Source organism: Scyliorhinus torazame, chromosome 3 (genome assembly GCF_047496885.1).
Source record: "Scyliorhinus torazame isolate Kashiwa2021f chromosome 3, sScyTor2.1, whole genome shotgun sequence".
NCBI lineage: Eukaryota > Metazoa > Chordata > Chondrichthyes > Carcharhiniformes > Scyliorhinidae > Scyliorhinus > Scyliorhinus torazame.
In genome coordinates, this window is record NC_092709.1 from 279,011,802 (window position 1) to 280,165,234 (window position 1,153,433).

General features: G+C 48.5%; 3 protein-coding genes across 19 annotated transcripts; 1 reads left to right on the forward strand and 2 right to left on the reverse strand.

The window, feature by feature from the left end:
- Positions 1-276,541: 276,541 nt before the first annotated feature.
- On the forward strand, positions 276,542-451,413 carry LOC140409134 (interleukin-11 receptor subunit alpha-like). Of its 8 annotated transcripts, none has more exons than XM_072497294.1 (12): positions 276,542-276,715; positions 302,829-302,922; positions 310,826-310,886; positions 329,547-329,713; positions 334,148-334,262; positions 343,416-343,582; positions 359,864-360,021; positions 375,074-375,215; positions 376,336-376,446; positions 383,126-383,216; positions 386,480-386,553; positions 450,918-451,413. In XM_072497294.1, exons 2-11 carry the CDS (start codon positions 302,829-302,831, stop codon positions 386,547-386,549), a joined length of 1,176 nt encoding a protein of 391 aa, XP_072353395.1. In that variant the 5' UTR covers positions 276,542-276,715; the 3' UTR covers positions 386,550-386,553; positions 450,918-451,413. The 8 variants fall into 8 exon arrangements, with proteins under 8 accessions (XP_072353395.1, XP_072353393.1, XP_072353392.1 ...); XM_072497292.1 differs by lacking the exon at positions 450,918-451,413 and adding an exon at positions 394,717-396,890; XM_072497291.1 differs by lacking the exon at positions 450,918-451,413 and adding an exon at positions 387,685-394,062.
- Positions 430,611-463,120, reverse strand: tmem267 (transmembrane protein 267). 5 transcript variants are annotated; one of them, XM_072497301.1, is made up of 4 exons: positions 462,948-463,048; positions 453,650-453,739; positions 450,431-450,821; positions 430,611-431,511 (listed from the first exon to the last, which is right to left on the reverse strand). In XM_072497301.1, the coding sequence occupies exons 3-4, from the start codon at positions 450,770-450,772 to the stop codon at positions 431,176-431,178; spliced, it is 678 nt and encodes a 225-aa protein (XP_072353402.1). In that variant the 5' UTR covers positions 450,773-450,821; positions 453,650-453,739; positions 462,948-463,048; the 3' UTR covers positions 430,611-431,175. The 5 variants fall into 5 exon arrangements, with proteins under 5 accessions (XP_072353402.1, XP_072353401.1, XP_072353403.1 ...); XM_072497300.1 differs by lacking the exon at positions 453,650-453,739 and having other exon boundaries at positions 462,948-463,120; XM_072497302.1 differs by lacking the exons at positions 453,650-453,739; positions 462,948-463,048 and adding an exon at positions 462,802-462,926.
- A 26,212-nt stretch (positions 463,121-489,332) lies between these two features.
- Positions 489,333-869,180, reverse strand: rai14 (retinoic acid induced 14). Of its 6 annotated transcripts, none has more exons than XM_072497306.1 (19): positions 869,010-869,180; positions 868,126-868,203; positions 647,739-647,869; positions 606,986-607,074; positions 604,809-604,873; positions 602,085-602,142; positions 594,140-594,210; positions 579,062-579,168; positions 561,545-561,732; positions 542,355-542,383; positions 523,887-523,979; positions 523,573-523,665; positions 519,788-519,895; positions 512,280-512,346; positions 510,544-510,662; positions 504,528-506,123; positions 495,913-496,062; positions 491,380-491,445; positions 489,333-489,515 (listed from the first exon to the last, which is right to left on the reverse strand). In XM_072497306.1, the coding sequence occupies exons 2-19, from the start codon at positions 868,159-868,161 to the stop codon at positions 489,438-489,440; spliced, it is 3,144 nt and encodes a 1,047-aa protein (XP_072353407.1). In that variant the 5' UTR covers positions 868,162-868,203; positions 869,010-869,180; the 3' UTR covers positions 489,333-489,437. The 6 variants fall into 6 exon arrangements, with proteins under 6 accessions (XP_072353407.1, XP_072353408.1, XP_072353406.1 ...); XM_072497307.1 differs by lacking the exon at positions 869,010-869,180 and adding an exon at positions 868,580-869,003; XM_072497305.1 differs by lacking the exons at positions 868,126-868,203; positions 869,010-869,180 and adding an exon at positions 674,054-674,167.
- Between the last annotated feature and the right edge of the window lie 284,253 nt (positions 869,181-1,153,433).

Genomic DNA, 1,153,433 nt, shown 5'->3' on the forward strand with positions numbered 1-1,153,433 from the left:
CGAACTTCTCCTGCCATTTTTTGTGCAGCGCCTCGTGCACCTCCACTTTCACCGCCAGGCCCAGGATCTCATCCTCGTTATCAGAGGCTTTCTGCTGCACCTCCTTAATCGCCGTCCCCTGCGCCCTCTGGGTCTCCACCAGCTTCTCGATCGATGCCTTCATAGGGGCCAACATCTCTGCCTTCATCTCCGCAAAGCAGCTTTTCAGAAACTCCTGCTGCTCCCGAGACCACTGCTGCCTGGATTCCACCCGCCACCATCTTGCTTTTCCGCCCTCGCTCTCCTCTCTTTTCCAGTGCCGCTTTTTTGACCGCTCCGCTCCTGGTCCACTCCATACAGTGCTGGGGGAACCTCACTGCTGCCTTCCCACACCGGGAATCGTCGTCCAAGTGCCGCTGGGGCTCCTTAAAAGGGCCCAAAAGTCCATTCACGGCAGGAAATGCCAAACTTGCGACCTACCCAGTCATAGCTGCAACCGGAAGTCTCTAGCTAGCTTTCTGAAATCACGCCAGGTACCATATGTTATTCTCTAAGTCTGAATAAAGATTGTAGACTTCCAGTTAACACAAATACTTTATTCAGGAGGTTTGTTCTGTTTTCAGAGCTTAACTAGATATAATACAGTCAAGAGGTATGGCCAGTGAAGCTAAGGTAAACTGCCTATGCTGAGCTGTCTCTGTCTGCTGCTGCTCACTAGCCCTGTGCTTCTGAAAGAGGCGGATCCTACCTTGGGCTGGACCCTTTATACCCATCTCTGATGCCCTCTAGTGAAGCTGTGGCTGTTACATCTGTCTGCAGTCCCTGGTGTGTGTGCAGATGTATGTACAGATGTACAGATCACTACACAACTCACTATAAGGAGGCCCGCGGGCCACCCTAAACCTGGCAGACTCTGGCCCAATCACCGATGCGCAACAAATGCCATCAGTGCACCTTGGTTGTGCCAGGCTGGTACCCAGTTGGCACTGACAGGGTGCCAGGTTGGCACTGCCAGGGTGCCCAGGTGGCACCAGCAGTTAGATCTTGCAAGGTATGGTGAGCCGAGTAGATCCCAGAAGTAGGATCTCCCGGTATCTACTGGTCACGTTGCGTCACACCGCACTGCTTTGCGGGCAATGTGTAATCGGTAGACCCCGCCCGTTGTGTGCCGTTCTGGTTGCAACACCATCGGAAGAACGCGAGGGGGTGCAAAGGAGATTCACCAGGATGTTGCCTGAGATGGAAAGTTTCAGCTATGAGGAGAGACTGGATAGGCTGGGTTTGTTTTCACTGGAGCAGGCTGAGGGGGGTTCTGATCGAGGTACACAAAAGTATGAGAGGCATAGAGAGGGTGGATCTTAAGAAACTTTCCCTCAAAGCAGAGGTGCCTAAAGCCAGAGGGCATAGATTTAAGGTGAGGAGCAAGTGGTTTAGAGGGGATGAGAGATCATTTTTTCACCCAGAGGGTCATGAAAATAAAGGACGTGCTGTCTGAGAGGGTGGTGAAGGAAGGTACTCTCACAACATCTGGACGAGCACTCAAATCACCAAGGCATTGTAGGCTATGGACCAAGTGCTGGTAAATGGGATTAATTTAAATTGGTACTTGATGGTCTGCATAGACGTGGTGGGCCAGAGGGCCTGTTTCTGTGATGAAGGACTCTATGACTCTTGCATACTCTCTGGGCAGGATTCTCCCTTTCAGACACCTTGGGCGAAATTCTCCGCAATCGGCGCGATGTCCGCCGACCGGCGCCAAAAACAGCACAAATCAGTCGGTCATCGCACCGCCCAAAGGTGCGGAATCCTCCGCATCTTGGGGGGCCCAGCCCTAACCTTGAGGGGCTAGGCCCGCGTCGGACTGATTTCCGCCCCGCCAGCTGGCGGAAAAGGCCTTTGTGCCCCGCCAGCTGGCACGGAAATGACATTGCCGGGTGGCGCATGCGCGGGAGCGTCAGCGGCTGCTCACGGCATCCCCACGCATGCGCAGTGGAGGGGGTCTCTTCCGCCTCCGCCATGGTGGAGACCGTGGCGTAGGCGGAAGGAAAAGAGTGCCCCCACGGCACAGGCCCGCCCGCGGATCGGTGGGCCCCGATCGCGGGCCAGGCCACCGTGGGGGCACCCCCCGGGGCCAGATCGCCCCGCGCCCCCCCCAGGACCCTGGAGCCCGCCCGCGCCACCTTGTCCCGCCGGTAGGAGAGGTGGTTTAATCCACGCCGGCGGGACAGACATTCTAGCAGCGGGACTACAGCCCATCCGGGCCGGAGAATCGCGGGGGGGGGGCCCACCAACTGGCGCAGCGCGATTCCCGCCCCCGCCGAATCTCTGGTGCCAGAGAATTCAGCAACCAGCGGGGGCGGGATTCACGCCAGCCCCCGGCAATTCTCCGACCCGGCGGGGGGCCAGAGAATCCCGCTCCTCAGTGTTGACGCCGGGATTGAATCGGTGGGTGGCCCTCTATGGCAACTAAATTGGCGCTGGTCCCGGAGCTATTCATGATCCGTTAATGGGCTAGCACTGGCGCCACGTGGACCTTGATTGATTCCAATAAAAATGGTGTCCGATGCATCGGGGTCGGAATTGGCACTCGGGAGGCTGACAAGCTACAGCCGCACATTAGCACTCCACTACCCACACACACTCACTGACAAGCTGCAACCACACATCAGTACGTCACTCCCCACACACACTCAACCAAGCCAGCAAGATGGCAGCATGGGGAGCGGATCCCCAGTTCATGGACACTGAGCTCGAAACCCTGCTGGACGAACTACTCTGTACCCTGGGGTGGGAAGGAGGCTGTCGCCCACCATACACCGGGCCTGGGCCCCGGTGGCAGAAGTTGTGAGCGCCGTGAGCCACACCATCAGGATCTGACAGCTGTGCAGGAAGAAGCTGCACGACCTCCTCAGGGAGGCCAGGGTGAGGAGGCAGTACCATGCCTCTGGCACCAACCCCCGTCCCACACACCTGTAATCCCCCCCAACCCCGGACCCAGAGAGGAGCTGGACCCCTTCCTACACCACATGCCAGCACTCATACTGCCCGTCATGACCGGGTGCCCTGTCCACTAAGGCCGCAGCTGCCCATTCCCTGTGCTGCACGCGTCCGACTGCCTAACACTGTGTGCTTTCTGCCTCACCCACACACCCCCCCCCTCCTCATCCCCAGGAGAAGGCGGTGCATAACTGCAGAGAGAGAGAGAGGATTGGAGGGGGACCGCTGGACCGCTGGACCATGAGGGGCTGTCAACAACCATCCAGCGCCTGCAGGTGCAGTTGGAGGAGTCTAACCTCCTGCAGGCGAAGGAAGCGGTGGCGACCATGCACGCCACCCTGACCAACACTGCATTCGTGGCGTCTGCAATGAAGGCCTTTGGGCAAAGGATTCGGCCATGGGTCAGAATGTCCAAGGCCTAGTGCACTCTGTGCAGGTGGTGGCTGAGACACAGAACAGGGCTGCCTTGTCACAGGCAGCTATGTACCAGGGCCACCTTGACATGGCAAGGGCACTCTAGAGCTTGGCCCAGCAACAGCGGGTATGGCTGAGGGTGTTGAGCCATTGCCCAGGTGCTGGCTGACCTGAGCCAGTCCCAGAGGAAGGTGGCCCAGCCCCTGTGCTCCATGGCAACGAGCATGGAGACAAAAGCAGGCCTCCATGACTAGCAGCACCAAGTGGCGGGGGAGCCCCAGGAGTTTGTTCCAGTCACACACCCCTCCCAAAGGCTAGCCGGGGGGCCATCAGGCACCCCGAGGGAGGGGAAGGTGATGGGGCTCATGCAGGTGCTTTAACGCCACAGCGCCTCGGACCCCGCACCCCCACTGTCCCTTGTGCATCTGATGGGCAGCGGGCAGAACGGGGTGGCACACACCACCTGGGACACCCGAGCGACTGCCACCTGGGGATCTACCTAGATGTAGCATTAAGGCTTGTATGGCCGGAAAGGTGGACACCAGTTAAGTTGGCATGGGTGCAGGAGATAAGATAGTGTTTGGGGCTAGGGCAAAAAACATTACAGAGATGTTCCTGTTATGTTCAAAATAAATACCTGTGCTCAAAAGTTCTAAACTGCCTCGGTGCTCTTTCAGAAGGGTAAGAGGGGTGTGCTGAGCTGCAAAGGGGCACTGCAGGGTGGGGTTGCGGGTGAAGGGGGGGTAGAAGTGGGGGGAGATGGGCGGAAGTTGGAAGTGGTGGGCATGGGGCGGATACCACATATTGCCCTGGACCCTGCCAGCAAACCCCCCCCCGCATCCCGTTTGCACCTCACCTCCTCAGGGGTTCGGTGGGAACATGTGAAGGAATGGCCAGTTCGCGTGCAGGGATCACCTAGGTGGAAGGTAGAAAGTGCAATGGTCGGCACAACGTTGTCAAATGACTCAGAGCTCAACGCAGAGCAGTCGTTACCATCCTCCATCCCATGGACCAGGGGCAACCCATAGTGAGGCAAGTAGGAATCACAGAGGGGGTTGCCGAGGTAGAGAGTGGTGCAGGGAAGGTCATCATAGGGATGGTTGGTCGAGGTAGGGGGGAGTCTGGGGATGGGATGGGATTTTTGTGCCATCGGCCAGGCCCCCTTGTCGGTGAACCTGGAGGTGATATGAGCGTCCCGTGAACGTAGGCCCTGGCGCACATATTGCGCACCTTACTGTGCCTGCCTGGGCATTTTGCCCTGCCCATCATCTCTTTCCTCTGCATTCTCCTCGGCGGACGAGGCCTGGTATTCATTCCCCTCCTCCAGCACGTTGCCCCTCTGCTGCGCAATGTTGTGGGGGATGTAGCAGGCCATCATGATGTGGAAGCCCCTCCTTGCACTATACTGGAGGCCCCCTCCAAAGTGGTCCAGGCATCTGAACTGCATCTTCAGGATGCAGATGCACTGCTTGATCACACCTCTGGTCACGGTCTCCACATTGGTCTGTGGTTTCCGGATAGGCGTCATCTGCCACAACCACAGCGGATAACCCCTGTCCCCCAGTATCCAACCCCTCACCAGGGGATGCACCTCAAAAGGATCAGTAACCGTTGAGTGTGCCAGGATGAAGATGTTGTTGCACACTTCCCAGGTATCTGAGCAGACATGCATGCTGTGCAGCTCATGGTCACACCAGCTGCACATTCATCAGCTCTAATACCTTTACATTTGTGAAGATTGGCCCGTCATGGGCCGGTGCTCATAGGGAGTCATGCATTCTGTCCACCAGCCCCCTGGACCTGGAGCACCCCAGTGATGGCGATGAACCCTGCTGCCCAGGCAACCTGGTGGGCTAGGAATTTGATATATTTTGCCGACCAGGCATATAGACCCTCCATGATGGCTCAGATGTGCACCGAGCTCTGTGAGATTTCGAACAGTTCCCCACTCGGCGCCTGGAAGGACCCCTTGGCATGAAAGTTCAGGGCGACCATCACCTTGACGGCCACTGGGAACGGGTGTACTCACCCATACCGCCGTGGTGCCAGGTGCACCATGATCCAGTAGAGTTGTAGCACTGCCCTCTGCTCAGCCAGCGTCTTTGATGGATTGCCTGATCCAGCAGGTCCTGATGTGGCGCCTCCTTCCCACCTCCTCCACCATCCCCACCGGCTGGCTCCTTTTCCTCTGGGGCAGGCTCCGCTGCTGTAGGGTGTCCCCGAGCACCGCCTGCTCATACAGCACAGGGCTACAGTGGCTAGGATGAAGGCCACTATTCCTGGTTGGATTCTGAAATCCATTGTCTGCAGGGGGTTAAAGCAGACATGTTAGGATGGTGCAGATCCCGTGTCTAACCAGGTCCAATGGGCTACACTGTGGCCCCGGCCTGCACTGCAGCCCCTGCCCTGCATATCCCCCTTCTCCACCCCCTTCCATTTCCCACACCCACTCCTGGCCATTCCCCCTGGAACTCTGCCCTCAGCACCGCAGCCCTCGCCCTGGGGCCTGGCACAGAGGAGGTCTCTGGCCTCGACACACATCCCTGCTGGCAAGGGTACCAGTGACTGGCCCTATCCATGCCAGTGGTACGCTCTGCAGCCTCTGAGCTACTTTGGGCATCCCCTTGGGTGGGCCACGTGATGCCTCCCTGGCGGGTGACGCCTTGTTGTTGAGGGGTGGTGGTGGGAGGTGGGGTGGAGTGTGGGGTTGGTGGGGTGTGGGTGCCCGCATGGCTGGTATCACTCTGTGCACAACGGGCCATGGGATGCACAGCAAAACGGCTGCCTTGCAGGCTGCAGCAATGGCGGTATGTGCCTGTACACCCCGGTCCCTGGGTCATTACCCGACCCTATGGCCCATTCCCTGGTCGCCCCCCCGCTCCCTACCCCCTTGTCCAGTGGCAGGACCAGCAGCCCACGGTCATGCCTCTGGGAACATGATCTACCCCCTCTGTCTCCCTCAACAGCCACGGCACCTGTTTCCAGATTTTCAAAACCACAAAAGAACCTCACCTTTGGTAATTCCTCCTGGCCAAGGTGGACCATCGTGGAGGCCCCTGAGAATACCGGGTCGGACCCATTAATGATATGCCAATGCCGTTTACTGTACGTGCGGAGTAGAATGAATGCATTGACGTCGCTGTTGAGGCACTGGAGCATGGCATTCTGCCGGGCACCCGACACTGACCACAATTTTTGCCTCATGTGAGTCTCCGCCCAATCGCCTTTCGCAAGTGTGCCGACGCTGGAAAGAGAATCACGCCCTCTGTCTCTTAGTCCAATCACACCAATCACACCTTCACAAGCCTAGTTTACAATATAGGAGGAATATGGCCGTGTTATTACCAAAAGAAAAATACTATTATTCCTTGTTTTACCGACAACAGGAACAAAGGAAATAAGAGAACAAGTAAGCCATTCGCCCCCTCCAGCTAGCTCTGCCATTCAACTAGATGGATCTACAACTTCAATGCCACTTTCAAAGGTATTCTCACAACCTTTGATATCTTTAATATCTAGAAATCTATCAGTCTCTGTTTGAATATACTCAATAACTGAGCATTCACAGCACTCAGGGGCAAAGAATTCCAAAGATTTACCACCCTCTGAGTGAAGAATTCCCCCCCCTCCCCCCCCCCCTCCCCCCCCCCCCCCCCGCCTCCCCACCCCCACCCACCCGTCTCAGCCCTAAATGACCTACCTCCTATTTGGAGACTGTCTGCCCTGGTTCTGTACTCCCTAACCAGGGGAAACATCATTCCTGCATATAGCCTGCTAAGCCCTGTACGAATTGGGTATATTTCAAATGAGAACGCCTTTCATTCTTGCAAACTCCACAGATTATAGACTCAGGCCAGGATCGAGAATCCCAATCGGGCGGAGAATGGGCTGTCCCCTGAAAAACGGGTTCAGTGGCAGATGCTAGACCCGTTGCCATTCTTCGCTCCCTGTCATTGGCCGCAGCGCGCCACCCACCCTGCGCCCCGTGGCAAATTGCAAATTCAGGATAAGCATACATTTTTTTTCTCCCCCCCCCCCGCCCCTCATACGGGGGTCTCTCTCCCCCCCGCCCCTCACACAGGGGTCTCTCCCCCCCCAGCCCCTCACACGGGGGTCTCTCCCCCTCGCCCCTCACACGGGGGTCTCTTCCCCCGCCCCTCACACGGGGGTCTCTTCCCCCCCCGCCCCTCACACGGGGGTCTCACCCCCCCCCAGCCCCTCACACGGGGGTCTCTCCCCCCCGCCCCTCACACGGGGGTCTCTTCCCCCGCCCCTCACACGGGGGTCTCTTCCCCCGCCCCTCACACGGGGGTCTCTTCCTCCCCCCCCGCCCCTCACACGGGGGTCCAGGATAAGCATACATAAGCACGCAATTAATGGGCTGGAAGCCTCCCCCCTCCACCATGGTGCTCCAGCCCCACAGCAGCCAGAGGTTAATGAAGCAGAGCCCTGGCAGGGTGGAGCCCAAGGGGGTCTGGGTACTGATAATGTGCCCCTTTGTACAGAAGGGGTACCTCCATGGGTCCTGGATGCTGTGTGGCTGGATGGACTCAGGCTGTGAGTGATGGGTTGGCCCTGGGAACCCCCCTGGGAACCCCCCCCGCCCCCCCACCACCCCCCACCCCACCACCACCCCCAACATGTATGGTCTGGCCCTTGCAGTCCCGGGCAACCTGAAAATCACCTTAGGCATCGTGATCTCAGGCAGCCTGCTGCTGATCAGCATCCTCCTGATTTGGGTTTTTAAAACTTCCCAGCCTGAACTGCTCTGCCTGACATCTGAAGAGCAGACTAGGTAGTCCAGTGCAGAATTAATGCAGAAACACTTTCCCTTCCTTAACATCTGCTCCCTCAGACAAAAGCCTTTAAAACTGCAGCAGTTGCAGTGTTAGAGGCTTCCTCAAAAGTCCACAACACTTGAAGAGACTTCAAATCCCTTGTGGTGTTATGAAATGCAAAATGTCCATTGCATTTCACAAAGAAATACCTTTCATTACCCTGTGATTGACAGTTTAATGGTTGAGACACAGCTACTGGGTGGATTGTTTGTTTATCTTTCCCTTCACACTTGAATGCATCAATGCTTTGATGCTAATCACAATGTTTATGAATACTCTTGCTATGATTGACAGCTCCTCGCCATATCAAAGAGCTACGTGCTTTTTGCTGTGGTCTTCAGGTCCAGAGCTGTAAGGGACAGACTAGACATGGGACGCCTATTCCGGGGGAGGGGGGGATCCCAAGGTCAATCCCTCAGCCACACCCGGAGCCCACCCACTCCCTTGGGCGACCCCTGTCTGCAGTCCAGAAGTGGCAGAGGGGCACATAATTACTGCCCTGACCTCCTTGTCCCCTTCAGTGTCCACTGCGCCAGGCATCGGTTTCACTTCCAGGGTGTAGGTGCCATGGTTCCTGGGGGCAGTGCACCATTGAAAATGCCAGGGGACGGGTACTGAAGGGGGGTGGTTGATGGAGGTGACTGATGATGGGGCTTATAAGGGGGATGATGGGGGTGGTTCATGCGGGGGCTGATGGGGTGGCTAATGGGGTGGCTGTTGGAGGGCTGATGGGGGGCTGATGGGGGCTGAGGTTGGGCAGGGGTTTGTGTCACCCTCATACGATTCCTGTGGTGGGGGGAGGATGGCCCTCCTTGTCATCAAGAGGCACCAGGATTTGTGTTGTGGGGAGGAGGGTGCCTGCTGGCAGACTTTGTGATTTGGCCACCCACTCAAAATGGTGGCGTACTACCACAATTCCGTGGTTGAGAGGCCATGGGCGAGGAAGGCAACCTGCCTGTGGTTAAAACTTGGGCAGACCCTCTGATGGTCCTGGTCACTTGGTGTGGACCACTCCCTCTGTTGCGTAAATGCTGGTGGTGGTGAGATGAGGCCCTTCAAATGGGCATTCATTTCCCACAATTGTCCCACTGGCAGGTTGCCTGACCGACATCACCCCTGTCACTCATGCAATTGTGGTGGGGCAGAGGAGGGCAGGATCGGGGGCAGGCAGACAGGTCACTCGCTAGATTTAATGTGCTCTGCACCTTTAAACCTTTTTCCAGATAATGGGAAATCCAGCCCTGGGACTGCCGAGGTCCCTGCCAACATCACTGCCGAGACTTAGCAACAAAGACGAGCCATTTAATTAAGGTATCATAGCATTGGTGTGAGGGAAGGAAATCAGCCATCCTGCCCTTGTCTGGCCTGCATGCAACTCTAGCCCGACAGTAGTGTGACTGACTCGTAACTGCCCTCTGAAATGGCTGCTGGCAAGCCCCTCAGTTCAAGGGCAATTAGGGACAGGCAACAAAAATGTTCGCTTCACCAGCGACGCCCATATCCCAGGAAATAAAGAACAGCCCAGTATGAATCAATAGCTCCAGGCAAGGAAAAGAAGTTATTCAGTTATAAAATTATATAAAATGAATAATCATTAATTTCCAGTAGTATCACCAGTACGTCTCTGAAAATAAATTAAAAGTAAATGTCAGAATTAATGCTTGACAGTAACTGTGAGCTCAGGTTGTATTTCATGAGCAAAATGTATGGCTGAAAAGTTAGAGACAATAACCTACTCCATCTTAAGACAACACACCTCCTGCTGGCCACTATAAATAAGAGTTTCTGAAATGTGATAAAATGGTTCACTGATGTCCCTCAGGGAAGAAAGTATGCCATCCTTACCTGGTCTGGCCTACATGTGACTTCAGACCCACAGCAATGTGGTTGACTCTTAAGATGCCCCCTTGAGGGCAATTAGGAATGGGCAATAAATGCTGACCCGGCCAGTGACGCCCATGTCCCATTGACGGATAAAAACATCTGAAAAAGATAAAAGTGGAACATAGAACATAGAACATTACAGCGCAGTACAGGCCCTTCGGCCCTCGATGTTGTGCCAACCTGTGAAACCACTCTAAAGCCCATCTACACTATTCCCTTATCGTCCATATGTCTATCCAATGACCATTTGAATGCCCTTAGTGTTGGCGAGTCCACTACTGTTGCAGGCAGGGCATTCCACGCCCTTACTACTCTCTGAGTAAAGAACCCACCTCTGACATCTGTCCTACATCTATCTCCCCTCAATTTAAAGTTATGTCCCTCGTGCTAGACATCACCATCCGAGGAAAAAGGCTCTCACTGTCCTCCCTATCTAATCCTCTGATCATCTTGTGTGCCTCAATTAAGTCACCTCTTAACCTTCTTCTCTCTAATGAAAACAGCTTCAAGTCCCTCAGCCTTTCCTCAGAAGATCTTCCCTCCATACCAGGCAACATTCTGGTAAATCTCCTCTGCACCCTTTCCAATGCTTCCACATCCTTCCTATAGTGCGGCGACCAGAATTGCACGCAATACTCCAAATGCGGCAGCACCAGAGTTTTGTACAGCTGCAACATGACCTCATGGCTCCGAAACTCAATCCCTCTACCAATAAAAGCTAACACACCGTACGCCTTCTTAAGAACTCTCTCAACCTGGGTGGCAACTTTCAGGGATCTATGTACATGGACACCGAGATCTCTCTGCTCATCCACATTGCCAAGAATCTTACCATTAGCCCAGTACTCTGTCTTCCTGTTATTCCTTCCAAAATTAACCACCTCACACTTTTCTGCATTAAACTCCATTTGCCACCTCTCAGCCCAGCGCTGCAGCTTATCTATGTCCCTCTGTAACTTGTAACACCCTTCCGCACTGTCTACAACTCCACCGACTTTAGTGTTACCTGCAAATTTACTCACCCATCCTTCTACGTCCTCCTCCAGGTCATTTATAAAAATGACAAACAGCAGTGGCCCCAAAACAGATCCTTGTTTTGGAGTACTGTTACACTAGTAACTGGACTCCAGTCTGAACATTTCCCATCAACCACCACCCTTTGTCTTCTTCCAGCTAGCCAATTTCTGATTCAAACTGCTAAATCACCCTGAATCCCATGCCTCTGTATTTTCTGCAGTAACCTTCCGTGGGGAACCTCGTCAAATGCTTTACTGAAATCCATATACACCACATCAACTGCTTTACCCTCATCCACCTGTTTGGTCACCTTCTCAAAGAACTCAATAAGGTTTGTGAGGCACAACCTACCCTTCACAAAACCGTGTTGACTATCTCTAATCAAATTATTCCTTTCCAGATGATTATACATCCTATCTCTTATAAACGTTTCCAAGATTTTGCCCACAACAGAAGTAAGGCTCACTGGTCTATAGTTACTAGGGTTGTCTCTACTCCCCTTCTTGAACAAGGGGACAACATTTTCTATCCTCCAGTCTTCTGGCGCTATTCCTGTGGACAAAGATGACTTAAAGATCAAAGGCAAAGGCTCAGCAATCTCCTCCCTAGCTTCCCAGAGAATCCTAGGATAAATCCCATCTGGCCCAGGGGACTTATCTATTTTCACACTTTCCAGAATTGCTAACACCTCCTCCTTATGAACCTCAAGCCCTTCTAGTCTAGTAGCCTGAATCTCAGTATTCTCCTTGACAACATTGTCTTTTTCCTGTGTGAATACTGACGAAAAATATTCATTTAGCACCTCTCCTATCTCCTCGGACTCCACGCACAACTTCCCACTACTGTCCTTGACTGGCCCTACTCTTACCCTAGTCATTCTTTTATTTCTGACATATCTATAGAAAGCTTTAGTGTTATCCTTGATCCTACCTGCCAAAGACTTCTCATGTCCTCTTCTGGCTCTTCTTAGCTCTCTCTTTAGGTCCTTCTTAGCTAACTTGTAACTCTTGAGCGCCCTAACTGAACCTTCATGTCTCATCTTTACATAAGCCTCCTTCTTCCTCTTGACAAGTGTTTCGACTGCTTTAGTAAACCACAGTTCCCTCGCTCGACCACTTCCTCCCTGCCTGACAGGTGCATACTTGTCAAGGACACGCAGTAGCTGTTCCTTGAACAAGCTCCACATTTCCATTGTGCCCATCCCCTGCAGATTTCCTCTCTATCCGATGCATCCTAAGTCTTGCCTCATCGCATCATAATTGCCTTTCCCCCAGATATAACTCTTGCCCTGCGGTATATACCTATCCCTTTCCGTCACTAAAGTAAACATAATCGAATTGTGGTCACTATCACCAAAGTGCTCACCTACCTCCAAATCTAGCACCTGTCCTGGTTCATTACCCAGTACCAAATCCAATATAGCCTCGCCTCTCATTGGACTATCTACATACTGTGTCAGGAAACCCTCCTGCACTTTCTGGGTGCAGGGAGTGGATCACCTCCATCTGCGACAGTGCCACCACCTTCTGGGCCTGCACCATCTCCTTTCAGGACTGGGCCACCTCCCTGTGTCTGCGCCACATCAGCCAGCTCCAGGACAATGCCGCCGACGCTCTCAGCCATGGTCCGCTGTGACTGGGTTACACTCAGAAGCGCCGCTTGTTTGTCGAAGTTGCTCTGCGAGAGGGCAGCCCTGTCCTGGGCCTCTGCCATCACCTGCACAGATTGTCTCAGGCCTTGGACATGCTGATCCATGGCACCCCCAAGGCCTCTACCGTGGACGCCACACTTGCGCTGTTTGCCTGGGTGGGACACATGGTCGACGCCATCTCGTGCTCCTGCACACATGGAGGTTGGAGTCCTCCACCTGCCCCTGCAGTGCTGGATGCCGCCGACAATCCCTCATGTAGGACTGGCTCTGTGCCTGCATCTCCACGATCGACGGGACTGTCCGTTCCAGAATCCTGAATCCCATCTGGACAACAGCGAGTCCCTGGGGATGGCCTGCCCTCTGACCATCCGCCCCCTCAGGTGTTCCTATCTCCACCTGCTGTACGAGAGCATGTGTGTGGTGCAACCAGATAGTGTCCCAGGAGCCTCTTCAGTAAAGTGCCCTACCGAGGTGATGTAGGGTGTTGGAGACAGCTGTGAACGGATATCAGTGTCAACATCGGAGTCGAGCTCCAGGGTGTCCTGGGTCTCTAGTCTCTGGCTCCTGTCCGGGTCCCTGTCCGTGTCATCGCTGCTCGAAACCTGGGGCTCTGACTGTTACTGTGACCTGTGGCTGAGGTCAGGCCGGGGACACCAGGTGGGCTCGCCCCATCACCAACAGATCCTGCAAGACACAAGACAAGACTGGGGGGGGGGGGAGTGAGGGTGTGTTGGGGAGGGGAGTGGGGTGTGTTTTGGAAGGGGAAGGAAGGGTGATGGTGGTGGTGAAGCGGGGTGTGGGGTTGGTGTGAGGGTGGTGGTGGGGAGTTGATACACGTGCCATGGGGAACCGCAACCCAACGGGGTCTCACTTCCTCGCCCAATGCCGACCTCTACCACTGCCCTTTCCTCAGGCCTACCAACCATGTCCAGGGCCTGCTGTTCTACCGTGGTGAAGGTGCAGCAGGTCCGGCGGTCCCCCTCCAGTATTTTGGATTGGATTGGATTTGTTTATTGTCACATGTACCGAACGAAGTACAGTGAAAAGTATTTTTCTGCGAGCAGCTCAACAGATCATTAAGTACATGGGAAGAAAAGGGAATAAAAGAAAATACATAATAGGGCAACGCAAGGTATACAATGTAACTACATAAGTAGGGCAGCAAGGTGGCACAGTGGGTTAGCCCTGTTGCCTCACGGCACCGAGGTCCCAGGTTCGATCCAGGCCCTGGATCACTGTCCGTGTGGAGTTTGCACATTCTCCCCGTGTCTGTGTGGGTTTCGCCCTCGCAACCCAAAGATGTGCAGGCTAGGTGGATTGAACACTCTAAATTGCCCCTTAATTGGAAAAAAATGAATTGGGTACACTAAATTTATTTTAAAAAAGTAACTACATAAGCACCGGCATCGGATGAAGCATACAGGGGTGTAGTGTTAATGAGGTCAGTCCATAAGAGGGTCATTTAGGAGACTGGTGACAGTGGGGAAGAAGCTGTTTTTGAGTCTGTTCATCCGTGTTCTCAGACTTTTGTATCTCCTGCCCGATGGAAGAAGTTGGAAGAGTGAGTAAGCTGGGTGGGAGGGGTCTTTGATTATGCTCACTGCTTTCCCCAGGCAGCGGGAGGTGCAGATGGAGTCAATGGATGGGAGGCAGGTTCATGTGATAGGCTGGGCGGTGTTCACGACTCTGAAGTTTCTTGCAGTCCTGGGCCGAGCAGTTGCCATACCAGACTGTGATGCAGCCAGATAGGATGCTTTCCATGGTGCATCTGTAAAAGTTGGTAAGGGTTAATGTGGACATGCCGAATTTCCTCAGTTTCCTGAGGAAGTATAGGCGCTGTTGTGCTTTCTTGGTGGTAGCGTAGGCGTGCATGGACCAGGATAGATTTTTAGAGATGTGCACCGCTAGGAATTTGAAACTGCTTGCTAATCATCTCCACCTCGTCCCCATTGATGCTGACAGGGGTGTGTACAGTACTTTGCTTCCTGAAGTCAATGACCAGCTCTTTAGTTTTGCTGGCATTGAGGCAGAGATTGTTGTCGCTGCACCACTCCACTAGGTTCTCAATCTCCCTCCTGTATTCTGACTCGTTGTTATTCGAGATTCGGCCCACTATGGTCGTATCGTCAGCAAACGTGCAGATGGAGTTGGAACCAAATTTTGCCATGCAGTCGTGTGCATACAGGGAGTATAGTAGGGGGCTAAGTATGCAGCCTTGCGGGGCCCCGGTATTGAGGACTATTGTGGAGGATGTGTTATTGTTCATTCTGACTGATTGTGGTCTGTTGGTCAGAAAATCGAGGATCCAGTTGCAAATCGAGGATCCTGTTGCATTTTCCCGCTCCTGGCAGTTATGGCCGGTCTTCTCCTGGGGCGGGGGGTGGGGTATAGAAACAGAAGACACACAGTGTTAGACAGCGCGACTCATTCAGCGCACGGGGTGGGTAGCTGGTGGCTTCAGTGGCCAGGGCAAGGGCAGCAGATGCATGGGAACACCTAGGCTTGCAAGAGCTCCTCCAAGCCACACGCCATCCTGACTTGCAACTCAATTGCTGTTCCTTCACTGTTGCTGGATCTTGGAAGTCTCATCCGAACAGCAGTGTTCTGACATCACATGGTTCAAGAGGTCGGCTCACCAACGCCTTCTCAAGGGCTCATCAGGATGGGCAATAAATGCTGGTCTAGCCAGCAACGTGCACATCCCATAATGGATAAATAATAAAAATCAGGTGGCATGACCGAGTCCAGACGAGAATTTGGATTTATGCTGTACCTAATGGCCTTGTGGGCAAATCATCTACATAGGAATATATGACATTGAGGATTGTGTTGAAATAAATTGATCACAGAGACGTATGAAGTGAAACATTTTGGTAGAAAGAATAAACAGAGCCAATATAAAGACATTCTCGTAGCGTATTTCACCATTTGTTGCTTTTCAGTCAATAAAGTATTTTTGAAATTAAGTCACTCACTGTTGCAATGCAGGAAATATGGCAGGCAACTTTCACACAGCAAGCCTAATAAAGAGGAATATGATCATAGCCAGATAATTTCTGTCATGTTGATTAAAAGATAAATTTTGGTCAGGACAGTTTCTTGGAAATAGTGCCACATAATCTTTTACATTCATCTGAGAGGGCAGACAAAGCCTCAATTTACATTTCATCTGAAAAACAGCACCTCTGACAGTGCAGCACTCCTTCCATACTGCACTGCAATGTCAGCCTAGATCTTAGTGCTCAAGTCTCTGCAATGGGACTTGAACGCACAACCTTCTGACTCAACCACCATCTGAACCACAGCTGTCAGTTTCATCTAAATGGTATAATTTTAAAGGTGGCATAGGAAAAGGGAGGCCCAGGGGTCCACAAATCTTTGAAGGTGTTGGGGCAAATTGAACAGGCTGTTATGAAGCATACAGAACCTTTGGCTTTATAAACAGAATTACTGTGTGTTAAAGGAATGTAGTTGTTTTAATTCTTCAGAAAGCTAATCTGGAATGCAAGGACTGAAAGGGCGAAGGAAGCAAATTCATTAGTAAAGTTTGAAAAGCAATTGGATAAATACTGTGATTTTCAGATCCTCAGTTGCTCCTGTGATTTTACCCTGGCATTACTAATCTTACAAGATAGCAAAGAAAAAATTAGTTTAAAGAGCCAAAATCCAGCAGTTCTATCAAAACTAATTTTCCAGACTTAATGGAGTAATAAAATGATGTACTAATTGGTACATTAAGGTGATCCCAAGTAACTTATCTTTTCTAATGCCGATTGCTTTAAGCTTCCACCTTTGCCAATAATCAGACAGGAAAATATAAACAACTTAAATTGCTTTAGAAGCATGAAGGAAGGACGGCCACGGCACTTTTGTATCCTGTGCACAATAGTGTACTTAAGGACGTTCATAATTAATGTACATGTTTTATTCATTGTTGCTTTGATAACATTTTCCGGCTACAACAGCAAAGTATTCATCTTTGCTGCTTTGATTAGATATTAGAAAACAATTAACAGAAAATTATGGGTATACTAATGATCCAGACATAGGAACAGCTTCTACCCCTCAGCTACAAGACTCTTCAACGACTCTCCCTCAGACTGATCTGTTGCCTGAAGGAACACTATTCACAACACCCTATGCTGCTCTTGCTCATGTATTTGCCTTGTTTGGCCCCTTGTTCCGCACTGTAACCAATCACTGTTTGTCGATGTACCATTTGTCTATATGTATGCACTGTGTACGTTCCCTTGGATGCAGAAAAATACTTTTCACTGTACTTCGGTGCATGTGACAATAAAGCAAATCAACTAATCAAATCAAAGAAAATAAAATCTGGACTTGGGTTTGCAAGGCATCATTTCAAAGTTGACAGGTCACATGGAACACCAAAAGGTAGTAAATAATGAGGATCATAACAGACAATGAGGAGGACATAGGCAGACTGTTAAAACAAGCAGACACATTGCAGATTACATTTAACTCTGTGAAATGTGAAGTGATATGTTTATGTGGGAAGAATGAGAAGACATGATATTAACTAAACTGCTTTTAAAGATGGTCACGAACAGAGAGACCCTTGATTGCACACACATTATTCTTCAAAAGTTGTGGGACAAATTGTGAAGGCTGTTATAAAAGCATGTGGAATTTGATTTTGTTAATGGAGGAAAGAGCATTGTGGCAAGGTAGTTATACTAAACCTATATAAAATGCTGGTTGGGCCTTGGTGCAGCATGGTGTTCAATTTTGGGCAGCACAAATGAGGAATAATATTAAGGCCTTGGACAGGGTGCTTGACTACAACTCTTTACGCCCCATATCCTGTAAGGACTCCAACCCACTTTCCTAGTTCCTTCGCCTCCATCGCATCTGTTCCGATTATGCCCCTTTCCAAAATGATGCTGTTGACATATCTTCATTCTTCCTTAATCGTGGCTTCCCACCCATTGTCGTTGACAGGGCTATCAACCGTGTCCGACCCATCTCCTGCATCTCTGCCCTCACCCCCTCTCCTCCCACCCAGAACCAGGATAGAGTCCCCTTGTCCTCACTTTTCACCTCACCTGCCTCCGCATTCAAAGAATCATCCTTCACCAGTTCCTCCAACTCAAGCATGATTCCACCACCAGACACATCTTCACCTCACACCCAGTCAGCATTTCGCAGGGACCGTTCCCTCTGGTATACCTTGGTCCACTCCTCCATTACCCCCAAACACTTCACCTTCTTCCCAAATCACCTTCCCATGTAATCGCAGAAGGTGTAACACCTGCCCCTTTACGTCCTCCCTGCTCACCATCTCAGGCCCTAAACACTCTTTTCAAGTGAGGCAGCACATCACGGGCACCTCCTTCAATCTGGTCTATTGCGTTCGCTGCTCCAAGTGCACTCTACTCTCATTAAAGAGACTAAAAGCAGACTGGGTGACCATTTTGTAGAAAAACTGCGGTCCTTCCACAAGCAGGGCCCAGGTCTTCCTGTCACTTGCCATTTCAACTCACCGTCCTGCTCTCATGTCCACATGTCTGTCCTTGTCCTGTTGCAATGTTCCAGTGAAGCCCAGTGTAAACTGGAGGAACAGCACCTCATCTTCCGATTAAACATGTTACAACCGTCCGAACTTAAAATTGAGTTCAACAACTTCAGACTGTGAACTCTCTTCACCACCTTTACCCCATTTTCATTTCTATCAATTAATTTTTATTTTCATTTCTTCCATTGAATAATTTTTCCCTCAACATTTTTCCCCTCCCCTTTCCCCACCCAACTTTGGCCAACTGTTCCTAGTTGCCCTTTACACACTGCTCACCTTTATTCTGCCATTCATACATTTTAATCTCTTTATGTGCCACTGTCAATACCCTTCTTAGCCTTAATCACCCCATTTACATTCCTTTTATCTTCTGTCCTTGACATATTTGTCTATCTCCACCTATCGCTGCCCTCCTATCCAGCCCCACCACTCCAACCCCCCACTGCAGTATAAATCTGACCACATTTCCAGTTCTCTGTAGTTTTGACAAAGAGTCATCCAGAGTCGAAATATTAGCTCCCTTTTCTCTCCACAGATGCTGTCAGACCTGTTGAGATTGTCTAGAATTTTCTGTTTTTGCACAAAAGAACCAGTTGTACAGAGACTGAAGAAGCTTGGCTTGTCCCCATTGAAGTGGAGAAGACTCAGAGGAGATTTCATTGCTGCTATATATGAAGGTCGATATTGTTGTGCTGTTGCATGGTACCTTTAAGGGTTGAGTACAGTAAGAAGTCTTACAACACCAGGTTAAAGTCCAACAGGTTTGTTTCAAGCACTAGCTATCGGAGCACAGCTCCTTCCTCAGGTGAAGGAGCAGTGCTCCGAAAGCTAGTGTTTGAAACAAACCTGTTGGACTTTAACTTGGTGTTGTAAGACTTCTTACTGTGCTCACCCCAGTCCAACGCCGGCATCTCCACTTTAAGGGTTGAGTAATGTGATAGTCCGTGAGGGTCTTCACAGGAACAATTCTACCTCCTCTTATGCTAGGCTCAGCTTGATTCAGTTCAAGGTGGTGCACAGAGCACATCTGACTAAGATGAGGATGAGTGTTTTTTTCTCAGGGTTGGAGGATAGGTCCAAATGTCATTCTGGGGGGCTGGTGGATCATACCCATATGTTCTGTTCGTGTCATATACTTGTAAGCTTCTGGGTCTCCTTCTTTAACACCATGTCAGGGATTCTTTATACTGAGCTGGAGCCATGTCGCCTGGTGGCCAATTGCAGGGTTTTGGACTCGCCGGTGCAGGAGACAGGGGTGAAGGCGGATGTCCTCACCTTTGGCTCGTTGATAGCTCGGAGGTTGATAGCTGGGGTAGAGATCCCCTACTCTGCCTAGTGCCTCAGCCTGGTTGGACGATCTAATGGAGTTTCTATATCTGGAGAAGGTCAAGTACACCATTAGGGGATCGGTAGAAGGGGTTTACTAGAGATGGCCGCCATTCATTTCCTTTTTCAGAGAGTTATCACTGCCAGCTGTTAAGCGGGTCATGAGTCTTTTTAGTTAGATGTTGACGGGTTGCGTTTAGTGGGGTTGATAATTCTTGATTGTGTTATTCATGTATTGTACCTTTATGTATTTGTTCTTTAGTGTGGATTTATTTTGGAACAATGAAATATTTTTCAATAAAAATATATATTTTTAAAGTGTCTGCACCAGCTCTCCAGATGAGCAGTATGACTTAGTGCTGTCCTTCGGCCTTTTCCCTGTACCCCTGCACATTGTTTCTATTCAAATAATCACCTATTCTAATGCCCTCTTGAATACCTCGATTGATGCTGTCTCCAGCACACTTCCCAGCAGAGCATTCCAGAGTTCCATTAGAGCAAATAAGGACGAACCAGAAGCTACATCATGAGAAAGATTTTTACACAGAAAGTTGCTGTGATCAGAAATGTACTGCCAAGAAGAGTCAAAGAACAGATTTAATAGGGACATGCAAAGAAAATTGGAGAAATAGTCAAATTGGAAAACAGATACAATGCTCTGAGGAAAGAGCAGGGGAGTGGGATTAATTCTAACCAACGCAGGCCTCCTTTTGTTCTGCATCATTATTTTTCTCACTTACGGTGAGCAGCCATGTTCCTGCCAATTTCTTCTACATATTTCACGACTTTCAGCTTGAATGCTGCCGGATGGATTTGACATGACCTGGCTGGAGTCATTTTGGTTTGAGGCATGGGGTTTGATTGAATTTATTCATAAGATGTCGGCATCTAAAATCCACAGTAGGTAAGCCAAAGTAGCGTATAAGACAAGTCCTGGACTTCTGGAGAAAAAAGTCTCATCTTCTACACCGAAAAATACGGTACTATTCAATCATTGTAGTCTTTATAAATTATGTCAACCTTCAGTGTATAATTGATGTGGAAATAATGGGTGATTTGTGAATAATTTATTTTAATATCTCTATTCAATTATTATCATAGCATAGGTATTTAGAATAAACTGCAGTTTATCATGAGACTAGGATATTGAAATTAAACTGAGGTTGACATTTAAAGACATCATTGAGCTTGATTCAAAGAGAAAGTAAATTAAGAAGTAATGGCTAGGCAAGTAGGGGCCACAGCCTAAGAATAAGGGGTAAGCCATTCAGGACTGAGATGAGGAAGAACTTCTTCCCTCAGTGAGTTGCAAACTTGTGGAATTCTCTACAAATGAAAGCTGTTGGGACCAGTTTGTTGGATATATTCAAGAAAGAGCTGGGCGTGGCCCTTGCGGCTAAAGGAATCAAGGAGTATGGAGAGAAAGCAGGAGTGGGATACTGAATCAGCCATTTTCATATTGAATGGTGGTGCAGGCTCGAAGGGCTGTATCGCCTACTCCTGCACCTATTTTCTATGTTTCTAAGTTTCTATATTCTGTTCCCCTTTACTTCCTAGAGTCCTACAATTCATAGGGGCTGGTTTAGCACACTGGGCTAAATCGCTGGCTTTTAAAGCAGACCAAGCAGGCCAGCAGCACGATTCAATTTCCGTACCAGCCTCCCCGAACAGGCGCCGGAATGTGGCGACTAGGGGCTTTTCACAGTAACTTCACTGAAGCCTACTTGTGACAATAAGCGATTTTCATTTCATTTCATTTCATTTCATTTCATTTCATTGTATATTCCCTTGCCTTGTAAATCCTCCAAAAATTACCTCTCAATTTTCAGGTTAAATTTTATTTGCCACTGTTCTGCCCATTAACCAGCCCATCTATATCGCCCTGTAATCTAAGGCTTTCCTACTCACTATTTACCACACCACCAATTTTTGGGTCATCTGCGAACTTACTCATCATGGGCGGGATTCTCCGACACCCCGCTGGGTCGGAGAATTGCCGGAGGGGCGGCGTGAATCCCGCCCCTGCTGGCTGCCGAATTCTCCGGCGCCGGGGATTTGGCAGGGGCAGGAATCGCGCCACGCCGGTCAGCGGCCGCTGGCCGCCCGTTTTAGGCCGGACCCGCCGCCGTAAATTACAACAGGTCCTTACTGGCGGGACCTGGCTGCGCGGGCGGCCTCCGGGGTCCTCGGGGAGGCGCGGGGGGATCTGGCCCCGGGAGATGCCCCCACGGTGGCCTGGCCCACAATCGGAGCACTCTATTCCTCTGCGTCGGCTGCTGTGGACCTGCACGATGGCCGACGTGCAGATGAACCCCCCCTGCACATGCGCTGGGAGGACGCCAGCACACGCTGGCGCTCCCGCGCATGTGCCAACTCGCGCCGGCTGGTGGAGGCCCTTCGGTGCCGGTTGGTGTAGCGCCAAGCCCCTTCCGCGCCAGCCGGCGCATTACAAACCACTCCGGCGCCGGCCTAGCCCCTGAAGGTGCAGAGGATTCCGCACCTTCGGGGCGGCCCTAAGCCAGAGTGGTTCACGCCACACCTTCGCGCCAGAGTTGCCCGCCCCGCTGATTCCCGCAGAATCCCGTCCCATACCTCCTACATTCATGACCAGATCATTAACGTACATTACAAACAGCAAGGGACCCAATACCAATCCCTGTGGAACACCACTGGATGCAGGCTTCCAGTCACAAAAACAACCTTCAACCATCACCCTCAACCTCCTGCTCAGCCAATTTTGGATCCGATTTGCCAAATTCCCCTGGATCCCATGGGATTTTACCTGCTTTGCTAGTCCCCCATGCGGGACCTTGTCAATAGCCTTAGTGAAGTCTATTTAGACTACATCAACTTCACTAAGTCCCCTACACACCCAATCCCCTTCTCAAAATATTCAATCAAATTTGTAAGACAAATTTATAAGCTTCCCTCTTCACAACTTACTTTCCTACCTATTTTTGTGTCACTGCATTGCACCTTTCTCCTTGACTGAAGTTTAAATAGACTGACATCATCAAATCTAGTAACAGCATCCCTGTTAGATATTCTGGCTCAAGAGTCTTGTTTTTAACACTAAATTTATTGAAACATTTCAGGAAATGTATTCCAGGATCTGAGTTCAAACACAGTTAATTGTTCTGCTTCATGGTTTGAACTTTACAGCCACAAGCCAGTCAGGCGGCCCCAACCCCCCCCCCCCCCCCCCACTCCCCCCCCCCCCCCCCCCCTTTATTGGATTGGAATATTACACTGCCCATGGCATCTTTCACCAGTCACATGGGAGCAATATTGGGAACAAATCACACCAGGTATAAGGAGGGGTGGCTGAAAAGGCCTGCAAATGGTATAATGCCTGTATGTAGCAGGGTCTGCTGCTGAAGGTGACACATTATTCAGTGTTTCAAGGCTGAAATTACTAATATAGAGAGTGAGAGAAAAGGGGACCTGGAGATGGGGTTACCCTGGAGGGGGCGGAATCCAGCAAAGAAACTTGAGATTGCTGTCCCAATGGGAATTGCGCACTGTGGAAGAGGCTCCTCCAGTGAGGAAGAAATGAAGAGAAGGAGACAGAAAGGCCTGCTGTCCAGGATTAGGGATACCCTGTGGTCCAGGCAGGTGAGGGACCTGATGCAGTTCAAATGCCAGACCAAGAAAACAACAACAGTAATCAGTCGATGGTAGGGAAATATACTACCCTGCTCAGAGAATCAACAGATAAAGAATAAGTTACCTCCACTTTTCAGAGCATCAATGCCTTCACAAACTGTGTCCCTTCAGGGCCACAGTGACCTCCCTTTGTGACTATCTGGCTGGAGAAGCCAGGTCGAATTGCATTGTGGCCACCCAATTCCAGTCATTCTCCAGTTGACAGTGGTTTGAATCTTCATGTATTGGGGTTATTCTAGGAACCAGTTGAGCACCTTTGCAGCATACAAACCTCAGCTCTCCTTTATCACCAATGATGCTAGTCAGGCAGAGAGTGCCAGAGGCTCTGCATGTGTGTCTCGATTTAACTTTACCAAAGTTCAAGCTATCATAGATTGCACACATGTGGCCATCAAAGCTTCATTGGGCCAGCCAGGTGGATTTGTCAATTGTTTCAATCCATCATATCCAATGTGTGTGTAATGTTATGGGCCAGGGTTTAGAGAACCCCAAAGTGTATCATGGAGTTCACCTGACTCACAACTTTTAATAGAGGTGGTTATGGGGAGCACACGGGCCTACTTTACAGGTGTGGTGCAACAGAGAGCTAAAGTATTTTAAAATTAAAACAATGTTTATTTATGAAGCCAGTTAACACTTTATAAACCCACAGTAAACATCATAACAACTATCAACACCAATCATCCCCACAGATACAATATTCTATAAGTAACCCTTAATCTTTCCTTGCAACATCCATAAGACAAAAGACCCTTTTTAACACGGAGATCAGGTTCAAATTCACCACTGAGAGCAGTTAGAACTGTTAAATTAGCAAGTGATCTGAAGAAATTCCTTTCGTAGTCAGAGACAGAACAGAATTACACCTTGTCTCTCTGGATGCAGCTCCCAATCTGCAAAACTAAACTAAACACACCCTGTAGCTGCCTACTCAAAGCAAAAGTGAAAGACAGACAGCCCAGCTCCACCCACACTCTGACATCACTGCAGATATCTGACAAACACTCATTTCTTAAAAGTACTCTCACATGACAATGATTGTTATCAAAGGATCATGTAGGTGTCGGCTTGCTATCCTCGAAGTAATAGAGTAGTGGTTTTGTCGCTTGTCTAGTAATCCCGAGTCCCAGGATGGATGGATGGATTTAGATTTGTTGGATGGATTTGTTTTTTGTCACGTGTACCGAGGTACAGTAAAAAGTATTTTTCTGCGAGCAGCTCAACTGATCATTAAGTACATGAAAAGAAAAGGAAATAAAATACATAATAGGGCAACACAAGGTTCACAATGTAACTACATAACACCGGCATCGGGTGAAGCATACAGGGGTGTAGTGTGAATGAGGTCAGTCCATAAGAGGGTCGTTTAGGAGTCTGGTAACAGTGGGGAAGAAGCTGTTTTTGAGTCTGTTTGTGCGTGTTCGCAGACTTCTGTATCTCCTGCCCGATGTAAGAAGTTGGAAGAGTGAGTAAGCCGGGTGGGAGGGATCTTTGATTATACTGCCCGCTTTCCCCAGGCAGCGGCAGGTGTAGATGGAGTCAATGGATGGGAGGCAGGTTAGTGTGATGGACTGGGCTGTGTTCACAACTCTCTGAAGTTTCTTGCAGTCCTGGGCCGAGCAGTTGCCATACCAGGCTGTGATGCCGCCAGATAGGATGCTTTCTATGGTGCATCTGTAAAAGTTGGTAAGCGTTAATGTGGACACGTTGAATTTCCTTAATTTCCTGAGGATGTATAGGCGCTGTTGTGCTTCCTTGGTGGTAGCGTAGGCGTGGGTGCACCAGGACAGATTTTTGGAGATATGTACCCCTAGGAATTTGAAACTCCTAACCATCTCTACCTCGGCCCCGTTGATATTGACTGGGCTGTGTACAGTACTTTGCTTTCAGAAGTCAATGACCAGCTCTTTAGTTTTGCTGGCATTGAGGGAGAGATTGTTGTCACTGCACCACTCCACTAGGTCCTCTATCTCCCTCCTGTATTCTGACACGTCGTTATTCGAGATCCGGCCCACTATGGTCGTATCGTCAGCAAACTTGCAGATGGAATTGGAACCAAATTATGCCACACAGTCCTGTGTGTACAGGGAGTATAGTAGGGAGCTAAGCACACAGCCTTGCGGGGCCCCGGTGTTGAGGACTATTGTGGAGGGGGTGTTGTTGTTTATTCTTACTGATTGTGGTCTGTGGGTTAGAAAGTTGAGGATCCAGTTGTAGAGTGAGGAGCCAAGTCCTAGGTTTCGGAGCTTTGATATGAGCTTGGCTGGGATTATGGTGTTGAAGGCGGAGCTGTAGTCAATAAATAGGAGTCTGATGTAGGAGTCCTTGTTGTCGAGTTGCTCCAGGGATGAGTGTAGGGCCAGGGAGATGGCGTCTACTGTAGACCAGTTGTGGCGGTATGTGAATTGCAATGGATCAATGCCCGCTGGGTGTATGGAGGTGATGCACTTCATAACCAACCTTTCAAAGCACTTCATTACGACTGAAGTCAGGTCCACCGGGCGGTAGTCATTGAGACACGTTGCCTGGTTTTTTTGGGGCACCGGTATGATGGTGGTCTTCTTGAAGCAGGTGGGGACCTTGGAGCGGAGTAGGGACAGGTTAAAGATGTCCGCGAACACATCTGCCAGCTGGTCTGAGCAGGCTCTTAGTGCACGACCAGGGATCCCGTCCGGACCCCTCGCCTTCCGTGGGTTCACATGTGGGATAACATGCTGGGGACCTGTGTTCGAATCCCACAATGGCAGATGGTGAAATTTGAATTCAATAAAAGTCCGGAATTTTATTTTTAAAAGCCTAACGATGACAATGAAGCCATTGTCAATTGTTGTAAAAACCCATCTGGTTCACTAATGTCCTTTACGGAAGGAAATCTGCCGTCCTTATCTGGCCTGGCCTACATGTGACTCTAGATATACCGCAATGTGGTTGACTCTTAAATGCCCTTGGGGGTACATAATAAATGCTGGCCCCCCAGTGATGCCCACATCCCACAAACGAATAAAAATCATAGTCACGACTCTTACACACATATCCACTCCCAGGTGTCACAGATATTCTATCCACCAGTGCCATTCCGGGATTGGCTTCTTGGAGACAAAGATACGCAGTGAAGAGATGGCTCATGATCCTGTTGAGAAATCCATGTAGAGAGCTACATTACAATGAGAGCCACAGATCTACCAGGACCATTACTGAGCAGATCTTAAATTGAGGTTTCGGTGCCTGGATTGTGCAGCTGGCTCTCTCCAATATTTTCTGGCTCATGTCTCATTAATCACCCTGGTTTGCTGCATCATAGTCAGCTCCAGAGATTCAAGGTCCTGGCAGAGGTGATCAAATGGAGAGAACTGTACCTTCAGATAACCAGCCGTAGGATGAGTCTAAGGATGAGCAGGGAGTCACCGTTAAACGGCGGAGGAGTCTGTGGCCTGAGTCCCACCATTTGGCCTGGTTGCTGCATGAGGATTGGTGGTGAAGATTCGGAGCAAAAAGTGCTAGAAATAGTCAGGTGGTTTTTCAGTCTCTGTGGAGAGACAAACAAGTTAAAGTATAGAATATGACTCATTTTTTCTGCACTTCTTACTCAGAAAGGGAATGGGACAGGGGTGCGCAAATGTTAGTTCCTCCCTGGCCAGGGTCATGAATGTGATACTGCTGGAACAAAAGTCCCCAGAATGGAAAAACATGCTCTTGCACTGCTGCAGCTCTAATACTTCAGTGTCTACTATGGATCCCACCTTCTTCAAGGTGTGCTCTCACCAAACTTGGATTTTGCGTGAAGCTACCGTTAACCATGGTGCCAGCTAACCTTTAAATGGGTGGCTGTGACCAACTTCCGGTTCATGGTGTTCCACCTGACTACCAGTCCGACATGTCAGAACTGGCCTTTCCACTAGACGGTCACTGCTTGGCCAGTTGATGCATGATTTGCCGTGTCGGAAGAGTATAAGCAGGAGCGAGTTTCCTCCCCTCACGCTGCTGGAAACCATCAAATCCAGCACATGTTTCAGTGTGACAGCACTCATTTGTGAGGTTTCTGCAGGTATTTGGGCTGCACTTATTGCTAATGTTGGTGTAGGTACTACAATAAGTGAACTTTGATGTTCAAATGTGGAACTTTTTTAGTTACAAATTTATGGAGCGGCTTGGTGGCACAGTGGTTAGTATTGCTGCCTCACAATGTCGGGGACTAGGGCTCAATTCCAGCCTTAGGTGACTGTCTGTGTGGAGTTTGTACATTCTCCCCATGTCTATGTAAGTTTCCTCTGGGTGCTCCGGTTTCTGCCCACAGTGCAAAGACGTTCAAGTTAGGTGGATTGGCCATGATAAATTGTTCCTTCCTGTCCAAAGGTTAAGTGGGGTTATGGGGTTACAGTTATTGGGTGGGGGATTCGGATCAGGTGGGGTGTTCTTTTAGAAGGTTGGTGCAGATTTGATGGGCTGACTGGCCTCCTTCTGCATTGTAGAGATTCTATGATTCTATGACGTTTGTTCTGAATTCTTCCTCAGTGTACCATAACAGGCACCGGAGTGTGGCGACAAGGGGATTTTCACAGTAACTTCATTGCCGTGTTAATGTAAGCCTACTTGTGCCAATAATGAAGATTATTATTGTTATTGATGCAGTAATAGGGGGACATGGGCTGTATAGACAGGCTCTCCATGAACATCTCACCAGAATCCTGTTTCCATGAATAAATCCTTAGTTCCCCAATGCTCAACACTTCTCCATTTTACCATCCCTCTGTTGTTGGTATCTGTGTTCTCTTGCCATAATCCTCACATAAAAGATACTATAAAGCAACTATTCCATACCAAGTTTATCAAAACAAAACCTCCACTAATATATACAGTAGTTAACTAATCATCCTTATCAATTCCCTTACTGCCTGTCTTGCAAGTGCCTTTACCTAACAGAGTGCTACCACAGTGGCTGCAACATGTTTGGTGGAATGCTGAGGACTTTCAGTCGGGGCGTCTGCAGATGGCCTTGCAGGATTCCCTTGAGCAATTCTAGGCCGTAAGGGCTCAGCTTCCAAATGCGCCACCTCGCATGGACAGCAGCATTCTGGGCTGGCGGTGGCCCAATGAGTGTGACTTTGTATCAAGTGGACAGTGACACTTAGCCTGGTGGCCTGCAGCAAATCATTCATCCTCTCGCAGAAGCAGGGCAAGATTCTCCTGTGGGCTGCGCTGCTACCTCCATCCAGTCCGCCTTGGTCCGGTGGAGGTCCTCTTGTTGCCACCCAACAGAAAGGGGACATCCCTCCTTTTCCAGATGACCTGGAGGAGAACATGCAGTGAGTGTCATTAAAACGTGGGTCCACACACTGTACAGTGGCAGATGTGAGGGGCTTAGTGTAGTGGAATGGGGTTGCTCAACCTCCAAAGCTTATGCTCAGCAATGGAGAGTCATTCTTGGGGGCGGACTGCACACCCCGCAGAAACAATGTCGGCATGGAGCCAATATGCTCCACGCTGACTGGCCCTGCAGCCAATCAGATTGGCCAACAACTCCATCAATCCTGGCAGTGTGAGGAAGGTGTCAGTGGCCACTGCCAGAACTGCAGAAGAAGACCACGGCCCACAGATCCCGGAAGCAGGTAAATTCGGTCTTGAGTGGGGGAGTTTGGGTAGATTAGGAAAATGGATGGGTGGGGAGGAGTGAGACGGTGTATTGAAGGAAGAGAGAACAGAGGAAGGAGGTCGGGGTTCAACCTATGATAAAAGCAAATTGCTGAAGATGCTGTAATATGAAACAAAAACAGAAAATACTGGACAATCTCAGCAGGTCTGACAGCATCTGTGGAGAGCGAAGGAGCTACTGTTTCGAGTCTGCATTGCTCTTTGTCAAAGAGGTTCAACCTAAGGAAGGCCATGTCACGATTGGCAAAGGGCAGCCCCAAAGAGCAAACGGCCCTTCCTTACTGCCCTTTAAGAATTTGAGTGAAAAACTCAGGCTTTCCATTCCTACCTGGTTACTCACACACCAAATGGTTTTATTGCTTGGTAACCAACCTAATTGACCCTGTTTTATTCATTGAAACATGGTAGGCAGGCTGTCGACTTTGGCACCTGTCTGCCTCCCATTTTATGGATGTGAGCCCCTACACAGAAAGCACAGTCCATGGGGCAGATAAAATTCAGCCCTCCATCTCTCTCCACAGATGCTGTCTGACCTGTTATGTTTTTCCAGCACATTTTGAAAGTTTCATTTTGCCATCATCCTCAGTATTTTGTTCTTGCGTCACCAATCAGCCTCTCTCGTTGTGGTGGCTCCGCTTTGTTTTACATGGAGGTTAATTCAACCGTTCTACTTAATTCAATGTTATGTGTCTCAGATTTTACCCTACTGAAAAATTAGGAATCCTTTTGTCTGTGATTTATATACTTTTAACTTTATCCTCCTTGAAATGTCAGGTTAAAATTGTGCCACTTAGTTTGTATTGTGGCTCTTCCTGCCAAAACGTATCATTTTGTAATGTTCTACATTGAATTTCATCTATTCCACCAGCCTATCAATGCTCTCTTGAGGTCTCTTACTATCTTCCTTATTGTTTTCTCCACTTCCATGTTTCATGTCATTTGCAAATTTCAAAGTTGTTCCCTATACCCCTACCCACCCCTCCCCCCTCCCTTCCCAAGCCTAAGTTGTTAATGTAAAGCAATAATTATGAAGGAAGTCAAGTATAATCATCCACTTGGAACTTTTGGCTGACGACGCCAACTATTTTAATTTCTTGAACGTTCCCAGTTAATTTGTCAGATCAATACTGTTTTGATGTTCAGTCGCTATAAATCTCTGCATTACGAATGTGTTTCGTGAATTATATATGAAATTTCAACTTGACTTGTTCAATACAGTGAACAATAGCAGTTAAAAATGACCAAAGATTTTGGAAAGAAACAGCAAGCATTTCTTCTGCTTTGTGTGCATTAAATGCTTGCTCAAATAACCAAACGGATTTTTGCTTATTTGTAGTGGGAATCTTATATACATTATAGCTTTCCTGATTATCCACTTCAGAGTACTGTGTTCTCAACTTTCTGTGCCAGATGTTTGCATATGTTGGTCAAAATTCCAGATGGAGGATAGCTATTATTGGAGAAATATTTTCTAAGAATTTGAAGCCTAATGTCTAAACTGTCAATGTTAATGAATTAATCTGCTCAGTAAAATTTCCAATGAACCACTATTTTTTGGGAAGTTTTGTTTTACATTTTTACTCATTAAACTGAAGGAGTGAATTTTCATTGTCTTCTACCTGGTTATTAATCAGGTAGTAACAGTCGCGCTGAAAAATACTTTTCACTGTACCTTGGTACGCGTGACAATAAACAAATCCAATCCAATCCAATCCAAAATGGGGCCGTAGTCTTAATGCTCAATTCTAACAGCTGACTGCATTTTGAAAGGACCAGGAAGTTTCACCTGTTTCAGTTCATAAGCCAGTGTTAGAATAGAAATTCGACCTGAACGACCATTTTACACCAGAACAGGTCGGAGCATTGTTGTGCACCCAAGGTAAGTGTTATATTATTTGAAATAATCTAGACTGCTGCCATATCCTGGAAAGCCACCCCTCCCGGCCTTTGCAAAGGTACCGCACTTCCTGCCAGGAATTACTTTGTTCCCTGCCGTGCCTGCCCTGTTTGGAATCCCACAGCTGGCCAGACGAGTTGAAATGAGTCCGAAGGCTCAAAATCACAAAGACGCATGGTCACCAGATTGAGTCACCAACCTATGTGCTTCGTTGGTCAATCATTCCAATGTCAAAATCAACCATCAAGAAGTTTGACACACAAAGAGCTAAATAGTGCAGATGTTGTAAATCCAAAATACAGACAAAAATTCTGGAAAATTTCAGCAGGTGTGACAGCACCTGTGGAGAGAGAAAATATTTCCGACCAATCACCTTTACTCGGAGATGGAAAAAGTTATAGATATAACAGTTTTAAAGCAAATACTGAAGCAGGGAAAGACAATCGGGAGGATGGAAGAAAAGGGAAGGTCTGTAATAGAAAATGTATTACTGGTAAACTGAACACTTCTTTTATTTTAAGAAACTGGTGCAGATAGAGCATTGCAAATTAGGAACAAAACTTCATTCACTCTGATTAACAGTTAAACCTCAGATGAGCATTTCTTTGTGCACAAGTATATTTCGATAGTCTTTCTGAGTGAAAATTAATCACATTTTTTGTGCTGTGGATCATGCTGTACAGAAATGTGTGAAGACTTTCCATAATTAATTAATTTAGGATAAATGCAACATGAACATGTAACATGAAGAAACTTTCATCCCCCAATCTGGAATTAGATGCACACCTAAATTCAGGGTTGAAAGTGCTCAAACAATTTTGGTATGACAGTTGGACTTTCTAAGATGGTGATGTTTTAAACTATCTCCTTCAATTCAAGATAAAATGGAATTGTTTGGAGAGGGGGTAATGTGACCTCCTAAACTCCTAAAAATCTGCTCAGAGACAAGCCCATATGGCCTGGTTGTCATGGTGACATAGGTACAGGTCAAAATTTATTGAAAGTAATCTGCAAGTTCAACACCTGGACACAACGGAGGAAGCAACTGGTCTTGCTGTGTACAGACGTAAAGACTTTGAAAGTTAGTTCACAGAAAGATTTGGGCTATAAAGCTGAAAACGAACAGCCACTTGGTAGTACAGAATTGAAAAGAAAGTAATGTTGCTGAAGTTTTTCATCTTGCACTCATCAGGATAAACATAAGAATGCAAAATGTCAAAAACTCGCATTAATTTATAATACAAGAGAAAAGGTGTGCTGATTGGTTGGCAAGTCGAATCTGGTTTGTCAAAATGTTGCCATGGAGAAAGCAACAAGGAACTATAGGCTTCCCGTGTTTCCGGGTAATTCAGAAAAGATGTAAGGCTTGCAATTATTCTATTTGTGATTCCACAATTGGCGCCACTTAGTGAATAATCATGAGTGTACTATTAAGTACACTAACAACTAATTTAAGATAACTAGTCAAGTTTGCAATTTGACTCATTTATGCTGTATAGAAGAATTCATACATTCATATGCAGGGAATGATTCTCGACAAACAAAATGAACATGTTCAGCCCTGTACCTTTTTTTGAAAAAGTAGTCCATTCAGCCCCTCAAGCCATTCGATAAGATCATGACTGATGTGAGGCGTAATTCAGCGGACTTGAAACTAAGTCCTCTTTCAGGGGCGTCTAGTGGGATGTTTCTCAGTGGCTGCAGCGCCATGATTCACCTCACAATTCACCTGCACTTTGCCGTTTTTTTGGGCCTCAGGGTGTTTGAGCCCACCGAGGCCACACTTCAGCCGTTTTCCAGCACTGGTAAGCTAACATCGTCAACAGAACTGGCTCATGCAGATTGGGGCACTAGCCCCGCCCCTTTCAGGCCCAATCCATTTTTTGGACCTCTGCCCTCTTCACCCTTCCAACCTTCCAGTGACCCCTGGAAATCCCCCTCCCACACACTCAAATGTGCAAGGCCCCCCCCAGCCCAACACCTGGCAGTGCCAACCTGACACCCCGGCAGTGCCAGGGTAGCACTGCCAGGGTACTTGGCTGGCACTGCCAGGATGTGAGGCTGGAATCACCAAGGTGCCTGGGTGCCAGGGAGTGCCATGGTACCACCCTGCCCTGTCCACGACCACCCAGGAGTCTCTAAAATCCTGCAAACCCCCGACGTGCCATCGCGCTTGGTCAACGTTTATGGGAGCCTGTCAAGGTTTTGCAGGTATGGCTGTTACCCATGGCGGCACAGTGGCACAGTGGTTAGCACTGAGGCCTCACAGCAGCAAGGACCTGGGTTCAATTCCCGCCTTGGGTCACTGTCTGTGTGAGTTTGTACGTTCTCCCGGTGCCTGCGTGAGTTTCCTTCAGGTGCTCCGGTTTCCTCCAACAGTCAAAAGAAGTGCAGGTTAGGAGGATTGCCATAATAAATTGCCCCTCAGTGTTCAAAAGGTTAGGTGGGGTTACTGGGTTAGGGGATAGGGTGGAGCCTAGGGTGCTCTTTCCCAGGGCCGGTGCAGACATGATGGGCCGAATGGCCTTCTTCTGCACAAATGGATACATAACAAATGGAAACATTTACCACAGAAAGCAGTTGAGGCCAAAACAGTGTATGTTTTCAAGGAGTTAGATCCAGCTATTGGGCCAAAGGGATCAAAGGACATGGGGATACGGGGGAACAGGTTACTGAGTAGGATGATCAGCCATGATCCTGTTGAATGGTGGAGCAGCCTTTAAGGGTCGAATGGCCTCCTCCTGCTCCTATTTTCTATGTGTTTCTATGTATTAACATGGGACTTAGGAGTAGGGGTAGGCGATTCGGCCCTTTGAGCCTGCTCTGCCATTTGACAAGGTCATGTCTGATCTGATTGTTGTCTCTCCTTCACTTTTCCACATCGCTTCTTCCCATCGCCCTTGACTCCCTTGTCTATCAAAACTTTAACTTAGCCTTGAATAAAGTCTCCACTTCTTCCAACAAAAGATAATTCTACAGTCTAACGATACGCTGAGAGAAAAATAAATCTCACATTTTTAAAATTTAAAGTGCCCAATTCAATTTTTTTCCAATTAAGGGGCAGCTTAGCGTGACCAATCCACCTACCCTGCAAATCTTTGGGTTGTGGGGTGAGACCCATGCAGACACAGGGAGAATGTGCAAACTCCACACGCAGTGACTTGGGGCCGGGATCGAACCCGGCTCCTTGGTGCTGTGAGGCAACAGTGCTAACCACTGCACCACCGTGCTGCCCTCCTCAACTCCATCTTGAAAGGGAATGCTTTTTATTTTTAAACTGTTTCCCCAAGTTCAAGTCTGCCCCACAAAAGGAATCATCCTCCCAGCATCCACCATGTCAAGTCCCCTCAAGGCCTTGCATGTTTCAGTAAGATCACCTCTCATTCTTAGAAACTCCAATTTGTGTAGGCCCAACCTGTTTAACCTTTGTTCCTAAGATAAGCCCTACATTTCATGAATGACTTGAATGAACTTCTCTTGAAGGAGTCTTGACAGAGTGAATGTGAATGTGGAGGTGGGGGTGGGGGGGTCACAATTTAAAAATAAGTTATTGCCTATTTAAGACAAAAATTATGAGAATTCTTTCCTCACAGAGTATCATGGAGTCTTTGGAACTCTCTTCCTCAAAAGGTGGTGGCAGAAGAATCTTTGAATATTTTTGAGGTAAAAGGAGTAAAACGTTATTGGGGATAGGTCGAACTTGGGCGAAATCAGATCAGCCATGATCTTATTGTGTGGCGGAGCAGGCCCGAGGCTGGATTTCCTTCTCTTGCTCCTAATTTGCATGTTTCTGAACTTGTTTTAGATTATTTATTTATGGGTTGTGGGCATCTCTGGCCAGGCCAGTATTTACTGCCCATCCCTAATTGCCGTTGAGAAGGTGGTAATGAGCTGCCTTCTTGAACAGCTACGGTCCCTGTGGTGTAGACACACCCAGAGTGCTGTTAAGGAGGGAGCTCCAGCATTTTGACCCATCAACATTGAAGGAACGGCAATATATTTCCAAATCGAGATAGTGAGTGATTCGGAGGGCAACTTTCAGGTGAGGGTATTTCCATGTGTCTGCTGCTCTTGCCCAGGTGGTATCAGTCGTGGATTTGGAAAGTGTGATCTAAGGAGCTTTGATGAGAACCAGCACTTCTTCTAATGCAGTTATATCCTTTTTCAAATAAGGAGACAAAAACTGTACACATTTCGGCAATGCTCTGTACAGCTGCCATAAAACTTATATATTCCATTCCCATTGCACAACTAATTTATAACGAACAAGGTTAAGTTAATTTACAAAGGCACTTCATATGAACACATTTTAACATTTCTGTTACTGATGTTACTCAGTGTGATTAATTATAAACTAAGTTACTATTTGTTTAATTCAGTATTTTTTTTTATGGTTAAGAACCTCATTGAAGATGTATGTCCATTGTGAGAGAAACTATCAAGGTTAAAGATAGAAAATAAGTTAAATTAAGAAATTGTAACTAAGTGATGCCAAATTTGTGTTTAAAAAAACTCAAATATTGTAGAAAGAAAATAAGATTGAGGAAAGGAAGAGGTTCTGTGGTCCTGGCATCTTTGTTTTATTTCTTCATGAGATGTGAGCATTGCTAGTGAGGCCAGCATTTGTTGTCCATCCCTAGTTGTCCTTGAGATAGTGCTGGTGAGTCAACTTCTTGAATCGCTGCAGTCCATATGGTGTAGGTGCACCTACAGTGCTGTTAGGGAGGGAGTTCCAGGATTTGGGCCCATTTAAAAGAATGAATTAGATTAGAGAGTGTACTTTTTGATTTCAATAGCGAGAATGAAGTGAAAAGCTAGGAGGTGTACAATATTCAATTGTAAAATAGTAAACTAAAACAATGCATGTTCTCAGTGAATATGAATACAGATGTTTTTGAAAATTGTGTCACAATATTATAGTTCATTTCATTCATCCTGTTGATTTTGAAACGGACTTCTCAATAAGGTTGCCTAACAACTTTGAATTCCAGAAATGCTTGACAGTCATCATTGCTGAAGTACCAGTAACAGAGAATGTGTTGCATGCTGGATTTCCATTTAATTGCACTATGCAGCCTGCATTTGGCCAGAGTGAATTGGTCTCTGACAACACTTCCAAGTGGAAATCATAGAAGCAGGGTTGAGTGGCAAGGATTTGGATTTGGATTTGTTTATTGTCACGTGTACCGAGGTACAGTGAAAAATATTGTTCTGCGTGTAGCTCAGACAGATCATTCCGCAAATGAAAAAAACCCATAATGGGGGAAATATAAAATACACAATGTAAATACATAGACATTGGCGTCGGGTGAAGCATACAAGAGTGTAGCACTACTCAGTCGAGAAGATGTGTGAAGAGATCAGATCAGTCCATAAGAGGATCGTTTAGGAGTCTGGTAACAGCGGGGAGGAAACTGTTTATGAATCTCTTACTGCATGTTCTCAGACTTTTATATCTCCTGCCCAGTGGAAGAAGTTGGAAGAGTGAGTAAGTTGGGTCTTTGATTATGCTGCCCGCTTTCCCAAGGCAGCGGGAGGTGTAGACAGAGTCAATGGATGGGAGGTGGGTTTGAGTGATGTATTGGGCAGTGTTCACGACTCTCTGTAGTTTCTTCCGGTCTTGGGCTGAGCAGTTGTCATACCAGGCTGTGTTGCAGCCGGATAGAATTCTTTCTATGGTGCATCTGTAATAGAATCTATGTGGACATGCCAAATTTCCATAGTTTCCTGAGGAAGTATGTTGTGCTTTCTTGGTCGTAGCGTCAAGGTGGGTGGACCAGGACAGATTTTTGCTGATGTGCACCCCTAGGAATTTGAAGCTGTCAACCATCTCCACCTCGGCCCTATTGATGCAGACAGGGGTGTGTACGATAATTTGCTTCCTGAAGTCAATGACCACTCTTTAGTTTTGCTGACATTGAGGGAGTGATTGTTGTCATTACACCCCTCCACTAGGTTCTCTCTCTCCCTCCTGTATTCTGACTCATTGTTGTTCATGATCCGACCCACTGCAAGGTCTGATTTCGCCCAGTGGGCTAACCAGCTGGCTTGTAATGCAAAACAAGGCAGCAGCGCGGATTCAATTCCCGTACCGGCCTCCCCGAACAGACGCCGGAAGGTGGCGACTAGGGGCTTTTCACAGTAACGTCATTGAAGCCTACTTATGACAATAAGCGATTATTATTATTATTACAGTCATGTCGTCAGCAAGCTTGTAGAACGAGTTGGAGCTAAATTTTGACACGCAGTCATATGTGTACAGGGAGTATAGTAGGGGGCTAAGTATTCAGCCATGCGGGGCCTCGATATTGAGGACTATCATGGAGGAGATGTTGTTGTTTATCCTTACTGATTGTGGTCTATGGGTCAGATAGTCAAGGATTCAGTTGCAGAGTGAGGAGCCAAATCTTAGGTTTTGGAGCTTTGATATGAACTTGGCTGGAAGGCGGAGCTGTAGTCAATAAATAGGAGTCTATGTAAGAGTCCTTGTTGGCGAGATGCTCCAGGGATGAGTGTAGGGACAGGAAGATGGCGTTTGCTGTGGACCGGTTGCGGCGGTATGCAAATTGCAGTGGAATTAATATGTAGGGAGCAATAGAATTACTCTCTAACTGATTTTTTCTTTGTGCCTCGGCTAATTTAGCACAATAGAGCAGGAAATCTAGCCCTCACAACTCAAGTTGATAACTAACCCATTGGAAAGGCCGCTTTGAGAATGAGAATCATTTTAATGTTATTTAAAGTAATACCCTTTATTGCAAATCAGTTTTTTTTTCATGTGAGTACGATTTTATTGCATGCAATCAAGACTTGGAGTTAGTTCAAGATTCCAAATATTTTGATTAAAATAAAACAAAGCATAAATTTAGAAAATTTGGACCTTTGCCAGTTGTCATGTAAAGAAAATGTGATTTAAATTGAGAATGTATTGAGTGCAGAAACAAAAGGATATTTCCTTGTGGTATGTTTCTATTTTACCAGTTTATTAATTGCCCTTTTTGTTGTAAAATAAAGCCAAACGAGTAAAGTCCATCTTTATTAACTTTTTGTATTTCTATTTTATTGGTAAAAGTCATCCTCTTACATAGGACTGTGTCAAAATTACATGAAATAGGCCATTCAGCTTAACTACCCCATTTCGGTGTTTATCCTTCACACGATCAAAACTTTATCCACTGCGCTTGCCCTTGTTCCCACCTTCCTTCAACAGCTATCTTAAAAGTTGTTCTTGGAACTGTTCCTGGAAATGTTCCTGCTCTGCCAATATAAATCTAATAGAAGTGCAGCAGAAATTCACACTTCCAGCAAAGTTATGGTAGCGGAGCGAGACTCATTCGGAGGAACTACTCTGGCCATGGTGTCTGCTTCAGTCACTTCTCTGATATTGCAATCCATGGCCTCACAACACTGCAATGAAGGTTGTTCTTGCTCTCTCTCCTAAAACTCTGGCATTTAATCTTACATCACTGTTCCATTGTAACTAGTCTGTTTCTATCTATCCCATCCAATACCTTCATAATTTAAAAATTCATTAACACCTTCTGTTCTAATTTTCTTTTTTTTTTAATTCTTCCAAGGAATATGAGCTTCACAGACAATTTCAGCACTTGTTGGCAATCTTAACTGCCCTTAAAAAGGTGGTGATGAGCCAGCTTCCTGAACCGCTACAGTTCATCTAGTGTAGGAACACCCATAGTGGTGTTTATAAAGGGAATTCTAGGGTTGTGTCCCACTGACAGTGAAAGAACAGCGATATAGTTCCAGGTCAAGATGGTGTGTGGCTTGGAGGAAAACTTGCAGGTGATGGTGTTCCCTTGCTCCTGTATGATGTCCGGAGCTCCTGCAATGATGCCCGGAGCTCCTGCAGTGATGTCCAGAGCTCTTGCAGTGATGTCCGCAGCTCCTGCAATGATGCCCGAAGCTCCTGCATGATGTCTGGAGCTCTTGCAGTGATGTCCGGAGCTCCTGCAATGATGCCCGGAGCTCCTGCAGTGATGTCCGGAGCTCCTGTATGATGTCCGGAGCTATTGCAGTGATGTCCGGAGCTCCTGCATGATGTCCGGAGCTCTTGCAGTGATGTCCGGAGCTCCTGCAATGATGCCCGGAGCTCCTGCAGTGATGTCCGGAGCTCCTGTATGATGTCCGCAGCTATTGCAGTGATGTCCGGAGCTCCTGCATGATGTCTGGAGCTCTTGCAGTGATGTCCGGAGCTCCTGTAGTGATGTCCGGAGCTCCTGTATGATGCCCAGAGCTCCTGCAGTGATGTCCGGAGCTCCTGCAGTGATTCCGGAGCTCCTGTATGATGCCCAGAGCTCCTGCAATGATGCCCGGAGCTCCTGTATGATGTCTGGAGCTCTTGCAGTGATGTCCGGAGCTCCTGCAATGATGCTCGGAGCTCCTGCAGTGATGTCCGGAGCTCCTGTATGATGTCCGCAGCTCCTGCAGTGATGTCCGGAGCTCCTGCAATGATGCTCGGAGCTCCTGCAGTGATGTCCGGAGCTCCTGTATGATGTCTGGAGCTCTTGCAGTGATGTCCGGAGCTCCTGCAGTGATGTCCGCAGCTCCTGCAATGATGCCCGGAGCTCCTGCAGTGATGTCCGGAGCTCCTGTATGATGTCTGGAGCTCTTGCAGTGATGTCCGGAGCTCCTGCAGTGATGTCCGCAGCTCCTGCAGTGATGTCCGGAGCTCCTGCAGTGATGTCCGCAGCTCCTGTATGATGCCCGGAGCTCCTGCAGTGATGTCCGGAGCTCCTGTATGATGCCCAGAGCTCCTGCAGTGATGTCCGGAGCTCCTGCAGTGATGCCCAGAGCTCCTGCAGTGATGTCCGGAGCTCCTGCAGTGATGTCCGGAGCTTCTGCAGTGATGTCCGGAGCTCCTGCAGTGATGTCCGGAGCTCCTGTATGATGTCCGCAGCTCCTGCAATGATGCCCGGAGCTCCTGTATGATGTCCGCAGCTCCTGCAGTGATGTCCTGAGGCTGAAATGTTTGGTCTCCATAAACCACAACAATCTTTCGTTTTACTAGGTATGACTGCAGTGGAGAATCTCCCCCTTGATTTCCACTGACTACAATTTTGCTCGGGCTCCTTGATGCTGCACTTGGCTAAAAATAACATTAATCTTGAGAAGTCATCCTTATCTAACCTCCAGAGTTCAGCTCTTTTGTCCATGTTTTGGCAAAGGCTCTAATGAGGTCTGGAGCTGAGTGACCCTGGCGGAACCAAACTGAGCGTCAGTGAGTAGGGACAGGATTCTCCGTTTGGGAGACTATAGGGCAAAATTCTCGGTTTGGGAGACTAACTGCGGGATTCTCCGTCGACAGGATCCTCCGCTTTGCCAGCAGCGCACCCATGTCTATGGGTTTCCTGATGGCGTGGAGATGGCACAATGAAAAGCCCCATTGGCCTGCTGCGGGAACAGAGAATCCCGCCCTAAGTGTTAATGCCGGGAGTGAATTGTGTGCGATTCGCTTCTCATTGGGGTCGCAATTTCCAGAGCAATTCAAGACATGCTAAAGTGCCAGCACTCTGCCCATGTGAATCCAGAGCAATCCTCATTCCCGCCGGCATCAAGTTCACTGGGGCCAGAATTGGTGCTGGAGAGCTGGCTGAGCTGGAGCTGCTTATAAGCACGCCACTCCACCCTACACACTCATTCCAAACAAGAAGAAGGTTCCACGAAGAGCATCACCACGCTTCACGGACACGGAGCTGGAGAGACTGTTGGATCCGGTGGAGGAGAGACGGAACATTGTCTTCTCCAGGGTGGGCAGGAGGCTATCACATGCGGTCTTTAACTGGGCCTGGGCAGAGGTGGGTGAGGCGCTCAGTGCGGTGAGTCTCACCAAGTGGACTGGCACGCAGTTCCTCAAAGAAGATGAATGACCTCCTCATTTGAGTCACACCTCTATTCTCTGAGCACTCCTCTCCCTCACTACTCACATTATACTCCCACTCACATAGAGGCTAATCAAAACCCACCTGGTTGGATCTCCCTCAAATCCAACCCTGCACCAAACCTCAACACTGTATTGTCCTCTTTGGCCAGGTGCCTTGCACACACATGCCACCAGCTGCAGACCACAGATCCCCACCCCCCCCTCCCCCACCCCCCATCCCCCGAGGGTTATCAGGAACTGGAGTTCCCAACCTTCGAACTCCAGACTAAGGTAAGTTCAGGTTTCATCACAGGTTCAAGAGGAGAACACCTAAGCACTTTCAACACAATCCAATTCTGATTTACTGGCATCTGTTTTTTTAAATTTGCGATCATAGAATCATAGAATTTACAGTGCAAAAGGAGGCCATTTGGCCCATCGAGTCTGCACTGGCTCTTGGAAAGAGCACCCTACCCAAGCCCACACCTCCACCATATCCCCAGAATCCAGTAATCCCACCCAACACTAAGGGAAATTTTGGATACTAAGGGCAATTTATCATGGCCAATCCACCTACCCTGCACATCTTTGGGATGTGGGAGGAAACCGGAGCACCCGGAGGAAACCCACGCACACACGGGGAGGATGTGCAGACTCCACACAGACAGTGACCCAAGCCGGGAATCGAACCTGGGACCCTGGAGCTATGAAACAATTGTGCTAACCACTATGCTACCAAGTTTTCCTTAATGTAAGCGATGTCTGGGTGTAAAGTCAAAGTCCTTTGTGCATATTACCACCAAGTGTGAGAAGAGTAACTGAAGAATTTTAACTCATGGTAACCATTGGGAAAAACAGTCCCGATCTTTGAAACAGTGCCATGGATACTTTTATATCCTCCTGAGAGCCTCACTTTTAGCATGGCACCCAAACAGATACACTTGCAACAGTGCAGCAGGTCCACAGGACTGCACTGGAGCTTCAGCCGGTGCTCAAACTGCTGCCCTGGAATTGGCACACAGACTAGTATGGCACCAAGCCGCAGCCCATGCTCCGTCAACGATTTAAAGCTAAGAAGCACATCAGCAACCAATTCATTACATTCCTCATCTTTCTTTTCAAGACTCACAGCAGACGGTCGGAACGACAGCCGAGTCTGATGCTGTCCTTTGAAGTCACATCAGTGGACCCATAAATTGGCGACAACTCACTTTACACATCCCTCAGAGCACAGGCGCCTTCGAGCTACTCTGAGGAATGATCTTCTCGGGTTCAGATATTAATGAACTGGGAGCATTTCAGTTGAATGCCTGCTATTGATGTTTCTGGAATTGGTATCCTCACTCCCTCGCTGGCACTCTTGCACCCAGCTTCTGAAGCCTATAAGAAAAAGAAGAAATTTTATGAGTTGTTTGTTTATTCCTACTGGGCCCATTTAAGAGCATGAACCTAAAAAAAACACTCTTAGAACATTAGTATTTAATAGCACAAACAATATTTGGATTCAGATTTCTGTCCATTAAATGTTTTAAGTGCTTCCTCTGTCTCTCGTATCATATATTTTCAGGGTCTCCTGGCCAATTTTTGAGGAGGCAAGCTTGGCTACACCAAAATGTATAGACATCAGAATTTCAACAGGATAAGTGTTGGATTTATTAATTTGCCGGATGTTCGCTGTCATAGCAATATTGAACATGGAGGCTGACTCAGAATTTAAGGACCGAGACACAGAATATTTGAACTAAATTTCTTATAGACCAACTTCTATAATAATAATGACGATCATATTAATAATCATCTTTAGTGTCACAAGTAGGCTAACATTAACACTGCAATGAAGTTACTGTGAAAAGCCCCTGGTCGCCACATTCCGGCACCTGTTCGGGTACATGGAGGGAGAATTCAGAATATCCAAATTACCAACAGCATATCTTTGGGACTTGTGGGAGGAAACCGGAGCATCCGGAGGAAACCCACGCAGACATAGGGAAAACGTGCAGACTCCACACAGACAGTGGCCCAAGATGGGAATCGAACCTGGGAACCTGGCGCAGGGAAGCAACATTGCTAACCATAGTGCTACATAGATAAATACCCTTAACTTGCATTGTTTTTGTGAGAACAGCACATAGATACAGTGTTAACACCAGTAAAGGAAAAGCACATAGATACAGTGTTAACACCAGTAAAGGAAATATAGAGCATCAAGCAAACATTATGCGAAATATTGCAGTGTTTGACGCTGTTGGTTGTACATTTGCAAATAAAGACCAGTAGAGGGAGTACTGAGTCACATAAAGTTAGGCAAAGCCAATTTGCAGTGTTCATTGTATAGTCACAGTTTTTGTGGTGCAGGTGGAAGCTAAGAGGTTGCTGGAAACTATAGCAACAAAGTTATGCTCTTCTGATGTCATCCATTTGAATCCATTCATAAAGGATCCTCAATGCATCAGCATCAGAAGTTGCTGTTTGTTGACAAACAAATATCAAATGGAATCTTTTTTTAAAATTTGAACGGAAGCAGGCAGGAGATTGAGGGGGGAAAAAACTACAAATCAGTAGAAGAATCAATTGTGAAAGCAGAAGGAAATGGATTTCATCCCCGTGCTTTTCCAGGTATGGGAGATGGATTAAGAGAAAACAATAGTGGGCTGGATTCTCCACCGCCTGTGTCGGAGTTCCCGATGTGGCAGAGTATCCAGCATCGCCCAAAAAACGTTCTGATGTTCCACTCCCCCACTGGCTGCGGCATCAATGTTTACGTTCCACGCCAGCCCCAGGAAATGGATCAAATTGACCCATTTGCATCCTATTAAAAGGCTGGGCACTGGATTCTCCAAACCCGTGAGAATCTCCGGTCCTCGCGTCGGGATTCACATGGGTGAAATTTGGTGCAGGTATTCCCCAGCGTGACTCTAAAGCAGTAGACCTCGCGGTGGGCCAAAGGGGGTAACTCTTTAAGGGAAATGGCCCCAAAGTCCAGCAGAGGGCCCCTTCCCCCCCACAATGCAAATCCTTCCCACCCCACCCCCACCAGACCCACTGACCAGACCCCACCGCCAGAGAACCATAGAGAGCCCCCACCAGAGACCTCCCATAAGAGAGACCCCCCATCAGAAACCCCCGATTATAGAGACACCCACCAGAAACCACCCCATTACAGAGACCCCACACCAGAAACCCTCATTACAGAGACCCACAATAACAGACTCCCATCAGAGACCACCCACAAGGGAGACCCCCACCAGAGACCCCCCATAGGAAAGACCCCCACCAGAAATCCCCCGTTAAAAACTCTCACTGGAAACCCCCATTACAGAAAAACCCACCAATGATCCCCCATTACAGAGATTCCCCATAACAGAGACTCCCATCAGAGATCTTCCATAAGGGAGACACCCACCAGAGATGCCCCCCCTCCTCATAAGAGAGACCACTACCAGAAACACCCTCAACTAGAGGGACACCCACCAGAAAGCCCCCATTACTGAAACATCTCCAGAGATCCCCCCAGAAGAGAGATCCCACCAGTGACCCCCCCCCCCGATAACAGAGACCACCAGAGACCTCCCATTACAGAGAACCATGCCTGGAAGCTAGAGAGCAGTTCAGACAGTGAAAAAAATCTCTCACTTCCTCTTTTTCTTTGCAGAAAGCACTTAACTGCTTTTGGTGTGGTCCAAGAGCTGTCAGTCATAGCAAGATGTTTCTAAACATTGTGGTTAGTTTCACAGCAGGGTATTTTAGATTCATTCAAGCATGAAGGGAAATTATATTAAACAATCCAGACAGCTGCCAGTGTGCAAGCTGTCAATCACAGCCTAGCAAAACCAATTTCTCATTGATGTGAATGAAAGCCATGCAGATCAAAGATCTGAGGGGGTTTAAACTCAGCTGATGTGGTTTCCCTTTCTAGGAATTTACAACTACTACTTTGTCTGACTGAGCCAGCAGGTGTAGGGCACAGGTGAGTTTTAAAGCAGTGAATGTTTTCACTGTCTCTGTCTGGACTGCTCTCTAGCTTCCAGGCAGGGGTCTCTGTAATGGGGTGTCTCTGGTGGGGGTCTCCAAAATGGTGGCGTCTCTGCTTGCAGGCCTTCTTATGGGAGTCTCTCGTGGTGGCCTTCTGTATTGGGAGGGTCTTTGGTGGGAGGGCTCCCTTTTGGGGGAGTCTCTGTGGGGGCTCTCTTATGGGAGTCGGTGGGGAGTGTCAGGTCACCCTCTTACTGTGAGGGCAGGGTGACCCAGCAAATCCATGGTCGGGGAGAGGGGGAATTGCATTGTAGTGGTAGGGGGGCCAACCGCCAGACCTCACTATCAGGCCAAACATTCAAAATGGCGGTCCGATAGCAGGATTCACAATGGAATCACCAGTAATTCCCGGCACGCATACATTTTAATGGAAAAGGATAGTGAATTGCCTCTGGATTCCCGCTCCCAGCACGACTGCAAAACAGAAGCAATCCATCTCCGGAGGAAGAACATAGTGATGGATTCTCCATTTCTGAGACTAAGTGCCGGTGCGAACGGAGAATCCGTGGGAGGTTCACGTATGGAGATTCGGCGCAAACCCCTCACCGAATCCGGTGCCGGTAAGGGGCTAGCACTAGCGTCACGTGAAACTCCCGCGGATCACGCCGAAAATGGCCGGAGAATGGCTGGGTTCCAGGCTGTTCATAGGCAGGGCTGATGATCTGCACCGGTCACGCCACAAAAGATGGCTCCGGCCGTGCACTAACCCTAACCAGCCAACCGCAACCCCAGAGCCCACCCCTGGCCACCACCCACCAGTCCCCCAGCCCTAGCATAAGCCACTCCGGCAAGCGGCACGGATCCTGGCCTAGTGTTGCATCACTGGACACTGTCCGCAGCCGGCACAACAGGGTTCCTAACCGTTGGGACCACACGTGGTCCACACTGTCGGGAACTCGGCCCATCGGGGCGGATCACTGCATGTGGGCAGCATGGTAGCATAGTGGTTACCACTGTTGCTTCACAGCGCCAGGGTCCAAGGTTCGATTCCCACTTGGGTCACTGTCTGTGCGGAGTCTGCACGTTCTCCCCATGTCTGCGTGGGTTTCCTCCGGGTGCTCCGCTTTCCTCCCACAAGTCCCGAAAGACGTGCTGTTAGGTGAATTGGACATTCCGAATTCTCCCTTTGTGAACCCGAACAGGCGCCGGAATGTGGCGACTAAGGGCTTTTCACAATAACTTAATTTCATTATGTAAGCCTACTTGTGACAATAAAGATGATTATTATTATTATAAACGACGTGCAACATGCGTCATGATGATGCTGATGCTGGTTTGGACAGGGCGGAGCATGGCGGTCGGCACCAGCCCCAATTCTGGGGTCAGAATCCATTCTCCGCCCGATCACCAGTCATGATTTCCATCTCGGGCCAAGGAGAATCCAGCTCGTAGTCTCCCAAATGGAGGATCCTGCCCCAGATTTTAAGTCCTTAGGGGCAGCTTATATTAGAAGTCGGGGTGGGTGACCCCAATAGTACTGAGGAGGCTACTGGTGCGGAGGCATGCTAGGAAGAAGGCCTGCCTCGGGGCTCCATCACTGTGTCCAAAATTTAAAAAGCATAAAGCATGAAATACTCTCCAATCCTAACTCCTCACCCTTCCTCACCCTATCTCACAACCCATGCCCTCTGCCTCATTTATGTCATCCCATGCCACCTCATGCTCAATACCCATCCCCCATGACCCTTCATACCCTCCATGCCAACCTACATTTAATGCTCCCTTCAACCCTCCATGCCAATCTCATCCGTGTGCACAACCTTCCATTGCCTCCATTCCATCCATGCCAGTGCAATACTCCTATGGCCCTTTATAGCCCATATGCCAACTTAGTGCGAATTCATACCAACTCATACCCCACACACCACCCTTTGCCCTTACACCTCACATGCCAGCTCAAACAGGAAGCACCATGGGCAGACCTCATGACCCAGCATAATGAGATAAAATTAAGTTTGATATGTCTATTGCAGACTTCATCATATTGAAAACACTCATCATAAAAATAATTTACCATATTTACATTTCTTTGACCACATACTGCTGTCCAGCAACATTTGAACCCCAAGGTGAGCTGCTGATAACATATTCTTGGCATTACTAAGATCGCCTATTTCCACTTCCATAACTTCAGCTGACTCGGGACCTGTTTCAGCTCTTCCAGCACTGAAACTCTCGTCCATGACTTTGGTAGCTCAAGACACGATTATTCCATTGCATTCTTGGCCGGTCTCCTACATTCCAGCCTCAAAAAAGTTGAGGTCAGTTAAAACTCTACTGACTGTGTCTTGACTTGCTCCAATTATTGGTTTTACTGACCTACACTGGCTCCTGGTTAAGTACTGATTTTTGATGTGTTGGGTACTCTGCTACACAGACGAATCAACACGGTTGCGAATGGTACAACTCAGTTTGATTACTAACTTTTATTTACAGTGGTAAACTGGTTACTGAGGTTCGATCATAACCCTAGAATCTGTGGACCTATTCCTAATACTATCTTATTGTGGCACTCAGCATATGGTGGATGTCTGAGTGGCTTGCTATGAGCTCTGTGCCCTGAGCTGTCTCCTGCTGGCATCTTCAGGAAGTGTTGTGTTCCCTATTTTGTACTGTGTATGCTCTTGCCTGTGATTGGCTGTGGTGTTGTGTGTGTGTTGATTGGTCCGTTGATCTGTCCATCAGTATGTATGTATGTTTGTGCTATGATGTTTACCTAAATATCTTGACATCCCCCCTTTTTTACAAGAACATGTGCCTATGTGGTTATAAATAGAGATGTGTACTGAGTGCAGCTGAATGTGTGTGTGTGCAATATCTACAGCATGTACATGGGGCTAAACTATATACAAGGGGCGATGTCGGGTGCGACATAACAACGAGGTTGTACCATAAACAAAGAACGGGGAAATGTTGAACGACAAAAACGAACTCCTGTAACGACAAGGAAGAACAGAAACACATTAACACAGTGGTATTATGAGTTCAATGTACAAACAGGCTAATAAGTCCAGTCTAGTAGGCGGGCGACGAATTTGGGTTGACCGCCTCAACGGGAGGTCTGGATCCACTGGCTGAGGAATGGGCCTGGCCACGGGCGACGACGGAAGGGGCATGGTGGCAGGAAGCTCCACAAAGTCGATATCAGGGACAACAGGAGGGCGCGGTGTCGGTGTAAGGTCCCGTAGCGAGCGTGGAAGTAGGCGAAGAGCCCGGCGATTGCACCTACGAATTGAGCCATCAGGCACGCGACCCAGGAACGAGCGGGGAGCCACGCGTCGGAGAACTTCGGCAGGTGCTGACCAGCCACCTTCTGGTAGGTGGATGCGGACGTCGTCTCCAGGCGCCAGGGCGGGAAGATCAGTTGCCCGTGTGTCATATGCCATCTTCTGGCGAACACGCTGCTGTTGCATTCTGTGTAGTACCGGAGCATGGTTGATTGTGGGTACCAGAATGGATGGCACAGTGGTCCTGAGGGCGCGACCCATCAACAGCTGGGCTGGTGAGAGGCCAGTGGCTAGTGGGGGCGAGCGATAGGCCAGCAGGGCTAGGCAGAAATCCGATCCGGCAGCAGCAGCCTTGCAGAGGAGCCACTTGACGATGTGAACTTGACGATGCCCTTCTCCGCCTTTCCATTGGACTGGGGATGCAGAAGGCTGGACATCACGTGTGTGAAGCCATACGAAGCAGCAAAGGACGACCATTCCTGGCTGGCAAAACAGGGCCCATTGTCCGACATGACAGTCATCGGAATGCCGTGGCGAGCGAAGGTGTCTTTGCAGGCCCTTATGACAGCGGACGATGTCAAATCGTTCAGGCGTATGACCTCTGGATAGTTGGAAAAGTAATCAATGACGATTACATAGTCCCTGCCAAGCGCGTGAAAAAGGTCCACACCCACCTTCGCCCAGGGGGACGTCACCAGCTCATGGGGCTGAAGCGTCTCAGGAGGTTGCGCCGGTTGAAACCTTTGGCAGGTGTGGCAGTTGAGCACCATATTGGCAATGTCATCACTGATGCCCAGCCAGTATACCGCCTCTCGGGCCCTCCGTCTGCACTTCTCGACCCCTAGATGGCCTTCGTGTAGTTGGTCGAGGACCAGCTTGTGCATGCTGTGCGGAATCACAATCCGGTCCAGCTTTAGAAGGACAGCATCAATGACGGCCAAGTCGTCTCGGACATTGTAGAACTGCGGGTATTGTCCTTTGAGCCACCCACCCGTCATGTGGCGCATCACCCGTTGTAGAAGGGGGTCAGCCGTAGTTTCCCGGCGAATACGGGCCAGACTGGAGTCGTCCACTGGCAGATTTGCCGATGTGAAGGCCACCTGCGCTTCGACCTGACAGACGAACCCCTCCAAATCAGGCGGTGTGCTCACTGCTCTGGATAGGGCATCCGCAATGATAAGGTCCTTTTCCGGGGTGTAGACCAGTTGGAAGTCATACCTCCTGAGTTTAAGTAGGATGCGCTGGAGGCGAGGGGTCATCTCGTTCAGGTCCTTAATTATGATGCTGACCAGGGGGCGATGGTCAGTCTCAATGGTAAACTGGGGGAGACCATACACGTAGTCATAGAACTTGTCTATTCCAGTCAGCAAACACAGGCACTCCTTTTCGATGTGCGCGTAGCGCTGTTCTGTGGGGGTCATGGCCCGTGAGGCATAGGCGACCGGGGCCCATGACGCAGTGTCATCCCGCTGTAGGAGTACCGCCCCAATGCTGGACTGGCTGGCATCAGTCGAAATTTTAGTGTCACGAGATGTGCCGAAAAACGGCAATACCGGGGCTGTGGTAAGCTTAATTTTGAGCTCCTCCCATTCCTTCTGGTGTGTGGGCAGCCACTGGAACTCCGTGGACTTCTTGACGAGGCGGCGCAGAGCCGTCGTGTGGGAGGCAAGGTTGGTAATGAACTTCCCCAGGAAGTTGACCATGCCTAGGAAGCGAAGCACTGCTTTCTTGTCTGCCGGCTGCGGCATGGCTGTAATGGCGCTCACCTTGTCTGTATCCGGACGGACCCCTGACCGGAAAATGTGGTCCCCCAGTAACTTCAGCTTGGTTTGGCCGAAAGAACACTTGGCTCGGTTGAGGCGCAGGCCTTTTTCCCGTATGCGCGCAAAGACGCACTGGAGATGATTGATGTGCTCCTGTGGTGTGGTGGATCAGATGATGACGTCGTCCACGTAGACGCGCACCCCTTCGATGCCCTCCATCATCTGCTCCATGATCCTGTGAAAGACCTCGGATGCCGAGATGATGCCAAATGGCATTCTGTTATAGCAGAACCTGCCGAAAGGGGTGTTGAAGGTGCACAGCTTTCGGCTGGACTGATCCAGTTGGATCTGCCAAAAACCCTTCGAGGCATCCAGTTTTGTGAAGATTTTAGCCCGGGCCATTTCGCTCGTGATCTCTTCCCGTTTGGGTATGGGGTAGTGTTCCCTCATGATGTTGTTGAGGTCTTTTGGATCAATGCAGATCCGGAGCTCGCCGGAGGGCTTCTTAACACACACCATGGAGCTGACCCATGGTGTGGGCTCCGTGACCCGGGATAGCACCTCTTGGTCCTGGAGATCCTGCAACTGCTGCTTGAGGCGGTCTTTGAGTGGCGCTGGGACCCTGCGAGGTGCGTGAATGACCGGGATGGCGTCCGGTTTGACCCGAATTCTATAGGTGTAGGGCAGTGTTCCCATGCCCTTGAATGCGTCCTGGTTGTGGGCGAGGAGCGATTGGAGCTGTGCCCTGAATTCTGCATCCAGGAAGTCAGATGTGCCTTCTGGAGACAGAGCGTGGACTCGTTGCACGAGGTGGAGTATCTTGCATGCCTGTGCGGCTAGCAGGGAGTCCTTTGATGATCCGACTATCTCGAATGAGAGTGTGGCCGTGTGTGTGTTGTGTGTCGCCTGGAGCTGGCAGGATCCCATAGCCGGGATAACGTTCCCATTGTAGTCGACCAACTTGCAACAAGATAGCTGAATTGGTGGCCTGATCTTCATGGCGTAGAAGGCTGACCGTGCTATGAGGTTGGCGGAGGTGCCAGTGTCCAGATGGAATGTTATCAAAGAACAAACAAAGAACAAAGAAATGTACAGCACAGGAACAGGCCCTTCGGCCCTCCAAGCCCGTGCCGACCATGCTGCCCGACTAAACTACAATCTTCTACACTTCCTGGGTCCGTATCCCTCTATTCCCATCCTATTCATGTATTTGTCAAGATGCCCCTTAAATGTCACTATCGTCCCTGCTTCCACCACCTCCTCCGGTAGCGAGTTCCAGGCACCCTCTACCCTCTGCGTAAAAAACTTGCCTCGTACATCTACTCTAAACCTTGCCCCTCTCACCTTAAACCTATGCCCCCTAGTAATTGACCCCTCTACCCTGGGGAAAAGCCTCTGACTATCCACTCTGTCTATGCCCCTCATAATTTTGTATACTTCTATCAGGTCTCCCCTCAACCTCCTTCGTTCCAGTGAGAACAAACCGAGTTTATTCAACCGCTCCTCATAGCTAATGCCCTCCATACCAGGCAACATTCTGGTAAATCTCTTCTGCACCCTCTCTAAAGCCTCCACATCCTTCTGGTAGTGTGGCGACCAGAATTGAACACTATACTCCAAGTGTGGCCTAACTAAGGTTCTATACAGCTGCAACATGACTTGCCAATTCTTATACTCAATGCCCCGGCCAATGAAGGCAAGCTTGCCGTATGCCTTCTTGACTACCTTCTCCACCTGTGTTGTCCCTTTCAGTGACCTGTGGACCTGTACTCCTAGATCTCTTTGACTTTCAATACTCTTGAGGGTTCTACCATTCACCGTATATTCCCTACCTGCATTAGGCCTTCCAAAATGCATTACCTCACATTTGTCCGGATTAAACTCCATCTGCCATCTCTCCGCCCAAGTCTCCAAACAATCTAAATCCTGCTGTATCCTCCGACAGTCCTCCTCGCTATCCACAATTCCACCAACCTTTGTGTCATCTGCAAACTTACTAATCAGACCAGTTACATTTTCCTCCAAATCATTTATATATACTACAAAGAGCAAAGGCCCCAGCACTGATCCCTGTGGAACACCACTGGTCACAGCCCTCCAATTAGAAAAGCATCCTTCCATTGCTACTCTCTGCCTTCTATGGCCTAGCCAGTTCTGTATCCACCTTGCCAGCTCACCCCTGATCCCGTGTGACTTCACCTTTTGTAAAAGTCTACCATGAGGGACCTTGTCAAAGGCCTTACTGAAGTCCATATAGACAACATCCACTGCCCTACCTGCATCAATCATCTTAGTGACCTCCTCGAAAAACTCTATCAAGTTAGTGAGACACGACCTCCCCTTCACAAAACCGTGCTGCCTCTCACTAATACGTCCATTTGCTTCCAAATGGGAGTAGATCCTGTCTCGAAGAATTCTCTCCAGTAATTTCCCTACCACTGAAGTAAGGCTCACCGGCCTGTAGTTCCCTGGATTATCCTTGCTACCCTTCTTAAACAGAGGAACAACATTGGCTATTCTCCAGTCCTCCGGGACATCACCTGAAGAAAGTGAGGATCCAAAGATTTCTGTCAAGGCCTCAGCAATTTCCTCTCCAGCCTCCTTCAGTATTCTGGGGTAGATCCCATCAGGCCCTGGGGACTTATCTATCTTAATATTTTTTAAGACACCCAACGCCTCTTCTTTTTGGATCTCAATGTGACCCAGGCTATCTACACACCCTTCTCCAGACTCAACATCTACCAATTCCTTCTCTTTGGTGAATACTGATGCAAAGTATTCATTTAGTACCTCGCCCATTTCCTCTGGCTCCACACATAGGTTCCCTTCCCTATCCTTCAGTGGGCCAACCCTTTCCCTGGCTACCCTTTTGCTTTTTATGTACGTGTAAAAAGCCTTGGGATTTTCCTTAACCCTATTTGCCAATGACTTTTCGTGACCCCTTCTAGCCCTCCTGACTCCTTGCTTAAGTTCCTTCCTACTTTCCTTATATTCCACGCAGGCTTCGTCTGTTCCCAGCCTTTTAGCCCTGATAAATGCCTCCTTTTTCTTTTTGACGAGGCCTACAATATCTCTCGTCATCTAAGGTTCCCGAAAATTGCCGTATTTATCCTTCTTCCTCACAGGAACATGCCGGTCCTGAATTCCTTTCAACTGCCACTTGAAAGCCTCCCACATGTCAGATGTTGATTTGCCCTCAAACATCCGCCCCCAATCTATGTTCTTCAGTTCCCGCCTAATATTGTTATAATTAGCCTTCCCCCAATTTAGCACATTCATCCTAGGACCACTCTTATCCTTGTCCACCAGTACTTTTAAACTTACTGAATTGTGGTCACTGTTACCGAAATGCTCCCCTACTGAAACATCTACCACCTGGCCGGGCTCATTCCCCAATACCAGGTCCAGTACCGCCCCTTCCCTAGTTGGACTGTCTACATATTGTTTTAAGAAGCCCTCCTGGATGCTCCTTACAAACTCCGCCCCGTCTAAGCCCCTGGCACTAAGTGTGTCCCAGTCAATATTGGGGAAGTTGAAGTCTCCCATCACCACAACCCTGTTGTTTTTACTCTTTTCCAAAATCTGTCTACCTATCTGCGCCTCTATCTCCCGCTGGCTGTTGGGAGGCCTGTAGTAAACCCCCAACATTGTGACTGCACCCTTCTTATTCCTGATCTCTACCCATATAGCCTCACTGCCCTCTGAGGTGTTCTCTCGCAGTACAGCTGTGATATTCTCCCGAACCAGTAGCGCAACTCCGCCTCCCCTTTTACATCCCCCTCTATCCCGCCTGAAACATCTAAATCCTGGAACCTTTAGCTGCTAATCCTGCCCTTCCCTCAACCAGGTCTCTGTAATGGCAACAATATCATAGTTCCAAGTACTAATCCAAGCTCTAGGTTCATCTGCCTTACCCGTAATACTTCTTGCATTAAAACATACGCACTTCAGGCCACCAGACCCGCTGTGTTCAGCAACTTCTCCCTGTCTGCTCTGCCTCAGAGCCACACTGTCCCTATTCCCTAGTTCTCCCTCAATCCTCTCACCTTCTGACCTATTGCTCCCGTGCCCACCCCCCTGCCATACTAGTTTAAACCCTCCCGTGTGACACTAGCAAACTTCGCGGCCAGGATATCGGTGATTGGTTGACCGTTAGGGTGGCACACCATTCATCACCCGGATTGACAGTGTTCACTTGCAACGGCTGGTGGGTCCTGGCTGGAGACATCCGGTTCCCATCAATGACCGCAACACGGAAGGCTTCCCAGTCGTCTGTGTCATTGGTCTGGATATCGTCTGGGCACGACTCGTAGTAAGGAGGCTGAATGGTCTGCACTTCCCTGAGAGGTTGTTGGAATTGGGGAACATTGGCAGGTTGAGCTGCTCGAAAGCAGTCAGCGTAGTGGCCCATCTTGCCACAGCGGAGGCATTCTCGGTTTCTTGCGGGACATTGCTGCTTTAAATGTGCGGCTCCGCAGTTGCTGCACGTCGTGACGTCATGGCGTTCGTTGTGCCACCGCGCATGCGCAGTTCGGTCTTGCGTCGAGCGCGCCTGTGCATCACGCCCCTCTGTGTCGACGTCGTTTTTGGCGCGCACAAACGGGGGAGGCCTCGAAAAGCGCGCAAAATGGCTGCCCTCATCTGGGCCGCGGGCCGGGAGGAACTCGATCGCCTGGACCCGTTCAGCCTCGTAGGACGCCTGCCTCACCGATCTGGCCGCGTAGGACCCCTGCCGCGCCGATTCGGCCGCCTGAAATTGGGAGTCGCATCTAGTTGCGTTTTCATGCAGGACACAGGCTTCGATTTCGGAGGCTAGGGTGAGGCCTTATACTTTTAAGAGCTGCTGGTGTAGGGTGCCCGAGGTGACCCCAAAAACGATCTGGTCCCGAATCATGGAATCGGAGATGGTGTCGTAACCGCAGGACTGCGCGAGGATATGGAGATGCGTAAGGAAGGATTGAAAGGGCTCATCCTTACCCTGCAGGCGCTGCTGGAAGAGATACCTCTCGAAACTCCTGTTGACCTCGACGTTGAAGTGTTGCTCGAGTTTGAGAAGGACCGTCTTGTACTTGGTCTTGTCCTCACCTTCCGCAAACACCAGGGAGTTGTAGACATGGATGGCGTGTTGACCTGCCGTGGAGAGGAGGATAGCGATCTTTCTGGTGTCCGAAGCGCTCTCCTTTTCATTGGCTTCCAGGAAGAGCTGGAAGCGCTGTTTGAACAGCTTCCAATTAATGCCGAGGTTTCCAGCGACTTGTAGCAGCTGCGGTGTGCTGACGGTGTCCATGGCGCAGGATGGCAGATTCCGGAGGATTAGTAGGTAGGTCCCACAGTTACTCCAGGTACTATGATGTGTTGGGTACTCTACTACACAGACGAACCAACACGGTTGCGAATGGTACAACTCAGTTTTATTACTAACATTTATTTACAGTGGTGAACTGGTTACTGAGGTTCGATCATAACCCTAGAATCTGTGGACTTATTCCTAACACTATCTTGGAGTGGCACTCAGCACATGGTGGATGTCTGAGTGGCTTGCTGTGAGCTCTGTGCCCTGAGCTGTCTCCTGCTGGAATGCTCAGGAAGTGTTGTGTTCCCTGTTTTGTACTGTGTATGCTCTTGCCTGTGATTGGCTGTGGTGTTGTGTGTGTGTTGATTGGTCCGTTGATCTGTCCATCAGTATGTATGTATGTTTGTGCTATGATGTTTACCTAAATATCATGACAATTTTGATTTTACAATTTTCACTCTTGCTTCAAATACCTCCGTGACCTCACCCCTCTACGATCTCCTACATCCCACTAGCCTGGGAATTCTCTCCTTAGACCACTCTGCTGCTCGAGCTCTTTCCTCAGTAAAGTGATGGAAGTGGACATCAACAGCGTTATCAAGCAGAATTTATTCAATAATAACCTGCTCAGTGGCTCTCAGTTTGGGTTCTGCCAGGATCACACAGCTCCTGACCTCATTACAGCCTAGTTCCAAATATGGACCAAAGAGCTGAACTTGAGGAGAAGTGAGAGTGACTGCTAAATGCAATTGACTGAATATGCCATTAAGGAGCCTGAACAAAACTGAAGTCAATGGGGATAAAGGAGAAAGCTCTCTGCTGGTTGAAGTCATACCTGGCACAAAGGAAGGTGGTTCTGGTGGTTGGAAGTCAATCATCTCAGTTCCAAGACATCACTGCAGGAGTTCCTCAGGTTAGTGTGCGAGGCACAACCATCTTCAGCTGCTTCACCAATGACCTTTCTTCCACCAAAAGGTCAGAAGTGGGGATGTTCATTTCAAATTGCACAATATTCAGTACCATTCATGATTCCGCAGATGCTGAAGCAGTCCATGTCCATATGCATCAAGACTTGCACAATATCCAAGCCTGGGCTAACAAGTGGTAAGTAACCTACGCACAACACAAGTGCCAGGCATTAACTATCGACAACAAGAAAGAATCCATCCATCTTTCCTTGACAGTCAATAGCATTAGCATTGCCATACCCCCACTATCAACATCCTGGGGATCACTATTACCCAGAAATTGAACTGCACTAGTATTATAAATACTGTGGGTACAAGAATAGGTGAGAGGCTGGGAAGTGTACAGTGAGTAACTCACTTCCTGACTCCGCAAAGCCTGTGTACCACCTAAAAGACACAAGTATCATGGCATTAGGTCAAAAATGGGCAGGAAACCCCTGCTGAGTGCTCCCTCCCTTTTCAGCTGATCAATCAGTACTCCTTCATGTTAAATGCCACTTTGAGTAGCGTGCTAGGCCGTAAAACAATCGGACCACCTGGCATTAACTCCTCAGGTCGGTTGACCATGCAAAGTCCTCACCTGTTGATTAGTAAATTTGCAGACAACACAAATGTTGGCGAAATTGTGGATAGCGATGAGGACTGTCAGACGATACAGCAGGATTTAGATCGCTTGGAGACTTGGGCGGAGAAATGGCAGATGGAGTTTAATCCACACGAATGTGAGGTAATGCTTTTTGGAAGGTCTAATGCAGGTAGGGAATATACAGTGAATGGTAGAACCCTCAATGGTAGAACCTAGTCAGAGAGATCTAGGTGTACAGGTCCACAGGTCACTGAAAGGGGCAACACAAGTGGAGAAGGTAGTCAAGAAGGCATTCGGGACTTCCGGGTGCGGCGATGACCAGCTGAGTCGCACGTTTCGGCAGCTCCCTGTGAAACGGACTTTTGGGCTCTTGATAGGAGCCCCAACGGCAATTTTAACGGCTGAAAACACCGTGCGGTAAACCAGAAGGGTGTTCCCCCTGGACACGGATGGAAAAAGGAGAGGAAAGTGGCCGGATTGCAGCGGATCCTTTGGAACAACGGCAAGGAAGGCAAGCAGAAACCAAGATGGCGTCGGAAGGTGGCAGTTTCATATGGGGCCCTGAACAACAAGAGTTTTTGAAACGCTGCGTGGAGGAGATAAAAAAGGAAAAGAAGAAAGAGTTGTTGGCCCCGATATTACAGGCGATTGAAGGGCTGAAAGAGGAACAAAAGACCCAGGAGCAGGAGCTTCGGGTCGTGAAGGCGAAAGCAGCAGAGAATGAAAACGACATACAGGGCCTGGTGGTGAAGTCGGAGATACAGGAGGCACACCAGAAACGATCTGTGGAGAGGTTGGAGGCACTGGAAAATAACGCAAGGAGGAACAACTTGAGGATTCTTGGCCTTCCTGAAGGTGTGGAGGGGGCGGACGTCGGGGCATATGTGAGCACGATGCTGCACTCGTTAATGGGAGTGGAGGCCCCGACGGGTCCGTTGGAGGTGGAGGGAGCATACCGAGTTATGGTGCGAGGACCGAGAGCAGGAGAAGCTCCCAGAGCCATAGTGGTGAGATTTCTCCGTTTTAAGGATAGAGAAATGGTCCTTAGATGGGCGAAGAAAACTCGGTGTAGTAAATGGGAGAACGCGGTGATCCGCGTCTATCAAGATTGGAGTGCGGAGGTGGCGAGAAAGAGGGCGAGCTTTAATCGGGCCAAAGCGGTACTTCACAAAAAAAAGATAAAGTTTGGAATGCTGCAACCGGCAAGACTGTGGGTCACATATCAAGGGAGGCACCACTACTTTGAGACGGCGGATGAAGCGTGGACTTTTATTGTAGAAGAAAAATTGGAATGATTGGACTACGAAAATGAACGTTTGGACAAAGTGGTGGGACGAGTGGGGGGGGGGGGGGGGGGGGGGGGGGGGGCGAAGAGGGATTGTATGATTAATCCTGCGGTTTGGTAACTTTTCTTTCTCCCACAGGTGGTGATGGGGGAAGGTGGGGAGGGAGAGGAGATGGGGCGTTGGCCATGGGAGGCGGGGCCGAGGGAGAGGCGCGGGCTTGGTTCCCGCGCTATGATAATTATGGCGGGAATAGAGAAGCAGGAAGGAGGGGGCGCCGCACGGGGCGAGCCGTGATCACGGGGGGAAGCCGAGGTCATCCAGAGTTTGCTGACTTCTGGGAGCAACATGGGGGGAGTAATTACGCTAGCGGGGGGTCTAGCGGGGGGGGGGGGGGGGGAGGGGAGAATTACTGGGTTGCTGCTGCTGGGGAAAGGGGGGAGTGGGTGCGGGAAAGGATGGGCGGGGGGGCACCGTCTGGGAGAAATACAGCCGCGTGGGAACGGGGCGAGAAGCTGGAAAAAGATGATGGCTAACCGGCAAGGGGGGGGGTGGGAAGCCCCCCCCCCAACTCGGCTGATCACGTGGAACGTGAGGGGGCTTAACGGGCCGATAAAGAGGGCACGAGTACTCGCACACCTTAAGAAACTTAAAGCAGATGTGGTCATGTTACAGGAAACGCACCTGAAACTGATAGATCAGGTTAGGTTGCGCAAAGGATGGGTAGGGCAGGTGTTCCATTCGGGGCTGGATGCGATAAACAGGGGGGTGGCTATATTAGTGGGGAAGCGGGTAATGTTCGAGGCAAAGACTATAGTGGCGGATAACGGGGGCAGATACGTGATGGTGAGTGGCAAATTACAGGGAGAGATGGTGGTGTTGGTAAACGTGTATGCCCCGAATTGGGACGATGCCAATTTTATGAGGCGAATGCTAGGACGCATCCCGGACCTAGAGACCGGAAAGCTGATAATGGGGGGAGACTTTAACACGGTGTTGGAACCAAGGCTGGATAGGTCAAAGTCCAGGACTGGTAGGAGGCCGGCAGCAGCCAAGGTGCTTAAGGATTTTATGGAGCAGATGGGAGGGGTGGACCCGTGGAGATTCAGTAGACCTAGGAGTAAGGAGTTCTCGTTTTTCTCCTATGTCCATAAAGTCTATTCACGCATAGACTTTTTTGTGTTGGGTAGGGCATTGATCCCGAGGGTGAGGGGAACGGAATATACGGCTATAGCCATTTCGGATCATGCCCCACACTGGGTAGACTTGGAGATAGGGGAGGAAACAAGAGGGCGTCCACCCTGGAGAATGGATATGGGACTAATGGCGGATGAGGGGGTGTGCTTAAGGGTGAGGGGATGCATTGAAAAGTACTTGGAACTCAATGACAATGGGGAGGTTCAGGTGGGAGTGGTCTGGGAGGCGTTGAAGGCGGTGGTTAGGGGGGAGCTGATATCAATAAGGACACATAAAGGGAAGCAGGAGAGTAAGGAACGGGAGCGGTTGTTGCAAGAACTTTTGAGGGTGGACAGACAGTATGCGGAAGCACCGGAGGAGGGACTGTATAGGGAAAGGCAAAGGCTGCATGTGGAATTTGACTTGCTGACCACAGGCACTGCAGAGGCACAATGGAGGAAGGCGCAGGGTGTACAGTATGAATATGGAGAGAAGGCGAGCAGATTGCTGGCACACCAATTGAGGAAAAGGGGAGCAGCGAGGGAAATAGGGGGGGTGAGAGACGAAGATGGAGAGACGGAGCGGGGAGCGGAGAGAGTGAATGAAGTGTTTAAGACATTTTATAAAAAATTGTATGAAGCTCAACCCCCGGATGGGAGGGAGAGAATGATGGAGTTTTTGGATCGGCTGGAAATTCCCAAGGTGGAAGAGCAGGAAAGGATGGGATTGGGAGCACAGATCACGGTAGAAGAAGTGGTGAAAGGAATTAGGAACATGCAGACGGGAAAGGCCCCGGGACCGGACGGATTCCCAGTTGAATTTTACAGAAAATATTTGGACTTGCTCGCCCCGCTACTGACGAGGACCTTCAACGAGGCAAAGGAAAGGGGACAACTGCCCCCGACTATTTCAGAAGCAACGATATCGCTTCTTTTAAAGAAGGAAAAGGATCCGCTACAATGCGGGTCCTACAGACCAATCTCCCGCCTCAATGTAGATGCCAAGGTCTTGGCCAAGGTAATGGCAATGAGAATAGAGGAATGTGTCCCGGGGGTGGTTCATGAGGACCAAACTGGGTTTGTGAAGGGGAGACAGCTGAACACGAACATACGGAGGTTGTTAGGGGTAATGATGATGGCCCCACCAGAGGGTGAAACGGAGATAGTAGTGGCGATGGATGCCGAGAAAGCATTTGATAGAGTGGAGTGGGATTATCTGTGGGAGGTGTTGAGGAGATTTGGGTTCGGAGAGGGGTATGTTAGATGGGTGCAGCTGTTGTATAGGGCCCCAGTGGCGAGTGTGGTCACGAATGGACGGGGATCGGCATATTTTCGGCTCCATAGAGGGACAAGGCAGGGATGTCCTCTGTCCCCATTACTGTTTGCACTGGCGATTGAGCCCCTGGCGATAGCGCTGAGAGGTTCCAAGGGATGGAGGGGAATACTTAGGGGAGGAGAAGAACACCGGGTATCTTTATATGCGGATGATCTGCTACTATATGTGGCGGATCCAGCGGAGGGGATGCCAGAAATAATGCGGATACTTGGGGAGTTTGGGGATTTTTCAGGGTATAAATTGAACATGGGAAAGAGTGAGCTGTTTGTGGTGCATCCAGGGGAGCAGAGTAGAGAAATAGAAGACCTACCGTTGAGGAAGGTAACAAGAGACTTTCGTTACCTGGGGATCCAGATAGCTAAGAATTGGGGCACATTGCACAGGCTAAATTTGACGCGGTTGGTGGAACAGATGGAGGAAGATTTCAAGAGATGGGACATGGTAGCATTGTCAATGGCAGGGAGGGTGCAGGCAGTTAAGATGGTGGTCCTCCCGAGATTCCTTTTTGTGTTTCAGTGTCTCCCGGTGGTGATCACGAAGGCTTTTTTCAAAAGGATAGAAAAGAGTATTATGGGTTTTGTTTGGGCCGGGAAGACTCCGAGAGTGAGGAAGGGATTCTTACAGCGTAGTAGGGATAGGGGGGGGCTGGCACTACCGAGCCTAAGTGAGTATTATTGGGCCGCTAATATTTCAATGGTGAGTAAGTGGATGGGAGTGGAGGAAGGAGCGGCGTGGAAGAGATTAGAGAGGGCGTCCTGTAGGGGGACCAGCCTGCAGGCTATGGTGACAGCCCCATTGCCGTTCTCACCAAGGAACTATACCACGAGTCCGGTGGTGGTAGCTACACTGAAGATTTGGGGACAGTGGAGACGACATAGGGGAAAGACCGGAGCACTGGGGGGGTCCCCGATAAGAAACAACCATAGGTTTGCCCCGGGGGGAATGGATGGGGGATATGGAATGTGGCAAAGAGCAGGTATAACGCAATTGAAAGATCTATTTGTGGATGGGAAGTTTGCAAGTCTGGGAGCGCTGACCGAGAAATATGGGTTGCCCCAAGGGAATGCATTCAGGTACATGCAATTGAGGGCTTTTGCGAGGCAGCAGGTGAGGGAATTCCCGCAGCTCCCGACACAAGAGGTGCAGGACAGAGTCATCTCAAAGAAATGGGTGGGGGACGGTAAGGTGTCGGATATATATAGGGAAATGAGAGACGAAGGGGAGACTATGATGGACGAACTAAAAGGGAAATGGGAAGAAGAGCTAGGGGAGGAGATTGAGGAGGGGATGTGGGCAGATGCCCTAAACAGGGTAAACTCGTCGTCCTCGTGCGCCAGGCTAAGCCTGATTCAGTTTAAGGTATTACACAGGGCACATATGACTGGAACACGGCTCAGTAAATTTTTTGGGGTGGAGGATAGGTGTGCGAGGTGCTCGAGAAGCCCAGCGAATCATACCCATATGTTTTGGTCATGCCCGGCACTACAGGGGTTTTGGATGGGGGTGACAAAGGTGCTTTCGAAAGTAGTAGGAGTCCGGGTCGAACCAAGCTGGGGGTTGGCTATATTTGGGGTTGCACAAGAGCCGGGAGTGCAGGAGGCGAAAGAGGCCGATGTTTTGGCCTTTGCGTCCCTAGTAGCCCGGCGCAGAATATTGCTAATGTGGAAAGAAGCCAAGCCCCCGGGGGTGGAGACCTGGATAAATGATATGGCGGGGTTCATAAAGTTAGAGCGGATTAAGTTCGTCCTAAGGGGGTCGGCTCAAGGGTTTACTAGGCGGTGGCAACCGTTCGTCGAATATCTTGCGGAAAGATAGATAGGGGAGAACAAAGAAGGCAGCAGCAGCAGCCCAGGACTTGGGGGGTGGGGGGTGGGGGGGGGGGGGGTGGCCTGAGACAAGGCAGTTGCCAATTAGGGCTAGTTTTTATTTTTTGTTATTTAATATTTATTTATTTGTTGTTGTTTTCTTTTGTTCTTGTTTAAATAAAAAAGGTCATTATTATCTGTATTGTTATAATGTTGTGTAAAGGATGCACAATGTACTGTGTTGGTTGACCAAAATTTTTCAATAAAATATTATTTAAAAAAAAAAAAAAGAAGGCATTCGGCATGCTTGCCTTCATATGCCGGGGCATTGAGTATAAAAATTGGCAAGTCATGTTGCAGCTGTATAGAACCTTAGTTAGGCCACACTTGGAGTATAGTGTTCAATTCTGGTTGCCACACTACCAGAAGGATGTGGAGGCTTTAGAGAGGGTGCAGAAGAGATTTACCAGGTTGTTGCCTGGTATAGAGGGCATTAACTATGAGGAGAGGTTGAATAAACACGGTTTGTTCTCACTGGAATGAGGGACGACCTGATAGAGGTCTACAAAATTATGAGAGGCATAGACAGGGTGGATAGTCAGAGACTTTTCTCCGGGGTAGAGGGGTCAATTACTAGGGGGCATAGGTTTAAGGTGAGAGGGGCAAGGTTTAGAGTAGATGTACGAGGCAAGTTTTTTATGCAGAGGGTAGTGGGTGCCTGGAACTCGTTACCGGAGGAGGTGGTGGAAGCAGGGACGATAGTGACATTTAAGGGGCATCTTGACAAATATATGAATAGGATGGGAATAGAGGGATACGGACCCAGGAAGTGTAGAAGATTGTAGTTTAGTCGGGCAGCACGGTCGGCACGGCTTGGAGAGCCGAAGGGCCTGTTCCTGTGCTGTACATTTCTTTGTTCTTTGTTCTTGTTCACTGTTTCCTGCCCATTTGCCAATTCTCTATCCGTGCCAATATGCTACCTCCAACAACATGGGCTCTATCTTATGAGTTCACCTTTTGTGAGGTGCCATGTTGAACTTCTGGATGTCCAAGTACAACACATCTACTGGTTCCCCTCTATCCACTCTGGTTGAGAGTTTCACAAATAAATTAATCAGACACAATTTCCCTTTCATGAAGTCATGCTGATTCTGCTTGATTAGATTATGATTTTCTAAACGTGCTTCTATTACTTTCTTAATAGTTGCTTCCAACATTTTTTCAAACAATAGATGTTAGGCTACTTGCACTATCATTAGTTTTCTGTTTTTAGCCTCCCTCACCCTTTGAATAGGAGTGTCACATTGGCAGTTTTACGATCATCCAGTACTTCTCAGTACTTTGATGCAGCAGAGGGCAGTAGAGCGGAGCTGTTGGCTGTTGCAGGGAAAGTTTGCATCCGTGCATTGCAGTCACTGCATCCAGAAAGTGTACCTGAGCAAGACACCCTAGGTGTTCAAGTCAAAGCAGGCATCCAGCAGAGGACAGTAGTGCAGAGCTGCTGATTGGCTGTTGCGGGGGAAACTTGCATCCATGCATTGCGGTCACTGCATCCAGAAAATGTACCTGAGCAAGACCCCCTAGGTGTTCAAGTCAAGGCAAGCATCCAGCAGAGGACAGTAGTGCAGAGCTGCTGATTGGCTGTTGCGGGGGAAACTTGCATCCATGCATTGCGGTCACTGCATCCAGAAAATGTACCTGAGCAAGACCCCCTAGGTGTTCAAGTCAAGGCAAGCATCCAGCAGAGGACAGTAGTGCAGAGCTGCTGATTGGCTGTTGCGGGGAAAATTTGCATCCGTGCATTGCGGTCACTGCATCTAGAAAGCGTACCTGCGTAAGACACCCTAGGTGTTCAAGTCTAGGCAAGCATCCAGCAGAGGGCAGTGGAGTGGAGCTGCTGATTGGCTGTTGCGGGGAAATTTGCATCTGTGCATTGCGGTCACTGCATCCAGAAAGAGCACCATCCAAGATACCCTAGGTGTTCAAGTCAAGGCAAGCATCCAGCAGAGGGCAGTGGAGCTGCTGATTGGCTGTTGCAGGGAAAATCTGCACCAGTGCATTGCGGTCACTGCATCCAGAAAGTGTACCTGTGCAAGACACCCTAGGTGTTCAAGTCAAGGCAAGCATTCACAAGAGGGCAGTAGAGCAGAGCTGCTGATTGGCTGTTGTGGGGAAAATTTGCATCCGTGCATTGCGGTCCCTGCATCCAGAAAGTGTACCTGCGCAAGACACCCTAGGTGTTGAAGTCAAGGCAAGCATCCAGCAGAGGGCAGTAGTGCAGAGATGCTGATTGGCTGTTGCGGGGAAAATTTGCATCCATGCATTGCGGTCACTGCATCCAGAAAGTGTACCTGAGCAAGACCCGCTAGGTGTTCAAGTCAAGGCAAGCATCCAGCAGAGGGTAGTAGAGCAGAGCTGCAGATTGGCTGCTGCGGGGAATATTTGCATCCGTGCATTGCAGTCACTGCATCCAGAAAGTGTACCTGAGCAAGGCACCCTAGGTGTTCAGGTCAAGGCAAGCATCCAGCAGAGGGCAGTAGAGCAGAGCTGCTGATTAGCTGTTGCGTGGAAAATTTGCATCCGTGCATTGCGGTCACTGCATCCAGAAAGTGTACCTGAGCAAGACACCCTAGGTGTTCAAGTCAAGGCTAGCATCCAGCAGAGGGCAGTAGAGCGGAGCTGCTGATTAGCTGTTACCCATCGAGTCTGCACCGACCCACTTAAGCCCTCACTTCCATCCTATCTCCGTAACACAACAACCCCATCTAACCTTTTTGGACACTAAGGGCAATTTATCATGGCCAATCCACCTAACCTGCACGTCTTTGGACTGTGGGAGGAAACCGGAGCTCCCGGAGGAAACCCACGCAGACACGGGGAGAACGTGTAGACTCCGCACAGACAGTGACACAGTGGGGAATCAAACCTGGGACCCTGGCGCTGTGAAGCCACAGTGCTATCCACTTGTGCTAGTGTGCTGCTCCCAAGGAGCTGTTGTCAAGTGACAGTTAAACCCAAAACACTTCTTCAGTGTTTCCCTCTCTACCTCCTCCTCCAACAAAAAAAAGAAGCAATCACTGTAAGGATCCCAGCTGAGTAAAGATCAAAAGGAAGACTCGAGGGCAGGTCGAAGTAGAAAGAAGTTGAATCGTGACATCACAGCCTGCAGGTAAGTGATTGGCTGTGACTGGTAAGTAGTTTTCCTTTTCCCGGAGGTGTTATCATGCAGGGCACAGTGGTTGCTGAGTGAGTGTTTGCTGAGAAGGGGAGTAAATGTTTTTTTTAAAACATACTGTTGGGAGTGTAAAAATGGCAGGAGATTCCTGACCTGTGTTATGTTCCTGTTGCTCAATGTGGGAGTTCAGGGACGGAACCGATGCCCCTGACTTCTTCATGTGCGGGAAGTGTATCCAGCTGCAGCTCCTGTTAGACCGAATTACGGCTCTGGAGCTGCGGATGGACACATTTTGGAGCATCCGCCATGCTGAGGAGGTCGTGGATAGCACGTTCAGTGAGTTGGTCACACCGCATATCAGGATTGGTAAGGGAGACAGGGAATGGGTGACCAAAAGGCAGAGAAAAAGCAGGAAGGCAGTGCAGGTGTCCCCTACGGTCATCTCCCTCCAAAACAGGTATACAGTTTTGGATACTGTTGGGGGAGATGACTCACCAGGGGAAGGCAGTAGTAGCCAGGCTCATGGCATCGTGGCTGGCTCTGCTGCACAGAAGGGTGGGAAAAAGACTGGCAGGGCTATAGTCATAGGGGATTCAATTGTAAGAGGAGTAGACAGGCGTTTCTGTGGTCGAAAACGAGACTCCTGAATGGTATGTTGCCTCCCGGGTGCACGGGTCAGGGATGTCTCAGATCGGCTCCATGACATACTGAAGGGGGAGGGTGACCAGCCAGTTGTCATAGTGCATATAGGCACCAATGATATAGAAAAAGAACGGGATGAGGTCCTACAATCAGAATTTAGGGAGTTAGGAGATAAGTTAAAAAGTAGGACCTCAAAGGTAGTAATCTCAGGATTGCTACCAGTGCCACGAGACAGCCAGAGTAGAAATTTAAGAATAGTCAGAATGAATACGTGGCTTGAGAGATGGTGCAGGAGGGAGGGGTTCAGATTTTTGGGACATTGGAACCGGTTCTGGGGGCGGTTGGACCATTACAAATTGGATGGTCTACACCTGCGCAGGACTGGAACCAAGGTCCTCGGGGGTGCTTTTGCTAACACTGTTGGGGAGGTTTTAAACTAATGTGGCAGGGGGATGGGAACCAGATTAGGAAGTTAGAGGTCAGTAAAGAGGCAGCAACTAAAGCCAGTAAGGTACTAGATAATAAACTCAATGTCACCAAATGTAGCCACTTAAAATGGCCAACACCCGATTCAAAATGGCGAACGGCAAAGGCTGATGGGAAAGTCAGCCAACAAGACAAAAACTAGCAGCTGCAGGTTGGCTGTGTATTTACCTCTGGAAAGGCCAGACAAGATCGATACCAGCAACCATCAGCATAACAAAACAACAGCCATCTGCATACTAATGAGCAATCCCCGGGAACAGAAAGCAACATTTAGACACACAAAGCAAAACCAGACTCTTCGGCGCCAGCAGAAGCCTACACAAAAGGAGGTGAACGCGCACCTCAGGACCGCCCATCGATCAGGGAACCGCTCCAGCATTGGAGAAAATCGAACCAAGCGATTGGGACAAAGTCCAATCACTTGGGACCAGGTACAAGGTCCGGCCCGAAAGGCGGGAAGCCCCTGGGGACTATAAGAATTGAGCCCCAAGTTCAAATCGCTCTCTTCTCTTCCTCTCCCCCTCTTCGAGCTCTTCATTCTGCCCGGGTCACCCAGCAACAATGAACCAACATTGACCGTGACCGGAGCAGTGAAGGTGGAATCATAAGTTTAATTCAACGCTCGCTACGAGATAGGCGCTCCCAGCTACCAATCTGTACCAACTTCGAATCCCGCAGACTCAGAACCCGAACGAAAGGCCATTTGTTTCCCTGACCTGGTGGGCCAGTTCCAAGTTGAGTATAGGCCTGTTAGTTGTAGAAGTAGCTTAGACGTAGAATTTATGCATGAGTAGTGATTACTGTGTATAATAAATGTGCTTTGAGTTAAACCTTACTAATCGGTGTATTGGATTATTGATCATTACTCGGACTTGAACCACGTGGTGGTATCATAAAGATACCTGGCGACTCAAGAGCAAAGGTAATAAAACAGAGCAATTGAACTAAGGCAAAGTTAGCAACACTAAGGGGAAGAGTAGACAGGGAAGAGATGATGAACGCAAAGGGACAGGTGGTCTGAGGTGCATTTGTTTCAATGCGAGAAGTGTAGCAGGTAAGGCAGATGAACTTAGGGCTTGGATTAGTACCTGGGAATATGATGTTATTGGTATTGCTGAGACTTGGTTGAGGGAAGGACAAGACTGGCAACTAAATATCCCAGGGTATAGATGCTTCAGGAGGGATAGAGAGGGAGGTAAAGGGGTGGAGGAGTTGGATTACTGGTCAGAGATGATATCACAGCTGTGATTAAGGAGGGCACGATGGAGGATTCGAGCACTGAGGCAATATGGGTAGAGCTTAGAAATAGGAAGGGTGCAGTAACATTGTTGGGACTTTACTACAGGCCTCCCAAAAGCGAGCATGAAGCAGAGGTACAAATATGTAGACAGATTATAGAAAAATGTAGGAGCAATAGGGTGGTCGTGATGCGAGATTTTAACTTCCCCAACATTGAATGGGACTCATGTAGTGTTGGAGGCGTAGATGGAACAGAATTTGGAAGGAGCATCCAGGAGAGTTTTTTAGAGCAGTATGTAAATAGTCCAACTCGGGAAGGGGCCATACTGGACCTGGTATTGGGGAATGATCCCGGCCAGGTGGTTGAAGTTTCAGTCGGTGATTATTTTGGGAATAGTGATCACAATTCCGTAAGTTTTAGAATACTCATGGACAAAAAAGAGAGTGGTCCTAAAGAAAGAGTGCTAAATTGGGGAAAGGCCAAGTATAACAAAATTCGGCAGGAGCTAGGGAATGTGAATTGGGAACAGCTGTTTAAGGGTAAATCCACATTTGAAATGTAGGAGTCTTTTAAGGAAAGGCTGATCAGAGTGCAGGACAGACATGTCCCTGTGAAAATGAGGGATCGAAATGGCAAGATTAGGGAACCATGGATGACGGGTGGAATTGTGAGACTAGCTAAGATGAAAAAGGAAGTATACATAAGATCTAGGCGACTTAAAACTGATGAAGCTTTGGAGGAATATCAGGAAAGTAGGACAAATCTCAAACGCGCAATAAAGAGGGCTAAAAGGGGTCATGAAATATCTTTGGATAACAGGGTTAAGGAAAATCCCAAAGCCTTTTATTCGTATATAAGGAGTAAGAGGGTAACTAGAGAAAAGATTGGCCCACTCAAAGACAAAAGAGGGAATTTATGCGTGGAGTCAGAGGAAATGGGTGAGATTCTTAATGAGTACTTTGCATCGGTATTCACCAAGGATAGGGACATGACGGATGTTGAGGCTAGGGATGGATGTTTAAATACTCTAGGTCAAGTCTGCATAAGGAAGGGGGAAGTTTTGGGTATTCTAAAAGGCATTAAGGTGGACAAGTCCCCAGGTCCGAATGGGATCTATCCCAGGTTACTGAGGGAAGCGAGGGACGAAATAGCTGGGGCTTTAACAGATATCTTTGCAGCATCCTTGAGCACGGGTGAGGTACCGGAGGATTGGAGAATTGCTAATGTTGTCCCCTTGTTTAAGAAGGGTAGCAGGGTTAATCCAGGGAATTATAGACCTGTGAGCTTGACGTCAGTGGTAGGCTAACTGTTGGAGAAGATACTGAGGGATAGGATCTATTCACATTTGGAAGAAAATAGACTTATCAGTGATAGGCAGCATGGTTTTGTGCAGGGAAGGTCATGTCTTACAAACCTAATAGAATTCTTTGAGGAAGTGGCAAAGTTAATTGATGAGGGAAGGGCTGTAGATGTCATATACATGGACTTCAGTAAGGCGTTTGATAAAGTCTCCCATGGCAGGTTGATGGAAAAAGTGAAGTCGCATGGGGTTCAGGGTGTACTAGCTATATGGATAAAGAACTGGCTGGGCAACAGGAGACGGAGAGTAGTGGTGGAAGGGAGTGTCTCAAAATGGAGAAAGGTGACTAGTGGTGTTCCACAGGGATCCGTGCTCGGACCACTGTTGTTTGTGATATACATAAATGATCTGGACGAAGGTATAGGTGGTCTGATTAGCAAGTTTGCAGATGATGCTAAGATTGATGGTTTTGCAGATAGCGAGGAGGATTGTCAGAGAATACAGCAAAATATAGATAGATTGGAGAGTTGGGCAGAGAAATGGCAGATGGAGTTCAATCCAGGCAAATGCGAGGTGATGCATTTTGGAAGATCTAATTCAAGAGCAGACTATACGGTCAATGGAAGAGTCCTGGGGAAAATTAATGTACAGAGAGATCTGGGAGTTCAGGTCCATTGTACCCTGAAGGTGGCAACGCAGGTCGATAGAGTGGTCAAGAAGGCATACAGCATGCTTGCCTTCATCGGACGGGGTATTGAGTACAAGAGTTAGCAGGTCATGTTACAGTTGTATAGTACTTTGGTTAGGCTATATTTGGAATACTGCGTGCAGTTCTGGTTGTCACATTACCAGAAGAATGTGGATGCTTTAGAGAGGGTGCAGAGGAGGTTCACCAGGATGTTGCCTGGTATGGAGGGTGCTAGCTATGAAGAAAGGTTGAGTAGATTAGGATTGTTTTCGTTGGAAAGATGGAAGTTGAGGGAGGACCTGATTGAGGTCTACAAAATTATGAGAGGTATGGACAGGGTGGATAGCAACAAGCTTTTTCCAAGAGTGGGGGTGTCAATTACAAGGGGTCACGATTTCAAGGTGAGAGGGGGAAAGTTAAAGGGAGATGTGCATAGAAAGCTTTTTACGCAGAGGGTGGTGGGTGTCTGGAACGCTTTGCCAGCGGAGATGGTATAGACGGGCATGATAGCATCATTTAAGGTGCATCTAGACAGATATATGAACGGGCGGGGAATAGAGGGAAGTAGATCATTGGAAAATAGAAGACAGGTTTAGATAAAGGATCTGGATCGGCGCAGGCTGGGAGGGCCGAAGGGCCTGTTCCTGTGCTGTAATTTTCCTTGTTCTTTGTTCTCCAGAATCCAAGAATATTTGGAAAATTACAACCAATGCATCCACTATCTCTGTAGCGTCTTCTTTTAGGATATTAAGAGGCAACAAAAAGGATCAGATCTAAGCTCTACAGTCCTGCCACATCCAAGTGTGAATGACAGAGGACAGTTAAACAACTCACTGGAGGATAATGCTCCACAAATATCCCTATCCTCAATGATGAGGGAGCCCAGCACCTTTCTTGATTCTACATCTTGTCTGTCAATATTCGGATCCCAGCTTTGGTCTCTTTGCAACCATGTCTCAGTGATACAAAGAACAAAGAGCAAAGAATAATACAGCTCAGGAACAAGCCCTTTGGCCCTCCAAGCCTGTACTGGTCATGCTACCAACCTTTGCCAAAACTCTCAGCAGTACCTTCTGCCGTATCGCTTTATACCCATCCTATCCATATGTTTGTCAAGATGCCTTTTGAATGCCGTTAATGTATCTGCTTCCACAACCTCCCCTGGCAATGCGTTCCAGGCACTCACCATCCTCTGCGTAAAAAGCCTGCTTCGCACATCTCATTTAAACCTTTCCCCAGGGACCTTGGGCGGGATTCTCTGATCCTGAGGCTACGTGTTGGTGCCGTCGTAAACGCTGTTGCATTTCTCGACGGCATCAACATGGCCTCAGGAGCAGCAATTCTGACCCCTACAGGGGGCCAGCATGGCACTGGAGCAACCCATGCCGCTCCAGCAGCCGATCCCCGGCGTCAAACAGTGGGGCTGGCTCCCTTCTCTGCGCCGGCCCCAACGCAACATGGCGTAGAGCTACAGGGGCCGGCGTGGAACAAAAGAGGCCCCCAGCCTCTTCAAGGTGACTTAATAGAGGCATGCAAGATGATCAGAGTATTAGATAGGGTGGACAGTGAGAGCCTTTTTCCTTGGATGGTGGTGGCTAGCACGAGGGGTCATAGCTTTAAATTGAGGGGAGATAGATATAAGACAGATGTCAGAGGTAGGTTCTTTACTCAGAGAGTAGTAAGGGCGTGGAATGCCCTGCCTGCAACAGTAGTGGACTCGCCAACACTAAGGGCATTCAAATGGTCATTGGATAGACATATAGACAGGCCGAAGGGCCTGTACTGCGCTGTAATGTTCTATTGTTCAGCCAGAGAGGCCGGCCCGCCGATTGGTGGGCCCTGATCGCGGGCCAGGCCACAGCAGAGGCCCCACCCTGGAGTCGGGGACCCCCCCCCCCCCCGCCCCCCCACCAGGCCGCCCCCAGATGCATCCACGCTGAGGTCCCACCAGGTAAGAGCAGGTGTGGACACCGCCGGCGGGACTCGGCTTTTTTAGCATGGCCGCTCGGCCCATCCCAGGTCGAGAATCGCCGGTGGGGCCCCTTAGAGCAGCTCCCGACAGGCGCCACGCTGGCCGTGCCAGCGCCAATGGAGCCGATTCTCCGCTCTCCGGAGAATCGGCGGACCGGTGCCGGGGCGGCGTGGCCCGATTCCCAGCGATTCTTCGGCTGGCCCCCGGGGTGAGAGAATCCCGCCCACTAAACCTGTACTCCCTGGTGACTGACCCCTCACCCTGGAAAAGAGTGCCTGCCCATCCACTCTATCCATGCCTCTCATAATCTTGCAGACATTTTTCAGGTCACCCCTCAACCTCCGTCTTTCTAATGAAAACAGTATGAGTCTATTCAGTCTCTCCACGTAGCTAACACCCTCCAGACCAGGCAACAGCCTGATAAACCTCCTCTGAACCTTTTCCAAGCCTCCACATTCTTCTGGTAGTGTGGCGACCAGAATTGTGCGCAATATTCCAAGTGCGGCCTCACCAAGTTTCCATACAACTGTAGCATGACTTGCCAGTTTTTATACTCGATGCCCACATAATGAAGGCATGCATTCCGTATGCTTTCTTGACTACCTTGTCCACTTGTGTTGCCACCTTCACAGATCTGTAGACCTGCACGCTCAGATCTCTCTGACTTTCTATATTCCTAAGAGTTTTGCCATTTACCGTATATTTCCCTTCTATGTTAGACCTACCAAAATGCATGACCTCATATTTGTCTGGATTAAACTCCAGTTGCCATTTCTCTGCCCAAGTCTCCAACCTATCTATGTCCTGCTGTATCCTCTGACAATCCTCAACACTATCTGCCACTCCACCAACCTTGGTGTCATCCGCAAATTACTGAGCAGACCATTTTCCTCCAAATTGTTTATATTCACTATGAACAACAGAGGCCCCAGCACAGATGCCTGTGGAACACCACTAGTCACAACCTTCCATTCAGAAAAACACCATTCTACTGCTACCCTTTTTCTTCTGTGACCGAGCCAGTTCTGTATCCATCTTACCACTCACCTCTGATCCCATGTGACTTCACCTTTTGTACCAGTCTACCATGAGGCACCTGGTCAAAGGCTTTTCGGAAGTCCATGTAAACATCATCCACCGCCATCCCTTCATCAATCTCTTTGTCACCTCCTCAAAAAACCCGATCAAGTTAGTGAGACACATCCGCCCCTTCATAAAACCATACAGTCTATCGCTAATGAGTACCATTTGTTTCCAAGTGGTTATAAATCCTGTCCCTGAGAATTTCCTCCAATAATTTACCTACTACCAATGCGAGGCTCACCGGCCTATAGCTTCCAAGATTATCCCTGCTATCTTTCTTGAACAACAGTACCACATTAGTTATTCTCCAGTCCTCTGGGGTCTGAGGATATAAAGATGTCAGTCAAGGCCCCAGCAATTTCCTCCCTTGCTTCCCTCAGTACTCTGGGGTAAATTCCAGGAGACTTATCTACCTTAATATCTTTTAAAAGACCCAATACCTCCTCCTTTTCGATTTTAACATGATCCAGACTGCCCACACACCCTACCCATGAAGCATCCTCCACAAAGTCCCTTTCTTTGGTGAACACTGATGCAAAGTACTCATTTAGTACCTCACCCATTTCCTCTGGCTCAACACAGATTCCCCCCACTGTCCTGAAGTGGTCCAATCTTTTCCCAAGCTATTTTCTTGCTTTTTACATATTAATAAAAAGCTTTGGGATTCACCTTAATCCTACTTGCCCAGGACCTTTCATGACCCTCATAGCCCTCTAAAGTTCCCGCTTAAGTGCGTTCCTACTTTCTTTATACTCCTCAAGGGTTTTGACTGTCCCCACCCTTCTAGACCGTACAAAAGTCTCCTTTTTCTTTTTGATGAAGTTCACAATATCCCTCGTTATCCAAGGCGCCCTAAACATCCCATACTTAACCTTCGTTCTCTCAGGAACATGACTTTCCTGAATCCTAATCAACTGTCGCTTGAAAGACTCCCAAATGTCCAATGTTGATTTACCATCCAACAGCCGCACCCAATCCAAATTCTTCAATTCCTGTGTAATGTTATCATAATTTGCCTTTCCCCAGTTTAGCACCTTAATGCAAGGGTTACCCTCATCCCTAACCAAAAGTACCCTAAAACTTACAGAATTGTGGTCACTACTCCCAAAATGTTCCCCTACTGTCCAGGCTCATTCCCCAATACCAGGTCCAGTACTGCTCCTTCCCCAATTGGACTATCTACATATTGCATCAAGACACCTTCCTGGATACACCTTACAAACTCTGTCCCATCTAAACCACTGGTACTAAGTGAGTCCCAGTCAACATAGGGGGAATTAAAATCTCCTACCACAACAACCTTGTTAATTTTGCAGCTATCCAAAATCTCTCTACCTATCTGCTCCTCTATCTCTCGCTGGCAGTTGGGGGGCCTGTAATAAACCCCCAACATTGTGATTGCCCCCTTCCTGTTCCTGAGCTCTACCCAGGTTGCCTCATTGTATGAGCCCTCCAAGGTGTCCTCCGCAGTATGGCTATAATATTCTCCTTAACCAGTAATGTTGGAGTCTGATCCATTTGCAGGACAATTCCTTCTATCTGTCAGATCATGTGGTCATCAACAACTCTTGCACACCTTTCTCTCTGTCAGCTGTGTAATCTTGTGTTGCTGATTCACTGCGTCAATCTTGCTGCCTTTCTCTTGACTTAACAGAAAGCTAACTTTTTGGGTAGACAGCAAATTCATCTTTGTACTTAGGACTTTATGGCAGTGCCGACAGCCTATGGCATTTTGAGCTTGTCATAAGAACATAAAATCTCTACAGTGCATAAGGAGGCCATCTGGCTCCTTGAGTCCACACTATCTCTCCAAATGAGCACCCTACCTAGGCCCATCCCACAACCCTGTAACCTAACCTGCACATCCCTGGACACTAAGGGAAAATTTAGCATGGCCATTCCACCTAAACTGCACATTTTGGACAGTGGGAGGAAACTGGAGAACCCGGAGGAAATCCACCCAGATACGGGGAAAAAGTGCAAACTCCACAGTCACCCAAGGATTTTTCTTTCCAATAAGTTCTTTTCGTGCTTCAAAGTACACAGAACCCCCAAATGGATTGATCTCGTGGCCTTAAGTTTACCTTTTCTGACTGCAATTTTCAGCCTTGAAATTCTCAGCAGGCTCACCTGATTCCTACCTCAGGCCTTGAAATTCATATTGGTAGATCTGATAATTTGACTTTGGTACGTGCCAAATTTTTCAAAGGTTTTTCCGAGGTTCATGCTGTTACCCTCATTCAACTCCCAACTATTAAACAAATTTAACACTTTCCCTCCTGGACACAAAAGGAAGTTACTGTTCTTTTCCACTTCGCTAGTACCTTCTGGAAAACTACTGAATGTTGGTCCACACTTTTGTTTATATTACTTGAAATAGGTGTTACCGAGGAGGCTCCTTGTATAACAAAGAGGTTTATTGAAAAACAACAATGAGGTCTAACTACATACAGACACAGATGTATTTCATACAGGACTTTATGCCTTGCCACACAAGTCCACATTGCCTGGGCCGCTTCTCATAGGACCCATGTTTTTTCCCCATTTTGTTGGGGTTTGCGCAAGGTCTCGCTGGATAGGCCCCTAGCGGGTCATCGAGCATGCAAAAGATTACCCTTAAAGGAGCCGCACTCCCAACACTTCTCAAATGCGTCTACAACATTATCAGCTTCAAAATTCATCATGGGCTGGAGCTGTGCTTTAAGGCTGCAGCAGCTATTTAGTTTTCACACAATTCAATGTTTCTCCCTTTGGCACTAATTTGGGTTGATTTTTCAATTTAATGCAGCATTAAATTTATTTAACGTGTTTGGGTTTTCATCACAGACAACCTGCCATCGCCAAATTATGTCTTCTGGTTCCCAAAATTCAAAGTAATAACACATTAGACTCAAAATATTGAACCTTCATCAAGTGTATTTCTTTCAGTTCTCTGTGTGGCTGGTTGACTGATCGGCTGATATGCTGTTACTCGGCACATGACTGCAGTGCGATGGTAAATATGGCACTCCAGCATGTGTATTCATATAACAATTAGTTTCTATCTTTTGGATTCATATCACAACAAACCCAAAATGTCAGTAGCTCCTTGTTTAATCAATGTACAATTTAACACTGATGGTGTGAGTATATATACTTTTGTGATATGCTGATTTAAGAAATTGCTCACAATTTAGTGACTAAACAACAAATTAATAATAATCGCTTATTGTCACAAGTAGGCTTCAATGTAGTTACTGTGAAAGGCCCCTAGTTGCCACATTCTGGCGCCTGCTTGGGGAGGCCGGTCCGGGAATTGAACCTGCGCTGCTGCCTTGTTCTGCATTACAAGCCAACTATTTAGCCCACTGTGCTAAACCAGCCCCTAAAGCAACCTGTGGCAAATTAAATTGACTAGATTTTTGTGAATTAACTTCTTCCACTTTGTGAGCCAAAACACTAGCACATGACTATTGCCAGAGTTGAATGTCAATGTTCAGATTAGCTGTAAATAGCACATTAAACACTGATGGATTATGACTCCTTCACTTTCAGATTTGATCCCTTTTGAGGGTGCGATTCAGATGGTGGTACAGTGCTAGTGGCACAGGCATCCCTTCAGGACTTCAATAAAGTGACCATGTTTTCACGACCGAAGACAAACAATGTGTGTTGGAAAATACTGCATGATCTTCCTGAGACTGGCTTGGTTTCATATTGCATAGTGGTTCAGAGAAGCTTTTATGTCTACTTTTAGCTTAATTCCATTATCACAAATGTATTTTTTACAGTCAAATGAATTAGTCTAACCATCCATTCTATATTATTGAAACATCTGCCGGTCAAAAATGCAGATGTGATCTCTGCATTTCTAAACATACATTCTTCTAGTTTATAAACACCGAGCAGTCGTGGAGATCAAAATTCAGCTTTGTATTTATAAACATGCGCTAAACTCATTGTCCATCAATCCAAATGCAATCTTTGTATCTATAAACACACAGGATCCTTGTCTGCTTTGATAAATCATGAAGACAGCTGCTTCAGATTTTTGTTTCTGTATAATTATAGAATTCATATACAACTTATCACATCTCTCTGAAACATCCCAAAGCCATTACTACTGCTATGTAAATGATTGTGACAGCCATTTTATGCATAGAAATGTCCCACGAACAGCAGCAAGAAAAATAATCAGCCAACATGTTCCTTCTGCACCTCCTTCACTCTGGCCTATTGCATTTTTTGCTCCCAGTGGGATCGACTCTACGTTGGAGAGACTAAACGCAGACTGGGCGACCGCTTTGCAGAACACCTCCAGTCCGTCCACAAGCAGGACCCAGACCTTCCTGTCACTTGCCATTTTAATTACCCGCCCAGCTCTCACGTCCACATGTCCGTCCTTGGCCTGATGCAATGTTCCAATAAAGCCCATCGCAAACTGGAGGAACAGTAACTCATCTTCCGATTAGACACGTCACAGCCTTCTGGAATTAACATTGAGATCAACTTCAGACTGTGAACCATCTCCTCCGCCCATTTTTATTTCAATCAATTTATTTTCATTTCTTCAACAATATATTTTTCCCTCACCGCTGTCCCCCCCCCCCCCCCCCCCCGCCCCCCTACCCCACTAGGGTCATCTGTTCCCTGTTCCAGGTTGCCCTTTGACACACTGCTTCCCTCTGTTCTGCCATTAACACATTCTGATCTCTTAATGTTGTCCTATCAGCACCCTCCTTAGCTTTGATCACCACTATTTACATTCCCTTTGTCTTTTTGTCAATGACATTTTTGCAAATTTCCACCTCCATCTAGTCCCCCTGCTCTGTACCCCCTCAAAACAGTACAAACCTGATCGTATTTCCAGTTCTCTCTAGCTTTGACAGAAAGTCAACCAGAACTCAAAATGTTAGTCCCGTTATCTCCCCATAGATGCTATCAGACCTGCTGAGATTGTCCAGAATTTTCATTTTTTTTTTCTTGCAGCACTGGGTAAGTGAAGCTGAGGATGTTGTGAGATTTCCCTGTACATGTTAATGAAAACTCATTGTCTGAACTATGTTAAAACTTAGTTACCATGAAGCAGCATGGTACTGTGTCATTAACATTGTCATGTAGGAAACTGCTGATATTCTTTCATTTAACAAGCTGCATTGCAAAAAAATGAAGTCAAATGAAACACATGTGCAGAGCGCATACTTCAGCCATGCTGCGTTAGCTCAGCATTATCACAATAAGACATATTATGATCCCGCACCAGACCCCAACAATGCCTAGCATATTATACAGAAATATCTATATTTTATTTTAATTTTGTAAGACTGTGAGGAAAGGATACCTCGCTCCAGGATAAAATTCACACAAAATAGGGAAATCCTATATTGAAACAAACTTTATTACAAGCACGATATTAAAATATCTTTAATATCACACAACAAATTAGCTTACAATTACCCCTTAAACAATGCTGATCAATACAGTGACACAATAACCTTTAACTGCTATCTTTATTCCCAAGCAAACAACGAAACCATCTCAGATCCCAATCCACTTTTAAATACAGTTAGCACTCAGGAATACTTGCTTAAAGAGATGTTTTAAAACTCCACTTTGAGAAAGAGAGATCTTTGAGATTGCTGAAAGAAAAAGAACAAACACCCTGTCAGAATAATGTAAGATCGCTGGCTCTAATTCTTCAGAAACCTTCTCAGATCACCTTCCAGCCAAAAACCTCAACACCTGACTGCTTCCACCCCTGGCTCCTCCCTTTAACTACATCATCTCACTAAGCTGGACACAATGGACGGGATTCTCCAAAATCCCGGCCGAGTGTTGACGCCGATGAAACAACGGAGTGGTGTACTCTGGCATCAACAGGCCTCCTGGCCCAGTAATTCAGCGGTCTTCAGGAGGCCAACGCGCCCCTGCACGGCCGGCACGAGACCGCACATGCACGTGATGCCGTCTCTGCGCTGGTGCATGCACCTGGTTACCGTCTCCGCGCCGGCATCGTGCAACATGGCAGAGATCTACAACGGGCCCGCGCGGAAGGAGGTAGGCCCTCTTCAGATCGCGGGCGCCCACTGATCGGAAGCCTCCAATCATGGGCCTGGACCCTGTGGAGGAAGCCCCACGGAGTTAGATCCCCCCGCCCCCTCACCAGGACGTCCACTGCGGCTATGGGTCTGAGCTCCCGCCGGGTGGTACCAGGTTGGAACGACGCCAGCGGGACTCGGCGGAATTGGTGGGAGTTTGGCCGGTCGACTGCGGAGAATCACCCCGGGGGCCTCTTTCAGCAGCCACCGACCAGCGCCGCGGCGACCGCACAGGCACGTAGAATCGCGTCCGGCGGCGTGGTGGGAATTTTCCGTGTCCCCGGTGATTCTCCGATGCGGCGGGGGCTTGGAGAATCCCGGCCAATGTCTCTAATTATCTATTTCCGAGGTAACTCTCTTAATATAATTAAAACACCATTAGCCCAAACTTTTGCGGTGCTTTAATTGCACCTCTAGATCCAAAGAACTTAGTTGTCATTCAAACCAGGATTTTAAATCATGACTGCAACAGACACATACTACCCCAGGCGTTTACCCCTTACTGTAACAAATACATATAACACAACATAGCTCTGTGTGAGAGCAGAGTGTGTGTGAGAGCAGTGTGTGTGTGAGAGCAGAGTGTGTGTGAGAGCAGAGTGTGTGTGAGAGCAGTGTGTGTGTGAGAGCAGTGTGTGTGTGAGGGCAGAGTGTGTGAGAGCAGTGTGTGTGTGAGAGCAGAGTGTGTGTGAGAGCAGTGGGTGTGTGAGGGCAGTGTGTGTGTGAGGGCAGTGTGTGTGTGAGGGCAGTGTGTCTGTGAGGGCAGTGTGTGTGTGAGAGCAGTGTGTGTGTGAGAGCAGTGTGTGTGTGAGACCAGTGTGTGTGTGAGAGCAGTGTGTGTGTGAGAGCAGTGTGTCTGTGAGGGCAGTGTGTGTGTGAGAGCAGTGTGTGTGTGTGAGGGCAGTGTGTGTGTGAGGGTAGTGTGTGTGTGAGAGCAGTGTGTGTGTGAGACCAGTGTGTGTGTGAGGGCAGTGTGCCTGTGAGGGCAGTGTGTGTGTGAGAGCAGTGTGTGTGTGAGAGCAGTGTGTGTGTGAGGGCAGTGTGTGTGTGAGGGCAGTGTGTCTGTGAGGGCAGTGTGTGTGTGAGAGCAGTGTGTGTGTGAGAGCAGTGTGTGTGTGAGAGCAGTGCGTGTGTGAGAGCAGAGTGTGTGTGACAGCAGTGTGTGTGTGAGGGCAGTGTGTGTGTGAGAGCAGTGTGTGTGTGAGAGCAGTGCGTGTGTGAGAGCAGTGCGTGTGTGAGAGCAGAGTGTGTGTGAGAGCAGTGTGTGTGTGAGGGCAGTGTGTGTGTGAGGGCAGTGTGTGTGTGAGGGCAGTGTGTGTGAGAGCAGAGTGTGTGTGAGAGCAGTGTGTGTGTGAGGGCAGTGTGTGTGTGAGAGCACTGTGTGTGTGAGAGCAGTGTGTGTGTGACGGCAGAGTGTGTGTGAGAGCAGTGTGTGTGTGAGGGCAGTGTGTGTGTGAGGGCAGTGTGTGTGTGACGGCAGAGTGTGTGAGAGCAGTGTGTGTGTGAGAGCAGAGTGTGTGTGAGAGCAGAGTGTGTGTGAGGGCAGAGTGTGTGTGAAAGCAGTGTGTGTGTGAGAGCAGTGTGTGTGTGAGAGCAGAGTGTGTGTGAGAGCAGTGTGTGTGTGAGGGCAGTGTGTGCGTGAGAGCAGTGTGTGTGTGAGGGCAGTGTGTGTGTGAGAGCAGTGTGTGTGTGAGGGCAGTGTGTGTGAGAGCAGTGTGTGTGTGAGGGCAGTGTGTGTGTGAGGGCAGTGTGTGTGTGAGGGCAGAGTGTGTGTGAGAGCAGATTGTGCGTGAGGGCAGAGTGTGTGTGAGGGCAGAGTGTGTGAGGGCAGAGTGTGTGAGAGCAGTGAGTGTGTGAGAGCAGTGAGTGTGTGAGTGTGTGAGAGCAGTGTGTGTGTGAGAGCAGTGTGAGTGTGAGAGCAGTGTGTGTGTGAGAGCAGTGTGAGTGTGAGAGCAGTGTGTGTGTGAGAGCAGTGAGTGTGTGAGAGCAGTGAGTATGTGAGTGTGTGAGAGCAGTGTGTGTGTGAGAGCAGTGTGTGTGTGAGAGCAGTGTTTGTGTGAGAGCAGTGCTGCTCTTATTAGCCTTAGTTTTATTAGCTCTAATTATGTCACCTTTGCTCACGAGTCGCCAGGTATCTTTCGGATAATGTCACGTGGTTCAGGCTCGAGTTATGATTAATAAGGCAGCACACCCCTTAGTAAGATTGAAATCAACGGTCATTTATTATGTACAGCAATCAATACTTACACAATAATCCTACTATCTATATAGAAACCTACCACTACTGGCCAATACTTAACTTTTGGAGATGGCCCACCAGGTCAGTGAAACGAATGGCTTATCGAATTGGGTCTGGCCTGCGGGATTCAAAAGGCTGATACAGGTCGATGGCGAGGAGTCTTTATCGGGTAGCGATCGCTGGAGTTAAACTTACTGTTGCTGGTCGATGGTTCTTGCGAAGGTTGCGAGCAGGAGAAGAAGGGAGAGAAGGGTCGATCTGAACTTGGCCCCTATTTTTATAGGGCCCAGGGGCTTCCCGCCTCTCGGGCGGACCTTGACCCTGAGTCCCAAGTGATTGAACTTGTTCCCAATCACTGGGTTCGATATACTCCAATAATGGGGCGATTCCTCGATCGGGGGGTGGTCGTTCACCTGTCTTTGTTTCGGCCACTGCAGGCGCGAGAGGTCTGGCCCGGCATTCAATTGCTAATATGTTGCAATTATTCCCAGGGATAGCCGATTAAACTGCAGATGTCTGGGTTGATGTGCTGCTAATGGTCGCAGGTATCGGTCTGGGCCGACTTCCCCAGAGCCGAATACGCTATTCTGTCTGCAGCTGTCCGTTTGTGCCCTGTTGGCTGCTTTTCCCATCAGCCTTTTGGGTTAGCCATTTTATATCGGGTTTTGGTTAAATTAATCGGGAATCAGCCATTTTAGGTGGCTACTGCAGTGACTGTGTGAGAGCAGTGTTTGTGTAACACAAAGTGTGTGTGACAACAGAGTGTGTGTAACAGCAGAGTATGTGTGAGAGCAGTGTGTGTGTGAGAGTAGTGCATGTGTGAGAGCAGTGAGTGATAGAGCAGTGGGAGATAGATATAAGACAGATGTCAGAGGTAGGTTCTTTACTCAGAGAGTAGTAAGGGCGTGGAATGCCCTGCCTGCAACAGTAGTGGACTCGCCAACACGAAGGGCATTCAAATGGTCATTGGATAGACAAATGGACAATAAGGGAATAGTGTAGATGGGCTTTAGATTGGTTTCACAGGTCGGCGCAACATCGAGGGCCGAAGGGCCTGTACTGCGCTGTAATGTTCGATGTTCTATGTTCAGTGTTTGTGTGAGAGCAGTGAGTGTGAGAGCAGTGATTGTGTGTGAGAGCAGTGAGTGTGTGAGAGCACTGAGTGTGTGTGGTAGTATGCATTAGGGGTCATGTGGGACTGTGAAGCCGTGATGTCATTGGCTGACAGATCCCGGGTCCTGGTTGGCTGTTGACCTCTAGCTCCGCCCTGAAGGCGGAGTATAAGAACCTGGAGTTCTCCCCCACAGGCCAGTCAGCTACTGAACTGCGGGGAACAAGTCACGCTTAATAAAGCCTCATCGACTTCATCTCTATTCGTCTCTCGTGAGTCTTTGTGCGCTACAATTTATTAAGCGTGCTTAAAAGAACTATGGAGCTCAGGATCATCCCAGAATGCCTGAGGATCAGCCCCAACGCAGTGAACTCAGCAGCAGTTTTCAAACACTGGCAGACTTGTTTCGAGGCCTACCTCAGAACGGCCCCCGGCCGGGTCACAGAAGACCAGAAACTACAGGTCCTGCACTCGAGGGTAAGCCCGGAAATTTTCCCTCTCATCGAAGACGCAGAGGATTACCAGACGGCGTTCGCAGCACTAAAAAGCATCTATGTTCGCCCAGTGAACCAGATCTACGCACGCTACCAACTCGCAACGAGACGGCAAAGTCCCGGAGAATCGATAGATGATTTCTACGCCGCGCTACTAATTTTGGGACGGGCCTGCAGCTGCCCGCCGGTAAACGCGATGGAACACACGGACATGTTGATGCGTGATGCTTTTGTGGCTGGTATGAACTCTTCCCAAATCCGCCAAAGACTTTTAGAAAAATAGTCGCTAGGACTCTCAGAGGCACGGGCCCTTGCAGCCTCACTAGATGTGGCCGGGCGAAACGCCCGCGTCTACGGCCCCGACCGCGCGGCAGCACCTTGGGCTCCGTGGACCCCCGTCGCGACAAACCCCCCCCCCCCCTCCCCCCCACCCCACAGGCTTGCGCGGTTCAGACGCCAAGTCGTCCCGGGGGAGCCCGCTGCTATTTCTGCGGCCAGGCGAAACACCCCCGGCAGCGCTGCCCGGCCCGCGCAGCGACTTGTAAGAGTTGCGGGAAAAAGGGCCATTTCGCGGCTGTGTGCCGGTCCCGGGAGGTCGCCGCGGTCTCCGGCGAACAAGGATTCCTGCGCATTTCTAATGCTCCCCAACCCCCCCCCAGCGCCCCATGTGCGACCCGCAGGCACCGCCATTTTGGGTCCCGGCCACCACGAGGGGAGGAGGGGCGCCGCCATCTTGGGAACCCCCAGACCTGTCCGACGCATGGGAACGGCCATTTTGTCCACCCCAACCGCCATCTTGTGATCCCCCAGCCATGTGCGATGCATGGGGGCGGCCATTTTGTTCACCCCCGCCGCCATCTTGGACGGCAACAATGGACCCCAGTATCGACGGCTCCACGGGGTTCGAGGAAGAAGCTCAAACACTACGATCACGTCTGGCCTCAATGACGCTGGACCAAGCACAGCCCTGGACGCTCCAGACGACGACAACAACGGTGCTGATAAACGGGCACGAGACACCATGCCTGGTCGACTCCGGGAGCACGGAAAGCTTCATCCAGCCCGACACGGTAAGACACTGTTTTTTGACCATCCGTCCCAGTGCGCAAAAGATTTCCCTAGCTGCAGGATCCCACTCCGTACAGATTAAAGGCTTCTGCATAGTGACCCTAACGGTGCAAGGGAGGGAGTTTAAAAACTACAGGCTCTACGTCCTTCCCCAACTCTGCGTGCCCACATTACTGGGATTAGATTTCCAGTGCAACCTGCAGAGCCTAACGTTTCAATTTCGCGGCCCAATACCCCCACTCACTATCTGCGGCCTCGCAACCCTCAAGGTTGAGCCCCCATCCTTGTTTTCAAACCTCACCCCGGATTGCAAACCCGTCGCCACGAGGAGCAGACGGTACAGCGCCCAGGACCGGACATTCATTCGGTCCGAAGTCCAGCGGCTACTGAAGGAAGGCATAATCCAGGCCAGCAACAGTCCCTGGAGAGCACAGGTGGTAGTAGTCAAGACAGGGGAGAAGCAAAGGATGGTCATAGACTATAGCCAGACCATCAACAGGTACACACAACTAGATGCGTACCCTCTCCCCCGCATATCCGACATGGTCAATCGGATTGCCCAATATAAAGTCTTCTCCACCGTGGACCTCAAGTCCGCCTACCATCAGCTCCCCATCCACCCAAGTGACCGCAAGTACACAGCCTTCGAGGCAGACGGGCGATTATACCATTTCCTAAGGGTCCCATTTGGCGTCACAAACAGGGTCTCGGTCTTCCAACGAGAGATGGACCGAATGGTTGATCAACACGGGTTGCAGGCCACGTTCCCATACCTCGACAACGTGACCATCTGCGGCCACGATCAGCAGGACCACGACGCCAACCTCCAAAAACTCCTCCAGACCGCTAAAGCCTTGAACCTCACATACAACGAGGACAAGTGCGTGTTTAGCACAAACCGGCTAGCCATCTTGGGATATGTAGTGCGCAATGGGATAATAGGCCCCAACCCCGAACGCATGCGCCCCCTCATGGAATTTCCCCTCCCGCACTGCTCAAAAGCCCTAAAACGCTGCCTGGGGTTTTTTTCATATTACACCCAGTGGGTCCCCCAGTACGCAGATAAGGCCCGCCCCCTAATACAGACCACGACCTTCCCCCTGTCGACAGAGGCTTGCCAGGCCTTCAGCCGCATCAAAGCGGATATCGCAAAGGCCACGGTGCGCGCCATCGATGAGTCCCTCCCCTTCCAGGTCGAGAGCGACACCTCCGATGTAGCTCTAGCGGCCACCCTTAACCAAGCGGGCAGGCCCGTGGCCTTTTTCTCCCGAACCCTCCACGCTTCAGAAATCCGCCACTCCTCAGTGGAAAAGGAAGCCCAAGCCATAGTGGAAGCTGTGCGACATTGGAGGCATTACCTGGCCGGCAGGAGATTCACTCTCCTCACGGACCAACGGTCGGTAGCCTTCATGTTCGATAATGCACAGCGGGGCAAAATTAAGAACGACAAGATCTTAAGGTGGAGGATCGAGCTCTCCACCTTCAACTATGAGATCATGTATCGTCCCGGAAAGCTGAACGAGCCGTCCGACGCCCTATCCCGCGGCACATGTGCCAACGCACAAATTAACCGCCTCCAAACCCTCCACGAGGACCTCTGCCACCCGGGGGTCACTCGGTTCTACCACTTTATAAAGTCCCGCAATCTCCCATACTCTTTAGAGGAGGTCCGTACAGTCACAAGGGACTGCCACATCTGCACGGAATGCAAGCCGCAGTTTTTCAGGCCAGGTGGAGCGCACCTGATCGAGGCTTCCCGTCCCTTTGAACGCCTTGGTCTGGATTTCAAAGGGCCCCTCCCCTCCACCGACCGCAACATATACTTCCTGAACGTGGTGGACGAGTACTCCCGTTTCCCCTTCGTCAGCCCCTGCCCTGACATGACAGCGGCCACAGTCATTAAAGCCCTTAACACCATATTCACACTGTTCGGTTGCCCCGCATACGTCCACAGCGACAGGGGGTCCTCCTTTATGAGTGATGAGCTGCGCCAGTTCCTGCTCAGCAACGGTATAGCCTCGAGCAGGACGACCAGCTACAACCCCCGGGGGAACGGGCAAGTAGAGAGGGAGAACAGCACGGTCTGGAAGACCGTCCTACTGGCCCTACGGTCCAGGGACCTCCCAGTTTCACGGTGGCAGGAGGTCCTCCCGGACGCTCTCCACTCCATCCGGTCGCTACTGTGTACTAGCACTAACCAAACGCCTCATGAGCGCCTCCTTGTCTTCCCCAGGAAGTCCTCCTCTGGAACGTTGCTGCCGACCTGGCTGGCGGTCCCAGGACCCATCCTGCTCCGAAAAAATGTGCTGGCGCACAAGTCGGACCCATTGGTCGAGAGGGTTCGCCTCCTCCACGCTAACCCGCAGTACGCTTACGTGGAGTACCCCGACGGCCAACAGGACACGGTCTCCCTGCGAGATCTGGCGCCCGCCGGCAACACACACCCCCCCCCGACACCAATCACCCCCTCCCTGCCACCGGCGCACCCCGCGAGCGCCCCCTTCCCGGGGGGATTGGTCCTCCTCCCAGGTCCGACCAGAAGTGAAGCGGAAGCAGAAACCGTAAGGCTCCCGGAGACGACAACACAGGAACAAGCACCACCACCGGGGCCGAGGCGATCGACGAGGACGACCAGACCGCCCGACCGACTTGTGGCATCAATGTAACATTACTATATTGTGGACTGTAACGAGAACGTTTTCCTTTTCCCCCTTTTACTGTAAATAGTTCAAAACACAAAAAAAACCTCTGTACATGCAAAGGTTTTCCTCCCAGGACCAGCCTTGAAAACCCTTACCACCATACGAAGCACCACCCCGCCGGGTTCATTTTTAACAAGGGGTGAATATGGTAGTATGCATTAGGGGTCATGTGGGACTGTGAAGCCGTGATGTCATTGGCTGACAGATCCCGGGTCCTGGTTGGCTGTTGACCTCTAGCTCCGCCCTGAAGGCGGAGTATAAGAACCTGGAGTTCTCCCCCGCAGGCCAGTCAGCTACTGAACTGCGGGGAACAAGTCACACTTAATAAAGCCTCATCGACTTCATCTCTATTCGTCTCTCGTGAGTCTTTGTGCGCTACAGTGTGTGAGAGCAGTGTGTGTGTAACAGCAAAGTGTGTGTGGCGGCAGAGTGTGTGTGGGAGCACGGTGTATGTGAGAGAGCAGGGAGTGTTTGAGGGCAGTGTGTGTGTGAGAGCAGTGTGTGTGTGAGAGCAGTGAGAGTGAGAGCAGTGTGTGTGTGTGAGAGGGCAGTGAGTGTGTGAGGGCAGTCTGTGAGGGCAGTGTGTGTGTGGGAACAGTGAGTGTGTGAGGGCAGTGAGTGTGTGAGGGCAGTGAGTGTGTGAGGGCAGTGAGTGTGTGAGAGCAGTGAGTGTGGAAGAGCAGTGTGTCTGAGAGCAGTGTGTGTGAGGGCAGTGAGTGTGTGAGAGCAGTGAGTGTGGAAGAGCAGTGTGTGTGAGAGCAGTGTGTGTGAGGGCAGTGAGTGTGTGAGAGCAGTGTGTGTGAGAGCAGTGAGTGTGTGAGAGCAGTGTGTGTGTGAGGGCAGTGTGTGTGTGTGAGAGCAGTCAGTGTGAAAGAGGAGTGTGTGTGTGGATGTGGCAGGACTGCAGGGGGGTTTAAACTAATGCAGCAGGGGCATGGGAACCTGGATTGTAGTTTTAGGGTACGGGAGAATGAGAGTATAGAGGTCAGGAGCACAGATTTGACATTGCAGGAGGGGGCCAGTGTTCAGGTAGGTGGTTTGAAGTGTGTCTACTTCAATGCCAGGAGTATACGAAATAAGGTAGGGGAACTGGCAGCATGGGTTGGCACCTGGGACTTCGATGTTGTGGCCATTTTGGAGACATGGATAGAGCAGGGACAGGAATGGATGTTGCAGGTTCCAGGGTTTAGGTGTTTTAGTAAGCTCAGAGAAGGAGGCAAAAGAGTGGGAGGTGTGGCGCTGCTAGTCAAGAGCAGTATTACGGTGGCGGAGAGGATGCTAGATGGGGACTCTTCTTCCGAGGTAGTATGGGCTGAGGTTAGAAACAGGAAAGGAGAGGTCACCCTGTTGGGAGTTTTCTATAGGCCTCCAAATAGTTCTAGGGATGTAGAGGAAAGGATGGCGAAGATGATTCTGGATAAGAGCGAAAGTAACAGGGTCGTTATTATGGGAGACTTTAACTTTCCAAACATTGACTGGGAGATATAGTTTGAGTACAATAGATGGGTCGTTTTTTGTACAATGTGTGCAGGAGGGTTTCCTGACGCAATATGTTGACAGGCCAACAAGAGGCGAGGCCACTTTGGATTTGGTTTTGGGTAATGAACCAGGCCAGGTGTTGGATTTGGAGGTAGGAGAGCACTTTGGGGACAGTGACCACAATTCGGTGACGTTTACGTTAGTGATGGAAAGGGATAAGTATACACCGCAGGGCAAGAGTTATAGCTGGGGGAAGGGCAATTATGATGCCATTAGACATGACTTGGGGGGGATAGGTTGGAGAAGTACGCTGCAAGTATTGGGCACACTGGATAAGTGGAGCTTGTTCAAGGAACAGCTACTGCGTGTTCTTGATAAGTACGTACCAGTCAGGCAGGGAGGAAGGCGTCGAGCGAGGGAACCGTGGTTTACCAAAGAAGTGGAATCTCTTGTTAAGAGGAAGAAGGAGGCCTATTTGAAGATGAGGTGTGAAGTCTCAGTTGGGGCGAGGGATAGTTTCAAGGTAGCGAGGAAGGATCTAAAGAGAGAGCTAAGACGAGCAAGGAGGGGACATGAGAAGTATTTGGCAGGTAGGATCAAGGAAAACCCAAAAGCTTTCTATAGGTATGTCAGGAATAAAAGAATGACAAGGGTAAGAGTAGGGCCAGTCAAGGACAGGGATGGGAAGTTGTGTGTGGAGTCTGAAGAGATAGGCGAGATACTAAATTAATATTTTTCATCAGTATTCACTCAGGAAAAAGAGAATGTTGTGGAGGAGAATGCTGAGACCCAGACTATTAGAATAGATGGCATTGAGGTACGTAGGGAAGAGGTGTTGGCAATTCTGGACAGGCTGAAAATAGATAAGTCCCTGGTGCCTGATGGGATTTATCCTAGGATTCTCTGGGAAGCCAGGGAAGAGATTGCTGGGCCTTTGGCTTTGATTTTTATGTCATCATTGGCTACAGGGATAGTGCCAGAGGACTGGAGGATAGCAAATGTGGTCCCTTTGTTCAAAAGGGGGAGTAAAGACAACCCCGGCAACTATAGACCGGTGAGCCTCACGCCTGTTGTGGGTAAAGTCTTGGAGGGGATTATAAGAGACAAGATTTATAATCATCTAGATAGGAATAATATGATCAGGGATAGTCAGCATGGCTTTGTGAAGGGTAGGTCATGCCTCACAAACCTTATTGAGTTCTTTGAGAAGGTGACTGAACAGGTAGATGAGGGTAGAGCAGTTGATGTGGTGTATATGGATTTCAGTAAAACGTTTGATAAGGTTCCCCACGGTAGGCTACTGCAGAAAATACGGGGGCTGGGGATTGAGGGTGATTTAGAGATGTGGATCAGAAATTGGCTAGCTGAAAGAAGACAGAGGGTGGTGGTTGATGGGAAATGTTCAGAATGGAGTTCAGTTACAAGTGGCGTACCACAAGGATCTGTTCTGGGGCTGTTACTGTTTGTCATTTTTATCAATGACCTAGAGGAGGGCGCAGAAGGGTGGGTGAGTAAATTTGCAGACGACACTAAAGTCGGTGGTGTTGTCGACAGTGCGGAAGGATGTAGCAGGTTACAGAGGGACATAGATAAGCTGCAGAGCTGGGCTGAGAGGTGGCAAATGGAGTTTAATGTAGAGAAGTGTGAGGTGATTCACTTTGGAAGGAATAACAGGAATACGGAATATTTGGCTAATGGTAAAGTTCTTGGAAGTGTGGATGAGCAGAGGGATCTAGGTGTCCATGTACATAGATCCCTGAAAGTTGCCACCCAGGTTGATAGGGTTGTGAAGAAGGCCTATGGAGTGTTGGCCTTTATTGGTAGAGGGATTGAGCTCTGGAGTCAGGAGGTCATGTTGCAGCTGTACAAAACTCTGGTACGGCCGCATTTGGAGTATTGCGTACAGTTCTGGTCACCGCATTATAGGAAGGACGTGGAAGCTTTGGAGCGGGTGCAGAGGAGATTTACCAGGATGTTGCCTGGTATGGAGGGAAAATCTTATGAGGAAAGGCTGATGGACTTGAGGTTGTTTTGGTTAGAGAGAAGAAGGTTAAGAGGAGACTTAATAGAGGCATACAAAATGATCAGGGGGTTAGATAGGGTGGACAGTGAGAGCCTTCTCCCGCAGATGGAAATGGCTAGCACGAGGGGACATAGCTTTAAACTGAGGGGTAATAGATATAGGACAGAGGTCAGAGGTAGGTTCTTTACGCAAAGAGTGGTGAGGCCGTGGAATGCCCTACCAGCAACAGTAGTGAACTCGCCAACATTGAGGGCATTTAAAAGTTTATTGGATAAGCATATGGATGATAATGGCATAGTGTAGGTTAGATGGCTTTTGTTTCGGTGCAACATCGTGGGGCGAAGGGCCTGTACTGCGCTGTATCGTTCTATGTTCTATGTTCTATGCACAGTTTGGATCTTTGGGAGGCACACTGATTAGCACTGCTGCCTCACAAAGCTAGGGACCCAGGTTCAATTCCGGCCACTGTCTGTAGTTTGTACGTAGGTACAGATTAGGTTACGGGTTACGGGGATAAGTCAGGGTTGACGGCTGAGAGGGCATCGGCAGAGTGCTCGTTCGAAGAGTTGGTGCAGACCTGATGGGCCGAATGGCCTCCATCTGCACTGTAAGAATTCTATGATTCTAGATCAGTTCCATTGGTTTCAATGACACGATACAGAACCATAGAATCCCGACAGTGCAGAAGGAAACCATTCGGCCCATCAAGTCTGCACGAACCCTCTGAAAAGGCACCCTGCTCGGTCCACTCCCCCATCCTATCCTCGGAACCCAACCTAACCTACACATCCCTGGACACGAAGGAGCAATTTTATCACGGCCAATCCACCTTAGCTGCACAGCTTTGAATTGTGGGTGGAAACCGGAGCACCCTAAGAAAACCCACGCAGACACAGGGAGAACGTGCAAACTCCACCCAGTCACCCAAGGCAGGAATTCAACCTGGGCCCCTGGCGCTGTGAGGTAGCAGTGCCAACCACTGTGCCACCATGCCACCATACACTTTGACCGAACATTCTGTTGCTTAATCATATCAAGGGCAACATTTAATAGGCTGACATTACATTCTTCCTTTGTTCTCCAGCAGTCTTGTTCTGCTGACATGAAGCAAATTGGTCTTGGCACAGAAAGTGTACTTGTCAGCTGGCTTAAGATTTGGATAATGGGGCCCCCACTTCAGGCCTCTGCATAAATAACATAAGATGCCATTACAAGTAGATATTTTTCATTTCAGGACTGAAGGACATGAAAGTCTCTACAAAATGTTCATGTGTTTCACCACAGATTTACCTCATCTCCAAAATATATCCTGTCAAAAAACAAATTCAACAATGAATTTCAGCTGATAATAGTGCTGCGAATGATGAGTTATGGGTGAACATAGCAAGGATAAATTTCAGAACTTGTAGACCAATGGCTATGAAGATTAATGACAGAACACATCGAGCTGCTATTTTATCACAGTTCACTCTTGAGAACTGTGTCTGAATATGTCGCTCAGTCCCCAAAATTGACTTTTATATTCTTCATGATGAATATTTTAAATGGTAGGTGAGTTAGTGTTAATTACTGTTAACTCAATAAACTGAAACATGATTCCTTACAGAAGTCGTGTCTGTAGCTTGTCTGAATTATGAAAATGGGAAGTATAGGACTGGAAAATACTCTATGGGTCATCTGCCAGTTCCAAAACAATAACTTCTTTAAGTAAGACATTACAAGGTGATGCTCAACCTGCGTGGCCATATTGTAAATGCATCTTCCTTGGCCACCAAGTCCTGGAGTGGGATTTGAACCTGGAGCTTCTGGCTCAGAGGTAGGGAGGTACGACAATAGCTACTGTGCCATAATGCCTCCATAAAACTGCCATATTTTAATTGCCAATTTCTGCAAAGTGTATCTGTTATAACCCAATGGAGGTCCCGGGATCAGGACCATGTGACTTCCCGTGACCTCCCCGGACTATGGGGCTGGATTCTCCGTCCACGCTGGCGGGATGTTCCGTTATGCCAGCTGGTTAATGGGGTTTGTGGCTGGTTAATAGAAACCACCAAGCTGCCGGCAAATCGGAGCATGAAACAGAAATTTGGCACAGCGGGAAGAATCCATCCCATGAACTTCCCTTTTAGGGGAGGCAGGCCTTCCCCTTTAAGGTGGTGAGGTTTCCCTTTTACAAGAGTCCCAGCTGTGTGTGGTAGTATGTATTGGGGGTCATGTGGGACTGGAAGCCCTAATGTCATTGGCTGACAGATCCCGGGTCCTGGTTGGCCGTTGACCTCAAGCTCCGCCCTGAAGGCGGAGTATAAGAAGCCGGAGTCTTCCCCCGCAGGCCAGTTTACTATCGAGCTGCGGGGGAACAGACACGCTTAATAAAGCCTCATCGACTTCACTCTATTCGTCTCACGGAGTCTTTGTGCGCTACAATTTATTAAGCGTGCCTAAAAAAAAAAGGACTATGGAGCTCAGGATCATTCCGGAATGCCTGAGGATCAGCCCCCATGCAGTGAACGCGGCAGCAGCCTTCAAGCACTGGCAGACTTGCTTTGAGGCCTACCTCAGAACGACCACCGGCCGAGTCTCAGAAGACCAAAAACTGCAGGTCCTGCACTCGAGGGTGAGCACGGAGATTTTCTCCCTCATCGAAGACTCGGACGATTTCCAGACGGCGTTCGCAGCACTGAAAAGTCTATACGTTCGCCCAGTTAACCAAATCTACGCTCGCTACCAGCTCGCGACGAGACGGCAAGCTCCCGGAGAATCGATGGACGAGTTCTACGCCGCGCTGCTGATTTTGGGACGAGCATGCAGCTGCCCATCGGTGAACGCAAACGAACACACGGACATGTTAATGCGCGATGCTTTTGTGGCAGGTATGCAATCCTCCCAAATCCGCCAAAGACTTCAAGAAAAAGAGTCGCTAGGACTCTCAGAGGCACGGGCCCTAGCAGCCTCCCTAGCCGTGGCCGCGTGTAATACCTGCGCCTACGGCCCCGACAGCGCGGCAACCCATTGGGCCCCGTACGTACCCGTCGCGGCAAACCCCCTACCCCCCCCACCGGACACCCCACAGGCTTGCGCGGTCCAAATGCCGAGTCGCACTGGGGGCGCCCGCTGTTATTTCTGCGGCCAGGCGAAACACCCCCGACAGCGCTGTCCGGCCCGCGCAGCTATCTGCAAAAGCTGCGGGAAAAAGGGCCATTATGCGGTTGTGTGCCGGTCCCGCGAGGTCGCCGCTGTCCCGGGAGCACACGGAGCTCTGCAAGCAGTTTACGCGCCCCAACCCCCCCAGCACGCCATGTACGACCCGCAGGCGCAGCCGCTCTGGGTCCCGACCACCGCGGTCCCGGGAGAACTGGGAGCCCTGCACGCCGCCTACGCTCCCCAACCCCCCTCCCCGCAGCCCATGGATGACCCGCCGCCGGCGCTACCGCTTTGGGTCCCGGCCAACACTCTCCACGGAGAGGAGGGAGTTTTCCGCGTCCCTAACGCCATTTTAACCCCCACCCCGCGCCCCACGCCTGACCCGCCGGCGCCACCTACTTGGGCCCCGACCACCGCTGCCCCCGGTGAGGGAGCTCCGCGCGGTCCTAGCGCTCGCGGTCCTAGCGCTCGCGGTCCTAGCACTCCCCAGCCCCCCAGCACACCATGTGCGACCCGCAGGTGCCGCCATTTTGGGTCCCGGCCACCACGAGGAGAGGAGGGGCGCCGATGTGCGACCCGCAGACGCCGCCATTTTGGGTCCCGGCCACCACGAGGGGAGGAGGGGCGCCGCCATCTTGGACCGCCCCAGACCTGTACGACGCATGGGGGCGGCCATTTTGTCCACCCCCGCCGCCATCTTGTGACCCCCCAGCCACGTGCGATGTATGGGGGTGGCCATTTTGTTCATCCCCGACGCCATCTTGGACGGCAACAACGGACCCCACTCCACTACTACAACCACGGCTCGCTTTGATTACGCTGGATCAAGCTCGGCCCCAGACACTCTAGACGACGACGACAACGGTACTAATAAACGGCCACGAGACGCCATGCCTAATCGACTCCGGGAGCACGGAAAGCTTTATACACCCCGACACGGTAAGACGCTGTTCCTTGACCACCTATCCCAGCGCACAAAAGATTTGCCTAGCTGCAGGATCCCACTCCGTACAGATCCAGGGATTCTGCATAGTTACCCTAACGGTGCAGGGGAGGGAGTTCAAAAACTACAAACTAAACGTCCTTCCCCAACTCTGCGCCCCCCCTTGCTGGGATTTGATTTCCAATGCAATCTACAGAGCCTTACGTTCAAATTCGGCGGCCCCATACCCCCACTCACTATCTGCGGCCTCGCAACCCTCAAGGTGCAACCCCCATCCTTGTTTGCGAACCTCACCCTGGATTGCAAACCAATCGCCACTAGGAGCAGACGGTACAGCGCCCAGGACCGGACCTTCATTCGGTCCGAAGTCCAGCGGCTACTAAAGGAGGGCATAATCCAGGCCAGCAATAGTCCCTGGAGAGCGCAGGTGGTAGTACTGAAGACAGGGGAGAAACAAAGGATGGTCATTGACTATAGCCAGACCATCAACAGGTACACACAACTAGATGCGTACCCTCTCCCCCGCATATCCGACATGGTCAATCGGATTGCCCAATATAAAGTCTTCTCCACCGTGGACCTCAAGTCCGCCTACCATCAACTCCCCATCCGCCCAAGTGACCGCAAGTACACAGCCTTCGAGGCAGACGGGCGATTATACCATTTCCTACGGGTCCCTTTTGGCGTCACAAACGGGGTCTCGGTCTTCCAACGGGAGATGGACCGAATGGTTGATCAACATGGGTTGCGGGCCACGTTCCCGTATCTCGACAATGTAACCATCTGCGGCCACGATCAGCAGGACCACGACGCCAACCTCCAAAAATTCCTCCAGACCGCCAAAGCCTTGAACCTCACGTACAACGAGGACAAGTGCGTTTTTAGCACCGACCGGCTAGCCATTCTGGGCTACGTAGTGCGCAATGGGATAATAGGCCCCGACCCCGAACGTATGCGCGCACTCATGGAATTTCCCCTCCCGCACTGCCCAAAAGCCCTGAAACGCTGCTTGGGGTTCTTTTCATACTACGCCCAGTGGGTCCCCCAGTACGCAGACAAGGCCCGCCCCCTAATACAGACCACGACCTTCCCTCTGTCGACAGAGGCTTGCCAGGCCTTCAGCCGCATCAAAGCGGATATCGCAAAGGCCACGATGCGCGCCATCGACGAGTCCCTCCCCTTCCAGGTCGAGAGCGACGCCTCCGACGTAGCTCTAGCGGCCACCCTTAACCAAGCGGGCAGACCCGTGGCCTTTTTCTCCCGGACACTCCACGCCTCAGAAATCCGCCACTCTTCAGTAGAAAAGGAAGCCCAAGCCATAGTGGAAGCTGTGCGACATTGGAGGCATTACCTGGCCGGCAGGAGATTCACTCTCCTCACGGACCAACGGTCGGTAGCCTTCATGTTCGATAATGCACAGCGGGGCAAAATCAAAAACGACAAAATCTTAAGGTGGAGGATCGAGCTCTCCACCTTCAACTATGAGATTTTGTATCGTCCCGGAAAGCTGAACGAGCCGTCCGATGCCCTATCCCGCGGCACATGTGCCAACGCACAAATTAACCGCCTCCAAACCATCCACGAGGACCTCTGCCACCCGAGGGTCACTCGGTTTTACCACTTCATCAAGTCCCGCAATCTCCCATACTCTTTAGAGGAGGTCCGTACAGTCACAAGGGACTGCCACATCTGCGCGGAATGCAAGCCGCAGTTTTTCAGGCCAGATGGAGCGCACCTGATTAAGGCTTCCCGCCCCTTTGAACGCCTCAGTCTCGATTTCAAAGGGCCCCTCCCCTCCACCGACCGCAACACATATTTTCTTAATGTAGTGGACGAATACTCCCGCTTCCCTTTTGCCATTCCCTGTTCTGACATGACCGCGGCCACAGTCATTAAAGCCCTGAACAGCATCTTCACACTGTTCGGTTACCCCGCATACGTCCACAGCGACAGGGGGTCCTCTTTCATGAGTGACGAGCTGCGCCAGTTCCTGCTCAGCAAGGGCATAGCCTCAAGCAGGACGACCAGCTACAACCCCCGGGGGAACGGGCAAGTAGAAAGGGAGAACGGCACGGTCTGGAAGGCCGTCCTACTGGCCCTACGGTCCAGGGACCTCCCAGTTTCACGGTGGCAGGAGGTCCTCCCGGACGCTCTCCATTCCATCCGGTCGTTATTATGTACGAGCACTAATCAAACGCCTCATGAGCGTCTCCTTGTCTTCCCTAGGAGGTCCTCCTCTGGAACGTCGCTGCCGACCTGGCTGGCGGCCCCAGGACCCACCCTGCTCCGAAAGCATGTGCGGGCACATAAGGCGGACCCGTTGGTCGAAAGGGTTCACCTCCTCCACGCGAACCCCCAGTACGCCTACGTGGAGTACCCCGACGGCCGACAGGACACGGTCTCCCTGTGGGATCTGGCGCCCGCCTGCAACACGCACACCCCCACGACACCATCAACCCAACCCCCCCCCTTCCTGCCACCGCCGCACCCCGCCACCGCCCCCTTCCCAGGAGGATCGGTTCCACTCCCCTCAGCACCGACCAAGAATCAAGCCCAAGCTGAAACCGTACGGCTCCTGGAGGCGACAACACTGGTACAAGCACCACCACCACCGCCGGGGCCGAGGCGATCGACACAGACGACCAGACCGCCCGACCGACTCGTGGCGTCGATGTAAAACAAATATGGACTGTTCACAAGAACATTTTGCTTTTCTTCCTATACCCTCTGTAAATAGTTGCAACAGGACAAAATTGTCCAATACTGTATTGCCATGTGAATGTTTTATCCTCCCAGGACCAGCCCTGTAAACCCTTACCACCATACAAAGCATCACCCCGCCGGGTTCATTTTTGACAAGGGGTGAATGTGGTAGTATGTATTGGGGGTCATGTGGGACTGGAAGCCCTAATGTCATTGGCTGACAGATCCCGGGTCCTGGTTGGCCGTTGACCTCAAGCTCCGCCCTGAAGGCGGAGTATAAGAAGCCGGAGTCTTCCCCCGCAGGCCAGTTTACTATCGAGCTGCGGGGGAACAGACACTCTTAATAAAGCCTCATCGACTTCACTCTATTCGTCTCACGGAGTCTTTGTGCGCTACACTCTGGCTGCATGGTAGCACAGTGGTTAGCACTGTTGCTTCACAGTGCTAGGGTCCCAGGTTTGATTCCCGGCTTGGGTCACTGTCAGTGCAGAGTCTACACATTCTCCTCGTGTCTACATGGATTTCCTCCAGGTGCTCCGGTTTCCTCCCACTAGTCCCAAAAGGTGTGCTGCTAGGTGAATTGGACATTCTGAATTCTCCCTTTGTGTACCTGAACAGTGTGGCGACTAGAGGATTTTAATAGTAGCTTCATTGCAGTGTTAATGTAAGCCTACTTGCGACAATAAAGATTATTATTATTATTATAAAACCCTGGCCCAGTGCAGATGTTGCTATATTTATTTGGCTCTGAATATGGCGGTCAATATGGTCACCTTCCTTAATTCTAATTACGTTTGCTCTAGAGTTGCCAGGTATCTTTCAATACCGCCACAAGGTTCAAACCGAATACTGATCAAAGACTCGATACACCAGTTAGTTAGTTCAAAGTCAAATGCTTATTTATTTACACACACAGTTAAATATACTCGTGCACAAATACTACAGACTAAACTATCACTGCTGCTAAAGCCTATACTTAGCTTCGGGCGCCCACTCAGTCAGAGGAACAATGGTCGTTGTTTGGTTCTGAGGCTGCTGGGGTCGAAGTGGTGAAGGGGAACAGCTAAGGTCGTCTGTCTGGTAGTGTGCGTTGACCTTGGACTTTCTTGCTTCTGGTGCAGCTGGTGGACAGGTCTCTCCTCAGTGAGAGCCGGGTCCAAGAGAACGATTCTCTCTTGGGAGTTCCTTCTTATACCCAAAGGGGCTTCGCGCTCTTTTGGGCAGGCCTTGAACTTGGCCCCAATCAATTGGGCCGTTTCTTGATCATTCATATTGATCTCATCCAATAAAGGGGTGGGTGCCCTGATGGCTGGACGTGTCCTAGGTGGCCGTTGGCCTGCTTTGTTCTGGTCTCCTCTGGCGCCGGGGTGTCTGCCTTAGTATCGGTTACTCAAATGTTATTCTTTTGTTCCCGGAGATGGGCCATTAGTATGCTAATGGGCCTACAGTTTTGGTCTTGTCTGGGAGCTGCGGCTCCAATAAACAGACAACCCTGAACCTGCTTGTTTTCTCAGTATTGTCCATTTTCCATGCAATTTTTGCAAAGTGTCCATTTTGTAATCGGGAAGTGGCCATCCCAGATGGCTACACTGGGAGAAGGAGACCCTTAGAGGAGTGGAGGAGTAATTGTAATTGTATCAAAATAAACCTTGATCTGTAATTTCTACTTCTACTAGTGTTCTGCCGACTGTGGAGTCAACACTGGCGACAAGGATTCAGTTGAGCAGCCGTCGACACTGGTTGCTACACGCCTGGTCCACCTCATCTCTGCTTCGGCAGGCCCCACTACTAACCACCAAAATGCCACTCATAGGAAATCTGGAACGTTTGGACAATGGGGGCAATATGTTGAATGCATGGACTATTTTTGTTGGACAAATGATATTACTGGCATGCACGAAAAACTGTTATATTACTGATGGCATGCGGAGGGCTCTCCTACAGTGTGATAAAGAGCTTGACACACCTGGACGCCCCAGATTCCCGGTCGTTTGCCTCCCTGGTGATCCTGGTGGGGGAGCAGTTCGAGCAGAAAACCACATCTCATCGTATGCCGTTTCTGGATCCACATGTCTGCTCAGGCCCAAGACGGGACGGTGAGTGACTTCCGGGCCCGCCTCCGAATGTTAGCTGAGACTTGCGAACTCAGAGTGATGCTGAATGATATACCCAGGGACCGTTTGGTGTGGGCTCCGCAATGCAGCCATGCAATAGAAATTACTAGCTGGGGCCCACCTGTACCTGCAATGCACAGTGCGATAGCCATCTCCAGAGAAAGCGCCTAAAAAGGGGTCCAGGAACTCCAGTGACTGACAGTGCTCAGTCTGGGACACCATTAAAAGTACCTATCACACTCGACTAGACCTGAGGAGGCTAGACCCAACAACAGAACACCTATAGGAGGAACACAGACCGCTGTAATAGAGGACAGGGACGCTGCCGGACATTCTCCCCCAACCAGGAGGAACAGGAATATGAACAGCCAACGAGGGCTGCAACAGGCTGTAGAAACCAGAGAGACAGGAGGCCCCATGAGAATGTATCCATCTGCCGACCTGCTAGGCGCTTACTAGTAAGCCCTGTAACAGGGCTTACTATGTGGAAGATGATGATGACACCTACCAGCAGCTACACTTCATGGCTGCGTCAAGAGTGGCGCCCATCCGGATCTCCCTGCGGATTAATGGACACTCAATCTGCATGGAACATGACGCTGGGATAGTAGTGTCAGTGGTCAGTCACTGTACTTTCGACTGCATCCGGTCTGGCTTTCTGTCACTGACCCTGCTGGACATCGAACCGAGGCTGGCCACTTATACAGGGGAACCACTGATAAGTGAGCACTTTGACGGTTCTGGTCAAATACGGTCAACAGTTTGCAAACCTTCCTCTGGTGGTGGTCCATGGGAGTGGTCCGAGCTTGTTGGAGCAATGCTGTCTACTCCACATTGGCAGCGGGTGTGCTGCATGCACTCACATGGTTCTGAGGGAGTTCTGGCAAGATTTCCATCGATATTCCAGGATGGTTTGGGCACCATAAAAGGAGCTGTGGCCCGAATAAGTGTGGACCCCATTGCTTGATGCACTACTTCCGTGTCCAGCCTGTCCCATATGCCTTACGACCCAAGGTGGAAGCTGAGTTGGACCGATTGGAAAATTGGGCACCACCCGCCTGGTACAGTTCTCCGACTGGGAGGCACTGGCTGTCCAGGTCATGAAACTGGAGGGCACAGTATGTTTGTATGGCGACTAGAAAATGACAGTCAACAGTGTGTCTCGACTGGACTGTTACCCAGGTTGAGGACCTTTAAGTGAAGCTCAGGAGGACGAACGTTTACGAAACTCGACATGAGTCATGCTTACCTTCGGTTGGTTCTGGCCCCCCAAGTCCAGACGCTTCATAACCGTGAACACACACACAGGGGCTGATATGAATAAACCTTCCTACCCTTTGGGGTTTCCTTCACGTGCGCGATATTCCAGTGATTAATAGAGAACATCCTGTGAGACCTGCTCCGCGTGGTGGTCTATCTCGACGAGGCTCTGATCACAAGCTTGTCCGACCAGGAGCACCCACAAAAGGATGCCGCTGTCCGGCTCCAGCGTTAGAAACGTGTATTCAACGTCGCTGAAGTAACATACCTCGGCTACTGTGTATCATAGATATCCTCGGATGATAGAATCATAGACTTTACAGTGCAGAAGGAGGCCATTTGGCCCATCAAGTCTGAACCGGCACTTTGTGCACCCTACTTAAACCCACCCTGTCCCCGTAACCCAGTAACCCCACCTTACCTTTTTTTTTTAACACTAAGGGCAATTTAGCGTGGCCAATCCACCTAAACTGCAGGTCTTTGGACTGTGGGAAGAAACCGGAGCACCCGGAGGAAACCCACGCAGACACGGGGAGAACGTGCAGACTCCGTACATGCAGACAGTGACCAAAGCTGGGAATTGAACCTGGAACCCTGGAGCTGTGAAGCAACTGTGCTAACCACTGTACTACCGAGCCACCCTGGCTTGCACCTGATGGAAGAGAAGGTACAAACAATTTGGTAGGCTCCTTTACCAGGTGGCCCATCGGAACTTCATTCTATCCTGGACATGGTGAACTACGATGGCAAGTTCCTCCCAAACCTGGCCACCACTTTAGCCCCCCTCCACTGTCTGTTGAAGAAGGGACAACACTGGGAGTGGGGCCAAAAGCATCAAGCGACTTTCCTCGTCAAGACTGCTAACCCACCTAGACTCAATCCTCTTGACCTTTTTTTGTGATTGGGCCTTATTTTAATATTGAGATAACTGCTGTGCTTATTGTATTCCCTATAGCAGATTACCAATTGCGAGATAGACAGAATACCTGATGGGCCATTCATTACACTTGGCAACCTGCACCTCTTGAAAAAATGCTCAAGAAAATAATTATAAAGTGCGTGAAAATAGTATTTTTCATTTGACTCAAAATACAACATTCTTTCCTTCCAATACTTAATGTATTTGAATTTCCTCCCCTTGTAAGTCTTGCCACATTATATGCCCATGATCCAGCACGGAAATGGAGCATAGAACTGTTCCCAAACTTACATAACTCATAACAAACTACCATAATATAACACAAGGGCAGTCCTCTACTCATCAGACTTAGATTCCGCACCCTGCTTTAAGTCAATTAACGGTTTGTATTGATATTGTTTGTTGGAACTCTTATCCAAATATTTATTGGTCTGGAACATAGAAACATTACCATATAAAAATCTAATTTTACTTTTAGAAAAATAAAATTCCTTTGGAAATTATTTTTATTGGAATCTCACATACTCATTAAGCACAGAAGGAGACCATTCAACCCATCTTTTCTGTGCCAACTCTTTGAAAGAGCTATCCAATTAGTCTTACTCCCTTGATCTTGCCCTGTAGCTGTTCAATTTTCATTCCTTTTCAACCATCTAGATCCCTTTTGAAAGTTATTGATGAAGTAGCTTTCACCGTTCTTTCAGGCACATAGGGTGGGATTCTCCCATCTCCAATCCATGGCGGGAGTCAAAGCGAGCAAAATGGGAAAATCTAGAATTCCAGCCAAAACTCCACTGGCCCCTGTAAAATCCCAGCTGCGATCGAGGACGGAATATTTTGGCCATGGTGTTACATTTATGTTTACTTTGTACACAGTTCTAATAAAAATATTTTCCCCTTTTTTTCAGGCTTCTCTATATCATGCACTGTTCCTTGAAAGGTTGAACTGGTGATATGAACGTAGCTTCCTGCAGCAGTTCATTTTGAGATGACTGACTGAAATGCAAAGGTACGGACTTCCTTATCTTTTTTGCCAGTGTTCAATTGGTCTGACTTCACTGGTGAGTTATAGTCCCAAGTGAATGACCTTTTGCCAAATACAAACCTGGGTAAATGGAAAGGGGGTGTGGATTGATTTGCTATTCAATGAAAATCTTGGTAACCTGACTAAATTATGTTCTCATATTTAAGGGCAAAGAAATAAATGGAAAAAATTGGCATTTTTATTTATTGGGCTTTGAGATCTGGCCGTAATCTAATAATTTCACTGACAAGCTGGACTGTACAAACCAAAGGGCAGAATTTTCCTTGTTTTGCTCAGAGCGCTGAGGCGAGAGACCCAGCATGCTGCTTGTGCCACATTGTGCAGTGCTCTGTGCAAAAAAATGGAGGTGTGACCCATACCATCAGGCTGGTGTGTCGGGACTGGATGAAGTCGGCAATGACCGAAATCCCAAAGATGCCCTTTTAATGGATCACCGATAAAAGAAAAGCAGAAATCTCCCCCATTCACACAGAGACCAATGCCCCCACATACAAGGGCAACCAACTCACCCCATGGACACTGGGAAGCCAACTCTAACGGATAAGGGGAACCACCACAAATGGGGCTCCCCAGAGAGGCCACTCGACACTGCCGCTTGTCACTGCAGTGTCGGGGGCCAATGCTGGGGGCAAAGCCAAGGTATTGTCCGACCATAACCTCCTCACCCTTAACACCTCCAGTTGGTACCCTCCACGGGGTTCCTGTTTTTAAAACCTTGTTGTAAACCTCGACGACGTGTAATCACGTCAGTGAAGGTGAGGAGATCCCAACATGGGAGGAACATATGGCAGGGAAGCCCTTTAATAGCATAATTTATTTAAATTAGGTTCCCTTTTGGGGGTTGGAGTTCGGGGGATGTGGGATTGTGGGAGTCAGAGGTAAGGTGGGGAGGGGTTTGGGGCTTGGAGCCCTGGGAATGGAGGGGCGGTTAGTATGTTAGAGATAGGGGTGTCAGAAATCGAGGACTGGGAATTGGGTTGGGACAGCTCATGCCGGGTCCACGGACGCGATCAGAGCTTGGTTCAGGGGAGTTTTGGGTGCTGGCAAGAACCTTGGAGAGGAGGGGTGCGGTCAGAGGTACTGGGGGGAGGGGATTCTGTGGGGGTGGGGTTCGAAGGTACAGGGGAAGTCACCATGGGCATCGGTCTGGGTTCTTCCTATAGTTATCTAAAAGTTAGAAGAGGTTTTGAATCATCCAAAATTTGTAATTTAATTCTCATTTTCAGGTGGTTGGCAGTGCACAGCAATTGCCCAATTTGCACTTCTGGGCATTTGCCATGCAAACCTTTACCTGGACCACACTAAATGCCCCTTAATTGGAAAAAAAGGAATTGGGTACTTTAAAAATTAAAACAAGAGATGAAAGATGGTGCAGAAAGGCCTATCACCTGTGCCTCGAGGACTCTGATGGACGCTGAACAAGCTTATCCTCAAATCAAAAAAGAGACACCAGCCGTAATCTTCCGAGTGAAGAAATTACAACAAAAGGTTTATGGACAGCATTTCATAGCAGTTACTGACCTCAAACCCCTGGTAGGCATATTTAGGGAGGATAAGGCCGTCCCTCAAATAGCTTCAGCTAAGGGTCCAAAGCTGAACTCCATTGTTAGCAGCCTATGAGTGTATCTTTCAGCATAGGCCAAATATCAAATGTAAACGCTTTAAGCCATCTTCCCCTACCCGAGACTATACCACTTCCACCAATACCACAGGATATTGTTCTTGCTCTAAACTTTATCAGTAGATTGCCTCTGTCGGCGTAACAGTTCAAGTGTTGGACCTAGAAGGGCACCCATCTTATCTCGCATATTGTCTTCCACAGCTGGAATTATGATAACAGATCTGAGCAATTATGACCCTTTCAGATAAGAAAAGACAAGTTACATCGTAAACACCACAGGGGCGATTCTCCAAGCCCCGCGCCGGGCCAGAGAATCACCGCAACCGTGCCACGAGGTGCGGAGAATCGGTGCCATTTGCGGTGGCGCGTTTGGCACCCCGCCGGCCACAGGCCGCTGGAATCGGCAGGGCCGCCAATTCTCAGGCCCGGATGGGCTGAGCGGCCGCGCAGATACGACAGAGTCCCGCCGGCGCCGTTCACCCCTGGTCGCTGCCGGCGGGAACTCTGCGCGAACGGTCGGGGTGCGACTTGTGGGGGGGGGGAGGGGTGCTCCTTCACTGGGGGGGGGCCTCCGATGGGGTCTGGCCCGCGATCGGGGCCCACCGATCGGCGGGCCGGCGTCTCCCCCCTGGGCCTACTTCCTTGCGCGGCCGACCCCTGAACACCGACGCCATGTTGAGTCAGGGCCGGCGCGCTAAAGAAGTCCCCCCGTGCATGCACAGGTTGGTGCGGCCCAACTGCGCATGCGCGGGTTGGCGCGGTGCCCATTTGGCGCCGGGAAAGGAGGCTGCGGCGGCGTGAACCGCTCCAGCGCCGTGCTGGCCCACTGTGGGGGACAGAATATGTCGTACCTGGGCCCGGTTCGCGCCGCCGTGAAATGCGGCGGCGTTCACAATCGTGCGAACACTTGGGTTCCATTTGGGAGAATCGCTTCAACAACTTGTCTGAGTGAGCCACCCAAACATCCAAAGCCGACATGGGGAAACAGCCAACAGCCCCTCTACAAACCAAACTGGCCTGTTTTCTGATAGCCTGTAGAACAACATCTCATATCACCACAGGTGTTACAACTGCTGATGTATTAACAGGCAGGCGTATTAGAACAAGGTTGGATCTGTTTTTTCTGAATTTGGTGAGGAGGGAGGAGGCAAAACAGATTCACAGAATGGGCATCATGACTCGGCAAAAACTGAGTGAACATTTGAGGTGGACGACTTGGAAAATGTAAAGAATTTTGGTGTTGGTCCAAATTGGATCCCTGGAGTCATCATGGCCAGAACAGATCCAGTGTTGGATGAAATATATGTCCAAGGTAAAAGGGTAAAGAAACACCTGGACAATTTGAGAAGAAGAGAACTTATCACAGAGCCAGTGGGGCTGTCCATATGGCTGTCAGTAATATTGGTATGGATGAAAGTAATGCTGCAGCAAGCTACCCTGAGGAAGAGACAAGTGTTGTTTCAATGGGAACTGGAGAAATTATCCGCGGTGACACACCTTTGCAAGTCAAGAGTCGACCCATTGAGGTTCAAACCAAAGTTACCTCTATTGTTGGAGCAACTGCCAGTGAACTATGACATCCCAAAGGATCAGGAAGTCCCCGGACTAACTTACTGTGCTGAATGGTTACTGTACCCTTAACACCATATAGGTGATGCCCCTTTAAGACCGGGTTTGGAACCCTGGGGGACTCCGCCTCTGGCTCCGCCCACCAGGGAGCTGTGTATAAGGTGACGCCCTGTAGCTGGCTAGTTCTCTGCTTATTAAAGCCTTCATTTACCATTCCACACTCTCGTGGTGTTATTGAGGGTACTACACTTACCTTATAAGGGACTGTATTGAGAACCATTTGTTATATAATAATATAAATTGTTCCATTTTTATTGAAATGTGTTAATCAGGAACTTAAAGGGGGACGGATGTGGTAGTGTTCCCCTTTAAGGAGTGATCTCTCGGAGAGTCATGTGATCTGTTACATCAATTGGGCCAGAGCTTGTGAATCCTGGGGCTAAGCACGGGTTTTCCTTGCCAGTTTGGAGTCTGGACTCATGTAATACGGAAGCCTTTATCGCACTCTCTGTAAATAGTTACTTACCTCAATAAACCGTTTATGCGTGGATATAATTGGTGGTTGCCAGCCTTTTAAAATACGACAATCATGAACTCTGATGATTTCACCACCATAACTACCAGAAAATCCAGGCCACCAAGTACTAAACAGATTCTAACTTAGCATAAAGGGGCCAATTTCACCCTCAGTATTAGGTGCTGCAGTTACAGAGTTTAATTTTCACTGAGGCAATTTCAAGATGGCAAACACAATCTTCTGGTGAGAGATGGGGCAGAGGCTGCGATCTGAATTAATTGAAGCGCTGAAACCAGAAAACTGTGAAATTGTTGAAAGAGGAAGTACTATTCCTTGAGCTTACATGGAGTTTCATTGAACCAGTGTTAGAGACTGAGGACAGAGAGATCAGAGTGGGGTGTGGGAAGGAGAACTGAAATGATAGACTAAAGGTCTGTTAGCTATTGAAGACCCAATGGCATCGCTTGAGAAACAGGAGGCAAAACCTTTCTGCTTTTTGGTGATTCTTAGCCCTCAACCAGCATCACTAAAGTAAATTTTTTGGTCTTTTGGACTGCATTAAACTCGGGTGATGGTGGTGAACTGGGGGAGGGGAGGGGGGGGGGAGCAGGGGAGTGGGGGGTTGTGGACAGCTCACTCCTCCCCCTCATCCCTGAAGGAAAGTCGGAGGGAAACCAACAGCACCGCGGTAGTCTGTCCCGCAGCGATAACACGCTGAGCAGCGGCTGAATTGTTTAACAGTGGAATTTCCATCCTTCAGTAGGAGGTAGGTCTGCCCTCAGGAGCTGCCGGCCCAATCTGATTGGATGGCAACTTCATCAGCCCCGGCAAGGCTGGAAGATGTCTGGAGAGAATAATGGCTGCCCAGTATCACTAAGTCTCGGTGTTTTAGGGCTGCAAACGTCCTAGAGGTGGCGGGGGGGTGGGGGTGGGGGTGGGGGGAGGGCAGAGAGAGATTGAGAGGTTGACGGGCTGGGTTCTATAGGCTAGACGGTGTGGAAGCAAGGGAGTTGTCACCTTGGGTGGAGGGTGTGTGACCCTGAAGTGCACAAGGGCCTGGCCCCTCCTGCTTGACTGCCCAATCCAACCATATTTTGGCATGGACAGCGTATTATTTTTACTTGCTAACAAGTCTAATCATTCATTTAAGTATCCATATAAATTTGGCAGTCTGCCCACCTAGCATATTATGGGGACCAGGTCGGGGGTGGGCAGGAAGGTGGTGTGCTAGACAACCCCACTTCAAATTTCCCCCTACCCTACAGGGAACATACCAGGGGCATGTAAAACCCAGCCCGTTATCGCATTAATGTTCGCAGGACTATTGCTGTGTATAGTTGATGGCATAATTTCCTTACATTGTAACCATGACTACATTTCAAAATGTACCTCAAAGGTTCTGAAGTGCTTGGAAATATTTTGCGATATATTTTGCGATATCCGGAGATTGAGAAAGGCAAGTCTATTTTTTCCTATCTCAGAACGGTAGGTGCCTTGGATGTTGTGGTGCGTGTTCCAGCTGTTTCTACACAATGCATGAATCGCATGCTTAAGATGAAATGATACTCTGACAAATTCATAGCAACCAATCAATGTCATAACAGTAAAATTTAAACCAATAAATAAAACGGGCCTACCAAGTCTTTGTTTGACAACAACTAATTATCCAAGGAAAATGATATCAGTCTAGCCTGCACCATATGTGCTAATGTAAGTATGAATTGTGCATGAATCTGCTGATAAGCCTGCCATTAATTATACTGCTGCTTTATCAAATACCTTCCTGATGATGAATGCTCCATATCTCTGTAACCCCCTTCAGCCCAACAGCTCTCCAAGAACTGTTTTTCTCCCCAACTCCGACATTTTGTGCCTCCTCTACTCCCTGCAGCCTACCATTAGTTGCGTCTTCAGCCATTTTGGCCATACCTTTGCAAGTCTGTCCCTAAATCCCTCTGCCCTCATTCCTCCTTTAAGTGCCCCCACTAATATTCTTTCACCAAGCTTTTTGTCACCAGTCCTCATGTACCTTCTTTGGCCGATATCAATTCCTGTCTGATTATGTTCTTGGGATATTTTCCTCTGGTGAAGGTGCTATATAAAAGCAAGTTGTTCGACTTGCTTTCACTTTCATTTCTTGGGCTCACTTTTTTGTTTGTCAAGGTAAAGGATGACAGTGCTAGGAATGAGACGGTTCTCACCTTTGGTACTCACTACTAGCATGAAGTACTCCAAAGAGCTGTTTCAGATATCAAGGACAACTCTCCAATGCCCCAACAAAATGCCTTCACCCAATCACAGAAGAGCATTTATTATGCACCAGTGTAAAATTTCCTTTTCCCGAGCCAGACATCAATCACCTGCCTCAGTGTTACTGTACTAATAAGGCAAACAATGGGTGCAATTCAGCAAGCTTCAAACTAAGTCCGCTGTCAGCACGTTTAGCGGGATGCTTCTTGGCGTCTGCAGTGCCAAGAAACACCCCGCTATTCAATGGCACTTTGACATTTTTTCGGCCTTGGGAGTTTCTCCCCACCAAGACCGCACTTCGAAGTGACACCCCCACAATTTCAGGCCCCCCCACCCCTGCTTTATTGACCCACCCTCACCTCTCCCAACCTTGGGGGGGGGCCCTGGGAATCATCCCTCACTCCCCCTCCAATTGGCATAGCCCCCCCCCCTCCCCACCTGTGGTCCTGACCCCTGGCAGGGAGAACATGCAACCTGGGCACCCTGGCACTGCCAGCCTGGCACCCTTGAGGTTTCCCTGGACCTTGGCGGTGCCCACGTGCCAGAAGAGTGCCAGAGTACCACCAAACCCTGTTCCGACCACCTGGGGGTCTCCAATGGCCTGAGAGACACCCCCAGGTGCCGTTTCGACTGGTCCACGTTTGTTTGGACCAGTACTAAACACCACTCCGGCGAGGTCTTGCAGGCGAGGCCGGTGAGTCCTGGGCACTGGGTGAATCCGGCGTCCGGATATTTAAATGGTCCAGAACTCACTGGGCGGTACGAGTCGGGTGACTTGCAATCGGCCCGACGGGATGCCTGATTTGGGTCTCCTGCACAATCCACCCATTGCACCCGGCACAGAGCTGGGTGCAGCGGGGCTGCAGAATCGTGTCCGATATTTGCTTTTGTCAAATTCCCAACAGAAATATGATTGATACAGCAAATTAATTTCATTCAATGCACTTGTAGTTGGTAGAGAGCAGACACTCACGTTTCAATTTGGACAGGTTTTCGATCTGATTGATGAGGGCCTAATTCTCCGTTCCAATATTCTTTAATCCTTTATTCAATCTGTCATCAAAGTGATCAACCTAAATTTTTATGATTTAGGGAACACATCATGCAACAACTCCAACAGCCCGGCTGCTATTTTACACTCTATCGGGGAGGCGGTGGCAGAGTCATATTATCACTGGATTAGTAATCCAGAGACCCAGAGTAATGCTCTGGGGTCGCAGGTTCAAATCCCACCACAGCAGAAAGTGAAATTTGAATTCAATAAAAATATGGAATTAAAAGTCTAATCATGACCGTGAAACCATTGTCGATTGTTGTAAAAACCCATCTGCTTCACTAATGTCCTTCAGGGAAGGAAATCTGCCATCCTTATCTGGTCTGGCCTACGTGTGACTCCAGACTGACAATAATGAGGTTGAATCTTAACTGCCCCCTCAGGGCAATTAGAGATGGGCAATAAATGCTGGCACAGCCGGTGGCACCCACATCCCATGAACGACTAAAAAAAAAAAGCATTGATTGGCATAAGGCGGGACCTTAAGGCAGACCTGATGTGGAGATGCCGGCGATGGACTGGGGTGAGCACAGTAAGAAGTCTTACAACACCAGGTTGAAGTCCAACAGATTTGTTTCGAATCAATAGCTTTCGGAGCACTGCTCCTTCCTCAGGTGAATGAAGAGGTGGGTTCCAGAAACATATATATAGACAAAGTCAAAGATGCAAGACAATGCTTAGAATGCGAGTTTTTGCAGGTAATTAAGTCTACAGGTCTAGATGGAGCACCTGGAGAGAGGGATAATCACAGGTTAAAGAGAATTGTCTCGAGCCAGGACAGTTGGCAGGATTTCGCAAGCCCAGGCCAGATGGTGGGAGTGAATGTAATGCGACATCAATCCAGGGTCTTGGTTGAGGCCGTACTCATGTGTGCGGAACTTTCCTGCAGCGTATGAAGTAGACAACGTTGGCCAACGGATGTCCCGAAGCGTGGTACATTGGCGAGGCCATGCAGACGCTGCGACAACGGATGAACGGACATCGTGCGACAATCACCAGGTAGGAATGTTCCCTTCCAGTCAGGGAACACTTCAGCAGTCAAGGGCATTCAGCCTCTGATCTTCGGGTAAGCGTTCTCCAAGGTAGCCTTCAGGATGCGCGACACCGCAGAATCGCCGAGCAGAAACTTATAGCCAAGTTCCGCACACACGAGTACGGCCTCAACCGGGACCTTGGATACAGGTCACATTACATTCACCCCTCACCACCTGGCTTGGGCTTGCGAAAACCTACCAACTGTCCTGGCTCGAGACAATTCACACCTCTTTAACCTGTGATTATCCTTCTCTCCAGTTGCTCCGTCTGGACCTGTAGCTGTAGACTTAATTACCTGCAAAGACTTACATTCAAAGTGTCATATTGCATCTTTGACTTTATATGTTTCTGGAACCCACCTCTTCATTCACCTCAGGAATGAGCAGTGCTCCGAAAGCTATTGATTTGAAACAAACTTGTTGGACTTTAAGCTGGTCTTGTAAGACTTCTTAAAAGACAGACCCACCATGGAGAACTTCCGGCCAATCTCATGGCTGGTAACTCTCTTGGCACTGCATGAGTCTTCCCTAGTCTAAGTATCGGGAACAGGAGAAAAGGTATGTGTCAGCGGTCTGGGCAGGGGGGTGCAGAGAGGAAGAAATTGAGGTCTCAGGTGATAGACTGTGGGGGGATGGAGGGAGGTCAGGGTGGCACTAGGCCTTAAGAGGAGGGCTTCTCTTGGAGTCACCCCCACATACTCCATCCCACGCCTGAGACGTGAGGCTCACCGGCCTATAGTTTCCAGGATTATCCCTGCTACTTTTCTTAAACAGCGGTACCACATTAGCTATTCTCCAGTCCTCTGGGATCTCACCTGTAGCCAATGAGGATACAAAGATGTCAGTCAAGGCCCCAGCAATTTCCTCCCTTGCTGCCCTCAATATTCTGGGGTAAATCCCATACAGCCCAGGAGATTTATCTACCTTAATGTATTTTAAAAGACCCAATACCTCCTCCTTTTCAATGTTAACATGTTTCAGACTGTCCACACACCCTACCCAAGAAGCTTCTTCCACAAGGTCCCTTTCTTTGGTGAACACTGATGTAACATACTCATTTAGTACCTCACCCATTTCCTCTGGCTCAACGCATAGATTCCCCCCACTGTCCTTAAGTGGTCCAATCCTTTCCCTGGCCACCCTCTTGTTTTTTACATGTGAATAAAAAGAATTGGGATTCACCTTAATCCTACTTGCCAATGACTTTTCATGACCCCTCCTAGCCCTCCTAATTTCCCGCATAAGTACCTTCCTACTTTCTTTATACTCCTCAAGAGTTTTGACTGTCCCCAACATTCTAGACCGTACAAAAGTCTAATTTTTGTTTTTGATGAGGTTCACAATATCCTTCGTTATCCAAGGCTCCTTAAACTTCCAATACTTTCCTTTGTTTTCCCAGGAACATGACTTCCCTGAATCCTAATCAACTGTCGCTTGATACAGAGAATCAGTCATGATCATATTGAATGGTGGAGCAGGCTTGAAAGTCTGGATAACCTACTGTTGCTCCTATTTTCTATGTTTCTACAAATTCTGAAATGCATAGGGATCTAGGTGTTTTCATGCATGAGTCACACAAAGTTAATATGCGGCTACAACAAGTAATTAAGAAGGCTAATGAAATGTTAACATTTATGGTGAGAGGGATTGAACATCAGAACAAGGATGTTAAGCAGGTATTGATGCAACCACGTCTACAATACTGTGTGCAGTTTTGGTCTCCTTAATTAAGGAAAGATGTAAATGCGTTGGAGGCGGTTCAAAGGAGGATTACTAGATTGATGCCAAGAATGAGCATGATGTCTTATGAGGAAAGTTTAGACAAATTGGGCTTGTTTCTGCTAATGTTTAGAAGTGTGAGGAGTGACTTGATTTAAGCACATAAGATCCTGAACAGTCTTGACAAGGTGGGCGTGGAAAGGATGTCTCCACTTGTGGGTGAGTCCAGAACTAGGGGGCCTGTTTTAAATTAGTGGTTGCCCTTTCAGGACAGGGATGACAAGACTTTCTTTCTCTCAGAAGTTTATGCGACCTTTGAACCCTCTGCCTCAGAATGCAGTGGAGGTGGCAGTCACTGAATGTTTCTAAGGCAGAGGTAGATAGATTCCTTTTAGTCAAGGGGATCAAAGGTTATCAGGGGTAGATGGGAATGTGAAATTCAAAACACAAACAAATCAGCCATGATCAAATTGAATGAAAGAGGAGGCTCAAGGGGCTGAATGACCAGCCTCTGTTCCTATTTTGTATGTTCGTATATATGTTCATTGAGTCTATTAACCATTTTTATAAAAAGAATAAATTCTAAATCTGAGTTATTTACTATAAAAATGAGGACACAAGATTCCACGGTTTAAAACAGAATTTATTTTACTATTCAAGAGTCAAAAATGCTCACGTCAAGGTTGGGATTGTTGACTCTTACCTGCCTCTTAAACTAACCCAGCATTGCCAGAGTCTACATCTGGTGATCTTGTAATATGCAACACTTAATAAATTAACGATTCATTGAATCGGCCAAATTCCATATTTTGCTTAATTGTATGCCTGTGGTTTTGTAATATATTAATAACTTTCTCTAACTCTTTAAACTTTTTAAAAATGCATTCGGACCTTGGTACAAGGCCTCACTATGAACCCGCTTCTGGTTGTGTCAGAAGCTTTATTCCACCTCAGGAGCTGATACAATTCAGAACAGTTTGGAGAAGTTGTGCTGAAATCACTGTTTGAAAATAAACAGATAAACATATGTTACTTTTCAAATCCCCATTTTTTAATTTTTAAGGGAGAAGGCTCAGCTTTGGAGGTGAGGCAAATGTCAACATTTAAAAACAGGACAGATCATTTGGATTTTGTTTGACGTTTCCCAGAGATTAACATGCTTCACCAGTTAGTTTGTCGATGCAAGTCTCTAAATGAATTATAGCTGACAGTGACGAGGCTTTGAGAATTTCTTGTACTGCAATTTTTGATGCCTGCCTCATGAAATAAGATAGTCATCCCTTTTTTGTCAGCAAGTATTTTCAAAAGAATCAAGTTATTCATGACCCACTGGCTCTAAAGCTTACAGAAGAAAACTCTTAAGCTTAAATCGACTTTTATTTAAATAATTGTTATTATTTCCTAAAAATATGGCATGTCACACTTTAATATTTTTGTCACAGCAAAAAGGAAATACATTTATGCTTTTCTCCCAGGTTAACCCTTAAAGCAGAATTGGACCACTTGAAGCAATTGTGTGGGCCTCCATCATCTGCTAATGGAACAATCATAAGATAGAATTCCTACAGTGCAGAAGGAGGCCATTCAGCCCATCGAGTCTGCAGCAACCCTCTGAAAGGGCAACCTACCTAGGTCCACTCCCACACCTATCCCCACAACCCCACCTTAACCTACAGATCCTTGGACACTAAGGAGCAATTTAGCAAGTCCAATCCACCGAATCTGCACATCTTTGGACTGTGGGAAGAAACCAGAGCACCCAGAGAAAGCCCACGGAGACACTGGGAGAAAATGCAAGCTCCACACAGTCACCCAAGGCCAGAATTGAACCTGTGTCCCTGGTGCTATGAGGCAACAGTGCTAACAAGTGTGCCACCGTGCTACTGTAGCAATAGTGGCAATTTAGGGTCAACAGGTTCATGCCTCTGCGAAAATAATGGACAAGGATTATCAAATGAATGTGCTAACTTTGAAGCCCTATTAGAACTTAATTTCAAGACACCTGTTTAATCAGAAATTATGATAGATGCAGAAACTAAAATCCTGCCTTTCTTCAAAACAGGTGGCTTATGCGCCCTCTGTTTGGACATTGCAAAATAAAATGTCTTAAAATAATTATAAAGCAGAAGCCAATATTTTACAGTGCAGAAATCTGCACTTAGCTTTTTGCAGCGGAGTTGGTACAGTTTACAAGATCATCTGTGAATCAAAGACCCGAATGCTGATCTGCTGATTGGCTTTCGGATGGCAAAGCAACATTTGCAAGAGACAGTGAAAGTGAACGCGGAGAGCATGAGGGCAGACTGGTGAACTGTCTGTGCATCAGGAGCCATCACTCCTGAAACAATTACCTTGTCAAAAAGCAATGCCTCATGAGGATGGAGTATCACACCAGTGCATCTTCCTCCTGCAAGTTACACACTGTCAGATATCAATGCCAATGCATTATTAATCAATTAGTTCCATATGACAGCAACAAAACTCAGTCAACATGCAAGAGGCAGCTGATGTCCAGAATGCCAATGTGGAATGACTTATTAACTTCAGTAATGACCAGCAAAAGCAGGTGAAGATTTATAGAATGATGTTTTACCCTGCAGAGTTGGCACAACTCATGTACAGCCCTGAAGACCGGTGGCCCTGGCATACTCACATTGATGCAACAGTCAAGAAAGCCCAACAACATCTCTACTTCCTACGGAAGCTAACGAATTTCGGCATGTCTGCATCGAGTCACACAAACCTCTACAGGTGTGCCATAGAGAGCATTCTATCCGGCTGCGTCCCAGTTTGGTATGGCAACTGCTCAGCCCAAGATCGCAAGAAACTGCAGAATGCGGTGAACTCAGCCCAACACATCACACTAGATTACCATCCTCCCATTGATATTGTCAACCCCCCCCTGCCTCAGGAAGCCAGACAGCTTTGTCAGAGACCCTTCACACCCAGGCGTTGCCCTCTTTCAGACACTTCCATCAGGCAGAAGATACAGAAGTCTGAAGACCTGCACATCCAGACATATGAACAGCTTCTTCCCCATAGCTACAAGACTCCTCAACGACTCTCCCTCGGACTGATCTGTTTCCTGTAAGAACACTATCCACAACGCCCTATGCTGCTCCTGCTCATGTATTGACAAAGGATCGCCTGGACTCGAAACGTTAGCTCTTTACTCTCCCTACAGATGCTGCCAGACATGCTGAAATTTTCCAACATTTTCTCTTTGGGTTGAAATCCTGGATGTGGATCCTTGATGAAGATAGCTGAGATCCTTGTGTGGGAGAATATTCCAAAGAGTGCCTTTCGAGAGTGATGATTGGAATCCCTTGTGTAGAAGCCAGAATTCCAGTGAGTCCAATTGCTCACAATGTGACAAGCATCTGGGACGATTTGATGAGAAATCCACAGAAACCTGTTTCAGGTGGCATCTCTCACTTAGTTTCAGAGTGTGGGGTATCTGACCACATTTTGCCTATCGGTTTAATGGCCTGCGCACTAACTGAGAACATGAGAGTATAAGACAAATTGTAACTTGTGTTATCCATACAAATATGTGTATATGAAGGTATAGTTCATCTTTTCTTGTTTAATAATTGTGGTATTCTTTTGCTAAAAGTTAAATCGGCAGTCCTGTGACTCTGTACACCCATATCTCTAAATAAAAAATAAAAATTAGGATCTATGAAGCTGTGATCCACTCTGGGGTCTGACTTGTCTAGTAGCAACATCAGCTGACAAGATGCACTGCAACAACTCAATGAGGCTTCTCCCATAACACCTTCCAAACCCACAAGCTCTACCACCTAGAAGCACAAGGGCAGCAGACGCAAGAGAAAACCACCACCAGGTTCCCCTCCAAACCACTAACCAACTTGACTTGGAAATATATCGCCGTTCCTTCACTGTTGCTGGATCAAAATCCTGGAACTCCCTTCCTATTAGCACTATAGGTGCACCGACACCACATGGACTGCAGCAGTTTATGTAGGCAGCTCACCAGCACCTCTTCAAGGACAATGACGGATGGGCAAGAAATGCTGCCCTGGACAGAGAAGGCCACATCCCATTGTGGTAAACCACTGTGCTCTTATATTAAGGGTTGTACGGTAGAACCTGCACTACAGGTTCACCTGGGCCCCTGCATGCTAGCTCCGCCCAGGAGCCGGGTTATAAATATGCGTGGCCTTCAGCTCGCAGCCATTTCATCAGCTGCTGTAGGAGGCCACGCATCAGAAACTAATAAAGCCTCAGTTTGAATTCAACATCGTCTCCAGCCAAATTGATCGTGCCTCAATTTATTAGTATCTGATTCAGAAGACGGACCTCCGGATTAAACCAGATCAAATGCAGCTGGATCCACACGTAAGCGACGCCAGAAAGGATTTCCAGCACTGGCTAGCTTGTTTTGAAGCGTATATCAACGCGGCGCCGACCCCTGTTCCAGAGGCTCAGAAGATTCAAATCTTGTACTCCAGACTCAGCTCTAAAATCATCCCGCTGATCCAGGATGCGCCCAATTACGCTGATGCTATGACTCGACTCAAAGAAAATTATGAGCAGAAGACGAACACGCTCTTCGCCAGACATGCGCTCGCAACTAATACTCAACTACCTGGTGAGACAATCGAGGACTTCTGGAGAGCCCTGATCCCACTAGTTTGGGACTGTGACTGCCAGGACGTTACAGCCAAGGAGCACTCAGGTCTCCTTATGAGGGACGCTTTTGTAACTGGGATTGGGTCCGATGTTATCAGGCAGAGGCTCCTAGAAGGGGCCACGCGCGACCTCGCAGAGACTAAAACACTAGCGCTTTCCATGATGGTCGCCCTGCGCAATGTACAGTCCTACTCCCCCAACCGCGTGGCCCACTCCTCCTACGCTTCATGGGCCCCACAAGCAGCCACCCCAGTGGGGGCGCTACTCCCCCAATATGCCTGCGCTATGCGCCAGCCAGTGCTCTCCGGGGGGCCCCAATGCTATTTTTGCGGCCAACAAAGACACCCCCGCCAACGCTGCCCGGCCCGCGCTGCCCTTTGTAAGGCCTGCGGGAAGAAGGGTCACTACGCAGCGGTGTGCCAGGCCCGCTCAGCGGCAGCGGTCGCCGCCCCACCCCCCCTCCCCCCAGGTCACGGACAATGGGCGCCGCTATCCTCCCCTCCTCCCCAGGTCATGTGCGAGCAATGGGCGCCGCCATCTTCTCCCCCGCACAACACATGTGTTTCATGGGTGCCGCCATCTTGCTCCACCCCTGCAATGTGCGTTCCATGGGCACCGCCATTTTGTGACACCCAGGACCTCCAGGCACCACCATCTTGTCCACCCCGCAGCACATGGAGACCAACGGCGTTTCAGGACCCCGACTCAGCAGCTGCCTCACTACCCGACAATCAACCACGACTCGCATCCATGGCAATCGACCAGTCCCGACCACACACTCTGACCAACGCATCCACCAGCGTGAAAGTCAACGGCCACGTGACCTCCTGCCTACTGGATTCTGGGAGCACCGAGAGCTTTGTACATTCCAAATACGGTAAGGCGCTGCTCCCTTAAAATACACCCTACCAATCAAAGTATCTCCCTGGCCTCCAGATCCCATCGCGTAGCGATCCGGGGGTTCTGCACAGTCACGCTCACAGTCCAAGGCATAGAGTTCCACGGTTTTCGCCTCTACGTCCTCCCTAACCTCTGCGCTGCACTTATCCTTGGCTTGCATTTTCAGTGCAGCCTCCAGAGCCTGACCCTTAAATTCGGCGGACCCTTACCAGCCTTCACTGTGTGCGGCCTCGCGACCCTAAAGGTCGATCCTCCTTCCCTCTTTGCCAATCTAACTCCAGATTTCAAACCCGTCGCCACCAGGAGCAGACGGTACAGCACCCAGGATAAGGCCTTCATCAGGTCCGAGGTCCAGCGGTTGCTTCAGAGGGAGTCATCGAGGCCAGCAACAACCCCTGGAGAGCTTAAGTGGTAGAGGTTAAATCTGGGGAGAAAAACCAAATGATCGTGGACTACAGCCAGACCATCAACAGGTACATGCAGCTTGACGCGTACGCCCTCCCACGTATATCTGACATGGTTAACCAGATTGCACAGTACCGGGTCTTCTCAACGGTGGACCTGAAATCCGCTTACCACCAGCTCCCCATCCGTAAATCGGACTGGCCGTACACCGCATTCGAGGCAGGCGGCCGGCTGTATCACTTCCTTAGGGTCCCCTTCGGCGTCACCAATGGGGTTTTGGTCTTTAAAAGGGAGATGAACCGAATGGTCGACCGGTACGGCTTGCGGACCACGTTTCCGTACCTAGACAATGTGACCATCTGCGGCCATGATCAGCAGGACCACGATGCCAACTTCGCTAAATTTCTCCGCACCGCCACTCTCCTCAACCTCACATATAACAAGGAGAAGTGCGTGTTCCATACAAACCGCTTAGCCATCCTCGGCTATGTGGTCCAGAACTGAGTCCTGGGGCCCGATCCCGACCGCATGCGCCCCCTCATGGAGCTTCCTCTCCCCCACTGCCCCAAGGCCCTCAAACGCTGCCTGGGGTTCTTCTCGTATTATGCTCAGTGGGTCCCAAATTATGCGGACAAGGCCCGCCCACTCATAGAGTCCACTCATTTCCCCGTGACGGCCAAGGCCCAACAGGCCTTCGCCCGAATCAGAGCTGATATTGCCAAAGCTGGGATGCACGCTGTAGACGAAACACTTTCTTTCCAAGTAGAAAGCGACACATCAGAAGTCGCCCTTGCCGCCAACCTCAACCAAGTAGGCAGGCCCGTGGCATTCTTTTCCCGCACCCTCCATGCCTCCGAAATTCGACACTCATCCGCCGAAAAGGAGGCCCAGCCTATCGTGAGGGCAGCACGGTAGCATTGTGGATAGCACAATTGCTTCACAGCTCCAGGGTCCCAAGTTCGATTCCGGCTTGGGTCACTGTCTGTGCGGAGTCTGCACATCCTCCCCGTGTGTGCGTGGGTTTCCTCTGGGTGCTCCGGTTTCCTCCCACAGTCCAAAGATGTGCAGGTTAGGTGGATTAGCTATGATGAATTATTCGTAGTGTCCAAAATTGCCCTTAGTGTTGGGTGGGGTTACTGGGTTATGGGGATCGGGTGGAGGTGTTAACCTTGGGTAGAGTGCTCTTTCCAAGAGCCGGTGCAGTCTCGATGGGCCGAAAGGCCTCCTTCTGCACTTTAAATTCTATATTAATCTATTAATCGTTGAGGCTGTACGACATTGGAGGCATTACCTGGCCGGCAGGAGATACACTCTCAGGAGATACACTGACCAACAGTCGGTTGCCTTCATGTTCAACAACACATAGCGGGGCAAGATCAAAAATGACAAAATCTTGCGGTGGAGAATCGAGCTCTCCACCTATAACTATGAGATTAAGTATCGCCCTGGCAAACTCAACGAGCCCCCAGACGCCCTATCCCGAGGTACATGTGCTAGCGCACAGGTAGACTGACTGCGGGCCCTGCACGACAGCCTTTGTCACCCAGGAGTCACAGGGTTGTATCACTTCATTAAGGCATGAAATTTGCCCTACTCCATCGAGGAAGTCAGGACAGTCACCAAGGACTGCCAGGTCTGTGCGGAGTGCAAACCGCAGTTCTACCGGCCGGACCACGCGCACCTGGTGAAGGCCTCCCTTTGAACGCCTCAGCCTGGATTTCAAAGGCCCCCTACCCTCCTCCGACCGACCCATGTATTTCCTCAGTGTGATTGATGAATACTACCGTTTTCCCTTCGCCATCCCATCCCCCAACATGATGTCTGCCACCGTCATTAAAGCCCTTAATTCTATCTACACTCTGTTCGGCTTCCCCGCCTACATCCACAGTGACAGGGGATCCTCATTCATGAGTGATGAGCTACGTCAGTTCCTGCTCAGCAGGAGTATCGCCTCCAGCAGAACGACGAGCTACAACCCCCGGGGAAACGGACAGGTAGAAAGGGAGAATGGGACGGTATGGAGGGCCGTCCAGTTGGCCCTACGGTGCAGAAATCTCCCGGCCTCCTGCTGGCACGAGGTCCTCACCCATAAAATAATTTTCTTAAGTAGAACCAGAGAACCATAGAACTCCCACACTGCAGAAGGTGGCCATTTGGTCCATCGAGTCTGCACCGAACCTCTGAAGAGCACCCTATCTTGGATCGCGCCCTGCCCTATCCCTGTGACCCAGATACCCCAGCAAACCTTTTGGATGCTGAGGGACAATTTAGCATGGCCAATCCACCTAACCTGCACATCTTTGGACTGTGGGAGGAAACCGGAGAACCCGGAGGAAACACACGCAATCACCGGGAGAATGTGCAGACACCGCACAGACATTTACCCAAGGCTGGAATTGAACCTGGGTCCCTGGCACTGTGAGGCAGCAGTGCTAACCGCTATGCTACCATGCCAATGGTTCCAATGCTAACTTTTGTAAAATTATTGGGCAGGATTCTCCATGGGCCGACGTCGAAATAGGGAAAGGTGATTGGGCAGAGAATCGGTTGTGAAGCCAAAATCATGGAGGCGCAGGGACGCACACCAATCTTCAATTTTTCGATGCCTTGACACAGCATCAATGCGTTCTTCTCTGCACATACAGTAAACGCCGTTTGCGTATCATTAGCGGGACTGACCTGGTATTTTCCGGAGCCTCCACACTGTTCGGCCACCACCGGGAGAATTCCTGATGGTGAGTGTCACTTGTGCTTTTAAAAATTGGGAAACAGGTGCAGTGGCTTGTGAAGGTGTGAGCGGACGTAACGCATGCATAAGAACATAAGAACTAGGAGCAGGAGTAGGCCATCTGGCCCCTCGAGCCTGCTCCACCATTCAATGAGATCATGGCTGATCTTTTGTGGACTCAGCTCCACTTTCCGGCCTGAACACCATAACCCTTAATCCCTTTATTCTTCAAAAAACTATCTATCTTTATCTTAAAAAAATTTAATGAAGGAGCCTCTACTGCTTCACTGGGCAAGGAATTCCATAGATTCACAACCCTTTGGGTGAAGAAGTTCCTCCTAAACTCAGTCCTAAATCTACTTCCCCTTATTTTGAGGCTATGCCCCCAAGTTCTGCTTTCACCCGCCAGTGGAAACAACCTGCCCGCATCTATCCTATCTATTCCCTTCATAATCTTATATGTTTCTATAAGATCCCCCCTCATCCTTCTAAATTCCAACAAGTACAGTCCCAGTCTACTCAACCTCTCCTCATAATCCAACCCCTTCAGCTCTGGGATTAACCTAGTGAATCTCCTCTGCACACCCTCCAGTGCCAGTACGTCCTTTCTCAAGTAAGGAGACCAAAACTGAACACAATACTCCAGGTGTGGCCTCACTAACACCTTCTACAATTGCAGCAGAACCTCCCTAGTCTTAAACTCCATCCCTCTAGCAATGAAGGACAAAATTCCATTTGCCTTCTTAATCACCTGTTGCACCTGAAAACCAACTTTTTGCGGCTCATGCACTAGCACACCCAGGTCTCTCTGCACAGCAGCATGTTTTAATATTTTATCATTTAAATAATAATCCCTTTTGCTGTTATTCCTACCAAAATGGATAACCTCACATTTGTCAACATTGTATTCCATCTGCCAGACCCTAGCCCATTCACTTAGCCTATCCAAACCCCTCTGCAGTCTTCCAGTATCCTCTGCACTTTTTGCTTTACCACTTATCTTAGTGTCGTCTGCAAACTTGGACTTATTGCCCTTGGTCCCCAACTCCAAATCATCTATGTAAATTGTGAACAGTTGTGGGCCCAACACTGATCCCTGAGGGACACCACTAGCTACTGATTGCCAACCAGAGAAACACTCTTTGCTTTCTATTAATTAACCAATCCTCTATCCATGCTACTACTTTCCCCTTAATGCCATGCATCTTTATCTTATGCAACAACCTTTTGTGTGGCACCTTGTCAAAGGCTTTCTGGAAATCCAGATATACCACATCCATTGGCTCCCTGTTATCTACCGCACTGTTAATGTCCTCAAAAAATTCCACTAAATTAGTTAGGCACGACCTGCACTTTATGAACCCATGCTGCGTCTGTCCAATGGGACAATTTCCATCCAGATGCCTCGCTATTTCTTCCTTGATGATAGATTCCAGCATCTTCCCTACTACCGAAGTTAAGCTCACTGGCCTATAATTACCCGCTTTCTGCCTACCTCCTTTTTTAAACAGTGGTGTCACGTTTGCTAATTTCCAATCCGCCGGGACCACCCCAGAGTCTAGTGAATTTTGGTAAATTATCACTAGTGCATTTGCAATTTCCCTAGCCATCTCTTTTAGCACTCTGGGATGCATTCCATCAGGTCCAGGAAACGTGTCTACCTTTAGCCCCATTAGCTTGCCCATCACTACCTCCTTGGTGATAACAATCCTCTCAAGGTCCTCACCTGTCATAGCCTCATTTCCATCAGTCACTGGCATGTTATTTGTGTCTTCCACTGTGAAGACCGACCCAAAAAACCTGTTCAGTTCCTCAGCCATTTCCTCATCTCCCATTATTAAATCTCCCTTCTCATCCTCTAAAGGACCAATATTTACCTTAGCCACTCTTTTTTGTTTTATGTATTTGTAGAAACTTTTACTATCTGTTTTTATATTCTGAGCAAGTTTACTCTCATAATCTATCTTACTCTTCTTTATAGCTTTTTTAGTAGCTTTCTGTTGCCCCCTATAGATTTCCCAGTCCTCTAGCCTCCCACTAATCTTTGCTACTTTGTATGTTTTTTCCTTCAATTTGATACTCTCCCTTATTTCCTTAGATATCCACGGTCGATTTTCCCTCTTTTTACCGACCTTCCTTTTTGTTGGTATAAACCTTTGCTGAGCACTGATGCAGAGGCTGTCCATCCTGCCACTGGCAGAGCTGGCGGTCCGCCATTGCAGCGGCTTGCAAGGCAGCCATCTTGCTGCGCACCCCACTGAGCACTCACCGTGACACCGGCAATATGGGTCTCCCCCATGCCACCACCCCCTGCACCCCAGCCACAACCAACCCCCATCCAAAAGGCCGCTACCTGCAGGCAGGGCAGCATGCGGCCCATCCAAGGGCAGCGCCCACAGTAGCCCCTGCAGGAGGGCACCTGACGGGGGCCATGGAGCGTACTGCTGTCATAGGTAGCGCCAGCCAATGGTACTCCGGGCAGCAGGGACAGGCACCAGGGCCAGTGGTGCGGTGGGCAGAGTGCCAAGGGGAACGGCCGGGGGTAGGTGTGGGGTTGGGGGAGGGATGGAGGGAGGGGGGCATGCCGGTGCAGGTGCTGCCGTGCAGACCGGGGCCACTGTGTAGGCTGCTGGACCTGGTGGGGCGCGGGGGGACGCACCATGCTAACATGTCTGCATTTCATCCCCTGCGCACAATGTAGCGGTTGTCTTCATTAGAATCATCGCCGCCCTGGGGGATAAACTGAGATTGTATGAGCTGGAGCTGTTTGAGGAAGATGCTGCAGCAGTGGAGCCTGCCCCATAGGAACATAGGGCAGGCGGTCAGGATGGAGAGCCAGCCGAGAAGGCCACATGTGTAGGGCAGCACCTGTCATTCAAGGACCTGGGGGACTGCGGCTGAGCAGGGGGACAGTGCAACATATCTGCCATATCATGGCACACGTGGTACCATGAGGGAATGGGTGAGGATACCTGCTCCTGGTGGCCCTGAACCTTTACGCAACAGGGTTCGGATGAGTGGGGAACTGTCCGGAATCTCACAGAGCTCGGTGCACAGGGCTTTTGCTGCAACGTCCAGGTGGTCCTGGCACATGGCTGCCTGTTAGAGGGCAGCCCTGTCCTGGGCCTTGGGCACCGCCTGCACAGATTGCCCCAGGCCTTGGACATCTTGACCCATGGCCGACACCTTCGCCCCAGGGCATCCACCGCGGATGGCAACCATGCGGTGGCTTATCCTTTCTAAAGAATAACCTTATCCTTTCTCAAGAATAAAGGGATTCGGGGATATGGTGTACGGGCCGGAGAGTGGAGCTGAGTCCACAAAGATCAGCCATGATCTCATTAAATGGTGGAGTAGGCTCGAGGGGCCAGATGGCCTACTCCTGCTCCTAGTTCTTATGTTCTTATGTTCTTATGTTGGCCTGGGTGGCCACACATGGTCGGCACTATCTCCTGCTTCTGCAAATGGACCTCCAACTCGACCTGCAGGTACTGGATGCTCACCGACTTCCCCTCATGTAGTCCCTGGCTCTGGAGACTGAACTTCGCAATAGATGGGACCGACCTTTCCAGAAGCCCAACACCGTCCGTCCAGCAGCTAGTCCCTGGGGTCGGGCTGCCATCCAACCATCCGACACCTCGGGAACATAGTGGGTGTGGGGGTGGTGGCACACGTGCCTACCTCCACTTGCTGTACCATGACATATGTGTGGTGCACCTCAGAGAGTGCCCCAGGAGCCTCTACGCTAACATGCCCAATTGAGGGGAGTGTTTCTGGGATGGTAGGGAGTGCTGGAGACAGTTGTAACGGAAAGTCATGTTGTCCCCAGACTAGTGCTCCATGGTGCCCCTGCTGCTGGTCGAGGGCTCCCATCCTCGTGTCCATGTCCTCCTCCTCCTCCTCACTGCTCGCCCCCTGGGGTTGGGGCTCTGGTTCAGGTCTGAGGCGGGTGCCCATGTGATCGCCAGAAGGGCCCGTGTCATCGCCGGATGATCCCGCAAGACACAAGACATGACACATGACTGGGCCGCAGGTTAGGGTGGCGGGTGGTGGTGGACGGGGCAGTGGAGAGTGGGGGGGTGGAGGGGGGCAGTGTGGGAGGGATGTGGGGTGATGGGAGTAGATCGGCCAGTGTGGGCAGGGGTGTTGGGGTGGTGATACACATTCCATGCTCCGGGTCTGGGCAACTCAGCGGCGTTTCACTTGCTCACCCGATGCCGACCGCTGCCTGTCGATTAAGTCCACTGCATTGATGGGCCGCAGGTCTGGTGGTCCCCCTCTGGTCTTCTCCCGCTCCCAACGCTTGTGCTTTGCCTTCTCCTGGTGAGGGGCGGGGTGGGAATGAGGCAAAAATACACGGGGTTAGACAGTCCGACGCATGCAGCATAGGGGATGGGTAGCTGGTGGCCTTTGTGGCCAGGGCACCCGGCCATGGCAGCTGGTATAGCGCTGGCAGGTGGTGCAGTGTAGGCGTTCAGTCGCCTTCCAGAGGTCAGGTGAGGGTTACGGGTGTGTGGGAGAGGGGGGTAGTGCAAGGGCCACAGTGCTGCCTACTCACCCTGGCTACCCTGAGGAGGTCGTGCAGGTTCTTCCTGCACTGCTGGCCGGTCCTAATCGTTTTGCCCATGGGGCTCACGACCTCTCCCACCTGCGCCCAAGCCTAGTGCATGGTGGCGGGTGGCAACCGCCTCTCCACCCTGGGGTACAGGGTCGCCCCCTCTCCTCTGATGTGTTGGGTAGGCTGGGTCGATGTGGACTGCACTTGATGCAGTGTAGCGAGAGACAGACCTCCAACACTTGATAAGATGCAACACGATTTTATTTAACATCTAAACTATTATACATGTTCAACTGTGGATTGACACTATGCTGACTTGACTGGAGACCTGATACTAGCCTAACCAGACTTACTAGCTACCACATGGTGTTTGCGCTGGCCCGCTCACTAACTCTGACTGTCTCAGAGGCTGGGTCCCAAGAAAGCAGGAAAGCTGGTGCCCTCTGGCTTTATAGTGGTCGTGTCCTGTCTGGTGATTGGCTGCTCTGTTCTGTGTGCTTACTGGTCATCCTATGTGTCAGTCACTGCCTGTCTGCACTCCATTGTATACATAGATGTATATTATGACATCTCCCCCCCCCCTTTTTTTTTTGCTCTGTATTGTGTGTGTTGAGATAATAAATATTAAGGTGCATGTGGATGTGTATATGTGCGTGACTATATACAGAATGTGCTAAAATGACCTTATATACACAGGAAGGTGTCGCTAGTGCAGATATAGGGCAGATGAAACGGTAACAACGATATTTACAGAGGTTAAAACGATAAGGTAACACAGTTGTGCAAAAGTTCAGTCTATAAGTTTAGTCTCTGCGGCGAGCGACAAATTCTGGGAACTGCCTCAAGGGTGGATCGGGATAGCCTGCACTTGGATAGGCAGGACCGCCGCCAATGCGGTGGTCGCAGAGGTCGGCAGGATTGCTGGTAGATCGGTGGCCTCGTGGTTGGGCATGTCCGGAGGAAGCATTGTGTGAGGTGGGACATCATGGTTAGGTGGCGGGCGTGGAACTCCGCGCAGCGCCAGTCTGTTACGTCGTAGGAAGGAGCCATCAGCCATGCGGACGAGGAACGATCTCGGGGCCACTTGCTTGACCATCACAGCTGTGGTGAACCAGCCGCCATCAGGCAACTGCACACAAACACGATCAGTTGGGACCAGCTCAGGTAGATCCCGTGGCATGAGCTCGTATGCTGATTTCTGTTGGGCCCGAGACTGCTACATCTTTTGTATGACCGTGAGGTGGTCAAGGTCTGGAACATGGATGGTTGGAACCGTGGTTTGAAGTGTGCGATTCATGAGCATCTGCGCGGGAGACAACCCAGTAGACAGCGGGGATGCTCTGTATGCCAGAAGCGCCAGGTTGAAGTCGGAGCCTGAGTCTGCAGCCTTGCATAGTAATCTCTTGACGATATGGATCCCTTTTTCGGCCTTCCTGTTTGACTGTGGGGAATGGGGGCTGGAGGTTACGTGATGAAAGTTGTATAGGCGGGCAAAATCAGACCATTCCTGGCTGTAAAAACAGGGACCATTGTCACTCACCACCGTGAGCGGTATATCTCATACCTGGCAAACGTTTCTTTGCATGCTTTAATCACCGCCTTCAATGTGAGGTCAGACAGTTTCACCACTTCAGGGTAATTGGAGAAGTCGTCGACCAGGAGGACATAGTCATGCCCCTTGGCGTGGAAACCATGGGGAGGTCACTATCTGATGTTGCTGCAGAGTTTCTTTGGGTTGAGCTGGCTGAAATTTCTGACATGTGGGGCAGTTGAGGACCGTGTTGGCAACGTCCTGGCTGATGCCTGGCCAATAGACTGCCTCTCGAGCTCTGTGTCAACATTTCTCGACCCCCAGGTGACCCTCATGGAGTTGGCCGAGCACCATAGCTCGCATGCTCTGCGGAATCAAAATCCTATCGAGCTTCATGAGGATGCTGTCCACCACCGTCAGGTTGTCCTTGACATTGTAAAACTCGGGACACTGTCCCTTCTGCCAACCATTCGTGAGGTGCTGCATCACACGCTGTAGCAGAGGATCCTCGGCCGTTTCCTCACGAATTTGGATGACCCTCTCATCAGTGACCAGAAGGTTGGAGGAACACAATTGCACCTGCGCATCGATTTGGCAGACAAAATCAGTTTGTTCACACTGTATGGTGATAGACCTGGAAAAGGCATCTGCAACAATGAGTTCTTTGCCTGGCGTGTAGACAAGTTCAAAGTCATAGCGGCGTAGCTTGAGAAGGATTTGTTATAACCGAGGCGTCATGTCATTCAAATCCTTCTGGATTTTGTGGACTAGTGGCCTGTGATCCGTCTCAACTGTGAATTTTGGGAGGCCATACACATAGCCGTGAAACTTGTTGATTCCCGTTAGGAGGCCCAGGCATTCCTTCTCAATCTGAGCGTACTGTTGCTCAGTGGGCGTCATGGCTCTGGAGGCATAGGCAACTAGGGCCCATGAGGAGGAGTCATCCCATTGGAGGAGCACCGCCCCAATACTGTCCTGGCTCGCGTCAGTGGATATTTTGGCCTCTTTGGTAGGGTCGAAGAACGCCAGGACCGGGGCTGTGGTGAGTTTTGCCCTCAGCTCACGCCATTCGTTCCCATGAGCGGGCAGCCACTGGAATTCAGTCGACTTTTTGACGAGATGGCGGAGGGCTGTGCGTGTGCCGTCATGTTGGGAATGAACTTCCCGAGGAATTTGACCATCCCTAGAAAGCGGAGGACCCCCTTCCTGTCCTCTGGGGTCTTCATGGCGTTGATCGCCAAGCCCTTGTCAGCAGCTGGCCGCACGCCTTGCTGTGAGATGTGGTCACCAAGGAATTTGATTTCTGATTGACCAAACGAGCACTTGGCTCTGTTGAGTCGGAGGCCATGCTCATGGATTCTGTGGCTGTTGTACCCTCAATAACGACGCTTAGAGAGTAAGACGGTAAAGAAGGCTTTAATAAGCTAAGAACTAGCCTGGTGCCAAGACGGTGCTAACTGGGTGCCGCACACAAGGCGACCCCTTATATTTGGCTCTCAGGTGGGCGGAGCCAGAGGCCCCCAGAGTTCCAAACCCAGTCTTAAAGGGGACATCACCTTCCATGACGACAAGGGTACAGTAGTACAGTAACCGTTCATCACATTCACCCCCTGTTTTTAAACAAAGTCCGGCGGGGGTGAAGTGCCATCATAAGTCCATTTGTCTCGGTGGCCTGATCGCCCTTATCGACCTCCTCAGCTCAGGCAGTGGTGCAAACAATCAGTTGTGAGGGGTCTAATTCGTGGCCGTGCAGAGGAGCGACCTGATGGAGTGTAGGGCGTCGGGCAGGACCTCCTGCCAGCGGGTGGTTGGGAGACTTCTCGACCGTAGGGCCAGAAGGACAGTCTTCCACACTGTCGCGTTCTCCCTCTCCACCTGCCCATTTCCCCGCGGGTTATAACTGGTCGTTCTGCTCGAGGCGATGCCTTTGCTGAGCAGATACTGACGCAGTTCATCGCGCATGAACGATGTACCCCGGTCTCTGTGGATATAAGCGGGGAAACCGAACAGGGTGAAGATGCCGTGCAGTGCCTTTATCACGGTGGCAGAGAATGGCGAATGGGAAGCGGGAGAACTCATCGATAACGGTGAGGAAATTGGCATTGCGGTTGGTGGACGGGAGGGGCCCCTTGAAATCCACGCTTAGTCGCTCAAAGGGCCCCGAGGCCTTCACGAGCCGAGCCTTGTCTGGCTGGTCGAAGTGCGGTTTGGACTCTGCACAGATCTGGCAGGCCCTGGTCATGGCCTTGACCTCCTTGGTTGAGTAAGGTAGGTTGCGGGACTTGATAAAGTGGATGAGCCGGGTGACAGAGGTCATTGTGGATGGCTTGCAGGTGGTCCTCTGCGTGTTGGCGCATGTGCCGCGGGACAGGGCATCTGGGGGCTCGTTGAGCTCCCCTGGACGATACTTGATATCGTACGTGTAGGTGGAGAGTTCGATCCTCCACCTCCAAATTTTATTGTTTTTTATTTTGCCCCGTTGCGCGTTATCGAACATATAGGCGACCGACCGTTGGTCGATGACGAGGGTGAACCTCCTACCGGCGAGGTAGTGCCTCCAGTGCCGTACAGCCTCCACAATGGCTTGTGCCTACTTCTCGACTGCAGAGTGTTGAATCTCGGAGGCGGTGAGGGCCCGGGAGAAGAACGCTACTGGTCTGCCTGCCTGGTTGAGGGTAGCAGCCAGGGCGATGTCTGATGGATCACTCTCTACCTGGAAGGGGATAGTTTCGTCCACCGTGCGCACAGCGGCCTTGGTGATATCGGTCTTGATGCGGTTGAAGGCCAATCGAGCCTCAGACGTGGGGGGAAATATGGTGGTCTTTATGAGTGGGCGGACTTTGTCCGCATATTTGGGGACCCACTGGGTAATAGGAGAAGAGCCCCAAGCACCATTTGAGGGACTTGAGGCTGCGGGGAAGGGGGAGTCCCTTTCGGGGGCGCATGCGGTCGGGGTCGGGACCCAGGACCCCGTTTTCCACAACATAGCCGAGGAGTACAGGTCCACAGGTCATTGAAAGGGGCAACACAGGTGGAGAAGGTAGTCAAGAAGGCATACGGCATGCTTGCCTTCATTGGCCGGGGCATTGAGTATAAGAATTGGCAAGTCATGTTGCAGCTGTATAGAACCTTAGTTAGGCCACACTTGGAGTATAGTGTTCAATTCTGGTCGCCACACTACCAGAAGGATGTGGAGGCTTTAGAGAGGGTGCAGAAGAGATTTACCAGAACGTTGCCTGGTATGGAGGGCATTAGCTATGAGGAGCGGTTGAATAAACTCGGTTTGTTCTCACTGGAACGAAGGAGGTTGAGGGGAGACCTGATAGAGGTATACAAAATTATGAGGGGTATAGACAGAGTGGATAGTCAGAGGCTTTTCCCCAGGGTAGAGGGGTCAATTACTAGGGGGCATAGGTTTAAGGTGAGAGTGGCAAGGTTTAGAGTAGATGTACGAGGCAAGTTTTTTACGCAGAGGGTAGTGGGTGCCTGGAACTCGCTACCGGAGGAGGTAGTGGAAGCAGGGATGATAGGGACATTTAAGGGGCATCTTGACAAATATATGAATAGGATGGGAATAGAAGGATACGGACCCAGGAAGTGTCGAAGATTGTAGTTTAGTCGGGCAGCATGGTCGGCACGGGCTTGGAGGGCCGAAGGGCCTGTCCCTGTGCTGTACTTTTCTTTGTTCTTTGTTCTTTGTTGATGGCTAGCCAGGTTGTGTGGAAAATGCATTTTTCCTCGTTATAGGTCAGGTTAAGGGCTCGGGCGGTCTGGAGGAACTTTTCGAGGTTTGTGTCATGGTCCTGCTGGTCATGGCCGCAGATGGTGACATTGTCCAAGTACGGGTATGTAGCCCGCAAACCGTACTGGTCCACCATTTGGTCCATCGCCCTTTGAAAGAAGAAGACCCCATTTGTGACGCTGAAGGGGACCCTGAGGAAGTGGAAGAGCCGGCCGGCTGCTTCGAAGGCAGTATAGGGGCGATCTTTTGGTCGGATGGGGAGCTGGTGGTAGGCGGATTTGAGGTCGACTGTGGAAAATACTCGGTACTGGGCGATCTGATTTACTATTTCTGCTATGCGAGGAAGGGGGTACGCACCAAGCTGCATGAAACGGTTTATGGTCTGGCTATAATCCACGACCATCCGTTTCTTATCCATGGACCGGACGACCACCACTTGTGCTCTCCAGGGGCTGTTGCTAGCCTCGATGACCTCCTCTCCCAGTAAACGCTGGACCTCTGACTTGATAAAAGTCATGTCTTGGGCACTGTACCACCGGCTCCTGGTGGCGACGGGCTTACAGTCGGGAGTGAGGTTCGCGAATAGCAAGGGGGGTGTGACTTTCAGTGTCACAAGGCTGCATACCGTGAGGGGGGCTAGGGTGCGCCGAACTTCAGTGTCAGGATTCGGTGGCTGCACTGGAAATCCAGTATGAGCAGCAGGGGGGCGCAGAGGTGGGGGAGGATATAAAGTTTGAAACGGGTGTATTTGGTGCCCTGGATCGAGAGATCCGCGAAACAGTACCCCTTGATTTGTACCGAGTGGGACCCGGCTGCGAGGGCTATGGTTTGGGACGCGGGATGGGTGCGCAAGCAGCAGCGCCTTACCGTTTCTGGATGAATAAAGATCTCCATGCTCCCGAAGAGGCATGAAGTGTCGCGCCCGTTGACTTGGACCTTCATCGTCGAGTTCTGCAAATGTTTTGGCTGGGTTTGGTTCAGGGTGATCGCTCCCACTCACGGGTAGTCCGAGTCCTCAGCCGAGTCGGACTCGTAAAATAGCCGCCGCCGTCAGTTGCACGTGTCAGGTCGAGAAGATGGCCGCCAACAAGATGGCTGCTCCCATGATTCGCACGAGGTGGATGACACATCAAAAGGGGGCGTGTCGGGTCGGTGCGCAGCCGCATTGCGAGGCCTGCGGTCCTGAGAGCCTGATTTTCGGGCCGGCTATTCTTTGGTTTTCTGGCCCCTGGGCCTGGCCAGGCAGACCCTTGCAAAATGCCCCTTCTTCCCGCAGTCACTGCAGATCGTGGAGCGGGTTGTGCAGCGTGGGCGTGGATGCTGGCCCTGCCCGAAGAAGTAGCCCGGTGTGCCCCCAGGATGAGCGGGTCGCCGCGCGGCGCAGACCTGTAACGTGGCTAAGTCTGAGGAAGTCCGAGCGGGGCTCGCAGAGTCCGTGGGGTACGTACCCAAATTATGTCGGGCCATCTCCAGTGAGGAGGCGAGCCTTAGCGTATCCTGGATGTCTTTTGCCCCGTTTTCGAGTAGCCGCTGCCGGATGTAGGTCGAGCGGATGCCGGACACGAACGCGTCTCTGATGTGACGGTTCATATGGGTTTCCCCTCTCACATCCTGATGGTCACAGTGCCTGGCAAGCGCGGTGAGTTTTTCAACGAATTCGTCTAGCGATTCCCCTGAGCGCTGCCGGCAGGTGGAGAGCAGATGCCTGGCGTGTACTTCGTTGATGGGTTTGACGAACCACTTGCAGAGTAACTCGACTGCCTCTTCATAAGTAGTCGCCTTTTTGAGCGTGGCGGAGATTCTGTGACTCACCCGGGCGTGGAGTAGGCGCAGCTTGCGTGGCCCCAGGATGGGAGTCTCTGAGGAGTCCAGATAGGCCTCAAAACATCGGAGCTAGTATTTAAATATTTATTTTGCCTCCGGTGTCCGTGCTTCCAGGTTGAGCTTCTCTGGTTTTAGGCCTGCGTCCATCCTGATATAGTTTAGCTTATTATATTGTTGTACCCTCAATAACGACACTTAGAGTGTAAACAGTAAAGAAGGCTTTAATAAACTAAGAACTAGACTGGTGCCGAGATGGGTGCCCACAAGGCGGCCCCTTTCATTCTTGAGGAGCTGTGGACCAGATTATGACATCGTCAACATACACGCGCACCCTCTCGATACCCTCCATCATCTGTTCCATGATGCGGTGAAATATCTCTGAGGCAGAGAAGATGCCAAAAGGCATCCAGTTGTAGCAGTAGCGACCAAATGGGGTATTGAATGTGCACAGCTTGCGACTGGATGCATCCAGCTGTATTTGCCAGAACCTCTTGGAGGCGTCCAGCTTCGTAAAGAGTTTTGCATGAGCCATCTCGCTGGTCAACTCCTCTCGTGTTGGTATCGGGTAATGTTCCCTCATGATGTTGTGGTTTAAATCCTTGGGGTCGATGCAGATTCGAAGCTCCCCTGACGGCTTCTTGACGCAGACCATGGAGCAGACCCAGTCTGTGGGTTCTGTGACCTTTAATATGATGCCCTGGTCCTGGAGGTCCTGTAACTGCTGCTTGAGGCGGACCTTGAGGGGTGCCAGCACGCCGACGTTGTGCGTAGATCACAGGGGTGGCGTTTAGTTTGAGCAGGATTTTGTATCGGTATGGGAGTGAGCCCATTCCGTCGAACACGCTGTGGTACTGCGTGATGATGTCATCAATTTCAGCCTGGAAGTTCTCATCAGGTGAGGCCGTCGCCTGTGAGGATGACATGGTGTGGACCTGCTGAACAAAGTTCAGGCCCGAGCACCGAGCAGGGATTCTCTGTCAGGTCCCACAATCTCAAATCGCAGTGTCGCTTTAAATGACTTATTGGAAACTCCGAGTTGGCATGAGCCACTGGCAGCTATGGCATTGCCATTGTAGTCAAGGAGCTGGCAGGCCGGTGGAAAAATGCTTGGTCTGACGCGGATGGTGTTGAGATCGGATTTGGAGATGAGGTTCGCCGATGCGCCGGTGTCCAGTTTGAACCGGATGCAAGCCTTGTTGACTGTGAGGACAGCACACCACTCGTCATCGGGATCCATGCTGAGGATCGGGAGGTGCTTCGCTGTCTTGGATGAAGGCAGTGCATGCTTCGTAATGATGCCCACCCAGTATGGAGATCTGAGGCACGCAGCATCAGGATCTGTTGGGCTGTTGGGGTCAATACATGGCCTGCTGTATTGAATGGACGCTTCTGCATCGCGGCTGGGATCGTTGGATTCTGGGCAGTGGAGCAGATCTGCAAAGGGCTGCGTAGTGGCCAAGCTTGCCACACTGTAGACACCGTCGTGATTTTGCCGGACATTACCGCTTTAAATGGGCGGGTGTCATGACACTAATGTCAGCACGTTGCTTGCACCATCGCGCATGCGCAGTGCAGTCAAACGACGTATGCACCTGCGCAGTCTGGTCGTCGGTCTCACTGTCCCCTCGGTCGTGGCGCGCATGCGCAGGAGCCCGGGAAAAGCGCGCTGAATGGCCACTCTGGTCGATACTTAGGCCCTGCATTTGTGCGATGGCCTGTACCCGTTCCGCCTCGTGGGAGGTTAGCATTGCATTTTCTGTCGCCCTGATGTGGGAGTACCAATTGTTAGCATGTTCGTGGAGAACGCACATTTCGATGGCGCTGGTGAGGGTGAGCTGCTTGACTTTCAGGAGCTGCTGGCGAAGGGGATCGGAGTGGACCCCGAAAACGATCTGATCCCCGGGTAGGACGGCTACCAATGCCGTGTCTTTCCTACCCGAGCATAGTTGACCAGAGGGGGGGGTTCCCAGGCAGGGCGGGTCCCAAGCCGGTTCTCTACTGCCTGAGCAACCGACAAGAACGGGCAAGAAATGTAGTCATCGTGGTGGGGCTGCCGTAGTGGTTCTATCTTCGAACCAGAAGGGCAGTTACGTACGGGCGTCTGGTACCTTAACTTGTCTCTGCAGACAAGTCCTCAGAGGTTTCTGCTGAAAAGGCGTGCGGACAAATTCTCAGAGGTTTCAGCCGAATAGGCGTGGGGCAGTGTAAAAAAGAATTCCTGTCTGACAAACAACATGTAACAAACTTACAAACAACATAAAACATTCTGCAGGTTCCATCAGAAAGGACACCACTTCTCCCAAGCAGTTCCTTTTAAAACATCATCTGGACACCTCAGTTCTCGGTTGCGAACAGGGTCGCAAAGGGGTTCTCGGTTTGGGAGTCAGACCCAAGGTCGTCATCTTCTCCCGGGTGCCAAACTCTTGAGTGTATCAGGGCTGAAAGGGCTGCATGGTGTGAGGTGGGGTTGCCCTCGTCGTTGCGGACGAGTCGGAACGAGTTATCTCGGTGCCCATAGTTGGTGTCTAGTTGTGTGGGGACGGAATCGGGGTCGTCATGGTAGTTCGGTGGTCGGTGGTGGGGTTTGTTTAGGAAAGTGATCATGAAGGGATCACTTGGATCATAGTCGGAATCGCTGGGTGTGGGTCCTGTTGCATGGGATAGTAGGGAGGCATGCTGTGGCTATCGCCTGAGTCACAGTCGCTGTCTCTGCTGCTGCAGTCTGTGGGCATTTCGGGGCGGGGTGGAGTCAAGGTCGAGTCCGTGGCTGGGCTGGACGTGTTGGGGGATGGTAGGGTTACGTTGGCTGTGGGCGGGGTGTGGTGTGCTGCGTCGAGCATGACGGGGTGTGCGTGGTTTGATTGTGTCCCATATGCCTTCAGCTGGTTGATATGGAACCACGCAGTCTCACCGTTGGGGTACTTTATTTTATACACGGAAGGGCTTACTTTGTCCGCAATTGAATACGGACCCGAGTATTTTGGTGACAGGAATGTGCTGGGGTTATATACAGAGAGCATAACTTGCTGTCCTATACTGTACTCAGTCGCATGCAATGTCTTGTTGAAACAAGCCTTGCTCTGTTTCTTTCTGGTGCCCAATTTTACTGCGGCTGCTAGCTGAGCCGTTTTAACATCTTCAACTAATTGCTCCACTGCTTTCTCGTGTGTGAGGGCCGTCACTTCGAGGCTGGTCAAGTCCAAACCTAATAAATATTCTGTGCCTTTCATGGGGCGTCCGGTCATGAGAGTGTGTGGGGTGTAACCTGTAGAAGTAGAAATTGTGTTACGTATAAACATCAGCGCAAAAGGGAGAACTGAGTCCCAAGTGGTGTTGTTCTGCTGGACCATTTTTCTGAGGGTGGATTTTAGGGTCCGATTCATGCGCTCCATGATACCACTCAACTGTGGGTGGTATGCTATGTGGAATTTGTGGGTGATGCCAAATATTGTGAGGACGTTCTTCATGACACGTCCCGTAAAATGGGAGCCTTGATCTGATTCAATGCTGCGGGGGAGTCCCCCTCTTGTAAAGATGTGGTGGGTCAAAATCTTGGCTGTGGTTTTTGCCGTGTTTGTGCGGGCTGGGAATGCTTCCACCCATTTCGTAAATGTGTCAATTACCACAAGTACATATTTATAGCCATTCCTGCAAGGGGGCAATGGTCCTCTCAAATCGATCTGGAGGTTTATGAATATAGATCAGAACTGCTTGAACACTTGTGGTTTTCTGTTTCCAATTGGATCTCTAATTCAAATCCTGGGTTCTCCCGTAGTGGTTTTCCACTTCTAGATCGGGTCCCGTCAGGATATCGCTAAATAATGTTGCTAATTTTCTCCTTGGTTCAATTGCTCTGTTTTATCACCTTTGCTCTTGAGTCGCCAGGTATCTTTATGATACTGCCACGTGGTTCAAGTCCGAGTAATGATCAATAATCCAATACACCGATTAGTAAGATTTAAATCAAAGCACATATATTAAACACAGTAATCACTACTCATGCATAAATTCTACATCTAAGCTACTTCTTACAACTAACAGGCCTATACTTAACTTGGAAATGGCCCACCAGGTCAGGGAAACGAATGGCCTTTCGTTCGGGTTCTGAGCCTGCAGGATTCGAAGTTGGTACAGATTGATAGCTAGGAGCGCCTATCTCATAGCGAGCATTGAAGTAAGACTTCCAGTTCTGACCAGCTGCTGAAGAGTGAAGAGCTGGAGAAGCGGTGGAAAAGAGAGCGACTTGAACTTGGGGCTTAATTCTTATAGTCCCCAGGGCCTTCCCACCTTTCGGGGCGAACCCTGTACCTGGTCCCCAGTACTTTGTCCCAATCGCTTGGTTTGATTTTCTCCAATGCTGGAGCGGTTCCTTGATCGATGGGTGGTCTTGGGGTGGTCGTTCACCTCCTTTTGTGTAGGCTTCTGCTGGCGCCGAAGAGTCTGGTTTTGCTTTGTGTGTCTAAATGTTGCTTATTGTTCCCGGGGATTGCTCATTAGTATGCAGATGGCTGGTGTTTTGTTATGCTGATGGTTGCTGGTATCGATCTTGTCTGGCCTTTCCGGAGGTAAGTACACAGCCAACCTGCAGCTTCTCGTTTTTGTCCTGTTGGCTGACTTTCCCATCTGCCTTTGCTGTTCGCCATTTTGAATCGGGAGTTGGTCATTTTAAGTGGCTACAGTTGACACTATGCTGACTTGACTGGAGACCTGATACTAGCCTAACCAGACTTACTAGCTACCACATGGTGTTTGCACTGGCCAGCTCACTAACTCTGACTGTCTCAGTGGCTGGGTCCCGAGTGAGCGGAAAAACTGGTGCCCTCTGGCGTAATAGTGGTCGTGTCCTGTCTGGTGATTGGCTGCTCTGTTCTGTGTGCTTACTGTTCATCCTGGTCATCCATTGGGCAGCACGGTAGCATAGTGGTTAGCACAATTGTTTCACAGCTCCAGGGTCCCAGGTTCGATTCCCGGCTTGGGTCACTCTCTGTGCGGAGTCTGCACGTTCTCCCTGTGTGTGCGTGCGTTTCCTCCAGGTGCTCCGGTTTCCTCCCACAGTCCAAAGATGTGCAGGTTAGGTGGATTGGCCATGCTAAATTGCCCTTAGTGTCCAGAAATTGCCCTTAGTGTTGGGTGGGGTTACTGGGTTATGGGGATAGGGTGGAGGTGTGGGCTTGGGTGGGGTGCTCTTTCCAAGAGCTGGTGCAGACTCGATGGGCCAAATGGCCTCCTTCTGCACTGTAATTTCTATGAAATCCTGTGTGTCAGTCACTGCCTGTCTGCACTCCATTGTATACATCGATGTATATTATGACATCCTCCACAGCGTCTCCAGTCAGTGAATCTTGGTGCCATCTTGTTGGCTGGGATGGTGTGTGTGGGGAGTGCAGTGCTTATCTGCGGCAGCAGCTTGTCAGCCTCTCGAGTGCCGATCCCGAATCCGGCAAACCAGACACCATTTTACATTGGAATTGGTCGTGTTCCACATGGCGCTGGTGCTCGCCCTTTAACGGCCGGTGAGTTGATCTGAGAACAGCGCAAATGTTGCTGTCATTGAACACCACCGATTCAGTCCCGGCATCAACGCTTAGTTTGTGGCGCGGAGAATTACGCCGATTGTTTCTCGGTGCAAGAGTTTTAAAATTCCCCTTGTGTTAGTTTTCTCAATGATTGTGCCCCAATTAGATGAATTCTCCATCAGGAAAACCCTTTTGGAGAAGTTCTGTTTTTTTTGTGGGCACTGGCTCACTCTGGTGGTTAAATAGAATACATGCACCAATTAAGGCAGAATTTACTCTCTGCTTATCTTACCCAAAATTTACAGAAACAAGTCGGATCTATGTTTCACATGTGCCGTTCCACAACCATACTTAATTGCACCTCATCAACATGTCTTTCTGCTCCTTTTTCCCTGTACAAACCGGATGTGTTGCACCCAGGCAGAGCTGGGACTAATGTCCCTGTGGGGGCTTTCGCTAATTCTGTTGGGGAATATTTAAACTAGTGTGGCAGGGGGGTGGGATCCCAGGAGTAGGATCATATAGGGCAAATTCAGATCAGGAAAATGGAGGTAGAACATTAGCTAGTGATGGGGAAGATGTAGTGATAGACTTGGAATTACAAGATAAGCAAAGTTTAAAAAGAGCCCAGCAGGGGAAATTGACAGGGTTGAACTGTTTATGATTCAAAGCAAGGAGTATGACAAATAAGGTAGATAAGTTAAGAGCACAGGTAGACCCATGGCAGCAGGGTGCCATTGCTGTAACGGAAACCTGGCTAAAGGAGGGGCAAAATTGACAGTTCAATATCCCTTGTTATAGAGTCTTCAGACACGATAGAGTGGAAGGTAAAAGAAAGAGGGGGAGTAGCACTAATGGTTAAAGATTCAAATCTAGTTGTGAGAAGGGATGATATTCTGAATGGGTCAACAAACAAGGCTTTATACGTTGAGCTTAGAAATAAAAAAGGGGCAATCACACTACTGGGAGTATACTACAGACCCTTAAATAATGAATGGTGGTGCTTTGTTATGCTCTTGACGTAGCATAAGCTGCTTCCTTGATGTGCACTCTGACAAAGGAAGGTTCAGACTTGGAGATAGCTTTAACACATTTATTAAACTGTTAACGATTCTCCTACTTGGATTCGACGCTACTGTTAATCCTGCTATAGCTACTCAGACTGACGAACCAGTCTGCTACAATCCACGTGGTGGGTGTGATGTTCAATCAACCCTGTGTCTGTACTCACTGAGTGTCTCCACTGGAAAGAGGCTGAGTATGTGTGCTGTGTCCTTTTGTATGGGTTGGTGTAATGCCCCCCTGTGGTAGTGTCACCTCAGTGTGTGTCGTGAATGCCCATTGGTCGTGTCCTATCTTGCTGGCCTATTGGTTGACTGTCTGTGTGTCATGTCTCTGGTGCTCCCTCTAGTGTCTAGCTAGATGTAGTGTATGTACATTAACCCTTTGTGATGCATAATCACCACATCCCCCCTTTTTTCATGTTGCATATTTTCTGTACAGTGTTGAAGAAAATTGAACGAACTAAGTAGATAAGTGATGCTATGTACAAGTTATGATAACTGTGATGATTATCCAATCTGATACAAGACCAAATCATAGTTGCGATGACTTTGAGGATAAGACAATACAAAATCAAAGTTATGAGTCCAAAGTTCATGAATTTATGTGGTCTGGTATAGAAGTGTCAATGGTGACGTTGTCATTCCCTTGCGAACGCCATCAGTGTCCTGGTGTTTGGTCATCAGGAGGTGTTCAAGTGTTCAAATCACTTCATTGACTGATTTGGAGTTTGTGTCTTTAGTTTTTCGATGCTTATGGTAGCAATTCTTGATGGCATCTGTCCTGAAAGCCATGTTGCCTGTTGGTAGTGTAGCAAACGTGAATTGGTAAGATGCATCGTCCTGCCATGGTTGTCATTGTACTGAGCTGAGCAGTAACAGTGTCCCTCATGGGCAGAGTTGTACCATGTCGTACCAGTCGTCCTTCCATTGGTGTTGTTTTTGTTGTGCTTGTCGACGTTGTTGCCTTTGGTACGCTTCTTGCTATTGTATTTGATGTTGTTGTTGTGGTAGTTGGTTTTGTTGCCGTGTTTGCTGCGCTCAAGGACCTCACTCTGTGGATAATACGAGTACTTCACACAGTTACTCGTGTCAACGTCCTTCGTGGCATCTTCTGTTTCCTTGAGCGTGCCATCACTGAGTTTGCGGCGTTCCCCGTCTGGAGTCTTGTCCGGCTTACTTGAATCAGCTTTGGCTTGTCGATGCTCCCCGTCTGGAGTCTGGTCTGTTTCACCTGAGTCAGTTTTGGCTTGTCGATGCTCCCCATCTGGAGTCTGGTCTGTTTCACCGGAATCAGCTTTGGTGTCTTGACGCTCCCTGTCTTGAGTCATTTCAGGTTCACTTGAGTCTTCTGAAGTTTCGTGATGCTCCCCGTCCGGAGTCAAAACATTCAGGAATGCAGTTGCTTGTGGAGAGGCTCGAGCGAATGAGATTTGAAGTAATGTGGTGTCACCGGAGTCACCAGTAGTCTCACTGTGATTGTCTTCTTTAACCTGTTTTAGGAGCTGCTCCCTCTCCTCCTGTGGCGATCCCATACTCTTATCCTGTGCAACTATCTGACTGCGGTGCATTTCCTGCTCATGCAGCTTTTCATACAGCACCACAGCTTCTTGCTTCACCTGGGAATGTGCTATCTCAGCCCCCAGGATTTCCTTCTTCGTGTTTAGTATATCCAACTCTTGCTGTCGAGCATCCAACTCCTGCAACACCCATTCATTAATTGCTTCCATTTTCATATACCTGGCTTGTCTGTCTTCTGCCAGGTTTTTGATGATGGTATCTGCCGCTTGCTTTTCTCATTCACTTGAGCAGGGTAGACTCTCAGAGTCTTCTTCTGGTGGCTCAAATAATGTGGGTGGACTGTCATGGTTGCTTTGTTGTTCATGTGAGTGTGGTAGACTGTCATAGTCTTCTTGCTGTTTACTGGAGCATGGTAGACTGTCATAATCTGCTTGCTGTACACTTGAGCGTGGCAGACTTGCATCGTCTGCTGCTGGTTGCTCAGAGGAGGTTGCTAGACCCTCATGGTCTTGTTCATGCAAGGATTGTGCTCTGGAGTCTTGCGTTCCTTCCATTATGGAGTCTGTCCACGAGCTCACTGTGGAGGCGTGTGTCACTCCCTCTGTGGAGTCTTGCAGCGTTCCCTGTGTGGAATTGTGCATTGGTCTCTCTGTGGAAACTGTCATCACTTCTTATTCATGCAGGGACTGCGCTCTGGAGTCTTGCGTTGCTTCTATTGTGGAGTCTGTCCACGAGCTCGCTGTGGAGGCTTGTATCACTTTCTGTGTAGAGGCTGGGACCATTTGTGGTGCGTTGACCACTCTCTGTTTGGAGTCGGGGACCCTTTGCGGTGCGTGGACCACTCTCTGTGTGGCAGCAGGCCGTTCTCTGTGGGCTTGTACCGCTCTCTGTCTCTTGGTGTCAGGCCGCAGCATCATCCTTCACTCACGAGTCAGGATGTCGTATATGCTGGGCTGAAGATTCCCCAATCAGAAGAACTCGTCGTCAGGGTCGTCAATGTGCAACACGTTTAGTTGCAGTTCGGATTTGGTACTGGGGTAGCCACCTCCCAAGGTGAAATCTTCGTCCTTGAGTCGTTGTCTTCCAAGACCATATCATCACGTTTTGTGTCGGAGCTGGTATTGGGCTCACGATGTCCAAAGAAGAATTTAAGGTCTGAGTCATAGTCTTCAAGGACTGTATCATCTCTTTGGGCGGTGCTAACCGCTTGTTGCAGGGTTCTGCGGAGGTTACTTTCAGCTACTGGTCGAATTTCAGGCATTGTGCTGTCGTTCCAGGTGAAAGAATCTGGTTTTGAGGCTTAAAATTTTTTTTTCATGTTTTGGGCCATTTCCCCTTTAAGTGGCCGTGGTCCGGGGGCCTCTGCCGTCACGAAGCGTGTGGCGTAGTGCGTAAGAAGCGATTGCGCATGCGCTGTTCCTTTACTGGGGGCTTTTTTCGCAACATCATCTTGGCTGGCTGCTGTTGCTGGTTGTCACTGTTTGCTGAGTTGTAACTATATGGATTTAACAGTCACTCCTGGGTACCATGTTTTGTTATGCTCGTGACGTAGCATAAGCTGCTTCCTTGATGTCTAGAGGAATAACAGGGGAAGATTAAACAGGAAAATAAAGCATACAATAGGCACAAAGAACAAAGCACTGCAGATAGCCGAGACAAGTACAGGAAATGCAGGGATGAAGTAAAAAAGGAAATAAGAAAAGCAAAGAGAGGCCATTTGAAAAAAGATTAGCAAGTAGAGTTGAAGAAAACCCAAAGATGTTTTACCAATATATTAATGGTAAAAGGTTGGTTAAGGAAAACGTGGGACCTATCAGAGATGTAAAATGGTGCCGGAATGTGGCGACTAGGGGCTTCACTTGTGACAATAAGTGATTTGCATTCATTTCACAAGTCCTTTTTTTAAAACATGGAAGCCCTTTTCACCATGTTGCTATATTTATTTGGTTATAAATATGGCAGTCAATATGGTCGCCTTTCTTAATCCTAACTATGAGTGTATTTTCAGAGTCACCAGGTATCTCTCGATACCGCCACAAGGTTCAAACCCGAATACCGATCAAAGAGCCAATACACCAGTTAGTTAGTTCAAAGTCAATACTATTTATTTACACACAGTAAGATCTACTCATGCACGATAATACTACAAACTAAACTATCTCTAACACTAACACCTATACTTAACTTCGGGTGCCCACTTAGTCAGAGGAACAATGGCCGTTGTTCGGATCTGAGGCTGTTGGGTTCAAAGAGGTAACAGGAGTACAACTAAGGTCATCCGTCTGGTAGCGAGTGTTGACCTTGAACTTACTTGCTGGTGATGCTGGTGGATGGGTCTCTCCGCTTGAGAGCCAAAACCAAGAGACTGAATCTCAGTCGGGGGTTCCTTCTTATACTTGGAGGGACTTCGCGCACTTTTAGGCGGGCCTTAAACTTGGTCCCAATTAATTGGGCAGCTTCTTGATCATTGTCATCGATCTAAACCAATAAAGGGGTGGGTGCCCTGATGGCTGGGCGTGTCTTAGGTGGCCACTGGACTTGCTTTGTTTGTGTCTTTCGGTTGGGGTACTGGCAGCGGATGTCTGCGACAGTACCTGCTACCTGAGTATTAGTCCTTTGTTCCTCGGAGATAGGCCATCAATATGTTAATCGACCCTGAGTTTCGATTCTGTCTGCTGACTGCTTTCCAAATATACATTCAGGCTCTGTGCCTGCTTGTTGCTTAGTATTGTCCACATTTCCCTATATTCTCTGCGAGTGTCCATTTTGTATTCTGAAAGTGGCCATCCCAGATGGCTACAACCATAACTACACAAGTTCTTAAGATTTCCAAATGCCTGCAAATACATGAAAAGACTGTCAGACAGTAATAATAAGAATCTAATAATAAGAATCTTTATTAGTGTTGCAAGTAGGCTTACATTAACAGTGCAATGAAGTTATTGTGAAAAGTCCCAGTTGCCACACTATGGCGCCTGTTCGGGTACACTGAGGGAGAATTCAGAATGTCCAATTCACCTAACAGCACGTCTTTCGGGACTTGTGGGAGGAAACCGGAGCACCCGGAGGAAACCCACGCAGACGCAGGGAGAACGTGCAGACTCCGCACAGACAGTGACCCAAGCCGGGAATCGAACCCAGGACAGTGGCACTGTAAAGCAACAGTGCTAACCACTGTGCTATCATGCTGCCCCAAGTTAATCATTAAATGCAATCTATGCATTTTATGCAATACTGTAACCACTAAAATATAAAACACATATCTTCAACCGAGACATCCAAGGAGACAGGAGACACTTCTGGTTGCGGCGATGACCAGCTAAGCCGCACATTTCGGCAGCTCCAGCTTAAACGGATCTTCGGGCTCTTTTAAGAGCCCCAACGGGAAAAAGAATTTCAACAAAACCCGGTGTGGGGTGAGGCAACAGGGAGTCCCCCACAGTGGGAACGAAAAATATCGGCGGCGGCGGCCAGATCTCGGAGAATCCTCGAGGGCAGCGGCAGAAGAAAGAAAGGAGCAAGATGGCGTCGGAGGGAGCCCAGCCGACATGGAGACTGGACCGGGAGGAATTTTTAAGACGGTGTGTGGAGCTGCTAAAAAAGGAGGTGCTGGCCCCGATGCTACAGGCAATCGAGGAGATTAAAGAGACACAAAAGGCCCAGGAGATAGAACTCCGTGTGGTGGAGCAGAAGGTAACGGACAACGAGGACGTGATCCTGGGCCTAGCGGTCAAAATGCAGACACACGAGGCGCTCCATAAGAAGTGCATCGAAAGGATTGAAGTCCTGGAAAATAGATCAAGGAGAAAGAACCTCCGGATCCTGGGTCTCCCCGAGGGAGTGGAAGGAGCTGACGGCGGGGCTTACGCGAGCACGATGCTACGCTCGCTAATGGGAGCTGAGGCCCCCTCGGGCCCCTTGGAAGTGGAAGGGGCCCACCGGGTCCCTGCGAGGAGACCAAAGGCTGGAGAACCACCTAGGGCGATGATCGTGCGATTTCACCGCTTCAATGATAGAGAGGTGGTTCTGAGATGGGCCAAGAAGGTACGAAGTAGCAGATGGGAGAATGCGGTGATACGAGTGTATCAGGATTGGAGTGCGGAGGTGGCGAGGAGGAGGGCGAGTTTCAATCGTGCCAAGGAGGTGCTGCATAAGAAGAAAGTGAAGTTCGGGATGTTGCAGCCGGCGCGATTGTGGGTCACGCACCAGGACAGACATTACTATTTTGAAACGTCGGAAGAAGCATGGACCTTCATCCAAAAAGAGAAACTGGACCAGAACTGAGGGACTGATGTTGGAGGGGAAACGAAAATGCTGATGTATAGAGGTGTAAATTGGGGAGGGGGGGACACTGAGAAATGTGGGCGCCGGTGGGGGGGAAGAAGAGACACAGGCGAGGGATGGGGAATGGGAACGGGGCGGTAGGGGAGCTGCGCCATGGGGGGCGGGATGGTTCTAGAAAGCGCGGGGTTTCTTTTTCTTTTCCCGTGCCAGAGAGATGATGGCGGGAAGATAGGTGCAAGGAGGATGGGAGTTCGTCACACGGGGGGGGGGGGGGGGTCAAGGAGAGAGCGGGAGAAGCCAGGGTCAGTTGAAGTCAGCTGACTTTCGGAAGCAATATGGTGGGAGTAACCATGCTAGATGGGGATCTAGCGAGGGGGGGGGTGGGGGAGAGGGGGAGGGGGGGCACAACTGGGTTGCTGCTGCGGCGATCGAAAGGGAGCTTGTAAGAGAAAAGGTGGTCGAGGCGGGAATGCGCCGCCTGGGGGACGGGTGGGTGCGCGGAACCGGGACATGGGACTGGCCCAGAGAGGGTGATGGCTAGTCGACAGGGGAGGGGGGCGGGCAGCCCCCCAGTCCGGCTGATCATGTGGAACGTGAGAGGTCTAAATGGACCGATTAAGAGGGCCCGATTGTTCGCGCACTTAAAGGGACTGAAGGCAGACGTGGCCATGCTTCAAGAGACGCATCTGAAGGTGGCGGACCAGGTTAGGTTAAGGAAAGGATGGGTGCGACAGGTGTTCCACTCAGGGCTGGATGCAAAGAATAGAGGGGTGGCCATATTGGTGGGGAAACGGGTGTCGTTCGAGGCTAGGAACATTGTAGCGGACAGCGGGGGCAGATATGTGATGGTGAGTGGCAGACTGCAGGGAATGGAGGTCATGGTTGTTGCCCGTGCCACGTGATAGTGAGATGAGGAATAGGGAGAGAGAGCAATTAAACACGTGGCTACAGGGATGGTGCAGGCGGGAGGGATTCAGATTTCTGGATAACTGGGGCTCTTTCTGGGGAAGGTGGGACCTCTACAGACAGGATGGTCTACATCTGAACCTGCGGGGCACAAATATCCTGGGGGGGAGATTTGTTAGTGCTCGTTGGGGGGGTTTAAACTAATGCAGCAGGGGCATGGGAACCTGGATTGTAGTTTTAGGGTAAGGGAGAATGAGAGTATAGAGGTCAGGAGCTCAGATTTGACGTCGCAGGAGGGGGCCAGTGTTCAGGTAGGTGGTTTGAAGTGTGTCTACTTCAATGCCAGGAGTATACGAAATAAGGTAGGGGAACTGGCAGCATGGGTTGGTACCTGGGACTTCGATGTTGTGGCCATTTCGGAGACATGGATAGAGCAGGGACAGGAATGGATGTTGCAGGTTCCGGGGTTTAGGTGTTTTAGTAAGCTCAGAGAAGGAGGCAAAAGAGGGGGAGGTGTGGCGCTGCTAGTCAAGAGCAGTATTACAGTGGTGGAGAGGATGCTAGATGGGGACTCATCTTCCGAGGTAGTATGGGCTGAGGTTAGAAACATGAAAGGAAAGGTCACACTGTTGGGAGTCTTCTATAGGCCTCCAAATAGTTCTAGGGATGTAGAGGAAAGGATGGCGAGGATGATCCTGGATAAGAGCGAAAGTACCAGGGTAGTTATTATGGGAGACTTTAACATTCCAAATATTGACTGGAAAAGATATAGTTCGAGTACATTAGATGGGTCGTTTTTTGTACAGTGTGTGCAGGAGGGTTTCCTGACACAATATGTTGACAGGCCAACAAGAGGCGAGGCCACATTGGATTTGGTTTTGGGTAATGAACCAGGCCAGGTGTTGGATTTGGAGGTAGGTGAGCACTTTGGGGACAGTGACCACAATTCGGTGACGTTTACGTTAAGGATGGAAAGGGATAAGTATACACCGCAGGGCAAGAGTTATAGCTGGGGGAAGGGCAATTATGATGCCATTAGACGTGACTTGGGGGGGATAAGGTGGAGAAGTAGGCTGCAAGTGTTGGACACACTGGATAAGTGGAGCTTGTTCAAGGATCAGCTACTGCGTGTTCTTGATAAGTATGTACCGGTCAGGCAGGGAGGAAGGTGCCGAGCGAGGGAACCGTGGTTTACCAAAGAAGTGGAATCTCTTGTTAAGAGGAAGAAGGAGGCCTATGTGAAGATGAGGTGTGAAGTTTCAGTTGGGGCGATGGATAGTTACAAGGTAGCGAGGAAGGATCTAAAGAGAGAGCTAAGACGAGCAAGGAGGGGACATGAGAAGTATTTGGCAGGAAGGATCAAGGAAAACCCAAAAGCTTTCTATAGGTATGTCAGGAATAAGCGAATGACTAGGGAAAGAGTAGGACCAGTCAAGGACAGGGATGGGAAGTTGTGTGTAGAGTCTGAAGAGATAGGCGAGATACTAAATGAATATTTTTCGTCAGTATTCACTCAGGAAAAAGATAATGTTGTGGAGGAGAATGCTGAGCTCCAGGTAAATAGATTAGATGGCATGGAGGGACGTAGGGAAGAGGTGTTCTATGGTGGTCAACGGGACCTGATGGGATTCATCCTAGGATTCTCTGGGAGGCCAGGGAAGAGATTGCTGGACCATTGGCTTTGATTTTTATGTCATCATTGGCTACAGGAATAGTGCCAGAGGACTGGAGGATAGCAAATGTGGTCCCTTTGTTCAAAAAGGGGAGCAGAGACAACCCCGGCAACTATAGACCGGTGAGCCTCATGTCTGTAGTGGGTAAAGTCTTGGAGGGGATTATAAGAGACAAGATTTATAATCATCTAGCTAGGAATAATATGATCAGGGATAGTCAGCATGGCTTTGTGAAGGGTAGGTCATGCCTCACAAACCTTATCGAGTTCTTTGAGAAGGTGACTGAACAGGTAGACGAGGGTAGAGCAGTTGATGTGGTGTATATGGATTTCAGCAATGCGTTTGATAAGGTTCCCCATGGTAGGCTATTGCAGAAAATACGGAGGCTGGGGATTGAGGGTGATTTAGAGATGTGGATCAGAAATTGGCTAGCTGAAAGAAGACAGAGGGTGGTGGTTGATGGGAAATGTTCAGAATGGAGTTCTGTCACAAGTGGAGTACCACAAGGATCTGTTCTGGGGCCGTTGCTGTTTGTCATTTTTATCAATGACCTAGAGGAAGGCGCCGAAGGGTGGGTGAGTAAATTTGCAGACGATACTAAAGTCGGTGGTGTTGTCGATAGTGTGGAAGGAAGTAGCAGGTTACAGAGGGATATAGATAAGCTGCAGTGCTGGGCTGAGAGGTGGCAAATGGAGTTTAATGTAGAGAAGTGTGAGGTGATTCACTTTGGAAGGAATAACAGGAATGTGGAATATTTGGTTAATGGAAAAGTTCTTGTAAGTGTGGATGAGCAGAGGGATCTAGGTGTCCATGTACATAGATCCCTGAAAGTTGCCACCCAGGTTGATAGGGTGGTGAAGAAGGCCTATGGAGTGTTGGCCTTTATTGGTAGAGGGATTGAGTTCCGGAGTCAGGAGGTCATGTTGCAGCTGTACAGAACTCTGGTACGGCCGCATTTGGAGTATTGCGTACAGTTCTGGTCACCGCATTATAGGAAGGACGTGGAGGCTTTGGAGCGGGTGCAGAGGAGATTTACCAGGATGTTGCCTGGTATGGAGGGAAAATCTTATGAGGAAAGGCTGATGGACTTGAGGTTGTTTTGGTTGGAGAGAAGAAGGTTAAGAGGAGACTTAATAGAGGCATACAAAATGATCAGAGGGTTAGATAGGGTGGACAGTGAGAGCCTTCTCCCGCGGATGGAAATGGCTAGCACGAGGGGACATAGCCTTAAACTGAGGGGTAATAGATATAGGACAGAGGTCAGAGGTAGGTTCCTTACGCAAAGAGTAGTGAGGCCGTGGAATGCCCTACATGCTACAGTAGTGAACTCGCCAACATTGAGGGCATTTAAAAGTTTATTGGATAAACATATGGATGATAATGGTATAGTGTAGGTTAGATGGCTTTTGTTTCGGTGCAACATTGTGGGCCGAAGGGCCTGTACTGCGCGGTATTGTTCTATGTTCTATGTTCTATGGTGGTCAACGTATATGCCCCGAACTGGGATGATGCGGGATTTATGAAGCGGATGCTGGGACGCATCCCGGACCTGGAGGTAGGAAACCTGGTAATGGGGAGGGGGACTTCAACACCGTGCTAGACCCAGGGTTAGATAGATCTAGATCCAGGACCGGAAGAAGGCCAGCAGCGGCCAAGGTGCTTAGGGGGTTTATGGACCAAATGGGGGGAGGGGATCCGTGGAGATTTGCTAGGCCGCTGGCCAAAGAGTTCTCCTTTTTCTCCCATGTCCATAAGGTATACTCCCGGATAGATTTCTTCGTTTTGGGAAGGTCACTGATTTTAAGGGTGGAAGGAACGGAGTACTCGGCCATAGTTTTTTCAGCCCATGCCCCACATTGGGTGGATCTGGAACTAGGAGAGGAGAGGGAGCAGCGTCCACTCTGGCGACTGGATGTGGGATTATTGGCGGATGAGGGAGTCTGCGGAAGAGTGCGGGGATGTATCGAAAGTTACCTGGAGGCCAACGATGATGGGGAGGTCCGAGTGGGGGTAGTATGGGAAGCGCTGAAGGCGGTGGTCAGGGGAGAGTTGATCTCCATCAGGGCTCACAAGGGGAAAACAGAGGCCAAAGAAAGGGAAAGATTACTGGGGGAGATTTTGAGTGTGGATAAAAAATATGCGGAGGCCCCAGACGAAGGACTATACAGGGAGAGGCGACGACTCCAGACGGAGTTCGACCTGCTGACCACAGGGAGGGCAGAGGCACATTGGAGGAAGGCACAGGGGATGAGATATAAATATGGGGAAAAGGCGAGTCGCCTGTTGGCCCACCAGCTTCGAAAGAGGACAGTGGCGAGGGAAATAGGGGGAGTTAGGGATGAAATGGGAACCACGGTGCGGAGAGCAGGGAAGGTAAATGAGGTGTTCAAGACCTTTTATGAGAGGTTATATAGGTCCCAACCCCCGGAGGGAAAAGAGGGGATGCAGCAGTTTCTGGACCAACTTAGGTTCCCGAGGGTGGAGGAGCAGGAGGTGGCAGGCCTGGGGGCGCCAATTGGGGTGGACGAGGTGACCAAAGGGTTGGGGAACATGCAGGCAGGGAAGGCCCCGGGACCTGACGGGTTCCTGGTGGAATTTTATAGGAAATATTTTGACTTGTTGGCCCCGCTGCTGGTAAGAACCTTTAACGAGGCCAGAGAAGGGACCCTACCCCCGACAATGTCGGAGGCGACGATATCACTAATCCTGAAGCGAGATAAAGACCCACTGCAATGCGGGTCTTATAGGTCTATCTCACTCTTAAATGTGGACGCCAAGTTGCTGGCAAAAGTGCTGACAATGAGGATAGAGGATTGTGTCCCGGGGTGGTGCACGAAGATCAGACAGGGTTCGTAAAGGGGAGACAATTGAATGTCAACGTGCGACGGCTATTGGGGGTGATAATGATGCCCCCAGCAGAGGGGGAGGCAGAGATAGTGGCGGCAATGGATGCAGAGAAGGCATTTGATAGGGTAGAGTGGGAGTATCTATGGGAGGAGCTGAGGAGGTTCGGGCTCGGGGAGGGGTTTGTCAGCTGGGTTAAACTCCTCTATGGGGCCCCAATGGCAAGTGTAGTCACAAATCAGCAAAGGTCGGAGTATTTTCGACTACATAGGGGAACAAGACAGGGATGGCCGCTGTCCCCATTACTGTTCGCGCTGGCAATTGAACCATTGGCCATAGTGCTGAGAGACTCCAGGAAATGGAGAGGGGTGATTAGAGGGGGAGAGGAACACCGAGTGTCACTCGACGCAGATGACCTACTGCTATATGTGGCGGATCCAGTGGGGGGGATGATAGAGGTTATGCAGATAATGAGGGAGTTTGGAGATTTCTCGGAATATAGGCTTAACATGGGGAAGAGTGAGCTTTTCGTAATACACCCTGGGGACCAGAGTAGAGGGATAGATGGCCTGCCGCTAAGGAGAGTGGAAAGAAACTTCCGATACCTGGGGATTCAGATAGCCAGGAGCTGGGCAACCTTACACAGACTGAATCTGACTCGGCTGGTGGAGCAAATGGAAGAGGATTTCAAAAGGTGGGATATGCAGCCGCTGTCACTGGCGGGCAGAGTGCAGGCGATTAAGATGATGGTCCTCCCGAGGTTCCTATTTGTGTTTCAATGTCTCCCTATATTGATCACTAAGGCCTTTTTCAAAAAAATAGATAGGAGCATCACGAGCTTCGTGTGGGCAGGAAAGGCCCCGAGGGTAAGGAGGGGGTTCCTGCAACGTAGCAGGGACAGAGGGGGACTGGCGTTGCCGAATTTGGGCGACTATTACTGGGCCGCCAACGTGGCAATGATCCGTAAGTGGATGATAGAGGGAGAGGGGGCGGCGTGGAAAAGGCTGGAGATGGCGTCCTGTAAAGGAACAAGCTTAAAAGCGCTGGTGACGGCGCCACTACCGCTCTCCCCAAAAGAGTTTACCACAAATCCAGTGGTGGCGGCAACATTAAGTATCTGGGGGCAATGGAGGCGACAGAGGGGTGTGTTGGGAGCCTCGGTGTGATCCCCGATCAGGAACAACCATAGGTTTGCCCCAGGGAGGTTGGACGGAGGGTTCCAGAGCTGGCACCGGGCAGGAATTAGGAGAGTGGGAGACTTATTTATAGATGGAACGTTTGCGAGCTTAGGAGCGCTAAAGGAAAAGTATGAGCTGCCCCCGGGGAATATCTTTAGGTATATGCAGGTGAAGGCGTTCACGAGACAACAGGTGAGGGAATTTCCGCTGCTCCCGACACAAGGGATCCAGGATAGAGTGCTTTCGGGGGGGTGGGTCAGGGAGGACAAAGTGTCCGAAATATACTGGGAGATGAGGGAAGAGGGGGAGGAGCTGGTAGAAGAACTGAATGGAAAATGGGAAGAAGAGCTCGGGGAGGAGATTGAGGAGGGTTTGTGGGCTGATGCCCTAAGTAGGGTAAATTCCTCTTCCTCGTGTGCCAGGCTTAGCCTGGTCCAATTTAAGGTGCTACATAGAGCACACATAACGGGAGCGAGGTTGAGCAGGTACTTCGGAGTGGAGGACAAGTGCGGGAGGTGCGGGGGAAGCCCGGCGAACCACACACATATGTTTTGGTCGTGTCCGGCACTGGAGGGGTATTGGAGGGGAGTGGCGGGAGTGATCTCGAAGGTGGTGAAGGTCCGGGTCAAGCCAAGCTGGGGGTTAGCTTTATTTGGGGTAGCGGATGAGCCGGGAGTGCAGGAGGCGAAAGAGGCCGATATTGTGGCCTTTGCGTCCCTAGTAGCCCGGCGTAGGATTTTACTCATGTGGAAGGAAGTGAAACCCCCCAGCGTGGAGGCCTGGATAAACGATATGGCAGGGTTCATAAAACTGGAGCGGATGAAGTTTGCGCTGAGAGGATTGGCTCAGGGGTTCACCAGGCGTTGGCAACCGTTCCTCGACTATCTAGCGGAACGTTAGGGGGAAAATACATAGCCAGCAGCAGCAGCCCGGGGGGAGGGGGGGGGGGGTAAATTGTTTGTGTTCTAGATGGGGTGAGGGGGCGGGGGGCGGAGCACTATTTCGTGTTATTTTGTTAGTTCACTATTTTATTTAAACAATCTTATCTACCAGTTATCATGTTACCGTTTTTGTTGATTTGTAAGGGGGAAAAATTGTGTTTGAAAACTTTAATAAAATATTTTTTTTTTTTAAAAAGGAGACAGGAGATGATTATTTGAATGGAAACAATGTGCAGGAAAAAGCAGAAGAATGTCACTAAATCATAGTACTGATTCAGAGAGCCATTGCAGACATGAAGGATTAAATGACCTCCTTCTGCACCGTAACAATTCTGTGATTCTGTGCCTATCTGCCGACTCGCGCGCCTAATTCATATGTTTGTATGTTCAGATCACATAAGTAAACAATTTACACAGGAAACATGACTAGCAAAACATTTCACGCATCAGTAAATAAACAGAACATCATTGAGAAAAGGGCCACCAACAGTGAATTCAGTATTAATCATAGTCCCTGGTTAGGTATCTCTTACTCCAAAGCTCACATCCAAGAAAGCCCTAGATGGGACAACACTTCATGTCATGCATCACCTCTGCTATCTCATCGGGGGAAGTGAGCACAATCAGTTTCCTTAAAAACACTGAAGAGATAACAGTTACTGAAATGAAGGAGATTCCCAGTTCTGGTTTATTTTAGGATTTGTTTTGCTCATTTCCTGATTTTATTTGGGGATTGGATGGTCCAAAATAACTCCTTCATCAAAGCAAAGGCACTGTGTATTTTTCTAAAGTTATATTTCTGCATGGTTTTGCCACGCCTGTGGTGCACGCACCTCGCAGGGTCCCAGCACCAAGGAGTGATCTCCAGAGTCACGGAAGAAAACCGACTGGGTCAGTTCCATGGTATGTGTAAAAAAGCCTTCCGGCGAGCTGAGAATTTGCATTGATCCCAAGGATCTGAATCGCAATATCATGAGGGAGCATTATCCAATTCCCAAGCGCGAAGAGATCACATGCGAGATGGCTCGCGCCAAGCTCTTCACCAAACTCGACGCCTCGAAAGCATTCTGGCAAATCCAGCTCGACAAATCCAGCAGGAAACTGTGTACATTCAATACCCCCTTTGGCAGATATTGTTACAACAGGATGCCGTTTGGGACCATATCTGCTTCAGAAGTGTTCCATAGGATCAGGGAACAAATGATGGAAGGCGTTGAAGATGTTCGCATCTATGTCAACGACATAATCATTTGGTCCACCACCCCGCATGTCAGTCACCTCCAGCACGTGTTCAAACGCATACGTGAGCAGGGCCTATGCCTCAACAGGGCCAAATGCTCTTTTGGTCAGACGGAACTCACGTTCCTCGGGGACCACATCTCCCAGTTGGGTGTGTGGCCGGATGTGGAATAGGTGGCTGCTATCACAGCTATGAAAACGCCAGAGGACAAGAAGACGGTCCTCCGATTTATGGGCATGGTCAACTTTTTAGGGAAGTTCACCCTAACCATGCCTCTCATACCACGGCTCTCAGGAACCTGGTCAGGAAGACGACAGACTTCCAATGGCTCCCTGCCCACGAGCGCAAATGGAGAGAACTCAAGACGAAACACACCACGGCCCCGGGCTTAGCTTTCTTTGATCCAGCAAAAGAGACCAAAATTTCGACCGATGCCAGCCAATCCGGCATTGGGGCAGTGCTCCTACAACGTGATGAGGCCTCATCATTGGCCCCCGTTGCATATGCGTCACGCGCCATGACCCCCACGGAACAGCGCTACACGCAGATAGAAAAGGAGTGCCTGGGCCTTCTGACCGGTGTGGTTAAGTTTCACGATTGTGTGTACGGACTTCCTCAATTCAAAGTCGAGACCAACCATCCGCCCGCTGGTCATAATTATACAGAAAGACTTGAACGACATGACGCCTCACCTCCAGCATATTCTGCTCAAGCTCCGGCGATACGACTTCCAGCTGGTATACACCCCAGGCAAAGACCTCATCATTGCCGACGCTCTCTCCAGGGCAGTCAACATTCCGTGTGACCCAGCGGGATTCGTCTGCCAGGTTGACGCCCATGTGGCCTTCGTGGCCTCCAATCTACCTGCCACGGATGAACGCCTCGTGCAAATTCGCCACGAGTCGGCGGCTGACCCTTTGCTACAGCGTGTCATGCGCCACCTAACAGACGGGTGGCTCAAGGGCCAATACCCTCAGTTCTATAACGTCAGAGATGATCTGTTGGTAGTACACAGGGTTCTTCTGAAACTGGACCGCATTGTCATCCCGCATAGCATGCGCCAGCTCATCCTGGAACAGCTACATGAGGGCCATCTTGGCATGGAAAAGTGCCGCCAATGGGCCCAAGAGGCAGTGTATTGGCCCAGCATTAATGAGGACATAGCCAACACAGTGCTCAACTGCTCCACTTGTCAGCGCTTCCAGCCGGCCCAGCCACGTGAGACCCTGCAGCCCCATGAGTTGGTCACGTCACCTTGGCCCAAGGTTGGCATCCACCTGTTCCACGCGCTGGGCAGAGACTATGTTCTGATTGTGGACTACTTTTCAAATTACCCGGAGGTGATACGGTTGCACGACATCACATCGTCTGCAGTCATCCGTGCCTGTAAGGACACCTTTGCTCGACACGGCATCCCACTCAGGGTGATGTCGGATAATGGACCCTGCTTCGCAAGCCAGGAATGGAGCAACTTTGCCAGGCGGTACAATTTTGCACATGAGACATCCAGTCCCCTGTACCCCCAATCCAACGGCAAAGCGGAGAAGGGCGTCCACATAGTCAAACGGCTCCTCTGCAAGGCTGCCGATGCTGGGTCCGATTTCTACCTTGCCTTGCTGGCCTATCGCTCCGCCCCACTGTCCACTGGCCTGTTGCCAGCCCAGCTGCTCATGGGTCGCACCCTGAGGAGGATGGTGCAGTCCATTCATGTCCCAGACCTTGACCACGTTTCGATCCTTCGCCGGATGCAGCTGTCTCGTGCACAGCACAAGGCGGCTCATGACTCCCGTGCAGCTGATCTCCCTGCTCTGGCTCCAGATGACAACATCCGCATCCATCTTCCGGATGGTGGCTGGTCTCCAACCGCTGTGGTCCTTCGGCAGGTGGTCCCCGCTCGTCCCTGGTTCGTCTACCGGATGGCTCCATTCTGCGTCGCAATCGACGTGCCCTTCGTCTCGTTCCGCGCTCGCTACGTGATCCTCCACTGTTGCCTCGCCCTCCTGCTGACCCTGCCATGGACTATGCAGAGATCCCGGTCACTCTGCATCCTCCTCACTCTGACGCAGTCCAGCCCGCTCCTCAGCCGGCGGCTCCTGACCCACCCTTGAGGCGGTGAACCAGAATTCGTCGCCCATCTCAGAGACTTAATTTGTGAACTTTGTAGACTTATGGACTTTCTGATTTGTTCTGTTCTTCCGTTTAATCATTTACATGGTTTGTATATAGTGTTCATCTCGTTATTCTTGTGACACACTTTTTCTGCACCAGGCACCTTCCCATGTAAATAGCTTAGTTCTCATGTACATAGTCCTGTAAATATTTTGCACACACGTAGTCAGGGACATTCACCATACACTATTTATTGCCACGCAGGTACATTTTTTATAAAAGGGGGTATGTCGTAATATACACCAGTATATCATGGTGCAGACACACACTGATGGACACACAGTGGACTAATCAACACACACAACACCACAGCCAATCACCAGTTAGAGCACACTCACTATAAAGACATGGGGCATCAGAGTTCCCACTCATTCGAGATGCAGCTAGCTTGGAGGACAGAGCTCACAGCCTGTAACACAGACATCCACCATGTGCTGAGTGCATCGACTGGTTAGGACAAGGCTTTAGTTAAAGCTAGTATCGTGTTAACCCACAGTCAGAGTATGTTAAACAGTTAATGATTCAATAAAATAGTGTTGCACTATTTAAAGTGTTGGTGACCTGTATGTGTTCCACGGATCCAGAACACCCAACACATCAAGAGGTGCAAGTGAAACGCTGCTTAACCTGGAATGAATGTTTTGGGCCTGAGATGTTAAGCATGGAAGAGGAAAAGGGGCAGGTATTATATCTTCTGCGATTGCATGGGAAGGTGCCAGGGGTGATGGGAGAGGAGTTGGGTATGGTGGAGGAGTGGACGAGATTATCCCGGAGGGAACGGTCTCTGCGGAATACTGACAGAGGAAGTGAAGGGAAGATGTGTTTGGTGATGGCATCACGCTGGAGTTTGTGCAAATCTCGTAATCTATTTTACTCTTTGTAGCTTTTTTAGTAGCTTTCTGTTGCCCCCTAAAGATTTCCCAGTCCTCTAATCTCCCACTAATCTTTGCTACTTTGTATGCTTTTTCCTTCAATTTGATACTCAATTTGATATAAATTAGCACCTGGTTTCCCTGGGTTTCTGTGGCTATGACTCATCTCTTATTCTCACTCCACAGTATACATATTTCCCACTTTCTCTGTCTTATAGCTTTGACAAAGGACTTGAAATGTTAGCTCTTTTCTCTCCCTACAGATGCTGCCAGACCTGCTGAGATTTTCCAGCATTTTCTCTTTGGTTTCAGATTCCAGCATCCGCAGTAAATTGCTTTTATCTACCTAACCTGCACATATTTGGACTGTGAGATGAAACCGGAGCACCCAGAGGAAACCCACGCAGACAGAGGAAAATGGGTAGACTCCACACAGACGGTCACCCGGGTCACTGGCGCTGTGTGGCAACAGTGGTAACCATTGTGCCATCATACTACGCTCAGATGAGTAGGAGAATCTTCTTCCTCTACAGCTTGAAGTGAATCAGATGAACGTCAAACTCTCAGGGCATAAGGTTGAGTTATGGTTGGTCTAACAAGAAAAATTCAAATCCCTGACCCTGAAAATTCACTCTGCGATATGAAAGGCAGAAATTGGTATGTAACACGTGCATTTTTCTGGTGCTGAACCGATCAGTTTAGCAGTGGATTAGCCCACTACCATTATGTGTGTATATTCTCCAGAGTTTACAGTGGCTGCCAACTGGAGCAAGTTTTTTTTCAATAACATTTTGAAAGAAAGTTAACCTTCCTGTGGAGCCAGAAGCATGAGAAACAATACCCCTAACTCCACAATGATCAGCATCATCTTCCCCAAACTCCTCAATAGAACGCCCCAACCATTTCACTGGACCTAGCTTCAGGCTGCTGTCAGCAAGGTAAGTGGCTTGACATGCATAATCTTCAATGCACAAGCTGCCTGAAAAGGTGCAGAAAATATTAATGAGGCCGAGATCCATTGAGGCACTGAAACCTTTTGCCTTAAGTGTACAAATATTTAACTTTTAATATTTTTATTCAAGGCACTTTCATATACACAAACAGAATCAGAAGAACAACCCAACAGCTCAATAAACAACCAACACCCGCTTTATCCCCCGCTCCCCTGACACTAACCCCTCCTCACATCCCACCCTCTCCATTTTAACTGCCTTATCCCCTCCCACCGCACCCCCCGCCCCCTGTTGGTCTCTCAAACCTCCTTAAATAAATCAATAAACGGCTTCCACCTCCGCCCATCCGCCAACCCCCTCAAGGCGAACTTAACCTTCTCCAGCCTCAAGAATTCCGCCAGGTCGCTCCCCCCCCCCCCCCCGCCCTGTGGCGGCTCCAAGTCCCGCCACCTGAGCAAGATCCGTGTCTGGGCTATCAGGGAGGCAAAGGCCAAAACATCGGCCTCTCTCACCCTCTGGGCTCCCGGGTCTTCCGACACCCCGAACATCGCCACCTCTGGACTCGGGGCCACCTCCACCCCCAGAACCTTGTACATCACGTCCGAGAACCCCTGCCAGTACTCCCACAATCTTAGAACAATATAGATAGAACATAGAACATACAGTGCAGAAGGAGGCCATTTGGCCCATCGAGTCTGCATCGACCCACTTAAACCCTCACTTCCACCCTATCCCCGTAACCCAATAACCCCTCCTCACCTTTTTGCTCACGAAGGGCAATTTATCATGGCCAATCCACCTAGCCTGCAGGTCTTTGGGCACATATGATGGTGGCGAGGATGAGTAGGTTCTTTGAGTGAGTGGAGGATAGGTGTGAGTGGTGCACAAGGGGTCCCTCGAATCATGTCCACATGTCCTGGCCATTCCCAAGATTGAGGGGGTCTGCCAGGGATTCTCGGTTCTCGGACGTGATGTCCAAGATGAGGTTTAGCCTCGCAAATGACGAGAATCCGTTCACTCACCGCAAGGCCTCTGCCTACTTCTCGGCCCCCACCTCCCCACCCAGTTCCTCCTCCCACTTACTTTTAATGTCCCCCAGCAGGGCTCCCTTCCACTTCATCAAGTTCTTATAGACATCTGACACCCTCCCCTCCCTATTTCGTCCTTTGACAGTACCTTGTCCTGCCATCCCAGGGATGGCAGACCAGGAAAGGACGGCACCTCTCTCTTTATAAAGTCCCAAACTTGCAGGTATCTGAAACCATTCCACCTGGGCAACACATACACTTCTTCCAGGTCCTCCAACTTCACAAATTTGCCCCCGATAAACAGATAACCAAAGCGCTCTAGCCACCCCCGAAACCTTGCGTCCAACCGACCGGCGCAAACCTATGGTTATTGCAGATCAGTGCCCACACTGAGGCACTCTCCCACCCAGCCAGCATTGTTGCCCCACCTAAGGCCTCCAACCATCCTTCCTCCTTCCAGTTCCCCTCCCTCCAACCAACCCAACACTCCTCCCAGTTCATTGTCCCTCATAAATTCCATCGCCTCCGATGGTGTGTCAAAATAAAACTCTTGCTTCTGAAAGTCACCCACAGACAGGGTGAGTACTGCACCCCAAACCTCACCCTCTTTTTGAAGACGGCAGCCTTAATACAGTTAAACCCGGCCCTCCTCTTCGCCAGCTCCGCACCCAAGTCCTGGTCCACCTGCAGCTTATTCACTTCCCAGGTTCATTTCTTGGTCTGCCGTCCCCATTGAAGGATCGTCTCTTTGTCCAGAATCCGGTACAATTGCACCACCATCGCCCTCGGTGGCTCGACAGCCTGCGGCCTCCTCCTCAGTGCCCTGTGCGCCCGGTCCACCTCCAGGGGCTAATCAAATGCCCCCACCAATTTCTCCAGTATCATTGCCACATACACGGCGGCCTCCGCACCTTCAATGCCTTCAGGCATCCCAGAAATCCTTAGGTTTTGCCTTCCAGAGCGAATCTCCAAATCTTCCACCTTCTCCCTCAGCTTTTGCTGGCTCTCCTGCATCACTCCCATCTCAGCCACCAATGAGGCCAACAGCTCCTCGTGCCACCCCATTGCCTCCTCTACTTTCTAAATCGCCAGGCACTGGGACTCCAGCTTCTGCTCAATTTGCTGGATCCCAGATCTCAGCGGTTCCAACACCTTGGCTCTTTCCTCTGCTGCCGAATCGTTCAAGAACTCCACCAGCTGCTCCATTAACCACTGGGTGGGCAGCGCAGCCCCCTAGCCTTCTGCCATCTTTCCCTATGGCGCACCATGAAAACTCTCCTGCTCCAACTGCACTTTCTTTCTCGTGGCGCTCCTCACCTGCTGATCCATGCACCAGCCACACGAGAGGGTTATTACCTTCCCCAGACTCTCCTATACCTTTCGGTCTCAAATACTTCATCCCTCGGATGGGACTGCCTCCAAACTCCCAACCTCCTCCAACAGTGGTGGCCTGCCTGCGGGAAGCATTTTTCATTTGAAGATTGAAATAAAGCTGGTAAGACCACACAGCCATGTAGAAGCACCCTCTCTGTAACTTACCTGCAACCATAGTCTGCTGCTCCTCTCAAGCTGGCTGGTCTCTGATTGACCCTTCAGCTTTGGTAGCCCATCCTCTACCGTAAATTGGACAGAGACCATGTTTCCATGTCAGTTAAGGGGTGCCGCTGTAAAAATTCCAAAGAGTGACTGTTTGTCCCCAGGTGGGAGAAGGGGTGGATCAGTCCCAACTCCTGTTCCTTGTACCTGGAGGAAAAATCCAGCCTTTGGTCTCTCAGGGAATCAAGGGTTACGGGGGAGCAGACAGAGAAGTAGAGATGAAGCAGAAAATTAGCCGTGATCATAGTGAGAGATGGAGCGGGCTCAAGGCCACTTGTCTCAACTCCTGCTCCTACTCTTTATGCTCTTTCTTGCTTTTTAATAACTTGCTTCCTGATTTATGACCTCCCCATCCTTTTCAACCTTGACGGTGCAATAGATTATGACCTTGGGCCTATCATCTTGATTTCTCCTTCTGTCATTTGCTCAGCTGCTTGTAGCTACCTCTACCAGTAGATCTGGTGTTATGGTATGTTTCACGACTAACTATGGGGCTTATGCTCTGTGAGGTACTAGACTCTTCACAGGTGGCTGATGACTTGCCTTCTAAAGAGACATGACAGTGCACTGGATGCGTCACACACCTTACTGGTCTCCGCCTTCTGAGCCATTGTCCTAATAACTTGATGCATCCGTTGTTCCCACTCATCTCCCATCCAAGGGTGCATCTCCCGCCCAAGGCCTTGCCCGCCCAAGTGGGAAATTATGTCTGGATTTGAACGGGTGCGCTCCTGGGGAGAATCCTGTCATTCCGTTTTAACGCCCCCCCCCCCACCCCACCCCCCACCCCCCTCCCAACATCAGAACCTGCCTTGGGGGAGCATAAAATTCTGTCCTTAGTTTTGTATGATTGCCAAGTTGAGTTCCCAGAGTATGACCCTGGTGTGCACAACCAGCTATTTGGAGTCATAAGTGAAAGTTGAGAGTTGTGTGACATTGGTTTCCCAAGGCTTTCCCTTGGTTTCTACATTTTGCAAACATGAGTCACCACATTCAGTGAAGAAGTGAGACAACTCTAACAACACATATCTTAAATTTTTAAAGAGGTGGATTTGTGATGATTTGTACTGCTAAGCTCAGTAATCAAAGAAAATAATTGATGTCATTCCATCTCTGCGAGTCAAGATGGACAAGGAACATAAGCTGATACCAAAAACATAAACCATGAGTAACAAAATATTATCATGGCCTGCTTTGTCTTCCCTTCGTAAAAGTTGAGTTAAGAAGTGAGAAGTCTATTACCCCAGAGTTACTTTTCACAACAACAGGGACTCAGTAAATGGTATGGACGGTACAGTATTACGGTGGTTAGCACTGTGGCTGCACAGCGCCAGGGTCCCAAGTTCAATTCCCGGCTTGGGTCACTGTCTGTGCGGAGTCTGCACGTTCTCCCCGTGTCTGTGTGGGTTTCCTCCAGTTGCTCCGGTTTCCTCCCACAAGTCCCGGAAGACATGCTGTTAGGTAATTTGGACATTCTGAATTCTCCCTGTGTGTATCCGAACAGGCGCCGGAATGTGGCGATTTGGGGCTTTTCACAGTAACTTCATTGCAGTGTTAATGTAAGCCTACTTGTGACAATAAAGATTATTATTTTTATTATTATTAACTCCAACTGATTTTCCAAAACAACATCCGTAATAAAAATACTCATTCACATTCATTTTTGTTTCAGGTGAATACAAGTAGTGAGGTGATATGTTCGATAACTCCATATGGTGGTCTCTGAATATCTGCAGAGGCTGTGATTGGGAGGAGGTGATGGGGGGCTTCCTAAGATCCTTCTGTAATTTCTCCAGGGATTCTTTCAGGCTCCCAGTGAAGAATTTGGCAAGAGATCATAACATAAGAATGAACTTAGGAACAGCAGTAGGCCACTTAGCCCCTCAAGCCCATTCTGCCATTTAACGAGATCATAGCTGACCGTCGACCGAGATTCTTATGCCCCTCTTTGCCCATGCCCCTTCATACTATTGATTAATAACAATCTACCAATCTGAGGCTTAAAATTAACCGTTGGTTTACCAACAATTGTTGTGTGTTGAAGAGGGTTTCAAACTTTAAATACCCTTCATGTGTAGAAGTGTTTCCTAATTTCTGAAAGGTCTGGTTCTCATTTTTAGACTGTGCCCCCTTGTTTACTTTTCACTCTTTCATGGGATGTGAACATCGTTGACCAGGCCAGCATTTGTCGCTCATCCCTAATGATCCTTGAGAAGGTGATGGTGATGGTGTTCTTGAAATGCTAGAGTTCACCTTGTGTAAGGAGTTATGTGGATTTGACCTAATGGCAATGAAGGATTGACAATATAGTTATAAGTCAGGATGGAGTGTTGCTTTCAGGAAAGCCTGTAGGTGGTTGGTTAGCCAAGTCCTTCTAGGTTGTAGAAGACGTAGGTTCTGTCAAAGGTACCTGGGTGGGTTGTTACAGTGCACCTTGTAGATGGTACTCACTGCTGCTACTGTGCATCAGTGGTGGAGGGTGTGTGTGTTTACAATGGTAGATGGAGGGCCGATCATGCGGGCTGATTTGTCCTGGATAATGTTAAACTTCTTGAGTGCATCCAGGCAAGTGACGAGTACTCCATCAGACACTTGCATTGTAGATTACCAACAGTCTTTGGGAAGTCAGGAGGTAGTTACTCAGCAGAAAATGCCAGCCTCTGTCCTTCTCTTATAGCTAAAGTATTTATATGACTGGTCCAGTTAAGTTTCTGGTCACTGGTAACTCTCAGGATGTTGATGTTGGGGGATTCAGCAATGGTAATGCAGTTGAATGTCAAGGAGAGATGGTAGATTCTCTCTTCTGGTCGATGGTCATTGCCTGGCACTTGCATGGCACAAATGTTACTTGGCATTTATCAAACCAAGCCTGAATGTTATCCAGGTCTTGTTGCATATGGACATAGATTGTTTCAGTATTTGAGGAGTTGCGAATGGTGCTGAACACTTTTTAAAATTTATTCATGGGATGTGGGCGTCGCTGGTTCGGCCAGCATTTATTACCCATCCCTAGTTGCCCTCCAGATGGTGGTGATGAGTTACCTTCTTGAACCATTGCACTCCTTAAGGTGTAGGTATACCACTGTGCTGTTAGGGAGGAAGTTCCAGGGTTTTGCCCCAGCAACAGTGAAGGTATCGCAAATATTTCCAAGTCAGGGTGCTGAGTGACTTGGAGGGGAACCTCCAGATGGTGGGGTTCATGTTTCTTGTGCACAGGACACACCTGGCAATTTTCCACATTGCCAGGCAGATGCCAGTGTTATAGCTGTACTGGAACAGCTTGGCTAGGGGTGTGGCAAGTTCTGGAGCACAAGTCTCCAGTACTATTGCCAGAATATTGTCAGGGCCCATTGCCTTTGCAATATCCAGTGCCTTCAGCCATTTCTTGATATCATATGCAGTCAATTGTATTAGCTGAAGACTGACATCTGTGATGCTGGGTACCTCTGGAGGAAACCAAGATGAATCATCCACTTGGCACTTCTGGCTGAAGATTGTTGCGAATGCCTCAGCCTTGTCTTTTGCACAGATGTGCTGGGCTCCTCTATCATTGAAGATGGGAATATTGGTGGAGCCTCCTTCCCCAGAGAGTTGTTTAATTGTCCACCACCAATGCCTGTTGGATGTGGCAGGACTGCTTAGATCATTTTTTTAATAGACTGCTTAGATCTGATGCGCTTGTTGTGGAATTGCTTAGCTCTGTCTATTAATTGCTGCTTATGCTGTTTTGTATGCAAGTAATTCTGCTGTTGATCTGGGCATGCTCTCCTGCACCAGGGTTGATTTCCTGGCTTGGTGGTAATGATAGAGTGGGGAATATGCCGGGCCATGAGGTTGCAGATTATGGTTTAGCACTGCGGTAGCACCACACACACGATGGAGGGTATCCTAAATGTGAAGACGAGACTTTGTGTCCTTAAGGTCTGTGCGGTGGTCACTTCCACCGATACTGTCATGAACAGATACATCTGCAGCAGGCAGTTTAGTGAGGATGAGGTCAAATATGGTTTTCCCTCTTGTTCATTCCCTCACCACCTGCTGCAGTCCCAGTCTAGCAGCTATATCCTTTAGGACCCAGTCAGCTCGGTCTGTGGTGGTACTAACGAGCCACTCTTGGTGATGGACATTGAAGTTCCCACCCAGGACATATTCTGCACCCTTGCCACCCTCAGTGCTTCTTCTAAGTGGTGTTCAACATGGAGGGATTCATTAGCTGATGGTGGCTGGCACATGGTAATCAGCAGGAGGTTTCCTTGCCCATTTTTAACCTGAAGCCATGCGACTTCATGGAATCCAGAGTCAATTTTTAGGACTCCCAGGGCAACTCCCTCCCGACTATGTACCACTGTGCTGCCACCTCTGCTGGTCTGTCCTGCCGATGAGACAGGACAAACTCAGGAATGGTGCTCGGGCTGGCGTGGACATTGTCTGTAAGATATCATAGAATCATAGAATTTACAGTGCAGAAGGAGGCTATTCGGCCCATTGAGTCTGCACCGGCTCTTGGAAAGAGCGCCCTACCCAAGATCCACATCTCCACCCTATCCCCATAACCCAGTAACCCCACCCAACACTAAGGGCAATTTTGGACACTATGGGTAATTTATCATGGCCAATCCACCTAACCTGCACATCTTTGGACTGTGGGAAGAAACCGGAGCACCAGGAGGAAACCCACGCACACATGGGGAGAATGTGCAGACTCCGCACAGACAGTGACCCAAGCCAGGAATCGAACCTGGGACCCTGGAGCTGTGAAGCAATTGTGCTAACCACAATTCTACCTTGCTGCCCTATGATTCTGTCACTATGACTATGTCAAGCTGTTGCTTAACACATCTGTGAGGCAGTTCTCCCAACTTTTGCCAAGCTCCCTGATGTTAGTAAGGAGGATTTTGCAGCGCCGGCAGGGCTGGATTTGCCGTTGTCATTTCCGGTGCCTGGTTCAGTGCCGGGTGGTCCATCCGGTTTCATTCCTTTTTTGTGTTTGTGTAGCGGTTGAATACAACTGAGCAGCTTGCTAGCCATTTCAGAGGACATTTGAGAGTCAATCTCATTGCTGTGGGTCTGTAGTCACATGTAGGCCAGACCAGGTAAGGTTGGCAGATTTCCTTCCCCAAAGTGCATTAGTGAACCAGATGTTGTTTTTTTTTGCGACAATCGACAATGGTTTCATTGTCATTGTCAGACTTTTAATTACAAATATTTTATTGAGTTTAAATTCCACTACCGAATTCAAACCCAGGTCTCTGGATTACTAGTCCAGTGACAATACCACTATGCCACCGTCTCCCCTGTGCAATCATCAGCAAACATCCCCACTTCTGACCTTATTTTCAAAGGACAATTTCTTAAAATATCTCTGAAGCAGCTGAAGATGCCTGGATCTGGATGCTAGTCTGCAACAATGCCCTGAGATGATTGACTTCAACAATCATTTTCCTTTATGTTAAGTATAACTCCAAGCAGTGGAGAAACTTTGTTTGATTCCTGTTGATTTGGATTTTTCCAGGGCTGCTTGCTGCCACATTTGGTCAAATGCTGCTTTGATTTGTTCAAGACGGGCATCATTGATAGTGGGGGCCTCAGGAGGAGGTCGAGATGACACATAGATACATAGAAGATAGGAGCAGGAGGAGGCTGATCATCCAACTCAATAGCCTAATCCAGCTTTCTACCCGTAGCCTTTGATCCCTTTTTCCCCAAGGGCTTATCTAGCCGACTCTTGAATATATTCACAGTTTTAGCATCAACTATTTCCTGTGGTAATGAATTCCACAGGCTCACCACTCACCGCTTTGTGTGAAGAAAGGTCTCCTTATATCTGTCCGAAATGGTTTACCCAGAATCCTCAGACTGTGACCCCTGGTTCTGGACACACCAATCATTGGTGACATCTTCCCTGCATCTTCCCTGTCTAGTCCCGTAAAATTTTATAAGTCTGTTTGAGATCCCCCCTGCATCCTCGTCACAATTCACCCTCCCAACTAACTTGATATCATCTGCAAACTTTGAGATGTTACATTTTGTTCCCTCATCCAAATCATTAATATATATTGTGAATAGCTGGGGTCCCAGCACCGATCCCTGTGGTACCCCACTAGTTACTGCCTGCCAATTGGAAAAGGACCCATTAATCCCTACTCTTTGTGTCCTCTCTGCCAACCAGTTTTCTTTCCACCTATATTTCCCCCAATACCATGCGCTTTAATTTTGCACAATTATCTCTCATGCGGGACTTTGTCAAACGCCTTCTGAAAGTCCAAATATACATCGACTGGCTCCCCCTTGTCAACTGTACTGGTTACATCTTCAAAGAATTCCAACAGATTTGTCAGGCATGATTTTCCCTTCATAAATCCATGCTGACTCTGACTGATCCTGCCACTGCTTTCTAAATGTTGCGCTATAAAGTCCTTGATAATGGACTCAAGCATTTTCCCCACTACCGATGTTAGGCTTACTGGTTTATAATTCCCTGCTTTCTCTCTACCTCCCTTTTTAAATATCGGAGTGACGTGAGCTACCCTCCAATCTGCAGGGACAGTTCCAGAGTCTATAGAATCCCGGAAGATGACCACCATGCGTCCACTATTTCCAGAACCACCTCCTTAAGCATTCTGGAATGCAGATTCTCAGGCCCTGGGGATTTATCCGCCTTCAATCCCATCAATTTCCCAGCACCATTTCTTTACTAATGTTGATCTCCCTCAGTTCTTCCCTCTCACTAAACCTTTCATTCTCCAGCATTTCTGGGATCTGACTTGTGTCCTCTTTTGTGAAGACAGAACCAAAGTATGTATTCAATTGCTCAGCCATTTCTTTGTCCCTCATTATGCATTCCCCTGTTTTTATCTGTAGGGGGCCTACATTTCCCTTTGCCAATCTCTTTCTCGTCACATATCTGTAGAAACTCTTAGTGTCAGTCTTTATGTTCCCTGCAAGCTCCCTTTTGTACTGTACTTTCCCCTTCTTTTTTTTAATAAACATGTTATTGAGGTATTTTTTGGTATTATAACAACAACACAATAAACAATGTACATGAAACTATAAACATAGTGCAAAAGCCACCTCCCTCCCTTACAGGTCCCACCTGTAACTCCCTACTCTAATCTAAACTAACCACCCCCCCCCCCCCCCACCTTCTGCTGATGATTAATTTTCCGCGAAGAAGTCGACGAACGGTTGCCACCTCCGGGCGAACCCTAACAGTGACTCTCTCAAGACGAACTTGATTTTCTCCAAACAGAGAAAGCTAGCCATGTCCGATAGCCAGGTCTCTGACTTCGGGGGCTTTGAGTCCCTCCAAGCTAATAGTATCCGTCTCCGGGCTACCAAGGAAGCAAAGGCCAGAACGTCTGCCTCTTTCTCCTCCTGGATTCCCGGGTCTTCCGACACCCCGAAAATCGCCACCTCTGGAGTCAGCGCCACCCTTGTTTTTAACACCGTGGACATGACATCTGCAAACCCCTGCCAAAATCCCCTAAGCTTTGGACATGTCCAGAACATGTGGACATGGTTCGCTGGTCCTCCCGCACATTTTGCACACCTGTCTTCCACCCCAAAGAATCTGCTCATCCGGGCCACTGTCATGTGAGCCCCATGAATAACCTTAAATTGTATCAGGCTGAGCCTGGCACATGTTGCGGATGCGTTGACTCTACTCAACGCGTCCATCCATAGACAATCCTCTATCTCTCCTCCCAGCTCCTCCTCCCACTTGTGCTTCAGCTCCTCGGTCTGCATTTCCTCTGACCCCATAAGTTCCTTGTAAATGTCCGAGATGCTCCCTTCTCCTACCCACACTCTGGAAACTACCCTATCCTGAATCCCCTTAGCGGTAGGAGCGGGAAGTTGACACCTGTTTACGTAGGAAGCCCCGCACCTGTAGATACCTGAATTTGTTTCCCCTCGCCAACCCAAACGTCTCCTCCAGCGCCCTCATACTCAGAAAGCTCCCCTCTATAAACATATCCCCCATCCTCTCAATCCCTGCCCTCCGCCATATCCTGAAGCCCCCATCCATACTTCCCGGGGCAAACCGGTGATTATTACAGATTGGGGACCAGACCGATGCTCCCTCTGCTCCCACATGTCTCCTCCATTGCCCCCAGACTCTCAGGGCCGCCACCACCACGGGGCTCATGGAGTACCGTGCCGGCGAGAACAGCAGAGGCGCAGTTGCCAACGCCCCCAAACTGGTGCCCTTGCATGAAACCGCCTCCATACGCTCCCATGCCAACCCCTCCTTCACCACCCCTTCCTGATCATGGCTATATTCACCACCCAGCAATAGTTACTAAAATTTGGCAGCGCCAGCCTGGCCTCTGCCCGACTCCGCTCAAGCATTACCTTCCTTACTGCGGGGTCTTGCCTGCCCAAACAAAGCCAGAGATCACTTTGTTGACCCGTTTAATACGGAATAAAGATGGGGAGACATTGAAACAAGAACAGGAATCTCGGGAGGACTGTCATCTTCACCGTCTACACCCTCCCAGCTAATGACAACGGGAGCACGTCCCATCTCCGTACTTTCCCCTTCTTAATCAATCCCTTTGTCCTTCTTTGATGAATTCTAAACTTGTCCCAATCCTCAGACCTATTTTTTTTTTTGGCCAATCTGTATGCTTCTTCCTTGGATCGGATACAATTTCTAATTTCCTTTGTAAGCCATGGATTGACCCTCTTACCCCCTTTGCTTTTCTGCCAGACAGGAATGAACAGTTGCTGTAGTTCCCCCATGCGTTGCTTGAATGTTTGCCATTGTCTATCCACTGTCACCCCTTTAAGTAACTCTCCGCAATCTATCAAGGCCAACTCATGCCTCATATTGTCCGAGTTCCCTTTATTAAGATTCCGCACCCTAGTCTCCGAATGAACTACTTCACTCTCCATCTTGCTAAAAAATTCGAGCATGTTATGGTCGCTCATTCCCAAGGGGTCTCGTACAGCCAGATTGACAATGATTCCCTTCTCATTACACAGTACCCAGTCTAAGATGGCCTGCTCTCTAGTCAGTCAAGAAAACCATCCATATACACTCCAGGAATTCCTCCGCTACGGCATTGTGGCTAATTTGATTTGCCCAATCTATGTGAAAATTAAAATCACCCATGATCTCCGATATTTCCTTATTACACGCATCTCTAATTTTGTATTTAATGCCATCCCTAACCTTACCAGTGCAGTTTGATTGTCTATATATGACACCCACTAATGTTTTTTGCCCCTTGGTATTTCTCATCTCTACCCATATTGATTCCACATTGTCAGAGCTAATATCCTTTCTCACTACTGTGTTAATTTCCTCTTTAACCAGCAGTGCCCCTCCAGCACCTTTTCTTTCATGTCTGTCCTTCCTAAATACTGAAAACCCTGGGACATTTGTCAAATCCCAAATTTCTTTACCCGTCAGTCTGGCCTCAATAAAAGTCGAGATGGATTTGCAGGTACAGCATTAGTTATTTTATTTAGCTTGCAAGCTTGATTCATTTCACAGAGGCATAAGACACATCCAGTCTCCTACACCCCGGAAAGCGAATGAACAAAGAGACAAAGGGATCTCTGCAAATCAATTCAAATGGAATCAAGTTTTGCATACACGATTCCCATAGGTCATCCTATACCCCTCCTGACCTAGTCAGACATCCTGATTGGCTCACTTCCAATCCCTTCCTCTGGCCCCTATTACCCAGCATCCTTTTCTCCTCCTTTGGTGGACACACTTCCTCCTTGCTTTGCCATGCGGTCTGAAATCCTTTGTCTGTGAACTCACCAGAATGAGACTGGCCTATCTCTACATTACAGTAACTAATATCTCTAAAGCAACTATTTTATATCACATTCGTCATTCCCTCCTTTTATCATTCCATGATAACCGAACTATCCAATCCATAGCTACGGTCCCTCATCTAAAAAGATCTGTCACTGCATTTCCAATTCCTGGCGTAGCCCCCCTTCATCTGCTGCACCCTCATGGATTTTGACAGCTAAGATTTTAGGGGCGTTGATCTGTTCCAGTGTAACCCGCATTCTACCCACCACACATTTAAGGATGGCTGGGCCCACAAAGATGCAGCCGATAGCCACCACTAAATACATGACCATATTTATCAACCAGTCCTTCCAACCTCCAAATCCCCAGTTACCCCAAGCGCCAGGATCCTGCATTCCGTCCAAGTGATCCCGTATGTGATCCATAAATTTAGTGATGTTAGCGGTCAAGTCCTGAACTCCCATGATACACTTGCCCTGCACTATGGCGCATACCCCACCCTCACAGGCCAGAAGATAGTCAAGAGCATACCGGTTCTGCATTGCAAACAACCGTAGCTGAGACAATTCCTTGGTTATTGCCCCGAGGGCTCCCATGGTTTCATTTCCCAAGATGGTAAGGCCACAAATAAAATAATTCCTATTGCTGACAGCCAAGGAACCCCCCAGTAGCCCAGTTTATCTCGCTTCGAAACGCCCATTCGGGCCGCCTAGCAATGCGGAAAGCCCTCGTCCCAACAGTGATATGAGAGACATTCCCCCAGCCACAAAGGAGCTGGAGGCCGGCGTTCAATGGAACGCAAGTGGTGTTGTAACAAACGCATTGGCCAGACGCCTGGGTGATATGGCACCTCCGGTCCGTACAGGTGGGGAACAGACATGTTATATTCGTTTCCACCTCTACCAGCAAACAGCCGTATCCTTCACTGCTGAATCAATTCTCGTACGACCGGGAATCCCTATTGGGAGTGAAGTGGCTAGGTATATATGCCCTCCACCGTTGCAGCCTATCATACTGTGAGTGGGAATCATCCCGAGGAAGGGGAAGGCAAATAGCCGGTGGTACTGAACCCGGATCGTAAGGAAGAGTGACTTGCTCGGGCGGTGGCTCGGAACGCTGACAATGAACCACCGTTTGGGGAGTGCCCCAAAGCGGTGAAACAGAAAATAACCTAGACACCGCTGCGGGGTTCGGGTAGCAGACAACCCATCCGTGGCCATACAAGCGGTGGTAAATCTGGTAGAAGTGATTCATACTACCCAGGTTTTCCTCAGTTTGGCCTTTAACTAAATTAAGTGTATCTCCCGATAACCTACGTTCTAGCTGTACTTCCCTTCTCACACGCCCCGTCCTTTCTCTCGTCCCTCTCTTTCTCTCACAATCTCTTCCTACGCTCTCCTGGCGGTCTGATGTTACCTTTATCGCACCAATCTTAACACTTCCAAAATCAAATTTACATGTACTCCAAAAACAAGGCAATGTCCATATAATGTTCCCTTCCCATCGCCGGGACCGGTGCAATTGCTTCATGACTCCTGCATTCTCCTTAACTTTGACGACCTTCCATGAGTCGATACCATGTCTTCGTATATGGGGGCAGCGAAGAACATCACCTTTGCATAACTGAACTGTCCTTGTAGCTTGGTTGGGGTTACAAATGTAGATAATATTCCCCTTTTCTATGTCCGTCGCCAATAACACTCCAAGCGAGGTGAGGCCAAATATCACACAGACGGTGCGTAGCCACCCCATCATGCTCCACACCTGTAAAATAGCACTGGAGAAGGGAGGCAGGTTAATCTGTCCAAGAAAATGAGGCCCGTTATCAGAACTCAACTGAGCTGGTCTACTGTACCGGGGAATGATTTCCCGCATCAGAACTTTAACCACAGTAGCAGCTTTATTATCGGTAGTCGGATACGCCTCAACCCATCTGCTGAACCCATCCACAATGACCAAAACATATTTATAACATTGACACCTTTCCAACTCAATGTAATCCATTTGGAGCGTCTCAAAGGGACCACTGGGCAAGGGGGTTTGCCCCATCCCACAAGGGATACCTTTGCCGGTGTTATATTGCTGACAAATCAAACACCGATTACTGATACTCTGGGCCAACCCAGCAACAAATCACTAGTCCCCCGAGCCCCACAATGAGTTGCAAAGTGTACACATGCGATGACCCATAAAGGCAGTACATCAGACATACAAGTCTGATGTGCTGGCGTGGTCCATAAAGAGGAAACAGAATCATATGTACAACCTAACCATTTCCACATTTGTTTATCACTCTCAGGAGCGTCCTCCTGTAACCTTATGACGTCTTGGATGGTTGGCATTGACTTGTCAGAAGCAGACATATTTATAGTAGATCGTTTAGTCTGACTTAACATTTTAGGCACTATCACTTGCTGAATTTGCGCGGCTGTCCGCGCTGCACAATCTGCTTGTTCATTACCAATGTCAACTGGGGTCTTACCATTTGTGTGGGCAGTGCATTTAATAACGGAAATCTGCGCGGGCAAAAGAAGGGCCTGCAGTAAGTCATTAACTAAACCCCGGTGGGATATTTGACCACACATAATCATGTCAGGTTGTTCTGACGAAATGTCACTCAAATCGTCCCTTATTGTGGTAGTTTCCTGAATCAAGGCTAAACAGTCGTGGCCAGGTGTGTCTTCATGGACAGGGGGACCACTAAGAAAACAGGCTGGATTGATAGTGGTACAGTGTTTAAATGTCAGACGTGGATTGTTCAAAAGGTATACCTCATACCTATTCTGACGAGCTGCGGTAAGATGCTGAGTCTGCAGTTGCCTCAGTAGTGCGATGACCGAGTGGGAGCTATACACCGTAATATCCTGTTGGAGGGTGAGAGCATGTAACGGCTATGCGATGGCATTGATTGAACGTAAATCCTGTACTAATCGGTACTGGTCTGGTTTGGCTGGTTTAGGCACAGCAAGTATGGGGGTGTTACATTCTGATTGGCAAGGGACCAAAATACCCTGTTGCAACAGCTCTTGAATTAATTTGTCTATAGACAGAGCAGCTTGGGATTTCAGGGGGTATTGCCGAATGGAAGGTAGCTTTACATGATCCTTAATCGTTACCTTTATAGGTGTAACATTTGTCTTTCCCACTTGTGATGGGTATTTCGCCCAGACCTGTGGATTGACATATTCCAAAACATCATGTCCCCAGTGATGCTGCAGTCGAGTGTTAATTGTTTCAGGGACCTCAAAATATTTTATGGCAGTGCCGTCCGGCATGACTTGAAGTGCGTACTCTGTTGGATCCGAATGATCCACTGCCCTCCTTACCATTTGCCCCAGATCCCTGGCATGGTACTGGTCGTGGACCTGACGTGTAATATGAGGGCTTACCGAAGCTGACTGTGGCCATAAATGTGGTGGTATTGTAACAAAATCGGCTGTAACTTCTTTTCCCGTGACTGTGGCTGTACCTTTGACTGGCCATTCGGTCCCAATTAATGGCCGGTATTTGTCCTCCAACTCCCTGTTTTGTCCGGTTCTGCCATAGGCCAGGGTAACGTGATGCAGTGAATGTTCAATGTCTAACGTCCACCACTGGGGGTGATAGAAATATAGCACTGTTGTCTCATCCTCCATGATTGGACCGTTACCCCTTCGTCTCCGTACTCTAGCTGTAGCTGGAAGATACACAGTAAATCTTGGGCCAACAAATTACAGTCCAATCCAGTAGTCACTACAAACTGATGATCTGCAGACTTATTCTCGTAAGTGACTGTCACAGGTTCAGAAATAGGATACTCACACACCTGTCCTTGGAACCCTGACAATTGCTGGGTGTGGTCGGATAATGGTAGTCGAAGTTCTGATTGCACAGAAGACATGGCTGCTCCAGTGTCGTTTACAAATGAGTGATGTTAATCTCCTATCTGCAGAGAGATAATAGGTTCCCTGTCCGATTGGAGAGTCCTTATGACTAAATTAGCTAGTCAATCCTGTGTTGGGAAAGGGTTTGCCTGGGAGAAGTCAGTGTACCTCGTCTGTCCTCCCCTTGGTGGGTACCCCCTCCTTTGGGTCGGATAATCTCCTTCTGCTGCCTGTCTTTTAAAGGGGCATTCCTGTTGCCAGTGATCTGCACGGCCGCAATTAAAACATGCATTGCTCCCTCTACATCTGCCCCGTCCTCTTCTCCCAGTAGACCAATGGCCCCTCAGAGGGGGCGGCAGTTGTAAAGCTGTTGGTGCATACGGTGGACCATAAAAAGGAGCTGAGGGTCCCTTTGGGTGGGTTTGATATCCTCCCCCTCGTTGATCCACCCACCCAAAGTCACTATATTGGGGCTCCTGCTGGTAAACTACCATTTCTGCCGCTTGTTGGGGTCGCAGATCATCCTTTTTCATTACATACTCAGTCTTAACCTTTGTAACTGAGCCTCCTTCCTGGCCTACACCCTCTTTCCAATAAAATCTGACTGCCCTTGCCATCTGGGAAGGGTCTTTCTCTGTCCAATTCATGTTATTACATTTCACAGCAGTAGCCACAGAAGGTGGTAGGCAATGCATTAACATAGCACAATATTGAGGGGAATTCTGACCATTTTGATATGGCAAGTCGCCTGACTGCCCACGGTAGATTTCATTAAAATGCTCCAGAAATTCATCTGGCTCTTCAGTCTTCTTAGGTTTTAGGTCTAAGATAGCAGAAATATTTATGGGCTTTTGAAATGTGCTATTCAACGCATTCAGGATCTGTGTCCGTCTATCGTCGTCTAACGCATGGGCTTGCTGAAGTGCGGCGTGGCTAGCATAATTCAAGTGATTGGTATCTTCCTAATCGGCAACAGTCTCCGAGTCTCACCAGGGGGCACTCTAGCTATTTCCTCTGGTTCTTCCAAGACTTCGACGTCCCTCCCTGTCACTAGAGGGAGTTCTTTCTCTTCAAAATCATCTGTTGCAGCTCCCTTTGTTCTGAAATTTGCGGTTTCCCCTTGGTTTGGAGGGAATTAGGTGGTATGCTTAATTGTTTCTGGTTAGGATCAAGCCCTTCTCTTGCTGTCCGAGATCTGGCCGTAGAGCTAACTGGGCTTGCGGAACAGAGCTCCTCTTTCTCTACTGATCGTGAAGATGGTAAATCGGAACCCGCACTATCAACCAAAAAGGGCTGGAGTTACTGGCATGATTGGAATCTGGGGAGCAGTGACTGGATATAAATTATTATACTCTGGTGGTTCTGGAATTAGTGCAGACAATGCTACAGGTGCAGTCAAAACTTTTACTGACATTTTTAAATTATTGAATTAATCATTTTCTGTCAATTGAACTACGTAGCTCATCTTTTGTTTGACCCGAGACTTTCCTGTCTCTACTTGCGCGTTTTGGTTTTTTTTTTCTTGGCCAAACGATTGAAAAGGTTCTAACAGTGTTCTTTTAAAACTTAAAAATGTTTGAAAATTCAAATTGAATTACTTCAACTTGCAAGCTTAGCTCTGATCTCAACTCAGAACTAAATTTACGATTTGCTTAACACAACTTGGGGCAGCACGGTAGCACAAGTGGATAGCACTGTGGCTTCACAGCGCCAGGGTCCCAGGTTCGATTCCCCGCTGGGTCACTGTCTGTGCGGAGTCTGCACGTTCTCCCCGTGTCTGCGTGGGTTTCCTCCGGGTGCTCCGGTTTCCTCCCACAGTCCAAAGACGTGCAGGTTAGGTGGATTGGCCATGCTAAAAAAATTGCCCGTAGTGTCCATAAGGGTTGGGAGGGGTTATTGGGTTGCGGGGATAGGGTGGAAGTGAGGGATTAATGTGGGTCGGTGCAGACTCGATGGGCCGAATGGCCTCCTTCTGCACTGTATGTTCTATGTAATCTATGAAACATTTACAACTTAATTAATTCTTTATCTTAACAATTTTTCTTTTAACAAGTTTTTCTTACATTCACAAAAATGTTGGCAAAGTCAACTATCATCTCCAGATTTACACTTTTTAAAATGGTGTCAGTGATCTTCTTTAAGTTTCTATTAATTCACAAATAAAATGAGATAAACATTATTTCAAGTAAGTAAAACTTAAGATTCTGGCAATTTCAATCAATTGCTTTCGAAAATAATAACTTTTATCAAAGAGGTGGAGAAACCCACTGGTTTCCTTTAATTAATTCAAAACGTAACTTTGCTGGAGTTCACTGACTCAAAGGAAAGGTATCCGATTACACTACAGGCTGCTGCTGTTATCTCAAGGCCTGAGTGAGAAGCACTGTCTGTCGTCTTTAACTTTGGCTGCTGCTGTTAACCCTTTGAGAGACTTCTGCTTCAACCAATATGCAGCATCCAGCTGTATGGATGTTCTTGTCTTGAAATTTATCCAAGCAATTTCCCACAATCTCAACTAGTCCTCAGAACTGCGTTTTTCGCCACTACAGTCCAAGGGTACAATTTTTTTTAGCTTAATCAACTATAGATTTAAAACACTCACACATGGAATTGAATCATCTTCAGATTTAAAAACACTCATTGAACTGAACCTCCATCTACTGAAGTCACATCAGCCATAAAAACACTTATACTTGGAATTGAATCATCTTTTAGATGTCCCATCAACCCAAAACCTAGCCCAAGCCGAATCAACAATATGAAATCCCATCAATTAAATTTCTAATCCCCAGACTGACCTTTGATTTCGTCGAGACGATCTTTCCGTACCAACCGCGAGTGACCAGACTAATCAGACGATAAGAAGAGGGGAAAAATCAATGCGCGGTCATTTTCCAGCTGTACATTGTGGGCCCTTTTTCCCCATCCTCCTGTTCATAATCAGTCTAATTCTGATTTCGCAGTTGGTCAGAACCGTCTTGAGAAATCCCGGGTTTTCGGTACCAATTGTCAAATCCCAAATTTCTTTACCCGTCAGTCTGGCCTCAATAAAAGTTGAGATGGATTTGCAGGTACAGCATTAGTTATTTTATTTAGCTTGCAAGCTTGATTCATTTCACAGAGGCATAAGACACATCCAGTCTCCTACACCCCGGAAAGCGAATGAACAAAGAGACAAAGGGATCTCTGCAAATCAATTCAAATGGTATCAAGTTTCACATACACGATTCCCATAGGTCATCCTATACCCCTCCTGACCTAGTCAGACATTCTGATTGGCTCACTTCCAATCCCTTCCTCTGGCCCCTATTACCCAGAATCCTTTTCTCCTCCTTTGGTGGACACACCTCCTCCTTGCTTTGCCATGCGGTCTGAAATCCTTTGTCTGTGAACTCACCAGAATGAGGCTGGCCTATCTCTACATTACAGTAACTAATATCTCTAAAGTAACTATTTTATATCACATTCGTCACATTCAGTTCCCATCCCTGGTCACCCTGCAGCCATGTCTCTGTAATCCCAATCATATCATTCCCATTTATTTCTACATGCGTGATTAGTTCATCCACTTGATCATAACATAGTTGCAAATGCTTTGGTGTTGTCTTTTGTGCGGGGGTGCTGGACTCCCTTCTCATTGAGAATAAGAATGTTTGTGAAGTCACATACTCCAGTTAATTTAATTGTCCACCACCATTTACAACTGGATTTGGTAGGACTGCAGAGCTTTCATCTGATCCATTGGCTGTGAGATCATGTTGATTGCATAGTGCTTCCACTGTTTAAGATGCATGCACTCCTATGTTGTAGCTTTACCAGGTAGGCACCGTATTTTTAGATTGCCTAGTGCTGTGTCTGACATGCGCTCCTGCACTTCTCATTGAACCAGGGTTGATCCTCTGGCTTGATGGTAATAGTAGAGCGAGGAATATGCCAGGCCATGAGGTTTCAGAGAGTGGTTGAATACATTTTCTGCTGCTCTTGATGTACCTTACAGCACCTTATGGGTGAAGGATTAATACGGATGATAGCAGGGACACCAGTGTATGCATGTCGGAAGAGGGTGAACAGATTAACATAGATTAACATAGAAGTAACAGTGCAGAAGGAGGCCATTCGGCCCATCGAGACTGCACTGGCTCTTGGAAAGAGCACCCTACCCAAGGTCAACACCTCCACCTGATCCCCATAACCCAGTAACCCCACCCAACACTAAAGGCAATTTTGGGCACTAAGGGCAATTTATCATGGCCAATCCACCTAACCTGCACATCTTTGGATTGTGAGAGGAAACCGGAGCACCTGGAGGAAACCCACGCACACACGGGGAGGATGTGCCGACTCCGCACAGACAGTGACCCAAGCCGGAATCGAACCTGGGACCCTGGAGCTGTGAAGCAATTGTGCTATCCACAATGCTAGCATGCTGCCCAGACTGGGTCTATTTTCTCTTGAAAGGGTTGAGGGGTGATGTAATAATGGACAGTTTTGAAGGATTAGACTCATGGTGAATATTTCCACCTGTAGGAAAGAGCAAAATTAGGGGCCAAAAAATAATCACAACAATATCAAGTGGAAAATTCAGAAGGAAGTTCTCTCCACAGAGAGTGGTGAGAATTTGGGACTCGCTAATTCCAGTAGTCAAAATGAATAGTGTATATGCATTTAATGGGAGCTTGAATAAACAGATGAAGGTGAAGGGAGTTATGCTCATTGAGTTGGATGAGGAAAGAGTGGAGGAGGCCGTAGTGAAGCATAAACAACAACATGGACTGATTAGGCTGAATGGCCTTTTTCTGTGCTGCAGGTCTTGTGAAATCTTATACATTCTTCAAATTCTGAAGCCAATATTTATACTTTTTTGATAGTTAATTTGTCAATCATCTTTTGTTTGGTTCTTTTGAAATTGTGTATTGAAATAATACATCAAACTGTGCTCTATTCAGACCTTGATAACTTTGGTATGAGTCAAGAGTCCTTGTAACTGAGTTAGTTTATGTAGAATGACTCAAGAGCTAGATTAGGTATCACACATCAACCCTAAGTACAAACTCGCTGATCCAAATGACTATCCATTATTTATACACAAGCATGAGTCACTGCTTTAGGAGAGATGGAGAGGAAATTGTTTTTTATGTTATTGAAGAAGTTGTTTGGTTTATACATTGTCTCCACCTATTTGGGCAAACTGATCTTTACAGACAATGTTAATGTATGAGCTATCTCCACTGAGAAAACACAAATTGGGAATGTGATCCACGGTAATTATTATCACATTAAGCATTGCTAATGATGCAATTTAAATCAGATTATTGCTATGCTCATGTCATTGTAGAACTGTGACAAACAAGTAAATGCTGTGCCAAAGCTAGTCATGTGATGAGATAACATAGAAAGTGTTGACATTGACAAGATAACTTTTTGCAAAGCAATAGCATCAGTGAAGCATCAAGGCTACACTGTAGGACACCAGCAAGGTTGAAAAGAATAATAATAATGATCTTTATTGTCACAGATAGGGCTACATTAACACTAAAATGAAGTCACTGTGAAAAGCCCCGAGTCACCACATTCTGGTCTCACAGGCCGTCCAGTAAAGCGGTCCTCCTTCCTGGGGATGGGAGCAGGAAATCCAGACAACTAACTTCATGAACTTGAGAAGAGGTCATCAGGGAGGTCAGCACTCGAAGCACTCAAAAAAAGACTGCCCTGCAGGGTAGGAAAAGGATGAATGATCTGGTGCACTCTGTCAGGGTAAACCTTCTCCTTACTCTAAAATCACACTCCCATAAGGCATCAGGCAGTCTAAGGGTTAAACCGTGGGGGGCACAGGACCACAGTGGTTAGCACAGTTGTTTCACAGCTCCAGGTTCCAAGGTTCGCTTCCAGCTTGGGTCACTTTCTGTGTGGAGTTTGCACGTTCTCCCCGTGTCTGTGTGGGTTTCCTCCGGGTGCTCCAGTTTCCTCCCACAGTCCAAAGATGTGCAGGTTAGGTGGATCGGCTATGCTAAATTACCCTTAGTGTCCAAAAAAGGTTAGGTGGGGTCACTGGGTTACAGGGATAGGGTGGAGGTGTGGGCTTAGGTAGGGTGTTCTTTCCAAGCACCGGTGCAGACTCAATAGGCTGAATCGCCTCCTTCTGCACTGTAAATTCTATGATTCTATGAACAAGCCTGCGAGACTGCAGTATACCTCAACAACATGTGGATGATGACAGTGAATAATCTATAGTGTAGGTTCCGTTCTAGTCAATCACTTTTCTCTGTAATCTAGCTACCAGCAAGAAAAGGCAGAGTAAAGGTAGAGCAAAGCACATTCACCCCAGCCCCCAGACTACCTTCAACGAGGAGGCAGAGGATCCAACCGATGAAGAACCATCACTGTATTCACCGGCCACCTACACCAGTGCAGATACACAAACCTTGGTGGGTCCTAGTTCTAGTATAATCCCAGGGTCACCCTGTGGTGATCACCTCACTATCAGGTGTCCACAGCAGGAGGGGGCAGTGACAGCCGAGGTCTCTGACACTCAGGATTACTGGAGACCAGGCCCTCACTGAGTCTCAATCTGATGATGAGCCTCTGCATTCAGACCTGAGAGAAATGTTGGAAATTCAGAGACAGGCAAGAAACATCAGGTGGGGTTTTCAGAGACCATCACCGGACTAGAATGAAGCGTGGAGGTGTCCATCCATGTTCCCTCTGATATTGTGGCTCTGGCATGAAAGCACAGTAAAGTCTCGATGGGAACTGTTAGGGCTGCCTTAGAGACCCAAGTCCAGCAGAATTCACAGTTTCTGCTCAATTTGTCCTCGGACCTGCAATCCCTCACCCAGCAGTGGCTATGGGGTTACAGAGAGGAAGGGAGTTAATTTAAACCGCATTAATTTCTCCACTCACTACCCATCTGTAAACAGAAAGTTGTTTTGATTTACTTCCCCCTATATAAGCAGTGATATATTTCCCAATACCTTGCTTTTGGTGTGGCCCAATTTCGATTTGTAACCCCCTAGCAAACTCGTGATAGGAAGAACTCCACCATGGGTCCGGTTATTTGCACACACTCAGAAGCAGGAGGAGGGTCGTAACGTTGCCTCCTTTGCACTCACACAATAAGAGGAATGGAAAAAAAAAAGATTTACAGTGCAGAGACCACGGAGGAAAGAAATAGTGGGTGGAATTTCCCTCCAAAATGACTAACTGTCACTTTGGATGCAAAAGTCAGTGCGGTCACGGTCTTCCCACACTTGGTCATTTCTTTGGAGCTTGGGGTGATTTGCGTCGTGAAAGAAATGTACAGGATCCAAAGATGCCGGCAAGGTCGATCTTCGGAGATTGGGGTGCCCTGTAAAAAGGAGGTATAATCAGTATAACGCCACAGACCACCCCCCTCTCTGCCGGCAAAGACACCCCACTTCTCACCAGAAAGGAGCCCCCCTCCTCGCCAGCAACAGCTCCCCCCCCCCCCCCCCACAATCACCTGTACCAGCACAACCCCCCCCAATTCCGGTACCAGTGCCCCCATCACAGGTGAGCGACACCCCATTATGGTGGTGCCTAAGACCCTGCCCCCTTCAAGCCCCACCACTTCATGCCTTGCCCTTAAAAATGCCCCGGTACTACCCCAGCACTGCCCCCTGGCACCCTGGCAGTGCCAGGTTGACACTTCCAGGGTGCCAAGGGGCAGTGTCAGGGTACTGTATGACCATATCCCTGACCACCAAGGTGGTCTCCAAAAGCCTCCAAGCTCCCCTTGCCTGGACATCTTCTCTGGTCTCCGTCTTTGGAGACCAATAGTGATTCCCACCGGCTTCACGTTGCGCCGTCGAGTGGGAGAATTCCAGGGACTGGGAGAGTTCGGCTTAAAGCCAATTGTGCATATTTAAATTAGAATTTTAAAATGAGGGCATGAACTGGAGTACATCTGCTGAGTGATGCATGATCAATTGCACAAAGACTAAAGTTGGGTACAACTGTTACTTTATTACAGTCAGATGTGTGGCCTCCTACTGCAGCTGGCGAAATGGCAGGGGACTGGAGGTCATACATATTTATACAGTTCCCCATAGGCGGAGCCAGCCGGCAGGAGCTACCGCCGAACCTGTAGTGCAGGCCCTACCTTTCATCTCCTATTACAGTGGTTCACCACATTCACCCCCTGTTAAAAATGAGTCCGGCGGGGGTGACGTGAAACTATATACAATTAGTGCAATTATGTACAGTGGTAGGGAAAGAAAAGTCCATGTTGATGGTCCGGAGTCCATCAAAGGTTCAGCCGGTCCGGTGCTTTGGTGCTTCGTTGGGAGCGGCGTAACGGTAGCAGCGAAGTCGGTGCTGGCGGTGGTGGAGGTGGCATTGATAGCGGTGGTGGCGGTGCTGATGCTGGCCAGTCATCGGGGAACTCCGGGAGCGTGCCAAAGTCCTCTTCGTCCTCTTGTGCGGAAAAGGGGAGGGGGGGTGGTCTGGTGGATTCAATATTGGCGGCGCGGTGGGAGGTGGGGGGCGGCGCATTTTTGGGGGGTGCGTTGGGGTGGAACCTGATGGTGCCAGGTCCCTGAGTGACACAGTATCTTGGCGGCCATCGGGGAAATCAACGTAGGCATATTGAGGGTTGGCGTGGAGCAGGTGAACCCTGTCCACCAAGGGGTCCGCCTTGTGGAGTCGGACGTGCCTACGGAGAAGGACCGGTCCTGGAGCAGCGAGCCAAGTCGGGAGCAACACCACGGATGTGGACTTCCTGTGGAAGGTAAAAACACGTTCATGGGGTGTGTTATTAGTGGCGGTGCACAATAGTGACCGGATGGAGTGTAGAGCATCAGGGAGGACCTCCTGCCAGCGAGAGGCTGGGAGGTTCCTGGACCGTAGGGCCAGCTGGACGGCCCTCCAAACCGTCCCATTCTCCCGTTCTACTTGCCCGTTCCCCCAACGGTTGTAGCTGGTCATCCTACTGGAGGCTATACCCCTGCTGAGCAGGAACTGACACAGCTCATCGCTCATGAATGAGGATCCCCTGTCACTGTGGATGTAGGCGGTGAAACCGAACAGAGCGAAAATGGTGCTGAGGGCCTTGATGACGGTGGCAGACGTCATATCGGGGCATGGGATGGCGAAGGGGAATCATCAACCACACTGAGAATGTACGTGTTACGGTCGGTGGAGGGGAGGGGCACTTTGAAATCCACGCTGAGGCGTTCAAAGGGACAGGAAGCCTTCACCAGGCACGCACGGTCTGGCCGGTAGAAGTGCGGCTTTCACTCCGCACAGACCTGGCAGTCCCTGGTGACTGTCCTTACTTCCTCGACGGAGTAGGGCAGATTGCGAGCTTTGACCAGATGGTACAATCGAGTGACCCCGGGTGACAAAGGCTGTCGTGTAGGGCCCGGAGTTGGTCCACTTGCGCGATGGCACATGTACCTCGGGAGAGGGCGTCTGGGGGCTCATTGAGTTTACCGGGGCGATACAAGATCTCGTAATTATAGGTGGAGAGCTCTATTCTCCACCGCAAGATTTTATCATTTTTGATCTTGCCCCCCTGTGTGTTATTGAACATGGAGGCTACCGACCGTTGGTCCATAAGGAGAGTGAATCTCTTACCGGCCAGGTAATGCCGCCAATGCCGCACAGCTTCAACGATAGCTTGGGCCTCCTTTTCGACGGATGAGTGTTGAATTTCAGAGGCATGAAGGGTGCGGGAAAAGAATGCCATGGGTCAGCCTGCCTGGTTTAGAGTGGCGGCAAGGGCGACGTCTGAAGCATCACTTTCTTCTTGGAAAGCAGTGACTTGTCCACTGCGCACATCCAGGCCTTGGCGATGTCTGCTCTGATGCGGATGAAAGCGTGTTGTGCCTCGGCCGCGAGGGGGAATTGGGTGGACTGAATGAGTGGGCGGGCCTTGTCCGCATAGTTTGGGACCCACTGAGCATAGTAGGAAAAGAACCCCAGGCAGCGTTTCAGGGCCTTGGGGAAGTGGGGGAGGGGAAGTTCCATGAGGGGGGCGCATGCGGTCGGGGTCGGGCCCAAGAAGTACGTTTTGGACTATATAGCCGAGAATGGCTAACCGGGTCGTGCTGAACACACACTTCTCTTTGTTGTAGGTCAGGTTGAGAAGAGTGGCAGTGTGGAGGAATTTATCGAGGTTGGCATCGTGGTCCTGCTGGTCATGGCTGCAGATGGTGACATTATCTAAGTACTGAAAGGTGGCCCGCAAACCGTACTGGTCGACCATTTGGGCCATCTCTCTTTGGAAGACCGAGACCCCATTTGTGACACCGAAAGGGACCCTAAGGAAGTGGTAGAGGTGACCATCCACCTCGAAGGCAGTTTATGGCCTGTCCGACTTCCGGGTGGGGAGCTGGTGGTAGGCGGATTTCAGGTCAATTGTTGAGAAGACCCGGTACTGCGCAATCTGATTGACCATATCAGATATGCGTGGGAGGGGGTACGCGTCGAGCTGCGTGTACCGATTGATGGTCTGGCTGCAGTCCACCACCATCCTGTGTTTCTCCCCAATTTTAACCACGACCACTTGGGCTCTCCAGGGGCTGTTGCTGGCCTTGATAATACCCTCCTTAAACAGCCGCTGGACTTAGGACCTGATGAAGGTCTTGTCCTGGGTGCTGTACCGTCTGCTCCTAGTCGCAACGGGCTTGCAATCCGCAGTTAGATTGGCAAAAAGGGAGGGGGGACGACCTTGAGAGTTGCGAGGCCGCAAACGGTAAGGGGGGGTAAGGGCCCGCCAAATTTGAGGGTGAGGCTCTGGAGGTTGCACTGGAAGTCCAGGCCCAATAGGAGTGCAGCGCAGAGATTAGGAAGGACATAGAGGCGGAAGTTACTAAATTCTACGCCCTGGACCATGAGGGTGACTACAAAAGCCTAGGATCGGGATGGAGTGGGATCCAGTAGCGAGGGAGATCCTTTGATTGGCAGGGTGGACCGCGAGGGAGCAGCGCCTTACCATATCTGGGTGAACGAAGCTTTCGGTGTCCCCGGAGTCCAGCAGGCACGAGGTCGCGTGGCCGTTGATTTTAACCATCGTCGATGCGGTGGCCAGGTTGCGCAGGCGAGATTGGTCCAGCGTCATCGAAGCGAGCTGCGGGTAGCCATCGGATGCTTCGGGTGGCGAGCGTGTGCGGTTCCGATGTCGGGTTGTCCAGCGACCCTGTGGGGGACAAGATGGTGGCGCCCATGGTGCGCACATTGCAGGGTCGGGACAAGATGGCGGCGCCCATGGTGCGCACATTGCGGGGTCGGGACAAGATAGCGGCGCCCATGGGGCGCACGTGGCCGAAGGGGGACAAGATGGCGGCTCCCAATGAGCATCTGGCTTGAGGGAGGGGGCAATAGCGGGCACAATCGCATCGACTGCGCGGGCCTGGTACACAGCTGCGAAGTGGCCCTTTTTACTGCAGGCTTTACAAACTGCAGTGCGGGCCAGGCAGTGTTGGCGGGGGTGCTTCTGCTGACCGCAGAAGTAGCAGCGGGGACACCCGGGGTGCGCGGATCGGCGTGTGGCGCAGGCGTATTGGGAAGGCAGGGATCCGGCTGAGGAGGTCGTCGGCGGGGTCCAGGAGGGGTAGGAAGGTGGGCAGCGCAGCGGGAGGGGTACGATTGTACGTTATGAGAAGCGACCGTCATGGAGAGCGCCAAGCTTTTCGTCTCCGCCAGTTCGAGCGTGGCCCCTTCCAGTAATCGTTCTCGGATGCGGTCCGAGGCAATCCCCATCACGAAGGCATCGCGCATGAGGAGATTCGCGTGTTCGGCGGCCGTAATGGCCTGACAGTCACAGTCCCGGACGAGTGGAATTAGGTCCCGCCAGAAGTCTTCGATGGACTCACCAGGTAGTTGTGAGCGGGTGGCGAGTACATGCCTGGTGAAGAGCGTGTTCGCCTTCTGCGCGAAGTGTTCCTTAAGGAGTTCCTTTGCTTTTGTGTAATTCGTGGCATTTTGGATCAACGGGAACACGCTGGAGCTCAGTCTGGAGTACAGGATGTTTATCTTCTGAGCCTGCATTGGCGGGGGGTCCGCCCGCCGCATTGATGTAAGCCTCGAAACATGCTAGCCAGTGAGCAAAGTCTTTCCTGGCGTCGGGCGAGTGCGGATCCAGCTGTCGGCGATCGGGCTTAATTCGGATATCCATTCTGTGGAAAATCTGACTGTAATAAATTGATGCACGATCAATTGCACAAAGACTAAAGTTGGGTACAACTGTGGCTTTATTACAGTCAGATGCGTGGCCTTCTGCTGCAGCTGGCGAAATTGCAGGGCACTGGAGGTAATGCATATTTATACAGTTCTCTGTGGGCGGAGCCAGCTGGCAGGAGCTACCGGCGAACCTGTAGTGCAGGTCCTACCTTACATCTCCTATTACAGTGGATCACCACACTGAGATCATCGCTAACTATTTGTCAGCTGGCATAAATCGTGTTTCAGGGCTCTCTCAGTATTTTCCCGACAGAGGGTTTTACGACAGTCAGAAAATTGCCCCCAGTGTTTCGCGTGGGTTCCAGAGTTTTAAATCAAAGTCTAATGAGGTTTTCCTTCACAGAGGTCAGTGGGCTAAAATCCTCTGCAGTATAATTCACTTTTCTAGTGGTCTTGACTTGACATGCTGAGCCTGAAATCGGCATGCAGAAATGAATCAGTCTTTTCGGCGATGGTACAGATGTTCCAGCAGATGGGGCCGTGTATTCAGTCTGCGCAGAGGCCCTTTTCTGTGAGGATGCTTGTAGGATGATAAAATGGTAGACAGAGATCTGCAGTATCTGTTCCTGGTTACATAAGCCAGGCAATGTTCCTGGTTACATAAGCTGAGGTCCATGTCACATGACTCCACCATTCCACATTGTCTTTGACAAGGAATTTTTAACCCCCACCTGCGTTCCCAAGGTGGTTAAATGCCCCAGCCATTAAAAACTGAAAGGAAGGTCTGGCCTTGCGTATGAAATTGAGAAGGCTTTTGTATAGTTCTTGAATTTGGTCTCTGCAGCCTACAGGTTTGATTTCTCTTCAGAGATAACAAAGTGCAGGTTTCTGCAATACTACCAGATAGTTCCCTTTGTTTGAAGCACACAGACCTCCATATCTACAGTCATTTTAAAAGTTTATGTTCAGTTTTTAAAATTTTAGAAATAGCCATGAATATACAGGTGAGGTCTTAGCCCCTCACAGCAGGCAAGACGTGTGTAGGGCACTTTGACATCCCTCCCATTGCGTCCTCCCCTCCATGAGACTGCGATAGGTCATCAGGTGCCCAAACAGAGGAGGGTCACCAGCCTGGCACCCTGGTGGCATCCACCCAGGACATTCCAGTGATGCCCTGCCACTCCAAATCCCCTCTTCACCCATCAACTCCAGCAGGTCAAGCGAGGAAGGTACACCCGTTCCACAACAGGAGACACTGAGCAGGCCAGGGCTCCCAATGCCTCAGGGTTCCAGACGACGCCCATCAAAGTCATCTCAGTTAACATAGTGGGAGGCAGACTACCTCCATCTCTGCGGCAGTTGTCAGGACTGCACCTAGTAAAATTAGGAAAATTAAGGACTTTTGAATGCATAATGGTGGCACAGGTGTTCATTCACTGCATATGGTTGGCAGTATTCTCCGGGATCCTCCGACCCCCTGCCGGGTCGGAGAATCTCCGGGGGGGTGGCGTGAATCCCGCCCCGCCGCTCCGACGCCGGCTGCCGAATTCTGAGGCAACGGTTTTTGGGCGGGGGCGGGGATCGTGCCACGCCGGTCGGGGGCCGTTGGCAGCGCCCCCCGGCAATTCTCCGGGCCCGGATGGGCCGGGCGGCCGCCTGTTTTCGGCCAGTCCCGCCGGCGTGGATTAGACAAGGTCCGTACCGGCAGGGCCTGGCTTGGAGGGCGGCCTACGGAGTCCTCGGGGGGGTGCGGGGGGATCCGGCCCCGGGGTGGCCCCCACGGTGGCCTGGCCCGCGATCGGGGCCCACCGATCTGCGGGCGGGCCTGTGCCATGGGGGCACTCTTTCCCTCCGCGCCGGTCTCTGAAAGGCTCTGGTATGGCTGGCACGGAGAAGAAACCCCCTCCGCATGCGCAGGAAACACAGCCGCGGTTCTGCGCATGCACCAGAACATGCTGGCGCTCCTGCGCATGCGGCAACTCGGCCGGCCGGCAGAGGCCCTTTGGCGCCGGTTGGCACAGCGCCAACTCCAGTGCCGGCCTAGTTCCCGGAATTGCGGAGGATTCCGCACCTTCCGGGCGGCCTGATGCCGGAGTGGTTCACCCCACTCTTTGGCGCCGGTACGGCCCGCCCCGCCGATTGCGGGATAATCCAGGCCATATTTTGTTTTATCATAGATCATAGAATTTACAGTGCAGAAGGAGGCCATTCGGCCCATCGAGTCTGCACCGGCTCTTGGAAAGAGCACCCTACCCAAGGTCAACACCTCCACCCTATCCCCATAACCCAGTAACCCCACCCAACACTAAGGGCAATTTTGGACACTCAGGGCAATTTATCATGGCCAATCCACCTAACCTGCACATCTTTGGACTGTGGGAGGAAACCGGAGCACCCGGAGGAAACCCACGCACACACGAGGAGGATGTGCAGACTCCGCACAGACAGTGACCCAAGCCGGAATCGAACCTGGGACCCTGGAGCTGTGAAGCAATTATGCTATCCACAATGCGACCGTGCTGCCCTAATCCCTCTCCTTTTAATCCCTCTCCAAGTCTCATATATTGATGGCTATTCAATGTGTTGCAATGTCCCACATCAATTCAAGGGTATAAAAGCCCCACTGCCAAATTATCTCCCATCGTGTCCCTCAGTTTTATTAAGTCTCACTCAATCTCATTACAGTGAACTGCCATTATTTTCACATCAGCAGCATGAGCAAAAGCAGTTCCTATACAACAACAATGGCTGCAAAATGCACATGTAACCCCTGTATCTGCGGCACACATTATGTCACCTCATGAGAATTGTTCATCAAGGGTAGTGATTATCTTAATGCAGCTGCACTGAAGTTTGTAGTATGTGGATGTCATAAGTATTTGTCGCAACCAACATTGGCATCTTTTCACTAAAGCCCACCTCGCAGTGGCCTTTGTTTTATGACTATGAGATGAGGTCTTGATAAAAGTATTATTCATCGTCGAGCACCAAAACCTTTCAAGCCGCCCTGCACCGTTATTTTGTCTCCATTTTTAAGGCTGAATATTAATTAGTTTACACTCACTTAATTAGTTTACACTCACCCTGTGCATCATGTTGAGCAATGGAAGTTAATTCCACTAGGACCCAGGTTCGATTCCGACCTTGGGCGACTGTGTGTGGAGTTTGCATGTTCTCCCCGTGTCTGCTTGGGTTTCCTCCAGGTGCTCTGGTTTCCTCCCACTGTCCAAAGATGTGCATGTTAGGTTGATTGGCCATGCTAAATTGTCCCTTAGTGACCAACGATTAGGTAGAGTTATGGGGTTATGGGGAAGGACGGAGGAGTGAGCCTGGGTGGAATTCTCTTTTGGAGGATCGGTGCAGACCCGATGGGCTGAATGGCCTCCTTCTGCACTGTAGGGATTCTATGATCCTGATGAAAATGCCTCTTTACTTGTGAGAATGCTACTTTGCTCCTGAACAGATGCCTAGCATTGTTTCACAGAATCCCTGTGTGAAATAACAGAATGCCAATCAATATGGAATTCATTGCAAGGCTGTGCACTCATTGACTCAGGGTTTACAAAAAAGACTGACCTTTGTGAGATGGGCAATGTCAAGGACTGTAATGTTTTGAAAGTAATGCTTTGGCACATCTCCTGAGTGCTGATCAGTATCTATGATGGGAGCAAGTTATCACTGACTGCTGTGTCAAAACTGATTGGGCCATGTCTCTCCCTCATGCCAAGACAATGCAGCATGTAACGCTGGCGGGCCTCCAACAAAATAAGAGTAATGAGTGTTTGTCAATAATCACACAATGGTTAGTCCTGCTGAACCACTCTCTGTGAGGGCCATACTAACATAATTCACAGTCTTGCATTCATGCATCATTTCACAGCATCCAGGTGTCCAATGGCATCTTGGGGCTTAGTATCAAGACTTCCACTACTCCACTTTGTTCCTTAACCTGATCTAGTCCTGCCACCTGTCTTCCCCTCCCTCCTGTTGCCCTCCCTCCATCCTCCTCCTCCCTGCATGTCTTGCCTCCCGTGCCCAGCCTTGGCGCAGCTTCTGATACAGGCATGCAAATTCTCACAGGTAAGCAACAGCAGCTTCAACGTACCTCATTGTTTATGAAATGAAGCCTGCCTGGTGCACGTTACCAATACAGTTGGGAAGCAGAACCTTCTAATTATCCACTGACGGGGCACTTAATTTGGAGGGAGAATGTCATTCCAGCAAGTTGGCCTTTTAATGAGCGGTCGTGAGATGCAAATGAAAGCAAATGTGGTTCCCGACAAAGATCATCGGGAAACTCAACCTTCTTTTGACCTGGCATCAAAGTCGTCAGAACAAAACTCCAAACTAATTCCCCGCCAGCGGGAAATAGACCTTTTCCACCTCGTCAAATTTAGTGGCCACACCCACCACGATTCCAGCAGTAGTGACAGGAGCAAACGATTCCACCCTCTTTGAACCGTAGGAGGAAATTGGACCACTCCGCGTAGAACGTGCAAATTCCACACAGTCACCCAAGGCCGAAATTGAAGCTGGGTCCCTGCCGCTGTGAAGCAGCAGTCCTAACCACTGTGTCACTGTGCCACCCTTGAGATGCCATTTATATGTGCTTCTAAAAATGTGTTAATATATTTGTCTAATTTATTGCAGTCCTTCTATGTAGGGGTCAGGAGCACAATGGTAATGTGTGGCCTGGACTAATGCTCCAGAGTTTGAATCCCACTATGACAATGAAATAAAATGTTGGTTTCAGTAATAATGAGCATGAACGTACCAGATACTTATTGAAAGAACGTCTGGTTTAGTCATGCCCTTCAGGAACGGAAGGAATGATGTAGTTGAACAATCCTTCCAACATTTCTATTTCTCAAAGGGAAAAATGTGTCTGAAGATAACAAACCAACAAATAAATGCCCTTCAGAAGAAAGAATCTGCAATCGTTACCTGGACATATAATTCTAAATCCACAGCAATGTGGCTGACACTTAAATGTCCTCTGAAATGGAATAGCAAGTCACTCAGTTGTATCAAGCGCCACAGAAAAACACTCGGCATGTATCCCTACCCAATGCTACTCAATGTTCAGTATATGGAGTGAAATACTGATATGCTGAAATATTGAAATATTTGGAGTGAAACTCCCTTAATTAATGCAATGCACATTTTAATCCCCATTGATGTACATTTTGCTCATGACGGTGATTGGGATGCCATGCCTTGAGAACGTCTCCTTACAGGCTTTGATGACGGTCCGAGAGGTAAGGCCCGGGAGCTTCAGCACCTCAGGGTAATTCGAGAAATAGTCGATGATCAATACGTAGTCGCGGCCATTCGCATGAAAGAGGTCGATGCCAACCTTGGACCACGGAGAGGTCACTATGTCATGCTGTTGGAGCATCTCCTTGCTCTGCGCTGGCTGGAACCGCTGACAGGTAGCACAGTTCAGGACCATGTTCGTGATGTCCTGGCTGATGCCGGGCCAGTGGACAGCTTGCCAGGCTCTGCGTCTGCACTTCACGACGACTAGGTATTGTTGTGCTTTCTTTTTCCTGTCTTTTTCAGTGGCTCTGTTCCAATTATGGCAGTCAGTGATTTTGTCCTCCTTTCTTTTGATATCTATGTTCTAATGCTCAGAGTCGGCAGGTATCAAATAATACCACCACAAGTTTCAACCGGCTATCGATCAAAGAGCCAAACACCAGTTTATTAGTTCAAGGTCAAGGATACTTTATTTGCACACAATTAGTCATGCAACATAAACACTACTAATTAACTATACCTATCGACTAAGACAACCTGTACTTAACTTCGGGTACCCGGCTTAGGTCAGAGAAACAGTGGCCGCTGTTCGATTCTGGATCTATCGAGTCTGGAGAAGTAACTGCTGCTCAGCTAGGCTCATCCGTCTGGTAGCGAGCGTTGAACTTGGACTTGCTTCTGGTGGTGCTGCGATTGGAGATGGACATTGCCGGGTCGCCAGGACCAAAAGAGGACGAACATATGGTGGACTCTCTTCTTATACTTGGGGGTTTTCGCGCTCTTTCGGGTGGTCCTTCAGTTTGGGCCCCCCTAATTGGGTGATCCCTGATCACTCTGTTCGATTCTTAACCAATAAGTGGGCGGGGATCTGGATGGCTGGGCGTGTCTCAAGCGCTCACTGACCCCGTTGTTTACACTTCCCCTGAACAGGGAGTGGCGCCGAAATGTCTGGGACTGTCCCGGTCGCTCGAGTACCAGTCCTTTGTCTTGGTGAAGATGGGCCATCAAATGCTAATCGGCCCATCAAAATGCTAATTGGTTGGAGTTTCGATACCGTCTGGACTCCTTGCTTGCAAATATACATTTCTGGCTCAGCCTGTCTGAGTCTTGCTTTGTCCATTTTACCCACTAGGCTTTGCGAGTTTCTCTGTCCCTAGTTGTAGGTGGCCATCCCAGATGGCTACACTATGTCCTCTTGATCCTCAACGTGAAGCGTGAAGGATCACAATACTGGGTCATGTCCTGTTCTCTGAAATGCCGGGTACCCTCAATCAAGGACAGATTCTACTCTACTCTGTCCTATGGGTCAAAAACATTTACGTAATTTCCCCAATACAACACATATCTAAAAATTACTAAGGGAGTATTTAGCATTCAATTCTATATTCCATTTTCCTTATAAATAATAAAAAAGGGGGACCTCTAACTGTCTCTAAATAGACTACACTCATGCTGCTATTTAACAATCAAAGAACGTATCTTAGAATACAAAAATCCAATTGCAGCATCACATTTCTTCTTATCACTAACATTCATATACAGAAAAATAAGCTTTATTAACGAAACAACAACCGCGGAATTGATTAAAGAGAAAGGTTCAGAAAGAGTGTGGGGTTTGCTGGAGTCCGAGAAAAGGGGCTCTAAAGGTGTATACTGGAGGGCGGGAGGCTCTCCTTCTCCATTTCCACAATCTGATTGTCTGGATGACACTGCACAATATGGCTATCACTAGTAAGGCTTCCACTGTGTAGGACAGGGAGTACCATTTAATAAGATTCTCACACCATAGAATCATAGAATTTACAGTGCAGAAGGAGGCCATTCGGCCCATCGAGTCTGCACCGGCTCTTGGAAAGAGCACCCTATCCAAGCCCACACCTCCACCCTATCCTCATAACCCAGTAACCCCACCCCCCAGTAACCCCACCCAACACTAAGGGCAATTTTGGACACTAAGGGCAATTTAGCATGGCCAATCCACCTAACCTGCACATCTTTGGACTGTGGGAGGAAACCGGAGCACCCGGAGGAAACCCACGCACACACGGGGAGAACGTGCAGACTCCGCACAGACAGTGACCCAAGCCGGCAATGCTACCGTGCTGCCCTTGTGGGGGTATCAGTGGCTGGGTCTATGTGTGGTGTAGTGTCCGGGCTGGGGGTGTTGTGTTGGGTAGTCGTGTTCGGGGCCTGTGTGGTGAGGGAGGTAGAGGTAGGTAATGGGCACAACTGTACTGTTCCAGCGACGATCATGATGTAGATCATCAGGTCTGTCTTCATTTTGTTCGGGCTTTTCTCCGTCTGTAAGTATCTTTGTATCTTCCTCGGGGAACAAGCATAATATCTGTTATTATCTTGTTGCTTAATATCTCGTCTGTCTGTCTGTTTCTCCTTATCGTCAAGTTCCCATTCAGAATGGTCACCATATGTGACTCCCTCATTTCTTTAAAAAAACCAACCATTTGGCAGACAAGACATCTGAAAAGGTTCTGTGTCACAGTGCGAGCACTCTCGCAGCCTGTGTTTGATGGGCTGAGTGGGCAGACAATTTCTCCGTCCTCTGCAAACTCGTTTTTCCAACCAAGTGATTCTGACATGTAAATAGCAGGTGGGGGGAATAGCAACCGAAGGGTCACCGGAAAGTGGCAAAATGCATTCTTTAAACTACAGGAATGAAAAAGAACAGCAAAAGAGTTTCAAAACCAATTCTCCGAATGGGGAGCGTATGATCCGTGGCAGGGCAAGAATGGGTGGAATCCCCGGGTAGGGCGGTGACCAGTGCCGTTTCTCCATTACCCGAGCTTGGCTGACCAAATGTATAGGGTGTCTTCAGGCAGGGCGGGGATAAGTGCCGTTACTCCACTGCCTGAGTGACCTTCCAAGAGCGGTAAGAATTTGGAAATATATGGGCTCCAACAAACTTGTTTCTTTAACTGCCATGTGGCGTCAGAAGAGTAATTATGACTGTATCAAGAAAGTGTCTGTGAGGCCGACACACAAATCGTACAAGAGAGAACGTACAACATTTAAAAACAAACTGAACAAGAAAAGCGGGCAGGTTCCATCAGAGCATAGGCCACCGTAAATCTCAGTCGGTTCCTGACTCTCATCATCTGGACACCTCAAGGTTCCATTGCGAAAAGGGTCTTAAAGGAGTTACCATGGTGGGAGTCAGACTCGGCGTCATCACCATCTCCCGGGTGCCAAACTCGCGTGTGGCGTTTTCATGCAACGCGGCGTGTGCCGATGTGTGGTCCATTTCGTCATTCCGTGTCAGACGACAGGAATTATCACGGTGCCAGTGTTTCATGTTCCGTAGGGCTGTCTGGGCAAGGGGGGGTGTCGCTATCATCGGGTGGTGGGTCAGGTTCTGGTGTGGGCAAACAAATTGTCTCAATGGGGCTGAACATATCCTGGTCGGTGTCTTTGAGGCTGTAGTGAGTGGGACCTGGTCTGTGTGTCCATTGTTCAGGTTTCTCAGGGACTTCAGTTGTGCTGTCGCTGTCGCTGGCAGCTGAATCAAGCGTCAGTGTGAAATTTGATCCTGGGGGCGGGGTAAAGGTCGTGTCTGTGGACGTGCTGCTGCGGGAGGGGAGGAATTGGGTTGTCAGTGGGCGGGTCCTCGTTGTCTGCCATTGCCAATGAGAGGTGATGCGAGTGACTGCACTGCGTTCCATAAACCTTAAGCTGGTTTACATGGAACCATCCAGATTTTCCGTTCGGATATGTGATTTTATAAACTGAGGGGCTTACTTTGTCCGAGATTGAATAGGGTCCTGCAAATTTAGGGGAGAGGAATGAGCTGGGGTTGTATATGGTGATCATCACTTGCTGTCCGACTGTATATTCTGCTTATCAAAGCAGAGCCTTACTCTGCTTTTGTTTAGCGCCGAGTCGAACAGCTGCAGCGAGCTGTGCTGCATTAATATTTTCTACCATGTGCTGGACTGCTTTCTCATGGGTCAGGGCGGTGACTGCGGGACTGGCCAAATCAAGTCCAAATAAATACTCGGTACCCTTCATGGGTTGTCCGGTCATGAGGATATGAGGGGTATATCCTGTTGAACTCGACACCGTGTTTCTAATAAACATCAGTGCGAATGGGAGCACTGTGATCCATGTCGTGTTGTGCTGCTGCACCATTTTTCTAAGTGTGGCCTTCAGTGTCCGGTTCATGCGTTCCACAATGCCGCTGGACTGCGGGTGATAGGCAATGTGGAACTTTTGCTTAATACCAAAAATTGTCATGACATTCTTCATAACCCTGCCTGTAAAGTGTGAACCTTGGTCCGACTCAATACTATGGGGGAGTCCCCATCAAGTAAAAATTTGCTCGGTTAAGATCTTTGCCGTGGCCTTGGCTGTATTTGTTCTCGACGGGAAAGCTTCGACCCATTTCGTAAATGTGTCGATTACCACCAACACATATTTGTATCCATTTCTGCAGGTGGGGGGAGGGGAACAATATAGTCTCACTGAAGGTTTTTCGTCGGGGGCTGGGAAGTTTCCTTTCAAAATTTCCTTCAATGTCTCGTCTTCCTTCTCTGCCTGGGCTAAGTCTTGAATGTTGGTCTGTGAGACCTGAACTGCGTGTACTGGGGCATTCTTGGGGGGTTGCCAAAAGTGGCCATGTCATCAGCCTGCCTTCGCTAGGGTGTCAGCTTTCACGTTACCGGGTGGGGAGGAACGATGGTGACTTCTTACTTTAACTATGCCATATTTCCTGCCTTTCGCTGTCTGAAGGATATGTCTGAGCAATGGGGCTGAGGGTAGAGGTTTTCCGTCGACGGAAATAAATCCTCTAGATTCCCACAGTGGTCGGAATTCTGTTAGGCTGTTGCAGACGTACAAACTGTCTGAATATATGTGTGCTGGGGTCAGGAACGAATCGGGGTGCTGGACAATGTAAGTGATAGCTGCTAACTCGGCTACCTGTGAACCTAAGTGTCCAGGCAACTTTAAAGCAAATTCTTCTAAAGCATGTCCCTGCGCGTCCTCTACATAAATACCACATCCTGTGATCCTTTTTCCATCAAGGACTGTGGAGGAGATATCAACATAGATTCTCAATGCTTTGTCTGTGGGCTGGGTCGTCTGTGGTCAGATGCCTATCTTTTTTGGTACTGACTTGGGAACGAAGGGGCCTGTACTGTGCTTGGGGGCTATGATCTCGCACTCATGTGGGGTTCCTGCATAGTGCAAATTGTCGGCCAGAAACGTATGCGTTTTGGTCTGTTTTACGGTAATGTCGCGTCCTTGGAGCAGGGTCCATCGCGCTGCTTGTATTTAGCTTACTGTGCCGTCTTTTAGTCTGCCGTTCAATTAAAGATGGGTCGGAGTGTGCTCGGTCAAAATGGTTACTGGGTTGAGTCCGGTTATGTACGAGATGTACTGTACCGCCCAGAAAACTGCTCGCAGGTGCCTTTCGCAGGCTGAAAATCCCTGTTCTACTGGATCTAAGACTCGTGAGGCATAGGCTATGGGTCCTCAATGATCAGGCCTTTCCTGCAAGAGTACGGCCGATAGGGTTCGGTCGGTGGTCGCTACCTCTATCGCGTATGGAGAGTGTGGATCTGGGGCTTGCAAAGCGGGGGCTGTGCTCAGAGCGCGTTTCAATGCATCCACGGCATCCGTGTGCTGTGGAAGCCATTTCCATGGGGCCTGTTTCTTTAGGAGCTCAGAACATGGGGCTGCTTTTGTGGCGAAACCGTCTATGTGGTTCCTACACTAACCAACCAATCCTAAAAATAATCAGAGTGCTGCAACGTTTTGGGGCAAAGGCAATTTTACAATGGAATCTATGCGTTTATGTTCTATTTCACGCTTACCATGCATGATGACCGTACCCAAATATGTGACCTTTTCCTGGAGAATTTGGGCTTTCTTGGGGTTAATTTTGCATCCAATTGTTGTGAGTAGTCCTAATAATTCTGAAAGAAACGAGATGTGCTCTTCCTTGGTGTCCGTCTGTAGGAGCAAGTTGTCCACATACTGAACAAGGCATTCAGGGCGGGAAAATTTAGATAAGCCGTTCGACAATTGTCTGTGGAAAATGGAGGGGGAGTTGTGGAAGCCTTATGGAAGGCACTTCCACGTGTACTGCTGTCCCTGGAAAGTGAACGCAAATTTATACTGGCATGCTTTGTCCAATGGTATGGACCAAAAGCCATTGCTGATGTCCAACACTGTGAAAAATTTCGAATCGAGTCCCTGTTTTAACATGGTCTCGGGACACGTGGCAACGGTGGGGGCTGCTAGGGGTGTCACTTTGTTCAATTCCCTGTAGTCGATGGTCAGTCACCATGAACCATCTGGTTTCCTTACTGGCCAAATAGGGGCATTGTTCGTCGATGCTACGGGTCGAATCACTCCTTGGTTTAATAAACTTTGAATTACCTTGGCTATCTCTCCCTCGGCTTGCTGGGGGAAGCCGTACTGTTCCTGGGGCTTAGGATCGGGACCTGTAATGTTAACCACTCCTGAGATTTTGCCGCAGTCTTGCTTGTGCTGGGCAAATGCTGCTTTATGTTTTTTCAAGACCTCTCTAATCGCTTTGTGGTAATGGTTTGTGGATCAAACCAGTACTCTCCTACTGAGCTGATTCTGTGGGCATAGTTTCCCACTGTGAGCGTGGCGGGGGCTCGAGCTGCTCTCGCCATTTTCCATATACATCTATTAACTGGGTTGAATGAAAGGTTGTGTGCACTCATGAAATCTATGCCCAGGATGTGTTCTGCTGCCTGGGATATAAACACCCTTCTCATCTGTCACTGGGAGAGTGCTATCACACAGCTGCACTTGCGATTCAATGTGCTAGATGATCTCCAGCGGTTCACTGGGCGAGGTGATGGAGCGGGACAATGAATCAGCGATAGTGAGCTCCTTGCCAGGTGTGTACACCAAGTTGAAGTCATACCTCCTAAGTTTAAGCAGGATTCTCTGCAACCGATGCGTGATGTCGTTCAGGTCCTTGTGGATGATGTGGACCAGAGGCCTATGATCCGTCTCGACAGTGAATGTCTGCAGGCCGTAGACATAATCATGAAATTTGAGGATGCCGGTGAGAAGACGCAAGCACTCCTTCTCAATCTGAGCATATCTGGTTTCAGTGGGCGTCATCGCCCTTAATGCATAGGCTACTGTGCCCAGGGTGATGTGTCATCTCGTTGAAGCAACACCGCACCGATGCCATCCTGACTCGCATCTGTGGATATCTTTGTCTCCCGGTCCGGGTTGAAGAATGCCAGGACTGGTGCAGCGGTGAGCCTGGCTTTCAGCTCCAGCCACTCTGTCTGGTGTGCCGCCTTCCACTCAAAAGCAGTAGACTTTTCCCCAGGTTGTGTAGGGCCATGGTGTCTGTGGCCATGTTTGGAATGAACTTGCTCAGAAACGTCACCATACCCAAGAAGCGCAGCACCGCCTTTTTGTCCTCAGGGACCTTCATCGCCTCGATGGCCTTGATTTTGTCTGTGTCCGGGCGCACACCATGCTGTGAGATCTGGTCGCCTAGGGACTTGAGCGTCGATGTGCCAAAACAACATTTGGACCTGTTTAACTTTAGGCCGTTGGCATATACACAGCAGAATACCTTCTGGAGAGAGGACACATGTTCTTCAGGGGTCATGGACCATATGATGATGTCGTCCACGTACACACAAACCCCTTCAATGCCTTCCATCATCTGCTCCATGATGCAATTGAATATCTCCGATGCCGAGATGATGCCAAATGGCATGCGATTGTAGCAGTATCTGCCAAAAGGTGTGTTGAAGGTGCAGAGCGTTCTGCTGGACTCTTCCAGCTGGATTTGCCAAAATCTCTGTGATGCATCCAATTTGGTGAAGAAGCGCGCATGTGCCACCTCACTCGTGAGTTCCTCCCACTTCGGGATGGGGTGGTGTTCCCACATGATTTTCTTATTGAGATCTTTTGGATCAATGCAGGTGCACAGGTCCCCCAAAGGCTTCTTTACGCACACCATCGAGCTGTCCCAGTCAGTCGGTTCGGTGACCTTGGATATATGATGCCTTTTTGCTGAAGATCCTTGAGCTGTGCCTTCAGGCGCTCTCTCACTGGAGCAGGGACTCGGAGTGGTGCGTGGACCACTGGCTTGACATCAGGTCGTAGCAGAATCTTGTATCGCTACGGCAGCGTGCCCACCCCGTTGAACACATCTGGATACTGGGCGAGGATGTCGTCGATGCCGGCTTGAAGATGCACATGGGAGGATATCATGGTGTAAACCCTTTGAATGAGATTCAGCTGCTTGCAGGCGTACGCACCTACTAGGGATGTCCTGTCCGGCTTAACAATTTCAAAGCGTAACTGTGCTTGTGTGTGTCGGCTGGATCGTGCAGATGGCAGGATCCCAGTGCCGTGATGGCATTCCCGTATGTGGTGAACCACTGTAATAGGAGATATAAGGTATGACCTGCACTACAAGTTCGCCGGTAGCTCCTGCCGGCTGGCTCCGCCCACGGAGAACTGTATAAATATGCATGACCTCCAGTGCCCTGCCATTTCTCCAGCTGCAGCAGGAGGCCACGCATCTGACTGTAATAAAGCCACAGTTGTACCCAACTTTAGTCTTTGTGCAATTGATCGTGCATCAATTTATTACAGTCAGATTTTCCACAGAATGGATATCTGAATTAAGCTCGATCGCCTGTAGCTGGATCCGCACTCGCCCGACGCCAGGAAAGACTTTGCTCACTGGCTAGCATGTTTTGAGGCCTACATCCACGCGGCAGACCCCGCGCCAACGGAGGCTCAGAAGACAAACGTCCTGTACTCCAGACTGAGCTCCAGCGAGTTCCCGTTGATCCAAGACGCCACGAATTACACAAAAGCAATGGAACTCCTAAAGGAACACTATGCGCAGAAGGCGAACACGCTCTTCGCCAGGCATGTACTCGCCACCCACTCACAACTACCTGGTGAGTCCATCGAAGACTTCTGGTGGGCCCTAATTCCACTCGTCTGGGACTGTGACTGTCAGGCCGTTACGGCCGGCGAACACGCAAATCTCCTCATGCATGATGCCTTCGTGATGGGGATTGCGTCGGACCGCATCCGAGAACGATTACTGGAAGGGGCCATGCTCGAACTGGCGGAGATAAAAACCTTGGCGCTCTCCATGACGGTCGCATCCCGTAACGTACAATCGTACCCCTCCCGCCGCACTGCCCACCCTTCTACTCATTCTTACCCCTCCTGAACCCCGCCGAAGACCTCCTCAGCCGGGGCCCTGCCTTCCCAATACGCCTGCGCCACACGCCGATCCGCGCACCCCAGGGGTCCCTGCTGCTACTTCTGCAGTCAGCAGAAGCACCCCCGCCAACACTCCCGGCCCGCACTGCAGTTTGTAAAGCCTGCAGTAAAAAGGGCCACTTCACGGCTGTGTGCCAGGCCCACGCAGTCGCTGCGATCGTGCCCGCTATTGCCCCCTCCCCCACGCCAGACACACAATGGGAGCTGCCATCTTGTCCCCCTTCGGCCACGCATGCCCCATGGGCGCTGCCATCTTGTCCCGACCCCGCAATGTGCGCACCATGGGCGTCGCCATCTTGTCCCCCACAGGGTCTCCGGACATCCCGACATTAAACCCGCACACGTTCGCCACCCGAAGCATCAGATGTCTACCCGCAGCTCGCTTCGATGACGCTGGACCAATCTCGCCCGCACAACCTGGCCACCGCGTCAACGACGGTTAAAATCAATGGCCACGCGACCTCGTGCCTGCTGGACTCTGGGAGCACCAAAAGCTTTGTTCACCCAGATACGAGAAGGCGCTGCTCCCTCGCGGTCCACCCTGCCAATCAAAGGATCTCCCTAGCCTCCGGATCCCACTCCGTCCAGATCCAAGGCTTTTGTACAGTCTCCCTCACGGTCCAGGGCGTAGAATTTGGTAACATCTTCCTGTATGTCCTTCCTAATCGCTGCGCTGCACTCCTGTTGGGCCTGGACTTCCAGTGCAACCTCCAGAGCCTCACCCTCAAATTCAGCGGGCCCTTACCCCCCTTACCGTTTGCGGCCTCGCGACCCTCAAGGTCGATCCCCCCTCCCTTTTTACCTATTTAACTGCGGATTGCAAGCCCGTTGCCACTAGGAGCAGACGGTACAGCACCCGGGACAGGACCTTCATCAGGTCCGAAGTCCAGCGGCTGTTTAAGGAGGGTATTATCGAGGCTAGCAACAGCCCCTGGAGAGCCCAAGTGGTAGTGGTTAAAACTGGGGAGAAACACAGGATGGTTGTGGACTACAGCCAGACCATCAATCAGTACACGCAGCTCGACACGTACCCCCTCCCACGCATATCTGATATGGTCAATCAGATTGCGCAGTACCGGGTCTTCTCAACAATTGACCTGAAATTCGCCTACCACCAGCTCCCCATCCGGAAGTCGGACCGGCCATACACTGCCTTCGAGGCGGACAGTCGCCTCTACCACTTCCGTAGGGTCCCTTTTGGTGTCACAAATGGGGTCTCGGTCTTCCAAAGAGAGATGGACCGAATGGTCGACCAGTACGGTTTGCGGGCCACCTTTCCGTACTTAGATAATGTCACCATCTGCGGCCATGACCAGCAGGACCACGATGCCAACCTCGATAAATTCCTCCACACTGCCACTCATCTCAACCTGACCTACAACAAAGAGAAGTGTGTGTTCAGCACGACCCGGTTAGCCATTCTCGACTATATAGTCCAAAACGGACTTCTCGGGCCTGACCCCGACCGCATGCGCCCCCTCATGGAACTTCCCCTCCCCCACAGTCCCATGGCCCTCAAACGCTGCCTGGGGTTCTTTTCCTACTACGCTCAGTGGGTCCCAAACTATGCGGACAAGGCCCGCCCACTCATTCAGTCCACCCAATTCCCCCTCTCGGCCGAGGCACAACACGCTTTGCCCGCATCAGAGCAGACATCTGCGGGATGCGCGCAGTGGACGAGTCACTCCCTTTCCAAGGAGAAAGTGATGCTTCAGACTTCGCCCTTGCCGCCACTCTATACCAGGCAGGCAGACCCGTGGCATTCTTTTCCCGCACCCTTCATGCCTCTGAAATTCGACACTCATCCGTCGAAAAGGAGGCCCAAGCTATCGTTGAAGCTGTGCGGCATTGGAGGCATTACCTGGCCGGTAAGAGATTCACTCGCCTTACGGACCAACGGTCGGTAGCCTTCATGTTCAATAACACACAGCGGGGCAAGATCAAAAATGATAAAATCTTGCGGTGGAGAATCGAGCTCTCCACCTATAATTATGAGATTTTGTATCGCTCCGGTAAACTCAACGAGCCCCCAGACGCCCTATCCAGAGGTACATGTACCAGCGCACAAGTGGACCAACTCCGGGCCCTACACGACAGCCTTTGTCACCCGGGAGTCACTCGATTGTACCATCTGGTCAAAGCTCGCAATCTGCCCTACTCCGTCGAGGAACTAAGGACAGTCACCAGGGACTGCCAGGTCTGTGCGGAGTGCAAGCCGCACTTCTACCAGCCAGACCGTGCATGCCTGGTGAAGGCTTCCCGTCCCTTTGAATGCCTCAGCGTGGATTTCAAAGGGCCCCTCCCCTTCACCGACCGTAACACGTACATTCTCAGTGTGGTCGATGAGTAGTCCAGATTCCCCTTCGCCATCCCATACCCCGATATGACGTCTGCCACCGTCATCAAGGCCCTCAGCACCATCTTCCCTCTGTTCGGTTTCCTCGCCTACATCCACAGTGACAGGGGATCCTCATTCATGAGCGATGAGCTGCGTCAGTTCCTGCTCAGCAGGGGTATAGCCTCCAGCAGGACGACCAGCTACAACCCCTGGGGAAACGGGCAAGTAGAATGGGAGAATGGGACAGTTTGGAGGGCCGTCCAGCTGGCCCTACGGTCCAGGAACCTCCCAGCCTCTCGCTGGCAGGAAGTCCTCCCTGACGCTCGACACTCCATCCGGTCACTATTATGCACCGCCACTTATAACACACCCCATGAATGTATTTTTACCTTCCCTCGGGAGTCCACATCCGGGGTGTCGCTCCCGACTTGGCTCGCTGCTCCAGGACCGGTCCTTCTCCGTAGGCACGTCCGACTCCACAAGGCGGACCCCTTGGTGGACAGGGTTCACCTGCTCCATGCCAACCCTCAATGTGCCTACGTTGAGTTCCCCGACGGCTGCCAAGATACTGTGTCACTCAGGGACCTGGCACCGTCAGGTTCCACCCCAACACCCCCCCCCCAACAATACGCCCCCCCCCCCACATCCCACCGCGCCGCCAATATTGACCCCACCAGACTACCCCACCGTCCCCTTTTCCTCACAAGAGGACGAAGAGGACTTTGGCATGCTCCCGGAGTTCCCCGATGACTGGCCAGCATGAGCACCGCCACCACCGCCGTCGGTGCCGCCTCCACCACCGCCAGCACCGACTTCGCCGCCACCGTTACGCCGCTCCCAACGAAGCACCAAAGCACCGGACCGGCTGAACCTTTGACGGACTCCGGACCGTCAACGTGGACTTTTCTTTCCCTACCACTGTACATAATTGCACTAATTGTATATAGTTTCACGTCACCCCTGCCGGACTCAGTTTTAACAGGGGGTGTATGTGGTGAACCACTGTACTAGGAGATGTAAGGTAGGACCTGCACTACAGGTTCGCCGGTAGCTCCTGCCGGCTGGACCGCCCACGGAGAACTGTATAAATATGCATGACCTCCAGTGCCCTGCTATTTAGCCAGCTGCAGCAGGAGGCCACGCATCTGACTGTAATAAAGTCACAGTTGTACCCAACTTTAGCCTTTGTGCAATTGATCGTGCATCACCATTGTAATCCAGGAGTTTGCAGGCAGCTGGAAGGACCGTGGGGGGCTTCTTAATGCGTCTGAAGTCTGCCTGTGAGAGGAGGTTGCCAGAGGCACCTGTGTCCAGCTTGAACTGGATGGGTCAGTGGTTGACTTTCATCACTGCTCGCCATTCGTCCTCGGAATCCACAGCTAGGATCGATTGGACTTGCGATGAGTCTGGTGTGGCATATTCACACGTTGTAATAGTGCCCACAATGTAGGCGTTGTCCAGGCATTCACCATCTGGATCCGTTGCACTGCTGGGATCAGAATCCTGTAGGCGTTGTTGCACACACCGGATGCGCCGTCGTCGGAATTGGGAGCGCTGGCTCCTGACTGGTGGTGCAGATCTGTACAGGGCTGCATCGTGGCCTGGCTTCCTGCAGTTTAAACAGCGTCTTCCTCTTGCAGGGCAGTGTTTCTTTAAATGGGCGGTGCCACAGTTCGAACACATCATGACGTCGACGTCCTGACGCCCCATGCGTCGTTGCACATGCGCAGTGCGGTTCTCAGGCATCTGCACCTGCGCAGTGCGGGTTTCGGCCGTTTTGTTATCCCATTCACATCGCGCATGCGTCGGGCCCTGGGATGAGCACGCAAAATGGCCGCTTTCGTCAATGTTCAGGCGCTGCATCCGGGAGATGGCCTTCACACTCTCCGCCTCGTGGGAGGCTAGTTTATAATTTTCTGCCGTTTTATACTGGGAATAGTGATTTTCAGCATGCTCGTGCACTGTGCATGTTTCAATTGCGACTGGCAGGGTCATATGCTTGATTTTCAGTAACTGCTCTCTCAGAGGGCCAGAGTGAACTCAAAAACAATTTGGGCTCTGATCATGGAGTCAGTGATATCCCGAAGTTGCAGGATTGCGCTAGCAGTCTAAGGTTAGTTAAATATGAATTGAAGGATTCGTCTTTACCTTGCAATCGCTGCTTGAATATGTAGCGCTCGAAGATTTCTTTGGTTTCCACCTCACAGTGGCTGTCAAATTTGTTCAGGATGGTCTGAAACTTTGTCTTGTCCTGATCTTCGGCGAAGTGAAAGGAGTTGAATATTTCCAAGGTGTGATCGCCCGCGGAGGTGAGGAAAAGAGCTATTTTCCAGTGCATCAGATGCACCATTGAGGTCTGATGCTTCGACATAAAGCTGAAATTTCTGCTTGAATGTCAGCCAGTTGGCACTGAGATTGCCGGAGGTCCTGAGCTGGTGAGGAGCCGGAATCTTTTCCATTGAGCCGGTATACATTCGCTGGTCGTCATGGTCTTGCTGAGTTGAACTAACTAGATTGAACAGACTCCTGGTATCATGTTGTGTTATGTAATTTGGAATAACACAAGCTGCCACTTGATGCAGTTTTGAGTAAACAATGCTCCAGACTTTGAAGTGAGTTCAATGTGTTTTATTGAACTATGAGCACAGTTATCAATGAGTTCGATTCTCTGCTAATCTAAATGTTGTAACTCAGACTAACTGAACCAGCCTTGCTCTAAGCCATGTGCTGGGGTGTGATGCTGACGATACACCCTGTCTCACTCTGTAGATGTTGATCTGTGAAAAGAGGCGGGCTGCGAGTGCCTCATCCCTTTTATAGTGAGATACCACCCCTGAGTGTCCTGACTACTCATTAGTTGTGTCCTATTCTACGTGTTCATTAGCTGCATGTTTGCATATCATGACACCCCATTACTTCATTGGAGGGGGCGGGGACAATCGAGCTGGGAAATCTCACCGCCCTGAAAGCCATTTTGGTACTCCCCCTCAATTTTCTACCTCTGCCACCATTCCCACCCTCTGAAAATGGGGAGGGAAGATCCCCCCAAAGTGTGGCGGCAGGCAGCTCTGGCCAGAATAGTGGGTTCCGAAGCCAGATTCAACCTAAAACCATCAGATTTGGAGGAGAGTTCGGCCATTTGGCAGATCGAATCTGCTCTGCCATTCGATCATGGCTAATATCTTGGAACCTCATTCATTATGCACCGGTGAGTTCCCCACAGAATCCCCTGGTTGGCCAGCCAGTCAGGGAACACATCAGCAGTCAAGGACATTCAGCCTCTAATCTTCAGGTAAGCGTTCCCCAAGGTGGCCTTCAGGACGCGCGACAATGCAGAATCACCGAGCAGATACTGATAGCCAAATTGCACACACATGAGTACGGCCTCAACCTGGACCTTGGATTCATGTCTCATGACATTCACCCCCCACCACCTGGCCTGAGCTTGCGAAATCCTACCAACTGTCCTGGCTTGAGACAATTCACACCTCTTTAACCTGTGATTATCTCTCTCTCCAGTCGCACCAATCAGAGAGTCGTGAACACCGCCCAGTCCATCACACGAACCTGCCTCCCATCCATTGACTCCATCTACACCTCCCGCTGCCTGGGGAAAGCGGGCAGCATAATCAAAGACCCCTCCCACCCGGCTTACTCACTCTTCCAACTTCTTCCATCGGGCAGGAGATACAGAAGTCTGAGAACACGCACGAACAGACTCAAAAACAGCTTCTTCCCCACTGTCACCAGACTCGTAAATGACCCTCTTATGGACTGACCTCATTAACACTACACCCTGTATGCTTCATCCGATGCCAGTGCTTATGTACAGTACGAAGTCTTACAACACCAGGTTAAAGTCCAACAGGTTTGTTTCGATGTCACTAGCTTTCAGAGCGCTGCTCCTTCCTCAGGTGCTTATGTAGTTACATTATATATGTTGTGTTGCCCTATTATGTATTTTCTTTTATTCCCTTTTCTTCTCATGTACTTAATGATCTGTGGAGCTGCTCGCAGAAAAATACTTTTCACTGTACCTCGGTACACGTGACAATAAACAAATCCAATCCAATCCATCTGGACCTGTAAAGACTTAATTACCTGCAAAAATTCACATTCAAAGTATTGTCTTGCAAAATTGACTTTGTCTATATATGTGCTTATGGAACGCACCTCTTCACTCACTTGATGAAGGAGCTGTGCTCCGAAAGCTAGTGATTCCAAATAAAGCTGTTGGACTTTAACCTGGTGTTATAAGACTCTTTACTGTGCCCACCCCAGTCCAATGCTGGCATCGCCACATCATTGATAATGTCGGCACACACTTACAAATTCCAATATCGCAAGTCAGAGCAGCATGCAAATTCTGATGTTGCAAATCAACTATGACCCTGAAGAACATTTTGTTCATATTTTGTATTCCGCACTCATGGATAGTGTACCTGTGACTTCATCTCAAGTTCAAAGATATGCAAGAACTCATCCAGTGATGGGGAAGGTCATGGATTTAGTCCAAAAGGAACTCTGTGAGTGTTCACAGGAATAATCCAGTACTCAAGCCCTAATCACATGAAGACTCGGGCTGGCAGTGCAGAATGGAGTTCCAATAGGGGGAATCTGTGTGATTATTCCTCCGTGCTTGCATAGTAGAGTCCTTGACCAACTGCATGCAGGACATCCTGGTGTGGTAAGGATGAAGGAATTGACACAGTTATTTGTGGTGGCCAGGATTAGATGCTCAAATTGAAGAGAAAGTTGGGCAATGTCAATCTTGTGAAAATCTAAGGAACACTCCACCATTGCAACCATTACATCCGTGAGAATGGCCGATGCAGCCATGGCAGAGAATATACATTGATAATGCTGGACCACTGGAGGGTCACATATTCTTCGCAATTGTGGACACGGACTTGAAATGGCCAGAAGTCATGGTAATTAAGTCAATGCCAACTCAGCAGACAGTTGAGAAACTAGATAAAATATTTGCAAGATTTGGAACATTGGAGCAGATTGTCAGTGATGGTATGCAGTTTACTTCAATGAAGTTTAGAATCGTAGAATTTTACAGCACAGAAGGAGGCTATTCGTCCCATCATGTCTGCACTGGCTCCCAAAAGTGCAACCCAGCTAGTTCTATTCCCCAGTCCTATCTCTGCAGCCCTCTAAATTCATCACTTTCCAATATATACCCAGCTCTCTTTTGAAACCTCCCACGGAATCCGCCTTCATCACTCTTCCAGGAGCGCAGTCCAAATCCCAACAACTCTCTGAGAGAAGAAGTTTCTCCTCATCTCACTCCTAGCTCTCTTGCTGACCATCTTGAAATTGTGACCCCCTCGTCACAGACATACCAACAAGTGAATACAGAATATCCTTCAATACCCAATCAAAATTGTTCAGAATTTGGAACATTAATTAACATCTCAATAAGGTCACCTTTTAATTTTCTCTGCTCTAGGGAGAACAAGCCAAATTTCTCTAATCTTTCCTTGAATCTAAAATTCCCCATTCCTGGTATAATTCGAGTAAATCTCCTTTGCATTCCCTCCAGAGCTTTAACATCCTTCCTTGCCTTGCCATTATACTCTATGCCTCTATTTATAAACCCAGGGATCATATAAGCCTTCTTAACAACTGTTTCAACTTGCCTGGCCACCTCAGAGAATTATGCACTTGAACTCATACGTCCCTCTACTCCTGTACTCCCCTCAAAGTTGTACCATTGAGCCTGAATTGTCTCCCCTTGCATCTTCTCCCAAAATGCATTACTTCACATATTTCTGCATTGAAATTCATCTGCCAGGTGTCTGCCCATTTGGCCAACTTGCCAATGCCCCTCTAAAGTAGCGCAGCATCACCCTCACAATGCACTATTCTCCCTATCTTAGTAACATCGACAAATTTAGAGATATTGCCCTCAACACCCGCCTCTAAATTGTTTATACATATCAGAAAAAGCAAAGGTTCCAACACTGAGCCCTGGGGAACACCACTTTCAACTAGTCTCCAGTCTGAGAAATGCCCATCTATACACACCCTCTGTTTCCTGTCTCTTAGCTAACTTCTAACCCATGCTGCCAAGGATCCATCAATCCCAAACATTTCTACTTGCTGTCCAACCTGTCATTGGACAGGTTGTGGCACCGTATCAAATGATTTCTGAAATTCCAAGATACAACATCCAGAGCACTAGCCTTATCTACTGCCTGTGTCACCTCATCAAAGAACTCAATTAAATTCATCAGACTTGACCTGTCCTTGACAAAGCCAAGTTGACTGTCCAATATTAATTTTTTTTCTCTAAGTTTATATTTATTCTATCCTGTGTTATGGCCTCCATCAGTTTTCCCACTTTTGGTGTCAAGCTGGCAGGTCTGTAGTTTTTGTCCTTTTCTTGGACAACGATATCACATTTGCAATCATCCAGTTCCCCGGGACTACTCCTTTGTTCAGAGAGACCTGGAAAACTTTTATCAACAACTCCACAATTTGGCCCGTTATCTCTCTCAGCAATCTAGGATGCATCTATTCAGGCCTAGCGACTTCTCTACCTAGAGTGCTGCCTGCCTTTTTAGCACTTATTTGAAAGGACTACTTGAAAGGGAATGGATTAGGCCTATCACATCAGTTCATATAGAACCACGGAATCCCTATGGTGCGGAAGGAGGCCATTCAGTCTACACTGACCCTCTGAAAGAACACCCTACCAAGGCCGACTTCCCCACCCCATCCCCGCAATCCCACCTAACCTGCATATTCCTGGACACGAAGGGACAATTTAGAAAGACCAACCCATCTAACTTGCACTTCTTTCGACTGTGAGAGGAAACCGGAGCACCCGGAGGAAACCCACACAGTCACCCAAGGCCGGAATTGAACCTGGGTCCTGGTGCTCTGCCACCATGCCACCCTTTTGACTTGGATTAACTGCATCCTGATAAAGAAGTTTCTTCTCACATGCGTCCCTCTGATCAGCCTCATTTGCTACCTCTACATTGGTGCCTGCACAGGAAACCCTGCTGTTGATGCATGGGAAATGCCAGGAAAAGGTGAATACGGCCAAAATGTTTTAGTTGATTAATTTGTTCAATTTGTTTAATTTGGAGAAATCTTCGCATCATCCAGCAACGAATGAACTGGCCGAATGTTTTGTGCAATCAGTAAAGCATTCGATCAAAGCATCGAAGGACGTGGGGGCATTGGCAAGAAGAATAAACAAATTCCTGATGTCTTACCAGAACATTGTACATGCCATCTCGCAAAGTTCACCAGCTATGCTTTTGTTCAGGAGGAAACTATGAACAGAGTTTGATTTGTTAGCTCCACTTGATACTTCAGAGATTGTCAAATGATAACAACAAACACAAATTACTGGGAGGGAGAAAAACTCTAAAAAGTGAACATTCAACCAGGAAGAGAAAATGTTAGCTACAAACTACACCACCAACGAGAAATAGGTATCGGCTATGATCCTAGAAAATAAATCCAATATCATATACCGTACAGATGGACGTGAAAGAGTTTTGTGATGTCATGCTGATCAGGTACTTGCTGCACAAAATGAGTTTGCAGAAACTTCTCAAGAGGTTCTTCCCTTGGAAAATCTGGAGAGTAATACATACATAGAGACAGTCATTGGAAAAAATACCTAAGAAGTACCATCTACAGAAAGGAATGAGGACACCTTGGAGTACTCAGATAGTCAAGTTCAAAAACTTAAATACTACCAAAAAGGAATAGACGCCCACCGCAGAGACTGTCTTATTGAATTGTTTATATGTATAGCAATAATGCATAGTGGATCTGTTATATAAATATTAATTATTGTTGTTGCACTAATAAAGTAATGGGGGGTGTGGTGGAGATGGGAAGATGGAGGGAGGGAGGGAACAAAGAGACACAGAACCCAACCATACCCCACACAGGGGTGGGGGGAGCACCCCCCCTCCAGACCAAATGCTGATGAACAGAAACAACTGAATGTGAGCAACTTAACACAAAACAACATATGTAGCACTACGCTACCCCCAGTAGGTTCAGGTTTGATGAACCAACAAACAAAGAAGACACACCAGAAAGCAAGAAGGGGGTGGGGGACTTGGGAGTGAGGGTTGTTATGTTCTAGTGCTTGGCCGGTCGGAATAAATGCACTCGAGAACATCTAGTTCATGACTAGTTTAGTGTTTATTGCTAAACAGTAACGTGGGTTAGATAATCATAACAAAATTATCAAAAGATACTAACTATTATAAATTATCTAAGAGCTACTACAAATGTGACTATCCACTACGATGACTATCTCCAGACTCCCTGATGTAACAGTGTCACGTGGTTGTTCTCTACTGCCACCTGCTGGTTAGAGGTCATATCTAATACTATTTACATGATTGCTTATGCATATCATCACATCCCCTTTCCTTTGGAAATGAGTAATATTTACATACAGTATTTGCCAAATCAAAGCTGGGCACTTGCAAAAAATTTGAATTCTAACCGATGTATATAGTTTCTGTGAATGTCCATTTACACCTTTGTTTTGTATAAAAGTAAAAACCCTAATAAAAACATTTTTTTTTAAATTAAGTAATGGGCTGGGGTGTAATGTGTTTGGGAATACATGCTGGTTCTACGTCATATCATGTGTAGTGACGTCAGCAGAGTGTTTGCGTGGGCTTTGGGAAAATCATCATTTTTGATTACATGAGCTTATTATATCATCTTTTACAAGAATCCAGAGTCTGGGCATCTCTAGACCTTTTTTCTTTAGGGCAACAACAAAATATAATACAGGGGAATTCAGCAGCCAAACGGGCTTGGTCACAGTACCTTAAAGAGGCTGAATGACTGCTCATGATATGTTAGGGTAAGTGTGCAACCATTTTCAAGTTGGACCTATCTATGCAATGGTGTGGTGGTGTGATGCCAAGTCAAGGATTTCTTAGTGTCTTGGCCAAGCAGTTCATCTGAGGAAAGCAGGGAGGGCCAAATAGACTTCACTGCAGCAGAGGTGCATCTGCTTGGCACCTCTTAAAATCCTTCTGATGGGGCTAGCCTCACTTCTGCCCCTCTGCCACGGACACAAATGCCTCAGAGGACCAAACAACAGTTGAGCCATCTGTCCCTGTGCATGAGACTCCCACCATGCTGGGACCCTCATGGTTTCAGGCAACCAGGGGATACCCACCAAAGTCATCCCAGGCAAAGGGCCATAAGAATCAGCAGCCTGTTTCCAGCACAACTGGTGGTGAGGCAGAAGCAACGCATCATCACATCCATAAACTATTGAATCAAACACCACATTAGGCACATACAGGTTCTCAAGGACAATTAGTTATTTTTAAGAGTTGTAAAGAATTTTTTCAATTAAGAGGCAATTCAGTAATGTGGAGGGACTCGAAGCCCCCAAAATTAGAGACCTGGGTTAGTGACATGGCTGGGTTTCTCAGTCTCGAGAAAATAAAGTTCGCCCTCAGAGGGTCAATGTTAGGGTTCGTCCGGAGGTGGCAGCCATTCGTCAACTTTCTCGGAGAAAATTAAAATGTCAGCAGAGCCAAAAATCTAGAGGGGTGGGTGGGTTAGGCTATTGTTTCATTGTTGGGGGTGCAAAGAACGTGATAGGGATGGAAATGTATGTACCATGTTTATGTTGCTGTTATTGTTATTATTATAAAAACTACAAATACCCTAATAAAATGTTTTTTTTAAAAAAAGAGGCAATTTAGCGTGGCCAATCCACCTACCCTGCACATCTTTGGGTTGTGGGGGTGAGACCCATGCGGACACGGGGAGAATGTGCAAACTCCACATGGACTGTGACCCGGGGTTGGGATCAAACCCGGGTCCTTGGCGCCGTGAAACAGCAGTGCTAACCATTGTGCCACCATGCCACCCCCGAGTTGTAAAGTTTTTTGATTAATTTTACTATCACATAATTGTTCTTCTCACTTGATGCTCCGGTTGCATTATTGTTTCATGTGTGTTATGTGATAGTTTGGATTTGGGTTAACTGCAAGCTGATAAAGGAGTTTGTCCTCACGTACATCCCTTATTTGCTACCTCTACGGGTGGCACAATGGCACAGTGGTTAGCAGTACTGCCTCACAGCGCAAGAGACCCAGGTTCAATTCTGATTTTGGTTGACTGTCTGTGTGGCGTTTGCACTTTTCTTCCCATGTCTGCATGGGTTTCCTCCGGGTGCTCTAGTTTCCTCCCACAGTCCAAATATGTGCAGATTAGGTGGATTGACCATGCTAAATTCCCCTAGGTGTGGTTATGGGGAGAGGGTGGGGGATTGGGCCAAGGTAGGGTGCTCTTTCAGAGGGTTGGGGCAGACTCAATAGGCCAAATGGCCTCCTTCTGCACTGTAAAGATTCTATGATTGGCGCATGGACAGGCAACCCTGCTGTTGATGAATGGGGAAATATCAGGAAAAGGTGAATATGGCCAGGATGATTTAGTTGATCAAAGACCTATTGCCAGTGAAATCTTTGCATTATCAGAGAACCTCATGTTTCTCTGACATCCTTCTGCTAATTGTGTCCGTTATCTCCATCCAGTCCTGCTTATTATGAAGGGAAGAACACCTCCTGCCAATCTCTGAGTTGAAGACCTCCCTTGTCCACTCTACAACCTCAATGAGGACCTTGTTTGGGTTTTGGAAATGCAGTCTTACTAATTGCACTGACAGGGAACTACCTGGCTTGCCATCATTATGTGACTCTGCCATGAGGCTGCGATTTCTGATCAGCTCAATAAAGCCCCTCACCTGTCCACCATCTACAAGGCACAAGTCAGGAATGTAATGGAATACTCTCCACTTGCCTGGAAGGATGCAGCCCCATCATCATTCAAAAAGCTCAACACCAGGGTGGCACGGTGGCACAGTGGTTAACACTGCTGCCTCACAGCACCGAGGACCTGGGTTCGATCCTGGCCCCGGCTTACTGTCCATTTGGAATTTGCACATTCTCCTCGTGTCTGCATGGGTTTCACCCCACAACCCAAAGGGCCATGCTAAATTGGCCCTTTATTGGAAAAATAACAACATTTTTGAAAACGCTCAACACCATCCAGGACAAGACAGCCCGCTTGATTGCTGTCCCTGCCATAAACATTCAATCCCTCCACCACTGACGATCAATGGCAGCCATGTGTATCATCCACACTACAGGAACTCACCAAGGTTTCTTAGTCAGCACCTTCCAAACCCACGACCACTACTATCTAGAAGGACAAGAGCAGCAGGTATCTGGGAACCCACCACCTGGCGGTTCCCCTCCAAGTCACTCACCATCCTGACTTAGAAATGTATCGTCTTTCCTTCACTGTCACTGGGTCAAAATCCTGGAACTCCCTCCCTAATAGAACAGTGGGTGTACCTACACCACTGGGGCTGCAGCGGTTCAAGAAGGCAGCTCACCACCATCTTCTGAAGGGCAACTAAGGTTGGGCAATAAATGCTGGCCTAACTAGCGACGTCCGCATCCCATAAATGAATTTTTTAAAAACACACTGAAGACTTGCTGTTCTTATATATGAGACAGATCTCCAGATCCACATCAGTGAATTGAGGTCCACACTGTAATTGAAGTTAATTTTGAGTTTTGCAAGCATGGGCTGAATGAATACAGTCAATACTCTGTCTATTATAAACACCAAAGGGACGTGCTGTTTTATTCGACCAGCTATTCGTTGAGATGTACCTTGTATCACACTGGCTCTGAAATTCATACATGTTTCTGAAATGAGAGTTTGCACGCTAGACAGTGATCTTATCAGGATAGTCATTGTCCTTCAGTGAACCTCAGAATAACATGGAACATAGAACATATAGTGCAGAAGGAGGCCATTCAGCCCATCAAATCGGCACCGACCCACTTAAGCCCTCACTTCCACCCTATCCCCGTAACCCAATAACCCCATCTAACCTTTTTGGACACTAAGGGCAATTTAGCATGGCCAATCCACCAGACCTGCACGTCTTTGGACAGTGGGACGAAACCGAAGCACCCGGAGGAAACCCACGCAGACACGGGGAGAACATGCAGACTCTGCACAGACAGTGACCCAGCAGGGAATCGAACATGGGACCGTGGCGCTGTGAAGCCACAGTGCTGGTCACTTGTGCTACCGTGCTGCATTTGGACCAACGTCCACTACATTTGGGTCTGAAATGTACCTGGTCTACCTCAAATTACCCTGGAAAGGTAAGCTATCTCAAAATTTGAGCGACAGATTAAGCAAGTCATTTCATGTTGCTACTATGCAGTGGCTATGTGAGTGGTATTTTACCCTAACAGGATGCTGCCATTAGTCCAAAATGATGTTCTGCCTAAACCATAATTGAGCAATTTTGTGTCTGAATTTCATTGCTAGGTATGCAGACCGTACATCCCAGCTACATTAACAATCAATTCAAGATAATCAGTCAATCTTGTAATATAGCTCATCTTTGCTTGTTAGAAGCGACCCACATTCGTGCAGAGGGAGCCACATTCTGCAAATAAAAGGAATATGGTCAAGCCTTAGATATTTTTGCATTAACCAGGAGCTTGGGGAAACCTTTTAATTCCCCACTGCTTTCTCTATGGCAGCACCTCAGACAATCAGAGTTGGCATGTCATCCAATCAGCACCTTATCTCCAGTCATATGAACTTGTGATCCTTTGAATTTGGCCTACTTGAGCGTAATGTGTTTATTCAGACGAGTGCAAGGTGAAACGCTTCAGCAACATGCGTCTCATTTTAGCAATGATCAAATTCTGTATTACCAAGTGACTGTTTAAATTGAAAGAATTATTTTATTGCTGTACAGACAATGCGACATAAAACCAAGCGCTCATAAACTAATATTTGGCCCAATTCTTTCATCTAACCCTCAAGAAAGATCTGTATTTGTCGGCCAAGAAACTGTTTCCTGACAAAGTTCAAGACTGCCTCAAATCAATCAAATACAAATCCATCCATTCCTGTAATGGGTGAATGATCTACTTCACCAAATGGTCATCGACATAACAAGGAAAAATACTTCCCCTATCAGGAACACTGTAATCCAGAAAGCACTTGAAACTTCTTGCATTCTGCTGATAAGGCTTAGAAAACTGAAGGCACCAGAAACAGTTTGAACATCTTGCAAGATTTAGAAGATGGTTCCTGCAGTCGTTGTACAAAAATGATGGCAAAGAGGGAAAAAATGAATAATTATTTCATTTTTTTAAATGCCAGTGTGACAGGTCAGGGAATTAGGAATAGATTTAGTTTAGCTTCAAACCCTCCTCAGCTTGATTGGCATGTGAGAAATACTGGCCAGACACGACTAGAGATACAACTCATCATTGAAAAATGAAACTATATTTAGCAATGTTCATTTTATCCAAAAGAGTAGGATCTGTTTTTAATTTAAACTCTCACAGCTAGTAAGTAATGCAGAATCCTAACTAAACCCTATAACTTTAAAAACAATAAACAAAGGATTAATACATTTTAAAATAAAATTTTCCAAATTGCAGCTTAGCATTTAACTATTACAATTATGTTGAAATATAGAAATATATATGACAGAAACCAGAGAATGCGTTTTCTCACTGGATCCTCCTCCATCTGTAGTTAATCACAAGCTCATTTACATTTCAGTCCACTGTTAGCCCAAAGTCTGTAATTTTCCAGAGATGGTCTGTTCCAGAGATTGTACAATTTATGAAGTATTTAGTTTAATCCTTGAGAAAATTATAATTGTGCTTCTCCTCTCCATGTAAACAATTAAAACTCACTAGCTAACCATTCTTTAATGATGATGTCAACAGGAGCATTCATGTCTAGGCATCCAGATTGCAGGGGTCCAACCTATCTTCCACCAAATTACACAAGAGGCAGAGAAAATAACAGAGAATTTGTGCTGGATGATAGTTCCATGAGTTTCCAACATGAGCTGTAAGGAAATGTCACTGAAGAATAACGGCATCATGGGAAGGAAATCTTTTGGGATGAATGAAGAGGATCATGTGACCTGCTCTGAATTCTGTCCAATGGGTGACATGGTTGTTAAAGGTTTAAGAGGGGCTCATGTTGTCTTACTGGGAAGGAGCTGTGAGATATTCACACCTGTAGACAATGGCAAAGACAGTCATATTGATTGTGGATAGACTAGACTATTAGGGTGTGATTCAGTGAACACATTGCACCCGACGCAACAGGACCAGGCATGATGGCAACACCGGGAGAGAGGGATGTCTGAAAAGCCATCAAACCTTCCGGGTAGTCAGGGACAGGGCAGAGCCCCAGGCACCTTGGCAGTGCTAACTTGACATGCTGGCAGTGCCAAACTGGCACTGCCAGGATGCCCGGTTGGCACTGCCATGCTGTCAGGGGCACTTCCCAGGTACCAGGTTCGCAGTTCCAAGTTTCCCACTGCCTGATTGGCACTGCCAAGGATCAGGGCCTGTATGGGAGATGCCCATGATGGGGGGGGGGGGGGGGGGGGTATAAAGGATGGATGGATGAAGGGAGATATGAAGTGGCCTCATAAATGTTGAGGGAGTGTAGGGAGGGTGATGAAATGGGGGAGACAAAATAAAGGGGTTGTGATGAAGGGGGCCCTCAGTGGCACCATAGCAGAGTGTCGTCACTTGGGGGGTAATGCCCATGTTTCCAGAGGGTGGCATTGTCCATGAGTGACGATGTGAGGACCCTCAAGCTCACTCAGAGATTGGAGCATCCTTTCAAATGGTGCCCTGATTTCTGAGGATCGGGTCTCCGCTGGTGAGTTCAGCTCTCCACTGCAGAAAACTCGCCAAGCCCCCCAACGTCTGGAACTGATCCAAAAAGCCGACAGGAAACACCCTACCAAATCTATCCACCGGAAATTCCCGCCTGAGGTCAATGGACCTTTACATGGTCCGCGCCCCATCCATGGCGATCTTGCAGCAGGTGGGGCGGAAGAATCCAGCCCTTAGAAATCTTTCGGTTGAATCGTACCCTTAGGGCACGATTCCCTGGAAAGATTTCTGATTGTGACAGCGAGCGGGAGCTGCCGTGAGCTTCCTGGCGCTCGGCCTGGCGAGGCTGGCAATGTTACTGACCATTAATTGGTCCACTTAATGTGGCTTCATGGGCTTCACGCTACAAATGGATGCTCGCCAGCCGATTCGCTGGCACCGCGTTTGACAGCCCCCCCGCTAACAAGACTAGGCAGCACTTGCACAACCAACCACGTTCAGCTTACAGTCCTGGTGCTGAGACGGCCAGGCCCAAGGTTTGGAGACGTGGACTTGGGGAGCTTCCTAGATGTCCTCAAGGCCAGGAGGGATGTCATGTAACCTCAAGTATCCTGGAGGGTGAGTCACAGGGCTGCCAGTGCCACCTGGGATGAAGTGGCAGTGGACGTAAGGTCAGCCAGCGTGACCAGGAGGACTGGCCTCTAGTCACGCAAGACGGTCAACGATCTACACCAGGCAACACGGGTGAATTGACACGACCCACTCCCCGCCAAAACCTTCCCAGCCCCCAATGCGACAGTCCCACCCAAACCTCCATCTGCCCCCCAACCCACTCTTCACCCTGGCTCCCTTCACCCAACCCTCCCATCAGCCCAACCCTCCCTTCACTACCTCACCTCCCCCCCCTCCACCACTGTGGACTAAGCATGTGGCTAATGATCTAATGATGTTATATCTGTGTCTCCGCAAGAGAATCTCTCCCACATTCACCGTGAGAGGGCCCAGTCTAGCGGAGGGGTGCCAGACATAAGAATACTCACGACCTTTGAGAAACAGGCCTGGAGGTCACAGGGGTGGTCGAGGACTGAGGGGTCACCAATGCGGAGGTTGGCGCACGCCGTAGAGATGAGGATCCACCGGGCCCCACCCGGATGGACTGTCATACGCGAGTTGTTAATGCTATACAGACTGAGCGATCCCTCCCACTGACCACGTGTTCATTTTCCCGCAGGTGCTCCAGCCGACGACGCCGGCCCATCCAGGGTGGCCCCCTCCCCTGCCTCCCATGAGACACCGTCGGAGGAAGCTCTGAGGATGCCAAAGCCGACGATTCACCGCTGTCATCCCCACCCTCCACCATCGCTGGCACAGTCGCAGGTGGGCATTGCCGCGTCACTGCTGAGCATGGCCCAATCACTGCTGATCATCGCCGAGGGTGTCGACATCATGGTTCAGACATTGGGGAACCGCCAGCACTGGCAGAGTCAGATGACGCATGGGCAGCCGAGGCTCGAACCAGCTGCCCCTCTGTCCTGAGGTGAACCTCAGGGCCCTATCAGCACCGAGTGGGAGGAAGGGGTGCTGAGTGCCAACCCGGACCCGTCCCATGGAATGGGGATGGTGGCCATAGCTCTCCTAAGTTTCACCCCACTGATGAGGCTGTGTCTCGTAGTCATCCCCTGGAACAGGGCGGCACGACTGTGCATGTGCCCCCTCCGCCGAAAGGTGCGTCGGAGCTCTCCGACCTCAGAGCCACCAGAGGACGCCAACCAAGGGCATCAAAGGCCACGAGACGTGGTAAGCAGCTGGCTGTCTCCACTTTTAATGTTCATCCTGGGGATACACATAGATGTGGCAGTAGAGCAAGGAAGGCCAAGCACATTGAGGATCACAAAGCGCACTGGGGGGGGCAAGGGTGGGTGGGGGGGGGGGGGTAAGGAGTGGAGTGTGCGTTGGGAGAAGGAGAGGGGGAATTGTGGGTGGCGCTGTGTTGGTTGTTCTGGATCACAAATAGGTCACCAACACTGGAAGTGGTGCAACTCTATTTTATTATAAGGTTAACTATATTAGCATACTTGAACTGTGGGTAAATGCAATACCAGCTTTTACTGTAGACCCTTGCTTAGTCCTAACCAGGTGATGCACTCAGCACATGGTGAATGTCTGTGTTGCAGGCTGTGAGCTCTGTGCTCTGAGCTGGCTGCTACTAGAATGAGCGGGAACTCTCCTGTCCCCTGTCTTTATAGTACGTGTGGTCTCACTGGTGATTGGCTGCGGTGTTGTGTATGCTGATTGGTCCCACTGCATGTCCATCAGTGTGTGTGTGTGTGTGTGCCTGCACCATAATATACTGGTGTATATTATGATATCCCCCCTTTTATATAATGAATATAAGAGTAGTTTCACAGGTCGGCGCAACATCGAGGGCCGAAGGACCTGTACTGCGCTGTAATGTTCTATGTTCTATGTGCCTGCGTGACAATAAATATCTTGTAGTGAATGTACCTGACTATGTGAGTGTGTGTTATTTACATGACTATGTATATGAGGCTAATCTATTTACACAGGAAGGTGCCTGGTGCCGAGAAATAAGGTGTCACACCAACAACAAAATGAACATTATATACAAACTACTGGAACGATGAAACAGGATAACAGAACAGATCAAAGAGTCCAACATCGTAAAACCCATAAGTCAAGTCTCTGAGGTGGGCGACAAATTCTGGTTGATCGTCAGGGTGGCATACCACTCGTTGTCTGGATCAATGCAGTGCACCAACAGCGGCTGGTGATTTTGATTTGGGGACAGCCTGTTCTTTGTTATAACAGCGACTCGAAGAAGCTCCCTCGGGTCCTCGGTGTCACTGGTCTGAGGGAAGTCGGAATCGGACTCGGTTTGGGGGTAGGTAACTGCTTGTTGCAGGGTTCTTCGGAGGTTCATTTCATTTCCTGGTTCATTTTGAGGCATTGTGCTGTCATTCCAGGTGAAGGAAGGTTGTTTTACAGCTTTAAAAGATTTCTTCTTTGATTTGGGACATTTCCCCTTTAAAGGGGTGTGGTCCGGGGCCTCTGATGTCATGACGTGCGTGACGCACGGATTTCGGCCTCGAAGTGAGTACTGGCGCTTCTCTTACCTTCCCTTGCTGGTTGGAGTGAGTTTTCCTCACAGTATTTGCCGCATTTGTCCAGGACTGCCTGGAAGTCGCTCCTGTTTTGCCCCTTGGAGAACTTGAATTTTTAAAAGATTTCTTCTGCTCTGGCACCGGCGATGGTGAGGAGAAGATCTGTTTTTTCAGGAACGGTCAGGTCTTCTAGTTCGGCTGCCAGCAGGAAGATTTCAAACTTTTGCCGGAATGCCCGCCAGTTTTCGCGGAGATCGCCATGGCACTGGAGCTGCTGCGGAACCCGGATCTTGAACATCTTGCCTGGGTATCGTTGCTGGTTGTCACTGTACGCTGAGGTGCCGGCGATGCGGAGCGGCGGCGGGTTGATGTTCTCCATACTTCAGGATGCCGGAATGCTGATTAGTTGCAGGTGGGTCTCAGAAGTGCGAGTATGCAACCACTCCTTGTACCATGATGTGTTGGGTGTTCTGGATCACAAACAGGTCAGCAATACTGGAAGTGGTGCAACTCTATTTTATTATAAGGTTAACTATATTAACATACTTGAACTGGGGGTGAATGTAATACTTGCTTTAACTGTAGACCCTTGCCTAGTCCTAACCAGGTGACGCACTCAGCACATGGTGAATGTCTGTGTTGCAGGCTGTGAGCTCTGTGCTCCGAGCTGGCTGCTACTAGAATGAGCGGGAACTCTCCTGTCCCCTGTCTTTATAGTGCATGTGCTCTCACTGGTGATTGGCTGCGGTGTTGTGTATGCTGATTGGTCCCATTGCATGTCCATCAGTGTGTGTGTGTGTGCCTGCACAATGATATACTGGTGTATATTCAGACAGGTAGTTTGAGGGGGATGGAGCGGGGATAGTGGAGCAGAACCATTGGGATAATGGGGCAGTGGTGTACACTTGAATGCGGAACTTTAAAATACCCTGAACACACAACCAGTATGACGTCTCTAGCTCTTTGTTCTGCGATGTGGGACGACCATCATTCCCCAGACATGCACACCTTCCCCCACCCGACACGTCTTTCCCATGTACACCCAGCCGTGGACATGTGCCTGGGCTGGGACCCAACTCCTGGGTGATTGAACGTTGGCCGGTGTGTCTGTGGTGCTGCCTCCCGAAGTGTTCAAGCACAGTTTTCATGAGAATGTTGCTTTGAGAAATGTTTGGCTGCTCATATTACTGCAGTGATGTCAGAGAGTGGGTGGAGCTGGGCTGTCCTGTCAGCTTTTTACTTTTGTTTTTGAGCAGGCTGCAGGGTGTGTTTTAGTTTCGTTTTCAGAGCTGGATAGCTGCAGTCACAGCCAGAAGGTGCATGAATCTCTCTGTAATCTAAAGACTGTAAATCGATCCTTTGGTGATTTAAAACTAATAACTGCTCGCAGTAGTGACTTTCACCTGATGTGCTTCTGTTCAAAGGTTTTTTTAAAAGTCTTCTGGATGTTAAAAAGGAAAGCTTAAAGGTTTACTTAGTGTTGTAGTCTTTGGGGGTTGTATTTGAATTAATGGTTGCTAAGATGTTCACTGTTTGTTTTAGAAAAGTTAACTTGAGTTCATAGAATAAACATTGTTTTGCCTTAAAATATACTTTTCCATTTCTGTTGTACCACAGCTGTAGAGTGTGCCGTGTGCTCCCCATACCACAATCTATTAAAAGTTGTCCATGATACACTTTGGGGTTCTCTAAACCCTGGTCCATAACACATTGGGGGCTCGAGGGGGATAAAAGTCTACCTATTGGATTGGTTTTGTGAACTTAAAGACAGTGAGGGGTGAGCATATTGTGGTTGCTTTTCAGGTGTGGTATTCTAGTCAGTAGGGAGTGTGTTGTGGACAATGGCTCTTTCAGAGGCTCTGAAGTTTTTGGGGGTGGAGACGGTGACATGCAGCACCTTACGGACAGAGACTAAAAGCAGACTGTTAGATTTGGCAAAAACATTGCAGTTAACATTACCTGACAAAATGCGAAAAGATGAGATAATTATGGCGGTGGCTAAGCATTTAAAGTTGCCTGAGATACAGTCTGACTCATTAGAAATGGCAAAGATCCAGTTGCAGATTAAGCAACTTGAACATGAAAAAGAATTAAAGCAGCTTGAATATGCAATGAGAGAAAAAGAAAGAGAGAGGGAGATACAGATCGGGGAAAAAGAAAAGGAGAGAGAAGAAAGAAACAAAGAAAGAATAGCCCTAGCAGAACAAAAATAAAGAGATTGAGAGGAAAGGGAAAAAGAGAGAGAGTTTGAACTTCAGAAAATGGCTATGAAACAGACAGTCAGTTAAAATTGGCAGACGTAAAGGGAAACATATAGTTGCATGATAGTAATGAGGATAGTGAGAAAGAGCGTCAAAGTCGAAGGCTTGGTGGGGATCTATTTAAATATGTCCAAGCATTGTTAAGGTTTGACGAGAAGGAAGTGGAAGCCTTTTTCAGAAGAAGGTAGCTGAACAAATGAAATGGCCACAGGACATATGGGTATTACTGATTCAAACAAAGCTGATAGGTGGGGTTAGTGAAGTGTTTTCATCACTACCGGACGAGGTATCTGGACATATGAGGAGGTGAAAAAATCCATCTTGGGTGCATATGAACTAGTGCCTGAAGCCTACAGACAAAGGTTTAGAAATTTAAGGAAAGAATGTGGTCAAACATACATGGAATTTGAAAGGATCAAACAGAGTAATTTTGATAGGTGGGTAAGGGCTTTGAAAATAGACCAAACGTATGAAGCTCTCAGAGAAATTATGCTTTTGGAGGAGTTTAAAAATTCAATTCCTAATGTAGTGAGAACTCATGTGGAAGAACAGAGGGTTAAAACTGCGAGATTAGCAGCAGAAATGGCTGATGATTATGAATTAGTTCATAAAAGTAAAGGTGGTCTGATGGCAGATAATAAGGAGATCAGGGGCGGAATTCTCCGCAATCGGCATGATGTCCGCCAACCGGCGCCAAAACCAGCGCAAATCAGTCCGGCATCGCGCCGCCCCAAAGGTGCGGTATCTTCTGCATCTTGAGCGGCCGAGCCCTAACCTTGAGGGGCTAGGCCCGCGCCGGACTGATTTCCACCCCGCCAGCTGGCAGGAAAGGCCTTTGGTGCCCCGCCAGCTGGTGCGAAACCGACCGGGCGGCGCATGCGCGGGAGCGTCAGCGGCCGCTCACGGCATCCCCGCGCATGCGCAGTGGAGGGAGTCTCTTCTGCCTCTGCCATGGTGGAGACCATGGCGAAGGCGGAAGGAAAAGAGTGCCCCCACGGCACAGGCCCGTCCACGGATCGGTGGGCCCCGATCGCGGGCCAGGCCATCGTGGGGGCACCCCCCGGGGCCAGATCGCCCCGCGCCCCCCCCAGGACCCCGGAGCCCGCCCGCGCCGCCGTCTCCCGCCGGTAAGAGAGGTGGTTTAATCCACGCTGGCGGAACAGGCATTCCACTAGCGGGACTTCGGCCCATCCGGTTCCCGCCCCCGCCGAATGTCCGGTGCCGGAGAATTCGGCAAGCGGCGGGGGCGGGATTCACGCCAGCCCCCGGCGATTCTCCGACCCGGCGGGAGGTCAGAGAATCTCGCCCAAGGTGTCTGCAAGCTTGGGCAGGAGGTGGGACTTTATCCTCTGATATTGCCAGCAGCAGGTCTCCCAACATGTCCGGCAGGCTCTCACAAACACAAGAACGCAAGAAATAATGTGGCCTGTCATTCAATACAATCAAGTCTGATCTTGGGCTTCAACTCAATTTTCTCGCTCGATTCCCATATCCCTGAGAAACCGAAAATCTGGCCAATCCACCCTTTTATAAAAATATTTTTTTATTCTCATCCTTTTTCACATTGTCTCCCAAATTTACACCCAACAATAAACAATAATCAGTAATGAATGTAATGTCAATCCCCATATCAATAACAACGATCCCATTCTCCCACCAAACCCCAGACATTGGCCCGCGTGTTAACATAAACAAATGACAAAAGGAATCAGGAATCACCCATAGTCACCATTAACACATACAGTCCCCCTTCCCCCAACCCTCCCAGCCCCCAACCCCCCTAATGTTCGATGTGATCCAATTCTTGAAAGTGCATAATGAATAACACCCATGAATTGTAGAACCCCTCCATTCTTCCCCTCAGTTCAAATTTGACCTTTTCAAGCGTTAAGAATTCCAGCAGGTCCCCCCGCCACGCCAGGGCACAGGGTGGAGAGGTTGATCTCCACCCTAACAGGATCCGCCTTCAGGCGATCAACGAGGCGAAGGCTACAATATCTGCCTCCGCGCCCGTTTCCAATCCCAGCTCGTCCGATACCCCGAATATGGCATCCCAAGGGCCCGGGTCCAGTTTCACGTGCACCACTTTAGAGATTACCCTAACACCTCCTTCCAGTAATCCGCCAGCTTTGGACAGGACCAAAACATATGAACGTGGTTTGCGGGCCTCCCCTGCAACGTTCACACACATCTTCTACCCCCTCAAATAGCCGGCTCATCCTCGCCCTTGTAAGGTGCGCTCTATATACCACCTTCAGCTGTATCAGCCCCAACCTCGCACACGAGGTGGAGCCGTTCACCCTCTGGAGCACCTCACACCAGAACCCCTCCTCCATACTCTCTCCCAACTCTTCATCCCACTTTGCCTTGATCCCTTCTAATGGCGCCTTCTCCTCCTCCAAAATAGCCCCGTAAACCTCCGATACTACCCCCTTCTCCAGTCCTCCTGTCAGCAGCACCTCCTCCAGCAATGTGGAAGCCGGCTCTACTGGGAAGCTCTGTATCTCCTTTCTGGCAAAGTCTCAAACCTGTCTGTACCTAAATATTTCCCCTGCTCCCACCCATACTTCGCTCCCAGCTCCTTCAATTGCGCAAAACGACCCCCCAAAAATAAATCTTTTAGTGTTCTAATTCCTTTCTCCTCACATTTCCGAAAATTTCCATCCCACTTCCCTGACTCAAATCTATGGTTCCCCCAAATTGGCATTTCCCTTGACCCTGCTCCCAACCCGAAGTGCTGTCAAAACTGCCTCCAAATTATCAACAAAGCTATTACTACCGGACTCCCTGAGTATCTCCCCGGGGCTGTTGGGAGTGGCGCTGTTGCTGGCGCCTTCAACCCCGACCCCCTACCCAAACTCTCCTCCAATCTGACCCATTGGGAGTCAACCCCTCTGACCCAGCTCCGCACCTTCTCCACATTCGCCGCCCAGTACTCCACATTCGCCGCCCAGTATGGCCAATCCAGCCTTAAATATATTTAGTGATGGGGCATCCACCATATCTGAGGTAGAAAATTCCAAAGACCCTTTGAGTGAAGTAATTTCTCCTAAATAAAAGCAAAATACTGCAGATGCTGGAGATCTGAAATAAGCTTTTGGTATCAATGTTTATGTTTACTGTTAGTTTCCTGTCGTAATTCACCTTAGCTCTTTTGATTTTATTTTCAGTAGCCTTTTGCTGAATCGTAAAGTTCCCCCAGTCCTTCATCTTACCACCAGCTTTTAGCAGTATGAGATTCCATAGCTTTTGCCTTGATGTCTTCCTTGACTTCCTTGTTTAGTCATGGAACATTTTTATCCCTTTTACATTTCCTCTTCTTCTCAGGAATTGAATATCCGCCATTGTTCCTCAACTGTCCAACCCTCAATTATCTGTGCCTTGTCTACTTGGGACAATGTTTTCCTTAGACCTGTCTAATCCCAATGCTAAAACTCTCGTCTGGCACTCTGTCTTCTCTCGCTCAATCTGAATTTGAAATTCTAGCATGCTGAGATCACTCCTTCCAAGAGGATCCTTTTTTTTTATTAAATATTTTATTGAAAATTTTTGGTCAACCAACACAGTACATTGTGCATCCTTTACACAATATTATAACAACACAAATAACAATGACCTATTTTATAAACAAAAAATGAATAAATAATAAATAACAAAAATAAAAACTAGCCCTAATTGGCAACTGCCTTGTCACAAGTAACACTCTCCAAAAATATAATTTAACAGTCCAATATATAATTATCTGTAGCAACGACCTATACATACTATACAGTATATATTAACAACCCTGAGAGTCCTTCTGGTTCCTCCTCCACCCCCCCCCCCCGATCCTGGGCTGCTGCTGCTGCCTTCTTTTTCCCATTCCGTCTATCTTTCTGCGAGGTATTCGACGAACGGTTGCCACCGCCTGGTGAACCCTTGAGCCGACCCCCTTAGGACGAACTTAATCCGCTCTAGCTTTATAAACCCCGCCATGTCATTTATCCAGGTCTCCACCCCCGGGGGCTTGGCTTCCTTCCACATTAGCAATATCCTGCGCCGGGCTACTAGGGACGCAAAGGCCAAAACATCGGCCTCTCTCGCCTCCTGCACTCCCGGCTCTTGTGCAACCCCAAATATAGCCAACCCCCAGCTTGGTTCGACCCGGACTCCTACTACTTTCGAAAGCACCTTTGTCACCCCCATCCAAAACCCCTGTAGTGCCGGGCATGACCAAAACATATGGGTATGATTCGCTGGGCTTCTCGAGCACCTCGCACACCTATCCTCCACCCCAAAAAATTTACTGAGCCGTGCTCCAGTCATATGTGCCCTGTGTAATACCTTAAACTGAATCAGGCTTAGTCTGGCACACGAGGACGACGAGTTTACCCTGCTTAGGGCATCTGCCCACAGCCCCTCCTCGATCTCCTCCCCCAGCTCTTCTTCCCATTTCCCTTTTAGTTCATCTACCATAGTCTCCCCTTCGTCCCTCATTTCCCTATATATATCTGACACCTTACCATCCCCCACCCATGTCTTTGAGATCACTCTGTCCTGCACCTCTTGTGTCGGGAGCTGCGGGAATTCCCTCACCTGTTGCCTCGCAAAAGCCCTTAGTTGCATATACCTGAATGCATTCCCTTGAGGCAACCCATATTTCTCGGTCAGCGCTCCCAGACTCGCGAACTTCCCATCCACAAACAGATCTTTCAGTTGCGTTATTCCTGCTCTTTGCCACATTCCATATCCCCCATCCATTCCCCCCGGGGCAAACCTATGGTTGTTTCTTATCGGGGACCCCCCCAAGGCTCCAGTCTTTCCCCTATGCCGTCTCCACTGTCCCCAAATCTTCAGTGTAGCCACCACCACCGGGCTTGTGGTGTAGTTCCTCGGTGAGAACGGCAATGGGGCTGTCACCATAGCCTGTAGGCTAGTCCCCCTACAGGACGCCCTCTCTAATCTCTTCCACGCCGCTCCCGCCTCCTCTCCCATCCACTTACTCACCATTGAAATATTAGCGGCCCAATAATACTCACTTAGGCTCGGTAGTGCCAGCGCCCCCCTATCCCTGCTACGCTGTAAGAATCCCTTCCTCACTCTCGGGGTCTTCCCGGCCCACACAAAACCCATGATGCTCTTTTCAATCCTTTTTAAAAAAGCCTTCGTAATCACCACCGGGAGGCACTGAAACACAAAGAGGAATCTCGGGAGGACCACCATCTTAACCGCCTGCACCCTCCCTGCCATTGACAGGGATACCATATCCCATCTCTTGAAATCCTCCTCCATCTGTTCCACCAACCGGGTTAAATTTAACCTATGCAATGTACCCCAATTCTTAGCTATCTGGATCCCCAGGTAACGAAAGTCCCTTGTTACATTCCTCAACGGTAGGTCCTCTATTTCTCTACTCTGCTCCCCTGGATGCACCACAAACAACTCACTTTTCCCCATGTTCAATTTATACCCTGAAAAATCCCCAAACTCCCCAAGTATCCGCATTATTTCTGGCATCCCCTCCGCCGGGTCCGCCACGTATAGTAGCAAATCGTCCGCATACAAAGATACCCGGTGCTCTTCTCCTCCCCTAAGTACTCCCCTCCACTTCTTGGAACCCCTCAACGCTATCGCCAGGGGCTCAATCGCCAGTGCAAACAATAATGGGGACAGAGGGCATCCCTGCCTTGTCCCTCTATGGAGCCGAAAATATGCAGATCCCCGTCCATTCGTGACCACGCTCGCCACTGGGGCCCTATACAACAGCTGCACCCATCTAACATACCCCTCTCCAAAACCAAATCTCCTCAACACCTCCCACAAATAATCCCACTCCACTCTATCAAATGCTTTCTCGGCATCCATCGCCACTACTATCTCCGTTTCTCCCTCTGGTGGGGCCATCATCATTACCCCTAACAACCTCCGTATATTCGTGTTCAGCTGTCTCCCCTTCACAAACCCAGTTTGGTCCTCGTGGACCACCCCCGGGACACATTCCTCTATTATCATAGAATTTACAGTGCAGAAGGAGGCCATTCGGCCCATCGAGTCTGCACCGGCTCTTGGAAAGAGCACCCTACCCAAGGTCAACACCTCCACCTTATCCCCATAACCCAGTAACCCCACCCAACACTAAGGGCAATTTTGGACACTGAGGGCAATTTATCATGGCCAATCCACCTAACCTGCACATCTTTGGACTGTGGGAGGAAACCGGAGCACCCGGAGGAAACCCACGCACACACGGGGAGGATGTGCAGACTCCACACAGACAGTGACCCAAGCCGGAATCGAACCTGGGACCCTGGAGCTGTGAAGCGATTGTGCTATCCACAATGCTACCATGCTGCCCCTTGCCATTTAATACGGTGTTGGAACCAGGGCTGGATAGGTCGAAGTCCAGGACTGGCCCAATTCTGATTGCCATTACCTTGGCCAGGATCTTGGCATCTACATTTAGGAGGGAAATAGGTCTATAGGACCCGCATTGTAGCGGGTCCTTTTCCTTCTTTAAGAGAAGTGATATCGTTGCTTCAGACATAGTCGGGGGCAGTTGTCCGCTTTCCTTTGCCTCATTAAAGGTCCTCGTCAGTACCGGGGCGAGCAAGTCCACATATTTTCTATAGAATTCGACTGGGAATCCATCCGGTCCTGGGGCTTTTCCCGCCTGCATGCTCCTAATTCCTTTCACCACTTCTTCTACCTCGATCTGTGCTCCCAGTCCCACCCTTTCCTGCTCTTCCACCTTGGGAAATTCCAGCTGATCCAAGAAGCCCATCATTCTCTCCCTCCCATCCGGGGGTTGAGCTTCATATAACTTTTTATAAAATGTCTTGAACACTCCATTCACTCTCTCCGCTCCCCTCTCCATCTATCCTTCCTCATCCCTCACTCCCCCTATTTCCCTCGCTGCTCCCCTTTTCCTCAATTGGTGTGCCAGCAACCTGCTCGCCTTCTCCCCATATTCGTACTGTACACCCTGTGCCTTCCTCCATTGTGCCTCTGCAGTGCCTGTAGTCAGCAAGTCAAATTCTACATGTAGCCTTTGCCTTTCCCTGTACAGTCCCTCCTCCGGTGCTTCCGCATATTGTCTGTCCACCCTCAAAAGTTCTTGCAGCAACCGCTCCCGTTCCTTACTCTCCTGCTTCCCTTTATGTGCCCTTATTGATATCAGCTCCCCTCTAACCACCGCCTTCAACGCCTCCCAGACCACTCCCACCTGGACCTCCCCATTATCATTGAGTTCCAAGTACTTTTCAATGCACCCCCTCACCCTTAGACACACACCCTCATCTGCCATTAGTCCCATGTCCATTCTCCAGGGTGGGCGCCCTCCTGTTTCCTCCCCTATCTCCAAGTCCACCCAGTGTGGAGCGTGATCCGAAATGGCTATAGCCGTATACTCCGTTCCCCTCACCTTCGGGATCAATGCCCTACCCAGCACAAAAAAGTCTATTCGCGAGTAGACTTTATGGACATAGGAGAAAAACGAGAACTCCTTACTTCTAGGTCTGCTAAATCTCCACGGGTCTACACCTCCCATCTGCTCCAGCACGTGGGCAGCACGGTAGCATTGTGGATAGCACAAATGCTTCACAGCTCCAGGGTCCCAGGTTTGATTCCGGCTTGGGTCACTGTCTGTGCGGAGTCTGCACATCCTCCCCGTGTGTGCGTGGGTTTCCTCCGGGTGCTCCGGTTTCCTCCCACAGTCCAAAGATGTGCGGGTTAGGTGGATTGGCCATGCTAAATTGCCCATAGTGTCCAAAATTGCCCTTAGTCTTGGGTGGGGTTACTGGGTTGTGGGGATAGGGTGGAGGTGTGGACCTTGGGTGGGGTGCTCTTTCCAAGAGCCGGTGCAGACTCGATGGGCCGAATGGCCTCCTTCTGCACTGTAAATTCTATGATAAAATCTTTAAGTACCCTGGCTGCTGCCGGCCTCCTTCCAGTCCTGGACTTCGACCTATCCAGCCCTGGTTCCAACACCGTATTAAAATCTCCCCCCATTATCAGCTTTCCCATCTCTAGGTCCGGAATGCGTCCTAGCATCCGCCTCATAAAATTGGCATCATCCCAGTTCGGGGCATATACGTTTACCAAAACCACCGTCTCCCCCTGTAGTTTGCCACTCACCATCACGTATCTGCCCCCGTTATCCGCCACTATAGTCTTTGCCTCGAACATTACCCGCTTCCCCACTAATATAGCCACCCCCCTGTTTTTCGCATCTAGCCCCGAATGGAACACCTGCCCCACCCATCCTTTGCGTAGCCTAACCTGGTCTATCAGTTTCAGGTGCGTTTCCTGTAACATAACCACATCTGCCTTAAGTTTCTTAAGGTGTGCGAGTACCCGTGCCCTCTTTATCGGCCCGTTCAGCCCTCTCACGTTCCACGTGATCAGCCGAGTTGGGGGGCTTCCTACCCCCCCCCTTGTCGATTAGCTATCACCTTTTTCCAGCTCCTCACCCGGTTCCCACGCAGCTGTATCTCCCCCAGGCGGTGCCCCCCCGCCCATCCTCTCCCATACTAGCTCCCCCCTCTCCCCAGCAGCAGCAACCCAGTAATTCCCCCCTCCCAACCACCCCCCCCGCTAGATCCCCCGCTAGCGTAATTACTCCCCCCATGTTGCTCCCAGAAGTCAGCAAATTCTGGCTGACCTCGGCTTCCCCCCGTGACCTCGGCTCGCACCGTGCGACGCCCCCTCCTTCCTGCTTCTCTATTCCCGCCATAATTATCATAGCGCGGGAACCAAGCCCGCGCTTCTCCCTTGGCCCCGCCCCCAATGGCCAACGCCCCATCTCCTCCACCTCCCCCCATCACCACCTGTGGGAGAGAGAAAAGTTACCACATCGCAGGATTAGTACATAAAACCCCTCTTTGCCCCCCACATTCGCCCCACCACTTTGTTCGAACGTTCTTTTTAATAACCCGCTCATTCCAGTTTTCCTTCCACAATAAAAGTCCACGCTTCATCCGCCGTCTCAAAGTAGTGGTGCCTCCCTCGATATGTGACCCACAGTCTTGCCGGTTGCAGCATTCCAAATTTTATCTTCTTTTTATGAAGCACCGCCTTGGCCCGATTAAAGCTCGCCCTCCTTCTCGCCACCTCCGCACTCCAGTCTTGATAAACGCGGATCACCGCGTTCTCCCATTTACTGCTCCGAGTTTTCTTCGCCCATCTAAGGACCATTTCTCTATCCTTAAAACGGAGGAATCTCACCACTATGGCTCTGGGAATTTCTCCTGCTCTCGGTCCTCGCGCCATCACTCGGTATGCTCCCTCCACCTCCAACGGACCCGCCGGGGCCTCCGCTCCCATTAACGAGTGCAGCATCGTGCTCACATATGCCCCGACGTCCGCTCCCTCCACACCTTCAGGAAGACCAAGAATCCTCAGGTTGTTCCTCCTTGCGTTGTTTTCCAGTGCCTCCAACCTTTCCACACATCGTTTCTGATGTGCCTCATGCGTCTCCGTCTTCACCACCAGGCCCTGTATATCGTCCTCATTCTCGGCTGCCTTTGCCTTCACGACCCGAAGCTCCCGCTCCTGGGTCTTTTGTTCCTCCTTTAGCCCTTCGATCGCCTGTAGTATCGGGGCCAACAGCTCTTTCTTCATTTCCTTTTTGATCTCTTCCACACAGCATTTCAAGAACTCTTGTTGTTCAGGGCCCCATGTTAAACTGCCACCTTCCGACGCCGTCTTGGTTTTTGCTTGCCTTCCTTGCCGCTGTTCTAAAGGATCCACTGCAATCTGGCCACTCTCTCCTCCTTTTTCCATCCGTATCCAGGGGGGATTCCCTTCTGGTTTACCGCACAGTGTTTTTAGCCGTCAAAATTGCCGTTGGGGCTCCTATCAAGAGCCCAAAAGTCCGTTTCACAGGGAGCTGCCGAAACGTGCGACTCAGCTGGTCATCGCCGCACCCGGAAGTCCTTCCAAGAGGATCCTTAACAATAAGACTATTTATCAACCCTTCTTTGTTACATAATACTAAATCTAAAATAGCCTGCTCCCTGCTCCATAACATATTTCACTAAGAAACAATTCCTCATACACCCGATGAAATCTCCCTCGAGGATACCCTTGCCAATTCGATTAGTCCAGTCAATACACATATTAAAATCACCCATGATTACCATTGTGCCCTTCTCACAAGCCCTCATTACTTCTTGGTTTAAACTATGCCCCACTTTGGAAGTATTGTCGGGGGCCTGTAAATTACTCCTACCAAGGTGTTTTTTTCGTAATTAAACAGCAACTGCACTGCGCAGATCACCCGCAGGCAGCAGGAATTGTTTAATTACGAGTGCTTCGTACAATTCAGTATTGATCCGAGCTACAAAATGTGGTCCATTGTCTGAGCTCACCATTTTGGTGGTGAGGAATGACTTCCGTTAACAACAACTTCACCACTGTATGTGCCGTACAATTAGTGGTGGGGAAGGCTTCAATCCATTTACTAAACACATTGATTATCACTAAACAATATTTATAGCACAGTGCTTTTGGCAATTCGATAAAATCAAGCTGTACACAGGCAAAAGGGCCATCTGGCAAGGGAGTGGTTCCTGGAGGGCATTTAATGCCTTTACCCTTATTATGTTTCATGCAAATGACGCATCGATTCAGCCGCGTTTGCGCTGCTGTATTCAAATCTGGATGCCACCAAGTTTTTAGGAGTAGCTGTACCATTCCCTCCTTGCCAAGATGGGTACAAGAATGCAAATAATCAATAAGTACTGGCAATAAAGAATTCGGAATACAAACTTGCCCAACGGGAGTAGGCCAGAGGTCTCATTTCAAGGAGTGTGAACACCCAATTGACTTCAATAGTGTGCGCTCGGAATCAGTGGCGTCCCTCTGTAAATTTTGAACTTCAGTTATCTCTGGCATGCCCTTCGTTCCTAATGCAGGTACCTGGTTTAGAGCCTGATTAGCCCCACTGGGAACAATCAGAGAGGCTGATATAGCCGCAGCCTTAGCAGCCGAAACAGCACGGGCATTTCCTAATTGAACAGGAGTGTCCCCCTTTGTGTGCGCAGCACATTTAATAATTGCCAATTGATGGGGAAGCTGAATAGCATTGAGGAGATTTTTATCCCAAAGAGCATTTTGAATGGGAAGACTGGTCAAAATGTTTGATACAATGTAAGAAAGGCTGGAACTACTCATTCCAGCTCACCAGGCCCATGTAAAGAATGCTCACAGTTCACCAGACCCCTATAAGAAATGCTGCCCTAACCATTTCAGACTGTAAGACTGATAGGGCCAACTCTGCATAACTTGAAGTCTGAAAAGATCAGCGAAGGACGAGCCATTCCAAAACACCGGACCTCGGCAACTCCTAATAAAACTAACTCGTCATAACCCAGGGCCGTAGGAATTAAACAAGATAAGTTCAGGCCTCCAAGGACAAGATAATGGTATGAGTGATGTGACCAAAAATGGTCTGTTCTATGCTTCCGTTTGTATTTCCGATCAAATTCCTGACTATACTGTTGTCACACAATCTTGATAATGATAATGTATAAATATTGAGCTACTTCTCTGCGAAAGCGCGGTCCTTGCGAAAGACTCAGCAGTTTTGTTGACTGCTCTCTGACTTCAAGTTTCAGCCAGAACTGCATGCAGTCGTTTTTAAAATAAAGCTGGTTATTTTGTCTTAATGAGCGTGTTGAATCTTTCTACTACAGAAGCGGAAAATATTGACTTTAGCATTTGGCGCAAGCGAGCAGTTACCAATATCCTGAGTGAATTCCGTGGGGGACTGAAGAAGTGATCGAGCCAGACCCGGAGGAAAAAGACGGACGCCGGCACAAGGTAAGATTAACCTTGGTCTCTCTCTCTCTCGGATTGGTGGTTCGACCCCTCATCCCTGACGGAAGTAACTAAACAGGTGACGGTGCTCAAATCTAAATTACTGCTGCTGTCTGGCAGTTTTAACCCTTTGCTCTTCTATCGGAGTTCTCACTTCTAAAGCAAGTGAATCTTTAAATTCCTCCAAAATAATAATTTCCCCAAGAGCATCATGTGTTAGGTCTATTTTTAATGCTCTTATCCACCTATCAAAATTATTTTGCTTAATTCTTTCAAATTCTATCTGATTTGGTTCTTTCCTCAGATTTCTAAACTTCTGTCTGTAGGCACTTCAAAGGTTTGCAACACACTAAAGGGAAGACTTTTACCTTCATTTGACAGATCATTGTCATTGACATGCTGGGAGAGAGTTTAACGGTTTTACGGCTACAGGGAGAAAACTTTCACCTTCTTCTGGCAGAGAATTGATGTTGACATGCTGGGAGAGACATCAAAGGGTACTGACACATCAGAGTGAAGACTTTTAACTGCAACATGCTGAAAGACAGTTTGATGATTTTCAAAGCGACAGAGGGAAGACCAGCCAAATAACCCCCATCCTGGGAAAGACCCCAGACCTGAATCCTAAAGCTAACCCAAACCTACCCCCCACCCTTCCGGCCGCATCTGAAGGACCCCTTGGCACCCTCGAAGCAAGTGTAGAGAGGGTACTCACTCCCTTGATCCAAACCCTTGAAGTGCAAGGTGCAAGGTCCATACATGTCAGAACTTGTCAGCACCAATTCATGCCAGCATGACTCCGGCTGGTTGGGGTTTGGGGGGGGTGGGGTGGCTGGAAAATCCCAGGAGGCGAGGGAATTGGGATTCCTGACCGACAATGATAATGAAATGAAGCCAAATTAGGAGTTTGCCAGCTCTGGGTGAGTACCTCACCACCCCCCCCCCCTCCCCCTCTCCCCCCTCCCCATAATCTGGCCATTATCTTATTGCTGTTTGTGGAACTTTACTCTGTGTAAATTGACTGCTTTTGATACCTTTTCTATTAAATGCCTGGGCAGACATCCTACTAATGTGTCAGAATTGACCACACTGCTGAAATTGAGTGGGGGAGTCACCTTTGACAATTTTCAAGACATACAAATGGTTTAAGTTCATAAATTGGCACCATTTTCTTGGCGTTTAATATATTTTTATTTGTGCTTTGCCTGGTTCTTTTCTTTAATATGACTGCAGCCATAAAACAAGTTGTTTAAAAAACTGCTCTGAATCTTTACACAATGCTCCATGAATACATTTTGTGCACTTTCCCTTCATGACAAGGGAGTTATGAAACCTACTTCACAAAAACTGTTTACTGAAGTCATATTGAATAGGTCTGGCTGCTATCCAACCATCATCCATGAAATAGAACAAAAAGTCCCTTTGGTGTTTGTCCACCAGACTAGGGTTATTTATTTTTGCCAGTTTCTTTTCTGATTGTCTGATTAAATTCAACAATGTATGTAAACACTCCAGAATCCCACGCTGCACATGTTCAAAGAAGTAGACATGTAGCTTTTCGCTACTAGCACAAAGCAAATCAGTCAAACTGTGAGGACAAAAGACCAATATTTACCTTACCTCTGCCAGGCCGTGGGCAGCAAATAGTCTTCAGCTCATTGGTTTCAAGTCAACATAATATTGGGCAGCATAGAGGTCTATCCAACGGGCTTCAAATAGGTGATGTGTGGGGGGGGGTGTCACAAAATGGGAAACAGGAACCCCGGTGAGGCAGCAGCCCAGATTAATTTGGTGGGTTCCGCGCGAACACACCTTCTCCTCCCAGCCCCTAACCATAAATATAAACTGACTATTTTGGTCACCTTACAGCTGGGATTGACATGGCAAACTTTGCAGAGTAATGCAAAGCCAACACTGCTCCAAAGTGTTGCCAACGCTGAGCATCGGTTGAATGTGCCACTTTCCCGACGGATTCCTGCACTGCTTGCCTCTTCCTGCCCTTTTGGGAAGCCAGCCACATACTGTTCTGAACTCAACTGACTGTGGGACCTACTGCATCCTGCGATCCAGGAAACACTCAGCCACTTGGTACATCCTGCAGTGAAAACAGCTACTCCTCAAGGTTGGAACCTGTCTGAGTTCGAGCAGCTGGGGCCACTTCCTGACAACACAGGCACCAGGAATACCCGACGTTTCCCCAAGGTGCATGAATTAGGACAGGATTAGGCCATTCTGCCCCTCAAGCCCGTTCTGCAATTCAATAAGAAAATGGTTGATCATGATTATGGCCTCAAATGCACACTCCCACCTATCCCCTGATTTCCCTTGCCTCCCTTGTTAATTCAGTCTACCTGCCTCAGCCTTAAAGATATTCAATGACATTGTCCCTGCCATTTTCTGGGGAAGAACATTCCAAAGACAATGATGCTTTTCAGTGAAAAATATTTCTCCTCAGCTCTGTTTTAAATGGGAGACCCCTTATTTTTAAACTGTGTCCCCTAGTTCTAGTTTCTCCCACAAGAGGAAATATCTTTTCAGCATCCACCTTCGCCAGTCCTGTCAGGACCTTTTATGTTTTAATAATATCATCTCTCATTCTTCTAAACTATAATGGCTACAGGCCCAACCTGTTCATCCATTCCTCATAAGATAGTCCTGCCATCCCTGAACTGTTTCTGACAATATGTGCAATATCTTTCAGTGTCGTGGCTGTGATGGTTGAATAGATAGCAATGTGTGCAAACTGTGAGCTGCGGTTGTGAAGCTTTGAATACTGCTAAACAGTGAGAGTGAGATGAAGTATATGAACATTACGGTTGAGTCCTGATTGATAGAAATGATTGGTAAGAGGGCAATGGGTGTAATTAATTGAGCAGCGGATTCGGCAGCACGGTAGTTGGCACTGCTGCCTTCCAGCACCTGGGACCTGAGTTCGATTCCTGCCTTGGGTGACTGTGTAGAATTTGCACTTTCTCCCCATGTCTGCATGGGTTTCCTCCGGGTGCTCCGGTTTCCACCCATTGTCCAAAGATGTGCAGATTAGGTGGATTGGCCTTAGTAAAATTGCCCCTTAGTGTCCAAAGATGTGGAGGTTAGGTGGATTGGCCGAGATCAATGCGCAGGGTTACGGGGATAGGGCGGGGAAGTGGGGCTAGGTAAAACATTCTTTCAAATCGTAGACTCAATGGGCCAAATAGTCTCCTTCTGTACTGTAGGGATTCTATGGATATGGATGAGGCAAGGCATGCAGTTGGTCAGATGGGCCTTTTGAAGACAAACATGTTCAATTTGACAACTTGAGTGAACTCATTAAACTTCATCCTGCTCTTGATCTAGGTTCCAGATGATGAAAGGTCATCGACTTGAGTGCTTCCAGAATCTTCTGATTTTTCTCTGAAAGCAACATTCCTGGCATTAACCTCCAGCACTATTTGTCCTCACTGCTTCCTAAACATGTGTCTGGAGGGCCTCCTGTTCCCTGTGAATACAGCTCAGATATATTAAATGAAGGATGCCAAGTACTTCTTCCTGCTGCAATGCACCTTCCATGGAAGAGGTATATGCCTTTAATTGGTGATACTGACTAATATTTGGCTGACATTTGAACCAGTGGACAGCACGGATGGTACTTGGATAGATGGCAACCTTTTTAAAAAAATGTATTTTATTACAAACTTGTATCAAAACAGGTTACAGCAAATAAACACCCTGGGAAACATACTTCCCAGCAATCAACTATATAGTCTGTACAGATTTTTTCCCTTTTCTCAGTGTTTCTAAAAGCTCACAAATTTTATGTTGGATTATGGACATTTGCCAAATGCTGAGGTAGTTGAACATCTAAATGAGGGGCAGGGGGGAGGGGGGTAGATTAGCAAAGAGTAGGTAGGTCTCAGGAGACAGACGAGTGAGAGAGACTGCGATGAATGTGATTCGAAAGTTGCAGTGATAGGGGGGTCTGAGAGTGGGTTTGGGATTGGGCACCAGGGTATGATCGACAGACTGAGGCCACCATTGGTGTTACTGTGGGTGGCACGGTAGCACAGTGGTTAGCACTGTTGCTTCGCAGCTCCAGGGTTCCAGATTCGATTCCCAACCTGGGGGTCACTGTCTGTGCGGAGTCTGCATGTTCTCCCCGTATCTGTGGGGATTTCCTCCCACAGTCCAAAGATGTGCAGTTTAGGTGGATTGGATGTTTTGAATTGCCCTTTGTGTCCATCAAAAAAAAATTAGTTGGGGTTACTGGGTTACGGGGATAGGATTGAGATGTGGGCTTAAGTCCTCTTTCTAAGGACCGGTGCAGACTCGATGGGCCGAACTTCTTCACTTTCTATGATTCTGTGACTATCTGATCCTTTACCACCATTGGTGTTACTATCCTTTAAAAGAATGTTTTAAGCCTCCTTGCACAACATATTTGACATCAAAATGAAAGATATGAGATGGTGCGGGGGAATGAGAAACAGCCAGAGGAAGTAGTTAGTCATTGGCAGAGAAGCACTTTTCTTTTCCAGAAGGTGGAAAATATGGATTTAGGTGGCATGAGGAGGATTTAGCTATAGAAAGGCATATATGATACTGCTTGAGATGGCCAAACTAAACTTAGTAGTAGAAACAAGACCGCTCCTGGATCAAATTTAATGTCATCAAGGTCAATGTTGCATTCATATCGTGCATTCACTTGGACAGGAAGAGATTCCTGTAACAATCTTGGCTAATTATACTGTAGAACCTGCCCGATTAAATTCTGGAGCAATAATAAGAAAGCAATACTATTATTTAAAAGTTGGCCATTTTATCTCTGGATGCTGGACAATCCCCAAATTTGGGATTTTAGGTCAATGCAGGGCAATGAGTGTGGGCAATGTGCTCAGCCAACTTGTGTTCAGACAAAAAGTCATGATTGCTGGTGCCAGCAGTTGCATTCATTTGAAGTGTTGCTCTGCAATAATTCCTCCGGGGGTGGGGGTGGGGGGGGTCTGTTAAAAGCAAGTTTTTTGGGTAGGCCTAGACTTTTCCAGCAGCATGGTGTGACGCAATTGGCCTATGGGGCCAGAGATCGGGAACACTGGGAGCGGAGCTCGGATTCCCAGTCAGTTCCGAGTTTGGAGTCTTGGTACATGGTAGCTTTTATCTCACTCTCTGTACATAGTTTCTTACTTAATAAAACGTTAATTTCTTAATCCATCTGGTAGCCGCCTGTCTGTCAGGATTCTACAATAATGTATGCAGCCCGTGCTAACCATACTTTTGATTGACTGCACTAATTTAACATTGTACCTTCCTGGCATCACTTAAAGATAGACTGCAATGCTGAAAAATAACCTGTACCTCTTAAACAAGAGGTGCGCTGTGGCTGGAGCTGGAGCTGGCACTGGTAGTCATGCAGAAAGCAACAGAGAACTGGTAACCAGTGAAGAATGGCACACTATGGGAGAGAATGGATTGCAAGGTTTTCAGATGCTGCACTGGAGACTTTGGTGGAGGAGGGAGAAAGTAGGAGAGATGTCCCATATCCATAGGAGACCAGGAGGCCCACCAGGCATAGCATCAAAAGGCAATGGGAAAAGATTGCTATGTAGGTCAATACAAGGGACCGATCCCAAAGGACGTGAAACCAATGTCATAAGAACGTCAATTACCTCACACAAGTGATCAATGACAGTGAGTGTGTCTTAGAATGCATTATTGCAACAATTCCACAACCGGAGGAAGCAGATGTTAACTGGAGGGGGGGCAACAAGCATAAAGCTCATCACAGAGTGTTTGTTACAGAGTGTAGACTTGAAAATTGGGTGAAGGAGGGAACCATAGAATTCACAGTGCAGAAGGAGGCCACTTGGCCCATCGAGTCTGCACCAGCTCATGGAAAGAGCACCCCACCTAAGCCCACACTTCCACCCTATCCCCGTAATCCCAGTAACCAATCTTTTTGGGCACTAAGGGCAATTTACCATGGCCAATCCTAACCTGACCTGTACATCTTTGGACTGTGGGAGGAAACCGGAGCACCCGGAGGAAACTGACGCAGACACGGGGAGAAAGTGCAGACTTTGCGTAGACAGTGACCCAAGCCGGGAATCAAACCTGGACCCTGGAGCTGTGAAGCAACTGTGCCAACCACTGTGCTACCGTGCTGCCCTGTGCAGTGGGGAAGGAGGGAAGCAGATAAATGGTTGGTTTATAAGTATTTTGCTCATTTATCTTTCAAAAGTTTGTAATTTATTGGCAGCTGTAAGGTTTCATTAGTATTTTCAAATATTGCTAGCAGTAGTAAAGCTCATTGGGAATAGTAGAGTTTACAAATTATAAATTAAGTAAAATAGTAATAATAAAATAATTAACACGTAATAAAGATGGCATGGCAGTTGAGGTGTTGCGACTGCAGAATGTGGGAGTGTCTGGAGATCAGTGTGATTCAGAGGAAAGACCTTTTTAATAAGTGTAAGTGGCTTGAGGAGCGTTGGCTCAGATTCATCGAGCTGGAGGCCGAACTGCTGACACTACGATGCCTCAAGGAAAGGGAAAGTTACCTGGATCATTTGTTCCAGGAGCTAGTCACACCACTTAGGTTAGTGTCTTCTGATTTGGCCAGTGTTCAGGGACAGGAGAGCATTATTCCAAGTGAGGCAGATAAGAGCATCAAGAAGAGGATCAGCCCTTGCAATTTTCCAATACTTCCAAGGTTTTTACAGCATCTGGGGAGAAAAGTGGGGACCACAGGGTGGATGAGCAAACCAACCATGGTACAGGAAGCCATGGAGGGCGGGGGAGTTAATAAGAATGTTGGGGGCAGTATGGTCAGGGGGAATTGACACAGTTCACTGGGCTGAGAGAGTCCAAGTGTTTATTGCCCAGTGCCAGGGTTCAGGACAACTGCTCTGGGCTGGAGAGGAATTTGAAATGGAAGAGGAAGGATATAGTTGTCATAGTTCATGTTGGTACCAATAACACTGGTAGGACTGGGAAAGAGCTTCTGTTTAGGGATCATAAGTAGCTAGGGGCTAAATTAAAAAGCAGAACCTCAAAGGTTATAATCTCTGGATTATTACCTGAGCCACAAGCAAATTGGTATAAAGTAAATAAGATTAGAGAGATGAATGCATAGCTCAAAGTCTGGTGGTGGCGGTTTTGTATGGCATCAGTACTGGGATAAGTGGGAGCTTGACCATTGGGATGGACTTCAGTTGAATCTTGCTGGGACTAGTGTTCTGATGAGTCTTAAACTAGGGTAGAATGAGCTTTAAACTAAATAGTGGGGTGGGGGGAAAAGGGATCTTGTGACAGGAGAAATAGTGAATCAAGGGGTAACCACAAAGTGCTAGAACAGGGTAGCGGTTTGGATAATGATTACCAGAATGTGGCAGGAAGAGACAGAGGGTACATATTTAAGAGTGCACCAGCAGATAGGGCTGGAGATAGCAAAAGTGGTAAAGCACTAGAATTAAAGACTCTGGGCGGGATTCTCTCAGCCCGGGGCCAGGCCGGAGAATCGCCACGACCGGGCGAATCGTGCCACGCCGCCCCAACGCGATTCTCTGCAGAGTGGAGAATTGGCACCGGCGCGACCAGCGCGGCGCCGGCCGGAGTGGCCCCCTTGGCGATTCTCCACCCGGGATGGGCCGAACAGCCGTACCAAAAGCCCGAGTCCCGCCGGCGCCAATGTTCTTACCCAGAGGGACCTCGGTGTGGAAGGATCCGGCAAGACTGTGGGGGGAGGGGGGGGGGGCAACCCCGGGGGAGGCTTCTGCTGTGGCCTGGCCCGCAATCGGGGCCCACCGATTGGCGGGCCATACTCTCGGGCTGGGGGCCACCTTTTTTCCGCACCGGCCCCTGTAGCCCTATGCCATGTTGCGTCGGTGCCGGCGCGGAGAAGGGAGACACCATGCATGCGCGGAAATCGCACCGGTCCCACCACGCATGCGCGGACCGGCGGCGCCCATCTGAGGTCGGGATCGGCAGCTCGAGTAGCGTGGGTCACTAGAATTAGGGCCAGAATTGCTGATCCTGAGGCCATGTTGGTGCCATCGGGAAATGCCAACGGCGTCAACACTTACCCTCAAGATCAGAGAATCCCGCCCCCTGTATCTGCACTGTGTGTGTGTGTGTGTGTGCAGGAGGGCGGGCTTCCGATTGACTTTGGGGGTATGCCAAATATTCATGAACCCCTTGCCCCACCATGGGGTTCATCCGGTCAAGGCCATGCTTGAAAATATCTGCACTAATTCTCACCCACGTGAATCCCAGCTCAGAGCCCTAGAGCATCACGGGGATCTGGAGGATTGAAATGAAATGAAATGAAAATCGCTTATTGTCACAAGTAGGCTTCAAATGAAGTTACTGTGAAAAGCCCCTAGCCGCCACATTCCGGCGCCTGTTCGGGGAGGCTGTTGCAGGAATTGAACCGTGCTGCTGGCCTGCCTTGGTGTGCTTTAAAAGCCAGTGAGCTGAACCAGAATTGGGCTTCCAGCCTGTTAATCGAATGCAAATGAGTACAAATGACCCACTTGCATCTTCCCGCCAGCACATGGTGTGTAGCTTGTTGCTGCCATCAGCGGGGGACCTAAGCATTGGATTCCATTTTTAGACCATCGCACGATTCCCCGCTGTTTCAGGAAACTCGCATCAGGGGGCTGATAGCGGAGAATCCACCCCATGATTGCAGGGTGACTAAGGTTAGAACCACATTCGCTTATCTTTAATGTAAAAGGGGAGTCTGCTTGGTCCTCACGCTCAAAAGAGCAAGCTATAAAATCAGTTTGGGTAGAGATATGAAATAGGAAAGGTAAGAGTCACTTGTGGGAGTAGTGTAGAGGTACCTGAATGGCAGTTATACTGCAGGACAGAGCATATAGGAAGAGTTAAATAGGGCAGTGTTTTGCAAACTTTTTTTTCCCAGGTACCACTTTTCCCAAATGGCTGACCTTCAGGACCCTCACCGGCCAACCTTCGTTTACTCACGCTAGCCAACCTTCGCGATACAAGCCATGCTCGCTTATCTTTAATGTAAAATGGGAGTCTGCTTGGTCCTCACGATCTCACATGAATCGGGTTCACAGGAGGAAAGTGTGATATTCTTTGATTTCTAATGAGAGTGGCTTCAAAATGTAGTGTTTCACAAAGAACATCAAGCTATGTTTAAAACAAAGAAATGTATTTACACCACACATGACTGGATTTGTCTTGCTTGCTAAGATATAAAAGATGACAGATTGACTATAACTATGATACTAACTACAGAACTCTTGACTCGCCTAACAAGTCTCTCCCAGAATCAAGAATATCACGTGGTCCACGTGTATGCGCTTGATCGCCTTCTAGTGAGTGGATGTAGTTACAAGTAAATTGTTAACCCTTCATTATTCTTACAATACACATATTGTCACAGAAAGGGCAATGCGCACATCAGGTGCAGACTTCAGCCAGTTTCCTTGTGCAGTCTTCATCTATATGAAAATGGAAAATCCAACCTTGCACATGCAGGTTGCTGTAAAGAGCAATGGCAAGAAAATGCTTGTTTTACTCAGTTTACTCCCGTAGCAGCCTCCCCGAACAGGCACCGGAATGTGGCGACTAGGGGCTTTTCACAGTAACTTCATTTGAAGCCTACTTGTGACAATAAGCGATTTTCATTTCAGCTTCATTTCATTTTTCACTGGATACTACTGCGAGATGCTACTCCAGAATGCTGATAGCCTCATGGACTTTTGGCATATTTTTAATGTGGTATGACAAATCAATTATAGCAGCATATACTTTTAATTTGGAGTCAGTTGTACGGAAGCACAGTGGTTAGCACTGTTGCTTCACAGCGCCAGGGACCATGATTCTCATGAATAAGCTGAACGCCAGTACATTTCCAGCAAAATGGTACATGGACTGGGAGTAAGAAAGACTGAAGGCTTGCCAATGGAGGTGGTTCTTCACTGACACCAAGACCCGAGTGAGAGCTAAGCGAAATGAACTTCCTTAAAAAGCGTGTAATCAACTTTAGCAGCAGTTTGTAAAAGTGGTGGAAAAAAGTCTCAGAATTTTACGGTACAGTTTTGAGATAGGAGCAATAGTACTTATCTTGGAGCAGGAAGAAAGTATTAAACACGTATTTTTTTTCAATATGTATCATAATTCTACAGATGTTCTGCATACCTGATTACCCTGGCAAGAATAGAAGTCACCATTTTAAGTTTATTTTTTGAGTCCAGTTAGAATTCAGCACTGTTAAGAAATTGCAATAGAAGTTTCTGTTCTGGTAACTGTAAATGACCAAGCTGGATGATTCAAAATGCCAAGATAAATTTTTACTCGGCTGTTATGGTATCACTTTCTCATCTGGAACTTGAGCTTATTTTAATTGGAAGTCTCAAATTGTTACACAGCGTGCTGTGACAAAGAAATGTATCCTGTATCAACATTTCCCAACTTGAGGCTAAATTCTGTTGAATAACGAAAGTCTGTCGTTCTTTTTACAAAAATATACTTTGTTCGTAAAATATCTGAAAGAACATTGCAAACATTTGAAAGTGGCCATCACACAAAATGCAATAATATTCAGGTTCTCTACATACACCATGTTGCACTCTGAGGTGTTTCAATACAGTCAAAGAAACATAACACACATTTCAAAATGATCATTACATAAGGTGCAATTGTATTTACGTTGTCTGTATAGATCATGTTACACTCTGGGATGCTCCACACAATTGTGATATTTGTAATATTCACTATGTGCATTCAATGTGAGTCATTCAGCCCCAGGAGGTTCTATACTATTCTCCTCCACTCCGTTCTCTATGGCTGAAAGCTCTTAGGCAGCAACCTTCCCCTATTTCGCCTCTGCAGCAGCTTCCCCAATCTTTCGTGCATCTTTCAGCATGTAGTCCTGAGCTTTGTAATGTTCCAGACTGCAACATTGTCGGGGACAGCCCGTAGAGCACAGAGTCCTGAGTCACGGAGCTGCTCGAAATGTACCTCGACAGAAACCACCTCACCTCTCTTCAAACCTCCTTTGCAAAGTCTCTTGCCCACCTCAGTCACCTCAAGGGCAGCGTACAGATGGGGTGAGACTCTCAATGTGTAGGAAGGATCTGATGGGGAGAGCCTTTCTTACCACCAGCCAAGCTAGACCTTGGTGCTTGTTTGAAAGTTCTGGTGATGAGAAATTCCGCCAAATGACCTTGACAGTCTGCTCAGAGAACCATCTGACAGGATCCACCATCTCCTTTATCCGAAGGGCCTCGAGGATGTTCTGTGCAATACATTGCCTGATGGACTTGTGGTCAAAGATGTTTCTCTGCATTAGGTGGGTGGATCAGGTTAAGTGGATTGACCTTGCTAAAATTGCCCCTTAGTGTTCAAAATTGTGCAGGTTAGGTGGATTGTCCATGATCAATGCACGGGGTTATGGGGTTAGGGCAGGACAGTGGGCCTAGATAAAGAGTTTATTCGCAGGGTCAGTGCAGACCTGTTGGGCCGAATGGCCTCCCTCTGCATAGGGATTCTATGGATTCTGTGGAAAAACATAACATAAATATTTCCACAAGGAATAGGTTGTACGGCACGATCCAACTACTTGGAGCGTTCCATGGCAGTGTGGTCTGTCCCATCCTTCACAACACTGGGGACAGGTAGAACCTCAGCAAGTAGTGATACTTGATGTTTGTGTACCAAGGATCCAAGCATAGCTTGATGCCACCACATACAAAGATGGCCATCAGGATATTGGCAGTTTTGGGCATGCTTTTTCACCCTTTATCTCAAGGTAAGTACATCACGTCTTCGAATGCGGTCTTTGAATCCCAGAAAAAATGAAAAATGGCTCAGATAATTGCCACAGCGCAGGAGTGAAGAGTGGGCCAGACCTGCTTCATGTACAGCAACACCGAGAGTGCCACGCACCTGATGACCAAGTTCTTACCTGCAATGGAGAGGTAGCGTCACTCACACATACCCAGGTTTTGGTTCATTATACCTACTTTCTCCTTCCAGTTTCTAACGCAAGCCCTGCTCCCTCCGAAACATAACCCCAGCACCTTCAGGCTGATCCCAAAGAACATGTCATCATCCTTGCCATGATTTACCTTGGCAGCCAAGGCTAGTTCAAACTGGTCGCAGATGTTGATCAGTCTGTGCACCGGCAGTGACTCCAAGCAGCAGCGTGATGCCATCCATATACAGCGAGGCTTTGACTTGACTGGCTCCACTGCCAAGGATCATCTTATGTCCGATCCTTTCCTGATGGACTCAGCAAAGGGGTCCACACAACACAAATACAGGACGGGAGAGAGAGGACACCCCTGCCTGACTTCAGATTTAATTGGAAAGCTTTCCAATTCCCACCAGTTGACTGTAACTGCATTACTGATGTTTGAGTAGAACAGTTGGATCCAATTGTGGATTTCCTCCCCAGACCCTAATTTTGGAGAGCACATCCATCACCTTGGTGTGTGGTTCTGTCAAAGGCCTTCTCTTGGTCCAGGCTGATGAAGCAGCTAGCGACGCCACTGTCCTGCACATAGGCAATCGTTTCCCTGAGCCGCACGAGACTATCAGAAATCTTCCTGTCAGGTACAGAGCAAGTCTGGTTAGAGTGGATCACTGACTCCAGAGCAGACCTGAGCCGATTGACAATGACCTCGGACAGAATTTTATAATCCATATTGATCAGTGAAACAGGCTGCCAATTTCTAATTTATTCCCTTTCCCTCTTCTGCTTGTAGATGAGGTTGATGGTACCTTTCCTCATGGACTCTGACATGCTCCCAGCCAAAAGCATACTCTTGCATATCTCCAGCACGCCAGGGTCGATCCAGTCCCACAGAGCCAACGCTTTCAGGAGTTTTACTCTTCTCAAAGGACTTGTGGGCCTTATTCAACTATCCAGAGTTAGCGATATAACCAGGCCCTCCTGCTCACTATCCTCTAAGACCTCCATGATAGAGGACAGGAAGGATTGCGAGGCCGGGCTGTCTGTGGGCTTCATGTCATATAGTCCAGCATAAAAGGATTTGCCGATCCTCAAAATATCAGAGTGCAATGACTTTACGGAGCCACCTTCTTCCTTGAGGCTGCCGATCACAGAGCTCTCCTTGTGTACCTTTTGAAAGAAGAAACACGAGCAAGTCTCATCCTGCTCCATGGAGCGGATTCTGGACCGGAAGATGATCTTGAAAGCATCCATGGAGAAAAGCGAGGCTTGCTGGCCCTTCACCTCCTGGAGGTCATTCTTGGCATCAACCCCCATTATCTGGAGCCAGATCAGATTCTGCATGCTTTTCTGGAATTGAGACATTTCCCCGTATCTCTTTCGCCTTCTGAACACTTTTGAGGATGAAAAACCTCTTGACGTTCCCTTTTGTTGCCTCCCAGCTGTGTGTCAGGGACTCAAAGAGGGATTTCACAGATCTCCCTTTTGAGTTCCTCAATGTTCTCTGGGGTCAACAGTTTCACATTGAGCTTCCATGATCCCCTGCCAAACCTCTGGTCCTCCTGAAGGTGACAGTTGAAATGAAAAAGTTAGCCAGTAGGAGGCAGTGGTCTTGACGTCGTTGGATCTGATCTTGAAAGCTTAGGACACAAACAGTAAGTCGATCCTGGAGAAGGCAGACCCATCTGGCCATGACCAGAACTAGGGGGCTAGCCTCAAAATTAAGGGAAGTAGATTTAGGACTGAGCTTAGGAGAAACTTCTTCACCCAAATCGGTGTGAATCAATGGAATTCCCTGCCCAGTGAAGCAGTGGAGGCTCCTTCATTAAATGTTTTCAAGATAAAGATAGATAGTTTTTTGAAGAATAAAGGAATAAAGGGTTATGGTGTTCGGGCTGAAAAATGGAGCTGAGTCCACAAAAGATCAGCCATGATCTCATTGAATGGCAGAACAGGCTCGAAGGGCCAGATGGCCTACTCCTACTCCTAGTTCCTATGTTCTTACATCTCTGCTGCACTCCATCTGCAAGGTTGTTGAAGATGTCATGCAGCTTGGCATCTTAAACTATTCCCATCAGGAGTCTGGATGTGGCATCCAGTTTGCAGTCACTGCTGCCGGATTGCCCAGACACTACAAAGATGCAGTTGAAATCACCGCCCAGAATGACCGGCCTAGAAGTGGAAACTGCTGAACAGCAGCCAGCTGCTCACTGTTTTGAGACGGTGCATACACGTTAACTAACGCGAATGGAACATTCTTTTACAGTACGTCTGAAACTAAGGAGGTGGTGCCCGTCCACCACCTCCTTAGCTTCACATTTGGGAAAGTTGCCCCATGAGAAGCAGCATACCCAGGTCGGAGGAATGTGAGTCATTTCCTCTTGAACAGATTGATGGCCCCTGGGGGCAGCCTTGCCTATAAGAGCTGAGGTGCAGTATGACACACTCATGCAGGAACAGCAGGTAAGCTTTGACCTTGGCAAGGTAATTCAAAGTGGCGATACATCCCCCTTCTTTCTGTTCCTACTAGCCAGCTGCCAAACCCCTGCCGATATGCCCTCTGATGGTTTCTCCTCCATTGTTTCATAGAATCATACAATCATAGAATTTACAGGGCAGAAGGAGGCCATTCGGCCCACCAAGTCTGCACCGGCTCTTGGAAAGAGCTCCCTACTTAAGCCCACACCTCCACCCTATCCCCGTAACCCAGCAACCCCATCTAACCTGAGGGGAATTTAGCATGGCCAATCCAGACTAGCAGTGACCCAAGCCGGGCATCAAACCTGCTAACCACTATGCTACCGCGCTGCCCTACTATGCGTTTTTTTTAAATATATTTATTAAAGTTTTTTAACACAATTTTTCTCCCTTACAAACAATAACCACCACCCCCCCCCCCCATAACAAAAAAAAAAGAGAAATCGCGCAGAGCAAGATATATACATGGCAAAATGATATATTTACACAGTTTTGTACACTGGCCCTCACCCGTACGTGCCAGTTTCCCCAACCCTTCATGTTATCTCTTGCTCATCCACCTTCCCAGGCAGTCCCCCCTCTCCCCTCCCCCCCCCCCCTGCCCCCCTCCCCCCCGCCCCAAGCTTGCTGCTGCTGCTGACCGACCTTCCTCTAACGCTCCGCGAGATAGTCTAGGAACGGTTGCCACCGCCTGTAAAACCCCTGCGCAGACCCTCTCAAGGCGAACTTAATCCTCTCCAACTTTATGAACCCAGCCATATCATTTATCCAGGCCTACAGGCTGGGGGGCTTCGCCTCCTTCCACATTAGCAAGATCCTTCGCCGGGCTACTAGGGACGCAAAAGCCAGAATGCCGGCCTCTTTCGCCTCCTGCACTCCCGGTTCGTCCACTACTCCAAATATTGCTAGCCCCCAGCTTGGCTTGACCCGGACTTTCACCACCTGAGATATTGCTCCCGCCACTCCTCTCCAGAACCCCTCCAGTGTCGGGCATGACCAAAACAGATGGACATGGTTCGCCGGGCTCCCTGAGCACCTTCCACATCTGTCCTCTACCCCAAAGAACCTACTCAACCTTGCCCTCATCAAGTGAACTCTGTGGACCACCTTAAATTGTATCAGGCTGAGCCTGGCACACGAGGAGGAGGAATTAACCCTGCCTCGGGCATCAGCCCACAGACCTTCCTCGATCTCCTCCCCCAGCTCCTCCTCCCATTTACCCTTCAACTCTTCTACCAGCGCTTCCCCCTCTTCTTTCAACTCCTGGTGTATTTCCGACACCTTGCCCTCCCCGACCTATACACCCGAGATCACCCTATCTTGAACCTCTTGTGCCGGGAGCAACGGGAATTCCCTCACCTGTCGCCTCACAAAAGCCCTCACCTGCATATATCTAAAGGCATTTCCCGAGGGTAACTCGAACTTCTCCAGTGCCCCTAGGCTCGCAAACGTCCCGTCGATGAACAGGTCCCCTATTCTTCCAATCCCCGCCCGATGCCAGCTCTGGAACCCCCTGTCCATCTTCCCCGGTACAAACCAGTGGTTACCACTGATCGGGGACCACACCGATGCTCCCATTGCACCCCGGTGCGGTCTCCACTGGCCCCAGATCCTTAGCGTTGCGGCCACCACCGGGCTCGTGGTATACTTTGTCGGCGAGAGCGGCAGTGGTGCCGTCACCAACGCCCCCAGGCTCGTTCCTTTACAGGACGCCATCTCCATCCTCTTCCATGCCGCCCCCTCTCCCTCCATAACCCACTTGCGGATCATTGCCACATTTGCTGCCCAGTAGTAGCTCCCCAGGTTTGGCAGTGCCAACCCTCCTCGGTCCCTACTGCGTTCCAGGAACCCTCTCCTTACTCTCGGGGTCTTATTCACCCACACAAACCCCATAATACTCCTGCCTACTCTCTTAAAAAAGGCCTTAGTAATCACGATGGGAAGGCACTGAAACACAAACAGAAACCTCGGAAGGACCACCATTTTGACCGACTGCACTCTACCCGCCAGCGAGAGCGGTAACATGTCCCACCTTTTGAAATCCTCCTCCATTTACTCCACCAATCTCGTCAGATTCAGTTTATGTAGGGTCCCCCAACTCCTGGCTATCTGGATCCCCAGATACCGAAAGCTCCCCTCCGCCCTCCTCAGCGGTAGGTCCCCTATCCCTCTTTCTTGGTCCCCCGCCTGTAATACAAAGAGCTCACTCTTCCCTACATTGAGCTTATAGCCCAAAAACTCCCCAAACTCCCTTAGAGTCTGCATGACCTCCACCATCCCCTCCATTGGATCCGCCACGTACAGCAACAGGTCATCCGCATATAGCGACACCCGATGCTCTTCTCCCCCTCGGACCACCCCCTTCCATTTATTAGACTCCCTCAATGACATGGCCAATGGTTCGATCGCCAATGCGAACAACAGGGGGGACAGGGGGCACCCCTGCCTCGTCCCTCGGTACAGTCGAAAGTACTCCGACCTCCGCCGGTTTGTCACTACACTTGCCATCGGGGCTCTGTAAAGGAGCTTAACCCAATTGATAAACCCTACACCCCGAACCCAAACCTGCGCAGCACCTCCCAGAGGTACTCCCACTCTACTCGGTCAAAGGCCTTCTCCGCGTCCATAGCTGCCTCTCCCTCCTCCGATGGCATCATTATCACGTTTAAGAGCCGCCGCACATTGGTGTTTAGTTGCCTGCCCTTTACAAATCCCGTCTGGTCCTCGTGGATTACCCCCGGGACACAGTCCTCGATCCTCGTGGCCAGCACTTTTGCCAGCAACTTTGCATCCACATTGAGGAGCGAGATCGGCCTGTACGATCCACATTGCAGTGGGTCCTTGTCCCGCTTTAGGATCAAAGAAATTGTCGCTTCCGACATTTTCGGGGGCAGGGTCCCCTCCTCTCTTGCCTCATTAAAGGTCCTCGCCAGTAGCGGGGCCAACAGGTCTGCGTACTTCCTGTAGAACTCCACCGGGAATCCATCCGGTCCCGGGGCCTTCCCCGCCTGAATGCTCCCCAAACCCTTGCTCAGCTCCTCCAACCCAATTGGTGCCCCCAAATCAGCCACCTCTTGCTCCTCCACCCTCGGGAATCTCAGCTGATCTAGGAATCGTCTCATCCCTTCTTCCCCCCGCTGGGGGATGGGATCTGTACAGCTCTTCATAAAAGGCCTTGAATACCTCGTTTATTTTCGTCGCACTCCGAACCGTGGCTCCCCTTCCATCTTTGACTCCCCCTATTTCCCTCGCTGCCATCCTCTTACGGAGCTGGTGTTCCAGCATCCGACTAGTCTTTTCCCCATACTCGTAGGTCGCCCCCTGCGCTTTCCTCCACTGTGCCTCCGCCTTCCCTGTGGTCAACAGGTCAAACTCCGTCTGGAGCCGTCGTCTTTCCCCAAGTAATCTTTCCTCCGGGGCCTCTGCGTATCTCCTGTCCACTCTCAAAATCTCCCCCACTAACCTCTCCCTTTCCATACCCTCTGTCTTCTCCCTATGAGCCCTAATGGAAATTAGCTCTCCCCTGATCACCGCCTTCAACGCCTCCCATACCACCCCCACTCGCACCTCCCCGTTGTCGTTGGCCTCCAAGTACCTTTCGATACACCCCCTCACCTTCCCACACACCACCTCGTCCTCCAGCAGTCCCACATCCAGCCACCACAAATGGCGTTGATCCCTCTCCTCTCCCAGCTCCAGTTCCACCCAGTGTGGGGCATGGTCCGAAAAGGCTATAGCCGAATACTCCGTCACCTCCACCCTCGGGATGAGCGGCCTACCCAGAACAAAGAAATCCATCCGGGAGTAGGCTTTGTGTACATGGGAGAGGAAAGAAAATTCCCTGGCCTGCGGCCTTGCAAACCGCCATGGGTCCACTCCCCCCATCTGATCCATAAACCCCCTAAGTACCTTGGCCGCCGCCGGCCTCTTTCCAGTCCTTGATTTGGAGCTGTCTAGTGCTGGATCCAACACTGTATTGAAGTCCCCTCCCATTATCAGGCCTCCTATCTCCAGGTCCGGAATGCGGCCCAACATGCGCTTCATGAATCCTCCATCATCCCAGTTCGGGGCGTATACATTTACCAACACCACCCACGTCCCTTGCAGCCTACCGCTCACCATTACATATCGTCCTCCATTGTCCGCTACAATAGTCTTGGCCTCAAATGACACCCGCTTTCCCACCAATATTGCCACCCCTCTATTCTTCGCGTCCAGTCCCGAGTGGAATACCTGTCCTACCCATCCCTTTCTTCGCCTGACCTGGTCCGCCAACTTCAGGTGTGTCTCTTGGAGCATGGCCACGTCCGCCTTCAGTCCCTTTAAGTGCGCGAACACTCGAGCGCTCTTCACCGGCCCATTCAGGCCCCTCACATTCCACGTTATCAGCCGGATTGGAGGGGCTCTCCCCCCCCCCCCCCCCCCCCCCCCCCCCAACGCCCCGCCGACTAGCCATCTCCTTTTCTGGGCCAGTCCCGTGTCCACGCCTCCCTCACCCTCCAGTCCCCCAGAGGGGGGATCCCCGTCCCGACCACCTCTTCTGTGTCCCATTCCCTTTCGGCCAGTGCAGCAGCAACCCTTTCCCCCCCCCCCTTCCCCCCCTCCCCTCCCCCCCGCTAGACCCCTGTCTAGCTTTTTTGCTCCCCCCATGTCACTCCCGTCAGTCAGCTGACGCATGCTGACCCCGGCTTCCCCCGCTGTCCCATTGACCTGCCCGCGTGGGAGTCTCCCAATCCATATGCATTGCTTCGTTCCCCTTCCCACCTTTCTTCCCGCGCGCGGGAAAACACCCCGCGCTTTCCAAAGCCCGCTCCGCCCCCTCTGGCGCAGCTCCTGTCGCGGCCTTGTCTCTCTCCCCCAGCCCATGTAACATTTCCTGCACGTGATTGACCCCCTATATGCAACAACCATCACACATCAAACCTTAAACATCCCCCCTACCCTCACAAACCCTCAGTTAGAGTCCAACTCTTTGGCTTGTACAAAGATCCACGTCTCTTCATGCGTTTCGAAGTAATAGTGTTGGCCCTTGTATGTGACCCACAGTCGCGCTGGCTGCAGCATTCCGAATTTCACTTCTTTCCGGCACAACGCCGCTTTGGCCCGGTTGAAACCCGCTCTCCGCTTTGCAACCTCCGTGCTCCAGTCCGGGTATATTCGGATCTCTGCATTGTCCCACTTACTGCTCCGCTCCTTCTTGGCCCATCTCAGGACCCACTCTCTGTCCGTGAACCGGTGGAACCTCACCACCATCGCCTTGCCTGGGGCTTCTGCGCCAGCACCCGATGTGCCCTGTCCAACTCCAGCGGCCTCGAAGGGGCCTTCGTGCTCATCATCGCCTCGAGCATCGTGCTCGCGTATGCCCCGGCATCAGCCCCCTCCACTCCCTCAGGGAGACCCAGGATTCGCAGATTCTTTCTCCTCGACCTGTCCTCCAGGTCTTCGAGTCTTCCCGCCCACCTCTTGTGTAGCGCCTCGTTCTGCTCCACTCTCACCGCCAGGCCCACGAGCTATTCCTCGTTCTGACTGACTCTTTTCTGTACCTCCTGGATCTTAGCTTCGTGGACCTTCTGGGTGATCCCGAGTCCTTCAATTGCCGAAAGCATAGGCGCCAACATCTCCTTGCGCATCTCCTCGCGCTGCTCCTCGAAGCAGCGCTTGATGAACTCCTGCAGCTCCCCTTTGGCCCTGGCCGCCGCCATTTTGTTTTCTTTCCCTCGCTTCTCCCGTTGCTCCAGTGCCGCTCCTTTGGCCGTTACACTTCTGGTCCGTTTAAAAAGTCTATGGAAACTCCTGAAAAAGGTCTGAGAGTCAGTTCCAGACGGGAGCTGCCGAATGCGCGACCTACTCCTCCATGGCCGCCACCGGAAGCCTCGTCCCTGCTTCTTCAATGGCCTTGGTAGATCTTTTCACAGTTGTTCCCTCTGCTGCTAGAATTCACCTTTGATAGAGTCAAGTCAGATTGCAGCTTTAAGCTTGCCCTTCCCCCGCCTGCATGCTGGAAGAGGCTTTTGTCTAAACCTGCAGCCAAAGCCAAATCTTTTACTGTTTCTGCCGAGTCTGGTAGCCAAAAGACATAACATTCCTGGGGGACACTGTCAGGGGAATGCTGCAGTTTTCTTGCCACACTGGGAAATGTCAAACAAATGCCGTGGGGGCCCTGCAAAAGAGCCCAAAAGTCCGTTCCAAGCGGGAGCTACCGAATATGCGACCTAGCTCTGCATAGCCGCACCCGGAAGTCACTGCCCTACTATGCTACCGTGCTGCCCTAGTTTTGGTCCACTGAGAGGTGGAGGTTGTGGGGAGCGTTGATGTTGTTTGGCCACCCGCTGCCTCTGTCTTTCCTTTCCCCTTGTCTTCCACTTTATCCTCCTTTGTCCCATTCTGCTGTCCGGGGACTTTGCATACTGGAGGTTTGCATGTCTCCTTGGCGGTAGTTAGGCTGGCCATTCCATCTGCCTGGCCATCCTTGGCATTCACCACCTGTGTGTAAGTAAGGCTGGGTTTGGGGCAAATCTTGCAAAGATGGCCAGCTTCGCCACATAGGTTGCAACACTTAGTCTGCTTACACCTTTGTCTGTGTCCTTCCTGCTTGCAATTCTTGTTGATGAGAGCACTGCAGTTGGCTGCCAAATGGCCGGATTCTCCACAGTAGAGACAAACTTTGGGCTGCTCGGCATAGATGAGATAGCCACGGCTTCCCCTGATCACAAAGCTGGAGGGAGGGTGGGGGATACTCTCTTAACAATGGTCTTGAGTGTCAGATTGACCTGACGTTTGCTGGTCCAAAAGCATCCTTGACCTCTGAGCAGTTGCCAATCTTGTCAACATACCTGACAAGGAAGGTGAGCAGATGTATAACCAGCACCTGGGGGTTGTAGAGGTGCACAGTGGCCACATGTTCCCGATGAGACGGCAGAGTAAAGAGGGGCTCAGCTTTGAGAATTCTCGGGTGTGCCAGGTCTCTCTTCTCCTCTAACACTTTCAGGAAATTGATGCAGGCAGCAGCATTCTTGAAGGCTGTGTCAAAGTATCCAATGCTGGGAAGCCCTGCAGATAGTAGATGTCAGCAGCTTTGAATCCACAGGAATCAAGAAGGATTACGTTAATGAAGAAGGCTCGGTCAATGGGTGTACCTCCATTGCTGTCTCACCACGACCCTAACAGTGTTATGTACCCCCTGGTTTAGGGCTCGATTGGTTGAACCTCTCATTATACTGACTAAACCACAAGGCTGTCTGACACATAGAGTACTATACGTTACTGCCAGATTCATAAACATTCCTGCCAATTACACATTCTTGTTAACCGTCCAATTTTCAACTGAGGATATCAGATTTTTAAATCAATTCTTGAGTGGTTAATTTGCAAAGCTTTAACAGCATTAGGCAAAATTAAAATGAAATACTGATGAAACACCCCCAAAAAAGAACAAAGACGGCAGGTTATGGAATCCACAGTACAGAAGTAGACCATTCGGCCCATCAAGTCTGCACTGACTCTGAAGGAGCCCCCTAGGCGCTCACCAACCCCACCTAACTTGCACATTTTGGGACACTAATTGGCAACATAGCATGGCCAATCCACCTAACCTGCGCATCTTTGGACTGCGGCAAGAAACCGGAGCACCCGGAGGAAGCCCACACAGACTCCACAAAGACAGTCACCCAAGGCCAGAATTGAACCTGGGTCCCTGGTGCTGTATGGCAGCAGTGTTAACCACTGTGCCACCATGCCCCCCTAAGGTCATGAGGTTGTTATGAATAAGGAAAGTAATTTGAACAGTCTAAACTAATCCATCCAGAAAGAACCTTTGGATATCTTTCATAGTATCCAATTGTTTCTTAAATTGTTTCAGGTTTTATTGCTTGCAGATTGTCAAAATTGCTTATTCAGATAAAAACAACTTACATGGGCAAACTGTGAACTGAAGTTCAACCTAAAGCAAAAATATTTGCAATAGAATTGTCACAGGGCAAGGAAATGTTTAACAATAGCTGACCCTGATTTCTGGTGGCTGCCACGGTGTGAGAGATCCCGCTTGAGGTGAAATTTGCGGATCTTTCCTCTGGGTAACGGGTGGATTTGCTGATTTAAAAAGGTGCGGGAGGGGTGGTAGGAGAGATTGTCCCACCGGTGGATGGATTTGTGGACCAGAAGTGGTCTAAAAAGAAAGGAACAATTGGTGATAGCTGGAGTTGTGCCTGCGACACAGGAGAAGATGGCGGACGGCCAGGGATCGGCCCTGCCCTCCCAATGGCCGATGGAGCAGCTGGTGGGCTTCCTTAAAGAGAAGTTCACCCAGCAGAGGAAGGAGTATTTGGAGGACGACTGGCGGGGATTGAGGTTGGAGGCCCAGAGCCAGGCGATCCAGAAGATGGAATAGACGGTGGAGGAGCACGAGGAGCACCTTGCCTCGATGGCAGTGGAGATGGGGATGATGCAGGATCAACAGAGGCGGCTGCAGGAGAAAGCGGAGGACCTGGAGAATCGGTCTTGCAGGCAAAACTTGAGGATTGTGGAACTGCCGGAGGACAGCGAGGAGCTGATGTGGCTTGGATGCTTGAGAAGCTGCTGGGTGAGGGGTCCATTGAACGAACCTTGGAAGTGGACCGGGCGCACAGGGCGCTGATGAGGAAGCCGCAGGGGAATGAGCTGCTGAGGGCGATGGTGGTGCGCCTCCACCGGTTCCTGGACAAGGAGCGGATCCTGAGGTGGGCAGGGCAGAAGAGGAGTTGTACCTGGGAGGGTAATGAGCTGCGTGCGTACTAGGACCTGGGTGGGAGTTGGCCAAGAGGAGAGCGAGCTTCAACAAAGTGAAGGCGACCTCTTTATGAAGGGAGTGAAATTTGGCATGCTGTACCTGGCGCGTCTGTGGGTGACCTATAAGGGTCGTGAGCTGTACTTCGGGACGCCTGAGGAGGCGATGGAATTTGTCAGGGGCAATAAACTGGCAGGAGAAGGAGGACACTGAACTTTGGAAGAGATGTTCTCTTTCTGTTCCTTTGGGTTTGTTTGGGTTATTTTTGTATTGAGTTTGGGGCCATTGCTCTGTGTTTGTTCTAGGTGGGGGATGGTGGGTTGCTTGTTTTTTTGTGCTGGGTGTGTGTTGTTAAGGTTGCACGTATAGTGTTTCAGCGGGGGGGGGGGGGTTGAGGTGGTCAATGGGGGGTAGAATGCTAGGCGCCATGGGCTGGGGCTACCAGGCTAGCTGGGTGGGCTAGTTCATGGAGGGGGAGTGGTGAGCAGGTGGTTAGTGTGCTGATGGGAGTTGGGGTTGTTAATTTGTGGTGGGGGAATGTCTGACAGGAGAGAGGTTTCTAAAATGTGGGATGGGGAGGGACAATAACGGTGGGCGTCCGAGGGCAGGCCTGAGAAGGTGCGGGCCAAGGGCTGGAGGCTGGGTCAGGAGGGGCCATTGTTGATCAGCAGGGAAGTAGGGCGAGGTGCCTCCCAACCAGGCTGATCACATGGAACGTGCAAGGGTTGAATGGGCCGGTCAAGAGGGCCTGTGCATTCGCACATTTAAAGAGTCCAAAAGCGGATGTAGCTCTGTTACAGGAGACACATCTGAAGGTGGTGGATCAGATTAGGTTGAGGAAAGGATGGGTTGGGCAGGTATTCCATTCGGGATTAGATTCTAAAATGAGGGGGATGGCAATTTTGATTAATAAACGGGTGGCATTCGAAGTGGGGAGTATAGTGGCTGACTCTGGGGGGGAAATGTGGTGATGGTGAGTGGGAAATTGGAGGGGATGCCGGTGGTGCTGGTGAATATTTATGCACCGAACTGGGTGATTTGAAGTTTATGAGGTGGATGTTGGAAAAGATCCTTTATCTGGACTCGCATCATTTGATAATGGGGGGGGATTTTAATACGGTTTTAGACCCAAGGTTGGATCGGTCGAGTTCAAGGTAGGGCAGGGTGTCGGGGGTAGCGAAGGAGCTCAGGGGGTTTATGGAGCACATAGAGGTTTGGGAGGCCGAGAGCGAAGGAATTTTCGTTCTTCTCGCATGTGCACAGGGTGTACTCTCGAAATGATTTTTTTGTGGTCGACGTGGAGTATTCAGCGTTCAGCGATAGTGATCATAGAATTTACAGTGCAGAAGGAGGCCATTCGGCCCATCGAATCTGTACCGGCCCTTGGAAAGAGCACCCTACTGAAGCACTGGCCTCCACCCTATCCCCGTAACCCAGTCACCCCACTTAACCTTTTTGGACATGAAGGGAAATTTAGCATGGCCAATCCACCTAACCCGCACATCTTTGGACTGTGGGAGGAAACCGGAGCACCCGGAGGAAACCCACGCAGACACAGAGAGAACGTGCAGACTCCACACAGACAGTGACCCAAGCTGGGAATCGAACCTGGGACGCTGGAGCTGTGAAGCAACTGTGCTGACCACTGTGGTACCATGCTGCCCGTGCTGCTGTCGAACCATGCTCCACATTGGGTGAACTTGCGGGTGAATAAGGGAGAGGGCAGTGCACGCAATGGAGGTTAGATGTGGGGGTTTTGTCAGACAAGGAGGCCTGTGAACGGGTGAGGGAGGCCATTCAGGGGTATGTGGAGCTAAACAACACAGAGGAGGTCTCGGTTTTGGACCCGGTGGGGGTGAATGAGGTGTTGAGGGATTTCTACAGTAGGCTGTATGAGTCGGAACCCCCGGCCGGAGTGGAGGGGATGAGCCGATTTTTGGAGAGGTTGTAGTTCCCGAGGGTGGGAGAGGAACTGGTGGAGGGGCTGGGTGCCCCCATTAGGCTGGTAGAACTGGTGGAGGGGCTGGAGGCAATGCAGTCGACAAGGCCCCAGGTCCGAATGAATACCCAGTGGAGTTCTATAAAAGGTTCCAGGGGTCCTGGGGCCCTTGTTGCTGAGGGCATTTAATGAGGTGTGGGAGCAGGGTTGCACGCCCCGACGCTGTCGCAGGCCTCAATCTCCTTGATTTTGAAGCGGGATAAGGATCTAGAGCAGTGTGGGTCGTATAGGTCGACCTCATTGTTAAATGTGGATGCCAAGTTATTGGCCAAGATCTTGGCCTCAAGAATTGAGGACTGCATGCCAGGGGTGATAGAGGAGGACCAGACGGGGTTTGTGAAGGGAAGGCACCTGACAGCTAATATTAGGAGGTTGCTAATGTGATAATGATGGCCCCCGAAGACGAAAGGTGGAGGTGGTGGTCACCATGGACGCGGAGAAGGCCTTCGATCAGGTGGATTGGGACTATTTGCAGGAGGTTTCGTGGCGGTTTGGGCAGGGTTTTGTGGATTGGGTCCAGCTGCTGTATCAGGCACCGGTGGCGAGTGTGCGGACGACCCAGGTGAGCTCGGACTATTTTAGGCTGCACCGGGGGTCGAGGCAGGGATGTCCACTCTCCCCACTGCTCTTATTGGTGATCGACTGGCAGGGGATAGAACATAGAACATACAGTGCAGAAGGAGGCCACTCGGCCCATCGAGTCTGCACTGACCCACTTAAGCCCTCACTTCCACAATATCCCCGTAACCCAATGAAAATGAAAATTGCTTATTGTCACAAGTAGGCTTCAATGAAGTTACTGTGAAAAGCCCCTAGTCGCCAAATTCCGGCGCCTGTTCGGGGAGGCTGGTACGGGAATAACCCCTCCCAACCTTTTTTGGTCACTAAGGGCAATTTATCATGGCCATTCCACCTAACCTGCACATCTTTGGACTGTGGGAGGAAACCGGAGCACCCGGAGGAAACCGACGCAGACACGAAGAGAACGTGCAGACTCCGCACAGACAGTGACCCAAGCCGGGAATCGAACCTGGGACCCTGGCGCTGTGAAGCAACAGTGCTACCCACTATTCTACCGTGCCGCATAGTACAGGAGGGGTGGAGCACAGGGTCTTGCTATATGCGTATGATTTGTTACTGCATATTTCAGGCCCGTTGGGTGGTAGTGGGGGGATTATGGTGATCTTGGAGGAAGTAAGCCGGATTTTGGGGTATAAATTGAAAATGGGGAAGAGTGGGGTCTTTCCGATCGAGGCAAGGTGGCAGGAGAAGAGACTGGAGAAGATGCCGCTCAAAGTGGTGGGGGGAGGGAGGGCTTCAATATTTGGGATTCAGGTGGCAAGGGGGTGGGAGCAGCTGCAAAAGTTGAATCTGGCTCGGTTAGTGGAGCAGATAAGGGGGGACTTTAGAAGGTGGGATGCACTCCTGTTGGCATTGGTGGAGATGGTACAAACGGTGAAGATGACGGTCCTCCTGAGGTCCATGTTTGTATTTTAGAGCCTCCCAATTTTCATTCCCAAGGCATTTTTTGCAGGAACGTGAATGCGGTGATCTCAGGGTTTGTGTGGGTGAAACCCCACGGGTGAAGAAGTTATTGCTAGTGCGGGGTCAGGGGCAGGAGCGGGGCGGGGGGGAAGCAGCTGGCTTTCCTGAACTTTACAAATTGTTATTGGGCGACGAATATAGCGATGGTCAGGAAATGGGTAGCGGGGGAGGGGTCAGTGTGGGAGCGGATGGAGGCAGCCTCATGTAAGGACACGTGTTTAGGGGCACTGTTAACGACGCCTCTGCTGTTCTCACCAGCCAGGTACCTCACAAGCCCGGCAGTGGTGGCAGCCCTGAGGGTGTGGGGGTAGTGACGGCAGCACATGGGGCTGGAAGGGACATCGGTATGGGCACCAATATGTGGCAACTACCGATTTGCAGGGCGGCATGTGGCGCAGTGGATAGCACTGGGACTGCGGCGCTGAGGACCCGGGTTCGAATCTCGCCCCTGGGTCACTGTCCGTGTGGAGTTTGCACATTCTCCCCATGCCTGCGTGGGTTTCAACCCCATAACCCAAAGATGTGCAGGTTAGGTGGATTGGCCATGCTAAATTGCCCCTTAATTGGAAAAAAAATAATTGGGTATTCTAAATTTATTTTTAAAAACCTACCGATTTGCTCCGGGGTGCTAGATCGGGGGGTTTGGGGGTGGCAGCGGGCGGGGATCGAGCAGTTTGGGGATTTGTTTACAGATGGAGGCTTTGCGTGCCTGGAAGAGTTGGAGGAGAAGTTTGAGTTTCCTGGTGGGAATGGGTTCCGCTACTTGCAGGTGACGGACTTTGTAAGGAGGCAGGTATTGACCTTCCCGCAACTACCGCCCCAGGGGCTACAGGATAAGGTAGTGTCGAAAGCGGGAGCGGGGGAGGGGAAGGTATCGGTAATCTATAAAGTGTTTATGGATTGGGAGGGAGCCCCGATAGGGGAAGTGAAGCGGAAGTGGGAGGAAGAGTTGGGTTGGGATTTGGAGTAGGGTTATGGGAAGAAGCCCTGAGGTGAGTCAATGCATCCTCGTCATGTGTCTTATACAATTTAAGGTGGTCCACAGGGCACATATGATTGTGGCCCAGATGAGCAGGTTCTTTGAAGGGGTGGAGGATAGGTATGGGTGGTGTGCGTGTGGGCCTGCGAATCATGTCCATATGTTATGGGTGTGTCCAAAGCTTGGGGGATTCTGGCAGGGGTTTGCCAACGTCATGCCGGAGGTAATAAAGGTAAGGGTGGTTCCGAGTCTAGAGGTGGTCATTTTTGGCGTGTCAGAGGACCCGGGAGTCCAGGGTGCGAGAGAGGCGGATGTTTTGGCCTTTGTCTCCCTGGTAGCTGGAGACAGATCTTGTTAGCATGGAGGGACTCCGAACCCCCAAAGTCGGGGGTATGGGTTAGTGACATGGCTGCGTTTCTCAGGCTTGAGAAGATCAAGTTCGCCCTGAGGGGATCGATGCTAGGGTTTGCCCGGTGGTGGCAGCTTCTTTGAGAAAAATTAAGCTGTCAGCGGGGGAGGTGGGGGAGTGGGGGGGGGGGGGGGGGGGGGCTGTATGGTTGCTTATTCTGTTAAAATTTATAATATAAATGCCTCGATAAAATAATTTTTTAAAAATGAATAGCTGTCCCTCCATATAACTCAACTTATTCCAAATCAATGGAAAACAGTCAGTGATAAAAAAATGAGCTTAGACTATGTACAAGGATATGTATTCAGTAGTAAGGCTATATAGAATCAAGCATAATCACAGTATGTTTAAAAGTTAGCCCAGCATTCTCATTTTTATATCCAAATAAAAATTAAAAATCACTTGAGTTTTTTAATATAATCATTTCGCTTGTCTACTTTGTGGAATTGCATGAAATAAGCTAAAGGACTGCAAAGCTTGCCAAATGTAATTCAACCAATTTGAATGCATCCTGTAGCACAGTCCTTCAATCCTTCAACTGTCTCAAGTATTGTGTGTTACATACCACACAACTCAAGAACCTGAAAGTGATCTGGAAGATATACCTAATTGCAAGGAATATTCCTTACACTCTGATACTGGAGACCTTGGGATTAATTTTAAATCCCAGTGGATTTCCAGTGGGACACTCCAAGAGTCAATTCGTTTCTGACCTGTCCTGAGGCAGTATGATAATTTTAACCAGCAGTCCCATGCACAAGCCCAACCCCAGCCCAAAAGAGTGGGTAATAAATTACTGTGGCTGCAGAAAATATTTATATGCTTAACAATGGCTCCATCCCCCTCTCTGACCACAGACTCAGACTTCACTAACTGTTTTACAAATTTGATGTCCTGTTCTAATCTATGTTGAGTCACTGAACTCTTAACCTCTCTATCACAAAATGTCTCTCTGTCATAATTGATCATCTGACCTATTTTCCCCTCTTCAAGGTTACCTGCCTCTGCCTTGGCTCTCAGTTGCCAAAATCCTTATTCATCCCTTTGTCACTTCAAGGGTCAATTAGCTCAATGTTCTTTTAGCAAGTCTCCCATCTTGCATCCTCCATAAATAATAATAATAAACTTTATTAGTGTCACAAGTAGGTTTACATTAACACTGCAATGAAGTTACTGTGAAAATTCCCTATTTCGCCACACTCCGGCGCCTGTTTGGGTACACAGAGGGAGTGAGGCACGATCAATTTGGCTGGAGACGAAGTTGAATTCAAACTGAGGCTTTATTAGTCTCTGAAGTGTGGCCTCCTACAGCAGCTGACGAAATGGCTGCGAGCTGAAGGCCACGCATATTTACAACCCGGCTCCTGGGCGGAACTAGCATGCAGGGGCCCAGGTGAACCTGTAGTGCAGGTTCTACCGTACAACCCTTAATATAAGAACACAGTGGTTTACCACATTCACCCCCTGTTAAAATTGAGTCCGGCGGGGATGGTGGATAACTATGTACAATTCGCAATCTTTAATATTTACAGAACAGTAAAAAAATGTCTCTGGTCATCCGGAGGGCTGGTCAGAGGTTCAGCCGGTCCAGCGCCTTGATCGTCCTCTGGGATCGACGAAGTGGAGCCAGCAATGTTGGTGCTGTTGTGGTCGAAGTTGACTCTGGGAGCATGCCGAAATATTCTTCATCAAAGGGGATGGGCAGGGGAAGGACGGACAGTCCTGGGGGGTTGATGGGGGCAGCGGGGGAGGGGAGGGTGGCGCAGGGGGCGACGGGGGTGGTGCGGGGGTGGAACCTGCTGGTGCCAGGTCCCTGAGGGAGACGGTATCCTGGCGGCCGTCGGGGAATGCCACGTAGGCGTACTGTGGGTTTGCGTGGAGCAGTTGCACCCTTTCCACCAACGGATCCGCCTTGTGGAGCCGCACATGTTTACCAAGAAGCACGGTTCCCAGAAATGTGAGCCAAGTTGGGAGTGATACCCCGGATGTGGACTTCCTGGGGAAGGCAAAAAGACGTTCATGCGGTGTACTGTTAGTAGCAGTGCAAAGTAATGAGCGAATGGAATGTAGTATATCAGGGAGGACCTCTTGCTAGCGGGAGGCCGGGAGATATCTGGACCGTAGGGCGAGCTGGACGGCCCTCCATACCGTCCCATTCTCCCTTTCTACCTGTCCGTTTCCCCGGGGGTTGTAGCTCCTCGTTCTGCTCGAGGCGATACCCCTGCTGAGCAGGAACTGACGAGGACTACTGCAAAGAAGTATACCGACAACCGAACAACCAAGAACACTACAGACAGTTACCCGCAGATCCGACCAAGGAACACATCCGCCAACTTAACAGACTGATCAAGACCTTGGATCCAGATCTTCAGAGCACCCTACGTGCTCTCATCCCACGCACTCCCCGCATCGGAGATCTCTACTGCCTCCCGAAAATACATAAGGCCAACACACCAGGCCGCCCTATCGTTTCAGGCAATGGGACCTTGTGTGAGAACCTCTCTGGCTACATTGAGGGCATCTTGAAACCCATCGTACAAGGTACGCCCAGCTTCTGTCGCGACACTACGGACTTCCTGCAGAAACTCAGCACCCATGGACCAGTTGAACCAGGAACATTCCTCGTCACAATGGACGTCTCGGCACTCTACACCAGCATCCCCCATGACGACGGCATTGCTGCAACAGCCTCAGTACTCAACACCGACAACTGCCAATCTCCAGACGCAATTCTGCAACTCATCCGCTTCATTCTGGATCACAACGTCTTCACCTTCGACAACAAGTTCTTCATCCAGACGCACGGAACAGCCATGGGGACCAAATTCGCACCCCAATACGCCAACATCTTCATGCACAAGTTTGAACAGGACCTACTCACTGCACAGGACCTTCAACCGACGTTATACACCAGATACATCGATGACATTTTTTTCCTTTGGACCCACGGCGAAGAATCACTGAAACGACTCCACGATGACATTAATAAGTTCCATCCCACCATCAGACTCACCATGAACTACTCTCCAAAATCAGTTGCATTCTTGGACACACTCGTCTCCATCAAGGACGGTCACCTCAGCACTTCGCTTTACCGCAAACCCACGGATAACCTCACGATGCTCCACTTCTCCAGCTTCCACCCTAAACACATTAAAGAAGCCCTCCCCTATGGACAAGCGCTCCGTATACACAGGATCTGCTCAGACGAGGAGGAGCGTAACAGACATCTACAGATGTTGAAAGATGCCCTTGTACGAACGGGATATGACACTCGACTCATCGATCGACAGTTCCAACGCGCCACAGCGAAAAACCGCACCGACCTCCTCAGGAGACAAACATGGGACACAACCGACAGAATACCCTTCGTCGTCCAGTACTTCCCCGGAGCGGAGAAACTACGTCATCTTCTTCACAGCCTTCAACACGTCATTGATGACGATGAACATCTTGCCAAGGTCATCCCCACACCCCCACTACTTGCCTTCAAACAACCGCGCAACCTCAAACAAACCATTGTTTGCAGCAAACTACCCAGTCTTCAGAACAGTGACCACGACACCACACAACCCTGCCATGGCAATCTCTGCAAGACGTGCCAGATCATCGACATAGATACCACTATTACACGTGAGAACACCACCCACCAGGTACGCGGTACATACTCGTGCGACTCGGCCAACGTTGTCTACCTCATACGCTGCAGGAAAGGATGTCCCGAAGCGTGGTACATTGGCGAGACCATGCAGACGCTGCGACAACGAATGAACGGACATTGCGCAACAATCACCAGGCAGGAGTGTTCCCTTCCAGTCGGGGAACACTTCAGCAGTCAAGGGCATTCAGCCTCTGATCTCCGGGTAAGCGTTCTCCAAGGCGGCCTTCAGGACGCGCGACAACGCAGAATCGCCGAGCAGAAACTTATAGCCAAGTTCCGCACACATGAGTGCGGCCTCAACCGGGACCTGGGATTCATGTCGCATTACATTCATCCCCCACCATCTGGCCTGCAAAATCCTACCAACTGTCCTGCCTTGACACAATTCACACCTCTTTAACCTGGGGTTACCCCATCTCTGGATCTGTAAAGATTTAATCACCTGCTAATGGTCGCATTCCAAGCATTGTTTGGCATCTTTGAATCTGGCTATATATGTGTTTCTGGAACAGACCTCTTCATTCACCTGAGGAAGGAGCAGCGCTCCGCAAGCTAGTGACATCGAAACAAACCTGTTGGACTTTAACCTGGTGTTGTAAGACTTCGTACCATAATTACATAGTCATTGAAAAAACGTATTATTTATCAGATAGCAAGATCAGGGGAATATATCCAAGAATGCAGAGGGAAACAAACGAAACAGAAGTAGGGGGAGTTGCATCTGAAATGTATTACTGATTATGCAGTTGTTCAAGAAACCTGAAAATTAACTGAAGTCATTCCAAAATTTCGACAAAGATCAGAGGCAAATTCTTAACAATGTACAGCCAGTTAGTTTAAAATCTATAACAGGAAAAACAATGGAGTCTATTAAGGAAATTTCTCATGTACATTAAACAAAATTACAGGCTATAATTCCAGCCTAAGGTGAGTATCATCATCGACTGCCCCGCAATTAAGGATGATGAGTTTCTATCATGGGTCTTCATGTGCACAGAACAGGTAATCCTTGATCCGTAGATCTTTGGGTACATGGGACAGGATGTGCCAAGAGGTAGTGGCATCCTCAGTGCAGGATTTGTTCCCTTAATTTCATTCTCTGCCACTGTCCTGCCTCATTATTAAGGTGTTGTGACTCAAAACGTGATGCAACTTGATGGGCGAATTGTAGCCGTTCTGAATGATTGGTAGCAAGTTCCTCAGTCATTAATGTCATCGCTGCTGTGTTTAAGGAGACCTCAGAGTGGCTTTGAAGTATTTTCTTTGTCCACTCCTGGAACATTGACCAATTCAGGGCAGCTCAGTGGCACAGTGGTTAGCACTGCTGCCTCACAGCGCCAGAGATCCGGGTTTGATTCCGACCTCGGGCAACTGTCTGTGTTGAGTTTGCACATACTTCCTTTGTGTGCATGGGTTTCCATCGTGTGCTCCGGTTTCCTTCCACAGTCCAAAGATGTGAAAGTTAGATAGATTGGCTCTGCTAAATTGTCCCTAGGTGGGATTACGGCGATAGGGCGGGGAGCGGACCTAGGTATGGTGCTCTTTCAGAGGGTCAGTGCAGACTGGATGGGCCGAATATAAATGTCAAATTTGAACTGAGGGGAAGGATGGAAAGGTTCTACAATTCATGGGCGTTATTCATTATGCACTTTCGAGAATTGGATCACATCGAACATTAGGGGGGAATTCCAGCAGGTCCCCCTGCTACGCCAGGGCACAGGGTGGAGAGGTTGATCGTACCCTATGAGTTTATGACTTGTGGTTTAAGGAAATAGGTCCTGGTGGGGGAGACAGTTATCCGCCATTGGGACAGTGTCCAGACCATTTGCAGGAGGCTTGTTTGAATGCTTGTGGAGCTGGCTTCAAAAGGACTGTGATATTTGTTCAATGGTCCTCCTATTGAATCCACAGGATTCGGCAGAGACACTACTGATGGAATTTGTCTCGTCCTCCTTTGTCTGATTGATACACAGTCTAAATCTCACTGTAAAAACAGTGTGGTGATGACAACTGCTCCATGCACAAGGGGCACGATCCTCTGGCTTTGTCACGCTCTCGCTCAAGCGAACCGAGTAGCAGGAGAGAGCAAAAACAAGATCAGCACCAGGCACCAAACAGTTTGCGATGCAACCAGCCTGCTCCTGTAAGCGAAATCAGGATCATGCCGCAGCGTGGCAAGAAACCAAATATCACCACTTAAGCCCCATTCCATAAAATTAACGAGAGCTACCCATTATCCAAAGGCCTCCCATCGTTCAGCGGCCTCCCCAGCAAAGTGATCATGCTGGCACCAATTAGTACTCCTTTTGAAACATGTGAACCTGCAGAAGGGCTTCTGTCGGGAGCTGAGGAGGTGAGTAGTCATCCTTGCTCACAGGCAAAGAGCTTGGGATGCTGGGCTTCCTGCCCCTGTGCTCGGCGGGGGGATGGGGAGCCCTAGACTGAGGATGGGGGCACCTTCCGCAGGTGTGTGCCACCATGGGAGGGTATGGGGGGGCACTGGGGGGGCAACCGCTTGCAGCACCACTTTGCCAACCCCTCGATTGTGTATACCCATACCTGGGGCAACTCTTGTCCCTTTCCATCTGCCCCACCAACCACCCATAATCTCTACTATGACCCCTGGACCTGGGGCATCCCGGCGATGGCGGAAAAGCCTGCTGCCTGAGCATCTTGCTGGGCTTGGTCCATGTCATATAGGATGTAATCTTCTGCCCAGGTGTACAGGGGCATATATTATTGTTATTATTACTGACTGCCGAGATCTCTGGCTGTGTGGCTGAAGGCTATCCCTAATAGGGAATTGGCAATCGTGGTTAATGAGCACTTCACACAGCCCAAGTGAATCCCCGAGGGCCATGTAGCCATATGGGAGTCGTTGCTTGGCATCCCTATCACACCTTGATGCTTGGACACTGTGCCAGAACACTGTGGGAGGCAGGACCACGGATGCAACAGCCAACATCCGAACACCCAGGGGATGAGACACAGCTCCAGGGGACATTTCCACAGCCGGAGGGTGGATGAGTGCCATGGGGAGGGCACCAGCGGCAGGTCCAGTTGATGTTGTGAGCGGGGTATAGGGTCTGGGGCCCAGTGAGGAGGGCCCGCTGCAGCCGGGTGTGTGTGGGCAGGGTATTCTGGGTAGGGGCAAGAGGGGGTCAGTGGGAGTTTAGAGGGTCACAGGGTGGGAGCCACTGGTATTTGTCAGTCTAACACCCTCTCTCAATACTTTACAGATATTGAACGCTGTGGCAGGGATATTGGCCACAGAGATTGCCCTAGTGGTGCTGGTGCTACGCGATACAGCCAGGCGCTGGAGAAGGCAGCAGCAGCACCTGCAGATACTCGAGGTGCAGTCCATGTACCGTACCTCGCCGCACATCCTGAGGGCCCAGCCATTCTTCAGGCTAGGGAGGGACCCAGAAGGGGAGTCCCCCGACGGCCCAAGGTGTACAGATGCCGCTGGTCCTTTGAACAAATGACGGACAGAGCGTGCCGCATGAGGCTCCACCTCAAGAAGGAGATGGTGCGGCACCTGTGCCATATCCTCATGGACCTGGCACCATGTGGAGGAGGAGGACCCCTGCTCCCGGTGGCCGTCAACGTCACAATAGCCCTGAATTGGGATCATTCCAAGGCTCGAGCAGGGACCTGTGTGGCATCTCGCAAGCCACGAATGCCCTGTACGCCCGGGCAGAAGATTACATTGTATTTGACATGGACAAAGCCCAGTAAGATGCCCAGGCAGCAGGCTTCTCCGCCATCGCCGGGATGCCCCAGCTCCAGGGGGTCATAGATGCCACGCATGTTGCCCTGAGCTCAACGGGCCATCTGGGGGTTCCCTATATTGGCCAAAAGAGGTTCCACTCCCTCAACATTCAACTCATCTGCCACCACCAGATGAAGATAATGCAAGTGTGTGCCCACTTCCTGGGGAGCGTCCACGATAGTTACATCCTGGGACAATAGGTCATCCCCGATCTCTTCAAGGAGCACCCCAGGATGGGCGGCTGGCTCCTGGGGGATAAGGGAAATCCGCTGATGCCCTGGCTCATGACACCAGTACAGAGGCCAGAGCCTGAAGTGGAGACCCGGTACAACGAGGGCCATGTGGCTACTCGGGCTGTCATTGAGCAGTGCATCGGACTCCTCAAGGTGCGGGTTCCTATGCCTTGACCGCTCCGGAGGTACACCGCCAGAAAGGTCACCCACTTAGTTGTGGTCTGCTGTGTTCTCCACAACCGCGCACAGCAGCAGGGCGACGAGCTGAAATTTGGTGACGAAGAACATGTGGCAACCTCCGAGGAGGAGGATGAGGAAAAGGAGGAGGATGAGGAGGAGGGGGATGAGGATGATGATGAGGCGCTGGACCAGCAGGGGCAGAAGGACGTGGCCGGGGAGGAACCTGAGGCCCAGCCGGAGGATGCAGGAGAGGCGGCGGCGGTGAGGGCTCGGCAAGAGCGGAGGGCCAGGGAGACCCTCATACTGACGCGATTCACCTAGGACGTGGCCTGGTCCATCGTCGCATCCTTACCCACCCACCACCCCCATTTCCCACCCTCCCGGGGTTTGTGTCACATCATTCCAGGGTTCTGAGACTGTGTCGGCACTGTCAGCGGAGCGGGTCACTGTCAAGGGCAGGGGGGTGATGATAACCCACAGAGAGCTGGGCGCTGGCGCTCCTCAATCTATGCCATAGTCTGACCCCTGCCTGCCTGCTGAGTGCTCGCTCACACCCATCACCTACACGCGGTAATGCTTTGCGGAAGAAAGTGACAGAGGCTTCCTACTGGTTGTGCACAAGGGTGTTTATTATTCAATACAGGTCCCCACTCTCCCGATGGTGCAGCCCCCTGCCCCCCACCCCCGTAACCCTTACCTACCCTGCCCCCCCTTCCCAGTCCATCAGTGATCCTCGATATGCTTGGTCCTCCTGGCTCTACCACTACATCTAGGTGTCTCCCCAGGATGCACATTTGAGGTGGAGGCAGCCAGCTGCTTACATTGTCCCATGGCCTTCGATGCCCCTGGCGGCCGGTCTCTGGGGCCGGAGGGCCCCGGCTCACTTGTTGACGGCACTGTCCCGTGTGCTGACCCCGAAATGTGGCCTTATCATAGAATTTACAGTGCAGAAGGAGGCCATTCGGCCCATCGAGTCTGCACCGTCTCTTGGAAAGGGCACCCTACCCAAGGCCCACACCTCCACCCTATCCCCATAACCCAGTAACCCAACCCAACACTAAGGGCAATTTTGGACACTATGGGCAATTTAGCATGACCAATCTACCTAACCCGCACATCTTTGGACTGTGGGAGGAAACCGGAGCACCCGGAGGAAACGCACGCACACACGGGGAGGATGTGCAGACTCCGCACAGACAGTGACCCAAGCTGGAATCGAACCTGGGACCCTGGAGCTGTGAAGCATTTGTGCTATCCACAATGCTACCGTGCTGCCCAAAGGGGTGGAATCAGAGGGGTGGAACTCAGGTCCTGGTTGGCACTTAGCCCCCCTCCTTCTGGTCGGTGCCCATAGGACCCTGTGGGCTGCCTTGGGATGGAGGGGCAGCTGGTTCGAGCCCCGGCTATCCCTGCATCATCTAGCTCTGCCAGCCCTGGCTGCTCCCCAATGCTTGCACCATCGTGTTGACGCCCTCGGGGATGCTCCTCAGTGACTGGGACATATCTCCCAGTGACTGGGCCATGTTCTGCAGTGTCTCGGACATGCTCTGCAGTGTCTCGGAAATGCCCACCTCCGACTGAGACAAGCTCCGCAGCGTTTGGTCATTCCCTTCTGAGAGCGGAACATATCCCGCAGAGCCTCATCAAGGTTGGCCTGGTACTGGGTGGCATTTCCCAGCGAGTCGGACATTCTGCCGAGACCCTCAGCCATGGCCGTCACTGACTGCGAGATGCCTTGGACACCTTCACAAATGGTGCTGATGTTGTGCACCAGACTCTCCACTGCGGTCGTCACCCTAGCATCCTAGTTCGTCTCGGTACCACTCATTGCCGGCACCATCTCCTGATCTCCTGCACCCATAGCCTCTTGGACTCCTCCAAACTGCTATGGATCTGCTAGAGTGACACTGACATGTCCCTCTGAATGTCCCGGCCGCTCCCTAACGTCGCCATCAGCTCCAGGTAATCCTGTTCCAAAGGCTCAGCATCTGGCTGGGACCCAACTGGCTCCAGGGATCCAGCAGACCTCCAACTGTGTCTTGCCTGGTGGTTCTTGCCTCCATCAGATGTGCATCATCAACAGTGTAGTGCTCACCAGATTATACCCCAGAAGCCTGACCACCAACTTGTCCCACCGAGGTGTGAGTATCTGCGCGGGTGGAGGGTGGGGATGACAGCTGTGCTGCGACTATAACAGTTGCATCCTCGGAGCTCTCCTCTGAGGTGTTCTCCTCAGAGTCAGGAGAGGGTGCTGCCCGGGATGGGCCAGTGCCATTGGCTGGAGGACCTGCGGGAGAATGAACATGTGGTCAATGGGCGGGATGGGTCAGTCAGTAAGGCAATCAGTACTCACGTTTGACAGGTCCTCTAGGTGAAGCCTGGTGGTTCCTCACCTCTGCGGCATCCGCCAGCCTCCACATGGGTGACCGTCCTGTCCTTGGCCACACCAGTCACCTCCAGGGCCCGCTCCTCGAAGGAGGTGAGGGTTCTCAAATCCGGCACCCCACCGCCAGTCTCGGCCCTCTCCTGCCGATTATGGGAGAACTTTTCCTGAGGAGATACAGAGGGCATCATTAGCCACATGGGTGGTTCACAGTTGGGTGGGGGGGGGGGGGGGGGGGGGGGGGGGGGGGGGGTCGGTGGAGGGAGGGTTGAAGTGGTGGGTGGAGGAAAGGATGAAGGGGAGGGGGATGGAGGGAGGGTTGGGGTCACCTGGGGTGATTTCCCATTGGGGGTGTGGGACATTGGTGCCTACTCACTCATACTGCCCGGTGTAGATCGTAGACCTTCTTCCAACACTGGAGGCCAGTCCTCCTGGTCACACTCCCGGGCTCACTGCCGCCACCACCTCATCCCAGGCAGCACTGGCTGCCTTGTGGCTCACCCTCCGGGACCCTCAGGGGAACAGGTCTACAGACCTACACCGAGTCCAGCAGCCTCCCCAGGTCAGCATCCCCAAATCTTGGGGCTGGTCTCCTCGGTGTCATTGTTGTGAGCTGGATGGAGTTGACTGAGCAAGTGCAGCTTAAGTGCTGCTCGAGATTGTTACCTGGGGGCTTGCAAGTGCGGTACCGGCGAATCAACTGGCGGGCCGACATTCGGGGCGAGAAGCCCGTGAGGCCTCGTTAAGTGGATGAATTAACGTTGAATAGCATTGCCAGTCTCACTGGGCTGAGTGCCGGGATACTCACGGCAATTCTCGCTCGCTACAGCACTTAGAAATTTTTCCGGAGAATCACGCCCTAGGACTTTAAAGTAAACTTTTCCAATTCATAAGTCTAGATTGTCGATTCAAAGATCCTGATGCTGTTATGAATTTTCTTCTGCTAGTCTCTTGCTCTATCCCAAACAGGGGGGAAATTTCAAGGAACAGATACATCAATACTCTCAGGATTCTGAAATAACAAACGATTTTCAGAAATCTATTAAGCACTCAAGAACATAGCAAATCCATCAGTTTAATCCATTTAATCATTATATTTATTTATATTAATCCAAATAGGGGAGGCGGGGGTGTAGTGGTATTGTCACTAGATAGTAAACCAGAAACCTAGGGCAATGTTCTGGTTTCCTTAGGGAAGGAAATCTGCTGTCCCTACCTGGTCTGGTCTATATGTGACTCCAGACCCTCAGAAATGAGATTGACTCTTAACTGCCCCCTGAAAGGCAATTAGGGATGGGCAATAAATACTGGCCCAACCTGCGACGCCCATATTCCATGAACGAATAAACAAAACCTCCAACAATTCTTCAGAAAATAGGATTGGCAATCAACATGATCAAAGGAACAATATCAAGATAGATTATCCTTGCATTTTTCCACAATTAGATCAAAATATCATGAAGGACACTGGAAACAATTCAAATTAGAATAAAAGAGAAAGAGAGAGAAAAGTGATTGCATTTGTGGCATAAAATTAAGAATACTTATAAACAAAACTAGTAAATCACCACAATCTCAGATGACCATAAGCTGCTTTACCTTTGAGGAGGAGAGCTGGCTGGTGATGATTTGACCTGAGAATCACCACACCTCAGATGAGGGGCAAGGTTGAGAAGGCAGGGCCTTCATCAATAACCTCAGCTAGTACAGGAATTGAACCTGCGCTGGTTGCCTTATCCTGCATCACGAACCAGCTGTCTAGCCAACTGAGCTAAACCAGCACAGAATGCTCCCAGAAACAGCAATGTGACAAAGACCAGATAATTTGTTTTCCTGTGTTGATTGAGGGATAAATGTTGGCCAATACAGTAGAAGATTAAATCATGGCATTCAAAATAGAATTGGGTCATTATCTGGAGAGGAAAAGTGTGCAGAGCTATGGGGGAAAGGTGGTGGAGTGGCACCAGGTGAATTGCAGTGAGCCATGGCACACAGTGGGCCTAATGGCCTCCTTCTGTGCTTTTCCCTTGCTTATGTCCCATTATATGATTCTATGATAAGACACTGAGGATAACTCTGCTGTTCATCTTCGCAACAGTGCCATGGAATTTGTTACAAACACTTGAGAAAATTGACGGGGCGTCTAAATTGAAATAAGTCCACATGTTCGCTTATGACACCTAACTCCACCTCAGTGTCACCTTTCTCAACGCCTCCTCTGTTGATAGACTGCATGCCCAATATCCAGTCCTGGAAGAGCCAAAATTTTTCATTTAAATATTAGGATGCCCAAAGCCAGTCAGCTCCATCACAAACTTTGTTTCAGAACTACTTCTTCCATGGAGCTCCTTCGCCACTTTCTCAGCCTGAACCAGCCTGTCCTAACTTTGGCATCCTACTGGAGCAAGTAGAGCCTTTGACCCCATGTTTTTTCTGTTACAAAGATCGCATACGTCCATCTCTGCAACATGGCTCCTCTTGAACCCCTGCCTATCTGCTGTTCAAACCTTTATCCACATTTCTTTTTATCTCCCAAGTCCTCTTTTCCAGTGTTATCCTCGTTGGCCGACAGCTCTCATCTTCCGTAAACTTGAACCCATCCACAATTCTGCTACCTGTATCCTAACTCGCACAAAGTTGCACTCATCCATCACCTCTATGCTCACCGATTTATTGGCACCTTGTCCACCAATGCCTTGATTTTAAAATTCTAATTACCATGTTCAAATCCCTCCATAGCTTGCTTCTCCCTTTTTGTGTAACCTCCTACAACCCTCTGCGACATTGCGTTCCTGCTTCGTCTGCATACCCCACTCGCTTTACTATCATTGGAAACGGTGCCTTAAGCTGTCTAGATCCTAAACTCGCGAATGACCTCCCTAAATCGCTCTGCTACTCCCACCTCAAAACTGTCTCGTTTGACCAAGCTTTTGATTACACCTCTGATCTCCTTTGGATTGGTGTCTGATTACTCTACTGTGAACTGCCTTAGGAGACCTTACTGAACTAAAAGTCCGATATAAATGCCAGATGTTTTTATTACATAAGACATTCTTATCCAAATGCTCAAGGACAATATAAACTTCAGAAAGTTGGTAATGCATTTTACTCATTTTTAATACACATCTGTTTGCTAATACCTCCAGATGTGTGTGACAATGGTGAACGCCTTGTATGTCCTGCCACCTATGGATCAGCTTGCCTCTGAGTCACAAGGTGCTGGTTTCAAGTCAAGTCTAACAGCTAATGCGGGGAATGAGGGCGTGTTGGAGATGCTGCCTTTTGGATGAGAGGTTAAACCAAGACAATCCATCTATTTGCTCCGATGGATGTAAAAGATCCCATATGGCAACCATCCCCAGCAACAGAGCTACCCTTTGTGCCCTGGCAAATATTTATCCTTCAGTCGACAACAGAAAAACAGATTGGTTGATCATCCTGCTGCGAGTGGGAATTTACTGTGAGCAAAATTGCCTGCTCTGTTCCTGCAGTACTTGACAAAAAGGCGAGTGCTTCGTTGTCGCCAAGGGGCTGTGAGTTGCCTGTCGGGCCGGGTAAGAAGCGACTACATGTGTCTCCCCCCCAGTGTCTGCGATGCTGCTGACGAGACGGGCATCAGGGATGGACAGCAGCTCCGGCCAATGGGGCAGAGGAGGAGGCGGGGGCGGGCTATCCGGTGTTTGTTGAGCTCTGGCTCCACGGAGCTGGAGAATGAGGGGCAGTGGGATTGATTGACAGGAGAGCCTGTGCTCGAGCGTGCTGTCTGATTTGGTTCCCACAGCCAGAGGGAGAGCAGCGGGATGAGGGAGCGAGGGAGGCATGGATAACCCAGCAGGGTGAACCCACCGACAAGGCACAAGGTAACCAGGGCAATACGTGTATTGGGTGTGTGATGAACTTTTGTTGTGTGTATTGGGGTTCCACCAAACAAAAGTTTGTGGGCACACTTTCCTTCCATCATGGGGCGAGGGTGTTGAGCAGGTCTTGTTTGGCTCAGCTCGGCTGTGCCCTCTGTGTGGACTGCTCCTCAGAGCTCACAACACGGGGCGTTTCTTTCCGAAACTTAGGACTTTAGTTTCCGCGCGACCCTCCAGGGTGTTAAAAGTCCAACCGCAACACTGCTTAACTTTCGATTTACCACATCGGTAAAACCTCGCCCGGTATTTCAGTGACCCTCGCAGCAGTAACACCCATGAAGTAAAAGTGCTTGTTTCTTCGCAGTTGTACCATTCAATCAATCACTAGTATTGTGCTGTGATTTCCCCGCCCCCAACAAGACGATAAGGTCTCTTCAGTGGTGTTTATTTTTTTTTGCGGGACTGTAGCTTTCGTCGGTTTTTGCACGATTTTTCTTTAGAAGTTCCGCCAGAAAGCGGTCAAAGCCTATTATTTTGTCTATTAGTCGTTTGGATTCTTTAGCGTTCAGTCCGTTTGTCTGTCGTTTACCACCGTTTTCTTCTGCATAATTTCAATTAATTATAACTTTCTGTTAACAGCAAAAGTTCAAAGAGTTTTTATTTCCTCTCGAGCCAGATACTGCACTGCAATTATTGTTTGCGTTAACTTTCGCCATGAGTGTTTTATAAGATTGGAAGACTTCAAAAACATTTATGTCTTTCCTTCCTTTTAACTCACTGGTGGCAGTGTACTCCCACCCACGTTTTGGGGAAAAAGAAAAGCAAAGTTCTATTTCTTACAATCTCTTCACCTATTTTTGCAGCTCAAGATGTCCTGGACCTAGGACAGTGTTGTCTGATTTGGTTCCCTTTTCATTGTGCCTTTTTCATTTTTTGTTTTAAGATATGTTCTTCCTGGTGTTGCTTGTAGCAAGCTGATTTTGCAGTAGAGTAGGACAGTGGTTAGCACAGTTGCTTAATTGCTCTAGGGTCCAGGGTTTGATTCCCGGCTTGGGTCAGTGTCTGTGCGGAGCCTGCACGTCCTCCCCGTGTCTGCGTGGGTTTCCTCCGGGTGCTCAGTTTTCCTCGCACAGTCCAAAGATGTGCAGGTTAGGTGGATTGGTCATGCTAAATTGCCCATGCTAAATTTCCCTTAGTATCCAAAAAGGTTGGGTGGGGTTGCTGGGTTGCGGGGATAGGGTGAAGGCGGGGGTTGGGCTTGGTTAGGGTGCTCTTTTTCCAAGGGCTGGTGGAGACTTGATGGGCCGAATGGCCTAATTCTGCACTGTAAATTCTATGATTCTGTGATATGCGTTGTGGCGATATTATTGTTTCAAGTTCTTGAATCGCAGAAGTACTAGTTCATGCACAGGTTGCTTGTTCTTGAAACCACCTTGAAAGCTTGATTGTGTGAATACACAACAACAATTTGCATTTATATACTGCCCTTCGTGTAGCAAATGTCGGGTCATTTGAGTGTTAGCCATGGCCGAGTTGGTGCCACAGAAATAATCAATGATCTTCCAATGCATTACTGATGGAGTCACCTTTTGCATGAGATGCTCTGCCTACTTGGGTGGCACAGTGGTTAGCACTGCTGGCTCACAGCTCCAGGAACCCGGGTTCAATTCGGCCCTCGGGTGACTGTAGAGTTTACAATTTCTCCCCGTGTCTGCATGGGCTTGCTCCGGTTTCCTCCCACAGTCCAAAGATGTTCAGGTTAGGTGTATTGGCCATTCTAAATTGCCCCTAAATGTCCAAAATGTTAGGTCTGGTTACTGGGTTCTGGGGATGGGGTGGAGGTGTGGGCTTAAGTGGGGTGCTGTTTCCAAGGGCCGGTGCAGACTCAATAGGCTGAATGGCCTCCTTCTGCATTGTAAGTTCTATGATGGGTGAATAGATGTAAAAGATGACACTATTTCGGAGAAGAGCAGAATAGTTATCCTTGGTGACCTGACCAATATTTATCCCTCAATCAGCATCGCAAGATACAATGATCTAGTTGCAGTGTGATGTGATTTTGCTGCGTGCGAATTGGCTACTGTGTTTCCTACATTACAATACTATATTCCTACACTTCAAGTACTTCATTTGTTGTAAAGCACTAGGTAAATATAAGTCTTTAAAGGCACTAAGCCACATAAGCCGTTTAGCATGGGTGACCAAAAGCTTGGTCAAAGGGGTAAGTTGAAGGGGGAAAGAGAGGTAAAGAAACGGACAGGAATTCCAGAGCTTTGACCTCCACAGCTGATGCACAGTCACCAAAGGTTAAGCACAGAAAATCAGGGATGTGCAAGGTGACAAAATTGGAGGAATGCAAAGATTTGAAGGGTTGTGGCACCACAGGAGGTTATGGGAAGGAAGCCCTGGCAGCTGCCACTTTATTGGCCACTGCTGGGAACATGCCACCCTGGGTCCTGCAGCTAGTTCAGACGGAGTTGCTTATGGGCCTGGTGGAGCATCCCCAGTCTTTGTGATTAAAATTCAACCTAAGATTTTAATATCATGGAGTTGCTGGACTGTGAGCTGATGCATGTCCGCAAGCTATGGGATAATGATTAACATGGACTTGGTTGGTGCAAGTTAGCACACTGGCAGCAGTGTTTAGGGTGCGCTCAAGTTTACTTGGGGTCAAACAGGACATTCCGGTTGTGAATGATCTGCTTTGGTCTCAGACGCTGGCAAGGGAGACAAATGGCGTTGATTGCGGGAGATTGGAGTTTGTGATATGAACTGAAGACAATGGCTTTACTCTTTCCAATATTTTGTTAGGGATATAGTGCTGGGGAGTATGTTTTTTAAAAATTGATTGGCTTCATTAGTCCTTTTGTTTTGCTGGATTACTGCAGTCCCAGTACTCTGGAAATTGTTTCAAAATTGTATATAAAATATTTAGAGAAAGTTATTTTATCCAATTCTAATCTTGCTAATGTAAAATTTCATGCAAACAATATTGATTCAATTTGTGAGTCTTTTCTTCATATCTTGTCAAGTTTCTTTAACAAGAAGCAGCAGAAGGGGGAATCTTGGTCCAACAACCCAAACCTCTGAATATAGCCCAACCCTATGTTTCCTATTAGTGCTAGCTCCGTTTCCACTTCATCATTTGTCTTGTGGGTCTGGTAAATTATTTATTTTGTATTTCATTCTTTGAGTTAATTTCACTTTGGACATAAGGCAACTGTCACCCAGGTTCCTCTTAAATCTTCAACCCCAAACCTTGCAAAGCTTTAGGTGAATTGAATAGGAAATGAAGGGCCAGCAACACATTTTATTTTTGTGCGTTTTGTTTGAGGGAGGAACTATGCAACTCTTCCAAGGCAATTGACCATATTGGGACAATCACTTTTAAATCTCTTCATCTCTTTCTATAAGGGACAACAGTTTACATACAAAACAGATTTGAGTTCTGAAGAATGCCCATCAGGGTAATATATCATTGGGGTGGGAGAGGTGGCGGAGATGTCCTCCACACAAATATTTTTCATCACCGTTCTTTGTGTTGTAACTTGCATATGTTGGAGTCAAGAAATATTTTGTCATTTGAAGTTTGAAACCAACTGGTCAGTTGGGTGAAATAACAACAAAGATGCTGGAAATACCCAACAGGTAGGGTGACAATGGTGGAAAGAGAAGAAAAGTTAACTTAGAACATAAGAACTAGGAGCAGGAGAAGGCCATCTGGCCTCTCGAGCCTGCTCCGCCATTCAATGAGATCATGGCTGATCTTTTGTGGTTCAGCTCCACTTTCCGGCCCGAACACCATAACCCTTAATCCCTTTATTCTTCAAAAAACTATCTATCTTTATCTTAAAAACCTTTAATGAAGGAGCCTCAATTGCTTCACTGGGCAAGGAATTCCATAGATTCACAACCCTTTGGGTGAAGAAGTTCCTCCTAAACTCAGTCCTAAATCTACTTCCCCTTATTTTGAGGCTATGCTCCCTAGTTCTGCTTTCACCCGCCAGTGGAAATAACCTGCCCGCATCTATCCTATCTATTCCCTTCATAATTTTATATGTTTCTATAAGATCCCCCCCCCCCTCCGCATCCTTCTAAATTCCAACGGGTACAGTCCCAGTCTACTCAACCTCTCCTCGTAATCCAACCCCTTCAGCTCTGGGATTAACCTAGTGAACCTCCTCTGCACACCCTCCAGCGCCAGTATGTCCTTTCTCAGGTAAGGAGACCAAAACTGAACACACTAATCTAGGTGTGGCCTCACTAACACCTTCTAAAATTGCAGAATAACCTCCCTAGTTTTAAACTCCATCCCTCTAGCAATGAAGGACAAAACTCCATTTGACTTCTTAATCACCTGTTGCACCTGTAAACCAACATTGTGCGACTCATGCACTAGCACACCCAGGTCTCTCTGCACAGCTGCATGTTTTAATATTTTATCATTTAAATAATAATCCCTTTTGCTGTTATTCCTACCAAAACGGATAACCTCACATTTGTCAACATTGTATTCCATCTGCCAGACCCTAGTCCGTTCACGTAACCTATCCAAACCCCTCTGCAGTCTTCCAGTATCCTCTGCACTTTTTGCTTTACCACTCATTTTAGTGTCGTCTGCAAACTTGGACACATTAGACTTCCTGAAAAAAGGTTGAGAAAGAGCAACATGGGATATTACCACCTTCTCTCCTCAGATTTCCAGCATTTTCTGATTTTATTTCAAATTTCCAGCATTTGCGTAACTTAATCCTGTCACAGTTCTTCATCGACACGGCCATTTTGTTGGCTCTGTTACAGAAAACCAGTGTACGTGCTTTTGTGACAGCAGTTATTGAGATAGTTTTTGTGTTAGTTGGGCAATTGGCATCAGGAGGATAAAATTCGAACAAATGCCTTCAAGAATGTTTTTCATATGATAGGGTATAATTACTCAACAGTTTCATTGCTGTTATTTTTGTGCATGATGGATCAATTAAGTTATAATAAATGCAAGTTAAGTTGTCATTCATGCTGCATCATATTTTGGCATTAACCATGAATGAAAACAATGCCTTCACACAATTTTGAAAGTTCTTTTTACACCACATCGGTTTAATTTTGTTTCTGATTTTAGATGAGATTATCAAAAGCTTTCATTGCTTTTCACTGTGATATAAAATTTATTTAGGATAAAATATTAAACACGTTTAACCAGAGCCAACATTTCACATCCAGTTGTTGCATTCAGTGTCTTTGTTAGATGTTTGTAATTTCAACATCTTTTTCTTGCTAGTTTTATTTGCAGAGGTGAACTGTTCTCTATCCAGCTGATGTAGCGAAGAGCTCCTGAGGATGTAGCCTCAGGTTGGTAACCTCGAGTGAGAAGGTGACCTTGTGCACTTCGGCTTTCTATGTGGTTTGGTAGAAGTGTGACCCATGTGAGATAAACATTAACGCACTCCCAGGTGACCTGTCGATTCACCTGGAATTATTTTTAAAATTTAATGATTAAGCTATCTAGTATAGCAAAGAACAAACTTTCTCAACAACAATTTCTCCTCCGTCTTTACTCAACGTTTTTAAAAATCCGTTGAAGAATTTGTGTCAGTGTTGTTTATAAGAATGCACTTTTTAATTGATCATAGAGCCAGGAAGACAGTGGCATTGTGGTATTGTCACTGGACCCATAATCCAGAGGCCTTGGTTAATGCTCTAGTGACGTGGGTTCAAGTCTGTCCATGGCAACTGAAACATCACGATTTTTGTAAAAACACATCTGGTTAATGAATATCCTTTAAGTAAGGAAATCCTTATCTGTTCTGGCCTGCTTTGTATTACAGAAATAATACAGCATAGAGGAGCCATTTGGTCTGTCGAACCCATGCTGACTTGCAGCATGAGCATTCCAGCGAATCCCACACCTTACCTTTTCCATATTGCCCTGCAAATCTCATAGTAAATGTATTTGCAAATGTCCAAGTGGAAGCAGGTATTGAAGGAAGAGCAATCTCAATGCGTCTTGTCTCTGTGTTCAGGTGCTTATTGGATTTTTATTTGAAAGCCATGATTGAATCTGCCTCCCAACACACCCTCCGGCAATACATTCCAGATCCTAATCACACTTGAGGAAAGACATTTTTCCTCATCGCTATTGTTTGTTTTGCCAATTACCTTAAATCTGTTCCATCTAGGTTCTTGATCCTTCAACCAATGGTTTACCCCTGTCTACTGTGTCCAGACCCTGTGTAATCTGGAATTCCTCTATCAAATCTTCTCAACTTCCAAGTGACTCCAGATCCTCAGTCATGAGGATGATTCTTAACTGTCCTCTGAAATGGCGCAGAGAGGCACTCAGTTCAGTGTCAGTTAGAGATGAGCAACAACTGCTGGCCTTGCCAATGACGCCCACATCCCATTAAAGAAAAAAAAGTAGTCTGGATCCCTTTGCAGGCCAAGATCCCGGACCAGTGTCTCCAGAATAATCATCCCAATAAAAAAAGGCTTTATGTCAAATCTTTTGTTAGGTTTTTCTGCATACTCTCTTTTACAAGCTGTTTTAATGTGCTTTGAACATTTATGTGAGTTACAGGACTGTCCTGCGAGAGGGACACCTGTCTTATTTAAGAACATGGGTGCAGAAGTCTGCCATTCAGCCCATTGAGCCTGCTCCGCCATTCAATACGATCGTGGCTGATCAGACACTTCAATACCTTTTACACCCAATAACTCTTTACATTATTGTTAATCATAAATCTATCAATCTCTACCGTAAACATACACAATGACTGAGCTTCCGCAGCTCCCTAGGGTAGAGAGTTCCAAAGATTCACAACCCACTATGTCCTCTGCCCTCAGTGGCTTCCCCCTTATTTTGAAATTGTTCCCCCTGTTCTAGATTCCCCAACCAAGGGAAACATCTTACCTGTATCTACCCATTTATTCCTTTAAGTATTGTAGGTTTCAGTGAGATCATCTCTTTCTTTGATGCTCTAGAGGATACCGGCCCAGTTTGCAAAATCGCTCTTTATCAGAGAGTGCCGCCATCCCCGGAATACGTTTGGTGAAACTTTGTTGCACTCCTTTGATGGCAATAACATCCTTTCTGAGGTAAGGGGATCAAAACACATAGTACTCCGGGCGCGGCCTAACCAAGCTTCTCTACATACAGAAGCAATACATCACTATTGTACTCAAATCCTCTAGCTATTAAGGTTAACATTCTATGAGGTCAATCTGTCTGGAGTCTGCTGTAAATCTTCTTGCATTCCTTTCTTGCTCCCCATGACGAACGCTTGAACCTTTGTATTGATTGCCTTAAGTACACGTTTTGTAATATTTCCAGAAAAGTCTTTGTTTTCTTTTGCAAATATGGAATATAATGCACCTGAGATCAGGAATTAGGGGAATCTACAGCCAAAAATAGTTATCCAAAGCTGCTTTTTCTTGTTTTTAAGAATTTTTCCAATTAGGGGGCAATTTAACATGGCCAATCCACCTACCCTGCATATCTTTGGGTCATGGGAGTGAGACTGACGCAGACATGGGGAGAATGTGCAAACTCCACACGGAGAGTGACCGGGGCCAGGATCGAACCTGGGTCCTCGGCGTTGTAAGGCAGCAGTGCTAACTGCTGTGCTGCCCTCTGCAGCTGCTTTTAATCTGGATTTAAAGGTGTTCTCAGTGTGGTTGGTTTGTGGTGCATGGATCTTGGGAGCTCCAATATAAACTGACTGACTGAAAGAGCTGACTGTCAATTGGTCTTTTTTAATGTAGAAAGTTTACATTGAAGTTGCCATCATGAGTATGAAATCCATGCATCAGGGGCAACAGATAAAGCATTTCTCTGAGGCCAATGTAAAAGCATCTAGTGACACAAATTATCCCGTTTATATCACTGTTGATAATGCCAGTACATTACTTGTTTTTGGCAATATTAAGATAATTGGTGCAGTTTTCAAATAAAATTATTTAGGAATACCTGTAATGCTTCAAAATTATTTCAACTGTTAAACTGGATTTTCAAAACAAACATCAGTTTTTAGTTCTGAGGGTTAAAAGTATTACCGTTTGTAAATCAAATATTTTTAAAATAAAGCTTTAAAGCAAATTGATTATTGCATGAATTTATTTTCTTCCTTCCTACTTCACACCCATAATAAGTAAAGAAAAACCTTCTTCAGGCTCATAGTTATGCCTTGTACTTCTATTTTCAGTTTCAAAAATATTAGTACTCCAATTTTGTTGAGGGAGAGAAATGATCAGAAATGAAAAGCTGAATTGCAGTTCCTTGGGGTCTGATTGAAGGATTACTGTGCTCCTTTACCGGCCTACTCCTGTACCTAATTCGTCTGTAAATGTTGCTCTTGGGTTGTGCGTGATGTCGGCAAACCACATTTATTGCCTTCAGAAGCTTAGTACATTACAATAACAGTTCCGTCATAATAACTAGCAGGAGTAGGCCATTTGGCTCATTGAGCCTGCCCTGCAGGTTTGTGACTGTGGCCTTAACTTCACTTTCCTGCACCCCTCACCCCCCACCCTAAAATAACCCTGGACTCACTTTTAGATTTAAAAAATTGTCCAGTTTAGCCTTGAATATATTCAATGACCAAACCTCCACTCCGGTCTGTGGAAGGTCCAAAAAACGATAATCCTGTAGGGAAGAAATTCCTCCTCATCTGCACATTAAATCAGAGACCCCTTATTTCTAAATAGTGCTGCCTAGTTCTCTTTTCCCCCTGAGGGAAAAGATCTCGCTCAGAATCCGATATGCCCTGATTCTTCAACAAGTGAACAAAAGATAATTCTGTGCATTCACAACGTGGAGGACAAGCTTCGCATTCATTTCTTTATTTATTTTGTGACTAGCCAGTTGAATTGCAATGACATAAGATTTTGAGCACGCTGGCTTAATCTCAGACAGTTGCAGTGGAGAAGGAGGGAAACCATAGTTTGCAGTGGGGACCACAGAAACAGTAGTTTTGGTTTTAACAATGTTACATTGGAGGAAATTTGTGTTTCTTCAGTACTGGATGACAGATGAAGCATCTGATATTTTAGCAACAGTGGAGGAGTTGAGAGAGGTGGTGCTGAGGTAGAGCTGGGTGTCATCAGTGTAGAAGTGAAAACATGCCATGATTTCAGACGTCACCGAGGGAAAGCATATAGATGAGAAATGGGAGGGGGGATTGATCCTTGGAGGGGGGGGGGGGGGGTGACCCTAAAGGAGGTAGGAGCAGGAAGATAAGCCAAGGTTGTAGTTACACAGACCTGGCACTCCTCTGGTCTACAGAGTTGAAAGCACATTTTGTTTCTAACCTACTAAGTTATTGGGTGTGATTTATCTCCTGGAGTTTGAGAGAACACAAAACGGTGCTCTTTGGTGTTTCTTTTTTAAACTTATCAATCATGTCCCCCCCCCTCAGTGTCCTCTGTTCTCAGGAAAACAACCCAAGTCTATCCAATCTTTCTTCATAGCTAAAACTCTCCAGCCCCGCCAGCATCCTGATAATCTCCTCTGCACCCTTTCCAGTGCTATCACATCCCCCCTATAATGTGGATTCCAGAATTGCACACAATACTCGAGCTATGGCCTAACCATAACAGTTTATACAGTTCCAGCATTATCTCCCTGCTCTTAAATTCTATGCCTCGGTTAATAAAGGCAAGTATACCAAATACCTTCTCAATCACTGTATCCACTTGCTCTGCTACCTTAAGGGACCAGTGTGCATGCACACCAAGGTTCCTCTGATCCTCGGTGCTTCCCAGAATCCTGCCGTTTATCACCTGCCCTTTATCATGCCCTGGTGTTGTTTGTCCTACCTAAGTGCATCACCTCGCACTTATCAAGATGGAATTTACCACTGATCCGGCCATCTGACCAGCCCTTCTATATCCGCCTCAGTATTTAGCACTCCACTAATTTTCGTATCATCCGCGAACATACTGATCAAATGGCAGGTAAAATAGTAACAGTGAATTTTGTTTTTAAGGTGAAAATTATTTTAATCTTCACTTGTCTGTATTTAATAACGTACTCAAATAACTAGTTCAAATAATGCATGTTTGTTGTTCCCGTAAAAGTACTTGGAAAATAACTTGTACTTTGGTACCTTCACGTGAAATTGCAACATGAAACCTGATCTCATTGGACTACTGGTATAATACAAACAGTATCGGCAATGAGTTAGACAGCAACCTGTAGATTTGATGCTCATCCAATTAATTGTGTTGCTGAAGTAGTTTTGTTGTTTCCTTTTAATAACAGAAAGATGTTGCTGAATTGCTGATACAATCTGCAGATATTTCTGCAATTTAAGTCTTTTAATGTTGTATTTATTGAAGGCAAGGACTTTTGAGTTTGGTATATTTTCAGCATTAAGTACTTGCCTTGAAATGCTTTATCCGTAACAATTTGTTGATGACCATAAGATGCAGGAGCAGAAGTAGGCCATTCGGCCCATTGAATCTTCCCCACCTGTCAATGAGATCATAGATTCTATGATTCTATGACTGATCTAATAATCCTCAACTCCACTTTCCTGCCTTATCTCCATAACCCTTGATTCACTTATTCATTAAAAATATGTCTATCTCAGCCATGAACATACTCAATGACCCAGCCTCTACAAACATCTGAATTCCGTAGATTCACTACCATCTGAAAGAAGAAATTCCTCCTCATCTTTGTCTTAAATGGGCGTCCGATTACTCTGACACCATGCCCTTACGTCCTGGACTGTCTCACAAGGGGAAATAATCTTTCAGGATCTACCCTGTCGAGTCCCCTGAGAATCCTGTATGTCTCAATAAGGTCACTTCTGATTCTTCTTAGCTCCAATGAATACAGGCCCAACTTACTCAACCTCTCGTTGTAAGAAAATCCTTCCATAGCTGAGATCAACCTAGTGAACCTTCTCTGGACTGCTTCCAATGCCAGTATATCTTTTCTTAAATAAGGGGACCAAAACTGTTCACAGTATTTCAGGTGTGGTCTAACTAGTGCCTTGTATAGTTTGAGCAAGACTTCTCAGAGAGAAAAAAATTCCAGTAATTTTGCGATAAAGTATACATGTAGGATTTGTTTTTAAACAGACAGGAGACTTGCAATCGGCAAGTCGCTTCAGTCAATATACACCATGGATTTGTGTAATATGTTTTCCACATTTACTGCCATCTGTTGCTCTATATTGATCTGGTGTTCTAATAAAACACTTTCCTGTGATGAGAAAAACACTTTTCTTGTTGTTTGCTTGGTCGCACTGCTTTGATGAAGCTGTACTGAATGTGTCCAGCATTGTGACGTCAATGAAAAAAGATGAATGGTCACCTTGATCTCCTTCAATGCAAGTGCGTACAAGTTTTCCAGAGAAGATCGGGTTTATTCCTGTGTACACATTATAAGGTCATCGGTTCATCTATCTCAGCAGAATGCAGGAAGCATACCTTGGATAGGATTGATTGCATGCTGGTAGCAGAACCTGCCTGATTTTTTTTTTCCTCTTTTTTTTTTTTTGAAAGGAGGGAACATTGTGCATGACCGAGGGAGTGTGATTCTCCCCACCTGATTTACACTGGATGATATAGACAAAAATCTACCTTATAACTTGCTCACCTCCAAAAGAAATGCTTTAGAGTCACCATGCTTCCTGTAGCCTCCTTGTACCACTTCTCTGATCTGTGCAGGACACAGACCCCATTCTCCAGCTCCTGTGCAATAATACTCATTGACAATACATGTTGGTAATACAGCTCATATGTCACTGTCACTATTGTTTTATCTTAATGGACCAGAGTATACCACGTGCGTCATTACACACTGACATTTTATCTGATTTGGTATTAAACTTACAACTAAGGCTTTATCACCGAAAATATATATTTTATAGACTATAAAAGTGGGGTGAAGCACATAGTAGACCTGAGGATCAATTTTACAATACTTGGTGGAGTGAATGTGGGTATGGAGCAGTGATGTCCACCATCATCTCAGTATAATTTATGGAGTGCTTGCTTTAGTTTACAAATCTTGGGTGGGATTCTCCGACCCCCCGCCGGGTCGGAGAATCGCTGGGGGCTGGCGTGAATCCCGCCCCCGCCGGTTGCCGAATTCTCCGGCACCGGATATTCGGCGGGGGCGGGAATCGCGCCGCGCCGGTTGGCGGCCCCCCCCCGCCCCCCCCCCCCCCCCCCCCCCCCGGGGCGATTCTCCGGCCCTGATGGGCCGAAGTCACGCTGCTGGAATGCCTGTCCCGCCGGCGTGGATTAAACCACCTCTCTTACTGGTGGGACAAGGCGGCGCGGGCGGGCTCTGGAGTCCTGGGGGGGGCACGGGGCGATCTAGCCCCAGGGGGTGCCCCCACGGTGGCCTGGCCCGCGATCGGGGCCCACCAATCCGCGGGCCAGCCTGTGCCGTGGGGGCACTCTTTTCCTTCCGCCTTCGCCATGGTCACCATGGCGGAGGCGGAAGAGACCCCCTCCACTGCGCATGCGCGGGGATGCCGTGAGCGGCCGCTGACGCTCCCGCGCATGCGCCGCCCGGCAATGTCAGTTTCGCGCCAGCTGGCGGGGCACAAAGGCCTTTCCTGCCAGCTGGCGGGGCGGAAATCAGTCCGGCGCGGGCCTAGCCCCTCAAGGTTAGGGCTCGGCCGCTCAAGATGCGGAGGATTTCGCACCTTTGGGGCGGCGCGATGCCGGACTGATTCGCGCCGTTTTTGGCGCCGGTCGGCGGATATCGCGCCGATTGCGGAGAATTCCGCCCCTTATTTCCAACATTAGTTATTGGAGAATAAGCTAATAACCTTTTTAACCTTGTGTTTAGGCATTCTAACATTATTCCATAATCCTAAAAAATTCCTTGATCCAAGCATTCTGGACTGGAGAGGTTACAATTTATTTAAAATAACCCTGTTTTAGAGGTGTCCCTCCTTCATACTCAGCAGTATGACTGCCACATGCTGAATTTTTGTTACTAAATAGGCACAAAAAACAGTTCTTGGGTCTGCAGATTGATTTTAGCGTTTCTGTTGGAGTGTTTTATTTCATTGATGGATACATGATGTGCATGCTCTATGTGGCAAATAGCGAAATCTGAGCTGGTGTTGGTTGTTGTCCTTCCTCATTGCAAGTGGCTTGGATGTGTATCAAAAATGTTGCCGGTTCCAGTTGAGTAATCAGTGCTTTGGTCAATGAGGGCATTATTGTTATGCAAAGATATGTGGAATTGTACAATGAGGGTTAAATTGAACACATTTTAGCTATATTGGACCAGAATGTACTTCGGTCATTACACACTTACATTTCTTTCCAGAATCGTAGAATAGTTACAGAAGAAGAACATTCAGCCCATCATATCAGTTCTGGCCCTCCGAATGAGCAAGCCACCTATTGCACTTCCTTGTAGCCCTTTTGAAAGCCTCCTTTTTAAAAATTCATTCAAGGGATGTGGGCATTGCTGGTTAGGCCAGTATTCATTGCTCATCCCTAATTGCCCTCGAGAAGGTGGTGGTGTGCTGCTGCCTTGAAAACACTGCAGTCATGTGGTAGGTACACCTACAGTGCTGTTAGAGGAGGAGTTCCAAGATTTTAACCGAGCAATAGTGAAGGAATGGTGATATCGTTCCAATTCATGATAGTGGGTGACTTGGACAGGAGCTTCCAGATTATGGTGTTCCCATATACCTCCTGCCATTGTCCTTCAAGGTGGTAGTGGTCATGTATTTGGAAGGTGTTGCCTCAAGAGCCTTGGTGAGTTCCCGCAGGGGATCTTGTAAATGATACACACCATTGCCACTATTCGCCGGTGGTAGAGGGAGTGAATGTTTGTGGACGGGGTGCTAACCAAGCGGGCTGCTTTGTCTGGATGGTGCTGAGCTGCTTCAGTGTTGTTGGAGCTGCACAAGCAAGCAAGTGAGCGTTTTCCATCACATTATTGACTTGTGCCTTGCTGATTGTGGACAGGCTTTTTGGAGTCAGGAGGTGAGCTACTCGCCACAGGGTTCCTAGCCTCTGACTTGCTTTTGTAGACGTGGTATTTATATGGCTAGTCCAGTTCAGTTTATGGTTAATGGTAACCCCCAGGATGAATTAACCTTGACTCCAATATACTCTCGTGCATTCCAGATTCGAATCATTCACTGTGTAAAAAAATTTTTCCTCTTGTCACCATTGCTGCTTTTGCCAAGTATCTTCTATCTGGTTTTCCACTCTTCCACCAATGGGAGCAGTTTCTCCCTATCTTTTCTGTCCAGACCACTCATGATTTTGAGCACCTCTATCAAACCTCTTCTCCAAGGAGAACAGTCTCAACTCCTCCAATATTTCTATGTTACTGAAATTCCTCATCATTGGAACCATTGTTGTGAATCATTCCTGCACTCTCCAATGCCTTCACATTCCAGAACTGGACCCTATTCTCTGGTTGAGGCTGAACTATTATTTTATACAAGTTCACCATAACTCCCTTGCTTTCATACTCTGTGTCCCAGCACCCTGGCCCAATGCACGGTCAGTTCCAGACCACCTGACTCGGGGTCCCAATACAAGTGAAATTAAAGTTACTTAAATATCAAATGTTTACGATTTGACCCGGATTACAGCCACCAGGTTTGTAAAATTTAACACACATAGCTTTTTTATTATTTAATAGTAATTAGTATTAAATAGGCAGCAATATAACTGGTTAACTACTATTTAATTCCCAAACACCCCTTTCAAACTTACCCTACTCTAATAATATATATAATACACAAGCAGACAACATGGAGGGAGAAGGTGGTGGAGAGGGAAGAAAATAATGATAAAAAATAAAAGATAGCAATCTTTAACTTTATATGGATATCTTCCAGTTAGTTTTTTTCTCCAGCTAATGCCTTTAGCTTCTAATGGTCTTCATTGTAGTCTCACCGAGACAGCAGGCAGCCAGTAGCTGAGAGAGAGAGAGAGAGAGGGAGAAAACACAGCTTTTTAGTTCTTCTGCTGGCTTCTCTCTGAAAAACCTCACCTAGCAAGAACCAATCAATGCCTGTTGCCAGACAGAACACTAACCCTGGCCACCCCATTGGCCGCCAGTCAATCAAACTGAATCTCTTCAGTCTGGCGGGTGCCAGCATGTCTGGGATTTCCTTTCCCAAATACATAACTTGAGGACATGGCATTCCGGTTGTCAAGCTATTTGAAATTATGACTTCTTTACTTCCTCCGCTCGAAAGGTATATTTCAATTTATGATCCCGGACCAAAAGAAAAGGGATAACATAAAAGAAATCGGAATGAAGAGAAATCAAAAGGAAGGCCTGTAACATATTGATAAAACTAAGAATACCATATACTTTTCTCAACCACTCTTTCAACCTGTCCTGCCACCTTCAAGGATTCATATATGTATGTACATCCAGGTCACTCTGCTCCTGAATGCCTTGAGAATTGCACCCTTCCCTTGCGCCCTTGGGTGGCACAGTGGTTAGCACTGCAGCCTCACCCAGGTTCAATTCCAGTCTTGGGTCACTGTGACTGCGTGGGTTTCCTCCGGGTGTTCTGGTTTCCTCCACAGTCCAAAGGTATGCAGGTTAGGTGGATTGGCCATGCTAAGTTTTCCCCTTAATGTCAAAAAAACATGTAGGTTAGGTTAAGGGGTTATTGGGATAGGGGCGGGAGACCAAGCTTGACTGGAGTTCTCATTCAGAGAGTCGGTGCAGACTCGATGGGCCAAATTGCTTCCTTCTGCACTGTAGGGATTCTCTGATTCTATGATTCCTTTCATATTGACTCTTATTCTAACTAAAATGCAATACTTCACACTTCTCTGGAATAATTTTTTTTGGGGGGGAAATCTTTTTCTTGAACTTGTAACATTTTATATCCAAAAATTTACACAACAAAACTAGCACATGTATAAACATTGGAGTAAACAAACAGCCAACAACTGTAACAATCTTTCCCCCCACCCTTAACGGAAATATAACCCAAACAACACTCCCACTAACATCGACCAGTTCCTTAAAATGCAATATGAACAAATGCCATTTACCCGTCAATCAACACCCTCATAGTGAACTTCACCTTCTCGAGGTACAGAAACTCTCATCAAGTCACCTAGCCAAGCTGAGGCACTAGGTTGCATCCCCTGCCTCCAACTAAGCAAAATCCGCTGCCGAGCAATCAATAAGGCAAATGCCAGAGCATCCACCCTCGAGGCTGTCCTTAACTCTGGCTGGTACGACACCCCAAATATAGCTACTGATGAACAGGGCTCTAAATAAACATGCAGGATTCCCGATATGGTGCAGAAAAACGACTCCCAAAACTCCACCAATTTTGGACAGGACTAGAGCATGTATGTGTGTTTTGCGGGCTTCCTCGAATACCGCTCACACCTATCCTTAACCAATGCAAAAAAAAAAAATCAACTCGCCCTGGCCTTGGTGCGGTGTCCCTAAACACTACCTTGAGCTGTACCAAGCTCAACCTCACGCAGGATGATGTAGCATTCACCCTGCACAGGGGCTCACTCCACACCTCCTCGTCTAAGATAGGTCCCAGATCCTCCTCACACGTGGCCTTCACCTCTTCCACCGAAACCTGCTCTTTACCTACATCTGTCCATATATCCTGGATGTGCTGCCCTCTTCGACCCAGCACAGGTGAGTATTCTCTCTAATAAAGTGGACGGTGGCGCTGTCGGAAAAGTCCGCTCAACATAGTCCCATATTTGAACATAAATGCCCACTTCCCCATCTCCTCCCCCCCCCCCCCCCCCCCCCACCTCAAGTCCTGCTTTCTCCTTCAACGCACCGCTCTAGAAACAAATCCTTCACCTCTCTAGAGTCTTACCTTTCCACCCTCCAAATGCGGTATCCAATTTCACCGGCTCAAACAAATGATTCCTATAGATAGGGGCCCAACTTGACATTGTCCTCAACGTAAAGTGCTGATGGAGATGCTGCCATATTTTCAAAGTGGAGACGACCACCAGATTCAAAGAATATTTTATTGGAGCAAACGTCAGAGATGCCGTCACCAGCACCTCCAAGCTAGACCCTTTGCGCGACCCCTACTCCATCTGCAACTAAGTAACATCTAGTCCCCACCACCTAACACCTTATCCGCATTTGCTGCCCAATAATAAACAACAATACCCAACGCCAAACCCCCTGCCTGCCTATTCCTTTGTAGGACCCTCCTCTGACTCAGTGGAGTTCACCCTGCCCATAGGAAGCCCGTTATGAGCCGCTCCATCCCCGAAAAAACAACTTGGGTAAAAAAAACTGGTAGGCATTGAAATAAGAACGTAAATTCCGGCAAAATATTCCATCTTAATGGATTGAACCTGGCCCACCAATGACAACGGAAGGCTATTCCACCTCTTGTAGATCCGCCCTGACCCTGCTCGCCAGGCTAGGGTAATTCAATTTGCGAAGCCTAATCCTGATTCACCTGGACCCCCAGATACCAGAAATTAGTCCCAGCCAAACAAAATGGCAGCGCCCTCTCCCAATCCAGCTCCTCCCCTGAAAGAGCGAACCACAAAATACTTGCTCTTCCCAATGTTTGGTTTGTACCCCAAAAATGAGTCAGACCTCTTCAATATATCCATGATATCCTCAATAACTGGGCCCGAACTCCTTATGTACAGCAAAAAGTCATCCGCATACAGAGACTTCCTGAGTTCTACTCCATCCCTCACAATTCCTCTTCACTTATCCGAGTCCCTCAAAGTGTTAGCTAATGGCTCGATCGCCAACACAAACAAAAGAGGAGACATAGGATACCCCTTACCTCATCCCCCTATGCAGCCGAAAAGACCCCGAGCTCTTGGTGTTAGTACGCACACTATCAGCCGGAGCTTCATGTAGCGGCCACATCCATTACACAGACCCAGCACAAACGTCTCCAGGACCAGGACCACTCCACCATATCAAAACGTTTTCCTGCATCCAAAGACGCAATTATCTCTGGCCCAACCGTCAAGTTGAGTAACTGCCTCAGTTGTACAACAGTTTTTTATCCTTCACAAAGTCTGTCTGATCCTTTCCCACTACCTCTGGGAGACGGAACTCCAACCTCAACGCTGAGACCTTAGCCAAAATCTTTGCATCCACATTGAGCAACGAACGTGGGCAGTACAACTCGCACTCTGTGGGGTTCTTATCCTTCTTCAGGGGGTGGGAGATGGACACGTGCCCCAATGTCTCTGGGAGAGAACCCTGCACCAGTGAATCGTTAAACATCCCCACTGATCCGTGAACTTCTTTTTAAAATTCTACTGGGATCCTGTCTGGCTCCAATGCCTTCCCCGTCTGCATCTTTCCTAAAGCTGTGCAAACCTCCTCCGACTCCAACTCCTCCTGAAATTCCTCCCCCACCTGGGGAAACCCTCGCTGTCTGACAGCTCGGATTTATAAAGCCCCTCATAGAAGATCCAAAATGCCGTGTTCGCCTCCTCTGGGTCAGAGCCAATCCACCTTTGGCTTCCGCACCTGCACAATCTCCCTAGCTGCTTCCTGTCGCCGTAATTGATGAACAAGAAGATGGCTAGCCCTTTCCCCACTTCATATTCCACCCCCTTTAAGGGTCGCAGTTGATGCCCCATGCGATCCATGGATAACAGGTCAAATTGCATTTGCTGCTGCTTTCTGCACTCCCATAACGCCAGTAATGGGCCATTCACATACTCCCGATTTACACACTGAATCTTGTTCACCAGCTCCTGATGCTCCTTCCTGGTCCCCCTATCTATGAATGCTTTGTACAAGATGATCACCCTCCAATCACACTCTTTAATGCCTCCCATAAAGTAGAAGACGAGACCATCCCGTTCTAATTGAAGTGAACACATTCTTTATGGCCCTCAATCTTCCCCCAAAACCCAGTATCAGATAACAGTCCTACATCCAGCCTCCATCCCGTGCACTGCGCCCCACCCACCTCCAACTTCAAGCGCACTAAGTGCGGCGAGTGGTCAGAAATAACCACCGCTGAATACTCTGCGTTTTCCAGCCACGGCGACAGGGTCCTACTCATGACAAAGAAGTCAATCCTCCAGTACATCTGAGGTGGGATTCTCTGCGATCGGCACGATGGCCCGAAGCCGGCGTCAAAAACAATGCGAACCTCTCCGGCGTCGGGCCGACCGGAAGTATCGGAATTCTCCTCACTTCCGGGGGCTAGGCCGGCGGTGGAGGGGTTGGCGCCGCACCAGCCGGCGCCGAAGGGACTGCACGAGTAAGCGCATGCGCAGAACTGCCGCTGTGGTTCCACACACGCACAGACCAACCGGCGTATTCTGGCGCATGCGCAGGGGAGTGTCTTCTCCGCGCCAGCCATGGCAGAACCCTACAGGGACTGGCGTGGAAGAAAGGAGTGCCCCCACAGCACAGGCCCGCCCGCAGATCCCTGGGCCCCGATCGTGGGCCAAACCACCGTGGGGGCTCCCCTGGGATCAGATGCCCCCGTGCCCCTCTCTGAAGACCGCACCAGCCAGCTTAGCTGCCAGGTCCCGCCGTGTTAGACCATTCCAATCCACGCCGGTGGGACTGGCCAAAAACGGGCGGCCGCTCAGCCCATCGGGGCCCGGAGAATTGTCGGGAGACCCGCTGCCAACAGCCCCTGACCGGTGTGGCGTGGAGTGATCCCTGTCCCCACCCGAAAACCGTCGTCGGAGAATCCCGCCCCTTGTGTACCGGGGGATAAAAAGCAAAAACTCTTCATCCCCCGTCTCCTCCATGAACCTAGCTAACACTTTCGCTATCCCCGAAGGGGCCAGTAATCACGGTCTCGAGTGTTCCAACACACGATTAAAATCCCACACGCCCCCCCCCAAAAAAATCGATTGTGTGTATCTAATTCCAGAATTGCAGCCAATAATCATCCCAATTCAGGGCATACAGGTTCACCAACACCACGGACATCCCCGCCAACCTAACCCTAACCCTAATCCTAATAACCATCATGTAACGACTCATTGATTGGCCAAAACCGTCTCCGGCTGAAAACCATCCTCTAGCTGGACCCCCCCCCCCCCCACCACTCCCATGCCGGTGAGTTTCTTGCAGGAACACCAGATCAGCCCCCAAACCCCTTAAATGGGGTTTGTTGCCCTCTCATCAGGCCCCGCTCAGGTGACTAACCTTGTCAGGGGTACCCCCCTCCTCAAGTCGACCATCCCCACCACGATAAAGTACCCCTACACAGATTCCTCGGTCCCAGATCTGCCTAAGAAGGCATCCAGCTCCACCCCTAGGGTGAGACTACCCCCCCCTCTCGACACCCCTCCGCCTATTGCCAAAATCTTCCCCATATCACCCCCGCCAAACAAACAACTAGATCCATGGTGCCCCTCACAACCTGGTCCAACCCCCCACCATCCCTACTCCACTCCCATTCGCTCGCCATCTCCCCTCCTTGCTGCTGGCAAAGTGGCTCCCATCCAAGGTCCCCCTCCATTACCCCATCCCACTCCCCCACCAATGTGCCCAAATCGCAACAACTTTAACAAGCTTCTCTCCCCTCTAAGGAACATTGCAATTCCCCCTTTTTACTGTCCCACCGAAAGATAAATATAACAAAGAGGCATAAGGACACTGCAAGAGTTCCAAACAGTCCTCAGACCGACCCAAGTTTCTTCTTTCTGATGAAGGCATCTGCACCTCCGGTGTGTTGAAAAAGTAATCTTTTGAGTCCATTGTGACCTGCAATTGTGCTAGGTGCGCCATACCAAATTGCACATCCTTGCTGTAAACCACTACCTTCGCCTTGTTGAAGGCCACACGCCTCTTGCCAGCTCAGTGCCAATGTCCTGATAGAGCCACAACATGCGCCCGTCCCTGTCAATATTCCAGACTTTTTCGCCAACTCCGAGACCCCCTCCTTCCTTTGATAACTGTGAAAGCCTCGGCCTTGGCTTCTGCTTGAGCGCCCAATGGGTTCTAGCCAACTACGGAGGGAAGAACACTTCATCCCCTCTCACCAGCCGAATAAACATCACTGAAAATTACTCGATCGATTACAAGCCCTCCACTTCCTCTGCAGCCCCACCAACCTGAGGTGCAACCGCCTTGACCTGTTCTCCAGATCCTCCACTTTTGTAAAAACTTGTGTAACTAGTTAAATGCACACATAGCTATAATAAACCTGTATTAATTCAACTGGCAGTGAGTATTCAGTTTTGCCAGCAGAGGCACCAACGTCATTTTTTTTTACACCATCTCTGGAGCCCTGGATTTGTTTTCCCTACTTTTTCTTTGTTAGAGGGAGCCATTATATTTCTTCCATAAATATTTTGTTGCTGGGTTGGGGGGAGGAATTTGAAGGTTGGGAGTTTAAGCTCTCGCCTGATCCTTTCCTGCCAATCTGAAAGGTTTATAATCAAAGCCAAAGTCTGTTGGGGTGAACATTATTCCTGGAAAGTAGTGCAAAATGGATGACTATGAAGAAGATCAGGTGTGATGTAAAATAGGTTGCTAATTTGCAATTTATAAGATTTTCTAAAATTCTCATACATGGGCAGTATTTTGATTATGCGGTGCAGGTGTGCTGGAGGCAGACCAACTGGCAATTACTCGCTACTCGCTAGCTGCTGGAGTGCCAGTCTGTCAGCAAATTCCAGTTTACTTTAAGGGAGTAGGTTTCTGGTTGTTGGCTACTCTCCCACCATGGTTGGGAGCCAGTTAGGCCACCTAAAGTATCGCTTTGATTTTAACAAATTCCAGTGTAGCTGGAATATGTAGATTTAATGGAGCTGATCTTCCAGTGGCTGGGGGAGGGGAGGGGAGTGGGGGCAGGGGTGCAGAAATGCAAAAAGTCCAGTATAGATCTACTGGCTGCGAGGGCCGCAGCTGCCGATCATCCCATGGAAGAGGTCTTCTGTGCAATGATGACCCGGTAGTTGTGGTCACATTATATCTTGTATTATTAACATATTTTTAGAGGGCACCTCCATCTTGAGGTACTCTTGCAATTTCCCAACTACAGGAGCAGCACCCTACCCCTCCCGATGGAGCTGCAGATTGCCCAGAGACACAGGCGCTCCTATCAACCCTCAAATTCTCTTTCCTAATTGGGTGTGGTTCCCTGTTGCGGCATCTTAATTGAGTGTCCTGAAACCTTCTCCACTGTCCCTTCTGGGTCTGTACTTCAACTGGCATCCGGATCAGATCCTAGAATTAAAAATGCAGTCTGGTGTGGCTGGTATTTAAAATTTTTTGCATTTAACTCTTTATTTAGAATACTGCCCACAATGGACGTGACGAAGCCTCGCACCCCTAAGTAGGTTTCAAACTCCCTTGGACGTGCTCACCTGGGATCTACCGGACTCCCAGAATCTAATGGCCTCCCCAGGGTGTCCCCAGCTGGGCTCCATTCAGTATTGCCCCACACAAACTTGGAGCAGGCAGAACAGTACACAAAGGAGCCTCCCAAGCCATCGGAGGCTCCTGGGTGGTCAGGGTTAGGGCAGGGTGGCCCCCTGGCCCTTCCTCTGGAACGTGAGTGGCACTGCAAAGCCGTGAGGAGTGGTGCCAGTGTGGCAGTGCCAGGATGCCTGGATGCCAGGGTGGCACTGCCAAAGGTTAGGGCCTGGGGGAGCCATGCCCATGAAAGGAAGGTGGAGGAGGAGGGGTATGAAGGATGAGGGGTGGGTGGGCAGTGCAGTTATAAAGGGGCCTCTGGAAGGTTGGAAGGGGTGAAGGGCAGGGGTCCAGGGAGGGGGGGAAGGGGCTATGTGAATGCCTGAAAAGGCTCAGCAACCCAAAAGCAGGGTGTCATCACTTGGGGGGGGGGGGGGGGGGGGGTGGAATCATGCCAATGTGTTGGGGTTGACATTGCCCATGCGTGGGGGGGGGGGCATGGAATCATGCCAATGTGTTGGGGTTGACATTGCCCATGCGTTGGGGGGGGGAGGTGTGGAATCATGCCAATGTGTTGGGGTTGACATTGCCCATGCGTTGGGGGGGGAGGTGTGGAATCATGCCAATGTGTTGGGGTTGACATTGCCCATGCGTGGGGGGGGGGGGGGCGTGGAATCATGCCAATGTGTTGGGGTTGACATTGCCCATGCGTGGGGGGGTGGGTGGGGGGGGGGGGGGGGGAACCCACAAAACCTCTTCAGATCTGGACACCCTTTCAAAATGGTAGCCTGATCTTTCGGGAGACAGTCTGGCCAGTGTGGGTTTGACCAGGGAGAAACTCCCCAGGGCCTGAAAAAAGTGACTAAGTGTAGTTAGAGTGTGGTGGGAAACTCGCCCATAGAGATAGCGGGAAACTCCTGGCAAAATCCGCCGCAAGTGATACTTAGATCCTTTTCCATTAGATCGTGCCCTGAGATTGGAGGATAGGAACAAGAGAATGTGTGAGGCTGAAGCCAGAGTAAAGTAGCATTCCATGTTCGTTGTTAAAGAGCGTATCTTGTGCTTGTTTATTGATACATTCGAGGTTTGGACCTTTTTGTTGCTATGTTTTAAAAACATTTATTTTTTAAAAATTGTAATAAAACAGGAAATGCTTGAAACACTGGTAAATGAGCATCTGAAGAGAGAGGAACAGGGTCAGAACTGGAATTGCTAATAATGAACCACTTAAAATTGTGATTATTGACTACATTTTTTTAATCCATTCATGGGATGTGGATGTCGCTGGCTGGACCAGCATTTATTGCCCATTTTTGAAGGCATTTAAGAGTCAACTTAATTGCTGTGGATCTGGAGTCACATGTCGGCCAGAGCAGGTAAGGATGACAAGGGCAACACGGTAGCACACGTAGCTAGCACTGTGACTTCACAGCGCCAGGGTCCCAGGTTCGATTCCCCGCTGGGTAACTGTCTGTGCGGAGTCTGCACGTTCTCCCCGTGTCTGCGTGGATTTCCTCGGGTGCTCCGGTTTCCTCCCACAGTCCAAAGACGTGCAGATTAGGTGGATTGGCCATGTTAAATTGCCCTTCGTGTCCAAAAAAGGTTAGGAGGGGTTATGGGGATAGGGTGGAAGTGAGGGCTTAAGTGGGTCAGTGCAGACTCGATATGCCGAATGGCCTCCTTCTGCACTGTATGTTCTATGTATGTAGCTATGTAGATTTCCTTCCGTAAAGGACATTAGTGAACTAGATTGCTTTTTTTTACGACAATCGACAATGGTTTCATGGTAGATCGTTTTTTTTCTCTTTTTCTTTCCCATTAAAAAAAAAGAGCGATGGTATTATGTGAGCAAAGAAGGATGCCATTACATGGAACTATCAAAAGTTTGTGGCGCAGGTGTTACTGTCGGACACAGAGTCTAGTGAACTATAAATAGCCTTGCACTAATCCAATTTGGTAAAATTGGCCTGTGTGGTGTTATGATCCCAATTGGTGTTACTACTGGACAGGAAGAATTCAAATGGATGCTGGCTCAGAAAACATAACGCTTTACTTTTTAAAGAAAACATGGTGGAAGTGAGTCACAGAACCGCTAATATTTTTTTCTTGTTAAAAACTAATTAAACATGAAAAGTTTGATTATAATACAATACTCTTTTACTCCCCTCTTAGCTTTACAAATGATAACACGCCACTATGAAACCAGTTGGCCGATGCCACTGAACCAATCTTCTATGGATTTCTTCTCACAATCCCCCAAGTCACATGACTGTTTCCAAACTCCACTCCCAAAAAGCCATGCTTTAATATTATCTTTCAAACACTGCTTTCCATCAGTTGTTTTCGTTAAGAAGTCACTCCAGGTTTTACAATGATCCTTTTAAAACAACATTTTTGCTCCACTTTTAACAAGGAACCAGCACCAGGGTTTCCACCTCCCGTCAGTTTTCCTTTGTCTTCAATGCTTTTATTCCAACTCCGAGATCCAGCTGCTGATTTTCACAATTATTTAAAATAATGTCTCACGAACTGTGGTAAAATCTCACAAACTGTAGAACAACTTTAGATATCTTTCTGGTCTCTCATGAACCAGCTCCCTTCCAACTTTATCTGTGTCTTTACTGAACAGTACTCTCTTTCCAGTCCCTCTTTGTTCTTTTAACTTCAGATTTCTTGGAAACTTAAAAAAATTTCTCTTGTTTTCTTAACTAGCTGTTCTTTATGTTTCATGCACGTGTTTTATTAACCATTACTCCATGGTATGCCTTTTCTTCTTGCAAAGCTGAGAGAGATGGTCCCTCTCTAGCCTTCTATAAGCAACTGCTTTGGATACAGCTAAATGCTACACTCAAAAAAAACCCCCAAATCTCCCTACCCTAAAGGTGCCTCTGGTTGCTAAGCAACAGTGTTTACTTTCTCCAGCTTTTCTTTTCACGCCGTAACCCTCTCAAAGAACAATGGAACAGCAATTTGAACTTAACCAATCCCCACAAACACCTTTGTCGAGCATGAATCTAATTATAGGTTTATCATTCCTTGCACAGAAACAGTAAATTAAATCCACTTAAATGTGTATCTTATTTCTAATGTTTAACAATACAAACATGGATCACTTAAAACTACATCTCTTCTTACAGTAAGTTTCCATTACACAGTGAGAGTGTCTGAGCATGGACCATGGACCCTTTTCTGTTTTTGTATAAGGGCACATGATCTTTCTTATTGCAGTTCTTTAGTCTAATCCCAAATGGAACTTCAGTGTATGCGAATATCTTGATCATTACATGCTGTTTTATGCTTTAATGTAAGTAATGGTGTGATGTGGTCATTTTAACCACTATTCTCTTGATGGAATTGCTTCCTGTATTGTTTAGTATTAAGGTGCATCATTTCTAAAGGTATAAATAAGAAAGAAAATCCTACTCTTGAGGAGACTAATGTAGTGTAGTTCAAAAATATCTGGGAAATTAGTCATTCAATACTTTTTCCATATCTCTCTGTTTGACAACTAAAGCCTTAACATGCTCTTGCCTGATATAGTTTTACGAGCACTGGTGTTCCTCTATTATTTTATGATAAAAGAGAAAAGGTCAATACTTTAGCAGCTAGATGCCAGGATATTCTGTGGTGTGGTGATTTCCTGTACACATGTAATTTCAGACGGTCAGATTATTTTTTTCCAAAGTCCCTTTTAAACTGGGCAGGTATTAGCTGTATCTGTGAGTTGAATGAATTCTGTTGTGTTTTTCGATAATCCATTTCACTTCAATTATTTTGTTCCCATTTCAGATGATGGGTTTTACCTCCCGCCTATGCCTTGTAATCATTACAGCCGCAATTTATGTTTTGATTCCAGCTGGAGCAGAAACTTTCAGAGGGAAAGGTAAGGATGCTGGATTTTGGAAGCACTGAAATTTGCTTTTGAACAACTGAAAATATCAAGCAACTCAAGTCCTGTGTCTTTGAGGCTGGGGTGTCGCACTATGGAATAATAGTTTAGATATTCAGTCTACCATTCCATTAATAACTTTTATTACAGCTGTATTGTTGTGGGAAGAGGGTGAGACTAAAAAGGTGAAAACCTTATCGTAGACATTTGCAAATGACCTCCGAAGGGGCCGAGGGAATGTGGAAAGAATGCACTTACTTGAAAAGACGCATCTTAAAAAAGAATGTATACAATTCCAAAAATATGATCTTGGATTGTCCCAACCCCAACTGTTCAGGCTTTTAATCTTTAATTGGAATGGGGTAAGAGTTTTGGCCAACTGAACTTAGTTAATTTTATTGCATTTCTCCATCACTTTAAAATTAATTCCCGTGAAATCTGATGCATCTCCACACACTGTTTAAAAAGTGATTGGACTTCCGGATGCGGCGATGACCAGCTGAGTCGCACGTTTCGGCAGCTCCCGGTGAAACGGACTTTTGGGCTCTTGATAGGAGCCCCAACGGCAAGTTTGACGGCTAAAAACACTGTGCGGTAAACCAGAAGGGAATCCCCCCTGGATACGGATGAAAAAAGGAGGAGAAAGTGGCCGGATTGCAGTGGATCCTTTAGAACAGCGGCAAGGAAGGCAAGCAAAAACCAAGATGGCGTCGGAAGGTGGCAGTTTAACATGGGGCCCTGAACAACAAGAGTTCTTGAAATGCTGTGTGGAAGAGATCAAAAAGGAAATGAAGAAAGAGCTGTTGGCCCTGATACTACAGGCGATTGAAGGGCTAAAGGAGGAACAAAAGACCCAGGAGCAGGAGCTTCGGGTCGTGAAGGCAAAGGCAGCCGAGAATGAGGATGACATACAGGGCCTGGTGGTGAAGACGGAGACGCATGAGGCACATCAGAAACGATGTGTGGAAAGGTTGGAGGCACTGGAGAACAACGCCAGGAGGAACAACCTGAGGATTCTTGGTCTTCCTGAAGGTGTGGAGGGAGCGGACGTCGGGGCATATGTGAGCACGATGCTGCACTCGTTAATGGGAGCGGAGGCCCCGGCGCGTCCGTTGGAGGTGGAGGGAGCATACCGAGTGATGGCGCGAGGGCCGAGAGCAGGAGAAATTCCCAGAGCCATAGTGGTGAGATTCCTCCGTTTTAAGGATAGAGAAATGGTCCTTAGATGGGCAAAGAAAACTCGGAGCAGTAAATGGGAGAACGCGGTGATCCGCGTTTATCAAGACTGGAGTGCGGAGGTGGCGAGAAGGAGGGCGAGCTTTAATCGGGCCAAGGCGGTGCTTCATAAAAAGAAAAAATTTGGAATGCTGCAACCGGCAAGACTGTGGCTCACATATTGAGGGAGGCACCACTACTTTGAGACGGCGGATGAAGCGTGGACTTTTATTGTGGAAGAAAAACTGGAATGAGCGGGTTATTAAAAAGAACGTTTGAACAAAGTGGTGGGGCGAATGTGGGGGGCAAAGAGGGGGGTTGAAAAGGGGGGAAAGAGGAGTTTTATGTACTTTGGGGGCGGGGCCAAGGGAGAAGCGCGGGCTTGGTTCCCGCGCTATGATAATCATGGCGGGAATAGAGAAGCAGGAAGGAGGGGGCGTCGCACGGTGCGAGCCGAGGTCACGGGGGGAAGCCGAGGTCGGCCAGAGTTTGCTGACTTCTGGGAGCAACATGGGGGGAGTAATTACGCTAGCGGGGGATCTAGCGGGGGGGGTGGGAGGGGGGAATTACTGGGTTGCTGCTGCTGGGGAGAGGGGGGAGCTGGTATGGGAGAGGATGGCCGGGGGGGGCACCGCCTGGGGGAGATACAGCTGCGTGGGAACCGGGTGAGGAGCTGGAAAAAGGTGATGGCTAATCGACAAGGGGGGGAGGTAGGAAGCCCCCCAACCCGGCTGATCACGTGGAACGTGAGAGGGCTGAACGGGCCGATAAAGAGGGCACGGGTACTCGCACACCTTAAGAAACTTAAGGCAGATGTGGTTATGTTACAGGAAACGCACCTGAAACTGATAGACCAGGTTAGGCTACGCAAAGGATGGGTGGGGCAGGTGTTCCATTCGGGGCTAGATGCGAAAAACAGGGGGGTGGCTATATTAGTGGGGAAGCGGGTAATGTTCGAGGCAAAGACTATAGTGGCGGATAACGGGGGCAGATACGTGATGGTGAGTGGCAAACTACAGGGGGAGACGGTGGTTTTGGTAAACGTATATGCCCCGAACTGGGATGATGCCAATTTTATGAGGCGTATGCTAGGACGCATTCCGGACCTAGAGATGGGAAAGCTGATAATGGGGGGAGATTTTAATACGGTGTTGGAACCAGGGCTGGATAGGTCGAAGTCCAGGACTGGAAGGAGGCCGGCAGCAGTCAAGGTACTTAAAGATTTTATGGAGCAGATGGGAGGTGTAGACCCGTGGAGATTTAGCAGACCTAGGAGTAAGGAGTTCTCGTTTTTCTCCTATGTCTATAAAGTCTACTCGCGAATAGACTTTTTTGTGCTGAGAAGGGCATTGATCCCGAAGGTGAGGGGAACGGAGTATACGGCTATAGCCATTTCGGATCACGCTCCACACTGGGTAGACTTGGAGATAGGGGAGGAAACAGGAGGGCGCCCACCCTGGAGAATGGACATGGGACTAATGGCAGATGAGGGGGTGTGTCTAAGGGTGAGGGGGTGCATTGAAAAGTACTTGGAACTCAATGATAATGGGGAGGTCCAGGTGGGAGTGGTCTGGGAGGCGTTGAAGGCGGTGGTTAGAGGGGAGCTGATATCAATAAGGGCACATAAAGGGAAGCAGGAGAGTAAGGAACGGGAGCGGTTGCTGCAAGAACTTTTGAGGGTGGACAGACAATATGCGGAAGCACCGGAGGAGGGACTGTACAGGGAAAGGCAAAGGCTACATGTAGAATTTGACTTGCTGACTACGGGCACTGCAGAGGCACAATGGAGGAAGGCACAGGGTGTACAGTACGAATATGGGGAGAAGGCGAGCAGGTTGCTGGCACACCAATTGAGGAAAAGGGGAGCAGCGAGGGAAATAGGGGGAGTGAGGGATGAGGAAGGAGAGATGGAGCGGGGAGCGGAGAGAGTGAATGGAGTGTTCAAGACATTTTATAAAAAATTATATGAAGCTCAACCCCCGGATGGGAGGGAGAGAATGATGGGCTTCTTGGATCGGCTGGAATTTCCCAAGGTGGAAGAGCAGGAAAGGGTGGGACTGGGAGCACAGATCGAGGTAGAAGAAGTGGTGAAAGGAATTAGGAGCATGCAGGCGGGAAAGGCCCCGGGACCGGATGGATTCCTAGTCGAATTCTATAGAAAATATGTGGACTTGCTCGCCCCGGTACTGACGAGGACCTTTTAATGAGGCAAAGGAAAGGGGACAACTGCCCCCGACTATGTCTGAAGCAACGATATCGCTTCTCTTAAAGAAGGAAAAGGACCCGCATTATTTCCCTCCTAAATGTAGATGCCAAGATCCTGGCCAAGGTAATGGCAATGAGAATAGAGGAATGTGTCCCGGGGGTGGTCCACGAGGACCAAACTGGGTTTGTGAAGGGGAGACAGCTGAACACGAATATACGGAGGTTGTTAGGGGTAATGATGATGGCCCCACCAGAGGGGGAAACGGAGATAGTAGTGGCGATGGATGCCGAGAAAGCATTTGATAGAGTGGAGTGGGATTATTTGTGGGAGGTGTTGAGGAGATTTGGTTTTGGAGAGGGGTATGTTAGATGGGTGCAGCTGTTGTATAGGGCCCCAATGGCGAGCGTGGTCACGAATGGACGGGGATCTGCATATTTTCGGCTCCATAGAGGGACAAGGCAGGGATGCCCTCTGTCCCCAGTATTGTTTGCACTGGCGATTGAGCCCCTGGCGATAGCGTTGAGGGGTTCCAAGAAGTGGAGGGGAGTACTTAGAGGAGGAGAAGAACACCGGGTATCTTTGTATGCGGACGATTTGCTACTATACGTGGCAGACCCGGCGGAGGGGATGCCAGAAATAATGCGGATACTTGGGGAGTTTGGGGATTTTTCAGGGTATAAATTGAACATGGGGAAAAGTGAGTTGTTTGTGGTGCATCAAGGGGAGCAGAGTAGAGAAATAGAGGACCTACCGTTGAGGAAGGTAACAAGGGACTTTCGTTACCTGGGGATCCAGATAGCCAAGAATTGGGGCACATTGCATAGGTTAAATTTAACGCGGTTGGTGGAACAAATGGAGGAGGATTTCAAGAGATGGGATATGGTATCCCTGTCACTGGCAGGGAGGGTGCAGGCGGTTAAGATGGTGGTCCTCCCGAGATTCCTCTTTGTGTTTCAGTGCCTCCCGGTGGTGATCACGAAGGCTTTTTTTAAAAGGATTGAAAAGAGCATCATGGGTTTTGTGTGGGCCGGGAAGACCCCGAGAGTGAGGAAGGGATTCTTACAGCGTAGCAGGGATAGGGGGGGGCTGGCACTACCGAGCCTAAGTGAGTATTATTGGGCCGCTAATATTTCAATGGTGAGTAAGTGGATGGGAGAGGAGGAGGGAGCGGCGTGGAAGAGATTAGAGAGGGCATCCTGTAGGGGGACTAGCCTACAGGCTATGGTGACAGCCCCATTGCCGTTCTCACCGAGGAACTACACCACAAGCCCGGTGGTGGTGGCTACACTGAAGATTTGGGGACAGTGGAGACGGCATAGGGGAAAGACTGGAGCCTTGGGGGGGTCCCCGATAAGAAACAACCATAGGTTTGCCCCGGGGGGAATGGATGGGGGATATGGAATAACGCAACTGAAAGATCTGTTTGTGGATGGGAAGTTCGCGAGTCTGGGAGCGCTGACCGAGAAATATGGGTTGCCCCAAGGGAATGCATTCAGGTATATGCAACTGAGGGCTTTTGCGAGGCAACAGGTGAGGGAATTCCCGCAGCTCCCGACACAAGAGGTGCAGGACAGAGTGATCTCAAAGACATGGGTGGGGGATGGTAAGGTGTCAGATATATATAGGGAAATGAGGGACGAAGGGGAGACTATGGTCGATGAACTAAAGGGAAATGGGAAGAGCTGGGGGAGGAGATCGAGGAGGGGCTGTGGGCAGATGCCCTAAGCAGGGTAAACTCGTCGTCCTCGTGTGCCAGGCTAAGCCTGATTCAGTTTAAGGTATTACACAGGGCGCATATGACTGGAGCACGGCTCAGTAAATTTTTTGGGGTGGAGGATAGGTGTGCGAGGTGCTCGAGAAGCCCAGCGAATCATGCCCATATGTTTTGGTCATGCCCGGCACTACAGGGGTTTTGGATGGGGGTGACAAAGGTGCTTTCAAAAGTAGTAGGGGTCCGGGTCGAACCAAGCTGGGGGTTGGCTATATTTGGGGTTGCACAAGAGCCGGGAGTGCAGGAGGCGAGAGAGGCCGATGTTTTGGCCTTTGCGTCCCTAGTAGCCCGGCGCAGGATATTGCTAATGTGGAAAGAAGCCAAGCCCCCGGGGGTGGAGACCTGGATAAATGACATGGCGGGGTTTATAAAGCTAGAGCGGATTAAGTTCGTCCTAAGGGGGTCGGCTCAAGGGTTCACCAGGCGGTGGCAACCGTTCGTCGAATACCTCGCAGAAAGATAGACGGAATGGAAAAAAGAAGGCAGCAGCAGCAGCCCAGGATCGGCGGGGGGGGGGGGGGGGGGGGGAGGAGGAACCAGAAGGACTCTCAGGGTTGTTAATATATACTGTATAATATGTATAGGTCGTTGCTACAGATAATTATATATTGGACTGTTAAATTATATTTTTGGAGAGTGTTACTTGTGACAAGGCAGTTGCCAATTAGGGCTAGTTTTCATTTTTTTTATTTATTATTTATTCATTTTTTGTTTATAAAATAGGTCATTGTTATTTGTGTTGTTATAATATTGTGTAAAGGATGCACAATGTACTGTGTTGGTTGACCAAAAATTTTCAATAAAATATTTATTTAAAAAAAAGTGAAAGTATTATATAAATATTGGCTTTTTTTATAAAAGAAGGGCTAGTTGGCTTTAGAGTTCTATTGATCTTAATTATTCTGAAAGGGAGCATGAGAATAAGTGAGGTAAATAGTCTGTTCATTAGGACATTATCTGTGACATAATATTCAGTTATTTTCATGGCAGTGTGATGCAAACCTTTTAAAAATCTTCATTAAAAAATGAGTTTCTGTTTATATCAAATGTTCATAGCTTGGCTTTTGGTCTGTTCAATGTAATGTCCTGATATGCTCTGGTAAAGGTACTGATAACATTTATTCAGTGTGTGATCATAAGCAAAGATTTGTCAAATTTCCTGCAATAATGTTTTGAGCAGAATGCAAGATGGGAAAACAAATGTCAAAGCATAAAATATGTTGCTGCTATGATTAATGTTGCTTTAAAAGCTTTTTGTGTTTAATAATCTTTATTAATGTCACAAGTAGGCTTACATTAACACTGCAATGAAGGTACTGTGAATGTAACCTTAAGATACAAAACATAACTTGTGTTTATGTAGTGTCTTGGACATAAGAAGACCAAGATGCTTCACGGTCATTATCGAACAAGCTAAATAAGGAAAGGACAGTCAATGGGGTAAATTTTAAAGAAGGAAAGCAAGGGTGGACAGGTGGAGAGATGTGGGAGGGATCTCAAGACCCCAGGGTCCTGAAAGGTGAAGGCACAGCATTCAGTAGTTGAGCAGTTAAATTTGTGGATTCGCAAGAAGCCGGAATTGCAGAAGCTCAGATATTACAGTGGTTTGTGAGGTTTGAGGACATTACAGGTATGGGGAGGAGTGAGGCTTTGAAAAGATTTGAAAACCAGGATGAGAATTTTAAAATTAAGGTGTTGCTTAATCAGGACCGAGTATTGAACAGCGAACATGTGGCGGCACAGTGGAACAGTGATTAGCACTGTAACCTCACAACGCCAGGGACCCTGGTTCAATTCTCGCCTTGTTTATGTGGAGTTTGCATGTTCTCCCCGTGTCCATGTGGATTTCCTCTGGGTGGTCCGGTTTCTTCCCACAGTCCAAAGATGTGCAGGTTAGGTGGATTGGCCATGCTAAATTGCCCCTTAGTATCCAGGTATATGTACGTTAGGTTACAGGGATAGGGTGGGGTGGGCGGAGGAGTGGACCTAGGTAGAGTGCTCTTTCGGAGGGTCGGTGCAGACTCAATGGGCTGAATTACCACCTTTTGCATAGTAGGGGATTCAATGATTGAATAGGCAAATAGAATTTGGTTTGTATTAATGCATCGGCAACAGATTTTTGGATGACCTCCCGGTTACTTGGAAGGGCTAGTTTAGCTCAGTGGGCTAGATAGCTGGTTTGTGATGCAGAACAAGGCCAGCAGCGCGTGTTCAATTTCCGTACCAGCTTACCCGAACAGGTGCCGGAATGTGGCGACAAGGGGCTTTTCACAGTAACTTCGTACTTGTGACAATAAAAGGTTATTATTATGAGAAACACTGCCATCCATAAACTCCGGACCCTACTTAACCCCACCGAACCCGCACGTCTTTGGACTGTGGGCGGAAACCGGAGCACCCGTAGGAAACCCACGCAGACACAGGGAGAATGTGCAACCTACACACAGCCACCCAGGGCTGGAATTAAACCTGGGTCTCTGGTGCTGCGAGGCAGCAGTGCCAACCAGTATGTTTAAGAGTAGTTTTCAGAGCTGAAAGCAGGATCCCATAGTACTCTGATGAATGGTTAAAGCATATCCAGTCAAGTCTGCACCCCTTAAAGAATGAATATGCCATAGCCAATGCAGTTTTGATGCTAGTGCTACAGAACGGGGGCTAGGAGATAAATCTCTGAAGTCATTATAATATATTTTGTTCTGTCCTAGATGTTCTATATGGAAGAATAGGAACAGATATTACTTTGACGTGCAAAGCAGCTAATGACAGGTATTCTCTGTTAAGTTCTGGTTAATCATGAATTCATGTGTAATGTGCCTTTCTTGCTTTTTGTGCTTTTATACTGTTATCCCAGCTCTTTCCTGTGTGGTACTGTGCAGTAACTGACTTGACCTAGCAAGTGATGTTGACCGATCTTGATGCTTTGGCTCAGACCAGAAAATCTCTGCACGTCTTCTGTCCATACAGAATCATTCATATTTAGAAACAAACTGATGGCATGTGAAAAATGGGCACTGAGCATGAATTGAGAAGGCTGATAAACACCTTGATAAAAGAATTAGGGTTTGAGGAGATTTTTAAAGGAAGAATCAGCGAACATGGGTCTGAATTTTAGGCTGGCTGGAGCAGGTGATGGTAGAGTGGGTGCTTCAATTTGAGCTGGGGGGCCCTCCCCTCTGGGAACCTGGAGCTCTTGGACCCCCTCCCCTGGCCTACCCCTTATCCCCTGACATTGCAAGCGCTGACCTCCCAGGATATTCCCTACTCTCCGACTTCCCTTTCCAATGGTCCCGGGACTCAGTTCCAGGTGGACCACTGCAGTACCGCCTCTGGCCACTGCAGCGCTGTGCCTGGCTGGGTTGGAGAGCTGTCAGCCAATCCGATTGGCTGGCAGCTCTCACAGGTGCAACTTCCTTCTAATGGCAGTCAGAAGTCCCACCAACTGCAAATCAACGGTCAAGTGAGTGTGAAATGGCAGTGGGTTTTCAAGAGTGGCAGGAGCGTGTTAAGTGTCAACTCTCGGGATGGTAACCTCCGATCGTACGCCATCCTAAAATCCTACCCATAGAAGCAGAAAATTATTGCACAGAAAAAGGCTATTCAGTCCTATGCCAGCAGAAAAATATCTATTTGCCAAGTCTCACTTTCCAGCTCTAGGTCTGCAGCCTGTAGCTTTTGTAGTGTGATGCACTATCAATTACTACGAGACGAGAGTAGAGAATAATCGAGGCTTTACTAAGCAGAGATGTGTGACCTCCTGCAGCTGCTAACAGAACGGAAGCAGCTCGGGTGTGCACACACATTTATACTCCGCCTACTGGGTGGAGCCAACAGGCCGGGATTTACCCCCGTACCTTTAGTACAGGAGCCTTACCGTATTACCTCTAATAATCATCATTACAACTACTATACAATCAGTGGTGACTACCACATTCACAACCCTGTTTAAAAAAAAAAAAAAAGAGTCCAGCGGGGGTGGTGAAAGAATTTACAGTTTGGTTGAAAAATTTACAGTTCAGGCGACATTTTCAAGTTCAGCCGGTTGGGTGCCTTGATCCTCCGCTGTGATCGACTCGGTCCTGGTGGTGATGCGGGCGCTGCCTTGGTCGCCTATGACTCCGGGAGCGTGTTGTCCTCTTCTTCATCCCCGGGTGGAACCAGTGGGAGGACAGATCGTTCTGGGGCGGGGGCTGCAGTGAGGTGCGCTGGGGGGAGGGTGAGTGGCACCGGGGCAATCGGAGGGGGCTGGTTTCGGGTGGTGTGCCATGAGTGGGGATCCTGCTGGTGCCAGGTCCCGGAGGGAGACTGTGTCCTGGCGCCCGTCGGCGCACGACACGTAGGCGAACTGCGGGTTCGCGTGCAGTAGTTGTACCCTTTCGACCAAAGGTTTCGCCTTGTGGACCCGCATGTGTTTGCGGAGGAGGGCGGATCCAGGAGCTGCCAGCCATGTTGGGAGCAAAACCCTGGAAGTAGACTTCCTGGGGAAGGCAAGGAGACGGTTCATGGGGGGTTTCGTTAGTTGCAGTGCAGAGTAGTGATCGGATGGAGTGGAGCATGTCGGGGAGGACCTCCTGCCAGCGGGAGACTGGGAGATATTTAGACCGCAGGGCCAGCAGGACGGCCCTCCAGACTGTCCCATTCTCCCTCTCCACCTGTCCGCTTCCCCGGGGGTTGTAGCTGGATGTCCTGTTCGAGGCAGTACCCTTGCTGAGCAGGAACTGACGCAGCTCATCGCTCATAAAGGAGGATCCCTGGTCGCTGTGGACGTAAGCAGGGAAACCGCACAGGGCACTGTTGAGTGCTTTAATGACCGTGGCAGACGTCATACAGGGGCATGAGATGGCGAAGGGGAATCGGGAGTATTCATCGACCACGTTCAGGAAGTACACGCTATGGTCGGTGGAGGGGAGGGGCCCTTTGAAGTCCATGCTGAGGCGTTCAAAGGGGCTGGAGGCCTTCACCAGGTGCACTCGGTCTGGCCGGTAGAAATGCGGTTTGCACTCCGCGCAGACCTGGCAGTCTCTGGTGACAGCCCTGACCTCCGCAATGGAGTAGGGCAGATTGCGGGCCTTTATGAAGTGAAAGAACCGGGTGACCCCCGGGTGACAGAGACCATCGCGTAGGGCCCGGAGTCGGTCCACTTGTGCGCTGGCCACATGTACCTCGGGATAGGGCATCGGGGGGCTCGTTGAGCTTCCCGGGGCGATACAAAATCTCGTAATTGTAGGTGGAGAGCTCGATCCTCCACCTTAAGATTTTATCATTTTTGATCTTGCCCCGCTGCGTAATGTTAAACATGAAGGCAACCGACCTTTGGTCAGTGAGGAGAGCGAATCTCCTGCCGGCCAGGTAATGCCTCCAATGGCGCACAGCTTCCACGATGCTTGGGCCTCTTTTTCGACAGAGTGAGTGCCAAATTTCGGAGGCGTGGAGGGTGCGGGAAAGGAATGCCACGGGTCTGCCTGCCTGTTTGAGAGTGGCGGCCAGAGCGACGTCCGATGCATCGCTCTCGACCTGAAAAGGGAGGGACTCGTCGACTGCGTGTATCGTGGCCTTGGCGATGTCTGCTTTGATGCGGTTGAAGGCCTGGCGGGCCTCAGCCGTCAGAGGGAAAACTGGAGTGGATGAGTGGGCGGGCCTTGTCCGCATAGTTAGGGACCCACTGGACATAATAGGAGAAAAACCCCAGGCATCATTTCAGGGCCTTGGTGCAGTGGGTGATGGGGGGGTTACATGAGGGGGCGCATGCGGTCGGGGTCGGGCCCTAGAACTCCGTTTTCCACAACATAGCCAAGGATGGCTAAGCGGTTGGTGCGGAACACTCACTTCTCCTTATTGTACGTGAGGTTAAGGAGTTTGGCGGTGTGGAGAAATTTGTGAAGGTTAGCGTCGTGGTCCTGCTGATCGTGGCTGCAGATGGTGACGTTATCTAGGTACGGGAAGGTGGCCCGCAGTCCGTACCGGTCAACCATTCGGTCCATCTAACGTTGAAAGACCAAGACATCGTTAGTGACACCGAAAGGAACCCTAAGAAAATGGTAAAAGCGGCCATCTGCTTCGAACGCAGTGTACTGGCGGTCCGCCTTGCGGATGGGGAGCTGGTGGTAGGTAGATTTCAGGTCCACTGTAGAAAAGACCCGGTACTGAGCAATCTGATTGACCATATCAGATATGCGTGGAAGCGGGTACGCGTCGAGCTGCGTGTACCGATTGATGGTCTGACTGTAGTCCATGACGATCCTGTGTTTCTCCCCAGTCTTAACTACTACCACTTGGGCTCTCCAGGGGCTATGGCTGGCCTCAATGATGCCTTCCCACAGTAGCCGCTGAACCTCCGACCCGATGAAGGTCCTGTCCTGGGCACTGTACCGTCTGCTCCTGGTGGCGACGGGTTTGCAATCCGGGGTGAGGTTTGCAAACAGGGAAGGTGGGTCGACCTTAAGTGTCGTGAGGCTGCATAAGGTGAGGGTGGTAGGGGTCCGCCGAATTTTAGAGTTATGCTTTGGAGGTTGCACTGGATGTCCAGGCAGAGTAACAGGGCAGCGCAGAGGTTGGGGAGGATGTAGAGTCGGAAGTGTCATGATATTCAGATAAACATCATGGTGCGTAAACACATACACACTGATGGACAGATCAACGGACCAATCAATACACACGCAACATCACAGCCAATCACAAGCAAGAGCAGACACACTATAAAACGGGGAACATGACACTTCGATTTATTCCAGAAGGAGACAGCTCAGGGCACAGAGCTCACAGCAAGCCACTCAGACATTCACCATGTGCTGAATGGCTCTCCAAGATAGTGTTAGGGCTGGGTCCACAGGTTAGAGGGTAATGAATGAACCACAATAACCAGTTTACAAATGTTAATATTGTTAGTAATAAAACTGAGTTGCACCTTCCGCAACCGTGTTGGTTCGTCTGTGTAGCAGAGCACCCAACACGACAGGAAGTTGCTGAACTCTACGCCTTGGACGGTGTGGGTGGCGATGCAGTACCCCCGAATTTCCACGGAATGGGATCTGGAGGCCAGGGGGATTCTCTGGGTAACGGATGTGTACCGCGAGGGAGCAGCACCTTACTGTAGAGGGGTGGATGAAACTTTCCGTGCTCCCGGAGTCAAGAAGGCAGGAAGTCTTGTGCCCATCGACTTTCACCATCGTCGTCGCGGTTATGACGCCGGGACTGGTCGAGCGTGATGGAGGCGAGCTGCGGCTGGTGCTGGTAGGCCCTGGGCTGGTCGTCGTTGGTGGCAGGCGATGAACGGCCAGATGAAGTTCCCGACGGGCAGGGGTCCAGGGGTGCTGTCCAAAATGGCGCCGAAGATGGCGGCGCACATGGCAGGCGGCGTTAAAGATGGCGGTGCCCATGGGCCGCACACGGTCTGCTGGGAGGAAGATGGCAGCGCCCACGGACCGCACGTGGTATGTGAAGGCGGAAATGGCGGCGCCCACAGATTGCACATGGGGTGGGTGTAGGAACGCTGGGCCTAGAAACTGCAGCGACCGATCGGGCCTGGCACACCGCAGCAAAATGTCCTTTCTTTCTGCAGGCCTTGCAGGTTGCACTCCGCGCTGGGCAGCGCTGCCGGGGGTGTTTGGTCTGCCCGCAGAAGTAGCATTTGGGCCCCCCGGAGCTGGCTGGCTTCTGCGCGGTGCAGGCTTAGGGTGGGCTGAGGGCGGTAGTTGGTGGGGCCCACGATGTCCATGAGGGTGCCGTGCGGTCGGGGGCATACGACTGTACGGGAGGCTACTGTTAGCGAGTTCGCGAGCTGCCTGGTTGCCGCGAGGTTGAGCGTACTCCCTTCTAATAGGCGCTGGCGGATGTACGCCGACCCCATGCCCATAACAAAAGCGTCCCTGATTAAAAGTTCCGTATGTTCGACTGCCGAAACTGCCTGGCAGTCACAGTTCCTCGCCAGGATGTACAGGGCACGCTAGAAATTGTCTAATGACTCACCGGGGAGTTGCTGTCTCGTGGTCAGGAGGCGCCTGGCGTTGAGTTTATTGATCGGCCGAATATAATGTCCTTTCAGAAGCTCCATTGCTTCAGTGTAAGTGGGCGCATCCCGGATAAGGGGAAAAATATCGGAGCTCACCTGTGAGTACAGGACCTGGAGCTTCTGTGCGTCCGAGGGTTGTTCAGTCGATGATCTGACGTAGCTTTCGATGCAAGCTAGCCAGTGGCGTTGGCTGCTTGAGGGTGCAGCTGTAGGCGATCAGGCTTGATACGAAGTTCCATCGCTGTAATATCTCTGCTTGATAAATTGATGCACTATCAATTACTATGAGACGAGAGTAGAGAATAATCAAGGCGTTATTAAACAGATGTGTGGCCTTCTGCAGCTGCTACCAGAATGGAAGCAGCTCGGGTGTGCACACACATTTATACTCCGCCTACTGGGCGGAGCCAGCAAGCAGGGATTTACCCCCGTACCTATAGTACAGGAGCCTTACCGTATTACCTCTAATAATCATCATTACAACTACTATACAATCAGTGGTGACTACCACATAGTGTAAGTGCGTTCAGCATCATAAGGGTTAAAGAGGGACTGGTGAACAGTATTGCCCACAGTCTGATATAGAGAGACACAAGACAGTGGATAGATGACAGAGTGGCGCAGAGAGTGTCTGTGAGAAGTAGGTGTGATGACCGCACGTAGATAGCGTGATAACTTGGGAGATATGTATACAGTTATGGGTTACCAGTAAACAATTTATGTTCAATCATACAAGCTTCCAGACCTCTTAGTGAGACATCAAACAAATATATAACTGGTTTCAGCACCTCAAATGCATATTCAAGTACGATTGAAATGCAAAGATCTTTTCTGCCTCTGTCACTCAGGCAGTGAGACCAAGGGGTCGAGCACACTTTGGGTGAAAACATTTATCCTCAACTCTCCCTTGATCTTTCTTCCAATTACATTAAATCCAAGAGTAGAGGTATTAACCCCGCTGCTAAAGGAAATTGTCCTTCCTATCCACGCTGTCTGAGATATACATCTTTGCCCCCGACGATGTCCCGGGCACTGATCTCCTTGATCCTGAAGCGGGACAAGGATCCCCTGCAGTGTGGGTCTTACAGGCCGATTTCGCTGCTAAACGTAGATGCCAAGGTGCTGGCGAAGGTCTTAGCCACGAGGATTGAGGATTGTGTGCCGCAGATCATCCACGAAGACCAGACGGGGTTCGTGAAGGAGAGGCAGTTGAACGCGAATGTGCGGAGGCTGCTGAACATTAGCATAATGCCGGTGAGGGAGGGGGAGGCGGAGATAGTGGTGGCGATGGACGCTGAGAAAGCCTTCGATAGGGTAGAGTAGGGGTACCTGTGGGAGGTGCTGAAGAGGTTTGGGGAAGGGTTTGTCAGGTGGATCAGGCTGTTATATGAGGTCTCGATGGCGAGTGTGGCCACGAACAGGAGGAGGTCTGAGTATTTTCGGTTGCACCGAGGGACGAGGCAGTGGTGTCCCCTGTCCCCCCTGTTCTTCACACTGGCGATTGAACCCCTGGCAATGGCACTGAGGGAGTTGAGGAACTGGAGGGGGTTGGTGCGGGGTGGGGAGGAGCATAGAGTGTCGCTCTATGTGGACGACTTGCTGCTATATGTGGCGGACCCGGTGGGGGGGAATGCCGGAGGTAATGAGGATCCTCCGGGAATTTGGGGATTTCTCGGGGTATAGGCTCAACATGGGGAAGAGCGAGCTGTTCGTGGTTCACCCAGGGGACCAGGAGAGGGGGATTGGCGAGCTCCCACTAAAAAAGGTGGAGAGGAGCTTCAGGTATTTGGGGATCCATCTGGCCAAGAGCTGGGGGACTCTGCATAGGCTTAATTTCACAAGGCTGGTGGAGCAAATGGAGGAGGAGTTCAAGAGGTGGGACGCGTTTAGCACCTCTCCTATCTCCTCGGACTCCAAGCACAACTTCCCACTACTGTCCTTGATTGGCCCTTCTTTTACCCTAGTCATTCTTTTATTCCTGACATATCTATAGAATATGGGGCTATTTTCTTGCTGTTCATATATTTGCAAAGCATCTTTGGTTATTTTTTATTTTACTCGCTAATATTTTTTCTTGCCATCTCTTTGCTTTCTTATTTTTTTTAATTTCACTCTTGCCCTTTCAAGTCTCTTCAAAACTTTCTGTTGTAATTAGCTTTCACTTTCTGAACTGTACTTCTCTTTTGTTTGCCTTATCCCACCATGTGTGCCCCTGCACATCCAGAGGGCTCAACGTTTGGTAACCCTACCCATTTACTTAGTAGGAGCAATTTCTGATTGGAACCGTCTCTGATTTCCTCAAATGACTATTTCCCACTCATTTGTCTTCAAGTAGCTGTTTTCAATTCACTTTTTCAAAATTACATCTCCGCTCAGTAGAATTGGCCTTTCCCTAACTGGGACCTTTATTCCTGGTTGTTTTTTGTCTTTTTCCCTAAACCTAACTGAATTATGATTACTAAAATATTTGCCCTTTAGTTCCCTCAAATTAAGTGCAGATCTGCTCCATTTGTTTGTTGGACTTATCATGTGCTGGTTAAACAGGTTCTCCTGAGTGCATTTAAGAATGCTGTTGGAAAGGGAATGCTAGAGGTTGGATTCTCCGATAATGGGGCTAAGTGTAGAGTTTTACAAGAGTGTCAATGGGCCCCCCAAGCCCACCGATTCAATAGCCCGCAAGGGGCCAGCACGGGCACGCGGGAAGTGCCTGAGGGAGCGTCCACCGATACGCGGCGCGCTGCGGTGCCTTAAAGCCAGATCCGCCTCAAACACTTCCGTTGCATGGAAGATGGCCGCCCGCCATGCAGCGCTGAGATTTCGGGAGGGAGAACTGGACACCCTGCTCGACGCTGTGGAGCAGAGGAGGGGGGTCCTGTACCCCGCACCCTGAAACAGGGTAGCAGCTGCCGCCATCCGGCATTCGTGGGTAGAGATGGGCGATGCCGTCAGCGCCGTCGGGACGGCTGTCAGGACAGGCGAGCAGTGCCGCAAGAAGATGCACGACTTACTCAGGGCAGCCAGGGTGAGCACCTTTCACTATGACCGTGGCACCAACCCCTCTAGCCGACACGTGCACCCCCCCCCCCCCCAAAAGTGGGACAGTTCCACCCCTGCCGTGACCCACATGGCTGCACCCACCCATGGCAGCCGCAGTTACCTTGTGCTCTTGGCACCAATGCCATCACGGACCCAACATCTGGGCAGCATGCGTCGGACCGTCTAATACTGTTGATGTTTGCCCCCCCAAGTGTGCCCCCCCCCCCCAAGGATAAGAACGCCCATAACCACAAGGAGCGGGAGAAGACTGGGGTGGGGGGGGAGCCCCTGAACTGCGTACCCTCGCTGTGTCCAAGCAAAGGGCACTTGACCTCGCTGGCGGACCCGAAGATCAGGAGGTTGCCGATGCCGAGGTCGGAGGCATGCCCTCAAATGGGACGCGCCTCTACCTAGCCGTGGCCCCTCACAACACATTTGTGCCAAACCCCACCCACCCCTTACCCCCGCCCATCTGTCTAACCATACATGCTGTCTTGTGTCTTACAGGACCAGCCAGCGATGATCCGGGCTCATCCGGCAACCCCGGCCAGTGCCAGGGCCGCAAGCACCGACAGGGAGGCCAAGCACCTCAACAGCCCTGCGCCCAACACAGCTACACGGGACGGAAACAGTGGGCACAGAAACAGAGGGGACAAACACCCAATACACAACCACACAGGGGATGGCAATACAGCACACACCGACACAAGGGATGCCGGACATCGGGTCCGATTAGGACATTACGTTAGACTCTCTGGCACTGCTATCGCCCACATCCTCCACCATCGCAGAGACTATCACCTCGGTTGGGATCATTAGTGAGGAGGCTTCTGGGACACTCACTGGTGCGTACCACACAGCCGCTCCGGTTCAGCAGGTTGAGGTAGGAGCAGGCGAGGGGCTGGACGGTCGGAGGGCAGCCCAGCCCCAGCAACCAGCTGCCACCCAGACGGGTCCCGGTTTCCTGGAATCTCTACTCCCACCCATAGATGCGATGCAGTCAGCAACCCAGGGACCAGAGAAGGTGATGACGGCTGGCTAGCAGCACCTGCAGACGCAAGTGGAGTAGTCCAATTATAAGCAGGAGCAGGGAGTGGTGCCGGTCATGCGTGCCACCCAGGCCGAAACCGCACGGGTAGCGTCCACGGTGGAGGAAATGGGGGCGACGGTGTTGGACATGGGTCACGTTATGCAAGGCGTGGGGCTTTCTGTGCGGGTGGGGACCGTGGCCCAGGGCATGGCTGCCCACTCACAGGCAGCCATGTGCCAGAGCCATGTGCAGATTGCAGCGCGCTCCTTACTGTGGCCCAGTCTCAGCAGGCCATGGCCCAGTCCCAGCAGGCTATGGCTGAAAGCATCCACACCATTGCCCAGTTGCTGGCCAGCATCGTACAGACCCAGAGGGAGATGGCGCAGTCCCAGAGGGAGGTGGCACAGTCCCAGTGGGAGGTGTCACGTTCCCAGTCAGGGATGGCCCACTCCTTGGGCCCCATAGCCGATAACGTCCAGACCTCTGTCGATGCCACGGCGGGACTCCAGGACTGACAGCGCCAAATGTCGGGAGTGCCGCTCCTCCTTCTCCTCCTCTTCCTCCCCCCATGTCCCGCCTCTTCCCCCCTCCTCCTCATCTGGTAGATCCTCCTCTACCTCCAGCACATCGCCCCTCTGCTGGGCTATATTGTGTAGGACGCAGCAGATCACAACAATGCGGCCGACCCTCCTTGAGTCGTACTGGAGTGCCTCTCCAAAACGGTCCAGGCACCTGAAGCGCATCTTCAGGACCCCAAAGCACCTCTTGACAACACCCCTGGACGCACATTGGGTCTCATTGTGGTGGGTCTGCACGTCGATCTGTGGCCTCCGTATAGGCATCATCAACCAATACCGCAACCGGTAATCCCAGTCGCCCAGCAACCAGCCCCGCAGCTGGTGGGGGGTGTCCCTCGAACATGTCGGGAATCACATTGTGCCATCACGAAGCAGTCATGCACACTGCCCGGGTACCGGGCGCAGACGTGCAGTATCTTCATCTGGTGGTCACAGACCACCTGCACATTCATGGAGTAGTAGCCCATCCTGTTCATGAACACTGGCCTGTTATCCGCGGGTGGCCGCAGGGCAACGTGCACCCCATTGTTGACCCCTGGCCCATGGGTATCCTGCCGACGGCAGCGAACCCCGCTGCCTAGGCAACCTGGTGGGCGCAGTCCACAGGGAACTGGATGTATCAATACGCAATGGCACACAGGGTGTCAGTCACGGCACGGATACACCTGTGCACCGATGCCTGTGAGATGCCGTACAGGTCCACACTCGGCGACTGGAACGACCCCGTCGCAAAGAGGTTTAGGGTGACCGTAACTTGATGGCCACCAGGAGGGGGTGTCCTCCCTCAGTCCCACACGGTGTCAGGTGTTCCATCATGTGGCATATGTGGGCAACGGTTTCCTGGCTCATCCTCAGTCTCCTCCTGTATGCCCTGTACGTGAGGTCCTGGAATGGCATGCGGCGCCGGTGTACACGGGGCCTCATCACGCGCCTCCGTGACACCACCTCCTCCTCCTCCTCATCGTCATACTGCGGCTCCCTATCTTCTGGTTCCTCCTCCTCCTCCTCCTCGGCCTGTCAGGCAGGCGGACCTGCAACCTGAGCGGCTGGCACATGCCCCTCTGTGGCCTGCTCCTCTGCTGCAGGATCGTTAGGGGCGCCGCATTGTTAGGGGTCCGGAGAAACAGTCATCGGGCCAACTTCAGCAATTCTCTGGGCCGTGCGGCGCACGCCGCGATCCCGCGGTTTTTTTTGGGTGCGGAGCATCGGGAAATGACGTTGGAGCGGCGACGTGGGCCGTTTTGGCGTAAACGCCTATTCTTCGGCCGAGCGCGGGCTTGGAGAATCCAGCCCCAGGTTTTTGACCTGGCAACAGTAAAGGACCAGCAGTATAGTTTTATATTCTGGATGATGTGTGGCTTGGAGGAGAACGTACAAGCGATGTTATTCCCATATGTCTGATGCCCTTGACTTTCTAGGTGGTAGAAGTCTGGTTTGGATGATACTCTAGAAGGAGCCATGGTGATTTTTTTACAGTGCAACCTGCAGATGATAGACACTAGTATTGCCGCAATGTGCCCATGTTGGATAGAGTGAATGTTTAATCTGGTGTATTGGGTGCTGATCAAGTGGGCTGCTTTGTTCTGGGTAGTGTTGAGCTTCCTGAGTCTTGGTAGGGCAGCAGTCATCCAGGCAAGTGGAGAGTAGTCCATCACACGTCTTCCTTGTGCCTTATAGATGATAGTCAAGCTTAGGGAGGCAATAGGTAGGTTACTTCCTGAAGAATATGAAGCCTCTGACATCCTCTTGTAGTATTTTTATGGCATGTTTACTTCAGTTTCTATACAATGGTAATCACAAAGATGTTGATGGAGGGGGAAATCAACGAGAGTAGTGCCATGGAATGTAAAGTGAAGATGATTATATTCCCTCTTGTTGGAGATGGTCATAGTGGCACGTGTGGAGCAAAGTTTTTTGGCGCACATGTGGATGTCACCCCAGAATACTCAGCAGTTAGATAAGGAACAGGAAGGAGCCAACGATAAATTGTTGGAAGGGGCCTCCCAACAGTGGTGGTGAGTGGGTTGGAAGAGAAGTTGTGCTATGGCTATGTTCATGTAGATAGGTGTGGAACCGTGTGAGGAAGGTTGCATGGAAGACCGACATTGGAGAAGTTAGTTGTGATCTGTCACATCAAGCAGTAAGTTGAGGACAAGGAGTACAACAGCATAATAGTCATGTCCACAGGCAGGGGTGACACAATTTGTAACCTAGGTTAGGGCCATTATGCTGCTGTGAGACAGGCAGAAGGCACAAAGGAAAGATTCAAATAGGGAGTTAAAGGCAAGTAAGGATTTTGTTGGAAAATGATGTTTTCAATAATTTTGGAGAAGGGGCTGTAATTGAGGACAGAAGGATTGATTTATGTTTTTATGAGAGAGATGGCAACGGGAATGAAGTGAAAGATAGAAGTGAGCAGTTAATATTTTAACCACATTCTAAGGCTGATCTATTTTTCTTGAGATTTCTGCTGTGTAAATGTTTGCTTTTTAAAGGTAGTCATAGTAATGCAAGACTCAGCAAAGTGCTGGCACCGAAGCCTCTTTGAATATGTTTTCCCTGCAACAAGTTGAAATGTGAAGTGGTGGGAGAGGGAATTTTACATCAATTTTGCGTTTCTTGCCACTTTGTTACTCTTGTGGTTGAGACAAATGGTTTACAAACTCAGCAGGTTTATAGAACACAATTTCTATGGGAGGGTGCAATCAATTAGGATGACACTATAAATGTGGTCACTGTAATGCAGTAATTGGGCAGTTCAAATGCAGATTGCAGTAGAATCTGTGGTAGAAAAGAAGGAGGAAAAACAGAATCAGCAAACTTTTCTAGAAGCTATTCACAAAAGATTCTTTATTTGCACACCAGCTGACTCTCAAATTAATACTTTGTAACTGGAAAGTTACACAGCTATCTGTTAAGTGCAACGTTCACGTTTATTTTGGGGTATGTCTGAAAGGTAAGAAAATTTATCTTTTCAATCAGATTTGCATTTTAAAACTGCTAACATGATATTGCACAAGTGATCACATTTCAAATGATTTCCACCAACTAAATATAGGGAAATTCAAAACTATTGTCTTCAGTCCTTGCCACATACTCCATTCACTTGCCACCGCCTGATTCCTACTCCCAGTCATTTGTGTCAGCCTGAATCGAAATCTGCACAGCCTTCTGTCTGGATTTGCAAGCCTGGCACTGGGTAATTCTGGGGGTTGGTAACCATGGAAACCTGCTCACTGAGTCAGCGTGCTGGTTTCTCGATACAAGGCTGGTATGATGCATTTTCATTTGAGGCGAGGTGGTGGGGGTAGAATAGGGAACCGGCTTGATGTGTTAAACTTCTTTAAGGTCCTTATACAAAACTTGTTGGCAGATCACTGCAGAGGCAGAATACAATCTTCAACTTGCCATTGGGTGGGCAGGAGGTGGGATTGAGGCACCGTCCACTGTCAGCAACACATCAGTAGTCGGAGGCGTTGTCGGTGTAAGGGCCATTCACTGCTGTTGGGTCAGAAGCAAATGGTAGCCACCAGCCTGAAAGAATGTGAAATGCCCATGATGGTGCCAGCATCAGATTGCAGAGAAGCATTGGAGAGAGTGTAGTAGTGCTGACCAAGACAAGGGCAGAGAAGTTCTGGTCCAATACTGACAGATCTGTAAGAGTAGTCAAAGAGAAAGGGCAGGCTGGCACTTCCAAGTATAGACTCTGCTTATAGCCACCCTCCCTTATCAGTCCTTCCCTGACTTAGGGTTCACTTACCAAATGGCAAATGAGAAGGATGACTCCCATTACTAAAGGAATTGTAAAATTGGCCTCAGTTTTTGAGACATGCACATTCTTCCAAAGGTACAATCTCTCACCTTGCCAGCCCTCGCTTATCATTCTCCAGTTTATCAGCAGCATCAAATGAAAGAACACCATTCTACCATACTTCAAAATAGGTACAATCCTTTATTCTCCCACCATCACCAGATCGAAGAGCAGGAGTAGGTCATTCGGCCTCCCAAACGTGCTCTGCCACAATGGCTGATCTGATTGTGACCTCAACTCCTTTCCTATCTGTCCCTGGGTCCTTTGACTTCCTTGTTGAACAACAACCTATCAAACTCAACCTTGAATAAATTACTCTGCTTCCACTGTACTCTGGGGTAAAGCATTCCAAAGATTAACAGCCTTCAGGGAAGAAATTCCTCAGCATGAATTTTGCACCCATTGGGCGTACGCACTCGGCAGGCCCAGAAGGCGTCAGGAAACATGCATCTGGCTGTGATTGGCTTTGGACACTATTCCATACTGCCAATTAACGGGCAGCCAGCTTAAAGCATGTGCTGGGAAAGACTCAGTGCTGCTGGGGAGGGCAGGCCCTGAGAAATGGGAGGATGCGAGCTGACACTTCTAATGGGCGCCCACAAGAAGACAGCTGCTGTGGAGTGTTTTCAGAGCGACAGACGTATGCAAAATAAATCCTGAAGGAAAATTACTGCAAACATGTGTCTAGACAGCACATTCAAACATAAACCTCAATCGCTAGACACTTTCAGCCCTGACAGTTCATTTCGCCCTGGATTGAGGTTACAGCTAAAATGTAATGGCTGCCTGGCCAATTGGCCCACCTGCCACCGGTAAAATGAGATGAACCATGTAAAATTGCTTTCAGCTGGCCCCTTAATGGGCTAAATTGCCTGTTCGATTGTTGGTGGGCACACTTCTAAAAGTAAACAACCAATGAAATAATGTCTTGCTCATCCTGGGTCCTTGAGGATGTGAATGTTCGCCTTGTGCTACTGATAAACGGCCTTATGCAGTGTAAGGTTCACCAGGGTATAAGCATGTGATTTTACTCCCAAGTCAGAAGTTACTAAATCTATTCCCAAACAATAAGGTCATAAGTGTGGATGTTTGCTGATGATTGCACAATGTTCAACGCCATTTACGACTGCTCAGATACTGAAGCTGTCCATGCAGAGGAAGACTTGTGATGAAATACACAGCGTTGCAGCTGTAGTGGACTGTAGTGGTTCAAGAAGGCAACTCACTAGCTTTAAGGGTCCTCCTGCTGATTCCCTTTATTTATTTTGTGCTGTTATCATTTTTGATCCGTGGATGCTTAATGGACATTAATCTTTAAGTCAAACAGCAAAGAAATGGAGGAAATCAAGAAGTTGCAGCATAGTATATGGTGCTGCTAGCTTCAGACAACCAGTCCCAGACTTCTCGCCACCCGAGAAGTGTGATGGGACTCTGTCCTATTGATTGGCCGGTGGCCAATAAATTAGGCAAAAGGCTGTATTCTGCCCGGTACGAGGTGGTGATTGGGTCCTACTCAAATGGAATGATTTTCAGAGACCCAAGGCACTAAGTTTGAATCCTGGACACTCAGGGGAAAGGGCCTGCTCTTCTCTCTACCCCCTTGTTACCTCCAGAAATGCTGTGAGTTGCTGCATTTCTGAAACTGCAGAGATCTGAATTAATTTACAGCAAAACCATTCCAGGCTGCAAACAGACCTGGATTTGAAAGCTTACTTTGAAGGAGCATCTGCTTAAAGACAACCATCTGAAACAAAGATTCTTTTCCTTTTACTTATTATGTTCACCCCTCTCATCCCCTCTGTGTTTGTCTGTCGTGTGTGTGTGTGTGTGTTTGTGTGTTCATGCAGGATGGGGGAGAAAGTTAAAGTGAGGGATTAGGAATGAGCTGATAGTTTTTGCTGCATATTTCGTTATAGTTCTGATGATAAATAAAAAGGAATGGTATTTAAATTTAGAAACCAGGTGACTAATTATTGGGCAGCCAAGGGCCGAAGACTTAGGATTTTTTTTCTCTCAGAATTATTGGTTAATTCAATTGTGTTGTGACTCCAGGTCAAATGGAGATGGAATTAACCACGTAGTAGTCCAGGGTATTGTAACACCCACCACCTTCTCGAGGGCAATAAATGCTGGCCTAGCCAAGGTTGTCCACACCCCATGAATGGATTAAAAAAACAATTTATTCAAGGCCGAGGCTGAAAGAATTTGAATCGAATTGGGTGTGGGGAGGGGGAGAGGGGAGAGAACAAACGGGAAAGTGGAGTTTATGCCACAATCGGATCCATGATCTTATCGAATAGCAAAGCTGGCTTGAGGAGCCGATTTGCAGACCCCCCGAATGTTTATATTGAGCGGCATCACTATTAAAACCAATCTTTCCTTGTTAGATGCAAATTTGAATCCTGTCTGTGCTTGCTGGCAGGATAAAGATTCCATTACCTTGCTATCTGTAAGGTACCCTACATGAAAGCACGGACTTATAAATAGTAGGGTGCAAAATCATGGACTTATAAAGAGCAGGGGGCACTTAACTAATTGACCCAAATTTATTTCAGTTTTTCAGTAAAACTGAATGTGGAGAATATATGTGTTTTGATTTTTCAGCAGGTAATAAAGTGCGCGACCTGAGACTTATTTTGAGATTGAAGGCATGTGGGCCGGGATTCTCCCCTCTGTGGAGTCCCCACGCCGGCTGGAAAACCGGCGTCAACGGTCCCCCAAGGTGAGGAATTCTCACCTGTCTAGGGGCTAGGTGGACGCCGGAGGGGTTGTCGCCACTCTAACAGGCGCCGAAGGGACGGTGCAAGTTCGCACATGCGTGGAACTGCCGGCGTGATCTTGCGCATGCGCGGAACCGCCGGTGTGATTATGCGCATGCGCAGACCGGCCGGCATAGTTTGGCGCATGCCAAAGTTCTCTTCTCCGCGCCGGCCATGGCGGAGCCCTACAGGGGCCCAGCGCGAAGGAAGAAGTGCCCCCACGGAACAAGTCCGCCCGCAGATAGGTGGGCTCCGATCGCGGGCCAGGCCACCGTGGGGGCCCCTCCCGGGGTCTGATCCCCCCCCCCCCCCCCTCGTGCAATCCCAAGGACCGCCCACGCCGACTTACCTGCCAGGTCCCGTCGTGTGGGACCATACATAATCCATGCTGGCGGGACTGGTCAGAAATGGACAGCCACTCAGCCCATCGGGGCCCGGAGAATATGGCAGCCGGCGTCGGGGCAGCAGGGCGGCATTCGTGCCCCCCCTGTGGGGATTCTCCGACCCAGCGGAAAAACTGATGCAGACACTGGGAGAAAGTGCAAAAGTGCTGTAAAGCAGCAGTGCTAACCACTGTGCCACCCTAACGCCCACGCTGTGATGCAATAAGGGATGGAAATATTTCAATTATTTTAGTGCATTACAGAGAAATAATAAACATTTTTAACACTAAGAAAGGTTTGCAAGAGTAAACTACGTTTATTTCCAATAGTTTTTAAATTAGTACCATGTGGATATGTACACTGGATTTTTGTTAGAATGAGGGGCAACTAGAAAAGTTGTTATTTCCTACATTGGATTATTAATATAACCACTGCAGGCCTCTGCAGTGATTTATAATAAATAGCTAATAAGGCTGGAGCTAACATCAATTTCTCTCTTCAGAGGTAAGTATTTGAAAATGAATATAGAAGGATGTACTAAAACTGAATTGAAAGTGGATATCCTCAGTAGATTAACTGTCTTAGACAAGGTGGAGCAAATAACACAAGTTGCTATGATTCCAATGATCTAAGAACAATAGGATACGAGGATAATATAATCTTGGAATATTGTACAAATTTAAATGACTGTATTCAATACTTGACACTTTGTTGTTACACTGGAAGAACTCTATAAATACCTTACTTTAATGGTGAATAGAGGACTAAGGGGATGTTGAGTGCTGTAAATCTGTTTTATATTCAGGACATGCCAATGGGCCAGCACTCCCCTCTGGAGGTAGATCCTTTAGGGCCGGGATTCATGTTAAACAGCTTGACAATCTGGAGTTGCTTATAAACGCTCCACTCACCACACACTCTCACTCCAGCTAAGAGGATGGCTCAGAGAAGACCTGCCTCACGATTTTGTGAGTCTGAAGTGGACCCATTGCTCGATGCCGCGGAGGAGCATTCTTTTCCCCAGGTTAGGTCGCAGGCTCAAACCCGCCTTCCTGAACAGAGCCTGGGAGGATGTGGCAGAAGCAGTCAGTGCTGCCATCCTCACCAGGGGGAGACTGTTCATGATCTGAGCTAAAAGTTGGGGTCACTGGTGAGGCCTCTGCCCTGCGAGGGGCTGTGAGCCAGGGAGGGTTCCAAAGGCCACTGTGCAGGTGTCAGTGAGCTCTGCTAAATCCCTGCTTCCTCTGTAGTGAGGTTGCGCTCTGAAGAGTGCCAATACCTGGTGGGCCGGTGATTGAGCATGGCCATGCCCTTGATGATACTAATGGGGCATGAGGGTTTCCAAAGGGGCAGCCTGGGTGGGCTCCCATATCACCAGAGGCGCTATGAAAATTTCCAGGACACATTGAGCAGTCAGCAGTGTGAAAGCCAGATGCCTGTAAGTAGTACCAGAGAGGTGCGTTTAAAACACGTAATGCAGCAAAGGTGGGCTGAGCCAGGCCACCCCAATTCCGAGCCATGGACCAGGCAGCCCCCCCCCCCCCCCCCCCCAGCAAGCCCAACGTATTTTGATAGTTTCTGAGGCAAATTTTCTGAGAAGTGCCAGAAGAGCAAAGTTGACTGTTTCAGTACAAGTTAGTATGTGATAACTGTTCTGGACATTTATGAATTGGGAGTGTATTTGCAGTATTCTTACCAAAAGGTGTAAAGATGAAATAAGTTAGAGTGAACTTTCAGGATCCCTAAATCCTGATATGTGAAGATTTATTCATTGTTTTCTCACATGCACTAAATTATTGTTACAGCATGTAACTTTATCAACAGGATTATTCAGTGGAAGGTTAATGGGACCCTTGTGGCCTTAACTAACGATACAAAAATACAACATGGAAATCTTGTGTTGTTGATGGCAGACTTGTCCATGGAAGGAAATTATAGTTGTCACGGCAATACTGGAAGATTGTTGCACTGGATCAAACTAAAACTTGGATGTAAGTCAAATTTATGATATGGTTGATGTCTGTCACAACTGATAACACCTTTAAAAGAATACTGCCATGGATGTTGCAATTCAGTTTGGGCAAACCTAGGCATTTTTAAACTCCAGACATCAACCTTTTTGGGCCTTTCTTGGGAATTATGGTTAAAGCTATTTCAACCAGAATTGAGGTGTTGCATTAAAACTTGTGTATGAGAGTGTTGAATTTAATTTGGCAAATTGATTTCTGCGTAAAGCATCTGAAACTTGGAAAGCTCAGTCTAGTTACCTGTAATGTGTTTCTTTTTAGTGAGATGTACTGAGTTTTACATTGCGTGACGTAAATTGGGAGATGTATCTCAGGATTTCGCCTGAGTCCTGATGCAGACACATGCGCTGTAATTTCCAGGAAGTTTCCAACTCCATCTACAAGTTTGCTGACGATACGACCATAGTGGGCCGGATCTCGAATAATGACGAGTCCAAATACAGGAGGGAGATAGAGAACCTAGTGGAGTGGTGTAGCGACAACAACCTCTCCCTCAATGCCAGCAAAACTAAAGAGCTGGTCATTGACTTCAGGAAGCAAAGTACTGTACACACCCCTGTCAACATCAACGGGGCCGAGGTGGAGATGGTTAGCAGTTTCAAATTCCTAGGGGTGCACATCTCCAAAAATCTGTCCTGGTCCATCCACGTTGACGCTACCATCAAGAAAGCACAACAGCGCCGATACTTCCTCAGGAAACTAAGGAAATTCGGCATGTCCACATTAACCCTTACCAACTTCTACAGATGCACCATAGAAAGCATCCTATCGGGCTGCATCACAGCCTGGTATGGCAACTGCTCGGCCCAGGACTGCAAGAAACTTCAGAGAGTCGTGAACACCGTCCAGTCCATCACACAAACCTGCCTCCCATCCATTGACTCCATCTACACCTCCCACTGCCTGGGGAAAGCGGGCAGCATAATCAAAGATCCCTCCCACCCGGCTTACTCACTCTTCCAACTTCTTCCATCGGGCATGAGATACAGAAGTCTGAGAACACGCACGAACAGACTCTAAAACAGCTTCTTCCCCACTGTCACCAGACTCCTAAATGACCCTCTTATGGATTGACCTCATTCACACTACACCCTGTGTATGCTTCATCCGATGCCAGTGCTTATGTAGTTGCATTGTATATGTTGTGTTGCCCTATTATGTATTTTCTTTTATTCCCTTTTCTTCTCATGTATTTAATGATCTGTTGAGCTGCTCGCAGAAAAATACCTTTCACTGTACCTCGGTACACATGGCAATAAACAAATCCAATCCAATCCAATCCGATTATGCTGGAATCATTTTGTTGTTTCCCTTTATTGGGACAAAGAAGAATTTTCAGACAGAATTCAGCTTATCTGGCTTGCACCATCTAAGACTAATTATTTTAAACGGCCTAAGTTCACTGTTTGATGCAATTCTAAACCAAGTATAGTAGAATAAACCAGCTTGACACTGTGTTCCTTCAATATTGAATTTTTACAATAAATCATAGTCACTGCTTTCCTTTCATAGCACTCAGGTTTCAAATGTGATCCCCCAGTGACCAGGTTTTCTGTTTGGAAGCATTCTCTAAAACTCATTATTCCTTTCCCGTTGTAAAGGGGCTTTGATCTTTTCAATTAGAATTTCAAAGCTGATGGTAGTTTAGGATTCTCCTGGGAAATACTTCCAACATTTTGAGTAAAGTTGGGGGTGGAAGCTGTGCTTATTACAGGAATATGTTTCCAGATGGAGACTTAGTTTCCACCTTAAAAATGCGCATATCTCTGTGTTTCTACCTGTTACTTAGTGTCATTCCATCACCAGTACATTAGAGTCATAGAGAGTCATACAGTTTTTACAGCAGGGAAAGAGGCCATTTGGTTCATGGTGTCCACGCTGGCCATCAAGCTCTTGTCCTATTTTCCAGCACTTGTCCTGTGGTCTTGTATGCTATGGCATTTCAAGTGCTTATCTGAATATCTCTTAAATATTGTGAGGATTCCTGCCTCTACCAATCTTTTAGGGAATGAATTCCAGATTCCCACCACCCTCCTGGATGAAAAGATTTTTCCTCACATCTCCTGTAAACCTCCTGCCCATTAACTATTTATGCCCCTTGGGTTATTGGCCCCTTCACAATGCCCCTCATAATTTTATACACAGATCTGAGACCTGGCTGTTCAATTTCTTGCATCCAGCACATCAAATATAGATATTCCACTGCTAACATAGATGGGAGGGATTGAATGAGGTATTTAAGGAATGACGATAAATTGTCAGAAGTGAATGGTAGTTATAGCTGGAGCTACTTGGTGGCATTAATGAGTATCTGACCTATAGTGGTATTATAGATGTTACATTGCATGTAAATAGTTCAATAGCCAAAGAAATGGGTAGTACGGTAGCATAGTGATTAGCACAGTTGCTTCACAGCTCCAGGGTCCCAGGTTAGATTCCCGGCTTGGGTCACTGTCTGTGCAGAGTCTGCACATTCTCCCTGTGTGTGCGTGGGTTTCCTCCAGGTGCTCCGGTTTCCTCCCACAGTCCAAAGATGTGCGGGTTTGGTAAATTGCCCTTAGTGTCCAAAAAAGGTTAAGTGGGGTTACTGAGTTACAGGGATGGAGTGGAAGTGGGAGCTTGGCTAGGGTGTTCTTTCCAAGGGCCGGTGCAGACTCGATGGGCCGAATAGCCTCCTTCATCACTGTAAATTATATGAAAAATGAATGTACCTTGACTTTGATAAGATACAGATGAGGGAAAAGATGAGTAATTAGTCCAAATATGGAAGGATATATTGACTTGAGGAATTGAAACGTTGCAGATCTTTAATAGATGAAGATTCTGCATAACCTTGAACACTGTCATGTGAGTGTCCCTTTAAGAAAGGTTTAGTCTCATCATGTGACTTGTAGCACATTGGCTGTGGCTGTCAGGAAAGAGGGTTTTTTGTAAGGTTACAGTTTCAGTTTGACTGCTTTGGACTGTAGAAGGAGAAAGAAGTGTTTACTCTGTTTTCATTTTAAAAGCTGTTTCAGTAAAATGTCCATTGGTTGTGGCTAAATCTCTTGGTAACTTTAAAGATATAGTTGTTTCCCGGAAGGAGTTTGAATCTGCTGACTGGATATAGTATGTATATGTGTATATAATGTATATATTAACTACATTCTTAGAATAAACCTTGTTTTGATTAAAGTGTCGAGGAAGTCTGATGAATCACACCTACAGTGAAGGCTCTTGCGCTCATCCTAGACAAATTCAACATAAAGGTTGTAGGTCAAGTGAACTTCATAATACACTTTGGAGTTTCTAAGCCCTGGCCCATAACAACACCAACAAGGCTGCCTACAGATATTTGTCATCTTTGTGGTTCTCCTGTAAACGTCAACATTTTGCAAGTTCTGTCTAATGCTAGGTTCCATTATTTTGTCATAATTCCAAGGGCTCATTTAACAAGGTAATTTTAAGGCATCTACTTTCAGTTCAGGTATTGGAATTAAGGAAATGTGGGTCTGAAACACTCTGCTGCCTAATCTCTACCAATCTCTTGTACCATAAAGAAGTATACAAAGGAGCATCAATGGTTGCAAGTATTCATGTATCAATCTAAGTCATATGTTTGCTCCCAGAGGAGCATATTCATGCTTTGTCATGTGCTCTGTTAGAGGGTATTAGGATCATACAAAGACTCCTCACATGGTGGACTATTTAGCTGTCTAATCAGTATTGTGAAGAACTGGTACTTTTTCCACATTCCAGTCATTGGTGGCCATCTTTGCAATCCTTCATGTGACTGATTACAAAACAGCAGGAACAGAGTCTTGACTCCAGGTCATCTAATAAGAATGTAAAAAATGGGAGCAAGAGTACACCATTTGGCCCGTCGTGCCAGCTCCACCATTCCGTTTGACCATGGCTGATCTTTGACCTCAACTGCACTTTCCATCCCATATCCCATAATCCCCTGAGAGACCAAAAATCTGTTTACCTCCATCTTAAATGCATTCAATGATGGAGCATCCACAACCTCCTGGGATAAAAAAAATTCTAAAAGACTCGCAACCCTTCACATGAAAAGATTTTTCCTTCTCTCCCACCTACTTGACCAATCCCTTATTGTGAAACTGTGCCCTGTGTTCCAGATCCTCAGCCAGGTGAAACACCCTCTCAATGTCAAGAACGGTCAGGACTCTTAGGGTAGAAATTATCAAGATGCTACATTCTGTTAAGTATTTCAAACCTGTTGTACATGGGATTTATACATGCACTCAACAGGTATTTTGTTTTATGTAATTTTGGCAGATCTGTACTGATTAAATTTTAGACAACTACATGTTGAATTCTTAGAAAACAGGAGTTGAACTATTTTCCCAGAATTTTCCAACAGTTACAACAGTTTTATTTCTGTTTCATTAATAGATCCTCCAAGTAAGCCATTGGTACATTGCCAGGCTTCAAATTTTTATAGAATTTCCTGCTCGTGGAAGAAGAATCAAGAGGCAGCTTTTCCCACCAGTTACAGTGCAACATTTCGGTAGGATGTCTTCAGGCATGTAGTATAATTGTGAAATGGTTGCATTCTATGTACCCATTTAAATCACTGCTGGGTAACATTTATGGAATCCCTACCCATCATGTGAGTTCAAGGCGAAGACCCATCGCCATTTTTGGGGGGCAAGTTAGGAAAGCAATAAAATTAAGGTTGGGTTGTGTCATCACTTACGAAGAAGAAGGAAAAAAACTGAGGGAGAAATTGTTCTTTGTCATAACCAGATTTCTGGGAGAAAAAAGTTATTTAGGGAATCGATTCCTGGACACGATCGTCTCCAGATATGTGCAGGTGCTAAGTTGCCCCTTAAAATTTATCTGCAAGCTAGCTCCACATCACGGTACTGGACTGATGAGTTGTATCATGATTCACATAGATGAGGCAGAAGGTCTACTTTCCAGTAAGCCTTTGGCCTCATTTGTGCTTCATGTCGACATCCAGCTTGAGACCAATTTCCCAACTAGTGTGTGTTTGAAATTTGTACTAACATGGAGATTATATAAAAGGTTGGTTTTCTATTATTGGAACTAGGGTTGTATTGTGGATGATTAACCAAGTGTTCCCGGTTTATATAATTCCTCTTATTGTTTGTGGGATTTATTACTAAGACACTGGTGTACATTTTGTGATACTACATAACTATGTATTTGCAGAGGATTAATTTTTTTTTTTTTTAAATGTTAAAATTTTTCCAATAAATTTTTTAATAACATTCCAGAAAGGAAAGAAAATATACAAAAGAGAAATAAAAAGGGCATTACGCCAACACACAAAGCAACTTAATCCTCTAACCATTAAACTATCTAACAAACTAAGAACAAAAATGGGGCAAATGCCCCTTACATAAACAAAAACAAGAACCCCCCCCCCGCCCAGGTTGCTGCTGCTATTGACCTCCACCTAATGTTCCGCGAGGAAGTCTGGGAACGGTTGCCACCGCCTGGAGAACCCCTGCACAGACCCTCGCCAGGCAAACTTCGTCTTCTACAACCTGAGAAACCCCGCCATGTCATTGATCCAAGCCTCCACACTCGGCGGCTTCGGGTCCCTCCACATTAGTAAGATCCTTCTCCGGGCTACCAAAGAGGCAAATGCCAGAACTCCGGCCTCTTTCGGCTCCTGCACTTCCGGCTCATCTGACACCCTAAATATCGCTATCCCCCAACTCGGTTTTACCCGAGTATCCAAGACTCTGGACATAGCCCTTGCGAAGCCCCTCCAAAACCACTCAAGCGCCGGACACGCCCAGAACACATGGGCGTGATTTGCTGGGCTCCCCGAACACCTCACACACCTGTCCTCTACCCCAAAAAACTTACACATCCTCGCCCCTGTCATATGCGCCCTGTGCACCTCTTTAAACTGGATCAGGCTGAGCCTGGCACAAGATGAGGACGAATTAACCCTGCCCAGGGCGTCAGCCCACAGGTCCTCACCCAGTTCCTCCTCCCACTTGCCCTTCAGCTCCTCCACCGAGGCTTCCTCCGCCTCCTGCAGCTCCTGGTAAATCGCCAAGACCTTACCCTGTCCGGCCCACACACCCGAAATCACCCTGTCCTGTATCCTCCGGACAGGCAGCAGAGGAAATTCCCCTACCTGCCTCCTCACAAATGCCCTGACCTGCATATACTTGAAGGCATTTCCCGGGGTAGCCCAAATTTCTCCTCCAGCACCCTCAGACTGGCAAAAGTCCCGTCAATGAATAGGTCCCCCATCCTTTTAATTCCTGCCTGATGCCAACCTAGAAATCCGCCATCCATCCTGCCGCAAACCTATGGTTGTTCCGTTTCGGGGACCAAACCGAGGCCCCCACCTCCCCCCTGTGCCGTCTCCACTGCCCCCAGATCCTCAGTGTCGCCGCCACTGGGCTTGTGGTGTATCGCGTCAGCGGTAGCAGCAACGGTGCTGTCACCAGTGCCCCCAGGCTATACCCACACATGATGCCGCCTGCAGTCTTTTCCACGCCACCCCCTCTCCCTCCATTACCCATTTCCGAATCATTGCCACATTAGCTGCCCAGTAGTAGCTACACAGATTCGGCAGGGCCAGCCCCCTCACCCCCCGACTGCGCTCCAAGAACAGTCTCTTAACCCTCGGGGTCTTACTTGCCCATACCCCATAATGCTCTTGCTCACTCGCTTGAAAAAGGCCTTAGGGATGAGAATAGGCAGGCATTGGAACACGAACAAGAACCTAGGGAGGACCGTCATCTTAACGGACTGCACTCTATCCGCCAGGGAGAGTGGCAACACGTCCCATCTCCTAAAGTCCGGTCTGGTCTACCAACCGCGCCAAGTTGAGCTTGTGCAGGATCCCCCAATTCCTGGCCACCTGGATACCCAAATACTGGAAACTCCTCTCCACCCTCTTGAGCGGCAGCTCCTCCAGCCTCCTCTCCTGACCCCTCGCATGCACCGCAAAGAGCTCGCTTTTCCCAACATTGAGCTTGTATCCTGAGAAATCTCCAAATTCCCTAATGGTCTGCATGACCTCTGCCATCCCCTCCACTGGATCTGCAATATACAAAAGCAGGTCATCTGCATATAACGAGACCCGATGCTCCTCCCATCCCCGGACCAACCCCCTCCAGTTTCTAGACTCCCTTAGTGCCATGGCCAGCTGCTCAATTGCCAGGGCAAACAGCAGGGGGGGGACAGGGGGCACCCCTGTCTCATCCCACAGTACAACCTGAAGTACTCTGACCTCAGCCGATTGGTCGATACACTCGCTACCGGGGCCTAGTATAACAATTTGACCCATCCTATGAACCCCTCCCCGAACCTGCCTAGCACTTCCCACAGGTACTCCCACTCCACCCGATCAAAGGCCTTCTCCGCGTCCATTGCCGCCACCACTTCTGTCCCCCCCCCCCCCCTCTGAGGGCATCATGATCACATTCAGGAGCCTCTGCATGTTTGCATTCAACTGCCTGCCCTTCACAAACCCCGTCTGATCCTCATGTATCACTCCCGGGACACAATCCTCAATCCTAGTAGCCAGGACCTCAGACTGGCAAAAGTCCCGTCAATGAATAGGTCCCCCATCCTTTTAATTCCTGCCCGATGCCAACCTAGAAATCCGCCATCCATCCTGCCCGGTAACAACTTGGCATCCACATTAAGGAGCGGAATCGGCCTATACGAGCCACCCTGCAGTGGGTCCCTGTCCCGCTTGAGGATAAGCGAGATCAGCGCCCGAGACATCGTCGGGGGGAACAATCCCTTCCTCCTTCGCCTCGTTGAAGGTTCTCACCAACAACGTACCCAACAATTCCACAAACTTCCTATAGAATTCGACCGGGAACCCATCCGGCCCCGGGGCCTTGCCGGCCTGCATACTCCCCAACCCCTTAACAAGCTCCTCCATCCCAATCGGGGCCCCCAAACCTTCAACCTGTCCCTCCTCCACCCTCGGAAACCTCAATTGGTCCAGGAACCGCTGCATCCCCCCCCCCTCTCCGGGGGTTCTGACTTGTACAGGTTCCCGTAGAAATCCCTGAAGACCTCATTTATTTTGGCCGGACACCCCCCTCTAGCCCTGATTCCTCCAATTTCCCTCGCCGCCTCCCTCCTATGTAGCTGATGCGCCAACATCCGGCTCGCCTTCTCCCCATACTCGTACGCTGTCCCCTGCACCTTCCTCCACTGGGCCTCGGCTTTCCCCTTAGTCAGCAAATCAAACTCCATTTGGAGGCTCCGGTGCTCCTTCCGCAGCCCCTCTTCAGGGGAATCCGCGTATCTCCTATCCGCCATCAGTGTCTCCCCGACCAATCTCTCCCTTTCCATCCTCTCCCTCTTCTCCCTGTGAGCCCTGATTGAGATTAGTTCTCCCATGACCACCGCCTTCAGCGCTTCCCAAACCGCACTAACCGGTACCTCCCCATTATCATTGGCCTCTATGTATCTTTGAATGCACCCCCGGACCCACCCACAGACCTCCTCATCCGCCAGCAGTCCCATATCCATGCGCCACAGTGGGCGCTGACCCCTCTCCTCCCCCAACTCCAGCTCCACCCAGTGTGGGGCGTGATCCGAAATCGTTATGGCCGAGTACTCCGTCCCCTCCACTCTTGGGATCAACGCCTTACTCACCACGAAGAAATCTATCCGTGAATAGGCCTTGTGCACATGGGAAAAGAAGGAGAACCCTCGCCGCTGGCCTGGCAAACCTCCACGGATCCACTCCCCCCATCTGACCCATAAACCCCCTCAGAACCTTGGCCACAGCTGGCCTCTTGCCCGACCTTGACCTAGATGGATCCAGTGCCGGGTCCAGTACCGTATTGAAGTCCCCCGTGTGTCTCCGCCCCCGCCCCCCCCCCCCCGTGTCCCTGTCCTCCCCCCCCCCCCCCCCCCCCCCGCCCATTATCAGATTCCCCACCTCTAGATCCAGGATCCGGCTCAGCATGCGCTTCATGAACCCTGCATCATCCCAGTTCGGGGCATACACATTCACCAGCACCACCCGGGTCCCCTGCAGTCTAGCACTCACCATCACATATCTGCCCCCATTATCCGCCACAATACTCATCGCCTCGAACGTCACCTGCCTGCTCACCAGTATTGCAACCCCCCTATTCTTTGCATCCAGCCCAGAGTGAAAGACCTGCCCCACCCATCCCTTTTCAGCCTGATCTGATCCGCCACCTTCAGGTGCGTCTCCTGCAACATATCGACGTCTGCCTTCAGTCCTTTTAAGTGCGCGAACACCCGGCCCGGGCGTTCTCTTGACCGGCCCATTCAGGCCTCTCACGTTCCACGTGATCAGCCGGATCGGGGACCACCTGCTCCCCCACCCCCCGTAGCCATCTCCTTTCATAGGCCAGCCACGTGCCCACGCCTCCTGCACTCTCCAACCCTCCAGGCAGGTGCTCGCCACCCCGACTGTTCAGCTCTACTACTCCCAGGTCAGATGTGCAACCTATAGCACTCTTAACTTGGAGTCAATTAATTTTAATTGCTCAACAGTTCGATTTTTTTTTGCCCCCCCCCCCCCATCAATTCTTCAGAATTTTCGGTCATAGGTGAAATTTGTCTGCCTATGATCAGTGTGTTTTGTAGACAAGGGGATGTGTGTATCCTTAATCTGGGAGTGTCAGTATCCTAATTAAATAATTCAACCAATCAGCTTTTGTGAGTTTAAAAATAACCGATTATTTAGTCTCTCACACTTGCCCCAAATTAAACACAACAATGTGCATGTATACATTGTTCTCGCTGGAGTTCAGAAGAATGAGGGGGGATCTCATTCTAACAGGACTAGACAGGGTAGATGCAGGGAAGATGTTCCCAATGGTGGATGTGTCCAGAACCAGGCGTCACAGTCTGAGGATTCAGGGTAAACCATTTCGGACAGAGATGAGAAGACATTTCTTCACACCAAAGAGTGGTGAGCCTGTGGAATTCATTACCACAGGAAGTAGTTGATGCTAATACGTTGGATATATTCAAGAGGCGGCTAGATACAGCACTTGGGGCGAATGGGATCAAAGGCTATGGGGAGAAGGATCAGGCTATTGAGTTGGATGATCAGCCATGATTGTGATAAATGGTGGAGCATGCTCAAAGGGTCAAAAGGCCTCCTCCTGCTCCTATTTTCTATTTATCCATGTACATACACACACATACACAAAGGTTAGATACAGATGAATGTTACAGAATATATTTATCTCAGTTTCTGATTTATGCTCCCACAAGGCAGGCCTATAATTTCATAGATGATTTGATGCATCGATGTTGAAGCGAGGGATTTGCAAATTGAAGGATTCTTGGCAGATTGTAAGATTTCCTATAGTTGAATTTCTAGGAGGTTGGTTCTTTCACGAACTTTGACTGGAACAGTTGACCCTAGATAAAGTCCAGTTTTGTCTGGAGGATCCGTGTCCTTTCACAATTGGATGATATTAGCAAAAGTCATTTACCACTGTGAGCACTGATGCTGTCATCCCATTAATCTGGGATGGATGGATTTGAACCTAGGTCTGAGAAGTTAAAGACCTCTAGCTAACATACTAAACCATTCTTTGTTTGGATCAATAATTTCAAATTCTGCTGTTAGTATTAAAACCACTGAATCCCTACAGTGCAGGAGGAGACTATTTGGCCCATCGAGTCTGCACCGACTCTCTGAACGAGCACCCTACCTGACTCTCCTGCTCTATCTTCGTAACATCATAACCCCACCTAACCTACACATCCCTGGATACTAGGAGGCAATTCTATCATTGCCAATCCACCTAGCCTGCACATCTTTGGACTGTGGGACGAAACCGGAGTACCCGGAGAAAACTCACACAGACAATGGGAGAATGTGCAAATTCCACAGTTACCTAAGGCCGGAATTGAATCCTGGTCCCTGGTGCTGTGAGGCAGCAGTGTTAACCACTGTGCCACCAAGCGGCCCTGATCTTCTGGTCTCTGGATTTTTCGCAGCCCGATTTACAACCCAAGATGTGTGTCAGACTTCTGCACAAACATGAATTATCTCCTCAACCAACAAGTGTAATATGCTCAATCCATAAAGGGCGAAGGTGGGCTTAACTTTGACTTTTCCCTTATCTCAATGAGAATCCCCCAACTTGGTCAAAGGTGACTATCGAAGCTCATGCACACGAACTCTGACTTCAAGCGAAGCTACATGAGAAGGGAAGACACCAAGAAATGTTGAAAAGAGAAAAATTAGTAAAATACCAGCTCATCCGTTCATCCATTTTTGTTTTATACAGTCATTGTGTAACCGTCTGAGCACGATGCCTGTGGGAAGGATCCTAGCATTTTAATTAGGTTTTATAGGAGGTTCTTTAATGTGGGATATAACTTGGGAAGAAATGTTGACATTTTAACGCCAGACATAAAACCAGTACTTTATTTAGAAGTTCAGCACCTCCAGAAACAGTTATATGTAAATTTGCTACATCCTGCTGCACATTTTGAGGACTTGGAAATTAGAATAGTGATTGCTGAAGGGCAGAAGTTATAACAAATCTTTTTTTTAAAAGGAGCACCAAGTTGCCTCTCAGAGTTGCAGTTCAGTAGGTCTGCTGTAGTAGGGAAAACATTGGAGAAAATATTTGAGAAAGCCAGAGAAATTTGGGGCTGGATTCTTGGATTTGACGTCTAACTGCTGATGCCGGCATGGGAACAGTGGTGTTTTACGCCAGACAAAATGGCGCAAAAGCTGCACCGATCCTCCGTCTGGTGGGGGGGCGACCAGGCATGCAGCGTAAATACCCGGCGAAAAGGTCGGAGAATTGCCGGGTCTGTGGCCGCGCATGCGCACGGCGGCGCAATTGCCACACCATGCAACATGGCGCCGGCCTGCAGCGGCCGCTCCGTACAACATGGCGGTGGCCTGCAGTGGCTGCACCGTGCAGCATGGCGCCAGTCGCGTGCGGACCCGGCCTGGCACATTACTGTCCCCTAGTAACCCCCCTCACCACCCTGGACCACCCCCCACAAGTGCCCCGAGGCCCTGCCAAAGCCCCCCCTGCCCGCTGAATGGCTTCACCCCGACTGTGAAATGAAATGAAAATCACTTATTGTCACAAGTAGGCTTCAAATGAAGTTACTGGGGAAAGCCCCTAGTCGCCACATTCCGGCGCCTGTTCGGGGAGGCTGGTACGGGAATTGAACCGTGCTGCTGGCCTGCGTTGGTCTGCTTCCAAAGCCAGCGATTTAGCCCTGTGCTAAAGCGCGCTGGACTCCGTCCGCAAGTTGAAAGAATAGCTGAAAATATACCATACGTGACCCACGCCATCGGGAACTTGGCCCATCGGGGGCGGAGCACCTGGGGAGGGCCTCAGGTGGCGTCCTGAGACCGTCCATGCGGCATGCGGTGCACTCTTCGAGTATGCCGTTTTCGACGGGGCGGAGCATCGCAAAAGCGGCGCCGCCCCCAATTTCGGCACAAACGGGGATTCTCCGATTTTGGCATCGGCGACCGGAGAATCCTGCCCCGTAGTCTAATAAGAGGGAATGAGTGTGGCTGTTTGGGAGACCGATCATGTGTGTTAAATCTGTTGCATTCTGGCAAGGTAACAGGCCTGGTGAATATTTGGAGCTCAGTGAACATTGTGGCATTGAAATTTGGGTACACTGTGCCTGCTTTTCAGATGCTAAATTGCCTAGAGTTTATAATGTAGCTGGCGAGAAGTGCGCACACATTGGGAGTGCATCGCTCACCACTTTTTAATATATTGGCATCTTTCAGTTCAGTATTTATTTGTGTGGGTCTTAAGCCAGGAGAAAATGGTTGTTGAAATTTTTGGAATCCAATTCCAGAGAGAAGTCGTGTAAGGAATTCCTTAAAAGGTGCAGTCCTTATTACTGTACTGTGTAAAGCCCTTTTTGTGAAAGTTATAGGCTACAGGCAGCTTTAATTCTGGTAGCAGATCATAACTGGACACCATCAGATTTGAGTGAATATAGCTCTCTGCTTCATCGGGTGACATCTTGCTTTTTTTTTTTTTTGGAGTAAATTCTTCACACTCCAAAGTTTAGTGCCTCTGCCCTAAGAACAAGCTTGGAGTGTGAACACTATACATGAGCTCATATATACCTGATTATACACTATGGTTCTAGTTCTTAATGAGAGCCGTCGGACTTGGGAATCCGATTTTGTAATTCATTCAAACATAGCTTTATTCTGTTGCAGGTTTTATTTAATTGCAAGAGATGTTGTACGAATTTTATGCACCTATAAAGTTGTAAATGCCAAGGTTCCTTAGACAATACCTTCCAAACCCAGAACCACTACCATCTAGAAGGACAAGGGCAACAGATACCTGGGAAAACCACCACCTGGAAGTTCCCCTCCAAGTCACTCAGCACCCCGACTTGGAAATGTATTGCCGTTCCTTCACTGTCGCTGGGGTAACACCCTGGAACTCCGGCCCTAACAGCACAATGAGTATACCTACACCTGAAGGATTGCAGCAGTTCAAGAAGGCAACTCATCACCACCTTCTGAAGGGCAACTAGGGATGGGCAATAAATGCTGGCCTAACCAGTGACACCCACATCCTGTAAATGAATTAAAAAAAAAAATGATTTGTTGTACGCCTGAGATGCATATATTACGCTGTTAAAATCAAAGCCTGCAGCCTCCACTAGAAAAGAATCAAATTTTCCTTTGTTTCAGCAATCCAAGCAGAAAAGTTTCCAACTGTACCACGGATTTGCTCAGCAATATTTGCCAAATAGACAATCCTGAAATGTTTGCATCCCTGCCATATATTATAAACATCACTGCAATCAACCCTGTTGGCCGCAGAACTACATTGTTAGAAATTGTGACAATGGAGATTGGTAAGTAATGCTTGTCGCCACTCTTACTTTGTTGGCATTTTGGTTGGAATATAAAATGGTTCTTTAAATAGTTTTTAAAAACTGTTAACTGTCCAAAGATTTGCAACATCATTCAATAGTAGTATAATAAGGGGCTGGATTCTTCACCGGCGGGATGCTCCGTTTTGCCGGCAGCCCAGGTGTTTCCCGCGTCGTGGGGTTGCCCCACAATGATCGCCCGGCGTAACGGAGCAACCCGCCAGCGGGATGGCGCGGCGGGGCGGAGAATCCAGTCCAAGAACTTTGTTAGGATTTCAATTGTTTGGTATTAAACTAGCAGCAATGATATAGAGGTAGGGCAGCACGGTAGCATGGTGGTTAGCACAATTGCTTCACAGCTCCAGGGTCCCAGGTTCGATTCCCGGCTTGGGTCACTGTCTGTGCGGAGTCTGCACGTTCTCCCCGTGTGTGCGTGGGTTTCCTCCGGGTGCTCCGGTTTCCTCCCACAGTCCAAAGATGTGCAGGTTAGGTGGATTGGCCATGATAAATTGCCCTTAGTGTCCAAAATTGCCCTTCGTGTTGGGTGGGGTTACTGGGTTATGGGGATAGGGTGGAGGTGTGGACCTTGGGTAGGGTGCTCTTTCCAGGAGCCGGTGCAGACTCGATGGGCCGAATGGCCTCCTTCTGCACTGTAAGTTCTATGTATGTCTATGTAAATAAATTTATCACAACAAAATTTGACTCACTTAAAGCATTTGTAATTAGCGGTACAATCAAAACTGTAATAAAGAATAATTCAATGGGGAAGATGTTCTTGGCTCAAGTGGGCAGAAACAGGGTGGTAGCGTCCATTAAAACCACAGGTTTAAAAACTTACTGCATTGTTCCTTCTTCCAATACGGCAGACAGGTGCTTACTACTGGGTGACCATTTCTGTTAGGAAAGGTGTTCCAGTATTTTGGCATAGAGAAGGAAGGGAAATATTAGGGCGCGATCAAACAGCCTTGACTCAGTGATGTGACAAGGCGGACTTCCGGGTGCGGCTATGCATAGCTAGGTCGCATATTCGGCAGCTCCTGCTTGGAACGGACTTTTGGGCTCTTTTACAGGGCCCCCACGGCATTTGTTTGACATTTCCCGGTGTGGGAAGAAGGCGGCAATATTCCCCCGACAGTGTCCCCCAGGAAGGGTATGTCTCTTGGTTGCCAGACACACGCAGAAACAGTGAAAGATTTGGCTGCAACTACAGGATAAACAGGGCCTCTTCCAGCATGCAGGCGGGGGAAGGGCAAGCTTAAAGCTGCAAGCTGACCTGAGGGCCTGTATCAAAGGTGAATTCTAGCAGCAGAGGGAACAACTGTGAAAAGACCTCATCAAGGCCACTGAAGGGACTTCCGGTTGCGGTGATGCCTAGCTAGCCGCACGCTTCGGCGGCTCCAGCTCCGACGGACCTTCGGGCTCTTTTAAGAGCCCCAACGGGGAATTTTTCGACGACGCAACCCGGTGTGGGGTGTGTGAGAAGGGAGTCCCCCCCCCAACGAAGGAGGAAAAAACCGGCGGCGGCGGCTGCAGCGCGAGGAATCGTCGACCAAAGGGTCAGAAAGAGAGAAGTGCAAGATGGCGGCGGAGAAAGCGCAGGCGACATGGGGGCCTGAGCAGGATGAGATCGCGAGACGGTGCGTGGAGCTGCTGAAGAGGGAGGTGCTGACCCCGTTGCTACAGGCAATTGAGGGGCTCAAGGAGACATTAAAGACCCAGGAGACAGAGCTCCGTGTGGTGGAGCAGAAGGTGACAGATATTGAGGACGAGATCCTGGGCCTGGCGGTTAAGACACAGACGCACGAGGCACTTCATAAAAAGTGTACTGAAAGGATCGAAGCCCTAGAAAATGGAGCGCGAAGGAAGAACCTTCGGATACTGGGTCTCCCTGAGGGTGTGGAAGGAGTGGACTGTGGAGCGTACGCAAGTACGATGCTGAGCTCACTGATGGGTGCTGAGGCCCCTACGGGCCCCTTGGAGGTGGAGTGGGCAAATCGGATTCCGGCGAGAAGACCAAAAGCGGGAGAACCACCCAGGGCGATAATCGTGCGATTTTACCGCCTTAAGGATAGAGAAGAGGTCCTGAGATGGGCTAAAAAGGTGCGGAGTAGCAGATGGGAGAATGCAGTGGTACGGGTATACCAGGATTGGAGTGCGGAGGTGGCGAGAAGGAGGGCGAGCTTCAACCGAGCCAAAGAGGTGTTGCATAAAAGGAAGGTGAAGTTCGGGATGCTGCAGCCGGCAAGACTATGGGTCACGTATCAGGAGAGACACCATTATTTCGAGACGGCGGAGGAAGCATGGACCTTCATCAAAGAAGAGAAATTGGAGCGGAACTGAGGGACTGATGCTGCAGGAAATGTTATTGTTAATGTTACGGTGGAAGTTAATTGAGAAGTAAACAGGGAAGGGGGGAGACATTGGGGAAATGTGGGCGCCGGTGAGGGGGGAAAGACGGGACATAGTTGGAGAATGGGGAAGGGGAGGGGGAGGGGAAAGGGAGCTGCGCCATAAGAGGCGGGTCAGGTAAAGGGATGTTCCCGCACCAGAAAGAATAAGGCGGGAAGACAGGCGCAAGGCGGATGGGAGTTCCCCACATGGGGGGGGTCGAGGAGTGAGCAGGAGTAGCCGGGGTCAGTTGAAGTCAGCTGACTTACGGAAGTAATATGGGGGGAGCAATCAAGCTAGAAAGAGATCTAGCGGGGAGGGGAGGAGGGAGGGAGAAGGGGGGGGGGGGACAACTGGGTTGCTGCTGCGGAAATCCAAAAGGAAATGGCTAAAGAGTGGGTGGGCGGGGATGGTGTGCGACGCTGGAGGAGCGAGCGGGAGCGCGGAGGCGGGATATGGGACTGGCCTAGAGAAGGTAATGGCTAGTCGACACGGGAGGGGGGCAGGTAGCCCCCTAGTGAGGCTGATCACGTGGAACGTGAGAGGCCTGAACGGACCGATAAAAAGGGCCCGAGTGCTCGCGCATTTGAAAGGACTAAGGGCAGACGTGGTTATGCTCCAAGAGACGCACCTAAAGGTGGCGGACCAAGTTAGGCTAAGGAAAGGATGGGTGGGACAGGTGTTCCACTCAGGACTGGACGCAAAGAATAGAGGGGTGGCCATTTTGGTGGGGAAACAGGTCGCATTTGAAGCAAAGAACATCGTAGCAGATAGCGGAGGTAGATATGTAATGGTGAGTGGCAGGCTGGAGGGAATGGAGGTCGTGTTGGTTAACGTGTATGCCCCAAACTGGGACGATGCGGGATTTATGAGACGGATGCTGGGGCGTATACCGGACCTGGAGGTAGGAAACTTGATTTTAGGAGGGGACTTTAATACGGTGCTGGACCCGGGGCTAGATAGATCCAGCTCAAGGACCGGAAGAAGGCCGGCAGCGGCCAAGGTACTTAAGGGGTTTATGGACCAAATGGGGGGAGTGGATCCATGGCGATTTCTTAGACCTAGGGCTAGGGAGTATTCCTTCTTCTCCCATGTCCATAAAGTGTACTCCCGGATAGATTTTTTTGTTTTGGGAAGGTCGTTGATCTCTAGGGTGGAAGAAGCTGAGTACTCAGCCATAGCGGTTTCGGATCATGCCCCACATTGGGTGGACCTGGAATTAGGAGAGGAAAGGGAGCAGAGAACACTCTGGCGATTAGATGTGGGACTGATGGCGGATGAGGGAGTGTGTGCAAGAGTGCGGGGGTGTATTGAGAGATACCTGGAGGTCAATGACGACGGCGAGGTCCCTGTGGGAGTGGTATGGGAAGCACTAAAAGCGGTGGTCAGAGGAGAGCTGATCTCCATTGGGGCCCACAAAAGGAAAACAGAGGCCAAGGAAAGGGAAAGATTACTGGGGGAGATTTTAAGGGTGGATAGGGAATTTGCAGAGACCCCGGAGGAGGAATTGTACAGGGAGAGGAGACGACTCCAGACGGAATTTGACCTTCTGACCACCAGAAAGGCGGAGGTACTGTGGAGGAAGGCACAGGGGAGGAGGTATGAATATGGGGAAAAGGCGAGTCGCCTGTTGGCTCATCAATTGCGAAAGAGGGCAGCAGCGAGGGAAATAGGAGGAATTAGAGACGAAAGGGGAGACACGGTGCGAAGGGCAGGAAAGATAAATGAGGTGTTCAAGACCTTCTATGAGGAACTGTATAGGTCTCAACCCCCAGAGGGAGGGGAGGGGATGCGGCAGTTCCTGGACCAATTGAGGTTCCCGAAAGTGGAGGAGCGGGGGGTGGTAGGCCTGGGGGCACCGATTGGGGTGGACGAGGTTATTAAGGGACTGGGAAGCATGCAAGCAGGGAAGGCCCCAGGACCAGACGGGTTCCCGGTGGAGTATTACAGAAAATATGTGGACTTGTTGGCCCCGTTGATGGTGAGGACGTTCAATGAGGCCAGGAAAGGGGGGTACTCTACCCCCGACGATGTCGGAGGCGACGATATCGTTAATTTTGAAGAGGGATAAAGATCCGTTGCAGTGCGGGTCCTATAGACCCATTTCATTGTTGAACGTGGACGCCAAATTGTTGGCAAAGGTACTGGCATCGAGGATAGAGGACTGTGTCCCGGGGGTGGTGCACGAAGACCAGACAGGGTTCGTAAAAGGGAGACAACTGAATGTTAACGTGCGACGACTATTAGGGGTGATAATGATGCCCCCAGTGGAGGGGGAGGCAGAGATAGTGGCGGCAATGGACGCAGAGAAGGCATTTGATAGGGTGGAGTGGGAGTATTTATGGGAAGTGTTAAGGAGGTTTGGGTTTGGGAACGGGTTTATTAGCTGGGTTAGACTTCTTTATGGGGCTCCAACGGCAAGCGTAGTTACAGGTCGACATAGATCGGAGTATTTCCGACTATATAGGGGAACAAGACAGGGATGCCCGCTGTCTCCATTGTTGTTCGCGTTGGCAATTGAACCTCTGGCCATGGCGTTGAGAGACTCCAGGAAATGGAGAGGGGTGATTAGAGGGGGAGAAGAACACCGAGTCTCGTTATATGCGGATGACCTATTGTTATACGTGTCGGACCCAGCGGGGGGAATGATAGAGGTTATGCGAATTTTGAGGGGGTTCGGGGATTTCTCGGGGTATAGGCTAAACATGGGGAAGAGTGAATTATTTGTGATACATCCAGGGGACCAGAGTAGAGAGATAGAAGGCTTGCCTCTAAGGAAAGTGGAAAGAAACTTCCGATACCTGGGGATTCAGATCGCTAGGAGCTGGGGAACCTTGCACAGACTTAATCTGACACGGTTGGTAGAACAAATGGAGGAGGACTTCAAGAGGTGGGACATGCAGCCTCTGTCGCTGGCGGGCAGGGTGCAAGCAATTAAGATGATGGTCCTCCCGAGGTTCTTATTTGTATTTCAATGTCTCCCTATACTAATCACTAAGACCTTTTTTAATAAAATAGACAGGAGCATCACGAGCTTCGTGTGGGCAGGGAAAGTTCCGAGAGTAAGGAGGGGGTTCCTTCAGCGTAGTAGGGACAGAGGAGGATTGGCACTACCGAACTTGGGCGATTACTATTGGGCCGCCAATGTGGCAATGATACGTAAATGGATGATGGAGGGTGAGGGAGCGGCGTGGGAAAGACTGGAGAGAAAGTCCTGTAAAGGGACGAGTTTAGAGGCGCTGGTGACGGCGCCGCTACCGATCTCACCTAAAAAGTTTACCACGAACCCGGTGGTGGCGGCAACATTGAATATCTGGGGACAGTGGAGGCGACAGAGAGGGGTGCGGGGAGCCCTGGTGGGGTCCCCAATCAGGAACAACCATAGGTTCGCCCCAGGAAGAATGGATGGAGGATTTCAGAGCTGGTTCCAGTTGGGAATTAGGAGGGTGGGAGATTTATTTATAGATGGGACTTTTGCGAGCTTGGGAGCATTGGAGGAAAAGTATAAGTTGCCCCGGGGAAATTTCTTGAGATATATGCAGGTGAGGGCATTTACTAGACAACAGGTGAGGGAATTTCCATTGCTCCCGACACAGGGGATACAGGACAGGGTGCTTTCAGGGGTGTGGGTCGGAGAGGGCAAGGTGTCAGAGATTTACCGAGAGATGAGGGAAGAGGGGGAGGAGTCGGTGGGCGAACTAAAAGGAAAGTGGGAAGAAGAACTAGGGGAGGAGATAGAGGAGGGTATGTGGGCTGATGCCCTAAGCAGGGTAAATTCCTCTTCCTCATGCGCCAGGCTTAGCCTGATTCAATTTAAGGTGCTACATAGAGCACACATAACGGGAGCAAGATTGAGCAGGTTCTTTGGAGTGGAGGACAAATGTGGGAGGTGTGGCGGGAGCCCGGCAAACCACGCACATATGTTTTGGGCATGCCCGGCACTGGAAGGGTATTGGAAGGGAGTGACGGGAGTGATTTCGCGGGTGGTGAAGGCCCGGGTCAAACCAGGCTGGGGGTTAGCTCTATTTGGAGTTGCGGAAGAGCCGGGAGTGCAGGAGGCGAAAGAGGCCGACGTTGTGGCCTTTGCGTCCCTAGTAGCCCGGCGCAGGATCCTACTCATGTGGAAGGAGGCGAAACCCCCCGGACTGGAGGCCTGGGTAAATGATATGGCGGGGTTCATTAAACTGGAGCAGATAAAGTTTGCCCTGAGGGGATCGGCTCAAGGGTTCACCAGGCGGTGGCAGCCATTTCTCGACTACCTAGGGGAACGTTAGAGGGAAGACAGATGACCAGCAGCAGCAACCCAGGGGGAGGGGGGGGGGGGGGGGGAGGGGGGGGGGGGGTTTAGTTTAGGTCAAAGATAAAGGGGTTTTGTTACTTGTGTATTGTTTAAAATTTCTGTATTGTTATTGTTGCGTTTGCTTTGTAAGAGGGGAAAAATTGTTGTTTGGGAAAAAATTTTCAATAAAACATTTATAAAAAAAGTGATGTGACAAGGCAGTTAAATCTTGCGAGAAGCCTCTCGTGAGATTTGTGATGCGAAGAATGCCTCGCGAGATCGGGCAAGATCCAGATTAACATATTTAAGCGAGCCATTAGGCTACTTTAAATATGTCGGGCCCGATTCGCTTGAGGCCCGGGAACCCGAGACCTTGCCATGGTGCCGTTTAGCACTGCTCCACACAAACTGGAATCAGATGAAATGGGGAGGGGGGGGGGGGGGGGGGGGGGGGCAGAGAAAGAGAGGGTGTGTGAGGGATCCCAGCAGGTCATCAGAGGCCCCCAGTGGTTGGGCTCTGGGCAGGGTGGTACCAGCCTGGAACCCTGGCGCTGCCACCCAGGCACCCAGAAAGTGAGGTAAGTTCGGCCTCAGCGGGTCGTTCCTGACTGAGGTCAGAGAAAACAATCATCCTCTGCGCTGCAGGTGCCGAGAAAGAGCTGTACGCACCCAAAACGGGACTCTTTTTTTTGTGTGTTAAATCATGCCCATAGTTTCAATTTAGCGTGTGGCTTTGTTTCCATGCATCTGTTGGCCTTCTTCTAGATGCTAAAGGTCGCAGGTTTGGAAGGTGCTGGCGAAGGAGCTGTGATGAGTTGCTGCAGTGCCTCTTTTTATTTTCCTTTTTAAAAAAAAATAAGTATTAGAGTACCCAATTCTTATTTCCCAATTAAGGGGCAATTTAACGTGGCCAATCTACCTAGCCTTCACATCTTTTTGAGTTGTGGGGGTGAGACCCACGCAGACACAGAGAGAATGTGCAAACTCCACGCTGACAGTGACCCAGGGCCAGGATCAAACCTGGGACCTCGGTGCTCTGAGGCAGCAGTGCTAACCACTGTGCCACCCTGCTGCAGTGCATCTTGTAGATGGTACACCCTGCTGTCACCGTGAGTTGGTGGTGGAGGGGGCAAATGTTTAAGGTGGAGGATGGGGTGCCAGTCAAGTGGCTGCTTTGTCCTTGATTTTTTTTAAAAATTCAATCATGGGATGTGATTGTTGGCTTGGCCAGCATTTATTGCCCATCCTTAATTGCCCTCGAGATGGTTGATAACTAATCCAGTTTCTTGTATTCAAAATTCATTATCCAAATTAATTTGTATTAGGTTTCTGCTACGAAGATTTGATGCCCAGAACTCAACGTGGATGTAGTCCAACCAGAACTTTGTATAGCTGTAGCATGATTTCTAACCTTAATCCTCTCATTAAAAAAACCAGCATTCTATTTCCCTTTTCACTATTTTGTAGCTATCCATGACATTTTAGTGATGTATATACATCTTTTTGGATCTCCACTGCTTCAAGCTTCACCATTTAGAAAGTATTCTGTTCTATTTTTTTTAGGTCCAAGATGGATGACCTCCTACTTGCTGATATTGAAATTAATTTGCCACTATTATGGCGATTAACTTAATCACATAATACCCATATAATTTTATTCTGTCTAACCTCTGTCTATGATGTTTACAAAGCTGCCAATCATTCTGTCACCTGCACACTTAGATATTTGGCTCACTATCATGTCAGCAACTACAGAGAATAGTTGAAGTCCAACACCGATCTCTACATGATATCACCAAATGCATCCTGCCAATTAGAGTGCCTGCCCATTTTCTCCTACCACTCAGTTGGATATATTCAAGAGGGAGCTGGATGTGACCATTGCAGCTAATGGGATCAAGGGGTATGGAGAGTAAGCTGGAGTGCGATTCTGAATTTGCATTATCATATTGAATGGTAGTGCAGGCTCGATGTGTCTGTGTCTCCAAATGAGGTCAATAATTTGTGTCAATTCATAAGCTTCAATTTCAGCTAATCGTCTCCTAGCAGACTTCAAAAAATATCTACTGGAAGTCCATTCACGCAACATCTATATACATTCATTCCCTGTACATTACTTTAGCAATGATGTTTGTCAGGCACTCTCCGCCTGATTAGTTGAATATTTTGAAAGGTTTCAGTCACTAACTGGTTTCCTTTCCTCCCTCACCTGTCTCAAGTAGGGAAGTAATTGCAATTTCCCAATCTAAAGGAACACTTCTTGAAATTAGATAACTTTGGACGATCCTAGTTGGGGTATTTGCAATTTAACACTTAGTTTTCGTTGCAGGATTTCAAATAATCTGGTCCTGGGGATTGCCACTTTTAGTGCTATTATTTTATTTACTACTGCTACTCATGCAGGAGTAATGTACAGGCAGTGAGTTTGTGGGATTCGCTCCTGCTCGCTCCCTGATGGGGAGAGTGCAGATGATCAAGATAAAAGTGCTTCCCAGGTTAATTTTCCTGTTCAGATCCCTCCGAGCTTCATCCCCAAGGTCTTCTCTACCAAAATTGACAAATTAGTCATTTAAAAAAAAAAATTAGTGTACCCAATTATATTTTTTTCCAATTAAGGGGCAATTTAGTGTGTATAATCCAGCTAACCAGCACATCTTTGGGTTGTGGGGGTGAAACCCACGCAGACGCAAACTCCACACGGACAGTGACCCAGGGCCGGGATTCGAACCTGGGTCCTCAGCTAACCACTGCGCCACCATGCTGCCTTGACAAATTAATCATGACGTTTGTGAGTGTGGGGCTGGGAGTGGAAGAACCCGTGGATCATGAAAGATTCTGCAAAGAAGGAGGAACATGGAGGCCTGGCCATCCCGAACCTTCAATTCTACCACTGGGAGGTACCGCAGAAAGGGTCAAGTAGCCGGGGAAGGAATAGTCCGAGTGGAGAAGAGTTCCTGCTCAGGAACATCCCTCGGTGCGCTGGCCATGGCTGTACTCCTATCCCTCACCTGTTAGATATTCAAAAAGCCCAATGATAGTGGCCACATAGTGAACGTGGAACCAACTGTGACACCACTTCGGTCTGACCGAGATGTCTACCATGGCCCTAATTTACAACAACCACAAGTTCACCCTGCGTCAATGGGCGGCTCCTTTAAAAGGTGGAGACAGGACGAAGGGACACTGACGGTGGGGGCATGCATGTCAAAGGCAGAGTAGAGACCCTGGGGGAACACATGGGACAAATTTCAACTCACAAAAGGGAATGAGCTACGGTACATTCAGATCAGTAATGTCCTCCGAAAGGAGACTATGACATTTCCCCGGATACCAGGACACTCACTACTGGACAAATTTCTCACCGTGGGCAACCTAGTAGACTAGAACTGTTCTGATATGTACAGTCACCCTGGACGAGACATAGGAGAAAAGGGAAGACGAACTGGCTGGGGAGATTGACACTGGATCGACACATTGCACAAGGCAAACTTAATCTCCACATGCGCAGGGATGAACATAGAACATTACAGCGCAGTACTGGCCCTTCGGCCCTTGATGTTGCGCCGACCTGTGAAACCACTCTATAAAGCCCATCTACACTATTCCCTTATCGTCCATATGTCTATCCAATGACCATTTGAATGCCCTTCGTGTTGGCGAGTGCACTACTGTTGCAGGCAGGGCATTCCACGTCCTTACTACTCTCTGAGTAAAGAACCTACCTCTGACATCTGTCTTATATCTATCTCTCCTCAATTTAAAACTATGTCCCCTCGTGCTAGACATCACCATCTGAGGAAAAACGCTCTCACTGTCCACCCTATCCAATCCTCTGATCATCTTGTATGCCTCAATTAAGTCACCTCTTAACCTTCTCTCCAACGAAAACAGCTTCAAGTCCCTCAGCCTTTGCTCATAAGATCTTCCCTCCATACCAGGCAACATTCTGGTAAATCTCCTCTGCACCCTTTCCAATGCTTCCACATCCTTCCTATAATGCGGCGACCAGAATCGCACGTAATACTCCAAATGCGGCCACACCAGAGTTTTGTACAGCTGCAACATGACCTCATGGCTCTGAAACTCAATCCTTCTACCAATAAAAGCTAACACACCGTATGCCTTTTTAACAACCCTCTCAACCTGGGTGGCAACTTTCAGGGATCTATGTACATGGACACCGAGATCTCTCTGCTCATCCACACCGCCAAGAATCTTACCATTAGCCCAGTACTCTGTCTTCCTGTTATTCCTTCCAAAATGAATCACCTCACACTTTTCTGCATTAAACTCCATTTGCCGCCTCTCAGCCCAGCGCTGCAGCTTATCTATGTCCCTCTGTAACTTGTAACATCCTTCCGCACTGTCCACAACTCCACCGACTTTAGTGTCATCTCCAAATTTACTCACACATCCTTCTATGCCCTCCTCCAGGTCATTTATAAAAATGACAAACAGCAGTGGCCCCAAAACAGATCCTTGTGGTACACCACTAGCAACTGGACTCCAGTCTGAACATTTCCCATCAACCACCACCCTTTGTCTTCTTCCAGCTAGCCAATTTCTGATCCAAACTGCTAAACAACATTTGCTATCCTCCGGTCTTCTGGCACTATTCCTGTAGACAAATATGACTTAAAGATCAAAGCCAAATGCTCAGCAATCTCCTCCCTAGCTTCCCAGAGAATCCTAGGATAAATCCTATCCGGCCCAGGGGACTTATCTACTTTCACATTTTCCAGAATTGCTAACACCTCCTCCTTATGAACCTCAAGCCCTTCTAGTCTAGTAGCCTGAATCTCAGTATTCTCCTCAACAACATTGTCTTTTTCCTGTGTGAATACTGATGAAAAATATTTATTTAGCACCTCTCCTATCTCCTCGGACTCCAAGCACAACTTCCCACTACTGTCCTTGACTGGCCTTACTCGTACCCTAGTCATTTGTTTATTCCTGACATATCTATAGAAAGCTTTGGGGTTATCCTTGATCCTACCTGCCAAAGACTTCTCATGTCCCCTCCTGGCTCTTCTTAGCTCTCTCTTTAGGTCCTTCCTAGCTAACTTGTAACTTTTGAGCACCCTAACTGAACCTTCATGTTTCACCTTTACATAAGCCTCCTCCTTCCTCTTGACAAGCGTTTCGACTGCTTTAGTAAACCATGGTTCCCTTGCTCGACCACTTCCTCCCTGCTTGACAGGTACATACTTATCATGAACAAGCAGTAGCTGTTCCTTGAACAATCTCCACATTTCCATTGTGCCCATCCCCTGCAGTTTTCCTCTCCATCCAATGCATCCTAAGTCTTGCCTCATCGCATCATAATTGCCTTTCCCCCAGATATAACTCTTGCCCTGCGGTATATACCTATCCCTTTCCATCACTAAAGTAAACTTAATCGAATTGTGGTCACTATCACCAAAGTGCTCGCCTACCTCCAAATCTAACACCTGTCCTGGTTCATTACCCAGTACCAAATCCAATATGGCCTCTCCTCTTGTTGGCTTATATACATACTGTGTCAGGAAACCCTCCTGCACACATTGAACAAAAACGGACCCATCTAAAGTACTCGAATTATAGCATTTCCAGTCAATATTTAGGAAGTTAAAATCCCCCATAACAACTACCCTTTTGCTTTCGCTCCTATCAAGAATCATCTTTGCAATCCTTTCCTCTACATCTCTGGAACTTTTCGGAGGCCTATAGAAAATCCCTAACAGGGTGACCTCTCATTTTCTGTTTCTAACCTCAGCCCGAGTTTCTAACTCAGTAGACGAGTCCTCATCAAACGTCCTTTCTGCCACCGTAATACTGTCCTTGACTAACAATGCCACCCCTCCCCCTCTTTTACCACCTTCCCTGAGCTTACTGAAATATCTAAACCCTGGCACCTGCAACAACAATTCCTGTCCCTGAGCTTTCTTTGAGGCCATATCAGGGTTGTGGTGATGAGTATGGAGTCATGCCCGGTAGTAGTGGTCGTTGGGGTGTCGGAACAACCAGAACTATTTATGGGAAGAGGGGCAGGTGCCCTAGTCTTTGCCTCCCTGATGGCCCGCCGGAGACACCAGCTGGGCTGGCAATTGGCTGCGCCACCCAAGGCCATGGACTGGCTGTCCAACTTGGCAGAATTTCTCAAACGGGAGAAAATAAAATACAATGGGCGAGATTTACATCGCAACATTTCGTGAGATCACGTTGGATCTCTTGAGGCATTGCGAGCTGGGTAGCTCCCGGAGCAGGGTCTCCCAGCTTTTATCGTCCATGCTGTGCTGCAGCGAGCTGTTTTACCGGTGCAGCGTGGCCATTGGATCCTGTCCAGTGACTCATGAACCAGGACACCGAAGTCTCTTTGAAGTTCAACACTTCCTAACATTTCACCATTTAAGGTATACTCTGGGCTGGATTCTCCGTTTCTGCGACAAAGAGAATCCGTGGACTTCTACGACAGGAAAATTGGTGGCGCACCTGCACCCATTCCGCTACCAGTGAGGGGCTAGCACCGGCGCCACATGGAACACCATCGAATTCCATGAAAAATGGTGCGGGATTCGGCGGGTTCGTGAAGGACACTCGCAGGGCTGACGAGCTGCAGCTGCGCATAAACATACACCTCCCCACACACCGACTTATTGAAGCCAAAAAGATGGGACAGGTTGTGCTGGAGAGCCCATACAGCTGACGGGTCGAATGTGGCCAGATGGCACTGAGGGGGCAGGGGAGGGGTACCTATACGACCCAGGACACCAGGTTTAAAGCGGGCTCGCAGCTGCATGGCTGCCTTGCCAGCTGCGGTAAAGGTGTTGCATACCCAGCCGACTGGACCCCACAGTGCAACTCCTGGTCACCTCCAACTACTCTTTGCCCCCCCCCCCCTGCCCTGGCCAAAGTCCCCTGGCCAGCCACACAACTGTCGGCGAAGTATGGCGGTGTTGGACACTGGCTATCTCTCAGCTGTCACCACCCCAGGTTCACGATTTCTGAGAGCATACGTGGACTGCACTGTTGGGAACTCGGCCTATCGGAGGTGAAGAATAGTGGGTGGGCCCACCAATGATATGCAAACGGTGTTTAAAGTACGCACGCTGTGCATTGCATTGACGCCATTTGAGGTAACAGAGCATCGCGATTAAACGTCAAACCGACGCCTACCGCTATTTAGGCGTCAGAAGCTATTCTCTGCCTGATTGCACTCCCCGACAGGGATCAGTGCATGTCTGCATCTCATTATATACATGAGTGGATATTATGACACTCCCCACCCTTGTGCTGTGCGTGCCCCTTCAGCCAGAGGTCTCCATCCACATCTCCCCCCCCCCCAACCATTAGACGTTGCGGCGCGGCCTCCCCTCTTCACTTACTCCACTTACCTCCCTGTACCCGTGTGATTCTCCCTCCCCACCCCACACACCTCTCCTTTCCCATTTTCCTGCCCCTTTGCACCCTCCCGAGGACATGTGTTTATCATGACCCGTTATCCATGCCCACCTCCCCGGCCCGGCATGGTGAGACAGTGTTCCCTGTTCTGGAAGGTCACCCACAGTTTGGCCAGATAGAGCATCCCGAACCATCCTTGCTCCCTTAAATAGAGCCATTTTAGATCCGTTGAATTCGGCCCGGTCCTTGGCCAGGTCAGCCCCAATGTCTTGGTAAAAGCGGATCGTGTGCTCTTCTCATTTCAGGATCTGCTCCTTTTCTTGGAACCGGTGAAGCTTGGCGATGATGGCCTGTGCTAGATCTCCTGCCTTGGTCCTCTGCCATAGTGGCCTGTGGACCCTGTTCATTTCTGGGGCTTGGGGAAACTTTCGCCCCCGACCAGCTTACCCAGCATTTGCACCACATACTCCGTGGGGTTTTTGCCCTCGGTTCCCTCCGGCAGTTCTGAAGTTCTGACGGCGAGGCCTTTTCTCTTGGTCCTCCACCTTCCCCCGATCACTCCCTGGGCTGCCACTAACCCAGCCACTTATGCTTCCAACAAGGCGATCCGGTCACCTTGGTCAGTGGCTGCCTTTTCGAGCTCCCCCACTGTCACCTCCTGCGCCTTCAGTCGTCGCTCTTTTTTTTTTTTTGCCTCCTTGAAGGGGGCCAAGGCGCCTGCGATTGCCGACTTCAACGTGGGCATCATCTCCTTCTTCGTGGTATCTCTGATTTAGGAGCTCCCGTGTTAGGAGCTCCATCCATTGTCCTATTGGCTGGAGTCCAGCCTTTGTATCGCCGATCTGTCATATCCTGTTTGCCTCGCTCCACATGACTGCAACCTCGACCTTTCTCTCCTGGCTCTTGCTGTGCTTTCGACCCCTTTGTTGTTTCGAGGGTAACTCTTCGAGTATATGGTGGCCTCGGGGAGGGTGAGAGGGGTTCCTTTCAGATGGGGTAGTAGCCAACTTTCAGGCTAAAAGTACTTAATCAAGTTTCCGACAGGAGAGCCACCTTCCCTGCGTCTGCTCAGCACATCCCTGCCACCGGAAGTTGTATATGTGGAATTATTATCATTCTGTACTGTACTAAATGCTGGGGTTTTGTGAGAAATAATCATGTCATATGTACCTCCCTCGTGTGGACCAGTAGTGAATGACGCCCGGCGGTTGATCCCGGGAGCCAGTAGATCGCAGGTGAGTGCGCGCGACGTGATCCCTCACATTGTTTGGGTGGAATTCTGGACTTGGGTAGATCCCGCAAGGCATCGTGGCTGCCTGTGGGAGGTCTGTCCCAGCATCTTCTGGCCACGTTGCGTTCCCGGTCGACAGCGACGTGGCTGATGGATTGCACCCTTGGTTTAAATCAAACATGACCTGAGCATGTGTTGATTTTAGGACATATTGTTGCAGTAAAATGTCCTGAACATTCTGAAGGACTTTGCTCCCTTTTTGACATGAACTCACCTGCTTACACCAAGCTATGAAATACCCCATTAAAATTGCTCTGTCTGTATTAATATGTTCTGCTACTTCACAGCTGCTATCAAGGGGCCTATACACAACTCCCAGTACAGTATCAAATTTTTGAATTATACCCATAAAAGTCTCTGCTGCTTGCTTACTTCTCATTGCAAAATCTTTTAGAATATAATACATTTTATCCTTAATCACTAATGCTACTCAAACCCCTCTACTAGATTGCCTATACTTCTTGTATAGATGTACAATTTCAAAAAAGCTCTAAGGGAATGAGAGAAGAACCCTGGAAATAAATTTGACTTAGATGTTTACCACAGTGAGACCAAATGTAAAAAACTTTTTAAAAAATGTTTCGATTGCATCGAGCATAAATTAAGTAAGTCAGAAAGGGGCAGGGGGATGAGAAAAACAGGAGGCTTGCAGCCTCATGAAACAATTTAAATGAATGACCTGGTAGTGGGTTTGCCAGCCACCCACCTATGTTCCCGCCCTTTAAATGCTACCATGGGTGGGTTTTGATGCATAGTCATTCAGGTTTGAGGTATTTGCTACATGTTTAGTCCTACCTAACCCTGACCCAAACATTATTAGGTTTTAAAATTCCTTCGCTACAGTTCTGTTACAGCAAAAGCCCTTTGTCGTAGATGTAGCATTCTGACTAGTCTGACAAAGGCATTCTCTTCTTTTTTGTTTCAGTTCAACCCAATCCGCCTGCAAATGTTACAGCTGAGCCTGTTTTTGGGTCTCCTAGAAGGATAAAAGTGCAGTGGGATTATCCACCGTTGTGGAGTGAACGTTTCGAATTAAAATTTATCTTGGAATACAAACTCCAGCAAAGTCATTTTTGGTCAGGGGTGAGTTCACCAGCGGTTTGAGGTTACGACATGTGGGTTGTGTTGACTTGTCTGCTGCTGAATTTGGAGATCTGTTAATAGTTTTCTTTCAGTAACTTTATTACTTAAAGTGCCAGTATTTCTTGTGGTGTTTTAAAGAAATGCCCTTGTACTGGTGTGAAGTCTACTACTTTGCCCTTGGCATGGGTACAGCTGACACCATTGCAATTCAGTTTACTGTGGTAGGTATCTAAATTTTAGGACTATACTCTGTACTGAAACAAAACATACAACTTAAAAAAAAATTCTTGTGCCAGTCTAAAAGAGGAGATAAATTTACTTTTGGTGTGTGGGCAACTATTTTTAATTACAGTAGGCTGCTTACATAGATTTAATCTTTTGACTATATATTTTATACAAAGGTAGATTATGTATTTATAAGGAGTGGAAAGATGTTCAACAGGTACCTTGTTTATTTTTACATAACTTCTTATTGCTAAAGTAAGAGTTGAAGGATTGTTCCTTCACGTTGTTCTAATCTATCTTGTACAATGCAAAACCAGCTTGTTGTGATCAAATCCCAAGGTCGCCCATACATATTTCTGATTTTTTTTTTTGCCTACTTTAAGCATGGAATCTACCTTTCAGAAAGGGAGCAGAAATAAATGGTGAGAATATTACATCCACCAACTCATTCATGAAGGTCTTTTTTGCTAGTTTTTCTGGTGACAATTGGCAGTGTGCAAGTTAGGTTTTAATGTAAGAGTATAAGAAATCAAAGTAGAAATAATAGACCATATGGCCCCTCAAGCCTACTCTGCTAATCAGCCTGACTATGGCTGATCTTCAGCTACAACTCCCGTTTCACACTTCTTTTCCCCATATATTTCAGTCCCCTGAGGAAAAAATCTATCACAGTCTTAAATATTTTCAACAATCGAGCATCCAAAACTATCTGCGGTAGAGAATTTAGAAGTTTCGCAACGCTCTGTGTGAAGAAATTTCTCCTCATCTTCGTCCTAAGTGATCATTATTCTGAAACTGTGTGCCCACCGCCCCACACGCACACACATACACATAACTTGCCTGTGTCTTATTCAAGGCGGAGATAGACAGAATTTTTGTAGGGAGTCTAGGGTTATGGGGAGCTAGATGGCAAAGTGGAGTTGGGATCACAATCAGATCAGCCATAATCTTACTGAATGGTTTTTCATAGAATTTACAGTACAGAAGGAGGCAATTCGGCCCATCGTGTCTGCACCGGCCCTTGGAAAGAGCACCCTACTCAAGCACACACCTCCACTCTATCCCCATAACCCAGTAACCCCATCCAACACTAAGGGCAATTTTTTGGACACTAAGGGCAATTTATCATGGCAATTCCACCTAACCTGCACATCTTTGGACTGTGGGAGGAAACCGGAGCACCCGAAGGAAACCCACGCACACACGGAGAGGATGTGCAGACTCCGCACAGACAGTGACCCAAGCCGGAATCGAACCTGGGACCCTGGAGCTGTAAAGCAATTGTGCTAACCATAATGATACCGTGCACAAAGGGCTGAATGGCCTACGTTTGCTCCTAAATTCCATGTTCTATATTCCCTAGCTAAGTGAAACTATTGGTCTTCTTGGGCACTCCCTCGTGATCGAGGATGACTTACTTCCACTTGCTTGGTTTGATGGGTACTGATATAGTTAATCTGCAGACTACGTCACATGTGGGGCAGATTCTGCTGGAAGGGTCAGTTAGACGAGTTGTTTGGAGGTTTGTAAGCTCTCCCGGACACTGCACCTTCGCCTCTGCATGTTCATGTTCAAAATCTTCCCAAATTAAATGTCTTAATTTTGGTCGGTTACAAGCCAGGGATTCAAGTGAGTTGGCAGGAATACTTGGATGGTTGATCTCTTCTGAGATGCTTTGAGGGCACCCCTAAAGTTTTTATATTTTCCTCCTCTGAGTTTCTTGCTGCGACCAAATTCTGAGTAAAGCAGTATGGGAAGCTAGTGTCAGGAATCAGAATGACATATCCTGCCCCATAGAACATAGAACGATACAGCGCAGTACAGGCCCTTCGGCCCACGATGTTGCACCGACATGGGAAGTCAAAAAACAAAAGCCATCTAACCTACACTATGCCATTATTATCCATATGCTTATCCAATAAACTTTTAAATGCCCTCAATGTTGGCGAGTTCACTACTGTTGCAGGTAGGGCATTCCACGGCCTCCCCACTCTTTGCGTAAAGAACCTACCTCTGACCTCTGTCCTATATCTATTACCCCTCAGTTTAAAGTTATGTCCCCTCGTGCTAGCCATTTCCATCCGCGGGAGAAGGCTCTCACTGTCCACCCTATCTAACCCTCTGATCATTTTGTATGCCTCTATTAAGTCTCCTCTTCACCCTCTCTCTAACGAAAACAACCTCAAGTCCATCAGCCTTTCCTCATAAGATTTTCCCTCCATACCAGGCAACTTCCTGGTAAATCTCCTCTGCACCCGTTCCAAAGCTTCCACGTCCTTCCTATAATGAGGTGGCCAGAACTGTACGCAATACTCCAAATGCGGCCGTACCAGAGTTTTGTACAGCTGCAACATGACCTCCTGACTCCGGAACTCAATCCCTCTACCAATAAAGGCCAACACACCGTAGGCCTTCTTCACAACCCTATCAACCTGGGTGGCAACTTTCAGGGATCTATGTACATGGACACCGAGATCCCTCTGCTCATCCACACTTCCAAGAATTTTACCATTAGCCAAATATTCCGCATTCCTGTTATTCCTTCCAAAGTGAATCACCTCACACTTCTCTACATTAAACTCCATTTGCCACCTCTCAGCCCAGCTCTGCAGCTTATCTATGTCCCTCTGTAACCTGCAACATCCTTCCGCACTGTCGACAACACCACCGACTTTAGTGTCGTCTGCAAATTTACTCCCCCACCCTTTATAAAAATGACAAGCAGCAACGGCCCCAGAACAGATCCTTGTGGTACGCCACTTGTAACTGAACTCCATTCTGAACATTTCCCATCAACCACCACCCTCTGTCTTCTTTCAGCTAGCCAATTTCTGATCCACATCTCTAAATCACCCTCAATCCCCAGCCTCCGTATTTTCTGCAATAGCCTACCGTGGGGAACCTTATCAAACGCTTTACTGAAATCAATATACACTACATCAACTGCTCTACCCTCGTCTACCTGTTCAGTCACCTTCTCAAAGAACTCGATAAGGTTTGTGAGGCATGACCTACCCTTCACAAAGCCATGCTGACTATCCCTAATCATATTATTCCTAGCTAGATGATTATAAATCTTGTCTCTTATAATCCCCTCCAAGACTTTACCCACAACAGACGTGAGGCTCACCGGTCTATAGTTGCCAGTGTTGTCTCTACTCCCCTTCTTGAACAAAGGGACCACATTTGCTATCCTCCAGTCCTCTGGCTCTATTCCTGAAGCCAATGATGACATAAAAACCAAAGCCAAAGGCTCAGCAATCTCTTCCCTGGCTTCCCAGAGAATCCTAGGATAAATCCCATCAGGCCCCGGGGACTTAACTATTTTCAGCCTGTCCAGAATTGCCAACACCTCTTCCCTACGTACCTCAATGCCATCTATTCTAATAGCCTGGGTCTCAGCATTCTCCTCCACAACATTCTCTTTTTCCTGAGTGAATACTGACGAAAAATATTCATTTAGTATCTCGCCTATCTCTTCAGACTCCACACACAACTTCCCATCCCTGTCCTTGACTGGCCCTACTCTTACCCTAGTCATTCTTTTATTCCTGACATACCTATTGAAAGCATTTGGGTTTTCCTTGATCCTACCTGCCAAATACTTCTCATGTCCCCTCCTTGCTCGTCTTAGCTCTCTCTTTAGATCCTTCCTCGCTACCTTGTAACTATCAAGCGCCCCAACTGAAACTTCACACCTCAGCTTCACATAGGCCTCCTTCTTCCTCTTAACAAGAGATTCCACTTCTTTGGTAAACCACGGTTCCCTCGCTCGACGCCTTCCTCCCTGCCTGACCGGTACGTACTTATCAAGAACACGCAGTAACTGTTCCTTGAACAAGCTCCACATATCCAGTGTGCCCAACACTTGCAGCCTACTTCTCCAACCTACCCCTCCCAAGTCATGTCTAATGGCATCATAATTGCCCTTCCCCCAGCTATAACTCTTGCCCTGCGGGGTATATTTATCCCTTTCCATCACTAACGTAAACGTCACCGAATTGTGGTCACTGTCCCCAAAGTGCTCACCTACCTCCAAATCTAACACCTAGCCTGGTTCATTACCCAAAACCAAATCCAATGTGGCCTCTCCTCTTGTTGGCCTGTCAACATATTGTGTCAGGAAACCCTCCTGCACACATTGTACAAAAAACGACCCATCTAATGTACTCGAACTATATCTTTTCCAGTCAATATTTGGAAAGTTAAAGTCTCCCATAATCACTACCCTGTTACTTTCGCTCTTATCCAGAATCATCTTCGCCATCCTTTCCTCTCCATCCCTCGAACTATTAGGAGGCCTTTAGAAAACTCCCAACAGGGTGACCTCTCCTTTCCTGTTTCTAACCTCAGCCCATACTACCTCGGAAGAAGAGTCCCCATCTAGCATCCTCTCCGCCACCGTAATACTGCTCTTGACTAGCAGCGCCACACCTCCCCCTCTTTTGCCTCCTTCTCTGAGCTTACTAAAACACCTAAACCCCGGAACCTGCAACAACCACTCCTGTCCCTGCTCTATCCATGTCTCCGAAATGGCCACAACATCGAAGTCCCAGGTACCAACCCATGCTGCCAGTTCCCCTACCTTATTTCGTATACTTCTGGCATTGAAGTAGACACACTTCAAACCACCTACCTGAACACTGGCCCCCTCCTGCGAAGCCAAATCTGTGCTCCTGACCTCTATACTCTCAATCTCCCGTACCCTAAAACTACAATCCAGGTTCCCATGCCCCTAGAGCTGGTTTTGTGTGATTAGCACCTTGGTGCTGGGCTTGTTGGCTTGGGAGAGTATGTTCGGTTGGACTGCCTTTTTTGACTGCTGTAGGTTAAGTCTCCAGAGAATATAGGAGCACAAGGGCCACTCCTGCCTGGTAAACTATGTCCTTGCAGCTTTGAGTTCCTACTCCTCAAATACTCTTCCTCAGTCAGCCAAAGATTGAACTGACCTGTTGGATGTGATTAACAATTTTGCCAGTCCATGTCTGCCTTCATCAAGAACATAAGAACTAGGAGCAGGGGTAGGCCATCTGGCCCCTCGAGCCTGCTCCGCCATTCAATGAGATCATGGCTGATCTTTTGTGGACTCAGCTCCACTTTCCGGCCCGAATACCATAACCCTTAATCCCTTTATTCTTCAAAAAACTATCTATCTTTATCTTAAAAACATTTAATGAAGGAGCCTCTACTGCTTCACTGGACAAGGAATTCCATAGATTCACAACCCTTTGGGTGAAGAAGTTCCTCCTAAACTCAGTCCTAAATCTACTTCCCCTTATTTTGAGGCTATGTCCCCTAACTCTGCTTTCACCCGCCAGTGGAAAACAACTTGCCCGCATCTATCCGATCTATTCCCTTCATAATGTTATATGTTTCTATAAGATCCCCCCTCATCCTTCTAAATTCCAACGAGTACAGTCCCAGTCTACTCAACCTCTCCTCGTAATCCAACCCCTTCAGCTCTGGGATTAACCTAGTGAATTAACCTTGGGCAGCACGGTAGCATAGTGGTTAGCGCAATTACTTCACAGCTCCACGGTCCCAGGTTCGATTCCCGGCTGGGTCACTGTCTGTGCGGAGTCTGCACGTTCTCGCTGTGTGTGCGTGGGTTTCCTCCGTGTGCTCCGGTTTCCTCCCACAGTCAAAAGATGTGCAGGTTAGGTGGATTGGCCATGCTAAATTGCCCTTTGCTCTAAGTGTTGGTTGAGTGCGGTTCCTGGGTTATGGGGATAGGGTGGTGTGGGCTTGTGTAGGGTGCTCTTTCCAAGAGCCGGTGCAGACTCGATGGGCTAAATGGCCTCCTTCTGAACTGTAAATTCTATGTAAAACAAATTCTGTGAATCTCCTCTGCACACCCTCCAGTGCCGGTATGTCCTTTCTCAAGTAAGGAGACCAAAACTGAACCCAATAGTCCAGGTGTGGCCTCACTAACACCTTATACAATTGCAGCATAACCTCCCTAGTCTTAAACTCCATCCCTCTAGCAATGAAGGACAAAATTCCATTCGCCTTCTTAATCACCTGTTGCACCTGTAAACCAACTTTTTGCGACTCATGCACTAGCACACCCAGGTCTCTCTGCACAGCAGCATGTTTTAATATTTTATCATTTAAATACTAATCCCGTTTTCTGTTATTCCTACCAAAATGGATAACCTCACATTTGTCAACATTGTATTCCATCTGCCAGACCCTTGCCCATTCACTTAGCCTATCCAAATCCCTCTGCAGACTTCCAGTATCCTCTGCACTTTTTGCTTTACCACTCATCTTAGTGTCGTCTGCAACTTGGACACATTGCCATTGGTACCCAACTCCAAATCATCCATGTAAATTGTGAACAATTGTGGGCCCAACACTGATCCCTGAGGGACACCACTAGCTACTGATTGCCAACCAGAGAAACACCCATTAATCCCCACTCTTTGCTTTCTATTAATTAACCAATCCTCCATCCATGCTACTACTTTCCCCTTAATACCATGCATCTTTATCTTATGCAGCAACCTTTTGTGTGGCACCTTGTCAAAGGCTTTCTGGAAATCCAGATATACCACATCCATTGGCTCCCCGTTATCTACCGCACTGGTAATGTCCTCAAAAAATTCCACTAAATTAGTTAGGCACGACCTGCCCTTTATGAACCCATGCTGCGTCTGTCCAATGGGACAATTTCCATCCAGATGCCTCGCTATTTCTTCCTTGATGATAGATTCCAGCATCTTCCCTACTACCGAAGTTAAGCTCACTGGCCTATAATTACCCGCTTTCTGCCTACCTCCTTTTTTAAACAGTGGTGTCACGTTTGCTAATTTCCAATCTGCCGGGACCACCCCAGAGTCTAGTGAATTTTGGTAAATTATCACTAGTGCATTTGCAATTTCCCGAGCCATCTCTTTTAGCACTCTGGGATACATTCCATCAAGGCCAGGAGACTTGTCTACCTTTAGCCCCATTTGCTTGCCCATCACTACCTCCTTGGTGATAACAATCCTCTCAAGGTCCTCACCTGTCATAGCCTCATTTCTATCAGTCACTGGCATGTTATATGTGTCTTCCACTGTGAAGACCGGCCCAAAAAACCTGTTCAGTTCCTCAGCCATTTCCTCATCTCCCTTTATTAAATCTCCCTTCTCATCCTCTAAAGGACCAATAGTTACCTTAGCCACTCTTTTTTGTTTTATATATTTGTAGAAACTTTTATTATCTGTTTTTATATTCTGAGCAAGTTTACTCTCATAATCTATCTTACTACACTTTATAGCTTTTTTAGTAGCTTTCTGTTACCCCCTAAATATTTACCAGTCCTCTAGTCTCCCACTAATCTTTGCCACTTTGTATGCTTTTTCCTTCAATTTAATACTCTCCCTTATTTCCTTAGATATCCACGGTCGATTTTCCCTCTTTCTACCGTCCTTCCTTTTTGTTGGTATAAACCTTTGCTGAGCACTGTGAAAAATCACTTGGAAGGTTCTCCACTGTTTCTCAACTGTTTCACCGTAAAGTCTTTGCTCTCAGTCTACCTTAGCTAGTTCTTCTCTCATCCCATTGTAATCTCCTTTGTTTAAACACAAAACACTGGTGTTTGATTGTACCTTCTCACCCTCCATCTGTATTTTAAATTCCACCATATTGTGATCGCTCCTTCCGAGAGGATCCCTAACTATGAGATCATGAGTCAATCCTGTCTCATTACACAGGACCAGATCTAGGACTGCTTGTTCCCTCGTAGGTTCCATTACATGTTCTCGGAAACTACCGCGGATACATTCTGTAAACTCCTCCTCAAGGCTGACTTGACCGACCTGTTTAAACCAGTCGACATGCAGATTAAAATCCCCCATGATAACTGCTGTACCATTTCTACATGCATCCGTTATTTCTTTGTTTATTGCCTGCCCCACCGTAATGTTACTGTTTGGTGGCCTATAGACTACTCCTATCAGTGACTTTTTCACCTTACTATTCCTAATTTCCACCCAAATGGATTCAACCTTATCCTCCATAGCACCGATGTCATCCCTTACTATTGTCCGGATGTCATCCTTAAATAATAGAGCTACACCACCTCCCTTACCATCCACTCTGTCCTTCCGAATACTTTAATGCCCTCGGATATTTAACTCCCAGTCGTGACCATCCTTTAACCATGTTTCAGTAATGGCCACTTAATCATAATCATTCACGATGATTTGCGCCATCAACTCATTTACCTTATTCCGAATACTACGAGCATTCAGGTAAAGTACGCTTATGTTGGCTTTTTTACCTCTGTTTTGAATCTTAACACCTCGATCAGTAACCTCTCCTAAGTTATATTTCCTCTCAACTTTTCTCCTAATTTTCCTTGTCGTTGAACCCATGTGATCATGTAACAACCTGCCCGTCACTTACCATTAATGATTTTACTTCCCGTTTTATTCCTTTTAGTATTACTGGTCCTATTCACTGAGCTCCCCTCAGCCACTGTACCTTGTACTGTCGCTCTTTTTGATTTTTGACTGTGGCTTCTCTACCTTACACTTTCCCCCTTACTGCCTTTTGTTTCTGTCCCTGTTTTACTACCTTCCAAATTCCTGCATCGGTTCCCATCACCCTGCCACATTAGTTTAAACACTCCCCAACAGCTCTAGCAAACACCCCATCTAGGACATCGGTTCCAGGCCTGCCCAGGTGCAGACTGTCCAGTTTGTTCTGGTCCCACCTCCCCCAGAACCGGTTCCAATGCCCCAGGAATTTGAATCCCTCCCTCTTGCACCATCTCTCGAGCCACGCATTCATCCTATCTATCCTGATATTCCTACTCTGACTAGCCCGTGGCACTGGTAGCAATCCTGAGATTACTACCTTTGAGATCCTACATTTTAGTTTAACTCCTAACTCCCTGAATTCAGCTTGTAGGACCTCATCCCATTTTTTACCTATATCGTTGGTGCCTATGTGCACCACGACAGCTGGCTGTTCACTCTCTCTCCCCCTCTCTTTCCCTCCCCCCCCCCCCCCTCCAGAATGTCCTGCAGCCGCTCCGAGACATCCTTGACCCTTGCACCAGGGAGGCAACATACCATCCTGGAGTCTCGATTGCGTCCGCAGAACCGCCTGTCTATTCCCCTTAAGATTGAGTCCCCTATCACTATAGCCCTGCCATTCTTCTTCCTGCCCAGCTGCGTAGCAGAGCCAGCCATGGTGCCATGAACCTGGCTGCTACTGCCTTCCCCTGGTGAGCCATCTCCCTCAACAGTATCCAAAGCGGTATATCTGTTATGCAGGAAGATGACCGCAGGGGACACCTGCACTGCCTTCCTACTCTTGCTCTGTCTTTTGGTCACCCATTTTCTATCTCCCTCAGTACCTTTCACCTGCGGTGTGACCAACTCGCTAAACGTGCTAGCCACGACGTCCTCAGCATCGCGGATGCTCCAAAGTGAGTCCATCCGCAGCTCCAGAGCTGCCAAGCAGTCTAAAGGAGGGGGATCTTAAGATATGGGAAATGGTCCACATTCTCCAGGATTTCAATCTCTATGTCTACCATGTCATGGCCCTTCAGTTTTGTATGTTTTAATGAGATCATCTCTCATTCTTCTAAACTTCAGAGTCTATCGACCCAATTTACATTGGATCACCCTCTCATATCCCAGGAACCAGTCTAGTGAACCTTCACTGTGCTGCTTCAAAAGCAAGTACATCCATCCTTGAATATGGAGAGCAAAACTGCGCACACTACTCCAGATGTGGTCCCATCAAAGCCGTGTACAATTGTCACCGACTTTTTTATTTGTGTTCATAAGTTCAATGAACATAGATTCAGACAAGGGCAGTGCATTTAGATAGTAATAATGCAGTGACATGATGTAAATGTCCTTGATACCTTGGTGAATAGGCTAATAATGTTGAGTATTGATTTGGTAAAGGTGAGGTAATCTTTCACTGTGTATGCAGAAAACTCGCTCAGAACTGGCTACAGCACCTTTCCCAACCATTTGACCAATTCATGTTGTGCAGAACTAGTCATAGATCAGACAGTGTAAAGGGACGTTTTTTTGGTGGTATCTTGGCTAGCCCATAAATATGCGGATGCAGTGAATGGTGAGGATATTTACCACCCGGCAGCCCATTACTCTTGTACAAGTCCAACAAGAATATTTATAACTTGCTTTCATTCAGAGCTGGCTGGCCATGGTTAGTGGCATATCTAATGGGTATAAATTTGAACAGAATGTTCCTTTGGCTGTTCAGAACAGGCAAAACACTGACTGTACACAACCAGCCTGTGCTTGTAAAACTCAAAACATTGTGTCCAACATTAGATGTGACTTTACTAAATAATCCTGATTGTGCTAGAACTACACTGATTATCGGTCAGGATCGTAGTGTGGCTCACTTAAGAAAGTTAGAAGCTGCATATATTCACACACACGGTCCTGTTCTTTGCAGGCAGAAGGGGTATGTCCACAGGATATGCCTTTTTCAACTAAAGAAACGCTTGGGACAACCATTCCCTAGTTCATTTCCCATGGCAATGCATTAACCAATCAGGGTTGATCTACCTGGTTTGAATTGAAACAAAAGTTTGGCAGTTAACTGTTCCCTAGTGCATTTTCCATGGCAACACGTCTACCAATCAGTCTACTTGCCAATGAAAGATAAGAATTTTGAAGTCCGTGGAAAGGGAGAAGGAGCGGGAAGGAGCAGGAAGAACAAAAGGGAAGGTCTGTGAAAGGGTGGAGGGCAGGAGAGATTAGCAAAGAATTTACACTTGTATATCACATTTAACACTAATTAAAAATCTTAAGGTGCTTCACTTTAAGGGTTCAGGATGAGTTCACAAATTAGCTGAACCCTGTTACTGTGTTAAAGCACAAAACACAACTAAATACAGTATTGCCATTTCAAGTCAACCTCCTGTAAGCACATGCAATGTTTTAAAAATATTTTCCATGGGGGATTGCATGTCTGATTTGGTGTTTATCTTCTTGATTCACACCAGTTGGAATAACCATCAATACATAAAGAACTTGGGTATAAAATATCAAAGCATGTCCTTTATTTATTTCGTATCTCCAGAAATATTGTCAATGGGCAGCCAGTGGCTGCAGCGGCAGATTGGAGCCTTGAATTAGTGGGAGAACACTCTAGATCTGAGTCAGAGGGTTGTGGGCTGAAGCTCACTCAGGAGCTTAGACACCTAAGGGATGAATATCACAGATGGCGGGTCTCATTCTACTCTTCCATTTTAGCCTTGGTGGACCCTCTTTTCCAAGATTTCCAAAGGGACAGATCAGGAGTTCCAAATGAGATGTAAACGGTCCTGTATGCCCCCTCAAGTGGAAGTAAAAGATCCCATGGCACTATTTGAATTAAAGTACAGCACTTCTCTTAATGTCCCGGTCAATATTAATGCCTCAATTAGCATTTATCTGGAAATTTACCTAATTCTTGTTTGTGGGGCCTTGTGTGCAAATTTGCAAGATTTTCTCCCCAGATTTCAGCAACAATGAAACTTCACCAGTGCTGCCAGCCTGTAACTTGTTCTTCTGTTTTGCTTTGAGGGAGCACTGATCCTTGTCCTGTTATTAACACATTCCTTAGTTTTTAACACTCCCTTTGTCTTGTGTCTGTGACATCTTTGTCAAATCTCTCCTGAGATCCCTCTTGAACGGCTATTTTGCTCCACTTCTTCACAGAATTCCCATAATGTAGAAGGAGGCCATTCGGCCCATCGATTCTGCACCAAAAGAGCACTCCAACCTGAGCACACTCCCCGTCCTATCGCCGCAGGCACCCCCTAACCTTTGGACACTAAAGGACAATTTAGAATGGCTAATCCACTTAACCTGCACATCTTGGACTGTGGGAAGAAACCGGAGCACCCGGAAGAAACCCACGCAGATAGTGGGTGAAAGTGCAAACTCCACACATTCATCCAAGGTCGGCATCAATCCTGGGTCTCTGGCGCTGTGAAGCAGCAGTGCTAACCACTGTGCCACCGTGCTGCCTGCAATCTTCCAAAGTATCCATCACATTTCTACTCTCTCAAGCCATGATGTTTGACCACAAGACATGGGAGTAGAATTAGGCCATTCGGCCCATTGAGTCTGCTCCGCCATTCAATCATGATTGATATGTTTCTCACCTCCAGTCTGCTGCCTTCTCCAAATAACCCTTGATCCCATTATTAATCAAGAACCTATATCTCTATTATAGACACTCAGTGATTTGGCCTCTACAGCCTTCTGCAGCAGAGTTCCACAGATTTACCACTCTCCTCATCATAGTTTTAAAGGATTAGCCCTTTGGTCTGAGGCTGTATTCTTGGGTTCCAGTTTTTCCGACTAGTGGAAACATCCTCTCCACGTCCACTCTATCTAGGTCCCTCAGTAACCTGTAAGTTTCAATAAGATTCCCCCCTCATCCTTCTAAACTCCAATGAGTACAGACCTAGAGTCCTCAACCGTTCCTCGTATGACAAACTCTTCATTCCAGGGATCATTCTTGTGAACCTCCACTGGACTCGTTCCAAGGCCAGGACATCCTTCCTTAGATATGGGGCCCAAAACTGCTCACAATACTCCAAATGGGGTCTGACTAGAGCTTTATGCAGCATCAGAAGTACATCCCTGGTCTTGGTATTCTAGTCCTCTCGACGTGAATGCTAACAGTGCATTTGTCTTCCTAGCCACCGACTGAACCTGCATATTAACCTTAAGAGAATCTTGAAGTAGAGTCACACTTGAAACATTAAATCTGTTTATCTCTCCACAGATGCTGCCAGACCTGCTGAGTTAGTCCAGTGTTTTCTGTTTTATTTTGCCAATGCTTCCTTCACTGGCTGTGAAATGCTTAGTTTATTTTGAGGCAATAGAATATGCTACATTGAGGCTTCTGTGTTTCTGTACAAAACCAAAATGCTGCAAGTTGCCTGACCTGAGTATTTCCAGCATTGTATTTTTAATTTATGAGTCTGTGTTGGCTGATATTTGAGATTTCGACAAGGGTCTAAAGAATAAAGCACTTTAAGAATGATGGAGCCATCATTGTCCTTTTTGTATGTTTTTCTTTTCTGGAGAGCTCTACTGGAATCATCTAACCATAAAACAATTACAGCAGAGAAGAAGACCCTTCAGCATGGTGAATCTGTGCCAGCTCTCTGCAGCAGCAAGTTAGTTAGTCCTAATGCCCGTTAGTGCTACAGATGTTTTCTGTTCAGATGCTTATTGACTTTCCCCTTGAAAGCCACGATTGAATCTGTCTCCACCACCCTTTCAGGCAGTGCATCCCAGTTCCTAACCATGTGGTGCGTTTATTTAAAAGAAAAGTTTTTCATGTCTCCTTTGGTTCTTTTGCTATAAATCAACGTTGTCTGGTTTCCTACCAGAATATACCACTTTACACTTGTCTGCTAAGAAGATGGAATTATGCCATTGGTCGAAAATGGCATCTAAAATTCACCTCCTGTCACTTGGCTGGATTTGTGATTGTACTGAGAAATCTATGCAGATTGCCAAAAGCTAAATATAGCAGTGTGGGTGATCTGAGAGGTGAAGTAATGCAAGGGTGTTGATGCGGATGCTATTTAAAGTTTAAGAATCCAGAGTAGAGTACCTCAAATCCAGCAATCCTGGGATTGGGTCCCTGCCGGAAATCAGAACTTGCCCCTTTTCGGGGGAAATAAATTGGAACGACTCAATTCAAATTGGAACACCTTAATTCAATGAATAGGGGACACAGGAAAATCAACTGATTTGATTGCAAAGGACTTGGTCATGTTGCAACTGATATTAATTCAATTATCAGACATTGGATTTAATAACTCTTTCATGTCTCCCCCACCTCCCTGCTCATAGTGTGCCCTGCTTAAAAGGAGAAAGATCAATCAAACTGAAATGATCGTTGTAACCAAAAACTCTTCTGTTCATGCAAGATTGTATCGTACTCTTCAGTAACTCTCTTTGAACTGACTTGGCCAGCTGCAAGAAAGTAACCAGTAGCCACAGAACTTGGGGAATCAAGTGCAATGTTTTAATTTAAGCCTGTGGGCTTAATGACATGAAAGCTCAGTACAGGTATCTTGTACTATAGCAGGAATAGGCATATGGCCTGATCCCAATTACAATACATAACTAAATATTCTACTTCATTGGATTCTGCAGAAGTATTTTGTTCTTCCTGGGTGGGTTTAACCGTCTTTGCCACATCTGTATTGGGTCAGATGTGGTCACTGTTTGCCAAAGTGCAGGAAATGTTTTTTTAACAAATTTGTTCATGTGGTATGGGTGTTGCTGGCAAGGTTAGTATTTGTTAGCCTGCCCCAATTCCCCTCGAGAAGCTGCCTTCTTGGACTACTGCAGTCCATGGCCAGGATTTTCAACCCCCGCTCCCATCGGGCAGTTTGGCAGCAGGAGCAGAAAATATTACTGAAGTCAAAGTTGCGTTTTATGTTGGAGTAAAAGCGAACCATGATAATTCTCCCACACCGTCTCCTTCCATGCCCCCCCCCCCCCCCCCCACGTCAGTGGTGCGCCATGTTTCTTGCCTGATTTCCATTGACTTCAGTGTTACTGAAATCAATGGGTGTTTGAAGCAGTGCTTGGCAACTCGGGAAACTTTTCTGAGCTACATCCAGTGGAGTCGAGGTTCATTGGCACATAGGGAAAAACACGACTAGTTCTTGGATACTGCTGGATTTGAGGTGCTCTACTATCAAAATAGAGCTTTTGCTTGAAAAGAACATTGATGTTAGAACGTTGCTTTGACTCGATGCACTCGAGCACTGATGATCTCAACATTCAGCATTCTCTTAGATTTTTATTTTCCGCTTCACTTTCAGTTGGAGACTAAAATGAAAGCTGAAAACATCACCGATGCCATTGCTGGTCAGTTGTATGTGATTCGTGTCAAAGCAAAAGATTCTTTTGACAATGGGAAGTGGAGTGATTGGAGTTCGGAAGTACCTGTCATTGCATGGAGTGGTGAGCATAATCTATGCACAGAGTTACAAAAGAACTTTGAACATTTAAACATTGCAGAAAAAACAAGTAGAAATGGTTTTAGTTTTATAATATGCTTGGGCTGTTGGTTTAGCTGAACCTGCTCCAATTTACAAGCAGGATGCATTTCATAGTACAAGCAGTAACCAAAGATGTTATACATGCACCGTTGTTTGAGAGTTGCAAATCCTGACTTTCTGTTTTGGCCATGTATGTCTGAGAATGGTCGAGAAAGGGTAAAGAATTGAGGAAAGTGGTATGCCATTGAAAGGCAATTGGAAATACTAGCAATAACTCTCATTAAGAAACCAAGTCATTCCTAGGTGATGCATTCGACCTTCAAACACCGGAAACTCCCAAACATTTGGGATCCAATCAGTTTTCAAGTTTTCTGCAATTCAATTGTTTTCTGAAAGATTATTCCAAAAGAAAGTCAACCATTTTGCAAATAGCAAGGGATAAATATTGGCCAAGATATTGGAAAGATTCTGCACATATTCGGGCCAGATTGCTTCCTCAGTTGAATGGTTAGCAAACTGAAAGGAATTCCATTTTTCCTCTCTTTCTGCACTTCAGTAGCCAGTGATCTTAAGAAATTGAACAGCCCGTTTGCCTGACCTCGAGCTACAGGACATTCCTTAACATGGTAATGTAATGAAAGTGGAAGTTGATTTTTGCTGGTAAACGATGTGCAAAGAGTAGTCCAGTGGTTGTTAATGGCATTGCAGCAGTACCTGTGTCAGATCTGTAATTGTGATCACACTGTGTAACATGAAATTTCAATTGATTACATGCTATTCCTTGGGGCACTGATTTGCTTATTCTATCCAGCTATACAAAATGCTAGTTAACATTGTTGATTATTAATTTGGACACTTAGAAGTTGAATTTCTGTAGCTCACGCATATCAGAAAATCCACACCCTTTGTGGAAAGGGAATGGACGTAATGTTGCATAATGTTGAGACCATTTTCTCCCCTAGCTAAATATGAACAGTTGCTACATAAGATGCCTCTCATGCAGGCCTTGGGACATAAAACCTCTTGTGTAATTTGTTTTGACTTTGGAAATCTATTAATAAATTAACATTTGTACATTCCAGAAACTACTACAGAAAATGTCCAAACTACTGTCACCGCATTGATGACGGACTTTGCACACACACACATTCAATCAACAGAGCCAACCTTTTCTCCAACTTCGATCCTTTCAAGTAAGATCTGAGGCTAATGTTACTTTTGGTACTGTGTCAAGGATTAATGTTTAATACCAAATGGAGTCAGGAGTGGAAAATGTTGCTTATGTGAATATGTGCACAAATCATGAGGTAAAGAAATTTGGCATAACCTTTGTTTGTATTATTAAGCCAGTTTGAACACCGTCCAATGAATTCTCCTGTAGGTGTATATATGTACATGTGCACATTCTGTTCAATCGATACAGACAGCTCTTATGTCAAGTTTTTTTTTCTTTTGGAATGCCCATTTTAAATGTTAAATCAAATAAAGGGAAAGTACCTTTCACTGGATCCGAGTATACCAAAAGTACTCAATGCTTGAATTTTTGGGGTGATTTAACAACAAAGTCTACGGACATGAGTCTTTGTGCATTATATACATGTTTTTATTCAAGGTCTTTCAATCATTTTTACAAAACACTCCGAAAAGGAAATTAATACAAAGAAAACAGGGCAATATGCCAACAAAACAAAGCAACTTAACCCTCGAAACGATTAACAATTTAACACCCATCTCAAAGCAAAATGGGGCATGCGCCCCTTACAAAAAGAAATCAGCCCGCGCCCCTACCTGCTTTCTCACGAACGCCTGAACCTGCATATACCTAAAGCCATTTCCTGGAGGTAACCCAAATTTCTCCTCCAGTGCCCGCAGACTGGCAAAAGTCCCATCCATGAATAAATCCCCCATCCTTTTAATTCCCACCCGGTGCCAGCTTAGGAACCCACCATCTATTCTACCTGGAACGAACCTATGGTTGTCCCGTATCGGAGTCCAGACTGAGGCCTTTACCTCCCCCTGTGCCGTCTCCACTGCCCCCAAATCCTCAATGTCGCCGCCACCACCGGGCTTGTGGTATTCCGCGTCGGTGGAAGTGGCAACGGTGCCATCACCAGTGCCCCCAGGTTAGTACCTAAACAGGACGCTGCCGCTAACCTTTTCCACACCGTCCCCTCTCCCTCCATTACCCACTTCCGAATCACATTTGTTGTCCAGTAATAGCTGCACAGGTTCGGCAGCGCCAACACCCCCCCCCCCCCCCCACCCCCCCCCCCCCCCCCCCCCGACTGCGCTCCAAGTACAGCCTCTTAACCCTCGGGGTCTTATTTGCCCACACAAATCCCATAATGCTCCTGTTTACCCGCTTAAAGAAGGCCTTAGGGATGAGAATGGGCAGGCACTGAAAGACGAACAGGAACCTAGGGAGGACTGTCATCTTAACGGACTGCACCCTACCCGCCAGGGAGAGTGGCAACATGTCCCACCTCCTGAAGTCCTCCTCCATCTGGTCCACCAGCCGTGCCAGATTGAGCTTATGCAAGACCCCCCCCCAACTCTTAGTCACCTGGATACCCAAATACCGAAAACTCCTCTCCACCATCTTGAGTGGTGGCTCCTCCAACCTCTTTTCCTGGCCCCTTGCATGCACCACAAACAGCTCGCTCTTCCCCATGTGGAGCTTGTATCCCGAGAGGTCTCCAAACTCCCTAAGGGTCTGCATGACCTCCCCCATCCCCTCCACCGGATCCGCAATATACAGCAGCAGGTCATCTGCATATTGTGAGACACGGTGCTCCTCCCCCCTCCAGTTTCTGGACTCCCTCAACGCCATGGCCAGCGGATCAATCGCCAGGGCAAAGAGCAGGGGGGACAAAGGGCACCCCTGCCTCGTTCCACGGTACAACTTAAAATACCCTGACCGCAGCCGGTTCGTCGACACACTCGCTACCGGGGCCTGGTGCACCAATTTAACCCACCCTATGAACTCCTCCCCGAACCCAGATCTGCCTAACACCTCCCACAGGTACTCCCACTCCACCCGGTCAAAGGCCTTCTCCGCGTCCATTGACGCTACCACTTCCGCATCCCCCCCCCTCCGAGGGCATTATAATCACATTCAGGAGTCTTCGCACATTCGTGTTCAGCTGCCTGCCCTTCACAAACCCCACCTGGTCCTCATGTATCACTTCCGGGACACAATCCTCAATCCTGATGGCCAAGATCTTTGCCAAAAGCTTGGCATCCACATTGAGGAGCAAAATCGGCCTATAAGAGCCACACTGCAGCGGGTCCTTATCCCGCTTGAGGATAAGCGAGATCAAAGCCTGCGACATCGTCGGGGGAAGGATTCCCTTTTCCTTCGCCTCATTAAAGGTCCTCAGCAACAATGGGCCCAACAGCTCCGAGAACTTCCCATAGAACTCAACCGGGAACCCATCCGGCCCCGGGGCCTTGCCCGCCTGCATACTCCCCAACCCCTTAACTAGCTCCTCCATCTCGATCGGGACCCCCAAACCATCTATCTGCCCCTCCTCCACCCTTGGGAACCTCAGTTGGTCCAGGAACTGCCGCATCCTCTCTTTTCCCCCCCGCCCCCCCCTTCCGGGGGTTCTGACTTGTACAACTTGCCATAAAAGTCCCTAAAGACCTCATTTATTTTAGCTGGACTCCGCACCGTGTTCCCCCCTCTATCTCTGACTCCCCCAATCTCCTTAGCTGCCTCCCTCCTCCGCAGCTGATGCGCCAACATCCGACTTGCCTTTCTCCCCATACTCATACACTGCTCCCTGTACCCTCCTCCACTGGGCCTCAGCTTTCCCCGTGGTCAGCAGGTCAAACTCCGTTTGGAGGCTCCGGCGCTCCCTCAGCAGCCCCTCTTCGGGGGATTCCGCGTTTCTCCTATCCACTCTCAGTATCTCCCCCACCAATCTCTCCCTCTCCATCCTCTCCCTCTTCTTCCTGTGAGCCCTGATTGAAATTAGCTCCCCCCTGACCACTGCCTTCAGCACCTCCCTGACCACACTCACCGACACCTCCCCATTATCATTGGCCTCCACATATCTTTGGATGCACCCCCGAACCCGCCCACAAACCTCCTCGTCCACCAGCAGTCCCACATCCATTCGCCACAATGGGCGCAGGCCCCTCTCCTCCCCCAACTCCAGCTCCACCCAGTGCGGGGCGTGATCCAAAATCGCAATGGCCGAATACTCCGCCCCTCCACTCTCGGGATCAGCGCCCTGCTTACCACAAAAAAGTCTATTCGCGAGAGGGCCTTGTGCACATGGGAGAAAAAGAACTCCCTCGCCCTTGGCCTGGCAAACCTCCACGGATCCACTCCCCCCATCTGATCCATAAACCCCCTCAGGACCTTGCCGCTGCCGGCCTCTTACCCGACCTCGGCCTAGACCGATCTAGTGCCGGGTCCAGTACCGTGTTGAAGTGCCCCCCCATTATCAGATTACCTGCCTCCAGATCCGGGATCTGACTCAACATCCGCTTCATGAACCCTGCATCGTCCCAGTTTGGGGCATACACATTCACCAGCATCACCCGGGCCCCCTGCAGCCTGCCACTCACCATCACCTATTGACCCCCTTTATCCGCCACAATACCCATTGCCTCAAATGCCACCTGCTTACTCACCAGGGTTACGACCCCCCTGTTTTTAACGTCCAGCCCAGAGTGAAAAACCTGCCCCCCCCCCCCAATCCCTTCCTCAGCCTGGTCTGATCGGCGATCTTCAGGTGCGTCTCCTGTACCATGGCTACGTCTGCCTTTAGCCCCTTTTAGTGCGCAAACACCCAGGCCCTCTTGACTGGCCCATTCAAGCCTCTCGCGTTCCACGTGATCAGCCGGGTCGCGGGACTAGCCCCCCCCCCCCCCCACCGACCGACTCGCCATCTCCTTTTTTAGGCCAGCCACGTGCCCACGCCTCCCGCACACTCCAACCCCCCAGGCGGAGGCTTCCCTCCCCGACCCTCTTACCTTCAACTCCCCCTCAGTCAGCACAGCAGCAACCCAGTCTCTTCCCCCCCCCCTCCCCCCAGCCAAGCAACTGCTTAACCCCCCTGCTCCCCCATTGCACTCCCGTAAGTCAGCTGACTCCTGCTGACCCCCCTGCCTCAGGCCCCCCCCCCCCCCGTTTCACGGGAAAAGCCCGCGCTCCCTGCCTGGGCCGCCTCCGTCCCCTGTGGCGCAGCTCCTTCCACCTGCAGCCTCACCCCAATCCCCGAAGGCCCAGGGCCACAGGCCCACACAATCCCAAGAAAACGTGGGGGACAACCCCCCCCTCCCCCAAACAAGCCCACCTCGTCCCCTTCCACTCCCCAGCATCCCCCATAATATGCTATAAACCATTAATTTGGGACCAATTTCTAATTTTTGATAAAGGTCCACGCCTCATCTGGCGTATCAAAATAGTGGTGACGGTCCTGATACGTAACCCACAGCCGCGCTGGCTGTAGCAGCCCGAACTTCACCCCCTTTCCGTGGAGAACCCCCTTGGCCCTGTTGAACCATGCCCGCTTCTTGGCCAGCTCTACACTCCAGTCCTGATAGATGCGGATTTCGGCATTCTTCCACCTACTGCTCGGCTCCTTCTTCGCCCATCGCAGGACACACTCCCTGTCGGTGAAGCGGTGGAACCTCACCACCATGGCCCTCGGTGGCTCACTCGCCCTCGGCCTCCTCGGCAGGACCCTGTGCGCCACATCCAGTTCCAGGGGCCTCGGGAAGGCTCCTGCGCCCATCAGCGTACTCAGCATTGTAGCCACATACGCCCCAGCATCCGACCCCTCCATGCCCTCGGGGAGACCCAGAATCCGCAGGTTCTTCCTCAACCTCTTCTCCAGATCCTCGAACTTCTGCCATTTTTTATGCAGTGCCTCGTGCGCTTCCACTTTGACAGCCAGGCCCAGGATCTCATTGTCATTATCAGAGGCCTTCTGCTGCCCCTCCTTTATCGCCGTCCCCTGCATCTTCTGGGTCTCCACCAGTCTTTCAATCAACGCCTTCATAGGGGCCAACATCTCCGCCTTCAATTCCGCAAAACAGCTTCTCAAAAACTCCTGCTGCTCCCGAGACCATTGAGCCCACGCTGTCTGGTCCCCGTCCGCCGCCATCTTGCTTTTTCGCGCCCGTTCTCCTCTCTTTTTTAGTGCCACTTTTCTGACCGCTCCGCTCCTGGTCCACTCCATACAGTGCTGGGGGAACCTCACTGCTTTCTTCCCAAACCGGGAATCGTCCTCCAAGTGCCGCTGGAGCTCTTAAAAGGGCCCAAAAGTCCGTTCTCGGCGTGAGTTGCTGACCGTGCGACCTACCCAGGCATAGCCGCAACCGAGGCAAACTGTGCATTATATACATGTTGTTATCCAACATACTTAAATATTTTTTAGTGTAACCAACAGAATAACTTGCATTTATATAGCAGTCCTAACATAGAAAAAGGTTCCATGGCTTTTCATAAAATCATAATCAGTCAAAAAATGACTGAGAGCCAAAGAAGCCAGTTGTAGGAGAGGTGACTTAATAGTTCGACCAAAGGTACGGGTTTTGAAAAGATTATTAAGGAGACGAGGGAATTAATACAGAGAGACGTAGGGAGACAATTTCAGAAAGAAAGCAAGAAGATTTTTAAATTGACATTGCTAGTTCAATAGGCATTTGGGTTGGATAACATGGGGTGGAATTTAATTCCCTCTCCCATAGCGAGTTTGTTGGCAGAGGGGCCTATTGTCAGGCTGATTTGTTGACTTCCTGCCTCTGTTCCAATTAAATCCGTGGTGGGAAGGCACATCGAGTATTCCCACCCTAACGTTAGTTGAGGCTTTTAAGTGGGTTAAGGCCCTTCTCCGAAGGTGTTTGGTATTCACCCATTGACCTGAAAAGGAGGGGGGGGGGGGGGGCGGGGGGAAGAATCATCCCTGCTTTGCTGCAAAATTCTGCTCTTCCACGACCCCCACCGAGCGAGCACCCTCCCACCATCACTCACCTGTGCCTGACCCTTCAGCAATCCCGGGCCTCGGCTAGGTGTACTACTGACAGCAGTCACCATTGTCGAGCAATGAAGTGCTGTTCGACTCTGGATGGCAGCTCTCGACGGGTGCGAGTTCTGCCCCCCGATCCAGGGCAAGTCCTGTCACGGCCTAGATAAATGCTGAATTCGTACTTCATGCAGCACGCCTTCCTGAAAAGAGGCAACACGGGGATCTTACCAGCTCTGCAGTTGATGGGTGGGACTCCCATCTCCTCCATTAAATACTGCCATTATCACAGGTGTTTCAGAGGCTCCCATCTGCAGAATTCCTTTGTATTTTTGTTGTTCTATTTTAATTTTGATTTGGGAGCTTCTGTTGAAGGAAAACCACCTCAAAGCACTTCATGATAAGGGCTCAATGGGCAGCACAAAGATCCAGAGAGCAGACTTGATGGATCAATGGGTATTTTAGGTTTTTTTTTCAAATGCTTCATATGCAAGTCTTAAACGCTGAGGAATCTGGTAGGGAGAGCAGGTTGTGGTTGGTTACTTATTTAGCCATGATGTGATCGCCTGTTTGTTCTCTTGTTAACCTTGGTTGTGGTTGTGTTTGATGTTTATTTATTGCCTTAATAAAAATTTATCAAAAAAATCTTTTACACCGAGAGCTGGAGTGCATGATGAGCCAATGGCTTCATTTTGTGCTGCAACACTCCTCACAAATTGAAATGAAACTAATTTGATAAAGGAAAAAGGATGAGGTCCATTTTTACTAAAATAACAAATAGAATTAATAACCATTAATAAAAGCAAAATTTTGAGACTTCTTTTGGCATTTTTTTAACTTATGGTTCCATGTCCTATAAGCTGATCTGTTTCTGTTGCTTCAATAACAGGTTCTGATGTGCTGGATAAGAATATTGTCGTATTAATCTCCATTGCCAGCTCAGTTGGAATATCCATAGCAGTCGCTACATTTTTGTTTTGGTATGAAAACAGTAGTTGAATTATTTTTTTATTTCCTGTTTTTGTGATTTTTACTTGTGCTTAAGAATGAATGTTATTTTCTAATCATTAAATATAAAAACTATTTTAACAATATTTCAATACAAACATTTGAATTAGGAATATGAGTAAAATATTCGGCCCTCGAGTCTGCTCTGCCGTTCAATGACAACATGGCCCCAACTCCATTTCCTGTCTGCCCTCGATATACTTCGAGTCCCTTGAATCTATCTAAATTTGTCTTAAAAATATTCAATGATACTGCCTGCATTGCTCAGCAGGAGTTGAATGTTCTACAGTCTTATGACCCTCTAAGAGAAAAAACACTAATGTTCCTGTCAAACAGAAGGCCTTGGGCGCAATTCACCCATCGGGAGACTAAGTCCCGACGGCGGAGTGAAAACCGAAGTGTTTCACTCAGGCGTCGCAGCGCGCTCCCAGCCCCCTAATCTCTGCCCCCCCCCCCACCCCGGGGGGCTAGGACCGGCACCACGTAATTTACGCGCGCCAGGCCTTGGTGCTGCGTAAATGATATCACCCGCTTGCGCGGTTGCCGTCCTCCTCGCGGCCGCCCTGCAAGAAGATGTCGGATGGATCTTGCGGGGCGACGGAGGAAAGGAGGTCCTCCTTCAGAGAAGCCGGCCCGCCGATCGGTGGCACTGATCGCGGGCCAGACCCCTTTTGAACCCCCTCCCCCGGTGCAGGAACCCCCCTCTTTCTCACCCCCCCCCCCCCCCCAGCGTTCCCACGCTTTTCCTGCCGGCAGCGACCAGGTGTGGACGGTGTCGGTGGGAACCTGCTGTGTTGGGCAGGCCGCTCGGCCCATGCGGGCCGGAGAATCGCCACTCGCCCGCCCCTTGGGCGGGTTCCCCTCCCTCCCCCATGTCGGCAGCAGGATTCTCCGTTCCCGCAGCCGGCCAATTGGGTTTCCGTCGGGAAACGTGCAGGATCCCACCAATGGAGAATCCCGCAACTTTTGTTGTTGAACTATATCTCCTAGTTCTCAGCTGGGGTCTCAGCTCGCCCCGCCACCGCTGCCAGTGAGAACAGAGAATTTGGCATTCAGCCAAAACTCCATTCTTTGAGGTGGGTCGGCAGTACCCCGTCAGCGTGAATCAATACGGGGAAGTATCTATCCTGTCAAGTGTTCTCAGGGTCTTGTATGTTTCAATAAGAGTGCCTTTCATTTTTCTAAATCATAGAATTGACCGTGCATAAGGAGGCCATTCGGCCCATCAAGTCTGCAACCTAGCCCCATAACCCCGCAATCCCATCCAACCTTTTGGACACCAAAGGGCAGTTTAGTATGGACCTCATCCACCTAACCTGCATATCTTTGGACTGTGGGAGAAAACTGGAGCACCCGGTGGAAACCCCACAGGCACGGGGAGAAAGTGCAAACTCGACACAGAAAGGCACCCAAGGCCGGAACTGAACCCGGGTCGTTGGAGCTGTGAGGCAGCAGTGCTAACCATGTTGAGCCCCATCCTTTCCTCATGAGATAACACTCCATCTCAGGAATCATTTGAATGAACCTTCTCTAGAATGCTTATAATGCAAGTACGTCACACATAAGGAGACCAAAACTGTGCCATATTTTCGACGTGGTCTCATAGATGTGTTGTACCATGGCAGCAAAACATCCGTACTTTTATATTCCATTTCATTTCCAATCAACACCAACATTCTATTTGCAGCCTTTATGGTTTCCTGTACCTGCTTTTAATAATTCGTACCGGGACACCCAAATCCGACTACCTCAAGAGTTCTACAATCTATCTCCATTTAAATAATATGTTGCTTTTCTGTTCTTCCTGCCAAGTGGACAAGTTCATATTTTCCCACATTATGCTCTGCCAAATATTTGTCCTCTTTTTCTGACTCTCTTTGTCATCTCCACAAGTCACTTTCCTGCCTATTTTTGTATCATCAGCAAATTTAAGTCATACTTTTGATCCTGTCATTGATTTAAATTGTAAATAGTGAGCACTCATCTCTGTGGCGCTTCACTTGTTACATCGTGCCAATCTGAAAATGACCCATTTGTCCCAACTCTCTGCTTGTTAGCTAACTAATCCTTTATGTTTTTGTGATACTCCTTACACTATGCACTCTTATTTTGTGTAGTAACCTTTGATGTGGGACCTGTAAGGGAGATTGTGGCGTAGTAGTAATGATGTCACTGGACTGGTAATTAGGGGCCCTGGGGACATGCCTTGAAATCCTACCATGCAGTTGATGGAATTTTAATTCAATTGATAAAAAAACATAGAATTGAAAGCTAATCTCCATAATGGTGATCATGAAACTTGCATTGTCAGTAAAAATCCATCTGGTTCACTAATATCCTTCAGGGAAGGAAATCTGCTGTCCTTACCTGGTCTGGCCTATTGTGTCTCTAGATCCACAGCAATGTGGTTGACTCTTAACTGCCCTCTGAAATGGCCTAGCAAGCCACTCCTCTGACATTGCCGGTGACACCCACATCCCATGAAAGAATAAAACAAAAACCTTGTCAAATGACTTCTCGAAATCGAAGTACAGCACATCCACAGGTTCCCCTTTATCTGAGTTGCTTGCTACTTCCTCAAACAAATCCGATAAATCAGTCAAACATGATTTATTTTCACAAAATCATGTTGACTCAGCCTGATTGCATTAAGATTCGCTCTAAGTGCCCTGCTAAATCCTCCTTAATAACAGACAACAGCATTTTCCCTCATGCAGATGTTAGGCTAATTGGCTTATGGTTTTCTATTTTCTTTTTTGCCTCTCTCATTTCCTGAATTGAGGTGTTTGTTATATTCACTATTTTACAATCTGATGGCACCTTTCTAGAATCTTGTGAATTTTGGAAAATTACAACCAATACATGCACTATATTAGCCACTTCTTTCGAGACCCTAGGATACACCCTATGCTTCCCACAAGTTGCCAAAAATTGCTTACATTTTCTAAAGCTGTTGGAATCAAAACATAAAGTTGTGTTGAATAAAACAAATGCATGTTAAAGACTTACCTGTGATGCTGATCATAACGTGAGAATAGCGAGTAGGGTATTCGGTCATTCTGCTTACGGATTATCAGTTGTGTGCCATGATTCTTCATAAAATATCCTCCATACATAAAAGAAATCTTCGGTAAATTGGCACAGGGAACACATTAATTAGTTGCCTACATATGAAGGAAATTATGCCATAACTATTAAGATAGATAATAATCTACGATATGTATTTTCTTCCCAGGATCAGAAGTAAAAGACCAGCATCTGATAAGAATGACATTCTGACCAAGAAGGCACTGCCCCTTTGTTAGTGTGGTATGTATCCAGCTGGTACAACTGGGCAGCACGGTAGCACAAGTGGATAGCACTGTGGTTTCACAGCGCCAGGGTCCCAGGTTCGATTCCCCGCTGGGTCACTGTCCGTGCGGAGTCTGCACGTTCTCCCTGTGTCTATGGGTTTCCTCCGGGTGATCCGGTTTCCTCCCACAGTCCAAAGACGTGCAGGTTAGGTGGATTAGCCATGTTAAATTGCCCTTAGTGACCAAAAAGGTTAGGAGTTAATGGGTTACGGGGATAGGGTGGAAGTGAGGGCTTAAGTGGGTCGGTGCAGACTCGATGGGCCGAAAGGCCTCCTTCTGCACTGTATGTTCTATGTAACTCCAAACCTTTACCTTTTTATGATCATTTTTGAAAATCAGAGCAATCTGGAATAAGGGTAAGGTTTGTAAATGGGACAATTTTTAATTAATTATTCAGGAAACAGCATATATATGCTGGTTAAAAAGTAAAGCATGCATGTTATTGTAGAATGAGTAGTGGGTTAGAGCTTATAGCTTCATTATCTGCATACTGTTGTTTAGCATATACTGTGTTGTTACAACACTGTAGGTTAAACATATTCGTCCACAGTGAGACAGCAAACATCAAAACATTATTGGCTCTTGCATTGTTTCAACTTCGATTTGTTGGCCTTGGAGCAAGTCACCACGTGGCCCTATCCTCTTCCATCAACCCAAACCTCAGCTGCAAATGGTATGTGACCTGTGGAAGATGAGAAGGGTGGCACAGAAAAGACCTTGGAGGATGGAATTTGGGTTATCATCCAGCCCCAGGTCTCTTGCAGTTTGCTTGATTGCCAATGGGGACCAGAGTGGAATTTTCTAGGCTTTCTTTTTTTTTCTTAATTTACCTTAATCTATTTTCTTTTGCCTTTTCAAAGAGATTGCATAATAATGTGGGAGAAAGGGTACAGAAGTGGATGTTATTCCAGGACAGAACAGGCTAAATGGACCAGTTTGTCTTTTCTTGTAATTATTCTTGAATTGTATTACAAATCTTAAAAGAAAATCCACAGCAGTGTGTCTGTAGACTACATAACAAACTAAATTTCCAGGTTCATCATAACCGTTGGACATTCCTTTCACTAAAGGTGCTTTCTGTTTACAGAGCAGCATACATAATGAGGAATTCCAGCTACTATCTCAAATGAAGAACCTATTTACTCTTGTACATTCTTCAACTAACTGAAAAACATTATGAAGGAAATGGCCACTGACCTTTAAACTGAAGGAAACGTCCAGCAGTTGCCTAATTACTAGTTTGAACTGGTTAGGTTTTCCATCTACCAGTGCAATGTCCTTTTTCATTACAAAAGTGTTTAAGTGGAATAGAAGCCAACTTTTTGTTTAAGTGAAGTTGCATTTCCTGAATCGCCTTTCTTTCATTGTCTTTTGTTAATTTTTCAGTCACTCTTAGCCACATTTTGGAAGAGCACCAATGTTGTCAAAGATTTGTGAGGCAAGTCTTTTGATGCAGTTTTGTTTCAGCTATGAGGTTTGGATAGTGAGTAGCCAAGATAAAACATGGAGAATCCATGTATTGCAGTTTATAACGTCCCAGTTTTGTGGGTCACACCAATAGAAATATTATTGTCCTCGGAAGGTGATACAAAGGACAGCTGCTGGAAGAAAATATGGTCTGCATTGTATGAGGGTTGCAGAATAACTACAGTCTACAGAAAATATGACCACTTTGAATTATGATTGCTCCAGTAATCTCAACAACATGATACCATACAAAATTGAAGAAACAGTGGTTATTTTGTGTAGACATCTGAGCCTGTTTTGGTTTTTGGTGCTTATTTTAAAGCACTTGACCATTGAGAAAGGGATTGCACCTGCATTTTATTTGTTGTGTGACAGTAGGACTTTCTTTATAAGCTATAATTTCTATCTTATAACCTGTAATCTTAAACCATTTGGTGTTAGTTGTAGATAACTGAAAAGAAATGCAAAAGGTGCTAATTCTGAATACTACTCATGAATATATTTCACCTTTATTGATCTCTATAGCAATAAGCAAAACAACAAAATGCCCCCTTTAAAGAGCAGATGGGAATGTTTTTCTAATGCTTGAGCACAAATTGTCAAGTCAAATAAATAATTGTTTGGTAATACAGAGCACGAGTATTGCTGAAATCATACAGGTGCACTCTCCATGGCAATGCCTCTACCAATCAGGGGCCACTTGCCAACCAATCAGCACACTCTTCTCGTGCAATGAAAATTGTTGTTCCCTTTACATTTGGAATTCTTGTGAATTATCATGATGAGTGCAAGACGAAAAGCTTTGACAGGTTCTTTTTTCAGCAATACTTAAATAAATGTTAGCTAAAAAGCACAAAAGGGATGATGAGACAGCTTTTTGATTCCAATTGATATGTGTTTTCTTCCTGTTTTTGAAATGTCAGTTATGTTTGCAAAACATTGAATAGACCATGGGCAATTTGATTACTGCTACTTGTGGAAGGTGGCAGTAGTGGGGGAGGTGTGTGTGGAGGAAAAGGGCAAATCATATTTTGAACGTCAGTGCATTCTGAAGTACTGAATTGCTCTATTATTGAATGGTCATTTATAGTTTAACAGAGGTTCAATAAGTACAGAAATAGTTACAAATGTAGTGTGTAACATAATCCTATTCCTGCAAAACGTGTTTTAGAAATTGTCGCTCAGTGTAAAGTTGGACGTATGTCGCTTGCTAAGTTTGGGCTAACTTCAGAGGCTTGTGTGTGTTTTTTTAAATGTGATGAATAGACAATGTGTTCTGTTTGTGAAGCCATTTGTTGTGAGGGGTGAATAACCTAAAAAGTACATGGAGAAAGCACAGTAATTTAGCATTAGCTTTTGATGTGAAGGCAGCATTTTTGAATTGATTTAGATTACTTTTATTTAGTGGGCATTATTGTGAAAAGCGTTAGCCAAACACTTTTAAACACCAAAACGTTTCAGCACAAAAGGAAGCCATTTGGCCGTTTAATCTTTGCCAGCTCTCTAGGATAAATTTACTGAATGCCATTCCCCCTCCCTATGGCACTTCCTTTTCAGGCTTTTCTTTTCCTTTTGAATGCCATGATTGAACCTGCCTCCACCGCACTCTGTCAGTGTATTCCAGATCCCAACCACTTGCTGTGTGAAAGCTTTATGGATTACCATAAATCTATAAATCAAATTTGAATTCCACCAGCTGCAATGGCGGGGGATTTGAACCCATATCCCACTGCACTAACGTGGCCTCTAGATTACTAGTCAGTGATACTACAGTTACATCACCGTCTCCCCAGGTTGAAGGGATAGGTCTACTAGATATTTATAATCACAGTATATAGTTTATCTAAATTGCAGCATTTAATGTTTGTTTCTCCTCTTACCCAACTAAAAAAAAACTTTCCCAAACTATGATAACGATTGTCTTTTTGAGATGTTATGTAGATATACTGCATGAATGCCAACATTTTCTATGTTGGTCCAGATTCTATACAAATTGATTCTTCCATCCCCACCCCTTAAAATGCATATTTTAAATTATAAGAAGTTTGAACAAGACAAATAAAACACAAACAAAAAACATAAAATTTACTTTTTATACTGTTGATGACCTTTTAATTTCAGGTACATCATCCCAGTTGAAATGTTGAATAGAAGATGTACATTTAAAATCTGGGTATTGCTGACTTAACTGGAGGGCACTAACCATACACAACCAACACTTAGTGAAACTCTGCAGGTAACCAGCCAGCGTGCTTCATCCAGAGAGAACTAAGCAAGCCTCAGGAACAGAGCATAAGTACCAAGGACTAACATCTCCAACTCAAACTGTCAATATTCTTATGCCAGAAAGAGGAAATAAATGCCATGCACTTGGATCCTTAAATTTTACATCATAGCGGGTGGCCATTTGTCCTTGTACTTCAGTGATTCATAATGCTTTTATAGACTTAGATTGATTCGAACATATTGTATGCAGGAGATGATGGTGTGGGTAGTCACTTCAGTACGTGGTTTAACCTTTTAACATTATGGTGTAGCTATGGCACTTCTTGGGATATGTCTAGAATTGTTGAGGGGGGGTTACACTCACTGACCTTGAAGGCAATATTATCTTGCAACGTCCTGTTGCTGCCTTTGGTCACTGGTACAGTTGATGAGGTTGCTGGAATTGCTGAATGTAATGCATTTGCTACATCCTTGATGTGTGAGTAATCAATAGACTGCAGACATTCCTTGCAGTAGCTTGGAACAAATTAGTGATGCAAAATTGCTTGTCTAAAAGACCTGAAGTTGTGACTGTCTCCCAACCTAGCCTTTGCTTCAGAAGCAGTGTCTCTCAGTTAATGGCAGGTGTTTATGCCAGGAACTACAATTGTAAATGGGTAGCATGGAAGTAGTGAGAGACGGTCGGCTTCTGATGCTCTGACATCTCTGACAGACCTTCTTTGTTCATCCTTGTTTCACAAGAAAATACAGCTGATATAATGTCACATGTTCTGAATCACGTGAAATGCATAATACATCATGTGGCATGTTAATTTTTTAATATGTCTGTTGAGAATCAAGTAACTTGAAATGTCTGCAGTCTGATTGATAATTTGCAGCACAAATTAATGACAATGTTTTTACAATATACCTCTCCTATCTGAGCCACAAATGTAGTACCTGAGCCACATGTATCCAGTACTTCAACACGCACCAATTGCCTTAATTTCTGATGCACAAGAACGTTATTACCTCCAATGTCCACTTCATATGGAGTGAGATCTGTCAGAACATCCTTAGCTGCTAATAAATTAGGTTTGCAATGCCAATCATTACCATAAAAACTAAGTGAGAAAATTGGCACCCATCTATTTTTTAAAAAAAAAGATAATTTGGCACTAACCTTAAATGTGTAGCTTAGGACTTGTTGCTCCCAGGGACCCCTATGTAAAGCTGACTGTGCTTTCCAGGCTAAGAATTGTAGCCAGTGGATGCTAAACCATCGTTGGCTAGAGCTAGTAAAGGAAAATGAACCACTGTTCTTGCTATCCAGTAATTTGTATTGTAAAGTGAAAAGATATGAATGGCTTAATTGCGATGTTTCTTGGAAGTATTATTCAAGGCTTGCTTTTGCTCTTGAGCAAATTTTTTTAAAATCCTCTCTGTTATGCTATGATACAATTTGGCCAAAGTAGATGGAACCAGTGCAAATTACACATAGCACAAATCAAGTTTCTGCAATCTTTAATGCTAGTCTTTTTTTAAAAAAAACAACCCAGCTATGCTAGAAGGAGGCCCAGGCCGGAAGACTGGCTAATATTCCCAGGATAAATGAATCATTACTGGGAATTTCCACCAAGTGCACTTATTTACAGCCTTTCAAAGAGGCTGTAAAATTAAACTGGCTGTTCTGGAGTCCAATTTTAATCATTTAAATTCAGGTGGTGGTTTGTCACTGTGATTTCAAAATTCTTTTTTTGTGATAACCCTATTTTTGACTATTGATCAAACTGCACTCTTAAATATATGGAGGAATTTTGAAAGAAATAATCCTTTGTTGAAATTGAATTTTAAAAATGCTGCCCAAATGCTGGTTTGTGGTGGGTTTTGCATTTGGTGGCACATGACTTGGGGCAGAAACATGAGGTGTGGAAAAACTTTCCCAAAGCGTCCAGATCACCAATGGCTACAAAGCCGAAACTCCAGTGTTTAAAGTGCAGTTGTGGTAGGTCAGAAGTTAGAAAACAAGTTGTACAAGCTTCAGTAAGCCAATAAGCTATTTCCACATCTTTAACTGTTTTATGAAGAACCAACTTCAACAGAAGGGAGAAAACAGTGAAATTTCCAGCTGATGTCACATTGTGGAGTTAGCCTGTTTGGTGTTGTGTGTTGATGGGAGTTTGACAAGTTGATCTCTTTGTGTGGTAAGTGAAGAGTTATTTTGACATTGTCTGTTATGTAATGCGGGAAAAAAATCTTGGTGTGTGGAGCTTTTCTCCAAGCTCTGAATAATTTCATTTGAGTTGGTTTTCGATGAAGGGAAGGTAGAGATGATTGGTAATTTCTGCTTCCTACCTGGGCTGAATGTTGACAAATTGTCATTTGCTAAAATAATTGTCAAGGATCACTGTCATGCGCTGCCAACTCATGTGGGTTTAGTGGGTAATAGGGAATAAACCCACTTTAGACCTGACAGATGGGTTACATTTTTTACAAGGTTTGCAGTACCATTTCACTTCAGCAGAGTGTAGCTTTCTCTGCAATGTTTTTAAAGTATTGACATCTGACAGGATAAGTTGTTCCATTTCATTTGTGTGAGTGTGAAATTTATTGCAGACAGTACAGTACTTTTGCTTGGATCAGCACTTGTTTGTGACAGTTTGGGAGATTGCCCTGCTATCATGGCTTATGTCAGTGAAAGTGTAGTTGTTTGAGCTAAGGGGAAAAATATTCCAGTATTGGAAATCTGAACTGAGAGAAATTAGAGAATTAGAATTTAAGAGGGAAGGTATAGTATAAATGCTGAATTTAGATTTTACAGTACTTTATTGTAGGCAGCAGAGTGGTTAGCACTGCTCCTCACAGTGTCAGGGACCTGGGTTCAATTCCAGCCTCGGATGACTGTCTGGACTTTGCACTTTCTCCCTGTGTCTGCGCGGGTTTCCCTGGGTGCCCAGGTTTCCTCCTACAGTCCAAAATGTGCAGGTTAGGTGGATTGGCCATGTTTAATTGCCCCTTAGTGCCCAAAGGTGTGAAGGTTAGGGGGATAGGGTGCGCTTTCAAAGTGCCGGTGCAGGCTTGATGGGCTGAATGGCCTCCTGCACTGCAGAAATTCCATTCTATAAATGAAGGGAAGGAAATATTTCATTTTAAAATCAAATAATGTGATGTTACAATTTCATTTTATTCAGAGAAACTATCAATCTAACCTGCATTTGCGAAAGTCTAAATTTGGTATGTACCCTGTACATCTGGCACAGAAGTGAATGTTCACTGAGAAGGTGACATATTGAATGTGGTCATGTGATTACTCCAGCAGTTAGGCCTGCGTCTGTGAAAGGGAGATTGCCAATGCTGGAAATAAAGTGTATTACAATTTTAATGTTTCCAAATAAATACTATTACCAAGTATTCTTAAATATAACTTATGACAATTCAGCGCATTTAGGCTTCTGCACCAGCTATATTCAATACTTTGTTTGGTGTATCAACATGTTTAATAAGCTATAATCTGTTGATTTAGAAAACTGCCTCCTGTACATAAAATGTGATTTATTTTTAAATGAAAGGAACTATTGTTACGATTTATTTTCTAACATCTCTATTTTGAGGAAAAGCTTGTCACAATTTTTTCATTACAGGAACTATGACTGATTTAATTGCATTTGCTTTTCATTAAAATGCGAGAAAATATCTTGTTTGTTCATTGAAAACTCTTTTTTAATCATACTGTAATGAATATCCTTGTATCCGTCTGTTTTTTTTAAAAAAAATAAACCACTAAAATATCTGACATTAATTATTTTTCATATTGAAATTACACTGCCTACACACTCTTCATTGCCACATCTTGGCACAACATCTTGGCACATGCAACTTCCATTCTGGTATTTTTTATATTTTGTTCTGTGCTTTTGAATCACGTATTGTAATATCTCATTCTCCTATGTATGACTTATTAACCATTCCTTCTTTTCTAGAATTGTGGGTGAGATCTTTCAAATGAGTTTTGGTGTGTGCCATTGACATTTGATAAATAATACAGCTCAATTATCCTTTACCTAAAACCCTTGGGGTCAATTGCATTTTGATGTTCTAATATTTTCAGTTTTCAGATCTACCGTATATACTTGCATTACAATAGCCTGAGCTAGCTATAGTCAACAAATACCGTTGTTTCTCCATTTGCCAGCTCTCTCACACCCTAGTACTTAGCTGTTGACAAACTAATATATTACATTGCTTTATTAACGTATAAATTAATTACATAGCCATTCAAAAAAAATAGGTTTTTGGATGTATTTGGTTTTTGGATGCACAGGTAAAGGATATTTGACCGATACATAAAGCTAACTAGGCATTTTGACCAGCAGAAAAATCTAGTTTTCGCATCCCAGTGTTTTGCAACATTAATGAAACCATTGAGAGTCAAATGTTTCATTTGCAGGAGAATTTGATGTTTGATTTACACATGGTGCCGTGGGTGGACAGAGCGAGCAAGCAAGATCGTTGATGGCCAATAGCATTCAACTGGATCTGTGAAAACTCTGTAACTGATCAAATGAATCATCAGTAGAATGAATAGAGAATTACAATTACATATCTAAACCAGTGAATGGCTATCCCCTCCCCAAGCTTTTTGTTTAATTGATAAAGGCCTGGCAATACCTTGACCTATCAGAGCTGACCTGCCTGGACTGAATTTAAGCAAAGGCTTCGCAGGAATGGTGCATTCTCCAGTGCAGCACCTCTACCAATCAGTACACTCTTCTCGTGCAGTATAAATTGTTGCTCGCTTTAAGATTTGATATCCTTGTAATTCTGTTCTGATCAATTCAAGATGAAAAGCTTCGACAGCATGTCCTTTTTTCAGAAATATTGAAGTTCTGCAGTGAGAGTGAGGGTAACTACCCTTGACATCAAAGTCACATTTAATCAAGCGTGATATCCAGGAGCCTTGTAAAACTGGAATCACTGGGAATCAGGAAGAACCCTCACTTGATGGGAGTATGGCTGAACGCAAAAGATGGTTGTGGCTATTGGACCACACTCCCCTGAAAAACTCCTTCAGTGATGTTCTACAGCTTAGTGTCATCGGCTCAACCATCTTCAGCTGCTTCATCAATGGCCTTCCTTCATAAGCCAGAAGTGGGGACGTTCACTGATGATTGGGCAATGCTCAGTACCATTCACAACTCCTCAGATAGTGAAATAGGCTACAACTCGTCAGATACTGAAATAGACCAAGTCCAAATGCAGAAAGACCTGGACAATATCCTGGCTTGAGTTGTTAAGTGGCAAGTAACATTTGTGCCACACAAGTGCCAGCAATGACTATCTCCAACAAGATAGAATCTAACCATTGACCCTTGACATTCAATGGCATTACCTTCACTGAACTCCCTACTATCAACATATTGGGGGTTACCATTGACCAAAACTAAACTGGATGAACCATATAAAGGCTGACAGGTTAGAGGCTAGGAATCCTGCGGTGAGTAACTCCCCTCCTGACTCTCCCAATCCTGCCCTCCATCTACAAGGCACAAGTCAGGAGTGTGATGGAATATTCTCCATTTGCCTGGATGAGTGCAACACTCGGAAGCTCAACACCATCCAAGACAAAGTAGCCCACTTGATTGGCACCCCTTCTATAAATATTCATTCCCACCATCACTGACGCACAGTAGCAGCGTGTGTTCCATCTAGAAGTTGCACTTCAGGAGCTCATGAAAGCTCTTTAAACATCATCTTCCAAACCCACAAGCACTACCATCTAGATGGACAAGGGCAGCAGATATATGGGATCACCACCACCTGAAAGTTCCCCTCCAAACCACTCCCCATCCTGACTTGGATATATATCACCGTTTCTTCACTTGCTGAGTCAAAATCCTGGAATTCCATCCCTACCTGTATTGTGGGTGTACCGACACCACATGGACTGTAACAGTTACAGAAGGCAGCTCACCACCACCTTCTCGACAACAATTGGGGATGGGCAATAAATGCTGGCCTAGCCAGTGAAGCTCGCATAACAAAATGAATGAAATAAAAACTACTCGGTGATTAATTACATATATAATTACATAAGATGCTACAAAGGGGATATAAATCTGACCTTCGCATACTTCCACCCAATAACCTAGCATCAACATTGGTCCACTGCTTAGATTGATTGTTATTTGAACCACAGTGATACCTGTAAAACACTACATCAATAACTTAAATTTAAATGGGGCCTTTAATGTAATGAAATATCCCAAGGCACTTTGATGGAGCATTATGAAGCAAAATTTGTCACTAAGCCATATATTTTGTGAAAAAACCTAGAAGAACAAGGGTAGCAGCTGGAACAAGTTACACACCATCTTCGCTTGGAATTATTGCCATTCGTTCACTGCCACTGTCAAAGTCCTGGAACTCTATTCCTTGTAACATTGTGCGTACAACTGCACCTAGATCGGCTGCAGCTGTTCAAAGTGATACTTCATCATAACCTCCAGAGTAATTAGGGATGAGCAATAGTTGCCAGTGATGCTCACATGCCATGAACAATTAATAAAATATATTAGTGCAGCTGGGCAAAAGCTTGATCGGAGATAGGTTTTAAGAAAAATAAAGCTTGTCAATCAAATAATGTTTTCCCTTGTGCTCACCTGTTTAACCAAACTAATGAAAGCCTGGCTCTTAGCCCAGTGGGCAGGGATGCATGGGTTGGCATAAGGGATATGAGGGGCCATTGGTGGTGGATGAAGGGCATGATTTGGCATAGGGCGCATTGGCAAGACTTTTGAAATTATCTTTCAAAAGGTTCCTGCGACCAGACTATGATCCACAGCTCCTCTGAGGGACCGTGAACCATGAGAAGTTGGTTTGACTCATGAAAATTGTAGGGTCTAGGGGACACTTCCCTGCAATGGAATCGGCCAGGTCGGGACTGCAGCCCGCAACCGTCTCCTGTTATTGTGAAAATTGGGGGTACCAGGAATGGGGGGTGGTAATCATGGAATTGGGCCCCTCCGCCATTTTTAAAGGTCCGCGAAGTCTGCCTGATTCAGTGAAAATGCAGCCCGTAAATGTGAATCCAATTTGGTAAAGCTCCTCTAGTTACAAATGGAAGGTTCTCGGTTTTTCTTTCGCATCTATTGGGGTTGGGAAGTAGGCCTTGGCCTATTTCTCACCTAATTGCTTCTCCCCACACATTTCTCAACTATCTGAATTGTTTGATCTAGAATGCTGTCAAACATGTCATGGCAATGCCTTACTAAGGACACAATTTACAGTAAAATATTTAAATCAGTACCTGAAATAATTTCCTGGCTAAACAATATTTTATAGTTTTGCATTCTGTCAACTGTCATTCTGTTAAGCGTTGTGAAACTTTCCCCATGTTCTGTCTTTCCTCAGGACCTGTCCTCTGCTTTTGCAGAAAGGGTGGGCTGAAGTACGGCCAATGGCCTATTTCCAAGTTATAAATTGCATGTAATTACCATAAAAATCAAACAAAAAAATGGAATGTCTGACAAAGAACAGCCTCCAGCAGTCCCCTTAAGGACCACCAGTTAGACATTCAGTTACACTGGTTAGTGCATATGTTCTCAATTCTCTGTCCAATGGGAAACTAAAATTGCATTAGGGTCCTAAGCACCGTCCAGGGCTACGATTTCAATACATCCATGAGATTCCTGCCTGCTCTCGGTGACATTGCTGGTCATTTATTTTAAATATTCACCTGATGAAGGAGCTGCGCTCCGAAAGCTAGTGATTCAAAACAAACCTGTTGGACTTTAACCTGGTGTTGTAAGCCTTCTATCTATTTTAAAGCCCCTCATAAATTGTACCGTGAGCCAAGGCAGGTGTACGTTCTCACCTTGCTACTGCTCTGCAGCATTTTCAACCCAAAACAATTGAGAAATATGGTATCTGCGAGTCAACTATGTTACAGTAAGTAACTTCCTTTTCAGGATCAATTCATTTTGAGGAAGAGTGCAATTGTGAAAGAAATGTTACGTTATTCCCAAATAGATTTGATAGAATAGTTCAGATAGGACTGACTTTTGTTTGTTGCAAATAACAAACATATGGCATCCTCTAGTGGCTCAGGAGTGCCACACATCAGTTTCCAATAAATTTATTTTCAGCTAAGCCATGGATTATTGTCTCCGTGCCATTGGAGTCATATATTCTAAAATTACAGTTATGATTAATAGTTTGGATCGAGTTCTTAGAATAGAGCTGGTTTTGCTACATTGCCCTTCAGGGGGTCTGCTTTATTAGCATACACAGAAAGGGCTTTAAGTTTTTCTATGTAAAATGTTCTTTGTTACTGAATATTCCATTTCCCTTACTGGCCTCCCCGAACAGGCGCCAGAATGTGGCGACTAGGTGCTTTTCACAGTAACTTCATTGACGCCTACTTGTGACAATAAACAATTATTATTATTACTATTTATGATTTTCACCACTTTTCTGATGCATTAATCTTAGGGCAACGACATAAAAGGTAAAGTTATTTTTCAGCTCATTGCAGTTAGAAGTAGAGAAATGGTTTGCCCTTTACTCAGTAAAAGTCACTGCACTAGTAATCCAGCAACCCAGGCTAATGCTCTGGAGATATGGGTTCAAATCCCACCACGGCAGCTTGTGGAATTTAAATTCAATTAATAAATCTGGAATATAAAGCCAGTCTCAGTCATGGTGACTATGATAGCTATCGTTGTTTCTTGTAGAAGTCCACCTTAATGCCCTTTAGGGAAGGAAATCTGCCTTCCTTTCTTGCTCTGCCGACACGTGACTCAAAATCTACAGTGATGTGGTTGATTCGTAATTGCTCTCTGAAATGACCAAGCAAGGGCAATTAGGAATGGGCAACAAAGGCAGACCTTGCTGGTAATTAGTAACACTTCAGTTGGACCTAGACTGGTGAAATGGGAATGATAATAATATTTATTGTCACAAGTAGGCAGATGAAATTCAGTAAAGTGTCAAGATATCTATTTTCATCGGCAGCTGGTAGCTCATCGGTGCTGGTTTAGTACAGTGGGCTAAACAGCTGGCTTATACATAAGAACTAGGAACAGGAGTAGGCCATCTGGCCCCTCGAGCCTGCTCCGCCATTTAATGAGATCATGGCTGATCTTTGTGGACTCAGCTCCACTCTCCGGCCCGTACACCATATCCCCAAATCTCTTTATTCTTTAGAAAGGCATCTATCTTTTTCTTAAAAACATTTAAAGAAGGAGCCTCAACTGCTTCACTGGGCAAGGAATTCCAGAGATTCACAACCCTTTGGGTGAAGAAGTTCCTCCTACACTCCGTCCTAAATCTACCTCCCCTTATTTTGAGGCTATGCCCCCTAGTTCTGCTTTTCCCGACCAGTGGAAACAACCTGCCCGCATCTATCCTATCTATTCCCTTCATAATTTTATATGTCTCAATAAGATTCCCCCCGCATCCTTCTAAACTTCAATGAGTACAGTCCCAGTCTACTCAACCTCTCGTCATAATCTAATCCCCTCAACTCCGGGATCAACCTAGTGAATCTCCTCTGCACTCCCTCCAGTGCCAATATGTCCTTTCTCAGGTAAGGAGACCAAAACTGAACACAATACTCCAGGTGTGGCCTCACTAACACCTTATACAATTGCAGCATAACCTCACTAGTCTTGAACTCCATCCCTCTAGCAATGAAAGACAAAACTCGATTAGCCTTCTTAATCACCTGTTGCACCTGCACACCAACTTTTTGCGACTCGTGCACCAGCACACCCAGGTCCCTCTGCACAGCAGCATGTTTTAACATCTTACCGTTTAAATAATAATCCATTCTGCTGTTATTCCTCCCAAAATGGATAGCCTCGCACTTGGCAACATTGAATTCCATCTGCCAGACCCTAGCCCATTCACCTAACCTATCTAAATCCTTCTGCAGACTTCCGGTATCCTCTGCCCTTTTTGCTTTACCACTCATCTTAGTGTCGCCTGCAAACTTTGACACATTGCACTTGGTCCCAACTCCAAATCGTCTATGTAAATTGTGAACAACTGCGGGCCCAACACTGATCCTTGAGGGACCCCACTAGTTACAGGTTGCCAACCAGAGACACACCCATTTATCCCCACTCTCTGCTTTCTGTTAGTTAACCAATCCTGTACCCATGCTACCACTTTACCCTCAATGCCATGCATCTTTAGTTTATGCAGCAACCTTTTGTGTGGCACCTTGTCAAAGGCTTTCTGGAAATCCAGATATACCACATCCAATGGCTCCCCGTTATCTACTGCACTGGTAACGTCCTCAAAAATTCTACCAAATTAGTCAGACACGACCTACCCTTTGTGAACCCATGCTGTGTCTGTCCAATGGGACAATTTCCCTCCAGGTGCCCCGCTATTTCCTCCTTAATGATAGATTCCAGCATTTTCCCTACAACCGAAGTTAAGCTTACCGGCCTATAATTACCCGCTTTCTGCCGACCTCCTTTTTTAAACAGTGGTGTCACGTTTGCTACTTTCCAATCCTCTGGGACCACCCCAGAGTCTAGTGAATTTTGATAAATTATCACTAGTGCATTTACAATTTCCCTAGCCATCTCTTTTAACACTCTGGGATGCATCCCATCAGGGCCAGGAGACTTGTCTACCTTTAGCCCCATTAGCTTGCCCAATACTGCCTCCTTAGTGATTAGTCATCTCAAGGTCCTCACCTATCATATCCTTATTTCCATCAGTCACTGGCATGTTATTTGTGTCCTCCATAAGACATAGGAGCGGAAGTAAGGCAATTCGGCCCATCGAGTCCACTCCACCATTCAATCATGGCTGATTTCAACTCCATTTACCCGTTCTCTCTCCATAGCCCTTAATTCCTCGAGAAATCAAGAATTTATCAACTTCTGTCTTAAAGACACTCAACGTCCCGGCCTCCACCGCCCTCTGTGGCAATGAATTCCACAGACCCACCACTCTCTGGCTGAAGAAATTTCTCCTCATCTCTGTTCTAAAGTGGCTCCCTTTTATTCTAAGGCTGTGCCCCCGGGTCCTAGTCTCCCCTGCTAATGGAAACAACTTCCCTACATCCACCCTATCTAAGCCATTCATTATCTTGTAAGTTTCTATTAGATCTCCCCTCAACCTCCTAAACTCCAATGAATATAATCCCAGGATCCTCAGATGTTCATCGTATGTTAGGCCTACCATTCCTGGGATCATCCGTGTGAATCTCCGCTGGACCCGCTCCAGTGCCAGTATGTCCTTCCTGAGGTGTGGGGCCCAAAATTGTTCACAGTATTCTAAATGGGGCCTAACTAATGCTTTATAAAGCTTCAGAAGTACATCCCTGCTTTTATATTCCAAGCCTCTTGAGATGAATGACAACATTGCATTTGCTTTCTTAATTACGGACTCAACCTGCAAGTTTACCTTTAGAGAATCCTGGACTAGGACTCCCAAGTCCCTTTGCACTTCAGCATTATGAATTTTGTCACTGTTTAGAAAATAGTCCATGCCTCTATTCTTTTTTCCAAAGTGCAAGACCTCGCACTTGCCCACGTTGAATTTCATCAGCCATTTCTTGGACCACTCTCCTAAACTGTCTAAATCTTTCTGCAGCCTCCCCACCTCCTCCATACTACCTGCCCCTCCACCTATCTTTGTATCATCGGCAAACTTAGCCAGAATGCCCCCAGTCCCGTCATCTAGATCGTTAATATATAAAGAGAACAGCTGTGGCCCCAACACTGAACCCTGCGGGACACCACTCGTCACCAGTTGCCATTCCGAAAAAGAACCTTTTATCCCAACTCTCTGCCTTCTGCCTCACAGCCAATCATCAATCCATGTTAGTACCTTGCCTCGAATACCATGGGCCCTTATTTTACTCAGCAGTCTCCTGTGAGGCACCTTATCAAAGGCCTTTTGGAAGTCAAGATAGATAACATCCATTGGCTCTCCTTGGTCTAACCTATTTGTTATCTCTTCAAAGAACTCTAACAGGTTTGTCAGGCACGACTTCCCCTTACTAAATCCATGCTGACTTGTCCTAATCCGACCCTGCACTTCCAAGAATTTAGAAATCTCATCCTTAACAATGGATTCTAGAATCTTGCCAACAACCGAGGTTAGGCTAATTGGCCTATAATTTTCCATCTTTTTCCTTGTTCCCTTCTTGAACAGGGGGGTTACTACAGCGATTTTCCAATCCTCTGGGACTTTCCCTGACTCCAGTGACTTTTGAAAGATCAGAACTAACGCCTCCACTATTTCTTCAGCTATCTCCTTTAGAGCTCTAGGATGTAGTCCATCTAGGCCCGGAGATTTATCAATTTTTAGACCTCTTAGTTTCTCTAGCACTTTCTCCTTTGTGATGGCTACCATATTCAACTCTGCCCCCTGACTCTCCGGAATTGTTGGGATATTACTCATGTCTTCTACTGTGAAGACTGACGCAAAGTACTTATTTAGTTCCTCAGCTATTTCCTTGTCTCCCATCACAAAATTACCAGCGTCATTTTGGAGCGGCCCAATGTCAACTTTTGCGCCTCGTTTGTTTTTAATGCATTTAAAGAAACTTTTACTATCATTCCTAATGTTACTGGCTAGCCTACCTTCATATTTGATCCTCTCTTTCCTTATTTCTCTCTTTGTTATCCTCTGTTTGTTTTTGTAGCCTTCCCAATCTTCTGACTTCCCACTACTCTTTGCCACATTATAGGCTTTCTCTTTTGCTTTGATGCATTCCCTAACTTCCTTTGTCAGCCATGGCTGCCTAATCCCCCCTCTGATAACCTTTCTTTTCTTTGGGATGAACCTCTGTACTGTGTCCTCAATTACTCCCAGAAACTCCTGCCATTGCTGTTCTACTGTCTTTCCCACAAGGCTCTGCTCCCAGTCGATTTTCGTCAGTTCCTCCCTCATGCCCATGTAGTTACCTTTATTTAAGTGTAACACCTTTACATCTGATTCTACCTTCTTTCTTTCAAATTGGAGATTGAATTCTACCATATTATGATCACTGCCTCCTAAGTGCTCCCTTACTTTAAGATCTTTAATCAAGTCTGGCTCATTACATAACACTAAGTCCAGAATGGCCTGTTCCCTCGTGGGCTCCATCACAAGCTGTTCCAAAAAGCCCTCCTGTAAACATTCAATGAATTCCCTTTCCTTGGGTCCACTGGCAGCATTATTTACCCAGTCCACCTGCATATTGAAGTCCCCCATGATCACTGTGACCTTGCCTTTCTGACATGCACTTTCTATTTCGTGGTGCATTTTGTGCCCCCGGTCCTGGCCACTGTTAGGAGGCCTGTACATAACTCCCATTATGGTTTTTTTGCCTTTGTGGTTCCTCAACTCTACCCACACAGACTCCACATCATCTGACCCTATGTCATTTAGTGCTATTGATTTAATTTCATTCCTAATTAACAAGGCAACCCCGCCCCCTCTGCCCACCTCCCTTTCTTTTAGATAGGTTGTGAATCCCTGGATGTTTAAATGCCAGTCCTGAACCCCCTGCAACCATGTCTCTGTGATGCCTACCACATCATACCTGCCAGTCACAATCTGGGCCACAAGCTCATCTACCTTGTTCCGTACACTGCGCGCATTTAAATATAGCACCTTTAATTCTCTATTGACCGTCCCTTTTTGTTTTCTTAGTGTGGTGGACCTTGGTTTACTGAGCCTTTCCATACACTGTGTCATATTTTGTGGGATGGGGACTATCGTAACCTCTCCTGAGTTTTGTCTTTTCGTGCTTTTTTGTATACCTAAGCAGCTACGCTTCCCACTGATTACTTCACCTCTTGGTTCCCCTACTTTCCCTTCCCCCCCAATCTTTAGTTTAAAGTCCTATTGACCACCCTATTTATTCTTTTCGCCAGAACACTGGTCCCAGCTCGGTTCAGGTGGAGACCATCCCAACAGTATAGGTACCCCCTGTCCCAAAACTGATGCCAGTGTCCCATGAAAAGGAACCCCTCTTTCCCACACCACTCTTTCAGCCACGTGTTAACTTCCCTGATTCTTGCCTCCCTGTGCCAATTTGCACGTGGCTCGGGCAGTAATCCGGAGATTATGACCCTTGAGGACCTGTTTTTTAATTTGAATCCTAGCTCTTTATAATCTCTAAACAGGTCCTCTTTCCTAGACTTGCCTATGTTGTTGGTACCGACATGGACCACAACAACTGGATCCTCCCCCTCCCTCTCCAGTATCCTTTCAAGCCGGTCAGAGATGTCCCGCACCCTAGCACCGGGCAGGCAACATACCATGCGGGACTCTTTATCCTGCTCACAAAGGATACGATCTATCCCCCTGATAATAGAATCCCCTACAACTACAACTTGCCTATTTACTCCCTCCCCTTGAATGGCCTGCTGAACCACGGTGCCTTGGTCAGCTGACTCATCCTTCCTGCAGCCCTGTTCGCCATCCACACAGGGAGCAAGTGCCTCATACCTGTTGGACATAGTCAAGGGCTGAGGCTCCTGAGTTCCTGACTGCTGGTTCCCTTTACCTTCCTGACTTGCAGTCACACCCTGCTGTCCCTGGCCACTGGCAGGATTTAAACTACTTTGACAGGTGTGACTGCCTCCTGAAACACAGTGTCCAGGTAAGTCTCCCCCTCCCAGGTGTGCCTCAGTGTTTGAAGCTCAGACTCCAGCTCATCAATTCTGAGCCAGAGCTCTTCGAGCAGCCAACACTTACTGCAGATGTGGTCGCTGCAGCTCGCAATGGGATCTGCCAGCTCCCACATCAAGCAGCTCAAGCACATCACCTGACCAGCCATCACTAATTAATTAATTAGTTTAATTTAAGTTTGAGTTTAGCTGTGTTTTTTTAATTTGGGGCAGATTTGCTATCAACCACTCAGATCACAGCTTCCCTCTGACGTCACTTTTGGAAAAAAAAACAAGTGGAAAACAGGAAGTTACCGTTAGGTTTTTATACTCACAGAGACTGCTCCTCCTCCTCCGAATGGCTCCCGAAATTAGGCCCGAAGAAAGAGAGAGAACAAAACAGTAGGGAAAAAGCACCTTCTCCCACTCTTCACTGAATTACCTCACTGCACCAAATTACCAAATTCTCACTCGGCCTGTATCTCTCTCACTCAGGCTGTGACTCCTTGACCTGCGCAATGCTTACTAATGTGCGCTTTCAGTCTGTCTTTTATACAGACTTTAGGATGACTCACACTAAAACTTCAAAGAGAAGAAAACAATGTGTACCTTTGTGCCCCTTAACAGGCCTCAGGTGACTGCCAGATAACTGCCTCTCAGCAATTAGGGTGGGGGCAGCTTCAGCCAATCAGTCACTAATCTACACTGCACTTTTAACTGAAAAACAGCAAAATTAGGTTAACCACTTACCTTTCCTGGTTACCTCACTGCACCAAATTACCAAATTCTCACTCGGCCTGTATCTCTCTCACTCAGGCTGTGACTCCTTGACCTGCGCAATGCTCCACTGTGAAGACTGACCCAAAAAACCTGTTCAGCTCCTCAGCCATTTCCCAGTCTCCTATTATTAAATCTCCCTTCTCATCTTCCAAAGGACCAATATTAGCCACTCTTTTTTGTCTTCTATATTTGTAGAAGCTTTTACTATCTGCTTTTATGTTCTGAGCCAGTGTACTTTCATAGTCTACCTTACTCTTCATTATGGCTTTTTTAGTAGCTGTCTGTTGTCCCCTAAAGACTTCCCAGTCCTCTAGTCTCCCACTAATTTTTGCCACTTTGTTTGTTTTTTCCTTCAATTTGATACACTCCCTCACCTCCTTAGATATCCACGGTCGATTTTTCCCCTTTCTACCGTCTTTCTTTTTTGTCGGTATGAACCTTTTCTGAACACTGTGAAAGATCGCTGTGAAAGATTGTAATGCAGAACAAGGCCAGCAGCGCGGGTTCAATTCCCCTACCGGCCTCCCTGAACAGGCGCCGGAATGTGGCGACTAGGGGCTTTTCACAGTAACTTCATTGAAGCCTACTTGTGACAATAAGCAATTATTATTATTATTAAGAATGAAGAAAGGCAATATTTACTAAATGGTACAATTTTAAAAGGGGCACAGGAACAGATGAGGTATTTTTTGTTCAATGGATATGAGAGCCCTATAAGGCTCTGTCTATCCATTGTTCATCCAGAATTGCCTTTGAAAAGGTGGTGGCTGGGGTTCTGTGATAAGATTTAAATTCTCCACAACTATTACATTGTCTGTTTTACAAGCTCCAATAATTCCTTCTTTAATGTTATGACTATTGTTAGGGGGCCTATTAACTATTCTCACCAGCATTTTCTGACCCTTGTTATTCCCATTTTCCTTCCATATTGATTCCACCTCCCGATTTTCTGAGCTAAAATCTTTTCTCACTAATGTCGTTATGCCATCCTTTATTACTAGGGCCACTCCTCCTCCTCCTCCAGTCCGCTTTGCTTTCTGAAATCTAACGGTAAAGATGCCATAGTTCCAGATGACCATAGGCTGCTTTCCCCTTTTAAAAAAAAATTTAGAATTTAGATTACCCAATTCATTTTTTCCAATTAAGGGGCAATTTAGCGTGGCCAATCCACCTACCCTGCACATTTTTGAGTTGTGGGGACGACTGGAAGAATGTGCAAACTCCACACGAACAGTGACCCAGAGCCGGGATCGAACCTGTGACCTCGGCGCCGTGAGGCAGCAATGCTAACCACTGTGCCACCGTGCTGCCCTTGGCTACTTTCCACTGTGAGGTGGAGAGCGGACTAGTGGTTATTTAATCTGAGGACCACCACATCTCAGGTGAACGGCAAAGTTGAGAAGGTGGGACCTTCATGAATAACCTCACCGTACCCTGGAACACTTATTTCCCAGTCTTGGTCACCTTGTAACCATTAGTTTGAAACAATTTCTCTAATTGTGCCACTAGTTCATTTATCTTATTGTGGCTGTTCCTTGCTTTCAGATAAACAACTTCAATTTATTTTTTTTACTATTCCCTGCTTTGATCTTCTTCTCTGATGTACTATTACCAGTGAACACGACTGTTACTTCCTGTCCAATTGGGCATGTCTTTTTACTTTGATCATTGATATACCTCAACTATTACTTCAACGTTTACTGTAAGACCTTACCTTGTGTGCAGCACGGTGGCATAGTGGTTAGCACAATGGCTTCACAGTGCCAAGGTCCCAGGTTCGATTCCCGGCTTGGGTCACTGTCTGTGCGGAGTCTGCATGTTCTCCCTGTGTCTGCATGGGTCTTTTCCAGGTGCTCCGGTTTCCTCCCACAAGTCTCGAAAGACGTGCTATCAGGTATTTTGGACATTCTAAATTCTCCCTCTGTGTAACTGAACAGGCGCCAGAATGTGGCGAATTGGGGCTTTTCACAGTAATTTCATTGCAGTGTTAATGTAAGCCTACTTGTGACAATAACTATTATTATTAGTATTTCTAAATCTCCTTTCACTTGAACCCTCCTCCCCCATTATTCCCTACTTTGACCATATTTGCTAGTGCACTCTCTATTCCTGTCACACTTTGGTTATTAATTCCCATACCCTGCATTATTGCTTTGCCTTTTTAATTTAACTTTCCAAGCTCACACCACAATTTAGTTTAAAGTCCTTTCTTCAATGTGGGCATTCTAACTTTAAGAAAAATATAGTAAATCCAAATCTACTCTTGTATTTATTGATATATACACCGCATAACATGCACCAAGTGAAACATTTAAAGTCATATCTAATTTTCAAACAAATACAGAATGAGTAAATTCAGTAATCTGCAACTCTACGAGTAGTTGAACATGAATTATTTTTTTCTTTAAATAAAATTGATTTTCTATATTTCCACTGCAAGAGAAATTATATACTTATAAAGCAGTTATTATTTCATTGTGCATGAGATTTTAAATATACTAATTTCTGTTCTATGTGAAGCACAAATGCCCCTTGAGACAGACACAGATGGGTGGATGGAATCTTACCAAAAAACTGCAAAGTGTCAGTTCCGGCAAGAAAAATGGAGTGAAACCCACCGAGGGAGACGACGGGATTTTGCACAGAATCTTACAGCTCTTGAAGAGATGTTTATCTCCCCACGAGATTCACACTGTGCTCCTAGTGCCCTCCCGCTGATTCGCTCACCCTGTGGAAACCTAATCAGTGCAATCACTGGGAAGCTCAATATAAAACACTTCTCCAGCACTACCCAGCATTTATTAAAATTCCAGTCGTGGGGATTGCAGCACGGAAACCAGCTCTGGGTTTCACGAAGAGAGCCCTGACCAAACACCTGTATGTTGTGCGGCAGAGGCGGAATATCCTGTACCCGCAATCCGGGAGGCAGCCCACCAGCAGGGTTTCCACCGCCGCCTGGGAGTAAATAGCTGCCTTGGTGAGTGACAACAGTGCAGGTCATTGCGGGGTTCGGTTAGGTCTGCCACCTCCAGTCTCTCACTGCACCCCCTCACACTTCCAAAGTGATCTCTCATCCATTGACTTCATAGGTTGACCACTTGTCACGAGGCCTTCTGGCCAGGGAGGAGTCTGACCATGCGAGTGATGATGGCAAAGTGGGGAAGCGAGGAAAAGTGAGAACCCTCAAGACATACTAATGCCATTTCCCGGCCCTTCCTGTGAGTGTTGCACTCTTTGCCCCGTCCACCAAGGATGGCAGCACTGCAATACCAGTGCTGCTCAAAGGTACGCCTGGACTCCAGAATTGGCAATGTTTGGGGTGTTGGAGGATACAAGGGCAAAGTGTGGGGGGGGGGGGGGGGGGAAGAAGCAGGCCGATATCCTGGCCTTCTCCTCCCTGGTGGCCCAGAGACAGATCTTGCTGAGATGGAGGGACTCAGAGCCCCAAAGTCAGGAGTGTGGGTCAGCGATATGGTAGGGTTTCACAGTCTGGAGTGTCATGCGAGAGTACCTTTAAGAAATGGGTGTGTATATAAATACCTTTAAGAAATGGGTGTTTACTACAGCAGTGATGTCAGAGTGTGGGTGGACCTGGGGCTATCTGTCAGCTTTTTACTTTCGTTTTAGGCTGTTTGCTGCAGGGTGTGTTTTAGTTTCGTGTTGGAGCTGAAGCCAGACCAAGCAGGTGTACTGCTGTTCTCTCTGCCATCAAACGACTATCTCTTGATCATTTGGTGAATTCTGAATTATAAATGTTCTCAGTAGTGAATGTAAATCTAATGTGCTTCTGTTGAAAAGTGTTTCTACTGGATGTTGTTTGGGAAGTTGTTAACGATTACTTAGTGTTGTATTCTTTGGGGTTGTATTTGAATTGATGGTTGCTAAGATGTTCACTGTATGTTTTAAAAAGGTTAACTTGAGTTCATAGAATAAACATTGTTTTGCTTTAAAAAATACTTTTCTATTTCTGCTGTACACCTGTAGAGTGGGCCGTGTGGTCCCCATACCACAATCTATTAAAAGTTGTGGGTCAGGTGAATTCCATGATACACTTTGGGGTTCTCTAAACCCTGGCCCATAACAGGAGAAAATCAAGTTCGCTCCGAGAGGACCAATACAGGGATTCGCCCGGAGTTGGTAGCCGTTTAACGATTCCTTCAACAAAAATTGAACGTCAGCAGTAAGGAGGGGGGGGGGGGGGGGGAGGGAGGGAGAAGGGGCGGGGGGGGGGGGGAGGAAAACAGGAGGCATGGTAATGTTAAATAAGGACAGGGAACTTAGTGTATGGGTAATTGGGGACAGGGCGGGAGAAGTGGGGGACGTGGTTTATTGTTTGTTCTTTTAAGGGGTATTATGTGCGCCGACCCGCGCGGTTGTTTTAGAAATGTCAACATGTTAAATTGTTAAAATTACAAATGCTTCAATAAAATATTTGCTAAAAAAAAAGGTACGCCTGGACACAAGATCCAGGCTAACCTTCTCCGGCACTGTGGCTCTGACATCTGAAGATAGGAAGACCAACATCATAAGACCCCCTTGGCCGGTAGAGTCTCAAACGGGGCTGTTCCCTCAGTGTTGCTTCACCCTGTACAGCTAAGGGTCCAGCCTCTCCCTCTTCAGCTGGTCCTAGCTGCATGCAGCGGCACGTCTCTGCTGCTGCTTTATCGCTATGAATACAAACATCAACTTTCTGGGCTCCATAATTCTCCACAACATACAATGAAAAGATAATAAAATCAAGGTGAGTGGTGAGGGCTGTCATAAATTTGACTTGATTTGATTTTTTATTGTCACATGTACCAAAGTACAGTGGCAGGTCCTCCCACAAAACTCTGTGAGCATCCTCAATGGACCAATGAGGAGAGAAAAGGGCAGTGTAGAAATTCTGGGCATGGGTCCTGATGCCCTCCAGATCCAAAACGAGGGATGCATCACGGCCAGCAGCGTAAGGAACGGTTGACAAACCCATTGTCTTTTTTTCCAGCGAGAAGGGGTCCAGGTCAGTGAAGAACTAAATCAGTGACCTCACATACGGGTGGTGGAACCGGACGAGTTGCAGGTCCCTCTGCGTGCCCTTCTTCTCTTTGTACAGCAGCCGCAGGGGCGGATCCTCATCAGGCTGCTGAGACGGGACTCCAGGTCGAGCACCTCCTTCATAACTCCTCGACCCTTGATTTCTGCCTCTTTGACGATTCCCTCGCATACTCCTGACAGAAGATACAGATGTGAGTCTTGCCCACCTTAGTCTCAAGGAGAAGCCTCCTCGCTTGCTTCTCCCGCCGGCCCAGAAGCGATGAAACAAGCCTAGTAACCGCTCATCCTCCAGCAGCAGGTTGTTAAGGTGCCAGTACGTGGACCGCCAGTACTGCGCGCAGACCGGAACAAGTTCTATCCATGCTAGACGCTGGTCTGAGCACAGCACCTGCTGCACAGACGCTGATGGAACATGGGGCATGGACACCCTTGAAATGTAAAAGCGATTGATTTTGGAAACTCCGACTCCAGACCTCACTCAAATGAACACACTGGAGTTAGGATGGAGATGTCGCCAGATGTCCACCAAGTCGAGAGACCACCAGGTCCCTCAACTTTATCACCGCTGGGCATCAAGGCGGTCCCTGGCCCCGAGGGTGTAGATAAAATCTGGTAAATAATTTAGAGTACCCAATCATTTTTTCCAATAAAGGGGCAATTTAGCCTGGCCAATCCACCTACCCTGCACATCTTTGGGTTGTGGGGGTGAAACCCATGCAAACACGGGGAGAATGTGCAAACTCCACACGGCCAGTAACTCAGAGCCGGGATCGAACCTGGGACCTCGGTGCCGTGAGTCAGCAGTGCTAACCACTGCGCCACCATGCTGCCCAACTTCATTACACTATTGATTGTGTATTTGTTTCTTTTGTATAAATCTACTGTTGTAGTTCTGTGTTTGTACTGATATTCTGTTGAGTAAAGGTACCTGTGTGTATGGCGTGGTACCTTTTTCTTGTCGGTTCATGGTTATTGCGATCTGTGGACGGTTCAGTTGTTTGTTTTTTCTCCTTTTTGTATCAAAGTATTGTAGACTGTTATTAAACAAAATATTCACACATCTAGAGGGCACCCACATTCTTCCATTTCACAAACCCTACCCACTCATTCCTGATAGACAAGCTTCCTAAACAAGTGCAATTGAGATTCAATAGAGCTCCCCCCACCCTTAGTCCTGAGAATGCTGTCTCCGTGTAGGGATGGACACTCCCTCAGCAGTAATTTGAGCACAATCCCAGCAAGCGCTGCCTGCATGCTAGTCTCCAGACCCACTTAAAGGAAGAAATGTAGGGCTTGTTTGTGACCCTCCGCCCCGAGAATGAGTGGCTGACCGCCAGACCAGAGTTGAACTTCGGTGTCCTCACGTCCTCTCGGTGCACCCTGAGCAGTGAAGAGCTTGGGGAATCATGGCTGCCTGAGCGCTCACCTCCGATAGTCCCCTTGGAGGGGAAGCCGCCAGGTTCACGTTTACGTATATCTGTTGTAAATGATGCCGGCGGCCTGGTGACTATCCCGGGAGGGTGCTGAAGGTTGGGAGATAGTGCTCGCTAATGACAAGCTAACCTATTAAAATGAGATGCCTGGGCTTGCGTGGGGTCACATGACTCCTCTGGCGGCGGCGGCGGTGAAAATTCCAAAGCCAATCTCGCCGGAGAGAATCACGCTTTCCCCTTACCTCTGGATTTTGAGCCTGTGCCGACTTTCTCATGGACAGAGAGAAAGAAGGCTCAAAATCACCCCCTATCGGTCTTTTAAATTTACTTTCCAATAGACTGTTTCAGAAAGCTCACACCATCCACTCTCTCTCTCTCTCTCTCTGGCTGGGTTCAGACAAGGCTATAAATATTTAGCACGAAGAATGTGAAACCTTCTAACTTATTTATAATTTTTGCAGTCACAGTTCAAAGAGCTGGCATTGTTCCCAAGGGTGCAGTGAATCAGAAGGCTTGACCTAATCCAAAAAAAAAGCTCTTGTTCGTTCAGGATTATGGAATTGCGTTACACAGGAGGCCATTTCAGCCCATCCTGTCTGTACTGTCAAAGAGCTATCCAATTAATTCCATTCCATTGTTCGTTCCCTGTAGCCTGGCAAGCTTTTTCCTCTTTAAGAATATCAGGGGCGTCATTCTCCGACCCCCCAGAGGGTCGGAGAATGGCCGTTGGCCGCCGTGAATCCCGCCCCCCGCCCCCGCCGAAGTCTCCGAAGGGAGAAAAGTCGGCGGGGCGTTAATGGCGCCGCTGCTGCGGAGAATGTCACGGGTCTGCGCAAGGCAGCCGATTTTCGGCCTGCCGATATTCTCCCTTCCGGATGGGCCGAAGTCCCGTCGACGTGATGACCGTTCACGTTGACGTGAATCAAACCTCCTTTTCATCGGCGTGACCCGGTGCTCCAGGCTCACGCCGACCAGCGTGGAAGTGAGTGACGGCCTGGGGGGTTGGCTCTGGGCAGGAAATGGCGTGGCCACAGTCTGATTGCGTGAGGAGAGGTGTGTCTCGGGTTGTGTGTGTGTGTGTGTGCGGCGGGGGGGGGGGGGTTAGAGTAGGCTGGGCTCCGGGGGAGTGCCGGGAGGGGGTCCGTGCCGGGGTGGGGGGGGGGGGGGGTCCGTGCCGGGTTGGGGGTTGGTCCGTGCTGGGGTGGAGGTTGGGGGGGTCCGTGCCGGGGTGGAGGTTGGGGGGGGGGTCCGTGCTGGGGTGGAGGTTGGGGGGGGGGGTCCGTGCTGGGGTGGAGGTTGGGGCGGGGGTCCGTGCTGGGGTGGAGGTTGGGGGGGGGGTCCGTGCTGGGGTGGAGGTTGGGGGGGGTCCGTGCTGGGGTGGAGGTTGGGGGGGGGGGTCCGTGCTGGGGTGGAGGTTGGGGGGGGTCCGTGCTGGGGTGGAGGTTGGGGCGGGGGGTCCGTGCTGGGGTGGAGGTTGGGGCGGGGGTCCGTGCTGGGGTGGAGGTTGGGGGGGGGGTCCGTGCCGTGCCGGGGTGGAGGTTGGGGGGGGGTCCGTGCTGGGGTGGAGGTTGGGGGGGTGGTCCGTGCCGTGCCGGGGTGGAGGTTGGGGGGGGGGGGGGGTCCGTGCCGGGGTGGAGGTTGGGGGTTGGGTCCGTGCTGGGGTGGAGGTTGGGGGGGGTCCGTGCCGGGGTGGAGGTTGGGGGGGGTTCGTGCTGGGGTGGAGGTTGGGGCGGGGGTCCGTGCTGGGGTGGAGGTTGGGGGGGGGGTCCGTGCTGGGGTGGAGGTTGGGGGGGGTCCGTGCCGGGGTGGAGGTTGGGGGGGGTCCGTGCCGGGGTGGAGGTTGGGGGGGGTTCGTGCTGGGGTGGAGGTTGGGGCGGGGGTCCGTGCTGGGGTGGAGGTTCGGACGGGGGTCCGTGCTGGGGTGGAGATTGGGGGTTGGGGGGGGGGGTCCGTGCCGGGGTGGAGGTTGGGGGGGGGGTCCGTGCCGGGGTGGAGGTTGGGGGGGGGGTCCGTGCTGGGGTGGAGGTTGGGGGGGGGTCCGTGCTGGGGTGGAGGTTGGGGGGGGGGGGGTCCGTGCAGGGGTGGAGGTTGGGGGGGGTGTCCGTGCAGGGGTGGAGGTTGGGGGGGGGGTCCGTGCAGGGGTGGAGGTTGGGGGGGGGGTCCGTGCAGGGGTGGAGGTTGGGGGGGGGGTCCGTGCCGTGCCGGGGTGGAGGTTGGGGGGGGGTCCGTGCCGGGGTGGAGGTTGGGTTGGGGGGTGGTCCGTGCTGGTGTGGAGGTTGGGGGGGGTCCGTGCCGGGGTGGAGGTTGGGGGGGGTCCGTGCCGGGGTGGAGGTTGGGGCGGGGGTCCGTGCTGGGGTGGAGGTTCGGACGGGGGTCCGTGCTGGGGTGGAGGTTGGGGGTTGGGGGGGGTCCGTGCCGGGGTGGAGGTTGGGGGGGGGTCCGTGCTGGGGTGGAGGTTGGGGGGGGGGGTCCGTGCAGGGGTGGAGGTTGGGGGGGGGTCCGTGCAGGGGTGGAGGTTGGGGGGGGTCCGTGCCGTGCCGGGGTGGAGGTTGGGGGGGGGGGTCCGTGCCGGGGTGGAGGTTGGGGGTTGGGTTGGGGGGGGGGTCCGTGCTGGTGTGGAGGTTGGGGGGGGTCCGTGCCGGGGTGGAGGTTGGGGGGGGTCCGTGCCGGGGTGGAGGTTGGGGGGGGGGCCGTGCTGGGGTGGAGGTTGGGGGTTGGGGGGGGGTCCGTGCTGGGGTGGAGGTTGGGGGGGGTCCGTGCCGGGGTGGAGGTTGGGGTTGGGAGGGGTGTCCGTGCCGGGGTGGAGGTTGGGGGGGGTCCGTGCTGGGGTGGAGGTTGGGGGGGGGGGTCCGTGCTGGGGTGGAGGTTGGGGGGGGGGTCCGTGCTGGGGTGGAGGTTGGGGGTTGGGGGGGGGTCCGTGCTGGGGTGGAGGTTGGGGGGGTCCGTGCCGTGCTGGGGTGGAGGTTGGGGGGGGGTCCGTACTGGGGTGGAGGTTGGGGGGGGGGGGCCGTGTTGGGGTGGAGGTTGGGGGTTGGGGGTCCGTGCTGGGGTGGAGGTTGGGGGGGTCCGTGCCGTGCTGGGGTGGAGGTTGGGGGGGGGGGTCCGTGCTGGGGTGGAGGTTGGGGGGGGGGGTCCGTGTTGGGGTGGAGGTTGGGGGGGGGGATCCGTGTTGGGGTGGAGGTTGGGGGTTGGGGGGGGGGTCCATGCTGGGGTGGAGGTTGGGGGTTGGGGGGGGGTCCATGCTGGGGTGGAGGTTGGGGGGGTCCGTGCTGGGGTGGAGGTTGGGGGGGGGTCCGTGTTGGGGTGCAGGTTGGGGGTTGGGGGGGGGGGGTCCGTGCTGGGGTGGAGGTTGGGGGGGGGGTCCGTGCCGGGGTGGAGGTTGGGGGGGGTCTGTGCTGGGGTGGAGGTTGGAGGTTGGGGGTTGGGGGGGGTCCGTGCTGGGGTGGAGGTTGGGGGGGGGGTCTGTGCTGGGGTGGAGGTTGGGGCGGGGGTCCGTGCTGGGGTGGAGGTTGGGGCGGGGGTCCGTGCTGGGGTGGAGGTTGGGGGTTGGGGGTGGGGTCCGTGCTGGGGTGGAGGTTGGGGGTTGGGGGGGGGTCCGTGCTGGGGTGGAGGTTGGGGGGGGTCTGTGCCGTGCTGGGGTGGAGGTTGGGGGGGGGATCCGTGCCGGGGTGGAGGTTGGGGGTTGGGGGGGGGTCCGTGCTGGGGTGGAGGGGGGTCCGTGCCATGCCGGGGTGGAGGTTGGGGGGGGGGGGTCCGTGCCGGGGTGGAGGTTGGGGGGGGGGGGGGTCCGTGCTGGGGTGGAGGTTGGGGGGGGGGTCCGTGCTGGGGTGGAGGTTGGGGGGGGGACCGTGCCGTGCCGGGGTGGAGGTTGGGGGGGGGGTCCGTGCCGGGGTGGAGGTTGGGGGTTGGGTCCGTGCTGGGGTGGAGGTTGGGGTGGGTCCGTGCCGGGGTGGAGGTTGGGGGGGGTTCGTGCTGGGGTGGAGGTTGGGGCGGGAGTCCGTGCTGGGGTGGAGGTTGGGGCGGGGGTCCGTGCTGGGGTGGAGGTTGGGGGTTGGGGGGGGTCCGTGCCGGGGTGGAGGTTGGGGGGGGGTCCGTGCTGGGGTGGAGGTTGGGGGGGGGGGGTCCGTGCAGGGGTGGAGGTTGGGGGGGGGTCCGTGCAGGGGTGGAGGTTGGGGGGGGGTCCGTGCCGTGCCGGGGTGGAGGTTGGGGGGGGGGGGTCCGTGCCGGGGTGGAGGTTGGGGGTTGTGTTGGGGGGGGGGTCCGTGCTGGTGTGGAGGTTGGGGGGGGTCCGTGCCGGGGTGGAGGTTGGGGGGGGTCCGTGCCGGGGTGGAGGTTGGGGGGGGGGGCCGTGCTGGGGTGGAGGTTGGGGGGGGGGTCCGTGCTGGGGTGGAGTTTGGGGGGGGGGTCCGTGTTGGGGTGGAGGTTGGGGGTTGGGGGGGGGGGGTCCATGCTGGGGTGGAGGTTGGGGGGGTCCGTGCTGGGGTGGAGGTTGGGGGGGGGTCCGTGCTGGGGTGCAGGTTGGGGGTTGGGGGGGGGGTCCGTGCTGGGGTGGAGGTTGGGGGGGGGTCCGTGCCGGGGTGGAGGTTGGGGGGGTCTGTGCTGGGGTGGAGGTTGGGGGTTGGGGGGGGGGTCCGTGCTGGGGTGGAGGTTGGGGGGGGGGTCTGTGCCGTGCTGGGGTGGAGGTTGGGGGGGGATCCGTGCCGGGGTGGAGGTTGGGGGTTGGGGTCCGTGCTGGGGTGGAGGGGGGTCCGTGCCATGCCGGGGTGGAGGTTGGGGGGCGGGGGGGGTCCGTGCCGGGGTGGAGGTTGGGGGGGGGGGGTCCGTGCCGGGGTGGAGGTTGGGGGGGGGGGGGTCCGTGCTGGGGTGGAGGTTGGGGGGGTCCGTGCTGGGGTGGAGGTTGGGGGGGGGGGGTCCGTGCCGTGCCGGGGTGGAGGTTGGAGGGGGGGGTCCGTGCCGGGGTGGAGGTTGGGGGTTGGGTCCGTGCTGGGGTGGAGGTTGGGGTGGGTCCGTGCCGGGGTGGAGGTTGGGGGGGTCCGTGCCGTGCTGGGGTGGAGGTTGGGGGGGGGGTCCGTGCTGGGGTGGAGGTTGGGGGGGGGGGTCCGTGTTGGGGTGGAGGTTGGGGGTTGGGGGGGGGGTCCATGCTGGGGTGGAGGTTGGGGGTTGGGGGGGGGTCCATGCTGGGGTGGAGGTTGGGGGGGTCCGTGCTGGGGTGGAGGTTGGGGGGGGGTCCGTGTTGGGGTGCAGGTTGGGGGTTGGGGGGGGGGGTCCGTGCTGGGGTGGAGGTTGGGGGGGGGGTCCGTGCCGGGGTGGAGGTTGGGGGGGGTCTGTGCTGGGGTGGAGGTTGGGGGTTGGGGGGGGGTCCGTGCTGGGGTGGAGGTTGGGGGGGGGGTCTGTGCTGGGGTGGAGGTTGGGGCGGGGGTCCGTGCTGGGGTGGAGGTTGGGGCGGGGGTCCGTGCTGGGGTGGAGGTTGGGGGTTGGGGGTGGGGTCCGTGCTGGGGTGGAGGTTGGGGGTTGGGGGGGGGTCCGTGCTGGGGTGGAGGTTGGGGGGGGTCTGTGCCGTGCTGGGGTGGAGGTTGGGGGGGGGATCCGTGCCGGGGTGGAGGTTGGGGGTTGGGGGGGGGTCCGTGCTGGGGTGGAGGGGGGTCCGTGCCATGCCGGGGTGGAGGTTGGGGGGGGGGGGGGTCCGTGCCGGGGTGGAGGTTGGGGGGGGGGTCCGTGCCGGGGTGGAGGTTGGGGGGGGGGGTCCGTGCTGGGGTGGAGGTTGGGGGGGGGGTCCGTGCTGGGGTGGAGGTTGGGGGGGGGGTCCGTGCCGTGCCGGGGTGGAGGTTGGGGGGGGGGTCCGTGCCGGGGTGGAGGTTGGGGGTTGGGTCCGTGCTGGGGTGGAGGTTGGGGTGGGTCCGTGCCGGGGTGGAGGTTGGGGGGGGTTCGTGCTGGGGTGGAGGTTGGGGCGGGAGTCCGTGCTGGGGTGGAGGTTGGGGCGGGGGTCCGTGCTGGGGTGGAGGTTGGGGGTTGGGGGGGGTCCGTGCCGGGGTGGAGGTTGGGGGGGGGTCCGTGCTGGGGTGGAGGTTGGGGGGGGGGGGTCCGTGCAGGGGTGGAGGTTGGGGGGGGGGGGTCGTGCAGGGGTGGAGGTTGGGGGGGGGTCCGTGCCGTGCCGGGGTGGAGGTTGGGGGGGGGGGGGGTCCGTGCCGGGGTGGAGGTTGGGGGTTGGGTTGGGGGGGGGGTCCGTGCTGGTGTGGAGGTTGGGGGGGGTCCGTGCCGGGGTGGAGGTTGGGGGGGGTCCGTGCCGGGGTGGAGGTTGGGGGGGGGGCCGTGCTGGGGTGGAGGTTGGGGGTTGGGGGGGGGTCCGTGCTGGGGTGGAGGTTGGGGGGGGTCCGTGCCGGGGTGGAGGTTGGGGTTGGGAGGGGTGTCCGTGCCGGGGTGGAGGTTGGGGGGGGTCCGTGCTGGGGTGGAGGTTGGGGGGGGGGGGTCCGTGCTGGGGTGGAGGTTGGGGGGGGTCCGTGCTGGGGTGGAGGTTGGGGGTTGGGGGGGTCCGTGCTGGGGTGGAGGTTGGGGGGGGTCCGTGCCGTGCTGGGGTGGAGGTTGGGGGGGGGGTCCGTACTGGGGTGGAGGTTGGGGGGGGGGGGGGCCGTGTTGGGGTGGAGGTTGGGGGTTGGGGGTCCGTGCTGGGGTGGAGGTTGGGGGGGTCCGTGCCGTGCTGGGGTGGAGGTTGGGGGGGGGGTCCGTGCTGGGGTGGAGTTTGGGGGGGGGGGTCCGTGTTGGGGTGGAGGTTGGGGGTTGGGGGGGGGGGTCCATGCTGGGGTGGAGGTTGGGGGTTGGGGGGGGGTCCATGCTGGGGTGGAGGTTGGGGGGGTCCGTGCTGGGGTGGAGGTTGGGGGGGGGTCCGTGCTGGGGTGCAGGTTGGGGGTTGGGGGGGGGGGTCCGTGCTGGGGTGGAGGTTGGGGGGGGGTCCGTGCCGGGGTGGAGGTTGGGGGGGGTCTGTGCTGGGGTGGAGGTTGGGGGTTGGGGGGGGTCCGTGCTGGGGTGGAGGTTGGGGGGGGGGTCTGTGCCGTGCTGGGGTGGAGGTTGGGGGGGGATCCGTGCCGGGGTGGAGGTTGGGGGTTGGGGTCCGTGCTGGGGTGGAGGGGGGTCCGTGCCATGCCGGGGTGGAGGTTGGGGGGGGGGGGGTCCGTGCCGGGGTGGAGGTTGGGGGGGGGGTCCGTGCCGGGGTGGAGGTTGGGGGGGGGGGGGGTCCGTGCTGGGGTGGAGGTTGGGGGGGTCCGTGCTGGGGTGGAGGTTGGGGGGGGGGTCCGTGCCGTGCCGGGGTGGAGGTTGGAGGGGGGGGTCCGTGCCGGGGTGGAGGTTGGGGGTTGGGTCCGTGCTGGGGTGGAGGTTGGGGTGGGTCCGTGCCGGGGTGGAGGTTGGGGGGGGTTCGTGCTGGGGTGGAGGTTGTGGCGGGGGTCCGTGCTGGGGTGGAGGTTGGGGCGGGGGTCCGTGCTGGGGTGGAGGTTGGGGGTTGGGGGGGGGGGTCCGTGCTGGGGTGGAGTTTGGGGGTTGGGGGGGGGGTCCGTGCTGGGGTGGAGGTTGGGGGGGGGTCTGTGCCGTGCTGGGGTGGAGGTTGGGGGGGGATCCGTGCCGGGGTGGAGGTTGGGGGTTGGGGGGGGGGTCCGTGCTGGGGTGGAGGGGGGTCCGTGCCATGCCGGGGTGGAGGTTGGGGGGGGGGTCCGTGCCGGGGTGGAGGTTGGGGGGGGGGGTCCGTGCCGGGGTGGAGGTTGGGGGGGGGGGTCCGTGCTGGGGTGGAGGTTGGGGGGGGGGTCCGTGCTGGGGTGGAGGTTGGGGGGGGGTCCGTGCCGTGCCGGGGTGGAGGTTGGGGGGGGGGTCCGTGCCGGGGTGGAGGTTGGGGGTTGGGTCCGTGCTGGGGTGGAGGTTGGGGTGGGTCCGTGCCGGGGTGGAGGTTGGGGGGGGTTCGTGCTGGGGTGGAGGTTGGGGCGGGGGTCCGTGCTGGGGTGGAGGTTGGGGCGGGGGTCCGTGCTGGGGTGGAGGTTGGGGGTTGGGGGGGGTCCGTGCCGGGGTGGAGGTTGGGGGGAGGTCCGTGCTGGGGTGGAGGTTGGGGGGGGGGGTCCGTGCAGGGGTGGAGGTTGGGGGGGGGGGGTCCGTGCTGGGGTGGAGGTTGGGGGGGGGGTCCGTGCTGGGGTGGAGGTTGGGGGGGGGGGGGGGGTCCGTGCTGGGGTGGAGGTTGGGGGGGGGTCCGTGCAGGGGTGGAGGTTGGGGGGGGTCCGTGCCGTGCCGGGGTGGAGGTTGGGGGGGGGGGTCCGTGCCGGGGTGGAGGTTGGGGTTGGGGGGGGTCCGTGCTGGTGTGGAGGTTGGGGGGGGTCCGTGCCGGGGTGGAGGTTGGGGGTTGGGGGGGAGGTCCGTGCTGGGGTGGAGGTTGGGGGGGGGGGGTCCATGCAGGGGTGGAGGTTGGGGGGGGGGGGTCCGTGCTGGTGTGGAGGTTGGGGGGGGTCCGTGCCGGGGTGGAGGTTGGGGGTTGGGGGGGGGTCCGTGCTGGGGTGGAGGTTGGGGGGGGTCGGTTCCGTGCCGGGGTGGAGGTTGGGGGGGGGGTCCGTGCCGGGGTGGAGGTTGGGGGGGGGGGGTCCGTGCTGGGGTGGTGGTTGGGGGTTGGGGGTCCGTGCTGGGGTGGAGGTTGGGGGGAGGTCCGTGCCGAGGAGGGGGATGGGAGGGCAAGTGAGTTGGTTCACCTGGCCAGGTGACAGCCTCCAACAGTTGGACCCATGCGGTCCATGCCACCTGGCTGGGGGGAGGAGGGGATATGGGCAATGATGACATGTCGTCGTTCCCCTCCCCCCCCCCCACCAGGCCGTCATGTTTTCAGATCATCCAGCGGTGTTGGCCGCCGCTCCTGTCTATGTTGCCCTGGATGATTGATGGATGATGGATGATGGATGATGGAGGATGGATGATGGATGATGGATGATGGAGGATGGAGGATGGAGGATGGAGGATGGAGGATGGAGGATGGAGGATGGAGGATGGAGGATGGAGGATGGAGGATGGAGGATGGAGGATGGAGGATGGAGGATGGAGGATGGAGGATGGAGGATGGAGGATGGAGGATGGAGGATGGAGGATGGAGGATGGAGGATGGAGGATGGTGGATGGAGGATGGAGGATGGAGGATGGAGGAGGAGGGACGACGACGACGACGACGACGGACGACGGACGACGACCGACGACACCTGACCGACAGGACGAGGAGGACGTCGCGGCCCCACGGCAACGGAGGCACCCGAGGGCGCCCCGTGTGTACCGGCCCCGGCAGTCATACCAGGACCTCACGGACCGGGAATGCAGGAGGAGACTCCGGATGAGCCGGGAAACCGTGGCACACATCTGCCACCTGCTGGCACACCTGTCACCGCGTGGCACTGGCGGGGGACACCCTCTCCCCGTGTCCGTCAAGGTTACGGTGGCCCTGAACTTTTATGCAACGGGGTCATTCCAGGGACCGAGTGGGGACCTGTCCGGCATATCGCAGACATCGGTGCATCCGGGCAGTGACAGATGCCCTATATGCCATGGCGCACCACTATATCCGCTTCCCCGTGGACCGGGCCAGCCAAGATGCCCGGGCTGTGGGCTTCTCTGCCGTTGCCGGGTTCCCCATGGTCCAGGGCGCGATCGATGGGATGCACGTCGCCGTGCGGCCACCTGCAGATAACAGGGCCGTGTTCACTAATAGGAAGGGGACCTATTCGATGAACGTACAGGTGGTCTGCGACCACTGCATGATGATCCTGCACGTCTGCGCCCGTCACCCAGGCAGTGTACACGACTCATTCGTGTTGTCGCGGTCATCCATCCCCGGCATGTACGAAGGACGCCATCCCCGGCTGAGGGGCTTGTTGCTGGGTGACAGGGGCTATCAATTGCGATCGTGGCTGATGACGCCTATACGGAGGCCACGCAATGAGGCGGAGAACCGCTACAATGATGCCCATGTAGCGACAAGGGGAGTGATCGAGAGGTGCTTTGGCGTGCTGAAGATGCGTTTCAGGTGCCTGGGCCTCTCTGGGGGCGCCCTCCAGTATCGGTCAGATAGGGTCGGCCGCATCATTGTGGTGTGCTGCGCCCTGCACAACAAGGGGCGATGTGCCGCAGGCAGAGGAGGGCGGAGTGGAGGAGCAGCAGGAAGAGGCCCAGTCCTCCCCAGATGAGGGGGATGGGGGCAATGGTCAGGGCAGACGGGGTAGACACAGGCGGGTGGCTGTCCACCGTTACCGGCTGGCCCAGCGGGCACGGGACAGACTGATAGACGCCCGCTTCATTGACTAGATGGGTGTGGGAATCGGGTAGTATGGCCACAGACTGCACACCATGGCAACAGCCGACCACCCACACCCCCCACCCATCCACCCACCCAGCACCCTCACCTCCCTCCCCAACCCCACCCACCCCACCCGCATGCACACCACCCCCCCCCCCCCCCCCCATTGCCAATCCACCTGCGGCACAACGGGCCGGGCTCACACAGTTGCGGGTGGACGCGTGTCTATCGCAGGCCATGGAGGATGATGACAACCCGCCTCCGATGAGCTCCTGGCTCTACATCGTTGGACTATGTCTGACCCATGGCCACGGTACCACCATCCACCCGGACCATCCCTGCATGCGGCTGTGACACTGCAGCGCACGGTCCCGTCCTCTGCCCGGGGGATGTTGATGGCGGCCCAGGGGGAAGGGGGCAGACTCACCTGGGGCTGAGGTAAGACCACCCCTCACACACACACTTGCGCTCAACGTACATGACACCCCCGCACACTTTGGACAGAGCACAAAGGCAGCTTCGGTAGGTGTAACATTGACTTTAATAACCAAAGGAGTTCATGCACGTGCCCTAGCCCCTAAAACTCATCTGTGCCCTGCACCCGTGCCAACTTACTCAGTGTCTAATTGTTTGGCCTTACGGGCCCTTTGAGTACATCTCCGTGGTTCCCCAGACGGTACAGCAGAACTGGAGGTGGACTCCTGTGATTCCTGCTCTCTGACACTGGATCCCTTTGGCGGCCGTTTCCTGGGGCGTCCTGGCCTAGATGGGCCAGGCTGCGGCCCGGGCGACTGGGATGGCGAGCTGCCAGCCTGTCCTGCCCGTTGCCCACCTAATGCACCTGGGACGGAAGGCGGGGGGGGAGGGGGGGGTCCGAGGTGTCGCGGTGTACCGGGACCTCCCCTACAGAGGGAGCCGGGACGGACCACACCACCTCCTCCTCCCTCGGGGTGCCCGATGGCCCCCAGGCCTCTACATGGGTGGGGGATGCGAACGGACTGGCCATCCGACGCCCCCCCGACATCTGGCGCTGCCAGTCCTGGAGGCTCATGCTGGTATCGACAGGGGTCTGCAGGTTTGCAGCCATGGAGCCCAGGGTGTTGGCAAACCCTGTCTGTGACAGTGCGACGCCGGCTCGCACATGGCCACTGGCGCCGATGCCCTCAGCGATGGCCTGCAGAGACTGGGCCATGGCCTGCAGAGACTGGGCCATGGCCTGCTGAGACTGGGCCATGGCCTGCAGAGACTGGGCCATGGCCTGCAGAGACTGGGCTATGGCGTTGAGCGCCTCTGCCATCTGGCGCTGGCACTGGCTCATGGCCTCCTGTGAGAGGGCAGCCATTTCCTGGGCCACGGACGCCGCCTGCACGGAAGGCCCCAGGCCTCGCAAACCGTTCCCCATGTCTGACACCGTCGCACCCATTGCCTCCACCGCGGACGCCACCCGTGCGGTGTCAGCCTGGGTGGCACGCATGACCGGCACCACTCCCAGCTCCTGGACGCGGGTGGATTCCTCCACCTGCGACCGCAGCCGCCGCAAGCCGCCCGTCACCCTCTTCGCTCGTCTCCGGGTCGGTGGTTGCATCGGATCTATGTGTGGGTGTGGTAACTGCAGGAACCCGGGATCCATCTGGGCGGCAGATGTTCGCTTGGCCTGGGCTGCCCTCCGACCGCCCGGTCCCTCTGCTGCTCCTACCTCCACCTGCTGTACCGAGACGGCTGTGTGGTGCGCACCAGTGAGTGTACCAGACACCTCATCACTAAAGTGCCCAACCGTGGTGAGTGTTTCTGCGATGGTGGAGGGTGTTGGTGACAGCAGTGGCGTTGTGTCGTGCTCTTCGTCCCACTCTGAGTCCATGGCACTTTGGGGTGGGGGTTCGTCTCCACCCATCCACTCTGAGTCACTGTCCGGTATTTCGTCTTCCCGGGTAGTGCTGTCCCGGGTAGGGGTGTCCTGGGTAGTGGTGTCCTGGGTAGTGGTGTCCTGGCTCGGATGTGACGGGGGCCTGTGGCTGCCCCCCTCATCGCTGGGTGGTTGCTCCCGCACGTGACGGGGGTGTCGTCTCCCTGTTGCTCCAGGTCTCTCCGTCTCCCGTGGTGTGCGAGGGGCATCCTGCGGACGTCGCATGCTGGAGGGTCCGGGTCTCTCCGTCTCCTGTGGTCTCCGAGGGGCATCCTGCGGGCGTCGCATGCTGGAGGGTGCGGGTCTCTCCATCTCCCGTGGTCTCCGAGGGGCATCCTGCGGGCGTCGCATGCTGGAGGGTCCGGGTCTCTCCGTCTCCTGTGGTCTCCGAGGGGCATCCTGCGGGCGTCGCATGCTGGAGGGTGCGGGTCTCTCCGTCTCCTGTGGTCTCCGAGGGGTATCCTGCGGGCGGTCTGCATCTGCGGGGATGGGTGCCTGGACGTTTGGTCCTGCGATACACAATGAAGCATGCATGGTTAGACATCAGGCAGTGATCAGGTGATACGGGGGAGGGGGATATAGGGGAGGCGGGATATGGGGACGGGCTGTCGGTGGCTCACTCGCTAGTACGCCCCCGACCTCTGCATCAGCAACCTCCCGGTCCTCAGGTCCACCAGCCAGTTCCAGGGCCCTTTCCTCGTGTACGGTCAGTGGCCTCTCATCAGCGGGCCCTCCTCCAGTCCTCACATGCTCCCTATTGTTGTGTGCGCGCTTCTCCTGTGGGGGGGGGGGGGGCGTTGGTGGCAGGGGTAAAAGGCAACACTGTTAGGCAGGTATATGAATGCACGCCATCGGTTGCGTGTGCATTGCAGAGGTTAAGGCTGGATTCACTTGGGGATATGGGGGAGGGGGGATATGGGGGAGGGGGGATATGGGGGAGGGGGGATATGGGGGAGGGGGGATATGGGGAGGCTCACCCTGCCTGCTCTGACGAGGTCGTTCACCTTCTTGTGGCACTGGGTGCCTGTCCGTGGTGTCAGGGCCACAGCGGTGACGGCCTCTGCCACTTCCCTCCACAGACGCCGGCTGTGGCGTGGGGCAACTCTGCGGCCGTGCCCGGGATACAGGGCGTCCCTCCTCTGCTCCACCGCGTCCAGGAGCGCCTCCACATCGCGTGACTCGAACCTCGGGGCTGAGCGACGGCCAGCCATCCAGTCGGGTGTTGCGGTCGGGTGGGGGGGGGGGGGGGAGCAGCGCGGCCTTATGAGCCGTCACGCCGTGCAGCGCGTATGACGCTGCACGGCGTGAACCACTGCGCAAGCGTGGATCCCGTTACGTCACTGCTAGCCCATTTCGGGCCGGAGACTATCGACCCTTTTTTCCGACGTGACGCAAGTCGGATTTGCGCCGTTTTTTGCGCCGATCGGCGGACTTTCCGCCGATAACGGAGAATTTCGCCCCAGATATCCACTTCCTTTCAGACAGTACATTCCAGATCCTAAGTCACTGTGCAAAATAGATTCTCCTCATCTCAACCTTGGATTTTTTTTCATTTGTTGCTGATTGCCTAAATGATTTCTCTGCTTACCAACCTCCTGCCAAAGGAAACAATTTCAGTGCACAATTGATTAATTGAAATGCAACCTTTGGCTTCCTGAATATCCGCCTGAACGTGTGGAGGAAACCTGAAAAACTGATGGGGTTTACATTTCTTCAGTTACAGGGCTCAAAGTGCCCCACAACGAGTCAATCCTTCGGTACATTATCAGTCCAAGTTATAGAATTCTAGAACACAGTTTCAAGCTGGAACTGCATTTTCAACCAACAGAACCAGTACAAATACTTGCTAATAAACCCCTGTCAAGCCAGACCACATGGGTCTAATAAATACCAAATCAAACTTAATATTTCTTGGCGAATGAGTTCCTCAATATTTTCCAACTGTTATTTCATATAGAAATAGTACTTTAAAAAAAAAAAACTGAATGATGTACATAAATACATTCACAAACACCGATGCTGGTTCTGAGGCGAAATGGAGGTGAATTTGAAGTGAAACCACTCAGCAGAAACAGTCCTGGCCGGGATTCTCCGTTGGCAGTCCGCTCCGCGACCGCTGTTGGCAAGAACGGGAGAATTAGGCGCTTAGCCAAATGTCCCATTGACTGCAGCAGTGCTGGAAAATCCCGCTCTGTGAATGGACTGAGAATCCCATCCATGAGTATGTTGAGCTGTTTTAACTCCTGAAATCTACTGGGGTTAAGAGGTGGGGATCATTGGACTAGGTCACACAGAATAATTTAGTCCCCCTGTGTAAGGTTATATATTCTCTTTTTTACATAATACCTCAATTTAAAGGTAAACAAATCCTCTGGCAATAAGGGTCAATGGAGCACTTTCTCTTCATCACAGGCTGAAGAAAAGGAAAATAAATATATCACTGGCAGGTGGATGCGATTACAGTACGAGCAGAAATGTGTCCACAGGCAGCCATTCCCAAACTATTTTCCAATACAACCCCATTTTAACAATTGAAAATTAACGTGACCCCTGATGCCATCAAAAGCCAGCAGCAATAAAGAAGCATACATAGCAGTTACATTCAATGTATAAAGTTCACGTATTGCAGGTCATCATATAAATGTCCACATTGACTCTTACCAACTTTTACAGATGCACCATAGAAAGCATCCCATCAGGCTGCATCACAGCCTGGTATGGCAACTGCTCGGCCCAGGACCGCAAGAAACTTCAGAGTCGTGAACACCGCCCAGTCCATCACACAAACCTGCCTCCCATCCATTGACTCCATCTACACCTCCCGCTGCCTGGGGAAAGCGGGCAGTATAATCAAAGATCCCTCCCACCCGGCTTACTCACTCTTCCAACTTCTTCCATCAGGCAGGAGATACAGAAGTCTGAGAACACGCACACAGACTCAAAAACAGCTTCTTCCCCACTGTCACCAGACTCCTAAATGACCCTCTTATGGACTGATTTCATGAACACTACACCCTGTATGCTTCATCCGATGCCAGTGCTTTTGTAGTTACATTGTATATGTTGTGTGCCCTATTATGTATTTTCTTTTATTCCCTTTTCTTCTCATGTACTTAATGATCTGTTGAGCTGCTCGCAGAAAAATACTTTTCACTGTACTTCGGTACACGTGACAACAAATCCAATCCAATCCAAATATGAAAACATGCATTTTTAACATGCCTTGTAAAAAAAATGATTTTATGTACTCACCAGTCTAGTACTTTATCGGAGCCACTCCAGTTTTTGGACCTTGGCCAGGAAGTATCAGAGGCACAGGTTGAGGGCCCTGAGGCGGCTGATATCAGAGCCTAGTCGTTCTGTAATGCCAGAATGATGGAGTTGGGCTTAGACAGGCCAGGGCTCAGCAGCACATGGATTGTTGCCAGTTCATGGGACAGTGCTGCGCTTCAAGATTAAGTGAAGCGAGAGACGATCAAGGCAAGGCAAGGGCAGGGATGGATACTGTCTGGGCCTTGGTGTCAGTACAGGGTGTAGTCTCAGAGGGGGTGCTCGGCCTGGACTTCACATCCACACTTTTCAATCACTTCAGAGCAAAGTGGCAGTGCCTCCAGCTTCAGTATTTAATGGTTTCCCTTTTTGAAAATGTGCTCTCTGAATTCTTGCACAGTCCATGACTAATTGAGCAACTTTTATATCAATAACAATTCATTCACTCATGCTAGAGGAATTGTTTTCATTTGAATGCAGATGCAACCAGATAAAAACTGCACTCCCCAAAAATCAATGTATCAATATTATAGATGAGGTCTGTCAGTAACAGATACGATCCAGTTCTGCTACTGAATTGAAGTGGTGATTGATGGCTTGATTCCAAATCCAAATTGTCACATCTTGCAGTTCACACTGCACTACCATATTTTATTTTTCCTCTCCCTATTTGCTGTTAGTGACCCCCCCAATTGCAGTTACAATCCAGTTTGAGAACTGCTGCCGTATGGATTTATAATGGAAAAAGCTGAAGCAAAAATACTGAAGTGACAAGAGAAGCAGGGTTTTGTAGACAAGAAGTATGTGAAGTCTCATGTGCAGCATCAAGGAAAATTGAAGTTAGTGGGGATTGGGGGAAAACTTGCCAATTACTGGAATCATTTCTGACACAAAGACATGTTTATTGGAGGCCAATCATTTTAGTTCAAGGACATCGCTGCTGGAGTTCCTGCTGCACACAGCGACCCTGACTCACCCGAGCAAGTCAGAGCTTGGCAATTCTGTGGAGAATAACTCACCATATGACTCCCCAAAACCAATCCACCATCTACAAGGCACAAGTCAAGAATGTGATGGAATACTGTCTGCTTGCCTGGGTGACTGCAGCTCCAACAACACTCAAGAGGCTCAACACCATCCAGGGAAAAGCAGCCCACTTGATTGGCACCTCATTCACAGTCTTCAATGTTCATTCCCTCCACCACAGATGCACAGTGGCAGCAATGTACTCTCTATCAAATCACCGAAGCACCATGGACTGCACCTTCCAAACTCATGACTTATTTTTTAAAAATAAATTTACAGTACCCAATTAATTTTTTACAATAAGAGGCAATTTAACGTGACCAATCCGATGACCCTGCACATCTTTAGGTTGTGGGGGCGAAACCCACGCAAAAAACCCATGACTTCTACACCACAAACGACAAGGTTAGCAGATGCATAGGAACACCGCCACCTTCTAAGTTCCCCTTTAAACTACATATCATCCTGACTGGGGATATATTGTCGTTCCTTCACTGTTGATTAGTCAAAATTCTGGAACTCCCTTCCGAACAACGCTGTGAATGTACCTAAACCACACAGACTGTAGTGGTTCAAGAAGGGAGCTTACCAGCACCTCAAGAGCAATTGGGTATGGGCAATAAATGCCCAGCAACACCCACATCCCACAAAACAAAGCAGCAGAGGGACTGTTCTCTGATTGCAGAGTGTTCAGTAGTATTCACAATTCTTCAGAAGCATCAGCACATGACAACAAACAGCATGACCTCAAGTCACCTCCAATTAAAAGTTCAAAACATCACCTTGTCACATTTGTAGATCTTACCATGATCAAGACACCTACCCTCAGCATCCTGGGCTCAGCAGTGACCAGTACTGAACTGGGACAACCATCTAACTGCCTTGGCTACTAGAGGAGTTCAGAAACTTGAGTATTCCATGGTGAATGGTTCACTTCCTGTGTTCCCAAAGCATTTCTATCAACTACAGGGCACAAATCAGGAATCTGGTGGCATAGTCTCCACTGGATAAGTGCAGTTTCAATAATTATCAAGCAGGACTTATATATTACTATTCAGGACAAAGCAATTCACCTGAGCGAGAGTCCATCCACCCCTTCACCTGGTCTGCTGTGTGTAATACTTGCAGGATGCACTGCAGCCACGGCTTCTTCAGCAGCTACTCACAAATCCAGGACTTCCACCAGCCAGAAAGACAAGCTCAACAGAGGCATGGGGAACACTATCACCTTCCAAGTCACAAGCCATTGTAGCAGATATATATTACTTCATTGTGGCTGGGTCAAATTACTGAATTCCCTAAACAGCATTGGGGGAGCATCTAAAAGTGTCACTGCCAAGGACAATTCAGGATTGACAATAAATAAATATCAATTTTGCCGGCAAGATCCACATCCCGAGAACAAATAAAAAAATCTGCAGGTTTCATATCATTTTCTGACGATAGCCCATAATTTAGCAAGTTTATAAATTCACATCAATTTCACAACATGCCGTGGATAGGATTTGATCTGCCAATCTCGGTGTTACTAGCCAAGTAATATGATCACTTGGCTACCTGGCAATGTGGCACAATCATAGAATAAAATGGTTACAGCACAGAAAACCACCATTGGGTTTATTGTGCCTGTGCTGACATGGAGGAGTAATTCAATCAGAGCCACTCCCTGCCTTCTCCCCAAAGCCTGACACGGTCTTTTTCAGATAGTAATCAAAGCCCTTCTTGAATGACTTGGTTGAACCCACCTCCCAAGTTTCCAAAACTGTTATTGATCTTTTGATTTGAATTAAAAGGGTACTTGCTATATAAAAGCAATTGAAAAATTCAATTGAACGTGACTCATAAGTACACATCTTACATTAAACAAAGTGATGATATTTGCTCGAGAATGTAGATAGAATTTCAAAAGTATTAACATGACCAGCAATGTGCATTTTTGAAGTATCAAAGTACGATTAGAAAAAGGGAATGTATCTGAAAACACCAAGTTCATTTAATTTGATATAAGTTCCAGTAACCATAACAAAGGTGCTCACTCGGTTTACAGAAGATCAATCGTTAATCATAAATTACTACATCACTGCTTTTCCTATGTGGGACGTAGATGGCCCAATACTATCACAAATTGGCATCAATTTTCAACAAACACACTTCAACACAAGCAAAGTATCTTTAATCTAAATAATAAAATGCTACTCATTCTAACCTTCAATCACAATACATATGCACTTCGATCAACTGAAAAGATTACATAGCTTTATGTGAGTCATTGATCATGTTTACAACAGGAACTGTAGGGAAATACAAATTTAAAACACTTTATTCCTGAAAAACACACATGTTACACATACATAGCAGCTTTGTTTATCAGAGAATGAGGCTATGTTTTAAATTTTATATACAGCATATTGCAGATACACAAGTAGTTTCACAAAAAGTAGTTTCACAACGGTCAGTAGTTGGCATCTGAAAATACGTCTAGTTCAGTGTGGTAAGCTTCATCTGAAACAGAAAATCACGACATACAAATGTATTGTTATACATCAATTGCAATTCCATGGGACATGGACATTGTTTCTCTAGTGCCAGTCACATACATAAGAACTGAGCAAAGGTGAGGGAATGAGGCTGTAATTGCTATGTAGGTCCAATATGGCACAGGAGCTGTATTTCCAAAGGGACAGAACCATAGTCCATGTCGGACACCATCACGGACATGATGAGAAACCCAAGAGATGGTCACCATCCATGGCAGAAAACACCAAGAATCTTTAAGTCTAAGTATCCACATAGCAAGTTTCATTGAAAAAGCCACTACAGGTATCACCGTGGAACAATGCAGTGCAGGCCTTTGGGGGAGATGCAATGCCGCCTAAAAGAGAAAAAAAGAGCTGTTACTGCACATTTCCAAAAGATGGTTGTTAAAATTCTGTTTTTTAAAAATGAAGTATGTATAATTTGTAAGCAGCTGGCTCAGGTCCACTGTTGGAAACTTTTTAAGAAAGCTTACTTTGCCTGGTATTCCTTGCAATTCCATATTGTTACAAAAGAAACTTAGTTCTAACTCAAAAACAATCTGGTTTCGATCTCCAAGACATCTACTAGAAAAGATGAAAATGTCAATTCATATTTGGAAGAGCTTAAAAATATTTCATCAAGGTGCAGCCTTTTCAGTCCAATTAAATTTTTCTTCTTTGGAGGAAGATTTCCAAACTCACCATCCCTTCTCATCACTACTGTACCATTTCCCTTTTGAATTACACTCCATCCATTTCTCACTCAATTCCAACTCAATCCTTGAAAGTGAAGATGGCAAAGAGATAAAACAAGAACAAAATCCACCCTTAATCTATATTCATCTTCCCGAATGATCCTCCCTCATCGCCTGTATTCCTACCTATTCCAGAGATTTTGTTTGCTTTAATTTTTTATTAAGATTGAAAAAAAAAAGGAACTGATCTTTCTCTATTTCCCCCACTCTGTGCTGCCATGACCTAAGTATCTATCGTTCCATTCTTCTTTAGCTTAATGCAGTTTCTGAAGTTTATAGACTACAAAAGCGGAGCTTGGGCCATCGTAACAATACTTCTTTCCTCATTCTCACACAAGGGGTGGAATTTAATGAGTGCCGTGGGAGTTTCAACATCCACCACCAAAACTGGTGGCGTCCCCGCCAACTCAATCTCCAAGGGCCCTGGGAAAATTATGTCCCCAATTTATTTCTATTCATTCAACATTTATTGCCCATCCCCAAATGCCCTTGAGAGAGTGGTGGTGAGCTGACCACTGTGCAGTCCAAGTGGTGTAGATACATTCGTAATGATAGTTAGGGAGGGAGTTCCAAGATTTTGACCCAGCAATGGTGAAAAACATCAATATATTTCCAAATTAGGATGGTGAACAGCTTGGAGGAAAACTTCCAGGTGGTGGTGATGCCCACAAATGTCTGCCCCCATTGTCCTTCTAGATGCTTGCGATTGTGGGTTTTGAATGTACTGTCTAGGAACCTTGGTGAGTACCTGCAGTGCTTCTTGTAGATGGTACACACTGCTGCCACTGTGCGTCTGTGGTGAGCTTCTGGAAGGAGTGTCAATCAAGCAGGTTACTTTGTCCTAGATGGTGTCAAGCTTTTGATTGTTGTTGCAACTGCATTCATCCAGGCAAGTGGAGAGTATTCCATCACACTCCTGGATTGTGTCTTGTAGATAGTGGGGAAGCAGGCAAGAGACTTACTCACTTGAGGACTCCTGTCCTCTTGTAGCCACAGTATTTATATGGCTAGTCCAATTTAGTTTCTGGTCAATGATAAATTCAGGATATTGATAATGGGGGTGATGCAACGGTAATGCCATTGAATGTCAAGAGGTGATGCGTAGTGTGGTATTTAAAAAAGTTTGCAGACCACGAAGGTACAAAAAAAACTTTATTGGGGAAGGTGTTTTCACAAAGGCTGCTAGAACAGGTTGACTGTTAGCCCACCCAAACTACCGATTATATCAGTATGTCACATGATTGAATTCTTACAGTGCTGCCCTGGGCTCGACCACTCTATGGCCGCCACCGGAAGTCCATTTTGTAACAAATTAGTCCGGTTTGGGGTGCTGTACCCGGCGAAAGTGGAGTAACTTTTGAAGGCCGGGAGTACTATTTCGAAACCCCAGAGGAGGCCAATGACTTTATTAGAGACAATAAACTGGAGAACTGAATGTTGATGGGCAACGGAAGAGCTGGAATAACAAACTTCGGAAGATGTGGGTAGTGTGGGGGCCGGAGGCTGTTTTATTTTTCTCAGCTGTTGTGATTGTTTGTTAAGGGGCAATATGTTTTTAAGGGGCAACTGCCTCACCCACCAGTTGTGGTGGTCGTTCTTTTTTGGAGGTGACCTGTAGTTTTGGATGTGTCTGTGTGGGGGAGGGTGGGGACAACTGGGAGCTGTTTGCACAGACCAAGGAGGAGAGGATAGGAGGAGCCGCCATGCTGGCACGTAGTGCTGGTGAACGGAAGTGAGGGGGGGGGGAAGAGAAAGAGACCCGGTTGTGGAGTTTGCACTTTCCCCCCGTATCTGTGTGGGCTTCCTCCGGGTGCTCCAGTTTCCTTCCACAGTGCAATAATATGCAGGTTGGGTTGATTGGTCATGCTAAATTGCCCCTTAGTGTCCAAAAGGGCTGGTTTAGTTCAGTGGGCTAGACAGCTGGTTTGTGATGCAGAACAAGGCCAGCAGTGCGTGTTCAATTCCTGTACCAGCTTACCCGAACAGGCGCTGGAATGTGGCGACCAGGGGCTTTTCATAGTAACTTCATACTTGTGACAATAAAAGATTATTAAAAGGTTAGGTGGGGTTACTGTGTTACGGGGTTAGGGTGGAGGTGTGGGCTTAAGTAGGGTGTGCTTTCCAAGGGCCAGTGAAGACTCAATGGGCCGAATGGCCTCCTTCTGCACTGTAAATGCTATGATTCCATGTAACTTGGAATGTACGGGGGCTGAACGGGCCGGTGAAGAGGTCCTGGATTTTCGGGCACTTGAAGAGCTTGAAGTCTTTCTGCAGGAGATGCACCTCCAGGTGAAGGATCAGGTCAGGATGCGTCAGGTACTTCACTCGGGGTTCAACTAAAGGGGTGACTATCCTGCTGGGTAAAAAGACGGGGTTTGTAGGAAACAAGGCACTGTGGGACCGGGGTGGGGAGTATGTGATAGTGAGCGAGGTGTTGGCGGGGACGTCGGTGGTGCTCGTAAATGTTTATGCATTGAATTGGGATGACATGGGGTTTGTGATGGGGTTGCTGCGAGCGATTCCAGACCTGGACATGCATCAGTTGATTATGGCGGGTGACTTTAATTGCATAATAGAGCCAAGGGTGGATAGGTTGAGCCGCAACTAAATGGGATGGTTGAGGATGACAAAGGAGCTGGGACGGTTTATGGAAACGATGGGAATGGTGGATCCGTGGAGGTTTAGGAACCCGCAAGTGTACAAGGTATACTGCAGAATTGATTTTTCTGTGGTGAGTTGAGAGGTGTTGGTGAGGGGCGGGGGCGTGGTGTGGCGGCTGAGTATGCGGGAATTGTGATCTTTGACCATGCACCGCAATGGTTGGAGATTAGACTTAGCTCAAGGCAGGAGCAGAGGCCAGGATGGAAATTAGACTTGGGGGTTTTTAGCAGACAAGAAGTTCGGTGATAAGGTGCGGACAGTGACTACGTGCAGTTGAATCAGAATGGGAGGCAACGGTGGCCACATTTTGGGAGGCGTTGAAGGCGGTGGTTCGGGGGTGGGGAGGGCTGGGGGGGAGATTATCTCTTTCAAGGCGCAGAGAGATAAGAGGAGGGAGGACTATGGACGGTTATTGGATGAGATAGTGGAGCTGGACAGGAAATATTAAAGGGCCCCCACCAAGGAGGGATTGGCGGAGAGAAAGCTACAGGGGCAGTTCGACAGGCTGATGACGGGGAAGGCTGTGGGGCAGCTTTGGAAGGAGAGGGGGATGCAGTATGAATATGGAGAGAAGGCGAGCCGCATGCTAGCTCATCATTTACGGAGACAGGCCTCGTCTAGGGAAATCCTGAGAGTATGGATAGGGAAGGGGGTGGTGGTGTCGGAGCCGGGGAAGATAAATGAGGTGTTCAGGGAATACTACGAGAAGTTGTATAGGGCCAATCCGGGTGGGTAGGAAGGGGACATGGTGGGGTGGATTTTGGATGGGCTGAAATCCCCACGGCTGGATGAGGAGAGGAGGCAGGCGCTAAGGAGCCCTTAGGATTTAGGGAGGTGATGGATAGCACAAAAGGGATGAAATCGGGAAAGGCTCTGGCGCCAGAAGGTTACCCGGCAGAGTTCTAGAACGAGTTTGTGACAGAGTTGGCACATTTATTGGGGATGTTTAGCGAGCTGCTGGAGAAGGGGGAGCTGCTGGAGATACTGACCCAGGCGTCGATTACACTAATCCCGAAGAAGGGCATACCAAGTTATGGTAATTCTTCTTGCTGTTGGTATGTTCATTGGACTTTAGATGCTGCTGTACAGGGCAAAATAGGAAAGCAATATTGCTGTTTCAAACCACACTCTGAAAAGCTCCTACTCTTTTCATTTGGTCATCTGGAGCAACTCCATCCAAAACATCCTTCATGAGCTTCTGTGCTGACTCGTTTAGCTCCCGTTGTTGCCATTGTTTTATGATTAGCAATTTTTTTATTCTTGTTAACCATTGATGCAAGAAGGAAGTCAGCAGCTCTTTATCCAATCAATGTTCTTTTCAATGAACTTCAGAGTTTTGTTACGGTGAGGTGTTTCGAGATGCGCCTCAATCTCTTGTTGCTCTGTGGTTCAGAATTTATAAAGGGTGCATGTAAATGCATTCTGGGTATCCTCACCAAATTTCAGTGTACTTTGAGCTTTAATTTTAGTCAAAGCATTCACATGCATCTTCCATCAGCTCTTCACACTTTGCTTTTCAATTCTGAACCACATTTGTCACAGCATGCTGAGCCTTTGTTATCTTAGTGCCAACGCTGATAGCTTGAGCTTGACCACAGCTGTTTTTAGAGCTTATTCAGCAGCTGCTACTTTCTGTTCCTTTAGGTTTTTGGTTGGGCTTCAGCATCTGGTTTGAGATTTACCTCGGCCCACTTTAGCTGCATTCTCTATAGCGAGGTTCCCCCCATTAAGGCTGGATAGTTATCTTTAATGATGTGAAGAGGCAAGTCTACAGTCTGTCCATGTAGCTTCACATTTACATCGAGGGTTTTAAGGGGCTATGTTGTAGTTTCTCTTGGTAAACAGTTTCTGATACCGATGAAATTGCGCCAGTGTCCACCTCCATTTTCACCAGTTGTCCGTCCAGTAAAGGAGTGACCCAGTAACGGTTTGTTGCGCCCGCAATGGTCAGTACGTTCAACAACAGTTCATTCTCTGACTGTGACTGTGGTCCCTTTTATTATCATGTGGATACTTTTCTCTCTATTCAGTTTTTCATTTGAAGTATTTGGTTTTTGCTTTTTATCATTCTTATTTGAAACTTGTCGTTTCTTTCTCCAACACACTTGTTCAATAAGCCCCTTGTTGCAATTTCTGCATTTTGCATCTTAACTCAAGCAATCAGTTGCTTTGTGACCAGGTTTTGCACATCAATGGCAATTTAGAACCCGTGTCAGTGTCCAGGTTTCAGCAGAAACCTTATGGACTTGTGCTCAAGCTTAATTGTTGTGCTTGCTTAGCTGCTAGTTCCATAGAGATTGTGACTTCTAAAGTCTTCTTTAGGTCTAAATTTCTGTTAACAGCTTTTCAGGACAGTTTCGCTTCTTAGCCCATACACAAACCAGTCTTTAATGGTGTCATTCAAGACATTTCCACATTCGCCTGGTGGTCAAAACACAGACGCACGAGGCGCTCCACAAAAAGTGCATTGAAAGGATTGAGGCCCTAGAAAATAGAGCACGAAGGAAGAACCTTCGGATCCTGGGTCTCCCCGAGGGAGTGGAAGGAGCGGACTGCGGGGCTTACGTGAGCACGATGCTAAGCTCGCTGATGGGAGCTGAGGCCCCTTGGAAGTGGAAGGGGCTCATCGGGTCCCTGCGAGGAGACCAAAGGCGGGAGAACCACCTAGGGCGACAATTGTGCGATTTCATCGCTTCAATGATAGAGAAGTGGTTCTGAGATGGGCCAAAAAGGTACGGAGTAGTAGATGGGAGAATGCGGTGGTACGGGTGTACCAGGATTGGAGTGCGGAGGTGGCGAGAAGGAGGGCGAGTTTAAATCGAGCCAAGGAGGTGCTACACAAGAAGGTGAAGTTCGGGATGCTGCAGCCGGCGCGACTATGGGTCACGTACCAGGAGAGACATCACTACTTCGAAACGGCGGAAGAAGCATGGACCTTTATTAAAGACGAGAAACTGGATCGGAACTGAGGGACTGATCTTAGAGGGGAAATGACACTGTCGATGTATATAGAGATGTAAATTGGGAAGGAGGGGGGACACTAAGAAATGTGGGCGCGGTGGGGGGAAAGAAGAGACATAGGTGGGGGATGAGGAATGGGAGTGGGGCGGTAGAGGGAGCTGCGCCATAAGGGGCGGGACAACTACAGAGAATATGGGGCCTAGTGTCCTTGTTCCCGTGCCAGAAAGGTGATGGCGGGAAGATAGGCGCAAGGTAGATGGGAGTTCCCCACACGGGGGGGTCAAGGAGTGAGCGGGAGAAGCCGGGGTCAGTTGAAGTCAGCTGACTTTCGGAAGTAATATGGGGGGAGCAATCACGCTAGATGGGGATCTAGCGGGGGGGGGGGGGGGGGGGGGGGAAGAGGATAACTGGGTTGCTGCTGCAGAAATCAAAGAGGAACTGGTTAAAGAAAGGGTGGTCGGGGCTGGAATGCGCCACCTGGGGAACGGGTGGGAGTGCGGAACCGGGACATGGGACTGGCCTAGAGAGGGTGATGGCTAGTCGACACGGGAAGGGGGCAGGTAGCCCCCCAGTGCGGCTGATCACGTGGAACGTGAGAGGCCTAAATGGACCGATTAAAAGGGCCCGAGTGTTCGCGCACTTGAAAGGACTGAGGGCAGACGTGGCTATGCTTCAGGAGACGCACCTGAAGGTGGCGGACCAAGTTAGGTTAAGGAAAGGATGGGTGGGACAGGTGTTCCATTCAGGGCTGGATGCAAAGAATAGAGGGGTGGCCATACTGGTGGGGAAACGGGTATCATTCGAAGCTAGGAGCATTGTAGCAGATAGTGGAGGCAGATATGTGATGGTGAGTGGCAGACTGGAGGGAACGGAGGTCGTGTTGGTTAACGTATATGCCCCGAATTGGGATGATGCGGGATTCATGAAGCGGATGCTGGGACGTATCCCGGACCTGGAGGTAGGAAACTTGATAATGGGGGGAGACTTCAACACCGTGCTGGACCCAGGGTTAGATAGATCTAGAACCGGAAGAAGGCCGGCAGCGGCCAAGGTGCTTAAGGGGTTTATGGACCAAATGGGGGGAGTGGATCCATGGCGATTTGTTAGACCGAAGGCCAAGGAGTTCTCCTTCTTCTCCCATGTTCACAAGGTGTACTCCCGGATAGATTTTTTTGTTTTGGGAAAGTCGTTGATCTCGAGGGTGGAAGAAACGGAGTATTCAGCCATAGCTGTCTCAGAACATTGGGTGGACCTGGAACTAGGTGAGGAGAGGGCGCAGCGTGCACTCTGGCGATTAGATGTGGGATTGTTGGCGGATGAGGGAGTCTGTGGAAGGGTGCGGGGGTGTATCGAGAGATACCTGGAGGCCAATGACGACGGGGAGGTCCGAGTGGGAGTAGTATGGGAAGCATTAAAGGCGGTGGTCAGAGGAGATCTGATCTCCATCAGGGCCCACAAAGGGAAAACAGAGGCCAAGGAAAGGGAAAGATTACTGGGGGAGATTTTAAGGGTGGATAAAGAATATGCGGAGGCCCCGGAGGAGGGACTATACAGGGAGAGACGACGACTCCAGACGGAGTTCGACCTTCTGACCACTAGGAGGGCGGAGGTGCAGTGGAGGAAGGCACAGGGGATGAGATATGAATATGGGGAAAAGGCTAGTCGCCTGTTGGCCCATCAGCTGCGAAAGAGGACAGCGGCGAGGGAGATAGGGGGAATTAGAGATGAAAAGGGAGCTACGGTGCGGAGAGCAGGGAAGATAAACGAGGTGTTTAAGACCTTTTACGAAAGACTTTATAGGTCCCAACCCCCGGAGGGAAAAGAGGAGATGCAGCAGTTTTTGGACCAATTAAGGTTCCCGAGGGTGGAGGAGCAGGAGGTGGAAGGCCTGGGGGCACCAATTGGGGTGGACGAGGTTACCAAGGGGCTGGGGAGCATGCAGGCAGGGAAGGCCCCGGGACCAGATGGGTTCCCGGTGGAATTTTATAGAAAATATGTGGACTTGCTGGCCCCGCTGATGGTGAGGACTTTTAACGAGGCCAGGGAAGGGGGGACTCTACCCCCGACAATGTCAGAGGCGACGATATCGCTAATTTTGAAGCGGGATAAAGATCCGCTGCAGTGCGGGTCCTATAGGCCTATTTCACTACTAAATGTGGACGCCAAATTGCTAGCAAAGGTGCTGGCAATGAGGATAGAGGACTGTGTCCCGGGGGTGGTGCACGAAGACCAGACAGGATTCGTAAAGGGGAGACAACTAAATGTCAACGTGCGACGGCTATTAGGGGTGATAATGATGCCCCCAGCAGAGGGGGAGGCAGAGATAGTGGCAGCAATGGATGCAGAGAAGGCATTTGATAGGATGGAGTGGGAGTATCTATGGGAGGTGCTGAGGAGGTTCGGGTTCAGGGACGGGTTTGTTAGCTGGGTCAAACTCCTCTATGAGGCCCCAACGGCAAGTGTGGTCACGGTTCGGCAAAGATCGGAGTATTTCCGACTATACAGGGGAACAAGACAGGGATGCCCGCTATCTCCATTACTGTTCGCGTTGGCAATTGAACCACTGGCCATGGCGCTGAGAGACTCCAGAAAATGGAGAGGGGTGATTCGAGGGGGAGAGGAACACCGAGTGTCACTCTACGCGGATGACCTACTGCTGTATGTGACGGACCCAGTGGGGGGGGGGGATGACAGAGGTCATGCAGATATTGAGGGAGTTCGGAGATTTTTCGGGATATAGGCTTAACGTGGGAAAGAGTGAACTTTTTGTGATACACCCTGGGGACCAGAGTAGAGGGATAGATGGCCTGCCTTTAAGGAGAGTGGAAAGAAACTTTCGATACCTGGGGATTCAGATAGCCAGGAGCTGGGGAACCTTGCACAGACTTAATCTGACACGACTGGTGGAACAAATGGAAGAGGACTTCAAGAGGTGGGACATGCAGCCACTGTCACTGGCGGGCAGAGTGCAGGCAATTAAGATGATGGTCCTCCCGAGGTTCCTATTTGTGTTCCAATGTCTCCCTATATTGATCACTAAGGCCTTCTTTAAAAAAATAGACAGGAGCATCACGAGCTTCGTGTGGGCAGGGAAAGTTCCGAGGGTAAGGAGGGGGTTCTTACAACGTAGTAGAGATAGAAAGGGAATGGCGCTGCCAAATTTGGGCGACTACTACTGGGCCGCCAATGTGGCGATGATCCGTAAATGGATGATAGAGGGAGAGGGAGCGGCGTGGAAAAGATTAGAGAGGAAGTCCTGTAAAGGGACGAGTCTAGATGCGCTGGTGACGGCGCCACTACCGTTCTCACCAAAAATTTTTACCACAAACCCAGTGGTGGCGGCAACATTAAATATCTGGGGGCAATGGAGGCGACAGAGAGGTGTGCTGGGAGCCTTGGTGGGGTCCCCAATTAGGAACAACCATAGGTTTGCCCCAGGGAGGATGGATGGAGGATTCCAGAGCTGGCACCAGTTGGGAATTAGAAGGTTGGAAGATTTATTTATAGACGGGACGTTTGCGAGCTTGGGAGCGCTGGAGGAAAAGTATAAGCTGCCCCGGGGAAATTTCTTTAGGTATATGCAGGTGAGGGCGTTCACAAGACAACAAGTGAGGGAATTTCCATTGCTCCCGACACAGGGGATCCAGGTTAGAATGCTTTCGGGAGCGTGGGTCGGGGAGGGCAAGGTGTCAGAGATATACCGAGAGATAAGAGAAGAGGGGGAGGAATTGGTGGGCGAACTGAAAGGAAAATGGGAAGAAGAGCTCGGGGAGGAGATAGAGGAGGGTTTGTGGGCTGATGCCCTAAGCAGGGTAAATTCCTCTTCCTCGTGTGCCAGGCTTAGCCTGATTCAATTTAAGGTGCTGCATAGAGCACACATAACGGGAGCAAGGTTGAGCAGGTTCTTCGGGGTGGAGGACAAGTGTGGGAGGTGCGGCGGAAGCCCGGCAAACCACACGCATATGTTTTGGTTGTGCCCGGCACTGGAGGGGTATTGGAGGGGAGTGACGGGAGTGATCTCGAAGGTGGTGAAGGTCCGGGTCAAACCAGGCTGGGGGTTAGCTTTATTCGGAGTTGCGGATGAGCCGGGAGTGCAGGAGGCGAAAGAGGCCGATGTCGTGGCCTTTGCGTCCCTAGTAGCCGGGCGTAGGATTTTACTCATGTGGAAGGAAGCGAAACCCCCCGGACTGGAGGCCTGGATAAACGATATGGCGGGGTTCATAAAACTGGAGCAGATTAAGTTTGCGCTGCGAGGATCGGCTCAAGGGTTCACCAGATGGTGGCAACCGTTCCTCGACTACCTAGCGGAACGTTAGAGGGAAGATAGATGACCAGCAGCAGCAACCCGGGGGGGGGGGGGGGGAAGTTTAATTTTATGTTATTTGCTTAGTTTACCATGTTAGTTAGTTACTCATTATTAGATTGTAGTTATCATGTTACTTGTACTGTTAACTTTTCTTTTTGTCTGATGTGTAAGGGGAAAACATTGTGACTGAAAAACTTCAATAAAATATATTTAAAAAAAAAAAGACATTTCCACATTCACAGTATCCAGCTAATTTCTTCAAATTAGCTACGAATTGTGAGATTGATTCACTTTCTTGCTGCATACGTTTGTGCAAGCTCAAACTCCGAGTGATGACCAAGAGCTTCGGTGAGAAATTATCCTGCAATATCTCAATTTCACCATACGTTTGAGCCTGATTTTTCTGGTGGCACCAAGTTTCACAGGATATTGAACATTTTCCCCTCATCGTGCTCAGGAAAATCAGGACTACTACATCTGCTGAAATTTTGTTCATCTGGACAACGCATTCAAATCTTTCAGTGTATGAGCTCCCGCGCCTGGTACTTTCATCACAAGGTCCCATGATGCCAATAACCCCAGCTATTTTTACTATGGAAGGCTTATATAAGCATAGATGTGCCACAAAGCTTTTAGAACTATCTCGGTTTTATTCCAAACAAGGCAACCCTGAGCTCAGCCTGTTCCTTTCTGAGTTTTGCATGGGGTGTTCCAAAACTCCCCAAATAATTTGTTACTTTACTTGCTACTTATAGTACAGAACACAGAATTTACAGTGCAGAAGGAGGCCATTCGGCCCATCGAGTCTGCAACGGCCCTTGGACAAAGCACCCCACCTAAGCCCACATCTCCACCCTATCCCCACTGTACCTTTTTTTGGACACCAAGGGCAATTTAGCATAGCCAATCCAGCTACCCCTGCACATCTTTGGACTGTGGGAGGAAACCGGAGCACCCAGAGGAAACCCACAGAGACACGGGGAAAACGTGCAGACTCCGCACAGACAGTGACCCAAGCCGGGAATCGAACCTGGGGCACTGGCGCTGTGAAGCCATTATGCTAACCACAATGCTACCGTGCTGCCCAAAGTAGAGGGGGCACTGTTCCAGCAGAGCACATGGCAAGCAAGTCTTCTTTTTTGATGTTGTTTTTTCCAGAACCAGTGTTTAAATTTCAGTTCCATCCCCAGCTGCTGCTATTATTCAGCAGCCCTCCATTGCCAGATTAGTAGCGACGTTTTTATCTTCTTTATCATTTTTGGATAGCTGCAGCATAGATCGACATTTTTCTTACTCCATCGGATTTCTGCAGTTCTTTTTTGGGTGTATGAACCACCTCGTCGCCAGTTTCCTTGTGGTATTTTAAAAGAGAAGCTTGCAGACCATCAAAGTGCAAAACAAAACAAAGAACTATTGGGGAAGGTGTTCTCTCACAGGCTGCTAGAACAGACCGATTGTTAGCCTGCCCAAACTGCGGATGGCACAAGATCGAACTCTTTGTGCCTAGTTGGAACAAGGTCACTAACATGAATACACAACACTCGATTCCCTCTTGTTGAAGATGGTCATCGCCTGACACTCATGTGGCGCAAATATTACTTGCCACTTGTCAGCCCAAGCCTGGATATTGCCCAGGTCTTGCTGCATTTAGAAATGGACTGCTTCAGTATCTGAGGAGTCATGAATGCTGCTGAACATTGTGAAGTTATCAGCGAAGGAAGGTTACATTGATGAAGCAGCAGAAGGTGGTTGGTTCTGGGACACTTCCCTGGGCAATTCCTGTAGTGAAGTCCTGGAACAGAGATAACTGATCTCCAACAACCACAATACCAACAGTGGTTAGCATTGTTGCTTCACAGCGGCAGGGTCCCGACTTCAATTCCCACGTGGGTCACTGACTGTGCGAAGTCTGCATGTCCTCCCTGTGTCTGCATGGGTTTCCTCTGGGTGCTCCGATTTCCTCTCACAAGTACCGAAAGACGGGCTTGTTAGGTGAATTGGACATTCTGAATTCTTCCTCTGTGTACCCGAAAAGGCGCCAGAATGTGGCGACCAGGGGATTTTCACAATAATTTCATTGCATTGTTAATGTAAGCCTACTTGTGAAACTAATAAAGATTATTATTAACCATCTTTCCTAACGCTCGGTATGATTCCAACCGGAGTTCCCCCAATTCCCATTTACTCGTTTTGCTCGAGGTCCTTGATGCCACATTCAGTCAAATATCACCTTGATGTCAAAGCCAGTCAATCTCACCTCACCTCTGGAGTTCAGCTTTTGTGTCCATATTTGAACCAAGGCTGTCATGAGGTCAGGAGCTGAGTGGCCCTCATTGAACCCAAACTAAGCGTCTTTGAGTTGAGTAAGAATCACTTGACAGCACTGTCGAAAAACCTTTCCATTATCAAAAATAGATCGATGGGGCGGTAATTGCCAAGTTTGATTTGTCCTATTTTTGGAGCTAGGACATACTCTGACAATTTTCCACATTGATGGATCGATGCCAATGCTATCGTTGTACTTAAAAGTTAGTTCGAAAGCATGAATCAGTGGAACCCTACCTCTGGGGCTCCTGGCTCCATGAGGGGCATTTAATTACTGCACTACCTCCGGTAGTATAAAAATTCTGTCCCAAGAGCTGCCTGCCAAAAAGTCAGCATCTCTCCATGACCAGCAGTGTGAAAAGGAGAGGTGCCTGCTGCCTGTAATGCAATTGGGGCTTCACCAGGAATTACCATCATATCCCTGGAGAAAGATAACTGAGGAAACGATGGCGGTGAGGAGGGGTGTTGGTTGGAGGAAAGGGCAGGGTGTTTCACTCTCAGCAGGCTTCCCTCTGGATCCTCTCTCCTCGACCATGCAGAGTACCTGAGAACAAGGGATCTCCCCCTCCACCAAGAAGGTTTGCTATTCGCTCATCCAGCATAATCAGTCCATCACCAGCCACTCAATGCTAGAAGCAGTGAGGTGGGACGGTAATTACCCAAATAAAGAGCCTCAATTGGCACCTTGGCTGAAAGATCAGCTGCAAGGTTTCCTCCTCTGGACTTAAATCAAGGGGAAGTGGCGGGCCCCCACACCACGCACTCCCGCCCGATCAAACTGCTCCCACCTGTCTTGGAATAAATTTCAGGACGGGACTTTAAATTCTGCCTAAGGTTTCCTTTTTAAAAGGGACAATAAACATTTACTTCATTAAAACTATTGAAAGTTTTTATTTGGAGATAAGCTCTTAACAGAATGATACTGATGCAGATTGGAAATTAGGCACACTACATAAGTTCAGACAACACATTCCAATTTCAGTGCATAAAATCATTTTAGTTTGTTTGTTCTCGAGATGCGGGCTCCGCTGCCAAGGATGGCATTTATTGCCATCCCTCAATGGCAATCACTGGCCACATTGGGTAAAGATAGCAAGCTTCCTATCCTAAAATTGACCAGTTGTTTTATGACACACCAACACGGTCATGTCACTTTTGTGAGGTGTATTTTGACTGCAACAGGTGATAGAAGTGGTTGGGGAATAGTCTGCGAGGAGAACAAATATAGAAAAATGGCACACCTAACTTCGTCAGCATTCTTTAACCTCCTCCAATTTACAAGCCGAGGATGGCCCCAGCATGGTCTGAGCAAGCACCACTCTTCGATTTGTCCTTCCAACTCTGCCCCCACTATATCCCGACCCTTGTGCCTGTCTCATTTCAGATATACTAGAATTGCAACCTAGCCAGGCAGTAGTGCAGAAGCAAGAATGGAAAAGGAAGAGACTGATAAAGAAAAAAATACTGTCACTCACTCGCACTTTCAGCAACCGGGATGCTGCCCATACATCAGAGGCTAGCTTCTGATATGTCTTCCATTTTCCTTGAGCAAGGAATTCCAACCCCCCAAACACCAGTTGATGATATTCAACCTATTTCCCACACTCCTGTTCTCTCTTTTTCCCTTCCCTCCCAAAACTGCAATCAGGTTCCCCATGTCCTCACTTTCCACCCTATCAGCCTTCACATTCAAAGGATCATCCTCTGTCATCTCCAGTATGGTGCCACCACCAATCATATCTTCCCCTTCCCTGTCAGCAAACCGAGTGGATTGCTCTCTCTGCGATACCCTGGTCCACTCCTCAAACACCTCCAACATTTTGTTCTCTTCCCATGCAATTTCAGGATCTGTGACACCTGCCCTTCTCTCCTCTCTGTCCAAGGCCCCCAAACATCACTCCTTCCAGGTGAAGTGGCGATTTACTTGTAATTCCAGGTGAAGCAATGATTTACTTGTACTTCCAGGTGAAGCAGCGATTTACTTGTACTTCTTTTAATTTAGTACTCGCTGTTCATAATCCTCTACATTGGGTGACCACTTTGCTGAACACCTCTGCTCAATCCACAAGCATAAACCCCAAGCTTCCATTGCTTACAATTTTAATTCCCCACTTTTGCCTCATGCACGTTTCTGTCCCAGGCCTGCTGCAATGTTCCATGAAGCTCAACAGAAACTAGAGGAACAGCACCTAATCTTCCAATGAAGTACTTTACAGCATTCTGGACTCAACATTGACTTCAACAATTTCAGGCAATGAACTCTGTTCATTTTGATTTGTTTTATGCCCATGTGCGAGTTTGAATCTGTTTTCTATTGCTTTTGGACAGAACTGTTTATTCGTCTGACATTTTCCAGACTGTCCATTCATTCTGGACAAATGTTGTGTCTCTTTACTATAACCATTACCATTCCCTTTGCCTTTTATTCCATGACATTTTTGTCATTTAGTTTCTCACCCTTTACCCTATCTCAGGCCTTTCCTTTTGTTTTTGCTCCCCCCCCCAATCTTTCAACAACATATAACCCATCATATTTCTACCCTCCTTCAATACAGAGGAAGCTGTATTTAACTTGAAACATTAATTCTGTTCCTCTCGCCACAGATGGTGTTAGGCCTGCTGAGTATTTCCAGCATTCTCAGTTTTTATTTTAATTTGCGACATTTGTCAGGTAGATGGCAGCATTACTACAAAAAAGTTTCAATAAAAAGCATGCTGAAATTCAATCTATAAAATATACAGCAGTTATTTTGTCAATTATTTATAGAACGTGATCAGGATTGCTGAATACAGTTCTAAATACAGTAGGTCAACATTCCAGCTAAGGTGATGGTTACAATTTGGATTTTGTCAGTCTTTGCAGTATCTGTAAATATGCAATTAATCTTTCCTAAATGTCAAATGCAGATTAGCATATCCAGGCTTCACAATTAATTCCTAGCCACAGTAAATCATTTACTGCATATCACATGGAATGATTACTATACATTCCCATCATGTCTGTAAACATAACTGTCGGACCCATGGAATTTGGTCAAAATTGGTCAGGTTTTAAGGAGAAAGGAGAAGTAAAAATATACAGCAAGGTCTTGGAAGATTACATTATTTCAATTAAACTATAAATGGATTCACAGGGGATTAATATACCTTGCTCAGGAGTCAGCTGGGGCTTAGAGGTAACACTCTCACCTTTTATTCAGGCGCCGTGATTTCAAACCTCGCTCCAGAGATTTGAGCGTACAATCTGGCACTCAGAGCACTGTCTTTCAGATGAGTATTCAAAGAAAAGCTGAGAAGCTCTCTCTTTTTTTAATCTTTGAACAAAGCTATCTCCACTCATCTGCTAGAATTATCAATAGGAAACAGTTCTCTCCCTGAATGAAGAAACAGTAAACTGTTTCCCTGAAGTCTTGGCCTGGTGGAGGAAGGAAGGAAGGCAGTCTCTACTTTTGCTTGAACTTTGTTTTTTTTAAATGTCATGAAACAAAATATGTGTGCATGATTCATCTGACAAAGAAAAATCTGAAAAGGCAAGGTATGATTTTAATTCTTCATTAAAGTTGGAAAGTTGAAGAAGACAATCCCCTTTTCCAAACCGATCAAAACAAAGTTGGGCCAGAGAATTAAAAAAATCATATCAAGTAAAAGAATACCCATAGCCTTTTTGCAGCCTGAGAATGGATTGAAAAGAAAAAAAACTGAAGAGTTGAAAAACGGTTACCTCAGTCAGAAAGTGCTCAAATAAATGATTTTATCATGCATGTCATGAACTACAAAATTAAATAATTAAACATTGTGTATGTCCGACAACAGAATGACTGGTCAATACACTGACTAAAAAGTATGGACTCTTCTTTAATTCACAATACACCTTGCTTACAGCATCAGTAAGATTGTTTATGTGACTTACATAACTTAAGCAAACTTACATAATATTTAACTGAAATAAGCTTTAGTAGTTTACAAAGTCATTTTAAGTCCGAGGGAATCTGTCCTCATTCTCACTGATATTTTTACCTTTTGTTGTGGTGATAATGCCTATTAATTGCTGACAGTCATACATGATCTCAATTCCCAGTATTCTCCCATCACGAGTGGTATCATCTCACGAAGCACCATTCTCATCGGTCAGATTTGTTTAACCTTTAATTGTTTCATCTATTTCCTGAGTTATCATCATCACTTGGCTGTCTCTCGAGTTCTTAATTGCTTTAGCAAGGCTTAGTTACTAATTTAAGCTTTTAAAAATAGAACCCGACAGCCTCTTTAGAATATGCACAGTTAGCAGCATCTAACAACAGATGCATCTCACCAAAGTGGCTTTTCTTCATATATGACCATCTGAGGTCGTATATGAAGAAAATCCTAGCCTGTTTCTCACCCAACATCCATACATGTAAAACCTCCAGTGGAATAAGGTGGGACATCAGCCAATTTTGGCCACCCTCAAAATAATACCTCAACCACAGCATCACATGAAGTTATCCAGCTCAGCACAGATCAGGCATTTGCTCATCACAGAGCATACATTCTCCAGTGGTTGGAATTATACCTAGCATGAAAGGAAGCAGGTTCCAGTTGTTGGAGGACATCACTGCAGGAGCTCCTCATAGTAATGTCCTAGGCCAAATTATCTTCAGCTACCTCATCAATGACCTTCCCTCTTTATGTAAAGTTGGATGTGGGGGATGTTCATTGATGGCTGCCCCTCGCAACTCTACGAATGCAAGCACCATATTGCTTCAGCCCTGGACAACATTTTGGCTTGTGCCGATAAGCGACAAGCAACCTTATTGTCACAGAAGTGCCTCGCAATGACAATCTCCAACACGAAGGAACCTAACCATCTTTGCTCGGTATTAAATTACATTAACATCACTGAATTTCCACATCCTTGGGATTGCCATTGACCAGAAGTTTGATTGGATCAGCCAGATAATTACTATGGCCACACGAGCAAAGGCTGGGAATTTTTCCACGAGTAACTCATCTCCTGATTCCCTAAAGCCTGTTCACGGAGGCACAAGTCAGGAGTGTGATGGAATACTCTCCAATTGCCTTGAGTGCAGTTCCAACAAAGCTCAAGAAGCTTTAAGACAAAGCAGTCCACTTGATCAGCACCCCATCCATCATTTATTTATTTATTTACTTTAGGGTACCCAATTCATTTTTTCCAATTAAGGGGCAATTTAACACGTTCAATCCACCTACCTTGCACATCTTTGGGTTGTGGGGGCGAAGCCCACGCAAACACGGGGAGAATGTGCAAACTCCACACGGACAGTGACCCAGAGCCGGGATCGAACCTGGGACCTCGGCGCCGTGAGACTGCGGTGCTACCACTGCGCCACCGTGCTGCCCTTCATCCATCATTTTAAACATTCATGTTCTCCACCAGCAGTGTACGTTGGCAGCAGTGTGTACCATCTACAAGATGCACCACAGCAACAGCCAAGGCTCCTTCAACAGCATTTCCCAAACCCATGACCTCCACCACCTAGAAGGATAAGGCAGCAGAGGCATGGGGACACCGTTCAAGCAACATATAAACTCTCTTCCCTGTCACTGGGTTAAAATCCTGGAAGAATCTGACTCCCTTCCAAACAGGTCAATCAGGATGAGCTGCAAATGCAAACCTCGTCAGGGACGCACACATCCCAAGAATGAATAATAATCATAAAACCATAGAAAATCTATAGCACAGAAAGAGGCCATTCAGACCATCATGTCTGTGCTGGTCAAAATAGCAGCAAAACTACCCCCCCACCCCCATTCTAATCAGACCTTTCAGCACCTGGTCCACAGCCTTGCAGGCTACAGCACTTCAAGTGCAGGTCCAGGTATCTTTTAAATGAGTTGGTCGTTTCTGCCTCCACCACCAAACCAGCAAATTCCATTCAACCCCTACTTTCTGGGTGAAGAGGTTTTAACTCATGCCCCCTCTAATCCTTCTAACAATCACCGTAAATCGGTGTCCCCTGGGCCTGCACAAGTATTTCACAGCCAAGTACTATGAAAAAACATCAAAGGCCTAAAAAGCTGTGAACTGAGAAGTGTCCCAGAGTAAAGGAACATTCATGTATAACATAGTACTATAATGTGTCTCTGTGACTGTAACTCATTAAAAAGATGAAGTGAGCATCATTATATTTAAATATAATTTTAGATGAAAACCTAAAAAAAAAGTAAACAATTTGCTGCAAGTGTCCAGTAAAATACATGTTCTCATATAAGAAAGAAATAGGAGCCTGGTGAGTGTATTCTTACCTGGAGAGACAAGGATCCAGCGGCAAGAAAGTGGTCAACATCAATGATAGAAGATAGAAGCCCAGCTAGAATTACTTCATAACAATCACTCTTCTTTCGCAATCCAATCACAATGGCCCAAGACCACAGTCCAATGACACCATGTACTGCATTGTCTGAAAGAGCCCTAAGCCAGTAGTTGTTCTGTATTAAAGAAAATTGTAAACACTGATCTGATAAGAAGCAGAAAATTCCTAGGCCTATGCTCGAGATGACCGATGCTGTGCTGAATGTTTTAAGTAGTGCTCGTGCATTTTCTGTCTCTGTTGCCATTGTAATTGTGGACTGTTTTGACGTGAACATCGTACAATGCGAGTATCACCCATGGTACATTACGTCAGCATTCCTCATTCTAGATCACAAAGGAACAGATTGTGTTAATGTTAATCTCAACATTACAATGAGCATAAAACAATTTAATATTTTTATTTTTATTTTTTATAAACAGTACTGTTAGCGCAAGATCTGAAAACGTTGGGAAGGTGCATGAACCTGCGGAGTATTTCCACTTGCTTGTAACAGGAGATCAAGGAAAAGGACATTTTTTCTGCAAACTTCTCGTCTCACATGGATGAAAATGCTTTGTTCTTGGACAAAGTAACAACTTACATTACCTAGAATATGTATTACATTTTTCTTTCTGAATGTCCAAATTATTTGGCTTGAATTTGACAATTCTTATTGATTACTTAGGAGTCGATGGAAGATCCCAGCAGTCAGGTAGAACTAATCTTTTTCTTCCACCAACAACAAATTGCCATTGTGAATGCATTTCTTCAGCATCTTTAACATAGTAATATGTCACAATGCACTTCACAGGACGGTTATCAGATAAAATCTGATATTTAGGTATTAATTGATGCTGCCAGTGGCAACTGCCAGTGCTGTGTGGAATTGACTGCATAGCAGATTGATGATGTAAACTCACATGTTAAATTTTAAATCTAAATCAGCAACAAGACTTCAATAAAGCCTCAAATTCAACACAAAAGCAGCAGTATGAAGCATTATTCTGTATGATTCCAGTTATCATATAAACATATTTTTACATTTGAAAAAATAAGAAACCTCTCCAATTTCTGCAAAACACCTCTCTTACCACCAGCCTCAGTCAGTCCTCTTAGCTTATGCAAGTTTTAGGTCTCAAGTAACAGATACATATGTAAAAGACCTTTCAGGAGCGGAAGGAAATGATAACTCAATTGGATAGACCCTATGGTTGGCAGCAAGTGATAAAGGATCATATGCTGTATGTAGTCTTTCCTTGAAACGAAGAGAGGTGCAAGGCAAACCAAAGCTCTCTCATGATAGAATGGTCTTTGTAGTATTCCTCAGTCAACTGTGGAGGGCCCAAATTACAGCCATGTCTCTGATCCAAATCATTATTTTTTCCTTGCTGTGAAGCCACTGAAGTGAGACCTTGTAATTACACATTACAATCCCACCTGAAACACCTACTTTGAGGCTTCCTTCTGACCACCAGTTTTAATAAATGAGACATACTAATTATAAGCTATGCCACAGATTGAGGAAATGTACATGCATGATTTGATATGCCTGCCGTTTATTAATATACTCAGCTAGGTATATCCCATGTTTGACTGGTTCGACATGTTTACGACATTTAACCACACAACATTTAGCAAGTCCAATACAAAGAGAAGTTTCATCAGTGCTGGGAATCGGAAATAAAAACAGGAAAATATTTGCATATACTTTGCAGGTTAGTCAGTATCTGAAAAAGAAACAAAAGAAATGAAAAATCACAGTTGAAATGTCAGCCTATTTTTCTCCCTGAACTGATGCTTTCTAATACATTTAGTAAATTAATACATTTTAATATTTCAGTAAAATTGTAGAAACATAGAAAATAGGAGACCATTCAGCCCTTCGAGGCTGCTCTGCCATTCGTTATCACCATGGCCTATCATCCAACTCAATAGTCTAATCCTGCTTTCCCCCCATATCATTTGATCCCCTATGCCCCAAGTGCTATATATAACTACTTCTTGAAAACATGCAATGTTTTGGCCTCAACTACTTCCTATGGCAACAGATTCCACAGGCCGGCCACTCTCTGTGTGAAGAAATTTCTCCTCATCTCAGTCCTAAAAGGTCTACTCTGTATCCTCAGACTGTGACCCCTGGTTCTGGACACACCTACCATCAGGTACATCCTTCCTGCATCCACCCTGTCCAGTCCTGTTAAAATTTTATAGGTTTCTATGAGATTCCCCCCTTATTCTTCTGAAGTCCAGCGAATACAATTCTAAATGATTTAATCCCTCCTCATTCGTCAGTCCCACCATCGCAGGAATCAGTCTGGTAAACCGTCGCTGCACTCCCTCTGCAGCAAGAACATCCTTCTTCAGATAAGGAGACCAAAACTGCACACAATATTCCAGGTGTGGCCTCACCAAGGCCCTGTATAATTGCAGCAAGACATCCTTCTCCTGTACTCGAATCATCTCGCTATGAAGGCTAACATACCATTTGTCTTCTTTACCGCCTGCTGCACCTGCATGTTTACCTTCAGTGACTGGTGTACGAGAACACCCAGGTCTTGTTCCACGTTCCCCTCTCTAGATTTATGGCCATTCAGATTATATTCTGCCTTCTTGTTTTTGCCACCAAAGTGATTAACCTCGCATTTATCCAAATTATACTGCATCTGCCATTCAATTTCCCACTCATTCAACTTGTCCAAATCACACTGAAGGATCTCTGCATCCTCCTCATAGCTCACCCTCCCACTCAACTTGGTGTAATCTGCGAATTTGGAGATATTACATTTTGTTCTCTAATCTAAATCATTAATATATATTGTGAATAGCTGGGGTCCTAGCACTGATCCCTGCAGTACCTCACTAGTCACTGTCTGCCAATTTGAAAAATACCTGTTAATTCCTACTCTTTGTTCCCTGTCTGCCAACCAGATTTTGATCCATCTCAATACACTACCCCTAACCCCATGTACTTTAATTTTACACATTAACCTCTTGCGTGGGACTTTGTCAAAAGCCTTTTGAAAGTCAAATCTACCACATCCCCTGGCTCCTCCTCATCAACACGACTAGTTACATCCTCGAAGAATTGACATATTGACATAAACATTTGTTTGCGGTTTGTAAGAATTTAAACTGGTTAGTCTGGCACTTGTGTGGCACAAATGTTACTTGCCAGTTATCAGCCCAAGTCTTGATATGGTCCAGGTCTTGCTGCATTTGTATGTGGTCTGTATCACCTGCGGAAGGAGCAGTGCTTCGGAAGCTAGTGATTCAAAACAAACCAGTTGGACTTTAACCTGGGGTTGCAAGACTTCTTATTATGTTAGGCTAACTGACCCATAATTTCCTTTTTTCAGTCTACCTCCTTACTTGAATAGAGGGTTTATATTTGCAGTTTTGTGATTGCTGGGGTCTTTTCAGAATCGAGGGAATTTTGAAAGATTACAATCAATGTGTGCATTATCTCTGCAGTCATTTCTTTTAAGACCCTAGGATTCAGACTACAAGATCCAATGTATTTGTTCCCTTTTCATCCCACTGGTTTTCAAAGTATTTTTCATCTGGTGATAGCAGTTTAAATTCCTTGCTCCCTTTTTCTCCTTGATTTTTGAAAATGCTTGGCATGACCAAGCTTGGTATGTTTGGGCAGCACTGTGGCTCAATGGTGAGCACCGCTGCCTCACAGCACCAGGGACCCGGGTTTAATTCCAGCCTTGGGTGAATATCTGTGTAGAATTTGCACATTCTCCCAGTGTCGGCGTGGGTTCTTCTAGGTGCTCTGGTTTCCTCCCAAAGATGTGCAGGTTAGATGAATTGGCCACGATAAAATTGCCCCTTAAGAGTACAAGGATGTGCAGATTATGTGGGGTTCCGGGAATAAGATGGGGCACCCTCGTGCTCTTTCTTAGAGTTGGTGCAGGCTATGGGACAAATTTAGGAATTCCATGATTCTGTGTATTTTTGTGTGTCTTCTACTAAAAAGACACATACGGAATACTGGTTCAAAATCTCTGCCATTTCTTTGTCTTCCATTATTAGAACATAACAGCGCAGTACAGGCTCTTCGGCCCTCGATGTTGCGCCGACCTGTGAAACCAGTCTAAAGCCCATCCACACTATTCCCTTATCGTCCATATGTCTATCCAATGACCATTTGAATACCCTTAGTGTTGGCGAGTCCACTACTGTTGCAGGCAGGGCATTCCACGCCCTTACTACTCTGAGTAAAAAACCTACCTCTGACATCTGTCTTATATCTATCTCCCCTCAATTTAAAGCTATGTCCCCTCGTGCTAGACATCACCATCCGAGGAAAAAGGCTCTCACTGTCCACCCTATCCAATCCTCTGATCATCTTGTATGCCTCAATTAAGTCACCTCTTAACCTTCTTCTCTCTTAACAAAAACAGCCTCAAGTCCCTCAGCCTTTCCTCATAAGATCTTCCCTCCATACCAGGCAACATTCTGGTAAATCTCCTCTGCACCCTTTCCAATGCTTCCACATCCTTCCTATAACGCGGCGACCAGAATTGCACGCAATAATCCAAATGCGGCCGCACCAGAGTTTTGTACAGCTGCAACATGACCTCATGGCTCCGAAACTCAATCCCTCTACCAATAAAAGCTAACACACCGTACACCTTCTTAACAACCCTCTCAACCTGGGTGGCAACTTTCAGGGATCTCTCTGCTCATCCACACTGCCAAGAATCTTACCATTAGCCCAGTACTCTGTCTTCCTGTTATTCCTTCCAAAATGAATCACCTCACACGTTTCTGCATTAAACTCCATTTGCCACCTCTCAGCCCAGCGCTGCAGCTTATCTATGTCCCTCTGTAACTTGTAACATCCTTCCGCACTGTCCACAACTCCACCGACTTTAGTGTCATCTGCAAATTTACTTACCCATCCTTCTACGCCCTCCTCCAGGTCATTTATAAAAATGACAAACGGCAGTGGCCCCAAAACTGATCCTTGTGGTACACCACTAGTAACTGGACTCCAATCTGAACACTTCCCATCAACCACCACCCTTTGTCTTCTTCCAGCTAGCCAATTTCTGAACCAAACTGCTCAATCTCCCTGAATCCCATGCCTCCGTATTTTCTGCAGTAGCCTACCGTGGGGAACCTTATCAAACGCTTTACTGAAATCCATATACACCACATCAACTACTTTACCCTCATCCACCTGTTTGGTCACCTTCTCAAAGAACTCAATAAGGTTTGTGAGACACGACCTACCCTTCACAAAACCATGTTGACTATGTCTAATCAAATTATTCCTTTCCAGATGATTATACACCCTATTTCTTATAAACCTTTCCAAGATTTTACCCACAACAGAAGTAAGGCTCACTGGTCTATAGTTACCGGGTTGTCTCTACTCCCCTTCTTGAACAACGGGACAACATTTGCTATCCTCCACTCTTCTGGCACTATTCCTGTTGACAAAGATGACTTAAAGATCAAAGCCAAAGGCTCAGCAATCTCCTCCCTAGCTTCCCAGAGAATCCTAGGATAAATCCCATCCGGCCCAGGGGACTTACCTATTTTCACACTTTCCAGAATTGCTAACACCTCCTCCTTATGAACCTCAAGCCCTTCTAGTCTAGTAGCCTGAATCTCAGTATTCTCCTCGACAACATTGTCTTTTTCCTGTGTGAATACTGACGAAAAATATTCATTTAGCACCTCTCCTATTTCCTCGGACTCCAAGCACAACTTCCCACTACTGTCCTTGACTGGCCCTACTCTTACCCTAGTCATTCTTTTATTCCTGACATATCTATAGAAAGCTTTAGGGTTATCCTTGATCCTACCTGCCAAAGACTTCTCATGTCTCCTCCTGGCTCTTCTTAGCTCTCTTACTAATTCACCAGTCTCAGCCTCTAAAAGACCAATATTTACTTCCAGCAGTTCTCTTCGTTTTATCTACTTGCAGAAGCTCTGCTGCTTTTAATGTCTCATACGAGTTTACTCTCATATTCTAACAAAGAGGGACTCCCGGCCAGAAGCCTCTCTCTCTCGACCCTGGGTGAGTGAGGGAAAAGAAAAAAGAACTTCCCTTTTTGCAGAAACAAAACTTTGAAAAGAAAACTTTTAAAGAGAAAGAAATGTTTTCACTTTTTTCCCCCCACCTTTTTTTCAAAAAAACCCAAATTCTCTTGAAAAGAATTTTATGAAAAAAAAGTGGTAAAGGAGAGAAGAGAGGGGAAAAGAAAAAAGGGGGGAGGGGGGGGAAAAAGGGAGCCAAAGCAGAGGGAGAAGAGGCACCAAAAGCAGACGGGACAATGTGCGAGCCCGTTCAGACGAGCTAATCAGGGCACAAAGCGGCGGAACGGAAAGAACTGGGCAGACAGGAGCATTTTCCCCCTGGGCCGGGGGGAACTGGAAGGCAGCCTTTGCCGAGGCGCTGAGGGAACATCAGCAGGAAAACAAGGCAGAGGCTAGGGCAGACATAGAGGCCGCAGTGCAGCAATGGCCAAGGCCCTGGCGGAGGTGCAGCACACCCTGGCAGAGCAGAGGAGGAACTGGAAGCCCAAGAGGCGACCATTAAGGAGTTGGAGAAAGCCGCGACTGACATGAGCGACCGGATCACGGCCCTGGAGAAGGAGGTGGCGAGACTGGGCACAACACAGGGGAGCCTGAAGGGCAGAGTGGACGATCAGGAAAACCGCTCGAGAAGGCAAAATGTCAGGAGAGTGGACCTACCAGAGGGGATCGAGGGTAGAAATCCCACAGCATACATGGCCAAGATGCTGGGCAACTTAGTGAGGAGGAAAACTTTCCCCAACCCACCAGAAATGGACAGAGCACACCGGTCGCTGCGCCCAAAGCCCAAGGCAGGGGACCACCCGAGGGCAGTTACAGCTAAGCTGCACCGGCACCAAGACAGGGAAACAATCCTGCGCTGGGCCAGGAATAACAGAACCTGCAAATGGGAAAGACACTTCATTAGAATTAATAGGACATTGAGGCAGACCTAGTCAGGAGACGGGCCGAATTCAAGATTGCGAAAGCAGCTCTTCACAAGAACGAAGTGCGTTTTGGTCTGCCCACCCAGTACGGTCTCTGGGCGAAGTGAGACCCCACAGTGCAGGAAACTACCCACGTGGCGACACACAGGCGACCATGTCGGGTGCCCCCTGGACAAAGGGAAACCCTCCGCGGAGCGCAGGGACCCGACCGCATGGAGAGAGCAGTGACAGCGACCAGCCCCTAACAAAGGGAAACCCCGAAGGGCAGGGGCGCGTTCACCAGGTAAGTATGGTTAATCCCACAGGAATGAGGAGACAGAAGCCCCCCACCAGGATAGTCACCTGGAACGCAAGGGAACTCAACGGCCCAGTGAAGAGATCCAGAGTCCTCACCCACCTAAGAAATATGAGGGTCGACACAGTCTTCCTCCAAGAGACACACCTGAGAGAGTAGGACCGACTGCAGGTAAGAAAGGGCTGGGTGGGACAAATCTACCATTCCTGCTATGGGACAAGGGCCAGAGGGGGTGGCAATACTGATCAGCAAGAGGACGATGTTTAGGGCAACAAATACGGTTACGGACCAGGGCATCGGTACGTCATGGTCAGCGGGGCCCTGGATGGGGCACCGGTAGTACTAGTTAACGTGTATGCATCCAACTGGGACGACACGAGCTTCATCAAGAAGACCATGGCAGAAATCCCTGACATAGCGACGCACCGACTAATCATGGGGGGGGGGGGGGGGACACGACACTTCAACTGTGTACAGGATCCAACGACAGACAGATCAAACCCCAAAATGGGGAAAACCTCAATCATGGCAAGGGAACTCAGTCACTTTATGGAACTGATGGGAGCGGTGGACCCCTGGAGGTTCGCTCACCCAGGGGAGAAGGAGTTCTCTTTCTTCTCCCCAGTACACAACGCATACACCAGAATTGACGTCTTTATGGTGGGAAAAATGGTGCTTCAGAGGATAGACAAAGTGAAATATTACGCAATTGTGATATCAGACCACGCTCCACATTACATGGACATGAGGCTGGAGACGGGCAGGGCCCAACGCCCCACATGGAGATTGGACATTGCCCTACTAGCTGACAAGGCCTTCAACGAAAAGATATCGCGGGCCATGGCAGAGTACACGGAGAACAACCAGAACGGGGAGGTCTCACCCTCCACGCTCTGGGAAGTGCTAAAGGCCGTACTAGGAGGGGAAATCATCGCTTTCAAAGCGCGAAGAGATAGGGAGGAAAGGGCGGCTAGGCAGCAGCTGGTCGACTCCATACTGGAGGTAGATTGTAAATACTCCGAGGCTCCGACCGTAGAGCTCCTGGCTGAGAGGAAAGAGCTACAAAGGAACTTTGATCTGCTCTCCACCAGGAAAGCAGTGCACTAACTCCGCCAGGCATGTGGGACCCTATACACGGAGACAAAGCCAGCCGCCAGCAGAGAAATTACACAAATCAGGGATACCAGAGGCACATTAGAAACAGAAACAGAAAAGATCAACAAAACCTTCAAGGCCTTCTACCCAGGGCTGGACACCTCAGAGCCCCCAATGGGGGAGTCCGGGATGAAACGGTCCCTTGATGGACTGGACATTCCAGTCGTGTGGGGAGGGCAGACAATGAGCGTGGAAGCACCACTAGCACTGGGAGAGATCATGGACAGCATTAGCTCCATGCAGGCGGGGAAGGCGCTGGGACCAGACAGGTTCCCAACGGACTTCTACAAAAAATTTGCAACAGCACTGGCCCCGCACCTGCGGGAGATGTTCACAGACTCGCTAGCTAGGGGCACACTGCCGCCCATGCTAGCACAGGCCTCAATCTCGCAGATACCTAAGAAAGACAAAGACCCAACGGAATGTGGGCCATACAGACCCATCTCACTGCTGAATGCAGATGCCAAATGCTGGCCAAAATCCTAGCCAAAAGGTTAGACGACTGTGTAGCAGAGGTGGTCGCAGAGGACCAGACGGGCTTTGTCAAAGGTAGACAGCTTACCTCGAACATCAGGCGCCTGCTGAACGTGATAATGACTCCCTTCGGGGAGAGAACACCAGAGGTGATCGTCTCCCTAGACACAGAAAAGGCCTTCGACAAAGTCGAATGGAAATACCTCAGAGATACTGGAGCGGTTCGGGCTTGGAACAGGGTTCACCTCCTGGGTAAAGCTCCTATACAACGCTCCCATGACGAGCGTAGGGACCAACAACACCAACTCCCGAAACTTCCAGCTGCACAGGGGCACCAGACAAGGATGCCCACTGTCCCCGCTGCTGTTTGCTCTAGCGATCGAACCACTAGTAATCACGCTCAGAGCAGCAAAAAGCTGGAGGGGGATCCGAAGGGGCGGCAGACAGCACAGAGTCTCCCTCCATGCAGATGACCTGCTCTTCTACATTTCAGACCCACAAAGCAGCATGGATGGAATCATCGCGCTCCTGAAAGAGTTTGGTGCCTTCTCGGGTGACAAACTCAACATGAGCAAAAGCGAGATCTTCCCGGTACACCCACAAGTATGGGGGGCAGCATTAACGGGGCTGCCGTTTAAACAAGCCCGACACAAATTCCGCTACCTGGGGATCCAAATAGCCCATAACTGGAAAGGGATCCACAAATGGAACCTCACCAGTCTGACGGAGGAAGTAAAATAGGACCTGCAAAGATGGAACACACTCCCACTCTCCCTCGCGGGGAGAGTCCAGATGATCAAAATGAACGTACTGCCCAGGTACCTCTTCCTACTTAGATCCATTCCGATTTACATCCCCAAGGCCTTTTTCAAAGCACTGGGCGGCGACGGCCGAGCGAATAAGGGGATGGATCAAGGAGCCAGAAGCCGAGTGGGTGCGCACGGAAGAGGCCTCCTGCATGGGGACCTCCCTCCGGGCCCTCGCCACGGCAGCACTCCCATCCCCACCCAAAAAACATTCCAGCAGCCCGGTGGTGATAGCCACCTTCCAATCCTGGAACCAATTACAGCAGCAATTTGGCCTGACCAAAATGTCGGACAAAGCTCCAATCTGCAACAACCAGCGGTTCACACCAGCAGCACTGACTGATGCCACCTTCAAAAGATGGGGACAGGATGGAGGGACACTGACAGTCAGGGACCTAGACACAGACGGCAGGATCGCAACACTGGACGAACTGACAGAGAAATTCCAGCTAGCCAGGGGGAACGACCTAAGGTATCTACAACTCCAAAACTTCCTACAAAAGAAGACAATGAATGAAATGAAATGAAAATCACTTATTGTCACAAGTAGTCTTCAAATGAAGTTACTGTGAAAAGCCCCTAGTCGCCACATTCCGGCGCCTATTCGGGGAGGCTGTTACGGGCTGTCAAGGGCGTACCCACAACCGCCACGACAGACATTACTGGAAGAGTTACTGGACGCAAGCCTCTAGATAAAAGAAACTGTAGCGACATGTATGACCGACTAGTAGAGAGCCGACACCATACTGGACGCAACAAGAAGGAAATGGGAGGAGGACCTGGGGATTGAAATAGGGTGGGGACTCTGGAACGAAGCACTGCACAGGGTCAACACCACCTCCACGTGCACAAGGCTCAACCTGACGCAGCTAAAAGTGGTACATAGAGCCAACTTAACAAGAATCCGTATGAGTAGGTTCTTCCCGGAGGTGGAGGATAGATGTGAATGGTGTCAAGGAGGCCCGGCCAACCATGCCCATATGTTCTGGTCTTTCATAGAATTTACAGTGCAGAAGGCTTGCGGGGTACTGGACAGCCTTCTTCGAGGCAATGTCCAAAGAGGTGGGGATGAGAGTGGAGCCATACCCGAAAGTGACGGTCTTCGGGGTTTCAGACCAGTCAGATCTATTCCTGGGGATTAAGGCAGACGCCCTTGCCTTCCTGATTGCCCGCCGTAGAAACCTGTTCGGCTGGTGGTCAGCAAGCACCACCCAAAGCGGCAGACTGGCTGTCCGACCTCTCGGAATCTCTCCAAATGGAGAAAATCAAATTCGCCATCCGAGGGTCAGACAACGGCTTCCACAGAACCCAATTGTTCCAGGACCTGTTTGTGGCCAACGAACAAGCAGAAGAATAGCCAGGTAGCCAAGAATCAGGGGAAAGTAGCCAAAGCATGAGAGGGAGAGATAGACTGGGAGAGGGGGTGGAACAGCTAAACCCAAGAGGAAAGAACGGCGAACCACAGGAGGGCGGGGGGGGGGGGGGGGAGAGAAAGAGGGAAGGGACCGGGAACAAGAGAGGAGAACCAGGGAGGTTGTGTGTGTGTGTGTGTGTGTGTGTGTGGGTGGGGGGGGGGGGGGCGGGCAGGGAAATGACAACCGGAAGGAGGGCACGGGATACGATAACAAACATGGCATCTCCAGGAACAGAGAACAAGGAGAACATAGGCGAAAGACAGGAGGAACGGTTGAAGCGGAGGTGAGCACGAGACGACAACAGCAGCGAGATCTGTCCGGGAGAAGCAAGTGACAACACCAATACCAAACCCATTTGAGTATTGCCCACTGTAATTTTTTTCCCCAAACCCAAAATGTATATTTACCTCCCCAGTCTCCACCCCCCTCCCTCCCCCTACAAACAATCGCCTACTTATGTGTTGTAAATTATTTTGCCAGTTGTACAGAGTTGCTGCTGCTGAGCTGGTGCACAATACACAATACCCGACTAGTAATTCTATTTTATTTTTTATTGTTACTTTTTTTTTTTGGTATGTTTGGGTGTGTGTGTATATATATATATATATATATATATATATATATATATATATATATAGATATGTTATCCTATTATTTTTATATTGCCTTCTCCTTCCCCCCCCTCCCCCATTCTCTGACTGATCCAGTCTGGAAAAAGAGGCATAGTTCTATCCTGTTTTTACGTTTGCAGAAATATTTGTTCTGTACCATTTGTATTTTGAAAATCTGTTGCATTATCTATAAAATTTACAAAATCTTAATTTTTTTCAGAAAAAGGGCAATTTCGAGATGGACAATAAGTACGAGACCCACATGCCACGAATAAATGAATAGAAAGAATAAATGAATAGAATTTTTTTCAAACTTATGGCAATCTGAAAACGTGTATGTATATATACATAGATGTACACACGTGTTAATAATCACATACGGTATTATAAATGGATCTGTGAACAAACCAAAGATCCCGGCTGTGATGTAATCAAAGACATGACAAAGACACATCCGAGTTGGTTGGGAATTAAATTCCTATTTCTCCCAAACTGACACGACCATAGTGGATGGACAATGGCCCCGAATGCAATCAGAGCCCTCCCCCGTTCAATGTGTAAATGTCTATAAAAGCTTTGGGTACTTGCGCGAATTAATCATCCAGAGGCCCCCATCACATCGGCATCCCAGCTGTGACCCAGCCCAACATCCTCCAGTGACCACAGAGAGTCGGCAGAATGTCGCATCATGGGCGGGGGGGTTTAGGCCCCGAGTGACACTATCCATCACCTACCTGACAACCGGATCTCTCCTCCTCAGCTCCACTGTTTCTGCTCTCCGCCTCAGCTCCACTGCTCCTTCTCTCCTACCGGGGGCCCGGTTCGGCTCCGCCCCCACTCCGCCCTGATTGGCGGCCGTCCTCCCGCCCCTCGCGATCCGATTGGTCGACTCCACTGACAATCAAAGCGCCTCCGCCTCGCGCCTGCGCGGCCACCGGTGTCCCGCCCCTTCTCCCCGCCGATTGGTGAACGGTCACGTCGATGACCGGTAAACAGCTCCCTCTCTCCCCCCCCCCCCCCCACCTTGGATTTGGCACGTGAGCCTCCAGAGTACATCAAACCCATTCATTCAAGTACATGGCTTTCTGAGGGGTTGGGGTAGGGGTGTAATTCACCTCCTTTAATCATCAGCTCTCCTACTGCACGGGAATGAGCAATGAGCCCACCCGTTCGGCACGCGACATCAGTGCGCACGCGCGACGATAACAACGTCAACGTGAACCCCACCCTCAGACAGAAGGTGCATTGTACCAATGTAAACACATGCAATCGCCAGCTCCAGCCTTCTGTACAACTAAGCAATGGCTTTTAAAGTTGGAGGCTGGGTCTCCTCGGGGGAAAAAACTCCATGCCACCTACTGCCCTTGCCCTCCCATCTCCAGCTTCCCGCTCCATGCCACCGACTGCCCTTGCCCTCCCATCTCCAGCCTCCCTTTCCGCTCCAAAGTCCTTGAACATGTTGTCACCCTTCACTGTAGCACAGTGGGTAGCACTGTTGCTTCACAGTTCCAGGGTCCCAGGTTTGATTCAGGCTTGGGTCACTGGCTGTGCGGAGTCTGCACATCCTCCCCGTGTGTGCGTGGGTTTCCTCCGGGTGCTCCGGTTTCCTCCCACAATCCAAAGATGTGCCGATTAGGTGGATTGGCCGTGATAAATTGCCCTTAGTGTCCAAAATTGCCCTTAGTGTTGGGTGCGGTTACTGGGTTATGGGGATAGGGTGGAGGTATGGACCTTGGATAGGGTTCTCTTTCCAAGAGCCGGTGCAGACTCGATGGGCCGAATGGCCTCCTGCACTGTAAATTCTATGAAATTATATTCGTACAATTATGATGCCATTAGACGTGACTTGGGGGGGATAAGGTGGAGAAGTAGGCTGCAAGTGTTGGGCACACTGGATAAGTGGGGCTTGTTCAAGGATCAGCTACTGCGTGTTCTTGATAAGTATGTACCGGTCAGACAGGGAGGAAGGCGTCGAGCGAGGGAACCGTGGTTTACCAGGGAAGTGGAATCTCTTGTTAAGAGGAAGAAGAAGGCCTATGTGAAGATGAAGTGTGAAGTTTCGGTTGGGGCGATGGATAGTTACAAGGTAGCGAGGAAGGATCTAAAGAGAGAGCTAAGACGAGCAAGGAGGGGACATGAGAAGTATTTGGCAGGAAGGATCAAGGAAAACCCAAAAGCTTTCTATAGGTATGTCAGGAATAAGCGAATGACTAGGGAAAGAGTAGGACCAGTCAAGGACAGGGATGGGAAATTGTGTGTGGAGTCTGAAGAGATAGGCGAGATACTAAATGAATATTTTTCGTCAGTATTCACTCAGGAAAAAGATAATGTTGTGGAGGAGAATGCTGAGCCCCAGGCTAATAGAATAGATGGCATTGAGGTACGTAGGGAAGAGGTGTTGGCAATTCTGGACAGGCTGAAAATAGATAAGTCCCCGGGACCTGATGGGATTTATCCTAGGATTCTATGGGAGGCCAGGGAAGAGATTGCTGGACCTTTGGCTTTGATTTTTATGTCATCATTGGCTACAGGAATAGTGCCAAAGGACTGGAGGACAGCAAATGTGGTCCCTTTGTTCAAAAAGGGGAGCAGAGACAACCCCGGCAACTATAGGCCGGTGAGCCTCACGTCTGTAGTGGGTAAAGTCTTGGAGGGGATTATAAGGGACAAGATTTATAATCATCTAGATAGGAATAATATGATCAGGGATAGTCAGCATGGCTTTGTGAAGGGTAGGTCATGCCTCACAAACCTTATTGAGTTCTTTGAGAAGGTGACTGAACAGGTAGACGAGGGTAGAGCAGTTGATGTGGTGTATATGGATTTCAGCAAAGCGTTTGATAAGGTTCCCCACGGTAGGCTATTGCAAAAAATACGGAGGCTGGGGATTGAGGGTGATTTAGAGATGTGGATCAGAAATTGGCTAGCTGAAAGAAGACAGAGGGTGGTGGTTGATGGGAAATGTTCAGAATGGAGTACAGTCACAAGTGGAGTACCACAAGGATCTGTTCTGGGGCCGTTGCTGTTTGTCATTTTTATCAATGACCTAGAGGAAGGCGCAGAAGGGTGGGTGAGTAAATTTGCAGACGATACTAAAGTCGGTGGTGTTGTCGATAGTGTGGAAGGATGTAGCAGGTTACAGAGGGATATAGATAAGCTGCAGAGCTGGGCTGAGAGGTGGCAAATGGAGTTTAATGTAGAGAAGTGTGAGGTGATTCACTTTGGAAGGAATAACAGGAATGCGGAATATTTGGCTAATGGTAAAGTTCTTGAAAGTGTGGCTGAGCAGAGGGATCTAGGTGTCCATGTACATAGATCCCTGAAAGTTGCCACCCAGGTTGATAGGGTTGTGAAGAAGGCCTATGGAGTGTTGGCCTTTATTGGTAGAGGGATTGAGTTCCGGAGTCGGGAGGTCATGTTGCAGCTGTACAGAACTCTGGTCCGGCCGCATTTGGAGTATTGCGTACAGTTCTGGTCACCGCATTATAGGAAGGACGTGGAGGCTTTGGAGCGGGTGCAGAGGAGATTTACCAGGATGTTGCCTGGTATGGAGGGAAAATCTTATGAGGAAAGGCTGACGGACTTGAGGTTGTTTTCGTTGGAGAGAAGAAGGTTAAGAGGAGACTTAATAGAGGCATACAAAATGATCAGGGGGTTGGATAGGGTGGACAGTGAGAGCCTTCTCCCGCGGATGGATATGGCTGGCACGAGGGGACATAACTTTAAACTGAGGGGTAATAGATATAGGACAGAGGTCAGAGGTAGGTTCTTTACGCAAAGAGTAGTGAGGCCGTGGAATGCCCTACCTGCTACAGTAGTGAACTCGCCAACATTGAGGGCATTTAAAAGTTTATTGGATAAACATATGGATGATAATGGCATAGTGTAGGTTAGATGGCTTTTGTTTCGGTGCAACATCGTGGGCCGAAGGGCCTGTACTGCGCTGTATTGTTCTATGTTCTATGTATATACTGCACTGCATACAAGGGTATTACAGTAATGCCTCTACTACAGGTACGGGGGTTAATCCCTGCCTGCTGGCTCTGCCCAGTAGGCAGAGTATAAATGTGTGCTCTCCGAACTGCAGCCATTTCGGCAGCAGCTGTAGGAGGCCACACATCTCTGTAATAAAGCCTCGATTACCCTACTCTCATCTCATAATTGATAGTGCATCAATTTATTACAATAAGATTTTACAAAGATGGATCTCCGCATCAAGCCGGATCGCCTGCAGCTGCATCCTCAAGCAATGCCAAAAAGGACTTCGCACATTGGCTAGCTTGCTTTGAAGCATACACTGATCTGCGACAGACCCAATCCCAGAAGCACAGAAGCTCCAGATTCTGTACACGCCGCTGAGTTCTGATGTCTTTCGCCTCATCCAGGGCACGCCTACCTACACAGAGGTTTTGGCGCTACTGAAGGAGAACTACGCTCAGCAGACCAACAAGATCTACGCCAGGCACCTCCTGTCCACACGGCACCAACTTCCCGGTGAGTCTGTGGAAGATTTCTGGCGTGCCCTGCTCGTCCTGGTGAGAGACTGTGATTGCCAGGCTGTTTCGGACGCTGAACATTCTAACCTGCTAATGAGAGACGCGTTCATTACGGGTATAGGGTCGACCTATATCCACCAGCACCTCCATGGCGATCCAGGGGTACTGCATCGCCACCCTCACCATCCAGGGCGTAGAGTTCAGCGGCTTCCGGCTCTACGACCTCCCCAACCTCTGCGCTGCCTTGCTACTCGGCCTGGACTTCCAGTGCAACCTCCAGAGCCTAACTGAAATTTGGCGGGCCCCTACCACCCCTTACTGTATGCGGCCTCACGACCCTTAAGGTCGACCTGCCTTCTCTGTTTGCAAACCTCACCCCGGATTGCAAACCCGTCGCTACTAGGAGCAGACGGTACAGCGCCCAGGACAGGATCTTCATCAGGTCTGAGGTCTAGCGGCTGCTCGGGAAGGTATCATCTAGGCCAGCAACAGCCCCTGGAGAGCCCAAGTGGTAGTGGTGAAAACGGGGGAGAAAAACAGGATGGTCTTTGACTACAGACAGACCATCAATTAGTACACGCAGCTCGACGCATACCCCCTCCACGCATATCTGATATGGTCAATCAAATTGCACAGTACCGGATCGTCTCGACAGTGGACCTGAAATCTGCCTACCACCAGCTCCCCATTCAAGGCGGACTGCCCGTATACCGCGTTTGAAGCGGACGGCCGCCTTTACCATTTCCTTCGGATTCCCTTCGGCGTCACTAACAGGATCTCGGTCTTCCAACAGGAGATGGACCAAATAGTTGACCGGTATGGACTGCGGGCCACTTTCCCGTACCTGGATAACGTCAACATCTGCGGCCACGACCAGCAGGACCACGACACTAACCTTTCCAAATTTCTCCACACAGCCAAACTACTCAACCTAACTTACAACAAGGAGAAGTGTGTGTTCAGCATGGACCAATTAGCCATCCTCAGCTATGTGGTTCAGAACGGAGTTCTAGGGCCCAACCCCGATCGCATGTGCCCCCTCATTGATCTCCCCCTTCCCCACTGCCCCAAAGCCCTCAAATGATGCCTGGGGTTCTTTTCGTACTACGCCCAGTGGGTCCCTAACAATGCGGACAAGGCCCGCCCACTCATCCACTCCACCGGTTTCCCACTGACGGCCGAGGCTCACCAGGCCTTCAACCGTATCAAGGCCGACATCGCCAAGGCCGCGATGCACGCGGTCGACGAGTCGCTCCCCTTCCAAGTCGAAGGCGATGCATCAGATGTCGCTCTGGCCGTTACAGGCAGGCCCTTGGCATTCTTTTTCCGCACACTCCATGCCTCCGAAATTCGGCACTCCTCCGTCAAAAAGGAGGCCTAAGCTATCGTTGAGGCTGTGTGGCACTGGAGGCATTACCTGGCCGGCAGGAGATTCACTCTCTTCACAGACCAACGGTCGGTTGCCTTCATGTTTAACAACGCACAGCGGGGTAAGATCAAAAATGATAAGATCTTGCGGTGGAGGATTGAGCTCTCCACCTTTAATTACGAGATTTTGTATTACCCCGGTAAGCTCAACGAGCCCCCCAATGCCCTGTCCCGAGGCACATGTGCCAGCGCACAAGTGGACTGACTCTGGACCCTGCACAATGATCTCTGTCACCCGCTTTTATTACTTCATTAAGGGCCGCAATCTGCCCTACGCCATCGAGGAAGTCAGGGCTGTCACCAGAGACTGCCAGGTCTGCGCGGAGTGTAAAGCGCACTTCTACCGGCCAGACCGTGCGCGCCTGGTGAAGGCCTCCCACCCCTTTGAATGCCTCAGCGTGGACTTCAAAGGGCCCCTCTCCTCCACCGACCGCAACACTTATTTTCTCAATGTGGTCGTCGAATATTCCAGATTCCCCTTCGCCATCCCATGCCCCGATATGACGTCTGCTACCACCATCAAAGCCCTCAACACCATCTTCGCTCTGTTCGGTTTCCCCGCCTAACGTCCATAGCGACTGGGGATCCTAATTTATGAGCGATGAGCTGTGCCAGTACCTGTTCAACAGGGGCATTGACTCGAGCAGGATGACCAGCTACAACCCCCGGGGAAACGGGCAGGTAAAGCAGGAGAATGGGACGGTCTGGAAGCCCGTCCAGCTGGCCCTACGGTCCAGAAATCTCTCGGCCTCCCACTGGCAGGAGGTCCTCCCCGACGCACTCCTGTGCACGGCGATTCCTCCATTTGGGCACTCCTGTGCACGGCGACTAACGAAACCCCCCATGAACATCTCTTTGCCTTCCCCAGGAAGTCCACCTCCGGGGTTTCGCTCCCAACGTGGCTGGCATCTCCAGGACCCGTTCTTCTCCGCAAGCACGTGTGGCTCCACAAGGTGGACCTGTTGGTTGAGAGGGTACAGCAACTCCACGCAAACCCGCAGTACGCCTACATAGCATACCCCGACGGCCGCCAAGACACAGGGACCTGGCACCAGCTGAGTCCCCCCCCCCTCTGCCCCTCTCCCTTCCCCCAGCGCACCCCACCACAGCCCCCGCTCCAGGACAATCCGTCCTCCCCTTGGTCCCACCCGGGGATGAAGAGGATGTTGACACGGTCCCGGAGTCACCGACGACCGAGCCGACGTCTGACTCGCCACCAGCACTGCGGCGTTCTCAACGACGGATCAAGGCGCCCGACCGTGTAAATTTGTAACCTTCTCTGAAATTTTAATGACAACCTGTATGTAAATAGTTTTCCACCACCCCCGCTGGACTCATTTTTAACAGGGGGTGAATGTGGTAGTCACCACTGTTGTATTATATTGTATATACTGCACTGCAAATGAGGGTATTACGGTAAAGCACCTGTCTCTGTATAATAAAGCCTCGATTACTCTCTACTCTCGTCCTGTCGTAATTGATAGTGCATCAGGTCACTCTGTGTGGAGTTTGCACGTTCTCCCCGTGTCTGCGTGTTTCCTCTGGATGCTCCGCTTTCCTCCCACAAGTCCCGAAAGACGTGCTGTTAGGTAATTTGGACATTCTGAATTTTCCCTCAGTATACCCAAATGTGGCAACTAGGGGCACAGTTACTTCATTGCAGTGTTAATGTAATCCTACTTGTGACAATAAAGATTATTATTATTTCTCAGAAGTCTATTTTGACCTTCCTACCAGTTTTTCACTACCACACAACCAAAACAACTCTTACCAAAGTCACAAATAACATCCTAATCAATTGTGACATCGGTAAACTCACTTGCTCTCCTCAGACTGGCTACAACTTAGCACCATTCTCTTCCAACACTGCTCTATGCGGTGGGATTGTACGTTTCATGTTCCATTCTTACCTGTTTAATCTTAACTCGAGGTTACGCCCAAAGGAACATGTGACTTACAAGCAGGAGTAGGCCACTTAGCCCTCGGTTGCCTGTTATATCCTCCGATAAGATTATGGCTGATCTGGTTGTGGTCTAAACTCCACCTTCCTTTTTTTCCCTGCACTCTCTTGTCTGACAAAAATCTATCTAACACAACCTTAAATTAATTCACTGAACCAGCTTTCACAGACCAACAATCCTCAGAGAAACAACATTCTACTCATATTCGTCACAAATGGGAAACTTCTGATTCTTAAATTGCATCCGCCAGTTCTAGTCTTTCCAACAAGAGAAAATATATCTGGGTATCTGCCACATCAGTTCCTCTCCAGTTAGAGGCCCAGCATGTTCAACCTTTCAGAAGACAAGCCTTCTTCTTGGAAATTAGAGGTGAATCATTTCCAAACTGCTTCTAACACAATTGTATTGTTTTTCAAATAAGGAGACCAAATCTATGCATAGTATTCCAGATGTGATCTCACCAAGTCCCTGTACATGTGTATTATAACGTCTATGTTTATAAAAATAAAATACCGCAGATACTGGAGATCTGAAATGAAAACAAAGTGCTGTAAAAGTTCAGCTGGTCTGGCAGCATCTCTGGAGAAACAGTTTTAATCCAATATGGCTTGTGGAACTGGGATATCTACTTTTATATTTATACGACGGCACAGTAGCGCAGTGGTTAGCACTGTTGCTTTAGAGCGCTGGGGTCCCAGTTTCAATTCCTGGCTTCAGTCACTATTTGCTTGTTCGGTGTATTGGGCATTCTGAATTCTCCCTGTGTACCTGGACAGGCACTGTAGTGTGGCGACTAGGGGATTTTCACAGTAACTTCATTGCAATGTTAATGTAAGCCTACTTGTGACACTAACATGGGCAGCACGGTAGCACAGTGGGTAGCACTGTTGCTTCACAGCTTCAGGGTCCCAGGTTCGATTCCCAGCTTGGGTCACTGTCTGTGTGGAGTCTGCACGTTCTCCCCGTGTCTGCGTGGGTTTCCTATGGGTGCTCCGGTTTCCTCCCACAAGACATGCTGTTAGGTAATTTGGACATTCTGAATTCTCCGTGTACCCGAGCAGGCGCCAGAATGTGGCGACTAGGAGCTTTTCACAGTAACGTCATTGCAGTTTTAATGTTAATGTAAGCCTACTGTGACAATAAAGATCATTATTATTAGACTAAAATTCACACTGTTCTCTCTGCTTACATATATTGTGCTGGTGATCTACAGCAGTTTCCAATTAATAATTTACTACCCTTCAAATAGGTTCATTAGATGCTGCTGCTCTATTCATTGGGTGCGATTTAATGAAGAAAAGAGAGTTCCCTTGTGGGCGGCTTGAACGGGGTGGCTCCTGAATGACCCAACATACGAATGGGACTCCCGCAAAGGGCGCACGCCTTCATTTCTTGTACTAAGGGCTCTGCTCATCAGTGCAGGAAAAGATCATAAGACCATAAGACATAGGAGCAGAATTAGGCCACTTGGCCCATTGAGTCTGCTCCGCCATTTAATCATGGCTGATATTTTCTCATTCCCATTCTCCTGCCTTCTCCCCATGAACCTTGAATCCGTTATTTATCAAGAACCTATCTATCTACTAGATCAGGCCGTCATTTCTGTCAATCCCCCAATGCGATCCCTGGAACCCCCCCATTGTACCTGTTAGGCGGTCCTCCAGCTCCCCGGAACCCGGGCAGCGCACCCTGGACCTGGGCAAAATGTCATTTTGGCACTGCCAGCCTGGCACCAAGGTGGCACTGCCAGGGTGCCAGTACCAAGGTGCCCAGGTGGGACCAGGAGTGCTAGGGTGTCACCATGCCCAGAGGCTGACCACCCAGGGGCCTATGATCGCCTGGGAGACTCCCCCGCCCTATACTGCCATTCCACCTGGTCCCCATTTGTGGAGAGTGCAGTGCTAAAGGGGGCGCGCCAGCTGGGATCTCCTCAGTGAGGGGATTCAATCCCGGGTGCTGGTTCGACCATAACTGCACACATAAATATGCAAATTTACGTTGTGGGCAGGATCCAGATTGCAATGTCTCGTGAGATCCTGTTAGATCTCGCGAGGCGTGGTGATCCTGGTAAATATCACAAGAGGCTTCTCTCAAGATTTACCAGCCATGTCGCATTGCGAGTCTGGCACGACGTGGCCGTTAGATCCTGCCCATAAACTCTAAAGGTGCATTGCAATGTTCCTCATCATGAACTGTGGTTGGTCCTCTTACATCGAAGTCGCAAGGTTCTGGTATAAGTCCCAATTCAGGGACATGCTGCTCCTTTTAGGAGTAAATAAATGGGTTAAACTGTGAAACTGCAGCAACAGCTCATCACATGATACATCATAACGTTCCGATGCCTCCATCTTCTAATTAAACATGAAGAACCCATATACATATTTCACACAATGAAAGAATACTCAGACACACATAATAAAAACCACTATTGTAGGTGGGCACAACATGAACCAAGCACAGGCTGAGGAATTGTCGAGAATAAGTTGGAGTCAATATCATTTCATTTGTAATTTAAACTCATTACAATTTACTTAAAACTTGCTGTATGCATTTTTACACATTTTTGTTGCATTTAAAAACCATTAACAGCAGCAACCTGAACTTTTGAAACATTTTAACAGGATGACAAGATTGGTTTCTTTTTCTTTCCCCTCAATCCTGCAAAGTAAATGTTATCCTGCTGTCTCACTTAGCCTCTCTTGATAACACTGGTACAACTGTTGAGTCCCTGGTGCCGGATGAACTCGACGTCCAGCTATTTAAATGATCCACTGGCTCATTTAAATATGTAGATCTGGATCTCGCCCAGTGATATCCAGATCGTGCTGGGCAGAGCGAGTCAGATTATTTGCGACCGAACCAACAGGGATCCCAATTTCAGGCTATCACGCGATTCACCTGTTATGCCCGGATACCCGCCGGATGCAACGGAGGCGCTGATTCACACCACCAATTTAGTAAATACGTTACATCTGAATAACTTGACCTGTGTTCTTAGAATTTCTCCTTCCTCAGATTCCATCTGCCTCACTATGTATCTAAGATTTTCACCCTCAATTCTCCCAGTGCATGACCCCATAAGTACCATCCTTGGGGTCTTGTCCTTCAAGCTAGAATATCATTCCTCAAACGTTCTTTGCAAGATCTCTATTATACTTTTTCCTGTGTTGCTGGTTCCTAAGACCATAAGACATAGGAGTGGAAGTAAGGCAATTCGGCCCATCGAGTCCACTCCACCATTCAATCATGGCTGATTTCAACTCCATTTACTCTCTCCATAGCCCTTAATTCCTTGAGAAATCAAGAATTTATCAACTTTTGTCTTAAAGACACTCAACGTCACGGCCTCCACCGCCCTCTGTGGCAATGAATTCCACAGACCCACCACTCTCTGGCTGAAGAAATTTCTCATCTCTGTTCTAAAGTGACTCCCTTTTATTCTAATGCTGTGCCCCCGGGTCCTAGTCTCCCCTGCTAATGGAAACAACTTCCCTACATCCACCCTATCTAAGCCATTCATTATCTTGTAAGTTTCTATTAGATCTCCCCTCAACCTCCTAAACTCCAATGAATATAATCCCAGGATCATCAGACGTTCATTGTATGTTAGGCCTACCATTCCTGGGATCATCCGTGTGAATCTCCGCTGGACCCGCTCCAGTGTCAGTATGTCCTTCCTGAGGTGTGGGGCCCAAAATTGCTCACAGTATTCTAAATGGGGCCTAACTAATGCTTTATAAAGCTTCAGAAGTACACTCTCCTAAACTAAATCTTTCTGCAGCCTCCCCACCTCCTCCATACTACCTGCCCCTCCACCTATCTTTGTATCATCGGCAAACTTAGCCAGAATGCCCCCAGTCCCGTCATCTAGATCGTTAATATATAAAGAGAACAGCTGTGGCCCCAACACTGAACCCTGCGGGACACCACTCGTCACCGGTTGCCATTCCGGAAAAGAACCTTTTATCCCAACTCTCTGCCTTCTGACTGACAGCCAATCGTCAATCCATGTTAGTACCTTGCCTCGAATACCATGGGCCTTTATTTTACTCAGCAGTCTCCCGTGAGGCACCTTATCAAAGGCTTTTTGGAAGTCAAGATAGATAACATCCATTGGCTCTCCTTGGTCTAACCTATTTGTTATCTCTTCAAAGAACTCTAACAGGTTTGTCAGGCACGACCTCCCCATACTAAATCCATGCTGACTTGTCCTAATCCGACACTGCACTTCCAAGAATTTAGAAATCTCATCCTTTTTTTTTAATTAAATATTTTATTGAAAATTTTTGGTCAACCAACACAGTACATTGTGCATCCTTTACACAATATTATAACAACACAAATAACAATGACCTATTTTATAAACAAAAAAAACAAAAAAATGAATAAATAATAAATAACAAAAATGAAAACTAGCCCTAATTGGCAACTGCCTTGTCACAGGTAACACTCTCCAAAAATATAATTTAACAGTCCAATATATAATTATCTGTAGCAACGACCTATACATACTATACAGTATATATTAACAACCCTGAGAGTCCTTCTGGTTCCTCCTCCCCGCCCCCCCCCCCCCCCCCCCCCCCCGATCTTGGGCTGCTGCTGCTGCCTTCTTTTTCCCATTCCGTCTATCTTTCTGCGAGGTATTCGACGAACGGTTGCCACTGCCTGGTGAACCCTTGAGCCGACCCCCTTAGGACGAACTTAATCCGCTCTAGCTTTATAAACCCCGCCATGTCATTTATCCAGGTCTCCACCCCCGGGAGCTTGGCTTCTTTCCACATTAGCAATATCCTGCGCCGGGCTACTAGGGACGCAAAGGCCAAAACATCGGCCTCTCTCGCCTCCTGCACTCCCGGCTCTTGTGCAACCCCAAATATAGCCAACCACCAGCTTGGTTCAACCCGGACTCCTACTACTTTTGAAAGCACCTTTGTCACCCCCATCCAAAACTTCTGTAGTGCCGGGCATGACCAAAACATATGGGTATGATTCGCTGGGCTTCTCGAGCACCTCGCACACCTATCCTCCACCCCAAAAAATTTACTGAGCCGTGCTCCAGTCCTATGTGCCCTGTGTTATACCTTAAACTGAATCAGGCTTAGCCTGGCACACGAGGACGACGAGTTTACCCTGCTTAGGGCATCTGCCCACAGCCCCTCCTCGATCTCCTCCCCCAGCTCTTCTTCCCATTTCCCTTTTAGTTCATCTACCATAGTCTCCCCTTCGTCCCTCATTTCCCTATATATATCTGACACCTTACCATCCCCCACCCATGGCTTTGAGATCATTCTGTCCTGCACCTCTTGTGTCGGGAGCTGCGGGAATTCCCTCACCTGTTGCCTCGCAAAAGCCCTCAGTTGCATATACCTGAATGCATTCCCTTGGGGCAACCCATATTTCTCGGTCAGCGCTCCCAGACTCGCGAACTTCCCATCCACAAACATATCTTTCAGTTGCGTTATTCCTGCTCTTTGCCACATTCCATATCCCCCATCCATTCCCCCCGGGGCAAACCTATGATTGTTTCTTATCGGGGACCCCCCCAAGGCTCCAGTCTTTCCCCTATGCCGTCTCCACTGTCCCCATATCTTCAGAGTAGCCACCACCACCGGGCTTGTGGTGTAGTTCCTCGGTGAGAACGGCAATGGGGCTGTCACCATAGCCTGTAGGCTAGTCCCCCTACAGGACGCCCTCTCTAATCTCTTCCACGCCGCTCCCTCCTCCTCTCCCATCCACTTACTCACCATTGAAATATTAGCGGCCCAATAATACTCACTTAGGCTCGGTAGTGCCAGCCCCCCCCTATCCCTGCTACGCTGTAAGAATCCCTTCCTCACTCTCGGGGTCTTCCCGGCCCACACAAAACCCATGATGCTCTTTTCAATCCTTTTAAAAAAGGCCTTCGTGATCACCACCGGGAGGCACTGAAACACAAAGAGGAATCTCGGGAGGACCACCATCTTAACCGCCTGCACCCTCCCTGCCAGTGACAGGGATACCATATCCCATCTCTTGAAATCCTCCTCCATCTGTTCCACCAACCGCGTTAAATTTAACCTATGCAATGTGCCCCAATTCTTAGCTATCTGGATCCCCAGGTAACGAAAGTCCCTTGTTACCTTCCTCAACGGTAGGTCCTCTATTTCTCTACTCTGCTCCCCTGGATGCACCACAAACAACTCACTTTTCCCCATGTTCAATTTATACCCTGAAAAATCCCCAAACTCCCCAAGTATCCGCATTATTTCTGGCATCCCCTCCGCCGGGTCCGCCACGTATAGTAGCAAATCGTCCGCATACAAAGATACCCGGTGTTCTTCTCCTCCCCTAAGTACTCCCCTCCACTTCTTGGAACCCCTCAACGCTATCGCCAGGGGCTCAATCGCCAGTGCAAACAATAATGGGGACAGAGGGCATCCCTGCCTTGTCCCTCTATGGAGCCGAAAATATGCAGATCCCCGTCCATTCGTGACCACGCTCGCCACTGGGGCCCTATACAACAGCTGCACCCATCTAACATACCCCTCTCCAAAACCAAATCTCCTCAACACCTCCCACAAATAATCCCACTCCACTCTATCAAATGCTTTCTCGGCATCCATCGCCACTACTATCTCCGTTTCTCCCTCTGGTGGGGCCATCATCATTACCCCTAACAACCTCCGTATATTCGTGTTCAGCTGTCTCCCCTTCACAAACCCAGTTTGGTCCTCGTGGACCACCCCCGGGACACATTCCTCTATTCTCATTGCCATTACCTTGGCCAGGACCTTGGCATCTACATTTAGGAGGGAAATAGGTCTATAGGACCCGCATTGTAGCGGGTCCTTTTCCTTCTTTAAGAGAAGCGATATCGTTGCTTCTGACATAGTCGGGGGCAGTTGTCCCCTTTCCTTTGCCTCATTAAAGGTCCTTGTCAGTACCGGGGCGAGCAAGTCCACATGTTTTCTATAGAATTCGACTGGGAATCCATCCGGTCCCGGGGCCTTTCCCGCCTGCATGCTCCTAATTCCTTTCACCACTTCTTCTACCTCGATCTGTGCTCCCAGTCCCACCCTTTCCTGCTCTTCCACCTTGGGAAATTCCAGCCGATCCAAGAAGCCCATCATTCTCTCCCTCCCATCCGGGGGTTGAGCTTCATATAATTTTTTATAAAATGTCTTGAACACTCCATTCACTCTCTCCGCTCCCCGCTCCATCTCTCCTTCCTCATCCCTCACTCCCCCTATTTCCCTCGCTGCTCCCCTTTTCCTCAATTGGTGTGCCAGCAACCTGCTCGCCTTCTCCCCATATTCGTACTGTACACCCTGTGCCTTCCTCCATTGTGCCTCTGCAGTGCCTGTAGTCAGCAAGTCAAATTCTACATGTAGCCTTTGCCTTTCCCTGTACAGTCCCTCCTCCGGTGCTTCCGCATATTGTCTGTCCACCCTCAAAAGTTCTTGCAGCAACCGCTCCCGTTCCTTACTCTCCTGCTTCCCTTTATGTGCCCTTATTGATATCAGCTCCCCTCTAACCACCGCCTTCAACGCCTCCCAGACCACTCCCCCCTGGACCACCCCATTATCATTGAGTTCCAAGTACTTTTCAATGCACCCCCTCACCCTTAGACACACCCCCTCATCTGCCATTAGTCCCATGTCCATTCTCCAGGGTGGGCACCCTCCTGTTTCCTCCCCTATCTCCAAGTCCACCCAGTGTGGAGCGTGATCCGAAATGGCTATAGCCGTATACTCCGTTCCCCTCACCTTCGGGATCAATGCCCTACCCAGCACAAAAAAGTCTATTCGCGAGTAGACTTTATGGACATAGGAGAAAAACAAGAACTCCTTACTCCTAGGTCTGCTAAATCTCCACGGGTCTACACCTCCCATCTGCTCCATAAAATCTTTAAGTACCTTGGCTGCTGCCGGCCTCCTTCCAGTCCTGGACTTCGATCTATCCAGCTCTGGTTCCAACACCGTATTAAAATCTCCCCCCATTATCAGCTTTCCCATCTCTAGGTCCGGAATGCGTCCTAGCATCCGCCTCATAAAATTGGCATCATCCCAGTTCGGGGCATATACGTTTACCAAAACCACCGTCTCCCCCTGTAGTTTGCCACTCACCATCACGTATCTGCCCCCGTTATCCGCCACTATAGTCTTTGCCTCGAACATTACCCGCTTCCCCACTAATATAGCCACCCCCCTGTTTTTCGCATCTAGCCCCGAATGGAACACCTGCCCCACCCATCCTTTGCGTAGCCTAACCTGGTCTATCAGTTTCAGGTGCGTTTCCTGTAACATAACCACATCTGCCTTAAGTTTCTTAAGGTGTGCGAGTACCCGTGCCCTCTTTATCGGCCCGTTCAGCCCTCTCACGTTCCACGTGATCAGCCGAGTTGGGGGGCTTCCTACCCCCCCCCCCCTTGTCGATTAGCCATCACTTTTATCCAGCTCCTCACCCGGTTCCCACGCAGCTGTATCTCCCCCAGGCGGTGCCCCCCCGCCCATCCTCTCCCATACCAGCTCCCCACTCTCCCCAGCAGCAGCAACCCAGTAATTCCCCCCTCCCACCCCCCCCCCGCTAGATCCCCCGCTAGCGTAATTACTCCCCCCATGTTGCTCCCAGAAGTCAGCAAACTCTGGCTGACCTCCGCTTCCCCCCGTGACCTCGGCTCGCACCGTGCGACCCCCTCCTTCCTGCTTCTCTTTTCCCGCCATGATTATCATAGCGCGGGAACCAAGCCCGCGCTTCTCCCTTGGCCCCGCCCCCAATGGCCAACGCCCCATCTCCTCCACCTCCCCTCCTCCCCCCGTCACCACCTGTGGGAGAGAGAAAAGTTACCACATCGCAGGATTAGTACATAAAACCCCTCTTTGCCCCTCACATTCGCCCCACCACTTTGTTCGAACGTTCTTTTTAATAACCCATACATTCCAGTTTTTCTTCCACAATAAAAGTCCACGCTTCATCCGCCGTCTCAAAGTAGTGGTGCCTCCCTCGATATGTGACCCACAGTCTTGCCAGTTGCAGCATTCCAAATTTTATCTTCTTTTTATGAAGCACCGCCTTGGCCCGATTAAAGCTCGCCCTCCTTCTCGCCACCTCCGCACTCCAGTCTTGATAAACGCGGATCACCGCGTTCTCCCATTTACTGCTCCGAGTTTTCTTCGCCCATCTAAGGACCATTTCTCTATCCTTAAAACGGAGGAATCTCACCACTATGGCTCTGGGAATTTCTGCTGCTCTCGGTCCTCGCGCCATCACTCGGTATGCTCCCTCCACTTTCAACGGACCCGCCGGGGCCTCCGCTCCCATTAACGAGTGCAGCATCATGCTCACATATGCCCCGACGTCCGCTCCCTCCACACCTTCAGGAAGACAAAGAATCCTCAGGTTGTTCCTCCTTGCGTTGTTTTCCAGTGCCTCCAACCTTTCCACACATCGTTTCTGATGTGCCTCCTGCGTCTCCGCCTTCACCACCAGGCCCTGTATGTCGTCCTCATTCTCGGCTGCCTTTGCCTTCACGACCCGAAGCTCCCGCTCCTGGGTCTTTTGTTCCTCCTTTAGCCCTTCGATCGCCTGTAGTATCGGGGCCAACAGCTCTTTCTTCATTTCCTTTTTGATCTCTTCCACACAGCATTTCAAGAACTCTTGTTGTTCAGGGCCCCATGTTAAACTGCCACCTTCCGACGCCATCTTGGTTTTTGCTTGCCTTCCTTGCCGCTGTTCTAAAGGATCCACTGCAATCTGGCCACTCTCTCCTCCTTTTTCCATCCGTATCCAGGGGGGATTCCCTTCTGGTTTGCCGCACAGTGTTTTTAGCCGTCAAAATTGCCGTTGGGGCTCCTATCAAGAGCCCAAAAGTCCGTTTCACAGGGAGCTGCCGAAACGTGCGACTCAGCTGGTCATCGCCGCACCCGGAAGTCAAAATCTCATCCTTAACAATGGATTCTAGAATCTTGCCAACAACCGAGGTTAGGCTAATTGGCCTATAATTTTCCATCTTTTTCCTTGTTCCATTCTTGAACAGGGGGGTTACAACAGCGATTTTCCAATCCTCTGGGACTTTCCCTGACTCAAGTGACTTTTGAAAGATCATAACTAACGCCTCCACTACTTATTCAGCTATCTCCTTTAGAACTCTAGGATGTAGCCCATCTGGGCCCGGGGATTTATCAATTTTTAGACCTCTTAGTTTCTCTAGCACTTTCTCCTTTGTGATGGCTACCATATTCAACTCTGCCCCCTGACTCTCCGGAATTGTTGGGATATTACTCATGTCTTCTACTGTGAAGACTGACGCAAAGTACTTATTCAGTTCCTCAGCTATTTCCTTGTCTCCCATCACAAAATTACCAGCGTCATTTTGGAGCGGCCCAATGTCAACTTTTGCCTCCCGTTTGTTTTTAATGTATTTAAAGAAACTTTTACTATCATTCCTAATGTTACTGGCTAGCCTACCTTCAAATTTGACCCTCTCTTTCCTTATTTCTCTCTTTGTTATCCTCTGTTTGTTTTTGTAGTCTTCCCAATCTTCTGACTTCCCACTACTCTTTGCCACATTATAGGCTTTCTCTTTTGCTTTGATGCATTCCCTAACTTCCTTTGTCAGCTATGGCTGCCTAATCCCCCCTCTGATAACCTTTCTTTTCTTTGGGATGAACCTCTGTACTGTGTCCTCAATTACTCCCAGAAACTCCTGCCATTGCTGTTCTACTGTCTTTCCCACTAGGCTCTGCTCCCAGTCGATTTTCGTCAGTTCCTCCCTCATGCCCCTGTAGTTACCTTTACTTAACTGTAACACCTTTACATCTGATTCTACCTTCTTTCTTTCAAATTGGAGATTGAATTCGACCATATTATGATCACTGCCTCCTAAGTGCTCCTTTACTTTAAGACCTTTAATCAAGTCTGGCTCATTACATAACACTAAGTCCAGAATGGCCTGTTCCCTCGTGGGCTCCATCACAAGCTGTTCCAAAAAGCCCTCCTGTAAGCATTCAATGAATTCCCTTTCCTTGGGTCCACTGGCAGCATTATTTACCCAGTCCACCTGCATATTGAAGTCCCCCATGATCACTGTGACCTTGCCTTTCTGACATGCACTTTCTATTTCGTGGTGCATTTTGTGCCCCCGATCCTGACCACTGTTAGGAGGCCTATACATAACTCCCATTATGATTTTTTTGCCTTTGTGGTTCCTCAACTCTACCCACACAGACTCCACATCATCTGACCCTATGTTGTTTAGTGCTATTGATTTAATTTCATTCCTAATTAACAAGGCAACCCCGCCCCCTCTGCCCACCTCTCTGTCTTTTCGATAGGTTGTGAATCCCTGGATGTTTAAATGCCAGTCCTGAACCCCCTGCAACCATGTCTCTGTGATGCCTACCACATCATACCTGCCAGTCACAATCTGGGCCACAAGCTCATCTACCTTGTTCCGTACACTGCGCGCATTTAAATATAGCACCTTTAATTCTCTATTGACGGTCCCTTTTTGTTTTCTTAGTGTGGTGGACCTTGGTTTACTGAGCCTTTCCATACACTGTGTCATATTTTGTGGGATGGGGACAATCGTAACCACTCTTGAGTTTTGTCTGTTCGTGTTTTTTTGTATTCCTAAGCAGCTACGCTTCCCACTGATTACTTCACCTCTTGGTTCCCTGACTTTCCCTTCCCCCCCAATCTTTAGTTTAAAGTCTTATTGACCACCCTATTTACTTTTTTCGCCAGAACACTGGTCCCAGCTCAGTTCAGGTGGAGACCATCCCAACGGTATAGGACCCCTTGTCCCAAAACTGATGCCAGTGTCCCATGAAAAGGAACTCCTCATTCCCACACCACACGTGTTAACTTCCCTTATTCTTGCCTCCCTATGCCAATTTGCACGTGGCTCGGGCAGTAATCCGGAGATTATGACCCTTGAGGACCTAGGTCCTGTTGAGTTTCCTTCAGTTCTAAATTGTTTCAACCCTTGCAGAGAGAATGCCTTTTATAGGCCCAGTTTCTGACTGTTAACTACATACTGTTACTATTCCAAGAGTTTGCTTTGTGATAACTAGGGGCACTATCTAACCAAATGGGAACAGAGTGCCATAGCAAGTGCGTTTAGTCACGTGTTTCCTAGCGCTCCCAGTGCCGAGAAACACCCCGTTATCTAACACCCATCCTGTGAGACACAGGGCCTCAGAAGGCAGCACGCGCCCGAGGCCACCCTCAGCACTGTTTCTGCACTGAGGAGCTCCACTCGCTGGAACTCCACAATGCAGCAAGACATTAGGATGCCATTTTGGGGGGGGGGGGGGGGGGGGGGGGGGAATTTTTTTATTCAAAACAAATTTGTAACATTTACAGAGAGCAAAAAGGCCCTATACAAAGAGCCTTAACATATGACAGCGAACAGTGGGAAAGAATACACATGTTAATAAGGCACTTCCCCTATCAGCTCTGTTTGCCCATACCACACGTGTTCAACTAAACTAATGTGGCTCTAACCCTCCCCCCCCCCCCCCACCTCGGGTGCTGCTGCTGTCGGTTTCCTGCGCTGCTCCGAGAGTCTGCAAGCGACTTTCTCCCCCGGGGGATCCCTGGTCACCCCCCCCTTGCCCACTTAAGTCTCCTCTGCTCTACTTCTCAGCTGCGCCCCCACCCCCCCCCCCGAGGCCCGACCTGCCAGGTCAGCCCTGCGCTTGGCCCTAGCCCGCCCCTCCTCCTACTCTCCCTGGTGCCCCCTGACCTACGCTAGCTACGCTGACCCCTGACCTTGGCGCCTGACTGTCTCCCGCCCGAGCCCTCCCCCCACCCCCCACCCACCAAGGACCCATTAACTTGATTGTATCTTCCCGTGCCGTTTCAAGTCCCTTAACCAGCCCCTGACCCTCCCCCTATCAGAGGCCCCAATCTCCCGCCGAAAGATACCAAGTGCAGGGCCCCCTCCCTCATTGCAATCTCCCAAAAACACCCTAAGCAGTGCGCCCTCCAGCCCCCGCTCTCTGTCCAGACTGAAAACAATCTTGGATAAAACATTACAGTACAGGATAATTTAACAAACCGCCGCCACACAAAAGCTCGGAGTGCCCAGAGTCCTTTAGTTCAAGTCCAGCTTCTTCTTTTAATAAAAGTCCACTCCTAGTCAGGGCAAGTTAGGTTAACAGACCGCCGCCACTGTACAACACTGGAAAAATTAAGTGCCCGTTAGTTCAAGTCCAGCTTCTTATCTTTAATAAAGGCCCAAACTTGTTTTGGTGTCTGAAAGTAGTAATAGAGTTCCTCAAACGTAACCCAAAGCTTCGCAGGATACAGCATTCCAAACCTCACCTCCTTTTTGTAGAGGGCTGCCTTTACCTTGATGAATCCTGCACGCCTCATGGCCAGCTCCATTCCCAAGTCCTGGTAGATGCGCACCTCGCAGTTCTCCCATCTGCTGCTCCTCTCTGCCTTGGCCCATCGCAGCACGCGTTCCCTGTCAGCCAGCCGGTGAAAGCAGACCACCAAGGCCGTCCTGGGCTTCCTTGCGGGGGCTCTATTCAGCCCATCCAACTCCAGGGGTCGAGGGAAGGCCTCCGGTCCCATCAGCGCCTGAGCACACCCATCACATATGCACCCACATCCGATCCCTCGCAGCCCTCGGGAAGGCCAACAATCCTCAAGTTCTGCCTCCTGGCTCTGTTCCCCAGCTCTTCAAGCTACTCCTGCATCCTCCTCTGGCGGGAGTTCAGCTCCTCCACCTCGTGCTCCAGCTCCGTTACCGTGTCCGCCTGGTTGGAGAGCTTCACCTCGACCTCCCTGAGCGCCTTCTCTTGGACCGCCTGTGTCTCGGTCCATTACCGCTCTCATCGGGTCCAGCGTGACCCTCTTCAGTTCGGCAAAGCAATTCCTGAAAAACTCCATCTGTTGCTCTCTTGGCCAGTGGGCCTCCGCTCCCTGGTCCCTGCCGTCTGCCATGCTTCGCCGCCTGGTCTGGGGACCCCGCTGCTCCCGCTTCGATCCTTGCCGCTCCACTCGACCACTTCTGGTCCAGCTGTCCCATACCCCGGGGGTAAGCCTCGTCCCTATCGTCCCCTCCACCGATTCATGTCACCAGATCCCAAAAAAGTCCTTTAGAAAAGGTCCGTTTGCCCATCGCGGGCGGGAGCGATCCGACCTGCAACCTGCTTCCTCAAGGGCGCCACCGGAAGTCAGGATGCCATTTTTAAATGACGTCCGTCTCTCGACAGATCCTGACGTGACCCCCGAACTCCACTCCCCTCCCCAATTCATTATAGAGTCCCCATGCCCTCCCACCCCCCCACAACCACTGCTGCAGGAAAAATGTTGACAGTCTCAGGTTGGCACCCTGGTGGCAGTGCCAGGATGCCCAGGTGGCACCAACAGTGTCAGGGTGCCACGTGACCAGAGAGCAAGGCACCTGGGGGGCCTCTGATCCCCTGGGAGACCTCTATGAGTGCCGTTCCATTTTGGTCCCCGTTTGTGGAGACCAGTACTGAACGGCACTCGCCCGAGGTCTCCATGGCGAAGGGATAGAACCCAAAGCGTTGGGTTACCTCAAGGAACTGCATATTAGAGTGAGATTAGCTGTCTCACTCTAATAAGCAGATTTGCCAAAAAGGGATCCTGCCTACAATGGGAGGGCTTCAAATCGCAACATTTCGCAAGATTGCGTTAGATCTCACGAGGTGTAGAGAGCCAGGTAGATCCTGGGAGTGGGGTCTCCCATCATTTACTGGCCACATTGTGTTGTTTTCGGGAGCAGTGAGGCTGGTAGATCGTACCCTAGGTTAGTTTGTTAACCAAATTATTTGTCGTTACCTATTTCCTTGCCATGGGCTGGATTGTCCAACTGACAAGATACAAACTCAGTCAAATTTCTATTGAATGTTTTGAATGAAGTTCATTCCCTCAAAATTGCAGAAGAAATTTGTTTCCTCATCTATCTCTGCATTCAGCTGAGTAACGTGTCATAAGCAACAATAAGAATTATTCTGAAGACATGCAATCATCACAAACATATGGGGACAAGAAGTCTTTAATAACAAAACATTGTCCAAAAAATACATTGAAGTCAATGAATTACAGGGGTTGAAATGCATTAATTTTATTTAAAATGCTGTAGTATAGGCAGCTGCAATAAATATGTTTTTTAATTGTGTGGCTTGTGTATTGTCAATATTGTAGCTAAACTTGTAAAATATTCTGAAATACAAGTGTCCTATGTTTAACGTCATCCACCTTTGCAAGACACAACATTTGAATCATACCCCAGTTGTCTGTCCTTTTCTCAGTGCAACTTACCATAATTCAGCATTTAAGCACATCCCCTTTGGGTAGGAATTGAGGAAGTTGGCATAGTTACCATCTGCCATAACTTTTATCAAACTTTTCACAGGCATCATTGGAGCATTTTGTATAAACACACACACACGATATTGCGCTGTACAAATTGCAAAGCTTTTAATTAACGCGGACACAAAGGATGACTTTTGGCTGTGAACTGGCTCTATTTATGAATACTCATGTTGTAAATGTCTTTCAGACAATGAAGCCCTGAGACTGTAAACGATCATACATTAGACTTAGTGTGGTTTCATCCTAGCCATGCTCAATAAACAGAACCCCAAGCAGTCATGGCTAGTATTTGGAAGGCCGAAGAATAAAATCAGACTCAAATGACTGAAATGTCATTCAAACCTCTGGTGCTATAACGAATAATTGCATTTTGCATAATTTTCTATCCAAATATGCTAATATTTGAAAAATGAATGTGCCCCAAAAATTCTTCACTACGATGAATTTTATATTCTACAGAAACAAATAGTTTCAGGGCTCCAATGGCTTGGTTCTACATGTACCACTAAGTGTGGCGTTTGCCATGTAGCACAGAAGGTCCCATAATTCAATCACTGATCAGTCCTCAGTTAGCTAACAACAGTCAGGATGTTACAATTGGCCCTCAGTCGCCTTTGGGAGGCAAGAGGGGGAAAAAAACCCAACCAAACTTCCTTCCCAATTTGCTATCCAGTGAGCCTTTGAAGGAACCTTTGTGATCAGGTTCACCTCCTAGAGTTGAATATATTTTCAGCAGTCATAAGCCAATCAAAGTATAATAGAGAAAAAGCATTCTAGTACTGAGCCAACATCACCAGTGGGAAATGTGCTCACCCCCCCCCACCCCCTCCATAACTGCTGTGCTTCCAGGTTTAGCTTCCAATTACAGAATTTTGTATTCAATTTCATGTTCTATATAGAAACATCACTGTACAACAGGATTGGATAAATAATTCTGCTGCTTTGATGGTTCATATTAATCCATCGCACACTGACCGCAACAGTTAACTTCAGGACTATCAGTTAAATTAATCAAATATTCATCATTTAGCATTTGTGGAATAGTTATAGCAAAATGAAAAATCCAATTCCATGTTTTCACTTTTATTTAGTGTCATGCACAATATAGAAGAATGGTTTAAACCCATACAAAACCAGACAATAAAACAACTGAGTAAATTACTGGGAACCAAGTTGTTTTAGCAGAGATTCCTCCACCTCGGGTGGAGAAACCAGTTAAATCACCCTTTAATGCAAACTTATATCTAATAATTTGTAAATAGCTTTAAACTACATATTTTAACAATCCCGGCGGAGCAAGGTACAACATAAATTTGTAATCTTGGTGAATCCTTCATTATTCCATGCTTTGTTTAGAATATAAACAACATTATCTTAACACGAAGAAATAACACTGCTTCAGTTGACACATAGCCTTAACTGCAAGTTGTTACGGCACAGACTCATAACTTCAGGATAGCTTGCATTCAGCTTTTCATTCATCATAGGGAATACTGCACTCCCCACTGCCTCCTCACAGAAACAACTGCATTATAAATAAGATGTTGGACCTTTCCTTGGTTTACATTCAAACACAATTTCCCATTATAGGGTAGAATTATCCTATGTTTTCCCAACTAATTCTAATCCTATGCAAGGGAATGGATCTTCCAAATTTCCATACTGTCAATTTAAGTTAGCTGCATATATAATTTGATCTGGAGGTGGAATCATAATACCAATCACTCTGAAAAGAATGACAAAGTAACCTATTTCCTTAATAAGATGTAACTCGTGCAGGATTTGCATATTGAATACAGCTCATTACACGGGAGCTTCAAATGTAAAGTTCTAGTATGCTTTGAATTGTACATTAATGATTATAAGTTCTCACTAAATGTCAAGCTGTGAAACTTCAATGGACGCATAAAAATATGAATATGGCCTATCTATCTGCACATTGGTTTAGGCTATACTGAAAGGTATTGTACAGATGCATATGCTGATAAAGATTAGTAACGTACAAAATAGTGAAATTCTCTTACTATTATAACTAGTTTGCACGCTATGTATGATATGAAGGTGGTTGTGACACAAGGGCTTCTACAATAAGTAAAAAAGTCTCATCATTGATTATTGAATTTACAACTTTGGCCCTTTACAAATGGTATGAGAATCATTGTTATGCAGCTGCAGCTTTGAACAGATTTATCAAAATTTACTGTACACTGCATAAAATAGTATTTGTATAACTGACTGAAAAAGAACTCAACACCTCAGCGACTTTGTTTTGAACCTTTAAAAAGGCTGCCTTTTAATTATCATTACTGCCTTATAAACATGCTCCCTATGCTACTAGCTCATGGAAAATGGGAGGCATCAGTTAAGTCTACATTTCTAACAGTGTAAAACATCTCCATTACAAACATAGGGCAAGCTAATGTTTAATTAATGTAAACCAAATGTATGTAGGGCAGATTTTTATGGACCCCTGCTGGTGGGTTTGGAGGCAGAGAGACCCGTAAAATTCTCCAGGTGGCATTTCAGCTCGAACTGACTGTAATTGTATGGGAGGCAGATGAAGCCTAAGGTGACCCACATGCCCTTGCCCCAATTGAGGTCCTTAAGTGACCAATTAATGACAATGAAGTGCCATTTCCCACGCTGGAATTTGAAGCTGGTGGGAGACATTCAAGGACATGGATGAAGCCCCCACCCCCACCCCCCCCCCCCCCCCCCCCCCACCCCCGGTGCTTCGTCTGTGCCTGACCTTCAAAGCAAGACCCCCAATCCCTTCTCCCATCCGACCCCCCCCTTGCCACAAGACCCTACATTTACCTCCATCCCGAGCCCCCATCACTTTGATTGGTGAGACTGCTTGTAGTCGGAGTAGTTGCAACACTCCCTGGGCGCTGCTGAAACTAAAGACTTGCTAGCTAATTAGATTATCAGCAGCTCTCTGATGTGGAAATTCTGCCACTGAGAGGTTGGGAGACAACTTCCAGCCAATGAACGCTCCTCATACTATTAAATGGCTGTGGGACATCCCTGGAAACCCTAATATCGGAAAGAATCTGCTTCATAAGGTTTAAGGAAAACCTGTTCTTGAGTAAAAGAAATTACATCACAACTTCTATACATCGTATGGAGATACCGGAAGTGGGGCACTGAGTGCAAAATTACTGAATAAACTAGTAGTACTTATATTCATAATCGAGATTTGGGCAGTATCATGGTGCAAAATATGTCTCGTACACAGAAAAGACATGGCATGATTCCACAAAATAAGCTGCCAGGAGCAGAACTAATTCAAATTTAAGGCTTCCAGCAATAATCAAATGTTGCATGCGAAATGTTCTTTACCACAGCAGAGATTTGCATCTGACCACTGTCTACTCACCCTTGGAATCTTTGTCTCTGCTATGCTTAGTCTCTTCGTACTCTAACCCAAGTCTTTTCAGCTAAATGCCATAGACTGATCTTTTTCACCTCAGTTTGCAGTGATATCCCCCCAGCAGTGCCAACACTGCTAAATCGTGGACATCTGCAAGCCAAGTTCAGGATGACAAGATAGCATTAGCTTCTCCAGTGCATTCAATGTTTCCTATGTACCCCATGATAATACTTATTATTTATCATGCCATTGGATTGGTAAATATCTGATGCTAGATGAGTTTGCTTCTGTTTATTCATGCCATTACCTGAACCACAATATATCATGAGCTTGCATTTCCAACGGCATGTTCAACAAATAAAATAAGTCTATTAACAACTACGACAACAACAAAGCTCGACAAAATAGTTTGTTCCCATGAAATGTTGCTCTGGGAATTCTGATACAAATGTACTGGCTATATTTTTTTAGATATAATAATAAGGTACACAAAGTTAGTAGATGGAACAAAGAAAACTCCTGTAAACTTTTTTCTGCAGTTTTAATGTCAATTATCCCATACTCATTCTTTTTTAACAGCAGTGGCAATTGAACATGAGAAGAAGTTGGCTACGTAATTTATATATATTACTTCATCTGTGTCTGAGTTTTGCACATTGTCAAAATCTGTTTCAGAGCCTTCTGAACATCTTCATCCATTTGACCCTGGAAATATAGTTTTTTAAAAAGTTAAAACAAAACCATGTAACATTTGGCGACAAAATATAGAAAGAATAGAGTTCCTGCAAAGATAGGGCAAATATTCAGATTCAAAGACTGGACTGTGAGAGTGACAATCTTGATAACTACAGGCTTAGAGTACAGAATGGGCAAACTTTACCTGACGAAGGTAAGTAGTTTTTCCAAAACCAGTCTATTACATGAACATGCAATTTTGAACCCCTATCAAGTCTCCCCTTAACCTTCCCTGCTCCAAGAAGAAGAATCCTAGCTTTTCTACTCTATCGACAAAATTGAAGTTCCTCATTCGCAGTACCATTTTCCCTCCCAATCCAAGTTCTTGAGATACGCGTAATTATAATACTCTAAAAATGGGGAGGTTTGGTTTTGGTTGGAAGTAGAAATGTCAGAAATTTCAAATATGACCCCAGCACACCTCAAAACCATTCACTCAGGAGATAGGTCATTTAAAAAACATATTAAGGAAACTGCTTGGCTGGAATCTTCCGGAACCCCCACTGCGGGTTTCCCGGTGGTGTGGGGGATGCATAGAATGGGAAACCCCGGTGACAGTGCCTGGATCAGATGATCCTGCCGCCAACCAATGGCGGGCTGACTTCACGCCGTTGGGGGGGGAGGGGGGGGGGGGGGTGCACGGAAAATCCTGACTTCATTTTAGCAAAGATTACTTTTTAAAAACTCTATACCCATCCCCACAACCTCTTTCCCTCACTTTTCCTTGCACCACAAAATCTACTTGCTCCTTGGTTGTAACCTGGTGTCACAGCCTTACATGTCTGAAAGGTAGTCTAGTCTATCAATCAGGCTAGGTGTTGAACTGGAAATTGTAAAAAAAAAAGAATTCACACTTTCACTTCATAACTCCTCCAGTGGGTCCCAGGAAACCCTGCCCAAGTAGCATCAGCGCTTATACATTTATAAAGGCAATGCACAAGTTTTTGGGATGTGACATAGGGTGACTTTAATATCTCAAGGTCGACTTTGATAAGGTAACTTATTTTGTCATGGTGAGGAATATCTTTTAAAATGATTCCAACGATGCTTCCGAGGTCATCTGTTTTAGGTCCAGCAAGGAAAGATTTAGACATTGAAAATTAAATGGGACAAATGATCGGTTGGTTTAGCACAGTGGGCTAAACAGCTGGCTTATAATGCAGAACAAGGCAGCAGCGCGGGTTCAATTCCCATACCAGCCTCCCCGAACAGGCGCCGGAATGTGGTGACTAGGGGCTTTTCACAGTAGCTTCACTGAAACCTACTTTTGTGACAATAAGCGATTATTATTATGATTGATTGACACAGAAACAATTGGGGGAATATAAAGTGAAATTGGGAAAGAATCAAAGATAATGGTGCTGGACTGGAAACTGGCAAAGTATGCTGAAACAAGATTGGACCTGGCTGAAATAGGACAGGAAATTCAGCAAATTAACAGAATGATAAATATCAAAAATGCTGGAAATACTCATTAGATCAGGCAACATCTGTGTGGAGCTGTTGCAGTACCTCTCCACATATGCTGCCGGATCGGCTGAGCATTTCCTGCATTAATTTCAGATTCCCAGCATCTGCAATATTCTGCTTTTGGAATAGAATGAATAAACTGGATAGTTATAAAAGTGATATATGCCGAATGAACATTAATGACATGCCTTGGATTAAGGACAGCCATATTGAATTCTAGGGATTAGTTGAAACAGAAACGATGGCACCTTTTAATATTAAGAATTATAAAAGTAGGAATTCTTAAGAAATAAAATAACCTGTCCATTCAGAAGTTCTCTCAACTGTGTTGTGCAGTATACAAAGGATAATTACAGAAACGTACCTGGACTGCATACAGAAGATGCATTCGATACACAGACACTACTTCATGATGTCGTTGATTTGCATCCTATAAATTAAATGATTACATTTCATTGATTAGAGCAGCTGTGAAACACAGTAATTGAACAGCATCTGAAATTCATTTCATGTCAGGATCTTAACTCACAATGATATTCTGCCCATTAATTTTGACTGCATTAAAGTCTCTCAATGTTAAAATTCTCTTGCTTGTTTGCAAATCCTTCTGTGGCTTTGACTCTTTCTAATTTTGTAATGTTCTCCAGCTCTACCTTTTGAGATGTCTGCACTCCACCAATTCTACACTCATGTACCTTATAGAATCATAGAATTTACAGTGCAGAAGGAGGCTATTCAGCCCATCGAGTCTGCCCCAGTCCTTGGAAAGAACACCCTATCTATGCCCACACCACCACCCTATCCCCATGACCCAGCAACCCACCTAATCTTTTTGTACACTAAGGGCAATTTAGCATGGCCAATCCACCTAACCTGCACATCTTTGGGAGGAAACCGGAGCACCCGGAGGAAACCCACGCAGACATGGGAAGAATGTGCAGACTCCGCACAGACAGTGACCCAAGCCGGATATCGAACCTGGGACCCTGGAGCTGTGAAGGAACAGTGCTAACCACTGTGCTAACGTGCCACCCAAAACCTACCTCCTCGATGTAATCACTCCACTGTTGGTTGCTGTGCTTTCAGCTGCCTGGGCTGTAAGAATTCCCTCCCTAAATTTTTCCACCTTGCTGCCTCCCCTCCTTTAAGTCGTTCTTTAAAACTTACCTTTTTGACCAATCTTTTGGTCATCTCTCGGACTATTTTGTTCGGCTGAGTGTAAAATTTTGTTTAATTATGCAGCCATGAAGTGCTTTGGAATATTTAATTATGTTAAAGGTGCCAAATAAATGCATGCTCTTGTTTTACGTTCCAAAAGGTGGAAAGGATAGTGCACTAACCCACTTTTCTGCCTCAAAGACTACATTGAATAGAACATTTTCAGTTGCTTTACCTGTCCTACACAAGCTAATGGATTAGATTTTGTAGTCAGCAATGAAGCAATGACACTATTGCTGCTCTCAAAAGAATGCTACCCAAAAAGATCTAGTGATCTATGTGGCAGATTTGCCCTGTGTCAATGACATTTCAAGTGCAGGGTCATGTCAAGGGGAGTTGGTCCCGGCCACAGTGACAGTGATGTCAGCACATCAAAGTATTCTTACAAACTATAAACTGGGAACTTTTCACTCAGATTTTCACACAGTAAGATGAATTATGTTTGGATTAAAATGGAGCAAACCAAAGTTCAACTAATTTTTAAAATATGGATTTGTTCTCTGGGGGAAGTGAGGGGAGGTGGTACCTTAATGTTGGCAGAGCGGAGAATCATTTACAGTAACTCCTGACTTATTCTGCACATATACAAATTCACAAAGTTGCTATCTGTTTCAGACGGGCAATGGTGAACAGGAACACATGAAATAGGGGCAGGGATAGACCATACGACCTGTTGAGCCTTCTCTGCCATTCAATATGATCATGGCTGATCTTAGGCTTCAACTCCACTCTCCTGACTGTTCTCCATATCTCTTGATTCACTGAAAACCATAAATCTGCCTCTCCAAACCTTCATGTATTCAATGAAGAAGAATCCATAATCCTTTGGCATAGAAAATTTCTAAAATTCACAACCCTTTGAGTGAAGAACTTTCTTCCCATCTCAGTCCTAACTGATTGGCCCCTTATCCTGAGACGATGGCTGGAATTCTCCGTACGTAAGACTATGTTCTCCCGTTGGAGATGAATCACAACTAATTTGCATGTGTGCTGGTAGTGCAAATCCTGAAGTGACTCACAATTCATCGGCGTGTAAATTTATGCATGAGGGGACCGAGGGATTCCATCGCGAATCTCGCTATCGGGTCATCAGCAGCGGTCCGGAAGCGAGGTCCAGCGGCTGGGTCCCTCCTGCAATGCATTTCCGTGCCCCCCCAAACTCCCCCCGCCCCCCTCCCCAAGGATTTGCTGGGTTCCCCCCACCCCCCTCCCCAAGGATTTGCTGGGTCACCCCCACCCCCGGCCCCTCGGTGACCGTAGCCCCCCTTGCAGAGGCCACACAATTACTGATACCCCTGCTTGGAAGCCCCCCAATTCCCTTGCCTGGATGCATTGATTGAGGGAGGGTGGGTGGGGGTGAGGTGGCCCTCACAGATGGACTTTGGGAGAAACTCCCTGAAGAGTTACTCCAGCCCACGGCGAGGTACATTGCATCAGTGCCACGTTTGCAAATACCTGCATCAATTCTTGCCAACATGAATCCCGGCCTAGAGGACCGGAGAATCATGCCAGTTTGGAGAATATGTTGCCTGGCCCATTAATAGGATGCAAATGGGTCCAAGTGACGAATTTGCATCTCCCGCTGGCGCGGGATGTGATCCTCGATCGGAATGGGATTGACCCCTTTTTTGCCCGACGCTGGAACTCCATTACCAGCGGCGGAGAATTCAGCCCTATACCCGCGTTTTTTAAGATTCTCTGACCAGCAGAAAAATCCCTCAGCGTCTACCCTATCAAGGCTTCCAGAATCAACAGTCTTATCATTAGCACTGTCAAGTTCAGGTTCATGGAGCATGCACTATCACCATGATGAGCCAGATTTTCATGTCCCCTTGGAGTGGGAAAAATGATCAGCTATTGGCAAAACTTTGTTTTTTTGCATGCTCTATTTAAATTTACCATAGAAACATGGACACAAGCAATGTTCCCATAGGTGGGAGGAGGTTTGAAAGTGCGAGTTAGGGTCAGGTGGTGACCCTGCATGCATGACCTCTAAAATCAAGGTGGTCAGTGACAGCCCTGAGGCAAATTGTTTTTTTATGTCCCTGGGTATGTTCATGGAGTCAGGTGGGGATGGGCTGAAGGCTTCGGAAAACATACCTTGTTTGAAGCTTTGGGGAATCCTGCTGAGGAGTCAGGAACATTCTGACAGATAAGCGTTAAATGTTTTGACAACTTCAAATGTCATGATTGGATGTTTGTATCATAAGTTATGTGAGTTTTTACTGCAATGATTGACTATTACGTTCAATTCTGCAAAATATAAATTTCCCACTGCATTGATCAGCATTTCGTAAGCGCTGAGACGCAGAAAAGTAATTTTCCCTTTGGGAGTACGGCTATCTTCAATTCAAAATTGAAGCAAACAGTGCTTGGGAATTCAAGTGTCACGATCTGAAATGATCCAAATAACGACAGTGATTTAAACTGGAAAGCAAATGCTCTGCAATTTTTACTTGGAGGGGAAAACAGCCAACTGCTCTACTTTGCTTTGATTAACAGGCCATCTGCCGGAGCTAAGAAGAAAATCTAGTTATCTGTTGTTCCAGTTTCAATAGGCTCCATTGTTTGCAGCTGAGTGCATAATACAAGCTTGGCTGATTTTCAAGCTGAAAAACCAAGGGGTAGTGTACAGTATGTTTTGAGTGTTAAGAGATTATTAAAGCACTACCCGTCTTGGATGTGGGCAAGGGCAGCACGGTAGCACTGTGGTTAGCAGTTGCTTCACAGCTCCAGGATCCCAGGTTCGATTCCCGGCTTGGGTCACTGTATGTGCGGAGTCTGCACGTTCTCCCCGTGTCTGCGTGGGTTTCCTCCGGTTTACTCCCACAGTCCAAAGATGTGCAGGTTAGGTGGATTGGCCATGATAAATTGCCCTTAGGTGTCCAAAAAGGTTGGGTGGGGTTACTGAGTTATGGGGAAAGGGTGGAGGCATGGGCTTAAGTGGGGTGCTCTTTCCAAGGGCCGGTGCAGACTCGATGGGCTGAACGGCCTCCTTCTGCACTGTAAATGTTATGTGGTTATTGATTGGATATTTGCTTTTCCAACTGAGTGACCAGTTGATGAGACGTAACTTTTTTTCAGGTTTTTTTCAGTATGGATGGTTGCATTTTTGAGTGACAGTTCTATTACATTGTTGGACGTGTACTTTTTCCAATTTATTTCAAAGTCTCGCCATTGCTCCTAAGGGTTCTATATTGTGTGTACTGGCTGAGCAGCTATGTGGGCAATATCAGGAGGCATGGGAAATATCGGGGGCATGGGGAATATGAGGGGACTTGGGGAGGTATGTGCAGTTTTAGGGAGCATCGGGGAGTTGAGCAGTGAGGTTTAGGCGGCATAAGAACAATGTTTAAGATCTGAGCTGACGACCCAGCGGATCAAGGAAAGCCCTCTAACTAGCATGCTTCAGGACCCGCATTCTTTAATGCTATCTCGGATGTCGGGGAACCTGAACCCTGAACAGCCACATCTCTAGGAGATGAAATTATGGCGGGTATGCACAGAGTGACAGGATTCCAAAGTCGAGAAATGGCCCAAATTGTATTTTCCAAGCCCAACACAAAAATCTAACCCCATAATTTTGGAATCAATTAAAATACAAGTGAACAGCTTAGATGTTAAAAAGTGCAGGCCTTTAAAACAGCATGAACACCACTCGGGGGAATTATGTACTTACAGATAACTGATGCTGTAAATGCTTCACTTGCTGTTGAAGAGTGTCAAGTTGCTGATTTTGTCTTTTGAGAGTGCTGGCAGTATAAGAAAGTTGGGAAAGGCTGTTCAATGCCTCTTTTAATTTGTTTACTTCCTTGGACAGTTCGCTGTTCTGTTTTGACACCAAAATACAATAAGTTCAATTGGTTTGAGGGAGCAGATTCATTATGCAATGCCAAGAAGAAAAACAATGAATTTGGGATAAAATTCACATTAGTCCTCTGTTGCTGAAATGACCTTGTTCCAAAGGGCTTCGCGAGAGAATGCTTTTGATTACAGAAGCAATTAACTCCTGTTACATAGGTTCAGGAATACACCATGTTGTTCCTAGAGCTTCTTCCATAATTCAATAAAATCCAGAGGGATTGCAGGATGTTTTATATGTTAATAATAAGGAACCTTGAAAAACACACAGGTCCATCAATAGATGAATTAAAAACAGAATGTGCTTGAAACACTCAGTAGATTAATAATTTTGTGACAACCCAAAATGCTAATTCTTTTTCTTTCTCCACAGGTGCTGCCCGATCTGCTGATTATTTATAAATCGGATTCTTCCAGTGCAATTGCAAGCCTGATTTGCAATTAACTCCTCCTGCACCCTTTTAATACCCCATGAGGAAGCCTTTGGTTGATACAAGCCTCAACTGGTACAGTCCTCTCTGCAACCACACCCTCACGATTGCCAATCAGCGATCTCTTCCTCCATCTCGATTGCCACTAGAGTTGGCAAGTCCCTCACTTCCTCAGACCAGGTCTTGGGCCATTCTCCTACCTACATCCTCTATACCTCCACTTAAATACTATGGCCATGATCAGTGATCCTTCTTCAAAAAATAATAAAAAGAGCTCAAAGAAGAGTGACCAAGAAAGTCCACACAATAGGCAACTAATTATAAAGAGCAGCCCAAAGGACTAAACTTTCTTTTCTTGGGTAAGTTGTATATTCAGTTACCTGTCCCTTAAATGCTTCTACGCTGTTCGCTTTGACTATTTCATGTGGTAGAACGTTGCATACGCCAACCACTCTCAAGAGCCAGGAGGGGACATGAGAAGTCTTTGGCAGGTAGGATCAAGGATAACCCTAAAGCTTTCTATAGATATGTCAGGAATAAAAGAATGACTAGGGTAAGAGTAGGGCCAGTCAAGGACAGTAGTGGGAAGATGTGCTTGGAGTCCGAGGAGATAGGAGAGGTGCTAAATGAATATGTTTTGTCAGTATTCTTACAGGAAAAAGACAATGTTGTCGAGGAGAATACTGAGATTCAGGCTACTAGACTAGAAGGGCTTGAGGTTCATAAGGAGGAGGTGTTAGCAATTCTGGAAAGTGTGAAAATAGATAAGTCCCCTGGGCCGGATGGGGTTTATCCTAGGATTCTCTGGGAAGCTAGGGAGGAGATTGCTGAGCCTTTGGCTTTGATCGTTAAGTCATCTTTGTCAACGGGAATAGTGCCAGAAGACTGGAGGATAGCAAATGTTGTCCCCTTGTTCAAGAAGGGGTGTAGAGACAACCCCGGTAACTATAGACCAGTGAGTCCTACTTCTGTTGTGGGCAAAATCTTGGAAAGGTTTATAAGAGATAGGGTGTATAATCATCTGGAAAGGAATAATTTGATTAGAGATAGTCAACACGGTTTCGTGAAGGGTAAGTCGTGCCTCACAAACCTTGTAGAGTTCTTTGAGAAGGTGACCAAACAGGTGGGTAAAGCAGTTGATGTGGTGTATATGGATTTCAGTAAGGCGTTTGATAAGGTTCCCCACGGTAGGCTACTGCAGAAAATACGGAAGCATGGGATTCAGGGAGATTTAGCTGTTTGGATCAGAAATTGGCTAGCTGGAAGAAGACAAAGGGTGGTGGTTGATGGGAAGTGTTCAGACTGGAGTCCAGTTACTAGTGGTGTACCACAAGGATCTGTTTTCGGGCCACTGCTGTTTGTCATTTTTATAAATGACCTGGAGGAGGGCATAGAAGGATGGGTGAGTAAATTTGCAGATGACACTAAAGTTGGTGGAGTTGTGGACAGTGCGGAAGGATGTTACAAGTTACAGAGGGACATAGATAAGCTACAGCGCTGGGCTGAGAGGTGGAAAATGGAGTTTAATGCAGAAAAGTGTGAGGTGATTCATTTTGGAATGAATAACAGGAAGACAGAGTACTGGGCTAATGGTAAGATTCTTGGCAGTGTGGATGAGCAGAGAGATCTCGGTGTCCATGTACATAGATCCCTGAAAGTTGCCACTCAGGTTGAGAGGGTTGTTAAGAAGGCGTACGGTGTGTTAGCTTTTATTGGTAGAGGGATTGAGTTTCGGAGCCATGAGGTCATGTTGCAGCCGTACAAAACTCTGGTGCAGCCACATTTGGAGTATTGCGTGCAATTCTGGTCGCCGCATTATAGATAGGATGTGGAAGCATTGGAAAGGGTGCAGAGGAGATTTACCAGAATGTTGCCTGGTATGGAGGGAAGATCTTATGCGGAAAGGCTGAGGGACCTGAGGCTGTTTTCGTTAAGAGAGAAGAAGGTGAAGAGGTGACTTAATTCAGGCATACAAGATGATCAGAGGATTGGATAGGGTGGACAGTGAGAGCCTTTTTCCTCGGATGGTGATGTCTAGCACGAGGAGACATAGCTTTAAATTGAGGGGAGATAGATATAGGACAGATGTCAGAGGTAGGTTCTTTACTCAGAAAGTAGTAAGGGTGTGGAATGCCTGCCTGCAACAGTAGTGGACTCGCCAACACTAAGGGTATTCAAATGGTCATTGGATAGACATATGGACGATAAGGGAATAGTGTAGATGGGCTTTAGAGTGGTTTCACAGGTCGGCGCAACATCGAGGGCCGAAGGGCCTGTACTGCGCTGTAATGTTCTATATTCTAGAGAAAGGCATTTCTCCTGAAATCCTTCAGAAAGTGTCTAGTGACTATCATATATTTAAGATCCAAATTTTTGGTCTCCTCACAAATAGAAATCCTTTTACAATTACTCTATTAAAGCCTTTCACAATTTAAGGACTTTTATTAAATCAGCTCTCAAGCTTCCCTTTTTTAATAGGCTCCCAGTCTTTTCAATCTTTTTAGATAAACATCCAGTTCTGGCATCATTCTTGCAAACTTCTTTTTGCACTTTCTCCAATGCCTCTATATCCTGTTTATAATTTGGAGACAGGCGGGATACTCCGTCCCAAGATGCCTGGAATGCGTTCACCGATGGGATTGAGAAACAGGTGTCGGGGGGAAATTGGGATCGGCACCAAACACGAACCTCCGGCCCCTGCTGGCAGGGGGGGTGGGGGGGGGGTTAAATAAATGCAAAAGGATCTTAATGGCACATTTGCATCTATTTAGTGGGCACGGTGCCATATGCTCCAGCCTCCTGTGATTCTCTGGACCCCGCGGCCGGGAATCACATGGGCGCGGATCACTTGCGGTCTCAACAATCGTGAATATGACATGGTGGAACTTGAGGTGGGCTAGGGGCTCCTTGGCCAACTCGAAGGTCTACCAAGACAGGTCCATGCTGGTAGATACCATCGGAGACCATCCAAATAACACCCCACCCACCGCCAACAATGTAGTTAGTGATAAGTGCAGTGAAATCACACACTTGAGTAAGCATGGACAGGGATTTGTCCGGGTAAGCACGGGGAGGGATTTGTCCGGGTAAGCACTGGGAGGGATTCGTCCGGGTAAGCACGGGGAGGGATTCGTCCGGGTAAGCATGGACAGGGATTCTTCCGGGAAAGCATGGGCAGGGATTAATCCGGGTAAGCATGGGCAGGGATTTGTCCGGGTAAGCATGGGCAGGGATTTGTCCGGGTAAGCATGGGCAGGGATTTGTCCGGGTAAGCACGGGCATGGATTTGTCCGGGTAAGCATGGGCAGGGATTTGTCTGGGTAAGCACGGACAGGGATTTGTCCGGATAAGCATGGGCAGGGATTTGTCCGGGTAAGCACGGACAGGGATTTGTCCGGGTAAGCACGGACAGGGATTTGTCCGGGTAAGCACGGACAGGGATTTGTCCGGGTAAGCACGGGCAGGGATTTGTCCGGGTAAGCACGGGCATGGATTTGTCCGGGTAAGCATGGGCAGGGATTTGTCTGGGTAAGCACGGACAGGGATTTGTCCGGATAAGCATGGGCAGGGATTTGTCCCGGTAAGCACGGACAGGGATTTGTCCGGGTAAGCACGGACAGGGATTTGTCCGGGTAAGCACGGACAGGGATTTGTCTGGGTAAGCACGGACAGGGATTTGTCCGGGTAAGCATGGGCAGGGATTTGTCCGGGTAAGCATGGACAGGGATTTGTCCGGGTAAGCACGGACAGGGATTTGTCCGGGTAAGCATGGACAGGGATTTGTCTGGGTAAGCATGGGCAGGGACTTGTCCGGGTAAGCATGGACAGGGATTTGTCTGGGTAAGCATGGACAGGGATTTGCCCGGGTAAGCATGGACAAGGATTTGTCTGGGTAAGCATGGACAGGGATTTGCCCGGGTAAGCATGGACAGGGGTTTGTCCGGGTAAGCATGGACAGGGATTTGTCCAGGTAAGCATGGACAGGGGTTTGTCCAGGTAAGCATGGGGAATGCACTTAGTGCTTGGAATGCACTTACATACATCTGTTTGATGTGGTCAATGTTTACAAACATTGAAGTTTCATCACTTAAGCCACTGAAGTGTGAAGGGATATGAATGGATCAAAGCTGCAGGTGGTTTGGAGCAGCTGAACCTTTGGCCATGGCACTAAGGGAGTCCAGGAAATGGAGGGGGGTGGTCCGAGGGGAGGGAGGAGCATCGAGTGTCGCTGTATGCAGACGACCTGTTGCTGTATGGGGCGGATCCAGTGGAGGGGATGGTGGAGGTCATGCAGATTCTTAGAGAGTTTGGGGACTTCTTCGGGCTATAAGGGCAATGTAGGGAAAAGTGAGCTCTTCGTGGTGCATCCAGGGGATCAGGGATAGACGACCTACCATTGAGGAGGGCGGAAAGGAGCTTTCGGTACTTGGGGATCCAGGTAGCTAGGAGCTGGGGGGCCCTGCACAAACTTAACGCGGCTGGTGGAGCAGATGGAGGAGGACTTCAAACGATGGGACATGTTGCCACTCTCGCTGGCGGGCAGAGTACAGTCGATTAAAATGGTGGTCCTCCCGAGGTTTCTTTTTGTAATCCAGTGCCTTCCAATTGTGATCACCAAGGCCTTTTTTAAGAGGGTAGGCAGGAGCATTATGGGTTTTGTGTGGGCGAATAAGACCCCGAGGCTAAGGAGGGGGTTTCTGGAGCGTAGTAGAGATAGAGGAGGGCTGGCATTGCCGAACCTGGGTGGCTACTACTGGGCAGCCAATGTGGCGATGATCCGTAAGTGGGTGATGGAGGGAGAGGGGGCGGCATGGAAGATGTTGGAGATGGCGTCCTGCAAAGGAACGAGCCTGGGGGCGCTGGTGACGGCACCGCTGCCGCTCTCGCCGACAAGAGGAGGAGCTGGGGGAGGAGATTGAAGAGGGTTTGTGGGCTGATGCCCTGAGTAGGGTCAATTCTTCTTCCTCGTGTGCCAGGCTTAACCTGATACAGTTCAAGGTTATTCACAGAGCGCATATGACGGGGGCGAGGCTGAGTAGGTTCTTTGAGGTGGAGGACAGATGTGGGAGGTGCTCAGGAAGCCCGGTGAACCATGCCCATATGTTTTGGTCATGCCCTGCACTGGATGGGTTCTGGAGGGGAGTGGCGAGAACAGTATCTAAGGTGGTGAAAGTCCAGGACAAGCCAAGTTGGGGGCTAGCTCTATTTGGAGTGGCGGACGAGCCGGGAGTGCAGGAGGCGAAAGAGGCCGGCATTCTGGCCTTTGCGTCCCTGGTAGCCCGGCGAAGGATCTTGTTAATGTGGAAAGATGCGAAGCCCCCCAGTGGGGGGGGGGGGGGGGGGGGGGGGGGGTGTTTGTATGGTTTAAAAGTTTGTTGAAAAATTCTTAATAAACATATTTTTTAAAAAAGTAGTACATCCAGGAACCCAGGAGCTGTCTGGGCGGCAGCTGTTTTCTGGGCCTGGGCTGCCCTCCGACCGTCCAGCCCATCGGCTGTTCCAAACTTCACCTGCTGTACCGGCTCGGCTGTGGGGTGCGCACCAGACCGTGACCCGGGAGCCTCATCACCTATCTGCCCAACCGAGGTGAGTGTCTCTGCGATGGTGGACGGTGTGGGAGACAGCAGTGCCGCTAGCTCGAGGTCATTGTCCGTTAGGAAGTCTGGTGTGTACTGGTCCCCTTCATGGCCCGGCGCAAGGTGCATGCAGCCCATGTCATGTTGCCCTTCAGGTGAATCCGTGGACTGTCTGGCCATTCTCTGTGCGTCATCGTCACTGTCCGTCCTGTGCCCCTCAGTATTGTCTCTGTCCGTCGTATGTGCGTCCCCGTCCAGCGTCCCAGACTGAGAGGATGGCCCTCCTGTCCGACCGACTGCCACCCTCTGGCGTGCGTTCCTGGGTGCGCTTGAGGTTGGAGATGGTCGGCTGTGTCTTGGCCGAGACGGCCCTGGACGTTCGGCGGCTGGCCCTGGGGAACACAACGATACGAGGTTCATTAGACACGCTGGGCCGGGTGTATGGTGGTGGTGGGGGCAGTGTGTGAGGGGATCGGGGGTGCAGTGGCCAGAGTGTGAGGAGGGGGGGAGGGGATCGAGGCTGCAGTGGCCAGAGTGTGATGGGGGCGATGACGGGTTGGGGGTGGGGGGGGGAGTGAGGACATGCAGGGTTGTCTCACTTGCTTCTGCGCCTCCGAGCTGGCATGTCGCGACCTCCCGGGTGGCAGATCCCCCAGCGAGGTCCAGGGTCCTCTGCTCGTGAACATTTAGGGGGTGCAGCACAGGAGAAGCCCCTCTGGTTCTCATACGTTCACGTTGGTTGTGAGCTGTCTTGTCCTTTGGGGGGGGGGGGGGGGGGGGGGGGGGCCCAAGTGAGGTCGTGCAGCTTCTTCCGACACTGCTCCCCGGACCAAGGGGTGTGCCCCACAGCACTCACAGCGGTGCCGACTTCACGCCAACTACGCCTCACCGTGCTGGATGGCTGGCGATGCCCGCGTCTTGGGAAGAGGGTGGCCCTTCGGTTTTCTACCTCATCGAGGAGGGTGTCCAGGTCCGTGTCCCGGAACCTCGGTGCGGCTCGTCGGGGCTCAGCCATCTCTCCTCCTCCAGGGTCCTTCCGTGCGTGGATCGCGCCATTTATGGCTCAGCGCCGCGTCATTCGGGCGTCGCGCGCTTATGACGCTGCTTTTGCGCCACGCCCCCCCCCCCCCCCCGAGTTCCTCGCGGCCCCACTCCTAGCCCATTTTCGGGCCTTGAATCGATCGCGATCGGGGCCGTTTCGCGCCATCGTGAAACTCGACGGCGTTCACGACGGCGTGGGCACTTAGTCGCGGGAGCGGAGAATTGCGCCCATAGTTTCCCAAACAGAGAATCCGGAATGGAGAATCCTTTAACATAGGCCAAAATTTCACTTCAGGGCCACTTCTTGCTTCAGCTGCAATGTTGAGGTTGGTGGGAGGAGATAATGATGTGTGAGTAGCCTAGCAGGTTAGCCTGCTCAGAGCTTGGAAGGGAAGGGAAATGAATGCCTCCCTCACAGGCCCCTTTCCTGCACATGCCCCTGGCATCTCAACAAAGTCCCCCCCCACCCCATCCCGATGCCTCCTGTCCTGCCCCATCAAAAGACGCTGGTTCTTCTACTGGGGCTGCCGGTAGTTCCTACTGCCACTGGTGGCACTGGCACTATAGAGTTGACAGTCATTGAGATTGATTGCCAGCTCTTGGAGATGAGAGTGTGGGCAATGAAATTGCTGCGGGCAGCTGTGATTGGTATACCCTGCTGACTCTGGATCTGGTGTAGGGAGAAACCCCCACCCTTTAAATTCTGCCCATAATCTCTTTCCCTTTCAATTTTATTCCTCTAGAACAGAATTTGCCTGCATTTTATTGAATTTTGCTTTTAATAATTTGTGAATCTGTACTTGGATATCACCTATATCAGTAGTTCAGTTCCTTTACCCTATTCAGTTTCCCTTCACTATATTGAAATTTACATGCTCATTCTGCAAGTTTATTAACGTCCTATATATTCTCACACGACTCCTCAGTATTGACTATGACTCCTCCAATTTGATTATTCTTTACTATTCTAAATTTTCTTATTTCATATTTGAGTAAAGAGTAATATTCCATTATCTGTCCTCCCACCTTCTTGTATTCCTTAGTAAGAACAGTCTTTATATAATAGATTACCTCAAAATATTTTGTACAGAACCGAATTGCAGGAAAGTGAAGCACTCATATTTTTAGAAACAATTTTCTACATTTATAGGGTCCTAGTAACACCACAATTGTATTATGTCAGTTAAGTTCCAGTAATTGGCTTCCTAAGATTGACAGTAAACATTGCAAATTTTGTAAAAAAAAAAAGAAATAATTCAGAAATGCTGAAGAGGTCCCAACTATTTGATTTTTAAATTATTTGTAAATTATCTGAAGTTTTCCAACTAGTAAAATCCAGAGTCCAAAACTAAAAGCCAATAGCAAAACTGGATGTAAACTCTTACCTTCTTGTCTTTATCCTCTTCAATTTTCAAGAAATCTTTCATTTGCTTTTGCAATTCATCAATAGCTTGCTGCATGTCGTGGCTCCTGGTGCGAAGCCTCTTAATTTCTTGTTCCTTCACCCCAAGCTGTGTCTGAGCTGCATCACGCTCACTTTTTGCGAGCAGGTTCTCCTTCCGAGCCTGTGCAACTTCACCAGATGCCTTCTCTTGTTCTTTCAACAAGTCATTTATTCTAGAAGTTAATCGATTTGACTCTGCTTCTGAAGAAACCTTTAATTTCTCATACTCCGATTTTGGAACCATCGCCTCTTGAATAGCAGCCTTTTCTGTAGCCAGGTTGCCTCGTAATATGTTCAGCTCTATTTCTTTCTGCTCAAGCCCTTGCTCCATCTGGTGCATTTTGCTATTATAAGTTTTTATGGTACTTTCAAGAGACATAATAATTTGGGTATGTTCGGAGAGAGATACAGAAGTCTGCTTTTGAACCTCAAGGTCTCTCTGAATCTTTGTGTTGTCTTGCTCGGCTCCCTTAAGCTTAATCTCCATTTCTGACAGCCTTTCTTTCAATTCATCGACTGACACATTTAGAACTTGTACTAGTTGTTCATGTTGTTCTTTATGGATATAATTTGAATTAACATGCTCAGAGGCCACTTCAACTCTTTTAGTCTTCAAGTCTTTTAACTCACGATGTGTTTCATTGTATTTCTGGGTGATTGCAGTGACTTGATTACTCAGGTCGTCGACTGTTTTGTTCAATTCTGCCACCATCTCTTGGAAGTAATTTTCCTGTTCATGGAAGGATGCTTGATGGTTCAGCTTTTCTTGTAGCATTTTCATTTCCTCTTGTGCTTCCTTATACTTCTCAATTAACAGTGCCTTCTCTTGGTTGATATTCTCAATCAGCAAGCTTTGAGATTTTTTTAACTCCTTACACTCTTCCTCAGACATACACTTGGCCAAGATTTTATCTTTGATTTCCAAGAGTTCCTCCATTTCTCTCAAGCTGTTACTAGCCCTCTCTTCATCTTCCAAAACTCTTTTAAGTCTTTGCTTCAGCTCTTCTATCTCATCTTCATAGGACTGAGTGAGCTCTTGCAAATTTGGTAAAGGCATATGTTCCTCCCTGCAGCACAAATCTTGCTGTACCTGTGCTCGCAGACTTGAAAGTTCTTTCAGTGCTTCTTCATGCTTGCTTTGTGTCTCTCGGAGTTTCTCTTCCAGACAATATCCATTCTCATTGGTTTCTCTTAATGTTTGCATGTTTTCCTTCGAGAATTCAGCCAGAAACCCCATCGCCAATGCATGTTGTGTTTCATGGCTATGCAAATCCTTTGCCTCTGCGTTACTGCTCCCGCATTCAAAGATCTCTGTTTGCAGTGAACTATTTGACAGATTTGAATTCATCTCCGCTCTTAGGTTTGTAAGTTCAGCTTCAGCATTTTTATACAATTCCTTCAGCTGGATGTAATCAGCTTCGAGGGTGCAATGGGAATCATCTGAATTGAGATTTAGGTCCAATGAAGTTTCGAGATTTTGTCTTGACTGCTCATCCTGTAGCAATATGCTTGTCACTTTGTCCTGTGCACGCTTTTCCTGTAATTGAAATCAAATTCAGTTAAGTAGCAATGTGTCAGTTTTAAAAGGTCACAAGTGCCACAAAAATATCTTTGGTGAATCTGATTTTGTGAAGGGCCGCGTGCAATTTGTGACTTTAGTACCCACAAAAGATGTGTTGCTTTTCATTGCAATTTACAATGGCCAACTGTGACCTCAATTAAGGAGGCCCAACAATGATCTAAGGATCTCTGTGGCCTGATTTTCATTTTCCCATGTCAGTTTAAATCTGGCGCAAAGGATATCACTTGGCAGGAGCGATGACAATAAACTGCCAAAGACAATTAAGTATTCATATATAACCAACCAGAATGTTCAAAAGCACTTACCACTTCAACTTATATTTTCAGGCAGGGAGGTAAATGATTCTGAATGTACGTATGAGCTAAAATGAAGACACGCAAACTTAAAATAAATTACAGGGATATCATAGCATAGTGGCTATGCCACTAGTAATCCAGAGGCCAGGACTAATGATCTGGAGGTATTAACAAATTCTTCTATATTACCCAAACATAAACTTTTACAATGTATCGTGGGGTGTTGTGGGAACTACTACATTTGGAGTGAGATTGGAGATTTTTCTCCCTCAAAATGAGAGTGGCTGCTCTTTTAAACATGTTCATATTTTAAGCATGCTTCACACCATATAGAATTGCATCAGTTACACAGCTTTTATTTATAAATATAATGCAAAATTGAGTCTGTTGGATTTGATGGACTCGTATTTGTCCTTTATGATTGGAGTAAGCGCATGTTTGCTTTACAGTAAGTTCTCACTTTAAGTGGTCTGCTTTCAAGTCATTTTGCTTTAATGTCATTCATTCTTTAGGGTTTAAAAATAAAAATTGGGTCTCCATTTTTGGTCTTGCGTCATTTGGGAGAGAGGGGGATGGGAGAGAGAAAGAGGGAGAGAGACCCTGCTACACAGAGCTTGTTTGAGTGTTTAGTTTTATCCAATTTAAATAGTACTTTTTGTTACATTTAGTGATTTATTTTATTTTGCAAGTGACTCCAGATACAAATAATTTGCACGGTGTGGTGGCTCAAGACAATAAACTAGAGACTTCCAGTAACAACAAAGGGAGTTTATTAACAGTGGGCAAAGGCAACTCTATATAGGCACAGAGCAATGATGGTTAGGTCTCCACTCTCCTGCTCCGAGGTCCACATTGTCCGGCCTCGCATTCTCTCTCTATTGGTCGGGGTTCACGTGCTCCAGAGTGATAGGGCCCGATCCAATCATGTGGACCACAAAGCCCGCTCCCTTAAGTCCCTCATTACATTTTACAAAGTAAGCAATACACAAATTCTATGTACAAGGTCAAGAGACAAGGGACAATAGTTCATCACAGAGTCAATCTGTCCGGGGGCCTTCGAGTCCTACTGGACCTCCTTAGTCTCCCAGCTGGCTCCATCGTCGCAAAGGTAGTCCTCTTCTGAAGGGCTGCTCGCCTCGCCATCTCGCTCCTGGACTGCTGGTGGGGCTGATTCTGAAATTTCCGTCTCCCTCTGCTCTGAAACCACCACAGGAGCTGTTGGCCCATCTGCTCTGGAATGAGCGTTACCATTCCCCCAGGCTCCTCCTGTGGTTGACATGCTTCCGCAGAGACCCACCATTGACATTTACCACATACAGTATGGCTCCAGATTGGGACACAATCCAACCGGCTAGCCGAAGTGGGCCCGAGGTGAAAGTTTGAACTAGACGGTCACCCACATGGAATGATTTGTCACCCTTGTGGGAAGTATGTTAATTTTTCTGGGAGACCTGACATACCGCCATCCTCCCCCACCAAATTTGGAACCATCAAGTCCAAATGAGGCTACGGCCCATACGCAATTCAACCCACATGACCCCCGTGGTGGTTTTGGGGGGGGGGGGGGGGTCGCGTTGTAGGACACTAAGAATTTGGCCAGCCGATCTGATTGCTTCCTCATCGCATTAATAAAAGTCTGTACAACCCTTTACGCCAACCCATTGGATGCAGGGTGATATGGGGCCATCTTGGTGTGCCAAATTCAGTTTTTCTGAATGAAGTGTTGGAAACTATCCTCAGTAAAAGGGGTGTAATTATCGGACACAATAGCTTCTGGCCAACCGTGTATGGCGAATGCCCAGTGTAAGGCATCCCCAGTAGCCGCCGAGGTTGTATCTCCCATCTCTTGTTTGGATAGCCAGTTAGAATGAGACAAGAAACACCTTGCCAAAGAAAGCACCTGAATAATCGACGTACAATCTGGTCAATGGGTGACCCAGCCACCACTCCTAAGGGTGGAGAGTGACCGATGGAGATAGCGATTGTGAGTCTGGCATGGATGCATTGCTGTACCACTTCTTCAATAGTTTTATCAATTCCTGACTACTTGATATAACTGCAAGTCAGCATCTTTATTTTTGTTTGGTACGATGGGCACAGTGTAATTCTAAAGAGGTTCCCTCGCTGTGTGCTCTTGTATTCTGCTGAATTGATGCCCAGAAAGATTGGTTGAGGGAGCAAGATTTCAATGTCCTGCTTCTCTAGCTGTGGCTCATCCAACATTTTCCCACTCCACCAAGGAAATGGTGGAAATTATGGAACAGATTTGAATTTTGTGAAGTAATGATGTATTTCTGTGTAGGTGGTGCTTGAGTGCCAACTTCCATGTTTCTCTCCATTAATTCTCTATTATCTGACCTACCCCCTGTTATAACTCTGCATGGGACTAATCCAGCTGGAGATGATTGTTCCCTGGTGCTGATTGGGTTGTGAGTTAACCAGCACCAGTATAACAGGTCATCCCGAGCTGGATGAGTCCCATGCAGTGATATAACATCCCAATACTTTCTCAGTTTTAGTTTGAGCTGGAAACAAACATCGTAGAAAGGATGTAGATGTATCTGTAGGAATTTGTCAGAGTAAAGTACCACAGGATGGTATTTCTTGAAGTATGCTTAGCACAACCTTGGAAAAATAGTTTCTTGAGAGGCAGCACGATAGGCCTTGGCGTATTAAGTGGAATTTGTTATTGGAATGGTGTAATCTGGCATTTGGTCAGAAGATTAATTTGTCTTGTGATGTCATTAACATGTCACGTTTGAAATCCACTTAAACCAACTTAATCTAGAAATTTGTCATTGAACACATGCCAGCTCGGACTCTCTGCAATGCAGCAAATTCCCTTTAATAAGCAACCTTCAGTAACTGTTGGAGGATGTCCTGTGATGAAATAGGTATTGGCCCTGCCTCTACCTCAGAAGCTCTGGGTGCGATTTACTGACCGCGTCGCTCTCCCGCTTGTGTGATGCGGCCGTTAGATCGTGGGAGAGATCAAAATCGGGAACCGCACTGGGCACCGATCAGTCTGTGATCTAAACCACCGGCTCCTTTTGGCGAGATCAGGATCCCGCAGTGACGCGGCGAGAAACCAATGATCACCAATTAAAGCCAATCTCCATTCCATTAACGGGAATTGCCCCCTAAGTAGCGGCCTCCCGTGATCTAACCGCCTCCCCAGTAAGTGGTCACATAGGCGGCGATTAGTTCAATGATGGTTAGGTCTTGCCTCTCCAACTTCTGGGTCCACACTGCCCGGTCCTGCTTCCAAGGCCCCACGCTTTCGCTCTATTGGTTGGGATTCGCTTGCTCACATGTGATAGGCCCAGAGCCGGTCACATAGACCGTAAAGACTTCCCCGTTAAAGGGGCCGTGCTACCATATACAGTGTGGTATTTCAAATTACACATTGGTTGTCAGAAGGAACTTAATTCCAGCTTTTACATTGATTCCTATGGGAACCCATGATTTGACTAAGTTGTTACACTTTCAGAATTTTCAAGAATGCAACCGCAACTTCTAGCGAGGTCTTACTGTGTTACTCCTTCTGTGTTTTAACTGTTTTAATTGGTTTGGAAAATAAAATTCTCCAATTGCATCATTCTTTCCCTGATTGAGTTAGCCCAGTAAATTAATTTTGAACTCCTCGGCAAAGATAAAAAGCCAGGTTCTAACTTAATTCTCCTAGCCATTTGCTCCCTGCATCCCTATATACCAGACTTCCCTACACGCTTGCTCTCCACATCTCTAACAGACCATGATTCTTAGATACACATGCTTTCTTCCTTGCCTTGATTTCGGCTTGTTTGCTCTTGCCCTCGGCAACCACTACAATATTTCTGGCTTCCTCCTTCGCCAATGAGCACTATTACGAGGGATATGCTCCAATATTTCCATGTTAACAATTTCTCTTAGAATAAATTTCAATGATACAAAAGCAGATTTATTTTACTTTTTAAGCAATAATTATTCGCAGAGCATACAGAGGATGCCTCACATTTGTGAAGGTACAGATTTCAATATAGAACTGAATTAAACTATTGAGAAATAAATAGTAAAGATTCTCAGATTATCCAAAATACCTGCAATATATTCCACAGCTCTTTATTTTGCACTTCAAGAGAAGCAATTTGGGATTGCAATGCCATTATTTGCTTTGGTTCGTCTACAGTCAATGCCTCCATATTTTCACTTCCACTACCTAAGAGGCAATCAAATAAATCAATACATTCTTGAGCACCTATAAAGAGATTTTTGCTATGTTTGAAATGTGGAATGAAGGTCATCTGAATGTGAAGTTAAAATAAATACTTCAAATTCATTCATCTACTTGGAATGTGAACTGCAGTCAATAAATTTTATGTACATACACTGAGAATGGTCCAATTTCACAACATATGGTGCAAATTTATACGAGCAATGTATTGCAAACAGAGATATCAGTTAAAATAAACACAGCTGTTCTATAAGAAATGAAATAGAATTGGGAATGGGAGCACAATATCAACATTTGCAGATAGTCATGTTCTCTTTATCGTATTAACTATGGACAGGGTGGCAGGTGGCACAGTGGTTAGCACATTTGCCTATGGCGCTGAGGACCCGAGTTCGAATCCCGGCCCTGGGTCATTGGCCATGCGGAGTTTGCACATTCTCCCCAGGTCTGCGTGGGTTTCACCCCCACAACCCAAAGATGTGCAAGGTAGGTGGATTGGCCACGCTAAATTGCCCCTTAATTGGAAAAACAAAATTAGATATTCTCAATTTATTAAAAAAACTGTGGAGAGGACTGCATAATTGGCCTTTTCGAGTGGACCATTTTCCCAATGGTCCTGCCTGTTCATGATAATTAAAATATCCTTGTGACCTACCAGCTGAGATTTTTTGTGAACAGGGTTGTGGAAGCAAGAAATAGCCTTACAGATAATAGATGAGGGACAACAGAATGTTGAAGACAAAAGACTGAGAGGAGATCCAGACTTACCTTTTCGGAATTTTCTCATATGCGCGTGCTGGGAGCCAGAGGCGCATGCACCATCCGATATTTTGTAGAACTTAAAGCCCATGCAAAAAGTAATATGTGTGAAAACCCGAATAAGCTGAACGGGGTGGCATCATAATAAAGAAAGCGCCAGGCAGGTGACAGGAATAGGCCCCAGTGTATTGTTATTGTTGCGTTTGCTTTGTAAGAGGGGAAAAATTGTTGTTTGGGAAAAAATTTTCAATAAAACATTTATAAAAAAAAAAAAAAAAAAAAAAGGAATAGGCCCCAGAGGAGCAGAGAAAGAGTCGCCCAGCAGGAAAAGGACTACTTTATTCGTGTCACAAATAGGCTTACATTGAGTTACTGTGAAAGTCCCCTCGTCGCCACACTCTGGCGCATTATCAGGTACACAGAGGGAGAATTCAGAATGTCCAATTCACCTAAGAAGCACGGCTTTCGGGACTTGTGGGAGGAAACAGGAGCACCCAGAGAAAACCCACGGAGACATGGGAGAACATGCAGACTCTGCACAGACATTGACCCAAGCCGGGAATCGAACCTGGGTCCCTGGCGCTGCGAAGCAACAGTGCTTACCACTGTGCTACCATGCCGCCCATAAGTGGAGAGAGCTCAAGATAGGCCCTGGCAATCGAAGAAGGCTCAGGAGAGACCCTGTCTATCAAAAGCCCAGCCAGACATCTTATACCAATAATGGAGCCTATAATCTATTTATAAAATGGAACTGCTGCATTGGAAGGACATTATTTGCAATAGCAAAACAGTTTCACAATTATCAGAAGTAGCTGCATAATGTATAGTGACCTCATACTTTACCTATTGCATCAAATAGCACTTCTTCACTATTTCTACAGTCTTGCCTTTTAAGGTTATTTTGTTGTGCCTAAAATAAAATAAATTGACATAAAAGCGAATGAGCTTCAATTTCCAACATATGCCCTAAAGGCTTATTTCTGATTTGCAAATAGTTCCCCCCCCAAAAATTGTTATACTCCACTGCAAGCTGGTTATACGGTGTAGGCTCTCATCTAGTACAAAACCTGTCACATGACCACAGGAACAGAAATCAGATTTTGTAGCAGAGCACCAAGAAAACTGGTGCAGGATCGGACAGAGTCAGCATGGATTTATGAAGATTTATGATTTATGAAATCATGCTTGACAAATCTATGGAATTCTTCAAGGATGTGACTACTGGAATTAATGAAGGGGAGTCAATGGGTGTGGTGTATTTGGATTTTGGAAGGCTTTTGACAAAGTCCCACATAAAAGATTAGCATGTAAAATTAAACACATGGGATTGGGGTAGTGTATTGAGATGGATAGAAAACTGGTTGGCAGACAGGAAACAAAAGTAGGAATTAACGGATTGTTTTCAAATTGGCAGGCAGTGACTAGTGGGGTACCGCAGGGATCTGTGCTAGGACACCAGCTATTCACAATATATATTAATGATTTAGATTAGGGAACAAAATGTAATGGCTCCAAATTCGCAGATTACACAAAGTTGGGTGGGAGGGTGAGCTGTGAGGAGGATGCAGAGATCGTTCAGTGTGATTTGGACAAGTTGAGTGAGTGGGCAAATAAATGGCAGATGCAGTATAATTTGGATAAATGCGAGGTTAATCACTTTGGTGGCAAAAACAAGAAGGCAGACTTCCGGTTGCCGCTATGCCTAGGTAGGTCGCACGTTTGGCAGCTCCCGCCGGGAACGGACTTTTGGGCTCTCCAGAGGGGCCCCAACGGCAATTGTTCGACGGCTTCCAGTGTGGGAAGGTGACAGCAAGGTCCCCCCGACATTATATGGATTGGACCAGGAGTGGAGCGGTTAAAAAAGTGATCCTGGGGCAGCGAAAAGTGCGAGGGAGGAAAAGCAAGATGGCGGCGGGTGGAGACCAAGCAGCGTGGGCGCAGTGGTCGCAGGAGCAGCAGGAGTTTCTTAAACGCTGCTTTGAGGAGCTGAAGACAGAAATGCTGGCGCCAATGAAGGCGGCGATTGAGAAGCTTGTGGAGACCCAGAAGGCCCAAGGGGCGGCGATCCGGGAGGTGCGGCAAAAAGCCTCGGAGAACGAGGATGAGATCTTGGGCCTGACGGTGAAGGTTGAGGCGCTGCACAAGAGGTTGGCGGAAAAATTCGAGGACCTGGAGAATAGGTCGAGGAGGAAGAATCTTCGGATTCTGGGTCTCCCTGAAGGAGTGGAGGGGTCCGATGCCGGGGCATACATGAGCACGATGCTCAATTCGCTGATGGGCGCGGGAGCTTTCCCGAGGCCTATGGAGCAGGATGGGGTTCATCGGGTCCTGGCAAGGAGACCCAAAGCCAATGAGCCGCCAAGGGCTGTAGTGGGGAGGTTCCACCTCTTTGTGGACAGAGAGTGTGTCCTGAGATGGGACAAAAAAGAGCGGAGCAGCAGGTGGGAGAACACGGAGATCCGAATTTACCAGGACTGGAGTGCGGAGGTGGCTAAGAAGAGAGCTGGTTTCAATCGGGCTAAGACGGTGCTCCATCGGAAGGGGGTGAAGTTCGGGATGCTGCAGCCAGCGCGATTGTGGGTCACGTTCCAAAATCGGCACCACTATTTTGAAACGCCCGATGAGGCATGGAACTTTATACAAACTGAAAAGTTGGACTCAAATTGAGGGTTTGTCGTGGGGGGATGTTTACTGTGTTTATTACATTTGGGGAATGTTCTCTTGGTTTGAGTTTGGTGGGGATGGGTGAATGGATTTGATATGGGGGCTGTGTGAGAGTGTGGGCGTCGGTTTTGGAGGGGCAGGCCCCCACGGAGGAGGAGGGGGAGTGGAGGCCCGGGGATGGGGAGTTGGGTAAGGCCGCAAAAAGGAGCTGCGCCAGAGGGGGCGGGGCCGGCTCAGGAAAGCGCGGGCTTTTTCCCGCGTTAGGGAAGGATGGGGGTGGGGCCGGGGGGGGGGCGTGCTGGAGAGGAGCGCACACTGACTGCCAAGGGGAGGGGGGATTCTCACACTGGGAGGTCGATGGAATGGTGGGAGAGGCCGGGGTCAGCAGGAGTCAGCTGACTTACAGGAGTGTCATGTGGGGAGCAAAATGGCTAGATGTTGATCTAGCGGGGGGGAGGGGGGAGGGGGGGAACAGGGTTGCTGCTGCATTGGCCAAAGAGGAGCTGGAAGTAGGAGAGGTAGTCAGGGCGGGGGTCCACCGCCTGGGGGACTGGAGGGTGCGGGAGGCGCGGGCACGTGGCTGGCCTAGAAAAGGAGATGACTAGTCGGGGGGGGGGGGGGGGGGGGGAGAGTAGCCCCCCAATCCGGCTGATAACTTGGAATGTGAGGGGCCTGAACGGGCCGGTCAAGAGGGCACGGGTGTTCGCGCACTTGAAGGCAGACGTGGTTATGCTCCAGGAGACACATCGGAGGGTGGCAGATCAGGTTAGGCTGAGAAAGGGATGGGTAGGGCAGGTCTTTCATTCAGGGCTGGATGCGAAGAACAGAGGGGTTGCAATACTGGTGGGGAAACGGGTGTCGTTTGAGGCACTGAATATTGCAGTTGTTAATGGAGGTCGATATGTGATGGTGAGCGGTAGGTTGCAGGGGGTGCGGGTGGTACTGGTGAATGTATATGCCCCGAACTGGGATGATGCCGGATTTATGAAACGCATTCTGGGTCGGATTCCAGATCTGGGGGTAGGAAGCTTGATAATGGGGGGGGGGGGGGGGGGGGTGACTTCAACACGGTGCTGGACCCAGCACTGGACCGTTCTAGGTCCAGGACGGGTAAGAGGCCGGCTGGTGCCAAGGTGCTCAGGGGGTTTATGGACCAGATGGGGGGAGTGGATTCATGGGGGTTTGTCAGGCCGCTTGGCCAGGGAATTTTCCTTCTTTTCCCACGTCCATAGAGCCTACTCCCGGTTAGAATTTTTCATTTTGAGTAGGGCGCTAATCCCGAAAGTGGAGGGAACGGAATATTCGGCCATAGCCATCTCGGACCACACCCCGCATTGGGTGGAGCTGGAGTTGGGGGAGGAGAGGGACCAGCGCCCGCTGTGGCGCCTTGATGTGGGACTATTGGCGGATGAGGGTGTGTGCGGGCAGGTGCGGGGGTGCATTGAAAGATATTTGGAGGCCAACGACAACGGGGAGGTGCAGGTGGGGGGTAGTCTGGGAGGCGCTGAAGGCGGTGGTCAGGGGAGAGCTAATCTCCATTAGGGCCCACAGGGAGAAGAGGGAGGGGAGGGTGAGGGAGAGGTTGGTGGGGGAGATTTTAAGGGTGGCAGGAGGTATGCAGAGGCCCCCGAGGAGGGGCTACTCAGGGAGCGATGGAATCTCCAGACGGAGTTCGACATGTTGACCACGGGGAAAGCAGAGGCACTGTGGTGGAAAGCTCAGGGGGCGACGTATGAGTATGGGGAGAAGGCGAGTCGGATGCTGGCACATCAGCTTCATAAGAGGGAGGCAGCGAGGGAGATTGGTGGAGTTAAGGATAATGGGGGGGGGAATACGGTGCGGAGTGCGGTGAGAGCAAACAAAGTATTTAGAGACTTCTATGGGGATCTGTACAGGTCTGAGCCCCCAGCGGGGGAGGAGGGGGATGCGACGATTCCTGGATCAGCTGAAGTTCCCGAGGGTGGAGGAGGAGGATGGCTGGTTTGGGGGCGCCAATTGGGCTGGAGGAGCTGGTTAAAGGATTGGGGAGCATGCAGGCGGGGAAGGCCCCGGCGCTGGATGGGTTCCCGGTTGAATTCTACAGGAAATACGTGGACCTGCTGGGCCCGTTGCTAGTGAGGACTTTCAATAAGGCGAGGGAGGGGGAGACCTTGCCCCCGACAATGTCTAGGGCGCTGATTTCTTTGATCCTGAAGCGGGACAAGGATCCACTGCATTGTGAGTCGTATAGACCGATCTCGCTCCTCAATGTTTACGCTAAGTTGCTGGCGAAGGTGCTGGCTACGAGGATTGAGGACTGTGTCCCGGGGGTGATTCATGAGGACCAGACGGGATTTGTGAAGGGGAGGCAATTAAATGCAAATGTGCGGATGCTCCTCAATGTGATTATAATGCCCCCGGTGGAGAGGGAAGCGGAGGTAGTGGCAGCTATGGAGAAGGCCTTTGACCGGGTGGAGTGGGAGTATCTTTGGGAAGCGTTGTGGAGGTTTGGGTTCGGGGAGGGGTTCATCAGTTGGGTCAAGCTGCTATATAGAGCCCCGGTGGCGAGTGTGGCTGCGAATCGGCGGAGGTCGGAGTACTTTCGGCTATGGGTGCCCCCTATCCCCCTTGTTGTTTGCACTGGCAATTGAGCCTCTGGCCATGGCACTGAGGGAGTCCAAGAAATGGAGGGGACTGGTCCGGGGGGCGGGGGGGGGGGGGGGGGGGAGAAGAGGAACACCGGGTGTCGTTGTATGCTGACGACCTGTTGCTGTATGTGGCAGATCCAGTGGAGGGGATGGCGTAGGTCATACGGATCCGAAGGGAGTTTGGGGAATTTCGGGGTATAAACTCAACATAGGGAAGAGTGAGCTCTTTGTGGTGCATTCAGGAGACCAGGGAAGGGGGATAGACGAGCTACCGCTGAAGAGAGTGGAAAGGAGCTTTCGGTATCTAGGGATCCAAGTAGCTAGGAGTTGGGGGGCCCTGCACAGGCTCAATTTGACACGGTTGGTGGAGCAGATGGAGGAGGATTTTAAAAGATGGGATGTGCTGCCACTCTCGCTAGCGGGCAGGGTGCAGTCGGTCAAAATGACGGTCCTCCCGAGGTTTCTCTTTGTGTTCCAGTGCCTTCCCATTATGATTCCCAAGGCCTTGTTCAAACGGGTAAGTAGGAGCATCATGGGTTTTGTGTGGGCGAATAAGACCCTGAGGGTGAAGAGTGTGTTTCTGGAGCGTAGCAGGGACAGGGGGGGGGGGGGGGGGGTGCTGGCGCTGCCGAATTTGTGCGGCTATTATTGGGCAGCCAATGTGGCGATGATCCGTAAGTGGGTAATGGAGGGAGAGGGGGCAGCGTGGAAGAGGTTAGAGATGGCGTCCTGTGTGGGCACGAGCCTGAGGGCGCTGGTGATGGCACCGCTACCGCTCTCGCCGACAAGGTACACCACGAGTCCGGTGGTGGCGGCGACGCTGAAGATCTGGGGGCAGTGTAGGCGACACAGGGGCGAGGTGGGAGCCTTGGTTTGGTCCCCGATTCGGGAGAATCATCGGTTCGTCCCGGGAAGGATGGATGGGGGGTTTCGGAGCTGGCATCGGGCAAGGATTAGAAGAATGGGGGACCTGTTCTTCGATGTGACGTTTGCGAGCCTAGGGGCGCTGGAGGAGAGGTTTGGGCTACCCCCGGGAAACGCTTTCAGGTACATGCAAGTGAGAGCGTTTGTGAGGCGGCAGGTATTGGAATTCCCGCTGCTCCCGGCACAGGGGATTCAGGACAGGGTGATTTCGGGTGTATGGGTTGGAGAAGGCAAAGTTTCGGCGATTTACCAGGAGCTGAAGGAAGAGGAGGCCTCGGTAGAGGAGTTAAAGGGCAAGTGGGAGGAGGAGCTGGGGGAGGAGATAGATGAGGGTCTGTGGGCTGATGCCCTGAGTAGGGTTAATTCTTCCTCCTCTTGCGCCAGGTGCAGCCAAATACAGTTCAAAGTTACTCACAGAGCACATATGACAGGGGCGAGGTTGTGTCGGTTCTTTGGGGTGGAGGACAGATGTGGGAGGTGCTCGGGAAGCCCGGCAAATCACGTCCATATGTTCTGGTTGAGCCCGGCACTGGATGGGTTTTGGAGGGGTTTTGCGAGGACTATGTCCAAGGTGGTGAAAGCCCGGGTCAAGCCGAGCTGGGGGTTGGCATTATTTGGGGTAACGGACGAGCCGGGCGTGCAGGAGGCGAAAGAGGCCGGTATTCTGGCCTTTGCGTCCCTGGTAGCCCAGCGGAGGATTTTGCTATTATGGAAAGATGCGAAGCCCCCTAGTGTGGAAGCTTGGAAGCCCCCTAGTGTGGAAGCTTGGAAGCCCCCTAGTGTGGAAGCTTGGATCAATGACATGGCAGGGTTCATCAAGCTGGAGAGGATAAAGTTTGCCTTGCGAGGGTCTGTGCAGGGGCTCCTTAGGCGGTGGCAACCGTTCCTAGACTGTCTCGCGGAGCGTTAGGAGGAGGTCAGCAGCAGCAGCAGCCCAGGGCCAGGGGGGGGGGGGGGGGGGGGGGGGGGGGGCGGGGGGTGGTGGTTCTTTTGAAGGGGCGTTTGGGTGGGTGGGGTGGGATTTCCCTATTGGTGTTTTTAAATGTCATATGGGGGGCTATTGTATATGGGGGAAATCCAATGTATAATTTTTGATTGTTGTGTTCTTGCTTCTTTCTTTTTGTTGAGGGGTGGGGGGGTTTGTTGAAAATCCTTTGAAAAATTTGAATAAATATTTTTTTTTTAAAAAGAAACAAGAAGGCAGACTATTATCTGAATGGCCATAAATTAGGAGAGGGGAACGTGCAACGAGATCTGGGTGTTCTCGTACAGCAGTCACTGAAGGTAAGCATGCAGGTGTAGCAGATGGTAAAGAAAGCAACTGGTATGCTGGTCTTCATTGTGAGAGGATTAGAGTACAGGAGCAGGGATGTCTTGTGGTAATTATACTGGGCCTTGGTGAGGCCACACCTGGAATATTGTGTGCAGTTTTGGTCTCCTTATCTGAGGAAGGATGTTCTAGCTATGGAGGGAGTGCTGCGAAGGTTTACCAGTCTGATTCCTGGGATGGCAGGACGATGTACAAGGAGAGATTGAATCGGTTAGGATTGTATTCACTGGAGTTCAGAAAAATGAGGGGAGATTTCATAGAAACCTATAAAATTCTAACAGGACAGGATAGATGCAGGAAGGATGTTCCCGATGTGTGTCCACAACCTTGGGCACAGTCTGAGGATACGAGGTAGACCATTTATGACAGAGATGAGGAGAAATGTCTTCACACAGAGATTGGTGAGCCTGTGGAATTCATTACCACAAGAAGTAGTTCAGTCCAAAACATTGTATGATTTCAAGAAGCAGTTAGATATAACACTTAGGGCAAAGGGGATCAAAGGATGTGGGGGAAAAAGGGATTAGACGATTGGGTTGGATGATCAGCCATGATCATAATGAATGGTGGAGCGGACTTGAAGGGCCGAATGGCTTCCTCCTGGTCCTATTTTTTTCTATGTTTCTTTTCTATGTTTCTGAATCAGACAGTTCTCAGGCCTGTTCCACCAATCAATTAGATCTGGAGTGATCTGAACTCCATTTACTCCAGTTTGTTCCATTTTCCTTAATGCCCATATCCTGAAAATTACAATTGGCCCACTATCCATTGAAACAGCAGATATACTCAATTCAAAAGAAAAATACCTCTTGGGAGTTTTTGTCCCGTAGTTGTTGACTGAGATTTTGTATCACCTCTAATAAATTTGCCTTCTCTGCTTGAAGCTTTCTCATATCCTCATCGTTCTCTCTTTCCTGCACCACAAATATATCAAAATGAGCAAACAAAAACAAGTTTTAAAAATAATTTTGAGACTGAAGTAAATCACACATGTTGGACTGAATTCATTTGTTGTGGCAGTGGCACTGTGCACCGGTCAGAAAACTGGTGACAATCTGCCATGGCCATTTCTGACAACCCCAAGTGGATTCAATGCCAATCAAGCAGTTAATTGTCTGCCATCAGGATTGCTATGACATTTAAGGCAAAGATCTTTGGATCAGCAGTGCCTCTGGGAGTGGTGGCCATTGCTAGTATTGCAGCAGGCCTCCAGGCAGGCGGTCTTCGAAGATAGGTGAGTGGAGCAGGCTCACCGGGACCAGTCAGGCAGGCCCTGGCTAGGGGATTGTTCTGAATGGCAGGCGTTTTTTTTTCGTGAATGCAGCCATTGCCACTGAGAGGGCCCCCCTGTGTACCACAGGGTGCCCAATCTAGGTGCAGTCTCCCCATGTTGCATACTGTGTTCCCCATACACACCTCCCATCATTGGCTGCAGGATGAGGGCCATTCACTGGTCATTAATTGGTCACTTAACAAAGAACAAAGAAATGTACAGCACAGGAACAGGCCCTTCGGCCCTCCAAGCCCGTGCCGACCATACTGCCCGACTAAACTACAATCTTCTACACTTCCTGGGTCCGTATCCTTCTATTCCCATCCTATTCATATATTTGTCAAGATGCCCCTTAAATGTCCCTATCGTCCCTGCTTCCACTACCTCCTCCGGTAGCGAGTTCCAGGTACCCACTACCCTCTGCGTAAAAAACTTGCCTCGTACATCTACTCTAAACCTTGCCCCTCTCACCTTAAACCTATGCCCCCTAGTAATTGACCCCTCTACCCTGGGGAAAAGCCTCTGACTATCCACTCTGTCTATGCCCCTCATAATTTTGTATACCTCTATCAGGTCGCCCCTCAACCTCCTTCGTTCCAGTGAGAACAAACCGAGTTTATTCAATCGCTCCTCATAGCTTATGCCCTCCATACCAGGCAACATTCTGGTAAATCTCTTCTGCACCCGCTCTAAAGCCTCCACATCCTTCTGGTAGTGTGGCGACCAGAATTGAACACTATACTCCAAGTGTGGCCTAACTAAGGTTCTATACAGCTGCAACATGACTTGCCAATTCTTAGACTCAATGCCCCAGCCAATGAAGGCAAGCATGCCGTATGCCTTCTTGACTACCTTCTCCACCTGTGTTGCCCCTTTCAATGACCTGTGGACCTATACTCCTAGATCTCTTTGACTTTCAATACTCTTGAGGGTTCTACCATTCACTGTATATTCCCTACCTGCATTAGACCTTCCAAAATGCATTAAGGGCATCAGTTAATCTCCGGCAGGAAGCCATCATTGACCTGCCTCGCCCCAACTTTATCAGGCGAAACTGGGAAGATGACAGGTTCTCCCCTTTCCACTTATCGCCCCGCAGTACCCCTCCCCTGTTTCCCAGCCTGCTCCCGGAAATGGGGGGTTAATTAATTTCCTGCTGCTGAGTAAGCCAAATGTTTTGGGGAATTTGGAATGATTGCAATTGCCTGATTTGAACAATAAGACAATTTTGTTTCTTCTATTCGGAGTAAATTATTGTTTTTTTAACAAATTCAAAATGCACAATATCACTTATATTCCAAACATAGTACCAGATATATCAGTGGGCATTTTTATTTTGCTGACTGGGAGGGAGCGGGTCAGTTGGGAAGTAATGGGGAACACGCAAGTTGAGATTCCCACGCCCGTCATGGGAGCTTAAACTCCACAGTGTGCCTGTGGCATCACTGATCAGCCGCCAGACCAGATTGACAGCATGGGCCTTGTGACGGGCAGGGAACTGGTCAATGAAGGTCACAGCAGTGCGTAGGTCACTGTGGGAGTTGACTGTGAAGGGATGGGATGGAACAGGGGGGGTGGCAGAAAGAGGAGGGGTGAGGGGGATAGAGTGTCGGCAGAAGGGCAATCAGGTCAACCAGGCAGGCTGTCAACCCTGGGAAGGAGGTGGTCACTGGGGATGTGGTTCATGATTGTGGAGGCCTCTTAAGCAGGCACCTGAATTCAGGAGATAGATACAAATCTCCTTAATCCACCAAGACCTTACCTCAAAGGTTGCATGGGTTCCCCAGTGTTCAGTAAACATTGTCAACAGCAGTTACAAGTTGAAAAGCTGAATGACAATGGTGCTTGCAGGCTGGTTAAACTAGCCGATTAGCTGTCCAACCACCTTCTGGAGTCAGCTAAAGTCAGACACGGACAGGTTGGAGGCTGGTTTGTGTCATGTACTAGATTTTTCAGGTTTTAGCCCCTCAACCAGTGAAACCCTTCCTTTTTTGAGATCAATAATCAGCCTATTCTTTTAAACTGCTCTGTAAAGTAGACAAAGGTCCTTTTGGAAACAATTCAATTATCATCAAAGCTGTTAATAATTTTTTAGATTAATCAGGATATTATTGTATATCTGCACTTCCTCCTTCAGATGCAATAAATACAGTAAGCAGTATTACATGTCTTTTAAACTCGGCTATTTAACACCTCTAGTGTTAAACTGTGTCTAAACAGCTTAAGGTTATGGTCCAGTTCATTAGAAATATAACAAAGGCCAGAATAGCTTCCTCCAGCAGAATTATTTCATTGCCCGCTAAGTAAAGCAAAGAAAGCAAATCAGAATCTTTTCATTTTTCAGTGACCAGGGGCGGGACTCTCCGACCCCCCGCCGGTTGTCGAATTCTCCCGCACCGGATATTCGGCGGGGGCGGGAAACGCGCCGGTCGGCGAGCCACCCCCCGGCGATTCTCTGGCCCGTGATGGGTCGAAGTCCCGCTGCTGGAATGCCAGTCCCGCCGGCAAGAATCAAACCACCTCTCTTACCGGCGGGACCAGGCGGTGCGGGCGGGCTCCGGGGTCCTGGGGGGGGCGCGGGCGATCTGGCCCCGGGGGTGCCCCAACGGTGGCCTGGCCCGCGATCGGGGCCCACCAATCCGCGGGCGGGCCTGTGCTGTGGGGGCACTTTTTTCCCTCCGCCTCGGCCACAGCCTCCACCATGGCCGACGCGGAAGAGACCCCCCCCCTGCGCATGCACGGGGATGACATCAGCAGCCGCTGATGCTCCCGCGCATGCGCGGACTTCCGCTGGCCGGCAAAGTCCTTTTGGCCCCAGCTGGCATGGCGCCAAAGGCCTTTCCCGCCAGCCGGCGGCATGCCAACCACTCCGGCACGGGCCTAGCCCCTCAAGGTGAGGGCTTGGCCCCTAAAGGTGCGGAGAAATCCGCACCTTTGGGGCGGCCCGACGCCGGAGTGGTTCCCGCCACTCCATCCCGCCGGGAACCCCGCCTCGCCGGGTAGGGGAGAATCCCGGCCCTGGTCTCTACAGAAAAGTACACATTTCAGAATAATATAAAAGCAAATTATTGCAGATGCTGGAATCTGAAAGCAAAAAGAAAATGCTGGAAAATCTCAGCAGGTCTGGCCGCATCTGTAGGGAGAGAAAAGAGCTAACGTTTCGAGACCCTTTGTCAAAGCTTTGAGCTTTGGTCATCTGGACTCGAAACATTAGCTCTTTTCTCTCCCTACAGATGCTACCAGACCTGCTGAGATTTTCCAGCATTTTCTTTTTGCTTTCAGAATAGTATAAAACTGGATATTAGATTGTCAAATGACCTGAAGAGAATCTTCTTCCACTTTAGATGTCTCACATTCTGATGAACGAGGACTGAGGGAGTCTGGAGTTACAGCCTCGCTAGATTGGGAACTCTAGACAAAACACCACAAAGTATCAATAGTTAAAGTGCTGACTGCAGTCGTAAATCCTCACTGGTAACAGAAAAATAAAACGACTCAACTGTTTTAATCAATCTAAGAAATTCAGTAACTAACCATTCTTAAAAGATTCAATACAACTGAATTTCTATCTATAAACACTTATATTTAATGTTGCTAATGAAATGGCCATTAGGTAGCTGCTTTCCTTTTACCTGTGTAGCACTGGTTGGTGGTGGTGGTGGTGGTGCTTTTCGTTTTTTAGGAGTTCCACTTCTATCTGCATAGATTTTAATGGTAGGATCCAGCTGAAAATTTTACAGATCAGAAATGTAGAGGAGTTAGTTTTGTTAGTAAAAGTTGTGAATGTTAAATTTATACAATTAGTTAATACATGCCTTCGTCTGTTATTTTGTTCCAAGTTTGTGCGTGCTCATTTAGTTGCAAGTTTAACATGCATAAGCAAAACTCAAATTTAAAAATGGACAGTATTGACATATCTGGATAATTAGAAGCTTTGTATCCGACATGAATGAAGCAACAATCCCTTCTGGACACTGATGGTTAAACTTAAAAGGCAGTAATACGCAGAGATCATTAAAGAGGTTCCAAGCCCCTTTTGAAACCAGCAAGTGGGTAATTGGCAGTAGTTCACAAAGGACCACAGGCAAGTCTATCCTGTAGGAAGAGACAGAATCACAGAATAATACAGTGCAGAAGACGCCCTTTGGCCCATCGAGTCTGCACCGACGCATGAAAAACATCTATCTACCTAATCCCATTTGCCAGCACTTGGCCCATAAGTCTTGAATATTATGACATGCCAAGTGCTCATCCAGGTACATTTTAAATGATGTAAGGCAACCCGACTCTACCACCCTCCCAGATAGTGCATTCCAGACCGTCACCACCCTCTGGGTAAAAAGGTTTTTCCTCAAAACCCCCTTTAACCTCCTGCTCCTCACCTTGAACTTGTATCCCCTTGTAACTGACCCTACAACTAAAGGAGAACATCTGCTCCCTATCCACACCCCTCATAATCTTGTACAATTGGTTCTACATAGCTTGAGGAGCAACACTCTGCAAGCATGGGGCAAGGAGAGGAGCCAGGCCTCCATAAACTATCCCAGTCAGTACAGGGATTGGACCTGTACCATTGGCTTCATTTTTCATCATACTCTATCCATCTAAGCTAACCGATCCCCACCAGGTCTCTGGTTTAAAAAACACACTGATAGAGAAGAAAGTAAATTCCACAGGCCCAAATGGTCAAAGACTGCTGAAGCAGTTGGAAAAGATTGATCGCATTGGAAATACAAGTCTCAAGAGGGTCTGCAATCAGGTAAAGGGGGCTTATACATTTGCAGGGCTACAGGGAAAAGTCAGGGGAGTGGGACTAGCTAAATTGTTTTTCAGTCCTAACAGAGCTGGATGGACTGCATGGCCTCATTCTGTTGGAAAAAGTGGTTTTATTCTAAGAACTGAAAAGGCCTATGTTTGTATCCAGCAGGCCAAACCATAGATAAAATCAGGAAGGTTTGAAGTTCAGAAGCAAGCTAAGGTATTATTACATTTTGAGACAAGTTGTCCATTTTTCCGCAGAAAGTTTCAAGAATCTGTTTTTAAAACAAATTGCATTCACCCAAATTTTTTTTTTTTTTTTTTTTTTTTTTAAAAGGCACAGAGATAGTAAGTGGTTAAAATGTTAATGACTTTTGCTTGAATACTGTTTCCCCAAACATTGCATACAGAACTTGTTAGCCGTCTTGGTAATTAATAAATATCTCACACCAATTGCAGTGACCATCTCTGGTCCTGGATACTCCGCTAGAGAACATGTGCTCACAGGCCCTCAAGTTGTGAACATAGGGGTATGAGAAAATCAAACACACACAATCAAGTAAGGTTTCCATCAAAAGGCCAATTAGAAGTCAATGGGTGTAGAAAATGTACATTTCTATGTAATTTTCAGGGTTAAATTTGTGTTTCACATACCAAAGTTTGCAGTGTGACTTCGAACTGTGCAAGTACCATATTGAGATGTCCTGCAGCTGAAGAGCTCCTCTCATTTAAGAGATGCATGTTGGCTTTAAATTGCATCACCAACACCTGAAAATTAGGTCCCCAATTAGGAGCTGTTATTGAACAGTGCAACTAGTGCTGACCGCCCACCTATTTAGTGATATTGAAACCCTAATCAATTTTATTTTGGGGCATGCTGTGTGTGCGGTGGAGGGGACGGAAATTGAGATTGTTTGAGGGAGCTTGCTGTGTGCAAATTTCTGCCATGTTGCCTGCATTACAACAGTGGCCACGCTTCAAAATAAATTCATTTTGTGAAATGCTTTGGGGCATCCTGATGTCTTCAAAGGTGCTGTATGATTTCCACTTCTGATGTTCCTTCTTAATAGTGAGGTTGACCACATGAGCATGATGGTGTCCAGGTCCACCTTCGGTGGTGGTGGTAAGCAAGCCGAGGTCATGCAGTAAACCATGTATTGAGTGGTCAGTTTTATGAACATTGCAGTGGAGGGCCACCACAATTATGAAGTGAGAGCTTCAATAGCATTGTGCGGAGCTCAGACTGCTGCCTTCACGGTTCTGGAGTTAGCATCTCCTCATGCTGCCATCCCATGAAGGAGAACTTAAATATATGTGGAGAGCTTGAACAAGGAGGGGCTTTCAGAGCATCACTACCACCCTTCAACCTACTTCTTCCCCCCACACAGAACAATTGATTTGTAGAGGCACCATCCCAATAATGACGGGTCCCATGGAACAGGCTCACGCCACCCTCTCCAAGGACGACAGCCTACCCACTATCCTGCAAATCTATCACCCAGTACCTTTGCTGGTTTCACACAGCCAGCTGACACAGGTGGCCCTGGTTGACACTGTAAACACAGCAGGCTGCAGTTGGGTTCAGTTGCTCCAGGTCACATCCACTGCAACTTACACAAACCCTTTGTGGACCATTAGCAGCTTTTCATCTCTGAGTATTTTATGACAGATGATCCACTTCATATTCCAACGTAGTAGGATTGCAGTCAGATTATTTCAATTCAACATTCTCCCAGTGTCTGCGTGGGTCTCACCCCCACAACCCAAAAAGATATGCAGGGTAGGTGGATTGGCCACGCTAAATTGCCCCTTAATTGGAAAAAAAAAAGAATTGGGTACTCAATATTTATATTAAGAAAAGGAAAATTTGTCAAATCCAGTGTAGAAGATGAATTCAGGAAGGCCAGGAAGATGTGGATATACATACATACTATATATATTATGTATAAAAATATCGTATGGATATATATACTATATATATATATAAAATGTAGCCCAAGAAAAGAGATATCTAAATTGATTGATTCTATCAAGAGAGAGAGAAAGGAAAAGGAAGTATTAAAAATGAATGAGACAAAAAGCAAAGATGCCATTCTCTGGGTTTAAGGAAAGGAAACAAAAATCTAAATTTCTATATAAACTTGTCTTTTTTTTTTATTTAAATTTTTTATTTAAAACAAATTTGTAACATTTCTAGAGAGAAAACAGGCCCTATGCACAGAGCCTTAACATAGTGAAAACAAACAGTGGGAAAGAATAAACATGTTAATAAAGCACTTCCCCTGTCAGCTCTGTTTGCCCTGCCCCACCTGTTCAACGAAACTAACATGGCTCTAACCCCCCCCCCGCCCCCGCCCCCCCCCCCCCCCCCCCCTCGGGTGCTGCTGTCGGTTTCCTGCGCTGTTCCCTAAAAGTCTGCAAGCAACTTTCTCACCCGGGGGATCCTTAGACACCCCCCCCCCCCCCCCCTTGCCCACTTAAATCTTCTCTGCTCTCCTTTCCGGCTGCCCTCTCCTAACCTCCCCTACCCCCCGAGGCCCGACCTGCCAGGCCAGCCCTGCGCTTGGCCCTAGCCTGCCCCTCCTCCTACTCTCCCTCCCCCCACACACCAAGGACCCATTATTCATAGATTTCATAGAATTTACAGTGCAGGAGGCCATTCGGCCCATCGAGTCTGCACCGGTTCTTGGAAAGAGCACCCTACCCAAGGTCCATACCTCCACCCTTTCCCCATAACCCAGTAACCCCACCCAACACTAAGGGCAATTTTGGACACTAAGGGAAATTTATCATGGCCAATCCACCTAACCTGCACATCTTTGGACTGTGGGAGGAAACCGGAGCACCCGGAGGACACCCACGCAGACACGGGGAGGATGTGCTGACTCCGCACAGACAGTGACCCAAGCCGGAATCGAACCTGGGACCCTGGAGCTGTGAGGCAATTGTGCTAACCACCATGCTACCGTGCTGCCCATTAACCTGATTGTATCTCACAGTGCCCTTTCAAGTCCCTTAACCAGCCCCTAGCCCATCCCCCTCTCTGAGGCCCCGATCTCCCGCCAAAATGTACCAAGCGCAGGGCCCCCTTTGCAGGGCCCCTCTCTCTACCCCCCCACTCCCCCCTCGATGCTATCCCCCCACAACACCCTACACAATGCGCCCTACAGCCCCCGCTCTCTGTCCCGGCTGAAAACAATCTTGGATAGAACATTACAGTACAGGATAATTTAACAAACCGCCGCCACACAAAAGCTCTGACAGCCCAGAGTCCTTTAGTACAAGTCCAGCTCTTCTTCTTTTAATAAAAGTCCACTCCTAGTCAGAGCAAATCAGGTTAACAGACCACCGCCACTGTACAGCACTGAGAAAACTAAGTGCCCGTTAAAGTGCCTGTTAGTTCAAGTCCAGCTTCTTTTCTTTAATAAAAGTCCAAACCTGTTCTGGTGTCTCAAAGTAGTAGTGAAGTTCCTCAAACGTAACCCAAAGCTTCGCAGGATACAGCATTCCAAACCTCACCTCCTTTTTGTAGAGGGCTGCCTTTACCTTGATGAATCCTGCACGCCTCATGGCCAGCTCCGTTCCCAGCTCCTGGTAGATGCGCACACCGCACAATTCTCCCATCTGCTGCTCCTCTCCGCCTTGGCCCATCGCAGCACACGTTTCCTGTCAGCAAGCCGGTGAAAGCGGACCACCAAGGCCCTCGGTCGGTCGCCCGTCCTGGGCTTCCTTGCGGGGGCTCTATGCGCCCCATCCAGGGGTCGGGGGAAGGCCTCCGGCCCCATCAGCACCTCGAGTATACCTTCCACGTATGCACCCACATCCGACCCCTCGCAGCCCTCGGGGAGGCCAACGATCCTCAAATTCTGCCTCCTGGCTCTGTTCCCCAGCTCAAGCTGCATCCTCCTCTGGCGGGCGTTGAACTCTTTCACCTCGTGCTCCAGCTCCGCCACCGTGTCCGCCTGGCTGGAGAGCTTCACCTCGACCTCCCTGAGTGCCTTCACCTGGACCACCTGCGCCTCGACCATTCGGTCCATTACCGCCCTCATCGGGTCCAACGTGTCCCTCTTCAATTCGGCGAAGCAGTTCTTAAAAAACTCCATCTGTTGCTCCCTGAGCCAGTGAGCCTCTGCTCCCTGGTCCCTGCCGTCCGCCATGTTTCGCCGCCTGGCCTGGGGTCCCTGCTGCTCCCGCTTCGAGTCCTGCTGCTCCACTCGACCACTTCTGGTCCAGCTGGTCATACTCTGGGGGGGGGGGGCAAACCTCTTCCCTATCGTACCCTCAACCTAACCAGGTTGCCAGGTCCCGCAAAATTCCGTTTAAAAGGTCTGTTTGCCCATCGCGGGCGGGAGCGATCCGACCTGCGACCTGTTTCCTTGAGGGCGCCACTGGAAGTTCTATATAAGCTTGTCTTAAAATATTTCTTGTCCATTTCATAACCACAATGCACCCTATCTATCATACATGTGAACAACGTGGACTTGAAACCCAACCTCCACCCCCTGCGATACTTCACCATTTCCAACCATCTTGTCTCGTACCTTTCAAAGCCTGCTGCTCTTACCAAGTTACAAAATGCACATTCCTGGATGAAGCAACTGCATTTCCAGGAAACTAGCAGCCAAGGACCATGTGTAATTCTTCCCTGCTTGTTGGGATGGTGAGCACAGGCTGGGCAACAGATGAGTACAGATGTCATCTATTGTTTCCATCAGAAAAATCCTGGGCGGAATTCTCCCCCCAACGGCGGGTGGGAGAATCGCCGAGGCGCCGCGTGTGTCCCGCCATGCCGCGCGTGTCCCGAATCGCCAGGCATGGTGGGACACACGCGGCGCCTCGGCGATTCTCCCACCCGCCGTTGGGGGGAGAATTCCGCCCAGGATTTTTCTGATGGAAACAATAGATGACATCTGTACTCATCTGTTGCAACGGGCGAGCGGCGATTCTCCGGCACGGATGGGCCGAGAGACCTGCTCAATACGACGGGTTCCCGCCGGCGCCGTCCACACCTGGTCGCTGCCGGCGGGAACAACGCGGGAATGCTGGGGGGGCGGCCTGTGGGGGGTTCCTGCACCGGGGGGCTCAAATGGGGTCTGGCCCGCGATCGGTGCCTCTCTGAAGGAGGACCTCCTTTCCTCCGCCGCCCCGCAAGATCCATCCGACATCTTCTTGTGGGGCGGCCTCGGGGAGGACGGCAACCACGTATGTGCGGGTTGGCGCCGGCCAACCCGCGCATGCACGGGTGACATCATGTACGCGGCGCCGGCTGCGTCATTTACGCGGCGCCAAGGCCCGGCGGGCGTAAATGACGCGACGCCCCTTCTAGCCCCCCGGGGGCGGGAGAATAGGGGGCTGGGAGCGGGCTCCGACGCCGGAGTGAAACACTACGGTTTTCACTCCGGCGTCGGCACTTAGACTCCCGATGGGAGAATTGCGCCCCCTTTTTTTATTAGCTGACATTTAGAATGTAAAACAACTTTTTCCTTCACCAGCAAAGCCTTTAGGCCACAATATACCGGATCTGATTTTTAAAAAATGTACTTTGCCTGTTTCAAGGTACACTCACAAAAAGTCACAAATTGAAATCAGAAAATGCTGGAAAGATTCAACAGATCAGGTGGCTTCAGTGTTAACAGATGCAGTGATAATGGGCGGAATCTTGCCAAATTTCTTCAAAGTGTCAGGCTCACACTGAAAACCAGCGTTAAGCTCTCCAGCTGTATAGGCCAGTTTTTTCTCCAGATCTGGAGCCTTTCTGAATAAAAAAAAAATGAGTGGGTGGAGTCCACGCAGGGCAGGGCATGATAGAGCCAGCAAGGCTGACTCCAGAGAGACTGGGGTGCCATCTTTAAAGGACGTCCTGATCAGAACTAACCACCACCACGGCGGATCAGGGGCTCTCCACCGAGGATAATCATCGCCAACATTTTCCCCCACCCCCGCCACCCACTCCTCCCTACCGCCAAAGATAAATGGAACACCCCAACCCCACCATGGAGCTCCCACTGGGGCCCACCGCTGGCACTACCCCCTGACACAGGTTGGCACAGTGCGACCTGCGCCGGGGGCAATCGTGCCCAGATCAAAGGATATGGGGGAAATCAGGATTCGGCAATTGAGTTGGATGATCAGGCATGATCAGAATGAATGGCCTCCTCCTGCTCCTATTTTCTATGTTTCTAATGACCCTCTCCCCCTTTGGGTATATACTTACCGTTGCACACCCAGAGGGATCCCCTTGACTGGTTCTCATAGAATCATAAAATTTACAGTGCAGAAGGAGGCCATTCGGCCCATCGAGTCTGCACCGGCCCTAGGAAAGAGCACCCTACTTAAGCAACCCTTCCACCCTATCTCTGTAACCCCAGCTAACCTTTTTGGACACTAAGGGCAATTTAGCATGGCCAATCTACCTAACCTGCACATCTTTGGATGTGGGAGGAAACTGCAGCACCCGGAGGAAACTCACACAGACATGGAGAGAACGTGCAGATTCCATACAGACAGTGACCCAAGCCAGGAATCGAACCTGGAACCCTGGAGCTGTGAAGCAACAGAGCTAACCACTGTGCTACCGTACTCATTTTGACAAAACTGTTGTGAACCTCTATGAATACTTAGTCAAGGGGGAACATGTGGTGGGGGGCCAGTTAATATTTAAATTGATTAAAATCCATGTAAATGAGGTTCCTACCCTTTGTTGGTGTGAACTGCGTGATGTCGCCGTCGAGGGACGGGGAAAATCGGAAAACGCGATTCTCTCCAAAGGGAGCTGTTCTCCTTGATGGCGATTGTGGGCTGAAAATCATCCCCAATGTTTTAGGTCTGTGACCTTACATTAGAGCTGACTATGATTTTATTTCAGATCGCCAACATCCGAACAATATTTTGCTTTTGTACCTTGAAAAATCAGGTTTTACTAGCACAAATGTCAAGTAACCTTCTTTACGCAATTTTAAGTAGTGTCATTTTAAATGTGAAATTATTGTTCATACTTTTGTGCCACATTTTTAAGTGTCAAAATAAGCTGTACCCTATTAAAAGCTTTGGTCCCTTATTAATATTGAACTGGACAAATGAATATATTCAAAACTTCTAGCAGGCCTTCAAGATAATGTCCCCATAATACAATAGCACTTACTATTAGTTAAATAATTATAGAACAATCGGTGCCTGTTTGAACATTTTATTCCATGCAGAAATGTAGAGAGGAAAGTCCTCCATGCAATAAATGTTAGATGGTTGAATCACATGTAGCCATCTGGATGGCCACATCCTGATTACAAAATGGACACTTGCAAAGAATGCAGGGAAAATTGGACAATGCTAAGAAACAAGCAGGTGCAAGCTCTGTCAGTTGATTAGAACCTTAAACTCTCAGACAGGGCCGAAACTACCGAGCAATCTACATACTAATGAGCCATCTCCGGGGACAAAAGGGAAACATTTAGATACACAATGTTAAGGCAGACTCCCCGACGCCAGAAGAACATAGAACATAGAAAATACAGCACAGAACAGGCCCTTCGGCCCACAATGTTGTGCCGAACCTTTGTCCTCGATTAATCATAGATTATCATTGAATTTACAGTGCAGAAGGAGGCCATTCGGCCCTTTGAGTCTGCACCAGCTCTTGGAAAGAGCACCCTACCCAAACTCAACACCTCCACCCAACACCAAGGGCAATTTGGACATTAAGGGCAATTTATCATTGGCCAATTCACCTAACCCGCACATCTTTGGACTGTGGGAGGAAACCGGAGCACCCGGAGGAAACCCGGAGGTGAAGCTAAGACAAAGCAGATTGACAGTCACCAGGACACGCCCAGCGATCAGGGAACCACCCCTCTATTGGAGGAAAATTGATACAGATGATTGAGAAAGTTGAGGCCAAGTTCAAGGCCCGCCCAAAAGCGCGCAAAGCCCTTTTTAGTATAAAAGGTATTCCCCAAGGGAGAATCTTCCTCCTTTGGCTTTGGCTCTCACCGAAGAGAGAGACCTGCCTAGCAGCTGCACCAGACCAAGTAAGTCCCAAGTCAACGTACGCTACGAGATAGACGCTCCTAGTTGCTACCCTGTAAACAGCTCAACCCAGCAGCCTCAGAACCGAGCAACGGACATTGTTCCTCTGACTGAGTGGGCACCCGAAGCTAAGTATAGGCTTTAGTAATAGTGGTAGTTTTGTTTGTAGAGTTTATGCATGAGTAGATTTGACTGTGTGTAAATAAATGAGCATTGCTTTTGAACTTACTAACTGGTGTATCGAGTCATTGATCAGTATTCAGTTCTGAACCTTGTGGCGGTGTCGAAAGATACCTGGCGACTCTTGAACAAACGTGATTAAACAGAGCCAAATTAACAGCCAACCAAAAGTTAGCAACACACAGCACATATTTTGTTGGTGACATATTTGACACTCTGGAAATCAAAAATCCTGGATGTGATTCTGCCAACAGTTTATAAGGCGCGGGATTCTTCCGCTGCGCCTGTCCGGCGACCGGAAATTTGTTCCCGAGGTCAATGGAATTCCCCCCCACCGGCCATCCCAGACCAGCCCATCAGACAATGCACCGATGCAGGTTGTAACAGTGGTAACAAATGTTTAATGTGAACAAATATATACAGATTTGTGCTCTAGCCCCGATAACTAGTGTATAACATCCTGGCCTTACACAAGGCCCTAATGCTACGTCTAGTTGGTTCCCCAGACAGTACAGCAGGAGTGGAGGCGGCCTGGTGTGATTCCTGTCCTGCGACTGAGGTCCCCATTGGCGGGCGTATTCTGGGGCGACAGGGCCAAGGTGGGCCCGGCTGCTTCTCAGGTGTCCCGGGTGGCGTGGTGCCGCCCTGTTCTGCCCAACAGATGCACCGGGGAGGGAGCAGGTTTGCCCGATGGCCCCCAGGCTACTCCACAGGGGGTTCCCAAAGGGACTGGGACACCTCCCTCCCACCACATCGGCCAGCGCCCAGGCAATGCCACCGATGTTCCCAGCCATGGCCTTCTGTGACTGGCCAATACTCAGGAGCGCCCTTGCAATTGCCAGGTGGCTCTGGGACTTAGTCGCTTGTGAGGCAGCAACCTTGTTCTGGGCGTCAGCCAGCACCTACATGGAATGTCCCAGCACTTGGACATGGTGATCCATAGCTGAAACCGTAGCCCCAAATGCCTCCACCACAGACGCACCCTTGCGTGTTGGCCTGGGTGGCACGCATTGTCTCAGGCAGAGGGCTGGTATCCGAGCTGCTTTCAGCATTGGTGCCCGGCTTATGGGAGGGGCTCCGGCAATGGCACTGGCTGGGGGTGGGAGATGCCAGATTGACCTGCCCCATCCCCAGCAGGTCCTGTAAGACACAAGACGAATGATTAGACTGCAGGCCAGGAGGGGTGGAGTGAGGGTGCTATTGGGGTGAAGGTGGTGTGGAGGTGAAGGAGTGGTGTTGGTGGTGTGGAAGGTGGGGGGGGGGGTGGAGTTTTCACACGCACCATGAAGAACCGCAACTAAGCTGGGTCTCGCTTCCTCCCCCGTGCTCCACCTCGGCGACTTCCCTTTTCTCTGGGCCACCGATCACGTCCAGGGCCCTCTGTTCTGCCATAGTGAGGGGCCAGATCCGGCAGTCCCCCTCCTGACTTGTCCCACTCCCGGCAGTTGTCCACGGCCTTCTCCTAGTGGGGTGGGGGGGATCTGCTCCTCCCCCCTGCGGGTTCACAGGGAACATAGCCAGGGTCCTAGGTTCGATTCCCACTTGGGTCATTGTCTGCGCGGAGTCTGCACATTCTCCCTGTGTCTGTGTGGGTTTCCTCCGGATGCTCTGGTTCCTCCCACAGTCCTGAAAGACGTGCTGTTAGGTAATTTGGACATTCTGAGTTCTCCCTCTGTGTACCCGAACAGGCGCCGGAGTGTGTCGACTCGGGGCTTTTCACAATAACTTCATTGCAGTGTTAATGCAAGCCTACTTGTGATAAAAATAAAGATTATTATAAGATTTATATAAGATTTTGCTTTAACGCAGGTTAAGGTTGTAACCTGAGAAGGCTCTTAACTCCTTCAGTAGTTTCATTATCTCTTCCATGCTGGCCAGGTGGTTTGAAATGTAGAGGAGCAGATCAACCACAGAGAGAGAGACTCTATGCCCTCTGTCTTCCCTTTGGTTATCTCTCCACCCCTTCGCCACTCTGAGGGTGATCACCAGCGGCTCGATTCCCAGAGCGAACAGTAGTGAGGATAATGGGCATCCCTTCCTCATGCCTCTGTGCAGCTGGAAGTATCCAGAGCAGGTGGTATTTGTCCGTACGCTCGCCATGGGAGCTTGGTACAGTAGCTTCACCCACGCGGTGAACCCTTGCCCAAACCCAAACTGTTCCAGTACCTCTGAGGTCCTTCCATTTGACCCTGTGAAAGGCCTTTTCTGCATCCAGGGAGATGATCACCTCCTGTGTTCTCTCCCCGGATGGAGTCATGATCACGTACAGCAGGCACCTGATGTCCGCTGTTAATTGTCTGCCCTTCACAAAGCCTGTCTGATCTTCCGCGACCACCTCCAGCATGCAGTTCTCCAGCCACCTCGCCAGGATCTTGGCGTCAGTATTTAGGAGTGATATGGGTCTGTATGACCCACACTCTCGTCTGGTCTTTGTCCTTTTTAGAGATCAGTGATATTGAGGTCTGAGCCAGCGTTGGTGGCAGGGGTTCCCCTTAATGGTGAGTCAGTGAACATCATGAGCAGGGCCAGTGCTGGCGCAAACAGTTTGTAGAAGTCCGCCAGGAATCCATCCGGATCCGGCGCTTTCCCTGCCTTCATGGAGCTAATGCTCTCCGTGACTTCCCCCAGTTCTAAAGGTGCTTCCAGGCCCCGTCTCCTTGCTTCTCTCACGACTGTCATGTCCAGTCCATCGAGGAACTGCTTCATCTTTGAGAACCCCCCGGGGGCTCGGAGGTGTACAGCTCTCAATAGAAGGTTGCGAAGGCCTCGTTAATCTCATCTGCAACTAGCCTGCCGCTCTGTCCTTTACCTGGGCTATTTACCTCACGGATGTCTGCCATCTCAGCTGGTGAGCCAGAAGGCAGCTGGCTTTGTCTCCATGCTCATGAAAGTTCCCCCGTGTCTGGCGGAACTGGTTCACTGCTTTGGACAGCAGATCAAAGTCCCATTTGCAGTTTTTTCCTCTCCGCCAGTAGTTCCAAGGTACGAGCTGTGAATTACTGCTGATCCACCAGTACGGAGTCAATCAGCTGTTGCCTAGCCGCCCTCTCCTTATCTTTGAGCATCCTGAACGCAATAATTTCCCCCCTTATCACTGCCTTCAGTGCCTCCCAAAATGTGGAGGATGAGACCTTCCATTTTGGTTGCAGGTTACATAACCTTTGATGGCTTGTGATATCTTCTCACAGTATGTTTCGTCGGTGAGGAGGGCCATGTCCAGGCTCCATGGGGAGTGTTGGGCCCAGCCTGTCTTCAATCTCACATCCACATAGTGTGGAAGCATCCCAGGATATTGAAGGAAATGAGAGGGGGAATTGGAGAGGGGATTGGCCATAGTCTTGCAGTCTTCTCCAGATTCAGGGGAGGTGCCAGAGGACTGGAGAATTGCAAACATCATGCCCTTGTTCAAAAAGGTCTGTAAGGATAAGCTCAGCCAATACTGCCCAGTCAGTTTACATTTGGTGGTAGGAAGCTTATAGAAACAATTATTCAGGATAGAATTAATAGTCACAAGGAAAAAAAAAAGGTTGATTAGGAAGAGCCAGCATGGATTTCATAAGAGAACATTGTATTCAGCTAACTTGTTCGAGCTTTTGAAGAGGTAACAAAGAGGGTTGATAAGAGTAACACTCTTGATGTAGTGTAGATGAACAGCAGAAGGCATTCGGTGCAGTGCCACACAACAGGAAAGGTTATAGCTCATGGAATAAAAGGGACATCAACAACATGGATACAAAATTGACTGAGTACTGGATACCCTTCGGACTGGAGGAAGATTTGTAGTGGAGCTCCCCATGGGTCAGTATAGGGACCCTTGCTTTTCCTTCTATATATATTAATCATCTAGAACTTGGTGTACGTGGGACAATTTCAATTTTTGTGGATGATACAAAATGTAGAAGCATTGTAAACTGTGAGGAGGGTAGTGTAGGACTTTGAAAGGACACAGACAAGTTGGTGGAGTGGGCAGATAGGTGGCAGATGAAGCTCAATGCGGAGACGTGTGAGGGGATGCTTTTTGGTAGGAAGAACACGAAGGAGCCATATCAAATAAGGGGTAAAATTCTTAAAGGTGTGCAGAAACAGAGGCACCTTGGTGTATTTGTGCATAAGTCATTAAAGTTGGCAAGACATGTGAAGAGTGCAGTTAATGAAGTATATCATTAACTGGGGTTATTAATAGAGGCATAGAGTACAAGAGCAAAATGGTTATGCTGAACTTGCATAGGACATTAGTTAGACCTCAGCTGGAGTGCTGTGTACAGTTCTGGGTGCCACACTTTAGGAAGGATCTGAACACATAGGAGAGTGTAGAAGAGGTTTACAAAAATGGTTAGAACCGTTCTCCTTGGAGAGAAGAAGCTAAGAGGAGATTTGATAGAGGTGTTCAGAGTCATGAGTGTGCTGGACAGAGTAGATAGGGAGAATCTGTTCTCACTCGTAAATAGATCGACAATGAGAGAGCGCAGATTTGTGATTTGCAAAAGAAACAAACTTGATGTGAGAAAAACCTTTTCGCAGAACAAGTGGTTTGGGTCTGGATTGTACTGGGGGTAAGCCATGGGGTACAGGTCTCTGGCACAGAGTCTGTCCCTGTTGCTCAGAAGGGAAGGGGGGAGAGGAGTAGAGCATTAGTTATTGGAGATTCCATAGTCAGGGGATTAGATAGGAGATTCTGTGGGAACGAGAGAGACTCACGGTTGGTGTGTTGCCTCCCAGCGGCCAGGGAGTGTGATGTCTCAGATCGTGTTTTCGGGAACCTTAAGGGGGAGGGGGAGCAGCCCCAAATCGTGGTCCACATAGGTACCAACGACATAGGTAGGGATAGGGACGTAAGGCAGGAAGCAAGGGAGTTAGGGTGGAAACATAGATCTAGGACAAACAGAGTTATTATCTCTGGGTTGTTACCCGTGCCACGTGATAGCGAGACGAGGAATAGGGAGAGAGAAGAGTTGAACACGTGGCTACAGGGATGCTGCAGGAGGGAGGGTTTCAGATTTCTGGATAATTGGGGCTCATTCTGGGGTCAGTGGGACCTCTACAAACGGGATGGTCTACACCTGGACCAGAGGGGTACCAATATCCTGGGGGGGAAATTTGCTAATGCTCTTCAGGAGGGTTTAAACTAGTTCAGCAGGGGCTTGGGACCTGAACTCTAGCTCCAGTATACAGGAGGTTGAGAGTAGTGAGGACATGAGTAAGGCTTCAAAGTTGCAGGAGTGTACCGGCAGGCAGGAAGGTGGTTTAAAGTGTGTCTTCTTCAATGCCAGGAGCATCCGGAATAAGGTGGGTGAACTTGAGGCATGGGTTGGTACCTGGGACTTCGATGTTGTGGCCATTTCGGAGACATGGATAGAGCAGGGACAGGAATGGTTGTTGCAGGTGCCGGAGTTTAGATATTTCAGTAAGCTCAGGGAAGGTGGTAAAAGAGGGGGAGGGGTGGCATTGTTAGTCAAGGCCAGTGTTACGGTGGCAGAAAGGACGTTTGATGAGGACTCATCTACTGAGATAGTATGGGCTGAGGTTAGAAACAGGAAAGGAGAGGTCACCCTGTTAGGGGTTTTCTATAGGCCTCCGAAAAGTTCCAGAGATGTAGAGGAAAGGATTGCAAAGTTGATTCTGGATAGGAGCGAAAGCAACAGGGTAGTTGTTATGGGGGACTTTAACTTTCCAAATATTGACTGGAAACGCTATAGTTCGAGTACTTTAGATGGGTCCATTTTTGTCCAATGTGTGCAGGAGGGTTTCCTGACACAGTATGTAGATAGGCCAACGAGAGGCGAGGCCATATTGGATTTGGTACTGGGTAATGAACCAGGACAGGTGGTAGATTTGGAGGTAGGTGAGCACTTTGGTGATAGTGACCACAATTCGATAACGTTTACTTTAGTGATGGAAAGGGATAGGTATATACTGCAGGGCAAGAGTTATATCTGGGGGAAAGGCAATTATGATGCGATGAGGCATGACTTACGATGCATCAGATGGAGAGGAAAACTGCAGGGGATGGGCACAATGGAAATGTGGAGCTTGTTCAAGGAACAGCTACTGCGTGTCCTTGATAAGTATGTACCTGTCAGGCAGGGAGGAAGTGGTCGAGCAAGGGAACCGTGGTTTACTAAAGCAGTCAAAACACTTGTCGAGAGGAAGAAGGAGGCTTATGTAAAGATGAGACATGAAGGTTCAGTAAGGGCGCTGGAGAGTTACAAGTTAGCTAGGAAGGACCTAAACAGAGAGCTAAGAAGAGCCAGGAGGGAACATGAGAAGTCTTTGGCAGGTAGGATCAAGGATAACCCTAAGGCTTTCTATAGATATGTCAGGAATAAAAGAATGACTAGGGTAAGAGTAGGACCAGTCAAGGACAGTAGTGGGAAGTTGTGCGTGGAGTCCAAGGAGATAGGAGAGGTGCTAAATGTATATTTTTCGTCAGTATTCACACAGGAAAAAGACAAGTTGTTGAGGAGAATACTGAGATTCAGGCTACTAGACTAGTAGGGCTTGATGTTCATAAGGAGGAGGTGTTAACAATTCTGGAAAGTGTGAAAATAGATAAGTCCCCTGGGCCGGATGGGATTTATCCTAGTATTCTCTGGGAAGCTAGGGAGGAGATTGCTGAACCTTTGGCTTTGATCTTTAAGTCATCTTTGTCTACAGGAATAGTGCCAGAAGACTGGAGGATAGCAAATGTTGTCCCCTTGTTCAAAAAGGGGAGTAGAGACAACCCCGGTAACTATAGACCAGTGAGCCTTACTTCTGTTATGGGCAAAATCTTGGAAAGGTTTATAAGAGATAGGATGTATAAACACATGGTAAGGAATATTTGATTAGAGATAGTCAACACGGTTTTGTGAAGGGTAGGTCGTGCCTCACAAACCTTATTGAGTTCTTTGAGAAGGTGACCAAAAACGTGGATGAGGGTAAAGCAGTTGATGTGGTGTATATGGATTTCAGTAAAGCGTTTGATAAGGTTCCCCATGGTAGGCTACTGCAGAAAATACAGAGGCATGGGATTCAGGGTGATTTAGCAGTTTGGATCAGAAATTGGCTAGCTGGAAGAAGACAAAGGGTGGTGGTTGATGGGAAATGATCAGACTGGAGTCCAGTTACTAATGGTGTACCACAAGGATCTGTTTTGGGGCCACTGCTGTTTGTTATTTTTATAAATGACCTGGAGGAGGGCGTAGAATGATGGGTGAGTAAATTTGCAGGTGACACTAAAGTCGGTGGAGTTGTGGACAGTGCGGAAGCATGTTACAAGTTACAGAGGGACATAGATAAGCTGCAGCGCTGGGCTGAGAGGTGGCAAATTGAGTTTAATGCAGAAAAGTGTGAGGTGATTCATTTTAGAAAGAATAACAGGAAGACAGAGTACTGGGCTAATGGTAAGATTCTTGGCAGTGTGGATGAGCAGAGAGATCTCGGTGTCCATGTACATAGATCCCTGAAAGTTGCCACCCAGGTTGAGAGGGTTGTTCAGAAGGCATACGGTGTGTTAGCGTTTATTGGTAGAGGGATTGAGTTTTGGAGCCTGAGGTTATGTTGCAGCTGTACAAACTCTGGTGCGGCCGCATTTGGAGTATTGCGTCCAATTCTGGTAGGCGCATTATAGGAAGGATGTGGAAGCATTGGAAAGGGTGCAGAGGAGATTTACCAGAATGTTGCCTGGTATGGAGGGAAGATCTTATGAGGAAAGGCTGAGGGACTTGAGGCTGTTTTCGTTAGAGAGAAGGTTAAGAGGTGACTTAATTGAGGCATACAAGATGATCAGAGGATTGGATAGGGTGGACAGTGAGAGCCTTTTTTCGCAGATGGTGATGTCTAGCACGAGGGGACATAGCTTTAAATTGAGGGGAGATAGATATAAGACAGATGTCAGAGGTAGGTTCTTTACTCAGAGAGTAGTAAGGGCGTGGAATGCCCTGCCTGCAACAGTAGTGGACTCGCCAACACTAAGGACATTCAAAAGGTCATTGGATAGACATATGGACAATAAGGGAATAGTGTAGATGGGCTTTAGAGTGGTTTCACAGGTCGGCGCAACATCGAGGGCCGAAGGACATGTACTGCAATGTAATGTTCTATGTTCTATGTTCTAAGTGTGGTGGAGGCAGATTCAATTGAGGTATTCAAGAGAGCAGGAGATGTTTATTTGATTGGAAACAATATGCAGGTTTACGGAGAAAAGGATAGAGAATGGCGCTAAATCATAATGCTCACTCGGAGAGTCAGTGCAGACATGATGGGCCGAATGGTTCTGTGATTCTGTATGTGCACTCCACATTGGGCAAACATAAGATCTACATTTGTGGTATCTCAGTAGCTTGGTTTGGAAAAGCTACTTCATTGTGTGATTTCCATGTGGGGACACAGTTAATGGGGTGAAAAAAAGCACCATATGGAATATTGAATACAAGTGAACTATTTCTTGCTTTAGAAGGTCAGGTGAATCTTTATTATCTTAGTAAAACTGGCAGAGCTCAATTCGCCTGTTAGACAATTACTCTAATTGCTTTTGAGAAATCTTGGCTATCATACTACCTGACTGACCTGCTAAGCATAGGAGAAAACTGAAATTAGTGGACAAGAGCAATTGTTATATTTCAGCACGGTAGCATAGTGGTTAGCACAATTGTTTCACAGCTCCAGGGTCCCAGGTTCGATTCCCGGCTTGGGTCACTGCCTGTGCAGAGTCTGCGTGTTCTCCCCGTGTGTGCGTGGGTTTCCTCCGGGTGCTCCGGTTTCCTCCCACAGTCCAAAGATGTGCAGGTTAGGTGGATTGGCCATACTAAATTGCCCTTAGTGTCCAAAATTGCCCTTAGTGTTGGGTGGGGTTACTGGGTTATGGGGATAGGGTGGAGGTGTGGGCTTGGGTAGGGATGCTCTTTCCAAGAGCCAGTACAGACTTGATGGGCCGAATGGCCTCCTTCTGCACTGTAAATTCTATGAATAAGCATCTCATTCTCAGAAAAATGGTCAAAGGAATTTATAATTATGATTGCTTACAAAAAAATATAAATATGAAAGGTGATTTTCAAGCCAAGTATTCGATAGGATTGAAGGGCCCTAGCTTGAAATATGCTTAAAAACACAGTGCAGAAAACATTATGGAGCTTTAGAGTAAATCACAAATGTAACTTTACCTGTTTTGATGCCTGCGCCGATTTCATATCTATTTTGAAGTAGAAAACAGGAAGAGAAGAAAAAGAAAAATTAATGCACAATTATACAGGACCAACTAATTTAATAATTTGCTTGGGTCTATAAATAATTCTAAGTCGCATGAGATCATGTTAAAACCACTCTGGTCTTAATCCGCAACCTTAGTTTTCAAACATGTTGCCCATTTATAGTGGGCCCTGTATGACGGTTGTGGAACATCAGACTGCACACTTTGTTCCTGAGAATATGTCATACTGGGCTATTCTTGTTGCTAAGGAAACCTGACTGGCTGCTAAGTTATGATCCAGCGCCATTCCTAATCTGTTCAACTATTGAGTTGTCAAGACCATAAGTTTTTTAAAAAAGCTATGTAAAATTTTGATCATTTCTAAATTTATAGGCTTCACTGTGTACTTAATATACATTAAATTCCAAGATAAACTTGTTTACAGTAAGCTTTATAACTTTAACAGTACAGCATGGTCACAACTAAATATCATGTTTAAAATTCAGGAAATATCTTTAAAATGTGTAAGAACATAAGAACAAGAGCAGGAGTAGGCAATTCAGCAACTCAAGCCACCTCCGCTATTCAATATGATCATGGCTGATCTCCACTCGGCCTAAACTCCACTTTCCTGCCCATTCTCCATTATTCTTCAACCCATTACTAATTAAAAGCTATCACTCTCCTCCTTCAATTTACTCAGTCCCAGAATCCACTGCACTCTCGGGATAGTGAATTCTCCAGATTCACGAACTTTTGAGAAGTAATTTCTTCTCATCTCTGTTTCAAATCTGCTACCCCTTATCCTAAAACTATGACCTCTTGTTCTAGATTGCCCCCCTCGAAGTCAACTTTACCTTTTATCATCGTATATACCTCAATTAGATCTCCTCTCATTCTTCTAAACTCAAAGAGAGTATAGGCCTAAACTGTTCAATCTCTCTTCATAAGACAAGCCCCATATCTCTGGAATCAATCTAGTAAATCTCCTCTGAACTGCCTTTAATGCAACTAACTACATCCCTCTGCAAATAAAGGGACCAAAACTGTACACAGTACTGCAGGTGTGGTCTCACCAATGTCTTATAGAGTTGCAGCAACACTTCCCTACTTTTATACTCTATTCCTTTAGCTAAACTCTTATTTCTAGCTATGAAGGCCAAAATTTCAGTTGCCTTCCTTATTTTAATACTTTTCCTTCAACTATCTTTTTCCTGGAAGCCTTCCAGGGATTCCACTGAAGAAATCGCCCAGATCTCAACGAAAAGAATCAATGAATACAGACATATTTGTTTTCTGTCTTCCCCAATTTCCCTCCAGCCCAAAATACAAGTGCTGTACATACATGTTGGAAACAGTATACAGTATTTAAAAATCATGGGCGAGATTCTCCGACCCCCCGCCAGGTCGGAGAATCGCCGGTGGCTGGCGTGAATCCCGCACCCGCCGGTTGCCAAAGTCTCCGGCACCAGAGATTCGGCAGGGGCGGGAATCGCGCTGCGCCAGTTGGCAGGCCCCCCCCCCCCACGATTCTCCGGACCGGATGGGCCGAAGTCCCGCAGCTAAAATGCCTGTCCCGCCGGCGTAGATTAAACCACCTACCTTACCGGCGGGACAAGGCGGCGCGGGCGGGCTCCGGGGTCCTGGGGGGGCGCGGGGCGATCTGGGCCCGGGGGGTGCCCCCAGGGTGGCCTGGCCCGCGATCGGGGCCCACCGATCCGCGGTCAGGCCTGTGCAGTGGGGGCACTCTTTTCTCTTCCGCCTTCGCCACGGTCTCCACCATGGCAGAGGTGGAAGAGACTCCCTCCACTGCACATGAGCAGGAATGCCGTCAGCGGCCGCTAACACTCCCGCGCATGCGCCGCCCGGCAATGTCATTTTCGCGCCAGCTGGCGGGGCACTTTTGCCAGCTGGCGGGGCGGAAATTCGTCCGGTGCGGGCCTAGCCCCTTATGGTTGGGGCTCGGCCCCCAAAGATGTGGAGCATTCCGCACCTTTGGGGCGGCGCGATGCCCGACTGATTTGCGCCGTTTTGGGCACCAGTCGGCGGATATCGCGCCGATACCGGAGAATTTCGCCCCATATTCAGAATTAGGATTCATCAGTTGTATTTGAAACTGGAAATAACACTTTTGGCACAGGTTCATTGCTCAATTGTTCTGCTGAGTTGACTCTGCATGAGTTGTTAGGGAAAGTAAATGCTCACTACAGAACATGATTGAGTTACGATGTTTATGCTCAAACTAAATAGAACCGCTTTGTTACAAAATACTTTTGTGCTTAATACACATTCCATTTATATTTCTTTTTTTTTTAATAAATATTTTATTGAAAATTTTTGGTCAACCAACACAGTACATTGTGCATCCTTTACACAATATTATAACAACACAAATAACAATGACCTATTTTATAAACAAAAAATGAATAAATAATAAATAACAAAAATGAAAACTAACCCTAATTGGCAACTGCCTTATCACAAGTAACACTCTCCAAAAATATAATTTAACAGTCCAATATATAATTATCTGTCGCAACGACCTATACATATTATACAGTATATATTAACAACCCTGAGAGTCCTTCTGGTTCCTCCCCCCCCCCCCCCGATCCTGGGCTGCTGCTGCTGCCTTCTTTTTTCCATTCCATCTATCTTTCTGCGAGGTATTCGACGAACGGTTGCCACCGCCTGGTGAACCCTTGAGCCGACCCCCTTAGAACAAACTTAATCCGCTCTAGCCTTATGAACCCTGCCATGTCATTTATCCAGGTCTCCACCCCCGGGGGCTTGGCTTCTTTCCACATTAACAATATCCTGCGCCGGGCTACTAGGGACGCAAAGGCCAAAACATCGGCCTCTCTCGCCTCCTGCACTCCCGGCTCTTGTGCAACCCCAAATATAGCCAACCCCCAGCTTGGTTCGACCCGGACTCCTACTACTTTTGAAAGCACCTTTGTCACCCCCATCCAAAACCCCTGTAGTGCCGGGCATGACCAAAACATATGGGTATGATTCGCTGGGCTTCTCGAGCACCTCGCACACCTATCCTCCACCCCCAAAAATTTACTGAGCCGTGCTCCAGTCATATGTGCCCTGTGTAATACCTTAAACTGAATCAGGCTTAGCCTGGCACACGAGGACGACGAGTTTACCCTGCTTAGGGCATCTGCCCACAGCCCCTCCTCGATCTCCTCCCCCAGCTCTTCTTCCCATTTCCCTTTTAGTTCATCTACGATAGTCTCCCCTTCGTCCCTCATTTCCCTATATATATCTGACACCTTACCATCCCCCATCCATGTCTTTGAGATCACTCTGTCCTGCACCTCTTGTGTCGGGAGCTGCGGGAATTCCCTCACCTGTTGCCTCGCAAAAGCCCTCAGTTGCATATACCTGAATGCATTCCCTTGGGGCAACCCATATTTCTCGGTCAGCGCTCCCAGACTCGCGAACTTCCCATCCACAAACAGATCTTTCAGTTGCGTTATTCCTGCTCTTTGCCACATTCCATATCCCCCATCCATTCCCCCCGGGGCAAACCTATGGTTGTTTCTTATCGGGGACCCCCCCAAGGCTCCAGTCTTTCCCCTGTGCCGTCTCCACTGTCCCCAAATCTTCAGTGTAGCCACCACCACCGGGCTTGTGGTGTAGTTCCTCGGTGAGAACGGCAATGGGGCTGTCACCATAGCCTGTAGGCTAGTCCCCCTACAGGACGCCCTCTCTAATCTCTTCCACGCCGCTCCCTCCTCCTCTCCCATCCACTTACTCACCATTGAAATATTAGCGGCCCAATAATACTCACTTAGGCTCGGTAGTGCCAGCCCCCCCCCCTATCCCTGCTACGCTGTAAAAATCCCTTCCTCACTCTCGGGGTCTTCCCGGCCCACACAAAACCCATGATGTTCTTTTCAATCCTTTTAAAAAAAGCCTTCGTGATCACCACCGGGAGGCACTGAAACACAAAGAGGAATCTCGGGAGGACCACCATCTTAACCGCCTGCACCCTCCCTGCCAGTGACAGGGATACCATATCCCATCTCTTGAAATCCTCCTCCATTTGTTCCACCAACCGCGTTAAATTTAACCTATGCAATGTGCCCCAATTCTTGGCTATCTGGATCCCCAGGTAACGAAAGTCCCTTGTTACCTTCCTCAACGGTAGGTCCTCTATTTCTCTACTCTGCTCCCCTGGATGCACCACAAACAACTCACTTTTCCCCATGTTCAATTTATACCCTGAAAAATCCCCAAACTCCCCAAGTATCCGCATTATTTCTGGCATCCCCTCCGCCGGGTCTGCCACGTATAGTAGCAAATCGTCCGCATACAAAGATACCCGGTGTTCTTCTCCTCCTCTAAGTACTCCCCTCCACTTCTTGGAACCCCTCAACGCTATCGCCAGGGGCTCAATCGCCAGTGCAAACAATAATGGGGACAGAGGGCATCCCTGCCTTGTCCCTCTATGGAGCCGAAAATGTGCAGATCCCCGTCCATTCGTGACCACGCTCGCCATCGGGGCCCTATACAACAGCTGCACCCATCTAACATACCCCTCTCCAAAACCAAATCTCCTCAACACCTCCCACAAATAATCCCACTCCACTCTATCAAATGCTTTCTCGGCATCCATCGCCACTACTATCTCCGTTTCCCCCTCTGGTGGGGCCATCATCATTACCCCTAACAGCCTCCGTATATTCATGTTCAGCTGTCTCCCCTTCACAAACCCAGTTTGGTCCTCGTGGACCACCCCCGGGACACATTCCTCTATTCTCATTGCCATTACCTTGGCCAGGATCTTGGCATCTACATTTAGGAGGGAAATAGGTCTATAGGACCCGCATTGTAGCGGGTCCTTTTCCTTCTTTAAGAGAAGCGATATCGTTGCTTCAGACATAGTCGGGGGCAGTTGTCCCCTTTCCTTTGCCTCATTAAAGGTCCTCGTCAATACCGGGGCGAGCAAGTCCACATATTTTCTATAGAATTCGACTGGGAATCCATCCGGTCTTTCCCGCCTGCATGCTCCTAATTCCTTTCACCACTTCTTCTACCTCGATCTGTGCTCCCAGTCCCACCCTTTCCTGCTCTTCCACCTTGGGAAATTCCAGCCGATCCAAGAAGCCCATCATTCTCTCCCTCCCATCCGGGGGTTGAGCTTCATATAATTTTTTATAAAATGTCTTGAACACTCCATTCACTCTCTCCGCTCCCCGCTCCATCTCTCCTTCCTCATCCCTCCCTCCCCCTATTTCCCTCGCTGCTCCCCTTTTCCTAAATTGGTGTGCCAGCAACCTGCTCGCCTTCTCCCCATATTCGTACTGTACACCCTGTGCCTTCCTCCATTGTGCCTCTGCAGTGCCCGTAGTCAGCAAGTCAAATTCTACATGTAGCCTTTGCCTTTCCCTGTACAGTCCCTCCTCCGGTGCTTCCGCATATTGTCTGTCCACCCTCAAAAGTTCTTGCAGCAACCGCTCCCGTTCCTTACTCTCCTGCTTCCCTTTATGTGCCCTTATTGATATCAGCTCCCCTCTAACCACCGCCTTCAGCGCCTCCAAGACCACTCCCACCTGGACCTCCCCATTATCATTGAGTTCCAAGTACTTTTCAATGCACCCCCTCACCCTTAGACACACCCCCTCATCTGCCATTAGTCCCATGTCCATTCTCCAGGGTGGGCGCCCTCCTGTTCCCTCCCCTATCTCCAAGTCTACCCAGTGTGGAGCGTGATCCGAAATGGCTATAGCCGTATACTCCGTTCCCCTCACCTTCGGGATCAACGCCCTTCCCAGCACAAAAAAGTCTATTCGCGAGTAGACTTTATGGACAGAGGAGAAAAACGAGAACTCCTTACTCCTAGGTCTGCTAAATCTCCACGGGTCTACACCTCCCATCTGCTCCATAAAATCTTTAAGTACCTTGGCTGCTGCCGGCCTCCTTCCAGTCCTGGACTTCGACCTATCCAGCCCTGGTTCCAACACCGTATTAAAATCTCCCCCCATTATCAGCTTTCCCATCTCTCGGTCCGGAATGCGTCCTAGCATCCGCCTCATAAAATTGGCATCATCCCAGTTCGGGGCATATACGTTTACCAAAACCACCGTCTCCCCCTGTAGTTTGCCACTCACCATCACGTATCTGCCCCCGTTATCCGCCACTATAGTCTTTGCCTCGAACATTACCCGCTTCCCCACTAATATAGCCACCCCCCTGTTTTTCGCATCTAGCCCCGAATGGAACACCTGCCCCACCCATCCTTTGCGTAGCCTAACCTGGTCTATCAGTTTCAGGTGCGTTTCCTGTAACATAACCACATCTGCCTTACGTTCCTTAAGGTGTGCGAGTACCCGTGCCCTCTTTATCGGCCCGTTCAGCCCTCTCACGTTCCACGTGATCAGCCGGGTTGGGGGGCTTCCTCCCCGCCCCCCCCCCCCCCTTGTTGATTAGCCATCCCCTTTTTCCAGCTCCTCACCCGGTTCCCACGCAGCTGTATCTCCCCCAGGCGGTGCCCCCCCCGCCCATCCCCTCCCATACCAGCTTCCCCCCTCTCCCCAGCAGCAGCAACCCAGTAATTCCCCCATCCCACCCCCCCCGCTAGATCCCCCGCAATCGTAATTACTCCCCCCATGTTGCTCCCAGAAGTCAGCAAACTCTGGCCGACCTCGGCTTCCCCCCGTGACCTCGGCTCGCACCGTGCGACGCCCCCTCCTTCCTGCTTCTCTATTCCCGCCATGATTATCATAGCACGGGAACCAAGCCCGCGCTTCTCCCTTGGCCCCGCCCCCAATGGCCAACGCCCCATCTCCTCCACCTCCCCTCCTCCCCCCATCACCACCTGTGGAAGAGAGAAAAGTTACCACATCGCAGGATTAGTACATAAAACTCCTCTTTCCCCCCTTTTTAACCCCCCTCTTCGCCCCCCACATTCGCCCCACCACTTTGTTCAAATGTTCTTTTTAATAACCCGCTCATTCCAGTTTTTCTTCCACAGTAAAAGTCCACGCTTCATCCGCCGTCTCAAAGTAGTGGTGCCTCCCTTGATATGTGACCCACAGTCTTGCCGGTTGCAGCATTCCAAATTTTATCTTCTTTTTATGAAGCACCGCCTTGGCCCGATTAAAGCTCGCCCTCCTTCTCGCCACCTCCGCACTCCAGTCTTGATAAACGCGGATCACCGCGTTCTCCCATTTACTGCTCCGAGTTTTCTTTGCCCATCTAAGGACCATTTCTCTATCCTTAAAACGGAGGAATCTCGCCACTATGGCTCTGGGAATTTCTCCTGCTCTCGGTCCTCGCGCCATCACTCGGTATGCTCCCTCCACCTCCAACGGACCCGCCGGGGCCTTCGCTCCCATTAACGAGTGCAGCATCGCGCTCACATATGCCCTGACGTCCACTCCCTCCGCACCTTCAGGAAGACCAAGAATCCTCAGGTTGTTCCTCCTTGCGTTGTTCTCCAGTGCCTCCAACCTTTCCACACATTGTTTCTGATGTGCCGCATGCGTCTCCGTCTTCACCACCAGGCCCTGTATGTCGTCCTCATTCTCGGCTGCCTTTGCCTTCACGACCCAAAGCTCCTGGGTCTTTTGTTCCTCCTTTAGCCCTTCGATCGCCTGTAGTATCGGGGCCAACAGCTCTTTCTTCATTTCCTTTTTGAGCTCTTCCACACAGCATTTCAAGAACTCTTGTTGTTCAGGGCCCCATGTTAAACTGCCACCTTCCGACGCCATCTTGGTTTTTGCTTGCCTTCCTTGCCGCTGTTCTAAAGGATCCACTGCAATCCGGCCACTTTCTCCTCCTTTTTCCATCAGTATCCAGGGGGGATTCCCTTCTGGTTTACCGCACAGTGTTTTTAGCCGTCAAAATTGCCGTTGGGGCTCCTATCAAGAGCCCAAAAGTCCGTTTCACCGGGAGCTGCCGAAACGTGCGACTCAGCTGGTCATCGCCGCACCCGGAAGTCTTCCATTTATATTTCAAGGACAATGGCAGCAGGTGTATTAGAACATCACCATCTCCAAGTCACAGAACTAAATCCTGGAATCCCTACCTACCAATATTGTTTGAATGCTTTAACCACATGGACTACAGCAGTTCAAGTAGGCTGTGCACCCTCTTCGTAAGGGCAACAAATGTTGACACGGTCAGTGATGATCACATCCAGAGAATGATTTTTTTTAAAAAGTAATAAATGAAATTCAAGAAGGTATATTTTTCCTCCTCCGTTGTCAAATACAAAGAACATTTGGAAAGATTTGAACGTGTGTTAGTTTTTAATGTGGTACTGAACTATTTTCCTTTCTCCATCATTCGGCTTACTCAACGTAGTGTTAACAGCAAAATAAAAAAGGACTCAGGCAAAAAGAATATGTGTATAACTAAATCACAAGAGCAACTAGTAGCAGCAACAAAGAGAGAAAGAGGACTAGAATATTTCATTCACTGTTGAGACAAACTTATAAAATCAGTGATATTCAATAAGTTGAATTGGAGCAGAGCATGAACTGCTTCCACAGCTGTAAATACAGAAGAATTTGATCAGACAGAAGCTCCAAAATATTATCAAATGATTGCTTTTGAAATATACATTTATATACACGAGTAATTTCAAAGGCGGTCAGTGTTACAGGGTCCATTAAAATTTGCAAGACTGAAATCTATACATTTTTACTACATTAAAAGTATTAACACGTAGAAAAAAGGGAGGTAAATATAGCTGAGGTTCACATCGGCATATTCTAATGGCAGAACTGTCTGAGGGGCTGAATGGCCTATTTCAGTTACTCTGAAATGCAGTGGCTGCAAAGTTCAAAACGCAACTGTCAAATACAAGATCTGTCCTGTGTGCTTGAACAACTTTCTAAGACCGTACATTTTTCATCTTCTATGTATATTTATTATAATAAAAAAGGACAGGATATGGATAGCACGGTGGCACAGTTGTTAACACTGCTCCCCCATAGCACCAGAGACCCAGGTTTAATTTTGACCTTGGGTGACTGCCTGTGTGGAGTTTTCACTTTTTACCTCTGTCTGCGTGGATTTCCTCCAGGTGCCGGTCTGGTTTCCTCCCACAGTCCAAAGATATACAGGTTAGGTAGATTGACCATGCTAAGTTGCCCCTTAGTATCCAAAGATGTGCAAGTTAGGTAGGGTTATGGGGTTACATGGATAGGGCTGGGGTAGTGTGCCTGGGTAGAGTGCTCTTTCAGAGGGTTGGTGCAGACTCAATGGACTGAATGGCCACCTTCTGCAGTGTAGGAATTCTCTGGTTCTGTTGCACATGATCATACTTGTTCTTACTTAATGGAAACACCAGGGGGCACAAAAACACTGGCAAAATGGGCCAGATTGTCAGAGGAGTGGCCATCAGCATCAGATTGCCTCTTCATTTCCTTATTTTTGCACTTTATGGAGCTTCACATTTCTGGCCCAGTCTTATGATAAAGAACCCTTCAGAAAAGTGGTGCAAATCTGTTCTTGGAGCCCTTCCTCATAGCCTTGGGTCATCGGTGGGCAGGACAGAGGGGGAAGGAAGTCGGAGGATCCGGGAAGGGGTATGATGGAGGGTCTGGGGGAGGGGAGGGAGGGGCGATGGAAGGTAAACGGAGGATCCGGGAGTTTGGGGGGGGCAGGAAGACGGAGGGTTCTGGGGGAAGGGGATGGAGGGTCTGGTTGGGGTGTGCAGAGGGTTAGTCAGAGGGTCCAGCTTGGGGCGACCGGGGGGGGTGGGGAGAAACAATGCTCAGAATGTCAAGGGGTAGTCGGAGGAAGGGGGGAGGTTGTTGAGGTTCCAGTTGTATAGTTACCCAGGAGGCAGATGTGTTTTTCTTTGTCTAATCTTCACTGGGTAACCATTTAGATAAGTAAGTGCGAATCCTTCAATCCTGACTTTAACTCAAAGTTTCCTTTCCTCAGGGTCCTGGGGAGCTCTGCAATTGCCCATCGGAAACTGAAACTTTCTGGGCAAGTGCCATGGAGCTTTTGCATTGGAACTTCCGAGGGGTCCTGTAGTGCTTCCACGGATTTCCATCATCTGGAAATCATCTAGAAGATCTAAGCACATGTGATCTATATAGCATCATAACTTTATCACCTTTAAATTTTCACTATTAAGAAGATTCTAATAATTTTACAATATGTGGAGAATTTTTTTTGGTTGATAAATATGGATTTTAGTTCTAAAAGTCCCAATCTTTTGCATTTCATATTTCTTTCTTTAATAAAGGATATTGGGATAAAAATTTGGCTGCACTCAGAATTCATTCCCTGCAGCTGTATAGTGAGGCACTGACCCACCTCCATCATTGAGCTTCCACCTAATTCCAACGATGATGGAAACTGAGGATACAGGAGGGGAGAGGAAGCTGACATTCTTTAAATCTGGGGTCAGGATGAGCACTGGAAATAGGACCTTCAGGCAGCGGAGATTATCAGGCCTGCGAGGAACACGCTTTCGGGACAGAGGATAAAAGAGAGCGAGGGACGGGAGGCCTTTACCTAGCTTCAGGCAGGGGAGAACGTTGGCCTTGCGGCAACTGTTCAGACAGCGAGCTGAGTTTGAAAAAAAAATCCAAGAGTGGCGTCAAAGGAAAGCCGTCAGCTAATTGGTTGGTGAGTAACTGATATAAGGAACTGTTCCTAAATAGCTGAAGCCAAGGAAAAATCTATTATTTGTTGGGAAAAGTATTACTTCTAGATTTGTCTAGTCGAAGGCGTTTTACTTTTAAGACATGTCAGGTGAGGACAGCCGAGTGGACTGTATGGTCTGTCACATGTGGGGAGTCTTAGACCCTACCAGTGTCCTGGATAGCCACATGTGTGGGAAAAAGGAAATGCAGGACCACCAGGCAGTCCAGGAAGGACAGGCAGGTAGTGCAGGAGTGTCTTGGGGTCCCGCTCGCAAGTCGGTATTCCATTTTGGAAGCTGATGCATCACAGGTGTGCAGTAAGAGTCCAAGTTTCTGGCACCACAAATGCCTTGATTGTACGGAGCAGTCTAAAGGGGGAGTGTGAAAGGTCAGAGGTCATGGTACATATTGGTACCAATGATATAGGTAGAATGCAGGATGATCTCTTGCATCAAGAATTCAGGGAGCTAGGCAGTAGGTTGAAAAGCAGGACCTCTAAGTTTGCAGTCTCTGGATTACTCCTCGTGCCACGTGCTAGCAAGTATAGAAATAGGAAAATAGGGCAGATGAATGCGTGGCTCAAGAGTGGGTGCAGGAAGAGGATTCTTGGATCACTGAACCGTTTCTGGGGAAGGTGGGACGTACAAGAGGAACGGTCTGCACCTGAACCTCATTGGGACCAACATCCTGGCAGATAGGTATGCTAGTGCTGTTGGGAGGTGTTTAAACTAGTTTGGCAGGGGGAGGGGACACAGAGTAAAGGAAACAAGTCAGAGTGAGTTCAGATATGTTCAATGTCAAGTGAGTAAGACAAGCCTGGATGGTCTTTACTTTAATGCTAGGAGTGTAATAGGTAAGACTGATGAGTTAAAGGTGTGGATTGACACATGGAATTGTGACATTGTTGCCATCACAGAGACAAGGTTAAGGGAAGGGCAGGACTGACAACTTAACATTCAAAGGTACAGGATCTTTAGGTGAGACAGAGTAGGGTGTAAAAAGGAAGATGGTGTTTTACTATTAATTAAAGAATTGATTACTACTTTGAGCAGAGATGATGGGCGGGATTCTCCAATAATGGGGCTATGTCCCCACGCCTGCGAGAAAACGGGCGGGAATAACTCTGGACTTTTTTTCTAGAAAGTCTGGGGTGATTCTCTGTTTTTAAGGGGGCTTGCAGGCCCCCGGAGTGCTCCACGCAGCTCCTGCTGCCGATACTTCCGGCCGTGGATCCGCGCATGCGCATGGTGGCCGCCTGCGGCGCTGGCCCCGCACGACATGGCAGACCCACACGGCGGGCCGGCGCCAAAGAAGTAGGCCCCCCCCCTATCATGCGTGCCTGCCGATCGGTGGCCCCCGATCGCGGGCCTAGCGTTGAGGCCTCTCCCGGTGATGGATTCCCCCGCCCCCCCACCAGGACAGCCACCGCAGCCACAACTCTGAGCTCCCGCCGGGTGGAAACATATTAGAACCACGCAGGCAGAACTCGGCTGGTTGTCCGCGGATAATCGCTGCGGGGGCCTCTTTCAACCGCCCCCGACCAGCACCGTGTCGACCGCGTGCACACGACTGTCGGCGATTATCCGGTCGCCTGGCGCGGAGAATCCTGGTCGATATCTTTTTAAAATTATTTCATGGGATTTGGGCATCACAGGCTGTGCCAACATTTATTGCCCATCCCTAATTGCCCTTGAGGGACCAGTTAAGAGGCAACCACATTGCTGTGGATCTGGAGTCACATGTAGGCCAGATCATGTAAGGATGGCAGATTTCCCTCCCTAAAGGACATTAGTGAACCAGGTGGGTTTTTCCGACAATCGGCAACGGGTTCATGGTCATCATTAGACTTTTTAATTCCAGATGTTTTATTGAATTTAAATTCCATCACTTGCCATGATGGGATTCAAACCCGGGTCCCCAGAGATGTATTCTGGGTCTCTGGATTGCTAGTCCAGCAACAATACCTTTATGCCATCGCCTCCCTCTTGAATGGGTCTTCAAATAAGGCTTTATGGGTAAAACTTAGAAATACAAAGGGGGCACCCTCATTACCGGTAGTGTATTATAGGCCCCCAAAGAGTCAGTGGGAAATCGAAGAGCAGATATGTAGACAATTTATCGATGTGTGTAAGAATAATAATCGGGTAATTATACGAGGGGATTTCAACTTCCCCAATATAAATTGGGATAGGCATAGTGTTTAGAGGGTACGAATTTCTTGAAATGTCTTCAGGGGAATTTTTTGTATCAATATGTAGAAGGTCCAACAAGAGGTGAAGTCGTGCTCGATCTGTTTCTGGGAAACAAAGCTGGACAAGTGTTCCATGTGGCAGTGAGGGAACATTTTAGTGATCGCGACTACAACACGGTACGGTTCAAGTTTGTTATGGACAAGGTAAAAGACGACCTGCAAAAGGCAGTTTTGGATTGGAGCAAGGCAGATTTTACTAAAATAAGGCAGGATCTGGCCAAAGTTGACTGGGAACAGCTCCTTGCGGGAAAATCTACAGCAGAGCAATGAAGGGCATTCAAAAAGGAAATGAGGAGAGTAAAAGTCCAATTTGTTCACTATAGGGGAAATGTAGAGCAATAAATTCATGGATAAGGAGGAAATGAAAGGATTTTAGCAAGTCCAAAGGGAGAAATTCACTGTGGACCTAGAGAAATATAGGAAGTGCCAGAGAATACTTAAGAAAGCAATTAGAAGAGCAAAAAGGGAGCATGAAAAAAGACTTGTGAATAAGATCAGGGAGAACCCAAAGATATTCTATAAATACAGTAAGGGGAAGAGGTTAACCAGGGGAAGAGTAGGGCCCATTAGAGACCAAGGGGGCAATCTGTCTATGAAGCCGCATAACATTGCTCAGCCGTTGTATGAATACTTCTCATTGGTCTTCACGCAGGAGAGTGAGGATGTAGGTACAGATCTCAGCAAGTGGGACTGTGAGGGCCTTGAGCAGTTTGACATACAAAGTGAGGAGGTGCTAGAGGCATAAAAATAGACAAATCCCCAGGCCCAGATGAATTGTATCTCAGGCTGCTGTGGGAGGCGAGGCAGAATATTGCAGGGACTCTTGACACAAGTTTTTAATTCCTCTCTGGCTATGGGGAAAGTGCCAGAGCACTGAAGAACAGCTAATGTTGTTCCACTTTCCAAGAAGGATGGTAGATATAAACCAGGGATTTATAGACCGGTGAGTCTCACGTCAGTTATAGGGAAGCTATTGGGGAAAATTCTGAAGGTGAGAATTAATTTCCACTTGGAAAGGCATGGGTTGATTGGGGATAATCAGAATGGCTTTGCCAGAGGGAGGACATGCCTACAAAATTTGATATGATTGAGATATATAAGATTATGAGGGTTTGAATGGGGTAAATGGGAAGCAGCTGTTCCCTTGTTTGAGGGGCTGGTTTAGCACAGGGCTACATTGCTGGCTTCTAAAAGCAGACCAAGGCAAGCCAGTAGCACGGTTCAATTCCCGTACCAGCCTTCCCATACAGACGCCGGAATGTGGCGACGAGGGGCTTTTCACAGTAACTTCATTTGAAGCCTACTTGTGACAATAAGCGATTTTCATTTCATTTTTCATTTCATTTCATTTTTGAGCAGTCAATCACAAGGGGGCATAGATTTAGTGAGGGGCAGGAGATCCCGAGGGGATCGGAGAAAAGAAAATGACTCAGATGGGCCAAAGGGCTTTTTATGCGGTGTACAACTCTATGGCTCTCTAGGAGGTCGGAATTAATGAGGGACAGGGAAATCAGAGGAGCTAGGAGTCCAGGTGTGGGACCCAGGAAGCATGGACAGGGGGTGGATTAGGTGATCAGATTTCCTACCGTTGGGAAACCAAAGGCCAGGGTTAGGGGCAGAAATTGCATTCCATGTTCGTTAAATATGGACTTGGCAGGATACCTCCTGCTTCTCCCGATCCACATTAAGAGAAATTTAAAAAAACTACCATTTCTGCGACAGCTGGTCTGATTTTACTTCAGGGTACACTGCAGGGGTTACCTCAACTTGGCACTACATCCCTTATCTTCAAATGCAAAGGCACTAATGCTAATTTCAAGCATGGGCTTTACACACTTTTTCATTCACCAATATAGCCATCAGCTCAGAGTCGGCTAGACATATGCATGCGCTTCCTATCTGTCATATTGGAATGCTAGTAAAAATAGTGCCTGAAAAATAGGCAAAATACAAGATGGAACCTGACCTTTAATTTCATTACTCTTTGTGGGATATTCTGGGCAAATTTGCCACATATTTTCCCTGCATTACAACAGTAACTACCCCTCAGAAGTATTTCATTGGTAGTGAGGGCTTTGAAACGGCCAGAAGTTATCAAAAGCACTTTTTAAATGCGCTTTCTTTCTTTCCTTTGAAATTACTATGCAGCAAACACGGGGCAAAATTCTCCCAAGCCCCCGCTGGCGTGTTCGATAGTAGGGGGGGGGGGAATATGGCGGGAGGACCAGAAATCGGTTTCATGCCGCCAGGATCTTCCGCTGATGCCTGCCATGACAGATCGGAAACCTGCCAGATGCCGATGTGAACCTCATTTGCATCCCGTCAATGGGTTCAGATGAAGATTCTCTGCGATGCCAATGGGTAAACAGGCCAGCATGAAGCACGTTCGGAGCAACGTGCCATACAGTTGCCGGGATTCACCTGAACAATTCTGGGCCTGCCTCTAGAGTTCAGGATGGAGGCCATCCGCAACCCTGGACCACCACAGCAATGGGTGGGGGATGCACCAGCTGGTGGACCTTCCAGATTCAGTGTTCTGGAGGAGGTCCATTTCCAGTTGTAATGTTCCTGGAGATCCATCTTCATTCTTTGGCGGTCCATCTTCTGTTCCCAGAGTGCTCCCAAAGATCCATTGTCATTTTCAAGAGATCCACCGTCTTCAACAATGAGTTAATGATGGTGAGCACCTTTTCAATATGGCATCTGGATAGGGTGATGGAGTATACACCATCCAGACCTGCCCCTGAATTAATACAGAGTAAAACACCCAGGTGCATAATTAGTGAGGTCAGGGTCAGAAGATCTGGCATGTTTTCTTGTTGGTCTCCGCAACAGAAAACACTCCACGTTCCTGTCCCCACTACGGGACTTAGTCTTAAAATTGGAGAATTTCACCACCAATACCTAACAGGTTATCATTCTACAGTGCTTACTGAGTGTGCAGTAAACATAACACTGTTTTTCATTAAATTCCCTTCACTGCTTCTGACTTAAATTCAGTGCCTAACCTTCGTTTGATCATTAATGCCATAGAGCAGATGAAGCAAATCATGTGTTAGAACATAGAACTGTACAGCACACACAGGCCCTTTGGCCCACGATGTTGTGCCGAACTAGTTTGAAACTAAGATCAAATCAACCTACTCCCAATTATTCTAGTGCACACCATATGCCTATCCAATAACCGCTTGAAAGTTCCTAAAGTGTCCGACTCCACTACCATAGCTGGGAGTGCGTTCCACGCCCCAACCGCTCTCTGAGTAAAGAACCGACCTCTGACATCCCTCCTATATCTTCCACCATGAACCTTATAGTTATGCCCCCTTGTAACAGCTACATCCACCCGAGGAAAAAGTCGCTGAACATCCACTCTATCTATTCTTCTCATCATCTTATACTCCTGAATTAAGTCACCTCTCATCCTCCTTCTCTCCAATGAGAAAAGCCCTAGCTCCCTCAACCTTTCCTCGTAAGACCCACCCACCAATCCAGGCAGCATGCTGGTAAATCTCCTTTGCACCCTTTCCAATGCTTCCACATCCTTCCTATAATGAGGTGACCAGAACTGCACACAATACTCCAACTGTGGTCTAACCAAGGTCTTGTACAGTTGCAGCATAACCTCACGGCTCTTAAACTCAATCCCCCTGTTAATAAATGCTAACACACTATAGGCTTTCTTCATGGCTCTATCCACTTGGGTGGCAACTTTCAGAGATCTATGGACATGAACTCCAAGATCTCTCTGTTCCTCTACATTCTTCAGAATCCTGCCATTAACCCTGTAATCCGCATTCAAATTTGTCCTACCAAAATGAATCACCTCACACTTATCAGGGTTAAACTCCATCTGTCACTTTTCAGCCCAGCTCTGCATCCTATCAATGTCTCTTTGCAGCCTACAACAGCCCTCCACATTATCCACTACTCCACCCATCTTGGTGTCATCAGCAAATTTACTAGCCCAACCTTCAACTCCATCATCCAAGTCATTGATAAAAATCACAAATAACAGAGGACCCAGCACTGATCCCTGTGGTACACCGCTGGTGACTGGGGTCCAGCATGAAAATTACCATCTACCACCACCCTCTGTCTTCTATGTGATAGCCAGTTACTGATCCAATCGGCCAAATTTCCCTCTATGCCATGCCTCCTTACTTTCTGCATGAGCCGACCATGGGGCACCTTATCAATCGCCTTACTAAAATCCATGTATCCAACATCAACTGCTCTACCTTCATCTATGTACTTAGTTACCTCCTCAAAGAATACAATCAAACTTGTGAGGCAAGACTTATCCCTCACAAGTCCGTGCTGAATATCCTGGATTAAGCTGTATCTTTCCAAATGATCATAAATCCTATCCCTCAGGACCATTTCCAATAATTTACCTATGACCGAAGTGAGACTACCCGGCCTATAATTCCCAGGGTTATACCTATTCCCTTTCTTGAACAAGGGGACAACATTCGTCTCTCTCCGGTCTTCTGGCATTATTCCTGTAGACAGTGAGGACATAAAGATCAAAGCCAAAGGCTCTACAATCTCATCCCTCGCCTCCCAAAGAATCCTAGGATATATCCCATCGGGCCCAGAGGACTGATCTATCCTCAGGCTTCTCAAAATTTCTAACACATCTTCCTTCTGAATGTCTACCTCCTCTTGCCTACCAGCCTGTATCACACTATCCTCCCCAACAACATGGCCCCTCTCCTTTGTGAACACTGAAGAAAAGTATTCATTTAGGGCCTCTCCTATATCTTCAGACTACATGCACACGTTCCCACTACTGTCCTTGAACAGCCCTAACTTCACCTCGATCATTCTTTTATTCCTCACATAAGTGTAAAAAGCTTTGGGGTTTTGCTTGATCCTACCCGCCAAGGACTTCTCATGCCCCCTCCTAGCTCTCCCAAGCCCTTTCTTGAGCTCCTTCCTTGCTATCTTGTATCCCTCAAGTGCCCTAACTGAACCTTGTTTTCTCATCCTTACATAAGCCCCCTTCTTCCTCTTGACAAAACACTCAACCTCTTTTGTAAACCATGGTTCCCTCACTCAACCATTTCCTCCCTCCCTGACAGGGACATACATATCAAGGACATGCAGTATTTGCTCCTTGAACAAGCTCCACATCTGAATTGTGCCTATCCCTGACAGTTCCTGTTTCCATCTTATGCTCCCCAATTCTTGCCTAATCGTATCGTAATTACCCTTCCCCCAGTTATAAACCTTGCCCTGTCGTATGTTCCTATCCCTCTCCATTGCTATAGTGAAAGTCACCGAATTGTGGTCACTATCTCCAAAGTGCTCTCCCACAACCAAATCTAACACTTGGCCCAGTTCCTTACACAGTACCAGATCCAATATGGCCCCGCCTCTTGTCGGTCTATCCACATATTGTGTGAGGAAACCCTCCTGCACACACTGGATAAAATCAGCCCCATCCAAACTATTCGAATTATAGTGGTTCCAATCAATATTTGGAAAGTTAAAGTCACCCATGACGACTACCCTGTGACTACCGCACCTATGCAAAATCTTTTCCTCCACATCTGTTACTGTTGGGGGGGCCTATAGAAAACTCCTAACAAAGTGACCGCTCTTTTCCTATTTCTAACTTCGGCCCACACTACCTCAGTAGACAGATCCTCCTCAAATTGCCTTTCTGCAGCCATTATACTATCCTTGATTAACAATGCTACTCCTCCACCTCTTTTACCACCTTCCCTAATCTTACTGAAACATCTAAACCCCTGAACCTCCAACAACTATTCCTGCCCCTGTTCTATCGACGTCTCCGTAATGGCCACAACATCGTAGTCCCAGGTACCAATCCATGCTTCAAGCTCACCAACCTTATTCCTGATTCTCCTCACATTGAAGTAGACACACTTCAAACCACCTTTATGCCTGCAGGCCCACTCTTGTGACCTTGGCACCTTCCTCAGTACTGCACTACCCTCAACTTCCTGAACTCCAGCAACGCTATGTCCTGGACTACAAATCAGTTTCCCATAGCACAAAGTGCAGTTCACATATTCCAATCCAATCAATAAACAACGATTGCAAATGTGTTTTATTTCTTATTCTTAAACAGCTCCTTTTGGAGGCATTGTCAACGACAGAAAAGCTTCGCTTTTAATGGTAAGGGATTATGTTAAATACAGGAAGTGAGATGTTCAAAAATGACGCTTCATATTTCTAGAACATTGATCTGCAGCAGGATAATGTCAAGATGAAACAAATTCAGCCGTCTCCTTAATTATAAACAGACAGGGCACTTACCAGAATCCTCGGCATCCTTTTTAAGTTTAGCCTGAAGAAAATGTAGGACATCAGCATTTCCTGAGAGCTTGTAGTAATGAAGTGCATCATGACCCAATGCATCTACTAACTTCAAGTTGGCACCCTTCTTGACTAATATTTCAACAGCGTTTCCACTACCGTTCTCACAGGCCAACATTACAGCAGTCCTAGGGCAGGATAAAGAAATAATAATATTGTGAATCACTCATAAATTATATGTCCACACCACATAATTAAAATGATTAGTTTTAGTGATAATCATAAGACTCCAAATCACTTGTTGAGCATTACACTACCTACTGTGAGGAATGCATTTTTTAAAAAAAGACACCAAGGTGATTACTCAGATCTAGAATTGTAATACTGAACTTGACATGGTAAAAATGATGACGAGATAAATCAGGAGATAATTCTGAAGGGCCTGAACTTCTTTGGAGTGGAAACCAGTGTCAGATTGCCACTCCACTCTCAGTTTCTTACTCTAAATCCTATCGTGACTGACCTTCCAACTCAGGTCAGATGAGATCCAGGAGGTGTAGTGCGCCCCCAGGGTCCAGTGTTGTGTGCAGCTCGGTCAATATGGCAATAGCTGCTGTAAAGCAGGTAAATCGAAGGTCTAATGAAGTAAGGGTTGGGAGGGGGGTATGTGGGGCAGGACTAGTGCCTGGATGGAGGGCGGGGGTGGGGAATCCTGTGGGTTGGAGAGCTCCTGTCTGGGGTATTCCTAAATGGGGTTATAGTATCTTGCGAGTGGAGCGAGTCCTGGAGAGGCAGGGGCAGACAGGTTGGTGGAGGAGGATCTCTGGGGTGTCGGGGACGGGTGGAGGGAAATGTCTGGGGTCCTGGGGATGTCTGGTTAGGTAATGGTCTGGGTCTGTGCAATAGTTACCCAGAAGCTGGAAGAGGTTTATATTCTTCTAACTTTTCCTGGGTAACTATTGGTTTAACCCAGTCAGACCCATTCAAAGTTTGCGATTTAAAATCACATTTTCGGATTGTTCCAAGTTCAGGACAACTGCCCAGAGGAAGGGTGCACTTCCAGGCAACTGCTGTGTAAAACTTACCTGGAAACTTCCAAAGGGGATTCCGAAACTGAACTGTGAAAACATGGGAGTTGTGAGTCAAAGCAGGAAAGATATTTGGGATGGTGATGGGGCAAAGGAGCTGATGGGGGTAGAACCTATTTTTCTGACATACAAACCCTCAATCTTTCTGTGCAAAAACCATTGCTCGATCTGCAATGTAAGTCTGGGACCACAGTGGTTTGGGTGATATTGAGGTGTCTATGGTGACTGCCTGGAATAAGATTTGCATGCGCTAATGAAGGGTCCACCACCTGCTTTAGAAGTGTACTCCAAAATTTAGCAGAACTGACTTATGGCATGGAATAGTCATGCTCCAATTGGCCACTTTCATCTTCAATGTCATATTAAGGCTGGCAGGCAGGTTTCCAAGGTAGGCAGCCCAATCAAAGGGTTCACGGCATTCGAGCCTCAGCAGCCCCAACAGGAGTGGAGGACACCACTATGACAGGTTGGAGACCGTGAGGGCACCTCAACATGGAGGTACCAACTGGGCTAACATAGAAGGCCCCTGAAAGCAGTAGGGATATCAGGGAGGGGGAAGGGGTATATCCCTCCACAGGTTGGATGCAACCTTGATTACGGCTTTTTAAAAAAAAACGTATTTTATTACAAACATGTATCAAAGCAGGTTACAGCAAATAAACACCCTGGGAAACATACTTCCCAACAATTAACTATTGTTGAGGACATTAACTCATACTTTATCTTCTCTAACTGCAGGACGTCACCCAACCATGCCGCTACCTCCGGTGGCGATGCCGACCGCCACTCCAACAAAATTTGCGCCGTGCAATCAGAGAGGCGAAGGCCACATCGGCCTTCCTCCTCTCCATGAGCTCTGGCTTCTCTGAAACCCCAAATACCGCCAAAGGGATCCACTCCCTCCTCCACTATCCTGGCTAAGACCGCGAACACTCCCGGCCAGAATCTTCCCAATTTTTCGCAACCCCAAAACATGAGCGCGTGATTCGCTGGCCCCCGCCCACAACTCTCACACTCATCTGCTACCCCCTGAAACAACTCACTCATTCTCGCCCGAGTCATCTGCACCCTGTGCACCACCTTAAGCTGTATCAGGCTCATCCTTGCACAAGAGGTTCCGTTTACCCTCTGCAGTGCCTCACTCCATACACACCAATTGATCTCCATTCCCAACTCCGCTTCCCATTTCTCCTTGATCTTCACCACCCACTCCCCTCCCTGCTCCCCCAGCCACATATATATCGCCAAATTTTCCCTCCCCTTCCACATCCGGAAACAGCAGTCGCTCCAGCAGGGTGTATCCCGGCAACCTAGCGAACGCCCTCCAGACCTTTTGTGCAAAGTCCCGAACCTGCAGATACCTAGGGCGGGATTCTCCCAGCCCCGCACCGGGCCGGAGAATCCCCGCAACCGCACCACGGCACCCCAATACCGGCATGCGATTCTCCGCGGAGTGGAGAATCGGTGCCATTCGCGCCGGCGCGCTTTGCGCGGTGCCGATCGCGGGCCGCTCTATGCGGCCGGGCTGCCGATTCTCCGGCCCGGATGGGCTGAACGGCCGCTCTAAAAAGGCAGAGTCCCGCCGGCGCCGTCCACACCTGGTCGCAGCTGGCGGGAACTCTGCGCGCAGGGTCGGGGGACGGCCTCTGATCGGGCCTGGCCCGCGATCGGGGCCCACCGATCGGCAAGCCGGCCTCTGTGGCTGGGGGCCTCCTTGCCTACGCGCAGGCCCCTGTAGCCCTGCGCATCGGGGCTGGCACGTTGAAGGAGGCCACTGCGCATGCGCGTGTTGGCGCCGGCGGCACTGCGCATGTCCTCATTGGCGCCGGCTAAACTGCGCATGCGTGGATCCCGCGGCGCACAGTTGCCGCTGGGATCTGCAGCTGGAGCAGCGCGAACCGCTTCAGCACCGTGCTGGCCCCCTATAGGGGCCAGAATTACATGTGGGAGCAGCCCGTTCACGCCGTCGTAAAAGGCGACGGTGTTTACGACGGCGTAGACACTCTGCCGTGGGATTGGAGAATCCCGCCCCTTAATTCAGTCCCCATCGACAGCTCTACCCTCTCCCACCTCCAGACTGGCGAACCCCTCCTCCAAATACAAATCCCTCACCTTGACCAGCCCCACTTCCCTCCACCTGCTATATACACTATCCATACCTTCCGGCTCAAATCCATGATTCTCGCACAGTGGCGTTAGCACCGACATCCCTTCCATCCTAAAATGCCTCCTCAGCTCATTCCATATGGACTGCACCACTGGGCTCCCCGAATACCTACTCGGAGCCATTGGCAATGCTGCCATTATCATAGCCCTCAAACTAGACCCCTTACAAGATTCCTCCTCCATCCTAACCCACTCTGCCCCTTCTCTTTTCCACCACCGCCGCACTTTGTCCACATTCGCCGCAAATAATAATGAAGCAAATTCGGCAACGTCAACCCCCTCTGCTGCCTCTGCCTCTGCATCAGGGTCCTCCCCACCCTCGACACCTTCCCCGCCCATACAAAGTCCGAAATGATCATGTCCACTTTCCGAAAAAAGGCCTTTGGTATAAAGATCGGGAGAGCCTGAAAGATAAACAAGAAACTCGGCACGATTTTCACCTCTTGGACCCTCCCCGCCAATGTTAAGTGCAGTGTATCCCACCTCCTATGATCCTCCCTGGCCCTGATTACGGCTTTTATTCCATGCAGTACTGTCATTGAAGCATCGAGCTTAGGCACCGATGATAGACCACAATATCTGCCGTAAGGTGGCCATCTCAAACGAATTGGTGGCCAATGCGTGCAGTGGGTAATTTCTGATGATGCTGCTAAATTGCTCTTAAAGCCTTAATCAACCTAATTGGTTGACTGCTACCAGCCCAATCCTGGGGACGTTTGCTGGCATTGCAACAAATAGGAAACCATTCTGACGAGGCTACACATCATGGCTGGGATTCTCCCTTCTGGTGACTAAGTCCCTACGCCGGCGGGAGAACCGGCGCCAACCACTCTAGCGTCAACAACCCCCGAAAGTGGGGTTGGAGCCGCTCCAGCCGGCGGCGAAGGGAGGCGCGAGTTCGCGCATGCGCAAACCAGCTGGCGTATTTTGACCATGGCGGAGCCCTATAGGGGCTGGCGCGGAAGGAAGAAGTGCCCCCATGGAACAGGATCGCGGGCCAGGCCTACCGCCCCCGCCGACTTACGTGCCAGATCCCGCCGGTACATGAGGTGAGTGATTCACGCCGGCGGGACTGGCCAAAAACGGACGGCTGCACTGCCCATCGGGGCCGGAGAATTGCCGGGAGGGCCAATGACCCCCGACTGGCGTGGCGTGAATCCCGTCCCTGCCCGCAAAACGGCAGCCGATGTCAGGGCGGGACTCGCGTCGCCCCCCCCGGGATTCCCACCCCATATTCCTGGCTGCCTCCCTCCAACATCCTCCCCATCCCGCCTAATCTCCAACCCCATTGCCAAGAGGCTGGGAAAATCTCAGCTCCAATTTCAATACATTGGGCTGATGGGTGACTGAAGAAGAAGAGTGACATATTAAGAATTTAGACAGAACAAGGGAGGAAATAGCCCAACAGATCTTACAACTGTATTAATAAACAGGCTGCGAAGAACGATGACAATAGAAAGGAGAGGACTGCAGGCTAGCTATTTCGCTAACTGAACAACTTCAAACTTTCTCTTCTGCACTGTCCAGGAATAAAAAGATACAAAACTCTGCTTCTGTAAGCATTGAACAAGTGTTGAATCAAAACAGCCTGTATAGTAAATTTAAACTTTCAACGGCAAACAGATGTTTGACATGAAAAGGAAAAATAGTTTCTTCTACAGATGTTCAGCCATGGATAAAATGTAAAAATTCATTTAATTGAAAAACATAACGAGGTTCAGAATGCCAACAAATGAAAGAATGCTTAGGATGGAATTTACAAAAGGAGCAAATGTGATAACAGTTAGATTAGTTAGTTATTTTTATACTACAGGGTTACAGTTTCTTTCTGCCTTAAACAGGCAACATTATAAAGTTCTTATTGCAAGAGAAACAGAGTGACACACCAGTTTAGTGCTTCAAGACTTGCACCAATGAGAGGTTCAACATTTCCTGCAGCAAGTTTCTAAAAGGATAGTGGCAAGTTAGGACCTATAAATCGAGCATGCTATAATACCTCTTAGCATTCAATTATAGCGTAACAATAGAAGACTGAGGTTATCTCGAAACCCATCCTCTCAGGTGAGCAAGGGAAAAGTTGTAAGAAAAGATTACTTTCTGGAAGGAAAACCGCAATTCCTCCATCTGACTTCAGTCGTAATGAAGTGCTTCGAGAGGTTGATCATGAAGCGCATCACCTCCATACTCCCAGAACGCCTTGATCCACTGCAATTCGCATACCTCTGCAACCGGTCCACATCAGACACCATTTCCCTGGCCCTACACTCATCCCTACAGCATCTCGAAAACAAGGACTCCTACATTAGACTCCTATTTATTGACTACAGCTCCGCCTTCAACGCCATAATCCCAGCCAAGCTCATATCAAAGCTCCAAAACCTCGGACTTGGCTCCCCACTCTGCAACTGGATCCTCGATTTTCTGACCAACAGACCACAATCAGTAAGAATGAACAAGAACACCTCCTCCACAATAGTCCTCAACACCGGCGCCCCACAAGGCTGCGTACTTAGCCCCCTACTCTACTCCCTGTACACACACGACTGCGTGGCAAAATTTGGTTCCAGCTCCATCTACAAGTTTGCTGACGATACGACCATAGTGGGCCGGGTCTCGAATAACGATGAGTCCGAATACAGGAGGGAGATAGAGAACCTAGTGGAGTGGTGCAGCGACAACAATCTCTCCCTCAATGCCAGCAAAACTAAAGAGCTGGTAATTGACTTCAGGAAGCAAAGTACTGTACACACCCCTGTCAGCATCAACGGGGCCGAGGTGGAGATGGTTAGCAGTTTCAAATTCCTAGGGGTGCACATCTCCAAAAATCTGTCCTGGTCCACCCACGTCGACGCTACCACCAAGAAAGCACAACAGCGCCTATACTCCCTCAGGAAACTAAGGAAATTCGGCATGTCCACATTGACTCTTACCAACTTTTACAGATGCACCATAGAAAGCATCCTATCAGGCTGCATCACAGCCTGGTATGGCAACTGCTCGTCCCAGGACCGCAAGAAACTTCAGAGAGTCGTGAACACCGCCCAGTCCATCACACGAACCTGCCTCCCATCCATTGACTCCATCTACACCTCCTGCTGCCTGGGGAAAGCAGGCAGTAGAGTCAAAGATCCCCCCCACCCGGCTTACTCACTCTTCCAACTTCTTCCATCAGGCAGGAGATACAGAAGTCTGAGAACACGCACGAACAGACTCAAAAACAGCTTCTTCCCCACCGTCACCAGACTCCTAAATGACCTTCTTATGGACTGATTTCATTAACACTACACCCTGTATGCTACATCCGATGCCAGTGCTTATGTAGTTACATTGTATATGTTGTGTTGCCCTATTATGTATTTTCTTTTATTCCCTTTTCTTCTCATGTACTTAATGATCTGTTGAGCGGCTCGCAGAAAAATACTTTTCACTGTACCTCAGTACACGTGACAATAAACAAATCCAATCCAATCTTAAATTTTTTACAAATTCATTCATGGGATGTGGGTGTTGCTGGCTCGGCCGGCATTTATTGCCCATCCCTAATAGCCTTCGAGGAGGTGGTGAGCTGCCTTCTTGAACCGTTGCAGTCCATGTGGTGTTGGGCCACCCCGACTGACCCCCCGGGGTCTTCCCCAGCCGCTTTCCCCCTCTCCGAGCACCCCAGGATCTCCAGGCTCATTGCCCGGGAGCGAAGATGGCTACTCATCTCCTTGGATCCCCAAGTCGGAAAGCCTAATGTTTTTAAAAAGGTATACTAATCGGCGCCTGTGTGACCACTTGCTGGGGAGGCGGTTAGATCACGGGAGGCCATTAGATAGGCGGTTGCTCACATTAATTGTATGGAGTTTGTCGTTAAGTGGTGATTATTGGTTTCTCGCCACTCTATCCTGCTTTCGCCAATGGGAGCGGGCCGGTTAGATCGCAAACCGATCAGCACCCAGAGCGTTTCTTATTTTTGGCCTCTCCCTCAAGCGCAATGTGGCCATTAAATTGCGTCCAATATTTTTCTTGCAATGTCGAATTTTAACCTTGCAAGAATGACAAGCAAATCTTAATACAGTTTACCGGTCTGTACATAATTACAAACTGCATAAAATTCCTGATTACAACATATAGATTAATAATGGATCTGCAATTGAATTGGTCAGATCTCTGCTTCTATGACTGCCTCTTTTCTTCATCATTAAATGCTGCCCAATATAAATTTACATGGTTATCATTTCAAAAAGGTATTATTTTCCATGGATAGCTGCTTGCTGTATTTCACTCTATTGTTAGGTCAGAGGGAGAAAAATGCCTTTGAATGGTTGACCAAATACAAAAGAATCTGATATCTCGGATACTGCATCACATCTTGTGCTAACCTCAGAAATTCAATATTTTAAAATTCCTCCTGGGAATAGGATGAAAAGAAAAATCACAAAAAATGGGGAGCATTAAAAGTAGCGGCCTATAATCCCAAGATAGAAGATGTACTCAGTTAGCAGGCCCTGTCAAAACAAATCCAATAAACATATGACAATAAAGGGACATGTACATTTATTAATCAAAATAAGGTATTTTCCTGCCAAACTGTTCACATTCTTTTCTTTCATTTGTTCACATTTTTAAGTCTGCTTTTATTGCAGCCTGCTCCTATCTTCCAACTTGCAGATTGGACTAGTCATACTTGTACTTCTATGTCACCATTCTGTTCAATTTATAAGCTTCAGCCCTCCAGTTCTGCTTTGTTTACATTTATCTGTGAACCTTTGGTCACAATTACACAGCAGTTGATGTTCTTCCTCTCCTCCTAGCCAATACTTTCTTGATGAAGAAAAGCCGCAAAATAACCTGTTAGAGGAATTAGATATTGATGCTGAGAGCTTTAGACTGCAATATAGCAGATTTCTTTCCCTAAAGAATATTAGTCAACATGATGGGTGTTTAGGACAATCCACTATTGATGTTATCTTTTATTCTCCCCCCTCCCAAATTAATTGAACTTAAATTTCCCACTTGCAGTGCTGGGACTCGATCAGAAGCTTAGGCCTTGGATTACGAGTCCAATAATACTGGACCACTTTGATACCATACCCCAGCCTGTACCTTAGGACATCTATGTTATTCATCTCAACTACATAATTCCACATTCTAACAGCTCGGTGTAAAGAGATTTGACTCAAATTCCTTTGAATTTGTGAATTTTGAATTCCTTCAAATTAATGAATGACTAATTTTTTTACTCGTGGCCCCTAGTTCCAGCTTCACTCATGAAAAATTGACCAGTTGTTCAGAAGTCACCAACAAAATCAAGAAAAATGATAGCCTGCATCAGCAAATCAGTGACTCAGGCAGCCCTGATATAAATTACACAAGTGAATGTCTGCACCTTCATTGTGAACAGCTTTTTCCTACATGCACAAGAGTATGCAGAGGGTGAGGAAAATTAACTGGAGGGTAACTGGGAGCAGAGGGAACCACAGGACAATCTGAGGGAGTGGCTGGGACACTCATTTGAGTGAGGGACCGTTTTATTTGGTGCAGACACAATGGGCAAAATGGCCTCCTTCTCCACCATGACAATTTTGCGATTCTGAGTTTGCTGGTGACAGGCACTGCACCTCTGGTGATGTAGGAGATGTCTGTAAAAATATCAGGTGCACCTGATTTACACAGCACTGCAACTAGGCAGTGCTTCCTCCAGTGCCGCAGTATAACATAACTGAATCAATGGATTCCAAGAATCTTGAAATAGAACAGACAGACTTCCATTTGTGCTGTGACTCTACCATTTAAAAATGGTTTTAAACAAAGGTTGACAACATTTCCCTGGGATTTTAAATTTTCCCAATTTCACAACTAAAGAATTTGGTCTTTATATTTACAATACATATCTACAGGTTGCCAATGGAAGATCAGATCTGTTCTGAAGCTCAATCTTTTTCTCTTAGTTATTTAACTCCAGAAGCAATATTTCTCTCAGATTCACTGCTGGGATAAGATGATCCTGAAAACAGAAAGCAGCATTGTCACTGAAGTAGAGCAATATTCTACCAGAGGTTACAGCAGCATGAAAACTAGTGTAAATTATTACACAATGATACTTTTACAATGATAATCACAATGATACCATGTTGCTTAAAAACATTCATATTCCATTATTTTAACCGTTTTTAGCTCTATTCATTCCTACCTGTAGTGGCTGTTCAAGTTACATTTTAGACAGGATAGCAAAGCATTTTTATGGAATTTTATGCGTATGGCTATTGATATCTATTTAGATAGTCTTGATAATAATAATAATTGTTCATATGCAGAAGTTACTCATTAAGTACTTGAAAAATCTGAAATTTCTAGATTCTCCCTCCCTTAAATACACAATATATATAATTTTGTATGCGAGGTAAACCCCCCAACTGTTGTTTAAAAAAAAAAAAAAATTTAGAGTAACCAATTTTATTTTTCCAATTAAGGGGCAATTTAGCGTGGCCAAACCACCTAACCTGCACATCTTTGGGTTGTGGGGGCGACACCCACGCAGACAAGGGGAGAATGTGCAAACTCCACACAGACAGTGACCTGGGGCCGGGATCGACCTCCCCTCCCACTGTTGCTGTGTGCCATTCTCCCCTGCAATTTCTCTGGAATACAAAACTCATTAAACATACTTCACTTCCTCAGTTACCGCCCCTGTATCACTTCCACACAGATGCAAAACTGGCTGAGGATAGGTTTTACACAGCAGTCATGATGTATGAGCCGAATGATTGAAATTCAAGAGTCACTTGGCCACCAGAATAAATGCAATCCTCTGATTTATGTATCAGAGAGTCAATATATATTGGCGTACTAGTAGTGAAATCAGGCACATCAATTAGAACTCACGTGGTCACCAAATAGCTGGAAAAATAACAATTTCCACAGTGTTTAGAGGAAGGAATAAGCTTGCTGTTGGTTACCAGAAATGTAGGGTGTCATTTTATAATTTTTTAACTAACTGTCAACTCGGGTGGGAAAGCGGTGTGTAGCCCGCTGGCTCCACTACCAGCTTTTCCCGCCATGTGTTTGACACTTAGTTTTCAAAAAATGCTGAAGGCAGACGGGTCCCATGATGCCACCCTGGCAGGGTGGGCTTTGAGTGAACCCACCCCGCCAGGAACGTTGGGGGTGGAAGCGGTTTGATGATAAAGTGGAGTAGCCTGCAAATGTATGGCAATGAGGTTCCTGACCTTTCAAGGCAGGACCACCATTGTGTCATTGGTGGGGTGCGGGGACGATCAGAACAGAAAATACCAGCAGTGTAAAAGCCGCCTGGAGACTTCCATTGGATTCTCCGCCTGCAACGGCTTTCCCACCTGCCTAAAACGAGGGCGGAGAATCCCAGCCATAAGCTGTAAGAAAAAGCGAAGGAAGTTAGACTTATTTTCTCTGGAAAGATGACTTCAAAGTGATCCAACTAAACTTCTCAAGATTATGAAGGAAAATTAGAAAGGTGATTCAGATAAACTTTAATTATTTCAAACACTGTGGGGGGGCAATTTTCATCCTGTGTTAGCCGTCGGCAAGATAGCGACACAGGTGCTAAATCTGGCAAGAGTGGGGAATCGCGATTCTCGCCGGAGAGTTCGCGTTTCCTGATTTCCCACACCCGTCGCCAGGTTGTAATGAGAATCTCACCACAGCAGGTTAGGAATCTCATTTAAATAGATTAATATATTATTAGGGAGCGTCCCGCCAGAACTTCAGCTCTGCACTGAATATTCATTGGGCACTGGGGTGACTATGAAAACGAGAACCTGGTGACCTCACCTCCGAAGGGGAAATTGGCGACTCAGGAGGGGTGGGGTCATTCGCAGGCTTTAGCGATCCTTAATGGCTGTGAGCCTCCAGGTTTAAAGGGGTCTGGCGGCTGATGGGCAGGCGACTCTTCCAATGTCCTCCTTGCTGGGTTTGTGGAAATATAACCACTGAGGGATTGCCCTTCTCGAATGGCAACTGGAAAGTGCTTGCGAGCAGGTGAATTCACAGAGTCAGCACAGTCAGATGATGAGGTCCCTAGGTGGAGTCCCATGAGACACCAGGCTGCATGGACAGAGTGGGAAACACTGACGAGGCGTGGCTCCAGCTTCAAGAGAACTGAAGAACCTCACATGGGGGAGGAAGAGTGCAGTCAGAATGAACTCAGGTGGCACTTTGAAGTCAGAGGGCATGAGCTGTCTGGAAGTGCAAGGCCATTGTTTCTGGTGGCATGGCTCCCAGAGATTAGTGTACAGGTGGCTGGCTGTTCATATTGAAAGGCAGGTTTAATCCGCAGCCCATGAGAGCTCAGGGAATGAGGGTGCCATCTCGGAAATGCAGTCTTCACATGCATCAGGTGTGCCTCGTCTGCTAGAAGGGAAAACCTGCTGCCTAATTAGCCCCCTAACCCTTCCTTGGCAAATCAACTGTGCCAATTCAGTCAGCATTACAATGCATGAGTATGATCAACACCTGATAGTTAACCCTTTGGAAGTTTAGCCCTCAAGCATGGATTTCCAAGGCTAATACTCAGGCCTCAATAACAAAGAGGTGACAAAGATGTGGGTCCCATTGCAAGGCATTATGGTGAATGCACTCAACAATTACCCTGTTCAGAACATGCTGGGTGGCAGTGTCTCGTTCCCCTATGAGGTTAGAGCACAAGTCCATAAAATGCACTCAATGGCCCTCCTTCCTCACCTTTGGGGGAATCACTTGGCCTGCTGAGGTTCTGTGTTAGAGTTTCATTCAGGTGGAGATGAGAGGGACAACTGTGGGGAAGTGGCTATTGTGTGACAGAGGAGGGAATGTGGCTCAGGGGAAAGGAGCTCACATAGGGAATTGCATATGGGTGGATGTCCCAAGTTCTGAGAGGGCTCTGGGTCAGGACTCTGCATCACTCACTTTGATGTTCTCTTCCTTTCAAATTTTGATTTGAGAGAATCATAGAGCCAGTACAGCTGCCAATTCTTTTGACTCTATCGAGCATCAGCAGCAACATCGAGGTGCGGCTGCACATGGTCAGGACCAGTGCCATTGCAGGGGTGGGGAAGGCTCCTGGGGGGCAGGGCTAAAGATGGTGGACCCTTGGAGGAGACACTTCCAGCCACAGGTATTCCGCCATAGAACATCTTACCTCCAAATGTCAGAGGTCCAGTGCCGGACAAGGCTGCATCTGTTCCGGGGTTGTGCCAGGTGATGCAAGAGTTTCCATGAACTGGGAGGTCACCCATTGCCTGCGGCCCTTAAAATCACTGTCGCTCTGAACTTCCAGGTCAGTGGCTCATTTCAGGGCAGCACAGGTGGCCTGTGCCGCACCTCCCAGTCAGCCATGCACAAGTACATCGGGTAGGTCACAGATGTGCTACTCACGAGGGCTCACATGTACATCAACTTGGACCGGGACAGGTGAGTTAGGGCGCTCGGGCGTCACTCTCATAGCAGACATGCCCCAAGTGCAGGGTGTCATCGACTGCACCCATGTGGCTCTGCGTTCCATGGCGGCATGGGACCCCATTTGTGAACTCCAAGGGATACCCATCCCTCAAAGTCCAGATCGCCTGTGACCATCATGTAAGGGAGCGTCCATGACAATTACACCTTGAAATGCTCATTGTTTTTAAGGGAGAGCAGTGGCTGGACGGATGGATAAAGGGTATCCACTCACGAGGTGGCTGACGACGCCACTGTGGAGACCACAAAAAACCACTGAGACTCGCTCCAATGTGGCTCATGTGTCAATGAATGTGTTGATTGAGCAGTTCCGGTGCTTGGGCTGGTCAGAAGGAGCCCTCGAAGACAGCCCCGAAAGGGTGTCCCACGTCATTATGGTCTGCTGTACTATGTGCATCCTGCACAGCAGCAGGGCATGCAGCTGGATGAGGAGGACATGGAGGAGCGCCACATCTCCTCAGATGTCAAAGTGGTTGGCAAGGAGCAACCTGTGGAGGAAGGACCTCAGACGACCACCAGGGTTCACATGGTGCCCGACATAGCCTTGAAGTTTGGAATGACCAGGACTAGGGTGCGAAAACCTCTCCCACAATAAGGTCTGACATCCTCTCACTACTGTGGTGCCTGTGGGAGTTCGTCGTGGAGGTTCTTTATGGGTGAACAAAGTAATTTTAACGCTAGCTAGTTATTTTTCTAATAGTGCCCAGGTTCCCCCTTTCTCACTAGGTGTCTATTGTTTCTTAGTCTTCCTCAACCTGCTACTATGTCCATGTGTGTCCTCAGGATTCACAGCTGAGGATGAGGTGGCCTGCTGGCATCCATGCACTGTTGCCTGAGATTACCTTGGTGTGGGGCCCCTGGGGAGCCGGAACCTTCAGTGTGGTGGGGGGTTGGAAACACCAAACATCTCCTGGCTGGAAGGTCCCAAGCTGTGCTCCTGCCGATCCTCATCCCCCAGGGGCCCACCATGGGATTGAAGGGCAGTAGGCGTAAGCGCTGACCCTCGTGGATTCCCACTTAACCATGCAGTTAAAGACCTGCACCATGGAGCTCATGCCCACAGCTATGGAGCTCATGAGCTGAATCATGTAGCGGACATTCCCTGCCATGGTGAGCATGTCCTGCATCCAGGACTCCACTATGGTTACACCCTTGCAGTGTTGGCTTTCTTGCATCGGAGCGATGTCACCATCTCCTCAGACTGAAGGCCGTCTGAGGAGGGATCTTGTCATCCCTTCCTGATGCTCGCAAAACTGCTTTTGCAACTCCAGCAGCTCTGGGCATGTCATAGAACATAGAAAATACAGCACAGAACAGGCCCTTCGGCCCACGATGTTGTGCCGAACCTTTGTCCTAGATTAATCATAGATTATCATTGAATTTACAGTGCAGAAGGAGGCCATTCGGCCCTTTGAGTCTGCACCGGCTCCTGGAAAGAGCACCCTACCCAAACTCAACACCTCCACCCAACACCAAGGGCAATTTTGGACATTAAGGGCAATTTATCATTGGCCAATTCACCTAACCTGCACATCTTTGGACTGTGGGAGGAAACCGGAGCACCCGGAGGAAACCCACGCAGACACGGGGAGGACGTGCAGACTCCGCACAGACAGTGACCCAAGCCGGAATCGAACCTGGGACCCTGGAGCTGTGAAGCATTGTGCTATCCACAATGCTACCGTGCTGCCCTTAAGAACAAATAAATCTACACTCTATCATTTTACCGTAATCCATGTACCTATCCAATAGCTGCTTGAAGGTCCCTAATGTTTCCGACTCAACTACTTCCACAGGCAGTGCATTCCATGCCCCCACTACTCTCTGGGTAAAGAACCTACCTCTGATATCCCTCCTATATCTTCCACCTTTCACCTTAAATTTATGTCCCCTTGTAATGGTTTGTTCCACCCGGGGAAAAAGTCTCTGACTGTCTACTCTATCTATTCCCCTGATCATCTTATAAACCTCTATCAAGTCGCCCCTCATCCTTCTCCGTTCTAATGAGAAAAGGCCTAGCACCCTCAACCTTTCGGGTCATCAGCCTGAGGCTCAGCAGAATCCTGGCTCTGGCATCTTTCTGCCTGCTCGATCCCTGCAACGTCCCTGCCTTCACCTGCTCTGGATCTTCAGCTGTGATGTGATCGTAAGTGAGTGACCCAAAAGCCTGTCTACTAGTTATTCACACTGAGGCCTGAGTATCTGCACTTGTGGAGGGTGCAGGTGACAGCTGTGACACCTCTTTGATGCTGGTCTCCGAAATGTCTCCCGTGGAGCTGTTTGGGTCTGTGAGGACCGTGAGGATGGTCCTGGCTGGTTGACTGATTGATCTGCAAGGGAAGCGAGATGGCATCAGTGCATCAAAGGGCAGACTGATTGGAGAAAGTTGTGAGGGATGCACCATGATTGCCTGTGTCCAGGGTTCACACTTTTGTCTTCGCCCTCTGCACAGGTGCGGTCCTGCATCTCGCCGGCCAGCTCAAGGGCTCTTTCCTGAAAGGGCATTTGTGTTTTCAGCTTGGGCGTGATTCCTGCAGGCTGTACCCGCTCACATCGGTTGTGCTCGACTTTGGCCTGCAATGAGACAGATGGGGAGAGAGTGTAGGCAGGAGTCCTGCCAGGTCAGATGGTGATGAAGTCTGGTATGAGTGGCAGGTGAGGGGGAAGAGGGGATATAAGGAGCAGAATAGCTACTGGGGAATCCTGGGGAGTTGGGAAGGGTGGGTAGGGGTGGGATGACAAGTGTTGGGACCCCATGAGATGATGGGAGAGAGATCACCTTGGAGGTGTGCTGGCTTTGTTAAGAGGTGTAACGGGAGACATGAGGAGGGCGGACTTGCCTGGCTGCCCGACGAAGGTCATTCATCTTCACTCAGCACTGTAGCCCCATCCTCTTACGGAGTGAACTGGCACTCACCACCATTGCCAGCGCCTCCCAGGCGTGGTTGATGACCTTGCTTGCTGGACGTCTGGCCAAACGCAGGTACAGGATATCATGCCTCTGATAGACACCATTCAGATGTTTGGCAAGGGTTTTCTCTGTGAAATGTGCTGCTGGCTTCCTGGTAGCCATATTCCCGACTGAACTTGGAACAGTTGACTGCAGAGATTAAGTTTCACTGGGGTGAGCGGATCAGAGGCAGGCCACCATGAGTGCAGTGTGAAACATTGAAAAAATATCGGAAAATTCTGCCCCAGGTTATAAATTTGAAAATGAGCATATTAGAAATGAGAAAAGGGAGTACAGAACAGTTTTTCCAAACACTAATAGAGCTGTGAAATGAGTTACCAGGGAAAGTCAATGAAGCTGACGGTATAAATTGGATGAAGAGACAATTAGTTCGGCTTCTGGAGAAAGAGAAGGGGTTGTTTGAGTAGATCTGGTAAATGAGGTTAATTAAAAGGGGAATTTAGTAAGAGGTTAAAAAACTCTTTATGCTCGCAGAATACTTGCATTCTTACATTGCAATTTATTTACCACTGGTTACGATAATCTCAAAAAAAAATAAAGCTAACTGCACCTCAATATATTGATCTAGAAATAGATTATTGCAAAGTTACTTACTTGTTATAAACAATATTATATATAGAGCAAGTTTATTTTAGTTATAAACCAACTAATTTTCTAAAATGACCAATTACAAAACTATACACAACACAAAACAGAGATCTGTGTTTCAGTCACAGAATCTTAAATCTGCCTGTAATGCTTAAAAAGCGAACATCCGCAATGTCAAAACTGCATGTCCGGGACACACATTGGACGTGATTCAGTGACCCCGTTGTTCCCAGCATGGTTGCAGGCTCAATATGCGAATTGCGCGAGAGTCCCAAATCAGGCTCTGCGTCGAACTTCGGTTGGATCGCGTGCCAGCCGACTCGCTCCGCCCTCACGATCCTGATCGCACATTTGCTCATGAGACCCAGATCTGTATACTTAAAAGCCTAATATCGCATTTGAATAACTGGGTGTCCCCAGGACTCAATGGCCACACCTGCGCGATCTCGACAGGGCGCCATATGGTACTGGTCCATACAAACATGGACCAGGCGTAACTGCACCTTGGGAGGTCTCACAGGCCATTGGAAACCTTGGGTCGCTGGGTACAAGGCAGGGTGGTACCCTGGCACTTGGGCACCTTAACACTGATGGAGGGGGGATACCGGGGGGAGGTGGGGGAGCGCACCACAAGGGTACCCGGTGTGTACACCACTAGGGTGCCTGGGGGAGGGTGCACCGCCAGGGTGCCTGGAGGGGGCACCGCCAGGCTGCTGCACCATCAGGATGCCCAGGTGGCAGTGCCACGGTGGGCTTGCCCATAGGAGGGCTTCCCACAGGCCTCAACAAGGTTGAGGGGACGTGTTGGGCAGTTTGGGGCTGCTGATCAAAATGGCGTCCTGACCCGAGAGCAGATGTTCCTGCTGGCGAGATCACCTTGCCAACAAGAAAACGCTGTAAGTGCGGCCTTGGCGAGGAGAAACTCCCCGCGGCCAAAAAAAAAGCCAAAGTGGCGTTGAATAGCAGCTGCTGAGAATCACCCCATCAAATGCACCCGAAAGCACTTAGTAAGTCCGCTGAATGGTGCTTATTGATTTGCTGCTTGCTCTATGAAGATACAATGGATGCATGCCATCAATGTCACATACAGCCTATCATAAACTGATGCACAACATTCAAATGCAATTGTAATCTGTTAAACTTTATATATTTAATTTGGAGGACAAGGGTGGGATACAGGGCAAAACTAGCAAAACTGCGCTATGATTTTTTTTGTAATTACAAACATTCTGAATTAATGCACCACATTACCTGCCATTTTTGTCTCTTGCATCAATATCTGCTCCTTGATCTGTCAGGTAATTACACACCTCAGCGTGGTTGCTCTGTGCAGCTTGGATCAGCGGTGTAAAACCTTCCTAGATTCCAAATAAATGCAGGGTTGCAGAAAAAAAGAACTTCATGTATCACCTCTGTGCACAGATAAGATCGTTCATATTTTAACTTTGAACAAACTGAATTTGAAATGTTTTTTTTTTAAAACCCTTGACAGATTCTCATGTGGTATTGAGGCAAATTGACTGGGATTATCCCTGGATTCAATCACCAGTGTTATGCTGAGCTAGTTAATTTCTCAGTCAAATACTGCCTTGATTTTTAAGGCCATTACACTCAGCTTTTGCACCATGTATGTATCACAGTAGAGCTGAAATTGTTCAGAGTATCTGACAAGTTCAGAGTGTTAATGAGCATGTTATTATGAGTCGTGTCACCTATAGAACTATTTATGATTTCTTCCATCAGTTAGCTGGTGACTGGGAAGAGGACGAGACAGTGGTAATTGGGCGAGTTAGATTTGTGCTGCTTTTCGTGGCTAGGCCATTTTCCCATTGGTCACTGCGGGTGTGACAAAGAGAACATCTAGTTCTGGTAACACAGGTCTTCAACTTTACACGCACACTTTTATCTGGGTCCATTGTGTCTCTGTCCAATCTCCTCAGTTGCCCCCGATTTCATGTAGTATTCACTAAATTAGCCACACTTTGGCATCAATAGTAGTGGGAACCTCCGGGGGAGGCCAAGTAGGACCATCCATTTGGTACTTTTAGTTGAATGTGCCCGAGAGCATTTCAGCCTTGTCTTTTGCCCTTGTAAGAGAGATCACGCCATAGGCATTATGGATTTCTTCGATTGCATGAGGAAAAATTTCAGTCTAGGGAAATTTTGAAAGCTGAGGGCTAGAAATCTGTAATCGAACTCTTCCTTTCGCAAAGGCTTAATTGAAAAAGCAACAAAAATACTCACGTTACTAACAGACCTGTACATTTTCAATGCGTTCTGATTTCAATTCAGATTTCCAGGATTTACAATTTTTTCTTTTCATGTCGACTGTATAATCTTATTTTGTTTTAATATGAGTATTTATGTTGGGATGTTGGATCTAACCTTTGTGTTTCTAGATACACCATCACATTTGGTGATTGCAAGTTAACTGAGTTATTGCTCTTTAAACACAAGTACAATTTCTGTTCAGGTTTCAGTAATGTTCCACAGAAAATGAACACATTCGATGAAACTACCGGGCAATTCTACCTGCCTATGCCAAAATGATGCTTTAAAGTGCCAAAATTTGGATATCCATTTATTTTGGGATTTTTTCATCTGCAGTCCCCTCCAGCTATATTTTTGAAAATTTATGCAAAAGCAATCATATGGGTTCAGCTTGAGAAACAAACTATTTCACTTGATTAAGAACACATCATGTTAATGTTGACAGGGGTCACATGATGGCCGGGATTCCTCGTTCTGGAGCAGAAGTGCTTCCACCTACTTCAACTAAAAGTACCAAATGGATGGTCCTACTTGGCCTCCCCCGGAGGTTCCCACTACTATTGATGCCAAAGTGAGCTAAGTCTCAAAAGAATCTAAGTGCTTTCTGCTGAGAAATAAGGGGCGAGATTCTCCGACCCCCCGCCGGGTCGGAGAATCGCCGGGGGCTGGCGTGAATCCCACCCCCGCCGGTCGCCGAAGTCTCCGGCACCAGATATTCGGCGGGGGCGGGAATCGCGCCGCGCCGGTTGGTGGGCCCCCCCGCGTGATTCTCCGGCTCGGGTGGGCCGAAGTCCCGCCGCTAAAATGCCTGTCCCACCAGCGTAGATTAAACCACTTACCTTACCGGCGGGACAAGGTGGCGCGGGCGGGCTCCGGGATCCTGGGGGGAGGCGCGGGGCGATCTGGCCCCAGGGAGTGCCCCCACGGTGGCCTGGCCCGCGATCGGGACCCACCGATCCGCGGGCGGGCCTGTGCTGTGAGGGCACGCCTTTCCTTCCGCCTTCGCCACCGTCTCCACCATGGCGGAGGCGGAAGAGACTCCCTCCATTGCGCATGCGCGGGAATGCCGTTAGCGGCCGCTAACGCTCCCGCGCATGCGCCGCTCGGAGATGTCGTTTCCGCACCAGCTGGTGGGGCACAAAGGCCTTTTCCGCCAGCTGGCGGGGCGGAAATTCGTCCGGCGCCGACCTAGCCCCTTAAGGTTGGGGCTCGGCCCCCAAAGATGTGGAGCATTCCGCACCTTTGGGGCGGCGCGATGCCCGACTGATTTGCGTCATTTTGGGCGCCAGTCGGCGGACATCGCGCCGTTTCCGGAGAATTTCGCCCAAGAAGTGAAATCACTTAGCTCCTTTTGAAACGGTGAGGAACCGTCAATCATATCAAGAGTGTTTATAAACATTGTGGTTAACATCAAAGCAGAGAAATTGAGAAGCACTGAACCGTGAAGGGAAAGTTAAATAAACAAACTCCCTAAGCAGCTGAGTCTGGATCAATGAAACTGTCAATCACTGACTAGTGCATTGCTGTGTGAAATTGAGTAGAATATTTGCATTTCAAAGGCTGTCAAGCGATTTGAAGCCCTTTGAAGTGTTTTTGGCTTTCAGAAAGCGTCTGACACCTGTAACAGCTGCTGCTTTAAACACATTTTTCTGAGGCCGATGTTCGGGTTGAGTAAGTGAAAATGCAGTGATTTTTCACTCATGTAAATTGGGGTGGGGGGGGGAGAAATGACATTGATAAGGGGGGGGAGAAATGATGCCACTGATAAGGGGGAGGCGGGAATGCCAAGGAGGGAGGGTCACTGATGGGAGGAAAGGGGGTTACAGGCATGCGATGGGGGCGGAGTTGATGCCGCCAATGGGAGGGGTACGGTGACGCCGATGGGAGGGGAGGCTCCAATGACGGAGGGCGGAGACTCCAATGGGGGAGATTCCAATATGGGAGGCGGGAGACTCCAATGGGGGAGTGGGGAGACTCCAATGGGGGAGGGGGGCGCCAATGGGGGGGGGAGGGGATGCCAATGGGGGGGTGTAGTGCCAATGTGGGAATGTGGCCGACAATGGGGGGAGGGGGATGCCAATGGGGGAGGAGGGAGACACCAATGGGGGAGAGGGAGACACCAATGGGGGGGGGACACCAATGGGGGGGCAGGGGGACACCAATGGGGGGGAGGGGGACACCAATGGGGGGGAGGGGGACACCAATGGGGGAGGGGGACACCAATGGGAGGACGGGGACACCAATGGGGGAAGGGGGACACCAATGGGGGGTTAGGGGGATGGCAATGGGGGGGAGGAAGACACAATGGGGGGGGGGAGAGACACCAATGGGGGGAGGGGGACACCAATGGGGGGGAGGGGGACACCAAAGGGGGGGAGGGGGACACCAATGGGGGGAGTGGGAAGCCAATAGGGGGGAGGGGGTTCCAATGGGGAGGAGGGGGATGCCAATGGGGGGAGGGGGATGCCAATAGGGGGAGTACGTCAATTGGGGTGGAGGGAGAGGGCAATGGGGGTGGAGGGGGAGGCCAATGGGAGGGGAGGGGGAGGCCAATGGGGGGTGGAGGGGAGGCCAATGGGGGGAGGGGGACACCAATGGGGGGGACGGGGACACCAATGGGGGAGGGGGACACCAATGGTGGGGAGGGGGACGCCAATGGGGGGAGGAGGGGGATGCCAATGGGGGAGGGGGACGCCAATGGGGAAGGGGACACCAAAATGGGGAGGGGGACGCCAATTGGGGGGGGGGCAATGTGGGGAGGAGGATGCTAATTGGGGGGAGGGGGACGCCAATTGGGATGGAGGGGGAGGCCAATGGGGGGTGGAGGGGGAGGCCAATGGGAGGGGATGGGGACGCCAATGGGAGGGGATGGGGACGCCAATGGGGTGGAGGGGGACGCCAATGGGGGGAGGGGACGCCAATGGGGGGAGGTGGATGCCAATGGGGGAGGTGGATGCCAATGGGGGAGGTGGACACCAATGGGGGAAGTGGACTCCAATGGGGAAGTGGATGCCAATGGGGAAGGTGGACGCCAATGGGGGGAGGGAGATAGGGGAAGGGGAACACCAATGGGGGAGGTGGACGCCAATGGGAGTAGGGAGATAGGGGGAGGGGGACACCAATGTGGGGGAGGTGGACGCCAATGGGGGGAGGTGGACGCCAATGGGGGGGAGAGGGACACCAACAGAGGGGAGGGGGATGCCAACAGTGGGGAGAGGGATGCCAACAGAGGGGAGGGGGACAATGGGAGGAAGGATGGTAGAGATACGGACACACCAATAAAAGAGGAAGGGGATGTCGATGGGGGGGAACGACTGTGATGGGGGATAAAAAGATCTGGTCGCCCTTATGCGGCATGCTGTGTCAGGGGGGGGTGTGACCCTTATTCCCATGGTAGGGGGAGGATGCCGCTGCTTTTCAGCAGGGGGGTGAGCAGGGTTTGCATTGTGGGGGGATGGGGCCTATCGATGGACTTTAGAGGGGGGAGGGGGCATTTTTGTTATGCACTGACGCACCTTGGAGTCCACCATGTCAGGGACTTGATGCATAACTGTGTTTGGGTGGGGTGAACAACCTGTTAATAAAATGTAAATCAAGATCGGAGCATTGCAATGAGGTGCCAAACCAGTTTTTCTCTTGACACTCCATTCTCCACCCGATCAGGAGACCCAGTACCAGCGCCGGGCAATGGCGAATCCACCCCGATATCTCATGTTCTCCGCTATAAAAATATTAGGGTAGCATAGGGGCACAATGGTTAGCACTGCTGCCTGACAGCGACAGGGACACGTGTTCAATCCCGGCCTTGGGTGACTGTGTGAAGTTTGTATGTTTCCCTGTGTCTGCGTGAGTTTCCTGCCGCAATCCAAAGATATGCAGGCTAGGTGGATTGGCCATGCTAAACTGCCCCCTCGTGTCCAGGAGTGTGCAAGTTAGGTTAAGGGATTACAGGGTGGGCGGAAGAGTCAACATGGGTAGGGTGCTCTTTCAAAGGGTCGGTGCAGCCTCGATAGGCCTCCTTCTGCACTGTAGGGATTCTATGATTTCTATGTTAATTGATCAGAAGATGCAAAAGCTGCATCGAGTTCAGAAGGATTGACATGATTAATCATGTCGTTAATTATAGCTAGAGAATTTAGCACAGCAAGTGGGTATTTACGGATTGACTGACAAAACATTGCATTTCTTAAATATGACAGAAAAACTGTAAGTGACACCTAATACAGACTTTCATACATAGACACAGAGAAAATAGGAGGTGGCCATTCGGCCCTTCGAGTCTGCTCCATTATTCATTATGATTATGGCTGATCATCAAGTTCAATACTCTGATCCTACTTTCCCCCCATATCCCTTGATCCCTTTAGCCCCAAGAGCTATATCTAATTCCGTCTTGAAATTTCACAAGACCTATTTACCCATGATGTATATCTGAAACCAATATGTTTTTAAATGAAGGATAAGGGTTTCTTAATTTTTTTATTCTCCCATGATCTACACGAGAGTTAGCCAGAGCAGACTCTCCCCAAAGGCTGATTCTCTTCCTCCTGTGGTGAAGCACTTGACTTTTGTTTAGTTGCATCCCGCAACATGACTTAAGGTCAAGTTGACAGATGAATGGAGGAAAGCAGTGTTTTCTTACTCGATGGTACCTTGACTGCAGAAATCACGGGCGGGATTCTCCATCTCGCCACATTCGTTTCCTGGTGTGGCGCACCCCTACCGGCAGCGGGATTCTCCGTCTCAGCTGCCGGCCAATAGGGTTTCCCATTGTGGGCATCCCCACGCCGTTGGGAAATCCACGCCGTGAGTGTGCTGCTGGCGAAACGCAGGATCCTGCTGATGGAGAATCCAGGACCACATTTTTGTCACAATTTTTAGCAGATTGCAAATTAGGGGATCTCTCCAGAAGGCACCAGCATGGAGTCATATTACATACAGAAACAAAAATCCTAATAGCAATTCTGCCCACACAACAATAGAACGATTGTGATTTTTGAATAATGCAAAATAATGTCTTGATTGTATCAGTGACATAAATATAATCAGATTTTTAATTAATGCATCCAGTTAAATGAGCAGCTGCTATAATTCATGTCAGGACTGCAAAGGACCTTAAATAGAAGTGTCAAATAATATAACCGAACACAGTTCTATGGGGCATGTAAATAGCATACTTTCTATTCTTAAGCAGGAAGAGCAAACTCAACAGAATAAAATTCCCCGTGGAGCTGAGGAAACAATAACCTTTTTGAAGCAAAGAGGAAAGATTTCTCTCATTTGAAGATTTTTTGGAAGCTACTTTTGCATGCAACAGGAAGTTCATATAGATATTCGAGAGTTATTTAAGGTGAACATTCCATAGGGGTGAATACTTAAAATGTCATTTTTTCGGTACATTTTAGGAGCAGACTAGTTTAGTCACACCTTTGTTTGTCTAAAATCTAAATAAGTGTAGGAAAATCTTATTCACCCTGTGAAATGAGGCATTTCAATATTTATTCTGCCCCAGGTCATTTAAATTAGACCACATATGCATTTTATATCAGTAAATCATTGCATGCTGCAACCGCCACAGTAACATCACAACATGCATTTCGAAAAGCTTAACTGCAAAACATTTCAATGTATCTGTCACATACCTCATTAAGAATACTGACAGAAGTATGCTGATATATGCAAAAACATCCTAACTATTTAAATTGAAACATTGCAGTTCAATCATCTGTACGAACAGAACCAATCTGCCTTTTTAATTTGACTTAATAAATCATATTTATGGTTTGGCTACATTGAATTTAATTTTCCTGAAGTAATAAAATTGAAGGCAAGTGTTTAAAGTTTTATTCTAAGTTTTTTTTCTGAATATTTTTCCAGTGACTATTTTTTTTTAAATGACTGGATGCAACCTTTGTAAGGTCAATTTTGTACCCGTTTATAACTATTATAATCTGGCAATGCATTGCAGGAAATTGGCAAGCAGGAACAGCTTTCAATATGGCTGTAAATTTCATTGGTGGAAAACACCCAGCTTGGGTGGAAGAATGGAGATATCAAGATGCACAAATATTATGGGGACTGTTGCTCATTTGCCACAGGGAACAAGTCAAGGGAGAAATTTTGCTCACTGTTGTCTTTGAAAACAAAAATTAATTGGGTTGAGTTTTTATTATGGTCCCAGACCAGACCCCAACAGTGGCTAGGGTACTGGGCTGAAGCTCTATTATTTTAGTTTATTTGTGAGACTTTGCGGAAAGAATGATTCGTTCCAGGGGTGATTGCATGAAAATAATAGTGCTTTGGTATTTCTATCACTTATAGTCTGAAAATACTTTTTGTGGCTTATAATCTGCAAGGGCTACAATTGGTAATAACGAGGACCAGGAAACAAGGGCCCTAGAGAATTGGGTATAATCTGAAGTCAAGCATCTTTCAAAGGTTTCATTTAAGGGTGGTAATACATGGCAGGAGAGCTCAAAGTCGTGGTTTGCTCCTCCTGCTCCATGTGGAAAGCCGGGAAGATTTCCAGTCTGATGGAGCAGGAGCGGCGGCTGGGACACTGTGGAGCATCCATGTGACAAAGAGTATCGTGGATATCAAGTATTGAGAGGTTGTCACACTGCAGGCTCAGACTCCACAGGCAGGCAGGCAATGGGTGACCACCAGGCAGAGCAAGAGAGCTAGGCAGGCAGTACAGGAATCTCCTCTGGCTATTCCCCTGCAAAACAGATATACCACTTTGGATACTGTTGAGAGGAATGACCACTCAGGGGAAAGCAGCAACACCCAAATTCATTGCATCGCGGTTGGTTCTGTTGCAGAGGGGAGGAGTAAAAAGTGTGGGAATGCAACAGTTATAGGTGATTCAACTGTAAGGGGAATAGATAGGCGTTTCTGTGGCCGCAAACGAGTCTCCAGGATTGATGTCGCCTCCCTGGTGCTCGTCAAGGATGGGAGGGGTGTCATGGCGGTGAATAGCCAGTGGACATGGTATACATTGGTATCAATGACATACGTTAAAAAAAGGGATGAGGTTAAAAAAAGGGATGAAGTCCTAAAAGCAGAATATAGGGTGTTAGGAAGAAAATTGAGAAGTCAGACCTCAAATGTTGTGATCAAAGGATTATGACCAATGCTATGTGTTAGTCAGAGTAGAACTAGCAGGATATATCGGATGAATACATGGCGGAAGTGATGGTATGAGGGGGAGTGTTTAAGATTCCTGGGCATTGAGATCAGTTCTGGGGGAGGTGGGACCAGTACAAGCTGGACAGGTTACACCTGGGCAGGGCCAGGGCTGATGTCCTAGGGGGAGTATTTGCTAAAAAGACAGTGGAGTGGGAACCTATGCAAGGAGTCAGAGGAGGAAACAAGGACAAAAAACAGAAAGGGGAATAAGAAAAGCTACTGGGAGAGAAACCAAGGGCCAGATTCAAACAGGGCCACAGTGAAAAATATTGGGAGGGGTAATGCTATAAAGACAAGCCTGGGGCTTTGTGCCTTAACGTGTGGAGCTTTCGCAATTAAGTGGATGAACTAATCATGCAAATAGATGCAAATGGGTATGATATAATCAGGATCACGGAGACATGGTTGCCGGGTGACCAGGGATGGGAACAAAACCTCCAGAGGTATTCAGTATTTAGGAAGGACAGACAAAAAAGAAAAGGTGGTGGAGTTGCAGTGCTGGTTAAAGAGGAAATTACCGCGATAGTGAGGAATGGTATTAGCTCTGACAATGTGCAATCTATAGATGGGTAAAGCTGAGGAACACCAAGGGGCATAAAACATTAATGAGTGTTGTGTATAGACTCCAAAACTGTAGTGGCGATGTTGGGAATGGCATTATACAGGAAATTAGAGATTCGTGCAATAAAGGAACACCTGTAATTATGGACGATTTTAATCTGCATATAGATTGGGCTCATCAAATTAGTCACAATACCGTAGGGGAGGAATTCCTGGAGTGTATATTGATTGTTTTCTGGACCAATGCATTGACGAACTAACTACAGAATTGGTCTCCTAGACTGGGAACTGTGTAATGAGAACAGAATCATTGGCAATCATTGGTGAGACCTCTTGGTGATGAGCAGCGATAACGTGGTATAATTTTTCATCAAGATGGAGAGTGAAGCCGCTGATTCTGAGACTAGTGTCCTGAATGTTAATAAAAGAAAGTATGATGCTATGAGACATGAATTGGCTATGATCGATTGGAAAACGTTATTTAAAGGGATGACTGTGGATAGGCAATGGCAAACATTCAAGGAGCACATGGGGGAACTGCAACAATTATTTATTCTTGTCTGGCACAAAAGTAAAACAGGAAAGGTGGCCAATCCATGGCTTACAAAGGAAATTAGGGATAGCATTCGATCCAAGAAAGAAGCATACAAATTGGCCAAGATAAACAACAGAATCTGGGAGCAATTCAGCAAAGAAGGACCAAGGGATTGATTAAGAAGGGGAAAATAGAGTACAAGAGGAAGCTTGCAGGGAACATAAAAACTGACTGTAAAACTTTCTACAGGTACATGAAGAGAAAAAGATTGGTGAAGACAAATGTAGGTTCCTTACAGTCAGAAACAGAGGAATTTATAATGGGGGACAAAGAAATGGCTGAGCAACTAAATACATACTTTAGTTCTGTCTTCACAAATGAGGACATAAGAAAGATATCAGAATTGTCGGGGAACACAGGTTTTAGTGAGAGGGAGGAACTGAAGGAGATCAATATTAGTAGGGAAATGGTATTGGGGAAATTTCTGGGATTGAAGGCTGGTAAATCCTCAGAAATAGTGGTTGAATTGGAGGCCAGAATTTTAGACACACTGGAACAATTCCTACAGATGTTAGGATAGCATATGTAATTCCGCTATTTAAAAAGAGAGGTAGAGAGAAAACAGGGAATATAGACCAGTAAGCCTGACATCGGTAGTGGGGAAAATTCTAGAATCCATTCCCAATGATTTTATAACAGAGCATTTAAGACACCAATGGCAGGAACGGATAGGGTGACCATGGATTTATGAAGGGGAATTCTACTAGAATTCTTCGAGAACGTAACTAGTAGAGTTTATGAGGGAGAACCAGTGGATGTGGTGTATTTGGACTTTCATAAGGCTTTTGACAAAGTCCCGCAGAAGAGATTAGCATGTAAAATTAAAGTGCATGGGATGAGGGGTACTATATCGAGATGGATAGAAAACTGGTTGGCAGACAGGAAACAAAGAGCAGGAATTAACGGATCTTTTTCAAATTGGCAGGCAGTGACCAGTGGGGTACCGCAGGGATCGGTGCTAGGACCCCAGCTATTCACAATATATATAAATGATTTGGATGAGGGAACAAAATGTAATTTCTCAAAATTTGGAGGTAACACCAAGTTGGGCGGGAGGGGGAGCTGTGAGGAGAATGCAGAGATCCTTTAGTGTGATTTGGGCGAGTTGAATGAGTGGGCAAATGCATGGCAGTATAACTTTGATAAATGTGAGGTTATCCACTTTGGTAGCAAAAACGGAAGGCAGATTATTATCTGAATGGCTATAAATTAGGAGAGGGGAATGTGCAATGAGATCTGGGTGTCCCTGTACACAAGTCACTGAAGGTAATCATACAGGTTCAGCAGGGGGTAAAAGAATGCAGATGGTAAGCTGCCCTTCATTGAGAGAGGATTCGAGTATAGGAGCGGGATGTCTTGCTGCAATTATACAGGGCCTTATTTGAGGCTACACCTGGAATAGTGTGTGCAGTTTTAATCTCCTCATCTGAGGAAGGATGTTCTTGCTATAGAGGGAGTGCAGCAAATGTTTACCAGACTGATTCCTGGGATGACAGGATTGGCGAATGAGGGGACTGAGTCAGTCAGGATGATATTCGCTGGAGTTCAGAAGAATGAGGGGAATTTCAAAGAAAACTATAAAATTCAGCTCCTCTCTCTCCAAAGTTTCTTCCAAAACCAACTGCCTCTCTACATTCCTGGGCTCCACCTAGCAATGACCCCATCTCCCCAAATTAATGAGATCATGGCTGATCTTTTGTGGACTCAGCTCCACTTTCCCGCCCGAACACCATAACCCTTTATTCCTTTATTCATCTTGAAAACATTTAATGAAGGAGCCGCAACTGCTTCACTGGACAGGGAATTCCATAGAATCACACCCCTTTGGGTGAAGAAATTCCTCCTAAACTCAGTCCTAATTTTACTTCACCTTATTTTGAGGCTATGCCCCCTAGTTCTGCTTTCGCCCGCCAGTGGAAACAACCTGCCCGCATCTATCCTATCTATTCCCTTCATAATTTTATATGTTTCTATAAGATCCCCCTCACATCCTTCTAAATTCGAACGAGTACAGTCCCAGTCTACTCATCCTCTCCTCATAATCCAACCCCTTCAGCTCTGGGATTAACCTAGTGAATCTCCGCTGCACTCCCTCCAGTGCCAGTACATCCTTTCTCAGGTAAGGACACCAAAACTGAACACAATACTCCAGATGTGGCCTCACTAACACCTTATACAGTTGCAGCATAACCTCCCTCATCTTAAACTCCATCCCTCTAGCAATGAAGGACACAACTCCATTCGCCTTATTAATCACCTGCAAATCAACGTTTTGCAACTCATGCGCTAGCACACCCAGGTCCCTCTGCACAGCAGCATGTTTTAATATTTTATCATTTAAATAATAATCCCTTTTGCTGTTATTCCTACCAAAATGGATAATCTCCCATTTGAGCAAAATGTGCAAAAGCACATTAACTCCCCAGTCAAACCACATTCCTCTGGTCAATTGCACCTGCTGTTTCCTCGAAGTTCCCAGGCCTGTACAAAACACAATCCTTTTTAAAAACATGACCACTGCAGTGAAACACAGCATAAACCCAGTCTTTTAACCCTTATGTTTTCCCATTATTTAGAAGCCAATATTCCTAAATTCCTCCATTTGTCACTCTATAAAAGGTTGCACATGGTGCGTAATCGAAGACTTGACCAGTCAAAGTGCCTTTTTAATTCTATTGCTACCTCTGTGTGTTACAGAATTCTTAGACATATTGCTATGTGTTGCCAAAGCAAAAACCATCTGAAATTAATTAAGATATCTATCCATAATAGTGGATCTCGCAAGAACATACAAATCTTTATTGCATGCAATCGATATTATTAAGCATACAGTGTTAGGGATTAAGTTAAATTGAAGAAGAAATGTGTTCTCATCATTTTCCTGAGGCAGACAGCACTGCAGGCCCATTGGAATAACGGCGTAGCTCTGCACAGGCTATAGTTCATGGCATTGCCTGACAAGCACCCAAAAAGGGAAATATACAGAATAACACTAAAATGTGCATACAATACACACAACTTGTCGTAAAGCATTTAAAATTATGTATTTATGTCTGTTTCTGTGCTTGGGGCAAGAGTTGCATTTGTGTTAAATATCTAACATTGTGAGTCCCAAAAAACAAAAATTGAAGCACACATTTAAAAGCATTTTCTGCTTACAGGATGGTGTTGAAGTTTGTTACAGAAGGGGAAGTTTGATGCATGATGACGAAGTAGAATCCCGCTAAGTATTTTCCTGAAGATCAGATTAGTGGTAGCAAACATAAGTGCCCCACAGGGGGACAGATGTGTAACACATGTCAGAAAAGAATGGGAAAGGGCAGCACGGTGACGCAGTGGTAGCACTGCAGCCTCACGGTGCCGAGGTCCCAGGTTCGATCCCGACTCTGGGTCACTGTCCGTGTGGTGTTTGCACATTCTCCCCGTGTTTGCGTGGGTTTCGCCCCCACAACCCAAAGATGTGCAAGGTAGGTGGATTGAACACGCTAAATTGCCCCTGAATTGGAAAAAATTAATTGGGTACTCTAAATTTATAAAAAGAAAAAAAAAGAATGGGAAAGCTGAGAGAGTTGGCAGCAAGCGTGGGCATTACACTCAAGTCATGTATTTTGGAAGGTCGAATACAGGTGGGAAGTATGCTGTAAATGGCAGAACTCTTAGGAGTATTGACAGGCAGATTGACAGGGCAGGATTCTCCGCGAACCGGTGGGGCAGGCTACTCTGACGTCGGGCCGCCCCGATGGAGCGGAATCCTCCGCACCTCCAGGGGCTAGGCCGGCGTTGGAGTGTTTGGCACCGCGCCAGCCGGCGCGGAAGGGCTTGGCGCCTCGCCAACCGGCGCGGAAGGGCCTCCGCCGGCCGGCACGAGTTGGCGCATGCGCGGGAGGTTGACAGCGGCCGATGCGGAGGGAAAGAGTGCCCCCACGGCACAGGCCCACCCACAGATCGTGGGTTGAGAAGGTAGTGAAGAAGGCATACGGCATGCTTGCCTTCCTCGATCAGGGCATTGAGTATAAAAATTGGCAAGTCATGCTGCAGCTGTACAGAACCTCAATTAGGCTGCACTTGGAATATTGCGTACAATTCTGGTCGCCACACCACCAGGATGTGGAGGCTTTGAAGACAGTACAGAAGAGGTTTACCAGGACGTTGCCTGGTCTGGAGTGTATTAGCTATAGGAGAGGTTGGATAAACCTGCATTGTTTTCATTGGATCGGAGGTTAGAAGTTTTCATTGGATCGGACCTGATAGAAGTTCACAAAATTTTGAGTGCCATGGACAGAGAGGATAGTCAGAAGCTTTTCCCCAGGGTGGAAAAGTCAATAACTAGGGGACATAGTTTAAGGTGCGAGGGGCAAAGTTTAGAGGAGACGAGCGAGGCACATTTTTTAACACAAGGGGTGGTGAGTGTCTGGAACTCGCTGCCGGAAGTGGTGGTGGAAGCAGGTACGATAGTGACGTTTTAGAGGCATCTTGACAAATACATGAATAGGATGGGAAAAGAGGAATATCGACCCTGGAAGTGCAGAAGGTTTTAGTTTAGACAGGTATCATGATTGGCGCATGCTTGGAGAGCCAAAGGGCCTGTTCCTGTGCTGTATTGTTCTTTGTTCTTCGCGAAGCAATTGTAGTGTGTTGCAAAGAGGTAGGACCCAGGTACTCAAGAGATAAGAAAGAGGGGGAAAGAGGGAAAAATTGGCAGCTCAGTTTGGGTAGTCTGAGATAGCAGCAAAGGCAAAAGAACAGGTGCTAGGGGTGGCGAAAGACAGAAGTAGCGAGTAGTGAGTGGGAATGGGAGAAGCTATAGGCACTTTGGTCAGGTGAGCATGGACACAGTTGAAAGGATCACGAATGGCACATACTAAAGTCAGGGAGAGCTGGTGGAATTGAACAAAGGGGTTGCTTGGAGTGGTGAGGTTGAGAGTTATGAAGGATAATTCCTCCTTTTGATTCTCGAGAATTAAAAAGCACGAAGGGCTGCATAGTCGCTAGCACTGCTGCCTGACAGCGTCATGGACCCGGGTTCAATTCCGGCCTCGGGTGACTTTCTGAGTGGAGTTTGCACTTTCTCCCCGTGTCTGTGTGGGTTTCCTCTGGGTGCTCCGGTTTCCTCCCACAGTCTAAAGATGTGCAGGTTAGTTGAATTGGCCGGGACAAATTTCCCCTTAGTATACAAAAGGTTAGGTGAGGTTACGGGGATAGGGTGGAGGTGTGGGCTTAAGTGGGGTGATCTTTTTAAGGGCCAGTGCGGACCTTACGGGCCAAATGACCTCCGTCTACACTGCAAATTCTTTGAATCTATGATTCAACAGGGGTTTCAGTAAAGAAAGCCTTACTTGGTTTAAAACCATGCACTACTGCTTAAAAAATAGAGCTTTCCATTGCAAGGTACTCCGTATTCCACTCTATGCTACAAAAAAACAGATTTCTGCTGTCCGAGAACTATCTTTTTGAAGTATTCAAGAAATTCAAAGCCATAAACCACAAAAACAAGCCGAAAGGCTGAAGCAAACGTGAGAAAAATGAATAGGTAGTTTCAAGCTAACAGAAAAACAAGGCCAAAATAGGCATAACAGTTAGAGGATGCAAGAGATATAGTTGAGAGGTCTAATATGTTTAGATTAAACTTTAACTAATCGTAAGATCAAATTATCCAAATATTGTGCAGCTAGACTCTATAAAACATATACTAAAAGATGTAAGGGGATACCTACTGTGTCCTTAATATTAATCGGGCACTTGTGTTCACTCAGCAGCTGAACAATCAAAATAGAACCACTTCCAGCTAGGAATTAAAAAACAAAGTTATTACTATGTCCTTGTACATAAATCATGTTTGTTTTTATGTATATATATATATTTAAAATTTTATACCACAATTATAAGACCAAACTAAAGGATACATTTTAAAATTAATTTATGATTAAGTAGAAAATTGTTGGCAGCAACCCAAACCTATCAAGCTGGCGTGCGTTTTAACCTGCTGTACCACAATACAGGTCCAATCAGACATCTCAGGCTAAAGTTTCACTGTACTTTCCACTGATGCAAAGTACTTCCAGGTAGGTTTTCAAAAGGCACAGTACGATTCAGGGGTTAAGAATCATTTTAACTTCCAACAGGGCGAAAAAGAATGAAAGCTCCTCCAACAGGCATCACACATCTTTGCACTGGTTGCCCTTTACTTCCAGCTCAGTGTGAAATCAGATCTTAAAAGTGCTCAAGAAAACCTTTGGATCATTGAGGCAGGCTGCGGAACCTCAAGGATACTTCACAAACAAATGTTCTGAGAAAACTGTGTGCTGTCACAGGGTTGTCTTCCATTGAGCTTATTGTGAGTTGCTAGATATGTTGCATGCTCGCAGCTATTATTCTTAGGCCTGTATCATGGCCAATCTCCTCAGGACATAGAGGATAATATTTGTTTGTTATTTACAGCATAAAAGAAGGCCATTCGGTCCACCATGTCCATACCGGATCCCAAAAGAGCACCCAGCTGGTCCCATTCCCCAGCCTTATCTCTTTCAAATATATATCCAACTCTCTTTTGAAACCTCTACCATCCACCTCCACCACTCTCTCAGGCAGAACATTCCAAATCCCAACAATTCTGAGTAAAGAAGTTTCTCCTCATCTCACTCCTAGCTCTCTTGCTGACCATCGTGAAATTGTGACCCCGAGTCACTCACGTACCAATTAGTGGAAACAGAATATCCTTCTTTACCCTATCAAAATTGTTCAGAATTTTGAATACCTCAATAAGGTCAGCATTCAATCCTCTCTGCTCCAAGGAGAACAAGCCCAATTTATCCAATCTTTCTTTGTATCTAAAATTCCTCATATCATTCTAGTATCTCCTCTGCATCTCTCCAGGGCTTTAACATCCTTCCTTAAATAAGGTCCCCAGAATTGAACACAATACTCCAAATGTGATCTGACCAATGATTTGTAGTGGTGTAGCATGACTTCCTTGCTTATATACTCTATGCCTCTATTTATAAACCTAAGGACGCTAGAAGCCGTCTTTTTAAAAAACATATTTTTATTCTCCTCCTTTTTCACATTTTCTCCCGCATTTACACCCATCAACAATAAACAATAATCAGCAAGATATGTCAATCCCCATAACAATAACAACGATCCCATCCTCCAACTAACCCCCAAACATCAGCCCGCATGTTTACATAAACAAATGACAAAAAGGAATCAGGGATTACACATAGTCACCCTTAATATACACAGCCCCCCCTCCCCCACAACCCTCCCACCCATCCCCCCCACCCCAACTAATATTCGATGTTATCCAGTTCTTGAAAGTGCATAATAAATAGTGCCCATGACTTGTAGAACCCCTCCGAGCTTCCCCTCAGTTCGAACTTAACCTTCTCAAGGGTCAAGTATTCCAACACGTCCCCCCGCCACGCCAGGGCACTGGGTGGAGAGGCTGCTCTCCATCCCAGCAGGATCCGCCTTCGGGCGATCAACGAGGTGAAGGCTATGATATCTGCCTCCGCACCAGTTTCCAATCCTGGCTGGTCTGACACCCTGAATATGGCCTCCCGGGGACCTGGGTCCAGTTTTACACGCACCACCTTGGAAACTACCCTAAACACCTCCTTCCAGTACTCCCCTAGCTTTGGACAGGACCAAAACGCACCCCCCCCCCCTCCCCCCCCCCCCCACACACATCCTCTACTCCTTCAAAAAATCGACTCATCCTCGCCCTCGTGAGGTGCGCTCTATATACCACCTTCAGCTGTATCAGCCCCAACCTCGCACATGAGGTGGAGGCATTCACTCTCCGGAGCACCTCACACCAGACCCCCTCCTCTATCACCTCTCCCAGCTCTTCCTCCCACTTTGCTTTGATCCCTTCCAGTAGTGCCTTATCCTCTTCCAGAATAGCTCCGTACACCGCTGAAACTGCCCCCTTCTCCAGTCCCCTTGTCGTCAGCATCTCCTCCAGCAATGTGGAGGCCGGTTCCTCTGGGAAGCTCTGTATCTCCTTCCTGGCAAAATCCCGAACCTGCATGTACTTAAACACTTCTCCCTGCTCCAGCCCATACTTCGCTTCCAGCTCCCTAAATCCTGCAAACCGACCCCGAAGAAACAAATCTTTTAGTGTCTTAATCCCCCTCTCTTCCCATTTCCGAAAACTTCCATCCCACCTCCCTGGCTCAAATCTGTGGTTCCCCCGAATCGGCATTTCCCTTGACCCTAAACACAACCCGAAATGTTGGCGAAACTGCCTCCAGATTTTCAATGAAGCTATTATTACCGGACTCCCTGAGTATTTCCCCGGAGCTATCGGGAGCGGCGCTGTTGCAAGTGCCTTCAGCCCCGACCCCCTGCACAAACTCTCCTCCATTCTGACCCACTGAGAATCAACCCCTCTGACCCAGCTCCGCACCTTCTCCACATTCGCCGCCCAGCAGTAGTACAACAGGTTCGGGAGACCCAAACCCCCTGCCTGCCTTCCCCTCTGCAGCAATACCTTTCTCACTCTGGCCACCTTCCCTCCCCATATGAATGAGGTATTCCTTCCCTCAATCTCCCTGAAACAAGACTTTGACAGGGAAATCGGTAAGCAGTGAAAAATAAACAGAAATCGCGGCAACACGTTCATTTTAACCGCCTGAACCCGACCCGCCAGTGACAGAGGAAGGCCATCCACCTTGCCAGATCGGCTTTCACTCTCCCCACCAAACTAGTGATGTTGTACCTGCGAAGCCTCCCCCACTCCCGGGCAACCTGCACCCCCAGATACCTAAAATGAGTCCCTGCCCTACAGAATATCAGCCCCCCCACCCCTGCCCCACTCCCGGCCGAGACACCACAAAATACTTACTCTTGTCCAGGTTCAACTTGTACCCCGAGAAAGACCCAAATACCCGCAGTAGCTCCAATATTCCTCCTATCGACGGACTCGGTTCCGACACATACAGCAGCAGGTCGTCGGCATATAAGGACACCCTATGCTCTATCTCCCCCCCCCGCACTATTCCTTTCCATGCTCTCGAACTTCTCAATGCGATGGCCAACGGCTCAATCGCTAGTGCAAACAGCAGGGGGACATAGGACATCCCTGTCTCGTCCCACGGTGGAGAGAAAAGTATCTTGAACTGATATTATTTGTGCAGACACTCGCCTTCGGTTCCTTATATAATAGCTTTACCCAGTTCACAAACCTTGGTCCAATCCCAAACCGCTCCAGCACTGCCATCAGGTACCCCCATTCTACCCGATCAAACGCCTTCTCGGCGTCCAATGCCACAACTACCTCTGTTTCCTTCCCTTCCGCCGGTGCCATAACAACGTTCAAAACCCTCCTAATGTTCGAAAACAGCTGCTTCCCTTTCACGAACCCCATCTGATCCTCCCCTATCACCTTCGGGAGACACTGCTCCAGCCGACCCGCCAGTACCTTCGCCAACACTTTTGCGTCCACATTCAGAAGTGATATGGGCCGATACGACCCACACTCCGTCGGATCCTTATCTTTTTTTAGCATCAGTGAAATAAATGCCTGCCCCAAGGTTTGCGGCAACACCCCCATCCCTATCGCCTCCTCAAACATCCCCACCATCAGGCGTGCCAACCTATCCTTAAATGTTTTATAATATTCCACCGGAAACCCATCCGGCCCTGTCACCTTCCCCGACTGCATCCTCCCAATCGCATCCTTTATCTCCTGCTCCACTATTGCTCCTTCTAATGTAGCCCTGTCCCCCTCCCCTAGCCTCGGGTACTCCAACCCATCTCGAAATTCCTGCATCTCACGGTCTCCTCCGAGTGGCTCTGACTTGTACAACCTCTCATAAAACTCCTCAAAAACCTTGTTAATCAGCACTGGGGCCACCACCAACTTCCCTGCCCTATCCTTCACCTGAAGAATTGCCCTTGCCGCTGCCTCCCTCCGGAGCTGACCTGCTAACATACTGCCTTATCTCCATGTTCATAAACTGCACTCCTTGCTCGTCTCAGTTGGCGCACCGCCTTCCTGGTGAACAGTCGGTCGAAGCTCGCCTGTAGTTCCTTCCTCTTTTCCAGCTTCGCCGGGTCCCCATCCTCTGCATACCTCCTATCTACCTCCAACATCTCATCTATTACCCTCTGCCGCTCCAACCTCTCCTCTTTGTCCACCCTGGCCTTAAACAAAATTACCTCACCTCTCACCACCTCCTTTAGAGCCTCCCAGACGACTGCCTTCGACACCTCACCCGTACAATTGAAACCTACATATTCCTTAATTACCTTTTCAATTTTCTCCCAGAACACTTGGTTCCCCAAAAACTTCACATCCAGTTTCCATCCCGGTCTCTGCGCTACCCCCTTCTCCAGCACCATATCCACCCAATGTGGAGCGTGATCTGACACTGCAATTGCAGAGTATTCCGACCACTTGACTACAGCCAGCAAAGCCTTCCCCACCACAAAATAGTCGATCCGCGAGTGTACCTTATGGACCGCTGAGAAAAACGAGTACTCCCGTTCCCTTGGGTGCAGGAACTTCCAAGGGTCCACCCCTCCCATTTCCACCATTAGCCCAGCCAGCTCCTTTGCCCCCCCTGATGGGACCAGCGAGCGCGGCCGTGATCTGTCCAACTTTGGCTCCTGCACCAAGTTCCAGTCCCCACCCACAATCAGCTCATGCATGTCCAAGTTGGAAATGGCCCCAAACTCCTTCCTCGCGAATCCCACATTTTCCCAATTGGGACCGTATACACTTAACAGCGTCACTAATCTCCCCTCCAGTGCCGCTGTCACAATCACATAACTACCCCCTTGATCTGCCACCACCTTCTCCATCTGGAAGCGTACCCTTTTGCTACTACCCCTCGAGCCCTTCCATCAAATCCGGAGTGAAACACTTGGCTAACCCAGCCCTTTTTAAGTCTCACCTGGTCCTTCACCCTCAAGTGAGTCTCCTGCAGCATTGCTACATCGGCTTTCAAACTTTTAAGTTGTGCATGAACCCTTGACCTCTTGACCGGACCTCCCAGCCCTCTCACGTTCTACGTGATTATCCTTACTGGGGGTCTCTCACCCCCCCCCCCCCACCTTTCTTATCCACCATCACCATACCACCAGGCCCTGCCCCATAAGTCTGACCCGCCCCTGTCCCTTGTTAACATCAAACCCATTCCCCCCCTCCCAAGAACCCCCCCCTACAAAAACATCCCCCAACATCCATCCCTCCACCCCCTCTTGCTCGCCTCGTAGGCCCATTGAAGCCTGCTATCCAGGCTCCAACGTCCGCAGTTCTCCTCTCACCTCACCCCCGTTCACTAACTGACTTTAGTTAGCTAGCGCGGGTGGCTCCCCCCACCAAGACCTCTCGCCCCCATCCACCCAGTCCCAGAGAAAGAAACACCAAAATAAACCCAACAATCCAACCCCTACAATTCACTAACATAACATTTAACCGTCGCAACACTGAACGCCATTAACTTGGACTCTAACAATGCAAAGAGAAGTAAATTGCAATACAAATCAGCAAAAAGAAAGTTGTAACATTTATACATTTTCCAGCTGCTCAAACACAGTCCGCAGTCTCTCTTCCAGTTCCGCTCTTCACGTCTGTCCCAAGCCTTCTGCCCTCACGAACGTCTCAGCCGCCTCGGCTGTCTCAAAATAAAAGTCTTTGGCGTTATATGTTACTCTCAACTTCGCCGGGTACACCACACCAAATCGCACCCCCTTCTTGTACAAAGCCGCCTTCACTCGCCCAGACGCCGCTCGTCTTTTTGCCAACTCCACCGACAAGTCCTGGTAGATCGGAACCGCAGTACCATCCCACAGCACCTCACGCTTCTGCTTCGCCCAGCTTAATGCCTTCTCCTTCATGCAAAACTTATGGAAGCAGATAATTACTGCCCTAGGCGGCTCATTCAATTTGGGCTTCGGCCTTAATGACCGATGAGCTCGGTCTAGCTTGTACAGGGTGGGGCTCTCACCCTCCCCCATCAGCTCCGCCAACGTCTTAGCGAAATATTGCGTTGGCCTTGGGCCCTCTGTCCCTTCGGGCAAGCCCACAATTCTCAAATTGTGCCACCTTGAGCGGTTTTCCAAGTCTTCCAGCTTTGCTCGGAGTCCTCTGTTAACCACCCTCTGCAGCTCGTCCCCCATCGAGGTGACCTGGTCGCTGTGTCGTGACACGGCCTCCTCCATTTCCTTCTTCTTCTCGTCCTGCTCTCTCACCTCGGCCGATGCCTTTGCCACCGCCACCCTCACCGGGCCGATTGCCTCCTCCACCAATGACTTCAACACGACCGCCGTCTCCTTCCTCAAGCCTCCATGTGCCTCGCAGACTGTTTTACCAGCTCCACTGCCATCACCTCGGTCATCTTCTCCACCGTAAGTAGTGCGGCCCCGCCTTGCAGTTCGGCTTCCGCCATCCTGGCAACACTTTTGCTCGTCTTCTCCTTCAAGGGCGAACCGGCGTTTCCTCCTTTCTTCGACGCTGCTCTTCGCATCCTTTAGCGGCTTATTGTTTTTTTATCTTCTTTCTTTTCTCCTCTCTCCCCCTTCACCCTCCTGCCCTTCATCAATCTGACTTATTCTTATAAAAGGCAGAGATAAATTTTTTTTTACCAAACTTCCTTAAACCTTCTTTCTTTCTCCTCTGCATTCACCCAGAGCTCCCCTGGGACCAGCCTTCAGCCTTCTTTCTTCCTCCTCGGTGGGAGCCATCCGACGTGGAGCACCATCCCTACATAGTGCCCTGGCCTCGGGCCTGCCGCCTCGGCCTCCTCGTAGCTCCGCCCCCGCTGCTCGGACCTCGATGCCGCGCTGGGCCCAGCGCCCACCGCCCGACACCCGCGCGGGGTTGTTCGCCGGTTTTTAAACCGGCCCCGCTGGCTGCTCGTGATGGCCCCAAAGGCCAACGATAGTCAAGAGCTGCGTGAAGACTCGGGGTTTTCCCCGAAATCGCTGCGAATTGCGGCCACCGGCGGGAGCTCTTGTTGCTGCGGCCGCCCTGCTCGCCCACGCCACCGGGAGAAGCCGTCTTCACAACTGTTTCAACTTGCCTGGCCAAGTTCAGAGAATTATGCACTTGAACCCCGAGGTCCCTCTGCTCCTGCACTCCCCTCAAAATTGTACCATTGAGCCTATACTGTCTCCCCATGTTTCTTCCACCAAAATGCATTAGTCAACTTGTCAATGTCCCTCTGAAGTCACTCAGTGTTAGCCTCATAATTCACTATTCTCCCAGCTTGTATCCAGCGCCAGGCTCCCGAGTTTGATTCCCGGCTTGGGTCACTGTCTGTGCGGAGTCTGCACGTTCTCCCCACTTCCCATGTCTGCATGGGTTTCCTCTGGATGCTCCGGTTTCTTCCCTTAAGACGTGCTTGTTAGGTTATTTTGGACATTCCGAATTCTCCCTCTGTGTACCCGAACAGGCGCCGGAGTGTGGGGACTAGGGCATTTTCTCAGTAACTTCATTTCAGTGTTACTATAAGCCTATTTGTGACACTAATAAAGATTATATTATGATTATATTATCTGCAAATTTGTAGATTTTGCCCTCACCACCCACTTCTAAATCATTTATATAAATCAGAAAAAGCAACGGCCCCAAAACTGAGCCCTGGGTAACACCAATTTCAACTTGTCTCCTGTCATGAACAATGTATTTAAACATATAATATTCCTTACCTGCATGGTGCAAGGCGGTCTTCCCATTGCTGTCAGCGCATTCCACAGGACACTTGTACTATTAAGAAGAAACATGAAGTTACAGAAGTTTGTTTTATGCTCTACCTTAGAACTGTGTAACTGTTTTGAATACAACAACAATGTTAGTTCAGAGACACTTCACATTTCTTCCATTAATCTGACATTACATCAATCTTGCATATATGATGAATATGACACAGAAGAGATGGAAAAATCACAAGACAAAGTGAGCCTTCTTCTTGAGGTTAAACAATTAAATACTTAATTTTGCTCAAGTATGTAATCTCTCAAAGCTGTCATACTTTAAATGGCAAGTCAGCTGCAAGTCAAATGAGATTATCTGTAAATTTTGAATGATAATATCATGATTGGTTCCAAAAGTAGGAAAATTAAGTTTGTATTAAAGAGACTCAGTAATACATAAATCTAATTCTACAAAGTATGAAGGCAAAACAATGTTTTCAATTTTGATCATTTCCTATCATGATATTGGAGAAGTACGCCTAATCAAAAGTTATGGCAGAACTGTTACTGTTTTACAGCTTCAAAACACAAACTACAGAAAGATTGGAAGATGGACTTTCAGCTAAAATGGGACAAGAAAGAGAAAGAGGCATTGTGTGATGAGCTAAATACACCAACCATGTTTCTTTCTGGATGAAAGATGGAGACTTTCCTATGTAACCGCCATCTAATGCCACTGTCATATTGCACATCTGCAGCTCAAGTTAAACCTGGCCTTCCCTCATACCAACCCTAAACAATCCTCAAATTGCAAATACCAGGCCAAATTCAATCATTCATTGTCCTGTGTGGCATTTGCAGTTGAAGTTCAGACAATAGAGTAGCTCCCTTCTAGCTTTCATAAAGGTTCACAGGCATTTTCCTACACTGGCACTTTTCTTTTGTTACTGATTCAAGAGCTACCTGTGTTCCCTGCTTTTCGGGTTGATAGACCAATGTAAATCACACACTATTGGAGTTTGAACAGCATGCACAGAGCTCCACCACCGGCCTCAATACCAATCAATCAGAGTTGGATTGATTAACGAGTCCTCCCCACTTGCAATGTTACAGAATCTGGTTTGACAATAGGTATTTTTTCAAATTTTTTCAAATAAATAGTTTTATCCTTTTTTGTCTTTTTACTTTCTCCACGTTAAACACTGGCATTGGCAGTTTCAGCTAGTTACTATTTTCAATAATTACATTTAATTTATTTACATCAGCCATAGTAAAACAAATGCAACTCTACTTTGAGTAGGGCGCATTTTTAAACAGATCAATTGTATTTTGATTCCAATTACTATTTTTCTGCTTAAAACCACAAATGCTAAGCCCTGTCTCCATCCTCGCTGGTCTTCTTTTCTTCCAGACTCATCCAACAATCTTGCTTTCATAGAAAGGATGGGTCAGAGGGAGAAAAGCAGAAAGTTACAAAACAAATAGGAATGATGAGTCAGCCATAATACAGGAATGAAAGTAAGTGAATTAAAGTTGATTGGTGTATAAAGCAGAAACTGAAAAGAGAAAAAAGATTGTTTTTGAGAGCCAAAATGGGAACAATAACAGAAGGGGCGATGAAAAGAGGGGGAAGAAGGGAAAACAAGGGTAAATGAGAACAGAGAAGAAATAAAAAGCGAGAGAGTTGAAGACAAAGCCTAATTTGGTGGGTGAGAAAGAAAGAAGGGTTGGGGGGAGGGGGGGTTGCACCCGTTAGTACCCAAGGATGTTCAGGTTAGGTGGGGTTACAGGGATAGGTCAGGGGAGTGGTGCTGGGTGCCGTGATCTTTCAGAGGGTTGGTGCCGACTTGATGAGCTGAGTGGCCTCCTTCTGCACTGCACTTTAAAAGATTCTATTACCAGGAAATAGGCAGGCAGACAAAAGAGGGAAGGAGGGCAGCAGTGGGAAAGTGAGAGTAAAGGAAAAAGGAATAATTAGGAAATAGGGAGTCAAAGAAAGGGAGAAAGAGGAAATGGACAGAAATATAACCTTATAGTTCTCCCTCAAAATGATCAATCATTGGGGACAGCACGGTGGCACAGTGGGTTAGCCCTGCTGCCTCACGGCGCCGAGGTCCCAGGTTCGATCCCGGCTCTGGGTCACTGTCCGTGTGGAGTTTGTACATTCTCCCCTTGTTTGCGTGGGTTTCGCCCCCACAACCCAAAGATGTGCAGGGTAGGTGAATTGGCCACGCTAAATTGCCCCTTAATTGGAAAAAAATTAGTGGGTATTCTAAATTAAAAAAAAAAAAGATCAATCATTGGAATGCTGTAATTTGAACATGAGTAAGGCTAAGAACATGTGTTGCATCAGCATTTGCAAAGGGCCACATGATGAATCTCTCAATATCAGTGAGTGGAAGATTCTCTGATGAGTGTGTCAATACTGGAAAATTGTGAAGTCCTCCTGTAATTGGAAATGTCTTGGCCAATTGGAACTTAAACTAGAACAGATTCATAACTTTCCCCAACAGAGCTAGACCATATTCCAAAAAGAATATCCAGAATTTTAAAAGATCATTTAATAAAAACAGCTGATGTATGAGCATTGTACAAATAAGCCATCTCCCATTCAATGTTATATTACATTTTGTAACACTGTTCTGCCAGGGTAGGTATTCTGTAATCTGTACCCTTGGAAGATAAGAGCAAGTATTTAAAATATAAATCACAGAAAGCAAGAGTATCAGTCACCACTACCTGAAGGATCTTCTTCACACATTCTTGATGACTATTTTTTGAAGCAAGGTGTAAAGCATTGTAACCTACAATTCAAGCAGAGATGAAAGGGTTAGAATTTGAGCATTAACAACTGCTTTTTAAACTGCAGAATAGAAAAGTGCCACTTAAGTATTAGTTCCTCAGTTTTATACACACAAGGTGAAGCTAGATGGGTTGCCTGAAATGTTCTTCGTAGAGAAGGTGGTTAGAAATTCATAGCTAAAAATAGACTGTACAGGCAGATAAGAAACATAACCCATGCACTTCATTTCTTTTTTCTGAATCAGCAACCTCCCACAAAGAATGTCAGTAAAACCAATGGAATCATAAGTATTGTAGCAGAAGAAAGAAGTGTCCTTTGGAAGAAATGTAACAGCGGATTGATTAATTGAGTGACAATGACTATTCAGATTACAGGAAAAGTTGCTGAGCCTGAAAACTCAAGTAAGGTAAAGTGGCCGTAGTGCCAGATGACCATAGCCTGCTTTCCCCTTTGATGGAGAGAGCTGACTGGTGGTGATTTAACCTGAGGCTCACCACACTCAGGCTAGGGGCAAGGTTGAGAAGGCAGGGCCTTCATTAATAACCTCAGCCGGTACGGGAATTGAACCATAAGACCATAAGACATAGGAGCAGAATCAGGCCACTCGGCCCATCGTGTCTGCTCCGCCATTCAATCATGGCTGATATTTTTCTCATCCCCATTCTCCTGCCTTAGCACAGTGGGCTAAGACAGCTGACTTGTAATGCAGAACAAGACCAGCAGCACGGGTTCAATTCCTGTACTAGCCTCTCCGAACAGGCGCCGGAATGTGGCGACTAGGGGCTTTTCACAGTAACTTCATTGAAGCCTACTTGTGACAATAAGAGATTATTATTATTCTCCCCATAACCCCTGATCCCTTTATTAATCAAGAACCTATTTATCTCTGTAATAAAGACACTCAGTTATTTGGCCTCCACAGCCTTCTGCGGCAAAGAGTTCCACAGATCCACCACCCTCTGGCTGAAGAAATTACTCCTCACCTCTGTTTTAAAGGATCGTCCTTTGGTTTAGGATTGTGCTGCTGGCCTTGCTCTGCATCACAAACCAGCTGTTTAGCCAACTGAGTTTCTCAACACATATGCTGAATGGTAGAAACCACCACATTAATCAACATCGGAAAGATGAAGACATTAACAGGCGTAGATCCTCGTCAAATCTTTCAATTATTCAGCTCAATACGTATGAGCTGAGAAAAGGTCCTGACTGCTTATGAATATTCACCCTTTAGACTAGCAACGTAACCAGGAAAATTTCAGGCAGGTGCCTTGAGTTGGTCATTTAAAGTTCCCAGCTCAGGCACAGTCAGGCTAGAAAAGATTAGTAAAGCAGAGATTTTGTTGCAATATTTGAATTGAGATTTCTTCAGGATGCTCTGAATGGAGCTTTGATGGAGATTTATTTTTGAGACATACAATTATGTAGTTTTAAAATAAATAATCGAATAGGATAATCACCATAGAATAGTGGGATTACATACTCGTATTCATAACTCCTCCAGGTAACAGATACCACCAATGCACAAAAAAATTAGGGAGTTAGTTAACAATCTGGGTCCTCTAACCTGCCTTATTTACTTTAGCATAAGGCTTCATAATGTTGAACACCTCCTCACAGGCAGAGGGTTAGAATCCATGGGAACTGCGCATATTTTTTATGTGGCTTTGGTCTAATGGATGCTCAACTGAAAGTGGTGGAGTGGGAAATCTGAGTATTATTAGAATATATAGAGGAAATCAATGGATGATGCCAGTTAGAGGCAGAACGTAGATTAGGAAGGCAGTCAAAAAATGCATCTCTGGAGATGACCTCATAGTAGTTGGAAGAAGAATCATTTCTGGAGTGATGCTGGCTGTACTGAGGCAGGTAGGAGTAAAGCCATGCCAGAACAACCGCATGCAGGAGAATCAGTATAGGATAGCGTGGTAAATTATACCGTGTCAGAAATTAGTGGGTACACGGAGGTACAGCTGTGGCTTTTGCCAAAACCTTGGGACTGTGGGCAAGGTGGAAACCAAGCTGAAGAGATTCAAATGTTGTTCAGTGAAAGATTTATAACAAAATACTTTAATTTTCTGTAAATAATACATATGGTCAGCAGTAAATTTCTTACCTGAGCCATCAGGTACAGTTAGATCAACACCGTGAGTGAGCATCACTCCCAAACATTCCACCTGTCCCTTTGTGGCAGCCAGGTGAAAACTGGAAGAAAGAAAATTATAAAATGTTTCAGCAACTTTTACATTTACTTTTGAAGAATTTCTAGCACCCAAGGCATCCCAAGTCATTCAAAGTTCTCAACACCAAGTTCAGACATAAGTTTGATATCTTGAATGATTAGATTCTTTTCTCTACAAATGCAGCAAAGGAGAAAGAAAAAATCGCTTGAATGAATTGAATGATAGATAAAGACTGAGTGATGGCTTTATTCTCGAGTAACGATACGAAAAATAGTTTATTTTTTCCTGTTAAAACCAATGTGAATTGTTTCTAATTACAGATTTGTCATTTTCCCCCTGGTTTAAAATCCCAATTTTTTTTTTACATCTTCTCTTACCCCAACACTATAGCCCCACTGTTGATAGAAAGGTAGCAGGTATTTTAATGTTGCATTTGTCGATACTCCAAAATAAAGCCCATGTGTTATTTTTTCCTCAATTATTTATTTAGAATAAAATTTCAGTTGATGAACTGCTCGTAGCTCTCCTGTGGAGTTGCTCAGTCAGTCACAGTTTTTAACCATTTCATTCTGTAGCCTCCACTTCCCCGACATGCAGAAATAAACTCTTCCCTACATCACAACCAAAATTATAAACTTCCAACTGGTTAGCCTTTGGTCCTCCATTTGCTCCACCCATTTGCAGCTGTCCACTCCACTGTTTTTACTCTTGACCCCAGTAAAATCCTTTTCATATCATAGAATTCCTTCAGTGCAGAAGGAGGCCATTCAGCCCATCAAGCTTGCACCAACCCTCCAAAAGAACACCTGACGTAGGCCGACTCCCCTGCTCCATCCCTGTAACTCCACCTAACCTTTGGACACCTTGGGGCAATTTCTCCTACCCTGGTAATTGCCCTGCCATGGCTCTTATCTTCACTGCATAACATCCACAAAAAGAATCTTGTAAACAATGAATTGAAGACATTTTCAAGAAATCTCTGAAATTAAAATTCTTCCATTTTTGCATATTTTGAATACAGAAGAATATACAGGGCGCGATCCTACGGCCACGCTGCACCGGAAAACCAGCTCGCCGCATGACGCAGCATGGCCGTTGAAAGCCGAGACACCGCTCCTGGTATCTACCCGGCTCGCAACACCTCGCGAGATTCAATGTGATCTCACGAGACGTTGAGAGGTGAATCCCGCCAATTCAACCCCTTCGCCTCAGAGACCTCGGGCCCCACAAACGGGTACCAAATGGAACTTAATCGTGGGGGTCTCCAAGGGGATCGGAGACCCAGCTGCATGCCCTTTGGGCAGGGTGGTGCCCTGGCATTGCTGGTGCCTCCTGGGTACTCTGGCAGTGTTACCTGGGTGCCAGCCTGGCACTGTCAAAGTGCCCATGTGGCACTGTCAGCTGGCATGGGCACTGCCAGGGTGACACTGTCAAGTTGCCAAGCTGGCATTTTGTGCACATGCGCGACCTGGCTGGGCTTGCCCAGCATGGATGTTTGGGGGGAGGGGTGGTGCGGGCCAGAGACCCGCTCATATTGCGTTCGGGCTGTGGGATGTGTGAAGGGGGGAGGTCGGGGATTCTTTTGGGGCCTCCGAGATCGGGATGCCGATCTCTCGCTACAATGGGGAGTTCCGGCGAGCGTAGCTCCCTATTGTAAAAAACGGGGCTATGTGCAGCCTCGGCCGCCCATTACCCATTCAGGCCCCTTATTCAACACGAGTCACGTTGAATAGCCATGTGTTTCTCAGCAGTGCGAGTGCCGGGAAACACGCGGCTAAACGCAGTCGCTCGGGGACTTTGTTCCTTATTCAGAAGACCACGCCCATAGAATCCCTACAATGCAGAAGGAGGCCATATGACCGCAAACGCATAGGCCCAGCCTTTTACAGCAGAAGATTTTACTGCATCTTCAAAGAGTTCAACAATATTAAATCTAACGGTGAATAAAAAAAGCTCCATGAAAAAAACTTAATAATCAATAAATTATAAACGTTTACAGGCTGATGAGAATATTTATTTTGTGCATTACTAATTCTGGTTTCTGTATATATGAATACACAAAATTCTAATAAGATTATTGCTTCTTAAAACAATACACTATCCTGTTAAGATACTGAAATAGTTACCTGGTGCTATTCTGGTAAAACCAACATTAACTGGCTATTATCATATTGTTATTTGTGGGACCTTATTTGTGCACAAAACTGCTTATAATGTTTCAACATTACATCAATGACAGCACTTCAAAAGTACTTTCTTGGCTGTCAAGCACTCTGGAGCATCCTGAGGATACGAAGAGTGCTATATAAATGCAAACTTTTCTTATAGAACATAGAACATAGAACAATACAGCGCAGTACAGGCCCTTCGGCCCACGATGTTGCACCGAAACAAAAGCCATCTAACCTACACTATACCATTATCATCCATATGTTTATCCAATAAACTTTTAAATGCCCTCAATGTTGGCGAGTTCACCACTGTAGCAGGTAGGGCATTCCACGGTCTCACTACTCTTTGCGTAAAGAACCTACCCCTGACCTCTGTCCTATATCTATTACCCCTCAGTTTAAGGCTATGTCCCCTCGTGCTAGCCATTTCCATCCGTGGGAGAAGGCTCTCACTGTCCACCCTATCTAACCCTCTGATCATTTTGTATGCCTCTATTAAGTCTCCTCTTAACCATCTTCTCTCTAACGAAAACAACCTCAAGTCCATCAGCCTTTCCTCATAAGATTTTCCCTCCATACCAGGCAACATCCTGGTAAATCTCCTCTGCACCCGTTCCAAAGCCTCCACGTCCTTCCTATAATGCGGTGACCAGAACTGTACGCAATACTCCAAATGCGGCCGTACCAGAGTTCTGTACAGCTGCAACATGACCTCCTGACTCCGGAACTCAATCCCTCTACCAATAAAGGCCAACACTCCATAGGCCTTCTTCACCACCCTATCAACCTGGGTGGCAACTTTCAGGGATCTATGTACATGGACACCTAGATCCCTCTGCTCATCCACACTTTCAAGAACTTTTCCATTAGCCAAATATTCCACATTCCTGTTTTTCCTTCCAAAGTGAATCACCTCACACTTCTCTACATTAAACTCCATTTGCCACCTCTCAGCCCAGCACTGCAGCTTATCTATATCCCTCTGTAACCTGCTACTTCCTTCCACACTATCGACAACACCACCGACTTTAGTATCGTCTGCAAATTTACTCACCCACCCTTCTGCGCCTTCCTCTAGGTCATTGATAAAAATGACAAACAGCAACGGCCCCAGAACAGATCCTTGTGGTACTCCACTTGTGACAGAACTCCATTCTGAACATTTCCCATCAACCACCACCCTCTGTCTTCTTTCAGCTAGCCAATTTCTGATCCACATCTCTAAATCACCCTCAATCCCCAGCCTCCGTATTTTCTGCAATAGCCTACCGTGGGGAACCTTATCAAACGCTTTGCTGAAATCCATATACACCACATCAACTGCTCTACCCTCGTCTACCTGTTCAGTCACCTTCTCAAAGAACTCGATAAGGTTTGTGAGGCATGACCTACCCTTCACAAAGCCATGCTGACTATCCCTGATCATATTATTCCTATCTAGATGATTATAAATCTTGTCTCTTATAATCCCCTCCAAGACTTTACCCACTACAGACGTGAGGCTCACCGGTCTATAGTTGCCGGGGTTGTCTCTGCTCCCCTTTTTGAACAAAGGGACCACATTTGCTATCCTCCAGTCCTCTGGCACTATTCCTGTATCCAATGATGACATAAAAATCAAAGCCAATGGTCCAGCAATCTCTTCCCTGGCCTCCCAGAGAATCCTAGGATAAATCCCATCAGGTCCCGGGGACTTATCTATTTTCAGCCTGTCCAGAATTGCCAGCACCTCTTCCCTACGTACCTCCATGCCATCTAATCTATTTACCTGGAGCTCAGCATTCTCCTCCACAACATTATCTTTTTCCTGATATTATAATCATACAGGAAGGAAAGGAGGACCCTATTGAAAGTGACCTACCAATTTCATTGATGTAACTTCTAAAAAAAAACACGATTTGAACAAAACAATTATTGCAAAGTTTAGAGATTTACTACACATTTTATTGCAAACTGTTAGGATCCCCTAAGGGATCAGAACCTACATTATTTCAGATTCCCTTCCTACACCTTGGAATGCGAACTTCCCAGGAGATTAAGGGGGAGAGCTTCCTGCCAAATGGAGGAACTCCCACAGGATAGAAACCCCGACCTGGGAGCAGGACGGGGAAGAGGACCCTGAGGGGATTGGAGTGATGAGTTATTGCATTATGCAGTAGTAGAATAAACCTTGTTGTAGCCTGTTTATCTGGCTACATGTGAGTCCTTGCCTTCGGTCACAACACAAATTTCTCAAACAATTCAAACATGTCACATGCACCAATGTTTCTTCATATGTCCAATTTTTCCATCATTTGTCTAACAATTAACATGACCACATTTGTGATAACCATCATAAATAATGTTTACATATTGATGACGTTTCTGTGTTTATTTTAGTAATTTCTTTAAGCTCCCACAACTCCCACAAAATTGAAAAGCTACACCAGCCACAGATATTATCCTGCTGGAAACATCTCGATTATCATAACTCTGTTTAAATGATAGTATCTGCTTTGTTGGTTTACAGAAGCTGTGGACATTGAATCTTTTAACAGGCATTATATTACTGGCAGTAGTTTAAAACTGGTGCAGGGTTAAAGAACATGTTCTGCAGTTCATCTACTTCCCATGTTGTAGCACAGGGCCCATATGGTTCATGAAGTTTGTGGAAATGTTTTTCACCACTTAAGCCACCTAGCCCAATTCCTCTCTCCTATTCATGCTTCTGCCCCTTTAATATTCTTTTTTTCCCCCCCAAGGAATCATCTATTTTGACAACAATGGTTCATACCAGAGAATTCCACATTCTAACCACCATTTGCTTTATCTTTGTCTTAAATGTGTGCACTTTCATTATCATGTTGTCAGCCAGTGTAAATAATGACCATTGATCCTGTTAACAATCTTGAACGCATCTGTCATGTGCCTTCATAATTCGAGTGAAGACAAGCTTCAACTTCTCATTTCTCTCTTCAAAACAAGAGTACCCGCCAACCTCCCACCTCAAATCCCTGTCAAATCTACAATACATTGCAAATCTGCACTGCACCTTTTCCATTGCTCGTATTTCCTTTCTATAATGGAGTTTCCAAAATCAAATGACCTCAGGGTTAGGGCAAGAAATTGCTCAGCTACACAGGGAATAGATCAGCGATCCCCAGAGCCTGCTTTCAAAACATGTTTCGAAAGGACATGCAGCCCACAAAGGCTATAAAAAAAGGTGAACCATATTAACTTATGCTGAATAGCATACAGAAATATCAAACCAGACCAGCATAGCTCATTATCGAGCACAGATTTGCAGGCTGTAAGGCATCTGCACGGGGCGGCACGGTGACAACAGTGCCTGATGTCGCTGAGGACCCGGGTTTGATCCTGGCCCCGGGCCATTGTGTGGGGTTTGCACATTCTCCCCGTGTTTGCGTGGGTCTCATCCCCACAACCCAAAGATGTGCAGGGTAGGTGAATTGGCCACGCTAAATTGCTCCTTAATTAAAAGGAAGAAATCCATACACCAGTTTCTCTCAACTACCAAAACCATTGTGACCTTAAATTTTCTATGTATGTTTCTATGTATGTACGGAAGTGTGACTTTTATTCCTCAGTGACAATCAACTGTCAATTCCCACACAAGTCATTCTGCTGGAATGCCCTGCAGCTGGGTCGTCGCAAGAGGGAGGGCAGGGATGAGCTGCATATCTCTCAGAGAAACAACACATGCATTCAATTACAAAAATGGCCAACTCAAGGGATGGAACTACCAGTTAGTGGGCAGAAGCTGGCAGCCGTTGCGAGAACAGATGTGATGCCAGCAATGGTAGGTCATCTCAATGATGCGGCCTTTGTAAACATTTTAAAACAGAATTGCCCTTTGTAAACAACTGTCTGAGACAGTTTGCTGATTAAACCAAACAAATCATTCAAAATGCTGTTGGAAAGATTTCCACCCATAATTTATTTTTCATCAACTTAGATTTAGAACTAGCAGAGCCGCAAAACATTTGTGGTCAAATTAGTATCCTTATTGCATCAGTACTTCTGCAAGTTCAGGAGTTCTAATTCTTCTTTGACCATAGATTAACAGAATGAAATCTTTCCACTCTAACAAAAGCGACACAAAGCTGTCTCTGTAAAAACAGATCCAAGAACACAAATATGAATTTTGCCAAGTGATAGGCCTTGGGACTTGTTTACAGTCACGGAATGCAAAGTCTAATTGGGAAGTGAGGTCCCCAGGGACACAGGGAAAGGTGGTGAGCTTGATCCAAAATTAGCTAAGTGACAGGAAACAAAGGGTAATGGTCGATGGATGCTTTTGTGAATGGAAATTTATTTCCAGTGGTGATCAGTGTTGGGGCCCTTGCTGTTGTTGCATATATTTATGATTTGGACTTAAACGTTGATGGCATGAATGGGAAATTTGCAGATGACACAAAAATTGCCCATGTAGTTGATAGTGAAGAGGATAGCTATTGTCTCCAGAATGATATCAATGGTTTGTTTGGGTGCGTGGAAGAGTGGCAAATGGAATTCAATCCAGAGAACTGGGCAGGACTGGAACCAATGTCCAAGGGGGGTTGTTTGCTCGTGCTGTTGGGAGGGTTTATACTAATGTGGCAGGGGGATGGGAACCAATGCAGGAAGTCGGAGGGTAGTAAAGAGAGGATAGAAACAAAAGTCAGTTAGGAAAAAAGTGGAAGACAGAAAAACGGATTGAACTGCGTTTATTTCAATGCAAGAGGCCTAACAAGCAAGGCAGATTAACTCAGGGCATGGATAGGTATATGGGACTGGGATATTATAGCTATTTCAGAAACTTGGCTAAAGGAGGGGCAGGGCTGGCAGCTCACTGTTCCGGGGTACAGATGCTATAGGAAAGATAGAACAGGAGGTAAGAGAGGTGGGGGAGTTGCGTTTTTGATTCCCAACATTAACTGGGACAGCCATAGCACTAGGGGTTTGGATGGAGAGAACTTTGTCGAGTGTATTCAGGAAGAATTCTTCATTCAATATGTGGATGGCCTGACTAGAGAGGGGGCAAAACTTGACCTCCTCTTGGGGAATAAGGAAGGGCAGATGATGGAAGTGTTAATGAGGGATCACTTTGGGACCAGTGACCATAATTCCATTAGTTTTAAGATAGCTATGGAGAATGATAGTTCTGGCCCAAAAAGTAAAATTTGAAACTGGGGCAAGGCCAATCTTGAGGGTATTAGGCGGGAACTTTAAAAAGTTAATTGGGGGTGCCTATTTGCAGGCAAGGGGACAGCTGGTAAGTGGAAATCTTTCAAAAAGGAGTTAACGATGGTTTAAGGTGAGCACATTCCTCTTAAGAGTGAAGGGTAAGGCTCGTAGAAGGAGGGAAGCCTGAATGAGTCGGGATATTAAGGCCATGGTCAAAAGGAAGAAGGAGGCATATGACATGCATAGGCAGCTAGGATCAAGTGGATCCCTTGAAGAGTACAGGGCTTGTCGGAGTAGAGTTAAGAGAGAAATCAGGAGGGCAAAAAGGGGACATGAGATTGTCTTGGCCGATAACACAAAGGAAAATCCAAAGAGCTTTTACAGATCCATAAAGGGTAAAAGGGTGACTATGGAAAGGGTAGGGTCTCTTAAGGATAAACAGGGTCATCGATGTGCAGATCCACAAGAGATGGGAGAGGTCCTAAATTAATATTTCTCGTCAGGATTTACAGTTGAGAAAGGCACGAATGTTGGGGAAATTGGGGAAATAAAAAGTGATGTCTTGAGGAGTGTTCATTCACAGAGCAGGAGGTGCTGGAGGTATAAAAGCGCATCAAGATAGATAAATCCCCGGGACCTTATGAAACGTATCCAGGATGTTGTGGGAGGCTAGGGAGGAAATTGTTGGCCCCCTAGCCGAGATATTTAAATCCTTGACAGCGACAGGAGAGGTGCCTGGAGATTGGAGGGTAGCAAATGTTGTGCCCTTGCTTAAGAAGGGCTGTAGGAATAAACCTGGGGACTACAGACCGGTTAGCCTTACTTCTGGGCCGGGATTCTCCCCTACCCAGTGGGGCGGGGGAATCCGGCGTAATGGAATGGCGTGAACCACACCACCGTCGGGCCGCTCCAAAGATGCGGAATTCTCCGCACCTTTAGGGGCCAAGCCCTCACCTTGAGGGGCTAGGCCCGCGGCGGAGTGATTTCTGCCCCGCCGGCTGGCGGGAAAGGCCTTTGGCGCCACGCCAGCCGGCGCCGAAAGGACTTCGCCAGGCGATGCATGCGCGGGAGCGTCAGCGGCCGCCCACGGCATCCCCGCGCATGCGCAGTGGAGGGGGTCTCTTCCGTCTCCGCCAAAGTGAAGACCATGGCGAAGGCGGAAGAAAAAGAGTGCCCCCACGGCACAGGCCCGCCTGCCGATCGGTGGGCCCCGATCGCGGGCCAGGCCACCGTGGGGCACCCCCCGGGGCCAGATCGGCCCACGCCCCCCCCCAGGACCCCGGAGCCCGGACGCACCATCTGCTCCTGTCGGTAAGGTAGGTGGTTCAATCCACGCCGGCTGGCGAGGGTTGACAGCGGCGGGACTTCGGCCCATCGCGGGCTGGAGAATCGCCGGAGGAAGCCCACCGACCGGCGCAATGCGATTCCCGCCCCCGCCGAATCTCTGGTGGCGGAGAATTCGGGACACGGCGGGGGCAGGATTCACGCCAGCTCCCGGCGATTCTCCGACCCGGTGGGGGGTTGGAGAATTGCGCCCCTTTAGTGGGTAAATTGTTAGAGGGACAGGATCTGCAAGCATTTAGACAGGAAAGGGCTAATTACGGAAAGTCAGCATGGCTTTGTAAGGGGAAAGTCATGTATCACCAATTTGACTGAGTTTTTTGAAGGGGTAACCAAGAAGGTAGATATGAGGGCAGTGCAGTCGACGTTGTCTACATGGACTTTAGCAAGGCCTTTGACAAGGTACCGCATGGTAGGTTGTTGCAAAAGGTTAAATCTCATGGAATCCTTGGTGAGGTAGCCAATTGGACACAAAATTGGCTTGGTGGCCGAAGCGAAAGGGTGGTTGTGGAGGATTGCTTTTCAAACTGGAGGTCTGTGACCAGCGGTGTGCCTCAGGGATCGATTCTGTTATTTGTTATATATATTAATGATTTGGATGAGAATGTAGGAGGCATGGTTAGTAAGTTTGCAGATGACACCAAGATTGGTGGCATAGTGGATAGTGAAGATTGCAACGGAATCTTGACCAATTCGGCCAGTGGGCCGATGAATGGCAGATGGAGTTTAATTTGGATAAATGTGAGGTGATGTATTTTGGTACAGCAAATCAGGGCAGGACCTACTCAGTTAATGGTAGGGAGTTGGGGAGAGTTACAGAGCAAAGGGATCTAGGGATACAGGTTCATAGCTCCTTGAAGGTGGAGTCGCAAATGGACAAGGTGGTGAAGAAGGCTTTGAGCTTACTAGGTTTCATTGGTCAGAATATTGAATACAGGAGTTGGGACGTCTTGTTGAAGTTGTACAATACATTAGTCAGACCACACATGGAATACTGTGTCCAGTTCTGGCCACCCTATTATAGGAAGGATATTGTTAAACTAGAAAGAGTGCAGAAGAGATTTACGAGGATGCTACCAGGACTTAATGGTTTGAGCTATAAGGAGAGGCTGGATAGATTGGGACTTTTTTCCCTGGAGCGTAGGAGGCTTAGGGGTGATCTTATAGAGGTTTATAAAATAATGTGGGGCATAGATAAGGTAGATAGTCAACATCTTTTCCCAAAGGTAGAAGAGTCTAAAACTAGAGAGCAGAGGTTTAAGGTGAGAGGGGAGAGATACAAGAGAGACCCGAGGAGAAATTTCTTCACACAAAGGGTGGTGAGCATCTGGAATGAGCTGCCAGAGGCAGTAATAGAGGTGGGTACAATTTTTTCCTTTAAAAAATAGTTAGACAATTACATGGGCAGGGTGGGTATAGAGGGATATGGGCCAAATGAGGGCAAGTGGGACTAGCTTAGTGATAGAAACTGGGTGGCATGAACAAGCTGGGCCAAAGGGCCTGTTTTCATGCTGTAAACATCTATGACACTAATAATAATAATAATTGCTTATTGTCACAAGTAGGCTTCAATTAAGTTACTGTGAAAAGCCACTAGTGTTAACCTCTAAGTGTTAGGTAATGCATTTGGGGAGGGCAAACTCAATAAACGGGAGGATATTAAGGAGGATTGAGGAAGTGAGAGAACTTGGAGTGCATATCCACAGGTCCTTGAAGGTTGCAGGACGGGTGGAGAGATGATAAATAAAGCATATGAAATGCTTTCCTTTATTGGGCGAGGTATTGAATACAAAGCAGGGGTATAATGCTGGAACTGGTGAGGCCACAGCTGGAATTGTGTGTACTGTTTTGGTCACCACAGGAACAACATAATTGGGCTGGAGAGAGTACAGAGAAGATTTACAAGAATATGCCGTTATGCCTGGTTCATGTTTGTGTGGACCAGTGCTAGCCTGCGCCTTGGGCACATCAGGCACCAACATATTTAAGTGAACCTAACTGTTCACTTAAATATGTGATTACTTCATAAGATACAGGAGCAGAATTAGGCCATTTGCTCCATTGAGTCTGCTCCGCCATTTGATCATGGCTGATCTCATACTGGCCTGAACTCCACCGTCCTGTCCGTTCCCTATAACCCTTCAACCATTACTCACTTAAAATCTGTCTAACTCCTCCCTAAATTTACTCACTGTCCCAGCATCCATCGCACTCTGGGGTAGCAAATTCCACAGATTCACAACCCTTGGGAGAAGTAGTTTCTCCTCAACTTTGTTTTAAATTTGCTACCTCTTACCCTAAGACCGTGACCTCTCATTCTATTTCTGATTAACAATAACATAAAGGGTTATGGGGATAGTGGGTGCAAAAGACATTGAAGTGGCTGATCAGGCATGATCATATTGAATGGTGAAGCAGGTGCAATGGGCTGAATGGCCTACTCCTATTTCTTTGTTCCTTCATCTCAGTCTTTCCAGTTTCTGACAATCTGAAGAGTTGGCCCAGGATTTTCTAAATACTGGGCTATTATCACTTTAATAATGGGGGATTCTAGCACTTTCCCATGACAGATGTTACGTTAACTGGCCTGTAGTTTCCTGCTTTCTGTTTCCCTTCTTTCTTATAGGAGTTACATTAGCAATTTTCCAAACCCCTGGGGTAGTTTGGAAAATCACAACCAATACATCTAATATCTCTGCTGCCACATCTTTTCAGACCTCAGGGTATAGGATATCAGCTCCAGGGAACTTATCAACTTTTAGTTTGTGTAGTGTTCCAGTACCCTTGCTTAGTGATTTTGGTTGCTTTAGGTTCATCCCTCCCTTTTACCTCTTGATTTTCAAGTGTTCCTGGGATTTTTTTTGGGTCTTCCACAGTGAAGTCAGACGCAAAATATCTATTCCAACGCTTCCATCATTTCCTTGTTTCGCAGAATTGTCGTCTCCCCCCCCCCCCACCCCCCTCACCCTCTAATGCTCATTTTAGCTAATCATTTCCTTTTTAAATACTTGGAGAAACTCTTACTACTTATTTTTATATTTTGAGCTAGCTTTCTCTCATACTCTAATTTCTCACCCATTTTTTTAGATGTTCTTTTCTGGTTTCTAAAATCAGCCCAATTGTCTGACAGACCAACAATCTTCACAGTGTTACACTTTTCTTTCAATTTTATACAATCCTTAAATTTCTTATTTTGAGACCAGATGCATCCTTCTCAGAATGCTTCTTTCTCAATGGAATTTATCTTTGCAGAGAGTTATGAAATATGTCTGTCTACCATTGTTTCTGCTTTTGATCCTATTTTCCCAGTTCACTTTACCCAACTCTGTGCTCATGCCCTTATAATTGCTGTTATTTAAGTTTAAGGCACTAGTCTTAGGCCAACGCCCTTCACTCTCAACTGAATGCGAAATTCTGTGGACAAGTGACTACTTACCATTACTATTTCTCATCTCCACCCAAATCAATTCGACACCTTAATCTTATGACTAAGGTCATCTCTCACTACTGTAATATGTCATTCTTAATTAACAAAACTATGCCACCACAGTTTCCTAGCTTCCTGTCCTTCTAAAATATCAATTACCGTTGAATATTTAGGCCTTGGCCTTGGGCACCTTGCAACCATAACTTTGAAATGTCCATTAGGCCATTCATATTTATTTATGTTTGTTTATCCATTTTGTTATGAATGCTGGGCACGTTTATCTTATCTTTTTACCATTCTTGCAAACTCTGACCTTATCTCCTGGTGCACTTTTAGGTTTGTATGCTCTGACTCTTCCTGCCACACTCCAGTTTTCATTACTTATATCACAACGTTGCTCTATTGCCTTGTCCTTCCACTTAATTTATCACATCTTCCCTCACATGATACCTGTTTCTACCATTTAGTTTAAAGCTCTCTCTACTGTCCTAATTATACAACTTACCAGAACATTAGTCCCAGCACATTTCCTGTGAACACCATTCCAACAGTGCAGCTCCCACTTTCCCCAGTACTAGTGCCGCATGAATCAAAACTTATTTCTCCCGCACAAATTTTAAGCCACACATAACTCTCTAATCCGATTTATTTTACACCAAATTGGTCATCACTCAGTAGTAATCCAGAGATAAGGGGCGGGATTTTCCACTCCCGCGCCGAAGTGCCCACGCCGTCGTTAACCCATTCGAGGTTCACAACGGCGCGAAACGGCCCATATCCCGACCGATTCAGGCCCCGACAATGGGCTAGGATCGGGGCCGCGTCATCTACACGCGCCAGGCCTTGTCGCCGCGTAAAGGCGGCGCCGCATACTTGACGCGGCTGGCGGCGCATAACTGCGTCACCCGCGCATGCGTGGTTGCCGTCCTCTCCAAGTCCGCCCCGCAAGAAGATGGCAAGACAGATCTTGCGGGGCCGCGGTAGGAAGGAGGTCCTCCTTCAGAGAGGACGGCCCGACGATCGGTGGGCACCGATCGCGGGCCATCCCACATTTGAGGTACCCCCCCCGCTGCAGGATCCCCCCTCCCCCCCCGCAGGCCACACCCCCCCCCCCCCCCCGCCGCAGGCCACCCCCCCTCCCTCCAGTGTTCCCGCGCTGTTCCCGACGGCAGCGACCAGGTGTGGACGGCGCCGGGGGGAACCCGCCCTTTTGGCCTGGCCGCTCGGCCCATCCGGGCCTGAGAATAGCGGGGGTGCCGGAGAATCTCCATTTTGGGTGTCTCCGGCGATTCTCCGGCCTGCGGAACTCGACGGGGCCGTTCCCGCCGCTTGGGAGAATCGCGGGAGGGCGTCGGACCGGCGTCCCGGGAAATCCTGGCGGCCCAAGCGATTCTCCCAACCGGCGCGGGAGTGGAGAATCTCGCCCAAGGTTCTGCCTTTTAATTTGGCCTCTAAATGCTCATAATCCCTCTTTCCTTGTCACAACAACTAGATTCTTCCCCTCCAACTGCATGTTCCTATCCAGCTCTGAGCAGATGTCCCAAATCCTGGCAACAATGTAGAAAACACAGCCTTCTGGGCTCCTGCTCTCAGCCAATCTCCCTGACTATACTGTCCCCTAGTACCACTACTTTCTATTTACTCCCCTCATTTGAATGGCTCCCTGCATCATGGTGCCATGGTTAATTCACTCATTCAACCTGTAGCTACCGCTCTCATCCATACAACCTGTTGGGATAATTGCCAGGGCTCAAGCTCCTACACTTCTACTTTCTCAATCCCCAGACCTGCCTCACTCAAACACACACTCCTGCCCCTTACCATGCACCAAACCTGATGGGTGCAAACCTAAGGGATGCAACTTCTTTATGGAACATAAAAAAGTGTCCAGGTGACACACTTTCTCAACTGTCCCAAGTCAGAATTTTCCTTCAGGATAAAAATGAATTGATTTAAGAACATACAACATCATAGAGATGACAGCAGAGGGAAGCGACTATTGCAGCTATTCACTAACTTCAGTTCCCCCTTTGTTTGTATCATTTTATATTCTTTCTTTTTAAAATCCTTATTTAATCTTCTTTCATAAATAAATTGTTTTCTAACTGCAGTGGCTATTTGCAGTGATGTATTCCAAGTTCTAATAACCCTTTGTGTGAAAAAGCACATTAGATATACATTGATGCTAAAATCCAACTACAGTTCTAAAACACACATACTCTGGCACAGTTCGACAGAGCTGGAATAAATGCTTGAAACATTATATAACAAATGGATGCCCAAGATTGTCATGATCAGATACAAAAGCCTCGGTCGGTATGTTCCACCAGAATGGGAAAGCCCAAATATTTTCCTCCAGGGCAGCACGGTAGCATTGTGGATAGCACAATTGCTTCACAGCTCCAGGGTCCCAGATTTGATTCCGGCTTGGGTCACTGTCTGTGCGGAGTCTGCACATCCTCCCCGTGTGTGCGTGGGTTTCCTCCGGGTGCTCCGGTTTCCTCCCACGGTCCGAGGATGTGCAGGTTAGGTGGATTGGCCATGATAAATTGCCCTTAGTGTTCAAAATTGCCCTTAGTGTTGGGTGGGGTTTCTGGGTTGTGGGGAAAGGGTGGAGGTGTTGACCTTGGGTGGGGTGCTCTTTCCAAGAGCCGGTGCAGACTCGATGGGCCGAATGGCCTCCTTCTGCACTGTAAATTCTATGACATTCTGATTTGTACTGTCCAGGGATTTTGTGACTTATTGGGAATTTATTGAAGCACAAGAAAGATCAGCTGTGGATCACACATTTTTTTGCCACCTGGGTACAATATAGTCTTCACACTGATGAAATTGAGGTGGTCTAAAAATATCAGATAACGTCAAGCATTAACAAACTGACTACACATGGATACTGACAGTACTGATGACTGACTGGCCTATAGTTGCTGGCCTTAACTCCGGTGATGGAAACATTTAGAAATAATAATCTGGAACAAAGTTAATAGTCACATGGAGAAGTGTGGGTTAATTAAAGAAAGACAGCATGTATTTATTCAGGGAAAATTGCATTTAACAGAGAGAGGTTGATGAGGGCAATGTTTTTTTTATTGAAGCATATAATTTATTGCCTTTCCACCATACAGCATGTATGGTGGGAGTTTGACATAAGGACCGGAAACCAGGCTGGAACCTAGATGGTCCAGGTCCTGTCCAGCTCCACCAGCTCCGATGGAGATTTGTTTGGTTTGGATGGAAGTTCTTTCCTAAAAAAGGAAAACTACATCAGCAGGATGGGGGGCTGAGGAAGCGCACGAATCTCCTTGTTTTTGGCCTGGGAATCATGATTGGATGTACAATATGTCAGGATATTGTCCAGTGAACCCCATCTAAGAGCCAAGCCTGGCTTAGAAAAACACCAGCCCTTTTTGGCATTCATTGTTGATATTTTAATTATGTAATCTTCACTGGACTATATTCTCTGGTAGGTTCAGTGCTAAAGGTTTCCAGTGAGAGTTACGGAGACATATCCCATTCAGATAGTGAAGGTCATTTTCTTTCAAGACGTGCTTCTAACACAACTACAATGTTTTGGCTCTGCCACTTCAGCAAGAACTTGGAAAAATAGCCTACCACCCCTTTCAGATATTTTGGTTAAATCTACCCCCACTTCCCATGTGGCTGGAGTTGAATAATCCACTGCAGCCCCTCGGACCTGATACACCAACACACAGATACTCCAGGAAATGTTCCACCCTGTGCTGGACTCGTATTTACAGGCTCATCTGCTTTAGTGTTATTAAAATCCCTTGTTGCAGGCTAAAGAAGAGTGAAAAAGGCACTGTTGATGAAAGCAGATGTAAAATACCATAGTTCAGTCGGTACTGTTCACCAACTCAAGATCACGTTCAAAATGTGGAATTCTTTGTGATGTGAAAGTATGGGTCACACTGGTCCAAAGTGCAAGTTTTCCAATGAAGGCAATCTATGTCTTCCACTGAAAAGCTTCACCTGCATAGGTACATATCATGGATTCAGACAAATGTCACTCCCCCTTTTGTCAGTTTTAGACGTATACACCTTGACTACATGAAGCTCCACACTGGCAGTGCTAAAAACAAAACCCCCAAATCATTGTTTGCTGAGTTATCAAGGCCAATCAGGTGATTTGGTTTGTTTTCCTACCTGCCACCCACTTCAGTCAAGAAGAACATCCCATGCTGGATACCACTGGAGAGGTTTCTAGCAGAAAGGGATGTATTTTCTCCCTTTCACTGATATTAGTGAATTGTCAGCATGGGTGGAAACAACAATTTACATTTATAACACTTCCCTAGTTTGTGTTCACACTTTTTTTTTTACTAACATGAAAGAATAGAATTAAAAACATAATCCCAGATGATTGCGAATTTATGCACAGGATCAGAACATTAAAAAAAAAAGTCTTATGCAGCTTTCTTTTCCTTTTTTTTGTTTGCCTTCCTTCTCTGCTTCAGTGACTTCAGTTCTGCCATTTCTACCAATGTTCTGTACACCCACACAATCACAATGATCATCGTGTTCAGTAAAAGTGGAGTTGAAAAGACGAGTGAAATAAACATCCCATTGGAGTCAAAGTACTGGTGTGTAGAAAATGATCTCCAATTCATTGCTGCCATTTCGTTAATGTAGTCTGCACAGTATACCAACACAATCATAAAAAGGAAATGAGCAATTTGGAACTTGTAGAATTTAACGGTTATCAAGGTGAGTAGGAAGCAAACGGCATGAAAAGCAAGCAATCCAATTAGCCACGACTCTGACCACTGAATAGACAGCAGGACGCTCCAAACGCCGGTAATCCGCAGTTTACTAAACTCGTCAATCGGCACCGCCGCTGATTCCTCCTCCCTCTCCATGGCAGCCTGACCTGATGAGGGCAATGTTGTTGATATAATGTACATGGACTGCCAAAAGGCATTTGATACAGTGCCACACAACAGACCTGTGAGCAATTTTATGCTCATGGAGTAAGAGGGACGGCAGTAACATAGATAATAATAATAATCTTTATTCGTGTCACAAGAAGGCTTACATTAACACTAATGAAGTTACTGTGAAAATCCTCTAGTCGCCACACTCCGGCGCCTGTTCGGGTGCACTGAGGGAGAATTCAGAATGTCCAATTCACCTAACAAACACATCTTTTCGAGATTTGTGGGAGGAAACCTACGCAGACACAGGGACACAGACAGTGACCCAAGCCAGGAATCAAACCCGGGTCCCATGCGCTGTGAAGCAACAGTGCTAACTACTGTGCTACCACGATATGGAATTGGATGAGTGCCAGGAACCAGAGAGCAGTGGCGAATGGATGTTTTTCGTGCTGGAGGAAGGTTTGTAATGGAGGACCCCAGGGGTCAGTTTTGGGGACCTTGCTTTTCATGATTATATATGAATGTCTTGGAGCTTGGTGTACAGGGGACAATTTCAAAGTTTGCAGATGGGACGAAACTTGAAATCATTGTGAACTGTGAGAAGAGCAATATAGAACTTCAAAAATTACAAAGACTAATTGGTGTAAAAAGCAGACAGGTGGCAGACGAGGTTCGATGCGGAGACATGTGAAGTGATTCATTTTGGTAGGGAGACCATGGAGACACAACATAAAATAAAGGGTACAATTCTAAAGAGGTTGCAGGAGCAGAGGGAACTGGATGGATATGTGCATAAATTATTGAAGGTGGCCAGATAGTGTGAGAACGCTGTTATTAAAGCATAGAGTATTCCAGGCTTTATTAATAGGGGCATAGAGTACAAGAGTAAAGATATTGAGCGTGATCTAACCAAAGTAAAATAGAGTCCTTTCTGGGCGGGATTAGCGGGGTCATTGCCGGGAATGACCCCACTATTTAACAGCACTCTGTCTTGATTTTGTGCCTCGGCGGGGAACGCCGCCCCCTCCCGAGGCCACACTTTAACGTAATTCCCAGCGAGTGGAGCACCACAATGCAGAAAGATATCGGAATCCATTTTTAAATAGCGTCCCGATCCCTCAACCCCCTCCAATGCAACGCCAGGACTTCCCCCCCCCCCCCCCCCCCACACCACCAAACATCCCAACTCACCTGCTAGGGGATCCTTGAACCCCCCCTCATCCCACCACATGTTGACAGGGCACCCCTGGGCACAATGCCTGGTGTGGGCACCATGGCACTGCCAGCCTGGCACCCTGATATAAACCAAAGTTTATATTGTGGATTTGTCTTCTGTACAGGGCCCCCACGGCAAGTGTTCATACAAATGAGCTTGGGTTAGGGGAACGATGACTGTATGTGTTAATGGTGACTATGGGTGATTCCAGATTTTGTCATATTTTTATGTTAATATGCTCGCTAATGTTTGGGGGTTTGGTGGGAGGATGGGATCGTTGTTATTGATATGGGGATTGACATTCCATTCGTTACTGATTATTGTTTATTGTTGGGTGTAAATTTGGGAGAAAATGTGAAAAAGGAGAATAAAAATATATTTTTTAAAAGCAAATGAGCTTGGGTTACTTTCAGTTGAAAAGGGGTACGAGGTAGGGTTGTCCACTGTCTCCACTTCTGTTTGCTTTGGCAATCGAACTTCTGGCCATAGCGTTAAGATTTTCCACTGAAAGTAAGGAAGGAGGGGGCATTGGGTGTCCTTGTATGAAGATGAACTGCTTCTTTATATCACGGATCCGGTCTCTGCCATGGATGAGATAGTGAAGCTACTTAAGAGCTTTGGCTCTTTCTTGGAGTATAATGGAAATGAAATTAAAATCACTTATTGTCACAAGTAGGCTTTAATGAAGTTACTGTGAAAAGCCCCTAATCGCCACATTCCGGCGCCTGTTCAGGGAGGCCGGTAGGGGAATTGAACCGTGCTGCTGCCCCGCCTTGGTCTGCTTTAAAAGCCAGTGATTTAGCCCAGTGTGCTAAACCAGCCCCTGGTTGATTGAATTTGGACAAGAGCAAATGCTTTCCGGTGAATCCCCCTAGGAGGGGAGCCGATCTGGGAATGTTGCCTTTTCGCCTAGTCAGATCTAGCTTTTGTTATCTGGGAATCCTGGTGGCCCATGATTGGGCCTTGCTTCATAAATTATATTATGCTAGTCTGGTCAATGGGGTCAAATCTGACTTGCCAAGTGCGATAACCTCACCCTGTCCTTGGCAGGCAGAGTTCAGGCTGTTAAAATGACCATCCTCCCAAGGATTTTAGTACTGGGCAGATAATATTGAAAAAGTATTGGGGTGACTCAAGGAACTGAATCCCATAATGGGACAGTTGGAGGCGAGTCCTTGTAGTGGTTCGAGCTTGGGGGCCTTGATAACTGCCTCACCTCCGTTTTCCCCTGCAAAATTTACCTAGAATCCAGTAATGGTGTCCACTCTGAGGATTTGGAGGCAGTTTAGACAACATTTTAAGCTCGGCTCCATGCCATTGTTAGCTCCTATTTGTAGTAATCATCTCTTTGTGCCAGCAGATTTAGATTCGACATTCGGGTCATGGGGGCCAGGAGGTTCTGGGGACCTGTTTGTGGAAGGTAGGTTTGCCAGTTTTGAGGAGCAGTTGGACAAATTCCAACTCCCGGAGACCAAAATTATTTAGGTATTTCCAGGTTTGTGATTTCCTGTGTCAGGAGTTTTCTTCAATTCCCTTGGCACCTTCACCCTCTCGCTTGAATAGGATCTTATCTCTGGCTAATGCGGGTGAGGAGAGGATTTTGGACATTTATGGCTAGATCCTGTTAGCGGAGCAGGCTCCATTGGATGAGGTGAAAAGGATGTGGGAGGGTGGACTGGGTCCAGCTTTGGATGCGGGGCCTATGGGGTGAGGCTCTTCACAAGGTCAACTCTACCTCCTCATGTGATAGACTCAGCTTGATTCAGCACAAGGCATATCTGACCAAGGTGAGGATGAGTGCGAGTGTTGTTCTCGAGGGCCGGTGAATCATACCCACATGTTCTGGTCATATCCTAAGCTTGAAAGCTTCTGTTTTTTCTTAACACAATGCCAGAGATTCTGGGCAGCACAGTAGCTCAGTGGTTAGCACTGTTGCTTCACAGCGCCAGAGTCCTGAGTTCAATTCCCGGCTTGGGTCACTGTCTGTGTGGAGACTGCACCTCCTCCCTGGGTCTGCATGGATTTCCTCCAGGTGCTCCGGTTTCCTCCCACAGGTCCTGAAAGACGTGCTTGTTAGGTGAATTGGACATTCTGAATTCTCCCTCAGCTTACCTGAACAGGCGCCAGAGTGTGGCGACTAGGGAATTTTCACAGTAACTTCATTGCAGTGTTAATATAACCCTACTTGTGATAATAATAATAATTGGTTACTCTGTGCATAAAAAGGGGCTTTGGAATAAAACAAATGTGGACTCCGCTTCAATTGCTAGGATTTTTCAATCTTTTCTGTCTGATTAACAACTTATTGCATTTGAGGTAGTTTCTGTGTTGCATGTTTAGCTTAGTTTTTCCACACTTCTCAAATTTTATTCCAGAAATGATGCTAGTTTTACCTCAAAAGAAACTTGATTGATTTTGAACCAGAAGGCAATGACAACTAGCAATAATGGCACTTTTGTCAAAAAGATTTGACATTTGGATTGCTGAGAATTGTTCTTGGAGCAGCACTTGAAAGGTTCAACAATACAAGAAAGAATAAACCATGAAAGAAAATATAAGAGGAGAGGAAGGGACAAACACACATGCATAAGTCCTAGACCTGTTAAAGACCAATTATGATGGAAACGTCAATTCTTTCTTTGCATGCAAACTTAATGTTCTTTTGCTGGCTGTGGCCGTAAAATTCTAAACATACAGCAGCTTCATGAAATGACACCATTAAGCAATGAAATAATTACTCTACAGAAGGAAGGCATTCACAGCAAGCCTCACTCCCCTGCCTTTTCTCCCAAAGCCGCCCAAATTTTCTCTCTGCGGGTAATTATCCAATTCGCTTTGAAAGCCATGATTGAATATGTCAGTATCAGACATTCAGTCAGCGCATTCCAGATTCTCACTCACTATTTGGTGCACAAGAAACGTTTTCCTCTTGCCACCTTTGGTGCTTTGTCATTTACCTTAACTTGGGTGTCCTTTGCTTCTTGGCCCTTTTGGCAACGGGAACAGTTTCTCCCTTTCTTCTCTGTGCAGGCCCCTCATGATTTTGAATAACTTTATCAAACCTCCTCTGAGAAACAGTCCCAACTGCTCCAATCTGTCATCATAACTGAAGCCCTGCATCCCCGGAATGATGCCAGTAAATTCTTTCTGCACCCTCTTCAAAGCCTTCACATCCTTCCGAAAGTGTGGTGCCCAGTATTGCGCACAATATTCCAGAGAAGACCAAACCAATGTGCTAGAAAAGATAGAGGGCGGGATTCTCCATCCCGCCGCACTCGTTTTCTGGAGTTGCGCACCCAGCCAGCAGCAAGATCCTCCGTCCCGGTTGCTGGCCAATGGGGTTTCCCATTGTGGGCACCCCTACGCCACGGGGAAATCCCTGGGCGTGAGTGCGCTGCCAGCGAAGCGGAGGATCCCGCCGATAGAGAATCCCGCCCAGAGCCTTGTAAAATGAAACAGCTGAGAACACAAAAGAATAATTGTGGGGGGGAAAATAGGAAAGAAGAAAGGGGAAAAGACCTAGGCTAAAATAGACAAATAAACTTCTCCTACGACTTAAAAATAGACGAGTTACATGAATCAAATCAGAAAATATATCCTTGTAATTTAGTTGCTGAATAAATCTTAACCGTATTTATGTTGAAATAAAAACAAAAAGTCCTGGAAAAACTCATCAGGTCTGGCAGCATGTGTGAAAGGAGAAAGAATTAACATTTTGAGACCAATATGACTCTTCTTTCGAACTGAAGGAGAGTTTGAAGAAGTCATATTGGACTTGAAATGTTAGCTCTGTTCCCATCTCCACAGATGCTGCCAGACCTGCTGAGTTTTTCCAGCACATCATCTTTTTGATTTTATTTAGATTAGCAACAATCACAAATCAAATCATAATCACAAAATAATTATGGTTGAGAAAGGTTGGTACATCTTCATTATTATATCCTGGAGGACGATAAAATTGTCTCATTGCAATAGTCACCTGGGGCGGGATTCTCCCCTACCCGGCAGGGCGGGGGATCACGGCGCCGAGGAGTGGCATGAACCACTCCGGCGTCGGGACGCCCCAAAGGTGTGGAAGGGGTTTTGCGCCATGCCAACTGGCGCCGAAGGTCCTCCGCCGGCTGGCGCGAGTTGGCACATGCGCGGGAGCGCCAGCGTGTGCTGGCGACATCCCAGCGCATGCACAGTGGGGGGTTCATCTCCACGTCGGCCATGGCGGAGGACCATAGCGGCCGACGCGGAACAATAGAGTGCCCCCACGGCACAGGCCCGCCGGCGGATCGGTGGGCCCCGATCGCAGGCCAGGCCACCGTGGGGGCACCTCCTGGGGTCAGATCCACCCGCGCCCCCCCCGAGGACACCGGAGGCCGCCCGCGCCACCAGGTCCCGCCAGTAAGACCTACTCTAATTTACGTCAGTGGGACCGGCAAAAAAAACAGGCGGCCACTCGGCCCATCATGTGCCGGAGAATTGCCGGGGAGGCCGCGGCTAGCGGCCGCCGACCGGCGCGGCGTGATTCCCACCCCTGCCAAATCCCCGGCACCAGAGAATTCGGCAGCCGGCAGGGGCGGGATTCACGCTGCCCCCCAGCGATTCTCCACCTGGCGGGAGGTCGGAGAATCCTGCCCCAGCTTCTTGAATGATTCAAATGTTTCTCCTCTCTCCAAAATTCAATATCACATATTTTCCACCCAATGGGAAACTTCGTTATATTTATCCTTATGGCCCTGGTCCCCAGTGTTTGCAATTTGGGTTTGAAGCTCCTGGGTTCACTCTTCATTTTCAGGCACATGGTCCAGGCTGACAATTTAATACCACACTGAGGGAGTGATGTATTGTTAAAGGCGACATCTTTTGGATAAGACGATAAACCAAGGCCTCTTCTGGCATCCCACAAAGGAATCCAGGCACCGTATGACAAATAGTGGAGGAGGTCTCCCTTATGTCCTGGCTAGTAATCATCCCCAGCAACATCACTAAAACAAGTCATCTTGTTGCTGTGGGACCCGACTGTGTCTAAATTGGTTGTGTCACTTCCCGACATTACAAGAGTGACTGCTTGACACGAGTGCTTGTTTGGCTGTAAAGCACTTTGGATGCTGAGGTTGTGATGGGCATTAAAGAAGTTCAGGTTCATTTTTTCTTTATCGTATTTTACATTATTAAATTTCATTTCTTCAAAACACATACTTTCAGGATTAAACAACTCCTAACACCCATCAATAATCAAAATATCCTCCCAATTGCACATTTGGAGCTAGCCCTCATACTTAGCCTGCAGATTACATTCACCATTTGCAGTCTGGTGTGAATTGATGTAGAGAGAGCACCTATCTAACTCCCTGAAACTATAACCACCCATCAATGAGATGCTATTGCATCTTAGTTTAGCATACATCGACGTTGGAGTTACACAGTCCACGTGGTGTAAAATTGATTACAGCAATAAGATTCATTAAAGATTAACCTTGAGCATTTAGGCTGTTGGCAGCGCCAAGGAATTGTATCCTTCGTGACTGGCTATTTTTCTGAAATTGGACATGGAGCAGATAAATTGGCCATTACAGAAATGCTTTTGAAATGTCTGACACAGGTTCATTGCTATACTGATGCAAAATTGTCAACAGGCATAACTACTTTAAAATCGAGAGTCGTAAGCACAGTCCAGTCCATCGTGCGAACCCGCCTCCAATCCATTGACTCCATAATCAAAGACCTCACCCACAAGGGTTAGTCTCTCTTCCAACCTCTTTCATCGGGCAGGAGATACAAAAGTCTGAGAACACACACACTAAGAGGTTCAAAACCAGTTTCTTCTCGCTATTACCACATTCTTGAATGACCCTCTTATGGACTAAACTGATCTCTCCGCACAGTTTCTCTACTGAGTAGTACTACACTCCATATGCTTCACCCGATGTCTATGTCTATACATTATATATCTATTGTATGTCCTATGTTTTTTCATGTATGGAATGATCTGCACTGTAAATTCTATGATAAATTCTATGATCTGTCTGGACATACGCAGAACAATACTTTTCACTGTACCTTGGTACACATGACAATAAACCCAAATCCAAATCAACACCATGCTTTTGTTCAGTTCATCATCCTGAATAGTCTCTGTGTTCTTCAGTCTTATTTCTGCATTCTTTTACTTTCTGTAGTTTCTATTTTACATTTTTAACTTTATGATGGGGGCGATTTAACCACTGTGTTGTGCCCGACACAGATCTGTGTATGCCGGTTAAGTAGCGGGAAACGACAAAAATCGAGATTCAAGCCCTATCTACCTGGTCCACTCCCTATGGCGAGTTCCAGATCTCGCCCAAATATGGCAAGCATATCATTAACCCCAATTTGTAATAATTTCCATATTATTAGTGAGATTGAAGTTGAATGTAACGTCCTCAAGGGAATTAACTGGCTCCACAGCGAAAAATAAAGCAGGCTGGTGCAGCAGCTGCTGAGGGGAACTGAAGAGGCGAGTCGCCATTTCCATCTGTGAGGCCTTCAAGCCATCTTTAATTATTGTGGATAACCATACAGTTGCTGCCTGTCTGTCCTACCAAACACTTCCCCACATCCCCAGGACAGACCCTTGTTCTTGATAATATGCTGATGGTCACTTTAACTCCCTTTGACTGTGAGCAGCCTCTAGCTTCACAGCTGAAGGTTATTGCTAATAAGGAATTGGCCTTGTTAGTTATGAGAGGACTTCACAGCTGCAGGTTGTGTTTGTAGCTTGTGACTGCAGATGCCTGGAGGCTGCTGTTGCTGTTTCTTTCCTGTTCTGTAGCTGGTAAGAAGGACAATTTTTTCGAGGATACCTCGGTCCTGGAACACCGGGCTCAGAGGAAGCAAGTCCAGAAGGCTTTCCAGTTTGAAGCAAGATGATGCTGCAGGACCTGATGCGTGACATTTATCCAAATGGGCAACCTGATGATGCCGTTGAAGAAATGCCTTCGCAGATTGCTGATGTATTTGCCGCTGGTGTGATGTTCAACTGCATCTTGAGCGCCAGTGGAATATGTGGATGCCAGTATTTGCTTCCAGTAAGATTGGGCGGTGTGGGAGAGCCTGCACAGCTTCTGCTCCTGGATGGAGAATGGCACTGATATGTGGAACAGGTCGCACATTGATGGACAGATCATTTCTACAATAAATTTCTGGACCGTCCGTTACTACTGAGGAACCTGCGAGGGGTGATGCAGTGTGTTTGGATTTTTTAATGAGCTGATATAGACTTGTAAAAGTACCAATATGGAACGGTGATGTTTCCTTGCTGTTTAATGATTAGCTCAGTTGGCTGGATAGCTGGTATGTGACGCAGAACAAGGCCAACAGCGCAAGTTCAATTCCCGTACTGGCTGAGGTTATTCATGCAGGCTCTGCCTTCTCAACCTTACCCCTTGCCCGAGACGTGGTGATCCTCAAGTTAAATCATCACGAGTCATCAATCCCCCTCAAAAGGAAAGCAACCTAAGGTCATCTGGGACTATGGTGACTTTACTTACTGACTAATGGTTAATGTGATATGTGGAATGTTACGTAATTGATTTTCAAATCTTTGATACTGTTGACCACTTGATAAATAAAATATTTTCAAGTGGCTTCTCGAGGGTAAACGTGCCATGTCTCAGACAATGATTATTGCATTGCATTTCAATCAAATTTTGAAGCCTCAACAGTTTGTCTGACCTCTCGAATTGTCAGCACCATACAGGCAGCAACGAACCATCAAACACAAGCTGAGCTTCAGCACTTGGAATTTCCTTGCGACTAAAGCGTGAGTGTGTGGATCGGGGAGGGCACCTGAGCACGGTCTCCCTAATGTTTCTGGCAGGGGTCTGGGATGAGTGTGCAGAGTGAGGTTCTCTAGCATACCTGGCTTGTTGGATGGCTATCTGAAACCACTACGGGTGGGAGAGGCTTGGAGAATTTGAGAGTCCCGGGCTGGAAGCCCCAACTGATTGTCGATCCCTCTCCCCCAATTCCTTACAGAAACAAAAACGGATGGTGGTGTCGGTCCCACAGAGGATGTCCTCATGGTGCTGGTGGCAGCCCAGGTGACCAAACGTCGGAAAAGGCAGGAGTGTCGATGCAAGCTAGAGGCGGCCCCCTATGTGCAGGGGGCCCCTGCACACCCAGAAGACCCGACCACCATAAGGCCAAGGAGAAACCCAGAGGGGGATGCTAGCAATGGCCCAAGGTGTACAGGCGCCATCAGTCTTTTGAGGAGATGACAGACAGCATGTGCCACAGAAGATTCTGTCTAAACAAAGACATAGTGTGGCACCTGCGCCATGTCCTGGCAGACTTGGCACTCCATGGAGGAAGAAGACATCCACTGCCGGTGGCACAGATCACCACAGCCCTGAACCTCAATGCCAGTGATTCATCCCAGGGATGAGTGGGGACCTGTGCGGCATTTCACAAGGTACACCCACAAGGACATCCGTGAAGTCACACAGGCCTGTATGCCAGGGCATCAGATTTTATCAACTTTAAGCTGGACCTAGTCTAGGATGCCTGGGCTGCAAGATTCTCCGTTGTCGGCAGTATGCCCAGGTCCAGGAGGTAATTGATGGCATGTATGTAGCCTTGCGTGCATCTGGGCATCAGAGAGTGCCCTTCATTAACAGGAAGGGGTTTCGCTCCCTAAATGTTCAACTCTTGTGCGACCACCACTCCAGATCATGCACGCGTGCATGCTTCCCAGGGAGTGTGCATGGCAGCTAATCCTGGGTCACTGAGATTCCAGGTGTCTTCTGAGGACCACCCCAGGATTACCGGTTGGCTCTTGGGAGATAAGGGGTACCCGCAGAGGTCCCAGGTAATTACATGCCTACAGATCGAGGCGAAGATCCGATACAACAAGGCCCATGCTGCCCTCCGCGCTGTCATTAAGTGGTGCGCCGGACTGCTCAAAATGCTGTTCCGATGCTCTCGTGCTTTCACACAAACTGCTCTAGTGGTGCGCTACAATACACCCCCCAGAGGGTCTCCCGCTTTATGGTGGTCTGCTCTGCACTCCACAACTGGCACATTATGGGTGACATGCTGGATGAGGCAGAACTGGATGGGATGGAAAAGCCTGGGGAGGACCTGAAGGAGGAGCTGGAGGATGGAGGACTGGCGGCGGCAAGATTCTGACATGGCCAGAGGAATAGGGAAGCCCTCATCCTCACCCGATTCTCATAGCATGAGGCATCGTCTGCCAGCTCACCCCTCCCTCCCCATTCCCCTTCTTCCACCCTCTCATTCCCCTTCCTCCTCCTCTTACCCGCACCCCCCCATTCTCTGACTCTCCTGCACCAACGACTACCTTGTTCCCCGCTTCCAGGGTCAGTGTAACATTACCCCTGGGTCAGTATAACATTACCCCAGGGTGATGGTCCTGTTTTGGCACTGTCAGCGGGTCAATATACAAGGTAGGAGAGTGATAACTCGCTGTGAGGTAAGCTCTGGTGCTCCTCAGTTTATGCCATAGTCGGACTCCTGTCTTTCACACCCATCTTCTGAACGGAGTCTGCATCAGGGGCATTTGATCTTGGACCCCTGTGCCTGGGGGGGTGGTTAAGCCTGCTGTGAAGATTATCGTAACAGAGGCTGCATATGTATCATGTTTTAATTATGAACATTGGACATTTCCATTTTCCCTAGCTACACACAGCGACCCCCCACCCACCCACCCACCCAGTGCTCCACTGTGCCCACTCAGTGCTCCTTGATCTTATGTGGCCTAGTGCTGCCTCTAGGTGTGTCCTCAGGATGCATGCTAGAGGTGGAGGCAGCCTGCTGTGTATCGCGCCCTGTGGCTTTTGATGCCCTGGGCGGAAGTCCTCTGGAGGGCCTGTCGCCTGAGGGCCCCGGCTGACTTACCGGTGTTACCGGCTTCGCTGTGCCACCCCATTCTGCCGTTCCCTCGGGATGTGCCGGTGCCAGGCGGGGGGTTTCAGAAGAACAGCCATCTTCTTACCGGAAATGTAGGAAATAAAGAGTGTTTTTAAAAATGATTTCTGAAAATTTAAGAGCGACATGGTGGCATAGTGGTTGGCATTGCTGCCTCAGTCGAGGACCTGGGTTCGATCCTGGCCCGGGACACTATGGGCGCGATTCTCCACTCCCACGCCGGTTGGGAGAATCGCCTGGGCCGCCAGAATTTGCCGCAACGCCGCTCCGACGCCCTCCCGCGATTCTCCTAAGCGGCGGGAACGGCACGGTCGAGTTTTGCGGGCCGCAGGCTGGAGAATCGCCCGAGACACCCAAAACGGCGATTCTCCGGCACCCCTGCTATTCTCAGGCCCGGATGGGCCGACGTCCCGACGGCGTGACCCCAGTTCACGCCGTCGCCGTTCACACCTGCTGTTTAAAGTCGTCAGCCAGTCATGCTGGCTGACGCTGAGCAGTGAGGAGGTGAGCGGACGGTTCCGCAGCTCCTGGAGACCGGGTCGGCTTCCCCGAGAAGGCTGCGGCCAAAGGGAGGGGGGGGGGGGGGTGCGGGAGAGTGTGCAGGTGGGAGGGGGGGGGGGGGTGCGGGAGAGTGTGCAGGTGGGAGGGGGGGTGCGGGAGAGTGTGCAGGTGGGGGGGGGAGGTGCGGGAGAGTGTGCAGGTGGGAGGGGGGGTGCGGGAGAGTGTGCAGGTGGGGGGGGGAGGTGCGGGAGAGTGTGCAGGTGGGAGGGGGGGTGCGGGAGAGTGTGCAGGTGGGAGGGGGGGTGAGGGAGAGTGTGCAGGTGGGAGGGGGGGTGGGAGAGTGTGCAGGTGGGAGGGGGGTGCGGGAGAGTGTGCAGGTGGGGGAGGATGAGGGAGAGTGTGCAGGTGGGAGGGGGGGCGGGAGAGTGTGCAGGTGGGGGGGGTGCGGGAGAGTGTGCAGGTGGGAGGGGTGGTGAGGGAGTGTGCAGGTGGGAGGGGGGGGCGGGAGAGTGTGCAGGTGGGGGGGATGAGGGAGAGTCTGCAGGTGAGGGGGGTGAGGGAGAGTGTGCAGGTGGGAGGGGGGGCGGGAGAGTGTGCAGGTGGGGGGGGGTGAGGGAGAGTGTGCAGGTGGGAGGGGGGTGAGGGAGAGTGTGCAGGTGGGAGGGGGGGTGAGGGAGAGTGTGGATGGTATCGTCCATCCGCGGATGCCACATGTCAGCCGCCCTGATATGGCGGGACGGTGACGAGGACACGGCCGCAGGGTGCGTGCGGCTGATGGGCACAGGCGACTGGCACACTGGTGAGCAGTACGGTGTGAACTGACCGTTGGGCGCAGACAGTGACCAGGTGTTCTGCTGTCTGTGTATCTGCAGCGCGACCAGGCCACCGGGGCACACAGGGATCCCATGCAGCCCGGCTGACAAGGTGTGGAAGAACCTCCGTGTAACATGTCGTTTCTCTGCCCCCCACCATCCTCCTGCAGGTCACCATGTATGCCAACCAGACAGCGATGTTCACTGCCGTGGTTGGAGCAGCAGCTCTGGAGTTTGCCATCCGGCAGCGTAGAGTCGGACGGCCCACAGTGGCTGCAGATGCAGTGGTTGCCGGTGTAGCAGAGGGGATGGCCGCGGAGTGGCCCGTCGTCGCCGCGCAGGCCGCAGGCGCTCAGGACCCGAATGTATAGGGGGATGCCGAGGGGAACATTGACCGCCAGAATGCAGGGGAAGTGCTTGGGGGGGAGCAGGAGGAGGAGGAGGAGCAGGAGGATCCACTGATGGTGGTGCCAGGGCGCCACAGGCATCCAGCAAGGCCGAGGGTGTACCGTGACAGAATGTCGTTCGAGGCCCGACCGGACATCACATGCAGGAGGAGACTATGGTTCAGCAGGGAGACGGTCACACATATATGCCAGCTCGTGGCGCACCTCGCACCACGTGGAATGGGAGGAGGACTCGCGATACCAGTCTCCGTCAAGGTGACGGTGGCCCTAAACTTCTATGCGACCGGTTCCTTCCAGGCGCCGAGCGGGGACCTCTCCAGGATATCACAGGCATCGATCCACAGGTGCATCGGGGCCGTCACCGACGCCTTGTACGCCATCGCGGACAGGTACATTCAATTCCCCGAGGACCGAGCACAGCAGGAAGCACGGGCACGTGCATTCGCCAAGGTGGCCGGGATACCGATGGTCCAGGGTGTCATCGATGGTGTGCACGTCCCCATGCGCCCACCTGCAGACAGCAGGGAAGTGTTCATGAACAGAAAGGGCACATACTCCATGAACATTCAGGTGGTGTGCGACCCCCACATGAAGATCATGCACGTGTGTGCAAAGTACCCCGGCAGTGTGCATGACACCTACATTCTGGCACAGTCGTTCATCCCCGCAATGTTCGATGGATGCCCCCCACCGGCTGAGGGGCTGGTTGCTGGGCGACAAGGGCTATCCATTGAGGTCATGGCTGCTGACGCCAATACGGAGGCCTCACACCAATGCGGAGAGCCTATACAACGAGGCACATGCAGCAACCAGGGGTGTGGTGGAGCGGTGCTTCGGGCTGCTGAAGATGCGCTTCAGATGCCTGGACCGATCAGGAGGGGCCCTGCAGTACCGGCCCGACAGGGTCGGTCGCATAGTTGTGGTCTGCTGTGCGCTGCACAACATTGCCATGCAGAGGGGAGATGACCTGGTGGAGGAGCCGGAGGGAGGACCCCACGGCACCGGAGCCAACGCAAACGAGGGGGATGGGGAAGAGGAGGATGCGGAGGAGGAGGCGCATCAGGGTGGGGGGAGGGGCGCAGGACACAGACACTGGCCAGCTGCTCGTTACGCCCAGGAGGCTGCGCGATGGCACCGCCGGGGACAGCGGGCACGCAACGCGTTGGTGGCCGCACGGTTCACGCACTGTGGGGGGTGGGATTCGCTGAACACTTGCACCGTCACTCCTGTACACGGGCAACCCCCCCCCGGCACCGCATTCACGGCAACAATTCCACATCACCTTACCACTGCGGCACTACGGGATTGCACAACATTGATGATTGGGTAAGCGGGTGTGAACACTGCCATGTTGAATGATGACGGCCCGCTCTGCGATGAGCTGTGTGCCTCAGATTCGCCAGCCGAGGTCTGACTCATGGCTATAGCTGAACCATGCACTCCGGTGGTCACAGCCTTCGTGACGGATATTTCACCACATGCCCGTGGGGTGTACCGAGGACAACGGTGTCCGATTATGGGGGGACGGGGGGGACAGGGGGGGGTCACCACATCCGGAACAGACCTTGAACGGCTCGTATACCACGACGCCAATCGGGCACCCTCCCGAGCCCCCTGGCACCGGACATAGCACACAGTCTTACAAGTCAGATTTAACACTGCGTTTATTCGTGTGGTGAACATAGGTGCCCTACCCCCTACAATTAAACTGTGCCCTGCACCCGTGCCAACTTCTTACGTGCCTAATGACTTTGCCTTACGGGCCCTACCACTACGTCTAGGTGTGTTCCCAGATGGTACAGCAGGAGTGGAGGTGGACTGCTGTGAATCACGCCCTTCGACATGGCTCCCCTTCGGCATGCGTTTCCTGGGGCGGCCCGGCTTCGATGGGCCAGGCTGCTCTGCGGGCATGCTGGATGGCATGGTGCCACCCTGACCTGCCCGCTCCCCACCAGATGCGCCAGGGACGGAACGGGGGGAGGCCGAGTGTACCGGGACGTCCCTAGGTGGAGCTACCGGGACGGGCCCCAGAACCTGCTCCTCCCTCGGGGGGCCCGGTGGCCCACGGGCCTCACTGTGGGATGGAGATGCGCTTGGAGACATGCCCGTCGCACCCCCGACACCTGGCACTGCCAGTCCTGGAGGCCTGCAGCGGTATCGACCACGGTCCGAATGTTCGCCGAGACGGGGCCCAGGGAGTGCCACATTCCTGCCAAGGTCTGTGCGATCTCGACCTGTGAGTGCGCGACGCTATCCATCACGTGCGCCAGGTGGTCTATGCTCTCCGCAACCGACTGCTGGTACTGAGCCATCGCTTGCTGGGACCGGGCCATGGCATGGTGAGACTCAGCCAGGGCCCCGAGAGCGGCGGCAATGTCCTGTTGGCTCTGGCGCATGGCTACCTGTGAGAGGGCAGCCCTCTCCTGGGCCATGGATGACCCGTGCACGTGAAGCCCAACGCCTTGCAGAACCTGACTCATGGCCAAAACCCCTTCACCCATTGCCTTCACCGCGGACGCCACACGTGCGGTGTCGGCTTGGGTGGCTGCGACGAGCGGCACCACTCCCTGCTCCTGGACGCGGATAGACTCCTCCAGCTGCGTGTGCAGGTCCTGGAAGATGGCCCTCATCCCGTTACTCAGTCCCTGGGTGTCCATACGCATCGGTTGTCTGGGTGGGTCAATTACATCCAGGAACCCGGGAACCGTCTGGGTGGCAGCTGGTTGCTGGGCCTGGGCTGCCCTCCGACCGTCCAGCCCCTCGGCTGTTCCAAACTCCACCTGCTGTACCGGCTCGGCTGTGGGGTGCGCACCAGACTGTGACCCGGGAGCCTCATCACTTATCTGCCCAACTGAGATGAGTGTCTCTGCGATGGTGGACGGTGTGGGAGACAGCAGTGCCGCTAGCTCGAGGTCATCGTCCGTCAAGATGTCTGGTGTGGACTGGTCCCCCTCATGGCCCGGCGCAAGCTCCATGCGAGACATGTCGTCTTGACCTCCAGTTCGATCCAGCGAGTGCGTGGCCGTGATGTGGGCTTCGGCATTACTGTCCACCCTGTGCCCCTGACTAATGTCTGTCCCGGAGGTCTCAGCGTCCCGGTCCTGTGTCCCAGACTGTGAGGTCTGCCCTCCTGTCCGACCAACTGCCAACCTCTGGCGTGCGTCCCTGGGTGCCATTGCGGTGGGTGGCGTTGCGCTGCTTCCTGGGCGAGACGTCCCTGAAGGTTTGGCCGATGGCCCTGGGGAACATAAAAGATTCAGGGTTCGTTAGACACGGTGGCCCGGGTGTATGGTGATGGTGGGTGCACAGTGTGAGGGGGGATGGGATCTGGGGTGCAGTGGCCAGAGTGTGAGGGGGGATGGGATCTGGGGTGCAGTGGCCGGAGTGTGAGGGGGGATGGGATCTGGGGCGATGACGGGTTGGGGGTGGGGAGGACATGCAGGGTTCTCTCACTTGCTTCTGCGCCTCCGACCTGGCATGGCGCGATCTCCCGGGTGGCGGATCCCCCAGCGAGGTCCAGGGCCCTCTGCTCGTGAATGGTTAGGGGGTGCAGGACTGGAGAACCCCCTCCGGTTCTCATGCGCTCCCGCTGGTTATACGCTGTCTTGTCCTGGGGGGGGTGGGGGCATCTGGCTAATGGATAAAGCATCACCATTAGGCGGGTATCATCAGGGCATGCAGATATTGACAACATTGTTGCTGGTTCAGGAGACAGCACGCCATGGCTTCGCTCCAGGGGGGTCCCGGGGCTCATGTGGGTCGAGTAGATAGTTGGGCACCGTGACCCCCCCAAACCCCCTGACCCCCCCCAACATCGCCCCTGATGCCCCAGTCCCCCCCAACACTCCCAACGCCCCCCCCCCCCAACCCCACTTCCTCCCCCGTGCCCGGGGGGGCGGGGAGCCTGGGGGCACCCTCATGGCCCTTATCCTGGCAGCCCGGGTGAGGTCGTGCAGCTTCTTGCGGCACTGCTCCCCCGTCCGGGGGGTCTGCCCCACAGCACTGACTGCAGTGCCCACCTCCCGCCAGCCGTGCCTCACCGCGCTGGATGGCTGGCGATGTCCACGTCTTGGGCAGAGGGTGTCCCTTCTCCGCTCCACCTCATCTACCAGGGTGTCCAGGTCCGTATCCCGGAACCTCGGTGAGGCTCTTCGGGGCTCAGCCATCTCCTCTCTTCTCCTCCGGGTCCTCTGTGCGCGGTTCACGCAATTTATGACGCAGCGGTGCGTCATTCGGGCGTTGCATGGTGACAACGCGGCCTTCGCAGAACGCCCCCCCGAGGTTCTCGCGGCCCCGATCCTAGCCCTTTTTCGGGCCCTGAAACGGTCGGGATCGGGGACGTTCCGCGCCGTCGTGAACCTCGACGGCGTTCACGACGGCGCGGCCACTTCGGCGTGGGAGTGAAGAATCGCGCCCTGTATGTGTGGAGTTTGCACATTCTCCCAGTGTCTGCGTGGGTCTCGCCCCCCATATCCAAAACGATGTGCAGATTAGGTGGATTAACCCCGTATTGGAAAAATAAAAAAATAATGGGCGGGATTCTCTGATCCTGAGGTTAAGTGTTGACACCGTCGTAAACGGCGTCACGTTTCACGACAGCGTCAATATGCCCCCAGGAGCAGCGATTCTGACCCCTATAGGGAGCCAGCACGGCACTGGAGCGACCCACGCCATTCCTGCTGCCAATACCGGCATGAGATGGGCATTGCGACCGGTGCCAATGCGCGCATGTGCAGTGCGACCAGCGCGATTGCGCACATGCTCAGCAGCTCCCTTCTGCGCGCCGGCCCGACACAACATGGCGTAGGGCTACAGGGGCTGGCGCGGAGCAAAATAGGCCCTCAGCCCGAGAGGCCGGCCCGCCGATTGGTAGGCCCTGATCGCGGGCCAGGCCACAGCGGAGGCCCACCCGCAGGGTCGGACCCCCTCCTCCTACCAGGCCGCCCCCGGATGGACGGACGCCGAGGTCCCGCTGGGTAAGGCCACACGTGGACAGCGCCGGCAGAACTCGGATTTTTTTCTACCACCGCTCGGCCCATCCCGGGCGGAGAACTGCCAGGAGAGCCGCATAGAGCCGCCCCCGACCGACGGCACGCCGGCGGCAATAGCGGTGATTCTCCGCTCTCCGGAGAATCAGCGGACCGGCGTAGGGGCGGCGTCGCGTGATTCGCGCCCAGCCCGGTGATTCGCCGGTCCGGCCTGGGCTGAGAGAATCCCGCCCAAAATTTCTGAAAATTTACATTTTCAGCATACAAGTGGGTTAAATTTTCAATAAAAGCAACACAGCAGAGTAAATAAAGAAATGGCATGTTGGATGAAAATATAACAGAAATATTGAAGAGATTTTCCAAATACTTCAATCAGTGAAGTAAATGTGAGATACAAATCTCCTTTCCCGAGTCCAAAATCTTGTTCTTCACTATGATACCGAAGAATCAATTGCAGTTTTGTTACGAACATTGGTAAGTACATTTTATGGCTATGTAAATTAATAGTCCTAACTTACAACACATGGAAATGTGAATTCCAATAATCAATGTAATATTACAATGAAGATGGAAGTAAACTAATGCTGGTACACAAAAAATGTATATCAGGCAGCCATAATTTACTCAGCTGAAGTCAAATGTTTCGATAATAAATCACACTGTACAATGCAAGCAAGAGCAGATATTTAGATTACTCATTCATCCATGTGACTTATAAATTTCTTAGCAAACATTTCTACAACTAGAGTCTAAAAGTGAAAAGTTTAACATAAAGATAAACATTTTAATGATCCATAATTTAAGAGCCTAACTTTCAATCCTTTACAAATTATGCTTATTAAAGTTAATCCTCTAACCTACACAGCAGAGTTCAGGAAGAACAGCAACAGTGACATAGACTGGGATTCTCCGTCCTGGAGACTAGTGCTCTGACCAGCGGAGAATCGGGACTGGTCTCAAAATTGATCCATGGATTGTGTCAGTAATTTAAAATGATGCAGAACAACATGGGAGTGCCCACCACTGAGTCTCCATCTTCAAGAAAACTCGGCCGGGCTTTTGAGACCTATGTTCTTTGCGACACGGGTGCAAACTCCTGTGAGAGGCCAAAAGAAGGATTCTCGCTGGCGAGATCTTTCAGCGTGATTGTACCCGTCCTTGCCCCACACCATTGACATAATGTGGTTCCCGCCAGCATGAAGGCATGGGACACGGCTTCAGGGTTTTTTTTCTTCAACGTTCTGGGCAATATGGCGATAAAAGACAGCTGTGAGCTGCACAGCGTTCGTCTCGCCTGGTCCAGCACTCAAGAAGAAAAAAAACAGAAAATTCCGCCCTTAGAAATGAAATGGTATTACAACTGTATGCTGACCTTGCACTTCCTTAATGTTTTATTCCTGATCAGCATTAATCTTAGTACTGAAGTCATAGAATCCCTACAGTGCAAAGAAGGCCATTCAGCCCATCAAGTTTACAGCAACCCTCCAAGAGAGCACCCTACCTCAGCCCACTCCCCTGCCCCATCCCCGTAACCAACCCATCTAACCTGCACACTATTCAGAGGAAATTTTGTATTACCAATCTATCAAACCTGCAAATCTTTGGACTGTGGAAGGTCACCAGGGACCCAGAGGAAACCCATGTTGACACAGGGAGAATGTGCAATCTCCACACAGTCATCTAAGGCTGGAATGGAACCCAGGTCCATAGTACTGTGAAGCAGCAGTGCTAACCACTGTGCCACCGCGTCAAGGATTATGGACACAACTGATGAATATTTCAGCCTCAAAAGGTCAATGTAGGAATAGAAGGGATCATGCTAATGAACTTAACAACCATTGTCAATTTAGAACCAAGGCATTATTTTCTTTTCAATTTATGGAATTGGCAGGCACTAAAGCATAACTTACAGAAACAAACTGTGGAGCCCTTCGGCATATGATCATAGAATTTACAGTGCAGAAGGAGGTCATTCGGCCCATCAAGTCTGCACCGGCCCTTGCAATGAGCATCCTACATAAGCCCATACCTCCACCTATCCCCGTAACACAGTAACCCCACCCAACCTTTTTTGACACTAAAGGCAATGTAGTACGGCCAATCCACCTGGCCTACACATCTTTGGACTAAGGGAGGAAACTGGGGCACCCGGAGGAAACCCACGCAGACACGGGGAGAACGTGCAGACTCCGCACAGACAGTGACCCAAGCTGGGAATCGTACATGGGAGCCTGGACCTGTGAAGCAACTGTGCTAACCACTGTGCTACCGTGCCGCCCTATTTCCTTAATGTCCATGGTTTTTCATTTTTATACAACAATCCTACTGATGTCCCTCAGTGTTGGTGAATATTAAAACAAGTGGACAAGGAGAAGTAAGTCGGAACATGAGACTATTTTCCTTCCCAGGCTACTGAACCCAGTTCTTGCCCATATTCGTAGAATAGAAAATAAAACTTGTCTTGAAATTTAATTTAGCGGCATCATTCAAGTTCCTCATAGGTGCAAGCTCACAGCAAACATTTCACCGCCTTGGTAATATACTCCAAACTGAGAAATCGACTAAACTTGCAGCTCCCCGGTAAATTATATGCAATAATCCTTTCAAAGAGCAGTCTGCACGTTGACAGACCCAAACAAATAGGATTACATTCAATATTTTCATAGAACATAATCTCACCAGCCGCACACTTCTTACTAGTCCTCCTGCACCGCCCCATGATTTTCCTTCAACTTTAAAAATATTTATAACATTTTTAAGAAGTTCCAAGTTTTAGAGTTCTTGGGAGGGTTCCAGGGTCTCAATACGACAAGTTGACATTGTGGTTTGTAATTTCATTGCTGCACCATGTTCATCTGGAGAAAGCTTAGAACCAAAAGGCTAGGTGGGGTTACTAGGTTACAGGACTAGGGCGTTCTTTCAAAGGGTCGATGCAGACTCCATGAGCCAAATGGCCTCCTTCTGCACTGTAGTGATGCTGTGATTCTATGAAATCCCTATGCAATACCATTACAGCGTGACTTGCCTGGAAATTTGAACTTGACTCCCATTTCAATTTATATTTTGGATACTTTAGATTAGCAGACCTGGGTTTAGGTTCTGAAAACTAAATATGTCACTGAGACAAGGCCAAAGAAACATTTCCACATTTCCACGATTATAAAGCAAACCAATCAGTTAAACTCTTCACAATTATTACACTTTTTGTAAAAATAAGCTGGTACCTTAATCTATGCAAGATGCCAAATTGTACACAGCATTATGTTCTCTCAAATGGAACAAGACACGTCCGTTTAAGTCACCAAGCATTTAAATTATTGTCCCATTTGATCCCAAGACGAGCTTCAAACTTCAAATCGCACCATCTCTTAGGATTGCCTTTTTCCACCTCTATAACATTGCTCAACTTTGCCCCGTCTCAGTTCATCTGCTGTTGAAACCCTCATTCCTTGCCTTTGTTTTCTCTAGATTTGACTATTACAATGCACTTCTGGCCGTTTTCCCACATTCCACCCTCTGTAAACTTGAGATCATTCAACATTCTGCTGCGCATGTCTTAACTCACAACAGGTCTCGTTGCCCGATCTTGATGACCTTTATTGGCTCCCGGTCAAACAACATCTTAACTCTAAAATTCTCATCCCGGTTTTCAATTCCCTCCATGACTTTGCACCTCCCTATTTCTGTAATCTCCACAAGCCTACGACCCTCCAAAATATTTGCACTCCTTAATTCAGGCATCTTGTGCATTCCCAATTCTAACAGTTTCATCATTCATGGTCGAGAGTGGCACCTTGGCGTAGTGGTTAGCACTGCTACCGCACCGCGCAGAGGACCTGGTTTTGATTCTGGCACTGGGTCACTGTTTGTGTGGAGTTTGCACATTCTCCCTGTGTCTGCATGGGTCTCACCCCACAACCCAAAAATGTGCAGGGTAGGTGGATTGTCCAAGTTAAACTGCCCCTTAATTTAAAAAAAAAATCATCATGGTTGTGCCTCAATTGCCTAGGCCCCAAACTCTGGGATCCCCTCCCTACACTTCTTGAGCTCGGAATTCTACTTAAAAACATACCTCTTTGACCAAGTATTTGGTCAGCCCGTCAAACAGTTCCTACTGTAGCTCGCTGTCATACTTTGCTTTGTAATACTCCTGTGAAATGCCTTGGGACTTTCATTTGATTAAAGGCACCATATATATATATATCATTTGTTATTGTTGCCAAGAACATGTTATCTCTCCAATTTTCTCCATTCCTGATACTTAGCATTAGGTCCTTGGGTGCCACCAGCTAACCACTAGCTCACCCCAATGACCACTCTTCATACAAGAGACTTGGTGGCGCGAGCTGCAAGTTTCTTTGGAAGGTTCTGACCTGAATCTTATCCGGCCTTGCCATCGATACAAATAGGGCGGGATTCTTCGGCCTCCCAGCCGCGTGTTTCTCTGCGGTGGGAGGTGACACGCTATTTGCTGGGCGGCAGGATTCTCTGCTCCCACCGCTGTCAATGGGATTTCCCATTGAAGCCACCCCACGCCGCCAGAAAACCCATGGGTGGGGATGCACTGCAGGCAGGACCACGGAATCCCGCCGCCAGCGAACGGCCAGAGAATTCCAGCCATAGACTTTCCAGCAAAAGTCACTGGATAATACTTTGGAGTGGTAATTTTCAATGGATTTTCTCTCCTTGGGCCCTGGAACACTCAGGCCAGTTCTAATGCTTTAAATTCATGTCATGAATATGCCTTTTTTGCATTCCAAAGGTGACTACATTTCCTTTGATTCTGTGACGTGTAAGAATGCGAGGTGCCAAATCAAAATGGCATCTACAATTTTCAAGAAAGAGTTTTGTTCAGCAACTCTGGGAAAAACTGCACAGCTTTTCAAATTCCAATTAATGTCACTGATGACGCTGCAGCCTAAAGTATTGTATGCAATAACTTTCAAGAAACTCATTTGCCATCAAGGAAATTATATTCTCTCAAAACCAGTAATTTTGGTGAGATCAATTACACGTTTCAAATATTACCTCAACTTGGTTTATACTTTCATGAACTGAGGTTACACAGTGCCAGGAAAAAAGCTGGAGGCCCTTTTAAAAGGAGGGGTGAAAGACAGCTGCGCCTTGTCCAAAGCTGTTCATTTAAACAGTTTGTTTAGCAATCCACTAACCATGCATAATGGATTTAAAATGCAACGGTTCTTGTGATAATCACAACAAATATGAAGATTGGTATAGATTTATGACCTATTTTGTGAGAGTATATTCTGAGAATCTACATTGCATTTCTGAAGAATTGTACATTTATTGTAACATTACTGACAATTCAGATTAATTTCTAAACACTTCATATAAAATTTCACGCGAGTTATTAATGTCAATCAAAAACAAGTTTGGGTAAAATAATCAATTTCAAAAACTGATTATCACAATGTGCAATAAAGAATGTGTCACTGATGCAGGCTATTCTTTTCTCAGTCATGTACCAAAGATAATTTTCAATGGAGTTTTGAGACTAGAAACAATAGAAGCATCATGTTTATTGTATACAGTAAATATCCAGTCCTAACCAAAAGAGAATTACTCCTTTTAAACAGCATTTCCACCATCGACATAATAACTCCTGCCTTTTGGATCTTCCAACACACAGGGCAGAACAAATCATCAGAAGTTGTACTAAGATCCAATAATGCAGAACTAGTACGGTAACTATCAGCTGTTATAATTAAAACATGGAATAATTTTAAAAAGGAATTAATCCCAAACAAGCTAGATAACAATTAAGAAAATAATTTTCTGCAAGCAGTCTTCTCTAAAGTAGGGGCTGGTCTATGGTTCACTTACGCAGACTTGCCCTCGTTGTCCAGCTTGGTGGGACTGATCCCCTTTTTGCCCAGGAGGGCTGCCACCTTCTCGGTGTCGCCATGCTCCACAGCTTGCAGTAGTCGGTCATCATTTTTGTTCCACTCATGTGCCTGCAATGCACAAAGAAAAACAGGGTGAGTGCGGAGATGTAGGTTTTTATTTTGTGGGGCTTAACAGCTCAAACACAAGCATTGCATTAAACAGCAACGTCAACACAGAATTAGAATCTCGTCCGTGAAAGATATTAGATGCTCCCTCCCAGGCTTCAAAAATTTGAAAAGGTAGCTGAATGAAAAGACCTTACAGTTGACACACATGTCTAGACAAAAGAGGAATTTCAGGTCTTGCAAGGCATTCTCCATAACGTTTAACTGGACTAGTCCGAGATCCATCAGTTTGCATATGCTGCACCGCGAATACCAGCAAAAACTGCTGACATCAGCCTCTATTGACTGGCTCTCTGCCTGAACTGATCCTTTGGGAGCAGCGTAATGCATCTCTGTGCAAGGTTGCTTCCAAGATATAAAACCTGATTTTTAAAAAAGAACTCTGTCTGGATAGTCGTAATAGGAAAATGCGTTGCAAATGTCAGACTATGTCTTTCGTTCAGATTTCACAGTATGCATTTTGCATTATCCAATATCTACAACTACAAAATAATTCTAGAATATAACTGAATTATGTGACACGTTAATAGATCCTGCACCTGGGAGTGAACCACATGCGACCTAATGGAGGTTTTAAAATGCCATTACAGATGTGGACGTTGCCTGTTTGGAATAAGTTATAGGTTGGTCAGCAGCTGAAAAAGACATATATGGGAAGATCTTGTGCACGAGTCTTCACCAGAAATAATAACGGCCCCACTCAAAACATTGGTGTAGTTTTCTTTTCCCCCACAGATGCTGACAGACCTGTGTGTTTCTAGCATTTCTGTTTTAATTTCAGCTACGCACAATTTTCTCTTAATTTACTATGTAATTTGCTATGTAAACCTTTGGTTTGGTCCTAGTTACATAGAGTGCATTTAAAGTTGTGAAAGCCTGTGAGAGGGTGCAGAGGAAATTTCCCGGAATGATTCCAGGGATTGGGGGGGGGGGTTATTTACAAGGTTGTGATGGAAAGGCTGAGCTTGTTCTCCCTGGAGAGAAAGGAAATTGTGGGGAGATATGACAGAGGTGTACATGATTATGGCAGGTTCAGCAAAGGTAGATGAGCAAAATCTCTTCCCATTGGCTGATGGTACAAGGACCAGTTAACACAGATTTAAGATTTTGGGCAAAACTTGCAGAGGGAACGTGAGGAACACAGTTTTACACAGCAAGTGGGAATGACTTGGCACTCATGCCCATGAAGGGATGGAAAAATGATCAATGGTTTCAAAAGCAAATTGGATGGGAACTTTGCAAGCCATGGGAATTGAATGGGGATTGGGGCTGACTGGATTTCTCCACAGGGAGCTAGCATGGACTCCATGGATCAAATGGCCCCCTTCTGTGTGGATAAATGACTTACGATTTTATTACCTACAGTATTACCACATACTAGTTTTTAATTATTTCACAGGATTTGGCCATCGACACCAGTATTTTTATTCACCATTTATAATGGGTCTTGAAAAGTGCCTTCTCTAACTGCTGAAGTCCATGTGTTGCAGGGGAACTCACAGTGCTGTTAGGGAAGGAGTTCCAGGATTTTTACCTAGTGACAGTGTTACAGGCCAGGGTTTAGAGAACCCCAAAGTGTATCAAGGAGTTCACCTGACCCACAACTTTTAATAAATTGTGGTATGGGGAGCACACGGCCCACTCTACAGGTGTGGTACAGCAGAAATGGAAAAGCGTTTTATAAAGCAAAACAATGTTTATTCTATGAACTCAAGTTAACCTTTTTAAAACATACAGTGAACATCTTAGCAACCATCAATTCAAATACAACCCCCAAAGACAACAATACTAAGCAATACTTTCAGCTTTCTTTTTAATATCCATACGACTTAAAAACACCTTTAGCCAGAAACACATCAGGTTAAAGTCACTACTGAAAACATTTATAATTCTGAATTCACCAAATGATCAAGAGATAGTCTTTTGATGGCAGAGAGAACAGCAGTACACCTGCTTGGTCTGGCTTCAGCTCCAACACTGAAAACGTAACTAAAACACACCCTGCAGCAAACAGCCTAAAACGAAAGTAAAAAGCTGACAGACAGCCCAGCTTCACCCACACTCTGACATTACTGATAAACACCCATTTCTTGACACCTCCCCCCAAGAAAAAAAAACCCCATCAACTTCAAGATGGTTTCATTTTTCACCTTTTCACTATCCTTTAAGAAATGCACACAGTAAATCTACTTTTTTGTTTCAAAAAACACACGCAAACAGGTATAATAATATAGCCCATTTTTTTCCCGTTCTTCTTCCAACTGAAATCTTTCTTGATTGACAGTCTCTCTGAACAAGAAGGTCTCTGCACGATCCGTCCATTTCTCTAAGCCTTGGCATTTCTCTTTAAAGTCAGATACTTTAGTTCAATCTGATCACAGAGTTCCTTGTAATTCTCCAACACAGGAGCATTGGTTATCACAGCTTTCAGGCAGTCAAATGCCTGTTGAAACTCCGCTGTCCAGTGAAATTTTTGACGTTTCTTCAGCAAGTCCATCAGTGGAGCAATCACGCTACAAAACTTTTGCATAAATGTTCGATCAAATCCACTCATGCCAAGAAATGGCATTATTTCCCTTTGTCTTGAGGGTATTGAAAACTCCTTAATAACTGTTGGTTTCACATCCCGTTTGACCATTCGACCCTGTCCGATTGTATGGCCAAGGAAATGACTTGGGCTTTTCCAAATTCATTTTTGGCTAGGTTTATCACCAGGCCCGCCTCCTGAAGTCGATCGAATAACTCCATCAGATGTTTCAAATGTTCTTTCCATGTCTGGCTGAAAATTACCAGATCGTCGATGTATACCGCACAATTGGATAATCCTGAAACAATTTTGTTAGTTAACCGTTGAAATGTGGCTGGGGCTTTTTTCATGCCAAATGGCATAACTTTGAATTGGTACATACCATCTGGACTCACAAAAGCTGAAATCTCCTTCACCCTTTCGGATAAAGGTACCTGCCAGTAACCTTTAAGTAAATCCAGTTTGGAAATAAAAGCTGATTGTCCCACTTTCTCAATGCAATCCTCCAAACGTGGGATAGGATAAGAGTCCGTTCTTGTAACTGCATTAACCTTTCTGTAGTCCACACACAACCATTGGGTACCATCTGATTTTGGTACCATCACTATGGGTGAGCTGCATTGGCTGCAACCCAATTCAATTGTGCCATTTTTAAGCATACTCTCAATCTCTTTGTTAACCTGTGCCAATTTTAAAGGGTTAAGTCTGTATGGATGTTGTTTGATTGGAACAGCATTTCCCACATCTATATCATGTATAGCCATTTTAGTACTTCCCAATTTATGTCTACAAACTTGCTCATGTGATATCAATAACTCTTTCAGGTCAGTTTGTTTTTCCTCTGGAAGGTAACTCAACAATTTATCCCAATTTTTAAGAACAACCTCATTTTCCAATTTAATTTGAGGTATGTCAAATTCACAGTCATCTGGATTTGGTTCGTCACTTTGAGTTAGAATCATTAAAACCTCCTTTTTCGTTCCTTCCCTTTCAAAGTACCTTTTAAGCATATTCACATGACACACTCTGTGAGTCTTCCTTCTATCTGGTGTTTTTACCACATAATTCACCTCACTTAATTTCCTTTCAATCTGATACGGTCCACAAAACCTTGCTTTTAAAGGTTAACCTACCACTGGTAACAACACTAAAACTTTATCTCCAATGGCCAAACTACGAACTTTGGATTTCTTGCCCGCTACCTGTTTCATCACATTTAGTGCAACTTTTAAATGTTGTCTAGCCAATTCACCTGCTCAATTTAATCGTTCCCTAAAATTTGACACGTAATCCAATAATATAATTTCCGATTTCTCACTCACCAATTTTTCCTTAATCAATTTAAGTGGTCCTCTTACCTCATGACCAAAAATTAGTTCAAAATGACTAAATTTGGTTGACTCATTTAGGTGCATCCCCAATTGCAAACAGTACGAATGGAATTCTTTTATCCCAATCCTCTGGATAATCTTGACAATAAGCCCTCAACATTGCCTTTAATGTCTGGTGCCACCTTTCTAACGCTCCCTGCGATTCTGGATGGTACGCAGTTGATTTAAATTGTTTTATTCCTAAGCTATCCATAACTTGTTTGAATAACCTCGAGGTAAAATTTGATCCTTGATCCGATTGTATTTCTGTGGGTAGTCCATATCTAGTAAAGAATTTAAGTAACTCCTCCACAATCTTTTTAGCTGTAATATTACGTACTGGAAAGGCCTCTGGTAACCTAGTTGACACATCATCTATTATCATCAAAAGATATTGATTTCCACTTTTTGTTTTAGGAAGCAGTCCTACGCAATCAATTAGGACCCGTGTAAAAGGTTACTCAAATGCTGGAATGGGTATTAAGGGCTCTGGTTTTATCACTGCTTGAGGTTTCCCTATCACTTGACATGTGTGACGTGATTGACAAAATTTAACTTCATCTTTATGTAGTCCAGGCCAATAAAAATGTTTTTGGATTTTAGCTTGAGTTTTCCTTATTCCCAAATGACCTCCCACTGGTACCTCATGTGCAACTCGCAACACCTCCTTTCTATACCCTCCGGCAATACTACTTGATGAACTTCTGCCCACTTTTCATCCGCCTGCATATGTAAAGGTCTCCATTTTCTCATCAAGTCATCACTTTTACGGTAATAACACTCTGGTATCCACTCAGATTCCTCTTCCGTGTATGCTTTCTGATATATCCGTTTTATTTCTACATCTTTCTGTTGTAACTCCGCCAACTTTCCTGAACTAAAAATATTCGCCTCATCCTCCACCTGTTCTTTTCCAACTATCTGATCAAAAATCGTTTCTGATAATTGCACTTCGAGTTCATCTTCACTCTTTGATTTCTCCTCTTGTCTTAACCTGTGACTTTGCGACCTTGTTACTACACAATCCGGAAAAATCCCAGGATATTTGTACTTCAACACTTCAGCTGTCTGATTTTCCACTGGCTTATCAACCACAGTAGGCATCACTCCCACCTGCAATCCAGCTATATCATTACCCAAGATAAACTGCATTCCTGGACAAGATAGTTTCTCTATTACTCCTACTACCACTTCACCACTCGTCACTGGACTTTCCAACCTTACCTTTTATAATTGAACATTACTCCTCTTACCCTGAATTCCACTTATTACCACCTTTTCTGGCAACATTCTTCCCAAACTACATAACTCCTCATCTCTTACCATTAAAGATTGACTACCTTCCGTATCTCTTAAAATTGTGACTTCTTTACCTGCTCCTCCTGATACACATGAGTAAACTTTCCCCACACAAGTAAATTCTTTAAAGAGATCTGGCAATCTTGATCAGGCTGTACAATCTTTTGCACCTCCTTCGCTTCACTCGGGCGTTCCTTTACCACTTTAACAAACCCCACTGTCTTATCCTGTTCTACCACATCAACCTGCCCAGTGCTTTTCTTCAACCACCAACACTGTGACTTTACATGGCCTAGTTTATTACAGTGAAAACATTTGAAACTTTTCATTTTTTTTACACCCTCCTGGATTTTTTTAAAAATCTGAGGTACAGTCTCCTTATTATCTCCTATCAGATCACCTTTACCTTTACCACTTGAGTATTTCTCATGTCCCCAGTTTCTATCCCTCACAGACTGAAACTGATGTCGGAAACCAAGCTTTGATTTATGAACTAATTCATAATTATCTGCCATTTCTGCTGCTAATCTCGCCATTTTAACCCTCTGTTCGTCCACATGAGTTCTCACTACATCAGGAATTGAACTTTTAAACCCCTCCAAAAGTATAATTTCTCTGAGAGCTTCAGACGTTTGGTCTATTTTCAAAGCCCTTATCCACCTATCAAAATTACTCTGTTTGATCCTTTCAAACGCCATGTACGTTTGACCAAATTCTTTCCTCAAATTTCTAAACTTTTGTCTGTAGGCTTCAGGCACTAGTTCATATGCACCTAAGATGGATTTTTTCACCTCCTCATACGTCCCAGATACCTCCACTGATAGTGATGCATACACTTCACTAGCCCTACCAACCAGCTTTGTTTGAATCAGTAATAACCACATGTCCTGTGGCCATTTCATTTGTTTAGCTACCTTCTGAAATGAAATGAAAAAGGCTTCTACCACCTTCTCATCAAACCTTAGCAATGCTTGGACATATTTAAATAGATCCCCACCAAGCCTTCAACTATGACGCTCTTTCTCACTATCCTCATCACTATCATCCAACTGTACGTTTCCCTTTATGCCTGTCAATTTTAACTGACTGTCATGTTTCATGGCCATTTTCTGAAGTTCAAACTCTCTCTCTTTAACTTTTTCCCTGATCTGTATCTCCCTTTCTCTTTCCTCTCTATCTCTTTTGTATTCAAGCTGCTTCAAATCTTTCTCATGTTCCATTTGTTTAATTTGCAACTGAGTTTTTGCCATTTTCAATGTGTCAAACAGTATCTCAGGCAACTTTAAATGCTAAGCCACCGCCATAATTACCTCATCTTTTCGCATTTTGTCAGGTAATGTTAAATGCAATGTTTTTGCCAAATCTAACAGTCTGCTTTTAGTCTCTGTCCATAAGGTACTGTGTGTGCCCGTCTCCACCCACAAAAACTTCTGAGCCTCTGAAAGAGCCATTGTCCACAACACACTCCCTACTTAAACTAGAATACCACACCTGAAAAGCAACCACAATATGCTTTCTGTCTTTAAGTTCACTAAGCCAATCCAATAGATAGACTTTTATCCCCCTCGAGCCCCCAATTTATTATGGGCCAGGGTTTAGAGAACCACAAAGTGTATCATGGAGTTCACCTGACCCACAACTTTTAATATATTGTGGTATGGGGAGCACACGGCCCATTCTACAGGTGTGGTACAGCAGAAATGGAAAAGCGTTTTATAAAGCAAAACAATGTTTATTCTATTAACTCAAGTTAACTTTTTTAAAACATACAGTGAATATCTTAGCAACCATCAATTCAAATACAACCCCCAAAGAATACAACACTAAGTAATCCATAACAACTTCCCAAACAACATCCAGTAGAAACACTTTTCAACAGAAGCACATTAGGTTTACATTCACTACTGAGAACATTTATAATTCTGAATTCACCAAATGATCAAGAGATAGTCTTTTGGTGGCAGAGAGAACAGCAGTACACCTGTTTGGTCTGGCTTCAGCTCCAATGCTGAAAACGAAACTAAAACTAAAACGAAACACACCCTGCAACAAACAGCCTAAAACAAAAGTAAAAAGCTGACTGACAGCCCAGATCCACCCACACTCTGACATCGCTGATAAACACCCATTTCTTCAAGGTACTCTCACATGACAACAGCTAAGGAACAGAGATATAGTTCCACGTCGGGATGTTGTGTGGCTTGGTGGGAAACTTGCAGGTTTTGGTGTTCCCAGGTCTCTGCTGCCTTATCCTTCTAGGGGCTGGAGGTCACAGGTTTGGAAGATGCTACCGAAGGAGTCATGCTGAGTTACTGCAGTGCATCTCGTAGATGGTGCACACTGCTGCTACTGTGCATCAGTGGTAGAGGAAGAGAATGTTGGAAGTGTTTGATGGGGTGCCAATCAAGCGGGCTGCTTTGTCCTGGATGGTGTTAAGCTTCCTGAGCGTTGTTGAAACTATATTCATCAGGCAAGTGGAAAATATTCCATCACACTCCTGACTTGTGCCTTGTAGATGGTGGACAGGATTTGGAGAGTCAGGAGGTAAGTTCCTCTCCACAGAATTTACAGCCTCCAACCTGCTCTTGTAGCCATTGCTCCTCCAGTTCAGTTTCTGGTCAATGGCTAAAATTAGGCCTTCAAATAACATAGCAAACTATAAAATAAAGCTCTGAATAATTTGGTATTAGTTTAATGTTTCATAGCCTTCCACCATGCAGGAATGAGTAGTGAACCAAATTCAAACATGATTGATTGATATTTATTGTCACATCAAAGTTGTCTGAAGTTGTTTTATATGACAAATTTACTTTACCCCTTCTTAATTGTCCTTCAGCATTCTGGGCTAGAATGATGAGGAAGAAACCTAGGGTTCCTGCCCCCATTGTCCAGTGACCCGCAATAAAAGACATACGGGAAGGATGGAATTAGATTCAGCTCCAATTGCAAAACTTTCTGATATTCAAGTTCACACAAATCAGGTACAAGAAGGCAGCTCACCACCACCGTTTGAAGGTCAACTAGGGATGGGCAATAAATGCTGGTTGTGCCAGTGACGCCCACATCCTGTAAGTTAATTTTTTTTAAAATCATGGCTGGTTGTGAAGAAGAGCAGAGAAATGTGTTGGTGGTGTCAGTGTTTGTGGGGGTGAGGTAGGTTTGGCAGCATATTACAAACATCAGTGTAGAAGGTTTCACCAAGTAACCGCACATAGGTTTATACCCACAATCCTCCAATGCTGAATTCCCAAATCTAGTCACATAATTGCCAAGAAGCATGAAGCTCAGACCAAGCTTTTCTGCCATGCAAAGAGGGGAAGCAATAAATAGATACATAGAACATACAGTGCAGAAGGAGGCCATTCAGCCCATCGAGTCTGCATCGACCCACTTAAGCCCTCGCTTCCACCCTATCCCCAGAACCCAATAACCCCTCCTAACATTTTTTGGACACTAAGGGCAATTTAGCATGGCCAATCCACCTAACCTGCACGTCTTTGGACTGTGGGAGGAAATCGGAGCACCCGGAGGAAACCCACGCACACATGGGTAGAACGTGCAGACTCCGCACAGACAGTGACCCAGTGGGGAATCGAACCTGGGACCCAGGCGCTGTGAAGCCACAGTGCTATCCATGTGTGCTACTGTGCTGCCCAATGTTCTGTTTAAAAAAAATAGAAACACACACAATCATGCCAGCAGAGTGTTCTTGCATCGTTTAGCTGCTGTCGCCTGAACAGTCAGAACAGCAGGTCAGTCAGACACTGAACTGCACAGGGATGCATGTCAGCAGCTGTCAGGAGGCAAGAGGAAAACTAAAACAAGAGACAGCTATGTTAAATTTGCAGCAAATGTAAACATCAACCCATATTCACATGGCACAAGCTTTCTCCCAGTTTTGTTTCCAAACAAACGTTTCATCTTTCCCTCTCCGATTTTATCATTGCAGTAGTTTTAAGAAACGTTAACCAAAGTTCCAACTTCCAACTCCTAGAGTTCTCTTCTGTAACCCATACAGAGAATATGTACGTGTCATATCTATATATACAGTCAAACAGCAATTCAACACCAGAGATCACAGAAGCAGCCTCTTGGGCAATATACCAAGAGCTGTCAGCTGCCACTGAATCACAGTGTAGCACAAGTTAGCATCTTCAGCAAATAGATCTATAGATTATTACACTTTATGTCCCAAGGGAGGTTCAGAGTCAACAAATTATTTTAACTGGGAGGATGTGTCTTGCAGGCAAATCAGCAGATTTTTATCCTCATTATAGAACCATGCAAAATATGATGGATTAGGAATTTTTTTTCCAGTGGCAGGACTTAAGAAAGGAATGTTGCTCAAAGTACTGGGAGAACTCCCTCCTCTTTGAACAATGCCATGGCATAATTAGTCCATCAAAACAGGCACAAAGGAACTTGGCTGTATTTCTCATTCGAGGGAAAGTCCGACCAACAATGTGTCACTAACCTGCAGCAGAGAATGCTATTGACCAGCCAACTGACATGGAGAACAGGGAGAGGATTTACTTTCCTCAGTAAAATGCTATTCATAGCATCTAGAAACATTAGTACTGTATTTGGATATTTTCAACATTATCTGGAGCTTCACATAGTCTATGGGTTGCTGTGACTGAGAAACAAAATCTATAAGAGAATAGTACATCCTAATAGCAGTCCTTGCTGTTTCAGAAGTTTGTACACCAGTTATTTTCATACCTGGGATTTAAAATCATATTTCAACATGAAGATTACATGTGGTGCAATGGCGCTCACAATTATTCCTGCTTAGATTATATCAATCACTCGTAGTATCATAGAAGGAATGGAATATAGAACAAAAACAGAAAATACTGGACAATCTCAGCAGGTCTGACAGCATCTGTGGAGAGGGAAGGGAGCTAACGTTTTGAGTCTAGGTGACCTCTTGCCAAAGCAGGAGAGAACTGGAAATGGAGTCAGATTTATACGGTTGTTGGGGGGGGGGGGGGGGGGGGCACGTGGAAGTATGGGGCTGGATATTGAGAATTTGCCTTTCTTTATAGGAACATAGGAGCAGGAGTGGGACATTCAGTCCATTGAGCCAGTAATTCAAGATATTCACAAAATCCAACAAGAATTCTAAAACGTGACCCACGTGAAATCTAATAAACCTGACTGTCATGGCAGTGTCCCTTTAAGAAATGTTTTGTCTTGACTTCCGGGTGCGGTGATGATCAGCTGAGTCGCACGTTTCGGCAGCTCCCGGTGGAACGGACCTTTGGGCTCTTAATAGGAGCCCCATCGGCAATTTTAACGGCAAATAACACTGTGTGGTAATCCAGAAGGGAATCCCCCCTGGACACGGATGGAAAAAAGAGAGGAAAGTAGGCGGATTGCGGTGGATCCTCTAGAGCAGTGGCCAGGAAGGCAGGCACAAAGCAAGATGGCGTCGGAAGGAGGCAGTTTAATATGGGGCCCTGACCAACAAGAGTTCCTGCGGCGTTGCGTAGATGAACTCAAAAAGGAGATGAAGAAGGAGCTGTTGGCCCCGATATTACAAGCGATTGAGGGGCTAAAGGAGGAGCAAACACCCAGGAACAGGAGCTTCGGGTCGTGAAGGCAAAGGCTGCTGAGAATGAGGACGACATACAGGACCTGGTGGTGAAAACGGAGATCCACGAGGCACAACACAAAAGATGTGTGGAAAGGCTGGAGGTGCTGGAGAATAATGCGAGGAGGAAGAACCTAAGGATTCTTGGTCTTCCCGAAGGTGCAGAAGGGGCGGACGTCAGGGCATATGTGAGCACGATGCTGCACTCGTTAATGGGATCGGAGGCCCCGACGGGTCCGCTGGAGGTGGAGGGAGCCCATCAGGTTATGGCGCGAAGACCGAGGCCTGGAGAAATTCCTCGAGCAATAGTGGTGAGATTTCTCCGATATAAGGACAGAGAGGTGGTCCTCAGATGGGCAAAGAAAACTCGGAGCAGTAGGTGGGAGAATGCGGTGATCCGCGTATATCAAGATTGGAGTGCGGAGGTGGCGAGAAGGAGGGCAAGCTTTAATCGGGCCAAGGCGGTGTTGCATAAAAGGAAGGTCAAATTCGGAATGCTGCAACCGGCAAGACTGTGGGTCACACATCTAGGGAAACACCACTACTTCGAAACGGCAGATGAGGCGTGGACATTTATTGTCGAGGAGAAGCTGGAGTGAGCGGGCCAGAAAAAGAACGTTTGGGACAAAAGTGGGGGGGGTGAATTTGTGGGATGAAGGGGGAAAAGGGGGAAGAGAGGACTTCCCAAGTTGTTAAACCTGCGACCCTGTAATTTCTCTCTCTTCCTCATGTCGTGGGGGAGGGAGTGAGGGAGGATGAGGAGCTGAGGGCGCCGGCCATTGGGGGCGGGGCCAAAAGGGAAGTGCGGGCTTTGTTCCCGCGCTATGGTAATCATGGCGGGAAGCAGGAAGGAGGGGGCCTCGCACAGTCTGAGCCAAGGTCACGGGGGGAAGCCGAGGTCGGCCAGAGTTTGCTGACTTCTGGGAGCAACATGGGGGGTGCAATTACGCTAGCTTGGGATCGAGCGGGGGGGGGGGTTAACTGGGTTGCTGCTGCTGGGGAGAAGGGGGAGCTGGTATGGGAGGGGGGGTCGGGGCGGGGGGGGGGCGCCGCCTGGGGGGGATACAGCTACGTGGGAACCGGGTGAGGAGCTGGATTGAAAAAGGAAATGGCTAGTCGTCAAGGGGGGGGGGGGGGGGGGGGGGGGGGGGGGGGGGGGGGGGGGGTAAAGAGCCCCCCAACCCGGTTGATCACGTGGAATGTGAGAGGGCTGAACGGGCCGATTAAGAGGGCACGGGTACTCGCACACGTAAAGAAACTTAAGGCAGATGTGGTTATGCTTCAGGAGACGCATCTGAAGCTGATAGACCAGGTTAGACTTCGCAAAGGATGGGTGGGGCAGGTGTTTCATTCGGGGCTAGATGCAAAAAACAGGAGGGTGGCCATACTAGTGGGGAAGCGGGTAATATTTGAGGCAAAGACTATAGTGGCGGATAGTGGGGGCAGATACGTGATGGTGAGTGGCAAACTGCAAGGGGAGGCGGTGGTATTAGTGAACGTGTATGCCCCGAACTGGGATGATGCCAATTTTATGAGGCGTATGTTAGGACGAATCCCGGACCAGAAGTGGGGAAGTTGGTAATGGGTGGAGACTTTAATACGGTGCTGGACCCAGGGCTGGACAGATCGAGGTCCAGGACCGGAAGGAGGACGGCTGCAGCTAGGGTGCTTAAGGATTTTATGGAGCAGATGGGAGGAGTAGATCCCTGGAGATTTAGTAGACCTAGGAGTAAGGAGTTTTCGTTTTTCTCCTATGTACACAAAGTATTTTCACGAATAGATTTTTTTGTTTTGGGAAGGGCACTGATCCCAAAGGTGACGGGGACGGAGTACACGGCTATAGCCATCTCGGATCATGCTCCACATTGGGTGGACCTGGAGATAGGGGAAGAAAAACAACAGCTTCCACCCTGGAGAATGGACATGGGATTATTGGCAGATGAGGGGGGGTGTTTAAGGGTGAGGGGGTGTATTGAAAGGTACTTGGAAATTAATGATAATGGGGAGGTACAGGTGGGAGTGGTCTGGGAGGCACTGAAGGCAGTGGTTAGAGGGGAGCTGATATCTATTCGGGCACATAAAGGAAAGCAGGAGGGTAGGGAAAGGGAGCGGTTGTTGAAAGAACTTCTGAGGGTGGACAGACAATACCCGGAGGCACCGGAGGAGGGACTGTACAGGGAAAGGCAAAGGCTACATGTAGAATTTGACTTGTTGACTACGGGTAATTCAGAGGCACAATGGAGGAAGGCACAGGGTGTACAGTACGAATATGGGGAGAAGGCGAGTAGGTTGTTGGCCCACCAACTGAGGAAAAGGGGAGCAGCGAGGGAGATAGGAGGGGTGAGAGATGAGGAGGGAGAGATGGAGCGGGGAGCGGAGAGAGTGAATGGAGTGTTCAAGGCATTTTATGAAAGATTACATGAAGCGCAGCCCTCGGACGGGAAGGAGAGAATGATGTGCTTTCTGGATCAGCTGGAATTTCCTAAGGTGGAGGAGCAGGAGAGAGTGGGGCTGGGAGCACAGATTGAGACGGAGGAAGTAGTGAAAGGGATTGGGAGCATGCAGGCGGGGAAGGCCTCGGGACCAGACGGATTCCCAGTTGAATTCTATAAGAAATATTTGGACTTGCTGGCCCCGCTACTGATGAGAACCTTTAATGAGGCGAGGGAAAGGGGGCAGCTGCCCCCGACTATGTCAGAGGCAACGATATCGCGCCTCCTAAAGAAGGAAAAGGACCCGCTGCAATGCGGGTCCTATAGGCCTATTTCCCTCCTGAATGTGGACGCTAAGATTCTGGCCAAGGTAATGGCAATGAGGATAGAGGATTGTGTCCCGGGAGTGGTCCATGAGGACCAAACTGGGTTTGTGAAGGGGAGACAGCTAAATACAAATATACGGAGGCTGCTAGGGGTAATGATGATGCCCCCACCAGAGGGGGAAGCGGAGATAGTGGTGGCGATGGATGCCGAGAAAGCATTTGATAGAGTGGAGTGGGATTATTTGTGGGAGGTGTTGAGGAGATTTGGCTTTGGGGACGGGTATATCAGGTGGGTACAGTTGCTGTATAGGGCCCCGATGGCGAGCGTGGTCACGAATGGACGGGGGTCTGACTATTTTCGGCTCCATAGAGGGACGAGGCAGGGATGTCCTCTGTCCCCGTTATTGTTTGCATTGGCGATTGAACCCCTGGCCATGGCACTGAGGGGTTCCAGGAAGTGGAGGGGAGTACTTAGGGGGGGGAGAAGAACACCGGGTATCTCTGTATGCGGATGATTTGTTGCTATATGTGGCGGACCCAGTGGAGGGGATGCCAGAGATAATGCGGATACTTGGGGAGTTTGGGGATTTTTCAGGGTATAAACTGAACATGGGGAAAAGTGAGTTATTTGTGGTGCATCCGGGGGAGCAGAGCAGACAGATAGAGGATTTACCGTTGAGGAAGGTAACAAGGGACTTCCGGTACCTGGGGATCCAGATAGCCAAGAATTGGGGTACATTACATAGGCTTAATTTAACACGGTTGGTGGAACAGATGGAGGAGGATTTCAAGAGATGGGACATGGTGTCCCTGTCATTGGCAGGTAGGGTGCAGGCGGTTAAAATGGTGGTCCTCCCGAGATTCCTTTTTGTGTTCCAGTGCCTCCCGGTGGTGATCACGAAGGCTTTTTTCAAAAGAATTGAGAAGAGCATTATGAGTTTTGTGTGGGCTGGGAAGACCCCGAGAGTGAGGCGGGGATTCTTGCAGCGTAGTAGGGACGGGGACGGGGGCTGGCACTACCGAGCCTAAGTGAGTACTACTGGGCCGCCAATGTTTCAATGGTGTGTAAGTGGATGGGAGAAGGGGAGGGAGCAGCATGGAAGAGATTGGAGAGGGCGTCCTGCAGGGGGACTAGCCTGCAAGCAATGGTGACGGCGCCGTTGCCGTTCTCACCAAAGAAATACACCACAAGCCCGGTGGTGGTGGCTACATTGAAAATTTGGGGGCAGTGAAGACGGCATAGGGGAGGGACGGGAGCTTCGGTGCGGTCTCCGATAAGAAACAATCATAGGTTCGTTCCGGGGAGAATGGATGGGGGATTTGGAGCATGGCAGAGAGCTGGGATTGTGCAACTGAGGGATCTGTTCTTGGACGGGACGTTTGCGAGTCTGGGAGCGCTGATGGAGAAATATAGGTTGCCCCAAGGGAATGCATTTCGGTATATGCAATTGAGGGCTTTTGTGAGGCAACAGGTGAGGGAATTCCCGCAGCTCCCGACGCAGGAAGTGCAGGATAGAGTGAAACCCAGAGACATGGGTGGGGGACGGTAAGGTGGCGGACATATACAGGGAGATGAGGGACGAGGGGGAGATCATGGTAGATGAGCTGAAAGGGAAATGGGAAGAAGAACTGGGGGAGGAGATTGAGGAGGGGCTGTGGGCTGATGCCCTACGTAGGGTAAACTCATCGTCCTCATGTGCCAGGCTAAGCCTGATACAATTTAAGGTGCTACACAGGGCGCATATGACTGGAGCACGGCTTAATAAATTTTTTGGGGTAGAGGATAGGTGTGCGAGATGCTCGAGAGGCCCAGCGAATCACACCCACATGTTCTGGTCATGCCCAGCACTACAGGGGTTCTGGGTGGGGGTGGCAAAGGTGCTTTCGAAGGTGGTGGGGGTCCGTGTCGAACCAAGCTGGGGGTTGGCTATATTTGGGGTTGCAGAAGAGCCGGGAGTGCAGGAGGCGAGAGAGGCTGACGTGTTGGCCTTTGCGTCCCTTGTAGCCCGGCGCAGGATATTGTTAATGTGGAAGGAAGCCAAACCCCCGGGTGTGGAGACCTGGATAAACGATATGGCAGGGTTTATAAAGTTAGAACGGATTAAGTTTGTGTTAAGGGGTTCGGCTCAGGGGTTCACCAGGCGGTGGCAACCGTTCGTCGACTACCTCACAGAAAGATAGAGGGAATGGAAAAGAAGTAGACAACAGCAGCAACCCAGGGGGTAGGGGGGGGGGGGGGGGGGAGGGAAGGGCGGGGGGGGGGGGGAGGAATCGGACGGACTCTCAGGGATGTTATTGTATATGTATAGGTATGTGGTATATGTAATTGTATATTGGATTGTTGGATTGTATTTTTGGAGAGTATTTATTTTGGACAAGGCAGTTGCCATTTAGTTTTGTTTTTTGTTTTTGTTTATATATTACTTATTTATTTGTTTAAAACTGGCCACGGTTATTTATATTGCTTTATTGTTGTGTAAAAGAAACACTACGTATTGTTATGTTTGGCCAAAAAACTTGAATAAAATATATATATTTTTAAAAATGTTTTGTCTTATCACATGGCTTCAGTGATGTCATTGTGTGGGTGGAGCTGGGCTGTGGCCCTGAGTTTTACTTTCATTTTGCTTTGGGCTTGTTTTGGTAGCTCTTGAGTATTTTGCTGTCGTTTTCACATTTGGCTGCTGTATTTAGACAGACAAGTCTCTCTACCTTCAGTTTAAAAGCTGTTTCCAGACTGCTTGATAACTTGAAAATAAATAATTGTTTTCTGGAAGAAATTCAAACCTGCTGTTTTGGAAAGGACACAAGAGCATCCAAACCAGGTCTTGAGTGCTGTGTGCTTTGAAAAGGATTTTCAGGTTTATGGGATCTTGTTATTATGTTGGAACAGCTTATGGGAGAAATTTATAAAGGGTTATACATAGAATACTGTAGCTGTGTGGGTTATTTATGTTGGATAAAAATGCTTACTGTGTGTGTTTAAAATATGTTAACTAAATTCGTAGACTAAACTTTGTTTTTGATTAAAAGTGCTTACAGCCTCTGTTGAATAACACCTGTAGGGCAGGCCCTTGTGTTCATTGTAACCAAACTAAATAAACAGTTGTAGGTCAGGTGAACTCCATGATATACCTTTGGAGTTTTCTAAACCCTGGCTCATAACATGACTAAGCAAAATATAAATGATGCATGCGTTGTAATGCAACAAAATAACCCAAACCAAAACAAATTCACACAGGGTAATTATGGATTGTGAAACTGCAGGTTTGCTGCATTAGCAATTTCCATCATTACTATCATCCCTCTTTTTACTTCCCATTGAGGTATTGGTAGCTTATGGATAGACTTTCACCCTTGGCGGGTGCGCTCAGCGGGCGGAACCAGAAGCGGCCGTGAATCTTGTTCCCGCCCACATCCAATTTCAAGTTGCGATATTACGCTGGCTATCTCTTAAGTGGCAGCCAGCACGATTCGCAGTCGAATTGGTGGAGCAGGTCTGACGTAAGCAACTGCGCGGCGGGCACCGGGACGAATGGTGGCTCGCCGCGAATTCAAAAGTAGCCTCCACGCACTGCAGAAGAATACTGTGCAAGTCAAGGAAGCAGCAGGCCACACCAGGTGGGAAGGAGTTCAGGGGGCCAGCCGCACCCAGTTTCCCAGATAAATGCCTCCGGGTCCTGGTTGAGGCGGTGACAGCGAGGAGGGACGTTCTGATGCTGAGAGCGGGGAGGAGGAAGCCACACAACTTCACCAAGAATGCATGGAGAAGGTGGCTGTTGAGATCAGTAGCCATAAGCGCATCTGGCGAACCTGGATCCAGTGCCAGAGAAGGTTCAATGACCTTCTGCGCTCAGCATATTTGAGTGGTGAATTGGCATTGACCTGGGCAGCACGGTAGCATAGTGGTTAGCACAATTGCTTCACAGCTCCAGGGTCCCAGGTTCGAAACCCGGCTGGGTCACTGTCTGTGCGGAGTCTGCATGTTCTCCCCGTGTCTGCGTGGGTTTCCTCCGGGTGCTCCGGTTTCCTCCCACAGTCCAAAGATGTGCGGGTTAGGTGGATTGGCCATCGAAAATTGCCCTTAGTGTCCAAAAAAGGTTAAGTGGGGGTTCCTGGGTTACGGGGATAGGGTAGATACGTGGGCTTGAGTAGGGTGCAGACTCGATGGGCTAAATGGCCTCCTTCTGCACTGTAAATTGTATGAATGGGACACAGAGCAAGAGGTCATCCATCATTGCGATCAAGTATGCAGGTCTCATCTAGTCTCAGATCACTCATTTGCTGGTGCCTCCTAAGGCTGGAGGTCTATCAGAGGTCCAGGTGTCCAGGGAGGTTGGTAACATTCTCCAGCACTCGGGGGTGTTTTAGAGTCCTACAGCACAGAAAAGGCCTTTCAGCCCATCGTGTCTGTGTCAGTCAAAAACACACTGATCAATCTAATCCCATTTTCCAGCACTTGGCCCACTGCCTTGTATGCGGGTATGCCTTGGGATTGCAAGCGGACATCTAAATACTTGTTAAAATGTTATGAGGGTCTCTTCTTCCACCACCCTTTCAGGCAGTGAGGTCCAAACTCCCACCACCCTCTAGGTGAAAACGTTTTTCCTCACATCCCCTCTAAACCTCCTGCCCTTCACCTTAAATCTGGTCATTGATTCCCCCCACCTTTGCAAAATTACGCTGGCTATCACTTAAGTGGCAGCCAGCACGATTCGCAGTCGAATTGGTGGAGCGGGTCTGGCGTATCTCAGTCACAGCGACCGGGGGAAATATTTCTTCCTGTCTACTCTATCTATGCTCCTCATAATTTTATACATCTCAATCATGTCAGTCTCCTCTGCTCTAAGGAAAACAACCCAAGTATATCCAATCTCTTCATAACAAAAACTCTCCAACCCAGGCAACATCCTGGTAAATCTCCTCTGAACGCTTTACAGCGCTATCATAACCCTACTATAATGTGGATTCTATAACTTCACTCAATACTCTAACTGTGGCCTAACCAACATTTTATACAGTTCCAGCATAACCTCCCTGATCTTAAACTCTATGCACAGCTAATAAAGGCAAGTGTACTGTCATAATATACACCACAGTATGTCATGGTGCAGATACACACACACTGATGGACACACAGCAGGACCAATCAACGCACACAACACTGCAGCCAATCACCAGTTAGAGCACACTCACTGTAAAGACATGGGGCATCAGAGTTCCCGCTCATTCGGGATGTAGCCTCCTAGAAGGACAGAGCTTACAGCTTACAGCACAGATCTTCACCATGTGCTGAGTGTATAGACTGGTTCAGACAGACATAGGTCTTCAGTTTAATCTAACATCGTGTTAATCCACAGTGAAAGTATGTTCAACAGTTTCTAACTTAATAAAATAGTGTTGCCCTATTTTAAGTGTTGGTGGCCTGTATGTGTTCCACGGATCCAGAGCACCCAACACACCATGATGCCAGGAGTTGAGGGATACTAGAACTTCTTAGACCTACCTGCAAGTGATCTGCCTTCCACCGGCATACAGCCATCCTGCAAAATGGACAGCGTCCGCCCGCCGCCGCCGCTCCGCATCACCGGTAACCTGGGGGCCAACTGGAAGATGTTCAAACAACGCTTCCAGCTCTACCATGAAGCCACAGACTGGGAAGCTGCCTCGGACAACAGGAAGATCGCTCTCTTCCTATCCACGGCCGGGGACCATGCCATTCACATTTTCAATTCTCTCACCTTTGCTGATGATGAAGATAAATCAAAATTCAAGACGGTCCTCCTCAAGTTTGACAGTCACTGCGACATCGAGGTGAATGAAAGTTTCAAGCGCTATGTATTCCAACAGCGTTTGCAGGGTAAGGATGAACATTTCCAGTCCTTTCACACCCACCTCCACACCCTTGCGCAGTCCTGTAATTACGGGCCCACATCCGACTCCATGATACACGACCAGATCGTTTTCGGTGTTCAGTCGGACTCCCTACGCCAGCAGCTCCTCAAGGTAAAGCAGCTCACCCTAGCAAACACACAATACAGAATTTACAATGCAGAAGGAGGCCATTCGGCCTATCGAGTCTGCACCGGCTCTTTTTGAAAGAGCATCCCACTCCATCCCCATAACCCAGTAACCCCACCCAACACGAAGGGCAATTTTGGACACTAAGGGCAATTTTAGCATGACCAATCCACCTAACGTGCACATCTTTGGACTGTGGGAGGAAACAGGAGCACCCGGAGGAAACCCACGCACACACGGGGAGAACGTGCAGACTCCGCACAGACAGTGACCCAGTGGGGAATCGAACCTGGGACTCTGGAGCTGTGAAGCAATTGTGCTAACCACTATGCTACCGTGCTGCCCATGCTATACTATGCTAGCGATTGCCATCGAGACCTGCGTGCTACATGAACACGCCACTAGTCGGTATTCCCACATCCAAGCGGCTGAAACGGTGCGGCAAGGTCCCCACGAGGCAGAACAGGTCCAAGCAATCGAGCAACTCCAGGGCCTCAGCCTGGATGAGGGCGGCCATTTCGCGCACTTTTCGCGGACTCCCGTGCTTGTGCGCACCGAACGAGGGGACGTCGACAAACGTACTGTGCAGGCACGCACCACGTACGACCGCACCGCGCATGCGCGGTGGCGCAGCGAACGTAATGACTCTACAACGTGCGGCAACTGTGGCTCCACCCACTTAAAGCGGCAATGCCTTGCCAAATCCTGACGATGCCTGAGATGTGGCAAACTTGGCCACTATGCTGCTTTATGCAGATCAGCTCAGCCTGCCAACTCATATCGCTCCAGCCAGCCTCGCAGGAATGTCCGGGCCATTCAACCCACGGTCACCGAGTCCGATGCGGACCTACTACCCGATATTGACACCGAGGACCCGAAGGCACCTTTTCGAGTCGGTATCTTTACAAAAAACAGGGTGTCCCCAAAGCAAAGAATCCAGCCTCTATCGGTACAGAGCATCTATCCGGACGATGAGTGGTGTGCCACCCTGACGGTCAACCGGTCGCAAATACGATTCCGCCTGGACACTGGTGCTTCCGCCAATCTCATTGCACGGTCTGACCTCCAAAGCCTTCGTGTCAAGCCAGCCATCCTCCCATCAGCCTGCCAGCTATTAGATTATAATGGCAATGCATTTGCTGCCAGCGGCTCGTGCCAACTTAAAGTGACGCACAAGTCACGCAAAGCCATCCTTCCCTTTGAAATCGTGGGCTCCTTGAAAGCCTTCCTGCTTGGCGCGCAGGCATGCAAGCTGTTGAACCTAGTTCAGAGGGTTCACTCTCTCTCTCCTGCTGGCGTGTCTGCCTTTCAGACACTGACTTCAGGGCGCAGCTCGACGCCATTATCAACCAGTACCACGACATCTTCAAGGGCATGGGCACGCTCCCGTACACCTACAAGATTTTATTAAAACTGAATGCCACGCCTGTGGTGCACGCACCTCGCAGGGTCCCAGCATCCCTTAAGGACCGCCTCAAGCAGCAGCTGCAGGACCTCCAGACCAAGGAGTGATTTCCAAAGTCACGGAACCAACCGACTGGGTCAGTTCCATGGTATGTGAAAAAAAAGCCTTCCACCGAATTGAGAATTTGCATTGATCCCAAGGATCTGAATCGAAATATTATGAGGGAGCATTATCCAATTCCCAAGCGTGAAGAGCTCACATGTGAGATGGCTCGCGCCAAGCTCTTCACCAAACTCAACGCCTCAAAAGGATTCTGGAAAATCCAGCTCGATAAATCCAGCAGGAAACTTTGCATATTTAATACCCCCTTTGGCAGATATTGTTACAACAGGATGCCGTTTGGGATCATATCTGCATCAAAAGTGTTCCATAGGATTATGGAACAAATGATAGAAGGCATTGAAGGTGTTCGTGTCTATGTCGATGACATAATCATTTGGTTCACCACCCCGCAGGAGCATGTTAGTCGCCTCCAGCGCGTATTCAGATGTATACATGAGCATGGCCTCCACCTCAACAGGACCAAATGCTCTTTTGGTCAGACGGAACTCAAGTTCCTCGAGGACCACATCTCCCAATTGGGTGTGCAGCCGAAGGTAGCTGCAATCAAAGCTATGAAAACACCAGAGGACAAGAAGGCAGTCCTCCGATTTCTGGGCATGGTCAATTTTTTAGGGAAATTTATCCCTAACTTCGCCTCTCATACCACGGCTCTCAGGAACCTGGTCAGGAAGACGACAGGCTTCCAATAGCTCCCTGCCCACGAACACGAATGGAGAGAACTCAAAACAAAACTGACCACGGCCCCGGTCTTAGCTTTCTTTGATCCAGCAAAGGGGACCAAAATTTCGACCGATGCCAGTCAATCCGGCATTGGGGCAGTGCTCCTTCAACGTGATGAGGGCTCATCATGGGCCCCCATTGCATATGCGTCATGTGCGATGACCCCCACGGAGCAGCGCTACGCGCAGATAGAAAATGAGTGCCTGGGCCTTCTGACCGGTGTGGTTAAGTTTCACGATTATGTCTACGGACTTCCTCAATTCACCGTCGAGACCGATCATCGCCCGCTGGTCAATATAATACAGAAAGACTTGAACGACATGACGCCTCACCTCCAGCGAGAGGGGTGGGGGTGGGGGGGGGGGGGGGGAGCAAGCCTGGTGGTCTTCACCAGCCATGAGCTGGGAGCCCAGCCTTGGAGAAAGAGCATGGAGGAAGGTAGTCAGTTCAGAGTGGCTGGCATCTCTGAGGAAGTGTAGAAGCCAGCTATTTTCTATAGGTAAAAGATAGCTATTTAGCATTAAGCCCCTAGTCTATTAAATACCATTTTGAAACCCACTCATAACCTCAGGTCATTTCAAAACACACATTCAGTATTTCAAAACATAGCTTCATCAGAACACAGAAACAGATAGATTAAAACAGCATTCTTATTCAGCTAACAAATACATTTGCAAGATAAAGTGACCAAGGATAGGGCAGGCTCCATGGCAACGGCATAGTAACCTAAAGATACTATGTCCTCAGCAAGAATCCAGTTCAAGCAGCTTGCGATAAGGAAGCCGAATCGCATTCCATAACTCATACAGTTAAGTTAATGTTACCTATGAATGACAGACAGCTAAAACATCGAATCAAACTTATTTGATTCTAACCCAAACCAATTAGAATTACATTGGGGTGTATTTAGATGGCTAAAGTCTGATATGATTTGGTATAACCGTGTGGATTTTCGGCCATCTCTCTCTCTCTCTTTCATGAACCAATCTATACTTTGACTTAACTATTCGCTGTCTCTCTGTTTTTCATATTTCACTTTCTGACTTTGACTTTTGAAGTTATTGTGAGCTGTTTGCCTAAACAAGAAAATCATTTCTGTGATTGTTTGAAAGTTGAATTGTCTACAGATTGCCTCTCTGTGAGTCCAATGCTAGCTGGACTTATTAGAGAATAAGACTTTAAATGATTCTCAATTGTAATCAATAGAGACAAATAAAACAGATTCTTATTTGCACCTGAGAAGTTTTAACTCAAATTTCTACTGAGTTTTAGTGATCGCAAAGTGCCGCTAAAACCATCAAAACAACCTTGTTTTATGCGCTGGGCACTGAGAAGCTGAAATGTGACTAGCCAATCGCGATGGACAGCATTCACTATGATGTCAACGTTTGTGATGTGACTAATAAATGTAACCTTTTGTTTCCATCTATCAGATGAACCGTCCATCAAAGCCAGCCAAGCAGGCAGATGACATCCCCCTTGACTCCAGAGACTTGGCCGGCGCGCGCACAGCGTACCGCCGCTCAGCACCAGCATAGATACATTCATGCCGGAAGCCGGTATTGTCTTGGGAGAGTTGATAGGGCACAGCGGTGAGGGCACTTCACGTTTACACAGGTAGGTGGCGGAGGTTGTGGAGTGTCCAGAGCACCTGCGGTCGGAGGACTGCTGGAGTCAAGTGCCTTGATGAGTCTGAGGGTGATGAAGACCCTCTGAAGTCGCCAATATGGCGGCAAATGCTGAATGCCCGGTGGGATGCGCAGGGAGATCTGGCAGCGATCCTCTCGGTTTGGAGGATTCCTTGAGGAGCACGAGTGCTGTGGTAACCCTAAGCTCCGAGTGCACAGCCTCATCCATTGACAGAGAGGCAGCTCTAGGAATGCAATGATGCATTACTGGATTTGCACATGGATCTGCATGCCCTCACAGAGGCACTGACCTTAGGAGGTCAATGCCTTTGTGGGAGAAGGAGATGCCTACCGGTGTCACCCAGGATTGTCCAAGCTTTAATCGGTGAGCAAGGACTGACCTCAGAATGACAGCCGCAATGGCCGCCATCTCGCTGGACTTTTCTCACGGAGCCCCGGCCAAGGACAGCAGCTCCTTTGTCTCCCTACCAGTGTCCACTCCATGCCAGGAGTCCACGGTAACAAAGGGTTACCTGGCCATGTCATTGCTGCTCAGGCGTCGCAACGAGAACAGCAACCTGTCAGCAAGGGGGGAGCACCTAGACATAACAGTACGGCGGCATAGTGGTTAGCACTGCTGCCTCACAGTGCCCGGGATCCAGGTTTAATTCCAATCTTGGATGACTGTGTGGAGTTTGCACTTTCTCCCCGTGCCAGTGTGGGTTTCCTGCGGGTGCTCCAGTTTCTTCTCACAGTTCAAAGATGCACAGGTTAGGTGGATTGGCTATGATCAATACACGGGGTCATGGGGATAGGACAGGGGAGTAGGGCTCGGTAGTGTGCTCTTTTGGAGGGTTGGTGCAGGCTGATGAGCTGAATGGCCTCCTTCTTCAGTGTAAGGATTATTTGGAAAATATAAGTTTAAGGTACACTGGTCTCCACTGGGTGCTTTTGATTTGTTTGAAACAGAGATTGGGGGCTGGATTCTCCATTAACGGGACTATGTCCCCACGCCAGTGTCAAAACGCCTGAAAATCCTGGATCAAAGGGACACGAATTCCCAGCCCTGCAGGGGGCTAGCAGGGACCCTGAGGAGATCTCGCAGCTTTTGCTGCAGATACGGACCCCCGCACGTCCGGGTCGGAGGCCGCGCATGCGCACGGTGGCGTTCGCGCCGTGCTCATGGAGGACTCGGACCGCGAAGCTAGACCCACAAAGGAGACCCCCCGATTGGCCACGCGCCCGACCCCCGCACGAACATTCCCCGGCCGCCTATAAGAGCCCGCTGGCCTCCAATCCGCCCGCCCCCAACCAAGTTACCACTGTTGCTTCACAGCACCAGGGTCCTGAGTTCGATTCCTGGCTTGGGTCATTGACTGTGTGGAGTCTGCACGTCCTCCCAGTGTCTGCATGGGTTTCCTCCGGGTGCTCCGGATTCCTCCCACAAGTCCCGAAAGAAGTGCTTGTTAGCTGAATTGGACATTCTGAATTCTCCCTGAGTGTACCCGAACAGGCGCCAGAGTGTGGCGACTAGGGGATTTTCACAGTAACTTCATTGCATTGTTACGGTAAGCCTACTTGTGACACCAATAAAAATGAAAAGCATCAATTCATTTGGGCCACTTGCCCATTTGATGAGCTTAATATCGTACAGGCATCGTTAAATTCCAGGCGTTTGGGATTTTAACCCCCTTATTCACTTTTCTCATTATTTCCAGGTGTAGGGCTGATTGACGCCTGTACCCACCTAGCGAATTACCGCTCGAGTGCGCCTGATGTCATCACATGCTATTTAACAGACATCCGGGTCGGGCATGCGCCCACCTGGGAGACAGAATTCTACCCTAGGTGTGGGTTGAGAGATGCAAGGCTTAGGTCACGCTGCTACAATATCGCATTTAAAATTGGATTGAGAACAGTTTTGTCTGTTATTAGAACATAATTTGTTTATGGGCACAGAGTATTTTACAGTTACAGTGCTACTGAACATCCACCTCCATTTTCTTAATTCCACTGATACAGACAGATATACTAATCAAGTTAACCAATACATGATACTCATTCTTTCAGCTTTCATGCAGTGATCAAACCAAGAATGGATTATTGCAATCAGCCTTTTACTTTTAACCCTGATAGAATGCCAAGTCTCTAAACTTCACTTTTATTTTCACCTTTTGCAATATCAACCATACGCACATGATCCAAGTGATATCAGGAGCACAGGATATCTGTGTACTGTTCTTCTTAGCTTACCGACTGCATATATCCAAGATAAATGATGAGAATAAGCTTATAGTTGGTTCACCAATCAATTGTACTGCCATAACTTGAGGTATTCAGAAAAATATTTTGGATCAGAAATAAAAAGGTCAGCAACTTCCGATAAGAGCTCTCCTCAAAATAAAATCATATCATCTTGTTGTTTTAAACAGGCATCAACCTGATGGACATTTTATACATTTTCTGGATTTTTTTTCCATTTCAGATTTGCAGCCTTTTCACTGAAATCCTGAAGCAGGATTTCTGGGCTGCAGATCTTGTCATATAAAAACTAAGAACATGCAATAGAAGCAGTCATGTCATAAACCGAGAGTGCAGCATTATGAATGAAACATCTTGCTCCTTAAATATTAAAAGAACAAAAAACATTAACCTCAAGTTAAATTAGTGGAGTACTTACACCTACAGACAAAAATGAACACAGAAACAAGCGCTTCATCGCGACAGTTGTTTGCCACTCTTCTTCGTTCTTTGCTCTTCAAGTCACCGATAGATCTGCTAGAAAGTATCCGACTTCACAATTTCCTCAGAAACAAGTTTGCTTTGTACCAACAAATCAGCGAAAATACACATACTGGGTTCCATTGATCAGCCCCCTGCTCTTCTTCAGAGGCTGACGTGATTCTAGTTCAGACAATACAGAATTTCCATTGTGCTATGGTACAAGGGGGTTTCTGGAACACACATTTGTTTCTTAGTGAGATACCAATTTGCAATGACAAATTATTCATATTAAATAAACAAGGGAGCAAGAACGACATCATGTTGGCAGAGATAGCCAGGAAAGAGACTGTGTTGCTGCAAAATATAAATGATAGCGGCCTAAGTTGTGCAATAATATCTTGGCTGCCTTAACGTAGCATACTTGCATGTTGACTTTGGTAAATGTTTTAATAGATGAAGATTGGTTGATATCCGGATGTCATTTTATTAGTTTATGCCCAGGGCATGCATTACCAGAACAATAAAAATGGGGGGGGGGGGCAGGGGGGGGAAGAAACAGAACATGCCACAGCAAACGTTTTAAAAATAATATTGAGCTTTAATAGTTTTGAACCTAGCCCTCGCTGCTATAGCACAGCAATTATAATCTTTACATAGCTATTTACTAAGCTCAGGCTTGGGTTATTACTCTTACGAAGTGCTTGGAATTTGTGGTTTTATAAAATTTTAGCAGAGAAAGCAGCTATTAGTTCGGAGCACTACAGCAGAAAATAGCACAGCTACACCATAACCTTGCATGGCTGTGTCACACAGATCATAATCAGAATTTAGAACCAACATGCTTTGATAAGACAGAGCACATTTCATAGGTTGGAGAAGTTCCAGTGAACATGTTTATTATTTGATAAGAATGTCGCTGGCAAGGCCAGCATTTGTTATCCATTCCCAATTACCCTCGAGGAGGTGATGGGAACAACCTTCTTGAAATGCTGCAATCCATGTGGTGGAGGTACCCGCAGAGTATTGTTAGGGAGGAAGTTCCAGGATCTTGATCCGTCAACAATGAACGAACAATTTACGGGCAGCACGGTAGCCTTGTGGATAGCACAATTGCTTCACAGCTCCAGGGTCCCAGGTTCGATTCCGGCTTGGGTCACTGTCTGTGTGGAGTCTGCACATCCTCCCCGTGTGTGCGTGGGTTTCCTCCGGGTGCTCCGGTTTCCTCCCACAGTCCAAAGATGTGCAGGTTAGGTGGATTGGCCATGATAAATTGCCCTTAGTGTCCAAAATTGCCCTTAGTGTTGGGTGGGGTTAATGGGTTATGGAGATAGGGTGGCGGTGTGGACCTTGTGTAGGGTGCTCTTTCCAAGAGCCGGTGCAGACTCGATGGGCCGAATGGCCTCCTTCTGCACCGTAAATTCTATGAAAAATGATTGTTAGCATCACGGTAGCATACGTGGCTAGCACTGTGGCTTCACAGCACCAGGGTCCCAGATCGATTCCCCGCTGGGTCACTGTCTGTGCGGAGTCTGCACGTTCTCCCCGTGTGTGCGTGGGTTTCCTCCGGGTGCTCCGGTTTCCTCCCACAGTCCAAAGATGTGCAGGTTAGGTGGATTGGCCTTGCTAAGTTGCTCTTAGTGCCCAAAAAGGGTAGGAGGGCTTATTTGGTTACAGGGGTAGGGTGGAAGTGAGGGCTTAATGTGGGTCGGTGCAGACTTGATGGGCTGAGTGGCCTCCTTCTGCACTGTATGTTCTATGTTCTATAGATAATTACAAGTCAGTTTGGTGTGTGGCTTGGAGGGAACTTGCAGGTTGGAGGTTTGTCATACGTTTTCTATCCTAGTTCTTCAAGTTGATAGAGGTTGCAGGTTTAGAGGTGTTGCTCAGTATTTTCATGCGCTTAACTTTTATCGTATGCTGTTAAGATGGAAAATGACATCCCCTTTGGTTGAGTTATAAAACACTGCACATGAATGCTTGGTTGAGCTGTATGTACATTACATAACATGCACAGTCAAAGCAACCTGTCGATATTCAGTATCTATGTTGATGCATGGCCACTCAGGCAAGGTTCCAAACAGCAGACAGTGCAGCAACAGTTTGTGTCTTCAGAAAAGAAGGAAAATAAAGAGTGAAAAGAAACCTGCGCAGCGAGCAGACATGAATACAATATATTCCGTCCTCGAGAGCAAGTTCTAAGTTATTGGGTCAATTTACTAGTGAAAGGCAAACTATAAATCTCTTCTCAACAATAAATGCAAAAACTTTGCAAAGAAATTCTATGTCTGAAATCAAGTGTGATATTTGTAACATCCTTAGATTTTGAGCCAGATTTCATGGCCCAAATCTGGGCTGGAACGAAATGGGTGGTCAAATACAACGGTAGTGACATTGTGCATGTTGGTGTCCCACCTCCATTCCCAATGTCAGGGTGGGGTGCGTGAGGCTGTTGAGGCCAATAAAGCTTGTTAAGGGTTTGTTTGATAAAAGCCCATCTCTGTAAAGTTTTTTTAATGCTTGAGAGCTGTCGTTTAGGGGCAAAAGGACCCATGGCCGTCAGAATCGGTAGTAAAAGCTAGGAGAAACAAACCAGGTGGTGGGATCATTCGAGATGGAGGTGGTGGGGGATGCATAAATCAGCTGCTGAAAGGAAGCTAGTGATTACAGCAGGATCAACAAAAGTCAAAGGGTTTTCCCATTATAAATGTTAAGAAATGTTATGATATATATTGGACGGGATTCTCTCAGCCCGGGGCCGGGCTGGAGAATCCCCGCGACTGGCGCGAATCGCGCCACACTGCCTCGACGCCGGGACCTGGTTCTCCGCAGAGTGGAGAATCTGTGCCATTGGTGCCGGCTGTGGGGGGAGGGGGGGGGGGGGATTGAACCGGGGGTGGGGGGGCTCCAATGTGGCATGGCCCGCGATCGGGGCCTACCGTCTCTCTGGCTGGGGGCCTCCTTTCCTCCGCGCCGGCCCCTGTAGATCTGCGCCATGTTGCGTCGGGGCCAGCGCGGAGAAGGGAGACACCGCGCATGCACTCGTTGGTGTTGGTGCCACTGCGCATGCGCGGATTGGCGTTGGTCCCACTGCAGGGGCCAGAATTGCTGATCCTGAGGCCGTGTTGACGCCGTCGAGAAATGCGGCGGCGTTTCCGACGGCGTCAACACTTAGCCTCAGGATCAGAGAATCCCGCCCATTATTTTTGCACTGTTAACCTAAATGCACTATTCAAAAATTGTTATACACAAAATAAGGGGAACTCGGGCAAGTGTGCAAAACCTACCAGACTTTCAATATATTTATTTGTCAACCTACTGTGGTGCTTCAAATGGGGAGAATTAGACCGTGTTGTCTCCTGGTGAAGTAGAGGGTGGAGGTTATTAAAACCAGAGTTCCTAGTCAAGGGCTTGCAGACATTTTTCAAATTCCATTTTACATCATACATTCCATCCTTATATACCTTGATTTTCTGTTAATTTTTCAACTGCAGTATGTTCAGCAATTTGGGAAGCATGGGAAAAATCAGTTGGAGCACAGGAACATCTCTGTGGTGCAGGCTGAGAGCCTGAATGATACATAACTGAGGTGTTGAGCATTGCCAGAAGAGTATAATTACAGTATATTTACATTGGGTTTTCCTTACGGTTGTGAACAAACAAATTTAGAACAGAAAGGTAACCTGAAGTGAAGGCAGACAAGAGTTTTAGTATGCTTTTTAAAAAAATATATATTTTATTCAAGATTTTTTGGCCAAACATAACAATACGTAGTCTTTCTTTTACACAACAATAAAGCAATATAAATAACAGTGGAGTTTTAGTATGCTTGACATTAGGTTCAATGGCCTTGCTAACTCCACCTCCATGCAGTTGACTCCCTGATCTCAAATGAAATGCTACAGGCAGATATGAACAGGCACCTTTCTTTCTTTACGAGGGGAAGTAAAATCGCAGCAAAGTTTTTTTCATGTGTGCAGAATAATCAAAACAGAAAAGTTTCATATTCCACGCAATGCTGCCTTCCTGTTTTCATATTTCAGTTAATGCTAAGTTATGGCAAGTCACTTTCACTGAAACATTATATAACTACTTGAAACAGTATCACAAATGAAGCGAGTGCTGTTTACAAGCTCGATGAATAATAGTTGGCCAATCAATCTGCATTCATCACTTAACATCCAGTGTATATTTCAATTTTAGCTCAGCTACATGCACTAAAGCGAACACCTATGAGAGGTGACCTTCATGAGAGAACAGGCTATGTAAGTGATAAAAATATACGTCAATATTTTTTACACGTGGTCTGGAACTTTATCATTTAAATAAATAACAAATACAGTAAATCACCATGAAGCTCCAGTACAATACATACATTACACTGCATGCAGCAGTGCATATTACATATAGACATTTCTAGATATAGCCGGGGACATGAAGCTTTTAAACAGAAAGAAAGAATATTACTGGGAAAATAGAAAAAGACAGTCACACAGCATTTTACTTTACAATCTCAAGATATCCTGAAGGGCCATCCAACCAATTAAATACTTGAAGTGATGTCACTGTTGCAATGCCCAGAACAATTCCTTTCCTCAGCTCCTCCAATCTAAAATTCTTCATTTATGTACTATCTCTTCCCTTTCTTGAAAAATAGTGTCAGATCAACCCAGGGTTTTCAATTGGTTTCAGTGGGCAGGATATCTTGGGTTTTGGGTGTTTCTATTTCCTAACATACACTCCCAGCGTAGAAGCCAATAGTATTTTTTGCTTTTTGTTTAAATCTCTGCTGCCCTTGACTCTATTGAATGTAAACATTGCTGCACCCAACAAGTTTGACACAAGAAAATGAACTTTGCACAAGACATTCCATAAATAATGAACCTTAGATGACTATTCAGGAAAGCCATTGTAAGACAGTATGTTAACCACCCTAACCAAATAAAAGGAAATGAGCTCCCTATGGCGTGCTGCACAGTGGTTGGAATGATTCTGGCCTTCGGTGACTGCCTGTGTGGAGTTTGCACGCTCTCCAAGTGTCTGCATGGGTTTCCTTCTGGTGCTCTGGTTTCCTCCCGCAGACCAAAGATGTGCAGGTTAGGTGGATTGGCTGCGCTAAATTGTCCCTTAAGTGTCCAAAGATGTGCAGGTTGGGTGGGACAGGGGAGTGGGCCTAGGTGAGATGCTCTTTCAGAGGGTTGGTGCAGACTCGAAGGGTCGAATGGTCTCTTTCTGCACTGCAGGAATTCTATGGTTCCATGCATACATTAATGGATTCTATATGAAAACCACTCCTATCAATAAACAGTTGAAGGGTGGAGAACATTATAGCTTTTTGGAGAATCAGACAGCATAGAGTCATATAGCCACACAGCGCAGAAAACGGCCTTCGGCCCATTGATTCTGCACTGGAAATAACTACCACTAATCTCACGCTAATCCCACATACCAGCACTTGTCCCATATCATTGAATATGATGGTGCTTCCGGTGCTCATCCAAGTGCTTTTTTAAAAGTTGTGAGGTTTCCAGCCTCCACGACTTTCCCAGGCAGTGCATTCCGGATTCTCACCACTCTTGAGCGAAAGTGGTATTTCTCAAATCCCCTCTGAATCTCCTGCCCCTCACCCCAAAACTATGCCCCCTTGTGATTGATCCCTCAACCAAGGGGATAGCTGCTTCCCATTTACGCTGCCCAAACCCCTCATAATCCAGTACACCTCAGGCATGTCCCCCCTCAGCCTTCTCTGTTCGAAAGAAAACAATCTAAGCCTATCCAGTCTCTCTTAATAGCGCAGATGCGCCATCCCAGGCAACATCTTGGTGAATCTCCTCTGCACCCCCTACAGTGCAATCAGCTCCTCCCTATAGTGAGGTGACCCAGACCTGCACACAGCTCTCCAGCTGTGGCTCCAACATAACCTCCTTGCTCGTATATCAGACAGCATAGGAGTACTTCTCTGTGATACCTTGATAATCCTCATTCAAGTCAATAATTTTCTTAGTAATCTCCGTGGAATATATTCCATTGAAGTTTTTACGTGTAAAGGTAGATTTCATAGAATACGAGTACGGCTCAGACCAGCTTGGCACAATTTTTGCAACAAAAGTGTTGGACTGGTCTAATAAAAATGTCTTAAAAAAACATCTCAAGTGCTCCACAGAATTTAAAGATTTAAACCACATTCCCTCCCTTTCATGAACAGATTTTTAAAATTGTGTTTATCCTTTCAAGTTACATGTAACAGAGTGAAACAGACTTCAAGTCATCTGTTACATAGGGTCAGGGCAAAGGGAGCTAATGTTTGGATTAGCCTTTTGTGACTTGGAAGAATCCAGAATGAACAACAAAAGTAGCTCCTCAGGTAAGAAGACATGTTTGCCGATTAGGTTATTTTGGTAGTTTTCAGCAGATCATTTTCTAAGTTGATGGCTGGTCAAGGGAGGTACGCAAGTAGTCAGGCTGAGCATCATGTTTCACGAGTTGACTAAGATGATAGTGAGTTCATGTACAAGCAAGTAAAAGACTGGTGAGGCAGTCTTTACCATACTTGGTTTAAGATGCATTTCAAGCAATCCTCTTCCAGGAGTTTCATGTCAGTCGTGGGTTTTCCATAGCACTGGTGCAGCATAGACAGGGTCATCAGTCTATTTGCAGTAGGTCAGTTACATACAGCTTAAAAATGAGTGATGTTCACACAGAGAGGGGCAGGCAGTGGCCTAGTGGTATTGTCACTGGAATAGTGATCCAGAGACTCAGGTTAATATTCTGGGGACCCGGGTTTGAATACCACCATGGCAGATGGTGGAAATCCAATATCTAGAATTAACAGTCTAATAATGACCAAGAAAGCATTGTGGATTGTCGTAAAAATCCCTGCTGATTCACTCATGTCCTTTCGGGGAAGGAAATCTGATTTCCTTACCTGATCTGGCCTACATGTCACTCCAGAGTGACAGCAATGTGGTTGACTCTCAACTTCCTAAAATAGTCTTGCAAGACACTCAGATGGGTTCAACCACAACAAAGTTGATTGAAAGGAACACCACTTGGAGGAAGCACTGAGGGTGGCAATGACGAATGTGATATAAAATAGTTAATTTAAATATATTAGTTACAATAATGTAGATGTAGGCCAGTTTAATTCTAGTGAGTTCACAAAGGACAAAGGATTTCAGCAAGCATGGCAAGGAAGGGGGAGGGGTGTCTGGTAGAGGAGGGGAAAAGGATGCTGGGTAACAAGAGGCCCAGGGTTAAGGAATGAGAAGTGAGCCAATTAGGATGTATGGCCAGGTCAGGAGGGGTATAGGATGACCTATGGGAATCGTGTATGTGAAACTTGATGCCATTTGAATGTATTTGTAGAGATCCCTTTGCCTCCAATAGCACTCGGTTCGGAAGACCCAGGAGGCAGCTTGTGTTCTGGGTTTTTGTGAAGCGAGTCAGACTTGCAAGTTGGTTAAAAATAAATAATACTATGCCTACAAATCCATCTCGAGTTTTATTGAGGCCAGACTGACGGGTAAAGAATTCAACATTTGTCACTTGGTGCCGGAAACCCGGGATTTCTCCAGACGGTTACCGACCAACTGCGAAATCAGAATTAGACTGATTTTGGACAAGGAAAGTGGAAAAGGGCCCACAATATGTAGCTGGAAAATGACCGCGACTTGATTTTCCCCTCTTCTTATGGTCTGATTGGTCTGGTCACTCGCGGTTGGTATGGAAAGATCGTCACGCCGAAATCAAAGGTCAGTCTGGGGATTAGAAAATTTAACTGATAGGATATCATAATTGATAGTTTGGTTTTGGGTTAATTTTGGAATTGATGGGACATCGAAATTGATGGTTTAATTCCATATGTGTGTAGTTTTGGGATTGATGGGACATCGAATTGATGGTTTGATTCCATATGTGTGTAGTTTTGGAATTGATGAGACATCGGATGATGGTTTAATTCCAGGTGTGTGTGTTTTGGAAACTATAGTTGATTAAGTTAAAATTGTATCCTTGGACTGTAGTGGCGAGAAACGCAGTCTTACACATTAGTTCGAGATTATGGGGAATTGTTTGGATAATCCGAATGATCCAGGCACGCCATTGCAAATATTATGTGATATTTATCCAGATAATGCGAGAGATTTTAGGAAAATGTCAGCAACCTTAAGGAAGAAATTGGGTGACGAATGACCACTAGGGGGCACTAAAGACCTGGACATCATTAAGAAAATTCAGGGAGAAATCTGGAAAAAGAGCCAAAGTATGAAAGCAAAAGAATTAATTGGATTATGGAGACAATATTGTCAAGAGGAAAGGGATAAGATCATGTTATCAGGTTGGCAAGAAAATGCCCTTAAAATGGGAATTCCAATTAGTGAAGATCTTGAAAAAGGAGTGCATTCAAAAAACGTGCAAGTAAAGAGATGGTTGACTCGAGTTTTTTTTAAATGGGCTACGTAGTTCAATGGCTGGCCTTGCATTGACAGAAGGAGATGAGGACCTAGAAAATTGGACCATGTCGGGTAGAGTCCCGACTGCACCAGTAGCATTGTCTGCACTAATTCCGGAACCACCAGGGTATCATAATTTATATCCAGTCACTGCTCCCAGATTCAAATCATGCCAGCCTCTCCAGCCCCTTCGGTTGATAGCTTGGGTCCTATTTCAGCATCTTCACCGTCTGTTAGAGAAGGGGAGCTCTGTTCAACAATCCCAGTTAGCTCTAGGACCCGATCTCGGACAATGAGAGAGGGGCCTGATACTATCCAGAAACAATCATACATACCACCTAGATCCCTTCAGACCGATATGTTAGGACAGAAAAGTATGAGAATAAAGAAAGAGGATGGGAATGGTTCTGAGGAGCTGAAGCTCCCCCTAGTGGAAGGGAAGGACGTCAAAGTCTTTGAAGAGCCAGAGGAATCCGCTAGAGTGCCCCCTACTGAGACTCTGAGACAGTTGCCGATTAGGAAAATACCAAACCCTGATGCTGTAACGGCGGCCGCCCAGCTCACGATAGACGTTTATTTCCCATGGAGACCCAGTGAGATGATGGCTATTCTGGCTGCAATCCCAGACTGGAAGAAATCTCCTGCTGCTTTTGTGGATTATCTGAGAACTACCATCTCAGTTTATCAAGCTGATTCTAGGGACCTCTGGGCCCTAGTCCAGCAGGTTTTAACCCCAGCAGAGTACTGCAATCATCTCAATCACTTGAATTATGCTAGCTACGCCGCACTTCAGCAAGCCCATGCTTTGGACGATGATAGACGGGCACAAATCCTGAATGCGTTGAATGTCACATTTCAAAAGCCCATAAACATTTCTGCTATCTTAGACCTCAAACCTAAAAAGACTGAAGAGCCAGAGGAATTTCTGGGACGTTTTAATGAAATCTACTGTGGGCAGTCAGGCGACTTGCCGTACCAAAATGGTCAGAATTCCCTCAATATTATGGTATGTTAATGCATTGCCTACCACCTTCCGTGGCTACTGCCGTGAAATGTAATACCATGAATTGGACAGAGAACGACCCTTCTCAGATGGCCAGGGCAGTCAGATTTTATTGGAAAGAGGGTGTAGGCCAGGAAGGAGGCTCAGTTACAAAGATTAAGACTGAGTATGTAATGAAAAAGGATGATTTGAGACCCCAACCAGCGGCAGATACGGTGGCTTACCAGCTGGAACCCCAATATTGTGATCTTGGGTGGGTGGACCAACATGGGGTAGGATATCAAACCCACCCAAATGGACCCTCAGCTCCTCTTTATGGCCCACCGTATGCACCAACAGCTTCACAACTGCTGCCTCCTCTGAGGGGCCATTGGTCTACTGGGAAAAGAGGACGGGGCAGATATAGAGAGAACAATGCATGTTTTAATTGCGGCCGTGCCGATCACTGGCAACAGGAATGCCCCTTTAAAAGACGGGCAGCAGAAGGAGACTACCCGACCCAAAGGAGGGGATAGCCACCAAGGGGAGGACAGATGAGGTACACTGACTTCTCCCAGGCAAACCCTTTCCCAAAACAAGATTGACTAGCTAATTTAGTCATAAGGACTCTCCAATCGGACAGGGAACCTATTATCTCTCTGCAGATAGGAGATCAACACTGCCCATTTGTAATCGACACTGGAGCAGCCATGTCTTCGGTGCAATCAGAACTTCGACTACCATTATCCGACCACACCCAGCATTTGTCGGGGTTCCAAGGATAGGTGTATGAGTATCCTATTTCTGAACCTGTGACAGTCACTTACGAGAATAAGTCTGCGGATCATCAGTTTGTGGTGACTACTGGATTGGACTGTAACTTGGCCCGAGATTTACTGTGTATCTTCCAGCTACAGCTAGAGTGCATCTCCTGATAACCTACGTTCTAGTTGTACTCCCCTCCTTACACGCCCCGTCCTCTCTGCAACCTCATGTCCCCCACTCAAGCCAGGGAATCAACCCTAGTTCAATTGAGAGTGAAAGAGGGCATACCGGGGACAACATCAGGCATACCGAAAAATGAGGTGTCAACCTGATGAAGCTACAACACAGGACTACTTGCATACCAAACAACATAAGCAGCAAGTTATAGATCGAGCTAAGCGATCCCACAACCAACAGATCAGATCTAAGCATTGCAGGCCTACCACATTTAGCCATGAATGGTGGTGGACAATTTTTTTTTTTCAATTTAGGATAAATTTAGAGTACCCAATTATTATTTTTTTTCCAATTAAGGGGCAATTTAGCATGGCCAATCCACCTAACCTGCACATCTTTGGGTTGTGGGGGTGAAACCCACGCAGACATGGGGAGAATGTGCAAACTCCACATGGACAGTGACCCAGGGCTGGGGTTCGAACCCGGGTCCTCAGCGCCGCAGTCCCAGTGCTAACTACTGCATCACATGCTGCCCTTGGTGGTGGGCAATTAAACTCACTGGAGCAGGCTCCAGAAATATCCCTATCTTCAATGATGGAGAGGTCCAGCACATCAGTGCATTCACAACAATTTCAGTCAGACATGCTGAGTGGATGACATCTCCAGCATTAAAGATGTCAGTCGTCAGCCAATTCAATTCACTCCAAGTGATATCAAGAAAGAGCTGAAGGCACTGAATACTGTAAAGGCTATGGGCCCTGACAATATTCCAGCAATAGTACTGAAGGCATGTGCTCCAGACATTGCCGCCCCCTCCCAACCAAGCTGTTCCAGTTCAGATACCCAGTATTAAGGAACATTGCCCAGGTATGTCCTCTACACACAAAGCAGGACAAATCCAACCTGGCTAATTACCGCACTATCTGTCTACTCTCAATCGGCAGTAAAGGTCATCAACAGTGCTAACAAGCAGCATTTATTTAACAATAACCTGCTCACTGACACTCAGTTTGGGTTCTGGCAGGCTCACTCAGCTCCTGACCTCATTGGAGGTGAGGTCAGTGTGACTGCCCTTTACATCAAGGCAGCTTTTGATCGAGTATGGCATCAAGGAGCCCAATCAAATCTGAAGTCAATGGGAATCAGGGGGAGCTCTCCACTTGTTGGAGTCATACCTGGCACAAAGGAAAATGGTTGTGATTATTAGAGGTCAGTCATCTCAGTCCCAGGACATAACCACCCTAGGTGTAACCATCTGCAACTGCTTCATCAATGTTCTTCCTTCCAATATAAGATCAAGTGTGGGGATATTTGCTGATGATTGTGCAATGTTCAGCTCCATTCGTGACCTTTTAGACACTGAAGCAGTCCATGTGCAAATGCAGCACGACCTGAACAATATCCTGGCTTGGGCTAACAAGTGGCAAAAGCATTTCTGCCACACAAGTGCCAGGTGTGATGAATGTAGGAATTTCAGATATATTGTATAATAGGTATTTTGTGCAGGAAGGGCTAAAAGCCTGGGTTAGTGTGTGTTCATGCCTGCTGCAGTCAGGTATGAAAGATTGGGAGCAAGGGGTGCAATTAAGGCATTGTAAAAAGCTTGGGCTAATGCAGTATTGTTCGGATTAAGGGGGTTCCCTGTGGAGTTAATTAGATTTCAGCTTGGTAAGATGTTTTAATTACTGAGTGGAGGTAAAATATCAGGCATTTTGCAGAAAAGCAATTCAGTTGAGTTTTAAATGGAGCTGTGCGCAGAAGTCAAGCATTTTGCTCTCATTGCAGTTCAGTTAAAGGTATGTCTGTACACATGTTAGAAGTTTCTTCCCAAGAAGTTCAGAACTGACTGGTTAGAAGGTGAGCTGAAGCAAGTTGAAAAGCATCTTCTGAAGGAATATAGCCAGAATTTCTGCATGGTTCTGACAGGAGTCTTTCTTTAAATGACTGCCAAAAGATCTATTTTTCCAAACAGAGTATCCAGACATCTCTGTGAAGCACATACTCCTGAGTGCCAACACAGTGTTTCTACAATGGGTTGAGAGCAGTGATTTTTTTTGTTGTTGTTTGAGTGGGAATAAAGGGTTACTGTATTCACTGTATTAATTAGCATTATTTAAGGGGCAATTAGAAGATATTTCCTGGTGCTAAGATATTTAATAATGTGTTAGCAATAAAGTTTGTTTTAAGATACAACATCCTACCAGAGGCTGGTTTAGCACAGGGCTAAATCGCTGGCTTTGAAAGCAGACCAAGGCAGGCCAGCAGTACAGTTCAATTCCCATACCAGCCTCCCATACAGGCGCCGGAATGTGGCGACTCGGGGCTTTTCACAGTAACTTCATTTGAAGCCTACTTGTGACAATAAGCGATTTCTTCTTATTATTATTTCTTCATGAAATCACTCCTGGGGTGAGGTATCCTTTCCTCACAATCTTACAAAATTAAAATAAATATTGGGGTTTCTGTCCAGTATCCTAGCCACTGTTGGGTCTGGTCGGGGATCATAGTGCAGGCAATGACCAACTCCTTTAAGTGAGAATCTAACCATCGCCCCTTGGCATTCTATGGCATTACCATCACTGAATCCCCAACTATCAACATCCTGGGGCTTACCATTGACCAGGAACTGAACGGGACGAGCAATATAAATACTGTGGCTATAAGAGCAGGTCAGAGGCTAGGAATCTTGCGGCAAGTAACTGACCTCATGACTCCCCAAAGCCTTTCGACCATCTTTTAAGGCAAGTCAGGAGTGTGGTGGAATACTCCCCACTTGCCTGGATGAGTGCAGCTCCAACAACACTGGAGAAGCTCAACACCATCCAGGACAACGCAGCCCGGTTGATTGGCACCCCTTCCACAAACATTCACTCCCTCCATGACAGACACACAGTAGCAGCAGTGTGCACCATCTACAAGATGCACCGCAGGAACTCACCAAGGCTCCTTATGTACCATCTTCAAAACCCATGCCCATTACCACCTAGAAGGACAAGGGGAACAGATACCTGGGAACATCCTCACCTGGAAATTCCCATCCAAGTCACTCAACATCATGACTTGGAAACATGTCACTGTTCCTTCACTGTCGCTGGGTCAAAATCCTGGAACTCTCTCCGAAATAGCACTGTGGGTGTATCTACACAACATGGACTACAGCTGTTCAAGAAACCAACTTACCACGACTTTCTCAAGGGAAATTAGCGATAGGCAACAAATGTTCGTCTAGCCAGCAAAGTCCACATCCCTTAAAAATGAATTTTTTTTAAGTGTCCACTGATGTGGCAACTCTATCAGCTGTGGTCAGCACAAACTTTGCATTAGTGTAGTATCTTTAATGGACAAAAATCATAAGGGGGTGGGGGCTTTCTGCCAGGAGAGCATTGGAACAGTTGAATATGGCAGAGATTAGGGCTTCAGCAGCAGATGAGGCAAGGATAGTAACAGGAAATATTACAGAGATTGAATTAAGCCGTTTTACTGAGGCGGAGATGGATCATCCACTCAGCCCTTCTGGCTGAAGATGGTTGCAAATGCTTCAGCATGGTCTTTTGTACTGATGTTCCAGTCTCCCCCATCATTGAGGAATGCAATAGTTGTGGAGCCTCCTACTTGTCAGAATTTTTCAGTGAGCGGAAGATGCTTCTGTTTCTTTATCATAGAATCCCTACGGTATAGAAGGAAGCCATTTGGCCCATTGAGTCGGCACCGACCCTCTGAAACAGCACTCTAACTTGGGCTAATCCCTTCCCTATAGCTGTAACCCTGCAATGCCATCTAACCTCTGGACACTCAGGGGAATTTAGCATGGCCAATCCACCTAACCTGCACAGCTTTGGACTGTGGGAGGAAACCACGGCACCTAGAGGAAACCCACTCAGACACGGCGAGAAACCCACACAGACAGTCACCCGAGGTCAGAATATGAGACAGCAGTGCTAACCACTGTGCAACCATGTCGCCTTAAGCTATTCTAATTAAACTATCCTTTTTCTGAAAATATTTGCTTTATTTATATGAGGAACTCTAATGGCTGGTCCACTCTAGGCCACGGGAAGAATGTGCAAACTCCACACAGTCACCCAAGGTCGGAATTGTACCTGGATCTCTGGCGCTGTGAGGCAGCAGTGCTAACCACTGTGCTACCACGTCATCCATCTGTCTGATTTATTCTGAAAGATTTGTTATTTCTGCATAATTCCCTAACTTGTGAAGACTTTCCATCTGATGCAGACAATTTGGTGCTCCATATTTGGATTTGATTTGTCACGTATTGTATTCTACTGCGCACAGTCCAGACAGATCGTTCCATACATAAAAAAACATAGGACATACATAAATACACAATGTAAATACATAGGCACAGGCATCAGGTGAAGCATACCGGAGTGTAGTACTGCTCAGTAGAGAGGATATGTGAAGAGATTAGTTCAGTCCGGAAGAGGATCATTCAGGAGTCTGGTAACAGCAGGGAAGAAGCTATTTTGCGTTTTCTCAGACTTCTGTATCTCCTGCACGATAGGAGAAGTTGGAAGAGAGAATAACCTGAGTGGGAGGGGTCTTTGATTAGCTGCCTGCTTTCCCAAGGCAGTGGGAGTTGCCGACAGAGTCACTGGATGGGAGGCGGGTTCGTGTGATGGACTGGGCTGTGTCCACCACTCTGTAGTTTCTTATATTCATTGATATTTAAGATGATTAAAGGAGTTGATGGGGAGATAGAGAAAAACTATTCCCTCTGGTCAAGAACTCATGGGCATTATTCATCATGCACTTTCAAGATCTGGATAACATTGAACATTAGTTTGGGGGGGGGGGGTTGTTGATGGTGACTATGGGTCATTCCGGATTCCTTTTTGTCATTTGTTTATGTGAACATGCGGGCTAATGTTTGGGGTTTGGAAGGAGGATGGGATCATTGTTATTGATATGGGGATTGACATATTTGTTACTGATTATTGTTTGTTGTTGGTGGGTGTAAATTTGAGAGAAAATGTGAAAAAGGAGGGGAACAAAAAATATTTCTTTAAAAAGAACTTAAAACAAGTGAGATATAACATTAAAATTTAAAACATTCCATGTTGATGCCAGGAAGCACCTACATAGATAGTGATACATAGAACATACAGTGTAGAAGGAGGCCATTTGGCCCATCCAGTCTGCACAGACCCACTTAAGTCCTCACTTCCATAGTATAGGATAGAAGGATAGTAGAAACCTGGTTTTCTCTTTGGAACGTTGGTAATTGAAAATGTCGAAAGTAAGATTGCTTAATTTTTGATAAGCAGGGGAATTAAGGGTTACAGACCCAAAATAAACAGATGGAGTGAAGATAACCAGGAGTTCTCCCAGTGAGCCAGAGAGAAGACAGAGCCAGGAGTGAGACACAGCTAAGAGTGAGTTTGGGAATTTGAATCGAGGTGGGAATTAGAACATAGAACATAGAAAAATACAGCACAGAACAGGCCCTTCGGCCCACGATGTTGTGCCGAAACTTTGTCCTAGATTAATCATAGATTATCATTGAATTTACAGTGCAGAAGGAGGCCATTCGGCCCTTTGAGTCTGCACCAGCTCTTGGAAAGAGCACCCTACCCAAACTCAACACTTCCACCCAACACCAAGGGCAATTTGGACATTAAGGGCAATTTATCATTGGCCAATTCACCTAACCCGCACATCTTTGGACTGTGGGAGGAAACCAGAGTACCCGGAGGAAACCCACGCAGACACGGGGAGGACGTGCAGACTCCGCACAGACAGTGACCCAAGCCGGAATCGAACCTGGGACCCTGGAACTGTGAAGCAATTGTGCTATCCACAATGCTACCGTGCTGCCCTTGAGAACAAATAAATCTACACTATCATTTTACTGTAATCCATGTACCTATCCAATAGCTGCTTGAAGGTCCCTAATGTTTCCGACTCAACTACTTCCACAGGCAGTGCATTCCATGCCCCCACTACTCTCTGGGTAAAGAACCTACCTCTGATATCCCTCCTATATCTTCCACCTTTCACCTTAAATTTATGTCCCCTTGTAATGGTTTGTTCCACCCGGGGAAAAAGTCTCTGACTGTCTACTCTATCTATTCCCCTGATCATCTTATAAACCTCTATCAAGTCGCCCCTCATCCTTCTCCGTTCTAATGAGAAAAGGCCTAGCACCCTCAACCTTTCCTCGTAAGACCTACTCTCCATTCCAGGCAACATCCTGGTAAATCTTCTTTGCACCTTTTCCAAAGCTTCCACATCCTTCCTAAAATGAGGCGACCAGAACTGTACACAGTACTCCAAATGCGGCCTTACCAAAGGTTTGTACAGCTGCATCATCACCTCACGGCTCTTAAATTTAATCCCTCTGTTAATGAAGGCGAGCACACCAAATGCCTTCTTCACAGCTCTATCCACTTGAGTGGCAACTTTCAAAGATGTATGAACATAGACCCCAAGATCTCTCTGCTCCTCCACATTGCCAAGAACTCTACCGTTAACCCTGTATTCCGCATTCATATTTGTCCTTCCAAAATGGACAACCTCACACTTTTCAGGGTTAAACTCCATCTGCCACTTCTCAGCCCAGCTGTGCATCCTATCTATGTCTCTTTGCAGCCGACAACAGCCCTCCTTACTATCCACAACTCCACCAATCTTCGTATCGTCTGCAAATTTACTGACCCACCCTTCAACTCCCTCATCCAAGTCATTAATGAAAATCACAAACAGCAGAGGACCCAGAACTGATCCCTGCGGTACGCCACTGGTAACTGGGATCCAGGCTGAATATTTGCCATCCACCACCACTCTCTGACTCCTATCGGTTAGCCAGTTCGTTATCCAACTGGCCAAATTTCCCACTATCCCATGCCTCCTTACTTTCTGCATAAGCCTACCATGGGGAACTTTATCAAATGCCTTACTAAAATCCATGTACACTACATCCACTGCTTTACCTTCATCCACATGCTTGGTCACCTCCTCAAAGAATTCAATAAGATTTGTAAGGCAAGACCTACCCCTCACAAATCCGTGCTGACTATCCCTAATCAAGCAGTGTCTTTCCAGATGCTCAGAAATCCTATCCTTCAGTACCCTTTCCATTACTTTGCCTACTACCGAAGTAAGACTAACTGGCCTGTAATTCCCAGGGTTATCCCTAGTTCCTTTTTTGAACAGGGGCACGACATTCGCCACTCTCCAATCCCCTGGTACCACCCCTGTTGACAGTGAGGACGAAAAGATCATTGCCAACGGCTCTGCAATTTCATCTCTTGCTTCCCATAACATCCTTGGATATATCCCGTCAGGCCCGGGGGACTTGTCTATCCTCAAGTTTTTCAAAATGCCCAACACATCTTCCTTCCTAACAAGTATTTCCTCGAGCTTACCAATCTGTTTCACACTGTCCTCTCCAACAATATCGCCCCTCTCATTTGTAAATACAGAATAAAAGTACTCGTTCAAGACCTCTCCTATCTCTTCAGACTCAATACACAATCTCCCGCTACTGTCCTTGATCGGACCTACCCTCGCTCTAGTCATTCTCATATTTCTCACATATGTGTAAAAGGCCTTGGGGTTTTCCTTGATCCTACCCGCCAAACATTGTTCATGCCCTCTCTTAGCTCTCCTAATCCCTTTCTTCAGTTCCCTCCTGGCTATCTTGTATCCCTCCAATGCCCTGTCTGAACCTTGTTTCCTTAGCCTTACATAAGTCACCTTTTTCCTCTTAACAAGACATTCAACCTCTCTTGTCAATCACGGTTCCCTCACTCGACCATCTCTTCCCTGCATGACAGGGACATACATATCAAGGACACGTAGCACCTGTTCCTTGAACAAGTTCCACATTTCACTTGTGTCCTTCCCTGCCAGCCTATGTTCCCAACTTATGCACTTCAATTCTTGTCTGACAACATCGTATTTACCCTTCCCCCAATTGTAAACCTTGCCCTGTTGCACATACCTATCCCTCTCCATTACTAAAGTGAAAGTCACAGAATTGTGGTCACTATCTCCTAAATGCTCCCCCACTAACAAATCTATCACTTGCCCTGGCTCGTTACCCAGTACTAAATCCAATATTGCCCCTCCTCTGGCCGGACAATCTACATACTGTGTTAGAAAAGCTTCCTGGACACACTGCACAAACACCACCCCATCCAAACTATTTGATCGAAAGAGTTTCCACTCAATATTTGGGAAGTTAAAGTCGCCCACGACTACTACCCTATGACTTCTGCACCTTTCCAAAATCTGTTTCCCAATCTGTTCCTCCACATCTCTGCTACTATTGGGGGGCCTATAGAAAACTCCTAACAAGGTGACTGCTCCTTTCCTATTTCTGACTTCAACCCATACTACCCCAATAGGGTGATACTCCTCGAACTGCCTTTCTGCAGCTGTTATACTATCTCTAATTAATAATGCCACCCCCCACCTCTTTTACCACCCTCCCTAATCTTATTGAAACATCTATAATCAGGGACCTCCAACAACCATTTCTGCCCCTCTTCTATCCAAGTTTCCGTGATGGCCACCACATCGTAGTCCCAAGTACCGATCCATGCCTTAAGTTCACCCACTTTATTCCTGATGCTTCTTGCGTTGAAGTATACACACTTCAACCCATCTCCGTGCCTGCAAATACTCTCCTTTGTCAGTGTTCCCTTCCCCACTGCCTCATTACACGCTTTGGCGTCCTGAATATCGGCTACCTTAGTTGCTGGACTACAAATCCGGTTCCCATTCCCCTGCCAAATTAGTTTAAACCCTCCCGAAGAGTACTAGAAAACCTCCCTCCCAGGATATTGGTGCCCCTCTGGTTCAGATGCAACCCGTCCTGCTTGTACAGGTCCCACCTTCCCCAGAATGCACTCCAATTATCCAAATACCTGAAGCCCTCCCTCCTACACCATTCCTGCAGCCACGTGTTCAACTACACTCTCTCCCTATTCCTAGCCTCGCTATCACGTGGCACCGGCAACAAACCAGAGATGACAACTCTGTCTGTCCTGGCTTTTAACTTCCAGCCTAACTCCCTAAACTTGTTTATTACCTCCACACCCCTTTTCCTACCTATGTCGTTGGTACCAATGTGCACCACGACTTCTGGCTGCTCCCCCTCCCCCTTAAGGATCCTGAAGACACGATCCGAGACATCCCTGGCCCTGGCACCCGGGAGGCAACATACCTTCCAGGAGTCTCGCTCGCGACCACAGAATCTCCTATCTATTCCCCTCACCATTGAATCTCCTACAACTATTGCTTTTCTATTCTCCCCCCTTCCCTTCTGAGCCCCAGAGCCAGACTCAGTGCCAGAGACCTGGCCGCGAGGGCCTTCCCCCGGTAGCTCATCCCCCCCAACAGCATCCAAAACGGTATACTTGTTTTGAAGTGGAACGGCCACGAGGGATCCCTGCACTTTCTGCCTGTTTGTTTTTTTCCCCCTGACTGTAACCCAGCTATTCTTGTCCTGTACCTTGGGTGTGGTTACCTCCTTGTAACTCTTCTCAATCACCCCCTCTGCCTCCCGGATGATCCGAAGTTCATCCAGCTTCAGCTCCAGTTCCCTAACACGGTCTTTGAGGAGCTGAAGTTGGGTGCACTTCCCGCAGGTATAGTCAGTGGGGACACCGGTGGTATCCCTCACCACGCACATCCTAGAGGAGGAGCATGTATTGAATTGAGTTGAATCAGTAAGGCAGCTCCTTTTAAATTTCAGGAGTTTAAATTAATTTAAATTAAGCTAGTATTGTGCAGTGTAGGTTAACAAGGGCTGCCCCACCCACTCACATAACTGGTTGGCAGTTAAGTGTCAGTCACTTTAATCTACTTTGATCTAAAAGCAGGTGGGGGAGGGGAGTCAATTCAGGACAGTTTAAAAAGAGCCACTTGTAAACTCACTTTAGTTCTCCCAGTGAGCCAGTGAGAAGACAGAGCCAGGAGTGAGACACAACTAAGAGTGAGTTTGGGAATTTGAATCATGGTGGGAATTCAAAGCTGGGTGGGGAGGAAGTGCTTTTTGTGACTGGTAAGTAGTGTTTCTGTTTTTCTGTTTCTTTTCATTGGTATATTTATTTATTTTTTTCTTCATTGTTTATTTATTATTTAAATTTTTGGGGGGGGAAATTGAAATTGTTGAAGTTAACCAAAGGTTTAAGACATGGCAGGAGATCTCAGACCCGTGTCATGCTCCTCGTGTGCGATGTGGGAGCTTAGGGACACGTCCACTGTCCCTGGCTCCTTCACGTGCATGAAGTGTGTCCAGTTGCAGCTCCTGTTAGACCGCTTGACGGCTCTGGAGCTGCGGATGGACTCACTTTGGAGCAGCCGCGATGCTGAGGACGTCGTGGATAGCACGTTTAGCGAGTTGGTCACACCGCAGGTGAAAGGTACTGAGGGAGATAGTAAATGGGTGACCAAAAGACAGAGCAAGAGTAGGAAGGCAGTGCAGGTGTCCCCTGCGGTCATCTCCCTGCAAAACAGATATACCGCTTTGGATACTGTTGAGGGAGATGGCTCACCAGGGGAAGGCAGCAGCAGCCAGGTTCATGGCACCGTGGCTGGCTCTGCTGCGCAGCTGGGCAGGAAGAAGAATGGCAGGGCAAAGTGATAGGGGACTCAATTGTAAGGGGAATAGACAGGCGGTTCTGCGGACGCAATCGAGACTCCAGGATGGTATGTTGCCTCCCTGGTGCAAGGGTCAAGGATGTCTCGGAGCGTCTGCAGGACATTCTGGGGGGGGGGGGGGGAGGGTGAACAGCCAGCTGTCGTGGTGCACATAGGCACCAACGATATAGGTAAAAAACAGGACGAGGTCCTACAAGCTGAATTTAGGGAGCTCGGAGTTAAACTAAAAAGTAGGACCTCAAAGGTAGTAATCTCAGGATTGCTACCAGTGCCACGAGCTAGTCAGAGTAGGAATGTCAGGATAGAGAGGATGAATACGTGGCTCGAGAGATGGTGCAAGAGGGAGGGATTCAAATTCCTGGGACATTGGAACCGATTCTGGGGGAGGTGGGACCAGTACAAACCGGACGGTCTGCACCTGGGCAGGACTGGAACCGATGTCCTAGGGGGGGTGTTTGCTAGAGCTGTTGGGGAGAGTTTAAACTAATGTGGCAGGGGGATGGGAACCGATGCAGGAAGTTGGAAGGTAGTAAAACGGGGACAGAAATAAAAGGCAGTAAGGGGGAAAGTGTAAGGCAGAGAAGCCATAGTCAAAAATCAAAAAGGTCGACAGTACAAGGTACAGTGACTGAGGGGAGCTCAGTGAATAGGACCAGGAATACTAAAAGAAATAAAACGGGAAGTGAAAATATTAATGGTAAGTGACGCGGCAGGTTGTTACAGGAAGATATGGGTTCGACGACAAGGAAAATTAGGAGAAAGGTTAAGAGGAAATATAACTTGGGAGAGGTTACTGATCGAGGTGTTAAGATTAAGAACAGAGGTAAAAAAGCCAACACAAGTGTACTTTACCTGAATGCTCGTAGTATTCGGAATAGGTTAATGAGTTGATGGCGCAAATCATCGTGAATGACTATGATTTAGTGGCCATTACTGAAACATGGTTAAAGGATGGTCACGACTGGGAGTTAAATATCCGAGGGTATCAAACTTTTCGGAAGGACAGAGTGGATGGTAAGGGAGGTGGTGTAGCTCTGTTATTTAAGGATGACATCCGGGCAACAGTAAGGGATGGCATCGGTGCTATGGAGGATAAAGTTGAATCCATTTGGGTGGAAATCAGGAATAGTAAGACGAAAAAGTCACTGATAGGAGTAGTCTATAGGCCACCAAATAGTAACATTATGGTGGGGCAGGCAATAAACAAAGAAATAACTGATGCATGTAGAAATGGTACAGCAGTTATCATGGGGGATTTTAATCTACATGTTGATTGGTATAACCAGGTCGGTCAAGGCAGCCTTGAGGAGGAGTTTATAGAATGTATCCGCGATAGTTTCCTCGAACAGTATGTAATGGAACCTACGAGGGAACAAGCGGTCCTAGATCTGGTCCTGTGTAATGAGACAGGATTGATTCAGGATCTCATAGTTAGGGATCCTCTCGGAAGGAGCGATCACAATATGGTGGAATTTAAAATACAGATGAAGGGTGAGAAGGTAAAATCAAGCACTAGTGTTTTGTGCTTAAACAAAGGAGATTACAATGGGATGAGAGAAGAACTAGCTAAGGTAGACTGGGAGCAAAGACTTTATGGTGAAACAGTTGAGGAACAGTGGAGAACCTTCCAAGTGATTTTTCACAGTGCCCAGCAAAGGTTTATACCAACAAAAAGGAAGGTCGGTAAAAAGAGGGAAAATCGACCGTGCATATCTAAGGAAATAAGGGAGAGTATCAAATTGAAGGAAAAAACAGACAAAGTAGCAAAGATCAGTGGGAGACTAGAGGACTGGGAAATCTTTAGGGGACAACAGAAAGCTACTAAAAAAGCTATAAAGAAGAGTAAGATAGATTATGAGAGTAAACTTGCTCAGAATATAAAAACAGATAGTAAAAGTTTCTACAAATACATAAAACAAAAAAGAGTGGCTAAGGTAAATATTGGTCCTTTAGAGGATGAGAAGGGAGATTTAATAATGGGAGATGAGGAAATGGCTGAGGAACTGAACAGGTTTTTTGGGTCGGTCTTCACAGTGGAAGACACAAATAACATGCCAGTGACTGATGGAAATGAGGCTATGACAGGTGAGGACCTTGAGAGGGTTGATATCACCAAGGAGGTAGTGATGGTCAAGCTAATGGGGCTAAAGGTAGACAAGTCTCCTGGCCCTGATGGAATGCATCCCAGAGTGCTAAAAGAGAAGGCTAGGGAAATTGCAAATGCACTAGTGATAATTTACCAAAATTCACTAGACTCTGGGGTGGTCCCGGCGGATTGGAAATTAGCAAACGTGACACCACTGTTTAAAAAAGGAGGTAGGCAGAAAGCGGGTAATTATAGGCCAGTGAGCTTAACTTCGGTAGTAGGGAAGATGCTGGAATCTATCATCAAGGAAGAAATAGCGAGGCATCTGGATATAAATTGTCCCATTGGACAGACGCAGCATGGGTTCATAAAGGGCAGGTCGTGCCTAACTAATTTAGTGGAATTTTTTGAGGACATTAACAGTGCGGTAGATAACAGGGAGCCAATGGATGTGGTATATCTGGATTTCCAGAAAGCCTTTGACAAGGTGCCACACAAAAGGTTGTTGCATAAGATAAAGATGCATGGCATTAAGGGGAAAGTAGTAGCATGGATAGAGGATTGGTTAATTAATGGAAAGCAAAGAGTGGGGATTAATGGGTGTTTCTCTGGTTGGCAATCAGTAGCTAGTGGTGTCCCTCAGGGATCAGTGTTGGGCCCACAACTGTTCACAATTTACATAGATGATTTGGAGTTGGGGACCAAGGGCAATGTGTCCAAGTTTGCAGACGACACTAAGATAAGTGGTCAAGCAAAAAGTGCAGAGGATACTGGAAGTCTGCAGAGGGATTTGGATAGGCTAAGTGAATGGGCTAGGGTCTGGCAGATGGAATACAATGTTGACAAATGTGAGGTTATCCATTTTGGTAGGAATAACAGCAAAAGGGATTATTATTTAAATGATAAAATATTAAAACATGCTGCTGTGCAGAGAGACCTGGGTGTGCTAGTGCATGAGTCGCAGAAAGTTGGTTTTCAGGTGCAACAGGTGATTAAGAAGTCAAATGGAATTTTGTCCTTCATTGCTAGAGGGATGGAGTTTAAGACTAGGGAGGTTATGCTGCCATTGTATAAGGTGTTAGTGAGGCCACACCTAGAGTATTGTGTTCAGTTTTGGTCGCCTTACTTGAGAAAGGACGTACTGGCACTGGAGGGTGTGCAGAGGAGATTCACTAGGTTAATCCCAGAGCTGAAGGGGTTGGATTACGAGGAGAGGTTGAGTAGACTGGGACTGTACTCGTTGGAATTTAGAAGGATGAGGGGGGATCTTATAGAATCATAAAAGATTATGAAGGGAATAGATAGGATAGATGCGGGCAGGTTGTTTCCACTGGCGGGTGAAAGCAGAACTAGGGGGCATAGCCTCAAAATAAGGGGAAGTAGATTTAGGACTGAGTTTAGGAGGAACTTCTTCACCCAAAGGGTTGTGAATCTATGGAATTCCTTGCCTAGTGAAGCAGTAGAGGCTCCTTCATTAAATGTTTTTAAGATAAAGATAGATAGTTTTTTGAAGAATAAAGGGATTAAGGGTTATGGTGTTCGGGCTGGAAAGTGGAGCTGTGTCCACAAAAGATCAGCCATGATCTCATTGAATGGTGGAGCAGGCTCAAGGGGCCAGATGGCCTACTCCTGCTCCTAGTTCTTATTATGTTCTTATAACCAATATCTAAATGAATGGTGGGACATGCTTAAAGGACTGTTTAGCCTACTCCTGTCCTTACAATAAACCAGCAAAAAAAAAGTTTCCTTCTTGTTCTTTCACCAAACAAGCAAAAATTGGCAACATTCCTGTTTTGCTGTTGGCATCTTCAGAAGTGTCAGGGAAGGCCAGTTCTTTAGGTTGGTCTTGATATCTCCAGAGGCAGAATTTCTGCCCCAATTTTGATTAATGGTAGCTGGAAGTCGTATCAAAGGTAAGAGCAAAATATGAGCTAGTACAGAGGACTGGGCACTACAAAGTGCTACTACCAACTAGTACAGAGGACTGGGAGAGAGCAACAGAGCAAAGAACATTTTAAAAATAGGAGGGATCATATAGGAGCAAATATGAAACAGTCAAAGACGGATTTGGAATGCATTGGCGTAATTCAGTGTGGGAAACCTACGGCCCATCTGTGTTCTGAGTGCAGCTCACGAGACATTTTGTTGACCGTTGGCCACGCGCAGGGTTGCCACATTCTGCTGGTTTCCATCCATGTATTTTTTTCCTACCGCTTTGATTGAAGTGATGTAGCAAGAGCAAGTGAAGTGAGGCACACGCCTATTGCACACAATATTGACAGTGAGAGCGTGCACTCCCTCTGCTTCCAAAGTGCAAATATTTCTTATGTTTTTACCATTTTCAATTGATGGCAATTTTATTAATCTGGAAATGATTAAGCGTTTCCTTGCTATAACTTGTTATGAAGTATTCGGCATGTACTAAATGTATTTAATCTTATTCATGGGATCATGGCTCGTGAACAAGCCTGATTTCAATCTTGGGACCCACAAAATGAAGGAGGGCCACTCATGTGGCCCACTCACGAGTCCAGGTTGCACATCACTGCCCTAAGTGCATGGAGTATGGTAAATACGGCTGGTGTGCTGCAGGCACAAGTCTGGGAACGTAATATCCTTGGCTACGAAGTATTCAGGATACAGGGAAAATAAATGCAGGGGTGGGGTGGGGGGAGGGGAGGGGGAGGGGTGGCAGTATTGAAACTATTATAACACTGAAGATGGATGATGTAGATGAAGAGCCAAATTAGAGGGCTAGACTCTCCGTAGCCCCACACCGAAATTATGTTCGGCGATCGGGCGGAGAATGGATTTTCGCGCCGAAATTGGGGCCGGCACCAATTTGACACTGCTCCGCATGATTCACTCCCTCAAAACTGCCGTCAGTGTGAAGCGTCACGCGTGCCATGCGCCATTTCAATGACGTTGGCGAGTCATCGGCCGGCCCATCCACGATGCTCCGCCCCCGATGGGCTGAGCTGTACAAAACACTCGTTAGGCCACAGCTGGAGTACTGTGTGCAGTTATGATTGCCACATGATAGGAAGGATGTGATTGCTCTAGAAAGGGTGCAGGGGAGATTTACCAGCATATTGCCTGGGCTGGAGAGATTCAACTATGAAGAAAGGCTGGTTAGGCTGGGATTGTTTTCCTTAGAACAGAGAGGCTAAGGGTGACCTCATTGAAGTGTATAAAATGATGATCTAGATAGGGTGATTAGGAAGAAACATTTCCCCTTAGTAGGGGAATTACCAGGGGGCATAGATTTATAGTAAGGGGCAGGAAATCTAGAGGATATTTGAGGCAAAGCTTTTTCATCGAGAGGGTGGTGGGAATCTAGAACTTACTGCCTGAAAGGTGGTAGAAACAAGAACCCTCATGACACTAATGAAGTATTTAGATGAGCACTTGAAACACCAGAGCATACAAATCCACTGACCAAGTGCTGGAAAATGAGATATGATTAGGTAGATGTTTGATGGCAGACACAGACATAATGAGCCTCTTTCAGTGCTGTAAAGCTCTATGATTCTATGAGAAGCAAATTTGAAAGAAAATTACAAATTAATGCAAGAACTTCAGAGTAGTGATAATGGAGGATTTCAATTGTCCTATTACAGATGGTGATAGCTACATGCAAAGGAAATAGAGAGACTGGAATTCCTGCGATATATATATATATATATATACACAAGAAAACATTTTTAAAAAGGGTAGAGAAATAAATTGGCAGTTAACTACAGGGGTGAGAGCGATGTTGCAATGTCACTGGATAAGTCATCCAGAGGCCCAGGCGAATGCTCTGGGGACATGGGTTAAAATTTCATCACAGCAGCTGGTGAAATCTGAATTCAATCAATCAATCTGGAATATAGAGTATTGTGACCATGACAACTATCACTGATGGTCATTAAACACCCACAGATGTTTCTTTAGAGAAGGAAATCTGCCATTCTTACCTGGTCTGGTTTGCATCACTCCAGACCCACATCAATCCAGCTGACTCTTAACCGCCCTCTGAAATGGCCTCGCAAGACAACTCAGTTCTGGGTCAATTAGGGATGAGTAACAAATGCTGGCTTTGTCAGTGCCACCCACATTCCATGAAAGCATAAACAAAAGAGCCTAAATTGGTGGTGAGGAGATTTTAAAAATTAATTGACATTGAGAAAAGTATGGTTAATAAATTAAGTCGTCATGAATTTGTCAAAGGCCATCTTTCAACACCTTGTCAAAGGTATTTGGGAAAATACTATATAATAGATTTTGTAGCAAAATTAAAGTCCAGGTGCCTGAATGACAGCATGGATAGAAAATTGGATAAGGGATAGAGAGGAGCAGTGAACCATTGTTTTACCAGACTGAATGGCAGTACACAATTTGGTCAACAGAGGTTGGTATTGAGACCCTCTCTGCTTAGTATCTATTAATGACCTGGACTTGTCTGGACAGGACATAATTTCAAAGTTAGCAGATGATGCAAGAACAACGAAGAGAGGTAATATAAACGACATGGTACAATTATAAAGTGGTATAATAACAGAGGGATCTGGGATATATGTACTTAATTCTTTTAAAATGGCAAGAAAAGTTTGAGAATGCTGTGAAAAACATATAGTTTTATTAGTAAAGGAATAGTGTACAAAGGCAAGGACGTTGTGTTGGTCTGGCCTCAGCTGCAATAGTGTGTTCAATGAGAGGCACCACACTTTAGACAGGATGTCAACTGTATTGGAACGGATGCTGAAGAGGTTTACTGGAATAGTATAAGGAACAAGGATCTTGACTTTTGTGGAGAAGCTGGTGTTGTTCTCCTGAAGGTTAAGAGGAGATTTGCTGGTTCCGGGTGCGGCGATGACCAGCTGAGTCGCACGTTTCGGCAGCTCCCTGTGAAACGGACTTTTGGGCTCTTGATAGGAGCCCCAACGGCAATTTTAACGGCTGAAAACACCGTGCGGTAAACCAGAAGGGTGTTCCCCCTGGACACGGATGGAAAAAGGAGAGGAAAGTGGCCGGATTGCAGCGGATCCTTTGGAACAACGGCAAGGAAGGCAAGCAGAAACCAAGATGGCGTCGGAAGGTGGCAGTTTCATATGGGGCCCTGAACAACAAGAGTTTTTGAAACTCTGCGTGGAGGAGATAAAAAAGGAAATGAAGAAAGAGTTGTTGGCCCCGATATTACAGGCGATTGAAGGGCTGAAAGAGGAACAAAAGACCCAGGAGCATGAGCTTCGGGTCGTGAAGGCGAAAGCAGCAGAGAATGAAAACGATATACAGGGCCTGGTGGTGAAGTCGGAGATACAGGAGGCACACCAGAAACGATCTGTGGAGAGGTTGGAGGCACTGGAAAATAACGCAAGGAGGAACAACTTGAGGATTCGTGGCCTTCCTGAAGGTGTGGAGGGGGCGGACGTCGGGGCATATGTGAGCACGATGCTGCACTCGTTAATGGGAGTGGAGGCCCCGACGGGTCCGTTGGAGGTGGAGGGAGCATACCGAGTTATGGTGCGAGGATCGAGAGCAGGAGAAGCTCCCAGAGCCATAGTGGTGAGATTTCTCCGTTTTAAGGATAGAGAAATGGTCCTTAGATGGGCGAAGAAAACTCGGTGTAGTAAATGGGAGAACGCGGTGATCCGCGTCTATCAAGATTGGAGTGCGGAGGTGGCGAGAAGGAGGGCGAGCTTTAATCGGGCCAAAGCGGTACTTCACAAAAAAAAGATAAAGTTTGGAATGCTGCAACCGGCAAGACTGTGGGTCACATATCAAGGGAGGCACCACTACTTTGAGACGGCGGATGAAGCGTGGACTTTTATTGTAGAAGAAAAATTGGAATGATTGGACTACGAAAATGAACGTTTGGACAAAGTGGTGGGACGAGTGGGGGGGGGGCGAAGAGGGATTGTATGATTAATCCTGCGGTATGGTAACTTTTCTTTCTCCCACAGGTGGTGATGGGGGAGGTGGGGAGGGAGAGGAGATGGGGCGTTGGCCATGGGAGGCGGGGCCGAGGGAGAGGCGCGGGCTTGGTTCCCGCGCTATGATAATTATGGCGGGAATAGAGAAGCAGGAAGGAGGGGGCGCCGCACGGGGCGAGCCGTGATCACGGGGGGAAGCCGAGGTCAGCCAGAGTTTGCTGACTTCTGGGAGCAACATGGGGGGAGTAATTACGCTAGCGGGGGGTCTAGCGGGGGGGGGGGGGGAGGGGGGAATTACTGGGTTGCTGCTGCTGGGGAAAGGGGGGAGTGGGTACGGGAAAGGATGGGCGGGGGGGCACCGTCTGGGAGAAATACAGCTGCGTGGGAACTGGGCGAGAAGCTGGAAAAAGATGATGGCTAACCGGCAAGGGGGGGGGGGTGGGAAGCCCCCCAACTCGGCTGATCACGTGGAACGTGAGGGGGCTTAACGGGCCGATAAAGAGGGCACGAGTACTCGCACACCTTAAGAAACTTAAAGCAGATGTGGTCATGTTACAGGAAACGCACCTGAAACTGATAGATCAGGTTAGGTTGCGCAAAGGATGGGTAGGGCAGGTGTTCCATTCGGGGCTGGATGCGAAAAACAGGGGGGTGGCTATATTAGTGGGGAAGCGGGTAATGTTCGAGGCAAAGACTATAGTGGCGGATAACGGGGGCAGATACGTGATGGTGAGTGGCAAATTACAGGGAGAGATGGTGGTGTTGGTAAACGTGTATGCCCTGAATTGGGACGATGCCAATTTTATGAGGCGAATGCTAGGACGCATCCCAGACCTAGAGACCGGAAAGCTGATAATGGGGGGAGACTTTAACACGGTGTTGGAACCAAGGCTGGATAGGTCGAAGTCCAGGACTGGTAGGAGGCCGGCAGCAGCCAAGGTGCTTAAGGATTTTATGGAGCAGATGGGAGGGGTGGACCCGTGGAGATTCAGTAGACCTAGGAGTAAGGAGTTCTCGTTTTTCTCCTATGTCCATAAAGTCTATTCACGCATAGACTTTTTTGTGTTGGGTAGGGCATTGATCCCGAGGGTGAGGGGAACGGAATATACGGCTATAGCCATTTCGGATCATGCCCCACACTGGGTAGACTTGGAGATAGGGGAGGAAACAAGAGGGCGTCCACCCTGGAGAATGGACATGGGACTAATGGCGGATGAGGGGGTGTGCTTAAGGGTGAGGGGATGCATTGAAAAGTACTTGGAACTCAATGACAATGGGGAGGTTCAGGTGGGAGTGGTCTGGGAGGCGTTGAAGGCGGTGGTTAGGGGGGAGCTGATATCAATAAGGACACATAAAGGGAAGCAGGAGAATAAGGAACGGGAGCGGTTGTTGCAAGAACTTTTGAGGGTGGACAGACAGTATGCGGAAGCACCGGAGGAGGGACTGTATAGGGAAAGGCAAAGGCTGCATGTGGAATTTGACTTGCTGACCACAGGCACTGCAGAGGCACAATGGAGGAAGGCGCAGGGTGTACAGTATGAATATGGAGAGAAGGCAAGCAGATTGCTGGCACACCAATTGAGGAAAAGGGGAGCAGCGAGGGAAATAGGGGGGGTGAGAGACGAAGATGGAGAGACGGAGCGGGGAGCGGAGAGAGTGAATGAAGTGTTTAAGACATTTTATAAAAAATTGTATGAAGCTCAACCCCCGGATGGGAGGGAGAGAATGATGGAGTTTTTTGATCGGCTGGAAATTCCCAAGGTGGAAGAGCAGGAAAGGATGGGATTGGGAGCACAGATCACGGTAGAAGAAGTGGTGAAAGGAATTAGGAACATGCAGACGGGAAAGGCTCCGGGACCGGACGGATTCCCAGTTGAATTTTACAGAAAATATTTGGACTTGCTCGCCCCGCTACTGACGAGGACCTTTAACGAGGCAAAGGAAAGGGGACAACTGCCCCCGATTATGTCAGAAGCAACGATATCGCTTCTTTTAAAGAAGGAAAAGGATCCGCTACAATGCGGGTCCTACAGACCTATTTCCCTCCTCAATGTAGATGCCAAGGTCTTGGCCAAGGTAATGGCAATGAGAATAGAGGAATGGGTCCCGGGGGTGGTTCATGAGGACCAAACTGGGTTTGTGAAGGGGAGACAGCTGAACATGAACATACGGAGGTTGTTAGGGGTAATGATGATGGCCCCACCAGAGGGTGAAACGGAGATAGTAGTGGCGATGGATGCCGAGAAAGCATTTGATAGAGTGGAGTGGGATTATCTGTGGGAGGTGTTGAGGAGATTTGGGTTCGGAGAGGGGTATGTTAGATGGGTGCAGCTGTTGTATAGGGCCCCAGTGGCGAGCGTGGTCACGAATGGACGGGGATCGGCATATTTTCGGCTCCATAGAGGGACAAGGCAGGGATGTCCTCTGTCCCCATTACTGTTTGCACTGGCGATTGAGCCCCTGGCGATAGCGCTGAGAGGTTCCAAGGGATGGAGGGGAATACTTAGGGGAGGAGAAGAACACCGGGTATCTTTATATGCGGATGATCTGCTACTATATGTGGCGGATCCAGCGGAGGGGATGCCAGAAATAATGCGGATACTTGGGGAGTTTGGGGATTTTTCAGGGTATAAATTGAACATGGGGAAGAGTGAGCTGTTTGTGGTGCATCCAGGGGAGCAGAGTAGGGAAATAGAAGACCTACCGTTGAGGAAGGTAGCAAGAGACTTTCGTTACCTGGGGATCCAGATAGCTAAGAATTGGGGCACATTGCACAGGCTAAATTTGACGCGGTTGGTGGAACAGATGGAGGAAGATTTCAAGAGATGGGATATGGTAGCATTGTCAATGGCAGGGAGGGTGCAGGCGGTTAAGATGGTGGTCCTCCCGAGATTCCTCTTTGTGTTTCAGTGTCTCCCGGTGGTGATCACGAAGGCTTTTTTCAAAAGGATAGAAAAGAGTATCATGGGTTTTGTTTGGGCCGGGAAGACTCCGAGAGTGAGGAAGGGATTCTTACAGCGTAGTAGGGATAGGGGGGGGCTGGCACTACCGAGCCTAAGTGAGTATTATTGGGCCGCTAATATTTCAATGGTGAGTAAGTGGATGGGAGAGGAGGAAGGAGCGGCGTGGAAGAGATTAGAGAGGGCGTCCTGTAGGGGGACCAGCCTGCAGGCTATGGTGACAGCCCCATTGCCGTTCTCACCAAGGAACTATACCACGAGTCCGGTGGTGGTAGCTACACTGAAGATTTGGGGACAGTGGAGACGACATAGGGGAAAGACCGGAGCACTGGGGGGGTCCCCGATAAGAAACAACCATAGGTTTGCCCCGGGGGGAATGGATGGGGGATATGGAATGTGGCAAAGAGCAGGTATAACGCAATTGAAAGATCTATTTGTGGATGGGAAGTTTGCGAGTCTGGGAGCGCTGACCGAGAAATATGGGTTGCCCCAAGGGAATGCATTCAGGTACATGCAATTGAGGGCTTTTGCGAGGCAACAGGTGAGGGAATTCCCGCAGCTCCCGACACAAGAGGTGCAGGACAGAGTCATCTCAAAGAAATGGGTGGGGGACGGTAAGGTGTCGGATATATATAGGGAAATGAGAGACGAAGGGGAGACTATGATGGACGAACTAAAAGGGAAATGGGAAGAAGAGCTAGGGGAGGAGATTGAGGAGGGGATGTGGGCAGATGACCTAAACAGGGTAAACTCGTCGTCCTCGTGCGCCAGGCTAAGCCTGATTCAGTTCAAGGTATTACACAGGGCACATATGACTGGAACACGGCTCAGTAAATTTTTTGGGGTGGAGGATAGGTGTGCGAGGTGCTCGAGAAGCCCAGCGAATCATACCCATATGTTTTGGTCATGCCCGGCACTACAGGGGTTTTGGATGGGGGTGACAAAGGTGCTTTCGAAAGTAGTAGGAGTCCGGGTCGAACCAAGCTGGGGGTTGGCTATATTTGGGTTGCACAAGAGCCGGGAGTGCAGGAGGCGAAAGAGGCCGATGTTTTGGCCTTTGCGTCCCTAGTCGCCCGGCGCAGAATATTGCTAATGTGGAAAGAAGCCAAGCCCCCGGGGGTGGAGACCTGGATAAATGATATGGCGGGGTTCATAAAGTTGGAGCGGATTAAGTTCGTCCTAAGGGGGTCGGCTCAAGGGTTTACTAGGCGGTGGCAACCGTTCGTCGAATATCTTGCGGAAAGATAGATAGGGGAGAACAAAGAAGGCAGCAGCAGCGGCCCAGGACTTGGGGGGGGGGGGGGGGGATGGGGGGGGGGGTGTGGCCTGAGACAAGGCAGTTGCCAATTAGGGCTAGCTTTTATTTTTATTTTTTTTTTTTTGTTATTTAATATTTATTTATTTGTTGTTGTTTTTGTTTAAATTTAAAAAGGTCATTATTATCTGCATTGTTACAATGTTGTGTAAAAGATGCACAATGTACTGTGTTGGTTGACCAAAAATTTTCAATAAAATATTATTTAAAAAAAAAAGAGATTTGCTCGAGGTTTTCAAACTTTTAAATGGTTTTCAGAGGTAACAAAAAAAGATTATTCCCGGCGGGGGGGTGGGGGGCATCGAGTCTGCACTGGCCCTTGGAAAGAGTAGCCTACTTTACCCACACCTCCATACTACTCCTATAACCCAGTAACCCCACCTAACCTTTTTGGACACTAAGGACAATTTAGCATGGCCAGTCCACCTACCCTGCACATCTTTGGACAGTGGGAGGGAACCAGAGCATCTGGAGGAAACCCACGCAGAAACGGGTAGAACGGGGCTGACGTGCAGACTCCACATAGTCAGTGACCCAAGCCAAGAATCAAACCTGGGACCCTGGAGCTGTGAGGCAACAGTGCTAACCACTATGCTACCATGCCACCCCTAGGACATTTTTTTTTAAAACAGCAAGTATCTGTGATCAGGAATGATAGGGTGGTTGAAGTCGATCTGACAGCAACATTCTAAAGTTGCTTGAAAGTGCACTTAATGGGCAATACCAGTTTCTCCCATGTGCAGATAATCAAAATGGTTTCCTCTTTTTCTTACAGAACAAGATGTTGTATCTTCTCGGCACATATCAGCACAGATTGGTGGGAATGCTTTTCAAAAGAGAAATTGATAAATAAATAAAGGGAAGAAATTTAGAGGGTTGTGAGGAAAGAGTAAAGGAGTGGATAGCTCAACCAAAGATTCAACGCAGGGATTGTAGACTAATTAGGCTCCTTTTATCCTGCATCATTCCATTATTTTACATTGTCCTTTGACCTACTCTGCTGCATCTGTATAACTTTTTAAAATTTGGAGTACCTAATTATTTTTTTCCCAATTAAGGGCCAATCTACCTACGCTGAATTGATTTATTGTCACACGTACCGAAGTACAGTAAAAAGTATTATTCTGCAGCCAAGGGAACATACACAGTACGTATATAGTAGAACATTGACAAATGGTACATCGATAAACCGTGATTGGTTACAGTGAGGAACAAGGGGCCAAACAAAGCAAATACATGAGCAAGAGCAGCATAGGGCATCGTGAATAGTGTTCTTACAGGGAAATCAATCCGAGGGGGAGTCATTGAGGAGTCTTGTAGCTGTGGGGAAGAAGCTGTTCTTTGGGTTGTAGGGGTGAAACCCACGCAGTGACGGGGAGAATGTGCTAACTCCACACAGACCCGGGATCAAACCTGGGTCCTCAGCGCCACAGTGCTATATCTGTATCACACTCATTTTCTTACCGCACTTAACAATTACATTTTAAAATTGAGGACTGCATGCCACTTTATATTGTTCAGCTTTCAAGTGCATTTGCTCCCTGTGGAAAATATAGCCTGACTGTCAATTTGATAGAACAATGCTTCTTTTCATGGACCTTGGCCTTTAAGATTAATCCTCGTCATCAGTAATGTTTCAATAAAGCTGGATCAGTGCCAACAAATTTGGCTGAATAAAATGATTTAAACATTTCCCCCTTAAGAATCCAAGTTAAATTTTACATTTATGGACTTGGGCCAGAGTTATTTCAGCACTGATATTGAATTATTTTAAATAAATAACCGGTGACCAAATAAACCATTTCCCGAAGGTGCATATATGCCCAGATGCAGCCCACAACAACAAATGTGCAACCAAGTATACAGAACTAATGAATTTGGCTAAACATTAAACCACACTAAGTATTAACCAACAATTGATTTTATCCAACAGCACTTAAATGAATTAAGTACAATTTTCTAAATTTTAGATCTTAAAAGCTCCAGTGGAGACAGGAAGCAATTGGAAAAGAGACCAACAACAAAAACATACTACTGCATATATGTGGTATTTATGTGATGCCTATGTCAAAAAATCATCTCAGCATTTTAAAAAGGAGAAACATTTACACTGAACAGGAAGTAAAGAATTTTACAGGCGGACACAGAAACTTTGGAAATATGTTTTGTGGTGCATTTGAAAACAGTGAGAACTCTAGCCAGGTAAAGAAGTTTTGGATGCGATTTTACAAGCATAAGAGCACAGCTTTTTAAGAAGATAGAGGGCCGGGATAGACAGAAATCGAGAAAGATAATACCAGGCGAGATACATAGCTAGAAACTGTTACCCTAAACAAGTGGCATGAAGGCATGGTGAAATTTGACCAGCATCTTGAACATGATTTACTGGGTTGTAGGGAACCAGTATGGCTGGGATAAAATCTGTGTGCATAAGATACAGGGCAGAGTTCTCCCATTTTAAGGCCAAGTGCCATGGTGGGGGCGGGCACGTGGAGTGTTACCCGTGGCTGGCCCCAACCTGATTATTAAAGCACCTGGGTGTTTTATGCCATATTCGGTGCCTGGATGGTGCCTAGTCCGCCATCGTGTCTGGGTGCCATATTGAAAGGGGGCCCAACATCACTGACCCAAAATTGAAGACGTTGGATCTCCTGAAAGTGAAGCTGGATCTCTGGGAGCACTCCACAGCCAGAACTTGGACCTATTGAAAACAAAAATGGATGTCCAGGAACATTATGAGGCTGCAAATGGGCCCCCTTCAGGACACCTAATCTGGAAGGTCCACCTGCAGATGCACCCCGGGTTCACTGCTGTGGTATTTCAGGATTGGAGCTGTCCTCCGACCTGAACTCCGGGGGTCAGCCTGAGGCATTGTTCAGATGAGTCCCGACATCCGCACGCCACGCTATTCCAAGCACGTTTCACACCTGCGTGCTTACCATTGGCATCGCGGAGAGTATGGCATTGGGGGAAGGGGGGAGGGGTCAGGCCTTCATCTGCATCCCATTAATCGGAAACAAATGAGATTCATGCCAGTCTCTAATGGGTTTTCCGCACCACCATGGTCAGCACCAGCTGAAAACCCCACTTTAAATTCACACTGGCATGAAACAGATTTTTGGGCCTCCTGCCATATCCCCCCCCCCCCCCCCCCCCCCCCCACACACACACACCCTCCCCAAACAAACTCTCCAGCTTTTGAGAATTCCACGCACCTTCTTACAGGTCAATGGGGGAAACTATTTACCCGTGCTGATGGTTTTGAAATAATCACTTCACTGCAAAACTGATAGTTCTTTAAAATTAATGTTCCTTCAGTCAGATTGCCAGGATGAGGGGCATGAGCTGAGGGGAAATACCTGTAGGTCGAATACACAGACATCTACTCTGAACAGAAAAACATTTTTCTTAAAGTAAATATCAATCCATGGATGAAAAAAAGAACATTTAATCCTTGAGAATTCTGTTAAAATACCAAATTCCACTCCTGTACAGGACACAGTTATGATAGCCATGAGTGGCAGAGTTGACACTGGCATGAATCCAATAATAATAATAATACTGTTTATTATTGTTTCAAGTAGGCTTACATTAACACTGCAACTAATTGAACAGATTTTTGTGGGGCAGGGCTAATTCAAATTAGAAAGGTTGGTATTTTCTGAATTAAATGAGGCTCCTCATACAACATTTGCATATTTAAATGAGGTCACATATATCTTACAAAACACTTAGCGCACTTAAAATACTTCGGAGCTTAAGAATGTTTCATGTGAGTGCAGTGCATTCTAGTCCCGGGACTTTAAATCACCAGACAGACAGGAGCAGATGACAACTTTGGAGCAACAGAAATATAATCTTTAAAAGGTATGAATGCACAAACTACTCATCCTTTCCTAACCAGAAATAAGTATGCAGTTCAACCTTACCAGAAACAGACATGCTGACACCGGCACATCCTGAATGAGTTCAATTTCCTGAACAGCAACTGCATTTCTGGCAACAGTGATGAGAATCATCCTATGACATTCTATGCTTTGGGTTCCAATGAAACAATGGGGAGGAACTGCAATGACAATAGCTAATTGTCTCCCAAGCATTCACAAGGTCAAACTTTCATCATGGAAAACATGATATATTTTTTTTCTGAACCAGAGCCAGTCGTTAAGTGGCAGTTGAGAATTCTGACTTTTCATAGCCCAGAAAGAACGTTGATTGAACGAGCGGATGCGCTTCTGACCAGAAGCGTGTGATATCGTGGGAGAAGATGTCAAGCGTACGTCCCAACGTCATCACGCACTCCCACAATATTTCGGTCGGTGGGCATACAGGCGAGTTGCAAGTGTGCCCACCAACAATCTGGCAGGCAATTTAGCCCAATGAGGCTCCATTTGAACACGATTTAATGTGGCCAGTCTGCTTTTACGATCGACAGTCAGGCTGATTGACCAGGCGGCCTTTGTGTTTTAGCTGCGACCCTTAGTCTGGGGACTAACGTCTGTGTATGATTGTATTGCCCAGACACTCGGGGCACGGCTTTAACATTGACATTTATTCTTCACGGGTCAGCAACTCCCTGAGACAGCTAAACAGTGGCTGCCCCCCTGAGGGAGCACATTAGAAATGCCAGCCTGCACCCTTCCTTTTCTGGGAGCCTGACCTCTCCGGCAGCGCTGAGCCTTTCACAGAGTGTGTTTCCTGCTGGATGGCCATTAATTGGCCAGCTGATGTGAAACTGCGCTCGGGGGCCAACTGCAGCCGGGAACACATATGCTTCTAGACCCGGCCAGTGCACACGCTGGACGTTTGAAAAATTCAGGTCATAAGAGATATAACTTACCAAATCCAATGGTTCCACTTGCAGCTAACTACCAAAGTGAGATCCAGCAGGTTTGCTGAATTCTACTCAAATCTTTTTCATCAAGTCAACCATGTCAATTGCAAAAATACATGGCTTGCTCCTGGGTGAATGTCAGCAGACTAAATATTTGCTCTAAACTGAAAATCCCAGAACACTGGTAAAGGGCAAATTTGCTCCCTAAGACTGGCAGCAGGATTCATTCCTCAGAGAATAAAGACAATGAACTCCAGCAACTTGTAACGGGTAAGTGCTCTGAGTGACAAAGTAAATTCATGTCACAAGTTTCAAGGCAACCCAATTTGTGGTTATTTTAAAACCTGAAGATATTTATCACTATGTGGACGTTGAAAACGAGAAAGAATGCAGACAGCGGTAACCTTCATTACATTAAATGCATGGAAAGAAGTTGGACCACTATTGTCAATATGTCAGCTTGAAACAGTTGGCAAAGGCGATGGGTTGGCAACTCATGGAACGTTGGAAAAATTACTTGATGCACATGGAAGCAAAGTTGGTATATTCTGCTTTAAGGCCTCAAATACATAACGAAAAGGGTTTTGATTTCATGCACCTACTGGGTACTCTGAATGGGTCTTTGCAATGTAGGCATATCCAACAAGCTCAGTGATGAGCTGAAACAGTGTGCCATTTAAGCATCCACATACATATTGTAATGACCCCCTGAGGGGCCAAGGACTGTGCTCCATTTGATTTCCCCCTTACACAGCTGAGTATGAACTCTCCTGGTAATTGGGGGCGGGGTTTCCCCTTAACAAGGGAAACCTACTCTGTATAAACACCCTGGGCGAGATTCTCCACTCCCGCGCCGGTTGGGAGAATCGCTCGGGCCGCCAAAATTTCCCGGGATGCCGGTCCAACGCCCTCCCGCGATTCTCCCAAGTGGCGGGAACGGCCCCGTCGAGTTCCGCGGGACGCAGGCCGGAGAATCGCCGGAGACACCCAAAATGGCGATTCTCCGGCACCCCCGCTATTCTCAGGCCTGGATGGGCTGTGCGGCCAGCCCAAAACGGCGGGTTACCCCCGGCGCCGTCCACACCTGGTCGCTGCCGTCGGGAACAGCGTGGGAACGCTGGGGTGGGGGGGGTCCTTCACCGGGGGGTACCTCAAATGTGGGATGGCCCGCGATCGGTGGGCACCGATCGCGGGCCGTCCTCTCTGAAGGAGGACCTCCTTCCTTCCCCGGCCCCGCAAGATCCGTCCGCCATCTTCTTGCAGGGCGGCCTCGGAGAGGACAGCAACCACGCATGCGCGGGTTGGCGCCGGCCAACCCGCGCATGCGCGGGTGACGCCAGTTATGCGGCGCCGGCCGCGTCATGTATGCAGCTCCGCCTTTACGTGGCGGCAAGGCCTGGCGTGTGTAGATGACGCGGCCCCGATCCTAGCCCATTGTCGGGGCCTGTATCGGTCGGGATAGGGGCCGCTTCGCGCCGGCGTGAACCTCGACGGCGTTCAGAACGGCGTGGGCTTTTTGGCGGTGGAGTAGAGAATCCCGCCCCCTGATCTGGGTGCAGGTCAGGGAGAACAAAGAACAATTCAGTGCAGGAACAAGCCCTTCAGCCCTCCAAGCCTGCGCTGATCATGTGTCCTATCTAGACAAACCACCTGTATCCTTCTATATCCTGTCTGTTCGTGTGTCTATCCAGGTAAGTCTTAAAGGTCGCTAACATATCTGCCTCAGCCACCTCACTTGGCAGTGCATTCCAGACCACCACCACCCTCTGTGTAAAAAAACGTACCCCGCTCATCTCCACTGAACCTTTCTCCCCTCACTTTGAAGTTGTGCCCCCTTTTCCACCCTGGGAAATAGCCTCCAACTGTTCATCCTATCTATACCCCTAATAATTTTATAAACTTCTATCAGGTCGCCCCTCAGCCTCTGTCTCTCTAGAGATCCCTAGAACAATAAACAAGTTTATTCAATCTCTCCTCATTGCTAATATCCTCCATACCAGGCAACATCCTGGTAAACCTTTTCTGTACTCTCTCCAAAGCCTCCCAAGTCCTTCTGGTAGTACGGTGACCAGAATTGGACACAGTATTCCAAATGTGGCCAAACCAATGTTCTATATTGCCATAATATGCACCCATGCACATCATGAGGTAAAACTGCGCTCCGGGGCTTCCAACTATAAAACACACGAGGCATCAGCACTCTGCCTCTTTCCACTGGTGACAACTGTAGTGACAGTCAGGGTGTATATATCAGTCAGCACCTTCTTCACGTGGATAAGAGCTAGCCTGGTCTAGTAAGTTAGAGTTAGTACACTTAGAGTAGTAGAGAGTCAACCCAAAGCCAGCTGTGTGCATTGTTACAGAAGTTCAATAAATCGTACTGAACCAACGCCTACTTTTGGTGTATGCTTTACAGTTCATCTGCATTCTGTTGCAGTCCGTTACACCCCAGGGTGAATAACACAACATATATAATTGTAACATAAGTTTCGAGCTTTTATACTTGATACCCCGTCCTATGAAGGCAAACATGCCATATGCTTTCTTTACCACCATTTCCACCTGTGCTGCCACTTTTAAGGATCTGTGGACCTGCACGCCCAGATCTCTCGATGTCTCTATGCTCCTGGTGGTTCTGCCATTTATTTTATAGCTCCCATCTGAATTGGATCTACCAAAATGCATCACTTCGCATTTGTCCGGGTTAAATTCCATCTGCCATTTCTCTACCCAATTTTGCAGCCTATCTATATCCTGTTATATTCTCTGATAATCTTCATCACTATCCGTAACTCCTACAATCTAAATATCTGCAAACTTACTTATCCGACCCCCTACTTTTCTTCTAAGTCATTTATACATATTACAAAGAGCAGAGGTCCCAGAACTGATCCCTGCAGAACACCAATAGTTACAGACCTCCATTCAGAAAAACACCCTTCCACTGCTACCCTCTGTCTTCTATAGCCAAGCCAGTTCTGGATCCAGCCAGCTAGTTCACCCCTGACCCCATGTGATCTAATCTTTTGCACTAGCCTGCCATGAGGGACCTTATCAAATGCTTTACTAAAGTCCATGTAGACAACATCCACAACCCTTCCCTCGTCAATCAGTTTTGTCACCTCCTCAAAAAATTCAATCAAATTAGTGAGACATGACCTCCCTCATACAAAACCATGCTGTCTGTCGCTAATAAGACCATTCACTTTCAAATGTGCACAGATCCTATCTCTGAGAATCTTTTCCAACAATTTCACTATCACTGATGTCAACCTCACTGGCCTATAATTACCCGAATTATCCTTGCAACCCTTCTTAAATAATGGTACAACATTGGCTATCCTCCAATCCTCCAGGATCTCACCTGTGGCCAATGAGGACACAAAGATTTCTATCAGAGGTCCAGCGATTTCATCTCTTGTCAACCTCAGTAATCTGTGATAGACCATCTGGCCCTGGGGATTTGTCTACTTTAATGCTTTTTAACACACCTAACACTTCCTCCCTCGTAATAACGGCCTGTTCTAAAGTGTTTACACATTCTTCTGAGACATCACCAATCAACTTGACCCTTTCCTTTGTGAATACCGATGCAAAATACTCATTAAAGGGCCTCACCTACTTCCTCTGGTTCTATACATAATTTCCCTCCTTTGTCTTTTGTGGATCAACTCTTTCTCTAGCTACCCTCTTGTTCCTAATATACGTATAAAATGCCTTGGGATTCTCCTTAATCCTGTCTGCCATGGGAGGGTGGCCTGTCGGGGAAAGGAGTAGTAGTTTTGATAATCCCATGTGTACCTTAATAAACCAGCCATTCATTTCTATCCTACCGTGTGTTCCTGTCATCTCTCCAGTTCAGGTTCTACACTTATGAAACCTGACAGCTGCCAATATTAGGGGTGAAGTTTAACCTCACAAAATAGGCTGTTCTGGGGCAAGAAGGGTAAAGTATAAAAAGCTAAATCTCCCCGAGCCCACTCACTTCTGGTTCTAACCAAGGTGGGGCGAGGTGGGCAACAAATCCATTCCCAGGAGACAGGTCGGCACTTTAAATAATAATACTGAGGCCAAGTGCCTACTTTTTATTCTCCATTTGAAATTTAATCATGGCCAGCCAGATATTCCAGGGTTCAGAATTGGGATGACAACTTGATTGTCTTCCAATTGCTTGGTAGATCCAGCGTGCCTATCTGGTCAAACCTCATCAGACATGGACTTCCTCATGGGCAGCACGGTAGTACAGTGGTTAGCATAGTTGCTTCACAGCTCCAGGGGCCCAGGTTTGATTCCTGGATCACTGTCTGTGCGGAGTCTGCAAGTTCTCCCCATGTCTGCGTGGGTTTCCTCTGGGTGCTCCGGTTTCCTCCTGCAGTACAAAGATGTGCAGGTTAGGTGGATTGGCCATGCTAAATTGCCCTCAGTGTTTAAAAAGGTTAGGTGGGGTTACTAGGCTACGGGGACAGGGTGCTCTTAGGTAGGGTGCTATTTCCAAGGGCCAGTCAGACTTCATGGGCCGATTGGCATCCTTCTGCACTGTAAATTCTATGATTGCGAGCCTCCTCAACCTTTCTGGATACCACACACAACTATCAACCATTCCCCCAGCTTTCAACTTCCCTAACCCGAGGTCTCTGATTATCTCCAAAGTCTCAAATCCACCTCCTCCCAATCCTCAAGGATCTCCGACCACATCACTACCTCCCGCCCCTCGATTGAAAGCACGGGCCGACCTGCTCTTGCTCCCCAAGTGACTGGAAGACAAATTTGTCAGTTTGGCTAATGTCCAGGTGGGGAATCTCTTGGTATAGTGTAAGGGGGAACCAAGACTTCCGGGTTCCTCATGCTCTACTGTTTGGGGGGAAAAAAGAGGTAATATTCCCCTCTAGTTGTGTACCTACCACATATGAGGCCTGGGTGTGCAGCCAATTGCTTGTCGTATGAGGAACGGTTGAGGATTCTGGGTCTGTACTCATTGGAATTTAGAAGGATGAGGGGGGGATCTTATTGAAACTTACAGGATACTGCGACAGAGCGGACGTGGAGAGGATGTTTCCACTTTTAGGAAAAACTAGAACCAGAGGACACAATCTATGTCTAAAGGGACGATTCTATAATACAGAGATAAGGAGGCATTTCTTCAGCCAGAGGGTGGTGAATCTGTAGGACTCTTTGCTGCAGAAGGCTGTGGAGGCCAAATCACTGAGTGTCTTTAAGACAGAGGTAGATAAGATTCTTTTTTTAAATATAAATTTAGAGTAACCAATTAATTTTTTCCAATAAAGGGGTAATTTAGCGTGGCCAATCCACCTACCCTGCATATCTTTGGGTTGTGGGGGCTAAACCCACGGGGAGAATGTGCAAACTCCACACGGACAGTGACCCAGAGCCGGGATCGAACCTGGGACCTCGGCGCGTGAGACAGCAGAGCTAACCCACTGTGCCACCGTGCTGCCCGATAGATAGATTCTTGATTAAAAGGGGGATCAGGGGTTATGGGGAGAAGGCAGGAGAATGGTGATGCGGAAAATACCAGCCATGATTAAATGGTGGAGCAGACTCGATGAGCCGAGTAGCCTAATTCTGCTCCTATATCTTATGGTCTTATGGCAAATGTATTGAAAACATTTAATAACATGCCAATTTCTTGCAGTTTTGCTTCAGTTGTGGAACACACATCACCAATCGTCAAGCACTATGCAATAACATTTATTTTTCCCTGCTTGTAAATATCATAATATCCAGGCAAACTCTAATTTTCTTCGTTTATTCTTTCACGGGATGCCGTCAAAGCCAACAGTTATTGCCCATATTTAATTGTCCTCAAGAAGGTCACGGTGAGCCTCCTTCTTGAATTCCTGCATTCTATGTGATCAAATCTCAAAGTTTTGTTATGGATCTATTCATTAACTTATCAATAATAGATGCTAGAGGAATGGCACCTTGGTGCACGGCAAATCCAGAAATATTCGGCTTCAACAGGATTCAAAAGTGATTAAATAAATAAACTCCTGCCAAATAAGAGTTTCTTTCAAAAACAAATACAGTTGGGAAGAATTTTGTTTTGTTTTGTTATTTTTTTGAACCATTCAGTTGGAGCACCCAAGGTCAAAATCAAATACAGTACACTTAAAACCTAAGCTTGAATGAGTTTGTGAAATTTAGCTAGTTGAAATGGACGAACCTAACTTCAAGGACAATATCGGAATGGAGCAGCACACACCTGTCAATAACATTATAAATGGTCCATCATCGTGCTATTTGCAGCAAATTTCAGGGATCACCTTCATGGCAGCAAAAGTGGGAAAATGTAGGTCAAGTTGCCCCTATATAATTGCATCGAAAAGCTACAGGGTCTCATAAAAAAAGTTATCCAGAACTAAAGCCGGAGCTGAGGCTGCAACTCTTCCCAATTCAGCTGTTAAATTAGCTGTTAAAGTGCAATGCACAATTTGAGAATAAAGAATGAATCCAGTCACTCCTGTAAATTGCTGCTGAAGTAACACAAGTTTATTTCTCCCAGTAGTTTGGAGGACACAAGTTCAGGATTTGAAAAGTTTTATAAAATAAATGGATGGCAACCAGCTATTGTTATATAATAAACATGATAGCTATACCTAGTGAAATGTATCTATACTGAAAAGTATTATATGCCTCTACTGATTGAGAAGGAGGCTATTCAGACCACCCAGTCTGGGCCTTTCGACAACTAACCCTGTTTGTTCTTCTCAATCTTCTCTCTAAATTGCACAGGTGCGTGGCCAACAGTAAATTCTATGCAGGGAACAAACAAGCTGCACACAAGCAACATTACCTTTAGGGTATGCACATGTGTGGCCCACACCAATTTTAAAGGGATTGCACAGTGCAACAAGCCTGCTACACACACACCGAATAGAAGTTAGAGTGACTATTAGTCTCACTCCCTTCCTCCTTCCCCAGAACTCTTAATTTTTTAAGGGGCATCTTGACAAATACATGAATAGGATGGGAAGAGAGGGATACGGACTCAGGAAGTGTAGAAGATTTTAGTTCAGAAGGGTAGCATGGTCGGCATGGGCTTGGAGGGCCGAAGGGCCTGTTCCTGTGCTGTACTTTTCTTTGTTCTTTGTTCTTTTCTCCTTCAAGCATTTGTTACATTCCATTCTACAGGCTATTTTGGATACACTTGGCTTCGCTTCCTGCTCCAATACTAATGCCTCTGGTATCCCCAAAGGTTCTAACCTTTGCCCTTCCCTGTTTCTCAACAACATACTACCTCCCAGTGACATATCCGAAAAGTCAGTTTCCAAATGACAGTGTCTGACTTCCTGCTGGCTGAGCAGAAATTTCCATCAACAAAATATTGGCTATGGTCTTCAGGCCCTGCCAAAGGACTTTGTTCCACTGTTTACAACTCCCTGGTAACTTCAGAAGCAGAACCAGATTATTCTCAAAAATGGTGCCACATTTGAACCTGAAATTAGTATCTCACTACATAATCAGCACCATAACTAAGACCACTCATTTCTGGTTCTGTAACATCACCCACCTCTGCGCCTACCTCACCCCATGCGCTACTGAATTCCTCACCTTTGTCTCTGTTACTTCCTGGTGACCATTCTACCATATTTCCACCCAGCCTCTCAAATTTAAACCTATCCAAATCTCTGTTGCCCGTTTCCCAGTTATACCAGTGTGATGAAAGTAGGAATTTCAGATGTATTGTATTATATGTATTCGGTGCAGTCAGGGTTTAAAAACCTGGGTTAGTGTGTGTGTGACAGCTGTAATCATGTTTTAAAAGAAGTCCTAGTTTGAAAGACAACGGCCGGGATTCTCCAACCCTGCACCTAGTTTGGTAAGATGTTGTCATTACTGGTGGAGCCAAGGTACCAAGCATTTTGCAGGGAAAGCAGGTCAGCCAAGTTGGAGATGAAGCTGTGAACAGAAGTCAAGCAGTTTGCTCTCTGCAGTTCAGTTAAATATATAGTAATCTTTCAAAGTAATTCAGACTTGTCTGATTAGAAGGTGAGCAGAAGTAGCTTCTTAAGAAATACAACCAGAGTTTATGCATGGTTCTGCCAGGAGTCTCAAAGAACATTCCTGTGTGCTACTTAAAGTGGTTTGTGAACTGAGATGGTTTTTCTTGTTGTTTGAGTGGGAATAAATACACCAGTTAAGGGTATTGTAGTCACTGTGTTAAATAGCTTGTTTAAGGGGTAATTGTAAGCTATTTTCTGGTGCGATGTTAAAGATGTTAATACTGTGTTAGTAATAAAGTTTGTTTCAAAATTACCATATCCCTATTTCTCCATGCAATCATTCCTGGAGTGAAATATCCTTTCCTAGCATTCTTACAAAATTTAAATTAAATATTGGGGTTTCTGACCAGTATCCTGGCCACTATTGGGGTTTGGTCTGCAAATGTAGTACCAGGTCCCATCTAGTGACAACCATCCCCCCCCCTCGCCCCCCCCCCCCCCCCTAATCAAGGCCAGTGCAGTACTGAGGGACTGTTACTCGATCAGAAATGCGGTCTTTCAGATGAAACGTTAAACCGTAGCCCCCTCAAGTGGAGGTAAATGATCAATCCCTTGACTGCAATTCAAAGCACTTTGGCGCATATTCAAATTATACGGTGGGAAAAAGTCTCAATTGCTGCAGCTTTGTGCCTCCTCTGTATCAAAACATCTCAAAATAATGACATTTAATCTTGCAAACTTGTTATTGACATCACAGAATTTGCTTCATGTGTCTTTGGTATGATACACAACTGCTAAAAGTGCAGTGTTGATCATTAGTGCTAGAAAGGCCATCTTTAAATTGCGACATACCCTTTCTCAGCACCATCTGTGCTCTAGTATCTCTCTCCCGAGCCATCTTCAAATTCATCTGGAGATCCAAGATGGACCGTGTCCGAAGGGACACCATGTACAAACCTCTGGTGAAGAGAGGGCGGAATGTACCCAACGCCTCCCTCATCCTGTTGGCCACCTTTGTTTCCAGCTGCATCAAGCTGTGCGTGGACCCCCAGTATGCAAACACCAAGTGTCACTACATACTGAGGTTCTACCTGTCCCCGGTGTTACGAAGGATGGGCCTGGCCTCATTGCCGCGGAACGCTCCAAGTAGTTGGACCGTACCATACCACCTGACCTTCGTGGAAAAGTTTTTGAAGAAAAACACCTTTGACCACAAGGCAATGAAGCAGTGGTCAGCACGTAATGTCCTCGAGGCCCTCAAGGAAAAGGAGACCGTGGAGGACGTTGGATGGTTCCCTGAGAAGACTGCCAGAGTCATCTGGCAGAACGCCTCATCACCAGAACTTTCAAACAAGCACCAAGACCTAGCTTGGCTGGTGGTGACAAGGGCCCTCCCTGTCAGATTCTTCATGCACACCCGAAGGCTCTGCGCCAATGCATGCTGCCCTCGGAGTGGCTGTGGGGGAAATGAGACGGTCACACACCTCCTTGTGGAATGTGCCTTTGCAAAGAAGGTCTGGAGAGAGATGCAGTGGTATTTGTCAAGGTTTATCCCGAACAGATCTGTGACACAGGACTCTGTGCTCTACGGACTGTTTCCAGGGACACACACCGAGACAAATATCAACTGCTGCTGGAAGGTCATCAATTCGGTGAAAGACGCTCTTTGGTCTGCCCGAAACTTGCTGATCTTCCAGTGCAAAGAATTGTCCTCGACCGAGTGTTGCAGACTGGCACATTCCAAGGTCCAGGACTACGTGCTGAGGGACGCACTCAAGCTTGGGGCAGCTGCCGCCAAGGCGCAATGGGGAAAGACCACTGTGTAAGGTCTTTCCAGCAAAGGTACACCGAGGGGCGGGTAACAGTGTAAACCCCCCTCGGTCTGGGCAACCAACACTCCAATGTATAAAACAAACATGACAATGTAAATATTTAAGAAGGAATTGTAATGTAAAGAGTGATATGTGAATCATAATATCAAAATTGAATGGAAGAAAGTCAAGGCAATGTGTAACTCTGCCGGAAATGTACAGTCAAGACAATTTGAAATGTATCTGTATTGCTTATGATAAATTTTATGAATAAAGTATATTTTTTGGAAAAAAAAAAAAAAATCTCTCTCCCTCCACCGCCTACCACCCCCCGCTCCCTTACCGAAAGGTCAAAAATATGCGTGAATTATGCAAAGATAACTAAATTAAGTTGAACTTCACCAGTCGCTTCATTAAGCAGCATCAATCCCGTATGGATGTATTTCTTGCATTAAAATCAGTTTTCCCACATAAAACCCCATTTTCAAAACAATACAAAAATCAATACCCATTTAAGGCTTTACGGTCAAAAGGCTAAAGTGAATGAATGCACAATAGTCTTTTCTAAAATTGTGCCATTAAATCAACATGCAATGCTTTCGAATCCTACAAGCAAAACTGTATTTCAATGAAAATGCTGATCAAATTTGATCAAGATAGAACCTTGCATAACGCTGCAGATGGATATTCTAGAAATTCACTCAGTTTCCAAGCAGAAACGGAATTAAGAAATGTAAAACAACTGATGGCACCCTGAAACACTCATATATATGTACAAAGTTCAACACATTGATAAACACAGATTTTCAATAGATTTGCGATGCAACATTTTAAATATGCCCACATAGACTTTCATTGCTTGGGCTATTTTTTCTTTTAAACTTAACCATTTAATTTAAAGTGTTCAGAAGTTGCCCAAATTGTAATATTACCTGAAACACTGTTTCACATCAGGGGCGAAATTCTCCAGAAACTGCACGATGTCTGCCAACTGGCGTCCAAAACGGCGCAAATCAGACGGGCATCGCGCCGCCCCAAAGGCGTGGAATGCTCCGCACCTTTGGGGGCCGAGCCCCAACCTTAAGGGGTTAGGTCGGTGCCGGACGAATTTCCGCCCCGCCAGCTGGCGGAAAAGGCCTTTGGAGCCCCGCCAGCTGGCGCGGAAATGACATCTCCGGGCGGCGCATGCGCGGGAGTGTCAGCAGCCGCTGACAGCTTCCCACGCATGCGCAGCGGAGGGAGTCTCTTCTGCCTCCGTCATGGTGGAGACCGTGGCGGAGGCGGAAGGGAAAGAGTGCCCCCACGGCACAGGCCCGCCCGTGGATCGGTGGGCCCCGATCGCGGGCCAGGCCACCGTGGGGGCACCCCGCCTTGTCCCGCCGGTAAGGTAGGTGGTTTAATTTACGCCGGCGGGACAGGCATTTTAGTGGCGGGACTTCGGCCCATCCAGGCCGGAGAATCGCGCGGGGGGGCCCGCCAACCGGCTCGATTCCCGCCCCCGCCAAATCTCCGGTGCCGGAGACTTCAGCAACCGGCGGGGGCGGGATTCACGCCAGCCCCCGGCGATTCTCCGACCCGGCGGGGGGTCGGAGAATCTCGCCCCAGGTTACAATGTTACTTCACTGAATTAGTGATATACCTCACTCGTGCATTTAGTTATCATCGAGATAACCACAGCTCAGAATCTCCAATTCTTAGCCCAAATATTGTGTTAAAGCTGAAGCTGCTTGGATGGAGGTGGGGGAAGAGGGCAAAAAGCCAAAAAAGAGGGGCGGGATTCTCCGACCCTACATCGGGTCGGAGAATCGGCAGCGGGCCGCGCGAATCGTGCCACGCCGCCCCGACGCCGGCACGCGATTCTCCGCATAGCCGCGAATCGGTGCCATTAGCATGGTTGGCGCGGCCCCGGTCGTGGGCCACTCTACGTGTCCGGCCTGCCGATTCTCCGGACTGAATGGGCCGAGCGGCCGTAAGAAAAGAGCCGAATCCCGCCAACGCCATTCTCACCTACTCTGGGCCAGCAGATCCTCGGCATGTAAGGGTCGGGTGTCAGCCTTTGGTGGTGGTGGTGGGGGGGGGGGGGGGGGGGGGGGGGGGGGGGGGGGGGGGGGCGCTTCCGATGTGGCCTGGCCCGCGATCGGGGCTCACAGATCGGCTGGCCGGCCTCTGTGGCTGGGGGCCTCCTTTCCTACGCGCTGGCCCCTGTAGGCCTGCGCCATGTTGCGTCGGGGCCGACGCGTTGAAGGAGGCATGCGCGCATTGGCGCCGGTGCCACGAACCGCTCCAGCGCCGTGCTGGCCCCCAGAATTAGTCGTGGGAGCGGCCCGTTCACGCAGTCGTAAAACACGACGGCGTTTACGATGCCGTGGACACTCTGCCACGCGATGGGAGAATCCCGACCCATGTTTAAGCTCATGCACAAAAATGCAATCCAGTGAAATATTAATAGGAGTACACTTAGACAAGCCATTCCCTATGGTCAGAGGTCAAATAGAAGTCTCGCTTGCTCAGCAGAATGGGTCCAAACATATATGAATGCTTTTTGAACAAGATGCTTCTTTGCTTCCCCAGACCCGCAATATGCCTCCAATGTACCCCATTTCACGGAGTTGTTCGGGAGCACAGAACTTAAATACTGCTGAAAATAGACACATGTTGTCAAAGCTTTTCATCTTGCACACATTAAGACAATGCGCAAGAATGCCAAATTGTAAATGGAACAATAATTTATACTGCATAAGAAAAGAGTGTTGAATGGTTGGCAACTGGATTCTGATTGGCAAAGGCATTGCCCTGGCATATGCATCAGCTAACTGATAACTGACGGTGAATTGCCAAACTTTGTTTAAAGTCAAACCAGACAGGTTGATTCTGATTAATCAAGGCCTTGCCTTGGGGAATGAACCAGAGAATGGCTTTCACCTGTTCTGTTTAAAGGGACAATGTGGCACATGTTTATTCTATCTGCAAAGGGTAGGGCCCTGTGTATTAATGTATGTTGCTTCTAGCACACATAAGCCTCACTGTGAGCATAATTGATCATCTTAATGGGTTCATAGAATTTACAGAATCATAGAATTTACAGTGCAGAAGGAGGCCATTCGGCCCATCGAGTCTGCACTGGCTCTTGGAAAGAGCACCCCACCCAAGGTCAACACCTCCACCCTATCCCCATAACCCAGTAACCCCACCCAACACTAAGGGCAATTTATCATGGCCAATCCACCTAACCTGCACATCTTTGGACTGTGGGAGGAAACCGGAGCACCCGGAGGAAACCCACACACACATGGGGAGGATGTGCAGACTCCGCACAGACAGTGACCCAATCCGGAATCGAACCTGGGACCCTGGAGCTGTGAAGCAATTGTACTATCCACAATGCTACTGTGCAAGCTCTTTCCATACAATGAATTACTCAGAAATGTAGTAGCTGTCATCACATGACATGACAAAGTATTCACTGAATGCAAGATTCCACAAACAGCAAGAAATTAATTATCTAAATTTGGTTATGGTTTTTGAGAATGAAACATCATGGATCACAACGCTTTGTCCCATGGAATTTTTAACTTTAATTTCTATCATCTGAAAAGTCCAGGATACTGTATGCTTTATGACCCACTCTCTCAAACTGTCCTGCCACCTTTATTGACTTATGTATACATATATTTTGGAATCTCTGCTTCTGCACGTCCCGTCCCCCCTGTCCCACAGCCCAGAATTCCACCCTTTTCCTTTATCTGCTCTCTCTATGTTCTTCCTACCAAAATGAATCTCTGCATTGAACCTCATCTGCCGCATCTCACCCATTCAACCAACTTGCCCATGGTCTTTCTGAGGCTGTTTAGCACAGGGCTAAATCGCTGGCTTTGAAAGCAGACCAAGGCAGGCCAGCAGCACGGTTCAATTCCCGTACCAGCCGCCCCGAACAGGCGCCGGAATGTGGCGAATAGGGGCTTTTCACAGTAACTTCATTTGAAGCCTACTTGTGACAAGAAGCAATTTTCATTCATTTAATTTTCAAGTCCTACTACCCTCCTCACAATTCATAATGCTTCCAAGCTTTGTATCATGAACACTCTTCGAAACTGTCTTATACAGTAGGATCGAGCTCATCATTGTGTATCAGGAAAAACAAGGGTGCCAATGCTCACCCCCAGGGAACTCCACTACAAAATTCCTCCAGCTAGCCACAACTCTGTTTCCTGTCATTCTGCCAAAATCGTATCCATGCTATTACTGTTCCTTTTATTCCATGAGCTATACCTTTACTCCCAAATCTGTTCTGTAGCACTCAAATTCCATCAACAGCATTGCCCTGATCAATCCTCTGTCTCCATTCTCTCTTCAAAAATGTTCCAATTTAGTCAACATAATCTTTCCTTAAGAAATCCACATTGACTTTGCATCATGAACTCACATTTGACCATGGGGCTATTGATTTTGTCTTTATATCCTTCTTTGAACAAGAGTGCAATGTTTGCAGTTCTCCAGTCCTCTGGCGCCACCCCTCATGAGTCTAAGGAAGACTGACAAATGATGGCCATAGAGAACATCGCTAATGAAGATTAGATAAAGAATGGGCCCCAGCAGACAGCCCTGAGGCACACTTGCTATTGACTGAACATGATCGACAGCCACTCTATTTGACACAGAGTGCAGTCAGTAAGGAAGTCAACAATTCACTGACAAGAATCCCATGTACATTTAATCCCATCAGTTTTATAATGCAGCGGTACGATGAGCCCTGTCAATTGCCTTTAAAAAGCTGTTGTAATAATGGCTGCAGTTGTTCTGGGCTTATCGGTGTTTTTACAAAGAGAGTTCACAACATCAACCACACAGTGGATTGTCGATTTTCCAGACTAGCTGCCAATGCCAAACTGATGGCACTCAAGTAGGGTACCGATGTCTGCTGAACTCCACATGAATTGCTCCACAACTTAGGGAAACGATCTATTGAGGCGACAGGCCTAGTTTGTCCAGTGTTGTTTCGCACTGGAACAAATTGCTTGGTTCCATTTATGTAGAACTACTCAAAGAACAAAAAACAATACAGCACAGGAAAAGACCCTTCGGCCCTCCAAGCCTGTACCGGTCATGATATCAACCTTCACCAAAACCCTCAGCACTTCTGTGATAGGCTATATATGGGGTATCGTGGTACCTAGGTGGGATGTACCTTATACTGTAGTATGAGTGGTGGAACCTGCCTGCTGGTTCCGCCCAGCAGGCGGAGCTTAAGAGTCTGTGTTTCACCCACAGCAGTCATTCTGTACCGGAGCTGCTGGGGTAACTACTTGTTCATTAAAGCCTTCAATTGGACTACAATCTCGCTTCAGTAGTGATTGATCGTGCATCAACTTACTTCTGCCATATCCCTCCATACCCATCCTATCCATGTGTTCATCAAGATGCCTTTTGAATGCCGTTAATGTATCTGCTTCCACAACCTCCCCTGGCAACGCGTTCCAGGCACTCACCATTCCCTGCGTAAAAACCCTGCCTCACGTGTATCCTCTAAACTTTGCCCCACGGACCTTAAACGTATGTCCCCTGGTGACTGAGCCCTCCACCCTGGGAAAGAGTGCCTGCCCATCCATTCTATCCTTGGGGATCTGTGGACCTGCACGCCCAGATCTCTCTGACTTTCTACATTCCTAAGAGTTTTACCATTTATGGTATATTTCCCCTCCATGTTAGCCCTACCCAAAATGCATTACTCCCTCAGCAAAGAAGCCTTTAGAACACTAAACTCATAGGTGACGAGTCAGATAAGCTTGGCTGAAACTCCGTCTGGAGAAGCTAGCTTTCCAGGTTTAATTATAAAGAATTTTCACAAGACTTCCCACGGTTGGATCATACATTTTCTCACCATTAGAAATGTAGTAATTGGGAGTAGTCCAGATCACCAGCTTTGTTTTAGCTATGAACAGACACTGGCAATGGCAAGTCGCTGGGGCTGATCTCCATTAGGAACTGTATGAAAAAATGAAAATCGCTTATTGTCACAAGTAGGCTTCAATGAAGTTTACTGTGAAAAGCCCCTAGTCGCCACATTCCTGTTCGGGGAGGCTGTTACGGGAATTGAACCGTGCTGCTGGCCTGCCATGGTCTGCTTTCAAAGCCAGCGATTTAGCCCTGTAATATTGGGGGTTGAGAAGCTGATGTCATCAGCTTAACGTGTTAATAACACAATAATAGATTGTCTTTCTTTGCATTTTCAATGTCACACTACACATTGTTATGGTTATCCTTCCACTCCTAGTCGTCACGGTGCAAAAGACTTTAACATTTTGTGACATTAGTCATTTGAAAAGTTGGAACATGACAAATATCTAGTTCATGGTTCATGTTAATATTTTATAGGTAATTATTAGTTTTGGAAAGAGTGAAGTTTAACGCTAGAATTTGAGATGAATGCAATTAAAACAGCTTTGAAGATTGCATTCATGTTGATTTAAGACAGGGGTTCCCAAACCTGGGTCTCTGGAAGCCAGGGGGTCCGTGGAACCTTCCAGAGGGTTCGTGGAAGCCTTCCAGTGGGTCCGTGGGAGCCTTCCAGGGGGTGCATGGGAGCCTTCCAGGGGGTGCATGGGAGCCTTCCAGGGGGTGCGTGGGAGCCTTTCAGAGGGTCTGTGGCAGGACAAGCTCATTCGCAAAAAAAAATTAAATGCTCCAGAGCTGCTTGTCCAAGCAGAGGCTGGCTTCTCCAGAAACCAGCATATGACCAAATAAACTAGGAATAGCACAAACCTCAAATCTCCACATAAGGGAAGAGCGTAGACAGCCAAGTGATTGGAGGAGCAGGCCTTTGATTGGAACTTGGAGCAGGGAGCTGCAGTGGCTTGGGGTGGCAGATTGGGCTTTGGAGCATGAAGGAATGAGAGAGTAGGCAGGACGAATGTGTGAGAGAGTGGGCGGGGAGAGTGAGAGAGTGGGCGGGGAGAGTGTGAGAGAGGGTGTGGTGCGTGTGCGCATGTGTGCGAGAGACGGGTGGGTGTTGTGGGTGTGCAAGAGAGAGAGGGAGACATGAGTGTGTGAGGAAGATTGAGGGGAGTGTGTGTTTGTGTGTGTGAGGGAAAGAGTGGTCAGTGTGTCAAATATGAGTATCAGCTTTCCAGCATAACTCCTCCCATTAAAATTGACAAAAGTTAACACTTACATTTTTTTTAATAAGAGAAAATTTTAGATTATCCATTCTTAAAATGGGTGCTACTTCCAGGGGTTAATGGTAAGGGGCCATGGGTGGGTGGGTTGTCCAGGGGTTGTGAAGGGGCCACGTAAATGGCCAATGTATTTGTGACGGTGCGCCTCTTCCTAATTCCTAATATATCCATAGATTACAGCTAGAAAAGACTTGTTTATATTTAATTTTCTGTGTTCACAGCAAAAAAGGACGTCGACATTGAGAATGCTTGGGGTTGGCTTCCGGGTGCGGCAATGACCAGCTGAGTCGCACGTTTCGGCAGCTCCCGGTGAAACGGACTTTTGGGCTCTTGATAGGAGCCCCAACGGCAATTTTGACGGCTAAAAACACTGTGCGGTAAACCAGAAGGGAATCCCCCCTGGATACGGATGAAAAAAGGAGGAGAAAGTGGCCGGATTGCAGTGGATCCTTTAGAACAGCGGCAAGGAAGGCAAGCAAAAACAAAGATGGCGTCGGGAGGTGGCAGTTTAACATGGGGCCCTGAACAACAAGAGTTCTTGAAATGCTGTGTGGAAGAGCTCAAAAAGGAAATGAAGAAAGAGCTGTTGGCCCTGATACTACAGGCGATCGAAGGGCTAAAGGAGGAACAAAAGACCCAGGAGCGGGAGCTTCGGGTCGTGAAGGCAAAGGCAGCCGAGAATGAGGACGACATACAGGGCCTGGTGGTGAAGACGGAGACGCATGAGGCACATCAGAAACGATGTGTGGAAAGGTTGGAGGCACTGGAGAACAACGCAAGGAGGAACAACCTGAGGATTCTCGGTCTTCCTGAAGGTGCGGAGGGAGCGGAAGTCGGGGCATATGTGAGCACGATGCTGCACTCGTTAATGGGAGCGGAGGGCCCGGCGGGTCCGTTGGAGGTGGAGGGAGCATACCGAGTGATGGCGCGAGGACCGAGAGCAGGAGAAATTCCCAGAGCCATAGTGGTGAGATTCCTCCGTTTTAAGGATAGAGAAATGGTCCTTAGATGGGCAAAGAAAACTCGGAGCAGTAAATGGGAGAACGCGGTGATCCGCGTTTATCAAGACTGGAGTGCGGAGGTGGCGAGAAGGAGGGCGAGCTTTAATCGGGTCAAGGCGGTGCTTCATAAAAAGAAGATAAAATTTGGAATGCTGCAACCGGCAAGACTGTGGGTCACATATCGAGGGAGGCACCACTACTTTGAGACGGCGGATGAAGCGTGGACTTTTATTGTGGAAGAAAAACTGGAATGAGCGGGTTATTAAAAAGAACGTTTGAACAAAGTGGTGGGGCGAATGTGGGGGGCGAAGAGGGGGGTCAAAAAGGGGGGAAAGAGGAGTTTTATGTACTAATCCTGTGAGGTGGTAACTTTTCTCTCTTCCACAGGTGGTGATGGGGGAGGAGGGGAGGTGGAGGAGATGGGGCGTTGGCCATTGGGGGCGGGGCCAAGGGAGAAGCACGGGAAGATAATCATGGCGGGAATAGGGAAGCAGGAAGGAGGGGGCGTCGCACGGTGCGAGTCGATGTCACGGGGGGAAGCCGAGGTCGGCCAGAGTTTGCTGACTTCTGGGAGCAACATGGGGGGAGTAATTACGCTAGCGGGGGATCTAGCGGGGGGGGGTGGGAGGGGGGAATTACTGGGTTGCTGCTGCTGGGGAGAGGGGGGAGCTGGTATGGGAGAGGATGGGCGGGGGGGCACCGCCTGGGGGAGATACAGCTGCATGGGAACCGGGTGAGGAGCTGGAAAAAGGGGATGGCTAATCGACAAGGGGGGGGGGGGTAGGAAGCCCCCCAACCCGGCTGATCACGTGGAACGTGAGAGGGCTGAACGGGCCGATAAAGAGGGTACGGGTACTCGCACACCTTAAGAAACTTAAGGCAGATGTGGTTATGTTACAGGAAACGCACCTGAAACTGATAGACCAGGTTAGGCCACGCAAAGGATGGATGGGGCAGGTGTTCCATTCGGGGCTAGATGCGAAAAACAGGGGGGTGGCTATATTAGTGGGGAAGCGGGTAATGTTCGAGGCAAAGACTATAGTGGCGGATAGCGGGGGCAGATACGTGATGGTGAGTGGCAAACTACAGGGGGAGACGGTGGTTTTGGTAAACGTATATGCCCCGAACTGGGATGATGCCAATTTTATGAGGCGGATGCTAGGACGCATTCCGGACCTAGAGATGGGAAAGCTGATAATGGGGGGAGATTTTAATACGGTGTTGGAACCAGGGCTGGATAGGTCGAAGTCCAGGACTGGAAGGAGGCCGGCAGCAGCCAAGGTACTTAAAGATTTTATGGAGCAGATGGGAGGTGTAGACCCGTGGAGATTTAGCAGACCTAGGAGTAAGGAGTTCTCGTTTTTCTCCTATGTCCATAAAGTCTACTCGCGAATAGACTTTTTTGTGCTGGGAAGGGCGTTGATCCCGAAGGTGAGGGGAACGGAGTATACGGCTATAGCCATTTCGGATCACGCTCCACACTGGGTAGACTTGGAGATAGGGGAGGAAACAGGAGGGCGCCCACCCTGGAGAATGGACATGGGACTAATGGCAGATGAGGGGGTGTGTCTAAGGGTGAGGGGGTGTATTGAAAAGTACTTGGAACTCAATGATAATGGGGAGGTCCAGGTGGGAGTGGTCTGGGAGGCGCTGAAGGCGGTGGTTAGAGGGGAGCTGATATCGATAAGGGCACATAAAGGGAAGCAGGAGAGTAAGGAACGGGAGCGGTTGCTGCAAGAACTTTTGAGGGTGGACAGACAATATGCGGAAGCACCGGAGGAGGGACTGTACAGGGAAAGGCAAAGGCTACATGTAGAATTTGACTTGCTGACTACGGGCACTGCAGAGGCACAATGGAGGAAGGCACAGGGTGTACAGTGCGAAAATGGGGAGAAGGCGAGCAGGTTGCTGGCACACCAATTGAGGAAAAGGGGAGCAGCGAGGGAAATAGGGGGAGTGAGGGATGAGGAAGGAGAGATGGAGCGGGGAGAGGAGAGAGTGAATGGAGTGTTCAAGACATTTTATAAAAAATTATATGAAGCTCAACCCCCGGATGGGAGGGAGAGAATGATGGGCTTCTTGGATCGGCTGGAATTTCCCAAGGTGGAAGAGCAGGAAAGGGTGGGACTGGGAGCACAGATCGAGGTAGAAGAAGGGGTGAAAGGAATTAGGAGCATGCAGGCGGGAAAGGCCCCGGGACCGGATGGATTCCCAGTCGAATTCTATAGAAAATATGTGGACTTGCTCGCCCCGGTATTGACGAGGACCTTTGATGAGGCAAAGGAAAGGGGACAACTGCCCCCGACTATGTCTGAAGCAACGATATCGCTTCTCTTAAAGAAGGAAAAGGACCCGCTACAATGCGGGTCCTATAGACCTATTTCCCTCCTAAATGTAGATACCAAGATCCTGGCCAAGGTAATGGCAATGAGAATAGAGGAATGTGTCCCGGGGGTGGTCCACGAGGACCAAACTGGGTTTGTGAAGGGGAGACAGCTGAACACGAATATACGGAGGCTGTTAGGGGTAATGATGATGGCCCTACCAGAGGGGGAAACGGAGATAGTAGTGGCGATGGATGCCGAGAAAGCATTTGATAGAGTGGAGTGGGATTATTTGTGGGAGGTGTTGAGGAGATTTGGTTTTGGAGAGGGGTATGTTAGATGGGTGCAGCTGTTGTATAGGGCCCCGATGGCGAGCGTGGTCACGAATGGACGGGTTCTGCATATTTTCGGCTCCATAGAGGGACAAGGCAGGGATGCCCTCTGTCCCCATTATTGTTTGCACTGGCGATTGAGCCCCTGGCGATAGCGTTGAGGGGTTCCGAGAAGTGGAGGGGAGTACTTAGAGGAGGAGAAGAACACCGGGTATCTTTGTATGCGGACGATTTGCTACTATACATGGCAGACCCGGCGGAGGGGATGCCAGAAATAATGCGGATACTTGGGGAGTTTGGGGGTTTTTCAGGGTATAAATTGAACATGGGGAAAAGTGAGTTGTTTGTGGTGCATCGAGGGGAGCAGAGTAGAGAAATAGAGGACCTACCGTTGAGGAAGGTAACAAGGGACTTTCGTTACCTGGGGATCCAGATAGCCAAGAATTGGGGCACATTGCATAGGTTAAATTTAACGCGGTTGGTGGAACAAATGGAGGAGGATTTCAAGAGATGGGATATGGTATCCCTGTCACTGGCAGGGAGGGTGCAGGCGGTTAAGATGGTGGTCCTCCCGAGATTCCTCTTTGTGTTTCAGTGCCTCCCGGTGGTGATCACGAAGGCTTTTTTTAAAAGGATTTAAAAGAGCATCATGGGTTTTGTGTGGGCCGGGAAGACCCCGAGAGTGAGGAAGGGATTCTTACAGCGTAGCAGGGATAGGGGGGGGCTGGCACTACCGAGCCTAAGTGAGTATTATTGGGCCACTAATATTTCAATGGTGAGTAAGTGGATGGGAGAGGAGGAGGGAGCGGCGTGGAAGAGATTAGAGAGGGCGTCCTGTAGGGGGACTAGCCTACAGGCTATGGTGACAGCCCCATTGCCGTTCTCACCGAGGAACTACACCACAAGCCCGGTGGTGGTGGCTACACTGAAGATTTGGGGACAGTGGAGACGGCATAGGGGAAAGACTGGAGCCTTGGGGGGGTCCCCGATAAGAAACAACCATAGGTTTGCCCCGGGGGGAATGGATGGGGGATATGGAATGTGGCAAAGAGCAGGAATAACGCAACTGAAAGATCTGTTTGTGGATGGGAAGTTCGCGAGTCTGGGAGCGCTGACCGAGAAATATGGGTTGCCCCAAGGGAATGCATTCAGGTATATGCAACTGAGGGCTTTTGCGAGGCAACAGGTGAGGGAATTCCATCAGCTCCCGACACAAGAGGTGCAGGACAGAGTGATCTCAAAGCCATGGGTGGGGGATGGTAAGGTGTCAGATATATATAGGGAAATGAGGGACGAAGGGGAGACTATGGTAGATGAACTAAAAGGGAAATGGGAAGAAGAGCTGGGGGAGGAGATCGAGGAGGGGCTGTGGGCAGATGCCCTAAGCAGGGTAAACTCGTCGTCCTCGTGTGCCAGGCTAAGCCTGATTCAGTTTAAGGTATTACACAGGGCGCATATGACTGGAGCACGGCTCAGTAAATTTTTTGGGGTGGAGGATAGGTGTGCGAGGTGCTCGAGAAGCCCAGCGAATCATACCCATATGTTTTGGTCATGCCCGGCACTACAGGGGTTTTGGATGGGGGTGACAAAGGTGCTTTCAAAAGTAGTGGGGGTCCGGGTCGAACCAAGCTGGGGGTTGGCTATATTTGGGGTTGCACAAGAGCCGGGAGTGCAGGAGGCGAGAGAGGCCGATGTTTTGGCCTTTGCGTCCCTAGTAGCCCGGCGCAGGATATTGTTAATGTGGAAAGAAGCCAAGCCCCCGGGGGTGGAGACCTGGATAAATGACATGGCAGGGTTTATAAAGCTAGAGCGGATTAAGTTCGTTCTAAGGGGGTCGGCTCAAGGGTTCACCAGGCGGTGGCAACCGTTCGTCGAATACCTCGCAGAAAGATAGATGGAATGGAAAAAAGAAGGCAGCAGCAGCAGCCCAGGATCGGGGGGGGGGGAGGAGGAACCAGAAGGACTCTCAGGGTTGTTAATATATACTGTATAATATGTATAGGTCGTTGCGACAGATAATTATATATTGGACTGTTAAATTATATTTTTGGAGAGTGTTACTTGTGATAAGGCAGTTGCCAATTAGGGTTAGTTTTCATTTTTGTTATTTATTATTTATTCATTTTTGTTTATAAAATAGGTCATTGTTATTTGTGTTGTTATAATGTTGTGTAAAGGATGCACAATGTACTGTGTTGGTTGACCAAACATTTTCAATAAAATATTTATTTAAAAAAAAGAGAATGCTTGGGGTTCCCTGATGCTCTTGGGAGGTTACTAGGGGTTCCGTGGCTTGAATATTTTGGGGGATCCTGACTTGAAGGGTTAACAGCCAGAAAGACAAGTGTCACAAAGCAAGTCTGCTTACTTCGCTGCAGAACTGGAGACCTGGGGCAAAATCCTCCGTAATCGGCGCGATGTCCGCCGACCGGCGACAAAAACGGCGCAAATCAGTCCGGCATCGCGCCGCCCCAAAGGTGCGGAATCCTCCGCATCTTGAGCGGCCGAGCCCTAACCTTGAGGGGCTAGCCCCGCACCGGACTGATTTCCGCTCCGCCAGCTGGCGGGAAAGGCCTTTGGTGCCCCGCCAGCTGGCGCGGAAATGACATTGCCAGACAGCGCATGCGCGGGAACGTTAGCGGCCGCTCACGGCATCCCCGCGCATGCGCAGTGGAGGGGGTCTCTTCCGCCTCCGCCATGGTGGAGACCATGGCGAAGGCGGAAGGAAGAGAGTGCCCCCACGGCACAGGCCCGCCCGCGGGCCGGGCCGCCGTGGGGGCACCGCCCAGGGCCAGATTGCCCCGCGCCCCCCCCCCCCCCCCCCCAGGACCCCGGAGCCCGCCCACGCCGCCTTGTCCCGCCGGTAAGAGAGGTGGTTTAATCCACGCCGGCGGGACAGGCATTCCAGCAGCGGGTCTTCGGCCCATCCGGGCCGGAGAATCGCCGTGGGGTCCCGCCAACCGGCGCGGCGTGATTCCCGCCCCCTGCGAATCTCCGGTGCCTGAGAATTCGGCAACCGGCGGGGGCGGAATTCACGCCAGCCCCCGGCAATTCTCCGACCCGGCGGGGGGTCGGAGAATCTCGCTCCTAGTTTCTGCAAAGAAATGTAGTCTGGAGAGATCGTTTGTTTTGAATGAGTGATGAATAAGTTTAAAAGCATTCAGTGAATAGCTACATAACCAAGAAAGGCTACATAATCATGGAAATGGGTGGAGTTTAAAAAGGTTCTCTGGTTTCAATTTATCTGACTGTTGTATATCACAGGACGATGCTATTCTCGGAGATTGCTGCTGTTAGCAGGCTCCAGGAAGTTAGGGCTCAGGAGAGTTGAGCTGAGGAGATTGTGGAATGTCTCCTATTCTATGCTGAAGATGGTTTGGGCTCAGAGGGTGCCCTGGGAGTCAGTTATAGCTTGGTGCAGCCAGAAGGCTGAAGTTTGCAGGACAGAGACAGTTTAGCGATGGCCTGTGAAAGAGTTGGAAGTGTGCCAGTAAATGCAGTTTATAAATTCAGTGGAACACAGCTCAGGAGAAGAAATTGAACCATTGGGAGGTGAGCAGTCATTGAGATAGTTCGAGGCTGAGTTGCTAGAGGGAATTGAGAGGCTAGATCTTCAAAGGTGAAAAGTTGAAATTCCACATGAGGGAGGCAGAATTTTACTGAGATTTTGTGACTGAATTACCACTGACGTCTGGGTGGGTTGCTGAGAAATATGTGAGATCTATGTTGGCTGCTTCTGCCATTTAATGTGCAGTGTGGTGTGTCGGACCACAGTCTGCCTGTTATGTTATACTAACCTCATGATAATTCTGACCTCATGTTAATTCTTAATGTTAAGAGTGTAAGATAGGTATTGTAGATTGTTTAACTTTGCAGACTTAATATAGAAATGTTTATTTTGTTTAATACTGTGGAATCTTGTGGTTTTATTCTCCTGGTGGGCAACTGGCATTTCAAATTCTGTTTGCTTCAAACAAAATATTACTGTCCCTAGCCAGATCACAATAAACTGTAGTATGTACATTTACTGTAGTTACTTTCTTTGTTTCGAAAGACCTATTCTGAATCCATGAGGTGGCTTTAAATTTAACAGATCATATAGCTGCTAGTGAGAAACAAAATGTGTCGACTTCTCAAAGATATCCACTAAGTAATAAAAATTGCTTTCATGGAAACAAATTTGTAGATCGATATATCATAAAACAAAGTATTGAATATACTCATTCAAACGATGCTGATAAAATCCAACTCCATTAACAGCCACTTCTGGTGTGTATAATTAAAATCAATATAATCAAAGGGTCATGCCTCAAGGGAGAATGAGGATCTGGTTACCATTACCAAATCAGGGACAGTGTTAGGGAAGCCCATCTGGCTTTCGTGTACAAGACAAAGCAAAATCTACTAATGACACTTGGTAACAGGCATGGGTTTGGCATCAGCTTACAAAAAGTGAATGTGACAGCTGTCATTTGCCATCCTCTCAGCTGGAACATGCTACTGAATGTGAAATAATTGCCAGCCAAGTTTACATCGTCTGTCACTGAAAATCACAATGTTTTTTCACATGCGACTTCTTTGACAACATATAAGATTAAAATTTTCAGCACACTTTATTCTGAGCAAGTTGCTCCCATTGTACACTTATTTTCCATGTTGCAAAGTAGCTTTTATGGCGTCTTTATGTTTATAATAGCTACCCACCACAAAATTACTGCCCGGTCATCAAGACGCCACAAAATAATTTTCTTTGCAGTTTGCTCGTCAAAACGTTTACATCACATAAACTGATCATCGCAGCCAAGTCTTCCTGATAAAGGTATCTATATTACATCTTGATTTTTAAACATAAGTTAAGAACTTGTCTTGCCATCTGATCACATTGTATATTAATGATTTGGACAAGGGAACTAAATGTATTATCTCCAAATTTGTTGAAGTTACAAAGTTGGGTGGGAGGATGAGCTGCGAGGAAGATGCAGAGATGCTTCAGCAGGATTTTGACAGGCCGATTGAGTGGGCACCTGCATGGCAGATGCAGTATAATGTGATAAAAGTGAGGTTATCCGTTTCAGTAGCAAAAATAGGAAGGCAGGTTATTATTTGAATGGGTATAAATTCAGAGAGGTGGATACTCAGCGAGACCTTGGTGTCGTGGTGCATCAGTCGCTGAAAGTAAGCGCACAGGCACAGCAGCAGTAAAGATGGCAAATGGTATGTTGGCCTTCATAGTGAGAGGATTTGAGTATAGGAATAGAGATGTTTTCCTGCTGAAGAAGGATGTTCTTGCTATGGAGGGAGTGCAGCGAAGATTTACCAGGTTGATTCCTGGGATGGTGGGACTGTCATATGAGGAGAGACTAAATCGGTTAGGATTATATTTACTAGAGTTTAGAAGAGTGAGAGGGGATCTCATAGAAACTTACAAATTCTAACAGGATTAGACAGGGTAGATTCAGAAAGAATGTTCCCAATGGTGGGGTGTCCAGAACTAGGGGTCATAATTTGAGGATATGGGGAAACCTTTTAGAACTGAGGTGAGGAGCAATTTCTTGACCCAGAGGGTGGTGACTTTGTGCAATTCACAATCACAGAAAGTAGTTGAGGCCAAAACTTTGTAAGTTCAAGAAGAAATTAGATACAGCTCTTGGGGCTAAAGGGATCAAGGAATATGGGGGGAGGGGGGGGGAGTGGTCAGGGTACTGAACTTGATGATCAGCCATGGTCAGAATGAATGGGGAGCTGGCTCGTCGGGCCAAATGACCTCTTCCTTCTTCTATTTTCTGTGGTTCTAATCACCATAAATCATTTTAGGCAGCAGAGCTGAAAGTGATTCATATTCGTATTCACTGAGTCTTGTGCCAAACAAAATGCTGGACATGTGTGTGTATGCGTGTGTGTGCGCGTGTGAGTGAGTGTGTGCACATGTGCATGTGTGTGTGTCTGTGCAGGTGTGCGGGTGTGTTATCCGCTCTTGTTAATAGATTAGTTTGAGTCTCCCAGGTGAACTTCACTCTGGGACGGATGGCACTGAAGGAGAGCCTGTGGGTGAAGGATGGGATGTACAGGCTTCTCCACAAAGAAGATGAATAGAGGAAGAACATGCCAGTATCTTGACTTTGTTTCCTGAAAGACGCAGAATAAAAATGCTGCTCCTGGTTTATTTATGGTTGCTGCCTATTCTGTCACTCACAATGGCATAACATGGTAAAATACCATAACCATGCTTGGATGGCTTATCAACACAGGCAGCTATTCTAAATCAGCCATGCATACATTATCCAAGTCTCGTCGGTCTAATGTAGCTTCATCAGAACACAGGGGGCAGGATTCTCTGAAATGGAGGGAGAGTGCCCGCACCGTCATGAACGTCGTCGCGTTTCACGATGGCGCGAAACGGGCATGGGCACTACCGATTCTGGCAGGCAGGGTGCTGGAGCGCTTCACGCCTTCCTTCCCGGTGCCAACTGGGTGCTGCGCCAACCTACGCATGCGCAGTGGCGCCGCCCCAACCCGCGAATGCACAGGGGACTTCCTCAATGCGCCGGCCCCGACGCAACATGGTGCAGGGGTTCAGGGGCCGGCTGCGTAACAAAATAGGGCCGGGGCTGGAGAAACCGGCCCACCGATCGGTGGGCACCGATCGTGGGCCAGACCCCATCGGAGGCCCTCCCCGGTGAAGGAGCCCCCCACCCCCCCCCCCCCCCCCCCCCCCACAGGCCGCCCCCTGACCTTGCGCTCAGAGTTCCCGCCGACTTCGAGCAGGTGTGGACGGCGTTGGCGGGACTCAGCCATTTCCGCACGGCCGCTCGGCCCATCAAGGCCGGAGAATCAGCGGCCCGGCCACGGACAGCGGCCCGTGACTGGCGCCGCGGCAAATGCCGCCGATTCTCCGAGGAGCGGAGAATCTCGTGCCGGTGTCAGGGTGGCATGGCGCGGTTGCAGCGATTCTCCGGCCCGGCGCCGGGCTCGGAGAATCCCGCCCAGGGCCCAGGGTCTGAAAGTCACTGCAGAGTTTGAAATCGTAACTTTGGCTGAACTTTCCTTTCCCATTTTTTGATTAAAATACTTAAAATGCTTAATGTCACAGAGAGATTAGGAGAAAACAAATAATGATTATTTAATTTGTTTTATTTTAGGTATTTGCATTCTCAGTAATCATAGAATCATGGAGTCCTACAGTGCAGAAGGAGGCCGTTCGGCCCATCAAGTCTGAGCGACCCATTGAAAGGGCACTTTACCCATGCCCACTCTTCCCTATCCCCATAACCTAACCTGCATATTACCAAGGGACAATTTAGCATGGCCCATCCACCAAACCCATACATCTTTGAACTGTGGGAGGAAAACGGAGCACCCGGAGGAAACCCATGCAGACACGAGGAGAATATACAATCTCCATACAGACTGTGACCCAAGGTCGGAATTGAACCTGGGTCCCTGGCACTGAGACAGCAGTGCTGACCACTATACCATCGTGCCAGCCAATGTGGCTTTTTTGCTTATTGGCATGAAGTGATTCTAACAGTGCATAAGTGTCCCGTGGCTTATGATTAAAGTTATACCTGAGAACATGAAAATAATCTCAATAAGGTTATCATTTATGAAGTTATATATTCCCTGGTCAAAACTGCTAAATTTAGATGGAAGATTTTTTTCCCAGATCATAACAGAACTCAATTGGGTAAAGTTGTCAATTAAGACGTAATTATTTCACATCAAACAGATTTAGGTGGCTTGGCCATGCTATATTGCCCCTGAGTGTGCAAAAATGTGGAGGTTAGATGAATTGGCCATGATCAATGCGCGGGCATAGGGGAGAGGAATGGGCCTAGAAGTGCTTTTTTGAGGGTCGGTGCAGACTCAATGGGCCGAATGGCCCCCTTCTGCACTGCAGGGATTATATGGATTCTATATCAGTTGTTACATCTTAAAACAATGTGAAAAATAAATTTATCTTTTCATTTTCAGTTACAAGGGTTTCAGTGAGAAACATTTGACTTGGAACAGTTTCATCCCAGCTCCCAATGGGTAGCTTCACACAGATCAAAACTTTCCAAAATTCCGTATTAGGTGGCAATAACATTTGAGAAGCCACAAAGATATCTAGACAAGAAAAATAAGTTGTGTTACAAAGTGTAATTTCTAAGGCTGGGTTCAAGAACAGCAAGTATCCAATGTGGTAATCCATAACACCGCCAGTATTTGTCATCTTCCCAGCATGGATGCACATTGCCTTTTTTCCTTTTTTTCCCATTTTTAAAAAATTTAGCATACCCAATAATTTTTTTTCCCAATTAAGGGGCAATTTAGCGTGGCCAATCCACCTAATCTGCACATCATTGGGTTGTGGGGGTGAAACCCACGCAGGCATGGGGAGAATATGCAAACTCCACACGGACAATGATCCAGGGCCGGGATTCGAACCCAAGTCCTCAGCGCCATAGTCCCAGTGCTAACCGCTTCGCCACATGCCACCCCCACGTTGCCTTTTTTCAACATAGGGTGGAATTCTCCCAAGCCTCCGTCGGCAGGTTCAATAGTAATAAAATAAATAAGCTTTATTGGCACAAGTAGGCTTACATTAACACTGCAATGAAGTTACTGTGAAAAGCCCCTAGTCACCACATTCTGGCACCTGTTCCGAGTACACAGAGGGAGAATTCAGAATTCTCAGCTGGTACGGGAATTGAACCCGTGCTGCTGGCCTTGTTCTGCATCACAAACCAGCTGTCTAGCCCACTGAGCTAAACCAGCCCTACTAGTGGATGTGAGGAGAAGAATATGGTGGGAGACAGAGAAACAGGTTTCACGTCAGCGTGCATTTACAGCGGGATCTTCCACAGGTGCTTGCCATGGCGGGTCAGAAAACCCATTGGAGACTTTTGTGGAGCAAGAACGTCCCCCTCCCCACGTTAAAATTCTCCACCATGCTGGCAGGAAATACGATTGGAACAATTTGGCCTGCAGATGTCAGGACTCACCTGAACAATGCCTGGGCCTGCCTCTGGAGTCTGGGATGGAGGCTGCAGGCAACCTGGGAACACCAGAGCTGTGGGTCGGGTGTGCATAGGCAGGTAGAAATTCCAAATTTGGTGTCCTGGAGGGCATCCATTTTCCAGCCTCAATGTTCTCAGAAGGACCATCCTTTTTCTTCACGAGTGGGTCAGTCCTGTCTGGCCCCTTTTCAATATGACACTTGGACACGATGGCAGACTACACGCCATCCAGGCCTGCGCACCACTGACTACATCGTGAAATGTCTGGTGCATGATTAGAGGTCGGGGTCAGAGGATTTGCTGCGATTTCCTGCCAGCATCCACAGCCTTCCCACTACTGCCACGGGAACTAGTCTCAAAATGTAAGAATTCCACACATAGTTTTGAATTTTAGGAAGAGATATGTTTGCACCAATACAGCAACACCTTAGATTTAGGAGTGCTACTGGCACAGACCAAATGCATTTAATATAATTGGTGTTGCCACTATTTCACTTCCCCCCCTCTTTGTCTGCTTCAATGCAATAGGATAAGTTTAGGCTTGCAGTTGATTTGTTTTGATGGTAAATAGAGCATGAAAATGATTAAATAATTTCAATGTCACTAAACTGCAACATATATATTTGGCAGAGGCAGTTTCACAGTGTTGTCATTTGGGTTCCAGTACAGTGTAATGTTGAGCTTGTGAAATTTTCAAACAATGTCCACTTGAACTACAAGAAACATCCACTACAAATTTATGACGAGGATAATTGATAGGAGAAACTGTGGGCAATAAACTGTTAAGAACTTCACACAAGCAGCACATCATATAAAATTGAGGTTTTCTTTTCCCATAGAAATGGGCGGCACGGTAGTACAGTGGTTAGCACTGTTGTTTCACAGCACCAGGGTCCCAGGTTCGTTTCCTGGCTTGGGTCACTGTCTGTGCGGAGTCTGCACATTCTCCCCGTGTCGGCGTGTGTTTCCTCCGGGTGCTCCGGTTTCCTCCCACAAGTCCCAAAAGACGCGCTTGTTCGGTGAATTGGACGTTCTGAATTCTGCCTTAGTGTACCTGAACAGGCGCCTAAGTGTGGCGACTAGGGGCTTTTCACAGTAACTTCATTGTACTGTTAATGTAAGCCTACTTATGACACTAATAAAAATTATAAATGTAGAATTTGAAATGTCCGAAGAAAAGTTCATTTCCCTCCATTTGCTACAGCATCACAGTGTAGATTCCAGTTGGTATCCAGGATATTGATGGGTCAGAACTGGTCTGTATCAGCCTCCCCGAGCAGGCGCCGGAATGTGGCGACTAGAGGCTTTTCACAGTAACTTCATTGAAGCCTACTTGTGACAATAAAAAAAAAGATTATTTTAAATGACCCATAGCACTCCCACCAGGTTTCAGCATTGTAGCCCTCTCTGGCATGATTGTGGGACATGCACCTGCCAGAAGGCCATCTTCCTGTCACTCCGGCACAAGTTCAGGGGCCAACTGCCCGCCCGCCTGCTGCTGTGCCAACCAACCTAGCACCAGAAGCTGGAGCTCTCCAGTTACGCTAGCGTCCGAGCCAGACCCTGAACTGGAATTCCCTAAAGAGGTCAAGAGCCTTTTTAAACACCGCACTCTCCTGACCCTCAGCAAACCCGACCATAAAAGTATTCCCAATCAATACAAAGCCTGCATTTAACACCTCGTTATGAAACCCGGAACATATCTCAACTGCCACCCGAACATATCTCAACTGCCACCCAAAAGCCGTCACCATTTAATCTAGTTAAAGGGAGCTCTATTGTGAACCTAAATAAATCCTATTAAAATGCATGGTATTGAAGTCAGAACCAGGAAGCCCGCGAAAAACTATGAATGAATGAAATCATGAATGAATGGGCTGTGAAGTGGGAACCGGTAATGGCCCAATCATGTCTGCAGGATAGAGCTGTAAATATGCATGAACCCAAAAGCCCGCCAAAACTTGTAAGAAATCTGTACTATATAAGATAAAGCCTTTCTGTATGTATTTTGAGTTCAGTGTGGACCGTGCTGTCTTTTAATTCCGGGCCGCTGTTCTCCCTGGAGCATCAGACAATAAACTCTGTCTTGCGATTCAAACTTCTGACTCAGGCTGACTTTTTCCCTGCAACAGGGTCCAAACAGCTGAGCCCACAGGTTACCAGAAAGTAGACAGACAGGAGATAGAATGAACAAGAACAGCTCAGCCTATAATCCCAGGGCCTGTAACCCACCAAGTGAAATTTTCAAAACTCCCATGAGGATCGCCCAGACCAGCTTGCCCATCACTCAGCCATTCAATTGCTAGCCCCTCTGTAGAAAGACCTCCAGACCCATGTGAGGATATTTAATCAGGGGAGGGGAGGGGGTGATCCCCAAAAGATGGAAATCGGGGGTGAAATTCTCCCCCAACGGCGCGATGTCCGCCGACTGGCGCCAAAGACGCGGAGGGATTTCCGCCCCGCCAGCTGGCGGAAATGGCATTTGTTGCCCCGCCAGCTGGCGCGGAAATGCGGCGCATGCGCGGGAGCGTCAGCGGCCGCTGTCAGTTTCCCGGCGCATGCGCGGGAGCGTCAGCGGTCGCTGTCAGTTTCCCGCGCATGCGCAGTGGGGAGAGTCTCTTCCGCCTCCGCCATGGTGGAGGCCGTGGCGGAGGCGGAAGGGAAAGAGTGCCCCCACGGCACAGGCCCGCCCGCGGATCGGTGGGCCCCGATCGCGGGCCAGGCCACCGTGGGGGCACCCCGCAGGGTCAGATCGCCCCGCGCCCCCCCCCCCCCCCCCCCCAGGACCCTGAAGCCCGCCCACGCCGCCTGGTCCCGCCGGTAAATACCAGGTTTGATTTACGCCGGCGGGACAGGCAATTCCTGGGCGGGACTTCGGCCCATCCGGGCCGGAGAATCCAGCGGGGGGTCCCGCCAACCGGCGCGGCCCGATTCCCGCCCCCGCCCAATCTCCGGTACCGGAGACTTCGGCGGGGGCGGGGCGTGATTCACGGCGGCCAACGGCCATTCTCCGACCCGGCGGGGGGGTCGGAGAATGACGCCCCAGAACTCTAGCCCCGAATGGACTTCCCCATGCAGATGAATTTCAAATCCTCCCAAGTTGCCTATATCTTCCCAAATCCCAGGACCAGACGGGGTCCAGCATTTAACATAAAAAACATTTTTTTTTTTTTTTTCATTCATGTGGGCTCCGCTGGCTAGGGTAGCATTTATTGCCCGTCCCTATTTGCTCTTGAGAAGAAAAAGGAGGTTCCGCAAGGAACTGCCATTTCTCCTGCTAACTGTGTGTCTCATGTGCCAGTATGAATAAGAGGATGCCTGTGTACTTCTGCACTTCCTTCCCCAAGGCCCACATTAAAAAAATGAAATGAAATGGCATTCATTTCAGTTTTCTCCAATGGGGGCGGTGTCCCCCACCCAGAAGACAGGAAGGGGAATATATATATCTACGTCAGCCTGACTACTTTATATTTTTTTTTTCATGGACAAATAACTGGACTGATAAAATGGCAGCAAGACAGAGGTGACGAGACAGATTTAGAGGGGGAAAACAGCAAATTATTGTGGATGCTGGAATCTAAAACCAAAAGAGAAAATGCTGGAAAATCTCAGCAGGTCTGGCAGCACCTGGATGGAGAGAAAAGAGCTAACATTTTGAGTCCAGATGACCCTTTGTCAAAGCTAAAAGGCCTTTTGGCTTGCATTCTATTCCACTTTATTTCCCAATCTCATCCCCTGCTTCCCCATTCTTTTCCTAGATTCCAACATTCCTAGCCCCCATTCCTCCTGTCCAGGTGATGGCATCTTCCATGGAGAATCTGCTACTCCACTACTCCACCTCCAATGTCTCTCCATTATCGTTTCCTTGACAGAGACACAAGTTGCACCTACTTTAAAATGTATTGCCAACTATGACGAAACAACTGTCTGAACAACCATTTCCTCACCCCGCACTTAAACGTGCATATTGTTCTTTTTACAGGTCCATTTTCCAAATTCTTACGCGCTCCTTGGCTTTCTTCAGTCTCTCCCAATTCACCTTCCAATTGGATAGCAAGTCTCCAGTTTCACATCTCTTCGACTAGCATGGAAAACATCCAGACTCTCAAGAACCTGGCCACAAATGCATGCAACCAATGAATTTGTGTACCTGCACAAACTAGCTTCATAGACGGTAACCAATTACCATAGATGATTGGACCCAGCTAGATATTCAACCATAAATATCCAACTTCCTGTTCTTGGCATCATGTTTGTTGAAACTGTCAACCTTCGCAGGCTCTGTTCCATCATTTTCATTGCCCTTATTTAAATAGCTTTCCCTTGATTCGCTCCTTTTCTCTCTTCTCATATTACAGCTCAATCTTTCACCACTTTCCTTCTTTCTAAAGTACCCGAACACCTTCCTCCCCCTCAAGCTCCTTCCCCCTCGCTCCCTCCCCCTCGCTCCCTCCCCCTCCCACTTTCACTCCTTTGCCCTACTAATTGTTCTATTTTGCTTTTCTCTCCGAATTTAATTCTGATTTTGTCCGTGTGTCCCCCCCCCTCCTCCTCACCAGGTGGACCCGGCGGCAAATTTAACCTTTAAACTGGGCAGCATGGTAGCACAAGTGATTAGCACTGTGGTTTCACAGTGCCAGGGTCCCAGGTTCGATTCCCTGCTGGGTCACTGTCTGTGCGTAGTCTGCACGTTCTCCCCGTGTCTGCGTGGGTTTCCTCCGGGTGCTCCGGTTTCCTCCCACAATGCAGGTTAGGTGGATTAGCCATGATAAATTGCCCTTAGTGACTAAAAAAGGTTAGATGGGGTTATTGGATTACGGGGATAGCGTGGAAGTGAGGACTTAAGTGGGTCGGTGAAAACTTGATGGGCTGAATGGCCTCCTTCTGCACTGTATGTTCTATGTTCTATGATCTGTTCATCTCCAGCATTGCTCCGTGCTCCTCCAGTTTCGTACCAATAATGTCCTCGCAAAAATCACGTATCTTGACCTACACAACTGACCACAGCGCACTGCTCCTTCAAACTCTCTTTAGCATGCTTTTTCTATCACTGATTTGCCATGGCAATAATATTCTCTTGTGGTTCCTGTTTATCCCAGAGCAGTCTTTTAAATAACATAAGAAATAGGTCTTACAACACCAGGTTAAAGTCCAACAGGTTTGTTTGGAATCACTTGGTGAGACTCACCTGATGAAGGAGCTGCGCTCCAAAAGCTCGTGATTCCAAACAAACCTATTGGACTTTAACCTGGTGTTGTAAGACTTGTTACTGTGCCCACCCCAGTCCAACGCCGACATCTCCACATCAAAAGAAATAAGAACTGGCTTTCGACTTCCGGGTGCGGTGATGACCAGCTAAGTCGCACGTTTCGGCAGCTCCCGTTGGAACGGACTTTTGGGCTCTTGATAAGAGCCCCAACGGCAATTTTAAACGGCCAAAATCACTGTGCGGTGAAATAGAAGGGAATCCCCCCGGATACTGATGGAAAAAGGAGAGGATAGCGGCAGGATTGCAGTGGATCCTTCGGAGCAGCGGCAAGGAAGGGAAGCTCGAAGCAAGATGGCGTCGGAAGGTGGCCGTTCGATATGGGGCCCGGAGCAACAAGAGTTCTTGCGGCGCTGTGTGGAAGAGCTGAAGAAGGAGGTGTTGGCCCCGATGCTACAGGCGATTGAAGGGCTAAAGGAGGCGCAGAGGACCCAGGAGCTGGAGCTACGGGTCGTGAAGGCAAAGGCTACTGAAAATGAAGATGAAATTCAGGGCCTGGTGGTGAAGACAGAGACGCACGAGGCGCAGCACAAGAGGTGTGTGGAGAGGTTGGAAGCCCTGGAGAATAATTCGAGGAGGAAGAATCTAAGAGTCTTAGGTCTTCCCGAGGGCGCAGAGGGGGCGGACGTCGGGGCATATGTGAGCACGATGCTTCACTCGCTAATGGGATCGGAGGCCCCGGCGGGCCCTTTGGAGGTGGAGGGAGCTTATCGAGTTATGGCGCGAAGACCAAGGGCAGGAAAAATACCTCGAGCCATAGTGGTGAGGTTTCACCGCTATAATGACAGAGAGATGGTCCTAAGATGGGCGAAGAAAATTCGGAGCTGCAGGTGGGAGAACGCGATGATCCGCGTATACCAGGATTGGAGTGCGGAGGTGGCGAGAAGGAGGGCAGGTTTCAATCGGGCTAAGGCGGTGCTTCACAAAAAGGTGAAATTTGGAATGCTGCAACCGGCAAGACTGTGGGTCACATACCAAGGGAAGCACCACTACTTTGAGACGGCAGAAGAGGCGTGGACATTCATAGTGGACGAGAAGCTGGAATAGTCTGGCGAGAGAAAGAGCTTCTGGGACAAAGTGGTGGGGTGACTATGTGGGACGAGGAAGGGGGGGGGAGGATGATTTTTCAATTGTTAACTCTTTAATCCTCTAAATTTTCTCTCTTCCCCTTGTTTGGGGGGGGGGGGGGTGGGGGGGAGAGAGAGAGTGGGAGAGTATGAGGAACTGTGGGCGTCGGTGGGTAGGAAAGCGGGGCTGAGTGGGAAACGCGGGCCTCGTTCCCGCGCTATGGTAATTATGGCGGGAACAGGGACGCAGGAAGGTGGGGGCCTCGCACAGTGAGAGGCCGAGGGCAAACGGGGAAGCCGAGGTCAGCCAGAGTTCACTGACTTCTGGGAGCAACATGGGGGGTGCAATTACGCTAGAGGGGGATCTAGCGGAGGGGGGGGGAGGGAGCTAACTGGGTTGCTGCTGCTAAGGGGAAGGGGGAGCTGTTATGGGGCGGGGTGGTCGAGGCGGGAGGGCACCGTCGGTAGGATATACGGGCACGTGGGAACCGGGTGAGGAGCTGGGGTAAAAAAGGGGATGGCTAGTCGACAAGGGGGGGGGGGGTAAAGAGCCCCCCAACCCGGTTGATCACGTGGAACGTGAGAGGGCCGATTAAAAGGGCGCGGGTACTCGTACACCTAAAGAAATTAAAGGCAGGTGTGGTTATGTTGCAGGAGACGCACCTGAAATTGACAGATCAGGTCAGACTACGTAAAGGATGGGTGGGACAGGTGTTTCATTCGGGTTTGGCTGCGAAGAATAGGGGGGTGGCTATTTTAGTGGGGAAACGGATACTGTTTGAGGCAAAGACCATAGTGGCGGATAGTGGAGGTAGATACGTGATGGTGAGTGGCAGACTGCAAGGGGAGGCGGTGGTTCTGGTGAACGTGTACGCCCCAAACTGGGTGATGCAAACTTCATGAGGCGTATGTTGGGGCGTATCCCAGACCTGGAGGCGGGAAAGTTGGTAATGGGAGGAGATTTCAATACAGTGCTTGATTCAGGGCTGGACCGGTCGAGGTCCAGGACCGGGAGGAGGCCGGCAGCGGCCAAGGTGCTTAAGGACTTCATGGAGCAGATGGGAGGAGTAGACCCTTGGAGATTTATCAGACCTAGGAGTAAGGAGTTCTCATTCTTCTCCCATGTTCACAAGGTATATTCACAGATAGACTTTTTTGTCCTGGGAAGGGCACTGATTCCGAAGGTGACAGGGACAGAGTACACGGCCATAGCCATCTCGGACCACGCTCCACACTGGGTAGATCTGGAGGTAGCAGAGGGAAAGGAACAGCACCCACTCTGGAGAATGGATATGGGCCTGTTGGCGGATGAGGGGATATGTCTAAGGGTGAGGGGGTGTACCGAAAGGTACTTGGAGTTTAATGACAATGGAGAGGTTCAGGTGGGAGTGGTCTGGGAGGCGTTGAAGGCGGTGGTCAGAGGGGAACTGATATCCATAAGGGCACACAAAGGGAAGCAAGAGAGTAAAGAAAGGGAGCGATTGCTGAGAGAACTTCTGAGGGTGGACAGGCAATATGCAGAGGCACCGGAGGAGGGACTGTACAGGGAAAGACAAAGGTTACATGTGGAATTTGACCTGCTGACCACGGGTAAGGCAGAGGCACAGTGGAGGAGGGCACAGGGAGTGCAGTATGAATATGTAGAGAAGGCGAGTCGGTTACTGGCCCAACAATTGAGGAAGAGGGGAGCGGTGAGGGAGATAGGTGGGGGGAGGGATGAGGAGGGAGAGATGGAACGGGGAGCGGAGAGAGTGAATGGGGTGTTAAAGACATTCTATGAGAGGTTGTATAAGGCTCAGCCCCCAGAAGGGAAGGAGGGAATGATGCATTTCCTGGATCAGCTGGAATTCCCGAAGGTGGAGGAGCAGGAGAGGGCGGGACTGGGAGCACAGATTGATGTGGAGGAGGTGGTAAAGGGGATTGGGAGCATGCAGGCGGGGAAGGCCCCGGGACCGAATGGGTTCCCGGTGGAATTTTATAGGAAATATATAGACCTACTGGCCCCGCTTTTGACGAGAACCTTTAATGAGGCCAGGGAAAGGGGGAAGTTGCCCCCGACTATGTCGGAGGCGACAATATCGTTACTTTTGAAGAAAGATAAAGACCCGCTGCAGTGTGGGTCCTACAGGCCCATTTCCCTTTTGAATGTAGATGCTAAGCTCCTGGCCAAGGTAATGGCGACGAGGATAGAGGATTGTGTCCCGGGGGTGGTCCATGAGGATCAAACTGGGTTCGTTAAGGGGAGACAGCTGAACACGAACATACGGAGGCTGCTAGGGGTGATGATGATGCCCCCACCAGAGGGGGAGGCGGAGATAGTGGTGGCGATGGATGCGAGAAAGCATTTGACAGGGTCGAGTGGGACTACCTGTGGGAAGTGTTGAGGAGATTTGGTTTCGGTGAAGGGTTCATTGGATGGGTACAGCTGCTATATAGGGCCCCGGTGGCAAGTGTGAGCACGAACAGGCAGAGGTCTGACTACTTCCGTCTTTATAGAGGGACGAGGCAGGGGTGTCCCCTGTCTCCGTTACTGTTTGCATTGGTAATTGAGCCCCTGGCCATAGCACTGAGGGGTTCCAGGAAGTGGAGGGGAGTACTCAGGGGAGGAGAAGAACACCGGGTATCATTGTATGCAGATGATTTACTGCTGTATGTTGCGGACCCGGTGGAGGGGATGCCTGAGATAATGCAGACCCTCGGGGAGTTTGGGGAATTCTCGGGGTACAAATTGAAGATGGGGAAGAGTGAGTTGTTTGTGGTACATACGGGGGAGAAGAGCAGGGGAATAGAGGATTTACCGCTGAGGAGGGTAGCAAGGGATTTCCGGTACTTGGGGATCCAGATCGCCAGGAGTTGGGGAACATTACATAGGCTTAATTTAACACAATTGGTGGAACAGATGGAGGAGGATTTTAAGAGATGGGACATGGTGCCCCTGTCACTGGTGGGGAGGGTGCAAGCGGTCAAAATGGTAGTCCTCCCGAGATTCCTTTTTGTGTTTCAGTGCCTCCCGGTGATGGTCACGAAGGCTTTTTTCAAGAAGATCGAGAAAAGCGTTATGAGTTTTGTGTGGGCTGGGAAGACCCCGAGAGTGAGGAGGGGGTTCTTGCAGCGTAGCAGGGAGAGGGGGGGACTGGCACTACCGAGCTTAAGTGAGTACTATTGGGCCGCCAATGTTTCAATGGTGTGTAAGTGGATGGGAGAAGGGGAGGGAGCGGCATGGAAGAGATTGGAGATGGCGTCCTGCAAAGGAACCAGCCTACAAGCACTGGCGACGGCACCGCTGCCGTTCTCTCCGAAGAAATACACCACAAGTCCAGTGGTGGTGGCAACACTGAAAATTTGGGGGCAGTGGAGACGGCATAGGGGAATAACGAGAGCCTCGGTGCGGTCCCCGATAAGAAATAATCATCGGTTTGTCCCGGGGAGAATAGATGGGGGATTTGGAGCATGGCAGAGAGCTGGGATTGTGCAACTGAGAGATCTGTTCTTGGACGGGACGTTTGCGAGTCTGGGAGCGCTGACGGAAAAATATGGGTTGCCCCAAGTGAATGAATTTCGATACATGCAACTGAGGGCTTTTGCGAGGCAACAGGTGAGGGAATTCCCGCAGCTCCCGATGCAGGAGATTCAGGATAGAGTGATCTCAGGGACATGGGTGGGGGATGGTAGGGTGTCAGATATATACAGGGAAATGAGAGACGAGGGGGAGAACATGGTGGATGAGCTGAAGGGAAAATGGGAGGAAGAGCTGGGGGAAGAGATTGAAGAGGGGCTGTGGGCAGATGCCCTACGTAGGGTAAACTCTTCGTCCTCGTGCGCCAGGCTTAGCCTGATACAATTTAAGGTTTTGCACAGGGCACATATGATCGGAGCAAGGCTCAGTAAATTTTTGGGGGTAGAGGATAGGTGTGGGAGATGCTCGAGAAGCCCAGCAAACCACACCCACATGTTTTGGTCATGCCCGGCACTGCAGGGGTTCTGGGTGGGGGTGGCGAAGGTGCTTTCAAAGGTGGTGGGGGTCCGGGTCGAGCCAGGCTGGGGGTTGGCTATATTTGGGGTTGCAGAAGAGCCGGGAGTGCAGGAGGCGAGAGAGGCTGATGTTTTGGCCTTTGCGTCCCTAGTAGCCCGGCGAAGGAGACTGCTTATGTGGAAGGAAGCCAAGCCTCCGGGCGTGGAGACCTGGATAAAGGACATGGCAGGGTTTAATAAAACTAGAACGGATAAAGTTTGCACTAAGGGGTTCGGCTCAGGCGTTCACCAGGCGGTGGCAACCGTTCATTAACTACCTCGCAGAACGATAAAGGAAATGGGAAGGTAACAGCAGCAACCCAGGGGGGAGGAGAGGGGGGGGAGGGCTCAGGTGGGTCCTCAGGGGTGTTTTTGTAAAGATATTGGTACTTGGTTATGTATACTGAATTGCTGATTTTATTATTTGGGAGAGCTATTATTTTTGTTATGGCAGTTGCCATTTAGTTTATATATTATTTATTTATTTGTTAAAATACGGTCACGGTTATTTATATTGTTTTGCTGTTGTGAAAAGGGGAAAAACCTTTGTACAGTTTTGTATGGCCGAAAAAGTTGAATAAAATATATATTTTTTTTAATAAAAAAATAAGAACTGGCTTTCTGCTCACTGAGCCTGCTCCACAATTCAATAAGATCATTGTGGTCTCGACCCTACTTCCCTGCCTGTCCCTTATAATCTCGGACTCTTTTATAGAATTTTCTATATGTCAATAAGATCACCTCTCATTCTTCTAATCCCCAATGATTACAGGCCCAATGTACTCTCAAACCTTTCCTCATTCGACAACCCTCTCATCCCAGGAATCAATGTTCTCAGAATTCTTTCCCTCTATCCCTCAAGGAGACAAAACTCAGTACTTATGGTACGGTTCCTCGCCCAACATATTCAGAATTCTGTCACTTGCGCTCTAGTTTTCAGCGAGTTCCAAATAGCCTGTTCTTGTGGCCTCCACCTACCAAAGTGTATACCTCAAAATTTCCATTTCTGTTGTCAAAAGGGTTTGTGGTCTCACTTCATCCCGTCTCTGCAATCTTCTCAGCACAATGCACATCTTGGCTCTGACTGATGTACACGCTAGCCCACGCCACTGTCACTGGTAGACTCCAGATACACACTTAACGTTCTTCACACTGACATTGATAATGATCTTTATTATTGTCACAAGTAGGTTTACATTAACACTGCAATGTAGTTACTGTGACAATCCCCTAATCGCCACACTCTGGCGCCTGTTCGGATACAGAGGGAGAATTCAGAATGTCTTTCGGGACTTGTGGGAGGAAATCGGAGCACCCGGAGGAAACCCACGCAGACAAGGGGAGAACGTGCAGACTCCGCACAGACAGTGACCCTAGCCGGGAATTGATCCTGGGACCCTGGCGCTGTGAAGCAACAGTGCTAACCACTGTGCTACCATGCTGTCCTTCCTCTCAATTCCAAAGGTCTGCTCAAAAGGAGGGGGTAGTGCGGCAATGTAGAGGATGTTACAGAGAGCAACACTGCTGAGGCTCAAAAGGATGTTTTCTATTTATGGAAAAAAGTGGAGGAAGAACAGTAATCTGGGTCTTGCTGTATTCAGTCATTGTGGAATTGTGAATGCGAATTCACCGAAAGTCAGCTAAATTCCAGTAATGTGAGAACTGCTGTAATTAGCTTAAATTAAATTTCGTCTGAAGTGCCACATGTGAATTAAGAACATGAATGAATTTTTTTTTAAAAAACATTAATTATGCTTAGATTAAGTTAAGGTTTTGTTATTGTTTTCCCAATCAGTCAACCACTGGATTATGACTGGAACTACAAGCTGCAGTTAAAGAGTCTGTGGTTCTGATCATTCCTACATAGTTGAGTGACAATACTAACATTTCCAAGTTTCCGTAACAAATGAAATGTGAAAAGGCAAGCTTTTAGTTGAGTCATTTTGTCAAATGCTTTGGAATTGTATTGTTTATAAACTTGATGACTACAGCTTATTGTTGCATACCTTTGGATGGATTAAGCGGCAGCATTTTTCTCAGAAGTCAAATTTACATGACAATAAAATTACATTTAAAAACAAAGTCACATTGGAAAATATGTGGGAGCATAGTTCCAAACAAATATCAATTGGGTACTATGTACTGTTTAAATCTATATAAACTATACATAGAATCAAAGGTTAGGAATTTAAGAGCTTTTGTGGGGAAAAAATTGATTTACCATTACCACAGTGCTATATTTGGCACTTTATTAGATACCAGTGTTTCAAATTCATAATTTTGGGCAACCTTTTATTTCACAAAACAAAGCCCAACTGTAGGATTTACCCAGTCAAACATCGGGCATAGATATTCGAGGCATTTCAGCACTAACTAAGCATATGATTTAGGAAGATTGTGTGTCCTTTGAACGTTTGAACTTGAGCTCTTTGACCATAGGAGGCAGAAGAAACACCCAAACATGATCAGAATTTTGGTAAACAAAGCACATTGAAAAAAAACTGGATTCAATGGAGCATCAAATCGGAAAATGTGAAGGTAAAGAAGGGTAGGAGAATGTTTGGATACAAGTCATCTGCAACAATTCAATAAGCAGGAAGTCTACACCTACAGTAAGCAATTAAGCTTCACTTGTTCCACCTCAGTATATAATCAAGATCATACCAACATAATTCAGAAAGGGGGGGTGAGATTGTAAAGACCTAAACACTGACCACCTGAGAAAACAGTAGCACCTGTGACCTTGTGTTTATAGAACTAGGAAGGAAAACATTTAGATTAGTCCAGATAACAAAGTACACTCTTCTTAGATTCACAATTCTACACACAAAGCCAAATTCTTGAACATCAAATTATAGCTTCTTACAAATAGAAGGAAGACATGACACGCACAAAAAATGACCAATTATGACCATCAAATAAAATGCAGTGTATTTGCCATCAGGGTATTAAGTTCAGCACCTCTGCACATAAAAATGAATGTTCAGAGAATACCTATGATAACTTCACAAGATTTAATACATATTTAAAATGTTCTGGCAGCAGTATGTACTTTATCTGAAACTGAATCAGACAAACATGCAAGGCTCTAGAGAAAGAGCAAGCAAGTGGAATTGGTTTAGGATTGTTCTAGCAAGAAGCTGGCACACACACAATGGCCTACACAACCTCTTCTAGTGTTGCAAAAGTATTTGGTTCCAATTCCAAAGTGAGAGTCAATCATCTGGGTGATAGTTCGCATTCAGTAGTATCTGCAGATAATAATGGCTGAGACATTATTGGTACTTTCCAGAACACTGGTCGGCAAAGGATAATACAGGAGTCAATCTTTAAAAGCTTCGACAAGGCGTTAAGAGAGTTGAACATTACAAGCATGCAGCACCTAAACTCAAATTCCAATCTACCTGGTACCTAAAGATCCTGTGTATATCTGACCATCTATCTGCAGTGGGGTCTGTATAAGGCATCCCACTCCCTGAAAAAAAGGCCTAAAGGCCAGAGAACCAAATTCTCCGCAACCAGTGAAGGGATCATGAAATTCACTGCTTCAGATATCATGACCAAAAAATATTGAGCATCACAGTACAAAAAAATATTTATTATATCTCTTTAGCCCATCAAGTGTACCAGTATTTCTCCCACAAGAATCCTAGTCCAATTCTAGTTTCCAGACTTATTTCCTTTAAACATTCATTTCCAAGTAACTATGTAGTTTCCTTTTAAGTAATCATTCTCACCACTCGTCTGGCAACTAATTTTTTTCTAATTTCCTCTTTCCTGTTTTGTGACAATTTTAAATGCATGCCCATTTGTTCCTCCCTTCAGGATCAGTGAAAACTTTCGAGCTGATTATAACCCTTTGTAATATTGACAAGTTCTCAATTCATCCCACCTTTCCTAGCACACATAGAAAATACTTTGACTTGCCAAATCTCACTTCATGACCATTAACTTTAATTCTGGTAATATACTCACAAATCTGCACTGCAGCTTTTCAACTGCTCTAAGTCAGAGTCAGAATTTTTACAACACAGAAAGAGGCACTTCGGCCATCGTGTCCACGCCAGCCATCAAACACCTATCTACTCCAATCCCATTTTCCAGCACTTGGCCCGTAACCTTGTATGGATGGATGGATTTGTTTATTGTTACGTGTAGTGAGGTACAGTGAAAAGTATTTTTCTGCAAGCAGCTCAACAGATCATTTAGTACATGAATATGCTCTGGCATTTCAAAATATTTCTTAAATATCCTGAGGGTTGCCACCTCTACCAACCTTTCAGGCATGGAGTTCCAGACACCAACCATCCTCTAGGTGAAAAAGCTATTCCTCACATTTGCTATACACCTCCTACCCCTTACCTTAAATCTATGTCCCCTGGTTATTGACCTTCTCTGCTAAGGGGAAAAGTTTCTTCCTATCCACCCTATCTATGCCCCTCATAATTATAAACACCTCGATCAGGCCCCTCCTCAGCCTTCTCTGCTCCATAACAACCCCAAAACAACCTGCATGTATGTAGTCCCTTAAAAGTAATAATACCTCCCAGGAACTTCACAGGAGTATTAAAAAATAATACATGACATCAAGCCAGATAAGGAGATACTGGTTCAGCTGATCATACGTTCCGTCGAAGAGGCAGATTTTAAGGAATGCAGTAAAGGAGGAAAATAAGGTAGAGATGCAGGAAGGTCTAGGGAGGGGATTCCAGAACTTACAAGCCTATACATGAAGGTACAGGCATCTGACGGCACAGCTAACAATTCTGCAGTAATTAAATCGGAATTGCTGAAAAGGCCACCACTGGATGACTGCAGATTGAGGCTAGATATGAGATGGCAAATACTCATCCAAGTTAATGCCTTCATGGTGTTTAGTGATGTTGTATTGGAAATAAGCTACCTGCTAGGTCAGTTCTAACCATCATGTGCAAAAATGCAACTCAATATGACTATTGCTAATGCGGTATACATTCTCTATAATGTATCAGGACCAAAACATATGTACACTAAGCCAGGTAATGTGGCATCACATTAAAACAATAACATTTCACAACCAGGTCAGAAACTCCAATGATATGTATAAAAGGAATGTCCCAAATTGGACTAAAATAAAAGAGTTCAAAGATTTCACATTCTTCGAATAACTGAAATATAAGGAATGTTGGTCAATTGCCAAGACTTGCTTCTATCCAAACATAACTTTCTATATGTATTGTATTATTGCTCTCCCATTAAATTTATAATGTGAATATAATGTGGGCTGTTTACTTGACATGTGCATTTTCTATTTAGGACAGAGCTAAACAGTGAAACAATATGAGAGTCGAGTTTTCTTTGCTAAAGACATGGTGCAGCTATGTCTGTTTTTGTTGGCCAACTCCAGTTTCTATTTCAAAAGTTCCAAAATAAAATCCACTTCATTCCTGAGGTTTTGTTTTTCTCCTTGATGTTTGGTACTAAAAGTGGAAAGATGGAAGTAACTTACATATTTTATTAAATTCTTCAAATCTATAAAAAAACATAGATTTTTTAAAATGGGAAATTTTAAAAATATCGGAGTTCCAGCAATAGTAATTTTTCTTTGTTTAAACATTGATGTGTATGGGAATTTACTGAATCTAAAATGCTTGCCCCATAGTAGGACCATTGAAATGTAAACTCAAAATTGATACCACAACACCCAGCTGAACCAAATTGAATCGAGTTATCTATTTCCATCATTTAATCAATTCTCTATGAATTGAATGTCCGGTGCATGTTAAATATAATTTTCTGAAGAAGGATTAAGTTGTTTTTTTGCCTGTAAGGCTTTATTTTAAAAATCCCACAAATATACCAATAACAATGCAGCACAATTATTTCAACTGGTTTCATTGGAATATAGGAACAGAAGATGTAGGCCACACAGCCCATCAAATCCATTCCACCATAGTTACAACCCTCACGGAGGTGACGGGGTATGCACTATCAGGTTGACTGTGACCTCAGCAGAGTATGAACTTCCCTGTTAAAGGGGCGAAGCTTCCCCTTAACAAGGGAAGCCTGTTGGGTATAAATACCCCGGTCTAAATGTAGGGCAAGGCAGGAGAACCCTTCGGGGAGTGGAGAAATGTAGTTGTGTATTTCATTAAACCTGTTTTGCCTCTAAACGTCCGTTTCTTTGTGGTCACTCTGCTCAGATCCAACAACCATTCAATTAGACACCGACTGATCTGTACCTCAAACCCCTTCACCTCTCTAATCTCATCCCTTGATATCCTTACATTTCATGCCCATTAAAGACAGGAATGGATGAGTCAGAAACCTGGGCGGGATTCTCCGATGGCGAGTCAGAGTGTCCGCGCCGTCGTGAACGCCGTCATATTTCTCGACGGCGTGAACGGGCCGCCGGCAGAATCGATTCAGGCCCCGAAAAGGGGCCAGCAGCGGCGCCGCGAGAAACACGGTGGGCGTGGCGCCAGAGCGGCGCCGTCATCGCCCGATGCTCGGATGACGCAGCATTGCATCATTATATGTGCGCGATCCGTGCACAGGCCCCGACACAGAGATGGCTGCGCCCCGCCTTGTCGCTCGCAGGTTCCGGGACAATGACCTGGAGACTCTGCTGGATGCAATGGAAGAGCAGAGGGCGATCCTGTGCCCAAGACGTGGCCACCGGCACCCGATCAGCATAGTCAGGCGCAACTGGCGTGATGTGGGCATCGCCGTTAGCGCTGTGGGGTACACCCTATGTTCTGGAGAGCAGTGCCGCAAGAAGCTCCACGGCCTCACCAGGGCAGCTAGGGGAAGTACCCAGAGAGTTCCCCCAGGCCACACCCCACCCCTCCCTCCCCCCCTCTTCCCCCAAATCACATGTCACGCCCCCCCCTCCCTGCCCACGCAGGGGGGGCACCACGTTCCACCCGACCCACATGGGCACCACACCCCTCTTGCGAGCCACCGTGGCGAGGTGCCCAGTGCCCCTGCCCCCAGTCATAATGTTGCCAACATCTGTGCGTCTTGCTGCTGACCGCCTAACTCTGATGCTTCCCCCCCCCCCCCACCCCCGCAGGATAAGACAGCCCACAACCACCGTGAGCGAGCAAGAACCGGAGGGAGATTACATGTTCTGCACCCCCTCACCGTCCATGAGCAGAGGGTTTCTGGACCTCGCTGGGGGAACTGCCACCCGGGAGGTAGCGCCATGCCAGATCGGAGGCGCAGCACCAAGTGAGACTCCCCTACCTGGCTATACTCCCTCAGCCCCCCTCCCCGCCCTCACACTGCAGCCCTCACACTGCCCCTCCACCCCCCTAACCACCCCCTCACACTCCACCCCATCACACTGCCCCCTCCACCCCCTCACCCCCAACTCCGCATGTCTAACGATACATGCTTTATTGTGTATTCCAGGGCCAGCCGACGATCGTCCCGGGACGTCTTAGACAAGCCACCACCGTCCAAGTCCACGTCCATCCGCCCACAGGGATGTTCGCCAGTGACGAACAGAGGACGGACAGCCAGGACACTGACGGCCATGAAACGGACGAAGAGAGGGCGGAGAGCCAGGACAGTGACAGACAGAGGACGGGGGCTCTGGACAGTGACGCACAGAGGACAGCCAAACAGATGTCTGACAGACCGTACACGGCCCCTCACATGGGCTGGAGACAACGTCCATCGGTCCAAGGCTCGACCCAGGAGACCCCAGACCTGGGGTCCGATGAGGACATGGACCTTCCGTCACTGCTGTCACCCACACCCTTCATCATCCAGATACCCTCACCTCGGTTGGGCACATTAGTGATGAGGTTTCTGGGACACTGACTGGTGCGCACCACACAGTCGAACCGGTACAGCAGGTGGAGGTAGGAGCAGCCGAGGGACTGGACGGTCGGAGAGCAGCCCAGCCCCAGCATCCAGCTGCCGCCCAGATGGTTCCCAGGTTCCTGGACTTACCAGACCCACCCACAGACCCGTTGCGTTTGGAAACCCAGGGAGTGGACAACGGAATGACGGCCACCTTCCAGCATCTGCAGACGCAGTTGGAGGAGTCCATCCGCGTCCAGGTGCAGGGACTGGTGCCGGTCATGTCTGCCACCCAGGCCGACACCGCACGGGTGGCATCCGCAGTGGAGGCAACCGTTTCGGCCATGGGTCAGGTTCTGCAAGGCGTGGGGCTTCATGTGCATGCGTCATCCGTGGCCCAGGACAGGGCTGCCCTCTCACAGGCAGAAATGTCCCAGAGCCAGCTGGACATTGCCGCCGCGCTCCGGGGTCTGGCCGAGTCTCAACAGGCCATGGCCCAGTCTCAGCAGGCCATCACTGAGAGCATCGGCGGCCTTGCGCACGTGCTGGATGGCGTCGCACAAGCCCAGAGGGAGATTGCACAGTCCCTGACAGGGATGGCGCACTTCCTGAGCTCCATCGCTGTGAACGTTCAGACCCTGGACGATGCCACAGCGGGCCTCCAGGACTGGCAGCGCCAGGTGTTGGTGGTGCCACGGCACTTGTCTCCGCTTGCACCACCGTCCTATAGTGAGGCCCAGAGGCCACCGGGCTCCCCGAGGGAGGAGGAGGTTCTAGGGCCCATCCCGGTGACTCCTGCAAGGGAGGTCCCGGAACACTCGGACTCCCCCTGTTCCGTCCCTGGTGCATCTGGGGGGCAGCGGACAGAACAGGATAGCACCACGCCATCCAGCACGTCCGCCGAGCAGCCTGGCCCATCCAAGCCGGGCCGCCCCAGGAAACGCACGCCGATGGGGAGCCAAGTCGCAGGGCAGGAGTCTCAGCAGTCCGCCTCCAATCCTGCTGTACCGTCTGGGGAACACCAAGGCGTAGTGGTAGGGCCCGTAAAACAAAGAAGTTCGATACGTAGTAAGTTGGCACGGGTGCAGGGCACAGCTTAGTTACAGGGGCTAGGGACTTGTATGTGAATGTCACGATTAAAGTCACTGTTACACCAAACCTAGATGCCTCTGTGCTATGTCTAGTGCCTGAGGGGTCGTGAAGGGGACCAAGTGGCGCTGGGGTCGAAGGTCGGTACAACGGTGAGGCCGGGTGTGTGTTCCCCGCCCCCCCCCCCAACCCCCCCGTCGTCCTCGAAACACCGATGCCAGCTACCCCACATGGCCATGTGATGGAGTGTCCGTGACGCATACAGGGACCACCCAGGTGGAGGATGTAGCTGTGGCCATGAGTCAGACATTGTCTAACGATCCAGAGCTCACATCTCATCGCAGGGCGGGTTGTCATCATTCAACATGGCACTGATCATACCTGCTTACACAAGCAATTGTGTGAGACCATCCCGTTGTGCCGCAGGTGTAAGGTGCTGTGAAGGTGGTGGTGTGAGAGCTAGGGTTGTTGGATGGTGCGGGAGGTGGGGGGGTGCGTTTGCGCGGAACAGTGGTGCAAGTGCCTTGCTCAGCGATGCCCTCCCCCTAGTTGGTGAAAAGTGCGCCGATCAACGCCTCGCGTGCTCACTCGCCAAGCCAGTGGCGTCGTGCAGCCTCCCGGCCATATCCAGCCCCCATATCACCCCCCTCCCCATCCTCCTCCTCCTCCCCCACCCTCATGTACAGATGCGTCACCCTCATCGGGCTCCCCCTGTGCCTCCTCCTCCAGGACATCACCCCTCTGCTGGGCTATGTTGTGCAGGACACAGCAGACAACGACTATGTGGCCGACCCTCTCTGAATGGTACTGGGGGGCCCCTCTAGAGCGGTCCAGGCACCTGAAGCACATCTTCAAGAGGCCAAAGCACCTCTCGACAACACCCCTGGTTGCTGCATGGGCCTCATTGTAGCGGGTCTCCGTGTTGGTCTGTGGCCTTGGTAGAGGCGTCATCAGCCACGACCGCAACGGGTAACCCCTGTCGCCCAGCAACCAGCCCCTCAGCAGAGGGGGGTGTCCCTCGAACATGGCGGGGATGAAAGATTGCGCCAGTATAAAGGCAGACCACCTGAATGTTCATGGCGTAGGTCCCCTTTCTGTTCATGAACACGTCCCTGTTCTCCGATGGTGGACTCTTGGCGACGTGCACCCCATCAATCACACCCTGAACCATTGGTATCCTGGCCACAGAGGCGAATCCCGCTGCCCGGGCATCCTGGTGTGCGCGGTCCTCTGGAAACTGGATGTAGCGGTCGGCGATGGCATACAGGGCGTCGGTGACTGCTCGGATGCACCGGTGCACCGATGCCTGGGAGATACCGGACAGGTCCCTGCTCGGCGCCTGGAACGGTCCGTAGAAGCTGAGGGCAACCGTCACCTTGACGGCCACCGGGATAGTATGTCCTCCCCCCGTTCCATGTGGTGCCAGGTGTGCCATGAGGTGGCATATATGTGCGATGGTCTCCCTACTCATCCGGAGTCTCCTCCTGTATGCCCTGTCCGGCAGGTCCTCGAAGGACATGCAGTGATGGTACACTCGAGGCCTCATGGGGCGCCTCCGGTGCCTTGGCACCACCACCACCTGCTCCTCCTCCTCCCCCTGCGCCCCATCAAGTTCGGTATCCTTGTCCTGTGCATCTCCATCGATGCGGTGGTCATCGTCCCCCTCCCCCTCCTCCTGCACCTGGCGGGCGGGCGGGCCTGCAGCCTGAGCAGGTGGCACGGGGCCCTCTGCAGCCAGTCCTCTGCCGCAGTTGCTTTGAGCCACCTGCGTCGATCGCTGGCTGGTATCCAAAGATTACAATCTGCAGGAGGGGGGGGGATACAACATGTTTAACGATGGCGCATTGACACCTCGACAGCCAGGTGCCATGGGATACATATGTACCCCGGTTGGCTGGTGTCGCTACAGACACGCAGGCACCCTGACCCCTGCCCACAGTATCTGTCCACCGCCCAGTTTTGCCGTCCCTCCTCATTGCGCCACCGTGGGCTGGCCATGCCTTCACGGGGCCGGCATGTGTGTCACCTTGACCCTGCCCAGAGATGGTCTCCGTCAGCTGGGTGTTGCGGCACCTGTTTGGGGGGGGGGCTGGGCGCACCCAAGGTCAAGGTCAAGGCGTGTGGCCATGCGGGATTGCGGCGCCAGTGGCCTTGGCCCATCAGCATGACCTCAACTTGCAGGCGTGGCTTCGCCACTGCCCTGCCATGGCAGGCCGGCTGGCATTTCGCTCCCATGGAAAACTCTCCCCCCCTCCCCTTCCCGGAACATGGAGGCCCCCTGCCCCGAACCCCCCACACCCCCGAACATGGCTGCACCCGTCCCCCACCCCTCCTTCCACCCCGCCGAACATGGTTGCACCCTTCCCCCCCACTCCTCCCCCCTGAATATGGCTGCACCCTTACCCCCCTCCTTCTCTCCCCCTCCGAACATGACTGCACCCTTCCCGCCCCCTCTGTCCCCTGCCCCCCCGAACATGGCTGCACCCTCCACCCCCTCCCCGAACATGGCTGCGCCATCCCCCCCCCCACCCCCCGAGCATGGCGGCACCCATCCCCAACCCCCCCCCCCCGCCAGCGTCGGCTGTGGATGCCACAACATGCTGCCTCCGAAAACGCCAGCCACTCACCTCTTCATTCCGCATCGGCAGACAGCACGACTGACTGACAAATGTATTTTGCAGGCGTGACCCCACTTCGGCCCATCTGGGCCGCTGGGGATCCGGAGAATCGCCAAACCTAGCACCTCGGCCGATTCTCCGGGCGGCGCGTCGCCCCCCTCAATGACGGTTCAGAGAATGGCAGAACAGCGTCGGACCGGCATCGCGCGAAAATCCGGCGCGAACGGCGATTCTCCCAAACGGCACAGCATGGGAGAATCCCGGCCCCAGTCTTTATAGACAGATGAACAAGACAATAAATCAGTAACCATTATTCACTTATGTATTGCCTTGGTTGAGATTAGCTTGGAGACTAAACGAAGGATCGGAACAGGAAAACAATTTGGTTTGAGCAATTCAGCTACTTTTGTCTTCATCATCTGAAGTGCAGCAGGGGCTTAATCAATCTCACAGCCTTTACCTCTCTGAACAAGCGTGCCAATTTAGTAATTAATTATGAGAGCACTTTTGCGTCACAAGATTGTGGCCAACTAGAAATGACACATAAGCACGATTACAACTTGTGTGCAACTGTCTACGGGCAAATGCCATGTCAGCTGCTGTGAATGGTGCAAACTTACAGCAAAGTATAATTGGGATAATTTTCAAACCACTATTTCACTGCACTCAATCACATTTTATCTTTCATTAGATGAAAATAACAGAGTGAACCCAGACTACTGGAGCTATTGAGAAACAAGGATAGTATCAGTCTCCCCAAATGTCTTATGACTGACCCACACAATGCCTGAATCATACACATCCAACTTCCCCGTGAAGCAATTAAATTGAACAAAACATTTAGGTAGTCTGACACATGCACTTTTAGGTTTGATCTGTGTTATGTTTTCCTCAATATCTCTCTGCTGCAATATATAATCCTGCTTTTTTTGATTATTCAGGAAAGAACATGTCATTTTATCTATTTCCTGCAGGTAACCGGAAATTTCGCAAAAGAATTCAAACTACACTCCTTAATAAAGTACATTGTACAAACCATCTGCAAAGGAAATAACACCACGGTAAGATTAATAAATGTAAAGGAAATTAGTCAAATTCGAATCTTGCCTGGAATTAAAAAAATATAATGTACATCGCAAAGAATCTCTTTAAAACTTCAAGTTTTTACAGTACTGTACTTTCGATAGTGTATCTGTATCTGAAAGTAGGTTTGATATAATTAAAAATTATCAGTCATTTTGGGTTTTATATTTGTTCCTCCTACAAGCTGGATATTTAATCCCAAGCTTTGAATCACCTAACCACCCTTAAAGGCCTTCAATAAATAAAATAAACACAGATAGCTCATGACAACCATCACATTGGCATAGAAACATAGAAAATAGGAGCAGAAGGCCTTTCTGGACTTCAAGCCTGCTCCGCCATTCATTATAATCATGGCTGATTATCCAATTTAGTAACCTGTTCCCTCTTTTCCCACCCCCACCCCCCACCCAATATCGCCTACTCCAAAGCCATTTCTTTCTTCCCTATTATTAATTCTCCTGTTGCTGACTGTAAGGGATCGACATTTGTCTTCACCAATCTTTTTCTCTTCTCGTACCTATCAAAGCTTTTACAGTCAGTTTTTATGTTTCCTGCAAGTTACTCATGTACTGTATTTTACCCTTCTTATCAATCCCTTTGTCCTCCTTTGCTGAATTATAAACTGCTCCCAATCCTCAGGTCAGCTGTATTTTCTGACCAATTTCTATGCCCCTTCCTTGCAAGGTATATTTGGCCATCTTTCCAGTTTTAATTTTGCGCCAGACAGGAATGAACAATTGCTGCACTTCACCCATGTGCTGTTTGAATGTTTGCCATAGCCTATCCACCGGCATCCCTTTAAGTAACATTCCCCAATCCATCATAGCAAATTCGCGCCTCACACAATCAGTTTCCTTTATTCAGATTCAAGACCGTCATCTTAGAATCAACAACGCCATTCTCCATCTTGATAAAGAATACCATCATATTATGGTCGCTCATCAATAAGGAGCCTCGCACAATTGCCAATTATTTTTTTCTCATTACACAGTACCCAGTGGCCTATTCTCTAGTTGGTTCCTCAATGTATTGGTCTAGAAAACCATCCCATATACACTCCAGGAATTCCTCCTTTACGGTATTGTTACTGATTTGATTTGACCAATCTATATGCAGATTAAAATCGCCCATAATTCCAGATGTTTCTTTATCGCATGCATCTCTAATTTCCTGTTTAATCCCATTCCCAACATCACCACTACAGTTTGGGGGTCGATATACAACTCCTACTAATGATATTTGCCCTTGGTGTTTCTCACCTTGACCCATACAGATTCCGCAATGTCAGAGCTAATATCCTTCCTCACTATTAATTTTCTCTTTAACCAGCAACGCAACTCCACCGCCTTTTCCTTTTTGTCTGTCCTTCCTAAATACCGATTACTCCGAATGTTCCAATTCCAATCCCTGGTCACCATGCAACCATGACCCCGTGATCCTGACTATATCATACCTGTTTACATCTATTTGCATGATTAATTTATCCACTTTATTGTGAATGCTCCACGCACTAAAGCACAAAGCCTTAAGATTTATCTTTTTAACATTCCTTGTCCCGTTCCCATTATGTTTCACTGTGAGTCAGTTTGATCCTGGCCCTTGATTTCTCTGCCTATCACTTTTCTTATGCCTCCTTCTGTATTTTGTTCTTGCCCATGTTTTCCCCTCCTCGACTCCTTGCATAGTTTCCATTCCCCCTACCATTATACTTTAAATCCTCCCCAAAAACTCAGTCCCACCACCCCCAGAATCTGCCTCAATGTCCCAAGAATCTGAAACACTCACTCTCACATCTCTTTAGCACGTATTCATCCGATATATCCTTCTATTTCTGCTCTGACTAGCATGTGGCACTGGTAGTAATCCTGGGATCACTATCTCGGAGGTCCTACTTTTCAACTTACTTCCTAACTCCCTATATTCTGCCTTTAGAACATGGCGCCGGAGCGTGGTGACTCTCTGCGAGTTCTCCCCAACAGATCCCTTTTTACTTATCTTACAATTGTTCTAAGGCAGCACGGTAGCACAAGTGTCTAGCACTATGGCTTCACAGCGCCAGGGTCCCAGGTTCGATTCCCCACTGGGTCACTGTCTGTGCAGAGTCTGCACGTTCTCCCCGTGTCTCCGTGGGTTTCCTCTGGGTGCTCTGGTTTCCTCCCACAGTCCAAAGACGTGCAGGTTAGGTGGATTGGCCATGATAAATGCCCTTAGTGACCAAAAAGGTTAGGCAGCATTATTGGGTGATGGGGATAGGGTGGAAGTGAGGGGCCAAATGGCCAAATGGCCTCCTTCTGCACTGTATGTTCTATGTTCTAATCTTTTCCCTATTATGTATTTTCTTTTATTTCCTTTTCATGTACTTAATGATCTGTTGAGCTGCTCGCAGAAAAATACTTTTCACTGTACCTTGGTACACGTGACAATAAATAAAAGGGGAGACTATGGTAGATGAACTAAAAGGGAAATGGGAAGAAGAGCTGGGGGAGGAGATCGAGGAGGGGCTGTGGGCAGATGCCCTAAGCAGGGTAAACTCGTCGTCCTCGTGTGCCAGGCTAAGCCTGATTCAGTTTAAGGTATTACACAGGGCACATATGACTGGAGCACGGCTCAGTAAATTTTTTGGGGTGGAGGATAGGTGTGCGAGGTGCTCGAGAAGCCCAGCGAATCATACCCATATGTTTTGGTCATGCCCGGCACTATAGGGGTTTTGGATGGGGGTGACAAAGGTGCTTTCAAAAGTAGTAGGAGTCCGGGTCGAACCAAGCTGGGGGTTGGCTATATTTGGGGTTGCACAAGAGCCGGGAGTGCAGGAGGCGAGAGAGGCCGATGTTTTGGCCTTTGCGTCCCTAGTAGCCCGGCGCAGGATATTGCTAATGTGGAAAGAAGCCAAGCCCCCGGGGGTGGAGACCTGGATAAATGACATGGCGGGGTTTATAAAGCTAGAGCGGATTAAGTTTGTCCTAAGGGGGTCGGCTCAAGGGTTCACCAGGCGGTGGCAACCGTTCGTCGAATACCTCGCAGAAAGATAGACGGAATGGGAAAAAGAAGGCAGCAGCAGCAGCCCAGGATCGGGGGGGGGGGGGGGGGAGGGGGGGGGGAGGAGGAGGAACCAGAAGGACTCTCAGGGTTGTTAATATATACTGTATAGTATGTATAGGTCGTTGCTACAGATAATTATATATTGGACTGTTAAATTATATTTTTGGAGAGTGTTACTTGTGACAAGGCAGTTGCCAATTAGGGCTAGTTTTCATTTTTGTTATTTATTATTTATTCATTTTTTGTTTATAAAATAGGTCATTGTTATTTGTGTTGTTATAATATTGTGTAAAGGATGCACAATGTACTGTGTTGGTTGACCAAAAATTTTCAATAAAATATTTAATTAAAAAAAAAGGGATGGGATCTGACTATAAAAGACACGAGGCACTCACACTCTGCCTCTTTCCACTGATGAACATCTAGAGAGTCAGTCAAGGGTGTTGTTACAATCTCACACTTCCACCACATGTCTAAGAGCTAGTCTGGGTCGCCACAGAGTAATCACACTTAAGTTAGCAGAGATTCAAACTCACAGGGAACTGTGCTAACTGTGCTATTAGTTCAATAAACCTGATTAACTAACTTCAAGGTCTGGAGTATCTTTCTGATCTAAGCTGCATCCAGTTTCAGCCAGTGTTAGACCAGTGTACCTAACACGACAGACTCCACTCTCAGTCTCACTCTTTCTCACGCTCTTTTATCCTCCAGGCTCCACTCTCAGACTCGCTCTCCTTTATCCTCTCACCTCCACATTGGGTCTGCTGATTCGTCTACAAGATGCGCTTCAAGCAGTCACCAACACTTCTTCAACAGCACCTTTCAAACTCATGACCTCTACAATCTAGATGAACAAGAACGGTAGATAAGTGGGAACTTATCTGCCACCACCTGCAAGTTTCCCTGAAGTCACACATACCTTCCTGCTCCTTTGCTGTCACTCGGTCAAAACCATGAACTCCCTCCCTAAAAGCACATGGACTGCAGAGTTCAAGACAACAACTACCACCTTCTCAAGGATGATTAAAGATGAGCAATAAATACTGACCTTACCAGCGACATTCAAATGTCAAAAACAAATTTGAAAAAATGGTGAGATGATGCACATCATGAACACCTTAGAAAAGGAGAAACTGAATGAGATAGGAGAGCAAAGAAACTGAAGGATACCAGTGAACAAATCATTAAAACAGCACTGCAGTTCAGTAAAGCAATTTTAAAAAGTGCTGCATTAGGGTTCGGAATATAGAATTCAAAGTTGTGAAGTTATGTTAAACTTGTATTGAACCCAGGGCACATTTAAGGGTGCTGTGCACAGACTTCTGGGTGCGGCGATGACCAGCTAAGTCGCACGTTTCGGCAGCTCCCGGTGGAACGGACTTTTGGGCTCTTAAAAGGAGCCCCAACGGCAATTTAAACGGCCAAAAACACTGTGCGGTAAACTAGAAGGGAATCCCCCCGGACACGCATGGATAAAGGAGAGGATAGCAGCCGGATTGCGGAGGATCCTCTGGAGCAGCGGTAAGGAAGGCAAGCTCAAAGCAAGATGGCGTCGGAAGGTGGCCGTTTGTTATGGGGCCCAGACCAACAAGAGTTCCTGCGGCGCTGTGTGGAAGAGCTGAAAAAGGAATTGAAGAAGGAGTTGTTGGCCCCGATATTACAGGTGATTGAAGGGCTAAAGGAGGAGCAGAAGACTCAAGAGCAGGGGCTTCGGGTCGTGAAGGCAAAGGCTGCTGAAAACGAAGATGCAATACAGGGCCTGGTGGTGAAGACAGAGACGCACGAGGCGCAGCACAAAAGGTGTGTGGAAAGGCTGGAAGTACTGGAGAATAATTCGAGGAGGAAGAATTTAAGGGTTCTGGGTCTTCCCGAAGGCGTAGAAGGGGCGGACGTCGGGACATTTGTGAGCACGATGCTTCACTCGCTAATGGGATCGGAGGCCCCGGCGGGCCCTTTGGAGGTGGAGGGAGCTTATCGAGTTATGGCGCGAAGACCAAGGGCAGGAGAAATACCTCGAGCCATAGTGGTGAGGTTTCACCGCTATAATGACAGAGAGATGGTCCTAAGATGGGCGAAGAAAACTCGGAGCTGCAGGTGGGAGAACGCGGTGATCCGCGTATACCAGGATTGGAGTGCGGAGGTGGCGAGAAGGAGGGCAAGTTTTAATCGGGCTAAGGCGGTGCTTCACAAAAAGAAGATCCAGTTTGGAATGTTCCAACCGGCGAGATTGTGGGTCACACACTAAGGGAAGCACCACTACTTTGAGACGGCAGAAGAGGCGTGGACTTTCATTGTGGACGAGAAGCTGGAATAGTCTGGCGAGAGAAAGTGGGACAAAGTGGTGGGGTGATTATGTGGGGCGAGGAAAAAAGGGGGGGGATGATTTTTCAGTTTGTTAATCTTGCGATCCTGTAACTTTTCTCTCTTCCCCATGATGGGGGGGGGGGGGATGTATGAGGAACTGTGGGTGCCGGTCATTAGGGGCGGAGCCGAGTGGGAAACGCGGGCTTTGTTCCCGCGCTATGGTAATTATGGCGGGAACAGGGACGCAGGAAGGAGGGGGCCTCGCACAGTGGGGGCTGAGGACAAGGGGGGAAGCCGAGGTCAGCCAGAGTTCACTGACTTCTGGGAGCAACATGGGGGGTGCAATTACGCTAGGAAGGGATCTAGCTGAGGGGGGGAGGGGGGGGTTAACTGGGTTGCTGCTGCTAAGGAGAAGGGGGAGCTGTTATGGGATGGGGTGGTCGAGGCGGGAGGGCGCCGTCGGGGGGATACACGGGTACGTGGGAAACGGGTGAGGAGCTGGGTTAAAAAAGGGGATGGCTAGTTGACAAGGGGGGGGTGGGTAAAGTGACCCCCAACCCGGCTGATCACGTGGAACGTGAGAGGGCTGAACGGGCCGATTTAAAGGGCAGGGGTACTCGCACACCAAAAGAAATTAAAGGCAGATGTGGTTATGTTGCAGGAGACGCATCTGAAACTGATAGACCAGGTCAGACTACGTAAAGGATGGGTGGGGCAGGTGTTTCATTCGGGTTTGGTTGCGAAGAACAGGGGGGTGGCTATCTTGGTGGGGAAACGGGTACTGTTTGAGGCAAAGACCATAGTGGCGGATAGTGGGGGCAGATATGTGATGGTGAGTGGCAGATTGCAAGGGGAGGCGGTGGTTCTGGTGAACGTATACGCCCCGAACTGGGATGATGCAAATTTTATGAGGTGTATGTTGGGACGTATCCCGGACCTGAAGGCAGGAAAGTTGGTAATGAGGGGAGATTTCAATACGGTGCTTGATCCAGGGCTGGACCGATCGAGGTCCAGGACCGGGAGGAGGCCGGCAGCGGCCAGGGTGCTCAAGGACTTCATGGAGCAGGTGGGAGGGGTAGACCCCTGGAGATTTAGTAGGCCTAGGAGTAAGGAGTTCTCATTTTTCTCCCATGTCCACAAAGTATATTCACGGATAGACTTTTTTGTCTTGGGAAGGGCACTGATTCCGAAGGTGACAGGGACGGAATATACGGCCATAGCTATTTCGGACCACGCTCCACATTGGGTAGACCTGGAGGTAGGAGAGGAAAAAGAACAGCACCCACTCTGGAGAATGGATATGGGCTTATTGGCGGATGAGGGGGTATGTTTAAGGGTGAGGGGGTGCATCGAAAGGTACTTGGAGCTTAATGACAACGGAGAGGTTCAGGTGGGAGTGGTCTGGGAGGCGTTGAAGGTGGTGGTTAGAGGGGAACTGATATCCATAAGGGCACATAAAGGGAAACAAGAGGGTAAAGAAAGGGAGCGATTGCTGAAAGAACTTTTGAGGGTGGACAGGCAATATGCGGAGGCACCGGAGGAGGGACTGTACAGGGAAAGACAAAGGCTACATGTGGAGTTTGACCTGCTGACCACGGGTAAGGCGGAGGCACAGTGGAGGAGGGCACAGGGTATACAGTATGAGTATGGAGAGAAGGCGAGTCGGCTACTGGCCCACCAATTGAGGAAGAGGGGAGCAGCGAGGGAGGTAGGTGGGGTGAGAGATGAGGAGGGAGAGATGGAACGGGGAGCGGAGAGAGTGAACGGGGTGTTCAAGGCATTTTATGAGAGGTTATATAAGGCTCAGCCCCCGGAAGGGAAGGAGGGAATGATGTGTTTCTTGGATCAGCTGGAATTCCCTAAGGTGGAGGAGCAGGAGAGGGTGGGACTGGGAGCACAGATTGAGATGGAGGAGGTGGTAAAAGGGATTGGGAGCATGCAGGCGGGGAAGGCCCCGGGACCGGACGGATTCCCGGTGGAATTTTATAGGAAGTATATGGACTTACTGGCCCCGCTTCTGACGAGAACCTTTAATGAGGCTAGGGGAAGGGGGCAGCTGCCCCCGACTATGTCGGAGGCAACGATATCGCTCCTTTTGAAGAAGGAAAAAGACCCGCTGCAGTGTGGGTCCTACAGGCCCATTTCCCTTTTAAATGTAGATGCTAAGCTCTTGGCCAAGGTGATGGCGACGAGGATAGAGGACTGTGTCCCCGGGGTGGTCCACGAGGATCAAACTGGGTTCGTTAAGGGGAGACAGCTGAACACGAACATACGGAGGTTGCTAGGGGTAATGATGATGCCCCCACCAGAGGGGGAGGCGGAGATAGTGGTGGCGATGGACGCCGAGAAGGCATTTGACAGAGTGGAGTGGGATTATCTGTGGGAGGTGTTGAGGAGATTTGGTTTTGGAGAAGGGTATATCGGATGGGTACAGCTGCTGTATAGGGCCCCGGTGGCGAGCGTGGTCACGAACAGACAGAGGTCTGATTACTTCCGTCTTCATAGAGGGACGAGGCAGGGCTGTCCCCTGTCTCCGTTACTGTTTGCATTGGCGATTGAGCCCCTGGCCATAGCACTGAGGGGCTCCAGGAAGTGGAGGGGAGTGCTCAGGGAAGGAGAAGAACACCGGGTATCCCTGTATGCAGATGATTTATTGCTGTATGTTGCGGACCCAGTGGAGGGGATGCCTGAGATAATGCAGACACTCAGGGAGTTTGGGGAATTTTCGGGGTACAAACTGAATATGGGTAAGAGTGAGCTGTTTGTGGTGCATCCGGGGGAGCAGAGCAGGGGAATAGATGACTTACCGCTGAGGAAGGTGACAAGAGATTTCCGGTACTTAGGGATTCAGATAGCCAGGAGTTGGGGAACCTTACACCGGCTTAATCTAACAAGATTGGTGGAACAGATGGAGGAGGATTTTAAGAGATGGGACATGGTTCCCCTGTCACTGGTGGGTAGGGTGCAGGCGGTTAAAATGGTAGTCCTCCCGAGATTTCTCTTTGTGTTTCAGTGCCTTCCGGTGATGGTCACGAAGGCTTTTTTCAAGAGAATTGAGAAAAGTGTCATGAGTTTTGTGTGGGCCGGGAAGACCCCGAGAGTGAGGAGGGGGTTCTTGCAGCGTAGCAGGGATAGGGGGGGGCTGGCACTACCGAGCCTAAGTGAATACTACTGGGCCGCCAATATCTCAATGGTGTGTAAGTGGATGGGAGAAGGGGAGGGAGCGGCGTGGAAGAGATTGGATATGGCGTCCTGCAAGGGAACCAGCCAACAAGCAATGGTGACGGCACCGTTGCCGTTCTCCCCGAAGAAATACACAAGTCCAGTGGTGGTGGCAACATTAAAAATTTGGGGGCAGTGGAGACGACATAGGGGAAGGACGGGAGCCTCGGTACGGTCCCCGATAAGAAATAACCATAGGTTTGTCCCGGGGAGAATGGATGGGGGATTTGGAGCATGGCAAACAGCTGGGGTTGTGCAACTGAGAGATCTGTTCGTAGACGGGACGTTTGCGAGTCTGGGAGCGCTGACGGAAAAATATGGGTTGCCCCAAGGGAATGCATTTCGGTACACGCAACTGAGGGCTTTCGCGAGGCAACAGGTGAGGGAATTCCCGCAGCTCCCGACGCAGGAGGTCTAGGATAGAGTGATCTCGGGGACATGGGTGGGGGATGGTAGGGTGTCGGATATATACAGGGAAATGAGGGACGAGGGGGAGATCATGGTGGATGAGTTGAAGGGGAAATGGGAAGAAGAGCTGGGGGAAGAGATTGAGGAGGGGCTGTGGGCTGATGCCCTACGTAGGGTAAACTCGTCGTCCTCGTGCGCCAGGCTAACCCTGATACAATTCAAGGTTTTACACAGGGCGCATATGACCGGAGCACGGCTCAGTAAATTTTTCGGGGTAGAGGATAGGTGTGGGAGATGCTCGAGAATCCCAGCAAACCATACACACATGTTTTGGTCATGTCCGGCACTACAGGGGTTCTGGGTGAGGGTGGCAAAGGTGCTTTTGAAGGTGGTGGGGGTCCGGGTCGAGCCAAGCTGGGGGTTGGCTATATTCGGGGTTGCAGAAGAGCCGGGAGTGCAGGAGGCGAAAGAGGCTGATGTCTTAGCCTTTGCGTCCCTAGTAGCACAGTGAAGGATATTGCTTATGTGGAAGGAAGCCAAACCCCCGGGCGTGGAGACCTGGATAAATGACATGGCAGGGTTTATAAAACTAGAACGGCGTTTTTTTTTATTATTAAACAGCCACTCGGTCCACCCGGACCGGAGAATTGCTGGGGCGCCGCGTAGAGCGGCCCGAATCACGTCTCGGCGTGGCGCAATTCGCGCAGCCCGCCGGCGATTCTCCAACCTGGCACGGGGTCGGAGAATCCCGCCCCATGCTTCGGTAATGGAAGGAGTGAATGTTTGTGAATGGGATGTCAATTCAGCTGCTTTGTCCTGGATGGTGTCAAGCTGGAGCTGTACTCATCCAGGCAGGGGGAAGAGTATTCTAACACATGCCTATCTTGTAGATGGTGGGGCTTTGTGGTGTCAGGTGAGTTACTCACCGCAGGATCCCGCCTGACCTGCTCTTGTAACCACAGTGTTTATATCGCTCATCTAGTTCAGTTCCTGGTCAATGGTAACCTCCGAGGATGTTGCTTTTAATTGAGAGAGAGGACAAGAAAATATTTGTGAAAAACAGTCTATTCAGGATATTTGAAAACAAGAAAAGATTACAGAATTTCTTGAGGAAGTTAATGGTCTATTGGTCAATTACAGTGCAAGTTAAAGGCTTCAATACAAACTTTATAATTCATACTGAAGCTGGTGTTAACATACTGGATTGATCTGGACTGACATCAGCCAATATCCCTTCATCCTGACATCAAATTCCAAGGTGCAGACGGCAGACAAATTCCAAACGCAGGAGAATTGTTCCTCTTCTTTACAAGGGGCAAAGAGTTCATTGATTCTCTCTAGGTTGTCCAAAATCAATGCACATCTTATTGTTTGGCGACATTTGTGAACTTCTGGAAATTCTGGAAAGTTCAGATGATGACCAGCATTTGAACAACTCAATGTCCTTCATGGAACAATCTTCAACCTTTTATTTAGAACCAGTGAAACTTCAATCTACAGCAGCTGAGGACATTTATTTAATCAACAGTGATTTCTTTACTATCCCAGAGACACCATCCACGAGGCCCAGGTAGATATTGAGGTTAGTAATCTCTCAGCTATTTATAAAGCTATGCCAGAGATGACGGATACAGAAGGCACTGCGGCTGACAGTGGCCGTTCTCATAAAGGCCTGGTGGTCTTGAGCTAGTTCTTTCCTGAAGCAGGTATTGAGGAAGAGATTATTGCAGCACCAAGTGATCTGTTGGAGGATGAGATCCTCGACATTGGTCCATCATTCCAATCAAAAGATATAAGTGAAGTCTCGTATGCCTTTTTTGAAGAACCAGTTGTTTCTAGTGGCTGAGCAGCATTCAGATTTTTGTTTCACTAAACCTACCAATGCAATACCTAATCTATCGCTGGTTGCCCATGAAGAATCTTCCGGAGAGAATGCCTTGCCTGATTCTATGTCAGAGTCCATGTAGGATCACACTGCCAAAGAGATGTATTTCCACCGGTGAAAGACAATTGAAGCCTATGCTTCAGTTCCAGATGAAAACCTTCTTCCTTCTAGAGCTGTACATCGGCACAGAAGCTGAGGCAGAACCTTTAGAACTTCTGAAAGTGTTACTATCCTGCACAGCAAATTCTACAAGTTATATACCTGCAGGAAATTTGTCATCATTTTGTCTAAGAAATTCATTTCATCGGAGAAAATGGTGGTGTCCTGGCTCCATATCCTCAAAAATTCTTCCCAGTCTCACACAGAGAAAAGTGTTGCTCTGTTACCACTGCCTACAGAAAGGAGGCATTCCTACTGAAATACCATTGGGAAATCATCTCTTCTTTTCCTCAAAGGATTCTTAGCATTTTGTCATTATTTTCTTTCATCGTCCAGATTCATTGCAATCGTAGATCTCCAATATCTTCTCCGCTATTGACACAGCAGTGAACGGTAAGACGGAGAATTTTCTCAAGTTTCCCCCTGTGTGCTTCAAGGGAATAACACATTCCTCAGAGCGTCCTCATTTCTTTAAGGGCAGCATGGTAGCATTGTGGTTAGCACTGTGGCTTCACAGCACCAGGGTCCCAGGTTTGATTCCCCGTGCGGAGTCTGCACGTTCTCCCCGTGTCGCCGTGGATTTCCTCCGGGTGCTCCGGTTTCCTCACACAGTCCAAAGACGTGCAGGTTAGGTGGACTGGCCATGCTAAATTGCCCTTAGTGTTCAACAAGGTTAGGAGGGGTTATTGGGTTAGAGGGATGGGGTGGAAGTGAGGGCTTAAGTCGGTCAGTGCAGACTCGATGGGCCGAATTGCCTCCTTCTGCACTGTCTGTTCTATGTTCTTCTCTCCAAGTTCAAGAAAGTCCAATGGCTGATGTCCTTCAGATCAGTCTTTCGTTGCAAAAGACTCACTGGCCTTACAGTTCAGTAGTCCTGTAGTCGTTCACTCCGAAAATTGCAATGCTGTTGTCTTATTTTACTGATGATGCTGTCCTCCATGAGCAGGAAGAAAGCTCACATGTCTCCGAGACGTCTTTCATAAGGCAGAGATTGCTGTGGGAGACTGCATCTCTCAGGACTGTGACTTGGGGAAGGGGAAGAGTAGGAGTTGGGTAGAGTCTGTCGTAGTAAAAAACAAGTTACAGAAGTGCAATGTATAAAGACATGATTTCATATTGTTAAGGAGTGGGTAATATTCTTTGCGGGAGGTGTAGTGCAAGGGTTAACAGAGTGGATATGCTAATAATTAGTGGATGATGAATCACCGACATGAGTGAGTCATGTGCTAGACTCAGGAGCAACATACCTACCCTGTAACCTGTTTAAATGTAGTGTTAATAAACCAGTTTTAAGCAAGTACCAGAACCTGATCACAGTCTTTCAAAGGGAGAGTAGGTCATGCATGACAATAACCAAGAACCACTCCAAGAGTGTGCAGATCATGAGACAATCCAAAACATTCTATTTTGCTTACTGTTGCAGTTATGGCCAAGCACATTTTGTGATAAATCACAGTCACATAGAGCAACAACAGCCTTGGAATTTCAGCAGTTAGTACCAGAGCATCAGTTCCAGAAACAGTTATACTTTCACTCAGATCTTATTCACATGTTCGACATCAAAGGTGACTTTTGTACGCAAGACCTCACTCCCTACAAATACCAATATATGTTAATGTGAAAAAGCCCACACACACACTCTGCCTGCAGCTTCCATTTGTTGAATGGATGACAGCAGTGTCCATCCCATCAATACTAAGCCATCTGATTCCAAACTCCTATTATCTTAATGCATCACTTGAAAAACAAATCAAGCAGCTGTCAGAAAATTCTTCTGGTGCGACCAACTCAAACATCTTTGCAATTAATCATTATAAATACAAAAGTTGAAGTCGGTCATATCACAATTGCTTTGTCTGTCAAAATGAGGCACCTCAGCATGACAGAATTGTGTGATTTCAAGTAAATTTGGTTCCAAAAGTTGCAGAATAAAATGATTTTCCATCTTACATGGATTTGTAATAGCTTTGGGCATTGTGCCACTGCCATCTAACATTTAGTCACAGTCAGCTACGTGAGATCATGCCTGCTAAATTCATTTTCCAGCTTCATGCATCAGAAGCAGCAAACTAATGCATTTTGCAACTGAATGGTTTTCATTGGCCACAGCTATTTACTTCACAATCTACATAATTCCACCAACCCTCAATTAGTTCAAAAAAGACGTTCAAATCAGTTCAAGTTAAATTATATTTAATTATGATGTTGTACCCTGACATTTGGAAAAACAAAGATACAGGCAAAAGCCAAAATTAAAGCCAAAAACCGCAGCTGCAGGAAATCAGAAATTAAAACAGATAATGCTGGCAAAGCTCAGCAGGTCTGGCAGCATCTGTGAAGAGGGGAACAGAGTTAACGTTTCCCGAGCTCTTGGAGGGGGATTCAGACGGACTGGGAACGTTAACTTTGTTACTCTCCCCACAGATGCTGCCAAGCTTGCGGAGTTTGGCCAGCATTTTCTGTTCTCAATACAGGCAAAACTGCTTTAAGTGGTCAATAAGTATATCCCAATTCAAAAAAAAGGAAGATCAAGTAGGATCAGGAGAGGGAATAAGGTAAAGCGTTAACATATCGGGATGTTGTAGGTTTGTGCATGGAACCCCCCACGCCCCATCAGTATGTGTACAGTGAGGTGATCTGCATCCCTGCAGTCATACTGTCCGTCTCCTGAGCCACACGACTAGGCCAAGAGCCTCTTCTGCTTCGCCAGGTTTTCCATACTTCTGTCCCCTCTGATAGTCTGCTACATCTGTTCACGCATCTGTTTTGTCTTCGACACCCCTTTTGCTGCTCTAATGTTCTCTCATCACTCTCTCCTTCTGTCTTGCACCCATCATCACTTCCTATCCTCTGCAACTTAGACATTTCTTTCTCCCTGCCCACATCACCTGTTCCACATGCTGGGCTTTCCTGTAGGTTGTTCATCTGTGATATCATCAGCTTTTGATGAAAGCTCATCAACTTCTCCCTCCCTCCCAATGCAGCCTAACCTGAATGAAAAAAATGAAAATCGCTTATTGTCACAAGTAGGCTTCAAATGAAGTTACTGTGAAAAGCCCCTTGTCACCACATTCCGGCGTCTGTTCGGGGAGGCTGTTAAGGGATGCTCAGTAGTTTCAATATTTTCTATTACAAATTTCCAGCATCTTCAACTAGTTTTGCTTCAGGGACTGTCCCGATATTTGACAAAAATATACCTGGAGCTGTTCATTATTTGCAACTGGATTATATCAGCAAAATGGAATAAAAAAAGTAGAAAAAATGTTCTTGGCTAAACTCTTATTTCTCCACAGTACATGTTGTGTATATGGTATCAATAAACTGTATCAATGTGCCATTTAGATGCTCAACACATGGACTATAATGGAACTGGAACTTATGTCATCCAACATTGTTAATGACATTTTTGATCATGGATTCCACTCACAATAACCTGGGCATGATTCTCCATTTCTGAGACTAAGTGTTGATGCCGACGCAGGATTCATAGACTTTCATGACAGCAAAACTGGTGCCAAACCTGGATTGAGTCAGCAGCTGTAGAGGGGCTTGTGGAACACAATCGATTCCAATGAGAAATGGTGCAGGATTCGCTGGGTGCGTGATTGACACTCAGGAGGCTGACAAGTTGCAACTGCATATACACACTTCGCTCACCACACACACCATCCCAGCCAACAAGACGCGCCCATACAGCTGATGGGTCGGCTGGGGCCAGAAGGCACCCAAGGGGATGACCTGGAGAGACACCTGTAAAAGACCCGTCGCCTTAAGTTCACAGTAGCTGTTAGCGGAATGTGCAGCTGCATGGCTGCCTTGCCAGCTGCGGCAATGGTGTTCCATGCCCGTCCATCACAACCCCACCGCCTGGCCACACCCCACTATTCCTTTCGGCCCTGGCAGAAGCCCCCTGGCCAGCGGCACAGCTGTCAGCAAACTATGGTGATGTTGAACAATTTACACACTCCCTTCTCTCCTTCAGCAGCCACGACGCCGGTTTCACGATTTTTAAAAGCGCAAGTGAACCGCGCGTCGGGAACCCGGCCATCGGAGGCGGAGCATCGCAGAGGCGCTGGAGAATACCGGGTCGGGCCCGCTAATGAATGCAAACAGCGTATACTGTATGTGCATTCTGGACAGTTCTCAACTGATGTTGTCTTCTCTCAAATACGTTGAAACTTGGGTATGGTCTGAGCTTCTGGACATGATTTTCCATCTTAATTGGCAACATATAAAACACATGACTCTTTTTCGCAATAAGGATAATGGATTAAAAGAGCAACGTGCTGACTGACATGTTCTCTTCAAGTATTCTAAGTCCACACATATGTAATCATTATGTTGTCAGTTGCATTGTATTCAGCTATGAGCGCGTGCCTTGCCTGTCAGCAGTGCACTAATGCAGAAATTGAGCTCCCAAGCTGCTTTGCAAGGCTGCTAAGTGACTGATGCACGATTTGTGTTACTTAAAAAGTTTAAAGTTCACATTCAGAGAAATCTTGCTCAAGTAAGGCAATGAGGCAAAAACGTGTGTGATGCATTCAAAAGCTATTTGGTTGGGAGCCATTGAACAATACTCCATCCTGTGGCAAGAAGCATAGTGGTTATGCTACTGGGCGAGCAATCCAGAGATCAGAACCAACAAACCAAGGAACATGATAGAAATACTACCGAGACAGTTGGAGAATTTGAATTCACTTTTAAAAATCTGAAAATGAACCTGTTGGAAACTAGTAAAAACAAAATTGTTGGACTGTCGCAAGCCCCAAGTGGTACATTTGTGTCATTTAGGGAAGGAAACCTGCTGTTATTACCCAGTTTGGCCTATATGTAACTTCAGTCCCACACCGGCATGGTTGACTACCCGCCGAGACAAGTCACTCATTTACATTTAACCACGAGAAAGCAAAACTAGAATTTTTTTTAAAGAACAGATTTCTGAACTCCGCTTACCTTAGAGATATCTCATTAGCATCTGCCGACTGGTAACTGCTCGTATTGCTAATCCTTCACTGTCACTGGTCAAGAGCCTGGACTTCCTACTTAACAGCAATGTAGGAGTAAGGGGACTTCAGTTGTTTGAGAAGCCAGCTCACCTTCTCAAAGTCATCGAGGGGTGCGCAATCAGACTTACCAATGATGTTCATGTACCAAAGGTTGTATTTCCCCAAGTAGGTTGTATTTCCCCCCCTCCTCCATTTTCTTTCACCCATTCATCACGCCAAGTCCTGCCCCAATTCCAAGACATCCTGAATATTGCATTTCATAGAATTTACAGTGCAGAAGGAGGCCATTCGGCCCATCGAGTCTGCACCGGCTCTTGGAAAGAGCACCCTACCCAAGGTCCACACCTCCACCCTATCCCCATAACCCAGTAACCCCACCCAACACTAAGGGCAATTTTGGCCACTAAGGGCAATTTAGCATGGCCAATCCACCTAACCTGCACATCTTTGGACTGTGGGAGGAAACCGGAGCACCCGGAGGAAACCCACCATACACGGGGAGGATGTGCAGACTCCACACAGACAGTGACCCAAGCCGGAATCGAACCTGGGACCCTGGAGCTGTGAAGCAATTGTGCTATCCACAATGCTACCGTGCTGCCCTATACAGGGATTTAAACTTATCTGAACTAGATACAAACAAATCTGGAACAATATTATTGTTCCAAATCCAAACAATTTCCTTCCTAACAATTAAAATAGATACTGATTCTATGCAAGAGATTTGCAAAGTAGTCAGTTGGATGCAGTGGGTTTCAAGTATTGCAACTCATTACTTTAAATAGAAAATGGTATCACCTGCCACCTGTTCTCAAAGTCAATCACATGCTCCCAACTAGGATAGGAAATGTATTACTCATTGCCAGTCAGATAAAGCCCTTCCTCCATCCCTCGGGGAAGGTGGTGGCGTAGTGGTATTGTCACTGGACTAATAATCCATAGACCCAGGGTAATTAGCTGGGGACCAGGATTCGAATCCCATCACAGCAATGTTGAAATTGGAATTTAATAAAAACGTGGAATTAGAAATCTAATGGTGACAACAAAACTATTGTTGTAAAGACCCATTTGGTTCACTAATGTCCCATTAAGAGAAGGAAATCTGCCTACCTTGTTTGGCCTACATGTGACTCCAGACCCACAGCAGTCATGTCCAAATCCCATGGATGAATCCCAATAAAAAAAGGCATTAACATCTGTGATTATATTCCACAGTGCAGGTCCAAAGATGGCTATACTTCCTGAACAGATACTTTATAAACATATTTTCCATTGCTGGGGCAATATCAAAATTCGTCAAACATGTTTCAATGCTTTCTCTAATACTGTGAAACTACAATCTTGGTTTTTAATATGGTTAACAAATATGAATCTGAATATTATTCTTAATTCATATTTACCAATCATTCATGCATAAGAGACAATGAAGTCAAGAAGCTTTACGATATTTAATGTGACATATTATTACGTTGTCATAGTCAAGTCAAAGAAAGAAAAAATCAAGAGCAAGTCTCAGTGGAGATAAATTAAAATAAAATTGCAACAGAACACCAGAAGAATTAATTTCTTGCTGCAGAACACCAGAAGAATTAATTTCTTTCTTAAGTTCTAGTCACTGTGAGCAATTGTTTGCACAAGTACAATTGGAGAATAATCCTGCAGAAAGTCAGTTTGTGGCAGTTATACAGACCATAATCAATTCAGGCATAGAGTTTGACAGATGACCACAAAATATATAGAAGTTTTTGGTGTTTTGTAGTTACTCGTGTCACTTGCTTTCACCCAAATTTCAATGCTCTTTTAAGCAACCTAATTGGTTTCCACGTTGGAGTATAAATGAGCTGAAGATATTATCTACTATTATTACTTTCAATACGTTGCTCTTCTATATCCTTAACACTGTCAGTCTCCATGACTGCCTCAGCCCATTTTAGGGAACAGTTCATCCAGGTTTTTCCCCCCTGCAGAATTCGGCCTTCAAACTTCCACCCTCCATAAACTTGAACTCATCCAAAACTCCTTCGTTCAAATCCTAACTCTCATCAAGTCCAGTTTACCCATCACCTTTTGATCTTTTTAGCCTACCTTGGTCCACAAAGAACTCAATTTTAGAACTCTCATTTTTGTTTTTCCGATTCCTCCGATGTCAAAGAAGAAACAGGCAACGTGCCTCAATGACTACAGTCCAGTGGCCTGACTTCAGTCGTAATGAAGTGCTTCGAGAGGTTGGTCATGAAGCGCATCACCTCTATACTCCCAGAACACCTTGATCCACTGCAATTTTCATACCGCCGCAACAAGTCCACAGCAGACGCCATCTCCCTGGCCCTACACTCATCGCTAGAGCATCTCGACAACAAGGACTCCTACATCAGACTCCTATTTATTGACTACAGCTCCGCCTTCAACACGATGATCCCAGCCTGGCTCATATCAAAACCCCAAAACGTAGGACTTGGCTTCTCACTCTGCAACTGGATCCTCGACTTTCTGACCCACAGAGCATAATCAGTAATAATAAACAACATCACCTCCTCCACAATAGTCTCAATACTGGAGCCTCGCAAGGCTTAGCCCCCTACTATACTCCCTGTACACACATGACTGCATTGCAAAATTTGGTTCCAACTCCATCTACAGGTTTGCTGACGATATGACCATAGTGGGCAGGATCTCGAATAACGACGAATCAGAATACAGGAGGGAGATAGAGAACCTAGTGGAGTGGTGCAGCGACAACAATCTATCCCTCAGTGCCAGCAAAACCAAAGAGCTGGTGTTGCTAACTTTAGCCTTAGTTTAATTGCTCCGTCCTATCACCTTTGCTCTTGAGTCGCCGGGTATCTTTCTGATATCGCCACGTGGTTCAAGTCCGAGTAATGATCAATAATCTAACACACCGCTTAGTAAGAGTTAAATCAACGCACATTTATTATATACAGTAATCAATACTTATGCATAAATTCTACGTCTAAGCTACTTCATACAACTAACAGGCCAATACTTAACTTGGAAATGGCCCACCAGGTCAGGGAAACGAATGGCCTTTCGTTCGGGTTCTGAGCCTGCGGGATTCGAAGCTGGTACAGATTGATAGCTAGGAGCGCCTATGTCGTAGTGAGCGTTGAAGTAGGACTTACGATTTGAGCGGCTGTTGAAGAGTGCAGAAGGCTAGCAGAAGGGTGGCAGAAGGGTCGATTTGAACTTGGACTCTATTCTTATAGTCCCCAGGGGCTTCCTGTTGGCTGATTTTCCCATCAGCCATTTCCGTTCGCCATTTTAAATCAGAGTTAGCCATTTTAAATCGGGAGTTAGCCATTTTAACTGGCTACACTGGTCATTGACTTCAGGAAACGAAGTACTGTACCCACCCCTGTCAGCATCAACGGGGCCGAGGTGGAGATGGTTAGCAGCTTCAAATTCCTAGGGGTACACATCTCCAAAAATCTGGATGGGAGGCAAGTTTGTGTGATGGACTGGGCTGTGTTCACGACCCACTTAAGTTTATACTTCCCTATACTTCCTCAGGAAACTAAGGAAATTCAGCATGTCCACATTAACTCTTACCAACTTTTATAGATGCACCATAGAAAGCATCGTATCGGGCTGCATCACAGCCTGGTATGGCAACTGCTCGGCCCAAGACCGCAAGAAACTTCAGAAAGTCGTGAACACAGCCCAGTTCATCACACAAACCTGCCTCCCATCCACTGACTCCATCTACATCTCCAGCTGCCTGGGGAAAGCGGGCAGCATAATGAAAGACTCCTCCCACCCGGCTTACTCACTCTTCCAACTTCTTCCATCGGGCAGGAGATACAGAAGTCTGAGAACACGCACGAACAGACTCAAAAACAGCTTCTTCCACGCTATTACCAGACTCCTAAACAACCCTCTTATGGACTGACCAGATTAACACTATGCCCTGTATGCTTTATCTGATGCCGGTGTTTATGTAGTTACATTGTGTTGCCCTATCATGTATTTATTTTATTTTCATGTACTTAATGATCTAATGAGCTGCTCGCAGAAAAATACTTTTTACTGTACCTCGGTACACGTGGCACTAAACAAATCCAATCCAAATCCATGGCCTCATTCCAACCCACCTCAGCAGCACTATTAAACCCTCTGTTCCTCAAACTCCAGTCTCTCATGCACTCCATACTTCTTGCACCCTATCATTAAGGGCCATTTTCAGCCATCTAGGTGCCAAGATTTGGAATTCCCTTACAAAATCTCTCTGTTTTCAAAAGCTTCTTTAAACCCATGTCTTTGAACAAGCTTTTATTCATCAATCCTAACATTACATTATTTGAGACCCATTTTTAATTTCTATCGACTTTGTTTCGGCTACTATAAAAACAAAACAAAATAAAGCCTTCTAGCCCTCACCCCTCAAGCCCCCTCACCGCCCACACATTCCCCATGTCTCATCCATGCTGGCTGATGCCTGCCACTCACCCCCAAGGACCCTCAGCCTCTCCATGCTATCCTATGCCCCATGACCCCTCATCAAATCTATGCCTACAAATGACCCGCTACCCACTCCCACGGCTGATTATAGTTCTGTGCCAATGTAGCATCATGTGATACCAACCCAGGCCCTTACACTCTACACTCTCCATACCAACTCACTCAGTATTCACCCTTCACGAGCCTGAGATGAAATACCACTGAAACCATTCAGCCCATCTTGTCCATGCTAACCTGAGGACACTTTCTAAACCCGTCTTCCTGCACCCGGTCCATAGCCCTGTAGCTTACAGTTAAGGTGCGGATCCAGGTACTTTGTCTCTGCCTCCACCACCAACTCGGGCAGTGAATTCCAAACTCCCACTACCCTCTGCGTAAAGGAGTTCTTCCTCATGTCCGCTCTACACCTTCTAACTCTTATCTTGAAACGATGTCCCCTGGTTCTAGAATTCTCCACCAAGGGAAACAATTTTATCCTGTCCACTCTATTGCTTCTCCTCATGATTTTGTACACCTTAATTAAGTCACCCCTCAGCCTTCTTCGTTCCAAGGACTATAACCCCAACCTATCCAATCTCTCCTTGTAGCTACACTTTTCTAGCCCTCGCAACATTCTTGTAAACCTGATCTGCACTTTCTCCAGAGTAATTACATCCTTCCCGTAATGTGGTGACCAGAACTGCACACAATACTCCAGTTGTGGCCTCACCAGTATTTTATACAATTCCAACATTATATCCTTACTTTTATATTCTATACCTCTGCCAATGAAGAAGAGCATTCCATATGCTTTCTTTATAACCTTGTCCAGTTGAACTTTAGGAACCTGTGTATTTGTACGCCAAGATCTCTCACTTCATTTACCCCTTATCATATTCCCATTTATTGTGCACTCCCTATTACTGTTAGACCTCCCTAAATGCATGACCACGTCTCTGTGTACTAAGTGCCACTTGCAGACTTTAAGAAAAAACATTCTTATTGATAAAACTTATTCAATACATTTAAATTATTTCAAATACTTAATCCATTATAAAAGCACACATTTATATTCATAGCCGCACAAAGACTTGGAGCTGTCAATCAAACTGTAAACATACAAGCAACCCACCCCCCCAAACTGTGATAGCTAACTGTTATGGGAGCAATCATGCAGCACTAATTCTATCATGATAACTTTCAGGCTTATGTCAATGGAAGCTGATGAAATTCTAAACACTGATTTTTTTTTCCAATATCAGACTACTGTTTCCAGGATTGAATTAAATGCCATTTCTTGACAGTTTTGCAGAGCCCATTTTTACACACATTCATGTTTACTTTTAACAATTCCAAAGCATTCCTTACCACTACAAAAGGGTACCACCCCTCTCCGAATAACTCCAGCAGCTTTCGACCTTTTGCTCAAACCATGTTTTGGAGCACTCACAAATGATAATTGGATACATCTAAAGGAAGCTGCACTTGCAGCAGCCTCTATGAACCATGGGCAACCTGTCTCCTTTCCACCTGGTGAAAATGCTGGATATCAGGTTCAGAACTTCTGGAATCGGTTCTTCGGTGCCATTTTGGCTAATGCTCTGAGCTCTTCTGACCCCATTAAAATTTGGGCCAAAGCAATCTAGCCACTCTGTCTGATTAGTTTAAATACCAAACTAAGAGAAATTTTTGTTTCTGTTCTTGAGTTATTAAAATCATAAGAATTTCACTACAAATAGCATCTAGAAAATGTGAACTAAAGGGCAGCATGGTAGCACAGTGGCTTCACAGCTCCAGGGTCCCAGTTTCGATTCCGGGCTTCAGTCACAGTCTGTGCAGAGTCTGCACATTCTCCCCATGTCTGCGTGGGTTTCCTCCGGGTGCTCCGGTTTCCTCCCACAGTCCAAAGATGTGCAGGTTAGGTGGATTGGCCATGCTAATTTGCCCTTAGTATCCAAAAAGGTTAGGTGGGAATACTGGTTTACGGGGAGGGTGGAAGCGGGGGCTTAAGTCGTGTGCTCTTTCCAAGAGTCGGTGCAGACTCGATGAGCCAAATGGCCTCCTTCTGCACTGTAATTCTGTGATTCTATGAAAGTATGTTCACCTTTTTTTCTATATTGCAGAGTTAGGAATCTATTCAAAAGCAAAATACTACAACTGCTGTAAATCTGAAATCAAAACTAAAACTGCTGGTAATAATCAACAGGTCAGCCATCATCAATAATTCTGTTTTATATCTCCACAGACACTGCCTGACCTGCACAATATTTCCAGTATATTGTTTTTATTACTGTTGCTTCACAGCGCCAGGGTCCCAGGTTCAATTCCCGGCTTGGATCACAGTCTGTGCGGAGTCTGCACGTTCTCCCGTGTCTGCGTGTATTTCCTCCAGGTGCACCGGTCATGTCCCTCCCCACATGTCCCTAAAGACATGCTGTTCGGTGAATTGGATATTCTGAATTCTCCCTGTGTACACGAACAGGCGCCGGAATGTGACAACTAGGGGATTTCACAGTAACTTCATTGTCGTGTTAATGTAAGCCTACTTGTGACAATAAAGATTTTTTTTAATGCTTCAAATCCTACTCTCATCTGTAAAACTCCTTTTTCTGCCTCGCCTGCCTCCACCCCCACCCCCCACAGCCTAGCCCTCAAGTCTAACTCATGAGATACATATAAAATGTTTGCATGTTTAAAGTTATTAAACCAGTCTCTCTGAATTACAATAGGAAACAGATGTGTAATAGTTAATGCATTAAGATGTTGGCAGATCTGTAGCACTGCAATTTATATATTCACACAAATAATGAGGAGTTTCCTGAATTTTTGTCCCAAATCTTTATAGTATACAAAACTGCTAAGTATAGGTTGCAAACCCCCAAGAGATTTTCATGCATTATGCAAAAGTGAACAGTAATACTTTGAGTATTTATCACACAATTGCCAAGTAATTTACGAGGGTCAACACTGACATTTACTACGTTTAATACTTAAGAGATCTACTGGTCACACCAGCGATATTTTGAAGGAAGAAACATGTAGTGCAATCACATGTCAAGTGATCAAACTGGAAAAGTAAGCAAGCTACACCGGCAATGAACACTATGTTGGTGGTTACATTATCAAAACAATTTACATTTATTCTATTTTAGGCAAGCATACTTTAAATGTTAACTTAATGCAAGTCTTTGCTACTACAAAATAACAGAGTATTTCATCTGGGTGACTTTTTGAATTATTCACAGTTTAAACACATCGTCTATTTCAACCTCAAATGTATAAAGTGGGTGGTGTGGTTAGAAGGTCACAATCTGCAGCTGGGGCAATGACCTGATAAAATTGCAAGATTTCTTCAAAACAAAGGCTGAATTCAAATTTAATAATAAGTCAGCATACCAACGACAGTAGGGGTGAAATATCAACTGTCAAGTTTCAGCCAGTATCTGCTTTGAACTATGCATGGCCAGAAGACTAAAGTTATGCCGATGGATTTGCATTTTCTGGCTTGACTTGCATCTATTGGTCCTTCCTCTAATGCTGTTCCCTCCTCCCCTGGAAACTCTTACACAACTTGCAGTCCTTTTGTTTTAAGTTCCACAGCTTTTTGTATTCTTCTTAGGTGTGTCTTCCTTATATGAAGTACAAGACATTAATTGCACTCAAGGTTACAGAGTTTAATAAATTAACAAAACATTTCTACTTCTACAGTCACTCGATTCTTTTCAGTTCATCGTTCAAGTGGCTGAGCTCAGTGGGTCAGATTTTTTGGCCGTTCACGCTGGCGGGATCTTACGGTCCCGCCGATAGGACCCCCTCCGTGGGAAGGTCTGCTGCTGGCTATTGGCGAGTCGCCCTCGGCCGCTGCTGAACACACCCAATTAATTCCAATAAGCGACAACATTTGTTTGTGAAAAGTATCAACGCCGATTTCTTATTACACACGGGCGTATAATTAAGGATTTCATGTCAATCATTTCTTTCCTCTCCAAATACATCACCAAATACCAGTGAAATGTAGGTCAAATAAAACTGCCAATTAACGAAGATCCAAAAACATTAAGAGCTATTTTCACTTAAAATATGTTATTTAGGAATTGTTTCACACAATATAGATATTCTATATTGAATATTATATAGGAATAATTTCAATATGCCAAAGAAAACACTCAACTTGCATTCGGCCATTATGCTTCTCGTGATTTTTGTTTCTCATATTGGCCATCCCCAATTGCCCACTAGGGGCAGTTAAGAGTCAACCAAATTGCTGTGGGTCAGGTGTCATATGTAGGCCAAACCAAGTAAGGATGACATTAAAGGACATTAGTGAACCAGATGGGATTTTAACGACCATCGATAATGGTTTCATGGTCATCATTAGACTTTTAATTCCAGATTTTTTAAAATTGAATTCAAATTTCACCATCTGCAGTGGCGGGATTTGAATCTGGGTCCCAGAACATTACTCTGGGTCTCTAGTTTACTAGTCCAGTGATAATATCACTATGCCAACGCCTCCCCTGTGTTTTATGAGCTTAAAATTGTAAGGATCCAAGCAATCATTTCATAAAACAGACTATAATGCAACTTGTTTTATGTGGATTCTGCCAAATTGAAGAAATTATTCAGGAACCAATTTGGTTTTTCCTTACTACCTACTGCATATCACAGGACTCCCAGTAGCTTTTAAAAGTCTTATATTTAGCTCTGCTAATCTGCACTACACAATTATGCTAAATGGTTCAAACTAAAATTTAAAAATGCCTGACATCTGTTAAGTCTATCTCTTAACTTTATCGTAAGGAATCTCAAAGATACAAGTCCTATCTTGCTCCAAATTTAATAGCCGGAAAGTAGAAACGCATGTGCTTTAGATAAAGTAATTTCTCCTTTTGAATTTTTATAGAAAAAAGGTCACCCCGAAACATCTAGAGCAAAAAATTATAGTCAATTGAGGAGGCACTTGGCCTGATTCGGGAGAAGCTGGAAAAAACTTGAGGCGATGAAGAAGCATGGAGTGACGCTGAGGATGTGGAGGCGGCCTTGTCGCAGCATGGTGATCGAATTGCCTTGGTGGAAGAGAGGATCAAGGCTCTTAGGGCAAAAATGGATGACTTGGAGAACAGGCCGAGGAGACAGAACCTCAGAATCATGAGGGTGGAGGGTCCGAAGCTGACTGAGTACTGAGTACTTTCTCCGATGTTTGTCAAGCTTTTGTTTTTTGGAAGGGGGGGGGAAAGAGACATGCGTGCCATACCATCTATTAGCCCCTGGACATGGGGCATCCCAGCGATGGTGGAGAATCCTGCTGCCCGGGCATCCTGCTGTGCTTAGTCCATGCCAAAGTTTATACATAGAATTTATAGTGCAGAAGGAGGCCATTAAGCCCATCGAGTCTGCACCGGCTCTTGGAAAGAGCACCCTACCCAAGGTCCACACCTCCACCCTATCCCCATAACCCAGTAACCCACCCAACATGAAGGGCAATTTTGGACACTAGGGGCAATTTATCATGGTCAATCAACCTTACCTGCACATCTTTGGACTGTGGGAGGAAACTGGAGCACCCGGAGGAAACCCACGCACACACGGGGAGAATGTGCAGACTCCGCACAGACAGTGACCCAAGCCTGGAATCGAACCTGGGACCCTGGAGCTGTGAAGCAACAGTGCTAACCACTGTGCTACCGTGCTGCCCCTGTTTATGCAGTTTTCTGCCCGGGCATACAGAGCATCTGTGACTTCATGAATGCACTTGTGGGCTGTAGCTTATGAGATGTCACACAATCTTCACTCGAGCCCTGAAATGATCCTAAGGCATCGAGGTTCAGAGCTGTAGTGACCTTGACACCCACCAGGAACAGGTATCCTCCTCCTCTATGTGGTGCCAAATCCGCAAGGACATGACACATGTGCCACACCATCCCCTTGTTGAGGCTGAGTCTTCTGAAGCACACGCTGTCCGTCATCTGTTTAAAAGACAGCGACGCCTGCACACCTTGGACCGTCATGGGCCTCCCTCTCTGGGTGCCTCCCTGCCTGATGGGTGGGTTTGGGGCGGGGGGGGGCCTGCACATAGGCCACTGCCTCGAGCCTCTGTTGACTCTTCTGCCACCACCTTCTCCGGTGTCTGGCCAGCTGGCCTGCCTGCAGCACCATTAGGGCAAGTTTCCCAGGATCTAAGAGAGCGCCCATCCCAAGCAATATCTGTAAGGGATAGGTGAGGGTGTGAGACTGATAACCAGCGGTGTCTTCCACCCCGGGACTCTCATTGTTCCCAACACAACACCCACCTGCCCCCCCTCCGCCGCCATCATCTAACATGCTCTGCCCACGCACCTGGTCACCGGACCCCGCACCCTATACTCCAGACACCCGCATGTAATGTTACATAAACTGGGTGCAGGTTCTCTCCCCAGTGCACTCACCTACCATCTGGTCGCAGAAATGTCCCCGGTGTTGGGGCCCAGCCCCTGGGTGTTTGGATGTTGACCACTGAATCCCGCAGTGTTCAAGCAGTGTCCAGGCAGTATGGTCTGATTGGGATGCTAGGCAATGACCCAAAAACCTACATGGCAAGCCTACCCACTTGAATTCACTTACAAGCTGTAAAGTGCTCACTTCTCTACGATTGCCAATTCCTAATTAGCAATAGCCTTCAGCCATGTGGCCGGAGGCCTCCGCAGTCAGCGTGAGTCATGGGTGGTTGATGGGGCAGGGTGGCAGGGTCTGGCTTTGCCCCCGAACAGGACCACATGGTCCAGGGGTTGGCATGGTGGACCAGTGGGCGCTGAGACAACCATCTCTCCCCCCCATCCCTCTCCACTCCCCCCAAGGCTAGCCCAGGCTATGGGCAGCCACCACCTTGCTCAGCAAATCCCCTCCCTGGCACCCCACCGCGCTCCGAGCGCCAGGGCAGCAACCTCAGTGCCCCCGGCACTTTGTCTGCAAACAAAGATGGATACTCACTTTCTTGGGTAGCAACCCCAGTGTACCCGGTTTCTTTGCCTGTGGGCGAAGAAGATGGTGACTCATCTTTTAGGGACCACAGCCCTCCCGCCAGCTTCACATTTTTAAAAAGGAGTACTAACCGGCGCCCGCGTGACCACATGCAGGGGAGGCTGTTGGATAGGGGGTCTCTCCCATTAATTGTATGGCGATTGGGCTAAAGTGGTGATTATCGGTTACTCATCATGCTACGGCAGAATCTTGATTTCGCCAAAGGGTGCGAGCCGGCTAGATAGCAAGCAGATCGGCGCCCAGCGCGGTTCTCATTTTTGGCCTCTCCTGTGATTTAATGGCCTCATCGTGTTCTCGCTTAAGCGTAATGCGGCCATTAAATTGCGCCCTAGGTGTTACTTCGTCTAAGCCATGAGCATTCTCTTCCTCGACTTTTGGTCATGTGCCTCTGTTATAATCCCACACCTTAACTCTTTCAACACGTAACACCGTAAAACATATTCCCCCGTCACTCCCTCCGCCCCCAAATCTATGTCCAAATATATTTTACATAATTGCCAAAGTCCCCCCCCCCCTAATTCTCTAACTTCATAGATCCAATTAATCTGGAGGGCTCACGCTTTTACCTGATGTGGTTTTGTCAGATTTGGAAGATCAGTTGTCTCTCTTCGAACTCTTTGCTTCGATTTGGTTGGTCTTGCAGTATCAGGTGCATTTTAAGTTTGACTCTCAACCTTTGGCTCTTCCAGATGTATGATGGATGGTTCTCTTTGAACAATGAGGATAAGATTCTTCCTGATTGTTCTTACAGTGCCTTCTGGGGTACATATTAAGAAGGATTGTTATTAGGGCGGCGTGTGGCGCAGTGGTTAGTAATGCAGCCTACGGCGCTGAGGACCCGGGTTCGAATCCCAGCCCTGGGTCACTGTCCATTTCACCCCCACAACCCAAACATGTGCAGGCTGTGGATTGGCCTCGCTAAATTGCCCCTTAATTGGAAAAAAAATAATTGGATCAAATTTATTTTAAAAAAAGGATTGTTATTCATCTTTGGACAAAGACTCTTTCTTTCCCTGCCTTCGTCTCTTATTCATAGTGTCTTTTCTTTATTCAACTTTTTATAAATTCATTCAGGAGATGTGGGTGTCACTGGCTGGGCCATCCCGAACTGCCCTCCATTTCAGACCGGATAATAGAGTCAACCACATTGCTGTAGTTCTGGAGTCACATGTAAGATGACCAGGTAAGAACATAAGAACATGAGAACTAGGAGCAGGACTAGGCCATCTGGCCCCTCGAGCCTGCTCCACCATTCAATGAGATCATGGCTGATCTTTTGTGGACTCAGCTCCACTTTCCGGCCCGAACACCATAACCCTTAATCCTTTATTCTTCAAAACACTATCTATCTTTATCTTAAAAACATTTAATGAAGGAGCCTCTACTGCTTCACTGGGCAGGGAATTCCATAGATTCACAACCCTTTGGGTGAAGAAGTTCCTCCTAAACTCAGTCCGAAATCTACTTCCCCTTATTTTGAGGCTATTCCCCCTCGTACTGCTTTCACCCGCCAGTGGAAACAACCTGCCTGCATCTATCCTATCTATTCCCTTCATAATCTTATATGTTTCTATAAGATCCCCCCTCATCTTTCTAAATTCCAACGACTACAGTCCCAGTCTACTCAACCTCTCCTCGTAATCCAACCCCTTCAGCTCTGGGATTAACCTAGTGAATCTCCTCTGCCCACCCTCCAGTGCCAGTACGTCCTTTCTCAGGTAAAGAGACCAAAACTGAACACAATACTCCAGGTGTGGCCTCACTAACACCTTATACAACTGCAGCATAACCTCCCTCGTCTTAAACTACATCCCTCTAGCAATGAAGGACAGAATTCCATTCGCCTTCTTAATCGTTTTTTAAAAATATATATTTATTCAAATTTTTCAACAGATTTTCAACAAACCCCCCCTCCCAACAAAAAGAAAGAAACAAGAACACAACAATCAAAAATTATACATTGGATTTCCCCCATATACGATAACCCCCATATGACATTTAAAAACACCAATAGGGAACCCCCCCCCACCCACCTAAACGCCCCCCCAAAAGAAACCCCCCTCCCTCCTCCCGCACCTGGGCTGCTGCTGCTGACGTCCTACTAACGCTCCGTGAGATAGTCTAGGAACGGTTGCCACCGCCTGAGGAACCCCTGCACAGACCCTCGCAAGGCAAACTTTATCCACTCCACTTTGATGAACCCTGCCATGTCATTGATCCAAGCTTCCACACTAGGGGGCTTCGCATCTTTCCATAATAGCAAAATCCTCCACCGGGCTACCAGGGACGCAAAGGCCAGAATACCGGCCTATTTCGCCTCCTGCACTCCTGGCTCGTCCGTTACCCCAAATAGTGCCAGCCCCGAGCTCGGCTTGACCTGGGCTTTCACCACCTTGGACATAGTCCTTACAAAACCCCTCCAAAACCCATCCAGTGCCGGGCACGACCAGAATATATGGACGTGATCTGCCGAGCTTCCCGAGCACCTCCCACATCTGTCCTCCACCTCAAGGAACCTACTCAACCTCGCCCCTGTCATATGCGCTCTGTGAGTAACTTTGAACTGTATTAAGCTGAGCCTGGCGCAAGAGGAGGAAGAATTAACCCTCCTCAGGGCAGAAGCCCACAGACCCTCATCTATCTCCTCCCCCAGCTCCTCCTTCCACTTGCCCTTTAACTCCTCCACTGAGGCCTCCTCCTCTTCCTTCAGCTCCTGGTAAATCGCCGAAACGTTGCCTTCTCCAACCCATACACCCGAAATCACCCTGTCCTGAGTCCCCTGTGCCGGGAGCAGTGGGAATTCCCTCACTTGCCGCCTCACAAATGCCCTCACTTGCATGTACCTGAAAGCATTTCCTGGGGGTAACCCAAACTTCTCCTCCAGCACCCCTAGGCTCGCAAATGTCCCATCGATGAACAGGTCCCCCATTCTTCCAATCCCTGCCCGATGCCAGCTCCGAAACCCCCCATCCATCCTTCCCGGGACGAACCGATGATTCTCCCGAATCGGGGACCAAACCGAGTCTCCCACCTCGCCCCGTGTCGCCTCCACTGCCCCCAGATCTTCAACGTCGCCGCCACCACCGGACTCGTGGTGTACCTTGTCGGCGAGAGCGGCAGTGGTGCCGTCGCCAGCGGCCTCAGGCTCGTGCCCACACAGGACGCCATCTCCAACCTCTTCCACGCTGCCCCCTCTCCCTACCCACTTACACATTGACAGCTCAATAATAGACGCACAAATTCGGCAGTGCCAGCCCCCCCCCTGTCCCTGCTACGCTCCAGAAGCACTATCTTCACCCTCGGGGTCTTATTCGCCCACACAAAACCCATGATGCTCCTACTTACCCGTTTGAAAAAGGTCTTGGGGATCATAATGGGAAGGCACTGGAACACAATGAGAAGCCTCGGGAGGACCGTCATTTTGACCGACTGCACCCTACCCGCTAGTGAGAGTGGCAGCATGTCCCATCTTTTAAAATCCTCCTCCATCTGCTCCATCAACCGCGTCAAATTGAGCTTGTGCAGGGCCCCCCAACTCCTAGCTCTTGGATCCCTAGGTACCGAAAGCTCCTTTCCGCCCTCTTCAGCGGCAGGTCGTCTGTCCCCTTTCCCTGGTCGTCTATCCCCCTTCCCTGGTCCCCTGAATGCGCCACAAAGTTAACTTTATACCCCAGAAAGTCCCCAAACTCCCTCAGGATCCGCATGACATCCGCCATCCCCTCCACTGGATCTGCCACATACAGCAACAGGTCGTCAGCATACAACGACACCCAGTGTTCCACTCCCCCCCGGACCAGTCCCCTCCATTCCCTGGACTCCCTTAGTGCCATGGCCAGAGGCTCAATTGCCAGTGCAAACAACAAGGGGGACAGGGGGCACCCCTGCCCCGTCCCCCGGTACAGCCGAAAGTACTCCGACCTCCACCGATTCGTAGCCACACTCACCACCGGGGCCCTATATAGCAGCCTGAGCCAGCTGATCAACCCCTCCCCGAACCCAAACCTCCGCAGCACTTCCCAAAGATACTCCCACTCCACCCGGTCAAAGGCCTTCTCCGCGTCCATAGCTGCCACTACCTCCGCTTCCCCCTTCACCGGGGGCATCATAATCACATTGAGGAGCCTCCGCACATTTGTATTGAATTGCCTACCCTTCACAAATCTCGTCTGGTCCTCATGAATCACCCCGGGACACAGTCCTCAATTCTCGTAGCCAGCACCTTTGCCAGCAACTTAGCATCCACACTGAGGAGCGAGATTGGTCTATACGACCCACATTGCAGTGGGTCCTTGTCCCACTTCAGGATCAAAGAAATCAGCCCTAGACATTGTCGGGGGCAAGGTACCCCCCTCCCTCGCCTTATTGAAAGTCCTCACTAGCAACGGGCCCAGCAGGTCCATGTATTTCCTGTAGAATTCAACCAGGAACTCATCCGGCCCCGGGGCCTTCCATGCCTGCATGCTCCCCAATCCTTTAACCAGCTCCTCCAGCCCAATCGGCGCCCCCAAACCAGCCACCTCCTCCTCCTCCACCCTCGGGAACCTCAGCTGATCTAAGAATCGTCGCATCCCCTCCACCCCGCTGGGGGCTCAGACCTGTACAGATCCCCATAGAAGTCCCTAAATACCTTGTTTATTCTCACCGCACACCGCACCGTATTCCCCCCTCTATCCTTAACTCCACCCATCTCCCTCGCTGCCTCCCTCTTACGAAGCCGGTGTGCCAACATGCGACTCGCCTTCTCCCCATACTCATACGTCGCCCCTTGCGCTTTCCTCCACTGTGCCTCTGCTTTCCCTGTGGTCAACAAGTCGAACTCCGTCTGGAGGTTCCGTCGCTCCCTGAGTAGCCCCTCCTCGGGGGCCTCTGCATACCTCCTGTCCACCCTTAAAATCTCCCCCACCAACCTCTCCCTCTCCCTCCCCTCTCTCTTCTCCCTGTGGGCCCTAATGGAGATTAGCTCTCCCCTGACCACCGCCTTCAGCGCCTCCCAGACTACCCCCACCTGCACCTCCCCGTTGTCATTGGCCTCCAAATATCTTTCAATGCACCCCCGCACCCGCCCGCACACCTCCTCATCCGCCAATAGTCCCACATCAAGGCGCCACAGCGGGCGCTGGCCCCTCTCCTCCCCAATCCAGCTCCAACCAATGCGGGGCGTGGTCCGAGATGGCTATGGCCGAATATTCCGTTCCCTCCACTTTTGGGATTAGCGCCCTGCTCAAAATGAAAAAATCTATCCGGGAGTAGGCTCTATGGACGTGGGAAAAGAAAGAAAATTCCCTGGCCAGTGGCCTAACAAACCTCCATGGATCCACTCCCCCCATCTGGTCCATAAACGCCCTGAGCACCTTGGCCGCAGCCGGCCTCTTACCCGTCCTGGACCTAGACCGGTCCAGTGCTGGGTCCAGCACCGTGTTGAAGTCCTCCCCCCATTATCAAACTTCCTACCAACTTCCTACCTCCAGATCCGGAATCCGACCCAGCATGCGTTTCATAAATCCGGCATCATCCCAATTCGGGGCATATACGTTCACCAGTACCACCCGCACCCCCTGCAACCTACCGCTCTCCATCACATATCGACCTCCATTATCCACTACAATATTCATTGCTTCAAACGACACCCGCTTCCCCACCAGTATTGCAACCCCTCTGTTCTTCGCATCCAGCCCTGAATAAAAGACCTGCCCTACCCATCCCTTTCTCAGCCTAACCTGATCTGCCACATTTAGATGTGTCTCCTGAAGCATAACCACGTCTGCCTTCAGTCCCTTTAAGTGCGCGAACACCCGGGCCCTCTTGACCGGCCCGTTAAGGCCCCTCACATTCCAAGTTATCAGGCGGATTGGGGGGCTACTCGCCAGCCCCCCTCCCCCCCCCCCCCCCGCCCCCCCTGCAGACTAGCCATCTCCTTTTCTAGGCCAGCCACGTGCCCGCGCCTCCCGCACCCTCCAGTCCCCCAGGCGACGGACCCCCGCCCCGACTACCTCTCCTACTTCCAGCTCCCTTTTGGCCAATGCAGCAGCAACCCTGTTCTCCCCCCCCCTCCCCCCGCTAGATCCACATCTAGCCAGTTTGCTCCCCCCATGACACTCCCGTAAGTCAGCTGACTCCTGCTGACCCCCCAATGTGAGAATCCCCCCATCCCTTGGCAGTCAGTGTGCGCTCCTCTCCAGCACCGCCCCCCCCCCCCCCCCCGGCCCCACCCCCATCCTTCCCTACCGCGGGAAAAAGCCCGCGCATTCCTGAGCCGGCCCCGCCCCCTCTGGCGCAGCTCCTTTTTGCGGCCTTACCCCAACCCATCCCCGCGCCTCCACTCCCCCTCTTCCTCCGTGGGGCCCTGCCCTCCAACACCGACGCCCACACTCTCCCACAGCCCCCACATCAAATCCATTCACCCATCCCTACCCAGCACTCAAACCCAGAGAACATTCCCTAAATGCAATAAACACAGTATTGAGTCCAACTTTTCAGTTTGTATAAAGTTCCATGCCTCATCGGGTGTTTCAAAATAGTGGTGCCGATCTTGGAACATGACCCACAATCGCGCTGGCTGCAGCATACCGAACTTCACCCCCTTCCGATGGAGCACCGCCTTAGCCCGGTTGAAACCAGCCCTCTTCTTAGCCACCTCCGCACTCCAGTCCTGGTAAATTCGGATCTCCGTGTTCTCCCACCTGCTGCGCCGCTCTTTTTTGGCCCATCTCAGGACACACTCTCTGTCCATAAAGCGGTGGAACCTCACCACTACAGCCGTTGGCGGCTCGTTGGCTTTGGGTCTCCTTGCCAGGACCCAATGAGCCCCATCTAGCTCCCCCCTCGGGAAAACTCCCACGCCCATCAGCGAATTGAGCATCATGCTCATCTATGCACCGGCATCGGACCCCTCCACTCCTTCAGGGAGACCCAGAATCAGAAGATTCTTCCTCCTCGACCGAGTCTCCAGGTCCTCGAATTTTTCCGCCCACCTTTTGTGCAGCGCCTCGTGCGCCTCCACCTTCACCGCCAGGCCCAAGATCTCATCCTCATTCTCCAAGGCTTTTTGCCGCACCTCCCGGATCGCCGCCCCTTGGGCCTTCTGGGTCTCCACAAGCTTCTCAATCGTCGCCTTCATTGGCGGCAGCATTTCTGTCTTCAGCTCCTCAAAGCAGCGTTTACAAAACTCCTGCTGCTCCTGCGACCACTGCGCCCACGCTGCTTGGTCTCCACCCGCCGCCATCTTGCTTTTCGTCCCTCGCACTTTTCGCTGCCCCAAGATGACTTTTTTAACCGCTCCACTCCTGGTCCAATGTATATAATGTCGGGGGGACCTTGCTGTCACCTTCCCAAACTGGAAGCCGTCAAACAATTTCCATTGGGGCCCCTCTGGAGAGCCCAAAAGTCCGTTCCTGGCGGGAGCTGCCGAACGTGCGACCTACCTCGGCATAGCCGCACCCAGAAGTCCTTTGCCTTCTTAATCACCTGTTGCACCTGTAAACCAACTTTTTGCGACTCATGCACTAGCACACACTGGTCTCTCTGCACAGCAGCATGTTTTAAAATATTATCATTTAAATAATTATCCTTTTTGCTGTTATTCCGACCAAAATGGATAACCTCACATTTTTCAACATTGTATTCCATCTGCCAGACCCTAGCCCATTTACTTAGCCTATCCAAATCCCTCTGTAGACTTCCAGTATCCTCTGCACTTTCTGCTTTACTACTCATCTTAGTGTCGTCTGCAAACTTGGACACATTGATCCTTGGTCCCCAACTCCAAATCATCGATGTAAATTGTGAACAATTGTGTGCCCAACACTGATTCCTGAGGGATACCACTAGCTACTGGTTGCAACCAGAGAGACACCCATTAATCCCCACTCTTTGCTTTCTATTAATTAACCAACCCTCTATCCATGCTACTACTTTCCCCTTAATGACATGCTTCTTTATCTTATGCAGCAACATTTTGTGTGGCACCTTGTCAAAGGCTTTCTGGAAAACCAGATATACCACATCCATTGGCTCCCCGTTATCTATCGCACTGGTAGTGTCCTCAAAAAATTCCACTAAATTAGTTAGGCACGACCTGCCCTTTATGAACCCATGCTGCGTCTGCCCAATGGGACAATTTCCATCCAGATGCCTCGCTATTTCTTCCTTGATGATAGATTCCAGCATCTTCCCTACTACCGAAGTTAAGCTCACTGGCCTATAATTACCCGCTTTCTGCCTACCTCCTTTTTTAAACAGTGGTGTCACGTTTGCTAATTTCCAATCCGCCGGGACCACCCCAGAGTCTAGTGAATTTTGGTAAATTATCACTGGTGCATTTGCAATTTCCCTAGCCATCTCTTTCAGCACTCTGGGATGCATTCCATCAGCGCTAGGATACTTGTCTACCTTTAGCCCCATTAGCTTACTCATCACTACCTCCTTAGTGATAACAATCCTCTCAAGGTCCTCACCTGTCATAGCCTCATTTCCATCAGTCACTGGCATGTTATTTGTGTCTTCCACTGTGAAGACCGACCCAAAAAACCTGTTCAGTTCCTCAGCCGTTTCCTCATCTCCCATTATTAAATCTCCCTTCTCATCCCCTAAAGGACCAATATTTACCTTAACCACTCTTTTTTGTTTTATATATTTGTAGAAACTTTTACTATCTGTTTTTATATTCTGAGCAAGTTTCCTCTCATAATCTATCTTACTCTTCTTTATAGCTTTTTTAGTAGCTTTCTGTTGCCCCCTAAAGATTTCCCAGTCCTCTAGTCTCCCACTAATCTTTGCCACTTTGTATGCTTTTTCCTTCAATTTGATACTCTCCCTTATTTGCTTAGATATCCACGGTCGATTTTCCCTCTTTCTACCGTCCTTCCTGGTTGTTGGTATAAACCTTTGCTGAGCACTGTGAAAAATTGCTTGGAAGGATCTCCATTGTTCCTCAACTGTTTCACCATAAAGTCTTAGCTAGTTCTTCTCTCATCCCATTGTAATCTCCTTTGTTTAAGCACAAAACGCTGGTGTTTGATTTTACCTTCTCACCCTCCATCTGTATTTTAAATTCCACCATATTATGATCGCTCCTTCCGAGAGGATCCCTAATTATGAGATCATGAATCAATCCTGTCTCATTACACAGGACCAGATCTAGGACCGCTTGTTCCCTCGTAGGTTCCATTACATACTGTTCTAGGAAACTATCGTGGATACATTCTATAAACTCCTCCTCAAGGCTGCCTTGACCGACCTTGTTAAACCAATCGACATGTAGATTAAAATCTTCCATGATAACTGCTGTACCATTTCTACATGCATCCGTTATTTCTTTGTTTTTTGCCTGCCCCACCATTATGTTACTATTTGGTTGCCTATAGACTACTCCTATCAGTGACTTTTTTGCCTTACTATTCCTGATTTCCACCCAAATGGACTCAACCTTATCCTCCATAGCATCGATGTTATCCCTTACTATTACCCGGATGTCATCCTTAAATAACAGAGCTACACCACCTCCTTTACCATCCACTCTGTCCTTCCGAATAGTTTGATACCCTTGGATATTTAACTCCCAGTCGTGACCATCCTTTAACTATGTTTCAGTAATGGCCACTAAATCGTAGTCATTCACGATGATGTGCACCATCAACTCATTTATCTTATTCCGAATACTACGAGCATTCAGGTAAAGTACACTTATGTTAGCTTTTTTACCTCTGTTTTGAATCTTAACACCTCGATCAGTAACCTCTCCTAAGTTATATTTCCTCTTAACTTTTCTCCGAATTTTCCTTGTCGTTGAACCCATATCTTCATGTAACAACCTGCCGCGTCGCTTACCATTAATGTGTTTACTTCCTGTTTTATTCCTTTTAGTATTACTGGTCCTATTCACTGAGCTCCCCTCAGTCACTGTACCTTGTACTGTCGCCCTTTTTGATTTTTGACTATGGCATCTCTTACACTTTCCCCCTTACTACCTTTTGTTTCTGTCCCTGTTTTACTACCTTCCAACTTCCTGCATTGGTTCCCATCCCCCTGCCACATTAGTTTCAACCCTCCCCAACAGCTCTAGCAAACACGCCCCCTAGGATATCGGTTCCAGTCCTGCCCAGGTGCAGACTGTCTGGTTTGTACTGGTCCCACCTCCCCCAGAACCGGTTCCAATGCCTCAGGAATCTGAATCCCTCCCTCTAGCACCATCTCTCGAGCCACGCATTCATCCTATCTATCCTGACACTCCTACTCTGACTAGCTCGTGGCACTGGTAGCAATCCTGAGATTCTTTGAGGTCCTACTTTTTAGTTTAACTCCTAACTCCCTGAATTCAGCTTGTAGGACCTCGTCCCGTTTTTTACCTATATCGTTGGTGCCTATGTGCACCACGACAGCTGGCTGTTCACACTCCCCCCCAGAATGTCCTGCAGCCGCTCCGAGACATCCTTGACCCTTGCACCAGGGAGGCAACAGACCATCCTGGAGTCTCGATTGCGTCCGCAGAACCACTTGTCAGGATGGCAGATTTCCTTTCATTAGTGAATCAGATGGGTCTTTTTGATAATGGTTTCTGGTCATCATTAGACTTTTAATTCCAGATTTTTATTGAAATCAAATTTCACCATATGTCAGGGTGGGATTTGAACTACAGTCTCCAGGTTTTGTCCTAGGTCTCTGGATTGCTAGTCTAGTGACAATACCACTACGCCAGCACAAAGTAGTTTCTGGTACAGTATCTCTTGATTATAATTGGAAGTCTGTTATTTTCTGTAGGATGCGGTCAGTCTGGACTTTGATAGTCCTGGGTTTCTAGACCTGGTATTAATTTCTTAGAGAGGATGGGAAGCTACATCCAAAGCTTTCTGCCAATCAACAGTCCAGAAAATACCAAAACACACTGTGTTGGGGTAGACCTGTATGTGACAAGTGCTATTGGAAAACAGTAATTCTTCACTGAGGGGGTTTTATGAGTGCAGGCTCCCCGGTCTGCCTTGCCATTGGATTGAGGGTACCTCAGGGAAATGTTGAGGTGTAGGAATCCGTAGTCCTCAGTGAAATAGGTGAAGTAATTGTTGCGAATTGTACACTGTTGTCAGAGGCCAACTGGTCTGGAATGCCAAGTGTTGAAAGTCTTTTTTTTGAACGACCTAATCACCTTAATCTAACTGGAGAAAAAGCCGCTGATTATGGGTAAGTATTTTCCATTGTACATAACGAGGTACATTCCCAGCTGTTCTAGGCACTCCCAGCCACCACACAGCAGACTGGACTTATGTTCAGCATTTATGGTGCTCATGTGCCCCATCAATCTTTTCTACAATCTCTGGTTGGAGTGAGACAGGAATTACCAACCGCTCGTCGCACACTAGCAGGTAATCAATTGTGGTAAAGTGCGTTTGCTGTTCATAGTATATTTTCATTACCTTCCCACCAGGACGCTGTTGTGGTCAACCTTGCACACATCATTGACAAATGCCATCATCATCCTGCAACTCTTCATGGCGTATTTGTTGTACCTTTGAGCTCACTGGCAATTGTACTGCACTGGAAGAGGGCTCGATCTCATTAACTTGATGATGGCTGAATGCGACTCTGGATAACATCAATGTCATCCGGAGCTTGCCTCAGACAAAAGCTTATTTCGAAATCAAAGCACATTACTTCCAAGTGGAATCTTTGGATTCTCAGCGGGGTACTCTGGCCAGTTCCTTCTCATCCAGTAATGAGACAAATGGACATTGAAACCCTGGAAAATGTGGCTGGAGAAGTAATAATAGGAAACAAAGAAATGGCAGATGAACTGAACAGTTACTTTGCATCAGTCTTCACGGTGGAAGACACCAGTGGGATGCCAGAGCTCCAGGAAAACCAGGGGGCAGAGGTGAGTGCAGTGACCAATACGAAGGAGAAGGTTCTGGGGATACTGAAAAGTCTGAAGGTGGATAAATCACCTGGACCAGATGGACTACACACCAGGGTTCTAAAAGAGATAGCTGAGGAGATTGTAGAGGCATTGGTGATGATCTTTCAGGCATCACTGGAGGCAGGAAAGGTCCCAGAAGACTGGAAAGTGGTAAATCTAACACCCCTGTTTAAGAAGGGAGGGAGGCAAAAGACGGGCAATTATAGGCCGGTTAGCCTGACTTCGGTCATTGGTAAGATTTTAGAGTGCATTTTTAAAGATGAGATCACGGAGTACTTGGAAGTGCATAGTAAAATAGGACTGAGTCAGCATGGCTTCGTCAAGGGGTGGTCATGTCTGACAAATCCATTAGAGTTCTTTGAGGAAGTCATAAGGAAGTTAGACAAAGGGGAACCAGTGGACGTGATTTATTTAGATTTCCAGAAGGCCTTTGACAAGGTGCCACATAGGAGACTGTTAAGTTAAGAGCCCATGGCGTTAAGGGTAAGATCCTGGCTTGAATAGAGCATTGGCTGACAGGCAGAAGGCAGAGAGTGGGGATAAAGGGGTCTTTTTCAGGATGGCAGCCGGTGACTAGTGGTGTGCCTCAGGGGTCCGTGCTGGGACCACACCTTTTCACAATATACATTAATGATCTGGAGGAAGGAACTGAATTCACTGTTGCTAAATTTGCAGATGATACAAAGATCTGTAGAGGGGCAGGTAGCATTGAGGAAGCAGGCGGGCTGCAGAAGGACTTGAACAGGCTAGGAGAGTGGGCAAAGAAGTGGCAAGGAAGGAGAAATGGAGGCATACACTATTTTCTAAATTGGAAGATGCTTAGGAAATCAGAAGCACAAAGGAACTTGGGAGTCCTTATTAAGCATTCTCTTAAGGTTAACATGCAGGTTCAGTTGGCAGTTAGGAAGGCAAATGCAATGTTAGCATTCATGTCGAGACGGCGAGAATACAAGACCAGGGATGTGCTTCTGAGGCTATATAAGGCTCTGGTCAGACCCCATTTGGAGTATTGTGAGCAGTTTTGGGCCCCGCCTCTGAGGAAGGATGTGCTGGCCTTGGAAAGGTCCAAAGGAGGTTCACAAGATTTATCTCTGGAATGAAGAGCTTGTCGTATGAGGAAGGGTTGAGGACTCTGGGTCTGTACTCGATGGAGTTTAGAACGATGAGGGGGGATCTTATTGAAACTTAAAGGTTGCTGAGAGGCCTAGATAGAGTGGACACGGAGAGGATGTTTCCACTCGTAGGAAAAATTAGAAGCCGAGAACACAATCTCAGACTAAAGGGACGATCCTTTAAAACAGAGATGGAGAGGAATTTCTTCAGCCAGAGGATGGTGAATCTGTGGAACTCTTTGCCACCGAAGGCTGTGGAGGCCAAATCACTGAGTGTCTTTAAGACAGAGATAGATAGGTTTTTTATCAATAAGGGGATCAGGGGTTATGGGGAGACGGCAGGAGAAATGTGGATGAGAAAAATATCAGCCATGATTGAATGGCGGAGCAGACTCGATGGGCCGAGTGGCCTAATTCTGCTCCTATGTCTTATAGTCTGTAGTCCATCTCGATTACCATTTTAGGTTTGATGATATAGTCAGAGAATTTCTCTCACGTGACGAGAGCCTCTTTCTCTATAACTGCATACCTCATTTTGGAGTGAGATAGCACCCGAGGCATACATCAAACTGATCTACAGCATCCATCCAGCTGCTCTTGAAACAAGATTGTTCCCAGTCCTGTAAATGAGGCATCAGCTTCGCTCGTGGTCGGTAGGGATGGGTCGTATGAGCTAAGATATTTCATGATAGCAGTATGCCTTTAATATGTCAGAATGCTTGCTCTTGGTGTGCACCCCAACACCATGTTTGGGGCTTCTCCAATAGGTGTCTCAAAGGCTCTGTGACTTGCAGTAGGTTCATCAGAAATGTTGCCAGTTGACTGACCATACCAAGGAACCGCTGAAGATCCAGAAATGAAATGAAATGAAAATGAAATGAAAATCGCTTATTGTCACAAGTAGGCTTCAATTAAATTACTGTGAAAAACCCCTAGTCGCCACTTTCCGGCGCCTGTTCGGGGAGGCTGTTACGGGAATTGAACCGTGCTGCTGGCCTGCCATGGTCTGCTTTCAAAGCCAGCGATTTAGCCCTGTGCTAAACAACCCCTGTATAAATGGATAAAAGGGTCAGAAATTCAATCGAGGCCCTTGTTCTTTGCAGGTCTGCTATTATGACTCCGCTCTTTACAACACAGCCAATAAACCAAATGGATGGTTTGGAGAATTCACACTTGGCGTTAAGTACCAGTCATTCTTCTTGCAAATGGTTCAAAACAGCTTTAAGTCTCAGATCGTGCCCTTTCAGGCAGCGAGGCTATGTCAAATGGTAAACTACCAAACCCAAATCTGCCAAATGGAGTGATAAAGGAGGACAATAATTTGGATTTTTGTTCCAAGGATACATGCCAAAAGTTGGTGCTGGCATCGAGCTGAGAACATTGTACTCTTGGAGAGCTTAGTCAAGCTGTCCTCGACATCAGGTAGATTTCCCTCTTGTGAACCCGCCCGCCAAGCTGGCTCCTCAGTTCGGGTCATCATTTTAAAAGGGTGACGTGATCTCTAAATGAACTTGAGGGTTCCCCACACCTCCCATCCACAGCAATGTCACGCATCATACACATGGGCATTACCAAGTGGGGACACCCCGCTAGGGGGTCACAGAGCACCCCCTCTTTTTAGGCCTCCCCAAACCCCCTTTCTAGCACCCCCACGCCCCTTTCAGGATCCCCAACCTTCACCCCCCCCCCAATTTTTCTGAGACCCTTTCATACCCACAATTCAATCTCCCACCCTTATTTTCCCCCTTTCATGGCCTCCCTCATGCCCCAGCCCTTGGCAGTGCCAGGTTGGCAGTGCCAGCCTGGTACTACCAAGGTTCCTGGGTGCCAGAAGGAGAGCCAGGGTTCCACCCTGCCCTGTTCCTGACCTCCTGACCACCCGGGGATCTCCAATGACTTGGGATACCCCCCACCCCCCACCCCAGGTGTCGAGGCGCATTGTCCACATTAGTGTGCACCAGTACTAATTAGCTCCTGCAAGACCTCTTGCTGGGTTAGACCCCGGGAGGCCGTTAGGTAAGACGTCCATCTTGTTAATGAGATGAGGATTATTCTAATTTGATGATAATTGGCATCTTGCCACGTCCAGGTGGGATCCAGAACCTGCCAATGGGAACAGGCTCCGCCACGATCTAACCGCACGCACGGATCCATGCCAGGCACAACACGGCAGTTTAATCACACCCATAATGTTTCCCCCATCTGTTTGTTCTTATATTGGAGCGTCATTTGCAATGTACCTTTGACCTGTAGCTTGAGCCCCAATGGGCAATATAACTAGATTGTAGATGGTTTCAGGCAGTGTGTTACGAGTCATGGTTCTTTGTCACTTTACACTTCCTCCTCTATCCCATTTGAAATTAGTTATATGCCCATTGAAACAAAGATCGGCATTCCAGAATGTCTATCTGGGGTCTCTGATCTCACCTAGACAACATGGTTGTTCCGCTTCATAGAATTTTATCATAGAATTTATCATAGAATTTACAGTGCAGAAGGAGGCCATTCGGCCCATCGAGTCTGCACCGGCTCTTGGAAAGAGCACCCTACCCAAGGTCAACACCTCCACCCTATCCCCATAAGCCAGTAACCCCACCCAACACTAAGGGCAATTTTGGACACTAAGGGCAATTTATCATGGCCAATCCACCTAACCTGCACATCTTTGGACTTTGTGAGGAAACCGGAGCACCCGGAGGAAACCCGCGCACACACGGGGAGGATGTGCAGACTCCACACAGACAGTGACCCAAGCCGGAATCGAACCTGGGACCCTGGAGCTGTGAAGCAATTGTGCTAGCCACAATGCTACCATGCATTGTTGTGAATCTTGTTGAGATTCCTCAATTTCATTGATGACCTTTGTGTGTGAATATTCACTCGTTATCCTCTGTGTACCTAGAGGGTTTCAAAGTGTACAAACCTTTTACAACACAAGCATTCTGCAGAGCTTGCAGGACACTGTTCACACCTGTGAGGCTCTTCAGTGCTGGTTTACTGGCATTTTGAACTTATATTCCATAAAGCGTCTTCTTCCCTGGAGTGTCTGAAATTCTTTGGTTTAATAATTTTTACCAACATTGGGGTTTTTCTGAACCATGGTTTGTCTTCTCCTTAAGTTATGGTTCAATTTTGTTTACAAACCTCTTGTTTGTCCCACTAACTCTATTGTCATCCCCGAAAATAAGTTTTCTTTGGATTGCAGTAGGTCAGATGGGGTGTCATTGGTAACCCAGACTACAATGTGGTCTCATATCAGCTTGGTTTTAAGATCACCAAAGTCAGAACCTTGAGCCAATCGACACAGATCATTTCATTGATAAAGGCATTGGCTGGTTCAACTGGTTTCTGGACTCTTTGTTAAACTTGGCTCTTTCTAATATTTTCCTCAAAAGATAGTGGCAGCAGAGCCTTTGAATGGTTTCAAGGCAGAGGTAGATAGATTCTTGATAAACAAGGGGGTGAGGGATTACCGGGGATAGGTGGGAGGTTACAGTCACATTTGCCATGATCTTATTGAATAGCAGAATGGCTCGAAGGAACGAGTGGCCTACTCCTGCTACTAGTTCACATGAACATCCTGATGCTACAGGCATCATATACCAAAAGTTTACATTTCATTGGAATAAATACTACTTTCTGCCAATTCAGTCTGGCATGCTACATTTGACAAGTTTAATTACTTGACCAAAGGCCTGTTCACTGAAGCAGAAAATGTCACAGTTAAAGTGCAGAGTTAAAAATAACTACTCAAATTTATATAAAGTTGTGAATCTGCAACTGTTACGAATGCCATGATGACTTTCATTTTAAAAGCAAAGATTTGTATTTATATATCATCATACACAACCTCAGGACATTACAAAGCACTTCAGAGAAACATACATGTTTCTGATGAGATTTGGAAATTACACAAGGTGAACATAAAACATACAGTGCAGGAGGAGGCCATTTGGCCCATCGAGTCTGCACCGACCCACTTAAGCCCTCACTTTTACCCTATCCCCGCAACCCAATAATCCCTCCTAACCTTTTTTGGACACTAGGGGCAATTTAGCATGGCCAATCCACCTAACTTGCACATCTTTGGACTATGGGAGGAAACCGGAGAGCACCCGGAGGAAACCCACGCAGACACGGGGAGAACGTGCAGACTCCGCACAGACAGTGACCCAGCAGGGAATCGAACCTGGGACCCTGGCGCTGTGAAGCTACAGTGCTAACCACTATGCTACCGTGCTGCCCAAAGGATTAATCAACATGGTAGGTCCTCAACATACGGACCCCAGCCACTCTTGAAGGCATCCCTGGGGTTGGGACATTTTTTACTCACTCATGGTATGTGGGAATTGCTGGGTCGGTCAGCATTTATAGCCCATCCCTAATTGCCCTTAAGAAGGTTGTTGTGAGCTGCCTTCTAGAACTGCTGCTGTCCAAGTGCTGTCGGTACTCCCACAGTGCTGACAGAAAGGCAGTGCCAAGATTTTGACCCAGTGATAGAAAAGCAATGGCAATATACTTCCAAGTCAGAACATGAGTTGCTTGGAGGCAAACCTCTAGGTGGTGGTGTTCCTATGTATCTGCTGCCCTTGTCCTTCCAGGTGGTAGTGGTCGTAGGTTTGGAAGGTGCTCTCTAAGGGGCCTTGGTGAGTTCCTGTAGTACATCTTATAGATGATACACTCAGCTGCCACTGTGTGTCGATGATAGAGGGAGTGAATGTTTATGGATGGGGTGCCAATCAATCAAGTTGCTTTGTCCTGGATGGTGCCAAGATTCTTGAGTATCATTGGAAATGCAACCATGCATTAAGCGGAGAGTATTCCATCATACTCCTGACTTGCGCCTTGTAAATGGTGGACAGGTTTTGGAGTCAGGATGTGTGTTACTTGCCGCAACATTCCTTAATTTGAACCAGCCATGACATAAAACTGCAGCTATATCCAATAGAGGGGGAGGAAGGGTGGACTAAATTATATACAGCACAATCTTTGCAGTGTTGGAATTAGCTCATTCTAGTTCTGCAAGATTTACTGCCTAGAGAGGTGTGGAAGCATGCTCTCAACAGGAAATTATGATTTTTGCCAATGTTCCCATAAAATTTGAAGTGTACAGAGATTTTGACTTGGATTTGAGACTTATGGAAGGTGATAGAAACTGTACTTTCTGAATCTTGCCCCAATTATTACTTATACTAAATCTGCTTCAATATTTCAAAACAGCTGGTTTTAATTTAAATTTTTTCTGCCTGTGATATCGTGTATGTAGGAGACTGTTCCCAATCCCTTATTATCACCCTCTACATTCCGGAAACAACCCCGGATTTCATGCACCACTTCAAGAAAGTTTTCCCTTTCCGTTACTAGTTGCTCAGACGCTCACTGTCTCCATGCATCTACGTCTCACTATATTAAAAAGTGCACAAATTCTCTTTGGCTGTCTAATTTTGTGAATATGAACACCTACCTTATTAAAAAAAAACTGAATTTATTTTAGAGTTACAAGAAGAAGCTGGAGATTTGCCACTCTTACTGGGGAGCAAACAAATCTTAAAGCGGACTTAATAGAGGCTTTTAAAAATTATTTACGGTTTTGATGAGGTCAATAAGCAAATACTATTTCTTCTAGTTGAGTAAGTGATGAGGAATACCAGTTTACATTTGGCAACAAAAGAGCGAAAGGCTATTTGCAGAGTTGTTGAAGCATAGAATATCTGCCACAGGAAGTGGTTAAGACAGTGACCCAAGATCCATAGCACCATTTAAGGAAAAATAGATACATATTCGAAGCTAGAGTATTATCTCCAATTCTGGGCGCCACACCTAAAGAAAGATGTCTTAATGTTGCAGGAAAATGACTGTACTCATTGCAGGCCAATCATCTCAGCCACAGGACATAACTGCAGGAGTTGCTCAGGATAGGCTTCTGGCCAAATCATTTCCAACTGGCACATCAATAACCTTCTTTCCAACATAAAGTCAGAAGTGGGGATGTTCACTGGTGGTTTCACAGCACTCGTACCTCCCATTCAAGATTCCTCAGATGCTGAAAGAGTCTGTGCCCACATACAGCAGGAGCCAGATAATATTCACATTTGGACTGGTTTTGACTGATAAGTGGCAATAAACATCAGCGTCATACAAGTGCCATGCAATGACCATCTCCAGGAAGAGAGCATCTAAACATCTCTGCCTGACTTTCAATGGTATTACCATCACTAAATTCCTCCAGCCACATCCTGGGGTTCCTACTGACCAGAAAATTAACTGGACCAGCCATATAAATACTGTGGCTTCAAGCGCTGGTCACCTCCTGACTCCCCAACTGCTGTCCACCATCTACACGGCCCAATTCAGGGGTGTGAAAGAATGTTCCCACTTGTCTGGTTGAATGCAGTTCCAACAACGCTCAAAAGGCTTGACTTCCAAGGCAATGCACCCTGCATGGTTGGCATGCCATTTTTAAAAAAATGTTACGGGATGCAGGCGTTGCTGGTAAGGCCAGCATTTATTGCCCCTACCTGGTTGCCCTTCAGAAGGTGGTGCTGAGCTACCTTCTTGAACCACTGCAGTCCCTGAGATGTAGGTACACCCACAGTGCTGTTAGGGAAGGAGTGCCAGGATTCTGACCCAGCGACCGTGAAGGTGGTGAGTGACTTGGAGGGGAACCTCCAGATGGTCGGATTCCCAGGTGTCTGCTGCTCTTGTCTTTCTAGATAATAGTGGCTGTGGGTTTAGAAGGTGATGCCTAAGGAACTGCGCTGAGTTCCTGCAATGCATTTCGTAGATGGTACATATGGCCGCCACTGTTCATTGGTGGTGGAGGGATTGAATGTTTGTGGAAGAGGTAGCAATCAAGCGGGATATTTTGTCCTGGATGGTGTTGAGCCTCGAGTGTTGTTGGAGCTGCACTCATCCAGGCAAGTGGAGAGTATTCCATTGTACTCCTGACATGTGCCTTGTAGATAGTGGACAGGATTTGGGAAGGGTCAGGAGGTGAGGTATTCATCGTAGGATTCATAGCCTTTGACCTGCTCTGGTACCACCAGTATGAATATGGCTTGTCCATTTCCGTTTCTAATCAATGGTAACCCCCAGGATGTTGATTGTGGAGGGTTCAGTAATGGTAATGCCATTGAATGTCAAGGGGCGATGGTCAGATGCTGTCTTGTAGGAGATGGTCATTGCTGGCACTTGTCTGGCGCGAATATAACTTTTTTTTATTTGTTCATGGGAAGTGGGCATCGCAGAGGTGCCAGCATTTATTGCCCATCCCTAATTGCCCTTGAGGGGGCAGTTAAGAGTCAAACAAATTGTTGTGGATCTGGAGTCACATGTAGGCCAGACCAGGTAAGGAGGGCAGATTTCAACAAAGAACAAAACAGCAGAGGAACAGGCGCTTCGGCCCTCCAAGCCTGGACCAGTCATGATACCAATCTTTGCCCAAACACCTCAGAACTTCCTTGTGCCGCACCCTTCTATACCCATCCTATCCATGTGTTTGTCAAGATGCCTTTAGAATGCTGTTAATGTATCTGCTTCCACAACCTCCCCTGGCAACGCATTCCAGGCACTCACCACCCTCTGCGTAAAAAACCTGCCTCACGCGTCTCCTCTAAACTTTGCCACACAGACCTTAAACCTATGCCCCCTGGTGACTGACCCCTCCATCCTGGGAAAGAGTGCCTGCCCATCCACTCTATCCATGCCCCTCATAATCTTGTAGACCTCTATCAGGTCACCCCTCAATCTCTGTCTTTCGAATGATTTGTGGATTTACATGCCCAGATCTCTCTGACTTTCTATATTCCTAAATGTCTTGCCATTTACAGTACATTTCCCCTCTATGTTAGACCTACCAAAATGCATTACCTCACATGTGTCCAGATTAAACTCCATTTGCCATTTCTCTGTCCAAGTCTCCAACCAATCTATGTCCTGCTGTATCTTCTGACAATCCTCAGCACTAACTGCCACTCCACCGACCTTGGTATCATCCGCGAACTTACTAATCAGACCGGCTACATTTTCCTTCAAATCGTTTATGTACACCGCAAACAACAAAGGCCCAAGCACAGATCCGTGGAACACCACTAGTCATAATCTTCCATTCAGAAAAACGCCCTTTGCCTTCTGTGACCCAGCCAGTTCTGTATCCATCTAACCACCTCACCTCTGATCCCATGTGACTTCACCTTTTGTACCAGTCTGCCACGAGGCACCTTGTCAAAAGCATTAGTGACGTCCATGTAAACAACATCCACCTTTCCTTCCCTAAACTGTGTGCAGTTTTGGTCTCCTTCTCTGAGGAAGGATGTTCTTGCTCGCGAGGAAGTGCAGCGAAGGTTTACCAGGCTGATTCCAGGGATGGCAGGACTGTCATATGAGGAGAGATTGACTAGGTTGGGATTGTTCTCGCTGGAGTTCAAAAGAATGAGGTGGGACCTCATAGAGACTTATAAAACCTTAAAACAGGACTAGACAGGGTAGTTGCAGGGAAGATGTTACCAATGATGGGTGTGTCCAGAACCAGGAGTCACAGTCTGAGGATTCAGGGTAAACCATTTCGGACAGAGATAAGGAGACATTTCTTCACATAAAGAGCGATGAGCCTGTGGAATTCATTACCACAGGAAGTAGTTAATGCTAAAACTTTGAATATATTAAAGAGGTGGCTGGATATAGCACGTGGGGAGAATGTGATCAAAGGCGATGGAGAGAAAGCAGGATTAGGCTATTGAGTTGGATGATCAGCCATGATCGTGATGAATGCTCCTATCTTCTATGTATCTAAAGGACATTAGCAAACCACATGGGTTTTTACGACAATCGACAATGGTTTAATGGTCATCATTAGACTTTTAATTCTAGATTTATATTGAATTCAAATTTCACCATCTGCAGTGGCAAGATTTGAACCTGGGTCCCCAGAGCATTACTCTGGGTCTCTGGTTTACTAGTCCAGTGACAAAACCACTACTTGCCACTTGTCAGCCTAAGCCTGGATTTTGTTCGGATTTTGGACATGGACTGCTTCATTATCTGAGGAGTCGCGAACGGTGTTGAACATCATGCAGTCATCTGTGAACATACCCACTTCTGACCTTATGATGGATGGAAGGTGATTGATGAAGCAGCTGAAGATGGTTGAGCCTAGGACACTATCCTGAGGAACTCCTGCAATGATGTCCTGGAGCTGAGATGATTGACTTCCAACCACCACAACCATCTTCCTTTGTGCTCGGTATGACTCCAACCAGTGGAGAATTTTCCCCCGATTCCCATTGACTCCAGTTTTGCTTGGGCTCCTTGATGGTCAAATGCTGTCTTGATGTAAAGGGCAGTCACTCTCACCTCACCTGATACATTTACTCTCTTCACCAATGGTGCACAGTGGCAGCACTGTAACAACTCACTAAACATCCTTCTACATCACCAAACCCATAAAACTTCTACCAATTAGATGGACAAGGGCAGTAGACACTCAACTTCCCCTAATCACATACCATCCTGACTTGGAACTATAATTAATGCAAAATACTGCAGATGCCAGAAATCTGAAATAAAAACAGGAAATGCTGGAAAAACGCAGCAGGGGCTGGTTTAGCACAGAGCTAAATCACAGGCTTTGAAAGCAGACCAAGGCAGGCCAGCAGCACGGTTCAATTCCCGTACCAGCCTCCCCGAACAGGCGCCGGAATGTGGCGACTAGGGGCTCTTCACAGTAACTTCATTTGAAGCCTACTTGTGACAATAAGCGATTTTCATTTCAAGTTCGGTATGCTGCAGCCAGCGCGATTGTGGGTCACGTTCCAGGATCGGCACCACTATTTCGAAACACCTGATGAAGCTTGGAGCTTTATACGGACTGAAAAGTTGGGACACAAATTGAGGGTTTGTTCGTTTAGGGAAAGTTCCTTTGGTTTGGGTGCTGGATGGGGATGCGTGAAGGGATTTGATGGGGAGACTGTGGGAGAGTCTGGGCGTCGATGTTGGAGGGGCAGACCCCAACGAAGGAAGCGGGGGAGTGGAGGCCCGGGGATGGGGAATTGGGGTAAGGTCGCAAAAGGAGCTGCGCCAGAGGGGGCGGGGCCGGCTCAGGAAAGCGCGGGCTTTTTCTCGCGCTAGGGAAGGACGGGGGTGGGGGCCGGGGGGATGGGCGGTGCTGGAGAGGAGCGCACACTGACTGCCGGGGAGGGGAGATTCTCACACTGGGGGGGGGGGGGGGGGTCGATAGAATGGCGGGAGAGGTCGGGGTCAGCAAGAGTCAGCTGACTTACGGGAGTGTTATGGGGGAGCAAAAGGGCTAGATGTGGATCTAGCGGGGGGGGTGGGGGGGATAGGGTTGCTGCTGCATTGGCCAAAGGGGAGCTGAAAGTAGGAGAGGTGGTCGGGGCGGGGGTCCGCCGTCTGGGGGACTGGAGGGTGCGGGAGGAGCGGGCACGTGGCTGGCCTAGAAAAGGAGATGGCTAGTCGGCAGGGGGGGGGGGGGCCTGAGCAGCCCCCCCAATCCGGCTGATAAGCGCACACTATGTGCCAGGGAGGGGGAGGGGGGATTCTCACACTGGGGGGGGTCGATGGAATGGCGGGAGAGGCCGGGGTCAGCAGGAGTCGGCTGACTTACGGGAGGAGCAAAAGGGCTAGATGTGTATCAAGCGGGGGAGGGGGGGAAGAGAGAGGGGGGGTATAGGGTTGCTGCTGCATTGGCCAAAGGGGAGCTAGACCTAGAAGTAGGAGAGGTGGTCGGGGTGGGGGTCCGCCGTCTGGGGGACTGGAGGGTGCGGGCACGTGGTTGGCCTAGAAAAGGAGATGGCTAGTCGGCAGGGGGGGGTGAGCAGCCCCCCAATCCGGCTGATAACTTGGAATGTGAGGGGCCCGAACGGGCCGGTCAAGAGGGCCCGGGTGTTCGCGCACTTAAAGGGACTGAAGGCAGACGTGGTTATGCTCCAGGAGGTGGCAGATCAGGTTAGGCTGAGAAAGGGATGGGTAGGACAGGTATTCCATTCAGGGCTGGATGCGAAGAACAGAGGGGTTGCAATTCTGGTGGGGAAGGGGGTGTCGTTTAAGGCAATGAATATTGTAGTGGATAATGGAGGTCGATATGTGATGGTGAGCGGTAGGGTGCAGGGGGTGCGGGTGGTACTGGTAAATGTATATGCCCCGAACTGGGATGGTGCCGGATTTACGAAACGCATGCTGGGTCGGATTCCGGACCTGGAGGTAGAAAGCTTGATAATGGGGGGGGGGGATTTCAACACGGTGCTGGACCCAGCACTGGATCATTCTAGGTCCAAGACGGGTAAGAGGCCGGCTGCGGCCAAGGTGCTTAGGGGGTTTATGGACCAGATGGGGGGAGTGGATCCATGGAGGTTTGTCAGGCCCCTAGCCAGGGAGTTTTCATTCTTTTCCCACATCCATAGAGCCTACTCCCGGATAGATTTTTTTATTTTGAGTAGGGTGCTCATCCCGAAAGTGAAGGGAACGGAGTATTCAGCCATAGCCATCTCAGACCACGCCCACACTGGGTGGAGCTGGAGTTAGGAGAGGAGAGGGACCAGCGCCCACTGTGGCGTCTAGATGTGGGATTATTGGCGGATGAGGAGGTGTGCGGGCGGGTGAGGGGGTGCATTGGAAGATATTTGGAGGCCAATGACAACGGGGAGGTGCAGGTGGGGGTAGTCTGGGAGGCGCTGAAGGCGGTGGTCAGGGGAGAGCTAATCTCCATCAGGGCCCACAGGGAGAAGAGAGAGGGGAGGGAGAGGGAGAGGTTGGTGGGGGAGATCTTAAGGGTGGACAGGCGATACGTAGAGGCCCCCGAGGAGGGACTACTCAGGGAGCTGCGGAACCTCCAGACGGAGTTCGACCTGTTGACCACAGGGAAAGCAGAGGCACAGTGGAGGAAAGCGCAGAGGGCGATGTATGAGTATGGGGAGAAGACGAGTCGGATACTGGCACACCAGCTTCGTAAGAGGGAGGCAGCGAGGGAGATAGGTGGAGTTAAGGATAGCGGGGGGAATACGGTGCGGAGTGCGGTGAGATTAACGAGGTATTTAGGGACTTCTATGGGGATCTGTACAGGTCTGAGCCCCCAGTGGGGGAAGAGGGGATGCGATGATTTTTGGATCAGCTGAGGTTCCCGAGGGTGGAGGAGCAGGAGGTGGCTGGTTTAGGGGCGCCAATTGGGCTGGAGGAGCTGGTTAAAGGATTGGGGAGCATGCAGGCGGGGAAGGCCCCGGGGCCGGATGGGTTCCCGGTCGAGTTTTACAGGAAATATGTGGACCTGCTAGGCCCATTGCTAGTGAGGACTTTCAATAAGGCAAGGGAGGGGGGGACCTTGCCCCCGACAATATCCGGGGCGCTGATCTCTCTGATCCTGAAGCGGGACAAGGACCCACTGCAATGTGGGTCGTATAGAGCGATCTCGCTCCTCAATGTGGATGCTAAGTTGCTGGCAAAAGTGCTGGCTACGAGAATTGAGGACTGTGTCCCGGGGGTGATTCATGAGGACCAGACAGGATTTGTAAAGGGCAGGCAGATAAACACTAATGTGCGTAGGCTCCTCAATGTGATTATGATGCCCTCGGTGGAGGGAGAAGCGGAGGTAGTGGCAGCTATGGACGCGGAGAAGGCCTTCGACCGGGTGGAGTGGGAGTATCTTTGGGAAGTGCTGCGGAGGTTTGGGTTCGGGGAGGGGTTCATCAGCTGGGTCAGTTTGCTACATAGAGCCCCGGTGGCGAGTGTGGCTACGAATCGGCGGAGGTCGGAGTACTTTCAGCTGTACCGAGGGACGAGGCAGGGGTTCCCCCTGTCCCCCTTGTTATTTGCAGTGGCAATTGAGCCTCTGGCCATGGCACTAAGGGAGTCCAGGAAATGGAGGGGACTGGTCCGAGGGGGAGAGGAACATCGGGTGTCGTTGTATGCGGACGACCTGTTGCTGTATGTGGCAGATCCAGTGGAGGGGATGGTGGAGGTCATGCGGATCCTAAGGGAGTTTGGGGCCTTCTCAGGGTATACGCTCAATGTAGGGAAAAGTGATCTCTTTGTGGTGCATCCAGGGGACCAGGGAAAGGGGACAGACGACCTGCCGTTGAAGAGGGCGGAAAGGAGCTTTCGGTACTTAGGGATCCAGGTGGCTGGGAGTTGGGGGGCCCTGCACAAGCTCAATTTAACGCGGTTGGTGGAGCAAATGGAGGAGGCTTTCAAAAGATGGGATGTGCTGCCACTCTCGCTAGCGGGCAGGGTGCAGTCGGTTAAAATGATGGTCCTCCGAGGTTTCTCTTTGTGTTCCAGTGCCTTCCCATTATGATTCCCAAGGCCTTTTTCAAACGGGTAGGTAGGAGCATCATAGTTTTGTGTGGGCAAATAAGACCCCAAGGGTAAAGAGAGTGCTTCTGGAGCGTAGCAGGGACAGGGGGGGGGGGGGGGGGGGGGCTGGCACTGCCGAATTTGTGCGTCTATTATTGGGCTGCCAATGTGTAAGTGGGTAATGGAGGGAGAGGGGGTGGCGTGTAAGAGGTTGGAGATGGCGTCCTGTGTGGGCACGAGCCTGAGGGCGCTGGCGACGGCACCGCTGCCACTCTCGCCGACAAGGTACACCACAAGTCCGGTGGTGGCAGCGACGTTGAAGATCTGGGGGCAGTGGAGATGACACAGGGGCGAGGTGGGAGCGTCGGTTTGGTCCCCGATTCGGGAGAACCATCGGTTCGTCCCGGGAAGGATAGGGGGTTTCGGAGCTGGCATCGGGCAGGGATTAGAAGAAAAGGGGACCTGTTTATAGATGGGACGTTTGCGAGCTTAGGGGCACTGGAGGAGAAGTTTGGGTTACCCCCGGGAAATGCTTTCAGGTATATGCAAGTGAGGGCGTTTGTGAGGCGGCAGGTGAGGGAATTCCCGCTGCTCCTGGCACAGGGGACTCAGGACAGGGTGATTTCGGGTGTATGGGTTGGAGAAGGTAGGGTCTCGGCGATCTACCAGGAGCTGAAAGAAGAGGAGGCCTCGGTAGAGGAGTTAAAGGGCAAGTGGGAGGAGGAGCTTGGGGAGGAGATGGATGAGGGTCTGTGGGCTGGTGCCCTGAGTAGGGTTAATTCTTCCTCCTCTTGCGCCAGACTCAGCCTAATACAATTCAAGGTTACTCACAGAGCGCATATGACAGGGGCGAGGTTGAGTAGGTTCTTTGGGGTGGAGGATAGATGTGGCAGGTGCTCGGGAAGCCCGGCGAATCACATCCACATGTTCTGGTCGTGCCCGGCACTGGATGGGTTTTGGAGGGGTTTCGCGAGGACTATGTCCGAGCTGGTGAAAGTCCAGATCAAGCTGAGTTGGGGGTTGGCACTATTTGGAGTAACGGATGAGCCGGGAGTGCAGGAGGCGAAAGAGGCCGGTATCCTGGCCTTTGCGTCCCTGGCAGCCCGGCGGAGGATCTTGCTATTATGGAAGGACGCAAAGCCCCCCAGTGTGGAAGCCTGGATAAATGACATGGCAGGGTTCATTAAGCTGGAGAAGATAAAGTTTGCCTTACGAGGGTCTGTGCAGGGGTTCTTCAGGCAGTGGCAACCGTTCCTAGACTATCTCGTGGAGCGTTAGGAGGAGGTCAGCAGCAGCAGCAACCCAAGGGTGGGGGGAGGGAGGGGGGGTCGTCTCTTTCGGGGGGGGAATTTGGGGGGGTGGGGGGGGGACTTCCCTACGGGCACCTTTGAATGTCATATGAGGGGGTTACTGTATATGGGAAAACCCAATGTATAAGTTTTGTATAATTTTAGACTGATGTGAGTGTGTTTCTTTCTTTTTGTTATTGAGCGGGGGGGGGGGGGTGTTAAAAATTTTTGTTGGAAAATTTGAATAAACATATTTTTTTTAAAAAAGGATGGGCTGGTCTTGTCAGCAACACTCTGATCTCATGTGTGAATAATTTATAGAATCGAGGAATGCCTTATGGAAATTTGCCCCCAAAAGATCTCTCCTGGCATTATTCACAATAGACCATTAAAAACACGTCTGACTGCTATCTTTGTGTTGCTGTGTCCAGCTGCTTCCCTCTCTCTCTCATCACGTATTTCCCACATAAGTATACTGAAACTTCATTCAAATTGCCTAGATATTTGCACAGCGAAACAAGTTGTTCAGCCTAACCAAAGAGTCCATGTTATTGCTTATTCATCACACAAAAGTTACAAACTTCTACCGTCTAAAAGTAGGCTTAGGCAGAATCTTCAGTCTTAATTTAATGGCATACTTATAGGGGAGTTCCAGAGGTTGACAAAAAGGTCAGAAAACCTTTGTGTTTTTCGCAACCATGCATAGGCTGCACTATATGCAGGAAGATGTCAAGAAGGGCGGCATGGCGCAGTGGTTACCACTGCTGCCTCACGGCACCGAAGCCCCGGGTTCGATCCTGGCCCCTGGTCACTGTCCATGTGGAGTTTGTACATTCTGCCCATGTCTGTGTGGGTCTCTCCCCCACAACACAAAGATGTGCAGTGTGGATGAATTGGCCTTTCTAAATTGAAAAAAATTAATTGGGTTCTTTAGATTTAAAAAAAAAGATGTCAAGAATAGTTTAATTATCTGAAACAGTTTGAATGCAAAAGCAACCACAATTCCACAGGATTTGTAACTGGATTTGAAAAAGCAAAATTCTGAAATAAAAACAGAAAATGTTGGTCGGACTCTACAGGGTAGGCAACATTTTTGGCAAGAAAAACAGACAGCATCTGTTCTCCATTCTGCCATTCACACCTCTTCTAGGCGCATTTTGTGTTTCTTTTCTTGTGTGATGAATGTAGAAATTGCTGTATATTATATTTCATATCTTTTGCAGTTATGCTTTTAAAAGACTGGGTTGGGGCATATATTTGTTACAGTGATATTATTAAAGAACCTAGGTTATGGTATCCAGAATGTGGGTCTGCTAGATGTAATTAAAGAGTCGTAAAAGAGTGAGGTAATTATTGATTTTAACCAGTTATTTGGTTATAGATAAAGGGCTAATAGAATGAAATTCCCTGGAGAATAGATAATTTATAAGGGAATGGTGTTTTGTCATAGCTAAGCAGGTCTTAGAACTTAGTGGGATACAGTTGACGTAATTAATGAGGGGGGAACCAGGTCTGACTGTAGTTTTGCAGTCTGTTACAGGATATTAAGTTGAGCAAATTCTGTTAGGTTGAGCAGAAGTATAAGGAAAGGATCTCTCTCCAAACCTCTACACAGCTAAGCAAGTAAACCTGTTTTGTTGACATTTTAACTGATAACTGTAAAGCTATTTTCTTTGATGTTAATGTGGTTAATTCTATGTTTAAATTAAAGTTTGTTTCAACATAAAAGATACCTATTGGTCAGAGTCACCACTCCTGGGGTGAACTATCCTCACAGTTTTACAAATTAAATTTTTTTTACGGGTTTTCGTCCGGTATCCGAACAAATGTTGGGATCAGGTCCAGTATCCCAACACTTATCCCATGACCACTCCTTTTGGCCCTGCATCATCAACTCTTTTGTCTTTTAAACTCTGTGTTCCACCATATCACAGATTTTGCTTTTTGCTTTTTCTTCACTCTCGCCCCTTTCACCTGCTTAATATCGGTTATATCGCTAACTTTTCCCAGTTCTGACGGAAGATCATTGACTGAAATGTTGGATGGAATTTTACAGTCCCGCCAAAGTCAATGGAGTTTTGAACAGCTCATTGCATTTTCTGGCCCTGACGCGGTGGGGCAGGGCCATAAAATTCTACCCATTAACTCTCTTTCTCTCCCCAAAGAAACTTGCAATTTAAAAAAATGTACTACCTAATGTAACTGCATGTACAGAGGTTAGAATAGTGAAAGTTTCTCCATACAAAATTCTGTAATTGTAACATATCCTTATGTACTGTGGGGGACTAAGACCTCACACTGTATATTTTTTAATAAATAAATATATGTATATTTCATCATAGCTATTTCTAAAATGTTAAAAACTGAACAAAGATCCTTAAGATGTTTGAGTCTATGTCTGACTGACCATTGAACAAAAAGAGTTGCCTTACAGTAACGGGGAACTTGCACATCATTATCACTGGGGAGCAGCTAATGACACCCTTTGGGCACAAGAGACCAAATGCAAAGACCATCTGCATTTCATAGCCCAGGCTGGCCAAAAGGAGTCTGCTCATCTGCTCAGACAAAGAGCAGCACGGTGGCACAGTGGACTCGGGTTCGATTCCGACTTCGGGTGACTGTGTGGAGTTTTCACATTCTCCCCATGTCTCCGTGGGTTTCCTCCAGTGCTTCAGTTTCCTCCCACAGTCCAAAGATATGTAGGTTAGGTGGATTGGCTGCACTAAATTGCCCCTAGATGAAGTTACGAAGATAGGGTGGGGGATTGGACCTAGGCAGGGGGCTCTTTCAGAGGGTCTGTGCAGACTCGATAAGCCAAATGGCCTCCTTCTGCACTATAGGGATTTTACGATAAACAGCTGCGTGACCTTCCTTTCAATTCTTAATGGTTGAGACATTTAACAATCCCGGGGACACAGAGGAGGGATGCACATCCTGTGTCAAAGACAGTGTGGTGAGGTGGGAGTCATGTGACATGGGCCTCTGGCTGTAGCACTGTGGGTTTGCCTATACCACAAGGACTGCCGTGGTTCAAGTAGGTAACTTTCACCCTTTCAACACCATTTAAATCTGCCCACATTTACTTCTTGCCTACATTAATACTGCCTCTCCCCTATATAATATTTTCACTATAACTCCACTGTAAAACTCTTTCTATTTGTGATTTTGTTGGGAAAGACAAGACATCAGGTGCTTCGGAATGCCAGCACCTCCATTCTGACCCCTCCCCCATACCCGATCCTCACTCCTACCCCCAAACAGTTATGGACTTGAAAATATATCATCGTTCCTTCTGGGTCTAAATTCTGGAACCTTCTCCCTAGCAACCCTTTAGAGAACCTACATCACATGGACTGCAATAGTTCAAGAGTGTGTCACTGCCACCTTCAGAAAGGAAGCTAGGGACGGGCAATAAATGTTAATTTTGCCAACAATACACACAGTCCATATTTGGATAAACAGTAGTGACATGATTTAGATGAAGAAATTCAAAGCAGGGCTCAGCTCATCCTTTTTCAACTTAAAGGAAATCCCAAGTCATCGGGGGTCAGTTCAATAAATAGTTGAAAAATCTTTTAAGTATGTCAATATTTATACACACTTACAAAGATGGTGCCCATTTTGACATTGGGCATTAGTATATAACAAACACTACTGAATCAACTGTCTATTATATACCCCTCTGATTTTTATTTTCATTGAATGGAAATTAAAATCAAGAGAAGCATAACAAATGAATCACCGGTTTTACACTCTCACTCCCAATAAAAGTTCATCCATGCAATACTACAAAGCAATTCATATAATTTTAGCATAAGGGTACATTTTATAAATATGGAGAGCCCAAACAAACACATTTAATTGGAATGGGCATATTGGTACAATTTCACACAGTACTGCTCCTCTGCTAAACACGATTGTTACAGAGTTTCCCACGATGACCAGTCTAAAAAACACATTAGGTGGAAGAAACAAACTAGCAGCTGATTAGGATGCAAACTGCCTAATTCTACACTCCATCCTGCCATTAAGAACCAGGGTTGATTTTGTCCGAGGGCAAAACTTGGAAACGGCAGTGCCGATCACCAGAAAATCTTAAGGAATAGCAGGAATGTGCCATTCAGACCCCCTCCACCATTCACTAAAATCACGTCTGATCTGATTGTGGCCTTTACTCCACTTTGCTGCCCTGCAGCCCCCCGCCCCCATCAGCTCCATCATCCTCAACTCTCTTGTTGATCAAAATTCTCTCTAACTCAGCCTTGAATGTATTCAATGACCTATCCTTCACTGTTCTCCGTGGGAGAGAATTCCAAAGTCGAATGATCCTCTGTGAGAAGATATTCCTTCTCATCTCAAAATGGGAGACCCCTTATTTTTAAACTGCGCCCCCTAGATTAAGATTCCCCCAGGAGAGGAAACATCCTCTCAGCATCTACCCTGTCAAGCCCCTTCAGAATCTTTGTGTTTCAATAAGATAACCTCTCATTTCTTCCAAACTCCAATGAGTATAGACTCAGCCTGCTCAAGCTTTCCTCATAAGACAGCCATATCCCTCGAATCAACATCCCAGTCTGCTTTGTCACTATAGTTCCAACACATGCAACATGTGCATGGTATTTGGCACAACCCGCTAGAATTTTGGTTGGTTATCTGAGCACTGAAAATTCAACTTACAATGTACTATAATAACAATATTATAATTCCCACTCCACCCACTATAATCTCTTTTTCTTCCCCTACACTAGCACTCCCTCCACCCAGCAACACTCTCCCACCCCCTCCCCAACCAGAAATACTTCCTCATCACCCACCCTCCTAAACCAGCAAACACCTCCCATGCCATGCACCCCCATCCCTCCAACCTCAACAGTTCCCCGTCACTCATTCCCCATCCCTGCCCCGCAACACTCTCTCCCTCCTCAACTGCCCACCCCTGCATACACCCTTCTCCTTACCCCCCCCACCAAGCAGCATTCCCTCCCTCCTCAACCACCCACCAAGCAACACTTCCTTCGCTCACTCCCAACCCCCACAACACTCCTTCCCTCCTCACCCCTCCCACCCCGCAACACTCCGTTCCTCCTCCCTCCACCCCACAACACTCCCTTCCCTCACCCCCAACCCCCACAACACTCCTTCCCTCCTCACCCCCCCACCCCGCAACACTCCCTTCCTCCTCCCCCACCCCGCAACACTCCCTTCCTCCTCCCCCCACCCCACAACACTCCCTTCCCACAACCCCCCACCCCACAACACTCCCTTCCTCCTCCCACCCCACAACACTCCCTTCCTCCTCCCCCACCCCGCAACTCCCCCTTCCTTCTCACCCCCAACCCTCGCAACACTCTCTTCCTCCTCACCCCCCATCCCGCACCACTCCCTTGTCCTCACGCCCCATCCCACAACACTCCCTTCCTCCTGCCCCCACCCCACAACACTCCCTCCCTCCTCACCCCCCCACCCACAACATCGCCTTCCTCCTCACCCCCCCACCCACAACATCCCCTTCCTCCTCACCCCCGAACCCACAATGCTCCTTCCTCCTTACACCCTTCCTCCCAACAACCCCCTCTCACAACACTACCCCCCCCCCCCCCCTCACCCACCCCCCACCCCACAACAATACCCCCCTCCAGCACTCTACGAAAAGTAGTATAACCCTTTAGGCTCCAGTACTTAGGCCACAGTGTTTTCTTTGCAGTGGATTTTTAAAAATCTGGTGTACTTATTTAGCAACAGACATATGGCAGAGGGTTTAGTGAAAAGATTATCTGGCACATATCCAAGCTTTACAGTATAGAAATTTCCCCAAACGATTTCAAGCACAACTTCGATGCAGTATCTCTTTAAGGGGCTGCCTTTTAATTTGCCCCTCAATTTGATTTAGTTAATTTGGTTATTCAGAAGAAGCTCATGTATACTAATTCTGTCTGGAACAGGCAAGTGTTCCAGATTCAATCAGTCCTTGTTGCAACTTAGATGCTTGTGTGCAAACAAGTTGAATTGCGGCTTTATGTTCAACTGTAATTAGGTTAATGGTTCAATTATGTTATTTGTGGTGTAATTTACTGGAATAAGGCAAATCTGATGCAATTATTACACTCTAGGAATAGATACTAAGTAATGTGCAGTTCGATAAATGTTTTCTTCAGTCCCTCAGCTACGTTTGCATTTTTCTACTGCAGGGGGGGGTTCAAAAGGCTTTCTATTCTAGCGTATATCCTGCAACTTAAAACCTTCCAGGATTGGGAAAATTTCATCTGGCTTGATATTCAAATATATGGTGATAAAACGCAAGGAGAAAAAAAATGATCATAATTGGGAGTTCGGAGGCCAGGAAATACAGTGCCTGGTGGGCCTCGGGGCATCTGTTCATGCACTAGCTGGGATCTGGCCGCACATGCGTAGTCAGTCATTTTAACGCTCCTTAGACTGGGACCCAGCCCTACACACATGAGCAGAAGAAAAGGAAACAAAGAGAAATGGTGGGAAACTGCAAGTCGGGTGATTTCTACCAGAGCATCAGTCGAGAGAAGGTGTACCGGGGAGCCGGACATGGGGAGGGGGACAAGGAGAAGGTCCCGGTTATGTATCAGAAGAATACCATTGGCTGGTGTAATGTCACATGTTATGCAATGAAGTCATCGGAGCATTTCACAGGTTTTTGTGGAGTTCACCATTCTACCCTGTTGAGCAGCGTCTTGCAGATAAACCTCCTCACTATGTTTTATGAATTTGATGCGTGTTACCTTGGATTCTCTCTTTGCGGTGAGATCTGGGCCATAAAGAACAAAACTGAAGTAATACAAGCGGTGAAGATTTTGTGAGCCAGAAGAAGGAATTATCGATGTCAATCTAGGCCCATATACAGTTGGGAGAGAGATCGTGAGAAATGTTGTCAATATTCAAGGCAAAATCATCGTTGCGGCAAATAAAATTAATTCTTCCCTTTGGCTATTGAGTGCACAATGCTACCTGGACAACATTTTGATTATAGGTTTGAATGTAAAGAACCTAGAAGCTACTCTTGTAAGGTTGCAACTCCATAATCTAGGTCAAGAAAGAGAAGTGCAATGTTTTTAAATCTTCAATTCACCATGTTGGACACATCACCAACCAAGGCAGTCTTAACAGAGATCCTGGATGCTCCACGACTGCAGAATGTGACTCAGCTAAGGCTGTTTCTAGGATTATTAAATTACTATGGAAAGTTCATGCCGCACCTAGCAACAAGGCCTTTAAATACATTGCTTTCTAACAAACAAGCTTGGCTCTGAATGAAAGGTTGTGAGGATAGTTATCAAAATGTCAAAACAAATTACAGGAATCGGAGCTATTGGTCCATTATAACCCAAACCTGAAGCTGCAGCTTGTTTGCAATGCATCACCCTATGGGGTTGGAGCAGTTGTCTCACATATACTGCCTTCAAGCGAAGAGCGACCGATATCACTTGCCTCCAAGATATTGAGTGGAGCCGAGTCCAACTATGCTCAACTTGAGAAACAAGCATTATTTTTGGTATTCGAAGATTGCACCATTATGTATTTGGCCATCAATTTACTCTGTTGAACAACCATCATTGCTTAACAACAATTTTTGAGCTGCACAAGAGGATCTCTTCCCTCGCTGCTGGTCGATTACAACATTGAGCATTAATTTTGTCGGCACATGATTATGTTATTGAATATCATAGGTCTGAACAGTGCATGACCGCGGACGCTTTGCTTCGACTGCTGCTGCATGATCAACTTGACCAAAAAAGATAAGCACGAATCTGATAAACACTTCAATTAAATATTGTTTCATGTGGAAAATGTTCCAGTAACATCATCTCGGGTGTAAAAATTTACCCGATCAGACCCCACCCAACACTAAGGGCAGCACGGTAGCATTGTGGATAGCACAGTTGCTTCACAGCTCCAGGATCCCAGGTTCGATTCCGGCTTGGGTGACTGTCTGTGCGGAGTCTGCACATCCTCCCCGTGTGTGCGTGGGTTTCCTCCGGGTGCTCCGGTTTCCTCCCACAGTCCAAAGATGTGCAGGTTAGGTGGATTGGCCATGATAAATTGCCCTTAGTGTCCAAAATTGCCCTTAGTGTTGGGTGGGGTTACTGGGTTATGGGGATAGGGTGGAGCTGTTAACTTTGGGTAGGGTGCTCTTTCCAAGAGCCAGTGCAGACTCGATGGGCCGAATGGCCTCCTTCTGCACTGTAAATTCTGTGATGGTAATGGGGAAGGTGTTGGACATAATTTAAAAAGGCACTCCAGACCTTAACCCTATCTTACCAGGCATCGTGAGTTGACAGGACAAAATGTAGTATTGTTGTGGGGGATTGGAGTAATGCTTCTGCCATGCCTACAAAGTAGAATCCTAGAACAGCTTCACGAGGGCCAGCCTGGTGTTGTTAGAATGAAGTAGCTGGCGAGATGCTACTTCTGGTAGCCCAGATTGGATGCCCAAATAGAGGAGAAGGTGGGGTTATGCCAATCCTGTGCTGCATTGAGAAATGTACCTCCAATACAACCTTTGCATTCATGGGAATAGCCTACCAGGCCATGGCAAAGTATCCATGTCGAACCAGTCGAAGGACACATGTTTTTGGTCATGGTTGACACGCATTCAAAGTGGCTGGAGGTTGCCATGATGAAGTCGGCAACTACAAAACAGACCAGGCTAGATGAGGTATTTGCAAGTTTCAGGCGACTTGAGAACCTCCTGAGCGATAACAGTACTCCAGTCAAATCAACCGAATTAGAGAACTACCTGAAGCGACGTCAAATCAAATCTGCCCCTACTATCAGCTACCAATGGTTTTGTACAATCGCTTAAACATGCAGTGAAGGCTTCGAGTGTTAAAGGCTGTGTACCTCAACGTGTCAATAGCTTTCTAATGAAATACAGAAGCACTGAGCATTCAACAACACAAAGCTCACCGGCTATACTGGATGTTCAAAAAGAAACTACGCACACAGTTCTAGCCTTTGACCCCCCTTTCAACTTCAGAGTTAGTCAGGCAACAACATCAGACGTAATGGCAAAATGTGTTGGATCTGTGTTAAAGTGTTTGATTAAGTAAAAATGCCAGGGACACTAAAAGAGTAAAGAGGGAGGTGTTATGTATCAGAGTAACACCATTGGCTGGTGTGATGTTACATGCTATGCAATAACATCATTGGCACATTTTGTAGGCTTTTGTGGAGTTCAGTACTGTACGCTGTTTGAGCAGCATCTTGTAAATAAACCCCTTGTTATATGAACTCGACGTGTGCCACCTCTAATTCTTTCGCTTTACGGTTACAACAAAGAATGTGACAGTCCCAAACCAAGAAGGAGGTCCCAGAAGCAAGTCCCAGGCAGGGACAAAGACAGGGATCATAGATAAATCCCACTGAGTCAAATGAACAACTGAAAGAGAGCCTCAACGTTAGAAGAGCGAGCTCTAGGGAGCAGACCTGAAGCAAAGTGAGCTCAAAAAAAGCCCAGAACGTGAGAAGGCAGCCAAAGGTTGGTGACTCCATGATGTGGGCGATATGGACAAAGGTATCCTATTCGAGCTTTGGTTTTCTGCTTGGCATGGCCAAAGTGTGGTTGAAAGTTGACACACAAGTGTACCAGAGATCCAGGGGGAAATCATTTAGAAAAGAGAGATTGAAACCGTGGATGTGGATTCTTGTTGAAGCCATCCAAGTGGGCGTGACTTTTGGAGAAAATCCCAAACTGAGTTCTTCAAACGTGGAGATTGGAAACCCTCATGAGAAAGAAAGAGTTTCAGGACGACTCTTTGGCTCACAATGTGACAAGTATCTGGGTGGGTTGTAGAGAAATTCATAGAATCTGCTTTGATTGCATCTATTATTTACTTTGGATTGTGGTGTGTTTGATCAGGGTTTCACAGTTAGTTCACAATGTACCACATACCTACCTGAATATTAGAGTATAAGTTGAAATGGGACTCGATTCAATTGGGAACAAAGTCCCATAGAGAACGCGTTTAGTTGCGGTTTTCCCAGCACTCACAACTAAAAAAAAGGTAAGATGCATCAGGCCAAGTTTCACTCAGGGATCCGTGTTCACCAGTAGTAATATCAGTGGGAATCGTAACAATATTCACATTGATATTCGGAATGTTGAGCAGGGAATTTTGTGACCGTCATTGGACACTAAACCAAAATAAGTTCCAGCTCCCCACTAAGAATGGAAGAGCGTGGCTAGAAAAGAAAGTGGAGAGACAAAGAGAGAATGACAGGGAGAGAGACAGAACGCGAATGAGAGACAAAAAGAGAGAATGGTGCATAAGAACCGAGTACAAGTGATAATATCTCCCAAGTTCTAGGTAAATTTCTAAATGTTTTCTTGTTTCCTTGAAAATAGATGAATAAATACAAAATAAAGTTCTGATGAAGGGGACTGAAACACTAAGATGTTGATTGTCCTATCTATTTTCAACATTTTCTCATTTTACTTTAACAATTAAATATGAGTTGAAAAGGTTGAACTTCAGTTTCTTTCCATTCTGGATGATTCATCTTTCGTAGAAGGACCACTTTCTCACAACGTAAAAGTAGCGTATAATTTAAGTGTCCGCTTGGCTCACTGGTGGTACCACTGCTTCAGAGTCAGAAGATGGTAGGATCAAACTCCACTCCAGGGTTGGAGTACCAGATCTACACTTGACACTTATGTGCTGCATAGAGGGAATGCTGCATTTTTCTTTAAGATGTAAATTAAAATCGAGCACCCATCTACCTGCACATAAGCATTTAAAGACCCCATGGTACCATTCAAAATAAAATAAAAAAAGAGCAAGGGAGCTCGCCCAGTATCCTTTCCACCATTTACCCCTCAACCGGCAACACCAGACATAATACGTCTTATTAATGCCTGTGGAACCAGGCTGTGCTCACATTTGGAGCGACATTTGCCTGCAAGTTTTTAACTACAATTCAGAGTTAATTCATTGACTATAAAATTCTTTGGGACAACCGGAGGATGTGACAGGCTACATCAATGCAAGTTTATTCTTTCTATAGAAACACCTCCCAATCTATTTTCATACTACACCCTCCTAGCAATTCCAGTTCATTTATGACCTTCATTGGTGAAAAAAGCTGCAAGGTGCCTAAAATAGAATGTTACTTTTTTTGATAAGTTATTTAAAACTTTAAATTCCGTTGAAGCACACCAGCCAGCCAAAGAATGCCGACAATGTTACGAGGTAACACTGATGCATACTTGCAATCTGAAGTTGGCAACAAAAACACAAAAGATCTAGACATGAATATTTGGCAGTCAGACAATTTCTAACCAACCTCCAATAAATCGCCTTGGGTATTAAAAAGAACACATAATTACGCAAACCCTTTTAACAGAGTATCAAATGGAATGACATTATGAATACATTGAAAAGAATGTCATTGTAAATAACCATAAATCAGGCCCCACACATATCTCGGTTTCCTTTTTAACTTGGTGATAAGTTGATTTCCATTCTTTTGGGGCATTTTTATTCCTCAAGGGATGAGGTCAGAGACTGGGCCACATCCCGTCTATACTGCATCTCTCTCTTAGTAAGAGCAGCAACAGTCTCAAGAGGAAACTGACTACATACTTAAAGCATAAATGTATCATGATCACAATGCTTCATACTTCATTGCAACATTTACAGTCATTCAAAACCATACACAATTATGTCGGCATCAGATCTTCTTTCACCATAGAATGTCAACACACATTATAATACAAAGACATTTAATCTAGTCACACATACCCCAGCCCATTGTTGCTAATACCTAATAACATATATTAAAAGGAATAAATGTTGATTATAAACTTGAAGCAAGAAGCTATATATGGTAAACTATGAAGAATGATTAATATTGAACAAGCACAAAGTTATACCACTTCTCTGATTACTTGGAGTTTTTACAATTTTCAACGCACGAGCACTTTTCGCGCAATGATATTTGTTTTGTTATCTTTGCCAATTGCTTATAATAGAAACAGAGGGTTTCTTAATATTAATTCAATATTTTCCGAAACATTTTTAAATAAGTTTTACTTTCGTGTACAAGTTTCCCCATGACTACCAACAGGTACATTAAATGGCATGAGAAAAACTAGTACACAAAGTCTCAATCATTCAGCTACCTAATGGAACTGAGGCCGGAATCTTCCACCATTCTTGCCGGCGGGATCTTCTGGTCACAAATCCCCGGTGGCGGGAAGGGAGGGGCTGCATAAAACGGGAAAACCCGTTGTCAACGGCGGGACCAGAAGATCCTGCCGCCGGCCAATGGAAGGGAGGCACAGAAAATCTCACCCATAGTCTTTCTGCAATAAAACAGAGAAAGTATGGTCATATTAATTTTGTGGCTTAACGTTCTGACAACGTTTAAGTAAATTGATAACAATACAACCCAGATAGGTGGTCAGGCCAAGAGTGCAACGATTTCCTTTGTCATGCTGCAAGACACCACATAACACCAACAATAAAGTCACTCTCAAAAGTTAATTTCCACCAATCTTAGTGGAGGAAGTCAACAATGTCACATCAATACAGTAATTCTTCTCAAAAGAAAGTGTGGAAACAATATTGCTCCAAGTATCCATAATCGATAAGTATAATCAAGATTCAAAACTAAATGTGTACTTATATTGCACTGATAACAGTTTTCCTTCACACAGACATTGAAATTTTAGAATAATATCTTAATTTGAAGTCAGGGTCTATCCAAATGCCAGGTTGAAACAGACTGGGGAGAGCAAGTGCCATTCCACTTTGCTCCCAGAGTTACTTTGGGCTTTCGCACTTGATTTACACTATACAAGCTTAGCTTCTGTATGGCGCTGAAATTGCTTTATATAAATTAGAAATTTTCTAACGTAAATACATTGAAGTGAAAATAATTCATGTGCAAAACAGCCCATTTATATTATTACTTCCAAAGTGGGGTTCAAATGGAACTCCATGAGCAGTAACAAATAAACATGCTCATTGACTCCAACCAGTCTCCTCAGCAGTGTGCAGAAGAGTAGTGGATTCATTGTCCTGGGCTAGCAACCAAATGTCATGAACTCAAATTGAATGATGGCAAGCAAGAAATTCAACTGAACAAGTCTGGTATTTTGTAAGTTAACAGCAGAAAAGTGACTGAAAGCTGCTTGTCCATATAATAGTAAACCAGTTAGACTAATGTCCTACAGGGAAGAGAACCTGCTGCCTTTTTTTCAGCGCGGTCCAAAATTAGTTGACAATTGTACCGTCTAAAGTGCCTTAACAGAACCATTTAGTTGTAAGTCATTGCTTCTCATGCTAACTAGGAATGGGCAATAACTGTATTCTTGCCCAAATCCAGACCATAAATAAAAAGCTGTCCAAGGTGTAAAATCCAAGTGAATGTATGGTGATTTACAAGATGACAACAAGAAACATTGCCTGTGCTACCCATCATGCATCTGCTGAAATACCTATTACAGTAATAAAGCTATATCAAGTCAGCTACAGCTTTACTTTATCAAGTAACCTTGATAAAAACCTAATATAGAACTACATTAAGCATTTTACTTCTGTCACCTGTAGCCAACTTAAAATGGAGAACCGCAAAGACCACAAGGAAATTCAGCCAACACAGGCAAAAACTAGCAAGCGCAGAAATCCTGTGTATTAGAACTTACAAAAGCCCAGACAGCACTGAAACCAGCAGCCATCTGCATATTAATGAGCGATCCCCTGGCACAATTGAAACACTTAAGGTGAATAAGGCCAAGCCAGACTCCTCGGCGCCAGCAGGAGCCAAGACGAAGGAAGGCCAACGGACACTCAGGGACCGCCCAGCGATCAGGGAACAACTCCAGTATTGGAGAAATCGATCCAAGTGATCGGAACGCAGTCCAATCACTTGGAATCAGGTACGGGGTCCGCCCAAAGGGGCGCGAAGCCCCCGGGGACTATAAAATAGAGTCCCCATGTTCAAATCGTCCTTCTTGGCAGGGTCACTCAGCAACTCGAATCAACCCTTGAGAGTGAACAGTCTAAGCTGCCGCATCAACCAAGTAAGTCTCCAGTCAACACACGCTACGAGATAGGCGCTCCTAGCTACCAGTCCATACCAGCTTTTGAATCCTGCAGACTCAGATCGAACGAAAGGCCATTTGTTCCCCTGACCTGGTGGGCCAATTCCAAAGCTAAGTATAGGCCTTTTAGTGATAGAGATTAGTCTAGAAAGTAGAGTTTATGCATGAGTAATGATTTACTGTGTATAATAAATGTGTTTTGATTTGAATCCTACTAATTGGTGTGTTGAGTTATTGATCAGTACTTGAACTTGAACCTCGTGGCGGTATCATAAAGATACCTGGCGACTCTAGAGCAAAGGTTACAGAAACAGAGCAAATTCAGTAAAGATACAACAGGCAACATTTAAGAGCCAACCAAAAGTTAGCAACACACCCAGTGTTTTTTCCCGCCCTACCCCCTTTCTATCATAACTTTAGTTTTACTTCCTTCTTACAAAATTTTGTTTGATGCACTCAAAATGCTTTTTTTTGTTTCACAAAAATATATCTTGGGGCCCTTTGATATTCATTGACATTATCCTCCTGAATCTCACCAGTCATGCAGAAGGTGAAAGAGACAATGTTCCAGTTAATAATAAACTAGGCCCAAAAGCAAACTAAAGCCCATTTAATGTTGTCTGAACAAGCCACAGAATATTCCAATAGAAATGCAAAGTTTGTAAGTTACTGTATTAAGACTTTTCACAAAGCACCATTCACTTGCATATCTTTGTTAAATGAATTGTTGATTGATAACCCGATTTTCTGTCTGATGGAAAGGATACACCATCTACCAACGGCAAAGAAAATCAGGCAGCAAGAGTGGTGTATCCAGATAAATCAGATAAGTAAGAAGAGTTTTCTATGAAATGTTTGGCTTTCGCTATCATTGATTTAGATATTTGGTCCAGTAACGGGACATCCTGGATTTATGGGAGCACGCGGGATACTTGGGGTCAGAGCTACTTAAAACATGCGAATATCTCACATGAATCTCAACAGGTGACAATAATTCCATTGAGCATTTTCCAAATTCACTAAAGGTATCAAAATAAAGCTCATGTTGCACCACATCATCAACTCACACTGCATTTAAAAATAAGCAGCATAATAGCAAAGTAGATTTTAGAAAAGCATTTAACAAAATTATACTGCTGAAAACAGAAGTCAATCAGATTTCCCAGTAGAAATACCGATAGAGCTATTTTGCAGTAATTTCTAAATGAAATCTTGCAATCTGACTTCACGAGTCAACCTGAATAAATTGAAGATAATGAAATGTTTGAAGACTTGCCAAAAAGCAACGCAGCTCAGTCAACATAATTATTAAAAGTTATTTTCTTTGTATTACCTTCAATTTTAAAATCCCAAAAAACACTCCTTTCACAAATTCAACAATCTCTACCTGCAACTGAGCAAAACAGCCACGTATCTCAGTTAGATATCAGACCACAGAAAGACCCAAAATGCACTCGGAGTTAGGAGGAGGTGTTTGCATGTAGGGACAACTGTAGCAACAAAAAGGAAGGGTGCTTTTAAGAACTGGGAGATTACGACTGAATGACCTATCATAGATGCAGAATAGAGTGAGGGTTGAAATAAGTGGAAGGTATAGGCAGAGGGGGGTTAAATGAAATTGCGACCATCACAATGTTATTGAATAGTGCAGCAGGATCGAGAGATCATATTTACCAACTACTGATCCTATTTCTTATGTTGTTATGGCAGAAAGGGGTGAGGCCTTGGCGGAACCGATAGGGAGTGATTTTGAAACTACAATACTCGGAAATGAGCAAGAGAGGATTGGAGCAAAGGTGAGTAGGATTTTTTGAGAGTTAGGACAAAGGCTGTAGAGCTTTGGATAAATTAGAGAAATGTGAGGTGCAGCTCAAAAATGCCAGTGAGAAGTACATTTGGAAAAAAAGTCAAGAACTCACAGAAGGCATGGGTGAGAGCTTCAGTGGCAAGGAGCTGAGATAGGCAGAGAGGTATATAATGCTGGAGGTCTGGTAACAGACAGGTTTAAATGTAGTTCTGTCACGTGTACGGAGGTACAGTGAAAAGTACTTTTCTGCGTACAGTCCAGGCAGATCGTTCCATACACGAAAAACATAGGACATACAATACATACATAATGTCAATACATAGACATCGGGTGAAGCATAAGGAGTACAGTGCTACACAGTCGTGAAGAGGCATAGAGAGATCAGTTAAATCCATAAGAGGGCCATTCAGGAGTCTGGTGACAGCGGGGAAGAAGCTGTTTTTGAATCTGTTAGTAAGTGTTCTCAGACTTTTGATTCTCCTGCCCAATGGGAGAGGTTAGAAGAGAGAATAACCCTGGTGGGAAGGATCTTTGATTGTGCTGGCCACTTTCCCAAGGTAGCGGGAGGTGTAGACAGAGTCAATGGATGGGTGGCGAGTCCGTGTGATGGACTGGGCAGTGTTCACGATTCTCTGCAGTATCTTACGGACTTGGGCTGAGCAGTTGCTGTACCAAACTGTGATGCAACCAGGTAGGATGTTTTCTGTGGTGCATCTGTAAAATTTGGTAAGAGTCAATGTGGACATGCCGGATTTCCTTAGTTTCCTGAGGAAGTATAGGCACCGATGTGCTTCCTTGGTTGTAGCGTCAACGTGGGTGGACCAGGACAGATTGTTGGTGATGTGTGCACCTAGGAATTGAAGCTGTCAACCATCTCCATCTCGGCACCGTTGATGCAGACAGTGGTGTGTACGACACTTCGCTTTCTGAAGTCGATGACCAGCTCCTCAGTTTTGCTAACATTGAGGGAGGGATTGATGTCGTTCCACCATGCTACTAGGTTCTCCCTCCTGTACTCTAATCATTGTTTGAGATCCGACCCACTACAGTCGTGTCATCAGCAAACTTATAGATGGGAGTTGGAGCAGAATTTTGCCACACACTCATGTGTAAGGAGTATAGTAGGGGGCTAAGTGTACAGCCTTACAGGCAGAATGTGGAGTTTGAAGCTTAGGGTCAGACTAAAGCTTGAACAGACCTCTCAAGTGACACTGTATCCACTATTTAAAAATTGGTTCCCTCCACCAGTGGTGCACTGCAGTAATTCTCCAAGGCTTCTTCGACAGCCCCTTCCAAGCCCACAATCTCTACCACCTAGAAAGACAAGGATAGTATGCACATGGGAACACTACAACCTGCATATCCCCCTCCAGGGTATACACCAACCTGACAGGAACTATATTATTGTATCTACGATCAAAATGCTTGAACTCTGGGACTTCCGGTGACGGCAGGCGGGAGGCGGCCGCACAATGGAGGGCTCCCGTTCGGGAACGGCATTTTCGGGCATTTAAGCCCGGTCCCAGGGTCCGCGGAGGCGGCAGAAGCAGGGAGAAGGCACGGAGGAGGCACAGTGAAGACACAGGAGGAAAAAAAAGAACAAAGAAAAATGTCGAGGGTGAGCAAGAAAACGGCCGGAAAAAAAAGAGCTGAAGGTCCGTCGGGGAGTGGAAAGGTCACCGCGGGGTCACCAGGAAAAATGGAGGCTGGAGCACCAGGGAAGGCCGCACTGCTTACGGCTGAAGAAATAACTAAGGTGATGGCTGCGGAATTTGAAAAGCAGTTGGCTCAGATTGCGAAATTCATGGAGACGGTGAGGAAGGAGATGAGGGAGGTTTTGAGTGTGCTGGTGGAGGAGGCGGTTTCCCCGGTGAGGGCGGAGGTGGCGAGTGCAGTGGCGGAGGTGCGAGAGCAAGGGGAGGCGCTGAAGGAAGTGGAGGAGACGTTATTGCAGCACGGTGGTCAACTTGCCTCGATGGGGAAAGAGATGCGGAAGGTGATGGATACTAACTAGGATCTGCGAGGAAAAATGGAAGACCTGGAAAACAGATCCAGGCGACATAATTTGAGGATTGTGGGGCTGCCCGAAGGAGTTGAAGGACCAAAGCCGACTGAGTATTTTGCCGCGATGCTGGCAAAACTATTGGGGGAGGAGGAGGATCCCTCCCGATATGAACTGGGTCGGGCTCATCGGTCGTGGAGGCCTGTACCAAAGGCGAGTGAGCCGCCAAGGGCAGTGACTCTGTGCTTCCGTAGGTACAGGGTGAAGGAGAAGGTCCTGAGCTGGGCCAAGCAGAAGCGGGTGGTGCAGTGGGCTGGAGCTGGTATACGTGTATACCTAGACTTTACGGTGGAGCTGGCGAGGAAACGGGCTGCCTTCAACCGGGTGAAGAGGGCACTGTACATTAGCAAGGTGCGGTGCGGCATTGTATATCCAGTGAAGCTGAGGGTGACTTACAAGCTCAGGGACTTTTGTTTTGGAACGACGGAAGCAGCGGAGGAGTTTGCGAAAGCAGAAGGACTGTGGCAGAACTGACAAATTGAGGAATGGCCATGTGCCTATGTAATCTCATGACTGTATTTTCTTCTTTTTTGTATCACTGCGCGCGGGTATAGAGACTAAAGGAGCCAATGTGGTATATATTTGGACAAGGGAAGGGATGGGACTTTCACTCGAAATTAGGGTTCTTTGGGGTGTAGGTGGATATGCGGGGTGTGTGTGCTAAAAGGGGATCTTTGGGCTTTCCTAGGGCCGGGCAAGTGGGAAAGGGACCCGGGCGGGGGCCTCCACGCTGGCCGGTTTAAGCCAGCCAGTGAACTGGGAGTGAGGTGTGGGGAGGGGCTGCGGCCATCGGAGCCTGGCAGAACAGGGTCCGAGTGGTCTAGCCGGGGTGGAAGGTTGGGGGGGAGGAACCGAGGTTGGGAGGAGGAGTTTTACAAGAGGCAGTGGACGGGAGGAGCTGGAAGTTCTGATGCATCCACAACTGATGTTGGTCATGTAGTTGTGTAGTCAAGTATAACAGTGGTGAGGTGAAATTAACTTTCATTCACATATGTATTTCACTATGAAAATAGAATGATGGACAATGTGCCGTGCAATTTTCTCAGATTTTTCAGAGAATAAGGAGCATCATCATTATTAGAGAAAGCCTTTTAGTTTTTATATTGCTGTCTTAACATTTTAATGGATAGTTATTAAGTGATAAGGCAGATCTGGAACTCTCACAAATTACTTCTGCAGTTTTGTTCCCTCTAATGTTCAATTCCCTTTTGAAGGCTATAACCAGATCATCAGTTTCACGGATAAATACTGAGCCAGAACACCCAAGGAGAATTCCCCAGCTTTTCTTCAAATAGAACCATGGGATCTTTTATATCCACTTGAGAGATCAGACAGGATCCCATCCAATGGGCAGCACCTCCCGACAGTGCAGCACTCCCTCACTACCTCACTCTCAATGTCATACAGTGCATCATGGCACCGGCTAGGCGTGGATCCGGCCTGCCACATACTGTCCCCCGGTAATCCTCCTCACCACCCCCAGTAACCCCGCTCGCTAACCACCACCAGTACCCCAGCCAAAGCCCCCCTACCCGCGGAACGGCTCTCCCCCCCCCCCCCCCCCCCCCACCCCCCTCCCCGACTGTGGCGGCGCTGCACTCAGTCTGCAGCCGCCACATTGGGTTCACGAAAAACAAAAGGATAAGTGTTCCACGCCATCGGGAACTCGGCCCGTCGGGGGTGGAGCATCAGGGGAAGGCCTCAGGCGATGTCCTGTGGCTGACCTGACTGTGTACTCTTCGAGTACGCCATTTTCGAGGGGGCACTGCATCACTAAAACGGCGCCACCCCGATTTCGGCACAAACTGGGATTCTCCGGCCGATCGCCGAACGCGATTTGAGCGTCAGCGACTGGAGAATCCCACCCACAGTTTGCTGACCCAGAAGCAAAGGTACTATCCCCTGACGCGTAGCTTATGATCATGACCAACATCAGTTCAAACAATAGGATAATGTTCATGTTTCCCTGTCCATCTAAAATGGTTTAGGTGTCAAGACACACAACAAATGAATGTACTTTTTCAGCATTGTTGTTAACTGGATCATATAGCATAGGTGGTCAGTGCCGCAACTTTGCAAAAATGGAGTAATTTTAGCATGGTTTCTAGAAGCCATATTTCTGTGAACCAGCTCCCTTTAAAACTACTGAATGTCTGTAGTAGGCAAGCTATTTGAGAGCTTACAGATCTACCATGATAAAGGAGCTAAATTTAGAGGCACACTCCACTCAGAATGGTCACATAATCTCTTTTCCTTGGCCTATCTTTTCAAATTAATTTTTAGCTTTGGCTCAGTGGTAGCAGGTATTTCTAGTGCTATGATACGAATCATCCGCATTGAGATAATGAATGTTAAGATCCCTACCCATCTGTGAGCTGATAGTCTGGCGATATGTACTGTGGTTAGGTTTTTTCTTTAACTGTTATTGGTCCTTTGAGAATTGCTTGATAGAGTGCACGCAATAAGTCTCAACTGGAATAATTTGCTAGAATGGACTGAGGAGGTGAGGGAAGAAGGAAGAGTTAAAAAAAAGAGCATAATTGTCAAATTAGCTCCATTAATGATCCATGGAATTATGGAGTTCTTACAATGCAGAAGGAGGTCATTCGGCCCATCGTGTCTGCACCAGCTCACCAAATGAGCTTCATGACTTCGTACCATTCTCCTGCATTTTCCCTGTAGCCTCACGTATTTTTTCCAATAAAATAATAATTTAATGCCCTCTTGAATGCCTCAATTGTGCATTACTTCAAGACTGTGTATTCCAGATCTGAACCACTCATTGTGTGAAAACATTTATTCTCACATTGTATTTGCTTCTTTTTGCAAATCACATTAAATCTGTGCCCTCTCGCTCTTAATCCTTTTACGAGCAGGAAGTTTCTCCTTACCGACTCTGTCCAGCCCTCTCTCGATCTCTATCAAATCTCCTCTTAGCCTTTTCTCCAAGGAGAACAGTCCCAACCTCTCCAATCTATCCTCATAACTGAAGTTTGTCATCCCTGGGATCATTTTTGTAAACCTCATACATACATTCACTCCAATGTGTTCACATCCTTCCGATCGTGTGACCTCAGAACTGTACACAATACTCCAGCTGAGGTCTAACTAGTGTCTTGAATAAATTCAGCATAACCTCCTTGCTCTTGTACTCTATATGCCCTTATTAAAAAGGCCCAGGACACTGAATGTTTTATTAACTGCTCTATCCACCTGGCCTGCTACCTTCAATAGAACATAGAACATAGAACATAGAACAATACAGCGCAGTACAGGCCCTTCGGCCCACGATGTTGCACCGAAACAAAAGCCATCTAACCTACACTATGCCATTATCATCCATATGTTTATCCAATAAACTTTTAAATGCCCTCAATGTTGGCGAGTTCACTACTGTAGCAGGTAGGGCATTCCACGGCCTCGCTACTCTTTGCGTAAAGAACCTACCTCTGACCTCTGTCCTATATCTATTACCCCTCAGTTTAAAGTTATGTCCCCTCGTGCCAGCCATATCCATCCGCGGGAGAAGGCTCTCACTGTCCACCCTATCCAACCCCCTGATCATTTTGTATGCCTCTATTAAGTCTCCTCTTAACCTTCTTCTCTCCAACGAAAACAACCTCAAGTCCGTCAGCCTTTCCTCATAAGATTTACCCTCCATACCAGGCAACACCCTGGTAAATCTCCTCTGCACCCGCTCCAAAGCCTCCACGTCCTTCCTATAATGCGGTGACCAGAACTGTACGCAATACTCCAAATGCGGCCGTACCAGAGTTCTGTACAGCTGCAACATGACCTCCCGACTCCGGAACTCAATCCCTCTACCAATAAAGGCCAACACTCCATAGGCCTTCTTCACAACCCTATCAACCTGGGTGGCAACTTTCAGGGATCTATGTACATGGACACCTAGATCCCTCTGCTCATCCACACTTTCAAGAACTTTACCATTAGCCAAATATTCCGCATTCCTGTTATTCCTTCCAAAGTGAATCACCTCACACTTCTCTACATTAAACTCCATTTGCCACCTCTCAGCCCAGCTCTGCAGCTTATCTATATCCCTCTGTAACCTGCTACATCCTTCCACACTATCGACAACACCACCGACTTTAGTATCGTCTGCAAATTTACTCACCCACCCTTCTGCGCCTTCCTCTAGGTCATTGATAAAAATGACAAACAGCAACGGCCCCAGAACAGATCCTTGTGGTACTCCACTTGTGACTGTACTCCATTCTGAACATTTCCCATCAACCACCACCCTCTGTCTTCTTTCAGCTAGCTAATTTCTGATCCACATCTCTAAATCACCCTCAATCCCCAGCCTCCGTATTTTTTGCAATAGCCTACCGTGGGGAACCTTATCAAACGCTTTGCTGAAATCCATATACACCACATCAACTGCTCTACCCTCGTCTACCTGTTCAGTCACCTTCTCAAAGAACTCAATAAGGTTTGTGAGGCATGACCTACCCTTCACAAAGCCATGCTGACTATCCCTGATCATATTATTCCTATCTAAGACTTTACCCACTACAGACGTGAGGCTCACCGGTCTATAGTTGCCGGGGTTGTCTCTGCTCCCCTTTTTGAACAAAGGGACCACATTTGCTGACCTCCAGTCCTCTGGCACTATTCCTGTAGCCAATGATGACATAAAAATCAAAGCCAAAGGTCCAGCAATCTCTTCCCTGGCCTCCCATAGAATCCTAGGATAAATCCCATCAGGTCCCGGGGACTTATCTATTTTCAGCCTGTCCAGAATTGCCAACACCTCTTCCCTACGTACCTCAATGCCATCTATTCTATTAGCCTGGGGCTCAGCATTCTCCTCCACAACATTATCTTTTTCCTGAGTGAATACTGACGAAAAATATTCATTTAGTATCTCGCCTATCTCTTCAGACTCCACACACAATTTCCCATCCCTGTCCTTGACTGGTCCTACTCTTTCCCTAGTCATTCGCTTATTCCTGACATACCTATAGAAAGCTTTTGGGTTTTCCTTGATCCTTCCTGCCAAATACTTCTCATGTCCCCTCCTTGCTCGTCTTAGCTCTCTCTTTAGATCCTTCCTCGCTACCTTGTAACTATCCATCGCCCCAACCGAAACTTCACACTTCATCTTCACATAGGCCTCCTTCTTCCTCTTAACAAGAGATTCCACTTCCTTGGTAAACCACGGTTCCCTCGCTCGACGCCTTCCTCCCTGTCTGACCGGTACATACTTATCAAGAACACGCAGTAGCTGATCCTTGAACAAGCCCCACTTATCCAGTGTGCCCAACACTTGCAGCCTACTTCTCCACCTTATCCCCCCCAAGTCACGTCTAATGGCATCATAATTGCCCTTCCCCCAGCTATAACTCTTGCCCTGCGGTGTGATCTGCATACATATACACCCAGATCCCTCTATAATAATTGTGTCCCTTATTATATATTGTCTTTCCATGTTCTTCCTACCAAAATAAATCACATCACTTCTCTGCATTTAACTTCATCTAGCACCTTCCTGCCATTCCACCAACATGCCTACATTTGTTTGAAGTTTACATTGCTTTACAATTTACAATGCTTCCAAGTTTTGTGTCATCTGCAAACTTTAAAATTGATCCCTGCACACCAACACCGAGATCGTTAATATATACCAGGTAAAGCAAGGGTCCCAAGGCTGGCCCCTGGGGAACACCACTACAAACCTTCCTCCAGTCCGAGAAACATCTACTGACCATTCCTCGGTTTCCTATCATTCAGCCAATTTTGTATTTTGTTGCTGTCACTTTGATTCCATGAGCTATAACTTTTCTCATAAGTCTACTGTGTGGCACTGTATCAAATACCTTTTTAAAAGTCCATGTACACTACATCAATAGCATTACCCTCATTGACTCTTGGTTATCTCTTCCAAAAGCTGCAGCTAATTAGTTAACACAATCTTCCCTTTAGAAATCCATGCTGGCTCTTCCTAATTAACTCATTTTTTTTCATATGATTACTAAGTCTATCCTGAATAATTATTTCTAGAAGCTTCCCCACCATTGAAGAACAAGGGATTGGATTGATTTATTGTCACGTATACCGTGGTACAGTGAAAAGTATTGTTCTGCGTACAGTTCAGACAGTTCATTCCGTACATGAAAAGAAAAAATACACAATGTAAATACATAGACACAGGCAACTGGTGAAGCATACAGTAGAGAAGATGTGTGAAGAGGTCAGATCAGTCCATGAGAGGGTCGTTTAGGAGTCTGGTAACAGCGGGGAAGAAGCTGTTTTTGATTCTGTTAGTGCGTGTTCTCAGACTTTTGTATCTCATGCCCGATGGAAGAAGTTGGAAGAGTGAATAAGCCGGGTGGGAGGGGTCTTTGATTATGCTGCCCGCTGGGCGGCACAGTAGCACAGTGGTTGGCACTGTTGTTTCACAGCTCAAGATCCCATGTCCGATTCCCGGCTCGGGTCACTGTTTGTGTGGAGTCTGCACATTCTTCCTGTGTCTGCGTGGGTTTCCTCCGGGTGTTCCGGTTTCCTCCCACAAATCCCAAAAGACGTGCTGTTACTTAATTTGGATATTATGAATTCTCGCTGTTTCTCCGAACAGGCACCGGCGACTAGGAGCTTTTCACAGTAACTTCATTGCAGTGTTAATGTAAGCCTACTTGTGACAATAAAGATTATTTCCCAAGGCAGCGGCAGGAGGTGTAGACAGAGTCAATGGATGGGAGGCGGGTTCACGTGATGGACTGGGCAGTGTTCACGACTTTCTGTAGTTTCTTACAGTCTTGGGCCGTGCAGTTGCTATACCAGGCTGTGATGCAGCCAAATAAGATGTTTTCTATGGTGAATCTGTAAAAGTTGCTAAGAGTCAATGTGGACAAGTCAAATTTCCTTAGTTTCCTGAGAAAGTATAGGCGCTGTTATGCTTTCTTGGTTGTAGCGTCGACATGGGTGGACCAGGACAGATTGTTGGTGATTGTTGAAGGAATTTGAAGCTGTCAACCATCTCGCCTTGGCCCCATTGATACTTTGTTTCCTGAAGTCAATGACGAGCTCTTTAGTTTGGCTGACATTGAGGGAGAGATTGTTGTTGTTACACCATTCTACTAGGTTCTCTATCTCTCTCCTATATTCTGACTCATCGTTGTTCGAGATCCGACCCAATGTTTGCAATTCTACAGGTCTCTGGCATCTTCCCCAAGTCTAGGGAATACTGAAAGATTGTGGCCAGTGACCCTGCAATTTTCACTCTCACTTTGTTTAATATCCTTGTATGCATCTCATCCAGTCCCAATGCCTTGTCAATTATAAGTAGCTGCAGTCCATCCAACACTTCCTCCTTATCAATTTGGAATCCGTCCTCGGTCAGAGTTTCAACCTCTGTTACCATGGCCTGGATAGTATCTATCTCCTTGGCAGATAGATACAAATTCTTCATTTAATATCTCAACTATGCCCCCTGCCTCCATGTGTAAATTCTGTTTTAGGTCCCTAAATCAGCTTTACTCCTTTTACAACCTTTCAAATGTTTATATGCCTGTAAAAGACGTTGGGATTCCCTCGTATGTTGGCTGCCAATCTTTTCTCATAAACCCTCTTCCATCTCTAATAATTTTTTTCACCAGCCCCTTTGACCCTTATGTATTCTTCATTCTCAATTACATTTTCTACTGGAGACCTTAATTAACACACTTTTTCTTCTTTATCTTATTTTTTAACTCCTCTTTTTCCAGGGAACTCTGGATTTGTTTGCCCTCCCTTTGCCCTTTGAGCAAATATACCTGGTCAGTGCCCGAACCATTTCAGTTTTGTAGGTAGCCCATTGTTCAGCTACAGTTTTTCCCACTAACCTCTGTTCCAGTCTATCCACTCCAGCTCCTTTTTGCCACATTGACATTGGCTCTCCCCCAGTTGATACTTCTTACTCTGGATTGCCCATTGTCCTGCATCTTAAACTTTAAGATACAATGATTAATGTCTCCTAAATGCTCTCCCACTGAGAGTGGATCTATTTGGCCCATCTTGCAAGAACCAGGTCCAACAGTACACCTTTCCTTGTTGGACTGCGCACATACTACCATTGAAAATTTTCCTTGAACACAATCTGGGAAAGTTTGCCGCTCTCTGCCTTTTACAGAATCATTGTTCAGTCTATATTTGGGTAATTAAAGCCCCTCATTATAACTATTCAATAATGTTTGCATTTCTCTGTAATTTCCCTGCAGATTTGTCCCTCTACATCTTTCTCACTAGTTGGCAGTCTGTAGACTACACCGAGCAACGCAATTGGACCCTTTTTGTTTCTTAGCTCTAGCCAAATTGATTCTGTCCTTAAACCCTCTGGTACATCCTGGCCGGGATTCTCCGAGCCGCCGTGCCGAAATCACACTCGCCATTCCTCGCCCTAATCTTCCTTTCCTATCTTTTCTGAACACCTTATACCCAGGAATATTTAACATCCAGTCCTGCCCTTCCTTGAGCCAGGTCTCTGTTATTGCAACAACAACATTTGCAATTTGCACCAGTAACTCCCTAATTTACTATTCTTTGTACATTCACATTCATGCACAGTAACCCTGATTTTGACGTCATTTCTTTCTCCCTTACTCGGACGACATCTATTAACTTTCTATTTTTTATTCCAGTGCTATATGTCCCTTCCAGTATTTTGTGCATCCTGGTATTCCTCTCTAATATTTTCTCTTTGTTCCCTCACCCCTGCCGAGTTAGTTTGAAGTCCTCCCAACAGCATCAGTAAAACCCCTGCAAGGAACTCAGTCCCAGCTTTGTTCAGGTGCAACCCGTCGGGCTTGTACAGTTGCCATCATCCCCAAAGCCAGTCCCAGTAATCCAAAGCCTCTCTCCGGGGCCAACTTTGCAACCACACATTAATCTGCCTGATTCTCCTACTTCTTTGCTCACTTGCACGTGACACCGGGAGAAATCCAGAGAGATTACTGCTTCTGAGGTTCTGCTTGCTAATGTTCTACCTAGCTCCCTAGATTCTGATTGAAGGACCACATCCTTCTTCTTACCCAAGTAATTGGTGCCAACATGGACCGTAACATCTGGCTGTTCACCCCCCCTCCCCACACTACCACCACCACCCTCAGAATGTCCTTCAGGGTAACATCCTTGACGCTGGTACCAGGGAGGAAATCTATCATCCTGAAATCACATCTACAGCTATAGAACCTCAGCTTGTTTTCCTAATTAACAAATCCCCTACCACCAGTTCTCTAACTTTCTTCGTCCTCCCCTTTTGAGCAGCCAAGCCACTTGTCGTGCCACAAATTTGGCTCTGGCTGCACTGTTCTGAGGAAACAGTGCCCTCACCAGATTCAAAAACAGAAAAAACTATTTGTGAGCAGGACCCAGGGCAAGCCAGGGACTATCTACCTGGCATTCATCCATTCCCGCTCGAACTCCAGGCTCCTAAGACACCGTGCTGTTCACGTAGCTCTCAGCCTTGCAAATGATGTGGAGATGCCGGCATTGGACTGGGGTGAGCACAGTAAGAAGTCTTACAACACCAGGTTAAAGTCCAACAGGTTTGTTTCAAACACTAGCTTTCGGAGCACTGCTCCTTCCTCAGGTGAATGAAGAGGTATGTTCCAGAAACATATAATTTGTCTATATATATGTTTCTGGAACATGCAATGAAATGAATGAAAATCGCTTATTGTCACAAGTAGGCTTCAAATGAAGTTGTGTGAAAAGCCCCTAGTCGCCACATTCCAGCGCCTGTTCCGGGAGGCTGGTACCTCTTCATTCACCTGAGGAAGGAGCAGTGCTCCAAAAGCTAGTGTTTGAAACAAACCTGTTGGACTTTAACCTTTTGTTGTAAGACTTCTTATCTTGCAAATGCGTCACATTGACTCCAGCACCACTTGAGCTCTGAAACCCAGAGCTCATGTTTCAGCATTTCCAGCACATTGGGTTATCTAGGGAGGGTTTTTCAAAGTGGGGGTCACGAACCGCCGGTGGGTTGCGGGCGGGTGTCAGGAGGGTCGTGGAGCGATTGGTCGCGCCGTCCCCGTGGTGGTCCTGATCTCAGGGGAAGCTCCCAACCTGGCGCCACTTCCAAGGCTTCCGTAAGTGCGGTAAATGTGAACTGCGGTAAAGTCCCGAAGGGCGAGTAACTTCAGAGAGTGGTATTGTGGACTAGCACCCTTTCACTCTCGGTGAAGGTATGGTGCTGAGCTGATGTTTAGTCGGAGGCGGAGGTTAACGAGAGCAGCAGCTCCATCACTGCTCATCATGTCGGCACAGACGCCCCGCGGCTGTCCCCCGTTTGCAGTGTGTCATTGGGTTTCGGCTCGCACCGCACCAAGGTTCAGCGAGGCTTTTATCCTGTTGCGTTGCCCCACAGCTGTGATGCTCATCAAAAGTTTTAATGTCAACTGAGCACCAACAGAATGATGGAAGCAAGAGGGAAACAGCAAACACAAACAAGAAATAACTGCTCACAGGTGCGACACTGGCTTTTTGTTCCTTTATTTACAGCTGGGCAGCCAGAACAAGCGCAGAGTTCGCAAAATGCCAAACAGGCAACACATTGGGTGATACTTTAATAGTAGCTAAAGTTCCAACAACGTCAGTTCCAATGAAGCCTTTAGGGATAGACGAGTGGAAGAAATTGAAAATAGAATGGCAAAATGAAACTAGTTTTAAAGTAAACATGATGGAACAACTATTATATACTTGCGCTGAATTTGATGTGGCGAAATCACTTTTAGTTTTTGTGACAATGGAAACTGGTACTTTTGAGTATGAACTCCTTCTGAAGTACTTGGCATTGTGTGTCCAAAAGCAACGTCTGAGCAAGATGATTTGTATGTCATTATTCAAACTAGATTCAAAGTATTGGACGTTGGCGTTACCAGACTCTTCATCAGTGGTTTTAGTGAGAACAATCATTGGAGAGAGGCTATGGAGGCTTTTAGATTCAATTTTTTAAAATGATTAACCCATCACCAAGGAATTATGAAGATATCATTATTTCTGCTCTCTGGCATAAAGAAGCAGTTAGATATAGCACTTAGAGCAAAGAGGATCAAAGGATATGGGAGGGAAAGTGGGATTCGGATATTGAGTTGGATGATCAGCCATGATCATAATGAATGGTGGAGCAGGTTCAAAGGGCCGAATGACCTCGCCCTCCTCCTAATTTCTATGTTTCTACTACTCTATTATACTGGCCCTGGTTTTCCTCTATTTCTAGCGTTTCTCACTTAAATCCAAGTATCGTAACGTGTTTAAAAAATAAAATGCTTTTCTAATTTACAGCAATTTAATGACAGTCCCCAACAGCAGTTTCTTACCAACCGATGACCTTACATTTTTCTTGTGATATGATGGTTTGTTTTTTCACCCTCCTTCCGAACTGAGTGTGAACCAGTGCTGAGCAGCTGAATGGTCCGCTGCCCTTCTGACTCCCAGGTAAGGGCAACGTGGCTGCTTCACTCTGGAGCCACAGACTGGACTGAATTAGATTTGCCTACTCTGCTCGATGGTGGTTACTGTCTCCAGATCCTCTTTTCACTCATTCTTCTAGGTGATGGTTTCTGTCTCCGGATCCTCACTGCGCCCACTTCAGTTAAGCAATAGTATGATAAACAGATTTGTTCTACTAATATGTGTAAAACACGGGACTGTTTCCTGCTCTCTCATTGAATATGCAACTATATAACCTCAGCCATTGAAAACCACTACAACTTATATTTATTAGTTCCTTTGTGCAATATACCACACCAGGCTTTATAAAACGAAATTTGCAATTGAATTACGTGAAGAAGTATTAGAGTAAATTGACAAAAGCCTACCTCAGTGACCAAGATTTAAGGAATGTTTTAAAAGAATGGAACAGAAGCAGAGCGGTTTAGGGATGGAATGCCAGAGGTTAGGGTCAGAGCAACTGAAGGCACAGACACCAAGGATGAAGCAATTAAAATCAAGGATTCTCAAGAGGCCAGAATTAGTGCAGCGCTGATATCTCAGAGGGTTGCATGGCTGCAGAAATACGAAGAGTCCAGGCCTTGGGGGAATTTGAAAACAAACTGAGGCCTTGCTTAACCAGTGTTTAATGAGCACAAGGGTTTTGGGCTAACATGACTGAATTTTGGATTATCTCAAGTTTACAGAGAATAGAACAAGGAAATGTGGACAAGGGTGCATTGGAATAGTTAAGTCTACAAGTAACAAATAATAAAAGAATGTTAAATTCTAAAATAATAGTTTATCCACCATCAGTGGCAGTGCCTTGCACCAAGACCATCTGCAGGTCATCCAGGTCACAAAATGTACTTGACACAGTTTAGAAAAGGGAAATAAAGATTATCTAATACAAATGAAAGATGCAAAATAACTTATCCTTAACATTAAAATTACATGTATTGTGTTGCTAACTTTGGGTTGGCTCTGAAATGTTGCTCGTTGTGTCTTTACTTAATTTGCTCTGTTTCTATAACCTTTACTCTAGAGTCGCCAGGTACCTTTATGATACCACCACGAGGTTCAAGTTCAAGTGCTGATCAATAACTCAATACACCAGTTAGTACGTTTCAAATCAAAACACATTTATTGTACACAGTCGATCACTACTCATGTATAAAACTCTACTTACGAGACTATCTTGAACACTAAAAGGCCAATACTTAGCTTTGGAACTGGCCCACCAGGTCAGGGGAACAAATAGCCATTCGATCGATTCTGAATCAGCAGGCTTCAAAACTGGTATAGACTGGTAGCTAGGAGCACCTATCGTGTAGCATGCATTGACTGGAGACTTACTTGGTTGGTGCAGCTACTAGGCGAGTCACGTTCAAGGGTTGTTTCGAGCTGCTGAGCGACCCTGCCAAGAAGGACGAATTGAACTTGGGGACTCTATTTGAAATGAAAATGTTATAGTCCCCAGGGGCTTCGCACCATTCGGGGCGGACCCCGTACCTGGTTCCAAGCGATTGGACTAAGTTCTGATCCCTTGGATCGATTTCTCCAATACTGGAGCTGTTCCCTGATCGCTGGGCGGTTCCTAAGTGTCCGTTGGCCTTCCTTTGTCTTGGCTCCTGCTGACGCCGAGGAGCCTGGCTTGGCCTTGTTTACCTCAACTGTTTCCAATTGTTCCCGGGGATCGCTCATTAATATGTAGATGGTTGTTAGTTTCAGTGCTGTCTGGGTTCCTGCAAGTTTTGATTACAGGGATCTTTGCACCTGCTTGTTTTTCCTGCGTTGACTGAATTTCCCTGCATTCTTAGCGAATCTCCATTTTAAAGTCGGGAAGTGGCCAAACCAGGTGGCTACACTCCCTCCTTGTGATCCCTAATGCGAAGCATGAAGGATCACATAACTGCGTCGACTTCACTCCCTGACCCAGCGAGCACTCTTCCATGGCCTCTATACTGACCATAACTATGCACGAAAATTTTAACTGACAATCCTAAGTGGCGCTATGTCACAACAGGGACATGCAGTACAACATATTTTTAAAAACGGTACCTCTTACTATCTTCCATAAACTACACTCACTTAAACATCCAAGCATACTAACTTCCTAACAATACAAAAATAATAGCAGCATTCACATTTTCCTCTGGCTTGGCGGTCAAGCACAGAGTTCTACAATCTTTTAGTTGCAAATGAGACATAGTTCTTTATTCACAAATGACGCAACAAATGTCCTTTATTGTAGATCAAGGGGTTCAGGGGCCTGGTGAAAAGCGAAATTAGGGGGATCTCATCCTGTATACCGGGGTGCGAGAGTGATAGGCTCTCTTTCGCCATTTCCTCATGCGGATAGTCTGCACGATGCTGCAGAATATCGCCAATGCTAAAAGGGATTAAATTACGTATGAAAGGGAGTACCACGTTATAAACCTATCACACCATGATGGTGTGTTGTTACTTGTCACTGGGCGCTATGGGGAAGTGAATCATTGACGGCCGGGGGCTTGGGGTCAGGGGGTTCACGTTCGCGCGTAACCGAATACAAATTATAATGGTAACGAAAAACACGTATGATGTCTTCATTGTTCGCTTCTTTCTTCTCTTCCTATTCGTCTCTTCTCTCTTCCTGGAGCTTCTGGAATTCTGTGGATCAAGCATAGTTTCTGTTACTATCTTGTTCGTTAGCATGTCTGTCTTTTAGTGCCAATTTTCCTTTATATTGGTCACCATGTGTGACTCCCTCATTTTTTTTTAAACCGAAAATTTGGACTGGACATCTAAGAAAATACTGCGAGCCGTCTCGCAGCCTGTGTGATTTACCATCCCAGTGTTTGAGGATGTAAACAGCATAAGGAAGCAACCTTAGGGTTGCCAAAACCAAACAAAAGAAATTTGAACGTAACGAGCAATAATAGGGTGCATATGGGCCGCGGCGGGTAAGATTTGGATGGAATCCTCGGGTAGGACGGTGATCAATGCCATATGTGCTCTACCCGAGCGTAGCTGACCAGAGGGGGGGTCCTCAGGCAGGATGGGGACCAATGCCGTTTCTCCACTGCCTGAGCAACCTGCAAGAACGGGTAAGAATGTGGTCGTCGTGGGGGGCTGCCTCTCGAATTAGGAGAGCAACTATGAGTCGGGTTCTGTTGACAGACTAGTTCCTCTGAACTATTGTCTGTGACAAACTTGTGCCTTTAACAATTTGCTGTCGACAGACTAGTTCCTCTGAACTATTGTCTGGGACAACTTGTCCGGGGGGGCGTTAAAGGAGGGGTGATGTGGGGCCGTGAAAACTTTTGAGTTTACACACAACACTTAACGATAACATTAACGAACAAACATTCAACAAACATGGTGCAGGTTCCATCAGAAAGGACACCGCTTCTCCCAAGCGGTTCCTTTAAAACATTATCTGGACACCTCAGTTATCAGTTGCGAACAGGGTCGCAAAGGGGTTCTCGTTTTGGGAGTCAGACTCAATGTCATCATCTTCTCCCAGATGCCATACTCTTGAATGGATGAGGGTTGCTAAAGCTGCATGGTGTGACTTAGGGTCCATCTCGTCGTTTCAGACGAGCCTGTACGAATTGTCACGGTGCCAAATAGTGGTGTCTAATTCTGTGGGGACGGAGTTGGGTTCGTCATCGTAGGGCGGTGGTCTTTGGTGAGGTTTGTTAAGGAATGTGATCAGTAAGGGATCACTCGAATCGTGTTCAGATTCGCTGGGTGTGGGGCCTGTTGCATGGGGATAGCAGGGAGGCGTGCTGTGGCTGTTACCTGTGTCACAGTCGCTGTCGCTGCTGTCTGTGGGCGTTCCGCGGCGGAGTCTAGAGTTCAGGGGTGGAGTCGAGGTCGAGTCCGTGGATGGGGTGGACGTGTTGGAGGAGGGTAGGGATACGTTGGCTGTGGGCGGGGCGTGGTCTGCTGGGGCGCCCATAACGTGATGTGCATGGTTAGGCTGCGAGCCATATGCCTTGAGCTGGTTAATATGAAACCACGCGTTCTTCCCGTTGGGGTACTTAATCTTATAAACGGAGGGGCTTACGTTGTCCGCCACGGAGTACGGACCCGAATACTTAGGTGACAGGAACGTGCTGGGGTTGTAAATGGAGAGCATGACCTGCTGTCCGACATCAAACTCAGTCGCATGCACTGTCTTGTCGAAACAGGCCTTGCTTTGTTTCTTACGTGTGCCTAATTTTACTGTGGCTGCTAGCCGAGCCGTTTTTACATTCTCGACTAATTGTCTCACTGCGTTCTCGTGTGTGAGGGCCGTCACTTCGGGGCTGGTCAAGTCAAGTCCTAATAAAAATTCTGTGCCTTTCATGGGGCGTCCGGTCATGAGAGTGTGTGGGGTGTATCCTGTGGATGTGGAAACAGTGTTACGCAAAAACATTAGTGCAAAAGGGAGGACTGAATCCCAAGTGGTGCTGTCTTGTTGGACCATTTTCCGGAGGGTTGCTTTTAGGGTCCGATTCATTCGCTCCACGATACCACTTGACAGGGGGTGGTATGCGATGTGGAATTTTTAGATAATGCCAAATATCGTGAGGACGTTCTTCATGACACGTCCCGTAAACTTGGTCGGATTCAATGTTGCGGGGGAGTCCCCATCTCGTAAAGATGTGGTGGGTTAAAATCTTAGCTTTAGTCTTTGCAGTGTTTGTTCTCGATGGAAATGCTTCTACCCATTTCGTAAACGTGTCTATAACCACTAACACATACTTGTGACCATTCCTGCTATGGGGCAATGGTCCTATAAAATCAATCTGGAGGTTAGTCCAGGGGCCATTAACGGGGCGGGTGTGGCTAAACTGAGCTTTCTTCGCATATCTGTCCGGAATGTTTTGGGCACAGATACAGCATTTTCAACATAGTGCGTGACGTCGTCCTTTAAATTCGGCCACCAACAGAGCTGCCTGGGGTGGTCTGTAGTGGGGACAATTCCCTGATGCCCATGACTATCATGGAACAAACAAATAAGCTGATTCCTGTCCTGATCTAAGTACGCCTTGTTCTAATAAGCTATTGATAACTTTTGAGATTTCTCCCTCTGCCTCTTGGGGAAATCCATATTGCTTCTGGGGTCTAGGGTCAGGTCCTATTATTTGAACCGAACCAACCATCCTGCCGCAGTCATGTTTATGACTTGCAAATGCGGTCCTGTTCTTCTGGAGAACTGCCCTAACCTGTTTGTCTGCGCTAATCGTGGTCGGGTCAAACCAAAAATCGCCGGCTGCGCTAATCTTATTAGCATACTCACCTACTGTGAGCGGAGCTCTTGCTGACTTTGTCATTTTCCAGACACATTGATTTACTGGATCAAATGAAAGGTTGTGCGGGTTCATGAAATCGATGCCCAAAATGTGTTCTGCTGTGTGGTCCAGATCAACCAAAACTATGGGGTGTTTTGTTGTAATGTTGCCAATTTGAATGGGTACAGGGCTGTGTCCCTGCTGTGAGTGGCCTGTGAAGCCACTGAGGGTGATTGTGACTGTAGTGGGCCACGTGTCTTTCTGGAACATGTTGGAGGAATTAATTGTGGTGCGGGACCCTCCTACGTCCCAGAGAAATTCGATGGGCTGTCCTCGTATTTTCACTGCAACGATTGGTCGGCCAGACCTATCCCAAAGGGTGTCGCAGACCCAAGTGGGGGAGCCCGAACACCGTCAGTCAGTTCAGTTCATGTCTGCCTGGTCTCAATGGGTGCTTACACGATGTATGGGCTTTGTCCTGTTATCATTCAGAGTGCCTGCCTGCTGGGCTCTCTGTGGCTTCGTGGGGCATTGCATTCTCGTGCAAAGTGACCTAATTGTCCACAGTTGTAACACTCGTGGTTTCTGTGGGGGGGCTGTTCATGCCTTCGTTCACCCATGTGGGGTTCTGGTGCGCTTTAACTGCTTAGATATCTGCCTCTGCCTGCTGTTCTTCGGGTTTCCTAATCGCGGGTTTGTTGTGGACAGATTGCTCCCAAGAGCGGGACAACCTTTTTAAAACCCACTTTCCGTTGTGCGCTTCTTCCGAGGGGTCATAATTGGTACAAGCTTTTTGTCCATCCTCTGTGGCATGGGAGATCAGGGTGCGGGTCCATTTGGCCATGTTGTCTGGGGACAAATGGGCACGGTCTAACTTTCCGAAAACAGCTGTAAAATGGATCCACAGGCGTCCAGCAAACGCTGTGGGGTGTTCTGTTTTCTTCTGCCTGCACTTATTCAGGCCTTCTACTGGGTCACCTCTGTGAGAACTGATCGCGTCTAGGATTGCCGTGTGCATCTCTGCAAGGGTGCCTCCTCCTACATTCTGTGGGTCGGGAAGGGCTGCTACAACAGAAGGGTCTAAGCTTAAAACTGTGAGCTTCACTTGCTCACGTTCATCCAGGCCGTACATGGTCGCCTGCTGCTTCGCTCTAGCAAAGAAGTGGTGGGGGTCTGAGGTGGGGAGGAACGGTGTGATCTTTTCGCACGTGTCCCGTAATCGGGTCACGGTTAAGGGGCTGGTGTAAAGGAATTCCGCGTCTCCGCCCAACGTGACTCTCTTCTATCTCTTTGCGGAGCGTCCGAACAACCTCCTCTGTGCCTCGCAATTGTGCCAGACAGGACACGATTGCCATCGGCTTGCCAGCTTTTCCCAAGCTCTTCTTGTGGATCTCTGACAGGTTCTCCCACCAAATATGTCCGATACTCCCGGGTCCAGTTTCCTCATTATCACAGAATTCACTCCAAAGGGGCCATCCTTTCCCTTTGAGATATTTTCTGATCTCTTCTTCCCAAACGGGACACTGTCCTACTCTGCTGCTGGTCGCTGCGACCACAAATTCTTGAGGGTACATGAGGTGTTCCATTGCCTTCATTGCCATTTTTCCTGTCTGAATGCTCTTTTAAAATTTGGAACGAGGGGTACTAAGGCGGTGCTGTAAACACGGGTACGCGTTCGCTATTTTCTGGAATACAAACTCCCGACAGTTTTTCGCAACAAAAATCTATCAGTTTTACCTTATAGCCCTGTTAGTTACGCATGCATTAACACGCTTCCGAATTATGAGGATTGATCAGAACTGCTTGAACACTTGTGAATGTTTCTGTTCCCAATTGGATTCTCAATTCAAATTTTGGGTTCTCCCAGAGTGATTAGGCCGGGTCCTGGCGGAGTCGCCAGTAAATATTGATAACTTTTGGTTGGCTCTTAAATGTTGCTCGTTGTGTCTCTACTTAATTTGCTCTGTTTCTATAACCGTTAGTCTAGAGTCGCCAGGTATCTTTATGATACCACCACGAGGTTCAAGTTCAAGTGCTGATCAATAACTCAATACACCAGTTAGTAAGTTTCAAACCAAAACACATTTATTATACACAGTCAATCACTACTCATGTATTAAACTCTACTTACTAGACTATCTCGAACACTAAAAGGCCTATACTTAGCTTTGGAACTGGCCCACCAGGTCAGGGGAACAAATGGCCTTTCGTTCGATTCTGAATCAGCAGGCTTCAAAGCTGGTATAGATTGGTAGCTATCTCGTAGCGTGCGTTGACTGGAGACTTACTTGGTTGGTGCAGCTACTAGGCGGGTCACAATCAAGGGTTGTTTCGAGCTGCTGAGAGACCCTGCCAAGAAGGACGAATTGAACTTGGGGACTCTATTTGAAATGAAAATGTTATAGCCCCCAGGGGCTTTGCGCCATTCGGGGCAGACCCCGTATCTGGTTCCAAGTGATTGGACTAAGTTCTGATCACTTGGATCGATTTCTCCAATACTGGAGCTGTTCCCTGATCGCTGGGCGGTTCCTAAGTGTCCGTTGGCCTTCCTTTGTCTTGGCTCCTGCTGGCGCCGAGGAGTCTGGCTTGGCCTTGTTTACCTCAACTGTTTCCAATTGTTCCCGGGGATCGCTCATTAATATGTAGATGGTTGTTAGTTTCAGTGCTGTCTGGGTTCCTGCAAGTTCTGATTACAGGAAACTTTGCACCTGCTTGTTTTTCTTGCGTTGGCTGAATTTCCCTGCATTCTTAGCGGATCTCCATTTTAAAGTCGGGTAGTGGCCAACCCAGGTGGCTACAATTGGTCCCTTGCATAGAACAATGCTGGTGGAACAATGCCGGATGGGATTTATCCCAGGTTATGGTGAGAGGCAAGGGGAGAAATAGCTGGGGCCTTAACAGATATCTTCACATCCTCTTTGACCACAGACAAGGTACAAGAGGACTAGAGAATAGCCAATGCTGTTCCCTTGTTTAAGAAAGGAATCCAGCAAATTATAGGTGGGTGAGCCTGACATCAGTGGAGGGAAGTTTTTGGAAAAGATGCTGAGGGACAGGATATATGCACATTTGGAGGAAAATGGACTAGTTAGTGACAGGCAGCATGGTTTTGTATGGGGAAGGTCATGTCTCACAAACTCTGTTTTTTGAAGAGGTGACAAAGAAAATTGATGAGGGAAGGGCTGTTGATGGGAGTTTATATGGACTTCAATAAGCCATTGGAAAAGGCCCACATGGCAGACTGGTATAATAACTAAAATCACATGAGTTTGATGGATATAGAACTGGCTTGATCATAGAAGACAGAGAGTAGCGCTGGAAGGGTGTTTTTCAGAATGGAGATCTGTAGCTAGTGGTTTTCCGCAGGGATCAGTGCTGGGAACTCTGTTGTTTGTAGTATATATAAATGATCTGGAAGAAAAGGCGTGTGGCCTGATTAGTAAGTTTGCAGATGACACGAAGATTAGATGAGTTGCTGATAGTGCTGAGCATTGTCAGAGGATAGAACAGGATATGGATAGATTGGAGACTTGGGCTCAGAAATGGCAGATGGATTTTCATAGAATTATAGAATCATAGAATTTACAGTGCAGAAGGAGGCCATTCGGGTCATCGAGCCTGCCCTGGCCTCTGGAAAGAGCACCCCATTTAAGCCCACACCTGCAACCTATCCCCATAACCCAGTAACCCCACTTTTTTTGGACACTAAGGGCAATTTAGCATGGCCAATCCACCTAAATTGCACATCTTTGGACTGTGGATGGAAACCGGAGCACCCGGAGGAAACTCACGCAGACACGGAGAGAACGTGCAGACTCCGCACAGACAGGGATCCAAGCCGGGAATCAAACCTGGGACCCTGGAACTGTGAAGCAACTGTGCTAACCACTGTGTTACCGTGCTGCCCTCCTTTAATCGGGACAAATGCGAGAGGATGCATTTTGGAGGATCGAATCTAGGTATGAATTATACTGTAAATGGCAGACCCAATGGAACATTAACATGCAGAGGGATCTGGGCGTGCAGCTTCACAGTTCCCTAAAAGCGGCAGCACAGGTGTCCAAAGTGATTAAAAAGGCATTTGGCATGCTTGCCTTCATCAGCGGGGCATTGAGTGCAGGAGTTGGGAAATCATGTTGCAGTTATATAAAAGCTCGGTTAGGCTGCATTTGGAGTATTGCGTGCAGTTCTGGCCACCACATTATCAGAAAGACATGGAAGCTTTGAAGAGTGCAAAGAAGGTTCGCTGGGATGCTGCCTGGTCGAGTGCATTAACTATGAGAAGAGTTTGAATAAACTACGATTGTTTTCACTGGAAAGACAGAGGCTGAGGGGGGACCTGATAGAGGTCTACAAATTTATGAGAGGCATAGACAGGGTGGATAGTCAGAGGCCTTTTCCAAGAGTGGAAGTGCCGATACAAGGGGACAGAGGTTCAAGGTGAGAGGGAGAATGTTTAAGGGAGATGTGTGGGGTAAATTTTTCATGCAGAGTAGTGGGTGCCTGGAACCTACTCTTTCTCTTGCTACACTCTTGTTCCTAATATATGCATTGGGATTCATCTTGACCATGTTTGCTAAAGATATTTCATGGCTCCTTTTAGCCCTCTTAATTCCACATTTAAGTTCCTTCCTACTTTCATTGTACTCAAGGGCTTCGTCAGTTTGAGGATGTCTAGACCTGTCGTATGCTTCCTTTTTCATTTTGACTAAGCTTACAATTTCCCTTGTCATCCAGGGTTCCCGAATCCTGCCATTTCTAACCTTCATTTTTGCGGAGATATGCCTGTCCTGCACTTCACTCAACTGGCCTTTAAAAGCCTCCCACGTCAGCTGTGGATTTTCCCTTCAAATAGCCATTCCCAATCCACATTCCCCAGTTCTTGTCTAATTTGGATGTAATTGGCTCTCACCCAATTAAGCACCCTCATCCACTCTTGTCCTTATCCATGACGATTCAGAATCTTATGAAATTATGGTCACAAAGCCCAAAATGCTCCCCACCGAGAGTGGCAAATACGCAGATCATGCTCTGGGTGGGGGACTTTAATCGTCAAGAGTACCACCACAGACTGAGCTGGCCATGTCTAATAGGACATTACTGCTAGACTGAGACTGCAACAGGTAATGAGGAAACTAACAAGAGGGAAAACCATACTTGACCTCATCCTCACCAAACTGCCTGCTGCATCTGTTCATGACAGTATCGGTAGAAGTGACCACCGCACTGTCCTTGTGGAGACAAATAGGGACTGCAGTAGTTCAAGAAGGCAACTTACCACCACCTTCTGAAGGGCAACTAGGGATGGGCAATAAATGCTGGTCTAACAAGCGATGCCGTAAATGAATGTATAAAAAGCTACCTCCCTTTTCTCAGATCTTCCGTGACAGATTTTCCACAGTCTTCCAAAACATTAATCAATTCAAGAATAGAGATACTCTGCAAGTGCCAGTGGTATCTGGCCAAAGTAAAGACAATATTCTCCAAAAAAAAAAATTAAAATATGACAAGCCTGTCGAAGAGATTTTGAAGCATTTTACACATTGAACAGGTAATTTCCAACAATTTGTGAATCAGATTTGTAACAATCAGGTGAAGAGCAATCATTTATTTTGATAACAATTAAATTTCCAGAAACAGCATTTTGTTAAAATGAGGAAAATGACAGGGTAGAGACGGACCGACTGGTAAAGGACATACGACAAATCGATAGGAGGTATGCGGAGACCCCAGAGGCAGGACTTTTAAGGGAACGGCGGAGGCTACAGGCGGAGTTCGGCTTGTTAACCACAGGGAGGGCGATGGTGCAGCTTAGAAAGGCGAGGGGGGCGATCTATGAGTATGGAGAGAAGGCCAGCAGAATGCTTGCACAGCAGCTTAGAAAGAGGGAGGCAGCCAGGGAGATAGGGAAAGTAAATGACGGAGATGGGAACCTGGTTGGAGATTCAGCAGGGGTGAATAAGGCGTTTAGGGATTTCTACAGTAGGCTGTATAGGTCGGAACTCCCTACGGGGCCGGAGGGGATAAAGCACTTCTTGGAGGGGCTGAATTTCCCAAAGGTGGACTGGGAGCTGGTAGAAGGGCTGGGGACTCCGATCGGGTTGGAAGAGATAGCGGAGGGTCTGAAGGCCATGCAGTTGTGTAAAGCCCCGGGGCCAGACAGGTACCCAGTGGAGTTTTATAAAACGTTCTCTGGGATATTGGGGCCGGTGTTGATGAGGATGTTCAATGAGACAAGGGAAAGAGGGGTGCTGCCCCCGACGATGCCACAGGCCACAATTTTGCTGATTCCGAAGCGGGACAAGAACCTGGAGCTGTGTGGGTCCTACAGTCCGATATCCCTGTTGAATATGGATGCCAAATTGCTGGCCAATAGTTTGTCCTCCAGGATTGAGGATTATGTTCCGGACGTTATTGGAGAGGACCAGACGGGGTTTGTTAAGGTAGGCAGTTGGTGGCCAATGTATGAAGGTTGTTAAACATGATCTTGATGCCCCCGGAAGGTAGTGATCACAATGGATGCAGAAAAGGCTTTTGATCGGGTAGAATGGGATTATCTGTGGGAGGTACTGGGACGGTTCGAATTTGGGCAGGGCTTTACTGACTGGGTCAGGTTGCTATATCAGGCTCCTGTGGCAAGCATGTGGGTGAATAGGACAACATCGGACTATTTTAGGCTGAACTGGGGGATGAGACAGGGATGCCCCCTCTCCCCACTGTTGTTCACGCTAGCTATAGAGCCATTGGCAATTGCTCGGAGAGCCTTAAAGGGCTGGCGCGAGGGCTTGGGGGGGGGAGGGGGGGGGGGGGGGGGGAGGAGGAGCACAGAGTCTCGCTCTATGCAGACGACCTGCTTCTGTACGTATCGGACCCAATAGAGGGGATGGAAGAAATCATGAGGATTCTAGGGGAATTTGGCCGGTTTTCGGGGTATAAGCTAAATATAAGGAAAGGGGAGATGTTTGCAGTCCAGGCAAGGGGACAGGAGAGGTGATTGGGGGAGCTGCCGTTTAGATTAGTAGGGGGAACTTTAAGTACCTAGGAATTCAAGTGGCGCGGAATGGGACCGGCTGCATAAATTAAATCTGGCCCGACTAGTAGACCAAATGAAGGACGATTTTCGGAGGTGGGACGCGTTTCAGTTGTCACTGGCTGGGAGGGTACAGACGGTGAAGATGACGGTCCTCCCGAGATTCCTGTTCGTGTTTCAATGTCTCCCCATCTTTATTCTGCGGTCCTTTTTTAAACGGGTCAACAAAGAGATAACTGGTTTTGTTTGGGCGGGCAAAACCCTGTGAGTAAAGAAGGTAATGCTTGAGCTGAGTTGGGGAGAGGGATGGGCTGGCGCTGCCAAATTTTTGTAACTATTACTGGGCAGCGAATATAGCCATGATTAGGAAGTGGGTGGTGGGGGAGAGGGAGGCATGGGAGCATATGGAGGCGGCTTCTTGCAGGGGCACAAGTCTGGGGGCGCTGGTAACTGCGCCTCTGCCGTTCCCGCCGGCACGGTACTCTACCAGCCCCGTGGTGGTGGCGACCCTGAGAGTCTGGGGGCAATGGAGGAGACATGTGGGAGCAGAGGGAGCATCGGTCTGATCCCCAATCTGCAATAATCACCGGTTTGCCCCAGGAAGTATGGATGGGGGGGTTCCGGATATGGCGGAGAGCAGGGATTGAGAGGATGGGGGATATGTTTATAGAGGGGAGCTTTCCGAGTATGAGGGCACTGGAAGAGAAGTTTGGGTTGACGAGGGGAAACAAATTCAGGTATCTGTAGGTGCGGGACTTCCTACGTAAACAGGTGTCAACCTTCCTGCTCCTACCGCTAAGGGGGATTCAGGACAGGATAGTTTCCAGAGGGTGGATAGAAAAAGGGAGCATCTCTGACATTTACAAGGAACGTATGGGGTGAGAGGAGATGCAGACCAAGGAGCTGAAGCGCAAGTGGGAGGAGGAACTGGGAGGAGAGATAGGGGATGGTCTATGGGCGGACGCGTTGAGTAGAGTCAACACGTCCGCAACACGTGCCAGGCTCAGCCTGATACAATTCAAGGTTGTTCATCGGGCTCACATGACAGTGGCCCGGATGAGCAGATTTTTTGGGGTGGACGACAGGTGTGCAAAATGTGCGGGAGGACCAGAGAACCATGTCCACAGGTTCTGGGCATGTCCGAAGCTTAGGGGATTTTGGCAGGGGTTTACAGATGTCATGTCCACGGTGTTAAAAACAAGGGTGGCACTGAGTCCAGAGGTGGCGATTTTCGGGGTGTCGGAAGACCCAGGAATCCAGGAGGCGAAAGAGGCAGACGTTCTGGACTTTGCTTCCCTGGTAACTCCGAGACGGATACTATTAGCTTGGAGGGCCTCAAAGCCCCCAAAGTCGGAGACCTGGCTATTGGACATAGCTAGCTTTCTCTGTTTGGAGAAAATCAAGTTCACCTTGAGAGGGTCACTGTTAGGGTTCGCCCGGAGGTGGCAACCGTTCGTCGACTTCTTCACGGAAAATCAATCGTCAGCAGAAGGAGGGTGGTTAAGTTTAGCTTAGAGTAGGGGGTTAATAATGGTGGGACCTGTAAGGGAGGGAGACGACTTTTGCACTATTTTTATAGTTTCATGTACATTGTTTATTTTGTTGTTGTTATAAGACCAAAAATACCTCAATAAAATGTTTATTAAAAAAAAAGAGGAACTGGTGCCATCATTACATTTAGTTCTCTTTTCCCATGCTTGTTATGGAGCTATCATAACATATTACTAGATTCCAACCATTCTCTCGAGGCAGGCACTTGTTCAGTGATTATGAAAAATGGTCCTACTTATCAGCCAAAGTGCTCAACTAAACATGTTTTCATTTTTGAGATTACATCCAATTAAACAAACAAAATTGAAACACTGTAAAACCAAACCAGAATTTTACGAGAAAGAGATTTGGGGAGAAGGTTTACACATAAAGAAAATAGTATGTACTATCAACTCCTTGGCTTACAAGTTTGCCAAGTCGGTCCTTTTGTTCCTGGAGGGGCACTCTCCTCTGGAAATATCTGTCTTTTAAAAATGAAATACTGCTGCCAGTCTCTGTCTTCATGTCAACTAGTCTCCCCCTCAGTGGCTGCACTAATTTAACCACGTACACTCTAATCCGACCATGTGATTGGCATTCAAATATTTTAATAAAACATCAATATTTTGGAATTATAGAATCATAATCGATTGAGATATAACAAGCCCCTTAAATCTTTGCTTTTACAGCTGTCTTCTGTGTCCCCAAATAAATAACAAACATATATAGATCTTGTTTATTGTATTTCACGAACAGCCTGAAATTCAGATTCTACTTTTACAAGGGTTTCAACCGTTGAAGAAGTTAGCTGTTACCAGCTTTGAAACCATGTTTACTCATACTTGTGGAAAGTACCCTCGGAATGGTTTCAAACCATTTTGATTGAACAGCGTGCATCCTTGTGAATGACTGCTACTGCCGCCAGCACTGTTTGCAGTGAGCTGGAGGTGAAAAGGCGCCTGCATGAAATGGAAAAGCCAGTCTATTTTAGCCCCCTCGTCAATTCTGAAGAACTGATTAAATGCACTCATGCCTATTCGAACAGGAAACTGAAGCCAATTCAAGGCACAGGCTATAACCGCTATAGTATAGACCTGTGGCAGCTTATTACGCAACAGAATAACTGCAACATCTTGAGGATTTTAAGGAAATCACAATGTTGGAAGTCTGTACTTGTATCTCAATGAAATGGAACTTCAGATATAGTGTGAAACTAGATTAATTTACAAGAGCCACATAATCTAATGTGTGAACTTCAGCAAATCCTCTGGGGTTTTATAGTAAAGAAATGTCCCCCTTCTTTAACTTTAAAAATGTCACAAGCCAAATAGATTCGGTGAAGAAAAGTTTGCTACATCATAAACAACAGAAAAGGCTTGAGATCAATGATTAAAGCAAAAATTACCAGAAGACAAAGAAATTAACAAATGAATACTTGATTTAAGTTAAAAACATAGAGTATCTTCAAATCAGGATTAGCGCATATCAACTTCATAGAATCATAGCTTTTACAGCGCACAGGGAGGCCATTCGGCCTATAGGGTCTGCACTGCCCCGTAGAGAGAGCACCCTACCGAAGCCCACCCCTCCACCCTTCTCCTGTAACCCAGTAACCCCACCTAACCTTTTGGACACTATGGGGCAATTTAGCATGGCCAATCCACCTAACCTGCACATCTTCGGACTGTAGGAGGAAACCGGAGCACCCGGAGGGAACCCACCTAGACACGGGGAGAAAGTGCAAACTCCACACAGACAGTCATCCGAGGCGGGAATTGAACCTGGGTCCCTGGAGTTGTGAGGCAGCAGTGATAACCACTGTGTCACCATGCCACCATGAAAGCATGGAAATAATTACACTAACATCCAATATATTAGTTTGCTCTCATGGCATCATTATGAAGGTGCAACATTTACAGCAACATGCAAAAAAAACCTCTTCATGGACTCTTTTTAATAGTTTTTCCCAGACTGTCACTGACCTCTTCTCCACAGCTTCCAACCCAATACCGGTCCACCCGCTTCTACCCCCCTCTCCAAAATTCACAAACAGGACTGTCCCATTAGGCCCAACCTGTCAGCCTGTTCCTGCCCCACTGAACTCATTTCTTCCCATCTTGACTCCATCCTCCTGTCCAGTCACTTCCCACCCACATCCACGATTCATCTGATGCCCTGTGGCATATCAACAACTTCCAGTTCCCTGACCCTAATCGGCTCCTCTTCAACATGGATGTCAAATGCCTCTGTACCCCACTAGGATGGTCAGAGGGCCCACCGCTTCTATCCCAAACAGAGGCCTGAACAATCCCCATCCACCATCACATTCCTCCGTCTGACTGAACTTGCCTTCTCACTCAACAATTTCTCCTTTAACTTGTCTCATTTCCTCCAAACAGGTGTGGCTATGGGTACCCATATGGATTCCAGTTAAACCTGTCTCTTTATGGGGTACGTGAAACATTCCCTGTTCCAGTCCTACTCCTGCCCCCTCCCAGAACTCTTTGATCAGTACATCAATGACTGTTTCAGTGCTGCTTCATGTTCCCATCTGGACCTGGAAAGATTGATCAATTCCGCTTCCAATTTCCACCCCTCGATCACCTTCACGTGGTCTATCTCCGACACCTCCCTTCCTTGACTTCTTTATCTCCATTTCTGGGGATAGATTGTCCATTAATATCCATTACAACCCCACCGCCTGTCTCAGCTATCTCAACTACAGCCCCTCGCACCCCACATCCTGCAAGGACTTCATCCGATTGTCCCAGTTCCTTTGCCTCTGTTGCATTTGTTCCATGACGCCACTTTCCAAAATGGTGCTAACATTATCTTTATCCTTCCTTAATCAGGGCTTCCCACCCACTGTAGTCCACAGGGCTCTCAATTCTGTCCAACCCATCTCCTGCACCTCTGCTCTCACTTCTTCCCCTCCCTCCTAGAACCAGAATAGGGTCCCCCCTGCCTTACTTCTCACTCCACCAGCCTCTGTATTCAAAGGATCATCCATCGCCATTTCCAACTCGAAACACATCTTCCACTCAACCCCCCTTTCAACAATCCGCAGGGTCCAGTCCTCCATTACTCCCCACCCTCTTCCCACGGCAGCTTCCTATGCAACCGCAGAAGGCTCAACACCAGCTCTTTACCTCCTCCCTGCTCACCATCCAAGGGCCTAAACACTCTTTTCAGCACTTCACGTGCAACTCCTTCAATCTGGTCTATTGCATACACTTCTCTCAATGCGGTCTACTCTACATTGGACAGACTAAACAGAGACTGGGTGACCACTTTGCAAAACACCTTCGGTCCATCCACAAGCAGGGCCTAGACCTTCCTATCATTTGCCGTTTCAACTGGCTATCTTGCTGTCCTGTCCATGTGTCTGTCCTTGATCTGGAGCACAAACTGGAGGAACAGCACCTCATCATCCAATTAGGCATGCTACAATCTTCTGGACTTAACATTGAGCTCAACAACTTTAGACTATGAACTCTCTCCTTCAGCTTCACCCCATTTTTATTTCTATCACTTCATTTCTTCCATCAATCTGCTTTTCCCTCACCACTGTCTCCCCCGCCCCCCAAACTAGGGCCACCTTTACCCTGTTCTAGATTGTCCTTTGACACACTGTTTACCGTTGTTCTGCCATTAACACACTCGGATCTAATAATGTGCCACTATCAGCACCCTTCTTAGCCATGATCACCACCATTTTTATTCCCTTTGGCTTTTTGTCCATAACATTTTTGTTAATCTCTAACTAGCCTCCACCTATCACTGGGCCTCTATCCAGCTGTTACTGCTACATCCCTCTCCCCAACAATAGAAATCTCATCCTATTTCCAGTTCTCTCCAGCTCTGACAAAGAGACATCCAGACTCAAAACATTAACTCTGTTCTCCCTCCACAGATGCAGGCAGATACACAGATTTTCCAGCATTTTCTGTTATTTCAGAAAGATATGTCGCATAATAATATTACCATGTAATCAAACTTAGACAAAAGATTTAACAAACTAAAATGCTTTTTATGGTAATATTCCTTATTCAATGAATAAATATTATCAGAAACCATTGAGGGGGTGTAGATTTTCCCAAGTGTTGTTCCCCCTTGAGCTATTGTGTATTGCCTGCAACTTCATGGGGCTTCAATGTATTTGCAGTAAATATCAGTTCAAAAAATAAATGGAAATAAAATGATTTTAAGTGTGATGGAACCAAGATAATTCCAATGTACATCACACACGGGGACTGGACACAATTGCTTCACAGTGCCAGGGTCCCAGGTTCGATTCCGGCTTGGGTCACTGTCTGTGCAGAGTCTGCACGCTCTTCCAGTGTCTGCGTGGGTTTCCTCCGGGTGCTCCGGTTTCCTCCCACAAGTCCCGAAAGACGTGCTGTTAGGTGAATTGGCCATTCTGAATTCTCCCTCATTGTACCCAAACATGCGCCAGAATGTGGCAACTAGGGGCTTTTCACAGGAACTTCATTGCAGTGTTAATGTAAGCCTACTTGGGACAATCATTTTTTTAAAGATTTTTTTTAAAATGTGATTATAAGCTTAATTGTTTCTTACGAGGTTATGCAGGCAATAAGATGGCAAGACCAACTAATACAATTAGTCACTGGTTAGTTTGAGACTAGAGTAGTGGCTGCGAAACAGTGATGGGCTCGAAGTATGTCCAAGTGGGCAGAACCACCTCATCCATAGGGAATTCATCGGTGATAGTACCAGTAGTGCCCATGTTACAATGTGGGATGGGATCGACAAATAACTTCAGGCATGTGGGGGCAGAAGTTTGTGAAAATGACTCGCTTCAGTTGTATTTTACTTTCTCTTTAAAGTCCATTGTTTCAACCCATTCATTTACAAATTTAAAATCTGACAGTCCACACCTCTGCATTCAAAAGGCTTGTGCAGCTTTAGGGTTGCTAAATCTGAGGAACCAGACTCATGTTTGCAACGATTTCTGATCACTGTGCCAACTAACTATTTTATCAGTGTCGAAGTGGAAGCTATTGGCTGCAACAATAAGACAACCAGTAACAGTTATGTAGCCGACCTGAAGTACTTACATCACTTTTTCTGAACTTGGCTTTTAAGCTCTTCATTTTCACCCAATGTTACTGCCGAGTGCCAAACTTTAACAAAGCCTAAATAAATACACAACATAAAATTATTCTATTACAACCGTAAGCGAAAAACTGGTTTCAAAGTACGCGAAATTCAGGACGATGGTTTGCCTATTGTTGCCTTTGAACATTTCTTTTCTGCATTGATGCCAAATAATACTCGTGGAGTGACTACTACACGAAATAAACTGGGATCCGCTAGTAGGCGAAATGAAATCAAAAGTTGCCAAAACCTCGCACATCACGCTCATTGCATTAATCAAAAATATTTGAAAAGGGTGTAAGTTTAACAAACAAACAGCGAAAGGAGGTGTTAACAGATGAATAGATAAGGTAGTACTTGCAGGAATCGCGGCCAAATTAAGCTTGGCTATCGGAAGCCGTCGAATCATTTCACCTTTTGTTGCTTAAAACTTCCATCTCGGAACTTTGGCGGCTCGATCCGTTTCCGTAGCAGTTTCTGGGAAATTGCGCCCGAATTAAATCAATCATTGCCTGGCTGCACTGTGGCAGACCCCGCTTCTTCTCTTTCTGCCTGGGCTTCACCCATTCATTCGTTACCCACACCCCCTCCCTATATCCAGCCCCTCTCACACAATCGCCCAGCGCTCCCAGTGTGACAGCCCTGCTCGGGGAACGAACTGGATGCGGGGAAACTTTCACTGTGACAAACAATAACCCCATTCATTCCTGCCTTCATCTGCTTCTATTCATAAATCGAGAAAGAGACGAGGGATTGGGGGGCGGGGGGAATGCAACCAAAATATTGCACTGAATAAAAGTTTGGATCGTGTCTTATTTCTGTCGAGGAAGTGGAACTCACTCACCCCATGGCAGCGCGCACTTTGTCTCAGTGTAAAGTTGGGACAGGCTGCTCCTTTGCTGCTACTGGTGATGACTTTTGCAGTCACTTAACCCGGAGCGCCTCGAGCTCCCTCGCGGCCGAAAGCACAGACAGTGCGCGTGCCATTGTCCCCGGCGTGTTCACGTCATCCGCGTGGACGCGCACGCTCACTGTTTCGCGCGCGCGGCCCCGGGGAGGGGGAGAGAGGGAACGTGCGACCGGCTGGACCCTTTTGTTGCCTTTGTGTTTGCTGGAAGCTCTGGGTTTGCTTCCCCCCCCCCCTTGTTGACTTTCTTGACCATGCTCGCTTTTGTTGTATTGCTCCGGCTGCTTAGCAAACCCCCCTTGGAAAAGAACATTTCCCACTGCTCCCTGTGAAGTTTGGGTGCTTCCTCAGTCCAGAAGGAGCTCGCTGGACCGGCCGCCTTTCGGGGCTGTGAGTTCGCCGGTTTTAACCTCGGCCGAACGGCAGCAGCACAGAAGGAGGCCTTTTCAAACAGCTCTCCGATTAGTCACATCTCTCCCATTGCCTTCACCCCCATGGCCCAGCAATGTTCCCCCTTCAAGTACAGAACCAATCATAATGCATCGGATTTAGCACCACAGATTTGTGCACTGTTAGGCTAGCGGACCAAACCCCAACTTTTGTGAGAATGCCGGACGAGAACCCCAAACTATTTTTCTCTTTATACAAAACTGAGAGGAAAGGCTACTTCACCCCAGGAGCGATGACTCTGACCAGTATGTGTCTTTCATGTTAAAACAAACTTTAAACACATAATTAACCACATTAACTTCAAAAATAGCTTTACAATTAACAGTTAAACAGTTTGTAAATAGTGCAAGCTTTTCACCCCACCCCGTGACGAACAATTCCTCAAACCACTGTGTCTCAAAGCCCTCAATTCCAGCCGGACAAATTCTTAAATGTCCCCCTGCCAGGCGGCCACCCGTTTGCCAACCACTTTTCCAGCAGAATCCTTTCGGCAACTAGAGAGGCAAAGGTCACAATGTCAGTCTTCCCTCCATTAGCTCCAGCATTTCCGATACCCCAAAAATCACCATCATAGGGTCCAGGCCGGTCTCTACCCCACAATCTTCGATAACATTCCAAACACCCCCTCCAGTATCTCTCCGTAAGCAAATGATTTGCTGGTCCTCGCCCACACTTTTCACACTCGTCTGTCACCCCCTGGAAGAACCCACTCATCCTCGCCTGAGTCATATGCACCTGTGCAACACCTTAAACTAAATCAAACCCATCCTCGCACATGAGGAGGTCGAGTTCACCCTGCGCATCGCCTCACTCCACACTCTCCATTTTATCTCCCTCCCTCCCCCCAGCTTACTCCCATTTCTCCTTAATCCTCACCACCACCACTCTCCCCTGATCCCACAGCAACCCAATCCTACGCTCCTCTTCTGCATCCGGGAGCAGCAACCACTCCAAGAAGGTTTATCCTGGCAACTTGGGATACCCTCTCCATTCCTTCTGCGTGAAGTCCCTCACTTGCATATACCTGAATTTACTTCCCTTCGGGAGCTCTACCCTCTCCCGCAGCCCTTCCAGACTTGCAAACCTCTCTTCCAGATATAAATCCCTTGCCCTCACCAGCCCCACTTCGCTCCACCTCCTTTCCATGCCATCCGTCTCCCCGGCTTAAACCCATGTTTCTCACACAGCGGCGTTAGCACCAACTTCCCCCAATCCTAAAGTGTCTCTTTAACTGATTCCACATCCTAATCGTGGACTGTACCACCGGGCTCTCCGTGTACTTCAGTAACAGCGGATACTCCACCATCACCATGGCCCTCAGGCTGGCCACCCTACAGAACCCCTCCTCCATCCTAACCCATTCAAATCCCTCTCCTTCCCAACACTGCCTCACCTTCTCCGCATTCGCTGCCCAATAGTAGTACAACAGATTTGTTAATGACAACCCCCCCTCTCTGCCTCTGTAACAGGGCCCTCTTCACCCTTGGTACCTTCCCCGTCCATATCAACTCCAAAATCGTTGCGCCCAGTTTCCAGAAAAAGGTCTTCAGAATGAAGATCGGGACGGTCTGGAATACAAACAGGAACCTTGGCAGAACATTCATTTTTACCAACTGGACCCTCCCCGCCAGTGTCAGGTGCAACGAGTCCCATCCACTAAAGTCCTCCCTTACCTGCTCCGCCAATATTGTTAGGTTCCATTTATACATCGTCACCCACTTCCCCATCACCTGAACCCCCAAATGCTTAAACCTGTCCCTGGCAACCCTAAATGGCAGCACCCCCAGAGTTACTCCCCAACCCGTCGCATTCATCTGAAACACCTCACTCTTTCCGACATTCAACTTATAGCTTGAGAAGGCCCCAAACCTCTCTAGTATGTCCATAATTCTCCCAAAATACGCTTCAATGGGTCCGACACAAACAGCAGCAGGTCGTCTGCGTACAGCAACACCCGGTGTTCCTTACTCCCCCTCACAATCCTCTGCCACTCTACTGACCCTCCAAGGGTCATCGCCAAGGGCTCTATCACCAGCACTAATAGCAGCGGCGACAGCAGCACCCCTGCCTTGGTCTCCTATGCAACCCGAAGCTCTGTGAACTCGCCTCGTATGTCTGTACACTCTGCACCAGGGCCACAGACAGCAGATGCACCACGCCACAAACCTCAGCCCAAATATCAAATGGGTACCACCCCTCCACCAAGTCGAAAGCCTTCTCCACGTCCATAGAGATCACCTCCTCCGGTACCCGGCCATTTGACAGGGTTATGATCACATTTAATAACTGCCTAATGTTACTGGAAAGCTGCCTGCCCTTCATGAAACCCGTTTGGTCCTTTGCAACCACTCCCGGAATGCAAATCCATCCACCCAGCCACTAACTTAGACAACACTCTCATATCTGCATTTAACAATTGAGGCCTGTATGACACACACTCCAACGGGTCCTTCCCCTTCTTCAGGATGAGCGTGATCGATACCTGGGTCAGTGTCTCCGGCAGCTCCCCCTTCCCTAGCATAACATCCCCAATAGATGTAGTGCCAGCTCCGTCGCAAACACCTGATAGAACACCGCCGGGTAACAGTCTGGTCCCGGGGCCTCCCTGTCCATACTCTCAGGATTTCTCTAAATGAGGCCTGCCTCCGGAGCTGATGGGGTAGCATATGGCTCGCCTTCTCTCCATATTCATACTGCATTCCCCTTGCTCTCCATAGCTGCCCCACTGCCCTCCCCATCGTCAACCTATCAAACTGCCCCTGCAACTTCTTTCTCTCTGCCAACCCCTCCTTGGTGGGGGCACTTGAATTTTTCCTGTACACCTCGATTATCTCGCGAACAACCATCCATACCCCTCCCTCCTTCTATTTCTTGAACGGGATAACCTCTCCTGAACCACCCTCTTCAAAGCCTCTTAAAATGTTGCCGCTTTTACCTCCCCATCCTGATTCAACTCCACACAGTCTCTGATCACCAACTGCACCCCTTATCTGCCAAACGGCCCGAACCTAACCTCCATCCCGGCCTCTGTTCCTGCCTCAAGCTAAGTCTAACCTTCAGCCAGTGCAGTGCATGGTCAGAGATCATGATTCCCACATACTCTGCCCCACCACACCCACCAACACCGTTCGGCTTACTACGAATAAGTCAATTCTGGAGTATACCTTGTACACGTGCGGGAAGAAGGAGTACTCCCTCTCCCCAGGTTCTTAAACCTCCACGGATCCACCATTCCCATCCTTTCCATAAACCCTCCCAGCTCCTTCATTATCCTCAACCTTCCCATTGATTTAGGACTCAACCTGGACACCCTCGGTTGCGGCACGTCACTACCCGATCACTATGGTCGGACATCACCTTCTCCATTTCCTGGACCTGTGACCCCTGTGCCTCCAGGCTACTTCTCAACTTTCTCCATTCATCCTTTCAAGGGTGCTACCGCTCCCTCTATGGCCTTCGACCAGTCTTCCTGCATCTCCTATGAGCAGAGGAGGCTGAGGTGGGGGACCGGATTGAGGTGTATAAAATTACAAGGGACATAGATCGGAAGAAAGGTTTCCCCTTCATAGGGATGTCAATAACCAGAGGGCATAGATTTCAGGTCGGGGCAAGAGATTTAGAGGGGATTTGAGGAAAACCTTCATCACCCAGAGTGTGGTGGGAATCTGGAACTCCCCACTGCCTGAGAGGCTGGTAGATTGGATTGGATTTGTTTATTGTCGTGTGTATCGAGGTACAGTGAAAAGTATTGTTCTGCGTACAGCCCAGACAGGTCATTCCAGACAAGAAAAGAAAATACATAGGGCAACCATAAAATACACAATGTAAATACATAGACACAGGCATCGGGTGAAGCATACAAGAGTGTAGTACTACTCAGTAGAGAAGATGTGTGAAGAGATCAGCTCAGTCCATGAGAGGGTCATTTAAGAGTCTGGTAACAGCAGGAATCTGTTGGTGTGTGTTCTCAGACTTTTGTATCTCCTGCCCGGTGGAAGAAGTTGGAAGAGTGAGTAAGCCGGGTGGGAGGGGTCTTTGATTATGCTGCCCGCTTTCCCAAGGCAGCGGGAGGTGTAGGCAGAGTCAATGTATGGGATGTGGGTTTGTGTGATGGACTGGGCTTTGTTCGTGTCTCTCTTTAATTTCTTACGGTCTTGGGCCAAGGAATTGCCATACCAGACTGTGATATAGCCAGATAGGATGCCTTCTATGGTGCATCTGTAAAAGTTGGGAACAGTCAATGTGGACATGCCAAATTTCCTTAGTTTCCTGAGAAAGTACAGGCGCTGTTGTGATTTCTTGGTCGCAGCATCGACGTGGGTGGACCAGGACAGATTGTCGGTGATGTGCACCCAGAGGAATTTGAAGCTGTCAACCATCTTTACATCGGCATCGTTGATGCAGACAGGGGTGTGCATAATACTTTGCTTCCTGAAGTCAATGACCAGCTCTTTAGCTTTGCTGACATTGAGGGAGAGATTGTTGTTGTAACACCACTCCACTACATTCTCTATCTTCCTCCTGTATTCTGACTCATGGTTGTTTGAGATTTAGTCCACTATGGTCATGTCATCAGCAAATGTGTAGAAGGAGTTGGAGCCAAATTTTGCCATGCAGTCGTATGTGTATAGGGAGTCTCGTAGGGGGCTACGGATGCAGCCTTGCGGGGCCCCGGTATTGAGGAATATTGTGGAAGAGGTGTTGTTGGGGATGAAGTCTGAGTACTTGGCGGTAGTCATTTCTGACCATGCTCCACATTGGGTGGACCTGGATTTGGAGGTAGGCCAGGGGTGTCACAAGAGGTGGGGGTTAGATATAGGTCTGTTGGCGGACCTGGGGTTCTGTGCAAAGATCTCGGGCTATCCAAGATTACATTTTGAACAATAATAATGGGAAGGTCTCTCCCTCAATACTATGGGAGGTGTTGAAGGTAGTAATTAGGGCAGAAATTATATCTTCCAAGGCACATGTAGATACGGTGGCAAAGAGGGAGTGGGGAAAACTGGTAGACCATATTATCGAGGTTGATCACAGACATATGAACAGTCCATCCCCAGAGTTATTAGCGGAGAGAAAAAAATTGCAAACGCAGTTCCATCTGATCTCTCCAGATGGGGCGGTGCGACAGCTGATGTGAGCTAAAGGAGCAATCTATGAGTATTGGGAGAAGGCAAGTCGACTCCTGGCATATCAACTGCAGAAATGGGAGGCAGAGAGGGAGATTTTCCAGATTAGGACGTGGGATGGGGGGCTAGGTTCGGATTAGGGGAAGGTGAATGAGGTATTAGGGCCTTCTATGAAAGTTGGACAGGACCGAACTGCCCCGGAATGAGAGGGATGTGGTGGAATTCCTGGGGGAGTTGGAGATTCCCAAGGTGGGGGAAGAGTTATGGAAGGAACTAGAGGCTCCATTGGAGTTGGAAGAGATCAAGAGGCACTGAAATTGATGCAGTCGGGGAAGACACTGGGACCCGATGGGCTCCCGATGGAATTTTATTTAAGATTCGTAGGCCAGCTGACCCCTTTATTGTGGGGATGTTCAGAGACTCGTTAGAAAGACATGCTCTGCCAAGGATGCTGGGCAGGCTTGGATTTTCCTGCTCCTGACAAAGACCCGGCAGACTGCGGGTTGTATCGTCCGATCTCCCTGTTAAATGTGGGTGTGGTGTGATGTAGACCGCTAAAATAATGGCAGAAGTGAACTCCCGTGGAAGGTAGCACCAGGTAATTATTAAAAGAATGGAGCCACATAGTTCACTATTTTAAAATAAAACTGCACAAAATCAACAAACATGAATACTAATAAATATAAGCTACCTTAAATAATCAGATATACATTTAAGATATTAAATTACAATGGAAACAGTTATTTTATAATAATAATCTTCATTTGTGTCACAAGTAAGCTTACATTAACACTGCAATGAATATTCTTTTTTTTTTAATTTAGAGTACCCAATTCATTTTTTTCCAATTAAGGGGCAATTTAGCGTGGCCAATCCACCTACCCTGCACATCTTTGGGTTGTGGGGGCAAAACCCTTGCAAACATGGGGGGAATGTGCAAACTCCATACGGACAGCGACCCAGAGCCGGGATCGGACTTGGGGCCTCAACGCCATGAGACAGCAGTGCTAACCACTGCGCCACCGTACTGCCCCTGCAATGAATATTCTAAACCAAATGTCTTAACTCAAATCCTCTTCCACACCCATTTGACTTGCACCTCAGAAAAACTCAAGTCTGATACTCATCAGAAATGTAAACCTTTTGAGTCAACACATCGAATTTCAACTGACTCCTGCTTGATATCGATGTTCCCAGTAGGTAGCTTGACCTAAACCAGACAACCTGAAAACTGAGCCATCGACAGTAAACTACAACTCCTGTAATCAACTGCTTGTTGATCGTTTTTTCAACTATTGTTAATATAGCAGGCAGCTTGGTCAGATCATCAGTTACTGGAAGCAAGCTGCCCTTTTACAAGAAATCTTCTCCCAGAGAAATTGAGTACTTAAAGGAACAATCACCGTGTGGTGATATGCATGTGAGTAAGATTGTATGCAGATAGCAATGCGACCTCCAACCAGTGGTTCTGTCAGACCTTGGTCACGTGGTGTGACGGACTCATCAGTTGGTAGTAAGGCATAGACAAGGACAGTCGCACATCAGGTAGTTCCAGAGCAACCTAGTCTGTATAGCATTCTGCGTGTTATCCTTCCACATGTTAAATAATAAATAATCATTCTAAGTAATTCATCAACAGTTCTGTGAGCATCATTGCAACAGCAAGGCCAAATAACACAACATGGTACCAGGTGTCTTGAAAATTTAAGGAAACGGCAAAAAAGATAAAGGGAAACCGGCCGAAGAATGAAAGGGAAAAAGAAGATTCTTCAATCAACCTGGTAAACTACGGCCTGTGGCGACTCAATGCAATAAAAGACGGTGAAGCGTGAGATGGAGAGTTTAAAGGCACCCCACCAGCTTCAAATATCGGATAATGTAAACGAAATTGAGCACATTTTCAAACAGCAGTGTAAACTCTATGTTTCAGCCCTTGGCCTGCAGGCACAGCCTGACGAGAGGCACATTGAGTTGCTGCTAATGGTGGCAGGTCCGCAAGCTATTGAAATTTACAATACATTTGCTTTCGATAGTGAAGCGGGCAGCAAGAGATACAATCAAGTGATAGCATACTTCGATTGACATTCTTCACCCAAAAAGAATGAGACATTTGAGAGATCTATTTTCTGTACGCATACCCAGAAACCTGGCAAATCTTTCGACAGTTTTGTCACTGACTTGGGGCTGAAGGCCCAGTCCTGCAATTCCAGTACTCTAAAATCCTCATGATACACGACCGAATAGTATTTGGAATTTCAAATGACAAGCTCCGTGAGAGATTGCTGCGAGAGGATGATTTGGTACTGGAAAAAGCAATTAAGATTTGTCATGCGAGTGAGTTGGCGACACAGCAAATCAGCACACCCTGCTCAAAACATTTTGGCGTCAACATGGAGGATGACGCCAGCGCCATTAGCACTGTGACGCAGGCCAAGAAGCAATGTGGTCTCAGTGCGGGTGGCCATTTTAAGCGACTGAGCGGATCCGCCATTTTATGCCAGAAGTGTGACAACCGACATGGCCCACGGCAATGTCCAGCATATGCAAAATTTTGCTCAAGGTGTGACCAACGAATTACTTTGCAAAACAATGTTTTTTGAGTCATTCAATGGACCAATTCAGAGCAGTTAATGAAGTAGAGGAGATCCCTCTAGAAGAGCAGTTCATTATTGATTTAATTGCAGAAAAGAGTCAGAGCGGTCCAGCTGAAACGAGTAAAGGAATCCTTCAGAATAGTCGTGAGCAGCTATAGGGGCCAGACATCAAGTGGCCAGACAGTTACTGCGGCTCCCAACAAGATGTGCTGGTGTATCACTAGATGAGAAGCAAGTGACAATCTAGGCGAAAGACAACAACTCCAATGAGGCGCTGGAAGAGCCAAAGGGAATTCCAGGCTTCTGATTAACAGTCTTTAAGAAGCCGTATATACACAGTGGCATGATACAGGAGCATGGTGAGCCCATCTTAAAGCATCTACTGGATGTGAGCATCAAATGTTCAGAGCATACACAGCTGAGGAGCCTCACTCTGGAGTTTACATTTGAGTCAAATGAGTATTTAACGAACGAGATAATTCTGAAAGTGTATCAGCCTGATGGATGGGACTTCTCATTTTGTGATGAACCAGAAATCAGGGGATGCACTGGGTGCCAGATTGAATGGAAGAAAGGAAAAAATGTCACATTGACACCATTAAAATGAAGCTGAAGCATTGCGGCCAGAGCACTCACAAAACGGTCACAAAAACGGTACCAAATGATTCATTCTTCAATTTCTTCAGTCCTCCAGAAGCTCCGCAGCATGGAATGTTAAATAAAGGCTCTGCAGCAAAACTCACTGCTGACTTTGAAATTGGTTGAATCCTGTATCAACACATAATTCCGTGTGCAATGTGTATTTTACAGGAGAAATATTTGCAGATGACACTGACCCCGAGTATGAGTACCCTGATGAATCCTACGAACACTATGAAGAAGTAAGCCAAGGTTTGGATGATGAACCAGAGTTGGACGAATATGAAACTCTAGTGAAGCTGTTTCACGGTAAAGATGGCAAACTCAGTGAGGAAACCTGTGCAGCGCCACATCGGTGGTTTGGCGGGAATGACAATGTGATCACAAGGGATGCCCAGCCTATGCCGGACACCGAGAAAGATGAATACACTGAGATATGTAGAAATGGACTGCAAGATTGCTGCAGCAGACACCTCAGGAGGAACCGATGTAGCTCCGGATCAACTGAAGACTGAGGACAGTATACATACCAATTCTGCAAAAACTAGCTCCAGAAGCACATGGGGAATCATCGAGGCCCCACAAAGAAGTTCAGATAATGGATTCCTCGAGACTTGATGCCATTCCATCGCAGGAGGAGTTGAAGAGCAGATGAAGGCATCCGTTTACAGCTCCATGGTGACGGATGATACTTATATCATATTCCATGGCAAGGAAGAACCATGGCTTGCATCCATGTGCTGCGCCTTGACGACAGGTGATGCAGCATCGGAATGCAGTTGAACGACGCTGGCTGACACTTACATATGGTCACACGAGGAGGATGAGTTCCTACCTGGGCTATCAGCAAAAGATGAGGTGTGCATAATGCTCTCCAGTGACGAGGAGTCCTCATATGGGCCTCAACCACAATGCCCAGCGATGAGGACGAAAAGCACTCAAAAGACATTTCACTGTCCGTGTAGAGTTTGCACATTCTCCCCGTGTTCGCGTGGGTTTCATCCCCACAACCCAAAGATGTGCAGCCTAGGTAGATAGGCCATGCTAATTTGCCCCTTAATTGGAAAAAATGAATTGGGTACTCTAAATTTAAAAAAAGAAGACAGCTCGCAAAAAAGACAGTTCGCAAAAAAGATCAGAGGAGCGGTCACAAGCTGACCATCAAACCAAAAAGGAGGAAGAGAAGAAGAGTGGGGGATACTATGAGTCCCACCGAGGACACCAAGAAGGAGGATGTTGGCAATATGGCCGACAGGCCAGACACCATACAACAAAGCAGCAGCAGCAGAGAGTACCGTGAGAGCTCACAGCAACGCAGCAGTCAACAGCATCAGACAAAGAAACGATAGAAGCTGAAAACACTGGGATGGCCAACAAGAAAACCAGAGTTCAAGGTGCATCGACTAAGAAGGGTAAAAAATAAAAGACCGACACGGAAACCAGTTTTCCAGAAAGCTGACAAGACTTCAGATGATCAGCGCGGTGATCCTGTCGGAGATGCACAATAAACTGAGCACAAAGGACACTTGTAACAGACATATCATGAAATTAAAGCACAGTTAAATCAACATGTCATGTAAATTGTAATCAGGTAAACTCTGTAAAGATCTATGCCACATGTGTTGAAAGATAATGTAAATAATGATTCTATGTATGACAAAGGATGTTTCTATGTAGAAATGTTCAAATCTCCAAAGGAAGGGGTTGCGTGATATGACTGTGAGTAAGATTGTATGCAGATAGCAATGCGACCTCCAGACAGCTGGTGGCATCAGACCTTGGTTACATGGTGTGATGGATTCATCAGTTGGTAGTAAGGCACACACAAGGACAGTCTAGGTTGTAGAGCATTCTGCACATTATCCTTTCGCGTGTTAAATAATAAATCACCATCCTAAGATACTCATCAACAGTTCTGTCAATATCATTGCTACAGCAAGACCACAGAACATAACAAAACCCCAGCATGAAACTAAGACCAATTTGCGCTCAGAATGTTCTGCTGTGAAAAAGTCAGGAAACCATAGACGACTGAGTTTCGGACAAGTTGTTGGCTTGCAATTTCCTCTGCCCCTGCTTTGTGCTTGCTTTCAATTATTATTTGGTTGTGCCAGGTACAGAATTCTTGGATGAGCCTTTCCGAGAACTCAAAGTTGATATCCAAACACCTCAGTGAAACATTTAGAGTGTCGTCGTAGCGCTACCTTTAACCACCGTGACAGTGTAAGCTAGACGCAAATTCTCTATAGAAGGTTTGTTTTGATAAACGACTGTCAGGCATTCTGGCTACATGACTCGTGTCATGTGAGAGTACCCTTTAAGAAATGGGTGTTTAAGAAATGTTCCTTTAATAAGTGGATCTGCTCATGTTACTGGAGTGATGTCAGAGTGTGGGTGGAGCTGAGCTCCACTTCTGGTTTTTTAGTTTCAGTTTGAGTAAAGCTTGGGTGTGTCTGTGAGCTGCACTGCTGTTGATCTCTGCCATGAAGGACTATCTCTTAATCATTTGGTGAATTCAGAAGAATTGTAAATGTTTTCAGTCTTGAATGTAAACCCTAATGTGCTCCTGTTTAGAGGTTTGTTAAGTTTTTGGATGTTAAAAGAACAGCATACAGATTACTTAGTGTTTTATTCTTTGGGGGGTGTATTTGAATGAATGGTTGCTAAGATATTCACTGTTTGTTTTAAAAGGTTAAATTGAGTTCATAGAATAAACATTGTTTTGTTTTAAAAACCACTGGTCCATTTTCTGCTGTACCATACTTGTAGAGTAAGCCGTGTGCTCCCCATACCACAATCTATTAAAAGTTGTGGGTCAGGTGAACTCCATGATACACTTTGGGATTCTCTAAACCCTGGCCCATAGCACTAGCCCAACTCAGTTTTGACTGTCTCAATATGGTGTCCATGATGTGGAGATGCCGGCGTTGGACTGGGGTGAGCACAGTACGAAGTCTTACAACATCAGGTTAAAGTCCAACAGGTTTGTTTCGATGTTTGTTTCAGAACAGTGACCACGACACCACACAACCCTGCCATGGCAATCTCTGCAAGACGTGCCAGATCATCGACACGGATACCATTATTACACGTGAGAACACCACCCACCAGGTACGCGGTACATACTCGTGCGACTCGGCCAACGTTGTCTACCTCATACGCTGCAGGAAAGGATGTCCCGAAGCGTGGTACATTGGCGAGACAATGCAGGCGCTGCGACAACGAATGAACAGACATCGCGCAACAATCACCAGGCAGGAATGTTCCCTTCCAGTTGGGGAACACTTCAGCAGTCAAGGGCATTCAGCCTCTGATCTCCGGGTAAGCGTTCTCCAAGGCGGCCTTCAGGACGCGCGACAACGCAGAATCGCCGAGCAGAAACTTATAGCCAAGTTCCGCACACATGAGTGCGGCCTCAACCGGGACCTGGGATTCATGTCGCATTACATTCATCCCCCACCATCTGGCCCACGAAATCCTACCAATCCTACCATCTCTGGATCTGTAAAGATTTAATCACCTGCTAATGGTCGCATTCCAAGCATTGTTTGGCATCTTTGAATCTGTCTATATATGTGTTTCTGGAACATACCTCTTCATTCACCTGAGGAATGAGCAGCGCTCCGAAAGCTAGTGACATCGAAACAAACCTGTTGGACTTTAACCTGATGTTGTAAGACTTCAATATGGTGTGGATGCCACCTGTTATGGACGCCAAACAAGATCCCAACAGTGGCTAAGATACTGGACTAGAACCTCTACATTTTTTGTATTTTTAAGACTGTGCAGAAAGACCAATTTGCTCCAGGAGTGATTGTATGAGAAATAGGGCTTGGTTATTTTCATAAACAAAATTTTATTATAACAAAAGCAAAACAATACTTAAACTTCAAACCTAACAAGAGCAGCTTACATGTATCTCTTAACCCTAGCACACAATTTCCCATTGAACAACATGTAAAATAAACATACAGCTCTCAACTCCACTTATACAGAGTGGCAAAATGATACTTGCATTACTGTGGTGGTATGTATTAGGGGTAATACGGTACACCATGATGCCGACAGGCTATTGGTAGTTAGATACTGGGTCCTGATAGGATCTGCCGCCTACTGGACTCCACCCAGAAAGGCCGGTACAAGAACCCAGGTTTCTCCCTGCAGCTGCATTCTGTAACCGAGCTGCTGGGGTACAAGTTCTGCTCAATAAAGCCTTTGATTGATGTTACCTCAACCTGCCTTGCGTCACATTGATGGTCCTACAATTTATTGAGCAGACTTAAAATTTAAAAAACGAAATAGGCATATGGAGCTTCGGATCACCCCGGAGTGCCTGCGAATCGGCCCCCAAGTAGCTAACTCTACCTCGGTTTTTAAGCACTGGCTGGCGTGTTTTGAGGGATACCTCCTAACGGCCCCCGGCAAACCAACGGACGAACAGAAGTTGCAAGTCCTCCATTCTAGGGTGAGTCCCGATATCTACTCACTCATTGAGGACGAGGACGATTTCCCCGCAGCCATCTCCACGCTGAAAGACATCTACATCCGGCCCGCCAACCAGGTTTTTGCACGCTACCAACTCGCGACACGACGACAACTTCCCGGAGAATCGCTGGATGAGTTCTTCAATGCTCTGCAGATCCTGGGAAGAAGCTGCAACTGCCCGGCGGTAACGGCGAACGAACACACGGAGCACCTGGTCCGCGATACGTATGTGGCAGGTTTGTCTTCATCCCAGATCCGCCAGAGACTTTTGGCGAAAGAATCTCTGGGACTCATAGAAGCTCGGGCCCTGGCGGCATCCCTCGATGTGGCCTCGCGAAACGCCCACACCTACGCCCCCGACCGCACTGCAGACCCTTGGGCTCCGTGGACCCCCGCCGCGATCGACTCTCCGACACCCCCCCCCCACCCCCACAAACCTGCGCGGCCAGGTCCCCAGACCGCCCGGGGGGGCCCCACTGCTATTTTTGCAGCCAACCGAAACACCCCCGGCAGCGCTGCCAGGCCTGCTCAGCTACCTGTAAAAGCTACAGGAAAAAGGGCCACTACGCCGTGATGTGCCAGTCCCGGGGGGTTGCCGCGATCTCCAGGGAAGAAACGGGACCACCGACTCAGCCCCCCAGCGACCCACGTGCGGCCAACAGACGCTGCCATTTTGGGCCCCGGACGCCACGAGGGAGAGATGGGCGCCGCCATTTTGTCCACCCCAGACCGCGTGCGATCCGTGGATGCCGCCATCTTGGCTGACAGGAACGGACCCCGACACGATGGCTCCATACTGCATGACTACAATGATCTGCTGCTGCAACCACGCTTGGCGTCGATGACCCGCGACCAGTCACGGCCCTGGACGCTCCAGACTGCAACGACTACGGTGCTGGTGAATGGGTACGAGACACCGTGCTTAATCGACTCTGGGAGCACGGAGAGTTTTATTCATCCGGACACGTTAAGACGCTGTTCCCTGGTAATTCGTCCAAGCACCCAGAACATTTTCCTGGCGGCGGGGTCCCACTCCGTGGGAATCAAAGGGTTCTGCATAGCAAACCTAACGGTGCAGGGGAGGGAGTTCAAAAATTACCGGCTGTATGTCGTCCCCCATCTCTGCGCGCCTACACTCCTGGGGTTGGACTTCCAATGCAACCTCCAGAGCTTAACATTTAAATTTGGCGGCCCTATACCCCCACTGACTGTCTGCGGCCTCGCGACCCTCAAGGTTGAACCACCTTCCTTGTTTGCGAACCTTACCCCGGATTGCAAGCCCGCCGCCACTAGGAGCAGACGGTACAGTGCCCAGGACCGAACATTCATCCGGTCTGAAGTCCAGAGGCTGCTGAAGGAAGGCATCATCCAGGCTAGCAACAGTCCCTGGAGAGCCCAGGTGGTAGTCGTAAAGATCGGGGAGAAGCAGAGGATGGTCATCGACTATAGTCAGACCATCAACAGGTGCACTCAGCTAGATGCGTACCCTCTCCCCCGCATATCCGACATGGTCAATCGGATTGCACAGTACAAGATTTTTTCCACCGTGGACTTCAAGTCCACATACCGTCAGCTCCCCATCCGCCCCAGTGACCGCAAGTACACTGCCTTCAAAGCAGATGGGCGGCTATACCACTTTTTAAGGGTTCCATTTTCGGCGTCACGAACGGAGTCTCGGTCTTCCAACGAGAGATGGACCGAATGGTTGACCAGCACGGTTTATGGGCCACGTTCCCGTACCTCAACAACGTCACCATCTGCGGCCACGACCAGCAGGACCACGTCGCCAACCTCCGCAAATTCCTCCAGACCGCTAACACCCTCGACCTCACCTACAACAGGGAAAAATGCGTGTTCAGCACCGACCGTCTAGACATCCTGGGCTACGTAGTGCGTAATGGAGTGATAGGCCCTGACCCTGAACGCATGCGCCCCCTCATGGATTCCCTCTCCTCCACTGTGCCAAAGCCCTGAAACGCTGTCTGGGCTTCTTTTCTTATTACGCCCAGTGGGTTCCCCAATACGCCGACAAGGCCCGTTCACCAATCCAGTCCACTACTTTTCCCCTGTCACCAGAGGCATGCCAGGCCTTCAGCCGCATCAAGGCGGATATCGCAAAGGCCACGATGCGCGCCATCGACGAGTCCCTCCCCTTCCAAGTCGAGAGCGACGCATCAGATGTAGCTCTGGCGGCCACCCTCAACCAAGCAGGCAGACCCGTGGCCTTCTTCTCCCGAACCCTCCACGCTTCAGAAATTCGCCACTCCTCAGTGGAAAAGGAGGCACAAGCCATAGTGGAAGCTGTGCGACATTGGAGGCATTACCTGGTCGGCAGGAGATTCACTCTCCTCACTGACCAACAGTCGGTTGCCTTCATGTTCGATAATGCACAGCGGGGCAAGATCAAGAACGACAAGATCTTGCGGTGAAGGATCGAACTCTCCACCTATAATTATGAGATCTTGTACCGTCCGGAAAGCTGAACGAGCCGTCCGATGCCCTATCTCGCGGCACATGTGCCAACGCACAAGTGGACCGTCTACAAGCCCTCCACGAGGATCTCTGCCACCCGGGGGTCACTCGTTTCTACCATTTCCTCAAGGCTCGCCACCTCCCTTACTCCGTCGAGGAGGTCCGAACAGTCACCAGGAACTGCCAGATCTGCGCTGAGTGCAAACCGCACTTTTTCAGGCCAGATAGAGCACACCTGATAAAGGTCTCCCGACCCTTTGAATGGCTCAGTTTGGATTTAAAGGCCCCCTCCCCTCCACCGATCGCAACACGTACCTTCTTAACGTTGTTGACGAGTACTCCCGTTCCCCTTCGCCATCCCCTGCCCCGACATGACCGCGGCCACGGTCATTAAAGCCCTCTGCACCATTTTTACACTGTTCGGTTTCCCCGCCTACATCCATAGCGATAGGGGGTCCTCTTTCATGAGTGACGAACTGCGTCAATTCCTGCTCAGCAAGGGCATAGCCTCGAGCAGGATGACCAGTTACAACCCCCGGGGGAACGGGCAGGTAGAAAGGGAGAATGGAACGGTCTGGAAGGCCGTCCTACTGGCCCTTCGGTCTAGGAGTCTCCCAATTTCCCGCTGGCAGGAAGTCCTCCCGGATGCCCTTCACTCTATCCGGTCCCTGCTGTGCACCACGACCAACCAAACGCCTCACGAACGCCTCCTTGATTTCCCTAGGAAGTCCTCCTCTGGAACGCCACTTCCGACCTGGCTGGCAGCCCCGGGACCGATCCTGCTCTGGAAACACGTGCGGGGGCACAAATCAGACCCATTGGTGGAAAGGGTGCATCTCCTCCACGCGAACCCGCAATATGCCTACGTGGCGTACCCCGATGGCCGACAGGACACGGTCTCCCTGCAGGACCTGGCGCCTGCCGGAGCTCCCCACACCTCCCCAACACCAATCACCCCCTCACTCCCGCCGGCGCATCCCGCAGCCAATCCCTTCCCGGGGGGATCAGTCCTCCCAGGCCTGACCAGGAGTAAGGAAACAGGGAACAGCGCTACGCTCTCAGAGACGACAGGACTCGAGCCAGCACCATCACCACCACCCGGCCTGAGAAGATCGGAAAGGACGACCAGGGCACCCACCCAGCTCATCGAATCACTTTAAATCATATCAATGTTTCAGTAGCCCAGTTACAGCAGGATTCTTGTATATAGTTCAAGTTCATAGTTACGGCACAATGCCGACCCTGTTTGGCCCAGTTAAAGCGACATTCTTGTATGTAGTTCATAGTTCCAGCACAATACCGGCCCTGTAAACCCCTACCACCATGCGACCCACCATCCCGCCGGGTTCCTTTTTAACAAGGGGTGAATGTGGTGGTATGTATTAGGGGTAATACGGTACACCATGATGCCGACAGGCTAGTGGTTGTTAGATACTGGGTCCTGATAGGATCTGCCGCCTACTGGGCTCCACCCAGAAAGACCGGTATAAGAACCCAGGTTTCTCCCTGCAGCTGCATTCTGTAACCGAGCTGCTGGGGTACAAGTTCTGCTCAATTACGCCTTTGATTGATGTTACCTCAACCTGCCTTGCGTCACATTGATGGTCCTACAATTACAGAACAGATTCCTGCTGGTAGTGAATCTCCTTCAGACCCTGTCCAAAAGCCTATCTCTATGACAGTTTCCTCATGGCGCCTCTCGATCGCTCTCCAAATCCTTCTGCTCCATTAACTGTTCGAAAAGGATTTTTGTATCACTCCATATTTCGCCCAGCCCCTCAAATATGGTTTTGTCCAGACGCGCCCAGACTTGAACTTATCCTCACTATCTGCACTCTTGATCACCCATTTACACAAAAGAACAGGGCCATGCTATACATATTCAACTAACCTCCAATTTATGGACAAAAGAGGCCATCAGACTGATGGGCTAACGGTTGGTCAGACAACAATGCCCCGGAGGCCAATAAATCTTGAATGAATTACCCTGCTTATTCTCATTAATGAGTTTAAGTCTGAATGGGATAATGTAACTCAGACCAGGTCTGGGCGTAAACCTCTGAATCAGTACTAGCTGTTTTACCCTCAGGCTGTTATTCCCTAAAATACCCACTACATATTCAAACCAATTCCCTAACACCTCCCATTCATCACACACCTGGGGCGTCATTCTCCGACCCCCCGCCGGGTTGGAGAATCGCCGGGGGCTGGTGTGAATCCCGCCCCCGCCGGTTGCCGAAGTCTCCGGTACCGGATATTCGGCGGGGGCGGGAATTGGGCCGCGCCGGTTGGCGGGCCCCCCCGCTGAATTCTCCGGCCCGGATGGGCCGAAATCCCGCCGATAAATTGCCTGTCCCGCCGGCGTGGATTAAACCACCTTTTGAACGGCGGGACAAGGCGGCATGGGCGGGCTCCGGGGTCCTGGGGGGGGCGCGGGGCAATCTGGCCCCGTGGGGTGCCCACACTGTGGCCTGGCCTGCGATCGGGGCCCACCGATCCGCGGGCGGGCCTGTGCCGTGGGGGCACTCTTTCCCTTCCGCCTCCGCCACGGTCTCCACCATGGCAGAGGCGGAAGAGACTCCCTCCACTGCGCATGCGTGGGAAATTGTCAGCGGCCGCTGACGCTCCTGCGCATGCGCCGCCCCGAGATGTCATTTCCGCGCCAGCTGGCGGGGCAACAAAGGCCGTTTCCGCCAGCTGGCGGGGCGAAAATTCCTTCGGCGTCAGCCTAGCCCCTCAATGTTGGGGCTCGGCCCCCAAAGATGCGGAGCATTCCGCACCTTTGGGGCGGCGTGATGCCCGTCTGATTGGCGCCGTTTTGGGCGCCAGTTGGTGGACATCCCGCCGTTTTGGGAGAATTTCGCCCCCTGATCTTCAGAAGCTTCTGAAGGCAGCTCAAGTGAAAGTGATTGAGCTTCTTGGCATGACACTGGTACACAGTCTGAGTCTTGCATGCTTACAGCAGAGTGGGCAGGACCATTTCTCTATTGACTTACGGTTTAATAGGTAGACGACTCCTTATTTCCAGACTGATATCTATAATCTGTCAAAGGCTACACACACTTGCTTTTATAATTCTTGCAAGTATCTTGTTGTCAATGTGGACAGTTTGAGAGAGTTTGCTGCTGAGAAAAATGAATTTATCTATCATTGACAGGTCCTGATCATGGACTGAAACCTTGGGCTAGAGATAAGGCTTTCCTGGAGCAGGCTAATACATTACTTCAGTTTCTTCGTGCCATTGCAAAGTTGAAGTTGTTGCACGCATTAGAGAAAAAATATTGCATGGCCTTGAAACAAGTTGGTGAACGGCTTACACGTTCGTTGGAAGCCTTATTCTGACCCACAGGTGGAAAATTTTATTTTTTCCAGTCTGAGAAATTCTGCGAGGTCAGACACCAGTCTGCAGCCTTGGGTGGTGCTGCCGACCACCAGCCAAGCAGGATTCTCCGGCAGGTGATCAGAGAGGCAAAGGCTAGGGTACGGTCCCCTCCCAATGAAGAGTTTTGGCTGATACGGTACCTTAAATGCCGCCACTTTTGGGCATGGCTCCACCCTCACTCCCACAACCCTGGACATGGCCTCATAAAAGGTTGTCCAGTGTGTGACAAATCTGGGCTACGCCCCGGCACCCTTTGTCCTCCACCTTCGGGAAGAAGCCACTCATTTGGGTTCTGATCAGGTGGGCTCTGTGCACCACCTGTAGCTGCGTTAGGCTCATCCCTGCGTACATTGAGGTGAAGTTCACACACACAAACGGCATAATTGGTTTGTTGACTGTTGAAAAAGACCGTGGCGATGTGGATCGGGAAGGGTCTGAACAGGAAGGTGAACCTGGGCAGCACATTCATTTTGATCGTCTGTATTCTCCCTGCAAGGAAGAGTGGGAGTGTGCCCCTTCTCTGCAGGTCCTTTTTGAGTTCTTCCACCAAATTTGTCAGGTACCATTTGTGGATCTGTGTCCTGTCGTGGGCTATATGGATCCCCAGGTCACGGAATTTGATCTGGGCTTGCTTAAATAGCAGCCAGCCCAGCTCTGCTCCTCCCCCCTGTGGGTTTACAGGGAAGATCTCTCTCTTGCCCACGTTAGGGGCTGGTTTTGCACAGTGGGCTAAACAGCTGGCTTGTAATTCAGAACAAGGCAGCAGCACGGGTTCAATTCCCGTACCAGCCTCCCCGAACAGGCGCCGGAATGTGGCAACTAGGGGCTTTTCACAGTAACTTCATTGAAGCCTACTTGTGACAACAAGCAATTATTATTAAGTTTGTAACCTGAGAAGGCTCCAAACTCATTCAGGACTTTCATTATCTCTTCGTTTCTGGTCTGGGGGTTCGAGATGTAGAAGTTTGCAAGTCATCTCCGTAGACTGAAAGTCTATGCTCTCTGTCCCCCCTTTAGATACCCCTCTACCCCTTCACTGCTCCGTCGGTGGTCGCCAGTGGCTTGATCTGCGTCCAGGGAGATGATCACTTCTGATGTTCTCTCCCAGATAGGGTCAATATCATGTTCAGCAGGCGCCTGATGTTCAGTGACAGCTGCCTGAGCATGAAAAAACCTGTCTGGTCCTCCGCATGCCGAGCTTACATGCTCTGGCATGCAACTCACCAGCCTTCTCGCCAGGGCATTCGCCAGGATCTTTGCATCTACATTGAGTAGCAAGATGGGCCTGCAGGACCAGAACTCAGCTGGGTCTTTGACCTTTCTGGGTATCAACGATAGGCAGGGTGTCACTTAGTAGCGCGCCTGCAAACATCTCCCTCAAGTGTGGGGCCAATGCTGGAGCAAACCTTTTGTGGAAATCCACTGGAAATCCATCTAGCCGCGGTGCATGGTTTTGATACTCTTCATGACTTTCCCCAGTTCTAATGTTGCCTCCAGGCCATGTCTCTTATCTTCCCCCATGACCAGCATGTCCAGTCCGTTGAGGAATTGCTTCATCAAGTCCTGCTGCAAGGGTTCAGAGGTGCACAGCCTTCTGTAGAAGGATGCAAAGGCTTCATTGATCGTTTTTGGTGCAGCGACTAGCCTGCCAATTTTGTCTTTAACCTGAGCTATTTCTTTCATGACCACCTGCTTTCTCAGCTGGTGAGGGTCAGCCATACTTACCTTGTGGATGAGCACCTGCACTCCGGGGTTTCCCTTTGTTTTGGGCCTTCCAAGATGGCTGTTTGAGGCACCCTTATTTATGTTGTTGCCATGCGCTGAATTGCGCCCACGCTTGGCCAGGTCTGCCCCAATGTCCTGGAACACAAGGATTGAGTGACACTCCCACTGACAGCACCGCGTGTGCCTTGCCCAATTCAGGATCTTTTCCCGGTCTGGGTACCGGTGCAGTTTTGCGATGATGGCTCGCGGCTGCTCCCTGGTGTTGGGCTTTGTCCGGAGTGACCTGTGGGCTCTGACCACTTCTGGGGGCTTGGGGAAGCTTTCCCTGCCAACAAGCTTCCCCAGAATCTGGACCAGGTACTCCGTAGGGTTCCTGCCTCAGTACCCTCCGGTATGCCCACAATACAAAGGTTTGACGGCGGGACCAGTTCTCTTGGTCTTCAGCCTTCCTCTTCAGCGTCCCTTGTGTCACCACCAACCTTGCCACCTCAGTCTCCAATGAGACGATCCGGTCGCTCTGGTCGGTCACAGCCTTCTCCAGCTCCCTGATTGTCGCCTCCTGTGTTTCCAGTCGCCGCTCCACCTTTTCCCACTTGAAAGGGGACCAATGCCTCCACTACTGCCGCCATCATTTCTAATTTGATGGCATCTCTGTGCAATTAGAGCTCCTGTGTTAGGAGGTCCATCCATTTGTTTATCGCAGGGTAGCCTGGCATATGTCCTGGCAGCCCATCCTGTTCAGGTGAGGCCGATTCTTCATGGCCCTGTGTGTTCGTCGTCACCTCAGTCTTCCTCTCTTTTGCAGATTCTGAAGTCCTTTCAGCTCCTCACATTGTTGCCTGGCATGTCTCGTTCGTCATGATGATGTTGGAGGAGGATGAGTTTTTTTCTGGGTTTGGCAGCCTATTTTTGATCTAAAAGTGCCTAATTTCAAGTTTTGAGGAGGAGAGCCACTTTCCACTCGTCCACTCAGCACATCCCCGTCACCGGAAGTCATCATTACACTTCTAACTCCAGATTTTAATTGAGTTCATATTTCAACTATGGTGAAATTCGAACCTGGTCCCCCAGAGCATTATCATAAATCTTTGGATTACTAGTCCAGTGACAATACCACTATGTCATTGCCTCCTCTTAAGAAAGCAATCAGGCTTCTTGTCTAAGTGAGTGGTGAGTATTCCATGACACACCTGACTTTATTCATCTATGTTGTTATAAGGCTTTGAGTGGTTTAGCAAGTGGGCACAGACTTCCTAGTCACTGCCATCCTTCAATTACTATCGGTATGGCTGGTGCAGTTAAGTGTATGACCAGTGGTGACCTCCAAGTTGTAAACGGTGGAGAACTTCACGATGATGGTGCATTTGAAGATGCAAAACTATGGTAGTCCCTTTCCTTGTCATTTTTCTACATTAAAGGTCCTGCATAAATGCATGCTTTAACTGCTGCAATCAGCTGCCTTCACATGGAGAACATTTTCTTATCTGTCCATACCCTTGCCTTGAACTCTTTAAGTGGTGTTGGCTAGGTCCCTTCAAGGCTCACTCATTACCCTTTTATTGTCTGTTCCTGTCTAAGGAAGAACAATGCCAGTTGCCTAACTCTGATAAGGCTCAGGAAGTATTCAACTATTCATTATGTCTCCTGATTGTAGTGCATGTAAACAGCGGCACCAGAACCAACAGCAAGAATTTATACAGATTCTTAACATAGGAAAACCTCCCAAAGCACTTCACGGCGGCACAAAGAAAAAAAACTGAATACTGGAGATACATTGTATGGTATAGGTGGGATGACCTCTAACTTAGTTAAAGAGGCATGTTTTTAGGGGGACCTAAAAGGAAGTGAGGATAATGGTGACATGATGTTGAGGGAAGCAATTCCACAATGTGAAGTGAAGAAAAGACGCACAACAGGCCAAAATTAGTGAAACATAAAGTAGAGGGAGTTGTATGGCTGGAGGAGGTTACAAAGCTAGGGAGGAACAAAGCCATATGCCAATTTAAACACAGGATTTAAATTTAATTTGAGAATTTGTTAAGGTACAAAGTTTAGTTTTAGGGATCTGGTTGAGGTGAATGCGGAATGAATATGGCTGCTGAAAGAACTTTGATTTTTCTTCAGCAAATTAATTGGTTGGTAATTGCAGATTGTTGGTTGGTGTATTTTTTGTAAATTTTCAGGAAATCATTTTGTAATTTGTTTTATCAGTTGGACAGAATTTCATTTTTGCTGTGTACAAAATTTCTCCTCAACTTGTAGGCAAGCACTACATGCAATAGTCTTAATTATTGCAGATGAACATCAATGGATGCGGACATGTGGTACAGATAAAATGTTTCGACATTTGGAAATGCTTAGTGTATCGCCCTGTGATGGCCTGTCACACCCCTAGCCAAGCTGTTTCAGTATAGCCACAACACTTATCTACCTGGCAATGTACATAATTGCCCAGGTGTGCCCTGTACATAAGAAACAGGATAAATCCAACCCGGCCAATTACCACCCGATGAATCTATTCTCCATCATCAGTAAACCATAAGATCATAAGACATAGGAGCGGAAGTAAGGCCATTCGGCCCATCGAGTCCACTCCCCCATTCAATCATGGCTGATTTCAACTCCATTTACCCGCTCTCTCTCCATAGCCCTTAATTCCTCGAGAAATCAAGAATTTATCAACTTCTGTCTTAAAGACACTCAACGCCCTGGCCTCCACCGCCCTCTGTGGCAATGAATTCCACAGACCCACCACTCTCTGGCTGAAGAAATTTCTCCTCATCTCTGTTCTAAAGTGACTCCCTTTTATTCTAAGGCTGTGCCCCCGGGTCCTAGTCTCCCCTGCTAATGGAAACAACTTCCCTACATCCACCCTATCTAAGCCATTCATTATCTTGTAAGTTTCTATTAGATCTCCCCTCAACCTCCTAAACGCCAATGAATATAATCCCAGGATCCTCAGACGTTCATCGTATGTTAGGCCTACCATTCCTGGGATCATCCGTGTGAATCTCCGCTGGACCCGCTCCAGTGCCAGTATGTCCTTCCTGAGGTGTGGGGCCCAAAATTGCTCACAGTATTCTAAATGGGGCCTAACTAATGATTTATATAGCTTCAGAGGTACATCCCTGCTTTTATATTCCAAGCCTCTTGAGATGAATGACAACATTGCATTTGCTTTCTTAATTACGGACTCAACCTGCAAGTTTACCTTTAGAGAATCCTGGACTAGGACTCCCAAGTCCCTTTGCACTTCAGCATTATGAATTTTGTCACCGTTTAGAAAATAGTCCACGCCTCTATTCTTTTTTCCAAGGTGCAAGACCTCGCACTTGCCCACGTTGAATTTCATCAGCCATTTCTTGGACCACTCTCCTAAACTGTCTAAATCTTTCTGCAGCCTCCCCACCTCCTCCATACTACCTGCCCCTCCACCTATCTTTGTATCATCGGCAAACTTAGTCAGAATGCCCCCAGTCCCGTCATCTAGATCGTTAATATATAAAGAGAACAGCTGTGACCTCAACACTGAACCCTGCGGGACACCACTCGTCACCGGTTGCCATTCCGAAAAAGAACCTTTCATCCCAACTCTCTGCCTTCTGCCTGACAGCCAATCGTCAATCCATGTTAGTACCTTGCCTCGAATACCATGGGCCCTTATTTTACTCAGCAGTCTCCCGTGAGGCACCTTATCAAAGGCCTTTTGGAAGTCAAGATAGGTAACATCCATTGGCTCTCCTTGGTCTAACCTATTTGTTATCTCTTCAAAGAACTCTAACAGGTTTGTCAGGCACGACCTCCCCTTACTAAATCCATGCTGACTTGTCCTAATCCGACCCTGCACTTCCAAGAATTTACAAATCTCATCCTTAACAATGGATTCTAGAATCTTGCCAACAACCGAGGTTAGGCTAATTGGCCTATAATTTTCTATCTTTTTCCTTGTTCCCTTCTTGAACAGGGGGTTACAACAGCGATTTTCCAATCCTCTGGGACTTTCCCTGACTCCAGTGACTTTTGAAAGATCATAACTAATGCCTCCACTATTTCTTCAGCTATCTCCTTTAGAACTCTAGGATGTAGCCCATCTGGGCCCGGAGAGTTATCAATTTTTAGACCTCTTAGTTTCTCTAGCACTTTCTCCTTTGTGATGGCTACCATATTCAACGCTGCCCCCTGACTCTCTGGAATTGTTGGGATATTACTCATGTCTTCTACTGTGAAGACTGACGCAAAGTACTTATTCAGTTCCTCAGCTATTTCCTTGTCTCCCATCACAAAATTACCAGCGTCATTTTGGAGCGGCCCAATGTCAACTTTTGCCTCCCGTTTGTTTTTAATGTATTTAAAGAAACTTTTACGATCATTCCTAATGTTACTGGCTAGCCTACCTTCAAATTTGATCCTCTCTTTCCTTATCTCTCTTTGTTATCCTCTGTTTGTTTTTGTAGCCTTCCCAATCTTCTGACTTCCCACTACTCTTTGCCACATTATAGGCTTTCTCTTTTGCTTTGATGCATTCCCTAACTTCCTTTGTCAGCCATGGCTGCCTAATCCCCCCTCTGATAACCTTTCTTTTCTTTGGGATGAACCTCTGTACTGTGTCCTCAATTACTCCCAGAAACTCCTGCCATTGCTGTTCTACTGTCTTTCCCACTAGGCTCTGCTCCCAGTCGATTTTCGTCAGTTCCTCCCTCATGCCCCTGTAGTTACCTTTATTTAACTGTAACACCTTTACATCTCAAAAGAGGGGCAGCACGGTAGCCTTGTGGATAGCACAACTGCTTCACAGCTCCAGGGTCCCAGGTTCAATTCTGGCTTGGGTCACTGTCTGTGCGGAGTCTGCACATCCTCCCCGTGTGTGCGTGGGTTTCCTCCGGGTGCTCCGGTTTCCTCCCACAGTCCAAAGATGTGTGGGTTAGGTGAATTAGCCATGATAAATTGCCCTTAGTGTCCAAGATTGCCCTTAGTGTTGGGTTGGGTGGGGTTACTGGGTTATGGGGATAGGGTGGCGGTGTTGACCTTGGGTAGGGTGCTCTTTCCAAGAGCCGGTGCAGACTCGATGGGCCGAATGGCCTCCTTCTGCACTGTAAATTCTATGAAACTATGATCTGATTCTACCTTCTTCTTTCAAATTGGAGATTGAATTTAACCATATTATGATCACTACCTCCGAAGTGCTCCCTTACTTTAAGATCTTTAATCAAGTCTGGCTCATTACATAACACTAAGTCCAGAATGGCCTGTTCCCTCGTGTGCTCCATCACAAGCTGTTCCAAAAAGCCCTCCTGTAAACATTCAATGAATCCCCTTTCCTTGGGTCCACTGGCAGTATTATTTACCCAGTCCACCTGCATATTGAAGTCCCCCCTGATCACTGTGACCTTGCCTTTCTGACATGCACTTTCTATTTTGTGGTGCATTTTGTGCCCCTGGTCCTGACCACTGTTAGGAGGCCTGTACATAACTCCCATTATGGTTTTTTTGCCTTTGTGGTTCCTCAACTCTACCCACACAGACTCCACATCATCTGACCCTATGTCGTTTAGTGCTATTGATTTAATTTCATTCCTAATTAACAAGGCAACCCCGCCCCCTCTGCCCACCTCTCTGTCTTTTCGATAGGTTGTGAATCCCTGGATGTTTAAATGCCAGTCCTGAACCCCCTGCAACCATGTCTCTGTGATGCCTACCACATCATACCTGCCAGTCACAATCTGGGCCACAAGCTCATCTACCTTGTTCCGTACACTGCGCGCATTTAAATATAGCACCTTTAATTCTCTATTGACCGTCCCTTTTTGTTTTCTTAGTGTGGTGGACCTTGTTTCCTGAGCCTTTCCATACACTGTGTCATATTTTGTGGGATGGGGACAATCGTAACCACTCTTGAGTTTTGTCTGTTCGTGTTTTTTTGTATTCCTAAGCAGCTACGCTCCCCGCTGATTAGTAAAGTGATGGAAGGAGTCAGCAATAGTGCTATCAAGCAACACTTACTCAGCAATAAGCTGTTCATGGACACTCAGTTTGGGTTCTGCCAGGGTCACTCAGCTCCTGACCTCATTACAGCCTTGGTTCAAACATGGGCAAAAGAGCTAAATGCTAGAGGTGAGGTGAGGTGAGAGTGACTGCCCTCGCCATCAAGGCAGCATTTGACAGAGTATGGCATCAAGAAGCTCTAGTTAAACTGGAGTCAATGGGAATCAGGGAGAAAACCCTCTACTGGTTGGAGTCATACCTGGCACAAAGGAAGATGGTTGTAGTGGTTGGAGATCAATCATCTCAGCTCCAGGACATCACTGCAGGAGTTCCTCAGGGTATTGTCCTCGGTCCAACAATCTTCAGCTTCTTCATCAATGACCTCCCTTCCATCATAAGGTCAGAAGTGGGGATGTTTGTGGATTACTGCATAATGTTCAGCGCCATTCACGACTCCTCAGATAATGAAGCAGTTCATGTCCAAATGCAGCAAGTCCTGGACAATATCCAGGCTTGGGCTGACAAGTGGCAAGTTACATTCGCGCCACACAAATGCCAGGCAATGACGATCTCCTACAAGAGATGATCTAACCATCACCCCTTGACATTCAATGGCATTACCATCGCTGAATCCCCCACAATCAACATCCTGGGGGTTACCATTGATCAGAAACTGAACTGGGCTAGCCACATTAATACTTTGGCTCCCAGGGCAGGTCAAAGGCTGGGAATCCTGCAGCGAGTAACTCACCTCCTGACTCCCCAAAAGCCTGTCCACCATCTACAAGGCACAAATCAAGAGTGTAATGGAATACTCTCCTGGATGACTGCAGCTCCAACAACACTTAAGAAGCTTGACACGATCCAGGACAAACCAGCCCGCTTGATTGCTCCTTGTTCCACAAACATTCAAACCCTCCACCACCGACAAACAGTGACAGTCGTGTGTACCATCTACAAGATGCACTGCAGTAACTCGTCAAGGTTCCTTAGACAGCACCTTCCAAACCCACGACCCCTACCATCTAGAAGGACAAGAGCATCAGATACCTGGGAACTCCACCAACTGGAGGTTCCCATCCAAGTCACTCACCATTCTGAATTGGAAATATATCGCTGTTCTTTCACTGTTGCTGGGGCAAAATCCTGGAACTCGACCCGAACAGCACTGTGAGTGTACCTACACGTCAAGGACAGTAGTGATTCAAGAAGGCAAGTCATGACCACCTTCTGAAGGACAACTAGGGGTGGGGAATAAATGTTGGCCTAACCAACGATCCCCACATTCTGTAAATGAATAAATAAAAAAATCTAAAAGATAATATTTCACTCTTTGATCGTTGTACAAACAAGAATGTGGAATAATGCAATCAGCGTTGTTATTGTACTATCATGTCACAGACCGCATCTGCTACTAAGAAGTTAATTTTTAGGAAAAGAGAAGAAATTTAAATCTAAAACAGAAATTAGAATTAGTTGGGTCTTCTAGCAAGAAGGCAATTGAAAAGTATGTTTCAAAATAGACTTATCTGGCTCTTTCAGGAAAAGACCCTGCCTGATACAACAATGACCTGTCAAGACCAAGCCTCCAGCTCCCACAGAAACATTGTCATGCACAGTGCCTAAAATACAGTTCAGTTTTCAGATTCCCTGCCAAATAAGAAACTCATATCAATTATTGTTCTTTTTTTAACAGCATATCCCTTTCTATATTCCTTCCTATATATATATTTTCATAGTCTTTTTGTGAATTTTGTCTGTCTGAGAAATTATTAAATGCTTGTCACCTTATTCCAACCAGCGTTGGGAGTGTAGTCCTCCAGGATCAGATCGCCCTCTCAGTGTATCAGAATTATCCAGCTTCAGAACAACAGGATGCAGTGTTTTATTTTCAGTAAATATGAAACTTGGTATAGATACTAGTTATGGTGCAAACCGTGTTTATGTGTTATCTGACAAAACAGTATCACAAGGCAAAAATTCCAGTTTTTCAGACTGTGTTAAGTTTCTCACAATGTATCGTGAAAGCGCACAGAGAAATGCTTTCAATCATTCTGGAGTATTTTAATTAGGGTTCATCCAAAAACAGAAGACTTGAAACAGTACTTTAGCATAAATGTTCTCATTTTCTGACCAATGTAGACATACAACAACAACTTCCATTTATATAAAGTTTTTAGCATAGTAAAAATGTCATAGGGTGTTTCGCAGGAGCTTATAAAACAAAACTTGACAACAAAGTAGGTATTAGTGACGAATTAACAGTGGGACAGAATTTCATTAATGCCATATACAAATTGCCTTAACTTGTAGGCAAACTCTACATGCAATAGTCTTAATTATTCAGATAAACATTAACAGATGTGAAATGTTACATTGTAAAGATGCCACTTTGAGGGTTCAGATGTTTAAAAATGCTTAATGAATCACCAGGTATATACCCCAGTGATAAATGATACCTACCCAAGTAGATATTAGAACAGGTGATTGGAAGCTGAGTCAAAGAGTGGTTTTAAGCAATGGTTTAGAGGATGAGAGACTGAAAAAAAGGTTGAGAGGTTTAGGGAGGCACTTCCAGAGCTTAGGACCTAGACAACTGAAGGCATGCCCTGAATGATGGAACAAAGAAAATCGGGAATTCTCAATAATCAACACTGGAGAATTGTGGAGATATTGGCATGTTGGATGGCTGGCATTGGTTACAGAGATACAGAGTAGATAGTCCATGGCAAGATTTATGATTCTACAACCATTGACAAATCTCCAGTACTTTAACATGGTAGCCACTTTCAGACTTAGCTTAATTGGGCGCGATTTAACGGAAACATTTTGAAGTGTCATTTTGGGCGCAATTGGCGGGATGTTTCCTGACAGCCATGTTGGCGAGATCGTGGCCTGTATTTAACGGCATTTAGTCCCAAAAATGAGCTCTCACAAGTGTCTCGCGACTACTGGCTGTCTTGCCATCTGATTCGCCAGACTCGCGCCTCAGCGTCTCGCCACACATAAGGGAGAGCTGCTTTTAAACGCTCCCTCACCACTCACTCCCAGTCAACACACAAGCATGGCAGTGTGCAGACCTGCTAATCGCTTTGGGGATGTCGACCTGGACAGGTTTCTCAATGCTGTGAATAAGAAATGGAGTATCCTTTTCCCCCAAGAGGGTCGGAGGGCAAGCTGCAGGGCCACCATTACCGCCTGGCAGGCAGTGGCAGCGGCTGTCAGTTTGGGCAACATGACCAGGAGGACTAGCGTCCAATGTCGGAAGAAGACCAATGACCTCCACTAAGCTGCAGGATAAGTTACCACCTCTCCCCTGGCATCAGTTCTGTCTGCCACGTCCCAAATTCACAGACACCCCCCCCCCCCCCCCCCCCCGCCCGCCCCCGCAACAAATCACTGGCTGACACCTTGCACCCTTACCATATCTTATCTTCTTCCTTGCTCCTCAGCACTCCCCTTGCACCCACCAGCACACCCCCTTCATGCCCAGTTGCGGTGCCGACACATGCCATCTGCTATAGACCCCCGATCCAATGCCCTATCTTTGCCCCACAAGACAAGATAGTCCAAAATAAGTGGGAAAAGGCCAAGATGTGGGTGGAGTACCAGAGATCCAAGTCCTCATCCGCAATGAGGAATGGGCCCTGGAAATCGCGGGGTTGTCCGAGGGAAGAGCAGTCGCCAACAGCGAGGTTGGCCTGCACCGCAGAGGTGAGGATCCAATGTTCCTTCACCCAGCTGACCAGTCTCAAGTGAGATGTTCATGTCAGACAAAATGACCATTCCCTCTCTCTGACCTCACATCTATTCTCTCCCAGGATCGCCATCTGATGGGGCCAGCCATCCGGAGTCATCCCCCCTTTTGACACCCAAGAGACCACCTCAGAGGAGTCACAGCTATCACCCCCACCTTCCACCAGCGCAGAGACACACACCTCGGTGGACAGGTTTCTGGGGCACAATCTGCTTATCACCACATAGTTGCTGATGCACATCAGGTGGAGGCAGAAGCATCCAAGGGAGGTCTGCTGGATGCCAGGACTCTCCGGTTCCAGTCAGATGTCGAGCCTCTGGGCAAGGATATGCCACGTCTGATGCAGGTGCTAAGATACGACCATGAGATTCAGGAGGGGAGCCAGTTAATTCCCGGGAGGCTGATGTATTTGCCAAAGAGATGGAAATTAATGTAAATGAGGGTTAATGATATGCTCTCCATATTGGGCAAGATTCAGAACTCGCCATTGGCATGAGACTCGATTTTGGACTTCCCCGCTATTTAATCAATGCACCCAGATCTGCGGTGGACGCAACCCGGTGGTTAAATCGCATCCAATAGTTGTGTTTTAATTTTGAGGTTGATAAAATTGTCCTGTTTTCACAGATTTGAGCCAGGGAGGTGGGATGGAAATTTTCGGAAATGGGAGGAGAAGGGGATTAAGGCGCTAAAAGATTTGTTTCTTAGGGGTCGGTTTGCAGGACTGAAGGAGCTGGAAGCGAAGTATGGGCTGGAGCAGGGGGGAAGTGTTCAGATACATGCAGGTTCGAGATTTTGCCAGAAAGGAGTTACAGAGCTTCCCGGAGGAACCGGCCTCCACATTGCTGGAGGAGGTACTGACGACAGGGGGACTGTAGAAGGGGGTAGTGTCAGCGGTTTACGGAGCTATTTTGGAAGAGGGTAAGGCACCACTGGAAGGGATCAAAGCAAAGTGGGAGGAAGAGTTGGGAGAGTTTATAGAGGTGTGAGATGCTCCGGAGAGTAAATGCCTTCACCTCGTGTGCAAGGTTGGGGCTGATACAGCTGAAGGTGGTATCCAGAGCACACCTCACGAGGGCGAGGATGAGCCGATTCTTTGCAGGAGTAGAAGATGGGTGTGAGCGTGAGGAGGGGCGCTAATCACGTTCATATCTTTTGGTCCTGTCCAAAGCTAGAGGATTACGGGAAGGAGGTTTTTAGAGTAATTTCTAAGGTGGTGCACGTGAAACTGGACCCGGGCCCTCGGGGGGCCATATTCGGGATGTCGGACTAGCCAGGGTTGGAAACGGGGGCGGAGGCAGATATCGTAGCCTTCGCCTCGTTGATCGCTCATAGGCGGATCCTGTTGGGATGGAGAGCAGCCTCTCCACCCTGTGCCCTGGCATGGCGGGGGGACCTGTTGGAGTTCTTGATTCTTGAGAAGGTTAAGTTTGAACTGAGGGGAAGGACGGAGGGGTTCTACAATTCATGGGCATTATTCATTATGCACTTTCAAGAACTGGATAACATCGAACATTAGTTAGGGGGGATGGGTGGGAGGGTTGGGGGGAGGGGAGCTGTGTGTATTAAGGGTGATCCTTGATTTCTTTTTGTCATTTGTTTAGGTAAACATGCAGGCTAATGTATGGGGTTTGGTGGGAGGATGGGATCGTTGTTATTGTTATGGGGATTGACATATTTGTTGCTGATTATTGTTTATTGTTGGTGGGTGTAAATGTGGGAGAAAATGTGAAAATGGAGGAGAATAAAAATATTTTAAAAAAAAGATTGTTCTGTTTTGGAACTGTGTTTTTAACGTAAAGTAAAATGGGAGGGGCCAAGTTATCTGTTCTGAGGTCTGATTGACAACAGGTAGGCGAAGGTTAAAGATTCAAGTGAGACCCAGATAGTGTTACTGGGGCAATGGTGTAAGGTGTTCACAGTTGGAGACAATAGGTGCAGTCTTTGAGTTCACAAGGAATAGACTCTGAGTCTCCCAAAGTCCTAGAAAGGTGTTGAATGCATTTTTTCATAAGCAGTCATGCTGTAAACTGTCCATTTACTTTTAAGATTAAAGAGAATTCGGGTCAAGTATAGCATTTCTATCTGGATGCAAAGCAAATGTGCCATGGGCAAAAGTGCAGAAGCAGCCATCTTTGAGATCAAGTTATGGGCTTCCCCACAATTCAATGGACATCAGAGTTAGACACTAGTTTTTGTGTGGTCAGCAGTGAAAAGTTGTTTGACTTTGTAAACTACCACAGCTGGGTGTCGGAAGAGGATGGTCTCTAGTCAGAGAAACACACTCTGCAGCCATCTAAGGATTCTGGGATATTTGTCCTGGCATGGCTAGAAGTGGAAGAATCATTTGGACAGGTTTTACTGTGGTTAATGGATTTAGGGAGCTCTCCAAAAGCTAATGGAGGCATCTGGAAACAATCATTCAAAGGCCCTGGCGAATTGGGCAAATGCAAACCCATGGGAAGCTGAGAGAAACTGTGGACCGTTTGCTGTAAGATCTGTAATTCTGTGAAGAGTGCTGATGTGTGAAAAGTATAAAAGGGAACATTCTTTTCTGTAGTTTTAGTATAAGTTGCTGACAAAAAGAAATAGGGGTTTTTCACCAATCATGTTTTTTAGTCATTTGTTGCAGTAAAAGTTTAAAAATGCAAAATCTCACTGTGTTATACTTTAACCATTAATTGGAAGTTAAAAGGTATTTTTACTGGTCTCCATGGAAATTGTAACAGGTTCAGTAAGCCATTTGGCTACCTTGGTCATCAGCATTTATCCCATATCCCATGAATGAATTTTAAAAATTCATTGTCCATGTGAAGTCTACAAGTGAAGTCTGATCACTAAGGGAGGTACTGAAGTAACAGCCTCCATCAAACTATGTGAAATGAAAATCGCTTATTGTCACAAGTAGGCTTCAAATTAAGTCACTGTGAAAAGCCCCTAGTCACCACATTCCGGCGCCTGTTCGGGGAGGCTGGTACGGGTATGTCCAAGCATAATTCAGATTCCTCAGGAGATTAGGAGAGAAAATTGAGGAAAAAATAAACAACTGCTTTACATTTGTTAATAACATAGAATAATAGCTTAGATGGCTAGCGTGTGATGCCCAATGATGCTAACGCCACTGCCTTAATTTCCCATACTGGTTGAAGTAATTCATTGAGGCCTGCTTCCTTGCCTTGACCCATGCTAGATGTTGAGTTGTGCCCCTCAAGCTATATAATCACTTTGCCTCTCACTCTCTAATGGACAGATATGCCGATGGCCCTACAAGGAACCCATCTTACCTTTGAAAGAATCATAGCTTCCTACAACTTAATGTTTGTAAAACCAAAACTATTCTATGGGCTCTTGTAAATCCCTCTGTACCAAGCTCGCTCTAGCTCCAGAACTGAAATCTCAATTCCATCCCTGAAGTACAAAGCCGCATTGCTTTGCTTGAACTCAAGCTGAGGTTTTTCTTGGAATATCTGAAAGATTGCCCGCTCCCCCAACTAATCGTAACTCTTCCGTACCACAGTATTCTGTCAACACCTTGAGGTTTGACATCTCAAATGCGCACCACGATGGTATCCCTGTCTGTACGCTCAATGAACTTCAGCTTGTCTAGAAGTCACTTTATTGAAAATAAATAATTTAATTGATGCAGGACCTTCCACAACTTAAGGAGATCTCAAAGCATTATTCAGCCAATGAAGTACTTTTGAACTGTAGTCCCTGTTGTAGGAATTGCAGCAGTTAATTTGTGCACAGCATTCTCCCACAAACAGCAATGTGATAATCAGCAGATTATCTGTTTTTAGCAGTTTTGATTGAGGCTCAGTGCTAACTCAAACCCTGTTCAACATATACACAAATAACCTGCTAACAACTACAACCTCCAAGTTCATCTATGCCACCCAAACACCATCCTTCTGCCCTCTGGACCAGATCCTTAACGAAGATATTACTAAGTTGATGGATTCCTGCAGCACATGGCGTCTCAAGTTAAGTCTCTCTAAAAGCCTAACAAGTGTATTACATCTCCACAATGCTGGTGCCATAAGATGGATGGCCAAGGACAAGAGCATGGTCCCAAACCAAATATTTGGGAGTGACTCTATGTAGCGGCAAAGGTCAAAACTAGAAATAATCTCCTAACCAAACTTGCTGTATTGACATGGGATGCTGCTGCTAAACACACTGAACTTTTCTTAACATACTGTGCCACAGAGTACTGTGCACCTGACTGGCAATGGTCATCACAAACACATACACACATCTTGTTGACACTTAATTGAATGCAACAATGTGCATCATAACTGGAATGTTTCACTCAACGCCCCTTCCTGACTTCCAGTGTGGGCCGCCAACTGAGCAATGCTGACACCATGCACAAACCCCACATGCTCATCATCTTTATTGTCATCCTGATGCAGAGCCAGTGACTTCTTGTAATACAATAGACTATGCCAACGGTCTGTTCAATTTCCCCATGGCATTCCCCCATCGCTCTTTCTGATCATCTACGGCTTGCTTTTCCTTGGACTCAAGTCTCTTCCTTCAGTGCTCCATCATTGCCAGCTGTTTCTTCAACTAATTTAGCCCCAAAATAATTATCTTTATTATTGTCCCAAGTAGGCTTACATTAACACTGCAATGAAGTTACTGTGAAAATCCCCTTGTCGCCACATTCCGGCGCCTGTTCGGGTACACTGAGGGAGAATTCAGAATGTCAAATTCACCTAACAGCACATCTTTCAGGACTTTGGGAGGAAACTGGAGCACCCGGAGGAAACCCACACAGACATAGAGAAAACGTACAGATTCCGCACAGACAGTGACCCAATCTGGGAATCGAACCTGGGACCCAGGCATTGTGAAGCAACAATGCTAACCACTGTGCTACTGTGCCACCCATAAATAGTGGCAGGCGTTTAGATGACAGGCAGGTGGTGGACATTTGCACAAAACATAATTGAGAATGTCACTTGGAAGTGTGAAGGTGACAGCGGGGAATGAAGGGATACAAGTAATATGCAGACATCCTGCTGAAGTAAGCCATTAGCTTCTCCTTCCCTGATACTCACAACTTTGCCTGAGCCACACATCTCTAGGCCTCAAATCTTAGGGCCTCATGCTATGATGTTAGAAACTCCTTCACTCACCTCGTTCCTCTACTTTGTATTATCAGCCGATCATGGAATAGCACAGCACAGAATGAGGCCATCTGACCCTTCAAGTCTGCACCAGCTGTTCCGAAGAGCAATCCTACTCCCTTGGTCTTTTCCTATTTCCCTGCATATCTTCCTCCTTGAAGTATTTATCCAACTTCCCTTTGAAGATTACCATTGAATTTGTATCCACCAGCCTGTCTGCAGGGCATTCCAAATCCTAACCACTATAAAAAAACTTTCCTCATGTTGCCTCAGTGTTATTCTGCGGAAAATGGAGATGAGTTAGTGAGTGGCGAGTGAAAAGGTCAGAGCAGCTGTGTGGGACTTGTGCAGATAATGGATGTGATGAGAGGCAGAGCAGAAGCAAGATGGAGCGAGAATGGGAAAGTCACGAATGTAAAGTGAAGTGTATGTAATGTGGAGAGTATTGTAAAGGTTTGGTCATTGTGCAGCTAGCTGTATATGAGAAGAGAATGTTATTAATGCGAGGTGTGAAGAGAGGAAAAGAAGCAACAAATGTGTTTGGAATCTGAAATAGAGGTGTTGCCGCATTCCTTTGTTAAAGTATGCTAAATGGTGTGATGGAGAGGAGTGAAATCAATGTTGGCAGATGCTGTTGAAAGATCTTGTGAGGACATTGAAACTCCTCCAATTTGAAAACAAATTGTTTGAGGTTGGGGGTGGGGAGGGGGTGTGGGAAGGGGGCACAGATGTAATGATGGTAGCTACACTGGCAGCCACCTCTGTCCAGGTCTGCTTGATAGAAAAAAGTAAAACTTGCATTTCCATATCTTTCACAACGCCAGGACATCCCAAAATACTTTACAATCAATAAAGTACTTTGAACTGCAGGCATAGTTGTAAGGAATTCAGTAGCCAATCCGTGTACAGCAAGGTCTAACAAACAGTGTGTTTTTTAGTGATGTTGATCGAGGAGTAAACATTGCCAAGACACCATGTAAGACGCCCCTCTCTTCAGTCACAGGACTATTTATGTCCACTTGAGTGAGCAGATAATGCCTGTGTTTAACATTAATCTGAAAGACTGTGAGCGGAATTTTCCCCCAAAGTGGCAAAGTGTCATTTTCAACAAGCAAATCGACGCAATTCCTGCCGGCCCCAGTGGCGCGATCCGGATTGCAATCTTTAGGCACTTTGAAATTTTAATTTCCCCCCAATTAAAAACGCCACACCTGAGGTGCCAAGCATCTGATTTACCCACTCCAGGGGTCACCTGAACACCTCCAACAAGGGGTACTGCATTTCAGCAGCTCTATTGCACTTGATCTGCTTCAAGCCAGGAAGATGGCAGCGAAAAAACCAGCTCCTCAATTTATGGAGAGGGCCGTATGCAGGATGCCGTGGAGGAGAATCGGCCCACAATAAACCCTCGGGTTGGTAGGCTACCCTCCAGCAAGGTAACAAATCCTGCCTGAATGACGGTGACAGCACTGGTCAGTGATAGCAGCCTGACCAAGAGGACGGGAGTGCAGTGTCGGAAGAAGATCAATGGTCCAGTATGATTAGCCAGGGTAAGTGCTGCCTGTCTCTCCTGGCACTCCACCCTTCTGTCACCGCTGGAATATTTTAAGAAGAATAGTGAGGGAGGTAAAATAGGAGGGGGGAGAGGCACTGTTAATTAGAGAGTGTATCACAGCTGCAGAAAATGAGGTAGTCGAGGAGGCGGTGTCTACTGAGTCAGTACGGGTGGAAGTTAGAAACAGGAAAGGAGCAGTCACTTTATTCGGAGTTTTCTATAGACCCTCCAATAGCAGAAGAGAGATGGAGGAACACATTGGACGGTAGATCTTGGAAAGGTGCAGAAGTAACATAGTTGTTGTCATGGGTGACTTCAACTTCCCTAATATTGATTGGAACCTCCTTAGTGCAAAATGGTTTAGATGGAGAAGATTTTGTCAAGTGTGTCCAGGAAGGATTCCTGACTCAACATGTAGATAGGCCGACTAGGGGGGAGGCCATATTGGATTTGGTGCTTAGCAACGAACCAGGCCAGGTATCAGATGTCTCGGTGGGAGAGCATCTCGGTGACAGTGACCACAACTCCTTGACCTTTACCATAGTCATGAAGAGGGATAGGAACAGACAGTATAGGAAGGTATTTAATTGGGGGAGGGGAAATTATAATGCTATTAGACAGGAGCTGGGGATCATAAATTGGGAACAGATGTTCTCAGGGAAATGCACATCAATAATGTGGCGGTTCTTTAAGGAGCACTTGCTGCAAGTGCTGTACAGTTTTGGCCCACTGAGACAAGGAAGGAATGGCAAGGTGAAGGAGCCTTGGATGACAAGAGAAGTGGAGCTTCTAGTCTAGAGGAAGAAGGAAACTTACGTAAGGTTGAGGAAGCAAGAATCTGGTCCGGCTCTAGAGGGTTACAAGATAGTCAGGAAGGAACTAAAAAATGGACTTAGGAGAGCTAGAAGGGGGCATGAAAAAGCCTTGGTGGGAAGGATTAGAGAAAATCCCAAGGCGTTCTACACTTATGTGAGAAATAAGAGGATGATCAGAGTGAGAGTAGGGCGAATCAGGGATAATGGAGGGAACCTGTGCCTGGAGTCTGAGGAGGTAGGGGAAGCCCTAAATTAATATTTTGCTTCAGTATTCACTGGAGAGAGGGACCTTGTTGCTCGTGAGAACAGCGTGAACCAGTTTAATAGCCTCGAACAGGTTGATATTAAGAAGGAGGATGTGCTGGAAATTATTTTAATTTTTAAAAAATATGTTTATTCAAATTTTCCAACAAACTTTTTAACAAACCCCCCCGGATAACAAAAAGAAAGAAACACAAACACAACAGTCAAAAATTATACAAAACTTATACATTGGGTTTCCCCCAGAGACAGTAACCCCCCCATATAACATTCAAAGGTACCCATAGGGAAGCCCCCCCCCCACCCACCCGATTTCCCCCCCAGAAAGAGACGCCACCCTCCCCTCCCCTTGGGTTGCTGCTGCTGACCTCCTCCTAATGCTCTGCGAGATAGTCTAGGAACGGTTGCCACCGCCTAAAGAACCCCTGCACAGACCCTCGTAAGGCAAACTTTATCCTCTCCAGCTTAATGAACCCTGCCATGTCATTTATCCAGGCTTCCACACTGGGGGGCTTTGCGTCCTTCCATAATAGCAAGATCCTCCGCCGGGCTACCAGGGACGCAAAGGCCAGGATACAGGCCTCTTTCGCCTCCTGCACTCCCGGCTCATCCGTTACCCCAAATAGTGCCAACCCCCAACTTGACTTGACCTGGACTTTCACCACCTTGGACATAGCCCTTGTGAAACCCCTCCAAATCCCATCCAGTGCCGGGCACGACCAGAACATGTTGTCGTGATTCGCCGGGCTTCCCGAGCACCTCCCACATCTGTCCTCCACTCCAAAGAACCTACTCAACCTCGCCCCTGTCATATGCGCACTGTGAGTCACCTTGAATTGTATTAGGCTGAGCCTGGCGCAAGAGGAGGAAGAATTAACCCTACTCAGGGCATCAGCCCACAGACCCTCATAAGAACACATAAGAACTAGGAGCAGGAGTAGGCCATCTGGCCCCTCGAGCCTGCTCCACCATTCAATGAGATCATGGCTGATCTTTTGTGGACTCAGCTCCACTTTCCGGCCCGAACACCATAACCCTTAATCCCTTTATTCTTCAAAAAACTATCTATCTTTATCTTAAAAACATTTAATGAAGGAGCCTCTACTGCTTCACTGGGTAAGGAATTCCATAGATTCACAACCCTTTGGGTGAAGAAGTTCCTCCTAAACTCAGTCTTAAATCTACTTCCCCTTATTTTGAGGCTATGCCCCCTAGTTCTGCTTTCACCCGCCAGTGGAAACAACCTGCCCGCATCTATCCTATCTATTCCCTTCATAATCTTATATGTTTCTATAAGATCCCCCCTCATCCTTCTAAATTCCAACGAGTACTGTCCCAGTCTACTCAACCTCTCCTCGTAATCCAACCCCTTCAGCTCTGGGATTAACCTAGTGAATCTCCTCTGCACACCCTCCAGTGCCAGTACGTCCTTTCTCAAGTAAGGAGACCAAAACTGAACACAATACTCCAGGTGTGGCCTCACTAACACCTTATACAACTGCAGCAGAACCTCCCTAGTCTTAAACTCCATCCCTCTAGCAATGAAGGACAAAATTCCATTTGCCTTCTTAATCACCTGTTGCACCTGAAAACCAACTTTTTGCGACTCATGCACGAGCACACCCAGGCCTCTCCGCACAGCAGCATGTTTTAATATTTTATCATTTAAATAATAATCCCTTTTGCTGTTATTCCTACCAAAATGGATAACCTCACATTTGTCAACATTGTATTCCATCTGCCAGACCCTAGCCCATTCACTTAGCCTATCCAAATCCCTCTGCAGACTTCCAGTATCCTCTGCACTTTTTGCTTTACCACTTATCTTACTGTCGTCTGCAAACTTGGACACATTGCCCTTGGTCCCCAACTCCAAATCACCTATGTAAATTGTGAACAGTTGTGGGCCCAACACTGATCCCTGAGGGACATCACTAGCTACTGATTGCCAACCAGAGAAACACCCATTAATCCCCACTCTTTGCTTTCTATTAATTAACCAATCCTCTATCCATGCTACTACTTTCCCCTTAATGCCATGCATCTTTATCTTATGCAACAACCTTTTGTGTGGCACCTTGTCAAAGGCTTTCTGGAAAACCAGATATACCACATCCATTGGCTCCCCGTTATCTACCGCACTGTTATTGTCCTCAGAAAATGCCACTAAATTAGTTAGGCACGACCTGCCCTTTATGAACCCATGCTGCATCTGTCCAATGGGACAATTTCCATCCAGATGCCTCGCTATTTATTCCTTGATGATAGATTCCAGCATCTTCCCTACTACCGAAGATAATCTCACTGGCCTATAATTACCCACTTTCTGCCTACCTCCTTTTTTTAAACAGTGGTGTCACGTTTGCTAATTTCCAATCCGCTGGGACCATCCCAGAGTCTAGTGAATTTTGGTAAATTATCACTGGTGCATTTGCAATTTCCCTAGCCATCTATTTTAGTACTCTGGGATGCATTCCATCAGGTCCAGGAGACTTGTCTACCTTTAGCCCCATTAGCTTGCCCATCGCTACCTCCTTGGTGATAACAATCCTCTCAAGGTCCTCACCTGTCATAGCCTCATTTCCATCAGTCACTGGCATGTTATTTGTGTCTTCCACTGTGAAGACCGACCCAAAAAACCTGTTCAGTTCCTCAGCCATTTCCTCATCTCCCATTATTAAATCTCCCTTCTCATCCTCTAAAGGACCAATATTTACCTTAGCCACTCTTTTTTGTTTTATGTATTTGTAGAAACTTTTACTATCTGTTTTTATATTCTGAGCAAGTTTACTCTCATAATCTATCTTACTCTTCTTTATAGCTTTTTTAGTAGCTTTCTGTTGCCCCCTATAGATTTCCCAGTCCTCGAGCCTCCCACTAATCTTTGCTACTTTGTATGTTTTTTCCTTCAATTTGATACTCTCCCTTATTTCCTTAGATATCCACGGTCGATTTTCCCTCTTTTTACCGTCCTTCCTTTTTGTTGGTATAAACCTTTGCTGAGCACTGTGAAAAATCACTTGGAAGGTTCTCCACTGTTCCTCAACTGTTTCACCATAAAGTCTTTGCTCCCAGTCTACCTTAGCTAGTTCTTCTCTCATCCCATTGTAATCTCCTTTGTTTAAGCACAAAGCTCATCTATCTCCTCCCAAAGCTCCTCCTCTCACTTGCCCTTTAACTCCTCTACCGAGGCCTCCTCCTCTTCTTTCAGCTCCTGGTAGATCGCCGAAACCTTGCCTTCTCCAACCCATACACCCGAAATCACCCTGTCCTGAGTCCCCTGTGCCGGGAGCAGCGGGAATTCCCTCACCTGCCGCCTCACAAACGCCCTCACTTGCATATACCTGCAAGCATTTCCCGGGGGTAACCCAAACTTCTCCTCCAGCAAACGTCCCATCTATAAACAGGTCCCCCATTCTTCTAATCCCTGCCCGGTGCCAGCTCCGAAACCCCCCATCCATCCTTCCCGGGATGAACCGGTGGTTCTCCCGAATTGGGGACCAAACCGAGGCTCCCACCTCACCCCTGTGTCGTCTCCACTGCACCCAGATCTTCAACGTCGCCGCCACCACCGGACTCGTGGTGTACCTTGTCGACGAGAGCGGCAGCGGTGCCGTCGCCAGCGCCCTCAGACTCGTGCCCACACAGGACGCCATCTCCAACCTCTTCCACGCCGCCCCTTCTCCCTCCATTACCCACTTACGGATCATCGCCACATTGCCAGCCCAATAATAGCCGCACAAATTCGGCAGAGCCAGCCCTTCCTGTCCCTGCTACGCTCCAGAAACACTCTCTTCACCCTCGGGGTCTTGTTTGCCCACACAAAACCCATGATGCTCCTACCTGCCCGTTTGAAAAAGGCCTTGGGAATCATAATGGGAAGGCACTGGAACACAAAGAGAAACCTCGGGAGGACCATCATTTTAACGGACTATACCCTGTCCGCTAGCGAGAGTGGCAGCACATCCCATCTTTTGAAATCCTCCTCCATCTGCTCCACCAACCGCGTCAAATTGAGCTTGTGCAGGGCCCCCCAACTCCCAGCCACCTGGATCCCTAAGTACCGAAAGCTCCTTTCCGCCCTCTTCAACGGTAGGTCGTCTATCCTTGTTCCCTGGTCCCCTGGATGCACCACAAAGAGCTCATTTTTCCCGACATTGAGCTTATACCCTGAGAAGTCCCCAAACTCCCTTAGGATCCGCATGACCTCCGCCATCTCCTCCACTGGATCCGCCACATACAGCAACAGGTCGTTCGCATATCGCGACACCCGATGTTCCTCTCCCCCTCGGACCAGTTCCCTCCATTTCCTCGACTCCCTGAGTGCCATGGCCAGAGGCTCAATTGCCAATGCAAACAACAAGGGGGACAGGGGGCACCCTTGCCTCGTCCCTCGGTACAGCCGAAAGTACTCCGACCTCCGCTGATTCGTAGCCACGCTCGCCACCGGGGCTCTATATAGCAACCTGACCCAGCTGATGAACCCCTCCTCAAACCCAAACCTCCGCAGCACTTCCCAAAGATACTCCCACTCCACTCGGTCAAAGGCCTTCTCCGCGTCCATAGCTGCCAGTACCTCCGCTTCTCCCTCCACCGAGGGCATCATAATCACATTGAGGAGCCTCCGCACATTGGTGTTTAGCTGCCTGCCCTTTACAAATCCCGTCTGGTCCTCATGAATCACCCCCGGTACACAGTCCTCAATTCTCGTAGCCAGCACTTTTGCCAGCAACTTAGCATCCACATTGAGGAGCGAGATCGGTCTATACGACCCACATTGCAGTGGGTCCTTGTCCAGCTTTAGGGTCAGAGAGATCAGCGCCCCGGACATTGTCGGGGGCAAGGTCACCCCTCACTTGCCTTCTTGAAAGTCCTCACTAGCAATGGGCCTAGCAGGTCCAAGTATTTCCTGTAAAACTCGACCGGGAACCCATCTGGCCCCGGGGCCTTCCCCGCCTGCATGCTCCCCAATCCTTTAACCAGCTCCTCCAGCCCAATTGGCGCCCCTAAACCAGCCACCTCCTGCTCCTCCACCCTCGGGAACCTCAACTGATCCAAAAATTGTTGCATCCCCTCTTCCCCCACTGGGGGCTCAGATCTGTACAGATCCCCATAGAAGTCCCTAAATACCTCGTTAATCTCACCGCACTCCGCACCGTATTCCCCCCGCTATCCTTAACTCCACCCATCTCCCTCGCTGCCTCCCTCTTACGAATCTGGTGTGCCAGCATCCGACTCGCCTTCTCCCCATACTCATACGTCACCCCCTGCGCTTTCCTCCACTGTGCCTCTGCTTTCCCCGTGGACAGCAGGTCGAACTCCATCTGGAGGTTCCGCCGCTCCCTAAGTAGTCCCTCCTCGGGGGCCTCTGCATATCTCCTATCCACCCTCAAGATCTCCCCCACCAACCTCTCCCTCTCCCTGCCCTCTCTCTTCTCCCTGTGGGCCCTGATGGAGAGTAACTCTCCCCTGACCACCGCCTTCAGCGCCTCCCAGACTATCCCCACCTGCACCTCCCCGTTGTCATTGGCCTCCAAATATCTTTCAATGCACCCCCGCACCCACCCGCATACCTCCTCATCCGCCAATAATCCCACGACCAGACGCCACAGCGGGCGCTGGTCTCTGTCCTCTCCTAACTCCAGCTCCACCCACTGCGGGGCTATCCAGGAGTATGCTCTATGGACGTGGGAAAAGAATGAAAAACACTGGCCAGGGGCCTGACAAACCTCCATGGATCCACTCCCCCCATCTGGTCCATAAACCCCCTAAGCACCTTGGCCGCAGCCGGCCTCTTACCCGTCCGGGACGTAGAGCGATCCAGTGCTGGGTCCAGCACCGTGTTGAAATCTCCCCCCCATTATCAAGCTTCCTACCTCCAGGTCCGGAATCCGACCCAGCATGTGTTTCGTAAATCCGGCATCATCCCAGTTCGGGGCATATACGTTTCCCAGTACCACCCGCACCCCCTGCAACCTACCGCTCACCATCACATATCGACCTCCATTATCCACTACAATATTCATTGCCTCAAACGACACGCGCTTCCCCACCAGTATTGCAACCCCTCTGTTCTTCGCATCCAGCCCTGAATGGAATACCTGTCCTACCCATCCCTTTCTCAGCCTAACCTGATCTGCCACCTTCAAATGTGTCTCCTGGAGCATGACCACGTCTGCCTTCAGTCCCTTTAAGTGGGCGAACACCCGGGCCCTCTTGACCGGCCCGTTCAGGCCTGCCCCTCACATTCCAAGTTATCAGCCGGATTGGGGGGCTGCTCACCCCCCCCTGCCGACTAGCCATCTCCTTTTCTAGGCCAACCACGTGCCCGCACCCTCCAGTCCCCCAGACGGCGGACCCCCACCCCGACCACCTCTCCTACTTCTAGGTCTAGCTCCCCTTTGGCCAATGCAGCAGCAACCCTATACCCCCCCTCTCTCTTCCCCCCCTCCCCCGCTTGATACACATCTAGCCCTTTTGCTCCTCCCGTAAGTCAGCTGACTCCTGCTGACCCCGGCCTCTCCCGCCATTCCATCGCCCACACTCTCCCACAGTCTCCCCATCAAATCTCTTCACACATCCCCATCCAGCACCCAACCAAAAGAATATTCCCTAAACATAATAAACACCATATACACAGTAAACATCCCCCCACAACAAACCCTCAACTTGAGTCCAACTTTTCAGTCTGTATAAAGCTCCATGCCTCACCAGGCGTTTCGAAATAGTGCTGATCCTGGAACGTGACCCACAATCGCGCAGGCTGCAGCATACCGAACTTCACCCCCTTCCGATGGAGCACCGCCTTAGCCCGATTGAAACCAGCTCTTTTCTTAGCCACCTCCGCACTCCAGTCCTGGTAAATTCGGATCTCCGTGTTCTCCCACCTGCTGCTCCGCTCCTTCTTGGCCCATCTCAGGACACACTCTCTGTCCATAAAGCGGTGAAACCTCACCACTACAGCCCTTGGCGGCTCGTTGGCCTTGGGTCTCCTTGCTAGGACCCAGTGAGCCCCATCTAGCTCCAGGGGCCTCGGGAAGGCGCCCACGCCCATCAGCGAATTGAGCATCGTGCTCACATATGCCCCGGTCTCGGGCCCCTCCACTCCTTCAGGGAGACCCAGAATCCGAAGATTCTTCCTCCTCGACCTATTCTCCAGGTCCTCAAATCTTTCCGCCCACCTCTTGTGCAATGCCTCGTGCACCTCCACCTTCACCGCCAGGCCCAAGATCTCGTCCTCGTTCTCCGAGGCTTTTTGCCGCACCTCCCGGATCGCCGCCCCTTGGGCCTTCTGGGTCTCCACTAGCTTCTCAATCGCCGCCTTCATTGGCGCCAGCATTTCGGTTTTCAGCTCCTCAAAGCAGCGTTTATGAAACCCCTGCTGCTCCTGCGACCACTACGTCCATGCTGCTTGGTCTCCACCCGCCGCCATCTTGTTTTTTCTCCCTCTCACTTTTTGTTGCTCCAAGATCACTTTTTCACCGCTCCACTCCTGGTCCAATCCATATAATGTCGGGGGGGGGGACCTTGCTGTCACCTTCCCACACTGGAAGCCGTCGAACAATTGTCGTTGGGGCCCCTCTAGAGAGCTCAAAGGTCCGTTCCCGGCGGGAGCTGCCGAACATGCGACCTACCTAGGCATAGCCGCAACCGGAAGTCGTGCTGGAAATTTTGTAACCCATCAGGATACATAATTCCCCTGGGCCAGACGGGATATACCCAAGGTTACAATGGGAAGCAAGGGAGGAGATTGCCACACAGTTGGTGATGATCTTTGCGTCCTCACTCTCCACTGGAGTAGTACCGGATGATTGGAGGGAGGCGAAAGTTGTTCCCTATTCAAGAAAGGGAATAGGGAAAGCCCTGGGAATTACAGACCAGTCAGTCTTACGTCTGTGGTGAGCAAAATATTGGAAAGGATTCTGAGAGATAGGATGTATGAATATTTGGAGAAACATAGTTTGATTAATGATAGTCAGATTGGCTTTGTGAGGGGCAGGTCATGCCTCACAAGCCTTGTTGAATTCTTTGAGGGTGCGACGAGACACATTGATGAAGGTCGGTCAGTGGATGTGGTGTATATGGATTTCAGTAAGACATTTGCTAGGGTTTCCCATGGTAGGCTCATTCAGAAAGTCAGGGGGCATGGGATACAGCAAAATCTGGCTGTCTGGATACAGAATTGGCTGGCCAAACGGAGACAGCAAATGGTAGTGGATGGAAAGTATTCCCCCTGGAGGTCGCTGACCAGTGGTGTCCCGTAGGGATCTGTTCTGGGACCTCTGCTCTTTGTGGATTTTACAAATGACTTGGATGAGGAAGTGGAAGGGTGGATTGATAAGTTTGCAGATGACATAAATGTGGTGGAGTTGTAGATAGTGTTAAGGGCTGTTGCAAGTTACAACAGGACATTGACAGAATGCAGAGCTGGGCTGAGAAGTGGCAGATGGAGTTCAACCTAAATAAATGTGAAGTGATTCATTTTGGAAGGTCGAATTTGAATGCTGAATACAGGGTTAAAGGCAGGATTCTTGGAAGCGTGGAGGAACAGAGGGATCTTGGGGTCCACGTGCATAGATCCCTCAAAGTTTCTGTCCAGGTTGATAGGGTTGTTAAGAAGGCGTAAGGTGTGTTGGCTTTCATTAACAGGGGAATTGTGTTTAAGAGCCATGAGGTTTTGCAGCAGCTTTATAAAACCCTGGTTAGACCACACTTGGAATATTGTGTCCAGTTCTGGTCGCCTCATTATAGGAAGGAAGTGGATGCCTTGGAGAGGGTGCAGAGATTTACCAGGATGCTGCCTGGACTGGAGGGCATGTCTTATGAAGAAAGTTGAGGGAGCTAGGGCTTTTCTCACTGGAGAGAAGAAGGAAGAAAGGTGACTTGATAGAGGTGTACAAGGTGATGAGAGGCATGGATAGAGTGGATAGCCAGAGACTTTTCCCCAGGGCAGAAATGGTTGTCATGGCTGGACATAATTTTAAGGTAATTGGAAGAAAGTATAGGGGAGATGTCAGAGGTAGGTTCTTTACACAGAGAGTGGTGGGTGCATGAAATGCACTGCCAGCGGAAGTGGTGGAGTCAGTCATTAGGTTCATTTAAGCCACTCTTGGACAGGTACATGGACAGCGGTAAATTGAAGGGGTGTAGGTTAGGTTGATCTTAGATTAGGATAAATGGTCAGCATAGCATTGTGGGCTGAAGGGCCTGTACTGTGCTGTACTGTTCCATGTTCTATGAACTGGGGAGTCAGCATGCTGGCAACAGGCAGACTGGAGTCGGATATAAGCAATAATGGAAATGCATCACAGAGCTTTCCTCACTGTGAGTCATCATCACCCTCCTGCATTTTCTGATTAGCAGGCTCAAGGACTCCCCATGCCCAGCACCCTGATGACTAAGACTTATCACAACCCTTCTACCGTGGTCGCAGAGAGGTTAGCATGGTCTTTGGGTGGTGGGGCTTCTTGAGGTGTCAGACAACATGGCATTCCAATAGTGTGAGGCGGGATGTGATGAGGGCAGCCCTGGTTCTTCTGCCCAAGTGAACACTCACCCTCACCTGACCTCCATTGTTCGGCTACTCTCCAGCCATTTCCTCCACTTCCTCCTGGTGTTCCTCCTCATCCGAGGAGACATTCTGCTGCTCCTCGAGGTTTTCATCAGTAAGGTGATCGCCCCGTTGCTGTGCCAAGTTATGTGGGGCATAGCAGACTACCAAGATGCGGGAGACCCTCTGGGAACTGTACTGTAGGGCCACACCGGACCTGTCAAGACAGCGGAAGCGCCTCTTCAGCAGACCGATGCACCGCTCAATCACAGACCAGGTAGCCCTGTCAGCCTTGTTGCAGTGGGCCTCTGCCTTGGTCTCAGGCCTCCGCACTGCCATTATCAGCTAAGGCCCTAGCAGGTATCATTTGCCCCAAGAAGCCATCCCTGAAGCCTTGGTTGACCCTTGAAGATTCCGGGATTTGCGATTGCCCAAGGATGTAGTTATCATGAATACTCCCATGAAAACATGCACACACATTCATGAACCTCATCTGGTGGTCACATATTAGCTAGACATTAAGGGAATGAAACTTCTTTCTATTGATAATCGGTCTCCCTGATGCCAAGGGGTGTAGAGTGACGGGGTGGCACGGAAGGACAGTAGTTAGCACTGTTGCTTCAGAGCGCCAGGGACCTGAGTTCAATTCCAGCTTGGGTCACTGTCTATGCGGAGTCTGCACGTTCTGCCAGTGTCTGCATGGGTTACCTCCGGGTACTCCGGTTTCCTCGCACGGTCCAAAGACGTGCAGGTTAGGTGGATTGGCCATGATAAATTGCACTTGGTGTCCAAAAAGGTTAGGTGGGGTTACTGGATTACGGGGATATGGCAGATGTGTGGGCTTAAGTAGGATGCTCTTTCCAAGGGCCGATGCAGACTAAATGGGCCGAATGGCCTCCTTCTGCACTGTAAACTCTATGATAACTATGAATGCAGTGGATCACCCCCCACACCTGTAACATACCGACTATGAATCACCATAGCTATGAATCCTGCAGCCCTCTCAGCCTGCTGGGCCTGGTCCAGGTCAAAACGGATGAGATCCAATGCTCTCGCATAGAGAGTTTATCCATGACCTCACGGATGCATTTATGGACAGATGATTACAAAATGCCAGGCAGGTCATCCATGGATCCTTGGAATGAACGGTTGCATAGAAATTAAGGGCTCCCTTGCCCTTCACAGCCACAGAGAGGGAGTGCCCTATGCCTCCACGTGGCACCAAGTTGGACAATAACCTCACTGTCTCCCTTATGAGGAACAGTCCCCTGCAGCACTTGTTGTCCAACAGCTCATGAAGGTCACACAGGTCATGTATACTCTCAGCCTCCTCCTTCGCCTTCGTGCCCCCTGTTCAGCTGCTGCTGCCTCTGGCCCTTGAACCTGCCCACAGCCCCCTGGTTTCGTGGAGCTGGGTGTTCCCTGGGTGCTGCTGGCGCTCATTGTTGGAGGCTGTGCTTCTTCCAGTGCTATAATTAGTAGAATTGGCAGCACCACTGGTTTCATAGCACTCTTGGTCAGTAAGTTGCAATGGATCTTGTACGTACGTGAACACACACACACAGAGTCAGGTTGTACCTTTCCTCACCCATTGTCCTCACGATCTTGGAAGTAGCCAGTCCTACACCTTATCCAGAGGCTACCATTCACTCACATTTCAAGTCCACTTCCTTCTCCTTTACTTGACCATCTCCAGTCAATGCCCTTACCCCTTTAGAGTTGCCATTGGCCTCTCGCCTGGTTGCCCCATTCCTTAATCTCTCCATCACTGGGAGATCTGACATTAGATTTCAATGGTTGCCCATCCCTCATGTACAGGGTCAACTAAACATTTTTCTCCACTGTGAGGATGAATGAATCCTCAATGGCAGGGGCTGGGGTCCAGCACCTATGCAAACACAGTCTTTCGATCCCGTGCAGCCAAATGTTTATCATTGAACCATGAGTAGATAGCACGGTTGATTCACAGCGCCAGGGTCCCAGGTTCGATTCCCGGCTTGGGTCACTGTCTGTTCGGAGTTTGCACGTTCTCCCCATTTCTGCGTGGGTTTCCTCCGGGTGCTCCGGTTTCCTCCCACAGTCCAAAGATGTGCAGGTTAGGTGGATTGGCCATGATAAATTGCCCTGAGTGTCCAAAAAAGATTAGATGGGGGTTACTGGGTTACGGGGATAGGGTGGAGGTGTGGGGCTTAAGTGGGATGTTCTTTCCAAGAGCCGGTGCAGACTCGATGGGCCGAATGCCCTCCTTCTGCACTGTAAATTCTATGTTCTAGGAATTACCACCCCTCTTCTTGACCTTGAACTATTTTCAGTTCCAACTGATTATACCAAGTTAAACAAATTGAGGGACAAATGAAAAGGAGCTGCCCTTTAAGGGACACTGCCCTGAACAAACACAAAGAGCAACTGAAACTTAAAAACATCAAATCAAAAGGTGATTAAAAGGGCCTACAAAGCACCCCAGACCCAGCAGTGACCAGCGGGCACAGAAAGCCTCAATGATGCCCGTGGACACTGCATGCTCCCTCCCCAGGGCCGTGAATGAAGTCGTGGAAGAGGGACAGACCATCAGGTCGGACGACCCCCTTGATTGCCCGCTGCCTGGACCTGCCTGGACCAGGAGCAGGTTCACACCCCCGCCCCTCTCCAAACCGGGTGCCCATAGATCAGGAGTGTGAGACTGAAATGCAACAAAACTTCAATAAAAGATTTGATTTAAGAAACTTAAAAGGGAGTGTGTTGCTCGTTGTGTCTTTACTTAATTTGCTCTGTTTTATAACCTTTGCACTAGAGTCACCAGATATCTTTATGATACCACCACAAGGTTCAAGTTCAAGTACTGATCAATAACTCAATACACCAGTTAGTAAGTTTCAAATCAAAACACATTTATTATACACAGTCAATCACTACTCATGTATAAAACTCTACTTACTAGACTATCTCTAACACTAAGAGGCCTATACTTAGCTTTGGAACTGTCCCACCAGGTCAGAGGAACAAATGGCCTTTCGTTCGATTCTGAGTCTGCAGGCTTCAAAGCTGGTATAGACTGGTAGCTAGGAGCGCCTATCTCGTAGCGTGCGTTGACTGGAGACTTACTTAGTTGGTGCAGCTGCTAGGCAGGTCACGGTCAAGGGTTGTTTCAAGCTGCTGAGAGGCCCTGCCAAGAAGGACAAATTGAACTTGGGGACTCTATTTTATAGTCCCCAGGGGCTTCGCTCCCTTTTGGGCGGACCCCGTACCTGGTTCCAAGTGATTGGACTAAGTTCTGATCACTTGGATCGATTTCTCCAATACTGGAGCTGTTCCCTGATCGCTGGGCGGTTCCTAAGTGTCCGTTCGCCTTCCTTTGTCTTGGCTCCTGCTGGCGCCGAGGAGTCTGGCTTGGCCTTGTTTACCTCAACTGTTTCCAATTGTTCCCGGGGATCGCTCATTAATATGTAGACGGTTGTTAGTTTCAGTGCTGTCTGGGTTCCTGCAAGTTCTGATTACAGGAAACTTTGCACCTGCTTGTTTTTCCTGCGTTTGACTGAATTTCCCTGCATTCTTAGCGGATCTACATTTTAAAGTCGGGAAGTGGCCAACCCAGGGGGCTACAAGTGTAGCCTAAAACATTTAACGTAGGCATGGTCCATGGACTCAATGAGGCCGCTAAAAGGCAAACAGCTTGGGAGTCCATGAACAAGTGCAAATGATGGTTGCATGAGACTGCTGTGTGCAACATCCTCCACCCTAGCTCCCCAAGATTAAGGAGGAGGACTCCTCCATAGATGTCTCCTTGACTTTTAACTATTTTGTAGTCTCCTGGGCAGCTGACATTGTTTTTTTTAAAAATATATATTTTATTCAAGTTTTTTGGCCAAACATAACAATACGTAGTGTTTCTTTTACACAACAATAAAGCAATATAAATAACCGTGGCCAGTTTTAAACAGATAAATAAGTAATATATAAACAAAAACAAAAAACAAAACTAAATGGCAACTGCCTTGTCCAAAATAAATACTCTCCAAAAATACAATCCAATATACAATTACATATACCAAATACCTATACATATACAATAACATCCCTGAGAGTCCGTCCGATTCCTCCCCCCACCCCCCCCCCCCTACCCCCCGGGGTTGCTGCTGTTATCTACTTCTTTTCCATTCCCTCTATCTTTCTGTGAGGTAGTCGACGAACGGTTGCCACCGTCTGGTGAACCCCTGAGCCGAACCCCTTAACACGAACTTAATCCGTTCCAACTTTATGAACCCTGCCATGTCGTTTATCCAGGTCTCCACACCCGGGGGTTTGGCTTCCTTCCACATTAACAATATCCTGCGCCGGGCTACAAGGGACGCAAAGGCCAACACGTCAGCCTCTCTTGCCTCCTGCACTCCCGGCTCGTCTGCAACCCCAAATATAGCCAACCCCCAGCTTGGTTCAATCCGGACCCCCACCACCTTCGAAAGCACCTTTGCCACCCCCACCCAGAACCCCTGTAGTGCCGGGCATGACCAGAACATGTGGGTGTAATTCGCTGGGCCTCTCGAGCATCTCGCACACCTATCCTCTACCCCCAAAAATTTACTAAGCCGTGCTCCAGTCATATGCGCCCTGTGTAGCACCTTAAATTGCATCAGGCTTAGCCTGGCACACGAGGACGATGAGTTTACCCTACATAGGGCATCAGCCCACAGCCCCTCCTCAATCTCCTCCCCCAGTTCTTCTTCCCATTTCCCTTTCAGCTCATCTACCATGATCTCCCCCTCGTCCCTCATCTCCCTGTATATGTCCGCCACCTTACCGTCCCCCACACATGTCTCTGAGATCACTCTATCCTGAACTTCCTGCGTCGGGAGCTGCGAGAATTCCCTCACCTGTTGCCTCGCAAAAGCCCTCAGTTGCATATACCGAAATGCATTCCCTTGGGGCAACCCATATTTCTCCGTCAGCGCTCCCAGACTAGCAAACGTCCCATCTACAAATACTACCCAGCTCTTTGCCATGCTCCAAATCCCCCATCCATTCTCCCCGGAACGAACCTATGATTGTTTCTTATCGGGGACCGCACCGAAGCTCCCGTCCCTCCCCTATGCCGTCTCCACTGCCCCCAAATTTTCAATGTAGCCACCACCACCGGGCTTGTGGTGTATTTCTTTGGTGAGAACGGCAACGGCGCCGTCACCATTGCTTGCAGGCTAGTCCCCCTGCAGGACGCCCTCTCCAATCTCTTCCACGCCGCTCCCTCCCCTTCTCCCATCCACTTACACACCATTGAAACATTGGCGGCCCAGTAGTACTCACTTAGGCTCGGCAATGCCAGCCCCCCCTGTCCCTACTACGCTGCAAAAATCCCCGCCTCACTCTCGGGGTCTTCCCAGCCCACACAAAACTCATAATGCTCTTCTCAATTCTTTTGAAAAAAGCCTTCGTGATCACCACCGGGAGGCACTGGAACACAAAAAGAAATCTCGGGAGGTCCACCATTTTAACCGCCTGCACCCTACCTGCCAATGACAGGGACACCATGTCCCATCTCTTGAAATCCTCCTCCACCTGTTCCACCAACCGTGTTAAATTAAGCCTATGTAATGTACCCCAATTCTTGGCTATCTGGATCCCCAGGTACCGGAAGTCCCTTATTACCTTCCTCAACGGTAAATCCTCTGTCTCTCTGCTCTGCTCCCCCGGATGCATCACAAATAGCTCACTTTTCCCCATGTTCAGTTTATACCCTGAAAAATCCCCAAACTCCCCAAGTATCCGCATTATCTCTGGCATCCCCTCCGCCGGGTCCGCCACATATAGCAACAAATCATCCGCATACAGAGATACCCGGTGTTCTTCTCCCCCCCCTAAGTACTCCCCTGCACTTCCTGGAACCCCTCAGTGCCATGGCCAGGGGTTCAATCGCCAATGCAAACAATAACGGGGACAGAGGACATCCCTGCCTCGTCCCTCTATGGAGCCGAAAATAGTCAGACCCCCGTCCATTCGTGACCACGCTCGCCATCGGGGCCCTATACAGCAACTGTACCCACCTGATATACCCGTCCCCAAAGCCAAATCTCCTCAACACCTCCCACAAATAATCCCACTCCACTCTATCAAATGCTTTCTCGGCATCCATCGCCACCACTATCTCCGCTTCCCCCTCTGGTGGGGGCATCATCATTACCCCTAGCAGCCTCCGTATATTTGTATTTAGCTGTCTCCCCTTCACAAACCCAGTTTGGTCCTCATGGACCACACCCGGGACACAATCCTCTATCCTCATTGCCATTACCTTGGCCAGAATCTTAGCATCCACATTCAGGAGGGAAATGGGCCTGTATGACCCGCATTGCAGCGGGTCTTTTTCCTTCTTTAGGAGGAGCGATATCGTTGCCTCTGACATAGTCGGGGGCAGCTGCCCCCTTTCCCTCGCCTCATTAAAGGTTCTCATCAGTAGCGGGGCCAGCAAGTCCAAATATTTCTTATAGAATTCAACTGGGAATCCGTCTGGTCCCGGGGCCTTCCCCGCCTGCATGCTTCCAATCCCTTTCACTACTTCCTCCGTCTCAATCTGTGCTCCCAGCCCCACTCGTTCCTGTTCCTCCACCTGAGGAAATTCCAGCTGATCCAGAAAGCACATCATTCTCTCCTTCCCGTCCGGGGGCTGCGCTTCATATAATCTTTCATAAAATGCCTTGAACACTCCATTCACTCTCTCCGCTCCCCGCTCCATCTCTCCCTCCTCATCTCTCACCCCCCCTATCTCCCTCGCTGCTCCCCTTTTCCTCAATTGGTGGGCCAACAACCTACTCGCCTTCTCCCCATATTCGTACTGTGCACCCTGTGCCTTCCTCCATTGTGCCTCTGCCTTACCCGTAGTCAACAAGTCAAATTCTACATGTAGCCTTTGCCTTTCCCTGTATAGTCCCTCCTCCGGTGCCTCCGCGTATTGTCTGTCCACCCTCAGCAGTTCTTTCAACAACCACTCCCTTTCCCTACCCTCCTGCTTTCCTTTATGTGCCCTAATAGATATCAGCTCCCCTCTAACCACTGCCTTCAGTGCCTCCCAGACCACTCCCACCTGTACCTCCCCATTATCATTAATTTCCAAGTACCTTTCAATACACCCCCTCACCCTTAAACACACCCCCTCATCTGCCAATAATCCCATGTCCATTCTCCAGGGTGGAAGCTGTTGTTTTTCTTCCCCTATCTCCAGGTCCACCCAGTGTGGAGCATGATCCGAGATGGCTATAGCCGTGTACTCCGTCCCCGTCACCTTTGGGATCAGTGCCCTTCCCAAAACAAAAAAATCTATTCATGAAAATACTTTATGTACATAGGAGAAAAACGAAAACTCCTTACTCCTAGGTCTGCTAAATCTCCAGGGATCTACTCCTCCCATCTGCACCATAAAATCCTTAAGCACCCTAGCTGGCCTCCTTCCGGTCCTGGACCTCGATCTGTCCAGCCCTGGGTCCAGCACTGTATTAAAGTCTCCACCCATTACCAACTTCCCCACTTCTAGGTCCGGGATTCATCCTAACATACGCCTCATAAAATTGGCATCATCCCAGTTCGGGGCATACACGTTCACTAATACCACCGCCTCCCCTTGCAGTTTGCCACTCACCATCACGTATCTGCCCCCACTATCCGCCACTATAGTCTTTGCCTCAAACATTACCCGCTTCCCCACTAGTATGGCCACCCCCCTGTTTTTTGCATCTAGCCCCGAATGAAACACCTGCCCCACCCATCCTTTGCGAAGTCTAACCTGGTCTATCAGCTTCAGATGCGTTTCCTGAAGCATAACCACATTTGCCTTAAGTTTCTTTAGGTGTGCGAGTACCCATGCCCTCTTAATCGGCCCGTTCAGCCCTCTCACATTCCACGTGATCAACCGGGTTGCGGGGTTCTTTACCGCCCCCCCCCTTGACGACTAGCCATTTCCTTTTTCAATCCAGCTCCTCACCCGGTTCCCACGTAGCTGTATCCCCCCCAGGCGGCGCCCCCCCCCGCCCCGACCCCCCCCTCCCATACCAGCTCCCCCTTCTCCCCAGCAGCAGCAACCCAGTTAACCCCCCCCCCCCCGCTAGATCCCAAGCTAGCGTAATTGCACCCCCCATGGTGCTCCCAGAAGTCAGCAAACTCTGGCCGACCTCGGCTTCCCCCCGTGACCTTGGCTCACACTGTGTGAGGCCCCCTCCTTCCTGCTTCCCTGTTCCCACCATGATTACCATAGCGCGGGAACAAAGCCCGCACTTCCTCCTTTGGCCCCGCCCTCAATGACCGGCGCTCACAGCTCCTCATCTTCCCTCACCCCCTCCCCCACGACATGGGGAAGAGAGAGAAGTTACAGGGTCGCAAGTTTAACATTCCCCCATTTCCCCCCTTCATCCCACAAATTCACCCCCCCCACTTTTGTCCCAAACGTTCTTTTTCTGGCCCGCTCACTCCAGCTTCTCCTCGACAATAAATGTCCACGCCTCGTCTGCCGTTTCGAAATAGTGGTGTTTCCCTAGATGTGTGACCCACAGTCTTGCCGGTTGCAACATTCCGAATTTGACCTTCCTTTTGTGCAACACCGCCTTGGCCCGATTAAAACTCGCCCTCCTTCTCGCCACCTCCGCACTCCAATCTTGATATACGCGGATCACCGCATTCTCCCACCTACTGTTCCAAGTTTTCTTGGCCCATCTGAGGACCATCTCTCTGTCCTTGTATCGTAGAAATCTCACAACTATTGCTCGAGGAATTTCTCCAGCCCTCGGTCTTCGCGCCATAACCCGATAGGCTCCCTCCACCTCCAGCGGACCCGTCGGGGCCTCTGATCCCATTAACGAATGCAGCATCGTGCTCACATATGCCCCGACGTCCGCCCCTTCTGCACCTTCGGGAAGACTAAGAATCCTTAAGTTCTTCCTCCTCGCATTGTTCTCCAGCACCTCCAGCCTTTCCACACATCTTTTGTGTTGTGCCTCGTGGATCTCCGTTTTCACCACCAGGCCCTGTATGTCGTCCTCATTCTCAGCAGCCTTTGCCTTCACGACCCGAAGCTCCTGTTCCTGGGTCTTTTGCTCCTCCTTTAGCCCCTCAATCGCTTGTAATATCGGGGCCAACAGCTCCTTCTTCAACTCCTTTTTGAGTTCATCTACGCAACGCCGCAGGAACTCTTGTTGGTCAGGGCCCCATATTAAACTGCCTCTTTCCGACGCCATCTTGCTTTGTGCCTGCCTTCCTGGCCGCTGCTCTTGAGGATCCACTGCAATCCGGCTACTTTCCTCTCTTTTTTCCATCCGTGTCCAGGGGGGATTCCCTTCTGGATTACCGCACAGTGTTATTTGCCGTTAAAATTGCCGATGGGGCTCCTATCAAGAGCCCAAAAGTCCGTTTCACCGGGAGCTGCCGAAACGTGCGACTTAGCTGGTCATCGCCGCACCCGGAAGTCCGGCAGCTGACATTGTTAAGGGTAAACTAATGAGGGCCAATTAGTTTGATGAGAAAGAGGCTCAGGAATGTTAGAGGACACAATTACCTTCGACATCTAGAATAGGCAAGACTAATAGGCACCCATCTTACTAAGGCTGCATCATCCCAAAATTTCATTGCTCTCTGGCCTTTACATTTAAGACTCCTAAACAGCCATGAAATTTTCATGATTGCACACCCTCCCTCTAGGTTGGACATTGTGTTGCCTTCTATTTCAGGGTCTCATCCACCCAGCGACTTAGGGCTGCCACCTTCAGTCTCATCACACCGGACCCACCTCATGAGCACCACACCCATAGGAGCCCCATGCCACCAACAGCTGACTAAGTTGGGATTCATTCAACTTTACTAACAACACAGGCAGGAGACAGACACAGTGCTCCAAAAAAATGTTTAAATGACGCAGGTAGCAGGTTACAGGGCTACACACAGCAGCTGCGACCCCCATCCTGAGACCCTCAAACCCTCCAACACACTTGAACCTCCCCTCTGGAGCTGGGCAACGGCTCTGTCTCCTTGGACTCCCTGGTACTTGGCGGAGAGGGTTGCTCGCCTCTTCCACCCTCCTGGAGCTCATGGTGCCTGGTTCCCGTTTAAAAAAAACAGTAGTAATTTGCTCCAATGTGACATCACCCCTGGTTGGTGGGAAGATTCAATGAGGTCTGAAGATTCGACTTTAACCTCACTAAATATGTATTTGAATACATATAATGTATTCAAATTGATGCAAACCAGGTTTGCACTCTTCCTGGGCATGAACCTGATCACATCATCGGGGAGGACCCAGGAACATTGTGGGCAGAATTCTCCCCCATTTTGGCCTCTCGCAATATTTTGTGGCCATGATGGGATTTGCACCAGGGCTAATGGGCCTGCTAAATTCCCCCAGTATCTCCAATAGTTCAACACTCCCTCAGTCCTGCATTAAAGTGTTAGATTAGATTATATACTGAAGTTTCTGGTGTTGGGACTTGAACCTACAGCCTTAGAAATCAATGGCACTGAGCCAAGGCATTGAGCATTGTTACAAACTCAAAGATGACAGTCTTTCTAGTGCAATGATGTTATTAAACTGAATGTAACATGTTTCCCTGACACTTCCCTATGGCAGAGGTCACATGATTATGCCAGGTTGGACAATTAGTAATGATTGCATTTCAAAACCCAAACATTCCCCTTTCTGGAACTTTGCATACACTGCCATGTGTAACTGAGTTACTCACTACACTACAACTTTTTTCATGCATTACCAAACTGTTCATTGTTTCTGTTAGATTCTGTACGGGCATTGCACACTTAGTGGTTATATCGTGCAAGTCTCTTAATGATTTCCTTAAGGACTTCTGGTTGCGGCTATGCAGAGCTAAGTCGCACGTTCAGCAGCTCCCGCATGGAACGGACCTTTGGGCTCTTTTTGGGGCCCCCAATGGCATTTTCTCGGCATTTCCCGGTGTGGGAAGAAGACTGCAACATTCCCCCGACAGTGTATGGCTTGGACCAGGAGCGGGGCGACTAATAAAGTGGTGGTGAACCCAAAGAAGGTGCGAGGGAAGAAGAGCAAGATGGCGGCGGGCGGGGACCAGACAGCGTGGATGCAGTGGGCGCAGGAGCAGCAGGAGGTTATCCAGCGCTGCTTCAGGGAGCTCAAAACGGACCTGCTGGAGCCGATGAAGGCTTCTATTGATAAGCTGCTGGAAACCTAGATGGCCCAGGGCCTTGCGATCCGCGAGGTCCGACAGCAGATCTCAGATAACGAGGACGAGATCTTGGGCCTAGCGGTAAAGGTGGAGGCGCACGAGGCGCTCCACAAGAAATGGCAGGAACGGTTCGAGGAGATGGAGAATCGGTCGAGGCGGAAGAATCTGCGGATCCTGGGCCTCCCGGAGGGGCTGGAGGGGTCGGACGTGGGGGCGTATGTGGTCACCATGTTAAACTCGCTGGTGGGAGCGGGGTCCTTCCAGGGGCCCCTGGAGCTGGAAGGGGCCCATAGAGTGCTGGCGAGGAGGCCCAAGGTTAACGAACCGCTGCAGGCGGTGCTGGTGCGGTTTCATCGGTTCGCTTATCGGGAGTGCGTGCTCCGGTGGGCCAAGAAAGAGAGGAGCAGCAGGTGGGAGAACGCGGAGATTCGAATATATCAGGACTGGAGCGTGGAGGTGGCGAAGAAGAGGGCCGGGTACAACCGGGCGAAGGCGGTGCTGCACAGGAAGGGGGTGAAGTTTGGCATGCTGCAGCCGGCGCGACTGTGGGTCACCTACAAGGACCGTCACCATTATTTTGAGTCCCCGGAGGAGGCGTGGGCCTTTGTTCAGGCCGAGAAGCTGGACACAAATTGGGGATCGGGATGGGGGGTCGGACGTGGGGATGGTCAGGGATTGTTGTTGTTGTGTTACATTTTGAGTGGGGGTTCTTTGTTCTTGTTTCTTTTTGATTCTATGTGGTGGTTAGGGTGGGTTGGGCACTGTTTTGGTTGGGTCTGTCGGGTGGGCTCTTGGAGGGGGGCAAGTAAATGGAGTAAGTGGTGGATGGCCAATAGGGGGGGTGGGACCCCACGGGGGAGGGGGAGGCCCGAATTGGGGCTGAGGGGACTGGGCCTGTAAAAGGAGCTGCGCCAGAGGAGGCGGAGCCGGGCAGGTGGAAAGCGCGGGGTTTTTCCCGTGCTAAAGGATGGAGGGGGCGGGGCCTGGGCGGGGAAGCGCGTTTTTGTTTCCCGTGCATGGGATGGAAGGGGGAGGCGGAGAGCCTGCTGGTGGGTAATAGAGGCGGAGGGGAAGTCTCACAATGGGAGGAGTCGACGGAGAGGCGGGAGTGGCCGGGGTCAGCAGGAGTCAGCTGACTTGCGGGAGTGCAATGGGGGGAGCAAAGCAGCTAGGAGGGGTCCTAGCTGGGGGAGGGGGTGGGGGGGAATGGAGGTGGGGGGGTGGGTGGGGGGGAACCGGGTTACTGCTGGTATGGTGAAGGGGGAGCTGGAGCGAGTAGAGGGGGTTGGGACAGGGGTCTGCCGCCGTGGGGAACGGGCCGGGCGTGCGGTGCGGGCGCGTGGCTGGCCGAGGAGGGGTTATGCCTAGTCTGTGGGGGAGGGGGGTGAGTAGCCCGCTGATCCGGCTGATAACCTGGAACGTAAGGGGACTGAAGGCGGATGTGGTCATGCTCCAGGAGACACACCTGAAGGTGGCAGACCAGGTAAGATTGAGGAAGGGGTGGGTAGGTCAGGTGTTTCATTCGGGGCTGGATGCCAAAAATCGGGGGGGTGGCGATCTTGGTGGGATCGTTCGAGGGTGTCGTTCGAGGCGTCGTGCATTGTGACAGACAATGGTGGCAGGTACGTAATGGTAAGTGGTAAGCTGCAAGGAGAGAGGGTGGTGCTTGTCAATGTGTATGCCCTGAACTGGGACGATGCGGGTTTTATGCGGCACAAGTTGGGTCGGATCCCGGACTTGGAAGTGGGGGGCCTGCTAATGGGGGGGGACTTTAACACAGTGTTGGATCTGGCACTGGATCGCTCCAGGTCTAGGACGGGTAGGAAGCCGGCGGCGGCCATGGTGCTGAGGGGGTTTATGGAACAGATGGGAGGGGTGGACCCTTGGAGATTTACAAGGCCGGGGGCTAGGGAATTTTCATTCTTCTCGCACGTTCATAAGGCCTATTCCCGGATCGACTTGTTTGTTATGAGCAGGGCACTGATAGCGAGAGTAGAGGATACCGAGTACTCGGCGATAGCCATTTTGGATCACGCCCCGCATTGGGTAGACCTAGAGCTGGGGGAGGAGAGTGACCAGTGCCCGTTGTGGTGCTTGGAGGTGGGGCTATTGGCGGACGAGGAAGTGAGCGAGCGGGTCCGAGGAAGCATAGAGAGATACCTGGAGGCCAACGATAACGGGGAGGTCCGAGTGGGGATGGTCTGGGAGGCGCTGAAGGCGGTGGTTAGGGGAGAGCTGATCTCCATTAGGGCCCACAAGGAGAGGAGAGAGCACAGGGAGAGGGAGAGGCTGGTGGGGGAGATGGTGAGGGTAGACCGGAGGTACGCGGAGGTGCCGGAGGAGGGACTGTTGAGGGAGAGGCGTAGCCTCCAGGCCGAATTCGACCTGTTGACCACCAGGAAGGCGCAGGCGCAGTGGAGGAAGGCCCAGGGGGCGGTTTATGAATATGGGGAAAAGGCAAGCCGGATGCTGGCGCATCAGCTTCGGAAGCGGGACGCAGCTTGGGAGATCGGGGGAGTTAAGGATCGGGGAGGGAGTGTGGTGCGGAGTGGGGTTGGCATCAATGGGGTCTTCAGGGACTTTTATGAGGAACTGTATCGGTCTGAGCCCCCACTGGAGGAGGGAGCGATGGGCCGTTTTCTGGACCAATTGAGGTTCCCCAAGGTGGAGGAGGGACTGGTGGCAGGATTAGGGGCCCCGATTAGGCTGGAGGAGCAGGCCAAAGGGACAGGGAGCATGCAGGCAGGGAAGGCACCGGGGCCGGATGGTTTCCCGGTCGAATTCTACAAAAAATATGTGGACCTGTTAGGCCCATTGCTGGTTAGGACCTTCAATGAGGCAAGGGAGGGGGGGGCTTTACCCCCGACGATGTCCCAGGCACTGATCTCCTTGATCCTGAAGCGGGACAAGGATCCCCTGCAGTGTGGGTCTTACAGGCCGATTTCGTTGTTAAATGTAGATGCCAAGGTGCTGGCGAAGGTCTTAGCCACGAGAATTGAGGATTGGGTGCCGCAGGTTATCCACGAAGACCAGATGGGGTTCGTGAAGGGGAGGCAGTTGAACACGAATGTGCGGAGGCTCCTGAATGTGATTATGATGCCGGCGAGGGAGGGGGAGGCGGAGATAGTGGTGGCGATGGACGCTGAGAAGGCCTTCGATAGGGTAGAGTGGGGGTACGTGTGGGAGGTGCTGAAGAGGTTTGGGTTTGGGGAGGGGATCGTCAGTTGGGTTAGGCTGTTGTACGAGGTCCCGATGTCAAGTGTGGCCACGAACAAGAGGTGGTCTGAGTACTTTTGGTTGCATCGAGGGACGAGGCCTGGCTACGGCACTGAGGGAGTGGAGGAACTGGAGGGGGTTGGTGCGGGGTGGGGAGGAGCATAGGGTGTCGCTCTATGTGGACGACTTGCTGCTATATGTGGCGGACCCGGTGGGGGGAATGCCGGAGGTAATGAGGATCCTCAGGGAGTTCGGGGATTTCTCAGGGCACAAGCTCAATATGGGGAAGAGCGAGTTGTTCGTGGTTCACCCAGGGGACCAGGAGAGGGGGACTGGCGAGCTCCCACTAAAAAGGGCGGAGAAGAGTTTCAGGTATTTGGGGTCCAGGTGGCCAGGAGCTGGGGAGCCCTGCATAGACTTAATTTCACGAGGCTGGTGGAGCAAATGGAGGAGGAGTTTAAGAGGTAGGACGCGTTGCTGCTGTCCCTGGCGGGTAGCGTGCAGACAGTCAAGATGACAGTGCTCCCAAGACTTTTGTTCCTGTTCCAGTGCCTCCCCATTCTTATCCCGAAGGCCTTCTTTAGGCGGGTCAACAGGGGCATAACGGGGTTTTTGTGGGCGCGATCGACTCCGAGGGTGAGAAGGGTGTTCCTGGAGCAGAGTAGGGATGGGGAGGGGCTGGAGCTGCCCAACCTCTGTGGGTACTACTGGGTCGCCAATGTGGGGATGGTGTGCAAGTGGGTGATGGAGAGGGAGGGGGCTGCATGGAAGAGGCTGGAGACGGCATCTTGTGAGGGTACAAGTCCGGAGGAGCTGGCAACGGCGCCGCTGCCGCTCCCTCCAAGGAGGTATACCACGAGCCCGATGGTGGCGGCTACCCTCAAACTCTGGGGGCAATGGAGGTGGCACAGGGGGGATGTGGGGGCCTCGGTGTGGACCCCGATACGGGGGAACCACCGGTTTGTCCCAGGGAGAATAGATGGAGGGCTTTCGGGGATAAGAAGGTTGGGGGACCTGTTTGTGGATGGGAAGTTCGCGAGCCTGGGTGAGCTAGAGGAGAAGTACGGGCTCCCCCTGGGGAACATCTTAGGTATCTACAGGTAAGATGGAGGCAAGTGGTGGAATTCCCGCTACTGCTGCCACGCACGATACAGGACAGGGTGCTCTCGGGGGTGTGGGTTGTAGAGGGGAAGATCTTGGCAACATACCAGGTGATGCAGGAGGAGGAGGTGGCCTCGGTGGAGGAGCTAAAAGGTAAATGGGAGTAGGAGTTGGGGGAGGAGATCGAGGAGGGGACGTGGGCAGATGCCCTTGGGAGGGTGAACTCTTCCTCTTCGTGTGCGAGGCTCAGCCTCACACAGTTTAAGGTGCTGCACAGGGCACACATGACCGGGACAAGGATAAGCCAGTTTTTTGGGGGTGACGACAGGTGTGTTAGGTGCTCAGGGAGCCCAGCAAACCACACCCATATGTTCCAGGCATGCCCAGCGCTGGAGGAATTTTGGAAGGGCGTAGCGAGGACGGTGTCGAGGGTGGTCGGGTCCAGGGTCAAACCGGGCTGGGGGCTAGCAATATTTGGGGTTGCAGGGGAGCCGGGAGTGCAGGAGGCGAAAGAGGCCGGTATTCTGGCGTTTGCATCCCTGGTAGCCTGGCGAAGGATTCTTCTTCAGTGGAAGGATGCAAGGTCCCCAAGCGTGGAATCCTGGATCAACGATATGGCGGGGTTTATTAAATTGGAGAGGGTGAAATTTGCCTTAAGGGGATCGGTGCAAGGATTTTCAGGCAGTGGCAACCGTTCTTGGACTTCCTGGTAGAGAGGTAGACAATGGTCAGCAGCAGCAGCCCTGGGGGAGAGCGGGGAGGGGGGGGTTCTATTTTATTTTTGTTTGTCTATACTGGGGGATCTGGGGGGTTGTATATATTTGCTATGTTTGCTATGTGTTAATTTGGGGTGTTAATTTATTATTTATGTATAGGGGGGAGGGGGGCACAGGGTTGTTTTGTTTTGTGCTTAATTCTATTGGGTTTCTTTTACATTTTGTTGTTGATTTTTAAAAAAATGATTTCCTTAAGCAGTTTGCATTCTGAAATCCAGACCAGGTTTTCTAAATTACAGTGATAAACAAAGCTTCTGCTCTACTTTTAACAGCTAATCCAGTGCAAGATTTCACACTGACCTCATTAGGATTTCTTTGTGTTCGGATACTGGACCCGACCCCAACTTTTGTTAGAATAATGCACAAGGACACCAAACAATTTTTCAGTTGGAAAACTGTGAGAAAACGGTGCTTCACCACTTGGAGTAATGATATTGACCAAGATGTATTTTTTACGTTAAAGCAAACCTTAAGATAAACAGAGAATTAATCACATTAACATCAAAGAAATGGCAATCTCTGCAAGACGTGCCAGATCATCGACATGGATACCACCATTACACGTGAGAACACCACCCACCAGGCACGCAGTACATACTCGTGCGACTCGGCCAACGTTGTATACCTCATACGCTGCAGGAAAGGATGTCCCGAAGCGTGGTACATTGGCGAGACCATGCAGACGCTGCGACAACGAATGAACGGACATCGCGCGACAATCACCAGGCAGGAATGTTCCCTTCCAGTCGGGGAACACTTCAGCAGTCAAGGGCATTCAGCCTCTGATCTCCGGGTAAGCGTTCTCCAAGGCGGCCTTCAGGACGCGCGACAACGCAGAATCGCCGAGCAGAAACCTATAGCCAAGTTCCGCACACATGAGTGCGGCCTCAACCGGGACCTGGGATTCATGTCGCATTACATTCATCCCCCACCATCTGGCCTGCAAAATCCTACCAACTGCCCTGGCTTGACACAATTCACACCTCTTTAACCTGGGGTTACCCCATCTCTGGACCTGTAAAGGTTTAATCACCTGCTAATGCTCGTATTCCAAGCATTGTCTGGCATCTTTGCATGTGTCTTTCTATATGTTTCTGGAACATACCTCTTCATTCACCTGAGGAAGGAGCAGCGCTCCGAAAGCTAGTGACATCGAAACAAACCTGTTGGACTTTAACCTGGTGTTGTAAGACTTCTTACTGTAAATTTCTTCAACAGACTATAAACCTACAGCAGACATGGCTCTTCCCATTAATTACATCATCTGTATCCCAGTAAATTTCATGACCAGGCAGGGCGGGTCCCAAGCCGTTTCTCCACTGCCTGAGCAACCGACATGAACGGGCAAGAAATGTAGTCATCGTGTTGGGGCTGCCGTAGTGGTTCTTTCCTTCGAACCAGAAGGGCAGTTACGAACGGGCATCTGAACAAGTCTCTGCAGACAAGCTAGTTCCTCTGAACTAGTGTCTGGAAATAGTGAGTCTCTGTGGGCAAGTCCTCAGAGGTTTCGGCCGAAAAGGCGTGGGGCCGTGAACATTTTTTTTTCCTATCGGACATACAACATTTAACAAACTTACAAACAACATAAAACATGTTGCAGGTTCCATCAGAAAGGACACCACTTCTCCCAAGCGGTTCCTTTTAAAACATCATCTGGACACCTCAGTTCTCGGTTGCGAACAGGGTCGCAAAGGGGTTCTTGGTTTGGGAGTCAGACCCAAGGTCATCACCTTCTCCCGGGTGCCAAACTCTTGAGTGTATCAGGGCTGAAAGGGCTGCATGGTGTGAGGTGGGGTCGCTCTCGCCGTTGCGGACGAGTCGGAACGAGTTATCTCGGTGCCAATAGTTGGTGTCTAGTTGTGTGGGGACAGAATCGGGGTCGTCAGTGTGGTTCGGTGGTCAGTGGTGGGGTTTGTTCAGGAAAGTGATCATGAAGGGATCACTGGGATCGTAGTCGGAATCGCTGGGTGTTGGTCCTGTTACATGGGGATAGTAGGAGGCATGCTGTGGCTATCGTCCGAGTCACAGTCGCTGTCTCTGCTGCTGCAGTCTGTGGGCATTCCGGGGCGGAGTGTATATTTCGGGGGTGGAGTCGAGGTCGGGTCCGTGGCTGGGCTGGATGTGTTGGGGGATGGGAGGGTTACGTTGGCTGTGGGCGGGGCGTGGTGTGCTGCGTCGAGCATGACGTGGTGTGCGTGGTTTGACTGTATTCCATATGCCTTCAGCTGGTTTATATGGAACCACGCAGTCTTACCGTTGGGGTACTTTATTTTATATATGGAAGGGCTTACTTTGTCCGCAATGGAGTATGGACCCGAGTATTTTGGTGACAGGAATGTGCTGGGGTTATATACAGAGAGCATAACTTGCTGTCCTATACTGTACTCAGTCGCATGCACTGTCTTGTCGAAACAAGCCTTGCTCTGTTTCTTTCTGGTGCCCAATTTTACTGCGGTTGCTAGCTGAGCGATTTTAACATTTGCAACTAATTGCTCCACTGCTTTCTCGTGTGTGAGGGCCGTCACTTCGGGGCTGGTCAAGTCTAAACCTAATAAAAGTTCTGTGCCTTTCATGGGGCGTCCGGTCATGAGAGTGTGTGGGGTGTAACCTGTGGAAGTAGAAATTGTGTTACGCAAAAACATCAGCGCAAAGGGGAGGACTGAGTCCCAAGTGGTGTTGTTCTGCTGGACCATTTTTCTGAGGGTGGATTTTAGGGTCCGATTCATGCGCTCCACGATACCACTCGACTGTGGGTGGTATGCAATGTGGAATTTTTGGGTGATGCCAAATATTGTGAGGACGTTCTGCATAACACGTCCCATAAAATGGGAGCCTTGGTCTGATTCAATGCTACGGGGGAGTCCCCATCTTATAAAGATGTGGTGGGTCAAAATCTTGACTGTGGTTTTTGCAGTGTTTGTGCGGACTGGGAATGCTTCCACCCATTTCGTAAATGAGTCAATTACCACAAGTACATATTTATAGCCATTCCTGCAAGGGGGCAAAGGTCCTATAAAATCGATCTGGAGGTTAGTCCAGGGGCCATTAACGGGTCAGGTGGTGGCTGAGTTGAGCCTTTTTGGCATATCTGTCCGGATTATTCTGGTCACAGATAAGACAATTCTCAATGTAATGGTTTACATCTTCCTTTAAATTCAGCCACCGACAAAGCTGCTTGAGATGGGCTGTAGTGGGATCGATTCCCTGATGTCCATGACCGTCATGGAACAAACAAATCAGTTGATTCCTGTCCTGTTCAGGAACCACATAAAGGGTGTCTTTTAACACCACACCGTCATGTGTGGTCAGTGCATTTTTGAACCTCTCATAGGGTGCTGGATATTTTCCTTTTACAATCTCCTTGAGATTGCTGTCCTGCTTCTGGGCCTCTACTAGATCCTCGATCTTTGTCTGTGAGACCTGAACTGCACTCACTGGTGCGCGTTCAGGGGGTGTCCAAAAATATCCATGCCTGGAACCTGCCTTAGCCAGTGCGTCGGCTTTCACATTTCCAGGGGGGGAGGAACGATGGTGACTGCGGACTTTGATTATCCCAAAAGTCCTGTTCTGTGCTCTCTCTAAAATATGGCGGAGCAATGGGGCTGAGGGGAGGGGTTTCCCGTCTGCGGAAACAAATCCTCTTGCTTTCCACAGGGGCAGAAATTCCGTGAGGCTGTTGCAGACATAGAGGCTGTCCGAGTATATGTCTGCTGGGCTGGGGAAGGAATCTGGCTGTCCACTATATACGTGATGGCCGCGAGCTCTGCTGCCTGTGCGCCTAAGAGGCCTGGAAGTTTTAACGATATTTCCTCAAGGGCACGTCCCTGCGCATCCTCAACATATATCCCGGAACCTCTTACGCGCTTCCCATCCAAGACTGTGGAAGATCCATCCACATAGATCTTTATGGGCTCACACGTGTCTGTGTACTGGGGGCTCTGGGTTGAACTACCTATCTGTCTGGGGGGTGTTTTGGCGATAAAGGGGCCTGTGTTGTGGTGTGGCGAGATAATTTCGCATTCATGGGGGGTTCCGGGGTACTGTAAGTTGTCGGCTAAAAAGGTGTGCGTCTTTGTCCTTTTAACAGTGATGTCCCGTCCCTGCAAGAGAAGGGTTAGCTGCTCTAATCTGGCTTACTGTACCGTCCTTGAGTCGTCCGTCTAGTAAAAGTTGGGTGGGGGTGTGTCCGGTGAGAATTGTGATAGGGTTCAGTCCGGTAATATATGAAAAATACTGCACTGCCCAAAATACTGCGAGCAGGTGCCTCCCACAGGCTGAAAATCCCTGCTCCACAGCATCTAAAATTCTGGAGGCGTAAGCTACGGGCCTTAACTGGTCGTGCCGTTCCTGGAGGAGCACGGCTAAAGGGGTGCGGTCTGTGGTCGCTACCTCTATGGCGTAAGGGGAAAGCGGGTCTGGAACTTGTAGTGCGGGGGCTGCTATGAGTGCCTGTTTAAAGAGTCCACAGCATCCGTATGCTGCGGAAGCCATTCCCAGGGGGCCCCTTTCTTTAGGTGGTCTGAGAGGGGTGCTGCCTTGCTGGCGAAACCGTCAATGTGGTTTCGGCAGTAGCCAACCAGTCCTAAAAATGACCGGAGGGCTGAAACGTTCTAGGGAAGGGGCAATTTAGCAATCGAGTCAATCCTTTTATGCTCGATCTCGCGTTTACCATGTGTGATAATTGTTCCCAAATATATCACCTTTTCTTCCAAAATCTGGGCCTTTTTGGGGTTGACTTTACAACCGATTGAGTGTAAGAGTTCCAGGAGTTCGGACAGAAGCTCAATGTGCTCTTCCTTAGTGTCTGTCTGCAGTAGTAGGTCATCTACGTACTGAACCAGACATTCGGGGCGAGAGAATTTGGCTAAACCATTTGCCAGCTGTTGGTGGAAAATGGGGGGGAATTGTGGAAGCCTTGTGGCAGGCATGTCCACGTGTACTGCTGTGCTTTAAAGGTAAAGGCAAATTTGTACTGGCATGCCTTTGCCAATGGAATGGACCAGAATCCATTACTGACGTCCAAAACCGTAAAGAATCGGGAATTGAGTCCCCGCTTGAGCTTGGTCTCGGGACTTGTTGCTACTGTGGGGGCTGCTGCGGGGGTGACTTTGTTGAGTTCCCTGCAATCGATGGTCAGTCGCCATGATCCATCGGGCTTTCTCATTGGCTAAATCGGGGCATTATTAGTGGAGGCTACTGATCTAAGTACGCCCTGCTCTAATAAGCTTTCTATTACCTTTGAGATTTCTCCCTCTGCCTCTTGGGGAGATCCATACTGTTTTGGGTGTCTAGGGTCAGGTCCTGTTATTTGTACGGAGCCAGTCATCCGTCCACAGTCGTGCTTGTGAGTCGCGAATGCTGCCCTGTTCTTTTGCAGAACTGCCCTAACCTGCTTGTCCGTACTAAGCGTGGTCGGGTTGAACCAAAATTCGCCTACTGCCCTAATTTTGTTCGCGTACTCTCCTATGTTGAGCGTTGCTGGGGCTCTTGCGGATTTTGCCATCTTCCACACCCACTGGTTGACTGGATCGAATGAAAGATTATGGGAATTCATGAAATTGATTCCCAGAATGTGTTCTGCTGTGTGGGGCAGGTCAACTAAAACCACGGGGTGCTTGGTGGTGATGTTGCCGATTTGAATGGGTACAGGGGCTGTGATGTGTCCCTGCTGTGAGTGGCCTGTAAAGCCGCTGAGGGTGATGGTGGCTGTAGTGGGCCACGTATCTTTTTGAAACATGGTGGAGGAATTTATTGTGGTGCGGGACCCTCCTGTGTCCCATAGAATTCGATGGGCTGTCCCCGGATTTTCGCTGCAATAACCGGTCGTCCGGACCTATCCCAAAGGGTGTCGCAGACCCAACTGGGGGAGCCCGTACACCGTCAGTCCGTTCCGGTCAAGGCCGTCTGATCTGAACGGGCGCTAACGCTATGAATGGGCTCTGACTTTTTCTTACTCAGAGTGCCCGTCTGCTGGCCTCTCTGTGGCTTTCTAGGGGCATTGCATTCTCTTGCGAAGTGTCCCAACGGTCCGCAGTTGTAACACTCCTGTGACTTGGGTGGGGGGCTGTTCTTTCCCTCATTCACCCATGCGGGGTTGTGGTGAGTTGTAACTGCCTGTATATCTGTGGCGGCCTGCTTTTCCTCAGTATTCTTAACAGCGGGTTTGCTCTGTACAGATTGCTCGCAAGCGCGGGACAATCTTTTCACTACCCACTTCTTGTTATGGGCCTCCTCTGAGGGATCATAACTCGTGCAGGCTTTCTGTCCTGTTTCTGTGTCATGGGAGATAAGGGTGCGTGTCCATTTGGCCATGTTGTCTGGGGACAAATGGGCGCGGTCTAAGTCTCCAAAGACTGCAGCAAAGTGGATCCACAGGCATCGAGCAAACGCTGTGGGGTGCTCGGATTTCTTTTGCCTACATTTGTTGAGGCCATCGACGGGGTCACCCCGGTTATACCCGATCACATCCAGGATCGCGGTCTGCATTTCTGCAAGGGTGCCTCCTCCTACATTCTGTGGGCCGGGAAGGGCTGCTACTACTGAAGGGTCTAAACTTAAAACTGTGAGCTTTACATGCTCTCGCTCATCCAGGCCGTACATGGTCGCCTGATGCTTAACTGTGGCAAAGAAATGGTGGGGGTCTGAGGTGGGGAGGAACGGTGTCATCTTATCACACGTGTCCTGTAATTGGGTCACTGTTAAGGGGGTGGAGTACTGAAATTCTGCATCGTCTGATGTGGCTGTGCGGTGGGTGGTTACTGGGTTCATTGGAGCTTGAACTATCTGCTGTGTGGGGGGTTGGGGCGCTTTTCTCTTTTGTGGCTTTTGTGGCACATGTTCCCTGAATGTATCTCTGCGCTGTTTCGTTCAATTCTTCCCAAACAGGGCCGTCTTCCTGATCTAATTTTTCTCCGAAGGTTTCCTGGAAACCTTTCTGCACTGAAAGCAGCGATTGCAGCTCTGCAATCTGCTTCCGGCACTTTGCGTGATCTAGCGTGCTTTGTCTTTGTTCTGTGGTGGCAGCATGGAGCGCTCTTAATGCTGCCTTGAGATCACTACACTGTCTCTGTCATCCTTCTACCTGTTTTTCCGTTTCCTCACGTACCAGGACTGCACGTTGCGTGTCCTGATAGGCCTTTTCGTATTGAGACTGGAAGCTGCTTAAATGTGCCAGACAAGACTGGTGTGCCCTTTTGGCGTCATCCACCTCTCCAACTTTTGCTGCCAACTTCCTTCTCAATTCCAAATTCTCCTTTTCTACCTCGCTTACATCGACCTTACTCATTCGATGTATGCCCTCAACTTCTTTCCGGAGTGTCCTAACAACCTCCTCTGTGCCTCGCAATTGTGCCAAGCAGGACACAATTGCCATTGGCTTGCGAGCTTTCCCTCAGCTCTTTTGGTGAATCTCACTCAGGTTCTCCCACCAAGTATGTCCTATACTCCCGGGGCTTGATTCCTCGTTGTCACAGAATTCATTCCAAAGGGGCCATCCTTTCCCTTTAAGATATTTCCTGATTTCTTCCTCCCAAATGGGACATTGTCCCACTCTACTGCTGCTGGTCGCTGCGACCGCAAATTCCTCTGGGTTTAGTAGGCGCTGCATTGCCATCTTTCCTATCCGAATGCTGCTCTTCAAATTTGGGACAGGGGTATTAAGGCGGTGCTGTAAATACGGGTACGGCTTTCGCTACTTTCCGAAATACAAACTTCCGACAGTTTTGTCGCAACAAAAAATCTATCAGTTTTACCTTATCGCCCTGTTAGTTACGCATGCATACACACACTTCCGAATTATGAGTATTGATCAGAACTGCTTGAACACTTGTGGTTTTCTGTTTCTAATTGGATCTCTAATTCAAATTCTGGGTTCTCCCGGAGTGGTTGTCCACTTCTAGACTGGGTCCTGCCAGAGTCGCCAAATAATGTTGCTAACTTTGCCTTAGTTCAATTGCTCTGTTTTATTACCTTTGCTCTTGAGTCGCCAGGTATCTTTATGATACCGCCACGTGGTTCAAGTCCGAGTAATGATCAATAATCCAATACACCGATTAGTAAGGTTTAAATCAAAGTACATTTATTATACACAGTAATCGCTACTCGTGCACAAATTCTACGTCTAAACTACTTCTAAACTAACAGGCCTGTATCTAACTTGGAACTGTCCCACCAGATCAGGGAAACAAATGGCCTTTCGTTTGGGTTCTGAGCCTGTGGGATTCGAAGTTGGTACAGATTGGTAGCTAGGAGCGCCTATCTCGTAGCGAGCGTTGAATTAAGACTTATGGGTTCGATCTTCACTACTCCGGTCACGGTCAATGTTGGTTCGTTGTTGCTGGGTGACCCGGGCAGGAAGAATAGCTGAAGAGGAGCTGCTGAAGAGTGAAGAGCTGCAGAAGAACATAGAACATAGAACGATACAGCGCAGTACAGGCCCTTCGGCCCACGATGTTGCACCGAAACAAAAGCCATCTAACCTACACTATGCCATTATCATCCATATGCTTATCCAATAAACTTTTAAATGCCCTCAATGTTGGCGAGTTCACTACTGTTGCAGGTAGGGCATTCCACGGCCTCACCACTCTTTGCGTAAAGAACCTACCTCTGACCTCTGTCCTATATCTATTACCCCTCAGTTTAAAGCTATGTCCCCTCGTGCCAGCCATTTCCATCCGTGGGAGAAGGCTCTCACTGTCCACCCTATCTAACCCCCTGATCATTTTGTATGCCTCTATTCAGTCTCCTCTTAACCTTCTTCTCTCCAACGAAAACAACCTCAAGTCCATCAGCCTTTCCTCATAAGATTTTCCCTCCATACCAGGCAACATCCTGGTAAATCTCCTCTGCACCCGCTCCAAAGCCTCCACGTCCTTCCTATAATGCGGTGACCAGAACTGTACGCAATACTCCAAATGCGGCCGTACCAGAGTTTTGTACAGCTGCAACATGACCTCCTGACTCCGGAACTCAATCCCTCTACCAATAAAGGCCAACACACCATAGGCCTTCTTCACAACCCTATCAACCTGGGTGGCAACTTTCAGGGATCTATGTACATGGACGCCTAGATCCCTCTGCTCATCCACACTTCCAAGAACTTTACCATTCGCCAAATATTCCGCATTCCTGTTATTCCTTCCAAAGTGAATCACCTCACACTTCTCTACATTAAACTCCATTTGCCACCTCTCAGCCCAGCTCTGCAGCTTATCTATGTCCCTCTGTAACCTGCTACATCCTTCCACACTGTCGACAACACCACCGACTTTAGTGTCGTCTGCAAATTTACTCACCCACCCTTCTGCGCCTTCCTCTAGGTCATTGATAAAAATGACAAACAGCAACGGCCCCAGCACAGATCCTTGTGGTACGCCACTTGTAACTGAACTCCATTCTGAACATTTCCCATCAACCATCAACCTCCTTTTGTGTAGGCTCCTGCCGGCGCCGAAGAGTCTGGTTTTGCTTTGTGTGTCTAAATGTTGCTTATTGTTTCTGGGGATTGCTCATTAGTATGCAGATGGCTGGTGTTTTGTTATGCTGATGGTTGCTGGTATCGATAGTGTCTGACCTTTCCAGAGGTAAATACACAGCCAACCTGCAGCTGCTCGTTTTTGTCTTGTTGGCAGCCTTTGCCGTTCACCATTTTGAATCGGGAGTTGGCCATTTTAAGTGGCTACACCCTTCCAGGCACAGAAACATTAAATTAATCCCACTTCAAACTATTCCGTATCTCTACTGTTTACTGTCATGAATGTAGGAAATTTATACATAGATTGTATATGTCTGTTGAAATAATGTTATTAAAAGCCTTGGTTAAGGTATATATATCTGGTGAAATAATATTATTAAGGAACGTAGATTAAGTTATCCAGACCCTGTGTCTGTTTAAGCTGCAATTAAGAGGTAGTAAAAGGTGAGGCCATGATTAATTTTAACTATTTACTTGTTTACAGAGAGATGCCTAATGGAACTTTGTTATGACTGTTGGAGATTTCCTGGAGAGTAGATAATTTGAGACATTGTATTTAGACGCAAATAGGTTGGTCATGGGACATCTCAGTGGGATACTGATGATATAATTAATGGGATGAGCCAGGTCTGTAGCAAGCAGTTTTGGCTATAAGATTATTTAGTCTGACAAAGACAGAAGGATTTGCAGTTTGCGCCTGAAAAGATATTTCTCTACTTTTCTGAAAGGGAATCTCTACACCATAGCACAGCAAATATCCCTGTGTTTTCTAACTTTATTTACCAGAGACCTTTGACCTGCATTGGGATTTGTTTGCTTAATTGGAGTAGAGGAGGTATAAGTTAGTAGTTAAAGTGTTTAGTTTTATTTTAACTGTTAACTGAAAAGCTATTTTCTATGGTGATAATGTGGTTACTCCTGTATTGATAATAAAGTTTGTTTTAATTTTAACAATTTTTTTTGACAGCAGGGTCGCTCCTGGGGCAAAGTATCCTGTCCTCACAGTTTAACAAATTGAGAAACTGTAGGGATCTCATCTGGTTTCCTGATATAAATTGGGGACTGGACTGGTAGTATTACCAACACAAATATAAATGGAAACCGAAATAAAAACTTAAAATATTGATCAATCTCAGTAGGTCTGGCAGCATCTGTAGAGAGACCTGAAATGTTTTGAGTCTGAATGACTCTTTGTCAGAGCTGGAGAGAACTGGAAATAGAGTCAGATTTATACTGTTGTTGGCGGGGTTGGCGGGGGGCGCGGGGGGGGCGCGGGGGGTGCATGGAGCGGTGGGGCTGGATAGGGCGCCAGTGGTATGTGGAGATTGACAAAGATGTCAAGGACAGAAAGACAAAAGGAATGTAAATGGGGGTGATTAAGGCTAAGAAGGGTGACATTGAGAGACCTTTACTTTAACTTCAGTGAACACTTCACAGCTGCAGTTTTCTTTTTACAGCACATTGGTTGGGCCATTTTCTGGCGTTCCGAATGCTTTCCAATTGAAGTTACAGAAGATGCACAGGAGAACTGCCACATAAAATTACTCGCTGAACCGTAATGAGAAGATGTAAGGCAGAGAAACAATCCAGAGGAACAAAAGTAAAATTGGAAACAAGAACTCAAAATTAAAAAGAGAATGGATGAAAGTAAAACTAGAAAGCTGAAAGCAGATAACGATAAAAAGAAGATAAACCAAGCACAGCAAATTGAGAAGAGTGAAAAAGTGAAAATGGAAGGAGATGGTAAATTAAATAGCTATTAGCGGAGAGAGCGCAATTAGATTCTGCACAGATAGTTTAAAGAGCACAAAATAGGGTATCTTTGTTTGCTTTGTTTTAAATACTCTATTAATATCAAATGTCTAGAAGGCAAGTTGTTTATAATTTGTGTTTCAAATTGATTTCTGTAAAACAACTGGATCTCTGACCTGCACAGCAGTTTGTTAAATTGCTGGAATTATGATGCTACAACGGAAATGACGAGGTTCAACGCAGAAAAAACTAATAATTTGACTGTGATGTTGGCAGTAATGAAAATGTGTTCTGGGACACTATGCCAAACACCGAGGAGCAGTGCAGCTCAGTTATATGATACAACATGCTGCGTTTACTACTGTAAATCTGTTATTTGAAAATAGGTGAAAATGCCAGTTGCATTTGTCCTGCAGTGCTACGAATTTTTTAAAAAGTTACACGAGTTGCCACTGTCCTAGCTCATCTTTGTTTACAGGTAGACTGCATCGAGCTGTTTTCTGAGTTGAACTACTCTCGAATACAGAGAGACTCTTTAAAAACTCTGTTGGCCTCAATTTCTGATTTACATTGAAACGTTAAAAAATTTGTGATATCGAAGCAGATTATTCAGTCTGTCATGTCTGTGCCAGCCGAGCTACCCAGCCTATCTTACTCTCCGGCTCTTGGTCTGCAGCCCTGTACGGTACAGCACCTCAAGGCCCCAAGTGTTTTCTTTTTAAATGTGGTGAGGATTTCTGTCTCTACCACCCATTCAGGCAGTAAGTTCCAGACCCCCAATGTCCTCAAAGAGAAAGAATTTCTCCTCAACTCTAATCCTTCTACCTATCTTTTTAAATCTCTAAACCCTGGTTATTGACCTGACTGCCAAGGAAACCAGGTCCATGCCATGCAATCTATTTTGGCCCTTCATGATTTTGTACACCTGAATTAAATCTTCTCGCAACCTTCTCTATTGCAAAGAAAAGAATTCCAGCCTATCCAATTTTCCTCATAGCTAAAATGTTCCATTCCCAACGGTATGCTTGTAAACTTCCTCTGTACCCTCACGAGTGCAATCATGCCCTTCCTTTATGTGGTGGTTAGAACTGTATGAAGTACTATTGCTATGACCTATGAGTGCCTTATACATTTCTACTTATGCCTTGGCTAATAAAGAAAAGTAATCCCATATTCCCTTTTAACCACCTCATCTACTTACCTTGCATCTGCAGGCATCTGCAGATATGCGCTCCAAGCACCTTCTATTCCTCTATGCATCTCAGTTTCTACCATTTATCGTCTATTTCCTTGACTTGTTTGTCCACCCCAAATGCATTACCTCATACCATCTGCCACTTTCTGCCCACCTAACCAGTCCGTTGACATTTTCTTGCAGTTTACAGTGTTTTCCCTCATTATTAATTACATAATCAGTTTTTGTATCATTTGTCAACTTCTCAATCATGCCCCTACATTTAAGTCTAAAACATGGATCTATAACCATGAACATAGGGATTTTGGCACCGTGGGAGACGGTTGGGCTGGTTTTGCCAACTGTGGGAGAAGAAGCAGACAGGCTGCCTGTACCGTGGAGGCAGTCAGCCAATTTACATAATGAAAAGCCCATTTAGGGGCCAGTTAAGATTATCGTTGGCAGGTTGCCGACATCAGATTACATGTGGCCCATGACACCTGGCAATCCAGCCCTTGAAGCTAACCAATTCAGTCCTTTTGCGTTTACATTTTTACTTGCTTGTTTGTCCTGTTTGCATTTTGCGGGCCTAATGTTTTGGAAAAGTACGATTTTGGGTCTGTGGTTTTACTATTAGATAAATCCTAATCATAACACCGAGTGCAAAATTTGAGAGATACGAAAATTAATAGGAACATGGACTTAAGCTTTAGATGTGGTCCTGAAGTTATGTGGAACACATGCATACAGATCATAAAAATAAATCTGCCAAATTCAAATTAAACATAATCTTGACTGATGTTCACATTCAGTGTTCCCTTAGGGGTTCTGTTCGCCAAGTAGTCATGTAAGGAACACATTGGCAGGAGTCCTAGAAATGTATGTGACCTGGGCCATCTTGACCAAGAAGTCATGTTTGACTAGTTTACTGACATGGAGGAAAGCCTGAAGGAACCATGACATTAGCAAAGTTATTTCAATTAGCTTCAAAACGTAAAATGCTTTCTTAAAAACATGAAACTTCAATCAGAGACTTTTCATTAATATGGGGAACCTGCGTGTCATAATCACTGTTACAATGAGACTTAAAATCTTAGAATCCCTACAGTACAGAAGGAGGCTATTTAGCACATCATGTCTGCACCGACCCTTCGAATGAGCACTCCAGCCATTTATACTCCCCCCCCCCCGTCCACCCCACCCTATGCTTGTAACCCCAACACCTAATGTGCACACTCTGGACATTAAGGGGCAATTTAGCATGGACAATCCACTTATCCGCACATCTTTGGACTGTGGGAGGAAACCGGAGGAAACCCACACAGTCACGGGAAGAATGTACAAACTCCACATAGACAGTCAACCAAGGCCTGAATTGATCCTGCTTCCCTGATGCTGTGAGGCAGCAGTGCTAACCACGGTGCCACCATGCTGCCCATGGTAGTACAGTTCCACGTGGCAGATTGGTCAAGAAAGTGAAAGCCCATGGGAGACAGGGCAATGTGGCGAACTGGATAAAACGTTGACTTAGTAACAGGAAACAAAGGGTAATGGTCAATGGCTTCCCCTGCAATTGGAAAGTTGTTTCAAGTGGTGTTTCACAGGGCACGGTGTTGGGACTCGGTGTTTATGTTATATATTAATGATTTGGACGTTAATGTGGGGAGCATGATTGGGACACTTGCAGGCAACACAAAGATTGGCCGAGTGGTGGACAGTGTAGAGAGTAGCTACAATCTCCAGAATGGTATAGACGGATTGGTGGAGTGGGCGATAAAGTGGCAGATGGATTTAACGCAGAGAAATGTGAGGTCATGCATTTAGGGAGGTCAAACAGTTATAGAGAGTAAACAATAAATAGGAATATACTAATAGGGGTAAATGAATCATAGAATCATAGAATTTATAGTGTAGAAGGAGGTCATTCAGCCCATCGGGTTTGCACCGGCTCTTGGAAAGAGCACCCTACCCAAGCCCACACTCCCACCCTATCCCCATAACCCAGTAACCCCACCCAACATTATGGGCAATTTTGGACACTAAGGGCAATTTAGCATGGCCAATCCACCTAACCTGCACATCTTTGGACTGTGGGAGGAAACCGGAGCACCCGGAGGAAACCCACGCACATACGGGGAGAACGTGCAGACTCCGTACAGACAGTGACCCAAGCCGGGAATCAAACCTGGGACCCTGGAGCTGTGAAGCAATTGTGCTAACCACTGTGCTACCGTGCTGAAGTGAGAGATCTTGGCGTTCAAGTACACAGATCTCTAAAGGCAGCAGTTCAAGTAGACAAGGTTGTTGAGAAAGCATATGGAATTCTCTCTTTCATTGGCAGAGGTAGAGAATATAAAAGTAAGGATATAATGTTGGAATTGTACAAGACACTAGTGAGGGCACAACTGGAATATTGTGTGCAGTTCTGATCATCACATTACAAGAAGGACGTAATTGCTCTGGAGAAAGTGTAGGTGAGGTTGACAAGAATGTTGCCAGTGCGAGAAAGTGTAAGAAAGAGCGAGAGATTAAATAAATTGGGGTTATTTTCCTTGGAACAAAGAAGGCCAAAGGGTGACTTAATTTAGGTGTACAAAATTATGAGAGGAATAGATACAGTGGACAGGATAAAATTGATTCCCTTGGTGGAGAATTTTAGAACTAGGGGACATAGATTCAAGATAAGAGACAGAAGGAGTAGAGGGAACATGAGGAAGAACATTTTTACGTCGAGGGTAGTGGGTGTCTGGAGTTCACCGTCCGGGTTGGTGGTGGAGGCAGAGACCCTAAAATCATTTAAAAAGTACCTGAACCTGCACCTTAAGTGCTGTAAGCTACAGGGCTATGGACCAGGTGCAGGAAGGTGGGATTAGAAAGGGCACCGGGGTGTCCCTGGGCGGCATGGACAAGATGGGCCAAAAGGCCTCCTTCGGTGCTGTAACTTTTCAATGATGCTATGATCAGTCAGCAGTTTATTCACCAGTAAAACACAATAATAATCTTTATTAATAATAAATCTTTATTATTGTCACAAGTATGCTTACGTTAACATTGCAATGAAGTTACTGTGAAAAGCCAGAGTTGCCACACTCCGGCGCCTGTTTGGGTACACTAAGGGAGAATTCAGAATGTCCAATTCACCTAACAAGCACGTCTTTCGGGACATGTGGGAGGGAAATGGAGCATCCGGAGGAAGCCCACGCAGACCTGTGTACAGAGGTTGTGTTGGTCACACTTGCACTATTGCTATTTGGCACTTAGCTTAGTTGAAAAGAACACTTCAGACTTCCGGGTGCGGCGATGACCAGCTGAGTCGCACGTTTCGGCAGCTCCCGGTGAAACGGACTTTTGGGCTCTTGATAGGAGCCCCAACGGCAATTTTGACGGCTAAAAACACTGTGCGGTAAACCAGAAGGGAATCCCCCCTGGATACGGATGAAAAAAGGAGGAGAAAGTGGCCGGATTGCAGTGGATCCTTTAGAACAGCGGCAAGGAAGGCAAGCAAAAACCAAGATGGCGTCGGAAGGTGGCAGTTTAACATGGGGCCCTGAACAACAAGAGTTCTTGAAATGCTGTGTGGAAGAGCTCAAAAAGGAAATGAAGAAAGAGCTGTTGGCCCCGATACTACAGGCGATCGAAGGGCTAAAGGAGGAACAAAAGACCCAGGAGCGGGAGCTTCGGGTCGTGAAGGCAAAGGCAGCCGAGAATGAGGACGACAGACAGGGCCTGGTGGTGAAGACGGAGACGCATGAGGCACATCAGAAACGATGTGTGGAAAGGTTGGAGGCACTGGAGAACAACGCAAGGAGGAACAACCTGAGGATTCTTGGTCTTCCTGAAGGTGTGGAGGGAGCGGACGTCGGGGCATATGTGAGCACGATGCTGCACTCGTTAATGGGAGCGGAGGCACCGGCGGGTCCGTTGGAGGTGGAGGGAGCATACCGAGTGATGGCGCGAGGGCCGAGAGCAGGAGAAATTCCCAGAGCCATAGTGGTGAGATTCCTCCGTTTTAAGGATAGAGAAATGGTCCTTAGATGGGCAAAGAAAACTCGGAGCAGTAAATGGGAGAACGCGGTGATCCGCGTTTATCAAGACTGGAGTGCGGAGGTGGCGAGAAGGAGGGCGAGCTTTAATCGGGCCAAGGCGGTGCTTCATAAAAAGAAGATAAAATTTGGAATGCTGCAACCGGCAAGACTGTGGGTCACATATCGAGGGAGGCACCACTACTTTGAGACGGCGGATGAAGCGTGGACTTTTATTGTGGAAGAAAAACTGGAATGAGCGGGTTATTAAAAAGAACGTTTGAACAAAGTGGTGGGGCGAATGTGGGGGGCAAAGAGGGGGGTTAAAAAGGGGGGAAAGAGGAGTTTTATGTACTAATCCTGCGATGTGGTAACTTTTCTCTCTTCCACAGGTGGTGATGGGGGGAGGAGGGGAGGTGGAGGAGATGGGGCGTTGGCCATTGGGGGTGGGGCCAAGGGAGAAGCGCGGGCTTGGTTCCCGCGCTATGATAATCATGGCGGGAATAGAGAAGCAGGAAGGAGGGGGCGTCGCACGGCGCGAGCCGAGGTCACGGGGGGAAGCCGAGGTCGGCCAGAGTTTGCTGACTTCTGGGAGCAACATGGGGGGAGTAATTACGCTAGCGGGGGATCTAGCGGGGGGGGGGGGTGGGAGGGGGGAATTACTGGGTTGCTGCTGCTGGGGAGAGGGGGGAGCTGGTATGGGAGGGGATGGGCGGGGGGGCACCGCCTGGGGGAGATACAGCTGCGTGGGAACCGGGTGAGGAGCTGGAAAAAGGTGATGGCTAATCGACAAGGGGGGGAGGTAGGAAGCCCCCCAACCCGGCTGATCACGTGGAACGTGAGAGGGCTGAACGGGCCGATAAAGAGGGCACGGGTACTCGCACACCTTAAGAAACTTAAGGCAGATGTGGTTATGTTACAGGAAACGCACCTGAAACTGATAGACCAGGTTAGGCTACGCAAACGATGGGTGGGGCAGGTGTTCCATTCGGGGCTAGATGCGAAAAACAGGGGGGTGGCTATATTAGTGGGGAAGCGGGTAATGTTCGAGGCAAAGACTATAGTGGCGGATAACGGGGGCAGATACGTGATGGTGAGTGGCAAACTACAGGGGGAGACGGTGGTTTTGGTAAACGTATATGCCCCGAACTGGGATGATGCCAATTTTATGAGGCGGATGCTAGGACGCATTCCGGACCTAGAGATGGGAAAGCTGATAATGGGGGGAGATTTTAATACGGTGTTGGAACCAGGGCTGGATAGGTCGAAGTCCAGGACTGGAAGGAGGCCGGCAGCAGCCAAGGTACTTAAAGATTTTATGGAGCAGATGGGAGGTGTAGACCCGTGGAGATTTAGCAGACCTAGGAGTAAGGAGTTCTCGTTTTTCTCCTATGTCCATAAAGTCTACTCGCGAATAGACTTTTTTATGTTGGGAAGGGCGTTGATCCCGAAGGTGAGGGGAACGGAGTATACGGCTATAGCCATTTCGGATCACGCTCCACACTGGGTAGACTTGGAGATAGGGGAGGAAACAGGAGGGCGCCCACCCTGGAGAATGGACATGGGACTAATGGCAGATGAGGGTGTGTGTCTAAGGGTGAGGGGGTGCATTGAAAAGTACTTGGAACTCAATGATAATGGGGAGGTCCAGGTGGGAGTGGTCTTGGAGGCGTTGAAGGCGGTGGTTAGAGGGGAGCTGATATCAATAAGGGCACATAAAGGGAAGCAGGAGAGTAAGGAACGGGAGCGGTTGCTGCAAGAACTTTTGAGGGTGGACAGACAATATGCGGAAGCACCGGAGGAGGGACTGTACAGGGAAAGGCAAAGGCTACATGTAGAATTTGACTTGCTGACTACGGGCACTGCAGAGGCACAATGGAGGAAGGCACAGGGTGTACAGTACGAATATGGGGAGAAGGCGAGCAGGTTGCTGGCACACCAATTGAGGAAAAGGGGAGCAGCGAGGGAAATAGGGGGAGTGAGGGATGAGGAAGGAGAGATGGAGCGGGGAGCGGAGAGAGTGAATGGAGTGTTCAAGACATTTTATAAAAAATTATATGAAGCTCAACCCCCGGATGGGAGGGAGAGAATGATGGGCTTCTTGGATCGGCGGGAATTTCCCAAGGTGGAAGAGCAGGAAAGGGTGGGACTGGGAGCACAGATCGAGGTAGAAGAAGTGGTGAAAGGAATTAGGAGCATGCAGGCAGGAAAGGCCCCGGGACCGGATGGATTCCCAGTCGAATTCTATAGAAAATATGTGGACTTGCTCGCCCCGGTATTGACGAGGGCCTTTAATGAGGCAAAGGAAAGGGGACAACTGCCCCCGACTATGTCTGAAGCAACGATATCGCTTCTCTTAAAGAAGGAAAAGGACCCGCTACAATGCGGGTCCTATAGACCTATTTCCCTCCTAAATGTAGATGCCAAGATCCTGGCCAAGGTAATGGCAATGAGAATAGAGGAATGTGTCCCGGGGGTGGTCCACGAGGACCAAACTGGGTTTGTGAAGGGGAGACAGCTGAACACGAATATACGGAGGCTGTTAGGGGTAATGATGATGGCCCTACCAGAGGGGGAAATGGAGATAGTAGTGGCGATGGATGCCGAGAAAGCATTTGATAGAGTGGAGTGGGATTATTTGTGGGAGGTGTTGAGGAGATTTGGTTTTGGAGAGGGGTATGTTAGATGGGTGCAGCTGTTGTATAGGGCCCCGATGGCGAGCGTGGTCACGAATGGACGGGATTCTGCATATTTTCGGCTCCATAGAGGGACAAGGCAGGGATGCCCTCTGTCCCCATTATTGTTTGCACTGGCGATTGAGCCCCTGGCGAAAGCATTGAGGGGTTCCAAGAAGTGGAGGGGAGTACTTAGAGGAGGAGAAGAACACCGGGTATCTTTGTATGCGGACGATTTGCCACTATACGTGGCAGACCCGGCGGAGGGGATGCCAGAAATAATGCGGATACTTGGGGAGTTTGGGGATTTTTCAGGGTATAAATTGAACATGGGGAAAAGTGAGTTGTTTGTGGTGCATCCAGGGGAGCAGAGTAGAGAAATAGAGGACCTACCGTTGAGGAAGGTAACAGGGGACTTTCGTTAGCTGGGGATCCAGATAGCCAAGAATTGGGGCACATTGCATAGGTTAAATTTAACGCGGTTGGTGGAACAAATAGAGGAGGATTTTAAGAGATGGGATATGGTACCCCTGTCACTGGTAGGGAGGGTGCAGGCGGTTAAGATGGTGGTCCTCCCGAGGTTCCTTTTTGTGTTTCAGTGCCTCCCGGTGGTGATCACGAAGGCTTTTTTTAAAAGGATTGAAAAGAGCATCATGGGTTTTGTGTGGGCCGGGAAGACCCCGAGAGCGAGGAAGGGATTCTTACAGCGTAGCAGGGATGGGGGGGGGGCTGGCACTACCGAGCCTAAGTGAGTATTATTGGGCCGCTAATATTTCAATGGTGAGTAAGTGGATGGGAGAGGAGGAGGGAGCGGCGTGGAAGAGATTAGAGAGGGCGTCCTGTAGGGGGACTAGCCTACAGGCTATGGTGACAGCCCCATTGCCGTTCTCACCGAGGAACTACACCACAAGCCCGGTGGTGGTGGCTACACTGAAGATTTGGGGACAGTGGAGACGGCATAGGGGAAAGACTGGAGCCTTGGGGGGGTCCCCGATAAGAAACAACCATAGGTTTGCCCCGGGGGGAATGGATGGGGGATATGGAATGTGGCAAAGAGCAGGAATAACGCAACTGAAAGATCTGTTTGTGGATGGGAAGTTCGCGAGTCTGGGAGCGCTGACTGAGAAATATGGGTTGCCCCAAGGGAATGCATTCAGGTATATGCAACTGAGGGCTTTTCCGAGGCAACAGGTGAGGGAATTCCCGCAGCTCCCGACACAAGAGGTGCAGGACAGAGTGATCTCAAAGACATGGGTGGGGGATGGTAAGGTGTCAGATATATATAGGGAAATGAGGGACGAAGGGGAGACTATGGTAGATGAACTAAAAGGGAAATGGGAAGAAGAGCTGGGGGAGGAGATCGAGGAGGGGCTGTGGGCAGATGCCCTAAGCAGGGTAAACTCGTCGTCCTCGTGTGCCAGGCTAAGCCTGATTCAGTTTAAGGTATTACACAGGGCGCATATGACTGGAGCACGGCTCTGTAAATTTTTTGGGGTGGAGGATAGGTGTGCGAGGTGCTCGAGAAGCCCAGCGAATCATACCCATATATTTTGGTCATGCCCGGCACTACAGGGGTTTTGGATGGGGGTGACAAAGGTGCTTTCAAAAGTAGTGGGGGTCCGGGTCGAACCAAGCTGGGGGTTGGCTATATTTGGGGTTGCACAAGAGCCGGGAGTGCAGGAGGCGAGAGAGGCCGATGTTTTGGCCTTTGCGTCCCTAGTAGCCCGGCGCAGGATATTGTTAATGTGGAAAGAAGCCAAGCCCCCGGGGGTGGAGACCTGGATAAATGACATGGCAGGGTTTATAAAGCTAGAGCGGATTAAGTTCGTTCTAAGGGGGTCGGCTCAAGGGTTCACCAGGCGGTGGCAACCGTTCGTCGAATACCTCGCAGAAAGATAGATGGAATGGAAAAAAAGAAGGCAGCAGCAGCAGCCCAGGATCGGGGGGGGTGGGGGGGGGGGTGGGGGAGGGGGGGAGGAGGAACCAGAAGGACTCTCAGGGTTGTTAATATATACTGTATAATATGTATAGGTCATTGCGACAGATAAATATATATTGGACTGTTAAATTATATTTTTGGAGAGTGTTACTTGTGATAAGGCAGTTGCCAATTAGGGTTAGTTTTCATTTTTGTTATTTATTATTTATTCATTTTTTTGTTTTGTTTATAAAATAGGTCATTGTTATTTGTGTTGTTATAATATTGTGTAAAGGATGCACAATGTACTGTGTTGGTTGACCAAAAATTTTCAATAAAATATTTATTAAAAAAAAGAAAAGAACACTTCAAACTTCGAAGTAAGTGCTTTCAAATTTCACAATTCGAGATTTTATCTGAAATAATCATCAATGGTCACGTTGACACTGCTTTTCATATTCTTCATCTCTTTTCTACTGCCCCAATAGCTTTATGAATAAGCTCTATTTGGTTTTGTTTATACATTAACACTGGACATCAAAGACAGAGATCAGCTTGACATCTCCCACGAAGTGACTTTATGAAATGTCAATGGCTACAGCTTCAAGTGGGCCATGAATCAGGTGGTGATTGGATGAGGATAGGGGAATAAGTTGGAACAGAAATAGTTTTCCTTTGTTGAATCTTCTTCCAAAGAGAAATTAAACTGAAATCTGGGCTTCTTGTCAACATTTTCGTAGTGCGAGAGGTAGAAGTTCATCACGGTGATAGCGCAATGAAGGATGTTATCAAATTAACTCATTATATGCAGTGCCTGACATTTAATTCCACTGGCATTGAACATCAGGTGCAGTGTCTTACGAGTGGATGACAGGTCCGATACTGCCCATTTTGCTCCACTGTCCGAGACAAACTTCTACCCTAAGTTATTTTCTCACTAATTTAGTGACTGGAAGCAAATCCTATCCAATCATAACTTGGTTGGATTATCAAATCATTCACAACTGTAACTGCTTTGTAAAAAAAATATTTTATTTCGGTATTTTCATAAAAAACAAACCGAAGCAGAAGCAAAATTGTACAAAGTTATAAATAACCAACACCCACTCCGCCCCCCCCTGCTCCCCACCATTGCCACCTTCTCCCATCCTGCCTTCCCCATTTTAACCCCACTCCCCCTCCCCTTTTTCCTGACTCCTCAACCCTTTTTAAAGAAGTCAATGAACGGCTTCCACCTCCGAGCGAACCCATCAACCGACCCCCTCTAGATGAACTTGACCTTCTCCATCCTCAGGAATGCTGCCAGATCACTCACCTGTGCCCCTGCTTTGGCCGCTCTGTGACCCTCCATCGAAGTAAGATCTGTCTCCGGGCTATCAGGGAGGCAAAGGCCAAAATGTCGGCCTCTCTCAAGATAAAGATAGATAGATTTTTGAAGAATAAAGGGTTATGGTGCTTGGACGGGAAAGTGGAGCTGAGTCCACAAAAGATCAGCCATGATCTCATTGAATGGCGGAGCAGCCTCGAAGGGAAAAATGGCCTACTCCTGCACCTAGGTTAACTCGTTAACTCGTCCCATGGACTCACGCATCTTTCAACACCACAAATATCGCGACTTCTGGACTCAAGGCCACATTTACCCCCAACACCTCAGACATTATGTCTTTGAACTTCTGCCAGAACCCCTTTAGCTTCGGACAAGCCCAAAACATGTGGACGTGATTTGCGGGGTCTGCCCTGTACACACACGACTGCGTGGCAACATTTGGTTCCAACTTCATCTACAAGTTTGCTGACGACACAATCATAGTGGGCCGGATCTCGAATAACGATGAGTCAGAATACAGGAGGGAGATTGAGAACCTAGTGGAGTGGTGCAACGACAACAATCTATCCTTCAATGCCAGCAAAACTAAAGAGCTGGTCATTGACTTCAGGAAGCAAAGTACTGTACACACCCCTGTCAACATTAAAGGGGCCGTGGCGGAGATGGTTAACAGCTTCAAATTCCTAGGTGTGCACATCACCAAAGATCTGTCCTGGTCTACCCACGTCAACGCTACCACCAAGAAAGCACAACAACGCATATACTTCCTCAGGAAACTAAGGAAAGTCGGCATGTCCACATTAACTCTTACCAACTTTTACAGATGCACCATAGAAAGCATCCTATCTGGCTGTATCACAGCCTGGTATGGCAACTGCTTAGCCCAAGACCGCAAGAAACTTCAGAGAGTCGTGAACACAGCCCAGTCCATCACATGAACCTGCCCCCCATCCATTGACTCTATCTACACCTCCCGCTGCCTGGGGAAAGCGGGCAGCATAAACAAAGTCCCCTCCCACCCGGCTTACGCACTCTTCCAACTTCTTCCTGAGTAAATAGGAGGTACAGAAGTCTGAGAACACGCACAAACAGATTCAAAAACAGCTTCTTCCCTGCTGTTAGCAGATTCCTAAATGACCCTCTTATGGGCTGACCTCATTAACACTACACCCCTGTGTGCTTCACCCGATGCCGGTGTCTATGTATTTGCATTGCGTACATTGTGTTGCCCTATTATTTATTTTCTTTTTCTTTTCTTTTCATGTATTTAATGATCTGTTTGAGCTGCTCGCAGAAAAATACTTTTCACTGTACCTCGGTACACGTGACAATAAACAAATCCAAATCCATCAGGAGGTTCCTCCAAGTAGGTCTCTTCTGAGTAAGGGTCTCCCAGGCATTGATGTTGATGTTGCATTCCTTGAGATAAGCCTTCAGTGTGTCTTTTGAAGTGTCTCCTTTGTCCTCCTCTTGTTTGGAAGCCTTCCTTAATCTGAATGAAGAAGATTTGCTTTGGAAGTCCCGACTCTGACATCATAAGCATCTGGCCGGCCCAGCGAAGTTGATTTTGGATGATCATGACCTCAAAGCTGGTGCTCTTGGTTCCTTCAAGGACATTGACATTAGAACGTCTGTCCTCCAGCTGACGCGGAGAATCTGTCTCAGACAGTGTTGATGGTACTTCTCCAGGGCCTTGAGGTGGCACCTGTACATAGTCCACGTTTCTGAGCCGGATAGAAGAGTTATAAGGATGATTGCCTTCTACACGAGAATCTTGGTGTCAGCATGGATGTCATGGTCGTCAAAGACTCTTGTCCTTAGGCATCCGAAGGGGGCGTTTGCAGATTGGATACCATGTTGGATCTCTGCATCGATGTTGGTTTTCGAGGAGACATTTTTAAAAATACATATTGTTATCAGCTTTATTTTGTTTACAAATAAAGCAACAAAAACATTTTCAATGCAAAACAAGTACAATGCAGAACAAGAATTATTGCAAATATAAGAATAAAGAGACCATTTTCCTAATAATAGAAACAAAACAAAGAAAAAGTTAATTTGAAGATTTTAGCTTAGACGGGCAGCATGGTCGGCGCAGGCATGGAGGGCCGAAGGGCCTGTTCCTGCGCTGTACTTTGCTTTGTTCTTTGTTCAAATAACTTAAACTCAATGGCCAAAATCCTTAATAGCCCTAACAGCTGACGGCGTCTAGTTCTTTGAAAAAGGCGATAAATGGTTGCCATCTCCTGTGGTGATATGCCTATGGATAGACGGTGTGCGACCTCCAACCAACAGGTGGCAGTACGGACACATTATGCGTTCTCTAGACCACGGTCATGTGATCTGTGACTCCCATATAAGGGAAGACACATCCGGCCATCTTCAGAAGAAGATTGAGAGGGTAATAAGACATACATATGAATGGCCAGTGCTAGGTGCAAGTTCCAAGAGGAGTAGTTAGCAGACTCCACGGTAACGTGCTCTGTATCAGATTGCTATCTTACCACACAAGACTCAATGAAAGATTCTGGTTTGGACAAGTTGAAGTGTTTGGTGGATTCCTTCATAAGGTACAAAGAGCCAAACACAACATGGTACCACGAGTGCTGAAGATTTAAAGCTAGCGATGGCAGTGACAACATTAAGAATTCGGCTTGAAGACCAGCCTGGTGAACTGCAGCTTGAGATTGATGGACTGAGGGCCCCCCACCAGCTTCAGATGTCCGGTAATGTAGATGACAACTGGCGGCTATTCATCAGCAATTCAAACTTTATGTTTTGGCCTACAATGTTGGGGCTACAGGCACAGCCTGATGAAAGGCGAATCACATTGCTGCTAACGGTGGCAGGTCCATAAGTGCTCAAACTGTATAACTCGTTTGTGTTTCACAAGAAACTTGATGAAGTGATGAAGCACTTTGATAAGCATTGTTCCCCTAAGAAGAATGAAACGTTTGAGCACTATATGATCTGTTTGCGTACCCAGAGGTCTGGTGAATCATTTGACAGTTTGTCATGGGCTTGAGGCTGAAGACCCAGTCATGCAACTTCAGTGACCTGCAATCTTCATTAATCCGCGGCCAAATTGTCTTTGGTTTAGTTGATAATAAGCTTTGAACGATATTATTGCCGGTGGAAGGTGCTAGAAAAGGCGGTGAAGATTTGCCAGATGAGCAAAGTAGCTGCACAAAGAATAGGCACACTCTGCTCAAAACATTTTGGGGCCAACGTGGAAGAAGAAGACAGCGCCATTAGTGCTGTGAGGCACGTCATGAAGAAACGAGGTCTCAGTGCGGGCGGCCATTTTAAGCGGCTGACAGGAGCTGCCGCCGCCATCTTGTGCCAAAAGTGTGGCACCTGACATGCCCACGGAAATGTCCGGACTTTGGAAAAGTTTGTTCCAGGTGCGGCCGTTTTGGGCACTTTGCAAAACAATGTTTTGCATGTTCTACCATGGACTATGCACAAACGGGGCATGCAGTAAATGAGATAAACACTGAAGAACAGTTTTTCATCGATCTCATCATGGCAAGAAACCAGAAGACTCTGAGAAACAAAAATGAAAACAAAATTGTAAGAGAGAATGAAGATAATAAGAATGCTCCAAAAACCTTTACGTCCGTACGAAAATCGATGGTAATGCTGAATGTTGCTTTCATTCGTTGTGACTTTCACCCTAAACCGACAGCCAACCTTGTGAGTCGACATGCCTTGCAAAAGCTAAATGTGCATTGGGACTTTGCTGATTGGCAAGGGCTCATGATCGACTTTGGAACAAAACTCTGGAGACCTTTAATGTTTGCGAACTAGTGCTCTCAGTGGCAATACTCTTTCACACAGTAGACATGGATATGGGCTCAGTATGTAGATACATAGAAGATAGGAGCAGGAGGAGGCCTTTTGGTCCTTCGAGCCTGCTCCACCATTCAACACGATTATGGTTGATCATCCAACCCAATAGCCTAATCCTGCTTTCTTCCCATAGCCATTGATCCCATTCTCCCCAAGTGCTATATCCAGCCGCCTCTTGAATATATTCAAACTTTTAGCAACAACTACTTCCTGTGGTAATGAATTCCACAGGCTTACCACTGTTTGGGTGAAAAAATGTCTCCTTATCTCTGTCCAAAATGGTTTACCCTGAATCCTCAGACTGTGACCCCTGGTTCTGGACACACCCATTATTGGTAACATCTTTCCTGCATCAACCCTGTCTAGTCTTGTTAGAATTTTATAAGTCTCTATGAGAGCCCTCCTCTGAACTACAGCGAGAATAATCCCAACCTAGTCAATCTCTCCTCATATGACAGTCCCGCCATCCCTGAATTCAGTCTGGTAAACCTTCACTGCACTCCCTCGAGAGCAAGAACATCCTTCCTCAGAGAAGGAGACCAAAACTGCACACAATACTCCAGGTGTGGCCTCACCAAGGCCCTGTACAATTGCAGCAACACATCCCTGCTTCTATACTTGAAACCTCTCGCAATGAAGGCCAACATACCATTTGCCTTCCTTACCGCCTGCTGCACCTGCATGCTTACCTTCAGCGAATGGTGCACAAGGATAGCCAGGTCCCGCTGCACACTCCCCTCTCCCAATTTACAACCATTCAGGTAGTAATCTGCCTTCCTGTTTTTGCTTCCAAAATGAATAACCTGACACTTCTTCGAATTATACTGCATCTGCTATTGGTTTGCCCACTCGCCCAACCTGTCCAGATCTTGCTGGAGGATCCCTGCATGCTCATCACAATTCACCCTCCCACCTAATTTGGTATCATCTGCAAACCTTGAGATGCTACATTTTGTTCTCTCATCCAAATCATTAATATATATTGTGAATAGCTGGGTTCCCAGCACCAATCCCTGTGGTACCCCACTAGTTACAGCCTGCCAATTTCAAAAGGACCCATTAATTCCTACTCTTTGTTTCCTCTCTGCCAACCAGTTTCCTATCCACCCCAATACATTTCCCCCAACCCCATGTACTTTCACTTTGCACAATAATCTCTTATGCGGGACTTTCTCAAACTCCTTCTGAAAGTTCAAATATACCACATTGACTGGCTCCCACTTGTCGACTGTACTGGTTACCTCTTCAAAGAATTCCAACAGTTTGTCAAGCATGATTTTACCTTCATAAATCCATGCTGACTCCGAGTGATCCTGCCACTGCTTTCTAAATGTTCCGCTATAAAGTCCTTGATAATGCATTCAAGCATTTTCCCCACTACCGATGTTAGGCTTACTGGTCTATAATTCCCTGCCTTCAATCCCATCAGTTTTCCCAGCACATTTCTCTACTAATGTTGATCTCCCTCAGTTCTTCCCTCTCACTAAACCTTTCATTCTCCAACATTTCTGGCATTTGATTTGTGTCCTCGTTTGTGAAGACAGAACCAAAGTATGTATTCAATTGCTCAGCCATTTCTTTGTCCCTTATTATTCATTCCCCTGCTTCTGTCTGTGGGGGGCCTACATTTCTCGTTACCAATCTCTTTCTCTTCACATATCTGTAAAAACTCTTAGTGTCAGTTTTTATGTTCCCTGCTAACTTCCTTTCGTACTGTACTTTCCCCTTCTTAATCAATCCCTATATCCTTCTTTGCTGAATTCTAAACTACTCCCAATCCTCAGACCTATTATTTTTCTTGGCCAATCTGTATGCTTCTTCCTTGGATCGAATACTATTTCCAATTTCCTTTGTAAGCCATGGATTGGCCCTCTTAGCCCCTTTGCTTTTGTGCCAGACAGGAATGAACAGGTGTAGTTCCTCAATGCGTTCCTTGAATGTTTGCCATTGTCTATCCACTGTCATCCCTTTAAGTAACTCTCCCCAATCTATCAAGGCCAACTCACGCCTCATACCCTCATAGTTCCCTTTATTAAGATTCAGCATCCTAGTCTCCGAATCAACTACTTTACTTTCCATCTTGCTAAAAATTTCCATCATGTTATGGTCGCTCATTCCCAAGGGGTCTCGTACAGCCAGATTGGCAATAATTCCCTTCTCATTACACAGTACCCAGTCTAAGATGGCCTGCTCTCTAGTTGGTTCCTCCACATATTGGTCAAGAAAACCATCCCATATACACTCCAGGAATTCCTCCTCTATGGCATTGCGGCTAATTCGATTTGCCCAATCTATTTGAAGATTAATATCACCCATGATCACCGATATTCCCTTGTTACATGTATCTCTAATTTCTTGTTTAATGCCATTCCCAACCTCACCACTGCAGTTTGGGGGTCGATATATGACACCCACTAATGTTTTTTGTCCCTTGGTATTTCTCAACTCTACCCATATAGATTCCACATTGTCAGAGCTAATATCCTTTCTCACTATTGTGTTAATTTCCTCTTTAACCAGCAGTGCCACGCCACCACCTTTTCTTTTGTGCCTGTCCTTCCTAAATACTGAGAACCCTGGGACATCCAGTTCCCACCCTGTTCACCCTGCAGCAATGTCTCCGTAATCCCAATTACATCATACCCATTTATATCTATCTGATTAGTTCATCCACTTTATTGTAACTGCTCCGTGCATTAAGGCACAGAGCCTTTAAGTTTGTCTTTTTCACAATGTTTGTCTTGCTCCCAATATTTTTCTCTACTGCCCTGTTTGAATTTTGTCCTTGGTTTCTCCACCTATCACTTTTCTGATTCACTTTTCTACCTTCTGCTTTTGTCCTTGCTCCCTCTTTCTCTGACTCCTTTCACAGGTTCCCTTCCCCCTGGCATTTTAGTTTAAACCCTCCTCAACCGCTCTAGCAAATAGCCCCCCTGGGACATCAGTTCCAGTCCTGCCCAGGTGTAACCCGTCCAGTTTGTACAGGTCCCAAGAATAGGTCCCAATGCCCCAGGAATCTGAAACCCTCCCCCTGACACCATCTCTTCAGCCATGTATTCATCCTATATATCCTGTCATTTCTACTCTGACTAGCACGTGGCACTGGTAGTAATCCTGAGATCACTACCTTTTAGGTCTGATTTCTTAACTTCCTTCCTAGCTCCCTGTATTCTGCTTTTAGGACCTCATCCCTTTTTTTACCTATGTTGTTTGTACCGATGTGTACCACGACCACTGGCTGTTCACCCTCCCCCTCCAGAAAGTCCTGTACCCGCTATGAGACATCCTTGACCCTAGCACCAGGGAGGCAACATACCATCCTGGAGTCTCGTTTGCGGCCACAGAAATGCCTGTCTATTCCCCTTACAATTGAGTCCCCGATAACTATTGCACTGTCACACTTATTACCCCTCTCCTCTGCAGCAGAACCAACCGTGATGCCACAAGTTTAGCTTTTGCTGTTTTCCCCTGAGAGACCATTCCCCTCAACAGTATCAAAAATGGTATATCTCTTCTGCAGGGGAATGGCCACAGGAGATTCCTGCACTACCTGCCTCGCTCTCTTGCTCTGTCTGGTGGTCACCCATTCCCTTCCTGCCTGTGGAATCTGAGCCTGCGGTGTGACCACCTCTCTATACGTGCTATCCACGATACTCTCCGACTCGCGGATGCTTCACAGGGTCCCCAACCGCCGCTCCAGCTCTGAAACTCGAGCTTCCGGGAGCTGTAACTGTACTTGGGATAATATCATGTGAATAAATGAATCTAGTTGTGCGACTAAATATCCTTGAAGATAGCTGGTCACCTGAGTACAGTGAATTCCTGCAAGTCATTACAGTATACACGATATATGAGGATTTAGAAGAAATCCTAGACATTACAGGCAAAAGAACGGAACTGCCGGTGAGCATTTCACCATTCTGGTTCACAGTGTTGAAGAACATGCACAGGCTCAATGGCATGAGATGGGATCATGATGAACCCATATTAAAACATCTGTGAGATGTGAGTGTTAAATGGACAGAGCATGAAAAGCCTTGGAGCTTTACTCTGGAGTTTACATGCAGGCCTAATGAGTATTTCACAAGTGAGGTGATCACTAAAGTGTATCAGTTGGACTCACAGCCGCTGAAATCATTCTTTGCTGAACCACAAATCATCGGCTGCACAGGCTGCACAATCGACTGGAGGGCGGGCAAAGGTGTAACAGTGAAAACAATCCAAACTAAACTAAGTACAATGGTCGGAGAACTCTGGAACAGCGAAAAGAACAATATCAAATGAATCGTTCTTCAATTTCTTCAGTCCCACTGAAGTTCCACAGCATGGAATTTTAAGCCAAGCATCGGCGCCCAAACAAAAGGCTGATTTTGAATCTGGCGCTCTTTTTCGTGAACTAATAATGCCATATGCGAGGTTATATTTTTCAGGTGAAATCATAGATGATGATGCTGAATCCAAGGCCGATCACTCTGAATATCTAACCAAAGTTATTGCCGATGATGCAGAAAGTAATGGCATGGAAGGTGAGATGTATAACGAACAGTCTGAGCTGTTCGTACATCTCTTTTCAAGCAGCACAGATGAGGCTCCAGCGGCATGGCACCGATGGTCAATGACAAGGTGGTCATGGGAGATGACCAGACCGCGCTGGACTCTGTGGACAGCAGGAGTTTGGAGTGGCGAATGTCGAAATTGAAGCTGCTGATACAACCGAAGATTTGCTATTGATTGACCCAGAGACACAAGAAGTTGTTCCAATCTTTGACAAACTGGCCTCGGAGGTATGTGGTGACCTATTCCAAGTCCTTGAAACGGCTCCGGTAATTTACACCCAAGCCCTTTATGACACCGATGACGAATGGGAGGACATAGATGAAGTTGTTGATCACAGCGATGTGGAGATTGCAATAGCAGGCAACTCTGAGAGTGACCTCATGACTGTTTCATTATACAGCCCCACAGACCACTCGCACATCGGTGAGTTTGACCATGAAGACCCAGTGACTGGATCCGCTCAGTCAGAGATATCGTCATCTCCAGTGATGAAGAACAATTCACAGATACTCCAGCAAGCCAAGAAGATGTATGGACTGCATTTGGTCAGGTCCTTGTCCTTCTTAAGGAACAAGGAAATAGAGGCATGAGTCAGGGTTGTAGGCAATGTATCTGGAGGATCTCACCGGAGACTTATTGATATTAAAGTTGGTAAGCTAAAAGACGGCTGGCCTTCTCTCCATATTCGTAGAAAGTAATCTTGGACGTATGGCCTTATTGGTGGTCAGTAGTTCAAACTGGGTCTGCACCTTTTGTCTGCTTGCATATTCCGGTGTGGGATTGAATGAGTACTGGTGATCTACCACTAAACTGGAGTCCATCAATCTCAGATGTTCTAATTTCTTCATCTTTAGCACATGTATGTAGTGATCTCTGTATATGTTAACACATGATTAGTTAACGTGCAGTCAGTACTGTCAGATGATCACTAGATGGCAACACTTACAGCAACGTTATAAGGTGTTTCTCGCTCTTTCTAAGCATTAGTGTGTGTGTATTGCAGCTGGAGGATAGAAGTGACCAGGTCAGAGTGTGGTGTATTATATTAATTGTTAATTTAATCTAATATTAGTTAATTCTATTACTAGTCAAAGTATTAAAGTAAAAGAACACACAAGTATATTATTTTGTTTCTTAATAAATAATTTGTCATCAACTGGAAGACTTCGACTGTTTATCATCAAGTTAAATACAACTCGGCAAGACAAATGAGTAATATATATATTACATCTCTATAATATAACATGGAACCAGGTAAAGAAAGCTTTAAGAACAACTAGTACTTAGATTAGGAAAGAAAAGAAAAAGTTCTGATACCGACTGTGGAAGTCCTCGCAGCAAACGGATCCTCGACAACAAATCGATTCGATGGACCACGTTCAAGCTCCACAGCAGCTGAAAACTACCGGTAACTTAAATTTAAATTGGAAATCTTTTAAACAGCAGTTCCAACTCTATTTGGAAGCTCATTACTTAAATACAGCCTCTGAAGCTAGAAGAATAGCACTGCTACTGTCAATGGCAGGTCAACAAGCTATAGAAATATGTAATTCATTTATATACGCCACAGGCGAAGACAAAAGCAAATTTGGAGTGATTGTTGTAAAGTTTGATGACCACTGCAAGCTGCAGACAAATGAAATACTGGAGCATTTAAGGTTTCATAAGAGATTACAAAAACCGGCAAACCAATCACAAGCATTGTCACCAACTTAAAACTACTAGCGCAGACATGTAATTTTGCTGATTTACACGACTCTTTGATAAGAGATCAAATCGTTTGTGGACTAAATGATGAAAGCATAAGAGAAACATTACTAAGACAGAATGATTTAACCCTCAAAATAGCAATAGAAAAATGCATTTCACATGAGCAGAGTTGAAATCAATACTTGGAATTTTATCACCGAGAAAAGGGCGTGAAAGTCCACCATGAGGTTGAGAATGTTAAAATGGTGTCGCAGGCAGCAAAGAAGCACATTCGGGATGGCAGCTATGTTGTGCTTGCACATTCCAACTCAGGACATGCGCAGTTCGTTTAGAAATTCGAGATTCAACAGAAGAAGTCTGCGCATGCGCAAACGTCACTCATGAGTCAGAGGGACAATGTCATGACGTGCTACAGATGTGGTGACGCCCACTTAAAGGGGAATTGTCCTGCTCAAGGAAAACGGTGTTTAAAGTGCTCAAAACTTAACCATTTCGCTTCTCAGTAAATCAACAGCAATTTATCCCAATACAACCCAGAAAAAGCATTTCAATGTTAGATCCATCGATAAAACAGAAAACAAAAACTCACAAAAGAATTTCTCAGAAGATGATGAAAACCTTTCTCTGCAAAATACGTTTTTTGTTGGCATCATTGATACATCAGACAATCTTCAACCAACATCAAAGAGTCTTCAATCACCATCAAAGGATCTTCAATCAACATCAAAGGCTCTTCATTGAATTAACTTCATTGACAACCACAATGAATGGACAACGACAGTACATGTGAATAACAGTCCGATATTATTCAAGCTTTACACTGATGCTTCAGCCAACTTGATGAATTGCAAGGATCTCTCATCAATCCAAGGAGATTATGAGATTGTACCTGCAGCATGCAAGTTAATAGATTATAATGGTAACCAAATTGTGTCACATCGATCGTGCCATTTAAAAGTTGTCAATAAAGAAATGCAGAAAACACTTTGTTTTAAAATTGTGGATGATCACAAAGTTTCTTCATTAGGTGCTCAAGCATGCAAGGAGTTGCAGTTCATTCAAAGAATCTTCATGCACACAAATGAGACATCACAACTGGAAGAAGACATTCATCAATTACTAAGTGGAAACCCTGAAGTATTTCCCGGTATGGGCACATTGCCGTACCAGTACAAAATTTTGCTCAAAAAGGATGCAAAACCTGTTATACATCTGCCAAGAAGTGTTCCAGCGCCTCTACGGGAGAGATTAAAAACTGAATTATAGAGATTATAATCTCAAGGCATAATTTCCAAAGTCACACAACCAACTGACTGGGTCAGATCATTGGTTTGTGTCAAAAAACCTTCAGATCTCAGAATTTGTATGGATCCCAAAGATCTAAACAAAAACATATGTAGGGAACAGTACCCTATTCCCAAACGAGAAGAAATTACTTCTGAAATGTCAAACGCACGCATTTTTACAAAGTTAGATGCATCACAAAGTTTTTGGCAGATGCAGCTCAACGACTCCAGGAAGCTACTCTGGAAATTCAACACGCCTTTAGGAAGGCACTGTTTTAATAGAATGCCCTTCGGGATCATCTCCGCCTCAGAGATCTTTCACCGAATTACAGAGCAGATGACGGAAAACATAGATGGTGCTCGAGTCTATGTGGATGACATCAGTATATGGTCAACTACTGAGGAAGAGCATATTGTAAATGGCAAGCAACGGGAGCCGGCCTCCCCCTCTAGGTCCCTCACTGGCCTGATGGGCGGCCGGATCCTCAGGATATGGGGTGGGCTGCTGCACATGGGCTGCCGCCTCAAGCCTCTGTTGACTCTGCTGTCATTGCCTTCTCCAGCATCTGGCCACCTGGCCTGCCACCAGCACTGTGATGGCAGCTCCTGTGGGGTCCAAGATATTATTCATAAAGTGATATCTGTAAGGAATTGGAGATGGTGAGATACTGACAACAGCTATGGCTTCCAACCCGGGACCCTTGGATCCCCCAGGCATCCCTACCTATATATTCCTTCCCAACCATCAACGTGCCATCCAACCCGCCCTGCACATGCACCCCCGGCTGCAGCAGGGTCCCCTGGGCACCAGACCTCAGACCGCAGACACCTGCTGGGCACGTTACCTGGACCGGGCGCTGGTTCCCTCCCCGGTACACGTACCCACCCTCTGGTCGTAAGGATGTTCCCAGTGCTGAGGCTGCCTCTGTGGTGTTGATCTGGAGTTCAGGCAAAGTGTCTAGGCCTCTCATTCTGATTGGATGCTGGACAGTAACAACTGTCTGTGACATGGCACATCTACCCACGGGGATCCACCTGGGAGCTGTGTGGTTCTCGCATTACTAGAATTGCCAATTCCCCATGAGCGTTAGCCTTCAGCTGTGCAGCCAGAGGCCACCATGGTCAATGGGAGCTAAAGTGACCTTTGCCATATTACCACAGACAGGACTCTGTCCTGCTTGTGTTCGGTGGGACGGACAGGCAGCATCTGGAGTTGCTCCCGATATGGGTATACCATACCATATCTGGGGGGGGGGGGGGGGGGGCGGGGGGGAGAGAGTGCTGGGTACATGGGCGCTGGACTACCCACTCCCCTCCAGCCCAAGGGTGACGCCTAACTGATGGGGGCTGCCGTCTGCCAACCAAGCCCCAATTCTCCCGGAGGCTCCCTGGTAGATTGCACCCAAAATCTCGGTTGAAGAAGTTTTTCAATTACTGCAGCTGAACAGTTCTGCTCTCTCCAAACCTTCTCTTCTTGTGACAAAATTGGACGATCTTAAGCTCTGTGATGGTGGTTGAAGGTTTTCAAATGTTTTTAAACTAAGACCAGGAGATTACAGATGGGCAATAAATGCTGGCCTTGTCAGAGGTCCCTAAGTCACATGAATGATTTAAAAATAAGGTCCCAAAGAAGGAGTATTATGAAACAAAACATGACACCAATGTACGTAAGATGATATTTGGGATGATGACTAAGAATGTGATCAAAGAAGAAAAAACAAAGAAAATTACAGCACAGGAATAGGCATTTCAGCCCCCCAAGCCTGCGCCAACCATGCTGCCCATCTAACCTAAAAGCTTCTACACTTCCGGGATCCATATCCCTCTATTCCCATCCTATTCATGTATTTGCCAATTACTTTTCCTAGCCCCTTTTTGCCCTCCTGACTCCTTGCTTAAGTTTCTTCCTACTTTCCTTGTGTTCCTCACGGGATTTGTCTGTTCCCAGCCTTCTGGCCCTTAATAATGCTTCCTTTTCCTTTTGGACAAGGCTCACAATATCCCTTGTTATCCAAGGTTCCTGAAATTTGCCATATTTACCCTTCTTATTCACAGAAACATGCTGGTCCTGAATTCCTATCAACTGACATTTGAAAGCCTCCCCCATGCCAGATGTTTATTTACCCTCAAACATGCGCCCCAATCTATATTCTTCAATTGCTGCCTAATATTGTTAGAATTAGCCTTCCCCAATTTAGCACCTTCACTGAGAACTACTCTTATCTTTAACCAACAGTACCTTAAAACTTACTGAATTATGATCATTGTTCCCGAAATGCTCCGCTACTGAATCTTCGACCACCTGGCCGAGCTCGCTCCCCATTACCAGGTCCAGTACGGCTCCTCCCCAAATTGGACTACTTACATATTGTTTTAAGAAGCTCTCCTGGATGCTCTTTACAAACTGCCCCATCCAAGCCCCTAGCACTAAGTGAATCCCAGTCAATATTGGGGAAATTAAAATCACCCAGCACAACAACCCTGTTGCTTTGACACCTTTCCAAAATCTGCCTACATGTCTGCTCCTCTATCTCCCGTTGGCTATTGGGAGGCCTGTAGTAAACCCCCAACATTGTGACTGCACCCTTCCTATTCCTGAGCTCTACCCATATTACCTCGCTGCATGGGCCCTCTATGGTGTCCTCTCACAGTTATGCTGTGATATTCTTCTTAACCGATAGTGCAACTGCCCCACCCTTTTTACATCCCCCTCTATCCCGCCTGAAACATCTAAATCCTGGAACCTTTACCTGCTAATCCTGTCCCTCCCTCAACCAAGTCTCTGTAATGGCAACAACATCATTGTTCCAAGTACTAATCCAGCTCTAAATTCATCTGCCTTACCTGTCATACTTCTTGCATTGAAACAAATGCACTTCAGGCCAGCAGTCCTATGATGTTTCATAGATTATCATAGAATTTACAGCGCAGAAGGAGGCCATTCGGCCCATCAAGTCTGCACCAGCTCTTGGAAAGAGCACCCTACCCAAGGTCAACACCTCCACCCTATCCCCATAACCCAGTAACCCCACCCAACACTAAGGGCAATTTTGGACACTAAGGGCAATTTATCATGGCCAATCCACCTAACCTGCACATCTTTGGACTGTGGGAGGAAACCGGAGCACCCGGAGGACACCCACGCACACACGTTCATCAACATCTACCTGCCTGCTCTTCCTCTGACTCTTACTGGCCATATTCTCTAGTTCCCCGCAGTTATTTCACCCAAAGTTATTTGACTTATTACTCCGGTTCCCACCCCACTGCCACACTAGTTTAAACCCTCCTGTGTGACACCAGCAAACCTCTCGGCCAGGATATTTATGCCCCTCCAGTTTAGATGCAACCCATCGTGAGCATGCGCGGACTCCCGACCGGAAGTGCAGGGCCCGGTATCCACAAGCAGAGCTGTGGGAGCACTCTGGGGCCCTGCTAATCCCCTGCAGGTAAGAGAATCACTCTGGACTTTCTTAAGGAAAGTCCAGAGTGAAAAGCCCGCGTCTTGACGCTGGCGTGGAGACATAGCCCCATTATTGGATAATCCCACCCCTGGATCTGGCTTGGGCTGATAAGTGGCAGATCCCATGCATACCAGTCAAATGCCTGGTAATTAGCATTTCCAACACGAGAAACTCTAGCCACCTTCCTTCAACAGTCAATGGGATTATAACTGCTGAATTCTCACCATCATTGACCAGAAACTGAATTGGACTAGTAACATAAGTTCTGTGGCCATGAAATCAAGTCAGAGCCTGGGAATCTGCGGCACGTAACTCACCTCCCCAGACTCCCCCAAAGCATGTCCATTATCTAAAAGGCACAAGTCAGGAGTGGGGTGGAATACTCGAGTGGGACCGCAGCCCGAGGCACCCCTGAGCACCAGTCCGGGGACGACACTGACTTCCTGACATAGCTGTCGCCAACACCTTCCACTATCCAGAGAAACTCTCCTCAGTTCAGCACTTTAGTGAAGAGACTCCTGGGGCACTATCTGCGCACCACCCACATGCTTCAGTACATCACATGGAGGTAGGAATCCCCGAGGGGGTGGACAGTCGGAGGGCGGCTCGACCGAGGGACTCGTTGCCGTCCGGACAGGTTTTGGGATTCTGAAAAGGGCGGTCCCATCGATACTCAAACCTGACCCTGGTGAATCGGATACCGTTTTTCATTGGAACTGCTCGGGCGGGATTCTCCACTCCCGCGCCGAAGTGCCCACGCCGTCGTGAACGACGGCGCGAAACGGCCCCTATCCCGACCGATTCAGGCCCCGGCTAGGATCGGGGCCGCGTCATCTACACGCGCCAGGCCTTGTCAGCGCGTAAAGGCGGCACCGCATACATGACGCGGCCGGCGCCGCATAACTGGCGTCACCCGCGCATGCGCGGGTTGCCGTCCTCTCCGAGCCCGCCCCGCAAGAAGATGGCGGACGGATCTTCCGGGGCCGCGGAAGGATGGAGGACCGATCGCGGGCCATCCCACATTTGAGGTACCCCCGGTGAAGGATTCCCCCCCCCCCCCCCAGCGTTCCTGCACTGTTCCCGACGGCAGCGACCAGGTGTGGATGGCACCGGGGGAATCCGCCCTGAGAATAGCGGGGGTGCCAGAGAATCGCCATTTTGGGTGTCTCCAGCGATTCTCCGGCCTGCGGCCCGCGGAACCCGACGGGGCCGTTCCCGCTGCTTGGGAGAATCGCGGGAGGGCGTCGGACCGGCGGCCCGGGAAATTTTGGCGGCCCAGGCGATTCTCCCAACCAGCGCGGGAGTGGAGAATCTCGCCCCTCATGTTCCATTAACAGCTGTTGAATTGTTCCTGGCGGTGGCAATCTTGCTGTCGTAGAAGTCCACCAATTCTGACCCAGTGTCAGCACTTAATCGAGGAGAAGGAGAATCCCGCCCTGTGCTCTTCGTAATGAGAATAAGCTGATGGAATTAGCATGGTCCATGACCTGTAAATTGATGACTTGCCCTGCCAAGAGAAGCCCAGAATATGTCTGAGGCAGTAAAGGTGGAAACTATTTAGCTGTTTCTTCAGGTCACACTACTGCATAACATCAAAACACCTGAAGTTGCTTAAAGCAGTGAATTAATTTCAAATGGTCTGAATCTAATTCTGTGCAGCAGTTATTCTACATGAACTAATTAATCAAACTGGGAAAAAAAGGCCATTTTTCTTTAATGATTTTGGTTCAGGGAAAAATGTGGTCCATGGCAATATTACTATTGCTGAAACAATGTCATGAGATCTGAATAAATGGAAATTACTTCAGTTTGTTATTTCACGTGATAGACAGCACATCTGACAATGCTGCATTCTCTCAGCAGTGGAGTGTGTGTATAAACTTGAATAAACAATCTTCTCAACAAGAATGCCATGACCTGAGTCAAGCTGACACTTAAATTAATTAAACATGAGTTGAAAAATTTAATCTCGAGATGACTCAACTATATTATTGTTTGAACATTTAATACATTCTGATCAAATTTCTAATTCTGCTGTTTTAACATATATCTTAAAATATTTATTTTGTGCAATAATTTCCAGGCTTGTATCTTCAAATGGCATTAAAGCATAAAACTGTAATAGGTAAACAATGTTTAGTCATTTATTTTTGTTACCAGTTACATACTGGGATTTAATTGTCTCTTTGAGTGTCAGACCAAGTCGTGTGTCAAGTATGAACTCAGTTAAACCATATGAAGTTCACAATATAACCCAAAGGCAATTGAATCATTGTATGTTTTGCGATAAATCTTGAATTCTTGTTTCATTTTTAACCATTCAGAATCCAATTGTTTAATTTACTTTATAATGTTAAAGATCATTTTTGGCCAACACAAAATACAGAAACGTGTTTGTACTTCTGTCATCTGTTTTAATATTTTAACATCCTACCTTTGGGATTGTCTGGCCTGCAGACACTAATGCTTTCAATGGGAATGATAAAAAGCCTTCTGCCTGAAGGCATATGTTCTGAACATATGTAGGGAAATGATATTTTACCCAAGAGGTTATGAACACCAGCTTGTGTTGGTATTTTTTCTAACAGTTGCTTAGCACATTAGTACCATTTATTCTGTACATCGGTTAGAGCAGAATGTGTCTACGAAGCTAATCTTTAATTGGTTGAAATAAATAGGGTGAGTAGCTGTACAATGTAGCTTGGGGAGCTGACCCACCTTCTTTAATAGAACAAAGAGCACAGAGGTCACATTGTGTAGGCCACCTCACAGAAGGTTGCACTAGCATTTGGGCTTATGACGTAGGTGGGCTCCGTACCCCTATACGGGCCTGATATTGGACACCTGACACCAATCGGAAAATCTAGTCCCTCAACTTTATTTCTCTCTCCTCATTTACTGCCAGACCATCTGGAATTGTCTGTTTTTATTTTATGAACCAAACTTTTGGCCATTCATTCTATCACCTCCTTTTCTCACTTAGTGTTAACTTTTGCTTGATCGTTCCCTGTGAAACGCCTTGGAATTTCTTCCTATATTAAAGGCAACAATATGGTTTTTTTAAAATTTGGAGCACCCAATTATTTAATTTTTTTCCCAATGAAGGGGGCAATTTAGCGTGACCAATCCACCTAACCTGCACATCTTTGCGTTGTGGGGATGAAACCCACGCAGACACGGGGAGAATGTGCAAACTCTGCATGGACAGTGACCCAGGACCGGGATTTGAACCCGGGTCCTCAGCGCCGTAGTCACAGTGCTAACCACTGCACCGCGTGCCGCCGCAAAGGCAATAATATGCTGATGCAAGTGCCAATCTCCACTAGGGGAGAATGGTAACATAATCACCCCCAGGGCCTTTTGTTAGAAGTAATCTTTTCTTATTCAACTGTTATAATGTACGAGTTTCAGTTTTGCAAATGCAAGATCAACCATTATCAACTATCCTTTGTCATGTTCTACTTAAAGAAACTAATTTTGCTAATACGATTAAGATTATAGCCATTCTTTTTCATGACAGATGCGGTGATTCAGTTGATTGGAGCGCTCTACTGCATTGTGACCAGAAGTTGGATGATGCAGATCGATGTTTATGATTCTCTACCGTGTTATTTGATAAAAGTCTATTTTAGCCGAAACACAGACTACTACTACATGTTATGCAATCAATATTGTGTGCTGGATTTAAGACAAATATTGTTCAATCTTTATGAGTGCACAGCCCTTGCCAGGTGAGCACCGGAGGAAGAGGAGGAGAGAGAGAGCTGGCTCATCTGATTGTGGTGCCAATGAATATAACCCCAATTTTCCATTCAACAACGGGCCCATACCTTACCTGGCCAATGTTCACTGGGCCCCCTTGCTGTGAGCCCTTTCATCTTCCAGCATTTGTCATCCTCTGTACTGCCTTTACTCATTCTTCATATCATGATGCAGGTCAAGGGAACAGAAATCATAGCCAGAGAGCAGGTGCTGTAAGCAGAATCCTTGAAGTGAGAATAAAGACACTGGCCAACTTTAAGTGGGAGTACAAACCTTCAAACAGTTCTCCTAACTCAGCAACAGTCAATAGAAATAAATCAGCAACTAAGCTTTAGGTAGTTGATGATTCATTTAATACCACCGATAGGGGGTCCTTCCTGCTGGTAAATGCATGTTCAAATATATGAGATTAAGAGAGGGTGTTAGCAGAGCGTTCAGGTTGAAAAGGAGTCAAATCAGCATGACATGATTTACCTACTCTGTATACTTCCCGAGCACAGTGCCAGCACCTGTGCTAGCAGACTACTCAAAATGGCATCTGACATGGCCCACATAAATGTGTGGTAGGCTATCATTTTTTAACTGTAACGATACCGGTAGCACTGGACATACAGGTTCTATTGAACTGAATTTTGACAGCCTCAGTTGTTGTAGAGTCTCAGGTCTGGGCAGTCTTATAGATTAAGAGGGAGATCAAGCCATGCATGATTTCACCATGATGATGAGAATTTTAAAATTGAGGCATTTGTGGACAGGAGTAAATGTAAGTCAATAAGCACAGTGTTAATGAATGAATGTGATGTTGTGTGAGTTAAGATATGGGCAAAGTTTTCGATGTGCTTAAGTTTATTGAAGATGGAAGATGAGTGACTGGCCAGGAGAGCATAGGAATAGTTGAGCCTGGAGATAACAAGGCATAGATAAGGCTTTCAGGGGCAGACTTCCGGTTGCGGCTATGCGGAGCTAAGTCGCACGTTCGGCAGCTCCCGCCAGAAACAGACTTTTGGGCTCTTTTTAGGGCCCCCAGCGGCATTTGTTTGACGGTTCCCAGTGTGGGAAGGTGACAGTAACATTTCCCCGGCACTGTATGGATTGGACCAGGAGTGGAGCGGTGAAAAAAGTAGTTTTGGAGCAGCGAAAAGTGCGAGGGAGGAAAACCAAGATGGCGGCGGGTGGAGACCAGGCAGCGTGGGCGCAGTGGTCGCAGGAACAGCAGGAGTTTCTCCAGCGCTGCTTCACGGAATTGAAGGCAGAGGTGCTGGAGCCGATGAAGGCTTCAATCGACAAGCTGCTCGAGACCCAGAAGGCCCAAGGGGCGGCGATCCGGGTGGTGCGGCAAAAGGCCTCGGAGAACGAGGACGAGATCTTGGGCCTGGCGGTGAAGGTAGAGGCACACGAGGCGATGCATAAGAAATGGCAGGAGAAGTTCGAGGACATGGAGAATCGGTCGAGGATGAAGAACCTGCGGATTCTGGGTCTCCCGGAAGGAGTGGAGGGGTCGGATGTTGGAGCATACGTGGTCACGATGCTGAACACGTTGATGGACGCGGGGTCCTTCCCGAGGCCCGTGGAGCTGGAGGGGGCCCACGGAGTCCTGGCGAGGAGGCGCAAGCCCAACGAGCTGCCGCGGGCAGTTCTGGTGTGGTTCCACCGCTTCGTGGACAGGGAGTGTGTCCTAAGGTGGGCAAAGAAGGAGCAGAGCAGCAGGTGGGAGAATGCAGAGGTCCGGATATACCAGGACTGGAGCGCGGAGGTGGCCAAGAAGAGGGCCGGGTACAATCGGGCTAAGGCGGCTCTGCATCGGAAGGGGGTGAAATTTGGAATGTTGCAGCCGGCGCGACTGTGGGTCACTTTCAAGGACCGTCACCACTACTTCGAGACGCCGGAGGCGGCGTGGACCTTTGTCCAGGCCGAAAAGTTGGACTCAGATTGAGGGTCGGTTGCGAGGGGATGTCGAGAGGGGATTGATGTGATTGTTGTGTTTTGGGGGGATGTTCTGTTCTGTTTGGTACTGCTTTGTTTTGGGTGCTGGGTGGGGTAGGGTGAAATGGTTCGTAGGGGGGGTTTGGTGAGATTGTGGGTGTCGGTGGTTGGAAGAGGGGGCCCTATTGGGGGGGGAGGGGAGAGGGGAGGCCCGAGGTGGGGAGCTGGGGTCAGGCCGCGAAAGGGAGGTGCGCCAGAGGGGGCAGGGCCGGCTTTTCCCTATGCTAGGGAAGGAAGGGGTCGGGGGGGGGGGGGGGGGTGGAGGGGTGGTGCTGGAGAGGAGTGCCCGCTGATGGACAGGAGTGGGGGGGAGATTTTGATTTGTTATGTTGCAGGTGTAACATAAGCGGCTTCCTTGTGGTGCACTTGACAAAGGAAGGTTCAGACGTGGAGATAACTTCAACATGTTTATTAAACTATTTACACTTCTATTACTCGGGTTCGACACTACTGCTAATCCTACTATAGCTACCCAGACTGACTACCCAGTTGCTGCAATCCACGTGGTGGGTGTAATATTGAATCATCCCTGTCTCTGTACTCACTGACTGTATCCACTGGAAAGAGGCTGATCATGTGTGTGGTGTCCTTTATATATGGGTTGGTGTAATGCCCTCCTGTGGTTGTGTCACCTCTGTGTGTATCGTGAATGTCCATTGGTCCTGTCCTATCTAACTAATCTATTGGTTGAGTGTGTGTGTGTGATGTCTTTGGTGCTCCATCTAGTGTCTAGCTAGCCTACATGCATTTACATTGACGCACATCACCACAATTCTCACACTGGGAGGGTCGATGGAGTGGCGGGTGATGTGTTGGGTGTTCTAGATCACATACAGGTCACCAACACTTGAAGTAGTGCAACACTATTTTATTAAAAGGTTAACTATTTAAACATACTTGAACTGTGGGTAAATACGATACCAGGTTTAACTAAAGACCTTTGCCTTGTCCTAACCAGTTGATGCACTCAGCACATGGTGAATGTCTGTGTTGCAGGTTGTGAGCTCTGTGCTCCTAGCTAGCTGCTACTCGAATGAGCGGGAACTCTGATGTCCCCTGTCTTTATAGTGCATGATCTCCCACTGGTGATTGGCTGCGGTGTTGTGTATGTTGATTGGTCCCACTGTGTGTCCATCAGTGTGTCTGCACCATGATATACTGGTGTATATTATGACATCCTCCCTTTTATATAAAAAAGTGTGCCTGCGTGACAATAAATAGTGTGTGGTGAATGTTCCTGACTACGTGTGTGTGAAATATTTACAGGACTATGTACATAAAACTAAGCTATTTCGATGGGAAGGTGCCTGGTGCAGAAAAAAAAACAGTGTGTCACACAAATAACGAGATGAACACTAAATACAAACCACTTGAACGATTAAACGGAAGAACAGAACAGACCAGAGAGTCCATTAGTGCAAAGTTCACAAATTAAGTTTCTGAGGTGGGCGACGAATTCTGGTTAACCGCCTCAAGGTTGGGTCAGGGGCCACCAGCTGAGGAGCGGGCTGGACTGCATCAGAGTGAGGAGGATGCAGAGTAACCGGAATCTCTGCATAGTCCAGGTCAGGGACAACAGGAGGGCGTGGCACTGGCGGAGGATCACGTGGCGAGCGTGGAACGAGACGAAGGGCACGCCGATTACTGCGCAGAATGGAACCATCCGGTAGACGAACCAGGAACGAGCGGGGAGCCACCTGCCGAAGAACCGCAGCAGTTGCAGACCAGCCACCATCCGCAAGGTGGATGTGGACGTTGTCATCTGGAGCCAGAGCAGGGAGATCAGCTGCACGGGCGTCATGAGCCGCCTTGTGCTGTGCACGAGACAGTTGCATTCGTTGAAGGATCGGAACGTGGTTGAGGTCTGGGAAGTGAATGGACGGCACCGTCGTCCTCCAGGTGCGACCCATGAGCAGCTTGGCTGGCGATAGGCCAAGGACAATGGGGCTGAGCGATAGGCCAGCAGGGCAAGGTGGAAGTCAGATCCCGCATCGGCAGCCTTGCAGAGGCATTTTTTTCGACGTTTCCCGGTGTGGGAAGGAGATTGCAATAGTTCCCCGACAGTGTATGGCTTGGACCAGGAGCGGGACGACTAAAAAAGTGGTGGTGAACCCAAAGAAGATGCGAGGGAAGAAGAGCAAAATTGCGGCGGGCGGGGACCAGGCAGCGTGAATGCAGTGGGCGCAGGAGCAGCAGGAGGTTATCCAGCGCTGCTTCAGGGCGATTAAAGAGGACCTGCTAGAGCCGATGAAGGCTTCTATCGATAAGCTGCTGTAGGCCCAGACGGCCCAGGGGTGGCGATCTGCAAGGTCCGACAAAAGATCTCCGATAACGATGACGAGATCTTGGGTCGAGCGCTAAAGGTGGAGGCGCAGGAGGCGCTCCACAAGAAATGGCAGGAAATGTTCGAGGAGATGGAGAATCGGTCGAGGCGGAAGAATTTGCGGATTCTGGGCCTCCCGGAGGGGCTGGAGGGGTCGGACGTGGGGGCCTATGTGGTCACCATGCTAAACTCGCTGATGGGAGCGGGGTCCTTCCAGGGGTCCCTGGAGCTGGAAGGGGCCCATAGACTGCTGGCGAGGAGGCCCAAGGCTAACGAGCCGCCGCGGGCGGTACTGGTGCGGTTTCATTGGTTCGCTGATCGGGAGTGTGTGCTCAGGTGGGTCAAGATAGAGAGGAGCAGCAGGTGGGAGAACGCGGAGGTTCGGATATACAAGGACTGGAGTGCGGTAGGTGGCGAAGAAGAGGGCCGGGTACAATCGGGCGAAGGCGGTGCTGCACATGAAGGGGGTGAAGTTTGGAATGTTGCAGCCAGCGCGACTATGGGTCACCTACAAGGACCGGCACCATTATTTTGTTTCCCCGGAGGAGGCGTGGGCTTTTGTCCAGGCCGAGAAGCTGGACACAAACTGAGGGTCGGGGTGGGTGGTCGGGGATTGCTGCTGGGGTGTTACACTTTGACGGGGGTTCTTTGCTCTTATTTCTGTTTGGTTCGATGAGGTTGGTTACGGTGGGTTGGGCACTGTTTTGGTTGGGTCTGTCGGGTGGGCTCTTGGAGAGGGGTAAGTAAATGGAGTAGGGGTGGATGGCTGGTAGGGGGGATGGGGCCCCGCAGGGTAGGGTGAGGCCCAAGTCGGGGGTGAGGGGACTGGGCCTGTAAAAGGAGTTGCGTCAGAGGTGGCGGGGCCGGGCAGGTGGAAAGCGCGGGCTTTTTCCCGCGCTGAAGGCTAGAGGGGGCGGGGCCAGGGCGGGGAAGCAAGGGTTGTTTCCTGCGCTTGGGATGGAAGGGGGAGGCGTAAAGCCTGTGGATGGGTAATGGAGGAGGAGGGGATGTCCCACAATGGGAGGAGTCGAAGGAGAGGCGGGAGTAGCTGGGGTGAGCAGGAGTCAGCTGACTTGCGGGAGTGCAATGGAGGGAGTAAAGCAGCTAGGAGGGATCCTAGCTGGGGGAGTTGGGGAGTGGGGGGGTGGGTGGGGGGGGGGAACCGGGTTGTTGCTGCTATGGTCAAGCGGGAGCTGGAGCGAGTAGAGGGGGTTGAGACGGGGGTCTGCCACCGCGGGGAACGGGCCGGGCATGGGGTGCGGGCATGTGGCTGGCCAAGGAGGGGTTATGGCTAGTCGGCGGGGGAAGGGGGCGGGTAGCCCCCTGATCCGGCTGATAACCTGGAATGTAAGGGGACTGAACGGGCTGGTCAAGCAGACCCGGGTGTTCGCGCACCTGAAGAGGCTGAAGGCAGATGTGGTCATGCTCCAGGAGACACACCTGAAGGTGGCAGACCAGGTAAGATTGAGGAAGAAGTGGGTAGGTCAGGTGTTTCACTCGGGGCTGGATGCCAAAAATCGGGGGGGTGGCGATCTTGGTGAGAAAGAGGGTGTCGTTCGAGGCGTCGAGCATTGTGACAGACAATGGCGGCAGGTACGTAATGGTAAGCGGTAAGCTGCAAGGGGAGAGGGTGGTGCTGGTCAACGTGTATGCCCCGAACTGGGACGATGCGGGTTTTATGCGGCGCAAGTTGGGTCGGATCCCGGACTTGGAAGTGGGGGGCCTGATAATGGGGGGGGGGGGACGGACGACGACTTTAACACGGTGTTGGATCCGGCACTGGATCGCTCCTGGTCTAGGACGGGTAGGAAGCCGGCGGCGGCTGAGGTGCTGAGGGGGTTTATGGACCAGATGGGAGGGGTGGACCCTTGGAGATTTGCAAGGCCGAGGGCTAGGGAATTTTCATTTTTCTCGCATGTTCATAAGGCTTATTCCCGGATCTACTTCTTTTCTATGAGTAGGGCACTGATAGCGAGAGTAGAGGATACCGAGTACTCGGCGATAGCTATTTCGGATCATGCCCCGCATTGGGTAGACCGAGAGCTGGGGGAGGAGAGGGACCAGCGCCCGTTGTGGCGCTTGGAGGTGGGGCTGTTGGTGGATGAGGAGGTGAGTGAGCGGGTCCGAGGAAGCATAGAGAGATACCTGGAGGCCAACGATAACGGGGAGATCCGAGTGGGGATGGTATGGGAGGCGCTGAAGGCGATGGTTAGGGGAGAGCTGATCTCCATTAGGGCCCACAAGGAGAGGAGGGAGCAGAGAGTGAGGGAGATGCTGGTGGGAGAGATAGTGAGGGTAGACAGGAGGTATACGGAGGTGCCGGAGGAGGGACTGTTGAGGAAGAGGCGGAGCCTCCAGGCCAAAATCGACCTGTTAACCACCAGGAAGGCAGAGGTGCAGTGGAGGAAGGCCCAGGGGGTTATTTATGAGTATGGGGAAAAGGCAAGTCGGATGCTGGCGCATCAGCTTCGGAAGCGGGACGCTGCTAAGGAGATCGGAGGAGTTAAGGATAGGGGAGGGAGTGTGGTGCGGAGTGGGGTTGACATCAATGGGGTCTTCAGGGACTTTTATGAGGAATTGTATCGGTCCGAGCCCCCACTGGAGGAGGGAGGGATGGGCCGTTTTCTGGACCAAGTGAGGTTTCCAAAGGTGGAGGAGGGACTGGTAGCGGGATTGGGGGCCCCGATTGGGCTGGAGGAGCTGGCCAAAGGGATTGGGAGCGTGCAGGCGGGGAAGTCACCGGGGCCGGACGGTTTCCCGGTCGAACTCTACAAGAAATATGTGGACCAGTTGGGCCCGTTGCTAGTTGGGACCTTCAATGGGGCAAGGGAGGGGGGGTACTTTGCCCCGACGATGTCCCGGGCACTGATCTCCTTGACCCTGAAGCGGGACAAGTGGATTCCCCTGCAGTGTGGGTTTTACAGGCCGATTTTGTTGTCAAATGTAGATGCCAATGTGCTGGCGAAGATCTTAGCCACGAGAATTGAGGATTGTGTGCCGCACGTGATCCACGAAGACCAGATGGGGTTCGTGAAGGGGAGGCAGTTGAACGCGAATGTGTGGAGGCTCCTGAAAGTCATTATGATGCCGGCGAGGGAGGGGGAGGTGGAGATAGTGGTGGCAATGGACGCTGAGAAGGCTTCGATAGAGTAGAGTGGGGGTACCGCAGGGCAAGAGTTATATCTTGGGGAAAGGCAATTATGATGCGATGAGGCAAGACCTAGGATGCATCGGATGGAGAGGAAAACTGCAGGGGATGGGCACAATCAAAATGTGGAGCTTGTTCAAGGAACAGCTACTGCGTGTCCTAGATAATTATGTACCTGTCAGGCAGGGAGGAAGTGGTCGAGTAAGGGAACCGTGGTTTACTAAAGCAGTCGAAACACTTGTCAAGAGGAAGAAGGAGGCTTATGTAAAGATCAGACATGAAGGTTCAGTTAGGGCGCTCGAGAGTTACAAGTTAGCTAGGAAGGACCTAAAGAGAGAGCTAAGAAGAGCCAGGAGGGGACATGAGAAGTCTTTAGCAGGTGGGATCAAGGATAACCCTAAAGCTTTCTATAGATATGTCAGGAATAAACGAATGACTAGGGTAAAGGGCCAGTCAAGGACAGTAATGGGAAGTTGAGCTTGGATTCCGAGGAGATAGGAGAGGTGCTAAATGAATATTTTTCGTGAGTATTCAACAGGAAAAAGACAATGTTGTCGAGGAGAATACTGAGATTCAGGCTACTAGACTAGAAGGGCTTGAGGTTCATAAGGAGGAGGTATGAAAATAGATAAGTCCCCTGGGCTGGATGGGATTTATCCGAGGATTCTCTGGGAAGCTAGGGAGGAGATTGCTTTTATCTTTAAGTCATCTTTGTCTACAGGAATAGTGCCAGAAGACTGGAGGATAGCAAATGTTGTCCCCTTGTTCAAGAAGGGGAGTAGAGACAACCCCGATAACTCTAGACCAGTGAGCCTTACTTCTGTTGTGGGCAAAATCTTGGAAAGGTTTATAAGAGATAGGATGTATAATCATCTGGAAAGGAATAATTTGATTAGAGATCGTCAACACGGTTTTGTGAAGGGTAGGTCGTGCCTCACAAACCTTATTGAGTTCTTTGAGAAGGTGACCAAACAGGTGGATGAGGGTAAAGCAGTTGATGTGGTGTATATGGAGTTCAGTAAAGCATTTGATAAGGTTCCCCACTGTAGGCTACTGCAGAAAATACAGAGGCATGGGATTCAGGGTGATTTAGCAGTTTGGATCAGAAATTGGCTAGCTGGAAGAAGACAGAGGGTGGTGGTTGATGGGAAATGATCAGACTGGAGTCCAGTTACGAGTGGTGTACCACAAGGATCTGTTTTGGGGCCACTGCTGTTTGTCATTTTTATAAATAACCTGGAGGAGGGCGTAGAAGGATGGGTGAGTAAATTTGCAGATGACACTAAAGTCGGTGGAGTTGTGGACAGTGCGGACGGATGTTACAAATTACAGCGGGACATAGGGCAGCACGGTAGCCTTGTGGATAGCACAATTGCTTCACAGCTCCAGGGTCCCAGGTTCGATTCTGGCTTGGGTCACTGTCTGTGTGGAGTCTGCACATTCTCCCCGTGTGTGCGTGGGTTTCCTCCGGGTGCTCCGGTTTCCTCCCACAGTCCAAAGATGCGCAGGTTAGGTGGATTGGTCATGATAAATTGCCCTTAGTGTCCAAAATTGCCCTTAGTGTTGGGTGGGGTTACTGGGTTATGGGGATAGGGTGGCGGTGTTGACCTTGGGTAGGGTGCTCTTTCCAAGAGCCGGTGCAGACTCGATGGGCCGAATGGCTTCCTTCTGCACTGTAAATACTATGAAAATAATGAGATAAGCTGCAGCGCTGGGCTGAGAGGTGGCAAGTGGAGTTTAATGCAGAAAAGTGTGAGGTGATTCATTTTGGAAGGAATAACAGGAAGACAGTGTACTGGGCTAATGGTAAGATTCTTGGCAGTGGGGATGAGCAGAGAGATCACGGTGTCCATATACATAGATCCCTGAAAGTTGCCACCCAGGTTGAGAGGGTTGTTAAGAAGGCGTACGGAGTGTTAGCTTTTATTGGTAGAGGGATTGAATTTCGGAGCCATGAGGTCATGTTGCAGCTGTACAAAACTCTGGTGCGGCCGCATTTGGAGTATTGCGTGCAATTCTCGTCACCGCATTATAGGAAGGATGTGGAAGCATTGGAACGGGTGCAGAGGAGATTTACCAGAATGTTGCCTGGTATGGAGGGAAGATCTTATGAGGAAAGGCTGCGGGACTTGAGGCTGTTTTCGTTAGGGAGAAGAAGGTTAAGAGGTGACTTAATTGAGGCATACAAGATGATCAGAAATTGGATACGGTGGACAGTGAGAGCCTTCTTCCTCGGATGGTGATGTCTGGCACGAGGGGACACAGCTTTAAATTGAGGGGAGATAGATATAAGACAGATGTCAGAGGTAGGTTCTTTACTCAGAGAGTAGTAAGGGCATGGAATGCCCTGCCTGCAACAGTAGTGGATTCGCCAACACTAAGGGCATTCAAATGGTCATTGGATAGACATATGGACGATAAGGGAATAGTATAGATGGGCTTTAGAGTGGTTTCACAGGTCGGCGCAACATCGAGGGCCGAAGGGCCTGTACTGCGCTGTAACGTTCTATGTTCTATGTACTACTGGGCCACCAATGCGCCGATGGTGCGCAAGTGGGTGATGGAGGGGGAGGGGGTTGCATGGAAGAGGCTGGAGATGGTGTCTTGTGAGGGTACGACTCTGGAGGCGCTGGCAATGGCGCTGCTGCCGCTCCCTCCAATGAGGTATACCACGAGCCCAGTAGTGGCGGCTACCCTCAAAATCCGGGGGCAGTGGAGGCGGCACAGGGGGGAAATTGGGGCCTCGGTGTGGACCCCAATACGGGGGAACCACCGATTTGTCCCAGGGAGAATAGATGGAGGGTTTTCGGAGTGGCACAGGGTAGGGATAAGAAGGTTGGGGGATCTGTTCGTGGACGGGAAGTTCGCAAGCCTGGGTGAACTGGAGGAGAAGTATGGGCTCCCCCGGGGAACGCCTTCAGATATTTACAGGTAAGGGCGTTTGCCAGGCGGCAAGTGGTGGAATTCCCGTGGCTGCTGCCATGCACAGTCCAGGACAGGGTGCTCTCGGGGGGGGTGGGTGGGACTGGGGAAGATCTCGGAAACCTACCAGGTGATGCAGGAGGAGGAGGAGGCCTCGGTGGTGGAGTTGAAAGGTAAGTGGGTGGAGGAATTGGGAGAGGAGATCGAAGAGGGGACGTGGGCAGATACCCTAGGGAGGGTGAACTCTTCCTCTTCGTGCGCAAGGCTCAGCCTCATACAGTTTAAGCTGCTGCACAGGGCACACATGACCGGGACACGGATGAGCCGGTTCTTTGGGGAAGAGGACAGGTGTGTTAGGTGCTCAGGGAGCCCAGCAAACCACACCCATATGTTCTGGGCATGCCCAGCGCTGGCGGAATTTTGGAAGGGTGTAGCGAGGACGCTGTTGGGGATGGTAGGATCCAGGGTCAAACCGGGCTGGGGGCTCGTAATATTTAGGGTTTTATTTTATTTCTGTTTATGTACCCTGGGGGATCTGAGGGGGTGTATATATTTGCTATGTTTGCTTTGTGTTAACTCGGGGTGTTAATTTATTATTTATGTATAGGGGTGAGGGGGGCACGGGGGTTGTTTTACTTTGTTCTGTATTTAATTCTACTGGGTTTCTTTTTCATTCTGTTGTTGGTATTTTGTGAAAACCCTAATAAAAATTATTTTTTAAAAAAACCAATGCGGTCCAGCTTCAGGAGGACACCATCGACTACCGCCAGATCGTCTCTGATGTTGTAGAACTGCGGGCATTGACCCTTGAGCCACCCGTCTGTTAGATGGCGCATGACACGCTGTAGCAGGGTGTCAGCCACAGTCTCGCGGCAAATTTGGACGAGGCGTTCATCCGTGGCCGGTAGATTGGAGGCCACGAAGGCCACATGGGCGTCAACCTGGCAGACGAATCCCGCTGGGTCACACGGAGTGTTGACTGCCCTGGACAGAGCGTCGGCTATGATCAGGTCTTTGCCCGGGGTGTATATGAGCTGAAAGTCGTATTGCCGGAGTTTGAGCAGAATGCGCTGGAGGCGAGGCGTCATGCCGTTCAAGTCTTTTTGTATTATATTGACCAGCGGGCGATGGTTAGTCTCGACGGTGAATTGGGGAAGGCCGTACACATAATCATGAAACTTGACGACACCGGTCAACAGGCCCAGGCACTCCTCTTCTATCTGCGCGTAGCGCTGTTCCGTAGGGGTCATGGCGCGTGACGCATATGCAATGGGGGCCCATGATGAGGCCTCATCACGTTGCAGGAGCACTGCCCCAATGCCAGATTGGCTGGCATCGGTCGATATTTTTGTCTCTTTCGCTGGATCAAAAAAGGCCAATACCGGGGCCGTGGTAAGTTTGGTTTTAAGTTCTCTCCATTCGTGCTCGTGGGCAGGAAGCCATTGGAAGTCTGTCGTCTTCCTGACCAGGTTCCTGAGAGCTATGATATGAGAGGCAAGGTTAGGGATGAACTTCCCTAGGAAGTTGACCATGCCCAGAAATCGGAGGACTGCCTTCTTGTCCTCTGGCTTTTTCATGGCTGTGATGGCAGCCACCTTGTCCGCATCCGGCCGCACACCCAACTGGGAGATGTCGTCCCCCAGGAACTTGAGTTCCGTCAGGCCAAAGGAGCATTTGGCTCTGTTGAGGCGTAGGCCCTACTCCCGTATGCATTTGAACACGCGCTGGAGGCGACTGATATGCTCCTGCGGGGTGGTGGACCAAATGATTATGTCATCAACATCGACGCGAACACCTTCAATGCCTTCCCTTATTTGTTCCATGATCCTGTGGAACACTTCTGACGCCGACATGATCCCAAACGGCATCCTGTTGTAACAATATCTGCCAAAAGGGGTGTTAAAGGTACACAGTTTCCTGCTGGATTTGTCTAGTTGAATTTGCCAGAATCCTTTTGAGGCGTCAAGTTTGGTGAAGAGCCATCTCTCATGTGATTTCTTCACGCTTGGGGATTGGGTCATGCTCACTCATTATGTTGCGATTCAGATCCTTTGGATCAATGCAGATTCTGAGCTGACCGGAAGGCTTCTGTACACACACCATGGAACTGACCCAGTCGGTTGGTTCCGTAACTCTGGAGATCACTCCTTCATCTTGGAGGTCCTGCAGCTGCTGCTTGAGGCGGTTCTTGAGGGGTGCTGGGACTGTGCGAGGTGCATGCACCACAGGCGTGGCGTTTTGTTTGAGTATGATCTTGTACGTATATGGGAGCGTGCCCATGCCTTCGAAGACGCCGCTGTGCTGGTCGATGATGGCGTTGAGTTGCGCCCTGAAGTCAGCGTCCTGGAAAGCAGACGTGTCATCAGGAGAGAGAGAGTGAACTCTTTAAACGAGGTTCAACAGCTTGCTCGCCTGTGCGCCAAGCAGGGAGTCCTTCGAGAAGACAACGATCTCAAAAGGAAGGGTGGCTTTCCCTGACTTGTGCGTCACTTCAAGTTGGCACGAGCCGGTAGCAGGAATGATGTTGCCATTGTAGTCCAATAGCTGGCAGGCCGATGGAAGGATGGCTGGTTTGACTTAAAGAAAACAGACCACGCCATGAGATTGGCGGAGGCACCAGTGTCCAGGCGGAATCGTATTTGGGACCGGTTGACCGTTAGGGTGACACACCAGTCATCGTCTTGATCAATGCTGTATACCGACAGCGGCTGGTGTCTTTGCTTCGGGGACAGCCTGTTTTTCGTTATGACACCGACTCGAAAAGGCGCCTTCGGGTCCTCGGTGTCACTGCTGTGTGGGAAGTCGGAATCGGACTCGGTGACCGTGGGGTGAATTGCCCGAACATTCCTGCGAGGCTGGCTGAAGCGATATGAAGTGGAAGGCTGAGCTGCTCGACAGCAGGCAGCATAGTGGCCAAGTCTTCCACATCGTAGGCATTGTCGAGATTTTGCGGGGCATTGCCGCTTTAAATGGGCGGAGCCACAGTTGCCGCACGTCGTGATGTCAGCACGTTATCTGCGCCACCGCGCATGCGTGGTGCGCTCCTGCGTGGTGCGCGCCTGCGCATTACGTTCCTCCATGTCGCCGTCCCCTTGTTTGGTGCGTACAAGTGCGGGAGTCCGCGAAAAGCGCGTGAAATGGCCGCCCTCATTCAGGCTGAAGCCCTGGAGGTGTTCAATCACTTGGACCCGTTCCGCCTCGTGGGGACCTTGCCGTGCCGTTTCAGCCGCTTGTATATGGGAGTACCGACTGGTAGCATTTTCATGCAGGACACAGGTATCAATGGCGGTCGCTAGGGTGAGTTGCTTCACTTTGAGGAGCTGCTGACGTAGGGGGTCCGACTGAACACCGAAAACGATCTGGTCGCGTATCTGGATTCGGACGTGGGCCCGTAGCTGCAAGATTGCGCAAGGATGCAGAGGTGCGTTAAAAAGGATTGGAAAGGTACGTCCTTACCCTGCAAACGCTGCTCGAACACGTAGCGATCAAAACTTTCATTCACCTCTACGCTGCAGTGAGTGTCCAATTTGAGGAGAACCGTCTTGAACTTCGTCTTGGCTTCGTCATCTGCAAAGGTGAGAGAGTTGAAAATACGGATGGCGGACTTCCGGGTGCGGCGATGACCAGCTGAGTCGCACGTTTCGGCAGCTCCCTGTGAAACGGACTTTTGGGCTCTTGATAGGAGCCCCAACGGCAATTTTAACGGCTGAAAACACCGTGCGATAAACCAGAAGGGTGTTCCCCCTGGACACGGATGGAAAAAGGAGAGGAAAGTGGCCGGATTGCAGCGGATCCTTTGGAACAACGGCAAGGAAGGCAAGCAGAAACCAAGATGGCGTCGGAAGGTGGCAGTTTCATATGGGGCCCTGAACAACAAGAGTTTTTGAAACGCTGCGTGGAGGAGATAAAAAAGGAAATGAAGAAAGAGTTGTTGGCCCCGATATTACAGGCGATTGAAGGGCTGAAAGAGGAACAAAAGACCCAGGAGCAGGAGCTTCGGGTCGTGAAGGCGAAAGCAGCAGAGAATGAAAACGACATACAGGGCCTGGTGGCGAAGTCGGAGATACAGGAGGCACACCAGAAACGATCTGTGGAGAGGTTGGAGGCACTGGAAAATAACGCAAGGAGGAATAACTTGAGGATTCTTGGCCTTCCTGAAGGTGTGGAGGGGGCGGACGTCGGGGCATATGTGAGCACGATGCTGCACTCGTTAATGGGAGTGGAGGCCCCGACGGGTCCGTTGGAGGTGGAGGGAGCATACTGAGTTATGGTGCGAGGACCGAGAGCAGGAGAAGCTCCCAGAGCCATAGTGGTGAGATTTCTCCGTTTTAAGGATAGAGAAATGGTCCTTAGATGGGCGAAGAAAACTCGGTGTAGTAAATGGGAGAACGCGGTGATCCGCGTCTATCAAGATTAGAGTGCGGAGGTGGCGAGAAGGAGGGCGAGCTTTAATCGGGCCAAAGCGGTACTTCACAAAAAAAAGATAAAGTTTGGAATGCTGCAACCGGCAAGACTGTGGGTCACATATCAAGGGAGGCACCACTACTTTGAGACGGCGGATGAAGCGTGGACTTTTATTGTAGAAGAAAAATTGCAATGATTGGACTACGAAAATGAACGGTTGGACAAAGTGGTGGGATGAGTGGGGGGGGTGCGAAGAGGGATTGTATGATTAATCCTGCGGTATGGTAACTTTTCTTTCTCCCACAGGTGGTGATGGGGGGAGGTGGGGAGGGAGAGGAGATGGGGCGTTGGCCATGGGAGGCGGGGCCGAGGGAGAGGCGCGGGCTTGGTTCCCGCGCTATGATAATTATGGCGGGAATAGAGAAGCAGGAAGGAGGGGGCGCCGAACGGGGCGAGCCGTGATCATGGGGGGAAGCCGAGGTCAGCCAGAGTTTGCTGACTTCTGGGAGCAACATGGGGGGAGTAATTACGCTAGCGGGGGGTCTAGCGGGGGGGGGGGGGAGGGGGGAATTACTGGGTTGCTGCTGCTGGGGAAAGGGGGGAGTGGGTGCGGGAAAGGATGGGCGGGGGGGCACCGTCTGGGAGAAATACAGCCGCGTGGGAACTGGGCGAGAAGCTGGAAAAAGATGATGGCTAACCGGCAAGGGGGGGGGGGTGGGAAGCCCCCCAACTCGGCTGATCACGTGGAACGTGAGGGGGCTTAACGGGCCGATAAAGAGGGCACGAGTACTCGCACACCTTAAGAAACTTAAAGCAGATGTGGTCATGTTACAGGAAACGCACCTGAAACTGATAGACCAGGTTAGGTTGCGCAAAGGATGGGTAGGGCAGGTGTTCCATTCGGGGCTGGATGCGAAAAACAGGGGGGTGGCTATATTAGTGGGGAAGCGGGTAATGTTCGAGGCAAAGACTATAGTGGCGGATAACGGGGGCAGATATGTGATGGTGAGTGGCAAATTACAGGGAGAGATGGTGGTGTTGGTAAACGTGTATGCCCCGAATTGGGACGATGCCAATTTTATGAGGCGAATGCTAGGACGCATCCCAGACCTAGAGACCGGAAAGCTGATAATGGGGGGAGACTTTAACACGGTGTTGGAACCAAGGCTGGATAGGTCGAAGTCCAGGACTGGTAGGAGGCCGGCAGCAGCCAAGGTGCTTAAGGATTTTATGGAGCAGATGGGAGGGGTGGACCCGTGGAGATTCAGTAGACCTAGGAGTAAGGAGTTCTCGTTTTTCTCCTATGTCCATAAAGTCTATTCACGCATAGACTTTTTTGTGTTGGGTAGGGCATTGATCCCGAGGGTGAGGGGAACGGAATATACGGCTATAGCCATTTCGGATCATGCCCCACACTGGGTAGACTTGGAGATAGGGGAGGAAACAAGAGGGCGTCCACCCTGGAGAATGGATATGGGACTAATGGCGGATGAGGGGGTGTGCTTAAGGGTGAGGGGATGCATTGAAAAGTACTTGGAACTCAATGACAATGGGGAGGTTCAGGTGGGAGTGGTCTGGGAGGCGTTGAAGGCGGTGGTTAGGGGGGAGCTGATATCAATAAGGACACATAAAGGGAAGCAGGAGAGTAAGGAACGGGAGCGGTTGTTGCAAGAACTTTTGAGGGTGGACAGACAGTATGCGGAAGCACCGGAGGAGGGACTGTATAGGGAAAGGCAAAGGCTGCATGTGGAATTTGACTTGCTGACCACAGGCACTGCAGAGGCACAATGGAGGAAGGCGCAGGGTGTACAGTATGAATATGGAGAGAAGGCGAGCAGATTGCTGGCACCCCAATTGAGGAAAAGGGGAGCAGCGAGGGAAATAGGGGGGGTGAGAGACGAAGATGGAGAGACGGAGCGGGGAGCGGAGAGAGTGAATGAAGTGTTTAAGACATTTTATAAAAAATTGTATGAAGCTCAACCCCCGGATGGGAGGGAGAGAATGATGGAGTTTTTGGATCGGCTGGAAATTCCCAAGGTGGAAGAGCAGGAAAGGATGGGATTGGGAGCACAGATCACGGTAGAAGAAGTGGTGAAAGGAATTAGGAACATGCAGACGGGAAAGGCCCCGGGACCGGACGGATTCCCAGTTGAATTTTACAGAAAATATTTGGACTTGCTCGCCCCGCTACTGACGAGGACCTTCAACGAGGCAAAGGAAAGGGGACAACTGCCCCCGACTATGTCAGAAGCAACGATATCGCTTCTTTTAAAGAAGGAAAAGGATCCGCTACAATGCGGGTCCTACAGACCAATCTCCCTCCTCAATGTAGATGCCAAGGTCTTGGCCAAGGTAATGGCAATGAGAATAGAGGAATGTGTCCCGGGGGTGGTTCATGAGGACCAAACTGGGTTTGTGAAGGGGAGACAGCTGAACACGAACATACGGAGGTTGTTAGGGGTAATGATGATGGCCCCACCAGAGGGTGAAACGGAGATAGTAGTGGCGATGGATGCCGAGAAAGCATTTGATAGAGTGGAGTGGGATTATCTGTGGGGGGTGTTGAGGAGATTTGGGTTCGGAGAGGGGTATGTTAGATGGGTGCAGCTGTTGTATAGGGCCCCAGTGGCGAGTGTGGTCACGAATGGACGGGGATCGGCATATTTTCGGCTCCATAGAGGGACAAGGCAGGGATGTCCTCTGTCCCCATTACTGTTTGCACTGGCGATTGAGCCCCTGGCGATAGCGCTGAGAGGTTCCAAGGGATGGAGGGGAATACTTAGGGGAGGAGAAGAACACCGGGTATCTTTATATGCGGATGATCTGCTACTATATGTGGCGGATCCAGCGGAGGGGATGCCAGGAATAATGCGGATACTTGGGGAGTTTGGGGATTTTTCAGGGTATAAATTGAACATGGGAAAGAGTGAGCTGTTTGAGGTGCATCCAGGGGAGCAGAGTAGAGAAATAGAAGACCTACCGTTGAGGAAGGTAACAAGAGACTTTCGTTACCTGGGGATCCAGATAGCTAAGAATTGGGGCACATTGCACAGGCTAAATTTGACGCGGTTGGTGGAACAGATGGAGGAAGATTTCAAGAGATGGGACATGGTAGCATTGTCAATGGCAGGGAGGGTGCAGGCAGTTAAGATGGTGGTCCTCCCGAGATTCCTTTTTGTGTTTCAGTGTCTCCCGGTGGTGATCACGAAGGCTTTTTTCAAAAGGATAGAAAAGAGTATCATGGGTTTTGTTTGGGCCGGGAAGACTCCGAGAGTGAGGAAGGGATTCTTACAGCGTAGTAGGGATAGGGGGGGGCTGGCACTACCGAGCCTAAGTGAGTATTATTGGGCCGCTAATATTTCAATGGTGAGTAAGTGGATGGGAGAGGAGGAAGGAGCGGCGTGGAAGAGATTAGAGAGGGCGTCCTGTAGGGGGACCAGCCTGCAGGCTATGGTGACAGCCCCATTGCCGTTCTCACCAAGGAACTATACCACGAGTCCGGTGGTGGTAGCTACACTGAAGATTTGGGGACAGTGGAGACGACATAGGGGAAAGACCGGAGCACTGGGGGGGTCCCCGATAAGAAACAACCATAGGTTTGCCCCGGGGGGAATGGATGGGGGATATGGAATGTGGCAAAGAGCAGGTATAACGCAATTGAAAGATCTATTTGTGGACGGGAAGTTTGCGAGTCTGGGAGCGCTGACCGAGAAATATGGGTTGCCCCAAGGGAATGCATTCAGGTACATGCAATTGAGGGCTTTTGCGAGGCAGCAGGTGAGGGAATTCCCGCAGCTCCCGACACAAGAGGTGCAGGACAGAGTCATCTCAAAGAAATGGGTGGGGGACGGTAAGGTGTCGGATATATATAGGGAAATGAGAGACGAAGGGGAGACTATGATGGACGAACTAAAAGGGAAATGGGAAGAAGAGCTAGGGGAGGAGATTGAGGAGGGGATGTGGGCAGATGCCCTAAACAGGGTAAACTCGTCGTCCTCGTGCGCCAGGCTAAGCCTGATTCAGTTTAAGGTATTACACAGGGCACATATGACTGGAACACGGCTCAGTAAATTTTTTGGGGTGGAGGATAGGTGTGCGAGGTGCTCGAGAAGCCCAGCGAATCATACCCATATGTTTTGGTCATGCCCGGCACTACAGGGGTTTTGGATGGGGGTGACAAAGGTGCTTTCGAAAGTAGTAGGAGTCCGGGTCGAACCAAGCTGGGGGTTGGCTATATTTGGGGTTGCACAAGAGCCGGGAGTGCAGGAGGCGAAAGAGGCCGATGTTTTGGCCTTTGCGTCCCTAGTAGCCCGGCGCAGAATATTGCTAATGTGGAAAGAAGCCAAGCCCCCGGGGGTGGAGACCTGGATAAATGATAAGGCGGGGTTCATAAAGTTAGAGCGGATTAAGTTCGTCCTAAGGGGGTCGGCTCAAGGGTTTACTAGGCGGTGGCAACCGTTCGTCGAATATCTTGCGGAAAGATAGATAGGGGAGAACAAAGAAGGCAGCAGCAGCGGCCTAGGACTTGGGGGTGGGGGGAGGGATGGGGGGGGTGGGGGGGGGGGGGGGGTGTGGCCTGAGACAAGGCAGTTGCCAATTAGGGCTAGTTTTTATTTTTTGTTATTTAATATTTATTTATTTGTTGTTGTTTTTGTTTCAATTTAAAAAAGGTCATTATTATCTGTATTGTTACAATGTTGTGTAAAGGATGCACAATGTACTGTGTTGGTTGACCAAAAATTTTCAATAAAATATTATTAAAAAAAAAAAAGAAAATACGGATGGCATGGTCCCCGGCCGTAGAGAGGAGAAGAACAATCTTTCTGGTGTCCGAGGCGCCCTCCCTGTCCGTGGCTTCGAGGTAGAGCTGGAAGCGCTGTTTGAAAATCTTCCAGTTGGCCCCGAGGTTGCCGGCGATGCGGAGCGGTGGCGGCGGGCTGATGTTGTCCATGTTGCAGAATGACGGAATGCTGGCGGAAGGCAGATCACTTGCAGGTAGGTCTAAGAAGTGCCAGTATGCAACCACCCCTGGTATCATGATGTGTTGGGTGTTCTGGATCACATACAGGTCTCCAACACTTGAAGTAGTGCAACACTATTTTGTTAAAAGGTTAACTATTTAAACATATTTGAACTGTGGGTAAATACGATACCAGCTTTAACAAAAGACCTTTGCCTTGTCCTGACCAGTTGATGCACTCAGCACATGGTGAATGTCTGTGTTGCAGGTTGTGAGCTCTGTGCTCCTAGCTAGCTGCTACTCGAATGAGCGGGAACTCTGATGTCCCCTGTCTTTAAAGTGCGTGTGCTCTCACTGGTGATTGGCTGCGGTGTTGTATATGTTGATTGGGCCCACTGTGTGTCCATCAGTGTGTGTCTGCACCATGATATACTGGTGTATATTATGGCAGCGGGAGCGGCCGGGGTCAGCAGGAGTCAATGACTTACGGGAGTGCTATGGGGGGAGCGACGCAGCTAGGGGGGGACCTAGCTGGGGGGGAGGGGGGGGAACTGGGTTGCTGCTGCATTGGCCAAAGGGGAGCTGGAGCCTGAAGAGAGAGTCGGGGCGGGGGTCTGCCGCTGGTGGGAACGGAGAGTGCGGGAGGCACGGGCACGTGGCTGGCCTAGAAAGGGAAATGGCTAATCGGCAGAGGGGGCAGGGGGGGAGGGAGGGGCGGGCAGCCCCCTGATCCGGCTGATAACTTGGAATGTGAGAGGCCTGAACGGGCAAGTCAAGAGGTCCCGTGTGTTCGCGCACCTGAAGGGACTGAAGGCAGATGTGGTCATGCTCTAGGAGACACGAAAGGGAGCTGCGCCAGAGGGGGCAGGGCCGGCTTGGTGGAAAGCGCGGGCTTTTTCCCATGCTGGAGAAGGAAGGGGGCGGGTTCGGGGGGAGGGGTGGTGCTGGAGAGGAGTGCCCGCTGATGGACAGGAGTGGGGGGGAGATTTTGATTTGTTATGTTCTCGGTGTAACATAAGCGGCTTCCTTGTGGTGCACTTGACAAAGGAAGGTTCAGACGTGGAGATAACTTCAACACGTTTATTAAACTATTTACACTTCTATTAATCGGGTTCGACACTACTGCTAATCCTACCATAGCTACCCAGACTGACTACCCAGTTGCTGCAATCCACGTGGTGGGTGTAATATTGAATCATCCCTGTCTCTGTACTCACTGACTGTATCCACTGGAAAGAGGCAGATCATGTGTGTGGTGTCCTTTATATATGGGTTGGTGTAATGCCCTCCTGTGGTTGTGTCACCTCTGTGTGTATCGTGAATGTCCATTGGTCCTGTCCTATCTAACTAATCTATTGGTTGAGTGTGTGTGTGTGATGTCTTTGGTGGTCCATCTAGTGTCCAGCCAGCCTACATGCATTTACATTGATGCACATCACCACAATTCTCACACTGGGAGGGTCGATGGAGTGGCGGGTGATGTGTTGGGTGTTCTAGATCACATACAGGTCACCAACACTTGAAGTAGTGCAACACTATTTTGTTAAAAGGTTAACTATTTAAACATACTTGAACTGTGGGTAAATACGATACCAGCTTTAACAAAAGACCTTTGCCTTGTCCTGACCAGTTGATGCACTCAGCACATGGTGAATGTCTGTGTTGCAGGTTGTGAGCTCTGTGCTCCTAGCTAGCTGCTACTCGAATGAGCGGGAACTCTGATGTCCCCTGTCTTTAAAGTGCGTGTGCTCTCACTGGTGATTGGCTGCGGTGTTGTATATGTTGATTGGTCCCACTGTGTGTCCATCAGTGTGTGCCTGCACCATGATATACTGGTGTATATTATGGCAGCGGGAGCGGCCGGGGTCAGCAGGAGTCAATGACTTACGGGAGTGCTATGGGGGGGAGCGACGCAGCTAGGGGGGGACCTAGCTGGGGGGGAGGGGGGGGAACTGGGTTGCTGCTGCATTGGCCAAAGGGGAGCTGGAGCCTGAAGAGAGAGTCGGGGCGGGGGTCTGCCGCTGGTGGGAATGGAGAGTGCGGGAGGCACGGGCACGTGGCTGGCCTAGAAAGGGAAATGGCTAATTGGCAGGGGTGGGGGAGGGGTGGGGGGCGGGCAGCCCCCTGATCCGGCTGATAACTTGGAATGTGAGAGGCCTAAACGGGCCAGTCAAGAGGGCCCGTGTGTTCGCGCACCTGAAGCGACTGAAGGCAGATGTGGTCATGCTCCAGGAGACGCATTTGAGGGTGGCAGACCAGGTTAGGCTGAGAAAGAGGTGGGTATGGCAGGTTTTCCATTCGGTGTTGGACGCAAAGAATCAAGGGATGGCTATTTTGGTGGGGAAGCGGGTGTTGTTTGAGGTGCTGAACATCATGGCAGACAATGGAGGTAGGTACGTGATGGTGAGTGGTAAGCTGCAGGGGGTGCGGGTGGTCTTGGTGAATGTGTATGCCCCGAATTGGGACGATGCCGGCTTTATGCGGCGCATGTTGGGCCGGATTCCGGACCTGGAGGCAGGGGGCTTGATAATGGGGGGACTTTAATACGGTATTGGATCCAGCATTGGACTGCTCTAGGTCCAGGACTGGTAAGAGGCCGGCGGCGGCCAAGGTGTTGAGGGGGTTCATGGACCAGATGGGAGGAGTGGACTCATGGAGGTTTGTTAGGTCGGGGGCCAGGGAATTCTCTTTCTTTTCCCACGTCCATAAAGCCTACTCCCAGATTGACTTCTTTGTTTTGAGCAGGGCGCTGATCCCGAGGGTGGAGGACTCGGAGTATTCGGCCATAGCCATCTCAGACCATGCCCCGCATTGGGTGGAGCTCGAGCTAGGGGAGGAGAGGGACCAGCACCCACTGTGAAACCTGGAGGTGGGTTTGCTGGCAGATGAGGAGGTGAGCGGGCTGATCTAGGGGTGCATTGAGAGGTACCTGGAGGTTAACGATAATGGGGAGGTGCAGATAGGGGTGGTCTGGGAGGTGCTGAATGCGGTGATTAGGGGGGAGTTAATCTCCACTAGGGCCCACAAGGAGGGGAAGGAGAGGAGAGAGAGGGAGAGTTTGGTGGGGGAGATTTTAAGGGTGGATAGGAGGTATGCAGAGGTCCCCGAGGGGGGACTACTCAAGGAGCGACGAAGACTCCAGGCCGCGTTCGAACTGTTGACTACCAAGCAGGCGGAGGTGCAGTGGAGGAAGGCGCAAGGGGCAGTGTATGAATACGGGGAGAAGGCTAGCCGGATGCTGGCACACCAGCTTCGGAAGCGGGAGGCAGCGAAGGAGATCGGGGGAGTTAGGGATAAAGGGGGGAACACGGTACGAAGTGCGGTGGGAATAAATGGGGTATTTAGAGACTTCTATGAGGGGCTGTATAGGTCTGAGCCCCCGACGGAAGAGGGGGGGGTGCGTTGTTTTCTGGACCGGCTGAGGTTCCCGAGGGTAGAGGAGGGGCAGGTGGCGGGGCTTGGGGCACCGGTAGGGCTGGAGGAGCTGACTAAGGGGCTGGGGAGTATGCTGGCGGGGAAGGCACCGGGGCCAGATGGGTTCCCGGTGGAATTTTACAGGAAGTATATGGACCTGTTGGGCCCACTACTAGTGAGGACTTTCAATGAGGCGAGGGACTGGGGGGGATGGGGGTCCTACCCCCGACGATGTCCAGGGCGCTGATCTCGCTGATTTGAAGCGGGACAAGGACCCTTTACAGTGTGGGTCGTATAGGTCAATCTCGCTCCTCAATGTGGATGCAAAGCTGTTAGCGAAGGTGTTGGCTACCAGAATTATGGACTGTGTCCCGGGGGTGATCCACGAGGACCAGGCGGGTTTCGTGAAGGGAAGGCAGCTAAACACCAATGTGCGGAGGCTCCTAAATGTAATCATGATGCCTGCTGTGGAGAGGGAAGCGGAGATAGTGGCGGCTATGGATGCAGAGAAGGCCTTTGATAGGGTGGAGTGGGGGTACCTGTGGGAAGTGTTGAGGCGGTTCAGGTTTGGGGAGGTGTTCGTTAGTTGGGTTAGGTTACTGTACGGAGCCCCGGTGGCGAGTGTGGCCACAAATCGGAGGAGGTTGGAATACTTTCGGCTGTACCGGGGGACGAGGCAGGGGTGCCCCCTATCCCATCTGCTATTTGCGTTGGCAATTGAGCCTTTGGCAATGGCTTTGAGGGAGTCCAGGAACTGGAGGGGGCTGGTGCGGGGGGGGCGAGGAACACCGGGTTTCGTTGTATGCCGAAGACCTGTTACTGTATGCGGTGGACCCGGTGGGGGGGATGCCGGAGGTGATGTGGATCCTCAGGGAATTTGGAGACTTTTCCGGGTATAAGCTCAACATGGGGAAGAGTGAGCTATTCGTGATACACCCAGGGGTCCAGGGAAGGGGGATAGATGAGCTTCCACTGAAGAGGGCGGAAAGGAGTTTCGGTGTGGTCCCCGATCCGAGAGAACCATCGGTTTGTCCCGGGGAGATTGGATGGGGGGTTCCTGAGCTGGCACAGGGCAGGTATTAGGAGGACCTGTTTATAGATGGGTCGTTTGCGAGCCTTGGGGCGTTGGAGGAAATATTCGGTCTCCCCCTAGAAATGCCTTCAGGTACATGCAGGTAAGGGCGTTTGTAAGACAGCAGGTGAGGAAATTCCCACTGCTGCCAGCACGTAGGATCCAGGATAGGGTGCTCTCGGGGGTGTGGGTTGGAGAAGGCAAGGTCCCGGTGATCTACCAGGAGATGCAGGAGGAGGAGGGGGCCTCGGTGGAGGAGCTGAAAGGTAAATGGGAGGAGGAGCTGGGGGTGGAGATAGACGAGGGTACGTGGGCGGGCAATTCTTCCTCCTCTTGCGCCAGGCTTAGCCTGATACAATTTAAGGTTCTGCACAGGGCGCACATGACTGGGGCAAGGCTGAGTCGGTTTTTTGGAGTGGAGGACAGGTGTGTGAGGTGTTTGGGGAGCCCAGAAAATCATACCCACATGTTCTGGGCGTGCGAGCGCTGGATGAGTTCATCAGGTCCGAGGTCCAGCGGCTGCTTCGGGAAGGCATCATCGAGGCCAGCAACAGCCCCTGGAGAGCCCAAGTGGTAGTAGTCAGACCATCAATCGCTACACGCAGCTCGACACGTATCCCCTCCCAAGCATATCTGATATGGTCAATCAGATTGCACAGTACCGGGTCTTCTCAACGGTAGACCTCAAATCCGCCTACCACCAGCTCCCCATTCGTAAATCAGACCGTCCATACACTGCTTTTGAGGCGGACGGTCGTCTCTATCACTTCCTCAGGGTTCCCTTCAGCGTCACTAATGGCGTCTCGGTCTTCCAAAGGGAGGTGGACCGAATGGTCGACTGGTACGGTTTGCGGGCCACCTTCCTGAACCTAGACAACATCACCATCTGCGGCCATGACCAGCAGGACCACGATGCCAACCTTGCCAAATTTCTCCACACTGCCACTCTCCTCAACCTCACCTACAACAAGGAGAAGTGCGTGTTTAGCATGACCCGCTTAGCCATCCTCGGGTATGTGGTCCAGAACGGAGTTCTGGGGCCCGATCCCGACCGCATGCACCTCCTCATGGAGCTTCCCCCCCCCGCCCACTGCCCCAAGGCCCTCAAACGCTGCCTGGGGTTCTTCTCGTACTATGCGCAGTGGGTCCCAAACTATGCGGACAAGGCCCGCCCACTCATTCAGTCTACCCATTTTCCTCTGACGGCCGAGGTACAGCAGGCCTTCGCCCGTATCAGAGCCGATATCGCCAAGGCCAGGATGCACGCAGTAGATGAAACACTGCCCTTTCAAGTAGAGAGCGACGCATCGGATGTCGCCCTAGCCGCCACCCTCAATCAGGCAGGCAGCCCCGTGGCATTCTTTACCTGCACCCTTCATGCCTCAGAAATCCGGCACTCATCCGTCGAAAAAGAGGCCCAAGCTATCATTGAAGCTGTGCGGCATTGGAGGCATTACCTGGCCGGCAGGAGATTCACTCTCCTCACTGACCAACAGTCGGTAGCGTTCATGTTCAATAACACACAGCGCGGCAAAATCAAAAATGATAAAATCTTGCGGTGGAGGATTAAGCTCGCCACCTATAATTACGAGATTTTGTATCGCCCCGGCAAACTCAACGAGCCCCCAGAAGCCCTATCCCGAGGTACATGTGCCAGCGCACAAGTAGACCGAATCTGGACCTTGCACGACAGCCTTTGTCACCCGGGGGTCACACGGTTGTACCATTTCATAAAGGCCCACAACCTGCCCTACTCCGTCGAGGAAGTACGGACAATCACCAGGGACTGCCAGGTCTGTGCGGAGTGCAAGCCGCACTTCTACCGGCCGGACCGTGCGCACCTGGTGAAGGCCTCCCGTCCCTTTAAACGCCTCAGCGTGTATTTCAAAGGGCCCCTCCCCTCCACCGACCGAAACATGTATATTCTCAGTGTGGACGATGAGTACTCCAGGTTCCCCTTCACCATCCCATGCCCCGACATGACGTCTGCCACCGTCATCAAAACCCTAAACACTATCTTCGCTCTGTTTGGTTTCCCCGCTTATATCCACAGTGACAGGGGATCTACATTCATGAGCGATGAACTGCGTCAGTTCCTGCTCAGCAGCGGTTCGCCTTCAGCAGGACGACCAGCTATAACCCACAGCGAAACGGGCAGGTGGAGAGGGAGAATGGGATGGTATGGAGGGCCGTCCAACTGGCCCTATGGTCCAGGAACCTCCCAGCCTCTCACTGGCAGGAGGTCCTCCCTGGTGCACTCCACTCCATTCGGTCACTATTGTGCACTGCCACTAACAACACTCCCCATGAATGTCTTTTTGCCTTCCCCAGGAAGTCCACATCCGGGGTGTCGCTCCCGACTTGGCTCGCAGCTCCAGGACCAGTCCTGCTCCATAGGCACATCCGCCTCCACAAGGCGGACCCTTTGGTGGAAAGCGTGCAATTGCTCCATGCCAACCCCCAGTATGCCTACGTGGTGTACCCCGACGGCCGCCAAGATACTGTCTCCTTCAGGGATCTGGCACCAGCAGGTTCCACACACACACACACACCCCTCCGGCCCGGCACCGCCCTCCCCTCCCCCGGCGCTCCCAGCATTAACCCCACAAGGATCGTCCGTCCTTCCCCTGTCCATGCCCGAGGATGAAGAGGATTTTGGCACGCTCCCGGAGTCAACAAACAAACAAAGAACAACGAATTGTACAGCACAGGAACAGGCCCTTCGGCCCTCCAAGCCCGTGCCGACAATGCTGCCCGACTAAACTACAATCTTCTACACTTCCTGGGTCCGTATCCCTCTATTCCCATCCTATTCATGTATTTGTCAATATGCTCCTTAAATGTCACTATCGACCCTGCTTCCACCACCTCCTCCGGTAGCGAGTTCCAGGCACCCACTAACCTCTGTGTAAAAAACTTGCCTCGTACATCTACTCTCAACCTTGCCCCTCTCACCTTAAACCTATGCCCCCTAGTAATTGACCCCTCTACCCTGGGGAAAAGCCTCTGACTATCCACTCTGTCTATGCCCCTCATAATTCTGTAGACCTCTATCACGTCGCCCCTCAACCTCCGTCGTTCCAGTGAGAACAAACCGAGTTTATTCAACCGCTCCTCACAGCTAATGCCCTCCATACCAGGCAACATTCTGGTAAATCTCTTCTGCACCCTCTCTAAAGCCTCCACATCCTTCTGGTAGTGTGGCGACCAGAATTGAACACTATACTCCAAGTGTGGCCTAACTAAGGTTCTATACAGCTGCAACATGACTTGCCAATTCTTATACTCAATGCCCCGGCCAATGAAGGCAAGCATGCCGTATGCCTTCTTGACTACCTTCTCCACCTGTGTTGCCCCTTTCAGTGACCTGTGGACCTGTACTGCTAGGTCTCTCTGGCTTTCAATACTCTTGAGGGTTCTACCATTCAATGTATATTCCCTACCTGCATTAGACCTTCCAAAATGCATTTCCTCACATTTGTCCGGATTAAACTCCATCTGCCATCTCTCACCAAACAATCTAAATCCTGCTGTATCCTCTAACAGTCCTCATCGCTATCCACAATTCCACTAACCTTTGTGTCGTCTGCAAACTTACTAATCAGACCAGTTACATTTTCCTCCAAATCATTTATATATAGTACAAACAGCAAAGGTCCCAGCACTGATCCCTACGGAACACCACTGGTCACAGCCCTCCAATTAGAAAAGCATCCTTCCATTGCTACTCTCTGCCTTCTAATACCTACCCAGTTCTGTATCCACCTTGCCAGCTCACCCATGATCCCGTGTGACTTCACCTTTTGTACTAGTCTACCATGAGGGACCTTGTCAAAGGCCTTACTGAAGTCCATATAGACAACATCCACTGCCCTACCTGCATCGGTCATCTTTGTGACCTCTTCGAAAAACTCTATCAAGTTAGTGAGACACGACCTCCCCTTCACAAAACCATGCTGCCTCTCACTAATACATCCATTTGCTTCCAAATGGGAGTAGATCCTGTCTCGAAGAATTCTCTCCAGTCATTTCCCTACCACTGAAGCAAGGCTCACCGGCCTGTAGTTCCCTGAATTATCCTTGCTACCCTTCTTAAACAGAGGAACAACATTGGCTATTCTCCAGTCCTCTGGGACATCATCTGAAGACAGTGAGGATCCAAAGATTTCTGTCAAGCCCTCAGCAATTTCCTCTCCAGCCTCCTTCAGTAATCTGGGGTAGATCCCATCAGTCCCTGGGGACTTGTCTACCTTAATATTTTTTAAGACGCCCAACACCTCATCTTTTTGGATCTCAATGTGACCCAGGCTATCTACACACCCTTCTCTAGACTCAACATCTACCAATTCCTTCTCTTTGGTGAATACTGATGCAAAGTATTCATTTAGTACCTCGTCCATTTCCTCTGGCTCCACACATAGATTCCCTTGCCTATCCTTCAGTGGGCCAACCCTTTCCCTGGCTACCCTCTTGCTTTTTATGTACGTGTAAAAAGCCTTGGGATTTTCCTTAACCCTATTTGCCAATGACTTTTCGTGACCCCTCCTAGCCCTCCTGACTCCTTGCTTAAGTTCCTTCCTACTTTCCTTATATTCCACACAGGCTTCGTCTGTTCCCAGCCTTTTAGCCCTGACAAATGCCTCCTTTTTCTTTTTGACGAGGCCTACAATATTTCTCGTTATCCAAGGTTCCCAAAAATTGCCGTATTTATCGTTCTTCCTCTCAGGAACATGCCGGTCCTGAATTCCTTTCAACTGACACTTGAAAGACTCCCACATGTCAGATGTTGATTTGCCCTCAAACATCCGCCCCCATTCTAGGTTCTTCAGTTCCCGTCTAATATTGTTATAATTAGCCTTCCCTCAATTTAGCACATTCTCCCTAGGACCACTCTTATCCTTGTCCACCAGCTCTTTAAAACTTACTGAATTGTGGTCACTGTTCCCAAAATGCTCCCCTACTGAAACTTCAACCACCTGGCCGGGCTCATTCCCCAATATCAGGTCCAGTACCGCCCCTTCCAAAGTTGGACTGTCTACATATTGTTTTAAGAAGCCCTCCTGGATGCTCCTTACAAACTCTGCCCCGTCTAAGCCCCTGGCACCAAGTGAGTCCCAGTCAATATTGGGGAAGTTGAAGTCTCCCATCACCACAACTCTGTTGTTTTTACTCTTTTCCAAAATCTGTCTACCTATCTGCTCCTCTATCTCCCGCTGGCTGTTGGGAGGCCTGTAGTAAACCCCTAACATTGTGACTGCCCTTCCCTCAACCAGGTCTTTGTAATGGCAACAACATCATAGTTCCAAGTACTAATCCAAGCTCTAAGTTAATCTTCCTTACCCGTCATACTTCTTGCATTAAAACATATGCACTTCAGGCCACCAGACCCGCTGTGTTCAGCAACTTCTCCCTGTCTGCTCTGCCTCAGAGCCACACTGTCCCTATTCCCTAGTTCTCCCTCAATACTCTCACCTTCTGACCTATTGCTACCGTGCCCACCCCCCTGCCATACTAGTTTAAACCCTCCCGTGTGACACTAGCAAACCTCGCGGCCAGGATATTTATGCCTCTCCAGTTTAGATGCAACCCGTCCTTCTTATATAGGTCACACCTGCCCCGGAAGAGCTCCCAGTGGTCCAGACGGAAACCCTCCCTCCTGCACCAGCTGTTTAGCCATGTGTTTAGCTGCTCTATCTTCCTATTTCTAGCCTCACTGGCACATGGCACAGGGAGTAATCCCGAGATTACAACCCTAGAGGTCCTGTCTTTTAAGTTTCTGCCTAGCTCCCTGAACTCCTGCTGCAGGACCTCATGCCCCTTCCTGCCTATGTCATTAGTACCAATATGTACAACGGCCTCTGCCTGTTTGCCCTCCCCCTTCAGGATGCCCTCTACCCGTTCGGAGACATCCTGGACCCTGGCACCAGGGAGGCAACATACCATCCTGGAGTCTCTTTCACGTCCACAGAAGCGCCTATCTGTGCCCTGACTATAGAGTCCCCTATTACTATTGCTCTTCTGCGCTTTGACCCTCCCTTCTGAACATCAGAGCCAGCCATGGTGCCACTGCTCTGGCTGCTGCTGTTTTCCCCTGCTAGGCTATCCCCACAACAGTATCCAAAGGGGTATACCTGTTCGAGAGGCAGATAACCACAGGGGATTCCTGCACTGCCTGCCTGCCCTTTCTGATGGTCACCCATTTCTCTGCCTGCACCTTGGGTGTGACCACATTTATATAACTGCTATCTATGACGCTTTCCGCCACCTGCATGCTCCTAAGTGCATCCAATTGCCGCTCCAACCGAACCATGCTGTCTGTGAGGAGCTCCAGTTGGGTGCACTTTATGCAGATGAAGCCATCCGGGACGCTGGAAGCCTCCCGGACCTGCCACATCTCACAGTCAGAGCACTGCACCCCTCTAACTGACATTGCGTCAATTAATTAGTAAACTAAAGTTAAAAGTTAAAATTTCTTTTAAAAAGTTACTGTTAACTATCTGTTTCCTAGCACTAGATTTCTACTATAAATGTGAAAGTTAAATATAGTACTCTCCGATCTCTGGCTTAGATACCCCTCTAAATTATAATTAAGTAATTATGTTTAATTAGTTACCAATGCTTAATTTTTTTAATTTAGTGTAGATTCCCAACCAGCCACTCAGGTCACCCCCCCCCCCACACACACACACACACCCACACACACACACAATTTGAAAAGGTAATAAAAGTAAAAATGAGTAAAAATCACTTACTTACCTTCTGAGGGTCTTAGATGTTCTCAGGTTCTCTCCCTGACAGAGACTGCTCCTCCTCCTCCAAACGGCTCCCGAAACTAGGCCGCGATCTTTTGAAATCTCCGTTCGGACTCGCAGCTCCCGCTCTTTTTAAATCTCCGCTCGGACTCGCAGCGCCCGCGCTTTTTAAATCTTCGCTCTGACTCGCACCTCCCACGCTTTTTAAATCTCCGCTCTGACTCGCACCTCCCACGCTTTTTAAATCTCCGCTCCGACTCGCAGCTCCCGCGCTTTTTAAATATCCGCTCCGACTCGCAGCTCCCGCGCTTTTTAAATCTCCGCTCCGACTCGCAGCATCGACATCGCCGCCACAGCTACGTCACTCCCAGCGGAACATCAAGGCACCAGACCCGTTAAATCTCTAACTGGCGCCGGACTTCATAAGACATTTTTTTTTCTGATCAAATACTGTAAATAGAAATCCATTGCGGTATATAGTTCTCCACCATCCCTGCTGGACACAATTTTAACAGGGGCTGAATGTGGTAAACCACTGTTGCACCTGTATTAGGTGATGTAAGGTAGGATCTGTACTATAGGTTCGCCGGTAGTCCCTGCCTGCTGGCTCTGCTAAATATGCGTGTCCTCCATTCAGCAGCCATTTCGTCAGCTGCTGTGGGAGGCCACACATCTTATTTTTTAAAACATTTTTTATGTCATGAATATTGATTTGCATTCTCATTTTAATTCAATTTATTTCTCATCATTTCTCGCCAACATTAAGGGCATTTAAAAGTTTATTGGATAAACATATGGATGATAATGGTATAGTGTAGGTTAGATGGCTTTTGTTTCGGTGCAACATCGTGGGCCGAAGGGCCTGTACTGCGCTGTATTGTTCTATGTTCTATGTTCTATGTTCTATCTTTATTTTAATTTTCTGCCTTGTGGGTTCTGTACACTCCAGTGCTTTTTCCCCAAGCTACCAAGCTATATTGATGTTTCTGTCTCTGTGAGGCACTGGTTTCCTCTCATTCGGTCATCCCATTCTGGGGTTCTGCCCAATCTCTCTCTGTTTGCATCTGTGTCTTTGCTGTGTTGTTTGCCTCTCTCTCTCTGTGCCCTGCCTCTCGCTCAGTCTCTGCTCACTGTGCTACCAGTTAGCTCAGTCTTTGGCTGCTGCAGTGATTCCCTCTTATTCTGTCTTTCATTGCTGTGCCACCTGACAGTTCTCTGTGCTACAATGCATTTCTTCTCATTCAGTCACTTAATGCTGCGCTGTCTGCTTCTTCCCCTTTTGTGTTGTGCAGTCACTTTTCTACCACTCGGCTTCTCTCTGCTGTGCTGTCTGTTTGCACTTTCTCTGTTGGCTGCCCTGTCTCTCTGGCCACTCGGCTTCTCTATGCTGTGCTGTCTGTTTGCACTTTCTCTGTTGGCTGTCCTGTCTCTCTGGCCACTCGGCTTCTCTCTGTTGTGCTGTCTGCCTCTGGGTGGTGTAGAGCTTATTCTGTCATTTACTCTCTCCTGGCTGTGCTGCCTGCTTACTCTGCCTCTGTCCGTCTTCCCCGTTTGTGTCTTGCGTCGTTCTTTTCTTTACCTTTTGCCACCTCTGATTTTTTTTCTGTGCCTATGTGTATGGCTTTCTTTGCTGGAGTGCCTCTCCTTCGGGCTATTGTTGAAATGAATTCTTCTGTTCCTCGTCCGTCCAGCTCTTCTTTGGCCTAATGTTTGTTTAGATTGCTGTGCGGGACTGTCATTCTCGATATTTCGTTTGCAGCAAAAATTCCAGATGGCCTTGCAAAAATCTGAGAGCATCGCCATATCTTAATGTAGCTGATTGGAAAGATATTTCAATCTTTACTCAAACATGCAATAGAAAAACATCCTTCCGTGCCTCAGTCCAGTTACATGCAGCCGCCCCACTTCAATCAAGCCCCCAGGTCAAGCCAGGCGGGTGGGATGCCCGTTCCCCGCCCCGGGTCAGAGCCCAGGCCGCAGACCCGCCCGAGGCCACACATCGTAGAGCAATAAAGCCTCAGTTGTACACAACTCTAGTCTTAGTTCAATTGATCGTGCCTGCCTCAGTGGGGACCTTGGGCACCATCATTGTCCACTCAATTTAACAAGTTGGCAGTCAGATTTCTCTGATGTGTTGAACCATAGTGTCCGGGGTCACCTTGTCGCTGCAGGCTTCCACCTTCACAGCCAGTGGGATGCACAGTCTTCCTTCGCCTGTTCTGCCGTCGAGGGCATTGTGAACCAAACTCTGGTTGACAACTCTCCCTGACCTTGCCATCAAGTGCGGCACAACCAACAGCAAGGAGCTCCAGATGGCATCGCTCAAGAGATCATCGAAGTGCAAAAGTCTCTCCACCGCATCAAGATGGCGATCCTCACATTGCTACTGAGTTAGGGAACACATTCCTGGATCCACCCCACATGAGTGCCTTTCCTGTCTCTGACTCCATGAAGGTGTAGAAGAATGTTCCCCCCATTTCGAGGCAGAGTGGAAGATTTTAGAGGTGTTGGCAGCCATTAACCAGGCAGCTAGCCAAAATGTAAATACATAGATACATAGAAGATGGGAGCAGGAGGAGGCCTTTTGGCCCTTCGAGCCTGCTCCGCCATTTGTCACGATCATGGCTGATCATCCAACTCAATAGCCTAATCCTGCTTTCTCCCCATAGCCTTTGATCCCATTCTCCCCAAGTGCTATATCTAGTCGCCTCTTGAATATATTCAATGATTTAGCGTCAACTACATCCTGTGGTAATGAATTCCACAGGCTTACCACTGTTTGGGTGAAGAAATATCTCCTCATTTCTGTCCGAAATGGTTTACCCTGAATCCTCAGACTGTGACCCCTGGTTCTGGACACACCCACCATTGGGAACATCTTCCCTGCATCAACCCCGTCTAGTCCTGTTAGAATTTTACAAGTCTCTATGAGATCCCACCTCATTCTTCTGAACTCCAGCGAGAACAATCCCAACCTAGTCAATCTCTCCTCATATGACAGTCCAGCCATCCCTGGAATCAGTCTGGTAAACCTTCGCTGCTCTCCCTCGAGACCAAGAACATCCTTTCTCAGAAAAGGAGACCAAAACTGCACACAATACTCCAGGTGTAGCCTCACTGAGGCCCTATATAATTGCAGAAACACATCCCTGCTTCTGTACTCGAAACCTCTCGCAATGAAGGCCAACATACCATTAGCCTTCTTTACCACCTGCTGCACCTGCGTGCTTACCTTCAGCGACTGGTGCACAAGGACATCCAAATATTATGATTTGTTCTGAAACAAAATCAAAATACACAGCACAAAAATACCTGGGTGCAGATTTTCACCTTCACTGCCTGGGTGGTAATCTTGCCCATTCTTTATGTTGAAATCAATTAAGTGAAAATCTGTCAGATTGTATGAAGGCAAAGGTAGGCTTTGCCAGGTTACTGCTCCGGTGGTGAAGATGTAAATGTATCCTATCAAGCTTTCTCACAGCCTCCGATAATCATTCCAGTTTAAACTATACCAAAAGTGGAAAATGTAGGCAAAGACATTTAGTAAATAGTTGTTTGGCTGTCCAGGACTTCAAGTATTTCTGAAAAAGAAGAGACATGTCAAAGCTTTTTGTCTTGAACTCATCTTACCAGTGGCCTGATGAGTGCCAGACTAAAAGCTTTGACATGTCTTTCTTTTCAGTAATACTCAAGAGTAGTCAAATTCATTGGTATGCACTTGCCCAATTTTTCCCCAGGCTTGAATAAAGATGTTTCATTTGAAACCCTCTAATTCATGAAAGATTTATGAATAGTGCCAACTAAATTGTGCAATTTTGGTAGCTGTCATTTCAATCAAATTATGAAACAAAATTCAGGGGAAAGTCAGTGTGTGCCCAAAAAAATGTTTGAGAACAAATATTTATGTTCTGTGGTGTGACAGGAAGATGTTGTTATTTGGTGACTGAGGGAGTTAGGTGAGGTGGGAGTAAGGTACTCCTTTCATTTCATTTCCTACATTTCCGCAAAGAGCCAGAAGGGAGCCAGGAGTTTACAGAGAGTGCAACTGACTGGGAGCAGAGTCGGAGGGTGGAGGTCCAGTTGGTCCACAGGGCAGCTATATTCTATAAGGTAAGAGGGGATGGAGGCTAGACCAGTTGCATGCTTCTCCTGTAGGATGTGGGTGGTGAGAGAAACCACCGGTGTCCCCGCTGACTATACCTGCGGGAAGTGCACCCAACTCCAGCTCCTCAGAGACCGTGTTAGGGAAGTGGAGCTGGATTAACTTCGGATCATCCGGGAGGCAGAGGGGGTTATAAAGAAGAGTTGCAGGGAGGTAACCACACCCAAGGTACAGGACAAGAGTAGCTGGGTTACAGTCAGGGGAAAGAAAACAAAAAGGCAGACAGTGCAGGGATCCCTCGTGGCCATTCCCCTTCAAAACAAGTATACCGTTTTGGATGCTGTTGGGGGGATGACCTACCGGGGGAAGGCCCTAGCGGCCAGGTCTCTGGCACTGAGTCTGGCTCTGGGGCTCAGAAGGGAAGGGGGGAGAATAGAAAAGCAATAGTAATAGGAGATTCAATGGTTAGGGGAATAGATAGGAGATTCTGTGGTCGCGAGCGAGACTCCCGGAAGGTATGTTGCCTCCCGGGTGCCAGGGCCAGGGATGTCTCGGATCGTGTCTTCAGGATCCTTAAGGGGGAGGGGGATCAGCCAGGAGTCGTGGTGCACATTGGTACCAACGATGTAGGTAGGAAAAGGGGTGTGGAGGTAATAAATGAGTTTAGGGAGTTAGGCTGGAAGTTAAAAGCCAGGACAGACAGAGTTGTCATCTCTGGTTTGTTGCCGGTGCCACATGATAGCGAGGCTAGGAATAGGGAGAGGGTGCAGCTGAACACGTGGCTGCAGGAATGGTGTAGGAGGGAGGGCTTCAGGTATTTGGGTAATTACAAAGAACAAAGAAAAGTACAGCACAGGAACAGGCCCTTCGGCCCTCCAAGCCCGTGCTGACCATGCTGCCCGACTAAACTACAATCTTCTACACTTCCTGGGTCCGTATCCCTCTATTCCCATCCTATTCATGTACTTGTCAAGATGCCCCTTAAATGTCACTATCGTCTCTGCTTCCACCACCTCCTCCAGTAGCGAGTTCCAGGCACCCACTACCCACTGTGTAAAAAACTTGCCTCGTACATCTCCTCTAAACCTTGCCCCTCGCACCTTAAACCTATGCCCCCTAGTAATTGACCCCTCTACCCTGGGGAAAAGCCTATGACTATCCACTCTGTCTATGCCCCTCATAATTTTGTAGACCTCTATCAGGTCGCCCCTTGTGGTAGTATGTATTGGGGGTCATGTGGGACTGGAAGCCCTAATGTCATTGGCTGACAGATCCCGGGTCCTGGTTGGCCGTTGACCTCATACTCCGCCCTGAAGGCGAAGTATAAGAAGCCGGTGCCTTCCCCCGCATGCCAGTTTACTATCGGGCTGCTGGGGAACAGACACGCTTAATAAAGCCTCATCGACTTCACTCTATTTGTCTCATGGAGTCTTTGTGCGCCACACCCCTCAACCTCCGTCGTTCCAGTGAGAACAAACCGAGTTTATTCAACCGCTCCTCATAGCTAATGCCCTCCATACCAGGCAACATTCTGGTAAATCTCTTCTGCACACTCTCTAAAGCCTCTAAATTGGAGTGCATTCTGGGAAAGGTGGGACCTGTACAAGCAGGACGGGTTGCATTTGAACCAGAGGGGCACCAATATCCTGGGAGGGAGGTTTTCTAGTACTCTTCGGGAGGGTTTAAACTAATTTGGCAGGGGAATGGAAACCGGATTTGTAGTCCAGCAACTAAGGTAGCCAATATTCAGGACGCCAAAGCATGTAGTGAGGCAGTGGGAAGGGAACACTGACACAGGAGAGTACTTGCAGGCACGGAGATGGGTTGAAGTGTGTATACTTCAACGCAAGAAGCATCAGGAATAAGGTGGGTGAACTTAAGGCATGGATCGGTACTTGGGACTATGATGTGGTGGCCATCACGGAAACTTGGATAGAAGAGGGGGTGGCATTGTTAATTAGAGATAGTGTAACAGCTGCAGAAAGACGGTTCAAGGAGTATCTGCCTACTGAGGTAATATGGGTTGAAGTCAGAAATAGGAAAGGAGCAGTCACCTTGTTGGGAGTTTTCTGTAGGCCCCCCAATAGTAGCAGAGATGTGGAGGAACAGATTGGGAAACAGATTTTGGAAAGGTGCAGAAGTCACAGGGTAGTAGTCATGGGTGACTTCAACTTCCCAAACATTAAGTGGAAACTCTTTAGATCAAATAGTTTGGATGGGGTGGTGTTTGTGCAGTCTGTCCAGGAAGCTTTTCTAACACAGTATGTAGATTGTCCGACCAGAGGGGAGGCCATATTGGATTTGGTACTTGGTAATGAACCAGAGCAAGTGATAGATTTGTTAGTGGTGGAGCATTTTGAAGATAGTGACCACAATTCTGTGACTTTCACTTTAGCAATGGAGAGGAATAGGTGCGTGCAACAGGGCAAGGTTTACAATTGGGGGAAGGGTAAATATGATGTTGTCAGACAAGAATTGAAGTGCATAAGTTGGGAACATAGGCTGTCGGAAGGACACAAGTGAATTGTGAAACTTGTTCAAGGAACAGGTACTACGTGTCCTTGATATGTATGCCCCTGTCAGGCAGGGAAGAAATGGTCGAGTGAGGGAACCATGGTTGACAAGAGAGGTTGAATGTCTTGTTAAGAGGAAGAAGGAGACTTATGTAAGGCTGAGGAAACAAGGTTCAGACAGGGCGCTGGAGGGATACACGATAGCCAGGAAGGAACTGAAGAAAGGGATTAGGAGAGCTAAGAGAGGGCATGAACAATCTTTGGCGGGTAGGATCAAGGAAAACCCCAAGGCCTTTTACACATATGTGAGAAATATGAGAATGACTAGGGCGAGGATAGGTCCGATCAAGGACAGTAGCGGGAGATTGTGTATTGAGTCTGAAGAGATAGGAGAGGTCTTGAACGAGCACTTTTCTTCTTTATTTACAAATGAGAGGGGCCATATTATTGGCGAGGAGAGACAGACTGGTAAGCTCGAGGAAATACTTGTTAGGAAGGAAGATGTGTTGGGCATTTTGAAAAACTTGAGGATTGACAAGTCCCCCGGGCCTGACGGGATGTATCCAAGGATTCTATGGGAAGCAAGAGATGAAATTGCAGAGCCTTTGGCAATGATCTTTTCGTCCTCACTGTCTACAGGGGTGGTACCAGGGGATTGGAGAGTGGTGAATGTCGTGCCCCTGTTCAAAAAAGGGAATAGGGCTAACCCTGGGAATTACAGGCCAGTTAGTCTTACTTCGGTGGTAGGCAAAGTAATGGAAAGGGTACTGAAGGATAGGATTTCTGAGCATCTGGAAAGACACTGCTTGATTCGGGATAGTCAGCACGGATTTGTGAGGGGTAGGTTTTGCCTTACAAGTCTTATTGAATTCTTTGACGAGGTGACCAAGCATGTGGATGAAGGAAAAACAGTGGATGTGGTGTACATGGATTTTAGTAAAGCATTTGATAAGGTTCCCCATGGTAGGCTTATGCAGAAAGTAAGGAGGCATGGGATAGTGGGAAATTTGGCCAGTTGGATAACGAACTGGCTAACCGATAGAAGTCAGAGAGTGGTGGTGGATGGCAAATATTCAGCCTGGATCCCAGTTACCAGTGGCGTACCGCAGGGATCAGTTCTGGGTCCTCTGCTGTTTGTGATTTTCATTAATGACCTGGATGAGGGAGTTGAAGGGTGGGTCAGTAAATTTTCAGACGATACGAAGATTGGTGGAGTTGTGGATAGTGAGGAGGGCTGTTGTTGGCTGCAAAGACACATAGATAGGATGTGGTCTATGTTCATACATCTTTGAAAGTTGCCACTCAAGTGGATAGAGCTGTGAAGAAGGCCTATGGTATGCTAGCGTTCATTAACAGAGGGGTTGCATTTAAGAGCCGTGAGGTGATGATGCAGCTGTACAAAACCTTGGTAAGGCCACATTTGGAGTACTGTATACAGTTCTGGTTGCCTCATTTTAGGAAGGATGTGGAAGCTTTGGAAAAGGTGCAAAGGAGATTTACCAGGATGTTACCTGGAATGGAGAATAGGTCTTACGAGGAAAGGTTGAGGGTGCTAGGCATTTTCTCATTAGAACGGAGAAGGATGAGGGGCGACTTGATAGAGGTTTATAAGATGATCAAGGGAATAGATAGAGTAGATAGTCAGAGACTTTTTCCCCGGGTGAAACAAACCATTACAAGGGGACATAAATTTAAGGTGAATGGTGGAAGATACAGGGGGGATGTCAGAGGTTGGTTATTTACCCAGAGAGTAGTGGGGGCATGAAATGCACTGCCTGTGGAAGTAGTTGAGTCAGAAACATTAGGGATCTTCCAGCAGCTATTGGATAGGTACATGGATCATGGTAGAATGATAGAGTGTAGATTAATTTGTTCTTAAGGGCAGCACGGTAGCATTGTGGATAGCACAATTGCTTCACAGATCCAGGGTCCCAGGTTCGATTCCGGCTTGGGTCACTGTCCGTGCGGAGTCTGCACATCCTCCCCGTGTGTGTGTGGGTTTCCTCCGGGTGCTCCGGTTTCCTCCCACAGTCCAAAGATGTGCAGGTTAGGTGGATTGGCCATGATAAATTGCCCTTAGTGTCCAAAATTGTCCTTAGTGTTGGGTGGGGTTACTGGGTTATGGGGATAGGGTGGAGGTGTTGACCTAGGTAGGGTGCTCTTTCCAAGAGCCGGTGCAGACCAGCTGGGCCGAATGGCCTCCTTCTGCACTGTAAATTCTATGATAATCTATGATTAATCTAGGACAAAGATTCGGCACAACACCGTGGGTGGAAGGGCCTGTTCTGTGCTGTATTTTCTATGTTCTATGTTCTAACTCTATTGTGTTGCATATTTTGCATAAAAGAGGGAAAGGTCACAATTGATGGTATTTTTTGGCCCTTCCCTCTGGCGGAGGAAGAGGGTGCAGGCCAAGGTAAAAGCTATTAACGTTGGCGGGACCGGACGTTCACATGCCACTGCAAAACACACCATGGGAGGGGGGGAAATTCCCTCCAACGTTTCTGCTTTTTCAGGCTGGAAAATACAATCAATACAATCAATAAAATCCACTGCAGTTCTGTAGGTTCTGAAATTAATTTATGCTGATAAACTTCCAAGTTATAGGAAAAGCATTCCAAGATAAAATGGAGATTTTGGTAATCAGTAACGGATGAACTTCACCGTGCTCCAGCTTTTAATGCTTTGCAGAAGAGAAATGTTTGATCTGTGAGAAATGCGGCTTCAGAGATCCTGTTTTGCACAGTGGGATGTTTGGCTTTTCCAAAGAGATGTTCAGAAATGAAAGAGGAAATTGGGTGGAGGAGGGTCTTGGAAAAAACATCATAAAACATCATAAAAAAACAGAATATTTTTCAACATTTTCCCACTGTTAATGTTTTTGAAACATCTATAGGAATAAGTCTCTTTAATGAATTGATGTGTAAAAGAATCGATTATCACATACTGATTCACCATACCGGATTGCAGAATGTAGTTGATGACACGTGACAGTCACGTCATTGTGCCAAGAGTATCCTATAACAACCTATCGTCTAATCAAAACAAACACCCAGCGATCTGAATGCAAGGCATTATATGCATGCAGATGTCTGTATTTCGTTTATATGTTGCCCACAAATATTTGTTGATTTTCTAAATATAATTTGTTTGAGCAAAGAGATCCAGATTTTTTTTGTTTCATGTTTTTGCTGCTGAGCTGTAAGCAGAACAGAAAAGCTCAGCTGAGGCTGTGAGTGATTATGAACATCCTGTGACCAATGGTCATAGAGTTTTACAGCACAGTAAGAGGCCCTTCAGACTATCGTGTCTGTACCAACCATCAAACATCCATCTATTCCAGTCTCACTTTCCAAGACTTGGTCCACAGCCTTGTATGCTATGGTTTTACAATTGCTCATCATAGAATTTACAGTGCAGAAGGAAGCCACTCGGTCCATTGAGTCTGCACCAGCTCTTGGAAAGGGCCCACACCCTATCCCCATAACCCAGTAACCCCACTCAGCCTTTTTGGGACACTAAGTGCAATTTAGCATGGTTAATCCACATCACCTACACTTCTTTGGACTGTGGGAGGAAACTGTAGCATCCGAAGGGAACCCACGCAGATACGGGGAGAACATGCAGACTCCGCACATACAGTGACCTAAGCGGGAATCAAACCTGGGATCCTGGCGCTGTGAAGCAACAATGCTAACCACTGTACTACCATGCGACTCATACGATGCTGTCCACTATCCTTTCAGGCAGTGAGTTCCAGATTCCCACCCACGTTCTGGATGAAAAAGGTTTTCCTCAACTCCCCTCTAAATCTCGTGCCAATTACCTTAAATTGATGCCCCCTGGTTATTAACCCCTCTACAAAGGGGAAATGGTTTTTCCTATCCATCCTGTCTATGTTCTTCATAATTTTGTACACCTCAATCAGGTCGTCCCTCAGCCGTCTCTGCTTTGAGGAAAACAACCTCAGCCTTATCAACCTCTCTTCATATTCAAAACACTCCAATCCAGGCAGCATCCTGGTGTATTGCCTCTGCGACTTTTCTAGTGTAAACACATCCCTCCTATAGTGCAGTAACCAGAACTGCAGACAGTACTCCAGACATGGCCTAACGAGGGTTTTTCTACAGCTCCATCATAACCTCCCTGCTCTTATATTCTATGCCTTGGTTAATAAAGGCATACTGTGGTAGTCGAGGTATTACGGTACCTGGTAATGCTGGAACACCATTGGTAGAAATTGTATGCTTCCTATTAGTCAAGCTGTATGGTAGCTTCGCCCTGCTAGGCGGGGTATAAGAGCCCGTGCCGCCCCAGCAGCCTTCATTCTGTAGGCTGGGGAAACATTTAGCTTATTAAAGCCTTCAGTTGGACTACAACCTCGCTTTAGTGGTCATTGATCGTACATCCCGTAACAGCCTCCCCGAACAGGCGCTGGAATGTGGCGACTAGGGGCTTTTCACAGTAACTTAATTGAGGTTACCGCATTGAAGCCTACTTGTGACAATAAGCGATTTTCATTTCATTTCATTTTCATTTCATCAATTTAATAAGCTAGATTTAAAAGGATGGAGCTCCGAATCAAGCCGAATTGTCTGCAACTCAGCCCCCACGCGGCGAACTCAGCGGCAATCTTCAAGCACTGGCTGCCGTGTTTTAAAGGATATCTCGGGACGGCCGAATACATACACACAGGAGAACAGAAAATGCAAGTCCTGCACTCGAGGCTGAGCCCGGAGATTTACACCCTCATCAAGGAAGGGGAAGACTTCGATGTGGCAATAGAGCTGCTGAAAGGACATTATATTCGCCCGGTAAACCAGGTCTACGCCCGACATCTGCTAGCGATGAGGCGACAAATCCCTGGGGAATCACTGGACAAATTCTACCGTGCAATCCTGGTGTTGGGAAGAAACTGCAGTTGCCCGCAGGTTTCGGCGAGCGAACACACTGAACTCTTGGTCCGGGACGCTTTTGTGGCAGGTATGCTGTCCTCCCAAATCCGCCAGCGATTGCTGGAAAAAGACACTCCAGGTCTCAAGGAGGCACGGGCCCTCGCAGGCTCCCTGGATGTGGCCTCCAGAAACGCCCACGCTTACGTTCCCCCCACAAGCTTGCGCTGCAAGGTGGCCTGGCAACCCTGGGGGGCCCAGCGCCTACTTTTGCGGGCAGGCCAAGCACCCCCCGACAGCGCTGCCCGGACCGTGCATTCACCTGCAAGGGATTCGGAAAAAGGGCCATTTCATTGTGGTGTGCCAGGCCCGTGCGGTTGCCACCACAAACCTCTCCACGGTCCCAGTGCGGCCAGCGGGCGCTACCATCTTCCTACTCCAGGGCCACGTGCGGCCCCCGGGCGCCGCCATCTTGTCCCGCGGACGCCACGTGAGATGGATGGGCGCCGCCATTTTGTGCACCCCCAGCCATGTGCGACCAATGGGAGCCACCATCTTGTTTTTAAAAAATTTTTTTTTTTTAATTCTCCTCCATTTTCACATTTTCTCCCACATTTACATCCATCAACGATAAACAATAATCAGCAAGATATGTCAGTCCCCATAATAACAATAACAATCCCATCTACCCACCAACCCCCAAACCTCAACCCGCATGTTTACATAAACAAATGACAAAAATAAATCAGGGATTACCCGTAGTCACCCTTAATCTTACACAGCTCCCACCGCCCCCCCCACCCCCCCACCCCAGGTCTCCAGCTCCTCCGTCCAGTGCCTCTTGTAAAACTCCTCCCCCTACCCTCGGTTCCTTCCCCCCCCAACGTTCCACCCCGGCTAGACCACTGGGACCCTGATCTGCCAGGCTCCGATGGCTGCAGCCCCTCCCCCACCTCACTCCCGTTCACTGGCCGGCACACACCGGCCAGCGTGGAGGCCCCCGCCCAGGTCCCTTTCCCACTTGCCCGGCCCCAGGAAAGCCCAAAGATCCCCTTTTAGCACACAAACCCCGCCTATCCACCTACACCCCAAAGAACTCTCATTTCGAGTGAAAGTCCCGTCCCTTCCCTCGTCCAAATATATACCACCTTGGCTCCTTTAATCTCTACACCCGCGCGCAGTGATACAAAAAAGAAGAAAATACAGTCATGAGGTTACATCGGCACATGGCCATTCCTCAGTTTGTCAGTTCTACCACAGTCCTTCTGCTTTCGCAAACTCCTCCGCTGCTTCCGCCGTTCCAAAATAAAAGTGCCTAAGCTTGTAAGTCACCCTCAGCTTCGCTGGATACACAATGCCGCACCGCACATTGCTAATGTACAGTGCCCTCTTCACCCGGTTGAAGGCAGCCCGCCTCCTTGCCAGCTCCACCGTAAAGTCCTGGTATACACGTATACCAGCTCCAGCCCACTGCACCACCCGCTTCTGCTTGGCCCAGCACAGGACCTTCTCCTTCACACTGTACCTACAGAAGCACAGAGTCACTACCCTTGGCGGCTCACTCGCCTTTGGTACAGGCCTCCACGACCGACGAGCCCGATCCAGTTCATATCGGGAGGGGTCCTCCCCCTCCCCCAGTAGTTTTGCCAGGATCACGGCAAAATACTCAGTCGGCTTCGGTCCTTCAACTCCTTCGGGCAGCCCCACAATCCTCAAGTTCTGTCGGCTGCATCTATTTTCCAGGTCTTCCATTTTTCCTCGCAGATCCTTGTTAGTATCCATCACCTTCCGCATCTCTTTCCCCATCGAGGCAAGTTGATCACCGTGCTGCAATAACGTCTCTGCCACTTCCTTCAGCGCCTCCCCTTGCTCTCGCACCTCCGCCACTGCGCTCGCCACCTCCGTCCTCACCGGGGACACCGCCTCCTCCACCAGCACACTCAAAACCTCCTTCATCACTGTCTCCATGCATTTCGTAATCTGCGCCAACTGCTTTTCAAATTCCGCAGCCATCACTTTGGTTATTTCTTCAGCCGTAAGCAGTGCGGCCTTCCCTGGTGCTCCAGCCTCCATTTTTCCTGGTGACCCCGCGATGACCTTTCCACTCCCCGACGGACCTCCAGCTGTTTTTTTTTCGGCCGTTTTTCTGCTCACCCTCGACATTTTTCTTTGGGGTATTTTTCCCTCCTGTGTCTTCTCAGTGCCTCCTCCGTGCCTTCTCCCTTCTTCTGCTGCCTCCGCGGACCCTGGGACCGGGCTTAAAGCCCCAAATTTGCCGTTCCCGAGCGGGGGCTCTCCATTGTGCAGCCGCCTCCCTCCCGCCGTCACCAGAAGATGGGAGCCACCATCTTGGATGGACCCCCAGGACCCCAGCTTGGCTGACCACACATTGCCTGAAGAGAACACTCAAATGCTGCGATTAGCCTCGGTGACTCTAGATCAATCCCGACCTCGAACACTGTCAACTGCTACAACGACTGTATTGATCAACGGCCACGAGACGTCCTGCTAATCGACCCTGGGAGCACGGAGAGCTTCATACACCCCGACACGGTAAGGCGCTGTTCTCTCCTTGTCCACTCCGTTAATCAAAAAATCTCCCTGGCCTCCGGTTCCCACTCAGTAGAGATAAAGGGGTTTCGTGTAGCAAACCTCACAGTCCAGCGAAGGGAGTTTAAAAATTACCGGCTCTACGTCCTTCCCCACCTCTGCGCGGCCACACTCCTGGGTTTAGACTTCCAGTGTAATCTCCAAAGTCTAACATTCAAATTCGGCGGCTCTATACCCCCCCCTCACTGTCTGCGGCCTCGCGACCCTCAAGGTCGACCCGCCTTCCCTGTTTGCGAACCTCACCTCGGATTGCAAACCCGTTGCAACCAGGAGCAGACGGTACAGTGCCCAGGACCGGATCTTTATTAGGTCAGAGGTCCAAAGGCTACTGAGGGAAGGAGTAATTGAAGCGAGCAACAGTGCCTGGAGAGCTCAAGTAGTGGTGGTAAAGACCGGTGAGAAGCATAGGATGGTCATCGACTACAGTCAGACCATCAACAGGTTTACTCAGCTGGACGCATACCCTCTCCCCCGCATATCTGACCTGGTAAACAGGATTGCGCATTACAAGGACTTCTCCACGGTGGATCTCAAGTCTGCCTATCACCAGCTCCCCATCCGCACTAGTGACCGTAAATACACTGCTTTCGAGGCAGATTGGCGGCTCTATCACTGCTTAAGGGTTCCCATTGGTGTCCCCAACGGGGTCTTGGTCTTCCAGCGCGAGATGGACCGAATGGTTGACTGGTACGGTTTATGGGCAACATTCCCGTATCTTGATAATGTCACCATCTGCGGCCACGACCAGCAGGACCACGCCACCAACCTCCGAAAATCCCTCCAGACGGCAAAGATCCTGAACCTTACATACAACAAGGATAAATGCGTATTTAGCACCAACCGCCTAGCTATCCTCGGCTACGTAGTGTGAAATGGAGTTATAGGCCCCGACTCTGAACACAAGCCCCCCCTTATGGAGTTCCCTCTCCCTCACTGCTCCAAGACCCTGAAGCACTGCCCAGGGTTTTTCAGTTACTATGCCCAGTGGGTCCCCAACTATGCCGACAAGGCCCGTCCCCTGATCCAATCCACAGCCTTTTCCCTGTCGATAGAGGCCCGCCAGGCCTTCAGCCGCACCAAAACGGACATTGCAAAGGCCACGATGCACGCCATCAACGAGTCCCTCCCCTTCCAGGTCGAGAGCGACGTGTCTGACGTAGCTCTGGCGTCCACCCTCAACCAAGCGGGCAGGCCCATGGCTTTCTTCTCACGTACCCTCCATGCTTCCAAAATCCGCCACTCTTCAGTCGAAAAGGAGGCCCAGGCCATAATAGAATCTGTGCGACATTGGAGGCATTACCTGGCCGGCAGGAGATTCACTCTCCTCACTGACCAACGGTCGGTTGCTTCCATGTTCGATAATGCACAGCGGGGCAAGATAAAAAACGATAAGATCTTGCGGTGGAGGATCGAACTCTCCACCTACAACTACGAGATCTTGTATCGTCCCAGGAAGCTAAACGAGCCTCCTGACGCCCGGTCCTGCGGCACATGTGCCACCGCACAAGTGGACCGCCTCCGAGCCCTCTGCCACCCGGGTGTCACTCGCTTTTTCCACTTTATCAAGACCCGCCAACCTGCCCGACTCCATCGAGGAGGTCAGGACAGCCACCAGGGACTGGCAAATCTGCGCGGAGTGCAAACCGCACTTCTACCGGCCAGAGAAAGCGCACCTGATAAAAGCTTCCCGTCCATTTGAACGCCTCAGCATGGACTTCAAAGGCCCCCTCCCGTCCACCGACCGCAACACGTACTTCCTGAATGTGATTGACGAGTACTCCTTGTTCCCATTCGCCATCCCCTGCCCTGACATGACCCCGCAACCACCAAGGCCCTCCATAGCATCTTTGCACTGTTCGGGTTCCCCACCTACATACAGAGTGATAGGGGGTCCTCCTTTATGAGTGACGAACTGCGTCAATTCCTGCTCAGCAAGGGCATCGCCTCGAGGAGGACGACCAGTTACAACCCCCGGGGTAACGGACAGGTAGAAAGGGAGAACAGAACGGTCTGGAAGACCGTCCTACTGGCCCTACGGTCCAGGAATCTCCCAGTCTCCCGCTGGCAGGAAGTCCTCCCGGATGCCCTCCACTCCATCCGGTCGCTGCTTCGTACCACAACCAACCAAACACCTCACGAACGTCTCCTTGTCTTCCCCAGGAAGTCCTCCTCTGGGACCTCGCTCCTGACCTGGCTGGCAGCTTCCGGACCCATTCTGCTCCAAAAACAAGTGCGGGCGCACAAGTCGGACCCGTTGGTCGAGAGGGTCCATCTTCTCCACGCTAACCCCCAGTACGCCTACGTGGAGTACCCCGACGGACGACAAGATACGGTCTCCCTACGAGACCTGGCGCCCGCCGGAACCCCACGCACACCCCAGCCACCAGTCCCACCCTCCCCTCCACCAGGGCACCTTACAGGCGGATCGGTCCTTCCTCCGGCCCTGTCTAGGATCCCCCACCCACCGACGCACTCCGCAGGCGCTCTCTTCCCAGGTCAACCGTTTTCCCCACCAGCGCCGTCTAGGGGTGTTGAAGCTGCCACAGAGATCGAGTCACAGACGCCCGAGCCTCCACCGGAGTCACCACCGAAGCTCCGACGATCACAGAAGACGACCAGGGCCCCCGATCGACTGATTGCTTCATTTTAAATTGTAAATTTAAATCATAAATTGTAAATAGTTACTAGAATTGTAAATAGTTACAAAACGCTGTATGGAGGTATAACTAATTCTAAAACGTTGCCATGTTTGTAGTATCAGGTCACCACCCCCGCCGGACTCTTTTTTAACAGGGGGTGAATGTGGTAGTAGAGGTATTACGGTAACTGGTAATGCTGGAACACCATTGGTAGAAATTGTATGCTTCCTATTGGTCAAGCTGTATGGTAGCTCTGCCCTGCTAGGCGGGGTATAAGAGCCCGTGCTGCCCCAGCAGCCTTCATTCTGTACCTGAGCTGCTGGAGGAAACATCTAGCTTATTAAACCCTTCAGTTGGACTACAAACTCGCTTTAGTGGTCATTGATCGTGCATCACATACATCTTATATGCCTTCTAAACCACCTTGGCCACCTGTCCTGCTGCCTTCAGGGATGTTTGGACATGCACCCCAAGGTCCCTCTGGTACTTTGTACTTCTTGGCATCCGGCTGTTTATTGTGTATTTAATTGCCTTGTTATTTCTGCTGAAATGTGTCACCTCACACTTTTCAGGGTTAAATTCCATTTGCCACTGTTCTGTACATCTGACCAGCCCATCTATAGGTTAGGTAGCCCACGTGTAGGCTACTGGAGAAAATACGGAGGCATGGGATTCAGGGTGATTTAGCAGTTTGGATCAGAAATTGGCTAGCTGGAAGAAGACAAAGGGTGGTGGTTGATGGGAAATGTTCAGACTGGAGTCCAGTTGCTAGTGGTGTACCACAAGAATCTGTTTTGGGGCCACTGCTGTTTGTCATTTTTATAAATGACCTGGAGGAGGGCGTAGAAGGATGGGTGAGTAAATTTGCAGATGACACTAAAGTTGGTGGAGTTGTGGACAGTGCGGAAGGATGTTACAAGTTACAGAGGGACATAAGCTGCAGCGCTGGGCTGAGAGGTGGCAAATGGAGTTTAATGCAGAAAAGTGTGAGGTGATTCATTTTGGAAGGAATAACAGGAAGACAGAGTACTGGGCTAATGGTAAAATTCTTGGCAGTGTGGATGAGCAGAGAGATCTCGGTGTCCATGTACATAGATCCCTGAAAGTTGCCACCCAGGTTGAGAGGGTTGTTAAGAAGGCGTACGATGTGTTAGCTTTTATTGGTAAAGGGATTGAGTTTCGGAGCCATGAGGTCATGTTGCAGCTGTACAAAACTCTGGTGCGGCCACATTTGGAGTATTGCGTGCAATTCTGGTCACCGCATTATAGGAAGGATGTGGAAGCATTGGAAAGGGTGCAGAGGAGATTTACCAGAATGTTGCCTGGTATGGAGGGAAGATCTTATGAGGAAAAGCTGAGGGACTTGAGGCTGTTTTCGTTAGAGAGAAGAAGGTTAAGAGGTGACTTAATTGAGGCATACAAGATGATCAGAGGATTGGATAGGGTGGACAGTGAGAGCCTTTTTCCTCGGATGGTGATGTCTAGCACGAGGAGACATAGCTTTAAATTGAGGGGAGATAGATATAGGACAGATGTCAGAGGTAGGTTCTTTACTCAGAGAGTAGTAAGGGCATGGAATGCCCTTCCTGCAACAGTAGTGGACTCGCCAACACTAAGGGCATTCAAATGGTCATTGGATAGACATATGGACGATAAGGGAATAGTGTAGATGGGCTTTAGAGTGGTTTCACAGGTCGGCGCAACATCGAGGGCCGAAGGGCCTGTACTGCGCTGTAATGTTCTATGTTCTATGTTATCCTGTAAGTTAAGGCTTTCTTCCTCACCATTTACCACGCTACCAATTTTTGTGTCATCTGCAAATTTACTGATCATACCTCCCACATTATGTCAAGATCATTAATTATCTCTACAAACTGCAAGGGATCCCTGCGATACACCCCCGGACACAGATATGAAATAAAGCAATAATTTGTTCAGTTCTCGTTGAAATAACAAGGAGAAACTTCTCATTCAATAATTAGCCACATACAAATTGTCCATGTTATGTTTCTGGGGTTTTTACATTATTCACAGTATAGACAAAGGATAACCAGGTTGCCACACCATAACATACTTAACCAGTTGTCAGACTTTATTGCAGAGATTGTTGCTTGCTCACAGTCTACGATGGAAATGAGGGAAATCTCTCATGTGCCTCTTATGATGTTGCCATACAATCATGTGGCATTCTACGCAGAATGTTACAATGCATAACACCCCTTTATGCAGCATGTCAATCTAGTAACTCGGGGAGATGCTGCATTAGATCTGGGAAGTGATCTAAAGAAAAAAAATAGTCCCGTTCTGGGCGCTTTGACCCCGCCATTGAATTATTTTTTCTGGCTGCACACAGTCTCAATTCCTGCATTGAGCAGCTACATTAGCGTGCAGGAAGAGATTGGAGACCCCCTGACATGATCCAGGATCACCCCACAATGCCCCAACTCATCTATTGGCTGGTTCCCGAGCTCACCTACACCCCACCTCCTACTGCCAGGGCGCCCTGGGCCCGATCCCCATCATGAGCATAACGCCACCTGGGCACTTTGAAATTCCAGCCTCGCACTCTGGCAGTGTCCCTGCCAGCCGTTAAATCTTGCGGGTGTAATGACTGTCGGGAATCCCAGAAGAGTCCTCTCGCTGGATCTACCAGCTGCGTCCCGTCCTGTTTCCGGTGGGATGTGGCTGGTAAATCGCATCCCTGGTTTTTATTTCTGACCCAGCTTTTGTCGTTTCTATTGAAATTCTTGAACCACTTGAAGACGCAAATCACAAAATCGGATCAATTGACCTGAACTTGGAGTTCAAGAAAATGTTAAATTATCAAAACTTGATTATGCAAATAGTGATTGGGATTAGTTTCACAAACTTTTACAAGAGAAAGGTTGGACTGCAGTTCTCTCGAGTGATGCAATTGATGTATGGGCACAATATTGATCAGCGATTCGTGATGCTCTTGGAGAAAATGTTCCAATAAAAAAAATGGCTTCACAAATTAAAACCACACTGGGAAACAAATATGAGAAGCAAAGAGACAACGGCGGTTAGCTCAGTTGACTTGTAGAGTGTACACGGCAGAAGAACATTGTATTAATCGTAATCGATCGGCTAACAATCTCAAATCTGTAGTGCGACAAGAGCTGCTGAATTTTGAATGTACAGTTGCAGAAAGCGAGGGCAGTCAACCATTTTGGAACTATGTAAAGTCCAAACAGAAAGTAAGAAACCTTACTGGCCCACTATTTAATCCAGTAACTGGGAGAGTCACTGATAATCCCCAATAATGTGCTCAGATATTTAGTGATTTTTGTTCAACAGCCTGCACTGTCGAAGATTTAGATCGAGTCTCGGTTGCCTCTGCATGAACAGCTGATTAATTGGAGACCATAAACTTCGCTCCTGATGGCCTTCAACCAGTTTAGTTTCATCACTGGGGGCTTCATATGCCTCACAGTTAGTTGAATTCTTAGAACTTATGACTGCTGTAGTTGTCAGAGGTCCAATGTAATTTACTTGGCTTTTCAGAAGCCTTTAATTCAGTGGCACATATGCGGTTATGGAACAAATGACCTGCATTGGGGATTAAAGGCAAACATTACCACGGCATAAAATCATTTTTGTTGGATCGTGGGGAAATGGTCATTATTATTGGCCAATTATTAAATCCAACACATGTTTCTCCGTCGGCTGATGCCAAAATCGGGAAAGGCGATTGGCTGGAGAATCGGTTTTGACTCTGAAATCGTGGCGGGTGCCGGGTTCACGCCAAATTGAAATTCTCCGATGCCTCGACAGCAGTGTCAATGCACTCCACTCCGCACGTACAGTAAATGCCATTTGCATATCATTAGCGGGCCTAGCCTGGTATTCTCCGGGGCCTCTGCGATTCTCCATCTCTAGCAGGGGGAATTCCCAATGGCGAGGATCACTTGTGCTTTCAGAAATTGTGAAACAGGTGCCGTGCTTGCTGAGGGAGAAAGAGGGGGTACAGAAAGTGTCCATCATCGCCATAGTGTGCTGACAGTTGTGCCGTTGGCCGGGGGGCTTCTGCTAAGGCCCAGGGGGGAAGCGTAGAGGGGGGGCTGGCCACGAGGTGGGCTTTGGGGTCAGAGTAGACTGGCACAGAACATCATCGCTGCGCAAGCCGCCAACTACCCACTGTGAACATTGAAGAAGAAATAAAAATCTCAGGAGTACGTTCATTTTAATAGTCTGAACCCTGCCCACCAAGGAGTGGATTGGATTGGATTGGTTTATTGTCACAGTGAAAAGTATTTTTCTGCGTGCAGCTCAAACAGATCATTCCGTACAGGAAAAGAAAATACATAATAGGGCAAACATAAAATACATAATGTAAATACATAGACACAGGCATCGGGTGAAGATGTGTGAAGAGATCAGATCAGTCCATAAGAGGGTTGTTTAGGAGTCTGGTAACAGCGGGAAGTAGCTGTTTTTGAATCTGTTAGTGCGTGTTCTCAGACTCGTGTATCTCCTGCCCGATGGAAGAGCTGGAAAAGTGAGTAAGCCGGATGGAAGCGGCCTTTGATTATGCTGCCCGCTTTCCCCAAGCAGCGGGAGGTGTAGACAGAGTCAATGGATGGGAGGTGGGTTTGTGTGATGGACTGGGCTGTGTTCACGACTCTGTAGTTTCTTGCGGCCCTGGGCCGAGCAGTTGCCATACCAGGCTGCGATGCAGCCAGATGGATGCTTTCTATGGTGCAACTGTAAAAGTTGGTAAGAGTTGGTAACAGGGGGAGGTTATCCCACTTCTGTAAGTCTGACTTGACACTATCAACCAGATTAGTGTCATTTTTTAAAATTTAGAATACCAAATTAATTTTTTACAATTAAGGAGCAATTTAGTGTGGCCAATCCATCTAGCTTGCACATCTTTGGGTTGTGGGGGTGAAACCCATGCAAACACGGGGAGAATGTGCAAACTCCACACAGACAGTGACCCAGAGCTGGGATTGAACCTGGTTCCCTGGTACTGTGAGGCAGCAGTGCTAACCACAGTGCCACCATGCTGCCCAGTGTATTTATGATGTGAGGCCCAATTATGGGCCATCACAAGATGCCAGATAGCGAAAGCTAGTCTAGGCAAGGTGCAAAGGCATCCCCAGTTGATCTCCCCTCAGAGGTTAACCAAGAAAAATTCACTCTTGTCCAAGTTCAACTTGTACCCAAAGAAGGAGCCCAAACTCCTAAGCAGCTTCATTATCTCATCAATGGAGGATACTGGGTCCAGAATATAAAGACGTAGGCCATCCACATAAAGGGACACCCTATGCTCCACCCCTCCCTGATTTATACCCCCTCCACTTAACAGAGGACCTCAGTGCTAGCAAAGTGTTCTATTAATCAAAGCAAACAGGAGCGGAGGCAGCGGACACCCGTGTCATGTGCCCCTATTCAATGGGAAGTGACCAAAGTTCAGGGCATTCGTACAAACATAAACAGTGGGGGCCTATATTGTAGTTGAATCCAGGAAATAAACTTGTGGCCAAATCCAAATCTCCAAAGAATCCACTCTATCAAATTCCATTTTGGCATCTAGGGAAGCAATCATCTCCTGTTCGGGCACCGAGGGGGAAAGGACAACGTTTAGTAGGCGACGTATGTTGGCCGGCAATTGTCGAGCCATAATAATAATAATAATAATAATAATCTTTATTACTGTCACAAGTAGGCTTACATTAACACTGCAGTGAAGTTACTGTGAAAATCCCCTAGTCGCCACCCTCCGGCGCCTGTTTGAGTACACTGAGGGAGAATTCAGAATATCCAAATTACCTAACAGCACGTCTTTCGGACTTATGGGAGCACCCGGATTAAACCCACGCAGCCAGAGGGGAATGTGCAGACTCCGCACAGGCAGTGACCCAAGCCGGGAATCGAACCTGGGACCCTGTCGCTGGGAAGCAACAGTGCTAACCACTGTGCTAACGTGCTGCCCATGACGAAGCCTGTCTGATCCTCTGAGATCACCTCTGGGAGGCAGGGCTGCAGCCAGAGTGCTGCATTTTGACAAGTAACAACATCCGCATTTAAGAGTGATATAAATCAATATGAACCACACTCTGTTGAGTCTTTGTCTTTCTTGCGAATCAAGGCGATAGAGGCCTGTGTGAGGATAGCGGGCAATGAAGCCCAGGATAAGGAATCATTAAACATATCTGCGAATATCTTATAAAATTCAATAAGGAAGCCAACCAGGCCTGAGGCCTTGCCAGTCTGCATCAAACCAATGCATTTTATAATTTCCTCTACCACAATGGGATTCCAAATCCTCGCTCCTCTCCCCCTTCGCAGCTGGGATGGATAAACTGTTGAAAAAGTCAGTTGTAACTAATCCCTCAGCCAGAGGCTCTGATATACAGAGACCCCGAAAGAATGATTCAAATGCCGCTTTAACTTCAGGAGGACAGTAAGAAGTCTTACAACACCAGGTTAAAGTCCAACAGATTTGTTTTGAATCACTAGCTTTCAGAGTACTGCTCCTTCCTCAGGTGAACCTCAGGAGGGGCAGAAAGCAGGCTGCCACTTGAGTTGCGTACTGAATCATCTCCTGTGAAGCTGCCTGTCCCTTCAGCTGCTCAACTAAAAGGTGGTTGGCCTCCTCCCCGTATTCATAAAATAAGCCCCTCGACGTTGCAGCTTGCCCACTGTTCTGTCTAATGATAATAGATCAAATTGTGTCTGCAGCTTTTTCCTACTTGCAAACAACACTGGGGTAGGGGTAAGTGAGCAGTGGTAGTCCACTTCAAGAATAGAGTCCACCCGCCTCTTCTGAACCACCCTCGCTCTCTTCACCGAGTGCGCTCTATGGGTGATAATTTCCCACCTGAGGACCACATTAAGGGCTTCCCACAGAGTGGAAGGTGAGATTGACTCAGTTTTATATAGTCCCCAATGGCAGTGGACAAAATTTATTTTTCACGAATAATGTTGTATCCAACATCCATTGCGGACACTGGGAGGGACCGGACTCTGGTGCTAAATCAAGTGTGGGGTATGGTCTGGAATCACAATCTCTGAGTATTCAGCCGTCACCACGGAAGGGAGGAAGGGAGGAGAGACCTATCTACCACAAAAAAATCAGCCCGCGGGTGTACCTGATGAATAGCGAGAAAATTAAACATTTTTTCACCTGGGTGCAAAAAGCACCAAGGATCTATCCCCGCCATCTGCTCCATGAAAGACAACAGAGCTCTGGCCACCCCTGATGGAGTAAGAGACTTGGCTTGGACCGATCCAGAATAGGATCCAGAACACAATTTAGGTCCCCATCCAAAATAAGCTGATGTGAATCTAAATCGGGGAGGGAGGCCAGCAGATTATTAATAAAATTCATATTATCTCAATTTGGAGCAGAGATATTAACCAGAACCACCAGAGTGCCTACCAAAGAGCCACAGACAATAACATGTCTGCCACTGGGGTCAGCCAAGATCTCAGAGGCAGGAAACGGAATCTTTTTATTTATTAATATTGCCGCACCCCTGGCCCTACCATCAAAACCCGATTGAAAGACGTGTCCTATCCACCCCTCCCGCTGCTTTGTCTGGTCCCTGATCTGCAAATGAGTCTCTTGCAAAAACACCACATCAGAATTTAAAGTCTTTGTGAGCAAATACTCTCCGACCTTTTCAACAGGCCTTTCAAGCCCATGATATTCCAGGTGACCAAATTAATTGGGGGTCTCCAGATGAATTGGGGTCTCCAGATGAATTGGGGATTCAGATCGCTATTCACAACACTTGTCATTTTTTTGGAGCTTGGACAGATTCTTACTGAATCATCCCACATTTAGAATTGTTTCTGGAGTGGGAAACTAAAGACACCAGCAAGACTGGCCCCTCAGAGACCAGGGAGCAATTTTTGAAGGGTGTTCAGATCTCAAAGTTAAGTTGATGGTTCCCCCACCCATGGACATCTCAGACCCACAGACATGGGCAACATTCCCAACACTTGACCCTGGAGGGGCAATGTTTCTCTCCCCCCCCCCCATCATTAACAATCCACAAGACCTCCTCCCCCCTCCCCCAAACCACCCAGGCATGAGGGTGATCTGGCCCGAACCCCATCCATCCTCACCAGCATTTGGACATCCCCCTCCCTCCCCATACCCCTCCAATTGAACATACCGCACTATGGGGTTGCTGAGGGCCCCCCATTTTTAAGGCCACCCCACCCTTTGAGCCTGCCTAATTTTAGTTACCCCATGCACCCCTCCAGCTACTCCTTCAACCTCCCACCCTTCATAATTCACTTTCATGCATCCATTCACCTCCTTTATGCACCTCCTTCATGGCCCCTTTCATGGGCTTGACCTTCCTCAAGTCCCACCCCTTGGCAGTTACTCTTAGCACCTGGGCACTGCTTGTGGCATGCTGGCACTACCAACCTGGCAGACCTGCAGTGCCAGGTTGGCACCGCCTGGGAGCCAGGTTAGAATTGCCCGAGTGCCAGGGGCAGCGCAAGGGCACTGTCCTGCCCTGTCCTCTACCAGCCGGAGGCTCCAATGGCCCCCGAGCCCCCCAGGGTGGCCATCACATCAGGTTTCCATTTTTGGAGACCAATACTAATTTGCGCCGGTGTCAGGCTTCGTCGGTGGGATCGGTGAATCCAGGGAGCCGGAGTCTCCGGCCTCGGATGGGCTGCGCATATTTAAATGAGTGTAAAGACTCATCTAAATATTCTGATCTTGATTACTGCCAGCGAGGGTGTGACCTAGATCACATCGGGCACAACGAGTTGGGTGCTTTGCAGTCGGCTCAGTGTGAAACCCATTTGTGGCCTCTCCCGGGAATAGCAGGATCGGCGCCAAGCTTAACAGTACAAAAATCACATGTTTATTCCATTGAGGATTTAAGCTTTCAGGATATTCTTATATTCAATGTTCCATTCCCAAAATGTACCTTTTTACATTGTGAATTATCGTTCTCATGTAACCACTCAAAGCCCAACATTGTCCACGTTCTCCTGTAATCGCATGCATTTTCTCATTCTTTAAAATTACCCTTATCTGATGTCAGCAGCAATTATTAATATTATTTCCAATGAGCTTGGATCAATGACAACACTTGTCACCTTTGAATCAGAAAGGTCTGGATTTTGTCAAACCAAATACAATTGGAGTGCTGCATTGCCAGAGGTGGGCGGCATGGTAGAACAGTGGTTAACACTGTTGCCTCACAGTGCCCGGGTCCCAGGTTCGATTCCCGGTTTGGGTCACTGTCTGTGCGGATTCTGCACGTTCTCCCCATGACTGCGTGAGTTTCCTCCGGGTGCTTCGGTTTCCTCCAACAAGTCCCAAAAGACGTGCTGTTAGGTAATTTGGACATTCTGAATTCTCCCTCTGTGTACCCGAACAGGTGCCAAAATGTGGCAACTAGGGGATTTTCACAGTAATTCATTGCCGTGTTAATGTAAGCCTACTTGTGACAATAATAAAGATTATTATGATTGTCTTTTGGGTGAGACCGAGGACAAGTCCACCTGCTCAGGGCGATGTTAAAGATCTAATGAATCTTTGAAATAAAGATGAATAAAGATTATTATTAAATAAAAGTATGGAGGTCTCCTGGCATTCTGGCCAATATTCGTCCCCCCAACCAACACTACTCAGTCACGTCATTCCTGTCTTTTGGGGACTTGCTCTATGCAAATTAGTGGTTTGTATTCAGACCACAAGACCATAAGACATAGGAGCAGAATTAGGCCACTTGGCCCATCGAGTCTGCTCTGCCATTCAATCATGGCTGATATTTTTCTCATCCCCATTCTCCTGCCTTCTCCCCATAACCCCTGATCCCCTTAATAATCAAGAACCTATCTATCTCTATCTTAAAGACACTCAAGTGATTTGGCCAACACAGCCCTCTGCCGCAAGAGTTCCACAGATTCACCATCCTCTGGCTGAAGAAATTCCTTCTCATCTCTGTTTTAAAGGATCGTCCCTTTAGTCTGAGATGGTGTGCTCTGGTTCTAGTTTTTCCTACAAGTGGAAACATCCTCTCCACGTCCACTCTACACAGGCCTCGCAGTATCCTGTAAGTTTCAATAAGATACCCCCTCATCCTTATAAACTCCAACGAGCACCAATCCATAGTCCTCAACCATTCCTCATATGACAAGCCCTTCATTTCAGGGATCATTCTTGTGAACCTCCTCTGGATCCTTTCCAAGGCCAGCACATTCTTCCTTCGATACGGGGCCCAAAACTGCTCACAGTACTCCTTATGGGGTCTGACCAAAGCCTTATACAGCCTCAGAATAACATCCCTGATCTTGTATTCTAGCCCTCTCAACATGGAATACTAACATTGCATTTGCCTTCCTAACTGCCGGCTGAACCTGCACAAAGAACAAAGAAAAGTACAGCACAGGAACAGGCCCTTCGGCCCTCCAAGCATGTGTCAACCATGGTGCACTTCCGGGGTCCGTATCCCTCTATTCCCATCCTATTCACGTATTTGTCAAGATGCCCCTTAAATGTCACTATCGTCCCTGCTTCCACCACCTCCTCCGGCAGCGAGTTCCAGGCATCCACTACCCTCTGTGGAAAGAACTTGCCTTGTACATCTCTTCTAAACTTTGCCCCTCGCACCTTAAACCTATGCCCCCTCGTAATTGAACCTTCTACCCTGGGAAAAAAGCCTCTGACTATCCACTCTGTCTATGCCCCTCATAATTTTGTAGACATCTATCAGGTCGCCCCTCAACCTCTGTCGTTCCAGTGAGAACAAACAGAGTTTATTCAACCTCTCCTCATAACTAATTCCCCCATACCAGGCAACATCCTGGTAAATCTCTTCTACACCATCTCTAAAGCCTCCCCATACTTCTGGTAGTGTGGCGACCAGAATTGAACACAAAATTCCAAATGTGGCCTCACTAAGGTTCTGTACAGCTGCAACATGACTTGCCAATTTTTATACTCAATGCCCTGGCCAATGAAGGCAAGCATTCCATATGCCTTCTTGACTACCTTCTCCATCTGTGTTGCCCCTTTCAGTGACCTGTGGACCTGTACACCTAGATCGCTCTGACTTTCAATACTCTTGACGGTTCGACCATTCACTGTACATTCCCTACCTGCATTCGACCTTCCAAAATGCATTACCTCACATTTGTCCGGATGAAACTCCATCTGCCATCTCTCCGCCTAAGTCTCCAAATGATCTCAATCCTTCTGTATCCTCTGACAGTCCTCATCGCTATCCGCAATTCCACCAACCTTTGCGTCTACAAACTTACTAATCAGACCAGTGACATTTTCCTCCAAATCATTTATATATACTACGAACAGCAAAGGTCCTAGCACTGATCCTTGCGGAACACCACTAGCCACAGCCCTCCAATCAGAAAAGCTACTCTCTGCCTTCTATAACCTATCCATCTTGCCAGCTCACCCCTGATCCCGTGTGACTTCACCTTTTGTACCAATCTGCCATGAGTGACCTTGTCAAAGGCCTTACTGAAGTCCATATAGACAACATCCTCTGCCCTTCCTGCATCAATCATCTTTGCAACCTCCTCGAAAAACTCTTATCAAGTTAGTGAGACACGACCTCCCCTTCACAAAACACTGCTGCCTCTCGCTAACACGTCCAGTTGCTTCCAAATGGGAGTAGATCCTGTCTCGAAGAATTCTCTCCAGTAATTTCCCTACCACTGACGTAAGGCTCACCGGCCTGTAGTTCCCTGGATTATCCTTGGTACCCTTCTTAAACAAAGGAACAACATTGGCTATTCTCCAGTCCTCCGGGACATCACCTGAAGACAGTGAGGATCCAAAGATTCAGCAATTTCCTTTCGCCCCCTTCAGTATTCTGGGGTAGATCCCATCAGGCCCTGGGGACTTATCCTTCTCAATATTTTTCAAGACGCCCAACACCTCGTCTTTTTGGATCTCAATGTGACCCAGGCTATCTACACACCCTTCTCCAGACTCAACATCCACCAATTCCTTCTCTTTGGTGAATACTGATGCAAAGTATTCATTTCGTACGTCGCCCATTTCCTCTGACTCCACACATAGATTCCCTCGCCTGCCCTTCAGTGGGCCAACCATTTCCCTGGCTACACTCTTGCTTTTTATGTATGTGTAAAAAGCCTGGGGATTTTCCTTAATCCTATTTGTCAATCACCTTTCGTGACCTCTTTTAGCCCTCCTGACTCCTTGCTTAAGTTCCTTCCTACTTTCCTTATATCCACACAGGCTTCGTCTGTTCCCAGCCTTCCAGCACTGACAAATGCCTCTTTTTTTTTGATGAGGCTTACAATATCTCTCGTTATCCAAGGTTCCCGATATTTGACGTAATTATCCTTCTTCCGCACAGGAACATGCCGGTCCCGAATTCCTTTCAACTGACATTTGAAAGCCTCCCACATGTCAGATGTTGATTTGCCCTCAAACATCCGCCCCCAATCTAGGTTCTTCAGTTCCTGCCTAATATTGTTATAATTAGCCTTCCCCCAATTTAGCACATTCACCCTCGGACCACTCTTTTCCTTGCCCACCAGCACTTTAAAACTTACTGATTGTGGTCACTGTTCCCGAAATGCTCCCCTACTGAAACTTCGACCACCTGGCTGGGCTCATTCCCCAATACCAGGTCCAGTATAGCCCCTTCCCTAGCTGGACTATCTACAGACTGTTTTAAGAAGCCCTCCTGGATGCTCCTTAAAAACTCTGCCCCATCCAAGCCCCTAGCACTAAGTGAGTCCCAGTCAATATTGGGGAAGTTAAATTCTCCCATTACAACAACCCTGTTGCTTTTATTCCTTTCCAAAATCGATCTACCTATCTGCTCCTCTATCTCCCGCTGGCCCGTAGTAAACCTCCAACATTGTGACTGCACCCTTCTTATTCCTGATCTCTCCCCATATAGCCTCGCTGCCCATTGAGGTGTCCTCCCACAGTACAGATGTGATATTCTCCCCAACCAGTAGCGCAACTCCTCCACCCTTTTACATCCCCCTCTATCCTGCCTGAAACATCTAAATCCTGGAACGTTTAGCTGCCTATCCTGTCCTTCCCTCAGCCAGGTCTCTGTAATGGCAACAACATCATAGTTCCATGGACTAATCCAAGTTCTGAGTTCATCTGCCTTACCGCTTATACTTCTTGCATAAAACATATGCACTTCAAGCCACCAGTTCCGCTGTTTTCAGCAACATCTCCCTGTCTGCTCTTCCTCAGAGCCATAGTGGCCCTATTTCCTAGTTCTCCCTCAATTTTTTCACCTTCTGACCTATTGCTCCGGTACCCAACCCCCTGCCATACTAGTTTAAACCCTCCCGTGTGACACTCGCAGCCAGGACATTTATGCCTCTCCAGTTTAGATGCAACACGTCCTTCTTATATAGGTCACACCTGCTCCGGAAGAGCTCCCAGTGGTCCACATAACGGAAACCCTTCCTCCTACACCAGCTGTTTAGCTGCTCTATCTTCCTATTTCTAGCCTCACTGGCACGTGGCACAGGGAGTAATCCCGAGATTAGAACCCTAGAGGTCCTGTCTTTTAAGTTTCTGCCTAGCTCCCTGAACTCCTGCTGCAGGACCTCATGCCCCTTCCTGCCTATGTCGTTAGTACCAATATGTACAACAACCTGTGCCTGTTTGCCCTCCCCCTTCAGGATGCCCACTTCCCATTCAGAGACATCCTGGACCCTGGGACCATGGAGGCAACATACCATCCTGGAGTCTCTTCCACGTCCACAGAAGCACCTATCTGTGCCCCTGACTATAGAGTCCCCTATGACTATTGCTCTTCTGCGCTTTGACCCTCCCTGCTGAACATCAGAGCCAGCCATGGTGCCACTACTCTGGCTGCTGCTGTTTTCCCCTGATAGGCTATTCCCCCCAACAGTATCCAAAGTGGTATACCTGTTTAAGAAGGGGACAACCACAGGGGATTCCTGCACTGACTGCCTGCCCCTTCTGGTGATCACCCATCTGGATTTCGGCGGCAGCGGTGCGCAGGGGCCTTCTTGGAGGAGCAGCCCATTGGATTTCGGCGGCAGCGGTGCGCAGGGGCCTTCTTGGAGGTGAGTAGTGAGTTTAAAAGCACTTACCTTTACAGGAGCAGCCCATTGGATTTCGGCGGCAGCGGTGCGCAGGGGCCTTCTTGGAGGTGAGTAGTGAGTTTAAAAGCACTTACCTTTACAGGAGCAGCCCATTGGATTTCGGCGGCAGCGGTGCGCAGGGGCCTTCTTGGAGGTGAGTAGTGAGTTTAAAAGCACTTACCTTTACAGGAGCAGCCCATTGGATTTCGGCGGCAGCGGTGCGCAGGGGCCTTCTTGGAGGTGAGTAGTGAGTTTAAAAGCACTTACCTTTACAGGAGCAGCCCATTGGATTTCGGCGGCAGCGGTGCGCAGGGGCCTTCTTGGAGGTGAGTAGTGAGTTTAAAAGCACTTACCTTTACAGGAGCAGCCCATTGGATTTCGGCGGCAGCGGTGCGCAGGGGCCTTCTTGGAGGTGAGTAGTGAGTTTAAAAGCACTTACCTTTACAGGAGCAGCCCATTGGATTTCGGCGGCAGCGGTGCGCAGGGGCCTTCTTGGAGGTGAGTAGTGAGTTTAAAAGCACTTACCTTTACAGGAGCAGCCCATTGGATTTCGGCGGCAGCGGTGCGCAGGGGCCTTCTTGGAGGTGAGTAGTGAGTTTAAAAGCACTTACCTTTACAGGAGCAGCCCATTGGATTTCGGCGGCAGCGGTGCGCAGGGGCCTTCTTGGAGGTGAGTAGTGAGTTTAAAAGCACTTACCTTTACAGGAGCAGCCCATTGGATTTCGGCGGCAGCGGTGCGCAGGGGCCTTCTTGGAGGTGAGTAGTGAGTTTAAAAGCACTTACCTTTACAGGAGCAGCCCATTGGATTTCGGCGGCAGCGGTGCGCAGGGGCCTTCTTGGAGGTGAGTAGTGAGTTTAAAAGCACTTACCTTTACAGGAGCAGCCCATTGGATTTCGGCGGCAGCGGTGCGCAGGGGCCTTCTGGGAGGTGAGTAGTTAGTTTAAAAGCTCTTACCTTTACAGGAGCAGCCCATTGGATTTCGGCGGCAGCGGTGCGCAGGGGCCTTCTTGGAGGTGAGTAGTGAGTTTAAAAGCACTTACCTTTACAGGAGCAGCCCATTGGATTTCGGCGGCAGCGGTGCGCAGGGGCCTTCTTGGAGGTGAGTAGTGAGTTTAAAAGCACTTACCTTTACAGGAGCAGCCCATTGGATTTCGGCGGCAGCGGTGCGCAGGGGCCTTCTTGGAGGTGAGTAGTGAGTTTAAAAGCACTTACCTTTACAGGAGCAGCCCATTGGATTTCGGCGGCAGCGGTGCGCAGGGGCCTTCTTGGAGGGGAGTAGTGAGTTTAAAAGCACTTACCTTTACAGGAGCAGCCCATTGGATTTCGGCGGCAGCGGTGCGCAGGGGCCTTCTTGGAGGTGAGTAGTGAGTTTAAAAGCACTTACCTTTACAGGAGCAGCCCATTGGATTTCGGCGGCAGCGGTGCGCAGGGGCCTTCTTGGAGGTGAGTAGTGAGTTTAAAAGCACTTACCTTTACAGGAGCAGCCCTTTGGATTTCGGCGGCAGCGGTGCGCAGGGGCCTTCTGGGAGGTGAGTAGTTAGTTTAAAAGCTCTTACCTTTACAGGAGCAGCCCATTGGATTTCGGCGGCAGCGGTGCGCAGGGGCCTTCTTGGAGGTGAGTAGTGAGTTTAAAAGCACTTACCTTTACAGGAGCAGCCCATTGGATTTCGGCGGCAGCGGTGCGCAGGGGCCTTCTTGGAGGTGAGTAGTGAGTTTAAAAGCACTTACCTTTACAGGAGCAGCCCATTGGATTTCGGCGGCAGCGGTGCGCAGGGGCCTTCTTGGAGGTGAGTAGTGAGTTTAAAAGCACTTACCTTTACAGGAGCAGCCCATTGGATTTCGGCGGCAGCGGTGCGCAGGGGCCTTCTTGGAGGTGAGTAGTGAGTTTAAAAGCACTTACCTTTACAGGAGCAGCCCATTGGATTTCGGCGGCAGCGGTGCGCAGGGGCCTTCTTGGAGGTGAGTAGTGAGTTTAAAAGCACTTACCTTTACAGGAGCAGCCCATTGGATTTCGGCGGCAGCGGTGCGCAGGGGCCTTCTTGGAGGTGAGTAGTTAGTTTAAAAGCACTTACCTTTACAGGAGCAGCCCTTTGGATTTCGGCGGGAACCGGAAGTTCGACCTCTGGCAAGTCCCCCCCCCCCCCCAATAAATTCTGGTGGAGAGGAAACCCGAGACACTACACGTGTAGTGTCTCCCACCCACCCTCCTCCTCTAACCTAATAATAAGACCCATTGGTGTAAGGTAAGTGCCATATTATATTATATATTATTAGCATTGTGCAGGCCAAGGATTGGAGGTGGAGGAGCAGTCTCTGTCAGCGAGAGAACCTGAGAACATCTCAGAAGGTAAGCAAGTGATTTTTACTTTTATACCTTTTTTCAAATTGTGTGTGTCGGGGGGGACAGAAAAGCTGTGACCTGAGTGGCTGGTTGGGATTCTAACCTAAATTTTTTTGACTATTTGGGAACTAATTAAACATAATAACTTAATTATAATTTAGAGGATATCTAAGCCAGAGATCGGAGGATATTATAGTTAGCTATCGCATTTCTATTAGAAATCTAGTGCTAGGAAACAGATAGTTGACAGTAACTTTGTAATTTAAAAAAAAAAAAAGTATTTATAAAAAAAAAAGACAAATTTTAATTTTAATTAATTGACGCAATGTCAGTTAGAGGGGTGCTGTGCTCTGACTGTGAGATGTGGCAGGTCCGGGAGGCTTCCAGCGTCCTGGATGGCTTCATCTGCAGAAAGTGCACCCAACTGCAGCTCCTCACAGACCGCATGGTTCGGTTGGAGCAGCAATTGGATGCACTTAGGAGCATGCAGGTGGCGGAAAGCGTCATAGATCGCAGTTATGTAAGTGTGGTCACACCCAAGGTGCAGGCAGAGAAATGGGTGACCACCAGAAAGGGCAGGCAGTCAGTGCAGGAATCCCCTGTGGTTGTCCCCCTCTCGAACAGGTATACCCCTTTGGATACTGTCGGGGGGGATAGCCTATCAGGGGAAAACAGCAGCAGCCAGAGCAGTGGCACCACGGCTGGCTCTGATGTTCAGAAGGGAGGGTCAAAGCGCAGAAGAGTAATAGTTATAGGGGACTCTATAGTCAGGGGAACAGATAGGCGCTTCTGTGGACGTGAAAGAGACTCCAGGATGGTATGTTGCCTCCCTGGTGCCAGGGTCCAGGATGTCTCCGAACGGGTAGAGGGAATCCTGAAGGGGGAGGGCAAACAGGTAGAGGTCGTTGTACATATTGGTACTAACGACATAGGCAGGAAGAGGCATGAGGTCCTGCAGCAGGAGTTCAGGGAGCTAGGCAGAAAGTTAAAAGACAGGACCTCGAGGGTTGTAATCTCGGGATTACTCCCTGTGCCACGTGCCAGTGAGGCTAGAAATAGGAAGATAGAGCAGACAAACACGTGGCTAAACAGCTGGTGTAGGAGGGAGGGTTTCGGTTATCTGGACCACTGGGAGCTCTTCCGGGGCAGGTGTGACCTGTATAAGATGGACGGGTTGCATCTAAACCGGAGAGGCATAAATATCCTGGCCGCGAGATTTGCTAGTGTCACACGGGAGGGTTTAAACTAGTATGGCAGGGGGGTGGGCACGGGAGCAATAGGTCAGAAGGTGAGAGCGTTGAGGGAGAACTAGGGAATATGGACAGTGTGGCTCTGAGGCAGAGCAGACGGGGAGAAGTTGCTGAACACAGCGGGTCTGGTGGCCTGAAGTGCATATGTTTTAATGCAAGGAGCATTACGGGTAAGGCAGATGAACTTAGAGCTTGGATTACTACTTGGAACTATGATGTTCTTGCCATTACAGAGACCTGGTTGAGGGAAGGGCAGGATTGGCAGCTAAACGTTCCAGGATTTAGATGTTTCAGGCGGGATAGAGGGGGATGTAAAAGGGGAGGCGGAGTTGCGCTACTTGTTCAGGAGAGTATCACAGCTATACAGCGAGAGGACACCTCAGAGGGCAGTGAGGCTATATGGGTAGAGATCAGGAATAAGAAGGGTGCAGTCACAATGTTGGGGGTATACTACAGGCCTCCCAACAGCCAGCGGGAGATAGAGGAGCAGATAGGTAGACAGATTTTGGAAAAGAGTAAAAACAACAGGGTTGTGGTGATGGGAGACTTCAACTTCCCCAATATTGACTGGGACTCACTTAGTGCCAGGGGCTTAGACGGGGCAGAGTTTGTAAGGAGCATCCAGGAGGGCTTCTTAAAACAATATGTAAACAGTCCAACTAGGGAAGAGGCGGTACTGGACCTGGTATTGGGGAATGAGCCCGGCCAGGTGGTAGATGTTTCAGTAGGGGAGCATTTCGGTAACAGTGACCACAATTCAGTAAGTTTTAAAGTACTGGTGGACAAGGATAAGAGTGGTCCGAGGATGAATGTGCTAAATTGGGGGAAGGCTAATTATAACAATATTAGGCGGGAACTGAAGAGCATAGATTGGGGGCGGATGTTTGAGGGCAAATCAACATCTGACATGTGGGAGGCTTTCAAGTGTCAGTTGATAGGAATACAGGACAGGCATGTTCCTGTGAGGAAGAAAGACAAATACGGCAATTTTCGGGAACCTTGGATGACGAATGATATTGTAGGCCTCGTCAAAAAGAAAAAGGAGGCATTTGTCAGGGCTAAAAGGCTGGGAACAGACGAAGCCTGTGTGGCATATAAGGAAAGTAGGAAGGAACTTAAGCAGGGAGTCAGGAGGGCTAGAAGGGGTCATGAAAAGTCATTGGCAAATAGGGTTAAGGAAAATCCCAAGGCTTTTTACACTTACATAAAAAGCAAGAGGGTAGCCAGGGAAAGGGTTGGCCCACTGAAGGATAGGCAAGGGAATCTATGTGTGGAGCCAGAGGAAATGGGCGAGGTACTAAATGAATACTTTGCATCAGTATTCACCAAAGAGAAGGAATTGGTAGATGTTGAGTCTGGAGAAGGGGGTGTAGATAGCCTGGGTCACATTGTGATCCAAAAAGACGAGGTGTTGGGTGTCTTAAAAAATATTAAGGTAGATAAGTCCCCAGGGCCGGATGGGATCTACCCCAGAATACTGAAGGAGGCTGGAGAGGAAATTGCTGAGGCCTTGACAGAAATCTTTGGATCCTCGCTGTCTTCAGGGGATGTCCCGGAGGACTGGAGAATAGCCAATGTTGTTCCTCTGTTTAAGAAGGGTGGCAGGGATAATCCCGGGAACTACAGGCCGGTGAGCCTTACTTCAGTGGTAGGGAAATTACTGGAGAGAATTCTTCGAGACAGGATCTACTCCCATTTGGAAGCAAATGGACGTATTAGTGAGAGGCAGCACGGTTTTGTGAAGGGGAGGTCGTGTCTCACTAACTTGATCGAGTTTTTCGAGGAGGTCACTAAGATGATTGATGCAGGTAGGGCAGTAGATGTTGTCTATATGGACTTCAGTAAGGCCTTTGACAAGGTCCCTCATGGTAGACTAGTACAAAAGGTGAAGTCACACGGGATCAGGGGTGAACTGGCAAGGTGGATACAGAACTGGCTAGGCCATAGAAGGCAGAGGGTAGCAATGGAGGGATGCTTTTCTAATTGGAGGGCTGTGACCAGTGGTGTTCCACAGGGATCAGTGCTGGGACCTTTGCTCTTTGTAGTATATATAAATGATTTGGAGGAAAATGTAACTGGTCTGATTAGTAAGTTTGCAGACGACACAAAGGTTGGTGGAATTGCGGATAGCGATGAGGACTGTCTGAGGATACAGCAGGATTTAGATTGTCTGGAGACTTGGGCGGAGAGATGGCAGATGGAGTTTAACCTGGACAAATGTGAGGTAATGCATTTTGGAAGGGCTAATGCAGGTAGGGAATATACAGTGAATGGTAGAACCCTCAAGAGTATTGAAAGTCAAAGAGATCTAGGAGTACAGGTCCACAGATCACTGAAAGGGGCTACACAGGTGGAGAAGGTAGTCAAGAAGGCATACGGCATGCTTGCCTTCATTGGCCGGGGCATTGAGTATAAGAATTGGCAAGTCATGTTGCAGCTGTATAGAACCTTAGTTAGGCCACACTTGGAGTATAGTGTTCAATTCTGGTCGCCACACTACCAGAAGGATGTGGAGGCTTTAGAGAGGGTGCAGAAGAGATTTACCAGAATGTTGCCTGGTATGGAGGGCATAAGCTATGAGGAGCGATTGAATAAACTCGGTTTGTTCTCACTGGAACGAAGGAGGTTGAGGGGCGACCTGATAGAGGTATACAAAATTATGAGGGGCATAGACAGAGTGGATAGTCAGAGGCTTTTCCCCAGGGTAGAGGGGTCAATTACTAGGGGGCATAGGTTTAAGGTGAGAGGGGCAAAGTTTAGAGTAGATGTACGAGGCAAGTTTTTTACGCAGAGGGTAGTGGGTGCCTGGAACTCACTACCGGAGGAGGTAGTGGAGGCAGGGACGATAGGGACATTTAAGGGGCATCTTGACAAATATATGAATAGGATGGGAATAGAAGGATACGGACCCAGGAAGTGTAGAAGATTGTAGTTTAGTCGGGCAGTATGGTCGGCACGGGCTTGGAGGGCCGAAGGGCCTGTTCCTGTGCTGTACATTTCTTTGTTCTTTGTTTGTTTGTATCTCTCTGCCTGCATCTTGGGTGTGACCACATTTCTATAACTCCTATCTATGATACCTGCTTGCTCCTAAGTGCATCCAATTGCCGCTCCAACCAAACCACACAGTATGTGAGGAGCTGCCATTGGTTCCACTTGCTGCAGATGTAGTCGACTGGAACCCTGGAAGCGTCACAGATTTGCCACATCTCACAGTTGGAGCACTGCACCCCGCTGAGTGACATTTAAGCACTAATTAATTAATTTAAAATAAACACTTGAATTATTGTTAGATTGAGTTACAATTAACTGTATGGCCCTGAGGCTAGATGATTTTTACTGTAAAAGTAAATGCTAAATACCAATCTCTGCCCTCAGGTTTAGTTACTCCACTATCTAGTTAATCAATTAGATTTATTTTGCAATATTTTTTTTTTTCAAATTTAACAGATTCCCAACCAGCCAATCAGTTTTCCACCCCCACACAATTTGAAAAGGTAATAAAAATAAAAATCACTTACTTTCCCAGGATGCTCTCTGGTTCTCTCCCTGCAGATTAACAGTTACAGTCCAGAAGAAAGAGAACAAAACGGTAGGGAAAAAGCACCTTCTCCCACTCTGCACCGAATTATCTCACTGTACCAAGTTCCAATACCCACTCTGACTGTATCTCCTTCATCTGCACAAAGCTTACTGAGTGGGCTTTCTGTCTGTCTTTTATATATAACTCAGTTAACCAGGGTGACTCACACTACTTAAGCTTCAAACAGAAGAATACAATGTACACCCTTGTGCCACTAAGCAGGCTTCAGGTGACTGACAGATAACTGCCTCTCAGCAATTAGGGTGGGGGCAGCTTCAGCCAATCAGACACTAATCAGACATGAAAGGCATATATAAAGGCCAACTCGTTTTTCCTTTGTCTGTGTCCAAATGAATTATATCCAAGAGAAGTCACAACACACAGATCACTGTAAAATGGCACTCAGTGCATCTTGCGATATTGAGAAACATCCAGTTACTTTCAATCTAAAGTGGTCTTTTGGTTTAGGGGTAACATTCCCACCTCTGAGTTAGAATGGGTGTGTCAGACAGTTCAACTAAGCAGGTTTGGATAGTTGGTTCTGAGTTAGATTGAGATCTATCACGACACATATGTCCATTGGTGTTTTCTCCCCATAAAACCCTACTATATTATTCGACATATCTATTATTTGTATGTATATAAGTGGTTACTATTATTGAAGCAACAATAACCTGTTAGACTGTTGATCATTCTGTGGGTCCTTGAATTATTTCACACTCTTCTCCAAATGTGCAGCTACATGCACATCATCTTTCGTTTCTTCAATCCTTTCTGTTCTTCAAACATTTCTCTATTCATTTATTCTATCTTTGATACTTTAATCTTCACAAGTCCCTGAAGTCGATTTTTATCAAATGCTTTTTGAAAGCACTGATTCCACAGCCATTGCCTCCTTTTTAACTATATGTTCAATAATTTCCTCAAAAAGTAGATTAATCTAAGGAAACATGACCTTCTCTTCAAAAATCATGGTTGGCCTCCTGTTAGCTCATCCTTTCTAAATTTTAATTGAAATATTTCCCTTATAATGGTCTCAGGTGACTTTCGTACTACTAACATGAAGCTAACCGATCCCTAGTTACTTGCAGGGCTACAGGGAAAAGGCAGTGAAGTGGGATTAATGGAGCAGCTGTTACAGAGAGCTGGCACAAACATGACAGGCCAAATGTCCTCATTCTGTGCTGGAATTCTATGATTCTATGATCCCACGCAATCAGCGAAATGAGTAAAACGTCATTGACAGTTCTGTCAAGCTGCACTTATGCAGCAATAACCTACTTACTGACCGTCAGTTTGTGTTCTGCCAGGCCAATCAGCTCCTGACTTCATTACCATCTTGGTTCAAACATGGACAAAAGAGTTGAATTTGAGAGGTGAGGTAAGAGTGAGTGGCCTTGACATCAAGGCAGTATTTGATCGAGTATGGCATCAAGGAGCCCGAGCAAAACTGGAGTCAATGGGAATCAGATAAAAATTTCAACTGGTTGCAGTCATACTGAACACAAATGAAGATGGTTGTGGTAGTCGGAGGTCACTTATCCCAGTTCAAAGACACTACTTCAGGATTTCCTCAGGATTGGATTGGATTTGTTTATTGTCACGTGTACCGAGGTACAGTGAAAAGTATTTTTCTGCGAGCAGCTCAACAGATCATTAAGTACATGAGAAGAAAAGGGAATAAAAGAAAATACATAATAGGGCATCACAACATATACAATGTAACTACATAAGCACTGGCATCGGATGAAGCATACAGGGTGTAGTGTTAATGAAATCAGTCCATAAGAGGGTCATTTAGGAGTCTGGTGACAGTGGGGAAGAAGCTGTTTTTGAGTCTGTTCGTGCTTGTTCTCAGACTTCTGTACGTCATGCCCGATGGAAGAAGTTGGAAGAGTGAGTAAGCCGGGTGGGAGGGATCTTTGATTATACTGCCTGCTTTCCCCAGGCAGCAGGAGGTGTAGATAGAGTCAATGGATGGGAGGCAGGTTCGTGTGATGGACTGGGCGGTGTTCACGACTCTCTGAAGTTTCTTGCGGTCCTGGGCCGAGCAGTTGCCATACCAGGCTGTGATGCAGCCCGATAGGATGCTTTCTATGGTGCATCTGTCCTAGGGCAGTGTCCTAGGCCCAACCACCTTCAGCTGCTTCATCAGTGAACTTCCCTCCATCATAAGGTCAGAAGTGGGGATGTTTGCGGATGACTGCACAATGTTCAGCCCATTCACGGCTTCTCAAATACTGACGCAGTTCATGCCCATACAAAGCAAGACCTGGACAACATTCAGGCTTGGTTGAGTGATGAAAATCAGAGATATGACTTCCGGGTGCGGCGATGACCAGCTGAGTCGCACGTTTCGGCAGCTCCCTGTGAAACGGACTTTTGGGCTCTTGATAGGAGCCCCAACGGCAATTTTAACGGCTGAAAACACCGTGCGGTAAACCAGAAGGGTGTTCCCCCTGGACACGGATGGAAAAAGGAGAGGAAAGAGGCCGGATTGCAGCGGATCCTTTGGAACAACGGCAAGGAAGGCAAGCAGAAACCAAGATGGCGTCGGAAGGTGGCAGTTTCATATGGGGCCCTGAACAACAAGAGTTTTTGAAACGCTGCGTGGAGGAGATTAAAAAGGAAATGAAGAAAGAGTTGTTGGCCCCGATATTACAGGCGATTGAAGGGCTGAAAGAGGAACAAAAGACCCAGGAGCAGGAGCATCGGGTCGTGAAGGCGAAAGCAGCAGAGAATGAAAACGACATACAGGGCCTGGTGGTGAAGTCGGAGATACAGGAGGCACACCAGAAACGATCTGTGGAGAGGTTGGAGGCACTGGAAAATAACGCAAGGAGGAACAACTTGAGGATTCTTGGCCTTCCTGAAGGTGTGGAGGGGGCGGACGTCGGGGCATATGTGAGCACGATGCTGCACTCGTTAATGGGAGTGGAGGCCCCGACGGGTCCGTTGGAGGTGGAGGGAGCATACCGAGTTATGGTGTGAGGACCGAGAGCAGGAGAAGCTCCCAGAGCCATAGTGGTGAGATTTCTCCGCTTTAAGGATAGAGAAATGGTCCTTAGATGGGCGAAGAAAACTCGGTGTAGTAAATGGGAGAACGCGGTGATCCGCGTCTATCAAGATTGGAGTGCGGAGGTGGCGAGAAGGAGGGCGAGCTTTAATCGGGCCAAAGCGGTACTTCACAAAAAAAAGATAAAGTTTGGAATGCTGCAACCGGCAAGACTGTGGGTCACATATCAAGGGAGGCACCACTACTTTGAGACGGCGGATGAAGCGTGGACTTTTATTGTAGAAGAAAAATTGGAATGATTGGACTACGAAAATGAACGTTTGGACAAAGTGGTGGGACGAGTGTGGGGGGGGGGGTGAAGAGGGATTGTATGATTAATCCTGCGGTATGGTAACTTTTCTTTCTCCCACAGGTGGTGATGGGGGGAGGTGGGGAGGGAGAGGAGATGGGGCGTTGGCCATGGGAGGCGGGGCCGAGGGAGAGGCGCGGGCTTGGTTCCCGCGCTATGATAAATATGGCGGGAATAGAGAAGCAGGAAGGAGGGGGCGCCGCACGGGGCGAGCCGTGATCACTGGGGGAAGCCGAGGTCAGCCAGAGTTTGCTGACTTCTGGGAGCAACATGGGGGGAGTAATTACGCTAGCGGGGGGTCTAGCGGGGGGGGGGGGGAGGGGGGAATTACTGGGTTGCTGCTGCTGGGGAAAGGGGGGAATGGGTGCGGGAAAGGATGGGCGGGGGGGCACCGTCTGGGAGAAATACAGCCGCGTGGGAACTGGGCGAGAAGCTGGAAAAAGATGATGGCTAACCGGCAAGGGGGGGGGGTGGGAAGCCCCCCAACTCGGCTGATCACGTGGAACGTGAGGGGGCTTAACGGGCCGATAAAGAGGGCACGAGTACTCGCACACCTTAAGAAACTTAAAGCAGATGTGGTCATGGTACAGGAAACGCACCTGAAACTGATAGATCAGGTTAGGTTGCGCAAAGGATGGGTAGGGCAGGTGTTCCATTCGGGGCTGGATGCGAAAAACAGGGGGGTGGCTATATTAGTGGGGAAGCGGGTAATGTTCGAGGCAAAGACTATAGTGGCGGATAACGGGGGCAGATACGTGATGGTGAGTGGCAAATTACAGGGAGAGATGGTGGTGTTGGTAAACGTGTATGCCCCGAATTGGGACGATGCCAATTTTATGAGGCGAATGCTAGGACGCATCCCAGACCTAGAGACCGGAAAGCTGATAATGGGGGGAGACTTTAACACGGTGTTGGAACCAAGGCTGGATAGGTCGAAGTCCAGGACTGGTAGGAGGCCGGCAGCAGCCAAGGTGCTTAAGGATTTTATGGAGCAGATGGGAGGGGTGGACCCGTGGAGATTCAGTAGACCTAGGAGTAAGGAGTTCTCGTTTTTCTCCTATGTCCATAAAGTCTATTCACGCATAGACTTTTTTGTGTTGGGTAGGGCATTGATCCCGAGGGTGAGGGGAACGGAATATACGGCTATAGCCATTTCGGATCATGCCCCACACTGGGTAGACTTGGAGATAGGGGAGGAAACAAGAGGGCGTCCACCCTGGAGAATGGATATGGGAATAATGGCGGATGAGGGGGTGTGCTTAAGGGTGAGGGGATGCATTGAAAAGTACTTGGAATTCAATGACAATGGGGAGGTTCAGGTGGGAGTGGTCTGGGAGGCGTTGAAGGCGGTGGTTAGGGGGGAGCTGATATCAATAAGGACACATAAAGGGAAGCAGGAGAGTAAGGAACGGGAGCGGTTGTTGCAAGAACTTTTGAGGGTGGACAGACAGTATGCGGAAGCACCAGAGGAGGGACTGTATAGGGAAAGGCAAAGGCTGCATGTGGAATTTGACTTGCTGACCACAGGCACTGCAGAGGCACAATGGAGGAAGGCGCAGGGTGTACAGTATGAATATGGAGAGAAGGCGAGCAGATTGCTGGCACACCAATTGAGGAAAAGGGGAGCAGCGAGGGAAATAGGGGGGGTGAGAGACGAAGATGGAGAGACGGAGCGGGGAGCGGAGAGAGTGAATGAAGTGTTTAAGACATTTTATAAAAAATTGTATGAAGCTCAACCCCCGGATGGGAGGGAGAGAATGATGGAGTTTTTGGATCGGCTGGAAATTCCCAAGGTGGAAGAGCAGGAAAGGATGGAATTGGGAGCACAGATCACGGTAGAAGAAGTGGTGAAAGGAATTAGGAACATGCAGACGGGAAAGGCCCCGGGACCGGACGGATTCCCAGTTGAATTTTACAGAAAATATTTGGACTTGCTCGCCCCGCTACTGACGAGGACCTTCAACGAGGCAAAGGAAAGGGGACAACTGCCCCCGACTATGTCAGAAGCAACGATATCGCTTCTTTTAAAGAAGGAAAAGGATCCGCTACAATGCGGGTCCTACAGACCAATCTCCCTCCTCAATGTAGATGCCAAGGTCTTGGCCAAGGTAATGGCAATGAGAATAGAGGAATGTGTCCCGGGGGTGGTTCATGAGGACCAAACTGGGTTTGTGAAGGGGAGACAGCTGAACACGAACATACGGAGGTTGTTAGGGGTAATGATGATGGCCCCACCAGAGGGTGAAACGGAGATAGTAGTGGCGATGGATGCCGAGAAAGCATTTGATAGAGTAGAGTGGGATTATCTGTGGGAGGTGTTGAGGAGATTTGGGTTCGGAGAGGGGTATGTTAGATGGGTGCAGCTGTTGTATAGGGCCCCAGTGGCGAGTGTGGTCACGAATGGACGGGGATCGGCATATTTTCGGCTCCATAGAGGGACAAGGCAGGGATGTCCTCTGTCCCCATTACTGTTTGCACTGGCGATTGAGCCCCTGGCGATAGCGCTGAGAGGTTCCAAGGGATGGAGGGGAATACTTAGGGGAGGAGAAGAACACCGGGTATCTTTATATGCGGATGATCTGCTACTATATGTGGCGGATCCAGCGGAGGGGATGCCAGAAATAATGCGGATACTTGGGGAGTTTGGGGATTTTTCAGGGTATAAATTGAACATGGGAAAGAGTGAGCTGTTTGTGGTGCATCCAGGGGAGCAGAGTAGAGAAATAGAAGACCTACCGTTGAGGAAGGTAACAAGAGACTTTCGTTACCTGGGGATCCAGATAGCTAAGAATTGGGGCACATTGCACAGGCTAAATTTGACGCGGTTGGTGGAACAGATGGAGGAAGATTTCAAGAGATGGGACATGGTAGCATTGTCAATGGCAGGGAGGGTGCAGGCAGTTAAGATGGTGGTCCTCCCGAGATTCCTTTTTGTGTTTCAGTGTCTCCCGGTGGTGATCACGAAGGCTTTTTTCAAAAGGATAGAAAAGAGTATTATGGGTTTTGTTTGGGCCGGGAAGACTCCGAGAGTGAGGAAGGGATTCTTACAGCGTAGTAGGGATAGGGGGGTGCTGGCACTACCGAGCCTAAGTGAGTATTATTGGGCCGCTAATATTTCAATGGTGAGTAAGTGGATGGGAGAGGAGGAAGGAGCGGCGTGGAAGAGATTAGAGAGGGCGTCCTGTAGGGGGACCAGCCTGCAGGCTATGGTGACAGCCCCATTGCCGTTCTCACCAAGGAACTATACCACGAGTCCGGTGGTGGTAGCTACACTGAAGATTTGGGGACAGTGGAGACGACATAGGGGAAAGACCGGAGCACTGGGGGGGTCCCTGATAAGAAACAACCATAGGTTTGCCCCGGGGGGAATGGATGGGGGATATGGAATGTGGCAAAGAGCAGGTATAACGCAATTGAAAGATCTATTTGTGGATGGGAAGTTTGCGAGTCTGGGAGCGCTGACCGAGAAATATGGGTTGCCCCAAGGGAATGCATTCAGGTACATGCAATTGAGGGCTTTTGCGAGGCAGCAGGTGAGGGAATTCCCGCAGCTCCCGACACAAGAGGTGCAGGACAGAGTCATCTCAAAGAAATGGGTGGGGGACGGTAAGGTGTCGGATATATATAGGGAAATGAGAGACGAAGGGGAGACTATGATGGACGAACTAAAAGGGAAATGGGAAGAAGAGCTAGGGGAGGAGATTGAGGAGGGGATGTGGGCAGATGCCCTAAACAGGGTAAACTCGTCGTCCTCGTGCGCCAGGCTAAGCCTGATTCAGTTTAAGGTATTACACAGGGCACATATGACTGGAACACGGCTCAGTAAATTTTTTGGGGTGGAGGATAGGTGTGCGAGGTGCTCGAGAAGCCCAGCGAATCATACCCATATGTTTTGGTCATGCCCGGCACTACAGGGGTTTTGGATGGGGGTGACAAAGGTGCTTTCGAAAGTAGTAGGAGTCCGGGTCGAACCAAGCTGGGGGTTGGCTATATTTGGGGTTGCACAAGAGCCGGGAGTGCAGGAGGCGAGAGAGGCCGATGTTTTGGCCTTTGCGTCCCTAGTAGCCCGGCGCAGAATATTGCTAATGTGGAAAGAAGCCAAGCCCCCGGGGGTGGAGACCTGGATAAATGATATGGCGGGGTTCATAAAGTTAGAGCGGATTAAGTTCGTCCTAAGGGGGTCGGCTCAAGGGTTTACTAGGCGGTGGCAACCGTTCGTCGAATATCTTGCGGAAAGATAGATAGGGGAGAACAAAGAAGGCAGCAGCAGCAGCCCAGGGCTTGGGGGGTGGGGGGGGGGGGGTGGCCTGAGACAAGGCAATTGCCAATTAGGGTTAGTTTTTATTTTTTGTTATTTAATATTTATTTATTTGTTGTTGTTTTCTTTTGTTCTTGTTTAAATAAAAAAGGTCATTATTATCTGTATTGTTATAATGTTGTGTAAAGGATGCACAATGTACTGTGTTGGTTGACCAAAAATTTTCAATAAAATATTATTTTTAAAAAAAAAAAGAAAATCAGAGATATGTAAGAGGCCAAGATTGGAAGAGTGTAGAGATCCTGGTTGTCTGTAGGGCTGGACGAGGTACAGAGATAGGAAGGGATGATACAGTTAAATGTACCTTTCTATGAATATATAGGTTGTGCATGCTTGCAGGATTGCAGGCTTAAGGTTGCTGAGCGGGCAAAGATTTGGATTCATAGTGCATGAATCACCAAAGTTGTATGACCAGTGCCATAAAGTTATTGCAAAAGCAAATAGAATGTTGAATTTTATTGTCAGAATAATTAAACATCTATCCATTCGCTGTATAATGCCTTGGTTAGGTCATATTTGGAGTATCGTGTTTACATGCTTACATGTCAGATGATTTGAAAGCCTTGGAAGAGATATGGAAGAGGATAACCTGACTGATGCTTAGTTTAATGGCCGTGAGTTACTACAATAACCTTTGAGTGCTGGGCTTTTTTACTCCAAAAATCATTGACTTCAAGGGATTTGATAATTGTCTTTAGAACATGAAATGTTTAGATTTGTTTGAAGTGAATAGAGTATTTGAGTTAAATAGGATAATCAGGGCAAGGCAACATAAACACACCCATGTAAACACAAATTTAGATTAAATGTCAGGAGACAATTTTCTTCATGGAGAAACTTCAAACTATATTTAATTTCAAGCTTTGGCAAATAGGGTTAAGGAAAATCCCAAGGCTTTTTACACGTACATAAAAAGCAAGAGGGTAGCCAGGGAAAGGGTTGGCCCACTGAAGGATAGGCAAGGGAATCTATGTGTGGAGCCAGAGGAAATGGGCGAGGAAGTAAATGAATACTTTGCATCAGTATTCACCAAAGAGAAGAAATTGGTAGATTTTGAGTCTGGAGAAGGGTGTGTAGATAGCCTGGGTCACATTGAGATCCAAAAAGACGAGGTGTTGGGTGTCTTAAAAAATATTAAGGTAGATAAGTCCCCAGGGCCTGATGGGATCTACCCCAGAATACTGAAGGAGGCTGGAGAGGAAATTGCTGAGGCCTTGACAGAAATCTTTGGATCCTCACTGTCTTCAGGGGATGTGGAGGACTGGAGAATAGCCAATGTTGTTCCTCTGTTTAAGAAGGGTAGCAAGGATAATCCAGGGAACTACAGGCCGGTGAGCCTTACTTCAGTGGTAGGGAAATTACTGGAGAGAATTATTTGAGACAGGATCTACTCCCATTTGGAAGCAAATGGACGTATTAGTGAGAAGCAGCATGGGTTTGTGAAGGGGAGGTCGTGTCTCACTAACTTGATAGAGTTTTTTGAGGATGTCACAAAGATGATTGATGCAGGTAGGGCAGTGGATGTTGTCTATATGGACTTCAGTAAGGCCTTTGACAAGGTCCCTCATGGTAGACTAGTACAAAAGGTGAAGTCACACGGGATCATGGGTGAGCTGGCAAGGTGGATACAGAACTGGCTAGGTCATAGAAGGCAGAGAGTAGCGGAAGGATGCTTTCCTAATTGGAGGGCTGTGACCAGTGGTGTTCTACAGGGATCAGTGCTGGGACCTTTGCTGTTTGTAGTATATATAAATGATTTGGAGGAAAGTGTAACTGGTCTGATTAGTAAGTTTGCAGACGACACAAAGGTTGGTGGAATTGCGGATAGCGATGAGGACTGTCAGAGGATACAGCAGGATTTAGATTGTTTGGAGACTTGGGCGGAGAGATGGCAGATGGAGTTTAATCCGGACAAATGTGAGGTAATGCATTTTGGAAGGTCTAATGCAGGTAGGGAATATACAGTGAATGGTAGAACCCTCAAGAGTATTGAAAGTCAAAGAGATCTAGGAGTACAGGTCCACAGGTCACTGAAAGGGGCAACACAGGTGGAGAAGGTAGTCAAGAAGGCATACGGCATGCTTGCCTTCATTGGCCGGGGCATTGAGTATAAGAATTGGCAAGTCATGTTGCAGCTGTATAGAACCTTAGTTAGGCCACACTTGGAGTATAGTGTTCAATTCTGGTCGCCACACTACCAGAAGGATGTGGAGGCTTTAGAGAGGGTGCAGAAGAGATTTACCAGAATGTTGCCTGGTATGGAGGGCGTTAGCTATGAAGAGCGGTTGAATAAACTCAGTTTGTTCTCACTGGAACGAAGGAGGTTGAGGGGCGACCTGATAGAGGTCTACAAAATTATGAGGGGCATAGACAGAGTGGATAGTCAGAGGCTTTTCCCCGGGGTAGAGGGGTCAATTACTAGGGGGCATAGGTATAAGGTGAGAGGGGCAAGGTTTAGAGTAGATGTACGAGGCAAGTTTTTACGCAGAGGGTAGTGGGTGCCTGGAACTCGCTACCGGAGGAGGTGGTGGAAGCAGGGACGTTAGTGACATTTAAGGGGCATCTTGACAAATACATGAATAGGATGGGAATAGAGGGATACGGACTCAGGAAGTGTAGAAGATTGTAGTTGAGTCGGGCAGCATGGTCGGCACGGGCTTGGAGGGCCGAAGGGCCTGTTCCTGTGCTGTACATTTCTTTGTTCTTTGTTCTTGTTGTTCTTGATAGACTATTTAGGAAATGTAACTTTGGCTTGAATTCTGTGCCCTTGGGATCCTCTTTTCCCGCTCGCAGCCCCCCTGCTCGCGGTTTCCCAATGGCATGGGGTGACTTCAATGGGAAATCCCATTGACAAGCAGGGTGGGGAGAGAATCCTGCCCCCAGTGAATGGCATGCTGCCGAGAAACACACGGCTGAAGGAACGGAGAATCCCGTCCTTTGTGTGTCAAGAATGTGGATTAAAGCAATATTGGAATTTGAGTTTATTGTTCTAACATCATTCTTTGTAATTTTAGCATGTTCAGAAAAAAAAAATCAAGAATTCATATTAACAGTGTGATCAATCAATTTATGAAAACCTGGCCTAGCGCGCGATCAAATCCAGCCCCACATGCCCCGGAGGCACAACACATGGGAATTAACCAATAATTCCTTTTTCAAATATTTTATTCAGGCTTTTTCATAAAAACAATCAAAAGCAGAAGAAAAATTATACAACACTATAAATAACCAACACCCACTCCCCCCCGCTCCCCTCAATCGCCCCCTTCCCCCATCCTGCCTACCCCATTTTAACCCCCTTACAACCACCCTTTTCCCCTTTGCTGACCCCTCAATCCTCCTTAAAGAAGTCAATGAACGGCTTCCACCTCCAAGCGAACCCACCAACTGATCTCCGCAGGACGAACTTGACCTTTTCCAGCTTCAGGAATTCTGCCAGGTTGCTCACCCACACCACCGCCTCCGGCGGCTCTGAGTCCCTCCATCCAAGCAAGGTCCGTCTCCGGGTTATCAAGGAGGCAAGGGCCAAGATATTGGCTTCTCTCGCCCCCTGGACTCCCGGGTCTTCCGGCATCCCAAATATCGCCACCTCTGGACCCGGGGCCACCTTCACCCCCAGCACCTCGGACAACCAATAGTTGTTATAAAAATACCCAAAGTCTTTGGCCCTTGGCTGCCCAATCATTACAGTCACCATGTTTTTAATGTAAACACAATTACTATTTATTTATAACTAGAACTGTCATGAAATATGCAGTAAATACAACTGGTCTTTGTTTCAGATGATGGTCCTTAGCACACTTTTCTTCACAGCAAGCTGGCAGATTATAGTCTTTGGTTTGCAGCCTGTAATGATATTTTTGTGGATTCATTCATTCAGGTACTCTGTAGTCTAAAATGCATTCCTCACCGCTTTTCCTGGAGAGGCCCCTTATTTCTCATTAAACTGTGCTTTCAGTTCATGGGTTGTCTTCAGGCCTCTGTAGTTCCAGGAGAGAGAGTTGATTGGCTCTGCCTTTGTCTTTCAGGAGAGAGAAACAACGGCTCTCCTGTACATAGATTCATCCAGGTTCTCTGCCAGTTCAGAACACAGCCTTTCTGGAGAGAAACAGAGAGGAGGGGATAACAGGAGCTTCCTTGGGGCTGCCAGGAGTCAAACTGAAACCAAACCTAAACCTGGAATGCTGAAAAGCATTCCAGTGGGATCAGATCCAATCACCACCTGTTACCGGGCACAGCACAGCCTTTGGTGCAATTGATTGGCCACCAGCCAAGTAAATCAAACCGAGTCCCAACTCATCTCTCTGTCACTGACGCCAGCCAGTCTGCAGCTTCTAGATTAAACCAGTAGAGCCTTCTGGAGTCTTCCTGCTTAAATTAAGGATACAGACTGCTTGCCTTAAAGTGCAAGGTTCATTAATCATCCACGGATCAAGAATGTAACGGCAAAAGTTAAAAAAAAGGGAAATAAGGGAATGAACAGGGAGTAAACAGGAAGGACCCATACAATAATTTCAAAACGTCCGATGACCAAATTCTTCTTGAGTACAATTCTAACAGGTAGAATTGCAAGCAATCTATATGTTACTTTCAGGCAGCATAAGAAAACATGATTTTAACCACGTTAAATTATTTCAAAGCAGCATCGAAAGCATACAAAAAAAGGACAGGTAAAACAGGTTAATGAAGCCTGTCCTATGCTGTTGCAGTAACCTTTGCACATCAGCACCCCCATGTCTGCCTCCCCCAACACACACCAGCCACCAGTCATGTCACAAAAAGGGAAACAAAAACAGAGGAAAATCTTTGAAAATGTCTTTGGAAGGTGAGAAATGCTCTGCAGTTTAAATTCCAGCTGCAATGAATTTGAAAGAAGTCGGATTGCATTTTCAAATAATGCCAGAAAATTATGGCAATCAAAATCAAGCAAAAATGTACACAAGACTTGAAATGCTCCATTTCTAAAGCAACTGTCTTGGATTTATTTGTAGTTCCAGTCCAGAATGACATGTTATTGCCGAATTTATATTACAACACGGTTGCCAGCGGCAATCCTGATTTCAATAGTGGTGTTACAAACATGCAGTATATCTGCCCATGTGGCATTCCGTGGAATTTTTCCCACTCAACTGAACGTATTCTAAATAATATTAAAAAGACTGCCAACACGTTACCTTTATTTTTGTGATGGCAGATAAAAACAGTTTTGAGAGACAGCATGCAGGTATGGGAGTTTAGGAGTGGGTTTCCATTGCTGGGTTTGGGTTGGAATGGAGGTAGGGGATGACAAACAATGGCAGTCACGCATCTCAACATGCTGGCTTTATTCCTAACCTGACTGATTTTCACAAGGGTGGGAGGGCAGCAGATTGAAGACAGGGAAGTGAAGTCCCCGGCTTTATTCGTCGGGCACCTCTGGGTAATTAAGCATCTCCTTAAGAGCTTGCCTTCTAAGATCTGGAAATTTTCAATAGGGGTGGGTATCAATTGGGAGCTGTGTAACATTTAACAGCTCCAGGCTGGTGAGAACAGGGTTGGCAGCATGGGAAGAAAATAATTAATTGACAAAGGTGGAAGTTTTGAAGAAAATCTATTGCACAGTAATGAAATTTTAATAATATTAATTTTTCCCCAATCGATCCTGGGTTGCAGCTTTCCGCCTGCCCCTGCTCAATTTGAAGATTCAGATGATCCCATGTTTTTAAGCCATGCAGAGTTGGCAGCCACAGCAAAGGCTGCTGAATTGGGCCCACCCCCAATCCTGACTCCGACCCAGCCATTAAGTGGCCACCACTCCTGATCCCTTGCCAATTAAAGCTCCACCTCCACCAAAGTTGGAAGCCTGCTCCGCTTTCTGTTAAGCGCAGAGCGGCACGGTGGCACAGTGGTTATCACTGCTGCCTCACAGCACCAGGGACCCAGGTTCAATTCTGGCTTTGGGTCACTGTCTGTGTGCAGTTTGCACATTCTCCCTGTGTTTGCGTGGGTTTCCTCCGGGTGCTCCGATTTCCTCTCACAATCCAAAGGTGTGCAGGTTAGGTGGATTGGCCATGTTAAATTGCCTCTTAGTGTCCAAAAAGATGTGTAGGTTAGATTAATGGGTTAATGGGATAGGACGGGGAGAGAACTTGGATGAAATACCATTTCAGGGGGCAAGTGTAGACTTGATGGGCCAAATGGCCTCCTTCTGCACTGTGGGATTCTATGATTTCACACATACATACAAATTAGAAGTAGCAGTAGGCCACTAGGCTCCTCAAGCCTGCTCCGCCATTCAATAATGTCACTGCTCATCTGAATGTAATTTTAATCCCACATTACTGTCTAACCACAATAACCTTGTGAATCAAGAACCTATCTAGTTCTGCCTTGCTTCACAAATCCTGTCTCCTCAGCCAAACTCCAGCCTCACGTGTTAGTTCGGTGGTGGCACTCTCACCACTTGAGTCAGAACGTCAAGACTTCAAGACCCACTCCAGCCTTCAGCACATAATGTAGGCTAACACTTGGGGTGCTACTGAAGAGAACACTCACTGCACTGTTGGAGGTCAGGTGCCATCTCTCAAATTAGATATTAAAATGAGGCCCAGTCTACTCAGCAAGATGTAAATCCATTGACAGAGAAGAACATGACGGCTCTCTTCATGTCCTTGCCAATATTTAGCGCTCAGCCGAAAAAACAATATCTGGCCATTCATTTATTGCTGAGTGTGGGCCTTGCTATGTTAAAATTGGCTGTTGTGTTCCCTACGTTATCTCAGTGACTATACTTCATAAGCAGCAAAGAGCTTTGGGATATTCTGAGGTCGTGAAAGGTGAAATGTGAATACAAATTCCTTCTTTCTTTCATTTAACCAGCATTGCAAAGAACAATTTCCCTAGAGATATGAATTTAAAACTTGTGTGTATTTGTGTTACAGTCAGACAGCTTGCAAAATATCAGAACCATTCTTCTCATAATTCAATCTTAGCAGATAAAGCGCTGGAAGTATTTAACAGGTCAGACAATATCCATTTAAAGAGAGATAGAGTTAATGTCCGGAATATCTGCAGCCCTGTGGAGATGGGTTTCGAGGTGAGAATTGGCCTGGGAAAATAGGGGGGGGAACCGCGTCAGGATGCCTTACCACCTCTGGCGGAATTTCCCAGATGGGAAAACAGTCAACAGCCTGCTCCATGGAGGTGGGCTGCCAGTTAGACCAATTAAGGATTCACTTAGGAATTGTTTTCTGAAAAAGACGATGGTAGTTTCCCACCGTTATAGTAGTATACCCACCAAGGGCGGGGCCTGACGACTCCTTGGAGGCAACTTTTCGCTGGTGGACCATTGCAGGTTGAATTAAATGGCTGCTTCAGGGTCCACAAGTCTCATGTGGATGCAGGAGCAGCCTCAGACATCCTTCTTGAAAGGCTAGTCCTCCACCACGAGAGTTCTCATAGCTCTGTACCTTCTTTAACCTCAGCTGAGGAAAGGTCTTTTGCGATGCTTACTGAGGCACCCTCTAAGTCTCCTTCTTCTTCAGCAGTGTTCACCTCTTCCAGTGGTAAGAAGGCTGTAGGTCGGACAAGTAAAGAAAATAAAGATGTGTCAAGAGGAGCAATGAATCACAGGATAGCTGCTGTCTCAATGCAAAGTGAAGAAAATCAGAGAAACCTGAGAGAAAAAAACAAAACCAGAAAAAAACCACAATAAGAAGGGCAGTTTATGACCTAAAACCTTTGAACTCATTATTGAGTCGAGCTGGATGTAAAGTCCCCAGCTAAAAGGTGAGTTCTTGGCCAGGATCCTCCATTCTGGAGCGTAACTGCTCCCGCCAGTGGAGAATCGCTACTGATCTGGGATGCTCCGTTGCGAGTCCGCCGTGCTACCGCTGCAAGTGAGGTCTGAGAATTATCCACGTCGTTCGCTGGCATAAGGAATCTCTATCCCCACCGCTTGTCAATGGGATTTCCCATTGAAACCAGACCATGCTGCCAGGAAACCTGTGGGCAGGAGTGTGCTGCTGGCAGGACTAGAGAATCCCACCGGCAGCGAACGGTCAGAGAATCCCACCCCATGTCTCCGCTGGTGTGAAGAGCTGGGCCTGGTATGCAAGTCTCTCTCCTTTACATTGCAAATTTATGCATGGGTGAGAGCTTGCTGGATTTCATTGGAATCCCAGTATCAGGCTGCCATTTTGTTCAGGCAGCCTGATACCAAGGACTGGCGCAAGCCCCTCTCCCCGCGATAATGCAAATCCTGCCCCCTCCCCACCCCACTGATAAATAGGAACTTCCTCCACCACCAACCATGGGAATAATGGGTCACCTCCCCACAGATTGCATGCCTCCACCATGCACCATCTCTGGAGTAATAAAATAATAATAATATTTATTAGTGTCACAAGTAGGAAAATCACCTGGTCACCACACCGGCACCTGTTCGGGTACACAGAGGGAGAATTCAGTTAGTCCACTTCACTAACAAGCACATCTTTCGGGACTTATCGACCCCTGGTCCTCAGTGCCATGGCAGCAGTGGTAACCACTGCACCACCGTGCCACCCAAAGTGTACTTAAATTTTGAGGAAACCTCTGGCACTTGCAACAGCTGCTGTTTTAAACATTTTGTCTGAGGCAGCAGATGTTAGGGTAGGGTAAGTGAAAATGTAGTGGTTTTTGACTCTACTGCCTGGACTGCTCTTCAGCATGAGTCAGACCGTCTAAAACTGTCGTCTTCAGCGTCATCATCCCCCACCCCCACCCCCAGGAGAAGGCCGTGCACAACCGCCAGTAGTGGGAGAAGTCAGGAGGGGAACAGCCGGACCTGCGGACCTCACCATGGCTGAGCTAGGGCCCTGGACATGGGCCACAGCCGGGAGGAAAGGGAAATCGCCGAGGTAGAGCTCGGTGATGGGCGAGGAAGTGAGACCCCACTTAGTTGTGGTTCCCCATGACATGTGTGTCAACCCCACCCCCAACACCACCCTCACTCTACACCACCCTCACCTATACACTACCCCCCAGCCCATGGTCTATCATGCATCTTGTCTTGTGTCTTGCAGGACCTGCTGGGGATGGGGTGGTGTGGTTCTATCTGGCATGCCCCGCCTCCAGCCAGTACCACAGCCGGAGCCACCCCCGTTGCCGGAGACCAACGCTGAAAGCAACTCGGACACCAGCCCTCCGCCCGAGACGCAGGAGACCCTGGACCTCGGGTCGAAGGATGACAGTGATTTTCAACACAACTGTCTCCAACACCCTCCACCATCCCAGGGACACTCACCTCGTTTGGGCACGTTAGTGAAGAGGCACCTGGGTCACTCTCTGGTGTGCATCACACAGTTCATCCGGTTCAGCAGGTGGAGGTAGGAACACCTGAGGAGGTGGACAGTCAGAAGGCAGTCCGACCCCAGGAACGAGGCTGCCGTACAGACGGGTTTCGGGCTTCTGGAACGGACAGTCCCATCTATAGTGCAGATGCAGTCACAGAGCCAGGGACTCGATCATAGATCATAGACTTTACAGTGCAGAAGGAGGGCATTGGGCCCATCGAGTCTGCACCGGACCTTGGAAAGAGCACCCCACTTAAGCCCACACCTCCACCCTATTCCCGTATCCCATTAACCCCATCTAACCTTTTTGGACACTAAGGGCAATTTAGCATGGCCAATCCACCTAACCTGCACGTCTTTGGGCTGTGGGAGGAAACCGAAGCACCCGGAGGAAACCCACGCACACACGGGGAGAACATGCAGACTCCAATGACCCAAGCCAGGAATCGAACCTGGGACCCTGTACCTGAGAAACTGTGCTAACCACTGTGCTACCGTGCTGCCCTACATGAGGGTATGTCGACAAGCATCCAATACCTGCAGGTGCAGTTAAGGAGTCCAACCGCGTAAAGCAGCAGAAGGTGGTGCCGACATTGCGTGTCACCAGGCCAACTCTGCTTGGGTGGCATCCGCCTGGAGACATTGGGGGTGATGGTTGTGGCTATGGATCAGCATATCCAAGGCCTGGTGCATTCTGTGCAGGTACTAGCTGAGGCCCAGGATAGGGTCATCATCTCCCAGGCAACCATATGCTAGAGCCACTTGAGCATCGCAGCAGCACTTCTGAGGTGGCCCAGTCACAACTGACCATGTCTGGGAACGTTGTGGGCATTGCCCAGGCGCTGGCTGGCATGGCCTGACATAGAGAGAGGTGTCCCAGTCCGAGTGGGAGATGGTGCAGTCACTTGCTGATGTGACACAGGCCCAGAAGGTGGTGGCACAGTCAATGAGTGATGCGACGCAGTACCAGGCGGAGATGGTCCACTTCCTGTGTTCCATGGCCGCGAGCATGCTGACCCCGGTTGAGACCAGAACAGGCCTCCAGGACATGGAGTGCCAGGTGGCGGGTGAGACTCAGAGGATAGCTCTGCCTGCACCCCGATCCCATAGAAAAGCCTGGGGCAATTGGGCACCCGAGGAAGGAGGAGATGATGAGGCCCATGCTGGAACACCGCAGCACCTCGGACTCCCTCCGTCCTGATCCTGGTGCATTTGGTAGGCAGCGGGCAGAACAGGGCAGCACCACGCCACTTGAGACTGCTGAGCAGCAGCCGGGCCCATTCAGGCCCGGTCGTCCCAGAAGACACCTGCCAACCGGGACCCAGGTCACAGGGCAGGGATCACAGCAGGCCCCTTCCACCCCTGCTGTGCCATCTGGGGAATCACTTAGATGTAAGGGCCTGTAAGGCCAGAAGGTTAGACACCAGATAAGTTGGCGCAGGTGCAGGGCACAGTTTAGTGAGGGGGGCTAGGGCAAGTACATGCATATATTTATTCACATTAAACACCTGTTCACACTTTTCTTTTTAAATTTAGAGTACCCAATTATTTGTTTTTCCAATTAAGGGGCAATTTAGCATGGCCAATTCACCGAACCAGCACATCTTTGGGTTTTGGGGGTGAAATGGTGAATTCACGGGGAGAATTTGCAACCGACAGTGACCCAGGGTCGGGATTCAAACCTGGGTCCTCACCGCCGCAGTCCCAGTGCTAACCACTGCACCACGTGCTGCCCCCTGTTCACACTGTTACAGCCTGCTTCGGTGCCCTGTCAGAAGGGTATGAGGGGTGGGCTGTCTGGGCTGCCTGAGGTTGGGGCGGGGCAATGGGCAGACATTGGGGGAAGATTGGGTAGACCCTGTGGGTCACCTGGGGTCCACACCACCCCCACCGACCATCTCCACCGCCGTCACCCTAGGGATTCGATGGCACCTTGTGATGGAATGGTCAGCTCGCATGCAGGGATCACCTCGGTGGATGGTGGAAAGTGCTATCGATGGTAGGAGTCAGACATTGCCAAATAATGTGGAGCACCAGAGCTCATTGCAGAGCGTGTTGTCATCATCCTCACCCTCAAGGACCAGAACCACTGTTACCGCCCCCACCCCATAGTGCAACAGGTATATATTACGGAGGGAGTTGCAGGAGGAGGATGGCTGGGGGGCGAGTGAGGGGATGTGGGGGTGGGATACGTGTCCGTGCCCCTCCCAGTACCCCAACCTCTGGAGGCGATCAGAGAGTCATCGTTGGCCCTGGCGCAAATGTCGTGCGGCCTCCCAGGCCTGCCTGGGCCCCATGTCCTGTCCATCCTCGCCTTCCTCTGCATCCTCCTCATCAGATGAAGCCTGGCATTCCTCCTCCTCCAGCACATCACCCCTCTGCTGCGGAATTTGTGTGGAGGATGCAGCTGGTGCCACGATGCTGGCGACCCTCTCAGCTTCATACTGGAGGGTCCCTCCAGAGTGGTCCATGCACCTGAAACGCATCTTCAGGAGGCCGAAGCACCGCTCGATCATGGTCCTGGCCATTGCATGGATGTCATTGTAACAAGTCTCCGCTTCGGTCTGTTGCCTCCAGATAGGTGTCAGCATAGAGGATAACCCTGTCACCTAGGAGCCAACCCCCCAGCTGAGGGGATGGGGGCATCTAGAACATGTCAGGAATCATCGAGTGTGCCAGGATGAAGGCATCCTGCACACTGCCCGGATATTGGACGCAGGGGTGAATGATGCACATCTGATGATCACATATCAGATGCACGTTCATCGAGTGGAACCCCTTTTTTGTGCTGAGCGGCATGTCATTTGCTGGTGCTCATAGGAAGACATGCATCCCATTGATCACCCGGGGTATCCCAGCGATGGCAGTGAACCCCGATCCACATTGAAATTGATGTATTGAGCCGCCTGGGCATATAAGGTCTCCATGATGGCATGTATCCACCTGTGCACCGAGGTCTGTGAGATCCCGGACAGGTCCCCACTCAGAGCCTGGAAGGACCCCGTCGCGTAAAAGCTTAGGGCGACCATCACCTTGATGGTCACAGGGCTGGGTCTCCACCTGTCCCTGATGCCAGGGGTACCGTCGGCTGGTGCTGCCCTTGCCAGGGGTATGCACCGCGGCCACTGTAGGGGCTACTATCGGTGTTGCCCTGGAACTCTATTCCTCAAAAGGCAGTGGAAGCAGAGTGTTTGAATATTTTTAAGACAGAGCTGGATAGATTTTTGAGTGACAAGGCCGTGAAAGATTATCAGGGGCAGGCAGCAATGTGGGGTTGAGGTTACAGTCAGATCAGCCATGAACTACTTGAATGGTGGAGCAGGCTCGAGGGGCCGAGTGACCTAATTCATATGTTTGTATGTTGGTGTGCTGAGAAGGGAGGTGGTAAAATGGCAGGTGTTGTGTCTCCTGCACTTGCTTGGAAAGTTGTCAGAGCAAAGGGAGTGACGTTGGGGATAATTCAGGCACCATCAGGGTCTAGCGGAGGGAATAATCCATTTAGGAATGCTGCAAGGGAAGTGGAGATTTAATGTGTTTGATGGTAGCATAATGCTGAAGGTGTCAGAAATAGTGAAGGATGTTCTGTTGAATACAAAAGGTGATGGGTTGGAAGGTAAGGAGAAGGGTAACCTTATTATGATTCTGAGGGAGAGGGAGGGAGGGAGGGAGGGAAAGGGGTGCAAGCAGAAATGTGGGAAATGGAGCGGATATTGTTGAGGGCCATGCCAATCTTGGTGGGGGTATTCCTCAAAAATTGAGGAAACAGGAAGACAGGATTTAAGAAGTGTAGCTGAGGTATTCATTGGGCTTATAGTGAATATTAGACTAAAGGCTATCACCAGAAATGTGAAGTCAAGGAAGGGAAGAATCAGAGGTGGACCATGTGAAAGTGAGAGAACGGTGAAGATTGGAAGCAAAGTTGCTGACATTTTCCAGTTCAGAGGAAGAGCAGGAAATGGCAGTCATTTAGTGGACCAGAAATAGAGATGAGGATGGGGACTTGAATAGGACTGGAATAAAGAATGTTTCACATAGCCCACAAATTGGCAGGTGTTGCTAGAACCCATTTACACAAATGGCAATACCCTTTATTTGGAAGAAGTGAGTGGAGTTAAAGGAGGAGATTGATGAGGATTGATTGGGCCTCAATACAAGGTAGAAATGGAGAGTTCTCAGACAATCCTAGTGAGGAACAAAGATGTAGAGGGATTGGACCTCCATGATAAGAGGGAGATGGTAAGGGTCAGGAAACTGTGAAACAAATTGATGGCATTGGACGGAAGGAGGAGGAGAAAAAGAGTTGGGATAGGAAGAAATCAGTTTAGCGGGAAGGACAGGATGAAATGAAGATCTCCAGAGAAAATGAGGTCACTGACGCTCTTGGAAATGAAAGCCTGACGTTCGATAGTGTGATCTTAGTGCAGAGGGAGGTGGTGATAGGCAGATGGCCAACAGCCTTTTAGGAAGTGGTTGATCTACCAATCAACAGCAGTGTTGTCGACAGCAGGTTTAATGACAATGTCAAGGTTTCACTGGAGAGAGGAAAGAATGGAGTGCTGAAAATTTAGAGGGAGACAGGCTGGAGTGAGTGAGGGAAGCAGATAAATTCAGATGGCTGTTGTCAAGGTCATTTAAAAGGTCTAGAGAGAGTAAAAGACCAGGGGAATGGGTCCAGATGGGTGGAGATACCAGAAGGTGGGTGAAAGGGTCCACTGTGAAAGGGTAAGACCATTGGGCAACAAAGGATGTCAAGGTGAAGACGATGAAGATCAGCTCAGCTTTGAGGCAGAGGCTTAAGAGGGTGAAGCGGAGGTCTGTGCTAAGGTCAAATTGTTCAAGGTCAGAGAGCCAAAGGTCAGAAGGTATCGTGAACACATGGCATAGGGTGAAATTTGAAGAAGGGGTGAGGTCAGAATGAAGTGGAGAGGAAAAAGGTAAAATAGAGGTCTTCAAGATTATGTAAGATTTTGGTATTGTAGTCACAGAGCAAGCATTCCACATGTGAGGAACAGCATGTCTTTACCCAGAGGGTGATGATAAGAGAACTCTACAGCAGAGAGTAGTTGAGAAAGTTAATAAAGGTCTATTCAAGGGGAAGTTAGATGGACAAATGGGGGAAAAGCGAATAGAGGGTTACACTGATAGAGAAGGACGAGAAGAGGCATGGAGTGGAGCATCATCATTAGCAGGAGCTTGGCGGACCAACAAATGTCTGCTGCATATTGAATGTAATTCTATGGAATGGTTATAGAGTCAGGCTGGTATTCTGAAATGTTGAGTTTTTTTTATACTTGCATGCAAAGCCTAAAAATTCCACAGTTGTGGTTAAGTCTCTGGAGTACTTTGAACAACAACTTCCTCCCTACGCAACATTATAGTCTGTCAAGCAGAAAGTACAATCAAATCAATTTGTTTCAAATAACTGTGTATAATTTCCTGAACAGGACAGAAACAAGAAGTTATCATAATGGTATGTGATGAGCTCATATGAAGATAAGATTTTGGGTTCAGTTGCTCTTTCACAAATGATATATATGTATCCAATATTTTTGTTTGACTCTCGAGCTATGGCTCTGTTTACATTCAGAGTCAGGTTGATTGATGAACTTTTGTTGGTATTGGATAGGCTTTGTTTATACATTCCAGTGAAGTAGATTGGCTCACAGATAAGGTAGTTCCAGATGTTGCTCTTATCACCTCATTCATGGCTCTGTTTTCAGTCAAACAGAAGCTCTGGTGGGTCATGAATTGTCGGGACTCATTACATGACACTGAATGTTAAGGTGTAACCTTCGCCTCCAAGGACTGCAGTGGTTTAAGGACAAGGTCCAGCAATACTTTCTGATGGCAAACCAGGGATGGGCAATAAAAGCTGACCTTGGCAGTGTCACACATAGCCCAAGGAATATAAAAGCAGCAGGAATCTCTGGTGAGCAGGGTCCCCGCGTTGATTTTATTGTATAGTATGCATTCCACTATTGTTTATTCTAGAAGCTTTATCCCCAGAATTAAATACATCCATGTTCACTGTGCTTCTACACTGGCATCAGTTTGGTTTATATTTCTGGATTCTGCATCCGCGCTACAGCTTCCTGTGTTTACATTGCAAAGTCTGGATCCCAGAGCTTTGTAGCAGCATTTCAGGCCAACACAAAATTCTGTTTATGATCCCATCTTTGTGAATAAGGAGCCAGAGCTAGTAAATGTGGGCTGTAGACTCCAGACCAGTCTCAGTCTCTGTGTAAAAGTGCCTTTATCATGCACAGTGTTCACAATGAAGCAGCAAATACTGTCCGCAAGACAAACTTGTGTTGGAAAAGAAAACAGCCAGAAAAGAATTTGTAATTTCCACTAGCTACGATTATATCATGACACATAATGTAATGATGCATTTTAATATGATCGAGATAACGATACTTTAAATGAAAGAGGCAAACACTTGATAATGCAAATAATCCCCTTTTAAATGTTGCTGCCAACAGTGCATCTTTTAGAAATGAAATTTACTCCAAACAAGAAAGTGGGCACGGAGGGCAACCTTAAAGATTGTCTTCTTCTTTGACATGGCATTGATTTTTTTGTCTGATAAAGCTTCTGTGAAGCACCTTGGAATGTCTTTCTACTTTAAAGGTGCTTTATAAATGAAAGATGTTGTATATGTTTATTACCATCTGTCATGTTATTCCTGAGGAGGCCAGTGGCATTTAATGTCATGATGGTTTAAGAGCTAAGTAAAGCATTTTATGTAAAGAATACATTTCAAACCATCCAACAAGTTACTTCATTACGAAGAACCATGTGGTTGGCAAGACTGAGCACCACTGTTTCTAATGAGTACCATGTGTGCTGTTGCTTATTATTGTGTTAGTAAAATAAAATCAGCTTGTGCGATTCTCAGCAAGAGGTTGATGCTCAGTGAAGGACATTGCAGGCTGCTACTCATTTTTCTTTGGTCCTGACCAAGAGGTCAGTTAGTATGAAGTACTGGCTGTCCCTAGTCAGGCAGTGACGGCCTTTGATTATAATCTTTAATGTTTTGTAAATGAAAACAAGCTTGGTGTCAGGTACACGAATTTTACATTTCTTTCAACAGACGCATGTGCTTATTTATAGTGAAGAACAATTTCCTGAAGGGTTGGCAAATGCTGGCTTCCAATGATGTAGTTTACACTGTAAGTCGGTTTCCACGGTGACTGGGTTGACTTTAAAATGAGCATGCATAACAGGATGCACTTGCTCGAAATGCACTGTTTGTTTAATCCAGTCTTATCTAAGTTTTTTACGTGGAAAGACACATTTCAATTTTTTTCTCACTCTAAGGGCTGATGAGCAAATTTCAGCAAGATAAGTTTTGACACACCATTAAACATGAATTTTTAACAAAACAATCAATGTCAAATCAATAAATTGATCATTTTAAAAAGTGTAATTAATAAAAATGACCACTAAAATGCCAACCAGCAGATCTAACTGATAAAATCTTTTTTTGCTTTTTATGGGTAGAAAATAGGGGTAAAGAGAGACAGACTAGGCTCCAAGTCCTAGCCACCAGAGAAGGGAGAGGGGACTGAGGCACACTCCATACTGGCCTCAGTGCAATACCTATGAAAGCGTTGATTTTAGCGCATTTCCTTTCAGCCTGGGTTTTCCACATCTCTTGGTCTGCTTCGGAGGAAGAGGGCAGAGTGAGTATGTGAGTGGGGTGTGTGTCACTCTCACCCAGACATACTCACTCAGTCACACTCAGTCAAACTCACTCACACACTCAGTCACACTAACATACTCACTCAGACACTGTAATGACTTCGACCAAGCCTTTGAGATTGGAGAATTGGAATACGAGTTCTCTGATTGGTGGGCCAATCAGGGAACCTCTTCTTTGTATATAACAGGAGCTGTCAGAGCCTCTGCATTCCCAGTGTCGACAGCAAGTTGAATGCATCTGGCTGTGCTGCAGTTGGTTTTGTTAATAAAAGAGATTCTGGTGAAGGGTCTTCTGCCTCGGTGCACTTATTTCACACACCTATTACAATCCTGGACCAGACCTCAACCTGTGCTAGGATGCTAGGCAGAAACCCCATTTTAAAAAAATTTGTAAAGCTGTGAGGAAAGGATATTTTGCTCCAGCGGTGACTTCACACACAAATAGGGATATGGTGCATTAAAATAAACATTATTATTACCACAGGATTAAACTAACTTTAACATCATAAAATAAATAGCTTACAATTACCAGTTAACAATACTGAACAATAAAAAGAAATACTTTAATTTCTAACTAATATCTTCTTTATCTCCAATCAAGCAGAACCTGTCTCAGGTCAAAACCCACTTTTAAATGCAGTTAGCAGACACAGAAATACTAGCTGTATAGAGATGTGTTGGAGAGAGCTATATTTTAGGAAACAGGACGGGATTCTCTGACCCCCCGTCGGATCGGAGAATCGCCGGGGGCTGGCGTGAATCCCGCCCCCGCCGAATTCTCCGGCACCAGATATTCGGCGGGGGTGGGAATCGCGTCGCGCCAGTCGACGATGGGCCGAAGTCCCGCTGCTGTCATGCCTGTCCCGCTGACGTGAATCAACCCACCTACCTTCCCGCGGGTCTAGGCGGCGTGGGTGGGCTCCGGGGTCCTGGGGGGGGGGCACGGGGCGATCTGACCCCGGGGGGTGCCCCCACGGTGGTCTGGCCCGCGATCGGGTCCCACTGATCCACGGGCGGGCCTGTGCCGTGGGAGCAGTCTTTTCCCTCCGCGTCGGCCACAGCCTCCACGATGGCCGACGCGTAGGAGACACACACCCCTGCGCTTGCGCGGGGATGACTTCAGCGGCCGCTGACGCTCCCACGCGTGCACTGACTTCTGCCGCGGACTTCCGCCGCCCCTTTCGGCCCTGCTGGTGTGGCGCCAAAGGCTTCTGGAAAAACAGTGGTTTGACACTGTGGCTGGGATTCTCCCGTGACCAGCGGGGCGGGGGGTCCCGGCGGGATGGAGTGGCGTGAACCACTCCGGCGTCGGGCCGCCCCAAAGGTGCGGATTTCTCCTCACCTTTAGGGGCCAAGCACTCACCGTGAGGGGCGAGGCCGGTGGAGCGGAAACCACTCCGGCGCGGGCCTAGCCCCTCACGGTGAGTGCTTGGCCCCTAAAGGTGAGGAGAAATCCGCACCTTTGGGGTGGCCCGACGCCGGAGTGGTTCACGCCACTCCATCCCGCCGGGACCCCCCGCCCCGCTGGGCACGGGAGAATCCCAGCCACAGTGTCAAACCACTGTTTTTCCAGAAGCCTCTGGTCTGTTCACAGTCAACTCTTTTACTGACTCAAAACTGACTGCTTTACCCCTGGCTCCTCTCATTAATTACATCATCTTCATCCCACTAACATGGCTCTAATTATCTACTCCTCAGGGAACCTTCTTTCCATAAACAAAATTCTGTTAGCCCCATTTAGGTAACACTATACATGGTTGGAATGAATTATAATCTTACCTTGACAGCATCTTAATTAGCTTCCGCAGCCAGAGTGCCTGCCTGTCATTTAAAGTTTTTTAAAAACATGACTGCAGCAATCACATACACACCCTAACCCAGGCTTTTAACTATTACTACAGCAGATACAACATAATGCAATATATATACCAATTTCTAACATTGGGCAGCACAGTAGCACTGTGGCTTCACAGCGCCAGGGTCCCAGGTTTGATTCTCCACTGGGTCACTGTCTGTGCGGAGTCTGCACCTTCTCCCCGTGTCTGCGTGGGTTTCCTCCGGGTGCTCTGGTTTCCTCCCACATTCCAAAGACGTGCAGGTTAGGTGGATTGGCCATACTAAATTGCCCTTGGTGTCTGAAAAGGGTAGGAGGGATTATTGGGTTACGGGGATAGGGTGGAAGCGTAGGCTTAAGTGGGTCAGAGCAGACTCGATGGGCCGAATGGCCTCCTTCTTCACTGTATGTTTTATGTTCTATTCACCACACCCACACTCACTCATCCATACTCAACTCACCCACATCCACCAATGCACACCCACACCCACCCACCCTTAACTCACTCACCTTCATCCATCAATGCACACCCACATCTGCCCACCCTTCACTCACTCATTTACTCACTCAATCACTCACCCACACAAACTCACTCACCCAGCCACTCTCTCACTCACTTGCCCACCCGCCCGCCCACACTCACTCTCCCACTCTCCCACACATATCCACACTCAATCATCCACCCACACTCACTCACTCAGCTGCCCACGATCACTTCCTCACTCACCCAAACTCACTCACCCACATTCATTCACCCAAACGCACCCACACTCACTCACTCACCCAAACACATCCACACCCACTCACAGCCATCACCCATTCGCTCACTTATTCACCAACACTCACTCACATGCTCACCCACCATTTCACCCATCGGCCACACTCACTCTCTCATTCACCCAAACTCACCCACACTCAATCGCCCACCCACACTTATTCGCCCAATCATGCACCCTCCCATGCTCACTCACCTACCCTCGTCCACCAACACTCACTCACCCACCCCTCACTCACTCACCCTCACTCACAAACACCCATGCTCACTCACCCACCCTCACACTCACTCACCCATCCTCACCTGCCCACCCACACTCATTCATCCAGCCACACTCACTCACCCACACACTCACCCACTCCCATTCACTCACTCACCCACCCACACTCACCTGCCCACAATCACTAACCCATCCTTACCTGACCACCCACACACTCATCCACTCCCATTCACTCACTCACCCACCCACTCACCTGCCCACAATCACTCACCCATCCTCACCTGCCCACCCACACTCACTCATCCACCCACACTCACTCACCCACTCCCATTCACTCTCACCCACCCACACTCACTCACCCACTCCCATTCACTCACTCACCCACCCACACTCACTCACCCACTCCCATTCACTCACCCACCCACACTCACTCACCCACTCCCATTCACTCACTCACCCACCCACACACTCACCCGCCCACAATCACTCACCCATCCTCATCTGCCCGCTCACACTCACTCAGCGAACCACACTCACACCCCCCCACACTCACTCTCCCACCGTCACCCTCCCACACTCACTTGTCCACCCACACTCACGCACCCAGCCTCTACCGCCTGCACTCACTTGCCCAACCACACTCACACTCACTCACCCACCCTTACCTGCCCACCCACACTCACTCGCCCACACATACTCACCCACTCACTCACCCACTCCCATTCACTCACTCACATATCCACAATTATACCCACTCACTCACTCTCTCACTTACCCAGACTCACCCACATTCACTCTCCCACCCGCACTCACTCACTCACCCACCTACTCTCTCACCCACCCTCATTCACCCGCTCACACTCACTCACCCTCACTGACACACACTCACTCACCCACACTGACTCACCCACTCCCACTCACTCCCCCAGTCAACTACCCGCACGCACCCAATTCCACTCACTCACTCACCCACTCCAATTCACTCAGCCACACACTATCACCTGCCTACACTCATTCACCACCCAGGAACTCACGCTCACCCACTCCCATTCACTCACCCAGTCACACTCACTGACCCACCCACCCACACTCACCCACCTACACTCACCACCCACACTGGCATTCCCACCACTCACCCATCCACCCTCACTCACCCATCCTCACTCACACTCACTCACTCACCCTCACCCATTCACACTCACCCACCTTTGTCGACCATAAGATGTCCAAATCGAGTTTAGTAAAAAGCAATTTTGGTTTATTGTAACTTGAATGTATTTAAAATGTACACCAGATCCCAGCCAGGTTTGTCAGTCAGTTCCATCCTTGGCTGACTTTATATGGAACTCAACCAGGATCAATCTCGGCTCCCCACCCACTTAGTGGGGGAGCTCGTATTCGGCACATAGTGGTGATTGCTCCCAGCACATACGTCTTGTGTGGGTTTATAACATCCTTCCCCCACAAAGTTCGAGACACTTCTGACGACTGGAGTAGAAAGGTGTCAGACTCTCGTTGCACTTGGTTGTGTGTCCTGTACTTGCGGTGCTTGATCTGGCGGTGTATATGTGAATGACGAATGCCACTTCCGGCCATGGTGGATGCACTGTCTGAGGCTAGTGCTCTGCTTGCTTTCCATCGGAGACCTCTACGCCTGAGTTTCCATCTCCTTGTCCCGGAGATCCACTGGGCGCCGTCTGCAAAGTTTATAAAACAGACTGCGTACAAAATAATCTGGGTGGTTTTCATCTAACAGGGCAACGTCCTTGCAGGTCCCGGCTGCAGAATATTTTCCTGCCTATATCAGAGAAAACCATACCAAGATGGGTTCGAAGCCTCTGGCCCACGTGTAATTCAGCCGGTGCTACCCCAGTCACGGCATGCAGAGTGGTCCTATAGCAGAACAAGAACCTGGCCAGTCTTGTGTCCAGCAACCCTGAAGTCTGCTTTCTGAGTCCACATTTTGGATGTTTGTACCGCCCTTTCTGCCAACCCGTTTGAGGCGGAATGATACAAGGCCATCCGAATGTGCCGCATCCCGTTAGCCTTCAGGAATCCCGAGAATTTTTCACTTGTGAAAGGCATTCCAATATCGGTAACTAACACCTCTGGGATTCCATGTGTGCAGAAGGACAAACGTGATTTTTCAATGGTTGCCTTGGAAGTGGTTGTCCACATCCTATGGACGTAGAGTGGGCAACAATAAAGAGCATAAACATTGATCCTTGAAACAGAATGACAAAATCAACTTGCAAACGTGCCATGGTCGCCCCGGACTTTCCCATGTCTGAAGAGGCACCACCGGCAGTAGCACAGTGGATAGCACTGTGACTTCACAGTGCCAGGGTCCCAGATTCGATTCCATGCTGGGTCACTGTCTGTGCGGAGTCTGCACATCCTCCCCGTGTGTGCGAGGGTTTCCTCCGGGTGCTCTGGTTTCCTCCCACAGTCCAAAGACGTGCAGGTTAGGTGGATTGGCCATGCTAAATTGCCCTTAGTGTCCAAAACGGTTAGGAGGGGTTATTGGGTTATGGGGATAGGGTGGAAGTGAGGGCTTAAGTGGGTCGGTGCCGACTCGATGGGCCGAATGGCCTCCTTCTGCACTGTATGTTCTATGTTCTGATATTCCTTAAAAATTTTTTTTTAAGAGTACATAATTATTTTTTCTTTTCAACTAAGGGGCAATTTATCGTGGTCAACCAACCTAACCTGCACATCTTTGGGTTGTGGGAATGAAACCCACGCAAACACGGGGAGAACCTAGGTCCTCAGCGCTCCAGTCCCAGTGCTAACCACTGCGCCATCGTGCTGCCCTTAGCTTCTGATACTGCTGACACACACTGCATTGCTGAGCTACCCTTTCTATGTCGGCATCCAGGCCTGGCCACCAAATGTAGCTTCAAGCTAACATTTTAATTTTGGACACCCCTGGGTGCCTGTTGTGTAGATCTCTCAGGATCAGGTCTGGCCCATGCTTGGGATAACGACACACGTACCCTACAACAGGATGCCATCTTTCACACTGAATTCCGACAACTTTGTCAAGCATGCCCGCAATTCGCCAGGTAGCTGCCTATGCTGACCCCCATATAGAACGATGTGTCCTACCTTTGAGAGGACTGGGTCGGTCTGTGTCCATTGACGGATTTGTGGCACTGAAGCGGGTAAGAAATCCATAAAGTTGAGTGTGGCAACTACCTTGTCCATACTGGGAGGAGAAAGAGGGCACATTGGCAAAGGCAATCGACTTGATACATCCGAGTTTGCTATTTAGGTGCTGGGACGGTGTTCAAATGAGTACTTGTAAATGGCCAGCAGGAGGGCCCAACACTGGATCCTGGTGTAGGCGATGGGCAGTGGCTTGTGATCCGTGATGATCGTGAAACTTCGAACGCACTCATACCGGTGGAACATTTTCAGGGCAAAGATAACTGCCGGACCTTCTTTCTCAGTTAGCACATAATTGTACTCAGACGAGGCCAGTGCCTGGGAGAGGAAAGCTATCGGCCTCTCCCTGCCACCTTCCATACGATGTGATATAATTGCGTAAATGCTGTACGACGATGCATCACATGTGACAAATAGTTGTTTGGCGGGATCATGATGTGTCAGTACGCTGGAGGAAGTAAATTGTTTCTTTACCTGCATGAATGCTTCTTCCTGTTGCTTTCTCCACACCCATTACTGGTTCTTTTTCAAGAGGAGATGTAGAGGGGCTAATACTGTCATGAGGCCGGGGATGAACTTGCCACAATAGTTCACCAGTTCCAGAAAAGATTGCAGCTCCATGGTGTTTTCAGGGATAGGGGCTGCTGTGCTGAATGGCTCGAAGCTTCTCTGCGACGGGTGCAACCCTTCCTGGTCCTGCTGCCCTTCCAGGGCAGCACGGTAGCATAGTGGTTAGCACAATTACTTCACAGCTCCAGGGTCCCAGGTTCGATTCCCGGCTTGCGTCACTTTCTGTGCGGAGTCTGCGCATTCTCTTCGTGTCTGCGTGGGTTTCCTCTGGGTGCTCCGGTTTCCTCCCACAGTCCAAAGATGTGCAGGTTAGGTGGATTGGCCATGCTAAATTGCCCTTAGTGTCCAAAAATGCCCTTAGTGTTGGGTGGGGTTACTGGGTTCTGGGGATAGGGTGGAGGTGTGGACCTTGGTTTGGGTGCTCTTTCCAAGAGCCAATGCAGACTCGATGGGACAAATGGCCTTCTGCACTGTAAATTCTATGATTCAATGGTCCATTCAATAGCCCAGGTACACCACTTCCCTCACATGAAAGATGTACTTCACTCTCTGCAGGCAGGTGCTCACCTCCAACTTTACCCTATCAAACGTCGGCTTCCCAACAGTGGAAACGGCAGCTCCTGTATCCAACTCCATATCTAATGGATGCCCATTAACCTGCACAGTAATCTTAATGGGGGCCACTAAACACAATTCAACTGCATACATTCCTCCTCTTCTGGTTCATCGTGATGGAAAGTTGGCACCTAGATTCATACCTGCCTCGACTGGGGCGCCTAGATCTCTGGCTGACGTGCAACTTGCATTCCTTTCGAGCCCTTCATCCACATGTCCCACAACGTCCTGACTCTCTATAGATTCTGTGGAGGTATCCCATTACGGTGACTTGGTCTTTGACCAAATGATCTGGCCCCTACGATGTTCGGCCCTGGATGGGCTATTGGCCCGGTGGAAGGAGTGGGGGGTATGCTTGCTGGAAGGGGTTATGTCCTCGGGTGGTTACCTCCATCCCCTGGATCTCCTGCACTCCTCTCTCAGCAATTTGGTGGGAAAACAAATTTGCACAGCCCTTTGTAGATCTCGGGTCGGTTCAGCTGGTAACATCCGCTGAGTAGCCATATTGTATAAGCCGCAGTCCAAACGGTCGCATGGCATTTCTGAAATGCAAGGTACACATTCACAAATTTCAGCTACTTTACATAGACTTGTCAATAACTTGGTAACAGACTCTCCAGGGGTCCTTTCTGCCCTATCAAAATGGTATCGCTGCACTATTACGGAAGCTCTTGGATTGAAGTGTTGTCCCACTGGGGGACTGTGGTTACCGGACGTACAAAGATTTTACTGTCCAGAGCTAAAGGATATGTTAGGTTTTTAATCACTCCATAAGCATGTACACCACAGGCAATCAGCAACATTACCGTCTGTCACACATTCTCCGTGATATTATTTGCCTGGAAAAACTATTGCACGTGTTCTGTGTACTGTGTCCAATCCTCTAAGCTTGTGTTGAACATGTCCAACTTTCCAAATAGAGGCATTTTGAAAGCAAGAAAATTTCCAACCTTAATCCCGCAGAGTAAAGGAGATGGTTCGTGCGACAATGTAGCAGCGGTGACAGTAATCAGTTGTATCCTCGTCGCCAATTTTGTAAACTACAAGGAGTAAACCAAGTTTAGAAAAAATAAATTTTGATTTATTGTAACATAAAGGTATTTACATTATACATCAGATCCCAGTCAGTTCCATCCTTGGCTGACTTTATACAGAACAAACCATGATCAATCTTGGCTTCCTGCCTCCTTAGTGGCGCGTATCACGGGGATGGTCGTTGTTCCCATCCTGTTCTCCCATGGCTGCATGGGTTTCCTCTGGTCCTCTGGTGTCCTCCCACAAGTCCCGAAAGATGTGCTGTTAGGTCAAATGGACATTCTGAATTCTCCCTCTGTGTACCCGAACAGACGCCGGAATGTGGCGACTGGGGGCTTTTCACAGTAACTTCATTGCAGTGTTAATGTAAGCCTACTTGGGATGGTTGGACCTCTTCCCATTTTGTGGGCTCTCCCAACCTCATCACATTCAGCAGGCCTTCTTGACTGCACTTCCTCCGAGGACCATGTCACTGCCTCCCTTCCTGACCTCCAGCACTCTGTGCCCACTTCCCAATCTCCTCCCAACTGCTGAACCCCTGCTCGCCGCCTGTAAGCCCTTTGGTTGCTACCCATTGTTCCTCCAATCAAAGACCGTTTCTCTCCCACATTTGCTGCTGATGAGCCGTCCAGTGAACCTATCAACAGCAAATGCAGGAGAGAAATGGCCAGTTTTTCAAATGCAGCTTCTTGCATATCTTCCATTGAACCTATCCATAGTTTGAATATTGAATCCGTGGGCTGTGTCATAATATACACACATATATGATGGTGCACAGACAGACAGTGAGTGACACAAAGGATGACCAATGAACATACAGAACACAGCAGCCAATCACCAGACAGGACACGGCCACTATATAACCAGAGGGCACTAGTTTTCCCGCTCTCTTGGGATGCAGCCTCTGAGACAGTCAGAGCCTGTGAGCAACAACGAGAACATCCACCATGTGGTAGTAAGATAGTCTGGCCAGGTTAGCCTCAGGTCTCCAGTCAACTCAGCATAGTGTCAACCCACAGTTCAAGCATGTTTAATAGTTAAGAGTTTAATAAAATAGAATTGCATTTCTTCAAGTGTTGGAAGCCTGTCTCTCTCTCTGCTACAGTAAACGCAGTCCTCGCAGACCCAGCTTACCAAACACATCTGGCTGGATGCAGAGTTTTGGGGGGGTCAGGTTATGACCCACATGGCAGCACACCCGCACCTGTGGGTTTCCCAGCGGCTTGGGATGTCTTCAATGAGAAATCCCATTGACAAGTGGGGGAATAGAGAATCCCATTGCCAGCGATTGGCAGAGAATCAGTTCTAAGGTCGAAATTGTGGTGGGCGCCAATTTGTCACCAAATCGCGATTCACTGTCGCCTCGACAAGGGTGTAAATGTGTTCCGGAATGGACGTACAGTAAACACCGTTTGCATAGCATTAGAGGGCCCGACCTGGTGATCTCCAGGGCCTCCACGATTCTCCACCTCCGCTGGGCCGAATTCCTGATGACGCGGTTCACTTGTGCTTTTAAAAATCGTGAAACCAGTGTCGTGGCTGATGAGGGAGAGATAGGAGGTAGGACACGGAGAGGCACAACCATGGGCTGCCATGCCACTGGCCGGGCTAGTTGGAGGGGGGACCTTGGGCCGGATGGGTGGGTGATGGGGGGACGGGCCTTGTGGCTGGGGTGACCCCCACGGCACTGGGACAGTGTCAGGCACAGACCGCCATTACCTGAAAGGCAGCCACCCACCTGCGCACCCCACTGACCACCCACCTTGGCCCCTGGTTCTGCAACGTGGTATCTATCATATGGATGCCCCCACCCCTCCAACCCACTCTCAGCCATATCCCATCACCCAAACAGCCGCTACCTGCTGGTGGGGCATCAGATGACCTACCCAGAGCAAGGCCCATTGTAGCCCTTACAAGGGTGCCAGGCGGGGGCTGTGGAGCGTAATACTGGCAAGGGCAGCACCAGCCGACGATACCCCTGGCAGCAAGGAGAGACCCCAGGGCCAGAGTCTGCATGGTGCCGGGCACCGGACGCTGCCAGGGTTGCGGAGATGGGGGGGAGAGACATGCGGGGGCAGAGCCCACCGTGCCAACCGGGGCCACCATGTGGCCCATTGGGCCTGGTTGGGCACGATAGTATGCACCATGCTAACATGCAGCCTTTCGTGCCCTGCAGACAATGGATATTGGGATTCAACCAGCAATGGTGGCCTTCCATCATTGGGGCTGGTTTAGCACAGGGCTAAATCGTTGGCTTTGAAAGAAGACCAAGGCAGGCCAGCAGCACGGTTCAATTCCTGTACCAGCCTCCCCGAACAGGCACCGGAATGTGGCGACTAGGGGCTTTTCACAGTAACTTCATTTGAAGCCTACTTGTGACAATAAGCGATTTTCATTTGATTTCATTTCCTCCTGTCTTGGAGGATGCCCTGCGGCTGTACAAGGTGGAGTTGCTCGAGGAGGAGGAAGCTGCAGCAGCGAAGCATACAACACCGAAGTGCCAACATGTCTGATCTCCATTGATTCCTGCCGGCCTGCCGGCGAATCCCGGGAGCTGGGAGACTCCAGCTAAAACCTGGAAATGCATATTTAAATGAGTTTGAATGCTCATTTGAATATATGATTCTGGTGCTTCTGGCTGGGAACATCACACTCCATTCGGCTCCTGGCAAGAAGTCCTGTTTAGGGACTCTCCCGCTATTCTCCGGGAATAGCGGGAGGTGTGGTGGAAGGTGCAGATGAGAATCGCCCCCATTATTTAGAAGGTGATAGATTGGGAAATGTTGATGTCCAAAACCTGGGTGTCCTTGTGCACCAGTCACTGAAAGCAAGCATGCAGGTAGAGCAAGCAGTTAGAAAGGTAATTAGTATGTTGTTCCTCATTGCGAGAGGACTTGAGTACAGGAATAAGGATGTCTGACTGCAGCTGTACAGGGACTTGGTGACACCACACCTAGAATATTGTGTGCAGATTTGGGCCAGGATCCTCTGGCAGTTCGCTGGTGGCAGGATTGTCTAGTCCTGTCGGCAGGGCACCTTCACCTCCCGGCTTCAATGAAAATTCCCAAGGTGTAACACCATGCGTAATTTGAAATCAAGAATGAGAACATTAACATATAATGTGGCTTGACCAGGAGCCAAGTAAGCAAAAGAGTGATCGGGGAACAGAATTTGGTATGAGTTAAGACACGAGCTGCAAAGTTTTTTTAAATTCGTATGGCTGGGGAGGCAGTGATAATTTGATGTTGAGGGTAACCACCCATTCAACAGCTTCATTTGATGCAGCATAAATGGTTGTGATGCCACCAGGAATAAATCTATTAGGGCAGAAGTTCACCATATGGGCAATGCTCTGACTTGAATGGCCGCAGTCATAATTTCAGCTGATCCTTATGTTCCACTTATGAACCAAGTGGCCACATCTTCCCCAACCTGCTCTCAAGTGGTTGAGGGCTGTCCAAATTTGATGTGGAAGCATGAAAGCTGGGACTTCATCACTCGGGTCACCCAGGTTGTAGCCAATGATGTGTGCAGTCAATCAGGAAGCGTGCCATTGAGAGGTGGGGTTGTTGTCAGTTTGTCGTGCGTGGAATGCATTCCAGTAGGACTATGGGATTCACATGATTGTGTAGTTATTTTTTGAGGTCCTATGTCAATGTGAGTGCTTCGTTACATGTCAGCAGGTAGTTTTTGTTGAGGGTGTTTTCCCTGTTGATGTCAGGAGGCACAGGAAGCCACTTAATAATAATAAAAATCTTTTTATTGTCACAAGTAGGCTTACAGTAACACTGCAATGAAGTTGCTGTGAAAAGCCCCTAGTCGCCACATTCCGGCATCTGTTCGGGTACACAGAGGGAGAATTCAGAATTCTCAGCTGGTACCGGAATTGAACCTCGCTGCCGGCCTTGTTCTGCATCACAAACCAGCTGTCTAGCCCACTGAGCCAACAACCCAGAAATAATCCACATAGCTTCCTGGAGATGGATATCTACCTCTTGCTCGAGTGGCCCAGTTGAGCCACGTTGAGCAGCAGTACCTTGCTGTTGAGTAGACCAGGGTGAGAGAAACAGTGTTGGTTCTGTTGCCCCAGGTGATACACTAGAATCCATAGAATCCCTGCTGTGCAGAAGGAATCCATTCGGCCCATTGAGTCTGCACCACCCCTTCAAAAGTGCACCCTACCTAGGCTCACTCCCCCGCCCTATTCCATAACCCCATGTGACCTGCACATTCCTGGATACTAAGGAGCAATTTAAGCTTCTCCTTAAATTCCAAAACCTTTGCCTCTATGATTCAGGGACCAATTCATATGCATCCAGATTAGCCTTTTTTAAAAATCCTGTCATGATTCTTAGGCTCCTGCTCGAACACTGAAGTATAAACCTCCTGTGCACCGCCCCATCAATTTACTCTGCATGGGTAATGTCCAATTTGATTTGGCCACTCCATTTAGGTTGCTATTTTCTCAAAGCTCGAAAAAATGTATCTACCTCTTTCTCTTCAAATTTTGGGTGGTCCTGCATAAATTTGAATATATCGCCAGTGGGTTCCATTCTAAGATTAGGCTCCCTTCTAATTTCTGGCAGCTCTCTGCTCATATCCATGCCTTAAGCAGGAAGGCTCTCTCTTTTGCTTTTTCCTCTTTCTCTTTTCGTTTTCCTCTCTCTCGTTCCCCTTTTCCTTTCTCTCTTTTTCTTTTTCCTCTCTCTCTCTCTCCTACTAATCCAACCTACTCATTTCCATCTCCATTTCTTGTTGCTTCATCTCCATTTTAGAGTCATAGAGTCATAGATGTTTACAGCATGGAAACAGGCCCTTCGGCCCAGCTGGTCCATGCCTCCCAGTTTCTATCACTAAGCTAGTCCCATTTGCCCGCATTTGGTCCATATCCCTCTATACCCACCCTGCCCATGTAACTGCCTAACTGCTTTTTAAAAGACAAAATTGTACCCGCCTCTACCACTGCGCCTGGCAGCCCGTTCCAGATGCTCAACACCCTCTGTGTGAAGAGATTTCCCCTCTGGTCTCTTTTGCATCTCTCCCCTCCCACCTTAAACCTATGCCCTCTAGTTCTAGACTCCTCTACCTTTGGAAAAAGACGTCAACTATCTACCTTATCTATGCTCCTCATTATTTTTGTCTCAGCTCCCTTTCCTTTTGCTGCATCTCCATTTCTATTCTCGCAAATTCTCTTTCATGATCTAACTGCAATGGTACTCTCTCCAGCTGAACTTCCACAGCAGAAAGTGTCCTTGATGCTATACTACTTTGTCGGCTCACCTGTGTTCCTATCATCTCGTTCAAATTTTTGTTGAGCAATGTAGCCGTCTGGGATGGCCACGTCCTGATTACAAAATGGACACTTGCAAAGAATGCAGGGAAAATTGGACAATACTAAGAAACAAGCAGGTGCAAGCTCTGTCTGTTGATTAGAACCTTAAACTCTCAGACAGGACAGAAACTACCGAGCAATCTATATACTAATCAGCCATCTCCGGGGACAAAAGGGAAACATTTAGATACACAATGTTAAGGCAGACTCCCCGGCGCCAGAAGAAGCTAAGACAAAGCAGACTAACAGTCACCAGGACACGCCCAGTGATCAGGGAACCCACCCCTCTATTGGAGGAAGATCGATACGACTGATTGGGAAAGACCCAATTAGTTGAGGCCAAGTTCAAGGCCCGCCCAAAAGCACGCGAAGCCCTTTTTAGTATAAAAGATATTCCCCAAGGGAGAATCTTCCTCCTTTGGCTTTGGCTCTCACCGAAGAGAGAGACCAGCCAAGCAGCTGCAGCAGACCAAGTGAGTTCCAAGTCAACGCACGCTACGAGATAGACGCTCCTAGTTGCTACCCTGTAAACAGCTCAACCCAGCAGCCTCAGAACCGAGCAACGGCCATTGTTCCTCAGACTGAGTGGGCACCCGAAGCTAAGTATAGGCTTTAGTAATAGTGGTAGCTTAGTTTGTAGAGTTTATGCATAAGTAGATGTGACTGTGTGTAAATAAATGAGCATTGCTTTTGAACTTACTAACTGGTGTATCGAGCCATTGATCAATATTCGGTTCTGAACCTTATGGCGGTGTCGAAAGATTGCGACTCTTGAGCAAACGTGATTAAACAGAGCCAGATTAAGAGGCAACCAAACATTAGCAACAGCAATCGCTTGAATTATCTCCACCTTCCTAACTCTAGCTGGTATATCCATTTCCAATCCACCTACCAATGTGACAAGCTTATCTTTTCAAAGTTCTTTTAAATAAACCAGAGATAAAGAAAACTCTTTGTAGCTTCCAGAGCTATCCTATTATATCACGCCAAACCTGGTGTCTCTCTTTACTTTATACTATAACCCAAACTTCACGGTCTACCATTCCAAAGATCCCAGAGAAGCCCCCAAATTATGTTGCAACACCCTGGGTTACTGCGCGGTCAATTCTAGCCCCACCTGGCCCAGAACATAAGACAATTGAATTAACCAATAATTCTTATAAATTAACCAAAGTATTTTGCCCTTGGCTGCCCAATAATCACAGTCACCAGGTTTGCAAATGTAAACATGATTACTGTTTATTTATACCAAGAACTATCATGAAATATGCAGTAAATATAACTATTTAACAACAGTCAATACCTACTACCTACTTTACGGCCCCCCATCCACGAACACAAGACAGACAAACACAGAGAGGGGAAAGGGGGAAAAATTAATAAGGGTGAAAGTCAAAAGATAAAAGTCTTTGCTTCAGACGGTGGTTCTTTTAGCATACCGTCTTCACAGCACGTTTGCAGATTAGACTCTTTGGTTTGCAGCCTGCGATGGTCTTCTTTGTAGATTCATTCATTCAGGGTCCTTGTAGTTTAGAAAATGTAGTAGTCACCCAGCAGACTCTCTGGAGAGACACCCTTCTCATCAAACTGGCCCTTCAGTTCAAGGTTCTCATTCAGTCCTTTATCTTTCTGGAGAGACACTTTAAATCACATCAAACTTTACTTCCAGCTCATGGTTTGACTTCAGGTGCGGGATTCACTGACCCTCCGCCGGGTCGGAGAATCGCCGGCGGCTGGAATGAATCCCGCCCACGCCGGTTTGCCGAATTCTCCGGCACCGGATATTCGGTGGGGGGGGGGAGAATCGTGCCGGTCGGCGGCCCCCCCCCCCGGCGATTCTCCGGCCCACGATGGGCCGAAGTACTGCTGCTGGAATGCCTGTCCCACCGGCGTGGATTAAACCACCTTTCTTACCGGCGGGACAAGGCAGTGGGAGCGGGCTCTGGGGTCCTGGGGCGTGGGGCAATCTGACCCCGGGCATGCCCCCACGGTGGCCTGGCCCGCGTTCGGGGCCCACCGATCCGCATGCGGGCACTCTTTTCCCTCCGCCTCGGCCACAGTTTTTACCATGACCGATGCGGAAGGGACGCTGACGCTCCCGCACATGCGCCGACTTTCGCCGGCCGTCGAAGACCTTTCGGTGCCGACTGGCGTGGCGCCAAAGGCCTTTCCCGCAGGCTGGCGGCGCGCCAACCACTCCGGCGTGGGGCTAGCCCCTCATGGTGAGGGCTTGGCCCCTAAAGGTGCGGTGAAATCCATCCAGTCCATCCCGCCGGGACCCCCCGCCCCGCTGGGTAGGGGAGAATCCCGTCCCAGGCCTCTACAGTCTCATGAGAACAGCACCCAGATGCTTGCTGGGGAGAGAGTTAGCCCTCAAAGTGGCCTTTTGGGGAGAATGAACTGGATCCTTTTGGAGAGATTTAGTTTGATCTCTTCACCGGGCTACCAAAACTAAAACCAACCCCATGCCTTGGGACTCTGAAAAACATATCAATGGGATCAGATCCAATAACCACCTGCTATCAGGCAGAACACAGCCTTTTGGTCAGCCCATCAATCAAACCAAGTACTCACTGCTGCCGGCCAGTCTGCAGTCATCAGTTTAAAGCAACGCAGCCTTCCAGATCCTTTTCTTTGTATTAAAGGTACAGGCATCTTATAGGCTGCTTGACTTAAATTGAGATGCCTATCAATCATCCATAGATCAAGGGTGAGATTTGGGAGACAACATTCTCCTGCCAGGGGCTGGTTTAGCACAGTGAACTAAAAAGCTGGCTTGTAAAGCAGAACAAGGCCAGCAGTGCAGGTTCCATTTCCATACCAGCCTCCCCGAACAGGTGCCGGAATGTGGCGACTAGGGGCTTTTCACAGTAACTTAATTTGAAGCCTACGTGTGACAATAAGCGATTTTCTTTTTCATTTCTTGGAGGAGAATTGCATCCAATTTTTGTTCCCCCAGGGAACGCAAATCAGGGAGCAATTCTGTATCCCTTGCCATTGCAAAATCAGGCCCTCATGCCCCCCCCCCCCCCCCCCACTGCTAACCAGCACCCACTCCTGATTTCCTGGGTGCCCCTTTCCCCCAAGTATGGGTTGGCGCCGCCCACCCCCCGAGGGACACCCTGACTATGGAGACCCCCCCAGTGACCCCATAACAGGGAGAACCCGCAGCACCCCATGAATAGGGAGACCCCCCAGGAAGACCTAACTGAAGGGATCATCCACAGAGACCCCCTAACTTAAGAAACCCTCTCCCACCAAGACCCCTTAACTAATAGAACCTCCCATAGACCCCCCTAACTAGTGGAACCCCCCACAAGGACCCGCTGACTAAATGTATCCCCCACAGGGACCCCCTGACTAATGAGACCCCCCCCCCACAGAGAACTCCCTCACCACAGAACCCCCCCGCCAGAAAAGAGTCCCCTCTCGGGAAGCGAGAGGGCAGTCCAGACAGGGACAGTGAAAAAAATGACAGCTGCAAAATTACCTGGAGGCGCCACGTGTCTATTCCTCGAAGGAGAACAGCTGTGACCTGTGTTTCAACCCCTCAGGTCCACTAGCTGCAAGCCATTCATTCCCTTCTAGTAGTGGGCTGTGATTGACAACTTCCACAAAACAGCTGCAGCCTTGATTCATAAATCTCCCTTCATGGATGAATGACTCCAAGTGCTGAAACCCCAATGTTTACAAACATCAATCACATCAAAGAGTAGTAAATGCATTGAAATCCTACACTTGAGTGATTGGATGCATTTAGTGATTGGAATACACTTACCTCTCTTTGATCTGAACATTTGTGCAGAGGATACTGGAAGTCTCCAGAGGGATTTGGATAGGTTAAGTGAATGGGCTAGGGTCTGGCAGATGGAATACAATGTTGACAAATGTGAGGTTATCTATTTTGGTAGGAATAACAGCAAAAGGGATTATTATTTAAATGATAAAATATTAAAACATGCTGCTGTGAAGAGAGACCTGGGTGTGCTAGTGCATGAGTCGCAAAAAGTTGGTTTACAGGTGCAACAGGTGATTAAGAAGGCGAATAGAATTTTGTCCTTCATTGCTAGAGGGATGGTGTTTAAGACTAGGGGGGGTTATGCTGCAATTGTATAAGGTGTTAGAGAGGCCACATCTGGAGTATTGTGTTCAGTGTTGGCCTCCTTACTTGAGAAATGATGTACTGGCACTGGAGGGTGTGCAGAGGAGATTCACTAGGTTAATCCCAGAGCTGAAGGGGTTGGATTACGAGGAGAGGTTGAGTAGACTGGGACTGTACTCATTGGAATTTAGAAGGATGAGGGGGGATCTTATAGAAACATATAAGATTATGAAGGGAATAGATAGGATAGATGCGGGCAGGTTGTTTCCACTGGCGGGTGAAAGCAGAACTAGGGGGCATAGCCTCAAAATAAGGGGAAGTAGATTTAGGACTGAGTTTAGGAGGAACTTCTTCACCCAAAGGGTTGTGAATCTATGGAATTCCTTGCCCAGTGAAGCAGTAGAGGCTCCTTCATTAAATGTTTTTAAGATAAAGATAGATAGTTTTTTGAAGAATAAAGGGATTAAGGGTTATGGTGTTTGACCCGGAAAGTGGAGCTGAGTCCACAAAAGATCAGCCATGATCTCATTGAATGGTGGAGCAGGCTCGAGGGGCCAGATGGCCTACTCCTGCTCCTAGTTCTTAAATCACTGGCTTTGAAAGCAGACCAAGGCAAGCCAGCAGCACGGTTCAATTCCTGTATCAGCCTCCCCGAACAGGCGCCGGAATGTGGCGACAGGGGGCTTATCACAGTAACTTTATTTGAAGACTACTTGTGACAATAAGCGATTTTCATTTTTTTTTCATTTCTTATGTTCTTATTTAAAGGGCACAGTGAGCAATCTGGCGTGAACAGCTAGGGACCAGTAAGCTGCAGCAAAGCATTTAAACACATACTGCAGCAATGGTGGTCTGAGCCAGGTTCCCCCGATCCTGAGGGGCACACCCCAAGTGCACAGACTTGGCACTAAGCCATTCCCTGCTACTCCCTGCAGCCCTGGCAGCCATCCCCCTGCAAGCCAAACAATGCTAGAGAGTTTTCTTAGCTCTCACTCCCCTTCAACAGCCGTGGCGCAAAGGCCCCGCTTGTAAATTCTTGCACCAGTTTGCACCTGCATGACCCTCGCTTAAGAGGGGTGGAGCATCACGGAGGGGTGGAGCATGCAGTGTCTAACCTGCTAATGACTTTCAAATCCATGCAAATGACGGTTTGTGCATGGGCTCGCCAGGGCAGAACTCAAACTTCACTTATGCTGCCAGTGGGAGAGCGGATAATAGCATTGGAATCCATGCCAGGGGCAATTCTCGATTTTTGGATTAGCCAATATTCTCTGCCTGCTCGCGATTCTAGCTGCCAGTGTGGGAGGCAGGAACCCAGCTCATAATTGGCCCACTATTTGTGACTGTACCTTGGGACCTGTAGTTATACAGTGAGTTATTTTATGACTACTGACCGTATCAAAGTGATTTAAAGTTAATGAAGTATTTTTAAAGTGTATTTACTCTTGCAATGTAGGAAACATGGCAGTTAATTTGCATTCAGCAACTTGCATGAACAGAAATTTGATCATGACTATTGGGATGTTGATTGAGGGGCAGCACAGTGGCACAGTGGGTAGCACTGTTGCTTCACAGCGCCAGGGTCCCAGGTTCGATTCCCGGCTTAGGTCACTGTCTGTGCAGAGTCTGCACGTTCTCCCTGTGTCTCCGTGGGTTTTGTCCGGGTGCTCCGGTTTCCTCCCACAAGTCCTGAAAGATGTGCTGTTTGGTAATTTGGACATTCTGAATTCTCCCTCTGTGTGTCCGCACGGCTGCCGGAATGTGGCAACTAGGGGCTTTTCACAGTAACTTCATTGCAGTGTTAATGTAAGCCTACTTGTCACAATAAAGATTATTATTCTATTGGCCTGAATGGCAGTGAGAACTCCCCTGCTCTTCTTCTCAATAATGCCATCGGGCCTTTTGTGTCCACCCAAGCAGGCATATGGTAGCCTTCGTTTAACCTCTCATTCAAAAGACAGCTCCTCTGCCTGTGTAGTACCTCCCAGCACTGTATTGGAGTGTCCGCCTTGGATTTGAGAGGTAAGAATCTTAACAACTGATTCACAGCTGTAACACAACTGTGACACACAACAGGATCCTGAACAGGAGCAGGACAATGGGAGCTTTTCAAAGACACCTTGGAGGCTTACCTCAAGAAATGGAACATCGATGTTAATGCCTGGGAGACCTTTGCTCAGAAGAGACCTATTTGGAGGAACCTCCTGCTTGAAGGGTCACAATTCTTCGAGAACACCCGACGAGGAGACCACGAAAAGGAGCCTGAGAAATGAATACCCGCAACCTAGAGTCCAAGGACCGATGCTACCTTTTGGAAACCTCTGCCAAGTGAATGATTGAAGCTATGGCTCTGGGATTAGGCTCATCAGCCATGCTGGGACCCACAGAACCCATGACCAGTAACATGGAATTTCTTAGGTGGACAATCATACTCATTAGTAAGTGATCGCTGAAGATTACATACACTCCAAACCCATTCTATCCATTATAGTTCCTTTAATGGAATAACATCCTCATGACAAACCAAAGTTAAAAAAAATCTTTCTTTCACTTTCAGTAACTCCAGACTCGGTTTATACAGTAAAGCACCCTTTTAATAGAATTAACAGCCTCATAACAAAACAACGTTTTAAAAAAATAAAAATATATCTTCCTGTCACTTTATTTGCATTTTAAACACATTTATAAATGCTAAACACTAATAAAATAAAATATTAACCAACCAAACAAATGTCTCCCGATGCCTCCTGCTCTGCTCGATGATCTTGGACCAAGAAAAAAAGCGCAAAATAGTAAAAACTTACCTAAGATCGGGCAAGTCGACCAAGTTATCGCCGTCCCTGGATTTTTTAACTCAGCGCATCAAGAAAAGCAGGTAAAATAAAATGGACAAAGTGTTTAAACACAGCACGCTTCCAGCATGCATGCTCATGCATCCGCACTTCCAGCTCGTCTTAAGTTCAGGTTTGGGCAAGAGGCTAGATGCCATTGTGTCCAGATCTGTGCACCATACTTCAGGAACGATGTGTAGACACCAGGGACATTGTACAAAATATTCACGAGAATGGTTCCAGGGTAAAGGGGCTTTTATAATAATCTTTATTAGTGTCAGAAGTAAGCTTACATTAACACGGCAATGAAGTTACTGTGAAAATCCCCTAGTTGCCACACTCCGGCACGTGTTCGGGTACATTGAAGGAGAATTCAGAATGTCCAATTCACCTAACAAGCACGTCTTTCGAGACTTGTGGGAGGAAACCAGAGCACCCGGAGGAAACCCACGCAGACACAGGGAGAACGTGCAGACTCCACACAGAGAGTGACCCAATACGGGAATCAAACCATCTTTCTTTGTGCCAGGTGTAACTCCAACCAGCGGAGAGTTTTACCCCTGATTCCCATTGACCCCAGTTTTGCTAGGGCTCCTTGATGCCATACTTGGTCAAATGGTGCCTTGATATCAAGGGAAGTCACTCTCACCTCACTTCTGGCCTTGAGCTCTTTTGTCCATGTTTGTGCCAAGGCTGTAAGTGGTTAGGAGCTGAGTGACCCTGGCAGAACCCAAACTGAGTGTTATTCACTGGTTATTGCTGAGAAAGTCCAACTTGATAGCACCGTTGATGACTCCTTCCATCACTGTGCTGATGCTGAAGAGTAAGTAGACTGATAGAGTGGTAATTGGCCAGGTTGGATTTGTCCTGTTTCTTGTGTAGAAGATACATTTGGGCAATTTTCCACATTGCCAGGTAAATGCCAGTGTTGTAGCAGGAGCACAAGTCTTCAGTACTTTAGCTGGAATATTGTCAGGGCCCATAGCCTTTGCAGTATCCAGTGCCTTCAGCTGTTTCTTGATATCACATGGAGTGAATCGGATTGGCTGTTTAAATTAATTGTATTGTTGTGTAATTTCTGGTGCTAGTCTTAGTCTTTTGGCCAGGTCATTATTGTAATAGGGAACTGATTCTCAATTGACTTACTTGACTAAATAAAGGTAAATGTAGACTGAGTGGTCATGTGATGACGAGGCTACATAAGAGGGCATGTGGCGGGAGGGCAGAAGTCGTCCCCAGGATATGAGACAGAGCGCAAGTACTGCATGTACTTTAGGGGCTGTTTAGCACAGGGCTAACTCGCTGGCTTTGAAAGCAGACCAAAGCAGGCCAGCAGCACGGTTCAATTCCTGTAACAGCCTCCCCGAACAGGCGCCGGAATGTGGCAACAAGGGGCTTTTCACAGTAACTTCATTTAAGCCTACTTGTGACAATAAGCGATTTTCGTTTCATTTTCATTTTCATGTAGCTGTTGAGCCTAACAATAAATCACCTTTGTTGGAAGCCCTTGATGTCAGTGGTTTGCGGAGCATACAGTAAATAAATAGAGTTGCTCTGGCAGAGAGCCAGCAGGGATGTGTGCCTCATCCAGTGATGTTGCCATTCTGTGATGTTATGAACACAAAATAGTTGCCAGTGCCAAATATTTACCAGGAGGTGAGTTGACATCCAAAATATCAGCAGCAACTTGGTACTGAATGGTAGGAAGACGTTTAATGGAACACCTTATACCGTGCTGACAACCCTAGAGTGGTTTACGTTTGCTGAATCTATCACTCTGGAAATATTTTCTGGAGAAGTGAAAAACTACGAACTAATGAGTAACTGTAAAACTGCAGTCTATAAAACTGCAGGACATTCTGATTCACCATCTTAACACCGAATCAGCTGTTCATTGGGCTTTCACAATCCACTATAACAAACCACAAACATTCCACCTACAAGAACCTGTAAAAATAACTCTCATTACCTAAGCCTGGACAAGTAACTCAAAACACATGCACAGTGAAACCAGATGCTGAAGCTATGCCTGAGAAAGCAGCATCTCATCACTCAATAATGTTCGTGGCTTTTGTACAGGGTCTGAACTTCAACAGTTTAATGAAATGCAACTAGAGCCGAAGATGGCTTGAGTTTCTGAACTGAAACATCCTGAAAAAAAGAGTTTCTGTGCAGTGCTGAACAAAGGACCAAGGTGATAATAATAATAATCTTTTTAATAATAATCTTTATTGTCATGAGTAGGCTTACATTAACACTGCAATGAAGTTACTGTGAAAAGCCTCTAGATTACAACTGATTTTTCAATATAGATTGTACCATCGGCAAAGATCAGATTGATTTTGCAGTAACTTCATAGAAATAGGCTGAGGATCATTCACACAAGTCCCTAACAACCCAGAAGTACTAAAGTGCAGATGCTGTCACTGAGATAGCTAACCAACCAATGTGGAATTAGCCATAAACAGTAATAACTGGGAAATAGGAGTACTGGTCTGAACTAGTACAATTGGGTAACAGCAGTCCGTGCTCAGTTTTGACCAAACCTAGGTTCAGCATCAGGAACCGTTTCCGTGTTCTGCACCCACTGTCCTCAGTCTTGGCCACAGTGGATATCTATATACTCTGTGTGTCCCTGAGGTCCATCACTGGAAGGATTGGCCAGTCATGAATTAGTTGTACTCTTTGTGGGTGATATTAGATTAAACCTTGCGATGTAAAGCAAAGTTCAAAGCGAGGTCTTGCCTTTCTTACATTTATTTATTTTTGCATTGCGACAGTAACAATGCTTGCATCGCCTGTAAAGTGACTTGTGTCCTGAAGTTGTGAACACACAAGCTTTAAATGAGGAGCAGGTGGAGGCCACTCGGGCCTGTGAGCCTCCTCCATCATTCAGTAAGATCATGGCTGATCTGATTGTAACCCCACCCCACATTCCTGTCTGCGTGAGTTTACTCTGGTTTCCTCCCACAAGTCCCCAAAGATGTGCTGTTTGGTAATTTGGACATTCTGAATTCTCCCTCTGTGTCACCGGAATGTGGCGGCTAGGGGCTTTTCACAGTAACTTCTTTGCAGTGTTAATGTAAGCCTACTTGTGACAATAAAGATTATTATTATAAAAATATTTAAAGATTCTGCTTCCACTGCCTTTTGATGTCTTACAACATCAGGTTAAAGTCCAACAAGTTTGTTTGGGTTCACGAGCTTTCGGAGCGCAACTCCTTCATCAGGTAGTTTTGGGACAAAGATTAGAAGGTTTTGAAACACGAACAGAAACCTTGGCAGCACCATTTTTACTGTCTGCACCCGTCCTGCCAGCGACAATGGCAGCACATCCCACCTCTTAAAGTCCCCCTTCATCTGCTCCACCAACCGGGTCAAACTTGTGCAACTGCACCCAACCCGCATCACCTGAATGCTCCGGTATCTAAAACTCACCCCCACTATCTTAAACGGCAGTTCCTCTGATAGTCTACTGCCTTCAAGCCTCACTCGGGAAAACCTCTCTCGTGTACCCAGAGAACTGCCCAAAATCCTCCAAGATCCTCATTATGCCCCCAATACCACCCAATGGATCTGAAATGCATCACACAGGTCATCTGCATACAGCGAGGCCTGATGCTTGGCGCCCCCCGGACAATCCCTCTCCAATCCCTCGATGCCCTAAGTGCCATTGCCAGCAGGTCTATTAGCAAGGCAAGGAGCAAAGGGGAGAGCGGGCACACTTGCATCCTTCGCCGTGGAGCCCATCTTTTCCCAAACTCATTTGGTTCGTCTGCACACTTGTGACCGATGCCTTGTGTTGCTAACTTTTGCCTTAGTTTAATTGCTCTGTTTTATCACCTTTGCTCTTGAGTCGCCAGGTATCTTTATGATACCGCCACATGGTTCAAGTCCGAGTAATGATCAATAATCCAATACACCGCTTAGTAAGATTTAAATCAAAGCACATTTTTTATACACAGTGATCACTACTCATGTACAAATTCTACGTCTAAGCTACTTCTACAACTAACAGGCCAATACTTAACTTGGAACTGGCCCACCAGGTCAGGGAAACAAATGGCCTTTCGTTCGGGTTCAGAGCCTGCGGGATTCGAAGTTGGTATAGATTGGTAGCTCGGAGCGCCTATCTCGTAGCGAGCGTTGAAGTAAGGCTCACTGGATATCGGCAGCGGCTGAACCGGTCACTGTCAAGAGTTGGTTCGCGTTGCTGAGTGACCCGGTCAAGAAGAACGATTTGAACTTGGGGCTCAATACTTATAGTCCCCAGGGGCTTCCCGCCTTTCGGGGCGGACCCTGTACCTGGTCCCAAGTGATTGGACTTTGTCCCAATCATTTGGTTCGATTTTCTCCAATGCTGGAGCAGTTCCCTGATCGATGGGCGGTCCTGAGGTGCTCGTTCACCTCCCTTTGTGTAGGCTTCTGCTGGCGCCGAAGAGTCTGGTTTTGCTTTGTGTGTCTAAATGTTTCTCATTGTTCCCAGGGATTGCTCATTAATATGCAGATGGCTGGTGTTTTGTTATGCCGATGGTTGCTGGTATCGATCTTGTCTGGCCTTTGCAGAGGTAAATACACACTCAAGCTGCAGCTGCTCGTTTGTGTCCTGTTGGCTGACTTTCCCATCAGCCTTTGCCGTTCGCCATTTTAACTCGGGAGTTAGCCATTCTAAATCGGGAGTTAGCCATTTTAACTGGCTACACTTGTACAACAGCCGGACTCAGTCAACAAACTCCTGCCTGAGCCCAAACCTCCCCAGCACCTCCCACAGATACTCCCACCCCACCCAGTCAAATGTCTTCCCCCTGCCAATCCCTACTACTACCTTCACCTCTTGCCCCTCTGAAAGCATCATAATTACATCGAGCAGCCTCCTCACATTCGCCAGCAGCTGCCTCCCTTTCACAAAACCAGTTTGGTCCTCGCCTATCAACCCTGGGACGCAGTCCTCGATTCGTGAGGCCAACACTTTAACCAACAACCTGGCCTCTACGTTCAATAACGATATTGGGTGGTATGACCCACACTGCTCCGGATTCTTGTCCTTTTTCAATATCAGAGACATGGAAGCCTGAAACAGTGTAGGGGGGAGTGTCTCCCTCTCCTTAGCCTTGTTGTGTGCCATCATCAGAAATGGCCCAAGGCCCCACCAAACATTCTATAAAACTCCACTGGAAACCCATCTGGGCCCAGGGCCTTCCCTGCCTATAGAGCCCCCATACTCTCCATCACCTCCCTCAGCCCGATTGGAGCCGCCAATTCCTGCACCAGCTCCTCGTCCACCTTGGTAAACTCCAATCCATCCAGGAACTGCCACATTCGTCCCCCCCCCCCCCCAACCCCCCCCCCCCCCCCCACCCCCAGCGGGGGGCTCCATCTCATATAATCTCCTACAAAACGCCCCAAACACATCGTTCACCCCCAGCAGATCCAACACCACCATTCCTGTCTCGTCCTTTATTCTGCCAATCCCCCTCGCTGCCTCTTGCTTCCCCAACTGGTGGCCAGCATCCTGCTTGCCTTCTCATTGTATCATATACTGTCCCTCTGGCCCTCCATAGCTGTCCCACCGCCTTCCCCGTGGTCACTAATTTGAACTCCATCTGGCTCTCTGCCTCTCCTTCAACAGCCCTGCCTCCGGGGTCTCCGAATACCTTCCAAACACCCTCAGGATCTCATCTTCCAGCGTTGCCATCTCCGCCTGTTCCGCCTTCTGCCTCTGCGGCCAAATTGAGATAACTCCCCCTGACCACCACCTTGAGCGCCTTTCACAGCATGGCAGCCATGACCTCCACTGTATCATTGAGCTCCACATACCCCCGGATGGCTGCCCTCATCCGCTCGCACACCTCCTCAACCCAACATCCAGCCTCCACTGCGGGCGCTGGGCACCCCCTCCCGCCCTGGTCAACTTGCAGAGCCACCCAGTGCTGCGCGTGGTCTGAGACCACAATTGCCGAATATTCTGAGCCAGCCACCCCTGCCAGCAATGCCTTATCTAACACAAAAAGGTAGATCCAGTACAACTGGTGCATGTGGGAGTAGTATAAGAATTCCATCGCACGTGGCCTCCCAAACTTCCCCCCCTTCCATGTGCTCTCTTGCCGATCAAACATATCCCTTTTCGGACCAGCTCCTGGCCCGTGTCACGCGACCATCCAGGCCCACCCTTGGATGTCCACTGTTATCGATCCTTTTCCAACTGCACCACATCAACCACACCCCTGTCAGCAACCCTCCCTCCACTCCCAAACCAAACATCAATCCCCTCCCCCTCCCCTGCACATGCCTCCTGATGACCCCCAACTGCACTCCTGTTAACTAGCCTGTCCAGCTAGCATCGTGGCCCCCGTCCAGGGCCTCCAAGCTCCCTACCCCCCTGATTCCCCATCCCCCCTTCATACTCCCTCAAAAAGCAGCAAAAGGTGCACTCAACCTTGATGCTCCCCCATGAAGGGCCTGCCATCAAAACAGAAGAAGCACTTAAAAGGAAAGGTTTTCAGAGAACAAATAAAGAAACACTCGCACAAACTCCTCCAAAGTTCTCTCCTGCCAGTCCCTCATGAACTCCATCGCCTGTTCTGGCATGCCAAAATAATACTCTTGCTTCTGGAATGTTATCCAGAGGCAGGCCGGGTGTGGTATTATCATAACTGTAAGAACTGAAAGGGTTAATGAAGTGTCTAGAATAGCCACTGAGGGAGCTACAGTTACAACTATATCAGGCAGTGATGCTAAGCCTTGTGGGAGAGTGTGCAGGAGTTAGCTAGTGAGGGTCAGAAGTATAAATAATGTAAGTGAGTGCAGATCATAGTTTATATCAGTAGTGAGGTCAGCTGTAGATGAGTGTAGTTTAAATGTTATTTATCAACTGTGTATTCTTTAGGAATATGTGTCGAATCCAAGTTAGTAGTGTTAATAAATTTATAGCTTTGTTTAAGTTCAAGCTATTTTGTGGTTTTTGTGAACATTACGCCAATCATCCTGAATTTAGCAACACAAAGAACAGTACACCGGGAACAGCACCCCAAACTTCACTCCCTTCTTAAAGAGGGCAGCCTTTACCCGGTTAAACCCGGCCCTCCTCTTCACCAGTTCTGCACTCAAGTCCTGATACATCCCAGTTTGTTCCACTCCAGGTGCATTTCCTCGTCTGCTTCGCCCATCAAAGGATCTTCTTCTTGAAGTGTAGATTGTTCTTTGACGTGTAGAAGATTTTAGTTTAGACGGGCAGCATGGTCGGCGCAGGCTTGGAGGGCTGAAGGGCCTGTTCCTGTGCTATACATTTCTTTGTTCTTTGTTCTTGTCCAGAAAGCGGTGCAACCGCACCACCATTGCCCTTGGCGGCTCGCCCCCTTGCGGCCTCTTCATCAGCGCCCTGTGCGCTCGGTTGACCTCCAGGGGCTGATCAAAGGCCCCTCTCCCATTAACTGCTCCAACATTTTGGCCATGTACATGTCGGCCTTCGCAGCTTCAATGCCTTCGGGCATCCCCAAGATCCTCAGATTTTGTCTTCTGGAGCGATTCTACAGATCCTCCACCTTCTCCTTCAGCCTCTTCTCAGTCTTCCGCATCACCCCCACCTCGGCCACCAATAAGGCCAACTGCTCCTCGTGTTCCCCCACTGCCTCCTCTACTTTCTGGATCGCCCAGCCCTGGGACTCCAGCCTCTGCTCAACTCTCTCAATCCCTGCCTTGATTCGTTCTACCACTTTGGCCAGGTCTTCCAGGGCCTCCCTCTGCTGTCTGAACTTTGCATTCAAAAACTCCACTCGTTGCTCCATTGACCACTGGTGTTGTTCCTAACTTTTGCCTTAGTTTATTTGCTCTGTTCTATCACCTTTGCTCTTGAGTCGCCAGGTATCTTTCTGTTACCGCCACGTGGTTTAAGTCTGAGTAATGATCAATAATCCAATACACCGCTTAGTAAGAGTTAAATCAAAGCACATTTATTCTATACAGTAATCAATACTCATGCATAAATTCTATGTCTAAGCTACTTCCTACAACTAACAGGCCAATACTTAACTTGGAAATGGCCCACCAGGTCAGGGAAACGAATGGCCTTTTGTTCGGGTTCTGAGCCTGCGGGATTTGAAGCTGGTACAGATTGATAGCTAGGAGCGCCTATCTCGTTGCGAGGTTGGACTTTGTCCCAATCACTTGGTTCGATATTCTCCAATGTTGGAGCGATTCCTTAATCGATGGGCGGTCTTGAGGTGATCGTTCACCTCCCTTTGTGTAGGCTCCTGTTGGCGCCGAAAAGTCTGGGTTGGCTTTGTGTCTAAAATGTTGCACATTGTTCCCGGGGATTGCTCATTAGTATGCAGATGGCTGGTGTTTTGTTGTGCTGATGGTTCCCGGTATCGATCTTGTCTGGCCTTCCCAGTCTACCTGTAGCTGCTTGTTTTAGTCCTGTTGGCTGATTTTCCCATCAGCCTTTGCCGTTCGCCATTTTAAATCGGGGTTAGCCATTCTAAATCGGAAGTTAGCCATTTTAACTGGCTACATTGGGCAGGAAATAGCCCCCTTGCCCGCCGCCATCTTATCCTGTTCCCGCAGCTCTTTTCTTCTCGCCCCACTCCTAGTTTGTGGATCCATCCACCAGCCACACCAAATGAGTAGCACTTTCTCCAGGTATCCTGCACCTCTTGCCATCAAAACCTTTGCCTTTGGATGGGGGAAAAGGTCAGAAAGTACTGCCTTGAGTGGGAGCCACCAAATATGCGACGGCTCACTCCATGGCCGCCATCGGAAGCCCACCTCGTCAGGATTTTAAAGGCTTCGATCAAGCCGCCTCCAAAACATTGGCCATAAACCCAGAACAACTAGGCAAATAGATTAGTTGTATTTACCCTCCCAAAAAGATGATGTACAATCCAAATCTTTTAAAAAATATAAACATACTTGAAAAATAATTCTAGGACACATTTAATTGGCAGTGAGAAGCAGATTCCTTTGGTCTGGAGATTGCAAGGCAGTGGGATTTCCTCAAAAAGTGATCCGTGTAGGGTGTATATGAGTGATGAGCAAGCTACAGATAAAGCTTTATTTAAGGTTTTCCTTCATGACACGCAAATAAAATAGATTGATTCAAGTGAGCAAGAACAACCAGCAGGCGGGGAAGCCTATGGCCAGATGAAAATGTTCCATGTGGTGGGTTGAGCTTCATGCTCGTTTGATAGCCCAGATATAATGATTGCGTAATGTATTCACTTAATCCATTCCAAATGTTTCACTATAGGGAAGGGTTTTAGTTAGGTCACATTATTTGATTTCTTAACAATTGCAAAAAAGTCTTGTGACTGATTGGTATCTGCTTCATGTACCAGACTCCATAAAGAACAAAGAGCTGAGGAAGAGATGTTTTAAAGTGTGGGTATACATAAATATGGTAACATTATCTGTAGCTCGGGGTAATTTGTGTAATTGGCACCAGATTTTGAGCTGCATAAAACGCTCCAGGCATCATGTGTACTGGATGGGTTATTATGTTAGAATCAGTTAACCGAGGCTGATTATAATTGGCAGGTTGACTTATTGATCAAGTGACCTTTTGTTAGATATTGTTACCGGTCTTAGGGAAAACAAATACTCTTTGGACTCACACCCTTGGTCAATCTCCTCGCATCCCCAAATATCTCTGTTCCAATACTGACTTTTGATCCTCAATTCGATGTTGACTATCAGGAACAATAGAAGTAGAATTAAATTATTTTGTTTAAGTCCTCAAATTTACAAAGATTTAAGTTTCATATGGAAAAATACTCTTTTTAAAGGTAAACAAGTCGTTGTTCCTGCTGTGTAGGCTTTCTGAAATGCTGCAAGTTTACTTCTGGAAGAAGTAATTTAATACCTGCATCTTTCACCAGAGGGCAGTATCGGATAGCGGAAAGGGAATTTATTTTGATTCCACTTCAAAATGTAATTAATTTTATGAGGTGGCCTTCTGATGTTTCAGTGATACGATAACATGCTACGAGAATGGATTTTCATTTTCTCCTTTGTCACGTCATTTGAAAATCACTCTAATGCTAAAAGAATTCGGCAAGACCATCTTTTCGATGGAGTCCCTCAGAATTAGAAACTGAAAGGGGCTCCCCCTTCCCCCCCGACCTGAATCGTTGACCTTTCAGTGTCAGATACAATGTAGACATTTTTCAGCATTTACGTAACCCTATTTTACCTCTACCTCTATTTTACAGCATTTACCTATATCTGTAGGATAATGAGTGCACAATAGGCAGTAGGCTTCTATAGGGCAGTGTTTCTCAAACATTTTTGCCCAGGACCCATTTTTACCCGACCGGCCATCCTTTGGGACCCACACCGGTTGACCTTTGCGACTCACGCCAACTGATCTTTGTGACCCATGTCAGCTGATCTTCGTGACCCAACATTTTCACTTACCTTTAATGTGGCAAGTGAGCCTGCTTGGTCCCCATGATCTCACTTGCTTTGTTATTTAATGTTACGTTTCTGATAGTGACTTCAACTGATCATTTAAGATCTGCATCCGTTGAAATAAAATCAAGAGGTTTATCCTTGAACTCGCCATGTTTAGTCTTCAACTATCTTTGACATTTTGAGGGTTTTAAACTTTCATTTGCCAGTGCTTTCCTGCATATAACACACATGAACTTTGAATCCTGATTTGCAGTGGCACAATTAATAACCCGTACCTTAAGTAATCATCTTTATGCTGCTTTGTTCCTGTTTACAGCTTCTTCTTCATGGCTTGTTCACCAGAGGCCCTGGAGATCACACCAGCATTGCTGGCAGCTGACACATGGACAAATCTCTGTTGCGCCCAGAATGCGTGATGTCAGTGCAGGGGGTGTCGTGTTGGGTGTTCCGCTATACAGACGAACCAACACGGTTGCAGTTGGTACAACACTGTTTTATTACTATCAATAACAACATCTGTTAACTTATGACTGTGGTTCGTTCTTTACCCTTTAACCTGTGGACCCAGCCCTAACACTATCTTAGAGAGGCACTCCGCATATGGTGTATGTCTGAGTGGCTTGCTGTGAGCTCTGTGCCCTGAGCTGTCTCCTGCTGGAATGAGCGGGAACTGTGGTGTTCCCCATTTTATAGTGCGTGTGCTCTTGCTTGTGAGTGGCTGTGATGTTGCGTGTGTGTCGATTGGTCCGTTGATCTGTCCATCAGTATGTATGTGTGTTTGCACCATGATGTTTATCTGAATATCATGACAGGGGGAACGTGACCTGCTCTCTGCTGCTGCTTCCGGTGGCAGGACTCCATCGTTTGCTTAAGTAAACTGGCCCTGGACAGCGCGCTGACATCAGGAGGAGACGCTCCACTCCACTGGGCTTTGGGCCTGCCCACACATGCGCAGTATGGCTAGGCATTCTCAAAAGGCCGTCGCAGCTGGCATTTTTAAAAGCCAAGAGTGGCAGTTGGGCGTTCCTCCCGCAATCAAGAATGTTGCGACTGATCGAGCCACGATCCTCCTAAAACCAGCCCGCGACCCTGAGTTTGAAAACCCCTGCAAAAGGATAATGTTTCACCTTCAGTTTTGCCGCAAAACGACACACACTGGTAATCTGGGAACATGGCTGATTTATGGTCCGAAATGGATGAAGTTCTATCCCTATATAGGGGAATCGATTCTATTGCACCATAATTCCTTTAGAGATAACGGCCCTGACAGTCCTCATTGCCATCCATCAAAATATGGACATGAGTAAAAAGTGTTGTAGTTTCAGGAAGTGGTAATGGATAATGTGTTCTCCCTTAAACAAGTTAAAACAAATATTTTGCTTTTTTAATACAATCCTTAAAAAAAACATGAAGAATGTGCTCAGCATCCTGAAACCGTGGAAAGATGTTGAAAGGTGAACATTTACTTTTGGATTGTACTTGATGTTTGTCAGCTTAAAGACTGCAAAGAATTCTTTGAGGGAGGGTGGGAAAGATTGCAAGGGAACCCGAGACACAAATGGGTTATTTTGTTCAACTTCCATTTTGGTGGCTGCTCCTTTACATCCAGTCAAGGAACATCACCAGTTTTTGTATTTTGCAATTTGCGCACCAAATAGGAGTTAAAATTTAAAAAATGAAAACCTGCTCCAACCCACTCCCCTCAGGTTGGAGCAGAGGCAGGTGGGGATCGGGCAACCAACCCACTAGGACGAGTATGTTAAGATAACTAAAACCTTTTAAGAAAGCTGCGTGCCTCCATTTTACCTCATGTTTTCTTAGGTCATGACTCCCATGCCTTCGGAGTCCTGGCAGAAAAAAAGAGGTCTATAGGCCGGGATTCTCCCTTCTGGGGACTAAATCCCCATGCCGGCAGGAGAATCGGCACCAACCACTCCGACATCAACAGCACCCGAAAGTGCGGAGTTTTCCAGACTTTCGGGGGTAGGTGGACGGTGGAAGGGTTGGTGCCGCTCTAGCCAGCGCCGAAGGGACGGCGCGAGTTCGCGCATGCGCCGAAAGTCCGGCGTGATCTCGCGCATGCGCAGAACCACCGGCGTGGTTCCGTGCATGTGCTGACCGGCCGGCGTATTTTGGCGCATGCGCAGGATGTTCTCTTCTCCGCTCCGGCCATGCCGGAGCCCTACAAGGGCTGGAACGGAAGGAAGAAATGCCCCCATGGGACAGGCCAGCCCGCAGATCGGTGGGCCCCCATCGCGGGCCTGGTCACCGTGGGGGCCTCCCCGGGTCGGATCCCCCTGTGCCCCCCCCGAGGACCGCCCCCACCGACTAACCTGCCAGGTCTCGCCGGTATGTGAGTTGAGTGATTCACGCTGGCGGGACTGGCCAAAGACGGCCGGCCGCTCGGCCCATCGGGGCCCGGAGAATTGCCGGGGGGGGGGGGGGGGGGCGCTGCTAACAGCCCCCGACCGGCGTGGCGTGAATCCCACCCCCGCCGCCGGAGAATACAGCAGCTGGCATCAGGGCGACGGCGCGGGATTCGTGCCGCACCCCGGGATTCTCCGACCCGGCGGAGGGTCGGAGAATTCCGCCCATAACCTCCTGTTCTTCGTGGACTGACTGTCATCCCAGCAGTGACCACCACTTGAACATGGCGCTGCTGAGACTATAGAGGTGCTGGCATCACCAGATTGTACATCATCAGATTGGTCAGCAGCTTGCAAAGGCAGGTCTCCCCCCGCAGATGGGACAGAGGCCTGTAAGTCTTACCCTGAGATCATTAATAATGTCCCGCTGAGCAGAAAATAGCTGCGGGAAAACCTGTTTCCTCATGGACAGGCTCTTGACCAATCTTTTAGTAGTGGGGGGGTGAAACATGGTACCCCACAAAATCCAGCCCTACATTTACGATGACGCCAATCTAGATGGCGAGCAACTGGTCTTGTTGCTGAACATTCATTGATCGAAGCAATGGTAGAATCAATCATCAAATATACTTCACTATTTAGGTTTAGCTTGAAATGATTCTCTTAAACAGCATGACGACTAGCTCTGTGTGTAAAATACAATGGTAGTTGGTAGTCTTGTAATATGGTGTCCCGTTCATGTGGCATATAAATGCACCAATTTCCGTTTGTAAAGAAATTGTGCATGCTTGTATAAATTACCTAATTCTTCTGTGATCATGTTCCCGTACCAGCCTCCCCGAACAGGCGCCGGAATGTGGCAATTAGGGGCTTTTCACAGTAAATTCATTTGAAGCCTACTTGTGACAATAAGCGATTTTTATTTTTTCAAAAGAAATGGTTAAATTGAAACTGTTGTGACCCCCAGAGCATCGTAACAACAACAATTCTTTTTCCAGGTGACTGTTTTCAATTATTGTCAACTACACCACATTAATACACCACATTTATATGGATGATAATGGTATAGTGTAGGTTAGATGGCTTTTGTTTCGGTGCAACATCGTGGGCCGAAGGGCCTGTACTGCGCTGTATTGTTCTATGTTCTATGTTCTATTAACAGATGTTGCTCTGTATTTGTCCTGATTTTCATTCAGTTTTCAATGTAAAATTCCTTTTGAATATTTCTGAAAAGAGGGACATGTTGCTGAAGTTTTTCATCGAGCACTCATTAAGGCAAACGCAATAATGCCGAATTTCAAACAATCGCAACCATTTATACTCAGGGAGAAAATTACACTCTTGAGTTGAGCTCATGATATGTTTTTTTTACACCTGCTAGAGGTTTATTATACGCAGGGACCCCTTCACTGCAAACAAAAGGAACATGTTCAAGCCTTGCACCAGTTCGGAGCTTGCTGGGAGTTTGGGAAGCTGAAAGTCTCCCATTGCTTTATCCATGGCAATGCCAAACATAGTCGACTTACCAACCAATAAGCACTCCTATCTCCTGTAATTGTGGTTATTTGAAATTTGACATTCTTGCAATTTGACTGATGAGTACAAGATGTAAAGCTTGGGCAACATGTCTCTAATCACAGCAATTTAAAATTATTTTCTATATTTCTCCAAAATATCTGGAGATCCTGCTTTAAACAATTCTCCAACAATGACTAATAATGAATGTAGGATTTTGTGACCTGATTATAAAATTACGTGATTTTGTTTCAGTGTATCACTTATCAGTGCAATTTTAATTAACAGTACAAGACAAGTAATTCCCGTTGTGCGCTGAGAAATAAATGGTCACAGCATTTTACTTTGTGAGGTCGCTGGGGGTTTTAGATTTATTCGGACAATAGAATGGTGCTGTCAGGCATGTCACCTCATGTGTTTGGGGTTATGCATCCAAGATTCAGTTCCTCAGAATCCTTGTCGTACAGATGCATTTGAAACAGCAAACAAAACTCGAATTATAACTGTCTGTGTGTTTAGTGTCACTGGCCACGATGATAAATGTTGGCACTTTATAATTGAGCAGCACTCGAGATTCTGAAAGTACCCTGCAGCCTAAAATGGATTTTAAACAAGGCTTTCATGTTGATGTGAGAAGAGACGGCTTCCGCGAGAATGACATCTGTTGATTCTATGTTCAATCAGTAAAAAGTCTTATCAAAGTGATTTTATTGAATTCTTTATTGATAAACATGTGCTTTGTTTTTGTGTGGGAAAAGTAAAGTGAACATTTCTAAAAATTGTGCTTTTTTCTGATTGTTCACATTTTCCAGTAACAGGAACTTCCTATATGTGCACCTATTCAAGTTTTATCTTTGGAGTTAAATGTCATATGTAAAAGTAGAATTTTGACTCAAGGTGCCAATTATAGATCTTCTAGATCTTATAGGTCGATCAAGAGACTGGAAATTGTCATGTCTTGGAGTGACGTGACTGAACTTAAGAAGGATGAATCAGTCAAATGTTGCAATTCAGTTGTTTATAGGATTGTTAGGTTTTGGAACTGAATTTTTGTTTTAAGGTAAAACAGAGGGGTTGTGATGGCTCGAGACATACATTGGAGGCTTCCAGTAATAAACAAGGGGTTTATTGATGAAAGGCAAAGGCAGTTAGATAGCAGGCACAGAGCACTATACAACAGGGGCGGGATTCTCCCCTACCCGGCGGGGCAGGGGGTTCCGGCGTAATGGAGTGGCGGGAACCACTACGGCGTCGGGCCGCCCCATAGGGGCGGAAGTCTCCGCACCTTTAGGGGCCAAGCCCTCACCTTGAGGGGCTAAGCCCGCGCCGGAGCGGTTTCCGCTCCACCGGCTGGCGGGAAAGGCCTTTGGCGCCACGCCAGCCGGGGCCGAAAGGTCTTTGCCGGGCGACGCAGGTCGGCGCATGCGCGGGAGCATCAGCGGCTGCTGACGTCATCCCCGCGCATGTGCCGGGGAGGGGGTCTCTTCCGCCTCTGCCATAGTGAAGACCATGGCGAAGGCGGAAGAAAAAGAGTGCCCCACGGCACATGCCCGCCCGCGGATCGGTGGGCCCCGATCGCGGGCCAGGCCACCGTGGGGGCACCCCCCGGGGCCAAATCGCCCCGCGCCCCCCCCCAGGACCCCAGAGCCTGTCCGCGCCGCCTTGTCCCACCATTCAAAAGGTGATTTAATCCACGCTGGCGGGACAGGCATTCCAGCAGCCGGACTTCGGCCCATCGCGGGCCAGAGAATCGGCGGGTTGTGTCCGCCGACAGGCGCGGTGCGATTCCCGCCCCCGCCGACCGGCGCGGCGCGATTCCCGCCCCCGCCGAATCTCTGGTGGCGAAGGCTTCGGGACACGGCGGTGGTGGGATTCACACCAGCAGGGGGTCGGAGAATCCCGCCCCAGGTCTTTACTCTTCAGCTCCCTGGTCCACACTGCTCGAGGTCCAACTCCCAAGGCTCGTGCGATCCCCCATTGGCCGGGGTTCATGTGTTCCCATGCAATTGGCCCAGAGCTGGTCACATAGTCAGTGGAGCCAGCCCCCTTAAAGGGGCCATGCTACAACAGCGGTCACATGGTCTATTCTAAAGTCTGTTTGACAACAGGCCTGCAACACCTGAAAGACTAAAGGAGGGGCCCAGATTGTGTTACAGGGGTTTGTCTCAAGTGTTCATGATTGGAGACAATGGGAGTAGTTGTTGTGTTCACAATGGGTAGACACTGAGCCATCCCAGAAAGATATTGAACAGAGAAGGTTATAAACAGTCATGCTGTTAAGTGTTCTTTTACTTTCAAGATATAAGCGGGTTGGGCTCAAGAATAGCTAATCAGCATTTCTACTTGGATGTAAAGATCCGAGTCCGCACCGGGTTGGAGAATCGCCGGGGGTGCGGGAAATTTGTTAAAGGTACTATATAAATACAAGTTATTGAGCTGGAAATAAGAGATATCATTGGGACAGATTTGAGGGAGTGTTGTGCTGCATTTTATCTTGTTATACCTGACCTGGGAGTTTTTAATGCTAGATTTAACATCTAAAATAGCAAAGTGCATTATCTCTCAGCTTCAAAACCTCCCCAAAAGAATTATTTGCAAAATTTTTAATCTTCTGCAGTTGCTTTTTATGCACAACGTCTTGAGAGAAAAATATGATCTGTTTAAAAAGATTGTGGGCTGCGATGCTGAGGATCCGGGTTCGAATCCCGGCCCTGGGTCACTGTCCGTGTGGAGTTTGCACATTCTCCCCATGTCTGCGTGGGTTTCACCCCCATAATCCAAAGATGTGCAGGTTAGGTGGATTGGCCACGCTAAATTGCCCCTTAATTGGAGAAAAAATAATTGGGTATTCTAAATTTATATGAAAAAAAGATTGTGGGGGGGGTGTTTTTTTCTTATGAACTGTGAAATGCTTTAAACCTAATTCTTCTATTCATTTAAGGTGATTGACAAAAGAGCCAATGGTAACATAAAGATAAACCTATCATGCAGTGAGTGGTTAGCATTTGGAATACATGGTCAGGGAGTGTGGTGGAGGCAAGTACATCAGGTCTTTCAAAAGGGAATTTGGATAAACACATTAATAAGAAAAAACAATGCAGGTCCTTGAGGAAAGACAGCGGAGTGGGACTTTAAAAAAAGTATTTCATGGGATGTTGGCATCGCTGGCAAGACTAGCATTTGGTGCCCATCCCTAAACGCCCTGGAGTAGCTTGCTGGGCCATTTCAGAGGGCAGTTCAGAGTCAACCCACATTGCTGTGGGTCTGGAGTCACATGAAGGCCAGACCAGGTTAAGGATGTCAGATTTCCTTCCCTGAATTACAAGTCCAGTGACATTACTACTGCACCACTGTCTTGCCTGCCAGGGTATTCTCCATAGCTGAGTTCCTTTTGTGGAGAGTTAGCAGGTCGAATGGTCTTCTTATACGCTATAACCATTATATGATTCTATTGTAACTGCAGCACTACAGCAATAACATTTTCTTTTGAGCAGGTACAAGGTGTGGTATAGAGGTCTTGTGGTGCAATGGGTAGCATCCCTGCCTCTGAACCAAAGGCTCCAGTTTTGGGTCCTACCCCAGGATTTGATGGCCATGGAAGGTGTGTTCATAAGATGGCCAAACAGGTTGGATGTCAGCCTGTAAATCCTCCCAAACATGCCAATGGGAGTGTGAGAGGCTCCTCCAACTATAAGTCCCTGGCGACAGACTAGCAACCTAATCTGGGAATTACAGTAAAGTAAGTAATGCCGTCATAGTCCCAGATGATCAGAGCAAAGGGATCTTTGAGGGGGAGAGCTGACTGATTTAACCTGAGGGTCACCACACCTCAGGTGAGGGGCAAGATTGAGAAGGCAGTGCTTTCATGAATAACCTCAACTGATGCAGGATTTGAACCTGCGCTGCTGACCTTGCTCTGCATCATAAGCCAGCTGTTCAGCTGACTGAGCTAAACCAGCCCCCAGTGTGAGAACTAAAATTGCAATCATTCATTCCAATGAGGTCCTCCGAACCCACAGATTATGTTCACAGAACAAAAGAAAGCAAAGTGAATGAAAACAGAACTCATCGGACGTCCAGTTCTTGTTTGTATTAGTTTGAAGTTACATTTTGAGCAAACAGATGTTGTTTCCAGGCAAGTTTTCTCAACATTGATTCTGATGCACTCAACTTTCTGTTTGATGCCTGAACGTAATCAAAGTGACAAACCACTCCACACTCAGCCCGAGAAAATAAAGCTTCCAGATCACAAACTTAATTGCAGCAGTAAATTGATGCAGGACGGAACAAACACTGCTGTAAATCAATTGGCTTTACATTATTTTCACGTGAATTCCTCAAACGTGTGATCGCTTAGAACGGAATGATAAATAGATCTCCACCAATCATCACATCGGGAACTCATAACTTCAGCTTGCTTGCAACAGTTGTGATTTAAGCAGCTTGGCTTTTTATTAATGGTTTCACTTCTTGCAATCCTTTGATTCTCATAGCACCCTCTATCCACAATGGGCTCTGTAAGGTATTAATTTTAGGCTGCTATTATGGTTATTATACTTTGAATTCCAAAAATTGAAATATGTTTCCATTATGTTTGGATCAATGCTCATTTATATTATCTCTTTCAAATTTCCCTGCAGTTTGCTCCTTTTCTATTTTTGTTTTCTGTATATTTTTTCACAATTGCTAGCAACCATTTGATGCATTGTTTAATGTTGCCAATTGTCACATGTTGTTGGACTATTCAGCCATGTGAGCCATCACAGCCAAACCCTGTTCTTGGCTAACATTTATACACAGGAAAATGCAGACAAGTCATAAAGAATTGGAAATATGGCTGTTTGTCCACCATCCTTGTTTGGTGTTACAATATGAAGTTTATAAGATTACTGTTTTGGGGGTGTCTCTTTAATTCACGGTAAAAGGGACTGATGAAGAGGGTCATGTGACCTGCTTTTAACCCTGCCTGATAATGCATCTAGCTGGCTTGGTTGTTTTCGAACAATGAGGCCCAAATAGTTTAACTGCGAAGATGATGTAAGATATTCACACCCGTAGACAACGGCAAGTGCAGACGATGGGTTATCTGGGCTTCTTCTTCTGCATGCGGAGCAGGCCCTGTCACCCCTCTATACAGTTTTGCTCCTGCCTTTGGCGAGCCAGCTACCTCCATAGCCGTCTTACTCGTCTCTCCTGCTATTAGCGGGTTGACAGGCAGCAAGATCTCCAAGCTCCATGTTCCCCACATTCTCCTCACTGCAATTTCAAAGAGAGAGACATGACGGTTAGCATTTATCTCCTAAGGACCACTCTTTGTCCATTCATCATCTGAAGCTACCCCTCAAAGCACACTGGCTCATGTCCTGGCCACCACACTGATGCCCAGTACTTACTTTGCATTCTGCTTTCACAATACCCCACGCCACCCTTGCCCCACACGACATGACCAAGTGGCCACAACAAAGCCAGGGCAGCCTTGAGAAAGAGTTCATAGAATGTGTTTGCGACTGTTTCCTTGAACAGTATGTAATGGAACTTATGAGGGAACAAGCTATCCTAGATCTGGTCCTGTGTAATGAGACAGGAATAATTAATGATCTCATAGTTAGGGATCCTCTGGGAAGGAGCGATCACAGTATGGTTGAATTTAAAATACAGATGGAGGGTGAGAAGGTAAAATCCAATACCAGTGTCTTGTGCTTAAACAAAGGCAACTACAATGGGATGAGGGAGGAGTTGGCTGAGGTAGACTTTGTGGTGGGACAATTGCGGAACAGTGGAGGACTTTCAAAGTGATTTTTCACAATGTTCAGAATAAGTATATACCATTGAACAGGAAGGACTGTAGGAAAAGGGATAATCAGCCATGGATATCTAAGAAATAAAGGAGAGTATCAAATTGAAAGAAAAGGCATACAAAGTGGCAAAGATTAGTGGGAAACTAGAGGATTGGAAAATCTTTAAAGGTCAACAGAAAACCACGAAAAAAGCTAGAAAGAAAAGTAAGATAGATTATGAGAGTAAACTAGCTTAGAATATAAAAACAGATAGTAAAGGTTTCTACAAATACATAGGGGCTGATTTATCACAGTGAGCTAAACAGCTGGCTTGTAATGCAGAACAAGACCATCAGCATAGGTTCAATTCCCATACCGGCCTCCCTGAACAGGTGCCGGAATGTGGCGACTAGGGTCTTTACACAGTAACTTTATTGAAGCCTCCTTGTGACAATAAGCGATTATTATTATTATTAATAAACGAAAAAGAGTGGCTAAGGTAAACATTGGTCTTTTAGAAGGTGAGAAGGGAGATTTAATAATGGGAAATGAGAAAATTGCTGAGGCATTGAACAGGTAATTTGTGACAGTCTTCACAGTGGAAGACACAAATAGCATCCCAATAATTGATGGCAAGGAGGCTATGGCAGGTGAGGACCTGGAAACTATCATTATCACTAAGGAGGAAGTGTTGGGCAAGCTAATGGGGCTAAAGGTAGATAAGTCTCCTGGCCCTGATGGAATGCACCCCAGGGTAATAAAAGAGGGGGGGGGGGGGCAGAAATAAAAAATGCACTTGTAGTAATTTACAAAAATTCGCTGGACTCTGGGGCAGTTGCGGCAGATTGGAAAACAGCAAATGTGATGCCACTGTTTAAAAAAGGAAGTAGACGAAAGGTGGGCAACTATAGGCCGGTTAGCTTAACTTCTGTAGTTGCCAAAATGCTTGAATCTATCATCAAGGAAGAAATAACGAGACATCTGAATAGAAATTGTCCCATTGGGCAGATGCAGCATGGGTCCATGAAAGGCAGGTCATGTGTAACCAATTTTCTGGAATTCTTTGAGGACATTACGAATGCAGTGGACAACGAGGAACCGGTGGATGTGGTGTATCTGGATTTCCAGATGGCATTAGACAAGGTGCTGCACAAGAGGCTGTTGCATAAGATAAAGATTCATGGCATTGTGGGTAATGTATTAGCATGGATAGAGGATTGGCTAATTGTCGCGCACAAAGACTCCGTGAGACGAATAGAGTGAAGTCGATGAGGCTTTATTAAGCGTGTCTGTTCCCCCGCAGCTCGATAGTAGAATGGCCTGCGGGGGAGGACTCCGGCTTCTTATACTCCGCCTTCAGGGCGGAGCTAGAGGTCAACGGCCAACCAGGACCCGGGATCTGTCAGCCAATGACATTAGGGCTTCCAGTCCCACATGACCCCTAATACATACTACCACATTCACCCCTTGTCAAAAATGAACCCGGCGGGGTGATGCTTCGCATGGTGGTAAGGGTTTACAGGGCTGGTCCTGGGAGGAAAACATTCACATTGCAATACAGTATGTACAATTTTGTCCTGTTTCAACTGTTTACAGAAGGTATCGGGAGATACTACCACACTAACTAACAGAAAGCAAAAGATGAGGATACATTTGTGTTTTTCTGGTTGGCAATCAGTGGCTCGTGGTGTGCATCAGGGATCAGTGTTGGGATCGCAATTGTTTACAATTTACATCGATGATTTGGAGTTGGGCACCAAGTGTAATGTGTCAAAGTTCATAGATGACACTAAAATGAGTGGTAGAGCCAAGTGTGCAGAGGACACTGAAAGTCTGCACAGGGATATAGATCGTTTAAGTGAGTGGGCAAGGGTCGGGCAGATGGAGTTCAGTGGTGATAAATGTGAGGTCATCTATTTTGGTAGGAATAACAGCAAAATGGACTATTATTTAAATAGAACATAGAACATAGAACATTACAGCGCAGTACAAGCCCTTCGGCCCTCGATGTTGTGCTGACCTGTGAAACCACTCTAAAGCCCATCTACACTATAGAGCAATGGTAAAAAATTGCAGCAGGCTGCTGTGCAGAGGGAACTGAGTGGCCTTGGTGGGAGGCGGTGGCGCAGTGGTATTGCCACTGGGCTAATAAACCAGAGATCCAGAGTAATGCTCTGGGGACCCAGGTTCAAATCCTGCTAAGGCAGATGGTGAAATTTGAATAAAATAAGAATCTGAAATTAAAAATCTAATGATAACCATGAAACCATTGTCGATTGTCGTAAAATCTCATCTGGTTCACTAATGTCCTTTAGGGAAGGAAATCTGTTGTCCTTACCTTCACTGGCCTCCATGTGACTCCGGACCCGCAGCAATGCGATTGATTTTTAATTGCCCTCTCAAGGGTAATTAGGGATCGGCAATAAATGCTGGCACAGCCTGCGATGCCCACGTTCCATGAACAAATTAAAAAAAGAATCACAAAATGTTGGTTTGCAGGTGCAGCAGGTAATTAAGAAGGCAAATAGAATTTTGTCCTTCATTACTAGAGGGATGGAGTTTCATATCAGGGCGGTTATTTTGCAGTTGTATAGGGTTCTGGTGATGCCGTACCTGGAGGTCCGTGTACAGTTTTGGTCTCCTTACTTGAGAAAGGATGTACTGGCACTGGAGGGGGTGCAGAGGAGATTCACTAAGATGATTCTGGAGTTGAGGGGATTACCTTAAGAGGAGAGACTAGAAGGGTGAAAGCCACACCTAAAGCTGCGATTGTGGGTGGCGGCGGGGGGTTGTGGGGGACGGGGGTGGTGGATGGAATGTTCTGGTATATAGAAGGTATATAGAATTACTTAAAACACAACTGTCCTTACATGAAAAATGAAAGTAGCCACAATGCCCAGGAGCAAGGATGAATTGGAGGTGGTATGCCTAATCTGTTGTCGCTAGTCAGGCGGAGGAGCAGATTCAGGTGATGCCTTGCCAACGTTGTTGCTAACTTTGCCTTAGTTTAAGTGCTCTGTTTTATTACCTTTGTTCTTGAGTCGCCAGGTACCTTTATGATACCGCCACGTGGTTCAAGTCCGAGTAATGATCAATAATCCAATACACCGATTAGTAAGATTTAAATCAAAGCACATTTATTATACACAGTAATCACTACTCATGCACAAATTCTACGTTTAAGCTACTTCTACGACTAACAGGCCTATACTTAACTTGGAACTGGCCCACCAGGTCAGGGAAACAAATGGCCTTTCGTTCGGGTTCTGAGCCTGCGGGATTCGAAGTTGGTACAGATTGATAGCTAGGAGCGCCTATCTCGTAGCGAGCGTTGAAGTAAGACTTACAGTTTCGACCAGCTGCTGAAGAGTGAAGAGCTGGAGAAGCGGTGGAGAAGAGCTAGAAGAGCGCGATTTGAACTTGGGGCTCAATTCTTATAATTCCCAGGGGCTTCCCGCCTTTCGGGATGGACCCTGTACCTGGTCCCCAGTACTTTGTCCCAATCGCTTGGTTCAATTTTCTCCAATGCTGGAGCAGTTCCCTGATCGATGGGCGGTCTTGAGGTGGTCGTTCACCTCCTTTTATGTAGGCTTCTGTTGGCGCCGAAGAGTCTGATTTTGCTTTGTGTGTCTAAATGTTGCTTATTGTTCCCGGGGATTGCTCATTAGTATGCAGATGGCTGTTGTTTTGTTATGCTGATGGTTGCTGGTATCGATAGTGTCTGGCCTTTCCAGAGGTAAATACACAGCCAACCTGCAGCTGCTCGTTTGTGTCTTGTTGACTGACTTACCCATCAGCCTTTGCCGTTTGCCATTTTGAATCGAGAGTTGGCCATTTTAAGTGGTTACAACGTGGAGCCAGGTCCACTGGCCACAGAGAGGCAGGGGTCTTGAGGGAGGGTATGAGTCTAGTGGACAGGGAAGAGATTGGGGAATGGTATGAGGGATGTAGGGCAGTGGTTGTAAGACTGACATGTGAAATCCCGTTATCCCCATTCATAATTCTTCACTCAGCCTGATTTCCACTCTGAGAAGCTACCAGAATGCATGCACTCTGATGTGTAAATGTTGCTGGAGACTTTAATATGTTTTCCTCTCCCTCAGATGGAACATCCTCCAAACCACAGAATGATCCGGAAGACCCTCCCTTGACATTAGAGGATGATTTACAGCCAGATGCACTCACATCACATCCTCCCTCTCCACTAAGCACCAATGCAGATACAGGCACATCAGTGGGCATCAGTGTTCTAGAGCAGATGGCAGTGCACAGAGGGGAAGGCAAGCCACACTCGCCTGATGAGCTGGCAGAGGCAGAGAGTCCCCAGGGCACTGATGATCAGACAATTGCAGGATATCAGGACGATGCTGAGGTTGAGGCAGATGATGGGCCACTGGAGTCACCTATTAGGCGGCAAATGCTGGGTGTCCAGTGGGATTCACATGAATATCTGACAGGGATCTCCGAGGACCTGCATGCCAAGATCTCTGTATTGGAGGAATCCATGTGGAGCATGAGCACTGCGGTAGCCACACCTATGAATGCATAGAATCCTCCATAGACAGATTGGAGATTCTCATGGAGAAGCAGCTCAGGAACTCAATCGGGGTTTCTGGGGTTGCATTCAGACCTGCGCACCCACACTCAGCAGGTCATTGTCAATGTGAGAGATGATTGAGGCACCCCATCCATCTCTGGTGAGCACGGATGTTCAAGCAAACCTCATGTTGGTGGATAACCTGCAGCTCCAGCTCCCTGGATCTTGAGGTTCCTCTGAGGACACTCCTGATGATGGCAGCAGCTCCTCCACCCCTCTGTCAGTGACCATCGCATCTGAGGAGACCACCATGACTGAGGAGTGCCCAGCCATGGCATTGGGATTTCTCGCCTAGTCAGGGCCCTCAGAGGACCCAGCAACCAGAAGGCGGCTACCAAAATCATTAAGGCAACGGGACACCAGAGACTGCAACCTGCCTCAAATGCAGCTGCTGGTGAGGGGGAAGCACCAAGGTGTAGCACTCACACGCAGAAATATAAGTCACTGTGATCACATAATGGACTCACTGGTGAATAATTTCTCCAAGTCCCTTGTGTAATGTTGTATGTATCTGTCACAAATCACCATAATATGTGACATGCCACATGGCTATATTGTGCTTTATGTAATAGATAGAAACTATTATAGTCAGACAATAATTGTGCTGCAAAGTTTATTTCAGGGGAGGGGCAGGAAAGGACGGTGCCAGGAAGGCTTCACCAGCCCCGAGCAGTAAGGGGGCGGACTGCTTGCGAACATTTTGACTTCCTGGTTTTGGAGTCCTCCTGGAGATTCCCCTGAGCAGTCCAGGCAGCAGAACCTCATTTTGAGGAGGCTTATTGTCCTCTCGACAATTGCCCTTGTGGAGGCATGACTCTGTTTGTAGCTCTCCTCCCAGGTATCCTTGGGTGTCTGAGCAGTGCCATTAGCCACCTTCTGAGTGTACTGTCTTTGGCCCCCAGCAGCCAGCTGTCCCAGTGAGCTGGGCTATGGAGAGCCTTAGCATCTGGAGGTGATGTAAGATGTGCGCATCATAGCAGCTCCCAGGATTCCTAGCACAAACCTGCAGGATCTCGTGCCAGTGATTACACACTATCTGAACTCTCAAAGAGTGGAAACCCTTTCTATTCACAAAGGCCACCAGCTTTCCCATAAGTGCCTCGGTGGGCACTTGTGTGCAGTAAATGGTTCCCTGAATTCTTACAAATCCTGCTTTCACTGCAAAACCTCTGGCTCGCTCTACTTGGCTGACCTTATCTGTCTTGTACTGAATGAAGGTGTTTACTCTGCAATCCTGCATCGATCATCAGTTTGATAGAGCTGTACACTGCAGATTGTGACACTCTGCATTGATCTCCCACAGTCCCCGGAATGAACCTGAGGCAGAAATGTTTAGGGTAACTGTGATTTTCACAGCCACTGGCATTGGGTGGCCACCTACACAGCTTGAGGCTATCTCAGGTTGGATCATGTCACACATTATGGTGACTGTTTCGCTGGAGCGGAGGAGCTTTCTTCGGAACTGCATCTCTGTCATATTCAGGTAACTGGATCGCAGCCTGTATGCTCTTCCAGCCGAGTATTGGCACCTTCTCCTGACCTTTCTTCCTTGCAATGCCTGCTGGACGTCAGCCCCTTCTGCCTGTACACCTCGGCCCTGAGGGCAGACTCTATTACAGTGCCTGTGGGCATCTGTCTTCCTCTCCCTTCCTGGCCACCCCCCCTCATCTGAGGAGATCTTTGCAGTAGAGTTACACAGCATCCATTTGAAAACTTTGCTTGGACAGGTTTGACCAAACTTATGAAGAGGCCTGTCTGCAGGAAGTCTCTGCATAGACTTAAACCTCCTAAAATGATCAACATGAACAAAATGTTCCAAAAATGAACTATAATTCACACGCTAACAACTCATTTTAATACTCCTAACTCCTCGCCTCGGCATTCCTTCTGGGGCTTATATCCTGTCCTGAATTTTAAAAATTTAATTCGTGGGTGTCGTGTTGGGTGTTCCGATGCACAAATGATCCAACACGGCTGTAGATGGTACAACTCTGTTTTATTGTCTTAACAACTGTAATAACTAACTACTGGCTTGAGTACGTGCTTCACCAGCTCACCTGTGGACCCAGCCCTACCACTATCTTAGTGAGGTACTCAGCACATGGTCTATGTCTGAGTGGCGCACTGTGAGCTCTGTGCTCTGAGCTATCTCCTGGTAGAATGAGTGGGAACTGTGGTGTTCCCTGTTTTATAGTGTGTGTGCTCTCACTGGTGATTGGCTGCGATGTTATGTGTGTGCTGGTTGGTCCAACTGCCTGTCCATCGGTGTGTGTGTGATTGCACCATGATATGCTGATGTGGATATCATGACAATGGGAACTTGTCTAATTGCCCTTGAGAAGGTGCTGCCTTCTTGAACTTCTCGTACACCCACAGTACTGTTAGGGGGGAATTCCGTGATTTTGACTTTGTGACAATGAAGCTACGGCGATATATTTTCAAGTCAGGATGGTGAGTGGTTTGGGGCCTTGGTGAGTTCCTGCATCTTGCAAATGGTACACACTTCTGCCACTGTGCATCAGTGGTGGAAGAAACGGATGTTTGTGGATGGGCTGTTTTGACTTGGACGGTGTTGACCTTACTAGTGTTGTTGGAGCTGCACACATCCAGGCAAGTGGGCAGTATTCCATCACACTTCTGACTTGTGTTGAGCTGCTGGACAAACTTTGGGGAGGAAGGAAGTGAGTTACTCACCATAGGTGTCTTAACTTCTGACCTGCCATTGGTGCCACAGTATTCATGTGGCTGGTCCAGTTCAGTTTCTGATCAACTGTAACCCCCAGGATGTTGATTGTGGGGGATTCAGCAATGGTAATGCCATTGAATGCCATGGGGCAATAGTTAGATTTTCCCTTGGTTGAGATCGTCATTGCCTGGCCTTTGTCTGACACAAATGCTACTTGCTACTTGTCACCCCAAGCCTGATTATTATCCAGGTCTTGCTGCATTTGGACATGGACTGTTTCAGTATCTGAGGAGTTGTAAATGGTACTGAACATTTTGCAATCATCTGCGAACATCCCAACATCTGACCTTATGCTGGAAAGAAGATCATTGATAAAGCAGTTGAAGATGGATGGACCTAGGACACTACCCTAAGGAATTCCTGCAGTAACGTCCTGGAGCTTAGATAATTGACCTCCAACCACGACAACCATCTTCCTTTATGCCTGGTATGACTCCAACCAATGGAGGATATTCCACCAGATTCCCATTGACTCCAGTTATGATCAGACTTCTTGATGGCAAACTCGGTCCAAAGCTGCTTTGATAACAAGGGCAGTCACTCTTACCTAACCTCATTGAAAAATGTGAAGCCTACTTGCCAAGCATGAAAGGGTATGGGTCTCTCAAAATCGGTATTGATTGGACTTTTAATGTCCTTAATTGGCCCTTAAATTGCTGGCAGGCACACTTTCAATTTGCGTGTGCCTACCAACCGAAATATCACGAGGCACTGCGATGATGTCTGGATTCAACCGTGCACCATTTTGCGCTGCGTCGTGACTGCCGCACGCCCACACGGCAAACATAAATTTCAGGCCAAAGATCTGGGTCAGCTTCTTTGAAAGCAACTATTGTAGTAACACGAAGAGCCTCTAGATGGTGGTGTTTATCTACAATGATTTCAGCAGCAAAAAACTTTTGTTATTGCAATGCTTGCTAAAGTGCTTTGCTTTTTTTTCTTCTGAACATTGGAATTCTTCTTTTAAGATGTTTGTAATTTATTTTTCTTTATTGGCACTGTCCTTGCTCCCTCTCTCTTTCTCGTAAAGCACTGTTGAAACATAATAATGATCTTTATTACGGTCACCAGGAGGCTTACATTAACAGGGCAATGAAGTTACTGTGAAAATCCATAGGAATGTAGTTGCTGGTCTCCTGTAGGATTTGGGTAGCCTGGGATCTGCAGCATTGATGTAACATTGAAATGTGAGATAGTCCAATTCATCCCTTTAAAGCCATTGCTCAGATGTGTCTAAATATACCCCAAGGTCAATTGGAAGTTAATTGCTGTTGTTATTAGAAGTTTTTCCAGACTTCCAGTAGCTTGGCTCCTCTCCTTATTATTTTTCACAATCCAGCTCATTCCCAAGGCAGACAGAAAACAATCAGAAATAACATTGTGTACTCTTTTGCTCCACTTTGTTCAGTGTCAGCAGTTGTGATTTGTTAGTGTTTTATGTGGTGTGGCAGCTGCAATGAGTTGTGTCGGGTCACCCCATCTATTTTGTACAAATGGAAAGACATAGGGGGCGGGATTCTCCAAGCCTCCGTGCTGAAATCGTGCTCAGCGCGGGGACCAAGGATGGGCGTCGACGGCGAAATCTGGCGCAATGCTGCTCCCACGATTCTCTGGCCCCGGAGAATTGCCGCGAATCGTGCATGCACGGTCTACATGGCGCGGATAGGGGACCATTGACAGAGGCCCCTCGTCGATTCTCCAAGTGTAACTGGCCGAGTTCCCAACGGCGTGGTTCTCTCATGGTCCCACCCGCCGGGAACTCGGCGTACGGCTGCAGGCTGCCCTGGTGGGGGGGGGGGGGGGGGGGGGGCGGGGTGATCCTTCACGGCGGGGGGGGGGGGGACCTCACAGATGGCCAGGCTATCGATCGGGGGCCACCAATCCGCGGGTGCACGTGATCTCGGGTGGGCCTATCATTTTGGTGCCGGTCCACGGTGTGGGTCCGCCATGTCGCGCGAGGCGGCCGCCACAGGTCACCGCTGTGCACATGCACGGACTCCCGACCGGAAGTGCAGGGCCCCATATCGGCAGCCAGAGCTGCAAGAAGCACTCCGGGGCCTTGCTAGCCCCCTCCAGGGAGGAGAATCACTCTGGACTTTCTTCAGGAAATTCGCCCACGTTCTCACGCTGGAGTGGGGACGTAGCCCCATTAGTGCAGAATCCCGCCCAGGGTGTACAAATTGGACTTCTGAAATTACCTCCTAACTTGTGGTTTCTTCCTACAAGTCCTGAAAGACGTGCTGCTAGGTAATTTGGACATTCTGAATTCTCCCTCAGTGTACCCGAACGGAATGTGGTGACCAAGGGCTTTTCACAGTAACTTCATTGCAGTGTTAATGTAAGCCTACTTATAATTATTATTGTTACTTGTGACACTAATAAAGATTATTATTATTACTCGATAATTCTCTCCTTCATCACCTGCACCTGTCCCTCCCCATCCCTTGACCCCCACTCAATCACATTCCCTCACCCCAAGACCCACTCAGTTATGCCTCCCCTCCACCTCCTCAAATCCCACTCACTCACTTACTCCCTCCCTCCCTTGTCTCTCCCTCAGTCCTCCCTGCTGGGTGGGGGTGTGACTCCTTGCGGGTGGGGCTGTGGCTCTCTGTCAGATGGGGACTCCCTGAGGGTGGGGCTGTGGCTCCTTGCTCGGTGAGGCCAGCTACTCTGAAAGGGGAAGGTCTATTGTTTGTTGCATTTTCCAGGCCCCGAATCAGAGATTGCCAGCCTTGCTTGACAGTGAAGAAGTGTACTGAGGACAGAAATGAGTACATTTGTGTTGTCTATTGTGCCTATGTTCTGTGGAAGTTGAATTGTCCCCATTCAAGTATTTCTCTCATATTGCTGCTGGTGAATTGGACAAGGAGGCTATTGCGTAACAAAATAACGCATTTAAAAGTTCCCTGACACAGTGATGGATAGCGTACTGGGTCACAGCGACTGTAGCCTATGACAGAATCTAGACGTGTAAACATCAATGCAATCCTCCCTTTATTCCCACAGTTAGTACAGTCCTATTGGTTGACCATGTGTCCATATATAGATGTAGAGGATAGAACCATAGAACCATGGAATTCCTACAATGCAGAAGAAGGCCATTCAGCCTAATCAGTCTGCACCGACCCTCTGAAAGAACATCCTACCTAAACCCACTCACCCACCCTCTTCCCGTAACCCCACCTAACCCACACATCTTTGGACACTAAGGGGCAATTAACACGGCCAATCCACCTAATCTGCACATCTTTGGATAACGTTGTGACTAAATCTTTGTTAATGTCCTGGATTTTCCTTTCCCAATAGTGGTGAGTAGTGGTGACGGTCATCATCATTGAGCACCACAATGGCATTGCAACTTCAGATGACCTCACTTGTGCCAAAATCCAGAAACTGCGGTGTGCCTCAATGGGCCCTGGATGAGTGCAGTCTGCACAATGCATACATAACATACTGCATCAGCTGGTAGGAAAAATCCACCACACAATGTTAACTGATATTTGCCAAATTTTGTTGTGATCGCTAGAACTTACAATTATTCCTCATGAGCAAGCTTTCATTGTTTGTGATGTTGAACACTTCTGAGCTCTGTGAAGGTAATTAAATAGTACTAAATGAATGCAAATAATATTTCTTGAGCACTATTGATGTCAATTGATGACAAGCGATGACCACATGATCGCTTTTGAGCACAAATGATTGTATGAGCACCAATGATGCCTGTTGAACGTTGTTAAGCCCAAATGGGTTTATTGTTGATTGGGTGGGTGCATACCCGACCCAGAAACACGCGAAATCGCTCAAGTTGACATTGGTGGGCACCTGGCCTCACGGTGCTTGCGCGCAATGTTACTGTCAGGGGTTGTACGCGGGAGTCTGAGATATACACTTTGATAATTAAGAGGGTAATTAACCCCATTAAGGAGGTAATTTGTGCTGATTTTACGTGGCCCGTCCACTTTTACAATTGGCAAACCAGCCAACCAGCTAGATGGTCTTCACATTTTCACAACAAACATGATCCAGGGCAGGATGAAACATCCAGGGTGATATCAAATGAAAGCGGACATTTGAGGTCTGGTGTGCGATGAAGTTTTCTGTCAGGTACTTGAATTTGCAGTTTGGCATAGTTTGCAGCATTTTTCTGAGCTCAGTTCATTTCTCCAATACGGAAGCTCCACGAGGCGTCTCCACAGCAGCTGTCAGCCTTCACGGAGCTCAATGAAGATGTCTGCCTTCAACCTCAGTCAGCTCGGCACCCTCCCTCTCCCAGCCTCTCCTAACAGAGCTGAGCCTTTCTCAGAGCGCCTTTCACACCGGCTGCCAGTCAATGAGCCAGTCAAGGTGGAATCGTGGTCACTTCCATAGCTGGAAGTGCATTTCACTAATCTCTGAGACTGGCCAATCACGCGCGCTCAACGAGTGCAAGATTCAGGCCATTATCTGCTCTGGGATTCAGTATCTCATTCAGGAACTGTCTCTGAAAAATGGGGACGTAAGGTTAAAAGCAGTTCCTGCAAATCATCTATCATCTATCATGGTTACATTTCCTTGAAAAGCCAGTTTGCTTTTAGAATGTGAAAATAATAGGACCTAAGGAATTGTAGATCATCTGACCCAATCTAACGGGTCTATTCTTTAATTTATGGTTCACCCATACTCAACTTCATTAATCCATTTTTGTTCCATATTCCTTGATTTCATAGAATCCCTACAGTGCAGAAGGAGGCCATTTGGCCCATTAAGTCTGCACCGACTCTCCGAAAGAGCACCCTACCAAGTCCCACCCCCCACCCTATCCCTGTAACCCCAAATGACCTGTACATCTTTGGACACTAAGGGACAATTTATCATTGCCAATCTAGTTAACCTGTACATCTTTGGACTGTGGGAGGAAACCAGAGCAGAATCTCTTCCCTCACAGCACCTTTCCCCTCACTTACCAAATTCCAAAGTTAAGTAATCTGTAGAAACAGTATTCCATCAAATTGGACTCCATGCTACTTACTCTGCACACTTGCAACAGCCTCCTATGTTTATACTACCAAGTACCCCTGCGAACTGAGGTATCCCCTGTTGACCAGGTAACCACTTCAAACTGAACAACTAATTAACTATGAAGCTGCCACTAGCTTTTCTATCACTGACTAACACTGTGAAAAAAAAATACAACTTCAACTCTTCTCTTCTACCAGTTTCATCAACAGAAAAAACAACATGTCAAATCCTAGATTCTGTTAAGTATCTGGCCCCGGCATGAAGTCAACATATAAACTAAGTAATAGGACATTTATTTGGCCCCTCACGCATGGCTGATCTTCTGCTTCAATTCCACTTCCTGCCCACTCCCCATGTTTGTTTCCATGAGAGTTCAAATCTCTACTTCAGCCTTGAATATATTCACTGATGGAGCATCCACAGCCCTCGTGAGGTAGAGAATGGCAAAGATTCACAATCCTTTAAATGACGAAATCTATCCTGTGTCTGTGGCCTCGTGTTCGAGGTTTCTCAGTCGAGGTGAACAATGGGCGCGATCTGCTGGCCACGGCGGGCACGAATCTGGGTGAATGAGTTAGATCGTGGGAGATGCTGAAATCGGGAACCGCGCCGGGCACCGATCGGTTTCCGATCTAACTGGCCCGTTACCATTGGCGAGATCCAGATCCTGCCACGAGGCAAATCTCCATCTCATTAATGGGAATGATCCTGTAATGAGCGGCCTCCCGTGATCTAACTGGCTCCCTACTGTAGCTCCGCAATATGACACGAGGCAGGTTGAGGTAATGTCAATTGAAGGCTTTATTAAGCAGAACATTATCCCCAGCAGCGTGGTTACAGAATGCAGCTGCTGAGGGAAGTGGAGGGGAAAACTGGGTTCTTATACGGGCATTTCTGGTTGGAGTCCAGTAGGTGGCAGATCCTATCAGGACCTGGCATCCCTTCACCAATAGCCTGTCGACACTTGGTGTACCGTATTACCCCTAATACATACCACCACACCTACCAAGTGGGCACACGGGTGCTCATTAGCACACATATTGAAAAATGTGAAGCTGGCACAATGTCTGTTATGGGGATTGGGAGGGGTGAGTTGTCATCTTGGAATTCGGGCAATCAGCCCGTGGCACTGGGGCTGCTGCCCATTGCTCGGAGCAGGTAGGGAAGCCCCCATGAGGGGATGAGCCCAATCAGGGGTTCGGCCGCCATGGGTGGGGAGTTGCAACCGGGCTGGAGGGCGAGGGGCTCAGCATCCGTGGGTCTGACATTCCACCCCCCCCACCCCACACACACACACAATCATGTATACCCATAATGTGGGCAACTTCAGCTGCTGTCAGTCCATCCCAGAAAACAACCCAGGACAGAACCACATCCATGAGTAATATGCTGCAGGTCACTGTAACTAACAAGCAATTGGCAATGTTAGTAATGTGAGCACTTCACAGCTCCCAAGAGGATTATCTAGGGTAGACGTCGCAGGCAAGTGTTACTGCCTAGCATCCCAATCAGGCTGTGAGGCCTGGACACTTTGCCTGAATACTGGAGACATCAACACCACAGAGGCAGCAGCCATCATCAAACACCCAAGAGCTGGGCTTCAACACTGGGGACATCCCAATGACCAAAGAGGGGGCCTGCACCCAGTCCAAGTAATGTTCATGGCTGAACTCTGGGGTCTCGGGCCCAGGGGCTTCTGCTGTATCTGGGAGTGAGTGTGAAGGGTGTGGCCCCCTAACACAACCGGACTTTGGATGGCACCCTGAGAGAAGGCGGGGAGCATAAGGGTGAGGGGGGGGGGGGGGCCTTGCATGGTGTGAGGCTACCAGAGTAGAAGCCCTAACTGATTGTCGGTCTCTCACCTTTACTTGGGTCAATGGAGGCCAGGTGGCCGTTTCATCTGGCTATCTGGCTCACCTGAGGAAGGAGCTGTGCTCCGAAAGCTAGTGATTCCAAACAAAGCTGTTGGACTTTAAGCTGGTGTTGTAAGACTTCTTACTGTGCTCACCCCAGTCCAATGCCAGCATTTCCACATCAACACTTCATGGAATCATAGAATTCCTACAGTGCAGAAAGAGACCATTTGACCCATTGAGTCTGGACTGCCCCTCTGAAAAAGCACCCTACATAGGCTCATGGCCCCACACTATTCCCATCACTCTGTAACCCCATCTAACCTTTGGACATTGAGGGGCAATTTTGCATGGCCAATTCACCTAACCTGCACATGTTTGGACTGCAGGAGGAAACCGGAGCACCCGGAGGACCTCACATAGACACGAGAAGAACAGGGAGCGGGGTTGGAGTGGGTATGGATAAAGGAGGCTTCCTGTGTGGGGGCATGCTTCAGGACTTTAGAGATGGCCCCTCTCCCGTTCTCATCGGCGAGGTATACAGGTAAGCCACTATTATACCTTTATTAGGTGATGTAAGGTAGGACCTGTACTACAGGTTCGCCGGTAGTCCCTGCCTGCTGGCTCTGCCCATTAGGAGTATAAATATGCGTGTCCTCCATTCAGCAGCCATTTCGCCAGCTGCTGTGAGAGGCCACACATCTTACTGCAATAAAGCCACAGTTGTATCCAACCTGAGTCTTTGTACAATTGATCGTGCATCAATTTATTGCAGTAAGATTTTCTAGAAGATGGACATCCGAATCAAACCACATCGCCTGCAGCTGGATCCGCAATCGAGCGACTCCAGAAAGGACTTTAATCACTGGCTAGCCTGCTTCAAGGCCTATATCAACTCAGCGACCACCCCTCTGACGGAGGCTCAGAAGATACAGATCCTGTACTCAAGGTTGAGCTCCAGCGTGTTTCCGCTGATCCAGGACGCCCCGAACTACGTGGGCGCCATGGCGCTCCTCAACGAAAACTACGCACAGAAAGCGAACACACTCTTCGCCAGGAATGTACTCGCCACTCGCTCTCAACTCTCTGGTGAGTCCATAGAAGACTTCTGGCAGACCCTAATCCCACCCGTCCGGGACTGCGACTGTCAGGCCGTTACGGCCACCGAACATTCGAACCTTCTTATGCGCGATGCTTTTGTAACGGAGATTGGGTCGGACCTCATTCACCAAAGGCTGCTTAAAGGGGCCGCGCTCGACCTAACGGGGACTAAGAAGCTAGCACTCTCCATGACGGTCGGCTCACCTGGTAATGCTCAGGCCTACCCCTCTGGCCGTGCGGCCCACCCCTCCTATCTCTCGTGGACCCCACAAACGACCGCCCCAGCCGAGGCTTTACCCAGCCAATACGCTTGTGCCACACGCCAATCCGCGCACCCCGGGGGTCCCCGATGTTACTGCTGCGGCCAGCAGAAGCACCCTCGCCAACACTGCCCGGCCCGCGCTGCCATTTGCAAGGCTTGCAGCAAAAAGGGCCACTTCGCTGCGGTGTGCCAGGCCCGCGCAGTCGCCGCTATCGCCCCCTCCCCCCTGACCCACACACAATGGGTGCCGCCATCTTCGTCCCGGACCACGTGCGGCCAGTGGGCGCCGCCATCTTTACCTCCCCGGACCACGCGCAGCCAGTGGATGCCGCCATCTTCACCCCCTGAAAATACACGAGATTACAGTTTTGGGAATTCTGCCTGCGTTTGAAGGTTTAGTCCAATTTGAAAACAAATAATTTGCCTGATTCCTGGGACGTTGATGTTTACACATTTTGCAGTGCCGTGCTCTTCATTTTAAAGCATTTCTTAGCCAACTCTTGTATGGGAAATGGTTTAGTTATTCTTCAGCATGTGTCAAACATGCCTCTAACCCGCCATCCATTCTCAGTAGGACAGAGTATTCCTCAATGGGATGTGCCTGCTGTTTAACCACAACTGTTGCACTGTAACTTCTGAGCCGCAGATTGTCAGCATGACTGAGTCAAGTCAAGTTGCACTGATATCGGGGAGGGTGTTACAGCCATGGCTAATTAAACAGGGACAATGTGAAAGAGATTATTTTTATATGTGCTTTGCAGGGTGGAGAGGCCTTGTGTTTTACTGCTGAAGTGAGATGCCAGGGCTGTAGGAGTACACCTGCGACTGTTATTTACTGTGCAGGTATGTCTCCCGGTAGCAACCCAGCCTGCTCAGGCTGGTCCCAGATTGTCTGCACACTCACAATAAGCAGGTCGTAACTCTGGCTGGAATTCAGGTCAATACCTGTGACACATTATTTAAGAATGAACAATCAAATTGAAACTAAGCTGCGGTATGCTTGGGAATGGGCGAGTGCTGATTTGGAAGGACATTTCCAACTGCGGGTGTTGAGGAAAATGGGAATGCACTTTTGCAAAATCAAGGAAGAACTTTGTCAGCTGCGAGGAAAGCTACAAAGAATGTGTCAAGAAAATTAAGGAGAAGTTTCTGGAAAGTGAGTGCTTCAGCAGCATCGGGCAGGTCTTCCTGCCCCTCGGAGATATTGTGGCTGCAAAGCTATCACTGAAGAAGGCATTTACACTGAGCTCGCAGCAACAGTCAGAGCTCTGGGTTCACCACATTTCTGCAGCCTCCTCTCTCGTCCAGTCTCCACAGCATCACACTCTCTCTCTGGGCCCGCCAAACTCCCGCTACCTCCTCTCTCCTCCCTGTTCTCCTCAGTGCCACATTCCCAGATTCCAGTCCCGGGTCTCTTCTACATCTCTCCACCAGGAAATGACTTCAAGTGCGGTCTCGGTAGAGGGAAACTCCCTGAGGCCAAAACACAACAGCAAAGTGCCAAGAAACATGCCTAAAACTGGACTCCAGAATTTTTTCCGGTTAAATTGCACCCCACGTCACTGCTTTGCCCTCCACGATTTGCCAGAGGTGCTAGTTTCAGACAATATGGACAGCATTTACCGGTGCTGAGTTCCAACACTTCATGCCATCAAATGGGAGTAAACACTACACCTTACCACCCCTCCTCGAGTGGACTTGCTGAACGTGCTAAACAGGCCTTTAAGGCAGCCATGAAAAAAGGACCACCAGCATCACTGGGGGAAAAATCGGTGGGTTTCCTCATTACTTACAGAACCATGCCACACATGACCACTGGAGTGATTCCTGCTGAGTTAATGAAGGGTTGTTGGTTAAGAACCAGATTGGACTTGGTGTTTCCAGATTTGGCATGGGAGTGTGGAGTCAAGGCAAGGTGTTCAGAAGAAGAACCACAATGCACTAATGGGTGAGAGGACATTCAAAGTAGATGACCTAGCGTTTGCCAAATAATTTGGAAGTGGGCCGTGTTGGGTCCCGGGTGTTGTGGTGCGCAGAATGGGCCCGGTATCATATTAGGTGGAGGCACATGAAAAAATCCAAAAAAAACATATGGATCATTTGAGGAGACTTTGAAAACCAGTGGGGCAGTCCGCTCTGATTGTATCTGCCAGTTATGTGGCTGCTGGTCAAGGAACTGAAGAGGTGAGTCAGCCTGAAGAAAGGCCAAGTACTGTTCCAGTAGGAGCTGAAGACACAAGGAACACCGTTGCACCCTTGCAAGAAGAAAGTCAGGTTTCAAAGAATCCAACCGAGATTACTTCTACTGTTGAAACCCAACCTGTTGTGCTATGTCGCTCCGAGAGGAAGAGGAAGTCCCCAAATAGACTGAGTTTATAATGAATTATGTCAAAAGTATTTATCTTTTTATAGTGTGTTGTAGTAAGGGACTTAAAGGGTGAGGGATGTAGTAGCAGGCCCCTTGAAGGGGTGAGGTTTTGAAAGATCACGAGATCCGATCAGCCAATCGGGTCTTAGCACGCGGATCCGGGGGCTGAGCATGGACATTCCCGGGAATAATCGACCCTGGAGCTGTAGAAGCCAGTAACACATCCTAGCACTCTGTTATAATTATTCTAAGAAATAGTTTCCGTTGTTCAAATCTGGTGAACGCCAATCGCTCAGGCATTACACTGCTTCAAACTATGTTTACCTATTAGGTGGAGTTTATTAGTGGGCAGCACGGTAGCATTGTGGATAGCACAATTGCTTCACAGCTCCAGGGTCCCAGGTTTGATTCCCGGCTTGGGTCACTTTCTGTGCGGAGTCTGCACGTTCTTCCCGTGTGTGCGTGGGTTTCCTCCCACAGTTCAAAGATGTGCAGGTTAGGTGGATTGGCCATGCTAAATTGCCTTTAGTGTCCAAAATTGCCCTTAGTGTTGGGTGGGGTTACTGGGTTATGGGGATAGGGTGGAGGTGCGGACCTTGGGACGGGTGCTCTTTCCAAGAGCTGGTGCAGACTCGATGGGCCGAATGGCCTCCTTCTGCACTGTAAATGCTATGTTTATGTGCTCAGATGGGGAAAAATTCCCAGGAAACAGTGCAAATGGCTAAGCGCAGTCATTTACACCATTTCTCCAGGCCTCCTCTGATCTTCCAACAAAACAATAGCAGGAACTTTTGAGACCCTGCATAAGTTTTGTGGTAGTATGCATTAGGGGTCATGTGGGACTGTGAAGCCGTGATGTCATTGGCTGACAGATCCCGGGTCCTGGTTGGCCATTGACCTCTAGCTCCGCCCTGAAGGCGGAGTATAAGTACCAGGAGTCCTCCCCCACAGGCAGTCTACTACTGAACTGCGGGGGAACAGTCATGCTTAATAAAGCCTCATCGACTTCACTCTATTCGTCTCTCGGAGTCTTTGTGCGCTACAATTTATTAAGCGTGACTAAAGGACTATGGAGCTCAGGATCATCCCGGAATGCCTGAGGATCAGCCCCCACGCAGTGAACGCAGCAGCTGCTTTCAAGCACTGGCAGACTTGTTTCGAGGCCTACCTCAGAACGGCCCCCGGCCGGGTCACAGAAGACCGAAAACTACAGGTCCTGCACTCGAGGTTAAGCACGGAGATTTTCTCCCTCATCGAAGACGCAGAGGATTTCCAGACGGCGTTCGCAGCATTAAAAAGTCTCTATGTTCGCCCAGTAAACCAGATCTACGCTCGCTATCAACTCGCAACGAGACGGCAAAGTCCCGGAGAATCGATAGATGAATTCTACGCCGCGCTACTAATTTTGGGACGGGCCTGCAGCTGCCCGCCGGTGAACGCAAATGAACACACGGACATGTTAATGCGCGATGCTTTTGTGGCAGGTATGAACTCCTCCCAAATCCGCCAAAGACTTCTAGAAAAAGAGTCGCTAGGACTCTCAGAGGCACGGGCCCTAGCAGCCTCCCTAGACGTGGCCGCGCGAAACACCCGCGCCTACGGCCCCGACCGCGCGGCAGCACATTGGGCTCCGTACGTACCCATCGCGACAAACCCACACCCCCCCCGGACACCCCACAGGCTTGCGCGGTTCAAACGCCAAGTCGCACCGGGGGAGCCCGCTGCTATTTCTGCGGCAAGGCGAAACACCCCCGGCAGCGCTGCCCGGCCCGCGCAGCGATTTGTAAGAGCTGCGGAAAAAAGGGCCATTTCGCGGCTGTGTGCCGGTCCCGGGAGGTCGCCGCTGTCCCAGGAGAACAGGGAGCCCTGCACGCAGTTTACGCTCCCCAACCCCCCCAGCGCCCCATGTACGACCCGCAGGCGCAACCACTCTGGGTCCCGACCACCGCTCTCCCCGGAGAACAGGGAGCCCTGCATGCCTTTTACGCTCCCCAACCTCCCCCCCCCCCCGCGCCCCATGTATGACCCGCCCGCGCTACCACTTTGGGTCCCGGCCACCGCTGTCCCCAGAGAAGAGGGAGTCCTGTGTGTTCCTAACGCTCCCCAACCCCCCCAGCGTCCCATGTGCGACCCGCAGGCGCCGCCATTTTGGGTCCCGGCCACCACGAGGGGAGGAAGGGCGCCGCCATCTTGGACCACCCCAGACCTATGTGACGCATGGGGGCGGCCATTTTGTCCACCCCCGCCGCCATCTTGTGACCCCCCAGCCATGTGTGATGCATGGGGGCAGCCATCTTATTCACCCCCGACGCCATCTTGGACGGCAACAACGGACCCCAGTGTCGACGGCTCCACGGGGTTCGAAGAAGACGCTCAACCATTACAACCAAGTCTGGCTTCAATGACGCTGGACCAAGCACGGCCCCGGACGCTCCAGACGACCACGACAACGGTGCTGATAAACGGGCACGAGACACCATGCCTGGTCGACTCCGGGAGCACGGAGAGCTTTATCCACCCCGACACGGTAAGACGCTGTTCTTTGACCATCCGTCCCAGCGCACAAAAGATTTCCCTAGCTGCAGGATCCCACTCCGTACAGATCAAAGGCTTCTGCATAGTTACCCTAACGGTGCAAGGGAGGGAGTTCAAAAACTACAGGCTCTACGTCCTTCCCCAACTCTGCGCCCACACATTACTGGGATTAGACTTCCAGTGCAATCTACAGAGCCTAACCTTCAAATTTGGCGGCCCGATACCCCCACTCACTATCTGCGGCCTCGCAACCCTCAAGGTTCAACCCCCATCCTTGTTTGCAAACCTCACCCCGGATTGCAAACCCGTCGCCACTAGGAGCAGACGGTACAGCGCCCAGGACCGGACCTTCATTCGGTCCGAAGTCCAGTGGCTACTGAAGGAAGGCATAATCCAGGCCAGCAATAGTCCCTGGAGAGCACAGGTGGTAGTAGTAAAGACAGGGGAGAAGCAAAGGATGGTCATAGACTATAGCCAGACCATCAACAGGTACACACAACTAGACGCGTACCCTCTCCCCCGCATATCCGACATGGTCAATCGGATTGCCCAATATAAGGTCTTCTCCACCGTGGACCTCAAGTCCGCCTACCATCAGCTCCCCATCCGCCCAAGTGACCGCAAGTACACAGCCTTCGAGGCAGACGGGCGATTATACCATTTCCTAAGGGTCCCATTTGGCGTCACAAACGGGGTCTCGGTCTTCCAACGAGAGATGGACCGAATGGTTGATCAACACGGGTTACGGGCCACGTTCCCGTATCTCGACAATGTAACCATCTGCGGCCACGATCAGCAGGACCACGACGCCAACCTCCAAAAATTCCTCCAGACCGCTAAAGCCTTGAACCTCACGTACAACGAGGACAAGTGCGTTTTTAGCACAAACCGGCTAGCCATCCTAGGCTACGTAGTGCGCAATGGGATAATAGGCCCCGACCCCGAACGTATGCACGCCCTCATGGAATTTCCCCTCCCGCACTGCTCAAAAGCCCTAAAACGCTGCCTGGGGTTCTTTTCATACTACGCCCAGTGGGTCCCCCAGTACGCAGACAAGGCCCGCCCCCTAATACAGACCACGACCTTCCCTCTGTCGACAGAGGCTTGCCAGGCCTTCAGCCGCATCAAAGTGGATATCGCAAAGGCCACGATGCGCGCCATCGACGAGTCCCTCCCCTTCCAGGTCGAGAGCGACGCCTCCGACGTAGCTCTAGCGGCCACCCTTAACCAAGCGGGCAGACCCGTGGCCTTTTTCTCCCGAACCCTCCACGCTTCAGAAATCCGCCACTCCTCAGTGGAAAAGGAAGCCCAAGCCATAGTGGAAGCGGTGCGACATTGGAGGCATTACCTGGCCGGCAGGAGATTCACTCTCCTCACGGACCAACGGTCGGTAGCCTTCATGTTCGATAATGCACAGCGGGGCAAAATCAAAAACGACAAGATCTTAAGGTGGAGGATCGAGCTCTCCACCTTCAACTACGAGATCTTGTATCGTCCCGGAAAGCTGAATGAGCCGTCCGATGCCCTATCCCGCGGCACATGTGCCAACGCACAAATTAACCGCCTCCAAACCCTCCACGAGGACCTCTGCCACCCGGGGGTCACTCGGTTCTACCACTTTATTAAGTCCCGCAACCTCCCATACTCTTTGGAGGAGGTCCGTACAGTCACAAGGAACTGCCACATATGCGCAGAGTGCAAACCGCATTTTTTCAGGCCGGATGGTGCGCACCTGATTAAGGCTTCCCGCCCCTTTGAACGCCTTAGTCTGGATTTCAAAGGACCCCTCCCCTCCACCGACCGCAACATATACTTCCTTAATGTGCTGGACGAGTACTCCCGCTTCCCATTCGCCATCCCCTGCCCTGACATGACCGCGGCCACAGTCATTAAAGCCCTGAACACCATATTCACACTGTTCGGTTGCCCCGCATACGTCCACAGCGACAGGGGGTCCTCCTTCATGAGTGACGAGCTGCGCCAGTTCCTGCTCAGCAACGGTATAGCCTCGAGCAGGACGACCAGCTACAACCCCCGGGGGAACGGGCAAGTAGAGAGGGAGAACGGCACGGTCTGGAAGACCGTCCTACTGGCCCTACGGTCCAGGGACCTCCCAGTTTCACGGTGGCAGGAGGTCCTCCCGGACGCCCTCCACTCCATCCGGTCACTACTGTGTACTAGCACTAACCAAACACCTCATGAGCGCCTCCTTGTCTTCCCCAGGAAGTCCTCCTCTGGAACGTCGCTGCCGACCTGGCTGGCGGCCCCAGGACCCATCTTGCTCCGAAAACATGTGCGGGCGCACAAGTCAGACCAGTTGGTCGAAAGGGTTCACCTCCTTCACGCGAACCCGCAGTACGCTTACGTGGAGTACCACGACAGCCGACAGGGCACGGTCTCCCTGCGAGATCTGGCGCCCGCCGGCAACACACACACCCCCCCGACACCAATCACCCCCTTCCTGCCACTGCCGCACCCCGCGACCGCTCCCTTCCCAGGAGGATCGGTCCTCCTCCCAGCCCCGACCAGGAGTGAAGCCCAAGCTGAAACCGTAAGGCTCCCGGAGACGACAACACCGGAACAAGCACCACCACCACCACCGGGGCCGAGGCAATCAATACGGACGACCAGACCACCCGACCGACTCGTGGCGTCGATCTAACACTACAATATGTGGACTTTTAACGAGAACATTTTGTCTTTTTCTCCTGACAATTACTGTAAATAGTTCGAAACAAAAAAAAACCTTGTACATACTGTAATAACAAGCGAAAGTTTTCCTCCCAGGACCAGCCTTGTAAACCCTTACCACCATGCGAAGCATCACCCCGCCGGGTTCATTTTTAACAAGGGGTGAATGTGGTAGTATGCATTAGGGGTCATGTGGGACTGTGTAGCCGTGATGTCATTGGCTGACAGATCCCGGGTCCTGGTTGGCCGTTGACCTCTAGCTCCGCCCTGAAGGCGGAGTATAAGTACCAGGAGTCCTCCCCCGCAGTTCAGTAGTAGACAGTAGTAAACAGTCACGCTTAATAAAGCCTCATCGACTTCACTCTATTCGTCTCTCGGAGTATTTGTGCGCTACAATTTTTCCACTTCTTTAAGAATACACCCAGCCAATGCAACAGGTAGTTACACCATATTATGTCCAGCCAGACTGTTACAGTTGTAATCTGCAGTGACAATTCTCGACAGTAGGCAAACAGTGGTATTTTTTATTTTTTTTAAAAACCATTTAGTGTACCCAATCCATTTTTTCCAATTAATGGGCAATTTAGCGTGGCCAATCCACCTACCCTGCACATTTTTTGGGTTGTGGAGGTGAAACACACGCAAACACGGGGAGAATGTGCAAACTCCACACGGACAGTGACCCAGAGCCGGGATCGAACTTGGGACCTCGGCGCCGTGAGGCAGCAATGCTAACCACTGCGCCACCGTGCTGCCCTAAACAGTGGTATTATAATGAAGATAGCAAGCAATCAACTCACAGATAGAAGTTATCATTGTTAGGTTTGTTTAAAAATAATACAATTCGGTATATCTTTCTACAAAACATTCTTTATAGCTTTTAGTTCTGCTTTAAAATACTGAAGTGTTTTATTTTGTAATTTTTTAACCATTGTTCCATTCAGCAAGATGAAAGTAACCATCAGTTATACCATCACACTTCTTTTTACAATGCTACTGTACTTAACTGTGATGGGGAAACAGACAGGAGAAGCAGCTTGTGCTGGAATCTGCACACTGAGTTCAGCACTCCCTGTTTTCAGGCCTGAGCCAAACATATGACCGTAAACTTTTAATAGCATGCACGATGAGAGTACAGAAAGACCTGGAAAAACTGTGCTGGGTTGTCAGTGGTCAAGCCAAAGATTGTTTATGGTCTTATTTCGTACTCCCAACAGCCTATTTAAGAAGGAATGGACAGCTTTGCTTTTGACGTTCTCTGCTGAATTTAACATTCTGTGGATTGTTTCAGCATTTTCTTTGCTTCTAGCATAGTATGGAATCTGTGTGAATGTGTCTCTGTGATCTATTTCCTCACTTGTTTTCCTTTTCCCAAAATAATATTCTCTGACCCCATGTACAATTTGTCTCTGTGTGGGTCACCGAAAACCCTACATGTTGTTAGAAGTTGAATTATATTCCCTGACAACAAAAGCAAATGGCTAATCGAAGTACGTAAACGTAAGCAAGAAAGAGAACAGGAGCCTATCATAATATACACCAGTATATCATGGTGCAGACACACACTGATGGACACACAGTGGGACCAATCAACACACACAACACCGCAGCCAATCACCAGTGAGAGCACACGCACTATAAAGACAGGGGGCATCAGAGTTCCCACTCATTCGAGTTGCAGCTAGCTAGGAGGACAGAGCTCACAGCCTGCAACACAGACATTCACCATGTGCTGAGTGCTTCGACTGGTTAGGACAAGGCAAAGGTCTTTAGTTAAAGCTAGTATTGTATTAACCCACCGTCTGAGTATGTTTAAACAGTTACTGATTCAATCAAATTGTGTTGCACTATTTCAGGTGTTGGTGACCTGTATGTGATCCAGAACACCCAACACATCATGATACCAGGGGTTGAGGAATATTAGCACTTCTTAGACCTACCTGCAAATGATCTGCCTTCCTCCAGCATTCCGTCATCCTGCAACATGGACAACATCAGCCCGCCACCGCCGCTCCGCATCGCTGGCAACCTCGGGGTCAACTGGAAGATTTTCAAACAGCGCTTCCAGCTCTTCCTCGAAGCCACGGACAGGGAGGGTGCCTCGGACACCAGAAAGATTACTCTTCTCCTCTCCACGGCCGGAGACCATGCAGTCCACATTTTCAACTCTCTCACCTTTGCAGATGATGAAGATAAGATGAAGTTCAAGACGGTCCTCCTCAAGTTTGACACTCACTGCAGCGTAGAGGTGAATGAAAGTTTTGAACGCCATGTGTTCCAGCAGCGTTTGCAGGGTAAGGATGAAGCTTTCCAATCCTTTCTCACGCACCTCCGCATCCTTGCGCAATCTTGCAGCTACGGACCCATCTCCGACTCCATTATACGCGACCGGATCGTTTTTGGTGTCAGTCGGACCCCCTACGTCAGCAGTTCCTCAAAGTAAAGCAACTCACCCTCGCGACCGCAATCGAGACCTGTGTCTTACATGAAAACGCCACAAGTCGGTTTTCCCATATACAAGCAGCTGAAACGGCGCGGCAAGGTCCCCACGAGGCGGAACGGGTCCAAGTGATTGAGCACCTCCAGGGCCTCAGCCTGGATGAGAGCGGCCATTTTGCACGCTTTTCGTGGACTCCCACGCTTGTACGCACCAGATGAGGGGACGGCGACGTTGAGGAACGTAATGCGCAGGCGCGCACCACGCACGACCGCACCGCGCATGCGCGGAGGTGCAGCGAACGTGCTGACGTCATGACATGCGGCAACTGTGGCTCCACCCATTTAAAGCGGCAATGCCCCGCAAAATCTCGACAATGCCTACGATGTGGAAGACTTGGCCACTATGCTGCCTGCTGTAGAGCAGCTCAGCCTGCCAACTCATATTGCTTCAGCCAGCCTCGCAGGAATGTTCGGGCAATTCAACCCACGGTCACCGAGTCCGATGCGGACCTCCCACACAGCAGTGACACCGAGGACCCGAAGGCGCCTTTTCGAGTTGGTGTCATAACGAAAAACAGGCTGTCCCCGAAGCAAAGACACCAGCCGCTGTCGGTATACAGCATCGATCCAGACGATGAGTGGTGTGCCACCCTAACGGTCAACCGGTCCCAAATACGATTCCGCCTGGGCACTGGTGCCTCCACCAATCTCATGGCGTGGTCTGCTTTCCAAAGCCTTCGTGTCAAACCAGCCATGCTTCCATTGGCCTGCCAGCTATTGGACTACAATGGCAACATCATTCCTGCTACCGGCTCGTGCCAACTTGAAGTGACGTACAAGTCACGGAAAGACATCCTTCCTTTCGAGATCATGGGCTCCTCGAAGGACTCCCTGCTTGGCGCACAGGCGTGCAAGCTGTTGAACCTCGTTCAAAGAGTTCACTCTCTCTCTCGTGATGACACGTCTGCTTTCCAGGACGCTGACTTCAGGACGCAACTCGACGCCATCATCGACCAGCACCGCAACGTCTTCAAAGGCATGGGCACGCTCCCATATACTTACAAGTTCCTACTCAAACAGAATGCCACGCCTGTGGTGCATGCACCTCGCAGAGTCCCAGCACCCCTCAAGGACCGCCTCAAGCAGCAGCTGCTGGATCTCCAGGACCAAGGAGTGATCTCCAGAGTTACGGAACCAACCGACTGGGTCAGTTCCATGGTGTGCGTAAAAAAGCCTTCCGGCGAGCTGAGAATTTGCATTGATCCCAAGGATCTGAATCGCAATATCATGAGGGAGCATTATCCAATTCCCAAGCACGAAGAGATCACATGCGAGATGGCTCGTGCCAAGCTCTTCACCAAACTTGACGCCTCGAAAGGATTCTGGCAAATCCAGCTCGAAAATCCAGCAGGAACCTGTGTACCTTTAACACCCCCTTTGGCAGATATTGTTACAACAGGATGCCGTTTGGGATCATATCGGCTTCAGAAGTGTTCCATAGGATCATGGAACAAATGATGGAAGGCATTGAAGGTGTTCGCGTCTATGTCGACAACATAATCATTTGGTCCAGGAGCATGTCAGTCGCCTCCAGCGCGTGTTCAAACGCATACGTGAGCAGGGCCTACGCCTCAACAGAGCCAAATGCTCCTTTGGTCAGACGGAACTCAAATTCCTAGGGGACCACATCTCCCAGTTGAGTGTGCGGCCGGATGCGGACAAGGTGGCTGCTATCACAGCCATGAAAAAGCCAGAGGACACGAAGGCGGTCCTCCGATTTCTGGGCATGGTCAACTTCCTAGGGAATTTCATCCCTAACCTCGCCTCTCATACCACGGCTCTCAGGAACCTGGTCAGGAAGACGACAGACTTCCAATGGCTTCCTGCCCACGAGCGCGAATGGAGAGAACACAAAACTAAACTCACCACGGACCCAGTCTTAGCTTTTTTTGATCCAGCGAAAGAGACAAAATTTTGACCGATGCCAGCCAATCGGGCATTGGGGCAGTGCTCCTGCAACGTGATGAGGCCTCATCATGGGCCCCTGTTGCATATGCGTCATGCACCATGACCCCTACGGAACAGTGCTACGCGCAGATAGAAAAGGAGTGCCTGGGCCTTTTGACCGGTGTCGTCAAGTTTCATGATTGTGTGTGCGGCCTTCCCCAATTCACCGTCAAGACCGACCATCGCCCGCTGGTCAATATAATACAGAAAGACTTGAACGACATGACACCTCGCCTCCAGCGTATTCTGCTCAAGCTCCGGCGATCCGACTTCCTGCTGGTATACACCCTGGGCAAAGGCCTAATCATTGCCGACGCTCTCTCCAGGGCAGTCAACACTCCGTGTGACCCAGCGGGATTCGTCTGCCAGGCTGACGCCCATGTGGCCTTCGTGGCCTCCAATCTACCTGCCACGAATGAACGCCTTGTCCAAATTCGCCGCAAGACAGCGGCTGACCCTTTGTTACAGCATGTCATGCGCCACCTAACTGACGGGTGGTTCAAGGGCCAATGCCCGCAGTTCTACAACATTAGAAATGATCTGGCGTTAGTCGATGGTGTTCCCCTGAAACTGGACCGCATGCGCCAGCTTGTCTTGGAACAGCTGCACGAGGGCCATCTTGGCGTGGAAAAGTGCCGCCGACGGGCCCGAGAGGCAGTGTACTGGCCCGGCATCAATGACGACATCGCCAACACAGTGCTCAATTGCCCCACTTGTCAGCGCTTCCAGCCGGCCCAACCACGTGAGACCCTACAGCCCCATGAGTTGGTCACATCCCCTTGGTCCAAGGTCGGCATCGACCTGTTCCACGCGCTGGGCAGGGATTATGTCCTGATTGTGGACTACTTTTCAAACTACCCGGAGGTGGTACATTTACACGACATCACTTTGTCTGCAGTCATCTGTGCCTGCAAGGACACCTTTGCTCGACATGGCATCCCACTCACTGTGATGTCGGACAGTGGCCCCTGCTTTGCAAGCCAGGAGTGGTCCAACTTTGCCTGGAAGTACAACTTTGTGCATGTGACATCCAGTCCCCTGTACCCCCAATCCAACGGCAAAGCGGAGAAGAGCGTCCACATAGTCAAACGGTTCCTCTGCAAGGCTGCCGATGCTGAGTCCGATTTCTACCTCGCCCTGCTGGCCTATCGCTCGGCCCCACTGTCCACTGGCCTGTCGCCAGCCCAGCTGCTCATGGGTCGCACCCTGAGGACGATGGTGCCATCCATTCATGTCCCAGACCTCGACCACGTTCCGGTCCTTTAACGAATGCAACTGTCTCGTGCACAGCACAAGGCGGCTTATGATGCCTGTGCAGCTGATCTCCCTGCTCTGGCTCCAGATGACACCGTCCGCATCCATTTTCCGGATGGTGGCTGGTCTATAACCGCTGTGGTTCTTCGGCAGGTGGTCCCCGCTCATTCCTGGTTCGTCTACCGGATGGCTCCATTCTGCGCCGCAATCAACGTGCCCCTCGTCTCGTTCCGCGCTCGCTATGTGATCATCCACTGTTGCCTCGCCCTCCTGCTGACCCTGACCTGGACTATGCAGAGATTCCAGTCACTCTGCATCCTCCTCACTCTGACACAGTCCAGCCCGCTCCTCAGCCGGCAGCTCCCGACCCACCCTTGAGGCGGTCAACCAGAATTCATCGCCCACCTCAGAGACTTAATTTGTGAACTTTGTGGTCTTATGGACTTTTTGATTTGTTCTGTTCTTCCGTTTAATCGTTCAAGTGGTTTGTATTTAGTGTTCATCTCGTTATTCTTGTGACACACTGTTTTTCTGCACCAGGCACCTTCCCATGTAAATAGCTTAGTTTTTATGTACATAGTCCTGCAAATATTTCGCACACACGTAGTCAGGAACATTCATCATACACTATTTATTGCCACGCAGGTACATTTTTTATAAAAGGGGGGGATGTCATAATATACACCAGTATATCATGGTGCAGACACACACTGATGGACACACAGTGGGACCAATCAACACACACAACACTGCAGCCAATCACCAGTGAGAGCACATGCACTATAAAGACAGGGGGCATCAGAGTTCTCGCTCATTCGAGTTGCAGCTTGCTCGGAGGACAGAGCTCACAGCCTGCAACACAGACATTCACCGTGTGCTGAGTGCATCGACTGGTTAGGACAAGGAAAAGGTCTTTAGTTAAAGCTAGTATCGTATTAACTCACAGTCTGAGTATGTTTAAACAATTAATGATTCAATAAAATAGTGTTGCACTATTTCAAGTGTTGATGACCTGTATGTGGTCCAGAACACCCAACACATCAGAGCCAATATATTTGGCATGGATTGCACGAAGGTGGGTAAGGGGGCGGATTGCTTACATGCCCTGCACCTCCCCCGCCCCCGAGGGAAAGCTCAACCCAAGCAGCCCACCTTTTAAGCTTCTAAAAGTCTGCCCCGCAATGATAACACGCAGCCAGCAGTCTAAACAGATTGAAGGTCAGAATTCTGCCCCTCAGTGAACAGGAAGTCATGCCTTTGCAAACTGCCATCCAATCTGATTAGTTGACAATAGACTTATTCTACCTTGAAGGCAAAGAATATTTGCTCGTAGTGGACTATTACTCAAATTATCCAGAAGTAGCACAATTATCTAGCTCGTCAGCAAATTGTGTAATCATCACACAAAAGCAACGTTTGCACGACATGGAATACCTGAGGTAGTAATGAGTGATAATGGACCATGCTTCAACAGTAAAGAATGGAAGGAATTTCCACAGCAATACGATTTTAAGCATGTAACATCAAGCCCATTATACCCACAATCAAATGGCAAAGCAGAAAAAGTGAAGCAATTGCTGAAAAGGGCAATGGTCAGTAAAATGATCCATATTTAGCACTGCTAGGCTATTAAACTTCTCCATTGCGTTGTGGTTTATCGCCAGCAGAAATGTTGATGAGTTGGAAACTACGAACAACTCTGCCATGCCATACCAAGCAATGAGTAAATGAGAAGATAAGGGATCAAACTGAATCTCATAAGAAGAAGCAAAAGGAATATTATGACAAGTCCACCAGGAGTCTGAAACGTTTGAAACCAAATGACATGGTGAGAGTGGAGGATCTTGATGGCTGGTCAAAATGTGCTAAATTATTGCAGAAAACAAGTCCAAGGCCCTATTCTGTGATAACTGAGCAAGGACAGGTTTTATGGAGGAACAGACGAGCACTCCTAAAAGTGAAACTACCTGTTGCTGAACAGCAAGGCGAGGATGTATATGAAAGTTTACATTCATTGAAACCGATACAAGCAGTGAACGAATCAAATGTCAATCCATAGAATGATGTTCAGTACAGTGATATGATCACAGCAGATGTACCTACAGAAGTTCAGAATTATCACGCAAATTCACCAGATTTACCAAAATTGAGATGAGCAACGGGAAACAGAAAGAAACCAGAATGGTTGGATCTGTGAATGGAGAATATAACTGTACATGATGTAAAATACAATATTATGCATTTCATATGTAATATTTATTGAAATAATGTATTATATGTTGTTTTCAAAACATCAAGGAAAAGGGGTGTAGTGATATACATAAGAAAGTGTTTATGTAAATATGTATAGCCTCCGACCAGTAGGTGTCAGGCAAATAATAGCATGTGACACTTGAATTTATCAGAGTACTGCTCAACTAATTAATTCATCAATACAGGAAAGTAAATGCTGGAAATGCAGAATTAAAACAGAAAATGCTAAAAACAGCAAACAAATCAAACAGAACTTAACGAGAATGAAAAGGTTAACGTTCAGGAGCAAAAGGCTGACTTTCTCTTTCAAATGCAGTATTTTTCCAGTACTTTCTGCATTTTTAAGAACAGCTTTATGCGTTTGATTTACTATTTCTGGGAGAATTTGCAATAGTTTCCCAATGATCTTTGCTTTCCAAATTCAAACAGATTTATTGGTTTAGCATGATCAATCTATCTAACCTGCACATCTTTGGACTTACTTCTCACCTTTTCAAAGAAGCCATTTCAAAAACAGTCAGCTGCCCTCAGAGTACTCAAAATATTCATTAAGGATCTCACCCACTTAGAACATAGGACATAGAATATACAATGCAGAAGGAGGCCATTCAGCCCATCGAGTCTGCACCGACCCACTTAAGCCCTCACTTCCACCAATCCCCGTAACCCAATAACCCCTCCTAACCTTTTTGGACACTAAGGACAATTTATCATGGCCAATCCACCTAACCTGCATGTCTTTGGACTATGGGAGGAAACCGGAACACCCGAAGGAAACCCACGCAGACACAGGGAGAACATGCAGACTCCGCACAGACAGTAACTCAGCGGGGAATCGAACCTGGGACTCTGGCGCTGTGAAGCCACAGTGCTATCCACTTGTGCTACCGTGCTGCCCAGTTAAACCTGGGACCCTGGTGCTGTAAAGCCACAATGCTATCCACTTGTGCTGGAAGGAGTCACTTCCTCTGACTCCACGCATAACTTCCCTCCTTTGTCCTTGAGTGGGTTTACTCTTTCTCTGGCTACCCTCTTGCTCCTTATATATGTACAAAAGACCTTGGGATTTTCTTGACCCTGCTTGCCAATGACATTTCATGGCCTCTATTAGCCCTCCTAAATCCCTGTTTGAGTTTGTTCCTACTTTCCTTATATTCTTCAAAAGCTTACTCTGTTTTTAGTTGCTTAGATCTGGTGTATGCTTCCTTTTTCATTTTGACTGGTCTCACAATTTCCCCTGTCATCCATGGTTCCCTAACCCTGCCATTCCTGTCCTTCATTTTTGCAGGGACATACCTGTCCTGCACTCTAATCAACAGGTCTCCAAAAGACTCCCATATGTCGAATGTGGATTAACTCTCAAACAGCTGCTCCCAATCCACATTCTCTAGCTATTGCTGATTCCTGTTGTAGTTAGTTTTTCCCCAATTTAGCACCCTCTCTTGAGGACCACTCTTGTCCTTATCCATGAGTATTCGAAAACTTACGGAATTATGATCACTATTCCCGAAATGTTCCCCGACTGAAACTTTGGTCACCTGGCCGGGCTCATTCCCCAATAATAGGTCCAGGAAGGCCCCCTCCCTGGTTGGACTATCAACATACTGTTTCAAAAAAAACGCTCTTGCTCTCCACCCGAACCTCTGGCACTAAGGGAGTCCCAGTCAATATGGGAGAAATTAAAATCACCCATCACAAAAACCCCTGCTATTTTCACATCTTTCCAGAATCTGTCTACATACCTGTCCCTTGGTATCCCATTGCCTGTTGGAAGGCCTATAGTACAACCCCAACATTGTAATTGCAAAAATAGAATTCGATTTTCATGAACATCAATCTCAAGTGTTTAAAGTTGTCATGCAATTTCCTATTCCAGAAAGAGAAGGTATTTGTTGTGTGGTATGTAGTGCAATGCTGATGGTAACTCCAGGGTCATAAAACTGTAGAACTCTGCCATTAATCCTACTAAGAGAATCCCGTAGAGATCCATCGGTCAATATTTTATTATGATATGGGAAATGTTTGCGTATTTCTCAAATCCGATGTTGGCCTATAGCTCCAAGTCAAAGTGTCAGTTTTTATTCAGGTGTAAGTGCGTGCTCCACTTTCCAGGGTTTCCAGGGCTGGTACAATGCCTACTTTTAATGCTTAGGGATCGTTTAAAATATTTGACATAATTAAAGTTTATGCAACTGCAGGGAACTTTGTACAGAAGCAATTCTTCCAGGATATTCAAATACTTTAATTTATCAGAGTACCTACTCAACTAATTCATTCATTAATACATGAAAGTAAATGCTGGAAATGCAGAATTAAAACAGAAAATGCTAGAAACAACAAACAAATCAAACAGAACTTAACGAGAATGAAAAGGTTAACGTTCAGGAGCAAAAGGCTGACTTTCTTTTTCAGATGCAGTATTTTTCCAGTACCTTTTGCATTTTTAAGAACAGCTTTAAGCGTTTGATTTACTATTTCTGGAAGAATTTGCAATAGTTTCCCAATGATCTTTACTTTCCAAACTCAAACAGATGTATTGGTTTATGTAAGAGATCTGCATGTATTCAGTGATAAAATGAAATCCACTTCGCATAAAGTGTAGCACACTAGATAAGTAACATAGATATTCCTTCTAATGCAGTTAGAATGAGTTTAGGAGAACATTTTGTTTATTAGTTTATGGAGAGATGGCACAATGATATATGAAGTGAAGAATATTCAGAGTCAAACCTCAGTCTCCTGAGCATTTAATAAAAAAGAACATTAAGAAATGCAGCAATGAATATTGGATAGTTAGCAGGGTTTCACTTCAAGTCATAAAATTAGAACGTTTTTACTATTCTGATTGACCTGCCAATTTGGAGTTTTAACAAGCATATTATCATGATTAATTTGCTTCAAGTGTTATGTGCCCTTGCTACACAGATATTATGTGGCATCCCCTAACTTCAGTTAGTGGAAAGCTGCTGGCACTAGGACCCGGCAATCAGGCAAGCTGTTGCCTATGGTGAAGAGGTCAAATTCAGAAGGAGACAGCTGCCTTAATGGCGGCAGGGAGGCACTGCTGCCTTACAGTGCCAGGGTCTCAGGTTTGATTCTGATCTTTGGTGACTGTCTGTGTGGAGTTTGCACATTCTTCCCGTGACTGCGTGGGTTTCCACCGGGTGATCCGATTTCCTCCCACAGTCCAAAGATGTGCAGGTTCGGTGGATTGGCCATGCTAAATTGCCCCTTAGTGTCCAAAGGTGAGGTGGCGTTATGGGGTTGTGAGGGAGTGGGACAAGTTAGGATGCTCTTTCAGAGGGTCGATGCAGACTCGATGGGCTGAATGGCTTCCTTTTGCACTGTATAGATTCTATGATTCTATGAACTGTCAAAGATCCTTATACTGGGGGAAACAACTGATATTTGACTAAAAGCTTAAGGTCAATGAGACAATATATCAAAATGGCTCAATATTGGTCCCCAGGCCTTATTCTCATTATTTAGGTGAACTGTCAGCACCTGTCACACTGAATAGGCAGTTTGATATAGAAACAGTGAACACCAGTGTGCGTTTCACCATGAGGTACATCTCAGGAGGTGGACTGGACTGGCAATGAGTAATGTGGCATTAGAGAAGCACCCTTGCTCTCTAGTGATGGTTTCTGCTTTTGCCGAACATCTGGGGCGAAATTCTCCGTTATCGGCAGAAAGTCCGCCGATCGGCGCAAAAAACGGCGCAAATCCGACTTGCGTCACGTCGGAAAAATGGGTCGATAGCCTCCGGCCCGAAATGGGCTAGCAGCGACGTAACGGGATCCGTGCTTGCGCAGTGGTTCACGCCGTGCAGCGTCATACGCGCTGCATGGCGTGACGGCTCATAAGGCCGCGCTGCTCCCCCCCACCCGACCGGAACACCCGACCGCAACACCCGACTGGATGGCTGGCCGTCGCTCAGCCCCGAGGTTCGAGTCACGCGATGTGGAGGCGCTCCTGGACGCGGTGGAGCAGAGGAGGGACGCCCTGTATCCCGGACACGGCCGCAGAGTTGCCCCACGCCACAGCCGGCGTCTGTGGAGGGAAGTGGCAGAGGCCGTCACCGCTGTGGCCCTGACACCACGGACAGGCACCCAGTGCCACAAGAAGGTGAACGACCTCGTCAGAGCAGGCAGGGTGAGCCTCCCCATATCCCCCCTCCCCATATCCCCCCTCCCCCATATCCCCCTCCCCCATATCCCCCCTCCCCATATCCCCCCTCCCCCATATTCCCCCTCCTCCATATCCCCCATATCCCCCCTCCCCCATATCCCCCCTCCCCCATATCCCCCATATCCCCCCTCCCCCATATCCCCCCTCCCCCATATCCCCCCTCCCCCATATCCCCCCTCCCCCATATCCCCCCGCCCCCATATCCCCCCTCCCCCATATCCCACCTCCCCCATATCCCCCTCCCCATATCCCCCCTCCCCCATATCCCCCCTCCCCATATCCCCATATCCCCCCTCCCCCATATCCCCCATATCCCCCCTCCCCATATCCCCCCTCCCCCATATCCCCCATATCCCCCTCCCCATATCCCCCCTCCCCCATATCCCCCATATCCCCCCTCCCCCATATCTCCCCTCCCCCATATCCCCCATATCCCCCCTCCCCATATCCCCCCTCCCCCATATCCCCCATATCCCTCCTCCCCCATATCCCCCCCTCCCCCATATCCCCCATATCCCCCCTCCCCCATATCCACCATATCCCCAAGTGAATCCAGCCCTAACCGTAACCTCTGCAATGCACGCGCAACCGATGGCGTGCATTCATGTACCTGCCTAACAGTGTTGCCTTTTACCCCTGCCACCAACGCCCCCCCCCCCACAGGAGAAGCGCGCACACAACAATAGGGAGCATGTGAGGACTGGAGGAGGGCCCGCTGATGAGAGGCCACTGACCGTACACGAGGAAAGGGCCCTGGAACTGGCTGGCGGACCTGAGGACCGGGAGGTTGCTGATGCAGAGGTCGGTGGCGTACCAGCGAGTGAGCCACCAACAGCCCGTCCCCATATCCCCCCTACCCTATATCCCCCTCCCCCGTATCACCTGATCACTGCCTGATGTCTAACCATGCATGCTTCATTGTGTATCGCAGGACCAAACGTCCAGGCACCCATCCCCGCAGATGCAGACCGCCCGCAGGATGCCCCTCGGAGACCACAGGAGACGGAGAGACCCGCACCCTCCAGCATGCGACGCCCGCAGGATGCCCCTCGGAGACCACAGGAGACGGAGAGACCCGCACCCTCCAGCATGCGATGCCAGCAGGATGCCCCTCGGAGACCATGGAGACGGAGAGACCCGCACCCTCCAGCATGCGATGCCAGCAGGATGCCCCTCGGAGACCACGGGAGACGGAGAGACCCGGACCCTCCAGCATGCGACGCCCGCAGGATGCCCCTCGGAGACCACGGGAGACGGAGAGACCCGGACCCTTCAGCATGCGACGCCCGCAGGATGCCCCTCGCACACCACGGGAGACGGAGAGACCTGGAGCAACAGGGAGACGACACCCCCGTCACGTGCGGGAGCGACCACCCAGCGACGAGGGGGGCAGCCACAGGCCCCCGTCACATCCGAGCCAGGACACCACTACCCAGGACACCACTACCCAGGACACCACTACCCAGGACACCCCTACCCGGGACAGCACTACCCAGGAAGACGAAATACCGGACAGTGACTCAGAGTGGATGGTTGGAGACGAACCCCCACCCCAAAGTGCCATGGACTCAGAGTGGGACGAAGAGCACGACACAACGCCACTGCTGTCACCAACACCCTCCACCATCGCAGAAACACTCACCACGGTTGGGCACTTTAGTGATGAGGCGTCTGGTACACTCACTGGTGCGCACAACACAGCCGTCCCGGTACAGCAGGTGGAGGTAGGAGCAGCAGAGGGACCGGGCGGTCGGAGGGCAGCCCAGGCCAAGCGAACATCTGCTGCCCAGATGGATCCCGGGTTCCTGCAGTTACCACACCCACACATAGATCCGATGCAACCACCGACCCGGAGACGAGCGAAGAGGATGACGGGCGGCTTGCGGCGGCTGCGGTCGCAGGTGGAGGAGTCCACCCGGTCCAGGAGCTGGGAGTGGTGCCGGTCATGCGTGCCACCCAGGCTGACACCGCACGGGTGGCGTCCGCGGTGGAGGCAATGGGTGCGACGGTGTCAGACATGGGGAACGGTTTGCGAGGCCTGGGGCCTTCCGTGCAGGCGGCGTCTGTGGCCCAGGAAATGGCTGCCCTCTCACAGGAGGCCATGAGCCAGTGCCAGCGCCAGATGGCAGAGGCGCTCAACGCCATAGCCCAGTCTCTGCAGGCCATGGCCCAGTCTCAGCAGGCCATGGCCCAGTCTCAGCAGGCCATGGCCCAGTCTCTGCAGGCCATCGCTGAGGGCATCGGCGCCAGTGGCCATGTGCGAGCCGGCGTCGCACTGTCACAGACAGGGTTTGCCAACCCCCTGGGCTCCATGGCTGCAAACCTGCAGACCTCTGTCGATACCAGCACGGGCCTCCAGGACTGGCAGCGCCAGATGTCGGGGGGGCGTCAGATGGCCAGTCCGTTCGCATCCCCCACCCATGTAGAGGCCTGGGGGCCATCGGGCACCCCGAGGGAGGAGGAGGTGGTGTGGTCCGTCCCGGCTCCCTCTGTAGGGGAGGTCCCGGTACACCGCGACACCTCGGACTCCCCCCCTTCCGTCCCAGGTGCATCGGGTGGGCAACTGGCAGGACAGGCTGGCAGCTCGCCATCCCAGTCGCCCGGGCCGCAGCCTGGCCCATCTAGGCCAGGACGCCCCAGGAAACGGCCGCCAAAAGGATCCAGTGTCAAGAGGGCAGGAATCACAGGAGTCCACCTTCAGTTCTGCTGTACCGTCTGGGGAACCACGTAGACGTAGTCAAAGGGCCCGTAAGGCCAAACAATTAGACACTGAGTAAGTTGGCACGGGTGCAGGGCACAGATGAGTTTTAGGGGCTAGGGCACGTGCATGAACTCCTTTGGTTATTAAAGTCAATGTTACACCTACCGAAGCTGCCTTTGTGCTCTGTCCAAAGTGTGCGGGGGTGTCATGTACGTTGAGCGCAAGTGTGTGTGTGAGGGGTGGTCTTACCTCAGCCCCAGGTGAGTCTGCCCCCTTCCCCCTGGGCCGCCATCAACATCCCCCGGGCAGAGGACGGGACCGTGCGCTGCAGTGTCACAGCCGCATGCAGGGATGGTCCGGGTGGATGGTGGTACTGTGGCCATGAGTCAGACATAGTCCAACGATGTAGAGCCAGGAGCTCAACGCAGGGCGGGTTGTCATCATCCTCCATGGCCTGCGATAGACACGCGTCCACCCGCAACTGTGTGAGCCCGGCCGTTGTGCCGCAGGTGGATCGGCAATGGGGGGGGGGTGGTGTGCATGCGGGTGGGGTGGGTGGGGTTGGGGAGGGGAGTGAGGGTGCTGGGTGGGTGGATGGGTGGGGGGTGTGGGTGGTCGGCTGTTGCCATGGTGTGCGGTCTGTGGCCATACTAACCGATTCCCACGCCCATCTAGTCAGTGAAGCGGGCGTCTATCAGTCTGTCCCGTACCCGCTGGGCCAGCCGGTAACGGTGGACAGCCACCCGCCTGTGTCTACCCCGTCTGCCCTGACCATTGCCCCCATCCCCCTCATCTGGGGAGGACTGGGCCTCTTCCTGCTGCTCCTCCACTCCGCCCTCCTCTGCCTGCGGCACATCGCCCCTCTGCTGGGCTATGTTGTGCAGGACGCAGCACACAACAATGATGCGGCCGACCCTATCTGACCGATACTGGAGGGCGCCCCCAGAGAGGTCCAGGCACCTGAAACGCATCTTCAGCACGCCAAAGCACCTCTCGATCACTCCCCTTGTCGCTACATGGGCATCATTGTAGCGGTTCTCCGCCTCATTGCGTGGCCTCCGTATAGGCGTCATCAGCCACGATCGCAATGGGTAGCCCCTGTCGCCCAGCAACCAGCCCCTCAGCCAGGGATGGCGTCCCTCGTACATGCCGGGGATGGATGACCTCGACAACACGAATGAGTCGTGTACACTGCCTGGGTGACGGGCGCAGACATGCAGGATCATCATGCGGTGGTCGCAGACCACCTGTACGTTCATCGAATAGGTCCCCTTCCTATTAGTGAACACGGCCCTGTTCTCTGCAGATGGCCGCACGGCGACGTGCATCCCATCGATCGCGCCCTGGACCATGGGGAACCCGGCCACGGCAGAGAAGCCCACGGCCCGGGCATCTTGGCTGGCCCGGTCCACGGGGAAGCGGATGTAGCGGTGCGCCATGGCATATAGGGCATCTGTCACTGCCCGGATGCACCGGTGCACCGATGTCTGCGATATGCCGGACAGGTCCCCACTCGGTGCCTGGAATGACCCCATTGCATAAAAGTTCAGGGCCACCGTAACCTTGACGGACACGGGGAGAGGGTGTCCCCCGCCAGTGCCACGCAGTGACAGGTGTGCCAGCACGTGGCAGATGTGTGCCACGTTTTCCCGGCTCATCCGGAGTCTCCTCCTGCATTCCCGGTCCGTGAGGTCCTGGTATGACTGCCGGGGCCGGTACACGGGGCGCCCTCGGGTGCCTCCGTTGCCGTGGGGCCACGACGTCCTCCTCCCCCTCCTCGTCCTGTCGGTCAGGTGTCCCTCCAGCCTGGGCGGCTGCCGCCTGCCCCTCCGCGGCAGCCTGCACCGCCTCTCTGGCACGCTCCTCCTCCTCCTCCTCCTCCTCATCCAGTGCAACATAGACATGAGCAGCTGCCACCACGGCGGCCAACATCGCTGGATGATCTGAAAACATGACGGCCTGGTGGGGGGGAGGGGAACGACGACATGTCATCATTGCCCATATCCCCTCCTCCCCCCAGCCAGGTGGCATGGACCGCATGGGTCCAACTGTTGGAGGCTGGCACCTCGCCAGGAGGACCAACTCACTTGCCCTCCCATCCACCTCCTCGGCACGGACCCCCCCCCCAACCTCCACCCCAGCACGGACCCCCCCCAACCTCCACCCCAGCACGGACCCCCCCCCAACCTCCACCCCAGCACGGACCCCCCCCCCAACCCCCAACCTCCACCCCGGCACGGACCCCCCCCCCCAACCTTCACCCCGGCACGGACCCCCCCCCAACCTCCACTCCAGCACCGACCCCCACCAACCTCCACCCCAGCACGGACCCACCCCCAACCCCCAACCTCCACCCCGGCACGGACACCCCCCCAACCTCCACCCCGGCACGGCACGGACCCCCCCCCAACCTCCACCCCAGCACGGACCCCCCCCCAACCTCCACTCCAGCACGGACCCCCCCCCACCCCCCAACCTCCATCCCGGCACGGACACCCCCCCCAACCTCCACCCCAGCACGGCACGGACCCCCCCCCCCAACCTCCACCCCGGCACGGCACGGACCCCCCCCAACCTCCACCCCAGCACGGACCCCCCCCCAACCTCCACCCCAGCACGGACCCCCCCCCCAACCCCCAACCTCCACCCCAGCACGGACCCCCCCCCAACCTCCACCCCGGCACGGCACGGACCCCCCCCAACCTCCACCCCAGCACGGACCCCCCCAACCTCCACCCCAGCACGGACCCCCCCCAACCCCCAACCTCCACCCCGGCACGGACCCCCCCCCCAACCTCCACCCCGGCACGGCACGGACCCCCCCCACAACCTCTACCCCAGCACGGACCCCACCCAACCTCCACCCCAGCACGGACCCCACCCCAACCTCCACCCCAGCACGGACCCCACCCCCAACCCCCAACCTCCACCCCGGCACGGACCCCCCCCCCAACCTCCACCCCAGCACGGACCCCCCCCAACCTCCACCCCAGCATGGACCCCCCCCCCCCAACCTCCACCCCAGCACGGACCCCCCCCAACCTCCACCCCGGCACGGCACGGACCCGCCCCCCAACCTCCACCCCAGCACGGACCCCCCCCCAACCTCCACCCCGGCACGGCACGGACCCCCCCCAACCTCCACCCCAGCACGGACCCCCCCCCCAACCCCCAACCTGCACCCCGGCACGGACCCCCCCCAACCTCCACCCCGGCACGGCACGGACCCCCCCCCAACCTCCACCCCAGCACGGACCCCCCCCAACCTCCACCCCAGCACGGACCCCCCCCCAACCCCCAACCTCCACCCCGGCACGGACACCCCCCCCAACCTCCACCCCGGCACGGCACGGACCCCCCCCCAACCACCACCCCACCACGGACCCCCCCCCCAACATCCACCCCAGCACGGACCCCCCCCCCAACCTCCACCCCAGCACGGACCCCCCCCCACCCCCAACCTCCACCCCGGCACGGACCCCCCCCCCCCAACCTCCACCCCGGCACGGACCCCCTCCCGGCACTCCCCAGGAGCCCAGCCTACTCTAACCACCGCCCCCCCCCCCCCCCCCCCCCGCCGCACACACACACACACAACCCGAGACACACCTCTCCTCACGCAATCAGACTGCAGCCACGCCATTTCCTGCCCAGAGCCAACCCCCCAGGCCGTCACTCACCTCCACGCTGGTCGGCGTGAGCCTGGAGCACCGGGTGACGCCGATGAAAAGGAGGTTTGATTCACGTCGACGTGAACGGTCATCACGTCGACGGGACTTCGGCCCATCCGGAAGGGAGAATATCGGCAGTCCGAAAATCGGCTGCCTTGCGCAGACCCGTGACATTCTCCGCGGCAGCGGCGCCATTAACGCCCCGCCGACTTTTCTCCCTTCGGAGACTTCGGCGGGGGCGGGATTCACGGCGGCCAACGGCCATTCTCCGACCCTCTGGGGGGGCGGAGAATGACGCCCCTTGTTTTTAATTTCAGCTTTCCAGCTGCAGTATTTTGCTTTTATTATTGTGGAAATACTCTTATTACTCAAAAATTGTGAGGTAAACCCCAATCTAGACACTCCACAGTCGATCAGTAGATCAATTAGCTGTTGAGAAATATGATTAAAAGATTAAAATATGATAAGATTTTTACATAATTGTTTACAAAACGCTACAATAGAAAATATAGTGCAAAGAAGGCAAAATAACTTAATCCCCTAGCCAACTAAGAATTTAATAAACAAAATCAAAGCAAAGTCGGGCATCCGCCCCTTACAAGTAAAATGAACACCCCCCCACCACCCCACCCCCACCCCGCCCCCGGGTTGCTGCTGCTGCTGACCTCCACTTAACGTTCCGCGAGAAAGTCAAGGAACGGTTGCCACTGCCTGGAGAACCCCTGCACAGACCCTCGCCAGGCAAACTTTATCTTCTCCAACCTGAGAAACCCTGTAATGTCATTGACCCAAGCCTCCACGCCTGGGGGTTTCGCGTCCCTCCACATTAACAAGAGCCTTCTCCGGGCTACCAAGGAGGCAAAGGCCAGAACTCCGGCCTCTTTCGACTCCTGCATTCCCAGATCGTTCGATACCCCAAATATCACAATCCCCCCAGCTCGGTTTCACCCGAGTGTCCAAGACCTTGGACATAACCTTTGCAAAGCCCTTCCAAAATTCCGTAAGTGCCGGGCATGTCCAGACAATCTGGGCATGGTTTGCTGGGCTCCTTGAACACCTCACGCACCTGTCCTCTACCCCCAAAAAACCTATTCATTCTCACCCTTGTCATATGTGCCCGGTGCACCACTTTAAATCAGGCTAAGCCTGCCGCAAGATGAGGAGGAATTGACCCTGCCCAGGGCGTCAGCCCACAGGTTCTCATCCAGCTCCTCCCCCAGCTCCTCCCCCCACTTGCCCGTCAGTTCTTCCACCGAGGCCTCCGAGGCCTCCTGCAGCTTCTGATATATGTCCGATACTTTGCCATCCCCCTCCCACACCCCCAAGATCACCCTGTCCTGTATCCTCCGGGCAGGCAGCAGCGGAAATTCCCCCACCTGTTTTTTCACAAATGCCCGAACCTGCATGTACCTAAAGTCATTCCCCGGGGTAGCCTAAATTTCTCCTCCCGCGCCCTCAGACTGGCAAAAGTCCCATCAATAAACAAATCCCCCATCCTTTTGATTCCCGCCCTGTGCCAGCCTAGGAACCCACCATCTATCCCACCTGGAACGAACCTGTGGTTGTTCCATATCGGGGTCCAAACTGAGGCCCCTACCTCCCTCCATGCCGTCTCCACTGCCCCAAATCCTCAGTGTCGCCGCCACCACCGGGCTCGTGGTATACCGCGTTGGTGGAAGCGGCAACGGTGCAGTCACCAGTGCCCCCAAACTAGTATCAATACAGGACGCCGCCTCCAACCGTTTCCATGCCACCCCCTCTCCCTCCATTCCCCATTTCCGAATCATCGACTCATTCGCTGCCCAGTAATAGCTGCACAGGTTCGGCAGCGCCAACCTCCTGTTGCTAACTTTGGTTGGCTCTTAATTCGTTGCCCGTTGGGTCTTTACTGAATTTGCTCTGTTTCTATAACCTTTGCTCTAGAGTCGCCAGGTATCTTCATGATACCACCACGAGGTTCAAGTTAAGGACTGATCAATAACTCAACACACCAATTAGTAAGATTCAAATCAAAACACATTTATTATACACAGTAAATCACTACTCATGCAGAAACTCTACTTTCTAGACTATTCTCTATCACTAAAAGGCCTATACTTAGCTTCGGAACTGGCCCACCAGGTCAGGGGAACAAATGGCCTTTCGTTCGATCTGAGTCTGCAGGATTAAAAAGCTGGTATGGACTGGTAGCTAGGAGCGCCTATCCCGTAGCGAGCGTTGACTGGAGACTTACTTGGTTGATGCGGCAGCTTAGGCAGTTCACTCTCAAGGGTTGATTCGAGTTGCTGAGTGACCCTGCCAAGAAGGACGATTTGAACTTGGGGACTCTATTTTATAGTCCCCCGGGGCTTCCCGCCCCTTTGGGTGGACCCCGTACCTGGTTCCAAGTGATTGGACTACATTCCGATCACTTGGATCGATTTCTCCAATACTGGAGTTGTTCGCTGATCGTTGGGCGGTCCCTGAGTGTCCGTTGGCCTTCCTTTGTCTTGGCTCCTGCTAGCGCCGAGGAGTCTGGCTTAGGTTCTCCCTAAGAACCTGGATGACCTCCCCCATCCCCTCCACCGGATCCGCAATATACAGAAGCAGGTCATCCGCATACAGTGACACACGGTGCTCCTCCCCCCCCGAACCAACCCCCTCCAGCTTTTGAACTCCCTCAACGCCATGGCCAGCGGCTCAATCACCAAGGCAAACAGCAGGGGGGACAAAGGGCACCCCTGCCTCGTTCCACGATATAACCTAAAGTACCCTGACCACAGCCGGTTCATCGACACACTCGCTACCGGGGCCTGGTACAACAATTTGACCCACCCTATGAATTCCTCCCCAAACCCAAATCTGCCTAACACCTCCCACAGGTACTCCCACTCCACCAGATCGAAGGCCTTCTCCGCATCCATTGCTATTACCACTTCTGCGTCCCCCCCCTCCGAGGGCATCATGTTCACATTCAGGAGCCTCCGCACATTCGTATTCAGCTGCTTGCCCTTCACAAACCCCGTCTGACCCTCATGAATCACTCCCGGGACACAGTCCTCAATTCTAGTGGCCACAATCTTGGCCAACAGCTTGGCATCCACATTAAGGAGTGAAATCGGCCTAGAGAAGCCGCATTGCAGCGGGTCCTTATCACGCTTGAGGATAAGCGAGATCAGAGCCTGCGACATCGTCGGGGGAAGGATACCCTTTTCCTTAGCCTCATGAAAAGTTCTCAACAACAGCGGGTCCAACACCTCCGAGAATCTCGTATAGAACTCTACGGGGAACCCATCCAGACCCGGGGCCT

What these genes read in the sequence shown, in the direction of transcription:
- LOC140409134 (XM_072497294.1), top strand. Translation starts at nt 302,829, where the DNA reads ATGATGGGTTTTACCTCCCGCCTATGCCTTGTAATCATTACAGCCGCA. An exon ending in AGTTACAGTGCAACATTTCG is followed by an intron (nt 334,263 to 343,415) that starts GTAGGATGTCTT and finishes CCTTTGTTTCAG; the next exon opens with CAATCCAAGCAGAAAAGTTT. An exon ending in GTCGCTACATTTTTGTTTTG is followed by an intron (nt 383,217 to 386,479) that starts GTATGAAAACAG and finishes TTTTCTTCCCAG; the next exon opens with GATCAGAAGTAAAAGACCAG.
- tmem267 (XM_072497300.1), bottom strand. Translation starts at nt 450,772, where the DNA reads ATGTTCACGTCAAAACAGTCCACAATTACAATGGCAACAGAGACAGAA. An exon ending in CTGGATCCTTGTCTCTCCAG is followed by an intron (nt 431,512 to 450,430) that starts GTAAGAATACAC and finishes TTTCTCTTTTAG; the next exon opens with GCGGCATTGCATCTCCCCCA.
- rai14 (XM_072497305.1), bottom strand. Translation starts at nt 674,092, where the DNA reads ATGAAGCGCTTGTTTCTGTGTTCATTTTTGTCTGTAGGT. An exon ending in CGGCGCAGGCATCAAAACAG is followed by an intron (nt 523,980 to 542,354) that starts GTAAAGTTACAT and finishes TAAAATTTTCAG; the next exon opens with CTGGATCCTACCATTAAAAT. An exon ending in GGGACAAAAACTCCCAAGAG is followed by an intron (nt 512,347 to 519,787) that starts GTATTTTTCTTT and finishes ATTTTATTTTAG; the next exon opens with GCACAACAAAATAACCTTAA.